Genomic DNA, 899,821 nt, shown 5'->3' with positions numbered 1-899,821 from the left:
AACTTAGCATGATGACCTAACCTAAACCATACCCTTTTTCACCTTTTCTAACCCTAAAACAGACATGAATCCAAGCCCTTACCCATAGCCTAGCCTATCCTTAACATTAATCATTACCTTAACCTTACAGCTGCAAGTTGATGCTACAAAGTCTTCTTCCCACCTCAAGCTAGTTGAACTAGCTACAATATCAGACACTCGCTGCCTTCCATCTGGCTCTCTATTATTATTATTATTATTAAATCGGTTTTGTACAGCGCACAGTTACCCTGGAGCATCCAGGCGCTTTGCCAACAGAAAAAATCAAAAGCAGCGAGGACAGAGCAGGTTAGCAGAAGAGGAGAGTTTTTAGTTGTTTACGAAAGCGCAGAAGACAGGATTCGGCGCGAAGACCTAAAGGGAGAGCATTCCAGAGGGTGGCAACATTAACGGAAAATCTCCTTCCTCCTGATCGGACCTTTTTCACCCTAGGAACAACGGTCAGATGTTACTGGTCTGAGCGTAAGGTTCTACTGGCCTTGTACGGGATCACCATCTTTTGAAGGACTGGGGGGCCTTTGCCCTGCAAGATTTTATGTGCAAGGCAAAGGGATTTAAATTTAACTCTTTCCCGTATTGATAGCCAGTGTAACGCCCTCTATCACTAACTCTCTGTTAAGAAAGAGGTCCATAACAAAGGTAGGTAGGCCCAATACTTAGGTAGAAGCTCAGTGCTACTCCTTCTATTATGGACAACTACCTCTCCATCCGAAATCTCTATTTTCTTGCAAAGACTTTGAGAACCTGATATGACACTACACAAAATAATTTTATCAGTGACAATGTCCAATGTTTCAGTCGGGTTTCAGACCGAGGCACAGCACAGAAACAGCTTTGTTAATTGTGGTCAGTCACTCCCTATGCATCATAGAGGATCTCCTATCGGTCAATTCTTCTTGATGTGTCAGCAGCTTCTCAACCTTCCTGAGAGTGTTATGGTCATGCTAGACAAGATCCAAATTGGTGAGTTGAATTGTGTTCCTCTCCCTTCTTACATCTGATTAAGCCCCGACTCTCTGTCTTCGATGACACAGAACCACCTCAAACTGTATCTGGAGTTGTATAAGTTTCTGCTCCTCACCCACAACGCTGACAGCACTGATTCAGTTCCATGCATCTCCCTCCTCCCAGCTCTTGGTGTCACCCTAAAAGTGTTGACTATTGCAAAGTCAGTTGGCCTTCTGCCTGGAAATAGTCAGGAGGAAAGAAAACTTCCACAGTGTAGTTCCTTGCTTTCTCCAGAATGATGATGCAAGAACTCAGGCTGGACTCTTCATTGCAATCCCTCCAAATTTGGCTTAAAATATTCTGCTGGGTGATGTTTGAAGACTGGCAGCTTAATTCTATCCTTGAACTATACCACTTCCAATGTAGTTCTTGCCTTATCTATATACTTACAGTTCCCTCAGCTTTGGGACTCTTGCCTTCCCACAGTGGTTTGAAATCCTGCACTGGCCGGTACAATCCACCATCATATCACCCACCTGTGCACCTCTCCCTGCTCATGTTATCCCAGGCTCTTTTACCACTTAGTGTAACAGCCTAAGTGTCCTCTATACAACTATAGAATGGCCGAATATGTAAATGTTGTCTTCTACAATCAAACATACCATTCTTTTGTGGACAACTGGAGTGGTGGGTTGAGGGGCAGTGGCAGGAGGGGGGTTGGGAATAGTTGGTGAAGGAATAAGTGACCCACCTGAACTGGGCCACAGGAAACACAGGACTGGACTTGCACTGATTACGGCTCATCAACCATTTATCCTTTGGCTCCAGTGGCACAGTGTGCACAGAACCTACGTCTGGGTATACCCATTACACTTAGGGCAATAAAAAAAGTGATGGTTGGAATGCTTGAATTAATTTCTGGCACTGGCTATCACTCAGGCTGCATCCCAATTCATAGTTTTACCAACCATGCCACCTCAGTTTGGACCCATCAATTTCAAATCAGTCTTGACCCTGCTCCAGTGGGAACAACCCAGCCCAAACTGCCAGAATCAGGAATTACCTACACATCTTTCAGGTAGGGATTCTACCTAGTGATCCTCGAAATCATCAGACAGAGAGTCTGTGCCCCACAAGTAAGCTTGGTAAATGCATAAATGTAAGGCAAATATCAGCGTATCGATGCCCAGCTGGTGGTGTATTTTGTAATTAATGTTTCTTAGTAGAGAACGTGACACCATCAAGAATGAAGTACTCCGAGATGTTTAGTTCATGTTTATTAAACTTTGTTTAGTTGACAAACAATCATAACATCATACATGCAATAAATACATATTACACCAATAATACAGAATACCATTTGCCGTACTACTGAAAAACGCAACAGGGTATGTAAAATGTATTAAAACTGGAAAAGTACTGTAGTGCAAGATCAAATAACCCACCCTTTACAAAGACCAGAAAGACCATGGAGTATAAACCATGGATACAACATAAATGAAACTGATATGTTTTAAAAACGCATTGTGCCACATGAAAGGACAGCTGAACAGAGAAATGAGGTTATGGAGAAACGTGTCTCTTCATCCAGCAGTTGTTGAAGGTAATAATAACTTGGGATACAGTGCCTGACATTTCTTGATTTCATAAAAGGGACTAAAAAAGTCTTTGTATACAGTTTATAAAAATTACAAAAGAATACAAAGTGAAACATGGGGATATTCTCAAGAACATGTGATAATTATAGCAAAATTAGCTTAACGCAACTCTTCACTTCGCAGTCTATCACGGGAAAATAACACTGTGTTAACATTGTATTCTCAACATGGCGGTACCATGCTATAGTCTCACGATAACGCGTCAAATGCCTGCGTTAAAATGTACGCGACGCCCAAAAAACCTCGAAACACGAACGCGGAAGAAGTAACGATGAGGCCAATTGCGATACAAAAATCAGCGATAACCTGCGACAGGCCTGCAATTCCCACTCATCATGCAGGAATATGCACCATAAAAGCAGAACAAAAAAAATGGGGGAAAAAATTAACTGCGTAGCACCATGTATGCACCCGGACCGAGTGCAGAGGCCAAAGCAAACCCCACAAGCCCACAGACCACCAGCAAGGAACCTCAGTGTCGGGGAAGGCCAAGGAGAAGAGTTCAGTCCGCAGGAAAACAGGATATTCGTCCCACAGGTGATAGAACACTAGCAACAACTGTTCGTCACCTCCTCTGTGTTATTGGCAACACAAACGGAAACATGCCAGTCAATTGTGAACAACCTGAATGCAGTCGGAGTGTCGAGGAGGTCAGTGGAGGAGTTCAAGAGGCGCTGGCATGCTGTGAAAATCCAAACCAAGCAGAAACCTGCTGTTAACAGGAGGGTAGCCACGGCGACTGGAGGCGACTGGTGGCCACAGTCATCAGTGTGAAGACTGTGCAAGGAGTTGAGAGTCCAGACACAGCTCTATATGACCTGACACAATATCAACAGGGTGAGTAACGACCAGGGACTGGGGGGGGGATGGGGTGAGATGAGCAAAATGGCACACATGCACAATCATGTTTAGCACACTGCACAATAGGGGTGGGCGGAAGTCGCATAATGGAATTTCACGCAGAGGCACGGAAATTGAACCAATTTCCGTGCCTCTCCGCCAATTTCCGTTATGTACGCGCATGCGTGGGAGCCTGCGCATGCGCATTCATCACCAGGAATGTGCATGCGCAGGCTCCCACGCATGCGCAGTTTCAAGAAGAAGCCGAGGTAGAAAAGGAAGATGCCCCCGTGATAAGGTAAGTGTTTTTATAACATATTTTTGGGCTTTTAAACTCTGTAATATTGCGGGCGGGAGACAGGCTGGAGGCGGGAGGGTGGACGGTGGGCGGCCAACTTCCGTTCCACCCCCGAGTGTGTGGATATTTGCCCCATTTTTCCGCCGCCTTTGCGGAAGGCGGAAAGGGCAAATTTCCGCACAATCCGTGGGCGGACCGGCAATGTCTGCCCACCCTTACTGCACACCCACAATGACCCTGGATCATGTCCCTGATCCCCATGGCACACTGCAGCACACATAAAAACACCAAGTAGGCCCCCGTCCACCTTGTGCCCAAAGGGGTCCCATCCCACACATCACCAATCTCAGAACCAACACATGCACACTTTCTAAAAACAGCAAATATGTGTATTTGAGAGCCACACTGACAACGCAAGTGACACTATATGACGATCACCACCCCCTTTTCTGAATCGTTTTTGGCCACTATAGGTGTGGCAGGGTATACTCAGACATGAGTCCCTTGCTCACTGCTCCATCAGGATTCAAGCAAGCCGGGCCGACGAGGCTGAAATGCCAGAAACCGGTCCCCGGTAGCTTTTCTCCTTTCTGGTGAAGAATTGGCTTGGTAGTTTGGTCTGCCCTGTTCCCATGATGCACTGGGCCAGGGACAGACTAATTTGCATATAGCCAGGTTCTGAGCTGGGATGGGGCAGTGAGCTAAATAACGGTGATGGATCAAGCCCTGATCTTTGGACTGGGTAAGAGTGGTCTGCTTAATTCAGACACTCTGTTCATCACCACCCCCTTTTCTGAATCGTTTTTGGCCACTATAGGTGTGGCAGGGTATACTCAGACATGAGTCCCTTGCTCACTGCTCCATCAGGATTCAAGCAAGCCGGGCCGACGAGGCTGAAATGTCAGAAACCGGTCCCCGGTAGCTTGTCTCCTTTCTGGTGAAGAATTGGCTTGGTAGTTTGGTCTGCCCTGTTCCCATGATGCACTGGGCCAGGGACAGACTAATTTGCATATAGCCAGGTTCTGAGCTGGGATGGGTCAGTGAGCTAAATAACGGTGATGGATCAAGCCCTGATCTTTGGACTGGGTAAGAGTGGTCTGCTTAATTCAGACACTCTGTTCATCACCACCCCCTTTTCTGAATCACTATATGATGATCAGCATGGCTGCAGTACAATCATCATGAAATTGCATGCCACAACACTGAGGTGGCTGATTGTGGACCACATCCGTAAAGCAGCAGGTCTTACTCTGACACATCCATGTGCACAAACAACCCCTGACATCAACAATACATCTGCAGACAAACAATGCACAAGAGTACAAAAAACGTCCAAGAGCAAAAATGACCCATGGCCAACATTTCAGCACCATAAAAGCACAAAAGTCAAAGGCACTCCGCCTCAACGGGATAAGGTGGTACAAAAGGGATAAGGGGCAGCAAAATCGCAACTGCAGGGTGACTCTCCCACAAAGCAGCACACACATATGGCAATACCAGCACATCCAAATTGACGACAATGTGGTACAAAGTGCAACACTTACACTGCAGAACAGAGGACACAACTGGGTCCACTTGTGCGTAGAAAGCCTATCACATCTGACATAGCAGGAAACTGTGAGATGAAAATATACGTGTACAACCCGTGATGTATTCCAATTGTCCACTGTCTGCATCAACTAGTCCTCTCCTCCCAAACAGTCACAATGTACATTGCCATACATACAGTCTGTATGTAAAATTGGACAAAGCGTCAACATACATGCCAACACAATGTAAAAATGCATCTCCACTTCACATTGCAGAGGGACAACCAACACCTTCAGGAGAGCAGACCAGACAACTCATCAGTGATGATGAAGAGGACCTCCACACCTTCAACACCGACACCCTGCAATAGTTCATGGACATCTTAGGCAATCCACCTCCAGGAGCAGGGCAGCCCAGCTGCATTGAGGAGACCCCACCCCCTTCACAGACCACACAGCTGGAAGCACCCACCTCCACAGCTGGTTCCCAGCACCCCACCGAAGCACACATCACATTCCAAGGCCAGGTGTAAGACTGCCAGAAGGAGGAGGTGGCTGAACAGGTGCGGGTGGGGTTCGACCTCATGGAAGTCGAACTAGATTCCATACGTGGGTGTCTAAGTCCCATCAGGGACTACTTACACCCCCCAACGGAGACCCAAACTGTGACAGAGACACATGCATTTGCACATTTCCAGTACTGAACCCCGCCCAGAACCCTGGGATAATCATTCACACCCCCATGCTGGACTTGCGTACGCCAGCACTTTCCACTACTCTTACGTATTGCGTGGGGGACAACAAAGCTACATGTCCAAGGTCTTACCCGCTGCCTGCGGTGACATGGTTGCGTTCACTGTACACAGCACAAGGTAATGTTGTAGGGCCCGAGGCCCTCATGCATACATTATGACCATACAGACACACTCAGATACTTTGTGGACTGGTTACGGGTACGTGCTCCTGGTACCTTTATTGTCAGGGTCAAATGTACAGTGACGCTGGATGTGTGTGGGGTGAGTGTAAGCCAGCCCTCATGGAGTGGTTGGTGCTGCAGCAACTTGAACAGTGATCACAATTAAAGCGGAAACAGAAAACACCAGCATAACAGAAACCACTGCGAAGCATCATGGTGGTAGCCGGAGCTACAGGGGTCACCCAATATGCAATCAGAAGGGTCCATGAGTTGTGGTTCTCTGAGTTAGTGGCACCTGAAGAGCTGAGCAGGGTATCTAGCTGAGATGGCATCCACGACAGGTGTGAGCAACTCTGATAGCCTGGCAGTAAGACTCTTCCGACTCTGGCAGTTGTTAGTTATTATTATTATTATTATTTTGCTTTTGTAAGGTGCACAGCTACCCAAGGTTTTCCCGGCGCCGCCTGAATGTACCAAAAGAGAGGGTAAAAGACCTATTGATTGAATAGCCAGGTTTTCAAAGTTCTGCGAAAATGAGCAAGGCTGGTCTCATTCCTCAATAACAGAGGAAGGGAATTCCACAAGGTGGGGCTCAAGTAGGAGAACGATCGGCCGCCCACCCTAGCCAGTCTGTGCCTCGGGACCGCAAAATTTGCATGGTTGGCTGAACGGAGAGGGCGAGATGGGACATGAGGTTTAACAATGGAATTCAAGTATTGGGGGGCCTTGCCTGTTTTGATCCTAAACATATAAGTCAGAGTTTTGAATTTGATGTGGTATTCCACTTTCAGCCAATAGAGTTCACGCAAAGAGCTCGAAGCGGATGTAGTTTTAGGGATCCAGCAGAGCAGGTGATCAGCAGCCTTTTGCACAACTTGTAATTTGGGAATAACATACTTGTTTGCTCCTAAAAAGAGGATGTTGCCTTAGTCTAGGCGAGAGGTGACCAAGGCCTGGACTACAGTTCTTTTTGTGGAGTCCGGCAGCATCCACAAGATTTTCCTAAGCCATTTGAGGATGACAAAGCAGGTTGCAGCGACCCTTGTTGCTTGAGGTCCCATTGAGAGGTGGTCATCGATAATAAAACCCAGATTGCTGGCTTGTTTGGTAGCCTGGGGAAGAGCACCCAATTCATGGGGCCAGTGTTGGGGACCCCAAAGCTCTCTGTTCTTCCCTAAGATTAACACCTCAGTCTTCTCCCCATTGAGCTTAAGTGAATTGACTTGCATCCACTGTGCTATTTTACAAAGCCCCACTTGAAGAGACAAAGGCTTAGTAGCTTCTTTGGCAGAGAGAGAGAAGACTATTTGGGTGTCATCAGACCGACACCTTGCTAGACGGACACCTGAAGAACACCTGACCTGACCAGAGCGGTCACAGCGCATTGCGCGCATTGTGGCGCTATTTGCTTAAATATCAGGCGCTTTTTAAAATTTCCTCGTTTTCTATTTGTTTTTATTTTATTTGTTTTCTCCCCTGTTTTTACGATGCGCTCCTCACACTTCCACCATAATTGTTTAAATCACCGCGCTTTGCGGGTCCCGTGTCCCTTGTCTCTGCCTCTTGGTAGTTTAGCGGCCATATTGTGTGAGGGAAGGACGCCGGGCGTGTAGTGCACGTTCTAGCGCCCAAGGACGCTCGACCTCCTCTTAAGGAAGTCATGTTGACGCGCAGCGGTCACACGCAGCAGGAACGCCGGATCACCACCGGAGTCACGCCAGAGTCCAGCCCGTCTGTGCCCGTCCGGGCCCAGACGGGCTTAGGGCCAGGACTCTTGGCTCAACCACCAGAAATGCGGATAACATATTCTCGGGAGGCCATTATGTCACTGCGCAGTCCGAAACATATATCATGTAAGTACATCCATAAAGGATCTACATTTTTTTCTGCATGTAGGACATGTCAGTTGACTCAACCTGATAAGGGAAAGAACGCCCTATCGATGGCTCTGCTGAATTGTAGATCCCTCCCGTGCCATGCTCTCGAAATTAACTTCTTGATACAAGATCATGATCTGGACATCCTGTTTCTGACGGAAACTTGGATTACAGCCAGTTCTGATGTGGACATAGCTCAAGCCCTCCCCCCAGGTTTCCTAATATACCATCTTGACAGACCTGTGGGACGTGGGGGCGGCATTGCCATCATATATAGAGATATGGTTGTGTGCAGGGCCCAGATCAGTGATGTTCAGGACTGTGAGAGCTGCCAGTTCTCACTGCGGACGTCCCCTACGGTAACAGTATCGGGCATTCTGATATACCGACCCCCAGGGGGCTTGGGTAGCTTTATTACCTCCCTAATGGAAACATTCACGCTGCTGGCCTCTTCCACGACTAATTTTATGGTGCTAGGGGACCTGAACCTCCACTTCAACGACCCGGCGGACTTAGTGGCTGTTGATCTGCAGTGTGACTTAAATGCATATAATCTTAGCTTAAGCAATCTAGGAGCTTCGCATATTAAGGGCCACCTCCTTGATCCCATCTTTTCGAATATCTCGGACCTTAGGGCCCTGCCCGCTTGCCCATTGCCGTGGTCAGACCATTTTTTGGTCCCGGTAATTTTGCAGTGTGATCTAAGACCCGCTCCTTCTCAAAGGGTTTATACCTTGGAGAGAGCCTGGTCCAGGTTATCAGTGGATAATTGGATTGCCAAGCTTGAGGACTCGTGTCCTCCCTTAGCCTCGGACTCGGTAGTGGCTGATGCGGATTTCGATTTGTGGGTGACCAATTCCCTGGATGCCATCCTCCCGAAAAAGAGAGTGGCAAAGAGGGGAAAGAGAATGGGTTCTGCTCCATGGTATTCACCGGAATTGCAAATCCTTAGGGAGGGCTTGGAGGAAAGATTGGGGGGTGGCTAGTCGGGAGGGATACCGTGCAGCAATTAGAGAATATAATCAGATAGACTGGATGAGCGTATAACTATGGCCTTGAATGACACCGCTCCACTCCGTCATAAGTCACCCCATAGTAGATTGCACAAATCGGCCCCTTGGTTTAATGAACAACTCCGCTCAGTTAAAGCGGAATGTAAGAAATTAGAACGTCAATGGAGGGTTGCCTATCTAGAGCAAGCCAAATTGAAATACAAAACCAGAAGCAGGGAATATCACACTCTCATTAGACGCGCCAAAACTAAGCACTTTTCAGATAGGATTGGAGAAGCCCAAAATTCCACCAAGGAGCTATTTAAAATCTACAAGGAAATTTCCATGTACACCGCCTCTGTTGATCCTTCATTAAGCTCAGTTGAATCTTGCAACCGTATTGCTACCTACTTCTCCGACAAAGTGACTAATATCTATTCTGGTTTTGCAGGGGGAAAGGGCAAGGCAACTGAGTTTAGGGAATCTCCCAATTCTGATGCAGGCACAGACAGTCTGTGCGATTTTGTGATCCCCTCATCTAATGAGCTGCAGCGGATTTGTCGCTCGATTAAATCCGGGTCCCCTTATGACCCAGCATCACCGAAACTTCTCGGCCAAAGCATCGAAACTCTAGAACCTTTTATTAGAGATGTTCTTGACATCTCGTTCAAAACTTGCACTGTACCAAATAAATGGAAGCAAGCAATAGTATTACCGCTCCAAAAAAAACCCAACCTTAGCTGGGACAGGCTGGACAACCTGAGACCCATTTCCCTTCTTCCCTATATGGCCAAGGTGGCAGAAAAGGTGGTCAACTCTCAAATTATGACCTTTGTGGATGAATCCAATCTTCTCCACCCCACGCAGTTCGAATTCCGTCCTCGCCACTCCACGGAGTCTGCGCTGCTTATGGCCACCGAGACTGTCAGACAAGGAGTTGACGAGGGTCAAACTATGGCACTCATCTTGCTTGACCTCAGTGCCGCCTTTGACACTGTAGCATCTTGCTACAGTGTCTCAACAAGGGAGGAATCAAAGGGAAGGCACTTAGATGGCTACAATCTTTTATGATGGAAAGAGGCTTCCAGGTTAGACAAGGTGAATGCTACTCCAAACGATTCCATCTCGATCAAGGAGTTCCTCAGGGCTCTGCTCTTAGCCCCACCTTGTTTAACCTGTATGCATCTCCTGTAGCCACGATTGTAGAGAAATACAATATCCAACTCGTATCCTATGCTGACGATACGCAGCTGGCTATCTCCCTATCACGGGCGCCCGACACCGCAGCCTCCAACTTCAGTGCCTGCATGCAGGAGCTAGCCTCCTGGATGTCTAACAACTGCCTGAAGTTGAACGGCTCCAAGACTGAGGTGCTCGTGGTGGGGAGCGGCCCGTCTGTGTGGTCCTCAGCATGGTGGCCAAATTGCTTGGGCCCTACACCTAGGCCAGCACAACAGGCCAAAAGTTTAGGGGTTTTATTTGATTCTGAGCTATCATTCACGCCACAGATCAACCGGGTTGTGGGTATGTGTTTTGGAGTACTCAAAACCCTACGCAGGGTCCTTGATATGCTCCCTGTTGGAGACAGACAGACCCTCCTACATGCCTTGGTAACCTCGAGACTAGATTATGCAAATCTGCTGTACCTGGGTAGTACGGTCAGCAACATCAATCGTCTCCAGGTGCTGCAGAATGCAGCGGCCAGGCTGGTGCTAAGGCTCCCGAGACGCACCTCGTCCAAAGCAGCCCTAAAGTTTCTCCATTGGCTACCAGTCTGTTAAAGGATCAAATATAAAGCCCTCTGTGTGTGCCATCGGATCTTAGGAGGCAGGGCACCCATCCCTTTGAACGGTCTTATTACCCCCTACAGACCAGAGCGAACGCTTAGATCCTCCGACACTGGCCTGGTCACGGTTCCCAAAATCCGTAGAGCCCGTATGGGTGGAAGATCGTTCCGTTTTCTTGTAGCCAAGAATTGGAACTCATTGCCGACTGAACTACGTCTCGAACCCTCCGAGTCTAAGTTCCGCAGAGCCCTCAAAACCCACCTGTTTCGCCTAGCACTGCCCTAGTTACACTTCCCTCACTTTCCTTCACCTTTAAGCAATTCAGCGCAGGGACACGCCGGTGAGCGTAACTAGTGCTTTATAAAATTCCTAAATAAATAAATAAATATAAAAAAGCCCTTCGTGGTGCTAAGGCCCTTTTCTTTGAGGAAAGAATAAAAAGCTCCTCCAACTCGTCAAGAGAGACTTTTAAAGTGGTAAAGGAGCTCCTCAAAATTCCTGAGCCCCCGGTGACTTATGATAGCCCAGCTGAGAAGTGCAAGGAGTTGGCGGAGTACTTCCATTTGAAAATAGAGAATATCATAAGCGCGTTGCCTCAGGTTGTGCAGAGTGCAGACATGGGTAATCAGGTAGGAGGAGACCGTGTCCTATTGGACACTTTTGGCCCAATATCTGTGGCAGAAGTCATGAAGGAGTAGGGGTCTATGAAGAGTGGTTCTCCTGGGGATCCTGCCCCTATGAGATTTCTGAAACAGGTGGCTTCTGTTATCGTGGCTCCTGTCACAAACTTAATCAATACTTCCCTTGCCCAGGGTGTGGTGCCGCCGAGCTGGAAAAGAGCAGTGGTAAAGGCTCTCCTGAAGAAACCTAATCTGGATCCTTCGGATTTGGCAAACTTCAGGCCCATCTCTCTGCTGCCGGGACTTGGTAAGATAGCTGAAAGGTTGGTTAATCATCGACTGTCAGCCTTTCTGGAGTCCAACGGTCTGCTACGAGAGTCACAAACAGGTTTTCGGCCAGGGCAGGGCACAGACACCGCCCTATTGGCAGTCGTTGAGGAAGCCAGGAGCATTTTGGATTCAGGAGGGTCAGTGGCAGTGATCCTCCTGGACCTCAGTGCGGCTTTCGACACTGTGAACCATCAAGTGTTGATCCAACGGCTGTCCAATGTGGGGGTTATGGGAGTGGCACTGCAGTGGCTCCGGTCATTTCTGTGCGGTCGGACCTATCAGGTCTGGGAAGGCAGCGAACGGTCAACATCTATCCCCCTCCAGTGTGGGGTGCCACAGGGCTCCTCTCTGAGCCCCACATTGTTTAATGTGTATATGGCCCCCCTGGAGGATGTGGTGGCCCCATTTGGGATAAAAATCGTCAGCTACGCTGATGATACTCAGCTGGTGGTCGCATTGTCCCAACTGGTGAAGAACCCGGATTCGCTGCGCCTATGTATGGCCAAAGTGCATACCTGGATGTGCGAATCGGCGCTTAAATTAAATGGTTCTAAGACCGACATAATGCTGCTAGGGCATAAGATTCCCTCACTCCCTTCGACCATCTGGCCCAGTTGCCTGGGCGAGCTTCCCAGCCCTAAGCAGGAGATCAAGAGCTTGGGGGTATGGTTGGAGCAAGACCTCTCTTTTAAGACCCAGGCTAAGAAAACGGCAGGGGTCTGTTTTGGGCTCCTCCGTTCAGCCCGTAAAGTCTTGCCCCTCCTCCCTCTGACATCAAGGAAGTTACTTATTCAGGGGCTGATTATTTCAAGGCTTGACTATTGTAATGCTATTTTCCTTGGGGCCCCTGAAGCTACGTTCAGTAAGCTTCAGCGGGTACAAAATGCCGCGGCTAGGATGCTGACGAACGTGCCAAGGAGACAGTCAGCCAAACCCGCTCTGAAGACACTGCATTGGCTTCCGGTGCGGGAGAGGGTGAAATTCAAAGCTCTTTGCACTGCACATAGAATCCTCCAGGGGAAGGGACCTTCCATCTTAAGGAATTTAGTGGTGCCATATAAGGCTAACAGAGCTCTGCGCTCTGACCAGAAACATCTGCTTCAGGTTCCAAGGGTCAATAGGGCCCGTACTGGTGGTAGAAGATTTTCTGTACACCCAGCCACCCTCTGGAATGCGCTTCCGCTGAGGATGCGATTAGAGACTTGCACTCTTCGTTTTCGGAAGCTTCTGAAAACACATCTATTCCCTATGTGATGTGATTGATCTGGCTCTGTGGTTATCGTTGCTGTCTGGTTAAGCGCTGGGATGCCCGAGGGTAACTACGCGCTATATAAGATTCCAAATAAAATAAATAAAATAATAAATCAGCATAGGAAAAAATCAACAGTCCTACCTCCTCGGCGATGTTGGCCAAGGGTTTAACATAAATGTTAAATAATAAGGGGCTAAGAATCGAGCCCAGTGGTACTCCATAGGGAGAGGCATGGATCTTGGAAGCTGCCTCTGGGGAGAAGACCTGAAACGTGCGGTCTAACAAAAAGTTCACCAACCATTCCAGGGTAGGTCCAGTCACACCAGCAGATTGTAAAGTCTGCAAGAGCACGGAATGAGATACTGTGTCAAATGCGGCACTCAGATCTAACAATATGAGCACCACAGTGTCACCAGCATCCAAATGGCAACGCATCATTTTACTAACTCCCAGAAGTGTGGTTTCTGTGGAATGTCCTTCCCTGAAACCTGATTGTGACAGATGAAGAAGCTTGTGAGTTTCCACATAGTGAGTCAATTGCGAATTTACATGTTTTTCCAGAATTTTGGAAAAACACCTACTTGACCGCCGTGTGGGCCGAAAACTAGTCAACGAGGGACCACAGACATGTGTGGTTGGAATGATATACACAGAGTTGGTGGCACCACATCGAAGGGAGTACAGTGATATCAAGCGTCAAATGAACATATGAACTCGGCAATCAGGATATCAAGATTCAGTTCCAAATGTGTGGCCTACTTGACCGTAGTGAAGGCCGGAGGCAGCAGTGGAGTATGTCAACAAGAAAGGAGTACTGCGGGCCTGTGTCGCGGAGGTCGTGATGGTCAGAGGAGGCTGCCATTGTTTCGGGCTTGGAGTTTGCACCAGCACGTTGTGGGCCCTCTTTGACACACGCCGATGTCGGCAGGTGAGCAGTGAGACCTGTGTCTGCAAGGGCAGGCAAGACTGGTTCAGGGACCAGCAACCCGGGGTGCAGCAGGGGCACAGGATCACAGGCAACACGGCTCACGGCGACGGCATCGGCCTTGTGGCGGGTAGAGAGGCACCGCCCTGACAGACACATTCCGGAAGAGAACCACGCCTAGAGCTACATGCTTTTTTTTAAATAAATCTTTTTATTAAACATACATCTGTAAATGGTACATTACAGAGGACCAGGCGGTTGATACTGCACAGTACGTATGGGTGGAAGGATATACAGACAATACATAAGAGAGGATCATCATGGGGAAATAAGATCATCATGCTCAATATTCCGAGGTGGCGTACAGATCTCTCCTCTATAATTATGCCATGGTTTCCAGATACGTGACCACTTCTTAGGGCACCCCCTTGCTAAATATACTGTCTTTTCTCTAAATATCAAACCCTAACCCTCTCCCCCAGGGCTGTGTGACTTATTGAGGTGTGACTAAATTAAATGTCCACCAATAATTTATCACACGCTTGCTGGGGCGGATGTGGCAAAAGCAACACTAGTTCAATTTCAAGGCAGGGCGAGGATTTTCTTCTGCTTGCCCACCCATGAGGAGTATATTTAGCACCGAGACGCCTAAGGGCCATTGTTCGCGCTCTATACATTTTATAAATAAATAAATAAATAAATAAATAAATCATTTGCGAGCACTTTGTGGGCCCTCTTTGAAACACGCAGATGTCCACAGGTGAGCAGTGAGACCTGGGTGTGCAAGGGCGGGCAAGACTGGTTCAGGGACCAGCGGCCCGGGGTGCAGCATGCGCACAGGATCACAGGCAACACCGCTCACGACGACAGCCTCATGGCAGGATGAGAGGCGCCGCCTTGGCAGACACGTCGGCCATTCTGGAAGAGAACCACGCCCATTACATTACAGAGGACCAGGCGATTGATACTGCACAGTACATATGGGTGGAAGGATATACAGACAATACATAAGAGAGGAACATCACAGGGAAATAGGGTCATCATGCTCGATACTCCGAGCCTGCGTACAGATCTCTCCTCTATAAATATTCCATGGGTTCCAGATATGTGGCCACTTCTTAGGGCACCCCCTTGCCAAATATACAGTCTTTTCTCTAAACATGCACCAATCAGGGTTTCTTTCCCAGGCTTCTAATGTGGGTGGATGTGCTGCCCCCCACAGTTCAGCAATGTTTATTTTTGCCAACATGGACCCCAGAGTGGCCCATTGCGTCTGAGAAGTGTTAAGATCTGTGGGCTCCCAGACATTTACGAGGCATCGTCTCGCATCTGGGCGGAAGCTACATGCTTTTTATTGACACCCCTATACTAGCCTGGCATACGCCGGGCCAGCCTACTCTGCTCATGCTTACAGGGGAGGACGTAACAAGCTACATTTCCATGATCTTCCCCACTGGCTGAGGTAACATGGTTGCATCCACTGTCCACTACACTCCAAACACCAGCAGTGTATGTCGACATGGACATGTCTGTGGTCTGCATACTGCAGTCTGGCCAGCACATCCACGCCACACTTGGCATTGTGTACATTCTCATTCATGGGTCACTTGCCTCCTTCGCACATGCCTGGTACCCACCTCCCCCCACATTCTGCTATTGTGTGGGTGGGGTGCCATGCCATTGATGGCTCATGTACATGGCTAGCCTAGTTTACCACAGTAAGTTGTGCTGTGGTGTCTGGTGGCAGGGCATGTTGTTTGGCATGTTGTATGTGAGTTTGTAACGTGCGCATTACCAGAGTTGTGAGTTGCATGATTGTGGAATTGGGGTTTGTGGTGTGTTCATTTGTACTTATCAACGAGCAGAGCATTTCCGTAGGTGCCATCCTGGAAGCGCCAGTTGATTATGGACTGTCGGAAGATGTAGAAATCATACACACTGCCTGGGTAGTTGGCGAAGACATTGGTGAAGAGTCCCCGATGGTCCACTGTTGCCTGCACATTGATGGAATGTGTGTGCTTTCTGTACCGGTAATTGTGTGCAGTGTCGGCAGGGTGCACAAGTAGGACATGTGTGCAGTCAATTGACTCCAACATGTGCGGGAAGCCAGCTATGGCGTAGAAGCCTTGCTTGGTCTCCTACTGTTCCTGCGCAGTGTGGGGGAATTGAAAGTACTGGGGTACCAAGCTGATGATGGCATCCAAGACAGTTGTGATAAACTTTGATGGGGCTGGCTGTGAGACTCCTCCGACTCTGGCAGTTGTTGGTTGGAAGGTAGCAGAGGCCAACAGATGCAGCACAGCCAGCAGCTTTGTCTGCAATGGGATGTTGGTTGTCTGCTGTGTGGGTACCATCAGCCTGTGGGCAATGATGTTCAGGATGTGGAAGATGGTTGTCCTTATGAAAGTAATCAAAAGAAGAGTGACCAATACAGGTAAGGTGTATAAAAAGAGGTGGGTGTCGCACGTGAAGTCTGAGGCCAGTTGTTAGTGATCCGATGGTAGGACCAAATTTCAAGAAAAAATGCACTATTTTTTCAGGAAACCCTCACTCACCCTAGCGGTGACATGCTTCATCATCGGGTCCACCGGGAGAGATCGAGTACCTCCCCGGTGTGCTGCGACGCCAGGAGACTGCGGAGCAGGTTTTTGTGAAGATGAAGTGTGAAAAATTATAAGGTTTAAAAATGTCAGAGGTTGTACCAAAAAACTTTATTCACTGGTTAACCTGACATATTAAAAATAAGATATGTGAAGGGAAACTAGCCAATTACTTTATACTGGTGTTTACCCTGTAAAGAAGGTCAACATGTTTCTGCCCATTTATGTGTGTAAATTTACTGGGCTTTCATCAGGACCGGTAAGAGAGTGTGCCAATGACAGGAGGGGCACGCTAAGGCCCGCCCTGCCAATGGTCGTGAAAGTTAAAAATAGCACTATGTGTAAAATTGGTGCACAAAGAAAAAGAAAACAAACTCATAAGTAGTGGGGGTTTACCTCTTTTGTGAGGAACCTAGGAGTCTGTAGGAAAAAAATTGACAGACAGACAAACACAAACATAAACACAGAAATATCGAGTCATTGGATTGTGCATATGTACAGTGGCCATAAAGGGTGACTTTGTGGCTCGACACGTGCTTGCATACATATCAAGGGCCGTGGCCGGTATGCCTTGGTTGCGTAGTTGAAATCATGCCAAAATCCGAGGTGGAGGGACCTCAACTAACGCCGATTCAAACTGTTCAGCGCAGACTGTTGCATATATGTGGTATAGCAGCAGTGGCTCAAAGAGCAGACTAGACAATTATAAGTCTGTTTGTGAGGAAATACAAGATATATCTTGCTACCTATAGTGGGGTGTCAGGGATTGAACCCCGAAGGAAGACAATGCGAGGAAACAGCGTCCCGGTGCAAAAGCGCCGTGACACTGCTGGCCGTGGTATATATATTACCCAAGCACACAATCATTCAATACAGAGTATAGGATAAATGTCCTTACTTGTAAAGAAATAGATCCACGCCCCATAGAACACAGGAGGGGGGTGGGAGCGACAATGGCACACCCTGTAATTGAGGGAGAAAGGGAAACAAATACACACAGAGGAGGATTTTTAGAACTGGCAGAATTCCAAGCATTCAACTTATCTGGTTAGAAAGGAGTCTTCAGAGAAAGGTCTCTTACGCCCGCAACGCTCGGCACCCGCTCGGCACCTAGCTTCACCCTCGCTGGATCTCGTGGATCCATTGCGGTGGGCGAGCGAGGCGTATGAAGGGCGGTGGCCGAGAGTGGACCAATCAGGCGCCTGGGTTGGAAACGAGGCTTGGAGCACAAAGGACGCTGAGCCAATGAGGGAGTAAGGGGCTCGCGTCGTCTCGCGAGAGAATTAGGAAGCGAGGCTTGCAATGACACGCAAGCCTCGAGTTTGAGAAGGGCGGGACCCGCCTGGTTAGAGCCAATAAGGGCGTAGGGTAGACTCACGGGTGATTTCGAAAGCGAGGCATGTATATGACACGCAAGCCTCGAGTTGGAAAAGGGCGGAGTTCGCCTTGTTTTGTTTGCACCGGAGGTTGGAAGAAGCGATAGCTAAATCGCGTCTGGATTGGCTGGGGTGACAGAGAGGCTTGAGACTCAAGCTCTGGTGGAACACAAGCTTAAATTACAGTGTGGCTGGGATATGTATAATGCGGTATGCGCAACGCCCAGCCAAAGTTACCAAATTTCCGATGGGGATGAATAAAACCACATAAGTCTGAATAGAGTAAGTAACATGGTTATTGACATGAGGATGTATTCAAGTGAGTCCAAAAGGCGTGGATGTGAATAAACCACTTGACATGTGTGGTCATGGTATCTGCATTCAAGAAGAAAGGTAAAAGTTTAATGTTTCAGGACACTGGTCCACGGAATCTGATCATTAAGCCCATTTATATGGGTGCTGAGTCGATAGACCCAGCGTTGCTCTTTTTCGAATAGAATATTTTCTCTGTTTTTCATAAAGTTGACCTGTTCGATCACTGTCCAGGTCATGTCATTTGGAGTGTGGTTGGTTTGCAGGAAGTGCTCACTGAGTTTGGTGGTGATTTTTTTGCATCTAATGTTGCTGCGGTGTTCCCCGATGCGTGTCTTGACTTTCCTTTGAGCCTGTAATGGGCAATGACATCCTGTAGTAATAAACCACTACTCAAATGAGGGTTCCAAGAAAGACTTTTATTCAGTCTAATACAGTCTAATACAAACAGGTGCTCCCGGCTTGGCTTGGCGGCATAATCTGTCCTCCAACATTCTAACCCGCACTCCCGGAGGGAGCGCGGACCATACCAAGTGGGCAGCAAAAGGAGAGGGGGAAACGGGGAATTGGAAATAAGTGAGGTTACAACACACCTTCCTCCCTAAGGAAAATAGAGGAAGGAGAAGCAAAGGAGCTCCAAGCAAAAAGGGTGCGGGAGAAAGAGGAAGAGAGAGAGAGAGAGAGAGAGAGAGAGAGAGAGAGAGAGAGAGAGAGAGAGAGAGAGAGAGAGAGATAGACAGCACAATAACAATGGGGTCGAGGACAGGTGACCCCATACCAAAGTCTAAATAGAAGAACAAGTAAGACTTCACTGTTAACTGTAGTACACAAGGAATGAACAGTTTGATTTTAATTGACGTGACTAGTGATATACTTCTTTGATCCCTTGGCATATCCTGTTAGGATTTCATGAGTTTCCGTTTCAAATATTTATCTGCAAGGAGCCGGATAATGCTCTTTAAAATGCAGGTTGGAGCAAGTAAAGTTGTAAGATTAAATCTACCAACGCAAAACAACAGTAACGGTCTGGTGCAACGTGGATGGGCACAGTTATGATGTGGGCAGTACAATTCAATGGATGCGCTAGTATGTGCTTTAGGCATCCTGACATGGGTAGAAAACAGGTTTATGTATCACAGATTAAATCTACCAACGCAAAACAACAGTAACGGTCTGGTGCAACGTGGATGGGCACAGTTATGATGTGGGCAGTACAATTCAATGGATGCGCTAGTATGTGCTTTAGGCATCCTGACATGGGTAGAAAACAGGTTTATGTATCACATCCTTTTCACCCTTGGCTCCCCTTTGTCTGAACATGCCACACAGTCTATTTCTCCCTTGAATTCCGAACTCCTCATGCTAGTATTACCATCCCCCTCCGGAAGATTGATACTGGCAGTAATGTTCATTTCCTTAGGCAGTTGCTTGGGCCAGGACACACCCCGAAGACTTCCTCTGACACAATAAGCCTCTCTTTCCGTGTCCTTATCCGTGACTGAACTAGGCCGTCTTCTGCCCTCATTTCCTTGGCCATAACCAGTATCACAACCTATATCGAATTTCGTTTCCAACAGCCCCAGATCATTTGCATGAGCCTCATCAGCCATAAGTATGTCCTCCTGTTCCCTCTTGGGCTTGCCATAAAAGAACTTATTTGTGTTTTCTGGACCATTACACTTCTGCTTCCTCCTATGATCATAGAATGGACCCTTCTTCCCTGACATGACTTTAAATGGAGATTCTTTTAGTATTTTCTGCGTTTTCTTACTCTCACTCTCCATCTTACCACAATCGAACCTTTGAAAGTATATTTCTTTGTTCTCTCCCTTCGACTCAATATAACTTAAACCCCTCTCTCTTTCCAGATCATAATTGTCCACATACTCCTCTGACATCTTGGTCCTGAACTCGGCCAACGTATTTCTTTGCCGCATCTCATTGCAATTGGACTGGTTACTCTTACACATTTCCCATTCCCGCTCTTTGGCTGTGGTATTTAAACACTCCACCTCCCTTTCAAATTCTCCATTTTTCACAATTTTTTGTTTCCTACTGTCCTTTCTCTCTTGTTTCTTACGTATTTCTCTTTCCTCCACCTGACTTTGATAAGTGTTTTGTTTCTTGTTATGTTTGTCCATAATAGCTTCTTTTCCCCATTCTTTATTACTTGCAGCTCTTTCAAATACTGTCAAACCCTTAGATGGCTGCATACGAACATTAAATGTTTCACACCTAGTAACATGTATGCTTTGAATCCGTGCCCGCTCATTCCTGTGTTCTTTTCTTTTTTCACACAGTGAAATTCTCAACTTCTTTTGATCCTTCCACCCTAGCATGGTGAGACCACCTTCCGTTATATATATAGTACTCCTTGTATTGTTTTCCTTATAAACTAGATCCATAACTTTGTAGCCAATAGCATTCATGTCCTTCCCTGCATACGTTTTTAGGGATATGTTGGCCTCTTTCAATTCATTACCATATTTTTTTGCAAATTTTCTGTTCCAATCACTCTTGCTTACCACACTATATCGTGACCCAGAGTCTGTGATTATTTCTGTCTCAACTCCGCCTATAAAGACGGTGGAGAAGCGTGGCTCAGTGGTTAGAGGCGGCAGACCCGGAAGCTGAGATCAACCGTGGACCAGGGTTCGATTCCCCGCCTCGGCGGGTCTCGGGCCCAAAAATTCCACGGACTCGACAATTCTCGCTCTGGTGCCTACTCAACTCACGGGGTCACACTCTGCGACTCTGGGCAATAGCTTGCTTAATCTCCATTACGGCCCCTCGCGGCGGGATGCCTGGCTTTCACCTTGTGGACACCCTGCCGGGGTTTCTCACAGGGGAATACCAGGACGGGTTCCCTAAGCAAGCGCCGGGACGCTCACGGGCAGCTGTGCGCTTTACAAGTCCAGCACATTTACATTTACATTTACACCTCTGGATTATTTTACTGGCATTAACTTCCTCTTTGCCATCCATTCTTTCCTTGAACACTTCATCCCTTTGTGCCTTTCCACATGCGGCTTGTATATAATGTTCATACAACACATTCAAGATGTTCTCATAAATATTTCTGTCGGTTCCTTTCATGAATACCTTTTCCATTTTGTGATACATTTTCCTTCCCCCAGTTCCTAAACTGTGAAGTAATATTTCCGCCTTTACTTCAGGTAAAAGAGGTACTTCCTCCTCCTCAAAAACGCACAGATAGTTTTCAAAATACACTTTCCACTCTTTCCATTCTGCAATGTTTTTTTTATCCTCCTCCATGAACGGCACCGGTGGCGGGAAATTATACATCCGGCCCCACTCCATGTTAAGTGTGCTATAATATACAAGAATTAAACAAGAAGATGCAACCTCCCCCAGAAAGACAGCGCAAGGGTGCACAAATCGGGCTCTTCAGGACACCCACCTAAAAAAAATATGGTTTATTGCGCTAGTAGTACGCCTCAAAGATCATTACTGCTAGTAAATGTGAGATAAAGGGGATGTAGAAGAAACTTCTAGAATATAATGCTGGGGTGACCCTTCAGAAAAATGACGAGGAAAAGAGAAAAAAAACCAAAGCGCAGGCTCAAAAAAAAAACTAGCTAAGACAGGTTTGCTGGTGTGGGAGAGTCTGGTTCATGACAACGGAGGGAGAAAGGATGAATAATACTTATGGCATACGCTTTAAAAGAATCCCGCCTCTAAACCTCATCCCGCTTCATCTCAGATGTATGTTATTTGCTGCGCTGTTTATGCTGGGTAGGCTTTAACCATCAAACTTTCGTCTTGAGGGAATTTCTCCTTCTGGAACGTTCCAACTGGCGCAGTTAAATGAAAACTGTCTCCCTTAACCAACGATATAGACACTTTCCTTAATCCGAAATCACGGAACGAAACATGCTCTCAAAAATGAACTAGTGCGCTGAATGGTGATCCTATCACTTTAAGTACCACCCCTCGCCTAGAACTAGTCCAGATTTTCTAATCCCTTATTCTCCGCACATAACTGGAAAAGAGCATGAATTAGAAAATAGCTCAACAGGTGGCAGTAAATTAGGGCGCCTGCTTACATTATGTGCTGAGGAAGCGGATGATTCTACAAATTAAAAGCATAGATTGAGAATGACGTTTTTTTTTTTTTTTGAGAAAATATCCTTTGCCTCACTCAGCTCCTCCTCACATTCATTTTAAGTGCGCACCTCTGAATTCACTACAATATCATTTTACTTCCACTTGGGTGACACTTTTATCCCTCGTTTTCAAACTCAAGTTCCTTGGACGTTATGCAGTATAATCTAGGAATAATCTTATAATATTTCAGTTCAAAAGGGTTTATACATAACTCACTCAGATATCCCTTATACAGACTCCACGAGTTAATACGTCAAGTGCTCCCGGGATAAATTATCCAGCGGTAAGATTTACTACTTGGATAGCTTTGACCGCTCCTCATAACAGCTCCTGCTGCTTATCATCAACCAGTCTGGTTGCAAACTGGTCAAAACTTGTCACCAAATGGTAGATTTGTAGAACGCTGTTGCTAGCAGGTCCTGTCCTCTACTTAACGGACGCCAAAGAAAGACAGTGCCCAGCAGCACTGCCCCGACGTTAGAGCTCAATTTCACCTTAACACCAGCCACAGTCTTTCCTCCACACGCGCTGCACCTCAGCGACTTGGCTCACTTAATGACAGCTCCGTGCACCGCTTCAGGATCACTCACAAAATCACGCGTTGTGCCCGACTGCCCCAGCTCAGCATGCAGCTGCTACCTCATATGTCGCTTTCCCCGCCACAGGTCACACCAACGGGACAGTAATCACCAGCTCCACCAACGCCTGTGACTTCAAACGAGGAGACAAGATTCCTTTCATCCACCCGGCACCAGCTCACTGTCTCCAAGGCTACGACTTCCTTCGACGTTGCGGAAGCGAATGCCTATCGTCCCGCGGGGAAGCTCCTCGATAGGTCTGGAGCCGGAATATCCGCTGTTCTCGTGAGCTGTTATCTCCGCACAAGCATCAAGTTCATCCCGGGGGGGAAAGACACCACACTGACCCCGGCTCAGCTCCCGGTCCTCGTCGCCAAAATGTACTAATAAACCACTACTCAAATGAGGGTTCCAAGAAAGACTTTTATTCAGTCTAATACAAACAGGTGCTCCCGGCTTGGCGGCATAATCTGTCCTCCAACATTCTAACCCGCACTCCCGGAGGGAGCGCGGACCATACCAAGTGGGCAGCAAAAGGAGAGGGGGAAACGGGGAATTGGAAATGAGTGAGGTTACAACACATCCTCTTGTGTTGGGTCTGTGAGACTGATGCGTTTTCTGAAGGTCTGCTATCTTGGTCTGCGCTGCCTCTGTGGTAGTCCTGGGGGGTGGGCAGGAGGCAGTCTGGGGGGATGGCGGGTCTGGGGGTGGTGGCGGTGGGTGTTGTTGCCCTCTTGGGCCTCCGGGCTGCATGATCAGTTCCTCAATGGCATCTCTTGTTCTTCATGTGTGGCTCTGTGCTGAGCTTCCTTTTCTGGTGCAGGTTGTCATCTGACTTTACACCAGATCAGAGCAGGTGTTAAATTCCTGCTGCTAACACGCCTTATCGCCTGTTTTGGGATCTTATCACCGATCTGGCTGGTCATTGAGAATGTTGCGAAGTGGTGTTGTCGCGGCTTTTTGCACGGTAACGCCTACTCTGCATCTCATTAGCGATAGTTGCCGGGGTCATCTGTAGCGATGTTTTTGGCAGCGGCTATCACAGGTAAACTTGTGATATTGGCTGTTAGCACCAGCTTGTGAATGGGGCGATACATTTATCGAGACTTTGGCTGTAGTAAAGTGCTGCTAACTCTGTAATAAATTCTTGAGAATATGCCCCATAGATTGTTTGGAGGACCCATTACAGGGGCATATGCTTTCTACGAGATTGTGTTGGTACCCACAAGGAAAGCAGATTAGGAATTTAGTTGTATTAGTCCTAAAATGAAATAACAATGAGTGCTCAGAATTCCCTCTATTCTGCCACAGATAACTAGTGGCAGATACCACAGTGCTAAGATTAAAAAGGCTTCAACAGGAGGTTTCAGGGATTCGACATTTAGCCTTTCTTCTTGCAAATGGGCTGAAAGTGGTGCGGACACCTGCTTTTTATCAGCATCCGCACTTAAGGTGGTTTCTGAAAATACTTGACCAATCTCATCCAATGATCATTTAATGATTGCCAACCATGGGATTGGTAAACCCTTATCGCAGGCTAACCAGTCCATAATTATGTCTCTCATTAAAATGGTTTCCTATATCTTAATGACAGACATAATGGGAAGTCAATATATGGGAGCCCAAAATGTTTCTACAAAATGGATTTTCTTACCTTTGTAAGGCTAGGCAATCTGCTGTGCCCCAAATTCTGGCCCATAAGAAGCTGTCAGGGTGTAATGTGCAGCGTATATTTGTAACATAGGACCAGTACCCTACCACTGGGGTTGGGGGGATGGAAGGCTTAAAAGAGAACCAGTTGCTCTTGCTAACCTAGCCCTACTTGCTCTGTTCCTTTCCAGTTGCTGGAACACAGAATCGATAATGAGGGGCGATATGTATTTGTGCGGGGGCTGCTGGACGGGGAGGCTCTTGTGTTTGGGTGTGTGTACTCGCCGAACTCGAATCAGGCGGAGTTCTTGTTGACGGTGAACGGGGTACTTGCAGACTGGGCGGATCATCACTTGTTGATTGGGGGGGACTTTAATGCTGTACTTGATGTTGCTTTGGATAGGTCACATCCCCCTTTGCAGGCAGCTGAGAGTAAAAAACAGGCGGAGGCTCTAGCGAGATGGTCCGAGGGCTGGGATCTGACAGACGTGTGGCGTAGCGCACATCCACGAGACAGGGAATATACCTTTTTTTCACCGCCCCACCAGCTCCACACCAGAATCGACCACATTTTCTGTTCCCGTTCCCTAGCGGCTTCCATAGTCCAGACCCAACACATGGGGAAAACTCTGTCTGACCACAGTCCTGTAGAACTCACCTGGCAGTGGGGTAGACGTCTGACCCCCATTCCAACTTGGAGACTATCTCCAGATCTACTTGAGGACTCTGTATTTCGGGCCTCCCTGTCTGACACTATAGTTACATACTTTTCCACAAATACTAACACGGCCAGCTCCCGGCTAGTAGAGTGGGACGCCTTTAAAGTTTGCCTAAGGGGGGCGGCAATGGCTGCTGGGACGGGTAGGAAACGTGAGGTAATTGCCCAATTGAAGGAAGTAGAGAACTCACTTGCGCCCTTAGAGAATGAGGCAGCTGGCACCAATGCACCCTTCACGCCACTACAGGAGGCTCACATTAGACATGCGGAACTACTGGAAGACCTGAGGCTCCTAGACTACAAAGAGTACACGAACAGGCAGCATACACAGGCGGATAGGGCCGGCCCCCTGCTAGCTCGCATTCTACGTGACTCCCCAATTCATCGTCCCATCCTGAATATTCTGGATCAGGCGGGCAACCCAACTAACACCCAACTCGGGATTAATACGGCGTTCAGGGACTACTACATAACACTTTACAGCCCTCCGCAGCCCCTATCCGAAGATGCATTCGAGACCTTCATGAGGGACCTGACTCTACCTCAACTCACTGAGAGTCAGGCCAAAGACCTGAAGCGCACCATTACGATCGCTGAAATTAGGCAGGCGATAAGAGCTCTCCCCAAGGGCAAAACCCCTGGTACGGATGGCCTACCGGCCGACTTTTATGCGACATTCGTAGACCTCCTGGCACCGCGCTTGCACACTATTTATATTGAGGCCTTACGGACGTCGTCCCTTCCACAGTCATCAATGCAGGCATTGATCACATCCATATTAAAGCCTGCCAAGGAAGGGCTGCAAATGGCAGATTATAGGCCACTTTCCCTCCTCAATACTGACTCCAAGATATTGAGCAAGGTACTGGCAGCGAGGCTTGTACAATACGTACCGCAACTGATCCACCCGGATCAATGTGGTTTTATTCCGGGTCGTAGCACGGCCATGAACCTTAGGCGTTTAGCACAACTGATGCTCGGAGGCGGTGGAGACGTGCACTCAGAGGGCTGCATATCTCTGGACTTGAAACAAGCGTTTGACTCCCTTAGGTGGGACTTTATGTTCGCCACCCTGTCCAAATTCGGGATACCCTCTGAATTCCTTGCCTGGGTCAGATTGCTGTATACCGTCCCCACGGCTAGAGTACGCACCTCTGGACTTATATCGGCTCCTATAGCCATAGCAAGGGGCACCAGGCAGGGCTGCCCGCTATCCCCCCTCCTTTTTGTCCTTGCCCTTGAGCCTATGCTTTGTCGGCTTCGATCGATGGCTCCCCACTATGGAATACGCAGACACGGGACTGCACATATTGTATCTGCTTACGCAGATGATATTATATTGTATCTCCGAGACCTGAGGGGAGACCTGAGCTCTGTTTCCCAGGTCTTCGAGGACTTTAGGGCGATCTCTGGTCTGACCATAAGCGAATCCAAGTCCTATGGCTACACGTTTGCGGCAACAGGCTTGATTACTCCCTTACCCTTCGCCCCTCATGCATTCCAGATGGCGGAAACCACCTTTAGATACTTGGGGATGCAAATCTATAGGGAGTCTGACCTGATGATTGACGGAAACCTTGGGAGGGCCATCAGAGCACTGAAATCACAGATTCAATTCTGGTTGACACTTCCACTTTCCATACCCGGCAGAGTAGCGATATCAAAGATGGTGATGCTTCCCCGTCTTCTCTATCATTTCACCAACTTACCCTACCTGATTCCAGCAGCGACATTTAAGACCCTTGACACTCTCCTTACAGAGCTCATATGGGGGCACGGCCGCAGACGTATAAGTTTGTCTAAGTTACAACTCCCCTCTGGCGCCGGTGGTATGGGCCTGCCGGACTTTAGAGCTTACAACTATGCGTGTCAGCTTCAATGGCTGGCTTACTGGGTGGCTGGCCGCAATCTCCAAGAGATCGGCATGTCGGAGGAGGACTACGGTAGAGGGAGATTACACATACTACTCCTACCCAATTCGGACATGCCGAGAGATGCCCCACCACTTCTTAGACTAGCGATCCTTTACTGGAGGAAGGCTCTGAAATACACTTCGCCTAAGTCATCCTATGCCCCCACTATCCCACTTCTGGGCATTCCATTGGGCACAGGAGCTCTCACGATGACCGCACTAACCACATGGCATAACGCGGGAGTATCGCATGTGGGCGACCTGTTTACAGACGGCCACTTGTTGTCCTTTGAAGACTTCAGGACCACACAAGGCATACCTGGGGGCTCATTCCTTCTGTACGCCGGTCTTCGCAATTATATCACACATACATGGTCACCTGAGGGACAGGAACCTGACACAAACCCCCTCACTAAGATGCACTATCTAATGGGATCGGGTGCACATCTGACGAGATGGCTTGCTGCTGGCATCAGAGAAGGGAGGACATTCCCTCTCTCGTTTCTCAGGGAGACATGGGAGGAGGATATTGGTAGGCCCCTGAGAGACAAGGAATGGGACCGAATACTGCAATTTCCCAGAAAGGTAGCCAGGAACCCCAAGTTCAAATTCATTCAATTAATGCTGTTGCATAGAGCCTACCTGACCCCACACCGCATACATACGATGTTTCCTGATGCTAAAAGCAATTGCCCCCGTTGCGACACTGAAGATGCATCACTGATACACATGATGTGGCAATGCCCCAAGTTAGGATACTACTGGACCACGGTCCATGCATCACTTGAGAGCGCAGGGGCCCTGTCCCGATCTCCTACATTAGAAGGCACGTTGTTGGGGCTGGGGCCCTCCCAGCGCAGCAGGACAGTGGCGTCACGTTTTGCAGATCTGGCCCTATTATTAGCGAAGCGAGCTATCACGATGAGGTGGAAGTCACCTAAACCACCCAACCCTGAATTATGGAAGGCAGAGGTAGTGCGCTGGGGCAGGGCAGAGGGAGAAGCGCTACAGCGCGAAGAATACAGAGGACTACGGAAAAGGCCGATCTCACTGGACTGGTTTGTCACGTTGGGGGAGTTTGAAACGGGGGATGGTGGGGAAGACGGGGATAACAGTGACGCACCGAATGTGGAATGAAAATGTCCGGAGCCGGAATTTCATCTCATACACTGTCACCGGCTGTGATGCATGATTATGGGTTGAGGAACATCCAATCACTGGCTTGCTGCCTCGCACCGACTAAGTGTACTGAAAAAGAGGCTACATGTTGTACTATTAAGGGTGACCCAGATAAATGTTCGTTCTATTCACTTCATTAGATAGCTGCAAAGAGAGTGTCGGGAGGGTTGTTCGAGGGTGGTGGGAGGGTTTCTGAAAAACAGGGGTTTGTTTAACTGCGACAGTTCTGATCGCCACAAAATGTAAAATCGAAATGACAAAGCAACATATTTGTTTTAAGCAGACATATGCGTGGTTTACCTTGATGTACTGAACCTGAAATGTGTGTAACTGCTTCCCATACTATGCTAATAAACAGATTTTCAAAAAAACCTAGCCCTACTTTTAGTGACATTTCAAGTTCAAGTTCAGGTATTTATAAAGCGCACTACTCACCCAGAGGGTCTCAAGGCGCTGGAGGGAGGGGTTTACTTTTTATCGAATAGCCATGTTTTCAGTTCTTTTCTGAAGGAGATGTGATTCTGAGTAAGGCGGAGGTTGGTGGGGAGTGAGTTCCAGGTCTTGGCAGCCAGGAAGGAGAAGGATCTGCCACCCATGGTGGTTTTTCGGATGCGCGGGACTGCGGCGAGGGCTTGATTGGATGATCTTAGTTGGCGGGTGGGATAGTAGAAGGACAGTCGGGTGTTGAGGCATTCGGGCCCTAGATTATAAAGTACTTGTGTGCGTGGGTAAGAAGGCGGAAAGTAATTCTTTTGTTGACGGGAAGCCAGTGGAGGTTTTTTAAGTGACCGGTGATGTGCTCTTGGCGCGGGATGTCTAATATGAGTCTCGCTGATGCGTTTTGGATGCGCTGGAGTTTTTTCTGCAATTTTGTTGTAATTACGGCGTAGAGTGTGTTGCCATAGTCCAGTCGACTCGTGACCAGTGCATGGGTGACAGTCTTTCTTGTTTCGAGGGGGATCCAGCGGAAGATCTTTTTGAGAATGCGAAGGACGTTGAAGCAGGAGGACGATACGGCGTTGACTTGTCTGGACATTGAGAGGGAGGAGTCTAGAATGAAGCCAAGGTTACGTGCATGGTCTGTGGGTGTGGGCGCAGATCCCAAAGCGGAAGGCCACCAGGAGTCGTCCCAAGCTGAGGGGGAGGATCCTAGGATGAGCACCTCCGTCTTGTCTGAGTTGAGTTTTAAGCGGCTCTGTTTCATCCATTCGGCTACTTCTTTCATACCTTCGTGAAGGTTGTTTTTGGCGGTGTTGGGGTCTTTGGTGAGGGAGAGGATTAGCTGGGTGTCGTCGGCGTAGGAGATGATGTTGAGGTTGTGTTGACGTGCGATGGAGGCGAGGGGACTCATGTAGACGTTGAAGAGGGTGGGACTGAGTGAGGAGCCTTGAGGTACGCCGCAGATGACTTCGGTGGGCTCTGAGTAGAATGGGGGGAGTCGGACTCTCTGTGTTCTCCCGGCTAGGAATGAGATGATCCAGTTCAAGGCTTTTCCTTGTATGCCGATGTTGTTGAGGCGTTGTATGAGGGTGTTGTGACAGACAGTGTCGAAGGCGGCGGAGAGGTCGAGTAGAATGAGGGCCACTGTTTCACCGTTGTCCAGGAGTGCTCGGATGTCGTCGGTCGCTGCAATGAGGGCGGTTTCGGTGCTGTGTTTGGCTCGAAAGCCGTTCTGTGAGGGATCCAGGGAGTTGTTGGATTCAAGGAAGGCTGCTAGTTGGCTATTGACGGCTTTCTCGATGACTTTGGCCGGGAAAGGGAGTAGGGAAATGGGTCGGTAGTTTTTCAGATCTGAGGGGTCTGCTGTTGGTTTTTTCAGAAGGGCGCTGAGTTCGGCGTGTTTCCATATTTCTGGAAAGGTGGCGGAGTCGAAGGAGCAGTTGATGACATCGCGGAGTTGGGGAGCGATGATGGAGTCAGCTTTGTTGAAGATGAAGTGGGGGCAGGGGTCAGAAGGTGAGCCAGAGTGGATTGAGTTCATGAGGCGAATGGTGTCTTCAATGGTGATTGGGTTCCAGGAGTTGAGGTAGTTAGTTGGAGGGGTGGGATCTGAAGTGGGTGGGGTGAGTTGGTCATTGGGAGTATTCTTGAAGCTGTTGTGGATGTCGGCAATTTTGTTGTAGAAGAAGGAGGATAGCGCATCGCAGAGGTCTTGGGAGTTAGTGATGTCGTTGGATGCTGCGGGAGGGTTGGTGAATTCTTTGACGATATTGAAGAGTTCCTTGCTGTTATGAGAATTGTTGTCGAGACGGTTCTTAAGTGCTGATTTCTTAGCGGATCGGATCAGTTGGTGGTGTTTGTGGGTGGCTGTCTTGAGGGAGTCCATGTTGTCTGAAGTTGGTTCTTTTCTCCAATTCTTCTCCAGGGTGCGGCATGTCTTCTTGGATTTTTTAAGGTCATCATTGAACCAGGGAGCTTTTTTGCTGGATGATTTCGATTGGTGTTTTTTCAGGGGTGCTAGTTCGTCCGCACTGTGGGTAATCCATTGCCTGAGGTTGGTGGCCGCTAGGTCTGGGTCCGTTGCCAGGGTGGGAATGTTTTGGCTGAGTGATGTGAGGAGTTGTTCGGTGGAGATTTTGTTCCATTTTCTTCGGGGAATGGGTTGTATACGGTTGTGGGTCAGGGTTGTTTTGTAGCTGAAGTGAACACAGCTATGATCCGTCCAGTGGAGGGCTGTAGTATGATCGAAGGAGATGTGCTTGCTGGAGGTGAAGATAGGGTCGAGCGTGTGTCCGGCTATGTGAGTGGGGGTGTCAACAAGTTGTTTGAGTCCGAGATTGGACAGGTTGTCCAGAAGGGTGGTGGTGTTGTTGTCGTGAATGTTGTCAAGGTGGTAGTTGAGGTCTCCTAGAAGAATGTAGTTCTCGGAGGCGAGGGCGTGCGGGCTGACGAAGTCAGTGATGTCGTCACTGAATTGAGATCGGGTGCCTGGGGGCCTGTAAATTAGTGTTCCTCTAAGTGTGGTCCTGGGGTCGGTGTGGATCTGAAAGTGGAGGTGTTCGGCGGTTGCAAGATTTACGTCAGAGCTGGTTGTAATTTTGATGGTGTTTCTATGGACGATGGCGATGCCTCCTCCAGTTTTTTTATTGGTGCGGTCTTTTCGAATGATCTTGTAAGTGTCCGGTATGGCTATGGCGATGTCGGGGGCAGAAGATGCATTCATCCATGTTTCAGTAAGGAAGGCGATGTCAGGTGACGCAGTGTCGATTAGGTCCCAGAGTTCGGTTGCATGTCTGTGGACCGAGCGGGTGTTCAGTAAGATGCATTTCAAGTCGTTGGGTTCGGAGCTGTGTGTGGAGGAAGTGTGTTTGGTGAGGGTCCTGACGCAGTTGAACTTACAGGAGAGGCAGGAGAATGGGCCGTGGGTACGTCCTGGGGTAGCTTCGCAGCAAAGTGGGGTGCGTCCGGCGTTGAGGGCGAGGAGAGTAGCGGCATCATAAGTTACTCTGGGGGGTTGGGAGCGGCATAGAGCAGGGGTACTGGCGCTGGGCGCGGTCCAGGCGTAGACGGGCTTACCTTTGGCGCACCTTCGGCGCGACCGCTGCGCGTGGACGCTGCGCGTAAATGCATCTGTCATATGTGGATAGAGGAAGGGGAGGGGCGAGGGAGGGTCAGCTGGGAAGGCGGGAGCGGGGCGGAGACTCGGGCAGGGCGAGACAACAACAACATCAACAGCAAAATGGCCGGCAGCGTGGGACGGACGGAGCAAGCAACCAAACTAAAGCAAAGTGTGTAGAAAGCACTCAAATAAAAGTCAGTCAAGGTAACACAAAGCGATGGCACAAAAGTATCAGCAGCCACTTAGCAGGAGAGGTGGTTCAGCGCTGTGAGGCACACTGAATAAACAAGTACAGAGAAAACGATCCTGCAATGTAAGTGGACCAAATTAATAACAGCGATCTTGGCACTCAAATTGGTCTTGCAGTGCGAGGTGATGTACATAAAATGCGGCGATGTATGCAGTAAAGTGGTTCTTCAGGGCGGGATATTTAAAATTACTTGCGGCGGTTTTACCGAGATAAAGCGCTTCTACAGTGCGAGTTAGTTATATAAAATAAAATGCAGCGCTGTGCGCAATTAAGCGATAATGGCGGTGAGTGTAGGCAGCTGGGGAGAGCAACGATACCAGTCTGTTGGAGGAGGCAGGTCGGGGAGCAGCGTGGAGGAGCGGCTGTGTCTGTTGTAAGCAGGACGGTCACTATTTGGGACCCAGGAACCTGCTGAGCTAAAAGTCACACTCAGGTATGAAAATGTATTAGTACCTTGTAGGGGATTTGAGCCGACTATAATACTAGACATTTTAGAATGCTTAGGGCCACAGGTCATAATAAATGACTTGGAAAAATTGGTCAATATATCTAGATTGGCCATAAAAGACTCAACCGGCTTACATAGGGTGTTTGGCATACAAGCCATTAAAACAGCATCATCCGCATAGAGTAATGCGGGAAGAGAAAAGCCCTTAATTCCAGGGATATACTGTGAGCTCTTAACTCGGTGAAAACTACGGTTATTAAAGAGTAAGATAAAGACCAATGGAGTGAGCCCGCAACCCTGTCATACTCCACGCCCAAGTCTAATTTCATCCGACACTTGGCCATTATGCCCAAACCTAACCCTAGCTTTCATGTTTATATGTAAAGAAATCAGCAGATTAACAAGGGTCTCTTCTTCCCAAACTCTGTTAGGAGTTGCCACAGTGTTGACCTGTTGACAAAATCAAATACTAAGGATAAATCCAGGAACACAGGCTCCCATTGAAGTCAATGGGAGTCCGACCGAATGGTGTTTGAAACCATCGTAATCAGTAGGTCGGACTCCCTGAACCTGAGTCGGTCGGAAACCATTCCGTCAAGGAATCAGTCGGAATGCTTTCCAACCAACATCGAAATGAGGCCCTAAGTGCTAACTCAACTAGGTTATGATGCCATTAATTAGTATCAGTAACCGTACAGTGGGCAGAAGGGGGAAAAGGTTGAGGGAAACAAAAATATAATCAATCACCGAGTGACTGTTCCTTCCGCTAATGTTCGATATATCCGATACATTGTTCCCCATTATTTCCATTGTGTTAATCAAGTCAGAAATAACAACATACCCACCCAATTTGGCATTAAAATTCCTCACAAACACAAATACAATTGCTGGCCCTTATGGGTTACTCGATTCATAAGAACAGAGATTTATTCAAAAAGGACGATAAATCTTTCGTTAGGCTTATTTAACAAAGGGCTATATGTAGGAAGCCTAATTGTGATCGTAAATGCTGAAATTCGTAGAATTTCAGTATTTGTGATCGCAATTTGGGCAGTATGCTTTGTAGCACACAAAAAGCCACACGCAAAATAAGGAATCGCAAAATTTGCGATTCCTTAATTTGCGATTGCATTTAAGGAATCACAAATTGCGATTCCTTAAATGCAATGTAGGAAGCACCCAAATTGTGCTAATTTTGGCTAAAGGAATCGCAAATTACCACCAACTTCAGGTTGGTGGTAATTTGCGATTTCTTTGAAAAATGCATTTTTTTGCATTTTTCAAAGTGCCATGTGGCCCACATACATGCCCTTAGCGCATGTATGTGTGCCACATGTGCACACATGTTTATTTCAGGGGTGCAAAAGGGTGTCCTATTGACACCCTTGCAACCTTGAAATTGCATTCTCAATTTGCGATTCTCTCATTAGGAATAGCAAATTGAGAATGTCTTCCCATTCATTCCTATGGACCTTCTAGTCCATAGGAATGAATGAGAAGGTATTCTTTATTTGCAAATCTCAGTTTGGGATTCGCCAATAAGGAATAAGTGGGATTCGCAAAAAAATTTGCTAATCCTTCTTACATTGCGTTTTGCGATTCTCTAATTGTGATTCCCTAAAAATCGCAATTTGAGAATCGCAAAACACAAATTACCCACATATGGCTCAAAGTCATTGTTGTAGGAAAGGCCCCCTTAAATAGGACCACTTGAAAGGTGTTTCCAGGTGTGTTTGAAGCCTCTGCATGGCCTCCTAATCGCAAGGTTAATCCAAATGGATAATCCTCCTGAACCACACCCTGTATACCACACGGCGGCTGGTGAACTGAAACAAATAAAACCTTCAAAGGCTATGGGGTTCACTTCCCAGGTCTCTTGCATTAGCAGGTTATCAAGGAGTTTATAAACAACTGCCAATCAGGTAGTAGTAGCTTACTTCGTAGACCTGCTATGTTCCGGCTCGCTATGCTTAAGGGGCGCTGGGTATCTCGTGGGGCCAATTAGGCATGGATAGTTCAAGGGCTCGTCCTTATCCATGTTATGTGTGCTCTCTGGATCTCCCACTGTGGCTATAGTTGAGTAATTAACACAAATCTGATTCCAGGTTAGATGATTTGTGATGGGGGAAACTTGCAGTGATCCAGGGCATGTCAAGGAAAATTTACTTAGTGTACCCCTGTGTGCAGTTTGTCAGTCATCCTCATTACAGCCAGCTAACAGAGCAAATCTGTTTGAGCGGTGGTTGGGAACAGTTGGAGAAGCAATAGGTGACTCGCCTGGTATGGGGAGCATTGCACCTCTTCCGGGCCACAAGAAATTCAGGACTGGTCTTGCACTGATTGGGGCTCATCCATCAGGTACATCTTTGTTCCAGTGGTACAGTGTACATAGGTACTACGTTCAGGTATACAAATTACACCTAGGGCTATAAAAACAAGGTGATGGTTGGAATGCTTGAATTAATTTGAGACACTGCTATCACTCGGGCTACATCCCAATTCATTGTTATTTTTGCCAACCATGGGACCTCAGTTTGGACCCATCCTTATGCAAATCAGTCTTGACCCTACTCCAATGGAAACAGTCCAGCCCGAACTGCCAGGAATCAGGAACGTCCTGCACATCTTACAAGAAGAGATGCTGACCCAAAGTCCACCTAGTGACTCTAGAAATACGTAGACAGGGAGCCAGTGCCCCACAAATAAGCTTGGCAAATGCAGAAATGTAATGCAAATACCACAGCGTTGTCCAAGTGGGGGTGTATTTCGTATTTAATTGTTCCTATTAGAGAAAGTGAAACGATCAAGAATTATGTATTCTGAGATGTTTGGTTCATGTTTTTCTGCAACAAGAAGGAGGGAGAGGTATTTGGGAATTGTGATTGTGAAAAACTATATATATATTACCCCTGTACTAGAAATGTTTTTATATAAACAAGAACAGAAACATGAACAATGATGTGTATTTCACGATCAGAAGAATTTTTCAATTTACTTGACTCTGGAGTCCTTAACAGTTTTCACCAGACCGAAGTCAATTAAAGCCGAAAGTAATATATGCAAGTTAAATTCAATACCAGCACCTGCATCCTAGCAGACATACACTGTGATGAAAACCCACTAATCTAGTTTGTAAAATACTAGGTCGCCAGAGGGGGGAGTCCTACATTGCCCTGGAACCGGATATATTTGTACACATTTTCCTTTGCGGGTATATTAACATGGTTAAATCATGGATGCAGATTTACTACAAATATTATACTCTTGAGACTGAAATTACTTCTGCTGTAGGTGTGTTGGAATAAGCATTTATGTTACATTGTGCTTTGAGAGGCTACAGGTATCGAAATATCCGTACCATTTGACCTGACCTGACCCTGGTCGGTGACGGTCGCTCCACCAGCCGCGCGGCTCTCCGTGAGTGTGCCCGGTCTCCCTACCTGCCTCTACCTGCTCGCTACCAGTGCTTGTTTTTGTTTCGTTCTCGCCGTCTTTTCTCGCCCTCCCCGCTCCCTGCCGCTGCTCCCCTGCGGCCCCGCCCCCCCTTTTGCCTTCTGTACACCGATCCCCTCCCCGCGCCACCCCGCTCCCACCTCCCGGCTGCTCCTCCCTCCCTCCGGATACTTAAGGTGTTCCAGTGCGACGGGGAGCTGTGACCTGACCTGACCCTGGTCGGTGACGGTCGCTCCACCCGCCGCGCGGCTCTCCGTGAGCGTGCCCGGTCTCCCTACCTGCCTCTACCTGCTCGCTACCAGTGCTTGTTTTTGTTTCGTTCTCGCCATCTTTTCTCGCCCTCCCCGCTGCCTGCCGCTGCTCCCCTGCGGCCCCGCCCCCCCTTTTGCCTTCTGTACCCCGATCCCCTCCCTGCGCCACCCCGCTCCCGCCTCCCAGCTGCTCCTCCCTCCCACTCCACCCCTCCCACTACGCCATTTATGGCAGAGTCCGCGCGCACGCGCATCGGGCGCGTCAATGGCGCGCCGAAGGCATGCAAAAGGCAAGCCCGTCTACGCCCGTCAATGCCTGGACCGCGCCCAGCGCCAGGACCCCTGGCCCCCGCCGTCGCCTGGCCACACGACTGACCTACGACGCCGCCACCCTCAACGCACTCACGCACTCAACACCGGCCGAACCCCCGCCTGCTACCAAGCGACCCCGAGGGGCACCCACAGACCCTTCACCTGCCATGCCTGCAAATACACCTGCCTCCGGACCTGCACCGCACCCACCAAGCCAAGCACCAGCAGCAACCACCTCTAGTGCATCCTGCTCAACACCCACTCCATCCACAGACACGCCGTCGAACTCTGGAACCTGCTCGACACAACATCACCAGACGTCGCCTTCCACACGGAAACCTGGATGAACGCCTCTTCAGTGCCCGACATCGCCATCGCCATCCCGGACGGATACAAGATCACCCGGAGGGACCGCGTCAACCAGACTGGAGGAGGCATCGCCATCGTCCACAGGAACACCATCCGCATCACGACCAGCTCGGACGACACCTTCACCGCCGCCGACCCCCGGGACCACGCGTACAATTCAGCGAAGACATCACAGACTTCATCAGCCCGCACGCCCTCCCCTCCGCTGACTACATCCTCCTAGGGGACCTCAACTTCCACCTGGAGAACAACAAGGACAGCAACACCACAACCCTGCTGGACAAACTCGCCAACCTCGGGCTCAAGCAACTGGTGAACACCCCCACCCACTACACGCTGGACCCAGTCTTCTCCTCCAGCAAGTACATCTCCTTCAGCCACTCCACCGGACTTCACTGGACTGATCACAGCTGCGTCCACTTCAGCTTCAGAAAAAACCCGACCTACCACCACCCGCAACTGGCTCCTCGCCAGCTCACCACCTCCCTCAGCCAGAACCCTCCCGCCAGCTCAACGGACCCCAACGAAGCAGCCAGCAACCTCACACAATGGATCACCAACTGTGCAGATGACCTCGCACCACTGAAGACCCCTCCCAGCAAACACAGCAGCAAGAAAGCCTCTTGGTTCACCGATGAACTCAAGAATTCCAAGAAAAACTGCCGCACCCTCGAGAAAGCCTGGCGCAACAACCAAACCACAGACAACATGACTGCCCTCAAGCACGCCACCCGCAAACACCACCAGCTGATCCGCACCACCAAGAAGACAGCATTCAAAGAACGACTGGACAACAACGCCCACTACAGCAAGGAACTCTTCAGCATCGTCAAAGAGCTATCCAACCCCAGCGCCGGGAACAACGACATCACTCCCTCGCAAGACCTCTGCGACTCTCTCGCCTCGTTCTTCCACCGCAAGATCGCCAAAATACACAACAGCTTCGGCGCAACAACCACGCACCCAACCACCGAACCTACGCCCCCCACCACCACCCTCTGCGCCTGGACCCTGGTCAGCACTGAAGACACCACCCGCACGATGAACACCATCAACTCCGGATCCCCAAACGACCCCTGCCCCCACCACGTCTTCAACAAGGCCGATTCCATCATCGCACCCTATCTCCGGGACATTATCAACGCATCCTTCAACACCGCCACCTTCCCGGAAAGCTGGAAGCATGCCGAGGTCAGCGCCCTCCTGAAGAAACCAACAGCGGACCCCACCGACCTCAAGAACTTCCGCCCATCTCGCTCCTCCCTTTCCTGCCAAAGTCCTCGAGAAGACCGTCAACAGACAGCTTGCCGCCTTCCTCGAGACGAACGGATCCCTCGACCACTCGCAATCCGGCTTCCGCGCCAACCACAGCACCGAGACCGCCCTCATCGCAGCCACTGACGACATCAGATCCCTGCTCAACAACGGGGAAACAGCGGCCCTCATCCTCCTGGACCTCTCCGCAGCGTTCTACACTGTCTGCCTCCGCACCCTAGTGCAACGGAGTGGATCATCTCGTTCCGCGCTGGAAGAACCCAGAGAGTCCGCCTCCCCATGTTCAGATCCAAGGCTACCGAAGTCATCTGCAGCGTACCACAGGGATCATCACTCAGCCCCACCCTCTTCAACGTCTACATGAGCCCCCTCGCAGCCATCGCACGCATACACAACCTCAACATCATCTCCTACGCTGACGACACACAGGTGATCCTCTCCCTCACCAACGACCCAGCCACCGCCAGAGCCAGCCTACACGAAGGGATGAAAGATGTCGCCGAGTGGATGAAGAACAGCCGCCTCAAACTGAACTCAGACAAGACTGAAGTTCTCATCCTAGGATTATCCCCCTCCGCCTGGGATGACTCCTGGTGGCCCCCTGCCCTGGGCACCACTCCCAAGCCAACGGACCACGCACGTAACCTGGGCTTCATCCTGGATTCCTCCCTCTCGATGACCAGACAAGTCAACGCCGTCTCATCATCGTGCTTCAACACCCTGCGCATGCTCCGAAAGATCTTCCGATGGATCCCCACCTAAACCAGGAAGACAGTCAATCAGACACGTGGCTGGAAACAGTATCGTACTTAAATCAAGGTCCTAGCAGGGAAATATTATCCCGCACAATAATCGTGCATCCACAGGCAGACTGACGCAATCTACGAGATAGAACCCATAGCAGGCCTATGGAATTTCCCCTTAGTCTATGCTCATGGAACATCAGTGGATTAGCAACAAAAATAGAGGACCCTGACTTTTTGAACTACGTTACCACCTTTGATATAATCTTGCTGCAAGAAACTTGGCTTATAGATCCACAGCATATTAAGGGCTACACATGTTTTACGGTACCAGCAACAAAGACTGGAAGATTTGGTCTCTGCTCGGGAGGGCTGATCACCTACGTTTCCACAACAACCATAGCCTCAGCCACCCCCATGGACTCGATGCCAAGTGCAACATTAGCAACCAGAATCAGGATTAAGCTGGACGCTGAGGAAAATGAAGTTTGTATAATCAACTCATATGTCCATCCCAAATATAAAGCAAAGGACTCAAATAAAATCATCAATCTCTTGTCGGAGTATGCAGCAGAGATAGAAAATCCAATATTCATTCTTACAGGTGACTTAAATCATTATCTTTTCGGCTCAGCAGAAGGGGAGGAGGTATCAGCTTTAAACAAAATATTTAACATCCTGGCACAATCAGATCCCCTGCATGTAAAGAAGAAAGACCATCGTAGCCGATTCCTCGACGACTTGGAACATCACAATCTACGTGCATTGAACGGAAGATTCCCGGAAGATCGTCCCCCACTTGAATCCTATTATTCCACGACTACAAGCTCTATTCTGGATTACACCTTTGCTAGTCTTGAGCTGTTCCCTTACATCTATGGGTTCAGGTTGGGGGACAAGGGTGATAGTGATCACCGTCCTCGGGAAATTCAGTTAGCAGCTACTGTAACTACTCTAATCAGACCAGACACAACCCTGGGGCCTATTTACACCCAAGATCTAAAAAGTATTAAATGCACAATGAACAACGCAAATTCTCTGTCTGAAGCCGCACTAAACTTCTTCAACTCGCAAACCCTGAGTACAGTTGATCTAATTGTCCATTGGGAGCATTTTACAGCTATACTGCCACAAAAGCTTGCAGACCCTCCCCCCACCAAAGTTAATCTTCAGGAGAAAGGGGGAAAAAACTAAATACAGAAGAAGCAGAGAGTACAGCTGAAGTCACTGAAAAGAGCAATAAATTCGGCCTAGTTCCATGCCGACGGTGGGTTTTTCCCAATCGATATTGCTAAGACGTCATCCTTAGCACATATGAATAATTTATGAGTACCCTCTCCAGGAGGTCCACTTCACCGCTCTCATCGACGCACAAGGTTTAATCCTCAACATCATGCTCATACTGAACAATGGGAAACATGTGCACATAGACTGTATAAATACAGTACCTCATGCTATCAGAAAGCAGGAGAGAATCAAGACTTCAAGGCCGACACACTGACCAGAGACCCCGCGGCTCTGGCATGTGATCGCTCCAGCTGACAGTGGACTGACGATCCCTTGCGGGGTGTCCAACTCAAGTCCAGGACAAAGTCCCACAGTCTCATTATTCAGGTATGGGAGTTCAACTAAAGCCTGTTGGGAATCTTGGCTCTTAGGCTTAGGCTCTGTAGCACCTACTCACATGCTAGGTACACTTAGGTACATCTAGACAGGCATCTTAGGAGTACGCACTTTATTTTATAAATGCATTTTGTATTCATGTGTGTGTTCACAACTATTGCAAAATCGTAGAACCATACTATTCCTTTTTATTCACTGTACTTCTGGTTCTATAGCTCTGCTGCTGTTACAGTTGTAGCAGCACACTTATTTTTCATGAGTAGAACTACGGTACAATTAATTCTTATTGTAAACACGCTCAACTGTTTCTTCTGTGTATCTCTCTGAGAGCAAAACAAGCAAGCACGATTGACTGGGTGAAAAGTAGTATATTGTTTCCACGCGTCTGAGGTTCTTATGTTCTGAAGTTGCAAAACTAATCTCTCTGATAACAGGAGATTCTAGTAGCACTGCAAGCTAGCTAATGCGAAAACATAGGCTAACATATTCGATGGGGGTGTACAGACTCAGTTTGCCACCAAGCCCACAGTATATGTTATCCGTAAACAGCGTAGATCCTGCATGAAAGGGTACTATCGGAACTACACTACAGTGGTAGTAAAGTTATGATCTTCCCGGACTTTACCAATGCTTTACCAGAATCAATCAGAAGTGAAGGAATGGTCCAAAATGATTACAGCGTTAAATTGCACCCCCACACTAGTTGACTCGGCGAAATCACTTGGAATCACACTGGATGAGAACCTAGACATGAAAACCCACATTAAAATAATGGCAAAAAACGCCTTTTTTCATCTGAACTACTTAAGAAAAATTACATCATTTTTAACAGAGACGGATCTAAAACTAGCAGTGCAATCACTGGTTATCTCGAGTATCAAATATGGGTGTACAACGCTAGCAGGACTACCAAAAATTTCCACAGCACCACTAAAAGCATGCCTCAATGCAGCGGCAAGACTTATTACAGGAACGAGGACATTTGACCATATCTCCCCTCACCTGAAGGCTTTTAACTGGCTACCTTACGAAGCGAGAATACAGCTAAAAATGGCATGTATCACCCATAAAGTGATTCATTACAACACACCGAGATACCTCGCCCAGAAAATAGAAATTTCAGGAGGAAACAGACCTGCCCGGAGTGCCAAAGATCTGTTGCTGCGACCACCTATCTTCAGGAAGAAAAAAACCTATGAGAGGGCGTTCACAGGAGCGGCCCCCAGAATCTGGATCTCTCTTCCCCCAAGCATCAGAAAAATTACAAACATTGCAACATTTAAGAGGGAAACTAAGATCTTTCTTATGAGTAAGTTCCTTCCATAGGCAAGACTATTCACCATCTAAGACTTGGCACTGAGATGATTATTATTAGATAATAACTAGGGAAATATATAGAAATTCACCAACGATATGATGATACCAGCGATCGGCACGATGCCAACCCTGGGTCTGGAGAAGATAGTGACCTAAAGAAAAGTCACTAAAAACAATAATATTAATGAAAGAACTAATACATCTATATATTATAATTAGTCCCTTACAGACCGCAGAGCATTATATATTTGTGTTTAAACATGTACCGGTCCTTATTTATCCCGATATGGAAATAATCCGAACTAATTTCTTTACAGTCATATTTTATATTATATATGTTGTGTTTTTTAACCTGCTCCATTTGTTGTTAAGCGCTCTGATACCCAAGGGTCATGTTCGCGCTATAGAAAACTTTTCAATAAATAAATAAATAATGCTGTCCAGCAACAATGAGCCCCTTGTATAGAGGTTAAGTGAAGACTTTGAGAGATGGGGCCGAGGTATGTTCTCATGATCCCACCCAGGTTAAAAGTTCTGACAGACCAACTCTTCACCGACCCTAAAGAGGTCCGGGTTTTGACAGAGACTTATACAGCCACAGTGAATGTACACCGTGGAACAGGTAAGTTGTGATGAAAATGAAGGAGAGCCACAAGGAACAGAAGAAGAGTATATGAACAACCATTGCAACAACCAGTGCAGCAAGATAGAGAGAGCAATGGCTGTGGAGGCTTCGATTCAGTATGACACAAATGTAGGTGACACTATGAGATGGCAGAAGTATCAAACTTCGATTCGGAGCAGTCCCGAAATTCTAGGATAAACCAAATAACGGCTGAAGTGATCCTCCAGAACATCTGTTGGCTTATAAAGTTAGTGAAGTTGGGATCTTGAGTGAGAAATCACAAGCAGGGAAGTGATGCAGACCATCTTAATGCCAAAGGTTTATAATTGAAAGAAAACAAAGGGAACTTTAGAGGCTGAAAAGGCCATGCCTCCTATCACACAATGGGCAGCGAATAGCTAAAATTTTAAATCTCATGTGGAATGTGAGGAGCTCAATAATGCAGTGAAACTATATAAGAACCTGAGTGCCATGAAACCAATTGGTGACCGTGCGCGGTAACAAATTCTTTTTAACATAACATAACATAACTAGTATTACATCAAAATGTGAGGAGTTCACGTTGCTTTCTTTTAGAGACCCATGTAATATATGTAGAGGGCTTGGCTTTACATAAATGTGAAGGGGGCAACTTTATTAAACTGGTTACTCAGCTTATGCCAAGGGGATACTTATATGGATATGACCTGGGTTTGTTCAGTCCTGAGTCAGACATTGCTCCCATAAACATCTATGCTCACAATGGATGTATGACGTTACAACGCATACTTTTACAATGCATACCTTTACAACACATTTTTTACAACACAACATCCATTACAATGCAGTCCATTACAATGCATGCCATTACAACTAATTTTTAAAAACTACCTTTACAACGCATTCCATTACAATGCATACTACCTTTACAACGCATACCTTTACAACGCATACCATTACATTGCATGTATGGTAAGTATTGGATAGTGTAGGGGTAAAAATTACTATTCTAACTCCAGGGAGTGCAACAGTAGGGTAAGTGTTGGATAGTGTAAGGGTACTATGTGTTGTGATGGTATGCGCTGCAATGGTATGCGTTGTAATAACATGTGTTGTAGCGGTATGCGTTGTAGTGTCATGCGTTGTAATGGTTGCGTTGTAATGGCACGCGATGTTAGGGTTCTTGCGTTGTAAAAGTTTCGTTGTAATGGTAGTGCGTTGTAAAAGTTGTTTCCCCGTACAAGGCAGACCAAACTACAGTCTTAGAAGAAATAATGGTAGATCTCTCAGACTTAACGCAATACCCGATGATTGCTGCAGGTGATTTTCACTGCAACCATTTAATACCTGGGTGTAGTGATGGCATTTGATAGACTAATGCAGAGTGCTTTATTCACATATCAAAGAGTACACCTATTACTCGGGCATACAAGACCTACATGTCAGACTAGATACATTCTTCTGCTGCTCTTGAACACATCAGACGGGGGCATTCAGATTATCTGTCTGATTGCTCTCAACGGATAACCCATCCCTCTTGAGAATGGTATGGACCAGACTACCAGACTTGGAGCAACCATTTCTACTTGGAAACTGAAAGTGGACACTTTAGGACCAGGTGTTTGGCACTCATCAGGGGAGACAATCCAAATTAAGGGCACTGCCTCATCGAATGAGATGCCTTCATTCAGTAGTGTGTGCCCACCCTATTAAAACAATGATAGGGGTTAGACCAACGCTACTCTGCAATACTGAAAAGCAGGCAATGTTACTAGGGGATCTCAAAATGAGGTGCCCAAACAACTGAGAATAGCAGGCACCTCTAGTGGAAGAGAAAGAATGGCTAGCACACCGGTTGGAGAGATTAAGATGCTTTGATTGCAAACCATATTTGATGAGGGTTCATGACCATGAATAACATGACAAATGAGGGAGACTACTTTCCTGACTGGCAAACCCTGACAATAGAGGAACTGTTATTTGTGGATTACAGGGGACAATGACATAGTGTATATTCAGAGGGCGATAAACGTTACTTTTGCTGAATAACTTTTTCCTCGCAGGTGATGCAGGGAAACAGTTAGCGCATGCTTACCTACAAAAGATGGCCATTAATAATATTGTAAGCCTAGATTAGTCGGAATCGCTAGAGAAAAATATCAATGAGCATGGTGTCAGAGCAGCGATTAGAAGAATAGTTTCTGGCTATGTATGGATGGTCTCCAGACAGAATGGTATGTTGCATATGTGGACCAGATAGTTCTGGCTCTGGATGAGGTATATAAAACTAAGAAAGGAGTGCAGCCTCCTCTCAAGTCTTGGAGTGGGAGAGATAGTATCTCTTCCTAAGCAGGGTAGGAAAAAAACAGGACCAGCATCACACAGACCAAATCAATGCCCTGATTATGGTTTAAATATTTTTATTATTTTAAAGCAGGGATAAGCATAACAATAGCCACCACCCACATCCACCGGCCGGTGGGGAACTTGCATTTAAACTGAGAGGAAAAAGGAAACAGAGACAAGGAAGAAAGTAAGAAAGAAGAGGAAAGGCAATGGAGGCTATCCCTAAAACGAGTGTGAGTTGAGCCAGGCGAATGGGCAATAGGCGAACGAGGTGGGACATGACCCATCGTACTTAGGTCTGTGGGTGGTTGGAGCTAGTGAGGAGTAGCCCTCTGAGATATTTGAGACATGTAAGTTTCGTAAATTCATTAGACAGAAATTCGATGGTGGACCTCCATGTTTTCTCGAACTTAGGGAGAGAGTGTGTAAGGCCAGCCGTAATCTTTTCCATACCCAGGAGTTCCCACAACTTATATAACCAATCCAGATGAGATACAACCTCTGCCTTGCCCCATTTAGCCAGCAATGCCTGTTTGGCCTCCCCCAGTGCCAGCGCTATCGCTCTACCTCTCCCAGATTTGAGCAAATACATCAAAGCATTCAGAACCCCAAGAAGTGTAAATGTGGGGAGTCTTGGTAGATCAGTGTGGTAGATTGTGCCTACGTCCTGGAGAATCGCCCCCCAAAAGTCCTGTATTCTCGGGCAAGCCCATAAAATGTTGGTGAGCATGCCAACTGGCCACAGATTCGCCAACAGAGCCCTGTTCCTCCTGGCTTCCACTTAAGTAGTCGTTCAGGGATGTAATAGAAATAGTAGGTGATCTTTAAGAACATCTCTTTACCTGCTGTACTACAAGCTGCTGCCCTGGCTCTGTCTACAATATCGCCCCACTCCTTAGGGGAAAACTTGTATTCCCGTTCAGCCTCCCACCTACTCTGCACGGGGGATTTGTTAGTCCATCTGGGGGTATTTAAAAAGGCGTAAATGTTCGACAGCAGTCATTTGTCTGATGTCTTAGTGATGTACCATTTCTCGAATTGTGTGAGCCTGCGGTTGGGTGACCCAATGAGGAAGGGACAGATACTGCCAGTATGCTTGTTTAGGAAAACCGTAACGCTCCTCAAGGCTGGAGAACTCCATCACCCCTTGCACATCATACAAATCCCCTATACGTTTACAGTTGGCTTCTTGCCACAAGAGAAAACCATTCCCAGTGGCTGCCGGCGGGAAATCGAGGTTTCCTATAAAAGGGGCCAGGGGTGAGATTGGGGTGGATAAGCCATGTGGTACCTGTACTCTGTCCCAGACTGCCATGGTGGCTCGCAGGATTGGTGATAAATAGACTCCACATGGGGTGTGTTTTCGAGGGTGCCACAGGACCTTCCAGATGTGCATGCCCGCAATCGCTGTCTATGAAGCACCAATGCTTTTCCGACTCTAACTTACACCATTCAAGTATGTATCAGAGTTGTGCAGCTTGGAAGTACCGTTCTAAACACAAGACCCCCAGGCCCCGTCTCCCTGTTTGAGCTATGTCCGTTGACGGGCCATTCTCGGTCTCTTACCCCTCCAGATAAAGGTGCAGAGGAGTTTTGGCAGTTGTGTCAGTACGTTAGGAGAGGGACTAAGTGGTAGATCCTGGATTACATATAGTATCCATGGGAGTGTGGCCATTTTGATGGCAGCGAATCTGCCAAGCCAGGACAGGGCATGCCTCTTCCAGCTCGTGAGCTCCCTTCAAATCCCAACTAGTAGGCTGGCATAATTGGCTTACTCGGTTTTGGAGACTGTAGGGAACATCTGTAAGGCCAGGGACTGGATGCCTTCTGTAGCCCATTTGAAAGGAAATCTCGAAGACAGCGCCAACTTATCAGCCTACGGTAGAGTCAGGCTCAACACCTGAGTTTTATGGAGCTTGACCTTAAATCCAGAGGCCAGGCTAAACAGCTCCAACTCCTCCACCAGGGCACCAGTGAGAGCTCTGGGTGGGTTAGGAACAGGACCACATCATGTGCATATAAAGAGATATTGTGGACTCTGTCTCCCATTTTGATCCTGGAGATTCCCGGGTGGTGGCAGACTCTTTCTGCAAAGGGCTCCATATATAATGCAAAGAGGAGGGTGACAGCGGGCACCCCTGCCTCGTTCCCCTCCGACTGCAAAACGGTCTCCAGGCGACCCCGTTCACTTTAATCTGTGCCTGAGGGTCCGCATAGATGCAGTCCACCCACTGTAGGAAGCAGTCACTGGCCCTGAATTTGCGTGGCGTCTTTTGTAAGTACGGCCAATGCACTCGGTCGAAAGCCTTCCCGGTATCAACCGACAGGAGGACTGTAGGCGTCTGGGTACGTTAGGGCTTGTGGTTTATCCATTTTTTTCGGGCACCGCAGAAGGACGACAGGTCCAAGTAGGAACCAGAACGGCATTTCCGGTCTTTTTCTCTGCCAAGTGACCCAAGGAGGCTTTTACAGATACTAGCCTGTTAAAAGCATGAGGGAATCCCCCTCTACATATAGACGCACTTTAGGGAGTGCGACACATTTTAAAATAACACTAACACTATAATCTAGTATCATTTAACTGCACTTTATCACATACTCATTGGTCCTAAGGAAAGCCAGTTTTTAAGGCCTGGCTGAAACATGTAGACCGCACTGGACGTAGGAAGTCATAAACTCTCCAAGAAACGTCCGACCGCCTTTTTATCCGCTAACAGGGGCCCAGTAAATAAAGTAAATCTATCTTACCCTCGGGTACTGGGACCCACTGTATAGCCTTTTAACTTTCACTTTCTCACTCACTACACTGCACACTCAGCAATTATACCAGCTCCGCAGTAACTCTGGCGTTGAAGCACACCCGGGACACGCTAGGTGTCACTGTGGTGGGCCCGATGATGAAGCATGCCACCAACTAGGTTGGTGGGTGAGGGCTTTATTATCAAACCCAATGGTTTACCGGTTAAACGTACATAACTGAGTCTCATAATTCTAGCTAGTCCTTATTGATAAACCACATATAAACTGGGGATCCGGACTGGCTTACCTAGTCCTCACTCTCTCCTTTGATCAGGCATACGTTAGGGCTTGTCCAGTAAATGGCACATCCGACAAGTACAATCACTGCAGTCGCGTTCTGGGATAAAACCCGATTGGTCGCGGTCTATCAGCCCCTGCATGTGGGGAGCTAATCTACGCACCAAGATGCTCGTGAAGATCTTACGGTCTGCGTTTAGCAACGAGATGAGACGATAGGAAGCACATTCCATGGAGTCCTTCCCTGGTTTTGGGATAACGACCACATCCGCCAAAGTCATAGTCGAAGTCACCTTGCCTGTGACGCTAAAGGAATTGAAAAGTCGGACCAACACCGGGGCCAGTTCTCGAGCAAAGGAATTATAGAAGTTGGCAGAGAACCCATCCTCCCCTGGAACCTTCCCTGAAGGAAGGCCGGATATGGCCCTCAGAACTTCATTGGTGCCTATCCGTATGTGGGAGAGAAGCTACCGGGACGTCTAATATATATCGCCTGCCGGCTTCAGGGTCTAGGTCTTTGCACTGTAAAGTTCAGTGTAGAAGGATTCAAAGCGGCCCGCTATGTCCGCATCACAGCTTAAGATCCCCCCCGAGGGTCTCTTAGTTGCCCGATCCTGCGAGCGGCTCTCTGCACTCGCAGCAGGGTCGCCAGAAGTTTCCCCGCTTTGTTAATGCCGGTGTAATATTGCTGTTTGTCCCGCAAGAGTAAGTACTCCGCTCTATCACTATCGAGGGCCTTCAGCTGCTTTCTAGTGGCATTGAGCTGTCTCCTGACCTGGACGGATCCTGTCCTATGGTGCACCCCCTCTAACTCCTTGACCTGGGCCTCCAACATCCCCCTCTTCTCTGTTCTGTCTTTGTTGACCCCCGCTGCTATCGCTATATAGCGCCCTCGGACGACAGCTTTCAATGTGTCCCAGAGGGTGGCATCTGAGGTATCCCCATCCTTATGAATCTCAAGATACAATGTGATTGTTTCCTGAATGGCCTTGAGATTAGCCTTATAACCAAGTCGATTATCGTTAAGTCTCCACTGCCCACGGCTTTGGAGCCCCCTCGAACAGCCACCTCGAGCCGGATTGGGAAGTGATCCAACAGGGCTGCTGTCCCTGTTGAGGCATTAGTAGCGTATGTCTGGTGCGCCTCTGAAAAGTCTGTGTATTCCCTAGCTGTCGGGTCGAGCTGCCTCCACACGTCTATCAACCCTAAATCCATCAGCCTCTGTCTCATGGAGTCGGAGAGCACCCCAGAATGGCCCTGTCGCTGGATGGAGCAGTCCTGCTGTGCGTCATGTGTGATGCTGAAATCGCCCCTCAGAACCAAGTCCACATCCAGAGTGGTCAGGATAGCGTCTAATGTAGCGATGAAGAACTGCTCCTGTCGCTCATTTGGGCCATAGATAGACGCAGTAGTGTATGTGTGAGGGCCTAGTAGTACCCTAATAGCTAGTGCCCTACCTGGGACCTGTATGTGAGAGCCCACCACCTGACCGCTAAAGTGAGTAGCAAGTAAGATGGCTACCCCTGCCTTCTTATCCCCCGAGGAGAAGAATTGTCTATTGAACCACCCAGAGCGGAGTCGCGCCCAGTCAGCTCGTAAAAGGTGTGTCTCTTGAAGCAGGCACATGTCACTACCTGACTCTTTCAGAAGTGTGAGCACTGCCCGCCGCTTCACTGGGGAGTTAAGGCCTCCCACATTAAGGCTCAGGATGTTAAGTTTAACTAGTGACATTAGTTCGGGTAGAGAGTAGCAGAGTGATAGTGGACGTTGTCTGCTGATAAAGCAGCTACCCGTCCCCCAGCCCTGCCCCAACCTTATCAAGCCGCCCCCAACAATTTGCCCCAACTCGTGCCCTCCCACGCCACACCCTCCACTGTACTCGGTGGCTTACCCCCTTCTCAAGAGGATAGAAGAGAAAAGATGGAAGAGAAAGGAGGAAAGAGAGATAAAGTGTTAACACAAAAATTTACAACAGATCGGCAATACTCGCACTGTAGTGCTTGGGTCCATGTGTCCGACGGTCTGACATCTTGACAGCGATGTGGAACTCCCCTTTCCGGAGCTGGTTGCCGTCATCTCTGGTCTGGGCTCATGCCTAAAATCTCAGCAGAAGAGCGCAATTTGCATTCTACTCTGCAGCGTCTGGGGCATCCACCCACCCTTCTCTGTGTTGGATCTGTTGCATTAGCTCCTCCTGCTCTTTCTGGCTTTCCGTGGCAGTGGGTTTGGAGGAGGTGGAGAATTTCACCCGCCTGTTCCTGGTTCGGCCGCTGGTCTTTAACTTGCCGAGCATGGCGGCACTTCCTTCAGTGGCCCTCGGAGCCTCATCTTTGGTCAGATCCAGGCCCAGTACTTCTTGTGCCTCTTTAAAGAGAGCAGACTGAGTAGGTCACCTGGTCCCAGATGAAAGACAAACAGAAGGGGGATCCCAACAATAGTGAATTCCTTTGTCTTGTAGGAAGGCCGTGGCTGGCTCAGGGCTTTACGGCATTGGAGGGTGAGTGGAGACAAATCCTGGTAAATGCCAATCTGGAGGCATTCGTAGGCAATGGTCGCTCTGTGTCTGGTGGCCACCATTATGATCTCTTTCTGCTGGAAAGAGTGGAGACATGTGAGGATATCTTGGTTTTGTCCCAGGTCTCGAGCCGGTCTCCCCGCTCGGTGGGTGCGATCCAATATGATTTCTTTCTCCGCTAACTGTGGTGCCACATGTTTGAAGAGCCAGATCACCCAGTCCTCCAGCTTACCCCCATCGGCGAGGAGAGGAACCCCCTTAATGCAGAGATTGGATCTTCAGGAGCAGTTTTCGAGGTCTTCTAGTCGAAGAAACAGCTTCCCGTAGCGGTCTTTAAGCTCCAACAGCTCCGGGTTTGCTTGGTGATCTCCTTTTCCCGATGATCACCATTCATGGCTCCTGCATCTCCACTCTGACCTGTTTCATATCTGCCAGTGCGGACTCAGGCTGCGGTACCAGGCCCTGCCACCATGCTGGAGATGTGCGTCTCCGTCCACTGGCCCGCGAGCTACCCAGAGGGCGGTCAGGCCCCAGGACGCTGCCAACAGGGATTGCGGGGACAGCTAGACACCGATCCATGTCTCGAGCACTGTCTGCGGCAGGTGGGGATTACCGACAGGATACTACAGCCTCCTCCGCAGTGCCAGGCCCGCCCTCCATCTGTATCGCCCCCCTCAGGATACCGTGACACGTAGCTGCTTCAGCGCCGGCCAAGGAGCGCACTGATGCAGGCCGGCTGCTTCAAAGGGCTTTCACAGCCCTCCGGCGTTCTAAAGCAAGGCAGCCAAGCACCTCCACTCAGCTCTGAGTGGGCCACGCCATGTATCCTGGCCTCAGCCCGCCACACCACACTCGTTTAACTCGGGGGAGTGCTTCTGTGAGATCACCAAAGGATTGGGGGACCTCACCTTGCTCAGGCACTCCTTCACTTGTTAGACGCTACAAATACCAACAAACACGGGCCAGAATTGCGTGTGGATGCTTTTCACCCCACCACAGCGAGCAGCGCTCGGTAGAAACGCTGCTACTCCGCCGCCATCTTGGCCACATCCCCCAATATCCTTATATGGTGCTTAGCAAAATGCCAGCAACTAGATTGTGTCTGCTAATGCAAGCACTGATCTACCCTGATCAAAGTAGGTTAATTTCGGGGTCCAACACCACCATAAATATAAGGAGATTAATACAAATATTAGAGTATCTGTTGGATACCCAACCTGATGCATTTGACACGCAGCAGTGTCAAAACCTTTTTGCGATAATTTATAATATGTAGCTGGGGTTGGGGCTTGGCCTTCGTTGCTGCCAGCACAGGTCAAATTCTATTAGAGGCTATGAAGTGGGATGAGGGATGCACAGTGCTGTCCCAACTGCTTTTTGCTACTATGGCAAAGCCATTGGCATGCTGTTTGGGAAGTGGGACACTGCTATGGGAGAGTAAACAGATATGGAAAGTACGTGAGCGTACTTGGAGAACATCTTATCAACCCGCAGCTAAATCTTACCATCGCCAGTCACTGAAATAGCAGAAATGTTCTGCCAAGTCCAATTTTTATTACCTCACAATTAAGCAGACTCATAACAAAATCTAGTCAGCCTTTGATATATTTAAATCTCTTTTAAAATCGTAAATGTTGCCAGTCATCTTGCGTAACTTTTCAAATTCTCTATAACAATGTATGTGAATGTATTTTTATTGCTAAAAACAGAAACCTCTTGTACACTTTCAAGGACAGTACTATACAGCCACATTTGTTGAACATTCCTTCCACAAACTCTTTACTGTTTGCTACTTTTGACCGTGTTGTTGAATCTTTCATTTACAATAAATAATTCTTGCTTATATCTGGCTCGCCTTTATCTGGCCGAACTTCCTCATCTTTCGTCTGCACACATTGCTTTTGCTCTCTCTTCTTTTAAAACTTTTTCCGGCCCTGGGAATAGTCCCGAAAATATGGAAGCAGGCCTTTGTGGTCCTCTTTTAAAGAAGCTCAAGGCCCACCGATAGCTACACTCAAAATACAGAACTATGTCCTTGCTTCCAGGCCCCTATAAGATTCTGGTGTCATATGTAAAGGAGAAATTGTAAACCTTTCTCTAAAACTCCAACTATTTTGACACCCATCCAACCTGGTTATAATACCAAGTCAGTTTTAGACACCGGTGTAAATAAAACCAGATCATGTTTTAGCGCTAGAAACTCTGCTATTCTCGTCTTACTGGTGGACATCTGCTGCCTTCAAAATAGTCTCACACTACACCCTTCTGCAGTCTTCAGGAGGATTGGGTGGGAGGTTGTGCGATTGACTGGTTTAATTTCTTTCTGTTCAACAGAAACCAAGCTGTGCATGTCTCACCATTCTAAAATGACTTCTCTAAAGCTACATGTTGGGTTCCTCAGGACTCAGTCTTGGACCCCACACTTTTTTATTTGTGCGTCACACCTCTCACTAACATTATTGGTTCTTTCGGCTTCATCTATTTCTTATACACGGATGATGTTCAACTGATCTTCATATTTGAAGCTGATTTCTCTGCCATCAAGTCTTGATTTAAGCAGTGAATGCAAACAAATTGTGGACTGGAGGAATACAAATTCTCTGGTGTTGAAATATTCCGTGCTGGTTTTCCACAATCTGCTTACATGGGAATCTAATTGGTGGCCTTGTTCATTAGGTATCTCTCCTCTTTCCTCATCCTCATCCCACAACTTAGGCATCATTTTTGACAGCTCCCTTACTTTTCAATACCAAATCTTGAAGGCTGTTACTACAAGCATTTTTATTCTGAAAAAATGCCATCCCTCTTTTGTCTAAGGATTGGTGGAAAACTTTAATCTAATTCGCTATCCTATCCAGGTTGGACTATTGCAATTCCATCTGTCACACCATCTTAATCTTTCCTTATCTAAAATTTTGTAAATATTCAAAAACGTATCTCCATCTGTGGGTAGCAGTCCCCTCTATAAAACACTGATTCTTTCATTCACTGCTTTGGCACTTAATAAATATGTGGTTTAGCATCAGGAAGTGTATCTCAGCATACTTGTAAAACAAAAGCTCTTCTCTTGCCGGGCCAAAGGCTCCGGATCTTTAAAGCAGGTAAGAATTAATCAGAAGCAGCACAAAACAATCAAATTACTCATCACAGTTAAATAATCAATTTTCAGAGTCCATGATGAATTAGATGTGAGTTTAGAGATCTTTAGTAAGTATGTCTTTATTAAGCATTATTTATTTATTCAATACAATACATAACATTTAGCATAAAGCGTGTTCCATACAAGGTAATTCCCTAGTCAAAATATCAAAACGAGAAATGTATCGTGAACCCAGAAAGAGTTCGAAATCAAGAGGTACGCATAGATTCTAGCAAGGGAAATAAATGGATTTCAGTACAAAGCTTGATAAAGAGCGTAAAAAAAGTCTGTGCAAAGTGCAGATCTTCAGAGTGCAAAGAGTCTGGGTGGCTGTGTGACTGCAGGAAAGGAGCCTTGGGGAGGTAATCTAGTCTAGTCTTAAAACATACACTATTATAACGTTTTGATATTTATAACTAATACATTTGTTGCAGTATTCGTGTATCTTCAGCCAATGGGGCTGCAATATATTCATGGAACAGAAAGCTTATACCAGTACCACCACCAATACCAGTGTCACCACCACCAATACCACCAGCAATACCAATACCACCACGACCAATACCACCACCACTAATACCACCACCAATACTACCACCACCAATGCCACCAACACAAATACCACCACCAATACCAATACCACCACCACCAATACCACCACCACCACCAATACCACCATTATCTCTACCAATACCACAACCACTACCAGCACCACTACCACCACCAATGCCACCACCACCAATACCACCACCACCAATACCACCACCACCATCAATACCACCATGACCAATACCACCACAAATACCAGCAATACCAGTACCACCACCAATACCGCCACCACCAGTACCACCACCACCAATACCACCACTACCACCATTATCTCTACCAATACCACAACCACTACCAGCACCACTACCACCACCAATGCCACCACCACCACCACCAATACCACCACCACCAATACCACCACCACCATCAATACCACCATGACCAATACCACCACAAATACCGGCAATACCAGTACCACCACCAATACCAACACCACCAATACCAATACCACCACCTCAGCGCCTCTCGCTCACTAGTAATAGCAGGGGCACTGTACGAGGCCGGAGCTGCAGCCAAGAACATCCTTCCCTCCCCCCTCCATGCCTGCCATAAAGTACAGCCCGCCCTGCACCAGGAGGTGAAGCGAGGGCCCTACTACATCTGGAGTGTTGGTATTAGACTAAAGATAGTAATTACATTACACACTGCCACACTGCATACTCAAATCACAGAGAGGGCAGGAAATACTCCCCCCCTCTTCCTCCTGAGCTGCGACAGTGTAATCACAGAGCGAAAGGTGTTTGAGCACATTGTCAGTGTTTATAGCGGAGATCATAAGTAACTCTCACTTCACACATTGTGTCTGTGCAATTTACAGCACTTATACATCTTCTTCAATGCACTATTTATCACTGCTTTGAAGACGTCGCAGGCCGGTCTCTACTTTGATATTTACAATCTAACAAGCGGCCGAGAAGGCCCTTTATTGCAATGCAATAGGTCTCGCATTGGTGAGAGTTTAAGCTATTATTATTATTGTAATTGAAAATGACTTTTATTTATGTTTTAAAACCAAAAACCTAAATAAAAGGCATTGTCATTTACAATGCCAATCGCTCACACTCGTGTGAAGGTGAGATTTATTGCATTGCAAATGCTTGGTATGGTATGTTACAGTCTTATTAAGTTAGGTAGTGAAGATTAAAGAAGGGAGTGAAGAGAAGTGGAGGAAAAAGAGAAAGAAGTGTACATGGTTTCTGTATGTGCCAGGTTGATGGAATAACTATCCTATCCGGGTTGGACTATTGCAATTCCATCTGTCGCAGCATCTTAATCTTTCCTTATCTAACATTTAGTAAATATTCTAAAACGTATCTCCATCTGTGGGTAGCAGTCCCCTCTGTAAAACACTAATTCTTTCATTCACTGCTTTGGCGCTTAATAAATATGTGGACTAAGGACTTGAGGAAATACAGTTGCGTGGTGTCTTATCACAACAGCACACTCTCTGTAGAATGGTGCGTGGGATGACGAACAGTGGGAATTGCCACAGTGGCATGACAGATGGATTCAAGCTATGACAATGGGTGTAATGCAAAAAAGTGTTGTTTTTTAACCATATGTATTCAGAGTCCGTGAAATCTCTTGTCATACCTTTGCTAATTCCAAACCTAAAAAAAACTTTAATAATGATATTTCAAATCAGAACATTCAAGAAAGATGGTGGGTTCTATATTCTTGTGCACTTATTTCAGCATTACACTTACTGAAAGAACTGGCTGCCACAAAATAAACATATTTTTATTTTTTTTAAAATACAACAATGTGATTGCAAATGTGCAAATGCTTTATTTACTTCGTTCCCATATTATGACTGGAATTGGTACAATTGCGTATATTCTAAATTCAGTATCTCTACAAAGATTCTAAACTATGGTATTTGATGCAGTAGGAAAATGAAAATGAAACATTTATTTATCTTTTTTCATTCTATTATATTTTCCTGAATAATGCTGAGTGTTCATTAGCTTTTTTACTGGGAGCACATTTCATATGCTGTCCCTAACAACAAAAATGGGCCCTAGACATCAGCCCCGACCAGGTTAAAAAGGCAGTTCTCATCCATGCTGGCGTTTACAGCTTCTATTTTGGATTTGTCCTTGGTGTAGTATACTCTACATGCAAACTTCCCATTGGACGCCTTAAACCCCATCTTATCCTGTTGATAGTAAAGGTCAAAGTCAGAGAGCAGCGGCTTCGCTTTTTTGGGCACCCTGACGGTGCTATGCTTGTCAGATGGGTCGATACCAAGGGCGTCGCCTTTATAATCAGTAATTTGAACTTTCCCGCCATCCACCCGGCACACCTGGAATGAGGCTGTGTAGTTTCTCTCTGCGGTTTCTTGGATTCCTGTCGGCGTTGAGCTCCAGTACCCCCCGTTGATAAACTGGAAGGAGATCCCCCTCGGGGAGCAAATCAACCCACGGGAGAAACAGGGGCTTAAACGCATTTCCTTGCGATCTAAAAATGAAAACATACAGGAAAACGCAATTAAAATGCTTCTGCTCATTATACGCATGATGTTCTCACTTCTGAATTCACTTTTCTATACATTCTCCACCATATCATCTCAGTGACCCTGCAGTTCAAGGATTAACATTACCTCCAATCTTATCATCATGCCAGTGGGACAGCTAAGCTCATTCCTCAGGCTGCAGGTGCAGGTGCAGGCCACAGAAAGCAAGCTTTTTAAGTGGGACAAAGGTGGAAGGGCTACAGACGTGCCTATTCATTTGCTACTGGCATAGCAGGCTTGGGAACCAAACACTAATGCTAGTCTTCTTTAGCCCCTTAAGGTCAGTGATGAAATGAACCTTGAGGGGTTCCCCCTGCAAAATGCACTTATTGCGTGAAAAAAGAAGCATTATCTTTCTTGGTTCCAGCAGCCACGGCCGCAGCATGTAAGAGCGGTGGGTCCAGGTGGGGAACCACCCAACGTGAGTAGATAGTGATCCCATGGAGTGTGTGTGCAGTGTGAGAACACGACTGTGTGCTCCGTGCAAGACTATGTGCAAGTCGCGGTTGGAATTTTAAAGTTTAAGGACCCTTCCCAGTTGACTTCAAAGAAACCCCTTGGAAGGCAGAAGGTTGGAGAGCCACCCCATCCATTGATAACAAAGTACCCAAGTTACCTTTCCCAGGGAAGCCGAGTGCATAGATGTGAAGTGGTGTATGTAACCGCAGTGGAACCCAATGGAGGAATTCGAGAAAGTGCTGCTGCTGGAAGAGGAGAAAGTGGCAGTTGGAATCCAAATGTGGATTCTAGTTGAGAAGTACCTGAAAGCAGAGGGGACAGAGTCTGGGTCACTTGGGTGTGACCATGGGCTCAGTAGACGAATGCCCACCGAAGTTGGGTGCTTCAGGATAGTTGAGCGTGACCTTAACTCTGAAGTTGTGGGGACCAGGCAATGTCAAGGAGGACCAGGAGCCGGGTGCGAACTGTCCCACAAAGGCTGTCAAGTGCTGAGGGGTCGGTGTCTGGCGGGAGCAACAACAAGCCTTGGCAAAGGCAACCCATGCAGGAGGTCAAGGAAGTGTACGGTTTGGACCTGCAAGGTCCAGGAGACTCGCCATGTACAGGGGAGTCACGGCAGGCCCTAATAATCAAAAGAGCCCAAGGAAAGCAAATATGACCCAATTGGACCCACAGCCGGAGGCACAGGAGTCGCAAAAGGGCCTCAAGAAGCTTTACAAAACAACAGGCCACCAAGCACTCAGTGTGAAGTAGTGAAGATCTTTGCAGGAGAAGTTGCTTGCTAGAGGTTGGGGCTACTCACCAACAAGCACTTGTACTTGCAAAAGTATGTGGTGCACAGGGGTTTGGGTATTGCAGCCCTCACAAGGGATTCTGGCCTGAAACTGAGTACTGGGTTGCTGAACCCTTTGGAGTCTGTAGGAGCTCAGGATCAGCAGACTTGTCAGCAGTGGTGTGGTGTCTGCGAATGTAGGGGAGTGGCTCCTTCACTCCAAGGGAGATTATCTTCAGGTATCTTTGGTGCTCCACAGGTCCCGCACAGATTATGTATGTTGCACAGGCACAGACAATGCAGCAGACTGAAAGGAAGACTAAGTCAGGCCCAAACGAAGTCCAGAGTGCCCAGACGGTCGAAGTGTAGTGGTTTTAGTTCTTTATCTTGTCCACGATGAATCTAAGGTCCTACAGCCAGGTAAGCCCTTAAGTACCCACGACAGAAGGTTGGAGAGATTCAGGGGACCCTCCCAGGGGAGGGTCTGGACAGGAGGAGGTTAGTCCCATGACCTTTGTCCAGTTTTGCGCCAGAGCGGGAGCCAATTTAACTTACCCAGCTCTAATACACAAAATCCTGTCTGGGAGGTGGTCACACCTCCTTGTGACAGGATGCCCACTGTTCTGCCTTCCTCTACTCGAGCTTGGCTCAACAGCAGGAGGGCAGAAATGTGTCTCTGGTTGGCAGCAAACATTGTGTGCTGTCCAGAGCTAGAAGACTGGTACCAGGACCACTGAGACCTCCCACACCGGTTACCAACTTTCCCACACAGTGCACAAAGAATTATGTCAAAAAGATGATCCTATTCTTGATGAAATATTACCAATTGCAAAGACAATTGAGCATTCCCTCAAGTATCTAGAAGTAATATACAGAGAATGTACAAAATATGCTAGTGCATTTGTAAGAAGCAGAACAGTTAAAAAATCAGTAAAGAAAAGCTTCCTTAAGACAGAAAAGAGGAAACATTTTCAGGGAAAACCCTTTATATGCAGCTAGGCAGGACATATGGCCAATGATAAAATGTGCTCCGAAGGTAACATGTAATTTTTGTTAAAGAAAAAAAGAACATTTTGCTGATGTATATAAAATTATTTTGTTTTAGTAAAGGGAAACATTTAAGGAATTGAAGACCACAAAGTAGAAAACATTATGATTTAGTTTTTGAATGTGAGCAAAATGTGTAACAAGGTTGCAGTGATGAACACAACAGTCCAATTCAAAGTATATGTGTGAACAGAGAAAAAATACAAGAGCTTTGTTTGACTCAGGAGCAAAAATTACAATCGTTTCAAAAGAAATTTTACACTGAAAAACTTAAAACAAAAGTTGACTTATTGAATCCTGACATCAAGATTTATGCTTATGGGAGCAAACCCATCAAACTACAAGGATATTCCATGGGTTTGGTCGAAAATAAGCATCGCTGGAGAAATGCAAAGGTATATGTTGCACAAAAGATTGACAGTATTTTGAAATGCATACAAAAGAGAGAAATGGAACTTACGCTTGATCCTAACAATGATCCTACCATTTTTGTTAATGGAACATTTTATATTGGATAGTATTGATGTCCATCAAACTCTAGAGAGTGAGTTTCTCAGTTATATAAAGTCAGAGTTCCCTAATGTTTTTCAAAAAAGACTGGTTTGCATGAAGAAAAGAAGCACAGAATATGTTTGTTTGATAATGCTTGACCAGTGTGTGGGAAAGTGAGAAATGTCCCAGTTGCTGTGGAAGAAGAAATGAGGTTAGAGCTAGAAAAACGTAAGAATGAGGGAGGCATTGAAGACGTTCAAGGAATAGAGCGGTCTGCTACTGTGTTAAAGGCCTGAATGGAAGTGGTAGTTCATGTTTGTGTGTAGACCTCAGCGAGCTTAATAAATGTGTGGTCATGAATAGATATTGTTTGCCTAACATTACAGACAGGTTCACATTGTTTAGTGGTGCGAAAGTATTTAACACCATAGACCTCACATCAGCATACCACCACATTACACTTGAGGAAGGGTCATGTGACCATACAGCATTCGTCACTCAATATGTAACCTTCAGATATGCAAGGTTAACATTTGGGTTGGTGTCTGCTGCATCTGTTTTTCAGAGATCTTTGGAGAAGGTATTCAGGGACTTAAAAAGAGTAAGGATATATCAAGATGATATTGTAGTGTTTGGAAAAAAGATATAGAAGAGCATGATTGGAGGGAAAACAGGTGTTAGAAAAACTTGAACTCTCCAATTTCAGTGTAAGGTTAGAAAAATGTAAATTCAGGAAGGAATCCTAAAGCGGATCCGATTCATTCTATATGCAGTTTGAAATTACCGTCTAACAAAAAATAGTTAATGCTATTTTTAGGTATGGCAGAATACTACAGGGAATTTGTGAAAGGATTTGCAGAAATGTGCTAAACAATGAGAACATTGCTAAAGAAAGGAACATAATGTGTTTGGAATTCTGCTTGTGAAAAAGAGTTCAAGGAAGTGATGGAATGATTCATTATAGCATCTAAATTAAAGAACTCTGACCCTGAGGAAAAGTCTTAGGAGCAGTTTTACAGCAAGGTGAACAAAGCTCAGAACGTACCATTTTATTTTTTGTCTAGAAGTTTGAAAGGAAAACGCAACAAATATTCATTCATAGAAAGAGAGGCACTTTCAGTATTCTGTGCTGTCAGAAAAAGTAAATATTCCTTATGGGGCAGTACATTTTAAATTACAACAGACCACAATGCATTTTAAAGTAGGACTATCAAGAGGGTGATCACGCTTCAGGAATAAGATTTTGTGATTAAATACATTCCTGGACTTAATAGCAACATAGCAGACACACTAACCTAGGCTAGTGCCTTCTGATGAGGAAGCTTATGATAAGGCTTTTTAAAATGATGACAGTCTGATTACGAAATGGTCGGTGAAGTCGGTACAGCCATTGTGTCAGAAGAAAGATGGAGATCTAAATTAAAATCTGACAAGAGGTTTAGCAATTATTTAAAACTGGGTGTGGTGGTAACAAGAAGAATGAAATAAGCAAAATGTTTTGTGGAGTGAAGGATGAGTTATCAGAAAGTTGTGGACTGTTATTTAGAGAAACCAGACTTCTAGAAGAACCAGTTGTGTTCCCCCCTTTGTTATGAGGGAAGATATAATTTCACTAGCCCTTGCTGGTGATCGAGGCATGTCTAAAACTAAGGAGAAGTTGAGAATGACATACTGGTGGCTAGGTATGGATATACAGATAGATGAATGAGAAGTGAATGCATGCAGTGTGCCCTGACTGTGAAATCCATGACACCTAGAGTATAGCTAATGTCAATTAGAGAACATCCAACAAGTCAATTGGAGGAGGTTGAATTAGATATTCTTGGTCAAGTTCATGATGAAGGATGTGAAACATATTTGATAGTTTTGATGAACATGTATTTGGGATGGCTTGAATTATTCTTCACATGAGGGATTGACCCTGAGCAGGTGGTGAGGTTTTCAAAAGAAGTGTTTGGAAGGGAAGGTATATCTAGAATACTACTGACAGGCAATGGTGTACCATTAGAATGTAAAGAGATAAAAACTTTTTTGAAAGAGTGTGGTGTATGACATAAGAAATGTGTGCTTTACCAACCAGAAACTAATGGAATGATTGAGCGCTTTAATCGAGTACAAAAATAAATCATACATATGGCCAGAGAGCGACCCATGAACCTTCTCCAGGCAGGTCGCCTCCCCCCCCGCTGCGATAGCACCACCTGCTGCGTTGGTGTTCCCTTGCTCGCTGCTGCTACCACTGCCGCTAGTTCAAGGCCCTCCTCCACCCGCAGGCTACCACCTGCGCCTCATCCCTGGTGGCCAGTGGCTGGCCATAGGTCTGCTTGCTCTGTTTTGCTTTGCTGCTTTCGTGGTGTGTTGTATTGTCTAATTGCTCGTTCTTATCCTCCTTTGGTTTTACCACTGTTCAATTCTGTGCACTGTGTCCACTTTTGTTCCCGCGCTGTTTCCTGCCCCGTTTTTCCTGCCGCTGTGCCCCCTGTTGCCCCCCCCTTGCTTGTACTGTATTTGCCTCTGTTAAAATTATTAAATTGTTGGTTTTTCCTTCTTCCCCTTGGATTCTGTGCCCTCTTTTTGCCTTCTGTTCCCGCGCCATTCCTGCCCTGTTTTTCCCGCTGCTGTGTCCCCTGCGGCCAATCCACCCCGCTCGCCCATTCGTCCACTCCCTCCTCCCAGATGCTCCTCCCTTCCACCTCCCCTTCTTATGGTGGCCAATGCGTGGTGAGGAGAGCGACCCTTGACCCTGCTCCAGGCAGGGTGCTCGCCCACGCTGCAACCGCACCACCTGCTGCATATGTGTTCCCCTGCTCCCTGCTGCTAGCACTGCCGCGAGTTCGAGGCCCTCTTCCACCCACAGGCTACCACCTGCACCTCATCCCTGGTGGCCAGTGGCTGGCCGTAGGTCTGCTTGCTCTGTTTTGCTGCTTTTGTGCTTTGTTGTGTTGTCTAAATACTCATTCTTCTCTTCCTTCGGTTTTACCACTGTTTAATTCTGTGCCATGTGCCCTCTTTTTTCCTTCTGTTCCCGCCTCGTTTCCTGCCTGTTTTTTTCCGCCAATATGCCCCCTGCGGTCCTTCCCACATTGTTTGTACTGTATTTGCATCTGTTTTAATTATACAATTGCTCGTTTTTCCTCCTTCCCCTTGGATTCTGTGCCCTCTTTTTGCCTTCCCGTGCCTGCCCCGTTTATCCCGCTGATGTGTCCCCTGCAGCCCAGGCCCCCCGCTCGCCCATTAGTCCACTCCCCACTCCCAGCTGCTCCCCCCCCCACGTCTCCTTCTTACGACAGCCGCTGCGCGGCCGTACCGCGGGCACGCCAAAGGCACGCCTAAGGCAAGCCCGTCTGCGCCCGTCCATGCCTGGACCATGCCCAGTGTCAGAAACCCAGGCCCCCGTGAACCCCACAAAGCCGGACTCCGCTACGATGCCAGCACCCTCCTCGCACTCAACACTGGACAATCACACACCTGATTCCTGGCCACCCCGAAGCGGACCCAAGTACCCATCTCCTACCTGAACTGCAGCTTCACCAGCATCTGATCCGCCAAGCCACCCACCGTGAAAGAACGCAACCACCTCGGATTCATCCTTCTCAACACCCGCTCCGCCCGCCGACACACTGTTGAACTCTGGGACCTACTCGACTCAACCTCACCAGACGTTGCCTTCCTGGCGGAGACCTGGCTGAACCCTTCCTTGGCACCCGACATCGCCATAGCCATCCCAAACGGCTACAAGATCACCCGCAGGGACCGCGCCAACGGAGTAGGAGGAGGAATCGACATTGTCCCTGGGAACACTCTCAGAGTCTCAACCAACACAAACGACACCCTCAGCACCTCTGAACACCTGAACTTCCAGATCCACACCGATCCCAACACCACCCTCAGAGGAACCCTCGTCTACAGACCCCCCGGACCCCGACCACAGTTCAGCGACTAAATTGCCGACTTCATCAGTACACACGACCTTGCCTCCACAGACCACATCCTTCTCGGGGACCTGAAATTCCACCTCGAGAACAACAACGACCACAACTCCACCACCCTGATCGACAACCTCACTAACCTCGGACTCAGACAACTCGTCACCACACCCACGCACTCTGCCGGCATCACGCTCGACCCCATCTTCTCCACAAGCTCCCACATCTCCTTCAACCACACCACTGAGCTCTATTGGACCGACCATCGCTGCATCCACTTCACCTTCCGGAAACCCAGCACGCACCATCGCACCCAACAGATCCCCCACCGCTGCTGGAGCAGAGTCACCAAAGACCAGCTAACCACCACCCTCATCCAGAGCCTACCCACCAACCCCATTGACCCCGCCACCGCCACCAGCAACCTCAGACAATGGATCAATGACTGCGCCAACACCCTCGCCCCAATCAAGAAACCCTCCAACAGAGACACCAGCAAGAAAGCCAACTGGTTCACTGAAGACCTCCAGGCCTCCAAGCAAACCTGCCGTATGCTAGAGAAGTAATGGCACCTCCAACAGACACGCAGCCCACAAGAACGCCACCCGCAGACACCATCAACTCATCAGATCCGTCAAAAGAGCCTCCTTCAAAGACAACAACGTACACAACAGCAAAAAGCTCTTCAACATCCTGAAGGAACTCTCCAACCCCAGCTCCAACACCTATAACATCCCACCTTCGCAAAACCCTCTGCGACGCCCTCACCACCTTCTTCCATCGCAAGATCACAGATATCCACAACAGCTTCAACGTCACGACCGCCCCGACAACCACTGAGACCTCCACCCCCACACGGCCACCATCGGCACTGACCCCCTGCTCTCCTGGACCAAAATAAATGACGACTACACCATCAAGATCATGAACACCATTCACTCCGTATCTCCGTCAGACCCTTGCCCACACCACATCTTCAATAAAGCCAGCACCACCATCGCACCCCATCTTCGGAAAGCCATCAACATCTCCTTCGAGACAGCAACCTTCCCGGAGAGCTGGAAGCTCGCCGAAATCAACTCCCTACTCAAAAAACTTAAGGCTGACCCCGAGGACCTCAAGAACTTCCGGCCCATCTCCCTGCTCCCATTTCCGGAGCTTGACAACTGACCCGCTACCTCGAGGAGTACAACATCCTGGATTCATCCCAGTCTGGTTTCCGCAGCAACCAGAGCACTGAAACTGTCCTCATAGTCGCCACCGATGACATCAGGGCCCTGCTAGACAACGGAGAAACCATGGCCGTCTTCCTCCTGGACCTGTCAGCCTCCTTGGACACCGTCTGCCACTGCACCCTACGCACACGCCTCCACGACGCTGGCATCGGAGACAAGGCTCTGGAATGGACCACCTCCTTCCTCTCTGGCAGAACCCAGAGCGTCCGCCTCCCCCTTTCCGCTACAAAGCCACTGAGACCATCTGCGGAGTACCCCAGGGCTCATCCCTCAGTTCGACGCTGTTCAACATCTACATGGCACCGCTCGCCCACCGCGCCTGAATGCATGGCCTCTACCTCATCTCCTACGCCGACGACACGCAGCTGAACCTCTCCCTCACCAAGGACCCGTTCACCGCCAAAACCAACCTCCACAAAGGAATGAAAGACATCGCCGAGTGGATGAAGAACAGCCGACTAAAGCTAAACTCGGACAAGACGGAAGTCCTCATCCTCAGCTCCACCCCCTTGGCCTGGAATGACTCCTGGTGGCCAACCGCAATGGAAACAGCTCCAACACCCACCAACCATGCTCGCAACCTAGGGTTCATCCTCGACTCCACTCTCTCCATGACAAAGCAGGTTAACACCGTCTCGTCCTCCTGCTTCAACAACCTCCGCATGCTCTGCAAGATCTACAGCCCACCTGAAAGACCTGCACTGGCTCCCGTCAACAAGAAGATCACCTTCAAGCTCCTCACACACGCACACAAGGCACTCCACAACACCGGTCCAACATACCTCAACAGACGACTCTGCTTCTACACCCCCAACCGTCAGCTCCACTCCACCGACCTCGCTCTCGCTACAGTACCCCGCATCCGAAGAGCGACCTCCGGCAGAAGATTGTTCTCCCACCTCGCCGCCAAGACCTGGAACACCCTCCCCATCCTCCTACGGTAGACCCAGGATCTGCTAACCTTCGAAAGACTCCTCAAGACCTGGCCTTTCAAGCAGTAGCAACACCCGCCCCCCCCCCCCCCAGCGCCTTGAGTCTCTCACGGGTATGTAGTGTGCTTAACAAATGTTCTGATTGTTTGATTGATAGATTGATGGTTTAGTGTCGAAGTCTTTAAAAGAGTGGAAGCATAGAGGGTAGTACCACATAATGGGTGGAACACCTTTTGAGTAATTTCGAGGTAGAGGTCCGTGTAAATTCATGGCTCCCGAGTGGGTCAATGACTTGTAAGGTAATTGTTGACAAGAGAGATGAGTGGAAACTGAGAGACTTATTATTATCTTCATTATTAGAGGTTTTTGTAAATTGATGCTAACTGTACTGAGTATGTCAGCTCACAGTGGGCACGGACCAGCCAATAAATAAATGGGGAGCTGCCTCCTCATGAACAATCCTAAACTGCATGCCTGTGTGAGCTAATGTTGTTCATTGGGGCTGGAACCTAGCATTAGAGGCCATGAGAGGCCTAGAGTACACCAACTACCACCAGGTGGCCTCAGAGCATTTTACGATCAGATAACACAGGACAGACTAGAGTCAAGTAAGCATGTAACACGTGATTAAGGAAAGGAAAGAGATAATAGTGATAGAGTTACCCCCAGGACATGGGTATGGACTGGTGTTAGTCCTCAAGCCAACAGCTCTGGGTCAAGGCAGAGAGACAGCACAATAAGACTAAGAATATGATTGCCTGGACCACTGACTTATTAGTACCCTTCCAAATCTGAGGAAGTCCGTTTCAAGCCCTTGAAACATTAGGAGGGAGTTCCATACAGATGACTCTTGCACACGGATGGTCTTATCTCAAAACCTTTTATAGTGGTGCGGTAAAAAGAAGGTTGTGGTCAGTAGAGTAGTTTTCTGTGTTGGAGTTAATGGATGAACAACTTAGACAAGTAGTCCATTGCTGATCTAAGCAGTGCTTTAGGGACAAGGACAAGGAATTTAACATTAGCACTGTCCTTCACTTGCGGCTGTGGAGTTGGCCTTATCGTAGATGAGATGTGGTCCCAGCAGTTCATGCCAACCAGAAGTAGGCAGTATGGTTCTGAACTCACTGTGTGATCAGGGAATTGATCTCTTAGGGACATCAATTGATTAGGAGATAGTCAATGCAGGACATTACAACTGCACCAATGAGAGTCGCGAGGTGCAGGAAAAGGGTTATATCTCACAGCATGTGCACGTACTGTAAGCCACATTTGCAGAGTATGTTCATTGAGATACAGAGCACAGATTGCTGTCATAAAATACAGTCAAGATGCATATTTTTATGGGTGTTCACTGAAGTTTTCTTATCTTAATTAGTATTGCGACTTATATTTGCGTCTTATATTTTATTGGAGTTGTGTATTTAGGACCATATGGCTCAGTGTAGGGCACATACTTTTGTTATGGCGTTTGGTGTTAAGTGCCACTTTGGCTACAAATGGCTGGATATGTTGGTTGCATGGTTGTATCCAATAAGCTAGCACACAGCACAAAGATACTACAGTAAGCCAAAATATAGCATTTTGCTCCTCAAGCGACTGGAAAGCGATTTGTTTGTACCACTGGTGCATGGGTGCCGAAAGTCCTCACTTTTAGGACACTCATGTGACTTTGCTCTGTCTGGTGTGCACACCTGCTCTGAGCACACAGGACAACTGGGCTTGCTGGAAGGAGATGCCGAACAAGTGAATAGAAGAAGATTCTCAGACGGGTGCAATCTCTGCTAGACTAAGCGAGCGGGGAGCTGGTTCTGATGTCTGAAGAGTGCCAGGAGGCCACCGGTTCTGCTGGTCCTACTACGAGTCGCCCCACTACACTTCTGGAGGAGCGTGGCTGACCGAGGTAGGTGCTTGTGTGCTGGGGATGAGTGGGAGGTGAGAAGGGAAGATGAGGGTTCTCATATATAGAAATCTCCCTTGCATGGGTCACACTACGTTTTCTTCATGACTGAAATGATAATGCGAGCAATTTTTACCATTGCATAGAAGTTTGCTTTCCTTTTATGTTTTGTCCATTATGGGACTCAGCCTAAACCTCCGGTTGAATAAAGGTGTTTTAGATTTAGCCTGGAAAGTAACCAGGTTCTAGGATTTGAATGGCTTTGCAGTAGCCACCCTGGGCACTTGGCGATAGGTCAGGGATTTTCTTTTTTAAGGTAGTGACCCTCACAAAAACCTTCCCTTCAAGCTCATATACAAGCACTTACATTGGGCTTTCTCTTCATCCGAGGGGGGCTTCTTCAATGGTGGTCCTGGAGCTCCTGCACCTGTAAATCAAAGTAGAAGAGGAGAACTACTTATCGTACAACTCCTGTGCCTTCTTATTGGAACAATAAAAGAGCATATGAGAAACACAACTTCAGTCTTCTATCATGACAGTCTAAGTTTAATATGAGTTGCTCCCAGCCCCAAGGTGACAAACCCTTTTATTTGTCACTTTTGCAAGCCCAATGTTTTACAAAAGAGAAGAGACATTATTACATATAATACTTTTTTAAATACATGCAGGCATATTCCTGTGTTAGGGAAAAAACACCATCTTAAAAAAATGCTAAGTTAAAAAAGGTAAACTAAAATAGAGACTATGGACAATCCCTATAACACTATCTTGGCTGACATATGTTATTATCATGGAGGCACACTGTAGTAGCTGACATGCTTTTATTGTTTTCAGGAATAAAATCAATATGTGAATAGAGATGTCACATTTTTTCACCATGTTGTTTAGTCCTATTGGCACTTTAAAGGCTGCAAGATAAGTTGAAATCAGCCATCAGAGGGCATGGGCAAGGCGGCCATCATGGCAGTCGCTCGATAACGCAGCTCTCTCTCCAACCCAACGATCTGGCTTTAATCCGGACTCCCTGCTGCCATCCCTTAAGGTGTTCCCCTGCGCAGATATGGTGACAGCCCTGTAGGCTGCGGGAGACTGGGAGGGAGGGTGATGTGCCCATGAAATCTGTGAGGCTGGTGCCACACCCGGTGGCTGGACTCTGGAGTTTTGGATTGGTCTGGACCTGCTTCTGTCCCTGGGAGCTTGATGGGTGCCAAGGGAAGATCTGCAGCCTGATCCCCTGCCTGCTATGTCCCGATGGTGGCACACTAGAGATGCCAGTGGCTGGCCCATTGGTCTTCACCTGATTATTGCACACCCCCTAGGTGCTGGACGTCTCCTGACACCGGTGCTGCTGCAGCGCCCAACTGCTGGTGGGCACAGGATCTGTGGTGCGGCCTGGTTGTTGCACCACACCCATGTTACGGATGGGGTTGATTTGCTGCATACATTAGTCCAGTGCCCCTTGGGTTCAGCCCCCCTTTCTCTGGAGGTCCAGAATTTGTGGCTGCAGCTTCTTGGCACCTTCAACCCACTGTGGCTGGGGTCTCACCTGGTGCACGACCTGCACTGGGGCAACCTGAGACGGATGCATCACAACCTGACACCAGGAGTTGGAGTTGCTCGTTGGCCCGGACCCTCGCCTCGCCCTAGACGATCTGGTGACACCAACAGTGGGCTCTCTCCTCCCCAGCACCTGATTTTCTGCCTTACCGGTTGTGCCCTGGTTCTGGGGCTTTTGTCTGCGCCCATTGGCCTTGAATGCTTGATTCACGGTGAGGCTCAGAGGCCTCAATCCACTTGGCCTCCTTCCAGGATGAGCCCACTGCATATATTAGTGCAGTACCCCCTGGTCGAGCATCTTTGAAAGAGCTGCATCCGTGGAGTAAGCCCTATAATTGAGTGAACTGGCTCCTGTCTCTTAGCTCCTAGACAATGTCTCAGGCCCCCGCCCTTCTCTTCAACAAGTTATGCAGCTCCTGCCTCCCCCTCCCTTTTTGGGGGTCAGCAATCCTACCGAAGGGTGTCTGGGCACTATGCCGAATATCTACTGTGAGCTACTGAAATCAGGGTGCTGGACAATTTATGTGTGTGCTGCACACCCTGGTTCCGTCTTCACCCTACTTCTACCTCCTGTGATTTGGGTGTTGCGGTCTTTGGATCTCTGTGCCAAGAGGAACTTTGAACATTAACCAGTGCTGCTCCTCACTATGTTATCATTATGGGTAAAGACAAAATATCACACTCTGCATTGACACAGATGCAAAGGGATCACTACACTCGCTGGCCAGCAAGCTATCAAGACCTCGCAGGCTAGGATGGATGTAAAGCTGCTGCAACAGGACCTCTGAAATGCCACTGCCCAGATTACATAGGCTGAATCATGGATCTCCACAGTCGAGGAAGACGTCTCTACCATTAAGGACTCCACTCTCCTTACTCACACGCTGAAAGTCCATGCTCGTGCCGAAGGCACTGAAAATTGCCTAAGGCGCAAACATTTTTGAGTGATCCGCGTCCCAGAAACTGTTGATGGAGCATCTCCTCAGCGTATGGGAGCCTTCATGGAGACCTGGATTAAGTCTTGAATGCCTGATACACATCTGTCCCCCAGTTAGCTGTTAAGAGGGCACATCAAGCACTGACCCCTAAACCCCCACCCCGGGGCCTCTCTTTGACCAATCAATGTCTGCATCGGAACTATTGCGACAGGTGATAAGCAGGGTGGACTACGGAAATGCTCTGCTAGCTGGTGGTAGAGACGCTGTACTATCCAAGCTACAGGTAGTTCAGAATACCGCGGCTAGATTAGTCTTGAATCATCCTGCAGGCACTGCCTCTGCGCCCTTACTGAAGGAACTATATTGGCTCCCGATAAAGAAGCGTTCCTTTTTCAAAATTTGCTCCCTCACATATAATACCTTTAGAGGCAAAGGCCCTCATTACCTGCAAAGAAAACTCATAACCTACATTCCCGGCAGCCACTTGAGATCAAGCACCCAAGCACTTTTGCGCGTGCCCCGGATGCATCAAAGAAGCTCTGGGTGCAAGGCCTTCTCCTACCTCGCCCCAACATATTGGAATAAATTACCCCAAACTCTCTGAGAGACTCCCAGATACAGCACATTTTTTCTATACTAATCTGACTTTGGCACATATCAAACCAGGATCCGTTCACAGCGCCGAGATGCCCCCGGGTGAGACATGCGCTATAGTAAATTCTATTAACATAGCATAAGATCGCAGGCCACATTAACCATTATTATTACAGTTATGTAGCACTGCACTGCATATTTTTTTAGGGCTCTTGGCCTAACTGTCACATTTAAATGTCACCCATTAAATCGTTTTATCAGTTTTTTGTATATTTGTATGCAAGCACCACACAGAATTTTTATCATATGTATCAATGATTTTATTGCTGAACCATAACGATTTTTTATTCTGATAACTTCACAACAGTGCAATGGTTTTTAGTAACTATACATAATAAAGAATAAACTTGTGTAAACTGATTGTGGCCATTACAAGTATTTCCAGTGGCGGGAGGTATGGGTGGTACCATTTAAGGCAGAGGGGCTTATTTACAAGCCCCTTGCTCCACTTTTGTGTCATTTTTCACATGGGAATAGTAACGTACGGGTGGTGCATGGGGATTGTAAATAAGTCCCAGAGACTCAAAAGGAAACCTGAAATGCTCTAAACATTCCTTACTTATCCCAGATTCGTCGGCTAAAGTTAGTCCTGACAATGCCTCAACTTTAGAAGCTATATTACTCAAGCATAACACTGTGCCCGATACAGCTCAAAGTACCAAAACAAATACAGATCTTCTTCAGGTGGAGGTGGCAGGGATTTTAAAGATCTCTCATTACGTGTATCAAATGCTGGGACAAGAATAAGCAATGTAGAGGATTATTCAAACAAACAATCAACACACACACAAAATCTGGAACATTCCAAACACTTCCTTAAGGAGAAACCTAACAGAACAAGAAGATCGTAATCGTAGAAGTAATCTTTATATTTTTGGAATACCGAAGGGAAGTGAGAATTCTGCTCCTTCAGTAATTGACTTTTTCCTTATTTGGATCCCAAATCTACTGCATCTCTCTTTTAATAAAGACTTTGCAATAGAACGATCTCACAGAGTTCTAGCTTTTAAACCCAGAAATAGGTCTTCTCCAAGGCTGCTGATTTTTAACCTTGGCGACATCAACACACAGATCGAATCCTGGCACAAATGGGAAGGTCAATAGGAAGGTCACAAAATTTCTATTTCGCAAGACTTTGCCAGAGATACCATAATCTGCCGCAAAGGCTTCCTCAATCTACGCAAAAGGCTTACTGATATGGGCATTCCATTCTCTTTCTCTGGGCCTTTCGGATCATTTTCAAAGAACATCCACAGATCTTTTATGAACCTACAGATATCTCTAGGAGAACAGCCATTACAACGCGGGGATTACCCCGCACTACCATTACAACGCGGGGATTACATCGAAAGTCGTTACAACGACTTTCGCTGGAGGGCGCTGTTGGATAGGGAATAGTTTAATTTTCTATCCAACACCTTCCCAACTGTCAACGTGGGCTGGAGTTGGAATAGAAAATTAAACTATTCCACTATCCAGCGCCCTCCAGTGAAAGTTGTTGTAACGACTTTCGTTGTAATCCCCGCGTTGTAATGGCATGCGGGGTAAAAGCCCGCGTTGTAATGACATACAAGCTATCTATACATTCTTGGACAATCACTCTGAATCTGAAATGGACTCAGATTGTCTACCTCGTACTTCTTACTCCTAGTCATTTGTATAGATGAACCTGGCCTGTTTCTGATGTTTCATGACATCAATTTCCTTTTGTCGCTCAATAATATTTGATTCTGTCTTTGAATATTTTAATATTTACAGGATTTTATATAACTTGTTCTAAATATTCTGGGTTTTCCTACTGTTTGTTTTACAGCAACCGCTGTTTTAATTTCGCTCGATATTGAAGCTCTAATACATTTTACTATATTAGTGCTGATGTTCTTTTTTTTCTGAATAATTTTGATTTTGATATTGGATATTGGATATTTTACACAGCTGTATGCATTAGATAAGATTTTTTTTCAGTCACTTAGAAAACATACTTCCTTAAGTATGTATTGTATAAAGTTGGTACACCTATTTGCTAAGGTCTCTTTGACCTATATCGTTCTAAATGATTTTCATTGCTTATGAAACTATTTCCTTATTAATCCTGCACCTCTCTTTTCATACCGTCTTTGGTATAGGTAAGTATTGTACCTCTAATCTTTTATCTTTGATTCCATTGTACATGGAGGTTTATTTGATATGCTATGTTTTATTTAATGATACAAAAGGGGATGATGGACGGAGCGTTTGAGCAAATCAAACACTCACCCCCAGTCAACTGATCTGGGTTTAATCCATCACCATTCTTTAGCTCACTCAGCCACCTCAGTTCAGACATGGCCATATGCATATCAGTCTGACCCACTGGATTCATAATCCTCATCAGCCAGGCTATCTTGAATCCAGTGGCCAAGTGAGCAAGGGACTCACGTCTGAGCATACCCTGCCACACTTAGGGCGAACAAAGCGATACAAAAGGGGATGACGGACGGAGCGTTTGAGCAAATCAAACACTCCCCCCCAGTCAACTGATCTGGGTTTAATCCATCCCATGAGGCACAGGGTCAGACTGATTTGCATATGGCCATGTCTGAACTGGGGTGGCTGAGTGAGCTAAAGAATGGTGATGGATTAAACCCAGATCTGTTGACTGGGGGTGAGTGTTTGATTTGCTCAAACGCTCTGTCCATCATCCCCTTTTGTATCGCTTTGGTGGCCCTAAGTGTGACAGGGTATGCTCAGACATGAGTCCCTTGCTCACTTGGCCACTGGATTCAAGATAGCCTATACCTCAAAGACCACTGAACTCAATGATTATGAAATTTATTTTGTTACAAATTTGTTTAAAATCTCACATTAAAAGCTAAAATGTAGTAGTACAATTTTAATAAAAAAACATTATACACAATTCATAATCACAAATTAATACACAAGCATGAATTAGACATATATAAAAAGAGAGTATTACACCAGACCTAAACACTTGGTCTTGGATAACTACACATCCCCTATTCACCTTTATAGTACAATACTTGGCAACATTGAAATATTTTTTGCAGTACAAGTAGTGCAAGACCAGGGGGTTGTGTATAGATTAGTGTGCGTCGACGCGTTTTGATGGGTTTTCACTTTATTCCATCTTTATCAAGACCAAAGGATCACTCTCATTAGGCAGGATACAATTGTTAATAGCTATATACCTTCTATTTATAAGGTTTAGCTGTTATCTTGAGACATAACTGGATTATATGCGGAAACCAGATGTATATCACAGACACTGAGTACATTAAAAATAATCCGTGAACCAACCAGTTCCAGTCCATCTCCAATACTCAAAAAGGAGAACCAGACGGTACCCCGATAGAAGGAGGCCCCTCGCGCTTGCATCTAGAGGGCGAATCACTAAAACAATTAACCCATGGATAGATGAAAATAGCAGTGGAGCCTATACTCTTTGACAACCTATAGAGCTCCCCTTACAATCAGGCTATTGAATATCCATTCAGGCCAATAATTGGAGGAAATTGGGCAATAGAAGCTGGGGTGTCAAGATCTTTGAGGTACATTTAGTAAGAGGTTAAAGTACATTTCTGGTGAGTGAATGGAATGAATGACATTTTTAGATCCATTGAATTCCTGTGGACAATTGACTAGCTATCTACCCATTGGGATTTTACTTTTTACACTGAGTTCTATATACTACTTCAGTTATGACTTGTTCGCTTATGAAATGTTATTTTCTTACTGATATTCTGTTTACGTCATATTTATTCAGATACCTACTACCTAGTACTACAACCTTGTAATGCGTTTGGTATGCATCTACGAAGGCATCATTTGTTCCACTCCTCTGCGGACATGTATGAGCTGTCTACACCGATGATGGTAGCCTCTGCTCATCCTCTTTGTTTCCCCATGCAATATGTCTCTTATAGACATCCTCTGGAGGGATTGAGCTTTAATCGTGCTCTGGACATTTCTGGAGTGTGTTTGAACACCCTTCTCTTTTCCCTATTATTTAATCCTCCACCTTACCCACACCTTAATATTGGGACAGCTGCTTCACTTCCTCGATTTTAAAAAATATACTTTAACTAGCATTGTACTGTTTTATTTGAAGTACTCATTATTTATAAACTACACATTTGAATGCCCGGTGTAAATGTAGTTTCCCTTAATGTTAAGAGTTTGAATCACCTGGTTAAGAATTTTTTTCTGGTGATTTGGTCCTACTTCAAGAGACTAAGATAGGTTTTGAAGAAGCTCTTCTTATGAAGAAAGATTGGCTATTAGCTACATGCTCTGAAGCAGCTGGAAACAAAAAGTGGGTTATTACTCTTATCACTAAAAGATCTGCCTTATCTAAAATTGCAGCTGAACATGATACCGACGGGATATGGTTACTTACACGTCTGACTAATGGTACAAAAGATTTATATATTATGATTCTATGTGCTCCAAATATAGGTGAGCCAAATATTTGGCATGCGATAAATGAAATACTTGCTGACATTTCACAGAACTTAAGAACAATTGTGGGAGGAGACTGTAATCTTTCCATTGATCCTATTTTGGATAGGTACTCTGCTTTTAAATTTCGACTCCCCTAGGGCACATAAGCACTTGCTTATTATGTGTTTGTCACATCATCTCTTGGATGCTTGAAGATTACACAACCCTAGAGGTAGCGATTTCACTTTCGTCTCATCTCGTCATTCCAGCTTCTCTCGTATTGATTATCTTCTTGTTGACGCTTCTCTTTTAAGACACACAACGAATGTCGTGGTTCATCCAATAGTTGTCTCTGACCATGCTGCAGTTACGGTAACCATTATTAAGGACCCGGTAATAGGTGTCTAAACACAGAATTCCTGGAGGATGACGCTGAGGTCAGGGGACTTAATGATGAGATTGTAGGTTTCTTCAAAGAAAATGAATTATCTGTGGATTCTCCGATAATACTATAGGATGAGTTAAAGTGTACTATAAGAGGTCACATTATTAAAAAAATGTCCAAAAGAAATAGCAATATTAGAAGATTTCTTCAAACTTTGGAAGATGACATCAAATGGAAAGAGGAATTATATTGACATACTAGTGACAAATCAATCTCACAAGATATTAAACATTTAAAATATTCTTTTAACTCCATAGTTATCAAGAGAGCCTACACTGGAGTTCATGCTCAAAAGTATCGTCAATTATTGTTACGTAATAGAGCTAGCTAGATGTTAGCTACTACAGTCAAATATCAGAATACTAATACCTCTCCAATTACTCATATTGCTGACAAAACCGGTTTGAAAACGTTTCACACCAAAGAATTTTATGAAGTCTTTAGGGAGTTTTATGAAAGAATATATACCCCACAAATTCAGTGCACTAAGCTTACCTGCCAACATTTTCTTAAATCTCTCCCTACAACTGCTATTTTGAATGAAGATAAAGTCAAGTTGGATAAGCCAATCGAAATTGAGGAGATTATTCAGGCTATTAAGATTACTCGTTCAGGGAAAGCTCCATGTCCGGACTGGTTTTCCAATGCCTTTTATAAAACGTTTACTTCCTCAATAATTAAATATCTTCTGTAATTATGTTCTCTCTGGCAAGGTTTCGGGTACTGCCACTGAGGCGACTATTGTGGTTATACCAAAAGAAGGTAAAGATCATTCTGATTCCCAAACAATTCTGGCCTAGCTCCGTATTAAATATGAAAGCGAACATTTTTGCAAATATTTTAGCAAATCGTCTAGAATGTCATGTTCCTAATCTTATCGACAGTTCCCAAACAAGTTTTGTCAATAGTATGCTTGCTAGGGACAACATTCATCCATTCTATCACATTTTAGAACAAGCAAAGCTCTCCTCATTATCATCTGCAGCAAATGCCCTTGACGCAGAAAAGGCATTTGATAAGGTTTCTTGGCCTTTTTTACACTCGGTTTTAGAGTTTCATAACCTAGGAAACTCTTTTATTAATATGGTTATGGCTCGTTACGCTCAATCTAAGTCTAATGTTAGAATTAATGGCACGATGTCCTCCTTTTTAATCTTCACCAAGGTACTAGACAAGGGTGCCAACTTTCACCCCTTCTCTTTCTTGAATCCATTGATCCACTTCTCGGTTTACTTAATTTGAACCCGGAAATTAAAGGGTTCCAATTTGGAAAACACACTTAAAACGGCTGCTTACGCTGATGATGTGCTTATTTTATCAGAAGATATTGAAGCACCAATCCCTTCTATTTCTAGCAATATTTCTGATTTCTGCCTATACTCATAACAAGTAGAAGACAAAAGTGTTCCCTTTGAATCCTTTGTGTCTTCCCTCTCACTTGAGTTATTCCGGTTTTAAATGGCAATTCATCTGCATTAAATATCTTAGGATCTGGTTCTGTAAAGATCTTACAGATGCTATTACTTATAATGAATACAACGTATTATATAAAGTTAAAAATCTCTTGTCTTCTTAGTCCCCTAAATATATTTCTTGGTGGGTAGGTTACAAACTCTTGAAATTATGATAACCCCAATTGTTATTTTTTTATCCTCTATGCTTCCTATAAAATGTTCGTCACATCAAGATTCTTATAAATGATAAGAGAGCTGAAATTTCTTATAAATATCTTAGGAAACCATCTAAATTGGGAGGTTGTAACCTCCCGGACTGGAATACATATCAGATATCCTTTTTGGCGGCCCAGGGAACATTTTGATTTTTACCAGAATCTCAGCTTTGTCCCCATGGATTTACATAGAGCGAGAATTGTGCGCTCCCTTTAGCACTCTTTATTTGCTCAAAGCATCAAAACTTACTATAGCACACTCTCAACGCATTATGTCAGATATGGGTAATGCTCTGAAATACCTTGATCGGAAACATTCGAATCCCAAACATCAGTCAAGATCTTTATGGCTTAATTCTAAGCTTGTTACTGACATTGAACTTAACACCGCTTCTCTATGGGTTGCTAAGGGTAACAGACTAGTGAAAGATCTCTATGATACTAATCACGCTCCCCCTCCCCTTTTCTTTTTTAGCCAAAAAATATCATCTCAGTAACATGGATTTCTATACTTATAATTTTTTTAAGCTAAAAGCCAAACTTTCTAAAATAACCCTTTCTACAGATTCAGCTATTGTTTCACTTCTTGCTATGTGGATACGCTCAGGCCATCCGGCTTCCAAAATTGATACATTTGTATCTACTTCACTGCCTTCACAACCTACAATTACTTGAGTTAAATGGTCTCACCTTTTTGAAGATGATATTTGTAAACATATTTCGCGGACTCTTAGCAGCTGATTGGGAAATTATCCTTGCGTAACAAAATTACTCCTTTACTGATTCAATTTAAATTCTTTATAATGAATTTTTTACACTGGACTCCTGCCCACTTACACAAGCTGAAATTATGAAATAGTGATCTTTGTTGGAATTGAAATTCAGAACCAGGCACCCACCAACATATGTTCTTTGAATGTACACTATTGGACTCCTATTGGGGCCCTAAACAGAAACATTTATGTTTTTTTAATACACCTATAACTCTTTCCTTACCTATGATTATGCTGGGTCCATGGTCTGTAGTTAACCCCTTGCCTCTTGATAATACAGATTTAGAGCGCTTAGATTTGCTTTTATCCAGTGCAGTCAAAATTATACACTTAGAAGGGAAGTCTTTTCATCTCTTATCTTACCATACCTGGTGGGCGTGGGTAACATACCTTCATGGAAATCATACTTTTATTGAAAAGAAAAAATGTTTTCCTTCAATTGCTAATAATGTATGGCATTCTTTGGATAATATATGGATTTGTCTACTCAGGTTTTGGTACCTCAATATCCTTTTGGACCCCTCTCTTGAGTTAGTCTCTATAGGTGTAGCAGGTGTCCCATCCCGTCTCCCTCTCTCTTCCCTCTTTATATCCTTTCCTCATCATCTTCATCCTCATCCTCCTTCCATCATCCTTAATCCTCCTCTCATTTTTTTCCTCTTTCCATTCTCATTTCTTTCCCTTTGGTGATGTATCTTATTTGCCAAGCGATACAAACTCGGTCGCACATGACTTTACTGTGATATATGTGGACTTTCCAATTGTCCCACCTTCCATGAGATTATACTTAATACTCGATGAATTTGAATTATCTGTTATCTGTCATGATCTGTATTTGATCATTTTTTCTATGATAACTTTCTATTTTTTTCCATCCAAATTCAGATATTGCCTGCAATGTAATCCTTTTTAACTTTTTAATTCTTCACTTGTTTACATTGTTTTCAGAATTGTATGTATTGCTACTGCGTTGTAACTGTACTTCTTTTTATCCAAATGCAATACAATATCTGAACACTAGAAATTGACCTGTCAGAAAGGAGGCTGTCACTTGACTAAGGAGAATTATTTTTTTAACAGTTTTTTTTATTTAATACATGGTGTCACATAGAAAAACAATGTACTAGCAGTATAATACACAGTGTAGCAGTCAACAGGGGTCCCACATTATAAGCTTTGCATCAGCAAGAGTAGAGCATTGTACAATATTTCAATCTTGGATTCTAGTGCTCAGTGTCCTGCCGTTGCCTATCCACCGGCTCGCAGATCTCTGTCCGATATGTGTTCCATTTTTGCCAAAACTGTGACCACTTGTTGAGGCAGCCTCTTGATATATATATACTGTTTTTTCGGTAAACATACAATGATCCATATTGTTCTCCCAGAGCCGCAGGGATGGCCTCTCCCTTATCCCCCATAATCTTGCAACATTCCGCTTTGCAATCATCATCCCCAATGTCACCCACAGTTTCTCTTTGGTGTTTAAGTCAGTAGTGCCCCAAATATTTAAAAGACACAGCTGTATTGCAGTCAGTCGTAACCCCCATCACTTCGGTCATGCACCTTGTCACCCTCACCCAGTAGTTCTGGATTACAGGACACTCCCAGAGTGTATGAATGAACGTGCCTTTCTGCCCAAATCACTTGGTACAGTCTGCTTCAGTCCTAAAGCCCATCTTTACCAAGGTAGGCCCTGAAAGATATATTCTGTGGAGGATCTTCAACTGGACGAGCCAGAACCTGGACAAAATAGCTGTTTCTCTGGGAGAGGCAAGCACCTTTAACCATTCCCCGTTGTGCAGACCAGCTACATCATGGTCCCAGGGGGTTCTGAGACAGAGGAGGGGGTATGTTGTATCATTAATGAGCTTTATATAAATTAAAGATATCACCCTTTCTGGAAGGTGGCCATCTAGTATCCTGTCTTCTAACGGGGAGGACTCTGGCGAAGTCTCTCCACTAGGTATTGACCCTGCAGCGCATGTCTAAACTGGAGATATCTGAATTGTTCGTAATCAGCAAGCTCATATTCTTCCCGCAGCTGGGCAAAGGAGATTACCCCCCCTTCCTCGACAGATCCCGACCGTGGAAATGCTGATTAAGTCCCACCAATAAAACCCTTTGATGACTCCTAGATTCCCAAGTCAGGCATTGTCCCAGAGTGGGGTGGCCATTGTATTCCTGTCTTTCCATCCCAGACTCAGTGGGGCTGCCCGCCACACCTGAGCAGTATGCCTAGAGGGCCCCGTTAGCTTCAATCTGGAGGGATTTGCAAATATTGCGCCCCTGAAACTTTCGTCAGGGAGTAGCCACGTGCCCATATTGAACCCCAGGTCACCCTGCAGTCCATAAGTACAGTGATTGATGGCGGTGAGTTGTGCCGCCCAATAATATCTTCTTATATTAGGGAGGGGAAAACCCCCATCGCACCACCCTCTCATAAGTTTGGGATGCTCCCCTAGGAGTTCCCTCAGGGCGGTGTCGATTGATTTAAAATATTCTGATTGCACAGGGAGAGGCGTGTTCTGCAGGGTGTATAGGAAATGGGGAAGGGACATCATTTTGAATAAGGCTGCCCGCCCCAATTGAGGCAGAGGGAGCGTCTTCCAGTGTATGTCATAGTTTCTGAGTCTTTGCAGCGGGGGAGGAGATTTTGGTCATGAAAAGCGTTGAGTCTCTTGACAAATGTATTTAAAGCCTGTTGTGGCTGTAGTAATAGTAACACCTTTAGGTAGGGTTGTGGAGCCTCCCACACGATGAAACCCTGGCAATAATCGAAGAAGTCTTGTACAGCACACACTGGCGATACCAGACTCCAAGGGGAGTGGTAATGGAATGTATTGCTTTAGCTTTGACCAAAAACTTTTTTGAATTTGATAAAACAATTTATTTACAGAGCCATGGCACAAACATGGGGAGCACATTTGCGCCGAGCCTAGCCGGACTGTATGGACACCACATGGAATCCCACAAAATTCTCAATCCCAATAACCCCTACAGACAACACATACTAACCTGGAAAAGATACATTGACGATATCGTTGTGGTCTGGCAGGGGAACCACGTGACGGTCATCCATTTCATGGAGTGGCTCAACACCCAAGACCGCTTCCTCAAATTCACACATTCAGTATCAAATGAAACACTTGTTTTCTTGGATCTCAACATTTACCACCAGAATGGAAAACTAGAAACCACTACACATTTCAAACCAACAGCAAGGAACTGTCTACTCAGATACAACAGTTTCCATCCACGCCATCTCAGGATGTACCTCCCATATGTGCAATTTCTCCGACTAAGGAGAAACTGCACCCAAGTGGACAAGTATAAATCACAAGCCTTGGATCTCAAAGTTAAGCTACAAGCAAGACATTACCCAGACAGAATAATTAATGCCGCCATGAAAAGGGCCAGGAACAATAATAGAGATGCCCTTCTGGAGGACAGAATCGGACCGATCACCAAACAAACAAGACCAATATGCGTCACTACATACAGCCCTCATTCTAACGAGGTGTCAAAGATAGTGAACAGACATTGGCGCATTTTGACCTGCGGATCACTGGAGATTGAGAAACCAATGTTTTCCCATAGGCGTGGGAAGAACCTTAAAGACATACTAGTCCACACCCGCCCAAAACCACCACCACAGCAACAACCTTCTATACAAGGAATGCAGGGACATTTTCCTTGTGGCAATTGTGCTAGCTGCCATCTAACCAGAAAAAGTAAGCAGCTGACCTTCGCCAATGGCACAAGATGGGACCAACGAAAAATTACAAACTGCAACAGCAAGAATGTGATTTATATGATTGTGTGCCCTTGCCACCTGGAGTATATTGGCATGACCACCAGAGCAGTGAAAACACGACTCAGTGAGCACAAGAGCAATATCCGCTGCAAAAAGAGTACCACCAAGATGGCGGCTCATTTCCTAGAGATGGGACATTGTGTGAATGACATCTACTGGACGGTAATTGAGCAATTACCCACGGAACAGGGTCTCTTTGAAAAAGAGCAACGTTGGGTTTTCCGCCTAGGTACCCACATATCTGGATTAAATGATGACATCCCTTGGGGCCAACTAAAACCTTGAACGACCCACAGAGATGTAACACAAATAAAGGGTAACATCCTGGATAAAAAGCCCCCTTTTTAATATATAAAAATGTTCCCCCCTTTTCTGAGCCCGAACAAAGTTCCCAATACGAACACTTTCCGCAAAAATCATGAATGTACAGAACGCATAAACACCTTGTAGGGTAAAGGAGTTAAACAAAGAGATGAGCTAAAACTCCTTTAGTTTTTCAGAATCTTAATATCATTCTCTCATCCCCCTCAAAACTGAATGAATATACTATTATCTCCCCATAATCAGGCTACCCTGGCTTAATTATATAAACCGACTTTTTATGACATTTTCTGAAGATAACCCGATTTTCACGAAACAATTTCATGATTAGTGCAGACACTAACCCTGGTCTATTTGGAACACAATCATAGCGAGCACGAACCGGCCAGAGCATGCGCGGTAACCAACAGGACACTACAGCCCAAAGCGCATGCGCTGTCCGGGGAAAACTAACTATCGCGCATGCGCGATCCGTAATAGAAACAGATAGAAACACCCAATTACTGGCGAACGAAATACGGGCATACGCGGTCAACATCAAGGCACTGCAGCCCAAATGCGCAAGTGCTGCTCTGGTTAAACTAACTATCGCGCCATCCAGAACAGCAGCAGACAGAAATATCCAATTACCGGCGAACCAAATACGGGCATACCCGGTTCCAATCTTACCAATAATTCAATTAGGGGAGAATCATGAATAGTATATAAAGGGCCCTTTTGGGAACAACACGGCACAACCAACGGAGCCGGCGTAAGGGGCAGCGAAGAGGGATTCTCCTCATAGACTCGTGAGTAACACCACCCCAAACCAAACAAATTTACCATCCCTGTAAATATGTAAGTACCAAGAAGAACAGCAGTTTTTATATTTCTCCCTCACAGGTAGCAAGGAAGCACGAGTAACCCCTACGTTAGTACGGTCTCATGGAGTAGTTAACTCCTAACAAAACAGTATGTTATGCCCACTGTGAGCTTCACAGGATCTTCTTATTCTTCACAATAAGTTTAAGACTCAGCAAGTATCACCTGGGCTGACTGCAACCCGATTTTGTCATCACATTAGAGTGTGTGATTTATGTTACATGTGTGTCTGTCCTGTATGTGTCTTTTTATTTGTTTTAAAAAACTTTTTCACCATAGGCACGTTCTTCATGTGTAGAATGACACTAAGTGTCTTGAAAAATTCGAACCGCACCCCTTTGCTTGACTGTATCCACGGGTATACATACCTATGGTTTTTTAAGGAATGGACCACCTGAAAAAAATGTTTTGTCCTTCTCCTTACAGGTCAGCTAAATGGCGGTTGTTCAGTAGGTACATTACTACACCTGCACTTTTTTAGAATACAACAAATCTAAAAATAGAAAAACGTTAGTAAGGTGGGGATTTGTGTACCCCAGTCCTGAAGAAGGTGTTTTTACACCGAAACATGTTGACACACACATAGGAGGTGCCGCACATAGGTTACGCCAATACCTCCTCATTCACCTTTTACTCGTACCAGCCCGGGGGCCAATTAAAGTTTTTTTGCTACCCCACGAGCCAGGCACTTTTTAAACTCCACTCACTATCAAACCCCACCACAACACTCACTTACAATTCCCTCACCTACACCACACATAGTCAATTTAAGTGCTCCCACGTAACCGTCTGTAGCAGCACGCCGCATCCCGTAGAGGGGTGTGAGGACCCCAATGATGAAGCATGACACCAAGGGGCCTGTTGGTGTGTGAGAGGTACCCAAAAACACTTAGGGGGTCATTATGATTGCGGAATTCCTGCATCCTCCGAGCCGGCGGAAGCCACCGCCGGCCCGGAGGATGCGGGGAAAACCGCAGCGGAGCCTCCACAGACCCACCGCCAAATTAGGATGGCTGGTGGGTCTGATAATCTGTCCGCAGCTTCGCCGCCGCGGTCGGAAGGCGACCGCGGCGGAAAAGCACTAACATGTCTGGCGGTGTCTATCAGACACCGCCAGGCATATTAGGATGTCTGCAATGCTATGCTTTTCCACGGCGGCTTTTCCGCCGTGAAAAAGCATATGGACCTTCACTTTGGGGGCCCGTTGCGGGCCCCCTGGGTGAAGGGGTGGTGGGGGGTGCACATGGCCTGCATTTGCGTGCACAATGCAGCAGGCACCGCGCGGTGCCTGCCGCTTTGTGCACGCAAATGCTGTGCATGCATTTTTTACATTGCGGCGGGTGCAGCTGGAAGCTGCACCCGCCGCAATGTTAGAGATAGAGGATGTGACCGCCACCCTGGCGGTCACATCCTAATCCGATCGGAGGGAATGCCGCAGCCCATGCGGACGTTCCCTCCTCCTCAGGGGTCGCGGACGGACTCAAGTCCGTCCGCGATCCTAATCGACCCCCAAGTGTAATCCCAGCCACTGCAGGGACACCTCCTTCTCAGTTCCTAATGGATTCCTTTTGTTTATAAAACTAACTCTGGGAGAACGAATCCATTTCAAGGTAATTCTCTCTCTCCCCCTTTTTGTTAACATTTGTAGTAATAGTAACACCTTTAGGTAGGGTTGTGGACTTAACGTTAAGAACATAGAGAACCGACTAAGCCCAGACCAAGGAGAACTATTGACAATTTCTCAACCTGACTCACCCCTACACCTAATTGGTGCATCAAGCAACCCAGTGACTATTTATAGCGCATCAGCAGAGAGAGACACCATTAGGAGGGCCACAATCTCTACACAGGATACCATTGACCTTGGCTCCTCACATATTAGTGAAGGAGGCCTCTCTGCCAAGAGGAAGCAACAATCTAAGCGCAATTGCAGTAATAAGAACAGTGCCGCCAAAAATTTAAATAAGACCATCCAACCAAAATCATTCTGAACTGGAACTTCTTTTCAGCCATGGTGAAGATAGAGTAGAAACCATCAATCCCTTATTGGGACCTGCTACCAAGGCAGATAAAAGCCCTGAAGATAGCAAGCTTAGAGAAAGTGATTTTAAAATGAATCAGTTGCTATAATGTAGCCTTCATGTGCACTAGAGCTGAGGAGGTGGAGGTAATAAACACTATCACCAAAGTGGCAGACCCGACAGGGATACAGGCCCAGGGGTCCACATCTACTGAACCAACTATTTTGTATACTAATTTGGTAGGCAGGACCGAAATTATTCGGGTGGGACACATAAAGAACAGGTTATGATTCCAGGACTATTGCACCTGGATTTTAACAAGGAGGTTTGTTTACAGCAAAAGTACGTCAGTATACGGCCTACCCTAATTCCCCCCCAGATTGTTGCTCCTATGTAGCGGTTTTGACAAATGTTCTTCCCCTGCCCGCATCCAGGTTGGAATTTGATCATGAACTTAACAACAAAGATGTGTGATTGGCTAACCAGAAATTCTGATTTCAATAACTCAAAGTATAAGGATGCCCTCTTTATTAGAAGAGTTGTCTGGCCTGGACATCTAACTAAACACTTTTTGGGGTACTGTGTGGTTATTAACTGCAGGAACCCAAAATTAGCCAGTTGGTTAATTTCGCAATGCAATCAGAATGTTATTTTGAAACATAGTATCACCCTTTTTCCCATGGTCTTAATTCATAGAGATCTTTCCTGTAAACCGGTCGCATGGCTCCCATTGTCTCCCCAGCATCTGAAACCTGTTGGCTATTCATGTATCACTACAACCAACAGATGTACTCCTCTGATGACTTTAGAGGGGATGTATGACGTTACAACGCATGCTTTTACCATACATGCTGTTACAATGCAGTTTTTACAACGCAAACCTTTACAACGCATAGCGCTTTGGGGTGCTGGATAGTGAATAGTTTAATTTACTATTCCAACTCCAGTCCCCATGGACACTAGGGAAGGTGTTGGATAATAAATTAAATCTATTCCCTATCCTAGAGCGGCCCCCAGTGCAATGCGTTGTAATGGTTTTCGTTGTAAAACCTGCGTTGTAAAAGCACTGCGTTGTAAAAGTTTCGTTGTAAAGGATGTTTCCCCTTTAGAGGCTGTAGATTGACTGCATAACGTCTGTCCTTTGCATAGAGGAATAGGTCGCTGAGCCGAGGATCACAGAAATTCAGAAGTGTCAATGCCTAGGGAGGCTAACTCTGAGGTCCTACTAGCCAAAGATTCATAGACACACTTGGTATGCAGGAATATTACTGGCATAAGCTCAAAGTTGTCAGAGCAAAAACTGTTTTGATTATTTAAGGTTGGGCGGAGCTCGCGGAGTTTCACTCCACGGAATTCCCCGGAGTTACAGGGTAAGCCATTCAGCGGAGTTCAACGAGCCAGCGAAGTATTGCTAGACACCTGTACACATTGCCATTAAGCGCCGGAATTAATATTTCAGTTGATTGAAAATAAGTAGACACATGTATAGTGATGAAGCCACTAGATGGAGCTGTGAGCTCAAACACATTATGGTGAAACCACAGTGAAGCATTGAAAATATGCAAATTAGCATACCAGGTATTTCAATTCACATTAAACAGCCTGCAACATTGCACCACAAACTCCTACACATGTATGAGGTATTCATAATTTATGCAGGCAGGCAAGCATATACAATAGATCACGTTTTCCTAGCAGAGATAGTCGGCTGGAATATAAACTGGGGGGTTATTTTTCATATATAATAAATACTGCATAATACAACTTAGTTACCTTCCAAAGGCCAAGTATTTGTATCATTCAGGTCCCTCTCAAAATGCCCCAAAAGCAAAACCATTGAATGATTCATGTTTTAACTTTTACATTGTCACTAGCTCTGTGCTAACAATCTAACAATATGTTTTATTTTTATTTTTTTATTTATAAAGTTTTATATAGCGCAAACTTAATCCCGAAGGATATCAGAGCGCTTTACAATTGGAGGTATGTAAGAACAGTATTACTCATTAGTAGTACAAAAATAATAGTCATTTGACTTATGCAGTAGCTTAGCATATATCTTTAAGTCTCAGAAATGTTTTCGAAACACTTACACTCATTCAATGATGTCATCAGTGATGCCATTTGAGATGTGATCAGGGATGTCATCAATCAAGTCACTGACCACGTAATGAGTGCAGTAACATGTGAGGTCATGAGCAGTGCACTGCAGACGACTACATCATTTTGGGAGAGACGAGCGGAGCCCGTGAAGAGAGCAGACGCGGTTCCCGGCGCTCTCTCGATTCCCTGTAGTTAATAAGTATATTATGAAAAATGTGACTGTGTCATTGTAAAAAAAAAATGATTTAAATTTACTTTCAGTGATTGCATTATTTCAACACGTTAATTGAAATGTTCTTTCAAGTTTAGGGAGAGTGGATGCCTAGAAATACGTTTTTTTAAAGTTAGTTTTAGGTTTCAGAATGTTTCGTTTTATGAAAAATGTAAGTGTGTTATTGTAAATCATTAGCAGATGCGTCCACCTAGGCCACGTCCTCTAACTCTACACTGCTTGGAACTGGTTGATTTAAATAAGGTTTCAGGATAAGGGTGACTGCATTATTTCAACAAGTTAATTGAGATTTTCTTGCAAGATTAGGGAGAGTGGATGCCTAGAAAGAAGTTTTTCTAAAATTAGTTTTAGGTTTCAGAGAGTGGATTGCTGACAAAAATGTGAAAAATTTGAGTGTGTTATTGTAAAAAAGTTGATTTAAAATTAGTTTCAGGAGTGCTGTAGACTTATTGACCTTTCCTCTGTTGCCCCAGTAGCAGCCTTTCCTCTGTTGCCCTCATACCTGCCTCTCCTTTGTTTCCTAATGTCTCCCTTCTGTCGTACTCCCATATCTGCTTCCCCTCTGTGGCCCCATATATGTCCCTGCTCTCTCTCATTATTTGCGTCCCTCTGGTGCTCCGATATCTGCTTCTCTTCAGCTCCATATTTGCGTCATCCTAGATACACTGGCTTACTTCTGCACTGTCGCCCCTCCCTCAGCCCTCTACTCTTGGTGCCTACCCTTCTCACTGCCTATGGTGCATACAGGCTCTCCCCACGTGCCCTGAAGTGTATTATCCTGGGGAACTGACTTTTCTGAAACCTTTTTAACATCCATATCCCTCTTTCATTGTATAGAGGTATGTAATTGTCATTGGTGTTCTGCAATGTATGTCAGTAGCCTAAACTTCCAGTGCTGTCGGTTGTCTGTGATTCAGGACAATATTCTGGGGTATCTATTGCAGACTGCATCTAATTAGGTTTCCAGAAGTGTTTATATGGTTGGCTGAGGGGAAGAGTTGATATACTGCACTATTTCAATAGCACCTCTAATGTATTTCTTACATTACATATTCTAAATAATATACGTTTGTATTTTTTAACCTTGTATACTGGACGTTATGCAGAGATCCATCCATATTCCCATGGCTGTTTGCTTCTCCTCGTTCGCTTACGAAGCGGTCCCCTGATCAATGGCTCAGGTAGACGTATTGAATAAGCACAAAACATTGCCATTTGCAATGCCAGTAGCTCCAACTCCAACAAATGAGAGACCTATTGCATTTCCAATGCTTGTTTTTTCTTGTGCTATTGTTGTGTCGCGGTGGTGATGCAACCGCAGCGACTAGGAGGGAGCCCCATTATTGTATCCTCCGGAGGGGAGTCTCCTGATATAAAGCTGTCATCAATGGACCAGATGGCATGGTCCTGGTCACGTGATAATGTGTTAATAAATATGCTTACCGCGCTTACGACGTCACTGGTCGGGTGTGCGCCGAAGCCATCATACTACCACTGTTGGCTCCGTGTCTTCATTTGATTAAATAAGGTCTAGCTTCCCACCTGGCAATATTCCCCCTTGGTCGTGCCCCACTCCAGAGGCACGACATAACACTCATCTTGAGTTCTTCTTTCATCCTGCCACCTCGGGGACACTGAGGGCTGTCACAGCTATTGCGCTCACGAAGCCATAACCAGTACACACACAACACGACCTTTGGAGAACCATGAAGCTTGATGCCACTAGTGCGCAGACAGGAGGTTGAGGGTGAGTAAAAACAAAGCATTTCCTCACCCAATACCGTAGGAGACATATCAGTGGATGGGCGTGGGGAGGGCGGATGTATGACGTTACGACGCATACTTTTACAGCGCCTACCTTTACAATGCAATTTTTACAACGCAGGATCCTTTACAATGAATGCCTTTACAATGCATGATATTACATCGCAGATGCCTTTACAACGCATGCCATTACAACGTAAGTATAGGTAAGTATATAATATTATTTAAAAATGTAATTAATTAAAATTAATTTAATTTAATGTAATTTAATTTTTATTTTACTTTAATTTTCTTATTTTTAAAAATATATATATATATTTTAATAATAATGTAGGTGTTTTCAAATAATATTCTAACTCCATAGGGGAGTAATAGTAGGGTAAGTGCTGGATAGTGTAGGGGTAAAAATTACTATTCTAACTCCAGGGGTGTGGAATAGTAGGGTAAGTGCTGGATAGTGTAGGGGTAAAAATTACTATTCTAACTCCAGGGGGGTGAAATAGTAGGGTAAGTGCTGGATAGTGTAGGGGTAAAAATTACTATTCTAACTCCAGGGGGGTGGAATAGTAGGGTAAGTGCTGGATAGTGTAGGGGTAAAAATTACTATCCTAACTCCAGGGGGGTGAAATAGTAGGGTAAGTGCTGGATAGTGTAGGGGTAGAAATTACTATTCTAACTCCAGGGGGGTGTAATATTAGGGTAAGTGCTGGATAGTGTAGGGGTAAAAATTACTATTCTAACTCCAGGGGGGTGAAATAGTAGGGTAATTGCTGGATAGTGTAGGGGTAAAAATTACTATTCTAACTCCAGGGGGGTAAAATAGTAGGGTAAGTGCTGGATAGTGTAGGGGTAAAAATTACTATTCGAACTCCAGCGGGGTGAAATAGTAGGGTAGGTGCTGGATAGTGTAGGGGTAAAAATTACTATTCTAATTCCAGGGGGGTGTAATAGTAGGGTAAGTGCTGGATAGTGTATGGGTAAAAATTACTATTCTAACTCCAGGGGGGTGTAATATTAGGGTAAGTGCTGGATAGTGTAGGGGTAAAAATTACTATTGTAACTCCAGGGGGGTGTAATAGTAGGGTAAATGCTGGTTAGTGTAGGGGTAAAAATTACTATTCTAACTCCAGGGGGGTGTAATAGTAGGGTAAGTACTGGATAGTGTAGGGGTACAAATTTAAATTAATATTAAAATTACTTAATTTTTTTTTATAAATGTTAATTTTTTATAATATATATTAAATAATTAATATTTAATTATTTAAAAAAAAAAAAATAACATATTTATTATAATTATATACTTACCTATACTTACGTTGTAATGGCATGCGTTGTAAAGGCATCTGCGATGTAATATCATGCGTTGTAAAGACATTCGTTGTAAAGGATCCTGCGTTGTAAAAAATGTGTTGTAAAGGTAGTTCGTGGTAAAAGTTGCGTTGAAACGGTTGTTTCCCGGGGAGGGCAGATTATTATGCATGTGCGTGCATTTGCCTCTAAGGTGGGCATGGAATCAGGTCATTCTTTCACAGGTAACAACTAGGGTGTGCAATGTCGCATCTCACAACTCAGTGAACTCACAAGCTGTCGTGCCGACAACAAGAGATTGCAGTGGCATATTGAAAAAAATCGAGACTGCATCATCGCTGCATAAATGAACAGGATAGAGACTTGGGCCTGTCTGGTTTCATAAGTAAGATTCAATATGGTAGAGAGGCTGGGGATAAAAGAACAGTGTCTAAACCTTAATCTATACAAAGGAAAATACACAATCACTAAAAAGGGCTCCATTTTCCTTTACTTTATGGACCTCAACAGCACTTTCAACCATGTGAATCACTCCAAGTTTTGGAACATTCCCACCCAGATGGGCTTGCCCCAGTCTTTAGTAGACTTCTCACATGTACCACATTGGGGGTAGCAGTGATGGTGAGGTACAGTACTGATGGGGAGTGCACAAATAAATTTGGACTATCTCAACGTAGGTGCCTTGGCACCGATCTTGTTAATTTATATATAAATATTTTGTTTTCCTATGGTGAACTCCACATCAGTTCCAACTTTTCTTTATTTTGATGATGCTGTCCTCCTCTCACGTATACCTAATGGTTACAAGGCCTCTTTGATAATTTTTTTTTTTTTATGGCCCTCAAAACCAATATAACTAAAACCTATTATATGGTGTGTGTCTCTCCTAGATGCAAAGGTAGGCCCATTTCTATTAAGGGGAAACATATCTCAAAGGTTTAATTAATTTTCTTATAAAGGGTGACCACTGACTCAGGAGGTAGTTGGTTCATTTGCCTCTCTATACGCAGCCTCCATTTTAATCAAGTACTTGGGCTGTGTTTAAATTGGCCATACAATTAGGCACTGAACCTGTAATTTATCTATTAGAAATATATAAGTTGAAGTGCCTACCTGTGCTGATGTATGGAGCTCCAATATGGTGTTTTACAACAGGAGGAGAACCAATTGTGTAGGTGCTTTCTGGGATTAGCCCCATTAAGTCCCAATTATTTTCTGCATCAGAAGTTGGGCTTAGCCTATGTAAAAGATCACATTAGGCATGCCCCATTTATTTTTTACACTATGGGAAAAATCAAAAAGCGACATTCAACCATGAAGTATGGCGACTCAGTCCCTATATGCTGATGTTCAATGGGCCCAAACATAGTCCTGTTCCTGAGTTGAATCTCTTCAACATGGCACCGCCAACATTGCTGTTGGGGGGGGAGGAGCCAAGATGGCAACCGAGATGGCTGCGTAAACGCCCGGCTCCGTGAGCCTTCTCACCCCGCGCATACATACTGGCACCCATCCTGAGCCACAACGGCATCTCTCAGTAGGCGAAGGATAACTTTCACTCACCGTTTGCTCCCGAGGCTCCTACGTGCGGCAGACCCGTTGAAATGTCCCCGACTGTTTTGCGGCCTTCACGGAGCTGGGACTCGAGTGAGGAGAGTGGCCGGCAGCGACTGCGACAACAGCGGCCTCTGGTGATGGTGAGGAGTCGGCCGGTGGGATCCAAAGACTTGATGGCGACAGTGCCAGCCCAGCCCAACCAGCAGAGAGCCTTGTGGGCAGTGTGCTGCAGCAGGGTCGAGGGGTGTGCACGACACTTGGCCCCCCACTCCAGTGATGTGTCCGGGCGTCTTAACGACTTTTCCCGGAGTCGGCGGGCGGCTCCCAGGGAGTGGCAGGGATTTTGTTTAGCCTATTGGTGACCCTCCGCTGAGAAACCTGACTTGCCTTTCGAGATCCCCGTGGTGAATCCTGTTCCTCCCTGGTGTGGGGCCCGGTCCCGAGGTGAAGTAGAGAAGGACGAGGCCGGATCGGCTAAGATGGCGGATAGCACCCTCTTACGCACACCTCACCCGGGCAGAGAAGCCGTTGTGTGTGAGAGTCCTGGGGTCTGGCGAAATGAGAAAGAGCCCACGTCCAGAGATATATTGGCTGCGTTAACATCCCTGCAAATGACCCTGATTCGGGACGCCCGGGATCTGGGAAGAAGGATGGCCGCCATTGTTGTCCCATCGCTCCACATCGGCGTGGTTCGATCTCAAGGAAGTGCCGATGTGCCCGCTTCTGCGTCAGTGATGGATGCTCCGGCTACGCCTACGTTGGTGGAGAAGCCGATGGACCCGATCCAAGATACCGCTCTGGATGGATCTGTTGTATATGTGAATGACTCGTCGGGGCCCTTATCTGTTCGGCGGCTGCAGAAACGACATCCATCTCTGGTTTGGGCTGCCCCGGCGGCGCTTCAACGCTTACCGGATTGTGTGACTCTCTCTTCCTGGCTGGTGAGATTGTGCGCGGACTGGAGGATGTTTCCGACGTTGAAACTGACACAGACGGATTTCCGCCATACCTATTCGGCTGGGTTTTGGGGGCAACAGTCCCATGGAGTGACGGCGCTGCCCGGTCCGCCCGGATCGGTTGGACCCTCCACACTGTTCAGTATGCTGATTGATAAATGGACGTATGTTGGTACCATTGATAGGAAAGGCCAGGGGTGAGACCGTCTAGGACATAGTGGAACTCATGGTTGGCTGACGGTGCTTAGGGGGACACTCAGTGGGGATGTTATTGATTGCGATATTGATGTTTATTGTTTACTGTGGCTATTCTGATCCTGTTTTTAAGATGTTTACTGTGCGCGGTGGGTGAGGGGGGAGTCGGGTAGCTAGATTGATGGCCCTTCTCCGCACTTTTTCTTCTTTTTCCTTTTTCTCTTCTTCTATATTTCGGGTCTCTCATTTAGGGCGATAGGCACGCTGCTGGGGGGGGGGTAGGCCGTAGCCTTCTGCAGGGGTGCAGGGTGGGGGGTGGGGGATGGGGTTTGTCAATTTGTTCCTTCTTTGTCTCTATGGCCCTTTGTCCTTCTTCCCTTTTGGTGTCCCTGTTTTTAATGTCTCCTACAGTCTGTCTCGTTTTGAGGGGTGGGGTGCAGTTCGCCGCGAAGTATGTGTGGTTTTTTACGTTTATCCTGACTCGCATGCCTTACCCCCCTTACTTCGAATGTATTCGCACTCTTTGCGGATTCCCGCCTCACGCTTGCTATTGTAGGACCATGTATGACCGTATGGCATTAATTTTGACAATTTTTTTCTTTATTGTAAAATGAACCTTCTCGAATCCTGAATCTCACGCAGTACGCTTGAATACAAGTTATATCCTGGACACTTATCATACCCCGATTTTCGGGCTGCTGTATCTTTCTGTATTGCTTTGCTGAACCTACGACTTGACTAGCGGCCGGCTGAGATGGTTGTAGGCCCATGCTTGTATTTACTTGAAGTACCAATAAAGGTTCTTATATATAAAAAAAAAAACATTGCTGTTAGGTACATATTTGTAGGGCACCTGAATATTGCTTGTGCTTGTCCACAATACCCTTGCACCTTTTACAGGAGACGTCTGCGGTTCTAGGGGGTAAGCCTCCCCAGTTTTAGGTATCGCCTAGTTCTGCTGGTTTTTCAAGCTTGAAAGTTAAATAGTTTAAACCCAGTTTGTGTTACACTTTGAATACTTTTTCAATTAATTATGGAGCAACGTATTGCCATTGCGGTCAACTCTTGACCGGCAGTCAATGCACATTTAACACAACATGGAGTCTCTGCTTTGACGTTTTTTATTCTTGGGTCACATTTCTAGCTGTGGATGCTAAAATTAAAACTTTTCATGAATACACTACTCCTCCAGCACCTCCTACATATAGACCATATGCACTTGTCGAAATTCATTTTACAGTCTGGGAACACCAGACTAATTAATACCAGGCTTGGATTATTTTTTTCTCTTTCTGGGGTACTCCAGCGGATTTCTTTCATACACTTGAGCAGTGCTGTGTCGCAGTATTTATTTCAAGTGTGCATAGATTTCTGAGAGGTGGTCAGGCGTTGCTGTGTTCGTATCTAGCACATTCTTCTGGGTCGCTCGTTAAGTTGATTCCTCTCACAGCGGTATTAGATTACCCTCTTTGGACCAAGCTGGACTGAGTGGAACACATCAAAGTATTTTGGGAGGCAAAGAACACTAATTACAACTGATACAATATGCCAGGAATTTATTTATGTTTTTTTAGCCGTTCTGACACTGACGACCTCTTCACTTAATGGAAACTGGATCAAGAAGAGCAATAGAAAGTGGACTTCTAATGATCAGTAATGTGGAGCGAATGATCTCTGCCATATGGAAGAGGTTCATTGGGTGGAGATGGCCATTTTTGAATTTGATTTCCTGCATTTTAGCCAGTGATCTGCACATTTTCAAAACAATTGAACTAAATCAGTGCAACTGTGCATAATATCAGTGATATGCACACTTAAAGACATCAGTGCTAGTTATGGACGTCAATAATTTCAGGCATGTGACTGGTAATCTAATTAATAACTGACATACTGACATTCACTCAGTGATCTGCATACTATTGTGCATTACTACTGTGCATGTCATCAGTGATTTGCAAAGTTGAAGGCATCAGGTGTAACTTATTACTGCAGAGTAATACTGCTACAACTTCAGGAAGGTTATGGGCACATAATTCAGGTGCCAGAGAGTGAATTTTAGAAAAAAAACATTTCCTCATTTCCTGGTTTCATTTTTTCAACAGTTGTATTAAGTAATACTTTTATTAACTGTTGTTTAAAATGATATGAGATCGAAACATGCAAAACAAAAGAACGCTACATTTTTTCAACACAACACCTGGCACACCTCTCATAAGATGGCAAAAACAGAAAAAGGTTTTTGAGAGGTATTCAAAGGAATGGAGCACTTCTTCGGGTTTGGAAAGAAAGACAGTACTGTTATTACATTGCCTAGGCACTGAAGGTCAGAAAGTCTTTGATCATTTGCCGAAAGTCACAGAAGATGATGCTGTAGTTCTGAATGAATACGAAATGCGTACAAGAAAAGTAGATAGAAACTATGTACCAAAGGTTAGTACTATTTTTAAAAGATATCACTTTGATAAAGCATCAGAAGGAAGGGGAATCAGTGAAGGAATAAGTGACTGATCTGAGGAAATTAGCTTCCTCTTGTAAGTTTGCAGCACTTGTAGAAGAAAGGATTAGGGATCATTTATGCTGGTGTAAAATTGAAGAAATATGTGAGGAATAACGGTATGTTAAGGTATGTTAAAAATACTTGCAAAGCGCCCATACACCACACAAGTTCCTTGGCACAGGCAAAAAGATGATCCTAGTCTTGATGAAATATAACTAGTTACAAATAAAATTAAGCATTCCATAAAGTATGTAGAAGTAATAAAAAGAGATTGTCTAAAATATGCAGTAGTACACAGTTAAGAAATAAGTAAATGAAAGCTTTCACGATACAGAAAAGAAGAAAGATTTTCAGGTAAATAAATGCTTTAGATGTGGCACTGTAGGGCATATGCATACACAAGGAGATCATGGACGGAGCGCTGAAACTTTTCAGACATTCACCCCCAGGCACAGATCTGGGTTTAATCCATCATCGTTCTTTACCAATCTTAGCCACTTCAGTTCAAACCCAGCCATATGCAAATCAGTCTCGACCCTGTGCCTCATGGGAAAAGTCCAGCCCGAACTGCCAAGCCAGGTCTTTCCTGAACCGGAAACACGCATCCTAGGACCAGTTTTGGGGTAACACCCCACATCAGCCAAGCTAGCTTGTATCCAGTGGCAAAGTGAGCAAGAGACCCATGTCTGGCATACCTTGCCAACTTAGGGCGAACAAAGCAAACACAAGGAGATGATGAACGGAGCGCTGAAACTTTTCAGACACTCACCCCCAGTCACAAATCTGGGTTGAATCCATCATCATTGTTTAGCTCACTTAGCCACCTCAGCTCAGATCCAGCCATATGCAAATCAGTCTTGACCCTGTGCCTCATGAGAACAGTCTAGCTTGAACTGCCAAGCCAGTACTTCCCTGAACCGGAAACAAGCATCCTGGGACCAGTTTCAGGGTAACACCCTTCATCATCCAGGCTAGCTTATATCCAGTGGAAAAGTGAGCAATGGGCCCAGGTCTGGGCTTACCCTGCCAACTTAGGGCAAACAAAGCAAACACAAGCAGATGATGGATGGAGCGCTGCAACTTTTCAGACACTCACCCCCAGTCACAGAGCTGGGTTGAATCCATCATCATTCTTTAGCTCACTTAGACACCTCGGTGCAGACCAAGCCATATGCAAATCAGTTTTAACCCTGTGCCTAATGGGAACAGTCCAGCCCCAACTGCCAAGCCAGGTCGTCCCTGAACCTGAAACAAGCATCCTGGGACCAGTTTCGGGGTAATACCTCTCATAAGCCAGGCTAGCTTGTATCCAGTGGCAAACAAAGGAAACACAAGAAGATGACGGACGAAGCGCTGAAACTTTTCAGACACTCACCCACAGTCACAGATTTGGGTTCAACTGAGTATAAATATTGGGGCCCTGCCCCCAGAACTTTAGAACTTGCTTGGATCAAGGAACCTGCCAAGAAGAAGAGCTGGAAGAACTGGTGGTATGAGTACTGCCCCTTTGCTGTGTTGTTGCTTTGCAGGGTTGGCCTTCAGTTGCTTCTTCTGGGCAGTGAAAGGAGTGAACTGAACTTTCTTTACTTGTTGCTGAGTATCTCGAAGGGCTTGAAATAAAGCCTGCCTTCTGTTCACAAAGTCTCAGGGACAGCAAAGACTTCACTTACCTCTGGGTACCGCCTCTGGAACCATGGGTTTCAGTTGCAAAAGAGGGGGAAACAGCTGACAAAGTCACCAACACTGCTGCTTGCACCGTGACCTGTGGGCACCGCACTCCACACCTCCTCGCCTCACTTCGCCACCCTGGTCTCACCGACGACCTCAACATACGTCAATGCCCCGCCCGTAAATCACACAACATACCGTCTGTCCCACACTGCCGTCTGGGCTGACTGACACCAGATCCCATCAACCGGCACTGCCACTTGCACTGTGACCTGTCACCACCGCTGCCCTGGTCTTACCGGTGCTGCTGGATGACCGTCACCAAGCTACTGTCTGTACCGCGATTCAGAAAAGGGGGTGGTGATGAACAGAGTGTCTGAATTAAGCAGACCACTCTTACCCAGTCCAAAGATCAGGGCTTGATCCATCACCGTTATTTAGCTCACTGCCCCATCCCAGCTCCGAACCTGGCTATATGCAAATTAGTCTGTCCCTGGCCCAGTGCATCATGGGAACAGGGCAGACCAAACTACCAAGCCAATTCTTCACCAGAAAGGAGACAAGCTACCGGGGACCGGTTTCTGGCATTTTAGCCTCGTCGGCCCGGCTTGCTTGAATCCTGATGAAGCAGTGAGCAAGGGACTCATGTCTGAGTATACCCTGCCACACCTATAGTGGCCAAAAACGATTCAGAAAAGGGGGTGGTGATGAACAGAGTATCTGAATTAAGCAGACCACTCTTACCCAGTCCAAAGATCAGGGCTTGATCCATCACCGTTATTTAGCTCACTGCCCCATACCAGCTCAGAACCTGGCTATATGCAAATTAGTCTGTTCCTGGTCCAGTGCATCATGGGAACAGGGCAGACCAAACTACCAAGCCAATTCTTCACCAGAAAGGAGACAAGCTACCGGGGACCGGTTTCTGGCATTTCAGCCTCGTCGGCCCGGCTTGCTTGAATCCTGATGGAGCAGTGAGCAAGGGACTCATGTCTGAGTATACCCTGCCACACCTATAGTGGCCAAAAACGATTCAGAAAAGGGGGTGGTGATGAACAGAGTGTCTGAATTAAGCAGACCACTCTTACCCAGTCCAAAGATCAGGGCTTGATCCATGACCGTTATTTAGCTCACTGCCCCATCCCAGCTCAGAACCTGGCTATATGCAAATTAGTCTGTCCCTGGCCCAGTGCATCATGGGAACAGGGCAGACCAAACTACCAAGCCAATTCTTCACCAGAAAGGAGACAAGCTACCGGGGACCGGTTTCTGGCATTTCAGCCTCGTCGGCCCGGCTTGCTTGAATCCTGATGGAGCAGTGAGCAAGGGACTCATGTCTGAGTATACCCTGCCACACCTATAGTGGCCAAAAACGATTCAGAAAAGGGGGTGGTGATGAACAGAGTGTCTGAATTAAGCAGACCACTCTTACCCAGTACAAAGATCAGGGCTTGATCCATCACCGTTATTTAGCTCACTGCCCCATCCCAGCTCAAAACCTGGCTATATGCAAATTAGTCTGTCCCTGGCCCAGTGCATCATGGGAACAGGGCAGACCAAACTACCAAGCCAATTCTTCACCAGAAAGGAGACAAGCTACCGGGGACCGGTTTCTGGCATTTCAGCCTCGTCGGCCCGGCTTGCTTGAATCCTGATGGAGCAGTGAGCAAGGGACTCATGTCTGAGTATACCCTGCCACACCTATAGTGGCCAAAAACGATTCATCACCACCCCCTTTTCTGAATCATTTTGTCCACCATAAGCGTGGAAGGGTATACTCAGATGTGAGTCCCTTGCTCATTGCACCATCAGGATTCAAGCAAGCCAGGCCGACGACGCCTGAAATTGCAGAAACCGGTCCCCGGAAGCTTGTTTCATTCCCAGTACAAGAATTGGCTTGGTAGTTTGGTTTGCCCTGTTCCCATCATGCACTGGGACAGGAACAGACTAATTTGCATATAGCCAAGTTCTGAGCTGGGATGGTGCAGTGAGCTAAAAAACGGTGATGGATCAAGCCCTGATCTTTGGACTGGGTAAGAGTGGTCTGCTTAATTCAGGCACTCTGTTCATCACCACCCCCTTTTCTGAATCTTACTGTCTGTACCGCGGCAGGAGGGCACTGCACTCAGCACCGCTATGTTTTACATCGCAACCACAATGGTTGTAACAACACTAACCCCGGTCTGCACCGATGCGGTCAGCCGGGACCCTTGGATTCTGTTGTTTTCAGCACCGCAGAAGCACCGGATGGAGTTACTAGCTTTAAGGAACTGCATTTTAAAGTTATTCATGCGAAGTGTATATTTTTAATTACTCTATGTCTGTCATCATTTTGGTCTTGTTCGCACAGATAAATATTGGTTATTTTTTATAAAACTGATGTGGTGTCCTTTTGTAGTGTTTTCATTGTATTACTGTATGTTTTGTGCCAATGCTTTACACACTGCCTCTGAAATAAGCCTGACAGCTCATGCCAAGTTACCAAGTAGGTAAGAAGGGGTTATTTCAGTAGTGTATCCCTCTGATCCGGACTAGAAGGAATGGTCCCAATTTGGACAAAGGTTCAAACCATTGCCACCCAGAGACCCCCATTTCTAACAGTAACATAACATTTTGGTTAAAAAAAGTACATTTTGCTGCTCTATGTAAAATGAAAAAATTTAAGGAAAAAATTTAAGGAAATTAAAGATCACAAAGTAAAAATTAATAATGATTCAGATTTTGAATGTGGCAAAATATTTTACGAGTTTGTAGAGATTAACAGTCCAATTTGAAGTATATATGTGAACAGTGAAAAAACAACAGTTTTGTTTCACTCGGGAGCAAAACTTACAAAGGAATCTTACATTGAGAATCTTAAAACAGAAGTTGAGCTTTTGAATCCTGACATAAAGCCTTATGCTAATAGAAGCAAACCCATCAAACTGCAAGGATATTTCATGTGTTTGATAGAGTATTTGTATTTGTAGGTTATTGTAAAAGTATACATTTCACAAAAGGGTGACAGTATTTTCAACTTGATACAACAGAGAGACATGGGACTTATGCTTGATCCTAACAATGATCCTCCAAATCTGTTAAAGGAAAAGCTTATATTGCAAAACATTTATGTGTATGAAACTCTAGAGAGTGAGTTTCTCAGGGATATAAAGTCAAAATTGCTTAAAGTTTTTCAAAAAAATACCGGCTGCATAAAGAAATGTATGCACAGAATATGTTTGGTTGACAATGCGCGACCAATGTGTGGGAAAGTGAGAAATGTCCCAATTGCTGTGAAAAAAAGAAATTAGGTTTGAACTAGAAAAACTTAAGAATGATGGAGTCATTGAAGATGGATAAAAAAAGAAATGGAAGTTTACATTTGTGTGTAGACCGCAGAGAGATTAATAAATATGTGGTCATGGATAGATATGCTTTGCCTTACATTACAAACATGCTCACAATTCCTAATGGTGAGTAAGTATTTTCCACCAGATATGCAAGATTACCATTTGGTGGAGAAGGTACCCAGGGACTTAAAATGAGTATGGATATATCAAAATGATATTCTAGTGTTTGGAAAAGATATAGAAGAACATGATCTAGGGGGTAAAAGAGTTGTTAGAAAAACCTGAACTCTCCAATCTCACTGTAAGGTTAGAAAAATGAAAATTCAGGAAGGAATCTATTGACTACTTGTGCCACACCATTTCAGGTGAAGGTATAAACCCCCAAAGAGGATCTGAATAATTCTATACCCAATTTGAAATCACCATATAACAAGGAAGAGTTTTTATTTATGGCAGAATAATACAGTAAATGTGTGAAAGAATTTGCCGAATCGTATTCAACAATGAGAAAATTACTAAAGAAAGGAACAGAATTTGTTTGGGATTCTGCCTCTGAAGAAGAGTTCAACAAAATGATGGAAATAATGAGTCTAACACCTAAACTACAGCACTTTAACCCTAAGGGAAAGTTTATTCTTACAACAGATGCAAGTCTCAAAGGATGAGGAGCAGTTTTACAACAAGGTAAATAAGGTTAACAATATTCAGTCATAGAAAGAGAACACTTGCATTGTTCAGGGCTGTCTGAAAAAGTAAATAATTTTTATGGGGCAGGAAATTAGAAAGTAGAACAGAGCACAAAACATTGTGGGATTTTATTTTATTTTTTAAATAGAAATTGATGCAATTTCAATTAATATTACCAAAAGGGTGGTCACTCTTTCAGGAATATGATTTTGAGATAAAATGCATTCCTGGAGTTGATAAGCAGACACATTATCTAGTGTAATGTCTTCTGAGGTGAAAGCTCATGATAAGGATTTTGAAAATGATGGCAAAGAGTTTGATCAGGGAATGTTCTATGAAGATGGTACAGACTTTGTTTCAGAAGAATCTGACTAGGCTGACAAGGCTTTACAGGAGGTTTTGCAATTATTTAAAACTGGATGGAGTAAAGTAAGCAGCAATTTTTGGGGAGTGGAGGATGAGTTATCAGAAAGGCAAGGACTGTCATTTAGAGAAACCAGACTTCCTCCTCTTTTTGCTATGAGGGAAGAATTATTATCACTGCCCTGGGCTGGTGATCAAGGCATGTCTAAATCTAAGGAGAGGGTTGAGAATGACCTACTGGTGGTAGGTATTGATCTACAGATAAAAAGAATGATAAGGGAATGCATGCAGTGTACTCCATGAAACAATATAAGTGTGTAATCCATGCAGTCACGTTTAAAGTTTACTTTTATTGGATTCTCCACACCTGATATGTTGGTTGGCACAGACTCTATATGAATAGACTCTATATAATAGAATTGTAACAAGTGTCCATTTCTGCACCTGATAACCTTTATACTTAACCTGGGGAAGTAAATGGACATTCTTTCCTCCTCCCTACCTTCTTGATTATTTTGAATATATGTATAATAGTTAGATGTGTGATATATGGATGATAACCATGATGTCTCCCTTTGTAGAAAGTTGCAACTACATAGTGATGGAATCTTGGTTTACGATGTTTTTGAATATGGGGAGGCAGGGAGACAGTTGGAATGGCTTAACCAGCTGTCAGCTGATCCAGCTGAATGGGACCTTTTATAGGTAGTTAATAAATACATCTAAAGCAACATCCAGAGTCCAGCTCTCTGTTACCAGGCACCTAGCACTGCGGAGAAAGTGGTCCAATAATAAATTAGCCTTGTACACCACTGACCTGCTGCAAATCATCCTTTCAATATATAAATTCACTTACTATCATATACTAATGCAGTAAACACAAAACTACCATTGATCTGAGGGTTTCTGAGTAAAACTTTGAATAATTATGAAGTTTGCTCACAACAACAAAACAGCACAACTTTTAATTTATAGCACAACAAAGATAAATATTTGGGTTCAATTTAGTAATGTTTTGTTATAAAGATTAAAACAGGTGGGGGCATGGCTTGGCGCGTCAAGATGGAGGTCACACTCTAAGAGTGCTCTGGACCACACCGTCATCCACGCCACAATCCACTGCATCAGCCTATTACATACCCTCATGCCAGCTGTTGAAGCCTCCGTCCTGCCCCACGCTGCCCGACGAGGCGCTTGCTGCCACTTGCCTGTCTGTGTAGTCAAATTTCCTGCCTCGGCTACAGATGCGCCTTCCCCGCAAGATGGCTGCGGTAGCCCCCAGAGGCCCTTCTCTGTCCTGGTACATGGGTCTGGCGGCCGGCCTGAAAGGACTCCCAGATTCTCTGCTGCTGGTGAGACTGACTCCTGTTTCACAGTTGGGCAGGCCCCTTTCCTCTGCCAGCAGGGCTTGCCGTTGCCCCTGGCCCTCCATGTGGCGCCAAGGGGGTGCGTTTGGGGATACAGCCGTCCGGGAGACGTATCGGCCACCAGATCGGGTGGTGGTGTCCGGATGCCTGAGCCCCCTTCTGTGATCGGTCCGCTGCTTGTGCCTTGAATTTCATATGGCCGCCGCCGGGGGTCCCGGGTGCTCCTGAGACCCCCGGACCATTGTGCCTGCTCCCTGAGGTCTTATTGTCAAGACTAGTTCCCCGGCTGTCCCTGCTCTTCACTGCGACTCGGTCTACTGCTGTGGCCGTGCCGCCCTGCCCTCTGCCCTTCCCTCTGCCTGGCAATGGTCGACCTTCTTGGTTCCCTGCGGCTGCTCCGCTGCACAGCTTGATTCCGCAACGCCCCCCCGAGGCTCGCAAGGGCCTGCTGGTCACTCAAAGGCCCGGCTGCCAGCATTACAAGGCTGCGGGGATGCTCCCCACCTACCAGCATCCAGTGGGCTTGCCAAGTATGTCTGCTGGGACCACCTCGCCTCCGGATGTGGTGTTTACCCGCGGAGATCGGCCTAGACTGGGATCAGAGGCAACAGATCACCTCTTCATGCCTGGCCTTCACTGAGGCTCCGCAACTCTACGTAGAGTTGGGTGCTACTTACTCCTGTGACTAGGGGCGCTAGGGGGGCTCCCGGTGCTACCTGTGCGTCCATGGTCCCCCGCTCCACTTTTTGACTCACAGTAGCTTTGCCTCCACCCTGCGGCCCCCCACCCCTTCACCCCACTCTGGCTCTATACCTACAGACACTGCGTTGGGTATTTGGGCCTCAAGTGAAGTCGCAGACGCGCTGACCAGGTGGCTGGCCGGGATGCCCTGGTGTTATCGGCTGCTTCCATCGAGCAGCGGGGTGCTCCCGGCACCGGCCCACCCCACTCCTCCGTGACTTGGATGCCTTGATGCCCTTTCTGCAAGGCCCAGCCTGACCCCGCTACCGACCGCCAGAGTCCACCTGCCCCTGGCTTGGGGAAACTGTTGTGCGAGCCAACTCCATTTCGTGGGCTAACCCGGGTGTTGGGCGGAGTGAGCCGCAATCACTGAGCGGTGAGGGGGGCTCCCTTTTTCTCCCCCCTCCCATCCTGTCTCCCCTTGGCCTGGCAGGGCCCGCTTCGGGATTGAGGGGCGATTTTCTCCACCTGATTCGGCTGCCGTTTCAGGCGGCATAAGGACATTGGATCCCCGCATTGTGGATTCGACACCCGGGCCTGAGGACTGATGGCTTGGGTGTTGGACTCCCCCTACCAGAATTAATCAGCCTGGAACTGCCCACCCACTGAGATGCCTAGCTCTTGAACTCGCAGCAGAGATGGGGCACGATCGTGCCCCGAAGACACCCGCCCCGCAAACCCCCCAAAAATTGACCAATACACTACCGTTGACTGGAGTTTGGTGGAGGGAGCAATGCCCCCCCTCGTCGGAGGCAACCTTTCAACCATCCTACAGGCCATTACCACCTCTCAGGAATCGGTAGAGGGTAAGATTGGCGAGTTACAGGTGGACTTGGCCCTAATCCGCCAGGACCTGCGCAACGTCACAGAGAGAATTTCGGAGGCCAAGTTGCGCCTCTATATGGCTGAAGACGAGCTGGGTCAGCAGAAAACCCAAGTGGCCCGCCTACAGACTCAAACCTGTAGTTTGCTTATTTTTGTTCACATATGCTGGTGACACACAGACATCCGTCAATATAGAGGGGTCCATCATTGCCAAGAACTGCCTGCTAAACATTTTAGATTAGCTCTCTGTTACTGTTAATTTTGCCTTTTCAGGGCACCAGATGCTTCAATTCCGGAAGTATAGAGTGGAGGGTGTTGGGGGGGGTGGTGGGAGGGAGGGTGGGCCATTGCCCTCTGGTCTCTTTCTGTTTTGGCTTCATTTGAGCCATTGGTTTTTGTTTTCTACGACTGCTCATCACGCACACACACCACCGCCATCGATTGGGGACAATACACTCACACTTCCGCGGCCCATCATACCACTCCCACATTGATTTGATCCTGTTGCCGGCAAATAATTGCCAACTGGTTTCCGGTGTTGCTACTCTCCCCCGTGGAATCTCCGACCACTCCCCTATCTCCCTCCGTTCGGGACATGCTTTGGGTGGGGTGCATATGGTCTGGCGGTTAAACGCATGGTTTTGGCAGGATGTGGAGATCAAAGATGCCCTCGAAGTGGAACTGGAGTAATACTTTCTGGTCAAAAAGGGCTCAGTCCCTTCCTCCGGCATACTGTGGGAAGCCAGTAAGGCTACCTTATGTGGCGTGGCCAGAGGTCTTGTTCACACGAAACAGGCAGAATTGACTGCTCGCCTGACCCAGCTCGAGGCTCAGGGCGTACGGCTAGAATTGAATCCTGGAGGCACAGACAATGCTCATCCCACAAGACAGTTTGCGATGCTCCGGGAGGAGATCCGCCAGGTCTCCCTAGACTCAGCCAAGACGTTGTGGTGCTCCTCTGTGACCCGTGTTTATGGGTGGGGCAAAAAAAACAGAAAGCTGCTCCACAATCTGGTCTCCTATCCCAAGGCCAACCAAATTATCCCTGAAGTCTGTGACCCTGCCAGTACTCATCACTGCACCTCGCAAGCTATCACCCGGGCTTTCGTGGGTTACTATGCCCTGCTCTACTCAGCCCGGACCCCAGGGGCCTCTCTGGTTGAACTGTTGGAGCAGGCCAGGGTTCAGCTTCCCCACCTCGTCCATGTCGAATCGACAAACCTTGACCTCCCCAATACCCCTGAGGAGATACATGGAGCTACTTACTGATCCCCCACTTGGTCGACCTCTTCCAGCATGTGGTCAAGATGGACTCCTCCCCCCAAAGACACTGATGTGGCTACTATTGTGGTCATTCCAAATACCCAGCCACCCTCTCTCTCCTTTGCAGACTACCGCCCGATCTCTCTCATCAATATCGAAATGAAACTCTTTGCCACTGCCTTGGCTCAACACCTTTGTCCCCTGCTGCAGTAATTGGTCTACCCGGACCAATGCGGCTTTATGCCTGCCCGCGGCACCAGGCATTGCATAAGACGCCTCCATTTTGCCCTCGCCCACAGCTACCTACTCACCCTGTACCTGTCCCTGCTCCTCATTGATTTCGAAAAGGCCTTCGATACGGTTTATCGGAGCTATTTGGAGGACGTTCTCCCTACAATGGGATTCAGCCCTGTTTTGGTATTTTATCCGAGTCCTATACTCCAACCCTAAAGCATGAGTTCTGACCAACGGTGCCTTCACTGAGGCGTTTTCCATCTGGAGAGGCACCCGTCAAGGTTGCCCTCTCTCACAGCTCTGATTCGCACTGGCGATGGGGCCCCTGGCCTGCCTCGTACGCAATGATCCCCAAATTCAAGGATGGTCCGGGGATCCTATCAGGTAGATACAATTGCCCTATACACGAACGATGTCTTCCTTTTCCTAGCCGACCCGGAGAACTCAGGCCCATGTTGCTTGGAGGTCCTCCGTGCCTTTGAGAATGTCTTGGGCTTATTGCTTGATCCGGCAAAGTCCACCCTAGTTCCCCTCGATCCATCAAGGGCCTGCTTCGATTGGCAGTCAACCATCCCCCTACGAAGACAATCATTCAAATACTTGGAGATTTGGGTGACCTTGCTCCCGGAGCTGGAATGGGCTCCAAACCTCACACCCCTGATCATGAAGGCTAAGGCTGACCTTAAGCGCTGGCACTCTCTCCCACTTAACCCACTCGGCAGAGGGGCACTTTTTGAAATGATGATTCTCCCCCATTTTTTATACATTCTCCAAAACATCACCTTTCATCTCCTTAGTAGTTGGTTTCGCGAGTTTGATGGACTATTCACTCGGTTCTTGGGGGTGAGGGGGGCTTGCTACTGGATACCTCCATTTGACGGTGGCATGGGTGTGACCAACCTTCACTTCTATTACTTGGACACTAGGCTCATTGTTCACAACTGGTTTAGTGGCGGCTGGTCAGACCCGGCTTACCGGACCGAGCTCAGGACTATGGACTTTCCATAACTTCAGGCCTGCTTGTATGGAGCCCCCACACCACATACCATCCCACCTATCACTAGAGCAGTCCTAACAGCCTGGCGCTCTGTTCTACGCTACACGAGAAGGGATAAGAAGCTTACTCAACACACACCCCTGTGGTACGGCACTTGGTTACGTGAGGCATCGACCCTTCAGCGCTTTCGGCAGTGGGATCAGATCTGGATTTCCCTCCTTGGGGACATTTGGGTAGGGGACCACATCAGACCCTTCTCCTACCTGCAGCAACGCCACTCCCTTCATACCACCCATTTTTATAAGTATTTGCAGCTCCGACACGCTCTCACTGCGCACATCACACTAGCCACCTCACTTCCTGAATTCAGTCCGCTAGAGGCCCAGGTCATGATGGGAATCTTGGGTAGAGGAGGGGTGTCCCAGATCTACCGCTCCCTTGTTAACAATGGCCCTGCAAGACTAGACTCACTGCGCACCCGCTGGTAGGGGTGACTGGGTCCCCTTGAAGAAGAAGACTGGCGAGATGCTCTCCTGGCTCCCAAAACTCTGACGACCTCCTCTAAACTGTGACTCATTGAACTTTAATATCTCCACATGGCATACCTTACCCCCGCGCATCTGTGCAGGGCACAACTGCGCTTCTCCCCAGCCTGTACACGGTGTGGCCACGCCCCGGCTGATTTTTACCAAATGATCTGGCAGTGCCCTATTCTCAACTCATTCTGGGCGGGTGTGGAATAAGAGCTCACGCAGACCCTGGGATGGCTGGTCCCCCACAACTCCTTGCGTCTTCTCCTTGGATTATTTGAAGGCCTAGATGGCTTTAGAGCCAACAAACGATTCTTGGTCATTGTCGTTGCGGAGGCCAAGCGAGACATTGCGGCGGCCTGGTCTCAGGCCATACCCCCACTGTACGTAAGTGACGATGAGGGTGGACTGGTGCGTGGCTCAATAAGATCCCCTCTTTGAGGCCCGGGGATGTCCTGAAAAGTTTGAAAAGGTTTGGGCAAGTGGCTAAATTTGTTTGTTTTGATTGCTGTGCATTCTTCTCTTCTGTCTTGCTACATTCACGACGTGGCCTGCTCTGGGGCCTTGTATTCAGGTCTATTACCCTGTTGTCTACTGGCGATGGACTCAGATACATGGTGCACGCTCATGCTGTCTTTGTGTATTTTGTTTTTCTCAAATGCTACTTAATTTGATTATCAAAAAAAGATTAAAACAGGTAGGATAGAAACACATTGCAAATGAAATCAAAATGAGGATTTTGTTTCTGATAACACATTTTTGGAGAGTAGCCATGGGTTCCATCATTATTATTATCATTATTAGAGGCTTTTTGTAAATTGCTGCTAACTGTGCTGAGCCGTGGGAATCCATAGCTCAGAGTACATCAGCACACACTGGTGTCACCGGATGCGACCGAGCCATTAAATAAATAGGGACCTGGCTACTCATGAGCAATCCTAAACTGCATGCCTTTGTGTGCTAATGTTGTTCATTTGGGGCCGGAGCCTTGAAGTAGGGCCACAAGAGGTCCCATGTACACCAACCACTACCAGGTGGCCTCAGAGTGTTTTAAGATTAGATACCACAGGACAGACTAGAGCCATGTAAGCAGATAACATACAATGAGGCAAAAAAGAGATACTAATAACAGAGTTAACTGCAGATGGTCGGTATGGGCTGATTTTAGTCCTCAAGCCAGCAGCTCTGGGTCAAGGCAAAGAGACAGCCCTGTACAACTAACAATATGATTGCATAAACATGTGAGTTATTAGCATCCCTACATATGAGGAAGTCAGTTTCAACCCATAGAAATAATAGGATAGAGTTCCATACAGAAGATTCTTGCACAATGATGAAATGGTTGGATGGTTTAAGAGATGCCAAGGAGTGAGACACCTCCTCTAAATCCGGAAGTCGGAAGGTATTCCAGCAGGCATTGTTTTGGGTGTGTACTCTGTGGTGTAAAGCATAGCACACACTGCTGTAGGTACAGACAAACCCAAGGAGCTCATAGGCAACAAGTTAACAGCGGCACGTTTTAGGTCTCGCTCAATAGTCCTAGCCTTTTCAGAAAAGTACGCAGAGAAATCCTCCCCACTGGGTCCAGAGGTTTTGATTGCTGGAATAGAGTTGGCCTGCTGTTTGATGATATCAAACAGTTTCTTGGGACGTTTTTTAGCACTTTCAAACTGATCTCTGAAATGTTCTGATTTATTACTATGAATGCGTTTATTATGCGAGCTCCTCATCTTCCTTAACTGTTTGAGATTAGAGGTGGAGGGGGTATCTCTCCAACGTCTTTCAGAGAGCCTCAGTTTGCGATGTTCATCATTAAGTGCTCCATCGAACCAAGGTTTGGATTGTTTGCAAGGAATCCTTTTGAGTTGCTTCGGGGCTGCAGACTCGAGAATATTTGGTATGGCCCTGAAGTAATGATCTATCAGATCTTCCAAATCATTCATTTTAGTGGGAGGTTCCAAAAGAGTCTTGCTCATGTTGGATAGATTAGCGATGTTGATCTCTCAGATTATGAGTCAGTTGCTTGTTTTTGAGTGGTTGATCTTGTCTAAGTGATGCCTTTTCCTGAGTGTGAAAGGAGATTTGGTTATGATCCGACCAGTCACATGGTACTATGGCATCCAATTGAATGATGTGATCTCTAGCTATGATGAGGTCATGGGTAGCACCCTTGCAGTGGGTGGGTTAATTGCAGGCCTGTATAAAGTTGAGTTCAGAGAGGAAAGTCTTAAAAGAGCAAACTAGTGGATCAATAGCATCATTCCAGTGAAGGTTGAAGTCACCAAGGAAGATATGGTTTGGGTGGTGGGCTGAGCTGGTAGAGATGCATTCCATCAATTGTTCTCCAAAAAGTAAGTTATCCCCTGGGGGATTATAGATCGAGTGAAGCACACACACAATCTTGCCCTTGTTCAAAATTTCAGCGACTAGGTGTTCGCAGGAGGACATCAGGTCCTTATGAGTTTGGATTGATGGATGCAGGCAATCCCCCTCCCCCCCACGATTTAATAGACCTATCACATCTAATAATGTCATAGCCCGGAGGAAAATGTCAAGAATTGGGGAGGAGGAGTCAGTAAGCCAGCTTCCGTAAGAATCAGGAAATCTAAATCTTGTGATATTGATGGAGCAAGGACTCGAAGAAAAGAGACTTGCTCGGAAGAAATTCTCTCATTTAACTTCCTGACATGTAATTAATTACGTATTGTGTAAAACTAATGCTCACCAAAAAAAAAAACAATGGTTTGCTAACGCTAACAAACTCGAACAAACTAGTGAAACCGCTCTAACAGGGAAATCTTTACTGTGCATGCGTCAACTGCATCTACGTAATATGACGTATTAAAGCTTGGAGGGAAATTCTTGTGCACGAGTTAAAGGTACTTAATATGGAGTCTTGAAGTATTGCATGCATGGCATCTGCTTAGCTGAAGCGAAATCGAGCTACTTAACTAATGCTAATGCGGGGAAAGGATTAATGAGTAAAGGGGGTTTGATTAGAGATGGGTGGTATACAGTGAAACCATTTATTCTTGAAAGTAACATCTGTTTTCCTGACTTAATCACTAGTGCGCATTTGGGCCTCTCATGTATGTCCAGATTGAGCTGAGTCACATGGTTTTCCTGCAAGACAAATGAAAATCAGCCTGGAAGAATGACGTATGGGTCAAGAAGAGTACAAGGCCAGAGCCTGCATGAAGACTGAGAACTAGCAGTACAAGACCTGAATGAATAAGACCACATATTAAATTTAAACATTTGCAACAGATGTAATGTGAATGCGGGTGGGAAATTAAAATATGAATAAAAATTAAGGGGATGGGTTTATTAACTAACTGAAAGGAGTGATATGTAAGCATGGTGTGGTGATCTTTCCCCATTAGTTAGTATTTTTACGATATTGAAACATTAATGGGTGGTACATGAGGAACGGAAAGGTATAATTGAGGTAGTTTTTAGTTAGTTGAGTGAAGATATTTGCTGAATGCTGCAGAGCTCGGGAAGCTGTCGGAGTAGCGAGAGATGCTGATGAAGAATCAAATGCAGCACTTAATATCCTAAATTATTAGGCTTAGAAAGAAGATCGCTGAAGAATCTTGAGGAGGAAAAGAGTGTCAGAGAGGGGTGTGACGTGACCATCGGTGTTAGAGAGGTTATCTATCCTGTCCCAAATCTTATCCTGAAGTCTTTGTCTCCTGAACTATCCTGTCGGACCCCTACAGCCCTGTGGCCAAGAGGTTGGTCTTCACACCATCCTAAGTAACTACAAATTTTGTGAATTTGCAGATGTCCTTTTCTCTCTGTCCTCTCCTTACTGAGCATAAGTCATTGCAAGTTTGAAGTATGTGTTGATGATTTGATTAATTGAACTTTCTCTCCTATGAATAATGGTGAATGTGCTGTACTTTGAAGTGGTTCACATGCAAATAATTTAGATAAAGACTTAAAACTTACCCGAGTCTGTGGTTATTTACTTTAAGGTATAAAGGTTAGAATTAAGTTGATTCAACTAGTTCAACTAATGGTCCATCGACCAGAGGAATGAACTTTTTGATCAGTGAAAGGATGGTTAAGTGAGAAATAATCTATCTTGAAGTTTGGAAAAATAGTTAACTTTGACTCCAGCGGTTTACTCTATTGTGTGTGTTTATGGGCCCAGGTGAGTATACAGTATTGGAGTATCTGTTGTTGGTACGCCGCTGGATCAATATGATAAGTTTGGAGATATCCACTGGGTGTTTCACTGCTGATCTGCAGTTGAGAAGCATTAATTTGATATAAGAGATTGTAGTTGCTATCACTAGGTGCGATGTGGAAATCTAAACTAAGGTATCCTTATTCAAGGATCTAATGTATACGCTAGGTTCTCTATCCGGATCCGATGTGATAGTAGGTAGGATGCTAGGAGAGACCGCATAGTCCTCATAAGAAAGTAATAGTGCACTTGTGTCATCCTTTGACATCTGAGGCTGGGATTTAGGGGGTCTAGAGTGAAGGTTGGGAAGAGGACGAGTGGGCCAGCGAGATTTACTCAGGCAAGTATCAGAGGGCCTTTCCTTTCCACCACTTAAAGTAGTTGCTGGGGGTGTAGGGGATCGGACCCCGGGGGAGGATGTGGTTTGCCCAACTTCTCCTTCTTCCATGAGCATTGTAGGAGGGTCTGGAGGTTGTCCTTGTGTAGTGTAGTTCCTATATTCCCAATAGGCTCTTCGCATTGGAATAATATATGCTATAGATGTGACGTAGGATTTATGTCGACTAGGTCTCTATCGAATACATTAAACTTAATTGTGAGTGCCAGCTAGCTCAGAGGTCACTAGAAACTTTCTTGAATAAACAAGAAGGAATTAGTTTCTGACAACCGCATAAGTATGACAACTTTGTTTCCCCAAGATAAAACGTATCTTCAGAGTCGAGGAAACAGTAGATTGATATTTTACTCAGTCAATCGGGCACAGTCAATCGTGCATGCTTCGTTTCATCAGAGGTGCATAGAAATAGAGAGACGGGCGTTTTCAATAAAAGTATTTATTGAACAGTCTTCTTTCTCATGCAAAAGAAATGAAATGCTGCATACGTAATACTGGCTGTAAAGTATAATGTGTACAGCAAGAAGAGTATTATGAAATAATACTGTAAAACCATGGTATGGTTTCTATGCCATAAAATACATACATAAATAATAAAGACTAAAAGTACTCAACTGGTGCTTTTAAAATACGCCTACCCCAATGTACCTAATCTATGTCTAGTACGAGGGAAGACGTAAGTGTGGTGTAGCATAGGTTTCGTTTCTTTGCCAAGAATCTATCCAAGATATCTCTTGGGGTCTAATCACCTTTGTTTAGAAGTAAGGAGGTCTGGTATCTCTGTCTCGGGACTCGATTTCCCAACACCCCACAAGGGGAGCTTGGAAACTCTGGAGCTGGATTTCTCGGCAAGAGAAAAGACAGCGTCTTTCTCATTGAGTCAGCTGGAGGGTCGGCTTCCTTCTGCACTTGCTCTAGCGAGCTGTGTCGGGCAAGTAGATAGTCGAACTGCTCCAAACCACCGTGTGTTTGCTAGGGCACGTGTGGGCATATTTATACCTTGAAGGTGCCGAATGTGACGTAAAGTTGGACATAATAACGTCATCAAAGAATCGCAGTTCTTTGAAAACTCCATGAGTTCCTGGACAAATCAATATTCAAGTAAGGGGAAGTCCCTGACTGCTGAAGCCGAGTTTTCCAAGAAATCGTTGTGGCTTTTTGGAACTAGTGGTAGTTGCCATGCCTGTATTTGGACTGCCTGGGCTATGTCTAAATATGGTTATGATTTCTATGCCTATATAAGGACAAAGTGATTTATACCTATATAACGGCATGAATCTGGAAAATTACACTAGGGTCCTAGAATGCTATACAACAGCCACTCCACTTGATTATGTTCGATATCACTAAATATTAAGTGAAAACATATCTAAAACATGTGTTTACAATCTCACCCAAAATACATAAAATGCATTCCAAATGGTTGTACGTGGAAAATAATCATTTGTGCTGTACGCATTTGTAAAGGCAATGGTCTAATTCAAAGCATATAGTATGGCATTTGAAATGCTATCAGAATGTATCATGAATTTACATTTATGAAATGGCACTTAAATACAGAAGAAAAGTCAAGACCATTCCATGACAGAATATATAAACTGTTTTGGTTGTGAACGAGGTCAAATATTGTCTCTAGGAAGTATTCAATGAATTCTTGTTCTCTAAGAATAGTTCTACTTTAAGCAGATTACTTAGTGCCAAAAAAAGAAAAAAATCCATTTTGGAAAAAAGTCAAATCAATATCGTAGAAAATATAGAGTTGAAAATTTAGAAGTTTTGTTTTGAAAAGCGAAGGTTGAATTCAGAGTAGAATGCTGTGTGTTAATTTCAAAAGACGGAACAAGAATAGTATTCCTGCTATGAGTCCCAAAATGAGAGGCAAGCCGCCGAACACAGAGCGCACGAAGGGGCTCATTAGGATGGCGGACGGAAGAGCCACCGCAGCCCTGGAGTAGGTGGAAAAAGCCTTTTCCGTGTCCGCCTGCCGCGGATACTCCGTCCGCCATATCAGGATAGGAAAACGTGTCAAATTTCCGTCCGCAACGGAAAAGCACGCACCGCCGTCGAACTACACACGACCACGCGGCGGACGGAACACATCCGGAGGCTCCGCCGTACGTACTGACGTCTAAGACCGTCCCCCAAATCAAGATGGCGGAAAATACACATAAAACCGCAGCGGAAACACAACCTGTCTGAACACGGCGGATTCCCCACAGCGAGGAAAAGAGACACAGCAGAGAGAACCACCACAAGCTGCTCGCCACCATGGACCCAGCGCTACACGCTTTCCCGATGCTCTTCGCGATCCACCACGTCCTAGTCTTGGCCCACCATCGACGCCGACGCAGGTAAGGCACAGACCATTGGCTGCATGGAGGGGAATACCTGCAAGGGTCGTGACGTAGGGAGGGGGAGTGTCATGTTACCCAAACCACTGATGAGAAGCAAATAGAAATACACATTTGTAGTACGCAAGCATGAATGACAACGACAAACCACGAGACTTGATAGACTACCTTTATTGTACATAATAGGGGTATAATCACAGTGTATGCGTGAGCATGGGCAAAGTGGGCACCAGAGCAGCTACATCAGAGGCAGCATGTGAGAGGGCAGAATGCAGTATCAGAACATCAACAGGGCATTGTGGAGTACAGAGCAGGTACATCAGAGGCAGCACATCAGAGGGCAGAATGCAGTATCAGAACATCAACAGGGCATTGTCGAGTACAGAGCAGGTACATCAGAGGCAGCATGTGAGAGGGCAGAATGCAGTATCACAGCATCAACAGGGCATTGTGGAGTACAGAGCAGGTACATCAGAGGCAGCAAATCAGAGGGCAGAATGCAGTATCAGTACATCAACAGGGCATTGTGCCCAACAGAGCAGGTACATCAGAGGCAGCACATCAGAGGGCAGAATGCAGTATCAGAACATCAACAGGGCATTGTCGAGTACAGAGCAGGTACATCAGAGGCAGCATGTGAGAGGGCAGAATGCAGTATCACAGCATCAACAGGGCATTGTGGAGTACAGAGCAGGTACATCAGAGGCAGCACATCAGAGGGCAGAATGCAGTATCAGAACATCAACAGGGCATTGTGCCCAACAGAGCAGGTACATCAGAGGCAGCACATCAGAGGGCAGAATGCAGTATCAGAACATCAACAGGGCATTGTCGAGTACAGAGCAGGTACATCAGAGGCAGCATGTGAGAGGGCAGAATGCAGTATCAGAACATCAACAGGGCATTGTGGAGTACAGAGCAGGTACATCAGAGGCAGCACAAGTACGTGTCCCAACCAACCCGTCCCAGGGACCACAAGAGTGCAACGCAGTTCTCAATGGACACACCATGTGAAATAACATTTGAGTGAAGTGATCAGCACCTCACATCACAGAATCAGGGGGACTGCGTGAACTACCTGCCTCGGACACACTGCCAGCACCAGCGAAAAGGAGTGTGAGACACAGCCACAGCCCGAGTGACAGACACATGTGCCACGGACCCAGACACACTGCCAGCACCAGCAACAGGAGTGTGAGACACAGCCACAGCCCGAGTGATAGACACATGGGCCACGGACCCAGACATACTGCCAGCACCAGCAACAGGAGTGTGAGACACAGCCACAGCCCGAGTGACACACACATGGGCCACGGACCCAGACACACTGCCAGCACCAGCAACAGGAGTGTGAGACACAGCCACAGCCCGAGTGACAGACACATGGGCCACGGACCCAGACACACTGCCAGCACCAGCAACAGGAATGTGAGACACAGCCACAGATGTAGTCACTGACACGTGACCCACTGACCCAGACAGACTGCCAGCACCAGAAACAGGAGTGTGCAACACAGCCACAGATCTACTCACTGACACGTGAGCCATAGACCCAGATACACTGCCAGGACCAGCAACAGGAGAGGGCACAACAGAGACTGTGCCACTACATAATGCATGACAGCCAACAACAGACACAGTGCCACTATCTGATACATGAGAGTCAACTGCACCTGCGCCACTGGGACCACTGAAATGATGAGCCACAGGGCTGTATGGGCCAGGAGGCGGGGTGGTCCTGGGAGCTGGGGATAGCTGACCTTGAGCGACATCGGGGTGGGCAGGTGTCAATGGTGTGTGTCTGTGTTTCTTAGGGATGTGTGAGTGTACCCTGGACAGGACAGGACTGCCAAGTGGTGGGGACTCTAAAGAATTATCACCCACCATAGGTGGAGCATCTGCAGCCGGGGATCGGGTTTCTGGGGACGTGCTGGAGCCTGCTTGTCGTTTGCTGTGTGCCTGCCGCCTGGACTCAGATTCATGTGTAATGGGGGATGCAATAACAGGGGACTCCCTCCTCTGCTTCTGACTGGGCCGGATGGGAGTGGAGGTATGGGGGGACTCCGCCGCGGAGACATCTGTTTGGCGTTCAGTTGAAAACATCAGCCTCAGTGCAGCCAGGGGTGAAGTATGCCTGTCCTTGATTGCGCCATTGTCCATGCTAGAAGCCTTGTCCGTAGGATGTGCCTTATCCTTAGGTGGAGTGTTGTCTCTGGCTTTTGCCTGTGCCCTGGTCGCCGCCCTGTTCCTGCCAGCAGACTTGTCGTCTGTGGTGTACCTGTCTCCAGTAGACACCTGCTCTCTGTGTGTGTCCCTGGCCTTGGGAGATGGATCTTGCTCTGTTGTGTGCCTGTCCTTGGGAGTTTCCCTGCTCTTAGGAGGTGCCTTTGTATTTTGACTGTCCTTGTCCTTGGGAGGGTCCCTTTCCTCTGTTGTAGGCCTGCCCTTGGGAGTCTCCCTGCTCTTAGGAGGTGCCTTTGTCTGCTGACTGTCCTTGTCCTTGGGAGGGTCCCTTTCCTCTGTTGTGGGCCTGCCCTTGGGAGTCTCCCTGCTCTTAGGAGGTGCCTTTGTCATCTGACTGTCCTTGTCCTTGGGAGGGTCCCTTTCCTCTGTTGTGGGCCTGCCCTTGGGAGTCTCCCTGCTCTTAGGAGGTGCCTTTGTCTTCTGAATGTCCTTGTCCTTGGGAGGGTCCCTTTCCTCTGTTGTGGGCCTGCCCTTGGGAGTCTCCCTGCTCTTAGGAGGTGCCTTTGTCTTCTGACTGTCCTTGTCCTTGGGAGGGTCCCTTTCCTCTGTTGTGGGCCTGCCCTTGGGAGTCTCCCTGCTCTTAGGAGGTGCCTTTGTCTGCTGACTGTCCTTGTCCTTGGGAGGGTCCCTTTCCTCTGTTGTGGGCCTGCCCTTGGGAGTCTCCCTGCTCTTAGGAGGTGCCTTTGTCTTCTGACTGTCCTTGTCCTTGGGAGGGTCCCTTTCCTCTGTTGTGGGCCTGCCCTTGGGAGTCTCCCTGCTCTTAGGAGGTGCCTTTGTCTTTTGACTGTCCTTGTCCTTGTGAGGGTCCCTTTCCTCTGTTGTGGGCCTGCCCTTGGGAGTCTCCCTGCTCTTAGGAGGTGCCTTTGTCTTTTGACTGTCCTTGTCCTTGTGAGGGTCCCTTTCCTCTGTTGTGGGCATGCCCTTGGGAGTCTCCCTGCTCTTATGAGGGTCCTTTGTCTTTTGAGTGACCTTGTCCAAGGGACTGTCCATGGACTTGTGAGTATCCCTTGCCTTGGGAGTACCTTTTGTGTTGAATGCCTGTGTAGCTCCTGAAGGCATGTCCCCCAACAACACTTGTGGATCGTGTGTGTGTACTCCAGTGTATCTGACGTTCTCTTCGAGAACAGATTTAGCTGATCTAGGGGATGGGGTGTGTGCCCTGCGTGCCCTGACGTGCTGTCTGACGCTGCTTCTAGTGCAATAACCTGTATTTGAGTCCTGCTCTGAATAATCACTACCCCCTGAGACATCCAGTGGTGTAGATGGGGAAACAGAAGTAGCACCCTGTCCACGCGACTGTACTATTGCAGACGACACACTGCTTGCCAATGACTGCACTGTCCTGTGTAGACCAGCAAGATCGCCATGCATCCCTTCCATGAATGCCACCACCTGCCCCAACTTCCTATCATGGTCTTGGAAAGCATTTGTCATATTGGTCTGCCCCACACACAGCTGTCGCAGTAGATCAACGGCCTCAGCACACAGTGCATTTTGGCTCACCATGGCAGGGGCAGCGGTGCCTGCACCGAATGCCACTCTGCTCCCCCTACTCCTGCGGCCACAAACAGTACATGGTGCAGTTGGCGGAAGTGTGGGCCCTGTGTGCTGTCTTCCGACAGAAGGTGATGATTGCCCACTCCCAGTCTGTGACAACAGTGCAGGCTCACCAAGAGTTTCCGAAGATGAGGACGATGGTGTCTCCACATGCGAGTCCTCAGGGACGGTCCTGTCCCCCTCTCCGGCGCTGCCCTCCTCTGTGTCAGTCTGCGTGTGTGCGAAGTCTGACCCGGACTCATTTCCTCGACTGATCTCCTCCGTCTGTGGCCGAGTGTCCTCTGTCAGAGCTGAAATGCACATAAAAGAGGTGTAAGTCATGGGCACACTCACGTACAGAAGGACAAGGATTGCCAGATTCCATAGCTGACAAAGTAATTGTAGCCCCCATCCTGCTTACGGCCCACCTCTACCAGTCATCCTCACATTACATAAGCGTTGGTGGCCGTGACACATGTACAGCATGCGGACAGGGCAGGAGCACGTACATCTGCACACATTTCCTGCCATGGGGCCATGGACCACTAGGGGATGTGCTTCAACACTCAACTACTAAGCAATTGGCGTGTCAACATTGCGGACCTGGATGTCAAATGACACCCACCCAATGGGACCAACATGGCATCACAGAGATACATACGCAACACGGAACTCAATACTGTGTCTGTGCACCAATACATGCATTGCGCTCACAAGTTTCCTACACAGACAGTATGCTCACCGCTAGTTTGCTGTTGATCGACACTCAGACGTTCGGACAGTTCAGGATGCGTCACTGCAATGATACGGTGCATGAGAGGGGTCATGGATCGTCGGGCCAGACGGGGCGTCCTTGGAATCATCCCCAGTGTCACTTCCGCTACATTCTTGCTCAGCCTGGAAATGTCGTCCCAGCGTTTGTGGCAGTGTGTATGTCGTCTGTTGCACACCCCCAATGCCCGTACTTCCCGTGCAATGCTCCTCCACACGTCCTTGCGAAGGTGCAGCTTGACCTACCATGATGGGAGACAAAAGGGTGTAAGTCAGTGGACAGTTGGCCTGTCACACACATAGGGGCAACACGTATCTGTCAGCAGCCATGCACAATCCGGAACATATGTCGAGCCCACAGTACACAGCTAAGAAAGCAGTATGCACGATCATTTGGCCCCCTCATGCACACCAACATGTCCCACACTGCACTTACCACCCATCCGGGTGCGCCGTAGAGTCGTCCATAGTTGCGGAGCACACCGTCCACGAGGACATCAAGCTCCGCGGCGGTGAAGGGACGAGACCGGATCTCTTTGCCTCTCGACATGGCAAGATCACGGAGTATGGGACTAGAGCAGCAGTCAGTGGTCAGCTCAGCAGCAGCAGCAGGTCGAGGTGATGGTCACAGGCAGCAGTCGGTGGTCAGCTCAGCAGCAGCAGCAGGTCGAGGTGATGGTCACAGGCAGCAGTCGGTGGTCAGCTCAGCAGCAGCAGCAGGTCGAGGTGATGGTCACAGGCAGCAGTCGGTGGTCAGCTCAGCAGCAGCAGCAGGTCGAGGTGATGGTCACAGGCAGCGGTCGGTGGTCAGCTCAGCAGCAGCAGCAGGTCGAGGTGAACAGGCAGCACTGGTTCCCAGGGTAGGATGTGTGCTTTTGGACAACACACATATATAGGGCCCTCAGCACGTGTCAGTGTCATACGTCGCCAGCAATTGGTCAGCCCTGGAAGCGTGTTCGTGAAATGGGCCAATGACTGGCCCTGTTGTTGCGGTGCACTGCTTCCACTACTTGCGATTGGGCATATGCGTCCAGCGTCCCTCTTCCCATTGGCTGCATGTGCACGGACCGTCACTGGCACACATCGGCAACCGCACGTGCAAGCTTCAGGCACGGATGCTTCAGTTGCAACAATTTTCTATCACTGGCGCCACCATGGCGGTGCACGTACTCAGCGGGGGAGGTGCAGGCCTATACACCCTTTAGATGTACTCAATGGACATGCCAGTTCATGACCCCCCTTACAGTCACATTGCATCATCCACCGTACACCGGCCGGAGCGGCCGGGCCTAGGACGGCCGTGCCGGCCATGTCCACAACCGCCATGCCAGGCCATGTACACAACTGCCGTGCCGGCCATGTCCACAACCGCCGTGCCAGGCCGGGCCTGGCACGGCGGTTGTGGACATGGCCGGCACGGCAGTTGTGTACATGGCCTGGCCTGGCACGGCGGTTGTGGACATGGCCGGCACGGCAGTTGTGTACATGGCCTGGCACGGCGGTTGTGGACATGGCCGGCACGGCAGTTGTGTACATGGCCTGGCACGGCGGTTGTGGACATGGCCGGCACGGCCGTCCTAGGCCCGGCCTGGCACGGCGGTTGTGGACATGGCCGGCACGGCAGTTGTGTACATGGCCTGGCACGGTGGTTGTGGACATGGCCGGCAAGGCGGTGGTGTACATGGCCTGGCTTGGCACGGCGGTTGTGGACATGGCCGGCACGGCAGTTGTGTACATGGCCTGGCAAGGAGGTTGTGGACATGGCCGGCACGGCAGTTGTGTACATGGCCTGGCACGGCGGTTGTGGACATGGCCGGCACGGCCGTCCTAGGCCTGGCCTGGCACGGCGGTTGTGGACATGGCCGGCATGGCAGTTGTGTACATGGCCTGGCACGGCGGTTGTGGACATGGCCGGCACGGCAGTTGTGTACATGGCCTGGCACGGCGGTTGTGGACATGGCCGGCACGGCCGTCCTAGGCCCGGCCTGGCACGGCGGTTGTGGACATGGCCGGCACGGCAGTTGTGTACATGGCCTGGCACGGCGGTTGTGGACATGGCCGGCACGGCCGTCCTAGGCCCGGCCTGGCACGGCGGTTGTGGACATGGCCGGCACGGCAGTTGTGTACATGGCCTGGCACGGCGGTTGTGGACATGGCCGGCACGGCCGTCCTAGGCCCGGCCGCTCCGGCCGGTGTACGGTGGATGATGCAATGTGACTGTAAGGGGGGTCATGAACTGGCATGTCCATTGAGTACATCTAAAGGGTGTATAGGCCTGCACCTCCCCCGCTGAGTACGTGCACCGCCATGGTGGCGCCAGTGATAGAACATTGTTGCAACTGAAGCATCCGTGCCTGAAGCTTGCACGTGCGGTTGCCGATGTGTGCCCGTGACGGTCCGTGCACATGCAGCCAATGGGAAGAGGGACGCTGGCCGCGTATGGCCTTTGGGAAGTAGCGGAAGTTGTGCAACGCCATGGCGGCGCCAATTATGTTATCTTGTCAGACGCTGCACCGTGATGTGTTGTGTGCAGTTGCGTCATGAGGGTTGTGAGCGTGATAGGGAAAGGTCATATGTCATACACTATTGCATGTGTGTCCATACTATGCCCATCGGTGGGCACACAATGGGCAACAGATGTGCATTTGGACGTGTTGACATCGGGTGTGACCCTACAAACGTTATTACATCTTCACAACTACACAGTACATCACGGCTGTATGGCCAAATTATGCATCTGTTGTCAGTTTGTGGTTCTGGCGAGGTGACTACAGTGGTGGTGGTACACATGCATTCAGTGTATGTGTTTTGGACGTTGTGTCACCATGCATGTAATTACCGTATGGACAACATTATTGGTGTTGGCATTGGTGCATGATGACATGGTGTGTGTGTACCATTATCGTTTGTGTGCATGCACTTGCATGTGTGTCTGTGATGTGGCTATTAAACATTAGGGTAAAGACACATGTATTGTCAGTAAGGTTCACATGTGACTACGTTGCGTTGACACACTTCCTGTTGCAAGTGGCTGCACTTTGTTAAAGGGGCACTACGTATTGTATAGACTATCAGAGACGTCACACATATGACCATTCTCCCTAGAAAAGTTGTTGTTGCTAATGTTGGCTCACATGTGATGGAGTTGCACACGTATGCGTGGTTTGTAAGTTGACCCAAGTTACATTTCTCTCCCACACAGGAGAGCTCCAAATGTGCATCGGCCATACACTGTGCTGGAGGATATGGTTGACGAGGAGGTGATTAGGAAATTCCGGCTGGATCGACGACGGTTGATGGAGCTTGTTGCACAATTGTCTCCTCATCTGCTGCCACGAAGGACTTATCCTGGTTCCATTACACCCACAGCAAAGGTGATGGCTGCCCTACACTTTTTTGCTACTGGCACCTTTCAGTACACAGTTGGATATGCCGGGGGGGTGTCACAGTCCATGTTCAGCACGGTACTTCGGGATGTTTTAAGAGCTATGATGCTGTACAAGAATGACTACATACATTTCCCACGGGCGGAAGAGTTGGCAGCAGTCAAAGCAGACTTCTATGCACTGGGCCACATACCACACGTTGTGGGTTCAATTGATGGCACACATATCGCTATCATTCCACCACGGGCACGTGAGCAGGTTTTTAGGAATCACAAACACTTCCATTCGCTGAACGTGCAGGTGGTGTGCCTGGCAAACAACATCATCTCCCATGTGTGTGCAAGATTTCCTGGCTCCGCACATGACGCCCACATCATGCGGAGCAGCATTGTCCCCCAACTGATGGCAAATCTGCGACCCGGTCAAGCGTGGCTTGTTGGTGAGTGTGCAGTGTGGACTTTTGTGATCTCTGTGTGGCATGGGGTACCCACCATTTCTTGTTGTGATATTTGTGTCTGTCATCCCCCTACTTAGGCGACTCGGCGTACCCAAACCGGCCATGGCTCCTCAGTCCCATACGTAATCCTACTACAGCGGGTGAAATGCGCTACAATGATGCACATGGAAGGACACGGAGAGTGATCGAACATACCTTTGGACTGCTAAAGTCTAGGTTTAGGTGCCTGGATAAGACCGGAGGGGCCCTGCCTTACTCACCAGGAAAAGTATGCAGGATCGTGATTGCCTGCTGCATGCTCCACAACCTGGCCGTGCGCAATGACATTGAACTGCTCTTGGACCCTGAAGACGAAGAAGTTCCTCGGCCTCCCATCCCACCCATGTCGACTGATGAGGATAGTGGTGAGGAGGAAGGTGTGGACCAGAGGCGCCAGCTCATTGATCGCTACTTCCCTTGAATGTGAGTAACTACCGCTTGTGCCAGTTGACAATGCCTTATGTATGTTTGCTGGTGTTGTGTGGATGTGGGGTGCATCAGCTGTGTGTTCTTGTTTGTGATGGTTGCATATGTGTGTCTTCATTTCTTTGGACATACAAGTCTCCATGATGTGTGTCCTCTCATCCCATGCTTTAGTGATGAGTGTAGTTTGTGTAATGTTGCTGTGCAGTGTGTTGTGATGTGTGTGAATCTGTTTCCTGATGTGTGTTTGCTGTCTCTGATTTTCCCTAGGTCACTCCCGCAGCGCCATGATCATGTACGACTAGGATCCCTGGACCTGTTTACGTCTGTTTCTGAAGGCAATCATGTGAATAAACATGGAGGCAAAACATCATTGAGTGTGTAAGTGGAATTTATTTACAGGTTGTGCTTTTGTGCTGGTGAATATTTACAAGTAAGTGGGGGGGAGGGAGTTGGAGTTGAAGGTAATGGCAGATGAAATGTCCGTGCTGACACCACATTGGGGGGTGTCAGGCTAGTCCAGCAGACCAGTGGCTATGATTGTCTATGTGGGACAGGATACTTTGCAGGGTGAATATCTGGCACAGGCAGTGACAAAGTCATTGGCGGCCCCTCTTGGAGCGTGTGGATGGCGCTCCAACACTGCTCTCACCCACTTCCAGCCTCGGGCGGCCCCTCCGTCTCCGAGGTGGAACAGAGTCAGCTGGGGGTGCAGGTTGGTCATGTGCCACATCCGTCACCAGGGGCACAGGTGGTGGTGGCGGTGGTGGAGGCGGAGGTGACGGTGGCGGTGGAGGCGGAGGTGACGGTGACGGTGGCGGTGGAGGTGGAGGTGACGGTGGCGGTGGCGCTACGACAATTGGTGGAGGGGGGGGTTGTTCCGGGCAATCCATTCCCTCCACATTGTTGTCTGTTGGCCCATGATGTGCACGATCTGGCCAAGGTACCCAGAGATTTCGCGCAACATGTTGGTGTTGTCCACTGAGTCTTGGTGTGCACGATCTGCATGTTCCTGGGAACGGTCGTATGACGCCTGGCACCTGGCAAAGGCTTGTAGGGACTCTGCCACAGGATGGGGTAGCTGTCCTTCCTCTGTACGGCGGGGTGTGGCCCGCCTTATTGCCTGATGTCCCGTCGCCTCTCTCCTTTGTGGCCCACTCACCCTGCTTAGGTGTGAGGCCGATGGACCTGCATCGTGCGCTGGGTTAGGCTGGGTGGCACAGGCAGGAGTCGTGGTACTGGTGGTACTGGTGGTACTGGTGGTACTGGTGGTGGTGGTGGTGGTGGGGACTCTGCAGATCACAGAGGCAGGTGTCGCTGGAGTCACACATGCGACGGTTGTCGGGCCCGGGAGTCCCTGTGAGCCAGATGGCCCTGGCTGTGTGCTTGGTCCCGCTCCATCCTCCGCACCGGAGCTGCCTGTGTCATCGTCACCAGAGAGTCCGGTATGTGTGGGAGGCGAGACTTGCGGCCGGGTACTGGTTTCCCCAGTCAGTTCACGATCACCTGAGGGACAAGATAGAGCTGGTCAGTAATGTGGACATTACATGTTCATATCGATTTGTAAACATTTCTGTGTCCTGTCGCACACACCCCACACACCCCACCCTCCAACACCACCACCCTCCACGTGAACATGGGGGCCTGTTGGGAGTTGTAGTTTGGACCTCTCACACACCACACACTTCACCACCACCACCCTCCACGTGAACATGGGGCCTGTTGGGAGTTGTAGTTTGGACCTCTCACACACCACACCCTCCACCACCACCACCCTCCACGTGAACATGGGGGCCTGTTGGGAGTTGTAGTTTGGACCTCTCACACACCACACCCTCCACCACCACCACCCTCCCCGTGAACATGGGGGCCTGTTGGGAGTTGTAGTTTGGACCTCTCACACACCACAGCCTCCACCACCACCACCCTCCCCGTGAACATGGGGGCCTGTTGGGAGTTGTAGTTTGGACCTCTCACACACCACACCCTCCACCACCACCACCCTCCCCGTGAACATGGGGGCCTGTTCGGAGTTGTAGTTTGGACCTCTCACACACCACACCCTCCACCACCACCACCCTCCCCGTGAACATGGGGGCCTGTTGGGAGTTGTAGTTTGGACCTCTCACACACCACACCCTCCACCACCACCACCCTCCCCGTGAACATGGGGGCCTGTTGGGAGTTGTAGTTTGGACCTCTCACACACCACACCCTCCACCACCACCACCCTCCCCGTGAACATGGGGGCCTGTTGGCAGCCATGTACATGTTTGTGAGTAGGTGTCCGACGTGCATGGGTTGGGGCGTAGGTGATGTGTCTTCTCAGTTGTGTGAGCCTGACCATGTCGTACTGATCGTGGGGCTTGGTTTGTAATTACCAGCCTCTTCTCCTTCATCAAGTCAGTCTAGACTCTCTGGGTGAAGTATCACCAGCACCTTCTCCTCCCAATCGGTGAAGGGTATGGGCTCCGGGGGTGTTCCTCCGCCAGTATGATTGGCTCTTGCATAGTTTTTTGCGCGGATGCCTTTCAGCCGGGTCTTCAGGTCATGCCTCGTCCTCGGCACGGTCCCTGACGCATTCACCTGAGTGACGATCCTGTCCCACATGTGGTTCTTTTGCGCCACGGACGTCTGCTGGACTTGGGCCTGAAGATGTGGGGCTCAACACGGATGATTTCATCTACCATTACCTTCAACTCTGTCTCCGTGAATTTAGTTTTTTTTTGGGTGCCATGGTGTGTGGTGCTCAGTGTGTGGGTTGAGTGAGTTGGGGGGTGCAGGTGTGTGGTGTGTGATGTGTAGGAATTGTGTGGTGGGTGTTTGTGTGGTGGGTGTGGTAGGGTGGTGGTTGTGTGTCTTCTATGTGAGTTAGCTGTATCTCGATTAGGGCCTCTTGCTAGTAGCAATGCTGTGATGCAAAGGATTGTGGTAGTGTGTGGGTGTCATTTTATAGTAGTGTCTCAATGGTTGTTGGCAGTCAGGTGGTAGGTGGGCGTGTTGACTAGTGTGCATTATTGGGTACTTGGGGCGTGTCATGCTGGCTTGTGCTTGGTGTTGGTGTATCGGGGGGGGGCCTTGTCAATGTTCGTATGTTTGCTTTGTACTTGCGGTACACTTTCTGACATTTGTTTGACGTTAGGGATGTTGTGCGTGTTGGCCTTCCGCAGTGCTGCACTATTTATCGTTGCATTCTTTCCGCCGCGGACGTGGATGGCTGTGCGTTCCGTGGTACGGGCGGATTTATCCTAATTGCGGACACGGAGTATTCACAGGTATAGCGGTACATGTTTTTTTTTCCGCGGTCATTTCCGTCCGCGGCGGGGGTTGTTCATTGTGCTCCGTCCGCCGCGGACGGAGTTAGATGTGTTCCCTCCACCGCGGACGGTGTTTGTTATCATCCGTCCGCCGCGGTCGGAGTTTCGTGACATGATTATCCTAATCCCAACCGCGGAATCTCCGCGGCGCAGCCGGGAGTAAAATTTCCACGACCATGGCGGACAGTACCCATTTCCGTCCGCCATCCTAATCGACCCCGAAGTTTGGAAAAATGCCTAGGACTGCTTCAAAGGGTGCTAACAGTCCTGAAAAAATCGTCTTAAATACATGTACAATACCACTGGTATCAGACATGTTTAAGATACGACCTAACAATTCTACGAAATGTATGGGGTAGTTTGTTGATAATAGGGTATGTATCTCTGCAGAGGACCTTGCAACATGCAGATCATACGTCTCTTTGGACGAGTTCAGTTGCACAGTTTTTTGTAAAGGAATGGCTTTCATTCTGCTTAAAGTATTAATTTGAATAGAAGAGATGTTCAGCGAAGGCCATAGCGGCGACTCCCTATCTGTCTTACGTGTAGGAAACAATACTTGCATACATTCAAATCTTTATTTCAGTCAGTTACAACCATAAAAGATACAATTTAAAATACAATTTGACAATATTCAAAGTTAATCCAAGAGTTGCGGCACAAAAACAAGGGCATTAGTTGCTTTACAATTTATATGATCCATTCCAAATATGCCATAAAACCTATCTATATCATAAATATGTTAAAAAACATCTAAAAGTTAGGCATTTTTAAAGAAAAAAATATATATACATTATTAAAATGTGTCAGTTCAAAAACTACAGGGAATGCTATCAGGGAGAAAAGAGACATAGATCACAAAGAACATAACCAAATTGGAAAGTGCAAGTGCGATACTCTTTTATGCAATATTTAATAGAAGCATATAAGTCTTTAACACTAAAGTTTTAACCCTGCTATATTCCTTATTAGATATACATTGAATAAAAACCTTCTTACGCTGAAGACAACCAGTTGTGACATGTCTTTCTTCAATATATGTACAGCTTCACTGCAGCTTCTAACACCCAGATTTCTACAGAGAGGCCTAATCCATTTTTTTCTTGCTATTTCAAATGCAGGGCAGAAGAAGAATATATGTACATAATTTTCCTTGACCTCTTTTGTACATAAGGAACACCAGTCATGGCTAATGTCCTCCTTATTTTTGCCCCATCTAGATGTATTTACGTTTGTCTGTAGAACAGCATATCTAAACTTCAAAAACAAAGATTTCGCTAGCTGGGGGCGTACCTCATCCAAGAAAGGTTCAAACTGTGCAGCATCTTTAAAGGCTATGAATGTCATGGTTAAGGAGCCAACAGAGGAACTATGTGACACGCTATTATTTACATGGGTCCAAAAGGAGGATTTTAATAATTTCTTGCAAATAGCGGTCAACTGTGATGGTTCCTCCCAATAATGGGATAGCCTAGCTTCTTCATCCACGATGCCATGTGTTTGAACCAGAGGATGTCCTTGCTTTGGTCAATCTTCATAATCTCCTCTAGGCCTTCTCTATAATGTAACAGTTCAGGGGTTGCCGAGATCCTAACCCAAAATAGTAATGGTCTTAATTATGCATAATGGATTTGTACGTTTATTATTAAGATCCATAACTACTGGGATTAATGGCGTTCTAATCGGGAGATTTTGCAGTTTCCGGAAAAAGTTATTTTCTCCCCGTTCAAAATTCTTTTTACATTACGGCCCCCATATCTCTGCTCCATAGAGTGAAGCTGGTTGGGCTTTAAACTTGAATACCTCTAAAGCAGGAGAAACTGCCTTAGAAGCACTGGCCCAATGTTTTTTTCAATATGGGCAGTGAATTTTGGAGCAGGATTATCCTATTCTTTTCCTATTGCTCCTTCCAGGACAGTTTAGTATCCAGAGTGATCCCTAAATAGTTAAAACTTTGCACATATTCCAGTTTTTGGTTATTTGATACTACATTCTTCCTAAATGATTTGTGTGGGTTTATTGACATGTATTTGGTTTTGCTTGAATTGATTTCGAGGCTCTTCAGAGTGCAATATGTATTAAAGGAATCCACTAAGCATTGCAATCCCTTGGGGGCTTGCGAAATTAAAATTGTATCATCTGCAAATAAAAATGCTGGAACCGCTTCACCCCCCAGCTGTGGAGAATCATGTTTACAACTTTCCAAGTATTTAGGGATGTCGTTTACATACAGTGAGAAGAGCGTGGGTGCCAACACGCACCCCTGTCGTACACCCCTTCTCACTGGTATTACCTTAGTTAGTTTCTCCCTCGGCCCCCATCTTACTCTTGCATAATTCCCTTCGTGGAGCCTAATTAGTTGCACAAGTAATTCTTCCGGCACCCCGGTACGTTTTAACGAATTCCATAATAGGACCCGGGGAACCAGATCGAAAGATGCCCTTAAATCTACGAAGGCAATATATAAGCTGCCCTTCCTTAAATTAATATATTTCCAGCAAATACATGTAAATCTAAAAACTTGATCAATGGTACTCGTTTTGATTCTAAACCCCGCTTGGTACTTTGATAGTATATTTGCCTCTTCTATCCACTCTGACAGTCTATTTAAAATATGCCTGGCAAAAGCTTTTTGTAAAATATCAATTAAACTAATTGGGCGATAATTTGCTGGATCATAGCGATTGCCCTTTTTAAAAATTGTCACAATCTCTGCCCCTTTCCATGTTTCGGGAATTGGAGTACCTGCAACTATTGAGTTACATAAAAAATGTATATATGGCCCCCAAACTTCCATGTCATGCTTCAGTAAGTCTCCTGGGACTTTATCGGGCCCAGGAGCTTTCCCCGGTTTGATGGCCTCTATTGCTTTTATAGTCTCTTTTAAGCTAAAATGCATATTAGCAGCCTTTGCTGCAGATTCCAAATCTTTATTTATTACAACCTGATCCTCAGTAGTATCAGAGTACAAACGAGAGAAGTGTTTAAACCATGTGTTTTTATCTATTAAAAGGTTTTTAGCAGTCCTTCATGTCTTATTTCCTTTCGCGATTAGTCTCCAGAAGGCAGCCTGGTCTTTGGACTTGGCTGCATCTGGATCAGTCCAAATATCATCATCCCAGGCTTTTTTTGCTTTTAAAAGCATTCTATTGTAGTTATGCCTATTTCCCCTTATTTCCAATATATTTTTACATTTGATTGCCTGTATAAGAGTGGTCTTAGCTACTCTGCAATCTTTGTTGTACCAGGGGTTTCCCACCCCGCTCTGATGATTACCTCCTCCATTCCTCTCTTTAAGTGTATTACCTATGATCGGGTCAGAGCATCTACCAAGTTATTATGGAGGACTAGTACTCGATTTTCCCCTACTGAGAGATCTAAGAATGGTATAATGGTGTCAGCAAAAGTAGTATAAATGTTTGTCATTGCTGAATTTTTAGCTAGAATATGGGGCCACTTTACAGCTCGTCTGTTATTACTTACTGTAAGGTCACAGACAGCTGTATCATTCCCGTCGGTCCCCACTGGGATAGATTTGCGATTCTAATGACAATTGTAAGGGGTAGTGATCGCTCTCCATTCTGGGGTCAATTTTAAAATCAATGGCATATTGCCATAAGTTGATTGACACCAATATATAGTCTAACTGGCTCTGTGACATACAACAAGTGACCCTGGCTGACACAGTTACGAGATAGGATATTCCTGGCATTATTCCACAACAGCTGTGATCATTCAAGATTATGTAGCTCCCATTGGAAAGCTGCCTAAAAATTGGATCTATCACTGCTGCCGGAGAACCTTGCAGGTGGCCGGATAAGTTGGTCGAAGAACCTTCACAGGCTCCGTGTAAATTAATACCCTGACATAAAAGTGTACCTCTTAGTGTGCTTTTGTAATTTGTACCACTAAGAAATACTTCTTTTCCCCCACTCCAACATTTGTGAGTGTATGGTAAATCCCAGGTTGACTTTATGTATTCTTTACCCAACCTTTCATACAGGCCTGATGGTATGTGTTTCAAGCAATATTGAAACTGGAAAATTGTCACTGGCAACCTAATGGTGCCGTGTATTATACCTTCTATGGCTGGTTTCTCAGAAACGGTCAATGGTAATCTTTCCAGTTTTTCTATGCTCAGCACCGTATAGTCTGCTCCCCTCTGTGCCAAAAAGATTTGTTTATCTGTAAGGTTAAATCTAGTAAAAAATGACGTGGTGTTGATTAGACACCAAGGCACATAGCCTGACCGAAGATTTTGTAACATCCAGCCTAGCAGCATTATAGAACGCAATTGAGACTGTCCATGTTGTAACATGAGCTAGTCCTGTTCCATTATGTCTATGGCAGAGAATACAATACTGTCCAAAGAATAAATTCTGGATGACAGATTTGTTAACCCATTGTCAACTACAGAGAGAGCTTTCTCTAAATTAATACGATCAATTTCTCGTATTCGTTCTCCAGTTTCCATTTGCGTGATTTTCCATGCTTCATTATAAGCAGCATATATACTGGCGTATATGAAACGTTTATGACGCGGTTTGCGAGGTCCTTGTAAGAAGTCTCTCAAATCATTGCCATGTTTAAGTAAAGTTAAGTGTTGTTTTATATCTGGTAGTGTGGATTTTTGTAGCCACTCAAGGCACAGTTTTCCTACACTGTATGTTGTTACTATACCTAGATGTTGTCTCTGGACATATCTTGGGTCTGGCCTAGTGAATGTGAACCCTTGTGTCATGTTCAGGAATCTATCTTGACAGTTATTCGTGTGTGTGGGCAAGATTAACAATTTTTTCCAATCAGAGTTATTTCTGTTCTGTTGTAATATGTAGTTTACGTGTACCTCCTCATCTGTAGTGTCATTACTATCAGGTGTGGGTTTACGTATGGACGGTTTGTTTAAATCTTTTATCTTAGCTAAGCCAAGACAAGATGTCTGTTGAACAGGGTCATTCAAAAACATTATTTGTTCTGGGATGATGCAGGCTCTGAATAAAGCTTCTAATCCCTGCACCTTCCAGTCTTTTGTGCCCCAGACAGTTTTTGTCTCAATGTTGTCTTTCCAAAAGTCAAAACCTAATGTGGACAATGGAGCATAAAAGGCCGCAGAATAAATTTGCTTAGTATCAGTCAACATACTTTTCATTCCTGTCTTATTAACATTTTAAAAGTAAAATGTTTCTGGATTTGTGACATTAAAACCTGAGAAGTATGGACATTTTTCATAGAATGTTTTTGAGCTACCCTTTGGTGGTGTTGGACAATTTTCCCATTAATTATAAGTATAAACATATCTAGGGTGTGCAGATTTGTGCAAATAATGATGACCATAATGATTATAACAATACATTTGTTCATAATCTGATGAACCTTCTAAGTATTCATGTTTTGTAAATTTTGCTGACATTTCTAAGTCTGCCATCATGTTATTAACAGTCTCAAAGTCCCAATCATCAGAAAATGTGCTGGGTGAAACAAAATCACTCAAGGAAACCTTAAATTAATGTGAAATCTTCAACAACTCTACAGGGCCTTAAAAGTCATAATCAGTTCTGTCCCATGCTATACCTCCAGGTATTGGAACGGCTGTGATGTTGACTGATGACAAGTCTCTTTGTTCACGATGAGATGATTTGTATGGCTTCCGCTGCAAGTTGATGTTCTTACTTGCTGTGTCCATTTTACTATATTTCCCATCCATCAGCGTTCCCAAACTTAATACAAGTATTAGCCAAAGCAGGAGAAAAAGTACACCTAACACAATGTAAAGTTCAACCCATGGTGATACTAGATATACATTTTCAAGCTGGTGAAAGAATTCTGTTACTTGTTCCTTGAAAGTTTTATTTGCTGGCGATGTTTCGGGCTCACTGGGATCCTCAGAAAATGTTTCAAAGTTGATGAAATATCCAGAGGCAGTTCTGTTAATTGTTGGTATTGCATCCGGATTACTTGAAATCACAGGAGCTATTTGATCCCTTGTCATATTAGTATAGTCCGATGCTATATCATTGTAGACAGGAGTGTCTTGACGAACTGTTATTTGGGTCTCAAGAGGCATAAGTTCCATGGCTTTATTGCATAGTCCTTTTTTTCGCACTGCAGATTCTTCAAAGGTGATGTGTCTCTCAGTTTGAACCTCTTGGATGGTAGCAAGATTTGGTCTTCTGCTACATCTTTGGAGTCCACTTGGCCTACTACTTATTATCGGCCACATGATATGGTTTTACCAGGTCGATGGACACGAACCGGTTCTCCTTTCTTCCAGCAAGGGGCGGCAGTAAAACTGTTCTTGATCCGTGGATTGCTATCACAGGTACTGGTTTTCTGTATGAAGGCCCAATTTCCTTCTTATCCGCGATCTTTTCTCTGACTAGATCCCCAATCTTTCGAATCCAGACATGTCTTGCTGGGACAGGTGGTATGTCTTCAGTGGTCTTTGCCTTCTGTATTGTGCTGCTTAGACTTCTTCTTGTTCCATTTAAGTCCTGCAAAACAGCCAAACGGTCCTTGATATCAAAGGGTTTTTGTTCTACCACTGAAGTATGACGATCGAGGTCTTCGACAATCATTCTAGTACCAAAAAGGATTTCATATTGAGTGATTGCACCCAGAACATTTCTTGGCAGATTGTTAAGACTACGTTGGACACTTACTAGATGTTTGACCCACCCGTCACCCAAGGCTCCCGGTTTTTTCTTTCCACTACAGAATTTCCCTCAGGATCCAATGGACTTGAGTACCGCAATGCAACGCCCAGACTGGTCATGGCCTCTTCGTAAGCTCGAGAGCTAAATGCAGGACCCTGGTCAGAATGTAGCGTGCCGATTGCGTATGTGCCGTTAAAGACTCGCAATTCTTTTATAACAGTCTGGGCGTCAGCCGAGCGCTGTGGCCATATCCAAATGAATTAATTTTTTTAAATTATATTTATTTTCTGAACAATGCTCATAGTACCCAGTCACAATGATCAGTGAACAAGGATCATACCAAGGGATAACCCCATAGTGTGCAGCAATTCCAATACAGCAGTATACCATCAGGATGGACAACAACCGGGTTACTCCTCCAACCCCCCACCCTCCTCCTTGTACTTTCGCCATAGTCCCCAGATCTTTTTCCATTTCTTTGTGCAGCCCCAGCTCCTATAAATGGTTTCCTCGGCACGCTGGCACCAGTCGAGGTCCCTCCTCCAATGTTCCCATGATAGGGGGACCCGAGATCCCCACCTCCTGGCGATGTTTCTCTTGGCCACCGCCCCTCCTAGTGCAACCCATATTTCCATGTGCCGTGACCAGTCCGCCTCTCCCCTTATCATCAATAGCAACCATCAAGGCTCCCTTGGGACCAGTGCACCCACCACCTGTGACATTGTGGCTGCCACCTTGGTCCAGTACGGGACTATGACGGGGCATTCCCATAGTATGTGGAAGAAGGTACCCTCCCCCTGACAGCCCCTCGCACAAAGGGCTTATGGGTTTCTGCCCCACCTAAATAGAAATACACGAGGATAGTATGTGCGATGCAGTATTTTCAGTTGGATCAGTCGGATTCAAGGGCGGATTTCAATCTCCAGTGAGCTCCGTGTGGCGTCCTGCCAGTCGGCGTCGTCAATGTCACCTATGTCTCGGGTCCATGTCTCTCTAAGTTTTACCAATGGGTCAGGCATACTGTTGATGAGTTTCTAGTAGATGGTGGATGTGGGCTTCTCCAGAATGGGGTCCAACAACAGCCTGTCTTCCAGAGGGGAGTACTCCGGGATGGACGTGTCTCTGCGAATGTGAGAGTGAAGGGCATGTGTGAGGCGTAAGTAATAGTAGTGCTGTGACTCGTGAAGGTCCTATTTCTTTTTGCGGTAGGCCAAAGAGCGGGGAGCCCTTCCATACGTGACCCAGGTAGTCTATACCAATCAGTTTCCACCCCCCAAATCCCGTCAAACGTGTCACTTCCCGCAGCTGATCTCCCAGCCACAAAGGGGTGTGACCAGTTAATCTGTCCGTCCATCCCAGGAATCTGTTTGCTTCCTTCCAGCACTGAACCACTGCCCTAGTCTGTAAAGGCCAGTCTTTCCCCACTCGTCGAGCATAGAGCAGGTGCTCACAATTACCCTTGGGCATTACCAGCCTGTCCACTCTGTAAGCTGGTTCTGAGTTGTCTGTATACACCCAGTCGTTTACTACCTGCAGCTGGGAGGCTCAGTAGTACAGCCTTACGTCTGGGAGTGCCACCCTTCCATCGTATACCCCCTTGACAAGCTTGTTAAGCGCTATTCGGGGAGCTCCACCATTCCAGAGCAGCGCTCGCACTGCCTGGGAAATCCGCTTGAACACACCTTGGGGGACTGGATACGGTGTATTTTGTAATATATACAGCAATTTCGGCAAAACAAGCATTTTGAAAAGTGCTGCCCGACCCATGAGTGAGAGCGGGAGATCTCCAATGATTTACATCGGCCCCTAGGTGCGCCAGCTGAGGCTCAAGGTTTTTATTGAAGAAGTCCTGAACATCCCTAGTTATGTGAACCCCTAAATATTTAAAGCCATCCGTTAAAACGGTGGCTGGGCATCTAGAGGGGACCCGCGGGGAGGAGCCCGACAGGGGAAAGATCACAGACTTCCCCCAATTAATAGTGTACCCGGAGTAGCTGCCAAACAATTCAAAGAGGTGGAGCGCTTGTGCTATTGAGTGGTAGGGCCGTGACATAAATAGGATGACGTCATCGACATATAGCGAAATACGTTCCTCCCAGTCGTCCATTAGGGCCAGGCCCCAAAAAGACCTGTCCCTCCTGATCCAGTGTGCCAACGGCTCCAGTGCCAGGGCAAACTGGAGAGGAGACAGGGGGCAGCCCTGCCTAGTGCCTCTCCTAAGGGGGAACAGTCTGGACACAGTCCCATTCACTCTAACCCTAGCCATAGGCTGTTCGTATAGAAGACACACCCATGCACAAAAGCTGGGGCCAAAGCCGAATTTCCGCAGCACCATGAAAAGGTAGTGCCATTCGATGCTGTCAAAAGCCATTGACGCATCCAAAGACATCAATGCCGTCTGAGAATCACCAACATCCTCTGTCATATATAGCACGCCATAGAGGCATCGCAGATTATGGGGGGTGCTTCTGTGAGGCATGAACCCTGACTGGTCCACGTGTACCAAGTCCGGCAGGACCGACAAAAGTCTGTCTGCCAAGGCCTTGGCCAGAATCTTCGCCTCCGCATTAATAAGGGAGATGGGGAGGTACGCGAAGCAGAGTTCAGGTGGCTTCCCTGCCTTATGAATGACCACTATCGTGGCCTCCCTTTGGTCTGGTGGGAACGTGCCCCTCTCTCTGGCTTCCCCGAACATCCGGACCAGGGGTTGAGTGATGATATTGGCCTGTCTCTTGTAGATTTCCATCGGAAGCCCGTTTGGCCCAGGCGCCTTACCCGACTGTAAAGAATTAAGGGCTTTACTAAGCTCCTCTGCTGTGAGGTCCGCCTCGAGTCGGTCGCTCTGCTCCCCAGACAGACTCGGCAACCGGAAGTCCTGCAGGAATTCAGCACAGTCCCCCTCAGTTCTAGAGCACACTGGTGAAAACACCCTTTCAAAATGGGACGCGAACGCTTCTGCTATGTCCATACTGTAAGACACTAGAGACCCCGACTCGTCCCTTACCTGCGCTACCCAAAAGTGTTCCCTGTCTCGCCACTCTAGCCAGGCCAGTAGCTTTAGGGATTTGTCCTCCACATCATACAGCCGGCATTGCGTGGCCAGTGCGTAAGCCCGTGCCTCCTCTTCTGCCAGTGAGCAGAGGTCCTGTTGTTTGAGTAACAACCTATGACGAAGCTCTTACGAGGGGTCTGCACCAGCCTCCCCTTCTAATTGCTCAATGTCATGTTCGATTTGGCCAATCCGCAGGCGTTCTTCTTTCCTTTGGGCCCCAATAAGGGCCTGTGACAGTCCCCTCAATACAGTTTTGTAGGCTTCCCACAATACTACATGGGAAGCCACCGGACCCTGGTTTTCCTCAAAGTATAGCCGCAACCCCTCTTGGAGCTTGGTGCTGATCGACTGATCACGAAGACGCCAAGAGTCAATCCTTGGGAATGAGGCCCTATTAATAAGCGGGCCCTGGAGTGTGACCCCGACCGGTGCGTGATCCGAGATGCCGCGAGCCAAGATGCGGGGATCGGCAAAAGCTACCATCTGGTCGGAGCGGGCGAAGAAATAGTCAAGCCTAGTAGATGACTTATGTCTGGCTGAATAGAAAGTGTACTGTCTGTTGCCTAACCCGTTCACATTCCACGTCCATGTGGTGCACTTAGTTTGGGAGCCCATGGCATACCAGGAAGAATTAACCTCTTAGGGCATAAAGAAGGACCATTTGTGTCACCAGAATAAGGACCACATGTTACATGACTATGTTGGACTAGCGCATTACATACAAACCCCCAAAACAACCCCTCCACCCCCCCACCAACACCCCCTCCCTGCCAGATGGGTCCCCAAACTCCCACCTTGTGAACATGCAGAGTGCCTGTCGCCCTGTTACAATCCCGCACAACATGCAATAGGAAATGTGAGCTTGCAGTCAGCCTGACGAAGTATACAAACTAGCGGATGTCACAACCCTATGAACAGTTTGACATTAGGCCATTTCGGTGAGACCTTACAACAGAATATCCCCAATGAAGGACAGTCCCCACCAGGGTTGTGCCCCTCCCATAACTTCCAGGCCACCGAGGAAAGACTTTGCGGGTCCAACAGATCCCACCCCATAATGCTCCACATGTGACCCGCCTCGCCCTCTCGCCCCTCCCACCTAATACCAACAAACCACTTAGCTTAAGGGAGGAAAGTCAGTGAGTCACAGTGGCGTGTCAATGCCGGATTGTTGTGTGCCTTTCCCATCGGGGCCCCGAGTGCCGCCCGTGGCGTCTGCCTGAACCTGCTCCTACGCTTGCTAATGTAGCCTTGGTGGATGTCCCTTCTTTCCGACAGTGCGCCACCCTTCCAACCAGTCGCGCGCCTCCTCTGGTGAGTCGAAAAAATAGGTCGTGGGACCATCCATAATCTTGAGACGCGCCGGGAAGAGCAACATATATTTTACCCCATGCTCCCTGAGGGCTTTCTTCACCTCCTCAATGGATAGGCGCTGGTGCAGGCCGTGCAGGGTCCAATTGAAGGTCCCCTGTCGACCTTGCAGCCTGCAGGATGGCATCCCGGTCCCGAAAATTCAGGACACTGGCAATGATCGTGCGCGGGGGGGGGGGGGTTTGGGTCTACCTCCCGGCGTTCGATGAGCGCGCTCACCTGAGAAAAAGTTTGATTGGCGTTTAGGTTTCAGATGGTTCAGGATCAGATCTTGGATGAACCAGTCCACGGCCGGCCCCTCCAAAGCCTCTGGCACCCCCACCACGTGGATGTTGTTTCGCCTTGCTCGCCCTTCTTGATCCTCGAGCCTGGCAAAGATGTCAGCTTGGTTCCTGGTGAGCTCAGCCACCTTTCCCGCGAGTCTTTGGGATTTTGACCGAAGGCCCCCAATTCCCATCTCCGCCACCGCCATCTTGTCAGACATTTTCCTGAAGTCCACCCTAAGGAGGTTGATTTCCTCTGTGACCGAGTCCAGTTTAGGCTCCAGCGTGCCCCTGAAGTCGTGAATGGCTGCCATAATGTCCCTCAGGGATGGGTCAGGGCCGGTGGCCTCCGGGCCCTCAGTTTGGCTCCCACCTAGAGCCACGTTGTCTTTGCCAATAGCCACCGTGTACCAGTCCATCTGGTTGGTCTGCCCCTGGCTCGGTGGTCTGTTGCGACCCATGACCCCGGCTAGCCCCAGGCACAATGCGTCGACGGCGGGGGGACGACTACCCGGCAAACCGGGTCCTCCACCACACCTCAGGCCCGGCCATCACCCCAGTATATCGTTGGTGCTGCAGGCCCCCTCTGATCAGGATCCCGTCCCCCTGGCTCTGAAGGCCCTGCCCACGGCCCACAGAAAGTCCAGCACTGGCCTTGTGCACACCCGGTCTCTTGAGGTGGCCAAGTTTGTAGTTTCTTACAAAAAGAGGCCGGGTCCACACCGCTTTTCTTCATCCAGCTACCGCTGTGGACATCAGGGTCCCGGCAGGGCCAGTCACAATCTCAGGCCCAGCCTCCAGCCATTACATGGGCCTCTTCCCACCGCTCACAGTCAGGGGAGCACCAGGCTGCCCCCCTCCACAGGGCGTATGCAGGCCCCCTTACTAACTCCGAACGTAATTACCAGTGTCAGGAGCCACGAGGGGACCGATCACGAGACAGGCCCCAACAGCTCCCCGCACCAGGCAGCCAATCCATCAGGTGCTGCTTTCCTAGCCGGCTGCACTGTCCCTGGCCACCCGCTGTGCACAGCCCACGCTGCAGACCCGCCGTCAGTTCCCGCACTCACCAGGGGATACGCCGGGCTGCCTCCCGCAGCGCACTGCACAGCCTCGCATCCGCCGCCTGCCAACAGTCCAGAGAGAGCGGGGTGGTGCTTTGGTAGGGGATGTATGACATTACAACGCATGCTTTTACCACGCATGCCTTTACAACGCGGTATTTACAACGAATACCTTTACAACGCATAGTGCTTTGGGGCGCTGGATAGTGAATAGTTTAATTTACTATTCCAACTCCCGTCCCCGTGGATAGTAGGGAAGGTGTTGGATAGTAAATTAAATCTATTCCCTATCCTAGAGCGCCCCCCAGCGCAATGCGTTGTAATGGTTTGCGTTGTAAAAGTTGCATCTCAAAAGCACTGCGTGGTAAAAGTTGCGTTGTAAAGGATGTTTCCTTTTGGTAGTCCTCCGGCTCAGCTCCCCCGGCCTCCGATCTCAGTCTCAGCAACGGCCAGGCGCCATTTTGTCTCTGACGGTGAAGGGCCCAGCCACACAATATGTTCCAGCTCTGGCGGTCCGGGATTACCGATCCCGATGCCCACAGCGTATCTCCTGACGCAATGAGCAGGCTGCCCGATTTCTGTAACAATATACCCTCGGATAGTGACGGATGGCGGGTTTGTAGGCTGACCACGAACAGAGCTCTAGCAACCTGCGGCCATCTTCAGCGGCTGCAAGCCACGCCCCATCATCCAAATGAATCTTGAACTTGAATCCACTGCGACCATGATATATTTATAGTTGCCATCCCTCTGTAAGGGACCACAGTGGCCCAGGTAAACGCACACTAGTGGTTTATCTGAAATAAGCAGGGGCATCTGTGCCGGGCGTTTTACTGTTGAAACCTTCATTTTTTGGCAGATTTCACATTCCAAAACATAGTTTCTGGTCTGTTTCCTCATGCGCGCCCACCAGTATCTGTGTTTTAATAATGATACTGAGGCGAGCCCTTCATGTGCTGCTAAGATTAGTCAAAATCTATGTTCCATGTTTGGAATTACTCTATCCCCCACTCCAGGGATTTGAGCAAAAGGAACATTATTTGCATCAGTTATATATGAGTACTTGAGTGGAAAACCTTTCGGTAATGTTTTACCGCTGTCTTTGTTGGAAGCGGCAACAGTTTGCATTATTTTGCTGTCTATTTTAGTTTTTGAACGAGTGATTGCAGCTACGGAAGCCATTTGCACAGCTGCCTTCGCGGCTTCATCAGCCAATGAATTCCCTGCAACGTGGACGCCATCACGCTGATGACTCAGTGTTTGAATCACGTGAGTCTTTTGTAGTTCTTTCTGTAATAGAACTACTTGTTCCCAAAGCAACTAATGCTTGATTGTGCCACCTTTTGCGTCTTTGAAACTGTTTTGAACCCAGTTCTGCAAGTATTCATATTTGCAACTGCAGTTTGAACCGCTGTCAGAATTTTTTCTGTAGAAGTGAATTTCATTTCAGCTTGTGTGTACAAGTGTGATTTATAAGCTATTGGTACCTTTTCACCTTCATTAAAGGTTAAGTACGTGAATCCGCATCTTCCTGGGATGATTCGGATTACAAGGTTGCGTACGTTTACGCGTGTCTGTAAATGTATTGTTGCTAACATGTCTGTTTGCACTGAACACAAAATTTCTGTGTGTTTGTGAGTTCAATTAGTTGTTTTAAAATCAGGTTTGATTAGTTTGAAGAGAGGTTTAACCCTTTCTGCGTAGTTTAGAATGTATGTTCTTCCAAAATTCAGGAAACCTTGAATTGACTGTAAGTTTTTCAGCAATTTTGGATGTTGGAGCAGAGCCCACTTTTCTAAAAAGTTCGCTGCCATGCTTTTGCCTTCACTTGATAACTCATATCCTTAGAATAGGACGTTGAGTTGGGCAATACTTGATTTTTTACAGTTGAATTTGTACCCTACAGATGCGAAACCAAGTATTATGGTGTTCACTCTGTTCAAGTGCCTATCCAAGTCATCGTCTGTTAGATAGATGTCATCGACATAAGATAATGCCTCATCATCATACATTTGTAGTAACTCTGTTACTCTGGCTGAAATTAACTATTCTTGAATCCTTGGGGGAGACGACAGAAGTGACGCTGTGTCCCCATAAATGAGAAAGCGATCGAATACCTGCTTTCAGATGCAATATTTTGATAGAAGAAATCATTAGAAATATCTAATGTGGTTTTATATTTTTTGAGCACAATGTTATTCATCAGTGCTGCATTGTGTGCATTTTGTTAAGCATGGGCATAAAATCCATTCCGTTTGCGGAATTTGTGGATTTTCTGCAATTTCGCGGTCTGCGAATCTCGCGAAATTGCAGAAACATCCGCGATATCGCGTTCGGGACGGATTTTCAAAAACTGAAGTACATGAAGCACTTACAGGGTTACAGCAGGTGCCCAAGTTGAAGCTAATTTCTTTGTAACCATTTACAAAGTGGTTACAAAGAAATTAACTTCAACTTGGGCACCTGCTGTAACCCTGTAAGTGCTTCCTGAGCGGCGCCTCTAGAGTTGTTGCCTACTTGCAACTATTCTCTGACCCTGCTCTGACCCTCCAAGCAGGGTCAGAGAATAGTTACAAGTATGACACAATGCTCCAGGCTGTCACAAAAATTAAACCACAACAGGAAGCACTTACAGATAAGGAAGCAGGTACCGGACTTGAAGCTCAAATTCAGTAACACATTAACCAGCCCCCGGTTGAGGCTGGGCAGGTGTGCTTTTTCCCCATAATCTACAGTGGTGAACCAGAGGGTGCTGTGATGAACCAGAAGGTGCAGTTGTGAAACAGAGGGTGCTGTGATGAACCAGAGGGTGGCAGTGGTGAACCAGAGGGTGGCCGTGGTGAACCAGAGGGTGACAATGATGAACCAGAGAGTGGAAGTGGTGATCCAGAGGGTGGCAGTGATGTACCAGAGGGTGGCAGTGGTGAACCAGAGGGTGGCAGTGGTAAACCAGAGGGTTGCAGTGGTGAACCAGAGGGTGACAGTGATGAACCAGAGGGTGGCAGTGATGAACCAGAGGGTGACAGTGGTGAAGCAGAGGGTGAAAGTGGTTAACCAGAGGGTGCTGTGATGAACCAGATGGTGGCAGGGGTGAACCAGAGGGTATCAGTGGTGAACCAGAGGGTGTTGTGATGAACCAGAGGGAGCTGTGATGAACCAGAGGGTGACAGTGGTGAACCAGAGGGTGGCAGTGGTGATCCAGAGGGTGGCAGTGGTGAACCAGAGAGTGGCAGTGATGAACCATAGGGTGGCAGTGGTGAACCAGAGGGTGCTGTGATGAACCAGAGGGTGGCAGTGATGAACCAGAGGGTGACAGTGATGAACCAGAGGGTGGCAGTGGTGAACCAGAGGGTTGCACTCCTAAACTGCCCGGGAGCCCTGTGGGTATGAGCCCCTGCGCTGCTGAGCGGCCCAGGGGTTGTGAGCCCACGCGCTACTGAACTGCCCCGGGGCCCAGTGGGTGTGAGCCCCTGTGCTGCTGAACTGCCCCGGAGCCCTCTCAGTGTGAAAATCATTCGTGCTCAATTGCCCGGGAGCCCTCTGGGTGTGAGCAAACATTGTGCTAAGTGTCCCCTTGCCCCCAGTACATATATACCCGTACCGCACAGCACCATTAGGCTCTTGCACCATGAAGTCTGGTGCCTGGATGCTCCTGATCCGTGTAGGTGCTACCACCGTCTAGTGCAGTAAAAATGTAAAGTAATAACTTGCTACACAGCACCAATAAACAGGTGTCCCCCCTGGCACCGGTATGCGCATGTACCAGGCATGGAGCACCCGCATGCCACTGCACCCTACTGCCCAGTGCCAGCATATGCCTGTACCGGGCAGTTTAGTATGAGATGAGACATTGTCCAGCAGCAGCAGCTGCATGGGACTGAACCCACTGAGCAGGATCAGAATGGCTTTGTACCAACACGCGCAGCAGAGCTATCTTGGACATCTGCCAAACGTATTTTTGCATCCATGAGTTTCCCGAGCGCGATCCCCGTGTAGGTCCTGTGACCAGGAGGCTGCTTTCTCCTCATCTGCTGCTCTGCTCGGTCTCTGACCCTTTATAAACAAGATGCATAGGAACTGGCATAGAAACCCCGCCCGTTTGGCTCCATCCACCACACACTAGCGGTATGAAACGTCTTCCCGCCCGTCCCCACTATAATGGCCAGCTCACTCAAGGGACCTCGGCGCCTTTTGGCGAGTTGGCAAAGTTACAGGCACACGTGGTCACATATTTGTGCAAATGGCACAAAAATCCGCAAGTTTGCGGGAAAATTCGCGAACTCACTGACTTTTTTTGCAATTTCGCACTAATTCGCAGACCGCGAATTAGCTAATTTCGCCCATACTTACATTTTGTACTGCAACGGTTTTGCAACAAGAGTTTAAATGTCTGTAGTCCAAAGCTAGACAATATGTATTGTCTGGTTTGGAAACAGGAAACAAAGGATTGTTCATGAACGAGGTGCATGTTTCAATCACCCCTTGGTATTCAAGTTGATCTAAGATCTCCCTGACCTTTTTTTTTGCTTCTTGCTTAACTGGATACTGCCTTTGTGCAGTTGGAGCTTGGGCTACAGCCCATTTTCTGGCATAGGTTTATTTTTTATGAATAGGAATATAATTTGAGAAGGCTGGCATAATGATGTCTTCGTCATGTGGGCACTCCCTGACAAATTTTGGTGGCCAGTCTTTTTCAGCTAGAAGAATGCCATAACCCTTAGAGAGCTTCTCCCAAAAGAGTGCTCTTATTTTCCTAGTTATGTTCTCTCCATCCATAGTGTCACTTCATATAACTTATCGGGTACATTTACCCTGGTATCTGCAGTTTCAACTTGAATGTATTCATTCAAGTCCACTGTCTCCAGATGATCCTTCAGGATCCTGCGAGCTATGGTAACTTCTGCTGCGCTGTCCAGCATTGTCTGAGCCCACTCCCCGTTCTTGAGTTGGGTCCTCAAGATCCTCGGCATGTCTGATTTTTAGACCTGCTATCTTCTTCTTGGTGAATTGGGGTTTCTTATTTTTTGGAACGTGTTGATCGTCTTTGGACTTCATGTGTTCTTCCTTGTGTTCTTATCGTCCTCTTCTTTCCAATTTATGTGAGGAAGTCTGAAAGGTACGAGAGGAACGTATATCAGTATATTGATATCTATCAGGTTTTCTCAAATTATCCCTGTTCCTGAGGTTATACATCTTTTCAGAGGGCTCCTTTTCAGGAGACCTACCTCTGGACTGAGAACACTTGTCTTTAGGAAGTGTTTGTTTAGTGTTTTCCCACTTCTTCTTAGAAGTAGTGAGAGTGTTTTTAATAAAGACCTTTTCAGGATTTTCTGTTAGTTTGGGTTTTACTGGTTTCCCACACAAACTATCTCTACCTAGTTCTTCATAGGATTTTTCTAGTATTCTGGCCAGTTCATACGGTTGCTCAGTAAGCCTGGGCGTAAAATCCGCTCCGCTCGCGGATTTTTCGGATTTTCGGCAAATTCGCAATCCGCGAACTCTCGCGAATTTGTCGAAAATCCGTGAATCCGCTCGCGGCGGATTTTTTGCTTGGTTGCGGCGCGTGGCGTGGTGCACGGCGTTCACTTTCCGTCATTAAGCGTTTGCCGAGTTGTTTTTCTCGATCATATTTTTCTAGTGCCGCGCCATTTTAGATCTTGCTGCGTGATCCCGCGGGAGTTTGCCGCCCGCGAATACGTAATCGCGGCTTGCCACCTTGCACAGCACACCTCGCGAGAGTTCGCAATTGCGAACACGTAGTTGCGGCGGAAAGGAACAATCTCGCACTCGCGAAATAGAGATTTTGCAATTCTGCACAAGAAAATCACCAGCAAACAGGATAAACCTTCAGAAAATTATGGTTTTTATCAGAATCACTCCTCAGGTTGACATTTGCATGGCCTTTTTTTTTGCAAGGAGTCCATTTTTGGGGGGGGGGAGGAAGGAGTGCCCCACAGTCTCCAACTTCCTGTTCCTGTCCAGCAGGCTCCTCCCAGTGCTTTGTCCATCTCCTGGTCACTTTCATTTGGATCTGGAGCTGGAAGGATTACTTTTTGTGGGTGCTGCTGGATATTTGGATTTGAGGCCTTTTTGACTGTCTTTGGATCACTTTTGGATTAGAAATCAACTTTCACAAGTAAGTTTGTTTGGGGCATTACAGTTGCTGCAAGTACAATTTTGGAACTTTTTCAGAGCATTAAATAAATTATATTGTGGGTAGCCACAGTATCCAGTAGGACCAGGGTTGGTTAGGGGTGCATGATACAACTGTTTTGTTGAATTTAAACACCATTGAGGCCATGGATGGGCTGGGATTGTGCTGATTTTTGTCGTTTTTTTGGGCCTGCTGGTGTGGCCCTTTGCCCAGGGGTGGTGAGTGTTGCATGGGCCTAGTCTTTCTGTGGGGTGTCTTCTTGAATTTAAACATCATTGAGGCCATGGATGGGCTGGGATTGTGCTGATTTTATTGTTTTTTGTCGTTTTTTTGGGGCTGCTGGTGTGGCCTTTTGCCCAGGGGTGGTGGTGCATGGACTGAGTGTGCCTGTGGTGTGGTCTCACTCCCTTTAATGTAAACATCATGGATGGCATTGGATTGTGGTGATTTCTGGCTGGTTTTCTGTTTTTTGGGGGTGTACTGTTGATGTGGACTGGCCATGTGGGTGGTGGTGGTGGCCATCTTGAGTGCTGGCTGGTACAGGCAACATGTGCTTGGGGTGTAAGGGGCCATTTTGAAGAGAGGCAGTGTCTGAGGCCTGCACTTATTTTGCCTACTTTTCATCCATTATGCCCAGGGGTAGTGAGTGTTGCATGGGCCTAGTGTTTCTGAGGGGTGTCTTCTTGAATTTAAACACCATTGAGGCCATGGATGGGCTGGGATTGGGCTGATTTTATTGTTTTTTGTCGTTTTTTTGGGGCTGCTGGTGGGGCCCTTTGCCCAGGGGTGGTGACTTGCATGGGCCTAGTCTTTCTGTGGGGTGTCCTCTTGAATTTAAACACCATTGAGGCCATGAATGGGCTGGGATTGTGCTGTTTTTTGTTGTTTTTGTCGTTTTTTGGGGGCTGCTGGTGTGGCCTTTTGCCCAGGGGTAGTGGTGCATGGACTGAGTGTGCCTGTAGTGTGGTCTCACTCTCTTTAATGTAAACATCCTGGATGGCATTGGATTGTGGTGATTTTTTGCTGTTTTTCTGTTTTTTTGGGGTGTACTGTTGATGTGGACTGGCTTGGGGTGTAAGGGGCCATTTTGAAGAGAGGCAGTGTCTGAGGCCTGCACTTATTTTGCCTACTTTTCATCCATTATGCCCAGGGGTAGTGAGTGTTGCATGGGCCTAGTGTTTCTGAGGGGTGTCTTCTTGAATTTAAACACCATTGAGGCCATGGATGGGCTGGGATTGTGCTGATGTTATTGTTTTTTGTCGTTTTTTTGGGGCTGCTGGTGGGGCCTTTTGCCCAGGGGTAGTGGTGCATGGACTGAGTGTGCATGTAGTGTGGTCTCACTCTCTTTAATGTAAACATCCTGGATGGCATTGGATTGTGGTGATTTTTGGCTGTTTTTCTGTTTTTTTGGGGTGTACTGTTGATGTGGACTGGCTTGGGGTGTAAGGGGCCATTTTGAAGAGAGGCAGTGTCTGAGGCCTGCACTTATTTTGCCTACTTTTCATCCATTATGCCCAGGGGTAGTGAGTGTTGGATGGGCCTAGTGTTTCTGAGGGGTGTCTTCTTGAATTTAAACACCATTGAGGCCATGGATGGGCTGGGATTGTGCTGATGTTATTGTTTTTTGTCGTTTTTTTGGGGCTGCTGGTGGGGCCTTTTGCCCAGGGGTAGTGGTGCATGGACTGAGTGTGCATGTAGTGTGGTCTCACTCTCTTTAATGTAAACATCCTGGATGGCATTGGATTGTGGTGATTTTTGGCTGTTTTTCTGTTTTTTTGGGGTGTACTGTTGATGTGGACTGGCTTGGGGTGTAAGGGGCCATTTTGAAGAGAGGCAGTGTCTGAGGCCTGCACTTATTTTGCCTACTTTTCATCCATTATGCCCAGGGGTAGTGAGTGTTGCATGGGCCTAGTCTTTCTGAGGGGTTTCTTCTTGAATTTAAACACCATTGAGGCCATGGATGGGCTGGGATTGTGCTGAATGTTGTGTTTTTGTCGTTTTTTTGGGGCTGCTGTTGGGGCCTTTTGCCAAGGGGTAGTGGTGCATGGACTGAGTGTGCCTGTGGTGTGGTCTCACTCTCTTTAATGTAAACATCATGGATGGCATTGGATTGTGGTGATTTCTGGCTGGTTTTCTGTTTTTTGGGGGTGTACTTTTGATGTGGACTGGCCATGTGGGTGGTGGTGGTGGGGTGGCCATCTTGAGTGCTGGCTGGTACAGGCAACATGTGCTTGGGGTGTAAGGGGCCATTTTGAAGAGAGGCAGTGTCTGAGGCCTGCACTTATTTTGCCTACTTTTCATCCATTATGCCCAGGGGTAGTGAGTGTTGCATGGGCCTAGTGTTTCTGAGGGGTGTCTTCTTGAATTTAAACACCATTCAGGCCATGGATGGGCTGGGATTGTGCTGATGTTATTGTTTTTTGTCATTTTTTTGGGGCTGCTGGTGGGGCCTTTTGCCCAGGGGTAGTGGTGCATGGACTGAGTGTGCATGTAGTGTGGTCTCACTCTCTTTAATGTAAACATCCTGGATGGCATTGGATTGTGGTGATTTTTGGCTGTTTTCTGTTTTTTTGGGGTGTACTGTTGATGTGGACTGGCTTGGGGTGTAAGGGGCCATTTTGAAGAGAGGCAGTGTCTGAGGCCTGCACTTATTTTGCCTACTTTTCATCCATTATGCCCAGGGGTAGTGAGTGTTGCATACTTGCATGGCCCTAGTCTTTCTGTGGGGTGTCTTCAATGTAAACATCATGGATGGCATGGGATTGTGCTGATTTTTCTGTGTTTTGTCGATTTTTTGGGGTGTATAACTGAACTGATGTTCCTCTGTCTTCCATTGCTTTTAGGTGCACAAGACTCAAGAGAACCACCAGTGCCAGGAAGAAGTCCTGCAGCGGTGTGTGTGTGCAGCATAACGTCACGCGACGTCACGTCTGGACACAGACAACTCTGCAACTTGTGCAACTGCTGCCTGCTGTTCTGACCTGCTCTGAAGAAGATGGCCCCAAAAAAAGTTACCCGTAGCTCCTCTAGCAAGAAAGGTGCCAGTAAGGAGCAGAAGAAGCAAGTTACCAAGGAGACTGGTGTGCCGCCCGCCCCTTTTTTTGGGAGTAAAAAAAAAAGTATGCCTGCAGCAGCGGGATCTGCTGGGGACCAAGCTGGCAGCAGCACCCCCGCTCCATTGGGCTCAGTGCCACCACCACCACCACGCCAACTTAAGTCCAAGCCCTTGAGTGCTGCAGAGGCAGCCAATCTACTTGTTCAATCACCATCGACCAGTGATGTTGGCTCATCGCAAGAAAGCAGCAGCAATGTCCCTCAATCAACACAGGTTGTTGTAGCTAATCTGACGAGTGTTGAACAACCACAGCCGCAACAACAATCACATGTGCAAGTACAAGCCCAAGTACATGTGGAAGGAGAGGCAGCGCAAGGAGATGCGCAAGCAGAGGTGCATGGAGGGTCACAAGTGCCCACAATAGTTGTTCCTCCCGAAGTAGGGGCACATCAGGAAATCGACAATCAAGGCGAGGTATCATTTGAGGAAGCCACTCCTCCTGATGATCATTCATTGTCTTCCACACCCCTAGCAAGGAAGAGATCAAGGGTGGTGTCTACATCTTCTTCAAGCACACCTCCTTCTGATGATATGGATCAAACTTGGGAACCAGCACCACTGCCGTCTGACAGTGAGGCACACCATGATCTGACAAAGGTAGTTAAGCGTAAAAGGAAGCTCGTCCAAAGTCTCAGAGTTATGGAGTGTGATGAGGCTCAACAAGAAGTGGCGGATACTGCTGCTGATGAAGACTCTGACAACGACGACCCAGTCATCATAAAGGTCACTGCAGCCCCAGCGGGCATGCAGCAAACAGACATTTTGACCCTAGCCCGAAGAGCTGCTGAGCGTGATGATGATGATGTTCTCGATGAGGAGGCAGTGGAAACACCACAATCATTGGAGTTAAGTAGTACACCAACTCGTCCCGCTTCCATATTTCTTTCTGGCAAGAAGGAACCTCCATCCACCTCGACCTTAATTAGTGGCGGTGAAAGTGCACAACGTACAAAAGTTGGGCAATCCAGATCCTCCACTTCAACTGGCATTAGCTTCATGACCACCACCACCAGTATCGCCGCCTCCTCCAGGCCCCACAGACACTTCAAGTCCCCAGTTTGGGACTTCTTTACTGTTTGTCAAAAAAATCCAAAGTTTGCCATTTGTACCCTTTGTAAGCTTGCAGTTAGTCGTGGTAAGTCAGGTACCAACTATGGTACCGGAGGCCAGAGAGGTCATCTTAGGAGACAGCACACTGTCCAATGGTTTGCGCACCTAGATGCGATCAAGGAAGCCCGAATTCAAGAAAACGTTGATGTTGCATCTGATGATGACGAGGAGGAAGAAGACGTGTCAAACACTTCCCTTACACCCAGTACCCCTGTCAGCAGCACACCCAATGTGAGGCACACTAAGAGTGTTGGAGCGAGTGAGACACCAACGCACAAAAGTTCACCAGCGAGCAAAATTGGGTCAACGAAGTCATTATCAGCCCGTAAATGCTTGGTCCAGGGCAACATTAGAACCATGTTTTCTTCAGACGTGCCATATGAACGCAACCACCCACTGACGCGTCTGTATAACACTAAGCTGGCTAAAATGCTAGCTGTGGACCTTCTCCCTTTTTCTTTTGTAGAAGCGGTAGGTTTTCTAGAATTAGTGGCAACGCTCTGCCCTAAATGGAAGGTTCCTAGCCGGTTCTATTTTGCCAGAGTTGCGGTTCCAGCACTACATGAAGATGTGCTGGAGGCGATTGGGGCAGCTTTGCAGAAGAGTGCTGTTCACACAATACATCTGACAACAGACATGTGGACCAGTGGCGCAGGCGCTGATTACATGTGCATCACTGCACACTGGGTCTCTTTTTCAGGTGTTAAAGCAAAGCTAAACGCAGGTGTTGACCCGGACCAAGTTTTCAAAGCTGCTCGGAAACATGCAACACTAGCCATGTTTGGCTTGGAGAAAAGTCACACATCCGAAAACATTTTGGACGAGTTTAACAAAAAGGTCTCGAAAATGCTATCCCCAAAAAAACGCCAGATTGGTTATGTTTCCACGGATAATGGCGCCAATGTAGTTAAGGCCATGTCGCTGGGTGGCTATTTCAGAGTGCCGTGTTTGGCGCACTGTATCAACCTGGTAGTTCAAAAATTCTTGAGTGATAGAGACAGTGCGGCGTTCGCGGTAATGGCCACCTGCCGCAAAATGTGCAACCATTTCAGCCATTCTTTTAAGGCCCGGAAGCATCTGAGGAGGCTGCTACTTGAACGTCGAATGCCAGTGAAAGCACTCATCCAGGAGGTGGCAACACGTTGGAACTCAACCTTCTACATGCTTGAGCGTCTGTATGAGCAGTATACGGTACTCGATCACTATTTCTTAACAGAGGGTACATCTCAGAAGGAGGACCTGCGGATGGCTGCGGCGCAATGGGACATAGTTAAAAGCCTGACAGACATGCTTCGTCCTTTTGAGTTCTTCACGCGTGCAGTCAGCCAGGAGGACTGTAATTTGGGAAAAGCTATCCCATTGTTGTGCATGCTGGAGCACCAACTGATGGCGGTGTCTTCTGAGTTTGAAAAAGATGTAAAAAAAAGAGACCCTTTTATTTTGTCTGAGAATTTATTAGAGCGCCTACGTGGTGATGAACGTCTTCAAAAGATCAAGTCAGAACAGCATTACATTTGTGCTACTATTCTGGATCCACGCTACAAAAAGGCGCTGGCAGGCGAAGCATTCTTTCCTTTTACTGATGAAGATGTTCAAAAGTACAAACATTGGCTAGCCTGGTCAGCCAAGAGGTTTGAAAAAGAACGGCAGGTTATTGAAGGAGAAGGCAGTACATCAGCATCAGCATCAGCAGGCCATCCCCAGTCACAAGAATCCACTTCTGCACCTGTGGCTGGGGCACAAGAGACCTCTCAGCCGTTAAAGACACCGGCAACTGGATCATCTGCACCACACACAACAGTAACAGTGGCTGCTGTAGAGGATTGGCTAAGTTTGCTTGGGTATGGTTCTCGAAAAAAAGTCACAGGCACAGCAAAAAGTAAGCAAAGTGGAGGAACCGCTGATGACCTTGAGTCGATGGTGCAGGACTATCTGAATGACTCAACAGAGGTCTTTCTTAATGATGAGCCATTGCAGTATTGGCATGGCAAAAAACAATTGTGGCCACAGCTCTCCAACCTGGCTATAAACTACTTGTCTTGCCCACTCGCAAGTGTGTCTTCTGAACGTGTTTTCAGTGCTGCTGGTGGCATTGTAACTCCCAAACGGAGCCGCCTCTCGCCCAAAAATGTGGAGAGGCTAACAATGATCAAGATGAATCAGCACCTCATACCACCAGATTACAAAGTACGAGAAAGCACGCCGCATGAAGACGAGGAGGACAGCAACGTAGATGAGGGAATTTGTTCTCTGTTCGGTGACGCTGACCTCATCCTGCCTGAATTCGCAGAGTATGATGACGAACTCTTATTCTTATTCCCTGACAGCGAGCCCTGAAAATGAGACAATGAATCAATAACTTTCTTTTTCGTCCTTATTCACTTTTATTCCTGTGTGTCTGTCTTTCTTTGTTTTGCACAGTTAATTTAATTCAAACTTTAATCACCTAACCACAAAAACAAGCCCATCAGCAGAACTGTCTTCACTTGTTTGCTTATTGATTCGAAGGTGCCGCAGTCTACATTCCTCAGGTTCACAAGTTCAGAAGAACATGCTCCTCTATCCTCCTCCTCCAGACTGCGATTTCCCTCAAAGCAGAGTGCTGGATTACGCCCAATGAAGAAAGACTCAGCACTTGTGGGGGTGTTCTACTTCTTTGCGGGTGAGTTGACGGCTTTGGGCCCATTGCTGTCAAGCTCTAATAATGGATAAAAGTGTTTAGGACCAAATATGAGGTGGAAATTTCTTGCCGTTTTTGCTGACTTGCTTGCCTTTGAGGTGCTCTTTGGCGGGGTTCCGGGTGTTTGTGGGTGAGTTTTGGGGTCTGGGAGCACTGCTGCGACAGTCTCATCTTGATTGCATTTGCTTTTCAGGAAATCCGTGGTGGGAAACAGGAGTTATGATGATTGGTGACCTAGCTGCACAGCGCGTTTGGACGGAAGGCCGAGAGATATTGTAAGTAGGAGATTTAGCTTTTTTGCTGTTTGGGGGTGTTGTCGCGTGCTTTTTTGCGGGTGGGTTGGCGGGTCTTGGCTGGGGCATTCCTGGGAAGGTCTAATACCGGATAGAAGTGTTTTGGACAAAAACCTTAAGGAAAAGCGTTTTTTTTGCTATTTCTTCTGACATCTTGCTCAATGTAGCGTTTTGGGGGGCTTCCTGCTGTTCGTGGGTGGGTTGCGGCCTGGGTCTCTGTCGAAGCACTGCTGCCAGTCTAATCTTGATTGCATTTGCTTTTCAGGAAATCCGTGGTGGAAAACAGGAGTTATGATGATGACCTAGCTGCACAGCGCGTTTGGACCGAAGGCCGAGAGATATAGTAAGTATGAGATTTATCTTTTTCGCTGTTTGGGGGTGTTGTCGCGGGCTTTTTTGCGGGTGGGTTGGCGGGTCTTGGCTGGGGCATTCCTGGGAAGGTCTAATAACGGATAGAAGTGTTTTGGACAAAATCCATAAGGAAACACCTTTTGGCACTTTTTGTAAGTTAGGGTTCGTTAGGGTTAGCCCTAGCAGCAGGATTGCATGTGTTTCGGGGTGTTCTATTGCAACGCAGTTCTGGGGTTTTAGAGCACTGTTGGAGCGATGCTGGCTATGGATACTTTTGCTTGCTTTCAACTTGCAAGTGGTTTGAATACAATCCACGGTCAGTAAGGGTGTATTTGGGCCTACTGTTACTTTCAAAGTACGTTTTGTCACCATTTTTCTGCTAGGCATCGTTTTTGGAGATCTGATTGGGGGTCTTCTACATTTTTGCGACTGGCTTTAGTAAGGGTCTTGGTGGGAGCATTGCTGGGAAGGTCAAATTGTGTTCTAAAACACAGTTTACAGTACACCTACCTTGAGGGGAAAGATCCGCTATAATATTTTGGCCATACTTATTTATCCTTAAAAAGGTGACTCAGACAGAGCACGCAATTTCAAAAATATTGTACTGTCTATTAGGGAAATCAAAGTGTGACTTTTTGCACCACACAGCGTACATACCTTTTATTTATTTATCAGTGGTATTGTAATAGCACTTCCTGTTTTCCGTTCAATAATTACAGGCCGGGTTTCAGTCAACATCCGCCAGGCAGGCAGTGGACAGGGTGTCTTCTGTCAGTGGTCACCAACATTGATGGACGAAGCGTCAGCTGGAATGGAGGAGTGCCGCTAATAAGAGGAAGTGTTTGCTGCATGCAACTTACTTACCAAATTCAACAGGACAACTCCAACAACATACAGAATACAGATACAGTATCCATTGTTTTCTTCAATGAGTGTGACTGCATGTGCTTAGCTTTAGTTTGTACCAAAAGATTTCTTTATCTTCAATTATTGTTTGTCCAGGCTGTGCATTTTTTTTCTTCTCTCCACAAAACCTACCCAAAAAGAAACCCCCATTCCCATCCATTTTCCAAACCCTAACCCTCTTCCCCCGGGCTGTGTTGTTTTGCTTGATGTCTGACTAAAATGACATCAATAATTCCACACACTTGCTGGGGAGGATAAGGTCATAGCAACAGGCTGGCGAAGGAATACGAGGATATCTTCTAGACTTACTCAGCTTCAGTACTATTTCTTCTAGTAGTAGGAGCCAATGTCAAATAAATTCAACGCAAGTACTAGTTATACTTGCAAGCAAATACTTTACCATTTGTTAGGCTACATTATGGCACTGTTCTAGTGTACTGTCACCTGTTATATTCTCGATCGTACCGTAACTGTTGTAATGCTACAGTAAGGACAAACCAGGAAACGTTTTCTTTTTTTCCATAGGCATGCAACTGCCACTGTGTCACACCACTAGTACCACCGCAATGAGGAAATTTCACCCGCCCAGGATTGCCAACGTTAATCCCCATTTCACGTGGAGCCAGCCCTGGGCCTAGCCCTAATTTCTAACACAAATTACAGGTAAGATAAGCGTTTGGTGGGAGGTAGTATAATGGAGTATTAGGACTAGACGAGAGATTGACGGTAGTACTACTAAAGTCCTACGACTGTTCAGGTAAACAAACTTACTGTTACACCCCCGTCCCCCACCCACCAGACTGAAAAGCAGTAAAAAACAGGTATGGTCAGATAAAGTTCAAAAAAGTATATTTATGTAGCCCTAACAAAATAATCTCCCTCAAGACCCTCCCTAACCCCAACGATTGTCTTTGAAAAGTCCCAAAAAGAACCCAACTCCCAAATCCCACCCCCCAAAAGTCTCTAAAAAAAGGGCAAGGGACACTCCACTACTGGAGGGTGCTGGTGAATTTTGCGGCCAGGGCATCATACTCCTTGCGGAGGGTGGCAAGGTCGAAGCGGAGGCCCTCCACCAAGTTCTTGTACGTAAGGACCTCCTGCTCCAGGTAGGACATTCGGACTCCTAGGCGGCGCTGGCGTGCCTTGCAGCTCCTGTGGGGGGCAGCTGGTCTTTCTGCTGCTTGGCGGTGGTGGTTGGCTTTCTTAGCCCGGCTCCGTACCGCTGGAGCACTGCGCATGCTGGCGGCCCGTGGGGTCACGGAGGAGGATGCAGCTGTCCCAGTCGAGGATGTTGTGGTGGTTGCACCGGTCGACTGCGTGTCCTCCTCCTCCTCCAGGGCCACCAGCCGCCGATATTCGGCGACAGTGGCATCCAGCCTCCGTTGCCGGGCCATTCGAGCCTGCTCCCTCCCTGATGTTGATTTGGAAGGAGCAACTATATGAAGAAAGAAAGACATAGTCTGTAACCAATGCTCCTTAGCATTAATAACACAAAGTGAATGAGCCGAAAGTTGGGTCACAGTACAAGTAGCAAATTGAAAGCACAGTACATAACTATTGAGGACAGTATCTATGTAACCTCCCACTTCTGCATCCTTGCTCTAACATTAGTGGTAGTTTAATGAACAAATTCTACGACCACTATGGACTTCCATTACAGTCGACTATGACAGTACCCCAGTCTTATTCTTCTTCTTCTCTCTTGTTTAGGAAAATTGGTACGTTATCTTATGCAAGCCGGCAGAATGGCAGCACAGTGAACTTGCACCCGAGAAAAACAGTTGCACACCATGATGAGTGAGACACACTGGCATTACTGTACCGGTCCAGTACATGCAGGTGGTGAAGCTATTACTTTTCTATTACGGGTGGCACTGAGAATACTCTGTTACAAGGGCTACTGCTTAATTAATTTACCTTTCACCCTACAGTGCAAATGAGTACTAGAAAAGGAAAATGAAGAAGCTAAATAATTTGATTATCTATCACTTCACATGGGACGTATTTGATGACATATGGGATGACTTTAGGTGCTTTGCTTAATATTGAGTGAACAGTGATACACCCACACATGAATGACGTACTACAACTAAACTAAAGTTATTAAGAGAGGTACGGAGTGTCCACCGTAATAACCGGATATATGCTGTGCTTGCAGTTGCAATACAAACTACTGCTACTATTCATGGTAGTATTGGACACATTTACAATTTCTTTTCCTTGCCTTCCCTACACTGGAACGGACGTGCGGGTGCGGTGGTACATGCTCTTCAAGGTAACACTTAGTTCATTCAGCGACCATCTACTCTCTCTAGATACACATGTGCTATCTAAGAGTCAGAGAATCCCATGCTGCAGGCATCCATTCATTCTAAGTATACGCACACATACAGTTTCTGTTTCACCCACCCAGGCTGCTGTCCTTCCACCCATCCTTGCTTCATCATTGACCCAGCCATGCACCATACCATATTCTTTCCTTCCCAGCCACCTCGGGGGCCAAGCAAACACATATCGTTCTTCTTTGCCAGCCATCATAAAATTTCGCGTCCCACTTACTTACACCCTTCTTTCGCTTTTCGTTCATCCCATCCATCACGTTCATCTAAGATCTAATTGGGATTCTTCTCACCAAAAACTTCACAGCTAAGTCGGAGTACATTTCGAGGAGGCTACTACCTGGTTGATTTGTAATACACCTGTGCAGAAAGCACACTATGCAGTCTTCAATCTCAATAAGTAAGGAATATATAGCTTACCTGTTCCCGCCACCACCGTGGGAACCCCCACAGGACCGTCCGCCGGCTCTTGCACCGCTTCCTCCCCAGAGTCCTCCGAGTCCTCGCCCAACACCGCCACCTCCGCGCTGGCCCCGCCACCAGATGTTCCACCTACAAAGTACATTTAAGAATGTTAAAATACACCACTCACTACTATATATTATTTGGTCTAGGAGTCATAAAGAAATGTTAAAAAAACAGAATACAATGTAATAATTTGTGGCTGTCTACTCTAAAGTAAAAATGTCCCTTTTTCCAGGGAAGGCTGTTGTCTTGCTGCACTTTTATGCACAACTGATGAATGCTTGCTTTTTATTTTTAACACGCACCACTTTTTCTCCTAACAGACAGAAGCTTGACTTCTAAGAACACGAGTCCAGGATCAAGTTCAAACCAGGTGAGAGCTCGGCTCGACCACAAGAAATGTGTCCAATTAATCGTCAGCACTAAGCACTTTTTCGTTTTCAGTTAAATAGTTTTATGACAAAGTTGATTTTAATAAATGTGTTTACCTTTAATAAAGCTATTAAACTTAAATAGACTCTGTGGTTTTTGGTCCTCCAGACTAGAGTGGATGAGCTAAAGGTTTTGGAATTTTTGCAAGCATGAGTGCCTCTGACACTTCTTGACTGTGACTCCGTACTCTTGTCCTGCGTAGGATAATCTAAAGATCATTGGGGATCAATCATCGGTGACTTCGGGAGCTAAATGACTCTGCCACACTATCTAGTCAGTAAGGAGACAGTGCATAGAGCTATTGCTGAATAGAATGGGAGTACAATGGAATTGCCAAATGTCCAATCTTAGTTAGCTACACAGACAGACTAATAAGAATAATCTAGTAATACCACATGGAGTCATATTCGAGGCAGGATAAGAATTTATATCCAGTCTACAAGAAGATCAAAGACGATTTAGAAAAAATCGAATGAGGAACGCTAGGAAAAAATAGGTACTCTTTATTAAAATTTAAACTTACTGGGGCCAGCAAAGGAGCCCTCGCCTGCCCGATCCTGGCCTGCATCCTCCTGAACAGCACCCTCCTCCTGTGTCCTCTTGCCCTTGGGGGGAGCTGATGTACAACATGAAAGAAAGAAAGACCAGAAAACATGGATGAGATTTGTCAACCAAATCAAACATTTCAAAAGAACAATAACAAAATATTTTGGAGAAATAGCAAATAGATAGACAACTATTCCACGGGATCTATCTCATGTGGTATACTACGTTATTCGTATTGCCTGATTTGCGGACCGTTGACTTAGAAAGTTCCTATGTAACTCAATAAACAGACTACTAAAGAGGTTTGCCTAGGCCTGGCAGGCAGCAGTCCGCAGCACGCGAAGTGACAGACAAAGTCCATCCTGCTTGCAGATCAGTGAATACTCAAACTATCAATCCACCGACCACCGCCACTATTTCTTCTTATAGCCATGTGTCTAAAGGAAGGACTGGACTTCAGTCTGTTGGGGCTGATTTAGAAGTCCCTTGCGGCTCATTTTCCTCCATTGTTGCATGACTTTTGTGACGCAGCGGCAGAACAAAAGACTCGCCATGGTGTTGGTGCGGCGTATATATGCATCACGTTGTAAAGCCCTGCGCCATCAGGGGGCGTTCCGGCGCAAGGGAGGGCGTACCTGCGCAGGAACGAATCCTAAAAGTGGCTGAGGGAAATCTACAAGATGTCAATCAGTCACTTTTAGGACAATGATGCATGACTCAAACCCTGCGCGCTTGAAGCCGACGTACGGCTTGATGCAGCATTGGGGAGATAGGGTACCCCAGAGCATTGCTGGAGCTGCGCCATCGTTGGCACGCAACTCCAGCAATGCGCCGCCTTTACGGCACAGATGCGTAAGGCTTCTGTGACATTTTGGGCCAATGGGTGGTGGTGGCATGGCACACAATTACTGCCGCACCCCTGCTACTTTGCAGGGATGCGCCGGTAATTGAAAATATGACCCTTAGTGTCTAGCATTACGCAGTTCTTATCTTTACACTACACTCATACATAATTTCTCAGGCCAATGAAATGAACACAAAATACAAAACAAATAAGCATAGTAGCAAGCAAGGCTGCTGAGAAGGAGAGCAGTGCACCTGAAATGCATAGAAGATTTTGAAATGTAATTTACCTACAATGTAATCGGCAGCATTATTGCTCTTGGTAAAGAACAAAGATTTGCAAATGACAGAGCCGAATAAAACAGAGTAGTGATGAATAGCTACTACTACTCACCAAGCCCGGGGACCTCTACGCCGAGCGCGTCCAGCAAGTCCCGCTCCCGGTCCATGACATCTGTCCAGCGGTGGGTGGCCTGGTTATATGTGCGCCGGACCCCAGAGAGCTTAAACATGGCCCGGCACACCTTCTCCCACCGCTTCCGGCGCTCCCGGATGCCATAGCCGGTTGCGATCTTGCCGCCTCCCAGGATCGTCTTGGGGAGGCGGCGCTGGACGTGGAAGATGAGTGCGGCCACCTCCTCCGCGCTAAAGATCTCCCGTGGCACCACTTGCTCCCCCCTCAAACGCCCGCACGGGAGCCGGTCACGGGGTGCGGGACCCTTCCCCTTCTCAGGGTGCTTCCCGGCTCCCTTTACCATGGTCTGGGCAGAAATAAAGTTAAATGATAAAGAAGAAATAGAATAGTGAAGAAGAAAAGAAAAGAGTTTAAAAAAGTAGTTTAAAAGTAACTAAAAGCAGCAGAAAACACAAAAATATAGAGCTAGAAAAATAGAGGGATAGATTAATAAGTAAAATAGATCAAATAAACTTCAAACAAGCAAAGGATGGCAGAGATTCAGAGAGGATACAGAAAGCATGCCCAGAACCATAGCAATGAATGAGAAACAAGATGGCCGCGCCCGTTCCCGACCGCGTGGGTAAGTTCGCGCGAGATTTTCCTCGCGAGCACGCGCAAAATTGTACTAGCGAGCAGCACAGTTTGCGAGATTACACATAGCGGCCGGAAACGGAATTACGTCACGCAAACAAGATGGCCGCGCCCGTGTACGACCGCTAGGGTAACTTGGCAAACGTATAGCTACAAGCGCCTCGCGAACACGCACAAAATCACGCGAACATACACGTCGCAAAGAAAAACTTAGTGTATTCGCAAGCATTCGCGGCTTCCGAAATCGATCTCGCACGGATTCGCGCCCCAAAAAACGCGCGAAATTGCAGAAAAAACGATTTTTGCTAAACTGAAAGCAATGAGCAGGTGCAAAAGTTCAAACTTAACATTAGTAACATTCACTCTAGTGCTTCCTGAGGGGCCCCTCCAGAGTTTGCAACTATTCTATGACCCTGCTATGACCCAAACAGCAGGCTCATAGAATAGCTACAAGTAGACCATAAAGGTCCTGGGAAAAAAAATTGCACTGCAACAGAAAGCAAATTACAGATAAGGAAGGAAGCAGGTGCCAGCCAGACTGGAACTTTCAAAATAACTGACACATTAATCAACCCCAAATTAATTCATGGCAATTGAAGTAGGGGAGGTGTGCTTGCTTTTTTCAACCCCCATAAACTACAGTGATAAACAAACCTAATGGGTGGCAGTGAGGATGTACCAGAGGGTGGCATGGGTGTCCCAGAGGGTGGCAGTGGTGAAACAGAGGGTGCTGTGAACCTGTGATGATAAACCAGACGTAGAAACAACATAGTCGCGGCCGTTGCGAGCCGAAAAGTAAGTTCGCAATTGCGAAATTGTCCCAAAATCCGCGCGAACGCTCGCCAACACAAAAAACGGGGAAATCCACAAATCCGCGAGAGTTCGCGTATTCTCGCGGATTGCGAATCCGTAAATACGCAAATTCGCGTACGCGAGATCCGCTAGATCCGCCCATGCTTATTGCTCAGTTGCATAAAGTTCTTTTAGTTTTTGGCGGATCGCCACGGATGCTGCTTCACCTTTAATATTAGCTAATATTATAGCTGAGACCTGATTGAAATCTTTAAGTAATTTCATACCCAGATTCAAAGCAGGCTCTGCCCCATATTCATTTTGAATCTGTTTCAGGACATCTGGTATTACCGCCATAGACGGAACACCATGTGTTTTTGTGGATATTGCAGCAAAGACTGTACCCCAAATGTCACAGTCCTCCAGGTGTGGTGCGATCCCCATTGGTAAACAGATTGTTAGAATCCTGTGTTTCTCATGAGGTGTACTATCAGGAAATACTGCCTCGATTTGAGTAATTTTTTGAGCTAACCAGAATGGAATTTGTTCCCGTTTTGCAGGTAATTTACTAAAGACCGATAGTCTGTGGTGTTATTTTATTTGTGTTCCACTGATAAGGGGTGTGCTGTGGAATCCTTATAGCAGGTTGGACTGTTAGAGTCCGCATGACATATTGAACCAATTGTCTATGTATTTTTATTAGTTGTTTTAGCTGAGCTAATAGTTCTGGACCTGTCATTCCTTCAATGGCAGGATGTGGTGTATAGCTGGCTAGTACCGGCCATGTTGCTCCTGGTCTACCTAGTGGAACGAGCCTGGTAATGTGATTTTGATGTTGTAGGGCGCCTTTAAACCAGAGCACATGCTCTTGGTATGTTAATGGAATTTCAATATCCTCAAAAGGAGTGTATTATGCTGGAGGTTCCTCTATCTTGTAGAAGTGGAACACATGTGTTAATGGATTTGTTTTTGGGAAGATAATCCATGAATAGAATACCTCTGTCTGTCGATATTCATGTGTCTCTAAGACAAAAATTACCCTACCACCTCTTGATGATAGGCCATTTGTTATAAGCTTTATAGTGATGGTTTTCCTTAAATTTTCCGGGATGATTATAGCATCCGCGTAGTCTTCATTAAAACCTGTAATGTCAAAACCTGGTCGGGCTGCTGCAGCTCCACCGGTTTCTTTGTTGTTGCCGTTAAGCGACATTGTTTAATGAAAGTTTGCAGTGCAAGTTTCAAGGAAACAAAGATAAGGTGCACAATATTTTGGAACACTTTATCCTTCAACGTTGAACAAACCAAAAACTAATACATAGGATTTTTTGTCCTACTCAGTTATGGCGGATATTCTATCCTTTCACCCACTCCATTTTACAGGAAAAAGGGGTCTCTGTGAAAAGCACGACTGAGTTACTCTAGTATCTAGCGTTAATTCAGTGCCTTACCAAACGTTGGGCGCCATTTAGTGTAGTTGCTATATTCCCAATAGGCTCTGCGCATTGGAATAATATATCCTATAGATGTGACGTAGGACTTATGTCGACTAGGTCTCTATCGAATATATTAAACTTAATTGTGAGTGCCAGCTAGCTCAGAGGTCACTAGAAACTTTCTCGAATAAACAAGAAGGGATTCGTTTCTGACAACCGCATAAACATGACAACTTTGTTTCCCCAAGATAAAACATATCTTCAGAGTCGTGGAAACAATAGATAGATAGTTTACTCAGTCAATCGGGCATGATTCGTTTCATTAGAGGAGCAGAGAAATAGAGAGACGGGCATTTTCAATAAAAGTATTTATTGAACAGTCTTCTTTCTCATGCAAAAGAAATTAACTGCTACAATCGTAATAATGGGTGTAAAGTATAATGCATACAGCAAGAAGAGTATTATGAAATTATACTGTAAAAGCATGGTATAGTTTCTAAGCCATAAAATACATGCACAAATAATAAAGACTAAAAGTACTCAACTGGTGCTTCTAAAATACGCCTACCCCAATGTACCTAACCTAAGTCTAGTACGAGGGAAGAAGTAAGTGTGGTGTAGCATAGGTTTAGTTTCTTTGCCAAGAATCTATCCAAGATTTCTCTTAGGGTCTAATCAGCTCCATACCTTGGTTTAGAATAATGGAGGTCTGGTATCTCTGTCTCGGGACTCGATTTCCCAACACCCCACAAGCAGAGCTTGGAAACACAGGAGCTGGATTTCTCGGCAAGAGAAAAGACAGCGTCTTTCTCAGTGCATCAGCTGGAGGGTTGTCTTCCTTCGGCACTTGCTGTTGCGAGCTGCGTCGGGTAAGTAGATAGTCGAACTGCTCCAAACCACCGTTTGTTTGCTAGGGCAAGTGTGGTCATATTTATACCTTGAAGGTGCCGAGTTTGACGTAAAGTTGGACATAATAACGTCATCAAAGAATCTCTGTTCTTTGAAAACTCCATGAGTTCTTGGACAAATCAATATTCAAGCAAGGGGGAAGTCCCTGACTGCTGAAGCCGAGTTTTCCAAGAAATCGTTGTGGCTTTTTGGAACTAGTGGAAGTTGCCATGCCTGTATTTGGACTGCATGGGCTATGTGTAAATATGGTTATGATTTCTATGCCTATATAAGGACAAGGTGATTTATACCTATAATTGGGAAAATTACACAAGGGTCCTAGAATGCTAAACAACACTTTACAGTAAGTAGGTCTAATTACAGTTCAGCCAGTTTATCCTCAAGCCGTCTAAGGCTGTCACAGTTTGGTACCCGCACAAATAATTTACAGGGATAGACCCCCTCTCCTCACAGCGTTTGCACGGAGATAGGGACCTCTGCTTGAGCTCAGTTGTGGGCTCCAAAGTTGGAGTGGGATTGGCATAGATGGAGGCAAGGATCTAAGAAGGAGGTTGAGGAGACAAGTGGGGGCCCACTGGTAGTATTTTGTGCCATAGATGTAGAGCAGGATGCTGCAGTAGGACTAGGAGAGTTCAGGGGAAAGGGAGGCCCTAATGTAGTACCCTTTGCAATAGGTATAGAGGAAGGGGAGGAGGGCGGGCGTAGGGGATTCAGAGGAAGGGTGCTGGGGGTTAAAGTTGTGTGCAGGGATGGAGAAACAATCAGATTCGGGTTACTGGTGTTGGTAGACATAGTCAGATTGGGGTTACTGGGATTAGGAGATAAGAAGCCTGTAGTTTCTGGGTGGTGTTGGGAAAGTTAAACTCAGTCGTGTTGCGGTCAGTATCAGAGTGCATCAACAAAAGAGAGGTGGGGGAAGGTGTTGCCAGAATGGAGAGATTGCGATGACCTAAATTTACATTGGTATTAGGGTTATTAAGTGAATTTTTCATTTTATTTAAAATATTGTCATACCAATTCAAGTACAAGTTGGAGGCTTGAATGAGGATGTTGCCATTACTGTAGAGGGAGATGGTCAGTTCCGCTTTGAGGATACGAGATGGAGTTGTGTTAATGCAGAAACCGTGTGAGGTTTTACAAATGGCTTTGGAAAGGAGCTTATCCATAACATTCTTCTCCACTGGGCTCTTCTGGAAGTGCAGAAGATAAGGTCTGTCACCCCTATGCCCTTGGATGCACATAGGTAAGTATCAGAGATGAGGGTTTCAGTGTATCGTTTAAGTATATTGTGTTTAAAGGTTTTAGCTGCCTTCTTCAAGAGGTTGGGAGGGTAAGTAATCTTGGAAGTATTAGTGCCTACCTATGTCAGGCCATTAGAGAAATGAGTAGATGGTTGCACCATGGTAGGAAGTTGAATTGATCGATCCAAGCAGAAGCCTAGAGCCTAGTAACAGCCAGGAGGATTGCAAACAGGCTTAGTTTAAGTGTGCCTGGGGCCAAGGCCAACCTTTCTAACAACGACCGGACAGAAAGTGGCTCAAATGTGACTGGTGCATTTTGTCTGAAGCCAATATACTAGACAGTGAAGTGTCCCGCCTTTCTGATCGTATATTTAACATTGGTCTGGAGTTGAAGGGACCATACACAACAAAGAAGAAGAAAGCGGTGACCTGTCAAAACTCCCTTGACTGGAGCCCTGTGAAAGGAGAGGCTCCTTCCCAGAAGGGGGCAGTGTTTAAACAAATCTCAGATTCGTCTCCAAGGCCCAAGCAGCAAGAGTGACTCAGACCTCCCGGGTTCCCTCCCACTTGTAAACAGTCCCCGTAATACGGCCCTCAGGGGACCAGCAGGCTCTCCAGGTGTGGCATCGGATCGCCAATTGTGTCTTTCACCTCCTCCCCACAAATTATATCTTTCACCTCCTCACGTCTACCATCTCCTCGAACCAGGGGCGCAGGAGGTCTCCAACTCACCAGACCAACAGGACCTGGGACTCTGCTCCGCTGCTCGGCTGCTTTGCTGTTAAGTGCCACTTTAGATAAAAATAGCTGCATATTTGGTGCTCACAGGGATAGTGTAATTTGCATGGTTTGGCATCATATCAGCCTTTTGGATTGAACATTGGGAATTTTTTATTGCATGCCCTGTGGTGTTGCAAGAGCATACTTTTTCTGGTTTAGTTTAGCAGGTCTTTTCCTGGTTGTATCTGGTAAGCTAGCCCATAGCACAAAGATGCTACAATACTGCAAAAGGAACAATCATGGGTAGCGCACAGCAGAAAGGCACTACAGTACAGCAAATGTTACAATGTCATGGCTAGCACACAGCCAAAGATGCTACAGTAATGCAAATGGAATAATGCCGTGTCTAGCACACAGAGCAAAGATGCTACAGTTTTGCAAATGGATCAATGCCAAGGCTAGCACACAAGGGAAATACGCTACAGTGCGACAAATGGAACAATGCAATGGCTAGTACACAGGGCAAATATGCTAGAGTGCTACAAATGGAACAAGGTCATGGTTAGCACATAGCACAAAGATGCTACAATGCTGCAAATGGATCAATGCCATGGCTAGAACACAGAGCAAAGATGCTACAGTGGTGCAAATGGTTCAATATAAATACAAAATATATCCCAGTGTCTATGAACAAAGAAAAAGAAAGAAGAACGGAAAGGACTCAACAAAGCTCTCGATTCCTACAACCAACATGCCTGGTGATTAGCTTCATCATTTGGGTATCCTTTTGTAAAAGTTGACATATTTGTACAGGATCGGATTTAACAAATAGCCGTCCTCACAAGTGGACCACTTGTGAGGACGGCTATTTGTTAAAACCGATCCTGTACACTGTTTTTAATCATTGATCGCAGCATACACTAAAATTCATAGTATGTCTGCGCATCAATTTTAGTTTCTGATTACACTGGGTTTGCACTGCACTTATTATTTAGTTCCCATACACTTTTTTGACATTCAAGAGCTCCGAAATCTATGGAGCAAATATGTCAACTTTTACAAAAGGATACCCAAATGATGAAGCTAATCACCAGGCATGGTGAGTGATGGGAATCCATACATATAGATTCTATGTTGGTTGTAGGAATCGAGAGCTTTGTTGAGTCCTTTCCGTTCTTCTTTCTTTTTCTTTGTTCATAGACACTGGGATATATTTTGTATTTATATGTTCACCAGGGCCGCATATCCCGGTCTGTCTTTATAAACCTGGCCTCCGACTCTATCTAAACTTTTGTGTGTTTTGTAAATGGATCAATGCCATGGCTATCTCACAGCACAAACACTACAGTACTTCAAACAGAACAATGCCATGGCGAGCACAAAGCTCAAAAATACAACAGTAGTTTGGGAGTCGCTTGGACAGCCAACATGGTTGACGAGCGTTCACGCTGTAATCTGAAATTAATCCGTCACTCATCCTGTTCAGAGGAGCCGGTTTGCTGAAGAATTTGATCCAGGCTGTGTGGTGAGTGCTGTTTCCTGGTGTTTGGCTGCCGTAGAGCCGGAACAGGCGCTCCACACCATGCGGATGCTGAGGGAGAGACGGGAGCCAGGACCTGAGCAGACAGCCTCCGTCTGGGCCCACCGTTCGCGGAGCAGCGATGGAGCCGGGGGCTTGGTTCCGGCCCTAGAGGTGAGCGGACTGGCGGGCTTGGGGGGGACCCTGGGGCATCTAGTGCCTTCCACCCGACATCCTGAGACCGTGATGGGCCTGCGAGCAGAGGAGGCATACCCATCCCCCTGGAATGCTGCTGTTTGCCCTAGGAGACCTCCGGCCGGGGATTCCTTGCTGTGCCCTGGCTGTTTCAGAGGACCCAGTGGCCCCCAAGACCCTGAGTGCTGCCCGGCGAAGGCACCTCATACATCCAAGGCCGGGGGTTCCATATTGGTCACAGCCGCAGCCTACATATAGACCCTGCAGGCGAGGGGGCCTAGAACCTCGTCCCAGCCGCCACACTTCCCCCGCACTCTAAATCTGTGGGGGCAGATTAAGTGGCAGTCGAGGAGGCATGTGTCGATGGCAAGGCCACCTGCACGGTGTTGTTTACCACCAATAGCAAAGCTTGTGAGACTGGCTGAGAGACTGGAAGAGAAGGGTGTTATACCCCTTCATCAACTGGGGCGCAGTGAGGCCCCCCTACTTTTTTGTAATCACTTTTGAGGCGGTGGGGTGTGTGCGACCGCCGGGGCCTCTGCAGCAACGCGAAGACCCAAGGTTTGACATCCTGTGGGGAGCGCTGTCGGCCGGGCGAGTCTGGTCCCCTTATGTGGCAACATGGCGGGTGGTCATGGGCTGCGGAAGCTACTGAGCTAGGCTCCGTGCGGCTTGTGGCCCAGGACCTGCCTGAATCCGTGAGCACCCACTGTCGGTGCTTCCCCGCTGTGAGCTTGGTACTGCCCTTACAGCTCTTCCTGGAAGGAGCCATACCCCCCGTGCCAGCGTGGACACGAATCCGGCACTTGAATTCTCAGAGGACCCCTGCTTCTACTCCCCTACACCAATCGCTATGGGCAGGGATAAACCTGGTGAAGCTGGCCCCAAGCAGGGCACCCTGGATTACTTCTCTACAACTGTCGAGGTGCCACTGGAGGCGATGGGGCTGGCACAATACCAGACTATGCAGCCCTCCTATCGGCGATCAATGACGCCAGGGTTAAATTGTCTGCCAAAATTAGCGCAATTCCTGCACCAGGATCTTAGAAAAGCAGTAGACCGCATCACAGAAGCAGAGGCACGGGTATTGACTGTGGAGGAGTCGGTGACCACCCTCCAGAAAAAGGTCAATAATCTAACTGTGGTCTCGCAGGAACTAGCCTCTAGAGTAGAAGATGCAGAAGTCTGTGCACGGCGCAATAACCTGTGTTTTGTGGGCCTGCCAGAGGGATGTGAAGGATCCGCCATGACCCGCTCTATTGCCCACAGATCTTATGCCGAAGGAACTGTTATCCACATGTTTTGTCGTGGAGCGGGCCCACCGGGCACTGACTAAGAAACCACCCCCGGGCGCAAGAATCCTAGACCAGTGATCGCAAAGTTATTGAACTATGCAGACCAAGATGCTATCTTGCAGTTTTCCAGGGCACATAAAGAGAAGTTCCAAAACAACTTGAGGCCCATAATGATTTTTCCTGACTACACGCGCCTGGTCCAAAAGCAATGCCAGTCTTTCGTGGCAGCGAAGCGTAGGTTACGAGACCTCAATTTGCAATATATGCTTTTATACCCAGCTAGGATGCGAGACATATTCAGTTCTAAGTTATTCTTCTTCGACACACCAGAAGCAGTTTTCGCATGGACAGACAAACACACTCACCACAAGCCGCATACGCCACCACCGCAAGCATCAGACTTCTCCCGGGGCTCGCAACGGAAAAGACCTTGTAGGACCAAATCAAAGAGACGGCATAGATCCGGTTCAGACAGACGATCCTCCTGTCCAGAACGCACCTACTGAGTCATCCAGTAATACATCTAGCGGCAAATCATGTTAGCCGTGGATTGCTCTTTACTGGGACTAGCCTGTTCTTCATTGTCCTCTGAACGGGCGTGGATCCCCAGCCTTAGGGCGGCCAGGACCTGGACATTCCTATCTCCCCTTGTTAATGTTATGTGGGTGGGTTGGGTTTCCCCTGTTGGGGGCCTGGTGTGCTCTACACCGCGACAGATGCTCCTTGTTTCTGGCAGTATCGGGAGTAGGTGGGGGCATACTCAGGGAACTCAGTTTCATTGTTATTTTACATGTAGAATTCCTATTTAGATTCTGATGCTATCCTTTCAGTGACTTCATGGATACGGGAAGATGGTACAGACTATACATCCATGTGGGGACCGTACAGTGGTTTCCTGGAATGTCAGGGGTCTTCTCAATAAAACTGAATGGGGTGCGGTTTTACGCCAGGCCAAAAGATATGGGGATGACATTCTACTCCTAAAATAAACCCATCTCCTTGGTACTAAAACCCCATGCCTGGCTAGATTTGGGTACCATTTATATACCCCTCAGGATCTATCAGGGGGTCACAGGGAGCAGCAATTCTGATACATCAAAGAGTCTCTTTCCAACACACAAACCGTTGGGTAGATCCAGGGGGCAGATTTGCTATTGTCACGGGTACACTTTATGGTGAACATGTCACCATAGGTAGTATTTATGCTTCCCCTCCACTAGGGGTGACCTTTGTTGACAGGATTTACAGGCTTTGAGGGGAACTGCCGGAGGGCCTAACCCTCCTGAGTGGGGACTGGAATGACACCATGGGTCCAGTAGATAGACAGTGCAGTACGGACCCCCACCCTCCAGGGGGTCCTTCTAAACTGAATTTGTTGGTGTCCACTTTAGGCTGGGCAGACATCTGGCACGAATACCACCCCACAGAATGCAGATACACATTTATGTCCGCGGTACATGGTTTACATTCCAGATTAGATCATTTATTTACACTTCGCATATTTATACATAGATTTTTACAGGTCACTCACCTCCCCAGAGCGCTCTCGGATCACTTCCCGATTACTCTTAAATTCCATACCTGTTCCCGTAGACCCCCCTTTAGGTGGCGAATGTTTTAATGGAACCTTCGAAACCCGGACTATCAAGACATGCTGCATGCTGCAATATCCAAATATCTAGACATTATTGCTGCTTCTGCCCCGACTCAGGGAATCCTATGGGAGGCCCTAAAGCCCGCCATTCGTGGAGCAGAAATGAGCTATCACACCAAAGAGAAATGTGAGCGACAAGAACAACTGGCAGACCTAGAGTCACGCCAGGCGTCCCTGGCGAAGCAACTCAACCGGGACTCCAGCCTCTCTCTCTAGCGCAATTTGTTACAAGTGCAACAAACGATATCTAATGGGTGAAGCCAAAGAGATTTGTGAGGCGTCGTAACATCGGATATACCAATGGGGTGATAAGTCGAGTATAATGCTCCACAGGATAAGCCAAGTAGACAAATCCCCCGCTGCAGTCCCTACCATACGTGATGCTGATGGGGTCTTATGCTCATCGCCGGACCAGGTGGCTCGGGAATTAGCATGGCATTTCTCCTCACTATACAAGTGTCACTAGCAGCTCTCCCAGGCCTAAATGGAAGAATTCCTTATTGATATCCCACATGGACCACAGGCGAGACCAACCAGTGGCCCCCATTACCATAGACGAGCTGAGCGGGGTCTTGCATGCTGTACGCCCAGGGCTGGTCCCCGACCCAGTATGTGCCTTATGGAGTTCCTCAGGCTGAATGACATGTATCAGGCCCTCACTTGCTGGCAGCCATACATGATGCCCAAGAACAATGTATATTACGACGGGATTGGCTTCATGCGGAGATAGTCTTATTCCTTAAACTGGGTCCCTTCATCATTCCGCTATATCTCTCACATCAACTTTGAACCTAAACTATTAGGGAAGGTCCAGGCTGATTGCCTACGAACATGTGTGTCGGACTTAATTCTCCCGGACTAATCGTGCTTTATGCCTCATCGGGCTACACGCCACAACATACGAAGAGTACATAATGCCATAGTGATGGCCCAGAGTTGGGACACCCGGCAGCTATACTAGTAGCTGACATAGACAAAGCATTCGATTTGCTCAGCTGGGTCTATCTATTCAACAAGGCAGCTGTTGCACACAAGTTTTTAAATATATGGGCATCTTTGTGTCGCCATGCCCTAACATCTCGTGGGCAAAAAATATCAACCCACTACTTACAAGTCTAAATAGCGAAATGACAATATGGTCCCCCCATCCACTCTCACTATATGGAGGGTCCACCATCTTTAAGATGGTTTCTCTACCTAGAATTCTCTACAGACTACAAAACTTCCCTTACCAAATTCTGCCATCCTGGTTCACACAAGTAAATGCCATAAACAATACATTTCTCTGGAACGGAGGGGCGATAAGGGTAGCACTACACACCTGTGTACAGCTCACATACTGTGGAGGTATTGCGGCAGCAGATATCTAAGCATACTATGTGGCCTCTCATCTATTGATAATAAACGAATGATGGTACAACTCCCCAAATGACCTGGCTTTTGCACTAGTACACGCAGCAATGGAAACCTAGATATTTTACCCCCAGCGAGTAGAGTGGTGATTTAGCTCTGGAGGAATACGCTCAGACAGATGGGGTGGTCCGGGACCCTAACCCAGACAACTCCTTTGTGCATGGTGCATACCTCCGTCCGGTGGCGGTTCTGAGGGGATTCTGTGGGTGAGACTTACAGCCTGATTCAATAAGCCGAATTGCGCTCGCAAAGGGCCAGATTCTGAGAATCTGGCCCATTGCGAGCGCAATGTTTGCATTTGGGATTCATCATCCCAAATGCAAAATTCGGTAATTGCTAATTCGCTAAATTGCGAGGAATTACATTTAAGGAATCTCTATTTGAGATTCCTTAAATGCAATTCATAAACCATTTTTAAATTGCTAATTCGCAATTTCGGGCCGCTATTTACCGAGAGGTCAGACCTCTCGGTAAATAGCAAAAACTTAGAAAAATGCTTTTAAAAGCATTTTTCTAAGTTGCATGTTGCACACACACATGTCCTTTGGACATGTGTGTGCGCAACACCTGTTTCAATTTACATTTAAGGGGTGCTACAGGGTGTCCTTTGGACACCCCTGGCACCCTTTCAATCGTTATCTTATTTGCGAGTAGCAAATTGCTAATCGCAAATAAGGAATACTCCCCATTCATTCCTATGGGCCTTTTGGCCCATAGGAATGAATGGGGAGTTATTCCTTATTTGCGATTAGCAATTTGCTACTCGCAAATAAGGAATGTGTAGGAATCGCTATTTATTTAGCAATTCCTACATGAATACCGTTTTGCGAGTCCTTAATAGCGATTCGCTATGAGTCGCTATTAGGGGCTCGCAAAACGGCCCGTTGATGAATAAGGCTGTTAGTAGGGACATCCACCCTGGGGGATGTAATGCGGGGCACTACATTGAAATCTTTTCAACAATTATAAGTAGACTCCCAACTACATAGGATACAATTTTACACATATCTCCAAATACGCCATGCCTTGAGCCCCTTGATTCATGCTTTAGAGACCCTACCGGAATTTCACCCTCTTGAGGGTCGGCTACTGATGGGGGATCTGGGCTTATATAAAATCAGGCAAATATATCAAACATTAATGACTCATACACGGATGACACTTGACAAAACTAGAAGAGCGTGGCAAGAAGATATCTCTGACTTGACGGAGGATGACTGGGCTGAGGCCATTGCCAGCCCTCGGGCGGTGCTGTGTCCACACGATACCTCATTATACAGTTGAAGTATTTACACCGCGCATACTACACACAGGCCGGACTCTGGAAGTTGGTTGTTATGCTTAAGATGTGAGAGGGAGGATGGGGCATTTTTGCATACAGTCTGGAGCTGCACTGTGTTGCAACCACTTTGGTGCAAGGTATCGTATTGTCTAAGGAATGTATTTTTTTTGGAACTCCCACCTGACCCACGACTCTTCCTCTTGAACAGTACCGACGAGATAGGGTGAAATAAGTACAAACAACATCTGCTCTTCTTGGTCCTCACTATCGCCAAGCGTGATATTGCCCAGCTGTGGAAGGGGCTTCCCCCCGACTATACGCAAATGGAAGGCCGAGCTAGACAGATATATGAGTGCAGAGATTGCGGTGTTTCTGGCCCGTGGCTGCCCCCAAAAACCTAGGAAAATTTGGACCCGCTGGGCGACGTATCATGGGATAGGTCTTCCCCCTCTACCATCTTCAGACCCCTGATAGAAATTACTACTTATGCACACATCCACTGACCAAATCATTCCATACTATGTAATAGCCCATCATTCTATGAATGTATCCTTTGTACAATTACTGGAATCTAGTACAGTCTGCATTTTGTTATGTTGTGTAACCTGCATGTTCCGCAGTCATTGCAATTGTTTAAAAACATCAGTACTCATGATTTTTCTTATTTCTTACAGGTACTTGTAGGGCTACGTCCCAAATTTCATCGGAATAACCAAATAAAATGTGTTAAAAAAAAAGAAAATACAACAGTACTGGAAATAGAATAAAGCTAAGGTCAAAGGTCAGGGAGCCTCTACATGCCAGTTATGACATAAGTGAGAACAAATGGAATCAGCCTATTGATTGGCACAGGCTGTGTGTGGAGGTTTTATCTGAAAATTTGAACATCGTCTACTTAATGTGTTATTTACTCATTTGTTCTACGGTAACATCATGACTCTGAACAGTGTTCTCACATCACCATCATACCTCTAGTTTCCTTTCAACTACTGCTGCAGCCACCATCAGTAGGACCACAAACAACAGAAACACGTACAGGTCAAAGCACCCTCAATAGTGTTGTGCAAAATATAGCATTTTGCTCCTCAAGTGGCTGGTAAGACATTGGTTTGTGCCACTGGTGCATGGATGCCTAAAGTTCTCACTTTTAGGGAATGCCGGTGATTTTGTTCTGTTCTGAAACGCACATTATCTCAGAGCACACAGGACGTTTGTGCCCGCTGCCTAACAAGCCTAGAAAGGTATCATAATACTGAATGGCTGACCTGAACTGCCAATCCAACATTCACAGTCTGCTTTAATTCTACCACACAGGTAATTCTTTGATGTAGGGGTGGTGAGTACAAGAGGCATTGTCTGATGTTTTGTGTCAGACATCCAAGAGTGCCATTGTATATAACATTACTCCCCGTACCCAAATTAAAATAAACAAACAATGTGTGCTTCTGCAAAATGGGAGAGGAACTCAGTTACTTTTGTATCATTCAATGTTTAAGAAACAAATCTGAAATAGATTCCCAGTGACAGTAAAAATAGACACTCCAGAGACCAGACATTATTTGAACATTTCTTAAGGTAGAAACCTTGTACGCATCAAATCACGTTTTCTACAATGCCTGTTCAAATTATCATAATATCATCACCAATCTTCTCCAATCAATCTTCACTTTTGCACCATGGCAACAGATGTGCTGTTGTGATTACTGTATAGTGCCTATTTATGTCTCTTCTAGTTCTGTCTTTTCACTACTTTCAAAGGCTTCTATTTCTTTTTAATAAAAGGGAAGCCCTTATACATTTGCAGACATGTGCAGAGATGTTGGTATCATGTGAGATTACTCTTATTGCACAGTTCCTAAGAATTTAGTAGAACTGTGTATTAGGTCCACAAAATTGAACAATATTGAGATGAGTCTGCCCATATCATGAGTAAATATTGAACTCGCTAGCTCACAGTGGAGCATCTAACCTCCTAAACCTCAAGAGTTATAAATGCAGTTGGCATCCTTGAACATGACAACCCTTATTCCCAAGGGATTTGTGGAAACAGATCTAAGCCTGTGACGAGGAGGAGGACATAGATGGCTCTACTTCATTGCCCTTCCCATCTTCATACATGCCAGGAGAAGGCTTTTTGATCCCTCCACAGGCCCCCTGGGACGCCTGCAATTTTAAGGCCATGATGGACAACAAGTTGAACCAATCCCCAGGATATTTGGTCCTCAAGACCCCGGAGGATTAGACAGAGGGCGGTCCATTGGCGTAAGAGCGAGATGCAAGGCAGGAGACACTGAAAGCGTGGAGAAGAAGACTCTCAGACAGATGCAGTCTCAGCTGGTCTAAGGGAAGGGGAAGCTGCCCCTGACGTCGTAGGAGTGCCAGAAGAGCACCAGACTCACAAGCCACTTCACCACCCTCCTAGAGGAGCGTGGCTGACTGAGATATATGCTTGTGTGGGGACGAGTGGGAGGTTGGGGTTGTGAAAAGGTGAATACGATTATCTCCCTTGTAGAAATCTCCCTCGCCTCAGTCACACTATGCTTTCTTCATAACTGAGATGACAATGTGAGCAATTTTTACAATCGCATAGAAGATTGTTTTCCTTTTATGTTTGGGCCATTGCACGATGCCGCCTAAACCTCTGGTTGAATATTGGTTTAAATTAAGGGTGGGCGGCCAGCTACGCTCCGTGCACGGAGTGCACGTAGTACCGTCTCCTACGCATTTTGCGTAGCGGGCGTAGCCAGGCGGCACTACGCACGCTCCGCAGACGGTGCGTAGCCGGCCCCCACCCGCCTCCCTCCCGCCCTCCCTAAATACTTAAATAAAAGGATAGTAAGCTTTTAAAAACACTTACCTTGTCTGCCGCGTCACCGGGGCTCCCTCTCGCCGTCCCGCGATTCGCGCCGCCATTTCAGATACTAATATGCATGCGCGGGCGGCCGCGCATGCGCATTTCTCATTAGAAATGCGCATGCGCGGGCGCCCGCGCATGCGCATTAGTATCTGAATCGGTGGCGGCGCGAATCGCGGGACGGCGAGAGGGAGCCCCGGGGACGCGGCAGACAAGGTAAGTGTTTTTAAAAACTTTCTATCCTTTTATTTAAGTATTTAGGGAGGGCGGGAGGGAGGCGGGCGGCGCGTAGTGGGGCTACGCGGAGTGCACGGGTGGGCGTAGTTCTGTGCCCACTTCGCGTAGCTCCGCGGAGCCCCACTCCGCACACTACGCCCAGGGTTAGTTTAAATGAAGCCTTGAGAATTAACCAGGTTCTCAGATTTACATGGCTTGCAGTAGCCAACCTGGGCCCTTCGTGATGGGTCAAGGATGTTTATTTTAAGGGGGTGACCTCCCTCACAAAAAGGCTTCCTCCAAGTTCAATCCAATTTACATATGAGCACTTACCTTTGGTTCTCTCTTCATTCATTTGGAGCGTACTCATTGGTGGTCCTGGCGTTCCTGCACAAGTAAAACAAAGAAGAAGAGAATAACTACTTATCATACTACTCCTGTGTCTTCTTATTCCAACAATAAAAAAGCATGTGAGAAAGAGAAAAATAGCCTCCAGACTCTTATATCATGACAGTCTAAGTTTATTACGCATTGCTCTCAGCCCCAAGGTGAAAAACCCTTTCATTTGTCACTTTTGGATGCCCAAAAGAGACTATAATACATTTTCATATGTTTATTCAAAATATCTAATTTCTTGTAATTAAATATGAACTGTGATAATTAGACAGGTAAAATACATTGTTGTTATAATCATTAGAATAATGAAAACCACAAACTATCCAAGCATGATAATTGTTCCTAATATTAATCCTATCTATTACTACTGAGAGTGTTGTGGGAATACTCTGCTGCCAGAACCAGTTAGAATGATCTAACCACATACCTTGGTGTAATGTCTCAGGAAGGAAGATTCAGTGCATCAACTAATGCACTCTGTGTGAGTGTGTAAGCCTGCACTAAGCATGGGCGTAAAATCCGTTCCGCTCGCGGAATTTGCGAATTTTTGACAAATTTGCGTTCCGCGAATCGCGCAAATTTGTCAAAAAATTTGCAATTCGCAGGCTTGCGGATTTTTTTGCTTGATCGCGAGACTTTTTGTCCGCGAGCACGCAAAAACGGACACGAACACGCAATTGCACAACGCGAGCATGCAACTAGCCCATGTACGACTGCATGAGTAACCTCGGGGTAGCAGCGCTGAAAAAATCCCGCGAACACGAAAAAGCCCCGCAAACACGCAAAAAAAATCACAAATTCGCGGATTTCGCGGACAGCGAATTCGCAAATGTCGCCCATCCTTAGCCTGCACCCATCTTATGCAGCTATGTTCCTTCTAAGAATGAATGTGAGGGCTTGTGGGCTGTATCTCATTCACTGCTCCCTGCAGCATTCATGATAACTCTGGTGTGAATTGCCTCTCACCAAATTAAAAACAGACACGTTTTAAAGAATAAAATGTCAGCCTGGTCTCATTCTGCCAGAGGGGTAAAAAAACCTCTTTATATAGTCTGGATAAATAGAATTGTCTCCTACAAACACATAATAAAGCAAGGACACTGCGTTCTAGTGTCTGTGTCCCTGGAACAGTCCAGACCACAGAAAAACAAATCATATCAAACATTAATGCGTGCAAGGCATATTCTTGAGATAGTGAACAACATGTACAAACCATCATCTTAAAAAGATGCTAAGTTAAAAGAAAAACTCAAATGGAGATACAATCCTTGAACATTATCTTGGCTGACATGTGTTATTGTTTTCATTTACAGAAGATACAATAGTATCATGGAGGCACACCGTAGTAGCTGACATTCTTTTATTATTTTAAGTTATAGACGAATATAATCAAAAAGTGATTTGAGATGGCACCTTTTATCACCATGTTGTTTAGTCCTGTTGGTACTTTAAAGTCTGCAAGATAAGATAAAATCAGCCATCATATACTAAAGAAAAACTGGTATCTAACCATAATTTAGAGTGATTGCACTAAGACTCTCAAGCCAGATGTAATGGCGGTTAGTATTCACACAGTTGCATTGAAGAGTAATATCCTTCAGCCTAGTGCAATTTTTTAATTTCCCTGACAACACTGTGATAGAGAATAGCTCAGTTGCTAAATGTATCGCTGTGCGATCCATCTTAAGTATTCCAAAACACAGACTTTTTATTGCTTTTATAACATTTAGCATGGTGCCTGGAAATAGCTTTAGATTGTTAGGATGTTAAGAACTCCATTTCTCTAAGGATATCAATATCAATACACTATTTGGAAGAACAGCAGTAAGTTAGCTTTGAGGACAGCATTAAAATGTAATGTGAGGATTATACAAGAGTTAGGTTTCATTCATGGGCTTGAACAAGATTATATCAAGACATTGAAAAGGCATGGGTCTTCCAATTTTGAGGTAGTTATGTTATTATGCTGATGCCTGTAAGAGGGAAGAAGAGTGGAGGAGTGTTATCTCAGACTTCGGGGCCTGGACTTTTTGCCTGGGCACACAGCACTTTTAAGTTCTGACATGTCTCGCAGCTTGGGACACTTGTATGATGAGATGATAGTAGAGGAGTGGGTGCCCATATTGAAGGCCCAGACTATTTTGCCTGGGAGGAAGGGCACACAGTGCTCTGAAGCACTTGACATGCCCTGCAGGGTAGTTGACAAGGAGGACACGCCCAGGTTGTGCCCGGTAGAAAACCATTCCAAGACAGGGTCCGCTTTTGCCTGTCATCACCCAGAAGAGGCAGGCTGGGCCACCTCTCGTGGCTAAATATAAAGCCTCTCCGCAGGACCATAGGTGATTGCAGATTGCAGAGAAACCTCTGTGACGGTACTGGCCTTTAGCATGGCCGTTATCCCATTTTCCTTACTTATTAGCTTGATTGAGACTTTAGAATTTCCTTTACCAGTGTTGTTTGCTTGTAGAAAGGTTTGCCTGCCACCTAGGGACAATGCAGGAATTAAAAATGCTGTAGTAAAGCTAAAGGCACCACCGTACTATATGGCACCACTCTGGGTGGTGAGTCATCTCCTAAGAAATTGACCTGTCAGAAAGAAGGCTGTCCCATGACCAAGGAGAACTATTGGCTAATATTCTAACTAACTCACCTCGACACCTCATCGGTGCATCCAGCAAAGCAGTGACTATTCATTGTGCATTAGCAGAGAGAGACACCACCAGGAGGGCCACGATCCCTACACAGGATACGAATGACCTTGGCTCCTTACACGCTAGTGAAGGAGGTCCCTCTGCCAAAAGGAAGCAACAGTCTAAGCATGATTGTGGTGATAAAACCAGTGCCCCCAGAAATTTCAATAACAATGTCCCGCCCAAAATCATTCTGAACTGGAACCTCTTTCGGGCAATGGGGAAGATAGGGTAGACACCAACAACACCTTATTGGGACCTGTTATTTTGGCAGATAAAAGTCCAAAGTGTCACCCACTTGGTGGAAAACCTAGCAAGCTTGGATGAAGTGATCTTAAAATGGATCAATTGCAATAATGTTGCCTTCATGAGCACTAGGGTGGAGCAGATGGAGGTAATAATAACTGTCACCATAATGGCAGACCCTAATGGGATGCATGCCCAAGGGTACACAACTACTGGGCCAACTGTTTTGCAACTAATTTCATAGGCAGGACCCAAGTTATTGTGGGTAGACAGAATCAACAGGCTATGAAGTCACGGAATATTGCCCCTGAATTTTAACAACGAAGGTCGTCCTGGGAAAAATGATGTCACTATCTGCCCCACCTTAATCTCCCTCAGAATATAGACTCTAAGTGGCAGTTTTGACAAATGTTCCTTCCCTGCCTTTATCCAGGGTGGGATTTGATTGTGAACCTAAAAACAAGATGTGTCATTGGCCAAACAAAAATTCTGATTTCAGTATCTCAGAGTATAACAATGTGCTCTTTATTGGGAGAGTCGACTGGCCCGGATCTCTTACTAAACAATTTAAGTGGTACTGTGGTTATTAACTGTAGGTACCCAAGAATTAGCCAGTTGGTTAATTTTCCGTAGCAATCAAAATGACCACTGAAATATTTTGAAAAATAGTATCACCATTTTGCCATTAGGCTTCATTTTAGAGATCTTTCCTGTAAACCAGTTGCTGGGCTCCCATTGTCTCCCCGGCACCCATTCATGCATCCCTATACCCATCAGATTTAGTCTTCTCATGGCTTTAGAGGCTCTAGATCGACTGCCTACCACCTGTACTTCACATACAGGAATAGTTAGCCCAGCCAAGAATCGCAGCATTTCTGAAGTGTCAATGCATAGGGAGGCTCACTCCGAGGTCCTACTAGCCAAAGATTCACAGACTCACTTGGTATGCTTCAATATTGCTGGCATAAGTACAAAGCTGTCAGAGCATAACTGTTTTAATTATAGCTCATAATTTGATATTATAAATCTCCGGAAACCTGGTCCTTGGCGGACATTGTTGGAGATGGCGTTAAAACTTTCTCTATACCGACTACTCATTCTGCTGGGGGTAGAGCCTGGAGATTTTTGGCCATCGTGGTTGGCATTTCTAAGCTGTTCAATGTTTTACCATTTGCCGGCAACCATCCTGGAATCCAAATTCTATGGGTAGTTCTTCCGCATAGGTTTATTTTATGTCTTAAACATGGCCATAATGTAGTGGAATTGGGCTGCCAAATCGATGTTTTGTTCTATGTGTGTAATAATGCAACTCAGTGTGATTCTTTTTTGGCAACTGATATACCCTGCTTGTCTAGATAGTAGATCTGGGCGGCCCAAGCTATTACGCAGTTTACTTACCTTTGACCTCCATATTCTGGATGAAATACTGGGTACTCCTCAGCACAAATGTATATTTTTGTTGGCTGGAGATAAGGAACTACTACTGTTAACATATTTATCACTGAGGGTTTGGATGAGTGTGGTGTACCAGTAAAAGTAGGTTCAGTGACCACAATCCCAACTATTTATTTCTCTGCCTGCTTGTTAGTTCTCACCCTTCTATATGTAAAGGTAAGACTGACATAGCCCCTAAAGGTAAGAGACTTAAGCTTATGTGGCAGGTTGCAAATATCAAAACGTTGTTAACCCTCAATGTAGGAACTAATCTTAGGCTCAAGTCTACCCTATCTGGCCCAGCTAAACATGTTATACAGGTCATCTGGACAATGTTTGTGTTTTGCTCTAAACTGTAGCCATAGGAGCAAGACTTTCATTGCCTAAATAAGGTTCAGGGTCTAAACGGGATCTAATCAAAAGGAAGCAGGCACTCAAGAAGCGAACATGAGAAACACTGATAAGTACCTACAAATCAAAGGGATGCAAGGGGGTTCTGGAACATTGTGAATGGCAGCAAACCAAGGTCTGTTAAAACTGACAGGTTTTTACTACATTTGGTTTGGGCTCTATCAGGAGTAATCTTTTTTTTTTCTTACTTTATTTATATTTTACAGATGTATACATTTTTGGGAAACATTTTCAATAACACATAGTTGGCAGGAACGTGCTAACATCTCCCACTGTTGCATATACCAATCTAATCAATATATTACGTACACACAACATAGTTAGACATGGTTGATGTATATCGTTGAGGGGGTCAGAGCACCTTGTTAATCCATGTGGTATGCAACACAGGTCATGCCGGGCATCGTGATCCAGCTAACATGTAGTAAAACGGATTAGTCTAACTGCAAGTGAGTGTGGGATCTGCTGTGTCCAAATTGACAGTAGCATGTTGGTAAAGATATTTGGTAAATGGGTCCTAGATTTTGTGGGGACGATTCACTGAAGGCATAAGGGTCCAAAACGTAGTCAGCTGTGCTTGTCAATGTGAGACAACAGCAAACCACACTTTCATTGTTGGCTCTGTTCTGCGGCCCCAGTGCATCGCCACCCTGCGCCTGGCCAGGAGCAACAACATTGCAACTAGTTGTCGGGTGTGTGTCCAAGGTCTACTTAGCATATCCCAGTAGACACATCCAGAGGTCTGATAGTAAAGAGTATCCCATGGTGATGCTGACAATCTCACAAATAGAGCATCAGTACTCCGCCGCCGTCGTGCAGGTCCAGGTCTGATGCACACATGTGGCCTCCGGCACAGAGCATCACAAGCATCTTGCATCACTAGCCAGGCCTATCCTGTGTGAGTATGCTGGGGTGCGATACCTTCCATGTAGATTTTAAAAGGAATCAGTCACCGTCATTAGTTATGGGAGAGGCAATTTGACCACAGCAATAAAGCAATTGCTCAGCTGATATATCCAGGCCTCTATCTAGTCTCCAGGCTTGGTGGGCCCTCAAGGTATCCAGCGTGGAGGCAGGCAGAGTCAGGGAATAAGGTTGGGTAATGAGTTTGCGCAGCAATGTGGTTGTATGGACATATTCCAATGCTGTGGTGAACTGAGGAGGGGCAGAAAACATGCTATTTGCATTTCTACAAGTCGCCCTGATTTGATAGTATAATAGTGTGTCAAGTAATGTGACCTCACGCTCTGCGCTAATAGTGAATGGGTGGAGAAGCTGGCCATCTGAGTAAAAGTTAGCAAATAATTTGATGTTCAATACTCCAGCGCATCGGGCTGTGCCACTATCTTGTAGTGTGGGGAAGGTGGGATTCCCTGCCAATGTAGCAGATGGCACATATAGCTTGGTGGCGCCGGTTTGTCTGCGGATGCCTTCCCATGTACATGCACACACTCCAGTGTGTTGATTTCGTCCTTGGGTGCTTTATACTGCTGGAACAAGGCCGTTTTTAGCACCATGGGGATGCCTGGTTGCCCACTACCGCCAGTTGCAGCTGAAGCAGTGTAAGGTGTAGCCAGAAATGCAGAAAGCTCATTCAGACACAGAGGGTGTAAAGCTTTATGTCCGGTGTGCCCAGTCCACCACGTGCTGAGGGTATTGTAAGGATTTCATAAGATACCCTCAGCTACTGGCCAGCCCGCGCTAGAACAATCCTGTCAGAGCGCAGTCTTTTAAAAAAACAGTGCAGTGAAGGGAAGCGGGACATTGACAAATAAGTGTAACATTTTCGGTAGGACCACCATTTTTGCTATCGCTATGCGCCCAGCCTATTAACTGCACATCCATAATTTACTCTCCACAGTTCCTCCAGGTTCCTGCACAGCCATATGCCCAAGTATTTACTCAGCTCAGATGCCCATTTTAGTTGGTATTCCATTTGGTATGGGCGCACGGCTTCAGTGAGCTGAAAGAGTATTGATTTGCTCCAGTTAACCTGAATGCCAGAGTAGCCTACAACGCGGATCCCTTCCCTTGTCATAGGTTCTAGGTTCTTGTGTGGCTCACAAATGTATAGGGTAATATCATCGGCATACATAGACACCACTAGTCCTCGGGCATTAAAGCCAATACCCAGCTGGAGCTGGCGCAGCCTAGCTGCCAATGGCTCCATTGCCAGCGCCAGCAGAGAGAGGGGACCTCCCTGCCTAGTGCCCCATGTTATTTCAATGGGGTCCGAGATACGGGTGTTTATTTGAATGCAAACAAGGGGAAGGGTATATAATAATCAGATTTGTTTTTATTAAAACTTTAGCTGAAGCCCGGGTGTCTAAGATGGGGGAAGAGGAATGTCCATTTGGGGGAATCAAACATTTTTGTGGCGTCAAGGAGAGCTTCTACCGCTGGCAGGGAGGGATGAATATGATGCATGATGAAGAATATCATGTGAAGAATATGCAACATGGCCCTCCCTTGTATGAACCCAGACTGGTCGGGCCTGACTGGTTTGAGTTTGGTTATAATAATTGCCTCTCTAATGGTTGGGGGAAGTAGCCCACTGACAGTGAGTCATGATACATCTCGATAAGATGTGGGATAAGTATAGTGGCGTATTCTTTATGAAAAGCAAGTGTGAGCCTATCGACGAAAGGGCCCTTATCCCAGGCAGCTGGCCATGATCTGGGCATCAAGGTATTCCCTGTGTCCAAGGTCTAGCCAGAGTAGTTCGATTTGAATTTGAATTTAAAAACACTTGTAGAGCGCACTTTTACCTGGCGGTTTCTTGGCGCTAGGACTTTTGAACCCGGATAGCAGCTATGAGGAAACTAGGCAGGGAAGGCTTGCAGGAAGACATAGGTTTTTAAGGTCTTGCAAAAATCATGATAAAGTGAGATGGAGCGAACGTTGGGGGGGAGAGAGTTCCAGAAAGTGGGACCGAGGACCGCAAACTTCACCCCCCATCCTCATCTTCCTGAAACGTGGGACAGAGAGGAGGGATTAAGAAGAGGAGCGAAGCTCTCTGGCAGGTACGCAGCTGGAAATTGCTGAGTTTATGAAGGCTGGGGCAGTTCCAGCTCGGGCCTGGAACGCAGTACAGCCCAGTTTGAAAAGAGCCCTCTCCCTAATAGGCAACCAGTGCAAGTGGTGGCATGGTGGAACTTAGGGAGGCCATAAATAAGGCGTGCCGCTTGGTTCTGTACCAGCTGTAGGCGTCGGAGGGCATAAGCTGGGACGCCATTATACAGGATGTTGCCGTAGTCTAGCCAAGATAGAACCATAGCCATCATGATGAGTTTAAGGGCGGGAACAGAAAAGATTTCGATAGAATCAAAATAGTGTTGCAGTGTTTCCTGGTTGCACATCGTCCCAGCAAAGTAGAGCTGGGTGAAGAAGGAGGACATGACTGTAGGCAACTCTGCGGGGATGTAACTACTTTGCCATTAATGTCTATTAGTTCGTACATGTATGTAGAGGTGTGTGGCTTACGGAGCAGTCTTGCCAGTGTCCTGCCAGGGCGGTCATTTTCCCCATATCATCGGACATGTACCTCACTCCCCAGGGATTCTACCTCCATCTCTGCCTCAGTTTGATATTCGTAGAGTCAGGTTCTGTTGGTAGCCAGTGTGGCCAGTTTGGGAACGTGGTTGTGTGACTGCTCCAGCTGTTTATTTTCAGCCTCTAGTCTCCACAGGATTCTCCTAACTGCCTTTAGCACTTTGGTTTTCTTGGCAATGCATGAGATACAGATTACCACCTTTAATGCGTCCCATAGTAAGGAGGGTGAACGTACTGATCCGACATTTGAGGCAAAATAGTCTATAATGTCCATCCGGATCTCTTCTCTAAACGCCACATCTCACAGTGGATGCAGGAGTAGTCACCACGAAAACATCGGTGGTACATTCTGTGGGATCTGGAGAACCAAGCGCACTGGAGAGTGGTCAGAAAGAGTGCATGGCAAATGCTCAACTGATGTGGTTCATGTAGACACATCCTAGATAAAAACCAGAGGTTGATACTGGACCAGGAACTGTGAAAAGAGGAGAAGCAAGTGCTGTCATGCTTGGTGAGGTATATGTGGTGCCAGATGTACGTGTTGTCAGTGATGAGTATGTTTATGGCCTCTACAGATTGCAGGTGTTTCAGTCTGGTGCCAGAGCGATCTGAGTGTCCCTGCAGTGCAACGTTAAAGTCGCTACCCCACAACACCGACGAGGAGCTATAATCTGATATCTGTCTCCAGGCATTAAGAAAAAAGTCAGGGTCGTCCATGTTTGGCCCATTAATGGCTACCATAATCATTGGTTGTGCATATAGTGTACCTACCCAAACAACATATCATCGTCTTTGTTTATGAGGGAATTTGTACTGCACCATGGCAACCCTTTCATGAGTAGAATGGTGACACCTCGGGCAGAGCTAGAGTAAACTGAGGAATAGGATTTTCTGCATCAACGGGCTCAGAGGTGAGCCGTGCTGCTAGCAGACAAGTGTGCCTCCTGTAGGAAACAAACATCTACGCTGGGCACACAGGGTATGTGTTTATTGGTCAGGATTTACAGTGATCAAGATCCCGCACATTCCATGTTAAATATGTTATGTTTGCTATTTTGGCAGTTGGTTAGCACGCATGTCACGTTGTGTCCTAATGCTTATCACATGTGGTTGTGTGTAATATTTTGAGTGTTAGTGTAGCTTCCCAGTATATGTGTTGCTTCAGAACATGACCTGCATAAACAAAGAAGAGAGAACATCCGCATGCACAATATCCCACCACCCACCCCCATTCAAAACCCCACAACCCTTCCTGGTGAAGGGTAGCTGCGGTCCCTTAACTTTACCCCAACCTCCTATTCTAATCCCTCCAAGCAGGTTGAGATATTTCTCCCCTTCCCCCAAACCAAATTTCCCCAACCAGTAAACATAACAGGTGCACAAGGGAATCATCCCATGGGGCCATGGATACGCCAGGCGGACACCCCTGACTAGAAGCCAGGGTGGCCGAGCAGTATTTTGATGACCAGACGTCTTACTACACGCCGACACTCCTTTGCGGCCTTTACTCTCTATAAACTATTAAAACTTGAACTATTCATACCATGGAACAATGACGATTTCTTCGTTCCGTAAAATCACCTGAACCTTCCTGTGTGAAGATTAAGAAGAAGCTTTGCTTTATAAAGAACTTTGATCAAGCCCTGAAGAAGTCCGATTTTAATCATCATTTGTGAATAAAAGAATCTTTTCTGACGAAGAAACTTGACTTTGGAATTCTTGGGAGAACAGCGATAAGAATAATTGAAGTTTGTGAATATATATTGCTGAAATTGCATTGACACTGTATTAACATTTGATGAGTGCGGGGTCACTTTTGTGCAAATTTGTTCGGAAAGCCAAGTTTCTTGGCTCTCTAATATTGGGATCCAGGGGATTGTGTCTCAGATCACCAGCACCTCTATATTTTCAACTTATATGGACTTTTTTACCAGTGCGGGCACAGTAGCCTCAATCCCCTTCTTTCTAGTTTGATGGCCGAGCAGTATTTTCATGCAGGGAAGCTTCTGGCTACAGAGCACCATGCTTGTGGCCATACGCCACTCTCAGGGCACGCCAGGTGCAATAGACAGTTTTACAGTTTGACAATTGTCCCAGTACAGCATATAATCTTCAGTGTCACTGTGGGCATTGCAACCGTATTTGAGGCTAGTCATTGTCACTGGTACCGATGATCTTGGTCAATTTGAACATTCTTGTTGCCTCTACTGAGTTGTTTAATCTAGGTCAACGAGGCCTTTGGATCCATGAAAAACTGTAGTTTATCATCACATGCAATGCACAGCTTGGCCAGGTAGAAGGAGTAAGGAATGTCCTGCTATTGGAGGATGCCTTTTGCCAGTAGAAACGCATGTCTTGCTGCCTGCACAGATAATATAAAGTCCAGGAAGATGGGTAGGGTATTCCCTTGATGTTTGACCTCTCCCATTTCTCTGGCTTTCCGCAGGATCATATCGCGGTCTCTGTAGTTTAATAGGCAAACAATTATTGGGCGTGCATGTGCACCAGGCGGAGGTCTAGGCTCTAGCGAGTGATGGGCCCGCTCCACAATATAGACCGTTGATAGTTCTGTACCAAAGAGCTTGCGTTGCAGAGAACCAAAGTAGTTCTCCATCCTAGAGTTCCAGCACCTTGTTCCTTTTTAACAGGTGTTGTTGGCCCTCAGTAAGTGTATCCTCTGCATCTGACACTCCGGACTCCAGTTGTGTGATCCGAGTGTTGTGTGTGTCAACGTGCTATTTTACATGATCTAGCTGGGATGGTACGTGGTCTAGCTTTGAGTCTGTTGTTTTCAAGCTGGATTTGACCCCCAACAGGAGAGATCTGATGTCTGATGTCCTCATCTTGCATTCTTGTGTCTTCGGTAGCTTGGACTGTTTTGCATCCGTTTTCCCGAACCTGCCAGGAGTTAGGATGTGGTTTTCACGCAGACTCTAGTTGGGGTGGCGCGCAACAGCATTATTGCCTGATGTGGGTTTCCCAGTTGGTTTCTGGCTTGCACACAGCCCCTTTCTCCCATCCTGAGGGTAGTAGCTGTATTGTAGGTGGCTCCAGGTGCAGTATGCTTATGATGACGGTAGTGGCCCTACAGCCAATGGATTATTAACCACGCCGCGCTGCTTACTACATCTCAGCCATATGTTTATCTTCGGAATTCCAGTGCCACCCCGGGGTCGCCATGCGCTACTTGTGGGCCTCATCAGCTCCTTGGGCAAAGGGAAGTGCCTGAAACTCCCTCTATCTTGCTCCCGGCTGTTGCAGGGATTCTGCACATATACCGAACTATGTGCAGGAAACCAGGACCTCAGTGTATAGTGGTGTACCTGCAGCCCACCTTAGTGCCCGAAACCCCAATCCGACCAGCTATACTGTCTCATTCGTTCTCTATACTACAGCAAAGCTACCAATGATTAGACATCCTAGAACATGTAACTCAGATTCTCCCAGGAATCGCGAGAGCAAGAACGCTCTTTCGTTCATTCACTCATACTTGTCCACAACATGAATAATCAGAGACACTGTATAGTTTAAAATGTTTATTTTAACTAACGTGCTCTATAATTCAGTATACGAGCCAATACTCGCAGCAAAATGCATAACCACGATATATTAAGGATTGTTACAATTCCACAGAAAATGAACGCGGATATCATTCTATAAAGATAGTGGAAAAAGGACTACCATGACTTTCCACCCTCCTCATGCTAGGAACTAGTTTATTATAGAAATAGAAGACCTCTGGGTTTTGTCAGGGGGGACCCCATACCTCTAGGTTTAGATGCAAATGGTTACATCTCTGTTCAAGCACAGCTCTTGTCTCTGGAAAGGTTTTCTTGAAGTGCCTAACATGCATGCAATGCCATATTAAAAGCACTCGGTTTTCGGTAGTGCATCTGTGTGTGTGTATATTATGTCAAACATGTGGGGGACTGACCAAGGCAGATTAACAAGGGACATTGTTTTTTTACCTTGAACACGATGTGCAGGTGAAACCCACAGAGTACAGCAAGAAACATGAAAGGTAGACGGTTCTCATGTGAACGAGCACAAGCAGAAAATTTGCGGAAACAAAGTCATGTAGCAATGTGTGCAAAAGCGGCAACATGGCAGCCAAGCGTGTACTAACATATGCTAACTTAGTAATGTCCACAGTGAATCCCATATCCTCACTACACCCTCCCCAGGAAAGTCCATTGGATGTAGGCATAGGACGAACACAGGGTTCAAGAAGTGCAAGCAGAGTTCATGAGCGTCTATAGATTATCGAATTTGTAAAAGAGCAAGGGTAAATAAAAAATTGAAAAAAATAAAATAAAAAAGGGGCTGGTAAGTAGGTGCAACAATAAGTTTGCCCAAAAATACCATGAAAAATAGGCAAAGCTGTGCTCCTGCCATTTGAATGCAACAGAGTGTATGAGCAGTAAACAGCCACGGCCTCCAACAGGAAATCATTTTCATTGGTAGTAAAAAGAGATGCCATCCAATTTAGCAAACTGAACGAGCAAGTATGGTCATCACAATTCGGCACTTCCAGGACCACCACAGGACAACTTGAGTGATATTCAATGTAGCTAGATTGTAGGAGATCCCGTGCAGCCACACAGATAACCCATTGTGCCAACACTCCAAGTGCAGCCACACATGCCATAAAACTAACCCGAGCATTCTTGCTCAAGGGCCACAAAGGGACTCATTAACAGGTCGTAATCCAGGCCGGGAGATGCTGTACTGGAGAGACAGAGATCCAGTGCCCATTGAAAGGAGCACTCCAAGCAGGAGAAGACGGGTTGCACGCAAGTGTACTACGCAAAGCAGAAAGACAGTCCATAAGCCAAGCTGAGTGTCACCAGCTGCAGAGTACCATAGCATTCAAGTATACGGTCACGGATCATTTTTTAACCGTTCTGGGTTGTGTAGGACCACAAGAGGTGCAGCCATTGCATATCAGGAAAATCAAGAGAAGGACACCAGCGGGTTCGGTGACCAACAGAGGTAAGCCTTCAAAGAGGTAGGAAAAAATAGAATGAATAAAGGCTGGTATCACACCAAATATAGTCTGAAAAGAGGTCACAAGGTCAGAGCCAACTATTTTTAAAATAGCACCCGGCCGTGTGTATCAGACGCATTGAATATGCTGTGAGTTAATTCACCGAAATTTAGGGGGAGGTTAGTATTTAAAAGGGCCTGAATTTCTGAATTAGTGCTCGCTATCTGCAGGACGAATGCTTCATGTGCAGAAGTGAGCGGGATCTCCTGTTGAAATATTAGCGCCTTTATTCTGCTCAAAGTATTGAAGTCTGCTTTCAAAATTAGGATGCGAAGCCAAATTGAGGCATTGAGCTTCCCCAGCGGGGGCGTGAAAAGCATATTTCTACAGCAAACTATGCGCTTTGAAACTGTCACAATGTATGGTATGCCAGCCTGCAAACCACAACATTCTTCGTTATTTAGAAGAAGATAGCTACCGTTAGCAAGCAGGGTGAAGGTGGGTTTTACAGCTGGTACTGGAATATAAAAAAATCAGAGTACTTGCAAAGCGCGCTACTTACCCGTGAGGGTCTCAAGGCACTGAGAGGAGGGGGTGCCGCTACTGCTCAAAGAGCCAGGTCTTGAGAAGTCTTCTGAAGGCAAGTAGGTCTTAGGTCTGCCGTGGGTGGGTAGGGAGGGTGTTCCAGGTCTTGGCGGCGATGTAGGAGAAAGATCTGCTGCCAGAGGTTGTTCGTTGGATGTGGTGGACATCGGCGAGGGCGAGGCTGGCGGAGCGGAGCTGGCGGGTCGGGTTGTAGAAGTTGAGTCTGCTGTTCAGGTAGGCTGGTCCGGCCTTGTGGAGTGCTTTGTGTGCGTGGGTGAGGAGCTTGAAGGTGATCCTAATGTCGATGGGGAGCCATTGTAGGTCTCTCAGGTGGGGGGTGATGTGGCTGTGTCGGGGGACGTTGACGATCAGTCGGGCGGAGGCGTTTTGGATGGGATTCCTGCGTAGAGTGCGTTGCCGTAGTCAAGCCACGTCCTGCTGCTTTCCCTTACCCTGCCCTTTCATTCACAAATGCCCTAACTGCTCTTTCTCGCTTTGCCCCGCCTGGACTCGTCCACGCAAATCCGCTGACATCAAACCCCCCCCACCAAAACCTACTCTATGGGACTAGTGAACTGCCGCTCACTACCCGGCCACGCCAATGACATCTGGCTTTTACTGTCCTCTACACCCTGGGACACATTATTTCTAACTGAGACCTGGATCAAAGACTCTTCCAACCCTGACATCGCCCTAGCTATTCCTACTGGTTACAGATTTACCGGTCTCAACCGCGAAGGCTCCAAACCAGGTGGAGGAATCGCTGTGATTCTAAAGAATCACCTAAAAATTACCACCAGGAAAATTGCTAACATCAAACCTATAGAAGCTTTATACTTCTCCATCACAGATTCCACTACTGCCATCTCCTCCGGGTTGTTGGCCTACGTTCCTCCTAACACTCCCCAACCTGCCATCCTAGAGCTACTGGCAGTTACCGCAGATCTCTCCCTTAAACACCCTCACTTCATGGTACTGGAAAACTTCAACCATCATGTGGATGTTAGCAACTGCAACCGCGCTGCTCAACTCCTGGAATCTATGCAAAATCTAAATCTATCACAAAGGGTAACAGGCCCCACTCATACCGCCGGGCATACTCTCAACCTTATATTCTCAAATCACAAGAAACTTAAAATCCTTCCCCCTTTACCTCTGACATGGTCTGACCACTACTTAATACCTTTTGAGGTCTCTCTATCCCAAATTATTAAACAGGAGTCCACCATAAGAACTCAAGGCAGAAAATGGCACAAACTCTCTCTAACTGCCTTAGAACAAACATACCTCAATAGTCTCAACCCGCTTCCGGACAACCTGGACGCAGCCGTACGTACACTGAACAATGACCTTACATCCGCAATAGAGAAAATTGCCCCATTACATACCCTTACCTCCCACAGACAAAAACCTTCTGCTCCATGGTTCACACAAGAACTCAGGGCACATAGAAGCAAGTGCAAAAAGCTGGAACGACTTTGGAGACAGAACTATGAGCCAGTAGTCAAGGCACTCTACAGACAAGGCCTTAAAGAGTTTCGTAAACTCAAACACCACTCCATGAGCACTTACTTCTCTGACACCATTGCCAAAGCAAAGAATTCCACCAAGACCCTTTTCAATATAGTGAAAGACTTCACTCAGCCCAATGCACTTACTGCCCCAGTTCTCATGTCTCAAACACTGAGTGATAATCTATCAAACTTTTTTGAAGAGAAAATTATTAACATTGCAGCAACTATCCGTCAGAGCGGCCCCATCAGTACTGAAGACCCTGACACGAACTACAATTTTGCCTTTACAGCATTCCAACCTCTCACTAAGGAACAAGCTACGAAATTATTTTTGGATTGCAAATCAGGCTCACCTTTAGACCCTGCCCCAGCCTTAATCCTGAATGATATTGCCCCCTTAATCATCAACCCCCTACTCGAAATCTGGAACTCCTCCTTATCTACCAGTGTTGTCCCTGCTGCCTGGAAACACGCATTGCTAAGCCCAATTAAAAAAAAAGCAGGCATAGACCCTCTTTGTCTAAGCAATTATCGTACGATTTCACTTCTGCCCAAACCTGCCAAAGTACTAGAGAAAGCTGTTCAACTACAACTATCGAGTTACCTTGAATTAAACTCCTTGTTTCATGACACCCAGTCTGGCTTCAGACCGGACTATAGTACCGAGTCAGCACTACTTGAAGTCGCCGAGTCAATTAGGGAATGCACGGACTGGGGAGAGGAGGCCATGTTGGTCCTCCTCGACCTATCCGCTGCATTCGATACCATCTCACACGACAAACTAATGACTCGCTTACAAGAGATGGGGATCGGCGGTCCCCCCCTCATATTGGTAAAATCATTTCTAAAAAACAGCACCCAACAAGTGATGCTGGGATCCTTTCTCTCTGCCAAAAAAACGCTGATTTGGGGAGTCCCACAGGGCTCCGCCCTAAGCCCGCTCCTCTTCAACGTGTACCTCAAACCATTGGCGAAGATTGTCGAATCGTGTGGCGTCAAAGTGACCTTCTACGCCGACGACACCCAACTGGTGTTCTCCTTCAAAGACCAACAACTTTCGCCATAGCATGTTAAAGATCGCCTCATGGATGTCTGAGAACAATTTAAAGCTCAACACAGATAAGACTGAAGTCTTATTTTTTAATCAGAAATCACCCTTACCCCCTAATATCTGGTGGCCGACCGAACTATACCCTCCCCCAGTACCTGTCCTAGCTGCCCGAAACCTAGGATTTCAATTCGACACTTCCCTCTCCTGTAAAACCCAAATCAGCAAAGTTACCTCTGCCTGCTTCGGGAAGCTACGAATGTTAAAAAAAATCATTCCCTACTTACCGCTAGACTCTCAAAAAACAGTAGTCCATGCCCTGATAACCTCCCATCCAGACTAGGCGAATAGCCTGTATGTAGGTGCTCCATCCTACCTCATTAACCAGCTACAGAGAGTTCAGAACGCAGCAGCCAGGCTGATTAACAATATTCCTTATCGTCACTCCATCTCACCCCACCTTATCAAACTCCACTGGCTCCCAATAAAACTGCGGATCCAATTCAAAGCCTTAACCTTGGCTTTCAGAGCCCTTAATGACCGAGGCCCCACATACCTACGGCGCAGAATGAAGTTCTCACAGTCACAACGTAACCTCAGATCCAATCATCTACGCCTCATGATATCCCCCCGTTTTCGTCTTACGCGTACGGGAGGAAGGGCTCTTGCCGTTGTTACTTCCAAACTCTGGAATCAGCTGCCAACAGAGTTAAGATTCACGACTTCAGAACCCCTTTTCCGGAAAAAATTAAAGACTTGGTTCTTTTCTCAGATCTAAACCCTCCTCATTCCTTCTCCCCCGACCCTTCGGAGATAATGTCTTCAGCGCCGGGACACCTCCGTCGGAGGTAGCTGTGCGCTCTACAAAATACTAAATAAATAAAATAAAGAAGTCTGCTGCTGACGAGAGCCTGTGTCACCATTCTTCTTGTTTCGGTCGGGATCCACTTGTAGATCCTGCGGAGCATGTTGTAGCAGGAGGAGGAGACGGCGTTGACCTGTTTAGACATTGAAAGGGAGGAGTTGAGGGTGAATCTTAGGTTGCGTGCATGGTCGGTGGGTGTCGGTGCTGTTTCCAGTGTGGTCGGCCACCAGGAGTCGTCCCAGGCTGAGGGGGTGGGTCCGAGGATGAGTACCTCGGTCTTGTCTGAGTTCAGCTTCAGACGACTGTTCTGCATCCAGTCGGCGATGGCCTTCATTCCCTCGTGGAGGTTGGTTTTGGCTGTGTGCGGGTCCTTGGTGAGGGAGAATATGAGCCGGGTGTCGTCGGCGTAGGAGATGATGTTGAGGTCGTGTTAGCGGGCCACTTGTACAAGGGGGCCATGTAGATGTTGTACAGCGTTGGGCTGACGGATGGGCCCTGGGGGACGCCGCAGATGATGTTGGTGGCCTCGGATCAGAAAGGCAAGAGGCGGACGCTCTGGGTTCTGCCAGAGAGGAAGGACGTGGTCCAGTCAAGGGCCTTCTCTTGGATTCCAGCTTCTAGGAGGCGTGTCTTTAGAGTGTGATGGCAAACCGTGTTGAAGGCGGCTAACAGGTCCAGGAGGATGAGGGCTGATGTTTCGCCGTTGTCTAGTTGGCGCCTGATGTCGTCTGTGGCAGCGGTGAAGGCTGTCTCGGTGCTGTGGTTTCGTCTGAACCCTGACTGGGACGATCCAAGATGTTGTTGTCTTCTAGGTGGCGGGCCAGTTGCATGTATACGATTTTCTCGATGACCTTCACCGGGAACGGGAGCAGGGAGATGGGCTGGAAGTTCTTGAGGTCCTTGGGGTCCGCCTTGGGCTTCTTGAGGAGGGCGTTGACTTCGGCGTGTTTCCAGCTTTCCGGGAATGTCGCTGTTTCGAAGAAGATGTTGATGACCTTCCGTAGTTGGGGTGCGATTGCAGCGTCAGCTTTGTTGAATACGTGGTGTGGGCACGGGTCTGACGGAGATCCTGAGTGGATGGGGTTCATGACCTTGCGGGTCTGGACGTCGTTGACATTGGTACAGGAGGTCAGGCAGTTGGCGCTGGTGGTGTTCACAGGGGGGTGGGGTCTGGCGTAGTCGGGGCGGTCATGGTGTTGAAGCTGTCATTGATGTCAGTGAGCTTGCAGAAAAAGATGACTAGTAAGTTGCACAGTTCTTGTGAGGGCGGTATGTCGTTGGCGTTGGCGTGGGGTTGGAGAGTTCCTTTACGATGCTGAAGAGCTCTTTGCTGTCGTGTGCGTTGTTATCTAGGCGTTCTTTGAAGGAGGATCTCTTGGCTATTCTGATGAGGTGGTGATGTCTGCGAGTGGTGTCCTTGTGTGCTGCGTGGTTGTCCAGAGTGCGTTCGTGGAGCCATATCTTCTCCAGTTTCTGGCAGGCGCTTTTTGCGGTCTGCAGCTCGTCGGTGAACCAGGTGGCTCTCTTGCTGGCATGGTTGTTGGAGGGCTTCTTGAGTGGGGCGAGGGTTTTGGTGCAGTCATTGATCCACTGTCTGAGGATGCGGGCTGCGGCGTCTGGGTTGGTGGGGTCGGTGGGTGGGTTCTGGGCGAGGGTGGTGATCAGCTGGTCTTCAGTGACTTTGCTCCAGCAGCGGCGAGGCAGCTGTTGGGTGCGGTGGTGTGTGGTTGGTTTGTTGAAGGTGAAATGGATGCAGTGGTCGTCGGTCCAGTGGAGTTCGGTGGTGTGGTCGAAGGCGATGTGGGTGCCTGTGGAGAAGATGGGGTCCAGTGTGTGGCCAGCGGTGTGGGTGGGTGCGGTGACGAGTTGTCTGAGGCCGAGGTTGGCGAGGTTGTCGATCAGGATGGCGTCGTTGTTGTTCTCGAGGTGGAAATTCAGGTCCCCGAGGAGGATGTAGTCAGTGGAGGCGAGTGCGTGGGTGCTGGCGAGGTCAGCGATGGAGTCGCTGAATTGTGCTCAGGGTCCGGGTGGTCTGTAGATGAGTGTTCCTCTGAGGGTGGTGGTGGGGTCGGTGTGGATCCGGAAGTGCAGGTGTTTGGCGGTGTTGACACATGCAAGATTCGGTGTGGTAATACTGCAAGCCAAATGTAACTGCATGTTTTTGCAGACAAGGGAACAACCTATATAAGAATCAAAAGATTCCCCTGTAGGATATTCTTCCTTGTCATCTCACAAACATCTGTACGTGAAAGGCAAGGACCACACCTCATCTAGGAAAGCTCTGCCTAGAGGTTCGTAGCGACCTATGGGGTAATCCCTTGTGCAGGAGCTAAATTTAAACAAAGAGAAAGGTAAAGAGATAACTCCATGAATGAGCGAAACAGCAGAGTCAGTTTTAGCCATGTAGAAGGGTAAAGAGTCTATCTTCTCAATATGCAAAAGAGTGTATGTATCATCTTTCATGGACATAAACTGTTGCTTGTCAGTCAAATTAAAAGGCAGAAACAAAGCAGATGCATTTAAATAATCCCATGGCACTTTACCCACCTTCAGAGTTTGCAAAGTCCAAGCAAATCGCATTACTGAACGCAATTGATTTTGACCATGATATAACACCGACACATCATCTTGTACAATATCAACAACAGATGAAACAATATTATCTAAGGTGTAAATGCGGGAAGACAGTGTGTTAATACTATTGTCAACTACAGCAAGTACCTTTTCTAGACTCACCTGATCTATTTCCCATAAACGTGATGCAGCTTCAATTTGAGCTTTCATATTTCATTGTAAGCTGAGTAAATAAATCGTTCATTCTAGGACCAGGTCGTCCCTTGATAAAGTTGGCCAAATCAATTTTATTAGATAACAGCGATAAATGTTGTTAAGTATGGGCGAATTTTGCGAATTCACAATCCGCTAATTCACGGATTTGTGAATTTGCAATCCGCAAAATTCACGATTTTGTGCGAATTTGCGGATTTTTTTATTCTTGCCTGTTCGCAGGGCGCTTTGCGTGTTCGCTGGGCGATTTGCGTGTTCGCGGGGCGCTTTGCGTGTTCGCGGATTTTTTGTGTGCGAGACCGCTCGTTGTTGTGCCCCTCTGCCCCACTTGTTTTTGTGCCATTCTGCCCTCTGCCCCACTCGTTTTTGTGCCCTTCCGCCCTCTGCCCCACTTGTTTTTGTGCCATTCTGCCCTCTGCCCCACTCGTTCTTGTGCCCTTCTGCCCTCTGCCCCACTCGTTGTTGTGCCATTCTGCCCTCTGCCCCACTCGTTGTTGTGCCATTCTGCCCTCTGCCCCACTTGTTGTTGTGCCCTTCTGCCCTCTGCCCCACTCGTTGTTGTGCCCTTCTGCCCTCTGCCCCACTCGTTGTTGTGCCATTCTGCCCTCTGCCGCACTCATTATTGTGCCCTTCTGCCCTCTGCCCCACTAGTTGTTGTGCCATTCTGCCCTCTGCTCCACTCGTTGTTGTGCCCTTCTGCCCTCTGCCCCACTCGTTGTTGTGCCCTTCTGCCCTCTGCCACACTCGTTGTTGTGCCCTTCTGCCCTCTGCCCCTCTCCTGTTTCATTTTAGAATGGCGCCGGCAAGCTGCCAGCGCCATTCTAAAATAGTTACTAAGTTAGCTTCATCAGGAAGCACTAATAGATAAAATAAAGCAGGTGCTCGAATTCAGTTAAACTCGAGCACCTGCTTCTACTAGTGCTTCCTGTTGAAGCTAACTTAGTAACTATTTTAGAATGGTGCTGGCAGCTTGCCGGCGCCATTCTAAAATAGTTACAAGCTTGAAGCTTGAACTTTTTCCCCCCGGATCAGTCCCGCTCGCGGATTTGCGGATTTTCGGCAAATTCGCGGGAATTCGCGGATTGCGAATTTGCCGAAAATCCGCAAAATCCGCGAGCGGAACGGATTTTGCGCCCATGCTTAGAGTCCTGTAACCAATTTTGACACAATTTACCCACTGAATAGGTGGTAACGGAATGTGTACCTGGAAAACAAGGATCTACTCTATCCTGCTTGTAAATAGGCACTGTGTTATGGGAACGTAATTGTCAGGCATCAGATGTCGTCTGCCAAACTAACCATCCTAGTGGGTCTAAACTGGAAACATTTAGGGGCACATTAGGATGGTGGGCAGACTTTGTCCGCCTGCCATCACGCCGCAAAAAGAGACTGCCCGCCATAAGGGCAGAGGTCCCGTTTGGGCCATTAGGATGCGCCCGCCACAGTGGCGGGTGCATCCCGCATTTTTAACATTGCGGCGGGCGGTCAAAAATGCACATCAAGCCGTTCAATGTACAACGTGACAGGCACCGCGCGGTGCCTGCCACTTTGTGTATTGAAACCCCCCTCGTGCACCCCACAGAACCCTGGGGGCCCGCAAGTGATTCCCGCATGCCTTTCCGTGGTGGCGTTGCCGCCACGGAAAGGCATCTGTCCGCCCCCATCATAATATGGTTGGCGGTGTCTAACAGACACCGCCACCATATTAAACTCTTTTCTGACAAGTCGACCGGGAGGAAAAGCGGCAGACGGTCTTTCCGTCCGCCGAGGTCCCCGCTGCCATAGTAATATGGTGGGGGAAATGGGTGGCGGGCGGGGGCGCATAGTGGGTGGATCGCCAACGCCATGCGGGCGGTGGCTACTCGCCCGACATCCTAATGGGGCCCTAAATGTCATATTTCGAAATAAAGCTTGCAGTTACTCAATGGAGTAATCATTATGCAAGCTCCAGTTGTGATATGTAGCCAGAGTAGGAATGGTAGGGGCATCCACCTGTTTTAGCTTTATGCAGGTGAAGTGTTCAAAATGCTGGTAACAATATAAATCGGCATAATTAGCAGTGTTTAAATACAAATCTTCAGCATCAAAGGCAGCATAATACTTAAAATCTGAAAATAAAGATTGCACTGCTTGCACATCCCAATCATCTGAACGTATGTTCTGTTTCACTACATCACCCATTGATACACAAAGTATATTTGTTACATTAACAATCTCTGTTGGGTCATCAATTTGGAAATCCACAGCGTCCCAGACTATGCCATCGCCGAATGTAGTTGTTTGCAAACTAGGCAAACACTCGCTTGTGGGATAAACATATTCAGTTTCCTCAGTACAGGTGGAGGGTTGTGAGATCAGCAAGGTAATTAGTAATTAGATTAGTAACAGAGTTCATCTCAATGGCAGTGTTGTATTGCGCTGTGTCAGATGCGCCAAGCATTGGATTCCCTAAAATTGCAGGACATGATGCAGCAGGCGTTGTACTATTCAGAATAGGCCAGATGTTGTAGCTTGACATTGTCCACTGAGGTGTGTCTGTTGTATTTGCAACCAGGAAGTGATATTAAAATGACTGTACTGGTACCCTTCACGCCAAGCACTGGAACCAGTGCACGATAAGAGGGGCCAAATTATTTTTTGTTCTCCACCTTCTCTCGGACCAGATCTCCAACCTTCGGTAGCCAGCCAACTACCGGAATCTGTAGTGCAGCATCAGTGGCCGAGGGTAAATGCTCTCTTGCAAGACTGTCACGGGTCTCTTGTAAGTCCTGTAACATAGTAGAATGATTATCTACGTCAGGATTTAAATGATATGAGTACTTTGAAGGGAACCCTTGAGGGTGATATCCACCCTTCTCAGTAGCAGCAATAGCTGCCAAAATGTATTTATCAATATGAGTCATGGATCTTGTAATGGCTGCAACTAGACACGTGGCTACTGATGATTTGGCTGCTTCATCAGCCAAACAGTTTTTGACACCGTGTCCCCCGACACGCTGGAGTGTGAATCACCTGTGTGAGAGGCTGATGTTCTTTAAGATCTGCCACTCAAACCCAGAGCATCTTATGTCTAATTGCGCTGCCCTTGGAATCACAATAGCCATTCTGAGACCAAAAGAATAAGTTGTCATTGAAAGACTGAACTCAGTAATCACTCATAATGAGAGTAGTAACATTGGGATCAGCAAACTCGAGAGCTAGCACCAAAGCACGCAGCTTGGCCAATTGGGGTACAGTCACCCAGCGCCTGCGTATGTACAACACTGGACTTGAACTCACCGTTCACTATGGTACCTGCCACTATAGCACAGGATGCCGAATAAGCATTCTTAGACCCGGTGGCCGGTTGCGCCGAACCATTGGTGTAAATCAGCAGTTCCCAAACTGTGCGCCGCGGCACCTCAGTGCAGCGTCAAAACTAGCCTGGGGTGCCGCAAACACACTGCCACCGAGCACATGCCCGGGATTTGAAAGGCTGTGGTTTTTTTGATTCTACAATAGATATCAGTTAGTAACGAGGCTACTGTCAGTCATCATTCTTCTGGAAAGCTGTAAGCTTATTGCGATCTGAGCAAGACTTTTACATTTGCAGGTCCCTTATTTTCTGGCTGTCTTGGAAAACCAAAATAATCTGGACCACATCCAGTAACATGTAAAAAAGCTAATTTTATTAATGAGTAATAAGCAGTGTTGCTTTGAATAATGGTGTAAACACAGTCATTTTTCTGAATGCTGTTTGGCAAGAAGCAAATTCATGCTTGCTTTTTAAGTTAACATGAAGGCATTTTATTAATAGTTTTTTGCATATACTTAATGATGCAGGCTGGTTTTCTGATTCAATGCTGTGTCTAAAAAGGAATGCTGTATAAATATTTGCTTACACTGCCATCTAGTGAGCAACCTCCTTCACGAACAATCAGCGCAAGCAACCTTTTTCTTTACTGAAAGACTTGTATTGAATATGAAGTATAAAACACGGTGAGCAGTCAAAATATCTAAAAAAAAATATCGACCTACATTAATATCGTGGTGACAATATCGAAGGGAAATAATATCGATTTAAGAATATTGATGGACAGAATATCGACCCACTGGTAAGTAATATCGATTTTTTTTATATCGATGTAACTAATATTGAAGTTAGTAAAATCGATATCAAAAATATCGTTGTTACTAATATCTATGTTACTAATACCGATTTTTATATTATTGTAATGTATTTTATTATGTATTTAATGTGTATATGTTATATGTATTTTGTTAAGTGTTCTACTTGTTTTAATATATATGTATACAATTTTTCTGTTAATAATGTTTTTTTAAGCTATTTTTGTTTTTTAGTACAGTAGCGAGTTGTGGGTTTATAGGGGAAAAGGGTGGGAAGTAATTTAATTATACTAAATTAATGATTATTTTTTAGGACTTAAAAATTAATTATAATTATTTTTTGCGTTTAAGTTCTGTAGCGGGTTGTGAGTTTATAGGGGATTAGGGTGGGAAGTAATTTAATTCTAATTAAGTCATAATATATTTCAATTAATTGGTATTGATAATTATATTATTGTTAATTAATAATTGCTAATTAATTTTCATTAATTGGTAATTATGTCAAGCGTATTATTTTATTATTGGAGTGTGTTGTGCGTTTATAGGTGAATAGATTTGGATGTAATTGAAATGTAATTAAATAATTATTAAATGTATTGTTGGGTATTGATAATTATTTATTGGACATTAATTATTATTTAGTAATTGTGTTAAAATATAATTTTTTGATATGAAAATTAATTTATTGTTGTTTTGTCATTAATTGGTAATTACATATTATGAAATATTATTTACTGATACATTTGATTAATATATTATTAAGTAATTATTAATTGGCAATTAATGTTTAATAATTATTATGTTTGGTATAACAAATATTTTAATTGTTCAATATTTGTTCATTAGCAATTAATATTTATTAATTATTATTTATTGGTATTTATTATTAATTTATTGTTAATTAATTATTCATTGGTAATTATGTTTTTAATATTTATTTATTGGTATTTGTAAATAGTTTAGAGTTATTTAATAATTAATTCATTGATTATTTTTTAAATGTATTTTATTTATATGAATGTAATTTTTATATTCTACGCTATCCAGCACTTTCCCTACCGTTTCACTCTCTGGAGTTGGAATAGTAATTTTTACCCCTCCGCTATCCAACAGTTTCTCTACTGTTCCACTCTCTGGAGTGGGAATAGTAATTTTTAGACCTACTCTATCCAACGCTTTCCTTACTGTTGCCCTCTCTGGAGTGGGAATAGTAATGTTTACCCCCACGCTATCCAACGCTTTCCCTACAGTTGCACTCTCTGGAGTGGGAATAGTAATGTATACCCCTACGCTATCCAACGCTTTCCCTGCTATTGCTCTCCCTGGAGTGGGAATAGAAATTTTAAGCCCTAACACTATACATCATTTTCCTTAATGTTGTTTTTTTTGGAGTTGGAATAGTAGTTATATTCCCTCTGCTATTTAATATTTTTTGTATTATTTTAGGTAATGTAGTATATAATTAATTTAAAAAATATTAAAAGTAAATTAAATATTTTTAATTTGTTATACATAAGTTTTTAATCTTTATTTATGTAATTGTTTTATGTGTATAGATGTATTTGTCATTTATAATACTTTTCAATAATTTATAAGTTATCAAAATAATTATTAAAACTGATTAAGTAAGTATATGTGATATATTATATGTATTTTTTTAATTAATGTTTTATTAAATGATATATTAGTTATTAATTTTAAACATTATACCTTTTTTAATTATGTTTCTTTTATTTAAAGGTATTATTTAGTTTCTTTTACATAATTTTTTTAACTAAAAAAACTATATTTTAATAACGATATTTTTGAAATCGATATTTGTTTTCAATATTTTTGTACTTACCATGTTGTAGATAGAATATCGATATTCTTGACATAGATATTCTTGCTACGTTATTTTTGTAGGTTGAATTTTTGACCTTCGATATTTTGTCAGTGATCCATAAAACACAACCTGTCCTGAAAAATGCTCTAATGGCTTTACGCAGTGACACCACAGACCATCTTTTCAGGGAATGCGATCATCTGACACCTTTATTATTCTGTCTTTTTTGCCAAGTGTAAATAATATATTGGAAGTCTGGGACAGTTAATTTCCAGTCTCCCACTAGTGTGCTGTTGCCATGCTCCTTATCAGAATGACACACTAGTCCTGCCCGGCCTAACACACCACAGACCGCACTAAGAACAGTTAACAAAAGGGGAAAGCCCAAATTTAAAGCAGTCGTCTAAGACTGTGCAAAACCAAATAAGAAGGAAGCATGGAAATATTCTGAGTAATCATCTGAAACCATGAATTTATTAACTCAAAGCATTACCATCGCTTACACCTTTTACAAGGCTAACACTGACTCAGAAAATTGTATTAGTCCTCAAAAACGTTTTAACAAACACACTAAACTAGACCATTCATGCCCTTGTACAGGCAGTAATTATGCAGGTGCGCAATGAAAGGGTCCGGTACACCCAGCAAACACATTCAGCATCACCATGAAGTGTTGGCAGTCCCGACAAAGAAACCTCAAAGGCCAGTAGTAGGTACACATACCTACTGCAGCTCTGCATTTATAAGATAACCGGTGCAAGACCCGCAGACACTGCATTTGCAAGCCCAGACATAGCAGCAGCTTTTTGTAGCAGAGCAAATAAAAAAATACCTACAGCAAAGCCAACGAGGAACGTCGGTAACAGAAAGGAAACAGAAAATAAAGAGCATTCACAAGGTAAATACCAACGTAGTACAGTGACAAAATCCAAAAATCACAAATTCCTAATGAATATACAACACATGCAAATGTTTTTTGGAACAAAACAGTGTTAGCTTCCACTTTAGGTTGTTTCATAAGTGATTAAATACTTCTGATGCTCCATGGAAAGAACAGCAATAACATCACAGAAAAGGTTATCTTCATAGTCGAACTTGAGTTCAAACTGATGAAAGTGCTTCTCAAAGAAGGCACGCCTGAGTAAGCCTGCTGTATTTTTATTTTCTTACATTTATGACTATAATACCTTCATCGGCTTCATCCCAAATATTTTCAGAGATGAAAAATGGAAGTACTAGCAAGGCTGGGCCTACAGTCCCACGCTCAACAGAAAAATTAACATAATGGGGAGCCAATGGGCAATAAGTTAAGGGAGCCGTGGGCTGAAAAAGTTTAGGTAAATGATAAAAGCGTACTCCTCAAACGGGCGCAGTGTCAGAGGAGGAGGATGAACAAACTCATACTGCAAGAACTCCTGAGTCTGAAGAGAGGAGTCACAAAGATAAATGTGACGCCGGAGATGTCAAAGAAGCCGCCCATTGTATCAAATGGGGATGCAAAGCGTTAGAGTTTGGTAAACTTGTCTTTGTCACTGCTTCAAGTGCAGGGTAAGGCGTAACCGCCAAAATGCGTTTCCCCTGTGCCAGTGCCTGTTCCTTTAGGATCGCCATCTGTACAGCTGTCAAGACCTTTTCAACAGTGGAAAAACGCAAATCGGCAGATGTATATAAATGTGATTTGTAAGCAATAGGTACTGTGTCACCTTCATTAACCGTTAAGTAAGTAAAACCCACTGCACCTGGCTCGATTCGTTTCCCCATGTCTTTGTGGTTATCATGTTTTAGCAAGTATTTAGATTCAAGAAGATCAGACTAAAAAGATTGCAGGATAGCTGAATGTTCAGGAGGCCAGCAGGATTTAGAAAATGTTGGTTGTATCAAAGCATAAAGAGGCTTAATACGCTGAGCATATTCAGGAAAACAATTTTGAGGGTTGTTGGAGGTCGCAAATGTGCACATTTCTTTAGGAAGTGAGGCACCAAGCCTCTACCTTCATTCTTGAGCTCATAGCCCAAAAACAACACTGTATACGCTGCAATGTGTGTTTTTGAAAAGTTACATTTGAAACAGTAGTCTGCAAACAACATAATGATGCGGTCAACTCGGCACAGATGTGGCCCTAATTCGTCGTCCGTAAGATAAATATCATCATCGTACGACGATACATCTGGGTCGATGCTGTCTAGCAAAGAGACAACACGGCGGCGAAAACTCAAGGGCAATTCTTGAAGCCCATAGCTGGCCAGCTAAGTTGTTTTTGTTTCCCGCTGGCTGTGAATGCGGACCATTAACTGCATGCTGGAGATAGGTTGTGACTGAAAAAGCCTTTGGAAACGTGAAGTGTAGTTTTTTTTAAATTTTTTTAACAAGACTGTCTACAAGAACAAAACTGTGGGTATTTTGTACAGCAAAAGTGCGACAATGAGAGTTCAAATGCCGGTAATCCAAAACTATGCAGTACGACCCATCGGGTTTTGTAACGGTAAAAAGAGGCTTGACACACATGTCTAAATCACTCCTTGATGCTTTAACTGTCTCATAATCTCGGAAACTGGACCCTTCGCTTCCCACCGGAAGGAATATTGGGATTGAGGCTGTGGCATTGCCTGCATTGGTATCCCATGGGGTGGAGAAACTTAATCCCAGCCCACATGAGTAGGGTACAGTGCTGGTGCAGCAATCAAAGCCCACTCCTCTGCAAAAGCCTCTGCATGCTCCTTAGAGATGTTATTTGAAAAACTCGTATCACCTCCCCTTTCAGAGCTGCAAGAACAAAAGGTGGGGGCCAATGTGCCTCCGCCAACAAAATGTCATAAGAAGATGATAGATTCTGCCCAAAAATCCCCTTAATAACACACGTTTTATGTCACCATCAATTAGAAGAACTATATCATATAGTCTGTCAGGAGGAGCCACTTGAGTGTCAGCTGTTTCAACTGTAACAAAACTTTCAGTCGCTGTCGCCTCCAGATATGGAAGCAGTGCCTGCCGCACTATGGTAACTTTCGCTGCGCTGGCGAGCAGAGTCAACGCCCATGTTAAATTCAGGAGCTTGGTTCTCACCGTCTGTGCCATATCTGGCTGTTAAGGTCACAACTTTCTTTTTCTGAAACTAAGGACACTGACAAGGAAATTTGTCTTGTTTTCCCTTTCCGTCAGTCTGACAAGTCTAATCACGTCCTTGTGGTGCACCTCAACCTCTGCCGGTATCCTGGAGTTCCCCTCCACCGGCTTGTGAGCCGGATGTTTCCTGCAAAGAATGAGGAGAACGCTGATCAGGAACCTGACACCTGTCAGGAGACCTACTTCTCGTATGGTCGCGCAAATCATAATGTGCTCAGAAGACTAGGGTATCGGTGACGCAGCAAGCAACCCTTGTTTCTGTTGTTGCTTTACCTGTTTCTTACTTTTCCAATTCTTTTTAGAAAAGATTGGACACTCGTCCTTATCAGATTGAGACTTTTGTTGTGTTTGTGTTTGAGGTGTTATTTTAGCAAAAGGCTTAACACCCAAACTATTGCGGCCAATCGTTTTATAAGCCTGAGCAATCATTTATGGTAATTCGCATGGCTTCTCATCCTCTGGGATGAGAGGGAAAGCATTAGCTACTTGAAAGTTCACTGCATCTCCCTTCACATTTGCAAGGATCAGATCAGCAACCACGTTGAACACCTCACAACCTCAACCCCAATTCAACTGCCGCTTCAGGGCCGTGCTCATCTTCAACACATTTAATCACAGAGGGGAGTACGGTCATTGAGGGTGTGCCGTAGCACTTTGCATATACTGCCGCGAACACCTTACCTCAATTGTTACAGTTGGTTGACTCTGGGATTAAGTCTTTCTGAAAACTGATAGTTAAAATCCTGTGTTTTTCCACAGGAGAGGTATTTGGAAATACCGCCTCCAGCTTGTCAAATGTTTGAGCAAGCCAATAAGGTAAACCATCCTTTTTCTGTGGTATCTTGCCCATTACTGAATTAACCATAACGGGACTGATAGTCACTCCGCCAGGTCCAGCTGGTAGGGCAGCAACTCATGGTGGTCCCACCTTGACGTTGTGAAAGACATATTGTATAACAGCCCTGTGCACCCAAATCAAGGGGGTGTGCAAGACGCAGAGCTCATCTATAGAAACTATTAGATGCCATGGATGTGGTGTGTACCCAGGCAAAATGGGCCAAGTGGCCCCATCTATTTGTAAAGGGCCTAAACCAAATGTGGTGTTGCCATGGTGACAACGGAACTTTAAGAGTCCTATAAGGCTGATACACGTTAGGAAGGGCCATATGCTTCTGATGACGGTAGTGGCCCTACAGCCAAGGGATTATTAACCACGCCGCTCTGCTTACTACATCTCAGCCATATGTTTATCTCGGGAATTCCAGTGCCACCACGGGGTCGCCATGCGCTACTTGTGGGTCTCAGCAATTCCTTGGGCAAAGGGAAGTGCCTGAAACTCCCTCTATCTTGCTCCAGGGTGTTGCAGGGATTCTGCACATATACAGAACTATGCACAGGAAACCAGGACCTCAGTGTATCGTGGTGTACCAACAACCCGCCTTAGTGCCCGGAACCCCAATCCGACTAGCTATAGTGTTGCATTCGTTCTCCATACTACAGCAAAGCTACCACTGATTAGACATCCTAGAACATGTAACTCAGATTCTCCCAGGAATCGCAGGAGCAAGAACACTCTTTTGCTCACTCACTCATACTTGTCCACAAGTTGAATAATCAGAGACACTGTATAGTTTAAATGTTTAAATGTACGAGCCAATACTAGCAGCAAAATGCATGAACACAATATAGTAAACATTCTTACAATTCCATAGAAAATGAACGGGGATGTAATTCTATAAAGATAGTGATAGTGATAGTGAGGGTGGCATACCTTGCCACCCTCCCCATGCTAAGAAGTAGTTTATTATAGAAATAGAAGACATCTGGGCTTTGTCGGGGAGGACGCCATACCTCTTGGTTTAGGTGCAAACATTTACATCTCTGTACAAACACAGCTCTTCTCTCTGGAACGGTTTTCAGGAAGAGACTAACATATATGCAATGCCATATTAAAAGCACTCGATTTTCAGTAGTGCTCTGTGTGTGTAATATGTCTAACATGCAGGGGACTGACCAAGGCAGAGTAACAAGGGACATTGTTTTTCAACCTTGAACACGATGTGTAAACGAAACCCAGAGAGTACAGCAAGAAACGTGAAAGGAAGACGGTTCTCATGTGAACAATTACCAGCAGAAGATTTGCGAAAACAAAGTAATATAGAAACGTGTGCAAAAGCGGCAACATGGCAGCCAAGCGCATACTAACATATGCTAATTTAGTTAGGTCTCCAGTGAATCCTGTATCCTCACTACAGGGCCTAGTCAGATGTCCAACAGGCCACAAGCATGACACCCCATGGGCCCAGCATATATGGGATATGCAGGTCTGACACCCCTGCACAGCATACAACAGCTAATGGAGGGAGGGACTCAGCGTGAGTGTAAAGGGAGCCGGATGCAGCCCTGGTATCTTCCCCCTACCTGCCAGCTCACCTCCTTACTTAAGAATCCTTGTGACAGTCTCCTCTGTCTTTCGGCTCCTGACAGTGGCTTCACAGCACAGATCAGTATACCTTGCGTAGATTCAAGTCTATGTGGCCCGCTACATTTCTTTTTCAGCCGGCATGCTCTGGCTGGTTTCCTGCAATCTATCACTCCCAGCAAGCCTCGGTCATCAGTGAGACTATATCTCCCACAGCGACCCAAGACAGCCAGCTTGTTTTCTCGCCGGGCCGCCCTGCGTCCACACTTCCTCTGGACGTGCACCCAGGCTGCTATTTGTGCATAAGTTGTTGTCAGTCTGGGTCAGCTCACCAACACAGCATTGTGGGTCTCAGGGTGTGTGTGCAGCCCGCTGCCAGGTCAGCGGGCCAAATCTTGTTACAGCAGTCTCGCAGCTTCCAACAATGCCAGCTAGGCCTGCGCCATTGGCTCCGGCCCAGTATCTCACAGCTGGCTCGTACAGGGTTCTAACTGTGTCCCAGGATGTAGGCAATCCGGCCCCACATGGTGCTTTGTCTGGAATCTCGTGTTGCCCCAGATTATGACAGATTGGTCACTCGGCTGGCAGAGCCCACTCAAGTTGTAGCCATCTTGCAGCCGGCGAGATCACACCTCTATCAGAAGTAATCTTTGTTTCCCTTAACCCCTTAAGTGCTGCCGTCGGCTGTTGGACGTCGCAAGCACTACCTTCGTAGTGCTGCACACGTCCAATGGCCAACACGGCCCTGTCCGTTTTGCGGTAGTGCTGCACTGCCACGAAATTGCGGCCGCGGCAAAGGGGTTAAGGGCAACTTGACGTAAAGTCTATTCTGCATTGCCCTTGTGATGAATGAACTCCCCCCAAAAAAATTCATCAACCTTTTAGAGACAAACATTTAGTACTGGTTCTTAAAACATATAATTTTTATAAATACAAACCTGTATTTTACTTTCTTCTTATACTGTTTGACCTGTTTGTGTGTTATTCTGTGGGAGATTTTTGAAAAATGCTCTATGTTGGCATAATGCTACTGATTTCTAGCTCCCATTTATGCACTTTTGCACTTTATATTTCTTTTCTGAGACTCTTGTTAATTTGTTTGCATTCGAGGCAGATGCATTAGGTGCAAGAGAGTTATTCTATGTTGGCTTTTCACTATTTACTGATCTTTTCTTGACATTTAAGGCTTTTTAGGAATTATACATGTTATGTGCATGTGCACAATATATCTCCTCCCCACTGTGAATCTTATCAGTTTGTTAGCATGCAAGCTACATTAAATAATTGTATGAGCGTGATTGTATTGTGTGTTCTTTGTTTGATGAGCTTTTTACGTAATTGTTAGCATTAAGATTATCAATCAATCAATAAGCCAATTAATCAATCAATCAGTCAGTTAGGATTACATAATATAATCCCAAAAATGTTGGCAGTTGAAGATGAGAGATAGATATTCATGGTAAAAATTATTTTCTTTTGAGAACGACAACTAAGAGCTAGAATGTTGGGAAGAGAGGTGGCAATGAGAAATGGATGTGGTGATGGCATATTTGGTTATTACAATAAGACATACGAAAGAAAGCATTGGTTTGATTCCCCCAATCACAATTTTTTTCTTTTCTTTTTCTCTTGTTAAAATGATCAGAAGTACTGGACTACCCAAAAATTATGTGGTTTTTTTACAGAATAGTGGGAAATGGATATGGTGGTAGTATATGTGATTATTATGAGGACACAAAAGATAAAGATGAATGGTGATTGAAACACAAACACCAAAACGAAACAGCAAACCTTTTTTGATAAACAAAAAGAATCCACAAAGATGTGTTTTGCATGGTCCCTACAATGGTGGGGAGCACAATGTGTGCTTTAAATACCCCTCACACACCAAAAGGACTCATGCTTCATCATAGGGGTCTTCGCATCCCTCGGAATGCAACGTGCAACTACGTGGGAGCACCGATGTAAACTCTATGGGGTCAACTCCGTTTCGGTAAAATCCCCTACGAATAGCCGTACGGAGCTTTTTTCCCGTACGAATCGTATGCAGAACCGTACACGTACATATGATGTAGTACGATGTGTACCCAAAGCAGTTCTCCGTACGAATCGTACCGAAGACCGTACAACTCACTAATCTGTACGAATCGCATTCGGAACGTGCAGTATGCGATGTCCGTAAGGATCGAAGCTGCATTTTCTGACCCAGCAAGTACGAATTGTATCGACAACACTCCGTACGTCTCTTTTTCTACTGGAGCTTAAAATGTCCGTAAAAGCAGATTTTGCCTCGAAATGCGTACAAAACGGACCCCCCATGGGGTGTACGGTGCGTACACCCCATGACTGCAGGGGTACGGTGCATCGAGGTACGGTGCATACACCCTGGATTTCAGGGGTACAGTGCGTATGTCCCCGTGCATACACCCCATGATCGTAGGTGTACGGACCGTAGGGGTACACCCCATGCGTACACCCCTTGATTTTAGGGGTACGGTGCTTATGTGATAGTGTTGCCCTCCGTACGAATTGCTCATACGCGACGTTAACCGTACGAATCGCGTACTGATTCCCCAGTCCGGATCGTACTTGGCGGGTCGTGATGGCATTTTTACAAATCATACGGTTTACTGTGGGAGTCGATATCGTACGGATTTACCCTTCATTTTCGTACGGTTCGCACTGATTCGGACGTATTTTCTCGCAACAGATCGTACTACGCGATTCGTACGGAAACGGCTACGAATACGAATCCTCGTACGGATTCGTTCCCCAAATCAGAATTGACCCCTTTGTGTGGTGTGTGAGGGTATTGGATGATGAGTGAGTGGTGGGGTCAGGAGTGAATTAGTGCATGAATAATAAAAAATAAAAAAAATAATAAAAATAAATACCTGGCACGTGAGGTCTAAAAACACTTTTAATGGGCCTCCGTGCTGGTATTGTTAAAGGGGGTATGTGGTGGAGTTATTTTGTTTTTAATGTACAATACCTCTCATGTACGTCGACATGTTTTGAAGCGACAACTTCTTCTTCAGGACAGGGTGTACAGATCCCCACCTTACTCACGTCAGGATGTGAAATGGCATTAATTGACAACACTATATGCTTATTAAATGCAAGACATGGACTGAATGTGCCTATTTATTTAATATTCACTCATATGTACCTACAGTGAGGACCTGAAAAAAAGAACACAGGGAAAAAGAAACATATACATGTGGTATTTTAGTTGTAATATCCAGCATGATCGGATAGTGACCTAAAAAGTGAAAAACAGCACTCTCTAGACACATTAGGTCATCCTATTTCAGTGCAGTGCCCTGTAAAAATGAACAAGTACAAGACAGACGAACGCATAACATAAATCACACACTCTATTCAAAGTTTATTAGTTGTATTGGTAGTCTGAGATTCAGATTGGTTCTTAAACTGAGGTAAAAAGGTGGTAAGGAAAGATGTATACTTGCTACCACTAGTTGAATGGCATCATGAGCCTTAAAACGCAGGGATCACATGCTTCCTAGCAATCTATAAAATGAGGTAAGAACACACAGTTTTTGTTTTGTAATGGTACTCACTTCATTAGATGTATCCGAAAGTCCCGTGGTCATTTCATTGGCTATGCCGTACTTACGAGTCAAATGGTTCTCACTGCCCCAACCGTCCCGTCCGCGGCTCCGTGGTTGAATGTGGAGCGCGGCTGGACCAGCTTAAATACTCAATTTAATTGAATGATTGGGAAATCATTAGAAACAGCCTTGCGGTGTTCCATACTTTTTATGGTGTTTCCGGGCATGGTTGTGAGTCCCTCAACTCATCGCGTCTGTTCCGAGTACGGGACAGCTCTTCCTTGCGTCCCAGAACATTTCCATTGGGAGTAAGCGGATCAACTGAAACAGTGCTTACTCGCATATGCGTGATAGCGGATTCGGTTCTTCAAAACGGGGCACATGCGTTGTAGTCTCTGAAACGCTAAGATAGTGTATGCCGGAAAAAACAAACAGTGTTCTAAATAGGGCATATTGACACACAAGAGGTTGGAAAAACAGAGGGGGAGAATAAGACCCCGCTAAAGACTGTGCAACTTACTAAAGGGAACAACATTAATTATACCACTATTGCGGAATGGTGGCAACCAAACTCTCAGGTAGTGTAGAGTAATTCAACACAGCCCCCGATGTAAAGGGTAGCCAAACCACCAGGTAGTGTATACTAAGAAAACACAGCCCCCGATGTACAAGGTATTCAGTAAGGGCTGTGTATCCCACCAGAGGGTATGTCAGAAAAAGTTCGTAATTGCGTCCAACGATATTGGTCCCTAGGCGAAACACCCAGTGTTGCTCCTTCTCAAAGAGTTCTACTTTTATAGTTAGGTGGCAGCTGTTGTCACATGGATGATGTCCGTGAACCCTATGCACAGTGGCTTGCTCAGGTAGGTTTGTTTGGGGCCGAGTATGGACCAAGATGTCTTTCAGATTCCTGCCCCTCTTGTGAGCGAAAAGAGGTTTCTCCAGTTTAAGGTCGCGACACACTAGTGTCCTCCAAAGTATGTTCACAATTTTCAAAATCTCGTTGGAGTGGGTGTTGTACGTAGTTACGCGGATAGGCTTCTTTTGTACCTTATCCTCCAGAAGCGCATCCCTGTTGTTATTGCATGCCCTTTTCATAACTCATTCTATGAGTGGTGCTGGATATTTTCTGCTTTTCAGCTGACATTTGAGGTCCACTGCTTGGGCCTTGTAATCGCTCTAGTAGGAGCAGTTCCGTCTCAGAAGGAGAAACTGGCCGTAAGGGAGATTATCACGCAGGTGACGTGGGTGAATACTATCATACCTCAGTAGGAAATTTTGGGATGTAGGTTTGAAGTGAGTGGTTGTCTTCAGTAGACCCTCTTCTGGGTAGATGTTAAGATCTAGGAAAACCATCTTGTTACGTGATGCAGAGCTGGTGAATTTTAGAAAAGGGTTCTGTACATTGAGCCTTATCATGAATTGTTTAATGGATTGGTAATCACCTTCCCAGATGACCAATACATCGTCTATGTAGCGTCTCCAGGTTTTTATGTTCTGTTTGTAGGGGTTACTTGGGTGGAGGACCAGCCAGAAAGGTTAGGAGGGAAGGTTAGTCACTATAGCTAGTCATATTTTGGCTCATAAATACTGAGGTGGTATGGTGAATTAGTGCCAACATGCTGATGTTCTATGGTCCAGAATCTTAATTCTGTTCCTAAGCAGAATCCTGCAACAATTTCAGCTTATTCAACAGATTTATCTGGATGGGACACTTATATGTAGATAATAAATACATCTACATCTACATTCTGAATCCGGCTCCTATAATATGGCACCTGCTTCACTTTCTTATTCATGAGCATTTATTCCTTAGGGGTTTGTTTGTGACGTTCTTATGCCCGACTTTTACATCAATACTGGCATTCCTAAACACCTTCAAGGTATAAATATACCATCACTTGCTATGGCAAGGCACTGTGTGGATCTGCTACCTACTTGCACGACGAGGCTCGCAACAGCAAGTCCCGAAGGAAGTCAAGTCCCCAACTGATGCACCTACCAGACTCTGTCATCCTCCTCTCTAAGAATCCAGCTCCAGTGTTTCTGACTCTCCTTGTTGGGTGTTAGAGATCGAGTCCCGGGGAGCTACCAACCTCTCGCATTCTAATGTATGGAGCTGATTAGAACCTAGAGAAACTTTTGGCAACTCTTGGCATAACAAAACCAGACTAAAACAGCACCTACTTCTTCCCTCGTAGGTTAGGTACACTGGGGTAGGATTATTTTAGAAGCACCAGATGAGTATTTTAGCCTGTGTTATTTATTTATGTATTTTAATTAATATATGTCATAGCTACAAGACATACATTTAGAGTATTATTTTATCTTACTGCTAACGCTGTACATTTTATACTTCGCATTCTGTCTTATGATTGTAGCAGTTCATATCTCTTGCATGAGATATAAGACTGTTCAATAAACCCTTTTTATTGAAACGCCTGTCTCCCTTTTTCTGTGCAACACTCTGTAGAAACGAAGCACGCACGATTGACCGAGTGAAACGGTTATCTATTGTTTCCACAACTCTAAGATTATTCTGACTCTAAGGGAAACAAAGTTGTCATGTTTATGCGGTTGTCAGAAACTAATCCCTTCTTGTTCATTCGAGAAAGTTTCTACGGACCTCTGATTTAGCTGGCACACGCACAATTAAGTTTAATATACTTGATAGAGACATACTGACCTCAGTCCTATGTCAAAGCTATAGTGTATATTATTCCAATGCACAGAGCCTATCAGGGATATAGGAACTACACTACATTATGTGGCAACTCAAGTGACAATGTGAGATCAGCGAAGAGGCGCAAGGTGACAACAATTTGTGAAATATGTACAGTGAAGACTTTGTGGTTCAAAAAGAATGATTTACAATATTAGGGTATGTAATACTGAGCGATTTGATTGAACCACATGGGGTTTTGGCGCCATTAGTTGCATTGAGGAGTCGACGATGTTTTGATCCTAATCAGTCAGGATCATCTTCAGGACTGGGTAGCCAAGAGGACAGAGCAGTGGCTCAGGCTGGTTGTGAAGAAAGGGGGTAGAGGCCAGTAAGGGTGGGGCACAGCGGGCAACGTTTGTGTTAGCCGGTGGTTGGGGGGCTGTGGACACGGTCCCGTGTCCACAGGTCAGGTGTGAATGCTGTACATGTGGGGCGATGTCAGGCGTGAAGGCTCCTGAGAACACCTATAATTGGTTGGGTGGCGGGCTCAATATGGATGGCTTGGGCACCGCAGTCTGCACCCGGGTAGGTGTGCGGTTGTGTTGATAGGAATCCAACACGGCGGGCGAGGGTCTGCCGGGAACGGTCTCAAATGGTCCCGGGCGTGGGAGTGATGAACCCGTCACAATGGAGTCAATCCAGTTGGTGGGGTAACTCTCAGATCAGCGTACGGCCGCCACAGTCATGTGCCTAACTGACTCCCTTAATGCTACCAATTGAGATTTTGTTGTTTATTTTTGCATACCTACTCAGATCTCTACTTAGTTTATGGGTTATACTCCTGTTGTCTTTACAGGCTTACTGAAGAGCGCAATGCATATGCAGTGGTGCTGGGAGCACTAGTTTCTCAGAGGGGGTGAGCAGTGCGGCTTCCTTCTTGCTCCTTCCCTCTGTGAAAAAGTGGCTATGCAACAGTCCACTCATAATATGTATGTGAACAGTGAAAAAACAAGAGAGACGCAGGAGCAAAAATTACAATTGTTTCAAAGAATTTATACACTTAGAAACTTCAAATTAAAGTTGGCTTATTAATTTCTGACAAATCGAGATGGGAGCAATCCCCTCAAACTACAGGGACATGCTATTTGCTTGATAGAATATAAGCAAGACTGGGTTAATGCAAAAGTATACATTTCACAAAAGGGTAACATTATTTTGAACTGTATACAACAGAGAGACATGGGACTTATGCTTGATCCTAAAACTGATCTTCCAAATTTGTTAAAAGGGACATTAATGTTGCATTGTATTGATGTGCAAGAAACTATAGAGTGTGGGTTTATCAGGGATGCAAAGTCAAAGTTCCCTAAAGTACTTTGTTTTAAAAGACTGGGTTGCATGACGACCTTTATGTACAGAATATGTTTGGTTGATAGTGCTTGACCAGTCTGTGGGAAAGTGATAAATGTCCCAGTTGCTGTGGAAGATGAAATTTGGTTAGAACTTGAAAAACTTAAAAATAAGGAAGTCACTGAAGAAGTTCAAAGAATAGAGTGGTTAGCGCCTGTGGTAATAGTCATAAAAGGAAATGAATGTTTATGTTTATGGATAGACCTCAGAGAGCTTAATAAATGTTTGGTCATGTATAGATATACTTTGTCTAATATTACAGACATGATCATGTTGCTTAATGGTGCAAAAGTATTTTCCACCACAGACCTCACTTCAGCGTACCAACAATCCACATATTACACTTGAGGAAGGGTCAAGTGACATTACAGCATTCATCACTCCATTTGGAACCTTCAGATATGCAAGGTTACCATGTGGGTTGGTGTCCGTTGCATCTGTTTTTCAGAGATCTTTGGAGAAGGTACTCAGGGACTTCAAAGGACTGAGGATATATTAGGCTGATATTCTAGTGTTTAGAAAAGATGTAGACGAGCATGATTAGATAGTAAAACAGGTCATGGAAAAACCTAAACTCTCCAATCTCACTGCAAGGTTATAAAAAGTTAAATTCATGAAGGAATTAATTAACTGCTTAGATCAGATTACTTAAAGTGAAGGTATAACCCCCAAAGAGGATCTGATTAATTCCATACACAATGTGAAATCACCATCTAACAATGAAGAGTTAATGCAATTTATTGGTATGACAGAATACTACAGAATATGCTCAATATTGAGAACATTGCTAAAGAAAGGAACATAATTTGTTTGGGGTTCTGCATGTGAAGAAGAGTTCAAGAAAGGGGTGGAAATGTCTGAGTCTAAAACCCTAATCTAAAGAACTTTGTCCCTAAGGAAAATTCTATTCTTATGACAGATGCAAGTCTTAAATAATTAGGAACACTTTTACAACAATTTGAACAAGGCTCAGAATGTACCATTTTATTTTTGCCTGGAAGTTTGGAAGGTTCAGAAAAACCATATTCTGCCATTGAAAGACAGGTACTTTTAGTATTCTGGGCTTAGAAAAAGGAAATACTGTTTAGGGGTTAGTAAATTTGAAATTGGAACTGACCACAAAACATTGTATGAAACATTAGAAAAATAACTGATCCAGTTTCAAGCAAGATTACTAAAAGGGTGGTCAATCTTCAGGAGAAAGATTGTGAGATAAAATACCGTCCTCGAGTTGATAACAACTTAGAAGACACAAATTTCTGATGAGGAAGCTCTTGATAAGGATTTTGAAGACAATGACAAATACTTTGATCAGGAAATGGTCTGTAAATATGGTACAGCCATTGTGTCAGAAGAAAGATGGAGATCTGAATTAATATCTGACAAGGCTTTACAGGAGGTTTTGCAGTTTCTTAAAACAAGATAGGGTGGTAACAACACAAAGAGCAAAATAACTAAAATATTCTTGAGAGAGTACAGGGTGAATTATCAGAAAGTCAAGGACTGTTATTTTTAGAAATCAGACTTGTAGCGGAAACAGATTTGTTCCTCCTTTTGCTATGAGGGAAGAATTAATATCACTCTTGTACTTCCATGACCGAAAAAACATTGAACCAATCCCCTGGAGACTGGCTCTTCAAGACCTCAGAAAAGTAGATGTAGGGTGGTCCCTCTATGTTTTCTACATGACTGAGATGATAATGCGAGCAAGTTTTACAATTGAATAGAAGTTTGTTTTCCTTTTATGTTTTGGCCACTAGGGGATACCGCCTAAACCTCTGGTTGAATATCAGTGGTTTAAATTTAGCCTGGTGAAGTAATCAGTTACTAAAATTTACATGGCTTTGCAATAGCGACCCTTGGCACTTGGTGATGAATCAGTGATTCTTTATTTTAAGGTGTTGACTCATTTCTAAAAACCCTCCCTCCAAGCTAACTACAAAGTAGCCATGAGCACTAACCTTTAGTTTTATTTTCTTTCAAGGGGTTCTTCTTCAATGCTGGTTTTGGCTTTCTTGCACCTGTAAAACAGAGAAAATGAGGAGAACTTCTTATCATACGACTCCTGTGCCTTCTTTTTATAACAATAAAAGTGCATATGAGAAAGAGAACAATAGACTCCAGACTCCTATATCGTGATAGTCCAAGTTTAATAGAAGTTGCTCCCAGCCCCATGGCGACAAACCCTTTGATTTGACACTTTTGCATGTCCAAAGTTTAGAAAGAGAAGAGACATTAATACATTTACAAATATTTATTAAAAAGATCTAATCCTTGTAAGTAAAACATGAACTGCGATAATTAGAATTATAAGATACACCGGCGTTATAACCATTAGAATGGTGAAAAACACAAACAATTCAACCATTTTAATTGTTCCTAATTTTATTCCTATCAATTACTAGTATTCTTACACTAGTGAGGGCATTACGGTAGTACTCTTTTGCCAGACACAATTGGATTGATCTAACCCCATACCTTGGAGTAATGTCTCAGAAAGCTAACCTCAGTGTATCATCGAATGCACTCTGTCTGAGTGTGTAAGCCTGTACACATCTTGCGTAGCTATCTTCCTTCTTATAATTAATGTGGGGGATCGCAGGGCTGTATCTCATTCAAGATCTCTTTAACATTCATGATAACTCTGGTGTGACATACGTCTCACCGAATTCAAAACAGACACCGCTTAGAGAATAAGATGCCAGCCTTATGTCATTCTGCTAGAGATGCAGAAATACATGTTTACATAATCTGGAGAAATATAGTTGTCTACTACGAACACATAATAAAGCTAGGACATCTTGTTCTACTGTGTGTGTCTGTGAAATAGTGCAGACTACAGAACAACGTCTATCAAAAATTAATGTGTGCATGCACTATTCTTGTGTTAGTGAAAAACTTGTTGAAACCACCATCTTAAAAAGATGCTAAGTTAAAAAAGAAAATTAAAGTGGAGACTGAGTAGAATTCCTATAACAGTGTTTTGACTAACATATGTTATTGTCCTCACTTACAGAAGCTGCAATGGTATCATGGAGGCACACCGTAGTAGCTGACATGTTTTTATTGTTTTCTGTTATAGAGATAAATAATTATTATGTGATAACATATTTTATCTCCATGTTGTTTAGTCCTGTTGGTACTTTAAAGTATGCAAGATAAGTTAAAATCAGCCGTCATGGGGCCAAAGGCTCTCTCCTCCGACACCACCTGATTGGCCACCTACCTGGGGACAGGTGCTCCCCGGTTCTAGGACTTTTGTCGGTGCCCAATGGCCTTGCTTGCTGGATCAAAGGGAAGGCCTGGAAGCCTCAATCCACTTGCCCTCCTGCAAAGGTGAGTCAGCTGCGCATATTGGTGCAGTACCCCCTGGTCGAGCCTCTTTGAAATGCCAGCATCCGAGTAGTAAGCCCTATGATTGAATGAACAGGCTCCTGCCTCTAAACACCTAGAGCATAATTTGGTCCCTCGTACCTCTCCTCAACGAGATATGCAGCTCCTGCCCCCCGCCCCCTTGGGGTCAACAATCCTTTTTAATTTTATATGTTTTTTTATTCGCAGGAGTAAAAGCATTCATGAGAGCAAATATTACAATTTGGCAAGTAATATTGTAAAAATATCATACATCTGATGTATATCTCGTATAAAACTCATGGGTAGAAAAGTGAATAAAATACAATACAATGAAACGTGAAGTAAAAAAACAGGCAAAAGGAGATAGGGAATGATCAGCTTCTCCTACAGCATGATTCCTGGGACACCTTACATTCCAATAAACCCAGCCCTCCTTTTCTCATTCATCCAAAGCCAGCCAATCCCTCCCACCCCTACACCTTGTGAACCACTTACTCATTGTCGCCCAGATTTTGCAGCCTCTCCTGCTTTGGTGTCAACCCTTACAAATATATAGGGTTCTTTCGAGATTGTATATGACCAGTAAAGGGCCCAGCCAGGTCTGATAAGTGTGGCTATCAACATCCTTCCACCGCGTAGCAATAAGCAACTGGGCTACCGCCACCACAATAAAGATGAAGTTAGTCTGCGATACATCGAGTTGTTCCTTATTATCGTAGTCCAGAACATCAATCCTGGAGTTATATGAGCCATTCCACCCAATGTGTCATACAAAAACTCCTCAGTCCCTTCATTTAAAAGTGACCGTCTCCCACAGGTAAAAAACAATGTATATCAAATCGGTCGGCCCTTGAGCACACCTAGGGCGCTTATCATCCTCTCATTTACCACAGCAAAAAAGCTTAGCAGGAGCAAAATAGAGGTTGAAATTGGTTTGATAATGCTGAGCTTTTAAATTGGCTGAGAGGAAGATTTCCCTACCTAATAAGATCAACTGATATAAATCCACGTCAGGATCCCCCAGTTTCCTAGCCCAGTTGGTTTCTACTTTTTCTAGGTCATCAGGAACTATGTCCACTAAAGTTTTGTATATATGTTTAACCGTAGACTGGGAATAGGCAATGGCTTCAAATAGTGGAATTCAATTTAAGGAGAGCTTTACAGTCCCTAATTGAGTTATAAAGCTAGTAATCTGCCTGTACTTAAATGAGACCCTGCAGTTACTTCATATCTCTGTTGGAGATCTATAAATGAGCGGGTTTAGTTGACTGAGTATAAGTCCCCTACCCTGGTTATGCCCTTTTGATCCCATTGCCTGCCCATGATATCATACATTGTTATGGGAAACTGGGGGGATCGCCACAAAGGTGTTTATCTATGATAAGTTTAGCCACTTCACTCCAATTATTCCAGGTCACTAGCACCACCTTAAACCGTATCTTCTTGTAGTAGCTGACCTCTACTTGTCAGGAAAACATACCACCTGCCAATCTATCTATAGCCAACTCATATATAGTGGGGATATTCTTGACAACACCGTCATCTGTTGTAGAAAAGCTGCATAGAGTTTTTGCAGCAGTGTTAATAATTTAGGAGATCGCTGGATTTTCTTGTATCGCCAGATGAAATTAATAAAGATAGAATACCATTTTTTTTTTATCTGGCCTTCAATCTCAAGGGAAATAGATCTAAACAGGTATAGTTTTTTGGGAAAGCCTATAATTCTGAGTATATTACATCTTCCAATTATTGAAAGATAGAGCCTGACAATGTACCTTAAGTCCGTACTAATCTTATTTACCGTGGGGCTCAAATGTATTGACGAGATGGAGCTAACCCCACTACAGACCCTGATCCCAAGAAAAACCGCTGCATCCTGCCTTTGAGGATCCTACAAGGGGTATTTGAATTACAACCGATCTGTACTTTCCCTGCATTCAATAAATAGCCTGATTTCGCACCATACTCCTTGGCCAAGCTTTGTATTTGTACTATTGCAACTTCCGGATCTGGGGTCACTATGGCAATACCGTCGGCGTATGCCATTACCTTGGTTTCAAAGGCATAACTACATATTGGTTTTATTACCTGATCGTATAGGATTTGCTGGATAAATGGATCAATGTATACGGTGAAAAAGGTTGGAGAATAAGGACAGCCCTGTCTTGTCCCCCTGGCTACCTGTATATAGCCTGATTCCATGCCCATAATTTGTAGCTTGGCATAAGGCCTAAAATACATTGTGCGTACAGCCTTTATAAAACCTGGACCAAACCCCTTTTGAGCCAAGATAACCCACAGATACTGCCAGGAGACTCAGTCAAAGGCCTCTTCTGTGTCCAGGGGGATCATAGCCATCCTCTCTCCTGAGACCCCTGCTATATCGAATAAGGCTATGGCATGCCTGATATGATCGGTGGTGCCTCTTCCAGGCATAAAGCCATGTTGCCATGGTGAGACAAAATGGGATATGATTCTACCTAACTGAGTTGCTAAAATTTTTGAATATAACTTGCCATCTGCATTTATAAGGGATATGGGCAGATAGGACGCAGGGTTATCTGAAGGCTTATCCTTTTTTAAGAAGATAGCCATGTTGCTCTACGCCAGGATTCTGGCGGGACACCGAGATATTGTACACCTAAGAGCAAATCTAGAAGTAGGGGGCTATCTCTGCCTATATTACCTTGAGTTTGGAGCATGTAGAACTTCCTCCATGTTTTTTATCCTTGTGTCCTCTTCGATGCATCGTCAGTCCCCCATGATTCTTTCAATCTCGTTGAAAGGTAAAGGGTTAAGATTGTCATACTAGTATAGATCCTGATAAAAGCTTTCAAAAACTTGAATAATGTCTTTTAAAGTTGTGACATAGCGTCCGTCCTGCCCTTTAATCCCAGGGATATTATTCCTAGCAAGTTTCTACCTTGTGCGGAGCGCTAGCAGCTTGCCCACCGACTCTCTGAACTCATAGCTCTCATTCTTATGCGCTTGAAATCCTACAGCGCTCCTCCTACTATAATAGCTACTGATTTCAGCTTTAGCGATCACTACTTTTTGCCGTAATGCTAATTCAGTCCCTTCTTGATTCTGCCTGATTGCTAAGGTGTGCTCCTTTTCTAATGCCCCCAGCATTTCAATCAAACTGTTAATTTCATCCCTTTGTTGTTTCCTGGTCTTTCCTACAAAGCTGATAGTTTCACCACATAATTTAAGCCTTGAAGCTATCCCAAACCATGCCATGTGATGAGTTATATCGGTTTGCCTCAAAGTAATGTACAACCCAGTGCCTGATGTGTTGGATATACAGATTATTGGTGAGTAATTTTCTATCGAATGTCCACTTTGACTGGACTTGAACTCTCGCTTGAATTGCAGAATTTATGATTAACGGATTGTGGTCAGAGAGTAACTTAGGTGGGTTCCTAATTCCTGCTGCAGCAAGCATAGAGGAAGAGACCAGAAAATAGTCCAACCTGACATACTTTTTATGAGCAAAAGACAGACAATTGATGGACGGACTGCAAAACAAATCAAAACATTCACCCCCAGTCAAGAGATCTAAGTTAAATCCATCATTCCTTTGCTCACCAGGCCACCCCTGTTTAGAACTGGCCATATGAAAATCAGACTCGACCCTGTGCCTCATGGGAACAGTCCAGACCTAACTGACAAGCCAGGTCCTCTCTGGACCAGAAACAAGCATCCTAGGACCGGTTTCAGGGTTTCATCCTTCATCAGCCAGGATAGCTGAAATCCAGTGGCACAGTAAGCCCAGGACCCACATCTGGGCATACCTGGCGCACTTAGGGCGAGGAAGCAAAAGACACACAATTGATGGACTGAATGCCAAACAAATCAAAACATTCACCCCCAGTCAAGAGATATAGGATAAATCCATCATTCTTTAGCTCACCATGTCACCCCAGTGGAACGGGTATGCCCAGATGTGGGTCACGTGCTCTCCATGCCACTGGAGTCAAGCTATTCTGGCTGATATGGGGTGAAACCCTGAAAACAGTCCTAGGATGCTTGTTTCTAGTCCAGGGAGGACCTGGCCTGGCAGTTTGGGCTGGACTGTTCCCATTGGGCACAGGGTCAAGACTGATTTGCATATGGCTGGGTCCAAACTGGAATGGCATGGTGAGCAAACAAACGATGCATTTTGGCCCAGATCTCTGTACTGGGGTGAATGTATGACATTGTTCTGCATTATGTCCATCAACTGTTCTTTTTGCATTCGTCACCACTAGTGGGACGCGTATGCCCAGACGTGGGTCATGTGTTCTCTATACCAAGGGAGTCAATCTATCCTGGCTGATGAGTGGTGAAACCCCCAAACTGGTCCTAGGATGCTTGTTTCCAGTCCAGGGAGGACCTGGCCTGGCAGTTCGGGCTGGACTGTTCCTATTGGGTACAGGGTCAAGACTGATTTGCAAATGGCTGGGTCCAAACTGGAATGGCATGGTGAGCAAATAAAACAATGGATTTAAGCCCAGATCTCTTAACTGGGGTGAATGTATGACAATGTTCTGCATTCTGTCCATCAATTGTTCTTTTTGCATTAGTCATCACTAGTGGGACGGGTATGCCCAGCTGTGGGCCATGTGTTCTCCTTGCCACTGGAGTCAAGCTATCCTGGCTGATGAGGGGTGAGACCCCGAAACCAGTCCTAGGATGCTTGTTTCCTGTCCAGGGAGGATCTGGCCTGGCAGTTTGGGATGGACTGTTCACATTGGGTGGAGGGTGAAGACTGATTTGCATATCGCTGTGTCCAAACTGGAAGGGCATTGTGAGCAGAAAAAAGATGGGTTTAGGCCCAGATCTGTGTACTGTGGCGAATGTATAATATTGTTCTGCATTCTGACCATCAATTGTTATTTTTGCATTTGTCACCCCGAGTGGGACGGGTATGCCCAGACGTGGGTCCGGTGCACTCCATGCCACTGGAGTCAAGCTATCCTGGCTGATGAGGGGTGAAACCCCAAAACTGGTCCTACGATGCTTGTTTCCAGCCCAGGGAGGACCTGGCCTGACAGTTCGGGCTGGACTGTTCTCTTTGCGTGCAGGGTCAAGACTGATTTCATATGGCTGGGTCCAAACTGGAATGGCATAGTAATGATAACAACGATGGACTTAGGTGCAAATTACTGTACTGGGTTGAATGTTCTGCATTCTGTCCATCAATTGTTTTTGCATACTTTTTATGAGGACATGAGAAATATGTATACCCAAAGTTGGTGGGGCACTTGGCGGCCTTTGCATCAACTAAAGTGTCGCTACCTTTTAACATAGACAAGGCCTTATACACTTGCGGCTTCCTTCCATGATATTTATATATTTGATCCCAGCTCACATCCAGATTTATATGCAGATCCCCACAGATTACTAGTGGGTTTAGCCAGTATGCCAACTCAACTGCTAAGTCAATAAATATCTTTGGGTCATGCTGGTTTGACCCATAAATGGTACAAACTGTCAACCCCACTGGTAGGGACACAATCGTCCATCTGCCCCACTTATCCTCCAAGACTAATTTACAGAGCTAATGTTGTTTCTTATGTGAATAGCTACTCCACTTATGGTGGAGGTTTGTGTAGAGCATGCTGCCAGGGTATAGCCTTGAATCCTCAGGGTGTCCCGCTTCCCCCACGGGATATGTGTTTCCTGTTGACAGATTATGTCGGCCCCTTTTGTTTTTAAAGCCTCGACTACCCTTATATGTTTCATCCTATCATTTAAGCCCCCACATTAATTAAATAAAAAGACTGGACTGAATGTTCTTCACTCTCTGCTGAGTATCTCGAAGGGCTTGAAATAAAACCTGCCTTCTGTTAACAAAGTCTCAGGGACAGCAAAGACTTCACTTACCTCTGGGTGCCACTTCTGGAACCATGGGTTTCAGTTGCCAAAGAGGGGGAAAAACAGCTGACAAAGTCACCGACACTTCTGCTTGCACCGTGACCTGTGGGCACTGCACTCCACACCTCCTCGCCTCACTTCTCCACCCTGGTCTCACCGACGACTGCAACACCCATGAATGCACCGTGGATTGGGGGCACTGCTCATTAATCATACGATGCACCATCTGTCCCACACTGCAGTCTGGGCTGACCGACACCAGATCCCATCAACTGGCAGTGCCACTTGCACTGTGACCTGCCACCATCACTCTGCACCTCAGCCCTGGTCTCACCGACGCTGCTGGATGGGATGTATGACGTTACAACGCATACTTTTACAACGCCTACCTTTACAACTCGGTTTTTACCACGCATACCATTACAACGCATAGCGCTTTGGGGTGCTGGATAGTGAATAGTTTAATTTACTATTCCAACTCCAGTCCCCGTGGATAGTAGGGAAGGTTATTGGATAGTAAATTAACCTATTCCCTATCCTAGAGCGCCCCCCAGAGCAATGCGTTGTAATAGTATGCGTTGTAAAAGTTGCGTTGTAATGGTAGGTCGTTGTAAAAGTTTCGTTGTAAAGGTTACATACCGCTGGATGACCGTCACCAAGCTTCTGTCTGTGCAGCAGCATATGGCACTGCACGCAGCACCGCTACACTTTACATCGCAACCACCATTGTTGTAACGACACAAACACTTGTCCGCACCGATGCAATCAGCCAGAACTCTTGGATTCTGTTGTTTTCAGCACCGCAGTAGCGCCGGATGGAGCTTCTAGCTTTAAGGAACTGCCTTTTAAAGTTAATCTTGCGAAGTGTATATTTTTGATTACTGTATGTCTTTCATCATTTTGGCCTTGATCACACAGATAAATATTTGTTATTTTTATAAAACTGGTGTAGTGTCCTTTTGTAGTGTTTTCATTGTATTACTGTATGTTTTGTGCCAATGCTTCACACACTGCCTCTGAGATAAGCCTGACTGCTCATGCCAAGCTACCAAGTGGGTGAGAAGGGGTTATTTCAGTAGTGTATCCCTCTGATTCTGACTATAAGGAAGGGTACCAATTTGGACAAAGGTGCAAACCATTGCCACCCAGAGACCCCCATATCTAACAGTAACATACCATTTTGGTTAAAAAAGGACATTTTGCTGCTCTATGTAAAATGAAAAAATGTAAGAGAAAAACTTACAGAATTTGAAGATCACAAAGTAGAAAATATTGATTATTCAGATTTTGAATGTGGCAACATGTTTTACAAGTTTTTAGAGATTAACAGTCCCATCTGAAATATATGTGTGAACAGTGAAAAAACAACAGTTTTGTTTCACTCAAGAGCAAAACGTACAAAGACATTTTACACTGAGAAACCTAAAACAGAAGTTGATCTTTTGAATCCTGACATAAAGCCTTATGCAAATAGGAGTAAACCCATCAAACTACAAGGATATTTCATGTGTTTGATAGATTATAAGGAAATCTGGGTTAATGTAAAAGTATACATTATATAAAAGAATGACAGTATTTTGAACTCGATACAACAGATAGACATGGGACTTATGCTTGATCCTAACAATGATCCTCCAAACCTGTTAAAGGAAAATATTATATTGCAAAGCATTGATGCACATTAAACTCTAGAGAGTGGGTTTCTCGGGGATATAAAGTCAAAATTCCTTAAAGTTTTTCAAATAAATACCGGGCTGGATGAACAACTTTATGCACAGAATATGTTTGGTTGACAATGCCCGACCAGTGTGTGGGAAAGTGAGAAATATCCCAGTTGCTGTGGGGAAAATAAATTAGGTTAGAACTAGAAAACGTGAGAATGATGGAGTCATTAAAGACGTTCAAGTAATAGAGTGGTTAACAACTGTGGCAATGGATAGAAAAGGAAATGGAAGTTTACATTTGTGTGTAGACCTCAGAGAGCTTAATAATTATGTGGTCATGGATAGATGTGCTTTGCCTTATATTACAGACATGCTCACATTTTCTAATGGTGAGTAAGTATTTTCCGCCATAGACCACATGTCAGCATACCACCATTTTACACTTGAGGAAGGGTCACATGACTTTACAGCATTCACCACTTCATTTGGAACTTTCAGATATGCAAGATTACCATTTGGTGGGGAAGGTACCCAGGGACTTGAAATGAGTAAGGATATATCAAGATGATATCCTAGTGTTTGGAAAATATATAGAAGAACATGATCTCAGGGTGAAAGAGGTGTTAGAAAAACCTGGACTCTCCAATCTCACTGTAAGGTTAGAAAAATGAAAATTCAGGAAGGAATCTATTGACTACTTTGGCCACACCATTCAGGTAAAAGTATAACCCCCAAAGAGGATCTGATTAATTCTATACGCAATTTGAAATCACCATATTAAAAAAAAGAGTTTTTATTTTTGGCAAAATAGTACAGTAAATTTGTGAAAGGATTCGCCGAATAGTATTTAACAATGAGAACATTACTAAAGAAAGGAACAGAATTTGTTTGGGATTCTGAATGTGAAGAAGAGTTCAAAAAAATGATGGAAATAATGAGTCTAGCACCTAAACTACAGAACTTTTACCCTAAGGAAAAGTTTATTCTTACAATAAATGCAAGTCTTAAAGGATTAGGAACAGTTTTACAACAAGGTAAATAAGGCTGAGAAAGTGCCAATTTTATTTTCGTCTAGAAGTTTAAAAGGTTCCAAAAAACAATATTCAATCATAGAAAGAGAACACTTGTACTGTCTGAAAAAGTGTATCATTTTTATGGGGAAGGTAATTAGAAATTAGAACAGAACACAAACCATTGTGGGAAACATTTTTCTTAAAATAGCAATTGATGCAATTTCAAGTAATATTATCAAAAGGGTGGTCCCTCTTTCAGGAATATGATTTTGAGATAAAATGCATTCCTGGAGTTGATAACAACTTAGCAGACACATTATCTAGGGTAATGTCTTCTGACGAGAAAGCTCATGATAAGGATTTTGAAAATGATGACAGAGTTGGATCAGGGAATGTTCTATGAAGAAGCTGACAAGGCTTTACTGGAGTCTTTGCAATTATTTAAAACTGGATGGAGTGAAGTAAGCAACGTGTTTTGGGGAGTGAAGGATGATTTATCAGAAAGGCAAGGACTGTCATTTAGAGAAACCAGACTACTAGAGGAACCAGACTTGTTCCTCTTTTTGCTATGAGGGAAGAATTAATATCACTGCCCTGGGCTGGTGATCAAGGCATGTCTAAAACTAAGGAGAGGTTGAGAATGATGTACTGGTAGTCAGGTATTGAGCTACAGATAAAAAATAAAGATAAGGGAATGCATGCAGTGTACTCCATGAAGCAATATAAGTGTGTAATCCATGAGATCTAGAGTACAGCTCATGGCAATTAGAGAACGTCTAATAAGTCCATGGAAAACGGTCACATTAGATATTCTTAGTCTAGTTCATGGCGAAGGATATGAAACATATATAATAGTTTTAATGGACATGTGCTCGAGATGGATTGAATTATTCTTCACAATATGGATTGAAACTAAGTATTTGGTGAGGTTTCCAAAAGAAGTGTTGGAAGGTAAGGTATATCTAGTATACTACTGACCGAGAATGGTGTTCTGTTAGTATCGAAAAAGATAGAGATATTTTTGGAAGAGTGTAATATAAGACATAATAAACGAATGCTTTACCAACCAGAAACTAATAGAATAAAACAGCATTTCATCCGAGTACTGAAATAAATCATATATGTGTTCAAAGACAAAGGTTCATTGTGGAAAGAAGAAGTATTTAAAAGAGAGGAAGCATAGATGTCATAGCAGACGCACCAACAGGTAGAACACCTTTTGAGTTATTCTGAGGTACCGGTCAGTTAATTTATTTTTATATTATTTAATGCGATTTTATATAACACGAACATTACCCGAAGGTGTCAGAGCCCTTTACATAAGAACCAGGTGCGATACATAAGGACTTAGGATTACATGAGTTACATAAAAGATACAAACAGAAAAACAAATTGCAAATTTACAAGTTGTAAAGTCACACAAGGAAGAGATAGAAACAGAATCTTTTTTGTAAATGTACAAGTTGTAGGGTCACACAAGGAAGAGATACAAACAGAAAAAAAATTATATTAATTGCAAATGTACAAGTTGTAAAGTCACACAGGGAAGAGATACAAACAGAAATAAAATTGCAAATGTACAAGTTGTAAAGTCACTCAAGGAAGAGATACAAATGGATAAACTCTAAGAGTCACATAGGAATGGTAGAGAGTACAAAGGTCTACTACATATACTAGTGGTTAAGTTTATCTCTATATACATATACATATATATACAAATAGAACCAGGAGAGCAGAGTTCCAATAGGCGGGTTCGGAGGGGGGACGCAGTCACAGCACCAAGGGAGGGCAGTAGAATGTCTGCTGTTTAGCAAGATGGTGGACCAAGGACAAGAGCGACAACAGGATACGGTCCCAAAATGGTGGGGCATACACGTGTTTCCAGTTCAAAAGTTACGAGTGAGTGCTCCCCCTGGGCCCCTTTCCCGGGGGCCGAGCGGCTCCCACGCCCGCATTTGAATGCATTTTTCCCCGTGGGATGTATTTCTTTGTTAGGGAGGGGGCCACAAGGGGAGGGTGGTTTCTCCTCTTGGAGTCCGGGCGGCAACTTTCCCCGTTCCGATTCCTTTTCTCTGGTGGATTCATTACTTTGCAGGGGTGGGGGCAGCAAGGGGAGGGTGGTGCCTGGGGAGACGCTGCCCGGGCCGCTGCAGCCTGGCATGGTGGAAGGGTTCAGCGGCGTTCGGTGGTCTTGTCTGGGGGGTCGCTCGTGCTGGCCCGGGGCACCTGAGACCTTGCGGTGCAGGGGGCCCTACCTGCAGGGGATGGCTGTTTTCTCTCTACCCCATCCCCGGGGGAGGGCGGGCTGCGGCTCCTTGTTGGGCTTGTTTTCCATGCCGGGTAACGGTGTTAGAGGTGGGGAGATCCGAAGTGGCAGGCTCCCTCCCTCTCCTCCCAGCGCCAGGGGCGTACTCTATCGAGCGTCTTCCTTCGGGTGTGGCACGGAGAAGGAAGCGGTGCAGCTTCTTCATGCCTGAACAGGCGTGTCCTCGCTGGTTCCAGAGTGGACAATGATTTGAAAGGTAAGTCATTTATTGTTGACCAGAGTGATGAGTGGAAGTTGAGAAGATAGTACGAGCACGGAAGCACAACTATGATGAAAGGAAGTCAGTGAAGGAGTGACTGTTAGTGATTTGGTAATGATAAATAACCAATGGGCCATAAACTATCAGGACCCATAAAGGTCATAAGGATCTTCACTAATGCAATTAAGGCAAAGGATCATCGGATATGGAATTTTAAACAAAGTTGTGCTGTACACAGGGAAAATGAGTCATGAAAGGGTTACGAGTGGTAGAGAACTTAAAAATAGGGGTGACTCTAGTGTTAGATCCTATGGGGAGATCAAACCTCCTAAATATCTAGACAATTGTATAAGATGAATTGTAGAAATAATTTGCTGTTATGATGAATTATTTTGCTGTATATGTATTTGCATCTCATGCTGTAATTTTTTTAATCTTACTTGTTGCTAATTCTAACTATCTTATATTGTTTATTTAAAAATGGAGGTGTGTGTCATATATGTATAATAGTAAGATGTGTGATATATGGCTGAGAACCATTATGTCTCCCTTTATAGATAGTTGCAACTCCACAGTGATGGAATCTTGGTTTGCGATGTTTTGGAATATGGGAGGCAGGGTGACCGCTGTCAGCTGATCCAGCTTAATGGGACCTTTTATAGGTAGTTAAAAAGTACATCTAAAGCAACATCCTGAGCCCAGCTCTCTGTTACCAGGCACCTAGCACTGCGGCGAAAGTGGTCCAATCATAAATTAGCCTTGTACACCACTGAACTGCTGCAAAGCATCCTTTCAATTTATACATTCACTTACTATCATATACTAATGTAATAAACACAAAACTATCATTGATCTGAGGGTTTTTGAGACAAACTTTGAATAATTTTGAAGTTTGCTCACAATAACAAAACAGCACACGTTTTAAATTACAGCACATCAAAGATAAATATTTGGGTTCAATTTAGTAATGTTTTTTTCTAAAGATTAAAACAGGTGGGAGCGTGGCTTGGCGTGTCAAGATGGCAGTCGCACTCTAAGAGTGCTCTGGACCCCACCGTCATCCACGCCACAATCCACTGCCATCAGCCAATTACATACCCTCACGCCAGCTGATGAAGCCTTCGTCCATCCCCATGCTGCCAGACGAGGCACTTTCTGCCACTTTGCCTGCCTGTGGAGTCGAATTTCCTGCCTCTGCTGCAGACGCGCCTTCCCTGCAAAATGGCGGCGGTAGCCCCCTGAGGCCCTTCTCTGTCACCAGTACATGGTCTGGCGACTGGCCTCAAAGGACTGGCGGATTCCCCACTGCCAGTGAGACAGACTCCTGGTTCACCACTGGGCCGGCCCCTTTCCTCTGCCGGCTGGGCTTGCTGTTGCCCCTGGCCCTCCTTGCAGCGCTGAGGGGGTGCATTTGGGGATGTGAATGCCAGGGAGACTTATCGGCCACCAGATCTGGTGGCAATGTCCGGGTGCTCCTTACACCCCGGACCGTTATGCCTGCTCAGTGAGGCCTGATTGGAGAGACTGCTTCCCCGGCTGGCCCTGCTCTTCACTGCGGCTCGGGCTGCCGCTGCGGCTGTGTCACCCTTCCCTCTGCCTGGCAAAGGTCGACCTTCTTGGTTCTCCACGGCAGCTCCGCTGCACAGCCTGATTCTGCGATACTCCCTGAGGGCCCTTAGGCCTGCCGGTTGCTCCGAGGCCTGGCTGTCGCCACTACAAGGCTGCGGGGATGCTCCCCACCCTACCAGCACCCATGGGCCAAGTATGTCTGTTGGGACCACCTCGCCACCGGATGTGGTATTTACCCGCGGAGATTAGAGGCAACAGATTACGTCTTCATGCCTGGCCTTCACTGAGACTCCGTGACTCTACAAGGAGGTGGGTGCCACTATCTCCTATGACTGGGGCACTAGGGGGCTCCCGGTGCTACCTGTGCATCCATGTCCTCGCTGTACTTTGTGACTCATGGGAGCTTGTCCTCCACCCTGTGGCCCCGAATCCTGTACCCCACTCTGGCTCTATACCTACAGACACTGCGTTGGGGACTTGGGCCTCCAGTGAGGCCCAGACGGCTGGCCCTGGGGTGCCCTGCAGGTTGGTACTCACCCGCTGTTATCGGCCGCACCCCTTGAGCGGCGGGGAGTTCCTGGCATTGGGCCACCCACTCCTCCGTGACTTTGATGCCTTAATGCCACTTCTGCAAGGCCCGGCCTGACCCTGCTGACCGACCGCCGGAGTCCACCTGCCCCTGGCTTGGGGAGACTGTTGTGCGAGCCACCTCAATTTTGTGGGCATACCCAGGGTGGACGGAGTCGGCCACAATCACCGAGCGGCGAGGGGGGGCTCCCTTTTTCTCCCCGCCTCCCATCTTGTCTCCCCTTGGCATGGCAGGGCCCCCTTTGGGATTGAGGGGTGATGCTCTCCCCCTGATTCGGCTGCCGTTTCAGGCGGTGGAAGGACATTGGATCCCCGCATTGTCATGGCGAACCCCCTGGTACTGAGGACTAGTGCCTGGGTGGATTCCACGCCCAGGCCTGAGCACTGATGCCTTGGGGGTTGGACTTCCCCTACCAGAATTCATCGGCCTGGAACTGCCCACCCACTGGGACGCCTAGCTCTTGAACTCGTGCCTCTCTGTTGCTGAGGATGAGCTGGGTCAGCTGAAAACCCAGGTGGCCCACCTACAGACCCAAACCTCGGAATTACATTGATGGGCTGAGGATACGGAAAACGGCTCCCGGCGTACTAATCTGCGCCTTATAGGGCTCCCTGAGGGAGTCGAGCAGGGACGGGAGGACACCTTTGTGGAGACCTGGGTAAAGTCATGGATACCCAAAGACGCTCTCTCAGTGTGGTTCGCAATTGAACGCTCCCTCGCCCTCCAGCCTCCTCCCGGAACGCCATCTTGCCCCATCATCATTCTGATCCTCAACTTCCGGGACTGGGATGCACTCCTTTGGGAGGCGTGGTCCCATGGCCCCCGGAAATACCAGAACAATACGAAATTGGTCTTTACAGACTACACGAGGGAGGTGCAGGCCCAGCAATGCACCTACACGGACGTTAAATAAAAACTCTGCAACTTGGGACTACTATATTGCCTTCACTTTCCGGCCCATCTCTGTGTCATTTTTGAAGGCAAAGCAATCTTCTTTGAGACTCCACAGGCGGCCTTGACTTGGCTCATGGAGGAGCGCCCATTGTGGACCAGACCTCCTTCCCCCAGTGCTGTCTCAACATCTCCACAGTTGCACTCGTCTGCTCCCAAACCACAGCGAAGGCCTAACCGATCCCACGGGAGAGGGGACCGGAGGAGGGGGTCTTCACGCTCGCCGGGTTCAAGATCCCAATTGCTGATTTCCTCTGAAGTTCCTCCAGAGTTTGAGGATCAAAACCGAGCCAATTCCCTGATTGACTTAAACCATGATCTTGACCCGTTTGAGACACTGCCCCCCGTCCTGTCAGACTCCGACCTATCCAGAAGTCCTGCATTCCGGGGATCCGGTGATGACGCTGTAATCTGACGAAGGAGGCTGGTTTTGAGGCAGAACTCTTTGCTTGTTTTTGTTCACATACGCTTGTGACACGGAGACATCCGTCTATATGGAGGTGTCCATCATTGCCACGAACTGTCCTGCTAAACGTTTTAGATTACCTCTCTGTTACTGTTACCGTTAATTTTTCCTTTTCAGGGCAACGGATGCTTTAATTCCGTAAGTATAGGGTGGGGTTATTGGGGGGGTTGGGAGGGAGGGAGGGCCATTCCCCTCTGGTCTCTTTCTCTTTTGGCTTCATTTGAGCCATTGGTTTTTGTTCTCCACAACAGCTCATCGTGCGCACACACCACCGCCATTGATAGGGGACGTACCACTACACACAGGCCATATCCTCCTATCAAAAAAGTTTGAAAAGGTTTGGGGCAAGTGGCTAAATTTGTTGTTTTGATTGCTGTGCATGCTTCTCTTCTGTCTTGCTACATCCATGACGTGGCCTTGTACTCAGGTCTATTACCATGTTATCTACAGGCGATGGACTCAGATACATTGTGCATGCTCATGCTGTCTTTGTGTATTTTGTTTTTCTCAAATGCTAATAAATTAGTTTATCAAAAAACATTAAAACAGGTAGAAAAGAAACACATTGCAAATTAAATCAGAATAAGGATTTTTTCTGGGAACTGATAACACATTTTGGCAGAGTAGACATGGTTTCCATCATTATTATTATCATTATTATTAGAGGCTTTTTGTAAATTGCTGCTAACTGTGCTGAGCCGTGGGGAATCCATAGCTCGGAGTACATCAGCACACACTGGTGTCGCCGGGTGTGACCAAGCCAATAAATAAATGGGGACCTGGCCACTCATGAGCAATCCTAAACTGCATGCCTGTGTGAGCTAATGTTGTTCATTTGGGGCCGGAGCCTAGAAGTAGGGGCCACGAGAGGCCCAGTGTACAACAACCACTACCAGGTGGCCTCAGAGTTTTTAAGATCAGATACCACAGGACAGACTCGAGTCAATTAAGCAGATAACATGCAATGACGCAAAAAAGAGATAATAGTAACAGAGTTAACCACAGGTGGTGGGTATGGTCTGGTTTTAGTCCTAAAGCCAGCAGCTCGGGGTCAAGGCGGAGAGGCAGCACAGTACAACTAACATGTGAGTTATTAGCATCCCTACAAATATGAGGAAGTCAATTTCAAGCAATAGAAATATTAGGAGGGAGTTCCATACAGAAGATTCTTGCACAAGGATGAAATGGTTGGATGGTTTAAGAGATGCCAAGGAGTGAGACACCTCCTCCAAATCCAGAAGTCAGAAGGTATTCCAGCAGGCATTGTTTTTGGGTCTGTACTCTGTGGCGTAAAGCGTAGCACTCACTGCTGTAGGTACAGACAAACCCAAGGAGCTCATAGGCAACAGGTTACAGCGGCACGTTGTAGCTCTCGCTCAATATTCCTAGCCTTTTCAGAAAATTGCACAGAGAAATCCTCCTCACTGAGTCCAGCGGTTTTGGATGCTGGACTAGGATTGGCCTGCTGTTTGATGATATCAAACAGTTTCTTGGGACAGTTTTTAGCACTGTCAAGCTGATCTCTGAAATGATCTGATTTAGCACTGCGAATGCGGTTATTATAAGAGCTCCTTATCTTCCTTATCTGTTTGAGACTAGAGGTGGAGGGGGTACCTCTCTAACGTCTCTCAGAGAGCCTCAGTTTGCGACATTCGTCATTAAGTGCACCATTGAACCAAGGTTTGGATTGTTTGCAAGGAATCCTTTTGAGTTGCTCCAGGGCTGCAGAGTCGAGAATATTTGACATGGTGCTGAAGTAATGATCCGTCAGCTCTTCCAAATGATTCATTTGATGGGAGGTTCCAGAAGATTCTTGCTCATGTTGGATAGGTTAGACATGTTGATCTCTCAGATTACGAGTCAGTTGCTTGTTTTTGAGGGGTTGACATTGTCTAAGTGATACCTTTTCCTGAATGTGAAAGGAGATTTGGTGATGATCTGACCAATCACATGGTAATATGGCATCCAATTGAATGATGTGATCTCTAGCTATGATGAGGTCAAGGGTAGCGTAGTGGGTGGGTCTGTTGCAGGCTAGTATATAGTTGAGGTCGGAGAGGAAAGTCTTAAAAGAGCAAACTAGTAGATCATTAGCGTCATTCCAGTGAAGGTTAAAGTCACCTAGGAAGATATGGTTAAGGTGGTGGGCTGAGCTGGTAGAGATGGATTCCATCAATTGTTCTCCAAAAAGTAGGTTATCTCCTGGGGGATGATAGAATGAGTGAAGCTGACACACAATCTTGCCCTTGTTTTAAATTTCAGTGACTAGGTGTTTGCAAGAGGACATCAGGTCCTCATGAGTGTGCTTTAAAAGGAGGTTGGATCGATGGATGCAGGCAATGTCCCGCTACGATTTAATAGACCTATCGCATTTAATAATGTCATAGCCCTGAGGAATTAAAATGTCAAGAATTGGGGAGGAGGAGTCATTAAGCCAAGTTTCTGTAAGAATCAGGAGGTCAAATCTTGTGATATTGATGGTGAAAGGACTCGTAGAAAAGAGACTTGCTTGTAAGCAATTCTCTTATTTAACTTCCTGACATGTAATTAATTATGTATTGTTTAAAACTAATGCTCACCACATAAAAACTATGGTTAGAGAAGCTTGCGTATGTGTTTGCTAACGCTAACAAACTCGAACAAAATAATACAACCACTGTAACAGGGAAATCTTTACTGCGCATGCGTCAAGTGCGTCAACTGCATCTACGTAATATGACGTATTAAAGCTTGGAGGGAAATTCTTGCGCATGAGCAAAAGGCAGTAATATGGAGTCTCAAAGACTCGCGTGCATGGGACCTGCTTAGCTGGAGTGAAATCGAGCTATTTAACTAATGCTAATGTGGGGAACGTTTTAATGAGTAAACGGGGTTAGATTAGAGAGTAGAGCAGTGGAACCATTTATTCTTGAAAGTAACATCTGTTTTTCTGACCTTATCACTAGTGCGCATTTGGGCCTCTCACGTATGTCCAGAGTGAGCTGAGTCACATGGTTTTCACGCATGACAAATTAAAATCAGCCCAGAAGAATGACGTATGGGTCTAATAGAGTACAAGGCCACAGCCTGCCTGAAGCCTGAGAACCGGCGGTACAAGACCTGAATGAATAAGACCATATATTACATTTAAACATTTGTAACAGATGTAATGTGATTGCGGGTGGAAAAATAAAATATGAATAAAAATTAAGGGGGTGGGTTTATTAAGAAAGGGCAAACTGAAAAGAGTGATATGTAAGCATGGTATGATGATCTTTCTCCTTGCCTGACCAATCAGAGTTAGTATTTTTATGATATTGAAACATTAATGGGTGGTACATGAGGAACGAAAAGGTGTATTTTATGTAGTTTTAAGAGGAGATTTTCTGAATGGTGCAGAGCTCGGGATGCTGTTGGAGTAGCGAGAGATGCTGATGAAGAATCGAATGCAGCACTTAATATCCTAAATTATTAGGCTTAGAAAGAAGATGGCGGAAGAATCTCGGGGAGGAAGAGAGTGTCAGAGAGAAGGGCGACGTGACCTTCGGTGTTCGAGAGGTTATCTATCCTGCCCTGAATCTTGTCCTAAAGTCTTTGTCTCCTGAACTATCCCAAGTTACTCCTACCAGCCCTTTAGCCAGGGTGTTGGTCTTCAAACGATCCTAAGTAACTATAAATTTCGTGAATTTGCAGATGTCCTTTTCTCTCTGTCATCTCCTTACCGAGCATAAGTCATTGCAAGTTTGAAGTATGTGTTGATGATTTGATTAACTGAACTTTCTCTCCCATGAGTAATGGTGAATGTGCTGTACTTTGAAGTGGTTCACATGCAAATAATTTAGATAAAGTCTTTAAACTTACCCAAGCCTGTGGTTATTTACTTTAAGGTATGAAGGTTAGAATTAAGTTGATTTTTACCATCAACTAGTTCAACTAATGGTCCTTCGACCAGAGGAAAGAATGTTTTGATCAGTAAAAGGTTGGTTAAGTGTGAGAAATAATCAATCTTGAAGTATGGAAAAATAATAAACTTTGACTCCAATATGATAACTTTGAAGATATCGGCTGGGTGTTTCACTGCTGATGAGCTGTTGAGAAGCATCAATTTGATATGAGAGATTGTAGTTGCTTCCACGAGGTATGATGTGGAAGTCTGCAGTAAGTTATCCTTATTCAAGGATCGAAAGTTAACGCTAGGTTCTCTATCCAGATCAGATGTGATAGTGGGTATGATGCTAGGAGAGACCGCATAGTCCTCATAAGAAAGTAGTAGTGCACATGTGTCATCCTTCGATATCTGAGGCTGGGATCTAGGGGGTCTAGAGTGGAGGTTGGGAAGAGGATGAGTGGGCCAGCGAGGGTCACTCAGGCAAGTATCAGAGGACCTTTCCCTTCCAGCACTTAAAGTAGTTGCTGGGGGCCTAGGTGGATCGGACACCGGGGGAGGATGGGGTTTGCCCAACTTCTCCTTCCTCCATGAGCATTGTAGGAGGGGCTGGAGGTTATCCTTTACAGTGAGGAGGTATAATTACAGTTCAGCCACTTTATCCTCAAGCCGTCTCAGGATGTCACAGTCCAGTACCCGCTCAAATAATTTGCAGGGATAGGCCCCTTCTCCTCACAGCGTTTGTACGGGGATATGGACCCCTGCTTGAGCTCACTTGCGGGCTCCAAAGTAAGGATTAGCATAAATGTGTAAAAACAGTTTCAATCGGGTCGGGGACAATCGATATTTGCCCGGCGGTATTGCCTCTGTGACCCTCTAGTTATTTAAATCAATGAAGAGGCAGGCGCTGGAGACTGGAAAGCAGGAAACAAGGTTTTTTATTCTCTCCGGAGGAGAACACAACGAAACGGACAGAAGGTATCGTTCTGAGGTGCTCTAACTTACGTTTGAGGCCTGGCCCCTTATATACAGTGTTTATGGTTTTTATTACAGTTTACATACATGTGACAAAGCTTTGATATACGGAAAGACATACCCGGAATCCCCCTTTGGGGCCCGTTCCCACACACATTTACAGTTGAAGTCCCCACCCTAATCACAACAGGTGATGAGCATCGCGCAGCTGGATAATCCGCCGATTCACGGAATGTGGGGAGTCTGATCGGATCTCATGGGGTGGGGGGGCTTTGATCAACCCGGGGATTTCTTTGATGGGGGAAGCTTTCTATTGTACGGGGAGGGGCAAGGATGGTATCGGCAGAGCTGGGTGTCGGCTTGGGAACGGGGAGGACAAAACGGGCTCACGGGGAAAAAAGGGGGTTTGCATCTAAGGGCCGGAGATCATGAAAGGAAAGCAGGGAGGTGTCGCGCTGGGAACAGGATGAGGGCCGGGGGTAGAGCAGCGCCGAAGAGGGGTTTATGACTCAAGGCAGGTGCAAGCAGGGGGGGGGGGGGGTGGTCAGCGTGCAGGCTTGGTGAAGGCAAAGGGCTATGTCAGAGGCCAGCGGCATGCAAAAGGGTTTGTTCTGATCGGGACATCTTAAAATGGCGGGCGCGCACGACTAAAGTGTGGCATCAGGGGAAGAGGCAAGATGGCGCAGATAATGTTCACCAAAACGCACTAATTTTCCACAGTCCTCCCTTTAACATATTCAAGACATCTTGCTGGTTCATTTTCTACTCGGGTCTATTGTGGTGGGCATGAGAAAGAAACCGGTAGGAACCCTCGAAAAAAGAGTTGTAAACAATACATTTTGAGGTTCCTAGTTTTTAGGAGGTGCACCTATTTGATAAACTTTGATAAATTTGCTCAGCAGGAAAGTCATAGGAATGAAATAAAAAAACGGCGAGCAGCAAGTACATATCATAACGTGAACTGGCAGGTTAATACATATTTCAGATTCGGTTTGGAGCAGGTTCAATACAATGGCGGCTGGGAGAGAAATGAGGAAAAAAAACGGTGATTGAGGATGTCAAATGTTCGAAGTTTACGAGTTCTCATTGTTCTTTGTGGTCTTTCGTTGGCGCTGTTGAGCACCGGCGGTGGAGCTACAAGTCCGGCTCTGTTCTAAGTTCTGCGTTGCAGGGCACGACCCTTTCCTCGCGTTTCTGGTCGGAAAGGTCCTTTTCGCCCTGTGTCCTTTGAGGTGATTGTCAGAAAGTTCCGATGGAAGAAGAGCGTTCAAAACAGTCCATAGGGTAGGTCAGAGGAAAAAAAGGGGGATGGAGCAAGGCCAAATTAGGGACAAACTAGGGGAACGAGAGACTTCAAATAGGCGGGCGTGTGACGGAATTCAGAGAGCGGGGACTGGTCGACAGGCACTGGACGTCGAGCAGGGGCATCAGGTCGACCCTTTCTTTTCATGCTGTCGAAAACAGTGCCTCGTCCTGCAGCTCTTTTCAGTCGTGGTCTCGCCTTGGCTAATGTCGCAGGTGTCCCTTAGTCTGCAGTCGGGCCTCGTGCTCCCACATCCGGTCCTTCTCTCCTCCAACAGCAGTACCCTTAAACAAGTTTGAAAAGACAGTCTTTTAGAAAATTTTCGGATGAAGATAATCAAAAAAGTCTATTTCTCTCCCAGCTCCAGGCAAAGAATGAAAATGTCCGTCATTTTTAACGTTCACAACTGGCATATGAATGACCGGTGGCGGACCTGCTGGATTTACTATGACTTTCCTTCATAATCATTTATTACAGGCATGACAGTTCATCTGATGGTAACCCACCTTCGGGAGACAAATCTGGCAAAGATATGCCGTTCTCTAGAGTTTCACATTTACAAAAGGGTACAGTGAGTCGTCAACATGGTACTACACAGGTATTTTGCTGAGAGACGAACATGGCTAAACATTTCCTTTCTATCGGTGCATCCTGTTTTTCAACTACTGCGGGGTTCATTTTGATGATTTCTTTACCTTGGTCTAGTCTGTTAACCTTGTAAAACATCATTCTGGGTCCTACGTAACCTTTTACAGCCCGGTTACTTAACTAGGAAGGACAGGGGTTTTATGGGAAACAACCAGGGACATAGACAGGGGAGGTAGCGGGGGTGATCGTTTTTCTGGTTTGGGTATTGCGACGATTCGGGGAGGGGAGGGTCGCGTATTCTGAGGTCCTTGTTTTATACTATAGGAGCCGTTGACATGTAGTTCCCTTATTTCGGGCCAGATTAGGGAACCTCTGTCGTCTTACCTGTCCTTTCCCTTACGGCCCAACCTGGGTTCATTGACTTCTAGCGGAAAAAGGAGAGGTAATGACGCGGCCTCAGGGTGATTGTATTAAAGACAAATGTTTGTGCAAATACTGACGGTATTTGAAACCAATTAGGTGGTGTGCTAGGGGCGGCAATCTGCCAATTTCGGGGCTAACCACTCGGGAGAGTGGTAGTGCAAAAATAGAGAGAGAGAGAGAGAGAGAGAGAGAGAGAGAGAGAGAGAGGGAGAGAGAGAGAGAGAGAGAGAGAGAGGGGGGGAGAGAGAGAGAGAGAGAGAGAGAGAGAGAGAGAGAGAGAGTGCAACGGCAGGCTAAATAGTGCACGTGCAACGGAGAGGGCGGCAGTGCATTCAAGAAAGGCTATTTAGTGCATTACACAGTAAAGGGTATTCACGAGTCCGCGTTAGAATCTTGTAATCACGCAGTTTGAGCATTAGACAGGGTAGAGGGGACGTGCTTTGAGAAAAGGAAAGAAGAAAAAAAGGAGGTACCATTTTGTCGCACTTTCTCGCATTCTCGGTCCTTTGACCAGTTGGGTCAACGCCTCAGTCACACACACACACACATTCCCTCACAGTTTCGCATCATACGTGACGTGGGTTCATTCGTCCGGTCTGGTTTAAGGGTGATCACTTTTTATCAGGTTGTGCTAATTTTTCGGGTTTGTCCGATACGTGAGTAGTTTGCAGGCGTGCTTAGACACCACCCCGCGGCGCTAGTCCGTTTCGCGTATTTAGACGTGGCAAGGTCTCAGATCTTCGCCACACCTTGGCTGTAATCTCTGATGTAACCTGCAGAGGGAGGAAAAAAAGGGGGGGGGTGGGGGAGACAGCATTCGCGCGCATTCAAATACATGGATTCATAAGTCTTTTACTTACCTCTTACTCGCCTTTCCTCCTTGGGGCAGGGTCCCCGGGGATATAGTTTTCGGAGTCGGGGGGGGTAGTGTGTTCATGTAGGGCGTGTGCGGGGATACATAAGAAGGAAACCAGAGGTGCCTAGTGCGAGGTATCTTGTCAAAGGATATATCTCACTATCGGGATCCTTAAACCTCTGTCAACGCCGTGGCGTTCTGAAGTTCTTCGGTTCTTGGGTCCCTGCTACTTCGGAACGTTGTACTTTACAATATTTACATTATTTCATTTCACCCTCCTTTTACATTCCCTCATTTACACCATTCGTTTTACCCATCCTTGGAAGTCACGGTCTTCCTCTACGCGAGAGTTCATGAGTCAGTCGCGTACTTTTAAGACGGAGTGTCGTGTTGTCGATCCGATCCGTCCTCCAGGGCTGGGCAACCATCTTCCTTTAACCTTAAAGAGAGAGCAGAGTAGGGTGCATAGAAAAAGAACTTTCCTACCCATCCCATATTGTTTTAAAATAAAGCATGCAATACCCGTCCATAGTTTCAAAGACTTTATTTTGCAAATTCATTTCAGCATATGGATTAGGAGGGTGTGGTCGTATTTGGTCGGTCGTGGCAATGGCTAAAGTGCGTACAGTGGGGGGTGTCTTTTGCAACAGTAAAAACATCGGAAAAGTTTTACTCATTCATTTGTAAGAGACTAAAACGTCTATTAATTGGCTGGGGGTTCGGGGGCATATATTTTCATAATTTAGAAACATAATCATAACAGTTGTAATCAGATTTCCTATATGCATACCATACGTATGCATCGTAAATGAGGTTTACATCAGTTATAAAAATATAATACATTGTATATTCGTAGTCAACATTTGTAACGGGGATCTTTTCATACTGTTCGTCGAGTGAGCTCTCCTTGTCTTTTCTAGCCAAGTGTACAAAGGATCACAAAAATCTCAGAACATCAAGTTTATATTAGTGCGAAGGAACACCACGAGGTGTTCGTAAGTTCCGATTGATACCAGCGCCATTTTGGGCGGGGCCGGCACAGTCCAGAAGCAGCATCAGGGGGAAATGTTTCCATTACTGGCAGTTTGGACCAGAGTCCTTTTCGGCAGTTCTAGAATTCACGCTAACAGAAGGTGTGGCAATGTCATGTTTGTTTCGTTGGCGATCGAAGCAGCCGTCCCTTACCGGAAACCTGCAAAGGCCGAAGGCTCCGCCGGGGACCTTTGCATGATCTTCAAGGCTGCGGGGATGCTGTCGGAGATGGGGGCTCGTGCTCCATGGGACAAATGTTCGAGTTGTATGGCTGGCCAAAGTTACTCTAGTGGCCGGGGCCCGCCTTCCAGCGGATCCAGACGCCATTTTGAGGCCCTACAGGGGCCACTCTCGTCGAGTTTGCAAGAATGGAAGAGACCCTTTGGAGTGAAGGGAAGAGGTCCCTGTTTTGTGAGAGCGGGACGTTCAGCTGGGGTGCAGCTGTGATGCCCTCACCTGGGGGGGCGAGGGAGACTCGTTCACATCGTCTCCTTCTCCCGGTGCACTCCATGCCGCTCCATTTCATCGCCCTGCATGAAGGCCTCTCCACATCCGGTGTTCCCCAAGCGTCACCATTGTACGTTCGGTGCTGCGCAAGTACTGGGGTGCCACCATGGTGTGTCCGGTGCTGTGGAAGTATGGGCACCATCGCCTGACTGGGGGTGTTCGGCGCCGGGCTGGGGGCTGGGAAACCTCCTACCGGTGGAGGTGGGAGAGGCTCGTCCGCGTCGCCTCTCCCTCCCAGCCCAACTTGGACAAATTGTTGTGGAGGTACGTGCAGGACATCCCGCCGTCCAGGACTGCTGCGGCTGTGACGGAAGAGAAAAGGAAGAGGTGCCTCGCTCTCCTCTTGACATGTGGCGGGGCTACCTGCAAATGCCCAGGCTGCGGGCTCCTGCCTCTCCTCCGGCTCCCCCATACGTTAAGATTTCCTGACCAAGAGTTGGCGGCGGGGCTCGCCTTATATGGGTTGCCGTTGGTTGGGCGTAGCCGTAACCCTGCCCTACTTTGGAAGGTTCCAGAATGGGGGGGGGCGAATGTTCTGTTTGACTTCTACTTTCTACAGTTTATCGCTATTATTCCTTGTTTGTTGTGTTAAATTAAAAGTTCAAGTTTATTAATGTTCTACGGATTTTGTTTTATCATTTCTTTCCAGGTTGCTTTTATGCTAAGTTTCTGCTAACAGGGGTCGAGTAACACGGAAACACGTGTAAAAGGGATGACGCAGATTTGTACATTACATACACACGAACTCAGACGGGGGACAGTACAAGTACGACATACAAAGACTCAAGACAAATATAAAAACAGTTATCGGTCATAATTATCTCTTTCCGTCTGTGAATTTTAAACGAGGCTGGGTTCCCGTCTTGACATTGCCCGACCTAGGAGAACTTGATCATGCCGCTGAGATTTTCCTGGCGAAATCTGTGCCATCGGGCATAATCAAACGTGGTGGTTCTGTCTGGTCTGTCTATGTAAGTCGGGCTCTTCTCTGTCTCGCGCCTTTTCTCGTACTGTCGGTCTGTCGTTCTTGTCGGCCCTTTGCTTTTACTCACGCTCAGTAGAGTCGGGCATTGGGCTTTCCAGTGTCCGACATACCTACAAAAAGCGCATTGGTCTGACCCTAAGTCTGGTCGTCCTTTGTATAGTGTCGGGGGATAAGTTGTGGGTAGCGGTGTCCTGGGGTTGTCCTGTCGGTATATTTCCCTACTTGGTTTATCCTCGTCTTTTCTCTGTCGTTTCGTAGCCTCTCTGCGCCACATACCGAGACTGTCGAGCATAATTGGCGTCGTCTTATTATTTCGAAGGGCTATTTCTAACGTTTCTATTTTATCAAGGTCAAAGGATCCTGCCAGTGGCCACTGTTTGTCTTGGCTATCTTCGGTATACCTGTGCCATAATTTATTATAAGCTATGGTGACTAACCCATAGTTTATGAACATGTCCTTATTAGGGGTGCCTTCTAGTGGAGCCATATGGTCCACCTCTAACACCCGGTCCGGGCTAAACAGGCTATTTATCAATGGAGAGAAGACAGACATGACGGCTCGTAACGAGGGACTAAAAAGTCAGCACTGCCTATCTTATCACTAGGTGCAAAGACTAGACAGAATATTTCTATTCTACGTTGTTTGCAGGCAGTGAATACCTCATGGATCCAAAAAAAACCAATAGACCAACAAAATAACAATGGGGAGAATGAGTAGGACCGCAAAGATCTGCGTTACCTACCCTTTTCACTATCTGCAAAAAGGATGGTCTCTTCCCTGCTTGCAGACAGAGAATCTCCAGGAAACAATAGTTTGTGAACAACAGTTCAGTTTCAAGCAATTATTGAGTGGGGGAGAAAAAGAACAAGCACGGCTGCTACCCTACTTATCCTCCACTGCTTGCAAAGGGAGAGAGAGCCTGTTGCTTCTCCGTTTGCAGACAGTGAATCTCTAAATAAAAATAAACAAGGCAATACTAGTATTTTTGAACAATCAAGCAATCAAAACAAATTCTTTCGCAACTTGTCGTGGCAACACGACCTTACCCGGACCATGTGGACAGTTTCTTGTCTTCCGAATCCAGCGCCCGATCGTCCTCTTTTTCTCGTATTTCTCACGGCACTCCTGACCGTAGATCACTCGAGAGAGGTCTGTTCGGAACTAGTGAAGTTCGGATGATCGGCTGCCAGACGAGGGTCTATTGGGCAAGAGCTCTCCCGATCGTTGCAGTCGTTCACTCTGTCGTCGGGACCTCTCCCACTGGATCCACGAGTCGCTGATGGGCCCCACGCTTGGGACGCCAATTGTAAAAACAGTTTCAATCGGGTCGGGGACAATCGATATTTGCCCGGCGGTATTGCCTCTGTGACCCTCTAGTTATTTAAATCAATGAAGAGGCAGGCGCTGGAGACTGGAAAGCAGGAAACAAGGTTTTTTATTCTCTCCGGAGGAGAACACAACGAAACGGACAGAAGGTATCGTTCTGAGGTGCTCTAACTTACGTTTGAGGCCTGGCCCCTTATATACAGTGTTTATGGTTTTTATTACAGTTTACATACATGTGACAAAGCTTTGATATACGGAAAGACATACCCGGAATCCCCCTTTGGGGCCCGTTCCCACACACATTTACAGTTGAAGTCCCCACCCTAATCACAACAGGTGATGAGCATCGCGCAGCTGGATAATCCGCCGATTCACGGAATGTGGGGAGTCTGATCGGATCTCATGGGGTGGGGGGGCTTTGATCAACCCGGGGATTTCTTTGATGGGGGAAGCTTTCTATTGTACGGGGAGGGGCAAGGATGGTATCGGCAGAGCTGGGTGTCGGCTTGGGAACGGGGAGGACAAAACGGGCTCACGGGGAAAAAAGGGGGTTTGCATCTAAGGGCCGGAGATCATGAAAGGAAAGCAGGGAGGTGTCGCGCTGGGAACAGGATGAGGGCCGGGGGTAGAGCAGCGCCGAAGAGGGGTTTATGACTCAAGGCAGGTGCAAGCAGGGGGGGGGGGGTGGTCAGCGTGCAGGCTTGGTGAAGGCAAAGGGCTATGTCAGAGGCCAGCGGCATGCAAAAGGGTTTGTTCTGATCGGGACATCTTAAAATGGCGGGCGCGCACGACTAAAGTGTGGCATCAGGGGAAGAGGCAAGATGGCGCAGATAATGTTCACCAAAACGCACTAATTTTCCACAAATGGAGTAAGGGATCTGAGAAGGAGGTTGAGGAGGCAAGTGGGTGGCCCACTGGTAGTATCTTATCCCATAGATTTAGGTCAGGACGCTGCTGTAGGACAAGGAGAGTTTAGGGGAAAGGGAAGCCCTAAGGTAGTATCCTATGCAATAGGTATAGAGGTAGAGGAGGAGGGTGGGCGTAGAGGATTCAGAGGAAGGGCGCTGGAGGTTAAAGTTGTGTGCAGGGACGGAGAAACAATCAGATTTGGGTTACTGGTCTTGGGAGACGCAGTCAGATTGGGGTTACTGATATTAGGAGATGGGAAGCCTGTAGTGTCTGTGTTGGTATTTGGAAACTTAAACTCAGTTGTGTTGTGGTCGGTATCAGAGTGGATCAACAAAAGAGAGGTGAGGGAAGGTGTTGCCAGAATGGGGAGATTGGATGACCTACATTTGCATTGATATTAGGGTTATTAAGTGAGTATTTCAACTCATTTAAAATATTGTCAAACCGATTCAAGTACAAGTCGGAGGCTTGAATGATGATGTTGCCATCACTGTAGAGAGAGATGGTCAGTTCAGCTTTGAGGAAACAAGATGGACTTAAGTTAATGCGGAATCCGTGTGGGGTTTTACACATGTCTTTGAAACGGAGCTTATCCATAAAATTCTTCTCCACTGGGTTGTTCTAGAAATGTAGGAGATAAGGTCTGTCACCACTATGCCCTTGGATGCACATAGGTAAGTTTCAGAGATGAGAGTTTCAGGGGAGTGTTTCAGTATATTGTGTTTAAAGGTTTTAGCTGCCTTCTTGAAGCGCTAGGGAGGGTAAGTAATCTTGCACGCATTAGTGCCTACCTGTGTCAGTCCATTAGAGGAATGAGTAGATGGTTGCACCATGGTAGGAAGTTGAATCAATCGATCCAAGCAGAAGCCTAGAGCCTTGTAACAGCTAGGAGAATTGCAAACAGGCTAAGTTTAAGTGTGCCCTGGGGCCAGGCTAACCTTTCTTACAGCGACCAGACAGACAGAGTGGCTCAAATGTGACTGGTGCATTTTGTCTGAAGCCAATATGTCCTCCCCATGTACTAGACAGTGAAGTGTCCCGCCTTACTGATCCTATATTTAGCATTGGTATTGAGTTGAAGGGACCATAAACAACAAAGAAGAAGAAAGTGGTGACCTATCAAAAATCCCTTTTATTTTTTCTTATTTTATAAAGTTGTATATAGCGCAAACCAGATCCCAAGGGATATCAGAGTGCTTTACACAGGGATGAAAGTGGGAATAAGACTCCAGTAACGATATCAAGTAACAGTCCCAAACAGTTGTAGTCACAATAATCACAAACAAATGGTACACAGTGAGTAATAAAATGAACAGGTAAAAACCAGGCTGCTACGGGGGCACAAAACACAGCCGAAGGGAGCAAAGAGCAGAAACACAAGTTGGTAAAAAAAAACGTGGAAGGGTCAATGCAACTCATGTTGGTGCAGTAGGCGAAGGATCAGTGGTTACGAGCAAATGCACATAGCCCAAATTAAGTTAAGAATTTGTTCATAAGAAATCTTTTGGCTTCAAGTTTGAAAGCAGTTATTCATGAGATTCTGCGCAATTCAGGAGGAAGAGAGTTCCAGATCTTTGGGGCAGCCCCTGAGAAGGATCAACGACAAGTTCTCTTTTTGTTCATGATACATGGTTTCAGGAAGAAATTGTTAGCGCCACTTGAGGCTCTATCGCTACAGGATAATTCGAGCTTTTGTGCTAGATACCTGGGGGTGTTGGTGTGCAGGGATTTGTGCACTAGGACGACAATCTTTAACTGAATTTAAGCTTCATAGGGCAACCATTTAAGAGATTTTAGGACTGGGGAAATGTGCTCATAACGTTTGGTACCAGTAACTAGTCTGCCCGCTACGTTCGGTGCTGACATTAGTGGAGCCAGGGTGTATTTGGGAAGGCCACAGAGTGCAGCACTGCCATAATCTAGCCTTGGCAAGATCAGTGCTTGGACCGCCTGTTTGAAGTCATTTTGAGGAAGGAAGGCCTTGATATTTCTAAGTGACCTAAGCAAGTGATTAGCTCCCTTACATATGTTGCTGATATGATTTTTCATATTCAGGTGCTTGTCCAAGGTGATTTGGAGAGATTTGGCTGAGCCTAGGATGAGAGGGGTGCAATTGAAAGCAGTGAGGTGAGTCAACCAAAGGTCAAGCTTGAGGGGGTGGTTTGGAGAAGAGATGAGGAGTGTTGGAACTGGGGTAGCCTGGCCTAGGGCAAGACATATACTTCAGAGGCACAGTGTTAAGGTTGCAGTCCACCCAAGAATAAAACCACGCAATAGCACACAAAAGAAAACGCTACACCAAAAATGTAGGAAAATACGCACTGCTTTATAAAAATAATATACTCTTTGGTTTAACTCTCAATATTCACACAGGAAAAATTTACACTTCGTTCAGAAGAAATATCATTACTGTTTGTCTGTGGAAAAAGAAGTATAACTCAGTACATGTAAACTGTAATATTCTTAATCTCTCTCACTTACTAAATTATCATTTCATACAGATTACCTTTTGGAGAAGAATACCTATTAATCAGGAATTTACTGTAGTCCCCGCTAAGGTGCTACTTAAGTCACCAACTTTTACATCACTAGAGGTTCTAGCATTTGGCTAGGCAAAGTTTTTAAACAGATTTAAACAGGACTTATACTCTATAACTGGTCTCAGTACTTGCAATAACACCTTTGACCTGCAATGCAAATTATCATCAATTCCTGTAGCACATCACCTTTAAATGGCACTATACAATATCTGGCAAGTAACTTTTATGCCTACTCAGGCCATTTAAGTATGTCTTGTACTAGGCTCTCGCTCCTCAGAGCTTCTAAACCACCCTGGGAGGCAAATTGTCAGGCACAGTCATAAGCTAAAATTATTCTGTGTGCTTAGAACTCCCCAGAGGCCCCCACTCCTTACTGTAGCGTGGAGACAACGTTGTCCCAGTCTCCACGCGTCGCTGCTGTCTTGAAACTCCCTCGAGGTCTCACCGGCCTCACTCTACTCCCTCCCGCCGAGCCAGCTGCTTATTTGAGGCTGGGGCGGGGGAATAGCCAAGAGCGCATTTCTTTTACTCCCTTTTCTCCGCTCCAACTACTTCCCTGCTACTGATGCGGAGGAATAACAAGCGCGCCCTTCCAAGGCCCCCTTCTCCACTCGCGCCAGCTCCTTCCTGAGGCGCTCGAGTGAGAGGGGCGCACTGATCCCTGGAGCATGCGCGGAGCGCTCCTCACTGCTGCTCCCGCCTTCACAGATCCGGCTCCGCCTCACGGAGCCCGGCGGCTCCACGGGGCATGCGCGGAAAGGTAGCGTCTCCACCACAGGGACCGCGCTGGACACACCGCGCTGCCCCTCTTCTCCGCTCCTCACCTCAGGGCTTGCAGCTACAGGTCGAAATCAGCGCCGCCTCACCTCAGGATACTCAGGCTTCACCCCCTCACGGCGCCGCTCACTCCGCGCCGGAAATGGCAGAACGGCTTGACAACTCGCCGCCTCTGCTCCCTCAGCACGCAAACATTGGCTCCCACGCAGAGTGACTCCTCGTCCCACTACCTCCGCTGCCACAGGTAGGAAGAGGGGCTCGCTGGGGTTGTAGCGCAAGGGGGCTTCTCAGAAGTCGGTCAGCTACCAATTTAACGAACTGAGCAACAGGGGGGGGGGCACCAGGATTAGCCCCAATTCGTTTAGGACTCTAGCTGGCACAGTCTCTTTTGGGATCCTTAAGCTGGCACAGTCTCTTTTGGGATCCTTAAGCTGGCACAGTCTCTTTTGGGATCCTTAAGCTGGGCAGAGGACTACACTTGTTCAGTGCTGCAGTCTCCTTCTCCTGGTCACTTCCTTACTCTTCCAGTCAAGGGGTTAGACAGGCGCCCAGGGTCTCCAGTAACTTCCCACAGCGGGGCCAGGACAAGTAACCAAAAGGGGAGTAATGGGTTGGACCACTAAGGCAGTTTCCCAGTCCAAGGGGTCAACCCTAAGTCCAACCTCTTCCCACCCTCAGCTACCACCTGTCCTCCAGCTGACTTCCACAGGTAGACAAAATGGCTGCCCCGCATTCCGCCTTTTATAGGCTGCCCTTCAATGGTCCAGCATGGACCAGAAGGTTCTGGAATGCCCTATGTTAAGCTATGGCCAAGTTCTAGGTGCGACAGTTGGGGCAGTTGGTGGCCACCATTTTAGGTGGTGCCAACTTTCCTGTCAGAACAGGCCTCTGGGCCTGAGGTAAAAGATTATGGGGGGGAAAAAGAACACCTATCCCCTTGACCAACACCTAAAAAAGTAGTAGACACAAAAAATAGTAAGGGTATGAGGGGCAAACAGGGGACAAAATAAATATTAATGAGGAGGGACTGCGCAAAAAATCCAGACAGGTCTAACACGCGTCCCCCCCAGCTGAAAGTGGGGAGAACTACCCAACCCCTTGGGAGTCCTCTTCACTAAGGCGGAAATACCTGGAGAGACCGTCTGCATTGGCGTGGTCCACTCCAGGCCGGTGTTCCACCCGGAAGTCCATTCCCTGTAGGGAGATGGACCACCTCAACAGCTTGGGATTTTCCCCCTTCATTTGCATCAGCCAACGAAGGGGGCGGTGGTCAGTCTGAACCAGGAAGTGCGAGCCAAAGAGGTATGGCCGCAGCTTCTTCAGAGCCCACACCACCGCAAAAGCTTCCCTCTCAATTGCACTCCACTTCTGTTCCCGGGGAAGCAGTCTCCTGGATAAGAAGACTACAGGCTGATCCAGGCCCTCTTCATTTAGTTGCGATAACACTGCCCCAATGCCATGTTCGGATGCATCTGTTTGAACAATGAACTCCTTGGAGAAATCGGGAGCCTTCAGGACCGGTGCTTCACACATTGCCTGCTTCAACTTTTCAAAGGCTTGCTGACAAGCCTTTGTCCAAACTACCCGGCGAGGTTGCTTCCTAGAGGTGAGCTCTGTGAGGGGCGCTACAATAGTGCTATACCCCTTCACAAAGCGACGGTAGTAACCTGTGAGGCCCAGGAAAGCTCGGACCTCAGTCTGTGTCTTGGGGGGTTCCCAGGCCATGATTGCCTCAATCTTCGCCTGCAGGGGCTGCACTGACCCCCTACCCACCAAGTGTCCAAGGTACACAACCGACCCCTGCCCAATCTGGCATTTGCTGGCTTTGATGGTCAATCCAGCTTGTTTCAGCGCCTGGAGAACTGCTTGCAAATGTTGCAAGTGGTCCTCCCAACTGCTACTGAAGACAGCAATGTCATCCAGGTAAGCAGCCGAGAAACCCTCCATTCCAGAGAGGACCTGGTTCACCAGTCGCTGAAATGTGGCAGGAGCGTTCTTGAGACCAAAGGGCATCACACAGAACTGGAAGTGTCCCTCGGGCGTGGAGAAGGCTGACCTTTCCCTTGCTTCATCTGTCAAGGAGATCTGCCAGTACCCTGAAGTGAGGTCAAAGGTACTGAGGTATTGGGCAGCTCCTAGCCGGTCAATTAACTCATTCGCCCTGGGGATGGGATGAGCATCAGTTTTGGTAACTGAGTTCAGTCCTCGGTAATCCACACAGAACCTCAGTTCTGGTGTGGTGCCCGGTGGGGCGGCTTTTGGGACTAGCACCACCGGACTGGACCAAGGGCTGCTGGACGGTTCTATCACTCCTAGCTCCAACATCTTGGCAACTTCGCCATGGATGCTAGCCTTCACCTTGTCCGACAGCCTATAGGTCTTGGATTTCACTGGAGGGCTGTCTCCTGTGTCCACATCATGGGTACACAGGTGGGTTCTTCCCGGGACAAGGGAAAACAGTGAAGAGTACTGCCCCAATACCCGTCGGCAATCCTCTCGTTGCTCAGGAGTGAGAGACGGGGAGAGAATTACTCCCTCCACCGACCCATCCTTCTCTTGACATGAAAAGAGGTCTGGGAGAGGCTCGCTTTCTGCTTCCTCAGCACCATCAGTCACCATCATCAGGATGACCTCTGGCCTCTCATGGTGGGGTTTGAGGCGATTGGCATGCAGCACCCGTAGGGGCTGCCGCGGGGTCTTAAGATCCACCAAGTAAGTGGCCTTACCCTTTTTCTCCAACACCTCAAATGGACCTGTCCAACGATCCTGAAGGGCACTTAGCTCTCCAGGTTCCATCACCCAAACTTTCTGGCCAGGCTCCAACTCCACCGGGTGAGCATTTTGGTCGTACCATTCCGTCATGACTGCCTGACTGGCCTCCAAGTTGTCAGCAGCCTGCTTCCACAACTTGGCCATCTGGCTTCTGAAGGCCAACATGTAGCTCACCACATCCTGGGGAGGTTTTCTGGGAGACTTCTCCCATCCTTCCTTCACCAGGCTGAGAGGCCCACGCACAGGGTGCCCATACAACAATTCGAAAGGGCTGAAGCCCACTCCTTTCTGCGGCACCTCTCTGTAGGAGAACAGCAAGCAAGGTAGGAGGATGTCCCACTTCCTCCGTAAGCTCTCTGGCAGACTTCTTATCATGCCCTTCAGGGTCTTATTAAACCTCTCAACCAGTCCATTGGACTGGGGGTGATAAGGAGTGGTGAACCGGTAGGTCACCCCACACTCCTTCCACATGGTCCGCATGTAAGCGGACAGGAAGTTAGTCCCCCTGTCAGACACAACCTCCTTCGGGAATCCTACCCTAGTAAAGATTCCCATCAGGGCCCTAGCTACCACAGGTGCAGTAACAGTCCTCAGAGGGATGGCCTCTGGGTACCGTGTGGCATGATCCACCAGAACCAGGATGAACCTGTGACCAGCTGTTGTTGGTGGATCCAATGGCCCTACAATGTCGATGCCCACCCTTTCAAAGGGGGTGCTAACGACAGGAAGTGGTTCCAGGGGAGCCTTTAGCTTCACCCCTGTTTTCCCACTGGCCTGGCAGGATACACATGTCCTACAGTATGTGTTGGACGCCACTTTCATCTGAGGCCAGTAAAAGTGGAGGACAAGCCGTGCAAAGGTCTTGTCCTGGCCTAAGTGTCCTGCCAGTGGTATCGCATGAGCCAATTCCAGCAGAAAGGCTCGGTATTGCTGCGGGACCACCAAGGCCCTTGATGAGCCAGGTAGAGGTACCTTGGGTTCACTGAAGAGGAGGCCATCCTCCCAGTAAATATGGTGGTGTCCTGTAGCATCACCTGCTGCCTGGGCTTCAGCCTGATGCCTCAGTCCCTCAAGGGTAGGGCACTCCCTCTGCCCCTTACAGGATTCTTCTCTGGTAGGACCTCCCTCCACGTGCCATTCAGCAGGGATGGGTAAGTCCTCCAGAGAGTCTACTCCCCCCTCCACGGACTCCTGGCCTACCACCACAGGTGGCCGATCTGTCACATGGGGCGTGGAAGTCGGAGCAGGCTGTCCCTGTCTCCGTTTCTGACCCTTTTTGGCAGCGGGTTGGGCCATTGTTCCAGGCTCCAACCCAGGCAAACTCCCTCTCCGGGCAGTCGCAGACCGTGTGCTTACACAGGCCCAGTCAGGTGTACCCAGCATCGCAGAATGCGTCCGGTATTCCACCTCTCTCCAAGTGTTGTGCTCCATGTCATTCCCCAACAGACAATCAACTGGCACGGCAGGGCTTACGGCAACTCGAAGTGAACCTGCAACCCCTTCCCACTCAAAGGGAACCTCAGCCACTGGATAGTGGCCCATTCTGCCGTCAGCCATCGCGGCGGGGTGGAGTACATTAGGAACAACCTGCTCTGGAGACACCAGTTGACTTCTCACCATAGTCATACTGGCTCCTGTATCTCTCAGAGCCTCCCCTCTTTGGCCATTGATGGTAACCCATTGCCCATACTTTGTAGTATTTGGGGGCACCTGGATCTTTGGCACCATCTCCCGCTCTCCCAGGGACACTAAGGTGACACCCGCCCTCTCACCCCCCTTATCTAAGGGCAACTCCTCCCCGAGCGCTACACTAGCTACTCCCGGTGACTTTCCTCCGGTGGGAGGGGGTGGTCTCTTTGGGCATCTGGCATCTCCCTTATAATGTCCAACACCACCGCATTCAAAACAGTGGAGAACCCTTGGCTGCTGGCTTTGGCCAGGATTAGGGTTTCTGGGCGGGTTTGCCCTAGGGGTGAAACCTGCTCCCTTACCTTGGAAATTATTTTGGGGACCTTTGGAGAACTCCTTCTTTTTATCTCCTCCCTCTTTCTTCTGGGGGGCGCCCTGTCCGGCTTTTTGTGAATCCCCTCCAGTCCCCTTGGAGGACACCCGGGTACTTGCCCAAGTGTCCGCCTCCTCTGCAAGCTTCCGGGGATCGGTCAGCTTGCTGTCCACCAGGTGTTGGCGCAACTCGGGAAAACATTTCTCGAGGAGGTGTTCTTTCAAAAATAGATTGTACAGCCCCTCATAGTCTTTTACCTCGCTGCCCTTGACCCAACCCTCTAAAGCTTTCTTGGCGTAGTCTAAAAAGTCTACCCAATTCTGGTTACTCATTTTGTAACTTCCCCTGAATTTTTGTCTGTACCTTTCAGGGGTAAGTCCAAACTTTTTCACCAGTGCCACCTTCATGGCAGGATAGTGGGTTTGCTCATCCTGCTCCAGAGCCAACAAAGTGTCTCTGCCAGCAGGTGGCATGTATTTGTACAGCCCACCTCCCCAGTGAGTTTCTAGGATCCCGTGAGCCCTTAAAGAAACTTCGTAGGCGGCCAACCATTTGGCAATGTCATCACCTGGGGTGTAACTAGCGATGACATCTTTAGGTAAATAGGGTCTGGATTCCCTGGTGTCCACTTTCTTTTCGCTGCCACCATTGTCTGGATTGGGAGTCCTACGGTTGAGAGCTTGTAAGTCCATCTCCTTGATGGTTCGCTCATGAGCTAACCTCCTTTCCTCCCTTTCCATATCCATCCTAGCTAATTCCAACTTCATTCTCCTCTCCTCCCTCCTATCTTCTAGCTCGGCTTCAGTTAAACCCTTCTCCGAGACGCTGCTGCCCACCCTGGGAGGTGACCTGGTACCTGTCGGTAGATTCCCCCCTCCCGCTTGGTACAGCATGGCAGTCTCAATGACAGTGTCCCTGTCACTCCCTTCTGATTCTGGTACCTCCCCGGAATGAGCCTCCACCCATGCCCGTATGCTTGTCAGCAGCTCGCCTTTCCTGGCACCCTTTTTAAAAAACACATTTTGCTGCTGACACCAGTCCTTTAGTTGGGTCACAGTATAGTTATCCAGCTCTTCCACATTTATCTCCATTTTTACTAGAGTATAAACTTTTCACACAGGAGGTAACCAAAAGTGTCCTGGGGTCAACCTCCACCCACCACCAGAAATAAATTTAGAAAAAACAAAAATGTAAATTAGGAGGGCCGCAAGGAGAAAACTCCTGGTGTAGGTTAGTGTATTGCGTTGAATTACTAGTGAGTAGCTGCAACCAAGTCAGTCATCCCACCGCTAGGCACCAAATGTTGGAACTGGGGTAGCCTGGCCTAGGGCAAGACATATACTTCAGAGGCACAGTGTTAAGGTTGCAGTCCACCCAAGAATAAAACCACGCAATAGCACACAAAAGAAAACGCTACACCAAAAATGTAGGAAAATACGCACTGCTTTATAAAAATAATATACTCTTTGATTTAACTCTCAATATTCACACAGGAAAAATTTACACTTCGTTCAGAAGAAATATCATTACTGTTTGTCTGTGGAAAAAGAAGTATAACTCAGTACATGTAAACTGTAATATTCTTAATCTCTCACACTTACTAAATTATCATTTCATACAGATTACCTTTTGGAGAAGAATACCTATTAATCAGGAATTTACTGTAGTCCCCGCTAAGGTGCTACTTAAGTCACCAACTTTTACATCACTAGAGGTTCTAGCATTTGGCTAGGCAAAGTTTTTAAACAGATTTAAACAGGACTTATACTCTATAACTGGTCTCAGTACTTGCAATAACACCTTTGACCTGCAATGCAAATTATCATCAATTCCTGTAGCACATCACCTTGAAATGGCACTATACAATATCTGGCAAGTAACTTTTATGCCTACTCAGGCCATTTAAGTATGTCTTGTACTAGGCTCTCGCTCCTCAGAGCTTCTAAACCACCCTAGGAGGCAAATTGTCAGGCACAGTCATAAGCTAAAATTATTCCGTGTGCTTAGAACTCCCCAGAGGGCCCCACTCCTTACTGTAGCGTGGAGACGACGTTGTCCCAGTCTCCACGCGTCGCTGCTGTCTTGAAACTCCCTCGAGGTCTCAGCGGCCTCACTCTACTCCCTCCCGCCGAGCCAGCTGCTTATTTGAGGCTGGGGCGGGGGAATAGCCAAGAGCGCATTTCTTTTACTCCCTTTTCTCCGCTCCAACTACTTCCCTGCTACTGATGCGGAGGAATAACAAGCGCGCCCTTCCAAGGCCCCCTTCTCCACTCGCGCCAGCTCCTTCCTGAGGCGCTCGAGTGAGAGGGGCGCACTGATCCCTGGAGCATGCGCGGAGCGCTCCTCACTGCTGCTCCCGCCTTCACAGATCCGGCTCCGCCTCACGGAGCCCGGCGGCTCCACGGGGCATGCGCGGAAAGGTAGCGTCTCCTCCACAGGGACCGCGCTGGACACACCGCGCTGCCCCTCTTCTCCGCTCCTCACCTCAGGGCCTGCAGCTACAGGTCGAAATCAGCGCCGCCTCACCTCAGGATACTCAGGCTTCACCCCCTCACGGCGCCGCTCACTCCGCGCCGGAAATGGCAGAACGGCTTGACAACTCGCCGCCTCTGCTCCCTCAGCACGCAAACACCGGCTCCCACGCAGAGTGACTCCTCGTCCCACTACCTCCGCTGCCACAGGTAGAAAGAGGGGCTCGCTGGGGTTGTAGCGCAAGGGGGCTTCTCAGAAGTCGGTCAGCTACCAATTTAACGAACTGAGCAACAGGGGGGGGGGCACCAGGATTAGCCCCAATTCGTTTAGGACTCTAGCTGGCACAGTCTCTTTTGGGATCCTTAAGCTGGCACAGTCTCTTTTGGGATCCTTAAGCTGGCACAGTCTCTTTTGGGATCCTTAAGCTGGGCAGAGGACTACACTTGTTCAGTGCTGCAGTCTCCTTCTCCTGGTCACTTCCTTACTCTTCCAGTCAAGGGGTTAGACAGGCGCCCAGGGTCTCCAGTAACTTCCCACAGCGGGGCCAGGACAAGTAACCAAAAGGGGAGTAATGGGTTGGACCACTAAGGCAGTTTCCCAGTCCAAGGGGTCAACCCTAAGTCCAACCTCTTCCCACCCTCAGCTACCACCTGTCCTCCAGCTGACTTCCACAGGTAGACAAAATGGCTGCCCCGCATTCCGCCTTTTATAGGCTGCCCTTCAATGGTCCAGCATGGACCAGAAGGTTCTGGAATGCCCTATGTTAAGCTATGGCCAAGTTCTAGGTGCGACAGTTGGGGCAGTTGGTGGCCACCATTTTAGGTGGTGCCAACTTTCCTGTCAGAACAGGCCTCTGGGCCTGAGGTAAAAGATTATGGGGGGGAAAAAGAACACCTATCCCCTTGACCAACACCTAAAAAAGTAGTAGACACAAAAAATAGTAAGGGTATGAGGGGCAAACAGGGGACAAAATAAATAATAATGAGGAGGGACTGCGCAAAAAATCCAGACAGGTCTAACAAGGAGGAATTCAGTTTTGGAGGTGTTGAGCAGGAGATGGTTCTCAATTAACCAATTTTGAGTAGACGTTAGGGTAGAGTTGAGAGAGATGATGTTATCCAGGGATGAGATTTTCAGGTAAAACTGTGTGTCATCCACGTACATATGGAGGGGAATGTTCATGTCATTTAGAGAATTAGCAGGAGGTTAAAAAATAAAGGTTGAAGAGGATAGGAGAGAGGGCGGACCCTTGGGGAACACCCACGAGTACTGGCGAGGACTGGGAGAGGGAGTCTTTTGCCTTAATTCTTTGTGTTCTGTGGTGGAGGAAGGAGGCGAACCATTGTAACACCAGTCCCGAGAATCCCATCCTGTTCTTGAGAGTGCAAAGCAGGTTGTCGTGATTAACCGTGTCGAATGAGGAGGAAAGATCAACGAGGATTAGGAGGCAGGAATCCTTTTGGTCAAGCAATTTTAAGATGTTGTACAAAACGTGCGTAAGTACTGATTCTGTGCTGTGCCCCTTCCAAAAGCCTGATTGATGCTGGTTAAGGAGTTGGAAATTCTCCATGTGAGCAAAAAGTTGGAATTGTATGTATGTTTCTAGTCGATTGGCTGGAGTGGGGATGTTAGATATGGGGCGGAAATTATGGAGGTCAGATTTATCTGTGGTTGTTTTTTTTAGTATGGGTGATACCTGCGCTGCTGGGACTGTGTCTTGTGATAGGGAAGTGTTTACAATTATTGTCCAGGTGTGGATGAGAACGTGCTTGATGTCTTTGAAGATGGTCGGGGCAGTGGGTCACTGAAGTGGTTGGAAGGATTGATGTTCTGAAGAATCCTGCTGATGTCTTTTTCACTGAAAGGGGTAAAGGTGCCCCATGAGGCATTGTTCTTAATTATCTGGCTTGTGAGATTGGGGTTTTCTAAGAGGACAAGAGGTGGTGTGGACCCTGGAACTGGGAGTAGAGCCTTCTTGGAGGCAAGTTCACTGGAGATGAGTCTTGATTTCTCAATGAAGAAAGCAGAAAATTCACCCCCAGATGGTGGGCTGACATCGGAGACAGAGTGATTTGAACAAACAATTGATTGTTCTTTGAGCAATTCGGCTCCCTTGACTGGAGCCTTGTGAAAGGAGAGGCTCTTTCCCAGCAGGGGGCAGTGTTCGTAAACAAATCTCGGATTCCTCTCCAAGGCCCAAGCTGCAAGCATGATTCAGACCTCCTGGGTTCCCACCCACTTGTAAACAGTCCTCGTAACATGCCCTTAGGGGACCGGGCAGGCTCTCCAGGTGTGGCATCGGACCGTCAATGGTGTCTTTCACCTCCTCCCCCCAAATTATGTCTTTCACCTCCTCACCGCTACCGACTCCTCAAACCAGGAGAGCAGGAGGTCTCCGACTCACCTGACCAAGAGGAACTGGGGCTCAGCTCCGCTACTCTGCTGGTTTGGTGTTAAGTGCCACTTCAGATACAAATAGCTGTATATTTGGTGCTCCCAGAGATAATGTAATTTGCATTGATTGGCATCATATCAGCCTGTTCGATTGAACATTGGGAATTTTTTAGTGCATGCCCTGTGGTGTTGCAAGAACATACATTTTGTGGTTTAGTTTAATAGGTCTTTTCCTGATTGTATCTGGTAAGCTAACCCATAGCACAAAGATGCTACAATACCGCAAAAGGAACAATCATGGTAAGCGCACAGCAGAAAGGCACTACAGTACAGCAAATGTTTCAGTGTCATGGCTATCACATAGCCAAAGATGCTACAGTACTGCAAATCAATCAATCAATCTATTTGTAGAGCGCACTAGTTACCCGTGAAGGTCTCAAGGCGCTGGGGGGGTGCTGGGGGGGGCGGGGGTGCTGCTACTGCTCGAACAGCCAGGTCTTGAGGAGTCTCCTGAAGGCCAGCGTCCTGGGTCTGTCGTAGGCAGATGGGGAGGGTATTTCACATTTTAGCGTCAAGGTGATAGAACGATCTGCCACCGGATGAGGGCGAGGTCAGCGGAGCGAAGCTGGTGGTTCTGGTTGTAGAAGGTGAGTCGTTCTTTGAGGTATGCTGGTCCGATGTTGTGAAGAGCTTTGTGAGCGTGGGTGAGGATCTTGAAGGTGATCCTCTTGTTGATGGTTAGCCAGTGCAGGTCTTTCAGGTGGGATTTGATGTGGCTGTGGCGGGGCATGTTGAGGATGAGGCGTGCAGAGACGTTCTGTATGTGTTGTAGTCGTTTCTGGAGTTTGACTGAGGATCCTGCATAGAGGGTGTTTCCGTAGTCCCGTCTGCTGCTGATAAGGGCCTGGGTGACTGTCCTTCTAGTACCACTGGGGATCCATCTGTAAATCATGGGGAGCATGCGGAGGGTGTTAAAGCAGGAGCAGGAGATGGCATTTACTTGCTGGGTCATTGACAACGTGGAGTACAGGATGACTCCCAGGTTGCGTGCATGGTTAGTGTGCGTTGGTGCAGCTTCCAGTGCGGCCGGCCACCATGAGTCGTCCTTTTCGGATGGGTGGATCCTATGATGAGGACCTCCGTCTTGTCCGAGTTCAGTTTCAGGCGACTGTCCGTCATCCAATCGGCGATGGACTTCATTCCTACGTGGAGGTTGGATGTGGCGGTGGTGGGGGCCTTGGTGAGGGAGAGGATCAGCTGGGTGTCATAGGCATATGAGACAATGTTGAGGTTGTGCGATCTGGCGATGTTGGCGAGTGATGCCATGTAGATGTTGAAGAGTGTCAGGCTGAGGGGCGATCCTTGGGGTATGACGCATATGATCTTGGTGTCTTTAAAGCAGAATGGGGGAGGCGGACACTCTGGGTTCTGCCGGTGAGAAAGGAGGTGGTCCAGTCCAGAGCTTTGTCGCGGATCCCTGCGTTGTGGAGGAGTGTGCGGAGGGTGTGGTGGCAGACACGGTCGAAGGCGGCCGAGAGGTCCAGGAGGGCCACATTTCTCCGTTGTCCATCATGGCCCTGATGTCGTCTGTTGCGGCAATGAGCACTGTTTTGGTGCTGTTGTTGCTGCGGAATCCAGATTGGGATGAGTCCAGGATGTTGTTCTTTTCGAGGAAGGAGGTCAGCTGCCTGTTGACGATCTTCTCGATGACTTCGCCCGGGAACGGAAGGAGGGAGATGGGCCAGAAGTTCTTGAGGTCCTTGGGGTCAGCTTTGGGTTTCTTGAGTCGGTCATTGATCTCGGCATGCTTTCAGCTCTCCGGGAAGGTGGTGGTCTCGATGGAGCTGCTGATGATCTTGCGGAGATGGGGTGCAATGGTGGAGCTTGCTTTGTTGACGATGTGGTGCGGGCAGGGGTCGGATGGTGCACCTGAGTGGATGGTGTTCATGAATTTGATGGTGTATTCGTCGTTGACGTGGGTCCAGGAAAGAAGGGGGTCGATGTGGCTGGGGGGGAGGTGAGTCTGAGGTGTTTGTGTCTGTCGGGGGGGCCTGGTTGCTGAAGCCGTCGTGGATGTCTGCGATTTTGCGGTGGAAGAAGGTGGCTAGGGAGTCGCAGAGTTCTTGTGATGGCTGGATGTCGTTGGAGTTGGAGCTGGAGAGTTCCTTCACGATGTTGATGAGCTCTTTGCTATTGTGTGCGTTGTGGTCACAGTACTCTTTAAAGGAGGTCCTTTTGGCGGGCTGGATGAGTTGGTGGTCTCTGCGGATGGCGCTCTTGTAGGTTGTGTTGCTGTCCAGTGTCTATTCGTGGTGCCACTTCTTCTTGAGCCTACGGCAGGCCTGCTTGGACGCCTGGAGGTGGCGTTGAACCAGGTGGCTTTTCTGTTGGTGCGTCTGTTCATGGGTTTCTTGATCGGGCGAGAGTGTTGGCGCAGTCGTTGGTCCATTGCCTGAGGTTGAGCGTGGTGGAGTCGGTGTCAGTAGTGTCTGTTGGTGGGTTTCGGGCAAGGGTGGTGACTAGCTAGTCTTCGTGACTTTGCTCCAGCTGCAAAGGGGGGCCCGTTGTGTTAGGTGGTGCGTGTAGGCTTCTTGAGGTGAAGTGGATGCCGCTGGTCGGCCCAGTTGGGTTCTGTGGTGTGGTTGAAGGTGACGTGGTTGCTGGCTGAGAAGATGGGGTTGAGCGTGTGTCTGGCGGAGTAGGTGGGAGTCGTGACAAGCTGTTTGAGCAGGGTGGTGGAGCTGCTGAAGTTGGTGTTCTCGAAGTGGAAGTTCAGGTCTCCGAGGAGGATGTTGTACGTGGACACAAGGGCGTGCATACTGACGAAGCCGGCGATGTAGTCGCTGAACTGCAGCCAGGGTCCAGGTGGTCTGTAGATGGGAGTTCCTCTGAGGGTGGTGTTGAGGTCGGTGCGGATCTGGAAGTGCAGGTGTTTGACGGTGATAAGCGTGTCATTGGTGCTGGTCGAGATTCTGAGGGTGTTTCTGTGGACGATGGCGATTCCTCAAGCAGAATACAAGCAGAATCAGACTGAATGCCATAATAAGGACAGAGTGCGGAGTTGAAAAAGAAGGCAAACAGTAAAGAGGGGCAGCGCAAGTACCCCTATACCTACGGCCCACCACTGGGCCACCAGGAATGAGGCGCAGATGGTAGCCTCCGGGTGGAAGAGGGCCTCAAACTCACGGCAGGGTAGCAGTAGAAAGCTGAGTGACACGGGCACACCAGGTGGTGCTGTGCAGAGTGGGGAGCGACCTGCCTGGAACAGGGTCAAGGGTCGCTCTCCTCACTGCCCAGCGGGCGCCATAAGATGGGGAGGTGGGACGGAGGAGCAACTGGAAGGCGGGAGTGGGATGAATGGGTGAGCGGGGGGGCGGCGACGCAGAAGACACAGCGGGGGGAAACTGGAGATCAGAACGGGCAGGGGAAAAATGAAGGCACAAAAAGCAATGGAAATACAAGGACTAAAACAGAATACAAGCAGAATACAAGGGACGCTTTTGGAAATCTATCCTGCTGAGCTCTGTCACAATCCTTCGCCCACCAGCTTTCTGAGCCCTGCTCCAATCCTTCGCCCACCTGCCGCATCTTTCTGGGACTGTTTGCCAGAGCGAGGAGGAGCCTGTCTGCTTGCTGCGCCCTGTGTGATCCGCGGACCGCGCACTGCCCTGACTACATCCTTGCCCGTCTGTGCCCGTGTGAGGCCGGGCTGGGCCCCTCCTCTTGGACTTGCCATCAGGGACTAAACGCCCAACGAAAGGACTGGAAGTAAGATCCAATTGCTGAAGTAACCTTCCCATTTAAATTGACTTTGTCAAGTTGACACCTTATAACGTATCTGTGTAAAATTGCAAATATAGAACACCGTCAATGGCTTGCCCATATAACTAAATATAATCACTGTTTATCTAGAGATGAGTAAAAGGAAAACAACCAGCCCAAAGCTGAGTGCGCCAAAAAGAAGTTCCTCTGACTCACAACAATCTCTCTTAAATTATTTAACGGGGGCAAAGAGGGCTCTGAATAAACAAATCTCCTCGGTAAAAGAGTCAATAGAAGCGGTTTCATCACAGCCCATATCGACTCCAACCCCACTTGAAGTATAGGTGATTTCAATACAGCCTACTGTCCCCGTTCCGAATATCAACGGGTCCATACAATACACCATTGAAGAAATATCTATAAGTGACCCAGAGTCCCCAATACAGCCACCTCAGAAAAAGCAAAAGAACCCTTCTTTGGTGGTGACCCCACATCTTACAAAAGTGGCAGGAGTAGTGGGAAGGAATATATCATGTAGGGCAAAACTAATGAAATCTGCAAAGAAGGGTCAAATGAGCTTAGGCGAGAGAAAGGTTCCTGAAAGATCTAAAGATCATAACGGCAAAACTCTAGACTCTCTTACCAGTGAGATCAAGAATGTAACCACTTTAGTGGAAAGATTGGATTTATATCTCAGGGTTAATATTGACCAACTAAGGGGAAGGTTAAACCATAGAGAAAACCACATCACTAGTAGTAATAATATCCAGAGTGGTGCCATAAATGTAGACAAGCAAAAATTCCAGAGGTCGGCTGGCTGCAACAGCCTAGAGCGGGGTACCCCAATTTCTCTGTCAAGATCGCAACCTCAAACTAAGGACTTGGAATCTCGTAGAGAGGGTTCAGAACTATCAAGATTAGAGCGCACTGAGACAAGGCCAGTTCCATATACAACTTATAACTCTAATATTTTTCCTACAAGACATAACTCTCGGGGTGAGACCTTACAGAGCATCCCAGAGTTAGCATCCTTATCAACTCGTCCTTTATCTACGACACACCAGATTCCTTCTAGTTTGTCAGGTCATTCTCAAATTAATTCTAGCCCAGGTTCATTACTTCACCTTCCACCAGAGGCAACCCCCTACGTAATAATTTTGGCTAATGTTCCAAGAATGGGTGCCGCTGAGAATGAATCCTGGGAGACGCTCAGAAATAAATCACTCCACTGGCTGGGAGGGAGGACAGGGCTGATCAACTCACTGTTTGAGGAATTCAAGATGGCAAACGGGTGAAGTGGGTGGGAAACTCGGGAAAGTCCCTGCCCGGAGATTGTATTGTTTTAACATTTAGATCCCCGCTATTGGTTGGGAAGATCCTTCGGGAGGTGGTAAATGATTTTGTAAGTGAATCAGGGATTAGCGTTCTCCCGCTTGGGTTTTTCTATCCGCCAAAATCTCGGTCTACTTACGACCTAAAGTTTAAAAACCTATCACAATCCCAGGGTGACTATTATGGCGTTCCAATCACCAATAGATTTAATTTATTATCCACCCTGGACAAATGGACTGACTGGCTAACCCCAATCTCACTCACCATGGCATGCCGGGTCCTTTAATTCACCACGACACAATGAATACAGTTTGCATTCCTACAACAATCCAGGTCTTACCAGAAGAAGGCCCAAATAATTGTCAGAACCTGAACAGCTCACCTAACATGGAGAACTGTAGATTGCCACTGCAAATGAATCCTTCCCAAGATGAAGAAGGTCAGGAGTATGCACAAAGTCTCTCTTTATGTGTTGAGCGAATTCCCAGGGGCTTAATTTCTTTAGACTCCCTGGTTTTCATGGACGCTCCCACACTTACAGTAATGTTTTGGAACGTAGCAGGTCTACGTCCCAAATTGACTAATGACCTCTGGTTAAGTTTTGTGGGGGATTTTGCCGTCTTATGCCTACAAGAGACCTGGGCCATTGAACCAAGCCATATGGTGGGATACAAAACATACTTTCCCCCCGCAATTCCCTCATCTTCGGGGCGTGCTAAAGGAGGACTAACAACTTTTATCTCCAATCTTCTCAACATTAAGGAAATTACAGTAGTTAAAACTGATCCGAACTTCCAAATATTAAAGGTTAATATGAACATTAGGGGTATTTATATTTTGATAAATTTTTATAACAATCTTCACATTCCCAGTTGGCATCTACATTTAAGAACATCGCTTATTCCTTACAAGAGATCCAAAATGGTCATCTGGAGAATCCATTTCTAGTTTGGGGGGGGGGGGGGGGTGATTTCAACCTAACCCTTTGTACCCGAAATAACATGAAATCTAATTGTGGCATTGAGGACGAGGATAAAACACCCTGGCTCACTTCCCCCATACCCCAATTGGTGATTGCCTGATTGAAACCATATTTTCTTTAGATCTGGGGTTAGCAAACAAATTGGTGGTTCCTGAAGTCCGCCTTACTACCACATTTAGCGGAAGGGGTTTCTCAAGTATCGTAGATTTTACCTTTGTCTCTCGATGCGCAGCATTGCGTATTTTAAAGTATGGTACTTTGGGAAACGCCACTAGTGACCACTTTCCGAACTGCATTACAATACTTCTTCTAAATTGTAGTGTGTTTATCTAGGAACCTGAATCGATATTCCTATTTTATGCCCTTGTCCGGCTATAATCAATAATATCCATACAACGGCATAATAATCATATCCATAATTCAAGCGTAGCACATGCTGTCACATTAAGCAAGCCTACTCCTCCAGCCCCCTAGAAAGCACACCCAGTTCTCTAAACAAAACCAAGCCTCCAGCAACCTGGGAAATCCCCATTGCCTTTGTTTTGATTTCGTCCGAGAACTCCTGTAAAGCACTGTAAGAACGACCAGTTCTTAGTGACATCTTTATTGAGGTCTTATGTCCAGCCTTACGTCAAACCCGACACCTTTCAGGTATAAATATACCAACGTTGCCTTAAGCAAACACACAGTGGTAATCCTGGAGCAGAGCAGCTATCTACTTCCGAAGAGCCCAGCTGACGCGAGAGCCCACGGACGCTGCACCTCCCTTTTGACGCCCTGAGAAAGACGCTGTCTTTTCTCCTGCCGAGAAATCTAGCTCCGGCGTTTCCAGCCCACCCTTGCGGGTTGCTGGGATATCGAGTCCTGAGAGAGAGATACCAGACCTCCTGCTTTCTATTACCCAGGTACTGAGCTGACTAAACCCTTACAGAGAATTCTTGAGTCAGATTCTTAATAATAATAATAATAATCCACATTTGTAAAGCGCACAATCACCCGTAAGGGTCTCTAGGCGCTGGGGGCCGTCGGGAAGATTAAGCAAGCTATTGCCCAGAGTCACATGGTGCTGGGCTAATCTGCCGCCGGGGATCGAACCGTGATCCCCAGAAGCCGGAGTCAGTCGCCCTAGACGCGGCGCCACACCTCTTCTTGGAAAAAAAACAAACTTAACTTAAACTGCTACTTACTTACTCCTTCCCACGTATTAGGCTTAGGCCAGGTACACCGGGGTAGGCGTAGTTAGAAGCACCAGTTGAGTACGATTAGTTAATGTATATATGTATGTATCTATTTTATCTATTTTAAAGTATCATATGGCTAAGAAAGCATATCAATGCTTTTTCAGTATTATTTTATAATCCTGCTTTTACTGTACGCACTTTACTTTACTATAAGTATTGCAATTGTAGCAATTCATTTCTCTTGCATGAGGAAGAAGACTGCTCAATAAATAATACCTTTTATTGAAAACGCCCGTCTCTCTTTTCTCTGCAATCTGGTGAAACTAAGTACGCACCTTTGACTGAGTGAAATAGCTGTCTTTTGTTTTCACACGACTCTAGAGATATACTCTTAATCAGGGAGAGCAAAGTTGTCATGTTTTATGGTTGTCAGAAGCTAATCCCTTCTTGTCTATCCAGGGAGGTTAAACTCCTCCTGGCTTATTCGAGAAAGTTTCTAGTGACCTCTGAGCTAGCTGGCAAAAACTTAAGTCTAATATAGTCAGTAGAGACCTAGTTAACCTCAGTCCTACGTCTACACTGCTGAATATATTATTCCAATGCGCAGAGCCTATTGGGACTATAGGAACTACACTACATGGCGCCCAACGTTTGGTAAGGCGATAAATCTAACGCAAGGCGTTAGAGTAACTCAGTCGTGCTTTTTCACACAGACCCTTTTTCACGTAAATACTCCAAAAGACGTCTGGAGTGGTTAAAAGGTTAAAAATCCGCTTAGTAGGAAGAGATTTCTATGTATAGTTTTTGGTTTATTCAACGTTGAAGGATACAGTGTTCCAAAATATTGTGCACCTAATCTTTTGTTTCCTTGAAACTTGATCTGCAAACAAAAACCTTTCTGCCAGTAAAATGGGGGAAAGTGAAGAAGAGAGGGAGACAGCTAGAATAGCAGCTCAACTCCAAGCAGATGACACAAGTCTCCTGCAGACCGACCCGAATGCAATACTCATTCCGGTCAACATAAGAAAAACTATAACTCTTAAACTTATAGAAAATGGACTGACATCGAGAGGTGGTACAGTCATATTCGTAATTGAGGCACATGAATATCGGCAGACAGAGGTATTCTATTCATGGATAAACTTTCCAGCAGCAAACGCTATCACACATGAATTCCACTATTACAAAATAGAGGAACCTCCGGATGAGTACACTCCGTTCGAGGAGGTGGAAATACCATTAAAATACCAAGAGCACCTGCTCTGGTTTAAAGGCGCCCTAAATCATAATAATCACATCACCAGGCTCAGTCCACTAGGTAGACGAGGAGCAGCGTGGCCGGTTCTAGCCAGCTACACACCACATCCAGACATTGATAAAATGTCAAGCGAAGAACTTTTAGGTAAAATAAAAGAATTAACACAGGCATATAGAGAGTTGGTTCAATTGGCAACGGAGGATATAACTTTCCTCCAGAAATTGAAAGAAACAGATATAGCAGAACAACCATTTGAACTTGCCAGAATCATAGAAAAATCCTATGAAGAACTAGGAAGAGATAGTTTGGGTGGGAAACCAGTAAAACCCCAACTAACTGAAAATCCTGAAAAAATATTTATTAAAAATAATCTAAATACTCCAAAAAAGAGCTGGGATGGAAATAAACAATCCACTCCCAAAGAAAAAAGATTCCAGTCCAGAGGAAGGTCTCCTCGGCGGAGAGAAAGATCTCCAGACCAAGGACACAAGTCTCCCCAGAGGGAGCCCTCTGAGAAAAGATACAACCTTAGAAATAGGGATAATTTGAAGAAACCTGATAGATATCAAGATATTGATACACGTCCCTCTCGATCTTTTCAGACTTCCTCACAGAAATCGGAAAGAAGAGGACGGTCAGAACACAGGGAAGAGCATGTCAAGTCCAAAGACAAGGAACCTGCTCATCAAAGTAAAAAATTACAATTTCCAAAAAAGAAGGTAGCCAGCATTAAAATAATCAAACATGCCGAGGATCCTGAGGACACAACTGAAAAACGGCGAGTGGGCTCAGACAATGCTAGACAGCGCAGCAGAAGTGAGCATAGCTCGCAAGATCCTGATGAATCATCTGGAGACAGTGGACACGAATGAATACATTCAGGTGGAAACTGCAGATACCAGAGTTAGCAAACCTCATAAAATATACGAAATAACATTACGTATAGAGGGAGATAAGACTAGGAAAATAAGGGGTCCATTTTGGGATAACCTCTCCAAAGGCTATGACATCCTTTTAGCTGAAAAAGACTGGCCACCGGAGTTTGTCAGGGAGTGCCCTCATGGCGAAGAAATGATTATGCCTGCCTTCTCAAATCACATTCCAATTCATAAAAAATATACACTTGCAAGAAAGTGGGCAATAGCCCAAGCTCCTGCATTATACAAAAACCATGTTGGATGGGATGAGGACTCTCCTCCTCACAAAATCCAGTTAAAATGTCAACCAACTTCACAAAGGCAGTACCCAATTAAGCAAGAAGCTAAAAAACAGGTCAGGGAGATCTTAGATCAACTTGAATACCAGGGGGTGATTTGTAGTACTTGAAATTCTGGACCCATGTTATAAACATCATTGTATCATGACGATTTTGATATCAGAAGACTGAGAATGGCTAGTACACTATGCACAAGCATTTTCGTCATATTCGAGTGACGATTTCACCTTGAAATCGCAGTTTTCGTCCTGAACCCTCGGGTTCCATTTTGTGTACGGCAGCCATTTTGTGAGTTGCCCTCACATAGGCCAATGATTAAGGCCAAACACGATCCTGAAGGACACGTACACCTTTCCTGACTTCTCTGTGACCTGGGCATGCTGACTCCACTGCCCAAGGCCAAACCTGTTCGGTCAGTTCCTCTCCCAGTGGCCGAATGAGATAGGATCAAGGCACAAGATGCCATAAACCTTTCATCGCACACAAACCACGCCTAATCTTGCACACACCTGTCCCTGTTTCCTACTTTATGACTTGCTTTACGAGGAGGAGGTGCCCGTTTTTTTGGGGGGTCCGTCGATATCTGATGAAAATACTGGGCCTTGCCGGGTAATTAATTGTGGGCTGAACAAACTGAAATGTGGAATTGTCATCATGACTCTGCTTTTCCTTTGTAGTGAAAATATGTGAATGGTCAACTGTGAACTAAAGAATGTTTGCCTGAAGCATAATATTTTGTATAAAAAGAGAAGGCTGGCTTTGTAAGATTGAGCAGTCTCCTGAGAATATACACCGTGTTGTACTTCTAGGATACCTGTTACTTGGGTGCAGCCAATAAATTCGATCTTTGACTTCACCTAGAAGACTCTGTGTTTCTGTAGTCTAAACAGGAAGGACCCGAAGTCTTAGGGTGTTTACCCTGGCACCGCTGGGTTACCGGTGTATTACCGGTTCTGAAAAACCCAGTACTTCAGTTGGCACCCAACGTGGGGCGATTTCAGCGGTACCGGTCCAAGCCAGAGGTTCGTGAGGAACTTCGTGTGAAAATTCTGGAGGAAGGCCGCCACTTCATCGACCCCTGCATGTCGACGTGGTCCGTAAGTCTTTGCTGCGAGGTTCCCCGCTTCCCGACGGCTACGAAGGACTGCTGCCCTGACTATCGCCCTGATTTGGACCCTTGATGATTGGTAGAGCGAAACGATAGACGAGTCTTCTGGTGACGTAATCGATACCTCAGTTAAGTATAAGTGGAGCGTCTCCCAGTCCTTAGTTGGTTCTTAGTTTGGGTATCCTTTGGGATCTTTGATTTGGAACTTGCAAGTACCAACGCCGAGGGACTCGTGTATTCACGAGAATATCGTATTCGATAATCCTTTGAAGTTTGAAGCTAGACTAGTGAGCGAAGATGCCTGGTCTTAGCAGACTTGGAAACTTGTTTTGTCTTGGTTGTAATAGGGATTCCCGATTGGAGGACTCGTGTCCGGTTCCTCCGATTGGAACTCCAACATATGAACTGTATGTGAAACATGGAGTAGGCCCCATCACATTCAATGAAGTATGGATCAAATACACCAGAAAGGATGGTGTTTTAAAATGGCCCCAATACGGTAGCTTTGACACGGAAATCCTAAATAATCTAGAGGTTAAACTTTTCAAGAAGAAAGCCCGGCCGGCGATGTTTGACTGTTTCCGCCTATGGCGAAAGGAAGCCAAATAGAAGGAAATTAAATTAGAGAAGAAAAATAAAAGAGAAAAGGGTATCTCGATAATGCAAGCTGCTATGCACTTTAAAGATAACGAAGAGGAACAGATGAGTGAGCAGTTGCACAGGCAACGTAAAATGGTAATCGATAAATGTTATCCCGTGTTGCCGCCTCTTCGGCAAGATGCAGCAAAAGAACTTGAAAAAGACCCCCTAATGTCTCACTTATTGAGTTCGCCACCCCCCTATGCGCAGAGAGCTACTGCACCTCCGCAGCCTTTAGTTGTGCAACACCCGATTGTTGTGCCTCAAGTTCTTCCACAACAACCAGCTCTTCTTCAGTTGGTTCCTACTCTTCCGGTGCAGCCTCCTCAAGGGCCACCGACTTTGACATCTGCTCTGCCTTTACTTCCTACAACTTTGACCACTATATCGATTACCACTCCTGGTATTCCTCCTGACACTGCCTCTGCGTCTGCCTTGCCTCACTCTGCTTTTCCACCTGTCCTTTGATCGTCTTCTCCCTCTGTTCGCCAGAGAGTGACTAGCACTGTTGCTAGCCTTCTATATCCTCTCTTTGGAGCAACAGGTGTAACTCCTGTCTCAGAGCGTAAACAGTTACGTAGCCAACTGCGTGATTCTAGGGAGAAGGAAACATTGAATTATTTGGCACATAAATGGGTTACCGACCCGACAAGATATGAGCTAGAGTCTGTTATGGATGTCTTCCATCAGTGGGAAGAACCAAAATAGAGGTACGTTTTTGAGAAAACGTGTACTTTTCTTTGTGAGGATTTAGTGGAGAATGATTTAGAGCCTAATCCGCCTGAGTTGTGCCGTGGACGGTTCGAGTTTGCAAAGGGAACAATTGTGGGTTCCGATGTTGAGAAAGCAGTTGCAACACTGTTATCACTCAGGAGTGAAGGTGTTTCTCGGTCGTTGTTTGAGTCTGATTCCTCTGTTAAAAAGAAGGTGAGACAATATCCCATGAGAGAAGTTACCCCACAATGGAGAGAAGGGGACCCAAATGTTAACCCGCCCATTTTACCTCACTTTCAGCGTGTCTGGGTACATGTTCCATGGAAAAGAGCTGAAGTCTTGGCCATTAAACAGACATTGCCTGATCCACGTAAAAATCCTGCAGGGTATTACAAAGAATTGTCAAAGACCGCAGGCTCTTGCATTATGAATTTAGCCGACATAGACATGTTGTTTGGAAATGTTGTTCCACAGCCTTTATGGGGAAAGATTCGTCATGCGGATCATGATCAAGAGTGACTCATGGGCTAATATTAGTGCTGCAAATGACCGACAAGTTGGTGGTGCTAAACCCGAGCCTTTAGTAGCAGACCTACCTGGTAGGATTATAGATTACATGAAGACTTTAATGCCGGCGATGCGTGTGAATTGGGATAAATTGTCTGTGTGTAAGCAGAAGAAAGACGAAACAGTGTCCGATTTCTTCACCAGGTTTGAAGAAACATTTATCGACCACAGTGGTCAAGATATGAGTACAGAAGGTGGTCAACGGTTGTTCGTTGACAAGTTTGTACACAATTTGCTTCGCGAGTTGTGTAAGAAATTAAAAGATTCAGAAAGTTCTTGGGCCGTTTCCTCTTCAGCACAGATATTGGCTACTGCACAGTATTATGAAAATCGAGATAAAGATGAGAAGGATAGAGCAGACAAGAAAACTAAAGAGTTAAAGACGAAGGTTCTGTTACAACAGGCGTATCCGCCACGTGATGGCCAGAATAAGGATGTATGGCGTTACAACGCAGGCTATTACAACGCCTGCCTTTACAACGCGGTTTTTACATCGCAGTCCATTACAACGCATAGCGCTTTGGGGTGCTGGATAGTGAATAGTTTAATTTACTATTCCAACTCCAGTCGCCGTGGACACTAGGGAAGGTTATTGGATAGTAAATTAACCTATTCCCTATCCTAGAGCGCCCCCCAGAGCAATGCGTTGTAATGGTTTGCGTTGTAAAAGTTGCGTTGTAATGGTAGTTCGTTGTAAAAGTTTCATTGTAAAGGCTGTTTACCCCAGAAGAACTATCAGCAACATCAACAGTATCAGAGAAACTCGCCACGGGTTGAGTTTTCTCAACCACGTTTTCCTGTAGGCCCTAATCAGTGTGCATATTGCAAAGAAGAGGGTCATTTTAAAAGTAGCTGCCCTGCTTTGTTGCAGCGTATGAATGGTGTTTCTAGCGCAAGAGGTCGAGGTATTTCACAAGCACCTAGAGGTAGAGGACGTGGAAATTTCCCCCAGAAAGCGCGTTCCCTTCCGCCTCAAAATTCAATGAATAGGTTTGATCAGCAGAATAACGCGTCTGGTAGGACAGCTCAGTACTATGCGGATGACTACTATGCAGAAGATGAGCATATGGAAGGTAATGATTGCTAGGACAGCCGTAGACAAAGAGAGGGAGTTGTTTCAGTTCCAGTAGATCAGAGTGGACCTTATGTTGAGGTAATTACATCAGGTGTGTCAGAGCCTTTTCTGTTGGATACTGGTGCTACAAAGAGTTCTATTATGCACTCAAAACTCCCTGGCGCACCTTTGTCTGGTGAAACGAATGTTTCAGTAGGTTTTTCTGGCGCCCCGGTTAGGAACCCAGTTTGTAGCCCTATGACCCTTTCTGTTGGACCTTGCGAATTGGAAGCACCCCTTATTCTGACGACAGGTTGTGGTGAAAACCTGTTAGGATTGGATCTGTTGAAAAGATTGTATGCGACTCTGTATTGTTCTCCTTTGGGAGTACAACTTACACGAGGTAAGAAAGTGGTCTCTCCGATGTATTTATCGAAGGATAAACTTCCAACAGAATTGTCATTTCTTCCGGGTATTCTTTGGGACACTGGTTCTAATGATGTGGGTCTTTTGGAAATACCGCCATATGTCGTTACATTGAAAGCCAATGTTAAAATGCCACGCATTCCCCAATACAAGATTTCTAGCGAAAGTGAAAAAGCGTTGCTAGCGATCATTTACGACCTGATTGAAAAAGACGTAATTGAAGAGACAAGAGGTAACGTTTGCAATAGTCCTGTTCTGCCTGTTTTGAAGCGTACTGATCCTTCTCAGCCACCTGTGTACAGATTTGTGATTGATCTTAGAGAGGTGAATAAGATTGTTGTGCCACAATTTCCAGTTGTTCCTGATATCACTGCCCTATTGACTTTGATTCCAGCTTCCGCCACTTGGTTCTCGGTGATTGACTTGAAGAATGCTTTCTTCAGCATACCGATAGCAGAGGAAAGCAGGGATATTTTTGGCTTCAGTTTAGGAGGCCGAAGCTTCCGCTTCAAACGCGCTCCCCAGGGCTACTGTGAAAGCCCATCAATATATAGTCAGGCTTTAAAGACACAACTTGATACGATTGTTTTACCTGATGGCGCTACTCTTATTCAGTACGTCGACGATTTGCTAATTGCTGCAGATACTGAGGAAATATGTAAAAAGCCACGTTGTCGTTGTTACGTCATTTGTCTGATTTACATCACAAAGTGTCTCTTTCCAAATTGCAATATTGTCGACAAGAAGTGACCTACTTAGGTCATCTCTTATCGAAGGAGGGAAGGAAACTGACCCCAGAAAGAATTGAGGCAATAGCGAAATTGAGTGTGCCAAGGACACAGAGAGAAGTGCGTGCTTTCTTAGGTATTACATCATATTGCAGACAATGGATACCGAATTTCTCGTTGCTGGCCAAACCTTTGGTAGCATTAACCTGTAAGGATACACCGAACCCCCTTCCATGGTCTGAAGAGTGTCAGAAAAGTTTTTCCGAATTGCGCAATGCATTATGTTCAGCTCCTGTGTTGGGTACCCCCGACTACAGTAAGCCCTTTACATTGTACGTCCATGAGAAAGAAGGTTGTGCATTGTCAGTGTTGACACAGTTGTTTGGAGACAAGCAGCGTCCATGCGCGTATTTTTCGTCGACTTTGGATCCGGTAGCTAAAGCATTGCCGAGTTGCTTGAGAGCCACAGCGGCAGCAGCTGTTTCCATTCGACAGTCTGCTGGTTTAGTGATGAATAATACATTGATTGTGATGGTTCCACATGCAGTGGACACGGCATTAAACAGGACCAAGACACAGCACTTAACTAGTGCTCGGTTGTCAGGTTACGAGTTGACACTGTTAGTGAGTCATGTGCACATAAAGAGATGCAACACGTTGAATCCAGCTACGTTGTTGCCGATTGTATCAGAGTTAGATGCTTCTGAACAGCATGATTGTTTTCTCAGAACAGAAGAAGAAACGAAAGGGAGAATAGATCTTAGTGACACTCCTCTTGCAAATTGTGATGGTACCTTATGGGTGGATGGTTCATGCTTCAAGCTTCTGAATGGAGATACGACTGCAGCATATGCTGTCACGACTTTGCATACGATTGTTGAAGCTGCACGTATCCCACATAATTCGTCTCAAGCAGCAGAGTTGATTGCACTTACGAGAGCGTGTGTGTTGTCGAAAGGAATGAAAGTGACCATATATACCGACAGCAGGTATGCATTTGGTGTGGCTCACAGTTTTGGACGATTGTGGAAAGAACGTGGGTTTCTGACTTCGCATGGAGCTAAGATACAGCATGGTCAGTTGGTGAATGAGCTTCTGGAGTCACTTACCTTGCCGTTGCAAGTTGCGATTGTGAAATGTAGTGCGCACAAAAAGGTTACTGATGATGCTGGTCGTGTCAATGCATTTGTTGATGAAGTCGCAAAAGAAACAGCAAGGGATGTGATGAGTCGAATGTATGTTACAGGCCCTGCAAGATGGATTGGTGATGTTGGAATGTGTGAAGACACGATAGAGAGTGTAAAGTCTATTCAGGCTGAAGCTACAGAGAAAGAGTTGAGTGCATGGAGAGAGAGTAAGGGTAAATTGGATGTGAATGGTTGTTGGGGTGAATTGTCAGAGCATCAGAGATGGTTGTTACCCGATGCGTACGTGCTTGCAGTTGTTACAATGGATCATGGAATGGCTCACATCAGTGTGAAAGGGATTTGTAAGTTGTTGGCTCCAGTATGGCAAAATGCTGGAATTCCTAAGTGTGCAGAGAATGTGGTCAAGAATTGTATGGTGTGTCTGAAATACAATCCTGGTAGGGGAACCCCAACTCCAGCTGGTCATTTTGCGCCTCCAACGTATCCGTTCGAGGTTTTGCAGCTAGATTTCATCCACATGGAAAGGTGCAACAATTTAAAATACGTACTCGTTATTGTTTGTGCCTTTTCAAGATAGGTAGAAGCATATCCCCTTAAAGACAACACTGCCTTATCCACAGCTAAAGCCCTTGTGAAACAATTCTTCCCTAGATTTGGAATGCCGAGAATGGTCTGGAGTGACAATGGGAGTGAATTTGTGGGCCGAGTGATGAACAAAGTATGCGAAGGGCTAGGCATCCAACAGAAATTCCACGCTACAAATCACCCCCAATCAGCTGGACTAGTAGAATGCTACAATGGCACGGTAAAACTTGGACAAGGAAACAGCATGCGCGTTCTGCTGCTGTAATGTAAGCTGCAGCGCTGATAAATTTTAAAACTTACCGTTTTTTATTTCGTTTTGCATCTTCTTTGTATTTCGCCCTGTTTTTAAATTTGGTTACACCGCCCACACACTTGCACAATAATAGTGCCCCTCACCGCGTTTAGAGCGGATCTGTGTGCTCTTGGCTAGCGTTTTCGGCGCGTGGCGGCCATCTTGGGGTGGCTGGTGGCGAGTGTGCCATTGGATTGAGCGTTCTAGCGCTTGGCTCATTTACAGCTGTGCCCTACTTAAGGGGAGCACTTCTTGTAGCTCGCCCTTGGACAAGGAAACAGCATGCGCGTTCTGCTGCTGTAATGTAAGCTGCAGCGCTGATAAATTTTAAAACTTACCGTTTTTTATTTCGTTTTGCATCTTCTTTGTATTTCGCCCTGTTTTTAAATTTGGTTACACCGCCCACACACTTGCACAATAATAGTGCCCCTCACCGCGTTTAGAGCGGATCTGTGTGCTCTTGGCTAGCGTTTTCGGCGCGTGGCGGCCATCTTGGGGTGGCTGGTGGCGAGTGTGCCATTGGATTGAGCGTTCTAGCGCTTGGCTCATTTACAGCTGTGCCCTACTTAAGGGGAGCACTTCTTGTAGCTCGCCCTTGGACAAGGAAACAGCATGCGCGTTCTGCTGCTGTAATGTAAGCTGCAGCGCTGATAAATTTTAAAACTTACCGTTTTTTATTTCGTTTTGCATCTTCTTTGTATTTCGCCCTGTTTTTAAATTTGGTTACACCGCCCACACACTTGCACAATAATAGTGCCCCTCACCGCGTTTAGAGCGGATCTGTATGCTCTTGGCTAGCGTTTTCGGCACGTGGCGGCCATCTTGGGGTGGCTGGTGGCGAGTGTGCCATTGGATTGAGCGTTCTAGCGCTTGGCTCATTTACAGCTGTGCCCTACTTAATGCTCGCGTGACCCGCGCAGCGGTGACGCGCAGCGGTAGCGCCTGAGCGGCGCCTGAGTCGTGCCAGAGTCCTGCCCGTCTGCGCCCGTCAGCGTTCCGGAGGCTTCCGAGGCGACGGCTAGGACTGGCCTACTGTGTGCACTGTGTTTGTATAGCGGTGCACTATGCTCCATTATTCGGGCTTGGAGCTTCGCTCCTGGCAACATACCTCCGTCTCCTGTTGTACGGTATTTCCCGCTTGTCACAGGGGCAAGAGGTGCTGCCCGGAGTGTGGCTGGCGCCCTCAGAAATATCTGGTCGGCGCTCTGCAGAAGGAGGCAGTTAGTGTTAAACATACTTGCCTACTGCTTAATACGCGATCTCTCGGCCGGCATGCTCTTGATATTTTTGACCTGCTGGAGTCTGAGAAACCATTGTTTCTGATGCTCACCGAGACATGGCTCGGCGAGTCATCCAACCCAGATATTGCTACAGCTATCCCGCCTGATTACAATATCTTCAGGCAGGATAGACTGAAGGGGCGCGGAGGGGGGGTGGCACTGATAGTAAACAAGAGTGCCACTTGCATCATAATTCCCTCTGATGCGATTAAGGATTGTGAATCCCTCGCCTTTTCCATTGTCCTTTCACCACATCAATCTGTGAAAGGCCTCTTGGTTTATCGACCCCCTGGGCCCACGGGCTCCTTTTTTGTAGCCTCATCGTTGCTACTTACGTCAGAGCACTGTATAGTCGCCGGGGACTTTAACGTCCACATGGACGTGGAAACAGATGCCGACGCTATTAAAATGCTGGATGTTACAGCCCCTCTGGGCCTGGTGCCCTATTACGTCGGGCCGACCCATGAGAAAGGACACACCTTGGACCTGACATTCTCTACGACCCCCATAGAGATGCTTGCTCCCATTCAGGTGCTTTGGTCGGACCACAGGTTGGTTAAATTCTTTCTTTGGGAAGTCAGGAAGCCCTCCGGTGCCCCTCGACAAGCCTTCCAGGGATCTAGGGGTCTTCACCGGGTCACTCCGGAACTATTGGCACAGTCATGCGCGGACCATCCTTATGCCCCGATGGGGAATCTTGATGAGGATGTGGGGCGCTTTCAGACCTGGCTCGCAGAAAGGCTAAATGATCTTGCCCCTTTGAGGCCTTCGCGCCAACCTGATAAAGGTGTATCCGCCCCATGGTTTACGGAAGCGTTGGCGGCTTCACGTCGACAATGTAAAGTCGCGGAAAGAGCATGGCGCGCGAAATACGACCCGTCAGCGAAGCTTGCTTATAGGTCCTTGGTGAAAGTTTACCATCGTGATATCCTTTCTGCGAAGAAGGCTTATTTCGCGAGTAAAATCGAAGCTGCCTCCAATTCTTGTAAGGAGCTTTTTGCTATTGTGCGAGAGTTTACGACCTCACGCAGTGCTTCGACGCAGACCACCCCTCCTGCCCCTTGGGTCAGAGCGATCGCGGATTTTTTCACTTCTAAGATCCAATCGATCCAAGACTCTTTCCCTGTGCAGGGACCTGAGGCGGCCTGTTGGGTGGAGAATGCTGCTGCCACCCTGCCTAGCGCAGGTGTGGCTCTGTCAACTTTTCCCCCTCTCTCTATGACCGCTTCACTTGATCTGATGGCTTGTCTCAAATCAGGTTCTCCCCGGGACGCTTGCCCTGCCAAGTTTTTGGCAAAAATGGCAGCTATTATTAATCCATATGTGAACCCTCTGTTGAATTGTTCTCTTGCACGGGTGTGGTTCCTCAGTCCTGGAAGCAGGCAATGATCATCCCCCTGCTCAAAAAACCCGGTCTGGATGGGGAGGTGTTGGCAAACTACAGGCCTATTTCGCTCTTGCCTGCTTTCGCGAAGATCATTGAAAAGCATGTGCACAAGGTGCTGGCCGACTATCTGGAGTCCCATGGTCTACTGCACCCCACTCAATCGGGTTTCCGCGCCAATCTTAGCACCGAGACTGCCCTCCTGGAAGTTTCGGAGGCAATCAAGGAGGTGCTGGACTCGGGTGGCAGGGCGATGCTGGTGTTGTTAGATCTGTCGGCGGCCTTTGACACCGTCCCCCATGAGGGCCTCCTTGCAAGACTCTCTGAGATTGGTCTCGGGGGGACGGTGCTCCAGTGGTTTCGATCATTCCTGGCAGGCCGTCGACAAACGGTCTGGGCCTCCGCCTGCTCCGCCGAGATGTCGCCATTGGGTGTCGGGGTTCCCCAGGGCTCAGTATTGAGCCCTACTCTATTCAACATCTTTATGACCCCTCTGGCGGCTCTGGCGGAGTCTTTCGGGGCTCAGATCGTTTCCTACGCTGATGACACCCAGCTCCTCTTCACCTGTGAGAGGGGTGCGGATTTCGATGGAGGTAGGATCCAGGGTTGCCTTGAGGCTGTATTTCAGTGGTTTCAACATCATAGCCTCAAGTGCAACTCGGATAAATCTGAGGTCCTCTTTTTCGGGTGCAGTTCGGATCCGGACTGGAAAGTGTGGTGGCCTGAGAACATGTTTCCACCAGCAAGTTCTTCCCAGGTGGCGAAAAACCTTGGGATCAAGATCGACAACGGCCTCACTCTGCGCTCACAGGTAATTGGTCTCACGGGCACCTGTTTCGGCTTGCTCCGGATGCTGCGTAAGTTCCTCCCTCTGTTATCTCAGGAACACAGGAAGATCACCGTGCAGGCAATAGTTGGCTCGAGAATTGATTATGCCAACGCTCTCTATCTCGGCCTGCCGGAATATCTGCTTCAACGGTTACAGGTGGTCCAGAATTCTGCAGCCCGGGCCATCTTTGGACTATCTCGCCGTGCTAGAGCCTCGGGTCTCCTGGAGGCACTGCACTGGCTGCCTGTCCGGAAACGGATAATTTTTAAGATTCTGACTCTGGCACACAAAGCCTTGCACGCCTCCGGTGCGAAATATCTTCAAAAAAGATTGACCTTTTACCATCCAGTCAGGTCACTGAGGTCTGAATCTTTGTTCCTTGTGGCAGTGCCGCGTGTGAAGAGGGCACGCATTGGTGGTCGTTCTTTTAGACTACTGGCGCCCCAATTGTGGAATAAGCTGCCAATGGCCCTGCGCAGTATTCCAAACTTGTTGGCTTTTAGGAAGGGGCTCAAAACGTGGCTTTTCACCTCTTAGTTTTTCTCTCTGAGCTCTGACGGTTTTCTTTCTGTTTTTATTTGTTGTGTTGTAGTTAGCTTGCAAAACAAAGCGCCGGGACACTCTTTGAGTAGCCGTGCGCTATATAAAATCCCAGTATAACATATAACATAAACTAAAATTGGCCAAAATTCAAGCGAGTTCTGGTCTTAAATGGCCTTTGGCACTCCTATCAACCAGAATGACTGTGCATTCGCGAGTGGGACTTAGTCCGTACGAAATAGTGTTCGGCCGTCCGGCCAACATATGGGGAGTGCCAAGGCCGACCAAATTCAGTGAAATCGAACACCCTGTTTTGCTTGACTATTTGTATGAATTGACTGCTAAATTGCATGTTTTACACCAACAGGTTCACGATACTCTGCCTCAGGTCTCTGAAGCTCCAGGACATCCTATCGATCCTGGATCCTGGGTGCTGGTGAAAAATTTCCAGCCGACGAAAAACGATCAGCCCCGTTGGACAGGCCCTCATCTAGTCCTTCTCTCAACGAGATCAGCCGTTCGAGTGGAAGGGAAGAAGCACTGGATCCACGGTGTACACTGCAAGAGGGTGCCTTTGCCTCTACCGTACGACCGGTGGGTCCAGGAGGGCGTCGCTGACTCAGAGACTGAAACTGTGCCTCGATTTCTGCCTTTTAGTGATACACGTGTAAAAGGAACAATTTCTGAAAAAGAAAGTGACAATCTCTTGCAAGAAGCTGTGCCACCGTCAATTCGATTGGACACTACAGAGCCTGAACTCCTGTTTCAAGACCAGACAGTACCTGGGAAGAAATGTTATAATCTGAGGCCGAGAACTATGGACAAATAAAAAATATTCCTTTTGTTTGCTATTTTTGAAAGTGCAGCTCTCTCGTCTGAGAAACTTTTTTATTTTTGTTTTTCGAACCACCATCCGGGTTCCGCTGTAGGGTTGCGGTTGCCCAAGTCTTTGGGGTGCAGCTGAAGACGTTAGGTCAACGGTTCTGGTTGGTCTAAGGGAGTTGCCCTGGACTGACAGAAGCATCCCTTAGCATAGAACACCCTACCATCGCGAGCAGCATTTTAGAGAGGATGGAGTTTTTCGAGATGGAGAGACCTACCAAACAAATGAACTTTAAGACTACAATTTGCAGAATGATGACCACGAAACGCTTTTTGATATTGTGCATTTTCATGTTGTTCAGTGTAATGATGTTTTTTATAGGATATGTTTTATCCTCTTTTCGAGTGACATTTGCACCCACTTCATCGCCCATATCTCCTCCTTCTACTGTTTCCTCACATTCTTTTCAACCTCTTCCTGAACATGAATCCGCTAGGAGATTAGAATTTATTATTAACTCCTTCGTTCAGCTTTTGCACCAACACCAACTAGTAATGAACACGACTAACTGTTGGGTGTGTGGTCTTATGCCTCACACAACGGATAAAGGTATCCCTTATCTGGTTCTGCCTTTCAGCCATAATGGTTCTGTGTGGGCATACAGAACAATGTTTATCTACGCACATGAGACCTACCCCCTACGTTCTGTGGCAGACAATCCTAAGAATAGTGCTCTAGTCAAGGGTATAGTAGATATGATTAAGGAAGATATCTCCTATGAAACTATCCCGAGAGATGAGACACTAGTATATATAGGATGGAATGTGACCGGATATGGAGTTACTCTGAGTGAGAAACAGCAAGCTAAGAGATCTTCCCCGATTTGGATTGTACCCCATCAGGGCCACTTATGTCTGCAAGGTATTGGCAAGAATCCCAGAGCTCAGTTAGGGAAGAGTATCTGTACTGAGACGTATATTTTTGCGTCCCAGACTTCCCCTTCGTTCCTAGCAGCTAGGGGTACCTATTTCATCTGCCATGATAGAGCCTATACATGGTTGCCCCCTGACTTTTCGGGCACATGCTTTGTTTCATTCCTGTTGCCTCCCACCTACACAGCTGCGGCAGATTACCATAAGACAAGGATAGTTAGAGGTGTCTTCAGTAAAGAAGACACTGCAGAACAAGAATTTGGAGACTTCGTAAAGGGTTTTCTGCCGTTCTGGGGACCCATGGTTAACAGCAGGAACATAAGGCAATTGACAAGGGTGGTTGAGTCCACCGTAGTTGAAACTGCCGGTGCCCTTAGTAACTTGACTGCTGAGCTCCAGTCGGATCGTCTTATGACCCTTCAGAACAGGGTCGCGTTAGACGTCATCCTTGCAGACCGAGGTGGGGTATGTAGAGTGATCCAATCGAGTTGCTGTGTTTTCATTCCAGATAATGTTCCAACAGTGTACCAGGCCATCTCCAAACTGCATAAGATTTCCGAATCTATTCATGTAGACAAAGAAGATTGGTCGTTAATGGGATGGTTCTGGGAACTGGTATCCGGCTGGGGATGGAAAATTCTGATGGTCATTGGGATGGTCTTAGCCATCCTTTTCCTGTTCTGTCTGTGCGTACAGTGTGCTCCTGCTATATGTGGCCTCTGTGCTACCTTGTGTGTAAGGCAGCCTGTATCGAGGGACGAGCTAAGTAATAGGATGATGTTACAGCAACATCTCAATGACTTTACGAATATAGACCTGGACTTAGATTAGCATGAGTATAGGTTATTGCCTATGTAAGGGCAAAAGGAGGGTCTGTAGTACTTGAAATTCTGGACCCATGTTATAAACATCATCGTATCATGACGATTTTGATATCAGAAGACCGAGAATGGCTAGTACACTATGCACAAGCATTTTCGTCATATTCGAGTGACGATTTCACCTTGAAATCGCAGTTTTGGTCCTGAACCCTCGGGTTCCATTTTGTGTACGGCAGCCATTTTGTGAGTTGCCCTCACATAGGCCAATGATTAAGGCCAAACACGATCCTGAAGGACACGTACACCTTTCCTGACTTCTCTGTGACCTGGGCAAGATGACTCCACTGCCCAAGGCCAAACCTGTTCAGTCAGTTCCTCTCCCAGTGGCCGAACGAGATAGGATCAAGGCACAACATGCCATAAACCTTTCATCGCACGCAAACCACGCCTAATCTTGCACACACCTGTCCCTGTTTCCTACTTTATGACTTGCTTTACGAGGAGGAGGTGCCCGTTTTTATTGGGGGTCCGTCGATATCTGATGAAAATACTGGGCCTTGCCGGGTAATTGATTGTGGGCTGAACAAACTGAAATGTGGGATTGTCATCATGACTCTGCTTTTCCTTTGTAGTGAAAATATGTGAATGGTCAACTGTAAACTGAAGAATGTTTGACTGAAGCATAATATTTTGTATAAAAAGAGAATGCTGGCTTTGTAAGATTGAGCAGTCTCCTGAGAATATACACCGTGTTGTACTTCTAGGATACCTGTTACTTGGTTGCAGCCAATAAATTCGATCTTTGACTTCACCTAGAAGACTCTGTGTTTCTGTAGTCTAAACAGGAAGGACCCGAAGTCTTAGGGTGTTGTCCCTGGCACCGCTGGGTTACCGGTGTATTACCGGTTCTGAAAAACCCAGTACTTCCGATTGAAACATGCACCTCACAAATGAACAATCCTTTGTTTCCTGTCTCCAAGCCAGACGATTCATATCGTCTAGTTTTGGACTACAGACACCTAAACTCATGTTGCAAAACTTTTGCGGTACAAAACTCACACAGTGCAGCACTAATGAATAACATCGTGCGCAAAAAATACAAAACAACATTAGACATTTAGAATGGATTCTTTTGTCAAAACATTGCACCTGAAAGCAGGTATTTAACCGCTTTCTCAATAATGGGCTCGCAGGAAAATTCTGTCGACTCCCACAGGGGTTCAAGAATAGCCCAGGATTATTCTCAGCAAGAGTAACAGAGTTACTACAAATATATGATGATGAGGCATTATCTTATGTCGATGATATCTATCTCACAGATAATGACTTGGATACTCACTTGAAAAGAGTGAACACCATAATACTTGGGTTCGCAGCAGAGAGTTACAAATTCAACTTTAAAAAGTCACGGTGGTTTGGAGCAGAGCGGCTATCTACTTGCCCGAGAGCCCAGCTGATGCGAGAGCCCACGGACGCCGCCCCTCCCCTTTGACGCACTGAGAGAGACGCTGTCTTTTCTCCAGTCGAGAAATCCAGCTCCGGTGTTTCCAGCCACCCTTGCGGGTTGCTGGGATATCGAGTCCTGAGAAAGAGATACCAGACCTCCTGCTTTCTATTACCCAGGTACGGAGCTGACTAAACCCTTAACAAGAATTCTTGATTCAGATCCTTGGCAAAACCAACTTAACTTAAACTGCTACTTACTTACTCCTTCCCACGTATTAGGCTTAGGTCAGGTACACCGGGGTAGGTGTATTTAGAAGCACCAGTTGAGTACGTTAGTCAACAGTCCTGTTTTTAGGATATGAATTATCAAGTGAAGCCAAAAGCCTAGCAGACAATTTCTTAGAGAAGTGCGCTGTAATCCAAGCAACAAAAACGCTGAGGAACTTACAAGCAATACTAGGTTTCCTGAATTTCGGAAGAACTTACATTCTAAATTATGCAGAGAGGGTTAAACCGCTCTATGAACTAATAAAACCAGATTTTAAACCAATCAATTGGACTCAAAAACACACAGAAATTTTAAGATCATTACAAACAGACATGTTAGCAAAAACAAAATTGCAAACTCGCGATAATACACGCAACCTTGTAATCCGAGTCATCCCAGGAAGAAGCGGATTCACATACCCTGACCTCTAATGAGGGAGAAAAGGTACCAATAGCATACAAATCACACTTATACTCACAAGCTGAAAAAACATTCAGTCTCGCAAAAATGTTGTAAATGCGGTTCAAACAGCTGTAGCAAAAGAAAGTGCCCAAGCCCAAGGCAGACGGATTACTGTTTTAACAGCAGAATCAGCCTTCGAGGCATTAACTAGCCCATGTAATTTAACTACCGTGGCATTAGATCCGAAATGGATACAATGGGAAAATTCTCTTGCTACAGACAAAGTGAAATACTATTTTGACCCGGAAATGAAAACATTGAAATATCTAACATATGAAAAAGAATATCCTCTGCCTAACGACATTCTGCCCATACAACTTTACGCCTGCGTAATATACACAAACAGTTATGCAGAACCCTCAGTTTGGGGAAAACAAGCTTATAAGGCTACGTGCGAAGTTGTTAAATGCCGGTGGCGCTGGCATAAATTGATGCCACTGGTAACGATATCACAATCTCTAAAAGACAATTCAGGTCAACAAACTGAACTAATAGCTTTGAAAATGGCGCTAGATATTGCCGATCGCGAATTCCCGACACTAATAGTGTGCGATTCGCAGTACTGCGTCAAATCATACAATAATGACTTGCAGAAATGGGTTCAAAACGGTTACAAAGATGACACAGGTGCCGCAATCAAGCAAAAATCGCTTTGGGAACAAGTAGTTCTTTTACAGAAAGAACTACATTCAATGCAGGGAATTCATTGGCTGAGACAGCCACAGCGGAAGCAACTAAACCAGCTTCCGTAGCCACAAAAAAGCGTGCAGAAAAATACATAGACGGGGAAACCATGCTGGCGGTAAAAACGTCTTCAAAAGGTGACTGTGCAGCACTACCTGTGAACTATCCACTCAATTATACATACATAATCGATGCAAACTCCGTTCCTTTTGCTTGAATCCCTGGAGTGGGGGATAGAGTGATTCCAAACACGAACAGGAGAAACTTATTAATAGCAGACGCACACATGGGTGAAGGTCAAGGGCATCGAGGGATCTTGAAATCTTGGAGAGAATTATAATCAGAATACTGGTGGCCGGGAATGAGCCTGCAAAACTACAAATTTGCATTTTACTGTCAAAACTGCAACAGAGATCGCAGTGGCGAACTGCCCGGAGTATTGCCAGGACCCTTCTTTTAGATATCACAAGAATATCAATACGAAATACCCAGAAAAAATGCGTCCCATTAATATTATTTAAGACTAGATTCCCTTAAAATGTAAAACACCAGCGCTCGGCTGACGCCAGAACTGTTATAAAAGATTTGCGAGTCTATATCGGCACATACGCAATTGGCATGCTACATTCTGACCGGGGTCCTGCTTTTAGCTCTCGAGCTTATAAAGAGGCCATGACCAGCATGGGCATTGCATTGCGGTAATCTTGTCACTTCCTTCCTGAGGGATACGGGATTGTGGAAAGAAAAAACCGAGACATAAAGCAATCTATAACGGCGAGGGTATTAGGTACGGGTGATGGGTGGGTCAAACATTTAACAAGTGTCCAACGTAGTCTTAACAATCTGCCAAGAAATTCTCTAAAAGGTTTCAGTCCGTACTAACTGTTGTTCGGGACTAGAATGCATATCCAGGACCTTGATAGTCAGACTTCAGTGGTAGAAGAAAAATGCTTTGATATCAAAGATCGTTTGCCTATTTTACAGGACTTGAATGAAACAAGAAAATACCTGAGCAACATAAAGTTAAAACAGCAGCCAACAGCCACTGAAGAGAAACCACCTGTCCCAGCAAGGCCTGTCTGGATTCCAAAGATTGGGGATCTGGTCAGAGAGAAAATTGCGGTGAAGAAGGAATTTGGGCCTTCTTACAGAAAAGCAGTACCTGTCTTAGCTGTCAACGGAACAAGATCAGTTGTACTACCGCCCCTTGCTGGTAAAAAGGAGAACCGAGTTGTATCCATCGACCTGGTTAAACCACAATCATGTTGCCAATAATAAGTAGTAGGCCCAGTGGACTCCCAAGAAATAGCAGAACACCAAAGTTTGCTATAAAACAAGAGGTTCAAACTGAGAGACTAATCACATTTGATAAACCTACAGTGAATCAACAAGGACTATGCAACAAAGCCATGGAACCTATGCCTCTTAAAACCCAAATTGCAACAGCTCGTAAAGAAACACCTGTCTACAACGATGTAGCCTCAGACTATGCTAATGAAACAAAGAAAATTCCAAAAGCAAATGAAAATCTGGAAGCAATTCCAACAATTGACAGAATTGCATCAGGCTACTTCATCAATTTCGATGACTTTTCTGAGGATCCAAGCGAAACTGAAGAACAGCCAACTACAAAGACTTTTAAAGACAAAGCAAAAGAACTCTTTCATCAACTCAAAGAAACCTATCTGATTTCTCCATGGATTGAATTTTGGTTTGTGCTAGGTGTACTTTTCCTCCTGCTTTGGCTCATCATGGTACTGTGCTTGGGACATTTCATTGAGGGAAAATATAGTACAATGGACACAGCAAGTCAGAACACCAACTTGGTCCTAAAGCCACACAAGTCATCCCACATCGAGAAAAGAGAACTATCATCAGTAAATTTCACAGCCAATCCAATACCCGGTGGGGTAGCTTGGAACAAAACAGATTACGAAATTTATGGCCCAGTCGAGCTCTTGAAGTATCCACATCAATTCAAGGTATCATTAAGTGACTTTGTAAAACCGAGCACATTCTCTGATGATTGGGACTTTACAGAACATGATTATTTACAGGGTTCATCAAATTATGAACAGATGTATTGCTACAATCACTATGCTAACCATTATTTGCATAAATCTGCTCAACCTAGAAATGTTTTAAATTATAATCAATGGGAACATTGTGCAACTCCACCAAAAGGTAGTTCAAAAACATTTTATGGGAAATTCCCATACTTCTCAGGGTTTAACACAAGTGATGCAGAAACGTTTTATTTCAAACTGTTAAATAAGACAGGAATGAAAACCATGCTGACAAACACTAAATTAATCTATTCAGAAACATTTTTTGAAAAAATGAATACATTTGGTTTTGATTTTTGGAAAAACAATATTGAAACAAAAACCATCTGGGGTACCAAAGATTGGCAGGTCCAAGGTTTAGAATCATTATTTAGAGCCTGCATGATCCCAGAACAAATTATATTCATGAATGATACCATTCAAAAGACAACCTGTCTTGGCATAGCCAAAATTAAAGACCTAAATAAACCGTCTATTCCAAAGCCAACACCTGACAGTAATAGCACTACAGATGTTGAGATAGACGTATCCCATATTTTTAACCAAAACAGAACACATCGTGATTGGAAGAAATGGTTGATCTGGCCCACAGACACAAATAACTGTCAAGATAGATTCCTGAACAAAATACAGGGGTTCAAATTGACCAGGCCAGACCCTAGATACTCCCAGAGACAACATCCAGGGATAGTTACAACATACAGTGTAGGAAAACTCTGCCGCGAATGGCTACAGACATCCACACTGGCAGAAATTAAGCAACACTTGACTTTACTTAAAGATGGTGCTGGCTCGCGTGATTTCATAATGGGACCACGCAAAAAGCGTCAAAAACGTTTCATAGCGGCCGGTATATATGCAGCTTACAACGAAGCTTGGAAAATAATGCAAATTGAAACAGCAGAGAAAATACGGGAAATTGACCGTATTAATTTGAAAAAATCACTTTCTGTTGTGGACAATGAGTTAATGACTCTTTCTTCCAGAATATATTCACTGGACAGTATTGTATCATCTGCAATTGATATAATAGAGCTTACTAATGTTACAACACGGTCAGTCCCAATTACGTTCTATTGTACAGCTTGGCTGGACGTTACAAAATCTGCGTTCAGGCTACGTGCCTTGGCGTTTAATCAACACAACGTCATTATTCTCTATCTTTAACCTTACTGATACACAAATCAGCTTGGCACAGAAAGGAGCGGAATATACAATTCTGAGCATTGAAAAACTTGAGAGATTACCATTGACAATGTCAGAACGACCTGTCATTGAATGGATAATACACGGAATAATAACTATTCCGATAACAACTTTCAAATTTAACTTCTGTCAAGAATATATACCAGCAGGCCAGTATGAAAGGTTGGGTAAAGAATACATTAAGTCATCATGGTAATTACCTTACACACACACATGTTATAGTGAAAAAGGACAGAATGTATTTCTTAGTGGTGATAATTGTAAAAGGTCACTAAGTGGTATACTTCTGTGTCAGGGTATAAACCTTCATGGGGCCTGTGAGGGGACTTCAAATAACCTTTCATGCCACCAGCATGGCACACCTGCAACTCAAATAGAGCCATTTTTTAGACGGCTTTCTAACGGGAGCTACATTCTAATAGTGGACCACAGATGTTGTGGCTTGGTGCCAGGAAAAGCTTATCTAGTAAGCGTTTCTTCCATGGTCACTTGTTGTATGCAAGTATTGTTTCCGAACAACACTCCAGACAGGGAGGGAAAAATTTGGCCCATTTTGAATATCTCTTCTATTCGAATTGATACTTAAAGCAGAATGAAGTCTGTTCTTCTACAGACGACTGTGCCCTTGACGTCATCAAAAGAAACGTATGATCTGCAAGTCGCAAGGACAACGGCAGAGATACATAGCCTTTTATCAGCAAATTGCCCCCTACATTTCGCAGAAATGTTAAGCCAAATCCTAAATATGTCCGATACTGGAGGTATCCCACATGTATTTAAGACAATTTTTTCGGGACTGTTAACACCCTTCAAAGCAGTTCTGGGCATCTTTCCTAATTTTGTCCATTCGGTCTTTGGCGGCCTTCCACTCCTGTTGGGACTCGTAGCAGGCATTTTATTTTTGATTCTCCTGCTTCGTTATGGCAAGCCATGTCACAGACAAGACTCCAGCAACAATGTAAGAAACGATCCTAGCTATACGCTATCGGGACCGCATAACTAAAGTCCTTGGATTAGCCCGGCTAAGAGATCTGAATATGACCTGGTTTCTTTCATTCAGACCCATCTGGCAGAATTGTATCTTACCTGTGCTAAGATGTATGCTGTGCGGAGAAGAATGCGTGTTAGACGTCTGTCTCACACTACAATCAGAAGTACCATTGGATACAGATACTTTGCTAAGTCCTGTAACGGCTCATGCATCGTGTTGTCCCCAGCGGTTACCTATCCTGATGACGGCATTTGTGGAAACTTCACCACTGCGATTAAAGGGTAGTGAAGTGCAAGATGAGAGCAGCATCAACCAGGTACGACCTTCTGTGAGCAATGCTGATCCTGTCATCGATGATAGCAACCATGCTCATGACTGCACAGTTGCGGCATTTTCCAATTTGGTCGAACTTTCACCTGAAGCGGTAAACTGCTTTTTTGAAAGTCTGTCTGAAATGATGTTTTCCCCCGAACAAGAGGTATAACTTTTAAGCAAACTAGTACACAGTGTTCCCTGAACTCTGAATTCGGCCTTCGGCTTTGATAAACAAAAGCTACTGAACATATTTGGAACTATATTTTTTTCTTTCTCCCCTGAAAGCGAAATTATTTTTTCCCGATTCCAAAATATTTACCTTTTTTTTTTTTGGGCACAAGTACTCTGCTTGAAGTAGAACTATTCTTAGAGAACAGAGCTTCTATTTTAGGAACTCTAGAGACAATATATTACTTCAGCCTCTGGCATATTTACAAATGACTGTATTTATATGTGATGGAATGGTCTCGCACCTTTTTTCTGTATTAAGAGCCATTTCATGTGTAAATTTCGCAAATCATTCATGCCGATATATATATGCATCATTTTTTTGAATGATTACACTGCTTGAAACGCGTACAGTACCTATAATCATTTTCATGTATTTCGCTTACACCATTTCAAATGCAAAAATGTATTTTGGGGTGGATCGGTATACACGTGCACCTTTAGATATGTTTACTATTGCTTAGTTTTTAGTAATGATGGACATTAATTCGTGGAGTGGGTGTAGTGTGTTTATCTAGGAACCTGAATCGATATTCCTATTTTATGCCCGTGTCCGGCTATAATCAATAATATCCATACAACGGCATAATAATCATATCCATAATTCAAGCGTAGCACATGCTGTCACATTAAGCAAGCCTACTCCTCCAGCCCCCTAGAAAGCACACTGAGTTCTCTAAACAAAACCAATCCTCCAGCAACCTGGGAAATCCCCATTGCCTTTGTTTTGATTTCGTCCGAGAACTCCTGTAAAGCACTGTAAGAACGACCAGTTCTTAGTGACATCTTTATTGACGTCTTATGTCCAGCCTTACGTCAAACCCGGCACCTTTCAGGTATAAATATACCAACGTTGCCTTAAGCAAACACACGGTGATAATCCTGGAGCCGAGCAGCTATCTACTTCTGAAGCGCCCAGCTGACGCGAGAGCCCATGGACGCTGCCCCTCCCTTTTGACGCGCTGAGAAAGACGCTGTCTTTTCTCCTGCCGAGAAATCCAGCTCTGGCGTTTCCAGCCCACCCTTGCGGGTTGCTGGGATATCGAGTCCTGAGAGAGAGATACCAGACCTCCTGCTTTCTATTACCCAGGTACTCAGCTGACTAAACCCTTACAGAGAATTCTTGAGTCAGATTCTTGGCAAAACAAACTTAACTTAAACTGCTACTTACTTACTCCTTCCCACGTATTAGGTTTAGGTCAGTTACACCGGGGTAGGCGTAGCTAGAAGCACCAGTTGAGTGCGATTAGTTAATGTATATATGTATGTATCTATTTGATCTATTTTAAAGTATCATATGGCTAAGAAACCATATCAATGCTTTTTCAGTATTATTTTATAATCCTGCTTTTACTGTACGCACTTTACTTTACTATTAGTATTGCAATTGTAGCAATTCATTTCTCTTGCATGAGGAAGAAGACTGCTCAATAAATAATACCTTTTATTGAAAACGCCCGTCTCTCTTTTCTCTGCAATCTGGTGAAACTAAGTATGCACCTTTGAACGAGTGAAATAGCTGTCTTTTGTTTTCACACGACTCTAGAGATATACTCTTAATCAGGGAGAGCAAAGTTGTCATGTTTTATGGTTGTCAGAAGCTAATCCCTTCTTGTCTATCCAGGGAGGTTAAACTCCTCCTCGCTTATTCGAGAAAGTTTCTAGTGACCTCTGAGCTAGCTGGCAAAAACTTAAGTCCAATATAGTCAGTAGAGACTTAGTTAACCTCAGTCCTACGTCTACACTGCTGAATATATTATTCCAATGCGCAGAGCCTATTGGGACTATAGGAACTACACTACAAAATAACCCACAGAACTGAGATCCTCTAAGGGCTTATGGGTTGGGATCCCCAAGTTTAGATAAAGTAAATGGGTACACATTAAGGTGGGACAAAATTGACCCGAACCAGGTCACCACAGAGATTGCAAGGAATTCTCTGACATTAATTGTGAACAGTCTAGACCCAACAGTTCCCAACAATGAGGTTTTGGCCAGCTTCTCAAGAATTACCACAGTAGTAAAATCAGCATTAACTAGGAAATTGAGAGATAATAAAGGGAAAAATAAAGGATGGTTTAATGGGTCCTGTACCAAAGCTTACTCTAACCTCAAGAAAGCCCTCCATAAGACACCGAGTGACAAGCAAGTGATAGTTAATCTTAGAAAGGCTTACAATCAGGCTATAAAGGATAGAAAAACAGAGCTCAAAAAGAATCTCTGGTTGCAGTTACACAATAGCTCCAAACTGAAGGACAGCACTTCATTTTGGAAAGTCCTTAGGTCGCCTTTTCTTACAGACCAAAGGGACATGCCCAAACTGGACATCGCAATAGATGAAGCTCAATGGATCCAACATTTTAAAGGGATGTTCAGTATCCCGAATGATGTGCACCAGGCCCAACATGTAAGTGAACAAATTGCCCCTCAGCCCGTTCAATTACCCTTCCCCATCGAACTTAAAATCAGTCATTTGGAAGTTGAGCGGGCTCTGTTGGCTAGCAAGGGGGGGAAACCCCTGGCCCAGATGGTGTTCCAGTGGATTTATTTAAGCATAATGTAGAACTGTGGACCCCACTCCTGACCAGAGTCATAGATGCGTCCTGTGCCATAGGGCTTATAAAATCCTGGTCAGAGTCTATTTTGGTCCTCATTTATAAAAAGGGTGATCGTCAGTCCCCGTCCTGCTACCGCCCTATCTCCCTCCTAGATTCTTTGGGAAAAACAACGGGAAGGATAATTCTCGAGCGCTTGCAGTCATGGGCAGAGGATAACAATAAACTTAGTGACATTCAGTTTGGGTTTAGGGAAGGTTTAGGTACGGTGGATCAAGTGTTAAATTTAACCCTATTGACCGGAAAATATGTGAACGCAAAGAATGGTAATTTACACATGGCTTACGTAGATCTCTCATCAGCGTTTGACTGCGTAAGCCATTCCAAATTGTGGTCTATCTTGTCCGACATGGGAGTAGAGCCTTTGCTGCTAAATTTTATCGGGAACTATATACCAACGCAACTGCCAGGGTGAGGTTTGAAAAGAACGGCGAACTCACGGCTCCATTCGGCGTGGAGAGGGGGGTGAGGCAGGGCTGCGTCCTGGCACCCTTCCTGTTTACTCCATACACAAATGGCCTGGAGCGTGCCATGCTGGAGGGGTGTCAGGACCTGCCTATGATCAACAAACGCCCTGTCCCCGCCCTCTTGTACGCCGATGACGCCGTGATCCTGGCCCGAACCCCAGCCAAACTCCAACGTTCCTTGAATCGATACAACTGCTTCATGGCAGAGTTAGATCTTAGAGTAAACATAAAAAAGACGGAGGAGCTTCGCGCGCGCCCAAGATGGTCGCGTGAGCACAGGGCTCCCGGACCCTCACCGCCTCCACCGACTATCCTGTACTTTATCCTGGCTTGGACGACGGGTGTTTATTGGTGAAGATGTGCTGATTCTTTACCCGTTCTCTGAACTTTATTTGGACTTCGGGGTCCAGAGCTACGGACCGCCACAGTTTTCGGGCCTGCTCCATGGTGACGCCCCGGGCTATCCTATCTTGGCCGGCCGTCCAGTATGTGAACAACAACGGATTGCTGGATTCGCCTGGGCTTGGCAATCACTTTCGGTTTTGATTTCAGTCCAGAGACGAGCTTGACTCTGCCAGTTGCGCGGCAAGCCCGAAGTGTTTTTGCTTTTTGGTCTCTCCGTTTCTGATGCCGATCTATTGTGGCTTCCAGTTCTGAGACTGGCACCGACTTCATCCCTCTTGGTCCTGCTCATACTACCGCAGTAACCATTTTCACCCGACAACAGGCGACCCTCAAGGGTCCGGGATCTAAGATGGCCACCAAGCCGGAGAGTGAGAGACGCAAGACCAAAACGGGCGTTCGAGGTAGTGCTTTGCAAACGAACATCATGGACCGGTACACCCTTACTAAAGGATCGCCGGGTGCAGCATCTAAACCCTCGACGACTATTCCGGAGGACTCCTCGATTGAAGAAGAGCTCTCGCTGCGGGATGTCATGGGTGCCATTTCCGAAATGAAGGCTTCTTTGGGACAACAATATGAGGCCTTGACTCCCAAACTAGATACTGTCTCGATAGACGTCAACTTGATCAGGACAGACCTGGCGAAGACGAACGAAAAGGTCAAGTCCCTGGATCTTAGGACCTCTAGCCTAATTACTGACGTCGCCGATTTACAAGCCGAAGTCGGGAATTTGCGGAAAGCTAATGACTATTTCTCTGGGCGTCTGGAGGACTTTGAAAGCCGTGCCAGGCGCAACAATATTCGCCTGATTGGGGTCCCGGAATCATCAACTGCTGCCTCGACGGACTTATTGGTGGAAGACCTGGTGCTGAATCACTTGGCACCCAAGGGTCTCAGTAAATTTTTCGCTGTCGAGCGTGCACACAGGGTCCCTGGTGGCAAGCCTAAAGTGGGTGCTAACCCACGTCCCATCATTGCGAGGATCTTCAATTTCCGGGACAGAGACGCTATCCTGCAGGCTTCGAGACAGTCGGGTCCCATTGCCTTTGAGAACTCTACAGTCAGCTTCTATTCAGACTTTACACAACAGGTCCAGAAACAGAGGCTGGTGTTTCAAGGTGTCAAGAAGAGACTCAGGGAAAGATCTATGAAGCATGCCATGCTCTTACCGGCCCGTCTGCGGGTAGTGCATAATGATCGCACCTTTTTCTTCGAACATCCTGGGGTCGTGAGTGACTGGCTTGACTCGCTGCCTACGGATCATGAACATTCTGAGGACTCTGGCAAATCGGATCGAGCGGAGGGTGGCCTAATGGAGCAGGAGTAGATATCGTCTTCGACCCCCGTTCCCTTACAGTTGACTTTGATTTGGGCTAATGCCGTGACATTAATGTCTGCAAGTATTAGTCCATATGGGGGCGGGTGGGGGGTGGGCAGGTCCTTTCTCCTCCTGGGTTTTCTTTTCGTAGACTAGTTGGGTGGTTGGGCGACAGGCACACTGCAAGTTTATGGGGCTTTTTGGTCTTCAGCAGGGGTGCGGGTGGGGGGTGAAGTTGTTTGGGTATTGTTGGGGAAACGGGGATGTTGGTTTGACTTTTATTGTTATTTGCAAGGCGAAGGAAAGACAAACTTCTGTTTTTTGAAGTTGCCTCGGGTGTGGGGCAGGGGGGGGACTGACTTCGGGGATGGGGGGTAGGGGACTTCGGGTGCTGTGTTGGAACGTAAATGGGTTGGGGGATGGGATCAAGAGGAGGGTGGTATTGCAACTGCTGAAACGTTTGTCTCCTGATGTTGTCTTACTGCAGGAGACACATTTGCTCGGCAACAATTGCTATGCTCTGAACAGGCGTGGTTATCGCCTTGTGGCGCACTCGGGTTTCACTTCGGGATCCAGAGGGGCGGGCATTTTGGTTCGGACCTCCCTCCCCTTGGCCATTGATGATGTCATACTGGATGATAAGGGACGATACGCCGCCATTGTTGGGCGTTGGGAAGGAAAGGTTGTTATCCTGATTTCCGTATACGTGCCCCCGGGCCTCCAAGCCACCACATTCGCTGACTTGAGTGGACTTATCCTGGGTCTCCCCGAGGGTCTGCTTTTGGTTGGGGGTGATTTTAATGCAGTGGTCTCGGGGATGTGTGACCGTCACCCTCCCCGGGAACTGCCTAAGGCCCAGACTTGGTTGAGCGACTTTCTGGAAACGCTGGGGCTAACTGACTGCTGCCGCTTGCTCCACCCGGGGCAGTTGCAATATACTTTTCATTCTGGTGCTCATGGTAGTCTCTCGAGGTTGGATCATATCCTGCTGCCTTCTGCCCATGCTTCCATCATACGGGAAGTTAAACACCTGGCGAGGGGTATCTCAGATCACTCTCCGCTTTGGCTGGTGGTTGATGCACGGCAGGGTTCGGCGGGCCGTGTGGCTCCGATTAACCCCTGGTATTTGCGGGATCCCAGGGTCAGGGCTGAGCTAGTCACTACGCACGATTGTTATTTTGCTGAGAATGTGGGCTCTGTTTCCTCTCCAAGTTTGCTCTGGGAGGCTTACAAAACTGTCCTTCGTGGCCAGGCCCTCTCGTTGATTGGTGGCGTGAAGTGGGCTAACCGTGCTGAGGTGGTTCGCCTCGAGGGAGAAGTCACGGCTTTGGAAGGGAACTTGGAATCTGGGGTCACCGCTGAAGGGCTACACTTGTTGGAGCTGAAACAATATGAATACAGGGCTTTGGTTACGGACGCAGCTAAGGAAATGGACAGGGACCAGCAGGGCCGCCTGTACGATGTGGGTGATAAAGCTGGGAAGCTGCTTCCTTGGTTGGATAAGAGGGAGAACGCAAGTCGAGTCGTCCCTGTGATTGTTGCGGAGAATGGTGAGTGTTATACTGACCCTGCTGATGTGGTTACATGTTTTGCTAACTACTTCCGCGAGGTATATTCCCCGGTGTCCGATCGATCTGAGCAGGATTCCCACTTGCTATTGCGTGATATCGCACTTCCCCGGTTGTCTGACATTGATAGGGATGCTCTTGATGCGCCTCCTAGTGTGGAGGAGATCGCCGCTGCCATCCGTTCGGTCCGATCCGGCAAGGCATCCGGCCCTAATGGACTCCCCGTTGAGCTCTATAAACTGCGTCCGGACACGCTGGCCCCGCACCTACGCTCGATGTTTCTCGAGTCTTTGGAGGTGGGCTCCCTCCCGCCGGACCAGAGACTGGCCTCTATAGTCGTCATCCACAAGGATGGAAAACCTCGGGATCGCTGTGCCTCTTTTAGACCCATTTCGTTGATTAATGCCGAGCCTAAAATCCTGGCCAAACTGCTGGCGACGCGTTTGGCGACTGTTATTGGGGACCTTGTTCACCCTGACCAGTCAGGCTTTATACCACACCGCAACACGGCCCTTAACCTTCGAAGGTTGCACGGCGTCTTGGCGCGAGCCGAGACGCTGCGTGAGCCCGCCATCTTGGCGTCCTTGGACGCTACGATGGCGTTTGATACTATAGAATGGCCATATTTGTGGGCGGTTCTTGCTAAGTTTGGTTTTGGTCCGGACTTTGTTCGGTGGGTCAGGTTGCTTTACACCGATCCCATCGCTCAGGTGGTGGTCAATGGCCGGGTCTCTGCTCCCTTTGCATTGGGCAGGGGAATGCGACAGGGCTGTCCTCTGTCCCCTTTGTTGTTTGCTCTTGCCTTGGAACCACTGGCGGCTTGGTTGAGGTGGGAACCGTCCCTGAAGAGCATTAGATGGAATTTGGAGTTTGAGGACCGTGTATCTCTCTATGCGGATGATATTCTGCTGTATCTCACATCTCCCCGTAAATCCCTCATTGTACTGTTTGATGTCTTGACGTCCTTTCGTAAAAATTCGGGTCTTATCATTAACTGGTCGAAGTCATGTATATACGTCCTGTCGGGAGACGCTCCTCTTTTGCCCAGTGGGTGCCCCATTGCGATTGCGCGTGATGGATTTCGATACCTAGGCATTTTTATCACTCTGCAGCCTGAACTGCGGTTTGACCGGAACTTGTTGCCCCCTCTTCAGTGCCTCCGGGCGGATGTTGTTGCTTGGGGGAAACTTCCTCTATCTCCACTGGGTAAAGCGGCATTGTTCAAGATGATGTTGCTGCCCCGTTTCCTCTATGCGTTGCAGAACACACTTGACATAGTCCCGGACAAATATTTCCGTGAGATTGAGAACCTACAGAGACAATTGGTGTGGGGGGGTAGATCCCGAATTGCCATTGCTAAACTGATGCTTCCGTGGTATGACGGGGGAATTGCCTTACCTGATATCCGTCGCTATTATTGGGCGTCTCAATTGGGGGCGATAAATCACTGTATGTACGGCCCTTCACCAACCCCAGCCTTCGAGATGGATAAATGGTTATTGCCAGGGGGTGACTATAATAGAGCCCTTTACTCCAGACTCACCCCTCGAAATGTAACGGGCCCCACTAGGGCGGCTGTCCAAGTGTGGAGACATGCCTCCATGGCGCTTGGGTGGTCTGATAAATTGACTCGTGCCACCCCACTGTATGCATCTGATAGACTTGGATCTCTCTGGCAGTCGAAGGGGTTTGACAGGTGGGACTTGATAGGCATCAGTAGGGTGGATGACGTTTGGACCAAAGGGAGAATTAAAACGTTTGAGGAATTGAAAACCGAGTACGCTTTGGGCGATCGCGAATTTTTTCGTTATGCGCAGGTCCGTCACGCGGTACTCTGGGTCTTTCCTCCGGGAGTTGAGATACCGGAAGCGTCCCCGCTTGAGGATAGGGTACTGGACGGACATGTTCCTGATAGTACTATTTCGCTTATTTATAAAAAGCTCATCAACTCCAGATCCGATCTCCTGTTTCGTCTTAGAGAGGTCTGGACTAGTGATGGGCTGGAGCTTGACGACGAGGATTGGCAAGCGGCGATCTCCTCCCCTAAAGAGGTGGCTATCCCGGCGCGCCTTAGATTTGTTCAGCTCAAAATCCCACATAGAGTGTATGTGACTGGTCCCCGCTTGATACACATGGGCTTTTCTGTGGATGGTTTGTGCCGGCGTGGCTGCGGTCTCCTGGGCACATTTCTGCATTTCATTTGGGAATGCCCTGAGATAGTGCGATTCTGGACCCGTGTGCATGAGGTGATGAGTGAGGTTACGGGTGTGCGATCGATGCCGGAGGCTAGGAGATGCTTGCTGAATGTGTGGGAACCGAACGACTATAATGTATCGCAGCTTCGATGGGTGACCTTGGGAAACATGATAGCCAAGAGAGACATTGCGCAACTGTGGGGTGCTCAGGGACCACCCGGGATTCGGAATTGGAAACAAAATATGGATTGGTGCATGTTCAGGGAAAAAACTGTGTATATTTCTCGTGGTACGCCCCATAAATGGGGGAAGATATGGACTCAATGGAACTCTTACCGTGGTGATATATGTACCCCCCTCTCCCAGACCCAGATATTGAACCAGTGTCCCCATAGCCATTCGGTTCCTCCACTTACTACTATGTACTAGCCTATTTTGTGCTCCCTCTGCTCCCCCACACGAGACTCTTTGTTTGAAGAACCCTCTTGCTCAATGGTTGACCCTTCCCGCTCACACACCACACAGTGCAACGTTATTTGTAATGATGTCTTTTCCTGTTCCTTGTTCCTTGCAATTTGTTTGTGTTTATAAAATCAATAAAAAAGTTTTTTTTTTAAAAAACATAAAAAAGACGTTTGTCATGTCAATAGGCCCCAGAGCAAAGAAGCCCAAGGAGATTTTTATTGATAATAATAAATTAGAATACACTAAGACCTACCCTTATCTGGGTGTACTAATAGACGACAAAAGCTGCTGGAAGCAGGCTGTCGAAACAAGAAAACTACTTTTCACGAGGGCAGTAGCTGCATTGGTTAAATTTGCCAAGAGGTTAGGGAAAAGGCCCCCCATGGAATTGATTACCATTTACAGGGCAAAATGCGTAACCATAGCCACTTATGGGGCAGGTATTTGGGGTTACTGCAAGGTAGATTCCCTCCAGAAGGTTGAGAACAACTTTCTGAGGTATCTCCGTGCAGTACCGCGCAGTACTTGAACATATAGCTGCCACTTGGAACTTGGCTTATCACATATTACCGATATTGCCAAGCTCCAACCAATCCTTTTGTGGTATCGCATCTGGACTTCCCCCAAAACCACATTCACCCGAGCACTATTGCAAGACTTCCTTTCTCTGGAGTACGGTCATAAGATAGGTTGGTTGCTCTATGTTAGGAAATTTCTAAATGACCTAGGCCTGTTGTGTTACAACTTTCCTTTGGCCATTTCAGAAATCCCAAAAAAGAGCTTAAAAAAACTATGCCTATCCCATCTTGAACAACTACGGCTGTCCTCTGAGGCATCTAAACCTACTGTTCAGCACGCGTTTAGCAATCCAAATCACACTAGATATGCAGCCCTATCTATTATTTGAATTAAGTGCATTCGAAAAATTTCTCCTAACACGCTTTAGGCTAAATATCTTTCATCGCATGGTGGCTTTACCAGAAATAAATGACTGGTCTGGCGTTCTGATGTTATGCCTGTGTGACGACATCTCGCCCCAATCAACAATCCATGTAGAGATTTTATGTAAACTATACACGGAACTCAGGAAACAATGGTTGATTCCTTTGCTAAGGATTTTTGGCCTTCGGAGATGCCGTCCGGCTTTTCTTGCATTACAATTTCTGGAAAACAAAACCTTTGCAAAAAATATAGTCCAATTTTTGAAGCTTTGTCTTAAGCATAGGCAGAACTTAGAGTAAGCACTTTTTTCACTTATAGTATAAAGATTAAATTCTCATATTAAAGTATGAAATTTGCATATTGTATTTTATATTACCAAACTTTTTATCAACTTGCTGTCAACCATAATTGTTTTTTTTATATAAATATTTTTAAAAGTAAATTTTATATGTACTCTTATGGTGTTCTTTTGAAATAACGAGTACAGGACTTTTTGATTTGATTTGATTTTTTGATTGACTGAATACAATAATAAGGACAGAGTGCAGAGTTAAAAAATAAGGCAAACAAAAAACAGGGGCAGCGTGATTACCCCGATACCAAATGGAATAATGCCATGTCTAGCACACAGAGCAAAGACGCTAAAGTGTTGCAAATGGAACAATGCCAAGGCTAGCACACAGGGCAAATATGCTACGGTGTGACAAATGGAACAATGCCATGGCTAGCACACAGAGCAAATATGCTACAATGCAGCAAATGGATCAATGCCATGGCTAGAACACAGAGCAAAGACGCTACAGTGCTGCAAATGGATCAATGCTTTGGCGATCTCACAGCACAAACACTACAGTACTGCAAACAGAACAATGCCATGGCAAGCACAAAGCTCAAAAATACAATAGTAGTTCGGGCATGGCTTTGAAAGCCAACATGGCGGACTCAGCCTAATCGGGCTCTGAACGTCCACGCTTTAATCCGGAAAAAATCTGTCACTCATCCTGTTCAGAGAAGCTGGTTTGGTGAAGATTTTGATCCGGGCAGTGTGGTGAGTGCGGTTTCCTGGCGTTTGGCTACCCCATAGCCAGAACGGGCGCTCCACACCATGTGGATGCTGAGGGAGAGACATGAGCCGGGGTCTGAGCGGGGACCCCCATCTGGAGTCCGTGCCCACTGTTCGCAGAGCAGCGGAGGAGCCGGGGGCTTGGTCGCGGCCCCAGAGGTGAGCGGACGGGCAGGCTTGGGGGGCCCTTCGCCATCTAGTGCCTTCCACCAGAAATCCGGGGACTGTGACGGGCCTGTGTGCAGAGGAGGCCTTCCCTCCACTCCGGAGTGCTGCAGTTCACCCTAGGAGACCTCCGGCCGGGGATTCCTCACTTTGCCTGGAGAGGACCCAGCGGCCCCAGAGACCCTGAGTGCTGCCCGGCGAAGGACCCACATACATCCGAGGCCGGGGGAGCCATATTGGTCACAGCCGCAGCCTAAACATAGAGCCTGTAGGCCAGGGGGCCTAGAACCTCGTCCCAGCTGCCTGTCTTCCCCTCACGCTATACATCTCTGGGGGCAGACTAAGTGGCGGTCGAGGAGGCCTAGGACGATGGCAAGGCCACCTGCACAGTACTGTTTATTACCAATAATAAAAGCTTGTGAGACAGACTGAGAGACTGTAAGAGAAGGGCATTATACCCCTTGATCGAATGGGGTACAGTGAGGCCCCCTACTTATTTTATTATCACTTTTGGGGTGGTGGGGTGGTGCAAACCCCGGAGCCTCTGCAGCGACGCTAAGACCCGAGGTTTGACATTCTGTGGGGAGCGCTGTCGGCTGGGCGGTCTGGTGAGTCTCGTTCCCTTACGGGCCTCTTGGCGGGTGGTCAGGGGCTGTGGAAGCTCCTGAGTTAGGCTTGTGCAGCCTGTGGCCCGGGACATGCCTGAATTTGTGAGGACCCGCTGACGGTGTTTTCCCGCTGTGAGCTTGACACTGCCCTTACAGCTCTTCTTGGAAGGAGTCATGCCCCCTGTGCCAGCGTGGACACGAATCAGGCATTTGAATTCTCAGAGGACCCCCGCTTCTACTCCCGTACGCCAATCGTTATGGGCAGGGACACACCTGGTGGAGCTGGCCCCAAGCAGGGCACCCTGGATCGCTTCACTACAACTGCCGGGGTGCCAACAGAGTTGATGGGGCGGGTACAGTACCGGACAACGCGTCCCTCCTAGCGGCGATCAATGACCCCAGAGATAAATTGAATGCCAAAATTAGAGCAGTTCCTGTGCCATATAAGCAGTAGACCGCACCACAGAAGCAGAGGCCCGGGTATCGATGGTGGAGGAGTCAGTGACCACCCTCCAGAAAAAGGTCAATAGACTAACTGTGGTCCCCCAGGAACTAGCCTCTAGAGTAGAAGATGCAGAAGGCCATGCACGGCGCAATAACATGTGTTTCATGGGCGTGCCAGAGGGATGTGAAGGATCCTCCATGACCCGCTCTATTGCCCAATGGCTTACAGATCTTATGCTGAAGGAAATGTTATCCACATGTTTTGTCGTGGAGCTGGCCCACCGGGCACTGACTAAGAAACCAAGGGAAACATCCTTTACGACGCAACTTTTACCACGCAGTGCCTTTACAATGCAGTTTTTTCAATGCAAGTCATTACAACGAATTGCGCTGGGGGGCGCTCTAGGATAGGTAATAGTTTAATTTACTATCCAACACCTTCCCTACTATCCACGGGGACTGGAGTTGGAATAGTAAATTAAACTATTCACTATCCAGCACCCCCCAACGCAAGTCGTTGTAACGACTTGCGTTGAAAAACCTGCGTTGTAAAAGCATGCATGGTAAACGCATGCGTTGTAACAACGTACATCCAAAACCAACCCCAGGCAAGAATCCTAGAACGGTGATCGTCAAGGTATTGAACTATGCAGACCGCGATGCTATCTTGCAGTTTGCCAGGACACATAAAGGGAAATTCCAACACAACTTGAGGCCCATAATGATTTTACCTGACAACACATGCCTGGTCCAACAGCAACGCCAGTCCTTCGTGGCAGCAAAGCGTAGGTTACAAGACTTCAATTTGCAATATATGCTTTTATACCCAGCTAGGATGCGTGTCATATTCAATTCAAAGCCATTCTTCTTCGACAGACCGGAAGCAGTTTTCGCATGGACAAACACACTCACCTCAAGCCACATACGCCACCACCGCAAGAATCAGACTCCTCCAGGGGCTCGCAATGGAACAGACCTTGCAGGACAAAATCAAAGAGACGCCATAGATCCGGTTCAGACAGACGTTCCTCCAGTCCAGAACGCGGCTCCTGAGTCATCCTGTAATACATCTAGTAGCAAATCATGTTAGCCGTGGATCGCCCTTTACTGGGACTATCCTGTTCTTCACTGTCCTCTGAACGGGCGTGGATCTCCATTCATAGGGCGGCCGGGCCTGGGCATTACCATCTCCCCTCGTTAATGTTTTGTGGATGGGTTGAGTATTGTTGGCGTGGGGGCCTGGGTTCCCCCTGTTGGAGGCCTGGTGCGCCCTACACCACAACAGATGAGCCTTTTTTCTGGCAGTGTCGAGAGGGGCGTGGGGGGATACTCAGGGAACTCGGTTTCATCTCTGTTTTACATGTGGAATTCTTATTTAGATTCCGATGGTATCCTTTCAGTGACTTCATGGATACAGGATGATGGTACAGACTAATACATCCCCCCTTGGGGACCTTACGGTGGATTCCTGGAATGTCAGGGGTCTTCTCAATAAAATTAAACGTGGTGCGGATTTACCAGGGAGTCTCACAAGGAAGAGTCCCTTTCCAGGACACAAACCATTGGGTAGATCCAGGGGGGAGATTTGCTATTGTCACGGGTGCACTTTATGGTGAACATGTCACGATAGGTAGTATTTATGCTCCCCCTCCACTAGGGGCGACCTTTGCTGACAGGATTTCCAGGATTTGGGGGGAACTGTCGGAGGGCCTCCTGGGCGGGGACTGGAATGACAACATGGATCCAGTAGATAGACAGTGCAGTAAGGACCGCCACCCGCCAGTGGGTCCTTCTAAACTGAATTTGTTGGCGTCCACTTTAGGCTGGGCAGACATCTGGCACAAATACCACCCCACAGAATGCAGCTACACATTTATGTCCGCGATATATGGTTCACAGTCCCGATAAGATAATTTCTTTACACCTCGCATATTTATACATAAATTTTCATGTCACTCACCTTCCCAGAGGGCTATCGAAATCACTTCCCGATTACTCTTAAATTCCATACTTGTTCCCGTAGACCCCCCTTTAGGTGGTGGATGTCCCAATGGAACCTTCAAAACCCGGACTATCAAGACATGCTGCATGCTGCAATATCCGAATATCTAGACATTAATGCTGCTTCTGCCCCGCCTCACGGAATCCTATGGGAGGCCCTAAAGCCCACTATTCGTGAAGCAGAAATTAGCTATCACACCAAAGAGAAACGCGCATGAGAAGAACAACTGGCAGACCTAGAGTCCCGCCAGGCGCACCCTGGCAATGCAAATCGACCGGGACCCCAGCCCCTCTCTCCAGCGCAACTTGTTACAAGTGCAACAAACAATATCTAATGGGTGAAGCCAAAGAGATTAGGGAGGCATCACAACATGGGATATACCAATGGGGTGAAAAGTCGCATAAAATCCTCCACAGGATAAGCCAGGTAGACAAATCCCCCGCTGAAGTCCCTACCATACGTGATGCTGAGGGGATCTTATGCTCCTCGCTGGAACGTGTGGCTCGGGAATTACCAAGGCATTTCTCCTCACTATACGAGCATCACAAGTGGCCCTCCAGGGCCCAAATAGCGGAATTCCTTGTAGATATCCCACCTCGAAGGCTCACGGGCCACATGCAAGACCAACTAGAGGTCCCTATTACCAGAGACGAGCTGAGCGGGGCCTTGCATGCTCTACGACCAGGGAGGGTCACCGACCCAATAGATTCCCTATAAAGTTCCTGAGGATGAAGTATTAGGCCTTTACTTGCTGGCATAGTCTTATTCCTTAATCCGGGTCGCCCTACCGAGGACCCTTCATCATATCGCCTTATCTCTCTCGTCAACTTTGACCCTTAACTATTAGGGAAGGTCCCGGCTGATCACTAATGGACATGTGTGTTGGACTTATTTCACCCGGATCAATCGGGCTTTATGCCTTATCGGGCTACTCGCCACAACATATGAAGAGTACATAATGCCATAGTGATGACCCCAGTATTGGGACGCCCGCAGCTATATTATTAGTTGACATAGACAAAGCATTCAATCCACTCAGCTGGGTCTATCTGTTCAAATTACTTGAGGTGGTAAATTTTGGCCCTCGCTTTATAGCATATGTCCGTTTACTCTACACTAACTTAACAGCATCTGTTCGTATAGCTGGCCATGACTCAGACCCCTTCCCAATTCACAGGGGCTCATGACAGGGTTGCACCCTACCCTGCTGTTGTTTTCCCTAGCAGTGGAACCTTTGGTGGCATGTGTTCGGAGCAACCCGGTGCTCAGTGGATTTGAATGGTCCCAGTCAAGATCAGACCGCATCGCGTTATATGCGGATGATGTCCTTTTCTTTATGACGGACTCGTGGTTTTCAGGGCCCCATATCTTACAAATCCTCAGAGTGTTTGGGGAAACTACTGGTCTGCACGTTAACCCTGGCTAAATCTGTGCTTTTCCCAGTATGCGGCAACCAGGGGCGGGGCACCTGCGCAACGCAGCTGTCGCACGAGAGGTTTTAAATAAATGGGCATCTTCGTGTCACCATGCCCTAAGATCTTATGGGCAAATAACATCAATCCACTACTTACGAGTCAAATTAGCGAAATGGCAATATGGTCCTCTCATCCACTCTCACTATATATATGGTCTGCCATCTTTAAGATGGTTTCTCTACCCAGAATTCTCTACAGACTACAAAACTTCCCTTACCAAATTCTGGCATCCTGGTTCACACAAGTATATGCCATACACGATAAATTTCTCTGGAACGGAGGGGCGATCAGGGTAGTGCTACACACCTGTGCACAGGCCACATACTGTGGGGGTATTGCAGCAGCAGATATCTAAGCATACTATGTGCCTCTCATATAGTGATAATAAACGAATGGTGGTACAACTCCCCAAATGACCTGGCTTTTGCACTAGAACACGCGGCAATGGAGGGTGCTCCTATTCTCCAGCTGCTCCATAGCTCTAGAAACCTAGATATTTTACCCCCAGCGAGTAGAGTGGTGATTCAGCTCTGGTGGAATACTGTCAGACAGATGGGGTGGTCCTGGACCCTAACCCAGACAACTCCTTTGTGCATGGTACATACCTCCGTCCGGTGGCGGTTCTGAGGGGATTCCGTGGGTTAGACTTAGTAGGGACATCTACCCTGGGGGATGTAATGTGGTGCACTACATTGAAATCCTTTCAACAACTACAAGTAGAATTCCAACTACATAGGACGCAATTTTACAAATATATCCTATGCCGCTTTGAACCCCTTGATTCATGCTTTAGAGACCCGACCGGAATTTCACCCTCTTGAGGGTCGGCTACTGATAGGGGATCTAGGCTTACATAAAATCAGGCAAATATATAAAACATTGATTACTCATACACGGACGACAATTGACAAGACTAGAAGAGCGTGGCAAGAGGATATCCCTGACTTGACGGAGGATGACTGGGCTGAGGCCATTGCCAGACCTCGGGGCGCTGCTGTGTCCACACGATGCCACCTTATTCAGTTCAAGTATTTACACCACGCGTACTACACACAGGCCAGACTCTGGAAGATAGTTGTTATCATGCTTAAGATGTGAGAGGGAGGGTGGGACATTTTTATATTCAGTCTGGAGCTGCACTGCGTTGCAACCATTTTGGTGCAAGGTATTGTACTGTCTAAGCAATGTATTTTCATGGGAACTCCCAATTCACCCACAACGCTTCCTCTTGCACAGTACCGACGAGATAGGGGGAAATGAGTACAAACAGCATCTGCTCTTCTTCGCCTTCACTATCGCCAAGCATGATATTGCCCAGCTGTGGAAAGAGACTTTCCCCCGACTATAGGCAAATGAAAGGCCGATCTAGAAAGATGTATGAGTGCAAAGATTGGGGTGTTTCTGGCCCATGGCTGCCTCTCAAAAACCTAGGAAAATTTGAACCCACTGGGCGACGTATCGTGGGATAGATCTTCCCCCGCTACCATCTTCAGACACCTGACAGAAATTACTACTTATGCACACATCCACTGACCAAATCGTTCCATACTACATAATAGCCCATCGTTCTATGAATGTATCCTTTGTACAATTACTGGAATCGAGTACAGTGTGCATTTTGTTTATGTTGTGTAACCTGCATGTTCTGAAGGCATTGTAATTGTTTAAAAACATCAGTAGTTCTGATTTATCTTTTTTCTTACCGGTCCTTGTAGGGCTACGGCCCAAATTTCATCGAAATAACCAAATTAAATTTGGTATTAAAAAAAATATACAACAGTACTGGAAATAAAATAAAGCTACGGTCAGGGAGCCTCAACATGCCAGTTATGACATGTGAGAACAAATGGAATCAGCCTATTGATTGGCACAGGCTGTTTGTGGGGGTTTTATCTGAAACTTTGAACATCTTCTGCTTGGGGTATAAATGTGTTATTTACTCATTTGTCCCACTGTAACATTATGACTCTGAACAGTCTTCTCGCATCACCATCTTACCTTTAGTTTCCTCTAAACTACTGCTGCAGCCACCATCACTAGGACCACAAACAACAGGACCAAAGCACTCTCAATAGCATTGTGCAAAATATAGCATTTTCTCCTCAAGTGGCTGGAAAGGCATTGGTTTGAGCCACTGGTGCATGGATGCCCAAAGTTCTCACTTTTAGGGAATGCAGGTGACATTGTTCTGTTCTGGAATGCACACTATCTCAGAGCACACAGGACGTCTGGGTCCGCTGCCTAACAAGCATACAATGGTATCATAATACTTAATGGCTGACCTGAACGGCCAATTCCAACATTCAGTCTACTTTAATTTTACCACACAGGTCATTCTTGGATTTAGAGGTGGTGAGCACAAGAGGCAGTGTCTGATGTTTTGTGTCAGATATCCAAGTGTGCCATTGTATATAATATTCCTCTCCCTACCCAAATGAAAATAAACCAACAATGTGTGCTTCTGCAAAATGGGAGAGGAACTCAGTTTCTTTTGTATCATTCAGTGTTTAAGAAACAACATTTGAAATAGATCCCCAGTGACAGTAAAAACAGGACAATCCAGAGACCAGACTTTATTTAAAAATCTTCTTAAGGTATAAACCTTGAACACCTCAAATCACTTTTTCTAGTATGCCTGTCCAAATTATCATACTATCATCAATATAGCTGCCCCAGAAGTATATGTGTTCTATCTTCTCTTTGCACCATGGCAACAGATGTGCTGTTTTGATCACTGTACAGTGCCTATTTAAGTCTTTTCTAGTTCTGTCTTGTCACTGTTGTCAAAGTCTTCTATCTCTTTTTAATAAAAGGGAAGCTCTAATAAATTTGCAGATATGTGCAGAGATGTTGGTATCATGTCAGATTACTCTTATTGCACAGTTCCCAAGAATTTAATAGGACTGTGTATTAGGTCCACAAAACTGAACAATATTGAGATGAGACTGCTCATATCATGAGTAAATGTTGTACCCGCTAGCTCACAGTGCATCATCTAACCTACTAAACCTCGAGAGTAATAAATGCAGTCGGCATCCTTGAACATGACAACCCTTATTCCCAAGGAATGTGTGGAAACAGATCTAACCCTGTGACGAGGAGGAGAGTATAGATGGTGCCACTCCATTGTCCTTCCCATCTACATACATGCCTAGAGAAGGCTGTTTGATCCCTCCACAGGCCCCCTGAACTTTTAAGGCCATGATGGACAACAAGTTGAACCAATCCCCAAGATATTGGGTCCTCAAGATCCCGGAGGATTAGACAGAGGGCGGTCAATCTGGGAAAGAGCGAGACGCAAGGCAGGAGAACCTGAAAAAGTGTGGAGAAGAAGATTCCCTGACGGGAAGCTGTCCCTGACATCGGAGGAGTGCCAGGAGAGCACCAGACTCACAAGCCACTTCACACCCTCCTGGAGGAGCGTGGCTGACTGAGATATATGCTTGTGTGCTGGGGACGAGTGGGAGGTTGGGGTCTGTGAGAAGGGGAATGTGATTATCTCCCTTATAGAAATCTCCCTCGCCTGAGTCACACTATGCTTTCTTCATAACTGCCATGACAATGTGAGCAATTTTTACAATCTCATAAAAGTTTGTTTTCCTTTTATGTTTTGGACATTACGGGATGCCGCCTAAACCTCTGGCTGAATATTGGTTTAAATTAAGCCTAGTGAATTAACCAGGTACTAGGATTTACATGGCTTGCAGTAGACAACCTAGGCACTTGGTGATGGGTCAAGGATTTTTATTTTAAGGTGCTGACCTCCCTCACAAAAAAGCTTCCTCCAACTCCAATCCAATTTACCTATGAGCACTTACCTTTGGTTTTCTCTTCATTCACGGGGAGCGTAGTCATTGGTGGTCCTGGCGTTCCTGTACAGGAAAACAAAGAAGAATAGAAGAACTACTTATCATACTACTCCTGTGTCTTCTTATTCGAACAATAAAAAAGCATGTGAGAAAGAGAAAAAAATTGCCTCCAGACTCTTATATCATGACAGTCTAAGTTTATTATGGATTGCTCCCAGCCCCAAGGCGACAAACATTTTCATTTGTCACTTTTGCATGCCTGAATTTTTACAAAGAAAAGAGACTATAATACATTTTTATATGTTTATTGAAAATATCTAATTTTTGTAATTAAATATGAACTGTGATAATTAGACAGGTTAAATACATTGTTGTTATAATCATTAGAATGGTGAAAAACACAAACAATCCAACCATGTTAATTGTTCCTTATATTATTCCTATCTATTACTACTGAGAGTGTTGTGGGAATACTCTTCTGCCAGAACCAGTTAGAATGATCTAACCCCATACATTTGGTGTGATATCTCACGAAGGAAGCCTCAGTGCATCAACTAATGCACTCTGTGTGAGTGTGTAAGCCTGCACCCATCTTGAGTAGCTATGTTCCTACTCAGAATGAATGTGAGGGTTTGTGGGCTGTATCTCATTCACTGCTCTCTGCAGCATTCATGATAACTCTGGTGTGAATTGCCTCTCACCGAATTCAAAACAGACAAGTTTTAAAGAATAAAATGGCAGCCGTATCTCATTCTGCTTGAGGGGCAGAAAAACCTCTTTATATAGTCTGGATAAAGAGAGTTGTCTCCTACAAACACATAATAAAGCAAGGACACTGCATTCTAGTATCTGTGTCCCTGGAACAGTGCAGGCCACAGAAAAACAATTCCTATAAAAAATAATGCATGCATGGCATATTCTCGTGTTAGTGAACAACATGTACAAACCCCCATCTTAAAAAGATGCTATGTTAAAAGAAAAACTCAAATGGAGATACAATCCTAGAACACTTTCTTGGCTGACATATGTTATTGTCTTCATTTACAGAAGCTGCAATAGTATCATGGAGGCACACTGTAGTAACTGACATGCTTTTATTATTTTATGTTATAGACGAATATAATCAAAAAGTGATTCTCTATGACACCTTTTATCACCATGTTGTTCAGTCCTGTTGGTACTTTAAAGTCTGCAAGATATGATAAAATCAGCCATCACATACTAAAAAAAACCTGGTATCTGACCATAATTTAGAGTGACTGCACAAAGACTATCAAGCCAGATGTAATGGCGGTTAGTGTCACACAGTTGGATTGAAGAGTAATATCCTTCAGCCTAGCGCTGTTTATTTTATTTCCCTAACAACACTGTGATAGAGAATAGCTCATTGGATATATTTATCACTGTGTGTTTCATCTGAAGTATTTCAAAACACAGACTTGCTATTTATTGCTTTTATAACATTTAGCATAGTGCCTGGAAATATCTTTAGGTTGTTAGGATGTTAAGAACTCCATTGTTCTAAGGATATCAATATCAATACACTAATTGGAAGAACAGCAGTAAGTTGGCTTTGAGGTCAGCATTAGCATGTAATTTGAGTATTATTCAAGACTTAGGTTTCATTCCTGGGCTTGAACAAGATTATATTAGGACATTGAAAAGACATAGCTCTTCCAATTTTGAGGTAGTTATGTTCTTATGACGATGCCTTTAAGAGGAGAGGAGAGTGGAGGAGTGGTATCTCAGACTTCAGGGCCTGTACTTCTTCTTTGCCTGGGAGATGGCCACACAGCATTTTTAAGTGCCAGGCGTGTCTTGCAGCTTGGGAAACCTGTATGAGGAGATGATAGGAGAGGAGTGGGTGCCCATATTGAAGTCCCAGACTATTTTGCCTGGGAGGAAGGGCACACAGTGCTCTTAAGCACCTGACATGTCCTGCAAGGTGGTTGACAAGGAGGACACGCCCAGGTTGTGCCCAGTAGGAGACCATGCCAAGACGGGGTCCGCTTTCACCTGACATCACCCAGAAGAGGCTCCGGCAGGCTGGTCCACCTCTTGTGGCTAAATATAAAGCCTCTCCGCAGGACCGTAGTTGATTGCAGAGAAACCTGTGTGACGGTACTGGCCTTTAGCATGGCTGTTATCCCACTTACCTTGCTTAATAGCTTGATTGACACTTTAGCATTTCCTTTACCAGTGTTCTTTGCTTGTAGAAAGGTTTGCCTGCTACATAGGGACAATGCAGGAATTAAAATTGCTGTGATAAAGCTAAAGACACCACCGACCTACAAGGCATCACTCTGGATACCTTTCAGGCCAGAGTGGTGAGTTATCTCCTAAGAAATTGACCTGTCAGAAAGAAGGCTGTCCCATGACTAAGGAGAACTATTGGCAAATATTCTAACTAAGTCACCTCTACACCTCATCAGTGCATCCAGCAACCCAGTGACTATTCATTGTGCATCAGCAGAGAGAGACACCACCAGGTGGGCCACGATCTCTACACAGGATACAACTGACCTTGGCTCCTCACACGTTAGGGAAGGAGGTCCCTCTGCCAAAAGGAACAGTCTAAGCATGATTGTGGTGATAAAAACAGTGCCCACAGAAATTTCAATAAGAATATCTCACCCAAAATCATTCTGAACTGGAACCTCTTTCGGGCCATGGGGAAGATAGGGTAGAAACCAACAACCCTTTATTGGGACCTGCTATTTTGGCAGATAAAAGTCCAAAATATCACCCACTTGGTGGAGAACATAGCAAGCTTGGATGAAGTGATCTTAAAATGGATCAATTGCAATAATGTGGCCTTCATGAGCACTAGGGTGGAGGATATCTGTATGATATTTATTGATTGATTATTTAAAATCTTTACAAAGAGTGAATGCACAGTATAAACATTTCAATTACGGTAATACAGTAAAAAGAAACTGAGTTTGAAATGGAAACAATAACTTTTAAAATAGTGGACGTATAGTATAAAACTGTTTTAAGTTTGTAAATTCATATGTTTAAAAGTTTAAAAGAGAAAAATATGAACAGTGTGACAGTTAATGTTATAAAAATTCAAGTTTTTTCCATGCAAATGTTAAAAATTTTGAGAAGGCAGAGTTAATGAGTATATCGTCTGGGCAAAGACACTGGAGTAATGCTTGTCTACAAGTCCTTATTTCTCTTTCGTTAAACAACCTTTTTAACAGTGTTAGTCTTTCATTTTTTAGTTCTGGACAGAGGCACAGTAGGTGTATAATGTTTTCTTCTCCTGACATGATATGTTATTTTTGAGTTTTTTCCATGGTAGTGCATGAGATTCTCCGGGTAATATTCCAAATCGTGCTTTCATGAATATATTTTTATATTTCCAAGTCCAAGCTGTATTCAAATATTGTTGAGCACTCTTTTTTTTTAACCATTTATTATGGACCAAGCGTGCTTCCTTTTAACCAGGGACTCCTTGTCACTTACCAACAATAGGCGATCGGTTGTCTTATTCACAATTTTTTAAAAAGATTCCTGAGGAATAGTAGTTGTGGGGTGGAGGAGATGATGGTAATAAATACTGTCACTAGGTTGCATGCCCAATGGGTACACAACTACTGAACCAACTGTTTTGCATACTAATTTCGTAGGCAATACCTGAATTATTGGAGGGGGGGGGGACACATAATCAACAGGCAGAATGTTGCCCCTGAATTTTAACAAGGAATGTAGTGCCGGAAAAATGATGTCACTATCTGCCCCACCTTAATCTCCCTCAGATTATTGCCTATATGTGGCAGTTTTGACAAATGTTCCTTCCTTTCCTTTATCCAGGGTGGGGTTTGATTGTGAACCTAAAAACAAGATGTGTCATTGGCCAACCAGAAATTCCGATTTCTGTATCTCAGAGTAAAACAATGTACTTTTTATTAGGCGAGTCTTCTGGCCCAGGTCTATTACTAAACACTTTAAGTGTTACCGTGGTTATTAACTGTAGGTACCCAAGAATTAACCAGTCAGCTAATTTTCCGTAGCAATAAAAATGGCCACTGAAATATTTTGAAAAATCATCTTTTTGCCATTAGGCTTCATTTATAGAGATTTTTTCTGTAAACCAGTTGCTAGGCTCCCATTGTATCCCCGGCACCCATTCATGCATCCCTATACCCATCAGATTTAGTCCTCTCATGGCTATAGAGGCTCTAGATTGACTGCCTAACACCTGTACTTCACATACAGTAATAGTTAGCCCAGCCAAGAATCGCAGCACTTCTGAAGTGTCAATGCATAGGGAGGCTCACTCCGAGGTCCTACTAGCCAAAGATTCACAGACTCACTTGGTATGCTTGAATATTGCTGGTATAAGACAGTGCAAAGCTGTCAGAGCATAACTTTTTAAATTATAGCTCATAATTTGGTATTATAGTATTACAGGAAACTTGGTCCTTGACGGACATTATTGGAGATGGGGTTAGAATTTTCTCTATACCGACTACTCATTCTGCTGGGGGTAGAGCCTGAAGATTTTTGGCCATTGTGGTTGGCATTTCTAAGCTGTTCAATGTTTAACCATTTGCCAGCAATTATCCTGGAATCCAAATTCTATGGGTAGTTCTTCCGCATAGGTTTATTTTATGTCTTAAAAATTTCCATATTGTAGTGGAATTGGGCTGCCAAATCTATGTTTTGTTCTATGAGTGTAATAATGTAACTCAGTGTGATTATTTTATGGCAATTGATATACCCTGCATGGCTAGATGGTAGATCTGAGAGGCCCAAGCTATTACGCAGTTTACTTACCTTTGACCTCCATATTCTGGTTGAAATACTGGGAGACCCCTCTGCACAAATGTATATTTTTGTTGGCTGGCGATAAGGAATTACTACTGTTAACATATTTATCACTGAGGGTTTGGATGAGAGTGGGGTACCAGTGAAAGTAGGTTCAGTGACCACAATCCCAACTATTTATTACTCTTGCGTGCTGGTTAGTTCTCACCCTTCTATATGTAAGGGTAAGCCTGACATAGCCCCTAAAGGTAAGGGACCTAAGCTTACTTGGCAGGGTGAAAATATCACAATGTTGTTAACCCTCAATGTAGGAACTAACCTTAGGCTCAAGTCTACCCTAACTGGCCCAGCTAAACACATTATATCTTCTCAGCCAGGTAAGTTTGACAGGTAATACAGGTCATCCGGCCAATCTTTGTGTGTTTTGCTCTAAACTGTAGCCATAGGAGCAAGACTGTCAATGCCTAAATAAGGTCCAAGGTCAAAAATGGATCTAATAAAGAGGAAGCAGGCGTTCAAGAAGGGAACATGGGAAACACTGATAAGTACCTACAAATAAAAGGATGCAAGGGGTTTTTGGAACATTGTGAATGGCAGCAAACCAAGGTCTGTTAAAAATGACAGGTTAATTGTTTCACAGAAATATACTCTTCTGAGAATAGCAGCACAGCTGATTTTTTTAGTGGACTCTCTCCAATTTCCTCTTGATATTACATTTGATCTTGTACCTGACCCTAATGGAGTTCCCATTGACCTTTATAAGGAGAATATTGCTTTGCCAGCCCACATAATTACTAAAGCTCAGAAAGCTGTAGTATTCTTTATGATTCGTGTCTTTAGCAGACTGCCATTAGAGTTCCAATCTTCAAGAAAGGTAATAGGCAGGATCCTTGTTATTTATTGACCAATATTGTTAGACTCTGTGGTTAGAGTAGTAGGTTATATCATTCAGCACAGGATAGAGATTTGGGCCCATGAGTCTGGCATAATTAGAAAGATGCAATACGGTTTTATAGAGAGGCTGGGGATGCAGGAATAGTGTATAAAGCATAATATATTCAAAGTAAAATACACAATCACTAAAATGTTTATGACTTTATGGACCTCAAAAGTGCTTTTCGGACCATGTGAATCATTCCAAATTATGAAACATTCCCAACCATATAGGCTTGTCCCATACTTTAGTAGACTTCTCACATGCACTACATTGGGGGTGTCAGCGATGATCAGGTACGGAACTGACCAATAAATTTGGACTATATTAACATGTACGCCTTGACACAGGTCTTGTTCATGTTACATATAAATGTTTGAATTCTTCGCTAACAGCACAGTGGAAAGATTTACCTAAGGGGAACTCCAACTTTTCTTTATGCTGATGATGCTGTTCTGCTCTCACATACACCTAATGGTTTACAGAGCAGCTTTCATATGTTTGTTTCTTTTATGGATAGTCTTGACCTCAAAGCCAATATAACTAAGACCCATTATGTGGTGTGTATCTCCCAAAATGCAAAGTTAGGCCCATTTCTATTAAGGGAAAACATATCTCATGGTTAAACTAATTTTCGTATCTTGGGGTGGCTATTGACTCTTGTTGTAGTTGAATGTTTTGCCTCTACAACAGCTGCCTCTATTTTAACCCTTTGCGCGCTGCGGGAATTTTCGAGATATGCATGCATTTTAATGAGTGGGCGGAGTTCGAGCAGCCCCAGGGCGTCCTCCGCAGACACCCACCGTGACATCGGATGGCAAGGGGCCGTTCGAAGCACACAAGCGGTTAATCATGCACTTGGGGCTGCATTTAGATTGGCCCAAAATTTAGGCAGTAAACCTGTAGTGTGTATTCTAGAAATGAAAAACATTGAAATGACAACCCATGCTGATGTATGGGGCTGCAATGCGATGTGTTTGCAACTGCATAAGGTGGAGGAGGAGAACCAATGTTAAAGGTGCTTGTTGGGATTAGACCTCTGGAGTCCCAATTATTTTCTGCATGAGAAGTTGGCTTTGCCTATGCGAAAGATCACATTAGGCTTGTGCCACTTCTTTTTTGTATTACACTATGGTAAAATCAGAAAGCGGGATTCAACCATGAATGTATTTCTGGTCGCCTGGCTTGTGATTTTGGCCATAGGATTCTGTAGTGGAATTACATTAGTAAAAAAGAGGAAGCACTGGGCATACCTGATTTGTTAAGTTTTCCCTGACCCTTGCCAGAGGAGAAGGTACTAGGGTAAAAAAGCTTTTCATGAGGCTGGCAGCTGCCAATAGAGAGAATAGAGAATTGAAGAAGCCAGTTTCGGGGACTCAGGGGCATATTATCAAGAACAGGCGATAACATTATCGACGCTTTATCGGCAGGAAACTGCCTCTAAAGCGGTGATAATGGGCTTGATAATATGCCCTTGTGAATTCCCATAGAAGCCCAGGTTAACTCCAGAACCTGGGCTGCTATGGGAATTCACAAGGACATATTATCAAGCCCATTATCGCCACTTTAGCGGCAGTTTCCTGCCGATAAAGCGTCGATAATGTTATCGCCTGTTCTTGATCATATGCCCCTGAGTTCTCATCAGAACGAGTCCCAGCACTGAACTGTATTTATCTCTGGTAAAAAAAGACTGAGAACGGATACTTTTTGGGGTGGGCTCTATCAGGAGTAATCTTTTTTTTTTTAACTTTATTTATATTTTAGAGATGTATACATTTTGGGAAACATTTTCAATAACACATAGTTGGCAGCAACTTGTTAACATCTCCCACTGTTGCATATACCACCCTAATCAATATATTGCGTACACACAACATAGTTAGACATGGTTGATGTATATCGTTGAGGGGGTCAGAGCACCTTGTTAATCCATGTATGCAGCACGGGTCATGCCGGGCATCGTGATCCAGCTAGCATGTACTAAAAAGGATTAGTCTAACTGCAAGTGAGTGTGGGATCTGGTGTGTCCAATTTGACAGTAGCATGTTGGCAGAGATATTTAGTAAATGGGTCCCAGATTTTGTGGAGACGATTCGCTGAAGGCATAAGGCACCAAAACGTAGTCAGCTGTGCTTGGCAATGTGAGACAACAGCAAACCACACTTTCATTGTTGGCTCTGTTCTGCGGCCCCAGTGCATCGCCACCCTGCGCCTGGCCAGGAGCAACAACATTGCAACTAGTTGTGGGTGGGTGTCCGAGGTCTCCTTAGCATATCCCAGTAGACACAGCCGGAGTCTGATAGTAAAGAGTCTCCCATGATGATGCTGACAATCTCACAAATAGACCATCAGTACTCCGCCACCGTCGTGCAGGTCCAGGTCTGATGCATAAATGTGGCCTCCGGCATGGAGCATCACAAGCATCTTGCATCACTAGTCAGGCATATCCTGTGTGAGAGTGCTGTGGTGCGATACATTCCATGTAGATATTTAAAAGGAATCAGTCACCATCATTAGTTATGGGAGAGGCTATTGGACCACAGCAATGAAGCAATTGCTCAGCTGATATTTCCAGGACTGTATCTAGTTTCCAGGCTTGGTGGGCACTCAAGGTACCCAGCGAGGAGGCAGGCAGAGTCAGGGAATAAGGTTGGGTAATGAGTCTGCGCAGCAATGTGGTTGTTTGGACATATTCTAATGCTGAGGTGAACTGAGGAGGGACAGGAAACATGCAATTTGCATTCCTACTGGTCGCCATAATTTGATAATATAAGAGTGTGTCAAGTAATGTGACCTCACGCTCTGCGTTACTAGTGAATGGCTGGAGAAGCTGGCCATCTGAGTATAAGTTAGAAAATATTTTGATGTCCAATGCTCCCGCGCATTGCGCCGTGCCACTATCTTGAAGTGTGGGGAAGGTGGGATTCCCTGCCAATGTAGCAGATGGCACATATAGTTTGGTGGCACTGGTTTGTCTGCCCTCCCATGCCCAATGCACACACTCCAGTGTGTTGATTTCATCCTTAGGTGCTTTATACTGCTGGAACAAGGCCGTTTTTAGCACCATGGGGATGCCTGGTTGCCCTCTACTGCCAGATGCAGCTGAAGTAGTGTAGGGTGTAGCCAGAAATGCAGAAAGCTCGCTTAGGCACAGAGGATGTAAAGATTTAGGTCCAGTGCGCCCAGTCCATCATGTGCTGAGGGTATTGTAAGGATTTCATAAGATACCCTCAGCTGTTGGCCTGCACCCGCTAGAGCGATCATGTCAGAGCCCAGTCTTTAAAAAAACAGTGCCGTGAAGTGAAGCGGGACATTGACAAATAAGTATACCATGTATACCATTTTCGGTAGGCCCACCATTTTTCTATTTATATGCGCCCAGCCAATTAACTGCATGTCCATAATTTACTCTCCACAGTTCCTCCAGGTTACTGCACTGCCATATGCCCAAGGATTTAGTCAGCTCAGATGCCCATTTTAGTGGGTATTCCATTTGGTATGGGCGCACGTCTTCAGTGAGCTGAAAGAGCATTGATTTGCTCCAGTTAACCTGAATGCCAGAGTAGCCTCCAAAGCAGATCACTTCCCTTGTCATAGGTTCTAGGTTCTTGTGTGTCTCACAAATTTATAGGGTAATATCATCTGCATACGTAGACACCACTAGTCCTCGGGCATTAAAGCCAATACCCAGCTCCGCGTGGAGCTGGTGCAGCATAGCCGCAAATGGCTCCATTGCCAGCACCAGCAGAGAGAGGGGCCTCCCTGCCAAGTGTCCCATGTGATTTCAATGGGGTCTGAGATATGGGCGTTCATTTGAATGCACACCAGGGGAAGGGCATATAATAATCTGATTTGTCCAAGAAGAGGGAAGAGGAATGTCCATTCGGGGGCATCAAATGTTTTTTGTGGCGTCAAGGAGAACTGCTACCGCTGGCAGGGAGGAATGAATATGATGCATGATGGAGAATATCATGCAAAGGTTATGTAACATGGCCCTCCCTTGTATGAACCCAGGCTAGTCGGGGCCTGTCTAGTTTGAGTTTGGTTATAATAATTGCCTCTCTAATGGTTGGGGGAAGTGGCCCACTGACAGTGAGTCATGATACATCTCGATAAGATGTGGGATAAGTATAGTGGCGTATTCTTTATGAAAAGCAGGTGTGAGCCTATCCAAGAAAGGGCCCTTATCCCAGGCAGCTAGCCATGATCTGTGCATCAAGGTATTCCCTGTGTCCAAGGTCTAGCCAGAGTAGCTCGATGGAATCAAAATAGTGTTGCAGTGTTTCCTGGTTGCACATCGTCCCAGCAAAGTAGAGCTGGGTGAAGAAGGAAGACATAACTGTAGGCATCTCTGCAGGGGATGTAACCACTTGGCATACGGAGCAGTCCTGCCAGTGTCCTGCCAGGGTGGTAATTTCCCCCATATCGTCAGACCTGTATCTCACGCCCCAGGTATTGTTCCTCCATCTCTGCCTCAGTTTGATATTCTCCAGCTGTTTAATTTCAGCCTCCAGTTTCCACAGGATTCCCCTAACCACCTTTAGCACTCGGGTTTTGTTGGCAATGCATGAGATACTGATTACCAACTTGAATGCCTCCCATAGTAAGGAGGGTGAACTTACTGATCCGACATTTGAGGCAAAATAGTCTATAATGTCCATCCGGATCTCTTCTCTAAATGCCACATCTCACAGTGGATGCGGAAGTAGTCACCACGAAAACATTGGTGGTAGATTCTGTGGGATCTGGAGAACCAAGCGCACTGGAGAGTGGTCAGAAAGAGTGCATGGCAAATGCTCAACTGACGTGGTTCATCTAGACACAGCAAAAAACCAAAGGTTGATGCTGGACAAGGAACTGTGAAAAGAGGAGAAGCAAGTGCTGTCTTGCATGGCGAGGTATGTGTGGTGCCAGATATACGTGTTGTCAGTGATGAGCGTGTTTAGGACCTCTACAGTGGTGCCAGAGCGATCTAGATGTCCCTGCAGTGCAATGTTAAAGTCGCTACCCCACAGCACCGACAAGAGATGTAATCTGATATCTGTCTCCAGGCATTAATAAAAAAGTCAGGGTCATCCATGTTTGGCCCACTAATGGCTACCATATTCATTGGTTGTGCATATAGTGTACCTACCCGAATGACATATCATCATCTTTGTTGATGAGGGAATTTGTACTGCACCATGGCAGCCCTTTTATGAGTAGTATGGTGACACCTTGGGCAGAAATAGGGTAAACTGAGGAATAGGATTCTCTGCATCAACGGGCTCGGAGGTGAGCCGTGTTGCTAGTAGACAAGTGTGCCTCCTGTAGGAAACAAACATCTACGCTGGGCACACAGGGTATGTGTTTATTGGTCAGGATTTATGGTGATCAAGATCCTGCACATTCCATGTTTGCCATATTCGCCGTAGGTTAGCACGTATGTCACATTGTGTCCTAATGCTTATCACATGTGGTGTGTAATATTTTGAGTGTTAGTGTAGCTTCCCAGTATATGTGTTGCTTCAGAACATAAACTGCATAAACAAAGAAGAGAGAACATATGCATGCACAATATCTCACAACAAACTCCCATTCAAAAACCCCACAACCCTTCCTGGTGAAGATTAGCTGCGGTTCGTTAACTTTACCCCAACCTCTCATTCCAATCCCCCCCAAGCAGGTTAAGATATTTCTCTCCTTCCCCCAACCCAAAGTTCCACAACCAGTAAACATAACAGGTGCCCAAGGGAATTATCCCATGGGGCCATGGATACACCAGGCAGACACCCCTGACTAGAAGCCAGGGTGGCCGAGCAGTATTTTCATGCAGGGAAGCTTCTGGATACAGAGCACCATGCTTGTGGCCATCCGCCACTCTCAGGGCGCGCCAGGTGCAATAGACAGTTTTACAGTTTAACAATCGTCCCAGGACAGCATATAATCTTCAGTGTCACTGTGGGCATTTCAACCGTATTTTAGGCTACTCATTAAGTCACTGGTACAGATGATCTTGGTCAATTTGACACATGTTTGTTTCCTGTACTGAGTTGTTTAGTCTAGGTCAGCTAAGTCTTTGGATCCATTAAAAACTGTGCTTTATCACCACTTGCAATGCGCAGCTTGGCAAGGTAGAGGAAGGAGTAAGGAATGTCCTTCTATTGGAGGATGCCTTTTGCCAGTAGAAACGCACGCCTTGACGCTTGCACAGCTAGAGTAAAGTCCAGGAAGAAGGAGAGGGTATTCCCTTCATGTCTGACCTCTCCCATTTCTTTGGCTTTCCGCAGGATCATATCACTGTCTTTGTAGTTTAATAGGCAAACAATTATTGGGCTTGCAGGTGCACCAGGCGGTGGTCTAGGCTTTAGCGAGCGACGGTTCCGCTCCACAATATAGACCATCGATAGTTCTGTACCAAAGAGCTCGTGTTGCAGAGATCCAAAGTAGTTCTCCATCCTAGAGTTCCAGCACCTTGCCCATTTTTAACAGGTGTTGTAGGTCCTCAGTAAGTGTATCCTCTTCATTTGACACTCTGGACTTGAGTTGTGTGATCAGAGTGTTGTGTGTGTCAACCTGCTATTTTACATGATCTAGCTGGGATGGTACGTGGTCTAGCTTTGAGAGAGCAGGTTGAGATCTGATGTCCTCATCTTGCATTCTTGTGTCTTCGGTCTTGGTGGACTGTTCCTCCACTTCTTGCGGCGGTTCCCTATGGCGTCCCATATGCCTATTTTCAAATGATAGCTTGGACTGTTTTGCGTCCGTTTCCCCGAACCTGCCAGGAGTTAGGATGGGGTTTCCGCACAGACTCCAGTTGGGGGGCGAGCATCAGCATTATAGCCTGATGTGAATTTGCCAGTTTGTTACTGGCTTGCGCACAGCCCCTCTACCCCATCCTGAGGGTAGTAACTGTATTGTAGGCCCATGTAGCAGCGTTCCAAATATCACACAATGAGGCACCCTTAAGAATGGTCCAGGATGAGAAACCCCTCTAGTGGACCACCCATGGACAGACTACGGAAGAGGACAATGAGCAGCCTATTAGATCAAGAGAGCTGCAAACTTCACCCATTGAATCAGAGTGGACAAAGATGACTTGAGGCCCTCCCCAGAGAAACCATATGTAACAAACCAGGAATCTACCTGTCTAAAACCACTAGTATGATCCAGTTAGATGCGAATGACCCTCAACACATCCACATCCTAGGACAAAAATCACTTTGGACAGGGAAAATGCTAAAAAAAAAGGGGGAAAGCCATGAAAGTACCATTATAACCAACGCTATGACAAAAAGAAAGTCCAGCAGAAAAAAGAACCATATCAATAAGGAACTTAAGGTTAATGAAAATCAGGGGTTCCAATGGAGGACCAGTCCAAGCATGAAGCACCAAGGGAAGACCCAAAGCAGGAACCGGGGAGTAGGAAACAGAACGCTGAATCTAAAAAGTCCCCAACAGGCAAGACACCGAAGGAGAGACAAAACCTGCATCAGAACCCCGGCAGGTAAGAATCGCCGGCCATTGGGTACGGAGAGTGGAGACCACCTGACCCATGCCAAAACTCTCCCTCAAAAAATCCAACACACTGAGAGAATCACAGGAAGAAGAAAACAGACCATTCCCCAGACACCAGGAAGCAAAGTTCATCCGATGTTGACGCAAGAATTCAGGATCGAAGGCCTGTGAGACAACTGGATCTTCTGAGCCAACTCAAGCAAATAACCCTGGCTCAACAAATCCAACCTCTCAAGTGCCAGACCCTGAGCAGGAGGCCAAGGAGAGAGGACGTGGTGAGAAGAGGAGCGCATGGCGGAGATGGGACTAGGGGAAACTGCCAATGGGGACATACCGCTAAATCTAGAAGAAGGGGAAACCAGGACCAGGATACTTGCAGACACCCGCTGCCTTGGCCATTTAACTGCTATTGAGTCCTATAGTGACCCATTTTCATTTCTGTCCTTTGGGTTTGCAAGTTCCCCACAAAGCGAGGTGTGAACCACTCACCTGAAGAAATATATGGATCGGCAATGGATCATGGAATACAGGCTATACAAACACAGATGCAGGTTGCCTCGTAATTATTTCAGCATCGACTAGAAATGAGGATCATGTCTGTTATTCGGAACTTGTGACTGGGGCTGTTGATCAATCACGTTTTGTTGACTTAGACTCCTTTTTTGAGTCCCTGGCCTTTGAATTGGCAAGTTACACAATGGTTTCCTCAGAAGCACTTTGATTTTATTATTTTTTCAAATTGACAATTCTTTTTGATCTTTAGAACATTATTTTTACAAGTTATGTTTTGAGTTTGTTTATCTTTGTAGTTACATTAATATGATTTAGTACTTTCTATTGCTCTATTATCCTGACCAAGGGGAGGGTGTTGGGTGTTTCTTGCATAGACCATTGTCGTTTTTCCTATGTTGGCCTGGTAGTGCAGGCTGCAGGTCACTCCTATTTTTAAACATGTTACTACATAGCGTGCTTATTATTCTGCTAGTTTCACACAGAACCGGCATTTTTTCGTGTTTTATTCCTTTCCTGGGATTTAATCTGAATACAGTAGACAAGGTCAAACAGCAATGCCCCTTGTTATTCTCTCTGGTAAGACATTAGCACTGAGATATAACAAGAGAATGGAGCTGCTGTTTGTGAACATACATCTTGTCATATAACTGAAAATAATACAATGAGCCAAGGTCCTGAGGCAAGAGTACTGCATCGGCTGTAATGTAGGACGTTCACCTATCAATGCGAAAGTATGGCGTCTGCAATTAACCCTAGAGATCTTCTAAATGTAATCATTTAGCTTCAGTAAAAAGTGGGTAGGCTAATCTGTCAAATAACATGACAGGGCTTTTTTGATATCTGGTCTGATAACTATGCTAATTATATTTTTGGTAGGCATTTGTTTTCTAATTGTGGCACAAATACTGCATCTTAGAGCACAGTAGTTAAATAAATACTATAAACTTGCCTTGTGTCTCTTATTTATCTTATTGTGGAAACGTAAGAGTGAGAGAAAGCCAATGGGTGTGTCCTATTACAGCGATCACTGAGAGGTCCGTGATGTTGTGTTTGGGGTGCCAACTCACTTGTTTCTCTGGAAAGGTTAGGAGGGAAGGTTAGTCACTATAGCTAGTCATACCTTGGCTCATAAATACTGAGGTGGTATGGTGAATCAGTCCCTACATGCTGATGGTCTATGGTCCAGAAGCTTAATTCTGTTCCTAAGCAGAATCCTGCAAAAAGTTCAGCTGATTCAGCAGATTTAGCTGGATGGGACACTTATATGTAGATAATAAATACATCAACATCTACATTTTGAATCTGGCTCCTATAATATGGCACCTGCTTCACTTTCTTATTCATGAACATCTGTTCCTTAGGGGTTCGTTCGTGACGTTCTTATGCCCGACTTTTACGTTAATACTGGCATTCCTAAACACCTTGAAGGTATAAATATACCTTCACTTGCTATGGCAAGACACAGTGCGGTTCGGCTACCTACTTGCACGACGCGGCTCGCCACAGCAAGTCCCGAAGGAAGTCAAGTACCCAACTGACACACTGATAAGACGCTGTCATCCTCCTCTCCGAGAATCCAACTCCAGTTTTTCTGACTCACCGTATGGGGTGTTAGAGATCGAGTCCCAGGAAAAAGATACCAACCTCTCTCATACTAAGGTATGGAGCTGATTAGAACCTAGAGAAACTTTTGGCAACTCTTGGCATCACTAAACCAGACTACAACAACACCTACTTCTTCCCTGGTACTAGACTTAGGTTAGGTACACTGGGGTAGGATTTTTTAGAAGCACCAGATGAGTATTTTAGCCTGTGTTATTTATGTATGTATTTTAATGAATATATGTCATAGCTGCAAGACATGCTATTACAGTAATATTTTATCTTACTGCTAACGCTGTACATTTTATACTTCGCATTCTATCTTACGATTGTAGCAGTTCATATCTCTTGCATGGGAAATAAGACTGTTCAATAAACCCTTTTTATTTAAATGCCTTCGCCCTATTTCTGTGCGACTCTCTGTAGAAACGAAGCATGCATGATTGACTGAGTGAAACGGTTATCTATTGTTTCCACAACTCTAAGATTATTCCGACTCTAAGGGAAACAAAGTTGTCATGTTTATGCGCTTGTCAGAAACTACTCCCTTCTTGTTAATTCGAGAAAGTTTCTAGTGACCACTGAGTTAGCTGGCACACACACAATTAAGTTTAACATACTCGATAGAGATATACTGACCTCAGTCCTATGTCAAAACTATAGTGTATATTATTCCAATGCGCAGAGCCTATCAGGGATATAGGAACTACAATACAATAAGTGGCGACGCAAGTGACAATGTGAGATCAGCGAAGAGTCGTAAGGTGACAAAAATTTGTGAAATATGTACAGTGAAGACTTTGTGGTGAATGATTTAAAATATTAGGATATGTAATAATTGAGTGATTTAATTGAACCACAAGTGTTTTGGCGCCATTAGTTGCGTTGAAGAGTCGACGACGTTTCAATCCTAATCAGTCAGGATCATCTTCAGGACTGGGTAGCCGGGAGGGCAGTGCAGTGGGTGAGGCTCGTTGTGAAAAAAGGGGGTAGAGTTCGGTCCGTGTGAGGCACAGAGGGCAACGTCTGCTTTAGCCGGTGGCTGGGGGCGATGGACACAGTCCCGTGTCCACAGGTCAGGTGTGAATGCTGTACATGTGGCCCGATGTCAGGCGTAAAGGCCCCTGAGGATGTGGGGAGACCTTGAGGAGGAGGTCCTACAGACTCAGTAAGTAAGACCTATAAGTGGTTGGGTAGCGGGCTCAAAATGGATGGCTTGGGCACCGAAGTCTGCATGGTGGGCGGTTGTGTTGAAAGGAATCCAAAATGGCGGGTGAGGGTCTTCCGGGAATGGTCTCAAATGGTCCCGGGCGTGGGAACGATGAACCCGTCACAATGGAGTCAATCTAGTTGGTGGGGTAACGCTCAGATCAGCGTACGGCCGCCACAGTCGTGTGCCTAAATGACTCTCTTAATGACACCAATTCAGATTTTGTTGTTTATTTTTGCATACCTACACAGATCTCAATTTGGTTTATGGGTTATACTCCTGTTGTCTTTACAGGCTTACTTAAGAGCGCAATGCATATGCAGTGGTGATAAGAGCAGTAGTTTCCCAGCGGGCGTGAGAAGCACAGCTTTCTCCTTCCCTCTGAGACAAGCGGTTACACGTGCCACGTTCCGATGATGCACTTAAGAGTGCAATGGATAAGCAGTGGTGATGGGATCAGTAGTTTCCCAGGGGGGTGAGCAGCACAGCTTCCTCCTTGCCCCTTCCGTCTGTGACAATTAGCAACATGCACCACGTTGCAATGATGCGCTTAAGAGCGCGGCGGATATGCAGTGGTGATGGGAGCAGTAGTTTCCCAGAGGGGGTGAGCAGCACGGCTTCCTCTTTGCTCCTTCCCTATGTGACAAGTGGCTATACAACAGCCCAACTCATAGTATATATGTAAACAGTGAAAAACACAAGAGAGACGCAGAAGCAAAAATTACAATTGTTTCAAAGAATTTATACACTTAGAAACTTAAAACAAAAGTTGACTTATTAAATCCTGACATAAATCCTTATGCTAATGGGAGCAATCCCCTCAAACTACAGGGACATGTTATTTGCTTGATAGAATATATGCAACACTGGGTTAATGCAAAAGTATACATTTCACAAAAGGGTAACAGTATTTTGATCTGGATACAACAGAGAGACATGGGACTTATGCTTGATCCTAAAAATGATCTTCCAAATTTGTTAAAAGGGAAATTTATATTGCATTGTATTGAAGTGCAAGAAACTATAGAGGGTGGGTTTATCAGAGATACAAAGTCAAAGTTCCCTAAAGTTTTTTTTTTTTAAAAGACTGGGTTGCATGACAACCTTTATGTACAAAATATGTTTGGTTGATAATGCCTGACCAATGTGGGGGAAAGTGATAAATGTCCCAGTCTCTGTGGAAGATGAAATGTAGTTAGAATTCGAAAAACCTAAAAATAAGGGAATCACTGAAGAAGTTCAAAGAATAGAGTGGTTAGCGCCTGTGGTAATAGTCATAAAAGGAAATGGATGTTTATGTTTATGTATAGACCTCAGATAGCTTAATAAATGTTTGGTCATGGACAGATATACTTTGCCTAATATTACAGACATGATAATGTTGCTTAATGGTGCAAAAGTATTTTTCACCACAGACCGCACTTCAGTGTACCAACAATGCACATATTACACTTGAGGAAGGGTCAAGTAAAATTACAGCATTCATCACTCCATTTGGAACCTTCAGATATGCAAGGTTACTATGTGGTTTGGTGTCCATTGCATCTGTTTTTCAGAGATCTTTGGAGAAGGTACTCAGGGACCTCAAAGTACTGAGGATATATTAAGATGCTATTCTAGTGTTTAGAAATATGTAGAAGAGCATGCTTGGATGGTAAAACAGGTAATAGAAAACCTAAACTCCCCAATCTCACTGCAAGGTTAGAAAAAGTTGAATTCAGGAAGGAATCAATAAACTGCTTAGATCAGATTACTTAAAGTGAAGGTATAACCCCCAAAGAGGATCTGATTAATTCCATACACAATTTGAAATCACCAACTAACAATGAAGAGTTATGCATTTTTTTGGTTTGGCAGAATACTACAGAATATGCTCAATAATTAGAAAATTGCTAAAAAAAGGAACATAATTTGTTTGTGGTTCTGCATGTGAAGAAGAGTTTAAGGAAGGGGTGGAAAGACAGAGTCTAAAATCCTAAGCTAAAGAACGTTGCACCTCTGGAAAATTCGATTCTTATGACAGATGCAAGTCTGAAATAATTAGGAACAGTTTTACAACAAGTTGAACAAGGCTCAGAATGTACCATTTTTTTTATCTAGAAGTTTGAAAGGTTCAGAAAAACCATATGCAGCCATAGAAAGAGAGACACTTTTAGTATTCTGGGCTCAGAAAAAGGAAATATTTTTATGGGGGTTGAAAATATGCAATTGGAACTGTTCACAAAACATTGTATGAAACATTAAAAAAATAATTGATCCAGTTTCAAGCAAGATTACTTAAAGGGTAGTCACTCTTCAGGAGTAAGATTTTGAGATAAAATACCGTCCTGGCGCTGGTAACAACTTAGTAGGCAGAAATTTCTGATGAGGAAGCTCCAAATAAGGATTTTGAAGACAATGACAAATACTTTGATCAGGAAATGGTCTGTGAAGATGGTACAGCTATTGTGTTAGAAGAAAGATGGAGATCTGAATTAAAAGCTGTTTTGCAGTTTCTTAAAACAAGATAGGGTGGTAACAACACAAAGAGCAAAATAACTAAAATATTCTTGAGGAAGTACAGGATGAGTTATCAGAAAGTCAAGGACTCTTACTTTTAGAAACCAGACTTGTAGCGGAACCAGATTTGTTCCTTCTTTTGCTATGAGGGAAGAATTAATATCACTCTTGTACTTCCATGAAGGAAAACACATTAAACCAATCCGCTGGAGACTGGCTCTACAAGACCTCAGAAAGTAGATGTAGGGAGGTCCCTCTATGTTTTCTTCATGACGGAGATGATAATGCGAGCAATTTTTACAATTGCATAGAAATTTGTTTTCCTTTTATGTTTTGGCCATTGGGGGATACCGCCTAAACCTCTGGTTGAATATCAGTGGTTTAAATTTAGCCTGGTGAAGTAATCAGTTTCTAAAATTTGCATGGCTTTGTAATAGCCACCCTTGGCACTTGGTGTTGAGTCAGAGATTCTTTATTTTAAGTTGTTGACGTATTTCCAGAAACCCTGCCTCCAAGCTAACTACAAAGTAGCTGTGAGCACTAACCTTTAGTTTTATTTTCTTTCAAGGGGTTCTTCTTTAATGGTGGTTTTGGCTTTCTTGCACCTGTAAAACAGAGAAAAAGAGGAGAACTACTTGTCATATGAATTCTGTGCCTTCATTTTCGAACAATACAAGAGCATATGAGAAAGAGAACAATAGACTCCAGACTCCTATATCGTGACAGTCTAAGTTTAACCTCATGCATGCTCGTGATAGAACCGCTCCGCCATGAGCCTCGGGAGGGCTGTGCTGGTGACGGAGCGGTTCCATCACAGCCCGGCCGCCCCGCCTGCGCGGCGCGTTCTATTGAGCGGGCGGGGCCGTGACGGAACCGCTCCGTAACAAGCACAGCTCACCTGAGGCCCATGACGGAGTGGTTCCGTCACGAGAATGCGAGTGCCGCGTGGCCCACCCTCCCCCCTAGCGCTGCGGTGAAATTGCCGCCGCAGCAAAGGGGTTAATAGAAGTTGCTCACAGCCCCAAGGTGACAAACCCTTTCATTTGTCACTTTTGCATGCCTAAAGTTCGGAAAGAGAAGAGACATTAATACATTTGCAAATATTTATTGAAAAGATCTAATCCTTGTAAGTAAAACATGAACTGTGATAATTAGACTTATAAGGTACATCAGTGTTATAACCATTAGAATGGTGAAAAACACAAACAATTCAACCATGTTAATTGTTCTTAATTTTATTCCTAACATTTACTAGTAATCTTACACTAGCGAGGGTCTTATGGTAGTACCCTTTTTCCAGACACAATTGGAATGATCTACCCCATACCTTGGAGTAATGTCTCAGAAAGCCAGCCTCAGTGTATCATCGAACGCACTCCGTCTGAGTGTGTAAGCCTGCACACATCTTGCGCAGCTATCTTCCTTCTTAGAATGAATGTGGGGGATCGCAGGGATGTATCTCATATACAGCTCTCAGCAACATTGATGATAACTCTGTTGTGACATACGTCTCATCGACTTCTAAACAGACATCGCTTAAAGAATAAGATGCCAGCCTTATTTCATTCTGCTAGAGATTCAGAAATACATGTTTACATAATCTGGAGAAATAGAGTTGTCTCCTACGAACACAGAATGAAGCTAGGACATCTTGTTCTACTGCGTGTGTCCCTGGAATAATGCAGACTACAGAACAACAATGTCTATCAAAAATTAATGTGTGCATGCCCTAATCTTGTGTTTGTGAAAAACTTGTTCAAACCACCATCTTAAAAAGATGCTAAGTTAAAAAGGAAAATTAAAGTGGAGCCTGAGTAGAATTTCTATAACAGTGTTTTGACAAACATATGTTATTGTCTTCACTTTCTGAAGGTGCAACGGTATCATGGAGGCACACCGTAGTAGCTGACATGTTTTTATTGTTTTCTGTTATAGAAGAAAATAATTATTATATGATACCACATTTTATCTCCGTGTTGTTTAGTCTTGGTACTTTAAAGTCTGCAAGATAAATTAAAATCAGCTGTCATGGAGCCAACAGCTCTCTCCTCCCCACCACCTGAGTGGTCAGCTACCTGGGGGCAGCTGCTCCCTGGTTCTGAGACTTTTGTCGGTGCCCAATGACCTTGGTTGCTGGATCAATGGGGAGGCCTGGAAGCCTCAATCCACTTGCCCTCCTGCTAAGGTGAGTCCGCTCCGCATATTGGTGCAGAACCCCCTGGTCGAGCCTCTTTGAAAGGCCAGCATCCATGTAGTAAGCCCTATGATTGAATGAACAGGCTCCTGCCTCTAAAAACCTAGAACATATTTTGGTCCCTCGTCCCTCTCCTTAATGAGATATGCAGCTCCTGCCTCCCCCCCTTGGGGTCAACAATCCTTTTTTATTTTAAATGCTTTTTTATTCTGAGAGAGTAAAAGCATCCATAAGTGCAAATATTAAAATTTGGCAATTAATATTGTGAAAATGTCATACATCCCGGGGCTGGATTCCTGTGGGCGCCATCTTAGATTGGGTGAGTGACATCTTTCGCGGGCGCCATCTTGGAGCGTCCCGACGCTCGAGGTGCTCATTGAGACGCCTATTTAAAGTCGTCCTCTCCCGCGCAGTGGGACGCCGTCGCGTAGCCGGAGTCGTGCCAGAGTCCTGCCCGTCTGCGCTCGTCCGCGTCGAGGCAGCGGGTGCGGGCTCGGGACTCTGGTCACTACCCATCATATCATCATGCATAATACTACAATTATCAGGTATAATCGCGCAGATCTCCTTGCTGTTAGAGACGGTCTTTCGGCGTGTGGTCATGACTCGGTTTTCCCACTCTTGGGGCCTTATGACTGTATTTGTGGTAGTTTTTCTCTGGATACCCCCCTCGGGTTGCTTTCTGTTGGTAGGACTGCCCTAAGTACTCGTACTGATAGCACTGAGCGAGAACTCAGTATTTGGAGCCTGAATGTGAGATCTTTGGTCAAGCACCATCAGTCTCTACGTGACATGATCGATAGGGAGTCTCCTGACCTTATCTTTCTCACCGAGACCTGGCTTCAAGACGCTGACACTGCTACAATAAATCTGGCATTTCCTTCCACCTATACAGTGTTTACTCTGAACCGCACGTCTAGGGGAGGTGGCATAGCTATGGCGACAAAATCTTGCTTTCCGGCTGATTGGAAAGCTCTTGATCTACCGATGTGCGAGAGCGCCTCTTTTAAGGTCAATTTTAGTCATCAGTTCACTTTCAGTGGCCTGCTTATTTACCGTCCTCCAGGGAATGACACTGTCTTCAAGGCCGCCCTTGCTGATGTGGTTAGTTCATTAGCTCCTAGATGTGCTAACTTTAACATCGTTGGCGACCTAAATATACATCTTGATCAGGCGTCATCCTTACCCATCAGTTCTCTGCTAGCGGACCTTGAAGCCATGCAACTGAACCAACTAGTTACCTCCCCCACCCATATAGGAGGGCATATTCTTGACCCCTTCTTCACCACTCTGGTTCGGGCTAGGGCATCTGACCCGATGGTGGTAGGTTGGACCGATCATCTGTTGGTTAAAGTGTCGTTCCCTTTAGACGACCCACAATTTAAACCTGTGGATAGACTGATCCTTAAAAGAAACTGGCGTAAGCTCAAACTGGAGGAGTTTGTTAAGATCTTGGAGGCGCAGCCCTTGGGTAACCTGCCGAATGTGGAACAGGGATATGAGCAGTTTTGTAACTGGGTCCTAACCGCCCTTGACTCTCTTATACCAATACGCTGGTCGAAATGTCACGCCAAAACGCGCAGCCCATGGTATAACGATACTCTGGCCGAGCTCAAGAGAACATGTCGACAAGCTGAGAGGGCTTGGAGGAAATCCTTTGACTCCATGTTAAAATCGTTGTATTTTGCCCAGCTTAAGATCTACCACAGGGCAATCTGCCTAACCCGGGCCGCATATTATGCTTCTGAGTTTCTTAGTAGCCCTAACCCATCTAAATTAATTTTTAAGGTTCTCAAAGACCTGATGGGAAAACGGGCAACCTCGCTTGAAATCTGCACAGACTCTCACTGTGAAAGTTTGGCATCCTTTTTCGTGGAGAAGGTGCAGATAATCTACAGAGGATTTTTTTCATCTGTGCCCGAGGTTGAGCCTTGTGGTGTGAGGGCTACGGTCCACGAAACTCTCTCCTCTCTGCCTGCTATGTCTGTCGAGGTCTTTGACACTCTCAGCCTCAAAATTAAATCTGGCTCTCCCTTAGATCCGTTGAAGCCAGAGCTATTCACTCTTCTACCGCCCCTTTGTCGTGAGCCTATATTGGAATTGATTAATCTCTCACTCACTGAGGGCGTGGTTCCTTCCTCTTGGAAGCAAGCAGTGGTCAGTCCCATTCTGAAGAAGCCTAATCTTGATCCCCTGCTACCTGAGAATTATCGTCCCATCTCCCTCCTGCCCTGGACCGCCAAGGTCACTGAGGCACACGTGAATTCCATCTTGTCTGCCCACCTCTCCCGTAATAATATTCTAGATGAGAGTCAGAATGGTTTTCGAGCACAACACAGCACCGAAACCGCTGTGCTCTTTATGACTGAGCATCTGCGTTCGGTGCTGGATGCGGGGCAGACAGCGGCGCTCCTCTTGTTAGACCTGAGCGCCGTGTTTGACACGGTGTCTCATGACATTCTGATGCGGCGTCTGGAGGAAGTGGGAATTGAGGGGACGGCTCTCCCATGGTTTCGCTCCTTCCTTTCGGACCGGTTTTTCAAAGTGGCCATCCCACCTGGTGAGTCCTCTTTCCATTCTTTGGAACTGGGAGTCCCTCAGGGCTCTGCACTGAGCCCCACTTTGTTTAACTTATATGTGAAACCGCTGGCTGCAGTCGTTAGACAGAGTGGCTTAACCATGACATCGTATGCCGACGATACGCAGCTGGCGGTGACACTCAGTGGGGACCCTGAGGTGACTGCTCCCAGATTCCTTGCAGGACTTATAGCCGTGGCCAATTGGATGCGCATTAACTGTTTACAGTTAAATGCCAAAAAAACCGAGGTCCTGATTTTAGGGAAGCAGGCGGAACTCTGGGGAGATCAGTGGTGGCCTCCAGAACTGGGGGTGACTCCCATCCCAGCTGCCGAAGTTAAGAACTTGGGGGTTTGGCTGGATCCTACACTCTCCTTTACCAGCCACACAAAGAAGATTGCAGCTACCTGTTATGGTATTCTGCGAGGACTGAGACCAGTCCTCAAATTCTTCGATCCCCCTACTCGGCAACTGGTGGTCCAAGCCTCCATTCTTTCTCGGCTGGACTACGGGAGTGCTCTGCTGCTTGGAGTGAATCAGGCGGAGGCTACTCGGCTGCAAAGGGTGCAGAATGCCGCAGCGCGGGCCATTGTTGGCCTTCCGAGACGTTGTTCTGTCTCCGCAGTCTTGACCTCTCTTCATTGGCTGCCGGTTAGACAGAGAATTAAATTCAAGGCTCTCTGTTTAACATTTAAGATCTTGAAACTCTCCTCTCCTCCAGCCCTTGTAGGTCTTGTTTCCCCTTATGTTCCCACGCGGGCCCTCAGGTCGGAATCTTTATATCTGGCGACTAAGACCAGGTTTAAACTGAGTAGGATGGGTGGTCGCTCTTTTTGAGTTCTGGCGGCAGGATTGTGGAATTCTCTTCCTGTCCATATTCGTGCCCTGAACAGCCTGACTCTTTTCAGACGTGCCATTAAAACGTATCTGTTTGTTACAACTGACTGATCCCCTGTCTTTCCAGCTTCGATCTGTTGTGTTGTGGCACTTGATCAGGCGCCAGGTAGCCCCTTCGCTGGGGCAGCTGTGCGCCTAATAAAAGTTATTAACATAACATAGCATAACATAAATCTCGTATAAAACGAATGGGTAGAAAAGTGAATAAAATGCAATACGATGAAACGTGAAGTAAAAAACAGGTAAAAGGAGATCGGGAATTATCAGCTTCTTCTACAGCATGATTCCTGAGACACCTTACATTTCAACAAACCCAGCCCTCCTTCTCTCATCCATCCAAAGCCAGCCAATCCCTCCCACCCCTATACCTTGTGAGCCACTTACTTATTGGCGCCCACATTTTGCGGCCTCTCCTGCTTTGGCGCCAACCCGTACAAATATACAGGGTTCTTTCGAGATTGTCTATGTCCTGTAACGGGCCGAGACAGATCTGATAATTGTGAGGATCGACATCCTCCCACCGTGTAGTAATAAGCAACCAGGCTACGGCCACCACAGTAAACATGAAGTTAGTCTGTGATACATCGAGTTGTTCCTTATTATCGTAGCCCAGAACATAAATCCTGGAGTTATGTGAACCCTTCCACCCAATGTGTCATACAAAAACTCCTCAATCCCTTCTTTTAAAAGTGACAGTCTCCCACAGGTAAAAAACATGTATATCAAATTGGTAGGCCCTTGAGCACACCTAGGGCCCTTATCATCCTCTCATTTACCCCAGCAAAAAAGCTTAGCCGGAGGAAAATAGATGTTGAAATTGGTTTGATAATGCTGAGCTTTCCCTACCTAATACGATGAACTGGTATAAATCCACTTCAGGATCCCCCAGTTTCCTAGCCCAGTTGGTTTCTACCTTTTTTAGGTCATCAGGAACTATGTCCACTAAGATTTTGTATATATGTTTAACCTAAGACTGGGAATAGGCAATGGCTTCCAATAGTGGGATTCTATGTAAGGAGAGTTTTTCAGTCCCTAATTGAGTTGAAAAGCTAGTAATCTGCATGTACTTAAATGAGACCCTCCAATTGCTCCTTAACTCTGTTTGAGATCTATAAATGAGCGGGTTTAGTTGAATGAGTATAAGTCTCCTACCCTGGTTATGCCCTTTTGATCCCATTACCTGCCAATGTATCATACATTGTAATGGGAAACTGGGGGGATCGCAACAAAGGTGTATATCTATGATAGGTTTAGCCACTTTACTCCAATGTTTCCAGGTCACTAGCACCACCTTGAACCATGTCTTCTTGTAGTAGCTGACCTCTACTTGTCAAGGAAACATACCACGTGCCAATCTACCTATAGCCAACACATATATTAATTAATTAATTATGTGCTTATATAGCGCTGGAATCACTCCCGAAGGGGTACCTCCGCGCTTCGACCGCTGCGAAACCCTTCCTGGCTTCCCTGAGAGATGGTCCCTTAATGGGTATCTCCAGGGTGAGACCAGGCATCCCCGGCGGTCTGGTGGGGCCGTTAGTGAAGATGAGGCAAGCTAGTGCCCAGAGTTGCCGAGTGTGATCGCTGATCAGAGTGGGCACCGAGGCGAGAGAATTATCGAGTCCGCTGACCCTGGTCCAGAAACCTGCCGCGTCGGGAATCGAACCCTGGTCCCGGGCCGTCCTCTGCTCTCGGGTCTGCCGCCTCTAACCAGTGAGCCACACTACTCCACAACCAGTGAGCCACACTACTCCACATATAGTGGGGATATCCATGCCAAGCTCCTGATCCCTGATACTCATGGTAGCATTTTCAGATGTAAACAACACCGCAATCTGTTGTAGAAAAGGCGCATAGAGTTTTTGCAGCAGAGTTAATAATTTAAGAGATCGACGGATGTTCTTGTATCGCCAGATGGAATTAATAAAGATTTAATACCTTTTTTTTTAATGACCTTGAATCTCAAGGGAAATAGATCTAAACAGGTATAATTTCTTGGGAAAGACTACCATTTTGAGTATATTACATCTTCCACTTATTGAAAGATGGAGCATGACAATGTACCTTAAGTTCGTACTAATCTTATTTACCTTGGGGCTCAAATGTATTGACCAGATGGACTAACCCCACTACTGACCCTGATCCCACGATAAACCGCTGCATCCTGCCTTCGAGGATCCTCACAAGGGGTATTAGAATGGCAACCGATCTGTGTTTTCCCCTCATTCAATAAATAACCTGATTTTGTGCCATACTCCCTGGCCAAGCTTTGTATTTGTACAATTGCGACTTCCGGATCTGGTCCTATGATGCTTGTTTCCAGTCCAGGGAGGAACTGGCCTGGCCATTCGGGCTGGACTGTTCCCATTAGGTGCAGGGTCAAGACTGATTTGCATATGGCGGGGTCCAAACTGGAATGGCATAGTAATGTAAAAAACAATGGACTTAGGCCCAAATTACTGTACTGGGTTGAATGAATGACATTGTTCTGCATTCTGTCCATCAATTGTTTTTGCATACTTTTTATGAGGACATGAGAAATATGTATACCCAAAGTCGGTGGGGCACTTGGCGGCCTTTGCATCAACTAAATTATGGCTACCTTTTAACATAGACAAGGCCTTATACACTTGCTGCTTCCTTCCTTTATATTTATATATTTGGTCCCATCTCACATCCAGATTTATATGCAGATCCCCACAGATTATTAGTGTGTCTGGTCAGGATGCCTACTCAACTTCTGAGTCATTAAATATCTTTGGGTCATGCTGGTTTGACCCACAAATGGTAGAAACCGTCAACCCCACTGGCAGCAACACAATCGTCCTTCTGCCCCACCAAGACTCATTTACGGAGCTAATGCTGTTTCGTATGTGAATAGCTACTCCACTTATGGTTGAGGTTTGTGTAGAGCATGCTGCCAGGGTATAGCCTTTAATCCTCATGGTGTCCCGCTTCCCAGACGGGATATGTGTTTCTTGTTGACAGATTATGTCAGCCCCTTTTGCTCTTAAAAGACTAGAAAAAATGGTTAGGGGTTCTGCCCACCTCACCCTCCCGTACCTGAGCAGGAGACATCCAAGGATGAAAAAGTAGAAACGAATGATACTGAAGGGATCAATCCACTTTTAATTTTCGAACAAGAAACAATTAATTATCTTGTGATTAACGAGTTATACACAGGATGAGTATATATTAATTCATATACACATATATGGGCGGACAGCCAGAGAGGCACAACAAATAACAGTCTATATACAACATATCACATGTACATTATATACAACTATACAAAAAATGTACAATATCAAAACACACTTCTCTGTACCCTAAAGACAAAAAATATATAAAAAAATATATATACACACCAATTTACATATGTATCTCCTCTTAAATTAGAGTGGAGTATACAACAAAATGGTAGTCCCAAAAGAACAGCACCAGGGGGTTAACACATCAACCCGGCCTACATTTGTGTTGGTGCACCTATGAAAAAAATCAAATCTTTCTTGAATTTTAACAGGGGACTCCGTTCGAAGCAAAGGGTGTCGACGCAGTCGCGGTCGCGTTTCAGCCAGAGGATATAGGCTTCATCAGGACATGGGTACTCTAGTAACAATAAATACATATATTATCCTCTTTCCTGCCTAAATAAGACAACACATTACACTACAACTGCCAGAATTAACACCTCTCCCCCACATGTGGAAATGCAGTGTCACTGGGTGATTCCATCCAGGAAGGGAAAACAAAATAGAAGGTCAAGACCCAACCAGAGGTAGCTCCAAAAACAAAAAATAATAAAGTAAATATTAATAGTATAGGAGACTATCAAAAAGAACCACAACCACACCTCTAAGGGTGAACAGCACAACCATGTGACAGAGTCAAACAAACTCAGGACAAAGAGTTTTTTTCATATATCCCAGAGTGTATAAGTGTATATACATGCCAATTAGTTAAAAACATATCTCGTGTCAGAAAATAAATACCTAGTCTTCGCGGCCCTGGCACAACCGAGGGGAAGTAACGTCGGCCAACCCACACACCCACCCAAAAAGGTGGGGTAGGTGCCACCGTCTCGGCTTAAATCTCGAGAACTCTACAAGAAGTAAACATATAGAGAGGCCAATCAATCACAGGAGCAGATCCCCCACGGGGGGAGTGGCCACATAGCAGCCATCACTATCAACAGGCTATCTGAAACCATTATAGGAAAACATACCTTATATCTTCACTGTGTCTGCCCAGATAGATATAAATGTATATCAGAAGTGGCTCAAGTCTCACGATCTTCCTACCAACAAGTCGGATCCCAGGAGAAGGAAGAAGAGAGGAACAACACATCGTAAGTCACTAAAACCTCTATCTTCATTAACCCTCCACCCGTATTCACACGGCACTGAATATAGGTGCACCTATGTAAGGCTACACACATCTAAAGTCTTTACTACGTGCGTACACCCACCATTACCAACATAGTCAGTTATTAGCTATACAAAATAGGGAATGTAAGCCGATCCAAAGCGGATCTAAATCAGGGAGACGGAGTGGCTCTCAATACCCATAACTCACGTGCAACCCAAACTCAAAGGCTTACCACTCTCATAACTACATGTCGGATAGAAACCAAGACCTGCACCACGACTCTCAGCAGAAGCAAACCGATGGGGCCGTACCTGCCTATCACCCCACTGTCATATCTAACCCACTCCTCAAAGATCTACTTTACTTAACAAGGACTAGGACTAGGCTGCCAGCGCAGCGACCTCGCATAATTATGCGGAGAGAGGGAAAGAAATTACCTTAGATATCCTACAGGATCGGCGACACGTTATAACAGTGTTCGCTTCAGCGTCTCTCCAGTCAATTCATCCAAGTGTTAGCGGGCGGCCAGACAACGCGCATTCAAATGAGGCATCTCATACGTCAGACTGTGCGTCCATCCCGCAGACGACACTAAAAAGGGACTACAACTCCCTCAAGCGATCCCTAGGTCCGTTTACTCGCAACTAGAGCGCATCTACCGGCGTAAGACGGTCACACGAACTATACTAATTTCAAAAGGAAGACCAATGTCATTCAGGCATGCCAAGAGGCACCAACCAAAAATTTATACAAAAATGTGAGAATAGAAAATAATTAAAAGAATAAGCATAAAAGAACAGATAACCACAAAAAGCCCATAGTGACATCAGGAAATCGTGTCGTATCCATTAATACTCCTGCATTTCCACTACTGGGTTCCCATTCTAAAGCAGGCACCGTGACCTTACATCCTAAAGTAGGCACCGTGACCTTACATCCCACCTTACTAAACAGTGTCAGAAAAGACGAATGCCACTCAAGTTCAATCTGTGGTAGAGCACATTAAGTACACATTATATACATAATAAAGTCCCATCAAGAAAACGTGTATATATAAATGTATATATACAGCATATCTACATAAACATCAGTATTTATTGCCATACCATATCGCAATCCACATAGACTCGATACAATCGTCAGCAGGAATATACATAGTACAGAGATCAAGGCAAAGGGTCAATGGATTCAGATCAACGCCCAAATTTCATCACGCTCATTAAGTCCCTTCTCAGAAGTATGGTACCTCTCTATTAGTCTTGCTTCAGTACGATTCAACTTGGTTTCTAGTTCTGTTTTATTTTTAGCCACGATTGTAACTAAGACTGCCCAAGTCAACTCTTCTTCATTATGGTCTTCCTCCATATAGTGCTGCACTAAGGGCGCCCCAATGTACTTGCACCTTATGCGTGATTTATGCTGTCCAATACGCATTTTGACTGCTTGCGTAGTTTGCCCAATATAGGACAAATCGCACGGACATGTCACTACATAGATAGCGTTCTTGGTATTACAGTTAGGGTAGGTACGCATAGTATGTGTATGGCCATTGATGTCAATCTATTTCAGATCCTTGGTATTCGGACACACAGCACAATTCATGCAGCGGTAGTGTCCGATCACAGGTGGTAATCCTAATAAGCTCCTAGTATCTTTTGTGCTTGTCATTACTCTACTCGCCTTCACCAAATGCTGCTTTATATTTTTACCTTTTCGAAACGCAAATAGCGGTTTAGGGATATTCAAATGTTCTATAAGTCTCCAATTTCTTGAAATAATCTGTTTAACCTTATTAGCTTTTGGATTGAATGTTAGGACGCAGGTCAAGGATATGCCCTCTTTCTTTTCTTTGGGTGTCAACAAACTTTCTCGAGGCGTGTACCAAGCACGTTTCAATGCTGCTCTAACCAACTTCCTGGGATATCCTCTTTTACAGAGTTTATTCATTAGTGTATCCGCATTATCAAAATACTCGCTTTGGTAGGAACAGTTGAGACGAATACGCAAAAATTGCCCATAGGGCAAAATTTCTTTAAGGCTCCTAGGGTTACCACTACTGAATTCTAAAAGTGTATTACGATCAGTAGGTTTAGTGTAAAGGTTGACCTTCAGGTGACCCTCGCTGTTATATATCCACACATCGAGAAAGTTGATTTTAGCGTTGCTAGCACTCATTGTGAATCTCAAATCCGAAGAACACGAATTAAGCCACTCATGAAACCTAGTAAGTTCCTCATTATTACTATTCCAGATGAGGAAAATGTTGTCGATGAAGCGAACCCACCTCGACACCAAGTGTCGAAATGGGTTCGCCTCACCGAAGACATACACCCCCTCAAATTGATCCATCACCAGGTTGGCAATCTCTGGAGCAAAACAACACCCCATCGTGACTCCCTTAAGTTGTAAATAAAGGGAGTCTTTGAAGGTGAAAAAGTTATTTTTCAGGCAGATTTTCGCCAATTCTAAGATGAATTTTGTAGGGACCTGGTGAGGTCTATTTCTGCGGTCTAACACCATCCCCATTACCAGCAGTGCCTCATCCTGCGGTATATTGGTGTACAAACTCTCGATGTCGAAGGTGACCAACAACTGCTGATCACCTTCGAACACCGAGTTTTCCACCTTCTGAATAAAATCCATAGTGTCACACACAAAAGCCCTGGTGGTACAGACAAATGGCTTAAGGAATGTGTCAATATATTTGGCCAAGGGCTCAAGAATTGAACCGCATGCCGCAATAATTGGGCGTCCCGGAGGCTTTTGGGCGTCCTTATGTACTTTTGGGGGTACATATATGATGGGTGTCTTTTGTTCCGAAGTGTTAAAAAATTCATATTCTTTTTTGCCAAGGTATCCCATGTCTAAGGCTTCAGTCGTCAGATGGAGAATTTTGGCTCTTAACATCGGGGCAGGGCTATTGTCTATTTTGCGATAGTGTGCAGGATTACTCAGTTGTTTCAGTACTTCGCTATCATACTCATCACTATCCCACAGGACAATACCCCCACCCTTGTCTGCAGGTTTTATCACTGCTAAGGGGTTATTCGCCAAACTGATAAGGGCTTGTTGATCTTCTTTCCAAAAATTTAATCTATAAGAAATATTCTTTTTGTTCAATTTATCCAACTCCCTTAACACCTGGTTCTCAAAGAATATCACTTCATCTGGCATGCTAGCAGAGTCAGGGCAAAAGGTGGATCTAAGTTTCAGTCCACTCACATTCCATTCTGTAGGTTGTTCTTGATCTAGAAAAAAGGTTTTTAACCTAACCTTTCTGAGGAACTGAAGGACCTCAGTTTTCGTATCTATAGGGTCTTGTACAGTTAAAGGCACAAGCCTCGACTACCCTTATATGTTTCATCCTATCATTTAAGTCCCCATATTAATTGAGCATATATTTGTTTTACCCATTCCCATAATACAGGAGGTTACCATTTCTTATACTGTCAGTTGTATTTCCTAATTGAATCCTCGAACATGCCTTGTTTTGCACTTTCTCCAATTCCCCCCACCCTTTTTCCATGTTCTATGTCCAGTTCAGACCCAGCCTTATGCAAATCAGTCTTGACCCTGAGCCTCGTGAGAACAGTCCAGCCCAAACTGCCAAGCCAGGTCTTCCCTGAACTGGAAACAAGCATCCTGGGACCAGTTTTGTGGTAACACCCCTCATCAGCCAGGTTAGCTTGTATCCAGTGGCAAATTGAGAATGGGACGCACGTCTGGGCAGACCCTGCTAACTTGGGGTGAACAAAGCAAACACACGGAGATGCTGGGCGGAGCGCTGAAACCTTTCAGACACTCACCCCCAGTCACAGAGCTGGGTTGAATCCATCATCGTTCTTTAGCTCACTTAGCCCCCTCAGTTCAAATCCAGCCATATGCAAATCAGTCATAACCCTGTGCCTCATTGGAACAGTCCAGCCCGAACTGCCAAGCCAGGTCTTTCCTGAACCTGAAACAAGCATCCTGGGACCAGTTTTGGGGTAACACCCCTCATCAGATAGGCTAGCTTGTATCCAGTGGCAAAGTGAGCAAGGGACCCATGTCTAGGCATACCCTGCTAACTTGGGGTGAACAAAGCAAACACAAGGAGATGATGGACGGAGCGCCGAAACTTTTCAGACACTCACCCCCAGTCACAGATCTGGGTTGAACTGAGTGTAAATATTGGGGCCCAGACCGAGAACTTTAGAACTTGCTTGGATCAAGGAACCTGCCAAGAAGAAGAGCTAGAAGAACTGCTGGTAGGAGTACTGCCCCTTTGCTGTGTTGTTGCTTTACAGGGTTGGCCTTCAATTGCTTCTTCTGCCTTGGGCAGTGAAAGGACTGGACTGAACTTTCTTCACTTGTTGCTGAGTATCTCGAAGGGCTTGAAATAAAGCCTGCCTTCTGTTCACAAAGTCTCAGGGATAGCAAAGACTTCACTTACCGCTGGGTACAGCCTCTGGAACCATGGTTTCAGTTGCTAAAGAGGGGGAAAACAGCTGACAAAGTCACCAACACTCCTGCTTGCACCGTGACCTGTGGGCACTGCACTCCACAGATCCTCGCCTCACTTTGCGACCGTGGTCTCACTGACGACCGCAACACCCGTGAATACACTGTGGAATGGGGACACCGCTCGTTAATCATACAACACACCGTCTGTCCCACACTGCCATCTGGGCTGAGCGACACCAGATCCCATCAATCGGCACCGCCGCTTGCACTGCGACCTGTCACCACCACTTCGCACCTCAGCCCTGGTCTCACAGATGCTGCTGGATGACCGTCACAAAGCATCTTTCTGTACCGCAGCTTGAGGGCACTGCACGCAGTGCCGCTACGTTTTACATCGTAACCACAATGGCTGTTACAAAACTAACACTGGTCTACACCGATGCAGTCAGCCGAAACTCTTGGATTCTGTTGTTTTCAGCACCGTAGATGCGAAGGATGGAGCTACTAGCTTTAAGGAACTGCATTTTAAAGTTAATCTTACGAAGTGTATATTTTTGATTACTGTTTGTCTTTCATCATTTTGGTCTTGTTTACACAGATAAATATTGGTTATTTTTATAAAACTGGTGTAGTGTCCTTTTGTAGTATTTTCATTCTATTACTGTATATTTTGTGCCAATGCTTCACACAGTGCCTCTGAGATAAGCCAGACTGCTCATGTCGAGCTACCAAGTGGGTGAGAAGGGGTTATTTCAGTAGTGTATCCCTCTGATCCCGACTAGAAGGAAGGGTCCCAATGTAAACAAAGGTGCAAACCATTGCCACCCAGAGACCCCCATTTCTAACAGTAACATACCATTTTAGTTAAAAAAGGACTTTTTTCTGCTCTATGTAAAAATGAAAGAGAAAAATTACAGAAATTAAAGATCACAAAGTAGAAATTAATGATGATTCAGATTTTGAATGTGCCAAAATGTTTTACAAGTTTTTAGAGATTAACAGTCCCATTTGAAGTATATGTGTGAACAGTGAAAAAACAACAGTTTTGTTTCACTCAGGAGTAAAACTTACAAACAAATGTTACACTGAGAAACGTAAAACAGAAGTTGATCTTTTGAATCCTGACATAAAGCCTTATGCAAATAGGAGCAAACCCATCAAACTACAAGGATATTTCATGTGTTTGGTATAAGCAAAGCTGGGTCAATGTTAAAGTATACATTATACAAAAGGGTGACAGTATTTTGAACTTGATACAACAGAGAGACATGGGACTTGTGATTGATCCCAACAATGATCCTTCAAATCTGTTAAAGGAAAATGTTGTATTGCAAAGCATTGATGTGCATTAAACTCTAAAGAGTGGGTTTCTCAGGGATATAAAGTCAAAATTCCTTAAAGTTTTTCAAAGAAATACCGGGCTGCATGAAGAACTTTATGCAGAGAACATGTTTGGTTGACAATGCCCGACCAGCTTGTGGGAAAAATTAGGTTAGAACTAGAAAAATGTGAGAATGATGGAGTCATTGAAGAAGTTCAAGTAATAGAGTGGTTAACATCTGTGGTAATGGATAGAAAAGGAAATGGAAGTTTACTTTTGTGTGTAGAGCTCAGAGAGCTTAATAAATATGTGGTCATGGATAGATGTGCTCTGCCTTACATGACAGACATGTTCACATTTCCTAATGGTGAGTAAGAATTTTCCACCAAGACCATACCACCATATTACACTTGAGGAAGGGTCACATGACCTTACAGCATTCATCAATTTATTTGGAACTTTCAGATATGCAAGATTACCATTTGGTGGATAAGGTACACAGGGACTTAAAATGAGTAAGTATATATCAAGATGATATTCTAGTTTTGGAAAAGATATACAGGAATATGATCTCAGGGTGAAAGAGGTGTTAGAAAAACCTAAACTCTCCAATCTCACTGTAAGGTTGGAAAAATGAAAATTCAGGAAGGAATCTATTGACTACTTTGGCCACACCATTTCAGGTGAAGGTATAACCCCCAAAGAGGATCTGATTAATTTATACGCAATTTGAAATCACCATATAAAAAAGAAGTTATTATTTATGGCAGAATACTACAGTAAATTTGTGAAAGGATTTGCCGAATCGTATTTAACAATGAGAATATTCCTAAAGAAAGGCACAGAATTTGTTTGGGATTCTGCCTGTGAAGAAGAGTTCAACAAAATGATGGAAATAATGAGTCTAGCACCTAAACTACAGAACTTTAACCCTAATGAAAAGTTTATTCTTACAACAGATGCAAGTCTCAAATGATTAGGAACAGTCTTACAAGGTAAATAAGGTTGAGAAAGTGCCAATTGTATTTTTGTCTAGAAGTTTAAAAGGTTCCAAACTACAATATTCAGTCATCGCATTGTTCTGGGCTGTCTGAAAAAGTATATAATTTTTATGGGGCAGGTAATTAGAAATTAGAACAGAGCACAAACCATTGTGGGAAACATTTTTTTAAAAATATGAATTGATGCAATTTCAAGTAATATTACCAAAAGGGTGGTCACTCTTTCAGGAATATGATTTTGAGATAAAATGCATTCCTGGGGTTAATAACAGCTTAGCAGACACATTATCTAGGGTAATGTCTTCTAACTATAAAGCTCATGATAAGGATTTTGAAATAATGATGAGTTTGATCAGGGAATGTTCTATAAAGATGGTACAGCCATTGTTTCAAAAGAATCTGACAAGGCTTTACAGGAGGTTTTGCAATTATTTAAAACTGGATGGAGTGAAGTAAGAAACATGTTTTGGGGAGTAAAGGATGATTTATCAGACAGGCAAGGACTGTCATTTAGAGAAACCAGACTACTAGAGGAACCAGACTTGTTCCTCTTTTTGCTACGAGGGAAGAATTAATATCACTGCCCTGGGCTGGTAATCAAGGCATGTCTAAAACTAAGGAGAGGTTGAGAATGATGTATTGGTGGTCAGGTATTGATCTACAGATAAAAAAGAAAGGTAAGGGAATGCATGCATTGTACTCCATGAAGCAATATAAGGGTGTAATCCATGAGATCTAGAGTACAGCTCATGGTAATTAGAGAACGTCTAATAAGTCCATGGGAAGAGGTCACATTACAAATTCTTGGTCCAGTTCATGGTGAAGGATATGAAACATATATAATAGTTTTAATGGACATGTGCTCGAGATGGATTGAATTAGTCTTCACATTATGGATTGAAACTAAGTATGCGGTGAAGTTTCCAAAAGAAGTGTTGGAAGGTAAGGTATATCTAGTGTACTACTGACAGAGAAATGCATACCGTTAGTATCTAAAAGGATAGAGACATTTTTGGAAGAGTGTGATATAAGACATAATAAATGTATGCTTTCTCAACCAGAAATTAATAGAATGAAACAGCCTTTTATCCGAGTACTGAAATATATCATGTATATGGTCAAAGACAAAGGTTTAGTGTGGAAAGAAGAAGTTTTTAAAGGTGTCGGAGCATAGATGTCATAGCAGACGCACTAACAGGTATAACACCTTTTGAGTTATTCTGAGGTACCGGCCAGTGTACATTATGATACCAGAGTGGTCAATGATTTGAAGGTATGTCATTAAGGGCCAGATGTAGGTGAGGGACATTTACCGACTCATAAATACCGAATTTTACCGATTCAGTATTTATGAATCGGTAAATATGAAGCTGGGAGATGTAGGTATTTTTTAAAATAGAAATACCGAATCGGTAACATTCGGAATTTACCGATTCGGTAAATACCGAATCAGTATTTCCCATTGATTCCTATGGGCTGTGAAGCCCATAGGAATCAATGGGAAATACCGATTTGGTATTTACCGAATCGGTAAATACCGAATGTTGCAAGGGTGCAGGGGGTGTCACTTTGACACCCTCTAGCACCCGAAGTAAAGGCATGTGTGACATGTGGCACACATACATGCCCTTAGGACATGTCTGTGTCACATTGCACAGTGTGCATGCACAGATGTGCATGCACACCTGGATTCGGTATTTTACCACACAATAGGATTGTTTGGTAAAATACCGACTCTTAAGAGCCTGTGACACTCTCAGGAGTGTCACCTACATTTGGATTTACCGAATCGGTAAAATTACCGATTCGGTATTTTACAGAATCGGTAAATTTACCGAATTGGTAAATCCAAATGTAGGTGACACTCCTGAGAGTGTCACAGGCTCTTAAGAGTCGGTATTTTACCAAACAATCCTATTGTGTGGTAAAATACCGAATCCAGGTGTGCATGCACATCTGTGCATGCACACTGTGCAATGTGACACAGACATGCCCTAAGGGCATGTATGTGTGCCACATGTCACACATGCCTTTACTTCGGGTGCTAGAGGGTGTCAAAGTGACAGATCGATTCTGTTAAATAATGGCCCCTGCATGCCAATTCCTAAATACCGGTCGGTAACGGCCAAAATTGGCCGTTACCGACCGGTATTTGGGCTCCTACATCTGGCCCTTATTGTTGACCAGAGTGATGAGTGGTAGTTGAGAAGATAGAATGAGCACGGAAGCACAACTATGATAAAAGGAAGTCAGTGAAGGAGTGACTGTTAGTGATTTGGTAATGATAAATAATCAATGAGCCATAAACTATCAGGACCCATAAAGGTCATAAGGATCTTCACTAATGCAATTAAGACACAGGATCATCGGATATGCAATTTAAACAAAGTTGTGCTGTACAAAGGGAAAATGAGCCATGAAAGGATTACAGGTGGTAGAGAACTTAAAAATAGGGGTGACTCTAGTGAGAGATCTTATGGGGAGATCAAACCTTCTAGATATCTAGACAATTCTATAAGATGAATTGTAGAAATAATTTACTGTTGATGTGGATTATTTTGCTGTATATGTATTTGCATCTCATGCTGTTAATTGTTTTTTTTATCTTACTTGTTGCTAATTTTAACTATATTGTTTATTAAAAAAGGGAGGTGTTTGTCATGTATTTATAATAATAAGATGTGTGATATATGGCTGAGAACCATTATGTCTCCCTTTATAGATAGTTGCAACTCCATAGTGATGGAATCTTGGTTTGCGATGTTTTTGGATGTGGGGAGGCAGGGAGACAGTAGGAATGGCTTAACCACTGTCAGCTGATCCAGCTTAATGGGGCCTTTTATAGATAGTTAATAAGTACATATAAAGCAACATCCTGAGTCCAGATCTCTGTTACCAGGCACGTAGCACTGCGGCGAAAGTGGTCCAATAATAAATTAGCCTTGTACACCACTGAACTGCTGCAAAAGCACCCTTTCAATATATACATTCACATACTATCATATACTAATGCAATAAACACAAAACTACCATTGAACTAAGGGTTTTTGAGAAAAAACTTTGGATAATTTTGAAGTTTGCTCACAACAACAAAACAGCACAACTTTTAAATTACAGCACGTCAAAGATAAATAAATGTGTTCAATTTAGTAATGGTTTTTTATAAAGATTGAAACAGGTGAGGGCGTGGCTTGGTGCCGCCGAACACCTGCACTTCCAGATCCACACCAACCCCAAGACCACTCTCAGAGGCACCCTCATCTACAGACCCCCAAGACCATGCACACAATTCAGCGAAGACATCGCCGACTTCATAAGCCCGCACGCCCTCCCCTCCGCTGACTACATCCTCCTCGGGGACCTCAACTTTCACCTGGAGAACATCAATGACCGCAACACCACCACCCTGCTGGACAACCTAGACAACCTCGGTCTCAAGCAGCTGGTGACCTCCCCCACCCACTATGCCGGACACACACTCGACCCCATCTTCTCATCCAGCAAGCACATCACCTTCAGCCACGCCACCGGACTCCACTGGACGGACCACAGCTGCGTACACTTCAGCTTCGAAAAGAACACGATCCACCACCAACAGCAATAGGTCGCACGCAGAAACTGGAACAAGATCACAGCCGACCAGCTCGGCGCAGCCCTGAGCTAAGACCCCCCCGCCAGCTCTGCGAACCCCAGCCATGCCGCCAACAACCTCATGAAGTGGATCAGCAACTGCGCAGATGACCTCGCCCCAATGAGGACTCCGCCCAGCAGACCCGGCAGCAAGAAAGCACCCTGGTTCACGACGAACTCAAGAGCTCCAAGAAGAACTGCTGTGGCCTCGATCGAGCCTGGCGCAGAGACCCTACACCAGACAACATGACCACCCTCAAGCTCGCCACCCGAAAACACCACCAACTGATCCAGACCACCAAGAAAACCGCATTTAAGGAACGACTGGACAACAACGCACACAATAGCAAGGAACTCTTCAACATCGTCAAAGAGCTCTCCAATCCCAACGCCGGAAACAACGACATCACCCCATCGCAAGACCTCTGCAACTCCCTCGCCTCCTACTTCCACAACAAGATCGCAGACATACACAACAGCTTCAACACACAACCGACGCACCCTATGACCGCACCAACGACCCACACCACCACCCTCCGCGCCTGGACCCCGATCACCACCGAAGACACCATCCGCACGATGAACTCCATCCACTCCGGATCCCCAACCGACCCCTGCCCTCACCACATCTTCAACAAGGCCGACGCTGTCATCGCACCCCACCTGCGGGACATCATCAACACCTCCTTCGACACCGCTACCTTCCCAGAGAGCTGGAAGCACGCCGAACTCAGCGCTCTACTGAAGAAACCATCAGCGGACCCCACCAAACTCAAAAACTACCGCCCCATCTCGCTCCTCCCGTTCCCGGCCAAAGTCATCGAGAAGACCGTCAACAAGCAGCTGGCCGCCTTCTTCGAGACGAACGGATCCCTCGACCTCTCGCAGTCCGGCTTCCGGGCCAACCACAGCACCGAGACCGCCCTCATCGCAGCCACCGATGACATCCGAGCCCTGCTCGACAACGGGGAAACTGCGGCCCTCATCCTCCTGGACCTCTCCGCGGCATTCAACACTGTCTGCCACCGCACCCTAGTACAGCGCCTCAGCAACATTGGAATCCAAGAGAAGGCACTTGGATGGATCATCTCCTTCCTCGCCGGAAGGACACAGAGAGTCCGCCTCCCGCCGTTCAGATCAGAAGCCACCGAAGTCATCTGCGGTGTTCCTCATGGCTCCTCGCTCAGCCCCTCCCTCTTCAAGGTCTACATGAGCCCCCTCGCGACCATCGCATGCCAACACAACCTCAACATCAATTCTTACGCCGACGACACCCAGCTGATCCTCTCCCTCACCAACGACCCCGCCACCGCCAGAGCCAACCTACACGAAGGGATGACAGACGTAGCCGAGTGGATGAGGAACAGCCGCCTGAAACTGAACTCAGACAAGACGGAAGTCCTCACCCTGGGCTCTTCACCCTCCGCCTGGGACGACTCCTGGTGGCCCACCGCCTTGGGCAGCGCACCCAAACCCACAGACCACGCACGCAACCTGGGCTTCATCCTGGACTCCTCCCTCTCCATGACTAGACAAGTCAACGCCGTCTCCTCGGCGTGCTTCAACATCCTGCGCATGCTACGGAAGATCTTCCGGTGGGTCCCCACCGAGACCAGGAAGACGGTCACCCAGGCCCTCGTCACCAGCCGACTGGACTACGGCAACTCCCTCTACGCCGGAACCACGGCCAAACTCCAGAGGAGACTCCAGCGGATTCAGAACGCTTCAGCAAGACTCATTCGACATCCCCCGACACAGCCACATCTCCGGACACCTGAGAGACCTGCACTGGCTCCCGGTCAACAAAAGAATCACCTTCCGTCTCCTCACCCACGCACACAAGGCCCTACAAAACCAAGGCCCAAGATACCTCAACAGCTGCCTCAACTTCTACACTCCCACACGCCACCTTCGATCGACCAACCACGCCCTCGCCGCCGTCCCACGCATCCGAAGAGCCACCACAGGAGGAAGGTCCTTCTCATACCTGGCCGCCAAGACCTGGAACTCCCTCCCGACCCACCTCCGCCTGACCCAAGACCACCTCGCCTTCAGGAAGCAGCTCAAGACCTGGCTGTTCGAGCAGTAGCGGACCCCCCCTTCCCCAAGCGCCTTGAGACCCTCCGGGTGAGTAGTGCGCTATATAAATGCTTGATTGATTGATTGATTGGTGCGTCAAGATGGCGGTCGCAGTCTAAGAGTGCTCTGGACCCCACAGTCATCCGCGCCACAATCCACTGCCATCAGCCCATTACATACCCTCACGATAGCTGCTGAAGCCTTCGTCCATCCCCATGCTACCAGACGAGGTGCTTGCTGCCCCTTTGCTTGCCTGTGGAGTTGAATTTCCTGCCTCGGCTGCAAACACCCCTTCCCCACAAGATGGAGGCGGCAGCCCCCTGAGGCCCTTCTCTGTCCCGGTACATGGTCTGGCGGGTGGCCTGAAATGACTCGCGGATTCCCCGCTGCCGGTGAGACAGACTCCTGGTTCACCACTGGGCCGGCCCTTTCCTCTACCGACTGGGCTTGCTGTTGCCCCTGGCCCTCCTTGCGGCGCCGAGGGGGTGCGTTAGGGGATGCGACTGCCCGGGAGATGTATCGGCCACCAGATCGGGTGGCGGTGTCCGGCTGCCTGAGCCCCCTTCTGTGAGCGGTCCGCTGCCTGTGCCCTGAATTTCATTTGGCTGCCGCCAGGGGTCCCAGGTGCTCCTGACACCCGGACTATTGTGTCTGCTCCCTGAGGCCTAATTGGAGAGACTGCTTCCCCGGCTGGCCCTGCTCTTCACTGCGGCTCAACCTGCCGCTGCCTGGCAAAGGTCGAGCTTCTTGGTTCTCCGTGGCTGCTCCGCTGCACAGCCTGATTCTGCGATGCCCATTAGGGCCCCTAGGCCTGCTGGTTTCTCCGAGGCACGGCTGGCGGCACTACAAGGCTGCAGGGACGCTCCCCAACCTACTAGCATCCATGGGCCAAGTATGTCTGCTGGGACCATCTCGCCTCCGGATGTGGTGTTTACCCGCGGAGATCGGCCTGGACGGGGGTTAGAGGCTATAGATTACCTCTTCATGCCTGGCCTTTACTGAGACTCCGCGACCTGTGCGTCCTTGTCACCCACTCTACTTTATGACTCATGGGAGCTTGGCCTCCACTCTCTGGCCCCCACCCCTGCACCCCACTCTGGCTCTATACCTACAGACACTGCGTTGGGGACTTGGGCCTCCAGTGAGGACGCAGATTCACCAGCCAGACGGCTGGCCCTGGGGTGCCCTGCGGGTTGGTACTTGCACGGTGTTATCTGTCGCACCCTCTGAGCGACAGGGAATTCCTGGCACCGGCCCCCCACTCCTCCGTGACTTCGATGCCCTAATGCTCCTTCTGCGAGGCCCGGCCTGAGCCTGCTGACCTACCGCCAGAGTCCACCTGCCCCTGGCTTGCGGAAACTGTTGTGCAAGCCACCTCTATTTTGTGGGCGAACCCGGAGGTGGGCGGAGTTGGCCGCAATCACTGAGCGGCAAGGGAGGGCTCCCTTCCCCCCCCCCCCTTCCATCTTGTCTCCTCTTGGCCTGGCAGGGCCCGCTTCGGGATTGAGGGGCGACGTTCTCCCCCTGATTTGGCTGGCGTTTCAGTCGGCGGAAGGTCATTGGATCCCCACATTGTCCTGGCGAATCCCCTGGTACTGAGGACTGGTGCCTGGGTGGATTCAACGCCCGGGCCTGAGCACTGATGCCTCAGGTGTTGGGCGACTCCCCCTACCAGAATTCATTGGCCTGGAATTGCCCACCCACTGGGACACCTAGCTCTTGAACTCGCCCTCTCTGTGGCTGAGGACGAGCTGGGTCAGCTGAAAACCCAAGTGGCCCACCTACAGACTCAAACCTCAGAATTACATCGACGGGCTGAGGATGCGGACAACCGCTAAAGGCGTAATAATCTGCGCCTTATAGGGCTCCCTGAGGGAGTCGAGCAGGGAAGGGAGGACACCTTCGTGGAGACCTGGGTAAGTCATGGATACACAAAGATGCTCTCTCTGTGTGGTTCGCAATTGATGGCTCCCTCGCGCCCCAGCCTTCTCCCAGGGTGCCATCTCGCCCCCTCATCATTCAGATCCTCAACTTCCGGGACAGGGATGCAATCCTTTGGGACGCATGGTCCCATTGCCCCTGGAAATACCAGAACAATACACATGGGAGGTGCAGACCCAGCGATGCACATACACAGAGGTTAAACAAAAACTCTGCAACTTGGGACTTCGATATGGCCTTCTCTTTCCGCCCCATCTCTGTGTTGTTTTCCAAGGCAAAGCAATCTTCTTTGACACTCCGCAGGCAGCCTTGACTTGGCTCAAGGAGAAGCACCCATTGTGTGCCCGGCCCCCTTCCCCCAGTGCTTTGTCGACATCTCCACAGTTGCACTCGTCTCCTTCCAAACCACATCAAAGGCCTAACCGATCCCGCAGGAGGGGGGACCGGAGGAGGGGGCCTTCACACTCACCGGGCGCAAGATCTCAATTGCTGATTTCCTCTGAAGTTCCTCCGTAGCTTGACGGCCAAAACCGAGCCAATTCCCTTATTGACTGGACCCGTTTGAGAGGCTGTGCCCCGTCCTGTCAGACTCCGACCTATCTAGAAGTCCTGCACTCCGCTGTTCCGGCGACGACGTTGCAATCTGACAATGGAGGACCAGGAGCCTGGTTATGAGGCATAACTCTTTGCTTGTTTTTGTTCACATACGCTGGTGACACGCAGACATACGTCTATATGCACATGTCCATCATTGCCACAAACTGTCCTGCTAAACGTTTTAGATTAGCTCTCTGTTTCTGTTACTGTTAATTTTTCCTTTTCAGGGCGACAGATGCTTCGATCCTGGGAGTATAGCATGGGGGGTATTGGAGGGGTTGGGAGGGAGGGATGGCCATAGCCCTCTGGTCTCTTTCTCTTTTGGCTTCATTTGAGCCATTTGTTTTTGTTTTCCACAACAGCTCATCATGCGCACACACCACCGCCATCGATAGGGGACGTACCACCACGCACAGGCCATATACTCCTATCCTAGCTGCAAGGAGTCACCTCACCTAGGACTCCGCCCCTCCACACCTACTTATCCCTGCGCCTTCCACTCATCGGATGCCCACCCACAGTAGATACCTCCACGTCTTGTCGTGGAACGTACATAGCTTATTAGATCGTATCAAATGGGCTGCAGTCCATCGGAGCGCCCAAGGCCAGGCGCCTGATGTCCTTTTCCTTCAGGAGACACACCTCCTAGGAACCCACTGTTCCTTTCTCACTCAATACGGTTTCGAAAGGGTCTGACATTCCGGTTTCATGCCGGGTTCCAGAGGGGTGACAAGTCAAGTAAGTGCCTCTTCGCTTTATGGCTATTTAATTATAAGCACACACGGACGGTTGTGAGTAAAAAGTGCCCATTATTTCTTGTACTTTAGTCAGTGAGGCAAACAGCTGATATCCAACTTTGCCTGCAAATCATTCGAGCAACTTAAATGAAGAACTAACCTGTTCACATTTCTTGGATAAACATATCAGTAAGTGAAATGTTATCATAAACTCGATCTAATGAGATAAGCATTAGTAATAGCAGGCTTATTGATTAAAAGTGCCTTGTTCTCGTCAGGTCCTGAAAACTGAGAGAAAGGAATAACATCTAAAGCACACCATGTGCAACCACCTTAACCTCAGGTATTATGTAAACTACCAAACATGGTGAAAAGTTAAATTAATTTATATATCAAAGAGGGACACTAAGTGTTAGATAATTCATTGTTTATTTTAATTTTAATGTTAAGAGCACCCCACAGAGTTGATCTTCTCCGTGTGGTTGCAGTTCCTAGAAATATGCCAAGTCAGAGGGTCCCTTAGGAATTGCTTTACATTACGAGTTTAACCAATGTTCTGCTGGTATAATTCTATTTGAGTGTCATGTATTGCGTTTACTCACATTTTTTATGACATTTGACAGCACAGTTGAATTGTGATATTAATTTATTTATTTGTTCTTTATCACGTTGTATCCTTTATCCTTTCACGTATTGCATATGTTTTGTATCTATGATGTATTCAGCACAGGCATGAGATAAATGTTGATGAAGAATGTGTAAAAACGTTAAAAACTGTGATTTAAACACTAAGAACATATGAACTTAACAGTCTTCGTTCTATTGACGACCTAAATAAATAGCGGCTTATACATTTACAGCCAGGTTGTCCTCTTTCTTCCTTATATGCCCGCAGCACCTGGCATTGCATACGACGCCTCAATCTTGCACTAGCCCACCGCTACCTATTCACCCCGTACCTGGCCCTGCTCCTCATTGAAATTGAAAAGGCCTTCGATACGGTTGATTGGAGCTATTTGGAGGACGTTCTCACTACGATGTGATTCGGCTCCCTTTTTAGACATTTTATCCGAGTCCTGTACTCCAACCCTAAAGCATGAGTTCTGACCAATGGTGCCTTCTCAGAGGCGTTTCCATCCGGAGAGGCACCCATCAGGGTCGCCCTCTCTCGCAGCTCTTATTTGCGCTGGCGATGGAGCCCCTGGCCTGCCTTGTATGCAATGATCCCCAAATTCAAGGATGGTCTTGGGATCCCCATCAAGTAGATAAAATTGACCTATATGCAGACAATGTCCTCCTTTTCCTACCCGACCCAGAAAACTCTAGCCCACATTGCTTGGAGGTCCTCCGTGCCTTTGAGAATGTCTTGGGCTTACGGCTGGTTTCTGGAGGGCCTGCTTTGATTGGCAGTCAACCATCCCCCTACGAAGACAATCATTCAAATACTTGCGGATTTGGGTGACCTTGCTCCAGGAGCTGGAATGGGCTCTCAACCTCACACGCCTGGTCACGAAGGTTAAGGCCGACCTCAAGCGCTGGCACTCTCTCCTACTTAACCCACTCGGCAGAGGGGCACTTTTTAAAATGATGATTCTCCCGTGTTTTTTATACATTCGCCAAAACATCACCTTTCATCTCCTGGGTGGTTTGTTCCGCGAGTTTTATGGACTACTTACTCGGTTCTTGTGGGGCGTATGGCCTTGGCTTGCTACCGGATACCTCCCTTCGACTCTGGCATGGGTGTGACCAACCTTCAACTCTAGTACTTGGTCACTAGACTCATTGTTGCTCACAATCGGTTCGCTGGTGGCTGATCCGACCCGGCTTACCAGACCAAGCCCAGGAGTATGGACTTTCTGCAACTCCAGGCCTACATGTATGGGGCCTCCATACCACATACCATCCCACCTATCACTAGAGCAGTCCTAAAGACCTCACGCTCTGCTCTGTGCTACAAGAGATGGGATAAGAAGCTTCCTCAACACACCCCCCTGTGGTACGTTACTTGGTTACGTGAGGCAACATCCCTTCAGGGCTTCCAGCAGTGGGATCAGATCAGGGATTTCACTCCTTAGGGACATTTGGGTATGGGACCACATCAGACCCTTCTCCAACCTGCAGAAATGCCACTCCCTACATACAACCCAATTTTATAAGTATTTGCAGCTTATACACACTCTCACAGTAAACAAAAAAAGTAAAGCCTACGGAATTAAAATATATCTAGTTGATTATAAGAATGGATACCATCAATTATCCATTCTTGGATTAGTCATTCAACACAATTTAATTGAAACATTTTCAGCTATAGAGATTCTCCAACTGGATCGCCACAACAAAACAAGTACAAAAAATTATCAAGTATATGGTTCAACTGTTTCTTTTTAATTAAACCACATTTTACCATAAATATTGGTCTCTCACATTTAACACAGCTATACAAAATTCATATATACAAACACCAAGAAATATTTCTCATTTACACATATATACAATTTTTTTGGGGAACCAAACTCAAGGTTCTTTTGCCCCACTTATTTTATACAAGGATGTCAATGTATACTTAATCCACATAACATTCCTACTTTTCGGATCACCAAAACAAAACCAACACAAAGGAGTGTTCAAGGTTTAACCATTTTTAACCTATCTCCATCTACCACTCCTTTTAAGATTATTATTTCATCATCAAAGTCATACAGATTTTTTTTGTATTGGAGTCTTCAAATAATGTGTGTCAACGCGTTTCAGCCTCTACTTAATCTAAGCCTCATCAGGACTATGAGGGCAACTATAATTGAAACCTAAAACAACAAAACAACTAAATTTATATTCCATCTATATTATCCGGGATGACATTTCACAATCCTATGCACAATTACTATGCACTTAGTAAGGTGTTCACTAAGTACAAAACAAATATTTATGATGCCATTCACTTCAAGATGAGATACTTGATGTTGTAAATAGAATCACAGTGTTTATGTGCATAGGATTGTGAAATGTCATCCCGGATAATATAGATGGAATATAAATTTAGTTGTTTTGTTGTTTTAGGTTTCAATTATAGTTGCCCTCATAGTCCTTTCTCAGATTATGGTAAAATATGGTTTAATTAAAAAGAAACAGCTGAACCATATACTTGATTATTTTTTGTACTTGTTTTGTTGTGGCGATCCAGTTGGAGAATCTCTATATCTGAAAATGTTTCAATTAAATTGTGTTGAGAATGACTAATCCAAGAATGGATAATTGATGGTATCCATTCTTATAATCAACTAGATATATTATAATTCCGTAGGCTTTACTTTTTTTGTTTACCTTGTTTCATACCCAAAGGCCTAGTTTTAGTTTCCCTAAAGAAAGATTGCGATCAATTTAGAGTTCCCCTGGTAGCTAATTTGTAATTTGTCTTTCATGTATGATGTACTGGGATACATTATTATTATTATTATTAAATTACATTTATAGAGCGCGCTGACACCATGAGTTTCCTGGCACTTAGACCTATGCACTTAGATCTGGTTGTACAAAATAATACTTAAGAAATGTTAGAACCGATTGTGGTTAGTTATAGTGAAGATGAAATCAGTGCCTTGGTATCTAAAACTCCATCTTTGTTAAGCGGGGATAAAACAGTTTCTCAGATAGCTAATGTTGATAAGATAGAAAGACTAAAACAATTGAAGAAAAAGAATATCAGGACACATTTACATGCACAAGTATTATCGGAACATCTAAAAAATAATACTATTCCTGTAGGTTTGCAGGTAAAAAATATTCCGGTTATTTTTGCAACTGACAAAACTTATCTTAAGAGATTTGTAGGAGTGGGGACTAAATGCTCTGTAGATTGGATGGCCCTCTCTGTTGAGACGGCATTAAGATTATATGAAGAAGAACTCAAGGAAATAGAAGCTTTGGAACAAGAAATTGTAGGGGATCCTACTATCAAGGACTGTAAAAAAATTGTTGGAAGCAGTTGAAAAAACTATCTCTGACTTCACTGTTCACAACACTAATTTAAAAATCACCAAAGTTGGGAAAGATATAAAAAACTTTAAACCAGAAGAAGTTTATCCTTTTTTAAAAGAAGACTTTTATATCAATAACAACCCCAGCTCATTAAACCCACAATACAGAGTAAGATCCAGAAATACATTTATTACTTTTTCTGATACCTCCTCGGATTCAGACCAAGGGTCAAATATTGGATACTATCCCTATCCCCAATTTTCTAGATCCAGACCCCCTTTTTTAGGCAGAGGGAGGTTCAGTCCCTGGGGAGGTGGGTCCAGATGGAGGGGGTACAACCAACAAGGGGGACAGTACCCTCAACAAGGAACATACCAACCAACAGAACAATATCCAAACCCGGAGACAGACACCTTCCGCACACGGAAGAAGACGTACAGACGATAAACCAATGTGAAAGAGAACTGATCCCTAACTATAATTTGTCTAATTATACTCCTACGAGTGATGAATTGGCTATTTTAGCCAAGGGACTTACATTTGTACCATCTAAATTACAAAATCCTGTAGATACCAAGACAGAGGTATTAGGATTTCTCAGAAAAGTTAGACTTAAAGCCTACTTTCTAGAACGTGAAACTATTGAACAAAAGAACATCGGTGGGTTAAAAAACAAATCCATATTCTTACCTGACAGTGTTCTACTTCCACCAGAGATCATAATCTTTGAAAATCAGGTATTACGAGAACAGATGTATGACGGTACGATGCGTACCATCACAACGCGTGCTTTAACAACGCGTCCCTTTCAACGCAAGTCGTTACCACGACTTGCGTTGGGGGCACGGATTGAGAATAGTATAATTTACTATTCTAACACCTGTTCCGTGGACACTAGGGAAGGTGTTGGAATAGTAAATACACTATTCTTAATCCTATAGCGCCCTCCAGCGCAAGTCGTGGTTACGACTTGCGTTGTAATGGACGCGTTGTTAAAAACCTTGCGGAGTAAAATCCGCGTGGTAAAGGATGTTTCCCTACAAGAACTAGATGATTTACAGACCAAAAAAGCTTACTACAATAACAACTGTAGTAAATCAGAGTTAATAGCATTAAAAAATCTTTCTTCGGGGGCGTGGCCAAGATGGTGTCGGAGTGAGACATGTTGCAGAGTCCCTCCGGCGCCGAAATTAGCTTCGCCTTGATATAGCCCCCAGATCAGTGTGCTTTCAGCCCCCTTCCTGCCCGCTGTGAGTCCCGGGGCGCGAGGGCACAATCCGTTGGCGGAGTTCGCCTTACGGACGCGCTGTAGCGGTGGTGCTTTGCCAGAAGCACTGCGGCGTGGTGAGGCCCTGAGATCCCCGGCCTGGAGTTGGGGGAGTGGCCGAGGAGCGAGCGTGGCGGCACGGGGAACGGGCACCGTCGAGGAGCCGAGAGCTGCGGTATCCCCGGACCAGCCGGCACTGTGATCACCTTCCCCGGCGGCTGCTGCGGAGCGCTCCTGGGTGTGTGGGGCGACGCCGGACGGCTAAACCAGGGCCCGGTGATAGGGAGCTGAGACCGGAGGCGTGCTGGGGTCGGTCGGAGCCGCTGCCGCGCTGCCCCTCCCCCCCTCGATCAAGTGGGCTGATTTCACGGCCGGAGTGGCCCTGCTGCATCTTGCGGCGGCCCCACTGTGGTGGTGTCCTGCTGGGGGCGGCCAGAGGTGTCCTTCGCCGCCCTTCCCCATCGGTGATCAGTGGGCTGCCTTGCTGAAGTGGGCCGCCGTTGGAGAGCCCTGGCCTTGAGAGCATCTGGCATACCGAAGGTCCAGCGGAGGGCCTTCCAGATCGCCGCGGGACAGCTGTGGACTCCCCAGCATCGCCGATCCTCCCTGGGGGCTGATTCCTAGTGGCTGCCCTGCCTGTCAGAGTGCCCGGATGGACACAGTTTGAGGAGCAGGGGACGTGGAGGCGTCGCCGGCGGCTGCCGAGTTGTGGACCCCGGCTGCAAGTGACTGTACCAGGCCGTAGGCCGGGGTCCCTGGCCCGAATGGTTTGCAGGAGAGCTCTCGCTGGGTGGTCGTATCCTGGTGGCCCCCCCGCCCCCAGCATCCCCCGGCGGACCGTGCTTGGATCGGCTCCAACGCAGAGGCCTAGCAGCACATGCGGTGTGGTGGACTTGCACAGGCGCCCGGGCAGAGTGAGTGGAGGCGAGCGGCCTGTGCCACGTGGGGAGCACGATACCAGCCGGCGGACCACGGAGCGCTTGCGTCTTGCGCCGGGGCCAGAAGCTGATCTGAGAAGGTGAGGGGATTGGCCGTTGAAGACAGGTCCGGGGAGGCCGCAGCTGTGGTCGCGGAGGGATCGTTCCCTGGGCTGGAGCTGGTTTTAATCGCTGCAGAAGCGACGGTATTTACAAGAAGACTCGTGACGCACCGCTCCGGCGCTCCAGGGCCGTCTTTCGCCGTTGGAGAGTGGGAGAACCAGCGACGCCACAATGTCCACGTCACAGCGTAAAGGGAAGCCTGGTAAGGAAGCACCTCAGAGGGGGACCCAGCAGCCGACATCTCCTGGGCCCAGCGTATCACCTAAATCAAAGGACGATGAGGCTCCCGCAACTAAGGCCTTTCTGATGGAACTTTTCGCCTCCATTAAAGAGGACATCTCTGAACTCCACTCTCAGCTGGCTTCGGACCTTTGCGAGGTGCGGAGAGATGTGGATGGCATCGGGGAGCGGGTAGCTACTCTGGAGGATCATGACCTGCACCAACTACAGCAAGATGTGATCCGACTCACGGAACAGAACCTGGACCTCCAGGCATACGCGGAGGACTTGGAGAACCGTTCCCGCCGGAACAACATCCGCATCCGGGCTGTGCCATGGGATGGGGAAGCTGGTGATCTAAGGGAGTATGTGGGAGCGCTCTTCTTGCAGATCCTAGATGACGAGGACGTGAGCGCCATCAGGATGGACAGGGTCCACATTGTCGGCTTGCCTAGACGCGGAGGGGGCCCTCCCCCCGATATTTTGGTTTGCGTCCATGACTTCCAACTGAAGGAGCGCATTCCCATCTTTGCAATTCCGAGACCACCACCCCCAGTTATTCCAGGACTTGGCGGCTTCGACGCTCCAGAAGAGACGCGAGTTTCGCCCTGTAACCACGTATTTACGAGAACAAAGGGTATCTTACTCCTGGGGCCACACCTTTCGCCTCATCTTCAGGTGGCAGAATAGATTGGTACAGGTCCGGTCTCTTCAAGCGGCGAGGGACATTCTGGGCCTTGATGATGCAGCCCCCGCCCCGGATGACGGGGGCTCCCCTTCGAGGCGGAGACGGCGATCACCGTCCTGGCAGAGAGTGGGGCGAGAGACGAATCTGAGGAGGCCTGACCGTACGACCAGCTTGCAGGAGCAGGGGGCAGCGGTTGCATCTGTCGCATCTGTGACGGTGCCATCATCACAAGATAGCTCTGGGGCAGCTTGAGCCTTGCAGCGGAGCTTGCAGGGCGCCGGAGGGGCCCTTCTTTATCAGGTACTGTGGGTAATTTTGTACTTTTGGGAAGACACCCCGGTCCGGCCCTCGGAGGGCACACCTCCTGGTGCCCTTTCCCCCGCCCCGTGGGGGCGACTACAAATGTCCACACATGGGGACTGTTATGTTCGCCATTATTGTTAGTTTTACTTTTTTCCATTGCTTACAATTTGATGGGGCTCCTTGCAGTTTTTTGGGAGGGGTGGGATCCGGGATGGTATGTCGAGGGAGTGGGGAGGGGGGGACATGGGGAAGGTGGTGGGGCTGCATTAGGGGGTGGTGGTGACCGGAATGCGTGGTTTGATGTGACTGTTGCTTCTGAATTTGTGCTATGTTTGCGTTCTGTTAGCTCGGGCCTCGGCCGCGGTGTCTGCTATGCTCCTCGTTTTGATGGTGCCGATCTGGTGCAGCTGTTGGCAAGGTCTCCGGTGAAGCCTGGGGATTGGATCTGGAAGTTGCCCAGGAGGGGGACGTGGCAGACCAGCGAGAGGGGTTGTGGGGATGGGGTGCAGGGGGAGGTTCGGTCATGGGAGGTGGGAGGAACGCTGGAGCCCATTGACAAGGTGGGGGAAGTGAGAGTGAAATTAATGTGTTGCAATGCCACTTAGTATTGGTACTTGGAATGTGAAAGGTCTGAACTCCCCGCAAAAGCGCCAGAAAATTTGGAAATACCTGAATGATCATCAACTGGATGTGGTGGGCCTCCAGGAGACCCATTTGGCACGCAAGGATGAGCTTCGCCTCAGGCACAGACATTTCCCCCTCATTTACAGATCCTCTGCCTCCACTAAACACAGGGGGGTGGCCCTTTTTTCCGTGTGTCCCTTCACTTTCAGCCTATAGGGGTGAGTTGCAATAAGGAAGGCCGAAGGTTGATGGTCAAGGGGATGCTGCATGGTAGGCTGTGCACGTTTGTGGTGGTGTATGTCCCCAATGCGGGACAAAATAGCTTTCTCCAGGATCTGCTACATAGAGTTGGGAACTTTGTAGAGGGGCACTTGTTTCTACTGGGAGACTTTAATTTGGTTTGGGACAGGGACCTGGACAGCTCCCATACTCAGAGATCCGATGCTGGTCTGTTCTCTACTGAAACGCAGCGGATGGTGGGTGGATTGGGCTTGATTGATGGGTGGCGCTCTCTGCATCCCCAATCCCGGGATTACACCTTCTTCTCCCATGTCCACCATTCTTATTCCCGCCTAGACCACATTTTTTTGAGCAAAGCCCTCAGGGGAGATGTCCACGACTCCAGCATTTTTTTACTCTCTGTGTCTGATCATAGCTTGCTAGTCCTCGGGTTACACTGGTCGGCGAAAGGTGACGGCCTACGTAAATGGTACTTTCCAGCCGCGCTAGTCCGAGACGACACATCATGTAGGGAACTGCGGAAGGCCATTCGGGACTTCCTGACCCTCAATCCCGTCTCAGACACGTCCGTATTCACTACCTGGGACGCATGCAAAGCTTCACTGCGGGGCACCTGCCTAGCCCTCAACGCTAACCTTAACAAACTGAGGAGGAGGGAGCGGGAAGGGTTGGAGGCGGAGCTCGCCGCTTTGAAACAGGCACACAAATTGCACTCGTCTAGACTGACCCTTCGCCCGCTGACAGCGGTCAGGGGAAAACTGAAGGCCCACTACAATAATCGAGCAGAGTTCACCCTGCTGAGGCTACGGCACCTCTCGTACTCTCAGGGGAACAAAGTGGGAAGGCACTTGGCCCGCCAGCTTCGGGACAAGAGAGAGAGGGATTACATCGGGGGTATCCGAGATTCGACAGGGGACCTGCAACACCAGGATGAGGATAAGGTGGCCCTTTTTGGCCGCTTTAATGCCGCTCTTTACGCGGGGGATGCCCTCGACCCTGAGGCTCAGAAGAGATATCTGGCAGATCTTCCCGTGACCCAGGTTTCTAAAGAACGGAATGATCTCTTGGCTGCCCCCATCTCCAGAACAGAAGTGCTGGATGCTATCAATGCCCTGAAACTCCATAAAGCACCATGTCCAGATGGCTATACGGCCCTTTTCTATCAGACGTTCGCGGCAGAGGTGTGTGACTATTTGGTCTCCCTCTTTAAGGAAATTGCAGAGACTGGGAGAACTTCGGGTTCTATGGCTGAGGCGGTGATGTCCGTTATTCCTAAATCAGGGAAAGACCCGTCCAAATGCTCCTCATATCGCCCGATAGCCCTCCTCAATATTGATGCTAAGTTATACTCTTCTATCATTGCACGTAGACTCCAGGACTTAATGCCGGTCCTCATCCATCCGGACCAGTCTGGCTTCATCAAGGGCCGGCAGACCCATGATAATATGAGACGAGTGATCCACCTGATAGAAAAGGCCAATAGGTTTCACATACCTGCAGTGCTGGTGGGCCTTGACGCGGAAAAGGCCTTCGACTGGGGATTTCTGTTCCACACCCTGGTCGCCTTTGGCTTTTCGGATAAGTTTCTAACAATGATACGGGCAAACTATAGCGATCCCCACTCTAGAGTGATGATTAATGGACACCTATCCACCTTTTTCTCACACTCCCGCGGTACCAGACAGGGCTGTCCCCTCTCCCCCCTGCTCTTCGCGCTGAGCATTGAGCCGTTGCCGCTGGCAGTAAGGGAGCACGAGGAGATCCGGGGTCTCCCCTTTACCGGTGAGCAGCACAAAATCTCCCTGTTTGCGGATGACGTTTTGTTATCCATTGGGGATCCGGCTCACTCACTCCTGCACGTTCAAGCAGTCCTATCTTGCTTTGAGGGGGTGGCCGGTTTCAAAGTCAACTTTGATGAATCATATATCCTCAATCTCACACTTCCTCCTGCTGAGGTTGAACGTGTGCGGCTACTAACTCCTCTGTCTTGGGCGACCGCCTCTCTCTTGTACCTGGGAGTTCGGCTGACGCCTTCCATAGGGAAACTGTTCTCCGCGAACTACCCCCCGTTGCTGGCATCAGGGCGGGCAGACTTGGACCGTTGGAAACCAAAGTATATCTCGTGGCTGGGTAGAATCCACGCTCTAAAGATGGTCCTCCTCCCCAAATTTTTATACCTCTACCAAGCTCTTCCCATTCCGATAGACATGGACTTCTTCCGGCGCCTTAAGACCTTGATGCTGCGCTTCACCTGGCAGGGGGGACGAGCGCGCTTTTCCTTCACTACTCTACGGCGGCCGCGGAAGGAGGGGGGGTGGGCTTCCCCGGTATGCACCTGTACTATAAAGCTGCGCAGCTACGGGTTCTGGTGGAATGGTCCCAGCAACTCTCGGAAAAACACTAGCTGCACATGGACAGGAGTGTCGCAGGGAGGTCCATTTGGGACCTGGCCTGGAAACCTAAGGTAGATAGGCCCAAGAACGCTTACATCAGTACACCCACTGGCACTGTCCTGAAAGTCTGGGACACAGTCTCTAGTGATGATCGCTGGACTACGTTTCCATCCCCCTTTACACCGATACACTTCAACCCGGCCTTCCCGCCGGCGATGCAGGAAGGCCCCTTCCAACTGTGGAAGAGGGGGGCTGTAGGGCCCTTACACACTTGTTCCACGAATCCGCGCCGCTCACTTTTGCCAACTGTATGAGGGACTATGGGGTCCCGGCCTCTGAGCGGTTTCACCACATCCAGCTCCTCCACTGGGCTACCTCATCTGGGGTTGGCGACGCAGCCACTAGACCTCCGTCCCCATTTGAGGCCTTCATCCTGCGAACCAACACTATGAAAGGTGCTATTTCCTTCCTTTATAATCTGCTGCTCACCACTGCTGTGGCACCCCGTCCCCGTTTTATGGGGCACTGGGAGGAACTTCTCGGGAGGGACATTACAGATGAGGAGTGGTCGGGTCTCTGGCGAGACATCACGGCGCACAACCACTCAGTAGATTTAGGGAGGCCCATCTTAAGACCCTTATGGATTGGTACTTGTACCCGTCCAAGTTACATCGCATATTCCCGGCCTCCTCGGACCGATGTTGGAGGGGCTGTGGTCTGTTAGGTGACTTCCGCCACATCTGGTGGGATTGCCCGGTCATCCGCCCATACTGGGAAGAGATTTTGTCCCATATCAAAGAAATTCTCGGATACCCGTTGGCTGACTCCATGGCCCACGTCCTGCTAGGTCTCCGGGACCCAGTTCTCGAACATCAAACCAGAGCTGACAAACAGATCTTGTGGCTCTGTCTTGGAGCGGCCAAACTCACCCTGGCAGCAGCCTGGAAGAAACCAGACGCCCCGGCAATATCCCTGTGGCACGCGAGACTGTGGAGATTATTGAGCGTGGAACGAGTGGCGGACATCTTTCTAGGCAACTTCAAAAATGTCATGTTTCGATGGGGTCCCTTGGTCCGCTTTCTCTCACGGGGCTTACCATCTGCAGTCTGCCCATCCTCGGTACGCGCGCTCCACCTCTTTCAGATACAACCACGGTCATATGAATGTAGGAATGAATGCATATGGTTGTCACCACCACCTGGGGGGTGGGTAGGAAGGGGGTTTGGGTGGGGTAATGTAGTTATGTTATTTGTTGCGACGCCCACAGGGCATTTGGAGGCCTCGAAAACCTTCTGCATTGAATCACTCGCCTTGGTTCCACTACCCCTTCTTCGCAGAGCCTCTACTCCTCCGGGATTCTGGAGAGGAATTGACTTTGAATGCCCGTCTTACTGCCCTCAGGAACTGATCTTTCGAACTGCACTGTGGTAACTCTCTAAACGCCTTGCCTATGCTTTATGCCTCTTCAATACCCCCTGTGTGGGAAGCACTGCGGGACTGTCACTTGTTTTATTCTCTCTGTTTTTCTCCACAAAATACAAAATAAAAATTTTACAAAAAAAAATCTTTCTTCCAAACCGAAAGTGACTGTGAAACCGGCAACCAAAGGTGGGGAATTGTCTTATGGGAAACTTCAAAATACGATCAAGAAGTTTTAAATCAATTATCCAATCAATTACACTACAGACCATTGGAGATTAATCCATCCCCTAGACTTAGACAGCAGATTCTGGAAATTACCCAAGAAGGTGTGGCAGGGGGTTGGCTATGTAAAAATGAATTTGAGTTTCTTAATAATGAATCTAATAATAAGACTCCTCACATTTATATATTGCCTTCAGTGCATAAATCATTGACCGACCCTCCCGGGAGACCTATTGTGGCAGCATGTGGGTCATTGTTGGAGCCTTTGGCTAAGTACGTAGATGTATTTTTACTTCCTTTGGTTAGGAACATTCCAGCCTATGTCAGAGACACTATGGATTTGATATTGAAGGTGGAGGGTTTGAATTTTAATCCCTATGAACAACTTCTTGCCACCTTCAATATCGAATCACTTTATAGAAACATTCCACAGGATGAAGCCCTGGAGGTTATGAAGGTGGTTTTGGATTTGAGAGAACGCCCACATCAAGTGCCTACTGAATTCATAACTAGTCTGGCCAGATTGTGTTTAAAAAACAATTTCTTTAGTTTCAAAGAAAATTTGTATTTACTAATCTCAGGAGTGGCTATGGGATGTTGTTTCTCGCCTGAGATAGCCAATTTGGTTATGTCCCAATTTGAAAACAAGTGGATATATAGCGACACCAACCCTTTTATACATCATGTGGAGTTTTGGTGTCGCTATATAGATGATATCTTTTTAATTTGGAAGGGGGATGAAACCCAATTATCTGAATTTCACAATTGGTTAAATTCACGTACCCAAGAATTCAACTTCACTGTGTCCAGTGATAAAGAAAAATCAACTTTCTAGACATTTATGTCCAACATGATGAGGGACAGTTAGCTGTTTATATACCAAACCGACTGACAAAAATACATTATTACACTTTACCAGCAGCCATCCTCGGTCTTTAAAAGAAAACCTTCCCTATGGTCAGCTCCTCCGAGGGAGGAGGAACTGCAGTTCCAAAGAGGACTATTTCCTCAACGCTGAAAAATTAAAAGACAAATTGATATTGAGAGGATATCCTAAAAGATTAGTGAAGGTGTCGCTAAAAAGGGTTTGGTGTACTCCACGTGAGACATTGTTGGTACCCAAAATACAGGAAAAAACTACACCTCTTACATGTGTATTAACATATGACCCAAGAGCCAATAAGGTGAAAAAACTGATCCTAAACAATTGGAAACTAATTGAAAACTTGGGCATACCTAAACCGTTATTTGCTTTTAAAAAGGGTAAAAACATTCAGAACCAATTGGTGAAATCCGCCCCACCAACGTTGCTGCATCTAAGAGATACCCGCAATCTGTTAAAACTGCCGCCAGTGGTTGGACATTATAGATGTCATAACTGTTTGGCGTGCGATTCAACAAAAAATTCTAAGGAAATTGAGATCAATGGTAAGATTCATCACCAAAGATCTTTCTCTAACTGCAACACCAAATTCACTGTATACTGTATAAAATGCCCATGTGATAAGTTTTAAATAGGGCAGACAGTACAAGCCGTCAAAAAACGAATATTGCAGCATAAATCCAGAGTGAGGTGCAATACTCCCGGGGCTCCATTGGTATTGCACTATCAAAGAAACAACCACTCTGAAACAGACATGGAATGGTCAGTACTATGTACTGGTATGAATACAAACAGAACTGAGACAGAAAACAAACTGAATCGATTGGAGGCCAGATTAATTGAAAAGTATCAGACTGCTAGAACAGGGCTTAATGACAGAGATGAAATTTGGTCACTATTACAATAACTCATAGAAGGAATTCTGTTATTAACATTCATGGCTGCAATATATACATATTTAGATATGTGTTTAGGTGTTACTAATGGTAATTAAAATTTCTTGTAATGGACCCTACATCGGGCCAAGATGTTTTGTATGACTAGACTGTGAGAGGTGGTGGCATCACACGGGGTTATAAGGTGGTTTTGGCTATAAGTGGAAATACCTATTTCCTACAATTTTTTTAAGATAAAGATTTGTTTTAAAGCTTATATTTTCTGTCAGTCATAAGCTTTTATTCGATATGCAAGATATCTTATAAGCACTTTTACAATATAATCATTACAGTGTACAAAAAAACATTGCTTTAAGAAGTCAGTATAAAACACATTTAAAAGGGATAAAAGGACATGAAGTGCCCATAGATAAATTAGCTAAAAAAGAGAATTAAACCGCTACTGACAATCTCTTACAACGAATAAGCCAAAACTGTTTTAAAAATTTTGCTGTTCCACACACACTAGGGGGGGAAGTGTCCATAATTAGGATGCGCAAGGCTACTAGGTGGCTACGTGTACCCATATTTCGGAAGAGAGGTTTCAACCAGAAGCTCCTGGGCCTTGCATAGTCCGGGCATTCAAGTAGGACGTGAGCAATGGATTCAACCTTGTGCGGACAACAAGCACAGTTAGGGGAAGATCGGGCCGCTGATGTCCACTTCGATACCACAGCACCTAGCGGGAGAGATCCAACTCTAAATTTAAAATAAAGAGCTCGGTCAAGGGGGAGGGTGATCAGGTCCAGGTAGGGTTCAAAGGCCACAAAGTCTTTAATTTGTAGGAAGGAGACAGTGGACTTACAGTGGTTCGAGTTTGTAATTAGGCGCTCCGCCGTCCATTTCCAGTAAAGCGTCTTGACCACTTCTTTTGGAGGGGCTGAACGCGATGACCAACAGTCCCCTAGTCCGATCTTCTCCAAGAGCTTTTTAGTTTCCCTTAACCATCTGATCTTAGCCCAACCCCCCAGACTCATTATTTCCCCCAGACCCTCAGCGTAGGATTTTAATTCTTCACCCCTCCAGATTCGTGTCCATAGCAGGAGCGGGCGAAGCTGAGCCTGATCTTTAATGTTTTTACAGCCCGTATCCAACAACACTGGTACAGTTGGTGTGCTCAATGGGATAGAGATAATGGACTTTAGAAGCTTGCTCTCCGCTATCGCTAGGGCATCCAAACGGCAGTGGCCCCACAGCTCTGCCCCATACAAGGCTGATGTCACTACTTTGGCCTTGTAGATATTGATTACTGGGGTAAGCGATCTCCTAGGTGAGGCCCGGAACTCCCTTATGAGGGCTCCTCCAACTCTCCTATGATTTAGGACCATTTTATCAATGTGATTTGCCCAAGTCAACTTATCCGTAATCCGAATACCCAGGTAATCGAATTCGGCTACTTTCTCTAAGGCAACCGAGTTAAGTGTAGGTGGGCGGCCCAGTTTCCTAGGTGGATTTAAAACTAGATATTTTGTTTTGTCCACATTTATTATTAAACCTTTTGCAGCACAAAACTCCTGAAAACGTGTTAGCAATTTCTGCAGGCCTTGAGGGGACTTTGAGATCAGAAGCGTGTCGTCCGCAAAAAGCAAGGTGGGGATACGGACTCCTCCGAGACAGGGGGCGTCGGCTGGTTCTTGTTGAAGATGTTTTACCACCCCATTCACATATAGTGAAAATAGGGTGGGCGCCAAGACGCAGCCCTGTCTTACGCCCCTGGACACTGGTATCTTCTCAGTGAGCTCTCCGTTTTTACCCCAACGGACCTGTGCAAAGGTATGGGCATGGAGACTAATGAGGAGGGACAAGATGTAAGGAGGTAATCCCAACTCGTTAAGCACCCTCCAAAGCTCTTCCCGGGGGACTAGGTCAAAGGCAGTCTTCAGGTCTATAAAGGCCAAGTAAAGACTACCCTTGCCCAGTTCCACCACCTTCCACCCCAGTAGTGCCAACCTAAACACCTGCTCTAATGTCCCCATACCAGCCCGAAAACCTGCCTGAAAATCTGATAGGATTTTATTCTCCTCCACCCAATGTAGGATCCTTCCAAGGATAGCTTTACCAGCTATCTTTTGGGTGGAGTCTATCAGACTTATGGGGCGGTAGTTCCCCGGGGTTTCCCTACACCCTTTTTTGTAAATCGGGACCACCACCGCCCCTTACCAGGATTCTGGCACTGCCCCTCCCATCATGATGTCGTTTAAGAGAGCGGCAATGACCCTTCCCCATTCCGCTGGGTATGCCTTCATAAGATCCCCTGGAAGGCCGTCTGGGCCCGCTGCCTTGCGAGGCGCTACCCATCCTATAACCCCCTCAATCTCTACGGGAGTGAAGAGATCATAGGCATGGGGTTCAATTGCTAGTGTGCTCCCTCCCGGCATTTAGTTCCCCATCTGGAGGGAGGTATAGGGTCCCGAAGTGTTTTATCCAGTTTTGAGGAGGGATGTTGCAGGGTCTCATAGAACCATCAGGTTTATTCCGTCTAGCTATGAGATTCCAAAAGGCCCTTGAATCCCTAACTTTACTAGCCTGGAGCAGGTCTTCCCAGAATTTGTCTTCCCACTCCCCCCTAGCAAATTTAAGGGACTTGTTATAGGCCTTCCTTGTTTCCTGTATCTCACCTCGGGATTTGTGTTTAACTGCCTCAACTAACTTTGCCTTGTGATCCCTACATGTTTGGGTATACCAACCATCAACAGGTTTTCTAAATTCTTTATTGCCTAACTTGTTGGGATGTGAGGTAAACACGCTAGATAAGGCTTCTACCAAGGAGACAAAAACCCACTCGCTCTGCCCACCCCTTCTAGGGAGGTTCCGAGGTTTGTTACCGCATGATTTAAGAGGGTTTGAATTTCCCTTACCTTTCCCTCGGAAAGAACCAATTTCGCCCATTTTATACGTCTTCCACAGGGGGAGACTTCAGAATCATCCGGGGGTGCAGCTACCGGGTAAATATTGTCCTTTCTTAAGGGGCACCACCACTGGTCCATACTTAAAGAGAGTGAGTTATGGTCACTCTCAGTCGTAGGGACCACCTGCATGTCCCTTACGTAAGACCATAGACACACATCTATCAGGATATAATCTAACCTAGAGGTGTGTCCTGGCCTGTTGTACGTGTGGACACCCCCCCTATCCGAGGTTGTCCTCCCGTTTGCTGCCCTTAAATTAAATTCAAGGCTCAGGGAGTATATCTGAAGCGCCACTTCTGTCCACCTTCTAATCGGTGGGATTTCCAGTACCGGAATCCCCAACCTACTATCATCCTCATCTTGGTCGAGGGAAACGTCCGAGCCCAGGGGCTCGAACGTACAGTTCATATCGCCCGCAACCAATGTACGCGACTTGTGAGGGGAGTTTTTTAGCAGGGTCTCGAGGAGTGATATTACGGGAGACTTCCTCCCTCCCTTGGTTCCCCGGGCGTAAATATTGAAAACATTTAAGACAATTCTTCCCCTTTGATCTATTAGGGTAATGTTTTGTATGTCCGGGCAGCCTGTGGGAAACTCCACTACTCTGCAGTCTAAGGAGGCTGCGACCCATATGAGAAGGCCATTTGGTAAGATTTAAAATTTGTCCTGAATATGGCCCGAAAACTAGTACGTAGTCTTGATTTTTGCTCGATTGATGATACTATCGCGAGATTCCAGTATATGGTGGCTGGGTAGTCCATCGTTGCTTATTAACACGGAAGCAACGTGGGCTCTGTTTAAATTGGAACGCGGGGCTTGAGTTTTTACGGGTAGTCCGTCGTTGCTGTTTACATGGAGACAACGCGGGCCATACTTTGATTGAGAGGCAAGGCTTGAGATTACTCCCTGACTGGCAGGGAAGCAACAACTGTCGTGGATATACTGAGTATCCACTTAAGAGGTACGAGTACAGAAAGGACCCTTTTCCTCTCCCGTGTTTCCGCTTCCGTGTTTCTGCTTGTTAATAATTGAGAAGTTACGCTGTGGAGAGGAGCGTTGAATTTGAAAGTGACTCTATTGTATCTCCATTGTAGGAATTCCTTTGGGGTGACTGCCTTAATTTTGAAGCGTTCCCAGCAATAAGGTAAGCCTGGTGCTTATGAGGGCTTGTATTTTGGCACTGGTGTTTAATTTTCGGGATTTAATAAGTGTTTGCATTTTTCTTGCAGCCTTTATAAGTGAAGCTGCCCTTAAAAGAATTTTGATCTCTTATTCTTGGCTACATAGCTTTCATACCTGGTATGTAATGTGTATTTCATTCGCACGGATGGCCACATAATTGGGAGTGGTCAATGCATGATATAGTGTGCGTATACATAGGAGTTTTTTTCACAACAAGCATGTGGTCTTGGATTAGGGTCTATTCTTAATGCTTTTTAATTACTATGCACTTAGTAAGGTGTTCACTAAATACAAAACAAATATTTATGATGCCATTCACTTCAAGATGAGATACTTGATGTTGTAAATAGAATCACAGTGTTTATGTGCATAGGATTGCTAAATGTCATCCGGATGATATAGATGGAATATAAATTTAGTTTTTTTGTTGTTTTAGGTTTCAATTATAGTTGCCCTCATAGTCCTGATGAGGCCTGGATTAAGTAGAGGCTGAAACGCGTCGACACACATTATTTAAAGACTCCAATACAAAAAAATCTGTGTGACTTTGATGATGAAATAATAATCTTAAAAGGAGTGGTAGATGGAGATAGGTTAAAAATGGTTAAACCTTGAACACTCCTTTTGTGTTGGTTTTGTTTTTGTTTTGGTGATCCGAAAAGAAGGAATGTTATGTGGATTAAGTATACATTGACATCCTTGTTTAAAATAAGTGTGGCAAAAGAACCTTGAGTTTGGTTCCCAAAAAAAATTGTATATGTGTGTAAATGAGAAATATTTCTTGAAGTTTGTATATATGAATTTTGTATAGCTGTGTTAAATGTGAGAGACCAATATTTATGGTAAAATGTGGTTTAATTAAAAAGAAACAGTTGAACCATATACTTGATAATTGTTTGTACTTGTTTTGTTGTGGCGATCCAGTTGGAGAATCTCTATATCTGAAAATGTTTCAATTAAATTGTGTTGAGAATGACTAATCGAAGAATGGATAATTGATGATATCCATTCTTATAATCAACTAGATATATTATAATTCCGTAGGCTTTACTTTTTTTGTTTACCTTGTTTCATACCCAAAGGCCTATGGGTTAATTGGGTCACCCCTGTAGTATGTTCTTATACACACTCTCACTGCGCACATCCCACCAGCCACTACACTTACTGAATTCAGTCCGCTGGAGACCCAGGTCATAATGGGAAACTTGGGTGGAGGGGGTTGTCACGGATCTACCGCTCCCTTTTGAACAATGGCCCTGCGACACTAGACCTGCTGCACACCTGCTGGCAGGGGTTGCTGGGTCTCCTAGAAGAAGCAGACTGGTGGGATGCTCTCATGGCTCCTAAAACTCTGACGACCTCCTCTAAACTGCGTCTCATTCAACTTTACTATATCCACACAGCATATCTTACCCCTGCAGGGCACGACTGCATTCCTCTCCAGCGTGTACACGGTGTGGCCATGCCCCGGCTGATTTTTACCACATGGTCTGGTAGTGCCCTATTCTCGACTCATTCTGGGCATGTGAGGAAAAATGCTCACGCAGACCATGGGATGGCTGGTCCCCCACATACCCTTGTGTCTTCTCCTGGGATTATTTGATGGCCTAAATGGCTCTAGAGCCAACAAACGCTTCTGAGTTGGAGTGGCCAAGCGAGACATTGCGGAGGCCTGCCCCTACTGTAAGTAAGTGGTGACGAGGGGTGGACTGGTGCGCGCCTAAGCAGAACCCCTCTTTGAGGCCTGGGGATGTCCTGAAAAGTTTGAAAAGGTTTGGGGCAAGTGGCTAAATTTGTTATTTTGATTGCTGTGCATGCTTCTCTTCTGTCTTGCTACAACCACGACGTGGCCTGCTCGGGGGCCTTGTACTCAGGTCTATTACCCTGTTGTCTACAGGGGATGGACTCAGATACAATGTGCACGCTCATGCTGTCTTTGTGTATTTTGTTTTTCTCAAATGTTAATAAATTAGATTATCAAACAAAGATTAAAACAGGTAGGAAAGAAACACATTGCAAATTAAATCATAATGAGGATTTTTTCTGGGAACTGATAACACATTTTGGCAGAGTAGCCATGGTTTCCGTCGTTATTATTATCATCATTATAGAGGCTTTTTGTAAATTGCAGCTAACTGTGCAGAGCCGTGGGGAATCCATAGCTCAGAGTACATCAGCACACACTGGTGTCGCCGGGTGTGACCGAGGCAATAAATAAATGGGGACCTGGCCACTCATCAGTGGCGTAACGAAACTTGAGGGGGCCCCCCTGCAAAGCACATGGAGGGCCCACCCGTAGCGCGGCCCTCCATGCCCCCCCCCGGCGTCGCGGCCCACCATGTACCACTTTGCCCTACCACCCAGAAATGTCTTTTAGCGATGCTTTACACCGTCTGTAAAAAGCAAAATCCTTTTTGGCGAGGCTGTGCGCGTGCGCCATTGATAATAAAACATGAAAACATTGTGGCATGACCTCACAATGTACTAGCACCCTTGGCAAGTAGGCACATGCATGCGTGATGACTTCATTGTCACAATCATGCATAAACACCCCATGCGCGTGCTGCCTACTAAGTGATGCGGGTGACAGTACATTTTATTTATCTATTTACTGATCCAAGATGTTGGATGTGGCATGCGGTAAATAAAAATGAACCAAAATCAACTGCGCGCAGGGCTGCAAGCGGAGACTAGTGACCCCTTAACCTTAACAGTCCGACAACGACGACGGTCACAGACAGTCCTCCTCGCCCCCCCCCCCCCCACCTCGAACAACTCCCTGGCCCCTGCTGCCTATCCTGGGTCAACTCAGACCGTGAAGCAGAGGAGGAGTCTCACTCACCTGAGGGCTGGGGGCCTGCTGCTGGACATGGCCTGAGGAAGGCAGAGGCTGCAGCTCACACTCTAGGGCAGCACAACGGCGCAGGTGATGGGCAGAAGGCGGGCACTGGGCAGAACTTGAAGCCAGGCAGGCCGAGAGGGGGCAACGCAAGGCTAGCCAGGTAGGGGCTGGGCAATTTAAATTATATGGAAAATAAAGGCCCCGCCGGTGACGGACTTCAGACAGTCCTGAGCGTGGGTGGGCCTGGCTCTTTGTCTTCTTCTCTTGACTATGGCTATGCGCGGATTGCGCACCCCTGATGCCACACGCCACACCTACTCTAACACTCTAACGCGCATTTGCGTGTGAGCTCATTGCGCCGCCGGCGATTGTGCATGTGTTGTACCCCTGTGCCGACAGATGTAATGAGGGCATTGGTCACCACTCACCAGCCAGCCCTGCCCCCGCCCCCCACGCGCATACGTGGTTGAAAGTCAGGACTCAGGATCCCAGGGAGTAAACAAGTGTGTGCGCGCCGCGCCCGCGCGTATCCACCCTGTCCCGCCGCCATTCATCGATCGATTGATAATAATAACTGCTCAGGGGCGGCCCCGGCACCATTTATAATTGCCAGCCTCAGGTCATCAGAGCCCCGGTCGGGGTTCCCCGCTGTGGTGCTGCCCCGCAACGTCAGTTCTCACTTCTCCATTAGAGTAACTATCGACTATCGAGAGACAGTAGTCGCCAGTCAGGGCCGCCCGGCCCGCAGTCAGTGTGTCACTCAGTCCCAGTGCCAGGAGTGCAGTCGCACCATTAAGAGAGCCACAATAGGCACTAGCGAGGCTCAGTCGTCACACCTGGGCCCCATGCTGAACCCGAGGCCCGCCTACCATTTGTCAGGACTGCCATTTGTATAATTTCAGGACAGGGCCCGGCCGGGGCCCGGGCTGCCCGCCACTATTTCTGCATTAATAGGCCAGTTTGCACCACTTTGTGTGAAGGGTGCATCACTTGTGAGTAATTTGGGCAGACTAGCGCAGAAACTCATATTTTTGGTGCAAAGGTCGATCTACTAAGATAGCCGGGTGGCTTTGAGACAAAAAAAGCTCCCTTTTAAGCAGTTGCTAAAATGGAGAAATGTTTTAATTTCTGCAAATATTCACACATTAGGGCAGATTTACAAGCCCCTTGCGCCACTTTTGCGTCACTTTTCCCAGGTTAAAAATTACGCAAAAGTGGCGCAAGGGGCTTGTAAAACTTCCACATTGTATGTGTGCTGCACCGTGCAGCGCACATGAAATGCATGGAATGTTTAAGAAATCGTCTTGGCATAGGTTTTAGAATGGAAAGGTGTGCTTCCTGTACAAAGTCTTTGTTTCACAGCACATTCGCCTCTCTGCACCATGCCGCAAAGAGTATGCATGCCACTATGTAGCCTGGTTGTGTGCCATCATGGTGGTAGTTTGCAGCAGCATGTCATTTTTAATAAATATGTCTCTTCCTTCATTCCTTCTGCAATGCACTCCAGCAACTTTGAATGCTGCTGTACATTCCACTAAAAAAATAATACACCTTCCACGTGTGCGCCCACATGGAGTGCCCAGCCTTAACTCTCACACTCTCAAGCAGTTACTGGAAGTTAGATTGAAAAATAATCTTTCTGTTCATTTCTCTCTTTTCCCTGCACCTCATGTCACCCCTTCTACCTTAACCTCTCTCTCTCTCTCTTTGTTATGCTTTCATCCTCACTCTCTCACCTCTCTCTCTGTATACCCAACATGCCTTCCTTGACTTCATCTCTCTGTCTCTCGCTCGTGAGATTTCTTGCTCTCCATATTGCTCTTTGTGGCTAAAATATCACTCTCGATCCTCACTCTCTACATCAACTCTCCCTACATCATCCCTTTTTTCTCTGCCTCATTTATCCTTTCCCATCTGACCTCCCTGTAGCTTTTCTTCATCTATTTCATTTCTCACACAACCTCATGCCTATCTTTACTTCACCTCACTGTCTGTAGAACCTTACTTCTCTCTATCAGCCCTTTCTCCACCCCACCTCACCACTCCCCTCACCTCTATATAATTTCTCTCTATACCTCACATCTCCCTCCCCATCTTACTCCTCTGTACCCTGCCACTCTCCCTCACTACCCACCGTCTCACTTACCTCACCATTAGTTCCTTACATCACTTCTCCCTCTCCCCTTTCTCTTGTTCTTCTTCTGTTCATTTCCTTCACTGCTCTATTATACTCCTATCTGGCTAGCTCTATTTCTCCACCTCTGCACCTTTTTCCCATCATCACCTCCTCTAATGCGGTCTCTCTTTTTCCCTCATATATATACACGCATCTCTCATAGGACTACCTTCTCCATTTCAACTCACCCTCTCCACCTCAACTATCTCTCTCATACTCTCTTTATAGATCTCACTAGCTCTCCATCTCTTTTTCTCACACCTTTCTGTCACTGTGTAAACCTCACCTCTCTTGCTCTGTAGAGCCTCTTTTGGCTTTATAGCACTATTATCTTTCTACTCTTCCCTACTACTCTTTACATGAACCTTTTTTCTGTGCCGTTTCTTATTTTGCTCGCTCTGCTTTACATCGCTTTGATTTTTCTCAAGTCGTTGTCTACCCCACCTGTCGATGCATTTGCCTCTGTCTAATTCACCCCTTTTTGTAAATGTTCTCTCTCTCTCCCTCTCTCTCTCTCTCTCTCTCTCTCTCTCTCTCTCTCTCTCCCCCCCACTCCCCCCCCCTTGGAGAACTGTATACCCTGCATTTCACTTTATCTCTCTTTATCACACTCTAAAACAGAATCGATTTCTCTACCGCTCTTTCTCAAACTACATCTTCCTCTTTTTACTTCCCTTTATCTTTCTTTCTAGTAATGTCACCTTTCCTGTTTATTTTATTTCTCCTCTTTCTACATCATCTCTATCTTTCTCCCTCTATTTCTTTTATTTAGCTTTGCGGTTTATTTTGTCTATGTCCATCCATATCGTGTACCTGCTCTGTCCTATGTTTCTTTCTCAGCAGTGTCACAGTGTCCCTTCTTTCTTTATATGGGTGCACTTCTCTGGTACCTGCTGTCTAGCCAGAGTAGTGCACACATATAAAGAGATTAGGGAAACAGCAGGGGGAGATACATTTTGAGAGAGTTATTCGATTTCAACCAATGGAACGATTACAAATCCTCAAATGAGAGTTTTGATTTTTACTGTTGCAACATTTACACCAGTAGTGACGAGGGATATCTTTGTCATTATAAATAAATGGAATGTTAAGCTAACATTTAAAGTGCTGTGTGCATATGTCTTATTTTAATACTATGCACCAGTCACTAAACATCATTCTAACTAGTCCCCATTAGCACATTTTCCTACAAGAGGGGTAGCAGGGAATTCGAAATCGAATTCCACGTGAAATGTTGTTGTTGCAAGTTAAAGAAATCGAGCTCCAAACCGTAAAAGAAATGGCATTATGAATGCTTGTTCATAGTTTGTCTCTTTTGTGAGCCACCAGAGTGAGACTGGACACCATTGTGTCAGTCAGTTACTGCCGCCCCTACGCACGGGCCCCGGCCGGGGCCCCGCACACCATTCCTCACAAGTCAGAGCCGCTGCTGCCACTGCCAGCCGCCCTCACGGGCCCCGACCATGTGTAACAATTAATTTAATGCAATTTAACCAAACCGCACCACCAGTCTTCGAGCCGCAGGGCCCCGTCCGGGGCCCAGACAACAATATAAGTGCATCTGCCTCCCTGACTCACGGGTGACGGGCCCCGGCCGCCCCCCTCCCCCCCCCCCCCCGCACCATTTCGAACTTGACAGTGACTCTCGGGGCAGGGGCCCGCACCATTTCAAAAACTCGCAGGGGCCACAGCTGGGGCCGGCGCTGCGCACCATTTTGTCGGAGCCTACTGGCTACTGTGCGGCACATGTATTAAGTGAGGGGGCCAGGGCCCTACGGAGCGCGTGGCCCCCCCGCATCACGGGGGCTGCGGGGCCTTGTGTTACGCCCCTGGTATTAAGTGAGGGGGCCGAGGCCCTACGGAGCGCGTGCCCCCCCCCCCCCCCCCGCAACGCGGAGGCTGCGGAGCCTTGTGTTACGCCCCTGCCACTCATGAGCAAACGTAAACTGCATGCCTGTGTGAGCTAATGTTGTTCATTTGGGGCCGGAGCCTAGCAGTAGGGGACACAACAGGCCCAGTGTACACCAACCACTACCAGGTGGCCTCAGAGTGTTTTAAGATCACATACCACAGGCTAGAGTCAAGTAAGCAAATACCATGCAATGAAGCAAAAAAGAGATAATAGTAACAGAGGGAACCACCGGTACCAGCGTTTGGGGCCAACACCTTGCCATTCCTGCATTGCCTCGCCTACACTCAATCCTGCTAGCCCCCGCCGCCACTGACCACTCGCGGCCGCCGAGAGGGGCAGGGCAGGAGAAGAAACCACAATCCCCAGCGTTCCCTGCTTCCCGGGGACGCCGCCTGTCAGCTAGGCTGCCGCTTCCGCCGGGAGGCGTACATCAGCGAGCCCTTCCTTCGGCAGAGCGGGAACCACCGGTACCAGCGTTTGGGGCCAACACCTTGCCATTCCTGCATTGCCTCGCCTACACTCAATCCTGCTAGCCCCCGCCGCCGCTGACCACTCGCGGCCGCCGAGAGGGGCAGGGCAGGAGAAGAAACCACAATCCCCAGCGTCCCCTGCTTCCCGGGGACGCCGCCTGTCAGCTGGGCTGCCGCTTCCGCCGGGAGGCGTACATCAGCGAGCCCTTCCTTCGGCAGAGCGGGAACCACCGGTACCAGCGTTTGGGGCCAACACCTTGCCATTCCTGCATTGCCTCGCCTACACTCAATCCTGCTAGCCCCCGCCGCCGCTGACCACTCGCGGCCGCCAAGAGGGGCAGGGCAGGAGAAGAAACCACAATCCCCAGCGTCCCCTGCTTCCCGGGGACGCCGCCTGTCAGCTGGGCTGCCGCTTCCGCCGGGAGGCGTACATCAGCGAGCCCTTCCTCCCGCCTCGGGGGACGCGCACGGGCGATGCCGGGCGGAGCCCGGGCAGAGGACGGGCCGTCTGTGGCCGTCCGGGGACGACGAGGGACGGGACAGGCCATCCCCCTTGGCCCCATTTGACTTCCAACAACTGACTCAGGTACTTTACATCGAGTTGCGGGACTGAGTAACTGTTGACTAATCCCTTTTGATAGAAGTAGTAGTAATTTTATGGTTGTAGGAATAGGGGTGCTAGAGAACTAAGCCAGTTTTGTCACCTGTTATTTGTGGGACTTACAACTAAAGCATTATACCTAACCTTGTTTCTGCGGTCACAAGAGTGACTAAGCCGGAGCCCTAAAAGGAAAAATGTCTAATCATCCCAACACACGCTCCGTTGTGAGTAAAACACATATTAGAGAGACCTCTAAGCAAACGCGAGCGGCAACGAAGGAGTCTGCCCTAACAAAAGGAAATAAACCTACTGTAATAGATTTAATGCTAAAAAAGGTCTCGGGGGAAATTGAACGAATGGAACGGAGTTTATCCTCCTCACCTAACCTTAATGCAATTATTCCATCACCCCCCAGAGACTCACTAATTGCAGATAGCCCAAACATGATAGGAAACGTGACCCTATCAAACAATGACACTGAGGATGTCCCTTGTGCACAATACCCGGGGTTAGAAATCTCCGGGCGTAGCGAAAGGACCCGTCAGAAAAAAACGAAGCACCAGGGGAGGACCAAGGGACCACAGAGGAAAAGGAAAGAATCTGCAAGAGGCAGTCGCTCTAAGAGCAGGCAAGAGTTTATACTAGTAGAAAATAATACCCAAACAGAAACAACTCCACCAGGATGGGTTGAGGTAGTCTTAGGAGACCTCCAAAAACAATTAGAATCCTTTATAACCGCACAGTTAAAACCTATTATAAGCAAGGTGGACAAAATTGTGTGTGAGTTGTCTAAACAAAGCAAGGCAATAGAACACGCACTCACGAAACCCTCTATTGACTCTAATCTACCAAATGAGATGGTTTCCAATGACAATGCAAACATTAACAGATTGCCAAATAATAATTGTGTTAGTCATACTCAACACACAATTGCCCAGATCCACGAGGCACCAAAAATTCCCCAAAATCAAAGAGAGGGCTCTAACGACAAACCAAGAGGGGGACACACTCAAAACATGAACTCCAAAAATAGGGATAAACCCCCTGTACAACCACTAATGAAATGGAGACAGGATGACTGTCCCCAGAGAGACAGGAATTATGACCCATGTTACACAGATTCTGACCCTTTCTATACTACAAACAGCCCCGCCCCACACATAGATCTCCCTCCAGAGGCAACGCCTTTTATAATAGTCTTTTCAGGGGTGCCAGAAATTAGGCCCACCGAGAGAGAATCACACCATCAATTACATGCCAAAATCTCCAAGTGGCTGAATATACATAGACCCTTAAATAATGGAGACAGAGGTGAGATAGTGCATGTAAGACGAGTGAATTGGCTGGGTGGGAGGAAAAAAGATATACGAGGGGACTGTATAGTCGCAAATTTTAGAGATACTAGACTGGTTGATTATATTTTGAAGAATCCCAACAGGAATCAAACCAGCACAATTTGCGCACTCCCACTCGGGTATTTTTACCCAAGGAGCTGGAACACCAATCGTATTGATGATGATGGTGGGTGGAACCCCGGAAGACCACAACGCATACAAAGATCAAGACCACTAGTCCACCCCGATCAGTTTCTGCCCCCACATGACTACTCCCAGTGGAGAAACAGATTTGCCCCTCTGCAGTCACTGGAGGATAATGACTGACTCACCCAGATAGAAAATAATCATGTAACATCCTCAGCTGTCAGTGAATGCCCACGCCGAGGAATAGAGGGTAGTTCTGAGAGTGCTGAGAAGGAACAAACCTTGAGGTCAGAAGAACTCCCGAATCAGGGGGAGAAAAGTGTAAACACTATAGATCCATCAGTAGCGGGCGAGATTAGAGTAAATGAATCTATCATAGTTAGAGGGAAAGAGAATAGGGCTGGATTGACTGTGCTATCCTGGAATGTAGCAGGCCTGGAAGCTAAACTTAAAAACAAGGAGTGGGAAGAATTCATAAGGTGCTTTCATGTTATAGCTCTCCAAGAAACATGGGCACGTAATTCTGACCACTGCCAATTGGAGGGCTATAAGTGTTTTTTCAGACCTGCCCAAGAGACAAATTCTGGGAGAGCAAAAGGAGGCTTAGCAATATATGTAGATTTAGATCTAAAGGGTACCTGGTCACAGTCAGACTGGGCATCAGACACTTTACAAGCAGTTTCACTACAGTACCAGGGGCAGAGACTACTATTTCTAAATTTCTATAACTCTGGGCCGGTTGATGGGAATCTCCCTATAATATTAGAGCTGGAGAGTAGGTTAAATGAGGATCTGGATTTGAGGATGAAGGGACCTGAACCAACTGTTCTATTGATGGGGGATTTTAATTGTCACCTGTGCCCCAAATTAGTTCCTATCTCTGTTGACTGGTCTTCCTGCCCTTTAGAAAAGGGTCCACATTTTGAACACAATAAAGAGGGCACAGCTCTGATGAAGCTCTTAGATAATTTTGCGCTCACCCATGTTATGGATTTAGTTGCACTGGAAGCAGGGGAGACCCCTATACCCACATTTAAAGGGAGAGGTGGTGGGTCGATAATAGATTTCATAATGATTTCTGCCTGCTCTAAAGAGCAGATTATTAGAACAAGAACGGAGTGGAGTCCCTTCAGTGATCACAATCCCCTTTCCCTAGAAATTAACTATAATGTCTCACCGGGGAAAAACTTAGGGGGTGTCACTGAAACCCAAATCCAAGCAACAGATCAAGGGAGACGGATAAGGTGGACAATGATCAACCCACAAGATTTTTACTTTAAACTAGTGGGTGAGGGGAAAGAGCATATAGAGACCTGTCTGGACCCCACAATAGAGGGCATAGGAGTGGTTGTGGCATTCGAAACCTTAACTAAAATATTAGAAGGGTTACTGTTAGAACCTGGGGTAGCCTGGCCTAGGGCAAGACATATACTTCAGAGGCACAGTGTTAAGGTTGCAGACCACCCAAAAGTAAATCCACGCAATATCACACAAAAATAACGCTACACCAATAATGTGGAAAAATAAGTACTGCTTTATAAAAATAATATACTCTTTGTTTTCAAAATATACCACTTAATACATTTCAGGTTATCTCAGTAATAGCAACCACTTTTAACCGGCTAAGCAAATTACCAAGTACTTTTAACAAAACAGTACATTTGTCATTAATCAGGTGAAATCACAATCTGCTAAAGATTTGGGGAGAGAAAACTAACATTCAATATAAGCAAAACAGATGTTAAAAAGGTATTAGCTTTCTTTTTAGCAGAGTCACTGGCATTAGGAATTCATAATAACAGTATCCTTCAATGCATTCATAAGTCGTATGCCCAGTAATTCTATTTCCAGGATTACTAACTCTTTCTCAATGTTTAATTATTAAGCAGCAAGCTTTACTCTGAGCTACAACCTTCAATTGTTCAACAGACTCCTTAATGCTGCTTCCCAGCCTGAGTTCTCCAGGAAGGAAAAACGATTAGTGCCTTAATCACTGCCCTGGGATGCTAGCGCCACTTCCCCCAGTAATTCCCCTCCTTACTTGTACATCAGGGCCGGAATCGTCTTGCACCAGACTTTTAAGAGGACAGCAGACAAAAAGGGGGTCGGGGAATCAGGCAGGCGAGGCCCTCACTCGAGCCAGCTCCTCAGCGTGGCACTCGAGTGAAGGGAAATCAGGGCTGATGTCGCTTTTGTTCCTCCCGCCCCTACCGGGCTTCTCCTCACTCTCTCCCTGGCCGGGCCAGCTCCTCAGCGTGGCACTCGAGCGGGAGGGAAAGGACAGATTCTCTAACAGCTAGGGAAGCCGGCGAGCCTCTTCTGTACTATCCGGCGGGGGCTGCTGCTCCCGCTGTCATGCGCGGAAGGCGCCCGCTCTGTTAACTCCTCACGCTGCGCCTGCTCCTTGAAGGGACGCTACTCACGGGCCTGCTCTCTCTGGGTGCCCCTCCTTCCGGGGATCAGCTTCCAGCAAAGCATGCGCGACGGCGCCTTCACTTCTCCACAGCGCGGCAGGTGCCCCCGGGGTCCCGTTCACGAAGGGAAGCCTCGCAAGGCTTCTCGGGCTCAGTGGAGCCTGCGGGGGCGCTGCCACATAGCGCGACAAGTGCCCCAGGGGTCCCGCTATCGGTGGCAAGCAGGATTCAAGTTCCTCAGCTCTCTCTCAGACCCAACAGGTGAGGAAGCTTGCTACACGTCACGGATCAGTTTGGGGATATGCAAATCTTGTATTAGTCCAATGGAAGATCTTCTCTTCTTCACTATGACGAGGAGAGGGGGTACAAATGGGGAGGCTCTTTTAGAATAAGTCCACAGAGCTCTTCCTCAGCACTAGTCCCCTATCCCTCCTTACTGGACAGATTAGGGACCCAGGGGAACTCTTAGGTCAGCTCCCAAGGCAGGGTTCTTCACAGCTCCCAAGGCTACTAAAGTTAATCCCTTCACCTATCTATCCAGGATCAGCAGGATGGGCTAACTTGGCTAGGACAACAGGACCTAGGAGGTGGGAAAGCCTTGATAGGGGGCTACTCTTGTAGAGGGAACCACCCTTCAGAATCCTACCCCTACTGGACCTCAACCTTCACTCTAGCTGCTCCTCACTGACAGACAAAATGGCTGTCCAGCATTCCGCCTTTTATAGGCTGCCCTTCAGTGGTCCAGCATGGACCAGAAGGTTCTGGAATGCCCTATGTTAAGCTATGGCCAAGTTCTGGGTGCGACAGTTGGGGCAGTTGGAAGCCACCATTTTGTGTGGTTCCAACTTTCCTGTCAGAACAGGCCTCTGGGCCTGAGGTAAAAGATTATGGGGGGAAGAAAGAACACCTATAAAAAGTAGTAGACACAAAAATAGAAAGGATATGAGGGGCAAAAAGGGGACAAAATAAAGAATAATGAGGAGGGACTGCGCAAAAAAATCCAGACAGGTCTAACACGCGTCCCCCCCAGCTGAAAGTGGGGAGAACTACCCAACCCCTTGGGAGTCCTCTTCACTAAGGCGGAAATACCTGGAGAGACCGTCTGCATTGGCGTGGTCCACTCCAGGCCGATGTTCCACCCGGAAGTCCATTCCCTGTAGGGAGATGGACCACCTCAACAGCTTGGGATTTTCCCCCTTCATTTGCATCAGCCAACGAAGGGGGCGGTGGTCAGTCTGACCAGGAAGTGCGAGCCAAAGAGGTATGGCCGCAGCTTCTTCAGAGCCCACACCACCGCAAAAGCTTCCCTCTCAATTGCACTCCACTTCTGTTCCCGGGGAAGCAGTCTCCTGGATAAGAAGACTACAGGCTGATCCAGGCCCTCTTCATTTAGTTGCGATAACACTGCCCCAATGCCATGTTCGGATGCATCTGTTTGAACAATGAACTCCTTGGAGAAATCGGGAGCCTTCAGGACCGGTGCTTCACACATTGCCTGCTTCAACTTTTCAAAGGCTTGCTGACAAGCCTTTGTCCAAACTACCCGTCGAGGTTGTTTCCTAGAGGTGAGCTCTGTGAGGGGCGCTACAATAGTGCCATACCCCTTCACAAAGCGACGGTAGTAACCTGTGAGGCCCAGGAAAGCTCGGACCTCAGTCTGTGTCTTGGGGGGTTCCCAGGCCATGATTGCCTCAATCTTCGCCTGCAGGGGCTGCACTGACCCCCTACCCACCAAGTGTCCAAGGTATACAACCGACCCCTGCCCAATCTGGCATTTGCTGGCTTTGATGGTCAATCCAGCTTGTTTCAGCGCCTGGAGAACTGCTTGCAAATGTTGCAAGTGGTCCTCCCAACTGCTACTGAAGACAGCAATGTCATCCAGGTAAGCAGCCGAGAAACCCTCCATTCCAGAGAGGACCTGGTTCACCAGTCGCTGAAATGTGGCAGGGGCGTTCTTGAGCCCAAAGGGCATCACACAGAACTGGAAGTGTCCCTCAGGCGTGGAGAAGGCTGACCTTTCCCTTGCTCCATCTGTCAAGGAGATCTGCCAGTACCCTGAAGTGAGGTCAAAGGTACTTAGGTATTGGGCAGCTCCTAGCCGGTCAATTAACTAATCCGCCCTGGGGATGGGATGAGCATCAGTTTTAGTAACTGAGTTCAGTCCTCGGTAATCCACACAGAACCTCAGTTCTGGTGTGGTGCCCGGTGGGGCGGCTTTTGGGACTAGCACCACCGGACTGGACCAAGGGCTGCTGGACGGTTCTATCACTCCTAGCTCCAACATCTTGGCAACTTCGCCATGGATGCTAGCCTTCACCTTGTCCGACAGCCTATAGGTCTTGGATTTCACTGGGGGGCTGTCTCCTGTGTCCACATCATGGGTACACAGGTGGGTTCTTCCCGGGACAAGGGAAAACAGTGAAGAGTACTGCCCCAATACCTGTCGGCAATCCTCTTGTTGCTCAGGAGTGAGAGACGGGGAGAGAATCACTCCCTCCACCGACCCATCCTTCTCTTGACATGAAAAGAGGTCTGGGAGAGGCTCGCTTTCTGCTTCCTCAGCACCATCAGTCACCAACATCAGGATGACCTCTGGCCTCTCATGGTGGGGTTTGAGGTGATTGGCATGCAGCACCCGTAGGGGCTGCCGCGGGGTCTTAAGATCCACCAAGTAAGTGGCCTTACCCTTTTTCTCCAACACCTCAAATGGGCCTGTCCAACGATCTTGAAGGGCACTTAGCTCTCCAGGTTCCATCACCCATACTTTCTGGCCAGGCTCCAACTCCACCGGGTGAGCATTTTGGTCATACCATTCCTTCATGACTGCCTGACTGGCCTCCAAGTTGTCAGCAGCCTGCTTCCACAACTTGGCCATCTGGCTTCTGAAGGCCAACATGTAGCTCACCACATCCTGGGGAAGTTTTCTGGGAGACTTCTCCCATCCATCTTTCACCAGGCTGAGAGGCCCACGCACAGGGTGCCCATACAACAATTCGAAAGGGCTGAAGCCCACTCCTTTCTGCGGCACCTCTCGGTAGGAGAACAGCAAGCAAGGTAGGAGGACGTCCCACTTCCTCCGTAAGCTCTCTGGCAGACTTCTTATCATGCCCTTCAGGGTCTTTTTAAACCTCTCAACCAGTCCATTGGACTGGGGGTGATAAGGAGTGGTGAACCGGTAGGTCACCCCACACTCCTTCCACATGGTCCGCATGTAAGCGGACAGGAAGTTAGTCCCCCTGTCAGACACAACCTCCTTCGGGAATCCTACCCTAGTAAAGATTCCCATCAGGGCCCTAGCTACCACAGGTGCAGTAACAGTCCTCAGAGGGATGGCCTCTGGGTACCGTGTGGCATGATCCACCAGAACCAGGATGAACCTGTGACCAGCTGTTGTTGGTGGATCCAATGGCCCTACAATGTCGATGCCCACCCTTTCAAAGGGGGTGCTAACGACAGGAAGTGGTTCCAGAGGAGCCTTTAGCTTCACCCCTGTTTTCCCACTGGCCTGGCAGGATACACATGTCCTACAATATGTGTTGGACGCCACTTTCCTCTGAGGCCAGTAAAAGTGGAGGACAAGCCGTGCAAAGGTCTTGTCCTGGCCTAAGTGTCCTGCCAGTGGTATCGCATGAGCCAATTCCAGCAGAAAGGCTCGGTATTGCTGCGGGACCACCAAGGCCCTTGATGAGCCAGGTAGAGGTACCTTGGGTTCACTGTAGAGGAGGCCATCCTCCCAGTAAATATGGTGGTGTCCCGTAGCATCACCTGCTGCCTGGGCTTCAGCCTGACGCCTCAGTCCCTCAAGGGTAGGGCACTCCCTCTGCCCCTTACAGAATTCTTCTCTGGTAGGACCTCCCTCCACGTGCCATTCAGCAGGGATGGGTAAGTCCTCCAGAGAGTCTACTTCCCCCTCCACGGACTCCTGGCCTACCACCACAGGTGGCCGATCTGTCACATGGGGCGTGGAAGTCGGAGCAGGCTGTCCCTGTCTCCGTTTCTGACCCTTTTTGGCAGCGGGTTGGGCCATTGTTCCAGGCTCCAACCCAGGCGAACTCCCTCTCCGGGCAGTCGCAGACCGTGTGCTTACACAGGCCCAGTCAGGTGTACCCAGCATCGCAGAATGCGTCCGGTATTCCACCTCTCTCCAAGTGTTGTGCTCCATGTCATTCCCCAACAGACAATCAACTGGCACGGCAGGGCTTACGGCAACTCGAAGTGAACCTGCAACCCCTTCCCACTCAAAGGGAACCTCAGCCACTGGATAGTGGCCCATTCTGCCGTCAGCCATCGCGGCGGGGTGGAGTACATTAGGAACAACCTGCTCTGGAGACACCAGTTGACTTCTCACCATAGTCATACTAGCTCCTGTATCTCTCAGAGCCTCCCCTCTTTGGCCATTGATGGTAACCCATTGCCCATACTTTGTAGTATTTGGGGGCACCTGGATCTTTGGCACCATCTCCCGCTCTCCCAGGGACACTAAGGTGACACCCGCCCACTCACCCCCCTTATCTAAGGGCAACTCCTCCCCGAGCGCTACACTAGCTACTCCCGGTGACTTTCCTCCGGTGGGAGGGGGTGGTCTCTTTGGGCATCTGACATCTCCCTTATAATGTCCAACACCACCGCATTCAAAACAGTGGAGAACCCTTGGCTGCTGGCTTTGGCCAGGATTAGGGTTTCTGGGCGGGTTTGCCCTAGGGGTGAAACCTGCTCCCTTACCTTGGAAATTATTTTGGGGACCTTTGGAGAACTCCTTCTTTTTATCTCCTCCCTCTTTCTTCTGGGGGGCGCCCTGTCCGGCTTTTTGTGAATCCCCTCCAGTCCCCTTGGAGGACACCCGGGTACTTGCCCAAGTGTCCGCCTCCTCTGCAAGCTTCCGGGGATCGGTCAGCTTGCTGTCCACCAGGTGTTGGCGCAACTCGGGAAAACATTTCTCGAGGAGGTGTTCTTTCAAAAATAGATTGTACAGCCCCTCATAGTCTTTTACCTCGCTGCCCTTGACCCAACCCTCCAAAGCTTTCTTGGCGTAGTCTAAAAAGTCTACCCAATTCTGGGTACTCATTTTGTGACTTCCCCTGAATTTTTGTCTGTACCTTTCAGGGGTAAGTCCAAACTTTTTCACCAGTGCCACCTTCATGGCAGGGTAGTGGGTTTGCTCATCCTGCTCCAGAGCCAACAAGGTGTCTCTGCCAGCAGGTGGCATGTATTTATACAGCCCACCTCCCCAGTGAGTTTCTAGGATCCCGTGAGCCCTTAAAGAAACTTCGTAGGCGGCCAACCATTTGGCAATGTCATCACCTGGGGTGTAACTAGCGATGACATCTTTAGGTAAATAGGGTCTGGATTCCCTGGTGTCCACTTTCTTTTCGCTGCCACCATTGTCTGGATTGGGAGACCTACGGTTGAGAGCTTGTAAGTCCATCTCTTTAATGGTTCTCTCATGAGCTAACCTCTTGTCCTCCCTTTCCATATCCATTCTGGCTAGTTCTAACTTCATCCTCCTCTCCTCCCTCCTATCCTCTAGCTCTGCGTCGGTCAAACCCCTCTCCGAGACGCTGCTGCCCACCCTGGGAGGTGTCCTGGGACCTGTCAGTAGATTCCCCCCTCCCGCTTGGTACAGCATTGCAGTCTCAATGACAGTGTCCCTGTCACTCCCCTCTGATTCTGGTACCTCCCCGGAATGAGCCTCCACCCATGCCCGAATGCTTGTCAGCAGCTCGCCTTTCCTGGCACCCTTTTTTAAAAAACACACTTTGCTGCTGGCACCAGTCCTTTAGTTGGGTCACAGTATAGTTATCCAGCTCTTCCACATTTATCTCCATTTTTACTAGAGTATAAGCTTTTCACACAGGAGGAAACCAAAAGTGTCCTGGGGTCAACCTCCACCCACCACCAGAAATAAATTTAGAAAAACAAAATTTAAATTAGGAGGGCCGCAGGGAGAAAACTCCTGGTGTAGGTTAGTGTATTGCGTTGAATTACTAGTGAGTAGCTGCAACCAAGTCAGTTATCCCACCGCTAGGCACCAAATGTTAGAACCTGGGGTAGCCTGGCCTAGGGCAAGACATATACTTCAGAGGCACAGTGTTAAGGTTGCAGACCACCCAAAAGTAAATCCACGCAATATCACACAAAAATAACGCTACACCAATAATGTGGAAAAATAAGTACTGCTTTATAAAAATAATATACTCTTTGTTTTCAAAATATACCACTTAATACATTTCAGGTTATCTCAGTTATAGCAACCACTTTTAACCGGCTAAGCAAATTACCAAGTAGTTTTAACAAAACAGTACATTTGTCATTAATCAGGTGAAATCACAATCTGCTAAAGATTTGGGGAGAGAAAACTAACATTCAATATAAGCAAAACAGATGTTAAAAAGGTATTAGCTTTCTTTTTAGCAGAGTCACTGGCATTAGGAATTCATAATAACAGTATCCTTCAATGCATTCATAAGTCATATGCCCAGTAATTCTATTTCCAGGATTACTAACTCTTTCTCAATGTTTAATTATTAAGCAGCAAGCTTTACTCTGAGCTACAACCTTCAATTGTTCAACAGACTCCTTAATGCTGCTTCCCAGCCTGAGTTCTCCAGGAAGGAAAAACGATTAGTGCCTTAATCACTGCCCTGGAGATGCTAGCGCCACTTCCCCCAGTAATTCCCCTCCTTACTTGTACATCAGGGCCGGAATCGTCTTGCACCAGACTTTTAAGAGGACAGCAGACAAAAAGGGGGTCGGGGAATCAGGCAGGCGAGGCCCTCACTCGAGCCAGCTCCTCAGCGTGGCACTCGAGTGAAGGGAAATCAGGGCTGATGTCGCTTTTGTTCCTCCCGCCCCTACCGGGCTTCTCCTCACTCTCTCCCTGCCCGGGCCAGCTCCTCAGTGTGGCACTCGAGCGGGAGGGAAAGGACAGATTCTCTAACAGCTAGGGAAGCCGGCGAGCCTCTTCTGTACTATCCGGCGGGGGCTGCTGCTCCCGCTGTCATACGCGGAAGGCACCCGCTCTGTTAACTCCTCACGCTGCGCCTGCTCCTTGAAGGGACGCTACTCACGGGCCTGCTCTCTCTGGGTGCCCCTCCTTCCGGGGATCAGCTTCCAGCAAAGCATGCGCGACGGCGCCTTCACTTCTCCACAGCGCGGCAGGTGCCCCCGGGGTCCCGTTCACGAAGGGAAGCCTCGCAAGGCTTCTCGGGCTCAGTGGAGCCTGCGGGGCGCTGCCACATAGCGCGACAAGTGCCCCAGGGGTCCCGCTATCGGTGGCAAGCAGGATTCAAGTTCCTCAGCTCTCTCTCAGACCCAACAGGTGAGGAAGCTTGCTACACGTCACGGATCAGTTTGGGGATATGCAAATCTTGTATTAGTCCAATGGAAGATCTTCTCTTCTTCACTATGACGAGGAGAGGGGGTACAAATGGGGAGGCTCTTTTAGAATAAGTCCACAGAGCTCTTCCTCAGCACTAGTCCCCTATCCCTCCTTACTGGACAGATTAGGGACCATGGGGAACTCTTAGGTCAGCTCCCAAGGCAGGGTTCTTCACAGCTCCCAAGGCTACTAAAGTTAATCCCTTCACCTATCTATCCAGGATCAGCAGGATGGGCTAACTTGGCTAGGACAACAGGACCTAGGAGGTGGGAAAGCCTTGATAGGGGGCTACTCTTGTAGAGGGAACCACCCTTCAGAATCCTACCCCTACTGGACCTCAACCTTCACTCTAGCTGCTCCTCACTGACAGACAAAATGGCTGTCCAGCATTCCGCCTTTTATAGGCTGCCCTTCAGTGGTCCAGCATGGACCAGAAGGTTCTGGAATGCCCTATGTTAAGCTATGGCCAAGTTCTGGGTGCGACAGTTGGGGCAGTTGGAAGCCACCATTTTGTGTGGTTCCAACTTTCCTGTCAGAACAGGCCTCTGGGCCTGAGGTAAAAGATTATGGGGGGAAGAAAGAACACCTATAAAAAGTAGTAGACACAAAAATAGAAAGGATATGAGGGGCAAAAAGGGGACAAAATAAAGAATAATGAGGAGGGACTGCGCAAAAAAATCCAGACAGGTCTAACACGCGTCCCCCCCAGCTGAAAGTGGGGAGAACTACCCAACCCCTTGGGAGTCCTCTTCACTAAGGCGGAAATACCTGGAGAGACCGTCTGCATTGGCGTGGTCCACTCCAGGCCGATGTTCCACCCGGAAGTCCATTCCCTGTAGGGAGATGGACCACCTCAACAGCTTGGGATTTTCCCCCTTCATTTGCATCAGCCAACGAAGGGGGCGGTGGTCAGTCTGACCAGGAAGTGCGAGCCAAAGAGGTATGGCCGCAGCTTCTTCAGAGCCCACACCACCGCAAAAGCTTCCCTCTCAATTGCACTCCACTTCTGTTCCCGGGGAAGCAGTCTCCTGGATAAGAAGACTACAGGCTGATCCAGGCCCTCTTCATTTAGTTGCGATAACACTGCCCCAATGCCATGTTCGGATGCATCTGTTTGAACAATGAACTCCTTGGAGAAATCGGGAGCCTTCAGGACCGGTGCTTCACACATTGCCTGCTTCAACTTTTCAAAGGCTTGCTGACAAGCCTTTGTCCAAACTACCCGTCGAGGTTGTTTCCTAGAGGTGAGCTCTGTGAGGGGCGCTACAATAGTGCCATACCCCTTCACAAAGCGACGGTAGTAACCTGTGAGGCCCAGGAAAGCTCGGACCTCAGTCTGTGTCTTGGGGGGTTCCCAGGCCATGATTGCCTCAATCTTCGCCTGCAGGGGCTGCACTGACCCCCTACCCACCAAGTGTCCAAGGTATACAACCGACCCCTGCCCAATCTGGCATTTGCTGGCTTTGATGGTCAATCCAGCTTGTTTCAGCGCCTGGAGAACTGCTTGCAAATGTTGCAAGTGGTCCTCCCAACTGCTACTGAAGACAGCAATGTCATCCAGGTAAGCAGCCGAGAAACCCTCCATTCCAGAGAGGACCTGGTTCACCAGTCGCTGAAATGTGGCAGGGGCGTTCTTGAGCCCAAAGGGCATCACACAGAACTGGAAGTGTCCCTCAGGCGTGGAGAAGGCTGACCTTTCCCTTGCTCCATCTGTCAAGGAGATCTGCCAGTACCCTGAAGTGAGGTCAAAGGTACTTAGGTATTGGGCAGCTCCTAGCCGGTCAATTAACTAATCCACCCTGGGGATGGGATGAGCATCAGTTTTAGTAACTGAGTTCAGTCCTCGGTAATCCACACAGAACCTCAGTTCTGGTGTGGTGCCCGGTGGGGCGGCTTTTGGGACTAGCACCACCGGACTGGACCAAGGGCTGCTGGACGGTTCTATCACTCCTAGCTCCAACATCTTGGCAACTTCGCCATGGATGCTAGCCTTCACCTTGTCCGACAGCCTATAGGTCTTGGATTTCACTGGGGGGCTGTCTCCTGTGTCCACATCATGGGTACACAGGTGGGTTCTTCCCGGGACAAGGGAAAACAGTGAAGAGTACTGCCCCAATACCTGTCGGCAATCCTCTTGTTGCTCAGGAGTGAGAGACGGGGAGAGAATCACTCCCTCCACCGACCCATCCTTCTCTTGACATGAAAAGAGGTCTGGGAGAGGCTCGCTTTCTGCTTCCTCAGCACCATCAGTCACCAACATCAGGATGACCTCTGGCCTCTCATGGTGGGGTTTGAGGTGATTGGCATGCAGCACCCGTAGGGGCTGCCGCGGGGTCTTAAGATCCACCAAGTAAGTGGCCTTACCCTTTTTCTCCAACACCTCAAATGGGCCTGTCCAACGATCTTGAAGGGCACTTAGCTCTCCAGGTTCCATCACCCATACTTTCTGGCCAGGCTCCAACTCCACCGGGTGAGCATTTTGGTCATACCATTCCTTCATGACTGCCTGACTGGCCTCCAAGTTGTCAGCAGCCTGCTTCCACAACTTGGCCATCTGGCTTCTGAAGGCCAACATGTAGCTCACCACATCCTGGGGAAGTTTTCTGGGAGACTTCTCCCATCCATCTTTCACCAGGCTGAGAGGCCCACGCACAGGGTGCCCATACAACAATTCGAAAGGGCTGAAGCCCACTCCTTTCTGCGGCACCTCTCGGTAGGAGAACAGCAAGCAAGGTAGGAGGACGTCCCACTTCCTCCGTAAGCTCTCTGGCAGACTTCTTATCATGCCCTTCAGGGTCTTTTTAAACCTCTCAACCAGTCCATTGGACTGGGGGTGATAAGGAGTGGTGAACCGGTAGGTCACCCCACACTCCTTCCACATGGTCCGCATGTAAGCGGACAGGAAGTTAGTCCCCCTGTCAGACACAACCTCCTTCGGGAATCCTACCCTAGTAAAGATTCCCATCAGGGCCCTAGCTACCACAGGTGCAGTAACAGTCCTCAGAGGGATGGCCTCTGGGTACCGTGTGGCATGATCCACCAGAACCAGGATGAACCTGTGACCAGCTGTTGTTGGTGGATCCAATGGCCCTACAATGTCGATGCCCACCCTTTCAAAGGGGGTGCTAACGACAGGAAGTGGTTCCAGAGGAGCCTTTAGCTTCACCCCTGTTTTCCCACTGGCCTGGCAGGATACACATGTCCTACAATATGTGTTGGACGCCACTTTCCTCTGAGGCCAGTAAAAGTGGAGGACAAGCCGTGCAAAGGTCTTGTCCTGGCCTAAGTGTCCTGCCAGTGGTATCGCATGAGCCAATTCCAGCAGAAAGGCTCGGTATTGCTGCGGGACCACCAAGGCCCTTGATGAGCCAGGTAGAGGTACCTTGGGTTCACTGTAGAGGAGGCCATCCTCCCAGTAAATATGGTGGTGTCCCGTAGCATCACCTGCTGCCTGGGCTTCAGCCTGACGCCTCAGTCCCTCAAGGGTAGGGCACTCCCTCTGCCCCTTACAGAATTCTTCTCTGGTAGGACCTCCCTCCACGTGCCATTCAGCAGGGATGGGTAAGTCCTCCAGAGAGTCTACTTCCCCCTCCACGGACTCCTGGCCTACCACCACAGGTGGCCGATCTGTCACATGGGGCGTGGAAGTCGGAGCAGGCTGTCCCTGTCTCCGTTTCTGACCCTTTTTGGCAGCGGGTTGGGCCATTGTTCCAGGCTCCAACCCAGGCGAACTCCCTCTCCGGGCAGTCGCAGACCGTGTGCTTACACAGGCCCAGTCAGGTGTACCCAGCATCGCAGAATGCGTCCGGTATTCCACCTCTCTCCAAGTGTTGTGCTCCATGTCATTCCCCAACAGACAATCAACTGGCACGGCAGGGCTTACGGCAACTCGAAGTGAACCTGCAACCCCTTCCCACTCAAAGGGAACCTCAGCCACTGGATAGTGGCCCATTCTGCCGTCAGCCATCGCGGCGGGGTGGAGTACATTAGGAACAACCTGCTCTGGAGACACCAGTTGACTTCTCACCATAGTCATACTAGCTCCTGTATCTCTCAGAGCCTCCCCTCTTTGGCCATTGATGGTAACCCATTGCCCATACTTTGTAGTATTTGGGGGCACCTGGATCTTTGGCACCATCTCCCGCTCTCCCAGGGACACTAAGGTGACACCCGCCCACTCACCCCCCTTATCTAAGGGCAACTCCTCCCCGAGCGCTACACTAGCTACTCCCGGTGACTTTCCTCCGGTGGGAGGGGGTGGTCTCTTTGGGCATCTGACATCTCCCTTATAATGTCCAACACCACCGCATTCAAAACAGTGGAGAACCCTTGGCTGCTGGCTTTGGCCAGGATTAGGGTTTCTGGGCGGGTTTGCCCTAGGGGTGAAACCTGCTCCCTTACCTTGGAAATTATTTTGGGGACCTTTGGAGAACTCCTTCTTTTTATCTCCTCCCTCTTTCTTCTGGGGGGCGCCCTGTCCGGCTTTTTGTGAATCCCCTCCAGTCCCCTTGGAGGACACCCGGGTACTTGCCCAAGTGTCCGCCTCCTCTGCAAGCTTCCGGGGATCGGTCAGCTTGCTGTCCACCAGGTGTTGGCGCAACTCGGGAAAACATTTCTCGAGGAGGTGTTCTTTCAAAAATAGATTGTACAGCCCCTCATAGTCTTTTACCTCGCTGCCCTTGACCCAACCCTCCAAAGCTTTCTTGGCGTAGTCTAAAAAGTCTACCCAATTCTGGGTACTCATTTTGTGACTTCCCCTGAATTTTTGTCTGTACCTTTCAGGGGTAAGTCCAAACTTTTTCACCAGTGCCACCTTCATGGCAGGGTAGTGGGTTTGCTCATCCTGCTCCAGAGCCAACAAGGTGTCTCTGCCAGCAGGTGGCATGTATTTATACAGCCCACCTCCCCAGTGAGTTTCTAGGATCCCGTGAGCCCTTAAAGAAACTTCGTAGGCGGCCAACCATTTGGCAATGTCATCACCTGGGGTGTAACTAGCGATGACATCTTTAGGTAAATAGGGTCTGGATTCCCTGGTGTCCACTTTCTTTTCGCTGCCACCATTGTCTGGATTGGGAGACCTACGGTTGAGAGCTTGTAAGTCCATCTCTTTAATGGTTCTCTCATGAGCTAACCTCTTGTCCTCCCTTTCCATATCCATTCTGGCTAGTTCTAACTTCATCCTCCTCTCCTCCCTCCTATCCTCTAGCTCTGCGTCGGTCAAACCCCTCTCCGAGACGCTGCTGCCCACCCTGGGAGGTGTCCTGGGACCTGTCAGTAGATTCCCCCCTCCCGCTTGGTACAGCATTGCAGTCTCAATGACAGTGTCCCTGTCACTCCCCTCTGATTCTGGTACCTCCCCGGAATGAGCCTCCACCCATGCCCGAATGCTTGTCAGCAGCTCGCCTTTCCTGGCACCCTTTTTTAAAAAACACACTTTGCTGCTGGCACCAGTCCTTTAGTTGGGTCACAGTATAGTTATCCAGCTCTTCCACATTTATCTCCATTTTTACTAGAGTATAAGCTTTTCACACAGGAGGAAACCAAAAGTGTCCTGGGGTCAACCTCCACCCACCACCAGAAATAAATTTAGAAAAACAAAATTTAAATTAGGAGGGCCGCAGGGAGAAAACTCCTGGTGTAGGTTAGTGTATTGCGTTGAATTACTAGTGAGTAGCTGCAACCAAGTCAGTTATCCCACCGCTAGGCACCAAATGTTAGAACCTGGGGTAGCCTGGCCTAGGGCAAGACATATACTTCAGAGGCACAGTGTTAAGGTTGCAGACCACCCAAAAGTAAATCCACGCAATATCACACAAAAATAAAGCTACACCAATAATGTGGAAAAATAAGTACTGCTTTATAAAAATAATATACTCTTTGTTTTCAAAATATACCACTTAATACATTTCAGGTTATCTCAGTTATAGCAACCACTTTTAACCGGCTAAGCAAATTACCAAGTAGTTTTAACAAAACAGTACATTTGTCATTAATCAGGTGAAATCACAATCTGCTAAAGATTTGGGGAGAGAAAACTAACATTCAATATAAGCAAAACAGATGTTAAAAAGGTATTAGCTTTCTTTTTAGCAGAGTCACTGGCATTAGGAATTCATAATAACAGTATCCTTCAATGCATTCATAAGTCATATGCCCAGTAATTCTATTTCCAGGATTACTAACTCTTTCTCAATGTTTAATTATTAAGCAGCAAGCTTTACTCTGAGCTACAACCTTCAATTGTTCAACAGACTCCTTAATGCTGCTTCCCAGCCTGAGTTCTCCAGGAAGGAAAAACGATTAGTGCCTTAATCACTGCCCTGGAGATGCTAGCGCCACTTCCCCCAGTAATTCCCCTCCTTACTTGTACATCAGGGCCGGAATCGTCTTGCACCAGACTTTTAAGAGGACAGCAGACAAAAAGGGGGTCGGGGAATCAGGCAGGCGAGGCCCTCACTCGAGCCAGCTCCTCAGCGTGGCACTCGAGTGAAGGGAAATCAGGGCTGATGTCGCTTTTGTTCCTCCCGCCCCTACCGGGCTTCTCCTCACTCTCTCCCTGCCCGGGCCAGCTCCTCAGTGTGGCACTCGAGCGGGAGGGAAAGGACAGATTCTCTAACAGCTAGGGAAGCCGGCGAGCCTCTTCTGTACTATCCGGCGGGGGCTGCTGCTCCCGCTGTCATACGCGGAAGGCGCCCGCTCTGTTAACTCCTCACGCTGCGCCTGCTCCTTGAAGGGACGCTACTCACGGGCCTGCTCTCTCTGGGTGCCCCTCCTTCCGGGGATCAGCTTCCAGCAAAGCATGCGCGACGGCGCCTTCACTTCTCCACAGCGCGGCAGGTGCCCCCGGGGTCCCGTTCACGAAGGGAAGCCTCGCAAGGCTTCTCGGGCTCAGTGGAGCCTGCGGGGCGCTGCCACATAGCGCGACAAGTGCCCCAGGGGTCCCGCTATCGGTGGCAAGCAGGATTCAAGTTCCTCAGCTCTCTCTCAGACCCAACAGGTGAGGAAGCTTGCTACACGTCACGGATCAGTTTGGGGATATGCAAATCTTGTATTAGTCCAATGGAAGATCTTCTCTTCTTCACTATGACGAGGAGAGGGGGTACAAATGGGGAGGCTCTTTTAGAATAAGTCCACAGAGCTCTTCCTCAGCACTAGTCCCCTATCCCTCCTTACTGGACAGATTAGGGACCATGGGGAACTCTTAGGTCAGCTCCCAAGGCAGGGTTCTTCACAGCTCCCAAGGCTACTAAAGTTAACCCCTTCACCTATCTATCCAGGATCAGCAGGATGGGCTAACTTGGCTAGGACAACAGGACCTAGGAGGTGGGAAAGCCTTGATAGGGGGCTACTCTTGTAGAGGGAACCACCCTTCAGAATCCTACCCCTACTGGACCTCAACCTTCACTCTAGCTGCTCCTCACTGACAGACAAAATGGCTGTCCAGCATTCCGCCTTTTATAGGCTGCCCTTCAGTGGTCCAGCATGGACCAGAAGGTTCTGGAATGCCCTATGTTAAGCTATGGCCAAGTTCTGGGTGCGACAGTTGGGGCAGTTGGAAGCCACCATTTTGTGTGGTTCCAACTTTCCTGTCAGAACAGGCCTCTGGGCCTGAGGTAAAAGATTATGGGGGGAAGAAAGAACACCTATAAAAAGTAGTAGACACAAAAATAGTAAGGATATGAGGGGCAAAAAGGGGACAAAATAAAGAATAATGAGGAGGGACTGCGCAAAAAAATCCAGACAGGTCTAACAGTTACTGACAACTAAGAAGCCTGTTAAGCAATTATCTTCCCCTAGATGGTTCGATACCTATTGCTCAAGGGCATTAAGAGAACTAAAACAGAGTTTAAAAAGGGCCCCAAGGGACAAGATGGAAATTGCCCGATGCAGACAGAATTATAAAATCCAGGTAAAGAGAAGAAAGAGTGCTCTTCAAAAAGAAGTTTGGGCAGACCTTAGGGAAGCAGGAGAAAACAGGGATTACGCCCAGTTTTGGAGAATTATAAACAGACCCTGCTTTCATGACTCAAGCTCCCCAGTTATTAGCTCCAACATATTACCAGAACATTGGATTAACCATTTTAAATCTTTGTATAATCAGCAGGAGGTAGACATTGGAGATGGAATCTGGAAGGGGCCCAGGGCAGAACAACTAGAATTATCTCTGGAGGAAGTTCTAAAAGCAATCCTAGGGCTGACACGAAATAAAGCCCCCGGCCCGGATGGCACCCCACCAGACCTATTTTTAAGTAATACTGATCTATGGGCACCAATAGTAACGAGAGTACTTAATGCAGCAATCAAAACGGGTCTCCCGCGATCTTGGTCCACTGCAGTGATTGTCCCTATATATAAGAAAGGCTGTAGGGACAGCCCGCAGTGTTATAGACCAATCTCTCTGATTGATGTCTCTGCTAAAGTACTCGGGAGGGCACTTCTTAACCGCTTAATAGAGTGGACTGATACTCATAACATCTTGGTGGACACCCAGTACGGGTTTCGAACAGGCAGGTCAACTAGTGACCAATGCCTCAATCTATACCTCCTTGCCGCTAAATATACTAAGACGAGTGATGGGACCATGTACATGGGATTTATGGACTTAGCAGCGGCATTTGATAACGTTAATAGAGCCAAACTATGGTCACTTATGTACAATTTGGGAATTGACCCAGATCTTATTAACGTTCTTAGGGAACTGCACTCGAACACCACTGCCAAGGTCCGCTATATCGCGGGGGGGGTGAGTACCGATCCCTTCCCGTGCTCTGGCGGGGTGAGGCAGGGGTGTATCCTGGCGTCTTTTTTGTTTTCTCTCTATATAAACTGCCTGGAGAGTGCCTTACTAGCACTGGGGACTGACTACCCAAAGGTAGGTCCGCGTCACATCCCGGTACTTTTGTACGCGGATGACGCGGTCCTCCTCGCGCGAACTGCAGTCAGTCTCCAGCTCCTAATTAGAGGTTTTGCTGATTTTATGAAGAATCTGGACCTTTCCGTCAATTTGACAAAATCTTTCATCATGGTAGTAGGAAAGAAATCGCATAAGAGATTTGTGTTCAAACTAGGGGAACATGTCCTGGACACTGTGACCACTTTCCCGTATTTGGGTCTCCTATTTGATGAAAAGATTAAGTTTGCCCCATTGATTGAGGAGAGGTCCAGGAAACTAGTCACAGCAAATGGCGCCATACTAAACTTTGCCCGGCGAATGGGACGTTGGTCCCCTGAGCAGGTGATGACATTGTGTAGATCGGTCAGTACTTCGAAGGCTATCTATGGAGCAGAGGTGTGGGGTTTTAGGGATGCACAACAGATACAAAGTGAGGAAGACAAATTCTTAAAAAACTCTTAAAGCTTCCCCCGGGCATCCCAGCAGCAATAACACACAAAGAGCTGGGTACCCCATACATATCTGACTTGATTAGATTGAGACCAATACTGACCTGGCTCAAAATTTGGTTAAACCCTAATGCGGAATTATCCAGACAGATCATACAGGAATAGCTTACGGAGAGATAGATGGCTCCAAATTCCCTGGTTGAAATATATTAAAGAAACACTAGGGGCTATTGACCAGCAAAGGTTATTCTTGGACCCCTCAAATGTGGATAGCCATTGCAGACACTTTGTACAAAAGCAACTACTGGAAAAATTTGATTGTAGGGGGATGGAACTTGACTCTATTAAATCCTCGGTAGTTGCTCATTCGCTTGTGTGGAATGAAATGGGCATGGAACCTTATCTCTTTTTAATGTATAGTCAACATGAGAGGTTTTTAATGACTCGTTTTAGGCTCAATTTGTTGCACAATCTTTTAGCTGATCCGCCTGGTTTTACACAAACAATTGAGCAGAAGGGTGCCTGCGGCTGCGACAATAGGTCTCCGCAGGACACCCTTCATTTTGTATTACTTTGTCCCTATTATAAAATCCCGCGCCAGAGATTCCTGGTGGACATTTTAAAGGACTCAAAAATTGTCCATGCCAAATCTGCTTTATTATTTCTGCAAAGAGCAACTGAAATGCGGACCTTGTGTGCTATTATGACTTTTCTAAAAACTGTGATTAAATTAAGAAATACAAGGGGCTGATGGTCGAAGAATGGGGAGGAAATGACAAGGGGCTGATGGTGGACGTAAGGGGAGGAAATGAAATGAAATTTGCTGCTCACTTTTTGCACATATTAACTATGAAAATTCTTCTTAAATCGTTCTTTTCCTTTTTTAAAATTTTTTATGTTCAGTATGCTTTTATATGGATATGTATTAATATGTATTTTTATGATGGTTTTTAACCTTCGAAACAAATAAAGAACTGAACTGAACTGAACTGAACAGAGTTAACCACAGGTGGTGGGTATGGGCTGGTTTTAGTCCTCAAGCCAGCAGCTCTGGGTCAAGGCAGAGAGACAGCACAGTAAACTAAAAATATGTTTGCCTAAACATGTGAGTTATTAGCATCCCTACAATATCAAGCCATAGAAATATTAGGAGGGAGTTCCTTTGGAAACAGGACGGCTGTGACCGTCCTGTTTCCAACGGAGGCGGCTGCTCCTCACACTGCTCCCCGCCCTACCTGCCTTGTGGTATCATAGCGCTATACCTACACACTGCTATCTGCTGCCTCGCTCCCACTTCTGCTATTGCCTGATTAAATATTGCAACTGCATCGTAGCGCTAATTGCCTGATTGCTTATTGATTTGAACATATTTTCATTTGCGCTACGCTACCTGTGGAATTGGTTTGTAATTGTGATTTGTGCACTGCCATTTACATCGCGTTGATGCTGATTGTGCCCCCAATCCTGTTCCGCTTTGGCTTGTAGACATTTTGTTATTGTTGTTGTTGACTTCCTGACCGGATATCCTCCCAGATCCCGTCTCCCAGCTGCCCCTCCCTCGCCCCTCCCCTTCCACTATCCACATATGTCAGATGCCTCCGCGCGCCCATCCGCGCCTTGACCGCGCCCAGCGCCAGACCCCCTGCTCCCCGCAAGACCCACCCCGTCCGCATCACATACGACGACGCTATCCTCTCAGCCCTTAACCCCGGCCAACTCCCAAACTGCTACCAAGCCGCCCAAGGACACACCCATGGACCCTTCACCTGCCACTCCTGCAAGTTCGACTGTATCAAGACCCACACCGAACCCAGTAACCCCAAACAGTGCCCCGACAACAACCACCTGAAGTGCATCCTCCTCAACACCCGCTCGGTCCACAAACACTCCATTGAACTCTGGAATCTCCTCGACACCACATCTCCGGACGTCGCCTTCCTCACAGAAACATGGATGAACGCCTCTTCAGCCCCCGACATCGCCACAGCCATCCCGGACGGCTACAAGATCATCCGGAAGGACCGCACCAACCATACAGGAGGAGGCATCGCCATAGTCCATAAGAACACCATCCGCATCACGACCAACTCTGACGATAATCTCGCAACCGCAGAACACCTTCACTTCCAGATCCACACCGACCCCAAGACCACACTCAGAGGCACCCTCATCTACAGACCCCCAGGACACCGCACACAATTCAGCGAAGACATCACCGACTTTATAAGCCCACATGCCCTCCCCTCCGAAAGCTACATTCTACTGGGAGACCTGATTTTCCACCTTGAAAAGAAGAACGACTGCAATACCACCAACCTTCTAGACAACCTGGCCAATCTCGGACTCAAACAACTTGTTGACACCCCCACCCACCTTGCCGGACACACGCTCGACCCAATCTTCACCTCCAGCAAGCACATCTTATTCGATCACACTACTACTCTCCATTGGACGGACCACAACTGCGTTCACTTCACCTACAAAAAGACCTCGACCCACAACCAATTCCCCGAAGAAACTGGAAGAAAATCACTACCGACCAGCTCCTCACATCCCTTCACCAAAACCCTCCCGCCAAATCATCGGACCCAAACGAAGCAGCCACCAACCTCACTCAATGGATCACCCACAGCATTGACGAACTAGCACCCCTGAAAAACCATCAAATCAAGCAAGGCAACAAAAAAGCCCCCTGGTTCAACGACGACCTTAAGATATCCAAAAAGCTCTGTCGTACCCTCGAGAAAGCCTGGAGAAAAAACCCAACCACTGACAACCTGGCCTCCTTCAAGAACGCCACCCGCAAACACCACCAACTCCTTCGATCCACCAAGAAATCAGCATTCAAGGATCGACTTGACAACAACGCCCAAAACAGCAAGGAACTATTCAACATCGTCAAAGAATTTACCAACCCCAACGCTGGCTCCAACGACATCACCCCCTCCCAAGACCTCTGCGACTCTCTATCCTCATTCTTCTACAACAAAATCGCAGACATACATAACAGCTTCTTAAACCAATCCGAAGACCAGCACACTTCACCCAACCCCGAACCAAAACAGCACTCCAACAACCTATACGCCTGGAACACTATTACCACCGAAGACACCATCCGCTTGATGAACTCCATCCACTCAGGATCACCAACCGACCCTTGCCCCCACCACATTTTCAACAAAGCAGACTCTATCATCGCACCCCATCTACGCGATGTCATCAACTGCTCCTTCAATTCCGCTACCTTCCCGGAAAACTGGAACCATGCCGAACTCAGCGCACTTCTAAAGAAACCCACAGCAGACCCCACTGAACTTAAAAACTACCGCCCCATCTCGCTCCTCCCGTTCCCCGCCAAAGTCATAGAGAAAGCCGTCAACAGTCAGCTCGCCGCCTTCTTTGAATCCAACAAATCCCTTGACCCATCACAATCTGGTTTCCGAGCCAAACACAGCACCGAGACCGCCCTCATCGCAGCTACAGACGACATCCGAACGCTTCTGGACAACGGAGAAACAGCTGCCCTCATCCTACTTGACCTCTCCGCAGCCTTTGACACAGTCTGTCATAACACCCTCATACAACGCCTCAGCAACGTCGGAATACAAGGAAAAGCACTTGAATGGATCATATCGTTCCTCGCCGGAAGAACCCAGAGAGTCCGCCTCCCCCCTTTCAGATCAGAGGCCACCGAAGTCATCTGCGGCGTACCACAAGGATCATCACTCAGCCCCACCCTCTTCAACGTATACATGAGCCCTCTCGCTTCCATCACACGTCAACACAACCTCAACATCATCTCCTACGCAGACGACACCCAGCTGATCCTCTCTCTCACCAAAGACCCAAACACCGCCAAAACCAACCTACACGAAGGAATGAAAGATGTAGCCGAGTGGATGAAGAACAGTTGTTTAAAACTAAACTCGGACAAAACGGAAGTCCTCATCTTAGGTTCATCCCCCTCTGCCTGGGACAACTCTTGGTGGCCACCCGCCCTGGGATCCGCAACCTAGGCTTCATCCTAGACTCCTCTCTCTCGATGTCCAGACAAGTCAACGCCGTCTCATCATCCTGCTTCAACATCCTACGCATGCTCAAAAAAGTCTTCCGTTGGATCCCCACCGACACAAGAAAGACGGTCACCCACGCCCTGGTCACCAGCCGTCTAGATTACGGAAACACCCTTTACGCCGGAACCACAGCTAAACTACAGAAAAAACTCCAACGCATCCAAAATGCCTCGGCCAGACTCATACTGGACATTCCTCGTCAAGCTCACATTTCCGGTCACCTGAAAGACCTACACTGGCTCCCCGTCAACAAGAGAATAACGTTTTGTCTCCTCACCCACGCACACAAAGCCCTCTACGACCTCGGCCCAGAATGCCTCAACACACGGCTAACCTTCTACACCCCCACCCGCCAACTACGATCATCTAATCAAGCCCTCGCCGCTATCCCACGCATCCGTAAATCCACCATGGGGGGTGTTATGAAGTTAGCACACTAGTAGCTGGGAGTGGGAGGAGCTAGGGGGCGAGAGGAAGAGGAGGAGTGAACACAGGAAAGTGTCAGTTAGAGCAGGGACAAGGTAGGAGTGAGATGTAGAGAATAAAGCTCCTGTGAACACCATAATAATTGTTGTGTTTATTGTAGCTGGATGCTACAACTGGCGACGAGGGGTGGGATTGAGCAAACCCCACTGTGCAGAGCCTCGAACGCCTTGTCCCTAGCAGCTGTCGCGCTGCAAACGCACTGCACACTGGAAGCGTGTGTCCCGAGTGCAAGCCTAAAAGAAAGCAGGAATCGGGAGCCCACTCCGACCCTGTGGAGTGCCCCAGAGGTGTGGACGACGCCCACGACGTGCCGCCAGTAAGCGCTGCTGCGAGCGCTGAGATCTGTGTCCAAGCGAGATTGGACGTCGGAAAACCTCACGCCCGATGCGTGAGGTTTAGGAGGCCATCGGCGGAAGAACGCGGGAACTGCGGAGGCAAGTCGGGAGCCCACCCCGATCTCACCTGATGTCCATGGTGTTGGTGGAGAAGTGAATCCTGGCGTGGACTGCCCCAAAAGCCGACCGCCGGTGAGTGCTGAGTGCCCCCGAGTGAATGAGCCTGGAGAGCCAGCCTCGTGTGTGCCTGCAAGGACGGCGGCCATCTTGAAGTCAGGCGCTGGAGTGAAGATAGTAAGGACAACCCTGTACAAGGCAACGGCGGCCATTTTGAAGTCAGGCGCTGGAGAAAATAAGCATTGGCAAAGTAAACAAGCATTGGCGACTACAAGAAAACAAGCATTGGCAAAATAAACAAGCATTGGCAACTGAAAGAAACAAGCGGTGGCATAGCAAATAAGCACTGGCAAAGACAAGTGAGATCGTTGCAGAATGTCCGAAGAAGATGCTCAACCTCCACCCAGTGGATCACTGTTGCGAGCACCCGCTCCTATCAAGGTAACAACGGAAGGGAGCATGGGCCCCAAATGGCAAGAGTGGCTGGAAGAGTTTGAAGATTATATTGAAGGTTCAGACATCACTGATGAGAAAAAGAAACTGATTGCTCTGCGCAACCTGGCGGGGCGAGAGATAGTCAAGATACTCAAAGACCTGCCCGCTGCTGACGTCGATACTTATGTTAAAGCGTGTGAGGTCCTGAACAAGAAGTTTCTTCACAAGAGAAATGTGGACTATGAACGACACACATTTCACTCTGCCAGGCAAGGGAAGGATGAGCCCATGAGTGCCTTCATGGTGCGTCTGCGGAGACTAGCCAAGTACTGTGAATTCGATTCTTTCTCTACTGACGCTGCCATCAAATCCCAGATAATAGACGGATGTCATTCGGATCAACTAAGGAGACGACTACTGAGGAAACCGCATGGATTGGATGAAATAGAGGAGATGACACGAGCTTATGATCAGGCGGAGAAGTACGCCGCCGTCATGGAAACGGAACACAAAGGGAGTCATGAACAGGCGCGACGCGTACACGCCAGAAGTGACAGTCGAAGAAGCTCCAGAGGTAAACAATGGAGATCACACACATCCTCCCGTCAAGAGCAATCAGGCTATCAACGTCGAGAACCATGGAGGAAGGAGAGACGACAAGAAAGAGTGAGAAAGTGCTACCGATGCGGATATGATTACCCTCATGTGGACAGCTGCCCGGCCATGGGCCAGAGATGTCGAAAGTGTGGTCGCACTAACCACTTTGAAGCGATGTGCGGGGACTACAACAAAGAGAAGCGAAGTGGCCACTCAGGTACCACACGATCTGACACACGAAGCAGAGCTACAAGAGTGTCGCGGTCCGACACTCGAAGACACCATGCGCGAGCTGTCCAAGATCAGACGGAGCGGTCCCCTGTATCGTCACATTCTAGCAGAGAGTCACGTCGGTCTCTGTGGGAAAGGAGGTCACCTTCCAGAGAATCCAGACCTTCGTCCCGAGACTCTGTTTACACCATTGAATATCTGAATTTGGCAGCAGACCCGGACCAGCTTAAGAGATACCCTCGGCTGGACATTAAAGTCGGAAATCACGAATCAAAGTTTGTATTAGACTCTGGTGCCTCCTTGAATTACATTCCAGTGACTGAATATGAAAGGATGAGTCCACGACCTCCCCTGATATTCGCACCTGTAAGAGTCTTCACGTGGATGGCTAAGAAGCCACTTCCCTGCCTAGGGAAATTCTCGACGACACTTACACACGACAACACAACCATTTCAGCAGTCATCCATGTTATCAAGGGCCCTGAAGCAGACTGTCTTTTGAGCCTACCAACTGCTGAACGACTCCACCTGGTGGAAATTCTCTTCAGAGTTAGCGACATCCGAGACGTGACTCGCCTGTTTCCCAAGTTGTTTCAAGGCCTGGGCAAATTGAAAGACTGTCAAGTGCGATTGCACATCAACGAACAAGTCAGGCCTGTCGCCCAACACCCTAGGCGAGTACCATTTCACCTACAGGCCGCTGTTGAGGAAGAGCTCCAAGATTTGTTGACTGCGGACATCATTGAACGCACTGATGGCCCGACCCCATGGGTTTCACCGGTCGTCATCGTTCCCAAAAAGGGCACGGCCAACAAAGTCAGACTCTGTGTGGACATGCGCCTGCCCAACACTGCGATAGAACGAGAGCGGCACCCGGGGCCACACTTGAGCGACATGATCGCAGCACTCAACGGAGCCACTGTGTTTTCCAAATTGGATTTAAATAAAGGTTACCATCAACTGGAATTGGAAGCAGGGTCCAGATATATCACTACTTTTGCAACTCACCTGGGGTTGTTCAGATATAAAAGACTGAGTTTCGGTGTGTCCTCGGCGGCCGAGATATTTCAGGAAATGATCCGACAGGTCATTCAAAATATTCCAAACACGCTTAACTATAGCGATGACATCCTTGTCTATGGTTCTGATGTCAGAGAGCACGACATTGCGCTCAATCGTGTCTGCCATGCCCTATTGGCAGCCAATTTGACTCTGAACAAAGAGAAATGCGAGTTTCACCAGAACACGCTGAAGTTTTTCGGTCACATCTTTTCTGGTGCTGGCATGAAACCTGATCCCGACAAAATCATGACATTGAACAACACCAAGAGTCCCCGGGATGTTGGCGACCTCAGGTCGTTCCTGGGAATGGCCATTTATTGTGCTCGCTACATTAAAGATTACGCTACAATCAGCCACCCCCTCCGCATGCTAACCAAGCAGGGTCAGCCGTTTGAATGGACTCCCCAATGTGAGCAGGCATTCAAAGAAATCAAGAAGGCGGTGGAATCAGCGAATCACTTGTCATATTTCAACCCAAAGCGAAAAACCGAAATAACTGTAGATGCAAGTCCGGTAGGTCTGGGAGCGATCCTGGCACAATATGAAAATGACACAGATCAACGCCGCATCATTGCCTACGCGAGTCGTAGTCTGACTGAGCCGGAACGAGCCTACTCCCAACCTGAAAAGGAAAGCTTGGCCGTGGTATGGGCCTGTGAACATTTTCATGTCTTTATTTACGGAAAGCATTTCACCCTGATCACAGATCATCAAGCTCTCATCACCATCTATGGAAATCCAAGATCCAAGATGCCACCGAGGATCGAAAGGTGGGGCCTACGATTACAAGAATATACCTTCACTATACTTCACAAACCTGGGAAATCTGAAAATCCTGCGGACTACATGTCCCGGCATCCTCTCCCATCATCAGCTTCCCGAGCTTCCATTGCGGAAGAGTACATTCATTTTGTAACGGATCAAGCTCTTCCCCCAGCTATCCCTCTGGAGACTATTCGGGAGATGACGGCACAGGATGTCATCTTGCAGAGAGTCCTTCACAAAATCCGCAACAATAGATGGAGGCATGATCCTCAAGACGATGAAGCTGATTCTTTGACTCAACGTGAACTACAAGCCTTCCGGCATGTGAGTGGTGAACTTTCTGTCACGACTGATGGCATATTGTTGCGTGATCAGAGGATTGTAATCCCTACACAACTGAGACAGGGAGTGGTTGCTCTTGCACATGAAGGACATCGAGGAATAGTGTCGACCAAACGAGCACTGAGGGAACGAGTGTGGTTTCCGTTCCTTGATCAACTAGTGGAAGTCACCTTAAAAGATTGCCATCTCTGCCAACTCACCAGCAAGGGTGACCCTCCAGCTCCTTTACATATGACCAGCCTGCCCAGTGGTGTGTGGCAAGAAATCGCCATAGACTTTTATGGACCCCTGTCATCGGGCAAATATGTGCTGGCCATCATTGATGAGTATTCCAGGTATCCCTTTGCCTGTTTTGTGTCATCTACGAACACTGCCAGTACCCTCAAGGTCCTCGATGAAGTCTTTGCAGCGTGGGGAGTTCCCAAGATCGTTAAATCAGACAACGGACCTCCTTTCAACGGAAATGACTTTGCTGCTTTTGCGAAACACCTTGACTTTCATCACCGCAGGATCACGCCTCTCTGGCCACAGGCGAATGGGACAATTGAGAGGTTCATGGCCACCCTCAAAAAGACCTTCCAACATGCTACCGTGGAAGGGAAAGACTTACAAACAGCACTCAATGAAGTTCTTCGAGCTTATCGTACAACTCCTCATGCTACGACTGGCAAATGCCCGGCGACTCTCATGCTGGGACGTCCCATGAGGAATCGCATTCCCACGTGGGATGGAGCCCTGGAAGTATCATCATCTGAGAAGGACTCGCAGGAAATGAGAGCCACTGATGACCGCAACAAAAGAAAAATGAAGGCCTATGCCGACAACCGGAGGAGAGCACGGTCATTATCATTAAATGAAGGGGACAGTGTCATCGTCAAGCAAGATATGCAGAAAAAGACTGACTGTACATTCAAGGATGAACCACTGGTGGTCACCAGAAGGCAAGGGACTATGGTAACTGCGGAGTCCAAGCAGCGGCGAGTTACGAGAAACATCTCGCACTTCAAGAAATTGCCAACTGATACCTCAAGAACCATGGTGAGTGACACACATAATCCCCTAGTTGAAGAACCACAGTCAAATGGTCGTGAGAACATTGCTCCGATCCCTGAGACATTGAATACTGATGGTCTGAGGGCCAGGTCGCCACGACCTCATCGTGACATACGTCCACCCAAGAGACTGATTGAGGAGATGGACTAAGAAGTCAGTATGCTCTGTTTGTTTTGTTACAAAGGGGGGAGATGTTATGAAGTTAGCACACTAGTAGCTGGGAGTGGGAGGAGCTAGGGGGCGAGAGGAAGAGGAGGAGTGAACACAGGAAAGTGTCAGTTAGAGCAGGGACAAGGTAGGAGTGAGATGTAGAGAATAAAGCTCCTGTGAACACCATAATAATTGTTGTGTTTATTGTAGCTGGATGCTACAGGGGGCAGATCCTTCTCCTACCTAGTGGCCAAGACCTGGAATTCTCTCCCCACCCACCTCCGCCTTACACAGAACCACCTCTACTTCAGAAAACAACTAAAAACTTGGATATTCGATAAGTAAATGCACCCCCCTACCCCAAGCGCCTTGAGACCCTCTGGGTGAGTAGCGCGCTATATAAATTTCTGAACTTGAACTTGAACTTGAACATACAGAAGATTCTTGCACAAGGATGAAATGGTTGGATGCTTTAAGAGATGCCAAGGAGTGAGACATCTCCTCCAAATCCGGTAGTCGGAAGTATTCCAGCAGGCATTGTTTTTGGGAGTGTACTCTGTGGCGTAAAGAGTAGCACACACTGCTGTAGGTACAGAAAAACACAAGGAGCTCATAGGCAAGAGGTTAACAGCAGCACGTTGTAGCTCTCGCTCAATATTCCTAGCCTTTTCAGAAAAGTGCGCAGAGAAATCCTCCTCACTGGGTCCAGCGGTTTTGGATGCTGGAATAGGATTGGCCTGTTGTTTGATGATATCAAAAAGTTTCTTGGGCCTTTTTTTAGCACTGTCAAGCTGATATCTGAAATTATCTGATTTAGCACTGCAAATGTGTTTATTGTAAGAGCTCCTTATCTTCCTTAACTGTTTGAGACTAGAGGTAGAGGGGGTACCCCTCTAACATCTCTCAGAGAGCCTCAGTTTGCGATGTTCGTCATTAAGTGCACCATTGAACCAAGGTTTGGATTGTTTGCAAGGAATCCTTTTGAGTTGCTCCGGGGCTGCAGAGTCGAGAATATTTGACATGGCGCTGAAGTAATGATCCGTCAGCTCTTCCAAATTATTCATTTTAGTGAGAGGTTCTAGAAGATTCTTGCTCATGTTGGATAGGTTAGGGATGTTGATGTCTCAGATTACGAGTCAGTTGCTTGTTTTCGAGTGGTTGACCTTGTCTAAGTGATACCTTTTCCTGAATGTGAAAGGAGATTTGGTGATGATCCGACCAATCACATGGTACTATGGCATCCAACTAAATGAATGATGTGATCTCTAGCTATGATGAGGTCAAGGGTAGCGCCCTTGCAGTGGGTGGGTCCGTTGCAGGCCAGTATATAGTTGAGGTCAGAGAGGAAAGTCTTAAAAGAGCAAACTAGTGGATCATTAGCATCATTCCAGTAAAGGTTAAAGTCACCAAGGTAAATATGGTTAGGGTGGTGGGCTGAGCCGGTAGAGATGGATTCCATCAATTGTTCTGGGAAAAGTAGGTTATCTCCTGGGGAATGATAGATCAAGTGAAGCTCACACACAATCTTGCCCTTGTTTCAAATTTCAGTGGCTAGGTGTTCACAAGAGGACAGCAGGTACCTATGAGTCTGCTTCAAAAAGAGGATGGATATATGGATGCAGGCAATGCCCCCCCCCCCCACGATTTAATAGACCTATTGCATCTAATAATGTCATAGCCCCGGGGAATTAAAATGTCAAGAACTGGGGAGGAGAGGTCATTAAGCCAAGTTTCCGTAAGAATCAGGAGGTCTAAATCTTGTGATATTGATGGAGCAAGGACTCGTAGAAAAGAGACTTGCTTGTAAGCAATTCTCTCACTTAACTTCCTGACATGTAATAATTACGTATTGTGTGAAACTAATGGTCACCACATAAAAACGATGGTTAGAGAAGCTTGCGTATGTCTTTGCTAACGCTAACAAACTCAAAAAACTAATAAAACCGCTGTAACAGAGAAATCTTTACTGCGCATACGTCAACTGCGTCAACTGCATCTACTTAATATGGCGTATTAAAGCTTGGAGGGAAATTCTTGCACACGAGCAAAAGGCACCAATATGGAGTCTTGGAGACTGGCGTGCATGGCACCTGTTTAGCTAGAGTGAAATTAAGCTATTTAACTAATGCTAATGCGGCTAAAGTATTAATGAGTAAAGGGGTTAGATTAGAGATGGGTGGTATACAGTGAAATCATATATTCTTGAAAGTAACATCTGTTTTTCTGACTTCATCACTAGTGCGCATTTGGGCCTCTCATGTATGTCCAGAGTGAGCTGAGTCACATGGTTTTCACGCATGACAAATGAAAATCAGCCCGGAAAAATGACGTATGGGTCAAGAGGAGTACAAGGCCACAGCCTGCCTGAAGCCTGAGCACCAGCAGTACAAGACCTGAATGAATAAGACCACGTATTAAATTTAAACATTTGTAACAGATGTAATGTGAATGTGGGTGGGAAAATAAAATATGAATAAAAATTAAGTGGGTGGGTTTATTAACAAAGGGCTAAGCGAAAAGAGTGATATGTAAGAATGGTGTGATGATATTTCCCCCTTGCCAGACCAATCAGAGTTAGTAATTTTATGATATTGAAACATTAATGGCTGGTACATGAGGAATAGAAAGGTATAATTAAGGTTGCTTTTAGTTAGTTGAGAGAGGAGATTTGCTGAATGCTGCAGAGCTCGGGATGCTGGCGGAGTAGAGAGAGATGCTGATGAAGAATCTAATGCAGCACTTAATATCGTAAATCATTAGGCTTAGGAAGAAGATCACCGAAGAATCTCGAGGAGGAAGAGAGTGTCAGAGAGGGGTGCGACATGATCGTTGGTGTTAGAGAGGTTATCTATTTTGTCCTTAAGTCTTTGTCTCCTGAACTATCCCGGGAGACCCCTACCAGCCTTTTGGCCAGGGGGTTGGTCATTGGAGTATCTGTTGTTGGTGCAATGCTGGATCAGTTTTCTGGTAGCAGAGCTTTGGTCAATATTGACTAGTTTGGTGATAAATATTGATTTTTGATTATTGATTTATGTTTTAACAAAAAAGTTAGCGTCCTGTTTTATGTTGTCCGGAAAAATCCCGGGGAATGAATAGCGGGTGGTGAAAGAAACCACACTGCAGTGAGGTTACTTGTCTGTTGGAATAGCACTGAGAGGCTGCACAGGGCTGGCAGTGTTAAATTTGGGACTGTTTCATATAAAAGTCTAGTGTGAGTGAAAGCATAAGGTTCAGGGGTGAAACTTTTGTCTTAAATCACCTAGTAAGGGTAACACTGAAGGAGTAGCATGTTCTCTCAAGCTTGAATGAAGGGTAAACAGAGGTTTTTACTCGCAGTAAAGGAAGGAGCAATTCTGAGACTGGGTAGCGAATGTTTTTATGTTGTTGCTAAAAAAAAAAAATCTTTAGTTTAAGAAAAGTTAAGGAATAAGTTATTGTATTAACTTGTGAAGGGGCGGTCAGTTGCCGGAGTTGTATTGACATCACACGGAGCTGCGCTGGGATTGGTTGAAACAGCGGGCGTAAGACAGAAGCAGATTGTAAACGAGGGGTCAGTAGTAAGGAGTGAAACTGACATCACAAAAAGGCTGCGGTAGCATTGGTCAGACCACGATTGTGAGCCTGAGTCTGGTTAGTTGTTAGATAGAAGCTGCATTAGTATTGTCTAATTAGGCAGTGAAAGCTTGAGTTTTTATTGGACATTAGATAGAAGATTTGTTAGCATTGGTTGAAAAGAAAATTATAGGTCAGATTCTGATTTGACTGCGGGTGTGAATCACACTGACAGGAGACTTCAAGTGTTTGTGGAATATTATTTTAAACATCGTGTATCCAAAATGTATGGAGGAAAGAATGAGATTTTGTTAATAAATAAAATTAATAATTTCTTTAAATAAGATAAACCTGTGTTGACTAGCAAAGGAATTCCTATTCCACAGCTGAAAACGCCTGCTTCCTTTATGATGATGGAAAGAGGATATCATACTTGTGTGTGGTTGGTGAATTGGAAAGAATATACAAAATGTGAAGGAGTTCTAGATTTGTCAGAAAATGGTACATTTATTAGAAGAATTATTCAGAATTATAGAATAAAAATGAATGAGTTGGAACCAAGACCTAGGTTAACTCAGAATGAGGCTTTAGAAGAGGTGGAGACTGAATCATTTGAACGAGAGAGAAACAGGAGTGGGAGATATTTGGAACCTTTTCCTCAATATTTACGTGAGTCACATGAAAGTCAGATGAAGCAATGGAGGAGAGCTATGGTATCAGAAGGCTTATATCCAGTGTTAATGGCTGGGGAACAGTCAGGGGACAAGTGTAAGGAGAAAACAAAACACAGGAATATGGTGTGTCCGAAGATGAATTTTTGGAGAACATCTTAACTAAAAACCCTCCACTGTATCAAGAACAGGGCCAGACTGGGAACAGAAACCTGCCCTGACAAACTGCTCAGCCGGCCCCCCTGGGATGAGGGGAAGTACAGCCTAGCAGTTTGCAAGGGCCGGTTTTGGCAGATTTTGTTACGGGGGCCTAAATTGCCAAGCCCCGGTAACAAAAACGGTCCAGCAGGGGCACAAAACCAGCTCACACCCTAGCAGCCTACTGGGGAAATTGCCAGTGCCCGCTATGGCCAGTCCGCCCTAATCAATAAGGACCCAGTAGAGTCACCTCGAGTGCATCAGTAATAGGAACACCATTAATTCCACAAATTGTACATGATACATCAGTTAATAGGGGGCTTCAAGACTGAGAAAGAGAAGCTTTAAGCAAAACTAGGGAAGAATTAATACTGAAAATAGGCCAATTAGGGTTAATCCCTGAAGTATTGACTGTACCAGTGGCTATAGGTCCTGTTATTCCATAGGCCAATTAGGGTTAATCCCTGAAGCATTGACTGTACCAGTGGCTATAGGTCCTGTTATTCCATTATATGGAGATAAAATAAATTGCCCAAAACCTCAATCTGTAACAACTCCTTTAAGTAAACTGGAAAGGAGATAGTAATATCTGATGATGAAGCCAGTGAGTGCGATCCTGTCACCTCATTATTAGACCTTCCGATAAGAGAATCTGTAAATGAAAGCCCAAAAAGTGTTACACCTAGTAGTTCGAAAGAAAGAAAGTCTGTGGTACCCTCAGGAATTAGAAGCTCAGCAACAGTAACCCCAGAAGATTTGGAGAGATGGGCCTAGTGAATAGAAAAGCACACTCCCAAAGATTTTCGATGTTTAACAAATTAAAGTGGAATTGGAAGAGATGATTGCTGGACATGTGGGAATAGAAAGATTGAATCATTACAATGAAAAAGAAATGCAAAATTGTTTCATGAGAAATTGACAGAGCTTGCTTCAGAGATGGGAATAGATATAGGGAGATCAAAATTATTACAGAAACCATATTGAGTGGAGTTTACTGATAAGGATTTGGAGAATATGAATGTGTCTGGTAAGAAACTACAGGTGAAGGAGTTAATGAATATACTGCAAAAATGGGGAGACATTGACAAGTGGAGAACTAGGTGGACAAGAAAGGAGGAGAAAGCTCAGGCGAAGGAAGCGTTGTCCGCCTTTTTGTTGAAAGAATCAGAAAAGGCAGAAAGATTGTGTCCCACGAGAGAGGTACCTGGTGGAGGATATGTTCATGTTCCATGGAGCATACAGGATATGTTGTCATTTACAAATGCTTTTCCTAGATTAAGAGAGAAACCAGATGAATAGTATCAACAAGTCGTAATGTTTGTGAAAGTTTCAAAGGTTTTATTAAAGGATTTGGATGGTTTGTTTGACATAGTGGTACCTACTGATTTGTGGACGGAATGTAAGATTACCATTGATTGGCCAAGTGAGGAGCATCCAAGGGACTCGGAAACAGGAGCACCCACAGATGATGTGATGAAGAAATATCATCAAGTAATTACTTTTGCCACCCAAAGAAACAGATTGGGTAAAGATGGATAGAACAACCCAAAAGCCAACTGAGTGTTTTTACATGCGCATTATGAGCAACTGCTACAGGTGTTTATGCAGTATAGTGGATTTGAGAACATTGGAGATAAGGATATGGGGCATTTTGTGTATCGATGTATGTATGGTCTGAAACCGGAGATTAGTCTGATGATTTAGCAGCACATGTTGTGCTGGTAGGGAAAGCCGATAGACCATATTTTGAAATATGCAAAACATTGTGGAGATGATCTTGAGACAAGGCATAGAAAGCTAAAAGAGAAGATGATGTGGGCACAAGCAGAACAGGAGGAAATTAAGTTAAATGGTCAAACTAATAGTCAAATGAAAGCGCAGACTCAGAATGATGAGGTGGAGAATGGTGGCAAATTGAGAGGATAATTGAACAGAGAGGATGCAAAGAAGAAGTTTCCTTGTCATGCAAGTGAAAATTGTGGACATTGGAGGAACAAGTGCAAGAGTATTCAGAATAATAATGAGCCAAATCAGAATTTAAATCCACAGACGCAGAATGAAGTGCTTATGAATCAGCTGCAGCAGGTAATTAATCCACAGTGTCAGGTGCCACCAGCTCCTATGCCAAATTTTGTGAACCAGCCAAAGTACAGTGCAGACACCGGATTTCAAGGAGGAAGCGGTAAGAAAAATTCTGTGGTTTCACAATATCTTTTACAGAATAATATTGATGAAATTAGTCACTTGCAATGATGGCGCCTGAGGGAGGAGGAAGAGGAGTGCGTACTTGGCGCATCCTTGCCGGTAGATCAGTCAGGCCCATTTATTGATGGGAGAATGGAAGGTAATGATATCACTTTTCTATTGGACACTGGTGCTACCTGTTCTACTGTGAAAACAGCAGACATCCCAAACCTACCCCTCTCAGGAGAGTCCATCCAAGTTGTAGGCGTTTCAAATCAACAGATTAGAACCCCAATCACAGAACCCATGGAAGTGCATATTGGAAATTTTAAAGACATGCATAGATTCATAGTTTGTGACTCTAGTCTAGTATATCTATTAGGAAGAGATCTGTTATGCAAAATGAATTGCACAATTTATTGCACACCGGATGTTGCATTCCAAACCTCTGATGAAGATATTGTATATAAAATCATGCTAGCTAAACAAGGGATAGAAGTAGATAAATTGTATTCTACGATGACAGTAAATGATTTACCAGAAGATTTGAAAACGACAGTGAACCCAGAAGTAAGGGATTTCACAGGAAAAGAAATTGGGTTAATGTCAAACGTAGATCCAGTGAAGGTGACAGTAAAAGAAGGTGCAGTTTATCCCAACACCCCACAATACAAAACGAGTTCAGAGATGAAAGCAGAAGTCACTTCACAAATTGACCTAATCTTTAGACAAGGCATTTTAAAGGAAATTATGAGTAGTCCTTGTAATTCGCCTAAAATGGGACTTACCCCTTCACTGCGGGGCAGATTCCCCAGCTGTGCTGGGGGGCGGGGGGCGCTCACAGTGCCCCGATGCTCATGACGAGCTCAGCTCGTCATGAGCCACGGTGCTCGTGTGCTCATGACGAGCTCAGCTCATCACGGCCACACCCGTTGGTGTAGAACGCTCACACAGCAGGGGAATTAGCCCCGCGTGTGAGCGTTCTAACAGTCATGACGAAATCAGCTGGGATGGGTTAAAAAGCCTAGCGGAAAATACAGGATAGTGCAGGATCTGAGAAAGATCAATAAAATTGTAGTGCCGTGTTGTCCCATAGTGCCAAATCCAGCAGTGAATCTTTATCAGATACCCTGGAATGCAGGTTGGTTTACAGTAATTGATTTATGCCAAGCTTTTTTCTCTATTTCTTTGCACCCAGATAGCCAGTGCCCTTTTTGCCTTTAAATTCGAAAACCATATCTTGGCATGGTGCCGAGTTCCTCAAGGGTATACCGAGAGTCCCTCAATTTTCTATCAAATTCTGAAAAAAGTACAAGAAAATGATGACCTACTACTGGCATCAAAATCGCGAGAAGATTGTGTTACTGATTCTATTGCATTGCTGAACCATTTGGCTTATGGAGGACACAAAGTGTCACCAGAAAAGTTGCAATTTGGTCAAAGAGAAGTTATATATGTAGGCCACAAGATTGAAAGAGGAGTGAGAAAAGTGACCCCAGAAAGAATTAAAATTATCAAGAAAATAAAGTTACCAGAAACGCAAAGGGAGATAAAAATGTTTCTCTGAGTGGTTGGATACTGTCGGCAGTGGATTGTTGGGTTTTCCCTGCTGGCAAAGCCATTGATTCAGATGACACGAAAAAGAGAAAAGGATCCAATTGTCTGGAACAATGAATTTATGGAAGCATTTGTGAAACTGCGAAATTGTCTGTATGAGGCCCCTGGTTTAGGTATGCCCGACTATACGAAAATGTTTGCGCTATTCTGTTGTGAGAGAGAGAGTTGTGCACTTTCAGTCTTGACACAAAGGCATGGATTGAGTGACGTCCAGTGGCCTATTTTTCTGCTACTTTGGATCCTGTGGCTGCAGCATTACCTGGCTGCTTAAAAGCAGTAGCTGCTACCTGTATGAGTTTGGAGCAGAGTGAGTCAATTGTGATGGGACATCCAGTAAAAGTCTATGTCCCACATTCAGTCGAGATCCTTTTAACAAGAACTCGAACACAGCACCCTACCCCTAGTCAGATGACTAAGTATGAAAGAGTGATTCTACGAGCAGATAGTGTTACAGTAATTAGGTGTACAGTGATAAATCCTGCCACACTATTACCAGATCCACGTTGTGAAGAAGTGAAAGATGAAGTAGATCATGATTGCTTGGATGTGGCTGAAATGTGTACTAAGCCTTATCCTGATATAAAAGAGGAGCCCCTGAAAGAGCCAGATTATGAACTATTTGTAGATGGCTCGCGCCTAAGAATGGAAGGAGGAGGACATTGTATGCAATGTGCAAGGTATCTGGGGATGTTGAAGCATCCTGTTTACTGGGAGTCAAGTCTGCACAGGTAGCCAAATTGGTGGCTTTAACAAAGGCATTCAAAATTGGGAACAATTGGAAAATAAACATATTCACAGACAGTCAATATGGTTATGGGGTTGTGCATGACATCAGCCAGTTATGGCTGTAGAGGGGATTTCTGACTTCCTCAGGATCCCCTCTCAGAAATGGTAAATATGCGAAAGAATTGTTGGAAGCAATGCAATTGCCAAAAGAAATAACAGTGGTCATGTGTGCTGACCACCAGTCAGGAAATGACTATGTGACAGGTAACAGATAAGCTGACCATATTGCTCAATATTGTGTCAGAAATAACATACCATTAAACAGAAACATTGAAACAAGTGAAATCAGCTGCCAACTTATGTTTTTCTCAGCCTTAGAAACATGGGATGAGGTGATACAGTTGCAGGATGAAGTTGAGGTAGGCCAAAAAGAAATTTGGATAACATTGGTTTGTGACAGGAGAACAGAGGATGATGTATGGGTGTACACTGATGGCAAACCAGTCATGCCAGACTGTTTACTCTCTCAAATGGCTAGAATGTATCATGGAGAAACACATGTTGGTAGGGATGCCATGATCAGACTATTCAGGCTAAATTGGTACAATCCAAGGTTTAGGGTGTTTGCCAAAGATGATTGATTTGTCAGCAGCATATAAATCCAGGCATGAAAACAGTGGTCAGTTGGGGAAAAATTGTAAAGGCAGAAGGATCATTCACAATATTACAGCTAGAATTCATAGAGTTGCCTCCAAGCAACGGAATGAAGTATGTCCTTGTCAAAGTATGCTTGTTTTCACGATGGGTGGAAGCATACCCCACAAGAAGAAATGACAGCCTTACAGTTGCCAAACTACTGTTGAGGGAGTTGATACCTCGTTTTGGTTTTCCGCTCATGCTGGAATCAGATAGAGGACCTCATTTAATAAAGAAATACTTAGTCTAATCTGTGAAGCATTCAAAATTGAGCAAAACTGGACTGTGCATACCGCCCAGAGGCTTCTGGAGTGGTTGAAGAGTTAAATGGTTCAATCAAATCAAGGCTAAGTAAAGTGTGTCCATCCACATCACTGAAATGGACAGGCGCATCGCCTCTTGTGTTGATGGGACTCCGAAGTCTAACTGATGATCTGGTGTTGGATTATTGCAAGAATTGGCTGACCTCATGCATTCTGTCTCTCACCAGGTTGGAGAAGACGCAGTTGCCAGGCAGCCAGCACAAGCGCATGATATGAATCCTGGAGAGTGGGTGCTAGTGAAGAAACACACCAGAAAAAAGTGCTTAGCACCCAGGTGGGATGAGCCATGTCAAGTCATACTGGTCACTATTACAGCAGTGAAGTGTTCAGGTTTACCTAATTGGATTCATGCCAGTCACACCAAAAGGGTTCCAGGCCCCACTGAAAAGGAACAACAACTGAATGAACCAGTTGAAATAGCTGAAGGTAGTGAAGTCGAAGAATCTAGAATGATAGATTCTGAACCAATAGACGAGGAGCAACCGAGCACAAGTCGGGAGGGCTGGATACCAGTGGTTGACATACCAGAACTTATTATTTAAACAAGCAGCAGAACAAGGTTAGAAAGAGAGGAAAGTAGTGAGGATCAGATAGGTATAGAAGAACACGCTCAGGAAGAAGTGAACAAGGTTACTCAAGAACCTGAGCAGGACCAGACAGGGAAAGAAGAATATACTCAGGCGAAAAGACATACCGAAGGCCCTGAGCAGGGACAGACAGGAATAGACAAACACATTCAGGCAGCAGAAAAGACAGGATCAGTTAGGAAAAGAAGAACAGGTTCAGGCAGAAGTCGATCAATTCGAAATAAGACCTGAACAGGACCAGATAGAGGAAGAAGAACAAGTTCAGGTGAAAGAAACAACAAATCTAAGACCCGAACAGGAACAAGTTGAGAGTGACTCTGAAGAACAGGAAGACTGGATTGTGCCTAAACATAACGAAAATTAAAGAGCTCTAGAGAGAGAATGAATGAATGAATGAAAAATGTTTTTATTATGCGCGAAACTTTGCCCAATGGGCGTCAAGGCGCCTAACATCAGAATCACAGCTTATCACTCCATGGAGCATTCAATCAAAGGTAGGACTTCCTAAAGAACCAGGTTTTAAGTTCCTTTTTGAACAGGTCAATTGATGGCAACCTCTTAATCTCAATTGGAATAGAATTCCAAAGCTGAGGGGCCACAACTGAAAAGGCCCTAGCTCCCCATCTAGCCAGCCTAACACGTGGCACGACAAGTTGGAGAAGTTCAGCGGATCGAAGGCCTCTAACTGGTACATAACGGGCGAGTAAGGAACTAATCCCACTCGTTGATCCCTCCGCCAATGCTCTGTAGGTCATACAAAGAATTTTAAAAGAAATTCTATGCTGCCCTGGAAGCCAATGAAGGTCTTTCCTGGCTTTAGTGGCAGATGACACCTTGGGAAGGGCCAGTACAAAACGTGCAGCCGCGTTCTGCACAATTTGCAGCCGGTGTACGTAACTCTTGTTGGACTCCATATACAAGGAATTACAATAATCCAACCTGGAGCCAACAAGAGCGACTGCAATTTGTTTACGAGCTTGGGGAGAGAGATATTCACGGATTCTATTAAGAGTCCTAATCACACCCCAGCAAGTGGCCACGGTCCTGTTAACTTGAAGGGACATAGAGAGTGAGGTGTCAAATATCACACCTAGATTTCTGGCTGATTGGGATGGAGTGGGGCAGATGCCAAGAGAAGAGGGCCACCACTCGCTCAACCAAACATCCTGGTTCTTTCCAAAGACCAGTACCTCTGTTTTTTCGCCATTGAGCTTCAGGGAATTAACAGTCATCCAGTCTGCCACCAACTGCATGCATACCCTAAAGCTCGAGGCGGATGTTGCCACAGAGGAATGAGCCAGAGACACCATGATTTGAGTGTCATCGGCGTAGGATACTACCTCCATCCCTTGCGATCTTATTAGTCTAGCAAGGGGGGCCACATAGATGTTAAACAGGGTCGGGCTCAAGGCCGACCCTTGTGGCACCCCGCATTGCAAAGACTTGGCAGGGGAGAGGTAGTTCCCAAGCATCACTCTCTGCTCTCTTTCTAAAATAAAAGAGTTCAAAAGACTCAGGGCCGATCCCTCAACCCCTGCCTCCCTGAGCCGAGATGTTAAAATGGCGGCAGACAGGGTATCGAATGCGGCCGAGAGATCAAGTAGGACCAAGACAGTAGTTTGGCCAGAGTCCACTTTACGCCGGATCTTGTCGGCCACAAGGGTCAGAGCGGACTCTGTGCTGTGATGTTTTCGGAAGCCATGTTGTGTGTTGTCTAAATATCCAGAATGGTCAAGAAAGGATGACAAATGAAGGTTTAGGTGTGCTTCCAACATTTTTGCAGGAGCAGGGAGAAGGGAGATCGGCCTAAAGTTTTTTAAAAGGCCAGGGTCAAGGGATGGTTTTTTAAGGAGAGGCTTTACAATAGCCTTCTTCCATACCGTTGGAAAAGAGCCCTGGGTAATAGATTTGTTCATAACCATGAGCATGGGCGGAAGAAGACTACTTCTACACTCTTTAAGTTTTTTAAGAGGTAGAGGATCCATAGGGGAAGAAGATTTGGTCCTATCCAGTAAGAGATTCAATCCCTCCAACGACAGGGGGGGAAATTCCGTAAGGGATGGATTAGGAGAATCTTTACTGAAAGAATCAAGACTAGATATCCCGGTGGAAATACTCTGATCCAATGAAAGGCGCTCAACATCCAAAGAAGCATAGATATCAAAGATCTTCTTATGGAAAAAGTCAGAGATCTTATTGCAGAGTTCCTGTGAATTAACTACAGGATAAGGGAGTTGAAGGGAGCATAGTGAGTCGGCAATTTTGAACAGCTCCCTAGGAGATGAAAGAGAGCTGGTGAGATTGGAGAAGTATTCCTGCTTCTCCTTTACCACTCTCTGTTTATACTCCCGTAATGCAGACTTGTGAGCCTCTCGATCCCTAGAATCCCATGATTTCCTCCACCTTCTCTCAATGCACCTACATCCCTGCCTCAAGAGTCTCAACTGGCTAGAGAACCAAGGTGCAGTAGGCTTCCGCCGTGCTACATATCGCAGAGAAGCAGGGGCAAGTTTATCAACAGCACTGGCGATGGAATTCGTCAGATCTAAAGCTGCCTCGCCTGCATCCTTATGGGCAAGAGAATCAGTAGAGGAAACAAAGGAGACAAGAACCTTGTCCGTAACGTTCCTTAAATTTCTCCTAAGAGTGTGTGAGGAAATAGTCTGATTGACAGAACAGGGGGCAGGAAGAACAAATTCCAGCGGAACTGCAAAGTGGTCTGTCCAAACCAAAGAGGGTGAAAGCGCAGTACAAACTAAAAGGGTAAGAAAAGTCCCGATTCATGCCCTTATATAGGTATAAATCACCATATCCTTATATATGCATAGAAATCATAACCATATTCAGACATAGCTCATGCAGTCCAAATACGGCATGGCTACTTCCACTAGTTCTGAAAATCCACAACGATTTCTTGTAAAACTCGGCTTCGGCAGCTAGCAACTTCCCCTTGCTTGACTATTGATTTATCCAAGAACTCATGGAGTTTTCAAAGGACTGAGACTCTTTGGGGACGTTATTATGTCCACCTTTATGTCAAACTCGGCACCTTCAAGTTATAAATATGCCCACACTTGCCTTTGCAAACACACGGTGGTTTGGAGCAGTTCGACTATCTACTTGCCCGACACATCCTGCTACAGCAAGTGCCGAAGGAAGCCGACACTCCAGCAGACGCACTGAGAGAGACGCTGTCTTTTCTCTTGCAGAGAAATACAGCTCCAGTGTTTCCAAGCTACCCTTGCGGGTTGTTGGGAAATCGAGTCCTGAGCCTGACCTTCTTCATTCTAGAAATAATTTGCAGCAAATAAAATCTGTATTACTTGAAGAAATCAAACTGAGAACATCAGCTGCTGAATTTACTTTTTATCACCTTATTATTTAGAGAGAACCAGATAAAGCTACCACACTAGCTCATGTACTGGAAAAGAGGAAGCAACACAAGGAATTGTATTTAAAAAAAAGACTTAATATTTGTTTTTTTATTTGTTTTTTAATAAAGTTATATGGGTTCACAATCAACTAAATTAATACCATATCCAAAGTATGAGGAAAAGACATTCATTCCATTGATACAAAAGATAAAAATCCAGTCTGTATGACTAATAACAATGACTTCTGACTTATATAAACAGAAAATCAAAAACAATGGATGTAAATTGATGCACACATGGACAAACATGTCGACGTTTCGGTCTTAACAGTATAATCCCAAGACCATCATCAGGACGAAGATTTGTGAGGTAAAGTTGACCCCTAGAAAATAACATAACAAAATATTAACATGCTATTTCCTATTGTGTTGCTAGCTTAACAAAAATGACAGAATGTGTTTTCAGCTTTTCTTCACCGTTTTTTATAACAATACTCCATTTTATTTACGTTAACTGCCTTAAAGCAAACTAAAGAAGAAACACTTGTTACTGTCGGTGTGGCGACAGGGAGACGTGATTGGCAGAAATCAATGTTTCCTGGGTAGTCAAAATCAAAAACTGAAGTTGTACATTCTACTTACTTGTAGAAATAGTTGTGAAATGACCCAGTCTATGGGATGAATAGAATGTAGCGAGTTGTAACACACTATGGAAAGAACAAATATAAATATTGATTCATTAAAAACCTGGACTGATAACAGTCACTGGTCGACTTCTTAAGGCATCATTCATTAGTGTAGAGTAGAGATAACTTATTTACCTATAGAATTGCGTGTAACTTTTATTTATGACGTTGTGTCGAACGTACACAGGTCGATGTTTCTTTTCTCGGATAAGGCGCAGAAGAGACTGTGAAGGTAAATGACGAGAATATGTAAAATGTAATACTCTTAGTGAATCGGCATTCTAATCTTGATGTTCACATAATGGTTTAATTTATCTAAATTCTCCACAAATTCATTGGAGAAATTAAGTTCTTTTAAACGATGAAAATAACTAGCATAGTTTATAGCCAGGTGTATCCGTTCTGCATGGTATCACCGAGCCTCACTTAGTACATGTTGACTAATCTTTGTCAGTCATGACTTGATGGTTTTTAAATAGTAGTCAGTTAGTAAAGACCCACTGACAACGTATCTTACAAAAAAGTTAGTTAGTTAGACCCACTAACACCGTATCTATCTGAGAAAAGGCGCGGTCGTTCGGTAGTATTTAGGTTTTACTGATTTCTTTCCTCAAGGAAGAGAAATCTCTTTAAGATGTTTGGAGTACACGGGAAAAAAACCTGCGGTTGAACTATATAACCAACACTCCGCATTATAACGATTGTCAATGCCCCCATTGTGAATACCAATGGGTACTTACTTTAAAATCTTGGTTTAACGTCGCCACGAGAAGAGGAGAGCTGCAGTCGCCGTCTCAGAACTGGAGCTGAAACTTGACAGTCTCCAACAGGCGCCTTTTTAGTGTTTCGTACCGACAAACATGTAGTAACACCCTTGCTGATTGGTTGATCTGTTGCTAAGCAACTTCAAAGTCAGCAGCCATCTTTAAGTAGGTGCTGGTATGGATTTTCTTTTCTATTAAAGTGCACTTGAAACTTAAATCGTTAGTTTGTTTGGCTTTTCTAATGTCAAATTAAGATGACTCTAATACATATTTTGCTCAAGTGCCGTCCGCAATAACCGTGAACGGACTGTAGCATGATTACGACTTTATTGACGAACGATCGCGAGATTACGGCTTACTGACATGCAGTGATGTATTTTGTGTCACACAAGCGCCATATTGAAATGTCTATAACCAAAATAGGTACCAATGTTCAAAGGGGACATATACACAGGTGTATATCTCTGCGATGTCAATCACCGCATGTATTTTTTTGGAATAAGCCAAAGTCAATGTCATGATGTTTATTCAATCTACTGGAATGTCAATAGCCAAAGTAGGTACCAATGTTCAAAGGGAACATATATGCACGTGCATGGTATGTATCTCTGTGGTATTAAACGCCACATGTGTTTTTGGAAAAAACCGAAGTCAATATTATAGTGTTTACTCAATCTTAGTCTCAGTGGGAATGAGGCAAGCATAAATATATGGTTATCCATAACCTAGTGGAGGAATCAAACTCGTATCAATTTGATCCAGAGGCTATCGCTATTATAGCGCGTACACTCTAAAATAGTGAGTTCAACTATTCGTTGAAACATGATAAGTCCATATGATTAAGTAAACATTGAGACAAGTTATAGGTAACACACTATCAATCATTTATACAGTAAGGTACATGCCAAATTTAAGGTAATGCTGTCGCAAAAGAATGCGCGCACATTCTTTTTTTTATTTTTATTTTTAACCTTTATTGTACAGTTCAATAAAATTACAAGCACGTGCCAACAACCGCAGGGGCCGGCCGCAACACAAGAATAAGACCCACCATAGTATCAAATGACACAGCTCTTCAGCCAACAACCCTGAGGTCCGGCAGCGAATCAGGATAAACATTGTATTGAACTCACCATACGTTAAAGGATAAGACAAAGGTTTCATTTTATGTTTAACCCCCCCCCCCGACCTAAAAAGCAGGAAAAAAGAAACAGACATATCTGGTGCCATACATTCAAACACTATGATAAAGTGAGCAGGTACAAAAATAGAATAATCACAGATCAAAGTAATGGGAACGAACGAGACGCCTGCGCTAGCAAGCACGAAACAGGATGTACGACAAAGCAATCTATAACCCAACGCAGTCGCCCGCACACAGACCCCGCCCACCCATTGACGCCAGGATAGAAAAAGAAGTACGGTTACCAGATACTGGAAGACATACGAAATCAGGATAATACCCCAACGTTATGAAAGGAGAGCGAAAGGAAAGCGTGAGATAAAGAAACCATAAAAATTAAACTAACTAACAAAACTATAGACCCATCCCCCCACCCTGCACCCCTGCATGTGGCTTCCGCCTAACCCCAACTAGCAGCGTGCCTGTCGCCCCGACTAACTAGACTACAAAAAGTAAAAGAAGAATGGAGGAGCAGAATGTCATACAAACTCCCGGTCACCTTCCCCCCCCGTCTGAAACGAACAACCCCTGTCCTAAGACCACAGAGTACTCAAAAATATTATAGACAGAGCCAGACAGGGGAGAAGTTGAACACCGCCCGACCTCCCGCAAGCATTACGTTAGCGAATCCCTTGTCCTCTAAAGCCCCGAAATCAGACCCAGACCAACAGTCTCATCCTTGACCCCTCCGATCTTTCATGCGGACTCTGTCCGGTAACACCATCACCGCCCCAGGAGAGTCAAAGTTCGTAGGAAGTTCAATTAAGATTAATATGAGACCAGTCGAACACATTGAGTCTCTGCAAGCATCCGCCACCGGTAAGATCTCCCTCACCGACATGCAGTCCAGATATCCTTCCCTCCGTAGATGTAAAAGAACCACAAGGGCGGGAAGAGACGGTAGTGACTTTCGGTTTTTGCAAGTCGTAGTCACAAGGAGTGAAGAACCAGGTAGCTCCACAATTATCGGCTGCGATGGTGAACGCAGCGATACCCCCAGAGAAACAATTTCGCAAGTATTCTGCAAACAGGTCAATGGCGTCAAAACTTTATCGCGCACAGGGTCTCCATCCTCCTTTACTACGGGCATCGTGGGAGAATCAGTTCGTTGAAAGTCATGCAATAGAACAGAGCCTAGACTCGGTCGCCCAGTTTCGATGTCACCAGTGATCATTTTATGGACAATGGTCTCCAGATGCAATTGAAGTGCCCCGATGGCGGCCATTACGGTCTTCAAAGACGGCTCGCAGTTCGTCCGATCTGCCTCCCCTCGCTCAGTTCCGAGCATGGGCGGGTTCCTCAAAGAGCCGGGTCTCTCCGGGAGGAGAGACAAGAGCGGAGCGGACGGCAACGGAGGGTGCATTATTGGTCAGCAATACGCCACCGCGAGCGAGGGCCCCGGCCCAGCAGACCCGGGAGGTGGCGACCGGGTCGCCGGGGACGGGGACTCCCCCCCACAGCCACAGACGAAGCCTATCACCACTCCTTCAGTATAAAACAGACCAGACGCTCGCCACCAGAAACAGGCCAGGATAACCTCCACTGCAAGAGACCGGACCCTGTCTGAGTCCCACGGCCGATGTTATTCAACTGCAACCCGGCTAGGCAAGTACTCGAGGCCCCGGCTCAGAAGCTGGGTTAGGCCGAGATCTTAATAGCGACACAACTCAGTCAATCTGGGCAATAAAATTCTCGGGACCGCACCGTCAGATTCAGCAACAGTTCATCCACACGGGGGTCGGGCGTAAAATCAGGATATCTGGCAGGATCATCAAGCAGCAGACGGAGGTCAGCGGAGCCGGGAGCCTATGCGGCCATCTTGGTTGCTGCGTAGCTCCTCTATTCTGCGCGCACATTCTTAACATCTCTATTGACAGAATTAAATTGACATGAGTACATTTTGGAGACAAGAAGGGGATTCTTATAACATTTTTTTTTAAAAAGAATCACAGTTATTTGTACCAGTAACCACCCAAGTATGTTGTAAAAATCAGATCAGACAAGCAAGTGTATGCCACTCTGTGGAGGAATTAAGGCCACTTTTGATACTATTCGTGGACTCAATCCATTGATTTTCTTTCAGGGTTAGGATCTTGCCTATGTTTTTTTTTGTCGGATAGTGGGTTTCACTACTTCAATTACCCACCACTTCATTTCTCTTTCAGTATGTTTTAGATGTAGATAGTGTTCAAGTAGGGGGGCATTCTCTATTTTACATCTAATCCTAGATTGGTGTTGTAGGACCCTTTGTTTAATCATCTGTGTGGTCTTCCCAATATACGACAAACCGCATGGGCACTGAATACAGTACACAAAATTTTGTGTCCTGCAGTTGGAAAAGGTTTTAATCTGTGTAGTTCTTCTATTTAATTCAAACGATTTGATGTTACTGGTAGTGCCACAGGCCATACACTTGTTGCATTTAAAATGCCCTGTGAGTGGTGCTAGCTGCCTCATGTTGTCAACGAGATTCAGGTCTTGTGTTTTGTAAGCATGATCTAGCCTGTCTCGGAGATTGCGACCTCGTTTGAATGCAAAGAGTGGCTTCTCTTTGAATTCTGGGAGGTCTGCTAAGAGTGACCAGTGTTTAATGATCGTTTTCTTCAACTGGTTACTGATGGTGCCAAATGTTGTAACACAGACTAAAGGATTGGTCGTATTTTTGGTTTTATTTATGAGTAGAGACTCGCGGTTGTTATACCACGCTCTCTTTAGAGAGTGTTTCAAAAGTTTGTTGGGATATCCTCTGTCTGAGAGTTTGTTTTTAAGGATCTTTGCTTCCCTGAAGTAGTCTGTTTTCCTCGTACAATTCCTCCGCAAGCGGAGGAATTGACCAAAGGGCAATCCATCCCGCAACGCCTTAGGGTGATGGCTACTGTATTTAAGGAGCGTGTTTCTTGCTGTTGGTTTCGTGTTAAGAGTTGTGAACAGAGTGTTGTCTTCACTAACTTTGATAGTTATATCCAGGAAATTCATTTCATGGTTGTTACTCTCCATTGTAAAGTTTAAGTTTGAATTCCTTTCATTTAGCCAAACATGGAAACGGGCAAGAAGATCTTTACTGCCTCTCCAGATGACGAGCACGTCATCTATTTATCTTAGCCAACATGAAATGTCGGCTAAGAATGGATTCAGAGAATGATAGATATATTTATTTTCGTGCTCAGACACATAGATGTTCGCTATGTCTGGGGCATATATTGCCCCCATTGCTACTCCCTTGAGTTGTTGGAAGTAGCTTTTTTCAAAAAGAATTTTTTTTTCGCATAAGGAAATCCTGATGCATTCAAGGATGAAGTCAGTGGGCACATCATGTGGTCTAGGACGGGAGTTTAGTAGATCTCCTAATATTGTTAAAACCTCTTGTTGGGGAATGTTAGTAAAGAGGCTTTCTATATCCATACTTGCTAGGTACTCCTCTTCTGGATCAAAGGTGTGGTTCTCCAGTTTATTAATTACTGTTGTGGTGTCCTTGATGTAGGTAGATGATTCCACTGCAAAAGGTTGAATGAAGTAATCTGCCTATTGGGCCAAAGGTTTAAATATCGAATTGCAGCCAGACACTATTGGCCTCCCTGGTGGTTGAGTGGCATTTTTATGTACCTTGGGGAGGATATATATGGCTGGCACAGTGGGAGCCTTGTTAACCAAAAAGAGTGCTTCCTTCTCGATGAGCCAGCCACCTACAAGACTTGTCTGACTGAGACTTAGGATCTCCCGTTCCAGTCTTAGTGTAGGGTTACTGGAGAGTTGTTTATAGTTACTTGCCACTGTAAGTTGTTTTAGAAGCTCATTTCTATAGGCTTCTTTGTCCCAAAGTACTATTGCACCTCCTTTATCAGCAGGTTTAATAAGGGCATCTAATAAGGATTCAAGGTTACTCAGGGCCTGTTGTTCTTCTTTGCTTTGGTTGTTTCTAGCAAAGGGCAATTGTTTAAAGAGGTTCTCTGTTTCTATCAGGACTGCTTTTTCAAAGATTACAATTTCTTTAGCAACAATGTTGTTTAATGGAAAAAATGTAGACGGTGGATATAAACCTGTAACATTTTGTTCTTTGTGAGGTAGTTTGCCCAAGAAAAAGTTTTTTAATCTGATAGATATGAAAAATGTGTACAGTTCAAGTTTCGTCTGAAACTGACTGTTCCTGTTTGTGGGGACAAATGCGAGTCCTGCTGAGAGGACTGCTATCTCTGGTTGAGTAAGAGCATGGTTGGAAAGATTGAAGATTGGGATGGTGTCATTTGCTCTCACCATTCGTAATGTTGATTGCGAGTCTGACGCTGGCCCAGGGTATACTGATTGCGGAACCATCCTCTTTTCGCTCCTCTGGTTCTCCGAGGAGGTCCCGTCCCTCTCCTGTCCTGTGCTAAAAAAGACTGACGGGAAGTTGATAGTTGTTGATCAAAGTTAGAACTAAACGGTCCTTCTGTTTGTTCTGAATCTGTTTCAGATACTGTGTCTGAAAAAGTTATTCTTTTCTGTTGAAATTGTTGGGGGCCTCTATTGGTGTTTTTAGATTGATAGAAGTCTTTCTGTAGATACGGATAAGTTTTATCTTTGTTGTATCCACGAATATCTTTATGAAGTTTATCAGTTTTCTTTTGTGCGTTAAATGTCTCAAACTCCTTTATAGTGTGTGCCACCTTATCTAGGAGAGTCTTGGCATTAGTTATGTTGATGTCAGAGTTAATTTTATTTTCGATCGTCTCTATTTCCTTCAATATAAGTATGATCTGTTTGGATGCAGTTTCAATGCCTCAAACCATCCACGTTCGTGAACACTTATTTGCAGCGAAACTGAATCCTTCTTTAAAATCATTGTCATCACTAAAGATGATCAGAATATTTCTAATCTGAAGCCTTGTTGGTATAATGCTGGCGTTGAGACAATCAGTTAGAAATTTTGTATGTAATTCTGTTCTGATAAGTTTTTTTCTTAATCTCTCAAGCTGATTAAGGTCTGATTCATAAGGTGTATGCAATGTTGCACCTCTATTTCCCAAGAGGGAAGGACCTGCAGCTATTTTCAGGACATACTCATCTGTATAGGATAGGGTTGCAGCTTCAGACATTAAAGAATGTAAAGTGTCTGAATATGGTAAATGGAGATCTAATCAGAAGATTGAAAGGTAATCACCTTTTTAACCACTTGGAGAGTGGCCTCCAGCAGTGGCCTTTTCTCAGATAGATACGGTGTTAGTGGGTCTAACTAACTAACTTTTTTGTAAGATACGTTGTCAGTGAGTCTTTACTAAGTGACTACTATTTAAAAACCATCAAGTCATGACTGACAAAGATTAGTCAACATGTACTAAGTGAGGCTCGGTGATACCATGCAGTACGGATACACCTGGCTATAAACTACGCTAGTTATTTTCATGGTTTAAAAGAACTTAATTTCTCCAACTAATTTGTGGAGAATTTAGATAAATTAAACCATTATGTGAACATCAACATTAGAATGCCGATTCGCTAAGAGTATTACATTTTACATATTCTCGTCATTTACCTTCACAGTCTCTTCTGCGCCTTATCCGAGAAAAGAAACATCGACCTTTGTACATTCGACACAACGTCATGAATAAAAGTTACATGCAATTCTACAGGTAAATACGTTATCTCTACTCTACACTAATGAATGATGCCTTAAGAAGTTGACCAGTGACTGTTATCAGTCCAGGTTTTTTATGAATCAATATTTATATTTGTTCTTTCCATAGTGTGTTACAACTCGCTACATTCTATTCATCCCATAGACTGGGTCATTTCACAACTATTTCTAAAAGTAAGTAGAATGTATAACTTCAGTTTTTGATTTTGACTACTCAGAAAACATTTATTTCTGCCAATCACGTCTCCCTGTCGCCACACCGACAGTAACAAGTGTTTCTTCTTTAGTTTGCTTTAAGGCAGTTAACGTAAATAAAATGGAATGTTGTTATAAAAAACGGTGAAGAAAAGCTGAAAACACATTCTGTCATTTTATTACGCTAGCAACACAATAGGAAATAGCATGTTAATATTTTGTTATGTTATTTTCTAGGGGTCAACTTTACCTCACAAATTTTCGTCCTGATGATGGTCTTGGGATTATACTGATAAGACCGAAATGTAGACATGTTTGTCCATGACTGCATCAATTGACATCCGTTGTTTTGGATTTTCTGTTTATTTAAATCAGAAGTCATTGGTATTAGTCATACAGACTGGATTTTTATCTTTTGTATCAATGGAATGAATGTCTTTTCCTCATACTTTGGATATGGTATTAATTTAGTTGATTGTGAACCCATATAACGGTATGCACCTGTTACAACGCATTCGTCACTCCGCACTACCATTACAACGCGACTTTTATAACGCATACCATTACAACGCATTGCGCTGGGGGGCGCTATAGGATAGGGAATGGTATAATTTACTATCCAACACCTTCCCTAGGGTCCACGGGGACTGGAGTTAGAATAGTAAATTATACTTACCACTATCCAGCACCCCAAAGCGCTATGCGTTGTAATGGTATGCGTTGTAATGGTCGCGTTGTAATGGTAGGTAGTTGTAACGGTATGCGGAGTAACGTCATACATCCCATATAACTTTATTAAAAAAAAACTAAAAAAAATAATACGTCTTTTTTTGAAATACAATTCCTTGGGTTGCTTCCTCTTTTCTAGTTCATGAGCTAGTGTGGTAGCTTTATCTGGTTCTCTCCTAACTAATAAGGTGATACAAAGTAAATTCAGCAGCTGATGTTCTCAGTTTGATTTCTTCAAGTAATACAGATTTCATTTGCTGCAAATTTTTTGTAAAAAGTAAAACCCTTGCTGGTACTTTTATATTTACATATTGTTTGCCCGAACCCGCAAGGGTATATTGGGTCACCCACCTCCTTCTACTATACTTGTAGCGCAGATATCCTCTGCTGTGGGCCACTCTCCAAGTGGTTAAAAAGGTGATTACCTTTCAATCTTCTGATTAGATCTCCATTTACCATATTCAGACACTTCACATTCTTTAATGTCTGAAGCTGAAACCCTATCCTATACGGATGAGTATGTCCTGAAAATAGCTGCAGGTCCTTCCCTCTTGGGAAATAGAGGTGCAACATTGCATACACCTTATGAATCAGACCTTAATCAGCTCGAGAGATTAAGAAAAAAACTTGTCAGAACAGAATTACATGCAAAATTTCTAACTGATTGTCTCAACGCCAACATTATACCAACAGGGCTTCAGATTAGAAATATTCCGATCATCTTTATTGATGATAACGATTTTAAAGTAGGATTCAGTTTTGCTGCAAATAAGTGTTCACGAACGTAGATGGTTTTAAGCATTGGAACTGCATCCAAACAGATCATACTTATATTGAAGGAAATAGAGACGATCGAAAATAAAATTAACTCTGACATCAACATAACTAATGTCAAGACTCTCCTAGATAAGGTGGCACACACTATAAAGGAGTTTCAGACATTTAACGCACAAAAGAAAACTGATAAACTTCATAAAGATATTCGTGGATACAACAAAGATAAAACTTATCCGTATCTACAGAAAGACTTCTATCAATCTAAAAACACCAATAGAGGCCCCCAACAATTTCAACAGAAAAGAATAACTTTTTCAGACACAGGATCTGAAACAGATTCAGAACAAACAGGAGGACAATTTAGTTCTAACTTCGATCAACAACCATCAACTTCCCGTCAGTCTTTTTTAGCACAGGACAGGAGAGGGACGGGACCTCCTCAGAAAACCAGAGAGCGAAAAGAGGATGGTTCCGCAATCAGTATACTCCGGGCCAGCGTCAGACTCGCAATCAACATTACGAATGGTGAGAGCAAATGACACCATCCCAATCTTCAATCTTTCCAACCATGCTCTTACTCAACCAGAGATAGCAGTCCTCTCAGCAGGACTCTCATTTGTCCCCACAAACAGGAACAGTCAGTTTCAGACGAAACTTGAACTGTACACATTTTTCATATTTATCAGATTAAAACACGTTTTCTTTGGCAAACTACCTCACAACGAATGAAATGTTACAGGTTTAGATCCACCGTCTACATTTTTTCCATTAAACAACATGGTTGCTAAAGAAATTGTAATCTTTGAAAATGCAGTCCTGATAGAAACAGAGAACCTCTTTAAACAATTGCCCTTTGCTAGAAACAACCAAAGCAAAGAAGAACAACAGGCCCTGAGTAACCTTGAATCCTTATCAGATACCCTTATTAAACCTGCTGATAGGGGAGGTGCAATAGTACTTTGGGACAAAGAAGCCTATAGAAATGAGCTTCTAAAACAACTTACAGTGGCAAGCAACTATAAACAACTCTCCAGTAACCCTACACCAAGACTGGAACGGGAGATCCTAAGTCTCAGTCAGACAGGTATTGTAAGTGGCTGGCTCAGCGAGAAGGAAGCACTCTTTTTGGTTAACAATCAGTCCAGGTTTTTAATGAATCAATATTTATATTTGATCTTTCCATAGTGTGTTACAACTCGCTACATTCTATTCATCCCATAGACTGGGTCATTTCACAACTATTTCTACAAGTAAGTAGAATGTACAACTTCAGTTTTTGATTTTGACTACCCAGGAAACATTGATTTCTGCCAATCACGTCTCCCTGTCGCCACACCGACAGTAACAAGTGTTTCTTCTTTAGTTTCCTTTAAGGCAGTTAACGTAAATAAAATGGAATGTTGTTATAAAAAACGGTGAAGAAAAGCTGAAAACGCATTCTGTCATTTTTGTTAAGCTAGCAACACAATAGGAAATAGCATGTTAATATTTTGTTATGCTATTTTCTAGGGGTCAACTTTACCTCACAAATTTTCGTCCTGATGATGGTCTTGGGATTATACTGATAAGACCGAAACGTCAACATGTTTGTCCATGTCTGCATCAATTGACATCCATTGTTTTTGATTTTCTGTTTATTTAAATCAGAAGTCATTGTTATTAGTCATACAGACTGGATTTTTATCTTTTGTATCAATGGAATGAATGTCTTTTCCTCATGCTTTGGATATGGTATTAATTTAGTTGATTGTGAACCCATATAACTTTATTCAAAAAACCAAAAAACAAATAATAAGTCTTTTTTTTAAATACAATTCCTTGTGTTGCTTCCTCTTTTGCAGTTCATGAGCTAGTGTGGTAGCTTTATCTGGTTCTCTCCTAAATAATAAGGTGATACAAAGTAAATTCAGCAGCTGATGTTCTCAGTTTGATTTCTTCAAGTAATACAGATTTCATTTGCTGCAAATTATTTGTAAAAAGTAAAACCCTTGCTGGTACTTTTATATTTACATATTGTTTGCCTGAACCCGCAAGGGTATATTGGGTGACCCACCTCCTTCTACTTCTTCATTCTAAAAAAAGGTACGGAGCTGATTAGACCCTAAGAGAAATCTTGGATAGATTCTTGGCAAAGAATACTAAATATATGCTACACCTCACTTACTTCTCCCCTCGTACTAGAATTAGCTTAGGTACATCGGGCAAGGCGTATTTTAGAAGCACCAGTTGAGCACATTTTAGCCTTTTGTTATTTATGTATGTATTTATCTATGGTCTAGGAACCATACAATGCTTTTGTTTCAAATCTGTTTTATTTTTCAGCAAGGGGAAAGGGTCATACTCCACAAGGGAAGCAGGTACACAGCGATAAGCCTACAACCCTATCCAGGGCCGGCCGGGTGATAGAAAGGCATATCAGATGGCATTGAAGTCCGGGGGGAGGAGAATTATACACAGCGTTGCGCCTACAACCCCATAGGGCCTGCCACGATCAAATGGCAGAGTACAACAGCAGGTAGGCCTATGGAGTGGTAAGACCCAGGGGGCCTTTCTATGCTATAGACGGGCAACAGGCCTGTATGGAACAACCATTTCAACAGGGCATCAGGGCCCAAAAAGAAGACAGTAAGAGCAATAGGAAGAGCAGTCAAAGTAAGAGAAGCAGAAAAAAAGGGGGAGGGATAGGAGAGCAAGAATAGAGACAGCGCCGGGGGGGCGGAGGGCTCGACATTCCAGTCTATTAACGGGAGCGGTGAGTCACAGTGCAGGGGGGCAGTCATGGAAGCAATCTGCTCGGGTCAGGGGGGGCCAGAGCATCCTCAAACAATCTCAGCGCCCTGAGTTTAGTAGGCACATAGCGCGCCCGTTCAACTGCGCAAAGGTATTTGACTAGGGGCTGCCACACAGCTTTGAAGCGGGTATCGCGCGCCTGCAGCCGGGCTGTGAAGAGCTCCATCGTAAGGACATGCCAAAGGCGCACAAACCAAGCCGCGATTGGAGGGGCTTCGGGCTTCTTCCAGTATAATGCTATGAGCTGTTTGGCAGCACCCAGCATGTGAAGCGCCAGAATCCAATTACTCCTAGTAAGGGCCTTTAGAGCAGCAGGCTTAACCCCCAGCAGGATAGTGGCAGAGGAAATCCCAGCACCCCCCTGATGTGGCTAAGGACCTCCTTCCAGTAGAGAGTCAGCGTCGGGCAGGCCCACCAGGTATGAATGAAGTCCCCCGTTGCAGATCGGCACCGCCAGCACAGGGGCGAGGAGGCAGGAAACATCCGGTGTAGGCGCTGAGGAGTATAATAGCATTGAGTCATGAATTTATAGGCATTCTCCTGCTGTGGGATGCTACGGTATATTTTGGGGATGTCCCGCCAGAGCCTTTGCCATTGCGCAGGGGTAATGTCCTTGTCCGACAATGCCTGCCATCTGTCCTGATAGGGGTGGGAAGGCGGTGCTTGCGGGTGCTGTAGGATCTGGTAAATACGCGTAACCAATCCTTTGGATTCGATGGGGTGGCGGGCAGCCGCTCAAATGGGGTAAAGGAGCGTGTGGCTGCCTGGTACATTGCGTCTGAAGTCACCCAATGTCGCAGCTGAGTATACTGCAGTTGTACCGTCGCTGGAATACAGAACTCTTCTCTACATTGGGCAAAAGATTTTAGTTTGCCCTCCTCGAATAGGTCCGTAACCACCCTGCAGTCCCCTTGAGTCCACTTGGCAAAGACCCGCATTTGATGCGCCGGCGGAAAAGACGGGTTCCCTTCAATCGGGGTGTGCGGCGAGGGGAAGGTTATAAGACCTCTACGGACATCCAGCGCATCCCAGATGTCATGCACCGTCTTCGTGGGGACCGTCAAATAGGCGCTCTTAGAGCGTGCCGCCCGCTGATGCCAGACTAGGTCCCAGATGGTACGTCCTGTCACAGCCCGATCCATGTGAAGCTATCCCTTTTCACTCTCCGTCACCACCCACTCCACCACAAAGCGGAGGTGCGAGGCCCAGTAGTAATCCAGTAAATCGGGGAAAGCCAGTTCCCCCCTATCCCGCGGTGTCATTAACAATTTCTGGGAGAATCGAGGCCTCTTACCGCCCCAGATAAAGGCTGTGAGGGCACGCTGGAGATCGCGGATGTCACGGAGCGAGATGGGCGTGGGGAGACACTGAAATAGATACAGGATTTTAGTGAGGATGGACATTTTGACGGCATTGAGTCTGCCCAGCCACGTTAGCCCCAGGGGCTTCCACTGTCGTAGTTCCTCCAGGACTGATCGTCGACACTCCCGCCAGTTTACTTGCGACCACATGTCCAGGGAAGGGGTTATCTGTAACCTGAGGTAGCGGATGCTCTGGGCGGCCCACTGGTATGAAGCCAGCTGCTTGAGGTGAGGGATGTCTGCCTCTGGGACGGTAATGTTGAGGGCCCAGGACTTACCGTGATTAATCTTAAGGCCAGAGGCCCGCTTGAAGAGGGTCAGTGCAGAGTGGAGAGCCGGCAGAGACTCGTCAGGGCGGGTGAGGGTGAGGAGAAGATCGTCAGTGAACAGCACCACCTTGTTCTCGCAGCCCCCCATTTGGATGCCGTGGATGTCGGGCGCCCGGCAGATCATGGCCGCCAGCGTCTCCACCACTAGGGCAAAAAGCAAGGGCGATAGGGGGCACCCCTGTCGGGTGCCCCTGTGGATGGGGAACGGCGCTGAGAGCTTCCCATGACCCGTATCCGAGCCTGCGGGGCGAGGTATGGCGCCATGATCCTCGTGATCATGCCCGGTCCCAGTCCAAGCTTGCCCAGGACCGCCCGCAAGAAGGTCCAACCCACCCGGTTGAAGGCCTTCCCCGCATCCAGCGAGAGGAGGCAGGCTGGAATTTTCCAATGACGCGCCCTCCCCGACAGGTGAGCTACCTTGCGGACGCTGTCCGCCCCCTGCCGATTGCGGATGAAGCCAACCTGATCCGGATCTACAAGACCCGGCATGTGGGGGTCCAGATGCCTTGCTAGGAGTTTGGTGTAGATCTTAAAATCAGTGTTAAGCAAGGCTATGGGGCGGTACGAGGCGCACTGCGTCGGGTCCTTGCCGGGTTTTAGGATCAGCGCTATCTCGAGACGGGCCCTCCACATCGGTAAATGAGTTGAACAGTCTCAAGAGATGATGTCCAAGCTGCGCCTGGAACATCCAGTAAAAGGAGAGAGGCAGACCATCCGGCCCCGGAGTTTTCCCAAGGGGAAGATCACGTATGGAGGCTGCAATCTCCTCCTGGAAGATCGGGTTGTCCAAGGCACATGGCACGGGTGAAGCTGCGTCCCTGTATAGGCGTGTAAGACATCCGCCAAAGCCCCTGGGTCCGGTGGTTCCTCCTGATAGAGCGCGGTGTAGTAGGCTCGGAACGCTTCCCATTTATCCCGTTCTGAGACGGCGTGCGGCCGTCAGGAAGCTGGACACTGGCGATGTGGGCCTTGGCCGTCCGCGCCCTCAATCGCCACGCCAACAAGCTGACTACCTTGTCTCCACCCTCAAAGTATTTATGCTTCAGGGCCAACAGGGAAACCTCCGACTTGTTGGTGCGCAAGAGTCGGAGCTGCCGTCTGAGGTTGGCCAGCCGCCGTCTAGACACTGCGGTGGTGCTAGTATGGTCCCGCTGTTCTTTTTGTTTTATATCCCTCTCCAGAGTGTCCTCAAGGGTCCTGGCTGCTCGAGTCCGTGCAATCGAGAGGGTGGTGATGTGTCCCCGAATGGTCGCCTTAAAGGCATCCCACACGACAGGAAAGGGTGTCTCCAGCAGGTCGTTGCTAGCGAAATAAGATTCTATGGCCTCCCTGATGCTGTCTACATCAGCCGCGTCCCTCAGAACGCTCGGTGGAAAACTCCATCGTGCATCTCAAGCGGGGTGATCCGCCGGGTCCTGCAGCAGCAGTTCGACGTGCGCATGATCCGATAGCGAGTTGACAGAAATGGAAGAGCCCAGGACGTCCCGCAGCAGAGCGTGGGAGATAAACAAATAGTCGATACGGGAGTACGAGCGGTGAGCATGGGAGTAGAATGAATAATCTTTCAGTCCTTGGGAGCGGTAGCGCCATATATCAAAGAGGCCCATGTCCGTGATCTGGGTGCGCAGCGCAGAGGACATGGCCCCAGAGCCGTAGGCCGAGGTATCGCTACGATCAGCATCCGGGTCCCAGACTAGGTTAAAGTCTCCTCCCAGGATAAGGGAGGGGTCCCACCCGCGGGACATGTGCGTTAAAAAGCGTGCGTAGATATCGATCCTGCACTTGGTTGGGAGCATACACGTTACATAAAGTGAAGGTGCACCGGCCAACGCCCACACTCACCCTGAGAAAGCACCCGTCGGCACTCATGAAGGGCTTGCAGTCCCCCGCCTGATGCCCTGTCTACACAGAATCACCACGCCTGCTGTCTTAGTGTCCGCTGCAGCCCAAAATTGGAGGGGGATACCTGGGGTGTGACATGCGCCCAACGTCTGCCTGCAGAATATAGGTCTCCTGGAGAAATATGATGTCAGGGCTCTGCTGCAGGAGATATTGCCAGGTCTGACGCCTCTTATTGGGGAGTTTAGGCCCTTGGCGTTAAGCATCAGAATCTTTAGGGGGCTAGGCAAGGGGGCAATCATATTGAAGTTCTAGGGGAAGTCGCCTGCGCCCCTCCATCTCCCCCCACAGCCGCCCACCAGCACAAGCCCACCGGCACAAACACCCCATGCCAGCACAGCTCGGGCCAAGCGCCATCATCACACCACCCCCCCACCCCGCACAAAGTAGGGAGAAAGGAAAGAGAAAGAAGGAAAGTAAGGAAGGCCAGAAAGAAGAGGTAGACAAGAAGAAAATATACAGTCCAACAGTGGCCAACGGGGCCAAGTCCAGTTGATACCGCCAACGGGCATCCTACACCAGTGGGTTCGGATATGCCCAGGGATGTCACTCCCTCAGGGATCACTAGGGATAGGGGCATAGCCGGTCTCTGGGTCATCATGGATAGGAGCCCCAGCGGCGCGCACCCTAAAGATAGGAGCCGGGGTGCAAAATCAGGTAGGGCAGACAACCCCAGGGGCATCCTGAGGCAAGGGGGGAGAGCGCCCACCCCCTGAATAAGTGAATCATGAGCCGTCTCGGACAGTCTCCTGTAAGATCACGGGGTCGGCAGATGAGATGTAGCCTCCTCTCGGTCTCCCTCCAGGAATTTGATGTGGGCGATAATGTCCTGCTTGGTCTGGGAGGCAGACTGCTCGTTCACTCCAGGTGAGCGGTGGTGCCACTGGACCGTGGCCCAGGACGGTTTAGCCGGGATACGCTTCTGCCTTTGTGGACGCACAGGACTCGCCGGCGTCGTCGTCGGGATCTGCAAAAGCTGTGCCGCCTCAGTAAATTTCCTAACAACTCTCCTTTTGACCTCCCACTGGAAGATAAGGGCAAAGGGATGGCCCCATTGGTAAGTGATGCCCATTTCCCACAGCTTTTCAGTCACCGGTCGGAAGGCTCGCCGCCGCTGGAGGGTGTTAGGCGCCAGATCCTGGAAGATTTGGATTTTGTGACCCCGAAAAGTAAGGTCCGGCTTGCTTTGTGCGGCCCGCAGGAAGGCCTCCTTCTCCGTGAAAAAGTGGACCCTCGTCAGGATATCCGGGAGGAGTCCTGGGTGTCCCGGCAGTCCAGAGACCCGATGGGTGCGGTCTAGGTTCGGCAGTGAGGCGTCGCTGTCACCCCAGTTCTCATGGAGGAGCTGTGCAACATAAGTCAGGGTATCCTTCCCTTCTTCACCGAGTGGCACGCCGCGGATGCGGAGGTTGTTGCGGCGGCTCCTATTTTCCAGGTCTTCTTGCTTGACCTGCAGTTCTATATGCTGCTCCTCCAGCGTTGCCAGGCGTTGCCACAGGAGCTCCTGGTCCTCGGTGCGAGCATCAACTGTCTTCTCCAGGCCGTCCACACGGTCTCCCAAGTCCGTGACCTCCCGGCGCAACTCCCGCACACAAGTGTGGACTTCAGAACGAAGGGAGCCAATCTCCATTTTAAGCTCCGACATAAAGGACGTCATGAACTCCTGTGTCACCGGGGCCGCGTCCCTGGAGGCCCGTGACGCCTCTGCCACCGATGCTGCTGTCCCCACCTTGCCCCACATTGCCACCACCGAGTTGTCTCTGGGAGGCACCGTCACCTCCGTCTTGCCCCCTTTGAGCGCGTCATGGCCAGGGTTGATGTGGCGCGCTCAGCCCACCAGCGCCCCGCGGATCAGAGCCTGGGCCGCCAAAAGCAGTATCCAAGTCGCAGCAGAGAGTCCACTCGACCCCCTCACTGGCGCACCGCCGTCCAGGGGTCCAGTCAGCCCAAACACGAGCCGTCAAGGGGTCCCGCAACGGAGCCGCAGTAGTAGGTTCTCCCCAAGGCTGCACACAAAATGAGGGCCCCACCACAGGTATATCGCGCCCAGTGTCGTGCAGATGGGCAGGAAGCTCCTCAGTCCAGGGTGGGCCGGGGCACAGGTCTCCCAGGACCGTTACAGACAGGAGGGGGGGACGCAGAACACACCAGGGCCAAGGGTGGAAGATCCCAGCGGAAGGGCGGCTGTTGAGCTGCAGTTGTGGGCCGCCAGTACTCGCAGGCCGAGCACCCTCTCTCCGATGCAGGGATTTTTATTAGGGGTGGGGGGTGCTCTGGCTATGCCACTCCCCTGTGACCCCCGATCTCGCTGCCACCACTATGGCCCCCTCCAGCCCCACAGCATAGGGGGCGCAGGCCACCAGCGTAGATGAAGCTACTGGCCCCCGCAGAGTTAGGTCAGAGTCAGGTCAGCGTCTCAGTATCCGGCCACCCGAGGGGTGCTGTCCAAGCCCACCCACCTCTGTGAGCATTGAGTGCGGAGGTACTGGAGCCGGAGCAGCAGACCGCGGCAACATGCTAGGTCTCCCACCTAGGCAGCCACAGACGGTGGGGAGGGCTCCCGCGGCCGCTCCACTCCCCCTCAGCCCCCAGACTCCAGCCGCACTGTACCTGCCGCAGGAGTGTCCACAGGGTCCGGGTTCTCACCTTACAGTCTCCACCCAACGGGCCCCCGCTCTCCACTGACCGCGGTGGTCTCTGCCACCTCACCGCTGTCTCCGCCTGTGCAGTCCTCAGCAAGGCTCCGCCGCCACCCCCAGGGCCGATGGGGGGAGGCCACAAGTCACAGGGTTAGGGGGGGCCACTCGCACACTGCCGTACTTCTTAGCCGCAGCCCCCAACCACCGCCAATCCAGACCCTCTAGGCCAGTGCTTCCGAACTTGGCCCAAATGAGAGCCTCACGGAGGTGGTGACTGCTGCCGGCTGCCGCGCCTCTCCCCGCTGCGCTGTACCTGCCAATGGTCCAGCGGGCTCCGCGGCTCAGGCCCCGATCAAGGCCCGGCCGAGGGATGTCACCACAGTTCGCCAGTCGACCCCGATGCAGGGTCTGCCCCCATCGCGACACAGGGGACACCGGGCCAGGATCAGGTCCTCACCAACTCTCCTGCAAAATGGCGGGTCCCGCACAGGACTGCAGCAGGCTTCTGCAGTGCCTCACACCGCCACTCCAGGGGTCGTCGCTGCGCGACCTGCAGCTCCTCTTCAACCGGCACCAGCAAGGAGCGACGTCGCTGCCCCAAATCCACCTCGCCTCCGGTCCGCCGGCACCCCTCTCCGCAAAGACCTCGGGGGATCGCCTGGTGAGGGACTCCGCCAGGGATGCTTAAGATGGCCGCCTGCTCACCCGGTCCTCGGGCTCTCCCGCTTCTCCTCCGATCAGGACACCGCCAGATCTCTCACAGCTGTCCTGCCGGCGATCCCGGGCACCACCACCGATGACCTCTGCAAGGGTAAGTGCTGAATGACTGAGTAAAATATCTATCTATTGCTTTCACGACTCTGAAGATCAGTTATCTTGGGGAAACAAAGTTGTCATGTTTATACGGTTGTCAGAAACTAAATCTCTTCTTGTGAACTCAAGAAAGTTTCTAGTGACCTCTGAGCTAGCAGGCACTCACAATTAAGTCTAATATATTCGATAGAGACCTAGTAGACATAAATCCTATGTCACATCTATAGGATATATTATTTCAATGTGCAGAGCCTATTGGGAATATAGGAACTACACTAGACATAAGGCCTATGTCACATCTATAGGATATATTATTCCAATTCGCAGAGCCTATTGGGAACATAGGAACTGCACTACATGGCGCCCAACGTTTGGTAAGGCACTAATTTAAAGCTAGATACTAGAGTAACTCAGTCGTGCTTTTCACAGAGACCCCTTTTTCCCGTAAAATATTCCAATAGAAGTCTGGAGTGGGTTAAAGGATACAATATCCGCCATAACTGAGTAGGACAAACATCCCATGTATTAGCTTTTGGTTTGTTCAATGTTGAAGGATACGGTGTTCCAAAATATTGTGCACCTTATCTTTATTTCCTTGAAACTTGCTCTGCAAGACTTTCAACAAAATGTCGAATAGTGACGAAGAAAACAGTAGAGATGCAGTACATGCAAACCAACCAGTTCTTGATGTTACAGGTTTTCGACAAGGCGATGTGGATGAAGAATCAAATGCAGCACTAAATATCCTAAATTATTAGGCTTAGAAAGAAGATCGCGGAAGAATCTCGAGGAGAAAGAGAATGTCAGAGAGGGGTGCGACGTGACCGTCGGTGTTAGAGAGGTTATCTATCCTGTCCCGAATCTTGTCCTGAAGTCTTTGTCTCCTGAACTATCCCAGGGGACTCCTACCAGCCCTTTAGCCAGGGGGTTGGTCTTCAAACGATCCTAAGTACCAATAAATTTTGTGAATTTGCAGATGTCCTTTTCTCTCTGTCATCTCCTTACCGAGCATAAGTCATTGCAAGTTTGAAGTATTTGTTGATGATTTGATTAATTGAACTTTCTCTCCTATGAGTAACAGTGAATGTGCTGTACTTTGAAGTGGTTCACATGCAAATAATTTAGATAAAGACTTTAAACTTACCCGAGCCTGTTGTTATTTACTTTAAGGCATAAAGGTTAGAATTAAGTTGATTTTCACCATCAACCAGTTCAACTAATGGTCCATCGACCAGAGGAAAGAACGTTTTGATAAGTGAAAGGTTGGTTAAGAGTGAGAAATAATCAATCTTGAAGTATGGAAAAATAATAAACTTTGACTCCAGAGGTTTACTTATTGTGTGTGTTTATGGGCCCAGGTGAGTATATGGTATTGGAGTATGTGTTGTTGGTAAGCTGCTGGATCAATATGATAAGTTCGGAGATATCCGCTGGGTGTTTCACTGCTGATGTGCAGTTGAGAAGTATTTTGATTTGAGAGATTGTAGTTGCTTCCACTAGGTGCGATGTGGAAGTCTGCAGCAAGTTATCCTTATTCAAGGATCTAAAGTTAACGCTGGGTTCTCTCTCCGGATCAGATGTGATAGTGGGTATGATACTAGGAGAGACTGCATAGTCCTCATAAGAAAGTAATAGTGCATGTGTGTCATCCTCCGACATCTGAGGCTGGGATCTAGGGGGTCTAGAGTGGAGGTTGGGAAGAGGATGAGTGGGCCAGTGAGGGTTACTCAGGCAAGTATCAGAGGGTCTTTCCCTTCCACAACTTAAAGTAGTTGCTGGGGGCGTAGGAGGATCGGACCCTGGGGGAGGATGGGGCCCAACTTCTCCTTCTTCAATGAGAATTGTAGGAGGGTCTGGAGGTTGTCCTTTACAGTAAGGAGGTATAATTACAGTTCAGCCAGTTTATTCTCAAGCCGTCTCAGGCTGTCACAGTCCAGTACCTGCCCGAATAATTTGCTGGGATAGGCCCCCTCTCCTCACAGCGTTTGGCGCGGGGATATGGACCCCTGCTTGAGCTCACTTGTGGGCTCCAAAATTGAAATGGGATTAGCATAGATGGAGTCAGGGATCTGAGAAGGAGGTTGAGGAGGCAAGTGGGGGGCCCACGGGTAACATCTTGTGTTGTGCCATGGATGTAGAGCAGGAGAGTTCAGGGGAAAGGGAGTCCCTAAGGTAGTATCCTATGCAATAGGTATAGAGGTAGAGGAGGAGGAGAAGGGCGGGCGTAGGGGATTCAGAGGAAGGGCGCTGGAGGTTAAAGTTGTGTGCAGGGACGGAGAAACAATCAGATTTGGGTTACTGGTTTTGGGAGACGTAGTCAGATTAGGGTTCCTGGGATTAGGAGATGGGAAGCCCGTAGTGTCTGGGTTGGTATTGGGAAACTTAAACTCAGTTATGTTGTGGTCGGTATCAGAGTGGATCAACAAAAGAGAGGTGGGGTAAGGTGGTGCCGGAATGGGGAGATTGGGATGACCTAAATTTGCATTCATATTTGGGTTATTAAGTGAGTTTTTCATCTTATTCAAGTACAAGTCGGAGGCTTGAATGAGGATGTTACCATCACTGGAGATATTGTGCACCTTATCTTTATTTCCTTGAAACTTGCTCTGCAAGACTTTCAACAAAATGTCGAATAGTGACGAAGAAAACAGTAGAGATGCAGTAAATGCAAACCAACCAGGTCTTGATGTTACAGGTTTTCGACAAGGCGATGTGGATGAAGAATCAAATGCAGCACTAAATATCCTAAATTATTAGGCTTAGAAAGAAGATCGCGGAAGAATCTCGAGGAGAAAGAGAATGTCAGAGAGGGGTGCGACGTGACCGTCGGTGTTAGAGAGGTTATCTATCCTGTCCCGAATCTTGTCCTGAAGTCTTTGTCTCCTGAACTATCCCAGGGGACTCCTACCAGCCCTTTAGCCAGGGGGTTGGTCTTCAAACGATCCTAAGTACCAATACATTTTGTGAATTTGCAGATGTCCTTTTCTCTCTGTCATCTCCTTACCGAGCATAAGTCATTGCAAGTTTGAAGTATTTGTTGATGATTTGATTAATTGAACTTTCTCTCCTATGAGTAACAGTGAATGTGCTGTACTTTGAAGTGGTTCACATGCAAATAATTTAGATAAAGACTTTAAACTTACCCGAGCCTGTCAAGTACAAGTCGGAGGCTTGAATGAGGATGTTACCATCACTGGAGATGGTCAATTCCGCTTTGAGGAAACGAGATGGAGTTATGTTAATGCGGAAACCGTGTGGTGTTTTAAAAATGGCTTTGGAATGGAGATTATCCATAAAATTCTTCTCCACTGGCGTCTTCTAGAAATGTAGGAGATAAGATCTGTTACCACTATGCCCATGGATGCACAAAGGTAAGTATCAGAGATGAGGGTTTCAGGGTAGCGTTTAAGTATATTGTGTTTAAAGGTTTTAGCTGCCTTCTTCGAGAGGTTGGGAGGGTGAGTAATCTTACAAGCATTAGCGCCTATCTGTGTCAGGCCATTAGAGGAATGAGTAGATGGTTGCACCATGGTAGGAAATTGAATCGATCAATCCAAGCAGAAGCCTGGAGCCTTGTAACAGCCAGGAGAATTGCAAACAGACTGAGTTTAAGTGTGCCCTGGGGGCCAGGCCAACCTTTCTAACAGCGACCAGACAGAAAGTGGCTCAAATGTGACTGGTGCATTTTGTTTGAAGCCGATATGTCCTCCCCATATACTAGACAGTGAAGTGTCTCGCCTTACTGATCGTATATTTAGCAATTGTCTTAAGTTGAAGGGACCATAAACAACAAAGAAGAAGAAAGTGGTGACCAATCAAAAATTCCTTTTATTTTATAAAGTTGTATGTAGCACGAACAAGATCCCGAGGGATATCAGAGCGCTCTACACAGGGATGAAAGTGGGAATAAGACTCCAGTAACGATATCAAGTAACAGTCCCAAAGAGTTGTAGTCACAATAATCACAAACAAATGGTACACAGCGAGTAATAAAATGAACAGGTAAATAACAGGCTGCTACGGGGGCACAACATACAGCCGAAGGGAGCAAAGAGCAGAAACACAAGTTGGTAAAAAAAAAAAAAAGAAAAAACGTGGTAGGGTCAATGCAACTCATGTTGGTACAGTAGGTGAAGGATCAGTGGTTATGAGCAAATGAACATAGCCCAAATTAAGTTAAGAATTTGTTCATTAGGAATCTTTTGGCTTCAAGTTTGACAGCAGTTATTGATGAGATTCTGCGAAATTCAGGAGGAAGAGAGTTCCAGATCTTTGGGGCAGCGCCTGAGAAGTCTGGACGACAAGTTTTCTTTTTGTTCATGATACGTGGTTTCAGGAGGAAATTGTTAACCCTCTCGCCACAGGATAATTCAAGCTTTAGCACTAGATACCTGGAGGTGTTGGCATGCAGGGCTTTGTGCACTAGGACGACAATCTTTACCTGAATGCGAGCTTCGTAGGGCAACCATTTAAGAGATTTTAGGACTGGGGAAATGTGCTCATTACATTTGGTACCAGTAACCAGACTGCCCGCTGCTTCAGTGCTGACCTTATTGAAGCCAGGGTGTATTTGGGAAGGCCACAGAGTGTAGTGCTGCCATAATCTAGCCATGGCAAGATCAATGCTTGGACTGCCTGTTTGAAGTCATTTTGAGGGAGGAAGGGCTTGATATTTCTAAGTGTCCTAAGCAAGTGACTAGCTCCCTTGCATATGTTGCTGATATGATTTATCATATTCAGGTGCTTCTCCAAGGTCATTCTGAGAGATTTGGCCGAGTCTATGATGAGAGGGGTGCAATTGAAAGCAGTGAGGTGAGTCAACCAAAGGTCAAACTTGAGGGCGTGGTTCAGAGGAGAGACGAGGAGGAATTCAATTTTGGAGGTGTTGAGCAGGAGATGGTTCTCAGTTAACCAATTTTGAGTAGACGTTAAAGTAGACTTGAGTGAGATGATGTTATCCAGGGATGAGATTTTCAAGTAAAGCTGTGTGTAGTCTGCGTACATATGGAGGGCAATGTTCATGTCATTTAGAGAATTAGCAAGAGGTTAAAAATAAAGGTTGAAGAGGATAGGAGAGAGGGCAGACCCTTGAGGGATACCCACGATTATTGGAGAGGGCTGGGAGAGGGAGTGGTTTGCCTTAACTCTTTGTGTTCTGTGGTGGAGGAAGGAGGCGAACCATTGTAACACCAGTCTCAAGAATCCCATTCTGTTCTTCAGAGTGGAAAGGAGGTTGTCGTGATTAACCGTGTCAAATGCGGAGGAAAGATTAAGGAGGATCAGGAGGCAGGAATCGTTTTGGTCAAGCATTTTTAAGATGATAAACATGCGTGACTACTGAGGTTCTATGGCTTTCGACTTCGCTTCGTATTTAGCCGCTATTTTGTGACAACCGCCATTTTGTGTTGCCTTTACTCACCGGGCCGGTCCTCGGATGCTTGATTCCATTCTGGGAAGGACATGGCTTTTGTAGTTCGGACTGGACTGTTCCCATGGGGCACAGGGTCAGCGCTGATTTGCATATCGCCATTGTCTAACCCAGGGTGGTGTGGAGTGGAAAAACGATGGATTTGGGCCCAGATCTTTGGACTGGGGTGAATGTGTGACATTGATCCACATTCTGTCCATCACTGTTGTGTTTGCAATTATCGCTCTAAGTGTACTGGGGATGCTCAGACGTGAGTCCCAGGCACTCCACACCACTGGAGTCAAGCTAGCCGGGCTGATGAGAGGTGTTACCTCGAAACCGGGCCGGTCCTCGGATGCTTGATTCCATTCTGGGAAGGACATGGCTTTTGTAGTTCGGACTGGACTGTTCCCATGGGGCACAGGGTCAGCGCTGATTTGCATATCGCCATTGTCTAACCCAGGGTGGTGTGGAGTGGAAAAACGATGGATTTGGGCCCAGATCTTTGGACTGGGGTGAATGTGTGACATTGATCCACATTCTGTCCATCACTGTTGTGTTTGCAATTACCGCCTTTACTCAGGAGGCACGGCGAACATAGTGTTTTTGCTTTTTCAGCTGCTATGCGTCTCTTCTGTTAAAAAGTAACCCCTTGTCCTTGTTTACGAAACCGATGTCAGGGTCTGGCCGAGTTTGTTAATCCATGTCTAGACTGATTGATCCTTGTCTTAGTCGACTGTTTTGGTCCCACCATTTTTTCTTACTTTATCTTATTTGACTGGCCTTCGCTATTCTCTTCGTGTATTCTCTTATTACACAACTATCCTTTGAAGCACGCAAATACGTCCTGCCACCTGAAAATTGAATTACATGCACTAGCATTGATTAACTTGAGGGGAGGGGAGAACACGGGGTCTGAAAGAAGGGCGTATTCAAGATACTTCATAGCTTGTTTTCAAACTCTTCCTATTTGTCAGTTCTGTATGTTTTGGGAGTAGGCATTGTAAATATGTATACTATAAAAGATTGTGTGCCACGGATTTAAGTGTCAGTCTCCTGAGAACCTACCATTGGTGTACTTCTTGGACAACTGTGCTTAGCTGCAGCTAATACATCTGATTTTCTACGCCTAACAGAGTGTCTCGTGTCTCTGTCTGACAAGGCAGGTGAACCCGGAGATTTTAGGCGTGCCGTGTGCCACTCGGCCGATAAGGCCCGGTTCTCCAACTGGCGCCCAACGTGTGGGCGACTTCCGTGGTAGCGGTTCAGCCCGAGGGTCGTGAGGAGCCTCGCAAGAAAATTCTGGAGGATTCACGAACCACGCAAGCGACCCCTGTATGTCGAAGTGGACCGAAGGTCTTTTGCAGTGCGGCTACTCCTTTCCGATGGCTGCTGACGACTGCTGCCCTGACTGTCGCCCTGCCTTGGCCCTCTGGCGATGATTGGTATCGCGAGACATTAGACGAATATCTGTTGGCGTGAGAAAACACTTAGTTAAGTATTCGTGGGTAGCGCCCAACCTTTAGTTTTGTTTTTTATTATTCGACTAGTGCACTTGTCGAAGCCAAGGGGTAAGTACGTTTGTGCTGTGATTATTGTTTTTAACCCCTTGAAGTTTGTGAATAGTCCAGTTCGTTACGAAAGGCCTGGGCTTAGTAAGTTTAGGAAGTTTTGCTGTTTAGGCTGTAATAGGGATTCAGGGCTAGAGGATTCTTGTCCAATTCCTCCGGTTGGAACTCCCACTTATGAGCGCTATTCGAAACATGGTCTTGGCCCCATTATTTTTTTTATTTTTTTTTGTTCGTAAGAGTTTTATTGATAATTGTCAATATCACACAGCATCAAGCCTACAACCCTGAGGCCGGCTGCTATTCTTAAACATTATTATTTGGCACATGTTACACAGCTATTCAGCCGACAACCTCCGGTCCGGCAGCAGGTCTGAGCATTACAACATTATCTCACATTAGTAAACTCAAATTTCCTCTTACTTTACATTTTCTGAAGATTTTAAGCTGCACTAGTCGAAACCTAGCCGATATGCCCGCTTCTCTCGGAGATGCCATGGCCGCATTCCACTCTGTCTCATCCATGCCCCCCAGTTCACTCACCCACTTCTCCCGTAGCTTATCTAGGGGGTCAGGCATATTATGTAACAATTTACGGTATATGAGGTAGGTAGCACTAGTCTGTATGTAGTCTGTGAGCAGGCGATCCTCCAGTGGAGAGGACTCTGGGACATTTGTACCTGCCGGTATCGCTGCCATTAGCGCGTGCCTGATTTGGACATAACGGTAGGCTTCGTTGGGACCCAGGTTGTAGTGTTGTTGGAGGTGCAAAAATGGGACCACCCCGTCATTTGACCACATATCCCCCACTGTGGAAATTCCTATGTTGTCCCACTGAGTGAATCCTTTGCTGTGCCGCAACTGATCCAGCGCCTTAGTGTCCCACAAAGGTGCCTGTTTTGTTATGACTCCCCCTCACCTTAGCCTCGCCTGCGCCCTATGCCACAGTGTCATGGTGTGCTTGGCTGGGCCCAGTAGTTTCGCTGTCAATCCCTTGTGGTATAGTGGCGCCAATAAACTGTGTGTTCCCAGCTGTGCTCTGTCTGCTTGGTATGCGGGGTCATCCTGTGGGGCATGTATCCATTGGTTGAGAACTTTCAGTTGTGCCGCCCAATAATATAATTGTATATTGGGCAGTGCTATCCCCCCGTCGTACCAGCTTCTATTGAGCTTCAGATGTGCAATTCGAGCCAGACGTTCGCCCCACAGCAATCCAGTCACTACCGCCGTCACCCTCTGGAAATAGCGTGGTGGCACCAGACTTGGTGCGTTCTCTAGCACATACAAGAAGCGTGGCAGCGCCATCATTTTATACAGCGCTGCCCTCCCCAGCAGCGTCAGAGGAAGGTTCTTTCAGTGTCTGACATCTCTCCTCAAACGGTCTAGCGGTGGTAACAGGTTCCGCTCATAGAAATCTGTAGCGTTACGTGTTATTTGTATCCCCAGGTATTTGAATGAGACGTCCGTTACCGCCAATGGGCAGGCACTGGGAAGAGTTGGAGAGGGGCCCCTCAGTTCATAGATTACTGATTTCGCCCAGTTGATCTTGTATCCAGACGCATACCCATGCCTTTCACACTGCGCCAAGAGTTCTGGTATACCCTTTTCTGGGTCTGTCAGATAAATCAGCATGTCATCAGCGTAGAGGGAGACTCGATCTTCCCAGTTCTCCCCCCAACGTATCCCCTTAAGTAACGGGGTAGTTCTAAGGACCGTGGCTCATGGTTCCAAGACTATTGCGAACAGTAGAGGTGAGAGCGGGCATCCCTGCCTAGTTCCCCTATTCAGTGGTATTTCACGGGAGATGTGGCCATTAGCCGTCACACGTGCCACCGGACTGTTGTACAAGAGCCGTATCCATGAGACGAAGTTAGGGCCGAAGCCCATGTGAGCCAGGACCGCGAAAAGATATTGCCATTCCACCATATCGAATGCCATCCTGGCGTCCAGAGAGAGGATGGCCGAGGGTTCTGTCAGCTGTGACGCTCGCGCCACCGCTCCATGTACTCTACGGAGATTCAATGCCGTACTCCTACGTGGCATAAAACCCGACTGGTCGGGATGGATCACTTGTGTGAGGTATGGCATTAACCTGGTGGCCAACAGTTTCGCCAGAATTTTGGCCTCCGCGTTGAGGAGCGAAATCGGGCGATAAGACCCACAGTCATTGGGCGGCTTGCCCGGTTTCGGGATCGCCACTATGGTTGCCTGTCGCTGATCGGGAGGTAGTATCTCTCGGTCAAGGCTCTCTCTGTACATGGCCAACAGATGCGGGCTCAGAGTTTCTGGCATTATCTTGTACCATTCAATCGGTATTCCGTTGGGGCCCACCGCCTTCCCGGAGTTTATCGCGTTGATGGCCATCTGTACTTCTTCTGTCGTAAAGTCTGTGTCACGTTCTACTACCGCTTCCTGCGACAGAGTCTGTGTTGGTACATCACAGAGCGCCGCCACTGCCAACTCCTCTGTCACCTCAATTTCAGGGGTATACACCTCCTGAAAGTGTTCTGCCAGTGTCTCACATATTGCTGCTGGGCGCGTGTGAAGTATCCCAGCCGCATCCTTCAGCTGAAGTATACTCCTACCCCCTCCCTCCTTTTTTCCCAACCAGGCCAAAAGTTTACTTGCCTTATCCCCTACGTCATATATTTTATGTGTGGTCGCCGATATATTTTCTATTGCCCGTCGCTTTAGGTGCTCGTCATGTAGTTGTTGACAAAGTTGAAGTGAGTGCAGTGTGTCCGTCGTCGGGTCCGCCATGTGCGCTACATTTGCCTCAGTAAGATCTGATTCTAGTTCAGTTAATTCCCTCCTTTGGTCGTATTTATACCTCGCTATGGTCGACGTGGCTTGTCCTCTCAACACTGTTTATAGGCTTCCCACAGTATCGTAGGGGACTCTACTGAGGCAGCGTTTTCCGCAAAATAGTATTGGGTCGCTTTTTTCAGTTCTTTCCTTATGGCTGGTACCTTAAGGTATCCCAGGCGTATCTGATATATTCTTTTGCAGGTTCTCTCTGGACTGGATAGGGTTAGAATCAGTGGTGAATAATCTGTATGTTGTCTATGGTAAGCCGGCTGTCCCCCAGAGTGAGGAAGTAGTCTATGCGGGACAGGCAATTATGTGTAGCAGAGTAGTATGTGTATTGTTATTCAGTGGGATGCAAGCTGCGCCAGATGTCCACTAGCCCTTGCGCTTCTATGAAATCGCTGAATCTGGAAGGACCAGGAGTATGCGTTCTAACCGAGAATCTATCCCGCGCGTTATGTGCTACCGCATTAAAGTCTCCTCTTATTACTAGATCGCCCTCCGGGAGTTCCAGGAGGAACTTTCCCAGATCTGCAAATGCAATGGCATGGAGCGCTGGTGGTATGTAAACAGACACTATGGTAAGCGGTTTGCCCTCCCATTATCCATGTGCAGCCGCGAAGCGGCCTTGGTCATCCATTTTGGTAGTTTGTAGTATGAACGGGGACGCCTAACGCAACACAATGCCCGTCCCACGTGATCCCGTGGTGAACTCAGAGTGTACTATCATATGGTATCCCCTTCTATCTAACGCCCTACTCGCAGTGCCCACCAAATGTGTCTCTTGGAGAAGAACCAGAGCCGGAGCTGCCCTTCTAATGCCCTGCATAACCAGCCCTCTCTTAATCTTGTCCCCCAGGCCCCGCACATTCCATGACATTAGCTGCAGCGGAGTCACCGGTTTTGTTCGAGGACTGCTATTGGGGGTGTTAGCCTGCATGCCCTGTGCCAGAACTATCTCGGAGTGAGGCACCCACGTGTGCTGTGGGTGTGTACCCATATGGTCTCTTCCGTAGCTTGGCCCTCGTTGTATTAGCTACTTTGCATCGTACCTGTTTATTTTGAGTCAACTTTGCAACAAACCACACCCCTGTCGCTGAGGTGTAAACATCAATAACCATCCCCCCCTTAATTCCCCCCCTCCCTGCCCTCTTGCTACATGGACTTACACCCGCCCGCCCCCCCAACTTAGCAGAGTGCTTAACCCATCCCTCAAACAGAATACTTGCTCGTCGAGGTGAGGAACACCCCGAAGTCGGCGGCCCCTCTTACTCTCTGTGGAGGCCCTCCGCCCAGTGTCCAATGGCAGTCCGGTAGGCAGCTTACATGTTCGGCATTTGTCTTTTACCCATCGGGCGATCCCTGGTCTGTCTCTTGGTCCTCGCCCACCTCCTCTCTCACTGGCGAGCGTTCAATCTCTTCTCGCCCAGACGCCTGAGAGCCCGCCTGACTCCCTGCTTTCCGACCTCCATTTGTCCTGTTCGATCGGCGGTGTTGAGAGGCCGGCCTCCACCCCTCCAACCAGTCGTGGGCTTGTTCAGGTGTGTCAAAAAACTGGGTCTTGTTATCTGCCACTATCCGCAACCTTGCTGGGAAGATCATTGAATACGGAATCTCTCTCGTCCTTAGTTCTCTTTTGCCATCCAGGAATGTTCGTCTGCGCCGGGCGACCTCCGCCGTATAGTCCGGAAAGAATGCCAGTGTTGAGTTTTGTATTTGCACAGGAGGAGACACCCTCGCAGCCTGTAGAATGGCGTCCCTGTCGCGAAAGTTAAACAGTCTCGCTAGGATGGCCCTTGGGGCTGCTCCTAGCTTTGGCCGGCCCCATTATTTTTAATAAAACATGGATTCGATATACGAAGAATGATGATGTTTTGCAGTGGCCACAAAATGGTAGTTTTGAGCCTGACATATTAGATCATTTGGAAGCAATTTTGTTTAAGAGAAAAGCACGGCCGGCAATGTTTGACTCTTTCCGCCTGTGGCGTAAGGAGGCCAAACAGAAAGAAATTAAACAGGCGAAAAGAGATAAGAAAACACAAGATATGACGATTTTACAAGATGCCCTGCAGTTCAAAAATAATGAGACTGATCAGATGATTGAAGTTTCAGAAAGACAGCATCGTATGGCAATAGATAGATGTTATCCTGTGTTGCCTACTTCCCCACAGAGTAAATATCTTGATGAAGATCCTTTAATGTCTCATTTGTTGAGATTACCTCCGCCTTATGTACTAGGTGCTAATGCACCTCCATTACAACCTGTTGTTCAGCACCCTGTTCTTCAACCAGTTGTTCCGGTTCTTCCACAATTGCCCCTTCTAGTAATTCCACCTCCACCTCCTTTGCCACCGACTTCTGTACCTCAGTCTCCTTTACTGTCAGTTCCTCTTACCACTGTCAGTTCTTCTCCTAATGTGCTTAATATATTGTCTCCTGTTTGACTGTCAGATTCTCCTACGGCTCGTCAACGATTAGTCGATACTGTTTCTGGTCTTCTCTCACCTTTCTTCGGGTCTCTTAATTTGACTCCTGCTTCGTCTAGAAGGCAATCTCGTAGTCAAATTCCGGGTTCTGACGAACGAGTTAGGTTGGACTTTCTAGCTCACAATTGGATCATGAAGGGTCCACAGTATAGTGTGCGCGATATCCTGGATACCTTTCTCCAGTGGAATGCGCCCACGCAGAGATATGTTTTCGATGTCATGTGTGACACTCTTGTTAAAGGATGGGGGGATATGGATCTGGATCTACCTCCTCAGGGTTTCTTTGACATACAGGATACATTTGATAAAGTACTTATTGTGGGTTCCGAAGTCGAGGATGCTGTCCAGACACTTGTCACTTTCAGGTCTTCCCTTTTCTCTCAAACTTCTCTTGAACCTGATCCTGCGGTTCGGCATAAAGTGAAACACTATCCTATGCGAGAAGTTCCTCCGATATGAAGGGATGCGGTTCTACAGGTAGGTGCTGCTCCGCCTGTCCCAGCTCATTTCCAACGTATATGGGTACACATCCCTTGGAAAAGATCTGAAGTTTTGGCGCTCAAACAATCCTTACCGGACCCTCGTAGGAATCCTGCTGGGTATTATAAAGAGCTGTCCCAGACTGTTGATGCGTGTATTATGAATTTAGCAGATATTGATTTGCTGATGGGAAATGTAGTCCCTCAAGCATTGTGGGCTCGGATTCGAAGGGAAGATCACGACCAAGCTCTAGGTGGTAATTGGGCTACTATAACTGCTGCAGATACAGCACAATTAGGTGGTGCTAAACCCGATGATTTGATTACATAATTTCCTGGTAGAATAATAGATCTAATGAAAACGATGATGCTAGCCCTACGAGTTAATTGGGATAAGTTAGCTGCGTGTAAACAGAAGAAGGATGAGAGTGTCTCCGATTTCTTTACTCGTTTTGAGGAGACGTTCATTGATCACAGTGGTCAAGATATGAGTACTGAGGGTGGACAGCGATTGTTTGTGCATAAATTTGTATTCAATTTACTTCCCGAATTATCGCATAAATTAAAAGACTCCGAGAGTTTGTGGGCTGTTTCTTCGTCTGCCCAGAAATTAGCTACTGCTCAATACTACGAGAATAGGGATAAGGAAGAAAAGGAGAAAGTGGAGAAAAAGACTAAAGAATTAAAAATGAAGGTTCTTTTGCAACAAGCTTACCCCCCTCGTTCTGCTGAGCGTCAATTGCAACAGCCTCCACAGTTTCAAAGATTGTTACAGAAACCTGCACCTTTTGTTCCGCGACCTTTGCTAGGTCCTAATCAATGTGCCTATTGTAGAGAAGAAGGTCATTTTAAGAGTAGTTGTCCGGTTTTATTGCAGCGTATTGGTAGATTGCCAGGGCCACGAGGCCGTGGTGGTTTTCAGTCAGCACCTAGGGGTAGAGGGCAAGGTGCGTTGTCTCAGGGACAGCGTTCCTTTCCCCCTCAGAATACTACAAATTATTTTGATCAACAGACTTCTCAGTCTGCACAATATTACAACGACGATTATTATACAGAAAGCGAAAATTCTAATTTTCACACTAGCTAGGACAGCCATGGACAAAGCAAGGGAGTGGTATCAGTTCCAGTGGATCAGAATGGACCTTATGTTGACGTTGTTGCATTGGGTGTTACAGAGCCATTTCTTTTGGATACTAGTGCAATGAGAAGTTCTATTATTCACTCCAAACTCCCTGGGGCACCTTTGTCTGGCTTAACAAATATTTCTGTAGGAATCTCTGGCGCCCCAGTTAGCAACCCGGTTTCTTGTCCTGTGCCTATCTCCATTGGTCCTTATGATTTGGAAGCTCCGCTCATTCTAACGACTGGTTGTGGTGAAAATCTGTTGGGTTTGGATTTATTGAAACGTCTACATGCCACAATGTATTGTTCCCCCTCTGGTGTACATCTTACTTTGGGTGATAAACTGGTTTCTCCTATGTATTTGTCTAAGGATCAATTGCCACTTGAATTGCGTTCACTTCCTGCTACGCTTTGGGCCACGGTCCGAATGATGTTGGTTTGCTTAAAATTCCACCTTATGTGATTACTGTCAAACCTGATGTTAAATTGCCACGCATTCCTCAGTATAAGATTTCCTAAGATGGCGAGAGAGCTCTGTTGGCTATTGTTTATGACTTAGTTCAGAAAGGTGTTGTTGAAGAAACAAGAGGAAATGTTTGCAACAGTCCTGTTTTGCCTGTTCTTAAATGTACTGATCCTTCTATGCCTCCTGTATACCGTTTTGTGATCGATCTTCGAGAGGTCAACAAAATTGTTGTCCCTCAGTTTCCTGTTGTTCCGGATATTACTGCTTTGCTCACAATGATTCCTGCTTCGGCTGTTTGGTTCTCAGTTATTGATCTCAAAAATGCTTTCTTTAGCATTCCTATTGCTGAGGAGAGTAGGGATCTCTTTGGTTTCTCTCTTGGAGGCCGAAGTTTTTGATTTAAACGTGTACCTCAAGGCTATTGCGAGAGAGAGTCCCTCCATTTATAGTCAGGCTTTGAAATCCCAGCTTGACGCTTTTTCTTTGCCTTCAGGTTCTACTCTTATTCAGTATGTGGACGATTTGTTAGTGGCTGCCGATTCAGAGGATATTTGTAAGGATGCGACTGTTTCGCTTTTGCGACAATTGTCTGATTTACATCATAAGGTGTCACCTTCTAAGTTACAATATTGCCGCAAGAGGTTACTTATTTAGGTCATCTCTTGTCGAAGGAGGGAAGGCGATTGACCCCAGAACGCATCCATGCAATTGCACGAATGTCTGTACCATCCACACAAAGAGAGGTGCGTGCCTTTCTGGGCATTACCTCTTAATGTAGACAGTGGATTCCGAATTTTTCTTTGTTGGCTAAACCTTTGTTGGCACTTACTCTGAATGATACGCCCCAACCTCTTCCTTGGACTGATGAATGTCAGAAGAGTTTTTCTGATTTACGTACTGCTTTGTGTTCTGCTCCTGTGATGGGTACTCCAGATTATAGTAAACCTTTCACACTCTATGTCCATGAAAGAGAAGGTTGTGCGTTGTCAGTTTTAACGCAACAATTTGGAGACAAACACAGGCCATGTGCCTATTTTTCGGCTACATTAGATCCAGTAGCCAAGGCATTACCTAGTTGTCTCAGAGCAACAGCAGCAGCAGCGATCTCCATTCGTCAATCTGCTGGATTGGTGTTGGATCACACTCTTATTGTTATAGTCCCACATGCAATGGATACTCCCTTGAACAGGACAAAAATGCAACATCTCACGAGTGCTCGCTTGTCTGGGTATGAGTTGACTCTTTTGGCTAGTCACATACATATTAAGCGATGTAATGTTTTAAATCCAGCAACATTGTTACCCATTCCAGATAGATTTAAAAGATACACCACTCGTGGACCCGGATGGGATCCTATGGGTAGATGGGTCTTGTTTCAAGCTTCCTAATGGCGAGACGACCACAGCTTATGCTGTTACCACTTTGTATACAGTAGTAGAAACTGCACGCATTACACAGAATTCAGCACAAGCAGCTGAGTTGATTGCACTAATGAGAGCGTGTGTGTTGGCGAAAGGAAAAAGAGTGACTGTTTACACCGATAGCCAATACGCCTTTGCCGTGGCTCATAGTTCCGGTCGTTTGTGGAAGGAAAGAGGATTCTTTACTTCCCACGGCACTAAAATACAGCATGGTCAGTTGGTAACTGACCTTCTTGAATCACTTGCCTTGCCTATCCAGATAGCGATTGTGAACTGTAGTGCACATAAAAGAATCACTGATGATGTAGGTCGTGAAAATGCTTTTGCAGATGAGGTAGCGAAAGAAACAGCGAAAGATGTCAAGAGTCGTATGTATGTTGCAGGTCCTGCAAGATGGGTCAGAGAAGTAGGTATGTGTGAGAACGCAGTAGAAAGTGTGAACATGATCCAAGAAGAACCAACTGAGAAAGAATTGAGTAAGTGTAGAGAATTGTCAGAACACCAACGTTGGTTGTACCAGATGCATATGTACTACCTGTAGTTACTATGGCGCATGGTCCAGCTCATATCAGTGCGAAAGGAATATGCTAGCTTCTGGCTCCAGTATGGCAGAATGAAGGTATCCCCAAATGTGCGGAAAATGTGGTGAAGCATTGTATCGTTTGTTTGATGCACAATCCAGGAAAGGGAACACCAACTCCGGCAGGTCATTTTGCTCCCCCTACGTACCCTTTTGAGGTATTACAAATAGATTACATTCAAATGGAGGTTGTAATAACCTCAAGTATGTCCTGGTGGTGGTCTGTGCCTTTTCCAGATGGATAGAGGCCTACCCCCTAAAGGATAATACTGCTTTGTCCACTGCCAAAGTCCTCTTGAAGGAATTCTTCCCGAGGTTTGGTTTGCCGCGCATTGTCTGGAGTGACAATGGAAGTGAATTTGTAGACCTAATTATGCAGAAGGTGTGTGTGGGTCTTGGTATTAGGCAGAAATTCCATGCGGCGACCACCCCCAGTCAGCGAGTTTGGTAGAGTGTTATAATGGCACTCTCAAGCTGAAATTGGCAAAGATTCAGGCCAGCACGGGCCTTGCTTGGCCCGATGCCTTGCCTTTGGCACTTCTCTCTACGAGAACAATGGTACATTCTCGTTTAGGACTTAGTCCTTATGTGGTCGTTTTCGGGCGCCCAGCCAATATCTGGGGAGTCCCTCGACCTAAGAAGTATTCTGATATTCCATACCCATTGTTGGTTGATTACTTGCATGACCTCACCACTAAATTACGTGTCATTTATCAACAGGTCCAAAACGCTTTGCCGGAGGCTTCCTCAGGTCCAGGTCATTCTATCCAACCTGCGGACTTTGTCTGTCTGAAGAACTTCCAGAGGAAAAAGAATTTGGAACCTCGTTGGGGGCCGCCGCGACAAGTGCTTCTGACGATACGTACAGCTGTGAAGGTCGTCGGGAAGAAAAACTGGGTCCACGGCGGGCACTGTAAGAGGGTATCATTGCCTTTACCTTACGACCAGTGGGTCCGAGAAGGCGTAGGTGACACTGAGAGTGAAAAAGTACCCCGATTTGTACCTTTCAGTAGTGCACGCCTGGACTGGACAAGTTCTGAGAAAGATGATGATGACGTGTTGCAAGAAGCTGTACCAACACACTTGCGATTAAACACTACAAATCCAGAGACTTTGTTTCGAGGCCAGACGATACCTGGCAAGACGCGATACAACCTAAGACCTAGGTTGACTAAAGACAATTGACCTGAGTAGTGACCTAGGTCAGCAGGACTTGCAGTGTCATAGGACGGCTAATAACCACAACTAAGTGATCCAGGAAGATTACCGTGAGCAACGCCTTTACAGAATGGATAATAAAGTGGAAGGGAATAATAAGAAAGTTGCAATGCAACTTAAGTATAAGAAATTATTGTTTAGTCGATGTGGCGTAGCATTGTGTATTCTAGTATGTTTATGTATTTTATTAGCTTGTGCGGGTTGGATTGCCCACACTATGCAGCAAGCACCTGTTCCTACTTCTGTTTCTTTGCCTTTTCCTACTACTACCTCCCCGCATAAGTTCTATACACTCCCAGATCATGAGCAAATTCGGAGAATAGAATATCTCAATAATTCATTCATCCAGTTGTTACATCAGCATTAACTGGTAGTCAACACTACTGACTGTTGGGTTTGTGGGCTTATGCCCCATAACACAGAAAGAGGTATGCCGTATTTAGTCCTTCCATTTTCATATGAAGGTTCCGCTTGGGCTTATCTGGCTATGTTTTCTAATGCATAACAGAAGCAACTTCGATATCCTCCTGGTGGTCCATATAATGGCGGAGCAGATTTTAGTCATAGTCCTTTGATAAAGGGAATAGCGACAATGGCTACAATTGCCGACATTAGTAAGATTACCGTTGATGAGAAATGAGCATATGATGGTTGGAATGTGACTCGTTATGTTACTATTCTCACTGATAAGGCTAGACAAAGAAGATCTTCGCCAATTTGGACTATACCTCATAAAGGTAATCTAGGTTTGCAGATAAATGGTCAGAATACTTAGAATAAACAGGAAAAGAGTGTTTGTTCCCATACATACATCTATACACCCTTGATTTCCTCACCGCTGGTACCATCTCAAGGTACATATTTTGTCTGCCGTGAAAGAGCCTACACATGGCTTCCCACTTATTTTTCAGGAACATGTTATGTAGCTTTCCTTCTTCCCACGACATACACTGCTCCTTCAGGTCATCACAGAAAGAGATATGGTAGAGGGGTTATTGATTCTGGAGACATAGCTGTACAAGAGGGAGGAGACTTTATTAAAGGGTTTCTTCCTTTTTGGGGTCCAATGGCCAATAGCAGAAACATTAGACAACTATTTCGTGTTGTTGAGGCTACAATACATGTAACTTCTGGAGCCTTGAGTAATTTGACAGCCGAACTTCAGCCGGATCGTCTTATGACTTTACAAAACCGAATGGTTTTAGACATTGTCCTTGCAGATAGAGGAGGAGTCTTTAAACTGATTGGGTCAAGTTGCTGCATTTACATTCCTGATAATGCCCCTACAGTATACCAAGCCATTTCTAAGTTACATGTAATTTCTAAGTCTATTCATCAAGACACAGGAGATTGGTCTGTGATGGGATGGTTTTGGGGACTACTGTCGCCTGGGGATGGAAAGTGTTAACTTTCCTTGGAATGATTCTAGCCATTATTTTTTCCTGCTGTCTTTGTTTGCAGTGTGGCCCCGCCATCTGTGGTCTTGTGCCACCTTGTGTGTCCCAAAGCCTGTGTCACAGCAAACGGAGAACATTAAAATGATGTTGCAGCAACAGCTCAATGACCTCATGACCATTGACATTGACTAAGACTAACTTGAGTCCTTTGTGTTTTGCCTGAGTAATGGCAAAAGGAGGGTCTGAGGTTCTGTGGCTTTCGACTTTGCTTCGTATTTAGCCGCCATTTTGTGACAACCGCCATTTTGTGTTGCCTTTACTCAGGCAGCACAGCGAACATAGTGTTTTTACTTTTTCAGCTGCTATGCGTCTCTTCATTTAAAAAGTAACCCCTTGTCCTTGTTTACGAAACCGATGTCAGGGTCTGGCCGAGTTTGTTAATCCATGTCTAGACTGATTGATCCTTGTCTTAGTCGACTGTTTGGGTCCCACCATTCTTTCTTACTTTATCTTATTTGACTGGCCTTCGCTATTCTCTTCGTGTATTCTCTTATTACACAACTATCCTTTGAAGCACGCAAATACGTCCTGCCACCTGCAAATTGAATTACATGCACTAGCATTGATTAACTTGAGGGGAGGGGAGAACACGGGGTTTGAAAGAAGGGCGTATTCAAGAAACTTGATAGCTTGTTTTCAAACTCTTCCTATTTGTCAGTTTTGTATGTTTTGGGAGTAGGCATTGTAAATATGTATACTATAAAAGATTGTGCACCACGGAATTAAGTGGCAGTCTCCTGAGAACCTACCATTGGTGTACTTCTTGGACAACTGTGCTTAGCTGCAGCTAATAAATCTGATTTACTACGCCTAACAGAGTGTCTCGTGTCTCTGTCTGACAAGGCAGGTAAACCCGGAGATTTTAGGCGTGCCCTGTGCCGCTCGGCCTATAAAGCCCGGTTCTCCAGTATCAATTCTGTGCTGTGCCCCTACCGAAAGCCTGAGTGATGCTGGTTAAGGAGTTGGAAATTCTCCACGTGAGCTGAAAGTTGGAATTATACGCAATTTCTAGTAGTTTGGCGAGAGCGGGGATGTTAGATATGGGGCGGAAATTATTGAAGACAGTTTTATCTGCAGTTGTTTTTTTTTTAGTATGGGTGATACCTGCGCTGCTTTTAGACAGTCAGGGATTGTGCCTTGTGATAAGGAAGCATTTACAATCCTTTTCCAGGTGTGGATGAGTACGCTCTTGATATCTTTGAAGACGGTCGAGGGCAGTGGGTCACTGAAGTGGTTGGAAGGATTGATGTTCTGAAGAATCCTGTTGATGTTTTTTTCACTGAAAGGGGTAAATGTACATGTATTTATATAGCGCAAATCACCGACACGGTATCTAAGCGCTTGCTTAGGGAACCCGTCCTGGTATTCCCCTGTGAGATACCCCGGCAGGGTATCCACAAGGTGAAAGCCAGGCATCCCGCCGCGAGGGGCCGTAGTGGAGATTAAGCAAGCTATTGCCCAGAGTCGCAGAGTGTGACCCCGTGAGTCGAGTAGGCACCGGAGCGAGAATTTTCGAGTCTGTGGAATTTTTGAGCCCGAGACCCGCCGAGGCGGGGAATCGAACCCTGGTCCACGGCCGATCTCAGCTTCCGGGTCTGCCGCCTCTAACCACTGAGCCACGCTTCTCCACAGGTGCCCCATGAGGCATTGTTCTTAATGATCAGGCTTGTGAGATTGGGGTTTTCTAAGAGGACAAGAGGTGGTGTGGACCCTGGAACTGGCAGTAGAGCCTTCTTGGAGGCAAGTTCACTGGAGATGAGTCTTGATTTCTCAATGAAGAAAGCAGAAAATTCATCGTTAGAAGGTGAGCTGACATCGGATACAGAGAGATTTGAACAATTGTTGTTTGACCAATTCAGCTCCCTTGATTGGAGCCCTGTGAAAGGAGAGGCTCTTTCCCAGCAGGGGGCAGTGTTCATAAACAAATCTCGGATTCCTCTCCAAGGCCCAAGCAGCAAGCGTGATTCAGACCTCCCGGGTTCCCACCCACTTGTAAACAGTCCCTTTAACATAGCCCTCAGAGGACCGGGCAGGTTCTCCAGGTGTGGCATCGGACCGCCAATTGTGTCTTTCACCTCCTCCCCGCAAATTATGTCTTTCACCTCCTCACCATTACCAGCTCCTCGTACAAGGGGAGCAGGCGATCTACGACTCATCCGACCAACAGGACCTGGGGTTCTGCTCCGCTGCTCTGCTGGTTTGGTGTTAAGTGCTACTTTAGATACAAATAGCTGTATATGTGGTGCTCACAGCGATAGTGTAATTTGCATGGTTTGGCATCATATCAGCCTGTTGGATTGAATATTGGGAATTTTTTAGTGCATGCCCTGTGGTGTTGCAAGAGCAAACGTTTTGTGGTTTAGTTTAGTAGGTCTTTTCCTGGCTGTATCTGGTAAGCTAGCCCATAGCACAAAGATGCTACAATACTGCAAAAGGAACAATAATGGGTAGCGCACAGCAGAAAGGCACTACAGTACAGCAAATGTTACAATGTCATGGCTATCACACAGCTAAAGATGCTACAGTACTGCAAATCAATCAATCAATCAATCAATCTATTTGTAGAGCATTCTACTTACTCGTGAGGGTCTCAAGGCGCTGGGTGGTGGGAATGCTGCTACTGCTCGAACAGCCAGGTCTTGAGGAGTCTCCTGAAAGCCAGCAGGTCCTGGGTCTGTCGTAGACAGTTGGGGAGGGTGTTCCATGTTTTAGTGTCGAGGTGAGAGAATGATCTGCCGCCGGTGGTCGCTGGGCAGATGCGGGGGACAGTGATGAGGGCAAGGTCAGCGGAGCGAATTTGGTGGTTCGGGGTGTAGAAGGTGAGTCGTTCATTGAGGTACACTGGTCCAGTGCTGTGGAGAGCTGTGTCAGCGTGGGTGAGGATCTTGAAGGTGATCCTGACTGGGGGCCAGTGCAGGACTTTCAGGTGGGATGTGATGTGGCTATGGCGGGCATGTCGAGGATGAGGCAAGCAGAGACGTTCTGTATGCTTTTCTGGAGTTTGGCTGAGGTTCCTGCGTAGAGGACGTTGCCGTAGTCCAGTCTGCTGCTGATGAGGGCCTTGGTGACTGTCCTTCTGGTACCGATGGGCTCAATCTGTAGATCGTGCGCAGCATGCAGAGGGTGTTGAAGCAGGAGCACGTGACTTGCTGGGTCATTGACAACGCGGAGTCCAGGATGACTCCCAGGTTGTGTGCCTGGTTAGAAGGCATTGGTGCAGCTTCCAGAGCGGCCAGACACCATGAGTCGTCCCAGGCGGAGGGGGTGGATCCCATGATGAGGACCTCCGTCTTGTCCGAGTTCAGTTTCTAGTGACTGTTCGTCATCCATTCGGCGATGGCCCTCATTCCTTCGTGGAGGTTGGATTTGGAGGTGGTGGGGGCCTTGGTGAGGGAGAGAATCAACTGGGTGTCATCGGCGCATGAGACGATGTTGAGGTCATGTGATCTAGCGATGTTGGTGAGCGGTGCCATGTAGATGTTGAAGAGTGTCAGGCTGAGGGACGATCTTTGGGGTATGCCGCAGATGATCTTGGTGTCTTTAGAGTGGAATGGGTGGAGGCGGACACTCTAGGTTCTGCTGGTGAGGAAGGAGGTGGTCCAGTCTTGAGCTTTGTCGCGGATCCCTGCATTGTGGAGGAGTGTGCGGAGGGTGTGGTGGCAGACAGTGTCGAAGGCGACCAAGAGGTCCAGGAGGATGAGGGCCGTGGTTTCCTCCATTGTCCATCATAGCCCTGATGTCGTCGGTGGCGGCGATGAGCACTGTTTCGGTGCTGTGATTGCTGCGGAATCCGGATTGGGATGGGTCCAGGTTGTTGTTATTTTCAAGGAAGGAGGTCAGTTGCCTGTTGACGATCTTCTCAATGACTTTCGCCGGGAACGGGAGGAGGGAGATGGGCTGGAAGTTCTTGAGGTCCTTGGGGTCAGCTTTGGGTTTCATAAGTAGGGCATTGATCTCAGCGAGCTTCCAGCTCTCCGGGAAGGTGGTGGTCTCGAAGGAGCTGTTGATGATCTTGCGGAGATGGGGTGCAATGGTGGAGCTTGCTTTGTTGAAGATGTGGTGCGGGCAGGGTTCGGATGGTGTACCGGAGTGGATGGTGTTCCTGATTTCGATGGTGTCTTCGTCGTTGATGTGGGTCCAGGAAAGCAGGGGGTCGATGTGGCTGGGGGGCAGTGAGTCTGAGATGTCTGTGTCTGTCGGGGGTCCTGGTTGCTGAAGCTGTCGTGGATGTCTGCGATCTTGCGGTGGAAAAAAGTGGGTTGGGAGTCGCAGTGGTCTTGTTTTGGCAGGATGTCGTTGGAGTTGGTGCTGGGGTAAGAGGGTTCCTACACAATGTTGAAGAGCTCTTTGGTGTTGTGTGGGTTGTTGTCAATGCGCTCTTTGAAGGAGGTCCTTTTGGCGGTTCGGATGAGTTGGCGGTGTCTGCGGATGGTGATCTTCTAGGCTGTGTTGTTGTCCGGTGTCTGTTCGTGGTGCCACTTCTTATCAAGCCTACGGCAGGCCTGCTTGGATGCCTGGAGGTCGGCCGTGAACCAGGTGGCTTTTCTGTTGGTGCGTCTGTTCAAGGGTTTCTTGATCGGGGCGGGAGTGTTGGCGCAGTCGTGGATCCATTGCCTGAGGATGAGAGCGGGTGAGTCGGTGTCGGTCGTGTCTGTTGGTGGGTTTCGGGCGAGGGTGGTGACTAGCTGGTCTTCGGTGACTTTGCTCCAGCTGCGGTGGGGGGCCTGTTGTGTGCGATGGTGCATGGTTGGTTTCTTGAAGTTGAAGTGGATGCCATGGTGGTTGGTCCAGTGGAGTTCTGTGGTGTGGCTGAAGGTGACGTGGTTGCTGGCTGAGAAGATGGGGTCGAGCGTGTGTCCGGCGGAGTAGGTGGGAGTCGTGATGAGCTGTTTGAGTCCGAGGTTGTCGAGGTTGTCGAGCAGGGTGGAGGAGTTGCTGTCGTTGGTGTTCTCGAGGTGGAAGTTCAGGTCTACGAGGAGGATGTAGTCTGTGGACGCAAGGGCGTGCGTGCTGACGAAGCCGGCGATGGAGTTGCTCAACTGCGGCCGAGGGCAGGTGGTCTGTACATGAAGGTTCCTCTGAGGGTGGTGTTGGGGTCAGTGTGGATCTGGAAGTGCAGGTGTTTGGCGGTGATAAGCGTGTCTTCAAACAATTAGTGCCTCGCCCATGTAAACATCCTTCTTCTGCGTAGACCGGGTAGGGATATAAATTATCACTCCTACCTTGGATATGTCCAATAACATAAACAAAAAGGTCTGGATGTATTCTTTTCACTTAAAAATAAATCACACAGGGCCAAATCATTCACCAACAGAAAAGTTGTGAGAGATAGAGAGAGTACCTCACGGTAGAACAACCCGAGGGGGTTCCCGGTCAATAATTCCCGGTATACCCACTTCTCATCATCGGCGACTCTCTCTATTTGTGAAAAGACAAACGTGCACTTAACAGGAAAGTAGTGCGGACGTGAGAATAGTGAGAAAATGAAGACAGAGCACAAATAGTGATCAACATAAAAAGGTGTACAAATACACGTAACGAAACCCCATGTAAACCACACCAAAAAACAAATGGGTGGTGGTGCTTTGCTTACTGATACCGTTTTATTCTGATGCAGCAAAGCACTACCAATTAAAATTGGTTACTTATATACTAACACAGATTATCTCCTCAAGCCGACATGTTTCATCGCTCCTTCTTGTGGCGATTTCATCAGGGCAACTGAGGGGTTTGTTATTCTCAAGCTTTTCACATTAAAAATGGACCTGTGTGAAACAAAAACACGCTCAGGGCGTGATTCAAGTACCTCATCCAAGGGGCACTACTGATACAGCATATATAGACACACAGTTTAAGCCTGCCTTACCTGGAGTGCGCTATGTCAGCACATACCAGCGTCACTCCTCAGGACTCCGTGCCAAATGTTCACGTGTCCGTGACCGTGACCTGGACAATTCACAGTCACCTATTAGAGTTAAAAAGACACAACAACAGCGTATTCAGAATCCCCACATGTATGCGCATGCAGACCCTGTCTAGCACTGCCCAGGGGTTTACACCCTTTCCTGAAGACACCAGCGTATTCCATCTGAATTACTCTGTAAATGCTGTCTGGCGATAAGATATATAAACCACCAAACATATCAACCCTTGTTGTCATTCCCATTAGCCATCAGCACACTTTAATACTGCTCGGACAGCCTCTATTCACTCGAGCTTCCTCATGTTTAGGTCGGCGTGGAGTGATAAAAACATACCCCCCATTCCCTTTCGTACTGTCAACAGACTCCGCATTTGTACCAGCACTGGGAAAGAAAGGCATATATGGCGTGGCAAAAGTCCCCGCACTCGTTCACTCGGTCAAACACACACTCTTACTCAAGCCGCGTCCCTCCGGCGCTTCCGACGGTCCACAAGCACGGACTGATTGTCGGAAAGGAAGTAACCAGCGAGAGCGGAGCCCCGCCCCTCACGGTTACGTGCGGCGGCCATCTTGGAGTGGGTTCGTTTCAACAGTTATGGTGGCATATTCTTTGCCTGGACACAGTGAGCAGAGTGTGAACCAAATGTAAAAATTGAGAAATCGAAAGGCAGTGGCACCCAATCCCAATATAAGTAGAACTGGTCATATAATGATACCCTACTAGGTGATGCTGAAAATGAGGCATTATTCACGGGGGAGGAAGAAAGATATATATAAGGCAACAGTGCCTCGGGGCTCAAGGGTGAAGTGGAAAGCGTATGACAGAGCCCTGTCAGCGCCTACTGATCTTATTCCACTCAATATTTTCGTTGAGTCCCTCCCGGTCTGCCCGTTCCAAATATATCCACTTGGCCTCCTTTTTTGCCAAGATATTCTCCAAATTGTGCGAATCGCCCACCACCTTTTCAAGGACAGTCCACTTCAAGTCCCTCGGGTCATGTCCTGATGTGTTAAAATGTTGTACCAGCCGCGTGGTCAACTTCTTAGCGCGGATGGTACTCAGATGTTCCTGCACACGTATTTTTATTTTCCGGGTAGTTAGGCCAATATAATAGAGACCACAGCTGCACATCAGTCTATAAATGACGTGTGTCGTATTGCAGTTGCTGAATCTATTAAGAAACCATGTCCTACCACCACGTAGAGTTACCATCTTAGTGGCCTCTGTGAGCCCACAGACAGAACAGTTTCCACAAGGATAGTGTCCAGCTGGCACAGTGCTGGTATTAGCTATGTCCCTATTGCGTGTGTGGACCAATTTATCTCGTAAATTGGGGGCTCTCCTGAAGGCAAATCGCGGCATGGGCATCTTGTTTTCCATTGTGTCAAGGATGGACCAGTTCTTCCGAATGATCTGTCTAATTTTACTCGATAGGGGATCAAAGGTGGTCACTACTGGTAAACACACTTGCTTCTCTTTTCTGTTGCGCTCCAGTAGGGCTTCTCTCGGGGTATTCAAAGCCCTCTTCCGTGCATGTCTGATGACTTTGGCTGGGTAGTCTCGCTGTTGTAACCTGTTCACAAGTTCAGAGGACTGCTCAAGAAAAGTTTCTGGGGAGGAGCAATTCCGGCGGTAACGCAGAAATTGTCCCACCGGAAGGTTGTCCCGTAACGACCTCGGATGGAACGAATGGTAATGGAGGAGGGAGTTCCTATCCGTGGCCTTGTGATGGACACTAGTGACCAACTTAGAATCTGTTACAGTGATGTCTACGTCCAGATACACCGCAGAAGCATTACTGATGGACCAAGTAAACCGCAAGCTGGGGTCCACCTGGTTCAGCCGTTGTAGGAATGTATTGAGCCGGTCCCCTGTACCCGTCCAGATACAGAGGACGTCGTCAATATAGCGTCTCCACAGGGAGATATTATCTCTGACCTCAAGAACTTCCGGCCCATCTCCTTGCTCCCGTTTCCAGCGAAGGTAATCGAGATAACCGTCAACAAACAACTGACCCGCTATCTCGAGGAGAACAGCATCCTGGACCCGTCCCAGTCCGGATTCCGAAGCAACCGCAGCACCGAAACAGCCCTCATCGCCACCACCGATGACATCAGGTCCCTGCTAGACAAAGGGGAAACAGCAGCCCTCATCCTCCTGGAGCTGTTAGCCGCCTTCGACACGGTCTGCCACCGAACAGTACAAACACGCCTACATGACGCCGGGATCCAAGAGAAGGCCCTGGACTGGACCACATCCTTCCTCTCTGGCAGAACAAAGAGCGTCCGCTCCAATGTCACAGAGATCATCTGCGTGGTACCCCAGGACTCATCCCTCAGCCCACGCTGTTCAACATCTATATGGCACCCCTCGCCCATATCGCCCGACAGCACAACCTCAACATCATCTCCTACGCCGATGACACCCAGCTGATCCTCTCCCTCAACAAAGACCCCCAGACTGCCAAAACCAACCTCCACGAAGGAATGAAGGCCGTAGTCGAATGGATGAGGAACAGCTGACTAAAATTGAACTCAGACAAGAAGGAGGTCCCCGTCCTCGGATCCACCCCTTCAGCATGGGATGACTCCTGGTGGCCGACAACACTGGGAACTGCCCCAACACCCACCGACCATGCACGTAAACCTAGGGGCCACCTTCGACTCTACCCTCTCCATGACCAAGCAGGTCAATGCCGTATCCTCCTCCTGCTTCAACATCCTCCGAATGCTCCGCAGAATCTTCAAGTGGATCCCCACCAAAACGAGAAGAACAGTCACCCAGGCCCTCGTCACCAGCAGGTTGGACTACGGAAACGCCCTCTACGGAGCAACTTCGGCCAAACTACTGAGACGGCTGCAACACATCTAGAACACCTCTGCACATCTGATCCTCGACATTACCCACCTGAGAGACCTGCACTGGCTCCCCGTCAATAAGAGGATAACCTTCAAGCTCCTCATCCACGCTCACAAAGTACTCCACAACACCGGATCAGCATACTTCAACCGATGACTCAGCTTCTACACCCCTGCCCACCGGCTCCTCTCCGCCGGCCTCGCTCTCACCACAGTCCCCCGCATCCAAAGAACAACCGCTGGCGGCAGATCTTTCTCCCACTTCGCCACCAAGACCTGGAACAGCCTCCCCCCCCACCTATGGCAGACCCAAGACCTACTGGCTTCCAGAGGACTCCTCAAGACCTGGCTCTTCGAACAGTAGCAGCACCCCCCCAGCGCCTTGAAACCCTTGCGGGTAAGTAATGCGCTTTACAAGTGATATGATTGATTGATTGATTGAAAACAGAATACAAGCAGAATCAGACTGAATGCCATAATAAGGACAGAGTGCAGCGTTAAAAAAGAAGGCAAACAGGGACAGCGTGAGTACCCCTGTACCTATGGCCCACCACTAGGCCATCAGGGATGAGGTGCAGGTGGTAGCCTGCGGGTGGAGGAGAGCCTCAAACTCACGGCAGGGCAGCAGTAGTGAGCTGAGTGACACGGGCACAACAGGTGGTGCTGTGCGGCGGGGGAGCGACCTGCCTGGATCAGGGTCAAGGGTTGCTCTCCTCACCGCACAGCGGCCGCCATAAGAAGGTGAGGTGGGAGGGAGAGCAGCTGGGAGACGGGAGTGGGATGAATGGGCGAGCGGGGGACGGGGCCGCAGGGGACACAGCGGCAGGAAACTGGAGATCGGAACGGACGGGGGAAAAACAAGGCAAAACAAGCAAAGGAAATACAAGGACTAAAACAGAATACAAGCAGAATCAGACTGAAAACAATAATAGGGACAGAGTGCAGAGTTAAAAAAGAAGGCAAACAGGAAACAGGGGTAGCGTGAGTACCCCGATATCAAATGGAATAATGCCATGTCTAGCACACAGAGCAAAGACCCTACAGTGTTGCAAATGGAACAATGCCAAGGCTAGCACACAGGGCAATTATGCTACGGTGTGACAAATGGAACAATGCCATGGATAGCACACAGAGCAAATATGCTAGTGCTACAAATGGAACAATGCCATGGTGCACATAGCGCAAAGATGCTACTATGATGAAAATGAATCAATGCCATGGCTAGAACACAGAGCAAAGACGCTACAGTGCTGCAAATAGATCAATGCCATGGCTATCTCACAGCACAAACACTACAGTACTGCAAACAAAACAATGCCATGGCTAGCACAAAGCTCAAAAATACAACAGTAGTTCAGGTGTGGCTTGGAAAGCCAACATAGCGGCCACAGTCTAATCGCGCTCCGAGCGTCCATGCTGTAATCCGAAATTAATCCATCACTCATCCTGTTCAGAGGAGCTGGTTTGGTGAAGATTTTGATCCCGGCAGTGTGGTGAGTGCTGTTTCCTGGTGTTTGACTGCCCCAGAGCCAGAACGGGCGCTCCAAACCTCACGGATGCTGAGGGAGAGACACAAGCCGGGGCCTAAGCGGTCACCTCCGTCTGGAGTCCGGGCCCACCGTTCGCGGAGCAGCGATGGAGCCAGGGGCTTGGTTGCGGCCCTAGAGGTGAGCAGACTGGCAGGCTTGGGGGGTGGGCCCTGCGGCATCTAGTGCCTTCCGGCCGACATCCTGGGACCGTGATGGGCCTGTGAGCAAGGAGGCCTAGCCCTCCACCCTGGAGTGCTGCAGTTCGCCCTAGGAGACATTCGGCTGGGGATTCCTCACTGTGCCCCATCCATGGAGAGGGCCGAGCTGCTCCCGTGACCCTGAGTGCTGCCCGGCGAAGGCCCCACATACATCCGAGGCCTGGTGAACCATATTGGTCACAGTCACAGCTTACACATAGTCCCTGCAGGCGAGGGGGCCTAGAACCTTGTCCCAGCCGCTGTGCTTCCACCCACGCTCTACATCAGTGGGAGCAGACTAAGTGGCGGCCGAGGAGGCCTGTGTCGATGGCAAGGCCACCTGCACAGTGCTGTTTACTACCAATAGTACAAGCTTGTGAGACGGGTTGAGAGACTGGAATAGAAGGGCGTTATACCCCTTGATCGACTGAGGTGCAGGGAGCCCCCTACTTATTTTCTAATCACTTTTGGGGTGGTGGGTGTGACCCCCGGAGCCTCTGCAGCGATGCTAAGACCAGAGGTTTGACATCGTGCGGGGAGCGCTGTCGGCTGGGCGGTCCGGCGAGTCTGGTTCCCTTATGGGGCCTCTTGGTGGGTTGTCGTGGGCTGCGGAAGCTCCTGAGCTAGGCTCGTGCAGCCTGTGGCCCGGGACATGGCTGAATCTGTGAGGAATCGCTGACAGTGCTTCCCCTCTGTGAGCTTTGCACTGCCCTTCCAGCTCTTCTTGGAAGGAGTCATGCCCCCCTGTGCCAGTGTGGACACAAATCCGGCATTTGAATACCTAGAGGACCCTCACTTCTACTTCCCTAGGTCAATCGCTATGGTCAGGGACAAACCTGGTGGAGCTGGCCCCAAGCAGGGCACCCTGGATCACTTAACTCCAACTGCCAGGGTGCCACCGGAGGCGATGGGGCAGGCACAGTACCGGATAATGTGTCTCTCCTAGCAGTGATCAATGACGCCAGAGATAAATTGGATGCCAAAATTAGCGCAGTTCCTGTGCCAGGATCTTATATAAGCAGTAGACCACATCTCAGAAGCAGAGGCACGGGTATTGACGGTGGAGGAGTCAGTGAGCACCCTCCAGAAAAAGGTCAATAAACTAACTGTGGTCTCACAGGAACTAGCCTCTAGAGTAGAAGGTGCAGAAGGCCATGCAAGGCGCAATAACCTTTTTTTTGTGGGCCTGCCAGAGGGATGTGAAGGATCCTCCATGGCCCGCTCTATTGCCCAATGGGTAACAGATCTTATGCTGAATGAACTGTTATCCACATGTTTTGTCGTGGATCGGGCCCACCAGGCGCTGACTAAGAAACCATCCCCGGGCGAGAATCCTAGACCGGTGATTGCAAAGTTATTGAACTATGCAGACCGCAATGCTATCTTGCAGTTTGCCAGGACACATAAAGAGAAGTTCCAACACAACTTGAGGCCCATAATGATTTTTCCTGACTACACGCACCTGGTCCAACAGCAACGCCAGTCCTTCGTGGCAGCAAAACATAGGTTACGAGACTTCCATTTTCAATATATGCTTTTATACCCAGCTAGGATGCACGTCATATTCAATTCCAAGTCATTCTTCTTCGACACACCGGAAGCAGTTTTCGCATGGACAGACAAGCACACTCACCTCAAGCCGCATACGCCACCGCTGCAAGAATCAGACTCCTCCCGGGGCTCGCAACGGAACAGACCTTGCAGCACCAAAACAAAGAGACGCCATAGATCCGGTTCAGACAGACGATCCTCCAGTCCATAACGCACCTCATGAGTCATCCAGTAATACATCTAGTGGAAAATCATGTTCGCCGTGGATCGCCCTTTACTTGGACTATCCTGTTCTTCACTGTCCTCTGAAGGGGTGTGGATCCCCAGACATAGGGGGACCGGGCCCTGGACATTCCTTTCTCCCCTTGTTAATGTTTTGTGGGTGGGTTGGGTATTGTTGGCGTGTGGACCCGGGTTCCCCTACACCACGACAGATGAGCCTTGTTTCTGGCAGTGTCGGGAGGGGTGTGGGGGGATACTCAGGAACTCAGTTTCATTGCTGTTTTACATGTAGAATTCTTATTTAGATTCAGATGCTATCCTTTCAGTCACTTCATAGATACAGGATGATGGTACAGACTGACACAACCCCCCTTGGGGACCTTACGGTGGATTACAGGAATTTCAGGGGTCTTCTCAATAAAATTAAACGTGGTGCGGTTTTACGCCAGGCAAAAAGATATGGGGATGACATTCTACTCCTAAAAGAAACCCATCTCATTGGTACAAAAAACCCCTTGCCTGGCTAGATTTGGGTACCATTATATATACCACTCAGGATTCTCCAGGGGGTCACGCAAGGAAGAGTCCCTTTCCAGGATACAAACCATTGGGTAGATCCGGGGGGCTGATTTGCTATTGTCACAGGTACACTTTATGGTAACCATAGGTAGTATTTATGCTCCCCCTCCACTAGGGGCGACCTCTGTTGACAGGATTTCCAGGATTTGGGGGGAACTGCCGGAGGTGGGGACTGCAATGACACCATGGGTCCAGTAGATAGACAGTGCAGTACGGACTGCCACCCGCCAGTGGGTCCTTATAAACTGAATTTGTTAGCGTCCACTTTAGGCTGGGCAGACATCTGGCATGAATACCACCCCACAGAATGCAGCTACACATGTATGTCCGCGGTACATGGTTCACAGTCCGGATTAGATCATTTCTTTACACCTCGCATATTTATACATACATTTTCAAAGGCCACTCACCTCCCCAGAGAGCTCTCGGATCACTTCCCGATTACTCTTTGTTAGAAAGGCGATCCCGGGGGAGGCAGAAGATGTCTGACTGACCATCCCTAGGTCCACCCCTCCTTTGGAAAGGGGTCGAGCGTTGTCGAGAGGCCTCCTGGGTGAGGTTCCTCTCCTATAATCGTAACAGCAGAGCAATCACACCACTACAAATGGACACCACACAAGAGGATAGTTTCTTAGGCTTTATCAGTAATAAAGGTGGCTTATCTTCGGCAATATGTACAAGCGGATCGAGGGATCCGTAAAGTCTCGGTAACAGGGAACAGGGGGTAGCGGGACAGTCTCGGTACCGGTTGGGTACAGGGATACCCTACGCCCAGCTCTCAATCCTCGAGCTGGGGGGTTCCGCAAGGTCGAGCCGCGGCAGCGCCAGCAGGGCTCCAAAGGTGGTTTCAGCGTAGTTGGGCCACGGCAGTGCCAGCAGGCTCCCAGGATGGTTTCAGCGAGGATAGGCCGCGGCAGCGCCAGCAGGCTCCCAGGATGGTTTCAGCAAGGATAGGCCGCGGCAGCGCCAGCAGGCTCCAAAGGTGGTTTAATCGAGGATAGGCCGCGGCCGCGCCAGCAGGCTCCAAAGGTGGTTTCAGCGAGGATAGGCCGCGGCAGCGCCAGCAGGCTCCAAAGATGGTTTCAAGGTTCAAGGTAGTGAGTTGTTCTCGGGGTCAGCCGCGACAGCGTCAGCAGGGCTCTCGACTCCAGGATACAACTGGCGTCCTGGTCCAGGGCTAGCCCAGATATAGGACTGGAGTCCCTTGATGTCCGGACCCTCGCGCCTGGGGGGTCAGAGGGGCCGGGATGAGGGTGTCCAGACACCCAGCAGGGGGGTGGAGCCAGCGCCCAGGGAGGCCGGAGGGCGATCGATACCAGGCGTCAGGGGACGGCTGGAGGGCCATCGAAACTCCCCTCCTTCTGGATCCGTCAAGTGGCCGCTCTACCACCTGGGGGGAATCTTGGCGCCTCAATGTCGGGGCTTCGCTGGGGCCGTGGCCGGGGTCGGGCCGAGGCCACGTGCTCGGGACGTGATGGGCCCAAGATGGAGTCGGGCCTGAAATGGGGGTCCGGAGTGGTAGCCGGACCTGCAGAGGTGGGGCGTGTGTGGTTCGCTGGGTTCCAGGGGGGAGAGCCGTGGGGTGCCAGGGTGGCTGCTCTCGTCGAGAGTTCGTGGAGGGTAGTGCCAGGGGGGCGACAGCGGGTCGATGGAGGGCCGATGTCGTCCCGGGCCCGCCATGCGGGAGGGGTAGGACCTGTTAGGGTTCAGAAGCCTTGACTTGTGTGATTACTATTGGTCTGATATTTCTCCCTACCCCTCAACTTGTGAGCAGGAACATTTGTGGACGCTCCCTAACGAGAATAAGGAGGAGCGGCAGACAGTAGCCGTTGCTTGGCTTACTTCCCGGTGACCACGCCCCCTCTCCACTTCCTGGTTCCTGCTCGCGTCTTGCTGGCGTCTTTCGGACCCTCCGGTTGTTTAAGGAGGATTCCTTTGCCTAATCTTGATGCTGCCTCCTTGCCCAGCTTGATTTCAGCCCTATGTATGCTCTGTGTGAGTGGCTGCCGGTCTTCGGCATTTCTCTGTGTTTACGCGAGCAAGTGCATGCGACGTCCCTACCAAAGCTCATGCATTTTGCGGGCGTCTGCTGCTCGTTGCCTTCATTTACTTCCTGCTTAGTGGCTGTATCCAATCCTTTTCTTTCTTCATTCTTGGGTGACCCTTTGAGAGTGAGCACTCCGCCCTGGTGCTCCCTAGGGGCCGGGTGTCTCGCCTCCTAAGTGAGTACTGCTCCGCTGCAGTGGCCCCCTTGCAGCCGGTCGGTGCTCCTCACTCCCTACATTCATTTTGTTTGTGTCTGAGGTGTGGTTGTACTGCTCCGCTGCACTTGCCCCCTTGCAGCCGGTAGGTGCACCTCACTCCCTTTATTCATTTTGTTTGTGTCTGTGGTGTGGTGAGTCCTTCGTGAGTTCTGCTTATCCTGGCCTGTTCAGGGGCCTCCTGCCTTCCCCTGATTCCTGAACTCATCGTTGAAGCACACCCGACCTACAGTTGGGGTAAGATTAATTGGATTAATCACACATGTCAATGTTTTCTTATTTATAGTCAGAGTAACGGTAGGATTGTTACAGTTTATGACTTGGTTTTGTTTCCTAGCCTGGACTATCACCTGAGACGCCTTCTGTTATCCGTTGACCCCTCGTATGAGGAGAGTGGTGGACACTCCTTGGGTAAATTCCCTCATACTTTTAGGGGACAGTAGACAGGAGTGTGTTATATTTCGCATTCTTGCTTCTGTGTCCTGGAGGTGGAGGGATTCTTCTTCGCTCCCGTGGAAGCTGGTCCTCCTCCTAACAGGACCACGAGGCCGGGTCCAACACTCTTAAATTCCATACTTGTTCCCGTAGACCCCTCTTTAGGTGACGGATGTCCCAATGGAACCTTCGAAGCCAGGACTATCAAGACATGCTGCAATATCTGAATATCTAGACATTAATGCTGCATCTCCTCCGTCTCAGGGAATCCTATGGGAGGCCCTAAAGCCCACCATTCGTGGAGCAGAAATTAGCTATCACACCAAAGAGAAACGTGCATGAGAAGAACAATTGGCAGACCTAGAGTCATGCCAGGAGTCCCTGGCGATGCGAATCGGCTGGGACCCAGCCCCTCTCTGCAGCGCAACTTGTTACAAGTGCAACAAACAATATCTAATGGGTGAAGCCAAAGAAATTTGGGAGGCGTCGCAACATCGGATATATCAATGGGGTGATAAGTCGAGTAGAATGCTCCACAGGATAAGCCAGGTAGACAAATCCCCCGCTGCAGTCCCTACCATACGTGATGCTGAGGGGTCTTACGCTCCTCGCCAGAACAGACGGCTCGTGAATTAGCATGGAATTTCTGCTCACTATACGAGCATCACGAGCAGCCCTCCCAGGCCCAAATATAGATATCCCACCTCGAAGGCTCATGGATCACATGCGAGACCAACTAGAGGCCACTATTACCACAGACGAGCTTAGCGGGGCCTTGCATGCTCTACGCCCAGGTAGGGTCCCCAACCCAATGGATTCCTATGGAGTTCCTGAGGCTGAATATACACGTATTAGGCCCTCACTTGCTGGCATAGTCTTATTCCTTAACCCGGTCGCCCTCCAGAGGACCCTTCATCATACCACCTTATCTCGCTCATCAACTTTGACCCTAAGCTATTAGGGAAGGTCCACGTTGATCGCCTACGGACATGTGTGTCGGACTAAATTCACCTTGACCCATCTGGCTTTATGCCTCATCGGGCTACTCGCCACAACATTTGAAGAGTACATAATGCCATAGTGATGGCCACAGTGTTGGGATGCCCAGGAGCTATATTATTAGCTGACATAGACAAAACATTTGATGCACTCAGCTGGGTCTATCTATTCAAATTACTTGAGGTGGTACATTTTGGCCCTCGCTTTATAGCATATGTCCATTTACTCTACTCTAACTTAACAGCATCTGTTCGTATATCCGGCCATCACTCAGACCCCTTCCCAATTCACAGGGGCACAAGACAGGGTTGCCCCCTATCCTTGCTGTTGTGTGCGCTAGCAGTGGAACCTTTGGAGGCATGGGTTCGGAGCGACCCGGTGCTCAGTGGATTTGAATGGTCCCAGTCAAGATCAGACCACATCGCGTTATATGCGGATGATGTCCTTTTCATTAGGATGGACCACCTGGGCAACGCAGCTGTCGCACGCGAGGTTCTAAATATATGGGCATCTTCGTGTTGCCATGCCCTAAGATCTCATGGGCAAATAATATCAACCCACTACTTACAAGTCTAAATAGCAAAATGACAATATGGTCCTCCCATCCACTTTCACTATATGTATGGTCTGCCATCTTTAAGATGGTTTCTCTACCCAGAAATCTCTACAGACTACAAAACTTCCCTTACCAAATTCTGCCATCCTGGTTCACACAAATAAATGCCATACATGATAAATTTCGCTGGAACGGAGAGTCCACATACTGGGGGTATTGCGGCAGCAGATATCTAAGCATACTATGTGGCCTCTCATATATTGATAATAAACAAATGGTGGTATAACTCCCCAAATGACCCGGCTTTTGCACTAGGACATGCAGCAATGGAGAGGGCTCTCCTTCTCTAGCTGCTCTATAGCTCTAGAAACCTAGATATTTTACCCCCAGCGAGAAGAGTGGTGATTAAGGTCTGGCGGAATACTGTCAGACAGATGGAGTGGTCCGGGACCCTAACCCAGACAACTCCTTTGTGCATGGTACATACCTCCGTCCGGTGGCGGTTCTGAGGGATTCTGTGGGTGAGAATTTGTGGGGACATCTACCCTGAGAGATGTAATGTGGGGCACTATATTGAAATCTTTTCAACAACTACAAGTAGAATTCCAACTACATAGGACACAATTTTACAAATATCTCCAATTCTGCCATGCTTTGAGCCCCTTGATTCATGCTTTAGAGACCCTACCAGAATTTCACCCTCTTGAGGGTCGGCTACTGATAGGGGATCCGGGCTTACATAAAAGCAGGCACATTTATCAAACATTAATGACTCATACGCGAATGACACTTGACAAGACTAGAAGAGCGTGGCAAGAAAATATCCCTGACTTGACGGAGGATGACTGGGCTGAGGACATTGCCAGCCCTCGGGGCGCTGCTGTGTCCACCCGATACCGCCTTATACAGTTTAAGTATTTACACTGCGCATACTACACACTCTGGAAGATGGTTGTTATCATGCTTAAGATGTGAGAGGGAGGATGGGACATTTTTATATTTAGTCTGGAGCTGCACTTCGTTGCAACCATTTTGGTGAGAGGTATTGTACTGTCTAAGCAATGTATTTTCATGGGAACTCCCAATTGACTCACAACTCTTCCTCTTGCACAGTACCGACGAGATAGGGGGAAATAAGTACAAAAAACATCTGCTCTTCTTGGCCCTCACTATCGCCAAGCGTGATATTGCCCAGCTGTGGAAGGGTCTTCCCCCGACTGTAGGCAAATGAAAGGCCGAGCTTGACAGATGTATGAGTGCAGAGATTGCGGTGGTTCTGGCCTGTGGCTGCCCCCAAAAACCTAGAAAAAGTTGGACCCGCTGGACAACGTATCGTGGGATAGATCTTCCCCCTCTGAACAATTACTGGAATCTAGTACAGTCTGCATTTTGTTTATGTTGTGTAACCTGCATGTCCCGCAGGCATTACAATTGTTTAAAAACGCCAGTAGTCCTGATTTATCTTTTTTCTTACAGGTACTTGTAGGGTTATGGCCCAAATTTGATTGAAATAACTAAATTAAATTTGGTATAAAAAAAAATACAACAGTAACGGAAATAGAATAAAGCTAAGGTCAGGGAGCCTCAACATGCCAGTTATGACATGTGAGAACAAATGGAGCAGCCTATTGATTGGCACAGGCTGTTTGTGGATGTTTTATCTGAAAACTTTGAACCTCTTCTGCTTGAGGTATAAATGTGTTATTTACTCATTTGTCCCACGTTAACATCATGACTCTGAACAGTGTTTGCATATCACCATCATACCTCTCATTTCCTCTAAACTACTGCTGCAGCCACCATCACTAGGACCACAAATAATCGAAACACGTACAGGCCAAAGCACCCTCAATAGCATTGTGCAAAATATAGCATTTTGCTCCTCAAGTGGCTGGAAAGGCATTGGTTTGTGCCACTGGTGCATGGATGCCTAAAGTTCTCACTTTTAGGGAATGCAGGTGACTTTGTTCTGTTCTGGAATGCACACTATCTCAGAGCACACAGGACGTCTAAACCCGCTGCCTAACAAGCATAGAAAGATATCATAATACTGAATGGCTGACCTGAACTGCCAATCCAACATTTACAGTCCACTTTAATTTTACCACACAGGTCATTCTTGGATATAGAGGTGGTGAGTACAGGAGGCAGTGTCTGATGTTTTGTTTCAGACATCCAAGTGTGCCATTGTATATAACATTCCTCCCCCTACCCAAATGAAAATAAACAATGTGTGCTTCTGCATAATGGGAGAGGAACTCAGTTACTTTTGTATCATTCAATGTTTAAGAAACAACATTTGAAATAGATTCCCAGTGACAGTAAAAGCAGACACTCCACACACCAGACTTTATTTGAAAATTTTCTTAAGGTATAAACCTTGTACACATCAAATCACTTTTTCTAGTATGCCTGTCCAAATTATCATAATATCATCAATATATCTGCCCCAGAAGTACACTGCTGTCAAAGTCTTTTATCTCTTTTTAATAAAAGGGAAGCTCTTATAAATTTGCAGATATGTGCAGAGATGTTGATATCATGTCAGATTACTCTCATTGCACATTTCCTAAGAATTTAGTAGGACTGTGTATTAGGTCCACAAAACGGAACAATATTGAGATGAGTCGGCTCATATCATGAGTAAATGTTTGACCCGCTAGCTCACAGTGGAGCATCTAACCTCCTAAACCTCGAGAGTTATAAATGCAGTTGGCATCCTTGAACATGACAACCCTTATTCCCAAGGAATTTGTGGAAACAGATCTAACCCTCTGACGAGGAGGAGGGCATAGATGGCTCTACTCCATTGTCCTTCTCATCTACATACATGCCTGGAGAAGGCTTTTTGATCCCTCCACAAGCCCCCTGGGACGTCTGCACTTTTAAGGCCATGATGGACAACAAGTTGATCCAATCCCCAATATATTGGGTCCTCAAGAAGCCAGAAGATTAGACAGAGGGCGGTCCATCTGGTAAAGAGCGAGACACAAGGCAGGAGACACTGAAAAAGCGTGGAGAAGAAGAGTCCCAGACGGGAAGCTGCCCCTGACGTCTGAGGAGTGCCAGGAGAGCACCAGACTCATAAGCAACTTCACCACCCTCCTAGAGGAGAGTGGCTGACTGAGATATATGCTTGTGTGCTGGGGACGAGTGGGAGTTTGAGGTCTGTGAGAAGGGGAATACGATTATCTCCTTTATAGTAATCTCCCTCACCTGAGTCACACTATGCTTTCTTCGTAACTGCCATGACAATGTGAGCAGGTTTTACAATTGCATAGAAGTTTGTTTTCCTTTTATATTTTGGCCATTCCAGGATGCCGCCTCAACCTCTTTTTGAATATTGGTTTAAATTAAGCCTAGTGAATTAACCAGGTTCTACGATTTACATGGCTTGCAGTAGCCAACCTGGGCACTTGGTGATAGATCAAGGATTTTTATTTCGTGGGAGAGGTGTGGCACCGCGGCCAGGGCGACTGACGCTGGAAGCTGGGGACCACGGTTCGATCCCCGGCTCCGGCGGCAGGTTAGCCCAGCACCATGTGACTCTGGGCAATAGCTCGCTTAATCTTCCCGACGGCCCCCAGCGCCTAGAGACCCTTACGGGTGATTGTGCGCTTTACAAATGTGGACTTTAACTTTAACTTTATTTTAAGGTGCTGACCTCCCTCACAAAAAAAGCTTCCTCCAAGTTCAATCCAATTTTCCTATGAGCACTTACCTTTGGTTTTCTCTTCATTCACGGGCAGCGTAGTCATTGGTGGTCCTGGCGTTCCTATACCAGTAAAACAAAGAAGAAGAGAAGAGCTACTTATCATACTAATATTGTGTCTTCTTATTCGAACAATAAAAAGCATGTGAGAAAGAGAAAAATAGCCTCCAGACTCTTATATCATGACAGTCTAAGTTTATTATGCATTGCTCCCAGCACCACAGCGACAAACATTTTCATTTGTCACTTTTGCATGCCTCAAGTTTTACAAAGAGAAGAGACTATAATACATTTTCATATGTTTTTTTAAAATATCTAATTCTTGTAACTAATTATGAACTGTGATAATTAGAAGGGTCAAATACATTGTTGTTATAATCATTAGAAAGGTGAAAAACACAAACAATCCAACCATGTTACTACTGAGAGTGTTGTGGGAATACTCTTCTGCCAGAACCAGTTAGAATGATCTAACGCCATGCCTCGGTGTACTGTCTCAGGAAAGAAGCCTCCGTGCATCAACTAATGCACTCCGTGTGAGTGTGTAAGCCTGCACCCATCTTATGCAGCTATGTTCCTTCCCAGAATGAATGTGAGGGCTTGTGGGCTGTACCTCATTCACTGCTCTCTGCAGCATTCATGATAACTCTGGTGTGAATTGCCTCTCACCGAATTGAAAAAAACAGACAAGTTTTAAAGAATACAATGGCAGCCTTATCTCATTCTGCTTGAGGGGCAGAAAAACTTCTATATATAGTCTGGATAAATAGAGTTGTCTCCTACAAACACATAATTAAGCAAGGACACTGCATTCTAGTATCTGTGTCCCTGGAACAGTGCAGACCACAGAAAAACAATTCCTATAAAAAATTAATGCATGCATGGCACATTCTCGTGTTAGTGAACAACATGTACAAACCACCATTTTAAAAAGATGCTAAGTTAAAAGAAAAACTCAAATGGAGAAACAATCCTAGAAAACTTTCTTGGCTGACATATGTTACTGTCTTCATTTACAGAAGCTGCAATAGTATCATGGAGGTACACCGTAGTATCTGGCAAGCTTTTAATATTTTAAGTTATAGACAAATATAATCAAAAAGTGATTCGAGATGACACCTTTTATCACCATGTTGTTTCGTCCTGTTGGTACTTGTTAGACCTGGCATCATTGGCGTGAGTCTCCCTTCCATTCTGCCGAAATGCCTCCTCTGTTTTGATATGTTTTTGCTCGTTATATGCTTTGGGCACTGTGCCACTGCTATTCAGTGCAACAGTGCAAGAGTTACATTGATGTACTAATTGGTGATTCCATGATTGGGTTATTAGATGTAACTGTCAGCCCCTGTACAGTGCACCATGTGTGCCCAGTGCTTGTAAATCGAATGCTGCTGGTGGGCTTGCAGAACTGTTTGTGCCAACCCACAGAAGCAGCTTGTGTCTCAGGCCTGCCATTGCAAGGCCTGTGCGCAGTCTCATACTGCCATCTCGTCTTGGCAAGTGCACTGACTTGTCAGTCCCTAAACATTCCCTTTGCTTCATATCATACACCCCTATGGTAGGCCCAAGGGCAGGGTGCATTGTAAATATAAGGTAGGGAATACTCTGGTGTGTGTAGCATGTCCTAGTAGTGAAGCACAGCCATTTTCGTGTTTCACTATTAAAGGCTACCTGTTCTCCATAGGCTAGAATAGGCATTTAGATTATTACATTCCTATAATCCTAACTAACTGACTCAGGGAACATGGTAGAAATTCGAATTTAGTATGCCTGAACTCAGAATAATAAAATACATATTTTAGTAACGTTGGTTTTAATATTCTGTGTTTGAAAATACCACTTTTAGAAAGTAGGTATTTTCTTGCCTAACTGTCCAGGCTTGCCTCTGCTAGATTGTGTATTCCTTGTCTGGGTTTGTGAGTGACAGGGCTGAGGGATTCCAGGAGACAGGTTGGGGCAGCCCAGTGGTGAATAGAGAGATCTGCATCTAGATGGGAGGGAGGAGTTGCACCTGGGACCTGAAAAGGGCTGGGCGTTCCCTCTTCAATGCTGGCTCCTCCTCCTGTGGCTTGTCTGATGTCTCTGCTCTGCACTGTGGAAGGAGAGAAGGAATCCTGTCAACAAAGTACTCCAGGGCTGTATCTTCCCTCCCTGTGCTGGCTCTACCTCCTCTGGGGCGGCTGATATCTCTGCCCTGCACAGTGAAAGGGAGAAGAGAGTCATGTAAACAAAGTGCTCAGGAACTTGTTTAGACTAGGCAGAGGCTTCTCTGCCTTCAGAGAACAAAGGATTTTGGGCTATAAATATTGGGACCCAGTCCCAAGAACTTTAGATCACTTTTGGAACAAGAAACCTTTTGCCAAGGAGAAGAACCAAGGAAGCTGCAGGAGTTTTACTGCCCCTCTGCCAGTGTGCTGTTTGCTGGGTTGGCCTGCAGTGGTTGCTTCATTGCCAAGGAAAGGAGAAGGAACTTTTTAAGGACTTTCATCATCTTCAGAATATTTTCCAAGGGCTTGAACTGTGCTTGCCTCCTGCTGAAGTCTCAGGGACAAAAGACTTCATCTCCAGCTCCCCTCTAAATTTCCTTGCTGGGAATTCTCAACTCCAAACATTTGCGTGTCGTTGGGAGCGCGACGCATCGAGAGGAAGCATTATGCCGCCGCAGCTGAAATCGGCGCATCGCCGGAGAAGCGAGCCTTTGCCGTATCTCCCTGGAAGCGTGTGTTCATCAAAGCTGCCTGCTGTCGCATCACCGGAGAAGCATGACGCCATCAAGAGAGTCGCCATCGCATCACCGTAGAAGCGTGTCGCAGGGCCTGTCGCGGCTCCAAAGTACAAAGTCATCACAAGGCTGCCAGGGCGTCTACATATCGTCATCGCATCGCTACATCAAGGGCGCTATCTTCTCGCATCGCAACCGGATCATCGCATTGCATCAAGGAGCCATCTTGCGCACTGCAACGGGCCCGCAGGCCGAGATTCTACGCATCACTTCCGCACCGTTAAGGATCATGACGCATCCCTTACTCTGAGCAAGCATTGAGGCACGCTGCATCATCTCCCCCGGATCACGGAACCGACACATCTCCCCTTTTGCGAGCCTTTTGTTTACTTTGCGTTACGCATTCAGGTACTTTGTTGAGAACTTTGTCGCATTGATCATCAAATTGAACTAAGCAATGTTTTATCATCTTTAAGCAATCTTAAGTGTAGTATTGTGGATTTTTGTTGTTTGTGGTCTTGTGTTAAGTCTATATAAAGAATACTAATTTTGATAAAACCTGTGTTGTGTCCATCTGTAGTGTTTTCACTGTATTACTGTGTATATTCACAAATGCTTAACTAACTGCCTCTGAGATAAGCCTGTCTGCTCATGCCAAGCTACCAAGGGGGTGAGCAGGGGTTATTAAGGAGTGTAATCCCCTTATCCTGACTTAGAAGTAAGGGTCCCTATTTGGACAAAAGTGAATACCATTGCCACCTAGAGACCCCCAGATCTAACATTGGTGGCAGCGGTGGGATTTGGACTTTGCATTTGTGTTTCGTACACAGTGATTGGTGTACACTACTAGTGAGTGCAGACCAAACGCAACCACATACTTTTTTTTAGAATCTTTGTCCTTGGACTATTAATTTTTCCTGAAAACTCCCAATTTCTACTACCATGAGTAAACCAGCATCTGTTGCATCTATGGATCTTGAATTTGAGGAAGAGAGGTTGCATACCTACACAGTGAAACAGCTCAAACTTCTGTGCAGGAAATTGAAAGTTGCTACACCAGGCATTTCTAAAAAGGAAGACTACCAAAAGGCACTGAGGGCATAGGTAGAAGCAAGAAATACCCTGATCTTGTGGTGGAGGCAGTTGTGGATGCAGATGGGCCCATTGTGAGGTCAGTGTTTTCAGCTAGGGGAGGGGGACTCTCCACCTGGCAGCAGTATCTCTTCCAAAGGCCTATCCCCCAGAGAGCTGGAAAACAAGGAGAGAAATAGGGCACTTAAGCTGGAGTTGGCTAAGCTTAAGATGGAGAGTCAGAGGGAAACAGAGAATAATAGGTTGTCTTTGGAAAGCGAGAGAATGAGAATGGAGCATGAGAGAATGTTGAGGGAGTTAGAGATCAAGGCCAAGGGCTTAGAAATCAATCCCTCTGGTGGCAGCACACCATCTGTGCCTTCAGAATGCAGGGTACATATTCCCAAGGATGTCATCAAAGATTTCCACAAAAATGAAGATATTGGGCAGTGGTTTGCAGCATATGAGATAGCAATGTTGGCCCCCCGGGTCCCTGAGGAGGATTGGGGAGCAGGGCTGTGGGGCCGCTTTTTGACTGAAGGTAGGGATACTTTGTTAGACTTGCCCAGTGATCATAGGATGTCTTATGCCCACATGAAAGTAGCACTGATGACAAGGTATGGTTTAACTCCAGAACTCTATAGACAGAGGTTCAGGAATTATAAGAAGTTGGAGGGAACCACTTGGGTAGAATATGTGTCTTTCTTTTGCAGAGCTATGGATGGTTGGGTTAGGGGTAGCAATGTTGATAATTTTCAAGCGCTCTATGATTTGATTGCTAGGGAGCACTTGTCTGCTAATTGTTTTCGAGCTACGCCAGCACCTTATTGATAGCAAGTTGACTAACCCTAGAAAGCTTGCTGAAGAGGCGGACCGCTGGGTAAGTACCAGGGTCCACAAGGGTCTTGTGGGAGACTCCGCCAAAGGTGGGCAGGGTCCCCAGCAGAAGAGTGGGGGGACAAGGGTAAACAGAGGGAGTTCCAGAAAGGGCCCCAAAGTAAGTCCGAAGGGAACCAATGTAAGGGTTCCCAGCCTCCCCCTGAGAAGAAGTCAGGATCCCCGACAGGTAAACCTGTTCATAGGGGGCCTGTTACATGCTTTCAGTGTAGGAAGGTGGGACACCGTTGGTATGATCCCAAGTGTCCCCAAAAAGGTCAGTATGTGCCACCCCGTGCACCACCCCGTCAGATGGCCAGTGTAGCCCTGGGTGGAGAGGAGATGGGTGCCCAAGGTGGGTGGGGTCCCACAGAAATATCCCTTGTCTCATTAGAAGACTTTGAGATGGTCCCTAGAACTCAGCTGCCTGATAATACTAAGAAATACAGGCAGAGGGTGACCATCAATGGCCATAGAGTGGAGGCTCTGAGAGACACAGGAGCCAGTGTGACAGCTGTCAAGTGTCACTTGGTGTCTGAAGAGCAGGTAGTCCCTAATGCATTCTTCCCAGTTGTTGCCACTGACAACACAGAGAGCCATTGCAAGGTGGCTCAAGTTCCCTTTGAGTGGGGAGGTCTCTGGTACTCTTCAAGTAGCTGTGAGGCCATCCATTCCTGTTGATTGTCTGTTAGGCAATGTTTTAGAACGCTCCCCTTGGGCTAAGGTGGAGAGGAAGGCGCATTTAGAGATGTTAGGCCTGCCTGAGTGGGCGTGTGTGACCACTCGGTTTATGGCCACTAAGGGTGTTCAAGAGACCCTGGAGCCTGAATGTATGGCCCAGGGACCTGCCTCAAAGAGAAGAGGTAGGGGGCGCGGGAAACCAGCCCCCATTGTTCCCACGGTCCAGGAGGAGGCAGACCTTGAGGAGATGCCCTGGAACCTACAGAAGAACAAGTTTCTGAACTGGGGAACCTACCTGAGCTGACCCATTGGCAGCAAGAAGGGGGACCCTCCAGGGAGGAATTTTGTGAAGAGCAGCAGAAGTGCCCTTCTCTTGTGCGTTTGAGGCAACAGGCCACAAACCAGGCAGCCGGTGAACAGTCTGGATCACATCATTGGATCTACTGGGAAAACGGTCTCCTGTTTAGCGAGCCTAAGGTTGCAGAGCCTGGGTCAGCCCGTGTGCTGGTGGTACCCCAGTGCTTCAGAGCCTTCCTACTGGGTTTGGCTCAAGATGTTCCTTTTGCTGGTCATCTGGGGCAGAAAAAGACCTTTGAAAGGCTTGTCTCCCACTTTTATTGGCCCCAATTGCGGAAGAGTTCAGATACTCATTGTAGGACCTGTCAAACTTGCCTGGCAAATGGGAAAAGTGGAAGGAGGCACAAGGCCCCTTTCCAACCTTTCCCTGTACGGGTGGGCATTGACATTATGGGGCCACTGGACCCCAAGACAGCCATGGGCAACAGGTTTTTCCTGGTCTTGGTGGACCATGCTACCCAGTACCCGGAAGCCATCCCGCTCAGGACAATGACGGCCCCCGTGGTGGAATGTGCACTGATGGGGATCTTCTCCCGTGTGGGGTTCCCCAGAGAGGGGGTGTCTGACCGAGGTACAAACTTCATTTCTAATTATATGAAGTTTCTGTGGAAGGAGTGTGGTATTACCTACAAGTTCACCACTCCTTACAACCCACAAGGTAATGGGCTGGTTGAGAGATTCAACCAGACCCTTAAAGGCATGATCATGGGTCTTGAGGAACCAATGAGGCGTAAGTGGAACATCCTCTTGCCATGCCTTCTGTTTGCCTGTGATGAGGTATTGCAAAAGTCCCTAGGGTTCAGCCCCTTTGAGCTTTTGTATGGACACCTGGTAAGAGGATCTTTGAGTCTGGTCATTGAAGACTGGAAGCAATCTCCCAGGAAACTTCCACAGGATGTATATAGGTACATGCTGGCCTTCAGGAACTAGACTCGGCGATTCAGAGACCTCGCTCAGGCGAATCTGGAAGTCAGCCAGGAGGAAATGAAGTGGTGGTACGATCAGAACGCCACTCTGATTGAGCTTCAGCCTGGACAGAAAGTTTAGGTCATGGCCCCTGTGGAGACTTGTGCGCTCCTGGACAGGTGGACCGGTCCATATGAGGTGGTGGAGCGCAAGAGTGATGTCACTTTTCTGGTGAACTTGCAGTCTCCCAGGAACCCTTTGCGGGTCCTGCATGTCAACCGCCTAAAGCCCCACTTAGAAAGGTCAAAAGTGGGCATGCCCCTAGCGACAGGTGATGGAATGGAGGAGGAGACAGAGCCTCTTCCTGACCTCCTGTTGGCAACAGAGCAAGATGGGTCACTGGATGGTGTCAGCCTCTCTGCCACACTGACCCCTGATCAGCAGCAAGATTGTCACCAGCTGTTGGGGCAATTCGCTGATCTATTTTCCTTGGTTCCTGGTGTCACAGAGTGTTGCGTCCATGATGTGGACACTGGACACAGTCCTCCTTTGAAGCACAAGGCTTACAGATTGACTGACAAGGTCAGAGCTTACATTAGAGAGGAAGTCTCCGAGATGTTTGCTTTAGGGGTTATTGAGTCCTCATTCAGTCCTTGGGCCAGCCCAGTGGTCTTGGTCCCAAAGGCTGCCTCGCCGGGTGCCACACCTGAACTCCGGTTCTGTGTCTTGGTCCCAAAGGCTGCCTCGCCGGGTGCCACACCTGAACTCCGGTTCTGTGTGGACTACAGAGGGCTCAATTCAGTAACCAGGACTGATGCACAGCCCATGCCCAGAGCTGAGGAGCTCATTGATCGGTTAGGGGCTGCACGGTACCTCAGCACATTTGATTTGACATATGGGCACTGGCAGATCGCCTTGACTGATGGGGCTAAGAAGAGGTCGGCATTCTCCACACCAGATGGGCACTACCAATTCCGGGTTATGCCCTTTGGGATGAAGAATGCCCCTGCCACCTTTCAGAGGTTGGTTAACCAGGTGTTGGCTGGATTGGAGGATTTCAGTGCCGCCTACCTGGATGACATTGCAGTGTTCAGCGCCAGTTGGGAAGAACAGCTACACCACCTTTGGGAAGTGTTGATGGCACTGCGAAAGGCAGGCCTCACGATCAAGGCAAGTAAGTGCCAGATCGGGCAGGGTTCCGTAGTGTAATTGGGTCACCTGGTAGGAAGCGGCCAGGTGGTGCCCCTACAACCCAAGATTGATACCATCCTGGCATGGGAACCCCCAAAGACTCAAACTGCGCCTACCGGCCTGGTCGCCCCCACGCTCCGCCTGTCTCCCGCTCTTTGCCTTACCTGCTGCCTGTGCCTGCCGCCGCCGACGCCGCCTGCTCCCTCCTCCAGCGCCCCAGCCGCTGCAGGGCCGCCCGCCAAGCCCGCACTCAATTTTCCTGCCGCTGCCGGCCCGCGGCCCCGCCCCCCCGCCAGCCGATTCTCTAACCCGCTCCCGCCTCCCCGCAGACCCTCCCTACCGGCTCCCTTCTTAAGGGGACCCTGACTCCATCTCGGGAGCGACCACTGCGCCTACCGGCCTGGTCGCCCCCACGCTCCGCCTGTCTCCCGCTCCTTGCCTTACCTGCTGCCTGTGCCTGACGCCGTCGCCGCCTGCTCCCTCCTCCAGCGCCCCAGCCGCCACAGGGCCGCCCGCCAAGCCCGCACTCAATTTTCCCGCCGCTGCCAGCCCGCGGCCCCACCCCCCTGCCAGCCGATTGGTTAACCCGCTCCCGCCTCCCCGCAGACCCTCCCTACCGGCTCCCTTCTTATGACGCCCCCAGAGCGACCGCGCAGCGGACGTGCGCAGCGGGAGCACCGATTGAGCGCCGAAGGTGCGCCAAAGGTAAGCCCGTCTGCGCCCGTCCGCGCCTGGACCGCGCCCAGTGCCAGGACCCCTGGTCCCCGCCGTTACAAGACGCCCCGACAGACCTACGACGCCGCCGCCCTCAACGCACTCAACACCGGCCGGATCCCTGGATGCTACAGAGCCACCCCGAGACGCACCCACGGACCCTTCAGCTGCCACTCCTGCAAGTTCACCTGCATCCGGACCTGCACCACACCAGCACCGACCAAGCCGAACTCCAGCAGCAGCCACCTGAAGTGCATCCTGCTCAACACCCGCTCAGTCCACAGACACGCCGTCGAGCTCTGGAACCTGCTCAACAACACAGCCCCAGACGTCGCCTTCCTCACGGAAACCTGGATGAACGCCTCCTCAGCGCCCGACATCGCCATCGCCATCCCAGACGGCTACAAGATCATCCGGAGGGACCGCATCAACCAGACTGGAGGAGGCATCGCCATCATCCACAGGAACACCATCCGCATCACAACCAACACCGACGACACCCTCAAACCCGCCGAGCACCTGCACTTCCAGATCCACATCAACCCCAAGACCACCCTCAGAGGCACCCTCATCTACAGACCCCCGGGACCACGCACACAATTCAGCGAAGACATTGCCGACTTCATCAGCCCACATGCCCTCGCCTCCGCTGACTACATCCTCCTCGGGGACCTCAACTTCCACCTGGAGAACAACAACGACCGCAACACCACCACCCTGCTGGACAACCTCGCCAACCTCGGACTCAAGCAACTGGTGACCACCCCCACCCACTACACCGGACACACACTCGACCCAGTCTTCTCATCCAGCAAGGACATCGTCTTCAGCCACGCCACCGGACTCCACTGGACGGACCACAGCTGCGTCCACTTCAGCTTCAGAAGGACCACGATCCACCATCACCAGCATCAGGCTGCACGCAGAAGCTGGAACAAGATCACTGCCGACCAGCTCGCTACTTCCCTGAGCAAGAACCCTCCCACCAGCAAAACGAACCCCAGCCAAGCGGCCACCAACCTCACGAACTGGATCAGCGACTGCGCAGACGACCTCGCCCCTCTGAAGACCCCGCCGAGCAGACCCGGCAGCAAGAAAGTCCCATGGTTCAACGACGAACTCAAGAGCTCCAAGAAGAACTGCAGAGCACTCGAGAAAACCTGGCGCAGAGACCCTACACCGGACAACATGGCTGCCCTCAAGCTCGCCACCCGAAAACACCACCAACTGATCCACGCCACCAAGAAAACTGCATTCAAGGAACGACTGGACAACAACACACACAATAGCAAGGAGCTCTTCAACATCGTTAAAGAGCTCTCCAACCCCAACGCCGGAAACAACGACATCACCCCTTCGCAAGACCTCTGCAACTCCCTCGCCCTCTACTTCCACAACAAGATCGCGGACATACACAACAGCTTCTGCACTCAACCGATGCACGCCACTATCGAACCACCGCCCCCCACCACCACCCTCCACGCCTGGACCCCAGTCAGCACCGAAGAGACCGTCCGCACGATCTCCGATCGACCCCTGCTCTCACCACGTCTTCAACAAGGCCAACGCTGTCATCGCACCCCACCTACGGGACATCATCAACACCTCCTTCGACACCGCCACCTTCCCGGAGAGCTGGAAGCACGCCGAACTCAGCGCTCTACTAAAGAAACCATCAGCCGACCCCACCGACCTCAAGAATTACCGCCCCATCTCGCTGCTCCCGTTTCCTGCAAAAGTCATCGAGAAGACTGTCAACAAGCAGCTGGCCGCCTTCCTCGAGACGAACGGATCCCTCGACCCCTCGCAGTCTGGCTTCCGGGCCAACCACAGCACCGAGACCGCCCTGATCGCAGTGACCGATGACATCCGAGCCCTGCTCGACAACGGAGAAACAGCGGCCCTCATCCTCCTAGACCTCTCCGCGGCCTTTGAGACTGTCTGCCACCGCACCCTAGTGCAGCGCCTCAGCAACGTCGGAATCCAGGAGAAGGCATTGGAGTGGATCATCTCCTTCCTCGCGGGAAGGACACAGAGAGTCCGCCTCCCCCCGTTCAGATCAGAAGCCTCCGAAGTCATCTGCGGCGTCCCTCAAGGCTCCTCGCTCAGCCCAACCCTCTTCAACGTCTACATGAGCCCCCTCGCAGCCATCGCACGCCAGCACAACCTCAACATCATCTCCTACGCCCACGACACCCAGCTGATCCTCTCCCTCACCAAAGACCCCACCACCGCCAGAGCCAACCTTCACGAAGGGATGAAAGAGGTAGCCGAATGGATGAAGAACAGCCGCCTGAAACTGAACTCGGACAAGACGGAAGTCCTCATCCTGGGATCTTCATCCTCCGCCTGGGAGGACTCCTGGTGGCCCTCCGCCCTAGGCAACGCACCCAAACCAACAGACCACGCACGCAACCTGGGCTTCATCCTGGACTCCTCCCTCTCCATGACCGGACAAGTCAACGCCGTCTCCTCGCCGTGCTTCAACATCCTGCGCATGCTACGTAAGATCTTCCGGTGGATCCCCACCGAGACAAGGAAGACGGTCACCCAGGCCCTCGTCACCAGCCGTCTGGACTACGGCAACGCCCTCTACGCCGGAACCACCGCCAAACTCCAGAAGAGACTCCAGCGGATCCAGAACGCCTCAGCATGACTCATCCTGGACATCCCCCGTCGCAACCACATCTCCAGACACCTGAAAGACATACACTGGCTCCCGGTCAACAAGAGAATCACCTTCCGCCTCATCACCCACGCACACAAAGCCCTACACAACGAAGGCCCAGGATACCTCAACAACCGCCTCAACTTCTACGCTCCCAAACGCCAGCTCCGATCGACCGGCCACGCCCTCACCACCGTCCCCCGCATCCGAAGAGCCACCACAGGGGGAAGGTCCTTCTCCTACCTCGCCACCAAGACCTGGAACTCCCTCCCGACCCACCTCCGCCTGACCCAGGACCACCTCGCCTTCAGGAAGCAGCTCAAGACCTGGCTGTTCGAGCAGTAGCGGACCCCCCCCCTAGCGCCTTGAGACCCCCCCGGGTGAGTAGTGCGCTATATAAATGCTCTGATTGATTGATTGAAACATAGATGAGAGCCTTTTTAGGACTCACGGGGTACTACAGGAGGTTTGTCAAGGGGTATGGCAACATTGTTGCACCCTTGACTGAGCTGACTTCCAGGTAACAGCCCAAGAAAGTGAACTGGACTGAGACCTGTCAGAAGTCTTTTGACGCCCTTAAGACTGCCATGTGCACAGCACCCGTGCTTCAGGCGCCCAACTTCTCAAATTAATTGTACAGACAGACGCTTCAGAGCATGGTGTGGGGGCTGTTCTATCACAGATTAATGAAGATGGCCTAGACCAACCTGTAGCCTTCATCAGTAGGAGGTTACTTCCACGGGAACAGAGGTGGAGTGTAATTGAGCGTGAGGCATTTTCTGTGGTCTGGGCGCTGAAGAAGTTGAGACCATACTTGTTTGGGGCTCACTTCCAGGTTTAGCCCGACCCCAGGCCCCTCAGATGGCTGATGCAGATGAGGAGTTAGAACAAAAAGTTGTTGAGGTGGCATCTCCCTACAGGGTATGGAATTTACGGTGGAACGCCGCCCTGGTACAGAACACGCCAACGCTGATGGTCTGTCCAGATTTTTCCGCCTTAGTGAAGAGAACTCCCTAGGGTAAGGGTAGTTCTCCCAACATTTCAGCTGGAGGGGACACGTGTTAGACCTGGCATCATTGGAGAAGTGTGGCTCATTGGTTAGAGCGGCAGACTCTGAAGCAGAGATCGAGCCCGGGACCAGGGTTCAAGTCCCGACGCGGCAGGGTCTTGGGCTCAATGTCCGCGAACTCGATAATTCTCGCCTCGACGCCTACTCTAATCATGGGTCCCACACTGCAACTCTGGGCAATAGCTTGCTTAATCTCCACAACGGCCCCTACAACACTGGGATGCCTGGGTTCACCTTAGGGATGCCCAGGAGGGGCATCTCACAGGGAGAGCCAGGAAGGGTTCCACAGCGTTATACAGCGCCGGGACGCCCCGTTGGGGCAGCTGTGCGCTTTACAAAATACACTACATTTACATTTACATCATTGGTGTGAGTTTCCCTTCCATTCTGGCGGGTTGCCTCCTCTGTTTTGATATGTTTTTGCTGGTTATATACTTTGGGCACTGTGCCACTGCTATTGAGTGCCACAGTGCAAGTGCTCCCTATGTTAAATTGATGTACTAATTTGTGATTCCATGATTGGGTTATTTTATTTACCTGTCAGCTCCTAATACAGTGCACAATGTGTGCCCAGGGCATGTAAATCGAATGCTGCTGGTGGGCTTGCAGCACTGTTTGTGCCAACCACAGAAGCAGCTTGTAAAGTGTGTCTCAGGCCTCGCATTGCAAGGCCTGTGCACAGTCTAGTACTGTCATGTCGACTTGGCAAGTGCACCCACTTGCCAGTCCCTAAACCTTCCCTTTGCTTCATATCAGACACCCCTATGGTAGGCCCAAGGGCAGGGTGCATTGCAAGTATACGGTAGGACATACTCTTGTGTGTAGCATGTCCTAGTAGTGAATTACAGCCATTTTCGTTTTTCATTATTAAAGGCTACCTGTTCTCCATAGGCTACAATGGGCAGTTAGATTATTACATTCTCATATTCCTAACTGACTCAGGGAACATGGTAGACTTTCAAATTTAGTATGCCTGAACGCTAATAAAATACATCTTTTAGTAAAGTTGGTTTTATTATTCTGTGTTTGAAAATACCACTTTTAGAACGTAGGTATTTTCTTGCCTAACTGTCCAGGCCTGCCTCTGCTAGGTTATGTATTCCTTGTCTGGGTTTGTGAGTGACTGGGTTGGGGGATTCCAGGAGACAGGTTGGGGCAGCCCAGTGGTGAATAGAGAGATCTGCATCTAGATGGGAGGGAGGAGTTGCACCTGGGACCTGAAAAGGGCTGGGCCTTCCCTCTTCAATGCTGGCTCCTCCTCCTGTGGCTTGTCTGATGTCTCTGCTCTGCACTGTGAAAGGAGAGAAGGAATCCTGTCAACAAAGTGCTCCGGGACTGTATCTACCCTCCCCTGTGCTGGCTCCACCTCCTGTGGGGCGGCTGATGTCTCTGCCCTGCACAGTGAAAGGAAGAAGAGAGTCATGTAAACAAAGTGCTCAGGAACTGGTTTAGACTAGGCAGAGGCCTCTCTGCTTTCATAGAACAAAGGATTTTGGGGTAGAAATATTGGGACCCAGCACCAAGAACTTTAGATCACTTCTGGAACAAGAAACCTTTTGCCAAGGAGAAGAACCAAGGAAGCTGCAGGAGTTTTACTGCCCCTCTGCCAGTGTGCTGTTTGCTGGGGTGGCCTGCAGTGGTTGCTTCGTTGCCAAGGAAAGGAAAAGGAACTTTTTAAGGACTTTTATCATCTTCAGAATATTCTCCAAGGGCTTGAACTGTGCTTGCCTCCTGCTGAAGTCTCAGGGACAAACAACTTCATCTCCAGCTCCCCTCTGAATTTCCTTGCTGGGAATTCTCAACTCCAGACATTTGCATGTTGCTGGGAGCTGGAAGTGTGACGCATCGAGAGGAAGCGTGTCGCCGCTGCAGCTGAAATCGTCGCATCGCCAGAGAAACAAGCCTTTGCCGCATCTCCCTGGAAGTGTGTGTTCATCGAAGGTGCCTGCTGTCGCATCACCGGAGAAGTGTGATGCCATTGAGAGAGTCGCCATCGCATCACCGGAGACGGAAGTCCTCATCCTGGGATCTTCATCCTCCGCCTGGGACGACTCCTGGTGGCCCTCCGCCGTAGGCAACGCACCGAAACCAACAGACCACGCACGCAACCTGGGCTTCATCCTGGACTCCTCCCTCTCCATGACCGGACAAGTCAACGCCGTCTCCTCGTCGTGCTTCAACATCCTGCGCATGCTACGTAAGATCTTCCGGTGGATCCCCACCGAGACAAGGAAGACGGTCACCCAGGCCCTCGTCACCAGCCGTCTGGACTACGGCAACGCCCTCTACGCCGGAACCACCGCCAAACTCCAGAAGAGACTCCAGCGGATCCAGAACGCCTCAGCATGACTCATCCTGGACATCCCCCGTCGCAACCACATCTCCAGACACCTGAAAGACATACACTGGCTCCCGGTCAACAAGAGAATCACCTTCCGCCTCATCACCCACGCACACAAAGCCCTACACAACGAAGGCCCAGGATACCTCAACAACCGCCTCAACTTCTACGCTCCCAAACGCCAGCTCCGATCGACCGGCCACGCCCTCACCACCGTCCCCCGCATCCGAAGAGCCACCACAGGGGGAAGGTCCTTCTCCTACCTCGCCACCAAGACCTGGAACTCCCTCCCGACCCACCTCCGCCTGACCCAGGACCACCTCGCCTTCAGGAAGCAGCTCAAGACCTGGCTGTTCGAGCAGTAGCGGACCCCCCCCCTAGCGCCTTGAGACCCCCCCGGGTGAGTAGTGCGCTATATAAATGCTCTGATTGATTGATTGAAACATAGATGAGAGCCTTTTTAGGACTCACGGGGTACTACAGGAGGTTTGTCAAGGGGTATGGCAACATTGTTGCACCCTTGACTGAGCTGACTTCCAGGTAACAGCCCAAGAAAGTGAACTGGACTGAGACCTGTCAGAAGTCTTTTGACGCCCTTAAGACTGCCATGTGCACAGCACCCGTGCTTCAGGCGCCCAACTTCTCAAATTAATTGTACAGACAGACGCTTCAGAGCATGGTGTGGGGGCTGTTCTATCACAGATTAATGAAGATGGCCTAGACCAACCTGTAGCCTTCATCAGTAGGAGGTTACTTCCACGGGAACAGAGGTGGAGTGTAATTGAGCGTGAGGCATTTTCTGTGGTCTGGGCGCTGAAGAAGTTGAGACCATACTTGTTTGGGGCTCACTTCCAGGTTTAGCCCGACCCCAGGCCCCTCAGATGGCTGATGCAGATGAGGAGTTAGAACAAAAAGTTGTTGAGGTGGCATCTCCCTACAGGGTATGGAATTTACGGTGGAACGCCGCCCTGGTACAGAACACGCCAACGCTGATGGTCTGTCCAGATTTTTCCGCCTTAGTGAAGAGAACTCCCTAGGGTAAGGGTAGTTCTCCCAACATTTCAGCTGGAGGGGACACGTGTTAGACCTGGCATCATTGGAGAAGTGTGGCTCATTGGTTAGAGCGGCAGACTCTGAAGCAGAGATCGAGCCCGGGACCAGGGTTCAAGTCCCGACGCGGCAGGGTCTTGGGCTCAATGTCCGCGGACTCGATAATTCTCGCCTCGACGCCTACTCTAATCATGGGTCCCACACTGCAACTCTGGGCAATAGCTTGCTTAATCTCCACAACGGCCCCTACAACACTGGGATGCCTGGGTTCACCTTAGGGATGCCCAGGAGGGGCATCTCACAGGGAGAGCCAGGAAGGGTTCCACAGCGTTATACAGCGCCGGGACGCCCCGTTGGGGCAGCTGTGCGCTTTACAAAATACACTACATTTACATTTACATCATTGGTGTGAGTTTCCCTTCCATTCTGGCGGGTTGCCTCCTCTGTTTTGATATGTTTTTGCTGGTTATATACTTTGGGCACTGTGCCACTGCTATTGAGTGCCACAGTGCAAGTGCTCCCTATGTTAAATTGATGTACTAATTTGTGATTCCATGATTGGGTTATTTTATTTACCTGTCAGCTCCTAATACAGTGCACAATGTGTGCCCAGGGCATGTAAATCGAATGCTGCTGGTGGGCTTGCAGCACTGTTTGTGCCAACCACAGAAGCAGCTTGTAAAGTGTGTCTCAGGCCTCGCATTGCAAGGCCTGTGCACAGTCTAGTACTGTCATGTCGACTTGGCAAGTGCACCCACTTGCCAGTCCCTAAACCTTCCCTTTGCTTCATATCAGACACCCCTATGGTAGGCCCAAGGGCAGGGTGCATTGCAAGTATACGGTAGGACATACTCTTGTGTGTAGCATGTCCTAGTAGTGAATTACAGCCATTTTCGTTTTTCATTATTAAAGGCTACCTGTTCTCCATAGGCTACAATGGGCAGTTAGATTATTACATTCTCATATTCCTAACTGACTCAGGGAACATGGTAGACTTTCAAATTTAGTATGCCTGAACGCTAATAAAATACATCTTTTAGTAAAGTTGGTTTTATTATTCTGTGTTTGAAAATACCACTTTTAGAACGTAGGTATTTTCTTGCCTAACTGTCCAGGCCTGCCTCTGCTAGGTTATGTATTCCTTGTCTGGGTTTGTGAGTGACTGGGTTGGGGGATTCCAGGAGACAGGTTGGGGCAGCCCAGTGGTGAATAGAGAGATCTGCATCTAGATGGGAGGGAGGAGTTGCACCTGGGACCTGAAAAGGGCTGGGCCTTCCCTCTTCAATGCTGGCTCCTCCTCCTGTGGCTTGTCTGATGTCTCTGCTCTGCACTGTGAAAGGAGAGAAGGAATCCTGTCAACAAAGTGCTCCGGGACTGTATCTACCCTCCCCTGTGCTGGCTCCACCTCCTGTGGGGCGGCTGATGTCTCTGCCCTGCACAGTGAAAGGAAGAAGAGAGTCATGTAAACAAAGTGCTCAGGAACTGGTTTAGACTAGGCAGAGGCCTCTCTGCTTTCATAGAACAAAGGATTTTGGGGTAGAAATATTGGGACCCAGCACCAAGAACTTTAGATCACTTCTGGAACAAGAAACCTTTTGCCAAGGAGAAGAACCAAGGAAGCTGCAGGAGTTTTACTGCCCCTCTGCCAGTGTGCTGTTTGCTGGGGTGGCCTGCAGTGGTTGCTTCGTTGCCAAGGAAAGGAAAAGGAACTTTTTAAGGACTTTTATCATCTTCAGAATATTCTCCAAGGGCTTGAACTGTGCTTGCCTCCTGCTGAAGTCTCAGGGACAAACGACTTCATCTCCAGCTCCCCTCTGAATTTCCTTGCTGGGAATTCTCAACTCCAGACATTTGCATGTTGCTGGGAGCTGGAAGTGTGACGCATCGAGAGGAAGCGTGTCGCCGCTGCAGCTGAAATCGTCGCATCGCCAGAGAAACAAGCCTTTGCCGCATCTCCCTGGAAGTGTGTGTTCATCGAAGGTGCCTGCTGTCGCATCACCGGAGAAGTGTGATGCCATTGAGAGAGTCGCCATCGCATCACCGGAGAAGCATGTCGCAGGGCCTGTCGCGGCTCCAAAGTACAGAGTCGTCGCAAGGCTGCCAGGTCGTCTACACATCAAGGGAGCCATCTTTTTGCATCACAACTGGATCATCGCATCGCATCAAGGCGCCATCTTGCGCCCTGCAACAGGCCCGCAGGCCGAGAATCTACGCATCACCTCTGCACCGGTAAGGATCACGATGCATCCCCTACTCTGCGCACGCTTTGAGGCGCGACGCATCATCTCGAAAAAGGCTGTAATTCACTACTAGGACATGCTACACACACAAGAGTATGTCCTACCGTATACTTGCAATGCACCCTGCCCTTGGGCCTACCATAGGGGTGTCTGATATGAAGCAAATGAAAGGTTTAGGGACTGGCAAGTGGGTGCACTTGCCAAGTCAACGTGGCAGTACTAGACTGTGCACAGGCCTTGCAATGCAAGGCCTGAGACACACTTTACAAGCTGCCTCTGTGAGTGGCACAAACAGTGCTGCAAGCCCACCAGCAGCATTCGATTTACATGCCCTGGGCACACATGGTGCACTGTATTAGGAGCTGACAGGTAAATAAAATAACCCAATCATGGAATCACAAATTAGTACATCAATTTAACTTAGGGAGCACTTGCACTGTGGCACTGAAACATATAACTGAAACAAAAACATATCAAAACAGAGGAGGAAACCCGTCAGAATGGAAGGGAAACTCACACCAATGATGCCAGGTCTAACATGTGTCCCCTCCAGCTGAAATGTTGGGACAACTACCCTTCCGCTAGGGAGTTCGCTTTACTAAGGCGGAAAAATCTGGACAGACCATCAGCCTTTTGTTTACTTTGTGTTACGCATCCAGGTACTTTTTTGAGAACTTTGTCGCATTTATTATCGACTTGAACTAAGCAACGTTTTATCATCTTTAAGCAATCTTAAGTGTAGTATTTTGGATTTTTGTCATTTGTGCTCTTGTGATAAGTCTATATAAAGAAGACTTATACTTGTGAGTGTCCATCTGTAGTGTTTTCACTGTATTACTGTGTATATTAACAAATGCTTAACACACTGCCACTGAGATAAGCCTGTCTGCTCATGCCAAGCTACCAAGGGGGTGAGCAGGGGTTATTAAGGAGTGTTAGTCCCTCTCTTGGGGCGGGTCAAGTCGGGCTCCAGGTTGGATCCATGTCCACCTGAAGTGTTTAAACTCGCGCTCCCTGGTATAGAGGAAGATGTGCTGAGTCTTTTGAACCTTTCCTTACAAATTGGACAAGTGCCCTCCTCTTTTAAGGAAGCCCGTTTGATTCCATTGCTAAAAAAACCGGGGGCGGATGCGAAATGTCTGAAAAATTTCAGACCAATTTCCCAGTTACCGTTCCTGGCGAAGGTACTGGAGCAGCACGTCCTCACCACGCTATCGGAACACCTGGAAAGCAACATGCTGCTAGAGCCGAACCAAGCAGGCTTCCGTGCTAATCATAGCACGGAGCTGGTGATGTTGTCAATCGTAGATGAGCTTAGGAACAGAGCAGACAAGAAAATCCCGGGGGCCCTGGTGCTGCTGGACCTCTCCGCGGCATTTGATACCGTGTGTCATGAACAACTTTTGTCGCGGATGAGGGATGTCGGCATTCAGGGCTCAGCATTGGCATGGTTCACCTCCTTCCTTCAAGGGAGGATGCAGAGAGTGCAATTAGGTGACATGCTTTCCACCGCAACTTCGATGACTTGCGGAGTTCCACAGGGGTCTGCTCTGTCTCCCCTAATGTTCAATTTATATCTACAGCCTTTGATTCTAATGCTTAATCAAATGGACTGTCAGGTATATAACTACGCTGATGACACTCAGATTATCATCCAATTGGATGACAGCCAGAATGCTTTTGTTAGATTGCAAAACATTCTGAGAAGCACAGCTAACTGGATGTCCAGTAACTCCCTAAAAATCTACCCGGACAAAACCGAGGTGTTGCCAATCACCATCGCTGGCAACCCTTGGTGCGATCGTTTCTGGCCTGGGGAACTGGGCGCGCCTCCGGAACCGGCGGAGGTGGTCAAGAGCTTGGGCATCCAGGTGGACCGTAAGCTGTCCATGAAAAAGCAAGTCACAGCTGTGGTGGGCAGTTGTATCGGCCTTCTCCGACAACTCAGAAAAGTTTCCTCGCTGCTCTCTTTTTCCACACTAAGGAGCGCGGTCTCTGCAATGATTCTAGCCAGGTTGGACTATGGCAATTCGTTGTACATAGGACTTCCACAGAGTCTTCTAAATAGAATGCAGACGGTTATGAATGATGCCGCTAGGCTCATTTTTAAGAAACCGAGGAACACCCGGGCATCCCCTCTCCTGCGGGAACTTCATTGGTTGCCAGTTAGGCAGAGGCTGATGTTCAAGGGGCTCTGCATTGCCCACAAAGCTCTCTATGGAAGGGCACCTACCTATTTGAAATCACGCCTGGCCCTCTATAAACCGGGGAGGGTGCTCAGGTCTGCTGATTCCATCTATCTTGTTCAACCGCGCTGCAGACTGACCACGGTGGGTGGGCATGCTTTTTCACATACTTTGCCAGCCATGTGGAACAAATTACCGCTGGAACTTCGTAATGAGACAAACCTAATGCCCTTCCGTAAGAAATTAAAAACTGTGCTTTTCCAGCAAGCGTGGGGCGGCCGCTAATCGGAATCTGTTGCATCCTCTTTATTGTTTAGCTGATCCTAACAAAGCGCTTAGAGACCTCTGGGTTATAGTGCGCTATATAAATCACAATAAATAAATAAATAAATAAATTATTCTGACTTAGAAGTAAGGGTCCCTTATTGGACAAAGGTAAATACCATTGCCAACTAGAGACCCCCTGATATAATAGTACTTTCAAGTCTGCAAGATAAGATAAAATCAGCCATCATATACAAAACAACTGGTATCTGACCATAATTTAGAGTGACTGCACAAAGACTATCAAGCCAGATGTAATGGCGGTTAGTGGTCACACAGTTGCCTTGAAGAGTAATATCCTTCAGCCTAGCGCTGTTTTTTTATTTCCCTGACAACACTGTGATAGAGAATAGCTCAGTTGCTATATTTATCACTGTGTCATCCATCTTAAGTATTTCAAAACACAGACTTGCTATTTATTGCTTTTATAACATTTAGCATAGTGCCTGGAAATAGCTTGTGGTTGTTAGGATGTTAAGAACTCCATTGCTCTAAGGATATCAATATCAATACACTAATTGGAAGAACAGCAGTAAGTTGGCTTTGAGGACAGCATTAACATTTAATTTGAGGATTATACAAGACTTAGGTTTCATTAATGGGCTTGAACAAGATTATATCAAGACATTGAAAAGACATGGCTCTTCCAATTTTGAGGTAGTCATGTTATTATGAAGATGCCTGTACGAGGAGAGAAGAGTGGAGGAGTGGTACCTCAGACGTCAGGGCCTGGACTTCTTTGCCTGGGAGACTAAGGGCACACAGCACTTTTAAGTGCCAGACATGTCTTCCAGTTTGGGACACCTGTATGAGAAGATGATAGGAGAGGAGTGGGTGCCCATATTGAAGGCCCAGGCTATTTTGCCTGGGAGGAAGGGATCACAGTGCTCTAAGGCACCCGACATGTCCTGCAGGGTGGTTGACAAGGAGGACACGCCCAGGCTGTGCCCTGTAGGAGACCATGCCAAGACGGGATCCACTTTTACCTGTCATCACCCAGAAGAAGCAGGCTGGGCCACCTCTCGTGGCTAAAGATAAAGCCTCTCCGCAGGACCGTAGTTAATTGCAGATTGCAGAGAAACCTCAGTGACTGTACTGGCCTTTAGCATGGCTGTTATCCCATTTACCTTGCTTATTAGCTTGATTGAGACTTTAGCATTTCCTTTACCAGTGTTGTCTGCTTGTAGAAAGGTGTGCCTGCTACATAGTGACAATGCAGGAATTAAAAATGCTGTGATGAAGCTGAAGGCACCACCGTACTACAAGGCACCACTCTGGATACCTTTTTGGCCAGAGTGGTGAGTTATCTCCTATGAAATTGACCTGTCAGAAAGAAGGCTGTCCCATGACTAAGGAGAACTATTGGCAAATATTCTAACTAACTCACCTCTACACCTCATCGGTGCATCCAGCAACCCAGTGACTATTCATTGTGCATCAGCAGAGAGAGACACAACCAGGAGGGCCACGATCTTTACACAGGATACAACTGACCTTGGCTCCTCATACGTTAGTGAAGGAGGTCCCTCTGCCAAAAGGAATCAACAGTCTAAGCTTGATTGTGGTGATAAAACCAGTGCCCCCAGAAATTTCAATGAGAATATCCCACCCAAAATCATTCTGAACTGGAACCTCTTTCGGGCCATGGGGAAGATAGGGTAGAAACCAACAACCCTTTATTGGGACCTGCTTTTTTGGCAGATAAAAGTCTAAAATGTCACCAACTTGGTGGAGAACATAGCAAGCTTGGACGAAGTTATCTTAAAATGGATCAATTGCAATAATGTGGCCTTAATGAGCACTAGGGTGGAGGAGATGGAGGTAATAAATACTGTCACCGTAATGGTGAACCAACTGTTTTGCATACTAATTTCGTAGGAAGTACTTGAATTTTCGGGGGAGACATAATCAACAGGCAGAAAATTGCCCCTGAATTTTAACAAGGAATGTCGTCCCGGTAAAATGGTGTCACTATCCGCCCTACCTTAATCTCCCTCAGATCATTGTCTCTATGTGGCCGTTTTTACCAATGTTCCTTCCCTGCCTTTATCCAGGGTGGGATTTGAGTGTGAACCTACAAACAAGATGTATCATTGGCCAACCAGAAATTCTGGTTTCAGTATCTCAGAGTATAACAATGTACTCTTTATTAGGAGAGTCGACTGGCCCAGATCTCTTACTAAACACTTTAAGTGGTACTGTGGTTATTAACTGTAGGTACCCAAGAATTAGCCAGTCGGTTAATTATAGCTCATAATTTGATATTATAGTATTACAGGAAACTTGGTCCTTGGCGGACATTGTTGAGATGGGGTTAAAATGTTCTCAATACCGACTACTCATTCTGCTGGGGGTAAAGCCTGGAGAGTTTTTGGCCATCGTGGTTGGCATTTCTAAGCTGTTCAATATTTTACCATTTGCCGGCAACCATCCTGGAATCCAAATTCTATGGGTAGTTCTTCTGCATAGGTTTATTTTAAGTCTCAAAAATGTCCATAATGTAGTGGAATTGGGCTGCTAAATCGACATTTGTTCTATGTGTGTAATAATGTAACTCAGTGTGAAATTTTTTCAGCAACTGATATACCCTGCATGGCTAGATGGTAGATCTGAGAGGCCCAAGTTGTTACGCAGTTTACTTACCTGTCTTGGTCCTCCATATTCTGGTTGAAATGCTGGGAGACCCCTCTGCACAAATATGTATTTTTGTTGGCTGGAGATAAGGAATTACTACTGTTAACATATTTATCACTGAGGGGACGTTATTCTCTACTTGTGCCTGTTGCCTTCCGAGGGTCATTGCTGCTGCCCACTCCCGCTTACCTGTTGAACGGGGTCCTGTCGTCCACACCGCCATCATCTGCTGCTTGGGATCCGCTGCTGCAGGTCAGCACGCCGGGACTAGCAAAAGGGACTACATCCCCCAGAACTCTTGGCGGGTGCAGCATCATCAACCAGCGCCAGGTAGCTCTCCCGCAGCACGGGATCTAGCGCGGGACACGTGCGGGCGTGCCCGGGCGAAGCACGGACCAAGGGCGGGCCTGTCCGCGCCCGTCAGCGGCTGGAGGAGGCTGGGCTGGGCCACTCCTCTTTCATCTAGACCCTCGCATTCCAAAGGACTTGGGTTAGTGTGCTCAATCTTGTCTCCTTAAGTGTTGTATTCCTATCCTTGTATTTGTAATTATAATGAACAAGGGTCAAGGCAAGGGGGTCGGGGTTGCAGGGATAGTGGGCACTCTTGCTGCTTTTTTCACTAGGGCCGAATCAGCACTAATCAATGAAATTGAGTTGACCCAAAAGAAGCTGTCGCTAGAACCCATTCGGTCCTCTGTTGGAGTCCCATTACCCAGCGCCTCGTTGCCATTAGACACAGTGGAAACAAGAAAATCGGTGACTGTGCATGAGGCCCAGATTCACCATTCTGCCTCAGCATCACCAGTTGTACTGTCCGATGACTTATCCCAGGTAGCCGAGATTTCTGTTAATGATCGACCCTCTCCTTCTAAAACCCGGCAGCAATGGCCAGCAATTGCAGGTAAAAGGGGGGAATGTCGTTATTGCTAGTGCCATAACAAAAAAAAGGAAGGCAGGTAGCATTCCAGGAACCTCATATCAGGCTAGTAAGGTTTCTAAAACCAGAGGTACCCGTCGACGGAAAGGATGTGTGCAAGAGGTGGTTGTCCCAATTGTATCCAGGCAAATAAGTGTTAATCCACAAAGCTCTCTTAGGCAGGTGCAATCTGACCTAGAAGATCGAATATTAGCCAAACTTGAGGAAAAAATTCTTTCTCTACTCAAACCCATTTCGAGTAAATTAGCTGAAATAGATGATAGATTGAGCAAAATTGAGAATCAGTTACTCCTACCCCATCGCACTATGGTGGGTGGAGGGTTATTGTCCACTGATCAGTTGAAGGAACTACCCATTATCCCAAATGAACTGCCAGGGGTGTCAGGTAGAGGTTGTAATACTGCCCCTCGAATTGCTCAAGACTCGAGAAGCAGTAACTCTGTCCCAAATGTTCGACGAAGGCCTGACACAAGTGAAGTCCCGTGTCCTGGGGCAGACCATGGAGGACATAATCAACAAGACAGATCTACCCAGTTCAACTTACCATCGGAGGCCACTCCCTATACTGTCATCTTATCGAATGTACCCCCACTCCAATCTGGGATGGAGGAACATTGGACCTCCCTTAGGAATAATGCCCTCCATCATTTGGATAATCTAACAGGACTAGGCAGTCGCTTATTTAGGGAGTTTTTAATGACGCGCAGGATTGCCTGGATAGGGGATTATGTTAAAACCTGTAGGGGGGGTTGTGTGATATTAAACTTTGGATCGCCACAAATTGTTAAACTGATCCTAGAGAGGGCTGAAACCAGGAGTTTAAGTGGGGCGGGCATCGGTATTTTACCTTTGGGATTTTTTTATCGAAACATCCTATCATCTGGAAGAGGCAGGATCGAGCCAATAGAGAGAATACACTCCCGGGGTATCTATGAGTACACTGTCCCCACCCTCAATAGGTTCGAGCCAGTTACAGACCTAGAGGAGATCGATTGACTGGGACCCCCGGTACAAACGGAGACTGTCATCAATAGTGGGCCGGTCTTAAAGGAAACACTAGCGCCAGGTATCCCCATTAAGACAAACTATGCAGGGACAAAGATGCTCAGCTGGAACATCACGGGATTAAAAAGGAAGTGTGATGATGCTAGGTGGAGGGCTTGTTTAATTGAGTCGAATATTATTGGGCAACAGGAAACTTGGGACACCAATAATTCTTTTAATTTGTATGGTTATGCAAACTTTTGCTTATCTGCAACAGCTTCCCCTATGGGGAGGGCAAAGGGTGGTTTACTGACACTGATTTCCCTGAAAATTGCGGGTACTTATACCAAATTGGAAACATGTTCACCACACTGTCTGGCTGTACAAATTGTGTCTACTGATGTTGGCAATTGGCTTATTGTTAATTTTTAAATTCCTTTGAAAGAGTTTTTAATAATGAACCTTTAGTCAGTCTATTTCATTTTTTCGATGAGATAAATAACAAACCTTATTCGGTTATTGTCTTGGGTGATTTTAACATACATTGTTGTGACAATAAATGCCATGTTTGGGATATGTTGGGACCGGCCGACCAAGAAGATACCCATTTCGAACATTCCTCACAGGGACTTTACCTGGAGGAACTGGTGGCAGCTAGCGGTCTGATTTACCCAAAACCAACTGGGGGGGGGGGGGGGGGGCCTGGCGGTACCAATCTTTATGGGTAATAGTACTGGGTCAACTATTGACTATTTTTTTATTAGCGCTACATTACTTACCAGAGTAAGGGGGTACACGGTATCCTGGTCCACATTTAGTGACCATTATCCTGTCACATTGACTATAATGATCTAAAGAAACGGGGAAAATTAATAGAAATGTGGGCACATTAGATTTACGGCCCACAGACCAAGCCCGAAGAATTAAATGGTGCCGGGTGGTACCCCAGGACTTCCATGCCAATTTGCTGGCTATGGTGGGTCACGAGATGTCCATTTGCATGAATGTATGTAATCGGGATGAGGTTGTTTTGACGGCCTATACCAAACTTTGTAAACAAATCTCCTCGGACCTCAAACGGCCATGTAAAGGATAGGATAAGGCTGGGGAGAGATGGTTCGACCATAGCTGTTCATCAGCCCATAGGAAGTTGTTGGCTGCTTTGAAACAAAACCCACCAGACACGATCAAAATAGCCGCACTAAGGAAAACCTATAAACTGGCTCAAACAAATCGGAAAAAGGAGATCAGAAAGGAAGTCTGGGAAGAGTTATTATCCACCGATGTAATCAAAAACAGTTCCAAGTTCTGGGAAGTGGTAAATAAGCCTTTCTTTCATGAGCCTCCTTATAGTCATCTTGATTCTGGTATCCAGGAGCAAATCTGGCATAATCATTTTAAATCAGTATACGATGGGGATGACATTTGTGTCAATCCAGATTTTAAGATTGAGGCGTATACCTTATCTTTCTCAGATTTAGACGTGTCAGTGGTAATAAAACAGATGACGAGCAATAAGGCTCCGGGACCGGACGGCGTACCGGCCGACCTCTTCAAATCTGATATTAAGGCATTGTTCAAAATATTGTGTAACGTTTTTTTTTTTTATATATATATTTTTATTATTTGAAGAAAAAAAAGAGAGTGAGTACATACATCGGGTACCATGCAACGAAGCACATTGCGGAGGTGAACAGGCAAATAGACTAAAGGGGTAAATATCAATTAAACGATGACTGAGACGTCAACACTAGCAAATACGTAGCCGGAGTAAGGACATAACAATCCACAACCCGGCTAGGCTGAAACCTTCAGAGCCCGTCCACCCGCAAAAGCAGGATGATTACAGTCAGAAGACATGACACCCGAATATGAGAAACAGAGCAGCTCAGGATAATCCACCCACATCCCGTAGAAGAAAGAAAGGAAAGAAGAGAAGGCCATAGAAACAAAATGAAGACAAAACAAAAAAAAAACATCCCCCACCCTGCACCCCTGCAGATGGCTACAGCCCAACCCACTAGCAGCGTGCCTGTCGCCCCAGCTAACTAAGCCCTAAAAGAAGGAAGAAGCGGAGAAGGGCATCGTCTAACATATCCCGCCCCCCCTCCCCTTGCACGAACCAAGAATCCCCTGAAGTAAATCAAAAACGTAGTAAGCTGTAAATTCGTAGTGTAAAAGGGGAAACTTCAAATACCGCCCTGCCTTCCATTGATAGTACCATCGCAAACCCCATGTCCAGCGAGACTCAATATGAAACTCAGTCGCTCAATCTCATCCTTGTCCCCTTCGAGCCGACACCCGAACCCCCTCCGGACGAATAGCCGCTTCAGCAGGATAGTAAAAACATAAAAAGATTGGAACAGAGTCAAAACCAGGATGTAGTACAGGGTGGAGAGTGCCGATAACTCCACCAGGGTCCAAGACTCCCCTAACCCTCACGGATGCACATCGTTGTTGCGGCCGCCATCTTAGCGGCATAGACACATAGGGGAGTAACGCAGGTCCAGGCCGACAACAGTTCCCAGCGTAGGGTTCCGGAGGGGGAACAGCAGGTAGTCTATCCATAATCAGCAGTAGTCGTAGGCCACACGATCCAGTCACCACTTCGTGTTCTCTCCGTTCACACACATCACAGTTCAAAGGCTCCTTCTCCTCCCACAGCACAGGGTCTGGATCCCCAGTCGAAGTGGCCACCAAGGGCATCGAGAGTAGTTCCGCTTCCCGCAGTGGAACAGGGTCCGGCCGGTCAGCTCAATTCCAATCAATCAAGTCATCATTGTGCGTAGGTGTGCATCAATACACTCATGGAATGACCCTATGGCCAGTTAGTAGTGACGGGACACTACCGGTTCCTTCCACAACACTGCATTCGCTTTCAATCATAGTATCGGCTCCGGAGAGCCCGGTCCCTCGGAGGGGAAAACAAGTGGATGCGGAACGAAGATTGCAGAGGGGGACACTCCGTTGGCGACAATGATAGTCCGGACGCAGCTACCACAGGCGGAGAACCCCACCCGGCTAGCACCGGCCGCTCCCAAAACCGGGCCACCGTGCCAGGAACCCCGGTCCGCTGCTGCAGTTATGTGTAGTCACCCCTCTTTCAATGTATACCAGGCACACAAATTGCCGTCCGTAGCGGGTCAAAAGAAAACTTGCCACCTCAGCTGACCAGACCCTGTCACACAACCACGGCCGATGTTGTTCAACTTCAGCCCGGCTGGGCCAGTACTCGAGACCCCGGCTGTCAAGCTGGTGTAGGCCGCAAAATGCTACTCGACGTATCTTTTTCCACCAGAATGGCAGAAATCTCAGGATTACACCATTTCGGTCCAGACCCATTCAGACACAAGAAGGCAGGGCGCCAAGTCAGGATATATGACAGGATCTACTGGCAGGAGACGGAGGTCGGCGGAGCCGGGAACTCACGCGGCCATTTTGGTTGCTATCGTAGCTCCTCCTCTGTGTAACGTTTTTAACAAGGCCTGTAAATCTGGCCTACCTAACACGTGGTCAGAATCCGTAATAGTACCGATTTTCAAAAAAGGTAACAGAGGGGATCCTACTTGTTATCGCCCGATATCACTCATTGATTCCACAGTCAAGGTGCTCAGAAGGGTGGTGCTTAGCCAACTCATGGAATGGCTAGAGGAAACAAAAACCTTCTCAGATATACGGTTTCAGGAAGGGTAGGAGCACGTCAGATCAATGCCTCAACCTAAACCTACTGGGAAATACACAGTTGCCAAGAAGGGAGCACTTTTTCTGGCATTTATGGACCTTTCCTCGGCCTTTGACCGAGTCAATAGGTCCAAACTGTGGGCCATGCTCCTGAAATTAGGAGTCGAGAGCAATGTAAATGTAAATGTAAATTGATACTTGTATAGCGCACTACTCACCCGCAAGGGTCTCAAGGCGCTTGTACGAATACCGCTGTGGAACCCATCCTGGCTTTCCCTGTGAGGTGTCCACTCCTGGGCACCCCCATGGTGGAGGCCAGGCATCCTTAGCGTTGTGGGGGGCGTTATGGAGATTAAGCAAGCTATTGCCCAGCGTTGCAGACTGGGACTCTATGATTGGAATAGGCACCGAGGCGAGAATTATCAGGTCCGTGGAATTTTGAGCCCAAGACCCGCCGAGGCGGAGAATTGAACCCTGGTCCCGGGCTAGACCTCTGCATCAGGGTCTGCCGCTCTAACCATTGAGCCACACTTCTCAGTGTTTATTTCCTTGCAGACCTACATAGGGGTTTATCTGCCACCGTGCGCTATGATCAATTGGGCAACTGTACTGGAGGAATACCTATTACAAACGGTGTCAGGCAGGGGTGCATTCTGGCCCCTTTATTGTTTACCCTTTATATTAACAGTTTGGACTCTGCACTATGTGATTCGTGCAAAGACATCCCGCGTGTTGGCCAACGCCTATCCCGGCACTACTTTATGCGGATGATGCCGCTCTTTTAGCACGAACTGCAGTGGGCCTACAATCACTTTCAAATTTCTTTGCGGCCTTCATGAAATCACTGGATCTTAGTGTTAATTTCTCCAAATCCCACATAATGAAAATTGGTCCGAAGACCACAAGGGATAAAACCTTTCATTGCGAAGGAAATGTGCTGTCCAAGGTTTCTACCTTCCCGTTTTTAGGAATCATATTTGCCGATCAAGGCTCTTGGTTTCCACAAATTTTAGCAAAAAGCAATGTCTTGGCGAGGTCGACTTCTGCCGTTTTGGGCTTTGCACGTAATTTGGGTGCGAGACCCATGCAAGCCCTCTTGAAAATATACACTGCGAAATGCGTATCCCTCGCAATGTATGGCGCTGATATTTGGGGAATTAGGAATGTGAAAGCAATCAAGTCCGTGGAGGACAAGTTTCTTAGAAAAATGTTATGTGTCCCACAATCTGCAGCTGGCTATATTGTTCATCAGGAGTGTGGTGCTAGTTTTGTGGAGGATCAAATTACCATGGCACCCCTTTTAAAATGGATCTCGACCTGGCTGAGCCCAGAACTGGGGCTAAACCAGGAAATCTTTAAAGATTGTTTAGCTCTTGATCATGGGAATCGCATCCTGTGGCTCAGATATGTCTATAATATGACAGTGTTATTGGGTCGACCTGAGCTATTTAATTCGCCCGAGAAGCTGTCAAAGGGGGACATTAAATGGGTCAAGGATTCATATCTTTTAATGGCCACTATAGTTAGAGAGGATAGGGAGCTGGTTAAGTCGACGGTAAGAGCACATCAATTGCGTAAAACTGTTCTGACTATTGAACCTTATCTGGTTATTGTTACAAACCCCAATCATTGATTTTTACTGACCAGATTTAGGTTGAACCAAGTTCATTTCCTGCTTGCAGAGTTACCAGGATGGAAGAGGGTGGATGAATTGGGGGTTTGTTCATGTGATGATTCCTCCACTCAGGATACAATGTATTTTATTCTTTTCTGCAAGCACTTTACCGTCATTAGGAAGCGTTTCATCCTCCCAATCCTAGCTAATAAAGGCTTTCTTCAGGCGAAGCCTGCCCTTCTATATCTCCAGCTATTATCAAATGTGTGGGAAATTTTTAAGGTTGCTAGCTTCCTCACCGCGGCCATAGGAATTATGAGAAAATTTAGGCTAAGTTTAATCGTCCCAAATGCATTTTAATTTAATCAAATGAACGTCTGTAACGTCTCAGTTTAGTAATATGGTTTTATGAAATTCACCCAACATGAATTTGAATATTGTACTGTGTTTTAAATTTTATGTAAATTGTTACTATTTTTAATCTGTAATCAATGGTTTCATAATCTTTGGTACAAAATTATAGCATGCTTTTATGGTTTTAAAACAAACCAAATAAAGTACTTTGACTGACTGACACTGAGGGTTTGGATGAGTGTGGGGTACCAGTGAAAGTAGGTTCAGTGACCACAATCCCAACTATTTATTACTCTGCCTGCTGGTTAGTTCTCATCCTTCTATAAGTAAAGGTAAGCCTGACATAGCCCCTGAAGATAAGGGACTTAAGCTTACGTGGCAGGGTGAAAATATCACAATGTTGTTAACCCTCAATGTAGGAACTAACCTTAGGGTCAAGTCTACCCTATCTGGTCCAGCTAAACATGTTATATCTTTTCAGCAAGGTACGTTTGACAGGGAATACAGGTCATCCGGCCAATGTTTGTGTTTTGCTCTAAACTGTAGCCCTAGGAGCAAAACTGTCATTGCCTAATAAGGTACAGGGTCTAAAATGGATCTAATAAAAAAGAAGCAGACATTCAAGAAGGGAACATGGGAAACACTGATAAGTACCCAAAATAAAAGGATGCAAGGGGTTTCTGGAACATTGTGAATGGAAGCCAACCAAGGTCTGTTAAAACTGACAGGTTACTTGTTTCTCACAAATATACTCTTCTGAGAATAGCAGCACAGCTGATTTTTTAGAGGACCCTCTCCAATTTCCTATTGATATTACATTTGATCTTGTAGTGGTGATCGTAGCAATGTCTACTAGTCGATCTAGAAATGCACCTGACCCCAATGGAGTTCCCATTGACCTTTATAAGGAGAATATTGCTTTGCCACCCCACATAATTACTAATGCTTTGAACACTGTAGTATTCTTTATGATTCCTGTCTCTTGCAGACTGCCGTTAGATCTCCAATCTTTAACCACTTGGATGCTAAGGCTGATGCTGCTCCTCAATGTATTTTCCATTGAAATCAATGGAAACTCCATGACGAGCTGAGCTCGTCATGAGCGTCGAAGGGGTTAAGAAAGGTAATAGACAGGATCCTTGGTATTGGCCAATATTGTTAGAATCTGTGATGAGAGTAGTAGGTTATATCATTCAGCACAGGATATAGATTTGGGCCTATCAGTCTGGCATCATTAGAAAGATGCAATATGGTTTTAGAGAGAGGCGAGGATGCAAGAACAGTAAGCATAATATATTGAAAATAAAATACACAATAACCTAAAAGTGCTCCATCTTCCTTGACTTTATGGACCTCCACAATGCTTTCGTACCATGTGAATCATTCCAAATTATGAAACATTCCCAACCAAATAGGCTTGTCCCAGTCTTTAGTAGACTTCTCACATGCACTACATTGGGGGTATCTGCGATAATCAGGTATGGAACTGATGGGAAGTACACCAAAAAATTTAGACTATCTTAACATACACAGGTCTTGTTCATGTTACATATAAATGTTTTAATTCTTCGCTAACAGGACAGTGGAAAGATTTACCTAAGATGAACTCAATCAATCAATCATTTATAAATCGTACTACATACCCGCGAGGGTCACAAGGCGCTGGGGGTGGGGGGGACGCTACTGATCGAACAGCAAAACACACAAGATGATGGACGGAATGTTGCACAATGGCAAAACATTCGGCCCCAGTCACAGATCTGGGTTTAATCCATCGTTATTTTGCTCACCAAGCCACCCCAGTTCAGACATGGCCATATGCAAATCAGTCTTGACCCTGTGCCTCATGGGAACAGTCCACACCAAACTGCCAAGCCATGTCTTCCCTGGACCGGAATCAAGCATCCTAGGACCGGTTTCTGGCTATCAGCCATCTTCAGCCAGGATAGCTTGACTCCAGTGGTGTAGTGAGCAAGGGACCCACGCCTGGGCATACCCTTCCCACATAGGGTGAACAGCAAAACACACAAGATGATGGACGGAATGTTGCAAAATGGCAAAACATTTACCCCCAGCCACAGATCTGTGTTTAATCCATCGTTATTTTGCTGACCAAGCCACGATGGGTTTAGGCCCAGATCTCTGTACTGGGGTGAATGTATGACATTGATCTGCATTCTGTCCATCAACTGTTGTTTTTGCTTTTGTCACCCTGAGTGGGACGGGTATGCTCAGACGTGAGTCTCGTGCTCTCCACACCACTGGAGTCAAGCTATCCTGGCTGATGACGGCTGATAGCCAGAAACCGGTCCTAGGATGCTTAATTCTGGTCCAGTGAAGACATGGCTTGGCAGTTCGGGCTGGACTGTTCCCATGAAGCACAGGGTCAAGGCTGATTTGCATATAGCCGTGTCTGAACTGGGGTGGTGTGGAGTGCAAAAAAACGATGAATTTAGGCCCAGATCTCTGTACTGGGGTGAATGTATGACATTGTTCTGCATTCTGTCCACCAACTGTTGTTTTTGGATTTGTCACCCCGAGTGGGACGGGTATGCTCAGAAGTGAGTCCTGTGCTCTCCACACCACTGGAGTCAAGCTATCCTGGCTGATGACGGCTGATAGCCAGAAACTGGTCCTAGGATGCTTGATTCCGGTCCAGTGAAGACATGGCTTGGCAGTTCGGGCTGGACTGTTCCCATGAGGCACAGGGTCAAGGCTGATTTGCATATGGCCATGTCTGAACTGGGGTGGTGTGGAGTGCAACAAAATGATGGATTTAGGCCCAGATCTCTGTACTGGGGTGAATGTATGACTGTGTTCTGCATTCTGTCCATCAACTGTTGTTTTTGCTACTGATCAAACAGCCAGGTTTTGAGTATCCTCCTGAAGGTAAGCAGTTCTTGGGTCTGTCGTAGGCTCAGTGGGAGGGTGTTCCATGTCTTGGCGGCGAGGTTGGAGAAGGATCTCCCACAGGTGGTTGTTCTTCGGATGCGCGGGAAGGTGGCGAGTGAGAGGTCGGCGGAGCTTAGCTGGCGGTTGGGGATGTAGAAGGAGAGCCGCATGTTGAGGTAGGCTGGGCCAGTCTGGTGGAGTGCCTTGTGTGGGTGGGTGAGGAGCTTGAAGGATATCCTCTTGTTGACGGGGAGCCACTACAGGTTTCTCAGGTGGGGGGGATGTGGCCGTGGTGTGGTACGTCGAGGATCAGTCAGGCCAAGGTGTTTTGGATGCGTTGTAGTCGTTTGATGAGCTTGGTCGGGGCTCCAGCATAGAGGGCGTTTCCGTAGTCGAGTCTGCTGCTGACGAGGGCCTGGGTGACTGTCTTTCTTATATCTGTTGCGATCCATCTGTATATCTTGCGGAGCATGTGAAGGGTGTTGAAGCAGGAGGAGACGGTGTTGACTTGCAGGGTTATTGCAAGCGTTGAGTCGAGGATGATTGCCAGGTTGCATGCATGGTCAGTGGGTGTCTGGGCTGCCCCCAGTGCCATCGGCCACCAGGACTTGTCCCAGGCTGAAGGGTTGGAGCCGAGGATGAGGACTTCCGTCTTGCCCGAGTTCAGCTTCAGACGGCTGGTCTTCATCCAGTTGACGACGGCCTTCATTCCTTTGTGGAGGTTGGTTTTAGCGGTGATAGGGTCCTTGGTGAGGGAGAGGATCAGCTGAGTGTCGTCGGCGTAGGAGATTATGTTGAGGTTGTGCTGTCTGGCTACGTGTGCGAGCGGAGCCATGTAAATGTTGAACAGCGGTTGGCTCAGGGAGGATCCCTGGGATACGCCGCAGATGATCTCAGAGGCTTTGGAACGGAATGGGGGGAGGCAGATGCTCTAGATTCTGCCGGAGAGTAAAATGGTGGTCCAATCCGGAGCCTTGTCTCGGATCCCTGCGGCGTGGACGGGTGAGCGTAGTGTGCGGTGGCAGACTGTGTCAAAGGCGGCAGAGAGATCTAGGAGAATGAGTGCTGCGGTCTCATCGTTGTCCAGCAGGGTCCTGATGTCGTCGGTGGCGTCGATGAGGGCAGTCTCGGTGCTGTGGTGGCTTCGGAACCCTGACTGGGAAGGGTCCAGGATTCTGTTTTCTTCGAGGTATCGGGTTAGCTGTCTGTTGATGGTTTTCTCGATGAGCTTGGCCGGGAACGGGAGAAGAGATATTGGCCGGAAATTCTTGAGGTCTCTTGGGTCTGCATTAGGTTTTTTCAGTAGGGCATTGATCTCGGCATGTTTCCTGATCTCTGGGAAGGTCGCGGTCTTGAGGGAGAGATTGATGATGTTGCACAGGTGGGGTGCGATGGAGCTGCTTGCTCTGTTGAAGACGTGGTGCGGGTATGGGTCTGACGAAGAGCCGGAGTGGATTGAGCGCATGGTCTTGATGTTGTCATCGATGCTCACGATGGCCCAGGCTAGCAGACGGTCGTGGTCGATGGTGTACGGAGGGTCTGTTGTTTTGCTGTCTCTTGGGGCTGTCTGGGTGTTGAAGCTGTCGTGGATGTCTGCTATCTTGAGGTAGAAGAAGGTGGCGAGGCCTTGCGACGGCGGGATGTCGTTGGTGTTGGAGCTGGGGTTGGAGAGTTCCTTTACGATGTTGAAGAGCTCCTTGCTATTGGGTGCTTTGTCGTCGAGGCGGTCTTTAACCACTTGGCTGCTAAGCAATCCCCAACACTATCATTGAATTTCCATTGAAACCAATGGAAACTCCATGACGAGTTACCCTTGTCATTAGCACTGAAGGGGTTAAAGGAGGTCCTCTTGACCACCCTGATGAGGTGGTGGTGGTTGCGGATGGCGTCCTTGTGTGCTGCATAACTGTCCGGAGTTTGTTCACTGTGCCATTTCTTCTCTAGTTTCCGGCGGGCTTGCTTGGAGGCTAGGAGTTCTGGGGTGAACCAGCTGGCCCTCTTGCTGGTGTCTCTGTGGGGGGGTTTCTTCAGCGGGAGAGGGTGTTGGCGCAGTCCTCGATCCAGCGTCTGAGGCTGTGGGCAGCGTCGTCGGTGTTGGAGGGTTCAGGGTGGGTTGAGAGCGAGGTTTGCGTTTAGTTGGGCTTCGGTGATTTTGCACCAGCAGTGGCGGGGGATCTTTTGGGTGCGGTGGTGTGTGGTGGGTTTCTGGAAGGTGAAGTGGATGCAGCGGTGGTCGGTCCAGAGGAGTTCGGTGGTGTGGCTGATGGAGACGTACGGGCTTGAGGAGAAGACGGGGTCAAGCGTGTGGCTGGCGGAGTGGGTGGGCGTTGTGATGAGTTGCTTCAGTCCGAGGTTGGCGAGGGTATCGATCAGGGTTGTGGAATTGATGTCGCTGTTGTTCTCAAGGTGAACGTTCAGGTCTCCGAGGATGATGTAGTCGGTGGAGGTCAGGGCGTGCGTGCTGATCAAGTCGGCGATGGAGCCGCTGAACTGGGGGCGGGGTCCGGGGGGTCGGTAGACGAGGGTGCCTCTGATTTAGGGTCTGTGTGGATCTGGAAATGCATGTGCTCGGCAGTGCTGAGCGCGTCGTCGGTGCCAGTCGAGACAATGATGCTGTTCTTGTGGACGATGGCGATTCCTTCTCCAACTCCGTTGGTGCGGTCTCTGCGGGTGATGTTGTAGCGTCTGGGAAGGCTATGGTGATGTCTGGTGCGGAGGAGTCATTAAACCAGGTCTCTGTCAGGAAGGCGACGTCCAGGGATGTTGTGTCGAGCAGGTCCCTGAGCTCGACGGCATGCTTGCGTGTGGAGCGGCTGTTCAGTAGTATGCATCGGTGGTGGTTGGGGTCTTTCTTGGCGGGTGGTTCGTCGGCTCTGAGAATGGTGCAGCTGCAGTTCCGGCAGGTGAAGGGGCCGTGTGTGCTTTTCGGGGTGGCCTTGTAGCAGGTGTGGCTCCGTCCGGAGTTGAGAGCGTGCAGAGTGCTGGCGTCGCAGTGGCAGCGGTCGTCGTGGCGGGGGTCAGGGGCTCTGGTGTTGGGCTCGGTCCAGGCGTGGAAGGGCGCTGATGGGCTTGCCTTAGGTGCGCCTCTGGCCGCGTAGCGGCTGGCATATTTGGGGAGGTGGGAGGGAGGAGCAGCTGGGAGGTGGGAGGTGGGGGCAGCGAATGGGCAGTGGGCAGTCAGGGGGGCGGGGCCACAGGGAACGTAGTGGCGATGGCGGTGAGGAACAACGAATGTAACAGAGGGAAAAGGGGCACAAAATCGAGGGTAACACGAGTGGCACAGAAGGCAAAAGGGCACTAAAAAATGAGTGGAACAGAGGGCAGAAGGGCCCAAAAAACGATGGGAAAACGAGTGGAACAGAGGGCAGAAAGGCACAAAAAACGAGGGGAAGACGAGTGGCACAGAAGGCAAAAGGGCACAAAAAATGAGTGGAACAGAGGGCAGAAGGGCACAAAAAACGATGGAAAAACGAGTGGAACAGAGGGCAGAAGGGCACAAAAAACGAGTGGAACAGAGGGCAAAAGGGGAACAAAAAACGAGTGGAACAGAGGGCAGAAGGGCACAAAAAATGAGGGAAAAACAAGTGGAACAAAGGGCAGAAAGGCACAAAAAATGAGGGTAAAACGAGTGGCCAGAGGGCAGAAGGGCACAAAAAAACGAGTGGAACAGAGGGCAGAAAGGCACAAAAAATGAGGGAAAATCGAGTGGCACAGAGGGCAGAAGGGCACAAAAAAATGAGTGGAACAGAGGGCAGAAGGGCAAAAAACGAAGGAAAAACGAGTGGAACAGATGGCAGAAAGGCACAAAAAACAAGTGGAACGGAGGCAGATTACAGAGTACAGAAATATAGGGGCAGCTAAGAACAGAAAGCAGAACTGGCAGAGAGGCACAGGGGCAGCGAGGGGCACAGAGGGAAAAAATCAATCAATCAATCAATCAATCAATCATTGCATTTATATAGCGCACTACTCACCTGGAGGGTCTCAAGGCGCTTGGGGAGGGGGGGTCCGCTACTGCTCGAACAGCCAGGTCATGAGCTGCTTCCTGAATGCGAGGTAGTCTTGGGTCAAGCGGAGATGGGTCGGGAGGGAGTTCCAAGTCTTGACGGCCAGGTAGGAGAAGGACCTTCCTCCTGTGGTGGCTCTTCGGATGCGGGGGACGGCGGCGAGGGCGTGGCTGGTCGATCGAAGCTGGTGTGTGGGAATGTAGAAGTTGAGGCGGCTGTTGAGGTATCTTGGGCCTTGGTTGTGCAGGGCTTTGAGTGCGTGGGTGAGGAGCCGGAAGGTGATTCTTTTGTTGACCGGGAGCCAGTGCAGGTCTCTCAGGTGTCCGAAGATGTGGCTGTGTCGGGGGATGTCGAGGATGAGTCTTGCTGAGGCATTCTGGATCCGTTGGAGTCTCTTCTGGAGTTTCGCGGTGGTTCTGGCGTAGAGGGTGTTGCCGTAGTCCAGTCGGCTGGTGACGAGTGCCTGGGTGACCGTCTTCCTGGTCTCGGTGGGGATCCACCGGAAGATCTTACGTAGATGCGCAGGATGTTGAAGCACGACGAGGAGACGGCGTTGACTTGTCTGGTCATGGAGAGGGAGGAGTCCAGGATGAAGCCCAGGTTGCGTGCGTGGTCCGTTGGTTTGGGTGCGCTGCCCAGGGCGGGGGGCCACCAGGTGTCGTCCCAGGCGGAGGTCGAGGAGCCCAGGATGAGGACTTCCGTCTTGTCTGAGTTCAGTTTCAGGCGGCTGTTCATCATCCACTCGGCTACGGCTGTCATCCCTTCGTGCAGGTTGGCTCTGGCGGTGGCGGGATCGTTGGTTAGGGAGAGGATCAGCTGGGTGTCGTCGCCGTAGGAGATGATGTTGAGGTTGTGTTGGCGTGCGATGGCTGCAAGGGGGCTTATGTAGACATTGAAGAGGGTGGGGCTGAGCGAGGAGCCTTGAGGAACGCCGCAGATGACTTCGGTGGCTTCTGATTTGAAAGGGGGGAGGCGGACTCTCTGTGTTCTTCCGGCGAGGAAGGAGATGATCCATTCCAGTGCCTTCTCTTGGATTCCGACGTTGCTGAGGCGCTGCACTAGGGTGCGGTGGCAGACAGTGTCGAATGCCGCGGAGAGGTCCAGGAGGATGAGGGCCGCAGTTTCCCCGTTGTCGAGCAGGGCTCGGATGTCATCGGTGGCTGCGATGAGGGCGGTTTCGGTGCTGTGGTTGGGCCGGAAGCCGGACTGTGAGAGGTCGAGGGATCCGTTCGTCTCAAGGAAGGTGGCCAGCTGCTTGTTGACGGTCTTCTCGATGACTTTGGCCGGGAACGGGAGGAGCGAGATGGGGCGGTAGTTTTTGAGTTCGGTGGGGTCTGCTGATGGTTTCTTCAGTAGAGCGCTGAGTTCGGCGTGCTTCCAGCTCTCCGGGAAGGTAGCGGTGTCGAAGGAGGCGTTGATGATGTCTCGTAGGTGGGGTGCGATGACGGCGTCGGCTTTGTTGAAGACGTGGTGAGGGCAGGGGTCGGTTGGAGATCCGGAGTGGATGGAGTTCATCGTGCGTCGGGTTTCTTCGGTGTTGATCAGGGTCCAGGCACGGAGGATGGCGGTGGGGGGTGGCGGTGAGGTCGTGGGGTGCGTTGGCTGAGTGATGAAGCTGTTGTGTATGTCTGCGATCTTGTTGTGGAAGTAGGAGGGGAGGGAGTTGCAGAGGTCTTGAGTTGGGGTGATGTCGTTGTTTCCGGCGTTGGGGTTGGAGAGCTCTTTGACGATGTTGAAGAGTTCCCTGCTGGTGTGTGCGTTGTTGTCCAGTCGTTCCTTGAATGCGGTTTTCTTGGTGGTGTGGATCAGTTGGTGGTGTTTTCGGGTGGCGAGCTTGAGGGTGGTCATGTTGTCTGGTGTTGGGTCTCTGCGCCAGGCTCTCTCGAGGGTTCGGCAGTTCTTCTTGGAGCTCCTGAGTTCGTCGGTGAACCATGGTGCTTTCTTACTGCCCGGTCTGCTAGGCGGGGTCCTCAGAGGGGCGAGGTCGTCTGCGCAGTTGCTGATCCACTTCGTGAGGTTGTTGGCGGCCTGGCTGGGGTTCGCTGAGCTGGCGGGGGGGTCCCGGCTCAGGGATGCGGCGAGCTGGTCGGCTGTGATCTTGTTCCAGCTTCTGCGTGCAACGTGTTGCTGGTGGTGGTGGATCGTGTTCTTTCTGAAGCTGAAGTGGACGCAGCTGTGGTCCGTCCAGTGGAGCCCGGTGGCGTGGCTGAAGGCGATGTCCTTGCTGGATGAGAAGACGGGGTCGAGTGTGTGTCCGGCGTAGTGGGTGGGGGTGGTCACCAGCTGCTTGAGTCCGAGGTTTGAGAGGTTGTCCAGCAGGGTGGTGGTGTTGCGGTCGTTGTAGTTCTCCAGGTGGAAGTTGAGGTCCCCGAGGAGGATGTAGTCAGCGGAGGGGAGGGCGTGCCGGCTGATGAAGTCGGCGATGTCTTCGCTGAATTGTGTGCGTGGTCCCGGGGGTCTGTAGATGAGGGTGCCTCTGAGGGTGGTCTTGGGGTCGGTGTGGATCTGGAAGTGCAGGTGTTCGGCGGATGTGAGGGTGCCGTCGGTGTTGGTCGTGATGCGGATGGTGTTCCTGTGGATGATGGCGATGCCTCCTCCGGTCTGATTGCCGCGGTCCCTCCGGGTGATCTTGTATCCGTCCGGGATGGCGATGGCGATGTCGGGTGCAGAGGAAGCGTTCATCCAGATTTCCGTGAGGAAGGCAACATCTGGGGATGTGGTGTCGAGCAGGCTCCAGAGCTCTACGGCATGTCTGTGGACGGAACGGGTGTTGAGCAGGATGCACTTCAGGTGGTTGCTGCTGGGGTTCGACACGGTGGGTGCGGGTGCAGTGCAGGCCCGGATGCAGGTGAACTTGCAGGAGTGGCAGCTGAAGGGACCGTGGTTGCGTCTCGGGGTGGCTCGGTAAGGGGGCACGGACCACGAACAAGCAGGGTAGACAGACAACAGCAGTCACAGACACAACAATGAAAATACAGGCAATACAATAAAAGCAATAAAGTGGAGGATGAACAAACCTACCTACGGCCTACCACTGGCCACCAGGGATGAGGCGCAGGTGGTAGACTGCGGGTGGTGGAGGGCCTTGAACTTCCTCAGCAGCGGCAGCTGGGGCAGGGAGGCACAGGAGGGCCTGTGAGGAGGGGGAGCGACCTACCCGGTGGGGTGAAGGGTCACTCCACATGAGTTCCAACTTTTCTTTATTAAGGGAAAACATTATTAAGGGAAAACATATCTCATGGTTAAACTCATTTTCGTATCTTGGGGTTGCCATTGACTCTCGTTGTAGTTGGCTGTTTTGCCTCTCTAACCACTGCCTCCATTTTAATCATGCACTTGGGGCTGTGTTTAGATTGGCCCTAAATTTAGGCACTAAACCTGTAGTGTTTATTTTATAAAATAAAAACATTGAAAGGCCCACCCATGCTGATGTGTGGGGCTGCAATATGGTGTGTTTGCAACTGCTCAAAGAAATGCAGGATACAACCTACATGTAGTGTGCACTGTTCCTAAGTGAACAATCCGTTCACACTTAATTAAACAAATCGTTACTCCAAAGTTTGTACGTGAGTTTATCTATATTTACCAAACATGAAAATAATTCTTCATAAAACATAGGATTGACATTGTTGTCGATACATTACATAGTATCATTGCTTATATGTCCATGTTCATTCTATCAATCTTACTTTGTAAAATTAGTTCATACATAAATGTGTTCATTCAAATATGATGGCATACAATGGTGTGTCACAATAAATGCATTTTACAATAAAATTGATTTCTCACGATCCAGAGCCCAATCCATTTCAGGAATAACCATTCCCTTCATCAGGGGATATATCCTGAACTCACTGCTCCAATGCAAATTTTGCGACGTAATAAAAAATATTGTGCCAGACTCCCAAAGTCCTGAAATTGCTTAAAAGCCAACTGTAATTAACTGGACAACCAAAACGATCAGTGCCTTCAGGTAAGTATTCAATTCAAAATCTGTGATGCCACAATTTCACAGCAGCGTCAAAGGATCACACTGAAGTGTGCATGTAGTTTGTTCTTTGGCCCATATATCAACGCTTGTTTAGCTATGTGTAATAGCGTAAAACTCCAACTCTGACGACTGTGTTTCCGTCAAACCAACAAGTGTATTCACAGCGAGAAGTCCCGCGGAAGGTTACCTGCAACTGCATAAGGTTACAACAGGAGGAGAACCAATTTTGATGGTGCTTGTTAGGATTAGACCTATGGAGTCCCAATTATTTTCTGTATGAGAAGTTGGCTTAGCCAATGCCAAAGATCACATTAGGCTTGTGCCACTTCTTTTTTGTATTACACTAAGGGAAAATCCGAAAGCGGGATTCAACCAAGAAGGAATTTCTGGTCGCCTTCCTTGTGATTTTAGCCATAGGATTATGTAGTGGAATTACATTAACAAAAAAGAGAAAGCACTGAGCATACCTGATTTGTTAAGTTTTCCCCTGACCCTTATCAGAGGAGAAGGTGCCAGGGTGAAAAAGCTTTTCATGAGGCTGGCACCTGCCAATAGAGAGAATAGAGAATTGAAAAAGCCAGTTTCGGGGACTTCGTTTTCATCAGAACGAGTCCCAGCACTGAACTGTATTTATCTCTGCTAAAAAAGTCTGAGAATGGATACTTTTTCTACATTTGGTTTGGGCTCTATAAGGAGTAATCTTTTTTTTTTTTACTTTATTTATATTTTAGAGATGTATTGCCTGTTCTTGATAATATGCCCTAGAGTTCTCATCAGAACGAGTCCCAGCACTGAACTGTATTTATCTCTGCTAAAAAAAGACTGAGAACGAAAACTTTTTGGTTTGGGCTCTATCAGGAGTAATCTTTTTTTTTAACTTTATATTTTAGAGATGTATACATTTTTGGGAAAGATTTTCAATAACACATAGTTGGCAGCAACGTGCTAACATCTCCCACTGTTGCACATACCAATCTAATCAATATATTGCGTACACACAACATAGTTAGACATGGTTGATGTATATCGTTGAGGGGGTCAGAGCACCTTGTTAATCCATGTAGTATGCAGCACGGGTCATGCCGGGCATGGTGATCCAGCCAGCATGTACTAAAAAGTATTAGTCTAACTGCAAGTGAGTGTGGGACCTGGTGTGTCCAATTTGGCAGTAGCATGTTGCAGAGATATTTAGTAAATGGGTCTCAGATTTTGTGGAGATGATTCGCTGAAGGCATAAGGCCCCAATACGTAGTAAGCTGTGCTTGGCAATGTGAGACAACAGCAAACCACGCTTTCATTGTTGGAGCTGTTCTGCAGCCCCAGTGCATCGCCACCCTGCGCCTGGCCAGGAGCAATAACATTGCAACTAGTTGTCGGTGTGTGTCCAAGGTCTCCTTAGCATATCCCAGTAGACACAGCCGGAGGTCTGATAGTAAAGAGTCTCCCATGAAGATGCTGACAATCTCACAAATAGAGCACCAGTACTCCGCCACTGTCGTGCAGGTCCAGGTCTGATGCACAAATGTGGCCTCCGGCACGGAGCATCTCAAGCATCTTGCATCACTAGTCAGGCCTATCCTGTGTGAGTATGCTGGGGTGCGATACGTTCCATGAAGATATTTAAAATGAATCAGTCACAGTCTATAGTTATGGGAGAGTCTATTTGACCACAGCAATAAAGCAAAGTACTGCCTCTACTGTAATGCAGGACGTCCACCTATCAATGCGAAAGAATGGGGTCTGCAACTAACCCTAGAGATCTACTAAATGTAATCATTTAGCTTCAGTAGAAACGAGGTAGGCTAATCTGTCAAATAACATGACAGCCTTATTTTTTATATCTGGTCTGATAACTATGCTAATTATATTTTTGGTAGGCATTGTTTTCTAATTGTGGCACAAATACTGCATCTTAGAGCACGGTAGTTTAAATAAGTATTGTAAACTTCCCTTGTGTCTCTTATTTATCTTATTGTGGACAAGTACGAGAGAGAGAAAGCAAAAGAGTGTGTCCTGTTACAGCGATCCTTGAGAGGGCTGAGATGTTTGTGTTTGGGGTGCCAACTCACTTGTTTCTCTGGAAAGGTTAGGAGGTAAGGTTAGACACCATAGCTAGTCATACTTTGTCTTATAAATACTGAGGTGGTATGGTTAATCAGTCCCTACATGCTGATTTTCTATGGTCCAGAAGCTTAATTCCGTTCCTAAGCAGAATCCTGCAAAAATTTCAGCTGATTCAGAAGCTTTAGCTGGATGGGACACTTATATGTAGATAATAAATACATCTACATCTACATTCTGAATCCGGCTCCTATAATATGGCACCTGCTTGACTTTCTTCTTCATGAACATCTATTCCTTAGGGGTTAATTCGTGATGTTCTTATGCCCGCCTTTTACGTCAATACTGTCATTCCTAAACACCTTCAAGGTATAAATACACCTTCACTTGCTATGGCAAGGCAAGGTGCGGTTCGGGTACCTACTTGCACGATGCGGCTCACCACAGCAAGTCCCAAAGGAACTCAAGTCCACAACTGACGCACTGACCAGACACTGTCATCCTCCTCGCCGAGAATCCAACTCCAATGTTTCTGACTCCCCTTGCGGGGTGCTAGAGATCGAGTCTCGGGAAAGAGATATCAAACTCTCTGATTCTAAGTTATAGAGCTGATTAGAACCTAGATTAACTTTTGGCAACTCTTGGCATAACTAAACCAGACTAAAACAGCACCTACTTCTTCCCTCGTACTAGACTTAGGCTAGGTGCACTGGAGTAGGATTATTTTAGAAGCACCAGATGAGTATTTTAGCCTGTGTTATTTATGTATGTATTTTAATGAATATATGTCATAGCTAAAATTCATGCTATTACAGTATTATATTATATTACTGCAAACTCTGTAGATTTTATACTTCGCATTCTGTCTTACGATTGTAGCAGTTCATATCTCTTGCATGGGAAATAAGACTGTTCAATAAACCCTTTTTATTGAAACGGCTGTCTCCCTATTTCTGTGCAACACTCTGTAGAAACGAAGCATGCAAGATTGACTGAGTGCAGCGGTTATCTATTGTTTCCACGACTCTAAGATTATTCCAACTCTAAGGGAAACAAAGTTGTCATGTTTATGTGGTTGTCACAAACTAATCCCTTCTTGTTCATTCGAGAAAGTTTCTAGTGACCTCTGAGTTAGCTGGCACACACACAATTAAGTTTAATATACTCGATAGAGACATACTGACCTCAGTCCTATGTCAAAACTATAGTGTATATTATTCCAATGTGCAGAGCCTTTCAGGGATATAGGAACTACACTACAATATGTGGTGACGCAAGTGACAATGTGAGATCAGCGAAGAGGCGCAAGGTGACAAAAATTAGTCATATCTGTACAGTGAAGACTTTGTGGTTCAAAAAGAATGATTTACAATATTAGGGTATGTAATAACTGAGCGATTTGATTGAACCACAAGGGGTTTTGGCTCCATTAGTTGCGTTGAGGACTCCGATGACGTTTCAATCCTAATCAATCAGGATCATCTTCAGGACTGAGTAGCCGGGAGGACAGTGCAGTGGGTCAGGCTGGCTGTGAAGAAAGGGGGTAAAGGCCGGTCCGGGTGGGGCACAGCGGGCAACGTCTGCTTTAGCCGGTGGCTGGTGGGCGGTGGACACGGTCCCATGTCCACAGGTCAGGTGTGAATGCTGAACATGTGGGGGGATGTCAGGCGTGAAGGCTCCTGAGGATGTGGGGAGTCCTTGAGGAAGTGGTCCTGAAGAGTCAGTAAGTAAGACCTGTAAGTGGTTGGGTGGCAGGTTCAATATGGATGGCTTGTGCACCGCAGTCTGCACACGGGTTGGTGTGCATATGTGTTAATCGGAATCCAACACGGCAGGTGACGGTCTGCCGGCAACGGTCTCAAATGATCCTGGGCGTAGGAACGATGAACCCGTCACAACGGAGTCAATCCAGTTGATGGGGTAACGCTCAGATCAGCGTACGGCCGCCAAAGGCGTGTGCCTAACTGACTCCCCTAATGATACAAATTGAGATTTTGTTGTTTATTTTTGCATACCTACACAGATCTCAACTTGGTTATGGGTTATACTCCTGTTGTCTTTACAGCCTTACTTAAGAGCGCAATACATATGCAGTGGTGATGGAAGTAGTAGTTTCCCAGCGGGGGTGAGAAGCACAGCTTCCTCCTTGCTCATTCCCTCTGCGACAAGCGGTAACACGTGCCAAGTTCCGATGACGCGCTTAAGAGTGCAATGGATACGCAGTGGTGATGGGAGCAGTAGATTCCCAGCGGGGTGAGCAGCACGGCTTCCTCCTTGCCCCTTCTGTCTGTGGCAAGCGGCAACACGCACCACGTTGCGATGATGCGCTTAAGAGCGCGACGGATATGCAGTGGTGATGGGAGCAGTAGTTTCCCAAGGGGGTGAGCAGCACGGCTTCCTCCTTGCTCCTTCCCTCTGTGACAAGCGGCTACGCAACAGTCCAACTCATAGTATATATGTGAACAGTGAAAAAATAAGAGAGACGAAAAGAGTAAAAATTACAATTGTTTAGAAGAATTTATACACTTAGAAACATAAATCCTTATGCTTATGGGAGCAATCCCCTCAAACTACAGGGACATGTTATTTGCTTGATAGAATATAAGCAACACTGGGTTAATGCAAAAGTATACATTTCACAAAAGGGTAACAATATTTTGAACTGGATACAACAGAGAGAAATGGGACTTATGCTTGATCCTAAAAATGATCTTCCAAATTTGTTAAAAAGGAAATTGATATTGCATTGTATTGATGTGCAAAAAAACTATAGAGTGTAGGTTTCTCAGGGATATAAAGTCAAAGTTCCCTAAAGTTTTTTTTAAAAGACTGGGTTGCATGACGAACTTTATTTACAGAATATGTTTGGTTGATAATGACTGACAGAGTGTGTGGGAAAGTGATAAATGTCCCAGTTGCGGTGGAAGATGAAATGTGGGTAGAACTTGAAAAACTTAAAAATAAGGGAGTCACTGAAGAAGTTCAAAGAATAGAGTGGTTAGCGCCTGTTGTAATAGTCATAAAAGGAAATGGATGTTTATGTTTATGTCTAGACCTCAGAGAGATTAATAAATGTTTGGGCACGGATAGATATACTTTGCCTAACCTTACAGACATGATCATGTTGCTTAACCACTTGGATGCTAAGCTCCCTGATGTTCTGCCATGTAATTTCCATTGAAGTCAATGGAAACTCCATGACGAGCTGAGCTCGTCATGATCGTCGAAGGGGTTAATGGTGCAAAAGTATTTTCCACCACAGACCTCACTTCAGCGTACCAACAATCCACATATTACACTTGAGGAAGGGTGAAGTGACATTACAGCATTCATCACTCCATTTGGAACCTTCAGATATGCAAGGTTACCATGTAGGTTGGTATCTGTTGCATCTGTTTTTCAGAGATCTTTGGAGAAGGTATTCAGGGACTTCAAAGGACTGAGGATATATTAAGATGATATTCTAGTGTTTAGAAAAGATGAAGAAGAGAATGAATAGGTGGTAAAACGGGTCATGGAGAAACCTAAACTCTCCAATCTCAATGCAAGGTTAGAAAAAGTTACATTCAGGAAGGAATCAATTAACTGCTTAGATCAGATTACTTAAAGAGAAGGTATAACCCCCAAAGAGGATCTGATTAATTCCATACACAATTTGAAATCACCGTCTAACAATGAAGAGTTAATGCAATTTTGTGGTATGGCAGAATACTACAGAATATGCTCAATAATGAGAAAATTGCTAAAGAAAGGAACATAATTTGGTTGGGATCCTGCATGGGAAGAAGAATTCAAGGAAGGGGTGGAAAGACTGAGTCTAAAAACCTAATCTAAGATCTTTGTTCCTAAGGAAAATTCTATTCTTATGACAGATGCAAGTCTTAAATAATTAGGAACAGTTTTACAACAAGTTGAACAAGGCTCAGAATGTACCATTTTATTTTTGTCTAGAAGTTTGAAAGGTTCAGAAAGAATATATTCAGCCATAGAAAGAGAGGCACTTTTAGTATTCTGGGCTCAGAAAAAGGAAATATTTTTTAGGGGGTAGTAAATTTGAAATTGGAACTGACCACAAAACAATGTATGAAACATAAAAGAAATAATGGATCCAGTTTCAAGCAAGCAAGCAACAACTTAGCAGACACAAATTTCTGATGAGGAAGCTCTTGATAAGGATTTTGAAGACAATGACAAATACTTTGATCAGGAAATGGTCTGTGAAGATGGCACAGCCATTGTGTCAGAAGAAACATGGAGATCTGAATTAAAATCTGACAAGGCTTTACAGGACGTTTTGCAGTTTCTTAAAACAAGATAGGGTGGTAACAACATGAAGAGCAAAATAACAAAAATATTCTTGAGGGAGTACAGGATGAGTTATCAGAAAGTCAAGGACTGTTATTTTTAGAAACCAGACTTGTAGCCAAACCAGATTTGTTCCTCCTTTTGCTATGAGGGAAGAATTCATATCACTCTTGTACTTCCATGACGGAAAACACATTGAACCAATCCCTTGAAGACTGGCTCTTCAAGAGCTCAGAAAAGTAGATGTAGGGTGGTCCCTCTATGCTTTCTTCATGACTGAGATGATAATGCAAACAATGTTTACAATTATATAGAAGTTTGTTTTCCTTTTATGTTTTAGCTATTAAGGGATGCTGCCTAAACCTCTGGTTGTATATCAGTGGTTTAAACTTAGCCTGGTGAAGTAATCAGTTTCTAAAATGTACATAGCTGTGCAATAGTCACCCTTGGCACTTGGTGATGAGTCAGGGAATCTTTATTTTGAGGGGTTGACTTATTTCCAAAAACCCTCCCTCCAAGCTAACTACAAAGTAGCCGTGAGCACTAACCTTTAGTTTTATTTTCTTTCAAGGGGCGCTTCTTCAATGGTGGTTGTGGCTTTCTTGCACCTGTAAAACAGAGAAAAAGAGGAAAACTACTTATCCTACGACTCCTGTGCCTTCTTTTTCGAGCAGTAAAAAAGCATATGAGAAAGAGAACAATAGACTCCAGAGTCTGAGTTTAATAGGAGTTGTTCCCAGCCCCAAGGTGACAAACCCTTTCATTTGTCACTTTTGCATGTCCAAAGTTCGGAAAGAGAAGAGACATTAATACATTTACAAATATTTATTGAAACGATCGAATCCTTGTAAGTAAAACATGAACTGCGATAATTAGACTTATAAGGGACATCAGTGTTATAACCATTAGAGTGGTAAAAAACACAAACAATTCAACCATTCAGCGCTACTTGGCCTCCGGGTAGTCTGCGCTTAACAAAACCCATTTAATAATAATAATAATAATAATGTTAATTGTTCCTAATTTTATTCCCATCAATTGCTAGTAATCTTACACTAGTGAGGGCGTTACGGTAGTACCCTCTTGCCAGACACAATTGGAATGATCTAACCCCATACCTTGGAGTAATGTCTCAGAAGGCCAGCCTCAGTGCATCATCAAATGCACTATGTCGGAGTGTGTAAGCCTGTACACATCTAGCGCAGCTATCTTCCTTCTTAGAATGAATGTGTGGGATCGCAGTGCTGTATCTCATTCAAAGGTCTCTGCAACATTCATGATAACTCTGGTACGACATACGTCTCACCGAATTCAATACAGACACCGCATAAAGACTAAGATGCCAGCCTTATTTCATTCTGCTAGAGATGCAGAAATACATGTTAACATAATCTGAGTTGTCTCCTACGAACACATAATGAAGCAAGGACATCAATGTATATCAAAAATTAATGTGTGCATGCCCTATTCTTGTCTTAGTGAAAAACTTGTTCAAAGCACCATCTTAAAAAGTTGCTAAGTTAAAAAGGAAAATTAAAGTGGAGACTGAGTAGAATTCCTTTAACAGTGTTTTGACTAACATATGTTATTGTCTTCACTTACAGAATCTGCAACGGTTTCATGGAGGCACACAGTAGTAGCTGGCATGTTTTTATTGTTTTTTGTTATAGAGGAAAATAATTATTATGTGATAACACATTTTATCTCCATGTTGTTTAGTCCTGTTGGTACTTTAAAGTCTGTGAGATAAGTTAAAATCAGCCATCTGGCTGTTGAGGGGTGAAACCCTGAAAACAGTCCTAGGATGCTTGTTTCCAGTCCGGGGAGGACCTGGCCTGGCAGTTTGGGCTGGACTGTTCCCATTGGGCACAGGGTCAAGACTGATTTGCATATGGCTGGGTCCAAACTGGAATGGGATGGTGAGCAAAAAAACGATGTATTTAGGCACAGATCTCTGTACTGGGGTGAATGTATGACATTGTTCTGCATTCTGTCCATCAATTGTTCTTTTTGCATTCGTCACCACGAGTGGGACGGGTATGCCCAGACGTGGGTCATGTGCTCTCCATACCACTGGAGTCAAGCAATTCTGGCTGATGAGGGGTGAAACCCGAAACCGGTCCTAGGATGCTTGTTTCCAGGGAGGACCTGGCCTGGCAGTTTTGGATGGACTGTTCACATTGGGTGCAGGGTCAAGACTGATATGCATATATCGGAGTCCAAACTGTAATGGCATTGTGAGAAAAAAAAATGGATTTAGGCCCAGATCTGTGAACTATGACGAATGTATGATATTGTTCTGAATTCTAATCATCAATCGTTCTTTTTGCATTTGTCACCCCGAGTGGGACGGGTATGCCCAGACGTGGGTCTGGTGTTCTCCATGCCACTGGAGTCAAGCTATCCTGGCTGATGAGGGGTGAAACCCCAAAACTGGTCCTACGATGGTTGTTTCCAGTTCAGGGAGGATCTGGCCTGGCAGTTCAGGCTGGACTGTTCCCATTGGGTGCAGGGTGAAGAGTAATTTGCATATGGCTGAGTCCAAACTGGAATGGCATAGTAATGAAAGAAACGATGGACTTAGGCCCAAATTACTGTACTGGGTTGAATGTATGACATTGTTCTGCATTCTGCCCATCAATTGTTTTTGCATACTTTTTATGTGGATATGAGAAATGTGTAAGCCCAAAGTCTGTGGGGTACTTAGCGGCCTTTGCATCAACTAAATTGTGGCTACCTTTAAACATAGACAATGCCTTATACACTTGCGGCTTTCTTCCATTATATTTATATATTTGGTCCCAGCTCACCTCCAGATTTATATGCAGATCCCCACAGAAAACAAGTGGGTCTGGCCAGGATGCCAACTCAACATCTAAGTCATTAAATATTTTTGGGTCATGCTGGTTTGACCCATAAATGATACAAACTGTCAACACCACTGGTAGCGACACAATGGTCCATCTGCCCCACTTATCCTCCAAGACTCATTTACAGAGCTAATGCTGTTTCTTATGTGAATAGATACACCACTTATGGTGGGGGGCTGTGTAGAGCATGCCGCCAGGGTATAGCCTTTAATCCTCAGGGTGTCTCGCTTCCCCCACCGGATATGTGTTTCCTGTTAACAGATTATGTTGGCCCCTTTTGCTCTTAAAGCCTCAGCTATCCTTAAATGTTTTATCCTATCCTTTAAGCCCCCACATCATTTAAGCATATATGTATCTTACCCATTCCCATAATACAGGAGGTTGACATTTCTTAGACTGTCAGTTGTATTTCCTAATTGAATCCTCTCACATGCCTTGTTTTGCTCTTTCTCCAATATCCCCCACACTTTTTCCATGTTCTTTGTCCAGTTCAGAACCAGCCTCATGCAAATCAGTCTTGACCCTGTGCCTCATGGGAACAGTCCAGCCCGAACTGCCAAGCCAGGTCTTCCCTGAACCGGAAACAAGCATTGTGGCACCAGTTTCGGGGTAACAACCCTCATCAGCCAGGCTAGCTTGTATCCAGTGGCAAAGTGAGAAAGGGACCCACATCTGGGCATACCCTGCCAACTTGGGGCGAACAAAGCAAACACAAGGAGATGATGGACAGAGCGCTGAAACTTTTCAGACACTCACCCCCAGTCACAGAGCTGGGTTGAATCCATCATCATTCTTTAGCTGACTTAGCCACCTCAGTTCAATCCCAGCCATACGCAAATCAGTGTTGACCCTGTGCCTTATTGGAACAGTCCAGCCAGAACTGCCAAGCCAGGTCTGCCCTGAACCTGAAACAAGCATCCTGGTACCATTTTCGGGATAACACCCCTCATCAGTCAGGCTAGCTTGTATCCCGTGGCAAAGAGAGCAAGGGACCTACGTCTGGGCATACCCTGCCTACTTAGGGCTAACAAAGCAAACACAAGGAGATGATGGACGTAGCGCTGAAAATTTTCAGACACTCACTCCCAGTCACAGATCTGGGTTGAACTTAGTATAAATATTGGGGCCCAGACCCCAGAACATTAGACCTTGCTTGGATCAAGGAATCTGCCAAGAAGAAGAGGTAGAAGAACTGCTGGTAGTACTACTGACCCTTTGCTGTGTTGTTTCTTTGCCGGGTTGGCCTTCAGTTGCTTCTTCTGCCTTGAGCAGTGAAAGTACTGGACTGAACTTTCTTCACTTGTTGTTGAGTATCTCGAAGGGTTTGAAATAAAGCCTCCCTTCTGTTCACAAAATCTCAGGGACAGAAAATACTTCACTTACCTCTGGTTACCGCTTCTGGAACCATGGGTTTCAGTTGCCAAAGAGGGGGAAACAGCTGACAAAGTCACCAACACTGCTGCTTGTACCATGACCTGTGGGCACTGCACTCTACACCTCCTCGCCTCACTTCGCCACCCTGGTCTCACCGACAACCTCAACACCGTGAATGCACCGTACATTGGAGACCCCGTTCGTTATTCACACGACGCATCATCTGTCCCACACTGCAGTCTGGGCTGACTTACACCAGATCTTATCAAGAGGCACTGCCGCTTGCACTGTGACCTGTCACCACCACTCCGCCCCGCAGCCCTGGTCTCACCGGCGCTGCTGGATGACCGTCACCAAGCTTCTGTCTGTAACACAGCTTGAGGGCACTGCACGCAGCACTGCTACATTTTACATCGCAAACACAATGGTTGTAACAACACTAACACTGGTCCGCACCAACGCGGTCAGACGGAACTCTTGGATTCTGTTGTTTTCAGCACCGCAGTAGCACCGGATGGAGCTACTAGCTTTAAGGAACTGCATTTTACAGTTAATCTTGCGAAGTGTATATTTTTGATTACTGTATGTCTTTCATCATTTTGGACTTGTTCACACAGATACATATTGGTTATTTTTTTATAAAACCGGTGTATTGTCCTTTTGTAGTGTTTTCATTGTATTACTGTATGTTTAGTGCCAATGCTTCACACACTGCCTCTGAGATAAGCCTGACTGCTCATGCCAAGCTACCAAGTGAGTGAGGAGGGGTTATTTCAGAAGTGTATCCCTCTGATCTTGACTAGAAGGAAGGGTCCCAATTTGGACAAAGGTGCAAACTATTGCCACCCAGAGACCTCCATTTCTAACAGTAACATACCATTTAGGTTAAAAAAGGACATATTGCTGCTCTATGTAAAATGAAAAGATGTAAGAGAAAAATTACAGAAATTGAAGATCACAAAGTAGGAATTAATGATGACTCAGATTTTGAATGTGGCAAAATGTTTTACAAGTTTTTAGAGATTAACAGTCCCATCTGAAGTATATGTGTGAACAGTGAAAAAACAACAGTTTTGTTTCACTCAGGAGTAAAACTAACAAATAAATTTTACACTGAGAAGCTTAAAACAGAAGTTGATCTTTTGATTCCTGACATAAAGCCTTATGCAAATATGAGCAACCCCAACAAACTACAAGGATATTTCATGTGTTTGATAGAGTATAAACAAAGCTGGGTTAATGTAAAAGTATACATTATACAAAAGGGTGACAGTATTTTGAACTCGATACAACAGAGAGACATGGGACTTTTTCTTGATCCTAAAAATGATCCTCTATTAAAGGAAAATGTTATATTGCAAAGCATTGATGTGCATTAAACTCCAGAGAGTGGGTTTCTCAGGGATATAAAGTCAAAATTCCTTAAAGTTTTTAAAAAAATACCGAGCTGCATGAAGAACTTTATGCACAGAATATGTTTGGTTGACAGTGCATGGGAAAGTAAGAAATGTCCCAGTTGCTGTGGGAAAAAGAAATTAGGTTTGAACTAGAAAAACGTGAGAATGATGTAGTCATTGAAGAAGTTCAAGTAATAGAGTGGTTAACATCTGTGGTTATGGATAGAAAAGGAAATGGAAGTTTACATTTGTGTGTAGACCTCAGAGAGCTTAATAAATATGTGGTCATGTATAGATGAGCTTTGCCTTACATTACAGACATGCTCACATTTCCTAATGGTGAGTAAGTATTTTCCATGAAACAAGATAAGTGTGTAATCCATGAGATCTAGAGTACAGCTCATGGCAATTAGAGAACGTCTAATAAGACCATGGGAAGAGGTCGCATTAGATATTTTTGGTCCAGTTCATGGTGAAGGATATGAAACATATATAATAGTTTTAATGGACATTTGCTCAAAATGGATTGAATTATTCTTCACATTATGAATTAAAACTAAGTATGTGGTGAGGTCTCTAAAAGAAGTGTTGGCAGGTAAGGTATATATAGTATACTACTGACAGAGAATGGCGTACTGTTAGTATCGAAAAAGATAGAGACATTTTTGGAAGAGTATGACATAAGACATAATAAATGTATGCTTTACCAACCAGTAACTAAAAGAATTAAACAGCATTTTATCTGGGTACTGAAAAAAATCATATTATATGGTCAAATACAATGGTTTAGTGTGGAAAGAAGAAGTATTTAAAAGAGTGGAAGCATAGATGTCATACCAGATGCACCAAAAGGTAGAACACCTTTTGAGTTATTCAGAGGTACCGGTCCCTGTACATTATGGTTCCAGAGTGGTCAATGATTTGGAAGGTAAGTCATTTATTGTTGACCACAGTGATGAGTGGAAGTTGAGAAGATAGTTTGAGCACGGAAGCACAACTATGATAAAAGGAAGTCAGTGAAGGAGTGACTGTAAGTGATTTGGTAATGATAAATAACCAATGGGCCATAAACTATCGGGTCCCATAAAGGTCATAATGATCTCCACTAATGCAATTAAGACAAAGGATCATCGGATATGGAATTTAAACAAAGTTGTGCTGTACAAAGGGAAAATGAGTCATGAAAGGATTACGGGTGGCAGAGAACTTAAAAATAGGGGTGACTCTAGCGTGATAACTTATGGGGAGATCAAACCTCGGGTATATCTAAACAATTCTATAAGATGAATTGTAGAACTAATTTACTGTTGTGATTCATTACTTTGCTGTCTATGTATTTGCATCTCATGCTGTTAATTTTTTTTATCTTACTTGTTGCTAATTGTAACTATCTTATAATGTTTATTAAAAAAGAGAGGTGTGTGTCATATATGTATAAACTTAAGATGTGTGATATATGGCTGAGAACCATTATGTCTCCCTTTATAGATAGTTGCAACTCCATAGTTATGGAATCTTGGTTTGCAATGTTTTTGAATATGGGAAAGCAGGGAGACAGTTGGAATGGCTTAACCCGCTGTCAGCTGATCCAGCTGAATGGGACCTTTTATAAGTAGTTAATAAGTACACCACTGAACTGCTGCAAAAGCATCCTTTCAATATATACATTCACCTATCAAATGCTAATGCAACAAAATTACCATTGATCTGAGGGTTTTTGAGAAAAACTTTAAATAATTTTAAAGTTTGCTCACAACCACAAAACAGCACAACTTTTAAATTACAGCACATCAAAGATAAATATTTGGATTCAATTTAGTAATGGTGTTTTACAAAGATTAAAACAGGATGGGCGTGGCTTGGCGCGTTAAGATGGTGGTCACACTCTAAGAGTGCTCTGGACCCCACCGTTATCCGCTCCACAATCCATTGCCACCAGCCCAGTACATACCCTCAAACCAGCTGCTGAAGTCTCCGTCCTGCCCAATGCTTCCCAACGAGGCGCTTGCTGCCACTTTTCCTGCCTGTGGAGTCGAATTTCCTGCCTCGGCTGCAGACGCTCCTTTCCTGCAAGATGGCGGCGGCATCCCCCTGAGACCCTTCTCTATCCCAGTACATGATCTGGTGGCTGGCCTGTAAGGATTTGCGGATTCCCCACTGCCGGTTAGACAGACTCCTGGTTCACCACTGGGCCGGTCCCTTTCCTCTACCGGCTGGGCTTGCTGTTGCCCCTGGCCCTTCTTGCAGTGCCGAGGGGTTGCGTTTAGGGATGCGGCTGCCCGAGAGACGTATCGGCCACCAGATCGGGTGGCAGTGTCCGGCTGCCTGAGCCCACTTCTGTGAGTGGTCCACTGAATGTGCCCTGAATTTCATTTGGCTGCCACTGGGGGTCCCGGGCGCTCCTGACGCCCCTGGACCATTGTGCCTGCTCCCTGAGGCCCGATTGTAAAGACTGCTTCCCCGGCCGGCCCTGCTCTTCACTGCGACTCGGGGTGCTGCTGCGGCCGTACCGCCCTTCCCTCTGCCTGGCAATGGTCAACCTTCTTGGATCTCCGCGGCTGCTCCGCTGTAGGGCCTGATTTTGCTATGCCTCCTGAGGGCCCCTAGGCCTGCTGGTTGCTCCAAGGCACAGCTGCCGGCACTACTAAGATGCTGTAATCTGACAATGGAGGCCCAGGAGGCTGGTTTTGAGCCTTAACTCTTTGCTTGTTTTTGTTTACATACGCTGGTGACACGCAGACATCCGTCTATATGGAGGTGTCCATTATGGCCACGAACTGTCCTGCTAAACGTTTTAGATTAGCTCTCTATTACTATTAATTTTTCCTTTTCAGGGTTGGGAGGGAGGGAGGGTGTTGCCTTTGGTCTCTTTCTCTTTTTGCTTCATTTGAGCCATTGGTTTTTGTTTTCCACATTACCTCATCATGCGCATATGCCATCGATAGGGGACGTACCACCACGCACAGGCCATATCCTCCTATCCTAGCTGCGAGGAGTCACCTCGCCTGGGACTCCGGCCCTTCCACACCTACTTATCCCTGCGCCATCCACTCCTCAGATGCCCACCCGCGGTAGATCCCTCCACGTCTTGTCGTGGAATGTACATGGCTTATTAGATCGTATCAAATGGGCTGCAGTCCTTCGGAGCCCCCAACGCCAGGCGCCTGATGTCCTTTTCCTTCAGGAGACACACCTCCTAGGAACCCACTGTTCCTTTCTTACCTGATACGGTTTCGACCCGGTCTGGCATTCTGGTTTCATGTGGGGTCCAGAGGGGTGGCCATACTGACTCAAAGAGGTCTCCCCTTCACCCCAGTACATGTGACGACCAACACACAGGGCTGCTATGTGGCCTTGACCAGTAGGCATGATGGACAGGTTCTTAACCTACTATCTGCATACATCCCTCCACCCCACTACCCTCTACTCTTCAGCATCTCACAGAGGTAATGTTCACTCTCCTTCAGGGTCATACAATAATTGGGGGTGACTTCAACGCAGTTATGCAGCTATCCCTTGACACAACAGGTGACCCCTCCGCATCGCGCCTCACCTCTGCTAAACAGCTTTCTGAATGGTCATCTGCCCTGGGCTTGTGCGACGCCTGGCAGTTTGGAATCCCGCCCGGGAACAATACACACTTCCGTAGTCCATCATACCCACTCCTGCATTGATTTGACCCTGTTGCCGGCAACGGATTGCCACCTGGTTTCTGGTGTCGCTATTCTCCCCCAAAGAATCTCGGGCCACTCCCCTATCTCCCTCCATTTGGTACATGCCTTCGGGGGGGTGCGTACGGTCTGGCGGTTAAACCCATGATTTTTACAGGATGGGGAGATGAAAGATATGCTCAAAGTGGAACTGGAGCAAAACTTTCTGGTCAAAATGGGCTCGGTCACTTCCTCAGGCATACTGCGGGAAGCCAGTAAGGCTACCTTATGTGGCGTGGCCAGAGGTCTGGTTCACACGAAATGGGCAGCACAAACTACTCGCCTGACCCAGCTTGAGGCTCAGGCCACACGGCTGGAATTGAATCCTGGAGGTACAGACAATGCTCATCCCTCTAGATAGCTTGCGATGCTTCGGGAGGAGATATGCCAGATCTCTCTAGACTCGGCTAAGACGCTGTGACCCGTGTTTGTGGGTGGGGCGACAAAAACGGAAAGCTGCTCCACAATCTGGTCTCCTATCCCAAGGCCAATCGAATTATCCCTGATGTCTGTGACGCTGCCGGTACCCATCACTGTACCTCGTAAGCTATCGCCCAGGCTTTTGCTGGTTAGTATGCCCTTCTCTACTCAGTCCGAACCCCTGGGCCCTCTCTGGTTGAACTGTTGGAGCAGGCTGGGGTTCAGCTCCCCCGCCTCGCCAAATTGACGGACTTTGACCTCACCTTTACCTCTAAGGAGATACATGGAGCTATCTCCCTTTTGCACTCTGGAAAGATGGTGGGGCCACACAACTTCCCGCAGGAATACTAAACGACATACCACTACTTACTGGTCCCCCACTTGGTCGACCTCTTCCAGCACGTGGTCGAGACGGGCTCCTTCCCCCTGGAGATCGATGTGGCTACTATCATGGTCACTCCAAAGACCCAGCCACCGTCACTCTCCTGTGCAGAAAACCACCCTATCTCTCTCATCAATATTGAAATGAAAATCTTTGCCACTTCCTTGGCTCAACGTCTTTGTCCCCTCCTGCACAAATTGGTCCACCCGGACCAATGCGGCTTTATGCCCGCCCATGGCACCTGCCATTGCATACGATGCTTCCATTTCGCCCTAGCCCACCACTACCTACTCACCCCGTACTTGGCCCTGCTCCATATCGATTTTGAAAAGGCCTTTGATGAGGTTGATTGGAGCTATTTGGAGGACATACTCACTACGATGTGATTCGACCCCCTTTTTAGGCGTTTTATCCGTGTCCTGTACTCCAGCCCTAAAGCACGAGTTCTGACCAATGGTGCCTTCTCGGAGGCGTTTTCCATCGGGAGAGGCACCTGTCAGAGTTGCCCTCTCTCGCAGCTCTTATTCGCACTGGCAATGGAGCCCCTGGCCTGCCTCGTATGTAATGATCCCCAAATTCGAGGATAGTCTTTTGATCCCCATCAAGTAGATAAAATTGCCCTACAAGCGGACGATGTCCTCCTTTTCCTAACCGACCCGTAGAACTCTGGCGCACGTTGCTTGGAGGTCCTCCGTGCCTTTGAGAATTTCTTGGGCTTATGGCTTAATCCAGCAAAGTCCACCTCTGTTCCCCTCCGTCCATCGAGGGCCTGCTTCGATTGGCAGTCAACCATCCCCCTACGAAACAATCGTTCAAATACTTGGGGATTTGGGTGACCTTGCTCCCAGAGCTGGAATGGGCTCTCAACCTCACACACATGGTCACGAAGGCTAAGGCCGCCCTCACACACTGGCACTCTCTCCCACTTAACTCACTCAGCAGAGGGGCACTTTTAAAAAATTTCCCTCGGTTATTATACATTCACCAAAAATCACCTTTCATCTGATTGGTTCCGTGAGTTTGAGGGACTACTCACTTGGTTCTTGTGTGGGGGGGGAGGCCTCCTTTCGACTCTGGCATGGGTGTGACCAACCTTCACCTCTATTAAATGGCCTTTAGACTCATTGTTGTTCACAACTGGTTCACTGGCGGCTGATCCGACCCGGCTTACCGAACCATGCTCAGGACTTAGGCCTTTCTGCAACTTCAGACCTACTTGTATATGGCCCCCATACCACATACCATCCGACCTATTACTAGAGCAGTCCTAAAGGCCTGGCGCTCTGCTCTGCGCTACAAGAGATGGGAAAAGAAGCTTACTTAACACACACCCCTGTGGTACGTGACTTGGTTACGTGAGGCAATGACCCTTCAGGGCTTTCGGCAGTGGGATCAGATGGGGATTTCACTCTTTAGGGACATTTGGGTAGGGGACCACATCAGACAGTTCTCCAATCTGCAGCAACGCCACTCCCTTCATACCACCCAATTTTATAAGTATTTGCAGCTCCGACACGCGCTCACTGCGCACATCCCACCAGTTATCTCACCTCCTGAATTCAGTCCGCTAGAGGCCCAGGTCATAATGGGGAACTTTGGTAGAGGGGGGGTGTCACGTATCTACCGCTCCCTTGTGAACAAAGGCCCTGCAAATCTAGACTTGCTGCGCACCCACTGGGAGGGGTAGCTGGGTCCCCTAGAAGAAGCAGACTGGCGAGATGCTCTCATGGCTCCCAAAACTCTGAGGACCTCCACAAAACTGCGTCTCATTCAATTTTAATATCTCCACACAGCATATCTTAGCCTGCTTGTCTGTGCAGGGCACGACTGCGCTCCTCTCCAGCGTGCACACGGTGTGGCATGCCCCAGCTGGTTTTTACCACATGGTCGGATAGTGCCCTATTCGCGACTCATTCTGGGCGGGTGAGGAAGAAGAGCTCACGCAGACCCTGGGAAGGGTGGTCTCCCACAACCCCTTGTGTCTTCTCCTGGGATTATTTGATGGCCTAGATGGCTCTGGAGCCAACAAACACTTCTTGGGCACTGCGGCTGCGGTAGCCAAGCGAGACATTGCGGCGGCCTGGTCTCAGGCCATACCCCCTACTGTACGTAAGTGGCGACGAGGGGTGGACTGGTGCACGGCCCAAGAAGAATCCCTCTTTGAGGCCCGTGGATGTCCTGAAAAGTTTGAAAAGGTTTGGGGCAAGTGGCTAAATTTGTTGTTTTGATTCCTGTGCATGCTTCTTTTCTGTCTTGCTACATCCCTGAGGAGGCCTTGCACTCAGGTCTATTACCCTGTTGTCTACTGGCGATGGACTCAGATACATTGAGCACGCTCATGCTGTCTTTGTGTATTTTGTTTTTCTCAAATGCTAATAAATTAGATTATCAAAAAAAGATTAAAACAGGTAGGAAAGAAACACATTGCCAATTAAATAAGAATGAGGATTTTTTCTGGGACCTGATAACACATTTTGGTAGAGTAGCCATGGTTTCATCATTATTATTATCATCATTATTAGAGGCCGTTTGTAAATTGCAGCTAACCAAGCTGAGCCATGGGGAATCCATAGCTCGGAGTACATCAGCACACACTGTGTCGCCAGGTGTGACCGAGCCAATGAATAAATGGGGACCTGGCCACTTGGTCATTTGGGGCCGGAGCATAGCAGTAGGGGCGACAAGAGGCCCAGTGTACACCAACCACTAATCAGTGGCCTCAGAGTGTTTTATGATCAGATACCACAGGACAGGCTAGAGTCAAGTAAGCAGATAACATGCAATGAAGCAAAAAATAGATAATAGTAACAGCGTTAACCACAGGTGGTGGGTATGGGCTGGTTTTAGTCCTCAGACGAGCAGCTCTGGGTCAAGGCAGAGAGACAGCACAGTACAACTAACAATATGATTGCCTAAAATGTGAGTTATTAGCATTACAAATATGAGGAAGTCAGTTTCAAGCCATAGAAATATTAGGAGGGAGTTCCATTCAGAAGATTCTTGCACAAGGATGAAATTGTTGGATGGTTTAAGAGATGCCAAGGAGTGAGAAACCTCCTCCAAATCCGGAAATTGGAAGGTATTCCAGCAGGCATTGTTTTTGGGTGTGTACTCTGTGGCGTAAAGCGTAGCACGCACTGCTGTAGGTACAGATAAACCCAAGGAGCTCATAGGCAACAGGTTAACAGCGGCACATTGTAGCTCTCGCTCTATATTCCTAGCCTTTTTCAGAAAAGTGCGCAGAGAAATCCTCCTCACTGGGTCCAGCAGTTTTGGATGCTGTAATAGGATTGTCCTGTTGTTTGATGATATCAAACAGTTTCTTGGGACGGTTTTTAGCACTGTCAAATCTCTGAAATGATCTGATTTAGCACTGCAAATGCGTTTATTATAAGAGCTCCTTATCTTCCTTAACTGTTTGAGACTAGAGGTGGAGGGGGTATCTCTCTAACGTCTCTCAGAGAGCCTCAGTTTGCGATGTTCATCATTAAGTGAACCAATGTACCAAGGTTTGGATTGTTTGCAAGGAAACCTTTTGAGTTGCTCCGGGGCTGCAGAGTCGAGAATATATGACAAGCGGCCGAAGTAATGATCTGCCAGCTGTTCCAAATTATTCATTTTAGTGGGAGGTTCCAGAAGATTCTTGCTCATGTTGGATAGGTTAGCAATGTTGATCTCTCAGATTACGAGTCAGTTGTTTTTGAGGGGTTGACCTTGTCTAAGTGATACCTTTTCCTGAATGTGAAAGGATATTTGGTGATGATCCGACCAATCACATGGTACTATGGCATCCAATTGAATGATGTGATCTCTAGCTATGATGAGGTCAAGGGTAGTGCCCTTGCAGTGGGTGGGTCCGTTGCAGGCCTGTATATAGTTGAGGTCGGAGAGGAAAGTCTTAAAAGAGCGAACTAGTGGATCATTAGCGTCATTCCAGTGAAGGCTGAAGTCACCAAGGAAGATATCGTTAGGGTGGTGGGATGAGCTGATAGAGATGGATTCCATCAACTGTTCTCCGAAAAGTAGGTTATCCCCTGGGGGATGATAGATCGAGTGAAGCTCACACAAAATCTTGCCCTTGTTCCAAATTTCAGTGACTAGGTGTTCGCTAGAGGACATCAGGTCCTTATGAGTCTGCTTCAAAACGAGGTTGGATTGACGGATGCAGGCAATGCCTCCCCCCCCCCCGATTTAATAGACCTATCGCATCTAATAATGTCATAGCCCTGAGGAATTAAAATGTCAAGAATTGGGGAGGAGGAGTCATTAAGCCAAGTTTCCGTAAGAATCAGGAGGTCTAAATCTTGTGATATTGATGGAGCAAGGACTCATAGAAAAGAGACTTGCTCGTAAACAATTCTCTCATTTAACTTCCTGACATGTAATTAATTACGTATTGTGTAAAATGAATTCTCACCACATAAAAACGATGGTTTGTTGAAGCTTGCGTATGTCTTTGCTAATGCTAACAAACTTGAAAAAACTAATAAAACCCCTGTAACAGGGAAATCTTTACTGCGCATGCGTCAACTGCCTCAACTGCATCTACGTAATATGACGTATTAAAGCTTGGAGGGAAATTCTTGCGCATGAGCAAAAGGCACTAATATGGAGTCTTGAAGACTAGCTTGCATGGCACCTGCTTAGCTGGAGTGAAATCGAGCTATTTAACTAATGCTAATGTGGGGAAAGTATTAATGAGTTGTTGCAGGGTTTCTGTACTCACACAGAACTGTGCACAGAGGAGTGGAACCTTGGCAAATTAGGGTGTCCCAAAACTTACCTTAGCAACCAACTCACCCCTTACCGAGCTAGCTACAGTGTCTCATTGGACATATCAAACACCCAATGTTTAGACAAACCAGAACATGAACTTACAGTACCTCAGGGTACGTGGGACTCATGAACACTCTTTCGTTATATTATCATTACAAACCAGAACATGGAGTAAAGAAGACACATGTGCATTTGAAATGTTTATTTACTAATGCCGTCTTCTCAGGCGCAGTATCTTTGATAATACAAGTATACTTATTATCAGTAGCAAAATTATCAGCATAGTTACTAAGACATAAAAAGCGAATGGTGACAGCATGTTAACATGCTGTAATGAATAAGAGTTAACAACACTTATATCTCACCCTCCCTAACACATATATTATATTATTATCTAAGAAGGTCTCTTTGGGTTGTTTTAGGGCGGGCCCATACCTTAGTGTCCTAGCATGAAGGAATCACATCAGCATACACCAGCTCTCTCTGCATGTGCACCGCATCAAGTGTGTTAACAATTCTCGTGCAAAGCAATATCAATCCCGCCTCAAGCCCAAGTTGGCAAAGGCTGCACTTGTGTTATGACTATGAAGGCGTGGAGATCAGACCTCATAACAATTCCATATCGTGTTGCTCCTGAAACTTCAGCACTCTCCGTGCAGACATGGTTTATTAAACAAAACTGATATCAGAGCAATAACATATTATTCTCACATACACCACGGCAAACCACTAGGTTGAAAGCTAAGTCAACAATTAAGGGTCGTGTGCAGAAGTTGCAAGAAAGGAAAAATGGCGTTTAAATCTCAAATGTACCTATGCTAACTTAACACGATATAAGGATATATAGGAGCTATACAACACCCCCCCATGATCCGAGAACGGACTAAATAAGATAACAGAAGTGCCATCACATGAGAGCAGAATCCAATTATAAACGAGCATGAATAAAAATTCAATTATAAAAACTAATGCTAAAAAATAGCCCACAAGTATAATGTGGCTCAAGCCAATAGGCAAGCAAAAATAAAATGTCTTGACCAAAAGTCAATAAAATCAAGGAAATGCTATCAATCAGCATGTCAATTTGAGGCAGTGTCTATGATAAGACTGTATATGAAAAGTAAGCTGCAACAGCCTCCAGGAGGAAGTCACTGTCCTCATCCGAAAACAGTTCAGCCATCCAATTTAAAAGATGAAAGGAACATACGTGATCTTCCAGCACCGGATCCTCTATAACCATCAGAGGACAGCTCGGTGGGTTTTCAAGAAAACTTTGTTCCAAGAAATTTTGCGCTGCCGACAACACATCCCAGGGACCCATTAGTCCATGTGCCACCGCCAAGGCCATAATCCTGTCGTCAGAACAAACCAACCCGTGAGCAATGATAGGACTCATCAGTTGATCAAAATCGACGTCAGAAGATATTGGTCCGCAGAGACACAAATCAATGGCCCAAAGGAAATCACAGGTCAGGCAGCGAAATACAGGCTGGACACAGGTGAAATAGGAGAACCGAAAAGATAATCCAAACGCCGTGCTTAGAGTCGCCAACGGCAGTGTGCCATAATAATCAAGCATGCGGTTGCGAAACCGTGTCAGTAGCAGCTGAGCGTGGTCTTGCACAGGAAGGGCATCCATATTTAAAAAGGCAGAAAACCACCAATGCGCCAGCCGCTAATGCAAGTAAAAACGGGAACCCTCCAAATAAGGACGAAAAAATAGAATGGAAGAAGGCAGGGATGACTCCAAAAATCTTCTCAAAGGAAGTCACGAGACCACCGCTAACAACTTTAAAAAAATGTGCTAGGCCCGTTGTGGAGGACGCGTTAAAGATAGAACGGACCATGGCTCCGAAATGCAAAGGCAAATCAGTGTTTAAAAGAGCCTGAACCTCCGTACGGGTGTTAGCAATGTGAAGCACGAAAGTTTCATGGGCCGAGCTCAAGGCCACCTCTTTCTGGGACAATAGAGCTCTTATTCTAGCCATGCCGCTGAATTCTGCTCCCAAGGTCGGTATCTGTGGCCAAATGGAAGACTCCCTATGTTCACGTGTGGGAGGATAAAGAACATTTCTGCAGCAAATAACTCGCTCACTTACTGTTACTATGAAAGCTATACCTTTAATTAAACCACAACAGTTTTCATTATTGAGCATTAAATAACAACCATTCTCTAACAATTTAAACGTGGGGATGATAGCAGGAACTGGCGTGCCCTGTAAAACGCAAGCCATATTCGGTCGGTCCTTGTTACATGAACCGTGTAACTGTATGTGTCTGCACATTAAAGAATGATCTGGCGTCTCAGTACACTCATCCCCTGTTAGATAAACTTCCTGTTCATCCTTGAAACATCTGTATGTGTATGGGAGTGACCAGACCTCATGAAGAAAACCGCTACCCAAGGGTTCAAAACGACCTATTGGCACATATTTCATACAATTTGAAAACTTATATAAAGCAAACGGCAGCGTTATTAAACCGTGGATAAGCCACGTAGCAGCAGTGGTCTCTGCCACAGAAAAAGGTAAAGATTCCAATCTTTCAATATGGAGCATAGAAAAGGAAGCATCACGCATTGAAAGCAAGCGTTGTTTGTCTGTCAAATTAAACGGTGCAAATAAAGAGGAAACGTTCATGTATCCCCAGGGAACTTTACCCATTTTTAGAGTCTGTAGTGTCCATGCAAACTGCATGATTGAACGTAATTGATTTTGACCATGGTATAATACAGACACTTCATCATGCACAATATCAACAACAGACGACACAATATTATCTAATGTGTAAATTCTAGAGGAAAGCACGTTAATGCTATTGTCAACTACTGCAAGCACTTTCTCAAGATTTGCCTGATCAATAGCCCTAAGGCGTGAAGCAGCCTCAATCTGTGAGAGTTTCCAAATTTCATTGTAAACACCATATAACCACCTTTTCGACCTGCCACTAGCTGGGCCCTTAATGAAATCATTCAAATCCACGTCTGCATTCAGTTTGGAAAGGTGATACTTAACCGCAGGTAAAGTTGAATGTTTCAGCCAAGCTTGACACAACTTGCCAACAGAGTAAGAGGTGACAGTATGACTCAAATCAAAACGGGGATCAGATCTAACAGCCTTAAAACCGTCAGTTATATTTAAAAATCTCTTTTGGCAAGAATCAGCACTACGGTGCCAAAGCAGCCAACCCTTGGGATTCATACTGGAAATGTTAAAGGAGGAATTCAGAAGCAGAGCCTGTATATCTCGTACGGAGGTTCAGTCCAATCCCGAGTCCTTTTATTTTAAATTTCACAAACAGCCACTGTCCAAGGTTCGACTTACAAATACAAAATTGTTATATTCAAAGGCCTTCCTGGATCAATAGCAATTGGTACTGTGTCACCTTCATTAAAAGTGAGGTAAGTGAAACCCACCGTCCCAGGAATTATTCTTATGACCAGGTTGGTGTGGTTATCACGAGTCAGTAAATATTTAGAAGCGAGCAGATCAGCCTGCAAGGATTGCAAAATGGCTGAATGCTCAGGCAGCCAGCATGACTTTGAGAAAGTTGGTTGTATCAAAGCATACAAAGGCTTGATACGCTGGGCATATTCCGGAATGTAAGTTCTGCCGAAATTCAAAAAGCCCAGTAAGGATTGTAATTTTTTCAGAGTTGTTGGTGCGCGCAATTGTGCGCACTTCTCCAAGAAGTGAGGAGCCAAACCTCTACCTTCATTGTTGAGCTCATAGCCCAAAAACAACACTGTGTGTTCAGCAATGTGCGATTTTGCAAAGTTGAATTTGTAACCCATGTCTGCGAAGTTGCAAACAAGAGAATTAACACGACACAGATGCTCCCAAATATCGTCGTCTGTGAGATATATGTCATCCACATACGAAAAAGCATCAGGGTCGAGTGCCTCCAGAATAGAGACAATTCGAGCGGTAAATACACCAGGACTATTCTTGTAGCCCATTGGAAGACGCCGGAATTGCTTTTGGACTCCAGCGCTTGTAAAACTGGTCCATTGGGAGCTAAAGCTGTCCAATCTGTGGGCATAAAAACCATTGGATATGTCAAGCGTTGTCTTGAAACGCTTACGCACGAGACTATCCACTAGGGCAGAGCCGTGGGTATTCTGTACTGCACAGTTACGGCAATGCGAGTTCAAATGCCGGTAATCCAAAACCAAACGATATGATCCGTCAGGTTTATTCACAGTAAAAAGGGGATTATCCATCGGTGACACACACGTTTCAATAACTCCCTGATATTCCAATTGTTCAAGGATCTCCGCGACGGAAGATTTTGCTTCACGCCGAATGGGATATTGAGGTTGAGGCTGCGGCTGAGACCGCAACGGAATTTCGTGGCAAGGCGACAATTTATCCCAACCACATTGGTTACGGTACAGAGCCGGCGCGAGAGCCCGAGCCCACTCTTCCGCAAAATGCTGCGCATGCTCTTTCGAGACAGTGTTCGCGAAACTGGGTAGGATCACCTCCTCCCCTCGCGGCGCCGCGAGCACAAAAGGCGGGGGCCAGTCAGCCTCCGAAAGTAAAATATCATAAGAAGAAGACAGATTCTCCCAAAATACACCTTTAACGGTACGCTGTATGTCACCTTCAATTAACAGGACAATTTCATATAGTCTTTCAGGGGGAGCAAGTCTCGTATCCGCTGTTTCTATCACAACGTAGACATCAGTCGCTGTCACCCTCAGTAGTGGACGCAGCGCCTCTCTGACTATGGTCATCTCCGCCGCGCTGTCCAGCAAGGTCAGAGCCCACGTCAGATTCCGAAGCCGCGTTCTCACTATCTGTGGCATATCGATGCGCTGTTAAGGCTGCGACTTTCTTTTTCGCAAACTGCGGACGCCTAGGCGTAGAATCCTCCTGCTTCACTGCGCCGTCCGTCTGGCGGGACTGAACACGTCCTTGTTGGCCACCACGTCCACGTCCACCCCCTCCTCCTCCACCGGTCTTGGGAGCCGATGTGTCCTGAAAGGAACGAGGAGAGCGTTGATCAGAACCCTGAAAACGATCAGGCGATTTAATCATCGCGCGGTCGCGCAAATCATAAACTTTTTCGGGTGGCGCAGGAGCTTGTATTGCAGGAAATGTACCCTGAGTCTGCGTCGTCTGCTTCCCCTGTGTCTGTTTTTTAGGCCAATTTTGTTTCTTGGACTTGGGCTGGGCATCTGTCACTGCAGAATGTCCCTGTGGTTGTTTTTTCTCCTTCACTGGAAAATATTTTAGACCTCCGGGATGGGAGCGGCCGCACCCCCCTGGGGACCACCAGGAAGATGTCGACCGATGTATTGCACTAAAGCACGAATCACGGAAATGGAAACTACATGCAGCCTGCGAATTTCAGCCAGGGTGCAAGCCCCGTGATTCGGGTGCGGGGTAAAGCCACCCAACGCAGGCCAATTAGTACCTGGAATTGAGAGTGGACCTAACCTCGCAGGGGACATAGAGTGGGGGAGGGCGCCATCAAACCAAACTCGATGCTGCCAATGATCAATAGGTATTTCCAATGCCCTGTACGGCGTATATTCAGCTGGGACATCTGAGGCGGTGTAGGAGTGGAACAAACCAGAATTAGCGTCCACAGCCGGAAACGTAACCCAAGAGTAAAACAACTCGTAAGGAAACGCCGGATCTGCACATACCACGAAAATCACAGCCATCCCATCTACTGGGACCTGGTACGTCTGAAGATGGTTGCGTACCGCTACGCGACTATGCTGCGCAATAGCCACCGCTGCCCCCATTACAGAATTGGAAACAAGAAAAAACAAAGAATACTTTGTAGCACAACTGGGTAGTAATTCAAAGAAACCTTTTGAGAAAGAATCAAGCTTGAATAAAGACCTATTTCAAAAAATAGGTAGGTTTCACCGACACCCCGTTTTCCGGAAACGGATGTGAAGGGGTTAAGGCATGAATGATAAACTACTCGAGTGTCATGATATAAGACCACCGAAAACCGTTGGGCGCCATGTTGCAGGGTTTCTGTACTCACACAGAACTGTGCACAGAGGAGTGGAACCTTGGCAAATTAGGGTGTCCCAAAACTTACCTTAGCAACCAACTCACCCCTTACCGAGCTAGCTACAGTGTCTCATTGGACATATCAAACACCCAATGTTTAGACAAACCAGAACATGAACTTACAGTACCTCAGGGTACGTGGGACTCATGAACACTCTTTCGTTATATTATCATTACAAACCAGAACATGGAGTAAAGAAGACACATGTGCATTTGAAATGTTTATTTACTAATGCCGTCTTCTCAGGCGCAGTATCTTTGATAATACAAGTATACTTATTATCAGTAGCAAAATTATCAGCATAGTTACTAAGACATAAAAAGCGAATGGTGACAGCATGTTAACATGCTGTAATGAATAAGAGTTAACAACACTTATATCTCACCCTCCCTAACACATATATTATATTATTATCTAAGAAGGTCTCTTTGGGTTGTTTTAGGGCGGGCCCATACCTTAGTGTCCTAGCATGAAGGAATCACATCAGCATACACCAGCTCTCTCTGCATGTGCACCGCATCAAGTGTGTTAACAATTCTCGTGCAAAGCAATATCAATCCCGCCTCAAGCCCAAGTTGGCAAAGGCTGCACTTGTGTTATGACTATGAAGGCGTGGAGATCAGACCTCATAACAATTCCATATCGTGTTGCTCCTGAAACTTCAGTACTCTCCGTGCAGACATGGTTTATTAAACAAAACTGATATCAGAGCAATAACATATTATTCTCACATACACCACGGCAAACCACTAGGTTGAAAGCTAAGTCAACAATTAAGGGTCGTGTGCAGAAGTTGCAAGAAAGGAAAAATGGCGTTTAAATCTCAAATGTACCTATGCTAACTTAACACGATATAAGGATATATAGGAGCTATACAACAGAGTAAAGGGGGTTAGAGTAGAGATGTGTGGTATACAGTGAAACCATTTATTCTTGAAAGTAACATCTGTTTTTACAACTTCATCACTAGTGTGCATTTGGGCCTCTCATGTATGTCCAGAGTGAGCTGAGTCACATGGTTTTCACGCATGACAAATGAAAATCCTCCCGGAAGAATGACGTATGGGTCAAGAAGAGCACAAGGCCACACAGCATAAAGCCTGAGAACCGGCAGTACAAGACCTGAATGATAAGACCACATATTAAATTTATACATTTGTAACAGATGTAATGTGAATGCGGGTGGAAAAATAAAATATGAATAAAAATTAAGGGGGTGGGTTTATTAACAAAACGCTAATTGAAAAGAGTGATATGTAAGCATGGTGTGATGTTCTTTCCCCCTTGCCTGTCCAATCAGAGTTAGTATTTTTACGATATTGAAACATTAATAGGTGGTACATGAGGAACGGAAAGGTATAATTGAGGTAGTTTTTAGTTAGTTGAGAGAGGAGATTTGCTGAATGCTGCAGAGCTCTGGATGCTGTCAGAGTACAGAGAGATGCTGATGAAGAATCAAATGCAGCACTTAATATCCTAAATTATTAGGCTTAGAAAGAAGATCGCGGAAGAATCTCGAGGAGGAAGAGAGTGTCAGAAAGTGGTACGACTTGACCGTCGGTGTTAGAGAGGTTATCTATCCTGTCCCTAATCTGGTCCTGAAGTCTTTGTCTCCTGAACTATCCCAGGAGACCCCTACCAGCCTTTTGGCCAAGGGGTTGGTCTTCACACCATCTTGGGTAACTATAAATTTCCTGAATTTGCAGATGTCCTTTTCCCTCTGTCCTCTCCTTTCTGAGCATAAGTCATTGGAGTATCTGTTGTTGGTGGGACACTGGATCAGTTTTCTGGTAGCAGAGCTATGGTTAATATTGACTAGTTTGGTGCTAAATATTGATTTTTGATTATTGATTTATGTTTAAACAAAAGAGTTAGCGTCCTGTTTTATGTTGTCCGGACAAATTCCGAGGAAAGAATAGCGGGTGGTGACAGAAGCCACACTGCAGTGAGGTTACTCGTCTGTTGGAATAGCACTGAGAAGCTAAGCAGGGCTGGCAGTGTTAAATTAGGGGCTATTTCGTATAAAAGTAGAGTGTGAGTGAAAGCAAAAGGTTCACTGGTGAAACTTTGGCCTTATATCAACTAGTAAGGGTAACACTGGAGGAGTGACAGGTTCTCTCGAGCCTGAATGAAGGGTAAACAGAGGTTTTTACTCGCAGTAAAGGAAGGAGCAATTCTGAGACTGGGTAGCAAATGTTTTTATGTTGTTACTGACAATTTTTTTTTTCTTTAGTTTAAGAAAAGTAAAGAAATAAGTTCTTGTATTACCTTGTGAAGGGAGGGTCAGTCGCAGGAGTTGTACTGACATCACAGGGAGCTGCGCTGGGATTGGTTGAAACAGCGGGTGTAAGACAGGAGCAGATTGTAAAGGAGGGGTCAGTAGTAAGGAGTGAAAATGACGTCACAAAAAGGCTGGGGTAGCATTGGTCAGACCATGAGTGTGAGCCAGAGTCGTGTTAGTTGTTAGATAGAAGCTGCATTAGTATTGGTTAATTAAACAGTGAAAGCTTGAGTTTTTATTGGACATTAGATAGAAGAGTCGTTAGCATTGGATAAAAAGAAAATAATAGGTCAGTTTCTGATTTGACTGCGGGCGTGAATCACACTGACAGGAGACTTCAAGTGTTTGTGGAATATTATTTTAAACATCGTGTATCCAAAATGTATGGAGGAAAGAATGAGATGTCGTTAATGAAGAAAATTAAGAATTTCTTTAAGTAAGATAAACCTGTGTTGACTAGAGAAGGAATTCCTATTCCACAGCCGAAAACACCTTCTTCCTTCATGATGATGGAAAGAGGATATCATACTTGTGTGTAGTTGGAGAATTGGAAAGAATATACAAAAGGTGATGGAGTCCTAGCTTTGCCAGAAAATGGTACGTTTTATAGAAGAAGAATTCAGAATTTGAGAATAAAAATGAATGAGTTGGAACCAAGACCTAGGATAACTTAGCATGAGCCTTTAGAAGAGTGGGAGACTGACTCATCTGAATGAGAGAGAAACACGAGTGGGAGATATTTGGGACCTTTTCCTCGATATTTACGTGAGTCACATGAAGGTCAGATGAAGCAATGGAGGAGAGCTATGGTATCAGAAGGTTTAAATCCAGTGTTAATGGCTGCGGAACAGTCAGGGAACAAGTGTAAGGAGAAAAGAAAACACAGAAATTTGACAGGATATTGTGAGTCAGAAGATGAATTGTTGGAGGACATCTTAACTAAAAACCCTCCACTGTATCAAGAACAGGGCCGGACTGGGAACAGAAACCGGCCCTGGCAAACTGCTCAGTCGGCACCCCTGGGGTGAGGGGGAGTACAGTCGAGCAGTTTGCGAGGGCCAGTTTTGGCCGATTTTGTTATGGGGCCTATATTGCGGACCCCCGGTAACAAAAATGGCCCACCAGGGCACAAAACCGCCCCCACCATAGCGGCCTACTGGGGAAGTGCCAGGTGCCCGTTATGGCCGTCCGGCCCTGATCAATAAGGACCCAGCAGAGTCACCCCGAGAGCACCAGTAATGGGATCACTATTCATTCCACAAATTGTACAGGATACATCAGTTAATAGGGTGCTTCAAGACAGAGAAAGAAAAGCGTTAAGTTAAACTAGGGAAGAATGAATACAGAAAATAGGCCAATTAGGTTTAAGCCCTGAAGCAATGACTGTACCAGTGACTATAGGCCCTGTTATTTCATTTTATGGAGATAAAATAAATTGCCCAAAACCTCTGTAACAACTCCTTTAAGTAATCCTAGAAATGAGATTTTAATATCTGATGATGAAGCCAGTGAGTGCAATTCTGTGATCTCATTATTGGACCTTCCGATAAGAGAATCTGTAAATGAAACCCCAAAAAGTGTTACACCTAGTAGTTCGAAAGAAAGAAAGTCTGTGGTACCCTCAGGAATTAGAAGCTCAGCAACAGTAACGCCAGAAGATTTGGAGAGATGGGCATAGTGAATAGAAAAGCAAAACACCCCCCCAAAGATTTTAGATATTTACAAATTGAAAGTGGAATTGGAAGAGATGAAAGCTGAAAATGTGGAAATAGTAAGATTGAATCATTACAATCAATGAAATGAATTGTTGTTTATGTGTAGGAGTATAACTAGAAAAGCAAAATTGTTTCATGAGAAATTGACTGAGCTTGCTTCAGAGATGGGAATAGATATAGGGAGATCAAAATTATTACAGAAACCATATTGAGTGGAGTTTACTGATAAGGATTTGGAGAATATGAAGGTGTCTGGTAAGACACTACAAGTTAAGGTGTTATTGAATACACTGCACAAATGGGGAGACATTGACAAGTGGAGAACTAGGTGGACAAGAAAGGAGGAGGAAGCTCAGGCAAAGGAAGTGTTGTCTGCATTTGTGTTAAAAGAATCAGAAAAGGCAGAAAGATTGTTTCCCATGAGAGAGGTACCTGGTGGAGGAAATGTTCAAGTTCCATGGAACAGACAGGATATTTTGTCATTTACAAATGATTTTCCTAGATTAAGAGAGAAACCAAATGTATGCTATCAACAAGTCAAAAGGTTTATGAAAAATTTGAAGGTTTTATTAAAGAATTTTGGTGGTTTGTTTGGCATAGTGGTACCTACTGATTTGTGGACGGATGGTAAGATTACCATTGATTGGCCAAGTGAGGGGTATCCAAGGGACTCGAAAACAGGAGCACCCTCAGATGAGGTGATGAAGAAATATCATCAAGTAATTACTGTTCTGAAAAGAAAAATCCCACCCAAAGAAATAGATTGGGTAAAGATAGATAGAACAACTCAAAAGCCAAATGAGTCTGTACATGCGTATTATGAGCGACTGCAGCGACTGAAGTAACTGTGCTCTCTTTTACAGGCTTATTTTCAGGAAAACTGACAGAGCTATAACATATACCCGTACCACAATCAATCGATCAATCATGGACATTTGTATAGCGCGCTACTCACCCGGAAGGGTCTCAAGGCGCTGGGGGGGAGGGGTCCGCTACTGCTCAAAGAGCCAGGTCTTGAGGAGCTTCCTGAAGGAGAGATGATCCTGGGTCAGCCGGAGGTGGATCGGGAGGGAATTTCACGTCTTGGCTGCCAGGTAGGAGAAGGATCTTCCCCCGGCGGTGGCTCTGCGGATGCGTGGTACGGCAGCGAGGGCGAGGCAGGTTGAACGTAGCTGGCGGGTGGGCGCGTAGAAGGTCAGGCGGTTGTTGAGGTACTTGGGGCACCGGTCGTGGAGGGCCTTGTGTGCGTGGGTTAGGAGCCTGAACGTGATCCTCTTGCTGACGGGGAGCCAGTGCAGGTCTCTCAGGTGGCCGGAGATGTGGCTGTGTCGGGGGATGTCCAGGACGAGTCGTGCGGAGGCGTTCTGGATGTGCTGGAGTCTTTTCTGAAGTTTGGCTGTGGTTCCGGCGTAGAGGGTGTTTCCGTAGTCCAGTCGCCTGGGTGATCGTCTTCCTGGTTTTAGAGGGGATCCAACTGAAGATCTTACGGAGCATGCGCAGGGTGTTGAAGCATGATGAAGAGGCGGCGTTGACTTGTCTGGTCATCGAGAGGGAGGAGTCCAGGAATGAAACCCAGGTTGCGTGCGTGGTCCGTTGGTTTGGGAGTGGTGCGCAGGGCAGGGTGCCACCAGGAGCTCTCCCAGGTGGAGGGTGATGATCCCAGGATGAGGATTTCCGTCTTGTCTGAGTTCAGTTTCAGGCGGCTGTCCTTCATGAATTCGGCGACGTCTTTTATCCCTTCGTGTAGGCTGGTTCTGGCGGGGGGAGGGGTTGTTGGTGAGGGAGAGGATTAGCTGGGTGTCGTCGGCGTAGGAGATGATGTTGAGATTGTGTTTGCGTTCGATGGCTGCGAGAGGGCTCATGTAGACGTTGAAAAGGGTTGGGCTGAGTGATGATCCTTGTGGTACGCCGCAGATGACTTCGGTGGCCTCGGATCTGAAAGGGGGGAGGCGGACTCTCTGGGTTCTTCCGGCGAGGAACGAGATGATCCACTCCAGTGCCTTCTGTTGGATTCCGATGTTGCTGAGGCGCTGTACAAGGGTGCGGTGGCAGACAGTGTTGAATGCTGCGGAGAGGTCCAGGAGGATGAGGGCCGCTGTTTCCCTGTTGTCGAGCAGGGATCTGATGTCGTCAGTGGCTGCGATGAGGGCGGTCTCGGTGCTGTGGTTGGCTCGTAAACCAGACTGCGAGGGGTCGAGGGATCCGTTTGTCTCGAGGAAAGCGGTGAGCTGTCTGTTGACGGTCTTCTCGATGACTTTGGCAGGAAAAGGGAGGAGCGAGATGGGGTGGTAGTTTTTGAGGTCGGTGGGGTACGCTGTTGGTTTCTTCAGGAGGGCGCTGAGTCTGGCGTGCTTCCAGGTCTCCAGGAAGGTGGCGGTGTTGAAGGAGGTGTTGATGATGTCCCGGAGATGGGGTGCGATGATGGAGTCGGCCTTGTTGAAGATGTGGTGGGGGTAGGGGTCGGTTGGCGATCCGGAGTGGATGGTGTTCATCGTGTGGGTGGTGTCTTCGGTGCTGACCGGGGTCCAGGTGCAGAGGGTGGTGGTGGGGGGCGTTGGTTCGGTGGTTGGGTGCGTGGTTGGTGCGCCGAAGCTGTTGTGTATATCGGCGATCTTGCGGTGGAAGAACAAGGCGAGTGAGTCGCAGAGGTCTTGCAAGGGAGTGATGTTGTTTCCGGCGCTGGGGTTGGAGAACTCTTGGACGATGCTGAAGAGTTCCTTGCTGTTGTGGGTGTTGCTGTCCAGTCTTTCTTTGAATGCTGTCTTCTTGGTGGCGCGGATCAGCTGGTGGGGTTTGCGGGTGGCGTGCTTGAGGGCCGTCATGTTGTCCGTGGTCTGGTTGTGGCGCCAGGTTTTCTCGAGGGTGCGACAGTTCTTCTTGGAGATCTTGAGTTCGTCGGTGAACCAGGGGACTTTCTTGCTGCCGGGTCTGCTGGGAGGGTTCTTCAGGTATTGTATATAAAATCACTTGTATATATTTTTCTGCACATATTGATAGCAACTAAGCATGGGCGAATTTTGCGCATCTGGCGTTCGCAAATTTGCGTAATTGCGAACTTGCAATCCGCAAAATTTGCGGATTTTTTTTTTGTGTTCGCAAGGGTTTCTGCCAGTTCACGAGGGTTTTGTACCAGTTCGCAATTGCGAACTTACTTGTCGGCTCGCAACGGTCGCGACTTTGTTGTTTCTACGTCTGGTTCATCATCACAGGTTCACAGCACCCTCTGTTTCAGCACTGCCACCCTCTGATTCACCCATGCCACCCTCTGGTACATCACTGCCACCCTCTGATTCATCACTGTAGATTATGGGGGGGAAAAGCAAGCACACCTGCCCTGCTTCAACTGACATGAATTAATTTCTGGTTGATTAATGTGTCACTGAATTTAAACTTCCTGTCTGGCACCTGCTTCCTTATCTGTAATTTGCTTTCTGTTGCAGTGCAATTTTTTTTCCTAGGACCTTCGTGGCCTACTTGTAGCTATTCTATGAGCCTGCTGTGAGGGTCAGAGCAGGGTCATAGAATAGTTGCAAGTAGGCAACTGAACTCTGGAGGGGCCCCTCAGGAAGCACTACAGGGAATGGTTACTAATGATAAGATTGAACTTTTGCACCTGCTGAGTACTTTCAGTTTTGCAAAAATCCAAATATCCAGCAGCATCCACAAAAAGTAATCCTTCCAGGTCAAGATCCCTGGCACCTGCTTCCTTATCTGTAATTGCTTTCTGTTGCAGTGTAATTTTTTTAACAGGACCTTTGTTGTATACTTGTAGCTATTCTCTGAGCCTGCTTTGAGGGTCAGAGCAGGGTCATAGAATAGTTGCAAGTAGGCAACTGAACTCTGGAGGGGCCCCTCAGGAAGCACTACAGGGAATGGTTACTAATGATGAGTTTGAACTTTTGCACCTGCTGAGTGCTTTCAGTTTTGCAAAACTCGTTTTTCTGCAGAACAGCAACTGTAATGCCCCAAACAAACTTACTTGTGAAAGTTGATTTCTAATCCAAAAGTGATCCAAAGAAAGTCAAAAAGGCCTCAAATCCAAAAAAGTGCAGGCAAACGTCAACCTGAGGAGTTATTCTGATAAAAATCATCATTTTCAGAAGGTTTATGCTGCTTGCTGGTGGATTTCTTGTGCAGAATTGCAAATTTTCTAATTTCGCGAGTGCGAGATTGTTGCTGCCCGCCGCATCTACATGTTCGCAATTGCGAACTCTCGCGATGCGTCGCCAAACTCCCGCGGGATCCCGCAGCAAGATCCAAAATGGCGCAGCACTCGCAAAATATCGAGAAAAACAACTCGGCAAACGCTGAATGACGGTAAGTGAACGCTGCACGCTGCAATATTGTAACACCAAGCAAAAAAATCCGCTGCGTGCGAATTTGCGAATTTACCGAAAATCCACAAAATCCGCGAGCGGAACGGATTTTACGCTCATGCTTAATAGCAACATAGTGAGTGACAGAGGGATCTTACCCCGTCCTGATGAAGAAGCTTTAACAGCTTCGAAACATGTTGACACCCCCAGGAGAACCAGCACATTACTAGCATTGGCTCTCCGACACACCGCTTTTAACATACCAGCCTATGACCAATAACGATTTTTGAATCCATAAGGCCAGGTATCTTTTAATATCACCTCTCCATTTCACCCCTGAACCTACTTCACTCACCACAAATACACCTCACATAGGACTTACAAATTTAAAGTGCTCCAGTGTAGTCGCCAGTCACAGCACGCCCCGTCCCGCAGTGGGGCGGGAAGACCCCGATGATGAAGCATGACACCAAGGGCCCTTTTGGTGGTGAGGGGTATTTTGACAAATACTGTGTATGCCTAACACTTCTAGACATACAAGAAACCTCTTGGAGGTGGATCCTTTTGTTTTCTAAAACCATTGCATGGAGGAGGATGCATCCACCAGAGTGCTCTTTAGCGCTACCTCTTCACTCCCTTACCCTTGGCAGTTACCAGGCAGCCAGCACAAGCGCATGATTTGAATTCTGGAGACTGGGTGGTAGTGAAGAAAAAACACACCAGAAAAACGTGCTTAGCACCCAGGTGGGATGAAACATGTCAAGTCATACTGGTCACTACTACAGCAGTGAAGTGTGAGTTTACCCAAATGGATCCATGCCAGTTACACCAAAAGGGTTCGAGGCCCCACTGAAAAGGAACAACAACTGAATGAACCAGTTGAAATAGCTGAAGGTTTTGAAGTCGAAGAATCCAGAGTGATAGACGAGGAGCAACCGAGCGCAAGTCAGGAGGGCGGGATACTAGTGGTTGACATACCAGAAGTTATTATTCAAACAAGCAGCAGAACAAGGTTAGAAAGACAGGGAAGTAGTGAGACACAGATAGGTATAGGAGAACAGGCTCAGGAAGAAGTGAACAAGGTTACTCTAGACCCTGAGCAGGACCAGACAGGAAAAGAAGAATATACTCAGGCAAAAAGACATACCAAAGGCCCTGAGCAGGGACAGACAGGAATAGAAGAACACGTTCAGGCAGCAGAAAAGCCAATTGTAGTAAGAACTGGACAGGATCAGTTAGGAGAAGAAGAACAGGTTCAGGCAGAAGTAGATCAATTCAAAATAAGACCTCAACAGGACCAGATAGAGGAAGAAGAACAAGTTCAGGTGAACGAAACAACAAATCTAAGACCCGAACAGGAACAAGTAGAGAGTGACTCTGCAGAATAGGAAGAACGTATCGTGCCTAAACATAACAAAAATAAAAGAGCTCTAGAGGAGACAAAGAGGGTGAAAGTGCAATACAAATCAAAAGGGCCAGAAAAGGTGACAACTGGCCAGGTGGAGTCAAAAGATTAAAATTAAGCATGGGCGAATTTTGCGGATTCGCGGTCCGCGAATTCACGCAAAATGGCAAAAAAGTCCACGAGACCTCCATCAAGGATTACATCTAATTGTAGGAGGTAGAGATATGGGGAGGAAGCACACCTGCCTAGCCTCGACCGTGCTCACTAGTTGTTTGGACGCCGAGGTGCCTCGAGTGAGCTGTCCGTCATTGTGAGGAAAGGGCGGGAAGGCGTTTCATACACTAGTGTGTGTGTGGCGGGGCTTCTATGTGAGTTCCCATGCCTCTTGTTTATAAAGGGTCAGAGACCGATCACCAGATGAGGAGAAAGCAGCCTCCTGTTCACAGGAAGTACAGGGGATTGCGCTCGAGAAACTCGTGGATGCAGACCTCCATCAAGGATTACATCTAATTGTAGGCAGTAGAGATATGGGGAGGAAGCACACCTGCCTAGCCTCGACCAAGCTCACTAGTTGTTTGGGCGCCGAGGTCCCTCGAGTGAGCTGTCCATCATTGTGACAAAAGGGCGCGAAGACGTTGCATACTCTAGTTTGTGTGTGGCGGGGCTTCTATGCGAGCTTACATGCCTCTTGTTTATAAAGGGCCAGAGACCGATCACCAGATGAGGAGAAAGCAGCTTCCTGTTCACACGAAGTACAGGGAATTGCGCTCGAGAAACTCGTGGATGCAGACCTCCATCAAGGATTTCATCTAATTGTAGGCAGTAGAGATATGGGGAGGAAGCACACCTGCCTAGCCTCGACCGTGCTCACTAGTTGTTTGGGCGCCAAGGTCCCTCGAGTGAGCTGTCCATCATTGTGGCGAAAGGGGTGCTGCTACTGCTCAAACAGCCAGGTCTTGAGGAGTCTCCTGAAGGCCAGCAGGTCCTGGGTCTGTCGTAGGCAGATGGGGAGGGTGTTCCATGTTTTAGCGTCGAGGTGAGAGAACGATCTGCCGCTGGCAGTTGCTCGGCGGATACGGGGGACGGTGACGAGGGCGAGGTCAGCGGAGCGAAGCTGGCGGTTCGGGGTGTAGAAGTTGAGTCATTCGTTGCGGTAAGCTGGTCCGGTGTTGCGGAGAGCTTTGTGAGCGTGGGTAAGGATCTTGAAGGTGATCCTCTTGTTGACGAAGAGCCAGTGCAGGTCTTTCAGGTGGGATGTGATGTGGTGGGGCATGTAGAGGATGAGGTGTGCAGATGCATTCTGTATGCGCTGTAGTCGTAGTCTGTAGTCTGTCGTCTGGAGTTTGGCTGAGGTTCCTGCGTAGAGGGTGTTGCCATAGTCCAGTCTGCTGCTGATGAGGGCCTGGGTGACTGTCCTTCTGGTACAGATGGGGATCCATCTGTAGATCTTAAGGAGCATGCGGAGGGTGTTGAAGCAGGAGACAGAATTTACTTGACAACGCGGAGTCCAGGATGACTCCCAGGTTGCGTGCATGGTTAGTGGGCGTTGGTGGAGCTTCCAGTGCGGCCGGCAACCATGAGTCGTCCCAGGCGGAGGGGGTGGATCCGATGATGAGGACCGCCGTCTTGTCCGAGTTCAGTTTCAGGCGCCTGTTCGTCATCCATTCGGCGATGGCCTTCATTCCTTCATGGAGGTTGGATTTGGCGGTGGTGGGGGCCTTGGTGAGGGAGAGAATCAGCTGGGTGTCATCGGCGTATGAGACGATGTTGAGGTTGTGCGATCTGGCGATGTTGGCGAGCGGTGCCATGTAGATGCTGAAGAGTGTCGGGCTCAGGGACGATCCTTGGGGTATGCCGCAGATGATCTTGGTGTCTTTATAGTGGAATGGGGGGAGACGGACACTCTGGGTTCTGCCAGTGAGGAAGGAGGTGGTCCAGTCCAGAGCTTTGTCGCCGATCCCTCCGTTGTGGAGGAGTGTGCGGAGGGTGTGGTGGCAAACAGTGTTGTAGGCGGCTGAGAGGTCCAGGAGGATGAGGGCCACGGTTTCTCCGTTGTCCATCATAGCACCGATGTCGTCGGTGTCGCGCGATGAGCACTGTTTCGGCGCTGTGGTTGCTGCGGAATCCGGATTGGGAGGGGTCCACGATGTTGTTCTTTTCGAGGAAGGAGGTCAGTTGCCTGTTGACGATCTTCTCAATGACTTTCGTCGGGAACGGGAGGAGGGAGATGAGCCGGAAGTTCTTGAGGTCTTTGGGGTCAACTTTGGGTTCTTGAGTAGGGAGCTGATCTTGCGTGCTTCCAGCTCTCCGGGAAGGTGGTGGTCTCGAAGGAGCTGTTGATGATCATGCGGAGATGGGGTGCTATGCTGGAGATTGTTTTGTTGAAGATGTGGTGCGGGCAGGGGTCGGATGGTGAGCCGGAGTGGATGATGTTCATGATTTTGATGATGTATTCGTCGTTGACGTGGGTCCTGGAAAGCAGGGGGTCGATGTGGCTGGGGGGCGGTGAGTCTGAGGTGTCTGTGTCTGTCGGAACGCCTGGTTGCTGAAGCTGTCATGGATGTCTGAGATCTTGCGGTTGAAGAAGGTGGCTAGGGAGTCGCAGAGGTCTTGTGATGGCTCGATGTCGTTGGAGTTGTAGCTGGGGTTGGAGAGTTCCTTCATGATGTTGAAGAGCTCATTGGTATTGTGTGCGTTGTTGTAAATGCGCTCTTTGAAGGAGGTCCTTTTGGCGGTTCGGATGAGTTGGTGGTGCCTGCGGATTGCGCTCTTGTAGGCTGTGTTGCAGTCCGGTGTCTGTTCGTGGTCCCACTTCTTCTCAAGCCTACAAATGGAACAATGCCATGATTAGCAGATAACGCAAAGATGATACAATGCTGCAAATGGATCAATGCCCTGGCTGGAACACAGAGCAAAGACGCTACAGTGCTGCAAATGGATCAATGACATGGCTATCTCACAGCACAAACACTACAGTACTGCAAACAGAACAATGCCATGGCTAGCACAAAGCTCAAAAATACAACAGTAGGTCAGGTGTGGCTTGGAAAGCCAACATGGCAGATGCAGCCTAATCGGGCTTCGAGCGTCCACGCTGTAATCCGAAATTAATCCGTCACTCATCCTGTTCAGAGGAGCTGGTTAGGTGAAGATTTTGATCAAGGCAGTGCGGTAAGTGCTGTTTCCTGGTGTTTAGACGCCCCAGAGCCGGAACAGGCGCTCCACACCACGCAGAAGCTGAGGGAGAGATACGAGCCGGGACCTGAGCGGGCACCTCCGTCTGGAGTCCGGGCCCACCGTTCGCGGAGCAGCGGTGGAGCCGGAGGCTTGGTCGCTTCCCTAGAGGTGAGCGGACTGGCAGGCTTGGGGGTGCCCTGCAGCATCTAGTGCCTTCCGCCCGACATCTTGGGACCGTGACGGGCCTGTGAGCAGAGGAGGCCTAGCCCTCCACTCCAGAGTGCTGCAGTTCACCCTAGGAGACCTCCAGCCAGGAATTCCTCACTGTGCTCACTGAGGACTGCCCGGTGGAAGCCCCACATACATCCGAGGCCGGGAGAGCCATTTTGGTCACAGCCGCAGCCTACACATAGGCCTTGCAGGCGAGGGGCCTAGAACCTCGTCCCAGCTGCCACGCTTTCCCCCACACTCTACATCTGTGGGGTGGACTAAGTGGCGGTCAAGGAGGCCTGTGTCAATGGCAACGCCACCTGCACAGTGTTGTTTACTACCAATAGTACAAGCTTGTGAGACGGGTTGAGACACTGGAAGAGAAGGGAGTTATACCCCTTGATCGACTGGGGTGCAGGGAGGCCCCCCTTACCTACTTATTTTTTCATCACTTTTGGTGTGGTGGGGTGTGTGCGACTCCCGGAGCCTCTGCAGCGACGCTAACACCCTAAGTTTGACATCCTGAGGGGAGTGCTGTCGGCAGGGCAGTCCGGCGAGTCTGGTTCCCTTACGGGACCTCTTGGTGGATGGTCGTTGGCTGCGGAAGCTCCTGAGCTAGCCTGTGGCCCTGGACATGCCTGAATCTGTGAGGACACGCTGACGGTGCTTCCCCGCTGTGAGCTTGGCACTGCCCTTACAGCTCTTCTTGGAAGGAGTTGTGCCCCCTGTGCTAGCGTAGATGCAAATCTGGCATTTGAATGCTCTGAGGACCCCCGCTTCTACTCCCCTACGCCAATCGCTACAGGCAGGGACAAACCTGGTGGAGCTGGCCCAAAGCAGGGCACGCTGGATCACTTCACTACAACTGCCGGGGTGCCACCGGAGGCGATGGGGCAGGCACAATAATGGACAATGCGTCCCTCCTAGCGGCGATCAATTATACCAGAGATAAATTGGATGCCAAAATTAGCGCATTTCCTATGCCAAGATCTTATATAAGCAGTAGACCGCATCACAGTAGCAGAGGCACGGTGGAGGAGTCAGTGACCACCCTCCAGAAAAAGGTCAATAAACTAACTGTGGTCTCGCAGGAACTAGCCTGCCAGAGGGATGTGAAGGATACTCCATGACCCGCTCTATTGCCCAATGGCTCACAGATCTTATGCTGAAGGCCAAAACATATAGGGGTGACATTCTGCTCCGAAAAGGAACCCATCTCCTTGGTACAAAAACCCCTTGCCTGGCTAGATTTGGGCACCATTATATATACCACTCAGGATTCACCAGGGGGTCATGCAAGGAAGAGTCCCTTTCCAGGACACAAACCATTGGGTATATCCAGGGGGCAGATTTGCTATTGTCAGGGGTACACTTTAATGGTGAACATGTCACCATAGGTAGTATTTATGCTCCCCCTGCACTAGGGGCGACCTTTGTTGACAGGATTTCCAGGATTTGGGTAGAACTGCCGGAGGGCCTCCTGTGTGGGGACTGGAATGACACCATGAGTCCAGTAGATAGACAGTGCAGTACGGACCGCCACCCCCCAGTAGGTCCTTCTAAACTGAATTTGTTGGCATCCACTTGAGGCTGGGCAGACATCTGGCATGAATACCACCCCACAGAATGAAGCTACACATTTATGTCCATGGTACATGGTTCACAGTCCCGATTAGATCATTTTTTTACACCGCATATTTATACATATATTTTCACAGGCCACTCATCTCCCAGAGGGCTCTCGGATGACTTCCCGATTACTCTTAAATTCCATACTTGTTCCCGTAGACCCCACTTTAGGTGGCGGAAGTCCCAATGGAACCTCCGAAACCCGGACTATCAAGACATGCTGCATGCTGCTCTGTGACCAGGGAGGGTCCCCAACCCAATGGAATCCCTATGGAGTTCCTGAGGCCGAATATACACGTATTAGGCCCTCACTTGCTGGCATAGTATTATTCCTTAAAACGGGTCTCCCTCCGGAGCTCCCTTCATCATACCGCCTTATCTCTCTCATCAACCTTGACCCTAAACTATTAGGGAAGGTCCAGGCTGATCGTCAACGGACATGAGTGTCGGACTTAATTCACCTGGACCAATCGGGCTTAATGCCTCATCAGGCTACTCGCCACAACATATGAAGAGTACATAATGCCATAGTGATGGCCACAGTGTTGGGACGCCCGGCAACTATATTATTAGCTGACATAGACAAAGCATTCGATTCACTCTACACTAACTTAATGGCATCTGTTCGTAAAGCCGGCCATCACTCAGACCCCTTCCCAATTCACAGGGGCACAAGACAGGGTTGCCCCCTATCCCCGCTGCTGTTTGCCCTAGCCTGGTGGCTTGGGTTTGGAGTGACCCGGTGTGAAGTGGATTTGAATGGTCCCAGTCAAGATCAGACCGCATTGCGTTATATGCGGATGATGTATTTTCTTTATGACGGACCCGTGGTTTTCAGGGCCCCGTATCTTACAAATCCTCAGAGTATTTGGGGAAGCTACTGGTCTGCTCATCAACCCTGCTAAATCTGTGCTTTACCAAGTATGCAGCAACCAGGGACGGGGCACCTGGGCAAAGCAGCTGTCGCACGCATATGGGCATCTTCTTGTCGCCATGCCCTAAGATCTCATGGGCAAATAATATCAACCCACTACTTATGAGTCTAAATAGCCAAATGACAATACATGACCATCCACTCTCACTGTATGTATGGTCTGCCATCATAGCTGCCAAGGTTTCAGATTGCCAGGTGTGACATTTTACAAATTTGAGTGAAATTATGAGTGACATTTCAACGACTATGAGTGACACTTTCTCGCGAGCAAACATCATGCCATTAAGACGAGGGAAACTTATAAATATCAGATTTTACAGCCAATTGAGCAACAAGAAACTCCTAGAACTTCTTCAAACTGTTGCAGAGCACAAGCAATGGAAACGAATGCATAAGCAGAAATTACACAAGTTACGGTTTTCAGCAGCAGTACTTTATTAAAGTTCTTTGTACATATGCTGGCATGCACAGTTTTTTTTTTTTAAATAAACGAATGTCACGGGAGGCAAGCGGCTATATTGAAGTTAACAGCTTTGAGCTCTTGCTGAGTGTCACTTTTCTCTTTAAACATACTGGTTGCTACCTCCTACATTATGTTTGCTTTAGACACTTGCACAAGTGCCTGCCACCATTGCCTACGTAACGTTTGTTCTTGTGGTTTGAGTGCCTGCCATTTATTGCAGTATTATAGGCACTACTTGTTACTTTGTACGGTTTTAAAACTTGCACCATGCCACTTTTTCCTCCAGTATTACTGTTTGCATCTCTTGTATTTTGTTTGCTCACGATTGTCACTTTTGCCTAATTTAACGTTTGCTTTTATGTAATTTGTTGTCTCATATTTATCTCCTCATATACTGTGCCTATTGTGAAGCGCTCTGACACCCCGGGGTAAAGTCTGCGCTGTACGCATCAAATAAAAATAAATAAAACCATTACCATAGAGACACCGGCATCGCGTGCGCAGCGTGGACACTGACTGACACTTACTTATAGTTGACCCGCTGCTGCCCACCCAGCCACGATGTGCACTGTCTACTCTGACTCTGCCAGTGCCTGTCTTCATCCAGGCTGCTCTGTCCACTCCAGTCGACGCCGACGGACACTCCTCGGCCGCCGCCGAGCCCCGACCCCCGGGCTCAGCGCGGCCGCGTTCGCAGTCCTCCTGTGGCCAGAGCTGACTGTCGCCGGTTCCGCTGACCTGCCTGGGGTGGTCAAGGTGCAGCCTGCAGCTGCAGTGTTTTGCGGCCGGCGGCCATGACTTGAAAGAGACTGCGTCGTGCACAGCGCCTGCACTCAGATTCCCCGCCGCTTCTCACTTCATGGTTCCTCCGGACGTGATGGCACTACCGCGCCCGGCACATCCGGATTTAATCCCAGCCCCCTGGTGCGCCACGGTAATTGACAGCTCTGAGCTGCAGCCCGGCCCCCCTGCAGAGACTGTGATGAGGGGTCTGAAAGTAGCCACGCCACACCAGATTTCTGCCGCATTCTACTGTTTAGGCACTTGGGCTGAGCAGCACCTCTCGAGCCCGGGCAAAGGAGCCGCTGGCGCGCCTGGCACAGGTGTGGCAAAATGCGTGACAATGCATTTCAGTGCGGTGATGCGGATCACCGCACTGAAATGCGTGAGCGTCACACCTGTTGCGTGACGCTTAGCAGGACTGTGCCATCTTTAAGATGGTTTCTCTACCCAGAATTCGCTACAGACTACAAAACTTCCCTTACCAAATTCTGCCATCCTGGTTCACACAAGTAAATGCCATACACAATAAATTTCTCTGGATCGGAGGGCGATCAGGGTAGTGCTACACACATGTACACAGTCCACATACTGTGGGGGTATTGCGGCAGCAGATATCTAAGCATACTATGTGGCCTCTCAGATATTGCTAATAAATGAATGGTGGTAAAACTCCCCAAATGACCTGGCTTTTGCACTAGAACATGCGGTGATGGAGTGGGCTCCCCTTCTCCAGTTGCTCTATAGCTCTAGAAACCTATATATTTTACCCTCAGCAAGTAGAGTGGTGATTCAGCTCTGGCGGAATACTGTTAGACGGATGGGGTGGCACGGGACCCTAACCTAGACAACTCCTTTGTGCATGGTACATACCTCTGTCCGGAGGTGGTTCTGAGGGGATTCCGTGGGTGAGACTTAGTAGGGACATCTACCCTGGGGGACGTAATGTGGGGAACTACATTGAAATCTTTTCAACAACTACAAGTAGAATTCCAACTACATAGGACACAATTTTACAAATATCTCCAATACCACCATGCTTTGAGCCCCTTGATTTATGCTTTAGAGTCCCTACCAGAAATGCAACCTCTTGAGGGGTCGGCTACTGATAAAGGATCTGGGCTTACATAAAATCAGGCAAATATATCAAACATTAATGACTCATACACGGACGACACTTCACAAGACTAGAAAAGCGTGGCAAGTAGATATCCCTCACTTGACGGAGGATGACTGGGCTGAGGCCATTGCCAGCCCTCGGGGCGCTGCTGTGTCCACACGATACCGCCTTTTTACAGTTCAAGTATTTACACCGCACATGCTCACACAGGCCAGACTCTGGAAGATGGTTGTTATCATGCTTAAGATGTGAGAGGGAGGATGGAACATTTTTATATTCAGTCTGGAGCTGCACTGCGTTGCAACCATTTTGGTGCAAGGTATTGTACTGTCTAAGCAATGTATTTCCATGGGAACTCCCAATTGACCCACGACTCTTCCTCTTGCACAGTACCGATGAGAGAGGGGGAAATAAGTACAAACAAAATTTGCTCTTCTTGGCCCTCACTATCGCCAAGCATGATATTGCCCAGCTGTGGAAGGGGACTTCCCCCCACTATAGGCAAATGGAACGCCGAGCTAGACAGCTGTATGAGTGCTGAGATTGCGATGGTTCTGGCCCTTGGCTGCCCCCAAAAACCTAGGAAAATCTGGACCCGCTGGGCGACTTATCGTGGGATAGGTCTTCCCCCTCTACCATATTCAGACCCCTGACAGAAATTACTACTTATGCACACATCCACTGACCAATCGCTCCACACTACGTAATAGCCCATCATTCTATGAATGTATCCTTTGTACTATTACTGGAATCTAGTACTGTCTGCATTTTGTTTATGTTGTGTAACCTGCTTGTTCCGCAGGCATTGCAATTTTTAAAAACGCCAGTAGTCCTGATTTATCTTTTTTCCTACAGGTACTTGTAGGGCTACGGCCCAAATATCATTGAAATAACCAAATTAAATTTGGTATTAAAAAAAAATATACAACAGTACTGGAACTTGAATAAAGCTAAGGTCAGGGAGCCTCAACATGCCAGTTATGACATGTAAGAACAAATGGAATCAGCCTATTGATTGGCACAGGCTATTTGTGGAGGTTTTATCTGAAACTTTGAACATCTTCTGCTTGGGGTATAACTCTGTTATTTACTCATTTGTCCCACGGTAACATCATGACTATGAACAGTGTTCGCATATCACCATCATACCTCTAGTTTCCTCTAAACTACTGCTGCAGTCACCTTTACTAGGACCACAAAGAGACACGTACAGGCCAAAGCACCCTCAATAGCATTGTGCAAAATATAGCATTTTGCTCCTCAAGTGGCTGGAAAGGCATTGGTTTGTGCCACTGGGCATGGATGCCTAAAGTTCTCACTTTTAGGGAATGCAGGTGACTTTGTTCTGTTATGGAATGCACACTATCTCAGAGCACACAGGACGTCTGGGCCCGCTGCCAAACAAGCATAGACAGGTATCATAATACTGAATGGCTGACCTGAGCTGCCAATCCAACATTCACAGTCTACTTTAATTTTAACTCACAGGTCATTTTTGGATATAGAGGTGGTGAGTACAAGAGGCAGTCTGATGTTTTGTGTCAGACATCCAAGTGTGCCATTGTAGATAACATTCCTCCCCCCCACCCAAATGAAAATAAACAAACAATGTGTGCTTCTGCAAAATGGGAGAGGAACTCAATTACTTTTGTATCATTCAATGTTTAAGAAACAACATTTGAAATAGATTCGCAGTGACAGTAAAAACAGACACTCCAGAGACCAGACTTTATTTGAAAATCTTCTTAAGGTATAAACCGTATACACATCAAATCACTTTTTCTAGTATGCCTGTCCAAATTATCATAATATTATCCATATATCTGCCCCTGGAGTATGTGTTCTATCTTCTCTTTTTGCACCATGGCAGCAGATGTGCTGTTTTGATCACTTTACAGTGCCTATTTATGTCTCTTCTAGTTCTGCCTTGTCACTGCTGTCAAAGTCTTCAATCTATATTTAATAAAAGGGAAGCTCTTTTAAATTTGCAGATATGTGCAGAGATGTTGATATCATGTCAGATTACTCCTATTGCACAGTTCCTGAGAATTTAGTAGGACTGTATATTAGGTGAACAAAATTGAACAATATTGAGATGAGTCTGCTCATATTATGAGTAAATGTTGAACCCGCTAGCTCACAGTGGAGCATCTAACCTTCTAAACCTCGAGAGTTATAAATGCAGTTGGCATACTTGGACATGACAACCCTTATTCCCAAGGAATTTGTGGAAACAGTTCTAACCCTGTGAGGAGGAGGAGGGCATAGATAGTTCTACTCCATTGTCCTTTCAATCTACATACATGCCTGGAGAAGGCTTTTTGATCCCATCACAGGCCCCCTGGGACACCTGCACTTTTAAGGCCATGATGGACAACAAGTTGAACTAATCCCCAGGGTATTGGCTCCTCAAGACCCCGGAAGATTAGACAGAGGGCGGTCCATCTGGGAAAGAGCAAGACGCATGGCAGGAGACACTGAAAAAGCGTGGAGAAGAAGATTCCCAGATGGGAAGCTGCCCTTGACGTCAGAGGGGTGCCAGGAGAGCACCAGACTCGCAAGCCACTTCACCACCCTCCTAGAGGACCGTGGCTGACTGAGATATATGCTCGTGTGCTGGGGACGAGTGGGAGGTTGGGGTCTATGAGAAGGGGAATACGATTATCTCCCTTATAGAAATCTCTCTCACCTGAGTCAAACTATGCTTTCTTCATAACTGCCATGACAATGTGTGCAATTTTTACAATTGCATAGAAGTTTGTTTTCCTTTTATGTTTTGGCCATTACGGTATGCCGCCTAAACCTCTGGTTGAATATTGGTTTAAATTAAGCCTAGTGAATTAACCAGGTTCTAGGATTACATGGCTTGCAGTAGCCAACCTGGGCACTGGGATTTTTACTTTAAGGTGCTGACCTCCCTCACAAATAAAGCTTCCTCCAAGTTCAATTCAATTTACCTATGAGCACTTACCTTTGGTTTTCTCTTCATTCAGGGGGAGGGTAGTCATTAGTGGTCCTGGCGTTCCTGCACCAGTAAAACAAAGAAGAAGAAAATAACTACTCATTATACTACTCCTGTGTCATCTTATTCGAACAATAAAAAAGCATGTGAGAAAGAGAAAAATAGCCTCCAGACTCTTATATCATGACAGTTCAAGATTATTATTATACATTGCTCCCAGCCCCAAGGCGACAAACATTTTCATTTGTCACTTTTGTATGCCTGAAGTTTTACAAAGAGAAGAGACTATAATACATTTTCATATGTTTATTGAACGTATCTAATTCTTGTAACTTAATATGAACTATGATAATTAGACAGGTAAAATACATTGTTGTTATAATCATTAGAATGGTGAAAAACACAAGCAATCCAACCATATTAATTGTTCCTAATATCATGCCTATCTATTACTACTGAGAGTGTTGTGGGATTACTCTTCTGCCAGAACCAGTTAGAATGATCTAACCCCATACCTTGGTGTAATGTCTCAGGAAGGAAGCCTCAGTGCATCAACTAATGCACTCCATATAAGTGTGTAAGCCTGCACTCATCTTATGCAGCTATGTTGTTTCTCAGAATGAATGTGAGGGTTTGTGGGCTGTATCTCATTCACTGCTCTCTGCAGCATTCATGACAACTCTGATGTGAATTGCCTCTCACCAAATTCAAAAGAGACAAGTTTTAAAGAATACAATGGCAGCCTTATCTTATTCCTACAAACACATAATAAAGCAAGCACACTGCATTCTATTAGCTGTGTCCCTGGAACAGTGCAGCCCACAGAAAAACAATTCCTATCAAAAATTAATGCATGCATGGCATAGTCTCGTGTTAGTGAACAACATGTACAAACCACCATCTTAAAAAGATGCTAAGTTAAAAGAAAAATTGAAATGGAGATACAATCCTAGAACACTTTCTTGGCTGACATATGTTATTGTCTTCATTTACAGAAGCTGCAAAAGTATCATGGAGGCACACCGTAGTAGCTGATATGCTTTCATTATTTTAAGTTATAGACGAATATAATCAAAAAGTGATTCGAGATGACACCTTTTATCACCATGTTGTTTAGTCCTGTTAGTACTTTAAAGTCTGCAAGATAAGATAAAATCAGCCATCATATACTAAAAAAAACTGGTATCTGACCATAATTTAGAGTGACTGCACAAAGAATATCAAGCTAGATGTAATGGCGGTTAGTGGTCACACAGTTGCATTGAAGTAATATCCTTCGGCCTAGCGTTGTTTTTTTATTTCCCTGATGACACTGTGATAGAGAATAGCTCAGTTGCTATATTTATCACTGTGTGATCCATCTTAAGTATTTCAAAACACAGACTTGCTGTTTATTGCTTTTATAACATCTAGCACAGTGCCTGGAAATAGGGCAAGGATCCAGAGCACACTATATGTATCTCAATAATATTCTTATGTTCCAGTATACATTCCTTTGGGATAGATCAACCAAACGTAAGTTTTTTTCAAAAAGTTTTATTATCAACAGTGTTCACCCCTTGGGAATCACTGTGCTTGTCACTTTAGCCTACACGTGTTTCATCACAGCATGTGGCTGTACCTCTTCAGGGCTGATCTTAATGATCGAGGCGCGTGGTCGGGGAACCGGTGATAATTCCAACCCGGTCCTTAAGTTCCCGCACTTGGAGACCGATACCGAAGCTGTAGAAGGCTTTATCACGGGCTGAACACGGCCTGAATACCGTTAAAAGAAAAACTTTCCGCAGTGAACCTCGCTGTCAATTATTTTGCTGACGGCAACCGGACATACCGATTGGTGCCGTTACCTGTCAAATAAATAAACCACCCGATAAGGTTAAGGGGGAGGTTTGTGTACCTCTTCTCTTTACAGAGGTTAAGGTTTTCCTCTGTCCAAGAAGCACCTACTTTGATACTACGATAACCAAATACTTTACCGTGAGCAGTTGAGCGCCAATATTTCTGAACACTCGAAAAACCTATTCATAGATTATTCAAAGTGCCTGGAAATAGCTTTAGGTTGTTAGGATGTTAAGAATGCCATTACTCTAAGGATATCGATATCAATACACTAATTAGAAGAACAGCATTAAGTTGGCTTTGAGCTCAGCATTAGTATTTAATTTGAGGATTATACAAGACTTAGGTTTCATTCATGCTAGTCACCACTGGGTATGGGGCTCCCAAGCAGCAAGGCCAAACCCTGCCTTTAGTTATATCACAAAAAAAGATGCCAGTGCTGCTCATCTGAATCCTAAGATTATTATTTCATTCTACACATGCGAACAAAACACTATGTGAGAGGAGTTTGATTATTAGAATCAATCTTTCTAATTTTGCATTTTATTACAATTTATATTTTCAATTAGTTTTTTGACATTTCAATATTTCAACAAAACGTTTCAAGACACATCACAAAAAAATGAACATTTTACTCAAACAATATTTCTCTTCTTACCCCATTCATCCTCATGTTCTCACTAACTAACCATACCATACATACTCATTACACATTCATCCAAAGGCAATCTAAATCACGAACAGCTATGTTTTATGTACAATTTATATACAATTCAGGAAACCATAGAATAGCATTTGACGACATAAATCATTATGATCGGGAAGTTGTTCTGTTTTCTTATGGTTTCAATGTAGCGACGGTATATAAGGAGGTCTACGCGTTTCGAACTCGTTTTAATATCGAGTTCTCATCAGGACCATAGGCTGTAAATGTAAAACAAGGGGACTTATATTAGGAACGTCATTTTGTTAAAAAGCTGATTTTAGCTCAACACCCAGCTCTCTGCTTCTTACCTCTCTAAATGTCAGATGGGAGGAAGTCCTTAAATACACCAGTATCCGCGGAGCGGGACCACCTACATAACAAATATATACACGATGTTTATCTCGTCTGACCACACGCATTTAAAGTCAGTCACACTCTCAGATGTACTTACTAATGTGGGGTGTTGGTTCGGGTCATTCTGTAGGGGAACAGGAATGACAGTGTGAGGGGAGCAACCTTAATCGTATAAGTAAATCTCCTGTCTCACGCAAAAGTTAGTTGGCTTACCAGTGTTTTGTGGGGGCTGATGCTCCTGTGATGTGTGGGGGGGTGAACAACGATTATGATTCTCAGGTTCCCGGTGCGCCTGTAAAAGATGAAGAGGGAGGCGTGTCAGGACTCCTTTGGGTATTACACGAGCCTCGGGACTGCATTCATTTGTCCGGCGGGTCATACCTTTTGATTTTGGCGTGTCCCGGCTTGGTCCCGTCTCTCAATCTCGGAAGGACCGCTCGTTTCTGCTGATGTATCCGGCTGTGTCGTGTCACATGACTTACTGCTGAAACACGAGCGCCATCTTTGTGTGGTCGTGTTTACTCATATCTCTATGGGCATTTGTGCATCGTGGGGTGGTGTGATGTTATTCTCATACATAGATATCATTTATTGTGGGTGGATCGTTGCATTAAGGAATACCTCCTTGTTGACGGGTTCTTAAGTAATTAACGGGGAGTCTTTTCATATCATTGTGTAGTGGGGGCCATCTTGGATAGGGAACCAGTCCAATGGATTGTGTGTTGAATTCAAAGATTATACCATTAACCAAAAGACGAACCAATTCGACAAAGACCAATAAAACTTTAATATAGAAAAGGTATACCCGTTTCTCCAACAAGACTTCTACTCACGACCTGATTCCCGAAGATATCTACAGGAATACCAAGGAAGGTCATTTCAAAAATACGTCACCTTTTCCGACACGCCATCCTCAGGCAGTAGCAGTGAAGGAGAAAATACAGACCCTAGAAGAACTACCAACAGAAGAGGATCCTTTCAACAAAATCAACAGGGCCTGACTTTTTTAGGGAGAGGTCAGACAAAACACAGAGGAAAACCAAGATACAATCAACCATGGGAAATGTCGACCAGACGTCAGAACTACAAGAACTGACGCCTTCACTAATTTTCAATATTTCCGAAAAAAATCCTTACTAAGGATGAAGAAAGGATACTCCAAAAAGGATTAACTTTCGTTCCCACTAAAAAACAGATTTCGTCAAACTGAAGACTGAAACTATAGAGTTTTTTAGAAAAATCAGGTTGAAAACATTCTTTTCAGAAAATTCTATGGATTCAAATATGGAAACCACTGGACTCCACAATAAATCCACATTCTGCCCTCCCAATCATAAAATACCGAAGGAATTGTTAACATTTGAGAGAACATTTGACTGACTTTAAATGCGTGTGGTCAGACGAGTTAAACATCGTGTATATATTTGTTATGTAGGTGGTGTCGCTCCGCGGATACTGGTGTATTTAAGGACTTCCTCCCATCTGACATTTAGAGAGGTAAGAAGCAGAGAGCTGGGTGTTGAGCTAAAATCAGCTTTTTAACAAAATTACGTTCCTAATATAAGTCCCCTTGTTTTACATTTACAGCCTATGGTCCTGATGAGAACTCGATATTAAAACGAGTTCGAAACGCGTAGACCTCCTTATATAAGGTCGCTACATTGAAACCATAAGAAAACAGAACAACTTCCCGATCATAATGATTTATGTCGTCAAATGCTATTCTATGGTTTCCTGAATTGTATAGAAATTGTACATAAAACATAGCTGTTCGTGATTTAGATTGCTTTTGGATGAATGTGTAATGAGTATGTATGGTATGGTTAGTTAGTGAGAACATGAGGATGAATGGGGTAAGAAGAGAAATATTGTTTGAGTAAAATGTTCATTTTTTTGTGATGTGTCTTGAAACGTTTTGTTGAAATATTGAAATGTCAAAAAACTAATTGAAAATATAAATTGTAATAAAATGCAAAATTAGAAAGATTGATTCTAATAATCAAACTCCTCTCACATAGTGTTTTGTTCGCATGTGTAGAATGAAATAATAATCTTAGGATTCAGATGAGCAGCACTGGCATCTTTTTTTGTGATATAGGTTTCATTCATGGCATGGGCTTGAGCAAGATTATATGAAGACATTGAAAAGACATTGCTCTTCCAATTTTGAGGTAGTCATGTTATTATGCCGATGCCTGTAAGAGGAGAGGAGAGTGGAGGAGTGGTATCTCAGACTTCAGGGCGTGGACTTCCTTGCCTGGGAGATGGGGCACACAGCACTTTTGAGTGCCAGACATGTCTTGCAGCTTGGGACACCTGTATGAGGAGATCATAGACGAGGAGTGGGTGCCCATATTGAAGTGCAGTCTATTTTGCATGGGAGGAAGGGCAAACAGTGCTTTTAAGCACCTGACATGTCCTGCAGGGTGGTTGACAAGGAGGACACGCCCTGGCTGTGCCCGGTAGAAGACCATGCCAAGACGGGGCCCGCTTTAACTGTCATCACCCAGAAGAGGCAGTCTGGGCCACCTCTCGTGGCTAAAGATATAGCCTCTCCGCTGGATTGTAGTTGATTGCAGATTGCAGATAAACCTCTGTGACAGTACTGGCCTTTAGCATGGCTGGCATCCCATTTAACTTGCTTATTAGCTTGATTGAGACTTTAGCATTTCCTTTACCAGTGTTGTTTGCTTGTAGAAAGGTTTTCCTGCTACATAGGGACAATGCAGGAATTAAATATGCTGTGATAAAGCTAAAGGCACCACCGTACTACAAGGCACCACTCTGGATACATTTCTGGCCAGAGTGGTGAGTTATCTCCTAAGAAATTGACCTGTCAGAAAGAAGGATGTCCCATGATTAAGGAGAACTATTGGCAAATATTCTAACTAACTCACCTCGACACCTCATCGGTGCATCCAGCAACCCAGTGACTATTCATTGTGCATCAGCAGAGAGAGACACCACCAGGAGGGCCACAATCTCTACACAGGATACAACTGACCTTGGCTCCTCATACGTTAGTGAAGGAGGTCCCTCTGCCAAAAGGATGCAACAGTCTACGCATGATTGTGGTGATAAAACCAGTGCCCCAGAAATTTCAATAAGAATATCCTGCCCAAAATCATTCTGAACTGGAAGCTCTTTCGGGCCATGGGGAAGATAGGGTAGAAACCAACAACCCTTTATTGGGATCTGCTATTTTGGCAGATAAATGTCCAAAGTGTCACCCACTTGGTGGAGAACATAGCAAGCTTGGATGAAGTTATCTTAAAATGGATCAATTGCAATAATGTGGCCTTCATGAGCACTAGGGTGGAGCAGATGGCGGTAATAAATACTGTCACTGTGATGGCTGTCCCTACTGGGATGCATGCCCAGGGGTACACAACTACTGAACCAACTGTTTTGCCAACTAATTTCGTTGGCAGTACCTGAATTATTGGGGGGAGACATAATCAACTTTGTGAATGGGAGCAAACCAAGGTCTGTTAAAACTGACAGGTTAATTATTTCACACAACTACACTCTTCTGAGAATAGCAGCACAGCTGATTTTTTAGAGGGCCCTCTCCAATTTCCTCTTGATATTACATTTGATCTTGTAGTGCTGATTGTAGCAATTTTCACTTGTCCATCTATAAATGTACCTGACCCCAATGGAATTCCCATTGACCTTTGTAAGGAGAATATTGCTTTGCCAGTCCACATAATTACTAATGATTTGAACACTGTAGTATTCTTTATGATTTCTGTCTCTTGCAGACTGCCATTAGAGTTTCAATCTTCAAGAAAGGTAGTAGGCAGGATCCTTTTTATTGGCCAATATTGTTAGATTCTATGGTGAGAGTAGTAGGTTATATCATTCAGCGCAGGATAGAGATTTTGGCCCATCAGTCTGGCATCATTAGAATGATGCAATGTGGTTTTAGAGAGAGGCTGGGGATGCAAGAACAGTGTATAAAGCATAATATATTCAAAGTAAAATACACAACCACTAAAAAGTGCTGCATCTTCCTTGATTTTGTGGACCTCAACAGTGCTTTCGGACCATGTGAATCATTCTAAATTATGAAACATTCCCAACCAGATAGTCTTGTCCCAGTCTTTAGAAGACTTCTCACATGCACTACATTGGGGGAATCAGCGATGATCAGGTACGAAACTGATGGGTTACTGCACCAATAAATTTAGACTATCTTAACATGTACGCAGGAGTTTGGAACTGATCAGCATACTTTCAGATTTTGATCTCGTTGATGTAATGAGTGTAGGGTATGATATGAATTTTCCTTATGCTCCTACGTTTAAGGGCAGGGATAACGGTTCAATTATCGATTACATATTTACATCACCTCTGTTAACAGATTGTTTAATTAAAACTTCTGTGGTGCAAACGTCTTTCAGTGATCACAACCCATTGTTAGCTATTTTTAATTTCGTATCCAGTCCAATTTTTATGAATTTAAACGGGGCAAGGGACATTACACCCTCAATTGACGGCCTTCGCCTTAAATGGAGGGGAATTGATTGTGGGGCCATCATAGACATGATTCAGGAGGAACACCCTGATCTGCTGGAACGCCTCTCTTCCCCAAGCACAAACAATGAAAAATTGATCACAGACTTTGAAGCTTTATGCTCTAATATAAAAATTTTCCTGTCAGTCCCACTCCCTACTGAATTCAAAGAGCCACGGTGGTTTGATACATCTTGCTCCGTGGCCAATAGAGATTTAAGAAAGGCACTTTCTGCTTAACCCAGATGTAAAGATGTAGTCCGAGCCGCCAGGAAAAACTACAAAGACAAAATATCGGAAAGGAAGGCAATCTTGCTCTCCGAACATTGGGATAAGCTGGTTATCAGTGCCAATCTGGGCGGCAGCGCCCCATTTTGGTCGGCTGTTAGGAGAACGAGGGAAATGGGCAAAGAGCTTACACAAATTAGCTGCAACATAACCAGTGCAGCCTGGGAGACCCATTTTTCTAACATTTATGCCGCCCCCTCGGACGAGCAACCTCTCCCCAATATGGGCCAAACAGAAGGTTTAGAGATTTCGGACCAAGAAGTCAGGAAAGCCATAAAAGAAAGTCTAGGTAATAAGGCGCCTGGACCGGATGGCTTCCCTATTGATATTATTAAATATAATGCTGCGCTTTGGACACCAATACTCGTTAACATCTTTAACAGTCTCCCACTAGTAACAATGCCTGCTACCTGGGCTACTAGTATTATCGTTCCCATTTATAAAAAGGGAGACAGATCAGACCCTGCAAATTATCGTCCTATTTCCCTCCTGGATAATACTTTAAAAATACTAGGACGTATAATTTATAATAGGGTACTGGAATGGGCGTCTGACACTGACTTCTTAGATCCTTGTCAGATGGGGTTCAGGAGCGGGGTAGGAACAGTTGAGCAATGTCTAAATTTAAAATTGATAATCGACAAATATTGCATTGCTCGCTCATCCCCTGTATACCTAGCTTTTATGGATCTTTCATCTGCTTTCGATCTTGTGAACAGATCTAAGCTTTGGTTAATTCTCCTGTCAAATGGTCTTGATGCCACCCTTGTTAGATTCTTAGCCTATCTCCATACTGACCTGAAAGCCCGGGTACGTATCGGGATGGGCGGAGAAGTATCAGGAGCCATTGAAATAGGGAGGGGGGTGAGACAGGGGTGCGTTTTAGCACCCCTGCTGTTTATTATTTATATCAACGGCCTGTCCAACTGTCTAAAGGAAGCCACCCCGGATGTTCCAACAATTCTAGGCAATCCATTACCCGTGCTTTTATATGCAGACGACGCTGTCCTTATGGCACGCACACCCAATGCTTTACGTCTGCTTGTACATAGTTTTGTAAATTTTATGGAGGGACTGGATTTGAAAGTAAATTTTAAAAAGTCTTTTATTATGTCCTGTGGGCCGGGCAAAAGGAAACTCAGCACAATTCGAATTGGAACAGATAAATTAGAATCTGTCAATAAGTTTCCTTATCTGGGGATGGTTTTCGCTGCGAACAGCTCGTGGAGTGGGCATGTGGCCCACGCCACGAGCAAGTTCTCGAAAGCCAACAATTCTGTCCTGAGTCTCCCCCGCCCAAAGAAAATCGGCGCCACAAAGGCCATTGTTAAAATTTTTAAATTACAGTGTTCTCCTGTTGCTACGTATGGAGCCGAAGTTTGGGGATCGATTAGCAGCCTCAGCGTCCAAAGAGAGGAAAACCGTTTCTGCAGAAAATTACTGGGTGTACCGATCTCCTCTTCTAATTTTATTTGCCATAATGAACTTAACCTCCCCTTCATAAGTGATTTTATTAAAGCAAGACCAGTTCTCTTCTGGATCAGAATCTGGAGGAATGACGCTGCTGTCCTCACACAAAACATCATTAAGGACTGCTTAAATTGTGAAAATGGCATGAAGATCCCCTGGTTCAAAGAAGTTTTTAAAACACTAAATGAAATTGGTAGAGGTATTTTGTTTACTGACCCGACAGCTATTGAACTAAAGGATAAATTCGAGGTCCAAAAGGCACTTTATGCTCTTTATCGTAACGAACGGCTTGGAAGAGAATCTCAGAAATCCAGGGTTCAGAAATACATAGGAAATGGTCTTTGTATGCAAATTATGCCGCCCTATCTCTCCCTTTCCATGTCAAATTGGGAGCGATCTTTATTATTTCGTCTAAGGGCAGGAACTGTGAAATTTTTGCTGTCTTTTCCATTGGGGTACCAACATTGTATAGATCTTACCCCCTGCCCTTGCGATGGCATAAGTACTCAAGATGATGTGCATTTTCTGTTTTTCTGCAAATTTTACATGAGCTATATTAAATGGTTTTTAACCCCATATTTTAGAAAATTCAGACCTCTCACACTTCAGGAATCCTATTTGTTGTTGCTTACCCTGGACACTGATGAACTGACCTTTCGTACCAGTTCTTTTTTAAGATTAGCCATACGTGCACGCAAGTCAATGGAAAGTTCCTGAAATCAGAATCAGTCATAATGACACTACTGCAATAACTTTATTAGATAATGAAATATACTGCTTATTTACTGTATGAACTACTCTGTTATTATGGAATGTTATTTATATAATTGTTTTGTATTATAAGTACATGTGTGTTTTGCTGTGTTCGGTACTTTTATGAATTTTATCAAATTCGAATAAAGGTCTTTTGAACTTGAACTTGAACATGTATGCCTTGACAAAGGTCTTGTTCATGTTACATATAAATGTTTGAATTCTTCGCTAACAGCACAGTGGAAAGATTTACCTAAGGTGAACCCCACATCAGTTCCAACTTTTCTTTATGAAGCAACAACAACAGAGAATCCAGAGTATAGGGCAATTGTGACTGCACTTATCTATAATGTAGTCTTGTATATTCAAATATTCTGGGTGCCAAGGACCTGAAGCTAAATACCCCTAATCTTCCAAGGTAATATACCCACAAATTACAATCAAACACTATGATCCAGCACTCTCCACAAAAGATCAATAGCAAACAGATAGATAAACAAATGTAATAAAGTTTTTCTAGAATCCGTTCTGTAAGGCTTTAAAAGTTCTTTATTCTTTTTCTTCACAAAATACATAGCCAACGCGTTTCGTCCAAGAGGACTTCTTCCGGGCAACAGAGTGATGTATTTAGTTTTGCTGTTAATCTTCCAAACTTGTCACCGTGAATAAATATTATTTGAGGGCAGCACCTTTTAAAATTGGATGTCTGTTCTTTCCTGTGTTTGTTAGTCCATCTATACTTGATAATTTATTCGGTCCTGAACTATATTATTTAATCATCCAGTTCTTATGCGCGGACAGCCACCTCACTGTATTTGGTAATTGCCGTAGTGAATCTCCATAGATTTGGCACATAGTTGTCTGTCTATAATAAGTTTCACATCCAATTTCTCTAGCTTATCAAGTTCCCATTAGTCCAGAACAAGCGCCGTCATTTAGAATCGCGTGGGTGTCCTCAATGTTGCGGATGAGAGGTAATATCATTCACCACAGGATAGAGATTTTGGCCCATCAGTCTGGCATCATTAGAATGATGCAATGTCGTTTTAGAAAAAGGCTGGAGATTCAAGAACAGTGTATAAAGCATAATATATTCAAAGTAAAATACACAACCACTAAAAAGTGCTGCATCTTCCTTGATTTTATGGACCTCAACAGTGCTTTCAGACCATGTGAATCATTCTAAATTATGAAACATTCCCAACCAGATAGTCTTGTCCCAGTCTTTAGGAGACTTCTCACATGCACTACATTGGGGAAATCAGCGAGGATCAGGTATGAAACTGATGGGGAGTGCACCAATAAATTTAGACTATCTTAACATGTACGACTTGACAAAGGTCTTGTTCATGTTACATATAAATGTTTGAATTCTTCGCTAACAGCACAGTGGAAAGATTTACCTAAGGTGAACTCCACATCAGTTCCAACTTTACTTTATGAAGCAACAACAACGGAGAATCCAGAGTATAGGGCAATTGTGACTGCACCTATCTATAATGTAGTCTTGTATATTCAAATATTCTGGGTGCCAAGGACCTGAAGCTAAATACCCCTAAGCTTCCAAGGGAATATACCCACAAATTACAATCAAACACTATGATCCAGCACTCTCCACAAAAATCAGTAGCAAACAGATAGATAAACAAATGTAATAAAGTTTTTCTAGAATCCGTTCTGTAACGCTTTAAAAGTTCTTTATTCTTTTTCTTCACAAAATAAATAGCCAACGCGTTTCGTCCAAGAGGACTTCTTCAGGGCAACAGAGTGATGTATTTAGCTTTGCTCTTAATCTTCCAAACTTGTCACCGTGAATAAATATTCATTGAGGGCAGCACCTTATAAAATTGCGTGTCTGTTCTTTCCTGTATTTGTTAGTCCATCTATACTTGATAATTTATTCGGTCCTGAAATATATCATTTAATCATCCAGTTCTTATGCGGGGACAGCCACCTCACTATATTTGGTAATTGCCGTAGTGAATCTCCATAGATTTGGCAGATAGTTGTCTCTCTATAATAAGTTCCACATCCAATTTCTCTGGCTTATCAAGTTCCCATTAGTCTAGAACGAGCGCCGTCATCTCGAATCGCGTGGGTGTCCTCAATGTTGCGGATGAGAGGTTATATCATTCAGCACAGGATAGAGATTTTGGCCCATCAGTCTGGCATCATTAGAATGATGCAATGTGGTTTTAGAGAGAGGCTGGGGATGCAAGAACACTGTATAAAGCATAATATATTCAAGGTAAAATACACAGCCACTAAAAAGTGCTGCATCTTCCTTGATTTTATGGACCTCAAAAGTGCTTTCGAACCATGTGAATCATTCTAAATTATGAAACATTCCCAACCAGATAGTCTTGTCCCAGTCTTTAGGAGACTTCTCACATGCACTACATTGGGGGAATCAGCGATGATCAGGTACAAAACTGATGGTGAGTGCACCATTACATTTAGACTATCTTAACATGTACGCCTTGACAAAGGCCTTGTTCATGTTACATATAAATGTTTGAATTCTTCGCTAACAGCACAGTGGAAAGATTTACCTAAGGTGAACGCCACATCAGTTCCAACTTTTGTTTATGCTGATGATGCTGTACTGCTCTCACATACACCTAATAGTTTACAGGGCAGCTTTCATATTTTTGTTTCTTTTATGGTTAGTCTGGACCTCAAATCCAATATAACTAACACCCATTATATGGTGTGTGTCTCCCAAAATACAGAGTTAGGCCCATTTCTATTAAGGGAAAACATATCTCATGGTTAAACTCATTTTCGTATCTTGGGGTGGCCATTGACTCTCGTTGTAGTTGGCTGTTTTGCCTCTCTAACTGCTGCCTCCATTTTAACCCTTTCCGCACTGCAGGAATTTTCGCGCTGTGCGGGCATTTTATTGAGTGGGCGGAGTTCTGACGGCCCCCGGCTGTCCAACGCACACACCCACTGTGACGTCGGACTGCCGGGGGCCGTCCGAAGAACAAAAGGGGGAAATCATGCACTTGGGGCTGTGTTTAGATTGGCCCTAAATTTAGGCAGTAAACCTGAAGTGTTTATTCTAGAAATGAAAAACATTGAAAGGCCCACCCATGCTGATGTAAGGGGCTGCAATATGGTGTGTTTGCAACTGTGTAAGGTTACAACAGGAGAAGAACCAATTTTGAATGTGCTTGTTGGGATTAGGCTTATGGAGTCTCAATTATTTTCTGCATGAGAAGTTGGCTTAGCCTATGCGAAAGATCACAATTGGCTTGTGCCACTTCTTTTTTTGTTTTACACTATGGGAAAGTCAGAAAGCGGGATTCAACCATAAAGTTATTTCTGGTCGCCTTGCATGTGATTTTGGCCATAGGATTCTGTAGTGGAATTACATTAACAAAAAAAAGAGGAAGCACTGGACATGCATGATTTGTTAAGTTTGCCCCTGACCCTTGTCAAAGGAGAAGGTGCTATGGTGAAAAAGCTTTTCATGAGGCTGGCAGCTGCCAATATAGAGAATAGAGAATTGAAAAAGCCAGTTTCGGGGACTGAGTTTTCATCAGAACGAGTCCCAGCACTTAACTCTATTTATCTCCGCTAAAACAAAATTTGAGAACGGATACTTTTTACTACATTTGGTTTGGGCTGTATCCGGAGTAATCTTTTATTTATTTAACTTTATTTATATTTTAGAGATGTATACATTTTTGGGAAACATTTTCAATAACACATAGTTGGCAGCAACGTGCTAACATCTCCCACTGTTGCATATACCAATCTAATCAATATATTGCGTACACACAACATAGTTAGACATGGTTGGTGTATATCGTTGAGGGGGTCAGAGTACCTTGTTAATCCATGTAGTATGCAGCACAGGTCATGCCGAGCATCATGATCCATCCAGCATGTAGTAAAAAGGATTAGTCTAACTGCAAGTGAGTGTGGGATCTGGTGTGTCCAATTTGACAGTAGCATTTTGGTAGAGATATTTCGTGAATGGGTCCCAGATTTTGTGGGGACGATTCGCTGAAGGCGTAAGGCCCCAAAACGTAGTCAGCTTGTGATGTATTCCTATAGGTTCTGTATCGATCCCCCTATTCCTGACCCTATTCTGGTTAACAAGTTAACTAGCAGTCAGCCCATGATGCAGAAAACCCCCATGATGCAGAAACCGTTATCTGATTAAGCCACACTACGGCACAGGAACGTGTTATCTGATTAGGTCATAACGCTTGCCATCTAATTAGACAAGCGATATTCCTCCAGCCCCTGATAAGGCATACGGAGTTCTCAAAACAAATCAAACCTATGACAACCTGGGAAAAACCCTGCGGCCATTGTTTTGATTTCACCGAGAACTTCAGCAAAAGAATGTGCTAACGACCAGCTCGTATGACATCCTTATTGACGTATCTATGTCCATCCTTACGTCAATCTCGGCACCTTAAAGGTATAAATATTACCGATATTGCCCTATGCAAAGACACGCGGTGGTGACGAGATCGGAGCAGCCAGACTTGCCGAAGCCCAGAGCAGAGTAGACCCCGCTGGTGCAGCCCCGCCTTCCTGACGCGCTGAGAACGAGACGCTGGCCTTTCTCCTGCCGAGAAATCCAGCTCCGGCGCTTCCGAGTAGCCCTCGCAGGCAGCCTGGAATATCGAGACCAGAGACAAGAGATACCATCCCTCATTCATCCTAGATTCCAGGTACAGAACTGAATAACCCCTCGCAGAGAATTCTTGAGTCAGTCACTTGGCAAAACAAACTTAACTTAAACTGTAACTTTCTATTCCCGCCCACGTATTAGGCTTAGGTCAGGTACACGGGGTAGGCGTAGTTAGAAACACCAGTTGAGTACGATTAGTCAAATGTATATGTGTATGTATCTATTTTATCCATTTTAAACCTTCATATGGCTTAGAAACCATATCAATGTTTTTACAGTATTATTTTATACTTCTGCTTTTAATGTATGCACTTTACTTAACCATAAGTATTGCAATAATATCGATCCATTTCTCTTGTATGAGAAAAGAGACTGATCAATAAATAACATCTTTTATTGAACACGCCCGTCTCTTCCCTTTCTCTACAATCTGGTGAGACTAAGAATGCACGTACTGACTGAGTAAAATAAATTGCCTTTTGTTTTCACACGACTCTAGAGATACACTCTTGATTAGGGGAGAGCAAAGTTGTCATGTTCTATGGTTGTCAGAAACTAAATCCCTTCTTGTCTATCCAGGGAGGTTCAACTCCTCCTTGCCTATTCGAGAAAGTTTCTAGTGAACTCTGAGCTAGCTGGCAAACCCAAAACTTTAAGTCTAATATCGACAGTAGTAGACCTAGTTAACGTCTGGTCTAGGCCTATACTATTGAAGGTATTATTCCAATGCGCAGAGCCTATTGGGATGATAGGAACTACACTACAAGCTGTGCTTGGCAATGTGAGACAACAGCAAACCACACTTTCATTGTTGGCTCTGTTCTGCGGCCCCAGTGCATCGCCACCCTGCGCCTGGCCAAGAGCAACAACATTGCAACTAGTTGTGGGTGGGTGTCCGAGGTCTCCTTAGCATATCCCAGTAGACACAGCGGGAGTCTGATAGTAAAGAGTCTCCCATGATGATGCTGACAATCTCACAAATAGACCACCAGTACTCTGCCGCCGTCGTGCAGGTCCAGGTCTGATGCATAAATGTGGCCTCCGGCACGGAGCATCACAAGCATCTTGCATCACTAGCCAGGCCTATCCTGTGTAAGTATGCTGGGGTGCGATACCATCCATGTAGATTTTAAAAGGAATCTGTCACCGTCTATAGTTATGGGAGAGGCTATTTGACCACAGAAATGAAGCAATTGCTCAGCTGATATTTTGGTGGGCCCTCAAGGTATCCAGCGAGGAGGCAGGCAGAGTCAGGGAATCAGGTCGGGTAATGAGTCTGCGCAGCAATGTGGTTGTATGGACATATTCTAATGCTGTGGTGAACTGAGGAGGGACAGGAAACATGCAATTTGCATTCCTACTGGTCACCATGATTTGATAGTATAAGAGTGTGTCAAGTAATGTTCCCTCACGCTCGGCGTTACTAGTGAATGGGTGGAGAAGCTGGCCATCTGAGCATAAGTTAGCAAATATTTTGATGTCCAATGCTCCAGCGCATTGCCCGTGCCACTATCTTGAAGTGTGGGGAAGGTGGGATTCCCTGCCAATGTAGCAGATAGCACATATAGTTTGGTGGCACTGGTTTGTCTGCGGATGCCCTCCTATGCCCAATGCACACACTCCAGTGTGTTGATTTCATCCTTAGGTGTTTTATACTGCTGGAACAAGGCCGTTTTTAGCACCTTGGGGATGCCTGGTTGCCCTCTACCGCCAGATGCAGCTGAAGTAGTGTAGGGTGTAGCCAGAAATGCAGAAAGCTCGCTTAGGCACAGAGGGTGTAAATAAGCATGGGCGTAAAATCCGCTCCGCTCGCGGATTTTTCGGATTTTCGGCAAATTCGCAATCCGCGAACGCTCGCGAATTTGTCGAAAATCCGTGAATCCGCTCGCGGCGGATTTTTTGCTTGGTTGCGGCGCGCGGCGTGGTGCACGGCGTTCACTTTCCGTCATTTTAGCGTTTGCCGAGTTGTTTTTCTTTGCGAGTGACGCGCCATTTTAGATCTTGCTGCGTGTTCCCGCGGGAGTTTGTCGCCCGCAAATACGTACTCGCGGCTTGCCACCTTGCACAGCACACCTCGCGAGAGTTCGCAATTGCGAACACGTAGTTGCGGCGGAAAGGAACAATCTCGCACTTGCGAAATAGAGATTTTGCAATTTCGCACAAGAAAATCACCAGCAAACAGGATAAACCTTCAGAAAATTATGATTTTTATCAGAATCACTCCTCAGGTTGACATTTGCATGGCCTTTTTTTTTGCAAGGAGTCCATTTTGGGGGGGGGGGAGGAAGGAAGTGCCCCACAGTCTCCAACTTCCTGTTCCTGTCCAGCAGGCTCCTCCCAGTGCTTTGTCCATCTCCTGGTCACTTTCATTTGGATCTGGAGCTGGAAGGATTACTTTTTGTGGGTGCTGCTGGATATTTGGATTTGAGGCCTTTTTGACTGTCTTTGGATCACTTTTGGATTAGAAATCAACTTTCACAAGTAAGTTTGTTTGGGGCATTACAGTTGCTGCAAGTACAATTTTGGAACTTTTTCAGAAAATTAAATAAATTATATTGTGGGTAGCCACAGTATCCAGTAGGACCAGGGTTGGTTATGGGTGCATGATACAACTGTTTTGTTGAATTTAAACACCATTGAGGCCATGGATGGGCTGGGATTGTGCAGATTTTATTGTTTTTTGTCGTTTTTTTGGGCCTGCTGGTGTGGCCCTTTGCCCAGGGGTGGTGAGTGTTGCATGGGCCTAGTCTTTCTGTGGGGTGTCTTCTTGAATTTAAACATAATTGAGGCCATGGATGGGCTGGGATTGTGCTTATTTTATTGTTTTTTGTCGTTTTTGGGGGGCTGCTGGTGTGGCCTTTTGCTTGCCCAGGGGTGGTGGTGGTGCATGGACTGAGTGTGCCTGTGGTGTGGTCTCACTCTCTTTGATGTAAACATCATGGATGGCATTGGATTGTGGTGATTTCTGGCTGTTTTTCTGTTTTTTGGGGGTGTACTGTTGATGTGGACTGGCCATGTGGGTGGTGGTGGTGGCCATCTTGAGTGCTGGCTGGTACAGGCAACATGTGCTTGGGGTGTAAGGGGGCCATTTTGAGGTGAGGCAGTGTCTGAGGCCTGCACTTATTTTGCCTACTTTTCATCCCTTATGCCCAGGGGTAGTGAGTGTTGCATGGGCCTAGTGTTTCTGAGGGGTGTCTTCTTGAATTTAAACACCATTGAGGCCATGGATGGGCTGGGATTGTGCAGATTTTATTGTTTTTTGTCGTTTTTTTGGGCCTGCTGGTGTGGCCCTTTGCCCAGGGGTGGTGAGTGTTGCATGGGCCTAGTCTTTCTGTGGGGTGTCTTCTTGAATTTAAACATAATTGAGGCCATGGATGGGCTGGGATTGTGCTTATTTTATTGTTTTTTGTCGTTTTTGGGGGGCTGCTGGTGTGGCCTTTTGCTTGCCCAGGGGTGGTGGTGGTGCATGGACTGAGTGTGCCTGTGGTGTGGTCTCACTCTCTTTGATGTAAACATCATGGATGGCATTGGATTGTGGTGATTTCTGGCTGTTTTTCTGTTTTTTGGGGGTGTACTGTTGATGTGGACTGGCCATGTGGGTGGTGGTGGTGGCCATCTTGAGTGCTGGCTGGTACAGGCAACATGTGCTTGGGGTGTAAGGGGGCCATTTTGAGGAGAGGCAGTGTCTGAGGCCTGCACTTATTTTGCCTACTTTTCATCCCTTATGCCCAGGGGTAGTGAGTGTTGCATGGGCCTAGTGTTTCTGAGGGGTGTCTTCTTGAATTTAAACACCATTGAGCCCATGGATGGGCTGGGATTGTGCAGATTTTATTGTTTTTTGTCGTTTTTTTGGGCCTGCTGGTGTGGCCCTTTGCCCAGGGGTGGTGAGTGTTGCATGGGCCTAGTCTTTCTGTGGGGTGTCTTCTTCAATGTAAACATCATGGATGGCATGGGATTGTGCTCATTTTTCTGTGTTTTGTCGATTTTTTGGGGTGTATAACTGAACTGATGTTCCTCTGTCTTCCATTGCTTTTAGGTGCACAAGAAGACTCAATAGAACCACCAGTGCCAGGAAGAAGTCCTGCAGCGGTGTGTGCAGCATAACGTCACGCGACGTCACGTCTGGACACAGAACCCTCTGCAACTCGTGCAACTGCTGCCTGCTGACCTGCTCTGAAGAAGATGGCCCCAAAAAAAGTAACCCGTAGCTCCTCTAGCAAGAAAGGTGCCAGTAAGGAGCAGAAGAAGCAAGTTACCAAGGACACTGGTGTGCCGCCCGCCCCTTTTTTTGGGAGTAAAAAAAAAAGTATGCCTGCAGCAGCTGCAGCGGGATCTGCTGGGGACCAAGCTGGCAGCAGCACCCCCGCTCCATTGGGCTCAGTGCCACCACCACCACCACGCCAACTTAAGTCCAAGCCCTTGAGTGCTGCAGAGGCAGCCAGTATACTTCTTCAATCACCATCGACCAGTGATGTTGGCTCATCGCAAGAAAGCATCAGCAATGTCCCTCAATCAACACAGGTTGTTGTAGCTCATCTGACGAGTGTTGAACAACCACAGCCGCAACAACAATCACATGTGCAAGTACAAGCCCAAGTACATGTGGAAGGAGAGGCAGCGCAAGGAGATGCGCAAGCAGAGGTGCATGGAGGGTCACAACAAGTGCCCACAATAGTTGTTCCTCCCGAAGTAGGGGCACATCAGGAAATCGACAATCAAGGCGAGGTATCATTTGAGGAAGCCACTCCTCCTGATGATCCTTCATTGTCTTCCACACCCCTAGCAAGGAAGAGATCAAGGGTGGTGTCTACATCCTCTTCAAGCACACCTCCTTCTGATGATACGGATCAAACTTGGGAACAAACAAAGGTAGTTAAGCGTAAAAGGAAGCTCGTCCAAAGTCTCAGACTTATGGAGTGTGATGAGTCTCAACAAGAAGTGGCGGATACTGCTGCTGATGAAGACTCTGCCAACGACGACCCAGTCATCATAAAGGTCACTGCAGCCCCAGCGGGCATGCAGCAAACAGACATTTTGACCCTAGCCCGAAGAGCTGCTGAGCGTGATGATGATGTTGTCGATGAGGAGGCAGTGGAAACACCACAATCATTGGAGTTAAGTAGTACACCAACTCGTCCCGCTTCCATATTTCTTTCTGGCAAGAAGAGACCTCCGTCAACCTCGACCTTAATTAGTGGCGGTGAAAGTGCAAAACGTACAAAAGTTGGGCAATCCAGATCCTCCACTTCATCTGGCATTAGCTTCATGACCACCACCACCAGTATCGCCGCCTCCTCCAGGTCCCACAGACACTTCAAGTCCCCAGTTTGGGACTTCTTTACTGTTTGTCCCAAAAATCCAAAGTTTGCCATTTGTACCCTTTGTAAGCTTGCAGTTAGTCTTGGTAAGTCAGGTACCAACTATGGTACCGGCGGCCAGAGAGGTCATCTTGAGAGAAAGCACACTGTCAAATGGTTTGCGCACCTAGATGCGATCAAGAAAGGCCAAATTCAAGGAAACGTTGATGTTTCATCTGATGATGACGAGCAGGAAGAAGACGTGTCAAACACTTCCCTTACACCCAGTACCCCTGTCAGCAGCACACCCAATGTGAGGCGCACTAAGAGTGTTGGAGCGAGTGAGACACCAACGCACAAAAGTTCACCAGCGAGCAAAATTGGGTCAACGAAGTCATTATCAGCCCGTAAATGCTTGGTCCAGGGCAACATTAGAACAATGCTTACTTCAGACGTGCCATATGAACGCAACCACCCACTGACGCGTCTGTATAACACTAAGCTGGCTAAAATGCTAGCTGTGGACCTTCTACCTTTTTCTTTTGTAGAAGCGGTAGGTTTTCTTGAATTAGTGGCAACGCTCTGCCCTAAATGGAAGGTTCCGAGCCGGTTCTATTTTGCCAGAGTTGCGGTTCCAGCACTACATGAAGATGTGCTGCAGGCGATTGGGGCAGCTTTGCAGAAGAGTGCTGTTCACACAATACATCTGACAACAGACATGTGGACCAGTGGCCCAGGCGATGATTACATGTGCATCACTGCACACTGGGTCTCTTTTTCAGGTGTTAAAGCAAAGCTAAACGCAGGTGTTCCGGACCAAGTTTTCAGAGCTGCTCGGAAACATGCAACACTAGCCATGTTTGGCTTGGAGAAAAGTCACACAGCAGAAAACCTTTTGGAAGAGTTTAACAAAAAGGTCTTGACAATGCTATCCCCCCTAAAACGCAAGATTGGTTATGTTTCCACGGATAATGGCGCCAATGTAGTTAAGGCCATGTTCATTGGTGACCATGTTAGAGTGCCGTGTTTGGCGCACTGTATCAACCTGGTAGTTCAAAAATTCTTGAGTGATAAACAGAGTCCAGCGTTCGAGGTAATGGCCACCTGCCGCAAAATGTGCAACCATTTCAGCCATTCTTTTAAGGCCCGGAAGCATCTGCGGAGACTGCTACTTCAACGTAGAATGCCAGTGAAAGCACTCATCCAGGAGGTGGCAACACGTTGGAACTCAACCTTCTACATGCTTGAGCGTCTGTATGAGCAGTATACGGTACTCGATCACTATTTCTTCACAGAGGCTACATCTCAGAAGGAGGACCTGCGGATGAGTGCGGCGCAATGGGACATAGTTAAAAGCCTGACAGACATGCTTCGTCCTTTTGAGTTCTTCACGCGTGCAGTCAGCCAGGAGGACTGTAATTTGGGAAAAGCTATCCCATTGTTGTGCATGCTGGAGCACCAACTGATGGGGGTGTCTTCTGAGTTTGAAAAAGATGAAAAAAAAAAAAACATTTCATTTTGTCTGAGAAATTATTACATCGCCTACGTGGTGATGAACGTCTTCAAAACATCAACTCAGATCAGCATTACATTTGTGCTACTATTCTGGATCCACGCTACAAAAAGGCGCTGGCAGACCAAGCATTCTTTCCTTTTGCTGATGAAGATGTTCAAAAGTACAAACATTGGTTAGCCTGGTCAGCCAAGAGGTTTGAAAAAGAACGGCAGGTTATTGAAGGAGAAGCCAGTACATCAGCATCAGCATCAGCAGGCCATCCGCAGTCACAAGAATCCACTTCTGCACCTGTGGCTGGGGCACAAGTGACCTCTCAGCCGTTAAAGACACCGGCAACTGGATCATCTGCACCACACACAATGACAACACTAACAGTGGCTGCGGAGGAGGATTGGCTAAGTTTGATGGGGTATGGTTCTCGAAAAAATGTCACAGGCACAGCAAAAAGTAAGCAAAGTGGAGGAACAGTTGATGACCTTGAGTCGATGGTGCAGGACTATCTGAATGACTCAACAGAGGTCTTCCTTAATGATGAGCCATTGCAGTATTGGCATGGCAAAAAACAATTGTGGCCACAGCTCTTCAACCTGGCTATAAACTATTTGTCTTGCCCACTCGCAAGTGTGTCTTCTGAACGTGTTTTCAGTGCTGCTGGTGGCATTGTAACTCCCAAACGGAGCCGCCTCTCGCCCAAAAATGTGGAGCGGCTGACAATGATCAAGATGAATCAGCACCTCATACCACCAGATTACAAAGTACGAGAAAGCACGCCGCATGAAGACGAGGAGGACAGCAACGTAGATGAGGGGATTTTTTCTCTGTTCGGTGCCACTGACCTCATCCAGCCTGAATTCGCAGAGTATGATGACGAAATCTTGTTCTTATTCCCTGACACCGAGCCCTGAAAATGAGACAATCAATCAAGAACTTTCTTTTTCGTCCTTATTCACTTTTATTCCTGTGTGCTTTGTGTCTCTCTTTCTTTGTTTTGCACAGTTAATTTAATCCAAACTTTAATCACCTAATCCCAAAAACAAGACCATCATCAGAACTGTCTTCACTTGTTTGCTTATTGCTTTGAAGGTGCCGCAGTCTACATTCCTCAGGTTCACAAGTTCCGAAGAACATGCTCCTCTATCCTCCTCCTCCAGACTGCGATTTCCCTCCAAGCAGAGTGCTGGATTACGCCCAATGAAGAAAGACTCAGCACTTGTGGGGGTGTTGTACTTCTTTGCGGGTGAGTTGACGGATTTGGGCCCATTGCTGTGAAGCTCTAATAATGGACAAAAGTGTTTTGGACCAAATATGAGGTGGAAATTTCTTGCCGTTTTTGCTGACTTGCTTGCCTTTGAGGTGCTCTTTGGCGGGGTTCCGGGGGTTTGTGGGTAATTTTTGGTGTCTGTCGAAGCACTGCTGCGACAGTCTAATCTTGATTGCATTTGCTTTTCAGGAAATCCGTGGTGGAAAACAGGAGTTATGATGATTGATGATGATGACCTAGCTGAACAGCGCCGCATTTGGACCGAAGGCCGAGAGATATTGTAAGTATGAGATTTAGCTTTTTCGCTGTTTGGGGGTGTTGTCGGTTGTTTTTTTGCGGGTGGGTTGGCGGGTCTTGCCTGGGGCATTCCTGGGAAGGTCTAATACCGGATAGAAGTGTTTTGGACAAAATCCATAAGGAACAGCCTTCTTTTTGCTATTTCTTCTGACATCTTGCTCAATGTAGCGTTTTGGGGGGCTTCCTGCTGTTCGTGGGTGGGTTGCGGCCGGGGTCTCTGTCGAAGCACTGCTGCGACAGTCTAATCTTGATTGCATTTGCTTTTCAGGAAATCCGTGGTGGAAAACAGGAGTTATGATGATTGATGATGATGATGACCTAGCTGAACAGCGCCGCATTTGGACCGAAGGCCGAGAGATATTGTAAGTATGAGATTTAGCTTTTTCGCTGTTTGGGGGTGTTGTCGGTTGTTTTTTTGCGGGTGGGTTGGCGGGTCTTGCCTGGGGCATTCCTGGGAAGGTCTAATACCGGATAGAAGTGTTTTGGACAAAATCCATAAGGAACAGCCTTCTTTTTGCTATTTCTTCTGACATCTTGCTCAATGTAGCGTTTTGGGGGGCTTCCTGCTGTTCGTGGGTGGGTTGCGGCCGGGGTCTCTGTCGAAGCACTGCTGCGACAGTCTAATCTTGATTGCATTTGCTTTTCAGGGAATCCCTGGTGGAAAACAGGAGTTATGATGATTGATGATGATGATGACCTAGCTGAACAGCGCCGCATTTGGACCGAAGGCCGAGAGATATTGTAAGTATGAGATTTAGCTTTTTCGCTGTTTGGGGGTGTTGTCGGTTGTTTTTTTGCGGGTGGGTTGGCGGGTCTTGCCTGGGGCATTCCTGGGAAGGTCTAATACCGGATAGAAGTGTTTTGGACAAAATCCATAAGGAACAACCTTCTTTTTGCTATTTCTTCTGACATCTTGCTCAATGTAGCGTTTTGGGGGGCTTCCTGCTGTTCGTGGGTGGGTTGCGGCCGGGGTCTCTGTCGAAGCACTGCTGCGACAGTCTAATCTTGATTGCATTTGCTTTTCAGGAAATCCCTGGTGGAAAACAGGAGTTATGATGATTGATGATGATGATGACCTAGCTGAACAGCGCCGCATTTGGACCGAAGGCCGAGAGATATTGTAAGTATGAGATTTAGCTTTTTCGCTGTTTGGGGGTGTTGTCGGGTGGTTTTTTGCGGGTGGGTTGGCGCCGGCGGGTCTTGCCTGGGGCATTCCTGGGAAGGTCTAATACCGGATAGAAGTGTTTTGGACAAAATCCATAAGGAACAGCCTTTTTTTCAAGGTCAAATTTTGTTCTAAAACACAGTAGTACACCTACCTTGAGGGGAAAGATCCGCTATAATATTTTGGCCATACTTATTGATCCTTAAAAAGGTGACTCAGACACAGCACGCAATTTCTAAAATATTGTACTGTCTATTAGGGAAATCAAAGTGTGACTTTTTGCACCACACAGCGTACATACCTTTTATTTATTTATCAGTGGTATTGTAATAGCACTTCCTGTTTTCCGTTCAATAATTACAGGCCGGGTTTCAGTCAACATCCGCCAGGCAGGCAGTGGACAGGGTGTCTTCTGTCAGTGGTCACCACATTGATGGACGAAGCGTCAGCTGGAATGGAGGAGTGCCGCCAATAAGAGGAATTGTTTGCTGCATGCTTATTACTTACCAAATTCAACAGGACAACTCCAAAAACATACGCAATACAGATACAGTATCCATTGTTGTCTTTTATTCTATGAGTGTGACTGCATGTGCTTACCTTTAGTTTGTAACCAAAGATTGTCTGTATCTTCAATTATTGTTTGTCCATGCTCTGCTTTTTTTTTCTTCTCTCAACAAAACCTACCCAAAAAGAAACCCCCATTCCCATCCATTTTACAAACCCTAACCCTCTTCCCCCGGGCTGTGTTGTTTTGCTTGATGTCTGACTAAAATGACATCAATAATTCCACACACTTGCTGGGGAGGATAAGGTCATAGCAGCAACAGGCTGGTGAAGGAATACGAGGATATCTTCTAGACTTACTCAGCTTCAGTACTATATCTTCTAGTAGTAGTAGCCAATGTCAAATAAATTCAACTCAAGTACTAGTTATACTTGCAAGCAAATACTTTACCATTTGTTAGGCTACATTATGGCACTGTTCTAGTGTACTGTCACCTGCTATTTTCTCGATCGTACCGTAACCGTTGTAATGCTACAGTAAGGAGGACAAACACGGTTTCGTTTTCTTTTTTTCCATAGGCATGCAACTGCCACTGTGTCACACCACTAGTACCACCGCAATGAGGAAATGTCACCCGCCCAGGATTGACAACGTTAATCCCCATTTCACCTGGAGCCAGCCCTGGGCCTAGCCCTAATTTCTAACACAAATTACAGGTAAGATAAGCGTTTGGTGGGAGGTAGTATAATGGAGTATTATTTCGGAGTAGACAAGAGATTGACGGTTGTACTACTAAAGTCCTACGACTGTTCAGGAAAACAAAGTTACTGTTACACCCCCGCCCCCCACCCACCAGACTGAAAAGCAGTAAAAAACAGGTATGGTCAGATAAAGTTGAAAAATATATTTATTTAGCCCTAACAAAATAATCTCCCTCACCCACCCTAACCCCAACGATTGTCTCTGAAACGTCCCAAAACGATCCCAACTCCCAAATCCCACCCCCCAAAAGTCTATAAAAAAAGGGCAAGGGACACTCCACTACTGGAGGGTGCTGTTGAATTTGCGGCCAGGGCATCATACTCCTTGCGGAGGGTGGCAAGCTCGGAGCGGAGGCCCTTAACCAAGTTCTTATACCTCAGGACCAGGTTGGACATGCGGACTCGTGGGGCAGCTGGTTGCTTGGCGGTGGCGGTCGGCTTTCTTAGCCCGGCTCGGTCCCGCTGGCTTAGTCACGGAGGAGGATGCAGTGGTCACAGTCGAGGATGTTGCCCCGCTCGACTGCGTGTCCTCCTCCTCCTCCAGGGCCACCAGCCGCCGATATTCGGCGACTGTGGTCTCCAGCCTCCGTTGCCGGGCCAATCTAGCCTGCTCCCTCCTTGTTGTTGATTTGGAAGGAGCAACTATATGAAGAAAGAAAGACATAGTCTGTAACCAATGCTCCTTATTAATAACACAAAGTGATTGAGCCGAAAGTTGGGTCACAGAGTACAAGTAGCAAATTGAAAGCACAGTACATAACTATTGAGGACAGTATCTATGTAACCTCCCACTTCTGCATCCTTGCTCTAACAGTAGTGGTAGTTTAATGAACTAATTCTACGACCACTATGGACTTCCATTACAGTCGACTATGACAGTACACCAGTCTTATTCTTCTTCTTCTCTCTTGTTTAGGGAAATGGGTACGTTATCTTATGCAAGCCGGCAGAATGACATGGACACAGCACAGTGAACTTGCACCCGAGAAAAAAAGTTGCACACCATGATGAGTGAGACAGACTTGCGTTACTGTACCGGTCCAGTACATGCAGGTGGTGAAGCTATTACTTTTCTATTACGGGTGGCACTGAGAATACTCTGTTACAAGGGCTACTGCTTAATTAATTTACCTTTCACCCTACAGTGCAAATGAGTACTAGAAAAGGAAAATGAAGAAGCTAACTAATTTGATTATCTATCACTTCACATGGGACGTATTTAATGACAGATGAGATGACTTTAGGTGCTTTGCTTAATATTGAGTGAACAGTGATACACCCACACATGAATGACGTACTACAAGTAAACTAAAGTTATTAAGAGAGGTACGGAGTGTCCACCGTAATAACCAGATATATGCTGTGAATGCAAAGGCAATACAAAGTACTGCTACTATTCATGGTAGTATTGGACACATTTACAATTTCTTTTCCTTGCCTTCCCTGCACTGGAACGGACGTGCGGGTGCGGTGGTACATGCTCTTCAAGGTAACACTTACTTCACCTGGCGACCATCTACTCTCTCTAGATGCACATGTGCTATCTAAGAGTCAGAGAATACCATGCTCCAGGCATCCATTCAGTCAAAGTATACGCACACATACAGTTTCTGTTTCACCCACCCAGGCTGCTGTCCTTCCACCCATCCTTGCTTCATCATTGACCCAGCCATGCACCATACCATATTCTTTCCTTCCCAGCCACCTCGGGGGCCAAGCAAACACATATCGTTCTTCTTTGCCAGCCATCATACAAGTTCGCGTCCCACTTACTTACACCCTTCTTTCGCTTTTCGTTCATCCCATCCATCACGTTCGTCTAAGAACTTATTGGGATTCTTCTCACCAAAAACTTCACAGCTAAGTCGAAGTACATTTCGAGGAGGCTACTACCTGGTTGATTTGTAATTGTAATACACCCGTGCAGAAAGCACACTATGCAGTCTTCAATCTCAATAAGTAAGGAATATATAGCTTACCTGTTTCCGCCACCACCGTTTGATCCCCCACAGGAACGTCCGCCAGCTCTTCTACCGCCGCCTCCTCCCCAGAGGCCTCCGAGTCCTGGTCCAACACAGCCACCTCTGCGCTGGCCCCGTCACCAGATGTTACACCTACAAAGTACATTTAAGAATGTTAGAATACACCACTCACTACTATATAATATTTGGTCTAGGAGAAATGTTAAAAAAACAGAATACAATGTAATAATTTGTGACTGTCTACTCCATAGTAAAAATGTCCCATTTTCCAGGGAAGGCTGTTGTCTTGCTGCACTTTTATGCACAACTGATGAATGCTTGCTTTTGATTTTTAACACGCACCACTTTTTCTCCTAACAGACAGAAGCTTGACTCCTGAGTCCTAAGAACACGACCAGGATCAAGTTCAAACCAGGTGAGAGTTCGGCTCGACCACAAGAAATGTGTCCAATTAATCGTCAGCACTAACCACTTTTCCGTTTACAGTTAAATAGTTTTATGACAAAGTAGATTTTAATAAATGTGTTTACTTTTAATAAAGCTTTTAAACTTAAATAGACTCTGTGGTTTTTGTTCCTCTAGACTAGAGTGGATGAGCTAAAGGTTTTGGAATTTTTGCAAGCATGAGTGCCTCTGACACTTCTTGACTGTGCTGTGACTCCGTACTACTCTCTTGTCCTGCGTACGATAATCTAGAGATCATTGGGGATCTATAATCGGTGACTTCGGGAGCTGAATGACTCTGCCACACTATCTAGTCAGTAAGGAGACAGTGCATAGAGGTATTGCTGAATATAATGGGAGTCCAATGGAATTGCCAAATGTCCAATCTTAGTTAGCTACACAGACAGACTAATAAGAATAGTCTAGTAATACCACAGGGAGTCATATTCGAGGCAGGATAAGAATTTATATCCAGTCTACAAGAAGATCAAAGACGATTTAGAAAAAATCGAATGAGGAACGCTAGGAAAAAATAGGTACTGTTTATTAAAATGTAAACTTACTGGGGCCAGCAAAGGAGCCCTCGCCTGCCCGATCCTGGCCTGCATCCTCAGCACCCTCCTCCTGTGTCCTCTTGCCCTTGGGGGGAGCTGATGTACAACATGAAAGAAAGAAAAACCAGAAAACATGGATGAGATTTTTCAACCAAATCAAACATTTCAAAAGAACAATAACAACATATTTTGGAAAAATAGCAAATAGATAGACAACTATTCCACGGGATCTATCTCATGTGGTATACTACGTTATTCGTATTGCCTGATTTGCGGAACGTTGACTTAGAAAGTTCCTATGTAACTCAATAAACAGACTACTAAAGAGGTTTGCCTAGGCCTGGCACTGCAGGCAGCAGTGCGCAACACGTGACAGACAAAGTCCATCCTGCTTGCAGATCAGTGAATACTCAAACTATCAATCCACCCGCCACCACCGCCACTATTTCTTCTTATAGCCATGTGTCTAAAGGAAGGACTGGACTTCAGTCTGTTGGGGCTGATTTAGAAGTCCCTTGCGGAAGTTGCGGCTCATTTTCCTCCATTGTTGCGTGCCTTTTCCGACGCAGCGGCAGAACAAAAGACTCGCCATGGTGTTGGTGCGGCGTATATATTAAAAAAAAAACACATATGGGCATATGGGCGATGCATCACGTTGTAAAGCCCTGCCCCATCAGGGGGCGTTCCGGCGCAAGGGAGGGCGTACCTGCGCAGGAACGAATCCTAAAAGTGGCTGAGGGAAATCTACAAGATGTCAATCAGTCACTTTTAGGACAATGATGCATGACTCAAACCCTGCGCGCTTGAAGCCGACGTACGGCTTGATGCAGCATTGGGGAGATAGGGTACCCCAGAGCATTGCTGGAGCTGCGCCATCGTTGGCACGCAACTCCAGCAATGCGCTGCCTTTACGGCACAGATGCGTAAGGCTTCTGTGACGTTTTGGGCCAATGGGTGGTGGTGGCATGGCACACAATTACTGCCGCATCCCTGCTACTTTGCAGGGATGCGCCGGTAATTGAAAATATGACCCTTACTGTCTAGCATTACGCAGTTCTTTTCTTTACAGTACACTCATACATAATTTCTCAGGCCAATGAAATGCTTCTGAACACAACATACAAAACAAAGGAGCATAGTAGCAAGCAAGGCTACTGAGAAGGAGAGCAGTGCACCTGAAATGCATAGAAGATTTTGAAATATAATTTACCTCAATGTAATCGGCAGCATTATTGCTCTTGGTAAAGAACAAAGATTTGCAAATAACAGAGCAGGATAAAACAGAGTAGTAAATGTACTACTACTACTACTCACCAAGCCCGGGGACCTCTACGCCGAGCGCGTCCAGCAAGTCCCGCTCCCGGTCCATGACATCGGTCCAGCGGTGGGTGGCCTGGTTATATGTGCGCCGGACCCCAGAGATCTTGTACATGGCCCGGCACACCTTCTCCCACCGCTTGCGACACTCCCGGATGCCATAGCCGGTCGCGATCTTGCCGCCTCCCAGGATCGTCTTGGGGAGGCGGCGCTGGACGTGGAAGATCAGTGCCGCCACTTCCTCCGCGCTGAAGATCTCCCTCGGGACCACTTGCTCCCCCCTTAAACGCCCGCACGGGAGCCGGGCACGGGGTGCGGGACCCTTCCCCTTCTCAGGGTGCTTCCCGGCTCCCTTTACCATGGTCTGGGCAGAAATAAACTTAAATGATAAAGAAGAAATAGAATAGTGAAGAAGAAAAGAAAAGAGTTTAAAAAAGTAGTTTAAAAGTAACTAAAAGCTGCAGAAAACACAAAAATATAGAGGTAGAAAAATAGAGGGATAGATAATAAGTAAAATTAGATCAAAAAAACTTCAAACAAGCAAAGGATGGCAGAGATTGAGAGAGGATAGAGAAAGCATGCCCAGAACCATAGCAATGAATGAGAAACCAGATGGCCGCGCCCGTTCACGACCGCGTGGGTAAGTTCGCGCGAGATTTTCCTTGCGAGTACGCGCGAAATTGTACTAGCGAGCAGCACACTTTGCGAGATTACACATAGCGGGCGGAAACGGAATTACGTCACGCCAACAAGATGGCCGCGCCCGTGTACGACCGATAGGGTAACTTGGCAAACGTATAGCTAGAAGCGCCTCGCGAACACGTGCAAGATCACGCGAACATACACGTCGCAAAAAAAACTATTTTGTATTCGCACGTATTCGCGGCTTCCGAAATCGATCTCGCACGGATTCGCGCCCCAAAAAACGCGCGAAATTGCAGAAAAAACGATTTTAGCTAAACTGAAAGCAATGAGCAGGTGCAAAAGTTCAAACTTAACATTAGTAACATTCAAGGTAGTGCTTCCTGATGGGCCCCTCCAGAGTTTGCAACTATTCTATGACCCTGCTATGACCCAAACAGCAGGCTCATAGAATAGCTACAAGTAGACCATAAAGGTCCTGTGAAAAAAAAATTTCACTGCAACAAAAAGCAAATTACAAATAAGGAAGGAAGCAGGTGCCAGCCAGACTGGAACTTTCAAAATTACTGACACATTAATGAAACACAAATTAATTGATGGCAGTTGAAGAAGGGCAGGTGTGCTTGCTTTTTTCAACCACCATAATCTACAGTGATAAATAAACCTAATAGGTGCCAGTGAGGATGTACCAGAGGGTGGCATGGGTGTCCCAGAGGGTGGCAGTGGTGAAACAGAGGGTGCTGTGAACCTGTGATGATAAACCAGACGTAGAAACAACATAGTCGCGGCCGTTGCGAGCCGAAAAGTAAGTTCGCAATTGCGAACTTGTCCCAAAATCGGCGCGAACACGCGCCAACACAAAAAACGGAAAAATCCGCAAATCCGCTAGAGTTCGCGGATCTTCGCGGATTGCGAATCCGTAAATCCGCAAGTTCGCGTACGCGAGATCCGCTAGATCCGCCCATGCTTAGGTGTAAAGCTTTAGGTCCAGTGCGCCCAGTCCATCATGTGCTGAGGGTATTGTAAGGATTTCATAAGATACCCTCAGCTGCTGGCCTGCACCCGCTAGAGCAATCATGTCAGAGCCCAGTCTTTTAAAAAACAGTGCCGTGAAGTGAAGCGGGACATTGACAAATATGTATACCATGTATACCATTTTCGGTAGGCCCACCATTTTTCTATTGATATGCGCCCAGCCAATTAACTGCATGTCCATAATTTACTCTCCACAGTTCCTCCAGGTTACTGCACTGCCATATGCCCAAGGATTTAGTCAGCTCAGATGCCCATTTCAGTGGGTATTCCATTTGGTATGGGCGCACGGCTTCAGTTAGCTGAAAGAGCATTGTTTTGCTCCAGTTAGCCTGAATGCCAGAGTAGCCTCCAAAGCAGATCACTTCCCTTGTCATAGGTTCTAGGTTCTTGTGTGGCTCATAAATTTATAGGGTAATATCATCTGCATACGTAGACACCACTAGTCCTCGAGCATTAAAGCCAATACCCAGCTCCGCATGGAGCTGGTGGAGCATAGCCGCAAATGACTCCATTGCCAGCACCAGCAGAGAGAGGGGGCCTCCCTGCCAAGTGCCCCATGTGATTTCAATGGGGTCTGAGATATGGGCGTTCATTTGAATGCACACCAGGGGAAGGGCATATAACAATCGGATTTGTCCAAGAAGGGGGAAGAGGAATGTCCATTCGGGGGAATCAAACGTTTTTTGTGGCGTCAAGGAGAGCTTCTACCGCTGGCAGGGAGGGAGGAATATGATGCATGATGGAGTATATCATACAAAGGTTATGCAACATGGCCCTCCCTTGTATGAACCCACACTAGTCGGGGCCTGTCTAGTTTGAGTTTGGTTATAATAATTGCCTCTCTAATGGTTGGGGGAAGTGGCCCACTGACAGTGAGTCATGATACATCTCGATAAGATGTGGGATAAGTATAGTGGCATATTCTTCATGAAAAGCAGGTGTGAGCCTATCCAAGAAAGGGCCCTTATCCCAGGCAGCTGGCCATGATCTGTGCATCAAGGTATTCCCTGTGTCCAAGGTCTAGCCAGAGTAGCTCGATGGAATCAAAATAGTGTTGCAGTGTTTCCTGGTTGCACATCGTCCCAGCAAAGTAGAGCTGGGTGAAGAAGGAAGACATAACTGTAGGCAACTCTGCAGGGGATCTAACCACTTGGCCATTAATGTGTATTAGTTCGTACATGTATGTCGAGGTTTTTTGCTTACGGAGCAGTCCTGCCAGTGTCCTGCCAGGGTGGTAATTTTCCCCATATCGTCAGACCTGTATCTCACGCCCCAGGTATTGTTCCTCCATCTCTGCCTCAGTTTGATATTCTCCAGCTGTTTAATTTCAGCCTCCAGTCTCCACAGGATTCCCCTAACCACCTTTAGCAGTCGGGTTTTGTTGTCAATGCATTAGATACTGATTACCAACTTGAATGCCTCCCATAGTAAGGAGGGTGAACTTACTGATCTGACATTTGAGGCAAAATAGTCTATAATGTCCATCCAGATCTCTTCTCTAAATGCCGCATCTCACAGTGGATGCGGAAGTAGTCACCGCAAAAACATTGGTGGTAGATTCTGTGGGATCTGGAGAACCAAGCGCACTGGAGAGTGGTCAGAAAGAGTGCATAGCAAATGCTCAACTGACGTGGTTCATGTAGACAAAGCAAAAAACCAAAGGTTGATGCTGGACAAGGAACTGTGAAAAGAGGAGAAGCAAGTTCTGTCTTGCATGGCGAGGTATGTGTGGTGCCAGATATACGTGTTGTCAGTGATGAGCGTGTTTAGGGCCTCTACAGATTGCAGGTGTTTCAGTCTGGTGCCAGAGCGATCTGGATGTCTCTGCAGTGCAACGTTAAAGTCGCTACCCCACAACACCAACAAGGGATGTAATCTGATATCTGTCTCCAGGCAATTAAGAAAAAAGTCAGGGTCATCCATGTTTGGCCCACTAATGGCTACCATAATCATTGGTTGTGCATATAGTGTACCTACCCGAATGACATATCATAGTCTTTGGTGATGAGGGAATTTGTACTGCACCATGGCAGCCCTTTTATGAGTAGTATGGTGACACCTTGGGCAGAGCTAGGGTAAACTGAGGAATAGGATTCTCTGCATCAACGGGCTCGGAGGTGAGCCGTGTTGCTAGTAGACAAGTGTGCCTCCTGTAGGAAACAAACATCTACGCTGGGCACACAGGGTATGTGTTTATTGGTCAGGATTTATGGTGATCAAGACCCTGCACATTCCATGTTTGCCATATTCGCAGTAGGTTAGCACGTATGTCACATTGTGTCCTAATGCTTATCACACGTGGTGTGTAATATTTTGAGTGTTAGTGTAGCTTCCCAGTATATGTGTTGCTTCAGAACATGAACTGCATAAACAAAGAAGAGAGAACATAGGCATGCACAATATGTCACATCAAACTCCCATTCAAAAACCCCACAACCCTTCCTGGTGAAGATTAGCTGCGGTTCCTTAACTTTACCCCAACCTCTCCTTCCAATCCCCCCAAGCAGGTTGAGATATTTCTCTCCTTCCCCCAACCCAAAGTTCCACAACCAGTAAACATAACAGGTGCACAAGAGAATTATCCCATGGGGCCATGGATACACCGTGCAGACACCCCTGACTAGAAGCCAGGGTGGCCGAGCAGTATTTTCATGCAGGGAAGTTTCTGGATACAGAGCACCATGCTTGTGGCCATCCGCCACTCTCAGGGCACGCCAGGTGAAATAGACAGTTTTACAGTTTAACAATCGTCCCAGGACAGCCTATAATCTTCAGTGTCACTGTGGGCGTTTCAACCGTATTTTAGGCTAGTCATTAAGTCACTGGTACAGATGATCTTGGTCAATTTGACACATTTTTGTTTCCTCTACTGAGTTGTTTAGTCTAGGTCAGCGAGGTCTTTGGATCCATAAAAAACTGTGCTTTACCACCACTTGCAATGCGCAGCTTGGCAAGGTAGAGGAAGGAGTAAGGAATGTCCTTCTATTGGAGGATGCCTTTTGCCAGTAGAAACACACGCCTTGCCGCTTTCACAGCTAGAGTAAAGTCCAGGAAGAAGGAGAGGGTATTCCCTTCATGTCTGACCTCTCCCATTTCTTTGGCTTTCCGCAGGATCATATCACTGTCTTTGTAGTTTAATAGGCAAACAATTATTGGGCGTGCAGGTGCACCAGGCGGTGGTCTAGGCTTTAGCGAGCGACGGTTCCGCTCCACAATATAGACCATCGATAGTTCTGTACCAAAGAGCTCCTGTTGCAGAGATCCAAAGTAGTTCTCCATCCTAGAGTTCCAGCACCTTGCCCATTTTTAACAGGTGTTGTAGGTCCTCAGTAAGTGTATCCTCTTCATTTGACACTCTGGACTCGAGTTGTGTGATCAGAGTGTTGTGTGTGTCAACCTGCTATTTTACATGATCTAGCTGGGATGGTACGTGGTCTAGCTTTGAGAGAGCAGGAGAGATCTGATGTCCTCATCTTGCATTCTTGTGTCTTCGGTCTTTGTGGACTGTTCCTCCACTTCTAGCGGCGGTTCCCTATGGCGTCCCATACGCCTATTTTCAAATGATAGCTTGGACTGTTTTGCATCCGTTTCCCCGAACCTGCCAGGAGTTAGGATGTGGTTTCCGCGCAGACTCCAGTTGGGGGGCACGCATCAGCCTTATAGCCTGATGTGAATTTGCCAGTTTGTTACTGGCTTGCGCACAGCCCCTCTCCCCCATCCTGAGGGTAGTAACTGTATTGTAGGCCCATGTAGCAGCGTTTCAAATATCACACAACGAGGCACCCTTAAGAATGGTCCAGGATAAGAAACCCCTCTAGTGGACCACCCATGGACAGAAGACGGAAGAGGACAATGAGTAGCCTAGTAGATCAAGAGAGCTGCAAACTTCACCCATTGAATCAGAGTGGACAAAGATGACTTGAGGCCCTCCCCAGAGAAACCATATGTAACAAACCAGGAATCTACCTGTCTCAAACCACTAGTATGATCCAGTTAGATGCGAATGACCCTCAACACATCCACATCCTAGGACAAAAATCACTTTGGACAGGGAAAATGCTAAAAAAGGGGGAAAGCCATGAAAGTACCAATATAACCAGCGCTATGACAAAAAGAGAGTCCAGCAGAAAAAAGAACCATATCAGAAAGGAACTTAAGGTTAATAGAAATCAGGGGTTCAAATGGAGGACCAGTCCAAGCATGAAGCACCAAGGGAAGACCCAAAGCAGGAACCGGGTAGTAGGAAACAGGACGCTGAATCTAAAAAGTCCCCAACAGGCAAGACACCGAAGGAGAGACAAAACCTGCATCAGAACCCCGGCAGGCAAGAATGGCCGGCCATTGGGTACGGAGAGTGGAGACCACCTGACCCATGCCAAAACTCTCCCTCCAAAAATCCAACACACTGAGAGAATCACAGGAAGAAGAAAACAGACCATTCCCCAGACACCAGGAAGCAAAGTTCATCCAATGTTGACGCAAGAATTCAGGGTCGAAGGCCTGTGAGACAACTGGATCCTCTGAACCAACTCAAGCAAATAACCCTGGCTCAACATATCCAACCTCTCAAGTGCCAGACCCTGAGCAGGAGGCCAAGGAGAGAGGACGTGGTGAGTAGAGGAGCACATGGCGGAGATGGGACTAGGGGAAACTGCGAATGGGGACATACCGCTAAATCTAGAAGAAGGGGAAACCAGGACCGCCCGATCCAACCAAATCTTCCTAAGAGCCAAGTTAATCATGGGAAAAGGGGAAAAGGTGAACAGGAGCCCCTGGGACCACAACACCTTTGAATTGCTGGTTCTAGTCTTATACATTCATTGTAAAAAACAAACCTTCCCCTTCATTTTGGTGAATTAGTGCATCCATTCTTTAATGCCTCTACTACAGCTGTTGCTGTGTACTTTTTTAAAGTTGCCGGCTCTGGCCTTGTCTGTTCTTTTCTAATTGTTTTTAGAATGATACCGGATTTTATCCATTCTTTTTGGTGTATTAAGAGGATTTCAGCTGCTGTTATTTCTTATTTGTGACATTCTCATCCTATTTCTGCTTCACCACAATGAAAATTCCTTTTGAAGGCCCTCTGGAACTAAAATTACTCCAACACTGTGCTTTAGAATTTTGAAATATGTTTAATGCAGGAGCTGGATCTTGACTTGTGCCTAACATTCCGGCCTATCTGGTTTACCACTACCTACAACCCATATTCCACTGCCTCTGTTGCCCCTTTGAATATGAACTGGATACTTGCAGACACCCACTGCCTTGGATTTAACTGCTATTGAGTCCTATAGTGACCCATTTTCAATTCTGTTTTTTGGGTTTGCAAGTTCCCCACAAAGTGAGGTGTTAACCACTCACCTGAAGAAATATGTGGATCGGCCCATGGATCATGGAATACAGCCTATACAAACACAGAAGCAGGTTGCCTGGTAATTATTTAACCATCGACTGAAAATGAGGATCATGTCTGTTATTCGGAACTTGTGACAGGGGCTGTTGATCAATCACGTTTTGTTGACTTAGACTCCTTTTTTGAGTCCCTGGCCTTTGAATTGGCAAGTTATTTATTATTTATTTGTGAGTTTATATAGCGCTGGAATCGACTCCAACTGGAGTATCTCTGCGCTTTTGGGCCGGTTAACATACACAGAAGAAATGAAAGAAAATGCTGGGACTAAATCTAATTTTTAAACAATAGGGTTTTACGATGTTTTCTGAATTTCAGATGTTCGGTGCATAGTCTGAGAGTCAGAGGGAGTCTGTTCCACAATGTGGGTCCTACCACTGATAGTGGTTTGCCTCCGTGCCTGGCTTTCCTGGCGCGAGGCACTACCAGTAGGTGGTTATTGCTGGATCTGAGCGATCTGGGGGGAATGTAGGGGATGAATTTCTGTTCCAGGTAGGTAGGGCCTTGTCCATTTAGGCTCTTGTGAATCAGACAGCATATTTTGAATTTTGTCCTTTGTCGAATGGAAAGCCAGTGTAATTTGTTTAAGAGTGGCTTAGATGCTGTTCTTGGAGGGGCATTGAGAACTAGGCGAGCCGCCGTGTTTTGGACTACCTGGAGTCTAGCCAACACTCCCTCATTGGCGGAAAGAAGCAGGCCGTTGCAGTAGTCAATTCGACTCAAGATAAGGGCCTGCACTAGGGTTTTCCTGAATGAGTCAGGCAGCAAGGGAAAGATTTTGCGCAACATGCTAATGATATGAAAGCATGAGCCTGCAACTTGGTTGCTGTATTGTTTGAGCGATAAATCCTGCTCAAGGCGGATCCCTAGGTTTTTAACGACCTGTTTGGGTACCGGGACCGTACCAAGATCAGGTGGCCACCAGTCCGGGGTCCACAGGATTCTGGCCTCTCCGAACAGCATAACTTCTGTCTTGCTGACGTTGCATTGTAGATAGTTGGTGGACATCCACTGTGCTACAGCCTTCATGCCTGCTAGGAAGGAGTTTTTTAAATCAGCGGTGAGGGTTTTGAAGGGAAAGAGGAACTGTGTGTCATCCGCATATGACACGGGGATGAACCCAAATTTGCGCATCACTCTTGCCAGGGGTGCCACGTAGATGTTAAAGAGTGTTGGGCTCAAACAGGAGCCCTGTGGCACCCCTTTTGAAATCTCTACCTCCGCTGATCGATATGCACCCATGGTGACAGTCTGGGTGCGATCAGATAGGAAGTTCCTTAGCCAGGCAAGGGCTTTGTTCTTTATTCCCACGTTCGACAACCGGTCAATAAGAATATTATGTGACACGGTGTCGAACGCTGCCGACAGATCCAGTAACACTAGGATCACAGAGTAGCCTTTGTCCTGAAACATGTGCAGATCGTCAGTAACAGACAGGAGGGTTGACTCTGTGCTGTGTTTCGGCCTGAAACCAGATTGGGAATAGTCCAGGCCGCCAGCTGTTTCAATATAGCTGGATAGGTGTCGGTTGACATGTTTTTCTGTAAGTTTTCCCAAAAATGGTAGCAGGGAGATGGGCCTAAGATTGGCTAGTTCGGTCCATGGTATAGCAGTGTTTTTCCTAATAGGCCTTACTAGTGCCCTCTTCCATTGTCTGGGAACAAAGCCTGTACTAAGTGACAGATTGACAAGTATTTCAATAGTAGGACATAAGATTTCCAGTAAGGTGGGCATTAATCTGGCTGGGATAATGTCAACAGGGCTGCCGCTTTTTATCTGCGTAGTAAGTACTGATAACTCCTTTGGAGTGATAGGGGAAAAGGTGTCTAGGCTGTGTGTTTTGATTATGTTCTGTGTCGTGAAAGGCGAGAGCTACATCTGTAGTCATTATATTGTTGGAGTTGACTATTTTCTCATAGATGGTGTCTATTTTATTCGAAAAAAATTGAGATATATCGTCACAGAGCTTTTGTGACGAGATCTCGGAGCTTTCACATGCTGCCGGTTTGACGAAGGATTGTAGTACTTGATATAGGACCCTGGGAGAGTTGCCTGCGTCCATAATTTGGGATGCTATGTGAGTTTTCCGCGCAGTGCGGATCGCTTTGTGATAGGTAGATAGTGAGTCCCAGTAAAGGCTTCTGTCAGTCGCCAGGTGGGAGGTTCTCCATTTCTTCTCCAACTTCCTAGCTGCTTGCTTTAGTGCCCTGAGGTTGTCAGAGAACCATATTTCTTGTTTGTTGGCTGGCCGGGGTCTAAATTGTTTTAAGGGGGCTACAACATCTATGGCAAACTTAGTTGCTTTTTACACAAGTTACACAATGGTTTCCTCAGAAGCACTTTGATTTTATTATTTTTCCAAATTGACAATTCTTTTTGATCTTTAGAACATTATTTTTACAAGTTATGTTTTGAGTTTGTTTATCTTTGTAGTTACATTAATATGATTTAGTACTTTCTATTGCTCTATTATCCTGAACAAAGGGAGGGTGTTGGGTGTTTCTTGCATAGACCATTGTCGTTTTTCCTGGTAGTTGGCCTGGTAGGGCAGGCTGCAGGTCACTCCTATTTTTAAACATGTTACTACATAGCGTGCTTATTATTCTGCTAGTTTCACACAGAACCGGCATTTTTTCGTGTTTTATTCCTTTCCTGGGATTTAATCTGAATACAGTAGACAAGGTCAAACAGCAATGCCCCTTGTTATTCTCTTGGGTAAGACATTAGCACTGAGATATAACAAGAGAATGGAGCTGCTGTTTGTGAACATACGTCTTGTCATATAACTGAAAATAATACAATGAGCCAAGGTCCTGAGGCAAGAGTACTGCATTGGCTGTAATGTAGGACGTTCACCTATCAATGCGAAAATATGGCGTCTGCAACTAACCCTAGAGATCTTCTAAATGTAATCATTTAGCTTTAGTAAAAAGTGGGTAGGCTAATCTGTCAAATAAAATGACAGGGCTTTTTTGATATCTGGTCTGATAACTATGCTAATTATATTTTTGGTAGGCATTTGTTTTCTAATTGTGGCACTACCACTGCATCTTAGAGCACAGTAGTTAAATAAATATTATAAACTTGCCTTGTGTCTCTTATTTATCTTATTGTGGAAACGTAAGAGTGAGAGAAAGCAAATGGGTGTGTCCTGTTACAGCGATCACTGAGAGGTCCGTGATGTTGTGTTTGGGGTGCCAACTCACTTGTTTCTCTGGAAAGGTTAGGAGGGAAGGTTAGTCACTATAGCTAGTCATACCTTGGCTCATCAATACTGAGGTGGTATGGTGAATCAGTCCCTACATGCTGATGTTCTATGGTCCAGAAGCTTAAATCTGTTCCTAAGCAGAATCCTGCAAAAAGTTCAGCTGATTCAGCAGATTTAGCTGGATGGGACACTTATATGTAGATAATAAATACATCAACATCTACATTTTGAATCTGGCTCCTATAATATGGCACCTGCTTCACTTCCTTATTCATGAACATCTATTCCTTAGGGGTTCGTTCGTGACGTTCTTATGCCCGACTTTTACATTAATACTGGCATTCCTAAACACCTTGAAGGTATAAAAATACCTTCACTTGCTATGGCAAGACACGGTGTGGTTCGGCTACCTACTTGCACGACACGGCTCGCCACAGCAAGTCCCGAAGGAAGTCAATTACCCAACTGACACACTGATAAGACGCTGTCATCCTCCTCTCCGAGAATCCAATTCCAGTTTTTCTGACTCACCTTATGGGGTGTTAGAGATCGAGTCCCGGGAAAGAGATACCAAACTCTCTCATTCTGAGGTATGGAGCTGATTAGAACCTAGAGAAACTTTTGGCAACTCTTGGCATCACTAAACCAGACTACAAGAGCACCTACTTCTTCCCTGGTACTAGACTTAGGTTAGGTACACTGGGGTAGGATTTTTTAGAAGCACCAGATGAGTATTTTAGCCTGTGTTATTTATGTATGTATTTTAATGAATATATGTCATAGCTGCAAGACATGCTATTACAGTATTATTTTATCTTACTGCTAACGCTGTACATTTTATACTTTGCATTCTATCTTATGATTGTAGCAGTTCATATCTCTTGCATGAGAAATAAGACTGTTCAATAAACCCTTTTTATTTAAATGCCTTCTCCCTATTTCTGTGCGACTCTGTAGAAACGAAGCATGCATGATTGACTGAGTGAAACGGTTATCTATTGTTTCCACAACTCTAAGATTATTCCGACTATAAGGGAAACAAAGTTGTCATGTTTATGCACTTGTAAGAAACTACTCCCTTCTTGTTCATTCGAGAAAGTTTCTAGTGACCACTGAGTTAGCTGGCACACACACAATTAAGTTTAACATACTCGATAGAGACATACTGACCTCAGTCCTATGTCAAAACTATAGTGTATATTATTCCAATGCGCAGAGCCTATCAGGGATATAGGAACTACAATACAATAAGTGGCGACGCAAGTGGCGACGCAAGTGACAATGTGAGATCAGCGAAGAGTCGTAAGGTGACAAAAATTTGTGAAATATGTACAGTGAAGACTTTGTGATGAATGATTTAAAATATTAGGATATGTAATAATTGAGCGATTTAATTGAACCACAAGGGTTTTGGCGCCATTAGTTGCGTTGAAGAGTTGACGACGTTTCGATCCTAATCAGTCAGGATCATCTTCAGGACTGGGTAGCCGGGAGGGCAGTGCAGTGGGTGCGGCTCGTTGTGAAAAAAAGGGGTAGAGTTCGGTCCGTGCGAGGCACAGCGGGCAACGTCTGCTTTAGCCGGTGGCTGGGGGGCGATGGACACGGTCCCGTGTCCACAGGTCAGGTGTGAATGCAGTACATGTGGGGCGATGTCAGGCGTAAAGGCCACTGAGGATGTGGGGAGACCTTGAGGAGGAGGTCCTACAGACTCAGTAAGTAAGACCTATAAGTGGTTGGGTGGCGGGCTCAAAATGGATGGCTTGGGCACAGAAGTCTGCACCCGGGTAGGTGTGCGGTTGTGTTGAAAGGAATCCAAAACGGCGGATGAGGGTCTTCCTGGAATTATCTCAAATGGTCCCGGGCGTGGGAACGATGAACCTGTCACAATGAAGTCAATCTAGTTGGTGGGGTAACGCTCAGATCAGCGTACGGCCGCCACAGTCGTGTGCCTAAATGACTCTCTTAATGACACCAATTCAGATTTTGGTGTTTGTTTTTGCATACCTACACAGATCTCAATTTGATTTATGGGTTATACTCCTGTTGTCTTTACAGGCTTACTTAAGAGCGCAATGCATATGCAGTGGTGATAAGAGCAGTAGTTTCCCAGCGGGGGTGAGAAGCACAGCTTTCTCCTTCCCTCTGAGACAAGCGGTTACACATGCCACGTTCCGATGACGCACTTAAGAGTGCAATGGATAAGCAGTGGTGATGGGATCAGTAGTTTCCCAGGGGGGTGAGCAGCACAGCTTCCTCCTTGCCCCTTCCGTCTGTGACAATTGGCAACATGCACCACATTGCAATGATGCGCTTAAGAGCGCGGCGGATATGCAGTGGTGATGGGAGCAGTAGTTTCCCAGAGGGGGTGAGCAGCACGGCTTCCTCTTTGCTCCTTCCCTATGTGACAAGCGGCTACACAACAGCCCAACTCATAGTATATATGTAAACAGTGAAAAACATAAGAGAGACGCAGGAGTAAAAATTACAATTGTTTCAAAGAATTTATACACTTAGAAACTTAAAACAAAAGTTGACTTATTCAATCCTGACATAAATCCTAATGGGAGCAATCCCCTCAAACTACAGGGACATGTTATTTGCTTGATAGAATATAAGCAACACTGGGTTAATGCAAAAGTATACATTTCACAAAAGGGTAACAGTATTTTGAACTGGATACAACAGAGAGACATGGGACTTATGCTTGATCCTAAAAATGATCTTCCAAATTTGTTAAAAGGGAAATTTATATTGCATTGTATTGAAGTGCAAGAAACTATAGAGGGTGGGTTTATCAGAGATACAAAGTCAAAGTTCCCTAAAGATTTTTTTTTTTTAAAAGACTGGGTTGCATGACAACCTTTATGTACAAAATATGTTTGGTTGATAATGCCTGACCAGTGTGGGGGAAAGTGATAAATGTCCCAGTCTCTGTGGAAGATGAAATGTAGTTAGAATTCGAAAAACCTAAAAATAAGGGAGTCACTGAAGAAGTTCAAAGAATAGAGTGGTTAGTGCCTTTGGTAATAGTCATAAAAAGAAATGGATGTTTATGTTTATGTATAGACCTCAGATAGCTTAATAAATGTTTGGTCATGGATAGATATACTTTGCCTAATATTACAGACATGATAATGTTGCTTAATGGTGCAAAAGTATTTTCCACCACAGACCGCACTTCAGCGTACCAACAATGCACATATTACACTTGAGGAAGGGTCAAGTAAAATTACAGCATTCATCACTCCATTTGGAACCTTCAGATATGCAAGGTTACCATGTGGTTTGGTGTCCGTTGCATCTGTTTTTCAGAGATCTTTGGTGAAGGTACTCAGGGACCTCAAAGTTCTGAGGATATGTTAAGATGCTATTCTAGGGCCAGATGTAGGTAGCCAAATACCGGTCGGTAACGGCCGAATTCGGCCGTTACCGACCGGTATTTGGCTACCGAGATGTAGGGGCAGGTAAACTGGGCAAATCGGTAATTTTACCGAATCTGTAAATATACCGGTCGGTAAATTTACCGACCGGTATTTTTACAGATTCGGTAAAATTGATATGTAGGTGGGAACTCTTCTGAGTCCCACAAGGCCTAAGAAATCGGTATTTTACCATCAAATTCAATTTGATGGTGAAATACCGATTCAGGTGTGCATGCACATGTGTGCATGCACACCTGTGCCATATGACAGGCAGACCTGCCCTTAGGGCAGGTATGCCTGCCATATGGCCCCCGAACCTTTTTTGGGGGTGCTAGAGGGTGTCAAAGTGACACCCCCTGCACCCTTGCCAAAAATCGGTATTTACCGATCGGTAAATACCGACCAGTAATGCCCCATTCATTCCTATGGGCTTCAAAGCCCATAGGAATGAATGGAGCATTACCGGTCGGTATTTACCGAATCGGTAAATACCGATTCTTAACGATTCGGTAAATGGAACATCTGGATGTTCCTACATACCCCCACTTCTTATTTACCGATTCTTAATTACCGAATCGGTAAAATTCGGTAATTAAGAATCGGTAAATAAGTTTTACCTACATCTGGCCCTTGGTGTTTAGAAATATGTAGAAGAGCATGCTTGGATGGTAAAACAGGTAATAGAAAACCTAAACTCTCCAATCTCACTGCAAGGTTAGAAAAAGTTGAATTCAGGAAGGAATCAATAAACTGCTTAGATCAGATTACTTAAAGTGAAGGTATAACCCCCAAAGAGGATCTGATTAATTCCATACACAATTTGAAATCACCAACTAACAATGAAGAGTTATGCATTTTTTTGGTTTGGCAGAATACTACAGAATATGCTCAATAATTAGAAAATTGCTAAAAAAGGAACATAATTTGTTTGTGGTTCTGCATGTGAAGAAGAGTGTAAGGAAGGGGTGGAAAGACTGAGTCTAAAAACCTAAGCTAAAGAACGTTGCACCTCTGGAAAATTCGATTCTTATGACAGATGCAAGTCTGAAATATTTAGGAACAGTTTTACAACAAGTTGAACAAGGCTCAGAATGTACCATTTTTTTTTGTCTAGAAGTTTGAAAGGTTCAGAAAAACCATATGCAGCCATAGAAAGAGAGACACTTTTAGTATTCTGGGCTCAGAAAAAGGAAATATTTTTATGGGGGTTGTAAATATGCAATTGGAACTGTTCACAAAACATTGTATGAAACATTAAAAAAACATAATTGATCCAGTTTCAAGCAAGATTACTTAAAGGGTAGTCACTCTTCAGGAGTAAGATTTTGAGATAAAATACCGTCCTGGCGCTGGTAACAACTTAGTAGACAGAAATTTCTGATGAGGAAGCTCTAAATAAGGATTTTGAAGACAATGATAAAAACTTTGATCAGGAAATGGTCTGTGAAGATGGTACAGCCATTGTGTCCGAAGAAAGATGGAGATCTGAATTAAAAGCTGTTTTGCAGTTTCTTAAAACAAGATAGGGTGGTAACAACACAAAGAGCAAAATAACTAAAATATTCTTGAGGAAGTACAGGATGAGTTATCAGAAAGTCAAGGACTCTTACTTTTAGAAACCAGACTTGTAGAGGAATCAGATTTGTTCCTTCTTTTGCTATGAGGGAAGAATTAATATTACTCTTGTACTTCCATGAAGGAAAACACATTAAACCAATCCCCTGGAGACTGGCTCTACAAGACCTCAGAAAGTAGATGTAGGGAGGTCCTTCTATGTTTTCTTCATGACGGAGATGATAATGCGAGCAATTTTTACAATTGCATAGAAGTTTGTTTTCCTTTTATGTTTTGGCCAATGGGGGATACCGCCTAAACCTCTGGTTGAATATCAGTGGTTTAAATTTAGCCTGGTGAAGTAATCAGTTTCTACAATTTGCATGGCTTTGTAATAGCCACCCTTGGCACTTGGTGTTGAGTCAGAGATTCTTTATTTTAAGTTGTTGACTTATTTCCAGAAACCCTGCCTCCAAGCTAACTACAAAGTAGCTGTAAGCACTAACCTTTAGTTTTATTTTCTTTCAAGGGGTGCTTCTTTAATGGTGGTTTTGGCTTTCTTGCACCTGTAAAACAGAGAAAAAGAGGAGAACTACTTGTCATATGAATTCTGTGCCTTCATTTTTGAACAATACAAGAGCATATGAGAAAGAGAACAATAGACTCCAGACTCCTATATCGTGACAGTCTAAGTTTAACCTCATGCATGCTCGTGATAGAACCGCTCCGTCACGAGCCTCGGGTGGGCTCTGCTGGTGACGGAGCGGTTCCATCACGGCCCGGCCGCCCCGCCTGCGCGGCACGTTCTATTGAGTGGGCGGGGCCGTGACGGAACCGCTCCGTCACAAGCACAGCTCACCCGAGGCTCATGACGGAGCGGTTCCGTCACGAGAATGCGAGCGCCGCGTGGCCCACCCTCCCCCCTAGCGCTGCGGCGGAATTGCCGCCGCAGCAAAGGGGTTAATAGAAGTTGCTCACAGCCCAAAGGTGACAAACCCTTTTATTTGTCACTTTTGCATGCCTAAAGTTCGGAAAGAGAAGAGCCATTATTACATTTGCAAATATTTTTTGAAAAGATCTAATCCTTGTAAGTAAAACATGAACTGTGATAATTAGACTTATAAGGTACATCAGTGTTATAACCATTAGAATGGTGAAAAACACAAACAATTCAACCATGTTAATTGTTCTTCATTTTATTCCTAACATTTACTAGTAATCTTACACTAGCGAGGGTCCTATGGTAGTACCCTTTTTCCAGACACAATTGGAATGATCTACCCCATACCTTGGAGTAATGTCTCAGAAAGCCAGCCTCAGTGTATCATCGAACGCACTCCGTCTGAGTGTGTAAGCCTGCACACATCTTGCGCAGCTATCTTCCTTCTTAGAACGAATGTGGGGGATCGCAGGGCTGTATCTCATATACAGCTCTCTGCAACATTGATGATAACTCTGTTGTGACATACGTCTCACCGACTTCTAAACAGACATCGCTTAAAGAATAAGATGCCAGCCTTATATCATTCTGCTAGAGATGCAGAAATACATGTTTACATAATCTGGAGAAATAGAGTTGTCTCCTACGAACACAGAATGAAGCTAGGACATCTTGTTCTACTGTGTGTGTCCCTGGAATAATGCAGACTACAGAACAACAATGTCTATCAAAAATTAATGTGTGCATGCCCTATTCTTGTGTTAGTGAAAAACTTGTTCAAACCACCATCTTAAAAAGATGCTAAGTTAAAAAGGAAAATTAAAGTGGAGCCTGAGTAGAATTTCTATAACAGTGTTTTGACGAACATATGTTATTGTCTTCACTTACTGAAGGTGCAATGGTATCATGGAGGCACACCGTAGTAGCTGACATGTTTTTATTGTTTTCTGTTATAGAGGAAAATAATTATTATATGATAACACATTTTATCTCTGTGTTGTTTAGTCTTGTTGGTACTTTAAAGTCTGCAAGATAAATTAAAATCAGCTGTCATGGAGCCAACAGCTCTCTCCTCCCCACCACCTGATTGGTCACCTACCTGGGGGCAGGTGCTCCCTGGTTCTGAGACTTTTGTCGGTGCCCAATGACCTTGGTTGCTGGATCAATGGGGAGGCCTGGAAGCCTCAATCCACTTGCTCTCCTGCTAAGGTGAGTCCACTCCGCATATTGGTGCAGAACCCCCTGGTCGAGCCTCTTTGAAAGGCCAGCATCCATGTAGTAAGCCCTATGATTGAATGAACAGGCTCCTGCCTCCAAAAACCTAGAACATATTTTGGTCCCTCGTCCCTCTCCTTAATGAGATATGCAGCTCCTGTCTCTCCCCCTTGGGGTCAACAATCCTTTTTTATTTTAAATGCTTTTTTATTCTGAGAGAGTAAAAGCATCCATAAGTGCAAATATTAAAATTTGGCAATTAATATTGTGAAAATGTCATACATCTGATATAAATCTCGTATAAAACGAATGGGTAGAAAAGTGAATAAAATTCAATACGATGAAACGTGAAGTAAAAAACAGGTAAAAGGAGATCGGGAATTATCAGCTTCTTCTACAGCATGATTCCTGAGACACCTTACATTCCAACAAACCCAGCCCTCCTTCTCTCATCCATCCAAAGCTAGCCAATCCCTCCCACCCCTATACCTTGTGAGCCACTTACTTATTGGCGCCCACATTTTGCGGCCTCTCCTGCTTTGGCGCCAACCCTTACAAATATACAGGGTTCTTTCGAGATTGTCTATGTCCTGTAAGGGGCCCAGCCAGGCCTGATAATTGTGAGGATCGACATCCTCCCACCGTGTAGTAATAAGCAACCAGGCTACGGCCACCACAGTAAACATGAAGTTAGTCTGTGATACATCGAGTTGTTCCTTATTATCGTAGCCCAGAACATAAATCCTGGAGTTATGTGAACCCTTCCACCCAATGTGTCATACAAAAACTCCTCAATCCCTTCTTTTAAAAGTGACAGTCTCCCACAGGTAAAAAACATGTATATCAAATTGGTAGGCCCTTGAGCACACCTAGGGCCCGTATCATCCTCTCATTTACCCCAGCAAAAAAGCTTAGCCGGAGTAAAATAGATGTTGAAATTGGTTTGATAATGCTGAGCTTTCCCTACCTAATACGATCAACTGGTATAAATCCACTTCAGGATCCCCCAGTTTCCTAGCCCAGTTGGTTTCTACCTTTTTTAGGTCCTCAGGAACTATGTCCACTAAGATTTTGTATATGTGTTTAACCTTAGACTGGGAATAGGCAATGGCTTCCAATAGTGGGATTCTATGTAAGGAGAGTTTTTCAGTCCCTAATGGAGTTGAAAAGCTAGTAATCTGCATGTACTTAAATGAGACCCTGCAATTACTCCTTAACTCTGTTTGAGATCTATAAATGAGCGGGTTTAGTTGAATGAGTATAAGTCTCCTACCCTGGTTATGCCTTTTTGATCCCATTACCTGCCAATGTATCATAAATTGTAATGGGAAACTAGGGGGATCGCAACAAAGGTGTATATCTATGATAGGTTTAGCCACTTTACTACAATGTTTCCAGGTCACTAGCACCACCTTGAACCATGTCTTCTTGTAGTAGCTGACCTCTACTTGTCAGGGAAACATACCACGTGCCAATCTACCTATAGCCAACACATATATAGTGGGGATATCCATGCCAAGCTCCTGATCCCTGATACTCATGGTAGCATTTTCTGATGTAAACAACACCGCAATCTGTTGTAGAAAAGGCGCATAGAGTTTTTGCAGCAGAGTTAATGATTTAAGAGATCGACGGATGTTCTTGTATCGCCAGATGGAATTAATAAAGATGTAATACCGTTTTTTTTAATGACCTTCAATCTCAAGGGAAATAGATCTAAACAGGTATAATTTCTTGGGAAAGACTACCATTTTGAGTATATTACATCTTCCACTTATTGAAAGATGGAGCATGACAATGTACCTTAAGTCCGTACTAATCTTATTTACCTTGGGGTTCAAATGTATTGACCAGATGGACTAACCCCACTACTGACCCTGATCCCACGATAAACCGCTGCATCCTGCCTTCGAGGATCCTCACAAGGGGTATTAGAATGGCAACCGATCTGTGTTTTCCCCTCATTCAATAAATAGCCTGATTTTGTGCCATACTCCCTGGCCAAGCTTTGTATTTGTACAATTGCGACTTCCGGATCTGGTCCTATGATGCTTGTTTCCAGTCCAGGGAGGAACTGGCCTGGCCATTCGGGCTGGAGTGTTCCCATTAGGTGCAGGGTCAAGACTGATTTGCATATGGCGGGGTCCAAACTGGAATGGCATAGTAATGTAAAAAACAATGGACTTAGGCCCAAATTACTGTACTGGGTTGAATGAATGACATTGTCCATCAATTGTTTTTGCATACTTTTTATGAGGACATGAGAAATATGTATACCCAAATTCGGAGGGGCACTTGGCGGCCTTTGCATCTAAATTGTGGCTACATTTTAACATAGACAAGGCCTTATACACTTGCTGCTTCCTTCCTTTATATTTATATATTTGGTCCCATCTCACATCCAGATTTATATGCAGATCCCCACAGATTATTAGTGTGTCTGGTCAGGATGCCTACTCAACTTCTGAGTCATTAAATATCTTTGGGTCATGCTGGTTTGACCCACAAATGGTAGAAACTGTCAACCCCACTGGCAACGACACAATCGTCCATCTGCCCCGCCAAGACTCATTTACAGAGCTAATGCTGTTTCGTATGTGAATAGCTACTCCACTTAAGGTCGAGGTTTGTGTAGAGCATGCTGCCAGGGTATAGCCTTTAATCCTCATAGTGTCCCGCTTCCCCGACGGGATATGTGTTTCTTGTTGACAGATTATGTCAGCCCCTTTTGCTTTTAAAGCCTCGACTACCCTTATATGTTTCATCCTATCATTTAAGCCCCCACATTAATTGAGCATATATTTGTTTTACCCATTCCCATAATACAGGAGGTTACCATTTCTTATACTCTTATAATGTCAGTTGTATTTCCTAATTGAATCCTCTAACATGCCTTGTTTTGCTCTTTCTCCAATTCCCCCCACCCTTTTTCCATGTTCTATGTCCAGTTCAGACCCAGCCTTATGCAAATCAGTCTTGACCCTGTGCCTCGTGAGAACAGTCCAGCCCAAACTGCCAAGCCAGGTCTTCCCTGAACTGGAAACAAGCATCCTGGGACCACATTTGTGGTAACACCCCTCATCAGCCAGGCTAGCTTGTATCCAGTGGCAAATTGAGAATGGGACGCACGTCTGGGCATACCCTGCTAACTTGGGGTGAACAAAGCAAACACACGGATATGTTGGGCGGAGCGCTGAAACTTTTCAGACACTCACCCCCAGTCACAGATCTGGGTTGAACTGAGTGTAAATATTGGGGCCCAGACCGAGAACTTTAGAACTTGCTTGGATCAAGGAACCTGCCAAGAAGAAGAGCTAGAAGAACTGCTGGTAGGAGTACTGCCCCTTTGCTGTGTTGTTGCTTTGCAGGGTTGGCCTTCAATTGCTTCTTCTGCCTTAGGCAGTGAAAGGACTGGACTGAACTTTCTTCACTTGTTGCTGAGTATCTTGAAGGGCTTGAAATAAAGCGCGCCTTCTGTTCACAAAGTCTCAGGGACAGCAAAGACTTCACTTACCGCTGGGTACAGCCTCTGGAACCATGGTTTCAGTTGCTAAAGAGGGGGAAAACAGCTGACAAAGTCACCGACACTCCTGCTTGCACCGTGACCTGTGGGCACTGCACTCCCCAGATCCTCGCCTCACGTTGCGACCGTGGTCTCACTGACGACCGCAACACCCGTGAATACACTGTAGAATTTATTTATTTATTTATTCAATTTATATAGCGCATTATCACCGGTTGGTCTCTAAGCGCTTGTACTTGAATAGACTGATCATTACAGAGAACAGGCAACCAAATTATATCAAACCCCACGCTTCTCGGAAGAGTACCGTTTTTAACATTCACCTAAAAGGCAGTAGATTCGGTTCCTTCCATAGGCAGAGTGGTAGTTTATTCCAAGCTGCCGGTAGGGTAGTCGAAAAAGCACGTCCACCAAAGGTAGCCATGCGGTAGCGAGGGCTGACCTGAAGAGTGTCCTCAGACGAGCGCAGGGTCCTTCTAGGAATGTACTGCACCAGCCTAGCTTTAATGTAACTAGGAGCATTGCCATAGACAGCCTTATGCGCGATGCACAGACCTTTGAATAAAATCCTCTGCCTAATGGGCAGCCAATGTAATTGGCATAGAAGAGGAGAGGCATGCGTACTTCTAGATTTTCCAAAAATCAGTCTAGCTGCATCGTTCATCACTATTTGCAGTCTTGAGAGTTGTTGCTGGGGGAGTCCAACATAGAGGGCATTCCCATAGTCCAAACGTCCTAAGATCATTGCGGACACCACAGTCCTTAAAGTAGAAAAGGACAGCATTTGAGAAATTTTACGCAGTTGCCTAAGGAGGCCGCTCTGTTATCTGCAAAGATCTTGTTCGCGCTATATAAAACTCTCAAAATAAAAATAAATAAATAAACGCATGTGCCCACCACAGACGACACTTGATTTTTCATAGATAGATTACCATCAATATGGATGCCCAAGCTTTTCACCACCCTAGCTGGTGCCAGGGTCCTACCCAACTCCTTAGGCCAGAAGCGATCGTTCCAGGGGTTGCCCGAGATGGTAATGGGCAACACTTCGGTCTTCACTGGATTGATCTTCAAGGAGTTGGTGGACATCCAGTTACTCGTGAATTTTAAGATGTTATGCAGCCTAGCTTGGGCTCCAGATGAATCCTCAATTTGTATGATAATCTGTGTGTCGTCAGCATAGTTGTAAATCTGACACTCCATATGATTAAGAGCAGAAATCAGTGGCTGTAAGTATATATTAAAAAGGAGCGGTGAAAGGGCCGAGCCCTGCGGAACTCCACAGGTTATGGCTGCTGATGTGGATACCAGGTCTAACAACTGGACCCTCTGCGATCTTCCCTGCAGGAATGAAGTTAGCCAGCCTAGCGCGGTCCCCCGATGCCCAGATCTCCCAGACGTTTCAACAGTAGATTATGACACACCGTATCAAACGCGGCGGAGAGATCTAAGAGCACCAAGGCCCCGGTAATAGTCTTGTCAGCTCTGCATCTTAATTCATCCAAAATGGATACCATCACCAGCTCCGTACTATGATGTTTTCGAAAGCCAGCTTGATTTCGCTCCAACAGGTCGTTGATCTCCAGATGTTTCGAAAGATGTGTCAGAACATGCTGCTCAATCACTTTAGCTAGAAAGGGTAATTGGGAGATGGGCCTATAGTTCTTTAAGTTTTTAGCATCGGCCCCAGGTTTCTTAAGAAGCGGAATCAGCCGAGCTTCTTTGAAGGAAGTTGGAACCTGTCCCATTTCCAAAGACCTATTTAAGAGGGTAAGAACATCCTCTTCAAACCCCGATATAGCGAGCTTAAAAACACTAGGAGGGCAAGGGTCCACCTGAGAGCCTGAATTCACTCTCTCCATCAAACTAGCAAACATCTGCTTAGTAATCAAGGCTAATGTGTTAAGGGAGTGGTGTACGTCAGGGGTGTCTGGCATAGTATGTAATGGACAGTCAAAAATTGGAGTCCGAGATATTTCACCCTGAAGATCTTCAATTTTACTTATAAAGAAATCCTGGAAGTTCTGACAGTCTTCCTGAGAGAACTCCGGTTTCTGATCCTTGATATTTCTCAGTTCCTTAAGTACTTTGAAGATTTCTTTCTGCGGGACCCGAGCTGTCGCAATTCTGGTCTCAAAAAACTCTGCTTTGCGAGCCAGGATAGCCTTTTTATAATGTGCAAGCTCCTGCACATATAGGTTCTGGGCATTAGTGTTATAATCCTTCCTCCAGGCTCTCTCCACCTTCCGGAGAGCCTGTTTCTTAGTTCTTAGAGTATCATCGAACCAGGGTGCCCCCATCCCTCTATCCACCCATTTCACCTTTTTTGCCAGAGCAACAGCATCAATGGCTTTCTTCAGTTTATCAAATAGCTTTTGACTGCCAGCCTCGATATTCTCATTAGCTATATTTAAATCGGTGGAATTTAATAAATGGCCAACCAGCTCTTCCTTATTTATGTAATTCCATCTCCTTACCGTTTTCCACACCGTTCTCTGACTGTTTCCACCCCTGTGGATCTTCCTCTGGCCCGTAATTAAATAATGGTCAGACCAAGCACACGGTGCTGTGATAACATGGCCTGAGATAGAGTCTGTAGTCCATACCAAATCTAAGGTATGACCCTTATTAAGGCCTCTTCTAGGTGAAAAGCTTGCCCTTCCTTTGGGGAGAGCTCCCAATGAAAGTTAAAATCTCCCATTACCATCAGGTTCTCATAACGGGATCTGAGGTCATGAACGATCTCCACAAAGAGATCTAGAAAAGTTGGTTTAGCCAAGGGAGGACGGTACAGCAGTAATATGACCCAACAAGTAGTGCCCATCTCAAATTTCACTCCCAGAACCTCTGCTCCCCCACAATTTTCCGTGCATACTCTTTCTGTCCTCCAGCGACTGTTATAAAAGAACGCAACCCCCCCTCCTCTCTTGGTACCCGTCCGTTTAAGCCAGATAGCCTTAAACTTCGGGGGGAGAGAGGCCACCAGATCTGGGATAGAAGAATCCTCAAGCCACGTTTACGTGACCCCAAGGATATCAACCCCACCGTCTTGTAATAACGAAAATATTTCTAGATTGTGCCTCTGCAAGGAACGAGTATTTAACAAACCATACTTCAAAGTAGTATCAGCCATCCAGTTTTTCCTCCCCTCCTATGGCAGCAGGGATTTGTACAGCCCTTCCTGTCGTAACAGAGTTATGCATTCCTGGGTAAGCTGTACATCAACCTGGTTAAGCTGTAGTAAAGCGGTTCTACAGTACCTGATGGATTGACCAGGAGTTGTGGCCCCTGGTCCCGGTTGGTCGTGGATGGGCGTAGATGGGCTCGCCTCCGGCTCGCCCACGGCGCACCCGCTGCGCCCATACGCTGCGCGCTAGCATGTGGCAGGTTTAAGTAGACGTCGTAGGTAGCCGCCTGATAGCTAGAACGCTGCCCCAAGATGGCGCCCAAAGAAAACGTCCCAACTATCCCCAAGATGGCGGTAATAGTCGTGACTGTGGCAAGAGACCCGCTAAACAGCGGTGAGGAAACAATTTAGAGTGCAGGTAAGCGGGCATACAGAGTAAAAAGTGTGCAGTGAGAAATAATATCCCACCAATTAAAATTTATACTAAAAAATTAAATGCCTCGAAAAGCGAGCTGAACAAAGCGCTATTAAGCCTCTAAACTCGATACTTCTCTGAAGACCTTCGCCTGAGCGATTCAGTTTTACCATGTACAGGACCAGCCTGCAAATGAGAGCATCTTAAGTAGACGTCGTAGGTAGCCGCCTGACAGCTAGAACGCTGGAATGGGGACACCGCTCATTAATCATACAACACACCGTCTGTCCCACACTGCCGTCTGGGCTGACCGACACCAGATCCCATCAATCGGCACCGCCGCTTGCACTGCGACTTGTCACCACCACTTCGCACCTCAGCCCTGGTCTCACTGACGCTGCTGGATGACCGTCACAAAGCATCTTTCTGTACCGCAGCTTGAGGGCACTGCACGCAGTGCCACTACGTTTTACATCGTAACCACAATGGCTGTTACAAAACTAACACTGGTCTACACCGATGCAGTCAGCCAAAACTCTTGGATTCTGTTGTTTTCAGCACCGTAGTAGCGAAGGATGGAGCTACTAGCTTTAAGGAACTGCATTTTAAAGTTAATCTTACGAAGTGTATATTTTAGATTACTGTTTGTCTTTCATCATTTTGGTCTTGTTCACAGAGATAAATATTGGTTATTTTTATAAAACTGGTGTAGTGTCCTTTTGTAGTATTTTCATTCTATTACTGTATGTTTTGTGCCAGTGCTTCACACACTGCCTCTGAGATAAGCCTGACTGCTCATGCCGAGCTACCAAGTGGGTGAGAAGGGGTTATTTCAGTAGTGTATCCCTCTGATCCCGACTAGAAGGAAGGGTCCCAATTTAAACAAAGGTGCAAACCATTGCCACCCAGAGACCCCCATTTCTAACAGTAACATACCATTTTAGTTAAAAAAGGACATTTTTCTGCTCTATGTAAAAATGTAAGAGAAAAATTACAGAAATTGAAGATCACAAAGGGCTGCATGAAGAACTTTATGCAGAGAACATGTTTGGTTGACAATGCCCGACCAGTTTGTGGGAAAAATTAGGTTAGAACTAGAAAAATGTGAGAATGATGGAGTCATTGAAGAAGTTCAAGTAATAGAGTGGTTAACATCTGTAGTAATGGATAGAAAAGGAAATGGAAGTTTACTTTTCTGTGTAGAGCTCAGAGAGCTTAATAAATATGTGGTCATGGATAGATGTGCTCTGCCTTACATGACAGACATGCTCACATTTCCTAATGGTGAGTAAGAATTTTCCACCAAGACCATACCACCATATTACACTTGAGGAAGGGTCACATAACCTTACAGCATTCATCAATTTATTTGGAACTTTCAGATATGCAAGATTACCATTTGGTGGATAAGGTACACAGGGACTTAAAATGAGTAAGGATATATTAAGATGATATTCTAGTTTTGGAAAAGATATACAAGAATATGATCTCAGGGTGAAAGAGGTGTTAGAATAACCTAAACTCTCCAATCTCACTGTAAGGTTGGAAAAATGAAAATTCAGGAAGGAATCTATTAACTACTTTGGCCACACCATTTCAGGTGAAGGTATAACCCCCAAAGAGGATCTGATTAATTCTATACGCAATTTGAAATCACCATATAAAAAAGAAGTTATTATTTATGGCAGAATACTACAGTAAATTTGTGAAAGGATTTGCCGAATCGTATTTAACAATGAGAATATTCCTGAAGAAAGGCACAGAATTTGTTTGGGATTCTGCCTGTGAAGAAGAGTTCAACAAAATGATGGAAATAATGAGTCTAGCACCTAAACTACAGAACTTTAACCCTAATGAAAAGTTTATTATTACAACAGATGCAAGTCTGAAATGATTAGGAACAGTCTTACAAGGTAAATAAGGTTGAGAAAGTGCCAATTGTATTTTTGTCTAGAAGTTTAAAAGGTTCCAAACTACAATATTCAGTCATAGAAAAAGAACACTTGCATTGTTCTGGGCTGTCTGAAAAAGTATATAATTTTTATGGGGCAGGTAATTAGAAATTAGAACAGAGCACAAACCATTGTGGGAAACATTTTTTTTAAATAGGAATTGATGCAATTTCAAGTAATATTACCAAAAGGGTGGTCACTCTTTCAGGAATATGATGAGATAAAATGCATTCCTGGGGTTAATAACAGCTTATCAGACACATTATCTAGGGTAATGCCTTCTAACGATAAAGCTCATGATAAGGATTTTGAAATAATTATGAGTTTGACCAGGGAATGTTCCATGAAGATGGTACAGCCATTGTTTCAGAAGAATCTGACAAGGCTTTACAGGAGGTTTTGCAATTATTTAAAACTGGATGGAGTGAAGTAAGGAACATGTTTTGGGGAGTAAAGGATGATTTATCAGAAAGGCAAGGACTGTCATTTAGAGAAACCAGACTACTAGAGGAACCAGACTTGTTCCTCTTTTTGCTACAAGGGAAGAATTATTATCACTGCCCTGGGCTGGTAATCAAGGCATGTCTAAAACTAAGGAGAGTTTGAGAATGACGTATTGGTGGTCAGGTATTGATCTACAGATAAAAAAGAAAGATAAGGGCATGCATGCATTGTACTCCATGAAGCAATATAAGGGTGGAATCCATGAGATCTAGAGTACAGCTCATGGCAATTAGAGAACCTCTAATAAGTCCATGGGAAGAGGTCGCATTACATATTCTTGGTCCAGTTCATGGTGAAGGATATGAAACATATATAATAGTTTTAATGGACATGTTCTCGAGATGGATTGAATTAGTCTTCACATTACGGATTGAAACTAAGTATGTGGTGAGGTTTCCAAAAGAAGTGTTGGAAGGTAAGGTATATCTAGTGTACTACTGACAGAGAAAGGCATACCGTATCTAAAAGGATAGAGACATTTTTGGAAGAGTGTGATATAAGACATAATAAATGTATGCTTTACCAACCAGAAATTAATAGAATGAAACAGCATTTTATCTGAGTACTGAAATAAATCATGTATATGGTCAAAGACAAATGGTTTAGTGTGGAAAGAAGAAGTATTTAAAGGTGTCGAAGCATAGATGTCATAGCAGACACACTAACAGGTATAACACCTTTTGAGTCATTCTGAGGTACCGGCCAGTGTACATTATGATACCAGAGTGGTCAATGATTTGGAAGGTAAGTCATTTATTGTTGACCAGAGTGATGAGTGGTAGTTGAGAAGATAGAACGAGCACGGAAGCACAACTATGATAAAAGGAAGTCAGTGAAGGAGTGACTGTTAGTGATTTGGTAATGATAAATAATCAATGGGCCATAAAGGTCATAAGGATCTTCACTAATGCAATTAAGAGAAAGGATCATCGGATATGCAATTTAAACAAAGTTGTGCTGTACAAAGGGAAAATGAGCCATGAAAGGATTACAGGTGGTAGAGAACTTAAAGATAGGGGTTACTCTAGTGAGAGATCTTATGGGGAGATCAAACCTTCTAGATATCTAGACAATTCTATAAGATGAACTGTAGAAATAATTTACTGTTGATGTGAATTATTTTGCTGTATATGTATTTGCATCTCATGCTGTTAATTGTTTTTTTTATCTTACTTGTTGCTAATTTTAACTATCTTATATTGTTTAATTAAAAAGGGAGGTGTTTGTCATGTATGTATAATAATAAGATGTGTGATATATGGCTGAGAACCATTATGTCTCCCTTTATAGATAGTTGCAACTCCATAGTGATGGAATCTTGGTTTGCGATGTTTTTGAATGTGGGGAGGCAGGGAGACAGTTGGAATGGCTTAACCGCTGTCAGCTGATCCAGCTTAAGGGGACCTTTTATAGATAGTTAATAAGTACATATAAAGCAACATCCTGAGTCCAGATCTCTGTTACCAGGCACGTAGCACTGCGGCGAAAGTGGTCCACTAATAAATTAGCCTTGTACACCACTGAACTGCTGCAAAAGCACCCTTTCAATATATACATTCACTTACTATCATATACTAATGCAATAAACACAAAACTACCATTGAACTAAGGGTTTTTGAGAAAAAACTTTGGATAATTTTGAAGTTTGCTCACAACAACAAAACAGCACAACTTTTAAATTACAGCACATCAAAGATAAATAATTGTGTTCAATTTAGTAATGGTTTTTTATAAAGATTGAAACAGGTGAGGGCGTGGCTTGGTGCGTCAAGATGGCGGTCGCAGTCTAAGAGTGCTCTGGACCCCACAGTCATCCGCGCCACAATCCACTGCCATCAGCCCATTACATACCCTCACGATAGCTGCTGAAGCCTTCGTCCATCCCCATGCTGCCAGACGAGGTGCTAGCTGCCCCTTGCCTGCCTGTGGAGTTGAATTTCCTGCCTCGGCTGCAAACACGCCTTCCCCACAAGATGGAGGCGGCAGCCCCCTGAGGCCCTTCTCTGTCCCGGTACATGGTCTGGCGGGTGGCCTGAAATGACTCGCGGATTCCCCGCTGCCGGTGAGACAGACTCCTGGTTCACCACTGGGCCGGCCCTTTCCTCTACTGACTGGGCTTGCTGTTGCCCCTGGCCCTCCTTGCGGCACCGAGGGGGTGTGTTAGGGGATGCGACTGCCCGGGAGATGTATCGGCCACCAGATCGGGTGGCGGTGTCCGGCTGCCTGAGCCCCCTTCTGTGAGCGGTCCACTGCCTGTGCCCTGAATTTCATTTGGCTGCCGCCAGGGGTCCCAGGTGCTCCTGACACCCCGGACTGTTGTGTCTGCTCCCTGAGGCCTAATTGTAGAGACTGCTTCCCCGGCTGGCCCTGCTCTTCACTGCGGCTCAAGCTGCCGCTGCCGCTGCCTGGCAAAGGTCGAGCTTCTTGGTTCTCCGTGGCTGCTCCGCTGCACAGCCTGATTCTGCGATGCCCATTAGGGCCCCTAGGCCTGATGGTTTCTCTGAGGCCCGGCTGCCGGCACTACAAGGCTGCGGGGACGCTCCCCAACCTACTAGCATCCATGGGTCAAGTATGTCTGCTGGGACCATCTCGCCTCCGGATGTGGTGTTTAGCCACGGAGATCGGCCTGGACGGGGGTTAGAGGCTATAGATTACCTCTCCATGCCTGGCCTTTACTGAGACTCCGCGACCTGTGCGTCCTTGTCCCCCACTCTACTTAATGACTCATGGGAGCTTGGCCTCCACTCTCTGGCCCCCAACCCTGCACCCCACTCTGGCTCTATACCTACAGACACTGCGTTGGGGACTTGGGCCTCCAGTGAGGACGCAGATTCACCGGCCAGACAGCTGGCCCCGGGGTGCCCTGCGGGTTGGTACTTGCCCGGTGTTATCTGTTGCACCCTCTGAGCGACGGGGAATTCCTGGCACCGGCCCCCCCACTCCTACGTGACTTCGATGCCCTAATGCTCCTTCTGCGAGGCCCGGCCTGACCCCGCTGACCAACCGCCAGAGTCCACCTGCCCCTGGCTTGCGGAAACTGTTGTGCAACAGTTGTGGGCGAACCCGGCGGTGGGCGGAGTTGGCCGCAATCACTGAGCGGCGAGGGAGGGCTCCCTTTCCCCCCCCCCTTCCATCTTGTCTCCTCTTGGCCTGGCAGGGCCTGCTTCGGGATTGAGGGGCGACGTTCTCCCCCTGATTTGGCTGCCGTTTCAGTCAGCGGAAGGTCATTGGATCCCCACATTGTCCTGGCGAATCCCCTGGTACTAAGGACTAGTGCCTGGGTGGATTCAACGCCCGGGCCTGAGCACTGATGCCTTGGGTGTTGGGTGACTCCCCCTACCAGAATTCATTGGCCTGGAACTGCCCACCGACTGGGACACCTAGCTCTTGAACTCGCCCTCTCTGTGGCTGAGGACGAGCTGGGTCAGCTGAAAACCCAAGTGGCCCACCTACAAACTCAAACCTCAGAATTACATCGACGGGCTGAGGATGCGGACGACCGCTACTGGCATAATAATCTGCGCCTTATAGGGCTCCCTGAGGGAGTCGAGCAGGGAAGGGGGGACACCTTCGTGGAGACCTGGGTAAAGTCATGGATACCCAAAGATGCTCTCTCTGTGTGGTTTGCAATTTATGGCTCCCTCGCGCCCCAGCCTTCTCCCGGGGTGCCATCTCGCCCCCTCATCATTCAGATCCTCAACTTCCGGGACAGGGATGCAATCCTTTGGGACGCGTGGTCCCATTGCCCCTGGAAATACCAGAACAATACACGTGGGAGGTGCAGACCCAGCGATGCACATACACAGAGGTTAAACAAAAACTCTGCAACTTGGGACTACGATATGGCCTTCTCTTTCCGGCCCATCTCTGTGTTGTTTTCCAAGGCAAAGCAATCTTCTTTGACACTCCGCAGGCAGCCTTGACTTGGCTCAAGGAGAAGCGGAAAGAAACCGCATGGTGAACGTGCGCTTTATAAGTATTTTAATTTCAATTTCAATTTCAATTTCAATTTCAATTTCATTGTGTGCCCGGCCGCCTTCCCCCAGTGCTATATAAAACTATAATTGAAACCTAAAACAATAAAACAACTACATTTATATTCCATCTATATTATCCGGGATGACATTTCACAATCCTATGTACAATTACTATTACTATGCACTTAGTAAGGTGTTCACTAAATACAAAACAAATATTTATGATGCCATTCACTTCAAGATGAGATAATTGATGTTGTAAATAGAATCACAGTGTTTTTGTGCAAAGGATTGTGAAATGTCATACCGGATAATATAGATGGAATATAAATTTCGTTGTTTTGTTGTTTTAGGTTTCAATTATAGTTGCCCTCATAGTCCTGATGAGGCCTGGATTAAGTATAGGCTGAAACGCGTCGACACACATTATTTGAAGACTCCAATACAAAAAAATCTGTATGACTTTGATGATGAAATAATAATCTTAAAAGGAGTGGTAGATGGAGATAGGTTAAAAATGGTTAAACCTTGAACACTCCTTTTGTGTTGGTTTTGTTTTTGTTTTGGTGATCCGAAAAGAAGGAATGTTATGTGGATTAAGTATACATTGACATCCTTGTATAAAATAAGTGGGGAAAAAGAACCTTGAGTTTGGTTAAAAAAAAAAAATGTATATATGTGTAAATGAGAAATATTTCTTGGTGTGTGTATATATGAATTTTGTATAGTTGTGTTAAATGTGGGAGACCAATATTTATGGTAAAATGTGGTTTAATTAAACAGAAACAGTTGAACCATATACTTGATAATTTTTTGTACTTGTTTTGTTGTGGCGATCGAGTTGGAGAATATCTATATCTGAAAATGTTTTAATTAAATTGTGTTGAGAATGACTAATCCAAGAATGGATAATTGATGGTATCCATTCTTATAATCAACTAGATATATTATAATTCCGTAGGCTTTACTTTTTTTGTTTACCTTGTTTCATACCCAAAGGCCTATGGGTTAATTGGGTCACCCCTGTAGTATGTTCATGTTTATTACACTTTTTTAAGTGTGAGGGATTGTTTGATTATTAGATTCACGAAAGGATTAGTTTCACTAAAGAAAGATTGTGATCAATTTAGAGTTCCCCTGGTAGCTAATTTGTAATTTGTCTTTCATGTATGATGTACTGGGATACATCAACCTATGCACTTAGATCTGGTTGTACAAAATAATACTTAAGAAATGTTAGAAACGATTGTGGTTAGTTATAGTGAAGATGAAATCAGTGCCTTGGTATCTAAAACTCCATCTTTGTTAAGCTGGGATAAAACAGTTTCTCAGATAGCTAATGTTGATAAGATAGAAAGACTAAAACAATTGAAGAAAAAGAATATCAGGACACATTTACATGCACAAGTATTATCGGAACATCTAAAAAATAATACTATTCCTGTAGGTTTGCAGGTAAAAAATATTCCGGTTATTTTTGCAACTGACAAAACTTATCTTAAGAGATTTGGAGGAGTGGGGACTAAATGCTCTGTAGATTGGATGGCCCTCTCTGTTGAGACGGCATTTAGATTATATGAAGAAGAACTCAAGGAAATAGAAGCTTTGGAACAAGAAATTGTAGGGGATCCTACTATCAAGGACTGTAAAAAATTGTTGGAAGCAGTTGAAAAAACTATCTCCGACTTCACTGTTCACAACACTAATTTAAAAATCACCAAAGTTGGGAAAGATATAAAAAACTTGAAACCAGAAGAAGTCTATCCTTTTTTAAAAGAAGACTTTAATATCAATAACAACCCCAGCTCATTAAACCTACAATACAGAGTAAGATCCCGAAATAAATGTATTACTTTTTCTGATGCCTCCTCGGATTCAGACCAAGGGTCAAATAGTGGATACTATCCCTATCCCCAATTTTCTAGATCCAGACCCCATTTTTTAGGCAGAGGGAGTTTCAGACCCTGGGGAGGTGGGTCGAGATGGAGGGGGTAGAACCAACAAGGGGGACAGGACCCTCAACAAGGAACATACCAACCAACAGAACAATATCCAAACCCGGAGACTGCCACCTTCCGCACACGGAAGAAGACGTACAGACGATAAACCAATGTGAAAGAGAACTGATCCCTATCTATTATTTGTCTAATTATACTCCTACGAGTGATGAATTGGCTATTTTAGCCAAGGGACTTACATTTGTTCCATCTAAATTACAAAATCCTTTAATACCAAGACAGAGGTATTAGGATTCCTCAGAAAAGTTAGACTTAAAGCCTACTTTCTAGAACGTGAAACTATTGAACAAAAGAACATCAGTGGGTTAAAAAACAAATTCAAATTCTTACCTGACAGTGTTCTACTTCCACCAGAGATCATAATCTTTGAAAATCAGGTATTACGAGAACAGATGTATGACGGTACGACGCGTTGTTATTGTAGTAAACTTTTTTGGTCTGTAAATCATCTAGTTCTCGTAGGGAAACATCCTTTACCATGCGTATTTTACTCCGCAAGGCTTTAACAACGCGTCCATTACAACACAAGTCGTTACCACGACTTGCGTTGGGGGCACGGATTGAGAATAGTATCATTTTTCTATTCTAACACCAGTCCCCGTGGACACTAGAGAAGGTGTTGGAATAGTAAATATACTATTCCTAATCATCTAGCGCCCTCCAGCGCAAGTCGTGGTTACGACTTGCGTTGTAATGGACGCGTTGTTAAAGCCTTGCGGAGTAAAATACGCGTGGTAAAGGATGTTTCCCTACGAGAACTAGATGATTTACAGACCAAAAAAGTTTACTACAATAACAACTGTAGTAAATCAGAGTTAATAGCATTAAAAAATCTTTCTTCCAAACCGAAAGTGACTGTGAAACTGGCAGACAAAGGTGGGGAATTGTCTTATGGGAAACTTCAAAATACGATCAAGAAGTTTTAAATCAATTATCCAATCAATTACACTACAGACCGTTGGAGATTAATCCATCCCCTAGACTTAGAAAGCAGATTCTGGAAATTACCCAAGAAGGTGTGGCAGGGGGTTGGCTATATAAAAATGAATTTGAGTTTCTTAATAATGAATCTAATAATAAGACTCCTTACATTTATATATTGCCTACAGTGCATAAATCATTGACCGACCCTCCCGGGAGACCTATTGTGGCAGCATGTGGGTCATTGTTGGAGCCTTTGGCTAAGTACGTAGATGTATTTTTACTTCCTTTGGTTAGGAACATTCCAGCCTATGTCAGAGACACTATGGATTTGATATCGAAGGTGGGGGGTTCGAATTTTAATCCCTATGAACAACTTCTTGCCACCTTTGATATCGAATCACTTTTTACAAACATTCCACAGGATGAAGCCCTGGAGGTTATGAAGGTGGTTTTGGATTTGAGAGAACGCCCACATCAAGTGCCTACTGAATTCATAACTAGTCTGGCCAGATTGTGTTTAAAAAACAATTTCTTTAGTTTCAAAGAAAATGTGTATTTACTAATCTCAGGAGTGGCTATGGGATGTTGTTTCTCGCCTGAGATAGCCAATTTGGTTATGTCCCAACTTGAAAACAAGTGGATATATAGCGACACCAACCCTTTTATACATCATGTGGAGTTTTGGTGTCGCTATATAGATGATATCTTTTTAATTTGGAAGGGGGATCAAACCCAATTATCCGAATTTCACAATTGGTTAAATTCACGTACCCAAGAATTCAACTTCACTGTGTCCAGTGATAAAGAAAAATCAACTTTCTAGATGTTTATGTCCAACATGATGAGGGACAGTTAGCTGTTAGTTTATATACCAAACCGACTGACAAAAATACATTATTACACTTTACCAGCAGCCATCCTCGGTCTTTAAAAGAAAACCTTCCCTATGGTCAGTTCCTCCGAGTGAGGAGGAACTGTAGTTCCAAAGAGGACTATTGCCTCAACGCTGAAAAATTAAAAGACAAATTGATATTAAGAGGATATCCTAAAAGATTAGTGAAGGTGTCGCTAAAAAGGGCTTGGTGTACTCCATGTGAGACATTGTTGGTACCCAAAATACAGGAAAAAACGACACCTCTTACATGTGTATTAACATATGACCCAAGAGCCAATAAAAAAACTGATCCTAAACAATTGGAAACTAATTGAAAACTTGGGCATACCTAAACCGTTATTTGCTTTTAAAAAGGGTAAAAACATTCGGAACCAATTGGTGAAATCCGCCCCACCAATGTTGCTGCCTCTGAGAGATACCCGCAATCTGTTAAAACTGCCGCCAGTGATTGGACATTATAGATGTCATAACTGTTTGGCGTGCGATTCAACAAAAAATTCTAAGGAAATTGAGATCAATGGTAAGATCCATCACCAAAGATCTTTCTCTAACTGCAACACCAAATTCACTGTATACTGTATAAAATGCCCATGTGATAAGTTTTAAATAGGGCAGACAGTACGAGCCGTCAAAAAACAAATATTGCAGCATAAATCCAGAGTGAGGTGCAATACTCCCGGGGCTCCGTTGGTATTGCACTATCAAAGAAACAACCACTCTGAAACAGACATGGAATGGTCAGTACTATGTACTGTTAAGAATACAAACAGAACTGAGACAGAAACAAACTGAATAGATTGGAGGCCAGATTAATTGAAAAGTATCAGACTGCTAGAACAGGTCTTAATGACAGAGATGAAATTTGGTCACTATTACAATAACTCATAGAAGGACTTCTGTTATTAACATTCATGGCTGCAATATATACATATTTATATATGTGTTGAGGTGTTACTAATGGTAATTAAAATTTCTTGTAACGGACCCTACATCGGGGCCAAGATGTTTTGTATGACTAGACTGTGAGAGGTGGTGGCATCACACGGGGTTATAAGGTGGTTTTGGCTATAAGTGGAAATACCTATTTCCTACAATATTTTTAAGCTAAAGATTTGTTTTAAAGCTTATATTTTCATTTTTTCTGAGATTTGGTAAGATTTAAAATGTGTCCTGAATATGGCCCGAAAACTAGTACGTAGTCTTGCTTTTTGCTCGATTGATGATACTATCGCGAGATTCCAGTATATGGTGGCTGGGTAGTCCATCGTTGCTTATTAACACGGAAGCAATGCGGGCTCTGTTTAAATTGAAACGCGAGGCTTGAGTTTTTACGGGTAGTCCGTCGTTGCTGTTTACATGGAGACAATGCAGGCGATACTTTGATCGAGAGGCAAGGCTTGAGATTACTCCCTCACTGGCAGGGAAGCAACAACCGTCGTGGATATACTGAGGATCCACTTAAGAGGTACGAGTACAGAAGGGACCCTTTTCTGCTCCTGTGTTTCCGCTCCCGTGTTTCTGCTTGTTAATAATTGAGAAGTTACGTTGTGGAGGGGAGCGTTAAATTTGAAAGTGACTCTATGGTATCTCCATTGTAGGAATTCCTTTGGGGCGACTGCCTTAATTTTGAAGCGTTCCCAGCAATAAGGTAAGCCTGGTGCTTATGAGGGCTTGAATTTTGGCACTGGTGTTTAATTTTCGGGATTTATTAAGTGTTTGCATTTTTCTTGCAGCCTTTATAAGTGAAGCTGCCCTTAAAAGAATTTTGATCTCTTATTCTTGGCTACATAGGTTTCATACCTGGTATGTAGTGTGTATTTCATTCGCACGGACGGCCACATAATTGGGAGTGGTCAATGCATGATATAGTGTGCGTATACATAGGAGTTTTTTTCACAACATGCGCGTGGTCTTGGCTTAGGGTCTATTCTTAATGCTTTTTAATTACTATGCACTTAGTAAGGTGTTCACTAAATACAAAACAAATATTTATGATGCCATTCACTTCAAAATGAGATACTTGATGTTGTAAATAGAATCACAGTGTTTATGTGCATAGGATTGTGAAATGTCATCCCGGATAATATAGATGGAATATAAATTTATTGTTTTGTTGTTTTAGGTTTCAATTATAGTTGCCCTCATAGTCCTGATGAGGCCTGGATTAAGTAGAGGCTGAAACGCGTCGACACACATTATTTAAAGACTCCAATACAAAAAAATCTGTTTGACTTTGATGATGAAATAATACTCTTAAAAGGAGTGGTAGATGGAGATAGGTTAAAAATGGTCAAACCTTGAACACTCCTTTTGTGTTGGTTTTGTTTTTGTTTTGGTGATCCGAAAAGAAGGAATGTTATGTGGATTAAGTATACATTGACATCCTTGATTAAAATAAGTGGGGCAAAAGAACCTTGAGTTTGGTTCCCCCAAAAAATTGTATATATGTGTAAATGAGAAATATTTCTTGGTGTTTGTATATATAAATTTTGTATAGCTGTGTTAAATGTGAGAGACCAATATTTATGGTAAAATGTGGTTTAATTAAAAAGAAACAGTTGAACCATATACTTGATAATTGTTTGTACTTGTTTTGTTGTGGCGATCGAGTTGGAGAATCTCTATATCTGAAAATGTTTCAATTAAATTGTGTTGAGAATGACTAATCCAAGAATGGATAATTGATGGTATCCATTCATATTATCAACTAGATATATTATAATTCCGTAGGCTTTACTTTTTCTGTTTACCTTGTTTCATACCCAAAGGCCTATGGGTTAATTGGGTCACCCCTGTAGTATGTTGTTATACACACTCTCACTGCGCACATCCCACCAGCCACTACACTTACTGAATTCAGTCCGCTGGAGACCCAGGTCATAATGGGAAACTTGGGTGGAGGGGTTTGTCACGGATCTACCGCTCCCTTGTGAACAATGGCCCTGCGACCCTAGACTTGCTGCGCACCTGCTGGCAGGGGTTGCTGGGTCTCCTAGAAAAAGCAGACTGGTGAGATGCGCTCATGGCTCCTAAAACTCTGACGACCTCCTCTAAACTGCGTCTCATTCAACTTTACTATATCCACACAGCATATCTTACACCTGCGCGTCTGTGCAGCGCACGACTGCGTTCCTCTCCAGCATGTACACGGTGTGGCAATGCCCCGGCTGATTTTTACCACATGGTCTGGTAGTGCCCTATTCTCGACTCATTCTGGGCATGTGAGGAAAAATGCTCACGCAGACCATGGGATGGCTAATCCCCCACTTACCCTTGTGTCTTCTCCTGGGATTATTTGATGGCCTAGATGGCTCTAGAGCCAACAAACGCTTCTTGTGTTGGAGTGGCCAAGCGAGACATTGCGGAGGCCTGCCCCTACTGTAAGTAAGTGGCGACGAGGGGTGGACTGGTGCGCGCCTAAGCAGAACCCCTCCTTGAGGCCTGGGGATGTCCTGAAAAGTTTGAAAAGGTTCGGGGCAAGTGGCTAAATTTGTTATTTTGATTGCTGTGCATGCTTCTCTTCTGTCTTGCTACTACCACGACGTGGCCTGCTCGGGGGCCTTGTACTCAGGTCTATTACCCTGTTGTCTACAGGGGATGGACTCAGATACATTGTGCACGCTCTTGCTGTCTTTGTGTATTTTGTTTTTCTCAAATGCTAATACATTAGATTATCAAACAAAGATTAAAGCAGGTAGGAAAGAAACACATTGCAAATTAAATCAGAATGAGGATTTTTTCTGGGAACTGATAACACATTTTGGCAGAGTAGCCATGGTTTCCGTCGTTATTATTATCATCATTATCAGAGGCTTTTTGTAAATCGCAGATAACTGTGCAGAGCCGTGGGGAATCCATAGCTCGGAGTACATCAGCACACACTGGTGTCGCCAGGTGTGACCAAGGTAATAAATAAATGGGGACCTGGCCACTCATGAGCAATCCTAAACTGCATGCCTGCGTGAGCTAATGTTGTTCATTTGGGGCCGGAGCCTAGCAGTAGGGGACACAACAGGCCCAGTGTACACCAACCACTACCAGGTGGCCTCAGAGTGTTTTAAGATCACATACCACAGGCTAGAGTCAAATAAGCAAATACCATGCAATGAAGCAAAAAAGAGATAATAGTAACAGAGTTAACCACAGGTGGTGGGTATGGGCTGGTTTTAGTCCTCAAGCCATCAGCTCTGGGTCAAGGCAGAGAGACAGCACAGTAAACTAACAATATGATTGCCTAAACATGTGAGTTATTAGCATCCCTACAAATATGAGGAAGTCAGTTTCAAGCCATAGAAATAATAGGAGGGAGTTCCATACAGAAGATTCTTGCACAAGGATGAAATGGTTGGATGCTTTAAGAGATGCCAAGGAGTGAGACATCTCCTCCAAATCCGGTAGTCGGAAGTATTCCAGCAGGCATTGTTTTTGGGTGTGTACTCTGTGGCGTAAAGCGTAGCACACACTGCTGTAGGTACAGAAAAACACAAGGAGCTCATAGGCAACAGGTTAACAGCAGCACATTGTAGCTCTCGCTCAATATTCCTAGCCTTTACAGAAAAGTGCGCAGAGAAATCCTCCTCACTGGGTCCAGCGGTTTTGGATGCTGGAAAAGGATTGGCCTGTTGTTTGATGATATCAAACAGTTTCTTGGGCCTTTTTTTAGCACTGTCAAGCTGATATCTGAAATTATCTGATTTAGCACTGCAAATGTGTTTATTATAAGAGCTCCTTATCTTCCTTAACTGTTTGAGACTAGAGGTAGAGGGGGTACCTCTCTAACGTCTCTCCGAGAGGCTCAGTTTGCGATGTTCGTCATTAAGTGCACCATTGAACCAAGGTTTGGATTGTTTGCAAGGAATCCTTTTGAGTTGCTCCGGGGCTGCAGAGTCCAGAATATTTGACATGGCGCTGAAGTAATGATCCCTCAGCTCTTCCAAATTATTCATTTTAGTGAGAGGTTCTAGAAGATTCTTGCTCATTTGGATAGGTTAGGGATGTTGATGTCTCAGATTACGAGTCAGTTGCTTGTTTTTGAGTGGTTGACCTTGTCTAAGTGATACCTTTTCCTGAATGTGAAAGGAGATTTGGTGATGATCCGACCAATCACATGGTACTATGGCATCCAACTGAATGATGTGATCTCTAGCTATGATGAGGTCAAGGGTAGCGCCCTTGCAGTGGGTGGGTCCGTTGCAGGCCAGTATATAGTTGAGGTCAGAGAGGAAAGTCTTAAAGGAGCAAACTAGTGGATCATTAGCATCATTCCAGTAAAGGTTAAAGTCACCAAGGAAAATATGGTTAGGGTGGTGGGATGAGCTGGTACAGATGGATTCCATCAATTGTTCTCGGAAAAGTAGGTTATCTCCTGGGGAATGATAGATCAAGTGAAGCTCACACACAATCTTGCGGGGAAAGTATTAATGAGTAAAGGGGGTTAGAGTAGAGATGGGTGGTATACAGTGAAACCATTTATTCTTAAAAGTAACATCTGTTTTTCTGACTTCATCACTAGGGCTCATTTGGGCCTCTCATGTATGTCCAGAGTGACCCGAGTCACATGGTTTTCACGCAAGACAAATGAAAATCAGATGGTAAAAATGACGTATGGGTCAAGAGGAGTACAAGGCCACAGCCTGCCTGAAGCCTGAGAACCAGCAGTACAAGACCTGAATGAATAATACCACATATTAAATTTAAACATTTGTAACGGATGTAATCTGAATGTGGGTGGGAAAATAAAATATGAATAAAAATTAAGTGGGTGGGTTTATTAACAAAGGGCTAACTGAAAAGAGTGAAATGTAAGAATGGTGTGATGATATTTCCCCCTTGCCAGACCAATCAGAGTTAGTATTTTTATGATATTGAAACATTAATGGGTGGTACATGAGGAATGGAAAGGTATAATTAAGGTTGTTTTTAGTTAGTTGAGAGAGGAGATTTGCTGAATGCTGCAGAGCTCAGGATGCTGACGGAGTAGAGAGAGATGCTGATGAAGAATCTAATGCAGCACTTAATATCGTAAATTATTAGGCTTAGGAAGAAGATCACTGAAGAATCTCGAGGTGGAAGAGAGTGTCAGAGAGGGGTGCGACATGATCGTTGGTGTTAGAGAGGTTATCTATTTTGTCCTGAAGTCTTTGTCTCCTGAACTATCCCGGGAGACCCCTACCAGCCTTTTGGCCAGGGGGTTGGTCATTGGAGTATCTGTTGTTGGTGCAATGCTGGATCAGTTTTCTGGTAGCAGAGCTTTGGTCAATATTGACTAGTTTGGTGATAAATATTGATTTTTGATTATTGATTTAAGTTTTAACAAAAAAGTTAGCGTCCTGTTTTATGTTGTCCGGAAAAATCCCGGGAATGAATAGCGGGAGGTGACAGAAACCACACTGCAGTGAGGTTACTTGTCTGTTGGAATAGCACTGAGAGGCTGCACTGGGCTGGCAGTGTTAAATGTGGGACTGTTTCATATAAAAGTCGAGTGTGAGTGAAAGCATAAGGTTCACTGGTGAAACTTTTGTCTTAAATCACCTAGTAAGGGTAACACTGAAGGATTAACATGTTCTCTCAAGCTTGAATGAAGGGTAAACAGAGGTTTTTACTCGCAGTAAAGGAAGGAGCAATTCTGAGACTGGGTAGCAAATGTTTTTATGTTGTTGCTAAAACAAAAAAAATTCTTTAGTTTAAGAAAAGTTAAGGAATAAGTTATTGTATTATCTTGTGAAGGGGGGGTCAGTTGCCGGAGTTGTATTGACGTCACACGGAGCTGCGTTGGGATTGGTTGAAACAGCGGGCGTAAGACAGAAGCAGATTGTAAACGAGGGGTCAGTAGTAAGGAGTGAAACTGACATCACAAAAAGGCTGCGGTAGCATTGGTCAGACCACGAATGTGAGCCTGAGTCTGGTTAGTTGTTAGATAGAAGCTGCATTAGTATTGTCTAATTAGGCAGTGAAAGCTTGAGTTTTTATTGGACATTAGATAAAAGATTTGTTAGCATTGGTTAAAAAGAAAATTATAGGTCAGATTCTGATTTGACTGCGGGTGTGAATCACACTGACAGGAGACTTCAAGTGTTTGTGGAATATTATTTTAAACATCGTGTATCCAAAATGTATGGAGGAAAGAATGAGATTTTATTAATAAATAAAATTAAGAATTTCTTTAAATAAGATAAACCTGTGTTGACTAGCAAAGGAATTCCTATTGCACAGCTCAAAACGCCTGCTTCCTTTATGATGATGGAAAGAGGATATCATACTTGTGTGTGGTTGGTGAATTGGAAAGAATATACAAAATGTGATGGAGTTCTAGATTTGCCAGAAAATGGTACATTTATTAGGAGAATTATTCAGAATTTTAGAATAAAAATGAATGAGTTGGAACCAAGACCTAGGTTAACTCAGAATGAGGCTTTAGAATAGGGGGAGACTGAATCATTTGAACGAGAGAGAAACAGGAGTGGGAGATATTTGGAACCTTTTCTTCAATATTTACGTGAGTCACATGAAAGTCAGATGAAGCAATGGAGGAGAGCTATGGTATCAGAAGGTTTATATCCAGTGTTAATGGCTGGGGAACAGTCAGGGGACAAGTGTAAGGAGAAAACAAAACACAGGAATATGGTGTGTCCGACGATGAATTTTTGGAGGACATCTTAACTAAAAACCCTCCATTGTATCAAGAACAGGGCCGGACTGGGAACAGAAACCTGCCCTGACAAACTGCTCAGCCAGCCCCCCTGGGATGAGGGGAAGTACAGCCTAGCAGTTTGCAAGGGCCGGTTTTGGCTGATTTTGTTACAGGGGCCTAAATTGCCAAGCCTCAGTAACAAAAACAGCCCAGCAGGGGCACAAAACCAGCCCCCACCCTAGCAGCCTACCGGGGAAATTGCCAGTGCCCGCTATGGCCAGTCCGGCCCTAATCAATAAGGACCCAGTAGAGTCACCCCGAGTGCACCAGTAATGGGAACACCATTAATTCCACAAATTGTACATGATACATCAGTTAATAGGGTGCTTCAAGACTGAAAAAGAGAAGCTTTAAGCAAAACTAGGGAAGAATTAATACTGAAAATAGGCCAATTAGGGTTAATCCCTGAAGCATTGACTGTACCAGTGGCTATAGGTCCTGTTTTTCCATAGGCCAATTAGGGTTAATCCCTGAAGCATTGACTGTACCAGTGGCTATAGGTCCTGTTATTCCATTATATGGAGATAAAATAAATTGCCCAAAACCTCAATCTGTAACAACTCCTTTAAGTAAACTGGAAAGGAGATAGTACTATCTGATGATGAAGCCAGTGAGTGCGATCCTGTCACCTCATTATTAGACCTTCCGATAAGAGAATCTGTAAATGAAAGCCCAAAAAGTGTTACACCTAGTAGTTCGAAAGAAAGAAAGTCTGTGGTAACCTCAGGAATTAGAAGCTCAGCAACAGTAACCCCAGGAGATTTGGAGAGATGGGCCTAGTGAATAGAAAAGCAAAGCACACCCCCAAAGATTTTCGATATTTACCAATTGATAGTGGAATTGGAAGAGATGATAGCTGGACATGTGGGAATAGAAAGATTGAATCATTACAATGAAGAAGAAATGCAAAATTGTTTCATGAGAAATTGACAGAGATTGCTTCAGAGATGGGAATAGATATAGGGAGATCAAAATTATTACAGAAACCATATTGAATGGAGTTTACTGATAAGGATTTGGAGAATATGAATGTGTCTGGTAAGAAACTACAGGTGAAGGAGTTAATGAATATACTGCAAAAATGGGGAGACATTGACAAGTGGAGAACTAGGTGGACAAGAAAGGAGGAGGAAGCTCAGGCGAAGGAAGCGTTGTCCGCCTTTTTGTTGAAAAAATCAGAAAAGGCAGAAAGATTGTGTCCCATGAGAGAGGTACCTGGTGGAGGATATGTTCATGTTCCATGGAGCATACAGGATATGTTGTCATTTACAAATGCTTTTCCTAGATTAAGAGAGAAACCAGATGAATAGTATCAACCAGTCGTAATGTTTGTGAAAGTTTCAAAGGTTTTATTAAAGGATTTGGATGGTTTGTTTGACATAGTGGTACCTACTGATTTGTGGACGGAATGTAAGATTACGATTGATTGGCCAAATGAGGAGCATCCAAGGGACTCGAAAACAGGAGCACCCACAGATGATGTGATGAAGAAATATCATCAAGTAATTACTTTTGCCACCCAAAGAAACAGATTGGGTAAAGATAGATAGAACAACCCAAAAGCCAAATGAGTGTTTTTACATGCGCATTATGAGCAACTGCTACAGGTGTTTAGGCAGTATAGCGGATTTGAGAACATTGGAGATAAGGATATGGGGCATATTGTGAATCGATGTGTGTATGGTCTGAAACCGGAGATTAGTCTGATGATTTAGCAGCACATGTTGTGCTTGTAGGGAAAGCCGATAGACCATATTTTGAAATATGCAAAACATTGTGGAGATGATCTTGAGGCAAGGCATAGAAAGCTAAAAGAGAAGATGATGTGGGCACAAGCAGAACAGGAGGAAATTAAGATAAATGGTCAAACTAATAGTCAAATGAAAGCGCAGACTCAGAATGATGAGGTGGAGAATGGTGACAAATTGAGAGGATAATTGAACAGAGAGGATGCAAAGAAGAAGTTTCCTTGTCATGCAAGTGAAAATTGTGGACATTGGAGGAACAAGTGCAAGAGTATTCAGAATAATAATGAGCCAAATCAGAATTTAAATCCACAGACGCAGAATGAAGTGCTTATGAATCAGCTGCAGCAGGTAATTAATCCACAGTGTTAGGTTCCACCAGCTCCTATGCCAAATTTTGTGAACCAGCCAAAGTACAGTGCAGACACCGGATTTCAAGGAGGAAGCGGTAAGAAAAATTCTGTGGTTTCACAATATCTTTTACAGAATAATGATGATGAAATTAGTCCCTTGCAATGATGGCGCCTGAGGGAGGAGGAAGAGGAGTGCGTACTTGGCGCATCCTTGCCGGTAGATCAGTCAGGCCCATTTATTGATGGGAGAATGGAAGGTAATGATATCACTTTTCTATTGGACACTGGTGCTACCCGTTCTACTGTGAAAACAGCAGACATCCCAAACCTACCCCTCTCAGGAGAGTCCATCCAAGTTGTAGGTGTTTCAAATCAACAGATTAGAAGTGCATATTGGAAATTTTAAAGACATGCATAGATTCATAGTTTGTGACTCTAGTCTAGTATATCTATTAGGAAGAGATCTGTTATGCAAAATGAATTGCACTATTTATTACACACCGGATGTTGCATTCCAAACCCCTGATGAAGATATTGTATATAAAATCATGCTAGCTAAACAAGGCATAGAAGTAGATAAATTGTATTCTATGATGACAGTAAACGATTTACCAGAAGATTTGAAAACGACAGTGAACCCAGAAGTAAGAGATTTCACAGGAAAAGAAATTGGGTTAATGTCAAACGTAGATCCAGTGAAGGTGACAGTAAAAGAAGGTGCAGTTTATCCCAACACCCCACAATACAAAACGAGTCCAGAGGTGAAAGCAGAAGTCACTTCACAAATTGACCTAATCTTTAGACAAGGCATTTTAAAGGAAATAATGAGTAGTCCTTGTAATTCGCCTAAAATGGGACTTACCCCTTCACTGCGGGGCAGATTCCCCTGCTGTGCTGGGGGGCCGGGGGCGCTCACAGTGCCCCGATGCTCATGACGAGCTCAGTTCGTCATGAGCCACGGTGCTCGTGTGCTCGTGTGCTCATGACGAGCTCAGCTCATCACGGCCACACCCGTTGGTGTAGAACGCTCACACAGCAGGGGAATTAGCCCCGCGTGTGAGCGTTCTAACAGTCATGACGAGCTCAGCTGGGATGGGTTAAAAAGCCTAGCTGAAAATACAGGATAGTGCAGGATCTGAGAAAGATCAATAAAATTGTAGTGCCGTGTTCTCCCATAGTGCCAAATCCAGCAGTGAATCTTTATCAGATACCCTGGAATGCAGGTTGGTTTACAGTAATTGATTAATGCCAAGCTTTTTTCTCTATTCCTTTGCACCCAGATAGCCAGTGCCTTTTTGCCTTTAAATTCGAAAACCATATCTTAGCATGGTGCCGAGTTCCTCAAGGGTATACTGAGAGTCCCTCAATTTTCTATCAAATTCTGAAAAAAGTACAATAAAATGATGACCTACTACTGGCATCAAAATCGCGAGAAGATTGTGTTACTGATTCTATTGCATTGCTGAACCATTTGGCTTATGGAGGACACAAAGTGTCACCAGAAAAGTTGCAATTTCGTCAAAGAGAAGTTAGATATTTAGGCCACAAGATTGAAATAGGAGTGAGAAAAGTGACCCCAGAAAGAATTAAAATTATCAAGAAAATGAAGTTACCACAAACGCAAAGGGAGATAAGAATGTTTCTTTGAGTGGTTGGATATTGTCGGCAGTGGATTGTTGGGTTTTCCCTGCTGGCAAAGCCATTGATTCAGATGACACGAAAAAGAGAAAAGGATCCAGTTGTCTGGAACAATGAATGTATGGAAGCATTTGTGAAACTGTGAAATTGTCTGTATGAGGCCCCTGCTTTAGGTATGCCCGACTATACGAAAAACTTTGCGCTATTCTGTTGTGAGAGAGAGAGTTGTGCACTTTCAGTCTTGACACAAAGGCATGGATTGAGTGACGTCCAGTGGCCTATTTTTCTGCTACTTTGGATCCTGTGGCTGCAGCATTACCTGGCTGCTTAAAAGCAGTAGCTGCTACCTGTATGAGTTTGGAGCAGAGTGAGTCAATTGTGATGGGACATCCAGTAAAAGTCTATGTCCCACAGTCAGTCGAGATCCTTTTAACAAGAACTCGAAGACGGCACCTTACCCCTAGTCAGATGACTAAGTATGAAAGAGTGATTCTACGAGCAGATAGTGTTACAGTAATTAGGTGCACAGTGATAAATCCTGCCACACTATTACCGGATCCACGTTGTGAAGAAGTGAAAGATGAAGTAGATCATGATTGCTTGGATGTGGCTGAAATGTGTACTAAGCCTTATCCTGATATAAAAGAGGAGCCCCTGAAAGAGCCCGATTATGAACTATTTGTAGATGGCTCGCGCCTAAGAATGGAAGGAGGAGGACATTGTATGCAATGTGCAAGGTATCTGGGGTTGTTGAAGCATCCTGTTTACCGGGAGTCAAGTCTGCACAGGTAGCCGAATTGGTGGCTTTAACAAAGGCATTCAAAATTGGGAAAAATTGGAAAATAAACATATTCACAGACAGTCAATATGGTTCAGGGGTTGTGCATGACATCAGCCAGTTATGGCTGGAGAGGGGATTTCTGACTTCCTCAGGATCCCCTCTCAGAAATGGTAAATATGTGAAAGAATTGTTGGAAGCAATGCAATTGCCAAAAGAAATAACAGTGGTCATGTGTGCTGACCACCAGTCAGGAAATGACTATGTGACAGGTAACAGATAAGCTGACCATTTTGCTCAATATTGTTTCAGAAATAACATACATTAAACAGAAAAATTGAAACAAGTGAAATCAGCTGCCAAATTATGTTTTTCTCAGCCTTAGAAACATGGGATGAGGTGAGACAGTTGCAGGATGAAGTTGAGGTAGGCCAAAAAGAAAATTGGATAACATTGGTTTGTGACTGGAGAACAGAGGTTGATGTATGGGTGTACACTGATGGCAGCCCAGTCATGCCAGACTGTTTACTCTCTCAAATGGCTAGAATGTATCATGGAGAAACACATGTTGGTAGGGATGCCATGATCAGACTATTCAGGCTAAATTGGTACAATCCAAGGTTTAGGGCGTTTGCCAAAGATGATTGATTTGTCAGCAGCATATAAATCCAGCCATGAAAACAGTGGTCAGTTGGGGAAATATTGTAAAGGCAGAAGGATCATTCACAATATTACAGCTAGATTTCATAGAGTTGCCTCCAAGCAACGGAATGAAGTATGTCCTTGTCAAAGTATGCTTGTTTTCACGATGGGTGGAAGCATACCCCACGAGAAGAAATGACAGCCTTACAGTTGCCAAACTACTGTTGAGGGAGTTGATACCTCGTTTTGGTTTTCCACTCACGTTGGAATCAGACAGAGGACCTCATTTAATAAAGAAATACTTAGTCTAATCTGTGAAGCATTCAAAATTGAGCAAAAACTGGACTGTGCATACCGCCCAGAGGCTTCTGGAGTGGTTGAAGAGTTAAATGGTTCAATCAAATCAAGGCTAAGTAAAGAGTGTCCATCCACATCACTGAAATGGCCAGGCGCATTGCCTCTTGTGTTGATGGGACTCCGAAGTCTAACTGATGATCTGGTGTTGGATTATTGCAAAGAATTGGCTGACCTCATGCATTCTGTCTCTCACCAGGTTGGAGAAGACGCAGTTGCCAGGCAGCCAGCACAAGCGCATGATTTGAATCCTGGAGAGTGGGTGCTAGTGAAGAAACACACCAGAAAAAAGTGCTTAGCACCCAGGTGGGATGAGCCATGTCAAGTCATACTGGTCACTATTACAGCAGTGACGTGTTCAGGTTTACCCAAATGGATTCATGCCATTCACACCAAAAGGGTTCCAGGCCCCACTGAAAAGGAACAACAACTGAATGAACCAGTTGAAATAGCTGAAGGTAGTGACGTCGAAGAATCTAGAATGATAAATTCTGAACCAATAGACGAGGAGCAACCAAGCACAAGTCGGGAGGGCTGGATACCAGTGGTTGACATACCAGAACTTATTATTTAAACAAGCAGCAGAACAAGGTTAGAAAGAGAGGAAAGTAGTGAGGATCAGATAGGTATGGAAGAACATGCTCAGGAAGAAGTGAACAAGGTTACTCAAGAACCTGAGCAGGACCAGACAGGGAAAGAAGAATATACTCAGGCGAAAAGACATAACGAAGGCCCTGAGCAGGGACAGACAGGAATAGACAAACACATTCAGGCAGCAGAAAAGACAGGATCAGTTAGGAAAAGAAGAACAGGTTCAGGCAGAAGTCGATCAATTCGAAATAAGACCTGAACAGGACCAGATAGAGGAAGAAGAACAAGTTCAGGTGAACGAAACAACAAATCTAAGACCCGAACAGGAACACGTTGAGAGTGACTCTGAAGAACAGGAAGACTGGATTGTGCCTAAACATAACGAAAATTAAAGAGCTCTAGAGAGAGACAAAGAGGGTGAAAGCGCAGTACAAACTAAAAGGGTAAGAAAAGGTGACAACTGGCCAGGTGGAGTCAAATAATTAAAATACTATCTGAGAAAAATAAATGAAAAACCTGAGCAAGTAAATTGTTGTATAGCATTTTAGGACCCTAGTGTAATTTTCCCGATTCATGCACTTATATAGGTATAAATCACCATATCCTTATATATGCATAGAAATCATAACCATATTCAGACATAGCTCATGCAGTCCAAATACGGCATGGCTACTTCCACTAGTTCCGAAAATCCACAACGATTTCTTGGAAAACGCGGCTTCGGCAGCTAGCAACTTCCCCTTGCTTGACTATTGATTTATCCAAGAACTCATGGAGTTTTAAAAGAACTGAGACTCTTAGGTGACGTTATTATGTCCACCTTTATGTCAAACTCGGCACCTTCAAGTTATAAATATGCCCACACTTGCCTTTGCAAACACACGGTGGTTTGGAGCAGTTCGACTATCTACTTGCCCGACACATCCTGCTACAGCAAGTGCCGAAGGAAGCCGACCCTCCAGCAGACGCACTGAGAGAGACGCTGTCTTTTCTCTTGCAGAGAAATCCAGCTCCAGTGTTTCCAAGCTACCCTTGCGGGTTGTTGGGAAATCGAGTCCTGAGCCTGACCTTCTTCATTCTAGAAATAATTTGCAGCAAATGAACTCTGTATTACTTGAAGAAATCAAACTGAGAACATCAGCTGCTGAATTTACTTTGTATCACCTTATTATTTAGAGAGAACCAGATAAAGCTACCACACTAGCTCATGAACTGGAAAAGAGGAAGCAACACAAGGAATTGTATTTCAAAAAAAGACTTAATTTTTTTTTTAGTTTTTTTTTTTATAAAGTTATATGGGTTCACAATCAACTAAATTAATACCATATCCAAAGTATGAGGAAAACACATTCATTCCATTGATGCAAAAGATATAAATCCAGTCTGTATGACTAATAACAATGACTTCTGACTTATATAAACAGAAAATCAAAAACAATGGATGTCAATTGATGCACACATGGACAAACATGTCGACGTTTCGGTCTTAACAGTATAATCCCAAGACCATCATCAGGACAAAGATTTGTGAGGTAAAGTTGACCCCTAAAAAATAACATAACAAAATATTAACATGCTATCTCCTATTGTGTTGCTAGCTTAACAAAAATGACAGAATGTGTTTTCAGCTTTTCTTCACCGTTTTTTATAACAACACTCCATTTTATTTACATTAACTGCCTTAAAGCAAACTAAAGAAGAAACACTTGGCTGTTGCGATCTACCCCAGTGGGCGTGGTGGTGGTTTGGAGGCTGGTGTAACTGCAGATCTGGCAGAAGAAGGGTCCAGGGGTCCGCTTCGGGGTGGCCCGGAAACAGATATCGTGTTGTTTGTGGGGGCCATGGGGTCCAGCGCTGGGCGTGGTCAAGCCGCAGATGGACACCGACGTGCTTGCCTTAGGTGCGCATTTGGCATGCCAGCGGCGCGGCCACGCAGCTGCCGCCATAAGAAGGGGAGATGGGAGGGAGGAGCAGCTGGGAGGCAGGAGCGGGATGAATGGGCGAGCGGAGGTTGGGCCGAACGGGACACAGAGGCGGGAAACTGGAGATCGGAACGGATGGTGAACAAAAAAGGCACAACAAGAAAAGGAAATACAAGGACTAAAACAGCAACCCTTGACCTTGCTTCCAGGCAGGTCGCTCCCCACGCTGCGTAGCTCCACCAGACTGCGCCCGTACACCGGCCCTACTGCTGTAGAGTTCGAGGCACACCTCCACCCACAGGCCACCACCTGCGCCTCATCCCTGGTGTCCAGTGGTAGGCCTTAGGTTTGTTTCTCTGCCGTTCTTCACCGCGCTTTGCTTTGCGCTTGTGCTCACTTTATTTTGCCTGCTTTGTGCCCCTGGTGTTGAGTATTGCTGTTTCATTATATTACATTGTATTATTGTATTTGCTCTCCTGTTTTGTCCCTCTGTGCCCGTTTGCCTCTGTTCCCTTAGGTTTGCTTTTCTGCCATTCTTCACCGCGCTTTGATTTGCGCTTGTGCCCGCTCTATTTTGCCTGCTTTGTGCCCCTGGTGTTGAGTACTGCTGTTTTATTGTACTGCATTGTATTATTGTATTTGCTCTCCTGTTTTGTCCCTCTGTGCCCGTTTTGCCTCTATTTCCCCGCTGGTCCCGCTTCCCGCCACTGCGTCCCCTGTGGCCCCGCTCCCATTTGTCCACTCCCCCAGCTGCTCCTCCCTCCCACCACCCCTTCTTTGGTGGCTGCGTGCAGTGGGCGCGCCCGCTGGCGCACCCAAGGCGCACCCAAGGCAATCCCGTCTGCGCCCGTCGGCACCTGGGCAGCGCTCAGCGCCAGAATTCCTGGTGCCCATGAACACCACGACGCCCGAATGCGCTACAGTGCCAGCACACGCCACGCACTCAACCCCGGACGAGAACACACCTGCTTCCAGGCCACCCGAAGCGCACCAAAGGACCCTTCACCTGCCGTGACCACACCTCCACCCAGGAAAGAACCCACTACCTCAGATGCATCCTCCTCAACACCTGCTCAGCCCGCAAACACGCCGTCAAACTCTGGGACCTCCTCGACTCCACCTCCCCAGACATCGCCATAGCCATCCCGGTAGGCTACAAGATCTCCCGCAGAGACTGTACCAAGGAAGTAGGAGGAGGAATTGCCATTGTCCACAAGAACACCCTCAGAGTCTCGACCAATACCGACAACACCCTCAGCACCGCCAAACACATGCACTTCCAGATCCACGGCGATTCCAACACCACCCTCAGAGGAACCCTCATCTACAGATCCCCGGACCCCGACCACTCCATCGCCGACTTTGTCAGCACACACGCCCTCGCCTCCACCGACTACATCATTCTCGGGGACCTGAACTTCCACTTGGAGAACAACAATGACACCAACTTCACCACCCTGATCAACAACCTCGCCAACCTCGGACTCAGACAACTCGTGACAACACCCACCCACGCCACCAGCCACACGCTTGACCCCCTCTTCTCCGCAAGCCCCCACGTCTCCTTCAACCACACCACCAAACCCCACTGGACCAACCATCACTGTATCCACTTCACCTTCAGAAAATCCACCGCGCACCGCCACGCCCAACAGATTCCCCGGCATTGCTGGACCAAAGCCACCAAAGACCAGCTAACAACCACCCTCCTGCAGAGTCCACCCACTGACCCCAGCTACCCCGACACCACCATCTGCAACTTCAGACAGAGGATAGACGAATGCGCCAACACCCTCGCCCCGCTCAAGAAACCCTCCAACAGCTACACCAGCAATAAAGCCACTTAGTTCACCAAAGACCTCCAGGCCTCCAAGCGAACATGCCGAAAACTGGAGAAAAACTGGCTCCGGGAGCGAACACTGGACAGCTTCACAGGCCACAAGAACGCCACCCGCAGACACCATCACCTCATCAGATCCACCAAAAGGGCCTCATTCAAAGACCGCCTAAATAATAACCCATACAACAGCAAAGAGCTCTTCAAAATCATGAAGGAAGTCTCCAACCCCAGCTCCAACACCAACGACATACCACCTTCGCAAGACCTCTGCGACTCACTGGCCAACTTCTTCCACCACAAGATCACCAACATCCACGACAGCTTCAATGTACCGGCCGCTTCGACAAACTCTGAAACCCCCGCCCCCAAGTCCACCACCCGCACCAACCGCCTGCTCTCCTGGACCAGCATCAACGACAAGGACACCAGCGAGATCATGAACACCTTCCACTGCTAGACCCATGCCCTAACCACATCTTCAACAAATCCAGCACAGCCATCACACCCCGTCTCTGGAAAGTAATCAACATCTCCCTCGAGACAGCAAACTTCCCGGAAAGCTGGAAGCACGCTGAGATAAACGCCTTACTCAAGAAACCAAAGGCAGACCCCAAGGACCTCAAGAACTTCCGGCCCATCTCCTTGCTCCCGTTTCCAGCAAAGGTAATCGAGATAACCGTCAACAAACAACTGACCTGCTATCTCGAGGAGAACAGCATCCTGGACCCATCCCAGTCCGGATTCCGCAGAAACCGCAGCACCGAAACAGCCCTCATCGCCACCACCGATGACATCAGGTCCCTGCTAGACAAAGGAGAAACAGCAGCCCTCATCCTCCTAGAGCTGTCAGCCGCCTTCGACACGGTCTGCCACCGAACAGTACAAACACGCCTACATGACGCCGGGATCCAAGAGAAGGCCCTGGACTGGACCACATCCTTCCTCTCTGGCAAAACAAAGAGCGTCCGCTCCAATGTCACCGAGATCATCTGCGGGGTACCCCAGGACTCATCCCTCAGCCCACGCTGTTCAACATCTATATTGCACCCCTCGCCCATATCGCCCGACAGCACAACCTCAACATCATCTCCTACGCCGATGACACCCAGCTGATCCTCTCCCTCAACAAAGACCCTCACACTGCCAAAACCAACCTCCACGAAGGAATGAAGGCCGTAGTCGAATGGATAAGGAACAGCTGACTAAAATTGAACTCAGACAAGAAGGAGGTCCCCTTCCACGGATCCACCCCTTCAGCATGGGATGACTCCTGGTGGTCGACAACATTGGGAACTGCCCCAACACCCACCGACCATGCACGTAAACCTAGGGGCCACCTTCGACTCTACCCTCTCCATGACCAAGCAGGTCAACGCCGTATCCTCCTCCTGCTTCAACATCCTCCGAATGCTCCGCAGAATCTTCAAGTGGATCCCCACCAAAACGAGAAGAACAGTCACCCAGGCCCTCGTCACCCGCAGGTTGGACTACGGAAACGCCCTCTACGGAGCAACTTCGGCCAAACTACTGAGACGGCTGCAACACATCCAGAACACCTCTGCACGTCTGATCCTCGACATTACCCACCTGAGAGACCTGCACTGGCTCCCCGTCCACAAGAGGATAACCTTCAAGCTCCTCATCCACGCTCACAAAGTACTCCACAACACCGGATCAGCATACTTCAACCGATGACTCAGCTTCTACACCCCTGCCCACCGGCGCCTCTCTGCCGGCCTCGCTCTCACCACAGTCCCCCGCATCCAAAGAACAATCGCTGGCGGCAGATCTTTCTCCCACTTCGCCACCAAGACCTGGAACAGCCTCCCCCCCCACCTATGGCAGACCCAAGACCTACTGGCTTCCAGAGGACTCCTCAAGACCTGGCGCTTCGAACCGTAGCAGCACCCCCCCAGCGCCTTGAAACTCTTGCGGGTATTTAATGCGCTTTACAAGTGATATGATTGATTGATTTATTGATTGATTGAAAACAGAATACAAGCAGAATCAGACTGAATGCCATAATAAGGACAGAGTGCAGCGTTAAAAAAGAAGGCAAACAGGGACAGCGTGAGTACCCCTGTACCTATGGCCCACCACTAGGCCATCAGGGATGAGGTGCAGGTGGTAGCCTGCGGGTGGAGGAGAGCCTCAAACTTACGGCAGGGCAGCAGTAGTGAGCTGAGTGACACGAGCACAACAGGTGGTGCTGTGCGGCGGGGGAGCGACCTGCCTGGATCAGGGTCAAGGGTTGCTCTCCTCACCGCACAGCGGCCGCCATAAGAAGGTGAGGTGGGAGGGAGAGCAGCTGAGAGATGGGAGTGGGATGAATGGGCGAGCGGGGGATGGGGCCGCAGGGGACACAGCGGCGGGAAACTGGAGATCGGAACGGACGGGGGAAAAACAAGGCACAACAAGCAAAGGAAATACAAGGACTAAAACAGAATACAAGCAGAATCAGACTGAAAACTATAATAGGGACAGAGTGCAGAGTTAAAAAAGAAGGCAAACAGGAAACAGGGGCAGCGTGAGTACCCCGATACCAAATGGAATAATGCCATGTCTAGCACACAGAGCAAAGACCCTACAGTGTTGCAAATGGAACAATGCCAAGGCTAGCACACAGGGCAATTATGCTACGGTGTGACAAATGGAACAATGCCATGGATAGCACACAGAGCAAATATGCTAGTGCTACAAATGGAACAATGCCATGGTGCACATAGCGCAAAGATGCTACTATGATGAAAATGAATCAATGCCATGGCTAGAACACACAGCAAAGACGCTACAGTGCTGCCAATAGATCAATGCCATGGCTATCTCACAGCACAAACACTACAGTACTGCAAACAAAACAATGCCATGGCTAGCACAAAGCTCAAAAATACAACAGTAGTTCAGGTGTGGCTTGGAAAGCCAACATAGCGGCCACAGTCTAATCGCGCTCCGAGCGTCCATGCTGTGATCCGAAATTAATCCATCACTCATTCTGTTCAGAGGAGCTGGGTTGGTGAAGATTTTGATCCGAGCAGTGTGGTGAGTGCTGTTTCCTGGTGTTTGACTGCCCCAGAGAGGGAACAGGTGCTCCAAACCTCGCAGATGCTGAGGGAGAGACACAAGCCGGGGCCTGAGCGGTCACCTCCGTCTGGAGTCCTGGCCCACCGTCCGCGGGGCAGCGATGGAGCCAGGGGCTTGGTTGCGGCCCTAGAGGTGAGCAGACTGGCAGGCTTGGGGGGTGGGCCCTGCGGCATCTAGTGCCTTCCGGCCGACATCCTGGGACCGTGATGGGCCTGTGAGCAAGGAGGCCTAGCCCTCCACCCTGGAGTGCTGCAGTTTGCCCTAGGAGACATTCGACCGGGGATTCCTCACTGTGCCCCATCCGTGGAGAGGGCGGAGCTGCCCCCGTGACCCTGAGTGCTGCCCGGCGAAGGCCCCACATACATCCGAGGCCTGGGGAACCATATTGGTCACAGTCACAGCCTACACATAGTCCCTGCAGGCGAGGGGGCCTAGAACCTTGTCCCAGCCGCTGTGCTTCCACCCACACTCTACATCAGTGGGGGCAGATTAAGTGGCGGTCGAGGAGGCCTGTGTCGATGGCAAGGCCACCTGCACAGTGCTGTTTACTACCAATAGTACAAGCTTGTGAGACGGGCTGAGAGACTGGAATAGAAGGGCGTGGGGTGCAGGGAGCCCCCTACTTATTTTTAATCACTTTTGGGGTGGTGGGTGTGACCCCCGGAGCCTCTGCAGCGATGCTAAGACCAGAGGTTTGACATCGTGCGGGGAGCGCTGTCGGCTGGGCGGTCCGGCGAGTCTGATTCCCTTACGGGGCCTCTTGGTGGGTTGTTGTGGGCTGCGGAAGCTCCTGAGCTAGGCTCGTGCAGCCTGTGGCCCGGGACATGGCTGAATCTGTGAGGAATCGCTGACGGTGCTTCCCATCTCTGAGCTTTGCACTGCCCTTCCAGCTCTTCTTGGAAGGAGTCATGCCCCCCTTGCCAGTGTGGACACAAATCCGGCATTTGAATACCCAGAGGACCCTCACTTTTACTTCCCTAGGTCAATCGCTATGGTCAGGGACAAACCTGGTGTAGCTGGCCCCAAGCAGGGCACCCTGGATCACTTAACTACAACTGCCGGGGTGCCATCGGAGGCGATGGGGCGGGCACAGTACCGGATAATGTGTCTCTCCTAGCAGTGATCAATGACGCCAGAGATAAATTGTATGCCAAAATTAGCGCAGTTCCTGTGCCAGGATCTTATATAAGCAGTAGACCACATCTCAGAAGCAGAGGCACGGGTATTGACGGTGGAGGAGTCAGTGAGCACCCTCCAGAAAAAGGTCAATAAACTAACTGTGGTCTCACAGGAACTAGCCTCTAGAGTAGAAGGTGCAGAAGGCCATGCAAGGCACAATAACCTTTTTTTTGTGGGCCTGCCAGAGGGATGTGAAGGATCCTCCATGGCCCGCTCTATTGCCCAATGGGTAACAGACCTTATGCTGAATGAACTGTTATCCACATGTTTTGTCGTGGATCGGGCCCACCAGGCGCTGACTAAGAAACCACCCCCAGGCGAGAATCTTAGACCGGTGATCGCAAAGTTATTGAACTATGCAGACCGCAATGCTATCTTGCAGTTTGCCAGGACACATAAAGAGAAGTTCCAACACAACTTGAGGCTCATAATGATTTTTCCTGACTACACGCACCTGGTCCAACAGCAACACCAGTCCTTCGTGGCAGCAAAACATAGGTTACGAGACTTCCATTTTCAATATATGCTTTTATACCCAGCTAGGATGCACGTCATATTCAATTCCAAGTCATTCTTCTTCGACACACCGGAAGCAGTTTTCGCATGGACAGACAAGCACACTCACCTCAAGCCGCAAACGCCACCGCTGCAAGAATCAGACTCCTCCCGGGGCTCGCAACGGAACAGACCTTGCAGGACCAAAACAAAGAGACGCCATAGGTCTGGTTCAGACAGACGATCCTCCAGTCCATAACGCACCTCATGAGTCATCCAGTAATACATCTAGTGGCAAATCATGTTCGCCGTGGATCGCCCTTTACTTGGACTATCCTGTTCTTCACTGTCCTCTAAAGGGGTGTGGATCCCCAGCCATAGGGGGACAAGGCCCTGGACATTCCTATCTCCCCTTGTTAATGTTTTGTGGGTGGGTTGGGTATTGTTGGCGTGTGGACCCGGGTTCCCCTACACCACGACAGATGAGCCTTGTTTCTGGCAGTGTCGGGAGGGGTGTGGGGGGATACTTAGGAACTCAGTTTCATTGCTGTTTTACATGTAGAATTCTTATTTAGATTCAGATGCTATCCTTTCAGTGACTTCATAGATACAGGATGATGGTACAGACTGACACAACCCCCCTTGGGGACCTTACGGTGGATTACAGGAATTTCAGGGGTCTTCTCAATAAAATTAAACGTGGTGCGGTTTTACGCCAGGCAAAAAGATATGGGGATGACATTCGACTCCTAAAAGAAACCCATCTCCTTGGTACAAAAACCCCTTGCCTGGCTAGATTTGGGTACCATTATATATACCACTCAGGATTCACCAGGGGGTCACGCAAGGAAGAGTCCCTTTCCAGGATACAAACCATTGGGTAGATCCGGGGGGCTGATTTGCTATTGTCACGGGTACACTTTATGGTGAACATGTAACCATAGGTAGTATTTATGCTCCCCCTCCACTAGGGGCGACCTCTGTTGACAGGATTTCCAGGATTTGGGGGGAACTGCCAGAGGGCCTCCTGGGTGGGGACTGCAATGACACCATGGGTCCAGTAGATAGACAGTGCAGTACGGACCGCGACCCGCCAGTGGGTCCATCAAAACTGAATTTGTTAGCATCCACTTTAGGCTGGGAAGACATCTGGCATGAATACCACCCCACAGAATGCAGCTACACATGTATGTCCGCGGTACATGGTTCACCGTCCGGATTAGATAATTTTTTTACACCTCGCACATTTATACATACATTTTCAAAGGCCACTCACCTCCCCAGAGAGCTCTCGGATCACTTCCCGATTACTCTTAAATTCCATACTTGTTCCCGTAGACCCCTCTTTAGGTGACGGATGTCCCAATGGAACCTTCGAAGCCAGGACTATCAAGACATGCTGCAATATCTGAATATCTAGACATTAATGCTGCATCTCCTCCGTCTCAGGGAATTCTATGGGAGGCCCTAAAGCCCACCATTCGTGGAGCAGAAATTAGCTATCACACCAAAGAGAAACATGCATGAGAAGAACAATTGGCAGACCTAGAGTCATGCCAGGAGTCCCTGGCGATGCGAATCGGCTGGGACCCAGCCCCTCTCTCTGCAGCGCAACTTGTTACAAGTGCAACAAACAATATCTAATGGGTGAAGCCAAAGAAATTGGGAGGCGTCGCAACATCGGATATATCAATGGGGTGATAAGTCGAGTAGAATGCTCCACAGGATAAGCCAGGTAGACAAATCCCCCGCTGCAGTCCCTACCATATGTGATGCTGAGGGGGTCTTACGCTCCTCGCCGGAACGGACGGCTCGTGAATTAGCATGGAATTTCTGCTCACTATACGAGCATCACGAGCAGCCCTCCCAGGCCCAAATATAGATATCCCACCTCGAAGGCTCACGGATCACATGCGAGACCAACTAGAGGCCACTATTACCACAGACGAGCTTAGCGGGGCCTTGCATGCTCTACGCCCAGGTAGGGTCCCCCAACACAATGGATTCCTATGGAGTTCCTGAGGCTGAATATACACGTATTAGGCCCTCACTTGGTGGCATAGTCTTATTCCTTAACCCAGTTGCCCTCCAGAGGACCCTTCATCATACCACCTTATCTCGCTCATCAACTTTGACCCTAAACTATTAGGGAAGGTCCACGTTGATCGCCTACGGACATGTGTGTCGGACTAAATTCACCTTGACCCATCTGGCTTTATGCCTCATCGGGCTACTCGCCACAACATTTGAAGAGTACATAATGCCATAGTGATGGCCACAGTGTTGGGATGCCCAGGAGCTATAGTATTAGCTGACATAGACAAAACATTCGATGCACTCAGCTGGGTCTATCTATTCAAATTACTTGAGGTGGTACATTTTGGCCCTCGCTTTATAGCATATGTCCATTTACTCTACTCTAACTGAACCGCATCTGTTCGTATATCCGGCCATCACTCAGACCCCTTCCCAATTCACAGGGGCACAAGACAGGGTTGCCCCCTATCCTTGCTATTGTGTGCCCTAGCAGTGGAACATTTGGAGGCATGGGATCAGAGCGACCTGGTGCTCAGTGGATTTGAATGGTCCCAGTCAAGATCAGACCGCATCGCGTTATATCGGATGATGTCCTTTTCATTAGGACGGACCACCTGGGCAACGCAGCTGTCGCACGCGAGGTTCTAAATATATGGGCATCTTCGTGTCGCCATGCCCTAAGATCTCATGGGCAAATAATATCAACCCACTACTTACAAGTCTAAATAGCTAAATGACAATATGGTCCTCCCATCCACTTTCACTATATGTATGGTCTGCCATCTTTAAGGTGGTTTCTCTACCCAGAAATCTCTACAGACTACAAAACTTCCCTTACCAAATTCTGCCATCCTGGTTCACACAAGTAAATGCCATACATGATAAATTTCTCTGGAACGGAGAGGCGATCAGGGTAGTGCTACACACCTGTGCACAGTCCACATACTGGGGATATTGCGGCAGCAGATATCTAAGCATACTATGTGGCCTCTCATATATTGATAATAAACTAATGGTGGTATAACTCCCCAAATGACCCGGCTTTTGCACTAGGACATGCAGCAATGGAGAGGGCTCTCCTTCTCTAGCTGCTCTATAGCTCTAGAAACCTAGATATTTTACCCCCAGCAAGAAGAGTGGTGATTAAGGTCTGGCGGAATACTGTCAGACAGATGGGGCGGTCCGGGACCCTAACCCAGACAACTCCTTTGTGCATGGTACATACCTCCGTACGGTGGCGGTTCTGAGGGATTCTGTGGGTGAGACTTTGTGGGGACATCTACCCTGAGAGATGTAATGTGGGGCACTATATTGAAATCTTTTCAACAGTTACAAGTAGAATTCCAACTACATAGGACACAATTTTACAAATATCTCCAATTCTGCAATGCTTTGAGCCCCTTGATTCATGCTTTAGAGACCCTACCAGAATTTCACCCTCTTGAGGGTCGGCTACTGATAGGGGATCCGGGCTTACATAAAAGCAGGCAAATTTATCAAACATTAATGACTCATACACGGATGACACTTGACAAGACTAGAAGAGCGTGGCAAGAAAATATTCCTGACTTGATGGAGGATGACTGGGCTGAGGACATTGCCAGCCCTCGGGGCGCTGCTGTGTCCACCCGATACCGCCTTATACAGTTTAAGTATTTACACTGCGCATACTACACACTCTGGAAGATGGTTGTTATCATGCTTGAGATGTGAGAGGGAGGATGGGACATTTTTATATTTAGTCTGGAGCTGCACTTCGTAGCAACCATTTTGGTGCAAGGTATTGTACTGTCTAAGCAATGTATTTTCATGGGAACTCCCAATTGACTCACAACTCTTCCTCTTGCACAGTACCGATGAGATAGGGGGAAATAAGTACAAACAACATCTGCTCTTCTTGGCCCTCACTATCGCCAAGCGTGATATTGCCCAGCTGTGGAAGTGGCTTCCCACCGACTGTAGGCAAATGTAAGGCCGGGCTTGACAGATGTATGAGTGCAGAGATTGCGGTGGTTCTGGCCCGTGGCTGCCCCCAAAAACCTAGAAAAAGTTGGACCCGCTGGACAACGTATCGTGGGATAGATCTTCCCCCTTTGAACAATTACTGGAATCTAGTACAGTCTGCATTTTGTTTATGTTGTGTAACCTGCATGTCCCGCAGGCATTGCAATTGTTTAAAAACGCCAGTAGTCCTGATTTATCTTTTTTCTTACAGGTACTTGTAGGGTTATGGCCCAAATTTGATCGAAATAACCAAATTAAATTTGGTATAAAAAAAAAATACAACAGTAATGGAAATAAAATAAAGCTAAGGTCAGGGAGCCTCAACATGCCAGTTATGACATGTGAGAACAAATGGAATCAGCCTATTGATTGGCACAGGCTGTTTGTGGATGTTTTATATGAAAACTTTGAACCTCTTCTGCTTGGGGTATAAATGTGTTATTTACTCATTTGTCCCACGTTAACATCATGACTCTGAACAGTGTTTGCATATCAACTTCATACCTCTCATTTCCTCTAAACTACTGCTGCAGCCACCATCACTAGGACCACAAACAATCGAAACACGTACAGGCCAAATCACCCTCAATGTCATTGTGCAAAATATAGCATTTTGCTCCTCAAGTGGCTGGAAAGGCATTGGTTTGTGCCACTGGTGCATGGATGCCTAAAGTTCTCACTTTTAGGGAATGCAGGTGACTTTGTTCTGTTCTGGAATGCACACTATCTCAGAGCACACAGGACGTCTAAACCCGCTGCCTAACAAGCATAGAAAGATATCATAATACTGAATGGCTGACCTGAACTGCCAATCCAACATTTACAGTCCACTTTAATTTTACCACACAGGTCATTCTTGGATATAGAGGTGGTGAGTACAGGAGGCAGTGTCTGATGTTGTGTTTCAGACATCCAAGTGTGCCATTGTATATAACATTCCTCCCCTACCCAAATGAAAATAAACAATGTGTGCTTCTGCATAATGGGAGAGGAACTCAGTTACTTTTGTATCATTCAATTTTTAAGAAACAACATTTGAAATAGATTCCCAGTGACAGTAAAAGCAGACACTCCACACACCAGACTTTATTTGAAAATCTTCTTACGGGATAAACCTTGTACACATCAAATCACTTTTTCTAGTATGCCTGTCCAAATTATCATAATATCATCAATACATCTGCCCCAGAAGTGCACTGCTGTCAAAGTCTTCTATCTCTTTTTAATAAAAGGGAAGCTCTTATAAATTTGCAGATATGTGCAGAGATGTTGGTATCATGTCAGATTACTCTCATTGCACATTTCCTAAGAATTTAGTAGGACTGTGTATTAGGTCCACAAAACGGAACAATATTGAGATAAGTCAGCTCATATCATGAGTAAATGTTGGACCCGCTAGCTCACAGTGGAGCATCTAACCTCCTAAACCTCGAGAGTTATAAATGCAGTTGGCATCCTTGAACATGACAACCCTTATTCCCAAGGAATTTGTGGAAACAGATCTAACCCTCTGACGAGGAGGAGGGCATAGATGGCTCTACTCCATTGTCCTTCTCATCTCCATACATGCCTGGAGAAGGCTTTTTGATCCCTCCACAAGCCCCCTGGGACGTCTGCACTTTTAAGGCCATGATGGACAACAAGTTGATCCAATCCCCAATATATTGGGTCCTCAAGAACCCAGAAGATTAGACAGAGGGCGGTCCATCTGGTAAAGAGCAAGACACAAGGCAGGAGACACTGAAAAAGCGTGGAGAAGAAGAGTGCCAGACGGGAAGCTGCCCCTGACGTCTGAGGAGTGCCAGGAGAGCACCAGACTCATAAGCCACTTCACCACCCTCCTTGAGGAGAGTGGCTGACTGAGATATATGCTTGTGTGCTGGGGACGAGTGGGAGGTTGAGGTCTGTGAGAAGGGGAATACGATTATCTCCTTTATAGTAATCTCCCTCACCTGAGTTACACTATGCTTTCTTCGTAACTGCCATAACAATGTGAGCAGGTTTTACAATTGCATAGAAGTTTGTTTTCCTTTTATAGTCTGGCCATTCCAGGATGCCTCCTCAACCTCTTGTTGAATATTGGTTTAAATTAAGCCTAGTGAATTAACCAGGTTCTACGATTTACATGGCTTGCAGTAGCCAACCTGGGCACTTGGTGATAGATCAAGGATTTTTATTTTAAGGTGCTGACCTCCCTCACAAAAAAAGCTTCCTCCAAGTTCAATCCAATTTTCCTATGAGCACTTACCTTTGGTTTTCTCTTCATTAACGGGCAGCGTAGTCATTGGTGGTCCTGGCGTTCCTATACCAGTAAAACAAAGAAGAAGAGAAGAGCTACTTATCATACTAATATTGTGTCTTCTTATTCGAACAATAAAACGCATGTGAGAAAGAGAAAAATAGCCTCCAGACTCTTATATCATGGCAGTCTAAGTTTATTCTGCATTGCTCCCAGCACCACAGCGACAAACATTTTCATTTGTCACTTTTGCATGCCTGAAGTTTTACAAAGAGAAGAGACTATAATACATTTTCATATGTTTTTTTAAAATATCTAATTCTTGTAACTAAATATGAACTGTGATAATTAGAAGGGTAAAATACATTGTTGTTATAATCATTAGAATGGTGAAAAACACAAACAATCCAACCATGTTACTACTGAGAGTGTTGTGGGAATACTCTTCTGCCAGAACCAGTTAGAATGATCTAATGCCATGCTTCGGTGTCCTGTCCCAGGAAAGAAGCCTCAGTGCATCAACTAATGCACTCCGTGTGAGTGTGTAAGCCTGCACCCATCTTATGCAGCTATGTTCCTTCCCAGAATGAATGTGAGGGCTTGTGGGCTGTAGCTCATTCACTGCTCTCTGCAGCATTCATGATAACTCTGGTGTGAATTGCCTCTCACCGAATTGAAAAAAACAGACAAGTTTTAAAGAATACAATGGCAGCCTTATCTCATTCTGCTTGAGGGGCAGAAAAACTTCTATATATAGTCTGGATAAATAGAGTTGTCTCCTACAAACACATAATAAAGCAAGGACACTGCATTCTAGTATCTGTGTCCCTGGAACAGTGCAGACCACAGAAAAACAATTCCTATAAAAAATTAATGCATGCATGGCATATTCTCGTGTTAGTGAACAACATGTACAAACCACCATTTTAAAAAGATGCTAAGTTAAAAGAAAAACTCAAATGGAGATACAATCCTAGAAAACTTTCTTGGCTGACATATGTTACTGTCTTCATTTACAGAAGCTGCAATAGTATCATGGAGGCACACCGTAGTATCTGGCAAGCTTTTAATATTTTAAGTTATAGACGAAAAAAATCAAAAAGTGATTCGAGATGACACCTTTTATTACCATGTTGTTTCGTCCTGTTGGTACTTGTTAGACCTGGCATCATTGGCGTGAGTCTTCCTTCCATTCTGCCGAAATGCCTCCTCTGTTTTGATATGTTTTTGCTCGTTATATGCTTTGGGCACTGTGCCACTGCTATTCAGTGCAACAGTGCAAGAGTTACATTGATGTACTAATTGGTGATTCCATGATTGGGTTATTTGATGTAACTGTCAGCCCCTGTACAGTGCACCATGTGTGCCCAGGGCTTGTAAATCGAATGCTGCTGGTGGGCTTGCAGAACTGTTTGTGCCAACCCACAGAAGCAGCTTGTGTCTCAGGCCTGCCATTGCAAAGCCTGTGCGCAGTCTCATACTGCCATGTCGTCTTGGCAAGTGCACCGACTTGTCAGTCCCTAAACCTTCCCTTTGCTTCATATCATACACCCCTATGGTAGGCCCACGGGCAGGGTGCATTGTAAATATAAGGTAGGGAATACTCTGGTGTGTGTAGCATATCCTAGTAGCGAAGCACAGCCACTTTCGTGTTTCACTATTAAAGGCTTCCTGTTCTCCATAGGCTAGAATAGGCAGTTAGATTATTACATTCTTATAATCCTAACTAACTGACTCAGGGAACATGGTAGAAATTCGAATTTAGTATGCCTGAACTCAGAATAATAAAATACATATTTTAGTAAAGTTGGTTTTATATTCTGTGTTTGAAAATACCACTTTTAGAAAGTAGGTATTTTCTTGCCTAACTGTCCAGGCTTGCCTCTGCTAGATTGTGTATTCCTTGTCTGGGTTTGTGAGTGACAGGGCTGGGGGATTCCAGGAGACAGGTTGGGGCAGCCCAGTGATGAATAGAGAGATCTGCATCTAGATGGGAGGGAGGAGTTGCACCTGGGACCTGAAAAGGGCTGGGCGTTCCCTCTTCAATGCTGGCTCCTCCTCCTGTGGCTTGTCTGATGTCTCTGCTCTGCACTGTGAAAGGAGAGAAGGAGTCCTGTCAACAAAGTACTCCAGGGCTGTATCTTCCCTCCCTGTGCTGGCTCTACCTCCTGTGGGGCGGCTGATATCTCTGCCCTGCACAGTGAAAGGGAGAAGAGAGTCATGTAAACAAAGTGCTCAGGAACTGGTTTGGACTAGGCAGAGGCTTCTCTGCCTTCAGAGAACAAAGGATTTCGGGGTATAAATATTGGGACCCAGTCCCAAGAACTTTAGATCACTTCTGGAACAAGAAACCTTTTGCCAAGGAGAAGAACCAAGGAAGCTGCAGGAGTTTTACTGCCCCTCTGCCAGTGTGCTGTTTGCTGGGTTGGCCTGCAGTGGTTGCTTCATTGCCAAGGAAAGGAGAAGGAACTTTTTAAGGACTTTCATCATCTTCAGAATATTTTCCAAGGGCTTGAACTGTGCTTGCCTCCTGCTGAAGTCTCAGGGACAAAAGACTTCATCTCCAGCTCCCCTCTAAATTTCCTTGCTGGGAATTCTCAACTCCAGACATTTGCGTGTCGCTGGGAGTGCGACGCATCGAGAGGAAGCATTATGCCGCCGCAGCTGAAATCGGCGCATCGCCGGAGAAGCGAGCCTTTGCCGTATCTCCCTGGAAGCGTGTGTTCATCAAAGCTGCCTGCTGTTGCATCAACGGAGAAGCATGACGCCATCAAGAGAGTCGCCATCGCATCACCGTAGAAGCGTGTCGCAGGGCCTGTCGCGGCTCCAAAGTACAAAGTCATCACAAGGCTGCCAGGGCTTCTACATATCGTCATCGCATCGCTACATCAAGGGCGCTATCTTCTCGCATCGCAACCGGATCATCGCATCGCATCAAGGAGCCATCTTGCGCACTGCAACGGGCCCGCAGGCCGAGATTCTACGCATCACTTCCGCACCGTTAAGGATCATGACGCATCTCCTACTCTGAGCAAGCATTGAGGCACGCTGCATCATCTCCCCCGGATCACGGAACCAACACATCTCCCCTTTTGCGAGCCTTTTGTTTACTTTGCGTTACGCATTCAGGTACTTTGTTGAGAACTTTGTCGCATTGATCATCAAATTGAACTATGAAATGTTTTATCATCTTTAAGAATTCTTAAGTGTAGTATTGTGGATTTTTGTTGTTTGTGGTCTTGTGTTAAGTCTATATAAAGAATACTAATTTTGATAAAACCTGTGTTGTGTCCATCTGTAGTGTTTTCACTGTATTACTGTGTATATTCACAAATGCTTAACTAACTGCCTCTGAGATAAGCCTGTCTGCTCATGCCAAGCTACCAAGGGGGTGAGCAGGGGTTATTAAGGAGTGTAATCCCCTCATCCTGACTTAGAAGTAAGGGTCCCTATTTGGACAAAAGTGAATACCATTGCCACCTAGAGACCCCCAGATCTAACATTGATGGCAGCGGTGGGATTTGGACTTTGCATTTGTGTTTCGTACACAGTGATTGGTGTACACTACTAGTGAGTGCAGACCAAACGCAACCACATACTTTTTTTAGAATCTTTTTCCTTGGACTATTAGTTTTTCCTGAAAACTCCCAATTTCTACTACCATGAGTAAACCAGCATCTGTTGCATCTATGGATCTTGAATTTGAGGAAGAGAGGTTGGATACCTACACAGTGAAACAGCTCAAACATCTGTGCAGGAAATTGAAAGTTGCTACACCAGGCATTTCTAAAAAGGAAGACTACCAAAAGGCACTGAGGGCCTGGGTAGAAGCAAGAAATACCCCTGATCTTGTGGTGGAGGCAGTTGTGGATGCAGATTGGCCCATTGTGAGGTCAGTGTTTTCAGCTAGGGGAGGGGGACTCTCCACCTGGCAGCAGTATCTCTTCCAAAGGCCTATCCCCTAGAGAGCTGGAAAACAAGGAGAGAAATAGGGCACTTAAGCTGGAGTTGGCTAAGCTTAAGATGGAGAGTCAGAGGGAAACAGAGTATAATAGGTTGTCTTTGGAAAGCGAGAGAATGAGAATGGAGCATGAGAGAATGTTGAGGGAGTTAGAGATCAAGGCCAAGGGCTTAGAAATCAATCCCTCTGGTGGCAGCGCACCATCTGTGCCTTCAGAAGGCAGGGTACATATTCTCAAGGATGTCATCAAAGATTTCCACAAAAATGAAGATGTTGGGCAGTGGTTTGCAGCCTATGAGATAGCAATGTTGGCCCACCGGGTGCCTGAGGAGGATTGGGGAGCAGGGTTGTGGGACCGCTTTTTAACTGAAGGTAGGGATACTTTGTTAGACTTGCCTAGTGATCATAGGATGTCTTATGCCCACATGAAAGTAGCACTGATGACAAGATATGGTTTAACTCCAGAACTCTATAGACAGAGGTTCAGGAATTATACGAAGTTAGAGGGAACCACTTGGGTAGAATATGTGTCTTTCTTTTGCAGAGCTATGGATGGTTGGGTTAGGGGTAGCAATGTTGATCATTTTCAAGCGCTCTATGATTTGATTGCTAGGGAGCACTTGTCTGCTAATTGTTTTCGAGCTACGCCAGCACCTTATTGATAGCAAGTTGACTAACCCTAGAAAGCTTGCTGAAGAGGCGGACCGCTGGGTAAGTAGTCTTGTGGGAGACTCCGCCAAAGGTGGCCAGGGTCCTCAGCAGAAGAGTGGGGGGACAAGGGTAAACAGAGGGAGTTCCAGAAAGGGCCCCAAAGTAATTCCGAAGGGAACCAAGGTAAGGGTCCCCAGCCTCCCCTGAGAAGAAGTCAGGATCCCCGACAGGCAAACCTGTTCATAGGGGGCCTGTTACCTGCTTTCAGTGTAGGAAGGTGGGACACCGTTGGTATGATCCCAAGTCTCTCCAAAAAGTCAGTATGTGCCCCCCCGTGCACCACCCCGTCAGATGGCCAGTGTAGACCTGGGTGGGGAGGAGATGGGTGCCCAAGGTGGGTGGGGTCCCACAGAAATATCCCTTGTCTTATTAGGAGACATTGAGATGGTCCCTAGAACTCAGCTGCCTGATAACACTAGGAAATGCAGGCAGTGGGTGACCATCAATGGCCATAGAGTGGAGGCTCTGAGAGACACAGGAGCGAGTGTGACAGCTGTCAAGTGTCACTTGGTGTCTGAAGAGCAGGTAGTCCCTAATGAATTCTTCCCAGTTGTTGCCACTGACAACAGAGAGAGCCATTGCAAGGTGGCTCAAGTTCCCTTTGAGTGGGGAGGTCTCTGGTACTCTTCAAGTAGCTGTGAGGCCATCGATTCCTGTTGATTGTCTGTTAGGCAATGTTTTAGAAAGCTCCCCTTGGGCTAAGGTAGAGAGGAAGGCGCATTTAGAGATGTTAGGCCTGCCTGAGTGGGCGTGTGTGACCACTCGGTTTATGGCCACTAAGGGTGTTCAAGAGACCCTGGAGCCTGAATGTATGGCCCAGGGACCTGCCTCAAAGAGAAGAGGTAGGGGGCGCGGGAAACCAGCCCCCATTGTTCCCACGGTCCAGGAGGAGGCAGACCTTGAGGAGATGCCCTGGAACCTACAGAAGAACAAGTTTCTGAACTGGGGAACCTACCTGAGCTGACCCATTGGCAGCAAGAAGGGGGTCCCTCCAGGGAGGAATTTTGTGAAGAGCAGCAGAAGTGCCCTTCTCTTGTGCGTTTGAGGCAACAGGCCACAAACCAGGCAGCCGGTTATCAGTCTGGATCACATTGGATCTACTGGGAAAACGGTCTCCTGTTTAGCGAGCCTAAGGTTGCAGAGCCTGGGTCAGCTCACGTGCTGGTGGTACCCCAGCGCTTCAGAGCCTTCCTACTGGGTTTGGCTCAAGATGTTCCTTTTGCTGGTCATCTGGGGCAGAACAAGACCTTTGAAAGCTTGTCTCCCACTTTTATTGGCCCTAATTGCGGAAGAGTTCAGATACTCATTGTAGGACCTGTCAAACTTGCCAGGCAAATGGGAAAAGTGGAAGGAGGCACAAGGCCCCTCTCCAACCTTTCCCTGTACGGTTGGGCATTGACATTATGGGGCCACTGGACCCCAAGACAGCCATGGGCAACAGGTTTATCCTGGTCTTGGTGGACCATGCTACCCAGTACCCGGAAGCCATCCCGCTCAGGACAAATACGGCCCCGTGGTGGAATGTGCACTGATGGGGATCTTCTCCCGTGTGGGGTTCCCCAGAGAGGTGGTGTCTGACCGAGGTACAAACTTCATTTCTAATTATATGAATTCTCTGCGGAAGGAGTGTGGTATTACCTACAAGTTCACCACTCCTTACAACCTACAAGGTAATGGGCTGATTGAGAGATTCAACCAGACCCTTAAAGGCATGATCATGGGTCTTGAGGAACCAATGAGGCGTAAGTGGAACGTCCTCTTGCCATGCCTTCTGTTTGCCTGCGATGAGGTGTCGCAAAAGTCCCTAGGGTTCAGCCCCTTTGAGCTTTTGTATGGACACCTGGTAAGAGGACCTTTGAGTCTGGTCATTGAAGACTGGAAGCAATCTCCCAGGAAACTTCCACAGGATGTATATAGGTACATGCTGGCCTACAGGAACTAGACTCGGCGATTCAGAGATCTCGCTCAGGCGAATCTGGAAGCCAGCCAGAAGGAAATGAAGTGGTGGTACGATCGGAACGCCACTCTGATTGAGCTTCAGTCTGGACAGAAAGTTTGGGGCATGGCCCCTGTGGAGACTTGTGCGCTCCAGGACAGGTGGACCGGTCCATATGAGGTGGTGGAGCGCAAGAGTGATGTCACTTTTCTGGTGAACTTGCAGTCTCCCAGGAACCCTTTACTGTCCTGCATGTCAACTGCCTAAAGCCCCACTTAGAAAGGTCAAAAGTGGGCATGCCCCTAGCGACAGGTGATGGAATGGAGGAGGAGACGGAGCCTCTTCCTGACCTCCTGTTGGCAACAGAGCAAGATGGGTCAGTGGATGTGTCAGCCTCTCTGCCACACTGACCCCTGATCAGCAGCAAGATTGTCACCAGCTGTTGGGGCAATTCGCTGATCTATTTTCCTTGGTTCCTGGTGTCACAGAGTGGTGCGTCCATGATCTGGACACTGGACACAGTCCTCCTTTGAAGCACAAGGGTTACAGAGTGACTGACAAGGTCAGAGCTTACATTAAGGAGGAAGTCTCCGAGATGTTTGCTTTAGGGGTTATTGAGTCCTCATTCAGTCCTTGGGCCAGCCCAGTGGTCTTGGTCCCAAAGGCTGCCTCGCCGGGTGCCACACCTGAACTCCGGTTCTGTGTGGACTACAGAGGGCTCAATTCAGTATTCAGGACTGATGCCCACCCCATGCCCAGAGCTGATGAGCTCATTGATTGGTTAGGGGCTGCACGGTACCTCAGCACATTTGATTTGACATCTGGGCCCTGGCAGATCGCCTTGACTGATGGGGCTAAGGAGAGGTCGGCATTCTCCACACCAGATGGGCACTACCAATTCCGGGTTATGCCCTTTGGGATGAAGAATGCCCCTGCCACATTTCAGAGGTTGGTCAACCAGGTGTTGGCTGGATTGGAGGATTTCAGTGCCGCCTACCTGGATGACATTGCAGTGTTCAGCCCCAGTTGGGATGAACAGCTGCATCACCTTTGGGAAGTGTTGATGGCACTGCGAAAGGCAGGCCTCACGATCAAGGCAAGTAAGTGCCAGATCGGGCAGGGTTCCGTGGTGTAATTGGGTCACCTGGTAGGAAGCGGCCAGGTGGTGCCCCTACAACCTAAGATTGGGACCATCCTGGCATGGGAACCCCCAAAGACTCAAACATAGATGAGAGCCTTTTTAGGACTCACGGGGTACTACAGGAGGTTTGTCAAGGGGTATGGCAACATTTTTTCACCCTTGACTGAGCTGACTTCCAGGTAACAGCCCAAGAAAGTGAACTGGACTGAGACTGGTCAGAAGGCTTTTGACGCCCTGAAGACTGCCATGTGCACAGCACCCGTGCTTCAGGCGACCAACTTCTCAAAAAAATTAATTGTACAGACAGAAACTTCAGAGCATTGTGTGGGGGCTGTTCTATCACAGATTAATGAAGATGGCCTAGACCAACCTGTAGCCTTCATCAGTAGGAGGTTACTTCCACGGGAACAGAGGTGGAGTGCAATTGAGCATGAGGCATTTTCTGTGGTCTGGGCGCTGAAGAAGTTGAGACCATACTTGTTTGGGGCTCACTTCCAGGTTTAGCCCGACCCCAGGCCCCTCAGATGGCTGATGCAGATGAGGAGTGAGAACAAAAAGTTGTTGAGGTGGTCCATCTCCCTACAGGGTATGGAATTTACGGTGTAACGCCGCCCTGGTACAGAACACGCCAACGCTGATGGTCTGTCAAGATTTTTCCGCCTTAGTGAAGAGAACTCCCTAGGGTAAGGGTTATTTCTCCCAATATTTCAGCTGGAGGGGACACGTGTTAGACCTGGCATCATTGGAGAAGTGTGGCTCACTGGTTAGAGCGGCAGACTCTGAAGCAGAGATCGAGCCCGGGACCAGGGTTCAAGTCCCGACGCGGCAGGGTCTTGGGCTCAATGTCCGCGGACTCAATAATTCTCGCCTCGACGCCTACTCTAATCATTGGTCCCACGCTGCAACTCTGGGCAATAGCTTGCTTAATCTCCACAACAGCCCCTACAACACTGGGATGACTGGCTTCACCTTGGGGATGCCCAGGAGGGGCATCTCACAGGGAGAGCCAGGAAGGGTTCCACAGCGTTATACAGCGCCGGGACGCCCCGTTGGGGCAGCTGTGTGCTTTACAAAATACACTACATTTACATTTACATCATTGGTGTGAGTTTCCCTTCTATTCTGACGGGTTGCCTCCTCTGTTTTGATATGTTTTTGCTGGTTATATGCTTTGGGCACTGTGCCACTGCTATTCAGTGCCACAGTGCAAGTGCTCCCTATGTTAAATTGATGTACTAATTCGTGATTCCATGATTGGGTTATTTTATTTACCTTTCAGCTCCTAATACAGTGCACAATGTGTGCCCAGGGCATGTGAATCGAATGCTGCTGGTGGGCTTGCAGCACTGTTTGTGCCACCCACAGAAGCAGCTTGTAAAGTGTGTCTCAGGCCTCGCATTGCCACGCATTGCAAGGCCTGTGCACAGTCTAGTACTGTCATGTCGACTTGGCAAGTCGACTTGGCAAGTGCACCCACTTGCCAGTCCCTAAACCTTCCCTTTGCTTCATATCAGACACCCCTATGGTAGGCCCAAGGCAGGGTGCATTGCAAGTATACGGTAGGACATACTCTTGTGTGTAGCATGTCCTAGTAGTGAATTACAGCCATTTTCGTTTTTCATTATTGAAGGCTACCTGTTCTCCATAGGCTACAATGGGCAGTTAGATTATTACATTCTCCTATTCCTAACTGACTCAGGGAACATGGTAGACTTTTGAATTTAGTATGCCTGAACGCTAATAAAATACATCTTTTAGTAAAGTTGGTTTTAATATTCTGTGTTTGAAAATACCACTTTTAGAACATAGGTATTTTCTTGCCTAACTGTCCAGGCCTGCCTCTGCTAGGTTATGTATTCCTTGTCTGGCTTTGTGAGTGACTGCGTTGGGGGATTCCAGGAGTCAGGTTCGGGCAGCCCAGTTGTGAATAGAGAGATCTGCATCTAGATGGGAGGGAGGAGTTGCACCTGGGACCTGAAAAGGGCTGGGCCTTCCCTATTCAATGCTGGCATCTCCTCCTGTGGCTTGTCTGATGTCTCTGCTCTGCATTGTGAAAGGAGAGAAGGAATCCTGTCAACAAAGTGCTCCGAGACTGTATCTACCCTCCCCTGTGCTGGCTCCAACTCCTGTGGGGCGGCTGATGTCTCTGCCCTGCACAGTGAAAGGAAAAAGAGAGTCATGTAAACAAAGTGCTCAGGAACTGGTTTAGACCAGGCAGAGGGCTCTCTGCCTTCATAGAACAAAGGATTTTGGGGTATAAATATTGGGACCCAGTCCCAAGAACTTTAGATCACTTCTGGAACAAGAAACCTTTTGCCAAGGAGAAGAACCAAGGAAGCTGCAGGAGTTTTACTGCCCCTCTGCCAGTGTGCTGTTTGCTGGGGTGGCCTGCAGTGGTTGGTTCATTGCCAAGGAAAGGAGAAGGAACTTTTTAAGGACTTTTATCATCTTCAGAATATTCTCCAATGGCTTGAACTGTGCTTGCCCCCTGCTGAAGTCTCAGGGACAAACGACTTCATCTCCAGCTCCCCTCTGAATTTCCTTGCTGGGAATTCTCAACTCCACCGGTATGCGAAGGAGGCACTACAGGTCCAGAGCAGGCTCAACCCAGAAGTACTGGTCAAGCCTTTTGCCACCTCCCAACCTTGAGGTCAGACTGAGCAAATAACTTGCGTGGTCTTGAGAAGGGAATCCCCCTCTCACACGTAGATACACTTTAGGGCGTGTAGACACATAGTCTCCCCTACACCCCCACTAGGTAATTTGCACTCACTTATTTTAGGTCCTGAAGAAAGCCAGTCTAGTCATAAGGCACTGGCTGAAACATGTTGACCCATTGGATGTGAGAGGTCGTAACTCGCCTCTTACATCCCCTAGCCTTATTTTTAACCGCTGACGGAGGCCCAGGTATTAAAGTCTAATTTTACCTTCGGGTACTGGGACCACCGTTCAGCCGTTTTAACATCACTTCCTTAACTATCTTCACCGCACACTCAGTAAAATACCAGCTCCGCTGTAGTCAGGCGTTGAAGCACACCCGGGGCACGCTAGGTGCCACTAGGTGGGCCCGATGATGAAGCATGCCACCAACCAGGTTGGTGGGTGAGGGCTTTTTGAACACACCTGCTGGGTGTTCACACTCCGTGACAAAACATATCAGAGTCTTCCCCCTCCCCTAAAAGTAACTTGAGCTAGTCTCTTTTTGATTTAATCATCAATTCTCAACTCCAGACATTTGCATGTTGCTGGGAGCTGGAAGCGTGACGCATCGAGAGGAAGCGTGTCGCCGCTGCAGCAGAAATCGTCGCATCGCCAGAGAAACAAGCCTTCGCCGCATCTCCCTGGAAGCGTGTGTTCATCGAAGGTGCCTGCTGTCGCATCAGCGGAGAAGTGTGACGCCATTGAAAGAGTCGCCATCGCATCACCGGAGAAGCATGTCGCAGGGCCTGTCGCGGCTCCAAAGTACAGAGTCGTCGCAAGGCTGCCAGGTTGTCTACACATCAAGGGGGCCATCTTCTTGCATCACAACTGGATCATCGCATCGCATCAAGGCGCCATCAACAGGCCCGCTACAGGCCCGCAGGCCGAGATTCTACGCATCACCTCTGCACCGGTAAGGATCACAATGCATCCCCTACTCTGCGAAGCATTGAGGCGCGCGCATCATCTCGAAAATGGCTGTAATTCACTACAAGGACATGCTACACACACAAGAGTATGTCCTTGCAATGCACCCTGCCCTTTGGCCTACCATATGGGGTGTCTGATATGAAGCAAATGAAAGGTTTAGGGACTGGCAAGTGGGTGCACTTGCCAAGTCAACATGGCAGTACTAGACTGTGCACAGGCCTTGCAATGCAAGGCCTGAGACACACTTTACAAGCTGCCTCTGTGAGTGGCACAAACAGTGCTGCAAGCCCACCAGCAGCATTCGATTTACATGCCCTGGGCACACATGGTGCACTGTATTAGGAGCTGACAAGTAAATAAAATAACCCAATCATGGAATCACGAATTAGCACATCAATTTAACTTAGGGAGCACTTGCACTGTGGCACTGAATAGCAGTGGCACAGTGCCCAAGTATATAAACAGCAAAAACATAGCAAAACAGAGGAGGAAACCCGTCAGAATGGAAGGGAAACTCACACCAATGATGCCAGGTCTAACATGTGTCCCCTCCAGCTGGAATGTTGGGACAACTACCCTTCCCCTAGGGAGTTCGCTTCACTAAGGCGGAAAAATCTGGACGGACCATCAGCCTTTTGTTTACTTTGCATTACGCATCCAGGTACTTTGTTGAGAACTTTGTTGCATTTATTATCGACTTGAACTAAGCAACGTTTTTTTATCTTTAAGCAATCTTAAGTGTAGTATTGTGGATTTTTGGTGCAAAAAACAAGGACCCCCTGTTTTGGAGTAAGAAAACCAAGCGACAGGGATAAACACTTTGTGAAGTCAATTATCTAAAAAACACAAACCAGCTGGGTAAGACCTAAGATTACCTAATGCATATGTTCATCAACGTTCTATGTGGTCATCATTAGAATTACGACATTACAAATTCAACTTATCTATTATTGACTAATTGTGTAAACTTCTGTCAAACAAAAATATACACAACTATCAAAAGAGGGAGTAAATACACATGTATATAACACAACAGAATTTTTATTATGACATAATAAATCAAACAAAATAAAATTTAACAAGAACTACAATTCATAAAACCTTTCTTGTATCAATTTATAATTAAAAATTACAGATAATCAAAGAATAAAAACAATTTTTCAAATGTGAATAACTAAGGTTCCTTCCAAATCCTAAAACATATAAAGAGGACCTATATTCACAAGAAACATAAAACGTGGCCAGAAAACTAATTTCTGTTCGACGCGCGTTTCGGCGTTTCCACAAACGCCTTCTCGCATCCTAACGGTCGGGAGACGCCAGAGGCTACATCCAGCCTGTCCGCGATCCGTTGTTCGACTTATCTCGTCGCATCTCTTTTAAAAGGAAATACCCGCTTTCCAGAATTACGCTGGAACCCTTGGGTCCCAAGAGTGCGAATTATTCTTTTGCAGCACTCCGAAATAAACAACAAATTGAGGAAATGAGTCGCGTAATCTAAGCAAAGAAATACCGGCTTCCAGTAATACTCCGAGGAAACAAATCGGCTCTGAGATGGTGATTGATTTTTTGTCTGCACTTTGAAAAAACGAAAACATTGAGATAACGAGCCTTTTTACCTAAACTTAACTTTTGGTAATGCTGGTTTCCAGTATACGCTGAAACAATCGGGCTCTAAGAATGTGAATTATTTTCATTCTGCAATTAGAAAAACCAGAACAGTGAAAAAACGAGTCTTCCGCTCTAACTGAAATGATTACAGTCTAATCTTGTGGCTCCTGAAGAAGGCGTTTGTGGAAACGCCGAAACGCGCGTCGAACAGAAATTAGTTTTCTGGCCACGTTTTATGTTTCTTGTGAATATAGGTCCTCTTTATATGTTTTAGGATTTGGAAGGAACCTTAGTTATTCACATTTGAAAAATTGTTTTTATTCTTTGATTATCTGTAATTTTTAATTATAAATTGATACAAGAAAGGTTTTATGAATTGTAGTTCTTGTTAAATTTTATTTTGTTTGATTTATTATGTCATAATAAAAATTCTGTTGTGTTATATACATGTGTATTTACTCCCTCTTTTGATAGTTGTGTATATTTTTGTTTGACAGAAGTTTACACAATTAGTCAATAATAGATAAGTTGAATTTGTAATGTCGTAATTCTAATGATGACCACATAGAACGTTGATGAACATATGCATTAGGTAATCTTAGGTCTTACCCAGCTGGTTTGTGTTTTTTAGATAATTGACTTCACAAAGTATTGTGGATTTTTGTCATTTATCCTCTTGTGATAAGTCTATATAAAGAAGACTTATATTTATAAAACTTGTGTGTGTCCATCTGTAGTGTTTTCACTGTATTACTGTGTATATTAACAAATGCTTAACACACTGCCTCTGAGATAAGCCTGTCTGCTCATGCCAAGCTACCAAGGGGGTGAGCAGGGGTTATTAAGGAGTGTAATCTCCTTATCCTGACTTAGATGTAAGGGTCCTTAATTGGACAAAGGTAAATACCATTGCCAACTAGAGACCCCCCGATATAATAGTACTTTCAAGTCTGCAAGATAAGATAAAATCAGCCATCATATACAAAACAACTGGTATCTGACCATAATTTAGAGTGACTGCACAAAGACTATCAAGCCAGATGTAATGGCGGTTAGTGGTCACACAGTTGCCTTGAAGAGTAATATCCTTCAGCCTAGCGCTGTTTTTTTATTTCCCTGACAACACTGTGATAGAGAATAGCTCAGTTGCTATATTTATCACTGTGTCATCCATCTTAAGTATTTCAAAACACATACTTGCTATTATTGCTTTTATAACATTTAGCATAGTGCCTGGAAATAGCTTGTGGTTGTTAGGATGTTAAGAACTCCATTGCTCTGAGGATATCAATATCAATACACTAATTGGAAGAACAGCAGTAAGTTGGCTTTGAGGACAGCATTAACATTTAATTTGAGGATTATGCAAGACTTAGGTTTCATTAATGGGCTTGAACAAGATTATACCAAGACATTGAAAAGACATGGCTCTTCCAATTTTGAGGTAGTTATGTTATTATGAAGATGCCTGTACGAGGAGAGAAGAGTGGAGGAGTGGTACCTCAGACGTCAGGGCCTGGACTTCTTTGCCTGGGAGACTAAGGGCACACAGCACTTTTACGTGCCAGACATGTCTTGCAGCTTGGGACACCTGTATGAGGAGATGATAGGAGAGGAGTGGGTGCCCATATTGAAGGCCCAGGGTATTTTGCCGGGGAGGAAGGGATCACAGTGCTCTAAAGCACCCAACATGTCCTGCAGGGTGGTTGACAAGGAGGACACGCCCAGGCTGTGCCCTGTAGGAGACCATGCCAAGACGGGATCCACTTTTACCTGTCATCACCCAGAAGAAGCAGGCTCTCCGCAGGACTGTAGTTAATTGCAGATTGCAGAGAAACCTCAATGACTGTACTGGCCTTTAGCATGGCTGTTATCCCAGTTACCTTGCTTATTAGCTTGATTGAGACTTTAGCATTTCCTTTACAAGTGTTGTTTGCTTATAGAAAGGTGTGCCTGCTACATAGGGACAATGCAGGAATTAAAAATGCTGTGATAAAGCTGAAGGCACCACAAGGCACCACTCTGGATACCTTTTTGGCCAGAGTGGTGAGTTATCTCCTAAGAAATTGACCTGTCAGAAAGAAGGCTGTCCCATGACTAAGGAGAACTATTGGCAAATATTCTAACTAACTCACCTCTACACCTCATCGGTGCATCCAGCAACCCAGTGACTATTCATTGTGCATCAGCAGAGAGAGACACAACCAGGAGGGCCACGATCTTTACACAGGATACAACTGACCTTGGATCCTCATACGTTAGTGAAGGAGGTCCCTCTGCCAAAAGGAATCAACAGTCTAAGCTTGATTGTGGTGATAAAACCAGTGCCCCCAGAAATTTCAATGAGAATATCCCACCCAAAATCATTCTGAACTGGAACCTCTTTCGGGCCATGGGGAAGATAGGGTAGAAACCAACAACCCTTTATTGGGACCTGCTTTTTTGGCAGATAAAAGTCTAAAGTGTCACCAACTTGGTGGAGAACATAGCAAGCTTGGACGAAGTTATCTTAAAATGGATCAATTGCAATAATGTGGCCTTAATGAGCACTAGGGTGGAGGAGATGGAGGTAATAAATACTGTCATCGTAATGGTGAACCAACTGTTTTGCATACTAATTTCGTAGGAAGTACTTGAATTTTCGGGGGGAGACATAATCATCAGGCAGAAAATTGCCCCTGAATTTTAACAAGGAATGTCGTCCCGGTAAAATGGTGTCACTATCCGCCCTACCTTAATCTCCCTCAGATCATTGTCTCTATGTGGCAGTTTTTACCAATGTTCCTTCCCTGTCTTTATCCAGGGTGGGATTTGAGTGTGAACCTACAAACAAGATGTATCATTGGCCAACCAGAAATTCTGGTTTCAGTATCTCAGAGTATAACAATGTACTCTTTATTAGGAGAGTCGACTGGCCCAGATCTCTTACTAAACACTTTAAGTGGTACTGTGGTTATTAACTGTAGGTACCCAAGAATTAGCCAGTCGGTTAATTATAGCTCATAATTTGATATTATAGTATTACAGGAAACTTGGTCCTTGGCGGACATTGTTTGAGATGGGGTTAAAATGTTCTCAATACTGACTATTCATTCTGCTGGGGGTAAAGCCTGGAGAGTTTTTGGCCATCGTGGTTGGCATTTCTAAGCTGTTCAATATTTTACCATTTGCCGGCAACCATCCTGGAATCCAAATTCTATGGGTAATTCTTCTGCATAGGTTTATTTTAAGTCTCAAAAATGTCCATAATGTAGTGGAATTGGGCAGTTAAATCGACATTTGTTCTATGTGTGTAATAATGTAACTCAGTGTGAAACTTTTTCAGCAACTGATATACCCTGCATGGCTAGATGGTAGATCTGAGAGGCCCAAGTTGTTACGCAGTTTACTTACCTTTCTTGGACCTCCATATTCTGGTTGAAATGCTGGGAGACCCCTCTGCACAAATGTGTATTTTTGTTGGCTGGAGATAAGGAATTACTACTGTTAACATATTTATCACTGAGGGGACGTTATTCTCTACTTGTGCCTGTTGCCTTCCGAGGGTCATTGCTGCTGCCCACTCCCGCTTACCTGTTGAACGGGTTCCTGTCGTCCACACCGCCATCATCTGCTGCTTGGGATCCGCTTCTGCAGGTCAGCACGCCGGGACTAGCAAAAGGGACTACATCCCCCAGAACTCTTGGCGGGTGCAGCATCATCAACCAGCGCCAGGAGGCGCTTAAATTGAACTGAGCTCTCCCGCAGCGCGGGACCTAGCGCGGGACACGCGCGGGCGTGCCCGGGCGAAGCACGGGCCAAGGGCGGGCCCGTCCGTGCCCGTCAGCGGCTGGAGGAGGCTGGGCTGGGCCACTCCTCTTTCATCTAGACCCTCGCATTCCAAAGGACTTGGGTTAGTGTGTTCAATCTTGTCTCCGTAAGTGTTGTATTCCTATCCTTGTATTTGTAATTATAATGAACAAGGGTCAAGGCAAGGGGGTCAGGGTTGCAGGGATAGTGGGCACTCTTGATGCTTTTTTCACTAGGGCCGAATCAGCACTAATCAATGAAATTGAGTTGACCCAAAAGAAGCTGTCGCTAGAACCCATTCGGTCCTCTGTTGGAGTCCCATTACCCAGACCTTTGTTGCCATTAGACACAGTGGAAACAAGAAAATCGGTGACTGTGCATGAGGCCCAGATTCACCATTCTGCCTCAGCATCACCAGTTGTAGTGTCGGATGACTTATCCCAGGTAGCCGAGATTTCTGTTAATGATCGACCCTCTCCTTCTAAAACCCGGCAGCAATGGCCAGCAATTGCAGGAAAAGGGGGGAATGTCGTTATTGCTAGTGCCATAACAAAAAAAAGGAAGGCAGGTAGCATTCCAGTAACCTCATATCAGGCTAGTAAGGTTTCTAAAACCAGAGGTACCCGTCGACGGAAAGGATGTGTGCAAGAGGTGGTTGTCCCAATTGTATCCAGGCAAATAAGTGTTAATCCACAAAGCTCTCTTAGGCAGGTGCAATCTGACCTAGAAGATCGAATAGTAGCCAAACTTGAGGAAAAAATTCTATCTCTACTCAAACCCATTTCGAGTAAATTAGCTGAAATAGATGATAGATTGAGCAAAATTGAGAATCAGTTACTCCTGCCCCATCGCACTATGGTGGGTGGAGGGTTATTGTCCACTGATCAGTTGAAGGAACTACCCATTATCCCAAATGAACTGCCAGGGGTGTCAGGTAGAGGTTGTAATACTGCCCCTCGAATTGCTCAAGACTCGAGAAGCAGTAACTCTGTCCCAAATGTTCGACGAAGGCCTGACACAAGTGAAGTCCCGTGTCCTGGGGCAGACCATGGAGGACATAATCGACAAGACAGATCTACCCAGTTCAACTTACCATCGGAGGCCACTCCCTATACTGTCATCTTATCGAATGTACCCCCACTACAATCTGGGATGGAGGAACATTGGACCTCCCTTAGGAATAATGCCCTCCATCATTTGGATAATCTAACAGGACTAGGCAGTCGCGTTTTTAATGACACGCAGGATTGCCTGGATAGGGGATTCTGTTAAAATCTGTAGGGGGGGTTGTGTGATATTAAACTTTGGATCACCACAAATTGTTAAACTGATCCCAGAGAGGGCTGAAACCAGGAGTTTAAGTGGGGCGCGCTTCGGTATTTTACCTTTGGGATTTTTTTATCGAAACACCCTATCATCTGGAAGAGGCAGGATCGAGCCAATAGAGAGAATACACTCCCGGGGTATCTATGAGTACACTGTCCCCACCCTCAATAGGTTCGAGCCATTTACAGACCTAGAGGAGATCGATTGACTGGGACCCCCGGTACAAACGGAGACTGTCATCAATAGTGGGCCGGTCTTAAAGGAAACACTAGCGCCAGGTATTCCCATTAAGACAAACTATGCAGGGACAAAGATGCTCAGCTGGAACATCACGGGATTAAAAAGGAAGTGTGATGATGCTAGGTGGAGGGCTTGTTTAATTGAGTCAGATATTATTGGGCAACAGGAAACTTGGGACACCAATAATTCCTTTAATTTGGATAGTTATGCAAACTTTTGCTTATCTGCAACAGCTTCCCCTATGGGGAGGGCAAAGGGTGGTTTACTGACACTGATTTCCCCGAAAATTGCGGTTACTTATACCAAATTGGAAACATGTTCACCACACTGTCTGGCTGTACAAATTGTGTCTACTGATGTTGGCAATTGGCTTATTGTGAATTTTTAAATTCCTTTGAAAGAGTTTTTAATAATGAACATTTAGTCAGTCTATTTCAATTTTTCGACTCATATAATGAGATAAATAACAAACCTTATTCGGTTATTGTCTTGGGTGATTTTAACATACATTGTTGTGACAATAAATGCCATGTTTGGGATATGTTGGGACCGACCGACCAAGAAGATACCCATTTCGAACATTCCTCACAGGGACTTTACCTGGAGGAACTGGTGGCAGCTAGCGGTCTGATTTACCCAAAACCAACTGGGGGGGGGCCTGGCGGTACCAACCTTTATGGGTAATAGTACTGGGTCAACTATTGACTATATTTCTATTAGCGCTACATTACTTACCAGAGTAAGCGGGTACACGGTATCCTGGTCCACATTTAGTGACCATAATCCTGTCACATTGACCATAATGATCTAAAGAAACGGGGAATGTGGGCACATTAGATTTACGGCCCACAGACCAAGCCCGAAGAATTAAATGGTGCCGGGTGGTACCCCAGGACTTCCATGCCAATTTGCTGGCTATGGTGGGTCACGACATGTCCATTTGCATGAATGTATGTAATCGGGATGAGGTTGTTTTGACGGCCTATACCAAACTTTGTAAACAAATCTCCTCGGACCTCAAACGGCCATGTAAAGGATAGGATAAGGCTGGGGAGAGATGGTTCGACCATAGCTGTTCATCAGCCCATAGGAAGTTGTTGGCTGCTTTGAAACAAAACCCACCAGACACGTTCAAAATAGCCGCACTAAGGAAAAGCTATAAACTGGCTCAAACAAATCGGAAAAAGGAGATCAGAAAGGAAGTCTGGGAAGAGTTATTATCCACCGATGTAATCAAAAACAGTTCCAAGCCTTTCTTTCATGAGCCTCCTTATAGTCATCTTGATTCTGGTATCCAGGTGCAAATCTGGCATAATCATTTTAAATCAGTATACGACGGGGATGACATTTGTGTCAATCCAGATTTTAAGATTGAGGCGTATACCTTATCTTTCTCAGATTTAGACATGTCAGTGGCAATAAAACAGATGACGAGCAATAAGGCTCCGGGACCGGACGGCGTACCGGCCGACCTCTTCAAATCTGATATTAAGACATGGTTCAAAATATTGTGTAACGTTTTTTTTTTTATATATATATTTTTATTATTTGAAGAAGAGAGTGAGTACATACATTGGGTACCATGCAACGAAGCACATTGCGGAGGTGAACAGGCAAATAGACTAAAGGGGTAAATATCAATTAAACGATGACTGAGACGTCAACACTAGCTAATACGTAGCCGGAGTAAGGACATAACAATCCACAACTCGGCTAGGCTGAAACCTTCAGAGCCCCTCCACCCGCAAAATCAGGATGATTACAGTCAGAAGACATGACACCCGAATATGAGAAACAGAGCAGCTCAGGATAATCCACCCACATCCCGTAGATGAAAGAAAGGAAAGAAGAGAAGGCCATAGAAAGAAGATGAAGACAAAACAAAAAAAAAACATCCCCCCACCCTGCACCCCTGCAGATGGCTACAGCCCAACCCACTAGCAGCGTGCCTGTTGTCCCAGCTAACTAAGGCCTAAAAGAAGGAAGAAGCGGAGGAGGGCATCGTCTAACATATCCCCGGCCCCCCTCCCCTCGCCCGAACCAAGAATCCCCTGAAGTAAATCAAAAACGTAGTAAGCTGTAAATTCGTAGCGTAAAAAGGGAAACTTCAAATACCGCCCTGCCTTCCATTGATAGTATCATCGCAAACCCCATGTCCAGCGAGACTCAATGTGAAACTCAGTCGCTCATTCTCAACCTTGTCGCCTTCGAGCCGACACCCGAACCCCCTCCGGACGAATAGCCGCTTCAGCAGGATAGTAAAAACATTAAAAGTTCGGAACAGAGTCAAAACCAGGAAGTAGTACAGGGTGGAGAGTGCCGATAACTCCACCAGGGTCCGAGACTCCCCTAACCCTCGATGGCGTCGATGAGGGCAGTCTCGGTGCTGTGGTGGCTTCGGAACCCTGACTGGGAAGGGTCCAGGATTCTGTTTTCTTCGAAGTATCGGGTTAGCTGTCTGTTGATGGTTTTCTTGATGACCTTGGCCGGGAACGGGAGCAGAGATATTGGCCGGAAATTCTTGAGGTCTCTTGGGTCTGCATTAGGTTTTTTCAGTAGGGCATTGATCTCGGCATGTTTCCTGATCTCTGGGAAGGTCGCGGTCTTGAGGGAGAGATTGATGATGTTGCACAGGTGGGGTGCGATGGAGCTGCTTGCTCTGTTGAAGACGTGGTGCGGGTATGGGTCTGACGAAGAGCCGGAGTGGATTGAGCGCATGGTCTTGATGTTGTCATCGATGCTCACGATGGCCCAGGCTAGCAGACGGTCGTGGTCGATGGTGTACGGAGGGTCTGTTGTTTTGTTGTCTCTTGGGGCTGTCTGGGTGTTGAAGCTGTCGTGGATGTCTGCTATCTTGAGGTAGAAGAAGGTGGCGAGGGAGCCGCACAGGGCTTGCGACGGCGGGATGTCGTTGGTGTTGGAGCTGGGGTTGGAGAGTTCCTTTACGATGTTGAAGAGCTCCTTGCTATTGGGTGCTTTGTCATCGAGGCGGTCTTTAAAGGAGGTCCTCTTGACCGCCCTGATGAGGTGGTGGTGGTTGCGGATGGCGTCCTTGTGTGCTGCATAACTGTACGGAGTTTGTTCACTGTGCCATTTCTTCTCTAGTTTCCGGCAGGCTTGCTTGGAGGCTAGGAGTTCTGGGGTGAACCAGCTGGCCCTCTTGCTGGTGTCTCTGTGGGGGGGTTTCTTCAGCGGGAGAGGGTGTTGGTGCAGTCCTCGATCCTGCTTCTGAGGCTGTGGGCAGCGTCGTCGGTGTTGGAGGGTTCAGGGTGGGTCGAGAGCGAGGTTTGCGTGTAGTTGGGCTTCGGTGATTTTGCACCAGCAGTGGCAGGGGATCTGTTGGGTGCGGTGGTGTGGGGTGGGCTTCTGGAAGGCGAAGTGGATGCAGCGGTGGTCGGTCCAGACGAGTTCGGTGGTGTGGCTGATGGAGACGTACGGGCTTGAGGAGAAGACGGGGTCAAGCGTGTGGCTGGCAGAGTGGGTGGGCGTTGTGATGAGTTGCTTCAGTCCGAGGTTGGCGAGGGTATCGTTCAGGGTTGTGGAATTGTTGTCGCTGTTGTTCTCAAGGTGAAAGTTCAGGTCTCCGAGGAAGATGTAGTCAGTGGAGGTCAGGGCGTGCGTGATGATTAAGTCGGCAATGGAGCCGCTGAACTGGGGGCGGGGTCCGGGGGGGTGGTAGATGAGGGTGCCTCTGTGGGTGGAGTTAGGGTCTGTGTGCATCTGGAAATGCATGTGTTCGGCAGTGCTGAGCGCGTCGTCAGTGCGAGTCGAGACAATGATGCTGTTCTTGTGGACGATGGCGATTCCTCCTCCAACTCCGTTGGTGCGGTCTCTGCGGGTGATGTTGTAACGTCTGGGATGGCTATGGCGATGGGGTTAATTGTAATACTACACACTCCTATCCCCACTCTATTCACAATTATAGAGTTTTCACTGGACTGAACAAAATGTAACCATCCCCTCAATCCCCCCTCGGATGCCCAGCAGCCTTCGCATCCTCGATTCCACATTCCCTGGCACAACCATATTCACTGGCAGCACTATTCGAAACTGTCCACTGATACACTGGTTGTGTTCCTTTCGGGGACACCCCCATTCCAACCCTACTCGGTCAAATTAGCCCACGCAATTTGGACAGTAGTATCACGATGACCCTCATTGAACGGTCCTCTACGCACCTACTCATGCGACGCCTTCCTCCATGGAAGCTTTCTCCCCCTCTATATCGATGCACCCCCAAACCCCCCCCCCTTTTCACTCCCCCCCCCCTTCTCTTTTCCCCCCACTACAGTACCTCCCTCGTCGCACGCCCATGTTACACATGTGGCCCCTTGTTATTTTTAGCGCCCACATCCCTCCTTGATCCCAATAGACGAGCAGTGGCAACACTAGCCCACATCACCACGTATGCCCCCCCCGGGGGCTGACATCTGACTGTGATCGGCCCCGAGGGTCGGGCTGCTCGTCCCCTGATTTGGACTGGTGGGGCAACTGTACCCGCGGCATGTCCGGCTCAGATTACGTCCCTTGAGACGCCGGGGTCCCTCGGCCGGACCCCATGAGCTCGGTTGTTGAAATCTGACCCACCACGGTGATACCACCTGTGGTCCTCACAATTAGAGGACGCATTAACCATGGGTTCATTGCCCATTTCCCTCTCTCTCCCTATTCCTCCACCCCACTTTCCTCTTACAGGTATTTATCTCACAGCTCAGGCCCCACGAGGACAGTCCGTGGGGACCAACCACCCAGACCAAGGGGTAAGAAATCAACCTTGTGTATTTTGATACCCCCTGATTGTCTCCCCCCCCTCCACACCCCCCCTTGTGTAGTGCTGATGGCTCCCTTTTCCGGCGAGCTGTGACACACATTGTGTGACAAGCCTTAATCATCTTTTTTTCATTAATTTTTATATGCCCCCCCGTGACCTTCGCGGTGATTTTTCACGGATTTTTAACCTATTGTCTTAATATATATTCTCTCTCACTGTGCCTTAATATGGGCTGTTTACATGAACCATTGGATACATACTGCTCCAATTGCTGCCATGCGTTTTGACCTAGAATCCCTTTAGGTTGCAAGGTGATACTGAGTCCTTCCTTTCTCTCCCTCTCACACAGGGCGTGAACCCCCGCAGGACACAGACATCTCACTGCACTGGTACTTCTACCACGCAGGTTGTATTTGAATACTTCTTTCACAAGTCGATGAGCACTTTAGGTCCTGATGAATTGCCGTGAGGCATGAAACATGTTGACCACATTACAAGTGAGGGTTGAACGAAGCCGAACCACCTAATTTTGTCAGCCTCGGTACCCCTCGCTCCACTATTTTAATAAGGCAGTAAGCCACATGAATAAAGCAATTGAAGTGGACTTCACTGACCTTTTTTAACTCTTTTTTCACGCTCACTTCTTTATCTCTCAGGTCCCTCACACACATGCACCCATTGGCCAGGAACAAAAGAACTCCACCAAAAGAGTAGCACATTTGTGCTACCCGTCAGGCATTGCACCGCCAGCCTGTCGTTGGAGCAGGAGGCCAATGATGACACGAGACAACCATCAGGTAGGATGACAACGGTCGTCCACACTTTTTAGTTGTGTGAGGCATCCTAAGTTCCGATAAGGGATTACGTTTCTCCCTGTCATGGTTCTATACCAGCTACACCATTCCCAGTGAGAGAGTTGTTATAATTATTATTATTATTACTATCCTTCCATCCCTTCCTTGCCCTTGGGGAACTCTGTACAATCTTGTTGTTTACAACATGGCTATGGCGATGTCTGGTGCGGAGGAGTCATTAAACCAGGTCTCTGTCAGGAAGGCGACGTCCAGGGATGTTGTGTCGAGCAGGTCCCTGAGCTCGACGGCATGCTTGCGTGTGGAGCGGCTGTTCAGTAGTATGCATCGGTGGTGGTTGGGGTCTTTCTTGGCGGGTGGTTCGTCGGCTCTGAGAATGGTGCAGCTGCAGTTCCGGCAGGTGAAGGGGCCGTGTGTGCGTTTTGGGGTGGCCTTGTAGCAGGTGTGGCTCCGTCCGGAGTTGAGAGCGTGCAGAGTGCCGGCGTCGTAGTGGCAGCGGTCGTCGTGGCGGGGGTCAGGGGTTCTGGTGCTGGGCTCGGTCCAGGCGAGGAAGGGCGCCGATGGGCTTGCCTTAGGCGCGCCTCTGGCCGCATAGCGGCTGGCATATTTGGGGAGGTGGGAGGGAGGAGCAGCTGGGAGGTGCGAGGTGGGGGCAGCGAATGGGCAGTGGGCAGTCAGGGGGGCGGGGCCACAGGGAACGCAGTGGCGATGGTGGTGAGGGACAACGAAGGTAACAGAGGGAAAAGGGGCACAAAATCGAGGGTAAAACGAGTGGCACAGAAGGCAAAAGGGCACAAAAAAATGAGTGGAACAGAGGGCAGAAGGGCACAAAAAACGATGGAAAAACGAGTGGAACAGAGGGCAGAGAGGCACAAAAAACGGGGGGAAAACGAGTTGCACAGAAGGCAAATGGGCACAAAAAAATTAGTGGAACAGAGGGCAGAAGGGCACAAAAAACGATGGAAAAACGAGTGGAACAGAGGGCAGAAGGGCACAAAAAACGAGTGGAACAGAGGGCAAAAGGGGAACAAAAAACGAGTGGAACAGAGGGCAGAAGGGGACAAAAAATGAGGGAAAAACAAGTGGAACAAAGGGCAGAAAGGCACAAAAAATGAGGGTAAAACGAGTGGCACAGAGGGCAGAAGGGCACAAAAAAACGAGTGGAACAGAGGGCAGAAAGGCACAAAAAATGAGGGAAAATCGAGTGGCACAGAGGGCAGAAGGGCACCAAAAAACGAGTGGAACAGAGGGCAGAAGGGCAAAAAAACAAGGGAAAAAAACGAATGGTACAGAGGGCAGAAAGGCACAAAAAACGAAGGAAAAACGAGTGGAACAGATGGTAGAAAGGCACAAAAAACAAGTGGAACGGAGGCAGATTACAGAGTACAGAAATACAGGGGCAGCTAAGAACAGAAAGCAGAACTGGCAGAGAGGCACAGGGGCAGCGAGGGGAACAGAGGGGAAAAAGGGGGCACGGACCACGTACAAGCAGGGTAGTCAGACAACAGCAGTCACAGACACAACAATGAAAATACAGGCAATACAATAAAAGCATTAAAGCGGAGGATGAACAAACCTACCTACGGCCTACCACTGGCCACCAGGGATGAGGTGCAGGTGGTAGACTGCGGGTGGTGGAGGGCCTTGAACTTCCTCAGCAGCGGCAGCTGGGGCAGGGAGGCACAGGAGGGCCTGTGCGGAGGGGGAGCGACCTACCCGGTGGGATGAAGGGTCGCTCCACATCAGTTCCAACTTTTCTTTATTAAGGGAAAACATTATTAAGGGAAAACATATCTCATGGTTAAACTCATTTTCGTATCTTGGGGTTGCCATTGACTCTCGTTGTAGTTGGCTGTTTTGCCTCTCTAACCACTGCCTCCATTTTAATCATGCACTTGGGGCTGTGTTTAGATTGGCCCTAAATTTAGGCACTAAACCTGTAGTGTTTATTTTATAAAATAAAAACATTGAAAGGCCCACCCATGCTGATGTGTGGGGCTGCAATATGGTGTGATTGCAACTGCTCAAAGAAATGCAGGATACAACCTACATGTAGTGTGCACTGTTCCTAAGTGAACACTCCGTTCACACTTAATTAAACAAATCGTTACTCCAAAGTTTGTACGTGAGTTTATCTATATTTAGTAAACATGAAAATAATTCTTCATAAAACATAGGATTAACATTGTTGTCGATATATTACATAGTATCATTGCTTATATGTCCATCTTCATTCTATCAATCTTACTTTGTAAAATTAGTTCATACATAAATGTGTTCATTCAAATATGATGGCATACAATGGTGTGTCACAATAAATGCATTTTACAATAAAATTGATTTCCCACGATCCAGAGCCCAATGCATTTCGGGAATAACCATTCCCTTCATCAGGGGTTATATCCTGAACTCACTGCTCCAATGCAAATTTCGCGACGTAATAAAAAATATTGTGCCAGACTCCCAAAGTCCTGAAATTGTTAAAAGCCAACTGTAATTAACTGGACAACCAAAACCATCAGTGCCTTCAGGTAAGTATTCAATTCAAAATCCGTGATGCCACAATTTCACAGCAGCGTCAAAGGATCACAGCGAAGTGTGCATGTAGTTTGTTCTTTGGCCCATATATCAACGCTTGTTTAGCTATGTGTAATAGCGTAAAACTCCAACTCTGACGACTGTGTTTCCATCAAACCAACAAGTGTATTCACAGCGAGAAGTCCCACGGAAGGTTACCTGCAACTGCAGGAGGAGAACCAATTTTGATGGTGCTTGTTGGGATTAGACCTATGGAGTCCCAATTATTTTCTGCATGAGAAGTTGGCTTAGCCAATGCGAAAGATCACATTAGGCTTGTGCCACTTCTTTTTTGTATTACACTAAGGGAAAATCCGAAAGCGGGATTCAACCAAGAAGGAATTTCTGGTTGCCTTGCTTGTGATTTTAGCCATAGGATTATGTAGTGGAATTACATTAACAAAAAAGAGGAAGCACTGAGCATACCTGATTTGTTAAGTTTTCCCCTGACCCTTATCAGAGGAGAAGGTGCCAGGGTGAAAAAGCTTTTCATGAGGCTGGCAGCTGCCAATAGAGAGAATCGAGAATCGAAAAAGCCAGTTTCGGGGACTACGTTTTCATCAGAACGAGTCCCAGCACTGAACTGTATTTATTTCTGCTAAATAAGTCTGAGAATGGATACTTTTTCTACATTTGGTTTGGGCTCTATAAGGAGTAATCTTTTTTTTTTAACTTTATTTATATTTTAGAGATGTATTGCCTGTTCTTGATAATATGTCCCAGAGTTCTCATCAGAACGAGTCCCAGCACTGAACTGTATTTATCTCTGCTAAAAAAAGACTGAGAACGGAAACTTTTTGGTTTGGGCCCTATCAGGAGTAATCTTTTTTTTTTAACTTTATATTTTAGAGATGTATACATTTTTGGGAAAGATTTTCAATAACACATAGTTGGCAGCAACGTGCTAACATCTCCCACTGTTGCACATACCAATCTAATCAATATATTGCGTACACACAACATAGTTAGACATGGTTGGTGTATATCGTTGAGGGGGTCAGAGCACCTTGTTAATCCATGTAGTATGCAGCACGGGTCATGCAGGGCATCGTGATCCAGCCAGCATGTACTAAAAAGGATTAGTCTAACTGCAAGTGAGTGTGGGATATAGTGTGTTCAATTTGACAGTAGCATTTTGGTAGAGATATTTAGTAAATGGGTCCCAGATTTTGTGGAGACGATTCGCTGAAGGCATAAGGCCCCAATACGTAGTAAGCTGCGCTTGGCAATGTGAGACAACAGCAAACCACGCTTTCATTGTTGGAGCTGTTCTGCGGCCCCAGTGCATCGCCACCCTGCGCCTGGCCAGGAGCAATAACATTGCAACTAGTTGTCGGTGTGTGTCCAAGGTCTCCTTAGCATATCCCAGTAGACACAGCCGGAGGTCTGATAGTAAAGAGTCTCCCATGAAGATGCTGACAATCTCACAAATAGAGCACCAGTACTCCGCCACTGTCGTGCAGGTCCAGGTCTGATGCACAAATGTGGCCTCCGGCACGGAGCATCTCAAGCATCTTGCATTACTAGTCAGGCCTATCCTGTGTGAGTATGCTGGGGTGCGATACATTCCATGAAGATATTTAAAATGAATCAGTCACAGTCTATAGTTATGGGAGAGTCTATTTGAGCACAGCAATAAAGCAAAGTACTGCATCTACTGAAATGTAGGACGTCCACCTATCAATGCGAAAGAATGGGGTCTGCAACTAACCCTAGAGATCTACTAAATGTAATCATTTAGCTTCAGTAGAAACGAGGTAGGCTAATCTGTCAAATAACATGACAGCCTTATTTTTCATATCTGGTCTGATAACTATGCTAATTATATTTTTGCTAGGCATTTGTTTTCTAATTGTGGCACAAATACTGCATCTTAGAGCACGGTAGTTTAAATAAGTATTGTAAACTTCCCTTGTGTCTCTTATTTATCTTATTGTGGACAAGTACGAGAGAGAGAAAGCAAAAGAGTGTGTCCTGTTACAGCGATCCTTGAGAGGGCTGAGATGTTTGTGTTTGGGGTGCCAACTCACTTGTTTCTCTGGAAAGGTTAGGAGGTAAGGTTAGACACTGTAGCTAGTCATACTTTGTCTTATAAATACTGAGGTGGTATGGTTAATCAGTCCCTACATGCTGATTTTCTATGGTCCAGAAGCTTAATTCCGTTCCTAAGCAGAATCCTGCAAAAATTTCAGCTGATTCAGAAGCTTTAGCTGGATGGGACACTTCTATGTAGATAATAAATACATCTACATCTACATTTTGAATCCGGCTCCTATAATATGGCACCTGCTTCACTTTCTTATTCATGAATATCTATTCCTTAGGGGTTAATTTGTGATGTTCTTATGACCGCCTTTTACGTCAATACTGTCATTCCTAAACACCTTCAAGGTATAAATACACCTTCACTTGATATGGCAAGGCACGGTGCGGTTCGGATACCTACTTGCACGATGCGGCTCACCACAGCAAGTCCCAAAGGAAGTCAAGTCCACAACTGACGCACTGACCAGACGCTGTCATCCTCCTCGCCGAGAATCCAACTCCAGTGTTTCTGACTCCCCTTGCGGGGTGCTAGAGATCGAGTCTCGGGAAAGAGATATCAAACTCTCTGATTCTAAGTTATAGAGCTGATTAGAACCTAGATTGACTTTTGGCAACTCTTGGCATAACTAAACCAGACTAAAACAGCACCTACTTCTTCCCTCGTACTAGACTTAGGCTAGGTGCACTGGAGTAGGATTATTTTAGAAGCACCAGATGAGTATTTTAGCCTGTGTTATTTATGTATGTATTTTAATGAATATATGTCATAGCTAAAAGACATGCCATTACAGTATTATATTATCTTACAGCAAACGCTGTAGATTTTATACTTCGCATTCTGTCTTACGTTTGTAGCAGTTCATATCTCTTGCATGGGAAATAAGACTGTTCAATAAACCCTTTTTATTGAAACGGCTGTCTCCCTATTTCCGTGCAACACTCTGTAGAAACGAAGCATGCACGATTGACTGAGTGCAACGGTTATCTATTGTTTCCACAACTCTAAGATTATTCCAACTCTAAGGGAAACAAAGTTGTCATGTTTATGTGGTTGTCACAAACTAATCCCTTCTTGTTCATTCGAGAAAGTTTCTAGTGACCTCTGAGTTAGCTGGCACACACACAATTAAGTTTAATATACTCGATAGAGACATACTGACCTCAGTCCTATGTCAAAACTATAGTGTATATTATTTCAATGTGCAAAGCCTTTCAGGGATATAGGAACTACACTACAATATGTGGTGACGCAAGTGACAATGTGAGATCAGCGAAGAGGCGCAAGGTGACAAAAATTTGTCATATCTGTACAGTGAAGACTTTGTGGTTCAAAAAGAATGATTTACAATATTAGGGTATGTAATAACTTAGCGATTTGATTGAACCACAAGGGGTTTTGGTTCCATTAGTTGTGTTGAGGACTCCGATGACGTTTAAATCCTAATCAGTCAGGATCATCTTCAGGACTAGGTAGCCGGGAGGACAGTGCAGTGGGTCAGGCTGGCTGTGAAGAAAGGGGGTAAAGGCCAGTCCGGGTGGGGCACAGCGGGCAACGTCTGCTTTAGCCGGTGGCTGGTGGGCGGTGGACACGGTCCCGTGTCCAGAGGTCAGGTGTGAATGCTGTACATGTGGGGCGATGTCAGGCGTGAAGGCTCCTGAGGATGTGGGGAGTCCTTGAGGAAGAGGTCCTGAAGAGTCAGTAAGTAAGACCTGTAAGTGGTTGGGTGGCAGGTTCAATATGGATGGCTTGTGCACCGCAGTCTGCACCCGGGTTGGCGTGCATATGTGTTGATCGGAATCCAACACGGCAGGCGACAGTCTGCCGGCAACGGTCTCAAATGGTCCTGGGTGTAGGAACGATGAACCCGTCACAACGGAGTCAATCCAGTTGGTGGGGTAACACTCAGATCAGGGTACGACCGCCAAGGGCGTGTGCCTAACTGACTCCCCTAATGATACAAATTGCGATTTTGTTGTTTATTTTTGCATACCTACCCAGATCTCAACTTGGTTATGGGTTATACTCCTGTTGTCTTTACAGCCTTACTTAAGAGCGCAATACATATGCAGTGGTGATGGAAGCAGTAGTTTCCCAGCGGGGGTGAGAAGCACAGCTTCCTCCTTGCTCCTTCCCTCTGTGACAAGCGATAACACGTGCCAAGTTCCGATGACGAGCTTAAGAGCGCAATGGATACGCAGTGGTGATGGGAGCAGTAGATTCCCAGCGGGGTGAGCAGCACGGCTTCCTCCTTGCCCCTTCTGTCTGTGGCAAGCGGCAACACGCACCACGTTGCGATGATGCGCTTAAGAGCGCGACGGATATGCAGTGGTGATGGGAGCAGTAGTTTCCCAAGGGGGTGAGCAGCACGGCTTCCTCCTTGCTCCTTCCCTCTGTGACAAGCGGCTACACAACAATCCAACTCATAGTATATATGTGAACAGTGAAAAAATAAGAGAGACGAAACGAGCAAAAATTACAATTGTTTAGAAGAATTTATACACTTAGAAACATAAATCCTTATGCTTATGGGAGCAATCCCCTCAAACTACAGGGACATGTTATTTGCTTGATAGAATATAAGCAACACTGGGTTAATGCAAAAGTATACATTTCACAAAAGGGCAACAATATTTTGAACTGGATACAACAGAGAGAAATGGGAATTATGCTTGATCCTAAAAATGATCTTCCAAATTTGTTAAAAAGGAAATTGATATTGCATTTTATTGATGTGCAAAAAAACTATAGAGTGTAGGTTTCTCAGGGATACAAAGTCAAAGTTCCCTAAAGTTTTTTTTAAAGGACTGGGTTGCATGACGGACTTTATTTACAGAATATGTTTGGTTGAGAATGACTGACAGAGTGTGTGGGAAAGTGATAAATGTCCCAGTTGCGGTGGAAGATGAAATGTGGTTAGAACTTGAAAAACTTAAAAATAAGGTAGTCACTGAAGAAGTTTAGAGAATAGAGTGGTTAGCGCCTGTTGTAATAGTCATAAAAGGAAATGGATGTTTATGTTTATGTCTAGACCTCAGAGAGATTAATAAATGTTTGGTCACAGATGGATATACTTTGCCTAACATTACAGACATGATCATGTTGCTTAATGGTGCAAAAGAATTTTCCACCACAGACCTCACTTCAGCGTACCAACAATCCACATATTACACTTGAGGAAGGGTGAAGTGACATTACAGCATTCATCACTCCATTTGGAACCTTCAGATATGCAAGGTTACCATGTAGGTTGGTATCTGTTGCATCTGTTTTTCAGAGATCTTTGGAGAAGGTATTCAGGGACTTCAAAGGACTGAGGATATATTAAGATGATATTCTAGTGTTTAGAAAAGATGAAGAAGAGAATGAATAGGTGGTAAAACGGGTCATGGAGAAACCTAAACTCTCCAATCTCAATGCAAGGTTAGAAAAAGTTACATTCAGGAAGGAATCAATTAACTGCTTAGATCAGATTACTTAAAGAGAAGGTATAACCCCCAAAGAGGATCTGATTAATTCAATACACAATTTGAAATCACCGTCTAACAATGAAGAGTTAATGCAATTTTGTGGTATGGCAGAATACTACAGAATATGCTCAATAATGAGAAAATTGCTAAAGAAAGGAACATCATTTGGTTGGGATCCTGCATGTGAAGAAGAGTTCAAGGAGGGGACGGAAAGACTGAGTCTAAAAACCTAATCTAAGAACTTTGTCCCTAAGGAAAATTCTATTCTTATGACAGATGCAAGTCTTAAATAATTAGGAACAGTTTTACAACAAGTTGAACAAGGCTCAGAATGTACCATTTTATTTTTGTCTAGAAGTTTGAAAGGTTCAGAAAGGATGTATGACGTTACAACGCATACTTTTACAACGCCTACCTTTACATCGCAAGTTTTACAACGCAGTCCATTACAACGCATAGTGCTTTTGGGCGCTGGATAGTGAATAGTTTAATTTACTATTCCAACTCCAGTCCCCGTGGACACTAAGGAAGGTTATTGGATAGTAAATTAACCTATTCCCTATCCTAGAGCGCCCCCTAGAGCAATGCGTTGTAATAGTTTGCGTTGTATTGACCGCGTTGTAATGGTAGTGCGTTGTAAAAGTTTCGTTGTAAAGGTTGTTCACCGTTCAGAAAGAATATATTCAGCCATAGAAAGAGAGGCACTTTTAGTATTCTGGGCTCAGAAAAAGGAAATATTTTTTAGGGGGTAGTACATTTGAAATTGGAACTGACCACAAAACAATGTATGAAACATAAAAGAAATAATGGATCCAGTTTCAAGCAAGAATACTAAAAGGGTAGTCAATCTTCAGCAGTAAGATTTTGAGATAAAATACTGTTCTGGAGTTGATAACAACTTAGCAGACACACATTTCTGATGAGGAAGTTCTTGATAAGGATTTTGAAGACAATGACAAATACTTTGATCAGGAAATGGTCTGTGAAGATGGCACAGCCATTGTGTCAGAAGAAAGATGGAGATCTGAATTAAAATCTGACAAGGTTTTACAGGAGGTTTTGCAGTTTTTTAAAACAAGATTGGGTGGTAACAACATGAAGAGCAAAACAACAAAAATATTCTTGAGGGAGTACAGGATGAGTTATCAGAAAGTCAAGGACTGTTATTTTTAGAAACCAGACTTGTAACCGAACCAGATTTGTTCCTCCTTTTGCTATGAGGGAAGAATTCATATCACTCTTGTACTTCCATGACGGAAAACACATTGAACCAATCCCTTGAAGACTGGCTCTTCAAGAGCTCAGAAAAGTAGATGTAGGGTGGTCCCTCTATGTTTTCTTCATGACTGAGATGATAATGCAAACAATTTTTACAATTATATAGAAGTTTGTTTTCCTTTTATGTTTTGGCTATTAAGGGATGCTGCCTAAACCTCTGGTTGAATATCAGTAGTTTAAACTTAGCATGGTGAAGTAATCAGTTTCTAAAATGTACATAGCTTTGCAATAGTCACCCTTGGCACTTGGTGATGAGTCAGAGAATCTTTATTTTGAGGGGTTGACTTATTTCCAAAAACCCTCCCTCCAAGCTAACTACAAAGTAGCCGTGAGCACTAACCTTTAGTTTTATTTTCTTTCAAGGGGCGCTTCTTCAATGGTGGTTGCGGCTTTCTTGCACCTGTAAAACAGAGAAAAAGAGGAAAACTACTTATCCTACGACTCCTGTGCCTTCTTTTTCGAGCAGTAAAAAAGCATAGGAGAAAGAGAACAATAGACTCCAGAGTCTGAGTTTAATAGGAGTGGTTCCCAGCCCCAAGGTGACAAACCCTTTCATTTGTAACTTTTGCATGTCCAAAGTTCGGAAAGAGAAGAGACATTAATACATTTACAAATATTTATTGAAAAGATCGAATCCTTGTAAGTAAAACATGAACTGCGATAATTAGACTTATAAGGGACATCAGTGTTATAACCATTAGAATGGTGAAAAACACAAACAATTCAACCATGTTAATTGTTCCTAATTTTATTCCCATCAATTACTAGTAATCTTACACTAGTGAGGGCGTTACGGTAGTACCCTCTTGCCAGACACAATTGGAATGATCTAACCCCATACCTTGGAGTAATGTCTCAGAAAGCCAGCCTCAGTGTATCATCAAATGCACTCTGTCGGAGTGTGTAAGCCTGTACACATCTTGCGCAGCTATCTTCCTTCTTAGAATGAATGTGTGGGATCGCAGTGCTGTATCTCATCCACAGGTCTCTGCAACATTCATGATAACTCTGGTGCGAAATACGTCTCACCGAATTCAATACAGACACTGCTTAAAGACTAATGCCAGCCTTATTTCATTCTGCTAGAGATGCAGAAATACATGTTTACATAATCTGAGTTGTCTCCTACGAACACATAATGAAGCAAGGACATCAATGTATATCAAAAATTAATGTGTGCATGCCCTATTCTTGTCTTAGTGAAAAACTTGTTCAAAGCACCATCTTAAAAAGTTGCTAAGTTAAAAAGGAAAATTAAAGTGGAGACTGAGTAGAATTCCTATAACAGTGTTTTGACTAACATATGTTATTGTCTTCACTTACAGAATCTGCAACGGTTTCATGGAGGCACACAGTAGTAGCTGGCATGTTTTTATTGTTTTTTGTTATAGAGGAAAATAATTATTATGTGATAACACATTTTATCTCGATGTTGTTTAGTCCTGTTGGTACTTTAAAGTCTGTAAGATAAGTTAAAATCAGCCATCTGGCTGTTGAGGGGCGAAACCCTGAAAACAGTCCTAGGATGCTTGTTTCCAGTCCGGGGAGGACCTGGCCTGGCAGTTTGGGCTGGACTGTTCCCATTGGGCACAGGGTCAAGACTGATTTGCATAATATGGCTGGGTCCAAACTGGAATGGGATGGTGAGCAAAAAAACGATGTATTTAGGCACAGATCTCTGTGCTGGGGTGAATGTATGACATTGTTCTGCATTCTGTCCATCAATTGTTCTTTTTGCATTCGTCACCACGAGTGGGATGGGTATGCCCAGACGTGGGTCATGTGCTCTCCATACCACTGGAGTCAAGCAATTCTGGCTGATGAGGGGTGAAACCCGAAACCGGTCCTAGGATGCTTGTTTCCAAGGAGGACCTGGCCTGGCAGTTTTGGATGGACTGTTCACATTGGGTGCAGGGTCAAGACTGATATGCATATATCGGAGTCCAAACTTTAATGGCATTGTGAGAAAAAAAAATGGATTTAGGCCCAGATCTGTGAACTATGACGAATGTATGATATTGTTCTGAATTCTAATCATCAATCGTTCTTTTTGCATTTGTCACCCCGAGTGGGACGGGTATGCCCAGACGTGGGTCTGGTGTTCTCCATGTCACTGGAGTCAAGCTATCCTGGCTGATGAGGGGTGAAACCCCAAAACTGGTCCTACGATGCTTGTTTCCAGTTCAGGGAGGATCTGGCCTGGCAGTTCAGGCTGGACTGTTCCCATTGGGTGCAGGGTCAAGAGTGATTTGCATATGGCTGAGTCCAAACTGGAATGGCATAGTAATGAAAAAAACGATGGATTTAGGCCCAAATTACTGTACTGGGTTGAATGTATGACATTGTTCTGCATTCTGCCCATCAATTGTTTTTGCATACTTTTTATGTGGACATGAGAAATGTGTATGCCCAAAGTCTGTGGGGTACTTAGCGGCCTATGCATCAAATAAATTGTGGCTACCTTTAAACATAGACAATGCCTTATACACTTGCGGCTTTCTTCCATGATATTTATATATTTGGTCCCAGCTCACCTCCAGATGTATATGCAGATCCCCACAGAATACAAGTGGGTCTGGCCAGGATGCCGCTCAACATCTAAGTCATTAAATATTTTTGGGTCATGCTGGTTTGACCCATAAATGGTACAAACTGTCAACACCACTGGTAGTGACACAATGTTTCATCTGCCCCACTTATCCTCCAAGACTCATTTACAGAGCTAATGCTGTTTCTTATGTGAATAGATACACCACTTATGGTGGAGGGTTGTGTAGAGCATGCCGCCAGGGTATAGACTTTAATCCTCAGGGTGTATCGCTTCCCCCACCGGATATGTGTTTCCTGTTAACAGATTATGTTGGCCCCTTTTGCTCTTAAAGCCTCAACTATCCTTAAATGTTTTATCCTATCCTTTAAGCCCCCAAATTATTTGAGCATATATTTATCTTACCCATTCCCATAATACAGGAGGTTGACATTTCTTAGACTGTCAGTTGTATTTCCTAATTGAATCCTCTCACATGCCTTGTTTTGCTCTTTCTCCAATTTCCTCCACACTTTTTCCATGTTCTTTGTCCAGTTCAGAACCAGCCTGATGCAAATCAGTCTTGACCCTGTGCCTCATGGGAACAGTCCAGCCCGAACTGCCAAGACAGGTCTTCCCTGAACCGGAAACAAGCATCGTGGCACCAGTTTCGGGGTAACAACCCTCATCAGCCAGGCTAGCTTGTATCCAGTGGCAAAGTGAGAAAGGGACCCACGTCTGGGCATACCCTGCCAACTTAGGGCATACAAAGCAAACACAAGGAGATGATGGACAGAGCGCTGAAACTTTTCAGACACTCACCCCCAGTCACAGAGCTGGGTTGAATCCATCATCGTTCTTTAGCTCACTTAGCCACCTCTGTTCAATCCCAGCCATATGCAAATCAGTGTTGACCCTGTGCCTTATTGGAACAGTCCAGCCAGAACTGCCAAGCCACGTCTGCCCTGAACCTGAAACAAGCATCCTGGTACCATTTTCGGGATAACACCCCTCATCAGCCAGGCTAGCTTGTATCCCGTAGCAAAGTGAGCAAGGGACCCACGTCTGGGCATACCCTGATTACTTAGGGTGAACAAAGCAAACACAAGGAGATGATGGACGTAGCGCTGAAAATTTTCAGACACTCACTCCCAGTCACAGATCTGGGTTGAACTTAGTATAAATATTGGGGCCCAGACCCCAGAACTTTAGACCTTGTTTGGATCAAGGAATCTGCCAAGAAGAAGAGGTAGAAGAACTGCTGGTAGGACTACTGACCCTTTGCTGTGTTGTTTCTTTGCAGGGTTGGCCTTCAGTTGCTTCTTCTGCCTTGAGCAGTGAAAGTACTGGACTGAACTTTCTTCACTTGTTGTTCAGTATCTCGAAGGGTTTGAAATAAAGCCTCCCTTCTGTTCACAAAATCTCAGGGACAGAAAATACTTCACTTACCTCTGGGTACCGCTTCTGCAACCATGGGTTTCAGTTGCGAAAGAGGGGGAAAACAGCTGACAAAGTCACCAACACTGCTGCTTGTACCATGACCTGTGGGCACTGCACTCTACACCTCCTCGCCTCACTTCGCCACCCTGGTCTCACCGACAACCTCAACACCGTGAATGCACCGTACAATGGAAACCCCGCTCGTTAATCACACGACGCATCATCTGTCCCACACTGCAGTCTGGGCTGACTGACACCAGATCTTATCAAGAGGAACTGCCGCTTGCACTGTGACCTGTCACAACCACTACGCCCCGCAGCCCTGGTCTCACCGGCGCTGCTGGATGACCGTCACCAATCTTCTGTCTGTAACACAGCTTGAGGGCACTGCACGCAGCACTGCTACGTTTTACATCGCAAACACTATGGTTATGGTTGTAACAACACTAACACTGGTCCGCACCAACGCGGTCAGCCGGAACTCTTGGATTCTGTTGTTTTCAGCACCGCAGTAGCACCGGATGGAGCTACTAGCTTTAAGGAACTGCATTTTACAGTTAATCTTGCGAAGTGTATATTTTTGATTACTGTATGTCTTTCATCATTTTGGACTTGTTCACACAGATAAATATTGGTTATTTTTATAAAACTGGTGTATTGTCCTTTTGTAGTGTTTTCATTGTATTACTGTATGTTTAGTGCCAATGCTTCACACACTGCCTCTGAGATAAGCCTGACTGCTCATGCCAAGCTACCAAGTGAGTGAGGAGGGGTTATTTCAGAAGTGTATCCCTCTGATCCTGACTAGAAGAAAGGGTCCCAATTCGGACAAAGGTGCAAACTTATCCCACCCAGAGACCTCCATTTCTAACAGTAACATACCATTTTGGTTAAAAAAGGACATTTTGCTGCTGTATGTAAAATGAAAAAATTTAAGAGAAAAATTACAGAAATTGAAGATCACAAAGTAGAAATTAATGATGACTCAGATTTTGAATGTGGCAAAATGTTTTACAAGTTTTTAGAGATTAACAGTCCCATCTGAAGTATATGTGTGAACAGTGAAAAAACAAGTTTTGTTTCACTCAGGAGCAAAACTAACAAAGACATTTTACACTAAGAAACTTAAAAAAGAAGTTGATCTTTTGAATCCTGACATAAAGCCTTATGCACATATGACCAACCCCAACAAACTACAAGGATATTTCATGTGTTTGATAGAGTATAAACAAAGCTGGGTTAATGTAAAAGTATACATTATACAAAAGGGTGACAGTATTTTGAACTCGATGCAACAGAGAGACATGGGACTTTTTCTTGATCCTAACAATGATCCTCTATTAAAGGAAAATGTTATATTGCAAAGCATTGATGTGCATTAAACTCCAGAGAGTGGGTTTCTCAGGGATATAAAGTCAAAATTCCTTAAAGTTTTTAAAAAAATACCGAGCTGCATGTAGAACTTTATGCACAGAATATGTTTGGTTGACAATGCATGGGAAAGTAAGAAATGTCCCAGTTGCTGTGGGATAAAGAAATTAGGTTTGAACTAGAAAAACGTGAGAATGATGTAGTCATTGAAGAAGTTCAAGTAATAGAGTGGTTAACATCTGTGGTTATGGATAGAAAAGGAAATGGAAGTTTACATTTGTGTGTAGACCTCAGAGAGCTTAATAAATATGTGGTCATGTATAGATGAGCTTTGCCTTACATTACAGACATGCTCACATTTCCTAATGGTGAGTAAGTATTTTTCCATGAAACAAGATAAGTGTGTAATCCATGAGATCCAGAGTACAGCTCATGGCAATTAGAGAACGTCTAATAAGTCCATGGGAAGAGGTCGCATTAGATAGTTTTGGTCCAGTTCATGGTGAAGGATATGAAACATATATAATAGTTTTAATGGACATGTGCTCGAGATGGATTGAATTATTCTTCACATTATGAATTAAAACTAAGTATGTGGTGAGGTCTCCAAAAGAAGTGTTGGAAGGTAAGGTATATCTAGTATACTACCGACAGAGAATGGCGTACTGTTAGTATCGAAAAAGATAGATACATTTTTGGAAGAGTATGACATAAGACATAATAAATGTATGCTTTACCAACCAGTAACTAATAAAATTAAACAGCATTTTATCTGAGTACTGAAAAAAATCATATATATGGTCAAATACAATGGTTTAGTGTGGAAAGAAGAAGTATTTAAAAGAGTGGAAGCATAGATGTCATACCACACGCACCAAAAGGTAGAACACCTTTTGAGTTATTCAGAGGTACGGGTCCCTGTACATTATGGTTCCAGAGTGGTCAATGATTTGGAAGGTAAGTCATTTATTTTTGACCACAGTGTTGAGTGGAAGTTGAGAAGATAGTTTGAGCACGGAAGCACAACTATGATAAAAGGAAGTCAGTGAAGGAGTAAATGTAAGTGATTTGGTAATGATAAATAACCAATGGGCCATAAACTATCAGGTCCCATAAAGGTCATAATGATCTTCACTAATGCAATTAAGACAAAGGATCATCGGATATGGAATTTAAACAAAGTTGTGCTGTACAAAGGGAAAATGAGTCATGAAAGGATTACGGGTGGCAGAGAACTTAAAAATAGGGGTGACTCTAGCGTGATAACTTATGGGGAGATCAAACCTTGGGGATATCTAAACAATTCTATAAGATGAATTGTAGAACTAATTTACTGTTGTGATTCATTACTTTGCTGTCTATGTATTTGCATCTCATGCTGTTAATTTGTTTTTATCTTACTTGTTGCTAATTGTAACTATCTTATAATGTTTATTAAAAAAGAGAGGTGTGTGTCATATATGTATAAACTTAAGATGTGTGATATATGGCTGAGAACCATTATGTCTCCCTTTACAGATAGTTGCAACTCCATAGTTATGGAATGTTGGTTTGCAATGTTTTTGAATATGGGAAAGCAGGGAGACAGTTGGAATGGCTTAACCCGCTGTCAGCTGATCCAGCTGAATGGGACCTTTTATAAGTAGTTAATAAGTACACCACTGAACTGCTGCAAAAGCATCATTTCAATATACACATTCACCTATCAAATGCGAATGCAACAAAACTACCATTGATCTGAGGGTTTTTGAGAAAAACTTTGAATAATTTTAAAGTTTGCTCACAACCACAAAACAGCACAACTTTTAAATTACAGCACATCAAAGATAAATATTTGGATTCAATATAGTAATGGTCTTTTACAAAGATTAAAACAGGTGTGGGCGTGGCTTGGCGCGTTAAGATGGCGGTCACACTCTAAGAGTGCTCTGAACCCCACCGTTATCCGCTCCACAATCCATTGCCACCAGCCCAGTACATAGCCTCAAACCAGCTGCTGAAGTCTCCGTCCTGCCCAATGCTTCCCAACGAGGCGCTTGCTGCCACTTTTCCTGCCTGTGGAGTCGCATTTCCTGCCTCGGCTGCAGACGCTCCTTTCCCGCAAGATGGCGGCAGCATTCCCCTGAGGCCCTTCTCTACCCGGTACATGATCTGGCGGCTGGCCTGTAAGGATTTGCGGATTCCCCACTGCCGGTGAGACAGACTCCTGGTTCACCACTGGGCCGGTCCCTTTCCTCTACCGGCTGGGCTTGCTGTTGCCCCTGGCCCTCCTTGCAGCGCCGAGGGGGTGCGTTTAGGGATGCGGCTGCCCGAGAGACGTATCGGCCACCAGATCGGGTGGCAGTGTCCGGCTGCCTGAGCCCACTTCTGTGAGCGGTCCTCTGAATGTGCCCTGAATTTCATTTGGCTGCCACTGGGGGTCCCGGGCGCTCCTGACACCCTTGGACCATTGTGCCTGCTCCCTGAGGCCCGATTGTAGAGACTGCTTCCCCGGCCGGCCCTGCTCTTCACTGCGACTCGGGGTGCTGCTGCGGCCGTACCGCCCTTCCCTCTGCCTGGCAATGGTCGACCTTCTTGGTTCTCCGCTGCGGCTCCGCTGCACAGCCTGATTTTGCTATGCCCCCTGAGGGCCCCTAGGCCTGCTGGTTGCTCCATGGCACAGCTGCCGGCACTACTTAGATGCTGTAATCTGACAATGGAGGCCCAGGAGGCTGGTTTTGAGGCTTAACTCTTTGCTTGTTTTTGTTCACATACGCTGGTGACACGCAGACATCCGTCTATATGGAGGTGTCCATCATGGCCACGAACTGTCCTGCTAAATGTTTTAGATTAGCTCTCTGTTACTATTAATTTTTCCTTTTCAGGGTGACAGATGCCTCATTCCGGAAGTAAAGGGTGGGGGGTTAGGGGGTTGGGAGGGCGGGAGGGCGTTGCCCTTTGGTCTCTTTCTCTTTTTGCTTCATTTGAGCCATTGGTTTTTGTTTTCCACATTACCTCATCATGCACATATGCCATCGATAGGGGACGTACTACCACGCACAGGCCATATCCTCCTATCCTAGCTGCGAGGAGTCACCTCACCTGGGACTCCGACCCCTCCACACCTACATATCCCTGCGCCATCCACTCCTCAGATGCCCACCCACGGTAGATCCCTCCACGTCTTGTCGTGGAACGTACATGGCTTATTAGATCGTATCAAATGGGCTGCAGTCCTTCGGAGCCCCCAACGCCAGGCGCCTGATGTCCTCTTCCTTCAGGAGACACACCTCCTAGGAACCCACTGTTCCTTTCTTACCTGATACGGTTTCAACCCGGTCTGGCATTCTGGTTTCATGTGGGGTCCAGAGGGGTGGCCATACTGACTCAAAGAGGTCTCCCCTTTACCCCAGTACTTGTGACGACCGACACACAGGGCTGCTATGTGGCCTTGACCAGTAGGCATGAAGGACAGGTTCTTAACCTACTATCTGCATACATCCATCCACCCACACTACCCTCTACTCTTCAGCATCTCACAGAGGTAATCTTCACTCTCCTTCAGGGTCAAACAATAATTGGGGGTGACTTCAACGCAGTTATGCAGCTATCCCTTGACACAACAGGTGACCCCTCTGCATCGCGCCTCACTTCTGCTAAACAGCTTTCGGAATCGTCACCTGCTCTGGGCTTGTGCGACGCCTGGCAGTTTGAAATCCCGCCCGGGAACAATACACACTTCCGTAGTCCATCATACCCACTCCTGCATTGATTTGACCATGTTGCCGGCAACGGATTGCCAACTGGTTTCTGGTGTCGCTATTCTCCCCCAAAGAATCTCGGGCCACTCCCCTATCTCCCTCCATTTGGTACATGCCTTCGGAGGGGTGCGTACGGTCTGGCGGTTAAACCCATGATTTTTACAGGATGCGGAGATGAAAGATATGCTCAAAGTGGAACTGGAACAAAAATTTCTGGTCAAAAAGGGCTCGGTCACTTCCTCAGGCATACTGCGGGAAGCCAGTAAGGCTACCTTATGTAGCGTGGCCAGAGGTCTGGTTCACACAAAATGGGCAGCACAAACTGCTCGCCTGACCCAGCTTGAGGCTCAGGCCGCACGGCTGGAATGGAATCCTGGAGGTACAGACAATGCTCATCCCTCTAGATAGCTTGCGATGCTTCGGGAGGAGATCTGCCAGATCTCTCTAGACTCGGCTAAAACGCTGTGACCCGTGTTTGTTGGTGGGGCGACAAAAACGGAAAGCTGCTCCACAATCTGGTCTCCTATCCCAAGGCCAATCGAATTATCCCTGATGTCTGTGACGCTGACGGTACCCATCACTGTACCTCGCAAGCTATCGCCCAGGCTTTTGCTGGTTAGTATGCCCTTCTCTACTCAGTCCGAACCCCTGGGGCCTCTCTGGTTGAACTGTTGGAGCAGGCTGGGGTTCAGCTCCCCTGCCTCGCCAAATTGACGGACTTTGACCTCACCTTTACCCCTGAGGAGATACATGGAGCTATCTCCCTTTTGCACTCTGGAAAGATGGTGGGGCCAGACAACTTCCCGCAGGAATACTAAACAACATACCACTACTTACTGGTCCCCCACTTGGTCGACCTCTTCCAGCACGTGGTCGAGACGGGCTCCTTCCCCCTGGAGATCGATGTGGCTACTATCATGGTCATTCCAAAGACCCAGCCACCGTCACTCTCCTGTGCAGAAAACCACCCTATCTCTCTCATCAATATTGAAATGAAAATCTTTGCCACTTCCTTGGCTCAACGTCTTTGTCCCCTCCTGCACAAATTGGTCCACCCGGACCAATGCGGCTTTATGCCTGCCCATGGCACCTGCCATTGCATACGATGCCTCCATTTCGCCCTAGCCCACCGCTACCTACTCACCCCGTACTTGGCCCTGCTCCATATCGATTTTGAAAAGGCCTTTGATAAGGTTGATGGGAGCTATTTGGAGGACATACTCACTACAATGTGATTCGACCCCCTTTTTAGGCGTTTTATCCGTGTCCTGTACTCCAGCCCTAAAGCACGAGTTCTGACCAATGGTGCCTTCTCTGAGGCGTTTTCCATCGGGATAGGCACCCGTCAGAGTTGCCCTCTCTCGCAGCTCTTATTCGCGCTGGCAATGGAGCCCCTGGCCTGCCTCGTATGCAATGATCCCCAAATTCGAGGATGGTCTTTTGATCTCCATCAAGTAGATAAAATTGCCCTATAAGCGGATGATGTCCTCCTTTTCCTAACCGACCCGTAGAACTCTGGCCCACGTTGCTTGGAGGTCCTCCATGCCTTTGAGAATGTCTTGGGCTTATGGCTTAATCCAGCAAAGTCCACCTCTGTTCCCCTCCGTCCATCGAGGGCCTGCTTCGATTGCCAGTCAACCATCCCCCTACGAAGACAATCGTTCAAATACTTGGGGATTTGGGTGACCTTGCTCCCAGAGCTGGAATGGGCTCTCAACCTCACACACATGGTCACGAAGGCTAAGGCCGCCCTCAAACACTGGCACTCTCTCCCACTTAACTCACTCAGCAGAGGGGCACTTTTTAAAATTTTCCCTCGGTTTTTATACATTCACCAAAACATCACCTTTCATCTGATTGGTTCCGTGAGTTTGAGGGACTACTCACTTGGTTCTTGTGGGGGGTGGGGGGGAGAGGTGGGAGGCCACGTTTGGCCTTGGCTTGCTACCGGATACCTCCTTTCGACTCTGGCATGGGTGTGACCAACCTTCACCTCTAATAAATGGCCACTAGACTCATTGTTGTTCAAAACTGGTTCACTAGCGGCTGATCCGACCCGGCTTACCGAACCAAGCTCAGGACTAAGGCCTTTCTGCAACTTCAGACCTACTTGTATATGGCCCCCATACCACATACCATCCGACCTATTACTAGAGCAGTCCTAAAGGCCTGGCGCTCTGCTCTGCGCTACAAGAGATGGGAAAAGAAGCTTACTTAACACACACCCCTGTGGTACGTGACTTGGTTACGTGAGGCAATGACCCTTCAGGGTTTTCGGCAGGGGGATCAGATGGGGATTTCACTCTTTAGGGACATTTGGGTAGGGGACCACATCAGACAGTTCTCCGGCCTGCAGCAACGCCACTCCCTTCATACCACCCAATTTTATAAGTATTTGCAGCTCCGACACGCTCTCACTGCGCACATCCCACCAGTCATCTCACCTCCTGAATTCAGTCCGCTAGAGGCCCAGGTCATAATGGGGAACTTTGGTAGAGGGGGGTGTCATGTATCTACCGCTCCCTTGTGAACAAAGGCCCTGCAAATCTAGACTTGCTGCGCACCCGCTGGGAGGGGTAGCTGGGTCCCCTAGAAGAAGCAGACTGGCGAGATGCTCTCATGGCTCCCAAAACTCTGAGGACCTCCACAAAACTGCGTCTCATTCAATTTTAATATCTCCACACAGCATATCTTAGCCTGCTTGTCTGTGCAGGGCACGACTGCGCTCCTCTCCAGTGTGCACACGGTGTGGCATGCCCCAGCTGCTTTTTACCACATGGTCGGATAGTGCCCTATTCGCGACTCATTCTGGGCGGGTGAGGAAGAAGAGCTCACGCAGACCCTAGGAAGGGTGGTCCCCCACAACCCCTTGTGTCTTCTCCTGGGATTATTTGATGGCCTAGATGGCTCTAGAGCCAACAAACGCTTCTTGGGCACTGCGGTTGCGGTAGCCAAGCGAGACTGCGGTTGCGGTAGCCAAGCGAGACATTGCGGTCTCAGGCCATACCCCCGACTGTACGTAAGTGGCGACGAGGGGTGGACTGGTGCACGGTCCAAGAAGAACCTCTCTTTGAGGCCCGTGGATGTCCTGAAAAGTTTGAAAAGGTTTGGGGCAAGTGGCTAAATTTGTTGTTTTGATTTCTCTGCATGCTTCTCTTCTGTCTTGCTACATCCCTGAGGTGGCCTTGCACTCAGGTCTGTTACCCTGTTGTCTACTGGCGATGGACTCAGATACATTGAGCACACTCATGCTGTCTTTGTGTATTTTGTTTTTCTCAAATGCTAATAAATTAGATTATCAAAAAAAGATTCTAACAGGTAGGAAAGAAACACATTGCCAATTAAATCAGAATGAGGATTTTTTCTGGGACCTGATAACACGTTTTGGTAGAGTAGCCATGGTTTCATCATTATTATTATCATCATTATTAGAGGCTGTTTGTAAATTGCAGCTAACCAAGCTGAGCCATGGGGAATCCATAGCTCGGAGTACATCAGCACACACTGGTGTCGCCAGGTGTGACCGAGCCAATAAATAAATGGGGACCAGACCGGGCTTAGGGCCAGTTACTATGCCCATGACCTCAAAACTGAGGATAGGGTACTCCAGGGAAGAACTCCTGATGCTACAAGACAAGAAAGGCTTGTGGTGCCGCCAGTACGAGAGTTTTGATAAACAATTTTGTCGGTGCAAGCTCTGTCCGAATCCTACCTCAACGAGGGAAAATGGTAAGGAGATCTGTAGGGAATTGGGGATGGCACTATCAAATTGTAGATCACTACCAAAGCACGCTGTAGAGATTAACCTACTGATTGAAGAAGGCAATCTCGATGTGCTCTTCCTAACTGAGACATGGTTATCCCCAAACTCTGAGTTTGACATCACCACTGCTCTTCCAGACGGGAAGGGAGGAGGGCTGGCTATAATCTACAAAGATACTCTCACCTGTCGAATTGAGGATGGAGCTATTTCAGACGCGGAAAGTGTCAGTTTCAATATTCAAATATCACCTACCAACTCCCTCTCTGGATTCCTCATCTATCGCCCTCCGGCCTGCATAAGACAGTTTGTAGGCTCCTTGCTGGAATCTACTTTAGCGTCAGCAGCTCTGTCATCCAATTTCCTGGTTTTGGGAGATCTGAACCTGCATTTTGACGACCCTAATGATAAAGTGGCCTTAGATCTTAGTTCAGACCTTAATGCTTTCGAACTGAAACTCATTAATAAAGAGGCAACTCACATCAGAGGGCATCTTTTAGACCCTATATTTTCGAATAACTACCAGATTATGACAAGACCCCCATTGCCTGTGCCATGGTCTGACCATTTTGTAGTACCATTTTCATGGAAAATTTGTACAGAAGGGAGAGGTGCACCCCGCCCTCGCACGTTACAGAGAGCTTGGCCCAAGTTATCGGTGGAAAAGTTGACACTTGCTTTAGAACAAACTGCCCCTGTTATAGAACCAGATCCTCTGTTGGCAGATATAAGCTTTCAGAACTGGCTTAATAACTCCCTGAATGCGGTACTACCTCTCAAAATGGTCACCAAGAAAAGCAGTACTTTTAAATCACCTTGGTATACTGCTGAGCTTAGAGATCTTAGAAAAACCTGCAAAAAATTTGAATGCAGATGGAGGAAAGACTGGGCAGTTAACAACAAAGCCGCCTATCGCTTGGCCCTAAGATCTTATAAAGCCTCCCTGAAAAAAACTCAGGCAGCCTTTTTCGAGAATAAAATTAATTCATCCTCCAATTCCTCGAAAGAAACTTTTAAAATAGTTAATCAACTGCTTAAGGTCACTTCCCCGGGGATTCCCCAAGAACAAAATGAAGCTAGGTGTAATCAGTTAGCGGAGTTCTTTGACACCAAAATACAAAGAATCCTTGATAGTCTACCGCAGAACGTTACTCCTGACGGTACCGTCATCTATCCAGCACCTATCTCCGGCCCTTTGCTGGATTCTTTCAGCTGCATCACCAGGGAGGTTTTTTGTAAAACCCTATCCTCCCTGAACAGTGGTTCTCCGTCAGACCCGGCGCCTATGTACATCTTTAAACAGATTGCAGACACTATTGCCCCCCTAGCCACAGAGCTGCTAAATTCTTCATTCACCTGCGGGGTGGTGCCACCCAGCTGGAAACAGGGCAGAGTTAAAACGCTCATTAAAAAAAACGGGGCTTGATACATCTGACCTGACCAATTTTCGCCCGATCTCTTTGTTACCTGGTCTGGGCAAAATTGCCCAAAAAATTGTCAACCAGCAGCTCTCAGGGTTTTTAGAATGCAATGGGCTGCTGAGCGACTCTCAAACAGGTTTCCGCCCGGGGCAGGGCACTGACACAGCCCTTATAGTGGTGGCAGAGGAGGTAAGGTGCATCTTAGATTCAGGAGGATCCGCAGTTGTGATCCTCCTGGATCTGAGTGCAGCATTCGATACGGTGGACCATGAAATATTAGTCCACCGTCTCGCCAGATTGGGCATAACAGGATTGGCCCTGAGATGGCTTGAATCTTTTGTGAATAAGCGATTGTTTAAAATCTGGGAAAATTGTGTTTTGTCCAAATCAACCCCCCTCCAGTTTGGAGTGCCTCAGGGCTCCTCCTTGAGCCCTACCCTGTTTAACGTTTACTTGGCCCCACTGGAGGAGGTTAAATCAGTCACCTACGCAGACGACACCCAATTAGTCGTCTCGCTAACGCAACAGGAGGGATGTCTGGATAATCTTTCAGCCTGCCTTTCCGGAATATTCTCCTGGATGACTTGCTCGAAGCTCAAACTTAATGGAGCAAAAACTGAAATCATGCTCCTGGGCCACCAATTAACATCTCTCCCTAAAGCTTCTTGGCCTCCCTGTATGGGTGAGCCGCCCTCGCCTAAAGAAAAAATCAAAAGCTTGGGGTGTGGTTTGAGCCCGAACTAACCTTCACGACGCACGCTCAGAAAGTCGCCAGCGTCTGCTTTGGCCTGCTCAGGGCAGTGCGGAAAGTTCTTCCCCTCCTGCCTTTCCAGTCCAGGAAACTACTGATCCAAGGACTAATCTTATCCAGACTGGATTATAGCAACGCACTATTCTTGGCGGCCCCGGAAGCTACCATCAACATCCTGCAACGGGTGCAGAACGCTGCAGCAAGGATGTTGAATGTTAAATGTTACCGGATTTCTAGAGCGCATAGCTGCCCGTGAGCATCCCAGCGCTGAACAAGTACAGGTGGAGTAAGAGGGAGGAGGCTCACGGGAACAGCCATGTCTTCAGAGATTTTCGAAATGTCAGAAGGTTGGGTTGTGCGCGGAGGTCAGAAGGGAGGGAATTCCACAACTTGGCCGCGTTGTACGAGAAACGTCGGCCTCCTGATCGTGATCTATTGATCTTAGGTAGTCGAGTAAGGTGGGCATTCGATGATCGGAGGGGTCTGGAGGTGGTATAGGGAGTGACTAGATCTTTAAGTATGGGGGGGGGCTTGCCGTTAAGAATTTTGTGCGTAAGGCAAAGTGCCTTAAACTGCACTCTTTCCATGATGGGTAGCCAATGCAGCGCTCGAATGGCTGGTTTGGCCGAACAGCGACTCTTGGTGTTGGTCAGAATCCTGGCGGCGGCGTTTTGAACTACCTGTAATTTAGTTGTAACTTTCTGCGGTGCTCCCAGGTACAGTGCGTTACCGTAATCCAACCTTGAAAGGATGAGACCCTGGATCAAGAGTTTCCTTGATTGGAAAGGGAGCAGTGGAAGGATTTTCCGGGTAGAGCGCAAAAGACCAAAACAAACTCCGGCCGTTTTCCTTGCTTGGGTTTGCATGGTGAGATTTTTGTCTAGCCATAAACCGAGGCTTTTAATCTCGGGTTTGGGAGTAGGAGGTTTACCCATGCAGGGGGGCCAAAGAGAGTCTGGGTGGAAGTGGGCCTGATTCCCCATCACCATGATCTCTGTCTTGTCGCTATTAAGCTTCAAGTGAGATCTATCCATCCAGCTGACTATGTCTCTCAGGCAGGAGTGGAGGTCTATGGCAGGGTCTTTCTGCTGGGTGAGAGAAACCACCAGCTGCGTGTTGTCTGCATACGTCAGGAGTTTTATACCATGTGGGGTGACTATCTTTTCCAGGGGGGACATATATACGTTGAAGAGCGTGGGGCTCAAAGAAGAGCCTTGTGGCACTCCACAACGTATAGGAGTCTCTTTAGATGTATAATTGCCCTCTATCACCTGGAATGAGCGGTCTTGAAGGAACGATTTCTGCCAAGCCAGGGCAGTGCCTTTGATCCCAAGATCGCTGAGTCGCTGGACTAGGATCTGGTGGTTGACCGTGTCGAAGGCCGCGCTCAGGTCCAGAAGGATCACTGCCACTGATCCTCCTGTATCCATGATCTTCCTGGCCTCCTCGACAACCGTCAGCATTGCAGTTTCAGTGCCCTGACCCGGGCGAAAGCCTGTCTGTGAGGATTTGAGTAATTCATTAGTTTCGAGATAGTTAGACAGCTGGGAGTTGATGAATTTTTCTGTTATCTTGCTAGTACACGGGAGGAGGGAGATCGGTCTAAAGTTGGAGAGGTAGGTTTTTTTATTAGGGACCTTACCTTCGCCTTCTTCCAGCTAGGGGGGACCATTCCGTTGGTCAGAGAGGCATTGATCACATTTACCAGTGGTTCGAGAATGGTAGGTGCTACCAGCTTTAAGATTTTAACTGGGGCAGGGTCAGATGGTGAGCCGCTTTTAAGTGACTGAAGAATAGGAGACAGAGTGTCAGGACTTATGAGGGTGAATGAATCAAGTCCCGTGTTAGGGATATTGACCTGCGATACGGATAGCAGAGATTGGTCCATGTGGGAGAGGGGCGGGAGTAGGTTTAGAATAATTTGGATTTTTTGATCAAAAAACGTAGCCAGTTTGTCGCAATGGATGTCTGAGGGATCAATCGAACCTGTTGGTTCAGGTGTTTTTAGAAGTTGTTTGACGATTTGGAAAGTCTCCCTCGACGAGCAGGATGCCGCACTAATTTTCTCTTGAAAAAAGGCGGTCTGGGCATTTTTCAGGGCTTTTTTGTACGTAAGAATCGACAATCTATAGTCCTTCTTGCGATTAGGGTCGAAGTCTTTCCACCACACTCTTTCGGCTTTTTTACAGAGTTTCTTTAAATGGCGAGTCTCCTGGGTAAACCATGGGGCAGAGGTTTTTTTACGGGAGGTAGGGTGTGGTTTTTTAGGGAGGATCGTGTTAAGAGAGTTTTCAATCCAAGAGGAGAACTCCGTATCAGCTGTGGTAGGGTCTGTTTCAAGAGCTGGTTTACGGAGTTCCAAGGCCTGTTTCCATTTATCCGTATCTAGTTTGGCCCAGGGACGGGTAGGTTTGTCAGGGGGTTTGTTAGGGAGAGAGATGTTAGGTACTTCCCACCTGAAAGGGATGAGTAGGTGATCCGACCATGGCAGAGGGATCGGGGCGTTAGTTTTGAGATCATCAAGGTTGCATATGATAGGGTCGAGTAAATGTTCGAGCATGTGTGTCGGTTGATCGCTCTGGAGATGGAGCTGGAGAGTCGCTAAATCTGTGAGTAGTTCTGATGCAGTATTGTCATCGTTGTTGTCAAAATGAATATTGAGGTCCCCTAAGATTATCATGTTAGACGAAGTGCTAGACAAGGCAGTTGAAAATTCCAGGAGGGAGCTACAGAATTGGCCCAAAGGCCCTGGTGGGCGGTAGATGAGGACTCCTGAGAGGGAGTTACATGGGGATAGCTGGATATTAAAATGTACATTTTCGCAGTTCGCTAGGGGGCTGTCGTGAAAACGACATGTGAATTGGTCCATATAGATAATCGCAATCCCTCCTCCCTTTCCCTTCGCTCGATCTAGATGTTGTAAGAGATATCCCTTAGGTAGCGCCTGGACAATGTCATAGTCCGATTCTGGGCTGAGCCATGTTTCTGTGAGGAACAGGATCTCAAGTTTCTCTTCCTCTAGTAGTATATGTATTTCCTGGGCATGTTTGGGTAAAGATCTGCAGTTTAACAGAGCCATTCCAATGGTTGTCAGGGGCAATTGGTTCTTCAGAGCTGGAATGAGTTTGAATGGGCAATTTGGACACTGGGTACATCGGTTCTCACCTTTAAGTGAGTTGGTGCAGGAAGACTGTAGGGGCTGATTCAGTTGGAGCAGAAAGTCCCTAGAGTATGACAGCCTTGCTTGAGTTGAAAGGTCCAGGGTGCCTGGCCCTAGGCTCGTCCTGGCGCGGACGGGCGCAGACGGGCTTGCCGTAGGCGTGCCCGCTGCGCTCATCCGCTGCGCTTCCGCCAAAGGCACATATTTATTAGTGGGGAGGGCGCACTAGGGGGGGGCGTGGCCTCAAAAGGGCGTGGCCTGGGTGCACGCCGGCAATGGCCTCAGAGAAAGTTTGTTTTGGCCCGAGTCCGCTCTCAGCGCTAAGATCCGCTGTGCATGTAGCCAAAGTGAGGGTTCAGGTCCGACAAGCTGCCCAGTATGAGGTATGTTATTTTTAAAAAGTACAATCAACCAGTGACACTCAAATTTTAAAAATGCAAATAAGCTCCCGGCTGCGCCTCAGGAGTACCATTCTAAAGAGCGCTAGTTCTCAGCGTCTTTATACAGGTGGGGGGGGGGCGTGGCCTCAAAGGGGAGTGGCCTGGGTGCACGCCGGCAATGGCGTCCGAGAAAGTTTGTTTTGGCCCGAGTCCGCTCTCAGCGCTAAGATCCGCTGTGCATGTAGCCAAAGTGAGGGTTCAGGTCCTACAAGCTGCCCAATATGAGGTATGTTATTTTTAAAAAGTACAATCAACAAGTGACACTCAAATTTAAAAAATGCAAATAAGCTCCCGGCTGCGCCTCAGGAGCACCGTTCTAAAGAGCGCTAGTTCTCAGCGTCTTTATACAGGTAGGGGGGGCGTGGCCTCAAAGGGGCGTGGCCTGGGTGCACGCCGGCAATGGCGTCTGAGAAAGTTTGTTTTGGCCCGAGTCCGCTCTCAGCGCTAAGATCCGCTGTGCATGTAGCCAAAGTGAGGGTTCAGGTCCTACAAGCTGCCCAGTATGAGGTATGTTATTTTTAAAAAGTACAATCAACAAGTGACACTCAAATTTTAAAAATGCAAATAAGCTCCCGGCTGTGCCTCAGGAGTACCGTTCTAAAGAGCTCTAGTTCTCAGCGTCTTTATACAGGTAGGGGGGGCGTGGCCTCAAAGGGGCGTGGCCTGGGTGCACGCCGGCAATGGCGTCCGAGAAAGTTTGTTTTGGCCCGAGTCCGCTCTCAGCGCTAAGATCCGCTGTGCATGTAGCCAAAGTGAGGGTTCAGGTCGTATAAGCTGCCCAATGTGAGGTATGGTATTTTTAAAAAGTACAATCAACAAGTGACACTCAAATTTTTAAAATGCAAATAAGCTCCCGGCTGCGCCTCAGGAGTACCGTTCCTCGGGGTCACAAGAAGATCGTCAGCCAAACCAGCGTTGAGAGCTCTCCACTGGCTGCCAGTGCGCGAAAGAATTGTCTTCAAATCATTATGCATCGCCCACAAGACGCTCCAGGGCAAAGGCCCCCGGCTCTTAGGAGCCTGATCCGCCCTTAGAAATCACCCCCGGGCCCTCCGGTCGGATTGGGAGAATTTTGCCATTGTCCCAAGAGTGAGGAAGACTCGCACGGGGGGTCGCCGTTTTACGGTAAATGCGGAAAAAAATTGGAACACCCTCCCTAGGTACATTCGGACCGAACCCTGTTACCTTAAATTCCGAAAGTCTCTTAAAACTTTTCTTTTCCCCAAGATCCTCTAAGCAACAGCTCCTCTCCGGTTCTCTCTCTGTTTTTTGTTGAGTTAGCGCTGGGATGCTCTAGGGCAGCCATGCGCTTTACAAATCAAATTTCATTTCATTTCACCTGGCCACTTGGTCATTTGGGGCCGGAGCATAGCAGTAGGGGCGACAAGAGGCCCAGTGTACACCAACCACTAATCAGTGGCCTTAGAGTGTTTTATGATCAGATACCACAGGACAGGCTAGAGTCAAGTAAGCAGATAACATGCAATGAAGCAAAAAAGAGATAATAGTAACAGAGTTAACCACAGGTGGTGGGTATGGGCTGGTTTTAGTCCTCAGACGAGCAGCTCTGGGTCAAGGCAGAGAGACAGCACAGTACAACTAACAATATGATTGCCTAAAATGTGAGTTATTAGCATCCCTACAAATATGAGGAAGTCAGTTTCAAGCCATAGAAATAATAGGAGGGAGTTCCATTCAGAAGATTCTTGCACAAGGATGAAATGGTTGGATGGTTTAAGAGATGCCAAGGAGTGAGAAACCTCCTCCAAATCCGGAAATTGGAAGTTATTCCAGCAGGCATTGTTTTTGGGTGTGTACTCTGTGGCGTAAAGCGTAGCACACACTGCTTTAGGTACAAATAAACCCAAGGAGCTCATAGGCAACAGGTTAACAGCGGCATATTGTAGCTCTCGCTCTATATTCCTAGCCTTTTTCAGAAAAGTGCGCAGAGAAATCCTCCTCACTGGGTCCAGCGGTTTTGGATGCTGTAATAGGATTGTCCTGTTGTTTGATGATATCAAACAGTTTCTTGGGACGGTTTTTAGCACTGTCAAATCTCTGAAATGATCTGATTTAGCACTGCAAATGCGTTTATTATAAGAGCTCCTTATCTTATATAACTGTTTGAGACTAGAGGTGGAGGGGGTATCTCTCTAACGTCTCTCAGAGAGCCTCAGTTTGCGATGTTCATCATTAAGTGAACCAATGTACCAAGGTTTGGATTGTTTGCAAGGAAACCTTTTGAGTTGCTCCGGGGCTGCAAAGTCGAGAATATATGACAAGGCGCCGAAGTAATGATCTGCCAGCTGTTCCAAATTATTCATTTTAGTGGGATGTTCCAGAAGATTCTTGCTCATGTTGGATAGGTTAGCAATGTTGATCTCTCAGATTACGAGTCAGTTGTTTGTTTTTGAGGGGTTGACCTTGTCTAAGTGATACCTTTTCCTGAATGTGAAAGGATATTTGGTGATGATCCGACCAATCACATGGTACTATGGCATCCAATTGAATGATGTGATCTCTAGCTATGATGAGGTCAAGGGTAGTGCCCTTATAGTGGGTTGGTCCGTTGCAGGCCTGTATATAGTTGAGGTCGGAGAGGAAAGTCTTAAAAGAGCAAACTAGTGGATCATTAGCGTCATTCCAGTGAAGGCTGAAGTCACCAAGGAAGATATCGTTAGGGTGGTGGGATGAGCTGGTAGAGATGGATTCCATCAATTGTTCTCCGAAAAGTAGGTTATCCCCTGGGGGATGATAGATCGAGTGAAGCTCACACAAAATCTTGCCCTTGTTCCAAATTTCAGTGACTAGGTGTTCGCTAGAGGACATCAGGTCCTTATGAGTCTACTTCAAAACAAGGTTGGATTGATGGATGCAGGCAATGACTCCCCCCCCCCCGATTTAATAGACCTATTGCATCTAATAATGTCATAGCCCTGAGGAATTAAAATGTCAAGAATTGGGGAGGAGGAGTCATTAAGCCAAGTTTCCGTAAGAATCAGGAGGTCTAAATCTTGTGATATTGATGGCGCAAGGACTCGTAGAAAAGAGACTTGCTCGTAAACAGTTCTCTCATTTAACTTCCTGACATGTAATTAATTACGTATTGTGTAAAATGAATTCTCACCACATAAAAACGATGGTTTGTTGAAGCTTGCGTATGTCTTTGCTAATGCTAACAAACTCGAAAAAACTAATAAAACCCCTGTAACAGGGAAACCTTTACTGCACACGCGTTAACTGCCTCAACTGCATCTACGTAATATGACGTATTAAAGCTTGGAGGGAAATTCTTGCGCATGAGCAAAAGGCACTAATATGGAGTCTTGAAGACTAGCTTGCATGGCACCTGCTTAGCTGGAGTGAAATCGAGCTATTTAACTAATGCTAATGTGGGGAAAGTCTTAATGAGTAAAGGGGGTTAGAGTTGAGATGTGGGTATACAGTGAAACCATTTATTCTTGAAAGTAACATCTGTTTTTCTGACTTCATCACTAATGCGCATTTGGGCCTCTCATGTATGTCCAGAGTGAGCTGAGTCACATGGTTTTCACGCATGACAAATGAAAATCATCCCGGAAGAATGACGTATAGGTCAAGAAGAGTAGAAGGCCACACAGCATAAAGCCTGAGAACCGTCAGTACAAGACCTGAATGATATGACCACATATTAAATTTATACATTTGTAACAGATGTAATGTGAATACGGGTGGGAAAATAAAATATGAATAAAAATTAAGGGGTGGGTTTATTAACAAAACGCTAATTGAAAAGAGTGATATGTAAGCATGGTGTGATGTTCTTTCCCCCTTGCCTGTCCAATCAGAGTTAGTATTTTTACGATATTGAAACATTAATAGGTGGTACATGAGGAACGGAAAGATGAAGAGATGCTGATGAAGAATCAAATGCAGCACTTAATATCCTAAATTATTAGGCTTAGGAAGAAGATCACTGAAGAATCTCGAGGAGGAAGAGAGTGTCAGAAAGCGGTACGACTTGAACGTCAGTGTTAGATAGGTTATCTATCCTGTCCCTAATCATGTCCTGAAGTCTTTGTCTTCTGAACTATCCCAGGAGACCCCTACCAGCCTTTTGGCCAGGGGGTTGGTCTTCACACCATCTTGGGTAACTATACATTTCCTGAATTTGCAGATGTCCTTTTCCCTCTGTCCTCTCCTTTCCGAGCATAAGTCATTGGAGTATCTGTTGTTGGTGGGACGCTGGATCAGTTTTCTTGTAGCCGAGCTATGGTTAATATTGACTAGTTTAGTGATAAATATTGATTTTTGATTATTGATTTATGTTTAAACAAAAGAGTTCGCGTCCTGTTTTATGTTATCCGGACAAATTCCGAGGAATGAATAGCGGGTGGTGACAGAAGCCACACTGCAGTGAGGTTACTCGTCTGTTGGAATAGCACTGAGAAGCTAAGCAGGGCTGGCAGTGTTAAATTAGGGACTATTTCGTATAAAAGTAGAGTGTGAGTGAAAGCAAAAGGTTCACTGGTGAAACTTTGGCCTTATATCAACTAGTAAGGGTAACACTGAAGGAGTGACAGGTTCTCTCGAGCTTGAATGAAGGGTAAACAGAGGTTTTTACTCGCAGTAAAGGAAGGAGCAATTCTGAGACTGGGTAGGAAATGTTTTTATGTTGTTACTGACAATGTGTTTTTCTTTAGTTTAAGAAAAGTAAAGAAATAAGTTCTTGTATTACCTGTGAAGGGAGGGTCAGTCGCAGGAGTTGTACTGACATCACAGGGAGCTGCGCTGGGATTGGTTGAAACAGCGGGTGTAAGACAGGAGCAGATTGTAAAGGAGGGGTCAGTAGTAAGGAGTGAAAATGACGTCACAAAAAGGCTGGGGTAGCGTTGGTCAGACCATGAGTGTGAGCCTGAGTCGTGTTAGTTGTTAGATAGAAGCTGCATTAGTATTGGTTAATTAAACAGTGAAAGCTTGAGTTTTTATTGGACATTAGATAGAAGAGTCATTAGCATTGGATAAAAAGAAAATTATAGGTCAGATTCTGATTTGACTGCGGGTGTGAATCACACTGACAGGAGACTTCAATTGTTTGTGGAATACATTTTTTAAACATCGTGTATCCAAAATGTATGGAGGAAAGAATGAGATGTCGTTAATAAAGAAAATTACAAATTTCTTTAGGTAAGATAAACCTGTGTTGACTAGAGAAGGAATTCCTATTCCACAGCCGAAAAAACCTGCTTCCCTCATGATGATGGAAAGAGGATATCATACTTGTGTGTAGTTGGAGAATTGGAAAGAATATACAAAAGGTGATGGAGTTCTAGCTTTGCCAGAAAATGGTACGCTTTATAGAAGAAGAATTCAGAATTTGAGAATAAAAATGAATGAGTTGGAACCAAGACCTAGGATAACTTAGCATGAGCCTTTAGAAGAGTGGGAGACAGACTCATCTGAATGAGAGAGAAACACGAGTGGGAGATTATTGGGACCTTTTCCTCGATATTTACGTGAGTCACATGAAGGTCAGATGAAGCAATGGAGGAGAGCTATGGTATCAGAAGGTTTAAATCCAGTGTTAAAGGCTGCGGAACAGTCAGGGAACAAGTGTAAGGAGAAAAGAAAACACAGGAATTTGACAGGATTGTCGTGTATTTCTATAGGTCCTGAATCGATCCCCCTATTCCTGACCCTATTCTGGTTAAACTAACTAGCTAGTTAACTAACAGTCAGCCCATGAGGCAAGAACAGCCCCCATGATGCAGATACCGTTACCTGACGCAGTCACACTACGGCACAGGAACGTGTTATCTGATTAGGTCATAACGCTTGAGATCTAATTAGACAAGCGACATTCCTCCAGCCCCTGATAAGGCATACGACGTTCTCATAACAAATCAAACCTATGACAACCTGGATAATCCGTGCGGCCATTGTTTTGATTTCACAGAGAACTTTTGCAAAAGAATGTGCTAACGAGCAAGTCGTATGACATCTTTATTGACGTACCTATGTCCATCCTTACGTCAATCTCGGCACCTTTAAGGTATAAATATTGCCGACCTTGCCCTATGCAAACACACGCGTGGTGACAAGACGGAGCAGCCATACTTGCCGAAGCCGAGAGCAGAAGCAGACCCCGCTGGCAGCAGCCCCGCCTTCCTGACGCGCTGAGAGACGCGCTGCTATCTCAAGCCGAGAGACCCAGCACCGGCGCTTCTGGGCAGCCCTTGCAGGCAGCCTGGAATATCGAGAGCAGAGAACGAGATACCATTCCTCATTCATCCTAAATTCCAGGTACAGAACTGAATAACCCCTCACAGAGAATTCCTTAGTTATTCACTTGGCAAAAACAAACTTAACTTAAACTGTAACTTTCTATTCCCGCCCACGCATTAGACTTAGGTCAGGTACACGGGGTAGGCGTATTTAGAAACACCAGTTGAGTACGGTTAGTCAAATGTATATGTGTATGTAAATATATTTTAATCATTTTAAAACATCATATGGCTCAGAAACCATATCAATGTTTTTACAGTATTATTTTATACTATTGCTTTTAATGTATGCACTTTACTTAACTATAAGTATTGCAATAATATCGATCCATTTCTCATGTATGAGAAAAGAGACTGATCAATAAATAACACTTTTTATTGAACACGCCCGTCTCTTCCTTTTCTCTACATTCTGATGAGACTAAGAATGCACGTACTGACTGAGTAAAATAATTGCCTTGTGCTCACACGACTCTTGAGATTGACTCTTGATTAGGGGAGAGCAAAGTTGTCATGTTCTATGGTTGTCTGAAACTAAATCCCTTCTTGTCTAATCAGGGGAGGTAATTCTTTCCTGAACATTCGAGAAAGTTTCTAGCGAACTCTGAGCTTAGCTGGCAAACCCAAAAATTAAGTCTAGTATCGACAGTAGTAGACCTAGTTAACGTCTGGTCTAGGCCTTTACTGCTGTAGGTATTATTCCAATGCGCAGAGCCTATTGGGAAAATAGGAGCTACACTACATGGCGCCCAACGCGTTTGGAAAGGGCGATAAAACTAACGTAAGACATTTAGAGTAACTCAGTCGTGCTTTCTCACTCAGACCCCTTTTCCCAAATACTCCAAAGACGTCTGGAGTGGGTGAAAGGTTATATCCTCCAAAACCTCGCAGGAGGGAACTCCTATGTATGGTTTTTGGTCAAGTCAACGTTGAAGGATAAACAGTGTTCCAAAATATTGTGCATCTAATCTCTGTTTCCATAAAGAAACCTGATCTGCAAATAAACATAATACCATCCTGTCTGTAAAATGGCAGAGAGTGATGACGAAAGAGAGGCAGTTAGATTAGCAACTGAACTCGCAGATGCTGATGCTACCATGCAAGCAGCAGACCCGAATATAACACTCATTCCAGTCATTAAAAGGAGCTCTATAACCTTAAAACTTATAGAAAATGGACTGACACCTAGAGGTGGCACAGTCATATTCGTAATCGAGGCACACGAATATCGGCAGACAGAGGTATACTATACATGGATACATTTTCCAGCAGCGAATGCTGTAACAAAGTACTTCCACTATTACAAAGTAGAGGAACCTCCTGAAACGTACACTCCTTTCGAGGAGGTGGAAGTACCACTCAAATTCCAAGAGCATTTGCTCTTATTTGATGGCGCCCTAAAACATAACAATCACATTACAAGGCTCGGTCCTTTAGGAAAACCAGGAGCAACGTGGCCGGTCCTAGCCGGATACACACCACATCCAGACATCGATAGGATGCCTGCAGCTGAACTATTAACACAGCTGAAACAATTACTAAAAATTCATAGACAATTAGTTCAGTATGTAATGCGGACTTCAACAATTCAGCCAGCGATTAAACTTCCACAGCTGACCCCTCACCAGGGGAACACAAATAAAATTACACCACAGAACATCCAATCCTGCCTAGGTAAAGTTCCAGCTAAACGGGAACAAATACCATTCTGGTTGGCACAGAAAATCACCCAAATAGAGGCGGTGTTTCCTGACACCACCCCATTAGAAAAACACAGGATTCTGACTATATGTCTCCCAATGGGAATCGCACCACACATTGAGGACTGTGACACTTGGGGTACAGTCTTTGCTTCCATCTATACAAAAACGCACGGTGTTCCATCCATTTCGGTAATACCAGATGTGCTAAAACAAATTCAAGATGAATACGGTCCAGAACCTGCTTTAACTCTTGGTATGAAATTACTAAAAGACTTCAAGCAGGTCTCGGCTATATTACTAGCCAACATAAAAGGTGAAGCAGCAAACGTGGCGATCCGCCAGAGGTTAAAAGAGACAGATATAGCAGACCAACCAGCTGAAATTGCCAGAATCATAGAAAAATCCTATGAAGAACTAGGCAGAGATAGTCTAGGTGGAATACCAGTAAAACCGCAACTGACTACAAGTCCAGAAAAAATATTTTTTAATAACAATAATTTACCAAAAAAGAACTGGGATGGAAACAAACAATCCAATCCTAAAGAAAAGAAATTCCAGTCCAGAGGAAGGTCTCCTAGGCGAAGAGAGAAATCTCCAAACCAAAGACAGAGGTCACCGCAGAGTGACCCCTCTGGGAATAGATATAACCTTAGAAATAGGGATAATATTAAAAAACCTGATAGATATCAAGACATTGATACGCGTCCCTCTCAATCTTTTCAGAATTCCTCGCAGAAATCGGAAAGAAGAGGACGATCAGAAGAGCACGCCAAGTCCAAAGACAAGGAACCTGCTCAACTGAAAAAGAAATTACAATTTCCAAAAAAGAAGGTAGCCAGTATCAAGGTAGTTAACAATGCCGAGAATACTGAGGACACAACTGAAAAACGGAGAGTGGGCTCAGACAATGCTAGACAGCGCAGCAGAGGTGAGCATAGCTCGCAAAGTCCTTATGAATCATCTGGAGACAGTGGACACGAATGAATACCTTCAAGTGGAAACTGCAGACACCAGAGTTAGCAAGCCCCACAAGATATACGAGATAACATTACGTATAGAGGGAGATAAGACTAGGAAAATAAGGGGACTATTTTGGGATAACCTATCCAAAGGCTATGACATCCTTCTAGCTGAAAAAGACTGGCCACCAGAGTTTGTCAGGGAGTGCCCTCATGGCGAAGAAGTAATTATGCCTGCCTTCTCGAATCAAATACCGATTCATAAAAAATATACACTTGCTAGAAAGTGGGCAGTGGCCTTAGCACCTGCTTTATATAAAAATCATGTAGGATGGGATGAGGATTCTCCTCCTCATAAAATCCAGTTAAAATCACAACCAACTGCACAAAGGCAGTACCCAATTAAGCAAGAAGCTAAAAAACAAGTAAATGAAATACTAGATCAGCTAGAATACCAGGGGGTGATTGAAACTTGCACCTCACAAATGAACAATCCTTTGTTTCCGGTCGCCAAACCAGACAATTCATACCGTCTAGTTTTGGATTACCGACACCTTAACACATGTTGCAAAACTTTTGCAGTGCAAAACTCACACAGTGCTGCACTAATGAATAACATAGTGCGCAAAAAATACAAAACAACCTTGGACATCTCCAATGGATTCTTTTGTCAAAACATAGCACCAGAGAGCAGATATTTAACTGCATTCTCAGTAAATGGCACTCAAAAACAATTCTGTCGGTTAGCCCAGGGGTACAAGAACAGCCCGGGGGTATTCTCAGCGAGAGTAACAGAATTACTACAACTATATGATGATGAAGCATTATCTTATGTCAATGACATTTACTTAACAGATGATGACTTGGAGACTCACTTGAAAAGAGTGAACACCATAATACTTGGGTTCGCTGCAGAGGGTTACAAATTCAACTTCAAAAAATCCAGAATTGCCCATCTAAAAGTTCTATACGAAGGATATGGATTATCAAGTATAGCCTGGTTGACAATTTTTTGAGAACAAGAAGAATTAAAAAATGTAAAATATGAAAAGACGTATCCTCTGCCAATCGACATTCTGCCTCTACGACATTACGCCTGTGTAATCTATACAGACGGACATGCTCAACCGTCCGTTTGGGGAGAACAAGCATACAACACCACATGTGAGATTACAAAAGAAGTGTGGCGCGGAGGTAAATTAAAACATCTATTAACAAAATCACACTCAGTAGAAACTAATTCAAAAAAACAAACTGAAATAATCGCATTGAAAATGGCGCTAGATAATGCGGATCGCGAATTCCCGACACTTATAGTGTCAGATTCATATTACTGCGTCAAATCATATAACAGCGATTTGCAGACATGGATTCAGAACGGTTACAAAGATGACACAGATGCACCAATAAAGCAGAGACTGCTCTGGGAACAAGTAGCTCTTTTGAAAAAAGAACTACCAAAGACTCACGTGACTCACTCACTGAGTCATCAGCGTGATGGCGTTCACGTTGTAGGGAATTCATTGGCTGGAACAGCCGCAGCGGAAGCCACCAAGTCGGCTCCCGTAGATCGAAAAAAGCGTACATTAAAATACATTGACGGCGAAACATTGCTGGCGGTGAAAACGTCATCAAAAGGCGACTGCTCAGCGTTACCGATCAACTATCCACTCAATTACACATACATAATCGATGCAAACTCCGTCCCTTTTGCTCGAATCCCTGGAGTGGGGGATAGAGTGATTCCAAACATGGACAGGAGACATTTGTTAATCGCAGACGCACATATGGGCGAGGGTCTTGGACACCTCAAACTAAAAGATTCTCTGGAAGATTTACAATCACGGTACTGGTGGCCTGGCATGAGCCTACATCATACCATGTTTGTAAAAAACTGCCCAAACTGCAACAGAAATCGCAGTGGGGAGAGAAAAAATAAAATACGGTGGAATCTGACTGCAGATAACATCACCACTAAAAAGAATGGCTTGCGATTAACATATACAGGCTAGTTACCACTTATAATGTAGATCACCAGCACTCGGCTGACGTCCAGACTGTTATACAAGATTTGCGAGTCTAAATGGCATATACGCTAAGAGCATGCTACGTTCGACCATTGTTTTCACTCAGGCAAACCAGCCTGGGGGGGAAACATGGCCAAATGAGCACAGCCCAGCGGGAATCTTCTCACTTCCTTCCTGAGGGTATGGGATGGTGTAAAGAAAAAACCAAGGCAGAAAGCAATCTATAATAGAAAGGATATTAGGTTCGGGAGCTGGGTGGGTCAAACATCTAATAAGTGTCCAACGTAGTCTAAATAACTTGCCAAGAAATTCTCTGAAGGGATTCAGTCCGTACGAATTATTATTCGGAACTAGGATGTTGATCTCTGACCTTGATAGTCAGACTTCAGTGGTAATAGAAAAAACCTTTGATGTCAAAGACCGTTTGGCTATTTTGCAGGACTTAAACAAAACAAGAAAAGACCTGAGCAACATACAGTTGAAACAACAGCCAACAACCACTGAAGAATCACCACCTGTCCCAGCAAGACCTGTCTGGATTCCAAAAGTTGGGGATCTAGTCAGGGAGAAGATCGCGGTAAAGAAGGAATTTGGGCCTTCTTACAGAAAAGCAGTTCCTGTCTTGTCTGTCAACGGGACAAGATCAGTTGTACTACCGCCACTTGCTGGAAAAAAGGAGAACCGAGTTGTATCCATCGACCTGGTAAAACCACAACATGTGGCCGATAACAAACAGTAGGCCAAGTGGACTCCCAATAAGTAGCAGAACACCAAGGTTTGCTACCAGTACAGAGGTCCTATCAAAGAGGCTCATCACATTCGAAACGCCTACAGAAGAACAACAAGGACTATGCAACAATGCAATAGAACTCAGACCTCTGAAAACCCAAATAAAGACATTTAGCAGAGACACACCAATCTATACTGAAGTACCAAGTGAAAATGCAAGAAACAAAAATCCTGAACCAATTGGAACAATTGACAGAACTGCATCCGGTTACTTCATCAACTTCGATGATTCCTCTGACGGCTTCAGTGAATCAAAGACACAGCCATCATCAAAATCCTTTAAAGACAAAGCTAAGGAACTTTTGAAACAACTGAAAGAAACATATCTGGTTTCTCCATGGATTGAATTTTGGGTGGGTTTTGGTGCATTTATCCTCATACTTTGGCTCATCATGGTATTTACTTTGGGACGCTTCATTGAGGGAAAATATGCTAAAATGGACACAGCAAGTCAGAACATCAACTTGGTCCTCAAACCACACACATCTTCACACGTCGAGAAAAGAGAACTTTCTTCAGAACTTTCTTCAGCCAACTTCACAGCAAATCCGATACCTGGTGGGGTAGCCTGGGACAACACTGACTATGAAATTTATGGTCCGGTCGAGATCCTGAAATATCCACACCAAATCAAGATCTCCTTGAGTGACTTTGCAAAACCAAACTCATTTGCTGATGATTGGGACTTTGAAAGTATTAACAACATGATGTCTGATTTAGTAATGTCTGCTAAATTTACAAAACATGATTATTTGCAAGGTTCTACAAATTATGATAGTATGTACTGCTATAACCATTATGGTAACCATTTCTTGCATAAATCTGCACAACCTAGAAATGTTTTGAATTATAATCAATGGGAACATTGTGCTACACCTCCAAAAGGGAGCTCTAGAACCGTTTATGACAAATATTCATACTTTCAAGGTTTTAACACAAGTAATGCTGAAACATTTTATTTTAAATTGTCAAACAAGACAGGGATGAAAACCATGATAACCAACACAAAATTGATATATTCAGATTCATTCTTTGAAAAAATGAATACCTTTGGATTTGATTATTGGGACAAAAATGTTGATTTGAAAAGTGTTTGGGGTACAAAAGAATGGCAAGTACAGGGTTTAGAAGGTTTGTTTAGAGCCTGCATGATCCCAGAACAAATGATATTTTTAAATGACACTGTTCAACAAACCACCTGTCTTGGCTTAGCCAAAATCAAAGATTTAAATAACCTGTCTATTCCAAAGCCAACAATGTTTAGCAATAACTCTGATACAGATGAAGAAATAGACATAAACCATATACTTAACCAAAACAGAACACATCCTGATTGGAAACAATGGTTGATCTGGCCCACAGATACAAATAACTGTCAAGATAGATTCCTGAATAAAACACAGGGTTTCAAAATGAACAGGCCAGACCCTAGATATCCCCAAAGACATCACCCAGGGATAATAACAACCTACAGTGTGGGCAAATTATGCCTTCAATGGCTACAGACTTCCACACTGCCTGAAATTAAGCAACACCTAACTTTACTTACTGATGGTGCTGACTTGCGTGATTTCATATTGGGACCACGCAAACAGCGTCAAAAGCGTTTCATAGCAGCCTCTGTATATGCAGCATACAATGAGGCCTGGAAGGTTACTCAAATTGAAACAGCAGAGAGAATACGTGAAATTGATCGTATTAATTTGGAAAAATCACTTTCTGTAGTGGACAATGGGTTAATGACTCTGTCCTCCAGAATTTTTTCATTGGACAGCATTGTGTCTTCAGCAATCGATATATTATCGCAAGACTTACTGTTATTACAACATGGACAGTCACAATTGCGTTCTATTGTACAGCTTGGCTGGACGTTACAAAATCTGCGTTCAGGCTATGTGCCTTGGCGTTTAATCAACACAACGTCACTATTCCAAATCTTTAACCTTACTGATAGACAAATCGGTATGGCGCAAAAGGGTGCTGATTATACAATCTTGAGCATTGAAAAACTAGAAAGATTACCAATGACAATGTCAGAACGACCTGTCAGTGAATGGATAATCCACGGAATCATAAATATTCCTATCTCAACCTTCAGGTTTCAATACTGCCAAAAATATATACAGGCTGGCATGTACGAGAAATTGGGAAAGGGGTACCTTAAAACAACTTGGAACCTGCCCTATTCACATGCATGTGTCAGTAATAAAGGACAGAAAGTGTTTCTTAGTGGCAACAATTGTGCTATGTCACTAAGCGGCACGCTTCTGTGTAACGGAATTAGTTTGCACGGAGCCTGTGAAGGGAATTCATACAACCTTTCATGTCACCAGCAAGGCGCACCTGCAACTGAAATAGAACCATTCTTTCAAAGACTCTATAATGGGAGTTACATTCTTATTGTAGACCGCAGATGTTGCAGTCTTATGCCCGGGACTCCTTATCTAGTAACTACAACGGCGAAGGTCAAGTGCTGTGGACGTTCTTTGTTCCCCAGCTCCTTTCCAGACAGGGAGGCAACGGCATGGCCCAGTTTGAAAATTACTTCTATTCGAATAGACACTTTAAGCAGAATGAAAACAGTGCTTCTTCAGACGCCTACAAGGCTCACGTCATCAAAAGAAACGTATGATCTACAAGTCGCAAGGACGACTGCAGAGATACATACATTATTATCAACCAATTCCCCCGTACATTTCGCGGAAATCCTGAGCGAAATCTTAAATATTTCTGATACCACTGGGGTCTCAAAGGTATTTAAGACAGTATTTTCGATGGCATTAACACCATTCAAAGCCATACTGGGTATTTTTCCAGATTTCGTCCATTCGATTTTTGGCGGACTTCCCCTGATCCTGGGACTAATTGCAGGAATCCTATTCCTAGTCCTTATTTTTCGTTATGGCAACCCATGTCACAGATCAAACTCTCGCGACAATGGAAGATACGATCCTAGCCATTGGATACCGGGACCGGATATCAAAAATCCTGGGACTCTCCCGGCTTAGAGACCTAAATATGACTTGGTTTCTATCATTTCGACCAATGTGGCAAAGGTGTGTTTTACCTGTACTAAGGTGTCTGCTATGCGGAGAAGAATGCGTGTTAGACACCTGTCTGACGCTACAATCGGATGCGCCAGTGGATGCAGATACACTGTTGGTTCCTACCAAGGTTCACGCTTTGTGCTGCCCTCAAAGGCTGCCAATCCTGATGACGGCATTCCTGGAATCTTCACCACTACGATTGAAGGGTAGTGAAGTTCAAGATGAAAGCAGCATCGAACAGGTACGACCTTCTGTCAGCAATGCAAATCAGAATGTCAATGGAGACAATCATGCGCACGAATGCATGGTTACCCCTATTTCCGACTTAGTGGAACTTTCCCATGAAGCTGTTGACAGTTTTTTCGAAAGCCTGAATGATATGATGTTCTCTCCGGAACAGAAATAGAGACTTTTGAGTAAACTCACACACGGCGTTCCCTGAATTCGGCCTTCAACTTTAAAAATAAAGTCACATGAACAATTACAATCCAGTTCACGGACAGCGATTTTTTCAGCAAGCCCCTAAAATATTTTTCTATATATTTTTCTTCCGGGACACTGATCTTCTGCTTAAAGTAAGAAACTATTCCTAGAGAACTAAGATTTCTATTTTTAGATACTTTATAGACTTTAGCTGCCCGCTGGTATGTTCACAAATATTTTATTCTGTGATGAAATGGTCTCGCACTTGCTTTCTGTATAGCCATATTAAGAGCCATTTCATGTGTATTTCTCATATACCAAAAAGCAATAATGCATAACAATGCGTGTTTTACTTTTGCATTTAATTCATAGCTTAAGTGCATACAATATATATGACTGCAAATTTTCAGTATATTTGAAAATTTCAAAATGCATTTATGTATTTTGGGGTGGTAAGGTATACACTATACTCTATAGTATGTTGTACTATGTTATACTATGCATAGATTAGTAGATATGACCATAGTTAGCGTGGAGTGGGTGTCGTGTATTTCTATAGGTCCTGAATCGATCCCCCTATTCCTGACCCTATTCTGGTTAAACTAACTAGCTAGTTAACTAACAGTCAGCCCATGAGGCAAGAACAGCCCCCATGATGCAGATACCGTTATCTGACGCAGTCACACTACGGCACAGGAACGTGTTATCTGATTAGGTCATAACGCTTGAGATCTAATTAGACAAGCGACATTCCTCCAGCCCCTGATAAGGCATACGACGTTCTCATAACAAATCAAACCTATGACAACCTGGATAATCCGTGCGGCCATTGTTTTGATTTCACAGAGAACTTTTGCAAAAGAATGTGCTAACGAGCAAGTCGTATGACATCTTTATTGACGTACCTATGTCCATCCTTACGTCAATCTCGGCACCTTTAAGGTATAAATATTGCCGACCTTGCCCTATGCAAACACACGCGTGGTGACAAGACGGAGCAGCCATACTTGCCGAAGCCGAGAGCAGAAGCAGACCCCGCTGGCAGCAGCCCCGCCTTCCTGACGCGCTGGGAGACGCGCTGCTATCTCAAGCCGAGAGACCCAGCACCGGCGCTTCTGGGCAGCCCTCGCAGGCAGCCTGGAATATCGAGAGCAGAGAACGAGATACCATTCCTCATTCATCCTAAATTCCAGGTACAGAACTGAATAACCCCTCACAGAGAATTCCTTAGTTATTCACTTGGCAAAAACAAACTTAACTTAAACTGTAACTTTCTATTCCCGCCCACGCATTAGACTTAGGTCAGGTACACGGGGTAGGCGTATTTAGAAACACCAGTTGAGTACGTTTAGTCAAATGTATATGTGTATGTAAATATATTTTAATCATTTTAAAACATCATATGGCTCAGAAACCATATCAATGTTTTTACAGTATTATTTTATACTATTGCTTTTAATGTATGCACTTTACTTAACTATAAGTATTGCAATAATATCGATCCATTTCTCATGTATGAGAAAAGAGACTGATCAATAAATAACACTTTTTATTGAACACGCCCGTCTCTTCCTTTTCTCTACATTCTGATGAGACTAAGAATGCACGTACTGACTGAGTAAAATAATTGCCTTGTGCTCACACGACTCTTGAGATTGACTCTTGATTAGGGGAGAGCAAAGTTGTCATGTTCTATGGTTGTCAGAAACTAAATCCCTTCTTGTCTAATCAGGGGAGGTAATTCTTTCCTGAACATTCGAGAAAGTTTCTAGCGAACTCTGAGCTTAGCTGGCAAACCCAAAAATTAAGTCTAGTATCGACAGTAGTAGACCTAGTTAACGTCTGGTCTAGGCCTTTACTGCTGTAGGTATTATTCCAATGCGCAGAGCCTATTGGGAAAATAGGAGCTACACTACAGGATATTGTGAGTCAGAAGATGAATTGTTGGAGGACATCTTAACTAAAAACCCTCCACTGTATCAAGAACAGGGCTGGACTGGGAACAGAAACCGGCCCTGGCAAACTGCTCAGTCGGCACCCCTGGGGTGACGGGGAGTACAGTCGAGCAGTTTGCGAGGGCCAGTTTTGGCCGATTTTGTTATGGGGGCCTATATTGCGGACCCCCGGTAACAAAAATGGCCCACCAGGGGCACAAAACCGCCCCCCACCATAGCGGCCTACCGGGGAAGCGCCAGTCCGGCCCTGATCAATAAGGACCCAGTAGAGTCACCCCGAGAGCACCAGTAATGGGAACACTATTCATTCCACAAATTGTACAGGATACATCAGTTAATAGGGTGCTTCAAGACAGAGAAAGAAAAGCATTAAGTTAAACTAGGGAAGAGTTAATACAGAAAATAGGCCAATTAGGTTTAAGCCCTGAAGCAATGACTGTACCAGTGACTATAGGCCCTGTTATTTCATTTTATGGAGATAAAATAAATTGCCCAAAACCTCTGTAACAACTCCTTTAAGTAATCCTAGAAATGAGATTTTAATATCTGATGATGAAGCCAGTGAGTGCAATTCTGTGATCTCATTATTGGACCTTCCGATAAGAGAATCTGTAAATGAAACCCCAAAAAGTGTTACACCTAGTAGTTCGAAAGAAAGAAAGTCTGTGGTACCCTCAGGAATTAGAAGCTCAGCAACAGTAACGCCAGAAGATTTGGAGAGATGGGCATAGTGAATAGAAAAGCAAACACCCCTCCAAAGATTTTAGATATTTACAAATTGAAAGTGGAATTGGAAGAGATGAAAGCTGAAAATGTGGAAATAGTAAGATTGAATCATTACAATCAATGAAATGAATTGTTGTTTATGTGTACGAGTATAACTAGAAAAGCAAAATTGTTTCATGAGAAATTGACTGAGCTTGCTTCAGAGATTGGAATAGATATAGGGAGATCAAAATTATTACAGAAACCATATGGAGTGGAGTTTACTGATAAGGATTTGGAGAATATGAAGGTGTCTGGTAAGACACTACAGGTTAAGGAGTTATTGAATACACTGCACAAATGGGCAGACACTGACAAGTGGAGAACTAGGTGGACAAGAAAGGAGGAGGAAGCTCAGGCAAAGGAAGTGTTGTCTGCATTTGTGTTAAAAGAATCAGAAAAGGCAGAAAGATTGTGTCCCATGAGAGAGGTACCTGGTGGAGGAAATGTTCAAGTTCCATGGAACAGACAGGATATTTTGTCATTTACAAATGATTTTCCTAGATTAAGAGAGAAACCAAATGTATGTTATCAACAAGTCAAAAGGTTTATGAAAAATTTGAAGGTTTTATTAAAGAATTTGGATGGTTTGTTTGACATAGTGGTACCTACTGATTTGTGGACGGATGGTAAGATTACCATTGATTGGCCAAGTGAGGGGTATCCAAGGGACTCGAACACAGGAGCACCCTCAGATGAGGTGATGAAGAAATATCATCAAGTAATTACTGTCTGAAAATAAAAATCCCACCCAAAGAAATAGATTGGGTAAAGATAGATAGAACAACTCAAAAGCCAAATGAGTCTGTACATGCGTATTATGAGCGACTGCAGCGACTGAAGTAACTGTGCTCTCTTTTACAGGCTTATTTTCAGGAAAACTGACAGAGCTATAACATATACCCGTACCACAATCAATCAATCAATCATGGACATTTGTATAGCGCGCTACTCACCCAGAAGGGTCTCAAGGCGCTGGGGGGGAGGGGTCCGCTACTGCTCGAAGAGCCAGGTCTTGAGGAGCTTCCTGAAGAAGAGATGATCCTGGGTCAGCCGGAGGTGGATCGGGAAGGAGTTTCATGTCTTTGCTGCCAGGTAGGAGAAGGATCTTCCCCCGGCAGTGGCTCTGCGGATGCGTGGTACGGCGGCGAGGGCGAGGCAGGTTGAACGTAGCTGGCGGGTGGGCGCGTAGAAGGTCAGGCGGTTGTTGAGGTACTTGGGGCACCGGTCGTGGAGGGCCTTGTGTGCGTGGGTTAGGAGCCTGAACGTGATCCTCTTGCTGATGGGGAGCCAGTGCAGGTCTCTCAGGTGGCCGGAGATGTGGCTGTGTCGGGGGATGTCCAGGACGAGTCATGCGGAGACGTTCTGGATGTGCTGGAGTCTTTTCTGAAGTTTGGCTGTGGTTCCGGCGTAGAGGGTGTTTCCATAGTCCAGTCGGCTGGTGACGAGTGCCTGGGTGATCATCTTCCTGGTTTTGGTGGGGATCCATCTGAATATCTTGCGGAGCATGCGCAGGGTGTTGAAGCATGATGAAGAGGCGGCGTTGACTTGTCTGGTCATCGAGAGGGAGGAGTCCAGGAATGAAACCCAGGTTGCGTGCGTGGTCCGTTGGTTTGGGAGTGGTGCGCAGGGCAGGGTGCCACCAGGAGTCATCCCAGGCGGAGGGTGAAGATCCCAGGATGAGGATTTCCGTCTTGTCTGAGTTCAGTTTCAGGCGGCTGTCCTTCATCCATTCGGCGACGTCTTTCATCCCTTCGTGTAGGCTGGTTCTCATGTAGACGTTGAAAAGGGTTGGGCTGAGTGATGATCCTTGTGGTACGCCGCAGATGACTCCGATGGCCGTGGATCTGAAAGGGGGGAGGCGGACTCTCTGGGTTCTTCCGGCGAGGAACGAGATGATCCACTCCAGTGCCTTCTGTTGGATTCCGATTTTGATGAGGCGCTGTACAAGGGTGCGGTGGCAGACAGTGTTGAATGCTGCGGAGAGGTCCAGGAGGATGAGGGCCGCTGTTTCCCCGTTGTCGAGCAGGGATCTGATGTCGTCGGTGGCTGCGATGAGGGCGGTCTCGGTGCTGTGGTTGGCTCAGAAACCAGACTGCGAGGAGTCGTGGGATCCGTTCGTCTCGAGGAAAGCGGTGAGCTGTCTGTTGACGGTCTTCTCGATGACTTTGGCAGTAAAAGGGAGGAGCTAGATGGGGCGGTAGTTTTTGAGGTCGGTGGGGTACGCTGTTGGTTTCTTCAGGAGGGCGCTGAGTTTGGCGTGCTTCCAGATCTCCAGGAAGGTGGCGGTGTTGAAGGATGAGTTGATGATGTCCCGGAGATGGGGTGCGATGATGGAGTCGGCCTTGTTGAAGACGTGGTGGGGGTAGGGGTCGGTTGGCGATCCGGAGTGGATGGTTTTCATCGTGCGGGTGGTGTCTTCGGTGCTGACCGGGGTCCAGGCGCAGAGGGTGGTGGTGGGGGGCGTTGGTTCGGTGGTTGGGTGCGTGGTTGGTGCGCCGAAGCTGTTGTGTATATCGGCGATCTTGCGGTGGAAGAACGAGGCGAGTGAGTCGCAGAGGTCTTGCGAGGGAGTGATGTCGTTGTTTCCGGCGCTGGGGTTGGAGAACTCTTTGACGATGCTGAAGAGTTCCTTGCTGTTGTGGGTGTTGTTGTCCAGTCGTTCTTTGAATGCTGTCTTATTGGTGGTGCGGATCAGCTGGTGGTGTTTGCGGGTGGCGTGCTTGAGGGCCGTCATGTTGTCCGTGGTCTGGTCGTGGCGCCAGGTTTTCTCGAGGGTGCGGCAGTTCTTCTTGGAGATCTTGAGTTCGTCGGTGAACCAGGGGACTTTCTTGCTGCCGGGTCTGCTGGGAGGGTTCTTCAAGTATTGTATATAAAATTACTTGTATATATTTCTCTGCACATATTGATAGCAACATAGTGAGTGACAGAGGGATCTTACCCCGTCCTGACGAAGAAGCTTTTACAGCTTCGAAACATGTTGACACCCCCAGGAGAACCAGCACATTACTAGCATTGGCTCTCCGACACACCGCTTTTAACATACCAGCCTATGACCAATAACGATTTTTGAATCCATAAGGCCAGGTATCTTTTAATATCACCTCTCCATTTCACCCCTGAACCTACTTCAATCACCACAAATACACCTCACATAGCACTTACAAATTTAAAGTGCTCCAGCGTAGTCGCCAGTCACAGCACGCCCCGTCCCGCAGTGGGGTGGGAAGACCCCAATGATGAAGCATGACACCAAGGGCCCTTTTGGTGTGTGAGGGGTATTTTGACAAATACTGTGTATGCCTTACACTTCTAGACATACAAGAAACCTCTTAGAGGTGGATCCTTTTGTTTTCTAAAACCATTGCATGGAGGAGGATGCATCCACCAGAGTGCTCTTTAGCGCTACCTCTTCACTCCCTTACCCTTGGCAGTTGCCAGGCAGCCAGCACAAGCGCATGATTTGAATTCTGGAGACTGGGTGGTAGTGAAGAAAAAACACACCAGAAAAACGTGCTTAGCACCCAGGTGGGATGAACCATGTCAAGTCATACTGGTCACTACTACAGCAGTGAAGTGTGAGTTTACCCAAATGGATCCATGCCAGTCACACCAAAGGGGCTCGAGGCCCCACTGAAAAGGAACAACAATTGAACGAACCAGTTGAAATAGCGGAAGGTTTTGAAGTCGAAGAATCCAGAGTGATAGATTCTGAACCAATAGACGAGGAGCAACCGAGCGCAAGTCAGGAGGGCGGGATACCAGTGGTTGACATACCAGAAGTTATTATTCAAACAAGCAGCAGAACAAGTTTAGAAAGACAGGGAAGTGGTGAGACACAGATAGGTATAGGAGAACACGCTCAGGAAGAAGTGAACAAGGTTACTCAAGACCCTGAGCAGGACCAGACAGGAAAAGAAGAATATACTCAGGCAAAAAGACATACCAAAGGCCCTGAGCAGGGACAGACAGGAATAGAAGAACACGTTCAGGCAGCAGAAAAGCCAATTGTAGTAAGACCTGGACAGGATCAGTTAGGAGAAGAAGAACAGGTTCAGGCAGAAGTAAATCAATTCAAAATAAGACCTGAACAGGACCAGATAGAGGAAGAAGAACAAGTTCAGGTGAACGAAACAACAAATCTAAGACCCGAACAGGAACAAGTAGAGAGTGACTCTGCAGAACAGGAAGAACGGATCGTGCCTAAACATAACGAAAATAAAAGAGCTCTAGAGGAGACAAAGAGGGTGAAAGTGCAGTACAAATCAAAAGGGTCAGAAAAGGTGAAAACTGGCCAGGTGGAGTCAAAAGATTCAAATTAAGCATAGGCGAATTTTGCAGATTCGCGGTCCGCGAATTCACGCAAAATGGCAAAAAAGTCCGCAAGACCTCCATCAAGGATTACATCTAATTGTAGGAGGTAGAGATATGGGGAGGAAGCACACCTGCCTAGCCTCGACCGTGCTCACTAGTTGTTTGGACGCCGAGGTGCCTCAAGTGAGCTGTCCATCATTGTGAGGAAAGGGCGGGAAGGCGTTGCATACACTAGTGTGTGTGTGGCGGGGCTTCTATGTGAGTTCCCATGCCTCTTGTTTATAAAGAGTCAGAGACCGATCACCAGATGAGGAGAAAGCAGCCTCCTGTTCACAGAAAGTATTGGGATTGCGCTCAAGAAACTTGTGGATGCGGACCTCCATCAAGGAGTACATCTAATTGTAGGCGGGAGAGATATGGGGAGGAAGCACACCTGCCTAGCCTCGACCGTGCTCACTAGTTGTTTGGACACCGAGGTGCCTCGAGTGAGCTGTCCATCATTGTGAGGAAAGGGCGGGAAGGCGTTTCATACACTAGTGTGTGTGTGGCGGGGTTCTATGTAAGTTCCCATGCCTCTTGTTTATAAAGGGTCAGAGACCGATCACCAGATGAGGAGAAAGCAGCCTCCTGTTCACAGGAAGTACAGGGAATTGCGCTCGAGAAACTCGTGGATGCAGACCTCCATCAAGGATTACATCTAATTGTAGGCGGTAGAAATATGGGGAGGTAGCACACCTGCCTAGCCTCGACCGTGCTCACTAGTTGTTTGGGCGCCGAGGTCCCTCGAGTGATCTGTCCATCATTGCTACTGCTCGAACAGCCAGGTCTTGAGGAGTCTCCTGAAGGCCAGCAGGTCCTGGGTCTGTCGTAGGCAGATGGGGAGGGTGTTCCATGTTTTAGCGTCGAGGTGAGAGAACGATCTGCCGCTGGCAGTTGCTCGGCGGATGCGGGGGACGGTGGCGAGGGCGAGGTCAGCGGAGCGAAGCTGGTGGTTCAGGGTGTAGAAGTTGAGTCATTCGTTGCGGTAAGCTGGTCCGGTGTGGTGGAGAGCTTTGTGAGCGTGGGTAAGGATTTTGAAGGTGATCCTCTTGTTGACGAAGAGCCAGTGCAGGTCTTTCAGGTGGGATGTGATGTGGTGGGGCATGTAGAGGATGAGGTGTGCAGATGCATTCTGTATGCGCTGTAGTCGTAGTCTGTAGTCTGTCGTCTGGAGTTTGGCTGAGGTTCCTGCGTAGAGGGTGTTGCCATAGTCCAGTCTGCTGCTGATGAGGGCCTGGGTGACTGTCCTTCTGGTACAGATGGGGATCCATCTGTAGATCTTGCGGAGCATGCGGAGGGTGTTGAAGCAGGAGACAGCATTTACTTGCTGGGTCATTGACAACGCGGAGTCCAGGATGACTCCCAGGTTGCGTGCATGTTTAGTGGGCGTTGGTGCAGCTTCCAGTGCGGCCGGCAACCATGAGTCGTCCCAGGCGGAGGGGGTGGATCCATTGATGAGGACAGCCGTCTTGTCCGAGTTCAGTTTCAGGCGACTGTTCGTCATCCATTCGGCGATGGCCTTCATTCCTTCATGGAGGTTGGATTTGGCGGTGGTGGGGGCCTTGGTGAGGGAGAGAATCAGCTGGGTGTCATCGGCGTATGAGACGATGTTGAGGTTGTGCGATCTGGCGATGTTGGCGAGCGGTGCCATGTAGATGCTGAAGAGTGTCGGGCTCAGGGACGATCCTTGGGGTATGCCGCAGATGATCTTGGTGTCTTTATAGTGGAATGGGGGGAGACGGACACTATGGGTTCTGCCAGTGAGGAAGGAGGTGGTCCAGTCCAGAGCTTTGTCGCGGATCCCTCCGTTGTGGAGGAGTGTGCGGAGGGTGTGGTGGCAAACAGTGTTGTAGGCGGCTGAGAGGTCCAGGAGGATGAGGGCCACGGTTTCTCCGTTGTCCATCATAGCACCGATGTCGTCGGTGTCGCGCGATGAGCACTGTTTCGGCGCTGTGGTTGCTGCGGAATCCGGATTGGGAGGGGTCCACGATGTTGTTCTTTTCGAGGAAGGAGGTCAGTTGCCTGTTGACGATCTTCTCAATGACTTTCGTCGGGAACGGGAGGAGGGAGATGAGCCGGAAGTTCTTGAGGTCTTTGGGGTCAACTTTGGGTTCTTGAGTAGGGAGCTGATCTTGCGTGCTTCCAGCTCTCCGGGACGGTGGTGGTCTCGAAGGAGCTGTTGATGATCATGCGGAGATGGGGTGCTATGCTGGAGATTGTTTTGTTGAAGATGTGGTGCGGGCAGGGGTCGGATGGTGAGCCGGAGTGGATGATGTTCATGATTTTGATGATGTATTCGTCGTTGACGTGGGTCCTGGAAAGCAGGGGGTCGATGTGGCTGGGGGGCGGTGAGTCTGAGGTGTCTGTGTCTGTCGGAACGCCTGGTTGCTGAAGCTGTCATGGATGTCTGAGATCTTGCGGTTGAAGAAGGTGGCTAGGGAGTCGCAGAGGTCTTGTGATGGCTCGATGTCGTTGGAGTTGTAGCTGGGGTTGGAGAGTTCCTTCATGATGTTGAAGAGCTCTTTGGTATTGTGTGCGTTGTTGTAAATGCGCTCTTTGAAGGAGGTCCTTTTGGCGGTTCGGATGAGTTGGTGGTGCCTGCGGATTGCGCTCTTGTAGGCTGTGTTGCAGTCCGGTGTCTGTTCGTGGTCCCACTTCTTCTCAAGCCTACAAATGGAACAATGCCATGATTAGCAGATAACGCAAAGATGATACAATGCTGCAAATGGATCAATGCCCTGGCTGGAACACAGAGCAAAGACGCTACAGTGCTGCAAATGGATCAATGACATGGCTATCTCACAGCACAAACACTACAGTACTGCAAACAGAACAATGCCATGGCTAGCACAAAGCTCAAAAATACAACAGTAGGTCAGGTGTGGCTTGGAAAGCCAACATGGCAGATGCAGCCTAATCGGGCTTCGAGCGTCCACGCTGTAATCCGAAATTAATCCGTCACTCATCCTGTTCAGAGGAGCTGGTTAGGTGAAGATTTTGATCAAGGCAGTGCGGTAAGTGCTGTTTCCTGGTGTTTAGACGCCCCAGAGCCGGAACAGGCGCTCCACACCACGCAGAAGCTGAGGGAGAGATACGAGCCGGGACCTGAGCGGGCACCTCCGTCTGGAGTCCGGGCCCACCGTTCGCGGAGCAGCGGTGGAGCCGGAGGCTTGGTCGCTTCCCTAGAGGTGAGCGGACTGGCAGGCTTGGGGGTGCCCTGCAGCATCTAGTGCCTTCCGCCCTACATCTTGGGACCGTGACGGGCCTGTGAGCAGAGGAGGCCTAGCCCTCCACTCCAGAGTGCTGCAGTTCACCCTAGGAGACCTCCAGCCAGGAATTCCTCACTGTGCTCACTGAGGACTGCCCGGTGGAAGCCCCACATACATCCGAGGCCGGGAGAGCCATTTTGGTCACAGCCGCAGCCTACACATAGGCCTTGCAGGCGAGGGGCCTAGAACCTCGTCCCAGCTGCCGCGCTTCCCCCCACGCTCTACATCTGTGGGGTGGACTAAGTTGCGGTCAAGGAGGCCTGTGTCAATGGCAACGCCACCTGCACAGTGTTGTTTACTACCAATAGTGCAAGCTTGTGAGACGGGTTGAGACACTGGAAGAGAAGGGAGTTATACCCATTGATCGACTGGGGTGCAGGGAGGCCCCCCTACCTACTTATTTTTTCATCACTTTTGGCATGGTGGGGTGTGTGCGACTCCCGGAGCCTCTGCAGCGACGCTAACACCCTAGGTTTGACATCCTGAGGGGAGTGCTGTCGGCAGGGCAGTTCGGCGAGTCTGGTTCCCTTACGGGGCCTCTTGGTGGATAGTCGTTGGCTGCGGAAGCTCCTGAGCTAGGCTCGTGCAGCCTGTGGCCCGGGACATGCCTGAATCTGTGAGGACACGCTGACGGTGCTTTCCCGCTGTGAGCTTGGCACTGCCCTTACAGCTCTTCTTGGAAGTAGTTGTGCCCCCTGTGCTAGCGTGGATGCAAATCTGGCATTTGAATGCTCTGAGGACCCCCGCTTCTACTCCCCTACACCAATCGCTATGGGCAGGGACAAACCTGGTGGAGCTGGCCCAAAGCAGGGCACGCTGGATCACTTCACTACAACTGCCGGGGTGCCACCGGAGGCGATGGGGCAGGTACAATAATGGACGCTGCGTCCCTCCTAGCGGCGATCAATTACACCAGAGATAAATTGGATGCCAAAATTAGCGCATTCCCTATGCCAGGATCTTATATAAGCAGTAGACCGCATCACAGTAGCAGAGGCACGGTGGAGGAGTCAGTGACCACCCTCCAGAAAAAGGTCAATAAACTAACTGTGGTCTCGCAGGAACTAGCCTGCCAGAGGGATGTGAAGGATACTCCATGACCCGCTCTATTGCCCAATGGCTCACAGATCTTATGCTGAAGGCCAAAAGATATAGGGGTGACATTCTGCTCCGAAAAGGAACCCATCTCCTTGGTACCAAAACCACTTGCCTGGCTAGATTTGGGCACCATTATATATACCACTCAGGATTCACCAGGGGGTCATGCAAGGAAGAGTCCCTTTCCAGGACACAAACCATTGGGTATATCCAGGGGGCAGATTTGCTATTGTCAGGGGTACACTTTAATGGTGAACATGTCACCATAGGTAGTATTTATGCTCCCCCTCCACTAGGTGTTATGAAAAGAGTGGTCCCTGACCAAGTCAGAATTATTCAAAACAAATTACATAGAAAACCAATAAATGACAAAATTATTTAGTAAAACACTATTGTTTTATTCACATAGTGTTTGTAAATGTTATTCTTGCATTGTAACTCTTTAACACAGAAATACCATTTTTATCATTTTCAGTGCCCACGTTACAGGGAAAAAGGGGGGGGGGCTAAAAGTGCAATGTGCAGGGATAAGTGCAACTGGAGTGAAAGTGACAAGTCAGTTGTAAATTTCTTCTGACAATTGACAGTGGCTTCTCATGGGAGCCATACAGGAATGCATCCAAATTTTCATGAAAATAGTATTCAAAGCATCATGTTGTAACTGGTGTTGATCGTCACACTCTAGTCATGTGTTTGAGGTCTAGCAGTCGACGTTTCGACCCTGTTCGTAGGGATGGTGTCCCTTATATGGCGGGTCTTCTTGAGGACACAGGGAAGGGGGTGGGCATGTCCTATAGGAAACATGATTGAAATTACTAAAAAGGCCAGCAAATGGGAAAAGGGGTTCACAGAGGTATATGAGTTTACAAAAAGGTTACTCATTAAGACTAGGCCGACATAGATTAAGCCGAAGTGCATTGGGCAGGGTGGGGCTTGGGCTATGATCTTATCCTGCATAAAATGCGTGTTATTAATACCAAGGAGGTGACACGCAAAAACATGCATCAAGTGTAACCACAACGTTTAAAATTTGACAAAAAGATCATGGGTGTTACCTTGTTAGGGAAATAGAGCTGTCTCCAAATATCGTCCCTGTGGAGTGATATATTGATATTCATAGTGAAGTCTATTGACATAGGTTCTTGTATCTACAGTACCATTCATGAAAATGTCCGTATTTACTTTATTGATGATCCGATGGGATCTCAACATGAGTGATGCACCTACGGGAAAGAGGAGCGGGCAGACGTTATTGCTGCCCCACTTCTTTGGAACACTGAGAAGTCATTGAAAATGGAACCGAAAGGGGGTTACCTGTTCCATAACTTGAGTGCATGTGCCGGGGTCTGCGTTACTTCAAGACTCTGCGCCTGGGAAATAAAATCGAAACACGGAATTAAGGCCCGTGATGTCCGCATAAATCATTTTACTTATAAACCATGGGAAGGAGTGGGGGTGGAAGGTTTTGGTTACCTGAAAAATCGGGTCATGGTGCCGCGTCCCCAGCCATCTCATACTCTCCGTGAGCTAGTCTGGCGTCCCGTACGGCAACAAGTAAAAACGGGCAGACTTCCGCATCACATGCCCATAGTAGACACGGTAGACAGACTTAACCAGTAACTATGATTACTTGGGTGACGCCTCAATCGGGGAGAAAAGAAATCTGATGTTCGTTGTATTGGCATGAGGTTATAGTAAAATAATAAAATGTGAGCTTGATGTAGCTGCTTGTGATTTTGGATATATATGGAGATCGCAAATGTGTATGGAATTAGAGTTTCTTAAAACGTGAGGAAATATTCGTTTGTTTCCATCACCACATTATTCACACAAGGACCACGTAATTACCTCGCAGGGTATTAAAAGCAGTCTGGGGTTGAGGTGCCCAATGGATATTTAATATTTAAAATTTGTCTGTATGACACATTATTACCCCAGGCTAGACCAAGTAACTACCTCTTTCTCTTAGTTTCTGCCATTTCAGGCGTCTTCGGCCCGGCTTGCTTGAATCCTGATGGTGCAATGAGCAAGGGACTCACATCTGAGTATACCCTTCCACGCTTAGGGTGGACAAAAATATTTACAACAAGGGGTGGTGATGGACAGAGTCTCTGAATTAAGCAGAGTACTCTCACCCAGTCAAGAGATCAGGGCTAGATCCAACACCGTTTTTTAGCTCATTGCACCATCCCAGTTTCAGAACCTGGCTGTATGCAAATTAGTCTGTCCCTGGCCCAGTGCATCATGGGAACAGGGCAGACCAGACTACACAAGCCAATTCTTACACTGGGAAGGAAACAAGCTTCCGGGAAATGCCAGAAACCGGTCCCCGGTAGCTTGTATCCTTTCTGGTGAAGAATTGGCTTGGTAGTTTGGTCTGCCCTGTTCCCATGATGCACTGGGCCAGGGACAGACTAATTTGCATATAGCCAGGTTCTGAGCTGGGATGGGGCAGTGAGCTAAATAACGGTGATGGATCAAGCCCTGATCTTTGGACTGGGTAAGAGTGGTCTGCTTAATTCAGACACTCTGTTCATCACCACCCCCTTTTCTGAATCGTTTTTGGCCACTATAGGTGTGGCAGGGTATACTCAGACATGAGTCCCTTGCTCACTGCTCCATCAGGATTCAAGCAAGCCGGGCCGACGAGGCTGAAATGCCAGAAACCGGTCCCCGGTAGCTTGTATCCTTTCTGGTGAAGAATTGGCTTGGTAGTTTGGTCTGCCCTGTTCCCATGATGCACTGGGCCAGGGACAGACTAATTTGCATATAGCCAGGTTCTGAGCTGGGATGGGGCAGTGAGCTAAATAACGGTGATGGATCAAGCCCTGATCTTTGGACTGGGTAAGAGTGGTCTGCTTAATTCAGACACTCTGTTCATCACCACCCCCTTTTCTGAATCGTTTTTGGCCACTATAGGTGTGGCAGGGTATACTCAGACATGAGTCCCTTGCTCACTGCTCCATCAGGATTCAAGCAAGCCGGGCCGACGAGGCTGAAATGCCAGAAACCGGTCCCCGGTAGCTTGTATCCTTTCTGGTGAAGAATTGGCTTGGTAGTTTGGTCTGCCCTGTTCCCATGATGCACTGGGCCAGGGACAGACTAATTTGCATATAGCCAGGTTCTGAGCTGGGATGGGGCAGTGAGCTAAATAACGGTGATGGATCAAGCCCTGATCTTTGGACTGGGTAAGAGTGGTCTGCTTAATTCAGACACTCTGTTCATCACCACCCCCTTTTCTGAATCGTTTTTGGCCACTATAGGTGTGGCAGGGTATACTCAGACATGAGTCCCTTGCTCACTGCTCCATCAGGATTCAAGCAAGCCGGGCCGACGAGGCTGAAATGCCAGAAACCGGTCCCCGGTAGCTTGTATCCTTTCTGGTGAAGAATTGGCTTGGTAGTTTGGTCTGCCCTGTTCCCATGATGCACTGGGCCAGGGACAGACTAATTTGCATATAGCCAGGTTCTGAGCTGGGATGGGGCAGTGAGCTAAATAACGGTGATGGATCAAGCCCTGATCTTTGGACTGGGTAAGAGTGGTCTGCTTAATTCAGACACTCTGTTCATCACCACCCCCTTTTCTGAATCGTTTTTGGCCACTATAGGTGTGGCAGGGTATACTCAGACATGAGTCCCTTGCTCACTGCTCCATCAGGATTCAAGCAAGCCGGGCCGACGAGGCTGAAATGCCAGAAACCGGTCCCCGGTAGCTTGTATCCTTTCTGGTGAAGAATTGGCTTGGTAGTTTGGTCTGCCCTGTTCCCATGATGCACTGGGCCAGGGACAGACTAATTTGCATATAGCCAGGTTCTGAGCTGGGATGGGGCAGTGAGCTAAATAACGGTGATGGATCAAGCCCTGATCTTTGGACTGGGTAAGAGTGGTCTGCTTAATTCAGACACTCTGTTCATCACCACCCCCTTTTCTGAATCGTTTTTGGCCACTATAGGTGTGGCAGGGTATACTCAGACATGAGTCCCTTGCTCACTGCTCCATCAGGATTCAAGCAAGCCGGGCCGACGAGGCTGAAATGCCAGAAACCGGTCCCCGGTAGCTTGTATCCTTTCTGGTGAAGAATTGGCTTGGTAGTTTGGTCTGCCCTGTTCCCATGATGCACTGGGCCAGGGACAGACTAATTTGCATATAGCCAGGTTCTGAGCTGGGATGGGGCAGTGAGCTAAATAACGGTGATGGATCAAGCCCTGATCTTTGGACTGGGTAAGAGTGGTCTGCTTAATTCAGACACTCTGTTCATCACCACCCCCTTTTCTGAATCGTTTTTGGCCACTATAGGTGTGGCAGGGTATACTCAGACATGAGTCCCTTGCTCACTGCTCCATCAGGATTCAAGCAAGCCGGGCCGACGAGGCTGAAATGCCAGAAACCGGTCCCCGGTAGCTTGTATCCTTTCTGGTGAAGAATTGGCTTGGTAGTTTGGTCTGCCCTGTTCCCATGATGCACTGGGCCAGGGACAGACTAATTTGCATATAGCCAGGTTCTGAGCTGGGATGGGGCAGTGAGCTAAATAACGGTGATGGATCAAGCCCTGATCTTTGGACTGGGTAAGAGTGGTCTGCTTAATTCAGACACTCTGTTCATCACCACCCCCTTTTCTGAATCGTTTTTGGCCACTATAGGTGTGGCAGGGTATACTCAGACATGAGTCCCTTGCTCACTGCTCCATCAGGATTCAAGCAAGCCGGGCCGACGAGGCTGAAATGCCAGAAACCGGTCCCCGGTAGCTTGTATCCTTTCTGGTGAAGAATTGGCTTGGTAGTTTGGTCTGCCCTGTTCCCATGATGCACTGGGCCAGGGACAGACTAATTTGCATATAGCCAGGTTCTGAGCTGGGATGGGGCAGTGAGCTAAATAACGGTGATGGATCAAGCCCTGATCTTTGGACTGGGTAAGAGTGGTCTGCTTAATTCAGACACTCTGTTCATCACCACCCCCTTTTCTGAATCGTTTTTGGCCACTATAGGTGTGGCAGGGTATACTCAGACATGAGTCCCTTGCTCACTGCTCCATCAGGATTCAAGCAAGCCGGGCCGACGAGGCTGAAATGCCAGAAACCGGTCCCCGGTAGCTTGTATCCTTTCTGGTGAAGAATTGGCTTGGTAGTTTGGTCTGCCCTGTTCCCATGATGCACTGGGCCAGGGACAGACTAATTTGCATATAGCCAGGTTCTGAGCTGGGATGGGGCAGTGAGCTAAATAACGGTGATGGATCAAGCCCTGATCTTTGGACTGGGTAAGAGTGGTCTGCTTAATTCAGACACTCTGTTCATCACCACCCCCTTTTCTGAATCGTTTTTGGCCACTATAGGTGTGGCAGGGTATACTCAGACATGAGTCCCTTGCTCACTGCTCCATCAGGATTCAAGCAAGCCGGGCCGACGAGGCTGAAATGCCAGAAACCGGTCCCCGGTAGCTTGTATCCTTTCTGGTGAAGAATTGGCTTGGTAGTTTGGTCTGCCCTGTTCCCATGATGCACTGGGCCAGGGACAGACTAATTTGCATATAGCCAGGTTCTGAGCTGGGATGGGGCAGTGAGCTAAATAACGGTGATGGATCAAGCCCTGATCTTTGGACTGGGTAAGAGTGGTCTGCTTAATTCAGACACTCTGTTCATCACCACCCCCTTTTCTGAATCGTTTTTGGCCACTATAGGTGTGGCAGGGTATACTCAGACATGAGTCCCTTGCTCACTGCTCCATCAGGATTCAAGCAAGCCGGGCCGACGAGGCTGAAATGCCAGAAACCGGTCCCCGGTAGCTTGTATCCTTTCTGGTGAAGAATTGGCTTGGTAGTTTGGTCTGCCCTGTTCCCATGATGCACTGGGCCAGGGACAGACTAATTTGCATATAGCCAGGTTCTGAGCTGGGATGGGGCAGTGAGCTAAATAACGGTGATGGATCAAGCCCTGATCTTTGGACTGGGTAAGAGTGGTCTGCTTAATTCAGACACTCTGTTCATCACCACCCCCTTTTCTGAATCGTTTTTGGCCACTATAGGTGTGGCAGGGTATACTCAGACATGAGTCCCTTGCTCACTGCTCCATCAGGATTCAAGCAAGCCGGGCCGACGAGGCTGAAATGCCAGAAACCGGTCCCCGGTAGCTTGTATCCTTTCTGGTGAAGAATTGGCTTGGTAGTTTGGTCTGCCCTGTTCCCATGATGCACTGGGCCAGGGACAGACTAATTTGCATATAGCCAGGTTCTGAGCTGGGATGGGGCAGTGAGCTAAATAACGGTGATGGATCAAGCCCTGATCTTTGGACTGGGTAAGAGTGGTCTGCTTAATTCAGACACTCTGTTCATCACCACCCCCTTTTCTGAATCGTTTTTGGCCACTATAGGTGTGGCAGGGTATACTCAGACATGAGTCCCTTGCTCACTGCTCCATCAGGATTCAAGCAAGCCGGGCCGACGAGGCTGAAATGCCAGAAACCGGTCCCCGGTAGCTTGTATCCTTTCTGGTGAAGAATTGGCTTGGTAGTTTGGTCTGCCCTGTTCCCATGATGCACTGGGCCAGGGACAGACTAATTTGCATATAGCCAGGTTCTGAGCTGGGATGGGGCAGTGAGCTAAATAACGGTGATGGATCAAGCCCTGATCTTTGGACTGGGTAAGAGTGGTCTGCTTAATTCAGACACTCTGTTCATCACCACCCCCTTTTCTGAATCGTTTTTGGCCACTATAGGTGTGGCAGGGTATACTCAGACATGAGTCCCTTGCTCACTGCTCCATCAGGATTCAAGCAAGCCGGGCCGACGAGGCTGAAATGCCAGAAACCGGTCCCCGGTAGCTTGTATCCTTTCTGGTGAAGAATTGGCTTGGTAGTTTGGTCTGCCCTGTTCCCATGATGCACTGGGCCAGGGACAGACTAATTTGCATATAGCCAGGTTCTGAGCTGGGATGGGGCAGTGAGCTAAATAACGGTGATGGATCAAGCCCTGATCTTTGGACTGGGTAAGAGTGGTCTGCTTAATTCAGACACTCTGTTCATCACCACCCCCTTTTCTGAATCGTTTTTGGCCACTATAGGTGTGGCAGGGTATACTCAGACATGAGTCCCTTGCTCACTGCTCCATCAGGATTCAAGCAAGCCGGGCCGACGAGGCTGAAATGCCAGAAACCGGTCCCCGGTAGCTTGTATCCTTTCTGGTGAAGAATTGGCTTGGTAGTTTGGTCTGCCCTGTTCCCATGATGCACTGGGCCAGGGACAGACTAATTTGCATATAGCCAGGTTCTGAGCTGGGATGGGGCAGTGAGCTAAATAACGGTGATGGATCAAGCCCTGATCTTTGGACTGGGTAAGAGTGGTCTGCTTAATTCAGACACTCTGTTCATCACCACCCCCTTTTCTGAGTGGTTACACTTGATGCATGTTTTTGCGTGTCACCTCCTTGGTATTAATAACACGCATTTTATGCAGGATAAGATCATAGCCCAAGCCCCACCCTGCCCAATGCACTTCGACTTAATCTATGTCGGCCTAGTCTTAATGAGTAACCTTTTTGTAAACTCATATACCTCTGTGAACCCCTTTTCCCATTTGCTGGCCTTTTTAGTAATTTCAATCATGTTTCCTATAGGACATGCCCACCCCCTTCCCTGTGTCCTGAAGAAGACCCGCCATGTAAGGGACACCATCCCTACGAACAGGGTCGAAACGTCGACTGCTAGACCTCAAACACATAACTAGAGTGTGACGATCAACACCAGTTACAACATGATGCTTTGAATACTATTTTCATTAAAGATTTTGGATGCATTCCTGTATGGCTCCCATGAGAAGCCGCTGTCAATTGTCCGAAGAAATTTACAACTGACTTGTCACTTTCACTCCAGTTGCACTTATCCCTGCACATTGCACTTTTACCCCCCCCCCCCTTTTTCCCTGTAACGTGGCCACTGAAAATGATAAAAATTGTATTTCTGTGTTAAAGAGTTACAATGCAAGAATAAAATTCGCAAAAAATATGTGAATAAAACAATAGTGTTTTACTAAATAATTTTGTCTTTTATTGGTTTTCTATGTAATTTGTTTTGAATAATTCTGACTTGGTCAGGGACCACTCTTTTCATAACATGTTATTACCCAGGTCCCTCTGACCCTCTGGGTTGACCCCTCATTGTACAACCCCCTCCACTAGGGGCGACCTTTGTTGACAGGATTTCCAGGAGCTGGGTAGAACTACCGGAGGGCCTCCTGTGTGGGGACTGTAATGACACCATGAGTCCAGTAGATAGACAGTGCAGAACGGACCGCCACACCCCAGTAGGTCCTTCTAAACTGAATTTGTTGGCATCCACTTTAGGCTGGGCAGACATCTGGCATGAATACCACCCCACAGAATGAAGCTACACATTTATGTCCATGGTACATGGTTCACAGTCCCGATTAGATAATTTTTTTACACCGCATATTTATACATACATTTTCACAGGCCACTCACCTCCTAGAGGGCTCTCGGATGACTTCCCGATTACTCTTAAATTCCATACTTGTTCCCGTAGACCCCACTTTAGGTGGCGGAAGTCCCAATGGAACCTCCGAAACCCGGACTATCAAGACATGCTGCATGCTGCTCTATGACCAGGGAGGGTCCCCAACCCAATGGAATCCCTATAGAGTTCCTGAGGCTGAATATACACGTATTAGGCCCTCACTTGCTGGCATAGTCTCATACCTTAAAACGGGTCTCCCTCCAGAGCTCCCTTCATCATACCGCCTTATCTCTCTCATCAACCTTGACCCTAAACTATTAGGGAAGGTCCAGGCTGATCGTCTATGGACATGTGTGTCGGACTTAATTCACCCGGACCAATCGGGCTTAATGCCTCATCAGGCTACTCGCCACAACATATGAAGAGTACATAATGCCATAGTGATGGCCACAGTGTTGGGACGCCCGGCAACTATATTATTAGCTGACATAGACAAAGCATTCGATTCACTCTACACTAACTTAATGGCATCTGTTCGTATAGCCAGCCATCATTCAGACCCCTTCCCAATTCACTGGGGCACAAGACAGGGTTGCCCCCTATCCCCGCTGTTGTTTCCCTAGCCTGGTGGCATGGGTTTGGAGTGACCCGGTGTTAAGTGGATTTGAATGGTCTCAGTCAAGATCAGACCGCATTGCGTTATATGCGGATGATGTATTTTCTTTATGACGGACCCGTGGTTTTCAGGGCCCCATATCTTACAAATCCTCAGAGTATTTGGGGAAGCTACTGGTCTGCTCATCAACCCTGCTAAATCTGTGCTTTACCAAGTATGCAGCAACCAGGGACGGGGCACCTGGGCAAAGCAGCTGTCGCACGCATATGGGCATCTTCTTGTCGCCATGCCCTAAGATCTCGTGGGCAAATAATATCAACCCACTACTTATGAGTCTAAATAGCCAAATGACAATACATGACCATCCACTCTCACTGTATGTATGGTCTGCCAATCTTTAAGATGGTTTCTCTACCCAGAATTCGCTACAGACTACAAAACTTCCCTTACCAAATTCTGCCATCCTGGTTCACACAAGTAAATGCCATACACAATAAATTTCTCTGGATCGGAGGGCGATCAGGGTAGTGCTACACACATGTGCACAGTCCACATACTGTGGGGGTATTGCGGCAGCAGATATCTAAGCATACTATGTGGCCTCTCAGATATTGATAATAAACGAATGGTGGTAAAACTCCCCAAATGACCTGGCTTTTGCATTAGAACATGCGGCAATGGAGTGGGCTCCCCTTCTCCAGCTGCTCTATAGCTCTAGAAACCTATATATTTTACCCTCAGCAAGTAGAGTGGTGATTCAGCTCTGGTGGAATACTGTTAGACAGATGGCACGGGACCCTAACCTAGACAACTCCTTTGTGCATGGTACATACCTCTGTCCGGAGGTGGTTCTGAGGGGATTCCGTGGGTGAGACTTAGTAGGGACATCTACCCTGGGGGACGTAATGTGGGGAACTACATTGAAATCTTTTCAACAACTACAAGTAGAATTCCAACTACATAGGACACACTTTTACAAATATCTCCAATACCACCATGCTTTGAGCCCCTTGATTTATGCTTTAGAGTCCCTACCAGAAATGCAACCTCTTGAGGGGTCGGCTACTGATAAGGGATCTGGGCTTACATAATATCAGGCAAATATATCAAACATTAATGACTCATACACGGACGACACTTAACAAGACTAGAAGAGCGTGGCAAGTAGATATCCCTCACTTGATGGAGGATGACTGGGCTGAGGCCATTGCCAGCCCTCGGGCGCTACTGTGTCCACACGATACCGCCTTTTTACAGTTCAAGTATTTACACCGCACATGCTCACACAGGCCAGACTCTAGAAGATGGTTGTTATCATGCTTAAGATGTGAGAGGGAGGATGGAACATTTTTATATTCAGTCTGGAGCTGCACTGCGTTGCAACCATTTTGGTGCAAGGTATTGTACTGTCTAAGCAATGTATTTCCATGGGAACTCCCAATTGACCCACGACTCTTCCTCTTGCACAGTACCGATGAGAGAGGGGGAAATAAGTACAAACAAAATTTGCTCTTCTTGGCCCTCACTATCGCCAAGCGTGATATTGCCCAGCTGTGGAAGGGGACTTCCCCCCACTATAGGCAAATGGAACGCCGAGCTAGACAGCTGTATGAGTGCTGAGATTGCGATGGTTCTGGCCCTTGGCTGCCCCCAAAAACCTAGGAAAATCTGGACCCGCTGGGCGACTTATCGTGGGATAGGTCTTCCCCCTCTACCATATTCAGACCCCTGACAGAAATTACTACTTATGCACACATCCACTGACCAAATTGCTCCATACTACGTAATAGCCCATCATTCTATGAATGTATCCTTTGTACTATTACTGGAATCTAGTACTGTCTGCATTTTGTTTATGTTGTGTAACCTGCTTGTTCCCCAGGCATTGCAATTTTTAAAAACGGCAGTAGTCCTGATTTATCTTTTTTCCCACAGGTACTTGTAGGGCTACGGCCCAAATATCATTGAAATAACCAAATTAAATTTGGTATTAAAAAAAAATATACAACAGTACTGGAACTTGAATAAAGCTAAGTTCAGGGAGCCTCAACATGCCAGTTATGACATGTAAGAACAAATGGAATCAGCCTATTGATTGGCACAGGCTATTTGTGGAGGTTTTATCTGAAACTTTGATTTTCTTCTGCTTGGGGTATAACTGTGTTATTTACTCATTTGTCCCACGGTAACATCATGACTATGAACAGTGTTCGCATATCACCATCATACCTCTAGTTTCCTCTTAACTACTGCTGCAGTCACCTTTACTAGGACCACAAAGAGACACGTACAGGCCAAAGCACCCTCAATAGCATTGTGCAAAATATAGCATTTTGCTCCTCAAGTGGCTGGAAAGGCATTGGTTTGTGCCACTGGGCATGGATGCCTAAAGTTCTCACTTTTAGGGAATGCAGGTGACTCTGTTCTGTTATGGAATGCACACTATCTCAGAGCACACAGGACGTCTGGGCCCGCTGCCAAACAAGCATAGACAGGTATCATAATACTGAATGGCTGACCTGAGCTGCCAATCCAACATTCACAGTCTACTTTAATTTTGAGAGAGAGAGAGATAGATATAAGCTTTATTTCGATATATTAGTCATATCATCAAAAGCATTACAACACAATCAGAATTATTAAAAATACAATACATTTTAACATTTAATCCTCACTTCAGAAATAAGCAAATTAACACTTGCTAAAAACATAAAAGCTACAATTAAGCATGGACAACACTGTTTGGAGCAGCTCATTGACAGAGAAGAGTCAGAAACAACTCGGAGGTAATTGTAAGGCTAGTACAGTTCATAATTAGTAGAGACTCAATTGCCTGGCGGATCTCATTCGCCATGTCCAACCCAAAAATTTTGCCAATCAACAGGCAAACAGGGGACGGGCATCAGATCTTAAGATGCGCAAGGCCTCCAGATAGGATCGAGTACCTAGATTCCTACATAGAGGTTTCAGCCAAATGCGCCGCGGGGCTGCATAGGCTGGGCACTCAAACAATAGGTGGGCGACTGACTCGGGCCTGTTGTCACAGAAGGGACAGTATGGTACAGTTTGCAGCGGTGGCTTCCAGCTTGCTGTCAACTGGCCTAGAGGCAGTATGCCCACTCTAAATTTAAAATATAATGCCCTATCCCAAGATTTATAAATCAGATCTAAGTAGCATTCTCTAAGCGGGAGCTCTTTAACCATCAGAAATTCTCTGGTAGATCTGCAAAGTTTATGATCACTATTTCTCCCATTTACCACCCAAGTCCAATATAGATTCTTTAGGGTCTGTTTAGTGGGGGAAGTTCTATTAACGCAGGCATCTTCAAGGCCAAGGTCATAAAGAAGCCGCTTAACTTCCTTGAGCCAACGGACCTTGTGCCAGCCAGGTGTTGAGAGGACTTCCCTTGGGCGGTCCGCATAACTAGACAGTTCTGGTACCCTCCAAATTCGTGCCCACAAAAGAAGGGGCCGCAGCCTTGCCTGTTCATTTATTGGGCGTGTACCCGTATCCAATAAAAGTGGGAGGGAAGGAGTGCTATGTGGAAGCCTCAAGAGGTCTTTGTGGATGTTATTTTCTAAGCGCCTCAAGTAATCAACATTCTGCAGACCCCACAGTTCAGACCCATACAGAACTGCGCTCACCGCCCGTGCCCTGTATATATCTAGTACAGCACCTACTGGTTTAAGGGACGAGGCGCGTTGTTCCTTCAATAAAGCCCCTGTTATCCTTTTGTACGTCAAAAAGATCTTTTGATGGTGGGACTTCCAATTCATAGAATCAGAGAGGCGGATACCTAGGTAATCAAACTCTTTTACCCTTTCAAGCGGGACTAGGTCCAAGGTGGGGGGAATAACTGTTTTCTTCGGAGGGTTTAGTACCAAGAATTTAGTTTTGCCTACATTAATAGCAAGACCCCTAGAATCACAGAATGTCTTAAAACTAGAGAGTAAAGATTGGAGGCCTAGTGGGGTTTTTGAGATCAGGAGGGTATCGTCCGCAAATAGGAGGGTAGTGATTTTTCTGCCAGCCAGGGAAGGTGCATCAGCTGGATGTTTCAGTAAGTGCTCCACCACTCCATTAACATATAATGAAAACAGAGTGGGGGCTAGCACACAACCCTGGCGGACACCCCTATTTACAAGGATACGCGGTGTTTTTTGGCCCTGCTCTCCCCACCTGATCTGTGCAAAGTTACTCTCGTGAAACTTGGTAAGCATGCTAAGTAGGTAAGAAGGGATACCCAGGCCCTCTAAGACATTCCACAACTGGGCACGTGGGACCAGGTCAAAGGCAGTCCGTAAATCGATAAATGCGAGATACAGACTGCCCTTGCCCAGTACGACCACTTTCCAGTATAGCATTAGTAGGCGGAATGTCTGTTCAATAGTCCCCACTCCAGCTCTAAAGCCAGCCTGGAAGTCTGACAATACTTGATTATCTTCAGCCCACTGTAGAATCCTGGTTAGGACTACCTTGCCAGCTACCTTCTGGGTGGAATCTAGCAAACTAATTGGGCGGTAGTTAGCGGGGTCGTCCCGACATCCCTTTTTAAAGATCGGGACGACCTCCGCGCCCTTCCAGGAGTCGGGGAGACATCCACCCCTCAGCGCCGCATTCAAAAGTAGGGCAATAAGCTTACTCCACACCTCCGAATTGGCCCTTATTAAGTCACCTGGAATGCCATCCGGTCCTGCCGCCTTATTGGGCACCAGGCACTTAATCGCCCCTTCAACTTCACTGGTTACAAAAAGATTGTCCTCATCCAAATAGTCGACAGGAACTCGTGAGATATCTGTCGATACATCTAGGGATCCCTCGGGAATAGCGTATAGGTTGGAAAAATGGGCAAACCACGCTTCCCCCGTGATGTTACAGGTCAAGAGAGAGTCCGCGGGTTTATCCCTAGCTCTCAGCAATTCCCAAAAGGCCCTCGAGTCTTTCTTGGAGCTAGCCATCATTAAATCTTCCCAATATTTAGTTTCATAGGCCCCCCTAGCCAAGGTCAAAGCTTTTTTATAACTCTTCCTAGCAAGGCTAATGTGGCACGGTACCTTGGATTTTACTGCTAGTATAAGTTCACGTTTAGCAGCAGAACAGGAAGGAGAATACCATTTAGCTCTGTTCTTTGATGTAATCCTACTCGTGGCCCCCACTCTACCCTGAGGGACAACAAAGAGCTTGCTAAGTGCTAGGGTAGTTTCTGTAAACACGTTGCAAACAACAGAATTGCTAGGTTCCATTGTGTCTATGCGCATCTTCACAGTTGACATTATGGATTTTGCTTGGGCCATCCTCCCCTCATCTGCTGCAACTTTATTCCATTTTAACCGCCTGCCACAGTTCGAGGGGACTAATTCATGGGATGATTTCCATGTGTGTGGTGAGGGAATTGGGAACGTATCTTCCCATGGGGCAGTAAGAGTCAGGGCTAGTGGGTTATGGTCGCTATCGGATGTCGCTAAAACCTCCATGTCATGAAGGTAAGGCCAAAGTTTGTGGTTCAGCAAAATATAATCAACTCGTGAAGTGTGGCCCACCCTATTGTAAGTGTGGGCTCCCCCCGTATCTGACTTTGATCTGCTATTAGTTGCTCTAAGACCATATTCCATACAGAGGCCATTGATGTCTATGGCGCTTTGTGTCCACTTTTTGATCGGGTTTAGAGAAAGCAAAGAAATACCTCTCCCAACATCATCCTCCCAAGTGTCTAACATGTCGTCGCTGGCCAGTGGCTCAAAACAGCAATTGAGGTCTCCAGCCAGTAAGACCAAACAATCTGTGTTACAGGACCTGAGCTCCTCCTCAATTCCTGTAGAGGATAGCGAGGAGATACTACCCCTTGTCCCCCTTAGGTAGAGGTTAAACACTTCTAACTTAATCCCTCCTTGACATTGAATTGATAGTCTCATCAGATCGGGTGATTTTGTTGGCATTTGCCTTATGGCTAGCCCCAATGTAATACTAACCCAAACCAGAAGACCGCCCGAGGGCGACCTTTGCTACCTGATTCTTTAGATGCAGGTAGAAAGTAGGTTGTAAAACCTACCCTGTAACGAGGTTCCAAGCACCATGTTTCTTGCAGAAGACAAATCCCGAAGGGATCCACAAGGGTATTCCAATCGGGAGTGTCAATGTTACGTGCAAGACCTGCAACGTTCCAGCTTAGGAGCCTCAGTATTGGGTTTCCTTCAACACTCAGCCCGAATCGGGGAACACATGCAGGGGGGCCAGAGACAACACAAAAATTTCTTGACCCAAGTGTCGCTACTATAGGGTCAGCCACAACCCCTAGTGGAGTTAAAATGTCCTCCTTCTTAGAGAAGTTGGATACCCAGGTGTCTTGAGGGCCGACATCAGTGGACTTTGTACTAGTAAGCGATATCACCGGGTGCAATTTCAATGTAGTCAGTGGGAGGGTAACAACCTCTTGACCTAAATCGTAGGTTATTTTAGAGATGGAATTTTTAGAGGTGCTATTTCTAACAGGTTTAGTCGCCAGAGGTAAAGGGTCAGGTACCACGCGAGGCAAGGGGGCCTTAGCTTAGGATGGAGAGCCAGCAGGCATGGGAAGTCAATCAACCTCTTCGAGGCACCCAAACCTATTGGATGTTGGGACCCCAAGCCACCTTCTATTTGGGGCTTGCCATTTATTATTTACCCCTCCATGAGCCTGGTAGCGTACAGAAGACCATTCCCTCCCATGATTGTGGTTTAGGAGTGGGGGGTAAAAGAATGTTAAAGGCCTTGGTACAATGGCTGGATCTTCTCCGAAAGTAGTCCATGAGCATACGTGCTGGGTCGTGTGAGGGTCCTCAAAGGACACAACTATACAATCACCTGGGCTAGATTTCCGCGAAGGACCCACCCAAGGAACTCTACGCACCATCAAAATTCTACTTCTCACATCATTTGGGATCGGTCTATTCACATTAAGCCAGTGAATAACCTTGTTCTTCAAGGACCCGTGGTTTTCTTGGCAGTTATTCTCAATTGGTGGCACACCTGTCAGTACCACCACATATGGGTTTGCGTCTGGGGGGAGATCTATGTAGCCCCAACGAAAGTTGCTCCTATTGTGAGTGGCCTGGGATGTTGGGGAATCCGCCTTGGTTGCAGAAGACTTTAAGGCAACTCCTGCTTTGCGATATGTGGTAGATTGTGCGATAGGGTGCTTAGGTAACTTTGGTATAGGGTTGGGAGGTTTGGTGTCATAGCACTTTGTACGTGGTTTAGGTACTGGCCTGGGTGGGGAAGGTGCTTGGGGGGTAGTAATGGGTTTCGATGGAACTGGGATGTCTTCTGGAATACCAATGGTTCCCTGACCTTGCAGACTAAGAGTTGCTAGTTCTAGAATACTCTTTTCCACCTCTAACAGGTGGTTCTCAATGCGTGAGAGTCTTAGGTCAAGAGGAGATAACAGCTTTTTTAGGGTTTCCCAAACTATTTTTATAAAACTCACATCCTTTCCTTCCTGTTCCTCTAGTTGTGTCCCAGTACCCTCTAGCATATCATTTTCCGCGGGGGTTCCCAGGGATGAGCTATGCTCGTCTGCTTCAGTGGACATCTGTGCAGGAAGAGCAGGCCCAACCTCAATGCTAATCACAGGGGGGTCGCTAACATTACCTAGGTGGGCCAAAGCTACTTTGGCCTTCTTACGCGAATAGGCAGACATTATATCGCGTTTCCTTTTGTATGTTGTGCCCTTAGCGATGGTACAAGAGGAATTGTCATATAGCTCAGAGAGCTGTGGTGTGTTAGTATACAATTGATCGTGTTCTAAACCAGGGGTGGTCACTAGTGGGAACTGACTTATGGACTGAGGGTTGGGGCACAGAGTTGGTAATAAAACAGGGGGTGAAACTAAGGAATGATGGACATCAGCATGCGTTAATATACACTGTGGGTTAGCTAGATGCTCCGGGGTCAATGCAGCCGCAATGTGGCCCAACGATGATTTTTTGGACTCGGCAATAACCTGCGACAATCTCCTAGCTGCGTCCAGTTCGAGGGAAACACGTTTTTGCATTTTAGTGATTTCCACATCTATGGCAGTGTTTGTCCTCGTGATAAAATCGTCCAGTGTCCCATTTTGCTTCAAACGCCCCTTTGCAGCCCTACTACGGCTTACCCTTGTGCACATCTCCTAGAACACTATACAAAGCAAAACAATTTTAACAATGAACAAAATCAATTGAATGTTACCAGAAAGACAGGGGAAGGTGAAAGGGGTATGGCCCAGCCCAACCTCCTCAGACCTCGAACGGCCCGCTCTTAGCCCGGTCTTACCCCGGGCTGCGTCCCGCGCTGCGGGAGGATGAGCCCTTGAAGTAGTGATGGTTATGGGCGGAGGGCGGACCAACAGGGAGAGCGGACCGGAAGCTGACACTCAGTCTCGCAGGGACTCCTGGGTAATGGAGTCCCTGCTACGCTCGCAGCCCTGCTTCAGCCCTCGGCCCGGTTGCTAGGCTTGTTGACCCCCCGCAAGGTCCAGTGACCAGCTCTGCTAGCAGCCGGCGATGCGGCACCCCCTGTGCGGGTGCGGCGAGGTCCGTCGTCAGGTCCGGGAAAATGGCACACAGAGACGCCCAAAGCCTCCAGGTAATGGCTCCTACCTGTCGTGTGCAAAGGTGTCCCACAATGCTAGGGCAAACACAAGTTTTTAAGCTCCTGGTGGGCGGAGGGTGGACCAACAGGGAGAGCGGACCGGAAGCTGACACTCGGTCTCGCAGGGACTCCTGGGTAATGGAGTCCCTGCTACGCTCGCAGCCCTGCTTCAGCCCTCGGCCCGGTTGCTAGGCTCGTTGACCCCCCGCAAGGTCCAGTGACCAGCTCTGCTAGCAGCCGGCGATGCGGCACCCGCGGAGCGGGTGCGGCGAGGTCCGTCGTCAGGTCCGGGAAAATGGCACACAGAGACGCCCAAAGCCTCCAGGTAATGGCTCCTACCGGTCGTGTGCAAAGGTGTCCCACAATGCTAGGGCAAACACAAGTTTTTAAGCTCCTGGTGGGCGGAGGGCGGACCAACAGGGAGAGCGGACCGGAAGCCGACACTCGGTCTCTCAGGGACTCATGGGTAATGGAGTCCCTGCTACGCTCGCAGCCCTGCTTCAGCCCTCGGCCCGGTTGCTAGGCTCGTTGACCCCCCGCAAGGTCCAGTGACCAGCTCTGCTAGCAGCCGGCGATGCGGCACCCGCGGAGCCGGTGCGGCGAGGTCCGTCGTCAGGTCCGGGAAAATGGCACACAGAGACGCCCAAAGCCTCCAGGTAATGGCTCCTACCAGTCGTGTGCAAAGGTGTCCCCTTTTTTAACTCACAGGTCATTTTTGGATATAGAGGTGGTGAGTACAAGAGGCAGTCTGATGTTTTGTGTCAGACATCCAAGTGTGCCATTGTATATAACATTCCTCCCCCCACCCAAATGAAAATAAACAAATAATGTGTGCTTCTGCAAAATGGGAGAGGAGCTCAATTACTTTTGTATCATTCAATGTTTAAGAAACAAAATTTGAAATAGATTCGCAGTGACAGTAAAAACAGACACTCCAGAGACCAGACTTTATTTGAAAATCTTCTTAAGGTATAAACCGTATACACATCAAATCACTTTTTCTAGTATGCCTGTCCAAATTATCATAATATTATCCATATATCTGCCCCTGAAGTATGTGTTCTATCTTCTCTTTTTGCACCATGGCAGCAGATGTGCTGTTTTGATCACTTTACAGTGCCTATTTATGTCTCTTCTAGTTCTGTCTTGTCACTGCTGTCAAAGTCTTCAATCTATATTCAATAAAAGGGAAGCTCTTATAAATTTGCAGATATGTGCAGAGATGTTGATATCATGTCAGATTACTCCTATTGCACAGTTCCTAAGAATTTAGTAGGACTGTATTGTAGGTCCACAAAATTGAACAATATTGAGATGAGTCTGCTCATATTATGCGTAAATGTTGAACCCGCTAGCTCACAGTGGAGCATCTAACCTCCTAAACCTCGAGAGTTATAAATGCAGTTGGCATACTTGGACACGACAACCCTTATTCCCAAGGAATTTGTGGAAACAGTTCTAACCCTGTGACGAAGAGGAGGGCATAGATGGTTCTACTCCATTGTCCTTTCAATCTACATACATGCCTGGAGAAGGCTGTTTGATCCCTTCACAGGCCCCCTGGGATGCCTGCACTTTTAAGGCCATGATGGACAACAAGTTGAACTAATCCCCAGGGTATTGGCTCCTCAAGACCCCGGAAGATTAGACAGAGGGCGGTCCATCTGGGAAAGAGCAAGACGCATGGCAGGAGACACTGAAAAAGCGTGGAGAAGAAGATTCCCAGATGGGAAGCTGCCCTTGACGTCAGAGGGGTGCCAGGAGAGCACCAGACTCACAAGCCACTTCACCACCCTCCTAGAGGACCGTGGCTGACTGAGATATATGCTCGTGTGCTGGGGACGAGTGGGAGGTTGGGGTCTGTGAGAAGGGGAATACGATTATCTCCCTTATAGAAATCTCTCTCACCTGAGTCACACTATGCTTTCTTCATAACTGCCATGACAATGTGTGCAATTTTTAAAATTGCATAGAAGTTTGTTTTACTTTTATGTTTTGGCCATTACGGGATGCCGCCTAAACCTCTGTTTGAATATTGGTTTAAATTAAGCCTAGTAAATTAACCAGGTTCTAGGATTTACATGGCTTGCAGAAGCCAACCTGGGCACTTGGTGATGGGTCAAGGATTTTTACTTTAAGGTGCTGACCTCCTTCACAAATAAAGCTTCCTCAAAGTTCAATTCAATTTACCTATGAGCACTTACCTTTGTTTTTCTCTTCATTCATGGGAAGGGTAGTCATTAGTGGTCCTGGCGTTCCTGCACCAGTAAAACAAAGAAGAAGAAAATAACAACTCATTATACTACTCCTGTGTCTTCTTATTCGAACAATAAAAAAGCATGTGAGAAAGAGAAAAATAGCCTCCAGACTCTTATATCATGACAGTTCAAGTTTATTATGCATTGCTCCCAGCCCCAAGGCGACAAACATTTTCATTTGTCACTTTTTCATGCCTGAAGTTTTACAAAGAGAAGAGACTAGAATACATTTTCATATGTTTATTGAACATATCTAATTCTTGTAACTTAATATGAACTATGATAATTAGACAGGTAAAATACATTGTTGTTATAATCATTAGAATGGTGAAAAACACAAGCAATCCAACGATATTAATAGTTCCTAATATCATGCCTATCTATTACTACTGAGAGTGTTGTGGGATTACTCTTCTGCCAGAACCAGTTAGAATGATCTAACCCCATACCTTGGTGTAATGTCTCAGGAAGGAAGCCCCTTTGCATCAACTAATGCACTCCATATGAGTGTGTAAGCCTGCACTCATCTTATGCAGCTATGTTGTTTCTCAGAATGAATGTGAGGGTTTGTGGGCTGTATCTCATTCACTGCTCTCTGCAGCATTCATGACAACTCTGATGTGAATTGCCTCTCACCAAATTCAAAAGAGACAAGTTTTAAAGAATACAATGGCAGCCTTATCTTATTCTGCTTGAGGGGCTGAAAAATCTCTTTATATAGTCTGGATAAATAGAGTTGTCTCCTACAAACACATAATAAAGCAAGCACACTGCATTCTATTATCTGTGTCCCTGGAACAGTGCAGCCCACAGAAAAACAATTCCTATCAAAAATTAATGCATGCATGGCATAGTCTTGTGTTAGTGAACAACATGTACAAACCACCATCTTAAAAAGATGCTAAGTTAAAAGAAAAATTGAAATGGAGATACAATCCTAGAACACTTTCTTGGCTGACATATGTTATTGTCTTCATTTACAGAAGCTGCAATAGTATCATGGAGGCACACCGTAGTAGCTGATATGCTTTCATTATTTTAAGTTATAGACGAATATAATCAAAAAGTGATTCGAGATGACACCTTTTATCACCATGTTGTTTAGTCCTGTTGGTACTTTAAAGTCTGCAAGATAAGATAAAATCAGCCATCATATACTAAAAAAAACTGGTATCTGACCATAATTTAGAGTGTCTGCACAAAGGCTATCAAGCCAGATGTAATGGCGGTTAGTGGTCACACAGTTGCATTGAAGTAATATCCTTCGGCCTAGCGTTGTTTTTTTATTTCCCTGATGACACTGTGATAGAGAATAGCTCAGTTGCTAATTTATCACTGTGTGATCCATCTTAAGTATTTCAAAACACAGACTTGCTGTTTATTGCTTTTATAACATCTAGCCCAGTGCCTGGAAATAGCTTTAGGTGGTTAGGATGTTAAGAATGCCATTACTCTAAGGATATCGATATCAATACACTAATTAGAAGAACAGCATTAAGTTGGCTTTGAGGTCAGCATTAGTATTTAATTTCAGGATTATACAAGACTTAGGTTTCATTCATGGCATGGGCTTGAGCAAGATTATATGAAGACAATGAAAAGACATTGCTCTTCCAATTTTGAGGTAGTCATGTTATTATGACGATGCCTGTAAGAGGAGAGGAGAGTGGAGGAGTGGTATCTCAGACTTCAGGGCCTGGACTTCTTTGCCTGGGAGATGGGGCACACAGCACTTTTGAGTGCCAGACATGTCTTGCAGCTTGGGACACCTGTATGAGGAGATCATAGAAGAGGAGTGGGTGCCCATATTGAAGGTCCAGACTATTTTGCATGGGAGGAAGGGCAAACAGTGCTCTTAAGCACCTGACATGTCCTGCAGGGTGGTTGACAATGAGGACACGCCCAGGCTGTGCCCGGTAGAAGACCATGCCAAGACGGGGTCCGCTTTTACCTGTCATCACCCAGAAGAGGCAGTCTGGGCCACCTCTCGTGTCTAATGATAAAGCCTCTCCGTTGGACTGTAGTTGATTGCAGATTGCAGAGAAACCTCTGTGACAGTACTGGCCTTTAGCATGGCTGGTATCCCATGTAACTTGCTTATTAGCTTGATTGAGACTTTAGCATTTCCTTTACCAGTGTTGTTTGCTTGTAGAAAGGTTTTCCTGCTACATAGGGACAATGCAGGAATTAAATATCCTGTGATAAAGCTAAAGGCATCACCGTACTACAAGGCACCACTCTGGATACCTTTCTGGCCAGAGTGGTGAGTTATCTCTTAAGAAATTGACCTGTCAGAAAGAAGGCTGTCCCATGATTAAGGAGAACTATTGGCAAATATTCTAACTAACTCACCTCAACACCTCATCGGTGCATCCAGCAACCCAGTGACTATTCATTGTGAATCAGCAGAGAGAGACACCACCAGGAGGGCCACAATCTCTACACAGGATACAACTGACCTTGGCTCCTCATACTTAAGTGAAGGAGGTCCCTCTGCCAAAAGGATGCAACAGTCTACGCATGATTGTGGTGATAAAACCAGTGCCCCAGAAATATCAATAAGAATATCCTCCCCAAAATCATTCTGAACTGGAACCTCTTTCGGGCCATGGGGAAGATACGGTAGAAACCAACAACCCTTTATTGGAATCTGCTATTTTGGCAGATAAATGTCCAAAGTGTCACCCACTTGGTGGAGAACATAGCAAGCTTGGATGAAGTTATCTTAAAATGGATCAATTGCAATAATGTGGCCTTCATGAGCACTAGGGTGGAGCAGATGGCGGTAATAAATACCGTCACTGTGATGGCTGTTCCTACTGGGATGCATGCCCAGGGGTACACAACTACTGGACCAACTGTTTTGTTATGTTATGTTATATGTGGATTTATAACGCGCTCCGATAGTCAAGACTGTCCTGGCGCGGGGGTGAAACTAGATCTGAGTGATAAGAGGAGTCAGCTATTCATGAATTTGAAAGAGGTGAGTTTTAAGCAGTTTCTTAAAATTGGTCAGATTGGGAGGGTGTCTGAGGGCGTCTGGTAGGGCGTTCCACATTTGAGCTCCCTTTACCGTCAGAGATTGTCCACCCAGGCGAACTCTTTTAAATCTGGGGACGACCACCTGCTTTCTGGAGGTAGATCGCAGCTGACGGGTCGGGAGGTAGAGAGTGAATCTTTTGGCTAGATAGGGAGGGCACGGTCCATTGAGGGCTTTATAGACGAGGACCAAAGTTTTAAAGCACACTCTTTGGGCCACAGGAAGCCAGTGAAGCTCCTTCAACTGTTTGCGAACGCTGAGTCTCCTTGGGATGTTAAAAATGAGTCTCACCGTAGCATTCTGGACTACCTGTAGCTTTCTGATCAGATAGTGAGGCGCCCCTATATAAAGAGCGTTTGAGTAGTCCAGACGGGAGAGCACCAGAGCTCTGGCTACCGTTTCTTTGGCCGTTTGTGGAAGAAGGGGAAAGAATTTACGAAGAGTGGTCAGGGTTCCGAAACACGTCCCCGCCAGTCGTGAGATCTGGTCGCGAAAACATAAGTCAGCTCCGAACCAGATGCCCAGGTTCTTGGCTAACCCACTCTCTCCTGATGGGCATGTTGATTCACTGGGCCAAATAGACTCCTTAAAGTCAGTGGGAAATTGGCCATAGAGCAGAATTTCTGTTTTATCCTCGTTGCATTTGAGGCAAGATCTAGCTAGCCAGGCAAATACAGAGGATAAACATTGGCGTACTCCAGAGGTGCACAAGTTCTCCTTTTTCCAGGTGAAGAGAAGCTGGGTGTCGTCGGCGTAGGCCATAATCTTAGCACCCCAGTTCTCTGCCAGCCGGATCAGAGGAGTTAGATAAATGTTAAATAAAAGGGGACTTAAGGTCGACCCTTGGGGAACTCCAGTCTCTACCCTTCGATTAGAGGAGTGGTAGGGGGGTAACCAAATCTGCTGGGTCCGGTCAGATAGAAAAGACCTAATCCATTCTAATGCTGTGCCCGAGATGCCAATGTCCTCCAGCCTAGATAGAAGCTGGAGGTGGGACACCGTGTCGAACGCGGCAGAGAGGTCCAAAAGAATAAGGGCTGCTCTGCCGCCTCCGTCAAGGCATTCCCTGATGGCCTCCGCCATCTCCACCAATGCAGTTTCAGTACTGAAAGAGGAGCGGAAGCCTGATTGGGCCGGATGAAGAGCTTCAGAGGATTCCACGAATCTCTCAAGTTGCCGGAATGCAGCCTTCTCGCAAACTTTGGCAAGGGCTGGCAGGAGTGATATAGGCCTGTAGTTGGAGGTGATCGATGGATCTGCGGAGGGTTTTTTTAATCAGAGGGAGAAGTTTGGCTTGCTTCCACTTGGAGGGCAAAATTCCTGAAGTAAGGGACTCATTGACCAGGGCAGTGACCATAGGGGTAACAACTTCGGCTACTCCATTCAGGACCCTCGCAGGGCAGGGATCTATAGGAGACCCTGACTTCAGAGTTTTTAATATGGTCATAACATCTATATTTTCGACCTGGGTGAATTTGGTCATCCCTGCTTTAACCTTAGATGCTTGGGAGAGTGAAGGAGGAAGTGGTTGGACACTTAAGGCTAGATCAGATTGCGGGGCAAGTGGCTGGTCAGGGATATTCAGACTGTCTTGAATTTTTTGAATTTTCTCGATGAAAAAAGTGGATATTTGCTCGCACCAGTCTGTGGAGGACAGGACTGCAGTCTTCTCTGCTACCTCTGCCAACTAATTTCGTTCGCAGTACCTGAATTATTGGGGGGAGACATAATCAACATTGTGAATGGGAGCAAACCAAGGTCTGTTAAAACTGACAGGTTAATTATTTCACACAGCTACACTCTTCTGAGAATAGCAGCACAGCTGATTTTTTAGAGGGCCCTCTCCAATTTCCTCTTGATATTACATTTGATCTTGTAGTGCTGATTGTAGCAATATCCACTTGTCCATCTAGAAATGTACCTGACCCCAATGGAGTTCCCATTGACCTTTATAAGGAGAATATTGCTTTGCCAGTCCACATAATTACTAATGATTTGAACACTGTAGTATTCTTTATGATTCCTGTCTCTTGCAGACTTCCATTAGAGTTTCAGTCTTCAAGAAAGGTAGTAGGCAGGATCCTTTTTATTGGCCAATATTGTTAGACTCTATGGTGAGAGTAGTAGGTTATATCATTCAGCACAGGATAGAGAATTTGGCCCATCAGTCTGGCATCATTAGAATGATGCAATGTGGTTTTAGAGAGAGGCTGGGGATGCAAGAACAGTGTATAATGCATAATATATTCAAAGTAAAATACAAAGCCACTAAAAAGTGCTGCATCTTCCTTGATTTTGTGGACCTCAACAGTGCTTTCGGACCATGTGAATCATTCTAAATTATGAAACATTCCCAACCAGATAGTCTTGTCCCAGTCTTTAGGAGACATCTCACATGCACTACATTAGGGGAATCAGCGGTGATCAGGTACGAAACTGATGGGGAGTGCACCAATAAATTTAGACTATCTTAACATGTACGCCTTGACAAAGGTCTTGTTCATGTTACATAAAAATGTTTGAATTCTTCGCTAACAGCACAGTGGAAAGATTTACCTAAGGTGAACCCCACATCAGTTCCAACTTTTCTTTATGAAGCAACAACAACGGAGAATCCAGAGTATAGGGCAATTGTGACTGCACTTATCTATAATGTAGTCTTGTATATTCAAATATTCTGGGTGCCAAGGACCTGAAGCTAAATACCCCTAATCTTCCAAGGGAATATACCCACAAATTACAATCAAACACTATGATCCAGCGCTCTCCACAAAAAATCAGTAGCAAACAGATAGATAAACAAATGTAATAAAGTTTTTCTAGAATCCGTTCTGCAAAGCTTTAAAAGTTCTTTATTCTTTTTCTTCACAAAATACATAGCCAACGCGTTTCGTCCAAGAGGACTTCTTCAGGGCAACAGAGTGATGTATTTAGTTTTGCTGTTAATCTTCCAAACTTGTCACCGTGAACAAATATTAATTGAGGGCAGCACCTTATAAAATTGGATGTTTGTTCTTTCCTGTGTTTGTTAGTCCATCTATACTTGATAATTTATTCGGTCCAGAAATATATCATTTAATCATCCAGTTCTTATGCTGGGACAGCCACCTCACTATATTTGGTAATTGCCGTATTGAATCTCCATAGATTTGGCACATAGTTGTCTGTCTATAATAAGTTCCACATCCAATTTCTCTGGCTTATCAAGTTCCCATTAGTCTAGAACGAGCGCCGTCATTTCGAATCGCGTGGGTGTCCTCAATGTTGCGGATGAGAGGTTATATCATTCAGCACAGGATAGAGATTTTGGCCCATCAGTCTGGCATCATTAGAATGATGCAATGTGGTTTTAGAGAGAGGCTGGGGATGCAAGAACACTGTATAAAACATAATATATTCAAAGTAAAATACGCAACCACTAAAAAGTACTGCATCTTCCTTGATTTTATGGACCTCAACAGTGCTTTCGAACCATGTGAATCATTCTAAATTATGAAACATTCCCAACCAGATAGTCTTGTCCCAGTCTTTAGGAGACTTCTCACATGCACTACATTGGGGGAATCAGCGATGATCAGGTACAAAACTGATGGTGAGTGCACCATTACATTTAGACTATCTTAACATGTACGCCTTGTTCATGTTACATATAAATGTTTGAATTCTTCGCTAACAGCACAGTGGAAAGATTTACCTAAGGTGAACTCCACATCAGTTCCAACTTTTGTTTATGCTGATGATGCTGTACTGCTCTCACATACATCTAATAGTTTACAGGGCAGCTTTCATATTTTTGTTTCTTTTATGGTTAGTCTGGACCGCAAAGCCAATATAACTAACACCCATTATATGGTGTGTGTCTCCCAAAATACAGAGTTAGGCCCATTTCTATTAAGGGAAAACATATCTCATGGTTAAACTCATTTTCGTATCTTGGGGTGGCCATTGACTCTCGTTGTAGTTGGCTGTTTTGCCTCTCTAACTGCTGCCTCCATTTTAACCCTTTCCACACTGCAGGAATTTTCGCGCTGTGCGGGCATTTTATTGAGTGGGCGGAGTTCTGACGGCCTCCGGCTGTCCAATGCACACACCCACTGTGACGTCGGACTGCCGGGGGCCGTCCGAAGAACAAAAGGGGAAATCATGCACTTGGGGCTGTGTTTAGATTGGCCCTAAATTTAGGCAGTAAACCTGAAGTGTTTATTCTAGAAATGAAAAACATTTAAAGGCCCACACATGCTGATGTAAGGGGCTGCAATATGGTGTGTTTGCAACTGTGTAAGGTTACAACAGGAGAAGAACCAATTTTGAAGGTGCTTGTTGGGATTAGGCTTATGGAGTCTCAATTATTTTCTGCATGAGAAGTTGGCTTAGCCTATGCGAAAGATCACAATTGGCTTGTGCCACTTCTTTTTTTGTTTTACACTATGGGAAAGTCAGAAAGCGGGATTCAACCATAAAGGTATTTCTGGTCGCCTTGCATGTGATTTTGGCCATAGGATTCTGTAGTGGAATTACATTAACAAAAAAAAGAGGAACCACTGGACATGCATGATTTGTTAAGTTTGCCCCTGACCCTTGTCAAAGGAGAAGGTGCTAGGGTGAAAAAGCTTTTCATGAGGCTGGCAGCTGCCAATATAGAGAATAGAGAATTGAAAAAGCCAGTTTCGGGGACTGAGTTTTCATCAGAACGAGCCCCAGCACTTAACTGTATTTATCTCTGCTAAAACAAAATTTGAGAACGGATACTTTTTACTACCTTTGGTTTGGGCTGTATCCGGAGTAATCTTTTATTTTTTTAACTTTATTTATATTTTAGAGATGTATACATTTTTGGGAAACATTTTCAATAACACATAGTGGGCAGCAACGTGCTAACATCTCCCACTGTTGCATATACCAATCTAATCAATATATTGCGTACACACAACATAGTTAGACATGGTTGATGTATATCGTTGAGGGGGTCAGAGCACCTTGTTAATCCATGTATGCAGCACAGGTCATGCCGAGCATCGTGATCCAGCCAGCATGTAGTAAAAAGGATTAGTCTAACTGCAAGTGAGTGTGGGATCTGCTGTGTCCAATTTGACAGTAGCATTTTGGTAGAGATATTTAGTAAATGGGTCCCAGATTTTGTGGGGACGATTCGCTGAAGGCATAAGGCCCCAAAACGTAGTCAGCTGTGCTTGGCAATGTGAGACAACAGCAAACCACACTTTCATTGTTGGCTCTGTTCTGCGGCCCCAGTGGATCGCCACCCTGCGCCTGGCCAGGAGCAACAACATTGCAACTAGTTGTGGGTGGGTGTCCGAGGTCTCTTTGCATATCCCAGTAGACACAGCCGGAGTCTGATAGTAAAGAGTCTCCCATGATGATGCTGACAATCTCACAAATAGACCACCAGTACTCCGCCGCCGTCGTGCAGGTCCAGGTCTGATGCACAAATGTGGCCTCCGGCACGGAGCATCACAAGCATCTTGCATTACTAGTCAGGCCTATCCTGTGTAAGTATGCTGGGGTGCGATACCTTCCATGTAGATTTTAAAAGGAATCTGTCACCGTCTATAGTTATGGGAGAGGCTATTTGACCACAGCAATGAAGCAATTGCTCAGCTGATATTTCCAGGCCTGTATCCAGTTTCCAGGCTTGGTGGGCCCTCAAGGTATCCAGCGAGGTGGCAGGCAGAGTCAGGGAATAAGGTCGGGTAACGAGTTTGCGCAGCAATGTGGTTGTATGGACATATTCCAATGCTGTGGTGAACTGAGGAGGGGCAGGAAACATGCTAATTGCATTCCTACTGGTCTCCCTGATTTGATAGTATAATAGTGTGTCAAGTAATGTGACCTCACGCTCGGCGCTACTAGTGAATGTGTCGAGAAACTGGCCATCTGAGTATAAGTTAGCAAATATTTTGATGTCCAATGCTCCAGCGCATTGCGCCGTGCCACTATCTTGTAGTGTGGGGGAAGGTGGGATTCCCTGCCAATGTAGCATATGGCCCATGTAGCTTGGTGGCGCTGGTTTGTCTGTGGATGCCCTCCCATGCCCAATGCACACACTCCAGTGTGTTGATTTCGTCCTTAGGTGCTTTATACTGCTGGAACAAGGCCGTTTTTAGCACCATGGGTGCGCCTGGTTGCCCTCTACCACCAGATGCAGCTGAAGCAGTGTAGGGTGTTGCCAGAAATGCAGAAATCTTGCTTAGGCACAGGGGGCCTTATTTATGAAGCACTTGCGCCGCCGGTGCGTCACTTTTAAAATGGGAAAAAGTGACGCACCGGCGGCGCAAGACCTTCATAAATAAGGCCCAGAGGGTGGAAACATTTAGGTCCGGTGCGCCGAGTCCACCACATGCTGAGGGCATTGTAAGGTTTTCATAATATACCCTCAGTTGCTGGCCTGCCCACACTAGAACGATCATGTCAGAGTGCAGTCTTTTAAAAAACAGTGCCGTGAAGGGAAGCGGGACATTGACAAATAAGTATACAATTTTCGGTAGGACCACCATTTTTGCTATCGCTATGCGCCCAGCCTATCAACTGCATGTCCATAATTTACGCTCCACAGTTCCTCCAGTTTCCTGCACAGCCATATGCCCAAGTATTTATTCAGCTCAGATGCCCATTTTAGTGGGTATTCCATTTGGTATGGGCGCACGGCTTCAATGAGCTGAAAGAGTATTGATTTTCTCCAGTTAACCTGAATGCCAGAGTAGCCTACAACGCGGATCCCTTCCCTTGTCATAGGTTCTAGGTTCTTGTGTGGCTCACAAATGTATAGGGTAATATCATCGAGATACATAGACACCACTAGTCCTCGGGCATCAAAGCCAATACCCAGCGCCACATGGCACTGGCGCAGCGTAGCCGCCAATGGCTCCATTGCCAGCGCCAGCAGGAGCAGAGAGAGGGGGCCTCCCTGCCTAGTGCCCCGTGTGATTTTGATGGGGTCTAAGATATGGGCGTTCATTTGAATGCAAAACCAGGAGAAGGGTATATAATAATCAGATTTGTTTTGTAATAAAACTTTAGCTGAAGCCCGGGCATCCAGAAGGGGGAAGAGGAATGTCCGTTTGGGGGAATCAAACGTTTTTGTGGGTCAAGCAGAGCTTCTACCACTGGCAGGGAGGATGAATATGATGCATGATGGAGAATATCATGCGAAGGTTATGCGACACAGCCCTCCCTTGCATGAACCTGGACTGGTCGGGGGCCTGCCTGGTTTGAGGTTGGTTATAATAATTGCCTCTCAAATGGTTGGGGGAAGTGGCCCACTGACAGTGAGTCATGATACATCTCGATAAGATGTGGGATAAGTATAGTGGCGTATTCTTTATGAAATGAAATGAAATGAATGAAAATGAAATTAAATGAAAAGGGGTTTTGTTGAGCGCGACTGCTGCCCTTAGGCGTCCAAGCGCTAGGAAAGAAGGGATAGTGCCTCAGGAAGCAATAGCGTGGAGAAGAGTTCAGTTGGTGAAGAGGAAGGTTTTAAGCTGTTTGCGGAAGGATAACAGATTGGAATTCGATCTTAGATATACAGGGAGTGAATTCCACAATTTAGCAGCGTTGAACGTAAAGGACCTTCCACCTGCTCTTGACCTTTTGATCCGGGGGACTACAGCTAAAAAAGCGTGAGTAGAACTGAGTTGTTTGCTGGGGCAGTAAGGGGAGAGAAGGGAATGGTTGATCTTGGGACTGGTTCTCCAGAAGGCTTGATGGGACACGCATAAGGCTTTAAATTTTATTCTCTCCCTAACGGGGAGCCAATGTAGAGTTCTCAACTCGGATTCTATTGATGCTCTACGAGGAATCTGAAGCAGCGTGCGTGCAGCGCAATTCTGGACCCGTTGGAGCTTATGCAACACATATTCCGGTGCCCCCAAGTACAGGGCGTTGCTGAAATCAAGTCGAGATTGTATTAGGCCCTGTATCACAATCTGTTTGGCTTCAAAAGGCAAGAGTGGAAGGATTTTTTTAAGCATCCTGATGAGCCCAAAGCAGATTGCAGATGTTTTGGTTGCTTGAGTATTGAGAGTTAGAGATTTGTCCAGCCAAACCCCTAGACTTTTTATATTATCTGACGGTGTAGGCGGTGTACCCAAGCTGGTGGGCCATAAGCGATCGATGGTGAGCAGCGCTAGGGGACCGAGTAGCATAAGCTCGGTTTTATCCCCGTTGAGTTTAAGAGAGGATGGCGTCATCCATCTCCTGACCTCTTCCATGCATGCCGCCAGGTTGGTCTGTGCCAGCTCACTGTTCTTCTGTGCAAGGGATACCACTAACTGAGTATTGTCCGCATATGTAATGATCTTAATCCCATAGGGGCGGACGATCTCAGCCAGTGGTCCCATGTACACATTGAACAGCGTGGGGCTCAGCGACGAGCCCTGTGGTACCCCACAGTCCAAAGGCTTGCTTGCAGAGGTGGAATCACCCTCAAAGACTTGGAAGGTCCTTCCACTCAGAAAGGATCCAAGCCAGGCCAAAGCATCCCGGACACTCCTAAATTGGAGAGTCGACACAGCAGAGTTTTGTGACATACCGTGTCGAATGCGGCACTCAGATCGAGGAGGATGACTGCCACTGATCCTCCTCGATCCAGAATCCGCCTGGCTTCTTCTGTCACAGCTAGCAGGGCCGTTTCCGTCCCATGTTTGGGGCGGAACCCTGTCTGCGAGGCATCGAGTAGATGATTGCACTCAAGAATCCTTGTTTGGTGGAGGTTGACGTGTTTTTCCAAGATCTTACTCGCCCAAGACAGCAGGGAGATGGGGCGGTAATTGTTGAGGGTATTGGGGTCCAGGTTGGGCTTTTTCATGAGTGCTCTCACCATAGCTTTCTTCCAGGTGGGTGGAACACTGCTTTTTATTAGGGAGTTGTTAAGCAACTCCATAAGAGTGGGGAGAATGACTTGGCTGGCGGCAACCATAGTGCGGGGTGGGGCTGGGTCAGAAGGGGAGCCTGACTTTACTTGTAGTGTCAGGGGTTCCAGAGATTCTAGGTCTAGCACAGGGAAGTGATTCAGAGTTATTCGTGAAGAGAGCTCTGCTTCCATTAGGAGCTGGGGAGCATCAGTGGGGAGTTCCGGAGATGGGCTTGCGAATGTGACATAGATTTTATTTATTTTCTGGTAGAAAAATTCAGCTAGGTCGTTACAGCGCGCGGTAAGGTTGTCATTTGGAGCTGTGGGTGGGGAGAGCTTAGTGAGGCTTTTAACTATTTGATAGATCTCTCTCGGTTTTGATCTAGCCATCATTACTTGTCCATTATAGTAAGTGGATTGTGACGTTTTTATTTCAAGTTTGTAGGCTCTGATAGCTTCCCTATAGATGACTTTGTCTGTGGTGGCATATTCCAGACGCTACTTCCTCTCGAGCTTCTTACAGTGGCGCTTTGTCGTTCTGAGCTCCTCTGAATACCATGGGGCTGTAACCCGTGGCCTTTTTAAGCTGATTTCCCGGATGGGAAGTATGGAGTCAAGAGATTTCAGAATCCAATTATCGAAATCCCTGTTGTCTAAAGAGGGGTCGTGTGAAAAAGAGGGTCTTGAGTCTGCCAGGGAGCTAGACCACTGTTCTAGTGGAAGCCTGGACCAATTCCTCATTTTTCGCGGAGATGGAGTACGCCAAATGGGTTTGTAAGTAGACCAAGTAAGGGGGATTAAAAAGTGGTCAGTCCACGGAAGACGAATAATGGGGGCTACCTTGAGCTCAGCACAGTTGCTGAACACAGGGTCCAGCAAATGCCCTTTAATGTGCGTGGAGGTTTGGACAAGTTGTTCTAGCTGAGCGGCCAAGCTCGCGGTTAGCTCTTTTGCTGCACTATCTGAGCTGTTATCAAAGTGGATGTTAAAGTCGCCCTGCAACGTAAAGTTGGAGAGGGAGGTAACAAGTTCTGCTGCTATTGATGGTAGTGTTGTATGAAATTGATTCAGAGGGCCTTGGGGACGGTATATGAGGGTTCCTGTAAAGCTCTCATTAGGGGTAAGTTTGAGGGAAAAGGACATGCTTTCGCAATCGGGGATAGTATCCGGGATGCAATAGCATTGGTATAGATCTTTGTAGAGAATTGCGAGTCCCCCGCCCTTCCCCTGTGCCCAGTCTCTACGTGTAATCTGATAGCCAGGGGGAAGTGCTTGTATCAGATCAGGGTCGGAATCAGGGGTTAGCCAGGTTTCGTTAAAAAAGACTGCGTCTGGTGCAAGTTCCTCTAGTAATAGTGAAATTTCCGTACTCTGCTTTGGCAGAGATCTGAAGTTTAAAAGAAACATTGTAAAGTCCTGTAGGTCAGTTCTTTCCTGGGCAGTGTTAAGCCTCGTCTTACAGTGTGGGCAGAGGGTGGGTAGATCAAGGGGGTGATAAAGATGGCAGCATCTGTGTTCTAAAGGGGGTCTTAGATTGTGTAGGGAGCCTAAGCTGTATACCTTCCTTGGTGTCTTGGAAGGACAAGGGGTTGTGGCCCCTTGCCCCGGTTGGCCGCGGATGGGCGCAGACGGGCTTGTCTTTGGCGCGCCTTCGGCGGGCATACGGCACGCCCGCTGCCCACGTCCACTGCGCGGTCGGGGCAAGCACATCGTTAGCGTGGCTGAGCGGCAATGGCCGTGGCCTGGGGCGAGGGCTTCCCTGGTGATGGCGGCAATCCCGCTGCAGCGTTAAAATCGGCTGCACGGAGCAAAGGTGAGAGTCCCAGGCGAGGGTAGCCACAGGTCAGAATTAAAAGCAAAACACACAAGTAAATTTTTAAAATAACAGTACTCTCGGCTTCCACCTCAAGATTCAATTCCCTTCTAAGACGCACTGAAGGTCGGGCGCGGTTTATATAGTGGGGGGGCGTGGCCGAACGGCAATGGGCGTGGCCTGGGGAGAGGGCTTCTCTGGTGATGGCGGCAATCCCGCGGCAGGGTTAAAATTGGCTGCGCGGAGCAAAGGTGAGAGTACCAGGCGAGGGTAGTCACAGGTGAGGATTAAAAGCAAAACACACAAGTACATTTTTTAAATAACAGTACTCTCGGCTTCCGCCTCAAGAGTCAATTCCCTTCTGAAAAGCAGGTGTGAGCCTTTCCAAGAAAGTGGCCTTATCCCAGGCAGCTACCCATGATCTGTGCATCAAGGTATTCCCTGCGACCAAGGTCTAGCCAGAGTATTTTGATGGAATCAAAATCGTGTTGCAGTGTTTCCTGGTTGCACATCGTTCCAGCAAAGTATAGCTGGGTGAAAAAGGAAAGACATGACCGTGGGCAACTCTGCAGGGGATGTAACAACTTGGCCATTAATGTCTATTAGTTTGTACATGTATGTCGAGGTGTGTGGCTTATGGAGCAGTCCTGCCAGTGTCCTGCCAGGGTGGTAATTTTCCCCATATTGTCGGACCTGTACCTCACTCCCCAGGTATTGTACCTCCATCTCTGCCTCAGTTTGATATTCGTAGAGTTAGGTTCTGTTGTTAGCCAGTGTGGCCAGTTTAGGAACGTGATTTTGTGACTGCTCCAGCTGTTTAATTTCAGCCTCCAGTCTCCAAAGGATTCCCCTAACCGCCTTTAGCACTCAGGTTTTGTTGGCAATGCATGAGATACAGATTACCAACTTGAATGCCTCCCATAGTAAGGAGGGTGAACTTACTGATCTGACATTTGAGGCCAAATAGTCTATTATGTCCATCCGGATCTCTTCTCTAAATGCCACATCTCACAGAGGATGCATGAGTAGTAACCACGAAAACATCGGTGGTAGATTCTGTGGGATCTGGAGAACCAAGCGCACTGGAGAGTGGTCAGAAAGAGTGCATGGCAAATGCTCAACTGACATGGTTCAGGTAGATACATCCCTAGATAAAAACCAGAGGTTGATGCTGGACCAGGAACTGTGAAAAGAGGAGAAGCAAGTGCTGTCATGCTTGGCGAGGTATGTGTGGTTCCAGATATATGTGTTGTCAGTGATGAGTGTGTTTCGGGCCTCTACAGATTGCGGGTGTTTCAGTCTGGTGCCAGAGCGATGCGGGTGTCCCTGCAGTGGAACGTTAAAGTCACCACCCCACAACACCAACGAGGGCCGTAATCTGATATCTGCCTCCAGGCATTAAGAAAAAAGTCAGGGTCATCCATGTTTGGCCCATTAGTGGCTAGCATAATCATTGGTTGTGCATATAGTGTACCTACCCGATTGACATATCATCGTCTTTGTTGATGAGGGAATTTGTACTGCACCATGGCAGCCCTTTCATGAGTAGAATGGTGACACCTCGGGCAGAGCTAGCGTAAACTGAGGAATATGATTCCCTGCATCAACGGGATCGGAAATGAGCTGTGCTGCTAGTAGACAAGTGTGCCTACTGTATGAAACAAACATCTGCGCTGGGCATGCAGGGTATGTTTATTGGCCAAGATTTACGGTGATCAAGATTCCGCACATTCCATGTTAAATATGTTATGTTTGCCATATATGCAGTTGGTTGTCACGCATGTCACGTTGTGTCCTAATACTTATCACATGTGGTTGTGTGTAATATTTTGAGTGTTAGTGTAGCTTCCCAGTATATTGTAGTGCAGTTCCTATATTCCCAATAGGCTCTGCGCATTGGAATAACATAGACTATAGTTTAGACGTAGGACTGAGGTCGACTAGGTCTCTATCGAATATATTAAACTTAATTGTGAGTGCCAGCTAGCTCAGAGGTCACTAGAAACTTTCTCGAATTCACAAGAAGGGATTAGTTTCTGACAACCACATAAACATGACAACTTTGTTTCCCAAGAATAAGAAATCAATCTCTAGAGTCGCGGAAACAATAGATAGCTATTTTACTCAGTCAATTGTACATGCTTCGTTTCACCAGAGATGCTGAGAAAATAGAGAGACGCGCGTTTTCAATAAAGAGTATTTATTGAACAGTCTTCTTTCTCAAGCATAAGAAATGTACTGCTACATTCGTAATACTGGTTATAAAGTATAATGCGTACAGTATAACTAGTATTATAAAATAATACTGTAAAAGCATGGTATGGTTTCCAAGCCATATAAAATAACATAAAATACATACATTGATAAATAATGACTAAAAGTACTCAACTGGTGCTTTCTAAAATACGCCTACCCCGGTGTACCTAACCTAGGTCTAGTACTAGGGAAGAAGTAAGTGAGGTGTAGCTTAAGTTAGTATTCTTTTGCCAAGAATCTATTCCAAGAATTCTCTCCGTACCTTGGTTTTAGAATGAAGGAGGTCTTGTATGTCTCTCTCAGGACTCGATTTCCCAGCAGCCCGCAAGGAGGCCTGGAAACACTGGAGCTGAATTTCTCGGCAGGAGAAAAGACAGCGTCTCTCAGTGCGTCAGCTGGAGGGTCGGCTTCCTTCGGCACTTGCTGCTGCAGGCGCGTCGGGCAAGTAGATAGTCGAACTGCTCCAAACCACCGTGTGTTTGTCTGGGCAAGTGTGGGCATATTTATACCTTGAAGGTGCCAAGTTTGACGTAAGGTTGGGCATAATAATGTAATCAAAGACTCATTTCTTTGATAACTCCATGAGTTCTTGGATAAATCAATATTCAAGCAAGGGGAAGTCCCTGACTGCTGAAGGCGGGTTTTTCCAAGAAATCATGGATTCTTGAAACTAGTGGAAGTGCCGTATTTGGGCTGCATAGGCTAAGTCTAAATATGGTTATGAATTCTATGCCTATATAAGGATAGGGTGATTTATACCTATATATGGGCATGAATCGGGAAAATTACACTAGGGTCCTGAATTCCTACACAACAATATGTGTTGCTTCAGAACTTGAACTGCATAAACAAAAAAGAGAGAACATCCGCATGCACAATATCCTACTCCCCAGCCCCATTCAAAACCCCACAACCCTTCCTTGTGAAGGGTAGCTGCGGTCCCTTAACTTGACCCCAAACTCCCACTCCAATCTCCCCAAGCAGGTTGAGATATTTTTCTCCTTCCCCAACACAAAGTTCCCCAACCAGTAAACATAACAGGTGCACAAGGGAATTATCCCATGGGGCTATGGATACGCCAGGCGGACACCCCTGACTAGAAGCCAGGGTGGCCGAGCAGTATTTTCATGCAGGGAAGCTTCTGTATACAGAACCCCATGCTTGTGGCCATCCGCCACTCTAGGGGCACGCCAGGCGCAATAGACAGATTTACAGTTTGACAATCGTCCCAGTACAGCATATAATCTTCAGTGTCACTGTGGGTGTTGCAACCGTATTTGAGGCTAGTCATTGTCACTGGTACAGATGATCTTGGTCAATTTGACTCATTTTTGTTGCCTCTACTGAGTTGTTTAGTCTAGGTCAAAGAGGCCTTTGGATCCATAAAATACTGCGGTTTACCACCACTTGCAATGCGCAGCTTGGCCAGGTAGAGGAAGGAGTAAGGAATGTCCTGCTATTGGAGGATGCCTTTTGCCAGTAGAAACGCACGCCTTGCCACCTGCACAGCTACAGTAAAGTCCAGGAAGAAGGAGAGGGTATGCCCTAGATGTCTGACCTCTCTCATTTCTCTGGCTTTCCGCAGGATCATATCGTGGTCTCTGTAGTTTAATAGGCATACAATTATTGGGCTTGCAGGTGCACCAGGCGGTAGTCTAGGCTCTAGCGAGCGATGGGACCGCTCCACATTATAGACCGTCAATAGTTCTGTACCAAAGAGCTCGCGTTGCAGAGATCCAAAGTAGTTCTCCATCCTAGAGTTCCAGCACCTTGTCCATTTTTAACAGGTGTTGTCAGTCCTCAGTAAGTGTATCCTCTGCATCTGACACTCTGGACTCCAGTTTGTGATCAGAGTGTGGAGTGTGTCAACGTGCTATTTTACCTGATCTACCTGGGATGGTACGTGGTCTGGCTTTGAGTCTATTGCTTTCAAGCTGGATTTGACCTCCAACAGGAGAGATCTGATGTCCTCATCTTGCATTCTTGTGTCTTCGGTCTTTGTGGACTGTTCCTCCGCTTCTTGTGCCTATTTTCACATATTAGCTTGGACTGTCTTGCCTCCGTTTTCCCCATCCTACCAGGAGTTAGGGTGTGGTTTGCATGCAGACTCCAGCTGGGGTGGCGCGCAACAGCATTATAGTCTGATGTGGGTTTGCCAGTTGGTTACTGGCTGGCGCACAGCCCTACTTCCCACTCTCAAGCTGTCCCTGGTTTGGTCTTCTTCTGATGACGGCAGTGGTCCTACAGCCAAGGGATTATTAACCAAGCCGCTTTGCTTACTACACCTCAGCTAGGTGTTTATCTCGGGGATTCCAGTGCCACACCGGGGTCGCCATGCGCTACTTGTGGGCAAAGGGAAGTGCCTGAAACTCCCTCTATCTTGCTCCCGGCTGTTGCAGGGATTCTGAACATATACAGAACTATGCGCAGAAAACCAGGACCCCCAATCCAACCATCTATAGTGTCTCATTCATTCTCTGTACTACAGCAAAGCTACCAATGATTAGACATCCTAGAACATGTAACTCAGAATCTCCCAGGAATCGCGGGAGCAAGAATACTCTTCTGTTCACTCACTCATACTTGTCCACAATGTGAATAATCAGAGACACTGTATAGTTTAAAATGTTTATTTTAACTAACATGCTCTATAATTCAGTATACAAGCCAATGCATAACCACGATATAGTAAGCATTGTTACAAGTCCCTAGAAAATGAACGCGGATATCATTCTATAAAGATAGTGGAAAAAGGACTACCATGCCTTTCCACCCTCCCAGTGTTAGAAACTAGTTTATTATAGAATTGAAAAACCTCTGGGCTTTGTCAGGGGGGACCCCATACCTCTAGGTTTAGATGCAAAAGTTTACATCTCTATTCGAGCACAGCTCTTGTCTCTGGAAAGGTTTCCTTGAAGTGCCTAACATGCATGCAATGCGTATTAAAAGCACTCGATTTTCAGTAGTGCAGTTGTGTGTGTATTATGTCAAATATGTGCGGGACTGACCAAGGTACATTAACAAGGAGCATTGTTTTTCGACCTTGAACATGATGTGCATGCGAAACCCACAGAGTACAGCAAGAAACGTGAAAGGGAGACAGTTCTCATGTGAATGAACACAAGCATAGGATTTGCAAAAAACAAAAGTCATGTTGCAACGTGTGCAAAAGCAGCAACATGGCAGCCAAGCGTGTACAAACATATGCTAACTTAGTAATGACCACAGTGAATCCCATATATGTTGAATTTGGAAAAGAGCGGGGGTAAATAAAATTTCTTTAAAAAAGGGGGCTTGTAAGTAGGTGCCACAACGAGTTTGCCCAAAAATACTATTAAAAAAAGGCAAAGATGTGCTCCAGCCATTTCAATGCAACAAAGTGTATGAGCAGTGAACAGCCACAGCCTCCAATAGAAAATAATTTTCATTGGTAGTAAAAAGAGATGCCATCCAATTTAGCAAGCAGAACGAGCAAGCATGGTCATCACAATTCGGAGCTTCCAGGACCACCATAGGACAACTTGAGTGATATTCAATGTAGCTAGGTTGTAGGAGATCCACCGCAGTCACACAGATATCCCATTGTGCCAACACTCCAAGTGCAGCCGCACATGCCATAAAACCAACCCAAGCATTCTTGCTCATGGGCCACTAAGGGACTCATCAACAGGTCGTAATTCGGGTCAGGAGATGACGTATTGGAGAGGCAGATATCCAGTGCCCATTGAAAGGAGCACTCCAAGCAGAAGAAGACGGATTGCACGCAAGTGTAGTACGCAAAGCAGAAAGACAGTCTATAAGCCACGCTGAGTGTCGCCAGCGGCAGAGTACCATAGAATTCAAGTATACGGTCATGGAGCATTTGTAGCCGGTCTGGGTTGTGTAGGACCACAAGAGGTGCATCCATTGCATAGCAGGCAAATCAAGAGAAGGACGCCAGCGGCTATGGTAAGCAACAGAGGTAAGCCTTGAAAGACGCAGGAAAAAATAGAATGAATAAAGGCTGGTATCACACCAAATATAGTCTGAAAAGAGGTCACAAGGCCAGAGCCAACCATTTTAAAAAATGCGCCTGGCCGTGTGTATGAGACACATTGAATATGCGAAATGTAGGGGGAGGTTGGTATTTAAAAGGGCCTAAATTTCAGAATTTGTGCTCTCTATCTGCAGGACGAATTTTTCATGCGCAGAAGTGAGCGGGACACCTGTTGAAATAATAGCGCCTTTATTCTGCTCAACATATTGAAGTCTGCTTTCAAAATTGGGATGCCTGGCCAAATTGAGGCATCAAGCTTCCCCAGCGGGGGCGTGAAAAGCAAATGTCTACAGCAAACTATGCACTGTGAAATATTCTGAAATAAAGCATCGCAGTTCCTCAACAGAGTAATCAGTATGCAAGCTCCAGTTATGATAAGTAGCTAGAGTAGGAATGGTAGGGGCATTCATATGTTTTAGCTTTATGTAGGTGAAGGGTTCAAAAGGCTGGTAACAATATAAATTGGCATAATTAGCAGTATTTAAATACAAATCTTCAGCATCAAATGCAGCATAATACTTCGAATCTGAAAATAAAGACTGCACTGCTTGCACATCCCAATCATCTGAACGTATGTTCTGTTTCACTACATCACCCATTGATACACAAAGTATATTTGTTACGTTAATAATCTCTGTAGGGCCATGGATTTGGAAATCCACAGCATCCCAGACTATGCCATCACCGACTGGAAAGGCGGAAATGTTTATTTATTTATTTATGGTATTTGTAGAGCGCAACACTCATCCCGCGGGATATCAAGGTGCTTATACCAGTACTGAGACTACTGCGAGCTATACTGTAGTGAAAATTAGAGTTTGGGGACGAGGTGGGTCTTTAATTTCTTTCAGAACAGGAGGTAATTAGTGGTAAGCCTTAAGTCAGGGGGGAGCTCATTCCAGTTCTTTGCAGCCAAGTGGGAGAATGAGCGTCCACCAGTCCTAGCTTTATATATGCGCTTGGTTCTTGCTAGGGCGGACTGAAGAGAGCGTAGGTTCCTAGTAGGGACGTAGAATTCAATCTTACCCTGGAGGATGAGAGGGCCGGTTTTATAGAGAGCCCAGTGTGCAGAGCAGCTTAAAAACCGATCTTTGGCGCATGGGTAACCAATGAAGTTTTCTCAGGCAGTCCGAGGCAGAATCGAACTTGCCTTTATTGCATATGAGTTTAGCTGCAGAGTTTTGCAGTACTTGCAGACGTGTAAACAGGTGCTCATTCATCCCCACGAAGAGCGCATTACCATAGTCCAGGCGACTGACCAGCAAAGCCTGTGTGACAGCACGTCTGCAGTCCAGGGTAATCCAAGGAAACAGTCTGGCTAAAAGTTTCAGGATTGCGAAACCTTTCCCGCAGAGAACTCGCACATGCTCTTTCATAGATAAGGCATCATCCATAATGACGCCTAAGTTCCTAGCGTGTTGTTTCGGGGTGGGGGCCGTTCCTAATGAGGGTGGCCACCACAAGATATCCCACACACGTTTGGCACCACCAAACAGTAAGATCTCGGATTTCCCGGCATTCAACTTTAGGTAGTGCGAGTGCATCCACTGGACCATTTCTGAGAGACAATTGTGCAATTTAGATTTAATAATCTCCGATTTTTCATCCAGAGCCACCATCAGTTGCGTGTTGTGTGCGTAAGAGCAGACGCCAATGCCCCACTTCCTTCCAATATCGGCAAGAGATGACATATAGACATTGAAGAGAGTGGGGCTTAATGAGGCCCCTTAGGGGACTCTCCAGCTGATGGGGCTCGATTTGGAGTGGAATTGTCCCATGTGTACTGCCTGGGTACGATTGCTCAGAAATGAGTGCAGCCAGTTTAATGCGATGGATGTGACTCCCTTGCTGCGAAGAATGTTCAGCAGGCAATTATGGGAGACCGTGTCAAACGCCGCTGACAGGTCAAGCAGTATCAGTGCCATCGCCCCACCTTGGTCGGTGGAAGATCTGATACTGTCCGACACTGCCAGCAGCGTTGCCTCCGTACTATTATTGGCCCTGAAACCTGTCTGTGAAGGGTCTAAGAGAAGGTTTGTTTCTAGGTAACTGGTCAGTTGTCCATTGACCAGCTTCTCAATAACTTTAGAGAGGTAGGGGAGCTGGGAGATGGGTCGATAGTTTTCAGGGTTTGAAATGTCCGATCCGGCTTTCTTTAGGAGGGGTACCACTGACGCGTGTTTCCAAATGTCCGGGAAGATTGCAGTATTTAGAGATTTATTAAACAGTTGTGTAATCAAGGGACAAAGTGTGGGGACAATTTTTGAAAACACGAAATGGGGGCATGGATCCAGTGGAGAGCCGGATTTACCTGTGTACACAGTTTTTAGGACCTCATCCGGTGTAAATGACTCAAAACTGACTAAGGTTGGTGTAGGTTTTGAGTCTGGGGAGCCTAATACAATTTTGGATATGGTCACTGTATCAGGGGGCTTTCCAGTGTTGCTTTGGAGGTGTTGGGGGGGTGAAGGTCGAGTAAATTTTCCCTATTTTTTTCCGTGAGGAAGGTATTTATTCGTTCACATGCCTCTTCTGAGGGGACAAGTGTTTGGGAGGTGCTAGCGGGTTTACTGAGCTCCTTCACTATTTTAAAGAGCTCCTTCGCTGAGTTACAGTTATCATAAATGCGTTGTGAAAAGTGGCTCCTTTTCGCATTTTTTAAAGCAAGGTTGTAAAGTTTCCGCTTGAGCATGTAACTAAGCTTAGCTACACTGTCTTTGGACTGTCTCCGTGAATGCTCAAGTTTTTGACATTCTCTTTTAAGATTTTTTAATTGGGGAGTGTACCAATTTTCCATGTGTAATCGTGTTCTGGATTTCCTCATAGGGGCTAATTTGTTTAATGTTTGGAGTATTCCAGAATCTAGTGATGCTACATCTGAGCATACCGATGAGTCATCACAGAGCTCGATGTTGACCTCTCGGAAGTGCATATCAAAGCTAGCCTCATTATTTAATCTCCAAGCGCGCTTTGAAATCAGGTGAGCTGCTCTGGATTTTGGTGATTTAGTTGGTAAACTTAACATAAAGGTTATGAGAACGTGATCTGACCAAGGTAATGGCAAGACCTCCAGAACAGTTGTGGTGTCAATGTTGGAGAACAGAAGGTCTAGAGTATGGCCCGCTATATGAGTAGGGCCTGTTACCCTTTGTTTGAGATTAAGAATCTCCATGTCGTACTCCAATTGGGTCACCACTGGGGTCTCCTTTTTCTCATAATGAGTATTGAAGTCCCCGACTATTAAATCATTTTTGTGTTTTAGACAGTGAGGTAGGAGTTGAGTAAACAATTTAGCACCAATGTTAACTTGTTGTCCAGGAGGGTTATAAATTACAGCTCCGGCTAGGACGGTATGGCCTTCCAGGAGTACTTGGAAAGATAGGGTTTGATGTTCCTCATAGACTGTTACAGGCTCCGAAAGGCAGGTCTGGTGATCTCTAAAAACAACAGCGACCCCCCTCCCCGACTTCCGGATCTATCCTGTCTAATGATTTTGTAATTCATGGGGACCGCATTTGCTATATCTGGAGCATTGTTGTCAGATAACCAGGTCTCGGTAATGAAGACTAGGTCAGGATTTTTTTAAGTAAGTTGGTCCGAGATGTCCAGAGAGTGCCTGGGTAGAGATCTCGCGTTGAAGTATAGGCAAAGGAGATTGGTGTCATTATACGTGGACTGATGGTCGAGTTGGAATTGCCCCATACTGGACCATTTACAGGAGCGACATGAAATGGGTCCATGAGGGGCTGATCTGAATACAGGGCCCCTCGTTATAATCCCCTTTGTCAGCAAAGGATAGGAGCTCACTAGGAGAAAAGCGAATATGAGCGGGCATGTTTTGAGCAACACTGGCAGGGGGTAAGGCCCCTGGTCCCGGCCGGTCGCGGAGGGGCGCAGACGGGCTTACCTTAGGCGCACCTTCGGCACGCCATTGGCACGCCTGCTGCGCCCATCCGCTGCGCCTCGGCCAACACATTGCTTTAAATGGAGGGGTAGCAGGAAGCGCGGGCTCCTGGCTCCGCCCTCCGGCTTACAGGGATCACACTGGTTGGTCCGCCTGCCTCCCAATGGCTCTCCACACAATCGGCACACAGCCGTGGTGGACCGGAGCCCGGAATTCGACGACCGAAGAGCTGGGGATAAGAGGAGCAGCCTAACTCGCTGTTGTCCTCGGGGTAATGTGCAACGTGCAAGGGCGCTGAACAGCTTTTAAAATCACGTGGCGTTACTATAGAAACACAAACAACAACTGGGGGGTGAAGGAAATGAGGAACAGCCTAACTCGCTGTTGTCCTCCGATCTGTTATGTGCAAAATTCGCAAGCAGCCTGGTAACAAATAGTTTAAAAGTTTTAAAAGCAGAGTACGAGATCAGAACAGTATGTACAGCGGCAGCAGCAGCTTCATTCGTGGTCATGTTGACAAGTGTCTGGTCTCGCTTCATGATGTGGGAAGACGTGTGGAGCCAAAGTTCCATTTACCATCTGAACAGCAGAGCCTTCAGGCAAGTTGTGACCATTGATGAGTAAGAAAAAAACTATCACAAAAAAAAACGTTGATCATAAAAATTAGGATCAGCACCAAACAGATATATGTCCAAGGAGGGACCAAATAAGTCTGTTTAAACCAGGAGACAAAAATACTGAATTTCGTGGGGCGAAATGATGAGATGGAAGTCGAGTCAAATGAAAAACGTAATTGGTCGAGTGTAGTTGTTTGCAAATCAGGCAAAGACTCGCTTGTGGGATAAGCATATTCAGTTTCCTCAGTACAGGTGGAGGCTTGTGGTATCAGCAAGGGATTAGCAACAGAGTTCATCTCAATGGCAGTGTCGTTTTGTGCTGTGGTAGATGCTCCAAGCACTGGATTCCTTGAAATTGCTGGACATAATACAGCAGGTATTATACTGTTCAGAATCGCCCAGATCTTGTAGCTTGACATTGTCCACTGATATGTATCTGTTGTAATTGCGACCCAGAAGTTGTGGTAAAATGACTGTACGGGTACCCTTCACGCCAAGCACTGGAACCAGTGCACGATAAGCGGGGCCACATTCTTTTTTGATCTCCACCTTCTCTCTGACCAGAACTCCAACCTTCGGTAGCCAGCAAACTACCGGAATCTGTAGTGCAGCATCAGTGACCGAGGGTAAATGTTCTCTTGCAAGACTGTCACGGGTCTCTTGTAAGTCCTGTAACATAGTAGAATGATTATCTACGTCAGGACTTAAATGATATGAGTACTTTGGAGGGAACCCTTGAGGGTAATTTCCACCCTTCTCAGTAGCAGCAATAGCTGCCAAAATTTAATTATCAATATGAGTCATGGATCTTGTAACGGCTGTAACTAGACACGTGGCTACTGCTGATTTGGCTGCTTCATCAGCCAAACTGTTATTGACACCGTGTGTCCCCACACGCTGGTAGCCAAGAGTATGAATCACCTGTGAGAGGCAGACGTTCTTTAAGATCTGCCACTCGAACCCAAAGCATCTTATGCTTAATTGCGCTGCCCTTGGAATCACAATAGTCATTCTGAGACCAAAAGAATAAGTTGTCATTGAAAGACTGAACTCAGTAATAAGAATAACTCACAATGAGAGTAGTGACATTAGGATCAGAAAACTCGAGAGATAGCACCAAAGCGCGCAGCTTGGTCAATTGGGGGTACAGTCACCCAGCGCCTGCGTATGTACGACACTGGACTTGAACTCACTGTTCACCATGGTACCTGACACTATAGCACAGGATGCCGAATAAGCATTCTTAGACCCGGTGGCCAGTTGCGCCGAACCATCAGTGTAAACCAACAGTTACGAAACTGTGTGCCGCGGCACCCCAGTGCTCCGTCAAACTAGCCTGGGGTGCCGCTAACACACTGCCACCAAGCACATGCCCGGGATATGAAAGGCTGTAGTTTTCTTTGATTCTACAATAGCTGTAAGCTTATTGCGATCTGAGCAAGACTTTCACATTCGCAAGTCCCTGATTTTCTGGCTGTCTTGGAAAACAAAAATAATCTGGACCACATACAGTAACACGTAAAAAAGCTCATTTTATTAATCTGTAATAAGCAATGTTGCTTTGAATAATGGTGTAAGCGCAGTCATTTTTCTGAATGCTTTTGGGCAAGTAGCACAATCATGCTTGCTTTTTAAGTTAACATGAAGGGATTTTATTCATAGTTTTTTGCATATTGTTAATGACGCAGGCTGGTTTTCTGATTCATGCTGTGTCTAAAAAGGAATGCTGTATGAATAATTTCTTACACTGCCATCTAGTGAGCAACCTCCTTCATGAACAATCAGCGTAAGTAACCTTTTACTTCAGTGAAAGACTCGTATTGAATACAAAGTATAAAACACAACATGTGCCTGAAAAATGCTCTAATGGCTTCACGCAGTGACACCAAAGACCATCTATTCAGTGAATGCGATCATCTGACACCTTTATTATTCTGTCTTTTTTGCCAAGTGCAAATTATATATTGGAAGTCAGGGACAGTTCATTTTCAGTCTCCCACTAGTGTGCTGTGCCATGCTCTTTTTCAGAATGACGCACTCGTCCTGCCCGGCCTAGCACACCACAGACCGCACTGAGAACAGTTAACAAAAGGGAAGTCCCGAATTTAAAGCAGTCATCTAAGTCTGTGCAAAACCAAATAGAAGAAAGCATGGAGATATTCTGAGTAATGTTCGGAAACCATGAATTTATAAACTCAAAGCATTACCATCGCTTACACCTTTTACACCGGCTCTAACAACGCTAGGATGCCTGGCTTCACCTTGGGGGTGCCCAGGAGTGGACACCTCACAGGAACAGGCCAGGAAGGGTTCCACAGCGGTATTCGTACAGGGCTTAGAGACCCCTGGGGGATAGGCGCTATACAAGTGCAAATTACATTTACATTTACATTTACAAGGCTAACACTGACTCAGAAAATGGTACTAGTCCTCAAAAATGTTTTAACAAACACACTAAAATAGACCATTCACGCCCTTGTACAGGCAGTAATTATGCAGGTGCGCAATGAAAGGGTGCACCCAGCAAACACATTCGAAATCACCATGAAGTGTTGGCAGTCCCAACAAAGAAACCTCAAAGGCCAGTAGTAGGTACACATACCTACTGCATCTCTGCATTTATAAGGTAACCGGCGCAAGACCCGCAGACACTGCATGTGCGAGCACAGACATAGCAGCAGCTTTTGGTGGCAGAGCAAACAACACACTTGCTACAGCAAAGCCAACAAGAAACGTCGAAACAGAAAATAAAGAGCTTTCACAAGGTAAATACCAACGTAGTACAGTGACAAAATCCCCAAATCACAAATTCCTAATGAATATACAAAACGTGCAAATGTTTTTGGGAATATAACAGTGTTAGCTTCCACTTTAGGTTGTTTCATAAGTGAGTAATACTTTTGATGCTCCATGAAAAGAACACCAATCACATCATAGAAAAGGTTATCTTCATACTTGAACTTGAGTGCAAACTGATAAAAGTGCTTCTCAAAAAAGCGCGACTGAGTAAGCTTGCTGTATTTTTATTTTCTTACATTTATGACTATAATATCTTCTTCGGCTTCATCCCAATTACGTTCAGGGATGAAAAATGGAAGTACTAGCAAGGCTGAGCCTACAGTCCCACACCCAACAAATAAAGTAACATAATGGGTATCCACAGCCAATGGGCAATAAGTTAAGAGAGCCGTGAGCTGAAAAAGTATGGGAACCACTGGTGTAAATGATACAAGCGTACTCCTCAAGCGGGCGCCGTGTCAGAGGAGGAGGATGAACAAACTCATACTGCAAGAACTCCTGAGTCTGAAGAGAGGAGTCACAAAGATAAATGTGACGCCGGAGATGTCAAAGAAGCCGCCCATTGTATCCAACGGGGATGCAAAGCCTTAGAGTTTGGTACACTTGTCTTAGTCACTGCTTCAAGTGCAGGGTAAGGCATAACCACCAAAATGTATTTCCCCTGTGCCAGTGCATGTTCCTTTAGGATCGCCATCTGTATAGCTGTCATGACCTTTTCAACAGTGGAAAAACGCAACTTGGCAGATGTGTATAAATGTGATTTGTAAGCAATAGGTACTGTGTCCCCCTCATTAAACGATAAGTAAGTAAAACCCACTGTGCCTGTAACGATTTGTTTCACCAGGTGTGTGTGGTTATCATGTGTTAGCAAGTATTTAGATTCAAGAAGATCAGACTGCAAAGATTGCAGGATAGCTGAATGTTCCGGAAGCCAGCAGGCATTATAAAATGTTGGTTATATCAAAGCATAAAGAGACTTGATACGTTGGGCATATTCAGGAACATAAGTACGACTGAAGTTCAAAAATCTCAGCAATGATTGAAGTCTTTTTAGGGTTGTTGGAGGTCGCAAATGTACGCATTTCTCCAGGAAGTGAGGCACCAAGCATCTACTGTTGCAAGGATCCTGCTCATACACAGAACTGTGCACAGAGACCTAGGACGTCAGTGAATTGTGGTGTACCAGAAACTCACCTCCGTACCTAGAAAAACCCCAAGCTAGCATCAGTGTCACATTAGCTGTTCATCCTATAGCACAGTAACCAATGATTAGACAACCTAGAACATGCAACTTAGGACCATCTCAGGAATGGTGGAAAGTGAGGACACCCTTTTGTTATAATCTCATACCAGTCCACAACAGGAGTAAAGAAGAGACACAGTAAGGTTAAAATATTTATTTTAATGACGTGATCTCATGTGCAGTATCTTATCCAACATAAGCAGACATATGATTAAAAATAATATGGTCAGCATGGTTACAAATCCATAAAATACAAAAGGAGAAATCATATTACAATGATGGTGAAAACAGGTCCTATAGCGCCAAGCTTTAACACCCTCCCTATATAGGAAGTATTTATTTATTTTAAAGGATTTATGTAGCGCTGGCTAGACCCGGAGGCATCAGAGCGCTTTACATGAGTATTTATTATAAACTATAGAAGGTCTCTTAGGCTTGTGTGGGGGACTCCATTACCTTTCCGCTCAGTAAGAGTAAATTACATCTGGATCAGCATAGGCTCTCTGCATCCATGGAAACGGAAATCTTCCAAGTGTCTGAAATCATGGCAAGTATGTGATAATAAGGAACCCGTTATAGGTAGCGGTTGGTCGTTTTGTGTATAAATCCGGACTTTTAAGCTACATAGGATCCACACTCAGGAGCCCGTTTCTTACTCATTAAGCCACTTCCTCGTTTTTTGATTGATGCTGCGGTCCATGTTACGTCTTAAATTATTTTGATGCCTTGTATGCAGGTCGATGGTCATTACTCAATTCGAATGGTACCCCGCCTCATATAGACTGCAGCTTGCTTCTACTAACTTGGCAAACAAACAAGATATCTTTCTACTATATTTATGCCTTGATGAAGTCTCTGTGGGGGACGAAACACGTGTTGGCGATGTACATGCTGGGAGAATCTATTTTATGAAGTCTAAATATCAATAAAGAAAATATTGAAGAAATTCAAAGTGGACTTTATTTAAATTTACCTTGGAGTATCTGGATCACCTATTTGGATCACCTGTTGGAATATCTGTTCTGTTCTGTTCTATACTCTCTATGACAGTTAGAGCTGTCTTGCTAAGGGCTTAATACTCAAGCCCAGACTGAAATATCTGTGACCATTAGGAGTGCTGTAATCAGAATCTCTATTCTCAACAATTTATGTGGCGTATACTTTCTGTGTGTGCCTATAGCACCTTGAGGTAGTAGGTGCCTGGAGTTTCTTTAGCACCCATTGCGTTTTCAATTTTGCTTTGCTGTCCCTAGACCTATCGTGTATTATGTGCATATATAATAATACTGTGCTCTAAAGAACTGTGCGGACGTCTCCCCTAGGGGAACACTACTACCTAACTTTGATGCATGTGATAATAAGGACGCCAGAATCCTACTTGGCTCACAGCTGCCAAAATGTTGTGTCTAGAAAGCGTTTCTCGAACATGTCGAAAAACAGCTAACATGTTTTGATAACCTTGATGGCTTCAGAACTCACTGTGCAGACTAGTGGCACGATGTAAGTCTAAAGATGTCGAAAACAAACCTTTTCTCATGTGTAGACCTTCGTGAAGGCTAACTTACAAAAACAGCAATGCAGTATCATGTGCAAAAGCAGCAAAAGGTAAAATGGCGTTTAAACTTCTAATAAGCCATGCTAACACAACATGCGCGCAAAGCAGGCCTTAGGCCATACTACACCCTCCCTTGAATGGGGAACGCACAATAAAGCGGACAAGAATCATAGAATGCAGAGTTCACATTTGAATGAGACAGACCAAGTTCAGGAATTTTGCCAAACTTGATAATTGGGAGTGAAGATCCGAATTAAAAAGCAACCAAGTCAGTGAAAAAAATCACGGGTGGCCATGGTGTGAAAAAAGACCTAAAAAATTAAAATAAACAATAAGGCATTATAAACTTTTTTTTCTCAAGAGTTCAGTATGTGTCTATGAAGCAGAGAAATTCACACTTCAATCCAACAGCGTATAGACACCATACGTTGCAACTGCCTTCAATAGGAAATCGTTGTCATCATCCATGAACATTTCAGCCATCTATTTAAGTAATGGAAATTAACATACGTGATCTTCAATTGCCAGAGCCTCTTGCACCATCAGAGGACAACTCAGACTTACTTAAAGATAACTGCGCACCAGAAAGTCATTGGCCGCAGTCCAAATGTTCCAATTGCCTAGAACCCCATGAGCCGCAGCGCAGGCCATAATCCGGAAACTAGAACAATCTATTTCATGAGGAACTAAGGGGCTCATTAGTAGATTAAAATCCAGGTCAGGAGACACCGTATTGCAGAGACGCAAATCCGGGCCCATTCAAATCCACAATCCAGGCAATGGAAAATAAACTGCATGCAAGTGAAAAAAGAGAACCGGAAAGGTAAACCATACGCCACAATCAGAGTCGCCAGAGGCAGCTATCCATAGTATTCTAGCATCTGGTTACGAAGCTGGAGCTGCCAAGGCAGATCATCGTGGGGCGCAGACAGTGCATCCATTCTGGAGTACACAAATTAACAGCAGTGGGCCTGCTCCCAAAGCGAGAATTAATGCGAAAACGCCGAAGACACTTGAAAAAATCGAATGAAAAAATGGAGGGATCACACCAAATATAGTTTGAAATGAGGTAACAAGGCCAGAACATACTACTTTAAAAAAGTTTACCAGGCCCGTGGTCGATGAGGCATTAAATATTGTGTGAATCAAAGCACAAAAATGCAGGGGCAGGTCTGTGTTTAATAAGGCATTCACCTCAGTACGAGTATTTGCAACGTGAAGGACGAATGTCTCACACGCAGATGTAAGGGGGACTTCCTTTTGGGACAAATGAGCTCCTATTCGACTCATCTTGTTGAACTCTGCTTTCAAGGTCGGGATAGAAGGCCAGATGGAAACATCGAGCCTCCCATGTGGAGGAGGAAACTGTAACGATATAAGGAATACCGGCAAGCATACCACAGCAATCTTCGTTATTTAATGACAAATAACTACCGTTTGCAAGCAATGTGAAAGTTGGTGCAGGGGTGCCTTTCAAAACACACGCAAGATTTGGGGCCTGTACATTGCAAGTACCGTGCAATTGCAGATTTCTACAGACTAATGAATGATCTGGTGTGGATGTGCAATCTTCACCTTTCAAATAAACTTCCTTCCCTTCCCTCAAGCACCTATATGTGAATGGGAGATTTCAAACTTCATGAAGATAAGCACTACCTAAAGGTTCAAATCTACCTCTGGCATAGTGTTCCATGCAAGACTTTAAACAGAGGGCAAGGCAGAGTTATCAACCCATGTATGAGCCAAACTGCAGAATTCAACTCAGCCACTGAAAATGGTAACGGTTCCAGTTTTTCAATGTGCAGCAGTGAAAACGTGGCATCTTGGCTATCGTTCCAAAAATAAAGAAATCAAGATCGGGAGGCCGCTCCTTTTCCTATAACGTGGCCAAGCTGTGGAATGCTCTCCCCCAGCATTTAAGGTCCAACCCCGATCTTAATTATTTCCGCAAACAGCTGAAAACGCTTTTGTTCACCAATCAGTAGTTGGGTAGATCACCTTCTCCCCAGCAATCCAAACCTCAGTTGGTAATTCATAGCGCTTGGACGCCTCAGGGCAGCTATGTGCGCTCTATAAAATTCAATTCATTCATTCATCTTTCACTGACATAAATTGTTGTTTAACAGTCAAATTAAAAGGCAAAAATAACAAAGTCGTGTTCATATAATCCCAAGGCACCTATCCATTTTTCAACTTTTGAAGAGTCCAAGCAAACTGCATAACAGAACACAATTGATTCTGCCCATGGTACAGTACTGCAATGTCTTCTTGCGCAATATCAACCACAGATGAAACAATATTGTCTAATGTGTAAATACGGAAACAAAGGGTGTTAATGCTATTATCTACAATGGCAAGCACTTTTTCTGAATTGGCCTGATCTATAGCTTTGAGCCTAGAAGCAGCTTCAAATCTGGGACAGTTTCCAAAACTCATTGTAAGCAGCATATATCCATCTCTTCGATCTGCCTGCTGCAGGACCTTTAACAAAATCATTTAAATCGACAGTGTCAGTCAGTTTCGACAAATGTAGCTTAACAGAAGCTAAGGCCGAGTGTGTGAGCCATCTCTGACATAAATTGCCAACAGAATAGGTGGTGATTGAATGTTGATTCTGAAAACGGGGATCTACTCTAACCTCTGTATAGCCAGGGGTCAGACCCAGAAAAGGGTGCTGGCAGGAATCTGCACTTTTTTGCCATAGCAATCAGCCGTAGGAATTAATGCTGGAAACATAAAAGGATTCATTTTTTAACAGGGTTTGTAATTCACTGAGGGAAGTACTGGTGTAATTATTCCAATGGGGATAATCACCCAAATCAGGAAATGAAGGAGCATTTAATTTTTTAGAAGTAGCCAATCCAAAGCATGTGGTTTGTGAAATAGTGGCATTCAGAAACAACATATGGTTCAGGATTAGACATGCACGATGCAAAGCTTCAGTGCCTTGCAGTTGCCAACTTTTAGAACCCCAAAAAGATTTAAGATCAATGGTATCTTTCCACATTTCATAGGCCCCAACAGCCAACTGGTAATAAAGGACTTTGAATATAGTAATTTTGTGTGGGTAAGTCTAACTTTGGAAGAGGACTTCTCAGTCATCTTAAAATAAAATGCATTAGGGTTTGATTGATTAACATCAGTAAAATAAGAAAACTTAATCAAAAGCGTTTTTGAGCTACCTTCCAGAGGTGGCCAGTTTTGAATTGGTTGTCCTGCAACAACTGGAAAGATCCCTTCGATTTATACCCAAACCTATTTATAATCTGAACAAAGAAGAATCAGAAGCCCTTCAGACTCTTAGAAAGGATAGGGAGTTAATAATCAAAAGCTGCGATAAAGGTGGCGGCATCGTATTGATCGACACTGACAAATACGAACAAAAAATGCTAACTATGCTATCGGACACCACCACCTATTCGAAAATTAATACTAACCCTTTAGTCGCAACTTCGAAGAAAATATTGAGTCTTACTCGTACAGCTCTTACATCTGGAGACATTAATCAGAAAGAATTTGAGTACCTTAATAGCCATCAACATAAGACCGCATGTATATATGGCATGCCTAAGATACATAAAGATCTGTTTGACCCCCCCTATAGACCGATTGTTTCGACAATTGGTACCAATATAGAACCACTTTCTAAATTCATTGATTTTTATCTACGACCCCATATACCCAATATCCCTTCCTACATTAGAGACACAGGAGCTATGATAACAAAAATAGAGAACCTGCCCTTTGATCCCACCACAAACCTCCTGGTTACAATGGATATTGAGGCTCTATATAGTAATATACCGCAGATGGAAGCCCTAGAAACAACTAGTTGGTTTATTGACACCTTTAATATTGTGTGTCCTAAGGATTTCTTGTTAAAACTGCTTCAGATTGTGTTATCCGAAAATATTGTTGAATTTGGCAACTCGCTATTTCGCCAAACAAAGGGCGTCAGTATGGGGGCGTCTGTGGCACCCTCCATCGCTAACATCTACATGGCGGCCTTTGAAAGGAGATTTGTACATAATGAGATAGCGCCATTCTATGAATCTATCTCCCATTGGTCCAGGTATATTGATGACATCTTCTTTATCTGGACCAGTGGGAGAGACTCTCTTTTAGAATTCCTAGAATGGATCAACCTAACTGACTCAAACCTGAAATTTACAGCACAATATAGTGATACTCAAGTTGAGTTCTTGGATATAATTATCAAGAACCAAGACAACAAACTTATTGTAGATTTATTTGTTAAACCTACAGCGAGGAATACTCTTCTTCATTTTAAGAGTTTTCACCCGCGGTGCCAAAGGGAGAGTATCCCGTTCTCACAATTTCTTCGAGTGCGAAGAAATTGTTCAAATCTGGCGGATTTTGATGCCCAAGCCCAAGTTATGAGACAGAAATTCCTTAATAGGGGTTACCCACACAGGTTGATCCGGGATTCATACAAACGAGCGAGATTTTATGACCGGGACCACCTGCTTAGAACGAAACCTCCAGCTACTAACGACCAACTAGTATGCATAACCCGACATTCAACTTTAAACAACACGATACGGCATATTGTAAACAAGAATTGGCACATTCTGAACTCGAATCCCTCCTGCGACAAAATAGAGAAACCTATCTTTGCACATAGGAGGAATAAAAATCTCAAAGACCTGGTTGTCCATTCGCGATTTACAACTAACAACCCGCAGTCAGAATTTATACAGAGGTCAATTAACAACAACCTTCCGGTTAAAGGTACTTTTAAATGTTCAGCCTGTAAATCCTGCAGCAACATCATCCAAGGTGAGTCTTTCGAACACAATGGCTGTCACACCTCTGCTACTGACATGTGGAATTGCAAGACTACTAACTGTATATACTTTATCTTGTGCCCATGCCAGCTGGGTTACGTGGGTGAGACTTCTAGGTCCGTACAAACAAGGCTGACAGAACACAGGTCAGCCATTCGGACCAACAAACAGCTAGCGCCCTTAGTTAAGCATTTTTCTGAAAATAATCATGCCCCAGACGATTTTAAGTGGCGCATTTTGGAGAAAATCAGACTCCCCAGTAGCAAAGGAGGTGATCAAGTCAGGAAAAAGAGGGAAGTATTTTGGATCTTTTCCCTTGGCACTTTCAAGCGAGGTCTCAATGCTGAAATTCCCTGGGAAAATGCCATCCTATAGACACTGCAGTTTTTACTTTCGGAAATAACCTACGTTGCTGCCTTCCCGATTGAATTCTCTATAGTTTTCTCATAATCTTAGATTACCCTTATCATGAAAGCAATATTATTCACGAACAAATTAGGATATCTTTAGCTCTGGATGTCCTAAAGGTAACATTTGTAGCCATCTTTGTATTTTATACACAATGGATTATATTCCTTATGGATTATATATCCTATACCTCGAGTTAGGTGATATCGGTTCCAAATATGGATTGTTAATGAACTTCGTTATGTTTATCTGATATATCTACCATATATAAACAATATATGTAGTACTTCTCATTACCTGGGCAATGTAGTTATGTGCCATCGTGGTAACAATTAATTAATACTAATAACTTAGTTTGAGTTAATTAGTACATGCCATATAATTTTTGTTCTATCGCATTATACGATTTGATGTAGCCGTCCCACCTCCATATATATTTCTAACGTTGCATTGCAATTGCAACCTTTTATTAAATATAAGAAAATCCTCGAACTATAGATACTGTTCGCGGTTTTCTTGAGCGCCATTTTGAATCAGGATCGAGTTGTGAGAACATAGTCCTTCTTCGATCTGACTACCAGCATCCTCCGCGATCTTTTCGCGCGCTAAATACTTCCTTTAAATACGGAAGTTCTCCAACGCTAGATACATTGTATCGCTAGGGAGGACGAACCCCCACACGCCGGAAGACGAAGCAGCTACATCTTGCTGTCCGCCAGTATCGAGCCACATTACGGTAAGCCCTGGCCATAGGAGAGATCGGAAGCACGTTCAGATCGCTACCAGCTTTCTGTTGTGCAGTAATTTGTTACAATAACGCAATTTTGATCTACTAGCAACTAATTGAGCACTCTGACTTTATTTCTTTCAGAGTGTCTTATTTTTCCACATTACAAGGCGCGATTTTAAAGCCACCACTCAGAATTGCGTCGAACATAGGCACTACTTCGTTTTAAGATATACCAAGGTAATCTTAACCAAAAATCAATTGATGACTAGTTAGTATAGCCAATACTACACAGATGTGTAGAGTAGTACCTCAGTATGCTACTAATTCCAAGACGTTTTAAAACATAACTTACAAATCTGAAATTCGTTTTTTTTAGAGCCTGTTTAACTAACAACGAGATAAGGTGCCATCAACAGCGACCTTGTTTCAAGCGTCAAGTCTACCATCTAATGTAGGCTCTAGCTATAGGTAACTACTATATCTTCCTTTATTTTTATACATTCATTTCTAGACCACTGCAGTCACCATTGCAGGAACCATGGTCACAATATTTGAGGAATGAGTCTATCCTATTTTGTATCCGCTTTTTACCCATAGTGTTTTTCCGGTACGCATTGTTCTAGGACACCTCGAATATGGCCATCAAGTGTTTATTTAATGAATAACTTCGTCAGCAATTTTCATCCATCGTTCATGGAATCATAAGGTACATAGTTGACACTACCATTTCTTTCGCTTTATGGTGCACTATATTATTTAACAGTGTTATATAGTCAATACCTGTCCCTTCTTCCTTCACCATCGCTCCCCCCTTTTTTCCTGGTAGTAAATAGATCGTACCTGAAAGTTTCCTGTAACCACCTGAGATGTTATCTGGTACATGTGATATGATTAGTACTATAAGACCGAGTCATCTAGTGGGTGCTATGTGTATGAATAGGCACAATACTCTGTTCCATCATCATGGGAAAAATTAGTCCTGTAGGGCCTTCCACATGTCAAGAGCAATTTGTTATGCCAAATGTGTTTGTTAATAAGAAGAATAAGTTGATACGACCACCCTTTAACAATGCGAATTTCAAGAGCAATTTGGTATGCCAAATGTGTTTGTTACTAAGAGTAATAAGTCGATACGAGCACCCTTTAAAAATGCGAATTTCATCATTAGGAATCCCTCTACCAATACCTATTCCATATACGCATCACGTTTGTATGAAGACTCCCCTTGGGTGTTCTTGCTGTACGGATAGAAGTCTACCTTTGTGAGTATACCCTGTGAATTGAGCACTATTGCTTTAGATCTGTAATGTTGTTTTATTCTCGCAATAATCAGTTATTTTGGAACACCATGTTATAAATTTACTAGATGCTATGAACTACAAAGACTCATTCCGATATACAAAAACCTAGAAGTGATTCTACTTTAGTGTTTTAGAATGAGACCTAAAGTTATTTTTCGTTATTGTAATCGTTATTGTAATAAACCAAGGTACGGGAGCCTTGAATGAGTCAGATACTGTACAATTGACAAAATATATTGCCCATCAAAGGCCTTAAGTGTACATAATAATAGTCAAGGTCAGTCCTCAAGTCAGGAATGGAGGCTTTTAAATTTACTTGTAATGATACCTGTATATGTTGTCACTATAAATCCTATGGATGTTTAGATAACATAGATTTTCTTTTAAATTGTGTTTCAGGAATTAAAATTGTGTCTCCTGAAGAAGGCGGTCCCCTGCCGAAACGCGCGTCGAGTTCCTATGCTTGTTTTATTATTGATGTGATTATCTGTATGCTTTTGTTAATATATTTCTCTATTTTTTGTATTATGAATTTTATGTTAACTCGTTATGATTATTGTATGGAATTTTGACAAAGCTATTTTAATACCCGTCATATTGGTTTGACCCCCAGTCATTTCTAATATGATTTTTAAATATACAAAATAAAAATATACTTTTTATACAACTTCGTTTAACCTCCCCTACTGTTCCTTCTTGATAACTGGCCTGTCTTATCTGTACACCTATATACCTAGACGTCCTAGGATTTTTTCGCATATGTTGTTACCCTGCCCTAGGAGTCTATAGATTGTTACTACCCAGGGGGTCCTTGCTATTTACAGTTGTTTGTGAAATAGTGGCATTCAGAAACAACATATGGTTCAGGATTAGACATGCACGATGCAAAGCTTCAGTGCCTTGCAGTTGCCAACTTTTAGAACCCCAAAAAGATTTAAGATCAATGGTATCTTTCCACATTTCATAGGCCCCAACAGCCAACTGGTAATAAAGGACTTTGAATATAGTAATTTTGTGTGGGTAAGTCTAACTTTGGAAGAGGACTTCTCAGTCATCTTAAAATAAAATGCATTAGGGTTTGATTGATTAACATCAGTAAAATAAGAAAACTTAATCAAAAGCGTTTTTGAGCTACCTTCCACTGGAGCGGGACAGTGTTCCCACTGTGTGTAGTTAACCACATTTCTAAATGGATTTGTCTTATGCAGTAAGTGATTGCCAAATTGCTGATAACAGTACAAATCACCATAATTAGCAGACTCTAAATATAAATCTTCAGCATCAAAGACAGCATAATATTTCAAATCAGAAAACAAAGCCTCCACGGCCTGGACGTCCCAATCATCAGAGCGAATATTTTGTTTACCCACATTCCCCATAGAAACATGGAGTACATTGGGAACATGAATAACCTCTATGGGCCCATGAATCTGGAACTTCACAGCATCCCATACAATCCCATCTAGAACGGGCCAAGCTGTTATATTCACAAAGGTCTGGTCCCTCTTCATGATGTGTGAAGAAGAGTGGGGGGGGCAAAGTTCCATCAATTAGTATAATTGAAGTTCTTTCTTGAACGTAGTGTCCATTAATAAAATGAAAAAAATACACCACAAATCCGATGGACATGAATAAAAAAATAGCAAAAAGTACCAGCCAAATGTAAGTCTAAGGGGAATCAAAAAATGTTTTTTAAACCAGGTAACAAAAATCGAAACTTTTGAAGGAGACTTAGATGTGGACGAGCCAGAGTCAATGGAAAAACGGGATTGATTAGCCACACGGGTCTCCAAATTAGGCATAGACAAGTCAGTTGGGTAAGTATATTCTGTATCATTAAGAGGATCACCAGCAGTTGAATTCAATAAAGGATTCGTAACTGTACTCATCTCAATGGCAATATCTGGCCTGATGGCAGGATCCGGAACTAAAACAGAGTGTCGCACCATTGCTGGATACAAAACCGCAGGCATCATACTATGAAGAATCGGCCACCATGTGTAGTTTGACATTGTCAATGGAGATGTACCTGTTCCCCTTTCGCCCCGGAAGAGGAGGTAAAAGGACTGTTCTTGTACCCTGCACACCAAGTACGGCCACTGGAGCTTGATAGGAAGTACCCAATTCTTTCTTGTTGTTGATCTTCTCTCGGACCAGTTCTCCAACTTGGGGTAGCCAGCCAACACCCGGAATCTGCAACGCAGCATCAGATGTGGAGGGCAAGTGTTCCTTTGCAAGACTGTGTCTGGTCTTTTGTAGGTTCTGTAAAACATTAGAATGTTCATCTACGTCAAAGGCTGCGGCCGCCACCGCCATGTCTAGACCACCAAGGTCCGGGACAAACATTTTGATGCCAAAGAGCATTTTGTATGGGGTACGCCCACCCAGAGACCTTCTAGGGAGATTATTTAGTGCACGCTGGATGCTACTGAGGTGGTTAAGCCAGTCTCTACCAGCACCTATTACCTTAGCTGTCAAGAATTGCTTTAAGTCACGGTTCATCCGCTCCACAACACTATTACCCTCAGGCCATTATGGAGACAAAAATTTTACCTGGACCCCCAATGAAGCCTTGGCATCCTTGTACGCCTTAGAGGCGAACGCTGGACCCTGGTCTGAATGGAAGGTATCACACGCAAGAATTCCCACAAAGACCCACAAATCTCTTACGACAGTTCTGGAATCAGCACTCCTTTGAGGTCACAGCCACACAAAGCCCGTGCAAGAGTCAACTGCTACTAAGATGTACTCATACGCAGTAGTAGATGAGAAAGGACCACAGAGATCTAAATAAACACACGCAAGTGGTTTATTAGATATGTTCAACTGAGTTTGGGGCGGCCATGCAGCAGTAGAAAGTTTAATTTGCTGACAAATGCCACATTGAAGGACATTGTCACGCGTTGTTTGTACAAACACCGCCACCAATATCGTTGCTGGAGAAGAGAAACAGTAGCCGACACGCCGGCATGCTATGAGGTCATCCCAGTGTGGGCTGCTGTAATCAAAGTCTGCCTGCAGTCCACTTTGGGCATTAACCTATCACCAACGTTGTTAATTCTCACATAAGGAACTGTATCAGTACTTAAATGATAAAAGTATTTAGAAGGGAAACCTCTAGGGTAATTACCTCCCTTCTCTGTTGTGGCAATAGCTGCCAAGATGTCATCATCAATCTTACTTTTGGAACGTGTAACCGCTGCTACTGCATATGTTGCAACTGCTGCCTTTGCAGCTTCATCCGCGAGACAGTTGCCAACAACGTGAACTCCAACACGCTGGTGACCCAGAGTATGCATTACAAAGACTAGTGGCAGCCTCTCTTTAAGCTCAGCCACTCGAACCCAGATAATTTTATGTTTTATTGTGTGCCCCTTGGAGTCACAATAATCATTTTGAGTCCAGAAGGGTAGATTGTCATTGTAGGATTTAACACAGTAGGAAGAGTCACTTACAATAAGAGTGGTCACACTGGGGTCCGTGTATTCGAATGCAAGCATTAGTGCATGGAGCTCTGCTAATTGGGCGGTACAGTCCCCTAATGTCTGAGTATGCACAACATCGGACTTGAATTCACTATCCACCATAGTACCAACCTCAATTGCGCAGGCTTTGAACCAGTAGCCGCTTGCGGTGCTTTCGTCAGTGTAAATGATACAACGGAAATCCTCAAGTGGGCGCATTGTCAGAGGAGCAGGGTGAACAAATTCATACTGCAAAAACTCTTGAGTCTTCAGTGATGAATCACAATTAAATGTGACATCCGGAGATGTCAAGGACGTTGCGCATTGTATACACCGAGGAAGCAAAGCTTTGGAATTTGGTACACTGGCTTTGGTCACCACCTCTAAGGCAGGATACGGAGCAACGACCAAAATGCGCTTTCCCTGCGACAGTGCACGTTCCTTAAGAATTGCCATTTGCACTGCTGTCAATACTTTTTCCACAGTGGAAAACCGCAACTCAGCCGAAGTGTACAAGCGTGACTTGTAAGCAATAGGGACTGTGTCACCCTCATTAAAAGTGAGGTACGTGAAACCCACCACCCCTGGCACAATTCTGATCACCAGGTTGGTGTGGTTATCACGGGTCAACAAAAAATTAGATTCTTGAAGATCAGCCTGCAAAGATTGTTAGATGGCTGGATGTTCATGCAGCCAGCATGATTTGGAAAAAGAAGGTTGTATCAAAGCATAAAGAGGCTTGATACGCTGGGTATATTCGGGAATGTAGGTACAACCGAAATTCAAAAAGCCCAGTAAAGATTGCAGTTTCTTCAGTGTTGTGGTAGCTCGCAAAATTGTGCATTTCTCCAAGAAGTGAGGGGCCAATCCTCGACCTTCATTGTTGAGCTCGTAGCCCAGAAACAAAACTGTGTACTCTGCACTGAAAGATTTTGCAAAGTTAAATTTGTAGCCAAAATTGCAAATTATGCCGTCCACTTGGCACAGATGCAGCCATAATTCGTCGTCTGCAAGATAAATGTCATCCACATACGAACATGCATCTGCGTCGATCCCCTCCAAGAGAGAGACAACGCGAGCGGCAAAGACGCCAGGACTATTCTTATAGCCCATAGCCAAAAAGCGAAATTGGCGCTGTTTGCCACCACTGGTAAAAGCTGTCCTTTGACTACTAAGTGGGGCCAGATTGTGGGCAAAAAAACATTGAACATGTCAAGTGTGGTTTTAAACCGTTTATGCACAAGACTATCCACAAAAGCAGAACTGTGAGTATTCTGCACCGCACACGTACGACAATGTGAGTTTAAGTGGCGGTAATCCAATACCAAACGGTACGAACCATCTGGCTTGGTCACAGTAAAAAGGGGGTTATTCATCGGAGACACAGACATTTCAATTACACCTTGATATTCCAATTCTTCAAGGATTTCTGTAACAGAAGCTTTTGCTTCTCGCAGCATGAGGTATTGGTGTTGAGGCTATGGCATTGACCGCAAAGGAATCTCATGTAGAGGGGAAAATTTGTCCCACCCACAGTGAGTACGGTACAAAGCCTTAGCCCAATATCCTGGAAAATGCAGCACCTGCTCTTTCGGCATGGTGTGTGCGAAACTAGGGAGGATTACTTCCTCCCCTTGCGGAGCAGCTAAAACAAAAGGTGGGGGCCAATCGACCTCCGCCAACAATATATCATAGGTAGTAGTTAGATTTTCCCAAAATATCCCTTTGATGGTACTTTCTATGTCACCTTCAATTACAAGGACAATTTCATAAAGCCTGTCAGGGGGAGCCACTCTAGTGTCAGCTGTCTCAACCACAACAAAGGTTTCAGTCGCTGTCACCTTCAGTAGGCCCTGCATCACCTTTTAGTAGTGGTTGCAGGGCCTCCCGCACTTTGGTAATCTCGGCAGCGCTGTCCAACAGCATCAGCGTTCTCACTATCTGTGGCATATCTCGCTGTTACTGCAGCAACTTTCTTCTTCTAAAACTGGGGTCTCTGTTGTGGTGACTCATGTTGCTTGCCTTTTCCGTCAGCCTTGCGAGGCTGCTCACGGCTCTGTTGGGCACTTTGACCTCTGTCACCGCCTCCTCCAACGGTGGGTGAGACCGATTTTTCCTGCAATACGCGAGGAGAACGTTGTTCAGGAACCTGAAATCGATCACGTGACTTAATTGTACTGCAGTCGCGCAACTCATATGTACACTCAGTAGAGGCAGGTTTAGGTGAAGCAGGACGGGACCCCTGTTTCTGTTGCTGTTTCCGCTGTTTTTTGTTCTTACTCCAATTTAGTTTCTGAACTTTTGGGTCATCATCTTTATCAGATGACGCTTGTTGAGTTTGCTGCTGTGATTGTTTTTAAGCAAAAGGCTTAACACCCAAACTAATATGCCCAAAGCCTCCGTGATAATTCTCAGTAACTGACAGGGTTTGTCGGCGTCGGGGACATCGCGCAAAGCATTAGACACCTGGAAACTTACTGCATCACCATTGACATTTGCAAGTACGAGATCTGGTACCATGTCAAATGCTCCCACGAGTCGCATTCCCAACTCCACCGTGGCCTCCGGCCCGTGTTCATCCTGAACACACTTAATGACGGAGGGCAGGACAGCCATTGACGGGGTGCCGAAGCACCTAGTATAGACCGCCGCAAAAATCACACCCCAATTTTACAGTCATTTACGTCTGGCACTAAGTCTTTCTGCAAACTTATGGTAAGGATCCTGTGTTTTTCCACAGGAGTAGTATTCAGGAATACTGGTTCCAGTTGGTCGAATTTCTCGGCAATCCAAAAAGGCATCTGATCCTTATCCTGGGGGCGCTGGCCCATGACCGCATAAACCATGACCCACCCCAACTGGATGCGCAGCACCACGCGGGGCCCCACCCGGGAGGTTGCGGGTAATGTAATTAACCAGACCCCTTATCACTTACACAGCAGAGGCATAAAGGGGTCTTAGTTGCGGAGCTGTTAACTGCCCCGCATTAGGATGAGGGGTATAAGCAGCTAGAACAGGCCAAGTAGTGCCTGGGATTGACAACGATCCTTGTCTGACCGCCGTTATAACGTGTGGGAGGGCGCCATTAAACCAAGCGGCTTGCTGCAATCGGAACTTCCTGTCTCCTGTCTGTATGGAGCATACTTTGCAGGCGCGGCAGCTGGAGTATAAGTGTGAAATACACCAGACACAGCATCCACCGTAGGAAATGTGACCCAGGAGTAGAACAACTCAAACGGGTACACCGCGTCAGCTGATACAACAAAAACAACTGCCTGCCCTTCCAATGAAATTAGGAAATCCTGCAAGTGATTCCGCACAGCTAAGCGACTGTGTGCTGGGATATCAACCGCAGCCATAATGACACAGTGATATAGAAGTACAATGCAATAGAAAAAGGCACAACTGGGTAGTAATTCAACAGAAAACCATTTTTAAAATATCAAGCTTGAAAAGACCTATGTAACTATAGGTATGTTTTATCCGTCACTACTGTTAACTGGAAACAATAGTGAGGGGGTCGTAGACTGATATAAACACTACGCAAGTGTCTCATAATAAGACCACACTCGTTGGCGGCGCCATGTTGCAAGGATACTGCTCATACACAGAACTGTGCACAGAGACCTAGGACCTCAGTGAATTGTGGTGGACAAGAAACTCACCTCCGTACCTAGAAAAATCCCAACCAGCTATCATCAGTGTCACATTAGCTCTTTGTCCTATAGCAAAGTAACCAATGATTAGACGACCTAGAACATGCGACTTAGGACTATCTCAGGAATGGTGGGAAGTGAGGACACTCTTTTGTTATACTTTCATACCAGTCCACAACAGGAGTAGAGAAGAGACACGGTGAGGTTAAAATATTTATTTTAACGAAGTGATTGCATGTGCTGTTTCTTAGCCAACATAAGCAGACATATGATTAAAAATAATATGGTCAGCATGGTTACAATTCCATAAAACACAAAAGAAGAAATCATATTACAATGATGGTGAAAACAGGTCCTCTAGCGCCTAGTTTTAACACCCTCCCTATATATGAACTATGTATTACAAACTATCAAAGGTCTCTTAGGCTTGTGTGGGGGACCCCATTACCTTTCTGCTCAGTAAGAGTAAATTACATCTGGATCAGCTTAGGCTCTCTGCATCCCCGGAAATGGAAATCTTCCAAGTGTCTGAAATCATGGAAAGTGTGTGATAATAAGGACGCCAGAATGCTACTTGGCTCACAGTTGCCAAAATGTTGTGTCTAGAAAGCGTTACTCGAACATGTCGAAAAACAGCGTACATGTTTTGATAACCTTGACTGCTTCAGAACTGACAATGCAGACTAGTGGTACGAAGTAAGTCTAGAGATGTCGAAAACAAACCTTTTCTCATGTGTAGACCCTCGTGAAGGCTAACTTACAAAAAAAGCTATGCTGTATCGTGTGCAAAAGCAGCAAAAGGTAAAATGGCTTTTAAACTCACTGTCGCATCCAGAAATGGACGCAGTGCCTGCCACATTATGGTAACTTCCACTGCGTTGTCGAGCATGTTAAATTCAGGAGCCGGGTTCTCTCCGTCTGTGCCATATCTTGCTGTTAAGGCAGCAACTTTCTTTTTCTGAAACTGAGGACAATGAAAAGGAAATTTGTCTTGTTTTCCCTTTCCGTCAGTCACCTCGACCTCTGCCGGGATCCTGGCGTTCCCCTCCACCGGCTTGTGAGCCGGATGTTTCCTGTAAAGAACGAGGAGAACACTGCTCAGGAACCTGAAACCTGTCAGGTGACCTAATTCTCGGGTGGTCGTGCAAATCATAATGCGCTCAGAAGACTCGGGTATCGGTGACGCAGCAAGCAACCCTTGTTTCTGTTGTTGCTTTACCTGTTTCTAACTTTTCCAATTCTCGCCACAGACTTCTTCAGGGCTAGAATATCACACGGTATACTATCATCTACTTATATCAAGAATAGTCTAAGAATACAGCCATGTTTACAGCAAGTAGAAAATTAAGCTTCAGATAAAAGGAAACTCATTCTATACAAAAAATGAATATCTTAAGGTGACTGAAAAATATCGAGTTAGATAAGACAACAGTCATCAATTATGATACAAAAAAGTGGAGAAGAGAAAATAAGGAAAGAGATATATAACGAAGAAAGGTCAAAGAAACTAAAGAATATTTTTTTACCACAACCATAGTGCCGCAAAGGAGATATTGTGTGACACAGATAGTGATAGTGATAAAAAAGAGAACACAGGGTGCTCAACAGTGTCAAACCCAATTACCTAATATGTGTCTAAAATACAAAGATCAGAAGACCTTAACCCCACACACCCAAAGTGTGTTGGTCATGAACCACTATGATGCGTTTTGAATAGGTTGTCCGTCTTTGATGACTAACAAAGATCCTATTTAAAAGACTTCACCAACATGGCGGGAATGCTACACGCCGGTTTCTCGTGAATACGCTGTTGGTCCGTAATCGGGTAGAGGTGAGTCTAGAGATTTAGAAGCCCCATTGATTGCTGTGGTTTTTTATGCTAGTATAGATACTAGGCAGTGATATCAGGTGGTCTTTTAAAGTTTGGGACAGCAATTATCTATTGCCGTGGGTTCGGTATTTGTCATAAGAAACGCGATTGAGTTAAAGGGTTGTACTTCTCGGCCTAGTTAATTATTTAATCAACGGAAAGAATGGATGACGGGTATATATTTTGTTTTGATGCTCACTTGCACATTTTTTGATGAGGTCATCTTGAGGTTATTATTCTTACACTATTGACGTCTATTTTTGCCGATAGGTCATTTTATGTAATTCCATGATATTGGAATCCAGTGAAGAAATTGAGAAGTTCAGCTTTGGAGTCTAAACTCGAACACTATGTACGTTTTGGGACTCAATGAAGGACATATACCTTTCCGTTTTTGTGTAAGGTTATTAGTAATTCTATGGCCAAAATAGCTAATTAAATTTGCTTTATGGTTACTTGTAGTTTAAATCGGAAAGAAGAGTGACTCCATTTTATTGGCAACATACTTAAGAAGTGAATATAACGGTAGCCTAGCTATAGGTGACTTTTGTTGGATTCATGACACAAACACACTTTGGGTGTGAGGGGTTAAGGTCTTCTGATCTTTGTATTTTAGACACATATTAGGTAATTGGGTCTGACACTTTTGAGCACCGTGTGTTCTCTTTTTTATCACTATCTGTGTCACAATATCTCCTTTGCGGCACTATGGTTGTGGTAAAAACATTTTCTTTAGTTTCTTTTACCTTTCTTCGTTATATATCTCTTTCCTTTTTTCTCTTCTCCACTTTTTTGTATCATAATTGATGACTGTTGGCTTATCCAACTCGATATTTTTCAGTCACCTTAAGATATTCATTTATTGTATAGAATTAGTTTCCTTTTTTCTGAAGCTTAATTTTCTACTTGCTGTAAATATGGCTGTATTCTTAGACTATTCTTGATATAAGTAGGTGATTGTATACCTTGTGATATTCTAGCCCTAAAGAAGTCTGTGGCGAGAACCACAATAGACGAAGCACGTGTTAGCGGCTAGACTCTGTCTTGGAAGATTACACACTTGTGAATAAAAGAAGAAACAAATAACTTTAAAATTACTTTACATGACTGTATTTATTTTTTGTGCTCTAGCTCAGGATATGTTGTGAATTTGTTGCATAAACGGTATTGATTCTCAATACGGGTTTTTGGTTGATGGTGGATGGCCATCTCCTTATCCTTAGAGCTTGCTGATTGTGTACATAGGGACTTCTTTTTCACCACCCAGCGCAGACTATCACCCAACCATCTGACCCCTTTTTTTCAATGAAAAGTAAACACCTTTTAATAATATCAAGCTTGACAAAACCTATATAAATATCAATATAGAAGGTTACACCATCACAGCAGTTTCCAGAAACAGATGCAAGGGGATTGCGGACAAGCACAAGCACTACTCAAGCGTCTTGCAGATAAGAACCAGACCAAATATTAGGTGCGCCATGTTGCAGGTATTCTGCACATATAGTGAACTATGCGCAGGAAACCAGGACCTCAGTGTATAGTGGTGTATCAACAACCCACCTTAGTGCCCAGACCCCCAATCTGACTAGCTATACTGTTGCATTTGTTCTCCATACTACAGCAAATCTACCAATGAGTAGACATCCTAGAACATGTAACTCAGATTCTCCCAGGAATCGCAGGAGCAAGAACACTCTTTCGGTCACTCACTCATACTTGTCCACAAGTTGAATAATCAGAGATACTGTATAGTTTTTTTTGTAAATCTTTTTATTAAACAAAGAAAACAAAAATACATAAATAAAAATACTCAGGTGAATGCCATCAATCCCAATGCACAGGTTACAGTATCATACAGAATGAAATGTACTACATTCAATATTTAGGGTCCATCGGATTCTTGAACTGCCTCATCCAGGCCTGGCATAGGCGGATCACAAATTTCTCCCCTATGACTATTCCATGCCCCCCAAATCTTACCCCACTTCCTCGGGCAACCCCGGGCCACGAAGACTGACTTTTCTCTAAACATACACCAGTCAAGGTCCTCCGCTCACTTGGTGACCCGGGGCGGCTGGCTGGCACCCCAAAGTTGAGCAATATTACGCTTAGCCACCATATATGTCAACATGACCCACTGCTTCTGATACACACTTAAATCGGATGGCTCCCAAACATTCAACAGACATCTCCAGGCCTCTGGCTTCACCTCCACTCCTAACACTTCTCCCAACTCAGCATGTATCCCGGCCCAGTATGTCTGAATCATGTCACAGTGCCACAATGTATGCATAAAGGTACCCTCCTCACCGCACTCCTGCCTACAAGCTCCACTCTCAGCCCGCCCCATTCGCACCAGGCGCGGCCCAGTTATATAAGACCTATGCAGGGTCTTCAGCTGCACCAATCGGAGCCGCATCTGTATGGCGACAACTTTGGGGGAGGCCACCGCTTCTGTCCAGTCCTCATCGTCCAACTCCAGTCCATCTGCACTCCACTGAGCTCTGACTTTCAACAATGGGTTCTCTGACTGGTTAACCAGTTTTCGATAAATTGGCGATATTGTTTTCTCCTGGATATGCCCATCCAGTACTCGGTCCTCCAGAGGGGACGCCTCCGGGAGACCCGTGCTCCTAGGGACATGCGCAGTAAGAGCATGCCTCACCTGCAAATAACGGAAGTACTCTTTCTGATGCCGTTTATATTGCTCCACAAGGGACTCAAACGTGTGAACCGAGCCCTTCCCCCACACATCTTTTATCCTAGTGATTCCAATGAGGTCCCATGTATCGAAACTTTAGTCTTCCACATGCTGCCCAACTTCTCAGAATTAAACAGGGGGCTGGCCAGAGTAAGTCTACCCTCCCACCCAAGACTTTTATTGGCCGCATGCCACACCCGTATTGCATGAACAGTCGGACCAGTCAGAGGAAATCTACCAGGTCTAGAATACAAGGCTCTATCAATCATACCTCCTGGGGCCTGGCCTCAGTCCATGGCGTAGCCCGGGTCCCCGGGAATCCCATACACTATATGGTTCACTGCGGCCAACTGAGAGGCCCAGTAGTACTTGCGCAAATCTGGCAGCCAGATCCCACCGTCATACCAAGGGAGGGTCAACTTGCCAAAAGCTATACGGGCGTTGCCACCCCCAGGAGCTGCCTCTGGAGTGCCTCAATCTCCCTAAAATACGTGGCCGGCACCGGGTCCATCGAATTCTGCAAAGCATACAAAAACAGAGGTAACACCATCATTTTAAACAAAACAGCCCTCCCGAGCAGAGAGAGAGGAAGGGACCTCCACCGTTCCACATCTGTCCTACACCTGCTAAACGGAGCAGCCAAATTACTCTCATACCTCAGCTTCGAATCAAGTGTAATATATATACCTAGGTACCGAGAGCCCGTCGTCTCAATCCGCACAGGACACGATTGCGGGATCACCGGCGGGTCACCCACCACCACAAACATCACCGACTTGGCCCAGTTAATGACCAATCCAGAGTATCTGCTAAAGATAGCCAACACATCCAGGAAAGTCCGAAAGGACTCCCTATGCCTAGTGAGGTAGAGCAACACATCATCGGCATATAGCGAAATCTTGTCTTCCCATTCGGGAGTCCACTGCAAACCCCGATCGACCTATCCCATCTCACCCATGCAGCCAGTGGCTCCATCACGAGTGCGAAAAGCTGCGGAGACAGTGGGCACCCCTGCCTGGTCCCCCTCTCTAACTGAAAATCACGGCACTTACAATTATTGACAATCACTCTAGCTAGGGTATTTGTGTATAACAAGCGCACCCAGCTGATAAAATCGCTTCCAAAGCCCAACTTCTCCAACACGGCAAATAAATACCGCCACTCCACCCTATCGAATGCCATCGAAGCATCCACTGAGACCAACACCGTCGGCTCATGTATTTTCGAGTCCCCCCCCCCCCGAGGACCCCCTGCAACCAGCGCAGATTCAATGCCGTATTCTGATGCGGCATAAAGCCAGATTGGTCCGGATGAATCAGAGACGTAATCACCTTGACCTGCCTGGTCTTGGGCTCCGCATTAAGGAGTGAAATGGGCCTATAGGAGGAGCAATGTGTCGTGGGTTTACCCGCCATATGAAGGACCACTACGTTAGCGACACATTGATCGTAAGGAAGCTCACCGCACTCCTTACTTTCCATAAACATGGCACGCAGATAGGGAGCCAGTTTATTCGCGTTCAACTTATATAGTTTGATAGGGATCCCGTTCGGACCAGTCGCCTTACCCGATTTTATCTGCCTAATCGCTTGGGCCAACTCGTCGTCCGTCAATGCGGAATCAAGGTAACTGCTATCTTCCTCATCAAACATGGCATAACGATATCCCTAAACATCTCACTGTATTCTGCCACCGTGAAGGCACTCCTGGCCGTATAAACTTTCTGGTAATAGTCAACGAACTCATCTGCCACTGCTTGCGGATCTGTGAGTATCCGTGACCCCGACCCCTCCAACTCCGGTACAAGCACGGAGGCCCGCTCCCCACGCTCAAGCCAAGCAATCAACTTTCTGGCCTTATCCCCGTGTTCATATATACGGCTCTGGACCGCCGCATGACTCGCCACTGCTCTATCCCTGACAAGTGTTCTATATTCCGCCTCTCGGAGACGCAACTGATGGAGGTCCCCGGTGTATGCGTCGTGGCTATCTTCTCTTCCAAGCGCGCGACTTACGCCTCCTTCTGAACCACTTCTGCCTGCGCTCTCTTTTTCTTCCCGGACACCAGGGACAATACTTCCCCCCTCGCCACGGTTTTATACGCCTTCCAAAGGATTAGAGGGGAATCCACCGAGCCCGTATTCTCCCGGAAATAGCGATCAGACATTTGGAAAATTTCTTTCTTAATAGCGGGGTCTTTCAACTGCCAAGCACTAAGTGGAGCTACCCTGCCAACCGCCGGCAGTTCCAGGTTAAGGTCCACCCACAACGGGGCGTGATCAGATATTCCTCTCCCAAGATAACGCGCCTCACGGATGTTAGGCATCATTGCCGCTGGAAGCAGCACGTAATCCAGCAGAGACAAGCTACAGTGAGCCGCCGAGACATGAGTATATTGCGTGGCTGTTGGGTTGCGCGTGCTCCAGCTGTCTATCAAACCCAGCGCTGCCAGAAAATCCGGCAACCATTTCTGCGATTGTCTAAGCAAACAGGGCGGGCTACAATCCATCTCGCCTTCCAACACTGAATTAAGGTCACCTCCAAACACCAAATCCCCAAGAGGCAGAGAGAGGAAGACATTGCCCAAATCACGAAAGGTCTCATTCTGCAGGCCGGGTGGCACGTACACTGACAGTAGAGTAACCGTCCGGCCCCCGACCTGCCCCGAAACACACGCATATCTGCCCCTCTGATCAATCCAAGTACCCTGTACCGACAACGGGAATGAGTTCTTAACCAGGATCCCAACACCCCTAGAACCAGTAGTGAACCCAGCGTGTGCCACTAACTTATACCCACCCATATGAAGTGCCAAACATCTATTGCCAATTAAGTGCGTCTCTTGCAGTAATACCACATCCGGAGAATGTCGCCTAATAAGCTGCCTTACCATCCCTTTCTTGATCTTAGCCCCCAGGCCGTTCACGTTCCAACTCAATACTTTCATCCCCGACACTCTGATATTACGTGTCTCCGTACCCATGCAAAACAATCCTCACAACAATGTCATCACCTGAGATCAAAAAATAAAACAAACCACACTCATCCTCCCACACATTCCACAACAACTCTCCTCCCCCTGCCCCCCACCCTGCGCCCTTGCACTCGGCCTTCGCCAAACCCCAACTTGCAGTGTGCCTGTCGCTCCATACTCTACCTAACCTACTATCTAAATATAGATCTGAGGAGCAGAACAGAGCCCCCATTTCCCAGCCCACCCCCGAGACGAACACCGGCTACAAATTCCAACCCAGGAAAGCGTATGCGCAACAAAATGCCCCGCCACCTCCCCAAACAATTAGCCGCACACCATAGTCCATGACCGCTAACCGAATCGCTGTTCCTGTAAGCCTTCTTCATCTTCGCCACTGCCCCCCTGCGGAACTGTCCGTGCAGGAAGGCCATCAACCCAGTCCGATGCCACCTCAGGATTATCGAAAAACCAGACCTTCCCCTGAGCCTCGACTCGGAGCTTGGCAAAGAACATCATAGCATATTTATATCCTTTGTCCCTGAGTCTCTGTTTAACTCCGAGAAAGCTTTGCCGCTGTCTCTGTACTTTCTGGGTAAAGTCCAGATAGAAGTTAAGGCTTGAATTTTCATACTTCAGAGGTCCCTCCGACCTGGAGGTCTGCAGGATAGCATCCCTGTCTCTGAAACTGAGGATCCTCGCGATCATCGGTCGAGGAGGGGCGCCCGGGCGCTGCCGCCCGCCTGGTACTCTGTGCACTCTTTCAACAGTGAAGAGTGTACCCAGACCTTTAGGTTTCAAGTGGTTAAGGATAACATCTTCAACAAACAGATCGGGGGACTGCCCCTTAGCCTTCTCTGGGACCCCTGTAATACACACATTGTTCCTCTGGGCCCTCCCTTCAAACTCTTCCAGCTGGCGACTCGCCACCTCACCGGCGGCCTTCAGGCTCCGCACCTCCTGCTGCAGTTCTGCCACATCGTCCGTCAGGCTCGCCGTTTTGATATCTAGCGACTTTACCTTCTCGCTCGTTTTTGTGAGGTCAGTCCGAATAAAATTGACTTCTATATACACCGTGTCCAGCTTGTGATCAAGCGACTCCATCTTTTGTCCGAGAGATGTTTTAACACTATCAATGGCTGCCATCACATCATGTAGCGTGAGTTCATTGGCAGGACCCGAGGCATCCGCCCCACCATCAAGCGTACGACCAGACCCTGTGGGTGAGCCCTTGGGCTGTGTATATCGATCCAACTTATTGGACTGCACATAACGGGACCCCCTGGTGGACTTGGTCTGAGGCTTCTTCGTTTCAGGCTTAGCCTCCATCGTGACTCCGGGAGTAGGATTGCCCATCCGCCAAGTCTCCGACTCTCCCCCAGCACCTCGGCCAGCTCCCAGGACGGTTCGTCTCGCCGATCTCTTCCTGTGGCGATCTTAGCACTCAGTCATGTGGACCCTTGCTGCCTCCAGCACTGATCCCGACTCCCAGACACTACCATCACAGCCAGGCCCATCATAGTCACATCTTCGATTTCAAAGTCACTGGGCCCTCAGCCGCTCCAGGCCACGATACGCCATGGCAACCTCCTTTGTCTAGGGACAGTCCGAACCCAGAACCAATTTCGCCCCGGGGGCACAGCGTCACTGTACCATATGGTCCCCACACGTCCAGAGCCGTCACAGTTGTCCACAGCCGTGTGCAGGCGCGGGGGGGGCCAGGCCAAGCCAACTGCGACCGGCAGGGGTCGGAAAGGCAACTTCCGGTGGATGGACCCGTTGTTGTTCAACTCCAGCCGGGGTCGAATCACACCCAAGACCCCGGTCACCTTACGGTCGTAGGCCTCAAACTTGCCGACCCCACAACTCTGCAGTCCAACGTCGGAGCCGGTCGCGAAACGTCACACTCGATACCGCTCCCGTTCTGCCAAACGATTCCGGATCACCGGCACAGGATTTCAATCGGGATATTCCCGGTGACGGCGGGGGTCTCGGGAGCCCCAAGCTCACGCGGCCATCTTGCACGCGCGCGAAGCTCCTCCCCGATACTGTATAGTTTAAAGTGTTTAAATGTATGAGCCAATACTAGCAGCAAAATGCATAAACACAAGATAGTAAACATTGTTACAATTCCATAGAAAATGAACGGGGATATCATTCTATAAAGATAGTGGGAAAAGGACTACCATGCTTTGCCACCCTCCCTGTGCTAGGAACTAGTTTATTATAGAAATTGAAGACATCTGGGCTTTGTCAGGGGGGACCCCATACCTCTAGGTTTAGGTGCAAACACAGCTCTACTCTCTGGAACGGTTTTCATGAAGAGCCCAACATGTATGCAATGCCATATTAAAAGCACTCGATTTTTAGTAGTGTGAAGTGTGTGTATTATGTCTAACATGCGGGGGACTGACCAAGGCAGATTAACAGGGGACATTGTTTTTCAACCTTGAACACGATTTGCAGACGAAACCCAGAGAGTACAGCAAGAAACGTGAAAGGAAGACGGTTCTCATGTGAACGATTACCAGCAGAGGATTTGCTAAAACAAAGTAATGTAGAAACGTGTGCAAAAGCGGCAACATGGCAGCCAAGCGCGCGCTAACATATGCTAACTTAGTAATGTCTGCAGTGAATCCCGTATCCTCACCACAGGGCCTAGTTAGATATCCAACAGGCCACAAGCATGGCGCCACGTGGCCCCAGCACCATGGGGATCTGCAGGTCTGACACCCCTGCACAGCATACAACAGCTAATGGTGTGGGGGACTCAGCGTGAGTATAAAGGGAGCCGGATGCAGCCCTGGTCTTTTCCCCCTACCTGCCAGCTCACCTCCTTACTTCAGAATCCTTGTGGCAGTCTCCTCTGTTTTTCGGCTTCTGACAGTGGCTTCATGGCACAGATCAGTATACCTTGTGTAGATTCAAGTCTATGTGGCCCGCTACATTGCTTTTTCAGCCGGCATGTTCTGGCTGGTTTCCCGCAATCTATCACTCACAGCAGGCCTCGGTCATCGGTGAGACTACATCTCCCACAGCTGCACAAGCCAGTCAGCTTGTTTTCTCGGCAGGCCGGCCTGCGTCCACACTTCCTCTAGAAGTGCTGCTCTTTTGTGCATAAGTTGTTTTCAGGCTGGGTCAGCTCACCAACACAGCATTGTGGGTCTCAGAGTGTGTATGCAGCCCCGATGCCAGGTCAGCAGGCCAAGTCTTGTTACAGCAGACTCGCAGCTTCCACCAGTGCCAGCTAGGCCTGCGCCATTGGCTCTGGCCCAGTGTCTCACAGCTGGCTCGTACAGGGTTCTAACTGTGCCCCCGGATCTAGGCAGTCCGGCCCCACATGGTGGTTTGTCTGGAATCTTGTGTTGTCCAAGATTATGGCAGATTGGTCCCTCGGTTGGCAGAGCCCACTCACGTTGCAGCATCTTGCAGCCAGCGAGACCACACCCCTATCAGAAGTAATCTTTGTTTCCCTTGAGGGCAACTTGACCTAAAGTCTATTCTGCATTGCCCTTGTGATGAATCATCTCCCCAAACACTGGTTCACTTCCTTTTTTTCTTTACATTTTATCAACCTTTTAGAGACAAACATTTAGTACTGGTTCCTAAAACATATAGTTTTTATCAATACAAACCTGTATTTTACTTTCTTCTTATACTGTCTGATCTGTTTGTGTGTTATTCTGTGGGAGTTGTTTGGAAAATGCTCTATGTTGGCATACAGCTACTGATTTCTAGCTCCCATTTATGCACCTGTGCACTTTATATCCCTTCTCTGAGATTCTTGTTAATTTGTTTGCTTTCAAGGCAGATGCATTAGGTTCAAGAGAGTGATTCTATGTTGGGTTTTCACTATTTACTGATCATTTCATGACATTTTAGGCTGTTTAGGAATTATACATGTGTGCATGTACACAATATATCTCCTCCACACCTTAAATCGTATCAGTCTGTTAGCATGCAAGCTAGAATAAATTATTTTAGGAGAGGTATTTTATTGTGTGTTCTTTGTTTGATGAGCATTTTATGTAATTGTTAGCATTAAGATTATCAATCAATCAATAAGCCAATAAATCAATCAATCAATCAATCAGTCATTTAGGATTAAATAATATAATCCCAAAAATGATGGCAGTTGAAGATGAGAGATAGATATACATGATAAAAATTATTTTCTTTTGAAAATGACAACCAAGAGCTAGAATGTTCGGAAGAGAGGTGCAATCAGAAATGGATGCGGTGATGACATATTTGGTTATTACAATAAGACATAAGATAGAAAGCATTGGTTTGATTCCCCCATCACAGTTTGTCTTCTTTTCTTTTTCTCTCTCAAAATGATCAGGAGTACTGGAATGCCCTAAAAAAGTTTTTTTTTACAGAATAGTGGGAAATAGATATGCTGGTAGTATAGGTGATTATTATGAGGACACAAAAGATAAAGATGCATGGTGATTGAAAAACAAAGACCAGAAGGATGCAGCAAACCAACAGGTGAGTTTAATGGCAAAAGAAAACAGTACAAATCACAAATCATGTACAGCAAACAAAACATGACCACCAAAAGCAGCAGAAGCTGCCATCCTCAAATGAAGACAGTAGTGGGAAACAAACGTGTGGGAAGAGGCCTATGCAGCAGCGTTTCAAATATCACACAACGAGGCACCCTTAAGAATGGCCCAGGATGAGAAACCCCCCTGATGGACCACCCCTGGACAGAAGTTGGAAGAGGACAGTGAACAGCCTAGTAGTGGACAAAGATGACCTGAGGCCCTCCCCAGAGAAACCATATGTAACAAACCAGGAATCCACCTGTCTAAAACCACTAGTATGATCCTCATCTTGCATTCTTGTGTCTTCGGTCTTTGTGGACTGTTCCTCCACTTCTAGCGGCGGTTCCCTATGGCGTCCCATACGCCTATTTTCAAATGATAGCTTGGACTGTTTTGCATCCGTTTCCCCGAACCTGCCAGGAGTTAGGATGTGGTTTCCGCGCAGACTCCAGTTGGGGGGCACGCATCAGCCTTATAGCCTGATGTGAATTTGCCAGTTTGTTACTGGCTTGCGCACAGCCCCTCTCCCCCATCCTGAGGGTAGTAACTGTATTGTAGGCCCATGTAGCAGCGTTTCAAATATCACACAACGAGGCACCCTTAAGAATGGTCCAGGATAAGAAACCCCTCTAGTGGACCACCCATGGACAGAAGACGGAAGAGGACAATGAGTAGCCTAGTAGATCAAGAGAGCTGCAAACTTCACCCATTGAATCAGAGTGGACAAAGATGACTTGAGGCCCTCCCCAGAGAAACCATATGTAACAAACCAGGAATCTACCTGTCTCAAACCACTAGTATGATCCAGTTAGATGCGAATGACCCTCAACACATCCACATCCTAGGACAAAAATCACTTTGGACAGGAAAAATGCTAAAAAAAAGGGAGAAATCCATGAAAGTACCAATATCACCAACTCTATGACACAAAAAAATGTCCAGCAAAAAAAGAACCATATCAGAAAGGAACTTAAGGTTTATGGCAATCAGGGGTACAAACGGAGTACCAGTCCAAGCATGAAGCACCAAGGGAAGATCCAAAGCAGGAACCGGGGGGTAGGAAACAGGACGCTGAATCTTAAAACTCCCCAACAGGCAAGACACCAAAGGAGAGACAAAACCTGCATCAGAACCCCAGCAGGAAAGAATGGCTGCCCGTTGGGTATGGACAGTGGAGACAGCCAGAGCCATGCCAAAACTCTCCCTCAAAAAATCCAACACTCTGAGAGGATCATAGGAAGAAGAAGACAGACCATTCCCCTGACACAAGGAAGCAAAGTTCATCCGATGTTGACGCAAGAACTCAGGGTCGAAGGCCTGTGAGACAACTGGATCCTCTGATCCAACTCAAGCAAACAACCCTGGCTCAACAAATCCAACCTCTCAAGTGCCAGATCCTGAGCAGGAGGTCAAGGGGAGATGACGTGCTGAGAAGAGGAGCACATGCTAGAGATGGGACCAGAGTAAACTGACAATGGGGACATACCACTAAATCCAGAAGAAGGGGAAACCAGGACCGCCTAATCCAACCAAATCTTCCTGAGAGCCAGGGTAATCATGGGAAAAGCAGAAAAGGTGAACAGGAGCCCCTGGGACCACAAAACGTTTGAATTGCTGGTTTTAGTGGTATACATTAATTGTTAAAAACAAATCTCCCCTTCATTTTGGTGAATTAGTGCATCAATTCTTTAATGCCTCTACTACAGCTGTTCTTGTGTCCTTTTTTAAAGTTGCTGGCTCTGGCCTTGTCTGTTCTTTTCCAATAGTTTTTAGAATAATACCAGCTTTTATGCATTCCTTTTTGTGTATTAAGAGGATTTCAGCTGCTGGTATTTCTTATTTTTGGCATTCTCATCCTATTTCTGCTTCACCACAATGAAAATTCCTTTAGAAGGCCCTCTGGAACTAGAACTCCTCCAACACTATCATGAGCGTATGCTTTAGAATTTTGAAATATGTTTAATGAAGGAGCTGGATCTTGACTTGTGCCTAACATTCCAGCCTCTGTGGTTTACCTGCCTACAACCCATATTCCACTGCCTCTGTTGCCCCTTTGAATATGAACTGGATACTTGCAGACACCCACTTCCTTGGCCATTTATTTTATTACTGTCCCTTGGGTTTGCAAGTTCCACACAAAGCAAGGTGTGAACCACTCACCTGAAGAAATATGTGCATCGGCCCTTGTATCATGGAATACAGCTATACAAACACAGATGCAGGTTGCCTGGTAATTATTTCAGCATCGACTGGAAATGAGGATCATGTCTGTTATTCAGAACTTTTGACTGGGGTCGTTGATCAATCATGTTTTGTTGACTCAGACTCCTTTTTTGAGTCCCTGGCCTTTGAATTGGTAAGTTACTCAATGGTTTCCTCAGAAGCACTATTATTTGATTATTTTTTCAAATTGACAATTCTTTTTGATCTTTAGAACATTATTTTTACAAGTTATCTTTTGAGTTTGTTTATCTTTGTAGTTGCATTCATATGATTTAGTACTTTCTATTGCACCATTACCAAACGGAGGGTGTTGTGTGTTTCTTGCATAGACCATTGTCGTTTTTCCTATGTTGGCCTGGTAGTGCCTGCTGCAGGCAACTCTTATTTTTGCACATGTTACTACATAGCGTGCTTGTTATTCTGCTAGTTTCACACAGAACCAGCATGTTTTTGTGTTTTATTCCTTTCCTGGGATTTAGTCTGAATACAGTAGAAAAGGTCAAACAACAATGCCCCTTGTTATTCTATCTGGTAAGACATTAGCTCTGAGATATAACAAGAGAATGGAGCTGCTGTTTGTGAACACATGTCTTCTAAATGTAATCATTTAGCTTCAGTAGAAAGTGGGTAGGCTAATCTGTCAAATAACATGACAGGGATTTTTTGACATCTGGTCTGATAATTATGCTAATGATATTTTTGGTAGGCTATTGTTTTCTAATTGAGGCACGAATACTGCATCTTAGAGCACGGTAGTTTAAATAAATATTATAAACTTCCCTTGTGTCTCCTATTTATCTTATTGTGGACAAATAAGAGTGAGAGAAAGCAAAAGGTTGTGTCCTGTTACAGCGATCCCTAAAATGGCTGAGATGTTGTGTTTGGGGTGCCAACTCACTTGTTTTTCTGGAAAGGTTAGGAGGGAAGGTTAGTCACTATAGCTAGACGTACTTTGGCTCATAAATACTGAGGTGGTATGGTGAATCAGTCCCTACATGCTGATGTTCTATGGTCCAGAAGCTTAATTCTGTTACTAAGCAGAATCCTGCAACAATTTCAGCTGATTCAGCAGATTTAGCTGGATGGGACACTTATATGTAGATAATAAATATATATACATCTACATTCTGAATCCGGCTTGTATAATATGGCACCTTCTTCACTTCCTTATTCATGAACATCTATTCCTTAGGGGTTCGTTCGTGACGTTCTCATGCCTGACTTTGATGTCAATACTGGCATTCCTAACACCTTCAAGGTATAAATATACCTTCACTTGCTATGGCAAGGCATGGTGCAGTTTGGCTACTTACTTGCACGATGCGGATCACCACAGCAAGTCCCGAAGGAAGTCAAGTCCCCAACTAACGCACTGACCAGACGCTGTCATTCTCCTCTCCGAGAATCCAGCTCCAGTGTTTCTGACTCCCCTTGCGGGTTGTTAGAGATCGAGTCCCGGCAAAGAGATACCAACCTCTCTCATTCTAAGGTTTGGAGCGGATTACAACCTAGAGAAACATTTGGCAACTCTTGGCATAACTAAACCAGACTAAAACAGCACCTACTTCTTCCCTCATACTAGACTTAGGTTAGGTACACTGGGGTAGGATTATTTTAGAAGCACCAGATGAGTATTTTAGCCTATGTTATTTATGTATGTATTTTAATGAATATATGTCATAGCTACAAGACATGCTATTACAGTATTATTTTATCTTACTGCTAACGCTGTAAAATTTATACTTCGCATTCTGTCTTACGATTGTAGCAGTTCATATCTCTTGCATGAGAAATAACACTGTTCAATAAACCCTTTTTATTGAAACGCCCGTCTCCCTATTTCTGTGCAACACTCTGTAGAAATGAAGCATGCGCGATTTACTGAGTGAAATGGTTATCTATTGCTTCCACGACTCTAAGATTATTCCGTCTCTAAGAGAAACAAAGTTGTCATGTTTATGCGGTTGTCAGAAACTAATCCCTTCTTGTTCATTCGAGAACGTTTCTAGTGACCTCTGTGTTAGCTGGCACACACACAATTAAGTTTAATATACTCGATAGAGACATACTGACCTCAGTCCTATGTCAAATCTATAGTGTATATAATTCCAATGCGCAGAGCCTATCAGGGATATAGGAACTACACTACAATATGTGGCGACGCAAGTGACAATGTGAGATCAGCGAAGATGCGCAAGGTGACAAACATTTGTGAAATATGTACAGTGAAGACTTTGTGGTTCAAAAAGAATTATTTACAATATTAGGGTATGTAATAACTGCGCGATTTGATTGAACCACAAGGGGGTTTAGTGCCATTATTTATGTGAGGTGTCGACGAAGTTTCGATCCTAATCAGTCAGGTTCCTCTTCAGGACTGGGTAGCTGGGAGGACAGAGCAGTGGGTCAGGCTGGTTGTGAAGAAAGGGGGTAGAGGCCGGTCCAGGCGGGGCACAGCGGGCAACGTCTGCTTTAGCTGGTGGCTGGGGGGCGGTGGACACAGTCCCGTGTCCACAGGTCAGGTGTGAATGCTGTACACATGGGGCGATGTCAGGCGTGAAGGCTCCTGAGGATGTGGGGTGTCCTTGACGAGGAGGTCCTGCAGAGTCAGTAAGTAAGAACTATAAGTGGTTGGGTGGCGGGCTCAATATGGACGGTTTGGGCAAACCAGTCTGCACCCGGGGAGGTGTGATAGTTGTTTTTGATAGGAATCCAAAACGGCGGGCAAGGGTCTGCTGAGAACAGTCTCAAATGGTCCTGGGCGTGGGAACGATAAACCGGTCACAATGGAGTCAATCCAGTTGGTGGGGTAACGCTCAGATCAGCGTACGGCCACCACAGTTGTGTGCCTAACTTACTCCCTTAATGATACCAATTGAGATGTTGTTGTTTATTTTTGCATACCTACCCAGATCTCAACTTGGTTTATGGGTTATACTTCTGTTGTCTTTAAAGGCTTACTTAAGAGCGCAATGGATACGCAGTGGTGATGGGAGCAGTAGTTGCTGAGTGGCATGAGCAGCACGACTTCCTCCTTACCCCTTCCGTCTGTGACAAGCGGCAACACGCACCACGTTACGATGATGTGCTTAAGAGCGCGCCGGATATTCAGTGGTGATAGGAGCAGTAGTTTCCCAGAGGGTTTGAGCAGCAGAGCTTCCTCCTTGCCCCTTCCCTCTGTGACAAGCGGCTACGCAACAGTCCAACTTATAGTATATATTTGAACAAGTTTAAACAAGTTTAAACAAGAGAGACGCAGGAGCAAAAATTACAATTGTTTCAAAGAATTTATACAGTTAGAAACTTAAAACAAAAGTTTACTTATTAAATTCTGACATAAATCCTTATGCTTATGGGAGCAATCCCCTCAAACTAAAGGGACATGTTATTTGCTTGATAGAATATATGCAATACTAGGTTGATGCAAAAGTATACATTTGACAAAAGGGAAACAGTAATTTGAACTGGATACAACTGAGAGACATGGGACTTATACTTGATCCTAAAAATGATCTTTCAAATTTGTTAAAAGGGAAATTTATATTGCATTGTATTGACGTGCACAAAACTATAGAGTGTGGGTTTATCAGGGATACAAAGTCAAAGTTCCTTAAAGTCTTTTTTTTAAAGACTGGGTTGCATGACATACTTTATGTAGAGAATATGTTTGGTTGGTAAAGCCTGACCAATGTGTGGGAAAGTGATAAATGTCCCAGTTGCTGTGGAAGATGAAATGTGGTTAGAACTTGAAAAACTTAAAAATAAGGGAGGAACTGAAGAAGTTCAAAGAATAGAGTGGTTAGCGCCTGTGGTAATAGTCATAAAAGGAAATGGATGTTTATGTTTATGTATAGACCTCAGAGAGCTTAATAAATGTTTGGTCACGGATAGATATACTTTGCCTAATATTACAGACATGATCATGTTGCTTGATGGTGCAAAAGTATTTTCCACCACAGACCTCACTTCAGCGTACCAACAATCCACATATTACACTTGAGGAAGGGTCAAGTGACATTAAAGCATTCATCACTCTATTTGGAACCTTCAGATATGCAAGGTTACCATGTGGGTTGGTGTCCGTTGCGTCTGTTTTTCAGAGATCTTTGTAGAAGGTACTCAGGGACTTCAAAGGACTGAGGATACATTAAGATGATATTCTTTAAAAAAAAAAAATTAAGTCCTTATTTCACCACTAGCAAGTGCAAATTATCCCCCACAGCCCATTCTTGAACTGAGCGCCCCGGGCCGGAGTTCTTGCTTTCGCCTGGGGCCAGCCCGGCCTGCCCTTTTATACCGAGGCATGGTGTAATCATAGGACCTTTCACGGCTTTAAGCTATCCTCATTGCTATTCCCCATTCTATAAAAGGTTCCCAGACCGTAATATTTACATTATGTGTCATTGCAGATTCTAACCGTGTGATTCTCAATGTTGCTTGAAGCCAGTTTTCATAGAGTGGAGGGCTAGCATCCTTCCAGATCTTACAGATTTCTCTTCGAGCAATTAGTATAAAACAAAAAAATAAAGCAACTTGTGTCTCCCTTAATCCGCTAATAAGGTCCGCATCCATGCCAAACATAACTCTAGCTATGTTCAGGCTTAATTTTACTTTAAAAATACTCTCCATAGCCTGCTCCACTCTACCCCAGAAGGGACCCACTGCCGGACAATCATAAAAAATATGGATATCATCTGCCTCAGTAAGTCTGCATCTTGGACAGGGAGGAGACGGACTTACGAACTTCGCTACTTTTTTGGGGGTGTAATAAAGCCTGTTTATAGTATAGTAATGATTTTTTTTAAGAGAAGCAGACCTGACATATTTATAAAGTAATTGAAGAGATGTATCATATAAAATGACTGATACTGCCTCAAGCCTAGAAGAGCTCCAGACACGATCTAGTGGGGGAGACTATAATTCCTCTGCCTCCAGCATTTTCCTGTACCAGAGTCCAACTTCCTTCTTCCTAGGCCCCGGGGATAGGAGAGCACATTCGATTTCCCAGTTACCACCGATGTTCTCTTTCCCGGCGGAGAACCAGGAACAGAGTTGGATGTATTTAAATCTGGAGAAGGAGTCCCCAATCTTAGATCTCAAAACCCCCCAGGGGAGGACCCCTTCTGATGTTACTAGGTCAGACCAAATTCTTATTCCTGCTCTCCTGATGGGAAGGTACAGTCTGTCTCTAAGGCATGGGGGCAGACACGGAGATTCCCAAATTGGGGAACAATCTGAATAGTATTTTATGCCCCACCTTCCTTTGACTCTATTCCATACAGAAAGAGCTAGTTCTAATGCTTTGAGGGGTACCTTTTTGTAAAACTTTACTGCTCCAAATGTATACAAAAACCCAGACCCGCCTCCCTCTTGATCCACCATTGTATTCAAAATCTGACCCCCAGTTAGAATCGTCAAGGCTTGAAAGAAGACTTCGGATGTTTTTCAGCTGGAAAGATAAAGCATACCAATGAATATCTGGAAGAGCAAGTCCCTTCTTTTCAACTTTTTCCAAAAAAGCCTAGAATTTTTATTAGCCCAAATGAAGCTGCCGATTTTTCCCTGGATACTCGCCAAAGTTTTATTAGGAAAAATCAGGGGTATCGAATTAAACAAGTAGGTTAATTTGGGAAGAATTACCATCTTCATCAAGTTAACTCGGCCATAGATTGTCAGGGGGAGGTTCTGCCATCTAGAGAAGAGGTGGTCGATATCCTTACCTATCTTCTTTGTATTAGCTTGAACTATACTAGTAAGATCCGATGTTATGATTATGCCCAGATATCTAAACTGGCTGCTTCGAGCACCCTCCCGGTTATCAACCCCCCAGCACATTATTTCAGTTTTCAAGTTGTTAATTAGGTATCCCGAGTGGAGGCCAAAATCAGTCATTATCTTCTCTACTCTAGGGAACACCTCCGCCGGATTGCTGGTATAAACCAGAAGATCATCAGCATATAGAGCCAGCTTACAACTGTTATCCTTGACTCTAAAAGGTGTAATTGACTCATCAATCCGTAATGCCTGTGCCAAGGGCTCAATATAAAAGTCAAACAGGAGGGGTGAGATGGGGCACCCCTGCTACCCCTCTTTATACTAAAGCTTGTTGTCAGAAGACCATTCAATAGTATCACAGCGGAGGGGCCCTCATAGCACCCTCTCATTGTTTGAGTGAAGGTCCTACCAAAGCCCATAACGTTAATAACATTCCACAAGAATCCAAAGTTGACACGGTCGAAGGCCTTCGCCGCGTCATATGCGGCAACCGCCAAGGGCTCCGACCGTGCCACTGCTAGATCTATACTGCCGATCAACTTCAGGGACAGCTCATGAATGTACCTTCCAGGTACAAAGCCCTTCTGGTCCTGGCTAATAAGTTGTGGGGCCAGTTTAGCCAGTCTCCCTGCCAAAACACCGGTAAAGATCTTATAGTCAGCGTTTAGCAGGGAGATAGGCCTATAGGAATCTGCATTGAGGGGATCTTTCCCTGGCTTTAATATGAGTACAATGATGGACTCCTTCCACGATGCTGGTCCCTACCCTTCAAACTATAAACAGAGTTGAACATCTCACATAGCCTTGGCACCAGGCTATCTTGGAAGACTTTATATACTTCGCCGCTGCTTTGTTGTTTTTTATTTTTTGAATATGATCCCTGATTTCTTCCTCCGTGAAGGGGCTATTGTGCATGGTTCGACCTTCATCGGTCAGGCTAGGCAGGGCCTTACTCTCCAGCCACCGTAGGGTGTTCTCAGGGCTTGGAGACGGTTCTTCCTCATAAAGTTTAGAGAACATGGAGAGCAAATGCTCTTACATATCCTTCTGGTGGCAAGATATATTTCCCTGGTCATCTAGCATTAGCCTATCTATATTATTCCTCACCTGGTCCGCTCTGATCTTACTTTCCAGGATTTCCCCAGCCCTTTCTCCATACTCATAATTTTCCATAGCATGTACATCCCCTTGGGCCTTTATTTTTAAATCTAAGAGCCCTCTGTATTCTGATCGGAGGAGTTCCAACTCCCTTAAGACCAGTGGTAGATTTTGTGGGTGAGCTCCCAATCTAGCATTCTCTAGCGAGGCTATTTTATTTTCCAGAATCTTAAATTTACTCACCTCCTCCTTATTTTTCGAGCAGATCAGACTATGGAGAAGACCTCTAGTATGAGCTTTCCAGGCATCCCAGACATATTTGGGGAGAGTAGAGCCAATATTATCGGAGAAATAATTAGCTATAGATGTTCCGACAGTAGTGACTATCTCTTGATTATTTAGTGCCGCCCTTTTTAGAGTCCACCTGGGTGATGTTGTAGTTCTGGCCCTTCCAATTAGGACCGAGAACATAATAGGTGCATGATCGGATATGAAGGTAGGGAGTATTCTTATATCCTCCAAGGCTTCTAGACATGACCTATCAACCAGAATGTAGTCCAATCTTGACGCGTGGCCATGTTTTTGCTAAAATATGTGAAGCCGGGTACAGTCCCCCCCTTAACCTTCCAGGCATCTGTTAAACCAAGCTCATGCATTATATTGACCATGGCACGCCACGATCGCGGTACAGCAGCATGCTGAGAGTAGTTAGAGCGATATTGCCGAGGGTCGAGCAGGACATTAAAGTCCCCCCCTATAATAATAGGTGAAATGACCTCCACCAGGTTGGACTGTACTTTATGTAGATGGTGAGGGTCATCTATATTCGGCCCATAGTAAGAAGCAATTGTCTGCACAGTTCCACCAAAATCTACCTGTGCCATAACCCACCTTCCTGATTGGTCGGTTTATATTGACTTGATGGAACCCCCTACCCCTGTCTTTATCAAAATTGCAACCCCCTTATTTGCGACCGACTGCCCTGAACAGCAAAAAACCCCAATCCATCTGAGTTTCCCAAAAAACTCATTGCCCTCACTGAGACTTAAATGGGTTTCTTGGAGGAGAACTATTTTGGCCATTAAGATGATATTCTAGTGTTTAGAAGATATGTAGAAGAGCATGATTGGTTGGTAAAACAGGTCATAGAAAAACCTAAGCTCTCCAATCTCACTGCAAGGTTAGAAAAAGTTAAATTCAGGAGGAATCAATTAACTGCTTAGATCAGATTACTTAAAGTAAGGTGTAACCCCCAAAGAGGATCTAGTTAATTCCATACACAATTTGAAATCACCATCACCAACAGTGAAAAGTTAATGCAATTTTTGGTATGGCAGAATACTACAGAATATGCTCAATAATGAGAACATTTCTAAAGGAAGGAACATAATTTGTTTGGGATTCTGCATGTGAATAAGAGTTCAAGGAAGGGGTGGAAAGACTGAGTCTAAAAACCTAATCTAAAGAACTTTGTCACTAAGGAAAATTCTATTCTTATGAAAGATGCAAGTCTTAAATAATTAGGAACAGTTTTACAAGTTGAACAAGACTCAGAAGGTACCATTTTATTTTTGTCGAGAAGATTGAAAGGTTCAGAAAAACCATATTAAGCCATAGAAAGAGAGAAACCTTTAGTATTCTGGGCTCAGAAAAGGGAATATTTTTTAGAGGGTAGTAAATTTGAAATTGGTACTGACCACAAAACATTGTATGAAATATTCTTTTTAAAAATTGATCCTGTTTCAAGTAAGATTACTAAAAGGGTAGTCACTCTTCAGGAGTAAGATTTTGAGATAAAATACCGTCCTGGAGTTGATAACAACTTAGTAGACCCAAATTTCTGATAAGGAAGCTCTTGATAAGGATTTTGAAGAAAATGACAAATACTTTGATCAGGAAATGGTCTGTGAAGATGGTACAGACATTGTGTCAGAAGAAAGATGGAGATCTGAACAAGGCTTTACAGGAGGTTTTGCAGTTTCTTAAAACAAGATAGGGTGGTAACAATACGAAAAACAAAATAACAAAAATATTCTTGAGGGAGTACAGGATGAGTTATCAGAAAGTCAAGGACTGTTATTTTTAGAAACCAGGCTTGTAGCGGAACCAGATTTGTTCCTCCTTTTGCTACGAGGGAAGAAATAATATCACTCTTGTACTTCTATGACAGAAAAAGCATTGAACCAATCCCCAGGAGACTGGCTCTTTAAGACCTCAGAAAAGTAGATGTAGGGTGTCCCTCTATGTTTTCTTCATGACTGAGATGATAATGCGAGCAATTTTTACAATTGCATGGAAGTTTGTTTTCCTTTTATGTTTTGGCCATTAGGCGATACCGCCTAAACCACTGGTTGAATATCAGTGGTTTAAATTTAGCCTGGTGAAGTAATCAGTTTCTAAAATTTGCATTGCTTTGCTATAGCCACCCTTTGCATTTGGTGATGAGTCAAAGATTTTTTATTTTAAGGTGTTGACTTATTTTCAAAAACCCTCCCTCCAAGCTAACTACAAAATAAACCTTGAGCACTAACCTTTAGTTTTATTTTCTTTCAAGGGGTGCTTCTTCAATGGTGGTTTTGGCTTTCTTGCACCTGTGAAACAGAGAAAAAGAGGAGAACTACTTATGATATGACTCCTGTGCCTTCTTTTTCGAACAATAAAAGAGCATATAAGAAAGAGAACAATAGACTCCAGACTCCTATATCGTGAAAGTCTAAGTTTAATAGAAGTTGCTGCCAGCCCCCAGGTGACAAACCCTTTCCTTTGTCACTTTTGCATGCCCAAAGTTCGGAAAGAAAAGAGACATTAATACATTTACAAATATTTATTGAAAAGATCTAATCCTTGTAAGTAAAACATGAACTGCGATAATTAGACTTATAAGGTACATCAGTGTTATAACCATTAGAATGGTGAAAAACACAAACAATTCAACCATGTTAATTGTTCCTAATTTTATTCCTATCAATTAATAGTAATCTTACACTAGTGAGGGCGTTACGGTATTACCCTTCTGCCAGACACAATTGGAATGATCGAACTCCATACCTTGGAGTAATGTCTCGAAAGCCTGCCTCAGTGTATCATCGAATGCACTCCCTCTGAGTGTGTAAGCCTGAACACATCTTGCGCTGCTATCTTCCTTCTTAGAATGAATGTGGGGGATCACAGGGCTGTATCTCATTCGCAGGTCTCTGCAACATTCATGATAACTCTGGTGATATATGTCTCACCGAATTCAAAACAGACACCGCTTAAAGAATAAGATGCCAGCCTTATTTCATTCTGCTAGCGATGCAGAAATTCATGTTTACATAATCTGGAAATATAGAGTTGTCTCCTACGAACACATAATGAAGCTAGGACATCTTGTTCTACTGTGTGTCCCCCTGGAATAGTGCAGACTACAGAACAACAAGGTGTATCAAAATGTAATGTGTGCATGCCCTATTGTGTTAGTGAAAAACTTGTTCAAACCACTATCCTAAAAAGATGCTAAGTTAAAAAGGAAAATTAAAGTGAAGACTGGGTAAAATTCCTATAACAGTGTTTTGACTAAAATATGTAATTGTCTTCACTTGCAGAAGCTGCAATGGTATCATGGAGGCACACCGTTGTAGCTGACATGTTTTTATTGTTTTCTGTTATAGAGGAAAATAATTATTACGTGATAACACATTTTATCTCCATGTTGTTTAGTCCTGTTGGTACTTTAAAGTCCGCAAGATAAGTTAAAATCAGCCGTCATGGTGCCAAGGGCTCTCTCCTCCCCACCACCTGATTGGTCACCTACCTGGGGGCAGGTGCTCCCTGGTTATGGGACTGTTGTCAGTGCCAAATTGCCTTGGTTACTGGATCAATGGGTAGGCCTGAAAGCCTCAATCCACTTGCACTCATGCCAAGGTGAGTCCGCCGCGCATATTGGTGCAGTACCCCCTGGTCGAGCCTCTTTGAAAGGCCAGCATCTGTGTAGCAAGCCTTATGATTGAATGAACAGGCTCCTGTCAAAGGCCTCTTCTGTGTCCAGGAGGATTATAGCCATCCTCTCTCCTGTGACCTCTGCTATATCGAATAAGGCTATGGCACGCCTGATATGATCGGTGGTGCCTCTTCCAGGTATAAAACCATGTTGCCATGATGAGACCAAATGGGATATGATTCTACCTAACTGAGTTGCTAACATTTTGGAATATAACCTAGGACAATTCATTTCGAATCTTTCAAATTGTTGTTGCCAACTCAGCACTAGTCTCTGCCAACTTTACGGTACTGTTATGGATGATCCTTCCAACCACCTAGCAAGTGGACTACGTTCAAGCCTTCAAGCCATTGATCTCAAACAAAAGGGCTTTCTCCCCACACATAATAAGGGCCATCTCCTTGACCACATTTTTAGTAATTTAGATAACCTGAGCACTGGGACCCCTACCCAACTCCCCTGGACAGATCACCTGTTAATTCCTTTAACATGGGCTACCACCCCATCCCCGCCCGCCCAAACAACTACGACGTTATGGGGAAGAAAGTGGCCTAGACTTCCCTCAAATAAATGGAAGGAAGTCCTAGAAGACTCAAAATCCTCTGGAGCCTCTAATCCCAATCAGGCCAGCAATAATTTTAATAGCTGGATCCAAAACTCTCTCGATGTCGTTCTTCCCAAAGAACCTATTCAACATAAAAACAGGCAAAAACAATGCCCCATGGTTCTCTTCCAAACTAAGGGACTCAAAACAATCCTGCTGAAGATTAGAAAGGAGCTGGCGTCAAAACTTCTCACCAAGCAGGAAGGAAGAATATAGGAAGGCAATTAGGCAGTATAAAGCTGTTATAAAATCAGCCCAAGCACACTTCTACGAGGCAAAGATCAATACAGCTGCAAATTCACCCAGAGAAATCCTCCATTTAGCTAAATCACTTGTCGCCCCTCCCCCCCCAAAATCACCTTCACCAGAAGGAGCACTCACACGCTGTATTAACTTAGCGACCTTATTCTATCAAAAGATCCAAACAATCTACTCATCTTTTCCCACCTCAACGCCCAAGGCATGGGTAGCCATGACAGGTAGTTCCACGTCTCCACCCAATTGCACGTTAGAACAGTTCTGCCTTCTAGACACTGACTCCCTGGATCAGGTAATCTCCAAAGTGACCTCAGGCTCCCCAATGGATCCCGCCACTCCACAATACCTCACTTCAGTCATCGACTCTATCCGCCCAGTTGTCCTTGATGTCTTGAACTCCTCGATCAGCTCCGGTAAAGTTCAGACACCGTGGAAGTGTGCGATGGTTAGGGCTCTTTTAAAGAAACCCAATTCAGACCAGACCAATCTGTCCAACTATCGCCCAATCTCTCTTCTCCCATGGTTGAGCAAACTGCTGGAGAAACCCATTGGTTGATTACTTGGAATCCAACAACCGGCTAGATGTTTCCCAGACAGGTTTCCACCCTCAGCAAGGGACGGAAACAGCACTGCTGGCGGTGACGGAGGAGGCAAGGAGGCTGTTGGATCAGGGAGGAATGGCTGCTATCATCCTCCTGGACCTCAGCGCCGCGTTCGATACGGTCAATCATACCATCTTGGCCAACCATCTAAGTGACATGGGAGTATCGGGCGTGCCACTGACCTGGCTCCTATCTTTCCTCAGAGACCGTTATTTTCAGGTCTTTGAGGGAGATGTGGTATCCTCCAGGTTACCTCTTAGCTGTGGGGTTCCACAGGGCTCTGCCCTGAGCCCCACGCATTTTAATGTCTACATGAGTCCTTTTTGGCGGGGATTGTCCATCCATTATCTACCATTCTCTTAACATCTCTCTGTATTCTTCCATTTTTTCTGTACTTTCATTTACCCTGTGAATCGCTCCCCCTTCTCGCGCCAGGATACTATTTTAGTAATAGAGCGCGCTACAAAAGTCTTTATATCATATCATATCATTCGGCATTAAAATCATCATCTACGCAGACGACACTCAGCTAGTGGTATCTTTAAATCGCGCTGAAGGGTCGTCTAGCGCCCTGGGCTCTTGCCTACAGGCGGTGGCCGAGTGGTTGGAACTCTCATGCCTCAGACTCAACAGGAACAAGACCAAAATCATGATGTTGGGAAATTCAGCGCCCTCTGTCCCCCTATGGCTGGATTGTCAAGGTCCTGCTCCACCCCCTAAGACTCAGATAAAAAGCCTCGGCATGTGGCTCGACAGCTCCCTTGATTTCACCCATCAAGCAACCAAGCTCTCGGCCTCTTGCTATGGACTGATGAGAGTGCTACGTAAAATCATCCCCTTCCTCCCATTCCAGGCGAGAAGGATTATGGTTCAGGCCTTTATACTCTCTCGCCTGGACTATGGGAATGTCCTATATCTCGGAGCCCCTCAGGCCACGATTAATAAACTACAAGTAACACAAAACTGCGCAGCACGGCTGCTCTTTCAGACCCATCGCTGGCAGTATGTAAAACCTGCCTTAAGCAAACTCCACTGGCTCCCGATCTCAGCCAGGATACAATTTAAAGCAATGTGTATGGCCCACAAAGCCATCTGGAAGACCGGCTCGGCGATCATGCACCCCCTAGTCACCCCTTATCTTCCCCACAGAACCCTGCACTCAAGCTCTCTGTGCCTGGCAACCACCAAGAAGATATGTAAAGAGAGATGGGGCGGACACTCCTTCTCGTATAATGACGCAAGGATGTGGAATTCTCTCCCCCTAGCCCTTCGAGAGAACAACAATCTTATGGCCTTCAGAAAGCTTCTAAAAACCCATCTGTACAGAACGCGCCCACGGGATTTGCGGCCTGACCTTCTCTGCCATTCTGTCTACCAGCGCTGGGAGGCCTGAGGGTAGCCATGCGCTATAGAAATAGAACTTCATTCATTCATTCATTCAACTTGCCATCTGCATTTATAAGGGATATGGGCAGATAGGACGCAGGGTTATCTGAAGGCTTATCCTTTTTTAAGAAGATAGCCATGTTGCTCCCCACCAGGATTCTGGAGGGACCCCGACATATTGTATACCTAAGAGCAAATCCAGAAGTAGGGGGCTAACTCTGCCTATATTACCTTGAGTTTGGAGCATGTAGAACTTCCTCCATTGTTTTATCCCCTTTAAACTCCTGTCTTGTCTCCTCTTCGACCCGTCGTCAGTCCCTCATGATTCTTTCAATTTCGTTGAAAGGTAAAGGAGTAAGATTTTAATAAAAGCTTTCAAAAACTTTAATAATGTCTTTTAAAGTTGTGACATAGTGTCCGTCCTGCCCTATAATCCCCGGGATATTATTCCTAGCAAGTTTCTGCCTTGTGTGGAGCGCTAGCAGGTTGCCTACTGACTCTCTGAACTCATAGCTCTCATTCTTATGCGCTTAAAATCCTGCAGCGCTCCTCCTACTATATTAGCTACTGATTTCAGCTTTAGCGATCACTACTTTTTGCCGTAATGCTAATTCAGTCGCTTCTTGATTCTGCCTGATTGCTAAAGTGTGCTCCTTTTCTAATGCCCCCCAGCCTTTCAATCAAACCCTTAATTTCATCCCTTTGTTGTTTTCTGGTCTTTCCTACAAAGCTCAAAGTTTCAGCCCGTAATTCAGCCTTGAAGCTATCCCAAACCATGCCACGTGATGAGTTATATCGGTTTGCCTCAAAAGTACTGTACCCCCCGTTGCCTGATGTGTTGGATATACAGATTAGTAATTTTCTATCGAATGTCCACGTGGACAGGACTCGAACTGTCGCTTGATTTGCAAAATTTATGATTAACGGATTGTGCACAGAGAGTAACTTAGGTCGGTTCTTAATTCCTGCTGCGGCAAGCATAGAGGAAGAGACCAGAAAATAGTCCAACCTGACATACTTTTCATGAGCAAAAGACAGACAATTGATGGACGGAATGCAGACCAAATCAAAACATTCACCCCCATTCATGAGATCTGCGTTGTATCCATCATTCTTTTGCTCACTATACCACCCCTGTTTAGAACTGGCGATATACAAATCAGACTCGACCCTGTGCCTCATGCGAACAGTCCAGACCGAACTGCCAAGCCAGGTCCTCCCTGGACCGGAAACAAGCATCCTACGACCGGTTTCGGGGTTTCACCCCTCATCAGCCAGGATAGCTTAAATCCAGTGGCACAGTAAGTGCCACTGGTACAGCTAGCCTGGCTGAGGGGTGTTACATCCTGGGACCAGTTTCAGGGTAACACCCCTCAGCCAGGCTAGCTTGTATCCAGTGGCAAAGTGAGCAAGGGATCCATGTCTGGGCATACCCTGCCCACTTAGGACGAACAAAGCAAGCACAAGGAGATGATGGACGGAGCACTGAAACTTTTCAAACACTCACCCCCAGTCACAAATCTGGGTTGAACTGAGTATATATATTGGGGCCCAGAACTTTAGAACTTGCTTGGCTCAAGGAACCTGCCAAGAAGAAGAGCTAGAAAAACTGATGGTAGGAGTACTGCCCCTTTGCTGTGTTGTTGCTTTGCAGGGTTGGCCTTCAGTTGATTCTTCTGCCTTGGGCAGTGAAAGGACTTGACTGAACTTTCTTCCCTTGTTGCTGCTTATCTCGAAGGGCTTGAAATAAAGCCTGCCTCCTGTTCACAAAGTCTCAGGGACAACAACGACTTCACTTACCTCTGGGTACCACCTCTGGAACCATGGGTTTCAGTTGCCAAAGAGGGGGAAAAGAGCTGACAAAGTCACAGACACTGCTGCTTGCACCATACCCTGTGGGGACTGCACTCCACACCTCCTAGCCTCACTTCCCCACCCTGGTCTCACCGACGACCGGGCACCATCTGTCCCACACTGCAGTCTGGGCTGACCTACACGAGATCCCATCAACCGGCACTGCCACTTGCACTGTGACCAGTCACCACCACTCTGCACCACAGCCCTGGTCTCACTGACGCTGCTGGATGACTGTCACCAGGCTTCTGTCTGTACCGCAGCTTGAGGGCACTGCACGCAGCACCGCTACGTTTTACATCGCAACCACAATGGTTGAAACAGCACTAACGCTGGTCCGCACCGATGAGGTCAGCCAGAACTCTTGGATTCTGTTGTTTTCAGCACCGCAGTAGCACCGGATGGAGCTACCAGCTTTAAGGAACTACATTTTAAAGTTAATCTTGCGAAGTGTATATTGTTGATTACTTTATGTCTTTCATTATTTAGGTCTTGTTCACACAGATAAATTGTGGTTATTTGTATAAAACTGGTGTAGTGTCCTTTTGTAGTGTTTTCATTGTATTACTGTATGTTTTATGCCAATGCTTCAGACACTGCCTCTGAGATAAGCCTGACTGCTCATGCCAAGCTACCAAGTGGGTGAGAAGGGGTTATTTCAGTAGTGTATCCCTCTGATCCTGACTAGAAGGAAGGGTCCCAATTTGAACAAAGGTGCAAATCATTGCCACCCAGAGACCCCCATTTCTAACAGTATTTTGAACTCGATACAACAGAGAGACATGGGACTTAGGCTTGATCCCAAATCTGTTAAAGGAAAATGTTCTATTGCAAAGCATTGATGTGCATTGAACTCTAGAGAGTGGGTTTCTCAGGGATATAAAGTCAGAATTCCTTAAAGTTTTTAAAAAAATACCGGGCTGCTTGAAGAACTTTATGAACAGAATATGTTTGGTTGACAATGTGTGTGGGAAAGTGAGAAATGTCCCAGTTGCTGTGGGAAAAAGAAATTAGGTTAGAACTAGAAAAACCGGAGAATGATGGAGTCATTGAAGAAGTTCAAGTAATATAGTGGTTAACATCTGTGGTAATGGATAGAAAAGGTAATGGAGTTACATTTGTGTGTAGACCTCAAAGAGCTTAATAAATATGTGATCATGGATAGATGTGATTTGCCTTACATTACAGACATACCCACATTTCCTAATGGTGAGTAAGTATTTTCCACCATAGACCTCATGTCAGCATACCACCATATTACACTTGAGGAAGGGTCACATGACCTTACAGCATTCATCACTTCATTTGGAACGTTCAGATATTTAAGATTACCATTTGGTGGAGAAGGTACCCATGGACTTAAAATGAGTAAGGATATATCAAGATGATAGTCTAGTGTTTGGAAAAGATATAGAAGAACATGATCTCAGGGTGAAAGACATGTTAGAAACAACCTGTACTCTCCAATCTCACTGTAAGGTTAGAAAAATGAAAATTCAGGAAGGAATCTATTGACTACTTTGGCCACACCATTTAAGGTGAATGTATAACCCCCAAAGAGGACTTGATTAATTCTATTCGCAATTCGAAACCACCATATAAAAAAGAAGAGTTTTTTATTTATGGCAGAATACTACAGTAAATTTGTGAAAGGATTTACCAAATCGTATTTAACAATGAGAAAATTACTAAAGAAAGGAAAAGAATTTGTTTGGGATTCTGCTTGTGAAGAAGAGTTCAACAAAATGATGGAAATAATGAGTCTAGCTCCTAAACTACAGAACTTTAGTCCTAAGGAAACGTTTATTCTTACAACATATGCAAGTCTCAAAGGATTAGGAACAGTTTTACAACAAGGTAAATAAGGTTGAGAAAGTGCCAATTTTATTTTCGTCTCGAAGTTTAAAAGGTTCCAAAAAACAATATTCAGTCATAGAAAGAGAACACTTACTTTGTTCTGGGCTGTCTGAAAAAGTATATCATTTTTATGGGGTATGTAATTAGAAATTAGAACAGAGCGCAAACCATTGTGGGTAACATGTTTTTTAAAATAGGAATTGATGCAATTTCAAGTAATATTACCAAAAGGGTGGTCACTCTTTCAGGAATATGATTTTGAGATAAAATGCATTCCTGGAGTTGATAAGAACTTAGCAGACACATTATCTAGGGTAATGCCCTCTGACTAGAAAGCTCGTGATAAGGATTTTGAAAATTATGACAAAGAGTTTTATCAGGGAATGTTCTATGAAGATGGTACAGCCATTGTTTCAGAAGAATCTGACAAGGCTGACAAGGCTTTACAGAAGGTTTTGCAATTATTTAAAACTGGATGGAGTGAAGTAAGCAACATATTTTGGGGAGTGAAGGATGATTTATCAGAAAGGCAAGGACTGTCATTTAGAGAAATCAGACTACTAGAGGGACCAGATTTGTTTCTATTTTTGCTATGAAGGAAGAATTAATATCACTGCCCTGGGCTGGTGATCAAGGCATGTCTAAAACTAAGGAGAGGTTGAGAAAGACGTACTTGTGGTCAGGTATTTTTCTAAAGATAAAAAAGAAAGATAAGGGAATGCATGCAGTGTACTCCATGAAGCAATATAAGTGTGTAATTCATGAGATCTAGAGTACATCTCATGGCAATTAGAGTATGTCTAATAAGTCCATGGGAAGAGGTCGCATTAGATATTCTTGGTCCAGTTCATGGTGAAGGATATGAAATAATAGTTTTAATGGACATGTGCTTGAGATGGATTGAATTATTCTTCACATTATGGAATTGAAACTAAGTATGTGGTGATGTTTCCAAAAGAAGTGTTGGAAGGTAAGGTATATCTAGTATACTACTGACAGAGAATGACGTACAGTTAGTATCTAATACGATAGAGACATTTTTGGAAGAGTGTGTTATAAGACATAATAAATGTATGCTTTACCAACCAGAAACTAATAAAATGAAACAACATTTTATCCGAGTACTGAAATAAATCATATATATGGTCAAAGACAATGGTTTAATGTGGAAAGAAGAAGTATTTAAAAGAGTGGAAGCATAGATGTCATAGCAACAGGTAGAACTCCTTTTGAGTTATTCTGAGGTACCGGTTCCAGACTGGTCAATGATTTGGAAGGTAAGTCATTTATTGTTGACCAGAGTGATGAGTGGAAGTTGAGAAGATAGTACGAGCACGGAAGCACAACTATGATAAAAGGAAGTCAGTGAAGGAGTGACTGTTAGTGATTTGGTAATGATAAATAACCAATGGGCCATAAACTATCAGGACCCATGAATGTCAAAAGGATCTTCACTAATGCAATTAAGACAACGGATCATCGGATAAGGAATTTAAACAAAGTTGTGCTGTACAAAATGAAAATGAGTCATGAAAGGATAACGGATGGTTGAGAACTTAAAAATATAGGTGACTCTAATGTGAGATCTTATGGGGAGATCAAACCTCCTAGATATTAAGGCAAATATATAAGATGAATTGTAGAAATGATTGTTGTGATGAATTATTTTGCTGTATATGTATTTGCATCTCAAGCTGTTAATTGTTTTTTCATCTTACTTGTTGCTAATTTTAACTATATTATATTGTTTAATAAAAAAGGGAGGTGTGTGTCATATATGTATAATAGTAAGATATGTGATATATGGCTGAGAACCATTATGTCTCCCTTCATAGATAGTTGCAACTCCAAAGTGATGGAATCTTGGTTTGCGATGTTTTTGAATATGGGGAGGCAGGGAGACAGTTGGAATAGCTTAACCGCTGTCAACTGATCCAGCTTAATGGGACCTTTTATAGGTAGTTAATAAGTACATCTAAAGTAACATCCTGAGTCCAGATCTCTGTTGCCAGGCACCTAGCACTGCAGAGAAAGTGGTCCAATAATAAATTAGCCTTGTACATCACTGAAGTGCTGCAAAAGCGTCCTTTCAATATATACATTCACTTACTATCATATAATAATGCAATAAAAACAACACTACCATTGATCTGAGGGTTTTTGAGAAAAACGTTGAACAATTTTTGAAGTTTGCTCACAACAAAACAACAGCACAACTTTTACATTACAGCACCTCAAAGATAAATATTTGGGTTCAATTTAGCAATGTTTTTTTATAAAGATTAAAACAGGTGGGGGCGTTGCTTGGCGCGCCAAGATGGCGGTCGCACTCTACGAGTGCTCTGGACCCCACCGTCATCCGCACCACAATCCACTGCCATCAGCCCATTACACACCCTCACACCAGCTGCAGAAGCCTCCGTCCTGCCCCATGCTGCCCTACGAGGCGCTTGCTGCCACTTTGCTTGCCTGTAGAGTCGAATTTCCTGCCTTGGCTACAGACGCACCTTCACCGCAAGGTGTTGGCGGCAGCCCCCTGAGGTCCTTCTCTGTCCTGGTTCATTGTCTGGCGGCTGTCCTGAAAGGACTTGGGGATTACTTGCTGCTGGTTCACCACTGCCCCTTTTCTCTGCCGACAGGGTTTGCTGTTGCCCCTAGTCCTCCTTGCAGCAACGAGGGGATGCATTTAGGGATGCGGCTGCCTGGGAGACGTATCGGCCACCAGATGGGGTGGCGGTGTCCAGTTGGATGAGCCCCCTTCTGTGAGGAGTCGGCTGCCTGCGCCCTGAATTTCATTTGGCTGCTGCTGGGGGTCCCGGGCGCTCCTGACACCCCCGGACCGTTATGCCTGCTCCCTAAGGCCTGATTGTAGAGACTGCTTCCCCGGCCGGCCCTAATCTTCACTGTGACTCAGGCTGCCGCTCTGCCTGGCAAAGGTCAACCTTCTTGGTTCTCCGCAGCTGCTCCGCTGCACAGCCTGATTCTGCAATGCTCCCTGAGGGAACCTAGGCCTGCTGGTTGCTCCGAGGCCCAGCTGCAGGCACTACAAAGCTACGGGGATGCTCCCCACCCTACCAGCATCCATGGGCCAAGTATGTCTGCTGGGACCGCCTCGCCTCCGTATGTGGTGTTTACCCTCGGAGATCAGTTTAGACGGGGATTAGAGGCAAGAGATTATCTCTTCATGCCTGGCCTTCACTGAGACTGCGCAACTCTACAAGGAGGTGGGTGCCACTTACTCCTGTGACTGGGGGCGCTAGGGGGCTCCTGGTGCAACCTGTGCGTCCATGTCCCCCACTCTACTTTGTGACTCATGGGAGCTTGGCCTCCAACCTGTGGCCCACACCCCTGCACCCCACTCTGGCTCTATACCTACAGACACTGCGTTGGGGACTTGTGTCTCCAGTGAGGACAAGGACGTGCCAACTGGACGGCTGGCCCTGGGGTGCCCTGCGGGTTGGTACTTGCCCGGTGTTATCGGCCGCAACCATTGAGCGGCGGGGAGTTCCTCGCACCGGCCACCCCAATCCTCCATGACTTCAATGCCTTAATGCCCCTTCTGCGAGGCTCGGCCTGACCCCGCTGACCAACCGCCAGAGTCCACCTGCCCCTGGCTTGGGGAAACTGTTGTGCGAGCCAACTCCATTTTGTGGGCGAACCCAAGGGTGGGCAGAGTCAGCCGCAATCACCGAGCGGCGAGGGGGGGGCTCCCTTTTTCTCCCCCCTCCCATCTTATCTCCCCTTGGCCTGGCAGGACCCACTTCGGGAATGATTCAGCTGCCGTTTCAGGAAGCGGAAGGACATTGGATCGCTGCATTGTCCTGGTGAATCCCCTGGTACTGAGGACTGGTGGCTGGGTGGATTTGACGTCCGGGCCTGAGCACTGAAGCCTTGGGTGTTGGACTCCCCCACCAGAATTCATCGTCTTGGAACTGCCCACCCACTGGTATGCCTAGCTCTTGAACTCGCGCCTCTCTGTGGCTGAGGACGAGCTGGGTCAGCTGAAAACCCAAGTGGCCCACCTACAGACTTAAACATCGCAATTATATCGACAGGCTGAGGATGCGGAAAACCGCTCCCGGCGAAATAATCTGCGCCTTCTAGGGCTCCCTGAGGGAGTCGAGAAAGGACAGGAGGACACCTTCGTGGAGACCTGGGTACAGTCATGGATACCCAAAGACGCTCTCTCTGTGTGTGGTTTGCAATTGAAAGCATCCATTGCTCCCCACGCCCCAGCCTCCTCCTGGGGCACCATCTCGCCCCTTCATTATTCAGATCCTCAACTTCCGGGACAGAGATTCAATCCTTTGGGAGGCGTGGTCCCATGGCCCCCGGAAATACCCGAACAATATGATATTGGTCTTTCCAGACTACACGAGGGAGGTGCAGGTCCAGCAATGCACCTACAGGGAAGTTAAACAAAAACTCTGCAACTTGGGACTACGATATGGCCTTCTCTTTCTGGCCCGTCTCTGTGTCATTTTCCAAGGCAAAGCAATCTTCTTTGACACTCCCCAGGCGGCTTGACTTGGCTCACGGAGGAGCCGCCCTTGTGGACCCGGACCCCTTCCCCCAGTGCTTTGTCGACATCTCCACAGTTGCACTCGTCTCCTCCCAAACCACAGCAAAGGCCTAACCAATCCCGCAGGAGGGGGGACAGAAGGAGGGGGCCTTCATGCTCGCCGGGCGCAAGAACCCAATTGCTGATTTCCTCTCAAGTTCCTCCGTAGCTTGATGGCCAAAATCAAGCCAATTCCCTGATTGACTTAAACCAGTATCTTGACCCGTTTGAGATGCTGCGCCCCATCCTGTCAGACGATTTAGATTAGCTTTCCGGTACTATTACTGTTAATTTTTCCATTTCAGGGCGATAGATGCTTCAATTCCGGAAGTATAGGGTAGGGGGTATTGGGGGTGTTGGGAGGGAGGGAGGGCCGTTGCCCTCTGGTCTCTTTCTCTTTTGGCTTCCTTTGAGCCATTATTTTTTGTTTTCCACAACAGCTCATCGTGCGCACACACCACTGCCATCGATAGAGGACATAACACAACGCACAGGCCATATCCTCCTATCCTAGCTGCGAGGAGCCCCTCCACACCTACTTATCCCTGCGCCTTCCACTCCTCGGATGCCCACTCACGGTAGATCCATCCACGTCTTTTCGTAGAACGTACATGGCTCATTAGATCATATCAAATGGGCTGCAGTCCTTTGGAGCGCCCAACGCCAGGCGCCTGATGTCCTTTTGCTTCAGGAAACACACCTCCTAGGAACCCATTGTTCATTTCTCACCCAATACAGTTTCGACAGGGTTTGGCATTCAGGTTTCATGCGGGGTTCCAGAGGGGTGGCCATACAGACTCAAAGAGATCTCCCCTTCACCCCAGTACATGTGACGACTGACACACAGGGCCGGTATGTGGCCTTGACCGGTAGGCTTTAAGGACAGGTTATTAACCTACTATCTACATACATCCCTTCACCCACACTACCCTCTACTTTTCAGCATCTCACAGAGGTAATATCCACACTCCCTCAGGAATTGAATACTGGAGGCACAAACAATGCTCATCCCGCTAGATAGTTTGCGATGGAGATCCGCCAGGCCTCCCTAGACTCGGCTAAGATGCTGTGGCGCTCCTCTGTGGCCCGTGTTTGTGGGTGGGGTGGCAAATACGGAAAGCTGCTCAACAATCTGGTCTCCTATCCCAAGGCCAACCAAATTATTTCTGATGTCTGTGACGCTGCCGGTACCCATGACTGTACCTCGCAAGCTATCGCCCAGATTTCGCGGGCTACTATGCCCTGCTTTACTCAGCCCGGACCCATGGGGCCTCCCTGGTTGATCTTTTGGAGCAGGCAGGGGTTCAGCTCCCCCGCCTTGCCCAGGCCGAATCGACGGACCTTGACCTCCCCTTTACCTCTGAGGAGATACATGGAGCAACTCTGGAAAGATGGAGGGGCCAGACGGCTTCCCGCAGGAATTCTACGCGACATACTGCTACTTACTGGTCCCCCACTTGGTCGACCTCTTCCAGCACGTGGTCGAGACGGGCTCCTTCCCCCCGGAGACTGTTGTGGCTATTATCTTGGTCATTCCAAAGACCCAGCCATCCTCTCTCTCCTGTGCAGACTACCGCCCGATCTCTCTCATCAATATCGAAATGAAAATATTTGCCACTGCCTTTGCTTAACGCCGTCATCCCGTGCTGCACAAATTGGTCCACCTGGACCAATTCGGCTTTATGCCTGCCCGCAGCACCTGGAATTGCATACGACGCCTCCATCTCGCCCTACTCACCCCGTACCTGGCCCTGCTCTTCATCGGTTTTGAAAAGGCCTTCAATACGGTTGATTGGAGCTATTTGGAGGACGTTCTCACTACGATGTGATTCGGACCACTTTTTTGGCGTTTTATCCGAGTCCTGTACTCCAACCCTAAAGCATGAGTACTGAACAACGGTGCCTTCTCGGAGGCGTTTTCCATCCAGAGAGGCACCCGTTACAGTTGCTCTCTCTCGCAGCTCTTATTCGCGCTGGCGATGGAGCCACCTGCCTGCCTCATACGCAATGATCCCCAAATTCGAGGATGGTCTTGGGATCCCCATCAAGTAGATAAAATTGCCCTATACGCGAACAATGTCCTCCTTTTCCTAGCTGACCCGGAGAACTCCAGCCCACGTTGCTTGGAGGTCCTCCGTGCCTTTGAGAATGTCTGGGGCTTATGGCTTAATCCTGCAAAGTTCTCCCTGGGTCCCCTCCATCCATCGTGGGCCTGCTTCGATTGGCAGTCAACCATCCTCCTACTAAGACAATCGCTCAAATACTTGGGGATTTGGGTGACCTTGCTCCTGGAGCTGGAATGGTCTCTCAACCTCACACCCCTGGTCACGAAGGCTAAGGCCGACCTCAAGCACTGCCACTTTCTCCCACTTAACCCACTTGGCAGAGGGGCACTTTTTAAAATGATGATTCTCTCCCATTTTTTATACATTCGCCAAAACATCACCTTTCATCTCCTGGGTGGTTGGTTCCGCGAGTTTGATGGACTACTCACTCGGTTGTTGTGGGGGGGCAGGAGGCCACGTATGGCCTTGGCTTGCTATCGGATATCTCCCTTCGACTCTGGCATGGGTGTGACCAACCTTCACCTCCATTACTTGGCCACTAGACTGATTGTTGTTCACAACTGGTTCGCTGGCAGCTGATCCGACCCGGCTTACCGGACCAAGCTCAGGACAATGGACTTTCTGCAACTTCAGGCCTACTTGTATGGGGCCCCCATACCACATGATAGAAACAGTAAGTGCGGTGCACAGCGAGTTAGTGAAATTGTTGATTATGTGGTTGATTTAGGTTCCTTCAGTAAGGGTGCTCCTGCTAGTGGCGTAACCATCCGTTTGCGCCGATAAAATGAAATTCAACAAAGTGGGCACACAACTTGTGTGCACATCCCAGCGGTGGGCACTCCCTCCGGTTCGTCATACAAGACAGACTCCTCTCAGTTTGTAATTGGTTTATTTATGATTCATTTGAATTTAACGAATGTAGATTTAATTCATCGCATTCACTTCAAATTTCAATCCATATGGTTCAAATCTTTTCAACAACTAAATGATGTTAACAGTGGTGCTCCAATGCATTTCGGGCAAGGGTCGCCCTTTCTCAAGGAGCCCTGAAAATAAGAACGGCAATCCTTTGCATCATAGCTCATCAAAATGACGATTTACACAATAAATTCAATATTTACACAAAAGCACTACAATCTAAATTAGCCAAAATAAACATGCTTAATTGTAGTGTAACACTGTCCATTAACGGGACCAAAGCTATCAAGCCAACGGATTTTTATGTGCCTAGTGTGCTCGAGTAACGTCACAAAGAGTGAATAAATGAACGTGATTTGCAACAAGTGTTTAACGGAAGTGAGAAGGGTTGGGGAATTCGTGATCATGCCAGAAGTGAAAACTTGACAAAAAAAGTGCTCACGTGATCTTGAATTGAGCTTCAATGTTCACAGAAGCTGCAAAAAACGATAATATTGGGGTAAGAAAAGGTTGTCAAGATTGTCAGGTGAATGACATAAATTGGCGTGCATGCAGGGTATAAACTTACTGAAGCGTGTTGTAGCAGGTACGTAAAGTCTCCATCGATGATCGTCGTCGGCTTAACGCGGCTGACGGAGCTTGGGAGAGTAGTTATAACGCAACTGTGTTTGCATAAAAAGAAACGAGGGACTAGTGCTTCTACAAGCGTCATAAACATGAACAAGGGACTATTGACCAAAATTAAGTCGGCCATCTTGGGATGGGGAGAGCCTAAAGTGAAGGCGACCGTATAATGACGGTATTACAAAAAATGATAATAAAATGACGGTATTACAAAAATGATAAAAGTGAATGGTGTGTTCGCTCAATGGGCAGGTGAAGCGGTGTCGATGACAATGTGTAACATGGTTTACAAAGGTTACAAAAATATGCTCGACATATTACAATTTGTAATGTTTCATAAGAGTCATGTAAACAGAAATACGCAGTGGCACAAGAGTTTCGTGTCCGTATGTACCTAAAAGGGTACTTATAAAAAGCAGCTTAGTTCAGTACGGTCATTCAGACCGAACGGTTTCAGCGATTGCAAACGATAAATCCAAGCAGTTTCTTTTTGTAGAAGGATTTTGTTGTTGTCTTTTCCTTCTCTTTTGTCAATCATTTCCAACACAATGAATTTCAGTTGTGCCACGTTGTGGTTGTGTTCCATAAAGTGCATGGCCACACTTGATCTTTCTTGTTTAGTCCTTATGTTTGACTTGTGTTTGTTCAGACGAATTTTGATTTTTCTCTCAGTTTTTTACCTATATAAATTTTCCCACATGGGCATTTCAACAGGTAGATTAGATTGGAAGAGTCACATGTGGCGTTGACTTTAATTTTGATTTCTGTGCCCTTCATTGGATGATTTATTTTATTGCCTTTGATGATATTATTACAACTGTTGCAGTTGAAGCAGGGTCTAGTGCCTTTGTATGTGGTTTGTTGAGCTGTGTCTCTTGATAAAATCTCTCTCATGTTGTTCGCTCTAGTGTAAGCAAATATTGGTGGATTTTTAAAAAGGTCTTTGAATTCCGGTTCTGATGATAGAATTCTCCAATGTCCCAATATGATTTTTTTGTATCTTCCACTGAGTGTGGACTATTTGGATACTACCACCATCCTTGTTTCTTCACTTTTTTTGCTCTTGTAAGTGCTTTTTCACGAGTGATCTTGGAGGCTTTGCTCGTGGCTTCATTCACGATTTCAGGTGGATACCCTCTCTCAATGAATCTTAAGTTCATTTCGGTCAAACGTTGAGTACAAACTTCTGGGCTTGAAACAATACGTTTCACTCGCAACATTTGGCTAAAAGGCAAGTGGCGTTTGAGTGAATTCTGATGAAAACTGGAAAAGTACAGTGTATTATTACGATCAGTTGTTTTTCTAAAAAGGTCAGTTTCCAGACCTGTGTTGGTCCTTATGATGGAGACATCCAAAAAATTGATGGTTTGTTCATTCATATTCCAAGTGAGTTGAATTCGATGGTCTTTGGTGTTGAGTTCATTTAATTCCTTCTCTAACTTGTCTTTCGTGCCTTTCCAAATAAAAAAATAAATCGTCTATGTAACGAACGTACATGAGTAAGTTGTTCATCCATTCGGAGTTGTCATAAATGTTGGTTTGCTCAAATTCTGCCATATATATATTGGCGTACGTGGGTGCGGCGCAGTTGCCCATGGACATGCCAGACAGCTGTTAGAACCATTGGTCGTTGTAAGTGAAATAGCTATGATATAGCGTAAATATCATAAGTTCCATAAGTAGGACTTGCATGGATTCTGAAATATCGCTGTTTAACAAAGTCTTCTCTACTGCATCAATTCCTCCACCATGTGGGATGGAAGTGTATAAACTTTTCACATCTGCTGTACATAATATCAGGTTGTCATTTTCATTGATGTTAACTTCTGAGAGTTTAAGTAAAAACTCAGTGGTGTCTTTCACATAGCTTTTAAGTTGCTTGACAAGAGGTTGGAGATAACGATCAAGGAGTTTTCCTACGGGCTCGTGAAGAGACCCCTTTGTTGAGACAATCGGCCTAACTGGTGGATCCATTAGGCATTTGTGGATTTTTGGCAGTATGGTTATTGTTGGACTTCTTGGATGTTCAACCAATAAAAACTTTTTGGTGCGTTCATCAATTGTCTGTTGTTCATATGCTTTAGCAACAATTGTGGTTAATTTTGATTTGTATTGACTGGTGGGATTGGATTCTAATGTCATATAAGTATCAGGGTCCGAAATGTGTTCAATCATTTTTGCTTGATACATGCTGGAATTGATGACGACCAGTGCGCCACCCTTGACAGCTTTTATGCATTTAATTGCCTTGTTATCTGCGATTTTTCTTAAGGTGTCATAGTCTTTTTGTATGATGTTCATTTTGTTCGTTTTTTTATTGTAGTTGATTTTCTCCAAAACCTGTTTGACTAGTGTTTCAAAGGTGTCAATGCTCTTGTGACTGGTCGGTGGCATGTAAGAGCTTGATGGACGCAGACCGCAAAGTTGATCCGGTTTCTTTTCTGCTGCCGGTGGAAGCACATTTTCGAAAAAATGGCGTAACCTCAGTTTACGTGTTAATTTAAAAGTACTTGTCTCTTATTCAAGGTGGTTGGTGAAGGTAGTCGGAATAAATTATATGCCTTTTTGTAAAAGGTTGATTTTGTAGGTTGATAGTTTAGTGTCCGAAATGTTAATTACTAGCGATTCCCTTTCTTTTTGTTGTCCTTCTTGGAGCTTCGTGTGGTGGGAGCTTCTTTGTCCTTTTCTTTTACTCCGCCTGGGTCGTCGGTTTCTCGTGGGCCTCCCTCTAAAAAAGATCCAGATGTAGATGCATTCTCCTCTGATTGAATTGTTGTATGTTCTTTATTCCTATTTTCATCAAATGTTGTTTTTTTAGGTGGACGGCTGGAAACATCACTCCCAGATGAGGAGGTGTCTGTGTATTGGCTGAAAGGTTTATTGCGTCTGCGTTGTGCATATATGTCGGCCCAGGTATACACATCATCTAATTTATAATTGAGCGTATCACGTCGAAATTTCCTAATCTTCCTGTCATTAATGTCTTTAGTATGTTTCTCTAATTGTATCTTCACATCTTCTAGCATTTGAGATAATTCTTCTGACGAGGTAAATCCTTCCAATTCTTTTTCAACTTCATTGATTTCATATGTCAATTCTGAGAGGATTGTGGACAGTTTCTCTACTATGAGGAGAATTAGATCGAGGCTGCATTTATTCAAAATAGCATTCCATTTGGCTTGAAAAGTTTTCGAATTTTTACATAGGGAGGGCTTTAACGCGATCCTGAGTCCACGGGGGATGCGCAAGGCTTGATGATACTTGATTAATGTTTTGGCGTGTAGTTGTTGGTTGATCCTGCGTTTGGATAGATAAAGAAGGTGTTTGACACACTGTTCTCTTGTGAGACTGGTGGTTTCTTGTAATAAGTCGTCATTTATTAGGGCATAAATCCGTTCTTTTTCTTCATCTCCATATGCCAAAAGGCTGGCTCTAGCTTCAGTTGACTCTGAAATTTCCTCATATTGCATTATGAGTTTAGGTGCGTGCTACCGCCTCGAGGGCGGAAAAATCAATTATGATAGAAACAGTAAGTGCGGTGCACAGCGAGTTAGTGAAATTGTTGATTATGTGGTTGATTTAGGTTCCTTCAGTAAGGGTGCTCCTGCTAGTGGCGTAACCATCCGTTTGCGCCGATAAAATGAAATTCAACAAAGTGGGCAAACACAACTTGTGTGCACATCCCAGCGGTGGGCACTCCCTCCGGTTCGTCATACAAGACAGACTCCTCTCAGTTTGTAATTGGTTTATTTATGATTCATTTGAATTTAACGAATGTAGATTTAATTCATCGCATTCACTTCAAATTTCAAACCATATGGTTCAAATCTTTTCAACAACTAAATGATGTTAACAGTGGTGCTCCAATGCATTTCGGGCAAGGGTCGCCCTTTCTCAAGGAGCCCTGAAAATAAGAACGGCAATCCTTTGCATCATAGCTCATCAAAATGACGATTTACACAATAAATTCAATATTTACACAAAAGCACCACAATCTAAATTAGCCAAAATAAACATGCTTAATTGTAGTGTAACACTGTCCATTAACGGGACCAAAGCTATCAAGCGAACGGATTTTTGTGTGCCTAGTGTGCTCGAGTAACGTCACAAAGAGTGAATAAATGAACGTGATTTGCAACAAGTGTTTAACGGAAGTGAGAAGGGTTGGGGAATTCGTGATCATGCCAGAAGTGAAAACTTGACAAAAAAAGTGCTCACGTGATCTTGAATTGAGCTTCAATGTTCACAGAAGCTGCAAAAAACGGTAATATCGGGGTAGGAAAAGGTTGTCAAGATTGTCAGGTGAATGACATAAATTGGCGTGCATGCAGGGTATAAACTTACTGAAGCGTGTTGTAGCAGGTACGTAAAGTCTCCATCGATGATCGTCGTCGGCTTAACGCGGCTGACGGAGCTTGGGAGAGTAGTTATAACGCAACTGTGTTTGCATAAAAAGAAACGAGGGACTAGTGCTTCTACAAGCGTCATAAACATGAACAAGGGACTATTGACCAAAATTAAGTCGGCCATCTTGGGATGGGGAGAGCCTAAAGTGAAGGCGACCGTATAATGACGGTATTACAAAAAATGATAATAAAATGACGGTATTACAAAAATGATAAAAGTGAATGGTGTGTTCGCTCAATGGGCAGGTGAAGCGGTGTCGATGACAATGTGTAACATGGTTTACAAAGGTTACAAAAATATGCTCGACATATTACAATTTGTAATGTTTCATAAGGGTCATGTAAACAGAAATATGCAGTGGCACAAGAGTTTCGTGTCCGTATGTACCTAAAAGGGTACTTATAAAAAGCAGCTTAGTTCAGTACGGTCATTCAGACCGAACGGTTTCAGCGATTGCAAACGATAAATCCAAGCAGTTTCTTTTTGTAGAAGGATTTTGTTGTTGTCTTTTCCTTCTCTTTTGTCAATCATTTCCAACACAATGAATTTCAGTTGTGCCACGTTGTGGTTGTGTTCCATAAAGTGCATGGCCACACTTGATCTTTCTTGTTTAGTCCTTATGTTTGACTTGTGTTTGTTCAGACGAATTTTGATTTTTCTCTCAGTTTTTTACCTATATAAATTTTCCCACATGGGCATTTCAACAGGTAGATTAGATTGGAAGAGTCACATGTGGCGTTGACTTTAATTTTGATTTCTGTGCCCTTCATTGGATGATTTATTTTATTGCCTTTGATGATATTATTACAACTGTTGCAGTTGAAGCAGGGTCTAGTGCCTTTGTATGTGGTTTGTTGAGCTGTGTCTCTTGATAAAATCTCTCTCATGTTGTTCGCTCTAGTGTAAGCAAATATTGGTGGATTTTTAAAAAGGTCTTTGAATTCCGGTTCTGATGATAGAATTCTCCAATGTCCCAATATGATTTTTTTGTATCTTCCACTGAGTGTGGACTATTTGGATACTACCACCATCCTTGTTTCTTCACTTTTTTTGCTCTTGTAAGTGCTTTTTCACGAGTGATCTTGGAGGCTTTGCTCGTGGCTTCATTCACGATTTCAGGTGGATACCCTCTCTCAATGAATCTTAAGTTCATTTCGGTCAAACGTTGAGTACAAACTTCTGGGCTTGAAACAATACGTTTCACTCGCAACATTTGGCTAAAAGGCAAGTGGCGTTTGAGTGAATTCTGATGAAAACTGGAAAAGTACAGTGTATTATTACGATCAGTTGTTTTTCTAAAAAGGTCAGTTTCCAGACCTGTGTTGGTCCTTATGATGGAGACATCCAAAAAATTGATGGTTTGTTCATTCATATTCCAAGTGAGTTGAATTCGATGGTCTTTGGTGTTGAGTTCATTTAATTCCTTCTCTAACTTGTCTTTCGTGCCTTTCCAAATAAAAAAATAAATCGTCTATGTAACGAACGTACATGAGTAAGTTGTTCATCCATTCGGAGTTGTCATAAATGTTGGTTTGCTCAAATTCTGCCATATATATATTGGCGTACGTGGGTGCGGCGCAGTTGCCCATGGACATGCCAGACAGCTGTTAGAACCATTGGTCGTTGTAAGTGAAATAGCTATGATATAGCGTAAATATCATAAGTTCCATAAGTAGGACTTGCATGGATTCTGAAATATCGCTGTTTAACAAAGTCTTCTCTACTGCATCAATTCCTCCACCATGTGGGATGGAAGTGTATAAACTTTTCACATCTGCTGTACATAATATCAGGTTGTCATTTTCATTGATGTTAACTTCTGAGAGTTTAAGTAAAAACTCAGTGGTGTCTTTCACATAGCTTTTAAGTTGCTTGACAAGAGGTTGGAGATAACGATCAAGGAGTTTTCCTACGGGCTCGTGAAGAGACCCCTTTGTTGAGACAATCGGCCTAACTGGTGGATCCATTAGGCATTTGTGGATTTTTGGCAGTATGGTTATTGTTGGACTTCTTGGATGTTCAACCAATAAAAACTTTTTGGTGCGTTCATCAATTGTCTGTTGTTCATATGCTTTAGCAACAATTGTGGTTAATTTTGATTTGTATTGACTGGTGGGATTGGATTCTAATGTCATATAAGTATCAGGGTCCGAAATGTGTTCAATCATTTTTGCTTGATACATGCTGGAATTGATGACGACCAGTGCGCCACCCTTGACAGCTTTTATGCATTTAATTGCCTTGTTATCTGCGATTTTTCTTAAGGTGTCATAGTCTTTTTGTATGATGTTCATTTTGTTCGTTTTTTTATTGTAGTTGATTTTCTCCAAAACCTGTTTGACTAGTGTTTCAAAGGTGTCAATGCTCTTGTGACTGGTCGGTGGCATGTAAGAGCTTGATGGACGCAGACCGCAAAGTTGATCCGGTTTCTTTTCTGCTGCCGGTGGAAGCACATTTTCGAAAAAATGGCGTAACCTCAGTTTACGTGTTAATTTAAAAGTACTTGTCTCTTATTCAAGGTGGTTGGTGAAGGTAGTCGGAATAAATTATATGCCTTTTTGTAAAAGGTTGATTTTGTAGGTTGATAGTTTAGTGTCCGAAATGTTAATTACTAGCGATTCCCTTTCTTTTTGTTGTCCTTCTTGGAGCTTCGTGTGATGGGAGCTTCTTTGTCCTTTTCTTTTACTCCGCCTGGGTCGTCGGTTTCTCGTGGGCCTCCCTCTAAAAAAGATCCAGATGTAGATGCATTCTCCTCTGATTGAATTGTTGTATGTTCTTTATTCCTATTTTCATCAAATGTTGTTTTTTTAGGTGGACGGCTGGAAACATCACTCCCAGATGAGGAGGTGTCTGTGTATTGGCTGAAAGGTTTATTGCGTCTGCGTTGTGCATATATGTCGGCCCAGGTATACACATCATCTAATTTATAATTGAGCGTATCACGTCGAAATTTCCTAATCTTCCTGTCATTAATGTCTTTAGTATGTTTCTCTAATTGTATCTTCACATCTTCTAGCATTTGAGATAATTCTTCTGACGAGGTAAATCCTTCCAATTCTTTTTCAACTTCATTGATTTCATATGTCAATTCTGAGAGGATTGTGGACAGTTTCTCTACTATGAGGAGAATTAGATCGAGGCTGCATTTATTCAAAATAGCATTCCATTTGGCTTGAAAAGTTTTCGAATTTTTACATAGGGAGGGCTTTAACGCGATCCTGAGTCCACGGGGGATGCGCAAGGCTTGATGATACTTGATTAATTTTTTGGCGTGTAGTTGTTGGTTGATCCTGCGTTTGGATAGATAAAGAAGGTGTTTGACACACTGTTCTCTTGTGAGACTGGTGGTTTCTTGTAATAAGTCGTCATTTATTAGGGCATAAATCCGTTCTTTTTCTTCATCTCCATATGCCAAAAGGCTGGCTCTAGCTGCAGTTGACTCTGAAATTTCCTCATATTGCATTATGAGTTTAGGTGCGTGCTACCGCCTCGAGGGCGGAAAAATCAATTATGATAGAAACAGTAAGTGCGGTGCACAGCGAGTTAGTGAAATTGTTGATTATGTGGTTGATTTAGGTTCCTTCAGTAAGGGTGCTCCTGCTAGTGGCGTAACCGTCCGTTTGCGCCGATAAAATGAAATTCAACAAAGTGGGCACACAACTTGTGTGCACATCCCAGCGGTGGGCACTCCCTCCGGTTCGTCATACAAGACAGACTCCTCTCAGTTTGTAATTGGTTTATTTATGATTCATTTGAATTTAACGAATGTAGATTTAATTCATCGCATTCACTTCAAATTTCAAACCATATGGTTCAAATCTTTTCAACAACTAAATGATGTTAACAGTGGTGCTCCAATGCATTTCGGGCAAGGGTCGCCCTTTCTCAAGGAGCCCTGAAAATAAGAACGGCAATCCTTTGCATCATAGCTCATCAAAATGACGATTTACACAATAAATTCAATATTTACACAAAAGCACTACAATCTAAATTAGCCAAAATAAACATGCTTAATTGTAGTGTAACACTGTCCATTAACGGGACCAAAGCTATCAAGCGAACGGATTTTTGTGTGCCTAGTGTGCTCGAGTAACGTCACAAAGAGTGAATAAATGAACGTGATTTGCAACAAGTGTTTAACGGAAGTGAGAAGGGTTGGGGAATTCGTGATCATGCCAGAAGTGAAAACTTGACAAAAAAAGTGCTCACGTGATCTTGAATTGAGCTTCAATGTTCACAGAAGCTGCAAAAAACGGTAATATCGGGGTAGGAAAAGGTTGTCAAGATTGTCAGGTGAATGACATAAATTGGCGTGCAAGCAGGGTATAAACTTACTGAAGCGTGTTGTAGCAGGTACGTAAAGTCTCCATCGATGATCGTCGTCGGCTTAATGCGGCTGACCCGAGCTTGGGAGAGTAGTTATAACGCAACTGTGTTTGCATAAAAAGAAACGAGGGACTAGTGCTTCTACAAGCGTCATAAACATGAACAAGGGACTATTGGCCAAAATTAAGTCAGCCATCTTGGGATGGGGAGAGCCTAAAGTGAAGGCGACCGTATAATGACGGTATTACAAAAAATGATAATAAAATGACGGTATTACAAAAATGATAAAAGTGAATGGTGTGTTCGCTCAATGGGCAGGTGAAGCGGTGTCGATGACAATGTGTAACATGGTTTACAAAGGTTACAAAAATATGCTCGACATATTACAATTTGTAATGTTTCATAAGAGTCATGTAAACAGAAATATGCAGTGGCACAAGAGTTTCGTGTCCGTATGTAAGTCAAAGGGTACTTATAAAAAGCAGCTTAGTTCAATACGGTCATTCAGACCAAACGGTTTCAGCGATTGCAAACGATAAATCCAAGCAGTTTCTTTTTGTAGAAGGATTTTGTTGTTGTCTTTTCCTTCTCTTTTTTCAATCATTTCCAACACCATGAATTTCAGTTGTGCCACGTTGTGGTTGTGTTCCATAAAGTGCATGGCCACACTTGATCTTTCTTGTTTAGTCCTTATGTTTGACTTGTGTTTGTTCAGACGAATTTAGATTTTTCTCTCAGTTTTGCCTATATACATTTTCCCACATGGGCATTTCAACAGGTAGATTAGATTGGAAGAGTCACATGTGGCGTTGACTTTAATTTTGATTTCTGTGCCCTTCATTGGATGATTTATTTTATTGCCTTTGATGATATTATTACAACTGTTGCAGTTGAAGCAGGGTCTAGTGCCTTTGTATGTGGTTTGTTGATCTGTGTCTCTTGATAAAATCTCTCTCATGTTGTTCGCTCTACTGTAAGCAAATATTGGTGGATTTTTAAAAAGGTCTTTGAATTCCGGTTCCCCATACCACATACCATCCCACCTATAACTAGAGCAGTCCTAAAGGCCTGGTGCTCTGCTCTGCGCTACACGAGATGGTATAAGAAGCTTACTCAACACACACCCCAGTGGTACATGACTTGGTTATGTGAGGCAACGACCCTTCATGGCTTTCGGCAGTGGGACATTTGGGTAGGGGACCACATCAGACCCTTCTCCGACCTGCAGCAATGCCTCTCCCTTCATACCACCCAATATAAGTATTTGCAGCTCTGACACGCTCTGACTGCGCACATCCCACCAGCCACTTCACTTCCTGATTTCAGTTCACTAGAGGCCCAGGTCATAATGGGGAACTAAATAGAGGTGGGGTGTCATAGATCTACCGCTCCCTTGTGAACAATGGCCTTGCGACAATAGACTTGCTGCGCACCTGCTGGGAGGGGAGGCTGGGTCCCCTAGAAGAAGCAGACTGGCGAGATGCTATCATAGCTCCAAAAACTCTGATGACCTCCTTTAAACTGCATCTCATTCAACGTTATTATATCCACACAGCAAATCTTACCCCTGCGCGTCTGTGCAGGGCATGACTGCGCTCCTCTCCAGCGTGTACACCGTGTGGCCATGACCCGGGTGATTTTTACCACATGGTCTGGTAGTGCCCTATTCTTGACTCATTCTGGGCGGGTGAGGAATAAGAGCTCATGCAGACCTTGGGATGGCTGGTCCCTCACAACCCCTTGTGTCTTCTCCTAGGATTTTTTGATGGCCTAGATGGCTCCAGAGCCAATAAACGCTTCTTGGGCACTGCGGTAGGAGTGGCCAAGCAAGACATTGCGGTGGCCTTTTCTCAGGCCATACCTCCTACTGTACGTAAGTGGTGATGAGGGGTGTACTGGTGCGCAGCCCAAGAAGAACCCTTCTTTGAGGCCCGGGGATGTCCTGAAAAATTTGAAAAGGTTGGGGGAAATTTGCTAAATTTGTTGTTTTGATTGCTGTGCATGCTTCTCTTCTGTCTTGCTGCATCCACGACGTGGCCTGCTTGGGGGCCTTGTACTCCGGTTTATTACTCCGTTGTCTACAGTCGATGGACTCAGATACATTGTGCACGTTCATGCTGTCTTTTGTATTTTGTTTTTCTCAAATGCTAATAAATTAGATTATCAAAAAAATATTAAAACAGGTTGGAAAGAAACACATTGCAAATTAAATCAGAATGAGGATTTTTTCTGGGAACTGATAACACATTTTGGCAGAGTAGCCATGCTTTCCATCATTATTATTATCATCATTATTAGAGGCTTTTTGTAAATTTCTGCTAACTGTGCTGAGTCATGGAGAATCCATAGCTCGGACTACATCAGCACACCGTGACCGAGCCAATAAATAAATGGGGACCTGGCCACTCATGAGCAATCCTAAACTGCATGCCTGTGTGAGCTAATGTTGTTCATTTGGGGCCAGAGCCTAGTTATAGGGGCCACGAGAGGCCCAGTGTACACCAACCACTACCAGGTGGCCTCAGGGTGTTCTAAGATCAGATACCACAGGACAGACTAAAGTCAAGTAAGCAGATAACATGCAATGAAGCAAAAAAGAGATAATTGTAACAGAGTTAACTACAGGTGGTGGGTATGGGCTGGTTTTAGTCCTCAAGCCAGCAGCTCTGGGTCAAGGCAGAGAGACAGCACAGTACAACTAACAATATAATTGCCTAAACATGTTAGTTATTAGGATCCCTACAAATATGAGGAAGTCAGTTTCGAGCCATAGAAATAATAGGAGGGGGTTCCATACAGAAGATTCTTGCACAAGGATGAAATGGTTGGATGGTTTAAGAGATGCCAAGGAGTGAGACACCTCCTCCAAATCCGGAAGTCGGAAGGTATTCCAGCAGGCATGGTTTTTGGGTGTGCACTCTGTGGCGTAAAGCGTAGCACACACTCCTGTAGGTACAGACAAACCCAAGGAGCTCATAGGCAACACGTTAACAGCGGCACGTTGTACCTCTCGCTCAATATTCTTAGCCTTTTCAGAAAAGTTCACAGAGAAATCCTCCTTACTGGGTCCAGAGGTTTTGGATGCTGGAATAGGATTGACCAGTTGTTCGATGATATCAAATAGTTTTTTGGGGACGTTTTTTAGCACTGTCAAGTTGATCTCTGAAATGATCTGATTTAGTACTGCAAATGAGTTTATTTTAAGAGCTCCTTATCTTCCTTAACTGTTTGAGCCTAGAGGTGGAGGGGGTACCGCTCTAACGTCTCTCAGAGAGCCTCAGTTTGCATTGTTTTGTCATTAAGTGCACCATTGAACCAAGGTTTGGATTGTTTGAAAGGAATCCTTTTGAGTTGCTCCGGGGCTGCAGAGTCGAGAATATTTGACATGGCGCTGAAGTAATGATCTGTCAGCTCTTCCAAATTATTCAATTTAGTGGGAGGTTCCAGAAGATTCGTAGAAAAGAGACTGCTCGTAAGCAATTCTCTCATTTAATTTCCTGACATGTAATTAATTACGCATTGTGTAAAACTAATTCTCACAACATAAAAACAATGGTTTGAGAAGCTTGCGTATGTGTTTGCTAATGCTAAAAGAACAAACTAATAAAACCACTGTAGCAGGAAACTCTTTACTGCGCATGCATCAACTGCATCACGTAATATGACGTATTAAAGCTTGGAGGGAAATTCTTGCGCATGAGCAAAAGACACTAAAATGGAGTCTTGAACAATCTTGTGCATGGCACCTGCTTAGCTGGAGTGACATCGAGCTATTTAACTAATGCTAATGCGGGGATAGTATTAATAAGTAAAGGGGGTTAGAGTAGAGATGGGTGGTATACAGTGAAACCATTTATTCTTGAATGTAACATCTGTTTTTCTGACTTTATCACTAGCGCGCATTTGGGCCTCTCATGTATGTCTGGCGTGAGCTGAGTCACATGGTTTTTGCGCATGACAAATGAAATTCAGCCCGGAAGAATGATGTATGGCTCAAAAAGGGGACAAGGCCACAGCCTGCCTGAAGCCTGAGAACCAGCAGTACAAGACCTGAATGAATAAGACCACATATTAAAGTTAAAGATTTGTAACAGATGTAATGTGAATGTGGGTGCGAAAATAGAATATGAATACAAATTAAGGGGATGGGTTTATTAACAAAGGGCTAACTGAAAAGAGTGATAAATAGGCATGGTGTGATGATTTTTCCCGCTTGCCTGACCAATCAGAGTTGGTATTTTTATGATATTGAAACATTAATAGGTGGTACATGAGGAACGAAAAGGTATAAGTGATGTAGTTTTTAGATAGTAGAGAGAGGAGATTTGCTGAATGGTGCAGAGCTCGGGATGCTGTCAGAGTAGCGAGAGATGCTGATGAAGAATCGAATACAGCACTTAATATCCTAAATTATTAAGCTTGGAAAGAAGATCGCGGAAGAATCTCGAGGAGGAAGAGAGTGTCAGAGAGGAGTGCGACATGACAGTCGGTGTTAGAGAGGTTATCTATCCTGTCCTGAATTTTGTCCTGAAGTCTTTGTCTCCTGAACTATCCCAGGGGACTCCTACAGCCCTTTAGCCAGGGGGTTGGTCTTCAAACCATCCTAAGTAACTATAAATTTCGTGAATTTGCAGATGTCCTTTTCTCACTGTCACCTCCCTACCGAACATAAGTCATTGCAAGTTTGAAGTATGTGTTGATGATTTGATTAATTGAACTTTCTCTCCTATGAGTAACGGTGAATGTGCTGTACTTTGAAGTGGTTCACATACAAATAATTTTGATGAAGACTTTAAACTTACCCGAGCCTGTGGTTATTTACTTTAAGGTATAAAGGTTAGAATTAAGTTGATTTTCACCATCAACTAGTTCAAATAATTTTCCATCGACCAGAGGAAAGAACATTTTGATCAGTGAAAGGTTGGTTAAGAGTGAGAAATAAATAATCTTGAAGTATGAAAAAATAATAAACTTTGACTCTAGCGGTTTACTCTATTGTGTGTGTTTATGGGCCCAGGTGAGTATATGGTATTGGAGTATCTGTTGTTGGTATGCTGCTGGATCAATATGATAAGTTCGAAGATATCCGCTGGGTGTTTCACTGCTGATGTACAGTTGAGAAGCATCAATTTGATATGAGACATTGTAGTTGCTTCCACTAGGTACAATGTGGAAATCAGCAGTAAATTATCCTTATTCAAGGATCTAAAGTTAACGCTAGATTCTCTATCCGGATCAGATGTGATAGTGGGTATGATTCTAGGAGAGACCGCATCGTCCTCATAAGAAAGTAATGGTGCATGTGTGTCATCCTTCAACATCTGAGGCTGGGATCTAGGGGGTCTAGAGTGGAGGTTGGGAAGAGGATGAGTGTGCCAGCGAGGGTTACTTAGGCAAGTATCAGAGGCCCTTTCCCTTCCACCACTTAAAGTAGTTGCTGGGGGCGCAAGGGAATCGGACCCCGGGGGAGGATGGGGTTTGCCCAACTGGAGGTTAAAGTTGTGTGCAGGGACGGAGAAACAATCAGATTTGGGTTACTGGTCTTGGAAAATATAGTCAGATTGGGGTTACTGGGATTATGAGATGGGAAGCCTGTAGTGTCTAGGTTGGTATTGGGAAACTTAAACTCAGTCGTGTTGTGGTCGGTATCAGAGTGGATCAACAAAAGAGAGGTGGGAGAAGGTGTTGCCGCCATGGGGAGATTGGGATGACCTAAATTTGCATTGGTATTGGGGTTATTAAGTGAGTTTTTCATCTTATTTAAAATATTGTCAAACCAATTCAAGTACAAGTCGGAGGCTTGAACGAAAATGTTGCCATCACTGTAGAGGGAGAAGGTCAGTTCTGCTTTGAGGAAACGAGATGGAGTTGTGTTAATGCGGAAACCGTGTGGGGTTTTACAAATGGCTTTGAAACGGAGCTCATCCATAAAATTCTTCTCCACTGGGCTCTTCTAGAATGTAGGAGATAAGGTCTGTCACCCCTATACCCTTGGATGCACATAGGTAAGTATCAGAGATGAGGGTTTCAGGTAGCTTTTAAGTATATTATGTTTAAAGGTTTTAGATGCCTTCTTCGAGAGTTTGGGAGGGTAAGTAATCTTGCAAGCATTAGTGCCTACCCGTGTCAGGCCATTAGAGGAATGAGTAGATGGTTGCACCATGGTAGGAAGTTGAATCGATCGATCCAGGCAGAAGCCTAGAGCCTTGTAACAGCCAGGAGAATTGCAAACGGGCTGAGTTTAAGTGTGCCCTGGGGGCCGGGCCAACCTTTCTAAAAGCGACCAGACAGAAAGTGGCTCAAATGTGACTGGTGCATTTTGTTTGAAGCCAATGTGTCCTTCCCATATACTAGACAGTGAAGTGTTCCGCCTTACTGATCATAAATTTAGCATTGGTCTTGAGTTGAAGGGACTATAAACAACAAAGAAAGTGGTGACCTATCAAAAATCCCTTTTATTTTTTTTATTTTATAAAGTTGTATATAGCGCGAACAAGATCCCAAGGGATATCAGAGAGCTTTACACAGGGATGAAAGTCGGAATAAGACTCCAGTAACGTTATCAAGTAACAGTCCCAAACAGTTGTAGTCACAATAATCAAAAACAAATGGTACACAGTGAGTATTAAAATTAACAGGTTAATAACAGGCTGCTATGGGGCACAACATTTAGCCGATGGGAGTAAAGAGCAGAAACACAAGTTGGTAAAAAACAAACCAAAAAAAATGTGGTAGGGTCAATGCATTCATATTGGTGCAGTAGGTGAAGGATCAGTGGTTACGAGCAAATGCACATAGCCCAAATTAAGGTAAGAATTTGTTCATTAGGAATCTTTTGGCTTCAAGTTTGAAAGCAGTTATTGATGCGATTCTGCGCAAGTCATGAGGAAGAGTTCCAGATCTTTGGCGCAGCCCCTGAGTAGGCTCTATGACAAGTTCTCTTTTTGTTCATGATACGTGGTTTCAGGAAGAAATTGTTAGCGCTTCTTTAGGCTCTCTCGTCACAGGATAATTCAAGCTTCTGCGCTAGATACCTGGGAGTGTTGGCGTGCAAGGCTTTTTGCATTAGGGCAACAATCTTTAGCTGAATGTGAGCTTTGTAGGACAATCATTTTAGTGATTTTATGACTGGGGAAATGTGCTCATTACGTTTCGTACCAGTAACTAGTCTGGCCGCTATGTTCAGTGCTGACCTTAGTGGAGCAAGGGTGTATTTGGGAAGGCCACAGTGTGTAGCACTGCCATAATCTAGCCTTGGCAAGATCAGTGCTTGGACCGCCCGTTTGAAGTCATTTTGAGGAATGAAGGGCTTGATATTTCTAAGTGTCCTAAGCGAGTGATTAGCTCCCTTACATATGTTGCTGATATGATTTTTCATATTCAGGTGCTCGTCCAAGGTGATTCCGAGAGATTTGGCAGAGTCTATGATGAGAGGGGTGCAGTTGAAAGCAGTGAGGTGAGTCAACCAAACGTCAAGCTTGAGGGGGTGGTTCTGAGGAGAGATGAGGAGGAATTCAGTTTTGGAGGTGTTGAGCAGGAGATGGTTCTCTGTTAACCAGTTTTTGGTAGACGTTAGGGTATGTTCATGTCATTTAGAGAATTAGCAAGAGGTTAAAAATAAAAGGTTGAAGAGGATAGGAGAGAGGGCGGACCCTTGGGGGACACCCACGAGTACTGGAGAGGGCTGGGAGAGGGTGTGGTTTGCCTCACTCTTTGTGTTCTGTGGTGGAGGAAGGAGGCGAACAATTGTAATACACGTCCGGAGAATCCCATCCTGTTCTTCAGAGTGGAAAGGAGGATGTCGTGATTAACCGTGTCGAATGCGGAGGAAAGATCAAGGATGATCAGGAGGCAGGAATCATTTTGGTCAAGCATTTTTAAGATGGTGTCCAAAACGTGCTGTGCCCCTTCCGAAAGCCAGATTGATGCTGGTTAAGGAGTTGGAAATTCTACATGTGAGCACAAAGTTGGTATTGTACGCATTTTTCTAGTAGTTTGGCTAGAGTGGGGATGTTAGATATGGAGCGGAAATGATTGAGGTCAGATTTATCTGCGGTTGTTTTTTTTTTAGTATGGGTGATACCTGCGCTGCTTTTAGACAGTCAGAGACTGTGCCTTGTGAAAGGCAAGTGTTTACAATCCTTGTCCAGGTGTGGATGAGAACGTTCTTGATCTCTTTGAAGATGGTCGGGGGCAGTGGGTCACTGAAGTGGTTGGAAGCATTGATGTTCTGAAGAATCCTGTTGATGTGTTTTTCACTGAAAGGGGTAAAGGTGCCTCCTGAGGCATTGTTCCTAATGATCAGGTTTGTGAGATTGGGGTTTTCTAAGAGGACAAGAGTTGGTGTGGACCCTGGAACTGGCAGTAGAGCCTTCTTGGAGGCAAGTTCACTGGAGATGAGTCTGATTTCTCAATAAAGAAAGCAGAAAATTAATCCCTAGATGGTGGGCTGCCGTCAGAGACAGAGTGATTTGAACAAACAATTAATTGTTGTTTGACCAATTTGGCTCCCTTGACTGGAGCCCTGTGAAATGAGAGACTCTTTCCTATCAGGGGGCAGTATTCATAAACAAATCTCGGATTCCTCTCAAAGGCCCAAGCTGCAAGAGTGATTCAGACCCCTTGTAAACAGTCCCCGTAACACAGCCCTCAGGGGACCGGGCAGGCTCTCCAGGTGTGGCATCGGACCGCCAATTGTGTCTTTCACCTCCTCCCTGCAAATTATGTCTTTCACCTCCTCACCGCTACCAGCTCCTCCAACCAGGGGAGCCGGAGGTCTCCGACTCACCCGACCAACAGGACCTAGGGCTCTGCTCCGCTGCTCTGCTGGTTTGGTGTTAAGTGCCACTTTAGATACAAATAGCTGTATATTTGGTGCTCGCACAGAAAGTGTAATTTGCATTGTTTGTCATCATATCAGGCTGTTAGATTGCACATTGTGAATTTTTTAGTGCATGCCCTGTGGTGTTGCAAGAGCATACATTTTGTGGTATAGTTTAGTAGGTCTTTTCCTGGTTGTATCTAATAAGCTAGCCCATATCATAAAGATGCTACAATAGCATAAACGGAACAATCATGGGTAGCGCACAGCAGAAAGGCACTACAGTACAGCAAATGTTACAATGTCATGGCTATCACACAGCCAAAGATGCTCCAGTACTGCAAATCAATCAATCAATCAACTAATCAATCTATTTATAGAGCACACTACTTACCCGTGAGAGTCTCAAGGCGCTGCTTGGGGGGCGTGGGGGTGCTGCTACTGCTCAAACAGCCAGGTCTTGAGGAGTCTCCTGAAGGCCAGCAGATCCTGGGTCTGTCATAGGCAGATGGGGAGGGTGTTCCATGTTTTAGCATCGAAGTGAGAGAACGATCTACCGCCGGCGATCGCTCAGCAGATGCAAAGAGGGTGGCAAGCGCTAGGTCAGCTTTGTGAAGCTGGAGATTCCGGGTGTAGAAGGTGAGTCGTTCGTTTAGGTAAGCTGGTCCGGTGTTGTGGAGAGCTTTGTGAGTGTGGGTGAGGATCTTGAAGGTGATCCTCTTATTGACGGTTAGTCAGTGCAGGTCTTTCAGGTGGTATGTGATGTGGCTGTGGCTGGGTATGTCGAGGATGAGGCGTGCTGAGGCGTTCTGTATGCGTTGTAGTCGTTCCTGGAGTTTGGCTGAAGTTGCTGCATAGAGGGTGTTGCCATAGTCCAGTCTGCTGCTGATAAGGGCCTGGGTGACTGTCCTTCTGGTACCGAAGGGGATCCATCTGTAGATCATGCGGAGGGTGTTGAAGCAGGAGCAGGAGACGGGGTTTACTTGCTGGGTTATTGACAACGCGGAATCCAGTATGATTCCCAGGTTACATGCGTGGTTAGTGGGCGTTGGGGCAGCTTCTACCATGAGTCGTCCCAGGCGGAGTGGGTGGATCCGATGATGAGGACCTCCGTCTTGTCCGAGTTCAGTTTCAGGCGACTGTTCGTCATCCATTCGGCGATGGCCTTCATTCCTTCGTGGAGGTTGGATTAGGCAGTCGTGGGGGGCCTTGGTGAGGCAAAGGATCTGCTGGGTGTCATCGGCGTATGAGACGATGTTGAGGTCGTGCGATCTGGCGATGTTGGCGAGCGATGCCATGTAGATGTTGAAGAGTGTCGGGCTGAGGGACGATCCTTGAGGTATGCTGCAGATGATCTTGGTGTCTTTAGAGCGGAATGGGGGAAGGCGGACACTCTGGGTTATGCCGGTGAGGAAGGAAATAGTCCAGTTCAGAGCTTTGTCATGGATCCCTGCGTTGTGGAGGAGTGCACGTAGGGTGTGCTGGCAGACATTGTCGAAGGCGGCGAGAGGTCCAGAAGGATGAGGGCTGCGGTTTCTCTGTTGTCCATCATGCCGCTAATGTCGTCGGTGGTGGCGATGAGCACTGTTTTGGTGCTATGGTTGCTGCGGAATCCGGATTGGGATGGGTCCAGGATGTTGTGCTTTTCGAGGAAGGAAGTCAGTTGCCTGTTGATGATCTTCTCGATGACTTTCGCTGGGAACGGGAGGAGGGAGATGGACCAGAAGTTCTTGAGGTCCTTGGGGGTCAGGTTTGGGTTTCTTGAATAGGGCGTTGATCTTGGCGTGCTTCCAGCTCTCCGGGAAGGTGGTGATCTAAGGAGCTGTTGATGATCTTGCGGAGATGGGCTGCGATGGTGGAGCTTGCTTTGTTGAAGATGTGGTGCGGGCAGGGGTCTGATGGTGAACCAGAGTGGATGGTGTTCATGATTTTGATGGGGTCTTCGTCGCAGATGTGGGTCCAGGAAAGCAGGAGGTCAATGTGGATGGGGGGCGGTGCTTCTGAGGTGTCTGTGTCTGTTGGGGGGGCCTCGTTGCTGAAGCTGTCGTGGATGTCTGCGATCTTGCGGTGGAAGAAGGTGTCTAGGGAGTCGCAGAGGTCTTGCGACGGCGGGATGTCTTTGGAGTTGGAGCTGGGGTTGGAGAGTTCCTTCATGATGTTGATGTTGAAGAGCTCTGTGCTGTTGTGTGCGTTGTTGTCAATGCGCTCATTAAAGGAGGTCCTTTTGGCGGTTCGGATGAGTTGGTAGTGTTTGCGGATGGTGCTCTTGTAGGCTGTGTTGCTGTCAGGTGTCTGTTCATGCTGCCACTTCTTCTCGAGCCTACGGCAGGCCTGCATGGATGCCTGGAGGTCGGCGGGGAACCAGGTGACTTTTCTGTTGGTGCATCTGTTCAAGGGTTTCTTGATCGGGGCGAGAGTATTGGCGCAGTTGTCAATCCATTGTCTGAGGTCAAGGGCGATGGAGTCGGTGTCGCTAGTGTCTGTTGGTGGGTTTCGGACGAGGGTGGTGACTAGCTGGTCTTCGGTGATCTTGCCTCAGCTGCGGTGGGGGGGCCAGTTGTGTGCAGTGGTGCGTGGTAGGATTCTCAAAGGTAAAGTGATGCCATGGTTGTCGGTTCAGTGGAGCTCTGTGATGTGGCTGAAGGTGATGTGGTTGCTGGCTGAGAAGATAGGGTCAAGCGTGTTTCCGGCAGAGTAGGTGGGAGTCGTGACGAGCTGTTTAAGTCTGAGGTTGGCGAGGTTGTCGAGCAGGGTGGTGGAGTTGCTGTCATTGGTGTTCTCGAGGTGGAAGATCAGGTCTCCGAGGAGGATATATTCCATGGACGCAAGGGTGTGGGTGCTGACGAAGCCAGCGATGGAGTCGCTGAACTGCGGCCAGGGGCCGGGTGTTCTGTAGATGAGGGTTCCTCTGAGGGTGGTGTTGGGGTCATGTGGATCTGGAAGTGCAGGTGTCCGGCGGTGATAAGCGTGTTGTCGGTGCTGGTCGAGATTCTGAGGGTGTTTCTGTGGACGATGTTGATTCCTCCTCCTGTTCCGTTGGTGCGGTCCCTGCAGGTGATCTTGTAGCCATCAGGGACGGCTATGGTGATGTTGGGTGTCAAGGAGGGGTTCATCCAGGTCTCCATCAGGAATGCGACATCTGGGTAGGTGGAGTCGAGTAGGTCCCAGAGTTTGATGGCGTGTTTGCGGGCGGACCGGGTGTTGAGTAGAAGGCATCGGAGGCTGTTGCGACCTAGCCCCGCTGGGCGTGGTGGTGGTTTGGGGGCTGGTGCAGCTGCAGATCTGGCAGGAGAAGGGTCCAGGGATCCGCTTCGGGGTGTCCTGGAAGCAGGTGTGTGATCGGCCGGCAGTGAGTGCGTGGAGGGTGCTGGCATCGTAGCGGCGTAGGTTGTGTGATGTTCGCGGGGGCCAGGGGGTCTGGCGCTTGGCGTGGTCCAGCCGCGCATGGGCACAGATGGGTCCACGCAGCAGCCATCATAAGATGGGAGGGAGAAGCAGCTGGGAGGCAGGAGCGGGATGAATGGGCGATCGGGTGGGTGGGGCCACAGGGGACGCAGCGGCGGGAAACTGGAGATCGGAGCGAATGGGGAAAAAAAACACAACAAGAACGGGATATACAAGGACTAAAACAGAATACAAGGAGAATCAGACTGAATGCCTTAATAAGGACAGAGTGCAGAGTTAAAAAAGAAGGCAAACAGGAAACAGGGGCAGCGCGAGTACCCCTATACCTACGGCACACCACTGGGCCACCAGGGATGAGGCGCAGGTGGTAGCCTGCGGGTGGAGGAGGATCTCGAACTCACAGCAGGGCAGCAGTAGAGAGCTGAGTGACACAGGCACAACAGTTGGTGCCTTGCGGCATGGAGAGCGACCTGCCTGGAACGGGTCATGGGTCGCTCTCCTCACCGCGCAGCAGGCACCATAAGAAGAGGAGGTGGGAGGGAGGAGTAGCTGGGAGGCGGGAGTGGGATGAATGGGTGAGTGGGGAGGCAGGGCTACAGGGGACACATCGGCAGGAGACTGGAGATCGAAACTGGCGGGGGAAAAACAAGGCACAATAAGCAAAGGAAATACAAGGACTAAAAAAGAATACAAGCAGAATCAGACTGAATACAACAATAAGAAGGACAGAGTGCAGAGTTAAAAAAGATGGCAAATAGGAAACAGGGGAAGCGTGAGTACCGCAATACCAAATGAAATAATGCCATGTCTAGCACACAGGAAAAAGACGCTACAGTGTTACAAATGGAACATGCCAAGACTAGCACACAGGGCAAATATGCTACTGTGCGACAAATGGAACAATGCCATGACTAGCACACAGAGCAAATATGCTAGAGTGCTACAAATGGAACAATGCCATGGTTAGCACATAGCACAAAGATTCTATGATGCTGCAAATGGATCAATGCCATGGCTAGAGCACAGAGCAAATAAGCTACAGTGCTGCAAATGGATCAATGCCATGGCTATCTCACAGAACAAATACTACAGTACTGCAAACAGAACAATGCCATGGCTAGCACAAAGCTCAAAAATACAACAGTAGTTCGGGCGTGGCTTGGAAAGCCAACATGGCGGACGCAGCCTAATCGGGCTCCGAGCATCCACGCTGTAATCCAAAATTAATCCGTCACTCGTCCTGTTCAGAGGAGATGGTTTGGTGAAGATTTTTGATCCGGGCAGTGTGGTGAGTGCTGTTTCCTGGCATCTGGCTGCCCCAGAGCCGGAACGGGCGCTCCACATCACGCGGATGCTGAGAGAGAGACACAAGCCGGGGCCTCAGCAGGCACCTCCGTCTGGAGTCCGGGCCCACCGTTCACAGAGCAGCGTTGGAGCCGGGGGCTTGGTCGCGGCACTAGAGGTGAGCGCACTGGCAGGCTTGTGGGGGACCCTTCAGCATCTAGTGCCTTCCGCCCAACATCCGGGGACCGTGACGGGCCAGTGAGCAGAGGAGGCCTAGCCCTCCACTGCAGAGTGCTGCAGTTCGCCCTAGGAGACCTCCAGCCGAGTATTCCTCACTGTGCCCGGGCCGTGGAGAGGACCCAGCGGCCCGAGACCCTGAGTGCTGCCCAGTGAAGGCCCCACATACATCTGAGGCCGGGGGAGCCATATTGGCTTACTCATAGGCACTGCAGGCGAGGGGGCCTAGCACCTCGTCCCAGCCGCCGCCCTTCCCCCCACACTCTACATCCCTGGGGGGGGCGGACAAGTGGCGGTCGAGGAGGCCTGTATCAAAGGCAAGGCCACCTGCACAGTGCTGTTTATTACCAATAGTACAAGCTCATGAGACGGGCTGAGAGACTGGAAGAGAAGGGCGTTATACCCCTTGATTGACTGAGGTACAGGGAGGCCCGCTACTTATTTTATCATCACTTTTGGGGTGGTGGGGTGTGTGCAACACCCGGAGCCTCTGCAACAATGCTAAGACCCGAGGTTTGACATCCTGTGGGGAGCGCTGTCGGCTGGGCGGTCCGGCGAGTCTGTTTCCCTTACGAGGCCTCTTGGCGGGTGGTCATGGGCTGCGGAAGCTCCTTAGCTAGGCTTGTGCAGCATGTGGCCTGGGACATGCCTAAATCCGTGAGGACCCGCTGACGGTGCTTCCCCGCTGTGAGCTTGATACTGCCCTTACAGCTCTTCTTGGAAGGAGTCGTGCCCCCCTGTGCCAGCGTGGACACGAATCTGGCATTTAAATTCTCAGAGTACCCCCGCTTCTACTCCCCTACGCCAATCGCTATGGGCAGAAACAAACCTGGTGGAGCTGGCCCGAGCTGGGCACCCTGGATCACTTCACTACAACTGCCGGGGTGCCAACGTAGTCGATGAAGCGGGCACTGTACCGGACAATGCGTCCCTCCTAGCAGCGATCAATGACACCAGAGATAAATTGGATGCCAAAATTAGCGCAGTTCCTGTGCCAGGATCTTATATAAGCAGTAGACCGCATCAAAGAGGCAGAGGCACAGGTATCGACGTGGAGGAGTCAGTGACCACCCTCCAGAAAAAGGGCAATAAACTAACTATGGTCTCGCAGGAACTAGCCTCTAGAGTAGAAGATGCAGAAGGCCATGCATGGGGCAATAACCTGTGTTCGTGGGCCTGCCGGAGGGATGTGAAGGATCCTCCATGACCCGCTCTATTGCCCAATGGCTCACAGATCTTATGCTGAAGGAACTGTTATCCACATGTTTTGTCGTGGAACGGGCCCACTGGGAGCTGACTAAGGAACCACCCCCAGGCGAGAATGCTAGACCGGTGATCGCAAAGTTATTGAACTATGCAGACCGCAATGATATCTTGCTGTTTGCCAGGACACATAAAGGGAAGTTCCAACACAACTTGAGGCCCATAATGATTTTTCCTGACTACACGCGCCTGGTACAACAGCAACGCCAGTCCTTCGTGGCAGCAAAGCGTAGGTTACGAGACTTCAATTTGCAATATATGCTTTTTTACCCAGCTAGGATGCGTGTCATCTTCAATTCCAAGTCATTCTTCTATGACACACCAGAAGCAGTTATTGCATAGACAGACAAACACACTTACCTCAAGCTAAATATGCCACCGCCGCAAGAATCAGACTCCTCCCCGGGCTTGCAATGGAACAGAACTTGCAGGACCAAATCAAAGAGACGCCATAGATCTGGTTCAGACAGATGATCCTCCAGTCCAGAATGCACCTCCTGAGTCATCCAGTAATACATCTAGCGGCAAATCATGTTAGCCGTGGATCGCCCCTTACTGGGACTATCCTGTTCTTCACTGTCCTCTGAACAGGCGTGGATCCCCAGCCATAGGGTGGCTTGGCCCTGGACATTCCTATCTCCCCTCGTTAATGTCTTGTGGGTGAGTTGGGTATTGTTGGCATGGGGGCCTGGGTTTCCCCTGTTGGGGGCCTGGTGCGCCCTACACCATGACAGATGAGCCTTGTTTCTGGCAGTGTCTGGAGGGTGGTGGGGGATACTCAGGGAACTCATTTTCATTGCGGTTTTACATATAGAATTCTTATTTAGATTCCGATGCTATCCTTTCAGTGACTTCATAGATACAGGATGATCGTACAGACTGATATTTCCCTCCTTGGGGACCTTACAGTGGATTCCTGGAATGTCAGGGGTCTTCTCAATAAAATTAAATGTGGAGCGGTTTTACGCCAGGCCAAAAGATATGGGGTTGACATTCTACTCCTAAAAGAAACCCATCTCCTTGGTAAAAAAATCCCATGCCTGGCTAGATTTGGGTACCATTATATATACCACTCAGGATTCACCAGGGGGTCATGCAAGAAAGAGTCCCTTTCCAGGACACAAACCATTGGGTAGATCCGGGGGCAGATTTGCTATTGTCACGGGTACACTTTATGGTGAACATGTCACCATAGGTAGTATTTATGCACCCCCTCCACTAGGAGCGACCCTTGTTGACAGGATTCCTAGGATTTGGGGGGAAGTGCCAGAGGGCCTCCTGGGTGGGAACTGGAATGACACCATGGGTCCCGTAGATAGACAGTGCAGTAAGGACCGTCACCCGCCGGTGGGTCCTTCTAAACTGAATTTGCTGGCGTCCACTTTAGGCTGGGCAGACATCTGGCACGAATACCACCCCACAGAATGCATTTATGTCCGCGGTACATGGTTCACAGTCCCAATTAGATAATTTCTTTACACCTCACATATTTATACATACATTTTCACAGGCCACTCAGCTTCCCAGAGGGCTCTCGGATCACTTCCCAATTACTCTTAAATTCCATACTTATTCCCGTAGACCCCCTTTAGGTGGTGGATGTCCCAATGGAACCTTCGAAACCCGGACTATCAAGACATGCTGCATGCTGCAATATCCGAATATCTAGACATTCTTGCTGCTTCTGCCCCGTCTCAGGGAATATTATGGGAGGCCTTAATGCCCACCATTCGTGGAGCAGAAATAAGCTATGACACCAAAGAGAAACGTGCATGAGAATAACAACTGGCAGACCTAGAGTCACAGTCAAATTGGCCCTTGGCACACCTTATTATTTTTATATATGTAATTTTTGTGTTGTTTGCCCAATCTATTCACATATTGCGTGCTATCAGGTATCATGGGGCTGCCTGTCCCCTATGCACAAAGAACCTTATTTAAGCGGGTAGTAAACATCTGTTACTCCCTAACCTGATGCACAGCTACACTACGTTTGACTACTGATCTAGAATAATATACACACTTTTGCTGCTTTTTTGTAAATTGCTCTTGGTTTTATTCACCATATTGTTTTTCTGTGTGATAAACACATCTTTTCATATTTTTTGGCTTATCATTATATTGATATCATAACAAATACTGTTCAATTTCTATACAGTTAATCTTTGGTGTGATATGACTCACACTTTAACACAGCCCATAACAATTGTTTATCGACAATTGAGGTTTTAATTGGCCCAATGCATTTCGGGACCCTGTCCCTTCTTCGGGGGCCTTCCTGTAAAGAAAATACATATATATCACATTTTCCTTCATGCAGTTTGCTTCTTTGTATTTATTTATGTACTCAAAGGACACTTTAAGATTCAAATCTACCACCAATATGCCGTTTATACGCATGTTTTCTGGCGTGTTCATCTTAGCTATGCGGTTACATACCTATACTTCTCACATTTATGCATTTTCTAACTTTTAACTGACCACATTTGATGTTTTATTTGCAGGGTTGTTTCCACAATCGTCGGTAAACAATTGTTATGGGCTGTGTTAAAGTGTGAGTCATATCACACCAAAGATTAACTGTATAGAAATTGAACATTATTTGTTATGATATCAATATAATGATAAGCCAAAAATTATGAAAAGATGTGTTTATCACACAGAAAAACAATATGGTGAATAAAACCAAGAGCAATTTACAAAAAAGCAGCAAAAGTGTGTATAATATTCTAGATCAGTAGTCAAACGTAGTGTAGCTGTGCATCAGGTTAGGGAGTAACAGATGTTTACTACCCGCTTAAATAAAGACCTAGAGTCACGCCAGGTGTCCCTTGTAATGCAAATCAACTGGGACCCCAGCCCCTCTCTCCAGCACAACATGTTACAAGTGCAACAAACAATATCTAATGAGTGAAGCCAAATAGAGTTGGCAGGCGTGGCCAATGGGGTGAAGCGTCGAGTAAAATGCTTCACAGGATAAGCCAGGTAGACAAATCCCCCGCCGCAGTTCCTACCATACGTGATGCTGAGGGGGTCTTATTGTCCTCGCCGGAACGGGTGGCTCGTGAATTAGCATGGCATTTCTCCTCACTATACGGGCATCACGAGCAGCTCTCCCGGGCCCAAATAGCAGAATTCCTTATAGATATCCCACCTCGAAGGCTCACGGACCACATGCGAGACCAACTAGAGGCCCCTATTACCATAGACGAGCTGAGCGGGGCCTTACATGCTCTACGCCTAGGGAGGGTCCCCGACCCAATGGATTCCCTATAGAGTTCCTGAGGCTAAATATACAAATATTAGGCCCTCACTTGCTGGCATAGTCTTATTCCTTAAACCGGGTCACCCTCCAGAGGACCCTTCATCATACCGCCTTATCTCTCTCATCAACTTTGACCCTAAACTATTAGGGAAGGTCCAGGCTGATCGCCTACTGACATGTGAGTTGGACTTAATTCACCCGGACCAATAGGGCTTTATTCCTCATCGGGATACTCGCCACAACATATGAAGAATACATAATGCCATAGTGATGGCCCCAGTGTTGGGACGCCCGGCAGCTACATTATTAGCTGACATAGACAAAGCATTCGATTCACTCTGCTGGGTCTATCTATTCAAATTACTTGACGTGGTAAATTTTGGCCCTCGCTTCATAGCATATGTCCGTTTACTCTACACTAACTTAACAGCATCTGTTTGTATAGCCGGCCATCACTCAGACCCCTTCCCAATTTACAGGGGCACAAGACAGGGTTGCCACCTATCCCAGCTGTTGTTTGCCCTAGCAATGGAACCTTTGGCTGCATGGGTTCGGAGCGACCCGGTGCTCAGTGGATTTGAATAGTCCCAGTCAAGATCAGCCTGCATTGCGTTATATTCGGATGATGTCCTTTTCTTTATGATGGACCTGTGGTTTTCAGGGCCCCGTATCTTACAAATCCTCAGAGTGTTTGGGGAAACTACTGGTCTGCACATCAAACCTGCTAAATCTGTGCTTTTCCCAGTGTGCGGCAACCAGGGGCAGGGCACCTGGGCAACGCAGCTGTCGCACGCAAGATTTTAAATATATGGGCATCTTCATGTTGCCATACCTAAGATCTCATGGGCAAATATTATCAACCCACTACTTATGAGTCTAAATAGCGAAATGACAATATGGTCCTCCCATCCACTCTCACTATATGTATGGTCTGCCATCTTTAAGATGGTTTCTCTACCCAGAATTCTCTACATACTACAAAACGTCCCTTACTAAATGCTGCCATCCTGGTTCACACAAGTAAATACCATAAACAATAAATTTCTCTGGAACGGAGGGGCGATCAGGATAGTGTTATACACCAGTGTACAGTACACATACTGTGAGGATATTGCGAAAGCAGATATCTAAGCATACTATGTGGTCTCTCATACATTGATAATAAACGAATGGTGGTACAACTCCCCAAATGACCCGGCTTTTGCATTAGAACATGCAGCAATGGAGGGGGCTCCCCTTCTCCAGCTGCTCTATAGCTCTAGAAACCTAGATATTTTACCCCCAGCGAGTAGAGTGGTGTTTCAGCTCTGGCGGAATACTGTCAGACAGATGGGGTGCATGGTACATACCTCCGTCCGGTGATGGTTCTGAGGGGATTCCTTGGGTGAGACTTAGTAGGGACATCTACCCTGGGGGATGTAATGTGGGGCACTACATTGAAATCTTTACAACAACTACAAGTAGAATTCCAACTACATAGGACACAGTTTTGCAAATTTCTCCAATTCCGCCATGCTTTGAGCCCCTTGATTCATGCTTTAGAGACCCTATGGGAATTTCACCCTCTTAAAGGTCGGCTACTGATAGGGGATCTGGGCTTACATAAAATCAGGCAAATATATCAAACATTAACGACCCATACACGGACGACACTTGACAAGACCAGAAGAGCGTGGCAAGAGGATATCCCTGACATGACGGAGGATGACTGGGCTGAGGCCATTGCCCAATTGACCCACGAGTCTTCCTCTTGCACCCTACCATCCAGATAGGGGGAAATAAGTACAAACAACATCTGCTCTTCTTGGCCCTCACTATCGCCAAGCGTGATATTGCCCAGCTGTGGAAGGGGACTGCCCCCCGACTATAGGCAAATGGGAGGTGGAGCTAGACAGATGTATTAGTGCAGAGATTGTAGTGCTTCCGGCCCGTGGCTCCCCCAAAAACCTAGGAAAATTTGGACCCACTGGGCGACGTATCGTGGGATAGATCTTCCCCCTCTACCATCTTCAGAACCCTGACAGAAATTACTACTTATGCACACATCCACTGATCACATCGTTCCATACTACGTAATAGCCCATCATTCTATGAATGTATCCTTTGTACTATTACTGGCATCTACTACAGTCTGCATTTTGTTTATGTTGTGTAACCTGCATGCTCCGCAGGCATTATAATTTTTTTAAACGCCAGTAGTCCTGATTTATCTTTTTTCTTACAGGTACTTGTAGGGCTACGGCCCAAATTTCATTGAAATAACCAAATTAAATTTGGTATTAAAAAAGAAAGTACAAAAGTACTAGAAATAGAATAAAGCTAAGGTCAGGGAGCCTAAACATGCCAGTTATGACATGTGAGAACAAATGGAATCAGCCTATTGATTGGCACAGGCTGTTTGTGGAGGTTTTACCTGAAACTTTGAACATCTTCTGCTTGGGGTATGAATGTGTTATTTACTCATTTGTCCCATGGTATCATCATGACTCTTAACAGTGTTCTCACATCACCATCATACCACTAGTTTCCTCTAAACTACTGCTAGAGCCACCATCACTAGGACCACAAACAACAGAAACACGTACAGGCCAAAGCACCCTCAATAGCGTTGTGCAAAATATAGCATTTTGCTCCTCAAGTGGCTGGAAAGGCATTGGTTTGTGCCACGGGTGCATGGATGCCTAAAGTTCTCACTTTTAGGGAATGCAGGTGACTTTGTTCTTTTCTGGAATGCACACTAACTCAGAGCACACAGGACGTCTGGGCCCGCTGCCTAACAAGCTTAGAAAGGTATCATAATACTGAATGGCTGACCTGAACTGCCAATCCAAAATTCACAGTCTACTTTAATTTTGCCACACAGGTCATTCTTTGATATAGAGGTGGTGAGTACAAGAGGCAGTGTCTGATGTTTTGTGTAAGACATCCAAGTGTGACATTGTATATAACATTCCTCCCCCTACACAAATGAAAATAAACAAACAATGTGTGCTTTTGCACAATGGGAGAGGAACTCAGTTACCTTTGTATCATTCAATGTTTAAGAAACAAAATGTGAAATAGATTTCCAGTGACAGTAAAAACAGACACTCCTGAGACCAGTCTTTATTTGATAATCTTCTTAAGGTATTTACCTTGTACACATCAAATCACTTTTTCTAGTATGCCTGTCCAAATTATCATAATATCATCAATATATCTTCCCCAGAATGATATGTGTTCTATCTTCTCTTTTGCACCATGGCAACAGATGTGCTGTTATGATCACTGTACAGTGCCTATTTATGTCTCTTCTAGTTCTGTCTTGTCATTGCTGTCAAAGTCTTCTATCTCTTTTTAATATAAGGGAAGCTCTTATAAATTTGCAGATATTTGCTGAGATGTTGGTATCATGGCAGATGACTCTTATTGCAGAGTTCCTAAGAATTTAGTAGGACTGTGTATTAGGTCCACAAAACTGAACAATATTGAGATGAGTCTGCTCATACCATGAGTAAATGTTGAACCCACTAGCTCACAGTGGAGCATCTAACCTCCTAAACCTCGAGAGTTATAAATGCAGTTGGCATCCTTGAACATGACAACCCTTATTCCCAAGGAATTTGTGGAAACAGATCCAACCCTGTGACGAGGAGGAGGGCATAGATGGCTCTACTCCATTATCCTTCCCATCTACATACATGCCTGGAGAAGGCTTTTTGATCCCTCCACAGCCCCCCTGGGATGCCTGCACTTTTAAGGCCATGATGGACAACAAGTTGAACAAATCCCCAGGATATTGGGTCCTCAAGACCCCGGAGGATTAGACAGAGAGCGGTCCATCTGGGAAAGAGCAAGACGCAAGGCAGGAGACACTGAAAAAGCATGGAGAAGGAAATTCCCAGAAGTGAAGCTGCTCCTGATGTTAGAGTAGCGCCAGGAGCGCACCAGACTCACAAGCCAATTCACCTCCCTCCTAGAGGAGCTTGGCTGACTGAGATATATGCTTGTGTGCTTGGGACAAGTGGGAGGTTGGGGTCTCTGACAAGAGGAATACGATTATGTCCCTTATAGAAATCTACCTCACCTGAGTCACACTATATGTCATAACTGCCATGACAATGTGAGCAATTTTACAATCGCATAGAAGTTTGTTTTCCTTTTCTGTTTTAGCGATTATGGGATGCCGCCTAAACCTTTGGTTGAATATTGGTTTCAATTAAGCCTAGTGAATTAACCAGGTTCTAGGATTTATGTGGCTTGCAGTGGCCAACCTATGCACTTGGTGATGAGTAAAGGATTTTTATTTTAAGGTGCTGACCTAACTCACAAAAAAAGCTTCCTCCAAGTTCAATCCAATTTACCTATGAGCACTTACCTTTGGTTTTCTCTTCATTCACGGGGAGCGTAGTCATTGGTGGTCCTGGCGTTCCTACACCAGTAAAATAAAGAAGAAGAAAATAACTACTTATTATAATACTCCTGTGTTTTCTTATTCGAACAACAAAAAAGCATGTGAGAAAGAGAAAAATAGCCTCCAGACTGTTATAGCATGACAGTCTAATTTTATTTTGCATTGCTCCCAGCCCCAAGGCGACAAACATTTTCATTTGTCAATTTTGCATGGATGAAGTTTTACAAAGAGAAGAGACTATAATACGTTTTCATATGTTTATTGAAAATATTTAATTCTTGTAACTAAATATGAACTGTGATAATAAGACAGGTAATATACATTGTTGTTATAATCATTAGAATGGTGAAAAACACAAACAATCCAACCATGTTAATTGTTCCTAATATTATTCCTATCTATTACTACTGAGAGTGTTGTGGGAATACTCTTCTGCCAGAACCAGTTAGAATGATCTAACCCTATACTTTGATGTAATGTCTCAGGAAGGAAGCCTCAGTGCATCAACTAATGCACTCCGTGTGAGTGTGTAAGCCTGTTCCCATCTTATGCAGCTATGTTCCTTCCCAGAATGAATGTGAGGGTTTGTGGGCTGTATCTCATTCACTGCTCTCTGCAGCATTCATGATAACTCTGGTGTGAATTGCCTCTCACCGATTTCAAAACCGACAAGTTTTAAAGAATAAAATGGCATTCTTATCTCATTCTGCTTGAGGGGCAGAAAAACCTCTTTATATAGTCTGGAAAAATAGAGTTGTCTCCTACAAACCCATAATAAAGCAAGGACCCTGCATTCTAGTATCTGTGTCCCTGGAACAGTGCAGACCACAGAAAAACAATTCCTATCAAAAATTAATGCATGCATGGCATATTCTCGTGTTAATGAACAACATGTATAAAGTTATAAACCACCATCTTTAAAAGATGCTAAGTTGAAAGAAAAACTCAAATGGAGATACAATCCTAGAACACTTTCTTGGCTGACTTATGTTTTTGTCCTCATTTACAGAAGCTGCAATAGTATCAAGAAGGCACACCCTAGTATCTGACATGCCTTTAATATTGTAAGTTATAGACAAATATAATCAAAAAGTGTTTTGAGATGACACCTTTTATCACCATGTTGTTTAGTCCTGTTGACACTTTAAAGTCTGCAAGATAAGATAAAATCAGCCATCATATACTAACAAAAAATTGGTATCTGACCATAATTTAGAGTGACTGCACAAAGACTATCAAGCCAAATGTAATGGTGGTTAGTGGTCACACAGTTGCATTGAAGAGTAATATCCTTCAGCATAATGCAGTATTTTTATTTCCCTGACAACACTGTGATAGAGAATAGATCAGTTGCTATATTTATCACTGTGTGATCCATCTTAAGTATTTCAAAAGACAGACTTGCTATTTATTGCTTTTATAACATTTAGCAAAGTGCCTGGAAATAGCTGTAGGTTGTTAGGATGCTAAGGACCCCATTGCTCCAAGGATATCAATATCAATGCACTAATTGGATGAACAGCAGTAAGTAGGCTTTGAGGACAGCATTAGCATTTAATTTGAGCATGAAACAAGACTTAGGTTTCATTCATGGGCTTGAACAAGATTATATCAAGACATTGAAAAGACATGGCTCTTCCACTTTTGAGGTAGTTATGTTATTATGTCGATGCCTGTAAGAGGAGAGAAGAGTGCAGGAGTGGTATCTCAGACTTTGGGGCCTGGACTTTTTGCCTGGACACACAGCACTTTTAAGTCCCTGACATGTCTCGCAGCTTGGGACACTTGTATGAGGCGATGATAGGAGAGGAGTGGTATCTCAGACTTCAGGGCCTGGACTTCTTTGCCTGGGAGACGGGGCACACAGCACTTTTAAGTGCCAGGCATGTCTTGCAACTTGGGACACCTGTATGAGGAGATGATAGGAGAGGAGTGGGTGCCCATATTGAAGGCCCAGACTATTTTGCCTGGGAGGAAGGGCACACAGTGCTCTTAAGCACCTGATATGTCCTGCTGGGTGGTTGACAAGAAGGACACGCCCAGACTGTGCCCGGTAGGAGACCATGCCAAGACACTGTCCGCTCTTACCTGTCATCACCCAGAAGAGGCAGGCTGGGCCACCTCTCGTGGCTAAAGATAAAGCCTCTCCGCAGGACCATAGTTGATTGCAGATTGCAGAGAAACCTCTGTGACGTTACCGGCCTGTAGGATGGCTGTTATCTCATTACCTTGCTTATTAGCTTGATTGAGACTTTAGCATGTTCTTTACCAGTGTTGTTTGATTGTAGAAAGGATTGCCTGCTACATAGGGACAATGCAAAAATGCTGTGATAAAACTGAAGGCATCACTGTACTGCAAGACACCACTCTCTATACCTTTCTGGCCAGAGTGGTGAGTTATCTCCTAAGAAATTGACCTGTCAGAAAGAAAGCTGTCCCATGACTAAGGAGAACTATTGGCAAATAATCTAACTAACTCACCTCTACACCTCATCCGTGCATCCAGCAAACCAATGACTATTTATTGTGCATCAGCAAAGAGAGACACCACCAGGAAGGTCACAATCTCTACACAGGATACAACGGACCTTGTCTCCTCACACGTTAGTAAAGGAGGTCCCTCTGCCAAAAGGAAGCAACAGTCTAAGCATGATTGTGGTGATAAAACCAGTGCCCCCAGAAATTGCAATAAGAATATCCCACCCAAAATCATTCTGAACTGGAACCTCTTTCAGGCCATGGGGAAGATAGGGTAGAAACCAACAACCCTTTCTTGGGACCTGCTGTTTTGGCAGATAAAAGTCGAAAGTGTAACCCACTTGCTTGAGAACATAGCAAGCTTGGATGAAGTGATCTTAAAATGGACCAATTGCAATAATGTGGCCTTCATGAGCACTAGGGTGGAGGAGATGGAGGTAATAAACACTGTCACCGTAATGGCAGACCCTACTGGGATGCATGCCCAAGGGTACACAACTACTGAACCAACTGTTCTGCATACTAATTTTGTAGGCAGTACCTGAATTATATGGGGAGACATAATCAACAGGCAGAATATTGCCCCTGAATTTTAACAAGGAATGTCGTCCCGGCAAAATGATGTCACTATCCGCCCCACCTTAATCTCCCTCAGATTATTGCCTCTATGCGGCAGTTTTGACAAATCTTCCTTCCCTGCCTTTATCCATGGTGAGATTTGATTGTGAACCTAAAAACAAGATGTGTCATTGGCCAACCAGAAATTCTGATTTCAGTATCTCAGAGTATAACAATGCACTGTTTATTAGGAGAGTCGACTGGCCCGGATCTCTTACTAAACACTTCAAGTGGTACTGTGGGTATTAACTGTAGGTACCCAAGAATTAGCCAGTCGGTTAATTTTCCGTAGCGATCAAAATGGCCACTGAAATATTTTGAAAAATAGTATCACCATTTTGCCATTAGGCTTCATTTATAGAGAGCTTTCCTGTAAACCAGTTGCCAGGCTCCCATTGTCTCCCCGGCACCCAATCATGCATCCCTATAACCAACAGATTTAGTCTTCTCATGGCTTTAGAGGCTCGGAATTGACTGCCTAACACCTGTACTTCACACACTGGAATAGTTAGCCCAGCCAAGAATCGCAGCATTTCTGAAGTGTCAATGTATAGGGAGGCTCACTCCGAGGTCCTACTAGCCAAAGATTCACAGACTCACTTGGCATGCTGGAATATTGCTGGAATGAGTACAAAGCTGTCAGAGCATAACTGTTTTAATTATAGCTCATAATTTGATATTATAGTATCACAGGAAACTTGGTCCTTGGAGGACATTGTTTGAGATGGGGTTAAAATGTTCTCAATACCGACTACTCATTCTCCTGGGGCAGAGCCTGGAGTTTTTTGGCCATCGTGGTTGGCATTTCTAACTTGTTCAATGCTTTACCATTTGCCGGCAACCATCCTGGAATCCAAATTCTATGGGTAGTTCTTCCGCATATTTTTATTTTATGTCTTAAAAATGTCCATAATGTAGTGGAATTGGGCTGCCAAATCAATGTTTCATTCTATGTGTGTAATATTGTAACTAAGTGTGTTTCTTTTTTTGAAACTGATATACCCTGCATGTCTAGATGGTAGATCTGACAGGGACGACCTATTACGCAGTTTTCTTACCTTTGACCTCTATATTCCGGTTGAAATATTGCGAGAACCGTCTGCACAAATGTATATTTTTGTTGACTGGAGATAAGGAACTACTACTGTTAACATATTTATCACTGAGGGTTTGGATGAGTGTTGGGTACCAGTGAAAGTAGGTTCAGTGGCCACAATCCCAACTATTTATTACTCTGCCTGCTGGTCAGTTCTCACCCTTCAATAAGTAAAGGTAAGACTGACATAGCCCCTTAAGGTAAGGGACTTAAGCTTACATGGCAGGGTGCAAATATCATAACGTTGTTAACCCTCAATGTAGGACCTAATCTTAGGCTCAAGTCTACCCTATCTGGCCCAGCTAAACACGTTATAATTTCTCTGCCAGGTAAGTTTGACAGGGAATACAGGTCATCCGGCCAATGTTTGTGTTTTGCTCTAAACTGTAGCCCTAGGAGCAAGACTGTCATTGCCTAAATAAGGTTCAGGGTCTAAAATGGATCTAATAAAAAGGAAGCAGGCACTCAAGAAGGGAACATGGGAAACACTGATAAGTACCTACAAATAAAAGGATGCAAGGGGTTTCTGGAACGTTGTGAATGGGAGTAAACCAAGGTCTATCAAAACTGACAGGTTAATTGTTTCACACAAATATACTCTTCTGAGAATAGCAGCACAGCTGATTTTTTAGAGGACCATCTCCAATTTCCTCTTGATATTACATTTGATCTTGTAGTGGTGATCGTAGCAATATCCACAAGTCCATCTATAAATGCACCTGACCCCAATGGAGATCTCATTGACCTTTATAAGGAGAATATTGCTTTGCCAGCCCACATAATTACTAATGCATTGAACACTGTATTATTCTTTATGATTCCTGTCTCTTGCAGACTGCCATTAGAGTTCCAATCTTCAAGAAAGGTAATAGGCAGGATCCTTGTTATTGGTCAATATTGTTTGACTCTGTGGTGAGAGTAGTAGGTCATATCATTCAGCACGGGATAGAGATTTGGACCCACTAGTCTGGCATCATTAGAAAGATGCAATATGGTTTTAGAGAGAGGCTGGGGATGCAGGAACATTGTATAAAGCATAATATATTCAAAGTAAAATACACAATCACTAAAAAGTGCTCCATCTTTCTTGACTTTATGGACCTCAACAGTGCTTTCGGACCCTGTGAATCAGTCCAAATTATGAAACATTCTCAAACAGATAGGCTTGTCCCAGTGTTTAGGAGACCTTTCACATGCACCCGGCGATGATCAGGTATGGAACTGATGGGGAGTGCACCAATACATTTGGACTATCTTAACATGTACACCTTGACAAAGGTCTTGTTCATGTTACATATAAATGTTTGAATTCTTCGCTAACAGCACAGTGGAAAGATTTACCTAAGGTGAACTTCACATCAGTTCCAACTTTTCTTTATGCTGATGATGCTGTCCTGCTCTCACATACACCCAATGGTTTATAAAGGCTGCTTTCATATTTTTGTTTCTTTTATGGATAGTCTGGACCTCAAAGCCAATATAACTAAGACCCATTATATGGGGTGTGTCTCCCAAAATGCAGAGTAAGGCCCATTTCTATTAAGGGAAAACATATCTCATGGTTAAACTCATTTTCGTATCTTGGGGTGGCCATTGCCTCTCGTTGCAGCTGGCTGTTTTGCCTCTCTAACCTCTGCCTCCATTTTAACCCTTTCCACGCTGCACGAATTTTCACGCTGTGTGGGCATTATATTGAGTAGGCGGAGTTCGGTCGGGCCCCCGGCCGTCCTCTGCACACACCCACTGTGACGTCAGCCGGCCGGGGGCCCTCCGAAGCACACAAGGGTTTAATCATACACTTGGGGCTGTGTTTAGATTGGCCCTAACTTTAGGCAGTAAACATGTAGTGTGTATTCTAGAAATGAAAAAAAACATATTAATGCCTTCCCATGCTGATGTACGGGACTGCAATAGGGTGTTTTTGCAACTGCATAAGGTTACAACAGGAGGAGAACCAATTTTTAAGGTGCTTGTTGGGATTTGGCTTATGGAGTCCCAATTATTTTCTGCATGAGAAGTTGGCTTAGCCAAGGCGAAAGATCACAATTGGCTTGTGCCACTTCTTTTTTTGTATTACACTATGGGAAAATCAGAAAGCGGGATTCAACCAAGAAGGAATTTCTTGTCGTCTTGCTTGTGATTTTGGCCATAGGATTCTGTAGTGGAATTACATTAACAAAAAAGAGGAAGCACTGGGCATACCTGATTTGTTAAGTTTGCCCCTGACCCTTGCCAGAGGAGAAGGTGCTTGGCTAAAAAAGCTTTTTATGAGTTTGGCAGCTGCCAATAGAGAGAATAGAGAATTGAAGAAGCCAGTTTCGGGGACTTAGTGTTCATCAGAACGAGTCCCAGCACTGAACTGTATTTATCTCTGCTAAAAAAAAGTCTGAGAATGGATACTTTTTACTACATTTGGTTTGGGCTCTATAAGGAGTAATCTTTTTTTTTACTTTATTTATATTTTAGAGATGTATACGTTTTGGGAAACATTTTCAATAACACATAGTTGGCAGCAACGTGCTAACATCTCCCACTGTTGCATATACCAATCTAATCAATATATTGCGTACACACAACATAGTTAGACATGGTTGATGTATATCGTTGAGGGGGTCAGATCACCTTGTTAATCCATGTGGTATGCAGCACGGGTCATGCCAGGCATCATGATCTAGCCAGCATGTAGTAAAACGGATTAGTCTAACTGCAAGTGAGTGTGGGATCTGGTGTGTCCAATTTGACAGTAGCATGTTGGCAGAGATATTTCTTAAATGGGTCCCAGATTTTGTGGAGACGATTCGCTGAAGGCATAAGGCCCCAATACGTAGTCAGCTGTGCTTGGCAATGTGAGACAACAGCAAACCACGCTTTCATTGTTGTCTCTGTTCTGCGGCCCCAGTGCATCGCCACCCTGCGCCTGGCCAGGAGCAACAACATTGCAACTAGTTGTCGGTGTGTGTCCAAGGTCTCCTTAGCATATCCCAGTAGACACAGCCGGAGGTCTGATAGTAAAGAGACTCCCATGATGATGCTGACAATCTCACAAATAGACCACCAGTACTCCGCCGCCGTCGTGCAGGTCCAGGTCTGATGCATAAATGTGGCCTCCGGCACGGAGCATCACAAGCATCTTGCATTACTAGTCAGGCCTATCCTGTGTAAGTATGCTGGGGTGCGATACCTTCCATGTAGATTTTAAAAGGAATCTGTCACCGTCTATAGTTATGGGAGAGGCTATTTGAGAACAGCAATGAAGCAATTGCTCAGCTGATATTTCCAGGCCTCTATCCAGTTTCCAGGCTTGGTGGGCCCTCGAGGTGTCCAGCGAGGGGGCAGGTAGAGTCAGGGAATAAGGTTGGGTAATGAGTTTGCGCAGCAATGTGGTTGTATGGACATATTCTAATGTTGTGGTGAACTGAGGAGGGGCAGGAATCATGCTATTTGCATTCCTACAAGTCACCCTGATTTGATAGTATAATAGTGTGTCAAGTAATGTGACCTCACGCTCGGCATTACTAGTGAATGGGTGGAGAAGTTGGCCATCTGAGTATAAGTTAGCAAATATTTTGATGTCCTATGCTCCAGCGCATCGCGCCGTGCCACTATCTTGTGGTGTGGGGGAAGGTGGGATTCCCTGCCATTGTAGCAGATTGCACATATAGCTTGGTGGCGCCGGTTTGTCTGCGGATGCCCCCCCCCCCCCATGCCCAATGCACACACTCCAGTGTGTTGATTTCATCCTTAGGTGCTTTCTACTGCTGGAACAAGACCATTTCTAGCACCATGGGTACGCCTGGTTGCCCTCTACCGCCAGTTGCCACTGAAGCAGTGTAGGGTGTAGCCAGAAATGCAGAAGGCTCGCTTAGGCACACAGGGTGTAAAGCTTTAGGTCCTGTGCGCCGAGTCCACCACATGCTGAGGGTATTGTAAGGTTTTCATAATATACCCTCCGCTGCTGACCTGCCCACGCTAGAGCGATCATGTCAGAGCGCAGTCTTTTAAAAAACAGTGCCGTGAAGGGAAGAGGGACATTGTCAAATATTTCGGTAGGACCACCATTTTTGCGTGGCTATGCGCCCAGCCAATCAACTGCATAATCATAATGTCTTTGAATACATATGAATCACAGAGTTCGGGGGCCTGTCTGGTTTGAGTTTGGTTGTAATATTTGCCCCTATAATGGTTGGGGGAAGTGGCCCACTGACAGTGAGTCATGATACATCTCGATATGATGTGGGATAAGTATAGTGGCGTATTCTTTATGAAAAGCAGGTGTGTGCATATCCAAGCCAGGGGCCTTATGCCAGGCAGATAGCCATGATCTGGCCATCAAGGTATTCCCTGAGTCCAGGGTCTAGCCAGAGTAGTTCGATGGAATCAAAATGGTGTTGAAGTGTTTCCTGGTTGCACATCGTCCCAGCAAAGTAGAGCTGGGTGAAGAAGGAAGACATAACTGTAGGCAACTCTGCAGGGGATGTAACCACTTGGCCATTAATGTCTATTAGCTCGCACATGAATGTCGAGGTGTTTTGCTTATGGAGCAGTCCTGCCAGTGTCCTGCCAGGGCGGTAATTTTCCCCATATCATCAGACCTGTACGTCACGCCTCAGGTATTGTTCCTCCATCTCTGCCTCAGTTTGATATTCGTAGAGTTAGGTTCTGTTGTTAGCCAGTGTGGCCGGTTTGGGAACGTGATTGTGTGACTGCTCCAGCTGTTTATTTTCAGTCTCCACGGGATTCCCCTAACCACCTTTAGCACTCCAGATTTCTTGGCAATGTATGAGATACATATTACCACCTTGAATGCCTCCGATAGTAAGGAGGGTGAACTTACTGGTCCGACATTTGAGGCAAAATAGTCTATAATGTCCATCCGGATCTCTTCTCTAAATGCCACATCTCACAGAGGATGCAGGAGTAGTCACCATGAACATCGGTGGTAGATTCTGTGGGATCTGGAGAACCAAGTGCACTGGAGAGTGGTCAGAAAGAGTGCATGGCAAATGCTCAACTGACGTGGTTCATGTAGACACATCCCTAGATAAAAACCAGAGGTTGATGCTGGACCAGGAACCGTGAAAAGAGGAGAAGCAAGTGTTGTCATGCTTGGCGAGGTATGTGTGGTGCCAGATATACGTGTTGTCAGTGATGAGCATGTTTAGAGCCTCTACAGATTGCTGGTGTTTCAGTCTGGTGCCAGAATGATCTGGGTGTCTCTGCAGTGCAATGTTGAAGTCGCCACCCCACATCACCAACGAGGGCCATAATCTGATGTCTGCCTCCAGGCATTAAGAAAAAAGTAAGGGTCGTCCATGTTTGGCCCATTAATGGCTACCATGATCATTGGTTGTGCATAAAGTGTACCTACCCAAATGACATATCATCGTCTTTGTCGGAGGTGAGCCGTGTTGCTAGTAGACAAGTGTGCCTCCTGTAGGAAACAAACATCTACGCTGTGGCACACAGGGTATGTGTTTATTGTTCAGAATTTACGGTGATCAAGACCCCACACATGCCATGTTAAATGTGTTATGTTTGCCATATTCTCAGTTGGTTAGCGCTTGTGTCACGTTGTGTCCTAATGCTTATCACATGTGGTTGTGTGTAATATTTTGAGTGTTAGTGTAGCTTCCCAGTATATGTGTTGCTTCAGGCATGAACTGCATAAACAAAGAAGAGAACATCCACATGCACAATCTCCCACCACTTACCCCAATTCAAAACCCCACAACCCTTACTGGTGAAGGGCAGCTGCGGTCCCTTAACGTTACCCAAACCTCCCACTCCAACCCCCAAAGCAGGTTGAGATATTTCTCTCCTTCCCCCAACCCAAAGTTCCCTAACCAGTAAACATAACAGGTGCACAAGGGAATTATCCCATGGGACCATGAACATGCCAGGCGTACACCCCTGATCAGAAGCCAGGGTGGCCGAGCAGTATTTTCATGCAGGCAAGCTTCTGGATGCAGCAAACCGTGCTTGTGGCCATCCGCCACTGTCAGGGCACGCCAGTTGCAATAGACAGTTTTACAGTTTAACAATCGTCCCAGTACAGCATATAATCTTCAGTGTCACTGTGGGCATTGCAACCGTATTTGAGGCTAGTCATTGTCACTGGTACAGATGATCTTGGTCAATTTGACACATTTTTGTTGCCTCTACTGAGTTGTTTAGTCTAGGTCAACGAGGCCTTTGGATCCATGAAATAATACGGTTTACCACCACTTGCAATGTGCAGCTTGGCCAGGTAGAGGAAGGAGTAAAGAAATGTCCTGCTATTGGAGGATGCGTTTTGCCAGTAGAAACGCACACATTGCAGCCTGTATAGCAAGAGTAAAGTCCAGGAAGAAGGAGAGGGTATTCCCTTGATGTCTGACCTCTCCCACTTCTCTGGCTTTCGGCAGGATCATATCGCGGCCTCTGTAGTTTAATAGGCAAACAATTATTGGGTGTGCAGGTGCACCAGGCGGTGGTCTAGGTTCTAGCGAGCGATGTGCCCGATCCACAATATAGACTGTCGATAGTTCTGTACCAAAGAGCTCGTGTTACAGAGATCCAAAGTAGTTCTCCATCCTAGAGATCGCCGTGGATTCGGGGATTCCCATGATACGAAGGTTATTTCTTCTAGATCGGGATTCTAGAACTTTGTTTTTTTGCGCAGATTAGCTACAGCACCTTGTCCATTTTTAACAGGTGTTGTCGGTCCTCAGTAAGTGTATCCTCTGCATCTGACACTCTGGACTCCAGTTGTGTGATCCGAGTGTCATGTGTGTCAACGTGCTATTTTACATGGTAGGTGGTTTGAGTCTATTGTTTTCAAGCTGGAATTGACCTCCAACAGGAGAGATCTGGTGTCCTCATCTTGCATTCTTGTGTCTTCGGTCTTTGTGGACTATTCCTCCGCTTCTTGTGGCGGTTCCACATGGCGTACCATGCGGCAATCATAGCTTGATAGCTTGGACTGTTTTGCATCCGTTTTCTCCAACCTGCCAGTGTGAAAATCTAGTTTGCAGCGTGAACATTACCAGCGCCATTTTGTCCCTTCCTAGGCCTGTACGAGCGCGTAAGCGGCAGCCATTTTAGACACTATGGCCTCTCCACGCATTTCCAGTCGCCTGCACATCTCCCTGACCTCGCTGGCATCCCCCGTGCCCTAACAGCCCCCGAACTTGCCTGCCTGGGCCATAAACGCACCTTCAGCACGACCCTGCCTTGGAGCCACATCCCGTGCCGAACCCACATACCCTTTCATCCCTTTCATGCGAACAGGCCCTTTGATAACCCCTTCCACCCTGCCCGATTGTCTGAGCTGATCCCAGACCATCACCTAGCCCTGCGGATGCAGTTTATTGCCCCCCTACAGTAGAAACTCGCCTCTCTTCAAAGGATCTGAGATTAATCAATGTCTCCACCCCATAAGATCCGATCGATCGCACACATTTCTGTTCCCAGCGGAATGTCCAGCTGCGCGATAGCCATCACCTGCTGAGATTGGGGTGGGGACTTCTACTGTAGATATGTTTGGGAACGGGCCTGAAGCGGGGATTCCGAGGATGTCTTTCCGAACATCAAAGTATTGACAAGAATGTGTTGTATGCAATAAAGCAATAAACCTGTGTATAAGAGGCCAGGCCACAGAGATAAGGTTAGAGCACCTCGAGACGATACCCTGTTTGTCCGATCTGACGTGTTCTGCTCCGGAGAGAATTAAAACCTGTTTCCTGCTTTCCAATATCCAGCGCCTGCCTCTTTATTTGATAATCATCGAATGGTTTAGAGGCGACTAACGCCGAGCAGTGTTCGAAAAGGCTATCCAGAGAAAACTGCTCTTTTACACCAGGAGTTAGGATGTGGTTTCGACGAGAACTCCAGGTTGGGTGGCGTGCAGCAGCATTATAGGCTGATGTGGGTTTGCCAGTTGGTTACTGGCTTGGGCACAGCCCCTCTCCCCCATCCTGAGGGTAGTAGCTGTGTTGTAGGCCGTTTCAGGTTTGGTCTGCTTCTGATGACGGTAGTGGCCCTACAACCAAGGGAGTATCAACCACGCCTCTCTGCTTACTACATCTCAGCCAGATGTTTTAGCTCGGACATTCCAGTGCCACCCCGGGGCTGCTATGTGCTACTTGTGGGCCTCACAAACTCCTCGGGCAAAGGGAAGTGCCTGAAACTCTCTCTATCTTGCTCCCGGCTGTTGCAAGGATTCTGCACATATACAGAACTATGCGCAGGAAACCAGGACCTCAGTGTATAGTGGTGTACCAACAACTAGGCCTGGGCGGTAAATTCCATTCCGTTCATGGAATTTGCGGAATTTGGGTAATTTCGCTTCCTGCGGAGAACGCGAAATTGCCCAAAATTCTGCGTATTTGTGAAATTATTTTCCTTGTTCACGTTCTCAAAATGCGTGTTCGCAATATATTTCCCCTCGAGCACGCAAAGAGCGATTGCGAACAGTAAAAAAGCATCACGAACACGCAATTCCGCGTGCTCGTGGAATTTCTGCATGTTTACGGAGATTTTTTACCGTTTCGCAGAGATTTGCGTAACTTGATTACGCAAATTCCGACCACCCCTACCAACAACCCTTAGTGCCCAGAACCCCAATCCGACTAGCTTTAGTGTTGCATTCGTTCTCCGTACTACAGCAAAACTTTCAATGATTAGACATCCTAGAACATGTAACTCAGATTCTCCCAGGAATCGTGGGATCAAGAACACTTTTTCGGTCACTCACTCATACTGATCCACAACGTGAATAATCAGAGACACTGTACAGTTTAAAATTTTTATTTTAACTAACGTGCTCTATAATTCAGTACACAAGCCAATACTAGCAGCAAAATGCACAAACACAAGATAGTAAGCATTGTTACAATTCAATAGAAAATGAACGGGCATGTCATTCTATAAAGATAGTGGAAAAAGGACTACCGTGCCTTGCCACCCTCCCCGTGCTCGGAACTAGTTTATTATAGAAATAGAAGACCTCTGGGCTTTGTCAGGGGGACCCTATACCTCTAGGTTTGGGTGCAAAAGTTTACATCTCCGTTCAAGCACAGCTCATCTCTCTGGAAAGGTTTTCTTGAAGTGCATAACATGTATGCAATGCCATATTAAAAGCACTCGAATTTCAGTAGTGCAGCCATGTGTGTATTTTGTCTAACATGCGGGGGACTGACCAAGGCAGATTTACAAGGGACATTGTTTTTTGATCTTAAACACGATGTGCAGATGAAACCCACAGAGTACAGCAAGAAATGTGAAAGGTAGACAGTTCTCATGTGAACGATTACTAGCAGAGGATTTGCGAAAACAAAGTCATGTAGAAACATGTGCAAAAGCGGCTTAACCGCCACGCCGCTAGCGGTTTTCCCGCTGTGTGCGGCGTTTAAAAAAAGCTGCATTACATGACGAGCTGAGCTCGTCATGAGCATGCGAGCGGCGCAACTCATGACGAGCTCAGCTCGTCATGAGGGCGGAAGGGGTTAATGGCAGCCAAGTGCGTACTAACATTTGCTAACTTAGTAATGTCTGCAGTGAATCCCATATCTTCACTACATGGCCTAGTCAGATGTCCAACAGTCCACAAGGATAGCGCCACATGGCCCCAGCACCATGGGAATATGCAGGTCTGACACCCCTGCAAAGCATACGACAGCTAATGGAGTGGGGGACTCTGCGTGAGTATAAAGGGAGCTGGATACAGCCTGGTCTTTTCCCCCTGCCTGCCAGCCCGCCTCTTTACTTCAGAATCCTTGTGGCAGTCTCCTCTGTCTTTCCGCTCCTGACAGGGGCTTCACGGCACAGATCAGTATACCTTGCGTAGATTCAAGTCTATGCGGCCCACTACATTTCTTTTTCAGCCGGCATTCTCGGGCTGGCTTCCCGCAATATGTTACTCCCAGCAGGCCTCGGTCATCAGTGAGACTACATCTCCCACAGCGGCCCAAGCCAGCCAGCTTGTTTTCTTGCTAGGCTAACCTTCGTCCACACTTCCTCTAGGCGTGCACCCGGGCTGATATTTGTGCATAAGTTGTTGTCAGTCTGGGTCAGCTCACCAACACAGCATTGTGGGTCTCAGAGTGTGTGTGCGGACCGCTGCCAGGTCAGCGGTCCAAGTCTTGTTACAGCAGTCTCGCAGCTTCCACCAGTGCCAGCTAGGCCTGCCCCATTGGCTCCGGCCCAGTATCTCACAGCTGGCTCGTACAAGGTTCTAACTGTGCCCCAGGATGTAGGAAGTCCGGCCCCACACAGTGGTTTGTCTGGAATCTCGTGTTGCCCCAGATTATGGCAGATTGGTCACTCAGCTGGCAGAGCCCACTCAAGCTGCAGCCATCTTGCAGCCGGCGAGACCACACCCCTATCAGAAGTAATCTTTGTTTCCCTCTAGGGCAACTTGACCTGAAGTCTTTTCTGCATTGCTCTTGTGATGAATCATTTCCCCAAACACTTGTTCACTTCCTTTTTTTAGGGCTCGGCCTACGTCACCACTGCGTCAGCAGTGGGGCGGAGCTCCGAGCCGTATTGTTAAGGGGCTCAGAATCGTGCAGTAAAAATTCCTCAGTGCGCGAGATTTTTCAGTAGTTTGTTTTGTCATCTGCATGGTAATTGGTCCTCGCGGTGCCGTGTTTCTAGTAGCCTTCACGCAATAGGCCATATGGATTTTCGCTTCGGCACTTCCGCCATATTCTGTGTGGTTATGCGCACGGGAGTGCAATAAATGATCAATTAGAGCTGTCAGGGTGCTGCGGTAATAGAATCCAGATGGTCGGGGCGCGTTCACCAGTGTGCCGTGAGTTTTGCGGGCGCCCGTTCGTCTGCATCCTTTCATGTGTAAGTGTTGGCCTTTCACCAGATGCCGGCTCGCAGAGGCCTCTGACATCGCCTCTCCCCGCCTGCTCCTCACTGCAGCCCCCACCACTGGAAACGACAGGCTGGGAGCTCACAGAAGCCTCTGACATCGCCTCGCCCAGCCTGCTCGCCCTTTCAGCCCCCAACGCTGGAATGCATATTAAAAGCATGCTTTGATTTACATAGATATGCTCACTCATCAATGACCATTATTGTGAAGAGGCGTACTTAATAGACCCATTTCACTCCTCGATTGGAGACGACAGTATATGTGGCCCACTGGTGCCCATGGTCCTTATATAATCACGAGCAATACTGCACTGTAGATACCAAATACATCATAACAGTGTATAGGAATTGGTTTGATTTATGGTGGATGAACCGTCCAGCCAGCAGAGCCTCACTAGGTGGTGGCCATCTTGCACCGAGTGATAAGATGCCCCCAAACCCCCCCCCTCCGTCATTGACATCCTTAATGACATCACTAATGACAAATCAAGTGACATCCTTGTTGATATCAATGATGGCATCATCTGGAGAATGTGAGTGCAGAGTTCAGAGTGCAGAGTGCAGAGTTCGGAGTACTGAGTGCAGATTGTGAGTGCAGATTGAGAGTGCGGAGTGCAGATTGAGAGTGCAGAGTGCAGATTGAGAGTGCAGAGTGCAGATTGAGAGTGCAGATTGAGAGTGCAGATTGAGAGTGCAGATTCTGAGTGCATATTGTGAGTGCAGAGTGCAGATTCTGAGTGCAGATTCTGAGTGCAGTTTGTGAGTGCAGAGTGCAGTTTCAGAGTGTAGAGTGTGAGTGCAGAGTGCAGATTGTGAGTGCAGATTGTGAGTGCAGAGTGCAGATTCAGAGTGCAGAGTGTGAGTGCAGAGTGAAGAGTGTGAGTGCAGAGTGCAGAGTTCAGAGTGCAGAGTGCAGTTTCAGAGTGCAGAGTGCAGATTGAGAGTGCAGAGTGCAGAATCAGAGTGCAGAGTGCAGATTCAAAGTGGATTGTGAGTGCAGATTGTGAGTGCAGAGTGCAGATTCTGAGTGCAGATTCTGAGTGCAGTTTGTGAGTGCAGAGTGCAGAATCAGAGTGCAGTTTCAGAGTGTAGAGTGTGAGTGCAGAGTGCAGATTGTGAGTGCAGAGTGCAGATTCAGAGTGCAGAGTATGAGTACAGAGTGCAGTTTCTGAGGGCAGAGTGTGAGTGCAGAGTGCAGATTCAGAGTGCAGAGTGTGAGTGCAGAGTGAAGAGTGTGAATGCAGAGTGCAGAGTGCAGATTCAGAGGGAAGAGTGCAGATTGTGAGTGCAGAGTGCATATTGTGAGTGCAGAGTGCAGATTCTGAGTGCAGAGTGCAGATTGTGAGTGCGGATTGAGAGTGCGGAGTGCGGATTGAGAGCGCAGAGTGCAGATTGAGAGTGCAGAGTGCAGATTCAGAGTGCAGATTCAGAGTGCAGAGTGCAGATTGAGAGTGCAGAGTGCAGATTCTGAGTGCAGATTCTGAGTGCAGTTTGTGAGTGCAGAGTGCAGATTCAGAGTGCAGATTGAGAGTGCAGATCGAAAGTGCAGATTCTGAGTGCAGATTGTGAGTGCAGAGTGCAGATTCTGAGTGCAGATTCTGAGTGCAGTTTGTGAGTGCAGAGTGCAGTTTCAGAGTGCAGTTTCAGAGTGTAGAGTGTGAGTGCAGAGTGCAGATTGTGAGTGCAGATTGTGAGTGCAGAGTGCAGATTCAGAGTGCAGAGTGTGAGCGCAGAGTGAAGAGTGTGAGTGCAGAGTGCAGAGTTCAGAGTGCAGAGTGCAGTTTCAGAGTGCAGATTGAGAGTGCAGAGTGCAGAATCAGAGTGCAGAGTGCAGATTCAAAGTGCAGATTCTGAGTGCAGATTGTAAGTGCAGAGTGCAGATTCTGAGTGCAGATTCTGAGTGCAGTTTGTGAGTGCAGAGTGCAGAATCAGAGTGCAGTTTCAGAGTGTAGAGTGTGAGTGCAGAGTGCAGATTGTGAGTGCAGAGTGCAGATTCAGAGTGCAGAGTATGAGTACAGAGTGCAGTTTCTGAGGGCAGAGTGTGAGTGCAGAGTGCAGATTCAGAGTGCAGAGTGTGAGTGCAGAGTGAAGAGTGTGAATGCAGAGTGCAGAGTGCAGATTCAGAGGGAAGAGTGCAGATTGTGAGTGCAGACTGAAGATTGTGAGTGCAGAGTGCAGATTGTGAGTGCAGAGTGCAGATTGTGAGTGCGGATTGAGAGTGCGGAGTGCGGATTGAGAGTGCAGAGTGCAGATTGAGAGTGCAGAGTGCAGATTCAGAGTGCAGATTCAGAGTGCAGAGTGCAGATTGAGAGTGCAGAGTGCAGATTCTGAGTGCAGATTCAGAGTGCAGTTTCAGAGTGTAGGGTGTGAGTGCAGAGTGCAGATTGTGAGTGCAGAGTGCAGATTCAGAGTGCAGAGTATGAGTACAGAGTGCAGTTTCTGAGGGCAGAGTGTGAGTGCAGAGTGCAGATTCAGAGTGCAGAGTGTGAGTGCAGAGTAAAGAGTGTGAGTGCAGAGTGCAGAGAGCAGAGTTCAGAGTGCAGAGTGCAGTTTCAGAGGGAAGAGTGCAGATTGTGAGTGCAGATTGAGAGTACGGAGTGCAGATTGAGAGTGCAGAGTGCAGATTCAGAGTGCAGAGTGCAGATTCAGAGTGCAGATTTAGAGTGCAGAGTGCAGATTGAAAGTGCAGATTCTGAGTGCAGATTGTGAGTGCAGTTTGTGAGTGCAGAGTGCAGATTCAGAGTGGAGAGTTACAGTGAGTGCGAGAGTGACAGTCAGTGCAAAGTAAATGCAGAGTTACAGCGAGTGCAAAGTGAGTGTAGAGTGACAGTGACTGTAGAGTGAGTGCAGAGTGACAGTGAGTGCAGAGTGACAGTGACTGTAGAGTGAGTGCAGAGTGACAGTGAGTGCAAAATAAGTGCAGAGACAGTGAGTGCAAAGTGAGTGCAGAGTGCAGATTCTGAGTGCAGATTCTGAGTGCAGTTTGTGAGTGCAGACTGCAGATTCAGAGTGGAGAGTTACAGTGAGTGCGAGAGTGACAGTCAGTGCAAAGTAAATGCAGAGTTACAGGGAGTGCAAAGTGAGTGTAGAGTGACTGTGACTGTAGAGTGAGTGCAGAGTGACAGTGAGTGCAGAGTGAGTGCAGAGTGACAGTGACTGTAGAGTGAGTGCAGAGTGACAGTGAGTGCAAAATAAGTGCAGAGACAGTGAGTGCAAAGTGAGTGCAAAGTGACAGTGAGTGCGAGAGTGACAGAGAGTGCAGAGTGCGTGTAGAGTGACAGTGAGTGCAGAGTGAGTGCAGAGTGACAGTGAGTGCAGAGTGAGTGCAGAGTGACAGTAAGTGCAGAGTGAGTGCAGCGTGACAGTGAGTGCAGAATGAGTGCAGAGTTACAGTGATTGCAGAGTGAGTGTGTTGATAGTGAGTGTGTGCAGAGTGATTGTGAGAGCAACAGTGAGTGTAGAGTGAGTGCGAGAATGACAGTGAGTGCAAAGTGAGTGCAGAGTGACAGTGAGTGCG

At 46.2% G+C, this 899,821-nt stretch overlaps 1 protein-coding gene across 1 annotated transcript; it reads right to left on the bottom strand.

Annotated features, from left to right (window-relative positions):
• Window positions 1-54,735: 54,735 nt before the first annotated feature.
• LOC144752849 (uncharacterized) lies at window positions 54,736-839,796 on the bottom strand. Its single transcript, XM_078640687.1, has 15 exons — window positions 839,772-839,796; window positions 833,674-833,733; window positions 765,397-765,450; window positions 700,594-700,653; window positions 666,966-667,019; window positions 619,385-619,444; window positions 573,933-573,986; window positions 532,512-532,571; window positions 484,116-484,169; window positions 328,762-328,821; window positions 309,195-309,248; window positions 216,622-216,681; window positions 175,355-175,408; window positions 67,956-68,015; window positions 54,736-56,773 (listed from the first exon to the last, which is right to left on the bottom strand). Exons 1-15 carry the CDS (start codon window positions 839,794-839,796, stop codon window positions 56,334-56,336), a joined length of 1,209 nt encoding a protein of 402 aa, XP_078496813.1. The 3' UTR covers window positions 54,736-56,333.
• Between the last annotated feature and the right edge of the window lie 60,025 nt (window positions 839,797-899,821).

The sequence above is a fragment of the Lissotriton helveticus genome, chromosome 5_1 (assembly GCF_964261635.1).
Source record: "Lissotriton helveticus chromosome 5_1, aLisHel1.1, whole genome shotgun sequence".
NCBI classification, from domain to species: domain Eukaryota; kingdom Metazoa; phylum Chordata; class Amphibia; order Caudata; family Salamandridae; genus Lissotriton; species Lissotriton helveticus.
Note: the sequence above shows the minus strand (reverse complement) of the source record. Positions and strands in the feature narration are given on the sequence as shown.

What these genes read in the sequence shown, in the direction of transcription:
- LOC144752849 (XM_078640687.1), bottom strand. Translation starts at nt 839,796, where the DNA reads ATGGTTCCAGAGGTGGTACCCAGAG. An exon ending in GAATGAAGAGAAAAACAAAG is followed by an intron (nt 700,654 to 765,396) that starts GTAAGTGCTCAT and finishes TCTGTTTTACAG; the next exon opens with GTGCAAGAAAGCCGCAACCA. An exon ending in TAATGAAGAGAAAACCAAAG is followed by an intron (nt 619,445 to 666,965) that starts GTAAGTGCTCAT and finishes TCTGTTTTACAG; the next exon opens with GTGCAAGAAAGCCAAAACCA.